Source organism: Balaenoptera physalus, assembly GCF_965194825.1.
Source record: "Balaenoptera physalus genome assembly, chromosome: 1".
In the NCBI taxonomy this organism is placed as follows: domain Eukaryota; kingdom Metazoa; phylum Chordata; class Mammalia; order Artiodactyla; family Balaenopteridae; genus Balaenoptera; species Balaenoptera physalus.
Window position 1 is genome coordinate 19,023,529 of NC_138882.1, and position 1,137,479 is coordinate 20,161,007.

The window sequence follows — 1,137,479 nt, forward strand, 5'->3', positions numbered from 1 at the left end:
AAACAAGACGAAAAGACAACCCTCAGAATGGGAGAAAACATTTGCAAATGAAGCAACTGACAAAGGATTAATCTCCAAAATATACAAGCAGCTCATGCAACTCAATATCAAAAAACCAAACAACCCAATCCAAAAATGGGCAGAAGATCTAAACAGACATTTCTCCAAAGAAAATATACAGATTGCCAAGAAACACATGAAAGGATGCACAACATCATTAATCATTAGAGAAATGCAAATCAAAACTACAATGAGCTATCACCTTACACTGGTCAGAATGGCCATCATCAAAAAACCTACAAACAATAAATGCTGGAGAGGGTGTGGAGAAAAGGGAACCCTCTTGCACTGTTGGTGGGAATGTAAATTGATACAGCCACTATGGAGAACAGCATGGAGGTTCCTTAAAAAACTAAAAATAGAGATGCCATATGACCCAGAAGTCCCACTACTGGGCATATACCCTGAGAAAACCATAATTCAAAAAGAGTCATGTACCACAATGTTCATTGCAGCTCTATTTACAACAGCCAGGACATGGAAGCAACCTAAGTGTCCATCAACAGATGAATGGATAAAGAAGATGTGGCACATATATACAATGGAATATTACTTAGCCATACAAAGAAATGAAATTGAGTTATTTGTAGTGAGGTGGATGGACCTAGAGACTGTCATACAGAGTGAAGTAAGTCAGAGAGAGAAAAACAAATACCGTATGCTAACACATATATATGGAATCTAAAAAAAAAAAAAGGTTCTGAAGAACCTAGGGGCAGGACAGGAATAACGACAGATGTAGAGAATGGACTTGAGGACACAGGGAGGGTGAAGGGTAAGCTGGGCCGAAGTGAGAGAGTGGCATAGACATATATACAGTACCAACTGTAAAATAGATAGCTAGTGGGAAGCAGCTGCATAGCACAGGGAGATCAGCTCGGTGCTTTGTGACCACCTAGAGGAGTGGGATAGGGAGGGTGGGAGGGAGACGCAGGAGGGAGGAGATATGGGGATATATGTATACATATAGCTAATTCACTTTGTTATACAGCAGAAACTAACACACCATTGTAAAACAATTATACTCTGATAAAGATGTTAAAAAAAAAATAAGCAGCAAAGGTAACTTTTGAGCTTATGAAATTTTTGTGTATCATGATTATGACGGCAAACACATATTTCTCAGAACTCATAGAGCTTTATACCACAAAGATTAATTTTTCTGTATGTAAATTTTTTTAAAAAAATCAACAAGGATGTTGTTGTGGGTACCCAAAATGGAATACAAACTTAACAAATGACAGTAAATCTTTCACAAACTAATAGCATAACTACACCAAAGCGGGTAGGGAAGAAAAAGAATTAACCTATATTACTTTGGAATAGAGTATTTTGGTCAGATATGGTAAGACTAAAGAATAAAAGAACTGTGCAAGTCTGTAGTTAGTAAATTTGCTTTTCTCAGGGGAATAAGTTAGCAGTTCTGTGTTTGTCCTAGGGTTGAACAAATAAAAAATATATTAGAAATAATGAGAGCCAAGTTTCCCACTGTCAGAGAAGAAAGTCACAAATAAGCCAAGGGGCAAGGTTAGAATGAACACCATGGCGTTGGATTGGAATGAAAGGTATCACTATCAGCTCATTTTTTTAAAAATATAAATACAAATAGAAACAGAGTAAACATAGATGTATGTGCATGCATGAGTTAGTATGTATGCATATACTTCTAATCTCTGTACACTGAGACTATCTAGAAGTAATGACAAGCTTGTAGCAATGAGCACACCTAGGAACCAGATCTTTGCTTTTAAAATATCATTCTCAAAAAAGGAACCAGGGGCCTTTGGAGAAGTGGTTTATTCTAGGGTTGGGCAGAGAAAATACAAATGAAACTTGGTGCCAGAAAGTAAGGAAATGGTCCCAGAGTATGGAAGCATGAACATAGAAGCCAACCTAAAAGAGCTCCAAATGGCCAAATCTGGACCAATTTTAGCATCAAAAATAACAACAGTATTAGATTTACTTCATAAAATATGATAAATAATACTCTGTCTATATTGATATGAGTAAATAATTGAATAAACAAATAAATGAAGAAGGGGCAGCTCTTCCTTACAGAAGAACTCCAATTAATAAACATAGAAAGAATGAAAATCAACATTAGATCCATTAACTGATGCTAAAATTTGTAGGTGAAAATTGGAAAAGAAGTTGGATATTTGCACTATCTCAAAGTATTTCTTCAAGGTATTTATTTATAAAGGAAAACATGGTGGCTTTACAATGGAGAAACCCATCCAATATCATATTAACCATGTAATCAAGGTTATCATCACCAATAATGAGGTTTATTTATTTCATATGCCCCTTGATATAGTGTACAGAAAAGGACACATCTCTTCTGTGGCATTCTGGTAAAAAATTCATAACCTCCATCTAATCATGAGAAAACGTTAGACAAATACAAATAGAAGAAAATTCTACAAAATTACTGAACATTACTCTTCAGAAGGGTCAAGGTTATGAAAATCACGAAAAGACTGAGGAACTGTCACACATTATGAGAAGAATAAAGAATACATGACAACTTGAATCCATGATGCAGGATTCCAGATTGACTTCTATAAAAACAAACCAACAAACACACAAAAAAGACATTAGTGGAAAAACTGGTGAAATCCTAAATAAAGTCTCTAGCTTACTTCACAGACTGTACCAATATTAATTTCTTAGGTTTGATAATTGTACTATGACTGTGCAAAATGTTAACTTTGGGGGAAGGTGGGTGAGAGGTATAAAAGAACTTACATTCTTGCAAATTTTTGGTGAGTCTAAAATTATTTCAAAGTAAAAACTTAAAAAAATAATTAAAAGAGAGGAATGGGAAATACATACCAGTCACTGGTCTATAGGAAGGATTGAATTCTGATGGGCGGGATTTTGAAGTCTTCCTGCTATGACAACAGAGATAGTCTCAGTTCACACTGCTTCTACTCTCTGAGAGGAACTTTCTTTTTTTTTTTTTTTAATTTTTATTGGAGTATATTGGAGTATAGTTTTTACTATAAATTTTTACAAATTTGTTGGAGTTTATTGGAGTACAGTTTTATTGGGTTAAAAAGTTGTGTTAGTTTCTGCTGTACAGCAAAGTGAATCAGTTATACATATACATATATCCACTCTTTCTAAATTCTTTTCCCATGGGAGGGATAAATTGGGAGATTGAGAGAGGAACTTTCTTGATCATCGTCCTTCCTTCATCTTCCCCAACATTGAACACTAATAAGTTCTTTTCTTGTTGATTGCAGATTTATTGAGGTATAATGGACAAATAAAATTGTAAGATATTTAAAGTGTACATCGTGGTGACCTGATAACACGTATACATTGTGAAAGGATTCTCCCCATTTAGTTAACACGTTCACCAACTCAATATTTATCTTTTGTGTGTGAGAGACAACATTTAAATTCTACTCTTTTAGCAAATTTCAATTACATTACAATACAGTGTTTATGAACTAGTCACCATGTTTTAGATTAGATCCTCAGAACTTATTCATTTTATAGCCTAAGGTTTGTATCCCTTTACCAACCTCTCCCTATTTCTTCCATCCCCCAGCCCCTGGCAACCTCCATTCTACTCTCTGTTTCTATGAGTTTGACTTTTTTTTTTTAGATTATACATATACCATGAAATACTTGTCTTTCTCTGTCTGACTTGTTTCACTTAGTGTAATGCCCTCAAAGTCCATCCAAGTTGTCACAAATGGCAGGATTTCCTTCTTTCTCATGGCTAAATAGTATTGCATTGCATACACATACCACATCTTCTTTATCCATTCATAATTGATGGACAATTATATTGTTTCCATATCTTGGTTACTATGAACAATGCTACAATGAACATTGGTGAGCAGATATCTCTTTGATATCTTGTTTTCATTTGGATATATACCCAGAAGTGGGATTGTTAGATCATAAGGTAGTTCTCAGTTTTTTTAAGGAAGCTCCATATTGTTCTCCATAGGAGCTGTACCAATTTATATTCCCACCAACAGCGACCAAGGGTTTCCTTTTCTCCACATCCTCACCAACACTAGTTATCTCTTAGCTTTTTGATAGTAGCCGTTCTAACAGATGTGAGATGATGTCGAGTACCTTGTCATGTATCTGTTGACCGTCCATAAGCCTTCAATGAAAAAATGTCTACTGAGGTCCTCCACCCATTTTTAATTGGATTGTTTGTGTTTTTTGCTACTGACTTGTATAAGCTCTTTATATGTTTTGGCTATTAACCCCTTATCAGATATGTGATTTACAAATATTTTCTCCCATTCAGTAGGTTGCCTTTTCATTTTGTTGGTGATTTCTTTTGCTGTGCAGAAACTTTTTAGTTTGATGTAGTCCCACTTGTTTATTTCTGCTTCTGTTACCTTTGCTTTTGGTGTCAAATCCAAAAAATAATCGCCAAGACCAATGTCAAGAGCTTACTTCTTACATTTTCTTCCAGGAGTTTTATGGTTTCGGGTCTTATATTTAAGTCTTTAATCCATTTTGAGTTAATTTTTGTGTATGATGTAAGGTAGTTGTTTGGTTTCATTCTTTTTTATGTGTCTGTCCAGTTTTCCCAACACCATCTGTTGAAGAGATTACCATTTCCTCGTTGTATATTCTTGGCTCCCTTATTATAAATTAATTGTTCATATATGTGTGGGTTTATTTCTGGACTCTATTCTTTTCCATTGATCTGTGTCCATTTTTAAAACTCTGGTAAATTCTTATTAGTCCATTATCCTTCAAAGCCACATCTAAAATAAGTGATGGGAACTATGTTCTCTTGGCAAAAGTACAACCTTTATGCCCTACTTCCTGCTGGTGCAGTTTTGATGTCCTGTAAATTGACTAAAGCTTAAACAGTCATTTCTTTGCCAATACAATTCCCTTAAAAAATTGATATTAGACTTTAGATAATTTTGCTTCCCGTTGTTTTCATGTGTTAGCAAACTACCTAAAATTCTTTTTTGGACATATTTCTAATTCCTGCTATATTTCACTATTTCCACTTGTGACACATGCCTATTGCTCACTTGAATGATAACTACTTTGAGGTCTTCTGAACCACAAGCCTGGTTGGAAAAGCTACTTCCTTGGTCTGTTCTTTGTCCATCCTCTGTCCCCTTAAATTTTTTTAAGGTTACATGTAATATTCTCTTCTATTTGAGGTATATAAAGAGTTAGCTTTTCCTAACAGGAGAGACTCCAAATTTCTAGGCACTGTCTATTTTCTTTCTTTTCTGTTTGCAAATTAGTCACTTATTTTCTGAGATTGTATCTTTTTTGAAACACCTTGTTAAAGCAGCAAAGAACTGGAAACATACCCAAAACTTCTGGCTTTTTCTTGCTTCTCTTTAACCTACGGGCTCAGTGAACAAAGGCCATAAACTTTATTATAAGAAAGAGCTTTACCAACTGTCTTGTCACAGCATTATAAAGGTCATAAGCTCTCTGGCGTGTCCAGGCCAACTGCTGCCTGACCACTAAGCCAATGTCATGTATATTGGTTTGGTTGGAAGAACCCCACTTTTAGTGCCAATTTCTGAATTAACTAAGATGTAGCTGGGCAACAATACAGTGTCTTAAAGATCAAAGAGGCTTAACAGCAGTGTCCTTTAAAGAATAAAGACTTCATTTCTCTCTCATATAACAGTCAAAGTCTGAGTTGTTCTCCTCCATCTTTCCATCTTGTTTCTCTACCATTCCTTAGTGCACTGTTCTTACCTACGTGATGGAAGTTGGGGAAAAAAGCATGGGAAGTGCATGTGCAATGTTATAAGGGTACAGCCTGGAAATGGCACGTGCCATTCTCACAATCCACTTGAGGCATTTAGCATGTGGCCACACCTTGGTGCAACAGGTGTTTGCAAATACAATTTTTTCGAAGGGTAGGCATTTGCCCAGCTACACTCTAATTCTGCGGAAGAAGTAGAGAATAGATATTGGTGGACACATTCTCCACCACGCTGTTCTCTGGGATTATCTATCTCTGCATTTTCTTAGTTTCTCTCTCATTTTCTACACTATTTCTTTAGGTTTTTTTGCTGACTTCTTCTGCTCCTTTGCTTAACCCCTAAATAATTGTTAGGGATAAGTGCTCCAGGGGCCAGACTTTGGATCTCTCTTCTTATCTTATTTCCTGATTATCTCACCCATGCTATGGTTTTTAGTAACAAAAAAGGATGCCAGTTCCTAAACTCCTTTCTCTAGGCTTGTCCCCTCCACTCCACTCAAAATGTGGATGATGGCTATCATGTAACCAACTACTTGAGATCTCAATTCAGCACCTCAAACTTATCATGAACAAAACTGAACTCTTCAGCTTACCCCGGCAAAATGACTTCTTCCATAGTATTTTGTTCATCCTGGCAAATGGTAGCAACATCCAGCCAGTTTCCCAAGCCAAAAACACTTAGGAGATATCATTGATGTATAAATCCTTCCCTCATTCCCCCATCCTATTTGTCAGCAAAGTCTTGTTGGCACTACCTTTAAAATGGATCCTGAACCTGTCTATGGTAGGCTGAATAAAGCCTCCCCAAAGATTTCCACATTCTAATCTCCAGAACCTGTGAATATTTTACACGGCATGGACAAGGAACCTTCCAGTTGTGATTAAGTTAAGGATCTTGAGATGGAGAGATTATCTGGTAGACCCAATGTAATCACAAGGGTCCTCAGAAGAGGGAGGCAGGAGGATCAGGGTTAGATCAGACAGAAGGTGACAGTGGAAGTAAAGAAAGAAAAGGCTATGTTAGACAAGCCAAGGTGTGAGGTCAGCCTCTAGACACTGGAATACGAAGGAAATGAATTCTCCCCTAGAGGGTCCAGGAGGAACACAGGCCTGCCGACACCTTGATTTTAGCCCAGGAAAACTGATTTCAGACTTCTCAGCTACAGAACTATAAGGTAATAAACTCATGATGTAGAAGCCATTAAAGTCATGGCAATTTTTTTCAGCAGCAGTAGGAAACTAATACACTAATTCGTGTTTCTCCGTTTCTATGGTTTCTACCATAATTGAAAGCACAGATTCTAAACCTGACTATCTGTATTTGAATTCCAGCTCTGTCACTTAACTGCTATGGCCAAGCCCCTCAAAATTCCTGGGCCTCAGTTATCTCACCTGTGAAATGGAATTGCGGTAGGGTTGTTATGAGGATTCTGTGAGTTGCTATAATTAAAATGCTTGGAACAGTGCTTGGCATATGGTAAACATTTTATAAGTGTTTCCTATTATTGCTTCTGTAGCCTAGCACCCGGATATTTATAACATGAACTACTTGAATATTCTTAGCTCGTCTCCCTGTAATCGTCTCTTGCCCCTGTAATCTCTTATTCACAGAGCAGTAAGATTGATATCTTTGCAACATAAAATCACATAATACCCCTGATTATCATCCTCCAAGGGTTTCCCATTGCAATTAAAATCAAATTCAAAGTTCTGACTATAGCCTGTGAGGCCTGATCTGATCTGGGCCACTCTCTCTGTTGTTCACTCCCTTTTACCACTCTGCCCTTCACTCTGTCCCTTAAACACGCCAAACCCATTTCTGCCTCAGCATCTCCAAGTGGGCTCTTCCTTTGCCCAGAATGTCATTTTCCCAGATCTTCGTGTGACTGTCTTGTTCTTGAAATTCAGTCAAGGTCTCCTTCTCAGAAAGGCTTTCCCTCATCACTCACACTAAAATAGCTACCTCTAACCAATGTTTACTTATTTATTTCATTTTTGCCCCTTGAAAGGAGCATACTGCCACATCCCCAGTGCTCAGAATGCTATCTGGCATACTGTAAGTACTCAATAAATATTTCTTAAATGAGTAAACTGTTGGCTGACATATGTGAAGGCTATTTTTGAGGTAGCATATTGGTGACTCCCACGTACATTATGAATTAGATTAGGATAGTTGTAAATCTTCCCTCTCAGCAGAAAGGTTCTGCCTAAAGAAAAAGTCATTTTTCCAGTGATGATTATGTCTCTTTTCTCACATTTAAAAAATTTTTTTCTTAACAAGTGCCTCTGAGGACATTTTCTACCAAATTACTGCAAAGGGGACCTTACATAACACTGTATGAGAGGTTGAACTATGTTTCACCTCTAAGTCCCATCCCTTTTAACTCTTAATTCAATTACGTTTTTATCTTGTTTTGGTGAAGAGTGAAAATCTGTGTGGTCTAAAGTATCTACTTGAGATGATACTTCCTAGCTGCACAGCACTTCAGAGACTGATTGTTGAAAGAACTTGGAACTTACCTCTCAGAAGATGCAAAGGGAGCTGAGATCCAATAGCAAAAGGAGGGTAGATCTTTCATGGTCTGTAGACTAGCTCCCTTGATGTCCTCACATAGTGTTGGCCCATGGAATGTGGCATTAGTTGGTACACCTCTGTACCCTGTTCTTGCATTTTTGTTTTTTCCCTCTTTCCTTCTCAGCCTGAGGCTCTGTGCAAATAGAAAGAGGACTTTTCTCAATCTCCATCTCTCTAAACTCTTTCCAGCACCATCCCTTAAAATTCAAGACACTTCATGAGCCTAAAGTGTATTTTCATATTGATGGGGCTTTCTGGGTGTTTCATTGTGGATCTTATTGGCTAATTTGGAGCTGGTAACCAATCTTTGGTCATTTTTAAGATGTAATAAATTGTGACATTGGGGTTTAGGGTTAATGGGAGAAAACAGACCCTTGGAGGATGATTCACTCTTTTTCTCCCTAAAGACAACAAAGTGTAATCCTAGGGTGGCCTCGTCCACATTGCAAGTGCATACCTGGCATTTCCACTGACAGCCAGAGAGTGCCTGCTATTACTCAGAAGAAAAGATGGTATATCTGATAATCTGAAAGCACAAAGACTCCAGTTACTTCACCTCTCTTGCCTGAGGGCCTGGAATTAATTGTGTTTCTTTATACCCCGTCTAATTTTATAAAATCATACTTTTCCATGGCAGTTTACTAATGTACCACCTTATCTAAGATAAGACTTTGCCAACAGTAATAACATTTAGAAAATTCTGTCAGACTTGCTGAGAATGGCTCCTGCCCCCCCCCACCAGCCCGTATACACACACACACACACACACACACCCCTACCCAGCTTGCTCAGACTTTAAAGCAGGTACACTCGATCTCTGAGGACACGAAGACATCAGAATGAATGATCTGGTACCTCAGAAGTTCAGAACAAAATCAAGAATAACTGGATCTATTCAGAGACCTCTGGGTATCTGCTTCAGTTTCTTTTCAAAAGGTAGATAGAGTAGAAAGAAATAATTCATCTGCTTTTCAGAAAAACATTTCCATGTATTTACATGATACAAATTTATTGTGTACTTACTGTGTAAAAAAACCACTATGTGGCTTACCTCCCCTCAAATATGACGGGATGGGAGAAAAGCAGGCAAGTAGCAAAATTTAGAATGAGCATGGAAATACCAAGCCTGAAGATTCTAAGTAGGAAAGTTGGTGTTTTGGTGTTTGGGAGATAGAAGGGAGGTGGGGCTTTTGATATTCATGTCAACTGTGTAGTCAGTTTTAGCAACTCCTACTCTATTCTAGGTTTTAAGTAAAGCAGGCTCAGGATACAAAATTCCTCTACATTCCATCACTGGAGTATGGCATAGACATGGAGACTCAGAGGAGGAGAATGGGGCAGAGGTAACCAAAATCAACTGTGCTTCCACTAGTCTATATTCTCTGGGCCATCAAGCAATACATCCCTGATCTTTAAGTATGATATGGTGTATGTGCGTGAGATGTGTGTGCACCATGAGCATGTATGCTTGTGTGAGTGTGGGGTGGAGTCCAAAGCAAAGCAAAATAGTGTATGTTTCCCTTTTGGCTCAGATTCCATTTGTAGATATAATTATTTGTTTAACATAGTCACACCATATTATGTTACATTCTATGATTTATTAGCAAAAGCATGCTCTTTCCCAAGCCATGATCATTTCTTGACATGTTTCATTCCTGGGAAATGACATAGACATTTGTTATATTCTCAGACAATAAAATATTGCCTTGCTCAAATACCTTCATGGGATATTAAACACAATGAATGCTGTTCCCTTTCCTGTGTTTATCATATCATATTAAAAGTGAAGACGTAGCCCTTATGTTTTCTTTCCTGATAGACAAGACATTGGAAAGAATGAGTTTAGTTTACCCTTCATCCAACTGGCTTTACTTAGCTATGTCCAAAGCCTCCAACAGTGCCGTTAGAATAGCATTTCAACCATCCAGCTTCTCAAAGGCTATTTTTAATGGACCTTTCTTTCAAATCATCATGAAGAATAAAATCCAAAACTTCTCCCGTAAACTTTCTCTTGGTCTCAACTCCAGATTCAGTGAGTTTCAGGCAGTGATGGAAATAGCAAAAACTGGGGAGGGATCCAATAGAAGGACTGAAGGATTAATCTCCTTAGAAACTGGTTGTGGACCAGCCTTAGAAATATGTTGTTAATATTTACCAGTCAACATACTGGATCATTCCATGTGCACATAAAGACCATATGAAACATACGGAAATATCAAAAAGTGTTATCTAATCTGAATGATTACCTATTCACAGAGTGGTATATGCATACAACTACACAGATACACACATTTGTTTTGGAAAGTTTTTCCTAATACTATTGACTTTCTGTGTAAAGCGAGCTCATCAGAGAGCACAATAAATTATCCTTTGAGTTTCATCATATGCATAGTATACTAAGTGGGATTTTTCAGGGCTACATGTAAGGTTAAGTTGAATCCCTAGTATGCCTAAGTTTTTCCAGTTCTCACTTATAGAATTAGTATTAAACTAAGGGGAGCGTTGCTAAACATCAAAATTTTTAGCTAAGGAAATTTGTGTACTTTTTAAAAAGTTACACATATAACTTTATATTATATATATATATAATATATACATATATATATTATTTTTCATATTTTTTTCCATTAAGGTTTGTCACAGGATATTGAATATATTCCCTGAGCTATACAGAAGGACCTTGTTGTTTATCCATCCTCTATGTAACAATTTGCATCTGCTAATCCCAAACTCCCAATCCATCCCTCCCCCAGCCTCCTTCCCCTTGGCATGACTGTGGAAATATAGCCTAAACAATCTAAAACAATCTCAAGCTTAAAGTCAAATGGTCCAGGTTCTACGCTTTTTTTGGTTACTACTTTGTTTGAACATAGACCAGTTATTATCTTCTCAACACTGATTTTCCAGTATTCACTGGAGAATAGATTTGCTCTAGCCGCTTTAAAATGTGGTAGGGAGAAGGAAATGAAGTTACGCAATCAGGGCAAGGTTTATGGGAAGATAACGAGTGCAGCTGCATAGGGCCCTGTTCTCAAAAGGGCCAAGCATCTGGTCTAATGCTTCCCTGTCCCTGACTTGAAATCCTTAATAATTTTATCTTTGAAGTTGTGCTTTGTAAGTGAAGTTGGATGGGAGAATGAAGCATGAGCAGAGCGGATACGCCAGGTGTCAGCACACGTATGTACAGACTTGGGTCCTCTGGTACAGTGAGTATGGGGCAAAAGCATCAATTGGGGCAGCAGCAGCCATGGCCATGGCGGAGGGAGAGAACAGGGGCTGTGCACAGTGGCAGCACCAAGACCAGAGGTGAGAGGTCAGCTAGCCCATTCATCCCCAGATCCCGTCTTAACAGCATCTGTACCAAAACTAATTCTCCAGTCTGAGCGCTAGAACAGGAAATACCTATGCTCAAGCAGTCAACTTTGTCAGCAAATTATTACAGAATAAGACTGTGCACACAGACATTGCAATAAACCATACTCAATTATTATTAAAATTCTTTAAAGGATTTAGAATCTCTGGTTTTGCAAACTTCTACAGCATTGCAAAGCAAATCTCCGCAGACTTAGATACAGGAATTAAAGATTGTTGCAGTCAACAAAAAAGAACATTATTCTCACATGAAGCTTCAGATAACTAGCCATTAACAAGGCAGACAATTTTAAAATCATTTTTCCTTTGTAATTGAATATATTATAATATAATGTATAAACAAACGTTCTGAATTGTATATAAATCTTGAAGCCACCTTTGGTTTTTTTTATATGACCTCTGCAAGTTACAGGAAATGTTAGAGAAAACAATAAAATGCCATTGTGTACATTTACATTGAAAATTAAATTCATACTTACATGATGTGTATAAAAAGTGAAATCTTTTCTAAAAAATTGTTCTATAAGAATCATCAGCTCTAGATGATTTATTCCAATGTTGTCAGTCTATAAAATACTATTAACAGCTCCGGTAACAGTTGCATCAACAGATAAATTCTTCTTAAAATTGAATATTCAAGAATTATTTGCAATCTTGCATCTGCCAAGAGAACTGACCCTGCTTTCAATTACATTGATTGAAAATAAAATTTCTAAAAGTATAAATTTCGATGACCTAATAAATTTGTAGAAGATTGAGTCAGAAAAACTTTATGATTAATCAAGATATCACATTAATAAAGTATTGTTATTTATTTAAAATTATGAAGCCAACATATTATCGCAATTTGTAAGTTTATGTTGTTACTCAGGCAACATTATTATCCCTATTATGTTTTACAAGTAACGGAATGTTTTTAAAGAAAAAACTTTTTACTTTAGTGCTTTTAATGACACTTTTTTCCTCCTTTTTTGAACAAGGAGCCCTGCATTTTCATTTTGCACTGGACCATGCAAATTATGTAGCCAGCCTTGGATATAATATAGTTCAGATTTTTGCCACAAATTTGCTGAGTCCTGTTTAACCAAAGTGGGGCTCATTTTTCTTTAAACATTTTAAGCATACTCATTATATGTTATTTATCCAACAAGTCGGCCTCCTGCATATTTGTTTCTTTGTGTGTTATATAAACTTTGATTAGTGTGTTCCTGTTTAGCCTGTGTATATCTCTGACAAGCCTATGCATCAGGGTTGAAATCTGCCCCTCCAGCGGGAATTTACATGTTTCTGTCAGACACCCCAGGATGCTGGTGGGCCATCATATTAATACCTTAGCTTGGGATTTCGCTGATCAGTCAAAACCCATATGATGGCGGATCTGTGTTAAACATTGTCAGGAAATTTGTTTTGCTACCCAGAACCCTAACAGAAAAAGACAAGTTTCTTTATCATTCCCTTTTCATGAGGATTTTTTTCCCAGTCCATATTTTCATAAGGGTGTGGCCTTTCAAACATCCTAATTGCCTCACCTCCCTCACCTCCCCCACCCTCCCCTGACCTTGCCCTGGATTCTCTTCCCACCTGATCTAAAACCAGCATTCAGGTGAAGAAGTGTTCAGCAAACCCAGTGATCCTTCACCTTCCGGTTTCAAACTTCCACTTAAAGTTAGTCCCTGGTAATCACAGCTACTCTGTGCATTGGAGATAATGTTGATGACATTTTCCATGCCTTTTACAAGTGTTTTGTAGAAGATCACCCTGTCTGACACAAGGCCAGAAAAGGAAGTTGGGTCTTTGCTTTCTATTATGTAATATGAAAGTGTTGAGTTAAATTAACACGAAATTACAGTTCACTCCTTCAATCTTCCCCTCAGTGTTTGTCGAACATTTACTGTGTGCTGGACACATGGTTCAAGCTGCTAAGGATATGGAGATGGATAAGACACAGCTCCTGCCCACAGAGGGTTCACAGGTGGGAAGATAGAGACAGAAACACTAAATAAACTGTGGCAATACCATCATAGGCTTATGCACAGGGTAGCATACAGTGTGGGTCAGTGAAGGCTTCCAGCAAGAATTGAATGGTAAGCCCAGTGTGGAAGGATGAGCAGAAGTGAACCTAGTGTTTGGGGACAGGGGGTTGGGGGAGGGGTACTGCTAGACTGGAGAATGTGACTCCTAAAGGGGGGATCATAGTGATGGCTGAAATAAAAATGCACAACCTGAGAGCTGTGAGTTTCGGTTTTATCTGGGGACTTACTGAGGACCGTAGCCCAGGAGACAGCCTTTCAGCTAGCTCAGAGAAACTGTTCCAAAGAGGTGGGAGGGAGGTCAGCATATGTGTGATTTTGAAAAAAACGTGCAATCAAGCACACATCTCGGTAGACAGTTGCTGCTAGTCATGAGAAACAGATATCTTAGTTAATGATTGTAGTGCTTTTCTAAGTATGGGAAGATGCAAGAAATTGGGTTCATAAAAATTTTCTCCTGAAAAACGATCTGAAGGCCTGTTCTGCCAGTTTTCCCAGAGCACAGAGTGTCTCATTCCTGATCTCAATCCTGAACTCCTTTCAGGGCAAGTTGAAGGTCAGGGACTGCAGTGGCTAATGACTCAACCCTTGTAGAGCCAGATGGCGAGCAACATTCTTCAGTTGGCAATCGCAAAAGGACAGAGGTGAAAAAACAATATGGTGGAAACAAGAGTTGACTGATCCAATGAAACAGCCTTGTTCTAATCAGTTTTTATAAAGGATACTTAATAGATCTATGAAAATAGGAACTATAATTGTCCATTCAGTTCTCCTGATTTAAATGCTTCTTAACATAACCTAAGGAGATTTATCTTAACTTAAGATTTTATTTCTTTAACTTTACTACTTTTTTGAAATTTATATAAACTAAAACTATACCCTGGAATAACATGAGCTTTTAACAGCTCAAGCATAAAAGTGTACAGCAAATTGCAAATCACTTGCAGATATAAGAACAATGTAGTTCTGGTGGAAATTAATCAAATCCCTTCTCTAGGGTATTAGTGAGCCCCTTAGCCAAGCTGTCAAGAGAAATATTTTCGCCCCATTTCCTGTTTCTGTTGTCTCCATACTGTCTCCAATCCAAATTGTATGTGGCTACAATTCTCATTGAATCAAGCTGGTCTGATTGCTTCCCTCATAGAGCACTCAGTCCTCAATTCTCTGCAACTGTTCCAGGTTTCCATCTTAAAATACAGGATTTTGGCTTCAACTGCCCTAAGATTTGCAACAGAACATTTACTGCTTTTGCAACTGTTACTCCTGTTCCTCATATTTTATTGCACAATCCCATACAACATGAAACCTGTAAGAAATGAGGTCCCTCTCAAACTCAAATGGATTCTGTCCTATGACTTTAAGTAGGAAACGCTCCTAGTATTCAGATGAGTTACTCTGTGACTTTAGGTGACTAGAAAACATTTTCTGAGCTGAGTACTCTCCCCCATTACTCAAATGTCCTTCCTTTAAATGTTTCCTTCCCCCATTATAGATGTTCCATTGGAGAAGGAATTGCTTATCCTTACTGCTGAATTGGCTTGAAATTCTACTGCTTAGCTCTTATTGGGTCACAAATTCACTTTGAAATGGTTAACCGTGGTATATATAAATGCGAAGCACTGTTATTATATGTAAATTACTACCTACTTTGTATAATTCTTTCTTTTCCCTCTTCAAAAAATACATACTTATATTAAAGTTCAATACACACAATTTTTTCTGCAGATTTCTGTGAATAGCTATATGATACTCAAGTTGTCAGGATTCATTTCAACCCAAATGAAATTTCATCAACTTTTCATTTGCTAACAATGTAAGTGCCAAATTACTTTGTGTTTAAAGATTACATGAACTAATGTGCTATAGAATGCGAAACTTTCCACTTTGAGGGTTTTTCTTAATGTCTTTAAAGGGCAGTGTTATGATGTTTGTAGCTTATTTTAAAATACTTCAGTATAGACATTATGATATTGTAAGTATGTCATTTAATTTAAGCTTCAGTTCTAAGGACAGTCACTTCCTTCGACTGAAAATCTGTACTCTGGAAAAACCAATTAGTATCATATCAGAAAGGCCACATGTGTCTATTAAAAGCACTTCTTTTATTCATATCTTGATCAGCCCCTGAGACTTTGTTAATTAACACAATACATATCAGATTCTTGGAGTCAGTATTTAGATTAATGAATGTTACAATTGGGTGCTTATTAGTGAAATTTCAATATATTTGAGATACATAGATTGGGTGAAATATTTTATTAAATTAAAGTTATTTAAGCTGTGTGCATTAGAAATTGGATAAAATATTTTAATTCACTTGCTCTCTGGTGAATCTAGCAAGCCGACAGGCATAGTGATAGAGATACATTTCTTTTAAATAGTTAAAATCATGACTCTATGATATAAAATGGACATGTATCAAAGATTTTATTTGACTCGTTAATTAGTGAGAAAATCAGAAAAGAAGTTGCAATTTGTTCAAAGGAAACCTCAAAGACCAGACAAATATGTAAGTCAATTGGTTATACTGAAGTACATTTTCTTTATGGGTACAAAACTGGCTTCTTCTACTCTAGAAAAGGTAAGTCAACTGAACCTGCACTAGAGAGAATGTATTTGCGTGTATATAGACAAGAATTATTTGTATTACTATTCACTTTTCTACAGGTTGACTTAGATCTACAGAATTGTAAAATAGATCAAAGACAATGAAAGGCAAAAAACCCCTTAGAATCAAATAACCAAAAAAGAGTATGCTCTAAACAACTTAGTTCTCTACTAAAACACCCAGTAATCTTTTGGACTCTCTAAAAGTCTTCCACAATTTTCCTTTCAATAGGCCTATCTCCAACCACTGGTTTACAAGGATTTCTGGTTGCTACAAAACACGTATCGGAAGGCTGCTTCCAAAATACTGTCTAGTTTGCCTTGAGCTAAACTTTCTTGCAAGACATTGGTCAGAGTAACTAAAAGAAGAGAGAACTTGACCACATTGAACTCACAGAACAGATTGTATTGTGCTTGCTTGCTCATAAAAGTTTGTTTTAAAATGTCTGTATCTGTGATGAAATTTGTCAGAAGCTTGCTTTCATTATAACCTTGTAGCAGGAATTTGGGGGGAAGAGTAGCCTTTATCAACCTCAAACATTTTGGGTTATTGCCTTCACCTACCAAAAACAACCCAAGAGTAGTACGTATCCAAATTAACTTAGGTAACTTCACAACAGGCAGAAATAGGTATCAGGGTTAGCCTTTTTTTTTTTTTTTTCCCTTTGAGAGAGGGTTACTAATTCTGCTTACCAAGACTCAGAATTATCCTCTGTAAAAGATTTGGACTGACCTATGATGGATTTTAGCATCGGTGAGGGCCCAATCTGGCTATTTACCCTTTGTTCCTAGTTGTAATGTGGCATGGACATGACCCGCTCAACTTAACGTAAGAGGAACCAGAAAACACAATTTTCATTCTTTATCCATTCACACCATACCTCCCACCTGCAGCCCCTCGTCTCAATATCCTTGTCCCAGCCTCCCTTTAGCCACTGTCCTGGGGAGGTGGCCGTGGGAAGAGTTGGAAGGCAGGTGTGGCCCCCTCAGGCTCTGTATCGCTGAGCCAATATTCTGTGCTCTTTTTCAGTAAGACTATATCACTGAACTATAAGATTCTTTGGCAGTAACTACATCAAAATGTAAACACACATGACTGTGAGTAAGCTATGTTTGGCTCCTCCAGCTTGGTTCCAGAAGAATTAGAATTTCCATACACCTCCAAATGAACTCTTTAAGGCGGGCCTCAGTGAGAAGGAGGTAAAACAAAGACTTACAACATATGGTTTATCTTTTCAGTAATTACATTTTCAAATGTAATCCTATACACTTTTTCCCCTTAAATAAAGTCTTGTTTAAAACCAAATGTTTCTCTGTTAACACAGAGTAGGCAAATGAGAGTCCACACGCGGATATTGAGATATTCAGTGGTTTCATGGTTTTGAAAAGTTTGAGTTAACATGCTGTACTTGTGGCCTCCTGCAGAATAAGGCTGTGCAAAGGGAAAAGCGGTTAAGCACTAGGCTTGTGTCTTCCACATGGACAAGCTTTTTCAGGCCACACTCAACTGCAGAATCAGCATTTTTTTTTTTTTTTCCAGGGAGGACAGAGCAAACATGCACTAGAATATTTCCCTCGTGTCTACATCAGAATGGCATATTTCTGAATTCCAAGTTGCAAGAAGGAAAACTACCTTCAGATTTTCCTCCTCAGTAAAGGTAGCTTCCACTGAGCTCCTTCTATCTCTAAGGTCACTCCAAAGGGAAAAACATGAATTTTTAGAGGCTTTAAGCCAGCTAATAGGACAAACCATACATATGAATGATCATATTCCAAACATGTTTTCTGCTATTCTGGTGACACTATGAAGTTACCACACCTTTCCTAATACCTAAGTTTTCTGTTCATCCATCAGGCAACATGTTACTTCTTCAGGGAAAAAAAAAAAAAAAAATCCTCTCCGCTAAATTAACTTTGTAAGAGCAATAGGGCAGGTGTCCTACAGTGAACCAGCGAGATGGGCTGCGGCAGGCTGAGCAGTAGAAAGGCAGATGACATTTACAAGTCAAGAGAATGTGGTGGGCACTGTGGTTTTGTTTTCTCAGTCTCCATTCAACCCTCTTTGTTCTGCAGAGGTTAGTGAACTGAAATCTACACTTTCCAGACTCCTTAGCAACGGAGGTTGGGGATAAAAATTAGGTTCTCTTGTATCTAAATACATTTAGATGCCTGCATTTGTCTGAGATTTAGAGATAAGTAAAGGAGGCTATTTTCGTGCCAATGTCCTGCTGGCAAACCAGGTCATAGAGATGTAACTCTTAAAAGGCCTTTTTGTTGGCATATGCAGGAGTCCAATGTTGGATATCAAGTCTCCTGGGTATCAAGAGGCAGTTATTGTGGCAGCAGAAGGGACCACAGTGGTGTAGCCGCAGCCAGCTTCCTGATGCCTTGGCCATAACCATGAATAGTCCTGTGCTGGGCCCTTGACCCCCAGTCCTTCAGTCCTTCCACTAATTTTAAATCGCTTTCTGTCTAAAATAGCCAGAGTGGTTTTGCTTCCTGTGCTCTGCTCTGACTAGTATGGAGAAGACCTGTGGTCATTAGGAAATGATCAACCACAGACAGTTAGGAGCTGGAGTCTCTATATTATAAGTTTTAGAATTAGAAGGGAGTTTACATAGCCTCCATCCAGTCCAACTCTCCTCATTTTCAAGGTGAGAAACTAAGACTTTAGAGAGGTTGTATGACGTGATTAAAAGATTTGGGGCAATGTAGTACAAAAGACAAAACAGAGGGCAGGAGTAAAGCATATCTGAGTTTGAATCCTAGAGCTGCCACCAATAAGCCATGGGACCTTAACTTCTCTGAGCCTCAGTTTCCTTGTCTGTAGAATGGGGGTAATCAGGAACATGGTGGGCACTCAATAACCTTAGATTCTTCCCCTTCTTTTGTTCCTTTATTGATTGTCATGTGATGTGGCAGTACCTGCTTAGAATACAGGTTTCCTCATCACTAGAAATACTAAGATGAAAAGCAAGCTCTAACAATGGTCTCATGTCCTAGTACACTTTTAGTCTGTGGACAAAGGCAGAGCAGTGAAAACAGGCAGAACAGGTAACAACACTGAGATGAGGAGAGCTACCCATCAGGAAGGAACGGTGGGAGATGAGGAAGAAAACAAGTTGGGATCTGGAAATGCTGTCTGTTGGAGTAAAAAAATAAAATAAAATAAACGAAATAAAGAGCTCTACTAGAAAAGGCCTGTGTTAGTCAACTCAGGCTGCCATGTCAAATACCACAGACTGAGTGGCTGAAACAACAGAAGTCTATGTTCTCATGGTTCTGGTGGCTGGAAGTCGCAGATCAAGGTGCCAGCCAATTTGGTTCCTGGTGAGAGTTCTCTTTCTGTCTTATAGGAAGGAATGGCCTTCTCGCTATTTCCTCGCAGGGCCTTTCTTTCGTGCATGTGCCTGCAGAGACAGAGACAGAGACAGAGAGCTCTGGTGTCTCATCTTCTTCTTATACGAACACCAGTTCTATTGGCTTAGGGTCCCCCCTTAGAACCTCAGTTAACTCAATTTCACAAAGTTCCTACCTCCAAATGAAGCCGCACTGGGGGCTGGGCCTTCAACACATGAATTTGAGGGACACAGTTCAGTCTGTAACAAGATCCAGGTGACCTGATAACAGAAACCAAAGCAGGTGATAATTCATGAGGGAGATGGCTGCTCGTGATCCGAACTGAGGAAACTGAGCTGGACCCAGCAGCTGGGGTTGGGGACTACGGCCTGCTATGCCATACTAGGGAATAGATCTGAATTCTCCAGGCAGGTAGTGAAGAGCAAACACACTTCCCAGAGTTAGAATAGTACAAAAGCAGAAAGCAAGTCAGACCAGATGTAAGCCTCCTTTTAAGTTCTATCCAATCATGCTAAGACAACAGGATCCACCAGTAAGCTCATACTGTACCTAACAGAGTCTTAGCAGCAACCTCTTTACCCGTTCGGTTCTAAAGATGGTACTTGGAGCTACTGAAGTGATAGCATAAGCTTTAGTCTCCTCTGGTTGTTTTGTGTTGACCTACACTCATAGATATGTAGCTCACATGGCCCTTAAACCACAGATCATATGGTTTGAGATTCTCATTCTATGCCCTGTGGAAGTCCCAGTGCATCTAGAGATTTTTGCAGATTCCCAGGGATATATGTTCACCTAGTCATCTCTTTTTCTAGGCATGTTTTGGAGCTTCCCTTTCATATAACATTGAAACAGATATAAACATTAAGTTTCTCCATTTCCACACAAACTTCCATGAGCATAAGTAGGCTCTACTGAAATTTGAGGGTCATAGCAAAGAGCTTAGGAGACAGTCACATTGCCTTCTGCCATCTCTTCAACTCGCCTTGCCCTCCTTCTCTGAGCCACTACACCCCACCTGTTATGTAGAATGGTTCAGCTCTCCTTAGCAACTTCTCCCAAACGTGTTATGTCCAAACCCACACACATGTTAACTTTGGATGCCAACACAAACATATCCAAGATAGATTAAGGAGTTTACTTAAAAACATAAAATCTAATAAAAAGTAAAACTGTAAAATAAACAAACCAACATTTATAAACAAAACAGGGTCAGACAGAGAAAGACAAATATCATGTGATATCGCTTACATGTGGAATTTAAAGAAATGGTACAAATGAACCTTTCTACAAAACAGAAGTTGAGTCACAGATTTAGAAAACAAACTTGTGGTTACCAGGGGGGAAAGGATGCAGGGGAGGGATAAATTGGGAGATTGGGATTGACATATACACACTACTATATATAGAATACATAATTAATAAGAACCTACTGAATAGCACAGGGAACTCAATTCAGTACTTTGTAATGACCTATATGGGAATAGAATCTTAAAAAAAAAGTGGATATATGGAGCATATAACTGACTCACTTTGCTGTACAGCAGAAACTAACCCGACATTGTAAATCAACTATACTCCAATAAATTTTTTTTTTTTTTAAAAAACAGGCTAGTTCTCTTAGGGAAAATGAAATACTTCTCAACCTGGGTTGGTTCAGCCTAATGGTGCAAAAAGAAGTGGAGGTGGAATTAATTCAACTATCTTAGCAATCAAGAGGAAAAGAAATCAATTATGCTAAATGAGAACCATTTTCATCAGTGCAGTAAAGTCGTCATTAAATAATGTCACTGAAAATAGCTCTGATGTGTTTCTCCTTCAACCTTTCCCTATCTCTTTTCTTTTTACTTATTCATTTATTCCACACATATTTCTTGTGCATCTACTGTGCATCACGGACTGTTTTAAACACTGTAGGTATAGCAGTGAGTAAAAGAGGGGCCCGGCCCTCATGGAGTAACATCTGGTAGAGGAGAGAGATAATAAGCATGAAACAAATGCATAAAATAAGGTCACATAATGGTCAGTACTAGAAAGAAAATAAAGCAGGGTAACAGAACAGAGAGTAACTGGGAGAAGTTGGGTCAAGTTGATAAGATAGACAGGGAAGGCTCTCCAAAGAAGACCTTATTGAACAATGACCTTCTTCGTTAGCAAGAAAAAGACATGGAGAAGAGAATTCCAAAGGTGGGAAGAGCAGAGGGTGTGAGGAACAGCAAAGAAGCCAGTGGAAGGTGAGGAGAAGGGAAGAAGGGAGGTGATGGTAGGTGACATCAGAGACAAGCGGGGCCCAGATCACCCACACTCTTGTGAGTCATGATAAGGAATGTGGATTTCATTACCATTAACACTATTATATTCCAACCATTTGTTAAATACTTTTTGACAGAACTAGAAGTAAGTAGACCTACTTCTTTCTTTTCTTTTTTTTTCTTAATTAGCTGGAATACAGAGCTTATAATGTATAACATTATAATTAAGTAGAAACTTAAAAATATTAAAAGCCTTAAAGCCCATACACACACTCACACACACATTGAAGGGGTTTAGCATCTGTCTCATGGGTTCCATCAGGAACCTGCCTTGCCCATTGTCATCTGCTCCTGCAAAAATCTACTAATATAAACAAGAAAATAAGTCCTTGCAATATTATATCCCTGGCTCCTAATTTCAGACCACAGATGAAGTTAAGCACTTCGAAGACTTTGAGTTTCTTCGTCATTTAAAATCAATAGAAGAACCATTCCAGATTTTTCTTTTTTGCTAGGTTCTTGGGATGGCTCTGAAGAGAGTACACATGATTTTTGGAAACTGTAATCCTTTCCAGCCCCTAGAGACGGGGAGGAAGAGTCAACTGGGTGCCAGAAAAGTGAGCTGAAACAAATTATGTAGTGGGCCTAATAGAAAACCCACCATGTGATGAAATATTCTCTCTCTCTTTTTTAATTTATGAAAAGTACTCCCTTGCATGTTCCACACCCATCTCACTTGGGACTTCCCAGTCAATTTAACTGCATCACTGAAGAATTAATTTTTTTCTCCAGAGCCAAGGCTATTAAGACAACAAGACAAAGATGAGCATCACTATTCCATTGGTTCAGATGGATTCCCCTTAAGGATTCCCTTCCTCCTTATCCCAATGTGATTCTAAATAATACCCATCCACCCCAATTTTGAAATACAGTTGATCTTATCCACTTACCTAGAAGTAGAGGTACGGAGCAATAGCTAAAGTGAAGCCACCAGCTCGCAGACGAAATCTTTTCAGGAACCTCCCCCAAGTTCTACTAAACAGAATAGTGTCTAATCCCACGGTCAGGATATGGTTTCAAGAAATGTGGGAAAACCAACCTACTGTGGGATCGTAGCCAAATGCCTTCCTCTCTCTGGATCTCGGTTTGTCCACATATAAGAGAATAATTAAATAAGAGGAGGAAAAAAGCAATACGAACTAAAATGCTCATTGAAACATGAAATATAAAGGTGAAAAATTAGAAACGATTTAACTTCCCAAATGCTAAAACCATAACAATAGTTTACAGGATTTCATTACTAATAAAAACAACTAGAATTTGTAGAGCATATGACTTTATACAACGTTTGCAAGTGCATTGCCTGATTTGTAAGAGGCCTAACAAAAAACAGAACAATTTATGATTTTATTTATTTCTATTTCACAGATGAGGAAACTAAGGCTCAAATAGGTTAAGTGATTTGTTTCAGGTTGCACAGGTAGTATGTGACAGAGCACGAACTCAAACCCAGCATGGAGCTTGGATCCAAGCAAGATTGGCTTTGAATATTAGCTCTGTCATCTTCTATCGCTATATCTTTTGAAGGTTGTTCATCAGTATAGGCCTCAGTTTTCTTATCAGCAAAACAGGGTTGTGGGTGTGTGATCAAACAGGAGAACATATGTATAATGCGGTGCCTAGCATGTCATTGTTATAATAAATCCTACTTCTCTTTCCCTTCTCTTTTAGTTGGTCATCCCATAGCCTTTCTACTAACTAACCCGGCTACCTCTACCATCACTGCACCTAGTTACCATGGAATTCTATTCTCCTTATCTGCCCAGTCTGGGGCAGTATATTTTCCAACAGGCCACCAACTTCATTAGTATCCCCTGGCCCAGAGCTACCCACACCCACCAGACAGAAAGAGAAAATGACCTTTCCCCTGGCATCAGTATCCACCACTCCTGTTCCTTCGGACTCTGACTTCTGGATTTCTGCTTGCCTCTTTAAATCTATGGCACTTGTCGGCTCCTTAGTTGAGTTCCCTAGTGTCAGAAAACAACGTGACAATCTTCATGTTTCTGCATGTTCAAGCTTTTTGAGTAATCTGGGTTAAAGGATGAGTGAATAGCAAACAAGGCTTGGAAGTTAAAGATAATACATTACTCAGGAGAGATTCACAGATTTATCTACCCTGGAGCTATTTGTTCACATTCCAAAGGGTTGTAACACCCTTGGGACCTTTCCCTTCTCTCCTCAGAGAAGATTTGTTTACATGAAAGAGCAAAAGTTTCTGTCCTTCTCTCAGGAGGGAATAAAGACACCTGTACAATTGCTCCTATATGAGCTCCAAGATTCATAATTTCAAGGTTCCTCTCCTGCACTCTAGTCACCCCTCCCCCTCCATACATGCATGTGATGACTGTCTTTATCGTATCACCCTGACGAGGAGATGGGGCATAAGTAAATAAATCAGTCCGCCTCTGATCCAGAAACCTTGTGTTTACTGTAAGGATAAAAATAAATAAAATATAAAATATTATCTCCTTGGCTTGATTTCTTATCCATAGAAGCCTGAAATATCTTACAGCCTCCTTCCTGCTTGGTTGAACCTGAGTCATTATCATTTACAGAGTCACCTCAAATGAATGCACAGGAAACATTCATTTGATTGTCAGTTCCAACGCTAATCAGGTAGAACTTAGTGGAAAGGAGAAATCTGCCTATCTTGAGCGCCAGATTTAAGACCCTACACTGAACCCTAAATGTCCTTTAGGGAGGATGGGGAAAATATAAGTCAGAGGAAATGAAAAGGTGAAAGAGACCCACTCAATTCACCAATTACTATAAATATAATATCACAAGATAGTACTTAACTATTTCAACTTAAGAATGCAAAATGATCTCTCAGGCCATCCGTTCCCAAGACAGACTTTAGATTTCTTTCTGGGGCCCTTCAGAGCAATCCTTGGCTGTCCTTTTGTATAAAGCCTAGAGGGATCCAGCTACCCAGCTCTGTTACTGCTCTCCCCATCCGAAGCACAGCCTGCTGCCCTGCTGGCATCTCTTTGCACTCCACCCTCTGGCCCCACCCCTTCCTGCTCTATCCAATCAGTTCAGCATTTGACAACAGTGAAAACGTAGAAAGCCTGGTTTCCCTTATCATCTCAAAGGTAGATTTAGTCCATGGCTTTGGACTAGTCATTCAACCATTCTGATCTCTTTTAAAACAAAAGTAGCTAGCATCGATTGTCAGCACACAGCCCTCCATGTTTCCACGGATAGCATTCAGTAAATGATAAAAACCCTCTGGAACTGTTAGTTTATCCAAAGCAGGCAAATTCCAACCTTGGAGAGGTTAATCCCTTCATAAAATAGCATAAAAATACTGCAACACTAACTTTCAGGAGGACGGAATCTGACTCTACGTAGATTGTTCTGTCCTAAACCTCAGCCCATGTCGTGAGCCAAAAAAGCCTTAATAATTAAATGCATTTGGATAATACAGTGGCAAAACCAACTTCCTGAAGGAGGGAAATTATATCTACCCCCGATGGCTTTCTTCTGTTTGCATGATGGCATGAAAACTACCATGCCAAAGTTATTTCATGAGGTAATTGACCAGTATGCCAATATATCAGTCTCACTATTTTTCATTTTCTGGGGAGCAGTAGAAAAGATCAGTGCCCTACCATTTTGAGACATTAACAGGACTGAAAATATCAATCAATCAGATTTACTGGAAGAGGCTTTTGGAAGATAAGGACAATCATTTCTGCCCATGACATTAAGCAGTTTCATTACAGTGAGAAAGGCTGATTGTTTCTATCTTATCTGATTCTGTCATAGTTGTAGAGTTGGCTTCTGCTAGGGGTCGGGTATCCTGGGAAATTGACCTCTTTGCTCTGGGACTGTTAAATCACAGAAGCCTGTGGGTCTCACCCAGCTCACTCTGAGGGAACATCAAGGCAGTTCTACTCTTTACTGGGTGAGAAATTATGTGAAAAGCTTACACCCAAATTAATAATGAGCATGGTCTCTGTAATGCGTACATCTACAGAATTCTACAGCCAGCTTCAGTGATTAGGCCAGATTTGATTTTAAATTAGACAGCACCAAGCTAATCTCATTTCCTTGTACCCATCTAAGAAGAGTGGGTTGTGTTTAAGCCCAGTCCAAGACCATTTTATCAGCTGTTTTATAAGCCTAGCATTCCCTTCCCACCCAGAATGGCCAGTTAATATACCAGGGCTAAATGTTTGGAGAATTACTCTACCATATGGAAGTAGCAAATGAAGAACATAAAAAGCAGAAAGATCTATGCCCTGGTGGATAGTGGTCTCAAATTCACTCATTATTCATAAGAAAGTAAGAAACCCAGGGAACAGGAGAAGGTCAGTGGAGTCCATGGAGGCCATTCCTTTCCAATATACTCTTTTTTCCTTGGGCAGCATCTAATTGCTTCTGTTCTGCTTACACTCGGGCCTGGAATTCTATTCCAAATATTTGCTATTTTCAGAAAGAAGAAAAAAAGTTCCTGGTGTCTGTTCTGTATATAAATTGCTGAGTTTCAAATACTATTCAAGTTGCTGGCAGACAAGGTCCTGAGCAGGAGTGGGTTTCAGGGCAGGCTTACGTTGTCTCCCAGGGGGTCCATTCCCTCTTGGAGAGAGAGAAAGAGCTACTTTTAACCCCAAAGTTTGTTTATCATTTTCCACTGGATAGAGGTATACTTCTGGAAAATGGCAAGGCATAGGGGGAAATCAAGTGGGATAGATATTCTTTTAAACGAAATCATGCTCCCTGGTTCTCAGGAAAATAGAAGAGTGAAAAATGCCTAGGCGCCACCTCCTTCCCAGTCATTAAAGCATCTCTTTTCTATTCTTTTTTTTTTCTTTTCTTTCCTTTTCTCCCTTCTTTTCTGTTGTTTTGTTTTTGTTTTTGTTTTTGTTTAATATCCAGAGCCCACCAGAATAAAGGTACCTATCTGAGAAGTCATTATTTTACTCTGGTCTTCTTTGTTCCAAGGAGATTTCCAGTGTCTTCAGAAGAGCTACTGGTCCTAGCTAGCATATTCTCTCAGAGGTATGGGAAGCTGCCCCAACTTTTTGGCAACAAAATCCTCAGTGCCCAGGAACAGACTAATCAACAGCTGCTAAAACTGGGGAAATGAGAAGAATAAAACTTTTGCTCACCCTCAAGTAACTTGTAGCCTTGCTAAGAAGATAATATCCATGCGTATCAAACAATTAATTAAAAATACATGACAAGATTCCATATATATGTGTTAGCATACGGTATTTGTTTTTCTCTTTCTGACTTACTTCACTCTGCATGACAGACTCTAGGTCCATCCACCTCACTATAAATAGCTCAATTTTGTTTCTTTTTATGGCTGAGTAATATTCCATTGTATATATGTGCCACATCTTCTTTATCCATTCATCTGTCGATGGACACTTAGGGGCAGGACAGGAATAAAGACGCAGATGTAGAGAATGGACTTGAGGACACGGGGAGGGGGAAGTGTAAGCTGGGACAAAGTGAGAGAGTGGCATGGACATATATACACTACCAAATGTAAAATAGATAGCTAGTGGGAAGCAGCCGCATAGCACAGGGAGATCAGCTCGGTGCTTCATGACCAACTAGGGGGTGGGATAGGAAGGGTGGGAGGGAGACACAAGAGGGAGGAGATATGGGGATATATGTATATGTATAGCTGATTCACTTTGTTATAAAGCAGAAGCTAACACATCATTGTAACGCAATTATACTCCAATAAAGATGTTAAAAAAAATACATGACAATATATTGAGAGTATGTGAAGAAACTCTGAATTCACTACATTAAGACCTAGTGCTGGGCCAGTCTAAGCCTAGGTTCTGAAGTTCTACAACCAGCAACTAGGAAATGTTATAGGGGCTCTTCCTTGCTACACTTAAGGATTTTCATAGCAATACGTTAGTCCTCAAAAGATGGGTAAGAGCCATACATTCTTTGTTTAATAAAATTCCTAATACTCTGGGGTTCATAATTTTCTTTGTCTAACTCCTAAGATTCCTTGGGGGCTTCATATCCTGGTATACACAAGGCAATTATATTATCAGACAAAACGATCTCTCCTTTTTTAAAATTTCAATCCAGCAAGTAATGAAGTGATGCATTTGGGCTGGAATTCTCTCATTCCTGGGACTGAACATTAATCATCCAATGAGCTGGTCTGTTCTTCCTCAAATCAAGGTTTGGTCCATCTAAAGCACTATTCTCACACATGAGAGCTGGACAAATTTGACCACCATGGGCTGCCTGCAAAACAGAATGTAGTTTTCAAAGAGTGCTATTCATGACCTCACAAATTCTATAGTATGTCTGCCTTGGGTTTATTAGTACAGTGAAATTTTGATGGATTTTAAAATATATATAAATAACTGTAGTAAAAAGTCTGTGTAGCTTTCACCCACACACGAACTGAAGAAACTCATAGGCACAAGTGCTATGAACACAAACACACCCAACTGGCTTTGTTTGGTGAAGTGATGATTTCACTCTTGGAAGCTCTGCTACTCTTGGATATGCTTTATTATTTTCTTTTAATATAAAAATTTTACATGCAAAAAGGTAGGGCAGAATGGCTTCTCATTGACTTATGTTTCTATAATTATGGGAAAAACAAAAAAGGGAAGCAGCTTAGGTTAGAAATAAAACATATAAACCTCAATGAAAGCAAAGTATGGAGACATGAATTTTCTAGTGAATTTTATCCCAATAACCTCGCACACAAATGCCAAGTATATTGTTGACCCCATGATGTCAGAGAGTCAAGATAGAAAAGAAAAAGCAAGACAGGTAAAAGAAACTTAAAAGTAACAAGAAGAAATAGGAAAATTTAGGAAGCTGAGATATAAGAAAGTTCTGCTGATATTGAGGAGTTAACAGTTTCCTAAATTCAGGCCACTATTACCCATGCCTTGGATCTGGGGAGAGGGATGAGTTGTATGAATTATCTGAACTACCAAGACCTTGTGGCTCATTCAGAAAAGAAAACAAACAAACAAACAAACACACAAAAAAGCTTGTTGTCTCTAACTTGTTAGCACTGGAAGAACCTTAGAGACTTCCTAGTTCAACCCTCACATTTTATAGATAAAGAAATACGACTCAGAAGAAAAGTGGTTTTCAAAGATCTCTCAGCTGATCAGTAGAAGAGGGGGCCTAAATTCCAGATCTATTCCCTAACCCATTTTTATTTCCACTAAAATTCTTTCTTGACTTTTGGTGAACACTTATAATCTCCCATCTTTTTGTGTACCCATCCCCTTCATCCTCCAATCTGCCACCCACTATCCACCCCCCTGCCTTCACACACACACACACATACACACACACACACACACACACTTGCACATCTGCTATATGCTTGTGAAATATGAGTTCTTCCTCAGTTAGGATGGGTTGGCAAGAATTAACACGGAATATATTTTGACAACCCAATGCTTGCAAACTGAATACAAATTCCTTGTAAATGACCGTATGGCACTCCCAGCTACTACATATGCCTGAATGTGACCTTTGGGAAACTCCTGATGGAATTCACCAGTTTTCTTCTCTCTTCTGTAGGGAAACAAGAAGCCCTGGGGCTGGAGGCACTTCCCAGTAGGTTCACGTGTTGAAGCAATCTTGCTGTTGTCTCAGTGACTAGGAAATAGCCATTTGTTTTGTGAAAATGTGGGGATTCAGTAGACTTCCTCCAAACCATGTAACAGATACCTAAACTCTTGGATTCCAACACTTCACCTACTAGGCACTGTTATGCCCCACCCATGTCCCTACCTCTGATCCCATCACCCTACACACACTCCACTCCTTGTTTCCACAGTAAGTGAGTGGGATTTTGCAGTAAGAGAGTGGGATTTTGCTTCAAGACAAATCCTACTCACTTACTGCAAAAGACCAAAGTGAAATGGTAAAAAATCCCTTTATTGTAGATTTTTTAAAAGGGGCTTACGTGATGCAGTGTGCGCATCTTCGTATGAACACTGTTGTCATTGGCAAGCCATCAGAGGAACTTGAGCTTTGAGATGTTTTCTTAGTGATGAGGATGCACTGGACAATTGAAACTGGATAGGTAGCATAGTGGGGGCCAGGTGGAATGGTGTCTATCCTTAGAATATTTCATAATAGAAGAGCAAAAAGCAAACCCAGGATTATAAAGTCATTCATGACTGCTTTATAGAAGGGGAAACTTCGGTTCGAGACAAAGAAGGACTTTCTAATGAAATCGATTATTATATGCTGTTATTTCAGTGGAGGTTGAATGACCATCTGTTCGGATATTCCTGGCAGGAATTCTTCTGAGAAATGATGAGCCAGAGACTCTGAATCTCTCCCTACTCTCCATACCTGTGACTATGGAAATCCTTCTGATGTTTGGTTGAGAACAGGACAACATTATATGGGTTTGGAAAGAACCAGACTAACTGATTGACATAGGAATTAAAAATGGACTCATTAACAGAATGTTCCAGCCAACTATGGAGTGATTCTATAGCTCACAGTGAACACTGCAGTTAATAAAACCTTCAGAGACCTTCTATAATGAGTAGACAAGAATATTTTATAAATATCACACCAGAAATGTATTTGACTTTTCTAGTACATGTGCATACTTCAAAAGCTTATTCCCTTAGGTCATACAAATAGCAACTTTTAACAAAAAATTGGGGAAACAATAGTCCTTACTTCATAGAGGCCATGAGGTTTAAATGAAGTAATGCGTAAAAACCACAGGACAGATCCCCTAGCAGAGTTAGTAAATAATAAATATTAAATATTAGCTGTTTATCTTATTTACACTCACATTTGATTTTCTCAATAAGCTGTTTCTTGGTCGATGGTGTTTACGTTGATAACACACACTAGGTCAGAAGTAGCCCAATCCCAGATTTCTGGAGTTGCACTATGTGGTCTTCATTGTACTGAGGAACCTTCATACTGGACACAGTATCATGTAGATATTGGATGCTTGGGTATGCGGCATGTTAGTATCAGTGTCTCTTGGTGTGACCCAGTGGGTATAAACTAAAACAGATTCTCAAAAGGCTCCATTTTTCTAAGAAAGTAAATAAAACCCCAGCAAGGTGGAATCAAAGGGACAAATAGAAAGAATTGGGTCAAGAGAGACTTCATACACAGATTTTCTTGTGTGACTAATTCAGTGGGTTAGTGTTGCCTTGCAACTTGTGGTGTTTTCCAGCTGGCTCAGAGGAGTAGAGAATTTAGGGCCAAACATTTGGTGAGTTTCCTAATGAAAGAAATTAAACAATAGCTGCTCTGGTTTTTTGTAAGCAAAGATGTGTTATAGTTGAACTCCAGAAAGAGAAACAGCTCTCACTCTATTCCATATTCATGGATCTATAGGGTCAGGCCAAGGTGAACACACCCAAGGTCCATGTGACTGCTCTTTCCCTTCCCTAGGCCAGAACAAAAGCAGCAACATACACTGAGAGGGACTCTTAAAAAGTGACCTCTGAAAAGCAAGCTATAGACACTTTTTACCCACAAAGCAAAGGTACAAATTGCCCAGAGGCAAATGGGTAAATGCCCAGCTAGCTCCCATCCAGAACACAAGACCAAAGAACTGGAAAGCTTACATACTTAGAGGACTCTGGAACCAACTCAGACTCATTGGATGATACCACCCAATTTAGGATCAACACCCTTAACTGACAATCTAGCAGAGTTCTCCATTCCAGGGACCAGCCTTGCAGTGACCGCCTGAGTTTCCTCAGCTAAAGTCTGCACAAAGAAAACTGAAAAGATGAGCTTCTATCTTTGCCTGTTCCTGGACATCAGTTCTTAGGAACTGTCTGGGACATCCAGTTGAGGTATTCTTAGACACAGAAGAGTTAAAATGGTCTTTGGCTATGTCCACTTCACAGGTCATGAATTCCACTTTACCCAGAAAGAAAAAAAAAAAAAAAAAAAAAACTGCCCACAACACACACTATGATTCTTCTTTCAGTGTAAATGATCCAAACTGAAAGCACAGAGAAGATGGCATTCTTTTAGTGGCATACCCTATGACTAGGATACTGACAGTTCCCTGGAGTCTTGACATTTTAATGTAATGATGAAATGGGGTGTGCAGTAAGCAGAGGTCTAAGATGGCCCCCCAAGTTTCCTGTCCCTCAGTATACATATTCAGTATACTATAATCCCTTTCCGTGAGTGTGGGCAGGACCTGTGAATAGGAAATGATAATCACTCCAATGATTAAATGACATTCGGTAAGATTCCATTGTAAGACTAGAGAGAGATTCTCCAGTTGGCTTTGAAGAAGTTCACTGCCTTGAACTAAGAAAGCCTTATGGCTAGGACCTGCAGGTGGCTTCTAGTTGCTGACAACCACCTTCAGCTGACAGCAAGCAAGAAAATGGGACCTGATTTCCTATATCCACAAGGAAAAGGATCTGCCAACAACATGAATGAGCTTGGAAAGGAACTCCAAGGTCCAAAGAGAACACAGCTCAGTTGACAGCTTGAATTCAGCCTTATGAGACCCTAAGCAGAGGACTCAGTTAAACCATATGTAGACTTCTGACCCAACTATGAGATAATAAACATATGTCATTTTAAGCTTCTCAGTTTGTGGCAATTTATTATACAGCAATGGAAAATGAATACATTGCCCCAGCTGAGTGGCCCTATGTCCTCATTTACCAACTGTGTGGCCTCGAGCAGGTTAAATAACTCTCTGAGCCTCCACTTTGTCATCTCCAAAATGTGAATTACAAACATATCGGCTCAATTGCTTGCATATGTTGGAAGAGAGAATGAAAGAGAGATATTATTTAGGAAAGATGTTATTTTGAAAATTGTAAAGCACTAATCAAATAGTTGGTAATATTCAGTGAAAATCTTTGAAGTCTGTGGAAATTCAAAGGTCGTTATGGGCTGAAGACAGGACTTTAAACTCTGGCTCCAGATTTTCAAACCAGGGTAGGATTATGAGAACCCCGGCTCCCATGACCTGTCTCCAAAGCAAATGCCAGAGGAGGCTTGGGTTCCTCCAGCAAAAGGTGTAAACATGGGGAAACTCCCTCTTTCATGGAAACTGGCAAAGCCTCACCCTGCAAATGATCTACTTATTCTTGACAATACACATTACTGTGTCAAGCGCCAGGTAGGCACTGTGGATAAAGAGGCAGACGAGACCCAGTGTCTCTGCTTAAGCCAGTTAAAGTGCTTAGGAAGACACAAATAAGAGATGAGCAAATAATAACGGCATGAAAATGTTATACTAGGTGGTAGGCAACCCATTGCGAAGGGGAGAGTATAGAAGATGAGCGCTCCCTCTTCACGGGGATGTGCAGGGAGGTGCTCCAGAGGAAAGCAGGCTTGAGTTGATTAGTAAAGGACAATTAAGGGTAATTAAATAGACGAGATGGGCAGGGGACTGAGGAAGAGGCATTTTAGGGGAAATGGTTGAATTAAAGACGTAAAGGTTCAAGGACATGACCCTTTGAAAGATAAGCGCCTTAGTGCCATCTGGCTTCATAAATGAGAACATGAAGATACATGACCAAATTAGACTTGAGAGTTGGGAAAAGACCATGAAGGATCTTGCACCCTTTGCTGAAGAGTCTCATATTCATTCTGAAGACGATAAGAAGTCCTTGATGACTTTTAAACAGACTGACCTTTTAAACTTGGACAGCAGTGTGGATAATGGATTTGAAAGAGGAAAGGCTCCCCTTTGAAGGTAATTTGAGTGTCCAGGTAAGAAAAGATCAAGATGTCAGTGCAGATGAAAAGAAGGATGAATTTAAGAGCCAACAAGAAAGGAGTACAAGCAGGACTCAGTTGGCCAGGGTGAGTCTAAGAGAAAAAGAGGTCATAGTTGAATCTGAGGTTTCTTTACCAGATGGGTAATTGAAAGATTCATGAGTACTCCAGCTCTCGGCCTTGTAGAAGGGAGAGAATTTAGGTAAGGACTTCAGGAGTGTCTCAAAGCTTGTCAGGAAGTAGGAGGAGAAATTATTAATACAGACAGCCACTTAATTTATGTCCTAGATCCACTGAGGCAAAACTTTACCAGAAATTTTTCCTCACCAAGAAGAGTGGTTAGGGCAATACAAGGCCTTTCTAGAACTAGAACAAGGCAGTGTTCTTATGTGTCCCGGATACCATGAATGGCTGGACACCTAGATATTCAGTAAGTTTATCATAGGTCAGTTTCTTGATGGGTGTGTCCTCACCTCGGTACAAGTTAACTGTAAGCATTTAGAAGGCAGAATCAGGAACTTGTTGACCGATTGGTTTATTGGCTTAGGAGTTTAAGGTAATCGTGGTTTAGCTCAACACATCTGCACTCTTTTGAAAGGAATTACAAAGTGTATCAGATAACAAAAGAAATTTTAGTCTCAAAAGTTACTCTTGCAGTAAAGGAGTAGGGAGGGCTCAGAAGGATTGTCAACATTGTTTTTAATTCAGTTTTCAGAACCACGTCATTCAAAATGATGTTTTCAATTATTCCTGCTTTTAAATTGAATTCTGCCTGAAAATAAATACCCTCTACCACTTTTAGTGCAAACACCCTGTAAAAAGCACTGAGAATGTGGAATCGATTTTTAGGTTGTGCGCGAGACCTTGTACTCGCCAAATCACACCACTCCTTTTAAAACATATCTCAAGTTGGTCATCTGCTGTGGAGCATTGTTTCATTACTATTGATCTTGCTCCAACACACCAGCAGTAACCCGAATCCACCTTTCTCAGTGTTCATTGTTGTGGTTTTTGTATTTATCTGTCTCATGCCTATTTTTGACTGAACATATTGACTCTCTCCTGTCTCATGGATTGGGCCCAACTTCATTTTTTACTAAGTGCCCCAAAAAACATGAGATGGTCCTGTCATCATGGCTAATTAACCAATCCTTGTTTATTATTATTCAAGCAATAAACAAACAGACTGAAAAACTGCATCCAGAAAGGAGATGTTTTTTATTATAACTTTCTTTACCTAACAAACACCTAGAAATTGATGATTCCCTTCTTTGTTTCCTCTCTTTTCCATTATAGTGGAAGGAGGGGACGAAGAGACAGAAATCTTCTTGGATTTGTAATAGAGGAGTTTGGGTTCCCACTGGAGGAGTTGGACTCAGCTTGCTGAGAGCCAGAGATAGGAAAAGGGCAGCCTGGGGTGGGGGTGGGGCTGGGCGTGCAATGGGAATGGGAGCTGGGAGGAAGGCCACCCATCAGTGGTTAAGCCCAAAGAATAAGGATGAATACAGGAGAATGAGCATCTAGGTTAGTACCTGGGAGGGTCAGACCCAAGATAGAGTCAGATTTGAGGAATGGGTTAACTGCAGTAAGAGTCACTACAATTAAAGAGAAGATCTATTTTGTAAATAAGTTCATTTGTTTTTTTTTTTTTTTAGATTCCTCATATAAATGATATCATATGATATTTGTCTTTCTGTCTGACTTACTTCACTTTGCATGGTAATCTCCAGGTGCATCCATGTTGCTGCAGAAGGCATTATTTCAGACTCAAAGACTTAGAGAATGAGCTTATGGTTACCAGTGAGGAAGAGTTGGCGGGGGAAGGGATAGATTGGGAGTTTGGGATTGATATGGACACACTGCTATACTTAAAATAGTTAACCAACAAGGACCTACTGTAGAGCACAGGGAATGCTGCTCAATATTCTGTAATAACCTAAATGGGAAAAGAATTTGAAAAAGAATAGATACATGTACATGTATAACTGAATCACTTTGCTGTACACCTGAAACTAACACAATATTGTTAATCAACTATACTCCAATATAAAATTTAAAATTTTTTAAAGAAAAAAACAAAAACAAACAAACAAAAAAAGAGAAGATATATTGCAACTCACCCTTTTACGTGGTTCCCAGATCATTTTGGCCAGTGGAGGCAAGTGGAGTTAACCCAGGGAACAACCCAAGGAACTCATCTCTACTCTGTGCAACTCCAGGAACTATGCAACCAAGAGTAACTTGATTTTATTTTCACATGGCGGGTGAGGAAACACAGACTGTGGTCTCCTACAGAAGCCTGTCTGTGACTTTTCTCACTTTTCAATAATCCCATTTTCATTCAGCTCAACACAAGCCAGCCAACAGGTGCTTGCTCCCCAAATCACTACCAGATTTTTATTTTCAATTTAAGATTCTACACTAGTTATTCCATTCCCTAATTCACCACCAAAGCTTTGGCTAGGAGATTTATTTATTCAGCAAATAGTTGAATGACTTTAGGGTTGGGGTGTGAAGGGCAGGGGTTAGAAAGAAGAATGCAATTAATTAACTGGTACTCCATCTTTAAGACACATGAATAGATTGACGGTTCCCTACCTGGACTTATTATAATTTATGATCGTTCATCCTCCCTCTTCCTGATACTCCCAAAACTTAAGAACTTGCCATATGTCTTGGTATATTTTCTAGGATTCAGTAATTTTTTTTTCAAATATTTCTTTTAGGGTGGTTTTCTTTTTTACAACTTTGGAAACTGAGAACAATGTGGCTTCAGATGGCTTGGGCTTTCCTCTGTGAAACTTTTCTCCAACGTTGTACAAGGGGAGGCCATGCTGGAAAGCTCAGCTTACATAACCTCATTTGACAAATATGATACATGCCAAAAACTTGACATTTCACAATACAAACTTTTTATGGAGCAGCTTTATGTTTCAAACACAATACAGCATTCAAAGAGCATGCGATCATCCAACCACCTCCCCAGGTCCCAAGGGTTCTGTTAAAAATATATGGGGGAAGAAACAAAGCGTCTCCACATCATGGCATCAAATCCTCTGCTCACCCTTTGATTCCTTCCTCTTCCCTCCTGTGTTCTCCTGGGTGGCAAGGTTAATGCCCTTGGAGATTCACTTCACCACCACTCCCAGGGGCTGGGAAAGCCCCTCCTTTGATGAGAGAAGGAGTGCCCTGAAAGAGGTCTCCAGAGCAGCCTGGTGTGACACAATGGTCATTATCTCAGAGGAGATAATTAATGAGAAAATGCTTGGTAAATCATAAAATCCTAAGTGCTAATGATTGTTTTATTATGGTTAGTTATTTATTTATTAGTATTGTTGCTACTAATGATGACTCACCAAGCTTCCTGCTTAGAGCTCCAGTTGAGGCTACAATGCCTCAGAAAAGTATGGCATGAAAAGCTACTGAGGAAAATGGGAGGAAAATGTAATCCATCCCTGCTCCAGTCTCCGGGAAGAGTTGTCATGTTTACAAGAGCCCACTGGGACCCTCGCCGACTCTAATTTTCCATTGCTGAAATGATTCTCCTTTATCAATGATAATAACACCCATGTATTCTTATTGTGGAAGACATTTGTGGTCGACGTTTGTCTCCAGTAATTCCACTGTGAAAAGATCATCTCTCCACACCTGAAAGGCTTAAAGACCTGACCACCTTCCCCCGCTCCCCCAATACTCATGGGCTTTTCTCAGACCCCTCCCGTAAAGTTTTCCAACTATCTCACAAATTAGGATCACCCAAAAAAAAAAAAAAAAAAAAACCAGAATATGATTCAAGCGAAAATCTTAGTAAGCAAACGTATTTGGCACTAAGAGATGTGGAAAGTTGAGTCTGAAGCCAGGAGGTGGTTACTTGACTCTGCCCATAATTCTACACAGACAGTTACATGCAGTGAACTTGGGGGGCTCAGATGAGTGTAGTGGGAAGAACTTTCGAATTTTTACTTTTGAGTATTTTTCAATAAGTAACTCCATTTGAGCTCCAGTGGAACAGCCTGCCAAGCTACTTTTTCAACCAGGACTTTAAAACGAAATAAATTTAAAAAAAAAATTTATACTGATCAAAGATAAAGTAAAATATTAGTCTGGAAGAAATACAATTTCAGGTTTGGAAGTTGGTTTTATGAGGGAGATAATTCTCCCCTATTTTTTCCAGGCCTATAAATGCAATTTTTATTTGATTTTTTCCCCCAGTCCTCAGGTTCCTACAAAGATTGAACATGGGGAAGATTATTTCATTTATTTTCCAGGGGGGTACTCGGCAATAACGTTCTGCAGACCCACCTACTGTTGTTTAGAAGCATAACTTGGAAACGTCCTGCTAGCTGCTGCTTGTCAGTGGATGTAATCTTCTACTTTTACAGTCTAATGAAGACCTAGCCCTTCTGTATCTGGGGACAATCTGTGAATTTGGTCAGTGTCTGCCATTGTGCCTTACGCTCATTATCAACAATTAACACAAAGAACAGATAAGATCTTGGCTGTTTCTTAAGCTCATTATCAACAATTAACACAAAGAACAGATAAGATCTTGGCTGTTTCAGCCTTAGGGAAAGACCAATTTTTTTTTTAATGCCAATTAGAATATAAAACTTGATACCAAACCACTCGTATTAACGTCACAAGCAGTTCTGAAATATGTCTAATAGAAACAATAACCCCGGTTTATGACATTCTGCTCAAATCTCTCTCCTTTGTGCTTCAGAGGGTCCCATAAGGTACTCTTCCAGAACAGGAAAAGAGAGGCCGCTGTAGTGTTCAGCTTCACCTGGGCACCCTCCTGCAGCATGAGAGCAAATTCAAGAGAATGTTTTGTTTTTAAATGTTGGGCCGCATTTTTTAATTCTACTTGGTAACAGCTTATTGCGTTCCATGGTAGATATGTATAATCATACAACTTAAATGATTTACTTTTTCACCAGAAGAATGTAAATGAGAAAAAAAATGGCACTGCTTATCAACCTCTAAAATTTTCAAGTATGGAAAATTAGAAAGAAGTAGGCAGAGAGAAAAGAGCTAATTTTTCTTAAATGAGATTGCCAGCCATGCTGAGACGCAAGCCAAATGCTACTCAGCCCGCAGGAGAGAAAGGTGTTTATCAATGCCCAGAATATTTCCAGAACATCTATCAAGAACTTGTGCCATTACAGGAAATACAAACCAAAAAGCCACCTTTTTCATTCAATCTTCTAATAACATATTTTTGAGGGAATCTCAGGACAACAGAGATTTAATAGGACAACATGGCAAATGTACAATACGGATTATTTCCAAGTAATGGTCTTGGTAATGCAGGTGGGTTTGATTTTTATTTAATGTAAGTGCTTTGTAATCAACCAGACCTAGGTTTGAGTTCAAGCTCTGAAACTAAATAGCCATGTGACTTTGGACAAGTCTCTGAGTGGGTTCCCTTATCTGTAAAAAGAGGATAATTATGGTATGTATCTTATCGTCTCATTGTTGAGATTAAATAATAGATATAAAGCAATCCAAGCAGTGTCTGGCACATAGTACACTCTCAATAAATGCTAGCTGTTGTTATTAGCAATGTTCCCAAACCTTTCTCCTGCTGTGTTCTGATTTTCTACAGCAACCATTCGTTCTAGCTGTCACTTAAAGGGAGCGATGTATGCATTTCTGAGAAATAGATCATGTCAGGAACAGACAAGCAAATTAAAAAAAACACTAATCAAAGATCAGAGAACCCAGTCATTTACATCAGAGACCAAGTTCCATTTTTCTGGAGACCTAAAGGGAGCTGGAGAAAGTCAAACAAAATGTTTTCATTTCTGGCCCCCTTTCATGTCTGTGAACAGATTCCAGTGATATGTTTCCCAATAGGGAAAGCAACTTAGTAAATTAGAGCATTGCAGAGAAAATTGCTAGAGATCTGCAACCTCTCTCCCCTTACCTACCACCACATAGACATAGCTAGGGAGTCTAAGCTGGCTGCTCATCTAACTACTAATTGTGGTAGCAATTAATATACATCTAACAATGATGGGTACGTAGTCAGCCTCTGTGTATGTTCTGCTTCCTTAGAAGAACCTTTCTAAGAACAGAGACAAGCTGAGTCTTTTTTGCTTGGTAGAGAAGCATGCTGCCAACAGATTTCGAGACCAATGCTTCCAGCTTAGAATGGTTAACCAAACTATCAAGGGAGGATTCCAGAAGGAATACCAGAAGCACATTCCAGGCGTGGGCTTTCGAGACAAACAGATCTGACTTTAAATCTTAACTCGTGCTTCCATGTGTGATCTTGGGCAAGTTAGTTAACTTATTCTACCTCGTTTCCCCATCTAAGTTGCCTATTCCTGCCGGTTTGCCTGAGACAGTCCTCGATGATTGTCCTTGGATGATTTAATAAAAGCTGCCCCAGCACCCCAAAAGGGCTCCTGTTTGAACAATAAATTCATAGCCACCTCATTCTTCCATAAAATTAAAATAATAGTCACCTCGCAGGCTGGCTGGGAAGGCTGGCCATAACGTATGTTCCTTGCTACCACAGTGCCTTGCATATAGAGATGTTCAGTATAAATTAGTTCCCTCTTTATCAATTTCCTTCAGATCCGCTCTATCCAATGCAGCAGCCATTAACCTCACAGGGCTACTCAGCACTTGAAATGTGGTGAGTTCAAGTTGAGATGTACTGTAAACGTAAAATTCACCAGATTTTGAAGATTTAGTACATTAAAAAAAGATAAAACATCTCATTCATAATTTTTATATTAATTACACGTCCAAATGTTATTATTTTAGATATATTAGGTTAAATCAAATAAATTATTAAAATTAATTATACCAGTTTCTTTTTACTATTTTAGCATGGCTACTAAAAAAAAAATGTAAAATGACATTTTATTATATTTCTATTGGGCAGCAATGCTACAGATGGTTCATTTATGCATGGACCTCATACACTTCATCCTACCTGTTGAATTCTTCCTTCGAAACTCAAGGTGAGAATCAAGTATGCGTTCATCATATTTATCAACATGTTCTTAAACTTACTCTGGGCTTTTGAAGGTAAAAGGGCAATAAACTAAGGGGCAAAATAAAATGGACTCTGGTCCTGCCTCACAGCAATGGTTTCTCCTCAGGGAGAGAAACATTGACCTTGAGTACATTAGGAGAGCTGAAGAACTGGGGCCAACTTTGGAAGATGTCAATGTTGGCAAGGAAACAGAAGCTTGGTTTGCCAGAAAAGATCTCGCAATCTCTCCCTGGGTCACGTTTGCTAATTCTTGCGAATGCTTATGAAACATCTCTGGTCTCAAATCCGAATAACATAAAAGAACTGGGGCCCATGAGCAGGCTATATAGGTGCTGCCTTGAAAAGAAGCATTCACACCATAAAAAATCACCAACTTTCAGCCCCCCAAAATCTTCTAAAAGCATTAAAACAGCCTCTAGTTTGATTCTTGTGAAAACCCCTGACATATGGGTGGAAGACTTGCAGAACAGCAAAGTGTAGACCAAATTCACTCCAAAACAATAATTTAATTCAGTCAGTGCCCACCCCACACTGATACAACTAGTTGAAGAACATCAGTGTCCAATTTTTAAAATCTTAACAAATTGGATTTTTTAAACATTTTAATCAAATAATCTACTTCACAAAACCTTTTCAGATATGCAATATTTTTAGAAATTATTTCGTCTGGAAGAATCTTATTGGCTGAAGTGGTTGCCCTGACATCTCATGTCAACTCTGTCATAGAGGTAAAAAGAAATGATTCAAACCGGTTTCCTAGCACAACCGAACAAGAACTGTCGTCAACATACTGAATTTTTCACATTTCAACCAGTTGCTTTAGCACTGTGCAGACGTAAACGTTGACGTCACTCCTCAGAGGAACACCATCTTTCCTGATGGCCCCATAGTTTGGAAAGAAGGTAATGGCAGACAGTATGAGAAGCATGTGTCGGATAGATCTAAAATTTAATGTGTTCCATGGGATGCTTTGTGTCTCAGTTCCACCAGCTCTCATCAGCTAACTCCCCCACCCACTCACCCCGCAGTCAAATAATTCCCCTCTCTTTGATAATGCACCAACACAGGGAGAGGCAAGGGTTTGGAACAATAGCATCTGAAGTGGAAGAAAACACAGTGGGCCTCTCACTTTCCCTCTCTAACCACAACAAGTGGAGGAGACTTTGGCCTGAAAAATCTATCTGCTACTAAATGGTACCCAGATGGAAATCACAGCTGCTCTCTGGTACCAGCTGTACCTGTGCCCATCCATCTTCAGAACATGCCTGCAGCTGAGCAGAGAGAAAAATTGGGTTGACAGAGCAGTTAAATAGCCTCTCTTTTCTTCTGCACACTTTTCCTTTTATCTTTCCCCCTTCAGTTTCAGAGTTTCTTGTTCTCACCTTCATGCTGTGGCAGTGCTGACAAAAGAAAACTGCAGCTCTGGAAAACCAGTGGTGAGTAATAGCCCCAGGCTTTGAATACCTAATGCCTATTGTATGCGTCTGTGGGAGGGAGGACCAGAGGGAGGGGAAGAATTTGGTCAAATTGCCCGGGTAGGAAGAGGACCTCGTGTCCGCGACCCCAGTGCATCCAGAGAGTATCTGACTTTTGATACCTGTCTTCTAATTAAATCCAAACATCTAGTATGCACAGCCCCTAGGAATGCATTGTTCAAACAGATTTGATTCCTGCCCAGAGCCTTTTCAAGCCACTGACCACTTTGAACCTAATTAGAAAAAGCAGAGGATACTGGAGACATTTAATAAAAGGAATCAGGTTGCTGCTTCATCTTCATGACCTGGGATTTATAAGGGAATTTCACTGGCTTTGTAGCAATGTAAAATAAATAGACATTAGATGATGACAGGGAAAACAAAATTGCTGCCAAAGCTAAAAAGAGCTTGGCAAAAGAAGAAAGAACTACTACATAGTCAGTCATTATTTACTGTACAAACCTTTTCATAAAGCACAGAAGAGAGATACATAGGAATAATGGGCCCTTGCTAAAAGATGAAAAGGGCTTTCTATATTATCCCCTTGATGGAGGCACTGACGTGTCCCAGTGGTTACACAATCTTATTGTTCTATTCAACCATTCAGAAAGCTCAGTGAACAGCCCTGCTCTGGAACTTTCAAAGGCTGAAATAAACACTCCACACGTTTCTAAGGAAAAGAAGAAAATGGTAATGGATGGAAATAACAAATTAATTTGTTAATCCTTGCAGACCGCCACGGTCCACTGCATAGGGTCTGACCCGTTAATTATTCTTTTGCCTGTAATGCTAAAATGTAAATAAGTGCCGTTAACTAATCTACCAGCTCTTGACCAAAAGATCCAACTGTTCATTATTTCATTTAAAAGAAGAAATGCTTTGCTGTTTGCTGATGGTGGTGTCTCTGAGATGTTGACAAAACAGTGTGACCTGAAAGAGCCATCTTAAAGAAGTGGTTTGATTCTATACATTCCCTCTCCCTGCCCCAGGAAACTGAAATCATGTGGCTTCTTTAACTAAAGTTGTGTCCACCCAATCCAACAATAGGGAATTATTTTTAAATGTTAATGAAAAAAATGGGTTTTTTTAAAAGACTGTAGCATTCTCATAGCTGTAAAGCATTATAACTATAAACTTGGTCTAGACTAGAACAAGAGATGCGCAATGGAAAGATCTGAAGAACCAAGGTACATTATTGATTAATTCGAATTAATAGTCTATTGTGCTGCTAGGTTGCATTTCAGTAGCTAATGTCATAGGTAGACTCATTTAGCCTTTCGTGTGTGTGTGTGTGTGTGTGTGTGTGTCTGTGTGTGGTAGGGAAGGAGACTGGTGGCCTGGAGTGGAAAGTGGGAACATGTGTTCCTACAGCATCTGAGAAACCTGGAGGAAGAAAGTGACAATGTATCCAGGGGAATGCACAACAAAGGAACAATTCTAACAAAGGAAACAACATTGACCCCATAAACGGTAATGATATATTTTATGGTACCCAAAGCAGAGCAAAACCCCGTTTAACTATGGTGATTGGAAAGTGGTTGATTCTAATTAATCCTACTATCTAGAGCAGTGGGGCCATGTAAAGACAACTAACTGAGTTCCCACCGTGACTCTATATAGTTAGGACCTCAGGGTCTTGGGCAAGACATCTGTCCTTCCTAAGCCACCACTTCCTCAACAGGAAAATTGGGAGACTAACACCTCCTGCCTTACAGTATTGTATTTTCAAAGAAAAATACCAAAATGATGGGAAGGTGTTCTGGAAGTTGTAAAGCCCTGTATGAAGATGGTGTTCAATTGATTACAATAAAGAAGTATCACGTATATAAGCAATAGATGAATGTTTCAAAGAACATGGAAAAAATACTCAACACTATAACAATCTTGAACACAATTTAATCTTTCTCTGAGGGTTTAGAAAGTATTTTAGGAAGCCGCAGTGTCTCTCTCTGCCATGAATAGGCATCAATTACAGAAAGAGCCAACTGAATTATATGGCAAAAATTAAAGTTCTGATGATTTCATGTATGTGGTTGTTTGAAATATCAATTATCAGTAGCTACTATATCCCATTATGTCTTTCAACGTCATCATATAAGTTGTATGAGATATTAATCATCCATTAAAAAGAATGATTTAGAACTATATCGTAGACTGCAAGAATTTTCATAAGATAGTACTGATTGAACAATATAAGAGGGGGATAAGGGGACATGAGATTGGGGAATAACCAGAGATGCTGTCAATTGGAGAAAGATGCCCCTTACTCAAGATGCTTTATTTCCATCTGTTGGGATATTCTTATAATATACTGCCATCTGCTAGAAAATCATTGTAATAAATGTAAAACTCTTCACTGTCTGCAATATGATTGGAACCCTATTAGCTGCTGTCCTCTTGTGCAGTGCACAACCCTCCCAACCATGAAGGGTGGACTTGAGATGTTTAGCTTTACCTTTTACACCTTCATTTGTGTTATTACATTTACTGCAAAATTTATGAACTACCATTTGCAACCTGAAAAACACCAAATAGGAAACATTAAAAAAATATATCGATAGGCCCCTAAAATAAATTTTAATGGCAATGATAAACCTAAACCCCTTAGAGCAGAGTTCTAAATGTCTGAATATAGACATTGGCTCAGAGGCTATGATTTCTAGCTTGGTTTTCCAACTATTTACTGTGTGCTTGGGCCCCAATCGATTAATGCTTTTGCTCCCTTCTTACATCATTTCTAAATTTTATAATGATAGTTTTATAAAAGTACTTAATATTTAGTGACAGATAAAATGACTAGCCTATAATCTTCAATTTATATATAATAAATCTACCAACTTATATGGAAGAACTTCATAAGTTTTCAGTTATAATATTCCAATTTTTTAACATATAAGCATCATTTCAAATTATAAATAGATTTTGAGGCTCTGATTCAGTCAAGATAACTTTCTGTTTTCCTGCTTGTGTTGTCCAGTGTCAGTTTCAATGTTTGAAACAAATATTAAAAGCATATTAGTATTGGAAACCATCCAGGTGTCCACGAAGAGGGGATTGGTTAAGTTAATTACATATGCTCATTTACTAGAATACTTAGAAAGCCATTAAAATGGTGAGGAAAATGTATATTATGTTTAAGAGAAAAAAATGAAGTTAAAAATATGTGCATAGTATTCTAAATAGAGATAGATGCTGATAAAAGAGGGATGGATAGATATTCATATGTATATTCATATATATAAACCTGGAATGACATACAGCACATTGTTGCAGTGGTGATTCACGTATGGTTGGAGCATGGGTAATTTTCATTTTCATATTTATACACTTCTATATTTGTTGGACTTTTTTATAATAATCACAAGATGTTTTTGTTGGGAATTTTGTTGGTTAAGTTGTGCTGGGAAAATGTCTGTCTCCTCCTATTTAAGAGGAAGGCGCTTTGGACAACCTGGAGGAATATTTAATATTTAACTTAGCAAACCAGTTAAGTCATTGGCAGAGTTTGTCTTGCCTTCAGTAAGCATCCAGGTTGACTTTTATATGTGTTTTCTATTAGTTTAGTTCTTTAATCATTTTCCTCAGGATAATACACAGGAAAGAAACTTGGGTCTTGGCCTGCTGGTTTCAGTGGATAGAAAGGACACAAAGGAAGTTGGTAAAGGAACAGCAAAGGGCATACTCATTCTCTTTAGATGGTGGCAGCCCAGCTTAAATATGGTTCTCTATGTTATCCCTTTATTTACACTGTATCTGTAGAGCCTAGCATGTTCCTGACTGCTTTCAATCATGGGAAATACAAAGATGAGAAAGATCCAATGCTGTCCTCCAGGAGCTTACAATTCATTCTGTGTCTACACAGTCCTGAAGCTTCCAAACACAGATTGACACAACCAAGACAATTAGCAGAAGACCAACAGTTTGCAGAATAAGCACTCACTGCACTAAAAACTATGACTACTTCTTTTCAAAGCATAATTCTACTTTATACAAGGAGACAGCCATTAAGACTAGTGAAAATAAGTCACCCGATTTACAGACATCAAAGTTGAAAATCTTCACAGGGCATTGGAAGGAAAGATCTTTATTCTCAATTTGAGAGTGAACATGAAATATGGTGTGTTCATGCGGGTGTCTCTCTGCAGAGCCGGCAGTAAGCAGGCGTACCCTTAGTGTCAGGGGAGAAGGCAAAATGGGAAACACAGTGAGGAGTAGAGACGGCTAATGGAGAGAGTTGTTTAACGGGTAAGCTATCATCTGCACACACGGAAGCCTTCATGTGGTCATGAACAAAGGGTAATTGCAGGATGCTTTATTAATTGAAAGTAACTGTTCTATTCTTGGTGAAACGGCTTAATGTCGAAAAACCAAACACATGATAAAAGGACATGCATAGTCAGCAGAGAAACCTCAGCTTTCAAAAATCTGCCAGGAAGAAGGAAGTTTAGAATGGATTTGTTCTCTGGCTCCTCACAACAGATAAACCACCAAGGGACTCCCAAGGATCTGAATAATGAGCCAGTCTCTCCCTCCCCCTTCCCCATCCCTCCCCAAGTCTCTCTCTTTGCCTCTCCCTAGCTCCTGCTCTTCTGGCTACTCATATGTGCATGGTGAGCAAGTACCCAATGAATTGCTATATTTTGGGCCCTCTTTCTCATGTGGCAACTAATACCTGAAAAAAAAAATGAATTCCATGCATCCCATCCCCAAGAACTAGGGGCTTACTATAAAACAAAATAAAAATTAGATTTCTGGTTTATGAGTCATTTTTCCCATTGTTAAATAAATGTGATTAGCATTCAACGATTGTGTCCATGAAGTGACTATGTGGGTATACTGCAGACTGGGTTTCTTACATGTTTTATTCCTAGGTTCAGCATCAGGTTCCTAATTTACACATTACACAATATGGCTGCGTTGGAGGGACCTAATTGGCTATAAAGACCAAAGCCTTTGTGAAAAAAATGTTAATTTGCTACTGGGCACTACTGTAAATTGGCTGTGCTGAAGTGTGCTCCAGTGGAGATACACTGCTTTGAACCTCCCAGAAATGAGCCCAAAGTATCCTTTCATGATGTAATAATTAGAACCACAAAAACATTATCTCACTAGGAGTATTTGTCTTTGAACAAAAACAGTGCCAGACTCAGGCAAAAGTCCCACATATACACAACACACCCTATGGGATCCAGCACCTCCAAGTTTTCTCTCTTCTCCTAGACACATATAATATGTGCCAGAATGTGAGTTTAAGTCAACGAGTTACCTTCTTAAGATACAATTTGTTGGTAAATGATGTCTAAATGTGTAAGAAAAGACTTCAATCACCCTTCCTCTTTATAAACATTCTAAGCACTAAGGAATGGCTTGGGGAAGTAGCACTGTTGAAAACCTACACCATGTTTTCCTCTCTTGAATGAATCAGTCCCCTTTGCAAAAAAGACAGAAGTGTCAGTCCAGAGGGAGGCAAAACTAAGCGTTCTGGAAATGAAGCCCTGTCAAGAAGTTCTTCTTGGTGTTGGAAAAACTTCAACCATATTACATGTCTTTTCAAAACAAGTTTTTGAGGGCTCTGGAAAATTCTTCCTGGGCCAAAATGCAGAACAACTGAAGGACATGATTTGGTGTCTACCATCCATTTGTCAGTCCAATGTTCATTCTGATATTTTAGTTTTAGAAATCTATAATCATATCACTGGACTTCCCCTGTGAGAGCCTTGGCTACAATGAGCAGGAAGGTAGATTTTCACTTCTTTATTCGATACTACTATTTTAGCTTTTTTCCATTTTCTTCCCATGGTTAAAAGAGAGGAAAATAAATCCTTTCAGGGGAGTTCTAGAACTGGCTTCATGGTTTACAAAGGATGAAAAGGACTTGTGAGAAGCACAAGGAAAGAGAAGACAGAGCCAGGGTAGAAGGTGGAATGGAATGGATAAATGTCACAAAACTGAGCACACTGGGGAAGTCCACAGCAGAGACCAGCCCAGGTAACATGGCACAGCTGAGCTGAATTTGCTCTCTGTGCATTTCATCATGGAGGCGCACACGACGGCTGCCATTTTTAATGCTGAAATGAAAGTGATTCTGAAAAGACTATTTCATAAACTACAAGAGCAAATGATCCCCTCCCCACTGTTTTTTTTTTTTTAACCATGAACGGCGTTCACTTTTTCTATTAAATAAATAAATTTAAAACACAAGAGAAAAGTTTCTCTAAGAATGCACAAATTCTGAATCCTCTGATGCTGGAAACAAGGTTGAACAACATGAAAAATCATTCCCACAGCTGTTTCTATACAGCAGCTATTAGGAAGGGAATCTCATGTGTCACTTAACCAGCTGTCATATTGAGGAAAAGTGAATGTACCGATTGATGTAATGCTCTTGGGAGGTGGGAAGAGTAGGGGTTTATTTGAGAAGAGAGGGAAGAAGGGTCAGGGAGCTATGGCTCTAACCTGTGAACAGTGGTTGAATTGTTTGGGATGTTGATTCAGGATCCTACAAAGGCCCCATTATCCCTATTCTCTAGGTGATTGTACACCTGACAAATGGTAATGGCAACATTAGCCGACCTGAGAGAGTTCTCTAGCCCTCTAATGTGTGCCAATATTAAGTCTGATAGCCTCTCTCTCTCTTTCTTTCTCTCTCTCTCTCTCTCCCCTATTTTGATAGCTGCCTGCTGTTTAAGCAAAGCGCTGGGTTTCCTGACAGCTGAGGCCCAGGTGGCCTCAGTATCAATCTAAACAAGTTGATGTGAAATTGATCTTCCAGGGTTGGGACTAGGGGAGCTGGTGTCAACAGAGCATTCCACCTTCAGTAAAGATAATTCTTTCATCATCAAGGGCGGGGGGAGTGAGGACTTAGGAGAGCTGACACAGGTGCCCCAGTTGCCCACTTGTATTTGCTTTTGAAACTCCAATTGTGATGACATCATCCTATCAAAGGGCTGTGTTTGTTGGTGTTTGTTTATGTGGGTTGTCAGTATATAACCATGCACAATTACAGCTGGGATCAACCCTGTATATTAAAAAGATGGAAAAATTGAACCACAAAAGAAACTCTTTGGGCAAAGAAATGTCGACGGAAGCAAACAAAGAAAATGCAACCTGGATGGAAATTTCCCTCGTTTTAGAAACAATCTGGACAGTGTGGGCAGACTAGTGGTTCAGAAAAATACATATAGTTGGCTCAATTATTCCACCAATAAAATCCAACCAATAGAATAAGTAATCCAGAAATAGTTTTCTATTTAGGTTTTCAAATCAATATGTGAATATTTTAGAAGTAGACTTATTTTAACCATGTTTGGCTTAGGATTGTCTTAGTTTTGGCACTTCATTCATCTTTGGGAGCAATAATGAATGTTCAAAACAGAAGTCAGAGTGACCTTTTTGTTTGTCTAAAACTGGCGTAGTCAATGGGGGAAAAAAAAACTTTGTAGAGAGAAAATGAGTTGTACTCACGAGTTTAGTTTGGTGGCATGAATGGGGCATTTCTTTCTTGAATATCACTGAGTTGGAACAGCTAGAAATGAGGCATGACCTCGAGCTGCAATGCAAGAATAGCTAATCCTTTATCTGTAGGGGTTGTCCTGAGATTAGGCTAGATCTTCAAATCACTATGAAAACTGATTGGAAAGTGAAAAATCAGATAAGCAACTGGTCCTTTCATTTCTGCAACACTAGAATAAGTTGATGTTGGAGAAACCCAGACTTTTCCACTTAAAGAACATTCTGAAAACTCAACATCAGCCTATAAAGATGAAAAAAAAAGTCTACACTTAAAAAACCAGCCGAATGAACCAAAGAGCATCTTCCAGTTTGGAAAATGTGAAATTAGAGTTAGCAAATGTGTAGATTTTGCAGAAGGGTTGGGTACTAGCGGTGAAAGATCTAAAGACACACATCGTCCTGGGCTTGCTCTATGACTTTATGTGACCTGAAGCTGAACATGCAAATTCTTTGAGCTATAACCTAATTTTACCTCTAAAATTCAATGGAAATAATAAAGAACACTACAAATGTGGTAAGGGTCTTGCTACGATGACTGGGGAAATTGATGGCTGAGCATGCTGAAGAATAAAATGGGAACACTATTTGAAACCTACACATTTAAAGAGGTGAAACAAACTACTATACTTCAGTTCCAACCTAACCCATGAAAGTTTCCAGAAATATTTCTTAGATCTTGGTGAGAAACTATTTCGGGTTAGGAGAACTAAAGTCACCTTGTTTCTTTATATCAGTCAATAGCACTTCATTGTCTACACACCAAGTTGCATGAGATTTTTCACCCTAACCTAGAGAGTACTAGAAGCCACAATATTTGGTGGAGCCACAAGCTAACTGAAAAACAAGATAGTTTTCATAATGCAGCTCTTCTATGCTGTAAGAGAGATGCAGGGCATGGCTTCTTAGCATTTTGCCTAATTTCATTGTCTTGTCTTAGTGGATAACACACCCACTAAGAAAGTTGTAAGAAGGCTTGTCAATATAGAAAAATTCATATAATAAATCAAGCTTGAAGCGCTATTTACAATAACCAAGATATGGAAGCAACTTAAGTGTCCATCAGCAGAGAAATGGATAAAGAATATATATATATATATACACATACCACTTCCATTGCATATATATATATATATATATATATATATATATATATATATATACGCAATGGAATATTACTCAACCATAAAAAGGAATGAAATAATGCCATTTGCAGCAACATGATAGATCTAGAGATTATCATACTAAGTGAAGTAAGTCAGAAAAAGAAAGACAAATACCATATGATATCACTTATTTGTGAAGTCTAAAAAAATGATACAAATGAAATTTTTTGTAAAACAGAAACAAACTCACAGATATAGAAAACAATCTTATGGTTACCAAAGCAGAAGGAGGGGGAGGGATAAATTAGGAGTTTGGGATTAATTATAAACTACTATATATAAAATAGATAAGCAACAAGTTTCTACCGTATAGCACAGGGAACTATATTCAATATTTTATAATAATCTATAATGGAAAAGAATCTGAAAAAGAACGTATGTATATGTGTATAACTGAATCACTTTGCTGTCCACCTGAAACTAACACAACTTTGTAAATCAACAATCAACAAAAGTTAAAATCAAGCTTGATGTAGCACTGAATATTTTTCTCTGATCACTGTTTTACAGAGGACTTGAACTAGAGCTATAAGTCTTCTGGATGAGTTCTGCTCAAAGGCACTTGCTCTTCATATGTACATAATAAAATGTATTAAAGTCCCTTTTTTGGACACCATAAAATTACAAAATATGCAATCTAAGTGAACATTTCAGATAACTTGTTTACCACTATATTCTAGAATCAAGTTCAGTTCTTGACCAGTAGTAAATGTTCAAAATAAATAATTCAAGCTTGTCTTTTTAACAGCATGAGTTGTTTTGAATCCTAACCATTCTTACTACATACACTTCAATCTTAAGGAACAGGACATTCTAAATGTAGTTCCATGTTTTGTCAACAAATGAAGTTTACATGGAAAACCTCCATTGTTTAATCATGCTATTGTGGTGATGCCTTTAGAGACTGTTGATGAGTGCAAGGCAATTTTCTCCTACACTGGATGGTCCATTCATAACATCCTTTCATAACATTGAGTTCATTAAGCCTACCTCCCTCAGGCCTGTCTTCACTCACCATCCATCTATTTCATAAATATTTATTGAGCATCTACCTTGTATTATACCGGTCCTAAAACTCTTAAAGACTATATTCCTATAGAAAAAAGTGCTTGCATTTTATGATAAAGATTTTCCATGCTGCTCAGAAACTCTTCTAACTTATGTATGATTTTATGTCTGTGTTCTAAATGACTGAGGTTTCTAGATTTCCAAATTCTAGGTTAGTGGGGCATTAATGGAGTTCATCTTCTTGCTTTATATTTTTCCTCCATGCTGACATGTTGCTCTCCATCATGCTCTATGTCTTTGCTTCTAATGACCCATAAGTCAGGAGGCTGCAAAAGTTTCCCTTCCTCTATAGTGGCTAACCCAGTGCTGATTCTGAAAGTATATCTGAAAAATATTTGGGGTTGGTGGAAAGTTATAACAGAGTAGTATTTGGTTTATTAAAAGCCTCAGGCCTCACATTCGTACGCAAAGAATACAAGCCTAGCTCTTTGCAAATTGCTCTGATTTCATTCTCACTGATGTGTTCTCAAATTCATTCTCAAATCAATGCCGTTTTTCTGTCACGCTTGCACCTAATTCATGCCATGCCCAGACAGGAGGTGCACGCAACAGTATGGCAGGGCCAGGCAAATTTGAAGCAGCCCATTGCCCATTAACTAGTTTTACAAACAACAATGAAACAGGAAATAACAAAGCATGATCCTTGAATTAGTACTTCAGCTAAAATACTCAAGAGTTTTTCCACAGTCTGTAAATTGCTCCAGCTGTGTTTTCATGGTTTATGAAATTGAGAGAGGCAAACTCTAGAGACAAATTAAAATCTTGGATCTGGTCGGAGATGATTTTATAATAAAGGTGCTCAGTTATATGGCGCAGTGTATAGATACACACAGAGCTATAAGCCAAGCTCTACTGAAAATACAAACAGTTTACTTTATGCGTTGTCCACCCAGAGGGATAAGGACTGACATACATCAAAACACAGATCAACCCAAAGGATAAGGTCTGTTTTATTGCTATGTTTTATCAGGAGAGAATGGGGGTATAATATTTTATTATGAAACAACTAATAGAAGGAACAGAAGAACACGTAGAGATGGTCTCACTTTGGAAGGAAATGAATAATGGATGAGGAGTGCCACCTTTTGGCTATTGGACATTTTGACAGTCTCTCTGTGGGGGAAAAAAAAATGATTTTTGGCTTAGTGAATATTGAGCTTTGCAATCTAATTCAGAAATATTTCTAAAAGTTCTTTTCCAGGTATCTCTGGGTCTCATCCTGCTTGGAATGAGCCTTTTCAGACTTCCTCATGTTCTGCCCATTCAGATACTGCCCAAGAGGTTGATGTTAGCTATTTATTGCTCCCTATTGCTTCCCAGAGTACCAAAGATGTAGCCAGAAAACCAAGAGAACGTTGAAAGGCAGGGTACATTTTTAAATTGCAATGCACTCCTGGCCGGGATGACACAGAACGAATGAATACAGAGTCTGATTGAGCTAACACAGTCCTTAGAGCCTAATAGCCCTGACCTTAATCCAAGCTGTGACATTTGGGAAGAGATTTATGGTACCTGGTTGGATAAGCATGGAGTCTTCCAGAGAAATAAATTAAGCATACACATAGCCCAAATACCATGCAGGTACTGATGCATGTCACAGACGCTCCCCACCTCAAGCAAATCTAAAAATAGCCCATTATTTGTGGCAATATGAAAAGATATTGGAGACTAAGGATTGACCAAGGTCATGGGTCACCAAGCTGTAGTGAGATGGAGAGTAAAACTGCTGGCTTCACGTTCTCTGGAGAGAATGAGAGCTTTGAAAGAGCACAGTGAATAAGAGTTCTTCCTCTCACTCCAAACAAGACAGAGCTCATGAAAAGAGCCAATATTGAAAAAGTCTTCCCTCCAGAAGAATTTCCTGGTAGCCCCAGAGATTTCCCCCACCCTTAATAGTTTCTTAAAAGGGAGCAACTGCATTTTGAGGTCCCATTGCCCAGGAGAGAACATAGGTGCACTCCATACAGTCAGAGCCCTGGTCTCTATCTCAGCAACAGCTAAGCATCTGCCCCGTGTCCTCAGGGGTTTACTAAGTCCCTTCTGTAGGTGCTCTATGCTTTGTCTCAATAGACTGCTTCAGGGAAAATATCACGAAAGACCCACTCCTGTATTCCTGTAGGTAAGCAGTCAGAAACAACCCATGAGAGAATCAAAGAAACAATCCAGACAAGATAGAAGTGAGTGCTGAGATGCTGAGGACAGGCTTGAAAGTAATAGGTTGGGAGGACCTAGTCTAGTGCTTGGTTCATATCTCACACTCAGAAAATGTTAATTCACTCCTTCTTTCCTTCCTTCCAGCCACTCTCTCCATTCCTTCCTCCTAGTCACAGGGACTTTTGACTCACCTTTATCTCTGGGGCTGGGCTACCACACACCAGTCTTACTTTGACAGACAGTTATTGAAGATCTTCTGAGAATTAGTATCCAGCAGCAGTGACTGGAGCTTTAACAGCAAAGTTCCCCAGAGGTCAGTCCTTCTTCTAATGATGCTGAGAGGTACATACCCACATTGTATCCACAGTAACAGGCAGAGCCCAGAAGCCTGAGTCACCCCCTGCCTGATCAATGACACAGCTACACAGCCGGGGGGAGGTGGGCATATGGACAGCTCCCCTTACTTTCATTCCACTGAGTTTTTACAATACGCTCTTTCTGACTGAGCCAATCCAAGCCTAACAAAAAAGGAAAGCATTTTACCAAGAACAGATCTAGATGATAAATTTCATTTTCTCACCATCATCAAAATGGCCTCCTTGCACCTCACATTTGCAGGCTCTGGACATGGCCCCTCTTGAACACTCAGTTTGTGGGATCTTAGTTCCCCAGCCAGGGATTGAACCCGGGCCCTTGGCAGTGAGAGCACGTAGTCCTAACCACTGGACCACCAGGGAATTCCCTATGGCCCCTCTTGAGCTGGTGAGGAGCTGGGTTCACAGTCAGAACCAGAACAACAAGCTGCCCAGAAGGCACAGTGCACCTGAAAATCCACTGAAGGAAATCCATTCATTTATTCCACAAATATTTGCTGAGTTCCTATTAAGGTTCCTATGAAACTATCATCTTAAATGTATTATCTCAATTAATCCCCCAAACAACCCAACATGATGGGAATTATTATTATCCCCACTTGACAGATAAGGAAGCTGAAACTCAAAGGTGAAATCAATATCTAAACCCAGATAAAAATGTCCTTAGCCTATCTGCAGAATGGAAAGAATGGATGGGCAGGGAAAAAATAAGGGAAAAGAAGATCTGAAAGGATAGGCAAGGTGGAGGTCTGAGAAGGGCCAACAGTGATGGGGGAAGCTGAAATAAATGCCTGGGCACAGCAGATACAAGTATTCTGGAAGAGTTGAAAATAACTAAAAATCCTCCAAAAGTTATTTTTAATAACTGTAAGAAAAGGTAGTGTATTGATAACTGAAAATATTTCTATTTATGATTTCTCATCTTTACTTTGTGCCTTGTGGTTTATGTGAAATATTTGCAACTTTTATCTTATTTGTTCCTCCCAACCAAATATGTAAGGTGGGCAAGAAAGACAGTACAGTCACCATTTGCAAGTGAACGAACCAAGGTTTAAAGCAGTGAAATCTCCTGACTAGGTTTACACAGTTCAAGAGTGCACGGTGTGAGGTCCACACTGGGTTTTTCATTTGAATTCCCGTATTTTTTTATTTTACAATGTTTACACACCCTGGAAAAGCCAAGCAAACTCAAAGCTGTCATCCTCAGGTGTAGTTAAAATAGATAGCTAAAGAGAGAATCAACCTGACCGAAGCCAATACTGTTACACCTTTTTTTTTTTTTTTCTCCCAGAGAAACAAAGTACTAAACGGTAGGAGATCAAAGGAGAACAGTTGAGTCACAGCCACATGCTGAGAAACCAAAGCCAAACACTTTTTTTTTTATATGGGACTTTGTTCAGCATCTAAAACATAACAAACTAATTATTAATTTTTATTCAATTTTATTTTTTCAATTGATGAATTTTGTTCCAGATGAAAATGTACATTGTAGCAAAAATGTGAAACACCATGTCATTGTCTTATTATTCTCTAAAAGAACAAATTTCACCTAGGGAGAGATTATAGACAAATTACTTCAAACACATTAGGTTAAAATTATATACAGGTATAGATTGCGGGTTGCCTTAGAGGCAACCTGCCCTCCCAGAAGACTAAGACCAGTCTCCAATTTTACACCCAAGAGACAGAAAAAAAAAAAAAAAACAGTTTCAGAATAAATTATTGATAAAATAAAAATTATTGGAGGAAAGTAACCAATAGCAAGCTTAAGAAATAAGATGCAGAATTATTAATTATTGCAGTCTTTGGAAAATAAGTGTGCTATTAAAGGGTACCTCAAAGCTAAAATATCAAGAGCAAAGGAAAAAAGGTGGTGGTAGGAAAAATGACCATTTATCTCATTTCTAAATTTAAAAGGCGTTTGGTATCAGGAGGTTAATAGAGCTGTCAGTGTAATCATTCTCAAAAAGCTGGCAAATTTCCAACTGGAACTGACATATTCTAGATATAATCATGGTTTTCTGGCTTCCTAACTAATTTGAACCTGGCTCTGTTTTTTTAAATAGCCTTCATTTTTTTTAGAACAGTTTTAGATTTTCAGAAAAATTGCAAAGACAGTACAGAAAGTTTCCATATACCCCACACCCAATTTCCCCTATTAGTAATGTCATACAAGAGCATGGTACATTTGCTGTAATTTGTGATCAATGTTAATACAGTGTTATTAACTAAGTCCATGGTTGATTCAGATTTCCTTAGTCTTCCCTAAAGTCTTTTTCTGTTCCAGGATCCCATCCAGGACACCACATTACATTTAGTTGTCATGTCTTCTAAGGCTCCTCTTGGCAGTGACAGTTTCTCTGACTTTCCTTATTTTTAAGGACCTTGATAGTTTTGAGGAGTACTGGTCAAGTATTTTGTAGAATGTCCCTCAATCAGGATTTGTCTGATGCTTCTCTCATGATTAGACTGGTATGAGTTTGGGGGAGGAAGACTAGAGAGATGAAGTGACATTTTCATCACATAGAAAAGGGCACACACTATCACGATGATTTATCACAGTTGACGTTGACCTTGAACACCAGGCTGAGGTAGTGTTTTTCGGGTTTTTGGTCAGGTTTTTCCACTGTATGCTTTTTTTTCTCTCTCTCTCTCCACACTGTCCTCTTGGGAAGGAAATCACTATGTGCAGCCCACAGTTAAGGAGAAGGGAACCACGTTCTCCCTCCTTGAAGGCAGAATATCTACATAAATTATTTGAAATTCTTCTGCAAGGATTTATCTTTTCTCTCTTATTTACCGAACCATTACTTATATCAATATGGACTCATGTATATTTATTTTATCCTTTGTGTTGTAATTCAATCCTACTGTATTTCTTTTGTTGCTCTAATTGCTCCAACTGGTTTTGGTGTCCCTTTGACACACCCCCATCAAGGTAGGGGTTTTTTGGTTTTTGGTTTGGTTGCTTTGTTGTTGTTGCTGCTGTTGCTGTTGTTTTTAGTACTGCCTTACTTTCTGGCACTACAAGATACTCCAGGCTCATCTTGTAAACAGTCGTCCCTTGGTATCTGTGGGATATTGGTCCAGGACCCACCGCCCAACTCCTTGGATCTCAAAATCCATGGATGTTCAAGTCCTTTATATAAAATGGTTAGTACAGTCAGCTCTCCACATGGGAGGGTTCTGCATCTGAGGATTCAACTAATTGCGAAGCTCCAGCTGATTGAATGTGCAGATGTCGATATGAAGGTCCAGCTGTAGAATCAGCCATTTCTCCAAAGAGCCCTGGCTCTTTTTTTTTTATTATCGGGATAATGTCCGAAAACAACTCTGAATGCTAGGTGTGCTCATTGCTACTGGGCTGACTTGGTGCTATTTTTAATGTCAGTTGAAGAATTTTTAAAATATGTATTGAACATTCACTGTCTGTTTGGAACTATATTGAACACCCAGCCATGATTAAGACACCCATGATTTTCCCTCATGAAGTTTACGTTTTGGTGGAGTTTAAGTGGAAAAAAAAAAAGAAAGGAAAAAATCCAATTGTTAGTTTATTAGAAGGTGATGAATACCCTTGAAGACAAAAACTCAAAAGTGGAGTAGGAGGTGGGAAGTTGCAATTTTAAGTAAGTGATCAGGGAAGGCCCCCCCCCCGAGGAAGGTAAGGGGATTGAAAGAGTTACACAGATTTTTGGAGTAGAAACATTCCAGGAGAGGCAAGAGCGAGTGCAAAGGCCCCAAGGCAAGAACATGCCTGGCATATGCATGGAACAGAAATGAGGCCAGAGAGAAAAGAGCAAAGCAATAAAAGATGAGCCTGGAAAGGGAATGGTGTGGTGCAGCAAGGGAGTAGGAAGGAGGTGCAAAGCATATAGAGCAAGTCAGCTATTGCGAAGGCTTTGGCTTTGCTCTAAGAAAAATGGGAAGGGGGGATGCTGGAGGGTTTAGATCATCTTGGCTAATTATAAATGGAAACTGCCATTCAAGATATATTTTTATTTTTTAACTTGTGCAAGGGCCATGAAAAGACATTAGGACTCCAAGCCAAACCAAAGAACGCAACCAAGAAGGGGTTCTACATTTTCCAACAGGGCAGTGATGGACAGTAGTGAATTCATCTTGAGAACTCTAGGGGTTTTTCTTTGTCCTGGTGTATTTCTGTGAGCTCCTGAAGGCAAGGTGGGGGGCCTCCCTGGTGGGGATTTCCTAGGTTCTATCTTCAAAGATCTGAGAAGGAGCAGGCATCCAAAACATTCCCCCATGCCCCTCCAGGATACTCAGGAAAGAGGTTTCATCATCAGCCTTATCATTAGAGTGTTTGGTAAACTGATCTAAAGATTAAGAGTGGGTTTTAGTGGGTAAGGGGGAAAATCCACTTGGGAATGCTAAGGAACTTCAGTGGGAGAGCACACAGGGGGTAGATACTGCCAGCCAGCTTTCAACATACCATATCTGTCTCAGATTTCTTATTTTCCCTTTCTCTCACCTTCTGCCTTCGTTCTTTTCTACTCCCCTTTGTAAGACCCCTCTTGTTCACATTAGGCATTTCTAGGGTTACCTAATCAACAATTAACGAGAGTTCAAAGAGTTTGGGGTCCTTGATCTATAGCAAAGCCTTCCATAATTCCTGCAACTAGAGTCAGTGGCTCCCTCCCCTTCATGCCCTTCCTTTCTCTCTGCCTTTCTTAGGATGCCCCTAGGAAGCACGGGATTGAAGCACTAACAGAAGAGAGGAGGTCAGACCCATTTCCACCCCTTACCAGCTGGTGACCTCGGTTAAGTTATTCAACCTCTCAGCCTCAAACTCCTCAAGCACTCAATTGGAAGAAGGGGGTGAATGGAAAATATCCATTTCAAAGGGTTACTGTGAGATTTAAATGAACTAAAGAATGTAAAGTGCCCAGAACACACATGGTAAGTACTACACTTTCGCTAAATTTGACTTGCCTTCCCCCTTCCCCTATTTTGCTATCATGTAAGGTCTGTGGATATAAAGACTGTCTTGTTCATTTCTGTTTCTCCCTCCATATCTAGCAGTGACTTGCACTAGTAGAGACTCAAAAGCTGTTAGCTAAATTAGTGGATTCATGAGGCTTATGGTATCACCTCATATATGTTTAAGGGAGAACAAACACTCACACACACTGGCTCACAGGAATCAGGGTGTACCTTAATGCACATGTTGTTGGCTTACTCTGAAGCTTTCCACAGCTCCACAAAGAGTGGGAGTTCGATAAATGTTGTTGACTGACTGATAGCTCAGATTCCATGAGAGATGGACCACTCAGGTCCAACAGTTACCACCTGTGAGTCCCAAAATGATTGCCTTACTTCCACACATGGGACTGCTAGGCAAAGCCAAATACTCAAGTTGCCGTTGTTGTCAAGGGCCTCTTCCACCTTGGTCTTGCTGACAATCAGAGGGAACAGCAACATGGAAAAAATTCACCCAGCCAAAGAGACAGGAGGGAGGTGTGTGAAGGGAGTTCATTTCGGCCAGTAGATCTCACGTTTTGTTGCCATTAGAATCCCCTGGAGGCTGTTTAAGCATCCTAATGCCCACGGTCACCACCATGACCAATTAAATCAGATCTCTTGGAGTGGGTCCAGGCCCCAGCATTTTAAAAAAAAAACCGTCGAGGTGATTCCTGAGAGAAGCCAAGTTTGAAAATGAGTGCTTCGGGCCATCAGGGTCCCCTGGAAAGGCAGACATTGGAAGAAGTCTTTGAGTGGCCTCATCAGCTCCAGGCCCCTGGAAGCTAGCCGAGTCCGTCAGCACCCGGCACCCCAAAGCTGACACTCATCTGTTGGCACAAAGCCCATATGTTTCTATGTTGCCTGGAGGGCAGAATTCTCCTGGGAGTGATTTGCTAAGAGGACCGATTTCACTCTGCGTAACCAAAAGGTTATAGACACATCAGCTGAGGCTCTTCTGTTTCAAGACAAAGGACTTTAGTAAGAATAGACTAGAATTTGTCTCTGCTCAATTTACAAGGACAAAAAGCAACTGTTGCACCACCAAGAATGTGAGCTTCCGATGCCAAAGATTTGGTAAAGGCTGGGTTTAATTGTTTCTAAGGAGAACAGGAAATATTTATTTAGGATTAGTGGCAGCTGCTCCAGTGGTACAGCTGGGGATAGTGGAAGATATAATTAAGGAAATTGCGTGAGGGAGGTCTGGAAAGCCACCAGAAGGCACAGGAGCCTTAGTAGAAGTTGTCTGCATTGACTTTTTGTGTGTGGGCATTGGCGTGTCAATAGGCACTTAGAAAAAGATAAATATGCAGTCTAATTAGCAGCTGACTTGAGGTTGCAGGATGAAGTACAGGTAGAATCCCATTATAGCCTTCACCACAGGTCCTCAAAATTGTTTTGTTGAGTGAAATTGTATGATAATGAGTACATGTTAGAAATCATCACTCATATCTCCCTGTATTTTCTTACCATGGTTCCTCACCTAGAATGCCCTTCTCATGGAGGTGCGTTTGGGAAAGGAGTGGCTGGGAAATTTACAATCACCAAAAATGTGCTAGAACTGTCAACAGTAAAAGAAGTAAGCTGTGTAAATAATGAGCAGAAGTTGTGGTTCTATTTGTTCTCTAGAAATGTAAATTTTTACTTGTTTCAGCGTGATAAAAAATAAAACACTATCATGAACAAAGGCTCCGTGCCCTTAAACCAATTGGTCAAGCCTTTAATTTCTTACTCTGTGGAAAGCACCAGATTCTTCTTTCAGGCCTGAGTGGCCAAAGCCCACTCACCCTGCCCACATCCCTGTGAAAGAAGAACTCTACCCCTTTATAGCCCCAGCCCCGTATTATTTGTATGTTACTTGCACATTTATTTCATTCTGTCTTGAATCTTACTGAGCTGTCTTGTTTACCTACCTCCCCAACGGGTTGTAAGTAATAAAAGAACAGAGAATTTATTTTATCCATCCTTTATGGGACTGTGTTCATGGTAGATAAAGACTGAATGTTTATGAATTTGAATTATGTCAACCCAGATTCTCTCCAGAGAAAAGAAGGTTGATCTGACTATAATTTTCCCTCCATCTCTACTCTTTCGACAATGCTAGAATCGGAATGGCTTTTAGAAAAAATTAGTTCCAATGTGCAGGTGCCCTTCTTTTCAAAAGATGTTGGGATTTTAAAGGACCCCAGAGAAAAATGGCCCTGTGCAGTTAAGTGGTTGGCCCCAGGATCCACAGAAGGTTGGGTCAGACCAGATCCACAACTGGAACTCAGACCCCGTGAGACTTCCAGCCTCTTCTAGATGTCCTTTACCCAGGCTACTGGGTTATATGATAGCCATCTGGAAACTTGTTTACTAGCGTTCTTTTGGTCAATAAATCTTTGTCAATTGAACTACAAAATTTCAGAAATAACTTATTCTCCATTCTAATTAAAATAGAATTTTCGGTGTCACCATCTACATTCTTCCTTAACTTCTCCGTTAATCATCTGTCATAAGCACTATCAAATGTCCTAGAGGCTCCATCCCTCCAATACAGCCATTAACCACAGGAAAGCACTCCAAATTTAAATTAATTGAAATTAACTAAAATTTAAAATCGCATTCCTTGGTTGCCAGAGCCACATTCAAATGCTCATTAGTCACATGCGGCTAGTGGCTACCCTATTGGACAGCACAGATACAGGGTATTTGCATCAAGGCAGAAAGTTGCTACTAGAGAAACTCCATCAGTGAAAGGAACCCTGCGATGGATAAAAGGAAAGATTCTCACAATGTGAACAAACACAGCCAAATCCATCCGCTTGAAGTCCAGATTCTCCTACCAGGTTTTCTTAAAATAGGCAACTGTGTGCAGAAGCTTATCAGAGAACTCCTATAAACTTAAATTTTAGATCCATAGCATATCTTATTCAATAAATACCCAAAATTCATCCCTTGAAGACTTTAAGAATTAACTAGCAAATGCTTGAAACTGTCCTTCATTCTAGAAAACCATTACTCCTTGTCATCACCAAACAGTCCCTCAGACCAAAAGAGCTACTTACTGAAACAACTGTCACAGTTTGTGGTCTCAGGAACCTCCCATTTCAAAGTCTCATGGCCAGGAAAAAGTTATTACTTGAAGTCAATATTTTTCAGTTTCTCCCATGAGCCAGGTATGTGCTGGGTGCTTTATTTTTTATTGCTTTTAATCCTCTCAATGACTCTTTGGGATAAGTATTCATATCCATATTTTATAGGCAAAGAGAATGAGCTCCAGAGGGATGAAATTACTTGCTCATTTTAGGGTTGACCAACATCCCAGCGTGCAAGGGAGTGATGGGTTTTCCAGGATATAGGACTTTCAGTGCTCAAATCAGGAAAGTCCTGGACAAACTGATGGTTGTTCCCCCATCAGGTCACAAAACTCATAATCTCAGAACAAAAATCAAACTGAAATCTTTCTAAATCCAGAATCCAAGTGTGAATACACCTAGAAAAAATCCACACATGCTCCTATAATAAAAATTTCCCTTTCTTATGTCCCTCATAATCTTGTCCTATTTTCTTCCTGTTTCTAGTTCTCATTGGGTTCAAAAGTGTTTCGAAAATTTAGAGTCCATGCGATCAGATTTTCTCTTTTTGTGCGTTCCCAGTTTTCTTCCTTCATAAATTAAGCTTTGTATTGATATCTCAGATATTAGAACAATCCCACAGGGTTTCAGGAGTTTGTTTACTGGCCTCCTCCAATATAATCTAACATGTCTGGTGCATTGCATTATAGGATTTGGGTTGTCCTTTAAAAGACACTGGTGAACACATCTGACAATTCGTTTTCCTCCCTGGTCTTTGCCTGCTCTGTATGCAGGAGAGGAAGAGAGAAATGAGGGACTACACCAGTGTTACTCAAAGTTTGACTATCAGCAGCATCTTCTGGCATCTGGTGTGAAAAGAAAATTTCTGAGTCCCATCCAGACCTAGAGAATCAGAATCTCCATGAATGCAGACCAGGGACCTGAGTTTTAAGAAGCCCTCTAAGACAGCTGTCTGCACATTAAAGTTTGAGATGCACCAGGCTACACTCAATCAGTACTTCTGAACATTAGACTCACATGGGGAGCTTTTAAAACTACTCATGCCCACACCACACCCACACCAATAAAATCAGACTTTCAGGGTTGGAAACCCAGAGATAAGCATCTTTTTAAAAAATTTCCCATATGATGGACAAATGGAAAAAAATATGACAATAGAAATTGATTTAAATAAAACCTACATCCACTTGCAGCAAATAAAATGATGTGTATATTTATTTTAATGGAAACAAATAGCTATTTTTAAATGAAAATACAGTTATAACAATGTCATCCATTTTGTGTATAAGCTGATAGGAAACTTTTGTGAAAGATATATACAAAATATCAATGGCGGTTTTCTTCGGTGGATAAAGTGATTTGTATCATATAGTTAAAAAAAAAAAACTTCCCAGATGATTGCAGCATGCAGCCCAGGTTGAGAATCTATAAACTAAGGGAGATGGAATCACAGTCTTTTGAGATTTTCAGAGTCATTTCCTGTGTCTGCAAAATAATGCAAAGATACTTGGAGTGATTCCTAACATATTTTGTAAATAGGTCATCTTTTGGAATGGTAATGAACAAGGAAAATAATAGCAAAATATCTTTTTTTAAAAATTTTGAGTGGAAAAGAAATGTCTCTTTCAGGAGCAGCTTGTGGTAAACGCCCAAACACAAATCGTATGTTCATAACAAGTTTCAATCCTTTCAACAAATGAATAAGCCAATACCGCCATAGGCAGGATTGTATTTTCTTCCTAAGGTCATCTCAGATGGCAAGGATAAGTTGGCAAAGAAAGGACTCGTAGATATCTGTTTTCTATTACTCTAATTATGGAAAGTGATGCGAGTCCATTTGCTGTTAACGTTTCTACAACTCTGTGATTTGTGGCCAAATATTGAAGTTTACTTGATGGTGTGGTGATTTTAAGCACAGCCAACATGATCATAGATAAAGGAAAAGTGCTGAAACGGGGCATTTTTGAAGCACTGGGAGCATGGCTCTCGTTTTTGGCAGCTGGAAGTGATGGTGTAACCTTCATAGCCCATGGTTGTGTTTATAAGCCCAACCAGTTTGACAGGATTTAACTGAATTAGTAACTGGTCAATTCATTCATCCCATATTTGCTTGAAGTTAATTTTGATGATAACAAATTTAGTCAAATCTGTTTGCCCAGTTGACCAGATTTTTAGTGGTTTTTCTTTTTTTCCCCACTTGAAGGATAATGTGTTTTTTGTATAACCTGAGGGATGATGTAAAAGTCACCAAAATTAAGTTCTGTCATTGAGGAGGCCTGTACTATGGTGACATTGCAGCTTTGTGATGGTCTTCAGATGAGAAATCCATACACATCTGGCAAACAACTGGAATGATGGCACTAGTTACCTCTTTAAAGAAGCAATGGGAACCATGCAAGCCCCAGGCTGCTTTAGCAAATGGTTCTTCTCGTCCTAAAACAAAAATGTAGTTGACCTTAATAGTGGGGGGACCCCAAAAAGGGAGTTAGTCTAACCATGAAAGCATGCTCAGTCTAGGTGCCCATGATCAGATCAAGTAGAGAAAAGCCATGAGAATTAAGCAATCATGCTCAAAGGAGATAGATAGAATATCCTGCTCTCTGGGTTTAAAGGCCATATGTATCAGAGCAGCCAGGGCAGTACCATATCCTGTGACTTAATACTTCATAAATAGGAAAAGAACTAATAAAAGTGGCCTGGAGATGCTCTAAAACATAGTGTTTCTTCTTTCCTTTCTTCTTGCCAAGAAAAGCTATCATATTTTAAAGTGGTATGTACTTACCCCTCTAGAGGACACCCTCTAACCAGTGTTTTCCCAAGCATAGGATTCATGCCCCTGCTGGAACATGAGAGACTTTTAGGGACACAGAATTTTAAAATATAAGCTCAGAATAAGCCCTGGGAAGGAGTACAGAGGCCCCCAGCTCACCTTCTTTTCTCACCCTCAATCTTATTCTGCTTTGCAAGGGTCCTCACGTGCATGTCTATGGACCCAACGAGCCACATCTCAACGCACTAAATACATCTTTCCTAACAACCCCTCTTGCTCACCTCTCACACCTAGGTGTATGTACATCAGCAGCACACCCCATCCTCAGGAGGACAAACATGGGGTAGCATCTGGTGGCGTTGGCTGTCTGGAGTGAGTAGTGACTGTCTGGAGGACTAGGGTCTAGGAGGACTTGTCCCTTTGACTCTGTGGACCACTTTTCCCACGGGTACAGCACAGTTGGAAGAGAACCAACACAGGCCTTCTAAAAGCATGATGCCCAGGGCAGGGGGCCAGTCACTTTCATCCAAGGGCACACTGTCCAGTCAACCTCCAGCAAGTGTTCTTCCAACTCTGGGTTCAAACACTTCAAAGGGCAGAGTGATCCTCACTTCATAAGGTGCTTCAATATTTAGTAAGGGTCACAAACTCAAAACAGCTGCAAGAGCCAGGAAGTAACATAAATGAGTGAAGGAGGCTGATGTAGGTCCAAAGAAAGTGGTGGAGAATGTGGTGAGCTGGAAAGCACGAGTCCTTTCCAAAGGAAACAGCCTCCAGCTGGGAGGCAGAGCAGGGGGCGTTTGGGCTCTGCTGCTGAATCGTTCAAATTTTCAAAAAAAAAAAAAAGCCAAAATCTAAAATCTTGGACCATTCCTTGATCCTTAAGTGTTGGCAACTAATTCCAATTTTGTTTGAAATACTCTGTGGGTACAGCAAGCCACATCTGCTAGCAGTTTTTAACTTATGGGCTACCAGTTTGCAACCTCAGAAATAAAAACCTTCTTCATTCGATTGTATTTAGATATGTTTCCTTGGGAATCCATGCACCTGAAGTAACCAAGAATCACTATCCCTCTTCCAACATGCCTTATTTTGAAGCTAAACCTCATTTCCCCCGAATATCTCCCTTTTTTAAAAAATTTATTTTATTGAAGTATAGTTGATTTACAATGTTGTGTTAATTTCTACTACACAGCAAAGTGATTCAGTTATACATATATATACATTCTTTTCCATTATGGCTTATCACAGGATATTGAATATAGTTCCCTGTGCTGTACAGTAGGATCTTGTTGTTTATCCATCCTATATATAACAGTTTGCATCTACCAATCCCAAACTCCCAGTCCATTCCTCTCCCACTGTTGGCAACCACAATTCTGTTCTCTATGTCTGTGAGTCTGTTTCTGTTTCGTAGATAAGTTCATTTGTGTCATATAATATGATATTTGTCTTTCTCTTTCTGACTTACTTCACTTAGTATGATCATCTCTAGATCCATCCATGTTGTTGCAAATGGCATTATTTCATTCTTTTTTATGGCTGAGTAATATTCCATTGTATATATGTACCACATCTTCCTTATCCATTCATCTGTCCATGGACATTTAGGTTGTTTCCATGTCTTGTCTATTGTAAATAGCACAACTAGCTCCCTTTTTCTGAGACTACTTAGCTGAAATATCAGCTGCAGCTTCTACAGCCTAGCTTCTGTGTCCCCCACTGTCACAGCCACCCCCCTCTGCAAGTCTCTCCTTCATCAGTTTTCATGGGCAGGTAACACCATGAGTGAAATACTTCAGCCATGATTGCCTGTCCTCGCTAGGAACTATTTTTCTTAGGTTTGCATGCCCGGCTTGGAGAAAGGAAATGATGACTCAATCACCAGGCTTCTTGTACAAAGAGGGTGATTTCAGTAAGTGGATGGAAGGCTGACGCTGCTAACAGCATTCTTGATTAGTCGGAGAGTAGAAAATGAGGTGTGTATTTGATGTACTGTCGGAGTAGCAGATGGAATGCGGCAACCACGACACGGTGGAGGTAGAACTTAATGGATCATCTTGACGTGCCTGGGACTGATTAGCCGTGGTACAGCTACGTTCAGCTTTTAATTGATTGATTTGAGTTTGTGGTCAGAAAATGACTGTCGGCTCCAGCTTATCTATAATTATCAGTAATCAGAACCAGACTTCTCTCTCCTTAATCGGCCAGGGCTCCTCCAGTGTGCTTGACTTTTCTACTTTTCAGACTTTCTGTAACCACTGCCTAACAGCTTTCACTGCCATAACATGATACCTAGTGACCATCAGAAAAAAGGCTCTGGGGGCACAAATAGAAAGGTAACAGGAATGCCGCTCATTCATTAGCTTAATAGTTTGACTCTTTTGAGTGGGAGACAGTTTCAGGTTAATAGGAGTTCTCTCAGTCACCATTTAGCTAGTCTGTTGTAAGCAAAACCAAATAAAGGATTAAAACAAGAATTCCTGTAACTCTGCCCAAAATCTCATTTTTAACCTAAAAATGATCTTGATGTTAATTAGAGACTGGAATTATTTCTAAGAGTCAGGGTGTCCTGGGTAAGGCATCACTCACTGTCCAACAGACCACCCAGATCAGAAACCGGGAAATACTTCTAGACCATTCTCCTCCTCACAGCCACCCACCGCCTGCCACATGCAGTCAACCATGAAGGAAGACTGAGTCCACCCTGCAAATCTGCATGGCCTTAGAACAAGTGTCTTGAGACACACAGACCTGGGTTCAAATTCTGATACCATCACTTATGAGTTGTGAGGCCCTGAGCAAGTTAAACAAGACATTGTATGTAGCACATGCAGCATGTGGCATGTATGTGCTTAATGAGTTATTTAAAATATTATTGTTGGAGAGGAGAGTGGCTAGTTACTGGGGAGGGACCTAGGTAGGACTTTTGGGGGGAGGGGGCTGGTAATATTCTGTTTCTTGATTCATCAAGCTATGTATTTATGATTAGTGTACTTTTATGTACAATAAAAGTGAACCCAATAAAAATACATTAAAATATTGAAAAAAATTTTTAAAAATAAAACATTACTGTTGACATATTATGTCTACCTCCCCACCAATGCAGCCTAGGTCTTAGACAAGGAATCTCATGCCTATATGAAAAAGGAGGAGGGGGAGGAGGTGGGAAGGAGAGGATGAAGGAGAAGAAGAAGAAAAGAAAGAGGAGGAGAGGGAGAGAGAGAGAGAAGCGGGTAAGAGAGGAGGGGACTGGATGGGGGTTGGGGCTGGGGAGATGGAGATGGTGGTGACGGCTCCCTTCATTGCCTCTGAAGTTGTGTGAATTCCCCTTGCTGCCACCCCAGGACCAGCCATCAAGAGGTAACATCTGTGTCAGTGGGGTCACCACTTCCTAAAGCTATAAGCATGCATCTACCTGCTAAGGTAGAGTGGCTAATCCACTGGGCTAAATTGTCTTTTACTTTTGATTTCTCATTGCTACATTTTGTTACTTCAGTCTCAAAGATGGAGTCTCTAACTCTTTCAAAATCCTCCCAAGATTTTGTGAGAAAACAGTTCCTTTGGCTTTTTTTTACTTAGAACCAGACTCGTCTATGACTCTAAGGAAAGGTCATTAACCCCGTTTTATTTTATTTTATTTTTTTTATTTTTTTTAACATCTTTATTGGAGTATAATTGCTTTACAATGTTGTGTTAGTTTCTGCTGTATAGCAAGTGAATCAGCTATACGTATACATATATCCCCCTATCCCCTCCCTCTTGCTTCTCCCTCCCACCCTCCCTATCCCACCTCTCTAGGTGGTCACAAAGCACCAAGCTGATCCCCCCATGCAATGCAGCTGCTTCCCACGAGCTATCTATTTTACATTTGGTAGTGTATATATGTCCATACCACTCTCTCACTTCGTCCCAGCTTACCCTTCCCCCTCCCCATGTCTCAAGTCCATTCTCTATGTCTGCGTCTTTATTCCTGTCCTGCCTCTATAACCCCATTTTAAAAATGAGAAAACTGAGCCTAAGAAAGGGTACAAAAAACTTGCTCTAAGCCACTAAGCAGAGCTAGGGTCCTATGACCCCAAAGGCCAGTTCACTTCACCAGATAAGATTATCTCTTCATCTCTTTCTTATGAATTCATTATTATAAATGCTGTTTTCTCTATGCATTGCCTTATTTCCTGAGAGTGGGGAAGAGTAAATGCTGGAAAGGTCTGAGGAAGGACTCTGGTCTTGATTCATTTGTCATTCTAATTTCATCAAGCAACAGGAAAAGTAGACTGATAGAAATGTTGACTGTATCACTGGTATTTACTATATGTTCCTTCCTTTAAGTAGCTCTGAGGTATTCAACATGCATAGAAGATATACCGGGGCCCAGGATGAAGGTAGGCAATGGAATTCCTGCTCCTTCCCTTCTATCACTCATTATCAAATTTTCCTTAATGGACCAGGCCCTGCTTTGGACCTAGAGATAGAACAATAAATAAAGCCAAGTTCTCACTCTCAAGCAGCTCATATTCTTGCATGAAAAGAGAGAAAATAAACAAATGAAGAAATAGATAAATAAATGTCAGGTGGCAATAAATACGATGAAAATAATAAAGCAGACTTGGGGAGGGTGCCATTTTATGTAGGGTGGTGGGGGAAGGGTTTGAAGAGGAGGTGACATTGAAGCAGAGATGGGAATGAAGTGGTAGATTTCAGGCAGAATAGATATAGCAGGTGCAAGAGCCCTGAGGTATAAATACAGCAGCCATGTGTGGAAAATGGCACTGTGTCCAGAGAGTGAGAGGGAGAGAGGTAGGCATGGAGATTGGGATGATTGGGAACAAGGCAAGTCGGGGGGGCACGGGTGGAGAGAGAGTGCAAATCATATAGGGCCTTACAGGCCATAGTAATTACTTTGGATTTTACTCTGAGGGATCTGTCAGGGAAGTTAGATTTAAGCAGAGAAATGACATGATCTTCCTTATATTTTTTTTAAGGCTCACTTTGGCCATGACACAAGGGCTAAGGTGAAAGTAACAGTTAGGGAGCTATTACAGTAGGTCAAACAAGAGACTATGGTGGATCAGACAGAGGTGATGGCGATGAAGATGTCAATGACTGGCTATTCTTCAAAGGCAGAGTCATTTAGCAGCTGGGCTACTTTAATTGAGACAATTAGCACCTACTGGCTTCAGTTCCCTCATCAGTAACATGAAGATAAAACACGACCAATCTCATGAAAGCACTGTGCAGATTAAATGAGATCATTTATAAGATGTGCTATGCCTGTGGCTGGTTTCCTTTGTTGTTTGGGGCAAAGTCTGCAACCTTTTGGAAAATCCCACTGCATATGTACTCAGTGTCCAAGATGTGAGATATAGAACCTTGGGTTCAGAGTAGCAAAAAACAATTTTGAATCTATAGCAAGATTATTTACACATGTCTATCTCAACCTTCCAATAAGAAAACAATGACTGTTATTAGTAAGTCTGTCAGCTTTTATGGTTCATCATAGGACCATGGCGCATAAAAAAATATAAAACAATAGGCTAAGGGAGGCAGAAGGGAATGGTGAGAGTCTTATTTGTAGAATAAAAACTGGAAATATTTGTGAAAATATCTTAATAGTGATTATATTTGGTCAGTGATATTGCAGAGCATTTTTAATTTCCTTTGTTCTTTTCTACCTTTTTCAAATCAATACAATTCAAAAGGTATGTGTAAGGGGATTTGCTCCTATATCTAATGAGCAAGAAGAATTAGAATCTCTGAGAGGAAAAGGGAGACAAGCAAAGAAAATGGTATGTTGAAATTATAAGGGAGGTAAAAAAATTGACATTATGAGGGCATCAACTATGCACAAAACACACCAAGTAGCCATCTAATTTATGCAAATTAATTTAATTATTGATGTCCTGCACTAATTATAGCAACAGACAGGATCCAAAATGACAGTATTTAAGAAAAGGATAAAATATAGCAGCAACATTCAAGTAAAGCTGTGCATCAGAGCAAGGGGTCTGGAGGAGCCAGGCCTGTGCTCCAGTTGTCCTCCCTTTGGAGGGCCATACCAGGGAGTGCTTCTTTCTTGATCAAGAACCACTGATGGATAAAGAAGATGTGGTGTACGTGTACAATGAAATATTACTCAGCCATAAAAAAGCTGAAATCTTGCCATTTGCAACATGGGTGGACCCTGAGGATATTATGCTAAGTGAAATAAAGCAGATGGAGAAAGAAAAATACCAAAAGATTTCACTCATATGTGAAATATATAAAAAAATAAACAAAGGATCAAACCAAACAGAACAAAAACAAACACACAGACACAAAGAACAGAGTAACAGAGGGTTTCTACAGGCATGTTTTCCGTTCATGAGATTTCTGTTTTGCTGAAGCCTTCCCTAAGCCGTGTGGCTGACAGGGTCTTGGTGCTCTGGCCTGGTGTCAGTCCTGAGCCTCTGATGTGAGAGAGCTGAGTTCAGGACATTGGACCACCAGAGACCTCCTGGCCTCACGTAATATCAATCAGTGAGAGCTCTCCCAGAGATCTCCATCTTAGTGCTAAGACACAGCTCCACTCAATGACCAGCAAGCTCCAGTGCTGGACACCCCCTGCCAAACAACTAGCAAGACAGGAACACAACCACACGCATTAGCAGAGAGGCTGCCTAAAATCATAATAAGTTCACAGAACTCCAAAATGCACCACAGGATGCAGCCCTGCCCACCAGAAAGACAAGATCCAGCCCCACCCCCCAGAACACAGGCACCAGTCCCCTCTACCAGGAAGCCTACACAACCCACTGAACAAACCTTAGCCACTGGGGGCAAACACCAAAAACAATGGGAACTATGAACCTGCAGCCTGCAAAAAAGGAGAGCACAACACAGTAAGTTAAACAAAATGAGAAGACAGATAAATATGAAGCAGATGAAGGAGAAAGGTAAAAACCCAGGAGACCAAACAAATGAAGAGGAAATAGGCATCTACCTGAAAAAGAATTCAGAGTAATGATAGTAAAGATGATCCAAACTCTTGGAAATAGAATGGAGAAAATACAAGAAATATTTAACAAGGACCTAGAAAAACTAAAGACCAAACAAACAATGATGAACAACAAAATAAATGAAACTAAATATTGTCTGGAAGGAATCAACAGCAGAATAACTGAGGCAGAAGAACAGATAAGTGACCTGGAAGATAAAGGACTGGAAAAAACCACCACAGAGCAGAGTACAGAAAAAAGAATGAAAAGAATTGAGGACAGGCTCAGAGACCTCTGGGACAACATTAAACATACCAACATTCGAATTATAGGGGAAGAAGAATGAAGAGACGAAGGGAAAAAGAAAGGGACTGAGAAAAATATTTGAAGAGATTATAGTTGAAAACTTCCCTAATATGGGAAAGGAAACAGTCAATCAAGTCCAGGAAGTGCAGAGAGTCCCATACAGGATAAATCCAAGGAGAAACATGCCAAGACATATATTAATTAAACTATCAAAAATTAAATACAAAGAAAAAATATTAAAAACAGCAAGGGAAAAGCAACAAATAACATACAAGGGAATCCCCATAAGGTTAACAGCTGATCTGTCAGCAGAAACGCTACAAAGCCAGAAGACAGTGGCAGGACATATTTAAAGTGATGAAAGGGAAAAACCTACAACCAAGATTACTCTACCCAGCAAGGATCTCATTCAGATTAAATGGAGAGATTGAAACATTTACAGACAAGCAAAACCTAAGAGAATTCAGCACGACCAAACCAGCTTTACAACAAATGCTTACAACAAATGCTAAAGGAACTTCTCTAGGCAGGAAACACAAGAGAAGGAAACGACCTAGAAAAACAAACACAAAACAATTAAGAAAATGGTAATAGGAACATACATATTGATAATTACCTTAAATGTAAATGGATTAAGTGCTCCAATCAAAACATATAGACCAGCTGAATGGATACAAAAACAAGACCCATGTATATGTTGTCTACAAGAGACACACTTCAGACCTAGGGACACATACAGAATGAAAGTGAGGGGATGGAAAAAGATATTCCATGCAAATGGAAAACAAAGAGAGCTGGAGTAACAATTCTCATATCAGATAAAACAGACTTTAAAATAAAGACTATTACAAGGGACAAAGAGGACACTACATAATGATCAAGAGATCAATCCAAGAAGAAGATATAACAATTGTAAATTGTTATAACATAGGAGCACCTCAATACATAAGGAAAATGCTAACAGCCATAAAAGGGGAAATCGACAGTAACACCATCATACTAGGGGACTTTAACACCCCACTTTCATCAATGGACAGATTATCCAAAATGAAAATAAATAAGGAAACACAAGCTTTAAATGACACATTAAACAAGATGGACTTAATTGATATTTATAGGACCTTCCATCCAAAAACAACAGAATACACTTTCTTCTCAAGTGCTCATGGAACATTCTCCAGGATAGATCATATCTTGGGTCACAAATCAAGCCTTGGTAAATTCAAGAAAATTGAAATCTTATCAAGTATCTTTTCTGACCACAACACTATGAGACTAGATATCAATTACAGGAAAACAACTCTAAAAAATACAAACACATGGAGGCTAAACAATACACTACTAAATAACGAAGAGATCACTGAAGAAATCAAAGAGGAAATCAAAAAATACCTAGAAACAAATGACAATGAGAACACGACAACCCAAAACTTATGGGATGCAGCAAAAGCAGTTCTAAGAAGGAAGTTTACAGCAATACAATCCTACCTCAAGAAACAAGAAACATCTCAAATAAACAACCTAACCTTACACCTAAGGCAATTATAGGAAGAAGAATTTTAAAAAACCCCAAAGTTAGCAGAAGGAAAGAAATCATAAAAATCACATCAGAAATAAATGAAAAAGAAAGGAAGGAAACAATAGCAAAGATTAATAAAACTAAAAGCTGGGTTTTTGAGAAGATAAACAAAATTGATAAACCTTTAGCCAGACTCATCAAGAAAAAAAGGGAGAAGACTTAAATCAATAGAATTAGAAATCAAAAAGGAAAAGTAACAACTGACACAGCAGAAATACAAAGGATCATGAGAGATTACTACAAGCAACTATATGCCAATAAAATGGACAACCTGGAAAAAATGGACTAATTCTAAGAAATGCACAACCTTCCAAGACTGAACCAGGAAGAAATAGAAAATATGAACAGACCAATCACAAGCACTGAGATTGAAACTGTGATTAAAAATCTTCCAACAAACAAAAGCCCAGGACCAGATGGCTTCTCAGGTGAATTCTATCAAACATTTAGAGAAAAACTAACACCTATCCTTCTCAAACTCTTCCAAAATATAGCAGAGGGAGGAACACTCCCAAACTCATTCTACGAGGCCACCATCACCCTGATACCAAAACCAGACAAAGATGTCACAAAGAAAGAAAACTACAGGCCAATATCACTGATGAAAATAGATGCAGAAATCCTCAACAAAATACGAGCAAACAGAATCCAACAGCACATGAAAAGGATCATACACCATGATCAAGTGGGATTTATCCCAGGAATGCAAGGATTCTTCAATATATGCAAATCAATCAATGTGATACACCATATTAACAAACTGAAAGATAAAAACCATATGATAATCTCAATAGATGCAGAAAAAGCTTTTGACAAAATTCAACACCCGTTTATGTTAAAAATTCTCCAGAAAGTAGGCACAGAGGGAACCTACCTCAACATAATAAAGGCCATATATGACAAACCCACAGCCAACATCGTTCTCAATGGTGAAAAACTGAAACCATTTCCTCTAAGGACAAGGACAGAGAAGAAAATCAGAGAAGAAAATGAAATAAATGGAATCCAAATCGGAAAAGAAGGAGTAAAGTTGTCACTGTTTGCAGATGACATGATACTATACACAGAGAATCCTAAAGATGCTACCAAAAGACTACTAGAGTTAATTAATGAATTTGGTAGAGTAGCAGGATGCAAAATTAATGCTTAGAAATCTCTTGCATTCCTATACACTAATGATGAAAAACCCGAAAGAGAAATTAAGGAAACACTCCCATTTACCACTGCAACAAAAAGAATAAAATACCTAGGAATAAACCTACCTAAGAAGACAAAAGACCTGTATGCAGAAAACTATAAGACACTCATGAAAGATATTAAAGAGGGTACAAATAGATGGAGAGATATACCATGTTCTTGGATTGGAAGAATCAACATTGTGAAAATGACTATACTACCCAAAGCAATCTACAGATTCAATGCAATCCCTATCAAGCTACCAACGGCATTTTTCACAGAACTAGAACAAAAAGTTCACAATTTGTATGGAAACACAAAAGATTCCAAATAGCCAAAGCAATCTTGAGAAAGAAAACAGAGCTGGAGGAATCAAGCTCCCTGATTTCAGACTATACTACAAAGCTACAGTAATCAAGACAGTATGGTACTGGCACAAAGACAGAAATATAGATCAATGGAACAGGATAGAAAGCCCAAAGATAAACCCACGCACATATGGTCACCTTATCTTTGATAAAGGAGGCAAGAATATACAATAGAGAAAAGACAGCCTCTTCAATAAGTGGTGCTGGAAAAACTGGACAGCTACATGTAAAAGAATGAAATTTGAACACTTCCTACCACCATACACAAAATTAAACTCAAAATGGATGAAAGACCTAAATGTAAGGCCAGACACTATAAAACTCTTAGAGGAAAACATAGGAAGAACACTCTGACATAAATCACAGCAAGATCCTTTTTGACCCACCTCCTAGAGAAATGGAAATAAACACAAAAATAAACAAATGGGACCTAATGAAACTTAAAAGCTCAGTAAAGGAAATAATAAACCATAAACCATAAACAAGACAAAAAGACAACCCTCAGAATGGGTGAAAACATTTGCAAACAAGGCAACTGACAAAGGATTAATCTCCAAAATATACAAGCAGCTCATGCAGCTCAATATCAAAAAAACAAACAACCCAATCCAAAAATGGGCAGAAGATCTAAACAGACATTTCTCCAAAGAAAATATGCAGATTGCCAACAAACACATTAAAGGATGCACAACATCACTAATCATTAGAGAAATGCAAATCAAAACTACAGTGAGGTATCACCTCACATGGTCAGAATGGCCATCATCAAAAAATCTACAAACAATAAATGCTGGAGAAGGTGTGGAGAAAAGGGAACCCTCTTGCACTTTTGGTGGGAATGTAAATTGATACAGCCACTATGGAGAACAGTATGGAGGTTCCTTAAAAAACTAAAAATAGAGATGCCATATGACCCAGAAGTCCCACTACTGGGCATATACCCTGAGAAAAGCATAATTCAAAATCATGTACCACAATGTTCATTGCAGCTCTATTTACAATAGTGAGGACATGGAAGCAACCTAAGTGTCCATCGACAGATGAATGGATAAAGAAGATGTGGCACATATATACAATGGAATATTACTCAGCCATAAAAGGAAACAAAATTGAGTTATTTGCAGTGAGGTGGATGGACCTAGATTCTGTCATACAGAGTGAAGTAAGTCAGAAAGAGAAAAACAAATACCATATGCTAACACATATATATGGAACCAAAAAAAAAAAAATGGTTCTGATGAACCTAGGGGCAGGACAGGAATAAAGACACAGATGCAGAGAACGGACTTGAGGACACGGGGAGGTAGAAGGGTAAGCTGGGTCAAAGTGAGAGAGTGGCATGGACATATGTACACTACCAAATGTAAAATAGATAGCTAGTGGGAAGCAGCCGCATAGCACAGGAAGATCAGCTCGGTGCTTTGTGACCACCTAGAGGGGTGGGATAGGGAGGGTGGGAGGGAGACACAAGAGGGAGGGGATATGGGGATATATGTATATGTATAACTGATTCACTTTGTTATACAGCAGAAACTAACACATCATTGTAAAGCAATTATACTCCAATAAAGATATTAAAAAAATTAGTTATGTAAATTGAACAAATGTTACATTAAAAATAAAGAGATAAATTGACAAAAACAAACAAAGAACAGAGTAGTGGTTACCATAGGGGAAGGGCTACGGGGTTGGGAGAAATAAGTAAAGAGCATCAACTATATGGTTACAGATGAAAACTAAATTTTTGGTGGCCAACAGAAGTAGATATATAATGTTGTACACATGAAACATATAATGTTATACACCAACATCACCTCAATAAAATTCTTAAATTTTTTTTAAAAAAGAACAACTAAAGGGGACTTACCTTGCCGCCCAGTGGTGATGACTTCACCTTCCAAGGCAGGCGGTGGAGGTTCTATCCCTGGTTGGGGAACTAAGATCCCACATACCTCGGGGCCAAAGAAAACAAAACATAAAACAGAAGCAATATTGTAACAAATTCAATAAAGATTTTAAAAAATGGTCCACATTAAAAAATCTTAAAAAACAACAACAACAACTAATGTGTGCATAGAACACCTCCGCAGCAGTGAGCCAATCATGAGCTCTCAGCCTGGACTTCATATACCCTGTTGGTCACTAAAGCATAGTCCTGCTCTGTAACCACCCCATTCACAGAGCCCTTGAGGTCTGACTGAGATCAGGTGCAAATCATCAATCTTACTGTTATCAATAAACAATGCTGACCAGCTGGTACATACCCCCCAGTAATTCCTCAGATCCACAGTGACAAAGCAGCACTTTTGATCTGTCCATGTCATGCCTTTGCTCCCAAGAGTCCCACTTTTTCCTCTTGAAGGTCACTGGGCCTTCTGCCCCCCATCTAGTGGATATGCCAGAAAACTTAGATCCTGCACATTCAAGGACGGATGAAGGAAATTGACCTGCCTTGTCCAGTTTCAGAGTAAAATATCTATAAAGTTAAGCATTGTCACTGCTTAAACAATCACTTCTTAGCATAAGTCTCACACTTTATTAGGCTTAGAGCCACCACCACTTTTCTGTGCCTTGCCAAATATCTCATTTAGTTATCTTATCTAGGTATGAGGAGACTGTGAGTTAGTCCAGAGAAGTTAACTATCCTGCCACACGAATAAGGAATATGATACTAGAAGGTTTAAATGACTTGCCTAATCCCTGATCCTTATGAAATCTAACTTATTAAAGCCTTTTCTCCTTCATGAACTTTCCATCTCTAGTCTAAATCAAATGCATGCATTTCATCAGACATCACAACCTATCTCTCTCTGATTTCAAGACAATGGCCAGGGCCCTGATTAGTTCATACAACACCTTTACATGAATCAGACAGAAAACACACCCCCTTCCTCTTCCTATTCCTCTGGGCAGATGCAACCCCATTCAGGCTAGATCTCAGCTTCCGTTCACCTGTGGACATGATGCCCTAGTGCTGGTACAGCCTGCACCACTGTATACAGAGTCCCTCCATAGGAATGGATAATTAAAATGGCTCCCAACACGAAGAAATTTCCACTTAAATATCTTGTCGACATTTTAAATTAGAGATGTTAAAAGTTGAGGGTATTATCCTCTTCATCAAACCCTTTTCCATTTTGTCTGTTCCTCTCAGTGGTATTCTCAGACCACCTCTGCTCTCAACTTTGGAATCAATATTTATTCTAGCCAGCTTGTCTTCTTCCTCATATCCAGGTCGACAGCAAATCTTTCCAATTCTCTTTTGAAAAATAAGTATATTCTTTCCCTCCAACTACAGCCCTCTGTTAGCCTGTGGATTTCATTCTTAGACTCCTGAAACAGATTCCCAGTCTGTTTTATATTTTAGCCTCTTACACATCCAGATCTTCCAACACAACAAGAATCATATTTCTTGGCCACCAAGTTTAATCATGTTAATCCCTTTCTCAGAACACTGCATCTGCTAAAAATAAAAAAATAAAAAATTCTCAGACTTTCATACTCTTTCCTAGTTTTAACCCCACAAAAATCCCCTTGGTCATATAGCACTGTTATAGGTTGGGTGGGCCGGCAGCGGACCTGATATAGAGGTTAGTGTGCAGTATACAGTGTTCCCTTGGGATCAACATCTGTGGAAGGGAATGGAGGGAAAAGCAGGATTGAGCAGAAGAAATACAGATTGTGATACAGACCTGACAGACTGGACAGCCTTAGCCAACCTCACAGGGAGCTCCAGAACCTGTCAGTTATCCCACCCAGGGCTAAAATGGGTGAGATTTTACACCCCTACTTCCATCAGTCATTGTTCGTGGGCCCCCCAAGGGAGGGGATGACCTTAGGTAAGGCAGCTCTCTGCAGCTGAGACAGTCCTTGAAGGGGCTGAGAACCACAGGCTGTCTGCTGAGGATAGTAACCAGAGACATGTCCCTCTCAGAAGGAGGTTTTGGGGTGCACATCTACATGTCCATCACAATCTATCCCTTGTGTCACTTGGATCCACTTCTTCAAATACATTCAGGGAACAGTTTTTCCATCGTTCTAAGCAAGCATCTCTTCCTGTGGAAAACTAAGATGAAAGTCATTGGGATGAACCACAGCCCCTGCTCCTGCACCTGGTCTTGGAGATGCAACTGATACTTATCATCTCTCTTCTCCATTATCCAGTCTAGAGTCTCCCCACCCCAGGTAGCATCTCAGCTGGTATTATGGCTTATCTGGTGGCATACACTAGATTCTCATCTCTGAGGGATCTGGGCCCCTGGTCACCATGCCCTTATCAGGCGAGGGGTGCTGCACTTGTCCATTCACCATCACAGTGGGGCAGGTACAGTAGACACCCAGGTGGAATCACTCGGATGTCACACTCTTCCTCTCTGCAGCTGAGCCTCCAGTGCTGATCAGAGCCAGTTACTCTGCCAAGATGGTGACTTCACTTGTTGCCTATGGTCCCTGAAAACAGGAAACCCAAAGTGTCCAGACAGGAGCCATAGAATATAGTGAAATGAGGTTCTTTGTCGTGCCCCTGGCAGAAGTGTCACCCTTGGGGGGAAAAGAACTTCTAACCCTCCAGAAATGTGGGGATGGAAAGCACAACTTGGCAGGATTTTCCTTCTTTACTGAAATACTAACTTTAGTGCACTGACTAACCATAGTTTGCTCTCTGTTGCAACCACAATGGATGTATTTTTGCCTTCTATTCATGATTTACTTACCTCTGGGTGCTTCTACGTGATGTTTCTCCATTATGGGCTACCCTTCTACATCCTCCAAACCATTAACGTTCTTCCTTTCCAAAGTAAAACTGGTTAAAATGGTATCAGGCTAGTAGTTCCTATTAGAGATGGCTGTCTTCAAAAAATTCCCTTTAAAACATCCATGCAGCAATAATAACAAATGAAAGCATACAACATTGAAACTCAGCATAGCAGCTGGCTATTTGTCATTATTCCTGGAGGACTTTTCACAATGACAGAGCAGATAACAGTGGTCTATTATTCCTACCTTATCAAAAGCAAAGACTTGTGATTTGAGTGGTGACCTTTTCAAAGAACATTGTAGAAAAGAAAATAGAACTACATTCTTTACATTTCTTAAATGATATTAAATGTGAGCCAATGCATGTGTCCTGGCAACACTTCTTATATCTGCTTTTCTCTTCTTAGTACTCAACTCCATTGCTTCTGGAATCTCTCATTGGCTGACTCTCAGCCCAAATTCTCCCTCTCCACTCTGTCCATTCAGCTTTTATTCTCAATCCTTTTCTTTTTCCTATATTGCATTATTGAGTAACTCCACTTAACCTCACTAGTTAATTCTTTTCTCTAGTCTTTCTGTCATTTCTTCCCCATCTCATTCTCTACACTTTTATTAGGCATCACAGAGCTATAGAAAATCACTTGGGAGACACAGACTGTCCTCAGAGAGTAGAGAAGGAAAAAGAATGGGGGAAATAGGGAAAACTATCTTGCAAGTAAAGAATCTTCTTTGAAAAACTGGATGTTTTGGAGAGGGAACAACACTGCCCTGCTAGCCAAGAGGCAAATAAGTAGGCATTCCAACTCTCTTTGAGTGCATGACCACATCTAGCTCAATATATGGAGTGAATACTCAACCAGAAAAACAAGCAGCTGCTTCCCTACTTAAGAGCCTTCTTTCGGGGGGGGGGGGTCCTCGAGTCACCTCCCTTAGCAGACCAGTACCATTCCATTCCATCCAGCCAGCCATCTATTCATGTCATTTAATCAGCAGTTATTTGTTGAGTATCTACTATGTGCCAGTTCAAAGAATGTTCCAAGATCATGGGAGGAATTAAAAACTGTTGTTTGGGACTTCAATTTAATAGAGAAACACAATGTAACAATGTTTTCGAAAACAAGAGAAACAAGGCCAAGTATCAGGACAATAAATGTAAATGTTTTCAGTTCCCCTATGAAACCTGAAGACTTTCAGATTCAACGAACAAGAATATCCAGAGCATCATGATATGTAGAAACAAAACACTAGAAACGATAAATGGTGGTAAATTCATACTGTAGAGTACTATAAAGTAATAACTGTGAATAAACTACAGCTATATTCAACAACATGGATACATTTCTCAAACAAAATATGGAGAAAAAAAAGCCAGAATTAAGATTCATACGGAGTGATTTCATTTCTCTAAATCTGGAAAAGAGGGACAACAGAATTACCGTGTTAGAAATGAGGATAGTGATTACTTTTGAGGAGGAGGGAGAGAGCAGTGTTTGGGAGGGGGCATTGGAAGATTTCTGAGTGCTGGGAATATGCTTTCTTGAGTACTGTTACATATCTGTGCTCACTTTGTGATAATTCACTGAATTGTATGTGTTTATATATTGTGGATATTTCTGATATACCTTAGAATTCAATAAAATATTAAGAAACAAAATTATCTCTGCGATACCTCATATTTTCACCCCCATCATAGTATTGGGGGGAAAAGATAAAATTAGAATGTTTGGGAACTAGACAAATTCTGAATAGAAGTAGTCAAATATTTCAGTATATTGAACCCCAGATTCAGCATGCAATAGACAACCTACCAGGGATCTGGTCATTTTCAATTGAGTATGAGGCATGGGTATTAATACCTCTCTTGACTACAAAAGACAGATGATTACGCAGGCTCAGTGACCCTATTTGGTAAGATGGTCAGGAAAGAATCTCAGCAAATTCTGCTGTTGTCTAGCAGTGGATAAAAAGTGTTTTGGTGGTATGATTTTCCTAGAGTTTTCAGTCAATTTTATTAAATTGATCAAAGTTGCCATTTTTGTTTGTTTCTTTCTTTCTTTTTAAAAATTTTGTGTCAAAGTTGCCTTTGACCAGACTTTGGAGGAATATAAATACTGACTCTTCAATATATTTGAAGGACTGAAACTCTACTCTGATGAATAGACCTTTAAAAAGGTATTCAGTGAACAAAAATCTATGTGAGTGAGCACAGATCCTAGAAATGTCTCCATCATCACCACTGACTTTATCCCATCCTTGGTACTGAATACAAGATCTTCTTGGAGTTCAGTAAATATTATACAATGCAAGATTTGTGGAGAGCTCGTTATAATTCCTTTTATGGTCTGACTCAGAGATATCAGATTTTAGCTGCAAGGAAAAAAAAAAATAGAAGAGAAAGAGAAGTTGAGTGTTTTTGAACCCTTTAAGAGTTACTGAGTAGACACATTAAGCAAATGTTTAAGGCTTTCTTATCCTGTTTTATTTATTCAATGAATACTTATTGAGTGCCTCCCTTGTGCCAGGCACTATTCTAAGAGCTAGGAACACAACAGCAACCAAAAGAGATAAAAATCCCAGATTTCATGGAGTTGATATTTTAATTAGGGGAGACATAATAAAAAATTAAAATAAACGTTATATGTGACAGGTAATGAATGATATGTAGAAAAATTAAAGCAGAGAATAAGGAATGGGGGGAGATTTCAATTTTAAATAGGATAATCACTGAGAAAGTGACATTTGAGAAAATACCTAAGGGAGTTGAGGGTGCATGCTTTAAAAAAAAAATCTGAAGGAAAATAAATCCAGGCAGACATAGTAGAAAATGGACAGGCACTGAATAGGGAATGCCCCTAGCTCATGTGAAAAACAGCATGGAGGTCAACATGGCTGGAGTGGAGTGAGTGATGGGGAAAGTATTAGAAGATAAAGTCAGAGAAATAGAAAGGGGTACCACCTATTGTGGGCCATTATAGGACTTGGGCTTTTACTCCTAGTGATGTGGGAAGCTCCCATTAGTTTTTGAGTGAAGGATAGCACACTCTGACTTATCTATTGAAAGGACTACCCTGGCTGGTATGTTGAGTACAGACTCAAGTTGGGTGATGACAGAAACAAGAAGACCATGTAGGAAGCTATGACACAAACAAGTGAAAGATGACGTGGCTTAGACTAGGTAATTTGCAGTGAAGATGATGAGAAGTGATCAGATTCTGGATATATGGAAGGTAGAGACAAACAGTATTTAATAGATTTTTATTTAGATAATTTGAACACATGATATGAGATTAAGAGAGGAATCAGAAATGGTTCCAAGATTTTTGGTCCAAGCATCTGCGAGGATGGAGTTGCCATTGACTGAGATATGAAAAACTGCAGAAAGAGCAGATTGGGAGGTAAGCACAGGAGTTCAGTTTTGGACACATTATGTCTGAGTTGCCTAGTGGACATCTAGGTAGGTAATTGAATAAGTTTTGAATTCAGAGCAAAAATTCTGAGCTGATCCTTTTAGCATGTATTGAATCCCATCATTTTTTCACTCTAAACCCTCCAATTACTTCCCAGATATAAACTTAGGGAACTGCCAGCATTGGGATGCTTTTTAAAGCCATGACAAAAGATGAGATCACCAAGGGAATAAGAGTACCTAAAAACAGAGATGAGGTTAAAGGATGGGGCCGTGGGTGACTCCAACATAATCTCTCACCATCCCTACCTACAGGAAACTGAAAATATCTCCAGAGAGAGAACCAGGCCATCTGGACTTCTAGGGCTCAAAATACTCTTGGAGATCTGAGGAAACCTGGGGGCCACCTTCAGGGTTCGTGTCCATGTTGCTGGTGTCCTGCAAGGCCATGGGAGTTGTCTACTGTCCTCTGTGGGGTTTGACAACTGGAGCAAAGCACAGAAAGCAGCTGTTAAATTAAGGGACATGATACTGAAGGGATAATCTAAAGATCCCAATCAAAGGGCATTATTGCTTCCTCCTAGAGAGCTAGAATTTTGCTTTGAAATTGGTATAAACTACAACTGGTTACAGAGATGTTGAACTAGGTGCTGCCCAGTGAAATGGAAATATAAGAATCTGTTTGACCATTGGATTCCTGCCCCATCTTCCTGAGAACATAAAGTGACAACTGTGACCGTTGGAAAAGGAAAGAAGCCAATAACTGAAATGAATCAGGTTATTGGGGACCTAAGACACGTAAACAAAACTTGCCTAAATGCAAAACATTTGCCTTGCCAATTTGGACATTTTTTTTCTGGGAATCACTCAAAGCAGCAACTCTCTAGAGCTAGTGTGCTATACTTCTTATTCCCGGACAAAGGTTGGGGTGGGGAAATAGAATCCACGTTTGTATGGAGCCTGAAGGTTATACTGTTTTGGGGGGGTGCTTTTTAAGAAAAATAATACAAAACTAGGTACAGGGTCTTGGAAGAGACCTATGCAAGTGAAGGCCTAAAGCTATAGTTTCATAAGTTTCACAGAAAGTCCACCTCTGACCCTGGAAGCAGATGATAGAAACCTTGGAAGCAGTAACTGATCACTTAATCCTCGGTGATCAAGTTCATAGAAAAGCCAAGAGACATTCAGAGTTAGCCAGGCACCGTGGGGAAAACACTCCCTGATGTCTGTTTCCCACTCAATGCCACTCAAATAAAGGGAAACATTTAAAGTCACGTAGATGAAAGGAGATACAGTAAATATCCTTGTTACTTGGGATTTTATAGAGTAGGATCATCCCAACAACCCTTAGCACATCCAGTAGTCTCAGCAATCTCGCTGCACTTCACTGATACCAGGGGCGCTGTGGTCTGAGCCAAAGGACCAGTGATGGCATCAGAAATGATGTCCCTGGCTTTTATCCTACACGTAGAGTTGTCCGATAAAAGGCGGCATGCCCGTTTAAATTTGAATTTCAAACAAACAATAAATAACTTTCTACCATAAGTATGTTCCAACACACTCATACCAGAAAAATACTTGTTTATCAGAAATTCTGATTAAACTGTGCATTTTGCATTTTTATTTGGTACATCTGGCAATGCTACCTACATTGACCTCTGCTTTGCGATATGTAACAAGATAGGAATTTAGAGAGCAAATCTAAGGAATGTGCTACAAATAGCGTATTGATAGATCACACCATTGCTCCAACACTGGTCCCACATTCATAGAATGTTCCACTGTGGTATCAGAATCTATAGGGAGAGAACAAAGGACTGTGCAGCATTTGTGCATATTTGATTAGCACAGAATGAATGACTAGTAAAAGCTATTCCTACGCAACTGATGGAAAGGATGAAAACACTGCTGTGTAATAGGCGGCATCATTGCAAACACAACATTCCACTGTGCCCCTGGTCTCCCAGAGGGATAAAACATTTTGTTGTTGTTGGAAGTGTGATAACAAGCCAAAATGCATAAAGCAGTGTAATTGTAAAAAGTAAAACTATACGCTCCTCTATAAACTATTTGTTCAACAAAGTAAAAGTCACTCATTTTCTCTTAAGATAGAAAATTAGAATTAAATATAAGACCTAAGTCTCAGCTCGTGGAGAGAATTACCAGTGCTATGTCCAGTACTATGTACGTTACAACTGTTTTAGTTAGATAATGTCTCTGAATAACTAATATTTTAGTACTTTATAGTTTTCAGATATCTATAGATAAGCATACATTCTCTTATTCCTTCCTTACAAAATCTAAAAGATAATATCTTACCATCACCCTCATTTAAAACCTATTTATTTATTTAACGGATATTTACTGGGTATTCATTATGTGCTTAGAATAGTGAACAAGACAAAGCCTATCGTGATGGAACTTACCTTCCAGTATGGAAAAAAATATATTTAAAAACTAATGAAGTTTCAGATGGCAATACTGCCATGAAGAAAATAAAACTGGGCAAGAGCGTAGAGAGAAATGAAGGCAGCTACCATTTAGATAAGGTGGTAAAAGCCTTTTTGAGATGGTAGCATTTGAGCCAGACATACAGCTTTTATAATAAGAAGATCCCAGGCATGTGGAAAAGGAGTAAGAACATCCCTTGAGGAAGAAATGAGTTTAACAAGTTTCTGGTACTGGATGAGTACAGTGGAGTTAGTAGGGGTGTGGAAGGAAAGGAGGGTCAGATGTGGTTGGGGAGGAAGTAGGCAGGGGCAAGCTCACATGGAGCCTTGAAGAGCATGGAGAAGTATAGGATCCCAGGGCAATGGGGAGGCACCGGAGGGTTTAGAGTAGGGAAGTGCTGTGATCCAATGCATACTTAAAGGATCAATCTGGCTAATATTGAAAGTAGAGCCCATAGAACTTGCTGCTAAATTTGAGGTAAGGAGTGAGGGAAGAATAAAGCACAATGGACAACCCTTCAGATTTTTACCTGGAAGGTTAGCTGTTAGTAAGTGAGATGGACACTGAGGTCCCTTAATATTAAAATACATTGCTATATTCACACTTTAACAGAGCCAAGATTTAAATTCAGATCTTTCCAGTGTTCCAATGTTTTTGGACTGATAAACATAAATCTACTAATTTATTTCCTTTCTTAAAAGTCCACCTTTTAAACTGTAAGCTCCTTTATAAATGACAGAGGGTTCTGGTAATATCTGCTATCTAGCCACAGCAGTCAAAAGCACATTGATGCTTTTTGATGGCGAGAACATTTGTAAGAAGTTATGACAAGTCTATCAGCCTCCACATTTGCCACCATCCCTGATTAATTCACCAATCTGATTCTTTCAGAAGACAATACATGCTTCCTATGTTGTTGGCTTTGGATTCTGCTATGGAAGTACTGATTTCATGTCAGAGACCAGCAAACTTCCCCTTCCTAAGAATGTATATGGGTGCAATTACAAACATATGTTCCTGGAGATAAAAACACATGCTAATTATTGTCCTACAGGCAAAGTTGTCTTGGTGGAATCAACAACAGCTTTTATTTATTTGAGAAAATCCAACAGAAGAATATCTCATCAACTATCTTACAACATTCTGTGTTTGATTACCATCTGAAATATACTGTATTCAACATTAGAGTCTTATAAGTTAAAAAAAAAAAACCCTACAGTTTCCATTATCAATGCAATTCTCAGTCAATCATCGCATGATATTGTTTTCCTTATAAATGATTAGGAGCCACACAGTTCCATATATTTTCCAATCATCCTTCTAGAGAATATTTAAACTCAACACATCAGAAGCCTCGATTAACCCAATGATTACTATTATATTATTCAACTGGTGCTCCAGTCTTGGGTTTTCAATACCTTCCTCAAATATTCAAAAGAAATTTTTCTTCACACTTCATGTAATCCTCTTATTCTGTATGTAATATTAAGACTCAAGGTCCTTCTTCAAGTTATCTTAAACTGATTTACCAAAAAAAAAAAAAAATCATTTGTTTCCAACTTGCCTCTTTCAGTGACAAAATATAATTCAAACTGTATCACTCTATCAATTTCAGTTTTTCTAAGTACCCTTCAGAGAACATTAAAAGGTATAGGGGTGACGAAGCTAGAAGGGGAAACACATTCACCTTGGCATTCATTCCTATGACATTCAACTATGCCTGGAGCATCTACTTCAATCTGAGGAATCTGGCATTCCTGACAAATAGGGGGAAATTTTTCTGAAGGGCTCATGCAAAGAGAGATCTTTCCACCCCAGATACTGATCAACATCAAACATCTTGGCTCAAATCTCTTTCTGATAAATACCAAGATCTTGCCATGTGATTAAGAAGCTTATTGATACAGTATTTTTTTAAAAATACCCACTGAGATATCCTAAGTGAAACTTTTTGGAGATATTGTTTATGGCACATGTGGCAAGAAAGTCATTTTCAACTTGTCAGGAAAGTTCATGTCAGGCAAGACATGAGCTAAAAGCCTCTTTATTCAATACCCCCCCATACACACACACGAGGGACAGACATAGAGAAAGGAAGAGGGGAGAGAAGGAGAGGGATGGGGAGAGAGGTTCCAAGTTACCTAGGGGTCTGTTGGGCAACATCAGGTCTTGTAACGTTCCTCTTTCTTATGATTTTATCCCCCCAAATGAGGGAAGAACAACTGAATTTTTTGCCCTACCTACTAAACCCACAGCCTCAGAAAAACATGTCTGATTTCAGGGAAGAGAGGTGACGATGGCGAGCAGAGTAGGAATGATGTTTGCAATCACATTATTCCAAGTGATTTGTGGATGTATTTGAGAAGAAATGGATTCAAGCTCCTCAAAACTACTAAGACAAGCTGAAGAAGGAAACATCAATTGTCTGAATAAATCTAAACATTTTTGGAGCAAATTTAGGGACTATCACTTCTGAATGTGATTGAATAACTGGGAACAAATTTGTCCCCTTGCTGTTAACAATAGGAAACTGGATAAAATATTTGAAACAGGTGTTTCAGACACTGAAAACAGAGCACAGGAATGTGCGTTCTGGAAACAGGGAAAGAAATGAGGTAAGTCCTATGATCAACATGGCTTTCAGGCTGGAGGCAGCCACTTCCTAGACTGCAGGAAAAGGAGGTTTGAACCCTAGCGGAGCATTGACTATAGGAAACAGAGATCAGAGTTCAAGGAAGCTGAGAGAGCTGAAATGTGAGGGGCAGAGAGAAAGAGCTCCAGAAATACATATAGAAGTTATCTTGAGTCCTTTGTTGAACATGGAGCCACACATGCCTAAGGTGTAACTCTAAGAGGCCACGCATAAAGCAACTACTGGGATCTGTGAACCAGGAGTTAAATTGTGACCAGCTAGAATGGGGAGACCTTGCTGAATACCCTGACTATTTATTAGAGCCTCTTGAAGGGGCATGCTTTAAGAGTATAATTAAATTACCCCTAAAGGAAAACATTCTCTAGACTCACCCTAAGAAAGCTTAAAAACAAGTCTCCCAAGGGTCATATTGAACTGCAAGTCACTTAACTCCCTGCCAAAACAAAATTCGGCTTTCTAAAGGAAGACTACTAAATACAGATTTTCAACAATATAGCATTTGCAATATCCAGCATCCCAATAAAAATTATTTAAAATACAAAGAAGCAGGGATCTATGACCCATAACCAAGAGAAAAGTCAGTCAGTACAAACAGATGCATAATGACAGAGATAATGGGATTAGAAGTCTAGGACTGTACAACAACTATGACAAATATTCACAATGACTTTTTTAAAATATGAACATAATGAGGGTATAAATGGAATACACACACATACACACACACACACTCAAATAAAAAAAACAGCTCATTGAGAAAAATCAATAAAATTGACAAAATTTTATCAAGACTGAAAAGAAAAAAAATAGACAAGGTATAAATTACCATAACAGGAAGGAAAGAAGAGGATATCACTGCAGACTGAAGACATCAAAAGGATAATAAGGGAATACTATGAAAAACTCTACACACATAAACTTGACAATTTAGATTAAATAGACCAATTCCTCAGAAAGCCCAAACTACTACAACTCATCCAATATGAAATAAATAATTTTAATAGTCACATAACTTTTCAGAAAATTAAATTTGTAATTTAAACCCCACCACCACCAACACCAAAAAAATCCCCAGGCTCAGCGGGTTTTGCTGAAGAATTCTACCAGATGCCTAAAGAAGAATTAACACCAACTTTCCACAATCACTTTCAGTAAAAAGAATAAAAGGAAATACTTTCTAATTCATTTTATGTAGTTAATATTATCCTGATATCAAACCAGGTAAAGACAGTACAAGAAAACTACAGAGTGATATTCCTCATAAATTCATGAAGATTAAATGCATAAATCCTTAACAAAATATTAGCAAAAGAATTCAGCAATATATACAAAGAATTCTACATGATGACCAAGTGGGGTTTATTCCAGGGATGTAATGTTGGTTCAATGTTACAAAATCTCTAACTGGAATCTACCATACCAACAGACTGAAAAAGAAAAATCACATGATCATATTGATCAATGGAATAAAAGCATTTGACAAAATTCAATACCCATTCATGATAAAAAAAAAAAAACTCAGAAAAAGAGAAATAGAGGAACTCTCTCAACTTGATTAAAAGCATCTATACAAATCCTACAGCTAACATAAAATGTCATAAATAGTTAATGATGAAAAACTAAATAATTTCCTTCTAAGATTTGGAATAAGGAAAGGATGTCCACTCTTATTCAACATAATGCTAGACATGTTAGCAAGTGCAATAAGGCAAGAAAAAAAAAAAGGCAGACAGATCAAAAAGGAAGAAATAAAACTAACCCTAGATGCAAATGACATGATTGTCTACATAGAAAATCCCAAGGTATCTACAAAAGCTTTTAGAATTAATAAAGAGTTCACCAAGGCTGCACAATACATAATAAATATATAAAATTAATTGTATTTCCATATACTAGCAATGAACATACAGACACCAAAATTAAAAGGACAGTACCATTTAGAATGTCAAAAAATAAATGTTTAAGTGTAAATCTAAAAAATATTATGTACAGGACTTATATACTAAAAACTACAAATATTGATGAAAGACTTCAAAGAAGATCTAAATAAATGGAATGACTTACCATCTTCATAGAAAATAATAATATAATAATAAAATAATAAAGATGTCAATTTTCCCCAAATTGATACACAAGTTTAATGCAGTTCCTATCAAAATCCCAGCAAGATTTGTTTTAGCTATAGATAAGACTATTCTAAAATTTATAGAAAGTGTACATATGTCCATGACACTCTCTCACTTTGTCCCAGCTTACCCTTCCCCCTCCCTATGTCTATTCTCTATGTCTGCATCTTTATTCCTGTCCTGCCCTTAGGTTCTCCAGAACCTCTCTTTTTTTTTTTTTTTTTTGACTTGCTTCACTCTGTATGACAGTCTCTAGGTCTATCCACCTCACTACAAATAACTCAGTTTCGTTTCTTTTTATGGCTAAGTAATATTCCATTGTATATATGTGCCACATCTTCTTTATCCACTCATCTGTCAATGGACACTTAGGTTGCTTCCATGTCCTGACTATTGTAAATAGAGCTGCAATGATCATTGTGGTACATGACTGTTTTTGAATTATGGTTTTCTCAGGGTATATGCCCAGTAGTGGGATTGCTGGGTCGTATGGTAGTTCTATTTTTAGTTTTTAAAGGAACCTCCATACTGTTCTCCATAGTGGCTGTGAGAGAGTGGCATGGACATATATACACTACTAAATGTAAAATAGATAGCTAGTGGGAAGCAGCCACATAGCACAGGAAGATCAGCTCGGTGCTTTGTGTCCACCTAGAGGGGTGGGATAAGGAGGGTGGGAGGGAGACACAAGAGGAAGGAGATATGGGGATATATGTATATGTAGAGCTGATTTACTCTGTTATACAGCAGAAACTAACACACCACTGTAAAGCAATTATACTCCAAAAAAGATATTTAAAAAATTTTTTAAAATAAAATTTATAGGAAAAGGAAAAGGAACTAGGATTGCTAAAAACAATTTTGAAAAAGAAGAATAAATTTGAAAGAATGAGTCTATCCAATTTCAAACTTACTATATAGCTACAGTAATCAAGACTGTGTGGTATGGGCAGAGGAACAGAGACATAAATCAATGGAATAGACTTGTGAACCCAGAAATTGACTCACACAAATATGCCCAACTGATTTTTACACTTGATCTTAGCCAAAAGGCTGAGAAGTGATGCCCAACTGTTTTTTGACTGAAGTGCAAAAACAATTCAGTGGAGGAATGACAGCCCCTTCAACAAACGGTGGCAGAGTAATTGGACATCCAGAAACAATAACCTTGACCTAAGTCTCATATCTTATACAAAAACTAGATCATGGACTTAAAAGTAAAACTATGAAACTTAAAAAAATAAAGTTGGAGAAAATCTTTAGGATCTAGGGCTAAACAAAGAGTTCTTATACTTAACACCAAAATCATGATCTATAAAAGAAAAATTGATAAATTTGACTTCATCAGAATTAAAAACCTTTGATCTGTGAAGGACCCCACTAAAATAATAAAAAGACAAGGTACACACTGAGAGGAAAATATTTGCAAACCATATATCCAACAGAGGAGTAGTATCTAGAATATATAAAGAACTCTCAAAACTCAGTAAAAAAACATTCTGTTAGAAAATGGCAAAAGACATGAAGACACATTTAACTAAAGAGAATATACAAATGGCAAATTCCACTCCTACTTATTTACTCAAGAGAAATGAAAACTATGCCCACACAAAGACTTGTACACAAATATCCATAGCAGCTCTAATCATAATAGCCTAACTGGCAGCAATCCAAATACCCGTAAACAGATGAATGAATAAATAAACTGTAGTGTAGCCAAACAATGGAACAATACTCAGCAATAGAAAGTAACAACACAACAACAACATATTATAAGACACAATCACGTGGGGGAATCTCAAAAACATTATGCTGAGTAAAAAAACCCTACACAAAAGAGTCCATACTGGATGATTCTATTGATAGAAAATTCTAGACTAGGCAAAATTAACCTATAGTGACAAGATGAAGATCATGGTGGTGTTGGTTACACAGAAGCATACCATTGTCAAAACTAATCCAACTGGAACACATTTTATATGCAAATTTTACCTCAAGAAGATTGATGAAAAATAAAATCCAAAGCATCCAAAAAATACATATACTACTAACATATTTTTGTCACAGGGCCAATGAAATTCAGTAATATTCATATATCAGAGCAGTTAAAGATTCATTTTAAGAGCATGATATAGCTGACTCTTCACGATGCCATCTGACTTTTTCTGTAGAAAACAAAACCATAAACTTTAAACCCTTGTTTAAAGTGACCTTGTTGTTTACAAAGCTCACATTGCAGGAAGGAAGGAGGGGTGCTCATAAACCAGAGGCTGGGGATTACCAGTTCTTTAATTCCTGAAAATTGCAGGTTTGCTTTCATTCAAGAGTTCAAATTAAGACCCTTCCAAGAATTTTTGTGAGTGTGGTCAGGAGGGGAAGAGGTTCTTCCCAAGTCAGGTATAGAAGGGAGATCTCATGATACTCAGCAGGGGTGGGGAGAGAGCAGACTTAGTAATCCCAAGAGAGGAAACTTCAGGAAGGCAAATGAACTGATGTACAAAACAGAAACAGACCCACAGACACAAAAAACAAACTTATGGTTACCAAAGGGGAAAGGGAGGGAGAGGGATAAATTAGAAGTTTGGGATTAACATATACACACTACTATATATAAAATAGAGGACCAACAAGGACCTACTGTGTAGCACAGGGAACTATATGCAATATTTTGTAATAACCTAGAAGGGAAAAGAATCTGAAAAAGAATATATATATATATATATATATATATATATATATATATATATATGAATCATTTTGCTGTATACCTGAAACTAACACAACACTGTAAATCAACTATACTTCAATAAAAATTTTGAAAATTAAAAAATAAATAAAAATAAAAGGGGGACAGATAACACACACTAGAGAGAGTTCAGAGTTTGTCCATGAAACACAAAGAATCTATAAAAGGTGCACACTGTTTGGCAAGTGAAGTAAGACATTAGGAACCTCTTTGTTGAGACTTTACCTTTCTTGGTAACTAAAGGCATGTAGCACTGTCTTATTATGCAGAGGTCAATTACCTCATTTCTTGGTGGGTCTGAGGCCATCAACCCACACAATTCTGGTCAAAAACATTTTCGGAAACCAAATTTTTTTTTTTTTAACAAAGAAAAGGCAAGAAAGAAATGTTACACAATGTTAAATCCAGTTGCCTTTAAATGCCAAAATTATGGATCTATTTCCACTAACTTTCTATATTTCCAAATATTGTTTTATAAGTATTACTTTTGCAACGGAAAAAAATAGTAAACATGTCATTATGGTCAGCATTTATTGGTAATGAAAAAAAAATTTCAGGAACAACAAATTGTTCTGTTGTAGTCTTCTAGCTTCTATAAATTTCTGTTACTTTTGCAAGAAAATTGCTGCATATTCTAGTCTTTTCTATTAATACACAAAGTATGCCTTCCTATACCACAAACAATTTTATCCCTCTTGGTTCCTTTTTCCACTGCATGTGTCCAATACGTCAGTGCCCCCTCCTACACACCACAAGCCACAGACCACGCACGGCCACCTGGGGAAAGCGGAAGAAGTCTCCTCTGATTTTGTCTACCTAGGGAAGGAATTCATACTACTTCATCCCAGGCGACTTTGGTCCTAAGATGCTCAGGGTGTTAGCACAGGACGTGTCTTCACTCAGGAGGAAATACCAAGTATCACAAATAAATTTAGAAAATACAAGTAAAGAATTGCATGCAATTAAAAGAAATACCTCCCCCTCCAAGATTAGGGTTACTTTTGCAACTGGTGACAATTTAAGATAGTGTTTGATTACACACCAAGGCTCTGAAGACTGAAAGCATAATTTGCAGCCCTTTGCTGGCAAGAAAGGTTTTTCCATGATCCCTTTACACCTTCGTAAAGATTAATGAGCTTAAATGAATGCCAGTACACTGCCATGCCAGAACTCAAACAGGTGTGTTCAGGAGTGGAAGTTAGGTTTGGGGTTTGAGAATATTTTTGTCCCTCCCTTCTCGATAGATTATAATGGAAAAATTACTGTCCAAACTATAGCTGGATTATGGCTTTAGGCCATCATGTGTGGTGGTCTTGAGCCATCTTCATGCTTGTTACAACCATCTCATTTCTTTAAAATAACTCTCAAGAAAACATCTTTTACACTTTTTTGGCAAGCCCTCTGCTTATTTCTTAGCTCAGTAAACATAAAGTAGTTGTTTGGGAACCTGGAATCAGACATGCCCTCTGATCTGGGTAATTTTTCTCACATTAGTGCTGCTGGTACTGTGTTACTGAGAGCCAGAATTCATTTACTAGTACATTCTGCCCTCAACTGCACTCAAAGAGGACCATAGGAGGGGTTTGCGTGTGGGTATCTTTCTAAAAGGCATTCCATGTTATCTCTGACTCTGTGCCAAATAACAAGGAAATTTATAATGGATCCTAAAATCAAATGGGTTATTCAGCAAGGAGAAGGAAACTGATACTTACTGAATACCTACTGTGTACCAAACACATGACGTGCATTAAACCCTTGCCACTCATGGTCGGCCTTCACCTGGGAGCTTATTGGAAATTCAGAATCTCGGACACCGTCCAGACTTGCATTGTAACAAGACCCTCAGCATTGCTTCATCAAAATTGTGGACATACATGATATTAACTTTATTTTATATTAGGAGATTAAGGATCAGAAAGGTTAAGAAATTTACATAAAAGTCACACCATAGTAATGCGTAAAGCTGGATTTGGGGCCCATTTTAAAACATCGTATTTCCACTCCACTGGGCCAAATCCTAAACCAGCCTGAAGCTGCAAGACTTGGGTTTCAATCCAGACTCCACTATTAACATCTTTCCAGGCTCATATACACCAGTTAACCTATCTGGGTGTGGGTGTCACTTTTTTTTGTTCTGCTTATTTCATGGAATTGCTACAAAACAAATGAAATTAATATATGTGAAAACACTTTGTAAAGTATTTAGTGCTGGCCAAAATTAACCTACTGATGGAATCTTCTATGTGACTCTTTCTCACTCGGTTTCTGCCAAGGCAGAAAAACCAAGAACAAAGCATTAGATGCCAAGAACTTCCACACCACACAGTGAGAGATCAGACTGCCTATGTTTTGAAACTGGACAGGTCAGCCTTTGTCCATCACCCACCTCAAGGGTATAAAAAGTTTGAAAGAGCTGAAGACTCTCAAAAGTGTTTTTATAGAGTAAGATGACTTGACCTGCATCTCAATCCTATAGAAAGGGGCCCTAAGGAGACCACACAGGGAGCTTGCTATTTGTTCCCTGAAAGAATATAACTTAATCTGGTAGGAGAAATCTACTTCCCTTCACCCTAAAGGCTTTCCAAACTAAAGCAATATTATATTTTGGTATTGCCATGCTGACTATAAAACCGGATGGTAAAGTTTAGTTGTGCGTCTTGGGGCTGAAAGTGACTAGTGGACTTTTTATTATTTAAAAGTGTCTGAAAAGTTTTCTGGAACCTGGTCAAGATTTCAACCGAAAAAATAAGGAAAAACTAATCCACAGATCTGGTTTAAATGGATAGTGAGAAAAAATAAGAATAATATAGTTTGCTGCTTGCATCCTCTGGAGAACTGCTTTTCCAACGCTCTAGCTCCTATTATTATTATTATTAAAAACCAGCATGAGGTTGATAGAAATTGGGTTTTCAAAGCAAAAATTTGGCTTTACAGATAAAGTCACAGGAAATAGATGGAGCAGGCAGGTAGTCTTTCCCCAGAATTACCTGTTCTTATCCTAAATCCAAAACCCTAAAGGACATCCTAGTCCAGACTCTTACAGCTGCTAATCATGCAGAGCTAAGTGAAGCTTCCCACCATGAAGGGAGCCTGCTTCCATTTTTCTGTAGGAAACCACAGAGGTTTAGAAAGATTCTACCCCCAGTCAAGTACCAGCCTAGCAGATGGGATAAGATGGGAAGAGAGCAACCAGCTCGCCCCTCACGGGCATGCCTATTGAGGATCAAGGTCCCAGCCAGACTAGTTAAGGTAGCGAAGCTGGGAGGAGAAGCTTAGGAAGACCCAGAATGTTGGGCAGGATCTGGGGACATGAATAGAGGAGCAGGGTCACATGTGGTTGGTTGGAGATAAAATCACACATGGATAACTGAGGAACTGAGAAATCAATTTATGTATTGGAAAAGAGAAATTGAAAATATCCAGTTGACCAGCTTGTTCAGTTACCACGTGTGTCAGGATGACTTCAAATTCATATCTCCCTCCCAAACCTTTATAGGAAGCTCAACACCCACGGACATCATCTTTGTCTATCTTCTGATTCCATCTTCCCCGATCCCCTCCCCTCTCCTGACCATCCAAACGTCAAAGAGTGGACTTGTAAAAATTGTCATACCATCACCCTCTAAAAAATCCTTCGCTGCCTTCCACAGCCTTTAAACAAAGACTAGTTTCCTTAGTTGCCATCCAAGGTCTCTCACGATCTGACTCCCACTTACTTTCAAACTCATTTCTCACCAATTCCCATCCCACACCCCACGCCCCACAATCCAGCCAGATGGAATTGCTCACTGTTTCCAAACACGCCCCACCTTAGAACCTTCGCGTTTCCCATGCTGCAGAGGTTTCCAAACTTGGTGATGATAAGAATTACCCGGAATGCTTGTTAAAATGCAAATTTCCAAGTCCTAGTACAGACCTACCAGTTCAGAATTTCCAGGGAAAGAGTATGGGAACGTGGGATTTTTATAAAGCTTCCAAGTGAAAATGGTCATCCAGCAACTCTAGTGTAAGCTCTACAAGGGCAAGGACTCTATCTGCCCTTTTCCTAGTGTTACATCCAGCATCCTGAGTAAATGCTCTTCCCTTTGTCTACAATGCTCGCCCTCTACCCCTCTTTTCACCTGGCTAAATCCTATTTTGTTCACACAATACAGGTACCATGGGATTAACCTAATATGCAGTTGATATACATTGAATGAACAGACAAATAAATAAGAAAACAAGTGAGTGAATCAAATGAATGGAGCAGGAAATTTGGGGGGTGGGGTAGGCTGAGAGTTTACAAGTGGCAGGCAACACATAGATGTCACCCACACTGCGGACAGCATCTTGGAGACCTGAGCATAGGTATCCGGGGTCAGAAGTCACACATCCAGGCCCTGGAGCATGAGCTGCCAGATAAGTATCTGGTCACTAAAAGGACTAAGGTCACAATGCAGAAATCTTGACATTTAAGAATAATGGAGATGAGCAGGGAAATTTGTTCACTAGAGAGTTGACTAGAAAATAGAGACTCAGCCATACTGGGACTTAGAAACAAGATAGAGACCCAATAACTGGAGAACTTATTGCTAAAATTTGAGTGGGACCAGCCACAAGACATTCTAATAATGAATTACTGAGGGGTCCTGAGAAGACAGGATGGGGCTGGTCTGGCACATAGTTGCATATACAGGAGCCTTACAACCCAGCTCTGAAGATTAGGAGGAGACACAGAGTCTAAGAGCCTGCAACTACGTCTATCTGCTACCCACCTCCCTTCCAAGTGCAAACAAGATCATTAAAGTTAATGAGTTCTTCCTGCCTCCTCAACTAAGAAAGTGCTTTCCTAGACTTATAAGTTATTCAAGGAAATAGCAGAGTTGATTTATTTATACTTGGGAGTATGTGAGGACATAGAGATTTTAAAAATGTCCAGGAAAATCTGAAAGCTGGACAAATAGAGAAAAAAGAAAGAAATCAAGAAAACCTCAGACTGTGCTCTTTTGACATCAGACCCACCTGGTGAAGCTGGGAATGTTTATTAGTTTTCCACAGCTACATTTATTTATGTCATAAAAATTCATCCATAAAGGCTTCAGTGGTGGCAAGAAGAAAGCCAGGTGTACTTGAGGTTTTGTGAGGCTCTCAAACTCTCCCTTGTCCTTCCCAGATGTAAGTGGAGAAGTTCGAAGACTCAGAAAGAGAGAAAACTATGAAACTCACAAGACGTAACCACTTTTCCATTCACGCTTAAACCATGTGTACTTGAGCAGAAATGTAACCCATGTGATCCTGATTCATTTACGCGATAATCATCAAAATATTGTTTTCCAGGAGCAATTTAGTATCCACAAAGATTTTTTTGAATCTTTTCAGAAACATTGTTAATCCATTTTCCTCATAAAAAAGGAACCTGCATTTACCAACTGTCAAGTGGCTCAATCATGAAGAAAATGTTCAGATTCCCTTCAAATTTTCAAGACCATGACTTTTAGTAGATTTTCATTATGTCAGACTAGGTTTTCTAGCCCCACAAAGAAAGGATAGTGCTTGCCCAGGCGGGTGGGTTGATTTTCTGCAGGTGTTACTGGAAGCTGATCTCAGCCAGCAGGTAGGGTTCCAGCCCATCATACACTGGCCCTGAGTTAATAATACAACAAGCTATAAAGAAAAATTAAAGTATTGTGCTTAGGTAAAAAAAATCCATATTTAGATGTATAAATGCATAGCAAAGTGTACCATTTTAAAGAAGTCACAGTTTAAAAGGGACCTCAGCAAACTAAAGTGGTTTCCAGTGGAGAAAAATCTAGATGGGAAAGAATTCAAATAGCTTGATAGTAGAGAAATTGGGACCATTTAGCCTGAGGATGAGAAAACTTTGAGGGGATAAGACCACTCTTCAAATAAAGTAGATGACAGATAAACAACCACAAATACATTTTATAGTCAGAATCATAGCAATGGACTAGCCGATCCCCCAAACCCTTCTAGATCTGAGATTCTGCATTTTTCCCCCACCAAGGCCTATCCAGCCCTTTTCCTTCAGAATACCTCAGCTGGTTTAGAAATTTATAAATACTAACAACTGGTTTGGAAAGCTCCAGTATAAAGTTTTCAACTTCAAAAATGGCACTGACTTTCACATCAACTTTTTGACATTTTTGTTTTCTCAGGCTCTTCTAAAAAGAGATGCCTGACCGTAGAGAAGTCACCTTCTCCAAGTTTAAAAGATGTAAGGAAATCTATGCCCGAACTTGACGTATCTCATCAATTTGTAATCAGCCACCTTTCATATACATTGGCACATTCCTCAAGTCATTTTTAAAAGATCTAAGAACCAATCCCTCCACTCTTTGGGGGATTTTTAATTATTGAACTGAGTAGCAAGAAATGGCAAATGTGTTCAGTGATGGAAGAAAATAACAGCCATGATTTCTTATGACATTTAAGAGAATGGGAAAATAAGATGAACTCTTTCTAGGTAACTATTCTAAAGGTTGAATATTTGGCCACTTTTTTATTTCCACACAATCATTAACCATTTTGACCCAAAGAGTTCCAGAGTACAAGGCTGAGCATTTGGATGACAAACTAAGAGAGTGCCTGGTGATGAGAATTTACTGTATGCTCCGTCCAAAGTATTTCATTTGGGAAAACTAAGACAAGAAAGTCAACTAACTTTACAAGAGAAAGAGAAAAAAAAAAAGTAAATTTTTTCTCTTCAGTTCACCACTGTGAATATTCAAAAGACTCCACTTCCAAGAAAACTATTAATTTTTACAGTGTCAGCATGTTTTTTTTGCAACTGTATTTTATGATACCATGCTCGGTGTTGGGAACATTTTATACCCAAGAGGAAAGTCTGAGCTTTTGCAAAGTGGAGGAATAGTATCATAGTTAAGCCATTTGATCGATTTTTTAAAAACACTGTAGTTAATCCCACAGAAGAGCATCTTTTAAAGTCTTTTAAACAGTCTTTGGTAAGACATCTCCTAAGTGTTGTATCCTGTTCTGTCTCTCCTTTGTCTTAGCTCCCACCATACTCTGCATGGTCCAAGAGCGTGTGTCATCTATGCAGTCAGATGGTTGTGTGTCACATGCACAGCCCACATATCAACAGAGAATCCTCCTGCCCGAGCATAAATTAATCTGTTGCCTCCCACATCCTGTCTGGGCAAGAGAAGAGCAGTCGGCATGATTAAAGGGATGAGACAGAGTTCCTTCAAGGAAAGGTTAAAGGAACCAGAGGTGTTTTACCTACAGAAGAGAGAGAATGATTTGAGCATATTCCTTCAGTCCATAGAGATTTCTTTTCTAAAAGCAATAAATGATTAAATAAATAAATAAATATTCTCCATGCCCACAGAGGACCAACAAAAGGAATATACTTAAGTTATAGCCAGAGGGTTTGCCATCGGACCAAAGAAGGTCTTTTCAAGGTTTGAGTGATAAAGAATTGAAATGACCTCCTCTGGGAGGTTATAGAGCCTGTCTTCCTGCAGAGCTTCCATAAGACAAGAGCTGTTCCTTTGTCTTGGATGGTTGAAACAAAGAACATCTGTGGCTAAAATGCAGAATTGGGGCCTCGTGGCCCCATAATGCCAGACAGAGATGAATTCATCCTGCTACAAAGGCCTGTGGGAAAGTATTCCCTGAACTTGCCTTGGTAATCCGTTCTAATACTTAGCAATCTTCCCTCTCAGGGAGTTCCTCTTTATAGACTTAAAGCCCATACATTAAGTTCAGGACTTTTTCCAGGCACGTGAAGACACACAACACACCCTTGAGTGGTTCTTGATTTCCTTGCTGATGGGGTGCCCACTTGTACCCTGGCATAGTGGTATTCGATCTAGTTTATTCTTTCATGTACCCGTCATGGGGTAAGCTCTTCAAAGAGCATATGCATGACTGTTCTGACAGTGGATAGAAGAGGCATGTGTGCTGTTGGGTGATCTCAAATGGTACCAACATCAAATTCAGCTAAACTCAATAAGGACATTTTCAGTGACTTTCCTTTGCCCAACTCTAAGCTAAATGTTGGGCAGGTACACAATAAAAGTATGTCTTTTTTTGCTTCAAGTCATAGATTTTTAGGTAAAAATGAGATATATTCATAGTAAAGAAATAGAGTGAATAAACCATAATGGAAAAGACTATTTTAAAAAAATAATGTGTATCTATGTATAACTGAATCACTTTGCTGTACAACAGAAATTAACACAACATTGTAAATCAACTATACTTCAAGAAAAAAATAAAAATTAAATAAAAAGTAGAGTAAGACAGCTTTTGTTAGACAACAATGTGACACAGTGAATAAGAAATCAGAGGTGGCAAGGACATCTGTGGACTAGGGTAGCTGGGGAAGTCTTCATGCAGCTGATGGGACAAAGTTTGGAAATCTCGATACATCTCGTAGCTAGTTTTCCATCTAAGTGACTTCCCAGATTGACCCATACTCTTGTCTCTGTTAAGCACACTGACCCATACTCACAGGCAGCAGATCACTTTTAGTTTGTAGGTGGCTTGTCTTGTTTTTAAATACGAAAATTTTATACCAGCTGAATTTGTTTTGACATCTTTTTTTAGTGTTTTCGTTTTAGTGTTTAGTTTTTTAGTGTCTAGTTTTAGTGTTTTTGCATAGCAATCCAACTGGAAATCTTGGCTAATCTAAAGAAGACAACATGAGCTCTAATCCCTGGACTCATACTCAGAAAAATAAATTATCCTTGGCCATGAATGCTTTTAAGTCATTCATTATGTGTTCACTTATACGTTTTCATGATAAAATAAAATGTCAATGTTAAAATATACATACCATCTCTTTTAATGATTCTCTGCTTTAAATGACTTAATTAACCTGTCAACTACTTACCCCCTAGCATTGCATAATAGGGCTTTGCTTGCCAAAAGTGACCTAAGAAACACTGGACCAGGGGAGCAAAGAAGTGGATTCTAGCTTTTACTCTCTATTGGAACTTGGTCAAGACCATTCCTTCTCTGGCCCCAGTTCTCAATTCCATAAAAAGAATTGGGGCACAGTAGGTCTCGCTATGGCTCCTTCCAGCCTTGGAATTTACAAATCAGTGATACCAGCTTTCATGAGCTCTCTGTGCACGGCAAGGCCATAATAAATACTTGTTAATCAACGATCGTTTGCACTTCTTACTGTCCCAACATAGCACATCTTTAAATATTCCAAGGCTGCAGCACCCCTGGAGCTGATCTTATTTCTCCATGTGACTGCTTTTCTCAGCAGGAAATGTGATATCTTCATTTTGATCTCCACTGGGTTTGAAACAGAATGGAGAGCAAGGTGTATGAAAAAAAATACACTTCCTACAAATGCAAAAAAAATATGAGAGTTATTAGAAGGCATTAATTTGGGCAAAAACAAATCCTTGATGATTTTGGCATGCGCCTTGAGAAGAGATATGATAATTACAGTAAATTCTTTTTATAGAGAAACAGAATGCATTTTTCCCAACCAAAAGCCACCCTGCAGCCCAGGGGAGGGAATGGTCAGTACTTTCTCCTACTGACAGGGACCAGAACCCTGAAACTAATGTTTTGCTGTCCTTTCACTGAAATGACTGCCTTCCAGGAGGTCTGGATTACTCTTAGGCCCAAAGGGCGTTCCTGTAACTCATCGGAGCCAATTTTGGGACACAAAATACTTGCCAAAAGCCTGTACAGTGGCATGGCTATCAGCCCGGGAAGCCGGTGACTGAGTAACTCACACATGGGCAAATTATAGGATAGATATTTTCCACTAAAGAGCAAAGAGATATTTACAGATGAAGTTTCTCTGGGTCTTTTGCAGACAGGAAGTGATGAACATTCATGGACTCTTCAGTTACCTTTTCCCTTTACATCTGAGTCTCTCCTTCCATCGAGGACTAGTAGAGCCAAAGTGGTGGGACTAAGAATGAAAGGAAAAGATTGCCTAAGAAAATGCAATACTAAGGGTTTCCAGGGGAAATATGGCTACCTTAGGAATTATGGTTCATCTTTGTGTCCCAGGATTTTCTACATAGTCACATCATATATTCTGCAATATTGGTTTAATTGAGTCAAATAGAATCAGATAAAAATAGCATTTTAGCGCTAGAGTTTATCACCTCATCTGATTGTTTCATGATCTGACCACTTTGCCATAAAAGTAAAATGAGAAGAATGAGTGTATCCTAGCCGGAGCTGTTAGCGGGGGCAGCATCTCTCATGGCTGTTATAATCCACAAAGGAATATTGACCGTGGACTGCGGAGCCTGGGAAAATGAGTCGGGGACTGGACAGATGCTGTATGGTGAGGGGTGACACGCAGACGTGTCAGTTCTTACCTGGGGTGAGGCAGCCATGGACAGGAAGGCTATACAGTACCATCCTCTTGGAAAACCTTGAGAGAGCCACAGCCAGCAATGCAGATTTGTATTCGAAAATACTGTTTAATGTTGCATCGATCCCAGAACATTCACTTCAAAGGAACTGAGAAAGCCCATGCAGTTCAAATTCCAAATTGAAATATTAATAAAGACTTTTACAACTCTTACGGCGGTGCCTGAGCTGCAAAACAAATGATCTGTTGCTGCTGCACTCTCTGTCTTTTTTTTTATATAATAGTTTCTTCATTGGAAATGAAAAAGTAGTTAATGGTGCAGAATGATCATATGTTATCAGGCCCCGGAGAGTCATGAGAGAAGATGTGGAATGAAAGAAAGAGAGAAAAAAGAGAAACCTCCCTCTTTCCAGGGCTTTCAAAACTGTTCCTCCCTAGGGAAAGCTGCCTCTGACTTTAAAAGAGACTTCTGTGGCAGCGGGCAGACCAAGGTAAGTACACCTGCTCAGGAAACTCACCAGGAGTGGCTTTATGAGTTCCTGATCTCCTAAAAGCATCTGGAGGCCCAGCTCCTTTGCAAAAGTTGAGGAGGGCAATAGGCAGGGTTAATCCCATCCCTTGGGGTAAAATAAAAATAAGAGGTGATCACTCAGCTACAGACAGGAAAGTACTCTATTGCTCGTGTGGGTGGAATCCAAGCATTATAGGCTGGAAACAGACATGGAAATACAATAGTCTATTCCTTTTTCTACTCCAAGACATTTGAAAAAAATATATTGTGTTCCTCGGGTTTTATCCCACTGAGGAAAAGAGCTCTCTACATTAGGAACAGTGTTGTTCAAAAAACACCCTTGAGATCCATGCCCCATAAGTAATGCCACCATATAATGAGGTTTTGTTGGCCCTTTAGATCCTAAGTCCTCTTGAATGGTGTCCAAGAACAGCCTGCCTCACATTGGATTCCATTCGACATGAAGACATTAGAGTGGGGTTTTGGCATTTGTTTAAAAGTCAAAGAAAAAAGCAGCCGGCCACTTCTAGTAACATTTTATAATTTCCATGATATATAATCAGAAAGCAACTTATTTTGACCACTTTATGATACGCAGTCACTAAAACCAATATATTCAACTAGAATAGCTGAAGTTATTATTCAAACTAGCTCAGAGTCTAGAGTAAAACAGTTGCTTCTCACATCAAATATTAGGCAGTCTTTAACTTAATTCAGGGATCATCAATCTATGACCCCTGGGTCCGGTCTACTGCTTATATTTATAAGTAAAATTTTATTGGAAAACAGGCATGCCCATTCACTGACTGCATTCACAATACAATGGCAAAATCAAGTAGTTTTGCTGACCCTCGGATAAGCCATAACTTGGTCTTCTAAACAAGATTACCTTGATTCTGGAACTGAGAAAGATATCCCTTAACAGACAAAACAATCTCTGAATGGTCATAGGTAAAATATATTTCCAGAGTTGCGTGCATTATTCTGCAAATAGAATCAATTCTCAGGTTATATACTTCCATCCTGGTAGAAGCCTGCCATTTCGCTGTACTGGAGCCAGGGCAGTCATGAAGACACTCAATCTTCACATATTGTAAATAAAATTTGGCTCTACAATGGCTTTTGGTTGAAGAATATTTAAAACACTGTGGCTTGCTTTCATGGGTGTGTGTTTTTCTTCAGAACTAAGTTTAAAAATCTCATTAAATGATTTTCATTTACTTAGAAGTCATCTGAAGATTGTGGAAAGGCCATAATGGTTTTCAATGTTTTTTTGTTTTTTTGTTTTTTTAATTTCGAGCAGCCCCTTTTCACTCCCCTTTTAACTTTCAAAAGGAAAAGTAAAAAGAATTATACTCTAGCCCTGTCAGCGTAATTCCCTGATGACTAGTTGACTCTCCTTTTCGACTCCAAAGCATTTTGCCTCTCTATACTATCTCTTCAGCTAAAAGAGACTGCTGAAAAACAAATAAAATGAATTCTGTTCCAGTTCACTAGTTTCTTTTCAGTTGTTTTTATTTTGCCTCACCAAGTCACTTGGCCTCAGTTACCCCAGTCATGGGAACTTTGTCCATACTGGATACCCTTCACTCTAATCCCCAAAGCCTCATATCCTGTTTTTCACTCTTTCTCTTGATTTTAGCAGATGTTGTCTATTAATGTGTCTGAGAACCTAGAATGCTTCAATTATTGACTGAAGAAACAGGTTATTTTCACTCTGTGTGTTTCCCCACAGTGACTGCCCATTTGTCACTTGCAAGAGTGTAACCATCAGGGTAAATAAATCACAAATTGAAATATGGGGAATGATCAGGCTATGAAGATTTGGATTCTGGGCATCAGAAAGCAGAAATGCTACCGTTGTCCCATTTTACTAATCACAACTTATAAACTCTCACTTGTCTAAATAAATCCAGGCAATGCTTCCTTGTTTTTAAAAATCTGCCATCCACCTGACCCTCCTTGTTTGAGTGTCAAAACATAGTGTAAATCAAGGGCTAAGCTCTGAATGTGTACTAAGTGTATGAAAAAAATGACAGTCTGGTTTGGTTGAATGTAAGTTCACCAGGGAAAATTGGTGTAAGCCGAATCTAGAAAAGGTAGGGTAAGTCTTGATCACCTTGGTAAGAAATTTTGTGCTTATTCTCAAGGCCACAGAGAGCCAGTGAAAATATTTAACTAGTCCGGACTACTGGGTTCTGGAAATCCATTCTTTCTCATTAGCTGATTGATTTTAGCCATTTGACTAGTTTGTCCTCAAGTTTTACTAGCAGTCAAAGTAAAACCTACTTTATATAACTCAAAATATGGTTCAGAGGAGCAAATGAGATACACTTGCAAAATGTGTATAATGATAAAGTTTTACAATTATCATCATATTCATCATAATGGCCCAAGTTATCCCAACAATTTCAGTTCATTGAAACCAGTTTAGTAGAGTATACTCAAAACACCTGAGCTTGGATCCCGGCTCCACCATGTACTATGTGGTGACTTGCCTTACTGAAGCTTCAACTTTGTCTTCCCAAACTACAGTGATAATAATAGTACCTACTTCACAAGCTACTAAACAATAAATAAGGTAACTCATAAAACACTTAAGACAAGGTTTGACAGATGGTAAGAGATAAGAGCTAGCTTTATCATAATCTTCATTCATAGCTCACAATGGGAATGTTAGTTGGGTTGAGGGACAGAGCAACAACTTTACCCCACATCACCAGGGTGTGTGTGCAGAGTCACACCAATGAAGGAATTTTACCAGTTGATAGATGACTTTCTTAGCTTGATGTACAGTGCACATAGTAGTGGCTCAACAAACATTAGTTCCTTCATTCAGTAAGCTTTCAACAAATGTGTGTTGAGGACCTAATTCATGCCACACAATCTGGAATATAACATTGAACAAGACAGTGTAGAGTTTGGATTTTACAAATCAAACAACAAACTGTGATAAGTGGAGGGTTCTGAAGGAATGCATTGCAGAGCCACCTAATCCAGTCCAGAAGGGTTAGAGAGGGCTTCCTAGAGGAAATAATGTCTAAGCCAAGACTTGAGGCAGGAAAAGGAACTGACCACCTAAAACAGTGTGGGGCAGGAAGGCTATTTCATGAGAGGCAGCAAGATGTGGAAGGTTTCAGAGATCAGAAAGATCATGGAAATCCATAGATTGAAAGAAAATTAATATGGCTGGAGAGCAGAATACGACGGGGAAATGTGATGGAGGTAAGAAAAAAAGCTCATGGCAGAGGGTATTGAATGTAGACTGACGCAGTCGGACATCATCCCAAAGCAACAGAAAACAAAGGGTTTCAATCAAGGAGTGTGATATGATCACCTTTACATTTGAAAAAATTATTAAAATAAATGAAATCACTCCTGCTAGAGAATGAAGTTGTCTACCTGAAAGATGATAAGATGATGATGATTTCTGTTTTGTTTTGTTTTGTTTGGCCAAGGGCATGTGAGATCTTAGTTCCCCAACCAGGGATCGAACCTATGTCCCCTGCATTGGGAGCTCGGAGTCTGAACTACTGGATTTCCAGGGAACTCCCATGATTCCTGTTTTTAAACCTTAATGTTCAGCCATTAAAGGCACTGGCAGAAGGGCAGTGGCAGATAAGTTTGAGATATCCAGGGAAATGGAGAATGGTGAGGGATTGAGAATTCAGCCGCAGATTTCTAGGAGTGGAGGGAGTCCTTGTTCTTATCTCTGAGTTTCAGTTGTGTCCAGTGATCAAGAGCCGTATTGTTCCAATTTATAACTACTATATATGACAGGGACTATATATATATATATATATATTATGTGCTTGTCATCTTTCCCACCTCCTCCACCCTCACCTGCCTTTCAAGAAAGATAGATACTTGCTTTTGTGTTCAGCTTTTATAACCTCCTTTGCTGCAAAGAATGCAGGGAAAAAAACTCAAGCAGAAAATTTAAAAGACATCTGAGAAACCAGGTTGATTTACCTAATAAGTAGTTGATCCAGAAAGAGGAAGAAAGAAGCAAGAAACATAATAAGATTAGTAAAAGTTTGGGAAAGCTTGACATGGTTGTGGAGATATATTTGGGGCTGCAGGATAGTGTAGGAGATATTCAGAATGAAAAAATGAGGAAAAACATTTTAACAAGTGTTCCTGTGTTATAAATGATGTAATCACATAAAAGTGCAGTAAGATTTAAACTGTTTTTCAATTATTTTAAACACAGAACAAGCATTTCTTATATTGCAACACCAAGCTGAAGTGGGGCTGCAAGACTTCTAAACTATGCAAAAGTTACCTGTATAATTAGGAGGCTTCTCCCAAGACATAGTGATCCATTTCCAGAAAAGTCTGTTTAAAATTCTTACCAAGGAGGAAAGGAAAAAGGGGGAAAATGGTCTTCCTTTTCACATCCAAATGTATAGGACATAAAGTAAGAATTTTGGCAGACACTGTTTTTTCCCTTCCAATTATGCTCACTTAATAGTACTTAATAGGAAAGGTCTTAGGAAAGATGAATGAAAAAGAAGCTCTAAAGAAAAAATGCAGAACTGGCATACCCTAAGCAGCTGCGTAAGAGAGGGAAGAGACACTGTGGTATAATCATTATTTGTTCAGAAAAGGGCAGAGTAGGGATTTGTGCTCTGTTGCTGCTTAAAATATTTCACATAAATGAATCAACCAAAGAGTGGAAGCTAAATCAAACAATTTAGCAGACTAGAGTAGGATATCTAAGACCACAGAAATGAGAGGAAAATACTGCTTAAATTGACAAAAATTTAAGCGTGATTTATAAGGAATCCAAATGTATTTTTACTTTTTATTATCAGATAGCAATGATTTCAAGGAAATGATTGCTCAACCTGTTTGAGAACAAGGAATTTTGGGAGCCTGAGACAGCAAGGAGCCCAAGAGGTACATGGCCAGGGCATTTGAGAGTGTGGGGCAAGAAGGGGACTTTTCTTTGCAAAATTACGTCTTTGAATCAAAAGTTTAAAGTTACTTTTTTTACATAGGAGGATTAGGGCTTGGGGTGATTTGCTATTTTCTTTCGAAAAACAATAATGAGCTTGTCTCTGAACAAGCATTCTATCTAGTCTATTGTACAGGCAATAGAAAATTGGGTGTAATTGAGAATGCTGCATATAGAATTCATGCAGCCAGCCAAATGGCTAAAAGCCTGTGTTTTCATTCTAGACCCAGAAAAAGGGGAATTTATGGGAAAGGGGAAATTGTATGTGGAAAAGAAATATATCTGGATACTGGATCTTTATTCAGTATTCACATTTATGGAAAAAACTGAGATATTCTATTTTTAAACCTCAAAGTTCAGCTGTAAAGGAAAATCAGTTTTGAATATGCATCATTGGAATATAGTTTCTTCAGTTTGTTCCATATGTTAAGCACCAATTACAGCTCTACCTTTAATTGGTAGCTGTTTGGCAGCGTCCATCAGAATGCCACAGCAAGACATTTACACTATGTTACAATTATCGAAACAATAGAGTGTGTGGTACTAACTACTTAATCAGCAGGGTATGACAATGCATGAACACACAAGGAACTCCTTTCTCCCCATAGTCCCCAAAGAAGGATGGAAAAAACAAGATCTAATCCCTGCATGATCGCAACCCTGGAGACCAAGTGAGCTGTCAGAAAGAAGAATGCTGGAACAATTACCAATTATTCAATCCAGCCATCACCAAAAGAAGAAGCAGATGATTATTAATCTGTATGTGCTAAAGATGAGCAATACATTCTCTCCAATACCCTACTGCCCCCAAGAGAGAATCAGAATCAACAACAGTGTCATATAGGGTTGTAATTTCATTCCACCTTTATTTCTAGATGATTATCTCAACTTCATAAGACAAAGGGGGCAAAAAAATTATTATTTTTATATATAAGTAAGCTGAATAAGGTAAGCTGCCCTTCCACAAATTTCCTGGGCTATTAAAGAACACCCAGATGCAGAAGTCCAAATTCCCAGTCCAATATTTATCCCATTAGACTACAGAGTTTCCTGTGGTCATGTCAAGGGCCAGAGCAGTTTCTCATTCTTGATATTATTGATACTTGGACAAGACAATTCTTTCTTGGGAAAGGGAAGCTGTCTTGTGCATTGTAGGATGTTTAGCAGAATCTTTGGCTTCTACCCACTAGATGCCAGTAGAACCTTTCCGTTGTGACAAACAAAAATGCTTCCAGACAGTGCCAAATGTCAAATATTCCCTGCAGCGCAGAATCACCCAGCTGAGAATCACTGGACTAGAACAATATTAACTTACCTTTTAAATTATTAACAAAGTATATAAGTTCATCTTATGAATTTAGCCATACTCTTTTAAGAAGATCATAAAATTTGTTATTAACACTATCATAAACCCCTATTATAAAAGTCTAATCTGTACTACAGTTTAGTGGTGAGTTAAATCATTTCTTAGCTACTCATTAAGCAATACAGAGGATCCTTCTCATACACACAGGCATTAATTTCAAGTTCAATAGCAACCAAACACTGATAGTCTACCTGTCTGTTAGAAGCTGTGAAAATATACATTATCTCATTATTAATCACTTGGCATTACATAGACATTCTCAAAACACTGATATCCAGCCTGTCATACCATGTTATATGTAGATGAAATGGGACTTGGGAACATTTTGAGAAAATATTAAATTCTGGGAACCTCTAGATAAATAAAGATATCAACCAGGAAAGTTGGATTGTTCTAAAGTCAACATACTTATAATTACCCACTAAAGCCAAATGTAAATTCCAAGTCAGTGAGCCTAAACATCTTCTATAGTTCATGAATCCTTTAGTAATTATCTTCCTGGACCCATCAAGTTCTTGGAAAGATATCATAGATAAATTATGGAGCATACAATTCTCCACTTAGAAAATTTTGTCTGAATTTGATAGTCTTTGCAAAATTGAGGCAGGCTTATTCATCAAAGATCACTGAAATGGAAAGATCACTGTTTGATCCATCACTTGGATCATAATTACGTGAAGATATTAGTTGAAGCCTACCATGGTGCTCACCTTTCATTTGGGTCTTTTTTTAAAGGACATCTTCCTTATGGACATAAGAATTTTAGAAATTGGGGCCAAGAATCTTCCAGGAATAACACTGCCACAGGACATCTAATGGAAAACCGTTATTGTTTCTTCAAGCAATATGGTTGTGTGAGGACTGGATGCATACAAATGAAATATTTTAAGAACTACTCAAAATCATGACACCTTGATTTCAAATGAAATCATTTATTTAGAACTTGAATTTCTGTTCTTCCTGGAACACTACTTCCAAAGAGAGACATTTTCTGGGGTTGAAAATCAGAGTAGATGAACACTTTTTGGAGGAGTGCCAGGTTGAGTTGTCTTTATTCATATAATGCTTTTAAATATAAGATCTTCCTCCGAGTGATCACTCTGTGTAAATTCATCTCCATTCTTAGAAAAAGAGTTACAGATGACAACACAGGATCATAGTGAAAAGAACTATCTCCCAGCAGACGTCGCCCTTGGTGATTATCAGCATGAAAGTTTTCAGCTATCTTTATGAAATATACCAGAGCTGTGACCACAGTAAACTGAAAAAATGGTCAGAAATGTATAAATAACATCACCATCCCTACCGCAACCTGCTAAGGATTGGAGTTAAACACTAGGATTAAACAATGTCCAATGATAATTCCCAAGAGCCTCTTCTGCTTGTGCACGGTAGAAATTACAATGGATGATTCCAAACCTAAAATAAACAACTGTTCCACTATTGGTGAACTTAGAAATTATTGGCTTATATAGAAGATTACAATTTAGGTCTATTAAAATGAAAAGCTTGAGCCTGAGGGAAAAGAAAGGATAAAATGTATTTGTAACATAGGAAATGTAGTGTTTCTGCGACATAGTAAAATAGTCGCAACTTATCCTCAAACAAATGTCACTTTACTAATAAACATGTTGCAACCAGGTTGGCAACGATAGCATGAGAAATCTTCTAATCTTGCCTGGTTTTGTATATTAAATGATTCTCCTTCATAGGGAAGAACAGTGGGTACAAAACCATGGGAATTTGGTTGGTGTTGGACATTTGCCCTAAGCACATTTTGCAAAGAAAAGCCATTTGTGTATGGAAAAACAATAATCTAGTCAAGAGCAAACTCCTATGTGTTTTGCAATCAAAGGGATAGTTGCAGAGTTCTAATTTGCTTGCCAATGTTACAAGGAGTCTTTAAAAATGTTAAAACAGATGATAAAGTCCACATGTTGGCTGACCTTTTCTTCCTTGCCCTTCTTATAAGAGCAATGGAAGTTAAAGGTAGGCAGGAGGGTGGGTTGCAGTAGGTGGGTCATGGGTATTGGACTTACATTTGGTTGTTTTTGTACTTCCATTAAATGAGAACTGATGGAATCCCTAGGATAATACTAGAAACATCTTTTTGGCACTTCAGAACAAGAGTCATTTGACCAAGAACTATCCCATGACACAAGCATGGAAATAATAAGATCCAGGCACATGAATGTGAAATATAGTAAGACCCTGAATATAAAGATGACTTAGAACTGGTTACAATGGAAATATGGACATTATCCTGAGAAATATTTTGGGACCCTACTTCTTCAGAGAAAAGAGGAGAAATCATTTGTCTTCACAGCAAAGGAATTGAAGGAATCATTTATTGGCTGATACAACATGAGATATCTGTTCTCCAAATATTGGCTTCATAAGGCATAGATTATCCGTGAAGAGATGCTGCACCAGTTATCTATTGCTGCATAACAAACTTCCCTGAAACTCAATGGATTACAAGAAATGTATTTCTCAGGATTCTGTGGGTCGATGGGGTTGAGGTGGACAGTTCCTTTCTACCTGGTATATCTAAGGTCACTCATGTGGCTTCATTCCTCTGAGCCATCAGCTGGGGCTGGAAAGTCCAGATGGCCTGTTGTGTTGCACAGTCTCTTTCCACGTGGTCTCTCATTCAGCAGTTTAGGCCAAGATTCATGACAGCATGATGATTAGCTGCCAAGAGGAAAACCTCCAAGATAAGAAACCCCACTGTGCAAGCCCTTTCCATGTCTATGATTGCATTAAGTTTACTAATATCCCATAGGACAAAGTGATTCACATGACTAAGCCCAGCTTCACTGTGAGAAGAGGTTACCAAAGGGCATAAATACTGGAGGCAAAGTTCACTGGGACCATATATATAACAGTCTATAAGAGACTCATAGGAAATTTACATCCTATTACATTGCATTGTATTTGTTTTATATTACATTAATATTACATTATATTTGTGGGATTAAATTGGCGGAGAAATTCAAAATCAAACCTCAACTGCATTAAGCAACAATAACTGTTTGAAAAAAATGCCTTCCAACTACTGGATAATTTGGTTTACAAAATACCAATTTAACTTCATTCCCCACCCCCCCAACCTCCACCCAATGTAATCTCCTCTTTTCACAATACTGAAAGACAAGATTCATCTTGAAGAAATGATACCAAACTAATGGTAGGAGTAAGACGGCTGCCATCAGATAACCAAATTATTTTGTGATGTTCTATTTTATTACTATGAAGTAATCATTAGGATAGAAATACTTGCTTCAATTTTCTAGCACATTTATAAAACCCAAACTCCTTTGAGCCCTCTTGGCTGCTTTACAGACCCCAGGCGATCCCCATCCTGAGCTGGGTCCCCACCTGAGACCATGCCAAATGCTGCTGCCTGGGATCCTTAGCCAATGTTGGAACCAAAATATTATATGCCAAAGTCAGACACTTAAGACCAGTCATTTCTAACTAGCCCCTCATTCCTTTGATCAATGAAAAACAATTTCCCTCCGGCTCATTCCTGTCCCTTATGTTCTCAATTTTCTCATTCCTTGGCCATTGCAGGCTTTCTCACTACTTGTTTTCCCACTACTGACTTATCACTGAGACCACCTTCAACTATCCTTCTAATACCTTCTTACTATTGAAAATAGCTTTGAAAAATCTCCTCATTTAATTCTACACCTACCTCTTTGATTCAGCTCCACTCTTTCCAATGGAATATATTATATGTCAAAAGGTTGAGATTTTTCCTGCTTTCTCATCTCTGCTTTGAAATAATTACCCTTCTACTCTCATGTAAAAGTTCACCTTTCTATAAGATTTGGACGATTTGCAAAACCACTCTCCAACCCTGCTGTGGCCATGACAACTTCAGTAATGCTGACTCCAAAGCTCATTTCTCAAGTCAAGTCCTCCCCTAGCCCAGGCCTTCAGACTTACAGCTACCAGTCTACAACTAGAAATTTTCACCTGTTTATACTGAAGGGGTCTTAACCTCAATGGATTGAAAACCAGATCCACTACTTCTCCCTTAAATTTTTGCTTACTTCATTATCAGCTATATTAGTATCACCCATAATCAGGTAAGTTAAAAAACTTGGAAGTCATCCTTAATGCTTTCTTCTTCCTCACTCCTCATATTCAGCACTCTTTGAGTCCTGTTGATTTTCCATTTGAAATATTGTTAGAATCCACCCCCCTCTTTCCATCCACTACAACCTATTTCAGTCCTCAGCATCTTTTACCCATACTACCGAAGCCATATCCCAACTAGTTTACCTGCTTCTAATCTTGTTATCCTTACATCCTTCCTCTGCACAGCTACCAGCATAAAGATCGACAAATCCAACACTGTCATTGTTAAGCTTAAGAAACATCAGTGGGTCCCTATTCATTTATTTTGCAGAGTGTTGAGCACTTCCTATACGCCAGGCATCACTCAAACGCTGAGGGTACAAGAGTGAACAAAACAGACCACATCTTAGTCTTCACAGAACTACATTCTGCTGAAGAAGACATGAGTAAAATAACTTTTCTAATAGGTATGTAAGATTATGTTAGAAAGTAATACATGCTCTGAAAAAAACAACCAACAAATAAACAAACAAAAAAGGTAAAGGAAGAGAAGTTGCCAAGAAGTACCATTGTATATAAGTCCTTCAGGGAAGGCCATTGAGGGAAAACAGAATGAGGGAGGGGAGCCAAGGGGACATTCAGGGGAAGCTAAACCCCTCAATTTCAGGATAAAGTCTAAGTTTGTAACGCCATAGACAAGACACTCTCTGCTGACCTCTGCATCCACTTCCCTCTACTTACTATCTCTCACTTTCCACCAACAACACAAAGCTGCCCTCAGTTCTCCACAGTCATTGTCCCACTTTTTACTTTTGCTCCTTTTCTTACACTGTTCTCTCTGTCTGAGATGTCCTCTCCATTTGTCCCTCCACCTCAAACTTCACCACCTCCAAGCAGTTTCCCCTGATGTTCTCATCTACATACACATACCCCAAACACCTTGAGCTTACCTCATATTTTTTAATATGGAAATAACATTGGATGGTAATTCAAAAGATGCAAATTTGAAATCTTGTAATATTAATAAAGTTTTACTTTATTTGAAATAATGCACCCAACTTGACATAATGCACAGCATCATTTTTTTTTTGATTCATTGAGTTGTTTAATTTCAAAGTTAACACTCTTTGTATTTCCACCATTAACAAATGGCAGTGCCATATTTGATTAGTAAATAGATAGAGCTGCCATCTTTTTGGTCAGTTTTATGGGACAAATTGTCTTGAATTCTTTTTGTTGTTTTGGGGATTCTCTTGGTGTCCCTATTAGATATTTACAGTGTAATTTTAGTTCCTCCCAGTCCAAATGCAATTTACCAATTAGGGTTCATTTTTGCCATGGCAATATTGACTAGAAACATAGGAAACATGCTTCTTTATGAGGTTTCTGGAGAAAGTGAGTTAGGAAGTTAACTAAAAGTTAACTGAAGGTCAAATACACATACATAATAGGAAAGGGTTTTGTTACTCTTTTTCTATAAGCAGCTTTTGAGGTATAATTGACATAAAACTAACTAAAGGTTTTTATAATATAAAATTTGGTAAGTTTTGACAAATGCATACATCTGTGAAACCATCACCACAATCAAGGCAATGAATATATGTATCACCCCCAAATATTTGCTTGTGCCCCTTTGTAATCTATCCCCTGACCCTTCCCCAACCAATGCCCCCATCTCCAGGAAACCACTCACCTGCTTTCTGTTAATATAGATTAGTTTGTGTTTTCTAAAATTTTACATAAATAAAATAATACAATATATACTTTTTGGAGGAGGAGGGAGGAAAGACTGGTTTATTTCACTGAGCATAATTATTTTAAGATTCCTACTTTTTTGTGTGTGAATCAATAGTTCATTTCTTTTTATTGCTGAATACCATTCCATTGTAAGTGTAAGGCTATACCACTATTTGTTGATCCATTCACCATTTGAGTTGTTTTCAATTTGGGGCTGTTAATTTTGTTGCTGTTATTTTTTGCTTTTATAGTATAGTCATTTGAAGCAAAATCCAAATAAGATCACTACATAATTCTATAATTCCTACTGCATTTTTTAGCTGGATTGCATCTATAAAGAGAAATTTCCCCTCGTCAGTATTTTGGTTACACGAAAATATACTTTGTACTGTAAGGAAAGCATTCATGCTTGATTGTTCATGAGCTTCAGAGTAGAATATCTTTGCTCCCACAGGAACAACTGGGTGATTTGGATTAGGGCTCTTTCCTGCCCAATAAAACTCTAGAGCTGAGCTTCCGTTCAGCTGAGCACCAGAGACAAGAGGAAAATGTTCCAGGACATCTCTGATTAGCTGTGTACTGTAGCTCCTTGAATTTTGAAGTTTTGAATTATGAAGGAAGACATCCCTCATAATTTAAGTTTATACATCTATTTCTCCCACTAGCCTGTGAGCTCTTTGAGAACAGAGATTAAGTCTTCCAGAGCTGGATGTCTACAGCATTTAGCATAGTGCCAGGTACATGGTAAGCTCCCAATAAGTGTTTCTTAAAAGAACAGAACAATTGAATTAAATTCTATTGCAAGACTGTAGGACCTGGTGCTAAAAGAGCTGAAGACCTGATTCTCAATAACACTTTAGCAACTGGGAGGAAGATACTGACCTCACCTGGAAAAGGAGAAAAGTTTTGTGTCCTTTCTGCTTCTGGCCCAATCTCTCATTTTACTCCTGAGTTCATTTATTGGTAGGTTATTGTTCTGTTTTTGAACTTATTGAGAAGTATTTAAAATCAACTACACTTTCAATTTAGTGATGAACTGTTGGGGATTAATTGCTATATTGCAATTTGATGGCAGACACATACATACATACATAGACAGATAGATAGACAGCTGTAACACATGTCCTCTTCATTCTTGTCTTCCTGACAACCATATAAGCACAGTGACTCATGGTTGATAGGGCCCCTCAAAGTGCAAGTTCATTTAATGCAGAAAATTCATTGTATCCAGAATAATTTGTTTTCTTCATTGTATTCAGAATAATTATTTAAAAAACAGAAAACAAAAGTCCACATGGACTTTGGAGGGAGACAAACTAGGATGAGACCAGGTTATCAGTTCCACCCACTATATGCCTTTGACTATAACTTAACCTGTCCATTTTTCAGTTTCTTAAAATAAGAATAATAAAATGTATGTTCATGATTTTTGTGAAGATGATAAATGACATATGCAAAATGCATAGTGTAGCACTCATTAAATGATAACAGATCTCATGACAAAGCATGACGAGCCTGATCCTATAGAGGACAGGATTTGGAAGGCCAAATCCTGTACTAGGGAAAACCTAGATTTTAGAGTCAGACTAACCGGGACTCAAATTTTAGTTTTTTTATTTCTTTATTCTGTCACCTTTAGTAACTTACTTAACCTCACTGAACATCAGGTTCTTCCTCTACAAGATAATAATAATAAGATAACACATAGGTTAGTTGAGAGGAACAAATAAAATAATGTTTGCACAATACTTGGCATATAGCAGGGATATCATAAATTTTAGTTCTCCTCTTTTGGCAATAATATTTATTATAATACTTTTCACCTATATCTATATACAAAGACAGCCTCCTAACTTTCTAAACATGTGTAATTGGTATTTTCTGGAAGTAAAACTTGAACAGTGACTTCAGTCAGAATTATCATCTGAAAAGCGAACCACAGCTACCCACATACTCAATTCTTAGATCTATCTAGGGAGCACAGCTCTTGTTCCTTGGGCCAAACCATACTTTCTTTAAGCAATGATCTCATTCAGAGCTTCCCTCTCACTTCTCTCCTACTCGCCTCCTACAGCGCCCATCTATTTCCATTATCCTGAATGTCTTGGCTAATACTCCATGGAGCCAGCCCTACCTCAGTCATCTTCAGATCTGGAATTTGTTCTTCCACAAAAATATTTATTTTGTTAAAGCAAACCAAAGGATTCTCAAGTTCACCCAAACAGCAGGTTTCTGTTTTTGCCAAAAATGCTCCTTTCATTTTAAGGACATTGTTTCAGGCACCAGAAATAGAAATGATGGAAAACCTGAGTGCAGGTCTGTGTGGTTCCACTAGGTTTAGGTTATCACCGGACACTGAGCAAAGAACAAGGAACTGGATAATTCATTAACCCTTCCCACTCTTATGGTAGCTGTGAAGAAGAGATCTTCTTCAGCTCAAGAAGACTGGAAGTTTAGAACTGTACTCCTTACTCTTTGACTGCTGTGTGACATTTGCACACAGAATTTAGAATTCAAACTGCAATCCCAAAATTGAAAAATCAAAAGGGGAAGTGGAGGAGAGATTTTTAAAATGGAACTTAAGTAATGAAAAACAGTTGGCTGCTTCTTCAAATATTAAAGCTCTGTGGAGAAACAGAACCAGAAACTCAAGAAGACATAGAATAAATCATGAACAGTGCCTGTAGGTGGCTTAGACTTCTGAGTTGAGATGCAAAATTAAGGTGATATTATTTTTTAAATGTACAGAGGGCTTGGAAATAAAGATGCTCTCTAGAATGCGGAGAAAAGGGAAACTTCATACACTGTTGGTGGGAATGTAAATTGGTGTAGCCACTAGAAGAGTTCTCACAAAATTAACAATAGAACTACCATATTATCCAGCTATTCCACATCTGTGTATTTATCTGAAAACTGCAAAAACACTAATTCAAAAAATATGTACACCCCTATGTTCATTGCAGCATTACTTACAATAGCCAAGATATGGAAGCAATCTAAGTGCCCACTGACAAATGAATGGGTAAAGAAAATGTGATATATATGTAAATATGTGTGTGTATGTGTGTATATATATATATATATATATATACACACAATGTATACATATACATATATGTGTAGATGTGTACATATATGTGAATATATGTATATGTGTGTGTGCATACACACACACATGCACACACACACACTGGAATACTATTCAGTCATGACAAAGGGTGAAATCTTGCCATTTGCAGAAACATGGATGGACCTGGAGGGTATGATGCTAAGTGAAATAAGCCAAATAGAGAAAGACAAATACCACATGATTTACTCATATGTGAATTATATAAAAATAAATAAATGAGTAAACCAAACCAAACAAAAGCAAACACATAGATATAGAGAACAGAGTAGTGGTTACCAGAAGGTGGAAGGGTGAAATGGGTAAAGGGGATCAACTGTATGGTGACGGATGGATACTAAACCTTTGGTGGTGAGCACACGGTAGTGTAGACAGACTTCGAAATATACTATTGTATATACAAAACTCATATAATGTTACAAGCCAATTTTTAAAAAAAGATGCTCTCTAATGTTCTTATTCTATAACCATGTCAATCAACAATCTTTTAATACTTGGTAAACATCTTTTGCTCCTAATTGATTCACATGTCCTGGCCTCCCAACTATCAAGCAGTAAGATCTGAAGAATATCACCTCATTTCTTCTGTATCCTCCACAACACCTACCATGATTCCAATAATTTATTGTGGAAAGGGGGAATAAATGAGTGAGTAATAGATAATGTAATGCATATTAATGTCCTAAAACACAATTGCGTTTGGGTTATCATAATGAAGATTGATAACTTCTACTGTTCAAGATGATATTTTGAAAGGTTGACAATAATTCTCCAATTAAAAAAAAAAAAAGAGCTGAGTTACCATTCAGGATGATATGAAAGTTATAAGAAAGCTATCAGAAAACTTTAGAATAAAACAACCAATTTTTATCTACAAAGAGGGTATAAGGTAGGCAAATTCTGTATTCTCAGTCTTATAAATTGATTGTCAGATAATATCACATTTCATTTGTAATAATTTCATAGTTTAGAAAGCACTTTTCTATCTTATCTCATTTAGGTATTTTTGCAACTCTATGAGGAAGGTATTTATTATTATGCTGATTTTACTAATGAAATTTAGATTCAGAGAAGCAAAGTGTCTTTCACAAACTCACAGAATGGGTAAGTTGTGATGCCAAGACACATCTGGTTTCCTCACCTCAGGTTCTGTGCTTTCCCAGCTCTCCAAAGTGGCTAATTACAGATTTTGGGAGGGGTTGAATAGACAGATAGGTATGGTCCAGACAGGGAGTGATGTCTCCTTTGTGACATATGACAAACAGTAGCCTGAGCTGGGAGTGACTAAGAAAATACAGTCAGAGCTTGAGAATCTAGACAAATACCCAAGATCTTCGAGAATCCCCAAACTTAAGAATAGCATATAATTTACCTCAGAAAAAAATCCCCAGGGCAATGAGCAAAGTACAGTTGAGTCCATTGAGAGGCTGATGCTGAGCAGTGAGCTGGGCCCCCCTCACTAGCTCTGTGGCTAACAGCAAAGAGACCAACATTCCTTTTTCACAAAACCCCATGCCACGGATCTCCTAGAGCTCATAATTTCAGACCATGAAGTCAAAATGACTGCCTGTTTCATGTACTAACTCTGAGGGAAATTTTTAGAAAGCACTGACAATTTTATGGATTTGCACCTATTTATACTTTTGGAAAACTTCAAACGAAAGTCAAGGTGAGATGCAGCAGAGACCATATTTGAGGGGATAATGGCTAAGAAATTGCCAGAGTTGATGAAAGCTACTGATCCGTAGATTCAAAAGTGCCAATGAATCCCAAAGAGGATAAATAGAAAGAAATCCACACCTGGACAGATTTAAACTGTGAAATTAAGAAACATTTGTGGTAAAACTCTAAAGAAAAAAAAAAAAGATTGCTATATATTTCAGGATAGTGGTCACAGAAAGACCACTTGGAAAAATATCTTGGGGATTTCTGGAGCTCTGACTATGTATCATTGCTTGATTTGAGTAATTGTTCTATGAGCATTTTTATCATAATAATTATACACCATGTTATTTTATGTGTGTTTTTTAGAATTTTTTAGAGCAGTTTTAGGTTCATAGCAAAACTGAAAAGAAAGTACAGACATTTCCCATATACTTCCTGCCCTCACACATGCATGGCCTCCCCCATCACCCATATCCCCCATAGAGTCATACATTTGTCACAACTGATAAACCTACATTGACTCATCATTAACACCAAAAGTCCATCGTTTACCTTAGGGCACACTAGTGGTGTTGTGCGTTCTATGGGTTAGGACCAATTTATAATGGCATGTATCCACCATTATAGTATCCTACAGAATATTTTCACTGCCTTAAAAATTCTCTCAACTCCACCAGTTTACTCCTCTATCTCCCCTAGTCCGTGGAAACCACAGATATTTTTACTTTCTCTACAGATTTGTCTTTTCCAGAATGTCATATAGTTGGAATCACAACATGCAGCCTTTTCAGATTGGCTTCTTTCACATAGTAATATACATTTACGTTTCTTCCATATCACTTCATGGCTTGATAGTTTTTTAGCCCTGAATAATATTCCATTGTCTGCATGTGCCAGTTTATTTACCCATTTACCTACTGAAGGGCACTTTGTTGCTTCCAAGTTTTGACAATTATGAATAAAGATGCTATGAACAAACAAAAAAGTCAAGGTGTATTTGCCAGAATGTATACGGTACTTTAGATGGTTACAAATTGTTGGATGGATACAAATTGTTGCTAAAAATTGTCCTTACAAGATACACCAGACCTCTCATCTGACAGGGCACAGAGGGATATGTTAGCCAGTACATGAAAGTTTCTTTTCACAGTATCATCTAGCACCAGCAATGATGCCCTGAAACTTACCAACTTCCCTCTATTTGAGCTGGAAGTTGTATCTCCAACCACATAGCTAAGTGAGGCAGCTACCAGAGCTGATACAGAAGTCACAGATCTGAAAATAAGGAAGGAAAAATGCTGGATGCTGGGATGATAGGAAAGGATGAAAAAAAATCTAGTTCCTGGAATTAGAACTCAGTAAGAAGGTGGGTGGGCCGGGGCTAGAGTCTGACATCAGGTCAGCAGAGAAGCCATGCTGAAATCTGACATTAGAGCAGAGAAGAGGGAGATAAGAGCAGACACTAGTACAAACATCAAGTCAGCCTGAAGCGATATCCATAGATGGGTAACCCACACCAATTTTAAAGGCTCTGTTCTCTGCAAGACATATTTGACACTAGAACTGACTTTTCATGAGGACAGGAACCAAAATTCTGTAAGTAACAGGGATCTACAAACATCAATTGTTCCTGAGGAACTGAAATAGATGAATAGACTCTATTGCCTAAAATGCTACAAATATGACAGAGAAACACTTTATTTCACAGAAAAAAATGATTTATTATTTAGACTCTCTCTGCTTTCTAAGGAGACTGCTCCTAACATGGGGCCTTCCTAATTGGAGATGATGTTTGAAGGTGAAGATAGGAGAAACTGTGAGAAGATTCAGTTGCTTTACATGGGGGAGGGTGGTGGAAGCTCTGCAAGGTAAGAAAAGGTGGATTCAGTGAGGCTGTAGAGGCTGTAACTTGGGGGCATCTAAGAGTGAAAAGAAGTAGACGATGATGCAGAGGCACTGGAGGGGCAAATTATTTGATTGAGATTTTTATTAATTTTTGCTGGATGGTGTTACCATCTCTTCTCTTGCCTGTGACATCTTCAGTAAAGTTAACGTTATTCTCTAATACTCCATAGAACTGGATTGACTTTTGGAGTTTTGACAAAGAGATAAGTCCTGCTCAAAAGGGAGAGAAAGGAGCAATGATATAAGTTAATCCTGGAGGCAGAATCGTATTTGAAATATACAGTAAAGCTCTTTTATTCTTTAGTCACAATAACAGGGGATGCTGATCACAGAGTTCTGAGCCATGGGTTGGCTCCTAAAGGAGGTTTATGGTCCCAGTGGTTGGTTTTTCTTTTAAGAATGTGAAATTCTTAATGTCTCTTTGTCCTCAGTTTTGAGCTCTATTTGAAGGCAGTAGAAAAAAGTCATCCAGTTACAAATGTTATTGCCTTTGACTTCTCATTTGGTGATCTGAACACGAAGCTGATGACTCAACAAGGCCATGCAACCACAAAGAACATACTCTGTAAGGTTGTAATCCAATGTGTATGTGTTTCCTTCCATGATAGCTCTCTTCAGTTCAATAGCTCTCACAGACTTGGGCAATTGTAACATCTCCAGTCTGGACTGTATATCCCACAATCATGTACTGAAATGCAAAGTTGAAGTTTTATGTTTAACACCTATTAACTGAAATACACAAAGCAAGAAAAATTTGATAATGACTGCATTGTAAATTCTGAGAAGTTCCCATGTATACAAGGGTTATTTGAGTGATAACCCCTTTCATCTGTTCAACTCAGTAACCTGGTCAAAACAAATGTTTTTCACAGTACTTTACAAGGAGGTGCTTGACTTTAAAATTCACTTTTATCAGAGACATGGAGCCAGTTGGTTCCCATGGTGCTTTGAGTTCTTGTGTTCCTTCTTATTTGCATTGCTTCTTTATGGTGTCAGAAAGGAACAGAGTGAGAGCCTGCAGTATATGCCCTGAGGAAAGGACATTTGCTAGAGTTCCTTGTGAGTGTTTTTCTTTAACTGAGGTTTCCTAGCACAAAACCATATAAAGTACAAATGCCAACTTATAAGAATTTCACCCACAAACTATATTTAAACACGGCATAGTTACCAAATAAAATAAGACTACAGAAACGGCTTTACTGCTTAGGAGAAAAAAAAGTATGCTTTCTGAAGTTAACCCACAATAGCACAGCTGACAACTTCAAATAACGGCCACAATCCTGTGAGCCTGTAACTCAATTTTACATAGGCTTGGTGTAGTGTTTCATGTCAGGGATAGAGTTTCTTTACTTCTTTTAATGGTGGACTTTAGAAGCCTTCTTCCTGCAATTAGTATAATGGAGGATATAAGAATGGAAATAGAAGACTTTTCCCCTGTTCACCCAGGCAATGAAAAAGTTTAAAATCATAAATAGTCCCAAGGTTAAACAGAGGTCACATAGATTATCTCCTTGACTCTATAATTGTGCTTGTGTTTGAGAGAATTTCCTGCTTAAAAATTATTCTGGTTAGATCACATCTTAAAAAGATAGACCCAGTCCATTGTCCACTGACGAATACATGGCCCTGGAGGAAATTCTCAGCTGTGCAGGAGTTACTGTACTTGCCATGGACTGTGTAACCTTCTCATCTCAGGCGGAGGCAGTGCACTTTCTGAAGACTTTGGCAGTCAATGCTGGCCCCTCCATAATTTTCCTTTTGGTCATGCCCACTTGGCTCCCAGGTTATCAGTGCATCTGTGATTCCTTGCTGTTCTATCTAACCCCGGACTATGAGTTCCCTCCACAGAGATGGTGCTGCAAGACTTCTTGACTCTCCAGCCAAAGGTTCTTGGCCTATAGCAATCTCTCACTTTAAAATATTGAACAAGTGGTGACAGTACATGTTTCTTCCCTTATCGACTTTCCAGATAAGTAACTAGTGTAACAAATTATTTAATCTTAAAGTTCTGAGGATTTCATAGATCATATGTTTCATGCATTAGCTACCACCAATGAATCTAATTTCAAGAAAACTGAAAAGATTCTAGTGCCCTGAAACTACACATTTCCACCTATTGGCCAAGGCTTGAAATTCCCATTCCACATTCTATTTCTTCATGGAGAGATTTATTATCTGTTAACAGTTAAATATTCTCAGGAAGATTGGCACGTTAAACTATTATTATTTATAAAAGTATAAGTAAGGACTCTTAAGGAAAGTAAGTAGAGTAGAAACATAATTTGGTCACTGGATTTCTGAGGAAAGTCATGCAATGAAAAGAGAGGAAGAGGTAAAGAATCAGAAGTTTGAGGGCACAAAGGAATTTCATCCTGTTTTTTTTTTTAATGAGTAGTATTTCTGTTCCAGTAATTCCAGAGAGCCTCAATCTTCATCTAAAACTAAGCACACTTTTTAACAGCTCTTTGGAAAAATACTTGGGAAGACAAGGGCTTTCTAAGGCATATATTAAAATACAAAAATAGCCTACTATCAAATACCTACCGTGTTCTAGGGAATCTACATGAATATATTCTCAATTCTCAAACAAGTCAAGAGCTCCCATTTTATAGATACAAAATCAAAGATTCAGAGACATTAAACAATAATTGGAAAAACAGAGATTCCAACCACATAATATACTGGACCACCTACTCCAATGCCACCAGCTTCACCACCGTCACCATAAAGCAAGTCTTCCCAAATGCGGCACTGTGCGTGTGATGGTAAATATGATCCTGTGTGGTTCTGATCCAACTAAGCACTTTGCCAATACTGTTGCTGGTCCTGACTCAGCAGTGCCACGAAACTATATGCTGCCCTACCCTAGCACAGAACTCGTGTTCAGAAGCGATCTGAATAGAAAGTGGCATTAATATTAATATAAATCAATATCTTTTGAAACTCAGAAAGCCAGACCTAAGGAGCAGGCAAAGGCTTGCACTAAATCTGACTTTTGGTGCTTTGCACGTTCATGCCTAACCATCTAAGCAATTCACAGTCTCTGCTCCCAGTTGGTGCAACCCATTCCCAGCAGCTTGGATCAAGTTGGTGGTGAGTATCCAGTCATCAGAGCTGGAAATGGACTCAGCGCCTCTTATGAGCCAAATTATGACTTCATGCAAGGACTTTTTTTTTTTTTTTTTTGGTTTGTTTTTTTCTGTAGCTGTAATGATGCATTAAAGAGGGAAAAATGAATGAGAATAGTCAGTTCAACAACTGTCTTTGAGCACCTCTTATTGCAAAAGCCCCACGCAAACTAGGCACTAAAGGGACAAAGAGATTTCAACATGTGCCCTCAAGAAACTTATCTAATTGTTGGCACAAATATTTAAGGGAAAATGGGCTGCACTAACCTTCCAGAACAAGACTATCGGGCATTCCACTTCCTGAGTGAAAGAACAGTATTATCCATATTGAAATAATGTCTTGGTCTTCTCCTGAACCATCAAACACTTTTTTTTTTTATTTGACAAAATTGACACCCATTGCACAGCAAGCTCCTACTAGAGCTGAGAGGTTTCCATCAGTCACCGACTGAGAGAATTACTGCTAAATCTCTCCTCAGATGCTGCCTCTAAACATCTTTGCTTGAACATAACATAAGTACATGTGTAATTCTAAGATTAATTTAATATCTACATTCCATATCTCTGCCTTATCAGCTCCCTCACCCCCCCCCCCCCCCGCTTGGCCACAACATCTGTCCACTTACTCCACTCAAAGTACAATCCTGCCCATCACTGAGGCCAATTAATGTGATATAGAGTGACGTTTTCCTTTTCCTCCTAGTGGGCAACCTGGTCCTCGTTAGGGCCAATTCAATTAGAACACCACCCCGAAAGTACATTTAAAGTTTGTTCTGACAACAAAAGAACAAATGCAATGTAATCTGTCAGTTTATAAGCAATATTTTTGTTAGGTTTGCTTAACAAAGAAATTGCTGTTAACTCATAAATAAGCCATTAGCAAAAAGATAACTACCAATTAAGACATAATCTCCTAATCTGCTCATCTCTGTTTTGACCACAGAGTAAAAAGGTCAATAAATCTGTTGGTTGATCCACCATAGAGATAGAAGGAAAGCACTCAGGACCTATAATCAGGTCATTCAGACTCCAGAAGAAAAAGAAAAAGTAACTTTTTTGTCTCAATTCCCTCAAAACTTTGCACTAAAAATCTTGCTTTGGGGTTGAACTTCTTTGGTTTGTTGCCTTACGTCTCACTTGTTTTATGAACAGACATAACCTTAGGGCTTAGAGGCCATTTAGCCCAATTCCCTCATTTTACAAATGAAGAACAGGAGTCCAAGGGAGGTTAAGGGAGGCCCCCAGGGGTAGAGCTGGGCTGAGAACTAGGTGTCCTGACTTCAGCTGCTCCCAAGATTTCAGCTCCGTCGGCTCACTTACTTCTGCAGGAGAGAGGAGCGATGCTTAAGTTAGCACTACCCAGGCCAGTCACAGAAGTGTTGTTCCTGCAGAGCGTGACGACGTCAGTGCGGGCTGGGGGTCTTCCTAAAGGAAACCTACGGTGCTGTCCAAGCTAATCAAATGGCAGAAGACCCAAACGAGGGCGGCATGGAGGAGGAAGGGGTGTGGCTGGAGAAGAGAAGGAGACCCTAGGCCAGGACAGCTGCAAAATGACTGACATCCAGAATGGGACCGTGTGACATCAAGCTTCCTCTCTTTGGAGTCCCCTGAAAAAAAAAAATGTTTTAAGTTCTTCAGCTGCATATATTTGGTTCTCCGGCGCCCTTTGTGTTCTGGATAATGATTCTTTTCTTTTTCCTTCCCTACGTTTAAAAAGGGAAGAGGAAGGGGGATGGAAGTCGGGTACTGTTCCGACAGCTTCGCACCGTGCAGCCAGCTTGACGCGCTGCAGCCTGTCTTAGAGCGCCCCCTGCCGTTCCTATCATGGCTCTTTGTCTTAACCCTTCTAGGTATTCCATCGCAACACCTGAAAGAGGTCACTGCTCTGTGTTAAGTTCTGCTAATAGCAGAATGTTACCGCAGTATCTGTGCAGACACCATGCTTCTGTATGCTCAGTGGGAAAAGCTTGGAAAGTAGCAAAATTAAGTTGATAAAAATTGTTTCCTGCAAGAGTACCTCCTAATTCAAGTGGAATGTCGCTCACCAGTGGGCTTAAATAAACCCTTAAACATCCACTTTATCATGAAAATGGCACTGTTTATTCCACTGGTAATATCTTGTGTCGAAATCTGAACAGTATTTCTTCTCTAATGGGAGTGAGACAGAAAGCCCTGCCAATCAAAGAGGAAAGAGTAGCCTGCATCAGACAGCAGGCCTCTGTTTTCAGGGATAAAACCCCATATTCATTCACACAGGACCACTGCAACTTTAGAAAACAATGTCACGAGGGAAAGAAGTTAGAGTTGCAAAAGAAAGTTCTCTGGGCGCTTTTTTTGTTTGTTTCATCTCTTTTCTCTCTCACTTTCTTCCCTTAAGGAAAAAAAAAAAAAAAGCAGGCATAATTTCTTGTTTGCTTAAAGGCTAATGTATATTTACAAAAGCATCCAAGCTATAGATTGCTTTGAATTTAGTAGATCTTAGATATACAATAGGGTTACTGTGTTTCAAAGGATTTGGCCACCCATCATGACCCACTATTCAGTCTGTCATCCATGAATCTAAACACAGGCTCTCTCAGATAGATCCAGATGCCCAAGAACCTTTTACATTTTTTGATACTACTTTCTGATTACTGTACCTAAGAGGGAAAATGTTGCTGAGAGACATTCCACAGTGTCTCCCAAAGGGTTTTTAAAAAGTTCCCATCCACTTGCCATACACAACCATACACACACACACACACACACACACACACAAAACCAGGCTGTCTTTTCCCTTGTCAAGTACCCATTTTTTTATCAGTAGATATAGATTAATGCTAGAAGCTGATGCAATAAAAATGGAGCAGCCCACAGTGGGGAAAGTCTTCTCACTGCAACCTGATGAGAAAGTCTTCTCATGCAATCTGATGAGGATTTGGTTTGACTATGTAACTCTTTTTTAGAGCAGCTTCTAATCAGCAGAAATAAAGTTTCTTCTAATACGGTAATAAATAAACGACATCTATAGAACTTTAGAAGCATGAGAATATTAAAAGGAAAGAAAGAAAAAGGAAAAATGACTCCTGAACTTCTATGCCAATTAGTCAGTCTCCAGCTACATTATTAGTTCCTTCCCCTTGCCTCACCAAAAGCTACATCACCAGTCAGGTTTCCCAAAGAATCCCCTTCCTTTCCCCCACCCCTGGATCAGGGGATTCATGGAATTCACCAGTTTCCATAAAATTTCCTTCTACCATAGAGCAGTGTAGAGCAACATTTCACGTGGAACCTTCTTGCTCCTCAATTTCACTCATGAAATCCTCTTGATCTAATACAATGCAAGAAGAAAATCACCTATTCTGCCTGAAATTCATTTATTTATCTGTAATATAGGGCCATTGCCTCCTCTACTATATTCATAATTGTACTGGGGCTGACCAAAAGGGAAAACAAGAGCATTTGTGTTCCCCATGATCCCTTATAATTTTATGGAATAGAAGGAGTTTTGTGGCACTACCTAATTATTCCTCAAATATCCAAATATCCAAATCTAAAACATCTAGAATATCCAAAACATCTAATAACCTCAAGTGGGTGAAAGCCTACCTTATTTGGAAAATATCCACGAGAGGAAGAGGGAGAGACCTCACATCCTTATTTTAACCTGTTGCTAAGTCTAAATATCCCCAACTACCAGAGTCTAAGCTGAATTCTTCCTAAGCATTCTTCTTAATCAGCTCAGCACTGGTTATTGGAACAGAATTTGACATCATGATTAACTAGCCCAGTGATGATTGTTTCTATTTATCACTACCAGGACTATTTGCAAAATTAAACTTCTAATCTATCACTCACTTTCATCCAAATGATATCAGAAAACATTCTGACCCACTTATTCACTGAAACTCTTTAATTATGGCCAGGTGTTCTCGAGAAATTACTCTTCTTTCTCTAACTTTATCACCCACAGCTTTCCTTCAACCACCCAACCTTTAACCACCTCCAGTGACATGGAAAAACTAATGCTCCAAACATATCACAATGATCCATAACTCTGTCTTTACACATGCTGTTGAACTCCTATGCATCCTTCAAAACCCAGAGTTCATATCATATGAAGTGATTGTGAAGCCTCTCCTGAGTCCACCCCTAAACAAAGGCTTATCCCATCTCCTCAATGTTGTTTCTGCATCCAATATGCAAGAGTTCCTCCATGAACATCCTGCATAAGAATTACCCAGAGTGCTTGTTAAAACTGCAGAATCCCAAGCTCCATCCAGTTCTGCTAAATCAGAAACTGAGGCAGAGACTCAGGAATCTGCATTTACTAAGCTTCCCACCCTCTCCCCAGTGATTCTGATACAGATACAGACATTTATTTTATTGCCCACATAATTCTGAATAGCACCTAATATTTATTAAGCGCCTAGGTTGTGCCAGCCAGTGGTCTAAGCACTTCATACGTGTATTAACTCTTTCATTATGACAATATCAACTCAATTAAATACCCCAATTATCTTTATAAGAAGAGAAATTTTTATCTCCATGTACATGTTGATTAACTTCTCTGAGATAAAGTGAAATTAGGAAACATTCCCAAGAGCACATAGCTAATAAATGGCAAAGAAAAGATTCAGAACCAAGCAGTCTTGACCCAAAGCCCATCACCAAATCATTGGGTTTTACCATCTTGAAAATATTTGTTTGTTTTCTGTCTCCTGTACTAGGCTGAGAATTCTTTCAGAGCAGGAATTACATCCTTTCATCTTGGTAACAGCAGCACTTATCATAGTGCCTGATAAAATCAATAAATATTTATTGAATTGCTTAAAGTGTAGAATAAACCAAGATACCATGTTTTTGCCTATGGATAATAATATCAGTGAGGTGAAAAAACCTTCATGAACCACAAAAAACAATAAATAAGTAAATGTGGCAGTGCTTTGGTGAAACACCAATGAGATTATGTCTGGTTTTCATTTAAAAACATAAGTAGTATAATAAATACAGTTAAATTAATTCATACCAGAAACAAAATCCTCCTCGGCGTCACCTTGTAAACTTTAATATTGTAGAAGGCAGAGCTGGGGACAATGAAATGGTCCCCAAGGAATTACTAGTGACTCCTCAAACCATATTTCCCATCCCTTGGTCTAAGTGTAATGTCAAACGATTAAAAAATACATAAGGTTATGCAGCTGCTTCATTTTGAGGAATGGTATATAATTGCACTCTTCCTTATCAAACACCTAGAACCTTCAGCCAAACAGCTTGAATAAGTAAATTTTCCCAAATCTTTGAAGAAAGATCCAGCTCTACAAGGGTGGTAACACCTTTCAAGTTAGGCTCCGTTCCCTCAAAGTGATATCCTATGCATTCATCCCTTTCCCCAACGTGGGGTATTGACAGGTAGACCCAAGTGCATCAGAAAAGCCACAGATGTTACCAACTACTTCCTCAGAAGAAGAAAAATAAAAAGTCTGGACTCTGAACTATTAAAAACTGGCATGTTTTTACATAAATGTTATCAGAACTTACATGCTGTGTCTACACTTAGCCTAAAAACCCAATGAAAACTGAAAAAATAAGAAACCATTCAGCCATATAGTTTGCATTATAGAGCATTATATACACAGATAACAAATGAAGTGGTTTTCCATTTTTTTATCTAATCTGTTGTGTAACCTCTCACACCTTCCAAGCTTTGGCTCTCAGCCAAGGTCACAGGTATCCAATACAGGTGCACATCCCCCCACACACACACAGAATGCTGATCCTGATGGGATTTTAGATTATTCTAAGTGGTTCTCCCACCTGAGCCAATCTGAAAACCCCGTCAAAAGAAATCTCTGGGCACCAGAATTAAACCCCCTTCTTGCTTCCAGACTTGCTGAGGAAACATTTTCCTCTTAAAAAAAAAAAAAAAATATATATATATATATATATATATATATATATATATATATATATATATATATACACAATACCCTACAAGAGTGTATGTCATCTAAACTGTTCAAGTGTAAAGGATAGTTTGCTGGTGGTGACTTCAAAGTTCAGAGCAAACACTCAGAACAACATTTAAGGACAAGTTGTTACCAGACACGTGTGTAACAGTGTGGTACACAGACCTGCTCCGTTACTGACAGCTTGCTTTATATGCTTACAACTCCGGGATGCTCCGGAATTTTGGTCTTTTTGGGCTAAGACCAAATTTCAGACAGGGTAAGAAGTGGTCCTGCGTGTGCAGAGAAGAAGAGTTGCCAGCCTTCCCATTACTTTTAGTGGTGGAACATTGATTTCCCTTTCATTTCAAGAGGAGTTATGAAAATGGTGATGAAAGATGCGGCCATTGTCAGCTCCTCCAGGACCAACAAGAAAAACTAGAGGTCTCACCACCAAAAGGAAGATTTTGCATGATTTCTGTTTCCTTTTGCGATTTGCCTACATATGCCCCTGCCAAGGAATGCAACACTTTACAAACAGTGACATGAGGACGTAGCTGGACTTTCCAGTGGAAGTCAAAAGTGGTTTGCTTTGGACTTGCTAAGGGGAAGCACTCTGTTCAGTCTCATCGGTTTGCTCAACCCTCCGTCAAAGGAAGCCTTATCCCCAACTTTCAGAACCGCAAAACATGAAACCGTTCATCTCTCGCTTTAGAACCTTGTCTGGGCCACTCAGCACCCCTAATGGAGGCATGCATCTCTCCATCCAGCGAAGCGTGTTTCTCCGAGCCAAGCACATTTCTATAAATGCTTCACGTGGGAAGGAGCAAAACCAGTAAGTCAGAGAGCTGACTCAGAAATGATTAGAAGTGTTTCTTTTCCTCCCCCAGTAGTGATTTGCCTGTGCGATCGCTACTCAAGGCTGGGCTGACTGTCAGTAAAGGACAAAATATCTGGCTACCAGTATCATGACTGCCCAGCAATGAGTCCTTATGGGCAAACTCCAGATGTTTGGGAACCTATGGCCAAGCCTCATTGAACTTTCTCAACAAGGGAAGCCAGCTGTGAGGGCCATCACTTTGGGAGCCTGGGATCCATCCCCCTAGCCCCGGCTCCACATTCTGGACAGCAGCCAATGGAACTCAGGACTTTGGACCCCTACATACTGTGCCAGTCAATCAGCAAAGACTGAGATCACTTATGCCTGGACCAAACAGCACCAAATTTTTCAAAGAGCCACCACTAAAAATAACCTTTGCATTTATAAGATAGTGCAGCCTACAAAACACTTTCCAATGCAGTGTGCTCTTTCAGTCCTGACAACAGTATTGTTAGGTCACCACTAGCCTTGTCCTCATGGACACATGAGAAAACTCTGCCCTAGAGGAGTTAAATGCTGTGCCCAAATCACAGATGTTAAGAGACACACTTAGGCCTGGTGTCTTTCCACTACCCCTCAACTATGAACATTAACTAGAAACCAGTTCCGGTGCCCTCCTTGGAAGAATCCCATGCCCCCAAGGGTGCTGCCAAGTTCCGTGGGAATCACACAGTGGGGCACGGGGGCGAGGGGGCGTGTTATAGGAGGGGAGGGAGACGCCCCTGTGGTTACCTGCTTATCCAGAGGCAGCCGGACCTCCTGGCTGCCGCTGCTTTAGCACCTGCCGTCAGGTAGATCATTCTTGGGCTTCCGTGTCTAGTCCTCCTTCTCAGGAGAATTGGAAGGTGAGAAAAGACTTGTGTTCGTGGCAGAGTGTTTAGTGCATTAGCTCTGGAAGCAAAGAGACCAGCTTGGAATGCTAGCTCTGCACTGTTTGCCGTATGACCTTGGGAAGTATGGTCTTCTTTGTTTTTTTCATTTTGTTTCTTTACCTTCGCTTCCATGTTCTCGCCTGTGACCCAGAAATAACTAAAGTGCCTACTTCAAAAGGTCATTTTAAGAATTAAATTATAGTGAAAGCAAAGCCACATATCGCCTGGCATATGTAAACACTCAATAATAACTACTAATATTGTTACTGTTTTAATTGTATATTTATAAAATACTTGGAGACTAATTTTGTTCCAAAACGTATATACTCATTTCCTATGTGAAGATGGCCTGATAAGCATTAGTGGAGCGCCCGGTACTGGACTAGGCCCCAGGGTCAGGAAGAGGCATTGGACACAGTCTCTTCAGTAGCGAAAGGAACTCCAATATAGCAGGCGCTTGATTTATAGGAAGAGGAAGTAGGCATTAATTACAACTGAGAAGGTTTTGTTTTTAATTGTTCAAAATCTGGAAAAGGAAGCTTCAAGCAGGCCCATGCATGCATGCATTACACACACTGAGTACCTCCAAGCCCTGACAGTTCTGGATCTGTCACCTTTTTCCCCAAAATAATGCCTTACTTCTGTCCCATCCTCTTGGGCTTTTGCTAAGTGACTAGCTATTTAGTTTGAAAAAAAATTCACACTGAAGTGTGAGTAATTTCAGTTTACTGCTCTTAGAAAATAAAGTTGAATTTGATTGGAATACCCAAATCTCTCCACTATAGGAGCTTCAGATAATACTGTTCCAAGGAGTGGATATCGGGTTGGGGAGATGGAAATTCATTCCTTCATTTATCCAGCCAGCAGACCAGCCAGCCAGGCATTTGTTCAACAAATGTGCCAGGTTATAGGTACTGAGCAGCACAAGCATAGCCCTGACTTCACTAGACTTACAATCTAGCAAGAGCCACAAACATTACTCAAGTGATGTAACAAAGAACTAGATACAAATAGTGGTAATGGTGAAAAAAATAGGTAAAATGTTAAAGGAGGGGGCAGAGAGCATTCATACATAGAGTGATGTCAGGAAAGCTCTCTCTTTATTTAAATGAAGTCTATGGATGAATTTTTTTTTAACTTCTTATTTTATATTGGTGTATAGTTGGTTAACAATGTTGTGTTAGTTTCAGGTGTACAGCAAAGTGATTCAGTTATACATATACATGTATCGATTCTTTTTCAAATTCTTTTCCCGTTTAGTTTGTTACATAATATTGAGCAGAGTTCCCTGTGCTATATAGGTCCTTGTTGGTTATGTGGATGAATATTTAAATTGAGGCTTAAAGAAGGAGCCAAGTCAATCATTTTGCAATGCAGACAAATATCAAATCATTATGCTGTACACCTGAAAATAATATAATGTTATATGTCAATTATACCTCAATTTTTAAAATTTTTTTAAAAAAGAAGGAACCAGCCCTACAAAGGAAAGGCTGGGAAGCAGGTGAAATGGCAGCAAAAAGCCCAAGGAAAAAGAAAATGGTTTGGATTCTAGGACTCAAAAGAGACTCACACTGTGAAAGCTTGGAATGGAGAGCCAGGGAGAGATCACACATCACCTTGTAGATCCTGGAAGGAGTTTGGATTTTCCTGAAAGACTTGACCAGGAAAGCTTTCCAGATCCCTTACATGTATTGGATGCTTTAATATATATTTTTATTTCAAGGAAATGTAAATTCATTTTTCACTTAGGACAAAATCTTAGTTCTCTTGCTTCTTAGCCAGCACCTTCTCACTCCTCTGTAATTTCAGACTCCCGCCCCTGCCCCGCACCCGGTTCTGGAAAGAGTACAGGGTGTCTTCGTTCTGGTGCTGGCACTGCAGGGCGCTGGCACTGCCGGTGGTGTGACCTTGACCAAGTCCCTGCCGTTGCGAGCCTTGACTCCATCAACAAAGGAGGAGGGGTCAGATGATCTCAAAGATCCTTTTGGCCCTAAATTAATTTGATCAAACCTGTGGAAAAAATGGTCTTACTCTGTCAGAGCTTAGTACTTACCCTTCCTGCTGTAGGCACAGTTTGGGATGTGGGTTAAGAGTCTGAACTGTGGTGTTAAAATCTAGATTCTAATCGTGACTCTGCCTGCTAACTTTTCAATCTTGAGCAGCCAGCTTTATCTCCCTAAATCTCCTTTTCTCTTTCCTCACCTGTAAAGCATGGATAACAGCCATGCCAGCTTCATAAAGCTCTTAGGAAGAACCAGGGGTATCGTTATCACTATGCCATCAATATGCACCGGGCTTCCCGTAACAGGATGGCAAGACTTGGGTTGGGGAAAAATAATGCATATGAGACTTCAGGCATAATCCCAAGCAGATCTTTGGAACCTGCTCTCATGAATCAGCATCTATTATGCCAAAATTAAGGGTGAACCAACATGAAGTCAGGCTGGATCTGTTTGGAGCCCAGAGGTAAAGTCTGGTCTGGAAACTTGAGGCCGTTGAAAGGTTTTTCAGCTGAAAAGGTATTTGCTCGCTTGATGTGAAACACATGGTCCATTGGGAACCTCAAAAAAACACCAGCCATCCACAGTTCCCATCTCATGTGTGTAAGGAATGAGAGCGGGTGCTTGGACAAAGCTTTATTCTATTAGATATAGTCACTGCCAGCAAAAAAATGGAGAAGAAAAAAACAATTAACTTCTAACATGAGCTAAATCAAATAAGCCCACCAACCTCTTAGTAAAATATACAGGCTTTAAGCCAGGCTGTCCTGACACGTGTTTAAAGACTACCCAACTTTCAGAGGAATTGAATAAATAGACTTCAAGTCATGCGCTCTTGGGAAATTTTCAAAAGAGTAAATGCTATTAGATGGCATAGCTTTCCTCCTCCTGTTCATAAAAAAATCACAGAATCACAGGGTTGGAAGAGAAATAAGAGGTCATCTCACCCCAGCCGGATTTCTAACACAGTTGTGTCAGAAGCAAAACGATTCTGGGCATAATGATCCTCAAGTTCAAATTCTGACTCAATCGCATAACCAGATGAGAAGAAATCTGAAGGCGAAATGGAGACAAGGGGGCAAAAGAAGAAGCCCAACTGGGACAACTTCTTATTGCAAGAACTTATTAGTCAGCTTCGCTGTGTGCAATTCTGAGAATATTCTGCCTTTGTAAGTGCTTCCTTGTCAAACACATCTTATGAAATCATCACATATGTTTCCTGAACTTGGCTCTGTCCAGGTATTAGCCATGTGGAAAGTTAAGAAGGAATGAGGTTGGGAGGGAGGGACATACGGCCAGAGGGTTTTCAAATCCAGCTCCATTCCTGACTCTGTGGCAAAGGAACAGAACGACAAACAGGTATTGACCAAAAAATTAGTGAATAGGGTATGGGGTATGGGGCTCTACTAAGTGAGGATTACTAGGTTTAAATCCTGTAGACAAAATATCTATGATAAGTTGGTTATCAATTTGTATGTAGTCTATGGTTTATATGTTGGAAAGAAGGAGGGGCAGAAGGAAGGAAGGGGTGGGAGGAGAAGAGGGACAGAGGGAAGGGGAGAAGCAGGGTGGAGGCAAACAGGTAAACATGCAGAAATACACTAAAATATGAATTAAACAGTACACGCCTTTATTGAAGGCGAGACCCTGCACTTTATGCTTTAAATATCTCATATTCATCCTCAGAAAAGTGTAAGCTATTTTTCCCATTTTACAAACCAAAACACTTCACAGTTTGGTGGTTTTTTTTTTTTATAAATTTATTTATTTATTTATTTTTGGCTGTGCTGGGTCTTCGTTTCTGTGTGAGGGCTTTCTCTAGTTGTGGCAAGCGGGGGCCACTCCTCATCGCGGTGCGCGGGCCTCTCACTATCGCGGCCTCTCTTGTTGCGGAGCACAGGCTCCAGACGCGCAAGCTCAGTAGTTGTGGCTCACGGGCCCAGTTGCTCCGTGGCATGTGGGATCTTCCCAGACCAGGGCTCGAACCCGTGTCCCCTGCGTCGGCAGGCAGATTCTCAACCACTGCGCCACCAGGGAAGCCCCACTTCACAGTTTTTTTTTAATTACTTCAGAAGTTTTGAATAACTTTTTTTCTCTTCTCTTTTTGGAATACGGAAAGATAGTTTTGAAAAGATAAAACAAATGTTTACTGCTTATGGTTGGTCTGTGGATGTAAATGCAATGAACGAGGCAGCTGACCACCCCAGAAGACAGAGGACTCAGAAGGAAGACACTAAGGAAAATGCAGAGCAGGACTTAGCCGCGATGGGTGCACACAAGAGACTTGGAGAATTCAGCAAAGGTTGCCAACCTGGCAGAAATCCCTGTCCTTACCCTACTCCCCTCTCTGCACACAGAAGTGCAGCTCTCACCTCTCTGAAAAGGGTAGTTAAAATTCACATGAAACCTCTCTCACTCAACCTACACCTAGATGGACTATTTCATCTAAGTCAGCTTGTCACTACCACTTACGGAGAGCCTTCTTTTGTAATATAAATAACATTTAAACATACATAGATTTCCGTTTTCAAAAAAAAAAATTGCGTTGTACTTTGGGATTACAGTGGTGGAAGTATTTACAAGAACAAGCTTGTAACAACAGAGAAGCAACAGAACAATCTTCTCTAACTGGGAGGGAAGTTCCTCATTTTTCCATAATGGCATCTACATTACATGTCCAGATGCATGGCCAGATTGCTAACTCTACACCCCAAAGCATCTGATTTTGGCAAGCTGAGATCAAGACACACAACTGAAGCCAAAACTGCGTAGGAGCCATGTGAATAAGGACCAAATCTCAATTAGCAGGTCAAGAAACAAACTAATCAATTAGCAGCCTGGCGTTCTCCAACTCACCAAATTAAGATGCCTTTAAAAGCAAAACTGATCTTTGTAAATCAACTTTCCCCTCTGGTCACTCCTCTGGGAGGTTAGATATTATAAGAAAATAATTGTATGAATCATCTATATTTCTGGAAAATACTGAGCACCTCCAGGTGTGACACAGATGGTGGAAAATAAAGGGGTAAAAGCAATTTTTCATGAATAAGGCACACACATCCATGCACTTGCATAAACAGCAAATCCTACTTACTTCCTGGCAAGACTTCCCACCTGTCCACCAAGGCCATCAGCAGTACCAATGTCCCCATGCCCCACACCCAGTAAAATTGTCTAAAGGGAGAGAGAAATCTAACAAATGCAAAAAACAAAGAAACAAAAAACGGTGCCCCAAAAGGGCTCTGGAGTCAGATTGCCTGGATTCAAATACATCCCATATGGGATGTATAATATTGGATAAGCAATTAAACGTCTCCAAGCCATAGCTTCTTCATCTATAAAATGGGCATAATATTAGTATTTCCCTCTAGGAATTGTGAAGATTGCATTAATGTCTGGAAAGTAACTAGTATGGTTTTATAATAACTATAATTGGAATATAACCTTTAAAACTTACGAATCAGCATATTGTACACCTGTGACTTATATAATATTTTCCATGAACTCTACTTCAATAAAAATACATAAATAATTTCCTTTAAAAGTAGCTAGTATGGTACCTGATGCCAAGCTTTGTAGTTTGAACATAATTGTTAACCTGCACTTTTCCTACAAGGAAGAAGGAGAAGGAAAAGAAGAAGAAGGGGGAAGGGGAGGAGGGGGAAGAAGAGGCAGGGAGGAGTGGGGGAGAAGGAGGAGGAGAGGAAGAGGAAAGAGAGAGGGAGAGAGGAAGAGAGAAATAGGGAGAAGGAGAAGAAGAGGAAGGAAAGGAGAAAGGGGAGAGGAGGTTGGGGGAGGGGAGTTTATCCCCTTCCTCCTTCCATGATGCTGGAGGAAAATTTAGCTGAAGATCTTTCAGAGTATGTCACAGCCAGGAAAAGTGAGATGCTCTTTAAAAGAGGGAAGCCAGGAAGAAAGCTAGGGAAGCTGCACTCCCTGAACATCGATGACGTACCAATGATTATACACACATCACGTCACTTTCTGAAGAAGTACGCACTCAGGAACCTCAGTGACCTGTCGCATGTCACGTTGTCAGTTGAGCAGCAGAATTGAAATTCAAACTCAGGTCTATATTTCTCTCAAAATCACTTTCTTCCCATGTCACTACCCTAAAACATTCACCCCCAGCCGAGGTAGCAAATTTGATCTGAAAAGTATTCACATGGTTTCTCTCGTTCTGAGTGTGCTATCCTGCCAGACAACGCTGGTAGAGAAATACTGAAGCTGCAAGATTATTTCCAATTAGTATTGCACAATCTCTACTTTCAACTCAAACTCCAATTGACTTACTAAGTAGTTGTAGATTTTGGTGGTGGTGGTGATGGTGGTTTTTTAATGTCAGACTCTGGTCTAAAGGAGGAATTCAGCTTCTTAGGAAACATTCTGAATAAAGGTTTAAGTTTAAAATAAGAGCTGTCTTTCCAGATAACTCAAACTCCACAGGTTTCAAATTAGTCTGGGTACCTGATGGCCTGCATGCCAAAGTGCGGAATAGCTGGAAGACCGATTTTTGTTGATCCAGTTAGGAAGGAGGTGAGCAAAACGGTGGAAGAGGCGCTTACTACACGCGAGGCCGTCGGTGGACTCCTTCCCCACCTCTCTTGCCCAGATTATTAAAAAGCCTCTGTGCTGACCTCCCAGCCTCTGCTCTTGCCCACTTCTCATCTGTCCCCCACATAGTGGTCAAAGCGCTATTAATATGCATCAAATCATGTCACACCCTTGCTCAAAATTCTTCCGTGTCTTCACACTGCCCTTAGAATAAAGCTCAAAATGCTTATGATGGGCTTCAAGACACTGTATGGTCGGCCCCAGCTTGGTCTTAGGTCACGCTGCTTATCCAGGTCTTCTAAACCAGGACCAAATTTGGTTTTCCTGACCAACTGTCACCAAATTCTTTCTGCCTCAGAACCTTTGATTACTGTGCTCTTTCTATCTAGAATGATCTTCATGATACCCTCCCACACTCCTACCCCACCAACACACACACCCATCCCCACACACACACAGCACTGTTCCCTCTTCCACCTCCTTCTCATAATTTAGGTCCTTGGAGAAGCTTTTCTAGACCCCCGTCTAAAGTGCTGCTGGGACCACACATGACTTCATCCAAGCTCCTGCTTCTTCTAAGTCTTAGCCTTTTGTTTTCTTTATAATACTCATCACAGGTACCGTCTCCATCAGATCCTCAGTGCCTGGCACAGTACCTGTCACATTCTGGGTCCCCAATAAAATTTTGTTGGGCAAATGAGCAAATAAACAAAGATATATGGGGCATGTTATTTTCATTTTGCCTTTCTTCAAATCTCTCATCACTCCCTAAAATTATATTATTGGTTTCTTTGCTTACTTTATTTTATTTTATTTTATTTTATTTTATTTTATTTTATTTTATTTTATTTTATTTTATTTTATTTATGACTGTGTTGGGTCTTTGTTTCTGTGCGAGGGCTTTCTCTAGTTGCGGCAAGCGGGGACCACTCTTCATCGCGGTGCGCGGGCCTCTCACTATCGCGGCCTCTCTTGTTGTGGAGCACAGGCTCCAGATGCGCAGGCTCAGTAATTGTGGCTCACGGGCCCAGTTGCTCTGCGGCATGTGGGATCTTCCCAGACCAGAGCTCGAACCCATGTCCCCTGCATTGGCAAGCAGATTCTCAACCATTGCGCCACCAGGGAAGCCCCTGCTTACTTTTTTATTGTCTGACTTCCCCACTAAAAAGTAAACTTTGTGAGAATAAATACTTTGCCGTTTTATCCGTGATGTCTAAAACCTGCCTGGTGCATGATGGGCTCACAGTATTTGCTGAATAAACGAATTAATAAATAAATGAATTCTTGAATCCCTAGTATCAAGTGCATGCCTAGATCAGGATAAATGCTTAATAAATGGCAACATACTCTGATTTCTTCTTATAATTTAATAACAATTCCATTTTGATCCACACAGTAGGTAAATTGATTTTTTGTATCGTCAAAAGCAATAACAGACTAAATTTTATAGATAGTTCACTTTCAAGAACAGGGAAGTATCTTTTGCATCACCAAGTCTTTACAGTGGTCCTCTGCTTCAGGTCCTGAATTGAAACATGTCCTCCTGGTATGAGGTTTTGGATCACGTTTGCCTTAAAGGTCCCCCAATAACTTCCCTCGAGGCCAATGATGATCAACCTTGGGAGATGTTCTTTTGAGAAATAAAAGTCATGTGTCCTTCAAACAGCTGTTTTCATGACCAAATCCCAGTTCAACTCTTTCAAGTATTGCCTATAACACTCACAAAAGAAAACAAATCTCTCTTGACACAATTTTGACAAAGTTCAATCAGATTATTCATGTTATTCCAACTTTTTTTTGGTAGAAAAGATAAACATGGTTTCTGAAAAAAAAAAAAAACACAATCACAAAAGCACTACCCAGGCCCTTCCAAGGCCCAGCCCTGGTTTCCAGATGCTCTCCTTTTTCAGCTTGGTTTAATTAAAGCTCCATATGTCAGCAACCCATCAGCCTCAGGTGTGATTCAGATTGCCCCAAAGCATCAGACAGCTTGCCAAACTACCCAAGCATGAGAGCACAGTTGAGAAATGTACTCCCTAGAACAAAGCCCATCATTACAAGGGAAAGGCTTGTTGGGAGGAGAAGGAAAGTGATTATCTCCATCCCTGCTTTGGATTTAGAAACATGACAAAGAGAACTTGGTTCAAATTCAGTCCGTGTCTTAGATCAGTGACAATGTTCTTGAGGGAAGCACAAGACTTCTGAAGTCTAACTCTGGACTTGGCTACCTCTCAAACTATGGTCATGGAATGCAAAAGAGGCTGAGAACTCTAGTGAGCCTGTACCCTCACACAGTAGAAAACTCACAGCATACTTGTTTATTCTTCTTCTTTTCCTCCTTGGTGTGTCAGATCTGAACTTTTTATAGTGCCTCTGGGTCTGTAGTTAGACAAAAAATGCAATTAGCTAATGGAGTTTGCTGGCTGCGGTAGCCAGAAATTGAAAGATAACTCCCAACATGACCCAGTCTTAGATGAAAGCCAAACTCCTGTGGGAGATGGGGAGGGAATTCTCTTTGAATAAACAGGGCCCTTGCTCAAGACTTGGAGCCCAGAGTGCACAAGCCCTCCAAAGACAGTGAGAAAGCATGGAAATGCTCCCCCAGTTCCACAGTATGGGATACTGGGTCCGCGGTTACATGAATGGAAAGCTTGGCTTAGCTCGAATTTTATTTCATGCAACTAAAACAGATGTAAAACAAAAGTGGTACCTACACAAAACCAATTCATTCATATATAATTCTGGAAATCGCTAAGTATCTTTCCTCCATCACATTTCCAAGAGCTGTAACCAGAAGTTTTAGGTATTGTGTGAAGGCAAGAGTAGCTCATTTACATTTATGTGATCTATGAGCTTTCAGAACAGTAGATTTGAGTGGCTCATGCTCTGGACTGAATGAATTGACTGGCTGTCTTCAGATCATGAAGAGAAAAGCTGAGCATCTGACAGCTCACAGTGATGCATGTGAGTCAAGAGGGATCTCCTGGAAGCAGTTTTTTTTTTCCTTTTAATTCTGATACCAGTTTATTCATGACACTTCGAGATTCAATTCTGAAATGATAAAGTCTGATATGCCAATTTGACATCAGAAGATAACATCTATTATTTTTTAAATGTTGTAATTTTTACTCAGTAAGTTTTCCAATGTATTTGAGTTGAACTTTATCATGATTTTTTTTATCTTTATTGGCGTTTAATTGCTTTACAATGTTTTGTTAGTATCTGCTGTACAACAAAGTGAATCAGCTATATGTACACATATATCCCCATATCCCCTCCCTCTTGAGCCTCCCCTCCCACGCTCCCTATTCCACCCCTGTAGGTCACCACAAAGCACTGAGCTGACCTCCCTGTGCTATGCAGCAGCTTTCCACTAGCCATCCATTTTACATTTGGTAGCGTATTTATGTCAATGTTACTCTCTCACTTTGTCCCAGCTTCCCCTTCCCCACCATGTCCTCAAGTCCGTTCTCTAGGACTGCGTCTTTATTCCTTCTCTGCCAGTGGATTCATCAGTACCATTTTTTAGATTCCATGTATGTGCGTTAGCATACAGTATTTGTTTTTCTCTTTCTGACTTACTTCACTCTGTATGACAGACTCTAGGTCCATCCTGGAAGCAGTTTTTATGGTATAAATTGCATCTTGAAGCATGCTGAGAAGCATGTAAAAAACAAACAAAAACTGAATCTCCTAGAGTGGCCTTGATGCACCGAATAAAGAGCAGTGTGCAACTAGATAGGATGGTTCATCACTGGGATGTGGGATGTGGTTCCTTAGAAAGTCCACCAAAGCTACCATGCTAATCAATACACTATAACATTTTCTTGATTCGACCTCATCAACAAATCAGTCTAATGGGATGGTAGCAAGATATAGTGGGAACTGTACTGGATGAATCAGGAGGCCTGAATTCTCCTCTTAATTCTATTCCAACTTGCTAGATGACCTTGGGCAAGTCACTTTATTTCTCTGTTTCAGTTTCCATATTTGAAAAATGAGAATAACAGCATCTGACCAGTCTACCCTAGAGAATTGAAAGAAGGTGATATATGCAAAAACGCTTTGGTCCTAGGTATATGCCCCAAAAAACTGAAAGTAGGAACTCAAACAGCATACCAATTTTTATACCAGTCTTCTTCACAAGAACCAAAAGGAAAAAACAACCCAAATGTTCATCAGTAGAAAACTGGATACACAAAATGAGGTATATGCATGTAGTGGAACATTAATCAGCCTTTAAAAGGAAGGAAATTCTGACATATACTATGATAAATGAAAACATTATGGTAAGTGAAATAAGCCAGACATAAAAGAACAAATATCGTATGATTCCATTTATATAATAGAATAGGCAAATTCATAGAGACAGAAAGTAGAATAGAGGTTACCAGGACTGGGGAGAGGGGGGAATGGGGAATTATTGTTTTTTGAGCCGAGTTTCTGGGATGATGACAAGTTCTGGAAATAGATAGTGGTGATGGTTGTACAACATTGTGAATGTACTTAATGCCACTGAATTGTATACTTGAAAATGATTAAAATGGTATATTTTATGTTGTGTACCACAATCAGTTTTTTAAATGCATTTGAAAACTAAAAGTTTGATACAAGTGCTAAGAATTAATTTTGAGAGTCCTAATGTTTCCTTGTATCAGTTCACCAGTGCCGCTTGTAAATGGAATCCCTTTAGGCATTATATGAAAAAAAAAATTTTTTTTAAGAGCTCTCAAGTTTTTATCACCTTGTTGAAGAAGCTTTTGATCACTAGGTATTACCTGTTGGAAGCACTGGGAAGACATATAACATAATAGCTAACTGGAAAATTTTCTTCACAACCTTTTAGCAAAACACTATTTTTCCTTAAATATCACTGTTCAATGACGTCTAAGAACTGCTATCAAGATAATTTAGAATCTGGGGCTTCCCTAGTGGCACAGTGGTTAAGAATCCGCCTGCCGGGCTTCCCTGGTGGCGCGGTGGTTGGGAGTCCGCCTGCCAATGCAGGGGACACGGGTTCGTGCCCCGGTCCGGGAAGATCCCACATGCCGCGCAGCGGCTAGGCCCGTGAGCCACAACTACTGAGCCTGCGCGTCTGGAGCCTGTGCTCCGCAACGGGAGAGGCCGCGACGGTGAGAGGTCCGCGCACCGCGATGAAGAGTGGCCCCCACTCGCCGCAACTGGAGGGAGCCCTCGCGCAGAAACGAAGACCCAACACAACCAAAAGTAAATAAATAAATAAATAAATTTATAAAAAAAAAAAAAAGAATCCGCCTGCCAATGCAGGGGACACGGGTTCGAGCCCTGGTCTGGGAAGATTCCACATGCCACAGAGCAGCTAAGCCCGTGCACCACAACTATTGAGCCTGCACTCTAGAGCCCGCGAGCCACAACTACTGAGCCCACGAGCCACAAATACTGAAGACCATGCACCTAGAGCCTGTGCTCCTCAACAAGAGAAGCCACTAATGAGAAGCCCGGGCACCGCAAGGAAGAGTAGTCCCTGCTCGCCGCAACTAGAGAAAGCCCACACACAGCAACGAAGACCCAACACAGCCAAAAATAAATAAATAAAATTTTTAAAAAAGAGAGAGAGAATTTAGAATCTGTTTCAACTAAAATCAACCAGCACAGAGAAATCAGGAGAAGACAGATCTCAAAGCTCCCACAGAGACACTTTTGTTCGTAGATGGATGCCAAATTGTTATTTTTAAGGGGGGAGATTTGAGCTGTCTTAGTTGGCCATCTTGCTGTGCATACTATTTTAGCCTGGACAATGATACCTTAAAGTTATATTAGAAAGTTTTGATTGTATCTGTTCTTGGGGGAAGGGTGAGGGAGATAAGGGTATGGGGCAAAGCTTTTTTTATCTCTCACATTTTCTTCTTTAGTCTAAGAACTCCAAGGACAAGGTCTTTTTCTTTTCTTTCCTATATACCTTTATCAGAGCTGTAGTGTTCCACCCATGATTGATGAGGGATAAATCAATACTGCAAATTACTGAAATACTATCCAAAAAATATGGAAAGCTTACAGAAGAATATTTCATGACATCTATTATATTTTGAAATTTATAATAGATCAATTCCCATGCCACCCCACACAGAAAACACAAAAGAGGATACACCAGCATCAAAAGGATCACTGTCTCTGAAAAGAAACCAAAAAGGTAATATTATATGAGGATAAGTTGGTCTAAATTATAACTTATGTTGTCTTTGAAACAAAGAAAATTTTAATATACTCCTCATTGTAAGGCTAAATAAACACTAGTTTAAAAGTAAAAGTATGGGGTCTTATTTCTAATTATGGGCCTTGCAGAGTTAAGAGAGAGAGAATATTTAGCCACAATACCATACCCTCAGGGGATTCCTACTTGATAATCCTAGGCAGTTGTGCAAAATGACACTATTTCTCTCTGGACACACTGGAGATGAGAAAAAGAGGTATTATGGTTACCAACGGGCAACTCTCTTAAGTTGTCAAGTTGTTATTAAAATAAGTTAAAAGACATTTATCTCAGTGCTTCCCACTAGCTATTTTACATTCGGTAGTGTATATATGTTGATGCTACTCCCACTTCTCCCCAACTTCCCCCTCCCACCCCGTGTCCTCAAGTCCATTCTCTATGTCTACATCTTTATTCCTGCCCTGCAACTAGGTTCATCAGTACCATTTTTTTTTTTTTTTAGATTCCATATATATGCGTTAGCATACGATATTTGTCTTTCTCTTCCTGACTTACTTCACTCTGTATGACAGACTCTAGGTCCATCTACCTCACTACAAATAACTCAATTTCATTTCTTTTTATGGCTGAGTAATATTCCATTGTATATATGTGCCACATCTTGTTTATCCATTCATCTGTCGATGGACATTTAGGTTGGCTCCATGTCCTGGCTATTGTAAATAGTGCTGCGATGAACATTGCAGTACATGTTTCTTTTTGAATTATGGTTTTCTCAGTGTATATGCCCAGTAGTGGGATTGCTGGGTCATATGGTAATTCTATTTTTAGTTTTTTAAGGAACCTCCGTACTGTTCTCCATAGTGGCTGTATCAATATACTTTCCCACCAACAGTGTAGGAGGGTTCCCTTTTCTCCACACCCTTTCCAGCATTTATTGTTTATGAGGTCTGTTCTTAACTGGACGTGCCAGAAGTGCCATAAATTTCATTTCCATACTCCAAAAATGAAGACTTCTAAAGCATGGTACCTGATAAGGCAATGGCCTCAGAATATAGCTGAGGATTGTTTAGAGACTATTGCCAGTTTCCTATTTCCTATGTTATAGGAAAGCAGTGGTTTGGGCATGAAGTCCTTTAAAGAGCTCTAATTTGTAATGTAGAGTTTTATCCCAAAGTTATTCATTTTATCTAATTTAATCATAATTTGGGCCTTCCCTCTTCCTTGGATAATTCTGAATATTTTGGGTTGCTTTGGTTTTATTGCCCAGACACTGAAAGTTAAGAAGGATAGACTTGGTCATTCTTATAGCAATGAAGGCAGATTGTCATCTTTCCTGATTACCACTCATTACCGACAAAAATCACTGAGATAATCTGTTGTACTGGTCCCAGCATATTGATGGTGATGGTCTCAGCTAGGAATGCTGGGGGCACTCGCCTGAGCTGTATTACTCTTAGCAAGTCTCATAGACGTTTCTTCCACCGGGGCCAATGTTGTGTCTGGGCTCGTCCTTGTGGTTCTTACGATTGCAGGATGCACTTCAGCAAAAACCATTAGGGAATTTTGAGGAACAAAATTTATTACTCACAGGTCCTGCACAGAGTATGCCCCAAAGCCTCACAGTGAGGTAGAGGACGAGAGACACTGTGGACCTGGGGTTCTACATTTATTAGAGTCTGAGGCATAGGTGTTTAGGGTTTTTCAGGGTCCTTCATTATTGACTAATTTGAAGTATCAGAGCGGGAATTAGAGCACAGAAGAGTGAAGGTCACTAGGTTGCCCAAGGTTTCATGAAAGAACTTCATGGGTGTGGGTGGCCTAGTTTCTTATCTGGTTGTTTTGCTAGTAGCCATATCATACAACTGGCAATATGTTCAAGACAGATGTCTTTTGAAAAGAATGCCTTGGCAGTCAAAAGCTTAATGTCAGGCACTTACACTACATAATTGGAAAGGAAAAATTAATTTTAAAACAAAATTTTCTAGGTTTTAAATCCATCCACATTTGTGCAAATCAGCAACTATAGCTATGCCTCTTTCATTTGCTAACACTTACTAGGTACCAGGAACTATATTATATTATATTACTCTTGCAGTGATGATGCAAGAGTAAATAGGACACACTGTTTTTGGTAGGAGAGTCCTGGAAGTAAAGGGGCAATCACAATACGATGTGAGAAGTACCATGATAAAAGTAAGAAAAGAGGGAAGGTAAGCCCAAAGTTTGAAGCTGGAAAAGAAGTAAACAACAGTCTTATAGGAGATGCTAAGTAGTTTTACATTCTTCTGATGGCAATAGAAACTCATGGCAAAGTTTAGGAAAACAAAGACATTCTATTATGACAGTTTTCAAACATACAGAATGGTTGAAAGAATTTTACAGTGAACACACATATGCTCTCCACTAAGATTCTAGGACTAATAATTTACTGTACTTTATCACATTTCTATTATCTAACCATCCCTCTGTCTATTCATCAAACCATTTTGTTCATGCATTTCAAAGTTAGTTGTAGATATCAGTACACTTCCTCCCAGACACTTCAGCAAGTATATCATTAGAGTTCAATATTTGTTTCCTTTGAGATAAGATTTACATATAGTCAAATCCCTTTCAAGATACAAGATATTACATTAAACCCAGAAAGATACTTCATCTCCCTTCCCAGTAAATCCCTGCCTCCACCCCCAGATGAAACAATTGTTGTTGTTTTTTCCACAACAGTTTGGTTTTGCCTATTCTATAACTTTCACTCAACTTAAAATTTTCCAGATTCATGCATGTTTCCATGTGTCAGGAGTTCATTCCCTTTTATTGCTGAATAGTATTACAGTGTATGGATATACTACAGCTTTTTTGTTCTCCTGTTAATGGATTCCTGGGCCATTTCTACTCTAGGCAATTATGAATAAAGTTCCTATGAACATTATTTTACAAGTCTTTTGTGGACATATGCTTCCATTTATCTTGGGCACTACACACCTAGTAGTGGGATTGCTGGGTGATAGGACAGGTGTATGTTTGGTTTTCTAAGAAACTTTCATAACTTTTTCAAAAGTGATTGTAGCATTTTACACCCCCCACCCAAAATGAATGAGACCTCCAATTGCTCTGCATCCTTGCTAACACTTGGTATTATCAGTCTTTTTAAATTTAGCCATTTGGGTCCATGTATAGCAGTAACTCGTTGTTTTAATTTGATTTCCCTGATGATTTAATAATGTTAAATGAGCTTTTTATGTATTTTGGATACCAGTCCTTTGTTAGATAGATGTCTTACAAATATTTTCTTCCAATGTGTACCGTGACTGGTTGTTTCCTTAATGATGTCTTTTGATGAGCAGCTTTTCATTTTTATGAAATCTAATTATTAATTTGTATATAGTTATTGCTTTCTGTGTCCTGTCTATGGAAGCTTTGCCTATTCTAAATTGTGCCTACCCCAGATTGCAAAGATATTCTCCTATGTTTCTTTCTAAAAGCTTTACAGTTTTAACTTTCACATTTAGGTCTAGGATGCATCTTGAATTAATTTTTGTATATGGTGTGAAGTAATTCAAGGTTCATTTTTTTCCACATGAATTTCCTGTGGTTTAAGAAACACTTGTTGAAAAGATATTTTTCCCCATTGAATTGCTCTGGTGCCTTTATTAAAAATCAAATGACCACATAAAATGGAATTATACCTGGCCTACATCTTGGTCTATTCTGTTCAATTAACAGATTTATTATCCTCATGCCAGTACCACAGTGTCAGCTAGAGTTGCTTTGTGTTTTATTTTAAAATTTAAAATTTTATACAGCCAGGCCATTCTATGTCCTTTAAATTTTTAGTGTCCTCTTATAGTCAAGCTTTATAAGAAGTTATCAGGACTTGGATACAAACTCTAGAAGACATCTTCCACAGGAATATTGGGCCCAAAGGCACTGTGTTTATTGGTTTCTTCAATAGACCCTTTTGAAAATATTTTTAAATTTTTTATTTAGATTAAGAACACTTAATATGAGATTTACCCTCTTAATAAAGTTATAAGTGTATAATAAATTATTGTTGATTATAGTTACAATGTCACACAGCTGATCTCTAGAGTTCATTCACCTGGCTTAAATGAAAGTTTATGCCTGTTGATTAGTAACTTCCTATTTCCCCCTTCCTCAGCCACAGCAACCATCAAACCACTCTTTCATTCTATGAATTTGAGTATTTTAAATGCCTCATATGTTAAGTAGAATCATGAAGTATTTTTCTTTCTGTGACTGGGTTACTTCAGTTAGCATAATGTCCTCAAGGTGCATCCATGTTGTCACATATTACAGATTTCCTTTTATTTTAAGGCTAAAGAGTGTATGTGTATACCACATTTTCTTTATTCATTCATCTGTCAGTAGACATTTAGATTTTTTAGATTGATTTCAGATCTTGGCAATTGTGAATAGTACTACAATGAAAACAAAAGCGCTAATATTTCTTCAAGATCCTAATTTAAATTCTTTTGGATAAATACCCAAAAGTTGGGACTGCTGGAACATATGATGGTTCTATTTTTAAATTTCTGAGGTATTACCATACTGTTTTCCATAGAGATTGCACCATTTTGCATTCCCAAAACATCTACTTAAGTTCTTTCCTTAGTACCATTCTTTCAAATAAAGTAACTTGGTACCACCCATAAAAGAATTATTTAAATGCAAATGAATTAAATGCTCCAGTCAAAAGACTTAGGGTGGCTAAATGGATAAAAAACAAGACCCAAATATATGCTGCCAACAACAGACTCACTTTAGATCTAAAGACACACATAGACTGAAAGTGAGTGGATGGAAAATGTATTCCATGCAAATGGGAAAAAAAAGGACAGCTGGGGTAGCAATACTTATATCAGACAAAATAGTCTTTATTTTTTCTTTTTTTAATATTTTAATTTTATTGGAATATAGTTGATTTACAATGTTGTGTTAGTTTCACATGTACAGCAAAGTGATTCAGTTACACATATACACACATTCATTCTTTTTTAGGTTCTTTTTTCATATAGGTTATCACAGAACATTGAGTACAGTTCCCTGTGCTATACAGTAGGTCCTTGTTGGTTATCTGTCTTATATATAGTAGTGTGTGTGTGTTCAACCCAATCTCCTGATTTATCCCTCCCCCACCCTATGTTTACCCTTTGGGAACCATAAGTTTGTTTTTGATATCTGTAGGCCTGCTTCTGTTCTGTAAATAAGTTCATTTGTACCTTTTTTTAGAATTAGATTCCACATAAGAGTGATATTATATGATATTTTGCCAGACAAATATCAGACAAAATAGACTTTAAGACAAAAACTGTCACAGAGACAAAGAAATACATTACATAATGATCAAGTGATCAATTCAAGAAGAAGATATAACTGTTGTAAATGTACATGGACACAACATAGGAGCAACTAAATACATAAAGCAAATATTAAAAGACATAAAGGGATATATTGACAGGAACACAATAATAATAAGGGACTTTAACACTTTTAAATATATCATGCCACTCCTTTCTGACTTGCAGAGTTTCTGCTGAAAAGTCACCTGATAGCCTATGGGAGTTCCCTTGCATATAACTTGTTGCTTTTCCCTTACTGTTTTTAATGTTCTCTCTTTATCTTTAATTTTTGCCATTTTAATTACAATATGTGTTGGTATGTTCCTCTTAGGGTTGAGCCTTTTGGGGACTCTCTGTGATTCCTGGACCTGGATATCTGTTTCCATTCCCAGGTTAGGGAAGTTTTCAGCTATTATGTCTTCCCCTTTCTCTCTCTTTTCTCCTTCTGAGACCACTATTATGTGAATGTTAGTACACCTGATGTTGCCCCAGAGGTCTCTTAAACTGTCCTCATTCCTTTCTATTCTTTTTTCTTTTTTATGTTCAGCTTCAGTGATTTTTACTACTCTTTCCTCCAGCTCACTAATCTGTTCCTCTGTATCATCTAATCTATTGTTGTTTCATTCTAGTGTATTTTACATTTTATTGTAGTTTTCTAATGTGTTTGGCTCTTCTTTATATTTTCTAACTCTGTTAAATATTTCTAACTTCTCACTCTGTTCATTCAGTCTTTTCCAGAGTTCTTTGAACATCTTTATGATCATTACCTTGAACACTTTATCAGGCAGATTGCTTATCTCCACTTCACTTAATTCTTCTTCTGGGGTTTTATCTTGTTCCTTCATTTGGAACATATTCCTCTCTCTCCTCATTTTGTCTAATTTGCCATTTTAATTTTTATGTACTTGGTATGTTGTTATGTAGGTCCTTGGAGAAGTGGTCTTTTGTAAGAGATATCCTATAACTCCCAGCAGCGCATTCCCCTCTGGTCACCAAGCTATATGCTCTAGGGGTGCCCCCTATGTATGCTGTGTGGGTCCTTCTGATTTTTGGGGCTGACTACTGTGGGCAGTCTCGTAGGAATGGCTGACACCCAGTCTGGTTTTTTGCCAGGCTTTGCCTTGTGCTAAGGTTGCTGGCCACTGGTGGGTGAGGCTGGGTCATGAGGTGGCTTGTTGCAGAGCCCAGAGCTGTCCGCAGGCTACAGCTGGCCCACTGATGGGCACGGTCAGATTCTAGGGTAGGTAGTGGTGGGACCGGGGGGTCCCAGAACTAGTGTTGGCCTGCTGGTGGGCAGAGCTGGTTCCTGACATGACTAGGTTCAGGGTCCAGGACGTCTCATAGATGCTCTTGGCACACTCGTGGGTGAGGCTGGTCCTGAGGCTAGTGCCAGCCCACTGGTGGGTGGAGTCACATTCCAGGGTCACTGGCTTGTTGGCATATAATTGTCAATAGTAATCTCTTATGTTCCTTTTTACTTCTGTGGCATCAGTTGTAATGTCTCTTTTATTTCTGATTTTATTTATTTGAATCTTCCTTCATTTTCCTTAACCTAGTTAAAGGTTTGTTAGCTTTATTTATCTTTTCAAAAATTCAGCTGTTAGTGTCTTTGATTTTTTGTTTTCTAGTTTCTACTTTCTTTATTACTACTCTAATCTCTTTTCATTTCCCTTCCTCTGCTAGATTTAGACTTAGGTTGTTCTTTTTACAACTCCTTGAGGTATAAATTTAAGTTGTTTGAGATCTTTTGTAATACAGGTATTAATTGCTAAGAACTTCCTCTTAGTACTGCTTTTGCAGCACCTCATAAATTTAAGTATGTTGTTTTCATTTTCATTTGTCTTAAGATATTTTCTAAACCCATTTTAATTTTTTTCTTTGAATGATTGTTTAAGAGTGTGTTGTCTAATTTTCACATATTTGTAAAATCTCCAGTTTTCCTACTGCTACTGATTTCTGGTTTTATTCCATTGGGGTCAAAAAAGATACTAGGTAGTAATTCAACCTTCTTAAATTTGCTAAGACTTGTTTTGTGACCTAACATGTGATCCATCCTGGAGAATGTTCCGTGAGCACTTGAGAAGAATGTGTATTCTGCTGCTGTTGGGTGGAATGCTCTGTATGTCTAAGCCCATTTTCTCTATAGTGTTGCTCAAGACATCTGTTTCATTATTGATTTTCTGTCTGAAGACCTATTATCAAAAGTTGGCTACTGAATTCTCCTACTCTTACTGTAATGGTGTTTATTTCTCCCTTCAGTTCTGTCAGTGTTTGCTTTACATATTTAAGTGCTCTGATGTTGGATGCATATATGTTTATAATTATTATATCTTCCAAGTGGATTAATCCTTTCATCATTATATAATGTCCACCCCTGCTCTCTTTTGGTTACCATTTTCATGAAACATCTTTTCATTTTTGGCCTATGTTTGTCCTTAAATCTAAAGTGAGTTTTTTGTAGGCAGCATATAGTTAGATCCCGTTTTTTAATTCATTCAGCCACTCTATGTCATTTGACTGGGGACTTTAATCCACTTACATTTAAACTAATAATTGATAAGTAAGGATTTAGTATTGCCATTATCTTAGCTCTTTTCTGTTGATCTTGTAGTTCTTTTGTCTGTCTTTTCCTCTCTTGCTTTCTTCCTTTGTCTTTGTTCGGTATTTTTGTATTGATATGCTTTGATCTCTCACTCTTTTTTGTCTGTGTGACTTCTATAAGTATCATTTTGTGTTGTTACCTTCGGGCTTACATGAAATGCCTTATAGGTATAATATTTTATTGTAAACTAATAGCACTTAAGTCCAATTGTATATAAAAACTCCATACTTTAACTCACTCTCCCCCCCTAGTTTATGTCATTGTTGTCACATTTTACTTCTATTTCTATTTTGTATCTTTCAGCATATTTTAGTTAGTTATTTTTAATACTTTTTTCTTCAATACTTTTAATTTTTATACTAAAATTAAAACTGATTTATTCACCACCTCTACAGTAGTATAGTATTCAGTGTTTCTCTATATATTTACCTTTACCAAAGCAATTCATACTTTCTTATGTTATCATGTTGCTGTTTAGTGTCCTTTTATTTCAACTTGAAGAACCCCCTTTAGCATTTCTTGTAAGGCAGTTCTAGTGATGATGATCTCAGCTTTTGTTTGTCTGGAAAAGTCTATTTTTCCCTCATTTTTGAAGAACAGTTTTGTCAAGTATAACATTCTTAGTTTGAAGGTTTTTTTCTTTTAGCACTTTAAATCAATCTTCTGGCCTGCAATATTTCTGCTAAAAAAAAAAATTCTACTCATAATCTTTTGGGAGTTTCCTTGTATGTGGAAATTGGCTTTTCTCTTGTTGTTTTCAAAATCTCTTTTACTTTGACAATTTGATTATAATGTCTCAGTGTGCATTTCTTTGGATTCATCTTATTGGATATACCTTAAGATTCTTAGATCTGGAAGTGCATTTCCTTCCCCAGATTTGGGAATTTTCAGCCATTATTTCTTTGAACAATATTTCTGATTCTTGTTTTTTTTTTTTTTTTATAAGGAGAGCACCCTGCCCCAGATGCTTTACGCACGCCATAGCTTGCAGTGCCAGGAACTCTGGGAAAGAGGTGTTTTGTTGTGTTTTTTATAAATTTATTTACTTTATTTATATTTATTTTTGGCTGCTTTGGGTCCCTGCCGTTGTGCGCGGGCTTCTCATTGCTGTGGCCTCTCCTGCCGCGGAGCACGGAGCTCTAGGCGTGCGGGCCTCAGTAGTCATGGCGTGCTGGCTCAGTAGTTGTGGTGCACGGGCTCAGCCGCTCCCCGGCACGTGGGATCCTCCCAGACCAGGGCTCGAACCCGCACCCCCTGCACTGGCAGGTGGACCCCCAACCACTGCACCACCAGGGAAGCCCTCTGATTCTTTCTTTCTCTCTTTTCTCCTTCTGAGGCCCCCATAATGCACTTATTGGTCCATTTGATGGTGTTCAACATGTTCCTTGAGCTTTCTTAACTCTTTTTCATTCATTTTTCTTTTACTCCTCTGACTGGATTATTTCCTGTGCTCTGTCTTGTGTTCATTGATCCTTTCTTCTGCTTGATCTAGTCAGTTATTGAGCCCCTCTAGTAAATTTTTCAGTTCAATTATTGCATTCTTTAGCTCCATGATATCTCTTTGGTAATTTTTCATAGTTTTTATCTTTTTGTTAAAATTCTCCATTTGTTCATGAATTTTTCTCTTTACCTTGGTGAGCACCTTTATGAGTTATTTTGAATTCTTTCTCAGGTAATTCATATAACTCCATTGCATTAGGGTTAGTTTCTGGAGGTTTATTTCTTTCTTTGGAACATTTTTGCTTGATTCTTTATTTTCCTTGACTCTCTATGTTGGTGTCTGCTCATGAGACAAAACAGACACCTTTGTGGTCTTCATGAACTGGCCTCATACAGAAGAAAACTTGACCAGTCAGTCCAGCCAGAGCGTCTGGAGACTTCTACCAACTCTCTCCCTCCCCAGAGAGAAGCAGGTAGCTGTGGTTTTTGTGTATTTGTACTGTGCTGAGCCAGTAGGTAAAGCTACAGCATCTACCAGTCCAAAATGTTGTCTTTATTCTCCGCTATGGGGCTAGACTGTGCTAGACTTATTTGCACTCCAATACTGACAAGCCATATGCCAGTTTGTTGGACAGTCCCAGAGAAGTTGGAGGTGCTAGTTACACAGCTCAACTCTTTTCATCTCCAAGAGGTAGCTGAGAGCTGATATTTTTTCATCCACTTACCCTGTACTGAGCAGGGGGAGGATCTATGGCATCTAACCAGCAAAAGCTGCCATCTCCATTCTCCCTCAGGTGGCTAAACTGCCAGACCCATTAGAGCTCCAAAACTGGCAAGACAGAAGCCAGTCCTCTGGGGATACCCCTCAGAAAATTTAGGACACTAGACACATAAACCAACACTTTCTCTCCCCTAGGAGAAGATAGAACCTTGGAGTTTTTCCTTCCAATCACATGGCACTGTGTCAGGGGCAGAGATTCTAGTGAGAAGGTGTCACAAATCTCCCTACTGGCTTAGATGAGTCTGGTTTTGTGTTTACCTGTGGTGCAATGCAGGAGCCTTTGATTAGTTTCTCACAAAGGAAATTTGTGAATTGTTACTGAATCAGTGTGTTTGTGAGGGGGTGGAGAATTCAGGGCTTCCCACTCTGCCATCTTGCTGACATCATCCTTCTGGTAGCCTTGCCTTCAAATTAAGTAAAGTATGCGAACTTCGTTCTTATTTTTCAAGATTTCTTTTGTTATTCTAAGTCCTTTGCATCTCCAAATAAATTTAGAATTGGATTGTCCATTTTTACCAAAAAAAAATATGGTGGGATTATTATTGGGGTTGCATTGAGTCTGTACATCAATTCTGGGGTGAAATAGTGGAAGAATTTTAAACAAGTGAGGCAACATCAATAGCTTTGTATTTTATTACTTACTCTAGTGTGGAAAATAAGTTGGAAGAAGAGGCAGGAAAATCATTGAGAGGCTGCTGCAACAATGCAAGTGAGAGATGATGACCTGAACTAAGGTAGTGATGATGTTGATAGAGAAGAGACAAAGTTGTAGAGATATGAAGAATGTCAAATAAAAGTTTCATTTTAAGAAAGTGTTTCATAACTTTAAAAAAATACTTCAAAAACAATAATTTGAGTATAATGTTCTTACTTCACAAAATAAGGAAATGTATACCCAGGGAGCAAAAGTAACTTTATCCATTGCCATTAAATATAAATTGATTGAAGTAGTTTTAGGTATAGAAAACAAGGATCACTGAGGAGCAGACATTTGAGTACAAAAGAGTAATAACTGCGATGACTGAAAATCTGGAAATCACTGCTATACAGCTGAGCTTCCCAGTGCTTTACTGGAACCCCACTAGAGCTCATTTTTCTTATCATCAGTTTACCAATGAGGAAACTGAGGTGACTTTTGTCATGGTTACTTTGTAGACTGTTTTCGTGAAGAAAAAATTGGACTTCTAACATCTGGTACTACACTATGCCACAACTTCAATTTTATTCTGGATAAAAACCAAAATTAGCTCATTGCAAAGAAATAGCCACACTCTGACTTTTTGTACAAATAAACACTACAGTTTGCCATTTAAAAAACCATTACACCAAGATCATTTTTCAGAGTTCATGCAAAAAAGGACCACTCTCTTAAGCAACACACGGTTGTGCCCCAAAAATGTCTAAAGGACACAATGGTCTCATGCTTTACGTAAAGTATTGCCACATGAATCACACCCTGTTGGCTAGGGGAGAACACTAAAGGATGAGGATCAGTTGAGTTGCAAGCTTCAGAAACCTCCTGTTCTTCTCTGTTGAAAGCAACAGAAATGGCAAATTTAACCTGATTTGAAAATGATTTGAATCCTCACTGATCTGGGGAATCTCATTAAGACAATATCCCCTAATATATGTAAACAGGTTTGTATAAATAAAAATAAAAGATCCCTATCATGAAAGTTTGGTGTCAGTTTCTTGACCATGGGGCTAAGTTTCAAATGACCCATCAATTGAGGAAGGAAAATACTTTGAAGTTGGTTGTTTTGCGTCATTTGGCCAGAACAACCAGTTGATTGTTAGATGTTTTTGCTTGTCCATTAGTCCTTTTGGTACTTGAAAATAATGAATCAATACAGACTCTGAGGGGCTTGGTGCATGTCATCACAGAAGAGATTGACAAAACTATATAAAATCCTGTGGAGCTATTCACAGGGCCATGTCAATTTGTTAAGGAAAAAAAAAGAAAAAAACGGAGTAGGAAGACTGTACAAGTTGAAATATGATATCCTTAGAGGGAGCTGTTAACTAAAATGAGATGTAATTATTACATTAAAGTATTACTTTATCCCTAAGAAATGGGACTACAGCTAACTTTTAATTTCTTCTTGTACTTTTCAGTATTTTCAAAGTGTCTGCAAATGTATGGCAAATTGCTTTTAAAATAAAATCTTTTATTTAAAGAAATAACCTTCAGATTTTATTTAAAGAAATGACTTTCAGATTTCAAATAAATAAATAAAAATCATCTATATAATTTAGAATACTGGGTGGAAAAACAAGAGTGAAATCTAACAAAGTCCTGTGTTATATTTCAGAAAAAAACATGGCAAAATAGATAAGCAAGGCCTAACTGAACAAGTCTGTATTAAAGGGGTCAGTAGAGAGGAGTTGGGAGGAGATAAAGAAGTAAGCAAAGGAGGACCTTCAAGATGGCAGAGGAGTAAGACGTGGAGATCACCTTCCTCCCCACAAATACATCAAAAATAATCTACATGTGGAACAACTCCTACAGAACACCTACTGAATGCTGGTAGAAGATCTCAGACTTCCCAAAAGGTAAGAAACTCCCCACCTACCTGGGCAGGACAAAAGTAAAAAAGAAAGAACAGAGACAAAAGAATAGGGGCAGGACCTGAACCTCTGGGAGGGAGCTGTGAAGGAGGAAAAGTTTCCACACACTAGGAAGACCCTTCGCTGGTGGAAACAGGGGGTCGGGAGGAGAAATCTTCAGAGCCATGGAGGAGGGCACAGCAACAGGGGTGCGGAGGGCAAAGCAGAGAGATTTCCACACAGAGGATCATTGCCAACCGTCACTCACCAGCCTGAGAGGGTTGTCTGCTCACCTGCTGGGGCAGGTGGGGGCTGGGAGCTGAGGGTCTGGTTTCGGAAGTCAGATCCCAGGGAGATGACTGGGGTTGGCTGCATGAACACAGCCTGAAGAGGGCTAGTGCACCACAGTTAACTGGGAGTGAGTCCAGGAAACAGTCTAGAACTGCCTAAGAGTAAAGAGACCATTGTTTCGGGGTGCATGAGAAGAGACGCTTCAGAACACCACCTAAACGAGCTTCAGAGACAGGCACAAGCCAAGGCTATCAGCACAGACACCAGTGACGGACATGAAATGCTAAGGCTGCTGCTGCAGCCACCAAGAAGCCTGTGTGCAAGCACAGGTCACTATCCACACCTCCCTTCTTGGGAGGCTGTGCAGCCCACCACTGCCAGGGTCCCATGATCCAGGGACAACTTCCCCAGGAGAACACATGGCACGCCTTAGGCTGTTGCAACGTCATGCTGGCCTCTGCCGCTGCAAGCTCACCAAGCATTCTGTACCCCTCCTTCCCCCAGCCTGAGTGAGCCAGAGCCCGCTAACCAGCCGCTCCTTTAAAACCCTTCTGTCTGGGTGAAGAACAGATGCCAGAGGGTGACCTACATGCAGAGGTGGGGTCAGATCAAAAGCTGAACCCCAGGAGCTATGGGAACAAACAAGAGAAAAGGAAATTTCTCCGTGCAGCCTCAGGAGCAGCAGATTAAATCTCCACAATCAACTTGATGTACCTTGCATCTGTGGAATACCTGAATAGACAATGAATCATCCAAAAACTGAGGCAGTGGAATTTGGGAGCAACTGTAGATATGGGGCTTGCTGTCTGCAACTGACTAGTTTCTGATTTTTATGTTTATCTTAGTACAGTTTTTAGTGCTTGTTATCATTGGTAGATTTGTTTATTGGTTTGGTTGCTCTCTTTTTTTTAATTACTTTTTTTTTTTAGTTTTTTTTTTTATGAAAATAATAGTACTTCATATTTATTTTTAATTTCTTATATTAAACCAGTTTGAATTCAGTGTAACAATATGAACATAAGCTTAGTAGGTGATTGAATTGTATTAATATTAAATCTTTTGATTTTATGAAAAGATCTGTGTAGACTTTTTTTTTTTTGGGAGAACTTGAGAGTAAGGTTAGCTTTATTTTTTTTTTTAATAGTAATCTTTTATTTATTTATTTATTTTTGGCTGTGTTGGGTCTTCGTTTCTGTGCGAGGGCTTTCTCTAGTTGTGGCAAGCAGGGGCCACTCTTCATTGTGGTACGCAGGCCTCTTCACTATCGTGGCCTCTCTTGTTGTGGAGCACAGGCTCCAGACGCGCAGGCTCAGTAGTTGTGGCTCACGGGCCTAGTTGCTCCATGGCATGTGGGATCTTCCCAGACCAGGGCTCGAACACGTCCCCTGCATTAGCAGGCAGATTCTCAACCACTGCACCACCAGGGAAGCCCTTATTTTTTATTTTAATAATATTTTTAAATTTTTTTATTTTAATAATTTTATAGTATTTTATTTTTTTATTTCTCCCTTGTATTCTGAGCCATGTGGCTGACAGGGTCCTGGTCCTCTGGCTGGGTGTCAGGCCTGAGCCTCTGAGGTGGGAGAGCCAAGTTCAGGACATTGCACCACCAGAGACCTCTTGGCCTCATGTAATATCAGTTGGTGAGAGCTCTCCCAAAGATCTCCATCTCAGTGCTAAGACACAGCTCCACTCAATGACCAGCAAGCTCCAGTGCTGGACACCCCCTGCCAAACAACTAGCAAAACAGTAACACAACCACACCGATTAGCAGAAAGGCTGCCTAAAATCATAATAAGTTCACAGACACCCAAATACACACCACTGGACACTGCCCTGCCCACCAGAAAGACAAGACCTAGCCTCATCCACCAGAACTCAGGCACCAGTCCCCTCCATCAGGAAGCCTACACAATTCACTGAACCAAACTTACCACTGGAGGCAGACACCGAAAACAACGGGAACTACAAACCTGCAGCCTGCAAAAAGGAGACACCAAACAAAGTAAGTGAAGCAAAATGAGAAACCAGAGAAATACACAGGAGGTGAAGGAGCAAAGTAAAAACCCACCAGACCCAAAAAATGAAGAAGAAATAGGCAGACTACCTGATAAAGAATTCAGAGTAATGATAGTAAAGATGATCCAAAATCTTGGAAATAGAATGGAGAAAATACAAAAAACGTTTAACAAGGACTTAGAAGAACTAAAGAGCAAACAAACAATGATGAACAACACAATAAATGAAATTAAAAATTCTCTAGCCTTCTAGAGAATCAAGAGCAGAATAACTGAGGCAGAAGAATGGACAAGTGACCTGGAAGATAAAATAGTGAAAATAACTACCACAGAGCAGAATAAAGGAAAAAGAATGCAAAAATTGAGGGCTGTCTCAGAGACCTCTGGGAAAACATTAAACGTACCAACATTCGAATAATAGGAGTCCCAGAGGAAGAAAAGAAAAAGAAAGGGACTGAGAAAATATTTGAAGAGATTAAAGTTGAAAAATTCCCTAATACGGGAAACGAAATAGTCAGTCAAGTCAAGGAAGCACAGAGAGTCACAAACAGGATAAATCCAAGGAAAAACACGCCAAGACACATATTTATCAAACTATCAAAAATTAAATACAAAGAAAAAATATTAAAAGCAGCAAGAAAAAAACAACAACTAACATACGAGGGAATCCCCATAAGGTTAACAGCTGATATTTCAGCAGAAACTCTGCAAGCCAGAAGGGAGTAGCAGGACATATTTAAAGTGATGAAAGGGAAAAACTTACAACAAAGATTACTCTACCCAGCAAGGATCTCATTCATATTCAACGGAGAAATTAAATGCTTTACAGACAAGCAAAAGCTAAGAGAATTCAGCACCACCAAACCAGCTTTAAAACAAATGCTACAGGAACTTCTCTAGGCAGGAAACACAAGAGAAGGAAAACACCTACAATAACAAAACCAGAACAATTAAGAAAATGGCAATAGGAACATACATATCGATAACTACCTTAAATGTAAATGGATTAAATGCTCCAAGCAAAAAACATAGACTGGCTGAATGGATACAAAAACAAGACCTGTATATATGCTGTCTACAAGCGACCCACTTTAGACCTAGGGACACATACAGACTGAAAGTGAGAGGATGGAAAAAGATATTCCATGCAAATGGAAATCAAAAGAAAGGTGGAGTAGCAATTCTCATATCAGACAAAATAGACTTTAAAATAGAGACTGTTACAAGAGGCAAAGAAGGACACTACATAATGATCAAGGGATCAATCCAAGAAGAAGATATAACAATTGTAAATATATATGCACCCAACATGGGAGCACCCCAATACTTAAGGCAAATGCTAACAGCCATAAAAGGGGAAATCAACAGTAACACAATCATACTAGGGGACTTTAACACCCCACTTTCACCAATGGACAGATCATCCACATTGAAAATAAATAAGGAAATACAAGCTTTAAATGATACATTAAACAAGATGGACTTAATTGATATTTATAGGACATTCCATCCAAAAACAACAGAATACACTTTTCTCTCAAGTGCTCATGGAACATTCTCCAGGATAGATCATATCTTGGGTCACAAATCAAGCCTTGGTAAATTTAAGAAAATTGAAATTGCATCAAGTATCTTTTCTGACCACAAGGCTATGAGACTTGATATCAATTACAGGAAATAATCTGCAAAAATACAAACACATGGAGGCTAAACAATACACTACTTAATAACCAAGAGATCACTGAAAAAATCAAAGAGGAAATCAAAAAATACCTAGAAACAAATGACAATGAAAACATGATGACCCCAAACTTATGGGATGCAGCAAAAGCAGTTCTAACAGGGAAGTTTAGAGAATACAATCTTACCTCAAGAAACAAGAAACATCTCAAATAAACAACCTAACCTTACACCTAAAGCAATTCGAGAAAGGAGAATTTAAAAAACCCAAAGTTAGCAGAAGGAAAGAAATCATAAAGATCAGATCAGAAATAAATGAAAAAGAAATGAAGGAAACTATAGCAAAGATCAATAAAACTAAAAGATGGTTCTTTGAGAAGATAAACAAAATTGATAAACCATTAGCCAGACTCATCAAGTAAAAAAGGGAGAAGACTCAAATCAATAGAATTAGAAATGAAAAAGGAGAAGTAACAACTGACACTGCAGAAATACAGAGGATCATGAGAGATTACTACAAGCAACTATATGCCAATATAATGGACAACCTGGAAGAACGGGAAAAATTCTTAGAAAAGCACAACCTTCTGAGACTGATCCAGAAAGAAATAGAAAATATAAACAGACCAATCACAAGCAATGAAATTGACACTGTGATTAAAAATCTTCCAACAAACAAAAGCCCAGGACCAAATGGATTCACAGGCGAATTCTATCAAACTTTTAGAGAAGAGCTAACACCTATCCTTCTCAAACTCTTCCAAAATATAGCAGAGGGAGGAACACTCTCAAACTCATTCTATGAGGCCACCATCACCCTGATGCCAAAACCAGACACAGATGTCAAAAAAAAAGAAAACTACAGACCAATATCACGATGAACATAGATGCAAAAATCGTCAACAAAATACTAGCAAACAGAATCCAACAGCACTTTAAAAGGATCATACACCATGATCAAGTGGGGTTTATCCCAGGAATGCAAGGATTCTTCAATATACACAAATCAATCAATGTGATAAACCATATTAACAAATTGAAGGAGAAAAACCATATGATCATCTCAATAGATGCAGAAAAAGCTTTCAACAAAATTCAACACCCATTTATGATAAAAACTCTCCAGAAAGTAGGCATACAGGGAACTTACCTCAACATAATAAAGGCCATATATGACAAAACCACAGCCAACATCATTCTCAATGGTGAAAAACTAAGATCAGGAGCAAGACAAGGTTGCCCACTCTCACCACTATTATTCAACATGGTTTTGGAAGTATTACCCACAGCAATCAGAGAAGAAAAAGATATAAAAGGAATCGAAATTGGAAAAGAAGAAGTAAAACTGTCACTGTTTGCAGATGACATGATACTATACATAGAGAATCCTAAAGATGCTACCAGAAAACTACTAGGGCTAATCAATGTATTTGGTAAAGTAGCAGGACACAAATTTAATGCACAGAAATCTCTTGCATTCCTATACACTAATGATGAAAAATCTGAAAGAGAAATTAAGGAAACACTCCCATTTACTCTTGCAACAAAACGAATAAAATACTTAGGAATAAACCTACCTAAGGAGACAAAAGACCTGTATGCAGAAAACTATAAGACACTGATGAAAGAAATTAAAGATGGTACAAACAGATGGAGAGATATACCATGTTCTTGGATTGGAAGAATCAACATTGTGAAAATGAGTCTACTACCCAAAGCAACCTACAGATTCAATGCAATCCCTATCAAACTACCAATGACATTTTTCACAGAACTAGAACATAAAATTTCACAGTTTGTATGGAAACACGAAAGACCCGGAATAGACAAATCAATCTTGAGAAAGAAAAACGGACCTGGAGGAATCAGGCTCCCTGATTTCAGACTATACTACAAAGCTTCAGTAATCAAGACAGTTTGGTACTGACACACAAAAAAAGAAATATAGATCAATGGAACAGGATAGAAAGCCCAGAGATAAACGCATGCACGTATGGTCACCTTATCTTTCATAAAGGAGGTAAGAATACACAGTGGAGAATAGACAGCCTCTTCAATAAGTGGTATTGGGAAAACTAGACAGCTACATGTAAAAAAAATGAATTTAGAACACTCCTTAACACCATACACAAAAATAAACTCAAAATGGATTAAAGACCTAAATGTAAGGCCAGACACTATAAAACTCTTAGAGGAAAACATAGACAGAACAATCTATGAAATAAATCACAGCAAGATCCTTTTTGACCCACCTCCTAGAGAAATGGAAATAAAAACAAAAATAAAGAAATGGGGGCTTCCCTGGTGGCGCAGTGGTTGAGAATCTGCCTGCCAATGCAGGGGACACAGGTTCGAGCCCTGGTCTGGGAAGATCCCACATGCCGCAGAGCAACTAGGCCCGTGAGCCACAATTACTGAGCCTGCGCATCTGGAGCCTGTGCTCCACAACAAGAGAGGCCGCGATAATGAGAGGCCTGCGCACCGCGATGAAGAGTGGTCCCCACTTGCCACAACTAGAGAAAGCCCTCGCACAGAAACGAAGACCCAACACAGCCATAAATAAATTAAATAAATAAAAAAAATAAATAAACAATTTAAAAAAAAAAAAAAAAAGAAATGGGACCTAGTGAAACTTAAAAGCTTTTGCACAGCAAAGGAAACCATAAACAAGACGAAAAGACAATCCTCAGAATGGGAGAAATTATTTTCAAATGAAACAACTGACAAAGGATTAATCTCCAAAATATACAAGCAGCTCATGCAGCTTAATATGAAAAAATCTAACAACCCAATCCAAAAATGGGCAGAAGACCTAAATAGATATTTCTCCAAAGAAGATACACAGATTGCCAACAGACACACGAAAGGATGCTCAACATCACTAATCATTAGAGAAATGCAAATCAAAACTACAACGAGGTATCACCTCACACCAGTCAGAATGGCCATCATCAAAAAATCTACAAACAATAAACGCTGGAGAGGTGTGGAGAAAAGGGGACCCTCTTGCACTGTTGGTGGGAATGTAAACTGATACAGGCGCTATGGAGAACAGTATGGAGGTTCCTTAAAAAACTAAAAATAGAACTACCATATGACCCAGCAATCCCAATACTGGGCATATACCCTGAGAAAACCATAATTCCAAAAGAAACATGTACCACAATGTACATGCAGCACTATTTACAATAGCCAGGACATGGAAGCAACCTAAGTGTCCATCAACAGATGAATGGATAAAGAAGATGTGGCACATATATACAATGGAATATTACTCAGCCATAAATAGAAATGAAATTGAGTTATTTGTATTGAAGTGGATGGACCTATAGTCGGTCATACAGAGTGAAGTCAGAAAAAGAAAAACAAAGACAGTATGCTAATACACATATATGGAACCAAAAAAAAAAAAAAAGGTTCTGAAGAACCTCGGGGCAGGACAGGAATAAAGACGCAGACATAGAGAATGGACTTGAGGACACGGGGAGGGGGGAAGGGTAAACTGGGATGAAGTGAGAGAGTGGCATTGACATATATACACTACCAAATGTAAAATAGATAGGTAATGGGAAGCAGCCACATAGCATAAGGAGATCAGCTTGGTGCTCTGTGACCACCTAGAGGGTTGGGATAGGGAGGGTGGGAGGGAGACACAAGAGGGAGGGGATATGGGGATATATGTATATGTATAGCTGATTCACTTTGTTACACAGCAGAAACTAACACAACATTGTAAGGCAATTATACTCAAAGATGTTAAAACAAAAACAAAGAAGTAAGCAAAAAAGAAACCTTTTAAAATTAGTTGACTGCTATTTCAAAATGAGCTTACCGGATTAACATGGTTGTTAAGGCAGTTAATGGAATATAAGATTCCATTAGCAGATCAAAGGAAGGAAGAATTCCCATATCCTCTGCACTGTTCAGCCACATCTGTAGCAGTACATTTTGAGAACACTGTCAAAATGGATTGTATTCAGAAGAAAGTAACCTGGATGATGAAAAAGTTCTGGAAAACATCTTTACAAAAGGATGGTTAAAGGAATTCAGCAAATGTAACCTGAAAATAGGAAATATGCAGTAGCTGTCAAATGTAGTCTACACAGACACACAAGGATCAGGCTAATTCTAGATTGATTTTTCCTTAGAAAATGAGTTTATCTCTCCTAGGACTATGAAAGGTAATACAGAGAAATATAGGCTCAATTCCTGGAACTCGGTGTTAAAAGCAGCTCTCCAAAAAGAATATTCACTCACCCTTCTGCTAAGGCCACTTGTGACTGAGTTGCTTTCCTTCCTGATTCTGGCTGTTCAATTTTCACCAGCTTCTTGAGATATATCATTACCCTTCTTACAAGTATCTCGTTTTGCTTAAACTATCCAGAGTCATTTTCTGTTGCTTCCAAAACCCTAAATAAAATATATCTATTTAGGACTTGCTCCTTAGGCTGTTCTCTTCTTTCTGTCTTTAATAGATAAGAAGTTTTAAGTGAGAAATTATCAACATATGTTAACAGAACCTAACTCCTTGGAGGTAGTATCCAGGATATTCATTATCATGTAATAATAAATGACAAATAATGAATAATAAATAACAACAGAATAACAACAGGAAACTGTTTATTTCTGTACACAGTCGCTTTCTCAAACTGCCACTGTGAAAATATGCAACAAAAATCTTTAAAAAAAAAAGCTTCTACTTGTGACCTTGAGTTCATATGCCAATTATACAACAACCTATAAGTCTTCATTTGCAGCAAGTGAGTCTGTCCTTCTAATTGCCTAATATACCCACTGATTGCTCCATTAAGGAAAGATTTCTAATTCCCTATATATGAGATTTATGTAGACAGTTTAGTGGATCTTGCTCATTGGCCTACCATCAAATAAAAGCTTATTGTTTAAAATAATTAAACATTTTTGACAAATTAAGAAGAGGGAGGAGATGAGAAGCTTTCTACTGGAAAGGTAGTCTATTGTATTCAGTGGGAATCTTTTATAAAGTAGCCCTATTGCGGAGTCCTGCTATATTTTAGAATCCTAATGAAGGCCCAATGATGCATTTCATTGTCCTATTAAGACAGAATGTTTGAAAGATATATTCAGAAAACACGTCTTGGAAAGTAAGCAAATAAATATTACATCAAAACCCTAAAGCCGTATGAAAAATAATATTTCACAGAAACAGTTGGACCACTCAGAATGGACTACAATGCAGCCAACTTAGGGGGAGGTTTTTATAGTGCTTGTATTTATGTTCAATGGCTACTTTTATCTAATGAATGGAAAACACCCAATAAAAATAACCCATTGAATCACAATGCACCAGATAAGCCATATGTCATACTCATTCTTGTCAAACTCCTTTCTCATTAGCTTCTTCCGTTGACTCTCACTCCTTGTCAAGCACTATTGGCTTGTTTTCTCCATTTTTTTAACTCCGCCTAATTCTAATGGCACACAATCTGAAGACACACTTGTCCTCCTCCACTTAAAACAGTACCAAAACTTGATAGTAAACAGTGTCAGAAAAAGGACTTTATTTTGGAAAATGTAATTAAAACTTAAGAATATAAGCTTATCAATTTAACCTATTTTAGGTTATAAGTTCACTTATATGCTATTACTTAAACCAAAGAACAAATCAACCACTGACTTTTGGAACATAAAATTTCCTTCCACAGGGCATGACAGCATGCTAGGACAATTTAGCTCTGCATTGGACTTTCACTACAGAATTATAATGAGGATTGTTGTTATAAAAATATTTGAGAGCTTCTTTAGGTCTCCTAAGGACAGCTCTTAATCCTTTGGTATTCAAACCATTTTCTTTAGAAGCATGTTGTCATTTGTCTCCTTCATTTGTTAATTGTTTTAACTCTATCAGATCCTCATTTGTCAATGGCTTTGCAGGTGATTCAAGCACCTGTTCAATATCATTTTCACTGACTTTAAGTCCTCCATCTTTTTCAAGATTTTACACTCACCTTTGCAGTTGATTTTCACTGTATAATAAGTAAGTTATAGTAAGCAAGAGACTAACTGACAAAGAAATTGGCTCTAAGGATCAGGCCTGATGCTGGTATTTAAGGGAGAGGTCAAATGGGGCTAATTTGATGTTCAGTGTACCAGTTAAAGTATTAATAAACTGCTGTAACAGAAAAAAAAATTCTGATATTTCATTGGTTTCCGAGGTTATCTTGGGCAATGCCACCAATCAGCAGATTAAAAAAGAAGAAGAGAATTGCACATGGACAGTTTTCATGAGCCACATCTGGAAATGGGTGCACAGCAGATCCACCCACTTTCTATTTGCCAGAATTCGGTCATCCTTAACTGCAAATCTCCCTGGAGAGAACTCCCTTGTCCATTGTTCTTGTTGCTCCTAGCTCTGATCTCAGAGACAGACTTTCCTAAATATTATCCTCCAAAGAATCACACAAAGTGGGAGAGGATGGTCTCTTTAGGAAAGCACACTTTTCACAGTTCACTTCCTGCCCATTCTTGCTGGTGATCCAAGAGTTCTAAGATTAGTCCAAACTCATGGTTTCTTTGGCAGGATAATTCCCTCAAAATTTGGTAGGTTCACATCTGTTTGCTTCCAGTCAACGTCATGTGCCAGCAAACACACTCAAATTTTTTTTGCTGGATATAATTCTCAAGCCTGTTTTATCTCTTTGATTTGTTGCCACCCTCCTTGTCCCCACTCTCCTATTTCTCTCTACTTAATGGCAGTTCTATTGAGGCCATCAGATCTGGGTGGAAATTCACCTTCACTAGACTTTTGCCACAGAACTGAGTTTTTAATAGGTCTTTCTCACTCCAGCTATTTCATTCTATGGTGGGCAGAGTCTAGAGACAATTGGTCTTTACAATGTTTGAAGGCTCCCCAGTTCTGTTCTGTATGCTTTTCCACTTCTGCTTGCAAACTAGCCGATTCTTGCTTAAACATGTCTCTTTCTCTGAAAAACCAACCAAGTGAAGCCAGTAATAATCAACATACTCTAGTAACATTCTATTTTCCATCCTAGAACGATACACTTTGTCTTCCCTTTGTCTGCTTTCCAAATTCTTGTAGGGTAATGGCTTTACCAAATGTTTTGCCACTGAATAGCATAGGTCTTTATCTTTCCAGATTTCAGTATCAATTTTCCCACTGCCTGTTGCCAGGAAACCAAATGCTAAGTCAGTGCCACACATTTTGATTTTGATAAGATCACACCACTTTTGATACCAACTTCTCTATTAAAGTCTCAGTAGCTTCTGTGACAGATAAACCTCCAAACCTCAGTGGCTTTACAGGTTTCTCTGGGTTTCAACAGCCAACTAGCCAATGATGGAGGAGAGAGAACATTCTCTGTGGAGGAAGGGTTTTATATGGACAAGACCTGATATGGTACACATCATTGCTACCCAGATTCTATTGGCCAAAACTCTATGTGGTGACTCCTAAATGCAAGGGATGCTGGGAAATGTAGTTCTAGCTGTTTATCTAGAAGGAATAAGAAGAAGTTGTGGTAAACATTTGTTACTGTTTGTTTATGAATATTTTTATGTTGTGGCAAATCCAGTTACAAGTAAAGCTGTAAACTTCTTTCTTTTTCATGTTGTCAGCAATTATTGAGTCCTTGTCTTGTTCCCCAAATGATGAGCCATCTACCACATCTGCCTTTGTCCTTAGGATAATCCAAGAACAGAGTCCTATGCATCCCACCTGCTTCCTTTCCCGTTCTCCCAGATATTATCATGCCTTTTCTATTCATCAAAGCTAGTTCCCAGGAAAAGATATTTAAGGTTTAAAAATTTATTCACATTGTAGTATAAATCACTGAAATGGCTTAACATGTAAATCATCTAACCAGAATTTACATTTCAGGCAGTACAGGAATGGTTTGTCTTTCCTTGGAATTTCAGGAGACCACAGTTTCACCGTCTGAGAGAGCTATTCTGATCCTGAAATACGTTGTAAGCTAATCCTTCCTCTTTCAATATGAATTACTTTTCAAGTTTTCAGAGGGTTACTGAACTCAGGTGGGGCTGCTCGTTGCTCAGGAATCCAACACTGAGAGACAAGTGTTGGATAAAAGAAAAGATAGCTTTATTGAGGAAGCTGGCACTCCTGGGGAGAAAGGGGACTCTTGCCCTCAAAGAACCAACTCCCAATCGCTGATCAGGGAGCAAGAGCTTTTAAAGGAGGGCTTCAGGGGCGCACAGGCGAGTGGGGCCACGTGAAGAACAGCGCAGTCAGCTCTGACAATCATCTTGAAATTGGTCATGCAGTGATCTGATCAGCGTCATCTTGATTGTTTTAAGTACAGTTAACCTTCAGTTCCAGGGTCAGTTTGTTCCCATTTCCTTGAAGCTAGTTCTTGTAATTGTGTAAGATGGAGCAGCTTATGTCAGACTACAGTCTGGTCATCATGCAGTTAACTTCTTCCACCTGGTGTGGGTTTCAGATTCTGCAAAACAGCTCAAAGGATATGGCTCAGAATATTATATATAGACCTTGAGGAGGAATTAAGGGTCTTTGACTTTGCTTAATGACCAAACCATTATTATTTTATCTTGTTTGACTATTTTCCTTTGCTTCTGCATTTTCTCATTTCTCTGATTAAATGTATTCTTTGACTAAGGTTTTTCTACAAACAAGAGGCAGGTGGAGGACATAGGGATTGGGGGGTTTGTCCTGGGAGTGCCCCATAGGGTCCTGCTCCATCACAAGAAGACAGAAGTAACCGTGATCTGATATCCCTGAAAGCCCTGCCCAGCAATCTAGCATATTAGAGTCCTACTCAGCTGTCATTATGTAACCAAGGCCAAGCTTGTACCACTCACCACACAACAAGCCAGTGAATCGAGAGACAAGGTGTTGGGGCAAGGAAAAGTGACAGCAAACCAAAAAGATGGCAGGCTAATGTCCTAAAGAACCATCTTGATTTGCTGTAGAATTCAAGCTTCTTTTAGGCTAGGGAAGGGGGAAGCAGGAGGGGGTTAAGTTCAGGAAGTGACTAACGACCACAGATATCTGGGTGCCAGCAAGGAGTGTTGTGAAAACTCTTTGTTCCTAGTCAGTTGACTTCAGTTGACATGAGTCTGGTCACGATGTTCCTACAGATCTCGTCAAGACAATCATTATTTTTGTTCATACTTCTTTATCTCCCCTTGGGAGGCAAGTTTCAGGTAAGGGGCTGTTAGCACAAATCTTAAGCTCTAAGCAAAATTCCTTTAGTGATTAACATGTCTACGTGCAGGGCTAAGCAGAGGCTATGACTCAGATGTTAAAGCAGCAGAAGAGATAGATAAAATATGGAGTCAGAGATGCTAAGCTTATTTGATTAAGTTTGCTCTTTGGAACTTGGGGAAAGCCCTGGAGGCTAACACTTTTCTACAAACAAGAGGCAGGGGACACAGGCGTCTGTCCTTGGGAAGGCCCCTCAGCATCCTGCCTGGTTTCAACGATGAAGTCAGAACCACTTAGGTAGGAAAAAAAATTAATATTTAAAAGCTCCATTCCTATGCTGTGTAGGAGTTTTCTATATCCTACTTATCTGACATGGCAACTCAACACTTTGGCACCACAAGGAAAAGACCTTGAGGAGGAATTAAGACCTGGTCAGCAACCAGGAGAGAAGGAAAAGAGACTTGTACATTACATGAAATAATGTTATTCCACTCAACAAAGGGTAACACACATAAATCCAGTCATGTACACTCCAGAAACCCTAAGTATTCTGTACACAGATGGCTCACAAACATTTGAGCCACAAACATGTTTGGCTCACAAACATTTTTGAACACTTATTATCTATCAGACTATATGTATATATATCAAACTATATGGTAATATATATGTTAACTCATTTCAATTTTTGCAATATACAATATCAGCCTAATTTTTTATAGATACAAACACTGAGAAGTTAAATGATTTCCTAAGGTCATAGCTAAGTAAGGGAAGTAAGAAAAGCACCATTTCAGTCCTGGCAGGTTTAACCCTAGAATTTGCTATTCTCTCTCTACCATGCCTTTCATTGTTCAACCTTCTAATATACTTGGTACTCTCATAAACCAGTACCTGATTTCCCCCACTGTTACCTATCCTCAGCATGTAACTTCTGGGGACATAAAAGTCAGAGGCAAGAGCTTTCCCAAAGGATCTTTTGCTTCTTGTCAAACTTAAGTTGAAAAGTCAGCATCTAATTTTCCCGTAATAACAAAAAAGACAAAGCAAAACCAATATGTGGTGAGAAAAGGCAGAAAGAGTGTGCTAAGAGATATCAAAATGATGCCTCTTTTGGTATCTTCTTTCTACATACTTTAATGAAGGAGAGGCTACCTAGATACTTTCAAGGATTGTCTCTTGAGGAGTGGGGGGGTAAAAGAGAAAAACAATGGTGAAGAACAACTCAACAGCTGATAGTGTATCTTGTGCCTTTCTATATGCAATCAAATTTGTTGTATAAGAAGAATCATCTACCTCTTTGTTGTAGAAGACACAATTAACCATGTGAGTTAAGGGTAATAATACTTTCTCTATTTTACTGTAAGCATTACAGCCAAGATATCCCAGATGAGTCCATCTCTTGCAGCCTACACCCAGTGAAATGTATATAAATAGGAGCTATTTACATCATCAGAAATGTATGTACCTTGTTATTTGAAAATCCAACATAAAGTTTCAGTCATGCAAAATGAATCAGTACTAGAGATCTGCTCTACATCATTGTGTCTATAGTTAACAATACTGCGTTGTACACTTAAAATTTTGTTGATCTCATGTTAAATGTTTAACAGCATTTTAAAAAATCTAACACTGGATGATATCAAGAAGGGATGTTGTCAAAAAGTGGCCGGGACATTCTTGCCTGGAAATTTGAGAGGTCTTAAAATTGCATTTTAGGAGACCAATAATGGCACCCTGCCTAACTGGAAATCTTCCTCTTCATGGAAGAGGAAGTTCCAGTTCATAGTTGGAACTAGTTCCAGTTCATACCTGGAAATAGATACTAAAAGAATCTTTTAACATCTTTTGTCAAAGCAGAAGAATTTCTAAGAGGTGAATGCCAATCAATTTTTTTTCATGTCTATAGAGATAAAACAAAGGGAGAAAGTTTAAATTACAGTTGGAAAGCTTTCATATCAACCTAGGAAAGGGCCTTCGTGAGAATGCTAACGCACTTGTTTAGAACAGTGAGCAATGTGGTAAAACCTCCATGTTTAGACATCTTCAAGAAGAGCAAATAGCTGCCCTAGACAAGCAACCCTTGCTAAAGTCAGGGGAAAACCAAAACGCTTTCCCGAGGTTCCACCCAGCTCTGACTCCATAAAATGAGTATCTCCCAAAGGTTCATGAAAGGAGATGCTTTTTTTTATTTTATCCATAAATTCAGGGCTGAAATATAAGCCTTAAAAAAAGTGATTCCAATGTCTATATTTTTTCTTTCTTTTTTTTTTTTTTACATCTTTATTGGATTATAATTGCTTTACAATGTTGTGTTAGTTTCTGCTGTACAACAAAGTGAATCAGCTATATGAATACATATATCCCCTCCCTCTTTAGCCTCCCTCTCACCCTCCCCATGCCACCCCTCTAGGTCAACATAAAGCACTGAGCTGACCTCCCTGTGCTATACAGCAGCTTCCCACTAGCTATCTATTTTACACATGGTAGTGTATATATATCAATGCTATTCTCTCAATTCATCCCAGCCTCCCCTTCCCCACCGTGTCCACAAATCCTCTACATCTGCGTCTCTATTTGATTATACTTGAAAATGACCAAATTGTCCTCCTCTGAAAGTCACTACTCTGAAAATAAAATTTAAAATATCAATATGTTCATCTTGTCACAGAAAGCAATGTTCATTCACGTTTCCCCTCAATGGTGTACTAGAGCAGGCTGATATAGGGTCCTAAAAGCCAGTCGTGCACATCTCTTCCTAACTCCACAGTCAGTGACTTCACAGTGGTTGTTTGAAATCAGCCATAGTGTAAATAGTTACACCATGGAAATTAGCAAACACCACAAATCAGGGATATTTGTTATATTGCTGCTGTTGTTTTCAGAAATCTAGTTTTTAAACCTTTACCAGTTCATCACTGTTTTCCATTGGGTTTATTTTTTTAATTAATTTTTATTGGAGTATAGTTGATTTACAATGTTATATTCGTTTCTGCTGTACAGCAAAGTGAATCAGTTATACATATACATTTATCTGTTCTTTTTTAGATTCTATTCTCATATAGGTCATTACAGAGTATTGAGTAGAGTTCCCTATGCTATACAGTAGGTCCTTGCTGAATATCTATTTCATATATAGTAGTGTGTATATATCAGTCCCAATCTCCCAATTTATCCCTCCCCCCCTTTCCCCTCTTGATAACCATAAGTTTGTTTTCTACATCTGTGCCTCTATTTCTGTTTTGTAAATAGGTTCATTTGTACCATTTTTCTTTAGATTCCACGTATAAACGATGTCATATTCCATTGGGTTTAGAAAGAGAACATCAACTTTCTGCCCAGCAGAAATTCTAGCTATGTGACATTTGACAAATTACTGACTCCCTCTAAGTCTCTCTGCTTCCTCATCTTTGAAATGAAAATGATCATTCTTGCTTCATAGGGTTGTTGCAAGCGTTCATTGGGATAACTCATGTGAAGTATCTAGCACAGTGCCTGCACATAGGAAGCACTTTGTTGTGGCGTTGTTGGCAATGGCACCCGGGGTGATGTGTTAGTAACAGGCATTGTTGTGTCAGCAGTATCCATCTTGACACAGTCTGGCTTTTTAAAAATTACTTTGGGAATTGAGTTTTTAAAACTGTTACTGTAAATTTGGGAACCAGTTCTACATAATAGGTAGCATAGAGTTGGAAAATACTCTTTGCTTTGCAAACTATTATCTGAAATTTCCATACTTTGTAAATAATTGTACCTATTTGGGTGGTTTAAGTGAGTATTTCCAAAATTACCAAATAATGAGTATTACCTGAAGAATTCCCAGGAGAGAGGTGTAAGAAATTTTTATTCTTATCCCACTCTTTTTAATCAACCTGAGTGGTTTTTAAACTTTCTTGAGCATCAAAATCATTTGGAGGGCTTGTTAAAAGGTAGATTGTTGGACCTTTACCTGTAGAGTTTCTGATTCAGTAAATCCACGGTGTGGCCCAAAAACTTGCATTTCAAACAAGTTCCTGGAGGATATTGATGCTGCTGGTTCTGCAATCACCCTTTGAGAATCATTCCTCAGTCTCATTCTCTACCATTATCCTTGAACAAAACTAGTGCATGTTCATGTCCCCCACTTTTAGAATATTTGGTTTCCCAGGAGACATCTTAGTCTCTGTATCAGTTATGTACTGTTGCATAACAAACCACCCCAAAATTTAGCACATTAAAAAATAAAAATTAATTATTCATGAGTCTATCATTTAGCTAGATGTTTCTGCCAATTTGGGCTGACTCAGTTGATCTCCAGCTGGGCTTAATCATGCAGCTGGGGTCAACTGGCTGGAGACTGGCTGGTCTAAGATTGTCTCACATGACTGGTGGTTGACTGACTGTCAGCTGTGGTGACAAGGACAACTGGGCCATGTGTTGCTCATCATCCAGTAGGTTAGCCTAGACTGGTTTGCAAGTGGTGACAAGTTGCTAAGAGAGAATACAGAAGCACTCACAACCTAGACTTAGAACCAACAGAATTTCATTTATCTACATTCGGCTGCCCAAAGCAAGTCATAAGGACAGCCCAGATTCCAGGGGCAGAGAACTAGATTCTACCCCTTGATAGAAGGAGCTACAGACTCACATTGCAAAGGGTGTGGCTGAAGGGAGGGGTAGAAAATAAGAGCCACTTTTGTGATCAATCTCTCACAATCCCTTCTGCAAAGAAAGCACTGAGTTAGCCCACTTGATATTCTGAGAAATGTCCAGATACATCTAAACACTAAGGTCAAAAAGCTTCGGTTCTCCAGCTGATATTCCTACTACATAGGTTACAGCTTGAGTATGCATTACCTCTTCCTAAATCTGAAGATGAGAAAAACACCCCCTACAATATAGATACCCATAACCACATATTAGAGACAAGCCTCTGCTTCCCAGGTGTAGCTGGATCCTGTCCACTCCCACATGTGCACATTAACCACTGCCAGTTGTCTGGTCTTGGAAGAAGGATGTTACATAATAGGTTTACCACACAATTAAGAAATATTTTTCTTGGACCCCTATATCTCCTCCACTTTGCCCTTAAATACATTTTATTTTTTGATAACATTTGCCCAAGACATTGCACTGAAAGGAATTGAGAGAAATGTTTTCAAAGAACACTTTGATCTAACTTTGCAGATGAAATCTTCCCCAATCCATTTAATTCTAATTTAGTAGTATTAAAATGCCATGTATTGTTTCCTTAATAGAAATAGTGCCAACTCTACCACGGGAAAAGGTCAAAGAGATGAGAAGACTCAGAGAGCTACGTCATATTTGTGTTACATGTGGATATTTTTTCTTCTTTATTCTTTCACTATTGACATTACCCTTTAAAAATGTTTGAAGGGATTTTAAATTATAGCTCTCTATTGGGATTTATTAGACTCTCTATGGAAGCCAGAACTCATTTCTAATGCTTGGTGCTCTTCTAGGAAAATCATACTTAAGTTTAGGCTGCAAATGTTAATATTGCAGAAAACTTCCATAAATAAATGAATTATGTATGTGGCAACCCAGGAAATTTGCTTATGAACATGTCTAGAATGTGTACACCTGAAATAAATAAAACTATAGGATCTCTTCTCTTTCTTCCTTCCACTTCTCCCTCTCTGTTTCTGTCTTTTCAGAAAAATAAATATCAAGGTTCATCTTTGGACGGGAAAAAAAAAAGAAGTCACAAGGAGCAGCATATCACCTAACACAGGAGTCTGTGTGAATGGGGTAGACCAGTCTCTCCAATTTTGCTTCGGTGACACTTGAAAGGTAATATATGCGCTCATTGTATATGTAGTTTCTTTGTTGCAACAACGTTACAAAAATAAAGCTCTATTTTCTATTGCTAATCTCAAATCTGGATCCTCCATTTCAGCTCAGCAAAAGAAAACCTAATCTAGACCAATATGATCTAACTCAAAACTCAATTTAAACTCAGTTGTTTCCTTAAAGGAGTTTTTCAATGGCTTCTGTACTCTCACTCACATCACCCTCTGCTGAAAGCATGTAAAATTTAGGCAGTTGGGTACTAGTAAGGGTCTGGTGGGAAAGACAGGTAGAGGGGTAGTGTGTTCCTATTCTTGGTATGGTTTAGTTCTCATCTTCTCTGATGTATGGACATTTGGCTCTATAAGAAGGGTAAGCATCTGACACAGGCTCAGCCTGGTAGCATTTTAGACGTCTATAGCCACCCTATTGGATTCCTGTGCAGATTCCTGGCCTGAATTATCCCTTAAAGGCAGCCCCCACCTCCAGTGAGAATTCTCCATAAACTTCATCCATCCAGTGTGCTCAATTTGCCAGGAAACTCCTTGGATCATGGTCACAGCTAGCATCCTTTCTTTATATTCTGGGTCCAAAGGAAACTCATGGATCTTTGCCAACCATGTGAGGACCTCAGGTTATCCATTGGCCCAATCTCTTATCAACTGATACCACCATTTTGGCAAGCTCCCCAACTTTATGGGGATCTATGTTCAGCCTCATTCCAACCCTCCATGAGACAACTGGTTTGTGTGTGAAGATGAGTTTAAGTTTTTAAATTTTAAATTAATTTTTGAAGCCACATTTATATATGTATACAGTCTAAAAGAAGTTAAATTCAGAGGGAAAATTATTGCTATAAGTATTGACCCAAGCACCAAAAAAACCAAAAAAACAAAAAAAACCAAATCTATTACTATATAGAGAAACCTTGAAAAATGAGAATTCACTTTACATATTAGCTATGAAAAATGGACCAAAATTTGACCAAACAAATGTTTATAACTGAACAGAATGTCCTAATTTTGCTTTAACAGATTCACATATCGTTATAACGCCAGAGAACTCCTTGTGTATTCAAATTTATTACAGTAGGCAAGTCAGTAATTGAGAGTTCAATAAAAAGATCATCTCACCAATAGGCTTGAAATACATGATTATTTTTGCTAAATAAACTTAGGGATTTTGTTTTGCTACGAATTCCAAACCCTGAGGTTTATAAGTTGATTTTTTACTCCAATTGTTTAGTGAGTATCCATGATTTCTCTGCAGCAAGACTATAAGCGCCAATAAGATGGTACAATGTCTCATCCTTCATATGCCCCGGCAACAAATATAAAACTGTGTTTTAAATGTATTAATAAATACTGATAATTGCTTGCTTGATTGAAAACCTCAAATTCAGAAAACTCCTAAAGAAAAAAAAAAAGAGATCTTTTGTCAAGATGGTCTTATAGCTGGGTCATATTCTCCTTTCTTGGTCAACACTTCATCTCTAAATTTATGAAAAAAATCTTTCCACACTTGTGGAATTGGATTAAGATAAGAGAAAATAGTTGATGAGCACAATATTTTTAAAGAAAACACAGTAATCATACAGATGTGGAAATCCCTATCCATGACCAGAGACTGATTAGACCATATCAATGAGCTATCTGGCAAGCAATAATAATAACAAACAATAATAATAATAAATAAAGGCTCTTTCAACAAAATAGAGAACTGCAAATATATAGCAATGCATAGTTTATTTCCATTCAGGTTCCAGAAGCTTATAAAATAAAATGGTATAATTCTTGTACATGGAGAAAGCTGCAAACTTAGGAAGCAAAACGCTTCACAGCAATCATTAAAATTTTTAGCATACGCTGGAATAGTATTTCCCAAGTTTCATTTGAAATAGTCATCATGTGTAAAAAAAGACTCCATGGCCAAATAAGTTGGGAAATACTGGATTAAATAAAAGTAAACAGACTTGTTAACTACGGAACTTTTCAAAGCTTTAAATATGCTAGTAAGAGTGATGAGCCTCAGAGAGGGTATCACATTGTGTTCATTTCCAAAATTTACTCAGCCTCAGAAAGAAAAGTCTGTATTTGTGAAGAGGAATCTAATTTGTGAAGCCTAGACATTAAAAATAGTGTACATGGTTCACTTGCACATCAAACAATTTGTTTTAATGCTTTTAGGTATTAAGCCCATCCAAATGGTTTGAATACGTCTGTCAAGTAGCTGGATATACACTATACTAAACATTTAACATTTCCAAATATCTGTATATCTTCTACTGTTTGAGTAAAAAAGCTTAGATGGTAAGCTGAATTTTTTACTTCAGTTGCATATATAACCTATATAATATGTGCCATTTAGAGAGAGAGAGAAAGAAAGAAAGAGAGAGAGAAAGAAGAAAGAAAGAAAGAAAGAAAGAAAGAAAGAAAGAAAGAAAGAAAGAAAGAAAGAAAGAAAGAAAGGAAGGAAGGAAGGAAGGAAGGAAGGAAGGAAGGAAGGAAGGAAGGGAAGAAAGAAAGAAAGAAAGAAAGAAAGAAAGAAAGAAAGAAAGAAAGAAAGAAAGAAAGAAAGAAAGAAAGAAAGAAAGAAAGAAAAAGAAAGAAAGAAAGAAGGAAAGAAAGAAAGAGGGGAGGGAGGAGAGAGAGAGGGAGGGTGGGAGAAAGGAAGGAAGGAAGGGTGGGTAGGTAGGGGATCTATTTAAGCCTTAGTTTTCTCATCTAAAATTTAGGATTATAATAGTTTCTACTACATAAGATTTATTCATTCACTCATTCATTCATTCATTCAACAAGTATTTACTAAGCACTTACAGTCCAGGCATTGTTCCAGGACTGAGGCTACAGAGGTGGTGGGGAGGGACCAGGGAAGAGACAGACGGTGAAGAAGGAAACAAGATAATTTCAGATAATAGAATGAAAACAATAAAACAGGTGTGCAGAGAGGGAGGAACCGGATGGATACTTTAGTTTGAATGATCAGGGAGGGCCTCACTGAGGAGGTTATAACTGACATGGAACCTGAATGACTCAAATGAGCCAACCAGCAAAGATATGGTAGATGAAATAGATGCCAAGGCCCTAAGAGAGTAACATGCTTGGACTTTTCCAAAGATCAAAGAACTTGGCCCGTGGGGCTGGAGCATAGTAGGCAGAGACAGATGGAAGTCCTAATTTAACAAGTTGTGTGTAGGAGACTTAGACTACCATATGACCCACGTAAGTGCTCAATATATGAAGGTTAGGGTGAGGATGATGATAATGGTGATGGCAATGTTGTTCTATGAATGAAAATAAAGTAGAATAAACTTCCAAATATCAGAGTCAAAAAGTATGTTCTTAGAGTAAACTTAGAGTTAAAATATATACCACTGGTTCTTGGCCAAGAACCAATGACATAGATGATATAAGTACTACTCAAGGTAGTAACCCTAGTGACAAACAATCTTGAATCTCAGGGGTTTGACAAAATAATGTTCATTTCTCACTCACATCACAATTTACTTTGAGTACTCAGCTGTCCCGCAGGTGGTACCTCAGAGATCCAGGCTTTTTCCATCATGCTTCTCTGCCATCTTGGAATCCTTCAATTCTTGTGCCAAGATAGGAAGAGGAAGAGAGAGAAAGGAAGGTACACTAGGCGCTTCTTCATCTCCCAGAAGTGATGCACATGACTTCGGCTTACATTTCATTGCCTGGATCAGCCACATGATCCTAACTAGATCCAAAGAGGCTGGGTCATATGGTCCCCTGTGTACCCAGGAGGGAAATGGAAGAGTTTGGTGAACACTGATGAGCACATTCTCATTGTCTCTGCACAGTATGCTTAATGTCATGAGCATAGCCAGAGCTTGAGAAAAACTCCCCCTCGAATTGGCAGAGAAGTAAAACAAACAGTGCAGCAAACTTTGAGAGATTCAAAACTCTCTCACTTCGGGCTGTGAAAATATTAGGCAGATACTGGACTATCCTACCATTTTCCCCCTCTTTCTCCCATTCAAGAAAGTTTATCTAATTGTCAGTGGTTGCCTTGTGTTACACTATAAGTGTTATTTTTTGAGTAAACCATTGAAAAACTTTGTTTTAACAACAAATTATTGACCAAGCCTCATGATTGCTACACAGTGTTGCATCTACACATCATGGTTAGGAACTGCTAAATGTACCATATCGTAGTATAATATACACAACAAACATAAAAGACTGGACTGATCATCGTTCAGTTCATCTGTCCATTGAGTCAGATTATTCACCTAGCACCCATTATGTGCCTTCAGCGGCCATATCAGGACCTTCATTCCTTGAGAATATTTCTATCATCCCCATTCTGAAGGTCCAGCTGGAGTCCTATCCCTTCCCTATAGCTTCCATGATGATGCTTTGGGGTGGGGAATAATGGGGGGAGTGGGCGATGAGCAGACAGAAGGCTCTCATAGACTTCCAGGTATGAGGTGATTGTGGAACTCCAAATGAAGAGATTAGGACACTTTTGTATGGGAAAGGAGGAAATAGTGGACACTGTTTAGGAGCACAAGTGTTTTTGAAGTAGTGGGGCATTACTCCAGTTAAGTTAATTCTCCCTCAGCCTATTTCCTTACCCATAAAACAGATGATGGGGTTATGGTAAGATTAAATGAGAAAACGCAGGCAAAACACTTAGCTAAGTATCTATTTTATAAGTGGTAAACGTCTGCACATAGTATGGTAAATGGAGGCTATATGTACGTATCCATGAAATGTAGTCTGTGGGATTAGCTGAGGTAACCTATGAACAGCATCCAAGAACAAACTAAGGGAAGGATGACTAACATGATGAAGTGAACAGATTGCATGAAACCACAGGGAGATAACATGGTGAATGTTTTGCCTGGGATGACGGCAGACAGGGAGGGTGGGGAGAAGCATCCGCAAGTCTGCCCTGCAGGAGAGCTCAGGGTGTGAGCTGGGAGTGCTGCATCCCCACCATGCTGTTAAAAGGAACCTTCTCTGAGCTCAGGCCACCCACTCCCTAACATGGTCCAGTCCTGCCAGGATTTCTGAAACAACACACCAGCTATACCACCCACATCTTGTGGTTAGAACACCCTTGAAAGAAGAGGAAGGGACAGACTTATCAAAGAAAGAAAGGAAGTCACAGAAGAAAATGGAGTGCAGGGAGAAACAGCATGTCCTGGTCTTAGCTCTATTGTTAGGTGCTCGTGCTTCGAAGGGATAGGAAGCCAAGTCTAGACAGTTTTCCATTAAACCAGATTTAATTAGTGTAATTAAATACAAATAAATGTAAAAGTATAATTGATGAATACTAAATCAATTACAGTACCATGCAAAGCCTATGGTTATTACCTGACCTAATGGGGTCATGATTAACAACTCAAGTGATCAACAAGAACAAAATTCTAACAAGTCAGACAGATTGTCCCTAAAAGTTAAGCAGGTATTAATCTAGTACTTGGAATCTCGAATCACCAAATGTATTTCAAAAGCCATTCACTAATTTTTGACACTCTGAATCTGAGAAAAGAAAATATATTAAAGTGTATTCATCATCCAGGAGACCTCGGCCACAAGGAAAAAGACTAGGATTATACCCGACAGTATCTCCCCAGATGTCCCAGGGAACGGTAACATATGAAAATATTCTCAGTTGTTTTTTTTTGTTGCTGTTCTTTGTTTTTTTTTAGGTCACACCACACGGGTTTCAGGGATCTTAGTTCCCTGACCAGGGATCGAACCTGTGCCCCCTGCAGTGGAAGTGCAGAGTTCTAACCACTGGACTGCCAGGGAATTCCCAAAACATTCTCTGCTGTTAAAAAGTAAATACAAGCTATTGTATGAAATAACTAGAAATCACCTTAGAAAACAGAGGATAGAGCCCTCAGCCAATGTGCAGGAAGAATGGCTACAGAGGAAGATCCTATTTAGCCCAGAATCAGGGGGTGGTGAGGGGATGACTAGCACCCAGGGAAGAGAGAGAGCATACAGGCAAGGAGAAAAAGGACCCAGAGGCACACTTCTCCTCCATAACTTTGCATGAGCCAAACCTGTACAAGATAGATGAACACACACAGCCTGTGAAAGCTGAGTTCAGATCCCATTGCAAGAGGGGGATTAGACAACACGGGAGATATATGGCCCCACACGTAGGTGTAAGAATGCTCTATTCCATTGGGAAGGTCAATATTTTTATTCAATTATATCAGAAAGCTTTGGGTCCTAGTTCATAAATATGTAGAATTCTCCCGAGTTTTTATAAAGCTCTGTTATATTTATCGGAATGTTTCCAGGCTGGTGAACATTTTGGTGAGTCCAGATCCTTCTAAAATCTTTCTGCAAGTCTGATTAAATCCATCTGGCTCTGATTAATTTACAATTAACCTGCCAAGTATTGTCTCGGAAGAACAGCAGAGTCCAAGCCCCTCTGAGCCATCATCTTGCTAAAACTAGATTTTAGAAGAGCGTGTGAAACCCAACAAAAGTTCAAAGGAGGGTGATATCACTGGGGGCTGGAGGCATCAAGAGGTTCCATGAAGGAAAGCAAATGTGGGCCAAACTGGAAGGAAGCAAGAATTTCTATTCTTCTGTAGCCACCCCTGGGTTTAACAATGTCTTACAAATCATAGATACGTAATAACTATGTGATGACTGAGGAGGCCAAAATAAGGACTAATATACTTCTCCATAAATCATCAACAGCAACATCTCTGAGATTTCAGTTAGTTAAAACATCGTCCCAAGGTTTCATGACCCCAGTGAGGAAACGTGCCTTCCTAAGCTTCTAGCAACCTGCTGGAATGCAAGTGGAAGCATCGATATTCCTAATCCCGACTGACTGAGACTTTTGCCGGAATTCAATTAGTCCACACATTGAGAGTCAAAAATCCTTTCTTTATAGGTGATGGGGCAGGGAGGAGAAGAGGTAAGAATTGGTTGTTTAATTAAATTCATTAGGATTACTGGTGGGTTCTTGTTTCTTTCTTTCTTCTGATTGCAGCCCAACCTATTTCTGGGGGGGTTTTTTTAGCCTCTGAATCCAATGCCTACAAGATTAGGGGGAAAGAAGGAAAGAGGGACAGTTTCTTGTTTGTCAGGGACAAATCTGAGTCTGGCTGGATGTCTGATATTGTTCAAACATCTACTTTTTCACTTTTGAACAAGTTATTTTGCTACTTCATAGATCCAGCCTTTGGTTGTGTAAAGAGAAAGAAGTGTTTTCTGAAGACCGGATGCTCAATGGTTCTCTCTTGTTTCTCCTGGAGGCTGAAAAATATGCTTCATTTAACGTCTTCAGGGGCTTTGCCTGAGGAGCATTCTCTTTCCCAGCCTCCCAGGATGGCTCCTCTTTCTTGGTCCTTCCCCTCTGCACCAGCATTGCCCAGGCTTCTGTCTTCAATCTTCTTCTTCTCTTACCCTACGTGATCTTCCTTGCTTCTCAGACACATTCCACCCTTGCATTTTGACCATTACTTAGAGGCTGATGACTTCCACATTATAGCTTCACCAAGATATACTCCTGAATTCTAAAACTGCTTACTGAACATATCCACCTAAATGTCCCACAGGCACGTGTCCATGTGAACCACTAATATTCCTCCCTTACTATTCCTTTCCCTATGTTTCCCGTTTCAGAAAATATGGAAGAATCATCTACCCTTCACCCAAACCAGAGACCTATGAGTATACCCTTTGTCTCACTCCCTGTTTCCAAGATATCACCAAGTCCTGTTGAGTCTAACAGGTAAATATCTCTCAGAGCCACCCACACCTGTCTTTTATGCCATCACCCTAATTCTAGCTACCTCTCAGCCTCACCCTGACTATCACAATAAGCTTGACTAGTCTCCCCATGCCTCCACTCTTGTTCCTCTCCAATCCATTCCCCCAATTGCAACCAATGTGATCTTTATAGATTTGATAAAATTCAAATGTGATCAGATCTCACACACACACACACACACACACACACCACTTCACTTAAAACTCTTCTCTTATTTCCACTTGCCCTGAGGATAAATACCAAAATCCTGGCACAACCTTCAAGGCCCTGACGAGCTTACTCCCATGTCCTCTTAAGTCTTATCTCACATTTCTCTCTACTTTTACTTTACATTCCAGTGACACTGGTCTTCCCTCAGCAGTATCTCCAACAGTCTTATGTTCCCCATGGCCACAGGATCTTTGTACATGCTGGCTCTGCCTATACCCTCTTCTCCACCACAACATCCCCCCAAGCATTTGGCTGATTTCTATTTACCCTTTAGATCCCTATTCCACCCACCCTTCCTCAGGGCATTGTTCCCTGAACTGTAGACTAGGTCAGGCTCTCTGTTATACATACATAATCTATACCATCCTGCTCCTGTGTTTCAGACCACTAATGATTTTATATTTGTGATGACCTGATCAATATGACCCCTACCAAAACATAATGTCCATGGTCAGGGACTGTATCTGTTTTACTCACCATTATTTCTCTAGAGCCAAGAAAAAGTAAGTAAGTACTTCTGTAAGTAGCCAATAAATGTGATGAATAAATGACTGCATGAATAAATGAACAAATTCTCTATTCTTCCTCCAAACAATAGGTAACCAATGGTTTTCAATTCTACCTCTTTGACATCCCTTATCTTTATCTCTGCCTCTCCATCCCCAATGCTATTTGTTCAGAACTTAATAATCTTTCATCTATTACAGAGGTCCCCTAAAGATCGTCATGCTTCCAGTCTTAGAGCATTCCAATCCAACCTACATACATTGAGAAGAGTGAAATTCCTAAGATACAGATCTAAGCATGACTCTCTCCTATTCAAAATCCTTTGGATGTTTCTAAAAAACTGTGCTGATTCCCACCTCTGTCTCTTTGCTTTTGCACCTCCCACTACCCTTCCCTCTTCCCACGTGTCAGCTTAGCAGTGATCTTCCACATTTTTCACACCATGGCACACATTTTAAAATGGCAACATTTACACAATATATTGGAGTCTATAGAGGAGGTTCCAAGAACCCAAAGACTAAGGAATTTAACAATTTAATACAATTATAATCCATGTGCCCTTTCACCCAGATTGGGAAGCTCTGATTTAGGAAATACCAGTTCAACATTCAAGTCTTGCTGAAGAGTGGTTTTGTCTATGAAATCTTTCTCTCACTTTTGTGACTCAACTACTGTCTAACAGACTTTTTAATAGTACTCTGAATACTTATTTTGTTTACATTCCTGCCTTTTTCTATGAAACTGAAAACCCATTTGAAATAGAGAATTTCCTACAATCATCACATACATATGTATAGATAGATAGATTTTTTTTCTTAAACAAAAGTTATTTCTTTCCCTTTCCCAAGCCTCTTTTCCTAGAGGTAAGTTTCCAAACTACAACTATGACTAAGCAAAGTGCTGGCATTTCAAATGATAAATATCCCAAAAAGCAAAATATGACTATCCTGTGAAATTGAGTCCCAAGTACCCAATAGGCTATGACGCTTTTTGCTGCCAGAACATTTTCTGTCAATTGATGTTTCCAAAATTAGATGTTTCTCATCCCTAAGAAGAGAGAGATTCCAGAAGGTGAAGATTTTATAAATGCATTGGAAAAGGTCAACATTTTCAGTTCAAGTTATGATTGAAATGAGTATAACCTCATACTTTAGAAGGCTAGGAATTCTCTTGAAGTGGTGAAAAAGCAAAGGGAGCACTGAGGTTGCCAGAAGAATTTTTTGATTTCTCAGATGGATTTGACAGCAGAATGAGCGTGGCCAGGAGTCCCCCTTCACCTCGAAAGCTCTCATGTGCTTACTAAAAAGCCAGTGACCATCATCAAGCTAATGGCCAGTTCCAAGGGCATCCCATCCAAGAAAATATGGTCTAAGCAACATGCCCAAAGTCAACAATTTCCTTCAGATTTCACTTGTGACAATTTATTGCTACTGACCTAAAAGCCAAGGAATTACTTCTTTATGGTAATAATGTCCTTGCTTCTTTCCCAACCTCAGATTCCCTGGTGAATAAATACCCCAGTGCCCTCAACTGTAAAATGTAGAAGATATAATGCCTATCTCTCAGGTTTGCTGGGAGGAATAAGTGAGAAAATAACTACAAAAGCTCACAGATCTACACATTTTAGTATTAAAGGCCAGCTGAATCAGAAGCCAATGTCACCCTGTCTTCTAGGACCACAGAAGAATTCTGAGGAATATGGGAGATCATGGCAGCTCTGAGGATTCCTTTGAATATGTAGGTGAAAGAAGGATCCCATGAAGATGTGGTTGGTGACTTTGTACTGTGTTCCCTGAGATAAGGTGGACTACATTTCTAAGAGTTTCCTTCCCTACGTGGTGCCAGGTTGTGATTGTCAAGGAGAAATTTCCCTAAGTTTTATAAGGCAGAAATGAAGCAGCAGCCTTTATACTGTGAAAGTCGGTAAATGTCGTGACATGCAGTGGCAGCTGGTGAATGTTGTCACTGATCTGCCAGCTCACCTGGATGACGTGGAGCTCTCCCAGCCAACAGCAACTACTGTTCCTGCCACAGAGCTTCCTTCCACTTCCTGAAGTCCAAGGTAGTTTGTCCTTGAGGAGTCTAGTTTAACCTCAGGTTGGTTTTTGCTCTCTCCCACTTCATGTACAGTTTTCCTTTCTTCCTGACAGTTAGTCCTCCAGACCCACAACAATTTTGGGCTCACATCAGGTACATGAGAGAAACAGTCTTCCACAGATTTCTTTGCCAGATCCTGCAATTGTGTAAAGTCTTAAACCTCCTATTTAATCTCACTCATTGTGGTTCTGCTTCTCAAATTAAACCTAACTGCTAGAATAGAATTCCTTAGCATCTTAGTTTTCCCTTTAACTTTCCTTAGGAGACAAAAAGAATCTTCCTAAAGAAATATACCATCCTCTAAAGAAGATGTGGTACATACATACAATGGAATACTACTCAGCCATAAAAAAGAATGAAATAATGCCATCTGCAGCAACATGGATGGACCTAGAGATTATCATACTAAGTGAAGTAAGTCAGACAGAGAAAGACAAATACCATACGATAACACTTATATGTGGAATCTAAAATACAACACAGATGAACGGATCTACAAAACAGAAAGAGACTCACAGACATAGAGAACAGACTTGTGGTTGCCAAAGGGGATGGGGGGTGGAGGAGGGAAGGATTGGGAATTTGAGATTAGCAGATGTAAACTATTATTTATAGAAAGGATAAACAACAAGATCTACTATATAGCACAGGGAATTATATTTGGAAAATAATATGAAAAAGAATATATATATATATGTGTGTGTGTATATATATATATATATATATATATATATATATATATATATGTATAACTGAGTCACCTTGCTGTACAGAAGAAATTAACACAACATTGTCAATCAACTATACATCAATAAAATTTTTTTTAAATGTAACATCCTATGCCACAGATGGAACAGGTTACCTTCCTAGTCATGTGACTCAAGAATACATAGCCACCAATGCCTTGTCCACCCTCATCCCCAATAGCTGGGGATCAGACCAACATCTGATCCTTGTAAAAAAAAAAAAGACAATTGTAAGAGAAATGGATGATCTTCAATCAGAGGCATCCAATGTACTCAGATTCAAAGGAAGCAATTCTCAATTCCTTTAACAACAGATGGGACCAGGGAAGAAGGATCCTAATGATTCTCCAAATTTCTAGAGTTCCTCTCCCTAAACTTGACATGACTAGAGTAAAAGGAGTTGTTCTGCTTTAAAATACTCAGCTTTGCATCTTGGTCCATTTCCTCAATGGCCCTTTCAGAAGCAGGAGAGAAAAGAGATACTCTTCACATACTGTGGAGTTGGTGCATTTGCTAGATTGCCCAGGCAACCAAATCCACTGACTCCAACACTTCTGTCAAAAAGTTTCCAGGGGTACTGGTCTATGGCAGCATGAAATACATGTTTAGCTGCAAAAGACAACTTCTATGGTTCAACCTTGCTTCAAAGCAACACAGCTTCAAACCTCATGAAAGTCTGGGTGTGTTGAGGAAACTGTGTAACAGAGCAGGACCCTATGGAGCCTTCTTGGAACAGACCCCCACCACCAACACCACCAACAACCATGTTCTCCGCCTGCCTCTTATCTGTAGAAAAACTTTAGCCTCCTGGGCCTTCTCAGAGTTCCAAAGAGTAAATCCAATCAGAGAAGTGAGAACTATAGAAAGAAAGGAAAACAGTCAAACAAGACAAAATAATAATAGTTTAGCCATTAAACAAAGTCAAGGACCTTTACTTCTTCTTCAAGAACATTTACTTCCTCTTCATGGGCTATAGGTAATATTCTGAGCCATATTCTTTGAGATGTTTTGTAGATACTGAAACCCCTACCAGGTGGAAGAAGTTAACTGTGTGCTGTTCACAAACACATAGAACCCAGACTGGTTGGACCAGAAGGTTGATGACGTTGACTCCTGATTACCTCACCACCAACCAATCAGAAGAATGTCCACAAACTGATCACACACCCCACAACCCCCCTCCTTCACCCTGTTTTTAAAGACCTTTCCCTGAAAACCTTCAGGGAGTTCAGGCCTTTTAAGAACGAGCTACCTAGCGCTTCCTGCGGGTTTAGCAGCCCTTCAGAGTTAGCAAGTGGATTATTTTTGTATTAACCATCTTACCCGGACTCTCTGACTTGACAAACTGAGAACAGGGAAGGCACAGTTAATTGGCCGGCCATGAAGAACTGAAGAGGGAGACCTACACCTCAAGTCTCTATGATGTCTTTTCAAGAAATTTAAGAAGCATCAGCTATTTTTCAAGCATTGGAGATACAGAGATGAGCAAGTGGTGGCCCTCAAGAAGAATATAATATCAGGAAAGTGCCGTGTGGCTGACAGAGCCTTGGTGCTCCAGCTGGGTGTCAGGCCTGAGTCTCTGAGATACAAGATCCAAGTTCAGGGTATTGGTCCACCAGAGACCTCCTAGTCCCACATAATATCAAACAGCAAAAGCTCTCTCAGAGAGCTCCATCTCAATGCTAAGACCCAGCTCCACTCAACGACCAGCAAGCTACAGTGCTGGACACCCTATGCCAAACAACTAGCAAGACAGGAACACAACCCCACCCATTAGCAGAGAGGATGCCTAAAATAATAATAAGTTCACACACACCCCAAAACACACCACTGGACGTGGTCCTGCCTACCAGAAATACAAGATCCAGCCACATCCACCAGAACACAGGCACCAGTCCCTCCACCAGGAAGCCTACACAACCCACTGAACTAATTTTACTCACTGGGGGCAGACACCAAAAACAATAGGAACTACAAACCTGCAGAATGCAGAAAGGAGACCCAAACACAGTAAGTTAAGCAAAATGAGAAGACAGAGAAATACAAAGCAAATGAAGGAGCAAGGTAAAAACCAACCAGACCAAACAAATGAAGAGGAAATAGGCAGCCTACCTGAAAAAGAATTCAGAATAATGATAGTAAAGATGATCCAAAATCGTGGAAATAGAATGGAGAAAATACAACAAACATTTCACAAGGACCTAGAAGAACTAGAGCAAACAAAGATAAACAACACAATAAATGAAATTAAAAATTCTCTAGAAGGAATCAAAAGCAGAATAACTGAGGCAGTAGAACGGATAAGTGACCTGGAAGATAAAATAGAGGAAATAACTACTGCAGAGCAGAATAAACAAAAAAAGAATGAAAAGAATTGAGGACAGTCTCAGAGACCTCTGGGACATTAAACGCACCAACATTTGAATTATAGGGGTCCCAGCAGAGGAAGAGAAAAAGAAAGGGACTGAGAAAATATTTGAAGACATTAGAGTTGAAAACTTCCCTAATATGGGAAAGGAAATAGTCAACCAAGTCCAGGAAGCACAGAGAGTCCCATACAAGATAAATCCAAGGAGAAACACACCCAGACACATATTAATCAAACTCTCAAAAATTAAATACAAAGAAAAAATATTAAAAGCAGCAAGGGAAAAACAACAAATAACATACAAGGGAATCTCCATAAGGTTAACAGCTGATCTTTCAGCAGAAACTCTGCAAGCCAGAAGGGAGTGGCAGGACATATTTAAAGTGATGAAAGGGAAAAACCTACAATCAAGATTCATCTACCCAGCAAGGATCTCATTCAGATTCAACGAAGAAATTAAAACCGTTACAGATAAGCAAAAGCTAAGAGAATTCAACACCACCAAACCAGCTTTACAACAAATGCTAAAGGATCTTCTCTAAGCAGGAAACACAAGAGAAGGAAAACACCTACAATAACAAACCCAAAACAATTAAGAAAATAGTAATAGGAGCACACATATCGATAACTACCTTAAATGTAAATAGATTAAATGCTCCAGCCAAAAGGCATAGACTGGCTGAATGGACACAAAAACAAGACACGTATACATGCTGTCTACAAGAGACCCACTTTAGACCTAGGGACACATACAGACTGAAAGTGAGGGGATGGAAAAAGATATTCCATGCAAATGGAAATCAAAAGAAAGGTGGAGTAGCATTTCTCATATCAGACAAAATAAGCTTTAAAATAAAGACTATTACAAGAGACAAAGAAGGACACTACATAATGATCAAGGGATCAATCCAAGAAGAAGATATAACAATTGTAAATATTTATGCACCCAATATGGGAGCACCTTAATACTTAAGGCAAATGCTAACAGCCATAAAAGGGGAAATCGACAGTAACACAATCGTAGTAGGGGACTTTAACAACCCACTTTCACCAATGAACAGATCATCCAACATGAAAATAAAAAAGGAAATACAAGCTTTAGATGATACATTAAACAAGATGGACTTAATTGATATTTATAGGACATTCCATCCAAAAACAACAGAATACACTTTCTTCTCAAGTGCTCATGGAACATTCTCCAGGATAGATCATATCTTGGGTCACAAATTAAGCCTTGGTAATTTTAAGAAAATTGAAATCATATCAAGTATCTTTTCTGACCACAACGCTATAAGTCTTGACATCAAATACAGGAAAAAATCTGTAAAAAATACAAACACATGGAGGCTAAACAGTACACTGCTAAATAACCAAGAGATCGCTGAAGAAATCAAAGAGGAAATCAAAAAATACCTAGAAAAAAATGATAATGAAAACACAACGACCCAAAACCTATGGGATGCAGCAAAAGTAGTTCTAAGAGGGAAGATTTAGCAATACAATCCTACCTCAAGAAACAAGAAACATCTCAAATAAACAACCTAACCTTATACCTAAAGCAATTGGAGAAAGAAGCACAAAAAAACCCCAAAGCAATCTGCAGATTGAATGCAATCCCCATCAAACTACCAATGGCATTTTTCACAGAACTAGACCAAAAAAGTTCACAATTTGCATGGAAACACAAAAGACTCCGAATAGACTAAGCAATCTTGAGAAAGAAAAACGGAGCTGGAGGAATCAGGCTCCCAGACTTCAGACTATACTACAGAGCTACAGTAATCAAGACAGTATGGTATGGCACAAAAACAGAAATATAGATCAATGGAACAGAATAGAAAGCCTAGAGATAAACCCACACACATATGGTCACCTTATCTTTGATAAAGGAGACAAGAATATACAATGCAGAAAAGACAGCCTATTCAATAAGTGGTGATGGGAAAACTGTACAGCTACATGTAAAAGAATGAAATTAGAACACTCCTTAACACCATACACAAAAATAAACTCAAAATGGATTAAAGACCTAATGTAAGGCCAGACACTATAAAACTCTTAGAGGAAAACATAGGCAGAACACAGTATGACATACATCACAGCAAGATCCTTTTTGACCCACCTCCTAGAGAAATGGAAATAAAAACAAAAATAAACAAATGGGACCTAGTGAAGCTTAAAAGCTTTTGCACAGCAAAGGAATCCATAAACAAGACAAAAAGACAATCCTCAGAATGGGAGAAAATATTTGCAAGCAAAACAACTGACAAAGGATTAATCTCCAAAATATACAGGCAGCTCATATAGCTCAATATGAAAAAAACAAACAACCCAATCCAAAAATTGGCAGAAGACCTAAATAGATATTTCTCCAAAGAAGATACACAGATTGCCAACAGACACATGAAAGAATGCTCAACATCACTAATCATTAGAGAAACGCAAATCAAAACTACAATGAGGTATGACCCCACACCGGTCAGAATGGCCATCATCAAAAAATCTACAAACAATAATTATTGGAGAGGGTGTGGAGAAAAGGGGACCCTCTTGCACTGTTAGTGGGAATGTGAACTGATACAGGCGCTATGGAGAACAGTATGGAGGTTCCGTAAAAAACTAAAAATAGAACTACCATATGACCCAGCAATCCCACTACTGGGCATATACCCTGAGAAAACCATAATTCAAAAAAGAGTCATGTACCCCAATGTTCAGTGCAGCTCTATTTACAATAGCCAGGACATGGAAGGAATGGATTAAGAAGATGTGGTACATATATACAATGGAATATTACTCAGTCATAAAAAGAAACAAAATTGAGTTATTTGTAGTCAGGTGGATGGACATAGAGATTGTCATACAGAGTGAAGTAAGTCAGAAAGCAAAAAACAAATACCGTATGCTAACACATATATATGGAATCTTAAAAAAAAAATTGTTCTGAAGAACCTAGGGGCAGGACAGGAATAAAGACACAGACGTAGAGAATGGACTTGAGGACATGGGGAGGGGAAGGGTAAGCTGGGACGAAGTGAGAGAGTGGCATGGACGTATATACACTACCAAATGTAAAACAGATAGCTAGTGGGAAGCAGCCGCATAGCACAGGGAGATCAGCTCAGTGCTTTGTGGCCACGTAGAGGGGTGGGATAGGGAGGGTGGGAGGGAGATGCAAGAGGGAGGAGACATGGGGATATATGTATATGTATAGCTGATTCACTTTGTTATACAGCAGAAACTAACACACCAGTGTGAACTAGCTACGTAGACTCCTTGCTTGACACCTGCAATTAACACTGCACTTTCCTTCACCACAACCCAGTGTCAGTAGGTTGGCTTTACTGCACGTGGACAAGCAGACCCAAGTTTGGTTCGGTAACAACTGGGGTGCCCTGTAAGCTTAAGCACCTTAATTACTGATAGTGCCTCACACGGACAGAGCACTTGCCAGTACTCAGTGGGGCTCCTTACACCTTATCGCCTCTGAACCTCACATCTTCTTGAACAGTCAGTGATTACAATACTGTAGAGGCCATTTTACAGATGAGAAAACTGGAGACTCAGTACTGACATGACTTTCCCTGGTCACATAGCCACTTAGTAGCAGAGTCTCAGCAAGGGCCCAGGTTCTCTGGGTCTTGGTCTGAGGGTTTCCACTATTTCACACTAACTTAAGTTGTTCTTGCACATAAAAAACATTTTACAAATAAACCAGGTGGTTTCTACCTTCTCCAGGTGAAGTTCACCACATCTGCCAAGCTGTTCTAGGCACCGGCAAACCATCAGATGAGGATGAGCATCTAGACCCAAAGAAGAAAAAGAGCAAAATAGATTCCACTAATTTGATATATCCGAAGTGTTCATTTTTAGTAGCAGCTCCTCTGTTTTCCAGCCTTCAAAAAATTTCAGGCTCTTATTCAAAACATTAACTAAATAGAACTCCTCCAGAGAAAGACGGTGTCTATAGGAGGCACAACATTTCCATCACCCACCCACACGCCCTGCAAGAGGACACATAGAGCCCTTTTTAATTGGCTTCCACTCCCAGCTTGTCTTGGGAAAATCACTTTAAGAAGCCTCAGCTCCCTCATCTGTAAAATAAAGCACTGGAATAGATACTCTTAAATGTCCCTTACAGATATTACATTTTATGTTTGGTGGACAATGCCTGAGGGAAACCGTGTGTCACGGGAGAACACTGGATAAAGAGTCAGAGGGTAGATTCAGAATAAGTTTGCCTCTGCTTCTTGCTACCTTCAGGCAACTCAGTTACCCTTTCAGAGTTGAAAATACCATCTCACAGATCTCTTGGGAAGAGCAGATGTACACACCACAACTCTAGGCTATGATTAATGATCACAGCAGAGCTTCCCTGCCAGCCCCAAAGGAGATTCAAGATCTGGTTGTGTCAGATGAACCTGTGAGCCATTGGAGCTCCAGGATCTATTGCCTAAGTTGATGTGAATGGAGGGGAAAAAAAAGCCCAAGAAAATGTCTTGGAGGAAGGCAGAAGAAAAGGCTACAGGAGAAGACAGCTCTGTGTGTGTGGATGTGTCCCCACCCAGGCCTAGGGACCTCAGTCTACATTTACCTTGAGGAAGCTGCAAGTAGAAGCCAAAGGCACCATTTCCCAGAGGAACTTATGTCTTGAGATCAATCAGGCTTATTCCAGGACCAAGAGACCAAATTCATCCAGGCGGAGAACGGGGACCCTTTTAGAGGGGAACACGGTGTCACTCTTAGCATGAGGGGGGACACATAAAGAGCAATATTTGGCAGCTGCGGGTTCCAACCAGGGTAGTAACAGGCCTGGGAGCAGCACTCCCCCAGAGCCTGTGCAACAGGGCTCACCCGTATTTTTCCCTTTAGCAGTCAGTGGGCGAGGGTACCAGCTGGGAGTAGAAGAAAAACTGCACGTGAACACATAGAAGACACTCCAGGGACTCCCAGAGTCTCTGCTTTTGAGGAGGAAATATCTTACCTTAATAGGACTCCATGGGTGCCCACAGCCTAGAAGATATTTGGGTTCTATTTCATAGATAGGGTGTTAGGGATGAGAAAAATACTTATCCCGAAAGTTCATCCAATGAATAAAAACTACAGAGTAAGAGTTTACTTGATATTTACATTTACCAAGTAATATTTTTAAAATAAATTCATTTAAAAATATTCTCCCCAAATAGTGTATTTCTTTAAATTTGACAATAAATTCACTCTCAATCCATTGTTCAGAGGATAGCGTCAATGGACAAAGAAGTTGACCCTGTTTTCCAAAGCAGAAGATGTAGTTTTGTTGATGTCCCCTGTTCAGTGTTTCTTACAAAAATAATGAATTTCACATCATTCTGTTGATAAGAGAGAAAACCACACAGGGAATACATTTTTGAATGCCATCTGTGCCATTAACAAGTCATATTATATCAGCATTTCACAGTGTGGGGCAGTGTCCCAGGGTACAACATTTGGCCTGTGTCACATAGAAATGCATGAAATTTTAAGCTTAATTATCCTTCACCTATACAACTGAGGGCACTGCCCAGATGTTCTTAAAGGGTTCATCCAGGTTCAACATTGCATCTCAGCATTTCTGGTATGATGTGAACTGTGAACTCCTTCCATGGGCATAATTTTCCCAAACTCTCTTAGAACTTTTGTTTCAACTGCTAAGTGGTATATGAAAAGAAATGATTTTTTAAATTGAAGGTTAGCTGATTTACAATGTTGTGCTAATTTCTGCTGTACAGCAAAGTGACTCAGTTATACACATATATATTCTTTTTTTATATATATTCTTTTCCATTACGGTTTATCCCAGGAGATTAGATGTAGTTCCCTGTGCTATACAGTAGGACCTGGTTGTTTACCCATTCTAAGTGTAACAGTTTTCATCTACTAACCCCAAACTCCCAGTCCATCCTTCTCCCTCCCCACCTCCCCACTGACAACCACAAGTCTGTTCTCTATGTCTGTGAGTCTGTTTCTGTTTTGTAGATATGTTCGTTTGTGTCACATTTTAGATTCCACATATAAGTGATATCATATGGTATTTGTTTTTCTCTTTCTGACTTACTTCACTTAGTATGATAATCTCTAGGTCCATCCATGTTTCTGCAAATGGCATTATTTTGTTCTTTTTAATGGCTGAGAATATTCCATTGTATATATGTACCACATCTTCTTTACTCATTCATCTGTCGACGGACATGTAGGTTGTTTCCATGTCTTGGCTATTGTGAATAGTGTTACTATGAACATAGGGGTGCATGTATTGAAAAGAAATTATTTTAAATAAAGACTTTTATTTTAGAGTGGAATAGTATTGATTGCATTATAAAAGTCCCACTAATATTATCATTAATAATAATCATGATGTATGAAGACTCATTTTGACTTAAGTTCCATTGAATTAATTTTGTGATATAAAACAATTTACCATAAAAAAAGTAAAACTGCCTATGTCATATTTGGTTTGGAGATCATAAACTATATATATTATATAATTATATACATGTAAATATACATGTAGATGTAAAATATATATGTATATATATTTAAATGTAGACTACAATTAACTAAATTTTGGCAACAAATTAGACTTTTCATACTTTTAATTTTAGTTCTAAAGTAATTCAGAAAGGTTTTATATTTTTACTTGTAAACCCTCTTCACATATAATATATTGCTGACATATAGTCTTTATTTCCAATAAATTGGATATAATCATTACTATAGTTTCTCTGTAAGTATTCGTTTTTTCAAAGTTCTGGAAACATCTCAATGTATTGTATAAATTTTTCCATCAGATAAATTAAACTTACAAATATAGGGAAGAGCACCTTGAGATTAATTTACAGGATTATATCCATGTTTCAGCATCAATATTCTTTATGATCCAGAATTTAACTAACAATCTATTGTAGGTACAAATTTTAAGATATATGAGTAAGAATAAAAGTCACTTTTAATTGTACCACCACCAGAGAAGGAAGTGTTCTGCTGAGAAATAAATTAGCTGAATGACCGAATCTTCAGCAGCCTCCATAAAGGGTCATGTGTTTGCTAGATTCTTACTTAGAGCCCTTCACACTGATTTGTTTTGAACAGGGGAAAAAAGGACTTATATTTATGAATTGAAAAACAGATGGCATTCCTGTCTTTATGTGATCCCACAAAATACTTTGCAAACCCCAAAATTGATAGACATGGGTTAGGAAATGTCATAATATTGAATCATTTTCTAAAAGGCTCTGCTGTAACTCAGTTCTGTTTGTCAAGATCACCAGAGCTTGGGGAGAGAGACATCCCTTCCCCACTGTAATTCTGGGACTGGCCACAGTGTAAGACACACGTAACATTGGAACATCTAAACACATGTGCCAGCAAGCAGGCTTTGTCTCCTATGGGAGAACATTTCTCACTAATAAATCCCCTCTGACTCTGCTTCTTGTGGATTGTGTTTCTTTGGCCTTTGCAAGTTTCTTCGTTAACTTCTTCATCCTTTCATGGTTCTGAATTAACTGTGCAACTTGACCTTGGACTTGATTCTCAAGCTTTCCCTTGACCTCGTTAGCTAACTTCCAGTTCAGAATCCTTTCTGAACCAGCTGCTGTCCCTGACTCAGCACTCTAAAAAAAGCAGTTATATGTTCCTTTTCCAGTACTACTTTTCATCTCTAGGAAGACAGCTCTGAAACCAGACCTCAGAGTTTCAGGAGAATGGTGTTAAGTTCTAAAACAACAAGACAATATCCATGGTAGACAGGCAAGAGAAAAGTCATCAAACTGCTTTTCTAGACACAGCTGACATCTTTCCTTTTGAATGAAAGAAAAAATAGAATTTATGGATTATCTTAATTAGGTCTGTTTTTTCCCCATTTCTAAGTTGTGTTCCTTTTTAAGATCAAAAAGAATCAAAGAAATCTCTTGAGGCTGTTTTCTTGTCATTGATGTGTTAAAAACAGTAAACCACCTTCACTGAATTACCATAACTTCAACACAGCATAAAGGAAAACATTTTATAGTGCTTGTTTTCTTTTTTTGTAAGAAAAAATGTTACAAGTCCTCTCCATATCACTCCTAATTGCTATTTTTTATGTCCCATACACTCTTGTTAACCTTCTTTGCCTATCATGGCAGGGTCAGACCAACAAATGTTGCTGTTGGAATGGAAATACCATATACATAAAAAGCAAACTTCAAATTGAATGCTACCATATCATTCACAGATGTCATCACTAGCAATAGGAGAAGAGGGTTGTCTTGTGTGAGAAGAAAAGCAAAATGGAAGTGTAGCCCTACGTGAGCTCTCTAAAATGGAGCCAGGAGACCACTGAGGAAGTGTGACTTATGCACATCTCGGCCCGGGTGGAATCTGACCTATTGACCACTTACTGTCCTAATGAAGGCATCCAAAACATCTGTAAGAAACTCAAGATATTTACTGGATTCTTACCCTAAAATAACTGTAACAGCCTGTCTACTTATCAAACCCCTCCCCTGAAACAACTCATGATTCCTTAAGGACAAATATTTCCTGACTTGCATCAGGGTCAATCACAATTCTCACTGGGCAACTTTAACAGTCGTGTGGCTTTTTGTCTTTATAAGCCTTTTGACTCTTTCACCTTAATCTGTGTCTCCTGAAATGCAGTTCTTAAGACCACAAATAAAGCCTTTGTTCTTTGCAGCCTTGCTGCTGATTATTGTTCAATGCCTGCAACTGTAAGGGTGGCTCCAGGGAGTCTACCCTTTTAAGAAGGCAGCGAGAGGCAAGGGCTGCTGATAGCAGATTGATCTCTTCCCCTTAGAAAGTGACCTCAAGCTATGATATGGCAGAAGAGAGTGGTCCAACTCAGGAGTTTGTACATACACTGACAAGCATCTTTGGTAGGAGAACCTCAGAAAACTCAATTAAAGGCCTCCCATGGAGTGGGTAGCCTCTGCCTTGGCATTGCAGGACGTCAGAAGGAACACCCCACTGCCTTAAGAAAACCAAAGAAACACATTATCCCCCTTCTGAGAGGTTAAAGTATGCAAGATCCAATAGGCCATTCTCACTGCAGTCAGGGATGCCAAGGATATGAAGGCTTTTGCTCACAGGGAAAGTTCTCTTCTCTAACACGACCGTCATCTTTTGCCACTGAAGTGGCCATTACAAAGCTCATTATTTCAGAAGAAAAAAATATTCACAGAGAATCAAACATGTACAGTGTAAGGGGTATAAAGGATAAGAAACTGCCTACACACAATGCAAACCTTTATTCATGAGGCTATAAGGGAAGGAAGAGTGATTAAACCCCAAAGTTAGAAAACCTAAAGTCTTTTTTATTCTTCAGGATTTGGCTTTAGAAAATCCCCTTATAAACCAGAATTACCCCCAATGAACTATAGAGAGGGAAAACTTTTCTTCTCTCCTCGTAGGTTCTATAACACATGCTTGAAAAGTAAACTGACAAAAGACAGATAATGAGGGAAAAGCCATACAAATTTTATTAATATTTTAAATTTTACTTGCATAGGGGCTTCAAAGGAAAGAAAAAAACAGAAAAACAAACAAACACACAAAAACAAAAAAACAAAGGAGCAGTTAGACCCAGAGGCTTATATACCATTTTAACAAAGGACTATAAATTGTGGATATGTAGCTAGACAAAAGAAAGGAGGTTTGGGTTTCTAAGGGCAATTACATGTGGGAAGGTGACTAGGAAATATATAGGGAAGCTCATGATAAGGATCATTTAGTAAGCTCTGTTTATGCAGACTCAAATCAGTGCCATTTCTGACTCCAATGATAAAGGCTGTTCTCCTCTTCCTGGTATGGGAGGGGAGAGACACATCACAAGATAAATTTACACCCTGCTGTTAGGCAGTGAGGGGAGAACAGAGAGCTCATCTTATATCTGCTTTTTCTCAGTTGCCTTCAACTCAAAATAATCTTTAAGCCAAAGTACCATAGTTTGGGGTGGCATATTCTGATCTGCTTCAACTCTTTCTCTGACAGTGGCATAAACATTGGGGTGATGCAGCTGGCTCATGCAGCCTCACAAAGGAGTGGCTTGTTAAAGTTTCACAGATTTTGTGAGCCAGTGTTAAACATAGCGATTATTAGAAATTCAAATTAAATGAATTATACTGAAAAAGAGAGGTAAAAAATACTCAAAATTCTCACTTCTTAATTACTTTATTGCATTTTACAAAAATTTGTACTCCTATATATACATCTATTACATTTTTATGTTGAAAGTACAGTTAGCCTTCCATATCTTCTAGTTCCACATCCATGAATTCAACCAAATATTCAAAAATAATTGGAAAATAATCCTAGAAATTTCCAAAAAACAAAACTTGAATTTGCCATGTGCTGGCAACCTTTTGCATAGCATTTACATTGTATTTACAACTATTTACATAGCATTTACATTGGATTAGGTATTATAAGTAATCTAGAGATGATTTAAAATATACAGGAGGATTTGCATAGGTTGTATGCAAATACTGTGTTATTTTATTTAAGGGACTTGAATATATATGGATATTGGTATCCATGGTGGACCTGGAACCAATCTCCTTGGATACAGAAAAGGACGACTCTACTATATATGGTGTGTTACTGATCATCTCTTCCCAGTTCCTCTTTCAGGAGCATCATGTCGGTAACTAGAAATCAGCCAAGGTGGGAGTGTTTGCACCATGGAAATCAGCAAAAGCTAAAAATCTGGGTTTGATTTATGGTTTTATTGATTGCCTGTGCTTAAGAAAGAGATGAAGAAAATGTTAACATTGCAGATGAAACTTTTTTTAAAAGTGTATCATATCTGTAGCCATATATTCTAAGGCACACAAGATAGGGAGGAAATACTCTTCCAGCATTTGAGAAGTATCTAATTCAGCAAAGAAGTCACTCATGTCATTGATAAGTGACTGAAGTTTTGACATACATAGTACTGAAGCTGAAAGAGATTTCTGTTTAATGAATGTGATTTGTACAAGAATGAGAAATAGTTTAATCATAGATCATATAACAGATGTGATGACAATAAATTTTACCGGGAAAAGGACAGATTAGAATGAAACTCCATTTTTCATGTCATGGTTGAATTGCACCCATAGGTTGTCTATAGACACAAGAATTCAGCAAAAGTCAACAAAACATTTATGATAAGGAATACTGTATATGCCATTATTACTTGTAAATTGTGTGCTACACATCTGTATACCAGTAACATTTATAACAAAGTATATATATGTATTTCTGTATCTAACACACGTGCACACACACACACACTCACATCTTTTTTTTTTGCCACTAGTTAAACGTTTACTAGCACATCATTAGACATTAGATGCAAGGATGGTTACGGACACCATGGGAGGTAACCCCCATTTATTATCTTTGAATGCTCCATACAGGCCCTGAACATCCCTGTGGTCTAATGAATAAATTCATTAGATGGATCTTTTGTCTATAAATTTAAATAAAACTTGTTTAAAACTGCTCATATACTTGACCTACATGGTCTCAGGGGATAATGAGTCCCATATCTCTTATTCATCATACATAAGATTTTAGGGAAAACATTTAGAAAAAATATCTAATCAAGCAGTTTTCAGGTTTCTTTTAACATTAATTGCCCAGCATACATAAGATACTCTTAATGGTTAGTCCTGGGAAGTGAGATTGAGGACTCAGGGAAGGTGAAAGGGGATTTTCATTTTCATTCTGTGTCAGTTTGAATTGGTTTCCTGAGAAGGAGGAAAGATCAGAAGAAGATAGGTAGAAAATAGAGGTCCAGAAATGTGCTGTGTGGTAGGGCAAGTAGATTTTTATTTGTTTATTTAGATCCCAGCATATTCAAGAATTATTTAAATAGCTTATAGAAATTCATATAATGCAATAGGATAAAAGTAATAAAAGTAAAACCAAGGTGAAGGGATAATCATGGCAGCATAGAAAGGGGAGCCAAAGATAAAAATGCACAACCTAAGGTCTTGCTTCACTACTATGGGTAAACAGAGAGTTCTCTTCTACACAAGAAAAATTTAAAGATCAAAATACAAAGAGATATATAAACCAGTTTTCTCAGACTTGTTCACAAAGACTTAAATACCTCTTGCTCACCATTGAACATCATCAGAGAAGAAGGGGAAGAGTTATTTACAGAATAACCTTAAGCATAAGAGCTCACAGAACTCTTGATGATTCAGCAAACAAATCCTTCACTCTGGTGATGCTTCTTGCTCTTATCAGCTGACCATATTAGGATTCCAATGCTTCAGGATTCCACATTGAAGTGGTCCTTATGGAAGCCAGAGAGCTAGATTACATGAGCCACTGTGATCTCTCTTGACCTTCTAACTAGTTCAATGAGTACTTCACAGGGCATTCCAGAATGTTCCCTTCACTCCAGACAGGACTGTCATCTAATACTCACTCAAATAGTCTCTTTACTTAAGCAATGTTCTAAAATCTAAAAATCCATCCTTTTCTTCCAGCCCTAATCAAATTTTACCAATTAGTCAAGGCCCAACTGAAGTCCCAGGGGCTACATTTTTTATCGTATATTAGTTGATTAATGATTTATCTACTTTCCATGAACAAATCTTAATATTTTCCTAGCCACTTCCCAACCAGAATTATTTGATATTGAAGGCCTGTTGGCAATAGGCTCTCCTGGTAAATGACTAATATGACATAACTCCCTGTACATATAGAAAGGAAGTCTGAAACCAAGGCAGAATGGGGAAAATTAATAAGGCAGCTTCTTAAATACTGATGAAGTATGTTGGATAAACATCACAGTCAAGGCACTGGAAAAATTACATGGAATACATTTTCATTCAGGTATATTTTCTTCAAAAAAAATACATTATAGCTGGAAAAAAAAGTACTTCATCACTTTGGGAAAAGAACTATATCAGGAAACACAGACTTTCATTTCCTGGAAGATGGAGGAGAGGTAATTATGAACAAATGAAAGAATAAAACCCTCAGCAAAGAAATAGAAAGTCTCAGAGAACAAAGCAAGCAGAGATATAAAAAACAACCAAATGGACATTTTAGAACTGAAAAATACAATAATCAAAATTAAAACTCAATAACAAAATAGAGGTGAGAGAGGAAAGAATCAGGGAACTAGAAGATAAAACAATAGAAATCCATTCTGAACAACAGAGAGAAAATCGGAGATTTGAAAAATGAACAGAGCCTTAGGAAACTGTCAGGGCAGTGCTGAAAAAATACTTGAAGAAATTAATGGCTGAAATCTTCCCCAATTTGTCAAGAGTTACAAATCTACAGTTTAATGAAGTCCAGTGAAGCCCAAACAGAATAAACCCAAAGAAAACCACAACAAGACACAGCATAATTAACTTCTGAACTAAAGAAAAACCTTGAGTGTAGCCAGAGAAAAACAGTACCTTACCAATAGGGGAAAAAGAGTTCTAATGATGAAAGATTTTTCATCAGAAACCATGGAGGCCAGAAGAAAGTGACACAATATTGTTTAAGTGTTGAAAGAAAAGAACTGTCAACCCAGAATTCTATACCCAGTGGAAACATCCTTCAGGAATGAAGAAATCATGACATTCTCAGTTGAAGGAAACTGTTGCCAGCAAACACATACAAAAAATGGCCAAAAGAAGTTCTCTAAACAGAAAACAAACAGTAAAAGAAAGAACCTTCAAAGAAAGAAAAAACAGGTAAGCAAAAAGATAAGTAAATCCAATAGGCTTTCCTTCTCCTCCTGACCTTTCTAAAGTATGTATGATAGTTGATACAAAAATTATAATACACATTGATGTAGTTTTAAGTGTGTGTAAGGGAAAGTTTTAATAAAATCGAAGTATAAAGAGGGGAGGAAATTGGGATATAAAGGGAGATAAGGTCTCTATACTTCACTTGAAAGAGTAAATTAACATGACTGTTAAATTCTGAAAAGTTATGTATAATATAATGTAATACCAAGAGCAACCACTAAAAAAGCTATACGAAGAGACAGTCTCAAAAATTCTATAGACAGATTAAAATGGAATTCTAAAAAAATGTTCAGGAAATCCACAGAAAGTCAGGAAAAGATAACAGAGAAACAAAAAGTAAAGTGAACAAAGAGAAAACCAAAAAAATGGCAGAATTTAGTCCTAATATACTTGACCCTTGAAAAACACAGGTTGAACTGAGCAAGTTCACTTACATGTGGATTATTTTCAATAAATAAGTACTACAGTACTACAATCCACAGTTGGTTGAATCTGTGGATGTGTAACTGGGGATACAGAGGGCTGACTATAAAGTTATACACAGATTTTCAATTGTGTAGAGGGTAAGTGTCCCAACCTCCACACTGTTCAAGAGTATATCAGTATTTTGTACTGTAGTTCAATAATTACATCAAATGTAAATTATCTAAAAATACCTATTAAAAGACAAAAATTGTCAGAGTAGATTAGAGAATTTGAACCAACTATATTCCATCTACAAGAAACTCACTTCAAATATACAATATAGGTAGGTTGAAAGTAAAAGGATGGAAAAAGATATATCATTCAAACATTAGTGATAACTGTCATTAATCAAAAGAAAGCAGGAGTGACTATATTATTATCATTTAAGGTTCAGAGCAAGAAAATTACCAGAGGCAGAGAGGGACCTTAAAAATTAAACAGACTAAGAAGGCATAGCAATCCTAAATGTGCCTACACCAAAAAACACAGCTACAAAATATGTGAGGTAAAAACTGATAGAACTAAAAGGAGAAATAGACAAATCAACAATTATAGTTGGATATGTCAGCACCCACCTCTCCACAATTGATAGAACAACTAGACAGAAAGTCAGCAAGACTATATAAGAATTCAACAGTACCATCTGTTATGGTCTGAATTGTGTTCCCCCAAAATTCATATGTTGAAGTCCCAACCCACAGTACTTTGGTTGTGGCTGTATTTGGAGATAGAGCCTTTAAATAAATAATTACATTAAAATGAGGCCATTAGGGTGGGCTCTAATCCAATCTGGTTATTATCCTTATAAAAAGAGGAAATTTGGACATACAGATAAAGAGATACCAGGGGTGTGTGCTCATATAGAAAAGACTCTTTGAGGACACAGTGAGAAACAGCCATCTGCAAGCCAAGGAGAGAGGTGTCAGGAGAAACCATACCTGCCAACACCTTAATCTTGGACTTCCAGGATCCAAAACTGAAAGAAAATAAATCTCTGTTGTTTAAACCACCTAGTCTGTAGTATTTTGTTGTGGCAGCCCTAGCAGACTAATATGCCATCAATCAACAGGGTCTGACATTAATAGAATACTCCATCCAACAACATCAAAATATACATTCTTTTTGAGTACACATGAAACCAAACTAGACCATATCCTGGGCCATAAAACATACTTCAACAAATTTAAAAGAATTGAAATCATACAATGTGTCCTCTGACCACAACAGAATCAACCTAGAAATCAATGACAAAAAGATAAGAAAATATCAAAACAATTAGAAACTAAACAACACACTTCCAAAAAATCTATGGATCAGAGAGGAAGTCTCAAAGCAAAATTTAAAATATGTACTATTATCCAAAAGAAAATGAAAATACAGCATATCAAAATGTGTGGGGCACAGCTAAAGCAGTGCTGCAGGAATTTATAGCACTAAATGCACATGCTTAAAAAGGTCTAAAATCAATAATGTTAGCTCCCATCTCAAGAAGCTAGAAAAAGAAGAGCAAAATCAGTCCAAAGCAAGCAAAAGGAAGGAAATAATAAAAACTGGAGCAGAAATCAATTAAGTTGAAAAGAGAAAAATATTGAAACAAAGAGCTGGTTCTTTGAAAAGATAAACAAAATTGACAAACTCCTAGCAAGACTGAAAAAGAAAGAGAAGACACAAATTACCAAATTCAGGAATGAAGCAGAGTATGTCACTATAAACCTTGCAAACAACTGAAGAATAATAGGAGAATACTATGAACAACTCTACACACATAAATTTGACAAAATTGACCAATTCCTTAAAAAACACTATCACAATCACCTCATATGATAGGTACTATGAAGAGCTCTCAAACTAATAAGAAATTGAATTTGTAACTTAAAATCTTCCAAAAATGAAATTTCCAGGCCCAGATGGTCTCACTGGAGAATTCCACCAAACATTTAAAGAAGAATTAACACTAATTTTATACAATCACTTCCAAAGTTTAAAAGAGAAGGGAACACCTCCCAAATTTTTTCATGAAGATAGTGTTATCCTAATACCAATACCAGACAAAGGAAAAGAAAGAGGGGGGTGGAGGGAGAGGGAGAGGGAGGAAAAAAGGAAGGAGGGAAGGGAGGGAGGGAGGAAGGAGGGCAGGGGAGGAAGACATTTACAGACCAACTAGTTCCTCACTAAGTAATTATTTGCTATGGAAGTAAGAACTCTTCCCTTTAGAGACTCAAGATGACATGATAATATCAAAGACCTTCCTCTTTACATTTAATCAGTATTAGAGAGACAAAATGGTAAAGCAGAAATAATATAGAATTTGGATTAAGAAGATGCAGTGAAAGTTCGTTCATTACAGCAGTGCTTCTCTAACTTTAGCATGCATCAAAATCACCTGGAACAATTATTAAAACAAAAATTTCCGGACCCCACCTGAAGAGTTTCTGATTCAGTACGTCTGAGGTGGAGCCTGAGAATTCACATTTCTAACAAGATCCCAGGTGAAACAGTTGCTGCTGGTCCAGGTACCACACTATGAGAATCATTGCTTTACTCTTCGTAGCTCTGCGACCATAAGTACATCACTTAACTCTCTAAGTTTTAGTGACCTCATTTGTAAAATTCAGATGGCAATAATATCTACCCAAGCTATCGAAAGGAGTACGTTATGAAAAATCAAAATAAGAAAATGTACGTGAAAACATTTTGCAAATTAGAAAGTACTATATAAATTCATTCCTTCACTCAAAATATACTTTTGATAACACATTATGTGCTGGTACTATGTTAGGAGCTGAGGCCAAATCAATTATTGGAGCCTATAATCTGATATGGAAGAAAAACATTAAATAATTATTTAACTATGAGTGTAAGTAAATGTCATGAACAAAAATATTTCAGCAAGTTTTTAAATTTTGAAATAGGAAGCAATATAGTAAAAGTACATGACTAAAAATAAATAAATAAATCAAATGAATGCCAAGTACTGAGGCCATAAAAAGGTTAGAGATAAAGCCATATCAATCCATTAGCTATACTTGAGATGACTGCATCCCTTCTATAGAAAATCAGTTAAGGAAAAAATCTCAAGCCCTCCTAAATTACTGTCAAACAAGTTGAGTAAGTTTTGTAGTATTTAGAGTGTGTCGGATATAGCAATCCGATACAGTCGAAAAGGGCAATTGAAGAGGGGAAATATAGTCAATGTTCCCTCCCAGCACCTGCAGGAAGCAGTCCTTACCATGCACTTGTAGCTTTCAACAACACTTTCTGCTTTGCAATCAGAGCCACAGCATATTGTCTTTTATTAAATTTGACTGGAAATAAACGATGCTTTTCTTAATCAAGCCCACACTGCAGTTTAAATCACTTTTAGGGCAAAATACATTCTCCCATGTGGGAGGCAAGCTCATCAGAACGGTCTCTAGGAGGGTTTTATCTTTGGGCAAGGATTTCAAAGTTTTCTCAAGCAGGCAGTGAATAGGTACTCTGTCCTCCAAGAATAACCAGCAGGGACTTCCCTGGTGGCACAGTGGTTAAGAATCCGCCTGCCAATTAAGGGGACACGGGTTCGAGCCCTAGTCCAGGAAGATCCCACATGCCGCAGAGCAACTAAGCCTGTGCGCCACAACTACTGAGCCTGCGCTCTAGAGCCCGCGAGCCACAGCTACTGAAGCCCGCGTGCCTAGAGCCCATGCTCTGAAACAAGAGAAGCCATGGCAATGAGGAGCCCGCGCACCGCAACGAAGAGTAGCCCCCACTCACTGCAACTAGAGAAAGCCCGCGCACAGCAATGAAAACCCAATACAGCCAAAAAATAAATTAAATTAATTAATTTAAAAAAAAAAAAGAAGAAGAACCAGCAGGCTGAAAGAGTCCCATGCTACCAACTGCTTTTGCTGACAAATTGGTGGTTTGCTCATAAACTCGAAAATCCAACTAAACCGATGTAGTTTTGGTTTGGAGACTTCTTTTTTGATCTGTTCTGGGTCCTTTCACAATTAAAATTTGTACTCTTTTTTTCTGCTTAATACTTTAAAAAGGCAAAATATATGATTTCCTCCAAGAGGTTTCCATAACCTATTTATGGAAGAAAGAATTTTGTTTTCTAGAATGCACTCTCCAGGAAGAGACCAAATTTTCAATTTGAAAATAAAATTTACCCTTGCTTCTCCTATGTTTCATTCACAGCCAAAGGCAGGTCTACAAATCTGGGTCAGACACCTTAGTAGGTGATGGGACAGCATGCAATCAACTGTATTTAGTTTAATATCTTGAATCCACCTTGAGATAGTCTATCCTTCAAAAATATCTCCACATGGCCCATTTAACCACCATCTCTTTCTATTTTCCTTTATCTCTGTCATCCCTATTCCCCTTTCTTCTCTCCACACCAATCATAGGAATAGAATTATGTCTCTTGACTTGAGAGATCCTAAGAGACTCACCTCACCCAGCCCTCCATATATTTCACACCTAGAATCACCACCATGAGTTATCACTCACACTCATATCACTCCTTCATTTGTGTTAGAACTGCTTTCAAAGTGAGGGCCCCCCAGGTCTGCTTGCATATGTAAGGAATGGGGAAAGATAGAGACATAACAAGAAGACAGTTGTGGGGGAAGGGAGGGCAGATAAAAGACTGTCACAGTCTGGTCTCCCTGGAAATCAGATTCTGACTCAGAGATTTGTGTGCAGGAAGCTAACCGGTCAGAATGCTCAGGATGAACACCTGTTGGGAAGAGAAGGAAGCAGATTGGGCAGAGGGAGAAGTCGGGCTGTGATACAGTTACAACAAAGGCCTCAGCCAATCTATAGAGAGCTCTGGAACTTGAATGGCCATAAAAAGACATTCCAAATTGGGATAAAATGGTCATGTCTTTTTACCCCACATTGTATCTGACTAATCACTGGATCCAGGCTGACCCCAGGAAGGGAGTATGATCTTGATGGAGGCAGCTCTATTCAGCAGAGGACAGTCACCAGAAGGGAACTCAGCCACCACCACTCCTGACAACTGGAGGAATGAGGATATAAGTCTTGAAAGAGGAGATCTGGGCAACACTCCTAGCATCTACTATAAAGACTAACTACCATCCTGCCATTTTCATAATTTTGCCTTGACCTACCAAGCTCTAAGGACATCAGTCTCATTGTTACTATGGGGAATCAGAGGATCAGTCAAGAACCTAACAGCAAACAGATGACACACTCAAGATAGGGCAGTGTAAAGAAAGCCTAATTACAATGGAGTTATTGGCAAAGATATAGGTCAGGTACAAGGGAAGAATGAGGTTGCCATGTAGCCATTACTACACTTGGACCAGAGGAAAGGAAAGAAGGAGAGAATACTGGAACCCAGAAGGCAAATACCATGTAAGGGAAGCCATTTTGAAAGGAGCATAGACCTTTGTTGAGGTCACAGTCAGTCAGCTCCAAGAACTCACAAAGACGAATCCAGGGGATTGAATACACCAAACTCACTCTCTTGTCAAGGTTCCCACTGGCCCAACCCGATCAAGCAAGGGATACTATTGCTGTAGTACACTGAGGTCAGCCTCCTGGGGCGGAGAACAAGGAAAGAAGGGTAGAGAACAAATATAAAGCCACAGGTAGAAACCATCTGACACAGATTTAAAGGGATATTTATTGCCCAAAGCATTCAGCTTTCATGCTTGCTCCCATTTTCAGCAATGAATACAAGGTAGTGAATGTCAGCCTGTCTCCACAGTTGAGACCACACCTTAGAGAACAAATTCATAATGCTAAGCACAGTAGCTGTGGGGAGTCAGTGTATGTTCAGAGATCAGGGAGGTTTCACCCTTTTAAAATTTTGTTAAGGCTTTGGAATATGCTGACAGTGAAAGTCAATTATTTAGTGTGTTTAAGGAGTTGGGGGGGATACGAAAGGGAAAGAAAAAGGATAGCAATGATGAGAAGCTTACACCCTGGGAATATACCAGTCAAATAAGAGCCTTAAAAGAAAATCTTTGAGCTCTACAGACACTGTTAGAATCAATGCAACACTGACATCTTTAAAATTCCACAGGTGATCCTGATGCACAATTTTAAGCCTTGGGCATGAAATAAATAAGTTACAAGGATGTAATGTACAGCATAGAGAATATAGTCAATATTTTATAATAATTTTGGAGTGTAACCTATAAAAATATTGAATGACCATGTTGTACGCCTGAAACTATTATAATATTGTAAATCAACTATACTTAAACTTTAAAAAAACATTGCCATAGTCCCTGCATGGATAGGCTCACGGTAGAAGTACTAGGGACTCCTTAAAAATATGGGGAAAAAAGAGAAAAAATTCCCAAGCCAAAGCAGAACATTTTGTCACTGTCCCTTAGCTTTTGACTGGTATAAAGACTATGAAGGCATAAAGTAGTTGGAGAATGTTTTCTAAAAGCTAATACCAAATAGTTTAGGCACAAAAACAAATAATTTGCTCTTTCTCATTTGATTACTATTCATTATTCCTATTAGGCTATTTACAGTTATATGCTCTTTGTAAATATCAACCAAAGCATATAGAAGAGTGGAGATTACTGAGAATTTTCTCAAAATGCAACCCTATTGTGTGGTAAAGTTAATTAAGCCCCTTATATGTCAAAACTGAGGGAAAATTTGTCATTATAAAAATTGGTGACATATAAGTACCGTTGGTGAGAGTGTGAACTGGTACAGCCATTATGCAGAACAGTATGGAGTTTCCTTAAAAAGCTAAAAATAACACACACACTACTATATATAAAATAGATAACTAATAAAGACCTACTCTATAGCACAGGGAACTTTCTCAATACTCTGTAATGACCTATATAGGAAAAGAATCTAAAAAAGAATGGATATATGTATATGTATAACTGATGCACTTTGCTGTACAGCAGAAACTACACAACATTTTAAATCAATTATACTCCAATAAAAATTAGAAAAAAAAACTAAACATAGAGTTCACATATGATCCTGCAATCCCACTCCTGGGCATATATCCAGAGAAAACCATAATTTGAAGAGATACATGCACCACAATGTTCATAGCAGCACTATTTACAATAGCCAACACATGGAAACAACCTAAGTGTCCATCTACAGATGACTGGATAAAGAAGACGTGGTATATATATATATACAATAGCATATTACTCAGCCATAACAAATAATGAAATAATGCCATTCGCAGCAACATAGATGGACCTAGAGATTATCATACTGAGTGAAGTAAGCCAGACAGAGAAAGACAAATATCATATGATATCGCTTATACGTGGAATCTAAAAAAATGATACAAATAAACTTATTTACAAAACAGAAATAGACTCACAGACATAGAAAACAAACTTACGGTTACCAAAGGGGAAGGGAGGAGGGATAAATTAAGAATTTCAGATTAAAATATATACATAAAATAAATAACCAACAAGGACCTACTGTATAGCACAGGAAACTATACTTAATATCTTGTAATAACCTATTATAGAAGAGAATGTAAAAAAAAGAATACATATATATATATATGAATCACTTTGTTGTACATCTGAAACTAACACAACATTGTAAATCAACTATATTTCAATAAAAAATTTTAAACATAAATTTTTTTTTAAATGGTGACAAAGTCTTGGAAAAGAAGTTAGAAAAATGGCAATCTCTCCACTCCCGACTCCAGTCTGTATATATCTCTTTAGCCAAACTACCGTGGGGTCCATGGTCACCTAGGTACAGGTGAGACCTTGAGCTCTGAATAAAATTAACCAGAGAGAACTGAGACCAGCATTTCTCTCCGAGAGTTGGCATAAAGAAAGCTAGGGGGATGCTAAGGGGATGGACTGAGTTTTCCTTTTCCCTGAAGCTGGAAGAATGCAAGGAGACCTGGGAGAAATGACACTTCAGCAGCTTCCAACCTACTGGCAGAACTGCAGCCATTTGTAGTTTAGTATGCCTACCCAGACCTGAGCCTCCATGAGCCGCAGAGTAGAATAACATCTAAGGGTGTTCAGCATCCAGGGGAGGGAAAATATATGAGGACAAAGCAGGTATATGTATCTACAATCAGCAGAAAAGGATTAAATTCTCCCATTTAAAAAAGAGAGACTGAAAGATTAAGATAAACACCAACAATAAAGCTATATTCCATTTACAAGAAACATACTTTTAAAAAGATAAAGAATGGTTGACAATAAAGCAAAGGGCAAGAAAATGCCAGGCAAATATCAAGGATATGATGAAACCAAATGAAGAACGTTATATGAATAAAAGGCACAACTTAGGAAGAAGATAAACTAGTGATAAACTTAAATGCATCACATAACATAGCAGTTAAATATAGAAAACACATCAAAATAAAAATACAGAAAAGAATTTGACTAAAATACAATTATAGGAAGAGATTTTAATATATTTCTCACAAAATTGAACCTATCTAGTAGTGAGGAAATAAATAAATAATTTAAGCAAATTAAGTAATACTAGGTTTAGGTACAGTAGAATCTTATATCCCTTGACTAGAGATTATATATTCATTCCATATATTCGTGGAACATTTGCTAAAGCAAGTTATGTATTTGACCACAAAAGAAAAGTTTAACAAATTGAATGTAACAGAAATTTTACAGGCCACATTTTCTGATAATAATATAACAAAATTACAAATAACAAAAAGTTGATGCCAAATATATTAATTACTTAGAAGTGTATTTACAAATATCTAGACAATCCTTAGATCAAAGGAGAAATCTAATTCACAAGCTATCTGAAGAGTAATGAAAAGAAGTACACTTCATATCAAATCCTATGAGACGTAAAAGCTAAATGCATAGCTTTAAATGCCTTCATAATTTAAAAACAGACTTAAAACGAAAAGAACTAAGTTCACATATTAAAAAATTAAAACTAGACCATTAAAGTCAATTAAAAACACATAAAAAAAGTGAGTTAATAAATCTAAAATATGCTATTAGTGAGGTAGAAAATAAAATTGGTAGATATGATAAATAACTTTAACAGTTTACTTTTGGAAAATAAGATAAAATAGGAAATACCATCATATATTTGATTACAGCACAAATAGAGATTAGGAATGAGAATAGGGAAAAAAATCAGGATATATATAGTACAGCACAGGGAATATAGATAATATTTTATAGTAACTTTAAATGGAGTACAGTCTATACAAATATTGAATCACTATGTTGTACACCTGAAACAAATGTAATATTGTAAATCAACTATACTTCCATTAAAAAGAAAAAAGAAAAAAAGAGAGAAAGAAAGAGGATAAAATCACAGCTTCAGGAAAGATCAAAAGAATTATAAGACAATATTTAATACAAGTCTGTGCCAATAAATGTTCAAACTCATAAGAAAGAAATGATCTGTTTGTAATATAAAAATACATTTTAAAAGCTGTGGAAAACTTGAATAGACTAATAACCTAGAAGGAAATGGTAAAGGTGATTTAAATCTACTATGGACAAGGGCAGAGGGTGGGTGAGTCAACAGCTAAGCTTTATCTGATCTTTAAAGAACAGGTAATTTTGATGTTATTTAAACTGCTCTGGTCATAGAAATTATGTTTCCCAATTCACTTTATGAAATCAGTATATCTCTAAGGCCAAAACATAACAAGCAAATAAATATAATCTCACTTCTAAACATAAAAGCAAAATATCTAGATAAAATAGAAATATAGCAATCATCAAATGAATAATACACTATGACTAATGAAGGCTTATTCCAGAAATGCAAGGATGGTTCAATATTAAAAATAACTATAACCCCTCCGTAAATTCCTTACCCTAATCCCCACTCTCTGACCACCACCTCTGATCTTTCTAGCTCATTCTCTTTGGTACTCACCTCCTACAATTATTCCCCTGAACAGGATCTCTAATCCGTTGGTCATACAATTTTTTTTCACTGGCCCTCACCATTCTCCCAGCTTTACTCCAAGATTAATCATTTTAATCATGTCATTGCATACACCTTCAACAATCTTGCCCTCTCTGATTTTGTACTTTCTTAGAATACTACAACCCTGGCTAAATCCAACACCTCAACTCTCATGTTCTCATCCAAGTATCTGAACATGACTAAGGAAAAACATAAAGCTACTCTGACTGGTCACTAGTATGTTCGTCACTGTAGCTCACTCAGATGGCCCCTTAATGCTGCTTGGTAGTCATATTAGATTTCCCTGGTGCTCTCACTTCCCCACATTTTATTTCCTCTCTCCTTTAGCCTCCAATACTTCTTCACACAGCCTCATGCTCAGCTGATGATCTTATTTCCCACTTCAATGAGAAAGTTGAACAATCAGAAGATAATTTCAACAGACTCACACTACCATATCTACCAATATCTGTGGACATCTGTACCCACACACTCTGCTTTCCTGCCTTTTTTTTTTTATAAACTTATTTATTTTATTTTATTTTTGGCTGCGTTGGGTCTTTGTTGCTGCGTGTGAGCTTTCTCTAGTTGCGACAAGCAGGGGCTACTCTTTGTTGCAGTGCATGGGCTTCTCATTGCAGTGGCTTCTCTTATGGCACAGCACAGGCTCTAGGCACACAAGCTTCAGTAGTTGTGGCACACGGGCTTCAATAGTTGTGGCATCCAGGCTCAGTAGTTGTGGCACATGGGCTTAGTTGCTCCGTGGCATGTGGGATCTTCCCAGACCAGGGATCGAACCCGTGTCCCCTGCATTGGCAGGCAGATTCTTAACCACTGCACCACCAAGGAAGTCTCTCCTGCCTTTTATTAATGATGTGTTCCCATCTAAAACCAATCGCTCTACTTGTGCACTAGATCCCCCCAAAATGTGTACCCTGTCTCTAATTCCTCTTCTATACTCAATGTTCCTCTTTCCAACATTTAGAAAAATGTCAAGCCTACCAAAAAATTACAAGAATAGTAGAATGAATATCCACATATACTCTAGAGAAGAACAATTCCAAAAAGCCATCAAATGTGTGAAAAGAGGTACAAACTCATTAGTAAGGACATGAAAATAGCACCTGAGATCTATCAGGCTGAAAAAAACTAAAATAACAATACCTATTACTGGTAAGGATGAGGAAAAAATGGGAAATGGTAGAAATGGGAAATCTTATAGCCTTAATCTATGCAGGGACAAGCTGGATACTGTAAAATATTTCTTTAGTAAAATTGTTGAATTAACATTTGAAAAGGCTACATCAAAACAGTAGCCCCAAATGGAAGAATATACCTTCCAAATAGGTTCATTTACTCAGAAACATACCTAAGATCCTGGGACAGGAGATAGAAGGAAGGGAGATGGAGAAAGAAAGAGAAAGGCTGACTGGCCAGAGGCCCTCTAACCCACCCTAACCCTAACCCTGAGGTTCCCTGCCAGACATATAGCCAGAGCACTAGAAATTTCCTAAAGGATTTGTTTAATCTCAACAGGAATAATGAGTATTGATTTCCAACACAATTAAAATCCTTTTACCCAACACTGAAAATCCCCAGCACACGAATAATTTGTATTCCAGTTGTCTATAGCCTGGAATTCATTTGCCCATAAAAACAGTATGATAAATCTCCTAAAGCAGCTCACCAAACTTAAATCACTCAAACTGACAATAGAAGAGAAAATGTAAAATCTTGTTGCTGAAGTACACTATTTCAACACATTCTGGGTTCACCTTGGAACCTAAACTCCACTTCTAACAGTGCTGCAATGGTCACGTGCAAGGTGGTTCCCCATGAGAGGAGAATACAAAGGCAACAAAAGCCCAGTTTTTTGGCCATCTCCTATTATACTATATGCCCATGTTCCTCCCCCTGATTCTCTCGTTGGAGAATAATGATAACAACAGCCACCACTTAACCCTGGTCAAGTTCAGTTCAGGATACTTTTCACAAGCTTGATTTAATTTAATCCCCACACAATGTTGTGATATAAATATTATTATCTCCGTCTTACTTAAATAAGGCAATAAGTTCCAAAATAGTCAAGCTGTCCTCTGTCATGTAAATAGTAGGCGACTGAGGGAGACTTATCTGATTCTAAAGTCATGTTCTTATCTGCTATGTTCCACCAAAGTCCTAGTCTCTGCCCCTAGAGCCCTGAGTCACCCGCTACTGATGCTGGATTCCTAGACCATGTGCCCAGCTCCAAATTCTATGCTTGTGTCCTGCACAGCCACCCACCCAGAAGAGAACATGTGGGCATTTGGATAACACATATCTGCTCCTAAGAGCATTACTTGGAGTAAATGGATCTGCCATTCAAATGTATGGAATAATTTTAGGCCCACCGGAGAGCTCCTGTCTAGTATTTGGTTACGTCTGTAGAGATAAGGATTACATTCCAAGCCCTGAAGAAATTTAACCAGGGTCCAACTGGCTATAGACACTCCACATGCAGGAACATTTTGACTCACGAATGTCCATGACCTTGTATGCTAGCCCCACATGAATCCAACACACGAGGTTCTTGTTTAATAGGTGACCTTCTCAAAATAGCTGCAGTTATTAGCTCTCCCTGCAAGGTCTCTGGGGAAGCAAAAGAGACAGATTTGCCTTTCAGCTTTCCAGATCCCTCGTTTGGGGTTTCAGAAAATAACCCACACAATCACAGCACTCTCTGTACCGATCATCACTTTACTTTTTAGAAAGCTGAATCACTTGGAGTTTTGTACTATATTCATTTTGCACTGATCTCATTTTTTCCCCTTCATTTTTTCCACTTAAGGGGCTATTTTCTCACATTTTTGCCTAAGGCTCTGTTCCATGAGAGGTGATAATAACTAAGTTAAGTGCTGAAAACTTCTGAGATGTTTCACGTGGATCATTTGGAGCTGTTGCATTTCTTCTTCCTCTTAACACTAAAGACAAAAGGGATGGTAGGAGAGGATATCGTTGAGATACTATAACAGGTAGACAGCTTAACCAAGATGAGCTCATTTCCTATTTTGGAAGAGATGGAATTTTTAAGAACTGAATTTCTCAAGTGATATCATCATCCTGTAAGGGAAAAAGTCTATAAGACAAAGGACTCCAAGGGAGCAGGATACTCTTCAAACAAAGAGCTCTATAAACAGAAGCAGACCAGCCCATATGAAAAGGCAAAGGAAGCCAGAGGTCAGGCTGGGCACATCTGAACTCTACAGGCTTCTAAAAGGAGGAATTGGGCTAAAGCATTGTCAGTGAAAACACCCACGTTTTATTCATTCTTTTATTCACACTAGCTATTGAACATCTATTAAGTTCCTAATACTTTACACTAGACACTAGGAGATAAAGATAACTAAGCCCCAGTTTTTAACCACCAAAGACTCCCTCGCACTCAAGCGCAGTGGCTTGTAACATTTTCTGTCATAGGGCTTCTTTTTTAATATCAAAACCTTTGATGAGACTAATTATAGGAAACCCACTCTTAAAATTCATTGGTTGAAAAAATACGTATGCATATTGACTTATAGATTCCTTACAGGAATTCTGGGTATTTCCGGGCTGCAGAGAAGCACAGCACTAGTGAGATGAACGATGAAAGCAACATGGTGAAAAGTGAGGCTTGCTCAGCCCTGCATGAGACAGGACTTGATTTTTGAATTAAAACTATTAACATCTAGGCCCACTGCATTCACACAAACAGCCCTTAATTCATTGCCTAATGTCCCCAAATTCCATATTAGTAAAAACACTCCTCTAGCTCTACAACATCACAAAGCTCTGTCAGAATCATCATCTCATGTTCTTGCTACAGCAGCCCTGTGAAATACGGGTTATTAACAGGGACTATGAAACAGACTGGTGAGGTGGCCTGCACAAGGTCACTGAGCTAGAACGGCAGAGCCAGAACTCCTCCACCTCAGCCACGTTGCTCCCAGCTCCAAACCCAATGTGCTTTTTACTATATCAAGCTGATCCTGCTAATAAAGGTCATGCATAATTCCCAAAATATATTGAGCATGTACTGTATTACAAATGGTAGGAAGGAAGGAGGGAGGAAGGAAGGAGGAAAGAGACAGGCATTTCATTAGCAAAGTGTTCTGTATAATTTTATCATCCTCCTCACCCACCTGGCTTATGAGGTTGTAATTATTTTACAAATGAGGAAACTAAAGTTCAGAGAGATTAAATCACTTGCGCAAGGTCAGATAGCCTTTAAGAAATGGAGCACAGCTAAATCTTAAGTCCACCTAACTCCAAAGCCCACACTCCTACTCCTTACCTCCCTGCCTAGTGTGGCAAGCGTGTGTGACTTTGAGGAACTCACATAACATCTCACAGGAGAATGTGAGGAACTCCTCACATGAGAAGTAACATTCTTCTCATCCTTCAAATGGGACCTTCATAGGAGCTACCATGTGTCGAGCATTCTTTACCTAGTTCTCTTTCAGCTCTCACAAAAATGCTGCAAGATATTTATGATTAGCCCCATTTTACTGAAAAAGAGATTGAATCTCAAAAGAGCAGATTGGACATAGAAAGCAAATTTATTTGGTAACCACCAAAGGGGAAAGGGGGTGGGGAAGGGATAAATTAGGAGTTAAGGATTAGCAGATACAAGCTACTATATATAAAATAGATAAACAGCAAGGTCCTACTGTGTAGCACAGGGAACTATATTCAATATCCTGTAATAAACCATAATGGAAAAGAACATGAAAAAATATATATATATATGCATATATATATATATAAACTGAATCACTTTGCTGTACACCAGAAACTAATACAACATTGTAAATCAACTATACCTCAATTTTTTAAAAAAGCAGGTTAAAGGCAGAGTCAGGATTTGAACCCAGGACTCTGTCACATCACAACTCAAGAATTTTCCACAATTTTGTACCATCTCCACAGCTACTGCACAGACATGTGGTGGGGAATAAATAAGATAATGACCATGAAAGCCCTTCATAAAGTATTTACTACTACACAAATGTAATGTATTATTATTATTGTTGTTGTTATTATTTTTCAGCTGAGATATTACACACAGAGGTTAGAGATTAAATAACTTGCCCAAGTTTACATTACAAAGAAATGAGAGTTAGATTTATATTCCAAGTTCTAAGTCCTGGTTCAGTGTTCTTTCCACTTGCTATGACTCAGTTAATTAATTTATTGTTTCCTTGAGAGCAATGGTTTCTAACTGGCAATTGTGAGGATGAAATGAGACCATATATGCACCTGTTTGGGACTCAGTGAAATGATTTCCTTCCCTTCTGCCCAGTGCTCTGATCACAGGGCTGTGCCCCTGGCTCCCATGTTTCAAATGATTTGCCACATTATTACAACCACAAAAATAAAGCAGCATGTTGAAAGTCATCTTCATTCTCAATGGCTAATTGTGGAAACACTGACAGCAGTAGGATCTGTAAAAAAAATCTTCTCTCTTGTGCAAGCCACTTGGAGGTAATGCTGTGATCTTGGTAGACTTGGGGGGAAATGATGTTTCTTTCATGTCATCATCGTTTCAACAAATGTCCCAACCTCTCCTTTCACAAGGAAGAACTCTAATGACCTAATGCACCGGAACTTTAGTGCTACTTACACCATCTTCATAATCAATTCATGCTGTCAAGATGCTTCCAGGAATTGTACAGTTCAGCAGTTGAGGTTTTAAAAGCAAATAAAAAGACCAAGTTCTCAAGGGTAGGATTTTCCCATGGGAGCGCATAATTCAGCGGATGTTTAGCTTAGAGCCAGATTTATCAGGATACTTCCAACTCTGCATCTGATAAGAAGTGTCTGGAGAGTGGAAGCCTTCTCTTTCTCCTCTTGGGCTCAACTAACCAAAACCTCACCACTCCCAGACACCACAGAATTAGCATGAGCCTCTGCTACTTGCAAGAAGGTCACCCAGATAAGCTTGTGCATGGTTTACAAATATATTTGAAAAATGAAACTTCTTCAGCAACTGTAGTTCACCATACTTTTTTTTTTTTCAGGCGATTCCTTCACAGGCATCTGTCTTTCTGTGACATGCTTATTTAGATTCTATAGTGACTACTGAGATAATGAAATCATTTGTACTCAGACTCTCTTTACACTGATGCATTCCATGCAGTTCACTCAGGTCAAGACCGCTCAACCAAGTAGGCAGGGCAAATTCTAATGATGCTCAAATTATAAGCAGTTTTCAGGAATGGCTCACATTTCTGTCCACCCTTTTGCCTGGAAAAGCCACACCACATACATTCTCATGCCATGTGAGATGAGTTGCTTTCTCCTCTGTGCTCCCACAGCACTTTGTTCCTGATTTGTATAAGATTGTGTTTTATCTGTTTACATGTCTGTCTCCCCCATACCCCTGTGAGTTTTCTCAAGACCAAACCAAGAGTTACAGTTAATTGATTTCTTATATTCCCGTTATCAATGCCAGGGATTCAAAGTGTCAAAAGAATAAACTGTTATTAAACTGATTAATTCATATGAGCTTGAGAATGCATCTTTTTGGTTTTCCATGGGTAGGACGAATGAAGTGAAAATCTGAAGATGGACTATATAGGTTAGGCCACAAGTTCATGTAATTTGTGTTCTGGTATCTCTCATGAAACAAGTGGCTGGATCCTGTGAGCAATGGACAGAACTGTGGTTCTGAAAGAAAAAACTCTCAACAATGCAAACCACTCCAACTGCTCTGGAGTCAATGATAAATTTCCCCAACCTCAGCTCTGAGATGTGCTCAGACAAAACCCATGGGACTCTGAAGAGAATGACATCCCCTGTGTTTCTCCTTTAGCTGAGTGTAGCACCCCTCTGTCAATGGCTCATCGCCTGTCTTTCTTTCCATCAAAATCCCAGAGAACATAGCTTCTCAGAAATGACACGTCCCTGTGCTTGACTAACTCTCCTCCTTCCAACAACTGATGTTGACTCATTCCCCACTAGTGTCACATGAAGATGATCAATGGTCACAGGCTCCCTGGAATAGGAAAAAACAACTTGGCATGGGGACAAACCCTGCTCTTCCAACCCCCAGTCACAAGCCTATTTGGCTGTCCATCTTCTCTTCTGCCTTTTATTGAGTCATCACCTCCTTCCCATTCTCTCTTCTCTGTGACCCTACACATAGGTCCAGAATCACAACCAAGGGAAATGAACAAAAGAGCATTTTATAATCACTCAAAAGCTGACAACGTTGGCCTCTAACCATGTTCCATAGTGAAATCTTGTCATCTGGAGAAGGACGACGATGAAGAAAAAGAATTTTTAAGTAAAATACAGATTAAGATGAAAAAACACAGCAATCATGATGGTAATAGGTCCATTTGGTATAAATGCACCAAAAATTTTTAGAGACACCAAATGAAAAAGATTCATCTTTATGGAGTGAAGACAAAGAAGAGTGCTCTCATTATAAAAACCAATTAAGGATGTCTCCACTGGTTCTGAAATATATGTGAATCCATATGAAAGAAACTTTTAGATCTAGGATAACAGAAACAAGATGCTACTGCATTGATATCATTTGCTATTACACAAACTGGAAGAACAGATTGCTGGGGATAGTAGAAGGACACAAAAGCAAAAACAAAAACAAAAACTATTTTCCATACCCAAGTTCAGAATCAGTTGAGAGGTACAAAAGAGCAGTAGATGGAGATAAAAAAAATCACCTTTACTTTTAATTAGTCTCGTATTGAAGAACATGGCTTACACGTGCAGCAAAAATAAACCTCATTATTACTGAATCCCAGAAGCCCACACGCATAAGGCTGAAAAAACACAGGTCTCCTCATTTAGGAGCTTATCCCTGTAAAACCTTCAGCATGAAAGAGCAGGTCAGAATGTGTTTATCAGCAGCCAAACCTCCTCTCTATCCCCCATCTCTCCCCACCATCCCACACACTCAAGGCAAAAAGAGGTTGACTTACTTCCTCATCCTCTTCCTCCTCCAAATTTCTTCACTTCCTCATCCCAAATTTACTCTCCAATGAGGCATTCCTTCCCACGGAAGATGTGAGACCAGGGTGTTCTGTTAATAGAAGTCCCTCAACACAGAAAGAAACATCAATACTGGAGAAGAGTAGTTCCTATCTATATGGGTGTTATGATCATTCATCCCACAAGAATCTGCTGAATGCTTAGTTGGCAACAAACTTTGTCTTGGACGTGAAGGAGAACAGAAAAGAAAGAGGAGGAAACAACATTTGCTGAACGCCTATAAATGCCGGGCACCATGCTGAGGGCTTTTGCATACATCATGCATCATTTCATTTCATCCACACAATTCTGAGAGATAAGTATTAGTATCCTCTTTTTTCTTTTTACAAATGAGGAAACAAAGGCTCAGAAAGGTTGTAGAGAAGACATAGAAGAGTTTATAGCCAGTGTACAATGCAAAATCAATGCAAATGGAATAATTACAAGGCCACAGGAGAACCTATTGTCCATACTGATTACAAAGTGAATGAAAAACCAACACTGTAATGTATAGAAGGAGAACATAATGTATGGATCAAGTACCTGCAAAGCCAGAGAACAGAGAATGATGAAATGGGATTACTACTGAAAGTAGGTACCCTGGGCTGGAGATGGGCGTGGGTAATGGAGAGCAGAGAGACGTTCCACAGATAAAGCAGGAAGTCAGAAATCCTTGAACAGGAGGTTGGATGATACAGCTTTGATCCACAGCAGGCATTCCGGCTAAAGTGCACGCCTGTATTTAGACCATTATCAGCACTTATACTCCAGAGAGTTTGAAGAAGGAAGCTCAGTCTGAGAAGGGGAGTGGGTGGAAAAAGAGGGAAATGAGTGTGGAAAAGCTTCCCTTCTTTGTTTCCACTGCCCTGTACACCACGTGCATTTATGTTTTATTATCCTCCATTGCACAGGGCAACAGTCAACAATGGGGTAAGCATACACTGTTGCCATGATTCCAATGTTAATGCTAAACAATCATTCATCTGAGACTTAAAAGACCTTCTCTGCAACCATCAGAAAGGGAAGGGGTTAGTCAACCAAATATTTGGCTATTGTTTGATACCATAATAGCTTTTTAAAAAAAAAGAAAGAAAGAAAGAGGGAGCACACTTTTTCATTCTAGGAAAAAATAAACTGCTCCTTAATACTTTTACCACATATATCTAATAAAAATACTACCACTTGCTAGAGGAGTTTGGGTAAGAATAGTAGATCCCAGTTTTAGAGTTCTACAGATTACAAAGCTGTCTCACATGTAAAATCAATTTTATTCTAATTTAGAGGTGAGGAAACTGAAGCTTGGAGAATGTAAGTAATTATCTGCTGTCACCCACCTGAAAGATAGTAAGTTAAGATTTGAGTCCAGGGCTTCCCTGGTGGCACAGTGGTTGAGAACCCACCTGCCAATGCGGGGGACATGTGTTTGAGCCCGGGTCCGGGAAGATCCCACATGCCGCGGAGCAACTAAGCCCATGCGCCACAACTACTGAACCTGCACTCTAGAGCCCACGAGCCACAACTACTGAAGCCCATACACCTAGAGCCCGTGCTCTGCAACAAGAGAAGCCACCGCAATAAGAAGCCTGCACATCGCAGCAGAGTAGCCCCCGCTCGCTGAAACTAGAGAAAGCCTGCACTCAGCAACAAAGACCCAATGCAACCAAAAATAAATAATTAATTAATTGATTTTTTTTTTTTTAAAGATTTGAGTCCAGAGTTCTCTGACTTCAAAAAATACTCCAAATATTTCATGATGCTATCCAAAGAAATATGACACAAAGGTACAAAGAAAATTCTGAAATGGCTCATAAGATCTTGGATCAAGTGCCTTTCTTGTTTTGTGAGTGAAATTGAGCCACCATGCAAATAACCAAAACTTTTGATAGCTTTTTATTTTGTCCCTCATGGAACCATAAGAGAAGTATTTTTTATTTTATTTTTTCCTTCTATTAAAAGTGAAAAAAACACTAAGACAGGTATTGTGCTGGTAAATGTAAAATGGTAAAGCCAGAACTGCCCACTTGAGATTTTTAGCTCGCAAAGGCAAATCTCCAGGATGACAAGAGAAGTCAATGAGCAGTAGCCTTGATTTGTGCCCTTGGCTTTGACTTTTCCCTTCAATTTCTCCAATTTTAATCCCCACTACTATCACTTTACAGGCCCTATGGTGAGTTGCTTCCCTTTCAACACAATTGGTTCCCCTTAGCATAGTTCAAACTTTCAAAAATCCTTTCATTTAACATGAAGAAAGTCCAGAGAAAACAAGAAACACAAGGTAGGTTCTGATTCTACCTTGATTTCCTGGATCCCAGGGCTCACAGATGCTGTCCCACCATCTGAGACAACTATACTCAAGTCCAAAAGGGATGGTACAACTAGGAAGCCCATTCCTGCTCCTCACTTCTAACTTCTGACTTCTTTCCACAAAGAAGCCACCATGTTAGGTCCTATCACCTGGTAGCACCCTTTGAAACATCTCAACATCTTCATCCATGCTTAAGACCAAGCACTAGATGAATAGAATTAATTCACACCTGACATCATTTCATGTTCTCCCTCCTTGTACAAATTTCTGACATGAACCATGACTCTTCCTCATGCCAGAAACATCCTCATCCCCTGTGAGGGTACAACCACACTTCCTTATAGATTCACCAAGTTTTTGTTAAAGTATACAATGGCCATAACATTCTAATAATGAGAAATGTACACAGGCAGCAACGGAGGTGTTGTTCCCTCCTTGCAGGTGACCCAAGGTCCAAGCCATCTGACCCCTTCTCCACCACCTCCACATTTTAGGAAGCCAGAGTGCTATAGGTATAATCCAAGTTTGGAGAAGAGAAGGTCCTCCCTCTAATGTTCAAAATTTTTCAAAAATTAAAAATAAACCAGCTCAGTTTTTTGAGGATCAAGTCTAGCTCCATAGCTTATTCACCCAAATCAGTATTCCCCTTAAAGTAGCCCCCTAGGCAAAGAAATTGAGACACAGATGTAGAGAACAAACATATGGACACCAAGGGGAGAAAATGGCAGGAGGTGGGGGTGGTGGTGTGATGAATTGGGAGATTGGGATTGACATGTATACACTGATGTGTATAAACTGGATAACTAATAAGAACCTGCTGTATTAAAAAAAAAAAAAAAGTAGCCCCCTAGGCAGCTACATACACACACTCTAAAAGTCCTACTCATGCTAAGACCACTTTTGGAACTTCGCTTTGAGAATTGCCTTCAGATGAAAGCTATGGCTCACCCAAGGTTGTCAATTTCATTATATTTTTTTCTATTCATCATATACATGCACTTGGATCTTGAAAAAAGGCCAAATGTTTTGCCATTATTGAATGTATCCTGAACAGCTGCCAGGCAACAATACCTCCTCCACACACATGCACCCCACACCACCCCATCTCACACAGCCCCAAAGACCCTTCTAAGGACACTCCAGCTTATTCTCACAACTGAAGCTTCTATCATTGTTCACTCTTACTCAATTGTTTTTTAATGAAATGGCTAGAGATTGGAGGGTAACATGTAGTATGACCAATGCACAGGCTGGTATCCTCTTATGAGGGGCTCAAAAGCTGTGACACTGGAAACTAAGAGGGGCCTAATAAAGACACCTAACCCAGCTTCCAGTTTCAAGCTGGGTTTCTTCCCACATTCAGGGCTATCAGAGACCAAGATAGACTGGACCAGGTCTCAATAACAGAGTGCTAGCCACTTTCTGTTCTTCAAACATGCCAAGCATGCTCTCACTTTACATTGTTCACACTGGCTGAGATGGCTCTTGTGCATAGCTAACTCACCTCCTTCAAGCTTCTGCTTAAATATCATTCTATATACTGTAATCCATATTTAAAATTGTAATCATTCTCTACTCCTCTTTGGATTCCTGCCAACACTACTCTGTTGCTTTTTTCCATATAAGTGTCATCTTCTAATATACTATATAATTTATTACATTTATATTTATTTTTCATCTTCCCTCTCCCTTATTAAATGATAAGCTACTAGAAGGCAGGAACTTTTGTCCCTTTTGTTGATTGAATTTCCAAAGTGCTTAGAATAAATGGTAACACCTAGTTGGCACTCAAAAACACTTGTTGAATAAATGAATGCTAGCAAAGATCTTCTCATCCTAAATTCTACCCACTCCTTAAATAATATGTTCAATGGACAGTCATGAGGTCTTTCCTTGGCCACTCAGTATTTTCTGTCGTGCTTCCATTGTCTGGAGATGGTGAGCACTAAAGCTAAGGTGTTGCCATGAATGTGTGTACATATAGGATTGTTCTAATCTTGCCTTTTCTTCCAGAACCACAAGCATGAGTAATACCTACTATCCACAGCATCATCAATAAGTACATTGAGAGGACTTCCCTGATGGTGCAGTGGTTAAGAATCTGCCTGCCAATGCAGGGGACATGGGTTCGATCCCTGGTCTGAGAAGATCCCACATGCCACGGAGCAACTAAGCCCATGCACCACAACTACTGAGCCTGCACTCTAGAGCCTGCAAGCCACAACTGCTGAGCCCATGTGCCGCAACTACTGAGCCCACGTGTCACAACTACTGAGTCCACATGCTGCAACTAATGAAGCCTGCAGGTCTAGAGCCCTATGCTCTGCAACAAGAGAAGCCACCACAATGAGAAGCCTGTGCACCGCAACGAAGACCCAACACAGCCAAAAAAAATTTTTGATTAAAAAAAAATTAAAAACAAGTACATTGAGGTGGGAAAGATGGGGTAGAGTGTAGAATGAGGAATGTGGATTACACATGCAGGTCAGGGAGATTCTACAGGTAACACAAGACAGTGCATATGTACAAGTGTGAGGGAATGAGGTTAGGGAGTGCATGTTTAATAGTCCTTGTGCCTACACCATCTGGGAGGCGAGCAATCCCACCTGTCAATCACCATGCCTCCCTGAGCCAGCAAATATAAACACATCAAAAGTTCAGTCTTTACATGAGTTTTCACCATGTGGTTTAGCTCCCTCTACAACCCTTCCCCCCAAAGGAAAAAGAAAAGCAAACTTTCATTTTTATTTTAAACCTTTAGGACTATAGAGAAAGAATAAAGATGAGAAAATACTACTGTTGAAGTTGTTGTTTTTTAAATTTTCTCTTCCCTTTTATAAAACAGACAGTTTAAAATGTTTAAAAGGTCATAACTCACTATCAATTAATTGAAAGCCATAATTTGAAATGTGTGCTAGCACCTAGCCATTCATATGGGGTTTTCCTGTGTGGTTTGTACAGTTATTCTAAGTGCACATGAAGTATGACTGTAAAATGAAATTTACAGTCCGGCAACAGACTGGGCTGGAGAAAGTAAGAGTGAGACCATCCACCGTTTGGCAAATTAAAGACATAGGGTCCATGTGTCTACCAAGGAAACGTCTGTTCCACTCATCACCTTCTGGTGCCCTTCAGAAACATAATCAGAAGTAAATTGTTAAAGTAATCACTTTTCTCCACGAGCAGTTTTAATTAAGCTCACATACGCATGTACCAAAAAAGCTGCTTTTAAAATTAATTAGTCTTTTAATCTTAAAAAGTTCCAACAGCATGACTGTCTATGTAGAAAATCCAATGGGATCTGCAAGAAAACTACTAGAGATAGTGATTTTATCAAGGTTGCGGATACAAGATCAATGTACAAAAATCGACCATATTTCTATATACTAGCAACAAATTATTGGAAATTGAAATTTTTAAATACTACTTACAATAGCAGCAAAAAATATGAAATACTAAAGAATAAATATCCCCAAATATGTGCAAGACCTGAAATTCTTCCCAGATTGATCTATAGACTCAATACAATTCCAATCAAAATCCCTGTAGGCTTTTTTTTTGTAGAGACTGACAGTTTGATTCTAAAATTTATCTGGAAATGAAAAGAACCTAAAAACCCAAAACAATTTTGAAAAAGAAGACCAAAGTTACAGAACTGACACCACAGATTTCAAGCCTTGTTATAAACCTACAGTAATCAATACAGTGTGATATTGTCATCAACAGAGACAAACAGTCAATGGAAAAAATACATGTTCCATATTTGTCTCACATATATGGACAAATGAATTTTTTTTTTAGTAATTGACATATAACATTATATTATTTTCAGGTGTACAACATAATATTTGATATTTGTATATATTACAAATTGTTCACCACAAAAAGTCTAGCTAACATTCATCACCTTACATAGTTACAAACTTTTTTTCTTGTGGTGAAAACTTACAAGATCTACTTTTTTGCAACTTTCAAATACACGATACCATATTATTAACTATAGTCACCATATTGTACTTTACGTCCCCATGACTTATTTTTTTATAGCTGAAAATTTGTACTTTTTAACCCCCTTCATCTATTTCACCCACCCACCCCCCACCCCTGCCTCTGGCAACCACCAATCTGTTCTTTGTATCCATGCATTCAGGGTGGGGTTTATTGGGGTTTTTTGTTTGTTTTCTGTTGTGTTGTTTTTTAGATTCCACATATAAATTAGATCATACGGTATTTGTCTTTCTCTGTCTGACTTATTTCACTTAGTATAATGCCCTCAATGTCTGTCCATGTTGTCACAAATGGCAAGATCTCCTTCTTTTTTATGGCTAAATAATATTCTATTTTATATATATATGTGTATATATATACACATATATATATTTCACATCTTCTTTATCAATTCATTCATAGATGGACCCTTAGGTTGCTTCCATACCTTGGTTATTGTAAATAATGTGGCAATGAACATAAGACTGCATATATCTTTTCAAGTTAGTGTTTCTGTTTTCTTTGGAAAAATACCCAGAAATGGAAATGCTGGACTGTATGGTAGTTCTATTTTTAATTTTGGGGGGGAAACTCTATATTGCTTTCCATAGTGGCTGCACCAATTTACATTCCTACCAACGGTGTACAGGTGTACCCTTTTCTCCACATCCTCACCAACACTTATTTCTTGTCTTTTTGATAATAGCCATTCTAACAGATGTAAGGTAATATCTCATTGTGGTTTTGAATTTGCATTTCCCTGATGATGAGTGATGTTGAGCACCTTTTCATGTACCTGTTGACCAACTGCATGTCTTCTTTGGAAAAAATGTCTATTCAGACCCTCTGCCCACTTTTTAATTGCATTGTTTGCTTTTTGCTATTGAGTTGTATGAGTTCTTTATATATTTTGGATATTAACACTTTATCAGATATATGACTTGCAAATATTTGGTAGGCTGCCTTTTCATTTTGTTGATGGTTTCCTTTGCTATGCAAAAGCTTTTTAGTTTGATGTAGTCTCATTTTTTTAATTTTTGTTTTTGTTGTATCTGCTTTTGGTGTCAAATCCAAAAAATCATCACCAAGACCGATGTCAAGAAGCTTACCTCGTATATTTTCTTATAGAAATTTTATGGTTTCAGATCCTATGTTCAAGTCCTTGATCCATTTTGAGTTAATTTTTGTGTGTGATATAAGTTTCAGTTTCATTCTTTTGCATGTGACTGTCCAGTTTTCCCAATACCATTTGTGGAAGAGACTGTCCTTTCCCTGTTGTATATTCTTGGCTCCTTTGTGGTAAATCAATTGACCATATATGTGTGGGTTTATTTCTGGGCTCCCTATTCTGTTCCATAGAACTATGTGTCTGTTTTTATGCCAATACCATACTGTTTTTATTACTACAAGTTTATAATATAGTTTGAAATCAGGGAGCTTGAGACAACTGATTTTTGACACAAGTACAAAAAATACAAAAAAGGATACGAGTTTCAACAAAAGGTGCTGGAACAACTGGATATTCCTATGCCACCTCAGCTCACTGAATTACAAAGAGGACAAGTGGACCCTAATGAAAGAGCTCTTGAGCTGAGGGAGGTCAGCTCCATGGTTCACGTCTAAAGGAGCAAGCACTACTGCTCAGAAATGAAAAGAAAGCTGAAGAGACTGGGGGAAACAGAAATGTGTAACGTCCTCATGGGTTCAAAATAGCATTCTGAAGATTCCCCATCCCACGCACTTACTTATATGATGCTCAGCACTGCATGGGTGCCCAACGAACTCAACTGGGAGCGTTCCGAAAGCAAAGCTGAGTGCGAGAAGGAAAGGACACGGAATCTCTCCGTGTGATTTTCATTAAAAAGGTGAGGGGTTTCTGGCAGAGTCGGACTTCTGGAGAGGAGTCATAAATCAGCCAGTGGAGAACATTTCAAACCCTGCTTCCTGTCAGATAGCATCCTAACACTTAACGAGAGTGAAGGCAAACTCTAATGCACGTAGAGTTGGCAACTTGGCAGGCCATTGGAGTGTGAGCCGCCCTCAGCAACTTTGACCTCCTCGCGCTGCAATGAGAGGAAACTGTGATCCAGAGCTTACATTTCCTCAGAGTATCGCCCAACTTTCCCAACATAGGGACCACAGCTCACCGATAATGGGGCTTTGAAGTATCTGGCCCAGGGCCAGGAAACACTGGAAGTGTCCTTTGGAGAATATCTGTTTTAGATTACTCCCAGTTTATAGGAAGCCACACATGCTAACTTTAGCATTTCTCCTGCCTTCAGAACATGGAGACTTCAGGCTGATTGATCTCAAGCCTGCTCTTTTGGCTCAGATCTAAATGGCAAGCCTACTGGGTCTGGGTGTTTTTGTTTGGATATTTTTCCCCTCTGTACTGCATTCCAACCCTACATGCATTTCTCTTCTTTAGGTCTTCACTCCGACTGTTTTGTTCATAATTCTCACATCAATGGGACCTTCTGTTTCTCCTCGTGGGACATTTATTCAAAAGGTGTTTCTACAATGGAAACCTAAATCTACCTGACGCTTAAATGCCATTCTGAAGTGCCTCATTATAATAGTATTTTGTTTGTATGAGGGCTCAAATGATGTGCCCCAAAATATGAAGCATCTCTCTCATTATAACTTAAATAGCCAAGCCCACTTTATCATGGGCTTCTACCACTCAGGTCAAAGCAATCAGAAAAATTGGTTCTGCTGAAATGCATGTTGTTATTTCCACTTACACATCCAACGTGAATTGGACTTGATTGCTTCTCTCTATAGCAACTGCTTGGTTGATAAATATAAATTACAATCTAAACCCTTACCACTCAATTGTGGCCTTTGGGCCAGCAGCCCATCACCTGGGAGCTTGTTAGAAACAAAGACTATCGGGCCCTCACTCCAGATCAACTGAAGCCAAAAGTGCACTTTAACAAGATCTTCAGTGTATATGTACATTCAAGTTTGAGAAACACTCCTTTAAATAAAATAGCCCCCAGTCCCTTGAAAGAAGTAGGAAAAAAATCAAGGAAGAAAGGCTTCAGCACTGCAGGTGGAAAGGGCCTCAAATTGCAGTGCTGCTCTGAGAAAGCCTTGGCCAGGCAGACGGGAGGCCCTGGAGGAAAGATGGCCCATTAGAGGGGTCCAGAGACGACCAGGCTTCGGCACCTCTACTCAGTCACGGTTTAGGATCAGCCTGGGGGAAGAGGTCAGAGTGTGAACATAGGAAGGAATTGGAAGGTGTGACAGGTGGAGGCCTTTGGCTACCTGTGTTCCTCATGCCTGGTTCTCTTAAGGAAAGATCAGATGTGGTATATATATATAATGGAATATTTTATATATATACACAATAGAATATTACTCAGACATTAAAAAGAATGAAATAATGCCATTTGCAGTAACATGTATGGACCTAGAAATTATCATACTAATCAAAGTAAGTCAGAAAGAGAAAGACAAATACCATATGATATCACTTATATGTGAAGTCTAAAATATGACACAAATGAACGTATTTATGAAACAGAAACAAACTCACAGACGTAGAGAACAGACTTGTGGTTGCCAAGTGGGAGGTGAGGGAAGGATTGGGAGTTTGGGATTAGCAGATGCAAACTATTATATATAGGATGGATAAACAACAAGGTCTAATCTATAGCACAGGGAACTATATTCAATACCCTGTGATAAACCATAATGGAAAAGAATATGAAAAAGAATATATACATATATATATGTATAACTGAAGCACTTTGCTGTACAGCAGAAGTTAACACAACATGGTAAATCAACTATACTTCAGTAAAATTAAAAATAAAAGCTGATACTTTCTAAAATGTAATAAAAGAGACAAAATTTTAGCAAAATGAGTCAAGAAAACAAAGAGAGCCATTTGCAGCAACATGGGTGGGCCTAGAGATTATCATACTAGGTGAAGCAAATCAGACAAAGAAAGACAAATATTATATGATATCACTTATATGTGGAATTTGAAAAATAGTTCAAATGAACTTATTTATGAAACAGACTCACGGACATAGAAAACAAATTTACGGTTACCAAAGGGAAAGTGGGGGGAGTGATAAGTTGGGAGTACGGGATTAACAGATGCACACTACCATATATAAAACAGATAAACAACAACATTTGCTGTATAGCACAGGGAACTATATTCAATAGCCTGTAATAAATTATAATGGAAAAGAATCAAGAAAAGAATAGAGATATATACATACATATGTATATGTATAACTGAATAGTTTTGCTGTACACCTGAAACTAACACAATATTGTAAATCAACTACACTCCAATCTTAAAAAAAGAAAACCAGGAGAAAAGATATATTTAAACAATACTAGGTGGAAAAAAGGACATATCTAGAGATATGGCAGAGCTTTCAAAATTAAAAGATTTATGAATATTTTTAAGCTAATACATTTTAACCTTTAGCTTAAGAAATAGAAAACCTGAATAAACCAAAAACTCATTAAACAAATTTAATTGGTCATCCAAAGTACTTCCCTTCAATGGAGACCAGGTCCAGAGAGTTTTAATAGGATAATGCTACTGAAACTACAAGGAAGGGAATGTTTAAAATGTTAGGTTTTATAAAATAAATGGAGATACAAAAGATCACCTTCAATTCACATGAAGCAGATTGGTGCCTCTGATCTGTATCTACAATAGTTTCATGAAGCTAAGGCCCCACATTTAATCTCACCCACTAATCATAGGCAGAGCTATACAGTTTCAGAGAGTTCAGAATGTATTCAGTAAGCAACAGGGAGCTGCTTGAGAGGTTTCAGCAGATAGGTGTCATGATGGATGAGAAGATTAAGTTGGCACAGATGTGCAGGACAGGTTGGAAGCAGTAAATACCAAGGACGGGGAAAACCCCTTAAGAAGAGAGAAGGGCAAGTGTTAGGTAAGACAATAAAAACACAAGGATGGATGCAAGAAACGTTGCACAGGCAGAAGTAATAGAATTTAGTAATTGATACAGTATTTAAACAAACCAAAATAAATAAGTAAATAAAGAGGATGGAGAGGAAAAAAGGAGATTCTGGAATTTCACTATAAGGCAATGATTCTCAATTGAGAGCCATTTTTTCCCCAGGGAACATTTTTCAGCATCTGAAAATATTTTTGATTGTCACAACTGGGATGGTGTGGGTGATACCGTTATGAAGGTTAATGCTCAACATCATGTAATGCACAGGAAAACCCCCTACAACTAAGAAGTATCCAGCCTCAAATGCCAGTACTGCCAAGGTTGAGAAACACCGCTTCAGGGTGATGCGAAGAAAAGTAGTACCTTTGACCAAATTAGGGAAATTAGGAGAAGGAGCAGTTTTTAAAAGACTATGGTAAACTCTGTTTTACACACATTGTGTTTCAGGTACTTGTAGTACATACAGTTTGGAATGTTCCTCAACCAGTAATGCAAACATCATGTAAACATAAGCTTATTAACTAGGTGGGTACAGTCTAAGACCTTGAATTTTGAAACCTCACAGGCACACAAAACTTCACTCAAAACTTGGCTTCTCCACGTACTTTAAAGATGTTTTCAGCAAAAGTTCTGATCCTTGGCTTCCTTAGTACATTAAAATTATTCGTATATAGTTATAGTGAGGAGTAAATTAAAAATATGTGAAGGCTTCAACACAATCTCTGGCACAAACGAGGTGCTCAATAAACATTATTCCCCCAATAAGAATTAAGTTAAATCGGGTCAGTATTTCACTGCATGGGCAGGGGAACAGGAGGAGTTGAGGATGCCCCTAAAGTATCTAACCTGGACCACTGGATACCGTGGATTAACCTAGGAAGCGTAAGAAGAGGAGAAGGCAAAAATAGGTGTGGTGGATGGGAGTAGAGAAGTGGAGGAGGAGACACAATTCCTTGAATTAAACATTTATAATGAAATCAACCACACATACAATATTCCCAAAATTCTCTTTCCCAGGAACTACAGTTCAGTTCAGTGCAAACTGAAGAAAAAAAAAAAATGAAAAGGTTTGCAGTAGGCATGTCATGGATACCACATAGTCTTTCTTTCCTCCATTTGAACATTGATCCTTTCTGTCTCTTCTCTAAATTTGGGGATATTTTTAATGTCCTGGTCTCACCAGAGTGAACATAGGCATACTGAAATATTCCTGAAGTTTTGTACCATCCCCAGAAATAATGTTTGCCTTACAAAATAGAGGCAGAGAGAGGCAGTTAAAAAAAGAAAAGAAAAGACAGAAATGTTTAATCCAAAGTCACAAGTTACTGGCATAGCAGATGCTATTAATGAAAGTCCCCAGTGGGTACACTGGGTGGAGGAGGGAGAGGAAGAGAAGTAGTCATGAGCTTCTTGGCCAGTCTCGAATCCCAAACAGCAGAGTGTGAGCTGCACTTTGAAGTAGGCCAGTCCAGTGGTCTGTCTTCAAATGTGTTACCCAACTGATCTGGTGGCTTTAGGGTTGCTAACAGCTAGAAGTTTCCAGTGCCTTTCAAGACCAGCCTTAAATCATGGACATGACTTAAGCATTGGGCTTTGTGTTATAGTTCTATATTGGTTGGTTGCTTTTAACTGTTTTTCTCTTTTGCATGTTTCTTTGTATGTGTCTTAGTTAAAAAATGCCTTTTGGTGCTTGTTCACACCTCTTAGGAAGGTTAGAGGTTAAGTCAGGTCAGTACTTCATTTCTTTGGGTCAAGTGGCCAACAAAACAAGACCAGAACAAGGCCTAGGAAGAAGGCAATCATCAGAAAAGTTCACAGCCTCAAGGCAGAACCATTTTTGTGCATGTATTTCTGAGCTCAAATTGAGCTCATCTTTATGTGGGTTTAACTTTGGGATTTAAAATCACTTGAACTGGACACGGTAAAAGAGAGAGGCTAGTAGTTGTGCCTCTGTCTCTCGGTCCAATCTTTTCTGGAATGGTTTCTTCAGTTAATTCCCAAGAACCTTCTGATGTGTTTTTATACGTGAAGAGCACCTATTCCAATGAAGATGAGCTTGATTACATCTGCTTCCCATCAATACAATGGGAAATGGGTGACCAGAGCTTTGTCGAAGATAGTGCTGGACTCTATTCAGCTGGGGGTCCAACAAATCTGGATAACAGTGACAGTCTGATCTGCCTATTTCTCCAGCCTCAGCTCACACAGCTTGCCCACACATCCTTTTTCTTCCAGCCACATGGCACAGCTTTCAGTTCCATCAATCTGCTGTTCTTTCATATCCTTGGACCACTGTACCTGCACCACTGTCCAAAATGCTTCTCTGCCTGGTTAAGTCCTATTTGTCTTCCATCTGGAATAATAAAGATAATATTAGCACATACTTCAGAGGGTTGTGAGATTAAAAGCGGTCATCCATGTTACATCCTCAGAACAGTATCTGGCCTGTTGTAAGCACTTGATACACTTTAGCTATGATCCTTACTCTTCTTTCTAGATTTAGTTCAATTATCATCACTTATAGGAAACTTTCCATGAATCCTTTTCTCACTATTAGGTGCCCATTTTGTATGCACTCATTGTCCCCGAAGTTGTCTCTATCACAATAATAACAATAATGAGAACCAGCATTTATTGACTGATCATACAGACACTGCCCTAAGTTCTTACAATATTTAATCCTCACAATAACGCTGTGTGGTAGTTCCACTATTATTCTCATTTTAGAAAAGAGCAAACAGACAGGTTAAGCTATTTTCCAAGGACTAACAGCTAGTAGATGGCTGAATCAAAACCCAGAGTTCTCTGGTTTAAGAGTCAATGTCCTTAGAGAACAGACTTGTAGTTGTCAAGGGGGAGGAGGGGGCAGGGGAGGGATGGATTGGGAGTATGGGATTAGCAGATGCAAACTATTATATATAGAATGAATAAAAAACAAGGTCCGGGGGCTTCCCTCGTGGCGCAGTGGTTGAGAGTCTGCCTGCCAATGCAGGGGACACGGGTTCGAGCCCTGGTCTGGGAGGATCCCACATGCCGCGGAGCAACTGGGCCCGTGAGCCACAGCTACTGAGCCTGCGCGTCTGGAGCCTATGCTCCGCAACAAAGAGAGGCCGCGATGGTGAGGGGCCCGCGCACCGCAATGAAGAGTGGCCCCCGCTCGCCGCAACTGGAGAAAGCCCTCGCACAGAAGCGAAGACCCGACACAGCCAAAAAATAAATAAATAAATGTAGTCATTAAAAAAAAAAAAAAACACATACTCGGACTTTTAAAAAAAAAAAAAAAAAAACAAGGTCCTACTGTATAGCACAGGGAACTATATTCAATATGCTATAATAAACCATTATGGAAAAGAATATGAAAAGGAATGTATGTATATGTAAAACTTTGCTGCATAGCAGAAATTAACACAACATTATAAATCAACTATACTTCAATTAAAAAGTAATTATAATAAAGAGTCTATGTCTTAAAGTTTATCACACCAAATTTTATTTGCTGCTTTTGTTGTGATATTATTTTTCCCCATTACATTGCAAGTTCTTCAAGGACAGAGATCTGTTTGTTGTTGCTGTTATTGCTTTTCCCAGACCCTGGCCCTGTGTCTGATACCAAGCACTTGCTCAATGAATTAATGAATATATAGCCAAATTCCCACCACGCAAAGTAGGGAAAGAAGACTAGAAAATTTTGTCAAAATAAGTTGATCTAGGAGGGCCAGACAGTTGTACTTCCCATTTCCTGCCTATATTTAAAGGCTAAGACCAGGCTCTGGACCCTGAGAGGTTCTGCCTGACTAAAACTCAGCTGCAAACACAACCTCGTAATCCCATAAACAACGTGGTGTGGTCTATTGCTGCACAAATCCATCAGAGGAAAGTAGCTGGACAGGACATGGCTCTTCCCTGTGAAAAATCTATTTAACAAGGAAGCCAACCAGAGACTGATTCATGCCTGGATTGCTTTGCCCCTCCTTCCTACCAATCGGTGTCCGTCACTTGCCTGAACTCCAAATGCCCCTCCACGGCGCCCCCTGACTCACCACACTTGCGTGAGAACACCACTCATAGTGTCTCCACACACCTGCAATGCCCAGGTGGATTGTTGAGACCACGTTAGCGTGTCCTTCCTCATAATCCCAATTTGTCCTCTGTGTGTCATGGTGGTAGCTTGTCTCCTGGATTTGAAAACCACAAAAGCTCATTTGCCCAGCCTGGCACATGGTAGACCCTCAATAAATACTAAATGAAAGGATGAGTGGGTGAGTGGGTGATTGGAGGAAGACAAAAAAGTAGAACCAATTCAATGAAACTCCCTCTTTTGGCTCCCAACCCACCCCTATATTGGCCCATCATCAGTGTTCTGACACATCCTGGGGCACCCAGCCCTCAGACCGTGTATCACTCGCCACTACAACTGCACAGTAGCTTATAACGGAAGTGTAGTTGTATCTCAGCCCTCTTTTTGTGTCGCTAGCTAACATAGAGCCTGGTACATAGCAGATACTGAGAAAAGGTTCAGTGAAATCACTCATTCATTCAACAAATATTTATTATTACAAGTTTTGTGCTACGTGAGTAACACGTGTGCTAAAATGTCAAGTGTCATCTTGGCATCCCTGAGGGTCACAGGCCTAGCCATGACTTTTCCTTCTTTTGTCAGACAGGCTCCCCCTCACCCGCCCAGCAGGAAAGGCTCTCCACCCTGCTCGGTCCCCTACCAGCCCACCCAGCTGCACCCCGCCCGATCCTCAACCTAATGGGTGTTACCAATCACATCCTCCCGTGGGAACCAAGGGTTACCTTGACCTCTTGTCACTACAAAGCCTGCCTCCCCTGCTGGTTCACTGTTCCTGAGTGCAACCCCTCATGGCCCTGCATGGCTTGCAGTGTCCTGCACCCCCAGAGTGTGAGTATCTATGACCAAGAAGCTTCCATCAATCTTATCTGTCCAGTGTCAGGTGTTGTATGTACGGCTAACTTGTCCTTTTTTATGGAGGGTGGTTACTCCTTTACTACAGGGGTAAATAGGATATGGTTAGAACAGTTAGATGCTGGGGATACAGCTGCGATCAAGATAAACTAGGCCCCTCTTCACTGAAAGCTGAGATTCGTATTCCAACCAGATGTCACATTTACTGGCTCCCTCTCCTGAGATGAAACCTGAATTCCTAAGGGGGTGGTATCAGTACAAGAGAAGAAGGTAAAGAAGCTTCTGGAGAAAGGGGGCTCTAGGGAGTGAGCAAGGTCTGCCCTGGGGTAGCGCTACCCAGGCAGCATTCTAGGCCCTGGGGATTAAGTTCCTGCTCTGAAGGTGACCATGTTTTAACAGGCTAAAACAAGCACAAAAACAAAGGAACAAATAAGATAACCGTCAGCTCTTTGAAGATAACACAGACATAGACAACAGACTTGTGGTTGCCAAGGGGGAGGAGGGGAGGGTGAGGGATGGACTGGGAAGTTGGGGTTAGTAGATGCAAACTATTACATTTAGAATGGATAAACAACAAGGTCCTATTGTATAGCACAGGGAACTATATCCAATCTCCTGGGATAAACCATAATGGAAAAGAATATTAAAAAAGAGTATATATATGTGTATAGCTGAGTCACTTTAATGTACAGCAGAAATTCACACAACATTGTAAATCAACTATACTTCAATTAAAAAAATAAAAATAAAAATGAAGGTAATATACTAGCACAGGTGTTAGCAAACTACAGCCTTGGGGCCAAATCCAACCCACTGCCTATTTCGGTACAGCCTGCAAACTAACATTTTTAATGATTGAAAAAAATCCGAAAAAGGTTACTATTTCATCACATGTAAAAATTGCACAAAATTCGAATTTGAGTGTCCATAAATAAAGTTTATGGGAACACAGCCACATGCATTCAGGTAGGAATTGTCCGTGGCCACTTTCAAGCTACAACGGCCAAGAGGTGTAGTTGTGACAGGGCCTGAGTGGGTTACCAAGCTGTAAACAGTTACTATCTGACACTACAGAAAGAGTTCACCTCCCTCTGTACCAGAGTCATGGGGAAGGGGATGGGGAGAAGGCTGGCAGGGACAGGCTTCTCTGAGGAAGCGACTTGAAATGAGAGCTGAAGGATGATAAAGAGACAGTCAGTGGAGGAAAAGCATCCCCAGCAGAAAAGACAGCGCACACAAAGCATGGGGGTTAGGCTGGTGAGCTCATTCATTCGACAAATCATTTTTGAGGACAAGTCTATGCCCAGCATTGTTCTAGTTGTGGTGGATAAAGCAGAGACTAGACAGAAGTTCCCTGCCCTGTGGAGCCTAAATTCTAGAGGAAGGGACACGCCATAAATAACTATATGATATAAAAATAAGTGTGAATTAATTTCAGATCATAATAAGTGGTCACTAGAAAAATAAATAGAAAACAGGTTAGAGAGTAAAAAGGAAAGGTGGTTTCTCCGTATCCGTTTATCAGCAAAGTCCTGTTAAAGAGGTGTCACTGGGGGCGGGGGGTGGGGGGGAACTTCCCTGGTGGTCCAGTGGTTAAGACTCCACACTCCCAATGCCAGGGGCTTGCGCTCGAGCCCTGATCAGGAAACTAGACCTCGCATGCCACAACTAAGAGCCCGCATGTGACAACTAAAAAGATCCCACATGCCACAAGGAATATCCCGCATGCCACAACTAAGACTCGGTGCAGCAAAATAAATAAATAAATAAATACTAAAAAAAAAAAAAAAGACGTGTCACTGGGGAAAGAGGGGCAGAGGGATAAATTAGGAGTATGGGATTAATAGATACACACTACTATATACAAAAATAAGCAATAAGAATTTACTGTATAACACAGGGAACTATGTTCAATATCTTGTAATAACCTATAATGGAAAATAATCTGAAAAATATATATATATATAATTGAATCACTTTACTGTACAACTAAAACTAACACAATATTGTCAGTCAACTATACTTCAATTTCAGAAATGAATAAAAAATAAAGAGGTGTCACTTGAGCCAAGACAGGGTGGAAGTGAGGGGGAGAGCCATGTAATGGTCCATCTGAGTATTCCAGGCAGCAGAAACCACAAAGTGCAAAGGTCCACAGGCGGGAATGGGTTTGGCATGTTTCAGGAACATTGAGATCAGTGGGACTCATGTGAAAACAGCAGTGAGTAAAGGGCACTATAAGTCAGAGAGAGGCAAAGGCCAGATCTTGGATAGTTTGTACATCATAGTCATGGAATTTGATTTACATGTTTAAAAAACAATTCTTGAAACTGGTGAATGAGATGTGGGAGGGCAAGAGTGGAGGTAGGGAGGTCAGAGAGAAGGCTGGTGGAATTGTGAAGAAATGACAACATGAACTAGAGTAGGACCACAGTGGTGGCGGGGATAGACTGTGGTTAGATTGCTGATAAGTTCTCAAGGTAGAATCAGCAGAACTTGCTGAGAGATTGTGTATTCATCTTTCATGACTGCATAACAAATTTGCACAAACCTAGGAGCTTAAAAGCAACATACGTTTGTATTATCTCATAGTTTCTGTGGGTCAGGAGTTCAAGCACAGCTTCCCTGGGTCCTGTGCTCAGGCTCTCACCTTTGCTCTATTCCATTGGCTAGAAGCAAGTTATACGTTCCTCCAGCACTCACAAAGAGGGAATTAAATAAGGGTGTGCTTCCCTGGGGTAATCTTAGAATTCTTTCTACCACAGATTGGTTGTGGGGTATAAGAGAAAGAGAGATCTGTAGGGTGGCTCCTAGGTCTCATGTGCTGGAGCATTTGGCTAGAAGGGGTTCACTTACTGATGTGGAACAGGCTTGAGTGTGGAGAAAAGTTTGGGTGGAATAAGGAAGGGCAGGGTAAATATGTAGTTCAGTTTGGACATATTAAGTTTGAAGTGCTCACTAGACACTCAATAAATATGTCAGCAAGGCTGTTGGATACATGAATCTGGAGCTCAGGGAAGAGACCCGGTCTGGATACTTAAATCTGAGGGTTATTAGCAAATGCAGATGGTATTCATGGCCATGTACATAAATTGGATCATCCTGGCAGTTGGGAATGGGGTGGGGGGGGGGATGGCAAGGGTAAATAGAGAAAAGAAGAGAGACAAGGAAGATTCCAGAGAGGCTCCCATATTTAAAGTTCAGAAAGAAGAAGAGTACTTAGAGGGTACCCAGGATTTATTTTAATCAACTATGGTAAGACATATAGACATGGAATAACTGTCATGAAGGAAGTAGTTTGTTATACTCACAGATCTCTAGAAACAGGAGGCATGGCATACCATGCAGGGCCACATGGGGAAGCACCAGAGTCAGTCAGGAGGCAGAGGAAGTGATGGGAAAAATGTGGGCAAGAGTTTTTACTGTGGGACTTCCCTGGTGGCACAGGAGTTAAGAATCCACCTGCCAATGCAGGGGACACGGGTTCGATCCCTGGTCTGGGAAGATCCCACATGCCACGGAGTAACTAAGCCCATGCACCACAACTACTGAGTCTGTGCTCTAGAGCCCGAGAGCCACAACTACTGAGCTCATGTGCCACAACTACTGAAGCCTCGTGCCTAAAGCCCATGCTCCACAACAAGAGAAGCCACCTCAATGAGAAGCCCATGCACCACAGCAAAGAGTAGCCCCCGTTTGCTGCAACTAGAGAAAGCTCACTTGCAACAACAAAGACCCAACGCAGCCAAAAATAAATAAATAAAATAAATTTATAAAACAAAAGAGTCTTTACTGTGGTTTCCATGGGAAAGAATGGGCAAGGGGTAACCAGGCTTAAGATTGGCTATTTTGAATAATTTCAGTAGGCGCTGGACTGTCCCCAGTTGTCTGGTACTTGGTCCTGGGTGATTAGGGCAGGGGAATATTGTCCTGGAGTGTAAGAGCCCTGTGAGAGCCCAGTAAAGGCGGCTGGGGCGGGGCATGGGGGGTGGTAAGGAATGGGAGGCGGGCTTTGGATTGGTTGGTTTGCATTTGAAAGGCACACTCAGAGATGAGTTGTTCATTATCTAACCCTGGGGGGGGCAGTCCCTCCAAGCTCCACAAGACTCTGGGTGCCAAAGCATCAGAATTTGAAAAGACGTGGTTAATACAGGGGGTCATCCAAGGAGACAGAGAAGTCATCAGTGATGTGGGGGGAAAACTGGAAGAGTGTGGTGCCCCAGAAGGCTAGGAAAAGAAGTGTTTTCAAGAGAAAGTAAACAACCACACCATGTGTTAATGATAAACAAAGTAAGGTACAAATGGATGATGAACTACTATATTTCTCCAGATGGAGTCACTTGTGACTTTGACAAGTTTCATGCATGGTGGTCAATAGAGCCTGTTTAGAATGGGTTGAGGGGAGAATAGGCAGATGGCAGGTCTAGACAACGAGTGAGAAAGGTGCAGACACCAAGTATGCATGATGATCTCAAGAGATGCCTTTAAGAGTACTTAGAAGAGGTGCCAGGAAATGGGGGGGGGCAAGATTTTAAAAGATGGATCTTATTAAGACTAGCTTATGTGCTGACTGGAATGATGCAGAAGAGAAGGACAACTGGTGGTGGAGACAAGGAAGGGGTGAATGAGGAGCCAAGTCCTTTCAAAGGCTGGAGGAATGGGATCCAGGAGTACATGGAAGGACTATTACCTGTAGTAAGAGACATAGTCTTACGTGACAATCTATACCACCATGTAGCTAAAGACGCAGGAACATGGGTAGAATTGGAGTAATTCTCATCTGGTTCCCTCTATATTCTCTGTGAAGTAGGAGATGAGCTAGCCAGGAGGATGAGAATGGAAAAGTGAACTTACTAGGGATGGTTGGTAGGATGATGAGGCAGAGAGGAGTATCTTTTTGAGATCTGTCATCATCACAGATATGTGATTATTTCCAATAACATTCAGGGGCTCAGATGCAGGGCAGTGCCATTAGATAGTCATGATTATCAGTTCTGGTTTCCATACCATGTGCATGAAATCCAAAAGAAGCAAAAAAGCTAGTCTCTATCTTCACAGAGCTTATGAACAGCTTGAGAAAGCAAAATTAACACAGCAACTAGAAGCAAACCCAGTGATGTATAAAATAGGCGGTATCATTCAAGTCTCTTTACTCATAATTGTCTTTATTACTCACCTAATATGGAATTAGTAGTGCAGACAATTAACAAGAGAACAGAATCAAAAAAAATTTTATATTTGACTTTGTGTTTTATACTTTTATTCTTTTCCAATAATTTTTGTTAATGAAATTAAGTTGGAATCCAATCGAAGATCAGTGAGGAGGCAGACCAGAAGTATGATGGGTAGAAAGTTAAAAGGAAGCTTTTGAAACTGTGCACCTCAGATTGGGACTTGAACCCATGGTCTTTTAATTGAGATCACACACCTTGTCTCAAGACTTCATGAAGCTCAGGTTCTAGATGTCTCATCACAGAAGGAATTCAGTGAGAGACAAAGTGATAGGTAAGAAGTGGATTCATTTAGAGAGAAACACACCCCACAGACAGAGTGTGGGCCATCTCAGAAGGTGAGAGGCCCCGGAATGTGGTGTGGATAGATTTTATGAGCTGGATAATTTCATAGGCTAATAAGTGGGAGGATTATTTCAATTATTTCAGGAAAGGGGTGGGGATTTCCAGGAATTGGGCCACCACCAATTTATGGCCTTTTATGGTTAGTCTCTGAAGAGTCATGGTGCCTGTGGGTGTGGCATTTAGCATGCTGATGTGTGACAATGGCATATAATGAGGCTCAAGGTCTATTGGAAGTCAAATCTTCCTCCATCCTGGGCCTAGTTGGTTCTAACCAGTTTTTGTCATGTCCTATAGCTATGCAATTCTTTTAAAGGGTTGTGCCCTGCCCCCTTCCCTCCTGTTTCACTTTGACTTTAAATTTCATAGCAGGTAATCTTAAAAATGAACAGACAACATGTATTTATCTTCTAGATTAGGGGTCCACAAACTTTTTCTATAAAGAGCCAGATAGTAAATATTTTAGGCTTTGCAGGTCATAGGGTCTCTGTTGCAACTACTCAACTCTGTCACTGTGATGTGAAAGCTCTCTTAGATAGTATGTAAATCAGTGGGCATGACTATGTTCTGATAAAACTTTATTGGTGAACACTGAAATTTCAATTTCATATAATTTTCACATGTCATAAAATGTTAGTCTTTTGATTTTTATTCAACAAATTAAATATGTGAAAACCATTCTCGGTCCACAGGCCATAAAAAAGCTGGCAGCCAGCTGGATTTGGTCTGTGGACCCTAATTTGCCTGTCCTTGAGCATAATTAGGTACTCAGAGCTGGAGGGAAATTTTGTAGCCAAATGAGAACAAGCATGTTCAATTCACATCATCCCAACAATTATTGAGCACCTGATATGTACACAGGGACTATGGCCAAGGATTCTAAGTTATTTGGAGATCATGTGAGTTTCCCAAGTAAAAATGGAAAAGACAACTCAGCTACATTCCCATGTGGCTTATAAAATGATCTCACATTTGCATCAGTTAAGTACACGCTATTAAACTCCCCCACCCATGAAAGTTATCAGCTTCACAATATAGAGCATGTTTTAAAGGCAAAGGAAAATAACCCACAGTGTCTGCTCAGTGCAGTATTTTTAAACATCCATAATTTTGTTATTTCAAAACCAAATTTCTTCCAACAAGGCAAAGCACACATTCCTTACTCAGGGTTATGTACCAGAAATGCCAAGTTTGATATTTCCAAACAAAGCTGCTTTTGAGTAATTCAAAGACAAAAAAGCATTTGAAAAATCTCTGAACTGCTGAAAAAATAACATTTTTTTCACCTTTAGGTAATTCTGAATTAGGTAAATGGACTTTCATTTACTTTCCAAAATAAATCCATTTAGGAATAAAACTGAGAAAGAGAAGCCAGAGAAATCGTCCATGGATTCCATTCATTGCTGTTGATGCCATGGGCTTTAGAGAAAAAAAGAATGGAGAATCAGAAGACTTGGGTTTCTAATTCTTAGCTGGCTGCAATTCCTTCTCATTATCACACATGCCTGTAAAAATGGGCCCCAAACAGATTCCTGGTAGGATATAGGAATAGGACCGTGCAAACGTCTTTGATGCAATGGTCCTGTTAACCTGCTTGAAGGTGAGGAAGGGAGATTGGAATGGAGTGTTGGCGGCCAAGCAGAGTGGGTAGGGCACCCACATGGGGGAGGGGGTGGGAGAGGTAGCAGGACAGAACTGATGAAATAAGTAAGCATATTAGGATATGAGAGCCAATTCTCTCAATGCAGGAGAAAGGATTTATAAATATGGAAAGAGAGAAAACCAGAATATACTCTGTGGTGTTGAACTGGAATTGGAGATATAAAGTAAACTCATGGTTTTCATTATACATAATAGATAGACAAAGATACAAGTATAGATGTAAATGTGTGTATGCGTGCGTGTGTGTGTGGCGGTGTATGTGTATATGAACATGTCAACATATATCCTGTAGCTCTGTCCACAGAGAGGGCCTGGGAGCAGCAACACCTTTAAAGCAAAGATAACTCCAAACACTCTGATCTTCTAAATACCATTCTCCACCAAAAACAATCAGAGCTCCTAGGAAAAGTGGCTGATTCCAAGGCTAGAGCTGGAACAAGGAAAGTATAAGATGAGCCTGGCTAGAGCCAGAGGCTAGGAAAGACTCAAAGAAGGCTGGAGACGTGACAAATGGACAAAGAAGCCAGATTGAAGGGGTTACCACTGGCCCAATCTAGGACAATTTGAGTGTCAAAATAAATAATGATAGCAACAAATGATAACCCATTGAATAAATGAGAAACCACGGGTCCATTCAGATATAAATACGTAAATGAATGAATAAATTTAAAGTTTAATGAAGAATGGGATGTTTACATAGTTTCAAAGTAACTCCCTATAATATATATATAAATTACAAGGGGAAAAAAGTTTATAGTGAAGGAGTCTGGCAGACACCACTTTAATCGAGTTATCAAAATGACTGTCATCGGTAAAAGACAAATTGATATTGTGCACCACCTGATAGGATGCAATAAATGGCCAAATAGTCTTCTTCCTTCCCAGCACACGGTATGATTGCACTTCCTCAGTTTCTTGAAGTTAAGTGAAACTCAGTGACTTGGCCAACAAAATGTGGGCAGCAGTGGCACAAATCATTTCCAGACAGGAGTTGTAAGAGGCAGCGTCACTATGCCTCTCTTCTTTTTTTTTTTACCGTGTCTTGGTGGGTAGAAGCATGTGTCAAGATGGGACTTATGTTGGCCTCAGTCTACTGACTACAATGAGAAGAGCTGCCCGCTTCCCCCACTCCACCACCACCCTGTCTGCTTTGGACATGTAGCTTGATAGAAAAATAAATCTTTGCTGTGTTAAACCACTATTCTGGTGGTGGTTTGTTAGTACCGCTTAATTTAGCTTATTGTGACTGGTACATTGGTTGATAAAGTGGTTTTATTTGCATGTTTGTCTCCTCATCAAAGTAGAAATTTCATCAAGGACAAGAATGATACAATTTAATTTTTCCACCAAAAAAATATGTTCTTTCTCTTGTCTTGCCCAAAAAAATAAATGACACGAAGATCCACCCAGTTCTTTTTTTATTGAAATATAGTTGATTTACAATATTGTGTTAGTTTCAGATGTACAGCAAAGTGAATCAGTTATATATATTTTTTTCTTTTTTTGATTCTTTTCCATTATAGGTTATTACAAGATACTGAATAAGTTCCCTGTGCTATACAGTAAATCCTTGTTGTTAATCTATTTTATATATAGTAGTGTGTATCTATTAATCCCATACTCCTAATTTATCCCTCCCCCTCTTCCCCTTTGGTAACCATAAGTTTGTTTTTTATATCTGTGTGTCTGTTTCTGTTTTATAAATAAGCTCATTTGTACTATTTTTTAGATTCCACATATTAGTGATACCGTATATTTGTCTTTCCCTGTCTGACTTTACTTAGTATGATAATCTCTAGGTCCCTCCATGTTGCTGCAAATGACATTATTTCATTCTTTTTAATGGCTGAGTAATATTCCATTATATATATATATATATATATATATATATAATCTTCTTTATCCATTCATCTGTAGTTGGACACTTAGGTTGCTTTCATGTCTTGACTATTGTGAATAGTGCTGCTGTGAACATTGGAGATCCACCCAATTCTTGAAGTCAGAAACCTGACCATACATATCTGTGTCCTTCTAGATCTTTCACTTGTCCATGACCTGATCATTGTACCTTCTTAATATCTCTGGAATCTCTCCATTTATTTCCAACCTACTGCACTATCTCAATTCAGAACAGCATCTTCTTTTCTGGCACCGATCTCTTTATAGTCTCCTTGTTTCTAGACTGCCCTTTCCCAACCCTTCTCCACACTGCTGTCAGTTGTGATTTCTAAAATGCTCAAATCCCCAGCTTTGAGCATGTCAAAGGCTCCCCATTGCTTTTAGACTAAAGTCTAAACCATTTATTATGACAAATAAGTCATATTATGACCTGGTTCACTCTAGAGTGTAAGCTCCCTGGTGGCAGAGTGTTTTGTCTATTTTGCTCACTGCTATATCCCTGGGGGCAGAGCACAGAGCCTGGTCCATTGAAGGCATTTGATGAATTGTAGTTAAGCAAACAGTCCTTGCTTACCTCCAGCCTTACTCATGCTATTCTCCCTCCCCCACCGCCTCCCTAAGCTCCTGTCACAAAGGCCTCTCTCAGGTTCTCTTCTGTTTCTTTCTGGCTGGAATGCACTTCCTCTGGTGGCATCCAGGGCTGGCTTATCTCATGTTTCAAGTCACAGCTCATCTGTACCATTTTTCTAGATTCTATTTGCAAAGCAGAAATAGAGACACAGATGTAGAGAGCAAACTTATGGATACCAAGGGGGGAAGTGGGGAGGGGGATGAATTGGGAGATTGCTATTGACATTTGTACACTACTATGTAAAAAACAGATAACTAATGAGAACCTACTGTATAGCACAGGGAACTCTACTCAATGCTCTGTGGTGACCTAAATGGAAAGGAAATCCAAAAAAGAGGGGATATATATATATATACATATAACTGATTCACTTTGCTGTACAGCAGAAACTAACACAACATTGTAAATCAACTATACTCCAATAAAAATTAATTTTAAAAAATGTCTCAGCTCAAATGTCACCTCCTTACAGAGGTGGATTTTCCTTACCCATCTTATCTAAAGTAGCCCCTACCCACCTAGTTGCTCACTTATCAAGTCTTCTTTTATATCCTTCTTAGCACATTTCACAATGCATTTTTATCTAATTATTTGTTTATTTTTATGTATTGTTTATCTTCCTCCTCTGGAAGGCAAGTTCCTCCAGGAGAATCTGTCTAGCTTTTGCATGACACATAAGAGGCACTCAGTAGCTAAATGAACGAATCCCTATTTGACCCACAAACCCTCTTCCTTCATATCTAAGATGGTCTGCCCTTTCTTTTCTACTAAGTGATCCATGTGCAACTTCAGATTTTAAGATCATTTTTTACTTTTCTCGTATTACTACCAATTACCAAGTGACATAGATGTAAATGAGATTTCATTATTAAATACCACGTTTAGTGACCTTAAATTTTTTTTACTAACACAGACTTTTCCTCTTTACTTTTGTGAGTACAAATAGCACATAGTTTAATGGAATTAAAATATCACCAACATGAAAAAGAAGCAATATTTTAATGAACCATGAAATTTTTCTGCCAAAATTTGGAACTAACTGAATAATTTTTGACAAATCCAAAAATCAGTTTCGAAGGGTGCTGGGAGGCACTCCCTGTCCACATCTACTGCTTGAGGCAGTCAGATGTCCCACCGTCCTTTTCCTCTGGGGTATCACCCCCTTCCTGTCATGTTTGCATTTGACTCTCTAAATCACCAGGAACAGAGATCCACTCTAGTTGCCTCAGGAAATGAAGGTTTATGGTCAGAATGTGCACAGTAATAAAGAAAAAGGGACTGTCAGCCAAGAAGCTAGGTTTCAGTACAATTCAGGAAAAGATGAACAACCAGGTCCTGTGGGAAAAACTGAAGTGGAGACAGAAAGGAAGGATTGTTCTAAGTCCAAAGCAATTCTAGGGATCTCAGCAAAATGATTTCTAGATTTGCATTCTAAGCCTCTGCCTTTGACCCCATTCAGCTACTCTGCTTTTTCTGCTTCTCTGTGTGTTCATCTACCTCTCCTCCCACTACAAGCGACTTATAAACTCTCTTCTCTCTCTTGGTCACTCTGCCTATTCATTGATTCAGCTTCCTCACAGCCTCACCTGGCTCTTGACATCGCAAGACTACAGCTCTGCACCAGAGCCCACTGTTTGCATTTTTTCATCTTCAGTTCCCTGCCATATCCAAGATGTGTCCTCCTTCCCAGTTACACGTTCCTAAGGATGACGTGATAACTGAGACCACTCTTTTGTAAGAGCATCTTAGTTACACAAGATGGAACAGCAGCCTTCAGGTCGGTGCTTGCCTATCTTTACTCCGCTGTGCCTGGGAGAATAAAGACACACAGATCCAAGCATGGCAGGCTAGGACCCCTCAGCAGCAGGAGATGAGATGGGGCCAGTGTCCCTGAGAAGGAGCTGTGAGCAGGCATGGACCACGATTATGAAACCGAGCAGGACCCTGTAGGGGCTCCTGGGCATGGGAAGCCTTTCTGTTCAGCCCTCATGACCTTCTCTGAGTTCCAAAGGGCAGGTTCAAACAGTTGCTAATCTGGGAAGGGAAGGTATGCAGAGTCAAGGGAGGAATAGCCAAGAAACAATAGTATAGCCTTGGGGCAGGGTCCTGGTTCCACCTCAAGGGACACACATAACAATGTCTTTAAACCCTTTTATAGAATCAAAACCCAAAAAATGGAAGATGTCAGCATTCTCCATACCAGAGAAGACTACCTGAGGCCAGACTAAAGGAACCAGAGAAACTCATCAAGAAGTTTTCCTGAGATGAGATTAAAGGAGTGTAAACCTTGCACACACCGTAACCTTGTCAGCAACCCTGCCCTTGAACTATTGCTGTAAAACTCTTCATCAAATCTTCCTGGCTTGGGACACATAGTTTTTGAAGGCAGGAGCCCACTATGTCCCCCTTTGCCTGGCAAAACAATAAAGCTATTCTTTTCTACTTCACCCAAAACTCTGTCTCAGAGATTCGATTCGGCACCGGTGTACAGAGAGGCTGAGCTTTCAGCTTTAGCTACATGTTCAATACTTAGCACTGGTATATTTATTTAATATTTTGACCACAGTATTGTTTTATAACTGGTTTCCTTTGTAATCTCATGTGCTTTATCTTATGCCTCTAAAATTGTTCCTCTGAAGTTTCCATAGGCTTCCCCAGACTGCCAAAGGAGTCCATGGCACAAAGTTTAAGACCCCTTGCCCTAAACCCAGATCATCTTGAGAACACAGATTGTGTCTCATTCTCTGTTGCACCCTTAGGGTCCAGTGCAATGCCTAGCATGGAAGAAGCATTAAAGCATTGTGGAAATACAGGGAACTATAATCAATATACTGTCATAAACCATAATGGAAAAGAATGTGAAAAAGTACATGTATAACTGAATCACTTTGCTGTACAACAGAAATAAATGCAACATTGCAAATCAAATATACTTCAATAAAATTTTAAGAAAACATTGTGGAAATAATGGGTACTTATAACCCCAGTATCAAAAACAGTGCCTGGCCCATGGAAGGCACAGCATGGAAGTTTTTAAATGAATAACTCAATCTCTGAAACCCCAACTTGCTGGCCTGTGGCCCCCTCCTCAAGTCTTATTCTGTTGATTCTGCATTCCAGCATACTGAAGCAAGGAATCATTTATTCAAGTAGACTGGTACACTATCAACAATCAATTTTTACAAAAATGCAAAATCCTCAGCCACTCATAAATTACTTCAAGATAAACACCAGGCCTTGAAGTGACGTGCTGCCAGATTAATGAACAGTTCCAGAATCTAATGAGAGGTTTCTAACGTCTGGAGGGCCTCCTCTAAGGGGAATTCTCCAGGACTGGAGATAGGCCTGTTATTTAGCTATCCTTGTTCCAGGCCCTGCACAACACATATTTTCAAAGCAGCTAGTGAGAGTCAGTGAGGCGATCTGAGGACTTGGACAGATTTCTTTATGTCCAGAGTTAATTGGCTCATATGGAGACTGAACCTATGACCTTGATTTCCTTAGCCCCATAGCTTAACCAGCTGAGCTAATCATCTTGACCACCTGAATGGATTCAGAGCCTCCCAGAGAAGAAGCATAGCACAGGAAGCCATGATGATACAGAATTAGGAAGAGAGAAAATTCTGGAATAACATCCTTGATACTTCGCTTCCTGCTCACAAAAATAGCTTCAGGCTTCAAAGTTACCACCTCCTTCCTTACTCTACCCAAGCCCTGACCCTTGAGTGTATGACAGCAAAAAGCAATAAAGGTCATGTCCCCAAGTGTCTTGAAAGATTGCTGGCACTGATACCGAGAAGAACTCATCCAGATTTTTTGCTACGATATATTTTGAGTTTTATTTAGCCAGCTTTAGATGAGCTTTGCTTTTGATCCACCCAGAAGAATACAGGAGGACCAGGGTTCACATCTTCCTCTCCCTCCTGAGGAAAGCCCTTCCTGATCGGATGCAGGGACTCTCCAGGGCTCTGATATGCTCCAAGAGATAGGGATTTACAGAGACCTTAGGATGCACCAGAAATAGTACTGGGTATTTTACATGTGTTATTTAATTTAATTCAGTGGGATGGACATTTAAAAACTATTTAAAAGACTTTCCTTCTTCAAACACCTACTTTCAAAATTAGCCCTTAAAATTTAAAGAATATGCAAATAGAATACAATCATAAGTGATGAGAATGAGTAAGTTAATAGAATAATATATTTGCTATGTAATTCTTACTAGGGATTGATTTATCAGGCTAGCCCATTGTCACTCCTGTCATACAGGAAAAATGGTCAATGGGATACTGAGATTTTAGGACTTTATTTATTGATATATTTGTGCCAGGAATGTACTTAATACTACTGGAAGCATAATACATTTTGAAGTTGACAGGAGTAGATGAGAGTTCTGGGAACCATGCCACCAGTGAGATGTCATCTTATGGGGTGATGAGAGGGCACGAGATAGGATGACCACACTTCCCAGGCTGCCCAGAACAGCCCTAGTTTATGCTGGCTGTCCCAGCATAATTATTCATTGTGTCCCAGTTTGCGTGATCATGGATCAGAAGACTCAATATTGTTAAGATGTCAATTCTCCTGAAAATAATCTATAGAATCAACAAAAATTTAATCAAAATCTCAGCAGGCTTTCTTGTAGAAACTGTCAGACTGACTCTTAAATGCATATAGCAGTGCAAAGGGCCTAGAAGAGCCAAAATGACTTCAAAAAAGAACAAAATGGGAGTACTAACACTACCTTAGTTCAAAATTTATTATAAACCTATAGAACAATGTGATATTGATGTAAATATAAACCAAAAAAATTGATGAAACGGACTAGAAAGTCCAGAAGCAGACCAATCTATACGTGGACAACTGATTTTTGACAAAAGTGCAAAAGCAATCTAGTGCAGAAAAAGTAGTCTTTTCAACAAATGGTGTTGGACCAGTTGACTATTTATATGCTACAGAATTGAACTTTGATCCACACTGACTCAAAATGGATCATACACTGGGTAAACCTAAAACTCTAGAACTTCTAGAAGAAAACATAGGAGAAAACCTGACTTTGGATTACACCTGAAAGAACAAATTGATAAATCAGATTTTATCAAAATTTTAAACTTTTTTCTGTGAAATACACTGACAAAGAATGAAAATATAAGCCACAGAAATGGAGAAAATATTTACTATCATATATCTAATAAGGAACGAATTATTTAGGACATAAAGAACTCTCATAAAGAACTCTCAAAAACAAATTTTTGTAATGAACAAAATATTTCAACAGACACTTTATCTAAGAAGATATATGATGGCAAATATGCACATTAAAAGATGCTCATCCTCATTAGTCATGAGCCAAAAAATTAATTATACTTATGGTTACCAGGAGGTAAGCAGGGAGAGGGATAAATTGGGAATTAGGATTGACATATACACACTGCTATATATAAAATAGATAACTAATAAGGACCTACTGTATAGCACAGGGAACTCTACTCAATACTCTGTAATGGCCTGTATGGGAAAAGAATCTAAAAAAGAGTGGATATATGTATATGTATAACTGATTCACTTTGCTGTATACTTGAAACTAACACAACATTGTAAATTAACTATACTCCAATAAAATTTTTTTTAAAAGACATGAACTATTGATACAACACAGAAAGAATCTCAAAAGAATTATGCAGAGTGAAAGAAGTCAAACCAAAAAGCATACCTACTGCAAAAGTTCATTTGTATAAATCTCTAGAAAATGCAAATTAATCTATAGTGGAAGAAACATCAGTGGTTGCTTGTGGAGTGGAGCAGAGGATAGGAGACAGGGAAGGGTGGTAAGGAGATTATTAGGAAGGGACATGCAGAAATTGGAAGGTGGGGGGTGTATAGGTACATTATCTTGATTGTGGTGATAGTTTCATGGTTTCATGGCTATATACACATATCAAAATGAACAATTACACACTACTGTATATAAAATATATAAACAACAAGGACCTACTGTATAGCACAGGGAAATATATTCAGTATCTTGTAATAACCTATAATGGAAAAGAACTTGAAAAATATATATATAATACATTTTAAAGATGAAACTATTAAACTTTAAAAATTAATTATTAAACCTTAAAAATTATACACATTAAATATGCACAGTTTATTGTATGACAGTTGTACTGTATGTACATTTTACTGTATGACAATTGTACTGTCATCAGGCTGTTAAGGAAATTTATGAGTGACTTATCCTACATCTCATGCTAGTAAGTGGTGGAGTTGGGATTTGAACCGAGGCTTCTGGCTCCAGAATCCATGTTCTTAACAGTCTTAAGCCACTTAACAGAGCCACTAAGTATACAGGAAATTGTGGCTGCTACTGTTATTGTTATTTTTATCTAGTCCTAAGCTTCTCCTTTATAGGTACTGATACTGGCACCACAGAAGCCAAAGGACTTGCCAAAATTCCCTGATGCATAAGCACCAAACCTGAGAGTGTTCCTGGATGCCCTGACTCTCATGCCAGAGCCCCAGCCCCTTCCCCTCTGCCATGAAGCTTCTTGCAGAGTCAATAAGAGACAGGAGTGGTACAGTAAGAAAGCACCACTTTAAATCCTGGCAACACCACCAGCTGAGTGACTTTGGTGTGCTTACGTGAATTCTTATTTTTCTCATTGGTATACAGGGGAGGTAATAAAAGAAATGCCCTGATTGGGATGATAAGTTATAAGATCATTTTAGCATTATTTGACCCTGGTGCATAGAAGATCACCAAAAAGGAGCAGAAGACGCTGAAAGGAGAGGTGAAGAACCATCAAAGCCCAGTGTTCCCACTTCAGGACTTGGTCCAGCCCGGACTCCGAGACCTGTGTTACAGCAATGAGGGGCCACGACTGCTTGTCAACCTGTCCAAATACACTTCTGGAATCCCACCAAGGTGCTTAGAAATGTGTCACCCCAACTTTTATGTTGACTGCGCAGTAGTTGACCCACCTTAGAAAGCCTTTGGGACTTCGGGGAGCCAGTACTTTCATAACAAGGTCCAGGCTTTATGTCTTTACCAACATGGTATAGGAGAAGGGCTTTCTGGCACCTCAAGGAGTCTCCTCTCGGCTCACTTGTGTTCTTTTCTCTTCCTTCATTCCCACTAAGGAAACAGTTCTACAAATGGAGACAGTAGAAGAGGTCTCTCTTATGCCCCCTCCCAAATCTGTATGATGTTCTCCCCTCCCCCACACACACATAGAATGAGAACTGTTTAGGTAACTTTCTATTTTAGTTTGGAGCTCCCCTTTTGAAGATCCTAAGATGCGAATTCAAGTGCAAACAGTTTCTTGGAAAGGGAATCCCAAGAAACACTGCCAACAGTGTAGGGAAGTAAAATGGGGAAAGGAAGAGAAGACAGCCATTAATAGGTTTGTTATCAAGCTAGTCACTACTGAGGACGAATGGAGCTTAATCCTGCTGGGGTCTCCGGGAGCCAGCATAGAAAATGCATCTCAGGGTTATGTCACCTGAGTAGTGAGGGATCCGAAGTATTTATACACCAACTCCCATCAGTCATTGGTTGAGCGGATACTGCCTTGGACAAGCTTAGTGTGGTAGAGGAGACAGAAATTTAAACAGTATAAACTCCTTGATGGCTGCTATATGTCTTATTCAACTTTGAAGCTCAGCCTGACATAACATAGTTTCCTGGCACTGAGAACCTTCTATGCTGGAGGCAAAGCAGGGTGCTAACACAAAGCTCTGGGGTCCCAAGATAGACTTCAGACCAAGAAATGCAGATGTTGGCATTTGGAAGTTGGCCTGCAGACACTGAAGTGGTAAGAGTGAGGGTGGGATGCCAACAGTTGCTTTTCCTGGGTATTACAGCATCATTTAGCAAGCCCTGACATGCCATCTCTAGTGTGGCATGCTCACCAAATACTCATGGGCTCAGCCATGGAACCAAAGACTGTGAACAGAGGTGACATGCACCATTTCCAGGCAAAATCAAGTCAATGTGCAGCCCTTCCACCCTCTCTTCCCCTACAACCGCAACCCAAGAGCAACATGCTCCACACCAGATAGCTACCGGATGCAGCCAGACGGGATCCTTGTGTTGCCACTGGGAAAGGAGCTGATCTGGAAAGCTTCAAGACCCACAGCCAACTTTGTGAAAAAGAGAAATAAACCTATATGTGTTCAGCCACTGAGATTTGCAGATTTGTCTGTTACTGCAGCGTAGCTTAATCTGTCTAATAGGTTAGGATTTTGGGCTCTGATTTCAATTTGATGCATTCATTGAACAAATAATTCAACATATAATTACTACATCCCAGACAATATTTTTGGTACTAGGGATACAGCAGTGAACAAAAGGACCAAAAAAATGCCTGCCTTTGTGGGTCATAATACATACTTTTGGGAAGTCACCATTGCCATGAAGGGGGAAAGTTTGTTTCTCGTCACAGGAGTTGTAAGAAGCCAATGGGAAAAAAGCACTCTGGTATTTGGAGAGGAAGAAGTCAGTCAGTTGGTATATGTGAGGTGAGAGAAAAGGAAAGGAAAATATCAAGGTAAACTTCTCTTGACACATCATTTCAACATGTGTTGAACACCCATTTTGGACCAGGCTCTACACTAGATGGCAGAGATCGGAAGGTAAATGAGAATTCTGCTGTGCTTCCCAGGCTGAGCCTATTGAGGGGAGAGAAATGTAAACCAAATATAAATTCCTTCATGGCTGGTCTGTGTCTTATCTAACTCTGAATCTCAGCCCAACACAGATGACCAGAAATGTTTATAGAATGTACTAATAATTGCATGTAATTGTTTCACTCCATCTGAAAAAAAAAGAAAACTACATTAAAAAGGAACAAATCAACCTGTCCCCCTACACATGCTCACCCTCACCAACTGGGCTTTTGCACATTTGTGCTGAAGGAGGAGACCAGGGCTACGACATCCTATATCACTCCCAGAGTGTATGGTGCAGGGCTCTGCAATCAGCAGTCAACTGAAAATCAAGCTCTGGGTATATGAGCATCAAAGACCTAACAGCTATTCAGAGCTCAGCTTGAACTTGAAAGCTGGATACCATAATCTGTAAAATGGAATGTTAGCCCTAGGGACTAAAATTCAGTCATCAACCTTCCACTTGAAGCATGTCCAGCCTACATAGATCACTGCAAATCCCTGCGGTCTATTTCAAGGACTTGTGAGCACTTCAAGAAACTCTAGCATTACCCTCCTTTTAAAGGGAAGTGAAGGCACTATGTACATCCAGAAAAGAAGTCAAACTGGTACATTTGTTACATCTTGGGGTCTCTTGTTAGCATACTTTTACCTCCAGTGCTGTTCTCAGCCATCCACATGCCTCTGTCCTGCTGGGACTCTCTTGGTTCCTGTAATAAGTAAGCAGATCCTAGGGAAAGTCCTTGGCAGATTCTGTTTGGAGGAAATGGACAAACTAAGACATCCTTCATGAATGACCACAGTCAAAATAAATCCAAGCTGTAAAAATGTATAAATATTTAGCAACACAACCTAGAGCAAGGTTGTTCTTCCCCTGAAAACAGGACACACTCAGCCTCTTCACTTTTCCAGGTAATATTAGAGGTTCAAGAAATCTCTGGTCTGGCAGTCACCCACCCAGGGGTCTTTGGAGAAGGTAGAGCACTAACTTTCCCAATGGGAGCCTGCCCCTTTGCTTAGTTGGTTGGCAGTATGTCCCCTTTGCCCATCCTTGCACTCACTGGCCCTGATTTCTTGATGACTCTTCCATTGCTGGTAGATTAGCACTAATTAAAATACAGAATTTCTGAAAGGACCACTACAAGGTACCAGCCCCTTTTATCCTGTGGTAAATTCCTCTTACTTAGCTCACAACTTTGTCTGGCCAGTAAAGAGTTCTGTGAAATCTAATCCAATGCACCATGAAGTTAGTCATCACTTTCTTTTAGATATATGGCCTACCCTGTATCTTATCCCAACAGTTGGAAATGATATTAACTGACCCTCTGATAAGCATAAGAAACCAGTTGCTTCTCACTACTAATCATCTATTTTGGGAACTATCTGCAAAGGCAGCATATGTTCAGTCATAGCTCTGACTCTTTCAAACAACGTCTGTTGATCTTTCGTCATCCCCCATCACTTGATTCGCTTTCTTGTCCATCCACTCTCACCCATCACTTTAGCCCTAAAGAAAAAAAAAAATGGGATTGTTTTTCTTTTCTCCATCCCCTCCTCACCCCAAATCTCACCCCTGTAGAACAGCAAACCACATCTTACCTGTGTGGAATGCAGAAGAAATGTTTTCCTTTTGACATTAAAAAGTCCTCCCACCAATTAAGTAAACATTGGCCGCACCGCAGAGCTGGTATGTTATTGCAGAGCGCCGGAGAGCACAAAGCCAGAGTTTTTTCAGAGTTGTGTCAAAAGGAACCTCAGGCTTTGGCCTCAACTCCAGGAAAGAGATGAAAACATCGTGCACGTGTCAGAATGCCAACTGCAACTGTATGCACAGATTGCTACGGTGTCAGAGGACTTGATGGAACAACAGGATCTTCTTTACAAATAGCTTGTGGGATTCCCTCTCCTTCTCCCAGGGAGGGTCCAGGCTGAGATCAAACACCGTGTTCTGGGAGGTTCCACTCCATCAACAACGGGCTGACTTTTGAAAGATGTTGTCAACAGGGCATCTTTGCAGTCCAGTGCTTCAGGAATTGCTGAACAAAAGGCAGAGGGCCAGACTATGCCTCAGGGATCAGCCAAGCTTGTATCTTTCCCAAATTCTTAGGGTTGTGACATTCTCAACCAGAATTATGAAACAGGAAGGTGGAACCAGGGAACATTGAAATGATTATTTTCAGTGCACCTGCGTTTCAATACGGACTATTTGTGATTATCTAAGATGAAGTTTCAACATTCAGAAATGCATCACTGAGCTAATGTGGTCCATTCCAAGGCTTCACAGAGGGAATGTGGCAGGCTGTTCCCATTCTGTGTTTGATTTGCCTAAGGGTAATAGGAGAGTCATTTCAACTCTCTTTCTCCATTTCCCTATCCCTTAAAGAAGAAACAACTTCAGTTCTTCAATAGAGCATCTAAGAGGACCAAGAAATAATAAGGTACCCATGTGGAAAGTCCCCCAGTGTATCCATAGGGAGTTAGCCAATTATTACTGAAAATGCCCCAACCAAGGTTTCCATCTTTCCCTTGGTTCTGAGTATGTGGTTACTTTTGTCCATGGCATCCAAGGGCAAGTTAATTTTATTAAGAACATTTTTAGAAAGCTAGAATGTCAGAAGTTGACACTACTCTCTTTCCAGTCCTCTATTCTTGGTAACATCATTAAATATCGGCTGGCCCCAAAAGTGAGTTGCACCTTTTTTCAATCTAACAGCCATTCTGTGGATAGCATTTGTTTTCCATTGCTGCCAAGGAGACAATATGGCTCTCATTTCCTTTGAAGAAGAGCCCGTTATGATGAGTCAGGTCTACAGTGGGAATAATTAGGTCAAATAAATGAGCCCTTCCAGCTGCCTGTGGCATCACTCAACACCCCCATGTTGCAGATAAAGGAGACAATGCCAGAGCAAAAGCAGAGTTTATCTGTTGTGAGTTACCCTTACCGCTAGCCCAAGGGATGTTATCAGAATGTATGCAAGGTAACTATGACTCCTCTCTTTGCATCTGGAGAAGTGAATACTGCTCCATAAGGTTGTGTGGTGGTCCCATTTCCTTTCTACCCTGCAATGGAAGGCTCCTGTCCCAGCTGGCAGGCTTAAGATAGCCTTCTGATTTCTGTCACATTTGCCCTCATGATCTCCTAGTCACCTTATCCTGGGCTGTCATGTCTACTGGCAAGAGAAAAAAGGGAATTCAATGAAGTGGGAGTCATATGCCAGTTCTTGTTATTATTCAACTCAAGCTGATATCTGCAGCTCATCATTCAAGCAAGACTCTTCGGTAGTTTGTCAACATCTCATACACACAGGAGGAGACTGGGGTCAAATTAGAAATGCCAACCTACTACCCAGATTACAGAGTTCCCCTCCCCTGCAGGAAGTGGAAGATGAGGAGAGAAACGAAGCCTTTCATCCAAGAGTCTCATTACTCAGAGGGAAAAAGAATCTTTTGTTTCTCTCTCATCTCTCTCTCTTTTTTTTTTTCAACTTTACTAAACCATTTGGAAATTACTATAACATAGGAGGTCTCAAAAGTTGCACCACCAACCTGGGATTTCGTTCCTAATGTTGACATGGGTCACAGACCTCATCCAAGAGCTAACAATGCATCTCACCCTACATCAGGCTGACCAAACCAGATGCCCTTCCCAAGCAATATGTTGTCTTAAAGATGCCACCACTTTTTAGATCTAAACCACCATCTGAGGCCTCTCATGCAAGTGGATTCTCTTGAGTTCTGGTTGCTTTGTTTGCCTCAAGGGGTTCCATTAGTTTGGGTTACTCCAGCAGCACAGGGCATAAGAAATCTCTTATCATTTTTTATGTTCAGTAAAAAGTTAATATCTTTATTTGGAAAAATCAAGTCACACATGAAATCTCCTATCTTTCAAAAATAAAAAATTAGAGGAATTTGGCTTACATTGAAGTAATAGGTAGGAACCAAAACACTACTCATCAATCCTTCCTTCCAAGTTGTCCACACGGATTGCTACATCTCACACCTACCAATGATAGGTATATGATGCCTGAGTAGAACCTCGGGAAGGAGGGAACAGCTGCAAACCTCAAAAATGAGCACATCTTCCACGGTTCTGGGGCAATAACCTGTCAAACAAAATTTATTGAAAAATATCCTCTAATAAATGGTGATGTTGAGCATCTTTTCATGTGCTTCTTGGCCATCTGTATGTCTTGCTTGGTGAAATGTTTATTTAGGTCTTCCACCCATTGTTTAATTGGATTGTTTGTTTTTTTGATATTGAGCTCCATGAGCTGTTTGTATATTTTGGAGATTAATCCTTTGTCCATAGTTTCATTTGCAAATATTTTCTCCCATTCTGAGGGTTGTCTTTTCATCTTGTTTATGGTTTCCTTTGCTGTGCAAAAGATTTTAAGTTTAATGAAGTTCCATTTGTTTATTTTTGTTTTTATTTCTCTTACTCTAGGAGGTGGGTCAAAAAAGATCTTGCTGTACTTTATGTCAAAGAGTGTTCTTCCTATGTTTTCCTCTAAGAGTTTTATAGTGTCTGGTCTTACTTAGGTCTTTAACCCATTTGGAGTTCATTTTTGTGTATGGTGTTAGGTAGAGAAATGCAAATCAAAACTACAATGAGGTATCACCTCACACTGGTCAGAATGGCCATTATCAAAAAATCTAGAAACAATAAATGCTGGAAAGGGTGTGGTGAAAAGGGAAAGTCCCTCCTGCACTGTTGGTAGGAATGTAAATTGATACAACCACTATGGAAAACAGAATGGAGATTCCTTAAAAAACTAAAAATAGAACTACCATATGACCCAGCAATCCCACTACTGGGCATATACCCTAAGAAAACCATAATTCAGAAAGAAATATGTACCACAATGTTCATTGCAGCACTATTTACAATAGCCAGGACATGGAAGCAACCTAAGTGTCCATCAACAGATGAATGGATAAAGAAGATGTGGCACATATATACAATGGAATATTACTCAGCCATATGTAGAAATGAAATTGAGTTATTTGTATTGAGGTGGATGGATCTAGAGTCTGTCATACAGAGTGAAGTAAGTCAGAAAGAGGAAAACAAATACAGTATGCTAACACATATATATGGAATCTAAAAAAAAAAAAAATGGTACTGATGAACCTAGTTGCAGGGCAGGAATAAAGATGTAGGCATAGAGAATGGACTTGAGGACACGGGGTGGGAGGGGGAAGCTGGGGCGAAGCAAGAGTAGCATCAACATATATACACTACCGAATGTAAAATAGCTAATGGGAAGCAGTAGCATAGCACAGGGAGATCAGTTCGGTGCTTTGCAACGACCTAGAGGGGTGGGATAGAGAGTCTGGGAAGGAGGTTCAAGAGGGAGTGGATATGGGGATATAGGTATGCATATGGCTGATTCACTTTGTTATACAACAGAAACTAACACAGTATTGTGAAGCAATTATACTCCAATAAAGATCTATTTTTTAAAAATCCTTCATTCAGTCACTCAATAATTAATTAGTGTATTTATTTATTATATATTTAATCTATTAATTATATTACTCGATTAATTATTGAGTGACTGCCAGGTACAAGGGGCTTTTCTGTCTCTGCTCTGCCCCCAGATGTGAACCCCAGCCCGCTGTCCCTCTGTTGTACAGGAGACCCTGAATCGAGGCAGCCTCTTCTCAGACGCCAGGATAATTCACAATTATGGGAGGTGAGGAAGGCTTGCCTTGGGAGACTCAATTTAAAGTGGCAACGCTGTCTCACAGTTCAGCTCCTACACAAATTCCCCCAATTCTAATTTCCTCTGACATGAATCTACCAAGTCTAGGCTGGAGCACTCTAACTTCTCGTTGCCTGTGGATTTACCCAGGAAAAGGGACATCATAACCCCAAACGAAGAGCAATTAATTTTTTAAATCTTTTTGCAGCCTTTAAACAATTTCACTCACTTGTCTTGCCCTAACCTAACTTCCTCTCCTGGGATGTGTCTGCAAGGCTCACTCCTAAGAAATGCTGGCAACATCCACGCCATCGACTTGTGACTCTAGCACCTCTGCTTCCATGAGCAAACCACAGCCTTCCCAAAGCGACACTGTATTTCACCTCCCCAAGAGGCTGTATCCAAGCATACTGCAAAATTGAGAAGGGTGGGCAGATGTGGGGAGGGAGGGAAGACCCCTTCACTGGGGCAGAGGAGCAACCTCAGGTCCCCTGCCACACGGCTAGATTTGTTCTGACACCCCAGGCTGGAGGTACGGCATGTTTCACACATGCACCAATTTCAGTACGTGTTTTGGGTCAAGGGCGGGAGTGGGTGTGCTCACACCTGCAGCCGCTGAAGCCCGGGGCTGTGCTCAGTAAGGCGAAGATGGGGAAGCTGAGGTCTAGCAGGACCCATTCATTCATATGAGCATTGTCCTAGCTGGCTGGCCTGGAAATGAATTCACAGCAGGGTGGTGGCCTCCTGGCCCCTGCTGTTATAATCAGGGCGGGGACCACAAAGAGTTTTAATTGCTAGTGATATAAATGGAACAAAATTGTTAAATACAGTTTCTTCCTCTTTTCCCCCCACCCTGCGTCTTTAATCTGTGATTGAAAGGATATGATGATCTTGGGTGTATTAACAGTACAGAAGAGAAGAAGGAAAATCCTGTGATGTGAAATATTCTTGAGTGAGAAAAGGCTGTTTCCCCCTCTTCTTCCTCTCTCTCACGCTCTCTCCTAGAATCCCCCCAGTACAAAGTAAAAGAGGTGATGGTTTTGGAGTGCATGTTTTTACTGGACTTGAAAGGAAATGGATGATGTCAAAAGAAGTCCAGAATGAATCCCCCTTTTCCCCTGAAGTAGGACAAGACCCGTGGCCGCAGCATCGCTCTCCCTGCAGCACCAGCTTGGGCTGGGTGTGGGTACTGCTGATAAGGTCTCAGTAATTCCCCTATTTGCAGGATCTGAAGCTCCTCTGCCTGACAACTGATGAATACGTTTTCTTTTGTGAGACAAGAATAGGTGACCTTTTCCCCGTGAATTCCCATCCTAGGGACCGGGAGAAAGAGCTCAGGATCCCTTCTCTTGGCCTTCACACCGTGGGAAAGATGACCCAGAGTTTAAAAGCCTGATAAATGCCCTGGAACAGCTTTGAAAATCACTCAGCATGAGCACTTGCCCCCCTGAACAAATGTCTAAGCTGTATCTCGACTGGAATGCCTCTCAGATCGTTGACCCAGTCCCAGACACAGAGCTGATTCTCTTTGTCGATAGATTCATGCCACTTGTCTCTTTTCTGAAAACAGTTTCTAAAGAATTATCTGGTGAAGTCAGTTTCCTAGGAGAATCCATCACATTTCCTCAGCAGATATTTCCACCCTTGCAACCCATTAGGTAAATTTAAAGAACAAATTAGTCCTCACTGTCGACCACTCCCACTCCCATCTCCAATTCACGCTTAAATCATGCAATTTTCTCAGTGGATTTGAAGCCAAGCTTTCAGATCAGAGTTCTCCAACCATGAGTATATAACTCATAAGAACAATCATTGAACAATTGCTTTTTCAGTTTCTCCCATCTGGTATCTGCTCCCTTGTGAATGGGGTGCCCACCACTAGGAAGGGTTCACGTTAAGGTAAGCTAAGTCTTGAAAAGAGAGAGGTGAGGGAAGAGCAGCAAAATCAGAACTGTCCCAGGAGGCAAATGTTGGTCAAGGGTTTGAAACCCTTCAAATAGCTATTTCTGCTCTGTCTTGATTTCGCCCACCTCTCCAGTTTTACATACATGCTATCCTAGAAACAATGCCCAACCACTCACCAATCAACAGCTGTGAACTTTAGAAAAGGGTCAGTTCCCCATCAGAATCAGAATAAAACCTATTTTGATTCAGTTGGCATCTGCTAAACTGAATTAGGAATCCTAACAGCACAGTATAGTGGAAAAAGCACAGACTTCAGAGGCAGGCAAGCCACAGTGCATATTTTGCCTCTACCACTTAGGTCAGTGTGATCAAGGCGGGTTCCTCTCTGAGCCTCTGTTGTCTCCTCTGTAAAACTGAAATGATTATAGTTACCTCATATGACTCAAGTAAGAATAAAATTTTTTAAGAAGAATGAAATGATGACAGGTGTTTAACACAGTTGGGACAGTATCACAGAAAATGGCATCTACCTCTCTCCATTCTTGTGGTAACTACAGCTATTGAGACCCTATCATTAACTGGTTCTGACATTTTGACAGGTCTTGGTTTCCTTATTTATAGCAATTGGCAAACAGTGTCAATAGCCTGTCCAGTTACTCATAGTAGTTGTAATATTTATGCACCAAACACCAAAACAATAATACATCAAATAATAAAAGCAAGTATTTTGCACAAAAGGGGAAAAGAAAAGGCTGGAAAGAGATGAGATGTAAATTCACAGCTTTAGCTGCACATTCTCTCAGAGAAAAGAGTTTTACTGTATCTTAATATGTCATTTTAACATCCAGTATAACATTACAGAAGCACATTTTATTGAATTATAGAACTTCAGGGTCATTAAGTCCGAATTCTTATCTGTTACCTGAATACCATTTAAAATGTCTTTTACTTTTAATTTACTTTTCAGTGCACTTTTTTGGAAAGGCTATTTGAGGATTCCCTGAGATATGCAAAATGGTCACAACCCAAGATTAAGAGGTTAGAAATGATAAAGGGAGGTTATCTTAAGAGAATCCTCTCAGTTCATATGTACTGAGCTGTAATAGGGTCTATGCCCTATAATAACTCTTCCAAAGAGATGGGTTAGAAGAAACTTACAAATCTAAATCTACTGGTCACTCCCTAGGAGGCCAAGGCAATTGGGAACAGATGATGTAATGAAAGGCGAAGTTCACTTGCTAGTTTCAGTATTTCTCAAAGTGTGGTGCACATCCCAAGGATATCTAAATCCTCAGGGAAAGGTGGGGTGATGGAAATGGGGCTCCATCCCAGAACTCCTGAAGAGAATCTTTGAAGATGGTTCTGAAATTAGCATTTTTCACAGAAAGTTGCATTTCTCATAAATTCTGGGTGTGAAACCATATTTGTAATATGTGAAAGAAAGCGAAAAGGCAAATCAGTTTAGTCATCATTGAAAAGAGGCAAAGTAGATTATATATTAACACAGAGAAAGAGGAAAAACAGAAAGCCAGGCATCTTCTTAATGTGCTCATGTGTAAGAATGTATCATTTAGAAAGCATCCATGAAACTCGTTCTCAACTCAACTGCATCTGGGATTATCTCACTAGAAACATTACCCAAGGCTTCTAAAATGATTCTCAAAGTTTAGTCACATTTAAAATAGAAGGATAGAAGCAGAGAACATTCATTTTCCTTAATGTATTACTCAAACACTCAATACTACATATTTCTTAAGACTTGAAACGTAAGTTCTTTACAGAAAGAAAACCCAGTGGGGAAAAAATACATTGTTTTGTTGGGTATGACCAACACAATTCTAGAAAACAGGTTAAGTTGCATTCAGCCACATGAGGATAAATTCTTCAGAAAGATTCTCAGGAGATAATAGTGGATAATTGTTTAACTTAAAATCATAAACAGAAAATTTTCTTAAATTTCCAGGGATAAGAACCTGAACCCTCTTCCAGTTCATTGAGAGACATGGAAAGTGTGACTAATATTTACCAAAGGCTGAGTTCCTCCTATTCATTCTATTCTAACTAAAGGTCCTGAGAATCTAACTTTAAAACTTTATCACAAGTTAAAATATTTTGAAATAAAAGGAGTAAAAACGTGATAGAGAAAAATTCAAACTCATACCATCCATGAAATAGAGTTTGTAATTTCACCTTGGTCATGAGACCCTGTAACCTTATACTTACCAGCATTCTCCTCTCACTTTCCTTATTCCTATATCTTTTTATTCCTCTATTTATATCTGGATAGATAATCACATGCCATTCACCTAAAACCATACTGAGGAGATTGCATAAAATAATGAGATAAAAGTTAAGATATACTAAGTATTACAGAATTCTTAGAAATTAAAGATAATATCTACCTGGGGTGATCAAGGAAGATTTCATGAAAATTTTAAACAGTCCTGATAAGAAGTGTGGAGTTCAACAAACAGGGATGACCAAGAAACGACATTACAAAAAGCAAGAATATGAGCAAAAACATGAAGGTCAAAAATGGAGGTTAGGGCTTCCCTGGTGGCGCAGTTGTTAAGAATCTGCCTGTCAATGCAGGAGACAGGGGTTCAAGCCCTGGTCCGGGAAGATCTCACATGCCGCGGAGCAACGAAGCCCGTGTGCCACAACTACTGAAGCCCGCGCGCCTAAAGCCCGTGCTCCGCAACAAGAGAAGCCACCGCAGTGAGAAGCCCGTGCACTGCAACAAAGAGTAGTCCCCGCTCTCAGCAACTAGAGGAGAACCCACGTGCAGCAGCGAAGACCCAATGCAGCCAAAAAGTAAATAAATGGATAAAATAAAATAAATTTTTAAAAAAAGGTTAAAATTAAAGAAGGGCATGACTCTCTTGCTACTTTTTCTCCACATATATTATCAGTCCCCATGTCTTGCCTATTAGACTCCTTCAATATAGCTTCCATTTTTGCTTTATATTAAATTCTCTTTATCATTTTTCTCATTTATACCTTCAGTGCTTCTCTCCACCTAGACTATAGTGACAATCTTCCACTCATTTTTCCTCTTTGGATGAATCCACGTACTGCTTGGTTAAACGTAGCTTACAAACATGATTGAGTCCCCAGTGCCTACTGAATGAAGTCCTAAGTCCCTACTCTAATATTTAATGTCCCAATCCATCATTCTAGTTTTTGGCTTCAAAATCTCCCTTAATGCAGATACACAGAGGTCAAGGAACAAGTGAAGAAGTCAAGTCACAAGAGGACCAACTGAAAAGCCATGCATGACCTTGGAGAGCCCAGTCTCAACAGAGTGGTGGGAGTGAACCACAACGGGTATGAAAAAACTGAGTCATAAAGGGGAGCTGAAGAGCTGAAAGTAGCTAGTGTACATAATCGGGGGGGCAAATTAGCCACGAAAGGTGATAGGATGGTATGGTAGGGGAGTTAGAAGTAAGAAGAAACAGCTTCTTGCTGGTGTTGGTAGTAGAAGATGGTGGTGGTTGTGTTACTGTTTTCGGTGGGCTGGATCGGGAGAGAGGAGAGATGGAGTCTCCGAGTCCCTTATCCAAAATCACAGCAAACAAAGAGAGGTCCTCACCCACAACCAGGGAAATATGAGGAACAAGTCAAAGGCCCTTACTAAGCCAACCATCTGCACAGAAATCTTGAAAACATTTATAAGAACCACAGCTTTGAGTAGAAAATTCATTTCAGCATATTTTTGGAAAGGAGGAGGCAATATTAATTAAATATAAACTTATTTGTGTATTTGTTTATTCCCCCAACTTGTTTCAGAAAGAATCTAAGGCAGCCACAAAGCGCTATGTGCTGGATAAAAGCCACCACATCCTGGATATGAGCTAAACTCCTTTGGCCACCAGTCCTATAAGACCCAAGCAAATAGATCATAAACAAAGAGCTCAAAGCACCAAGCTTTTAAACAGAAGGAAATAAAACTAGGAAGGGCCATGATGAGAAGGGGCAGTTCCCCCAGGTGTACCTGAGTGCTGAACTGGTTCCCACCACATCAAAAGCAATGGTACAGCCCCTAATTCCAATTGCTGAAACATTTTAACAGCTGGGAATTAAAATAAGCTGTCAGCCAGCTCAAAAAGATTTTTTTAATTCAAAATAAATCAGGCTAACAACCTGCAGATGTTTGGAAAGAAAATGTTTGGGTGACTCATTTTCAAAACCCAATTCCCTAACTTTGCCATTTCAGAGTTTCTGAATGGCTGCTACCTGCCCTTAGCTTCTAAGCAGGAGACAAACTGTTAATGCTTGCATTTTCAAACTTAACATTGGTCTCGCATGTTGACGAACATCATGGATTCCGTCTGGTCCGCTGGGAGTCAAGAGCAGAGAGTTGGTCAGATTACTGACTGTGTTATGGAGCCCCTGGTCCTCCAGGGATCCCTCAGTCTCTAATAGTAGATGGAGTTAATCAGTTCTGCCCAACAGTCTTTGCACTCAGGTCTGCATGAACTGTTTTACCACATTTCTTAGAATAAGTACAGATAATCCGTGTTATGGGTTGAACAACAGAATAGAAACAAGGTGAGAAAAAGGGGGAAGAAGAGACTGCGGAAAGAATAAATAATATCACAAGACTCAAGATAAATGGCCAAGGACAAGTCAGCAACTCAGCACCCACCCAAGGATGACCATGAGAAGTACATGCATCAGTGGCCATCAGTGGAGGAAGAGGGGTCCAGCTTCTCCACCTGAGAACCATTTAGGTCATTTACAGCTCAGCTTCTTTCAGCTGGGGAATATGAAACAGACCATAATAATACATGCAGTGCTAAATCTGGTTCTAAAATCTCGGGGGCTGTTGGACATCAAAGTGATGGAGTAGAGGTATCAGGTTGCTGCCAGTGGAATTTTCACCCATTCCTATCCAGCAGGTGATTTTGCCCCTCCTAGAAGTCCATCCCTTCCTCTTCACTTTCCCTGTCTTAGTTCAGGCTGCTATAACAAAGTACCGCAGACTAGGTGGCTTACAATCAACAGAAATGTATTTCTCATAGTTCTGGAGGCTGGGAAGTCCAAGATCAGGATGCCATGGGTCAGGTTCTGGTGAGATCCCTCTTCCAGGTTGTAGACTGCTGACTTCCCATTGTATTCTCACACGATGGAAAGGGTGAGGTTGCTCTCCGGGGTCTCTTTTATAAGGCACTAATCCCATAAGGCATCACCTAAGAAGGTCTCTACCTCCTCATATCATTACACTGGGAGTGAGGATTTTAATATATGAATTTGGAGGACACAAACATTCAGTCTATAGCGCTCTCCTAGCCTCAAGTTGCCAGTGCTGGGAAGCTGCCTGTGGCTTCTGTGTCTGCCTCTTTGGGGCATCCATATGCCTTAGCATGTTCCCTCACTGAGGGTCTCACACACAGCAAGTACAACAATGATCTGCCTACAAGCCCATCTCCACTTCTCATCCTTGAAAACAGGGTTGTGTCTTGTCATCTTTGTATCCCCAGCACCCATCATAGGACATGCAATCAGTAATTTGCTGAATTATTCAAGAAGTTCATTAAAGAGAAAATTATTCTTTGTAAAGAGGCTAAACTCAAAAACCTCAAAAAAAATTTTCTTTAGAGGTAAACTTTCTCCAAAAATTTTGATGACCTTTCCTCAGTCAAAATGACCTTTAAGACCAGAAGCTGAAACAATAATAGAATGCCTTTGACTAGAGGTTATTTGATCATACAAAGAGTGAGAAGAAAGATTTCTCAGAAATATAATACATTTATTTCTACCTTTGGAACCCGCTCATGTCTCAATGATATAGGAAAAATGAAAGAATCTCCCCAAATCCCTTTGAGCCTGATTCAAAACTAACAAAAGGTGAAAGCCCATCGATACTTGGCTATAAGAGAAGAAAAGGCAAGCAGGAATGAAGTGTTCCATTGGTCCTATTTGCTTTTCTTATCACATCCACCTGATTGGGAAAGGGGTAAAGAGTCCCTACTCTGCCATCCCACATACAGCTAAAGACTGGCTCACCAAAGAGGCAATATCCTTGATAAATGAAATCAATTGACTACCAAGGTTGTGTTCCTTTCTAGCAAGGCTCTGTAGCCAAAAGGACATATTCTGAGCTTGATTCTCTTCTACATCACAGAAAATAGACTTTCTCTAGCCATGATGATGTCAAATCTAAATTGTCAAAGTCAGCTACCTTTCAGTTTGACTCTACTCCTTCTTAGTTATGCCGCCCTGGACAAGTCATTTCATTTTGTCAGTCAGCAAATATCAGCAAAATGCCTACTATGTGCCAGGCCATACCAGATGCTGGAGACATAATAGAAGATGGATGGATAAACGTGGTCTCTGCTCTCACAGAGCTTAATCTGGTCCTCCCCACCTCAGCACCCCTTACTGGTAAACTTGGGCTCTTGACACAAAAGGTTCTAATTAGGAATAAATGAGATAACATATGTCAGATGTCAAACACAAAACATGATCAATAATAGGGGCTCATTAAATGGAAGAGACTTATTATGATTAACCAAATGAGACAGTGTCAACCTTTTATAAACTGCAAAGTAAATGCAATTGTTCCTGTTACCATTTCTATTATAGAAATTTTTAGAACAAATTGTTAAAATAAAGCCAGCATAGATTTCCATCAATTAAAAATGCAGAATTTTATGCACATCTAAAATTAAAATGTGCAACTCTGACAGCCTATGCCCACTGCAGATGCTAGAAAATGTTCTTAAGTAACTTCACCTGCCAGCGCTATGCACCATAAGTAGTCTATGCACCAGCTATACCAAATAGCTTGCAATTCCCTAATATAACAAGTTCATTCACCCTGTGTTCCAATGAGATCCCGTGCAGACTTGGATTCTGTGGCACCACTTTACAGTCTGTCTTCTGGACAGTCTGGAAGTCAGGGCTTTGAGGACAGGAGTCACGTTCTACCTTAGCTTTCTAAACCTAATGGCTTCTAGCTCGGTTCCTGGGAGGCAGGAAGGATTTGGTCCATAAATGTTCCCTAGTTTAAAAGTAATGAATGAGGCTTCCCTGGTGGTGCAGTGGTTAAGAATCCGCCTGCCAATGCAGGGGACATGGGTTCGAGCCCTGGTCCGGGAAGATCCCACATGCTGTGGAGCACCTAAGCCCGTGCACCACAACTACTGAGCCTGCGCTCTAGAGCCCTCGAGCCACAACTACTGAAGCCCACGTGCCACAACTACTGAAGCCCGCACACCCAGAGCCAGTGCTCCACAACAAGAGAAGCCACCCCAACGAGAAGCCCAAGCACCACAACCAAGAATAACCCCCGCTCGCTGCAACTAGAGAAAGCCCGTGTGCAGCAACGAAGACCCAACGCAGCCATAAATAAATAAATAAACAAATCTTTTTTTTTTTATTTAAAAAAAAAGAAGTAATGAATGAACAAGAGGAAAAAGAATGGAATATATTACTTATGCCCTAACCATCTTCTTATATGTAAAATAAATCAAGCTAGAAGCATAGGTCCTTATGTTTTCTATTCATCTGGAATTCAACATGCATCTAATAAACACAAGAGTAACTATGGTGTGCCCAGCCACGTACGAGACCCAATGAGTGATACAAAAAAACACTGTACACACAGCGCACACATTTTCAAGCTTTGGAGGCTACAAAAAACTGTGGACATCATATTATTCAAACCTATCATTTTATCAGTTATGAAACTGAAGTTCACAGAGTTTGATTTGTCCAAGATCGAAAAATGGCAGGTAACATATATTGTATACATACCGTGTGCCAAATACTTTATATGTATTATCTCCTTTAATGCTCAAAACCACACTTTGAAATAAGGACTATTATTACCCCCATTTCACAAATGGGCATACTTAGTATTAGGAAGATAGTGATTTGCCCAAGACAAAGCCAAATCTAAGAAGGAGGCCATGTTTCACACACACACACACACACACACACACAGTCCAATTCTTGCGCTCCTCACCACACCAACTAAACAACTGAAAGATCTGAAAACAATACATGAGCAGAATTCCAAGCAGGAACTCTGCCAACCCGCTACCTATCAACACAGCAGAGCCACACAGGCAACGACAGACCCCCGGCTTCTGCAGCTCACCAGGGGCCCACGACGAGGGTACACAACAGCTTGACGCTTCTCATCTCTCTTGTTTATTAAATTCAATTGCGGTCACTTTAATAAAAGAAAAAAAGAAGGTAATCTTACTCTTTCCCCTACCGGTCCCAGCCCCGTCTGTCTCTCTGTCTGCCTCCCTCTCTCTGTCTCTTGGGCACAAGGATAGAGGCAAAAAGAACATGTGTGAGGCCACAGGCCCAGAATCATAGACCCAAGCCACACATTCACTCACTTCAGCAGAGTAGGACATCCCAGGGTCCATCATAAATATCTGCCTTACCGCCCCCGATCCCCTGCCCCCCAGAAGCTATTAAAGTCCTGGGTTAGGGAATTAAACTCCTCTTTGAGGCACTCCTGCCACCTAGTGTGAAGAGATCTAGATGAAAAGATTTGGGTCGATAGAAGAAGAAACACAATACAACCTCCGAACTGCAAAACATGTTCGAATAAATATCATTTACTCTCCCCCGACTATTTTATCAGCTACAACTCAAATGAGCATTCGTAGGTCAAATATGGTAACCTGAGGCCATGATTACAAACCAGGTGAAGACTTTATGATGCTGGGTTGCAAAGAAGGTACCATGGGCACAAATTCCAAGGTCGGCCACACTTACTTTAAGATCAAAATCATGTGTATGAACTACAAGAAATTTCAAATCAGCAGGGACCAATCCAATGAGATTTTATTTATATCCACTATGAAATTGTTTTTCGTAAGAAACCACGGTTTGGGAGAAACACATTTTTCCTGATATTGAAACATGGGAGACTCTACTGACTTATTTTGTTGTTGTTGTTCTCCTGGTCGGAAGACACCGTATGACGTAGAATAATGTTTTCCAAAACTTCCTGACAATAAATATAGTACGTTTCACACAGTCGTCTCTACCTCATTTCTCAGTGTAGGTGAAATACATAGCATCATGATGAAATTCAGTGGAAACATTTATTCAAGAAGCCAAAACACATCCCAAGCACACAGCTTTCTGGCAGAGTGATTTTATCCAAAGGTAAAACGAGGTGTGGAAAGCCTGCTTCTACCTTTCAGAAAATCCTCAAAACTATATCTCACATCGGGCCATGGAAAAAGTTTGGAAAGAAGAGAGTTCAGGTTCGTAACTTCCGGGAAACCTTGGAATGCAGATATTCTATGATTCTGAGTTATAAAAATATTCATTTTGTTCACCAACCAGGTAAAGGGTAAAACTAATGTCCTCTAATGGGAACGAAAGAGTCAAACAAGCCCCGTTTCAGTGTGGATGGACCAAAAAACAATTGGGGTAAATAGAGTCACTCTTAATCAGAATCAAATTCAGAGAGTTGAAATTCACAGCACTTGCACCCAGCCAGCACCTGCTCCCTCCAATGAGCACATATACAAGCCGAATGTGCAGTCATCTTCAGCTCTCAAATTATCTAGGAAATACGGACCTTTGGGGAGAAATGCTGGAAACCAGAGTGCCAGTCAGATCGGGTTCCCAGGCTGGCAAACCACCACTGACTCGTGTGGGAGAACAGGAGTGAGTCTGGGAAATAGCCTCTTCAAGCCCAACACAGGGAGTCCAGTTACATCATCGGAGGTGAAACCACTTCAAAGCCTAGATATTGGCAGCCTGAATCCCACTAAGGATTCAAATGAAATACTACCTATTTCACTAGGTCTGGAGCTACAAATCAAACAACTTAAATTCCTCCACAGAGCCTTGGGTAATGATCAAGATGCCCGTGTCTCCCTGACCCACTCATCATACTGAGTACAGTTTGCCTTTATGTATGTGCTTCATTTTTTGGAAGGCTATACAAGAGGATGGAGAGGCATAAATTAAAGAGGTATTTGGAGGGGGGGAGGCATAATTTTTTTTCAGCCTTGCCACCTGTAAAGTTCTTCTAGAGCCACAACTGATAGAAGCTGAAATGCTAGAAGGGAAAGAGGCAAAAAGTGAGAGTCACACTATAAAAATAAGAAAGGGTCCAGCAATGTGGCTGTAAGCCCAGGATTCTAAACTGGATATCTTGAATAATAATTCTTTAAAAATATTCTCCAAGAACAGAGGCTCCCATCCCTAGATTTAGATGATACCAAGGAGCTCCTAAAGCCCAGAATGGCATCTTGCCTTAGAAGGGTCTAGAAATATCAAGGACAGATGAGTTTAAAAACATACAGAAGTCCCACTGCATCTCCACCAAACATTCCTTCTACTTTTTGTTCACTTTCCCTTCATGCTTTTTATCACCTCCTGGTCACTCCCATCTCCAACTTAGAATGTTTTTCTTCTTTTCTTACAACTGTTAAAATTTCACACCCAACACCTACAAGAAGACTTTTCTGCAAATCACATAGTTTTGTAAAGCTCTTTCCTAAAGCCCTACCATGACTATAACCCAACTGTAGTGTACCTTAATTTCCTAATTGCTCATATATTTGTTTGTTCTATTTCCAAGAAGACTATTCAGGGCTTCCCTGGTGGCGCAGTGGTTGAGAGTCTGCCTGCCAATGCAGGGGACACAGGCTCGAGCCCTGGTCTGGGAAGATCCCACATGCCACGGAGCAACTGGGCCCCTGAGCCACAACTACTGAGCCTGCGCATCTGGAGCCTGTGCTCCGCAACAAGAGAGGCCGCGACAGTGAGGCCCGCGCACCGCGATGAAGAGTGGCCCCCGCTTGCCGCAACTAGAGAAAGCCCTCGCACAGAAACGAAGACCCAACACAGCCATAAATAAATAATTAAAATAAATAAATAAATACATAAATAAATTTAAAAAAAAAAAAAAAGACGATTCATTCTTCAAAAGTATTATGCTTAATTATACTTCAGGATTCCCCCAGCACCTACTTAGCCAAACAACATAGTAGATAATCAGTAAACAGTTGATGATTGACTCTAAGTTCTAGATTAACGGTAGAATTTAACCTGAGTTGGGTCTCATACCTCTAAGGTCCTGGGATGGGATGTGACCAGGGAGGCAGGATAGTATGCACAGGAAAATGGTTGTTCCGTCTAAAGAAGGAGTTTACCATGGTTTTTATCAGTTCCCGTGGTCTAAGCTAGAGATTTTTCGTGTCTCATGCTCAAAGACTACAAATGACATCTTACATACTAAGAAAGAAAAGAACAGCTGCTTTAAGAAAGGACACAAGAAATTGCAATAAAAGACTTCCCACCCCATTGTCATCAAGTCCTAAAATATTTGGAGCCTTCAGCCAAGTTCAGTACAAACAGCATGTGCCTGAGAAGGCCTGGCCGACTTGGGGTGGTTTTCAGAAATCGGTGCCCAAGCAGAGAGAGAAGGCTTTTAAAGGCAAGGGCCTGTGTCCCAGAGAGCCTGGGAATCCAAGATGACACTGCCTCTTGCTCTGGGACAGAGAACTTTGCTGCAGAGAAAAATTAGCTCTGTACAAAAACCGATGTAGATGAGAAGCCAGATTCTGATTGAGTTAGAGCCAGCCTGAGGCACCATTTTCAAGCAGACCAAGTTGGCTCTGAGCTCCCTCACAGCTCCCTTTTCTGCACCTGTCTTTCTTCTTCCTATTTACCATCCTCCAAGTAGGCCCCTGTGCAAACTGCTAGATTCCAGGACTCAGCTCTGGAGTCCCACCTACGACGGCTTTTCTCAACGATCACTCACATTCTCTAACTTATTCCACATATGAAGCACCCAGTTTGGAAAGCCATCTGACAAACTCATACGACTACAAAATTTCTAAGCGAAAAAGTTACTTAGAGATGATTTCATCTGACCCCTTCCACCAAACGGAGGCCACAGAGTTGCGTGCTTTGCCCTAAGTCCCACAGCTAAGCAGTAGCAGACCTGGGACCACTCCAAGCCACCTGACTGACAGTCCTTTGCTTTTACTCCCACATCGTTCAGTTATTTATTCAACAGATATTCACTGAGCACCAACTACATTCCAAACCCTGTACTAAACTGCCAAATTGGGATCAACAAGATACTAGAGACTAAAGTTCGATATTCCTCTTTAAATCATTTATTCATTCAATAATAATTCATTGAAGATACACCATGGGGTAGTTTCTGCTTAAATGTTCATCTCAGGAATATCTGAAAATGAATCATTCTGAGGGCTTTGTACTCTGTCAACTTAGCTAGTCCAAAAGTAAGTTTCCCAGAATTCCATCCTCTGTATGGTGCAGGTTAGGGAACAGCCTTCCACAGACATCTCCACCGGCTTCCACAGTTCTGTGAGGTCAAATCCCTCCAAAAAACCCCTTATTCTGTATCTCTCATAATGGTTCTCCTTCCCTGACTGAACCCTGGTGTGGTAAAAACTCCCTTAAATCTCCTTTAATCCAGGACTGCTGAAACACGAATAATGTTTGAACTTAAAAAAATTTTGCAATTTCCTAGTGTTGACAAAAATTATTTTAACTGTGACCTAAACATGTACAAATGTTGATCAAATATGTATAACTATTGATACATAACTATAAAATAAGTTTAAATTTTAAATATGAAGAAAACTGAAAAACCACTGACAAGTCAGTTACATGAATTTAACATGCCTGACAATGTCATTTGGCTGAAATGAAATCATGAATGAACATTCAGGACAGGTTCCTTCGAGATCCCGAGACAGTACCACTGGGTACCATATGATGATTCAATACTTCTGGCCCTTTTCTATTTTCAAATAGTTACAAAGCCTTCTTTTATACAAATTTCTGGGATGTTATTTAGCCTTCACTTGGTGCAAACATATCATTATCATTCAGTTAAATTTAAACCTAAGACCCCCAAGTAAATCTGAAGAAGTTAACTTTGCCAGTGTTGGGGTCTCCCTCCTCAATCCCTCCCTCTTCCCCCCTCTTTCCGCCTGGGGACACCATCCCATCCAGGCTTAGTAAGATCAGGGATGCTGTAGGGCTTCTCAGAGGAGTGATACTTGGCATTGAAGAAAGAGTGGCATTGAGCGTAAAGAACCAGCTCCTAAGAAGGGCTGCAAGGAAACCGGGGCAGGTGCTTCCCCATGCTCTTTAGGTCCCAGCATAAGACGGGATGATGTGTAATACCAGCTCCTTTTTTCAGAGAAGAAAACTGAGACTCAGAGGGGTTGACAGACTTGCCAAAGATCACAGCTTGTAAATCTTGAGCCCAGAAGTCCTCTGCTTTGCTATGGATGGTCAAGCTAGCAAGTTGGCCACTAAATGCATAACACTTCGCTATTGTTATTTAAAGTTACCAGATTTTGCAGATCATTTGATGATTTGGCCTCTATATGTGAACAAAGAGGTGGTTTTCAGGGCCAGCCTTCTTTTCATTCTTTAGCCTCTCCTGCCCTCCTGTGGTTATACAGGGTTATAGCCACCTGGGCTTTCTTCCTACAGCGCAGGGAACACTGATCTAAGTGTTATCAAATTGTTTTTATATGCAAAGAGGTAGTGCCTGCATGTTTAGAAAGCCCAGCTCAAGAGGAATTGAATGCCAATGTATTGATAGATCATGGAAATTAAGGGACAGAGTGGTGGGAAAAGGATTCCCCTAGACAAAGCTATTTTAAGTTCTGGACCCCATTGGCTTGTCCACCTGGCTCCAGTTTTGCTGGGTAGGAACAATGCCTTCAGTCAGTTATGAAATACACAACTGCCTGTCGCTGGAGAGAGGATATCTGCATGAACCCTACAAGTATGTGAGAATGAGACCTCATCCTTGGTCTCAAACAAGTGTTTGAGAAATGACTGCAAACAGCAGTTAACTACTAGTTTTGCCCTTTATTCTTCATAATCCTTGCTAACTTCAGATGTGTTCAAGTGTGAAATGGACATCGCCCCATCCCAGAGGAAGAGACTATAACATACAGCTAACACAGCATTTCATTTTTCAAGACGAAAGACTTTTTATTGCCAGGAAAAATGGCCAACATTCACCGCTCTTAGTGGAGACGGTAGGAAACTGGGATTAAAGCACACAGTGAAGAATTTAAATTAGACGCAAGGAAGAAGTTTCCAAAGGGAGTGTGAATGATAACGTTATATGCTGCAAAAGAAAACTGAACTTAAAGTCTTGAGGGCTGGATTTTAGTTCCTGCTCTGCCAAAAACCAGCAGTGTGACCTCGGGAGGGTCGTGTCACAGTTCTTGGTCCCCTCATCTGCAAAGAGAGTGTCACACTAAACAATAACTGTCCATTCAACCCTAAATATTTATAAACCTAATATTCTATGATGCTTCCTTTGCAGGCTGTCAAAGAGAGAGGCAGGGAGTGGTGCAGATGGTGGGAGAGGAATATTTTTAACTGTTTCCATTGGTTTGGACACAGATGTACTTGCAACAAGGGGAATGACAAAAATGACCTTCCGGATGACCTTCTCTTCCAAATTCTGGGGAATTTAGGGATCCTTCTCAAAATAGCCTGTTTGCCTAATGAAGAAAATCCTAGCATCTCAAGATTTTAAACCTTAATGATCAGCTAACCCCCTCCCTTGACTGATGCTTGAATCCTACCACAAGCGTTCCTGCTCCTTCTTAAACATTTCCAATGCCACAGAACTGGTTCTTTTCAAGGCAGTTCGAGCAGTCCCTTAAAACCTGGTCATCTGAATACTTAGCTAAAATCTGCCTCGAAATAAGTAATAATCACTGGTCCTTGTTTTATCTTTGGAGTCAGAGAGAATGAATCTAATTCCTCTTCCTCTTAATAGTTATTCAAATATTTAAAGGTATTTATCTGTTTCTTGTGAGCCTTTTCTTCTAGCACCCACGGTCTTTTCAGCTCATCCCTGTCTAGCTTGGTTTTAAGTCCTTTTACCATCATGTGTGTTCTCTCCAGTCCAGATCTCTTTCAAGTGTCTGAATACAATAGTTAGAGAGGCAATGCAGCATGGGGGTCAAGAGCATAGGTTCTGAAGCCATACTCCTTGGGTTCGAAATCTAACTCTTCTAGTTAGAATTTGCATGACCCTGGACAAGTTACTATTTGTGTAACCTTGGACAGAAACTTATACTTTTCTGTGTCTTCTTTTTCTCATCATAAAATGTGGATTAGATAAGTTAGTATGTGTGAAGCACTTAAAATAGTGCGAAGCACAATGAAATTGCCCAACAAATTGTAGCTATCATTATTAATACCAAAATATGGCTTCACCAAATAGAGTAAGTCAATCACCTCCCTCATTCTAAACGTTATACCTTTATTAATGAAACCTTAAGGATTCATTAGCTTCTTTAGGGTCTGCTGGTACACTAAAGAAAGTACTATGAACTTCCTATCAATTAAATCAACAATCAAGTAAAACCTCTAAATCATTTTTTATATATTCTTCTTCTAAACTACACTTCTCCCATATTACACTTGATACGGCTAACCCAACCTTATATTCAAATGTTACATTTTATTCTCAGATACACCCTGCTTCAACTGCTCAAGATTACTTGGAATTTTCTTCTGTGACCCAATGCATTCAAATTGTCTCCCAGTTTCAAATTACCTAGAAATTCTACAGCTTCATTGTTGTTAAAAACCAAGACAAGCAAGCACAGAAGAATTTCAAGGAGATAGAAACTATGCAAGGAAGTAATAACTCCAAAAACAATGATTAATATTCTTGGCGAAATAAAAGATATTTCCTCCATGAAACAAAAACAGTGTTCTTTAAAAACAGAACCATCCGGGAAAAACTAGAAATAGCTCTAAGTTAAAAATATGATAACAGATATTATAAACTCAAAAAAAAAGTGTGAGAAAAGAAATTTGAGGAAATTTTCCAATAGAGCAAAAAGACAAAGCAGTGCAAAGGTGAAAAGAACACATAAGAAAACCTGAGATGCAACCCAAGGAGTTCAGTATCTAAACAGAGGAAAATTCAGAGAGAACACAGAGAATACATGGGTAGAAATCATCAACTGAATATTTCAGCAAAAAAAATAAAAGAATCCCAGAGCTGGCAGACCCGAATTTCAGTTTAAAAGTTCCCATTTGCATCAAAGGCCCACCACAGTAGATGAAAAGAGACCCAGACCAAGCACACTGCAAAATTTCAAAACACTAGAGGTAAAAAGGGAATCTTAAGGTTTTCAAAGAGGAAAAAAAAAAAAATGCACACGGAAAAACGGGAATTATATGGCTAAGACTTCACAACAGCAACACTGGAAGACAATGGAGCAATGCCTTTAAACTTCTAAGGGAAATAATTTTCAGTGCAGAATTCTCTACCCAGCTGAACTATCAATGAAGTGTCATGATAGGAATACCAGTTAGCTTTTGCCATAAAACAAGTCAGCCCAAAATATATTGGCTTAAATGAAACAAAACATGTATTATTTATCATAATTCTGTGGGTCAGCAGAGTGGTTCTTCTGCTGGTTTGGTGAATCTTTGCAGTCAGGTGTCAGTTCACCAGGGACTAGATAATCTAGGATGGCCTCATACACATGTTGCAGGCTGGTAGGTCTAGAACAGAAAGAAGAGGGGCCCTCAGTTGAAACAGATTGTCTCTGTTCCACACAATCTCTCATCTTCCAGCAGGCTAGCCCATCTTCTTCCCATAGTGGTTTCAGGGAAGCAAGAAAGGACACACCCAATGCACAAGCATTCCCATTTCTGCTCACTTCATGTTTGATGTTGTCCCATTGACCAAAGCCCAGACTCAGTATGGTCAGAGGCTACCCAATGGCACGAATTCAGGGTGGGGAATTATTGCAGCTATTTGGCAAACAAATTACCACAGATAGACTAAAAATATGCTTTATATGCAAGGTCCCCCAAATTGATGTCCCATGCAATATTTTTCAGTTGTTGGAGAAAGTACTCCACCAAAATAAAGAAGTAAGTTAAGAAAAAGAAGACCTGGAATCCAGAAAATGGGGGCTCTATCACAAAAGGAATTCCAAAAAAAAAATATTATTGGGAGGTCACATGATGACTAATCTGTGGCAGACCCAGAGAGCAATCAATCAGTTCAAATTGAAGTAGATCAGGAAAGACTCTAAAAACAACTTTTTCAACAAGGTGAATTCGATAGAATACCTTATGTATTTCAATATACCAAGAGGTTTTGACAATTGGGGGAAATGGTTGGGGTTGAATTTGGGATACGTAAATAGAAAACCAAATGTAATAAGCAAACCAAAAATAAAACAATTTTATTAGTTCTCGGAAAAAACAAAACATTGTGCAAGAAAGGAAAAACACTTGTATTTGCCACCGTTATAGGACAAGTCAACTCTGTTTTGCATTTATTTTGTAACCAGTGTATTGAGGGAATTAAAATTTCCAATCAGTGGGAAACAAACAACAAAAAAATTTTAATCACTGTTTTCATTCACACTCTGTCAGATCTTCCTTCCCTGCTCAATAGTAAATCCTTTAATACCTCAGGCAGGTCCCATAACTTTCTAGCTATTTTCAGCTGTTAAAACTCAGCCCCATCCTGTTAATAAGGCTGGGCTCATATCTGATTCAAAACTTTCCCTCTCTCTCCTTTCAAGTCTAGTTTGGCTTGAGAGACTTGGAGCAGGAAGGAAGACATTCTTTCATGGCTGCCCTTCCTCCATCCACAGATTCCAGATCCTTTGAGGATATCACAGGCGCCTCCTCACTCCATGGTTCACTGCTGCGGGACATCTTAACTCCATCTCTTCTATCCTCCCAACTCCTGTCACGAGTGGTCCATCCAACAGCCCTTTGAAAAGGGGCACCTTCATCCCGTGGGCAGCCCTCTTATATGGAATGTCAGCAAAAGGGCTCAAGGCCAGCCGCCTTCTGGAGGGTACATTCAATCCATTAGAGATTCCCGGCCCCTTCCCAGTTGGTACCTGTGCAGGTCGTGGCACCGTTGCTGCCCCTTTTCTGAACCCTGAGGTCTCCCTCCAGTTCTTTTCTCTGTCTCGGGTACTCAAGGGCAGATCAGCAAGTCTGATGCCTGGGGTATGAGATGTCAGTCTCCCCCTGCCTTGCAGCAGACACACCCAGGCTTTATAAATGATTGTCTGAGGGGGTCCCTACATTTGATGTTAAGGAAGGAAAAGAAACCCCTGTGCTCCCCATGGGAGGGTAACAATCCCCTCTTACCACGAGCACTGCACTCCCCACAAGGCTAGCAATTCTAAAAATTTAAGACTTCTTATGTAAACTGCCACCACCCCCCTCCTTACCCTTTCATCCTTGGTGCAGTGGCAGGTCATGACTGGAAGTTCTACTGCCTCCTAGGAAGCCCTGGAGGGAGCTGTCTGACTCCCCTCTGCCTCTTCTTAAGAAGTAGGGTTCTTTGAGCCTCTTACTTTCACATTGGGGTTTTAGTCACAATTCTGGGACAACATGCTATTACATCTGTTCCTATATCTGTTTTCCTGACTAAACTGTTAGCTCCTTAAAGACAGATGCCTTGTCTTATTCCTCAATGTATTGCAGCCCCTAGCATAGCACCAGCCATGTAATAGGACCTCAGTAAACATAGATTGAATGAAGTGGGAATGAAAGAATAATTAACAGATGGATAGATAGATAGATAGATAGGAAGAAAGATAGATAGATAGAACTTCTTTCCAGCTTCCACTGATATTAACAAAGAATAAACCACTGCTGGTCTTGTGTGTTCTTCTCAGCCTGAGACAGCCAAGGCACAGCAGTGAGACTTTCATTTTGGAGGCCCCTGGAATTGATGGTTTTAGGCTCTCTTTTCATCCTCTTTCACTCCTTTTCTTCCTCATTCTCTCAGGCTTTATTAACCTCAGAAACAATGGTATTTTTACTATGTTAAGAAGAAGGAAAACAAAATTACTCTCTTTTTTTCATCTAAAATAACTGGATGAGAAATTTTTTAAATATCCCTGGTATTTTTAAGAATCAAGCCTTTTTAAATTTTCCACCATTCTAGGATGATATAAAATAACCCTTAATAACTATCAGAATTCCACTTTGCAAATGCTTCCTAGAAGTCAGATCTGGAGAGAGGAAAAACAAAAAGCTTGGCTTGCCCATTGCTAGGACTTTTCATTTATTTCTTCCTAAAGATCCACCAACCCAGGAACATAATCCATCAGCATTTCTGAGTATCTGAGCCATGAAGAAGGACCAAAGATCAAGAATCATGGGCTGCACCCCTGACCCTTTCACCAACCTCCTGTAAGACTAAACAAGTAATTCCATTTCATTTCCTCATCTGAAAAATGAGGAAGTTGAAACTCATGAATCTTAAAATGTCATACCCCTCTTAAATTCTATAATTTTAAGGTTCATTCAGTAACTGTAAGAGCCATGAAAAATCTAACAATAAAAGCCAAAGATGCCCACACCCTAATCTCTGATCCTATGAATATGGTACATTACATGGCAAAAGAGAGTTTGCAGATATAATGAGGGTTACAGACCTTAAGATAGAGAGATTTTCCTGAATTATCTGGGTGGGCCCAATTTAATTGCATGAGCCCTTAAAAGCAGAGAAATTTCTTCTGCTAGGATAAGAGAGTTGTGGCAGAAAGGGAAGTCAGAGAGATTCATAAGGTGAGAGGGACTCAACCCCCTGTTGAGCCACATGGAAAGCTTGAGGAGGAAGGTAGGCAGCTTCTAGGAGCAAAGTCTGGCCCCCCACTGACAGCCAGCAAGGAAACATACCTCAGTCCTACAACCACAAGGAACTGAATTGGGCCAATAACCCGAAAGAGCTTGGAAGAGATCTAACCCCAAAGTCTCCAAAAAAGTAATGCAGCCCTGCCAACACATTAATTTCAGCCTTGTGATACTCAGAGCAGAGGAACCAACTGAGCCATGATGCACCCAGACTTCTGACCCACGGAAACTGTGAGATAATAAATTTGAGTTATTGTAAGCATCTACATTTGTGGCAATCTGCTATAGTAGCAACAGAAGACTAGTACACCAAGTATACTTATATCATCTTTTCCCTGAATTAATTTTCTCCTTGTTTCTGAAGGAGAAAAGAGAAGAGAAAATGATGTTCTACCGTCATCTATTGGATAGAAACTAATCAGGCCTCACCTTTTCTGCTTTTAGTTAAATGTGCTTTAACTACATATAAACAACATCCTTGCTGTTTTCCCCCTCTGAGTATTTATTTTTCAAAGTTGTCAATATTAACCATTCTGAAATCAATCTTTAGGCTAGGAAATTTTAATTAAATTATGTTAAGGGGAAAGGAATGATGTTTTGTTTAAAGTTTTTCCATTGTCTTTGTCTCTGGTCTTCAGTGTTGTGCCTTAATCAGAAAGAAGAGGAGGAGGAGAAAGTGCTTCTATCATATTGGCAAGCTTCATGCTACTCTCATTAAGAAACTTTTAGCGTTTTTATTACAACTTCCTCTGGCCAGAGGATTATGCCTCAATAAACCTATTACATGACATCATTCCCTCCCAAGTGCAATATTTACTCCTTACAGAGCAATGACTGTGTGCCAGTCACTGTGCTAAGTACTAGATCTGCGTTTCTCATGCTATGGGTCCCAACTCATTGATGGACTATAAAATTAATGTAATGGATCATGACCAGAATTCCTTAAAAATATGCAATAGAATAGAACAGAAAATATCAGAGTATATTACACATAGTAAGGGTAACTATTGCTTCATAAAATTTTTGTTAAAGTTATGTGTCTCTCTCTCTCTGTGTACATTTGGGTACACCATCTAATAATGCAAAAAATGTATTTCCTCCTGCAGATTATAGTTGAAAAAATTGAAAGTACTTTTGATCCATCATCTCATTTAATCCTTGCAACTATACTAAGGCTGAAAAAAGTTGGGCACCATGCTTAGGATCAAACAACTAATCAATAATAGATTTGGGATTCAAATCTAGATTTGTTGATTCAAGTCCACGCTCTAACCATAGGCTGTCTCTCTCTCACAGGATTAAGAAAAATACAAGAGGCCACATCCAAAGCTATGTTCACGCCTTTCAATAAGTAGCCTAATACAGAGGAAATATACATATTTTTCCCAGACTAAGCTCCTTCTTGCGTACATCAGCTCTGCTTTCCACCCTGTGGGAACCGTTTTACATGAATCATGTTTAGGATGAAGACTGGTTGGTGATATTTATGGAAATTGGCTGTGCCAGAATGACAGCAAAGCCAATAAAATTAGCGATATTTATTCAACGGGGCAATACTTGACCCCTTGTTGTGTTCAGCACTTGACACGGAGGTAAGGTCTGTGTCAAAGGTTATTTGGGATTCTCTATAGCTCTCAACTAATCTTTCCATTGACTCTCTCAAACTACACGGCACCCCCCCAAAACTCTCTCCTCCAACCCACCTGGGAAGGCAGCTCGGTAGCCGGGGTGGTGAGCTACACAGTCCTTCTAGCTGTCAACCACCCTGCCGTGTTGCAGCTGCGCTCTCCCAGTCTCCATCTAAACACATCCACACATACAGCAGTGGAAATGGAGATGCCACACTCTAAAAACCTTAACAGTATTTTTCGTAAATCTTGCGCCTCCTTAGAAATAGTGTGGAGTTCTCTGATACTCCTCTCTCTGTCCTGCACTTCCCTGTCTGTCTCCCCAGTCTGCCTCTGGCAACCTGACTTCATGAGGACATCAGAGAGCCCATCAAACACATAAATTTACATTTCTTCCTCATAATTTCTGTTACAGGCATTAGAAACACACGTAGAAAAAAATACTTTAAAGGAATGTGATTTATTTTTCCTGATATTATCTTATCTTTCTCACTTTTTTGTGGAGAGAACTGGAGAACATATTACAAAGAAACCTCTGAGAATCACTTGAAATTATCCATAGTCTCAACTGGCAAATGATAGGGTTTTCTATAGAAGTAAAACCAGTTCTTCTCCCTGCTCCATGTGGCAGGTTGAACGGCTTGCTGGCCTTTTGTATAGTTTTGCAGACCTGACCCAGCTAGATAAAAATGATTATAAGTATCTGATTCCCTTCACACTCCACGTGAATCCTGCCACTTTCCAAGGATTAAAGAAAAAGCTACAAACTTACTGTTGCAACCAGGGCTTGATCGCCCCTCCAATAACACCCTGTGAGAACCTACATGGGGATAAAACCAGACTACTCGAGGTACAGCATTTGGCACTCAAATTCTGTGCATCTGAAAGGGGTATTGTGTATTCCTTTAAATTATGTTACATTAAATAAGCCCCTGATTTCTCCAATCCTTCCTATGGAGGGTTGCGGGGTATGAGTGAGCCCCTTTTATGTAAACTGAGAAAGTCTTTATTTATAGCCAGAGACAAATGTAGCCCCACTGCAGATCCAAAGAGCCCAACTGACTACAGTGTTGCCAGCCTGGATGCCAGAATTCATGACCTCCCCTGTCCCTCCAGAGCCCTAGAACTGCAAAGAATAAACTCGCCATAAAAAATTCCTAAAATCATTAAAAATCCTCACGGCTTCTCCCTCGAGCAAAGTGAAGCCAGTCCTTGTGCAGAATGTCCCAACAATGCCAGGGGGAGAGGACAGGATTCTTTCTGGGTCTCAGAGCTTTCAATCACAATCCCCTGGGAATGATCCGGAGTTACCTTCAAGCAACCGGTTCAATCATTTTGACTGACACAAGCTAGATTATTTGGCCAAGGATAAATCAACTAAGTCCAACGTGCCAATTGATTGATGAGTTCAACCAGATCAACACAAGCCATCTGAGAGCAAAGATACCTTCTTGGTGGAATTCAGATGGATAATAAATGTCTCAGATACAGAAGAAAAACAATAGTTTCTGATACAAAACTTCCCATAACCACCAATCTCAAGAACAGCAATTGCTTCAATTATTGCTGCCAGGGGATTCCTTGGGTCATGCATTTTAGGGAGCTGCCACCCTTGAAGTACTGAGTGTACTCTGATCTCACCCTCGAGCTGCCTGGACCACTTCATTTTTGAAAAATACCCCAGGATTGTCCTAATTTCTGAAAAAGCAGTGCAGTTGTAGCCAATGTTGATGTTGCAGAAGAAGCCAGCAAATCAGGCAACACAGAATCTGGTCCAGCAATGCAACTAACCAGAAGAGGCTTCTGCCCCTGGAAAGCCTTTCTGAGCCTCTAGTCCTAAGGGACATGGGAATATGCCTAGGAGCCTTTGTGAGAACATCCAACCTCTTTGTAGCAGCATATCTCAAAAACCGAAAAACAAAAAATATACATATAAGGGTTCATCCCACTAATTCTCCACCTTCTTTTCTCTACCATCCTCATAACAGACACTTTCTTCAAGACAAAACTAAAGGTCCAGTCTTACCCATCACCTAACATCTTAACACTCCCTTACTCTTCCAGAAATAAAGCATGAGAATTGAATCTGCCGGCAGATAATTTTACCCTCCTCTGACCCTGGCAACGTTGAAAGAGCACTGCTTTCCCACTGATCTGATAGTCCCTATTTGAATAATTACTCTAGATAATCACTACAAATAAACCTTCTGTCCATAATAGTAGCTATTCCTTTTCTGGCTTTAATGTTATTCACTGTCTTCCAAATAAACATCATTTCCCAATGCCTGGAAAGTTCCCATCTTGTTCCAGATTTACATATTACTTTTCCATTATCTCAGGGCAGCAATAATAATAATAATAACAGTTATAACATCTTCTTTCTCCTAGAAGAATCCTGGCCACTTCTTGCACTTTTCTGGTTTGGAATTCTCCTGTGGGCTTATTTTGATTTCTTTCTCCTCCTCCTCCTTAGTGGAAAATGTTACTTCTAGCTGCTGGATTTAATTTAATTTAATTTAGTTATGGTATTTTCCACACATGCCCACAGGCTCTTGGTAATAGCTGCATTTCTAATAAATCTAATATATAATAATGACTTTGGTTTTAATTTTCCACTGAGAGTTGGATCCTGAGTTGAGTACAGAGCTCCAGACAGGGGCGTCTGGTTCACTCCTCGTGATCGGGTTTCAGGGAACCAAGGGGATCCTAATTGGAAGATGGTTGTGCCTTCAACCCTCCATCTGCACACACCTGTGTTCATGTCCTCAGCAAACATCCCATAGGCTGTAAAATGACAGGTTGTTCCAGTCAAAGTGATCAAACGGATTATGCGGGTATTCCTCAGGCAGGACTGCAAAAGGAAAATGAAGATGTGTGCCCGGTCCCTGGCCAAGACCATTCTACAAAGAGATTCTGTGGACAGCACTCTTTGGTGGTGGCCTTTGCCAGGTGACCTGCCACCTGTAGCCACAAGTCGCTGGGCCAATTCAGAGGTAAAATTAAAGGCAGTTCAACCAGAAGATAAATCCTATGAGCACTGATCTCTCCTTGACCACCATATAACCATTGTCAACGTTCACTGACTGACTGCTTTATGACTGTTTGCCCATGTTCAGTTAATTCAGCTCTATGGTAAATTAAGAAAGCTTGGGGTTTTTTCCCCTTGTCTTTCTCCCCTATCCCAGGAGCTCACTAGAAGACTCAGTACCACTGAATGTGCTCAACCATAACAAAGGCTACATTCATGGTGTGCTTACAATGCATCAGACACCACCAGGCATGCTGCCTGTGCTACTTCCCACAAGTTTCTCATGCTATTGTCCCGTCTATGGATGAAGAATGGAGAGCTACAGAGGTGAGAGAACTTGCTCAGATTCACCCTGCCAGTCAACGGCAGAACTATCCAAGGGCAGAGTCTAAGCCGTTAACCACTAGGCTGTGCTTACCACCTAAAACTCAGTGCAGCAAAATCTGCAGCAAAACACTCGGAAAGTGCTCCCCTTTCTTAAGAAAGTGGGCATCCTCTTGAGGTCAAGAGTAACAGACCTAAGCTCTCCTACCCAGTCCCTGAGATCTGCCCAGAGGAAACCTTCACAATGGATTCCAAGCAGCCATGAGAAAACTGGGCCAGCAGAACAAGCCAGAGCTTCAACATGCAGCACGGGCATCGCCGCTCCAGGCCGTCTCACTCAACCATCACGGGGGCGGCTGCTTCCAAAGGATGGCCAAGGGCAACAGCTCCGCCATGGCGGCCCGGCAACTTTCCATGTATCCACGTAGGCCACGCAGGAAAGGCTTGAAGCCCAGCTCCTCTGAGTCTTCAAAGAATATCTCATGATCCCTTCAGAACTCATAGCATGGGAGGCCTGAGAGGGGGCGGCCAAGAGGCCCCGCCCACTCACCTCCCTGTCTGCCCTGCAAGGCCGTCAGGAGACAGTTCTCATGGCCTCCCAGGCTCTGATGAGTTCTGAGACTTTTGGGCCTCACTCAAAGCAGAAATGCAGAGGATAAATCCACTCAGCTGCAGTTGATGATTGGCTCCTCGGCAGTGGCGACTCCCATAACCTGTGTCGCTGTGGTCCAGCCCCTTCTATTCGGGGTTGTGCTTTCTGGTGTGTGGAATAAGGACCACAGGCAGCTGGGTGCAGTCGGCTATTTTCCCCTTTGCTGGATATATAATTAATAAACGGTCTGAACCTAAAAGTGGCTCTTTCTATCTTTACCTAATCAGTCAGGCCTTGGCCTTACACTGGATCTTGTGTGTGTTTGACAGACTGTCCCATCGAGGCCATCACCTACTCAGACAATGTAAGAAAAATCAGTCAGAAAGATGTTTAAATAAGAGCTCTCTCATTTCAACTGACAATGTAAACTGATACTGCTCCCCCCCAAAAAAATTATTTATATATACATATACACACACACACGCTTCTGTTGAAAGCATCCCTGAGAAAAATAGAAAAGTCACTAACCAAGGAACATTTGCCTCTATCTGCTTTTGTTAAGCAAGCTGGTGGTTATTTGGGAAAATAAATGCAAATGCATTCAGTTTAACAAAATTAATATGTATTTTCTACAAACCAACTCAGCAGAATTCTCAGTGGGCACGTATTTCCACATCAGAATTTAAAATCAAATATTAATTCTGAATTTCAGGATCTGTGTGAATCCAAATGCTAAGACGTGTGTGAGGATGGGTCCCATTCACTCATCAAGCCTCATATGGGCCATAACAATAAAAAGAATGCAGGGAACTCCCTGTCACCTGGCAGGGCTTGAGAATGGACTGTTCTGGTTAATAAATACACAGATTGCCAATTTTCAAATAGCTATGTTCAAAGAGGATGTGGAAAAGGATTAACACTAAAAGTACCATGAACCTATTTTAAACTACTTTTAATGATTCAAGAGTCACTCACAAGACAGAGTAAATGAGTAATTATTGTGATCTAATTGTTGTAGAATACTTAAAATATATATATATATATATATATATATTTTTTTTTTTTTTAAGTAAAGGAGATAATCCTTAACCTAAAGACCCAGACTACCTGTTGGAAAGGTAAGATTTTCATTAATCACACTAGAAAACAAAGACGGGGCCTCAGGGGGCTCAGAATTACCTCTGGGAAAGCCAATTGTCATATATCAGACTGGCGGGGGCAATTAAAGATTATCTAACCAAAGAACGACAAACAACCACATTTTCACTTTATAATTGTTTCAAATGTCTTTCCACTTCACTAAATGGACCAGCCCTTATAAATCCAGGTACAATTAACTTCGTGGACATTACAGACAAAGGAAAGTTAAATTACTCCCTTCTGCAAAATATAAATGTGTCTGACATGCCCAATCTCACTGGTATACTCATACACAAAAAAAGTGACTACAAAGTCATCAACCTTTCCCGCTGGACTCCTTAACTCTGTTTTATTAAGAATGATGTCATGCACTACTCCTTAGTTTACTTTAAAAATTTTTTTTTTACATTTCTTTCCCCCTAGAAGCATCTAACCATAAAGATAGTCTACAGACTAGAGTCATTTGAAACTCATCCAGTAGGTTTCAAATACACGAGGGAGAAGGCCAGAGGGGTGGGGAGGGGCCCGTTGGCACAGATGATAATAACAATAGTTGTCATTTATAAAGCACTTCAATGTGAAGGCACTCTGGTAAACCCTTAACAAACACTAATTTAATTCTCACAACAAGCCCAAGGGCTAGATGTTATTATATCTATTTAGTGATTGGGAGGATGAGGCTTGACTAGTTCAGTAATTGACCCAAGATCAAAATGCTTCACACCTAGGTCTGTCTAAGTCCCTTGCCCTGGTCAAGCCACTGCAACTGGTACCCAGAACCCAGTGAGAAAGCTTCAGAATGCAGATGGAGCCCAGGATCTCCAGTCAGGAGGTCACCACCTTTGAGCTTGTAACTCTCCTGGCAGGACCAGGGGGCCCGAAGTGGGGAGCGACTAGTGTCACAGAGACCTGGAAGAGGCAGGCTGTTGCAATATACTAACCTGTTCTTTCTTCTCGCTAAACTGTTAACCCTTTAAGGACAGATAGTCTGTCTACTTAATTTCCATTCCCCCGGTTCTTAGGATGTTGTTCCGTGCAAAGGAGGCTTTAAATAAACCATCTCGAACTGGCCTTTATAATTCTTTCTGCTCATATAACAGGTTTGAATGGAAAACAACTGGCTGTAACCAAAATACAGTTTTATTCTTTCCCCATCTGCCTCTACAAACCCACCTGTTACCATGTTCTTTCTCTGCCCCCAGATGAAACCATGGGCAGATCCCAGAGCTTTCCCAAGCACACTTAAATAATGTAAAATGTAATAGAGTCTAATAACCTCCCAACACCAATCCAGACTGATATTACATCCAAACTCTGACACACTCAGAAACTTGTCCCCCTCGTCTCTGCCCCCCAGCCCAGACCCACTGAGGGGAGAGGGCAGGATGCTTTTACCCACAGACTCTCCCTCTTCCTCTTGACTGACCCTGGTGCTACCTCGTGTGCCCCAGGGCATGGTGTAGCATGCCTCTCCTCTTGGGAAACTATGAGAAACAAATTGTTTTTTCAATGATGAGTCTCCTGATTTGTTGGCCTTACTATAACTCACATTTTTTATTAATACACTGTATTTTAAAACAGGAAGGCATAAAGATAACTAGAGGGTTATTATTATAGTAAAGGACCCAGAAAATCACAGGCATACAGAGACCTTGAAGATATGTCACTGGCTTCATAGTTATGCATGGGACAGGACATACCTAGCAGATACATCATAAAAATGTACCCAACCCCTGATGATTGATAAAGCTGTCCTTAGTAGATAGTCTATGGTCACTTGATAACAGTTTTTGGTGGCCAGCCTCCAAGATGGCAACCAACAATACTTGCTTTCTAGTTCTCACACCCTTTCGTACTCTCCTTCCACAATGAATCAGGGATGGCCTGTGTGCTCACTCTGAGAAAGCTAGCCACCATGGCAAGAGGACACTCCAGTTGCCCTGTAGAAAGTTTCACATGGAGAGGAACAAGGCCTCCCACTAAGAGCCAGCATCAACTTGTCAGTCACATGAATGAGCCAAACTAGACCCAAATCCTACAGCCCCAGTCAAACCATCAGGTGAATGCAATCCTGGCTGACATCTGACTGCAACCTCATGAGATACCCAAGCCAGAACGGCACAGGCATGCTGTTCCAGAACACCTGACCCTCATATGCTGCAAGAGATAACACATTATTATTCTTGAAAAATACAGGAAGGCATCAAACACCAGACTCTATGTTTCCCAAGCTCTTGGAAACACTTACTCAACCTTCTGTGCCCCCAACACTTGGCTTAAGGTACAGGGTCTCACGCTCCACCCACTCCCACGAGGAGGAATAGGACATGCTACAACCCTCGCCAGAGGAATTCTTACCCTCCAATGTCTCTCTGAACAATCTTCAACGTCTTTTATAGCCTTGAGGTAAGTGACAAGAGAAAGGTAACAAAGTCATGTTCACAGCCCTTAGCATGTTCCACGTAGGTGGTCTGCCACCGACGATATAGTTAACAACTCTGGGCATCAGCCAAAATGTACACAGAGTCCCATTTTAATATCCTCTCACATAGGACTTCTGGTTCCATGGATCTCTACATTTTGTAGCCTTTGGAGAATCACAAGATTGTCAACATTATGTCTTGAAGGAGCTTCATTCATCAAGCACAAACTCACTCTCATTTTACAAATGAAGAGACAGGCCCAATAAGTGAAGCTTTTTGTCCCAAAGCCTCATAGAAAATTAAAGAGAAGAGGGACTTCCCTGGTGGCACAGTGGTGAAGAATCCGCCTGCCAATGCAGGGAACACGGGTTCAAGCCCTGGTCCAGGAAGATTCCACATGCCACAGAGCAACTAAGCCCGTGCGCCACAACTACTGAGTCCGTGAGCCACAACTACTGAAGCCTGCATGCCGAAAGCCCGTGCTCCACAACAAGAGAAGCCACCACAATGAGAAGGCCGCACACCACAAAGAAGAGTAGCCCCTGCTCGCCACAACTAGAGAAAGCCCGCACGCAGCAATGAAGACCCAATGCAGCCAAAAATAAATAAAAAATTAAATTAAGAAAAAAAAAAGTAAAGAGAAGAAAGCACAAAAAAGGAAAGAAATAAATCAGTATACCCCAAAAAGCCAAGTAAGCCAATGGCAGCAATAATAAAAATCACACCTAAAAGCAGGCTATATGTCAATGTATCCATGTAAATGTCAGTGCCAGTGAGTAGGCGGCCCAATCTCTGTGTTCAGACAGGCTCCTGTGCACACGTGACCCTGTGTTGTCACTGTTACCTTACTCCCGGTCTCCTCCCTAGACCCTGAGTCACCTGAGGACAAGATCTGACTTGACTTCAAAAATCCATCCAAAATTAGTAAGCACCTTCCGTATTTAAAACACTAGATTAAAAACATATATAAGGTGTGGTTCCTGCCCTCAAAGAGCTTACAATCTAATTTTATCAGGTGGAGAATGAGGGGAGTGAAAATAAATAGATACTTTTAATATGCCACAGTAAAAGTAATCATGGTAGTACCTCCAAGGTCATATGAGAGTAAAGAGGACGGCAATACAGGCGGGGGAAGTCTTCAGGCAGAAAGTGACAGTTTGTCTTGAAAGATGAATGGGAATTAACATGTAACAGGTGAAAAGGAAGGGGTGACAGAGGGATGCTTCAGGCAGGAGGCAGGACCTGAGTCTATTGTCATGTTCTATGTCCAGAACTACCAGTCATTTGATCTCCTGGAGAGTCAAGTTCAAGGCAAAGGCAACAGGCTAAAGAAGCAGTCTGGGTAGGAGGGAAAGTTTGGCCACATTAAAGAGCTTCAATTTACGTAAACAGCAGCTCATGGGGAGTCCGCAAAAGGCCAACGAGTGATACAGGGAGATTTGCATCTCCTCGGAGAGGAGGGGTGAAAATTGAGTAAGGGACTTCGAAGAGAGTGCAGATTGGTACATACATGTTTAAGTGTAAAGTGCTGGTGAGATAAGCTTTTCCAAACATATTAAGTCAAATTCCCATTTTTTTGTCCCAATTCATTTAGCTCTATGAGCGTTGGGGGTATAATGGTGAGCATAGCTGTATTCCATTTAGCTCTATAAATTCTAGAATCTGCAAAACAGATTGGTCAGAACTAAATTAAGACCATCTCTTAATTGGTTGCCCCAGCAATTTTGTGTATGTTGAGATTATTTCTACCAAGTGTTGTAGGTGAATTTCTGGAAGGCACCAATACATAACCAGGAAGGAGAATGCTTTACTAAGTATCAATCTTGGCAAATCGTTTCTTTGCTATTTTTAATGTGGTGAAAAAAAATTTTTTTAATTACTTGCTAACTATAGTCTCTCCCCCTTTAAAATATAATAAAGATTTAGTCTAGGAAGTTCACCCTGGCTTACATTTATTTCATCACCTTTCATAGGAATTGATTTAGGGAATAATTTTACTCAGTGGTGGAAATTTTTAAAAGTGTACAGGCCGGAAAATTCAAACCCCATCAGCCAACAGGCAATTGGTTTACAGTATGCAAATGTCTTAACCGGAATCTCCATGGAAATTATTTTCCCTTCTCCTCTTTGAATTAGCCCTTTGGAGCTTTCAAACTTAAAATCAGAAGTTCCCTTTTAACAAAGGTCAGCCCTGGAAAATTGGTCCCTACCCCCCAAAGCAAACTCCCTTTTGGGCTTCTCAAGCTGAAGCTGATTTCCTGAATTTACCAAATGCTTATTCTCGTTACTCTTTTCTGTCCTCTAATTGAGGAAATTCTCTCTTTCCAAAGGCGTAACTATTCCCAAGATCCCACTGCTTCTCTATGAGAAGGAGGCCAGGAAAATCACTGCTATACATTTCAATACTTTCCGATTTCTGCCAGCTGAAGGGAAGAACTTCACTAACATCAGCGCCTCCGTCGATCAAGATTTATTTATTTCCAAATGCATCACAGGCAGCAACAGAGAACAACCTGCTGATTGGGCTTGCAGGCCAAAGTTTTAAATTGCTGTCGTTTATTCCTACTTCACGTGTTATAAGACATCTCCACAATTATCCCTAGGTCCTCACCCACACAACTAAAAAAAAACATATTGACTTGGAGGGGAGGGGTGGGCAGTGGGGAGGTGGAGGGTAAGCCATGGTAGAAGACCCCCGAATAGCCAAAGCAGTGTATCTAAAAAGAGCAGAACACTTCTACTCTGGTGTCATAATTACAGCTCTTATTATCTCATTAGACCTGTGTAGAAAACACCATGCTTAGAAAATGAAAGAAAAGCTCAGAGAATTAAAAAGCCCTACCCACTGCCACATAACTAGACAAGAGCAAATTATGGGTGTGCAGTTTTACAGTCTTGAGGCTGCCTGACTCTACACCCCATGTTCTCCCCAATGTGTCTGCCATATTAGAGGAAGTGAACATCTCTCCTGCTGAGCTCTGATTGGAACCATGGTTGCATTACAAGATACGGTCCTTAATAGTGAGTGCTGTTAGATCACATAAACCCCAGATTTATAAAAACCATCTCAGCCATTATACCTTATGATATTACGTACTTTATTACTTCCTAAATAATTCCTTCCTAAACTAAAATTTAACCCTTTCATAGCACGATTTCCCTATTCAAATAATTTCACTGACATCCCATTATCAGATGACAAAGTTCAAATTCCTTGGTGGTTACCAAAGCCCTTCATTTTGAAACAGGGACTTTTGATACTGAACCCCTATGGGTTCCTCTGATTTACTAAGCTGGAGAAGATTGTGCTGAGCCAGAGGGCAGGTCTAAGCAATCTGCTTTATATGCTAAATGATAGATACCTTCTGTCTACTTTTGGTATATTTGAAATTCTACCATAATAAGAAGTATTTTTTAATTATACTCTAAGAGTAGAGTACTTCCCAAATTTCAGATTCCATGTACCACCTTCATAATTTGGGCCATTTCTTAGTGGTATTATTATATAACATCATATATAATATTCTTCTCTGTATTAACTTTAAACTGATCAACTGTTTTACCAAGACCTGAGCTAATACTAATATGAATGAAATCACAGGTTTCATGTGCTAGTGCTATCATTTTGTAATAAACATTAAAATCAACATATAACTATCAAAATAAAAATATCTCTACATGTGCCATCCACAACATCATTCATACCAACAAAGGTATACAGATCCTACTTCAGGAAACACCAAGAGGAGAAAAAATATTGAGGTTTGGCCTTATCAAGAACAACAAGTAGTTCAATTACACTGAAACAAAAGGAATATTGAAGAGAAAGTAAATACCACCTTTGTAAAGTTTGAATGAGGCCAAGCTGAGAAAGGCTCTGAATGCCAAGTTAAAGAGCTTGGGTCATTCCGCGGAAAAATTTCCGCTAAAGAAATGGAATTATCAGAGCTACACTTCAGGAAGGCTAATCAAGGCGCAATGTGTAATAATTAATTCCTGGTCTCCCCCAACCCCAGGCCTCTTCCTTTCCCAGTCTCCCCAGCTGGGTAAACGACACCACCCCCCCTCATTCTCCCAGTCACTCAGGCTTGGCTCGTTTTCTCTCTTGTCCACAACCCATCCATCAGCAAATCCTTTTGGTGCTACTTTCAAAATAAATGCAGTCATTTCTCACTATTTCCACAACCATCCCTCAATCAGAGCCTTGTTTGTCTCTTGCTGGGATTACTCAAATAGCCTTCAAATGGCTTCCTGCTTCCTTCTGATCCCCCCTACAGTCTATTCCCTACAAAGCAGCAAGAGGTATCTTTTTTTTAACTAAATTCTTCAGTGCGCATTTTGTAAGAACGTCATGGCCCTACGTAACTACAATGCAATTATCAAAATCAACACAATGAAATTGACACAATACTACTATCCAGTCCACAGTCTGTATTCACAGTGCATCGACTGCCCTGATAATGTCCTTTAATAGCTATTTGTTTCTTCCCAGTGCAGGATCCAATCTTTTATCCCATGTTGCATTTAGTGGTCATGCCTCTTTTGTCCTTTTAATCTAAAACAGTTCCTTAGGCTTTTTTATGTTTCATGACCATGCTATTTATGAAAAATATAAGCCAGTTCGTTTGGAGAAGGCCTTTTCATTAGGATTTGTCTGATATTTCTCCAAGACTTGATTGCACTTTGGTGGCAGGAAAACCACAGAAAGTGATGAGGTGTCCTCAGAGAATCAATTCCAGAAGCACATGATATTGGTTTGTCTAGTTTGGGTGATATTAACGTTGATCCTTTCTGGATGTCTGCCAGATTTATTTACCATAAAGGTACTGCTTTTCCCTTTGTACTTCCTTTTTAGGCAAATATTTTGAGACTAGGTAAACACACCGTTCCTCGTCAAACTTTCAATTGCTAGTGTAAGGATCCATTGCTGATTCTCTAACTTCATTATTGCTCCTATATTTATTAGTTGGCAATATAAGGTAAGGAAGAGCTTTGCCATCTCTCCAATTGATTTATTGACTCAGATGAGTACAAACTCATGAATCTTCATTGAATTTGTTGTTTACAATCAAATTTAGAGGCTCAAATTTGCCCAGACTTGGGTAGGGGGAGACTTTTCAAGTTATCTCCTGTGTTCTTTAAAAAAAAAAAAAAAAAAACTTCAAATTTTGGAACAATGTTATATGTACAGAAAAGTTGCAAAGATAGTCCAGAGAGCTCACATATATTCCTCAACCTATTTCCCCCCCATGGTGATCATTTTATATTACCTTGGTACATTTGTCAACACTAGGAAAACAATAGTTATCCACTAGTATTAACCGAACTCCAGACTTTATTAGGGTTTACCAGTTTTTCCACTAATGTCCTTTCTCTTTTCCAGGATCCGATTCAGGCTCCCAAATTGCATTTAGTTGTCCTGTCATCTGAGTCCATTCTACTCTCACAGTTTCTCAGTCTTTGCTTGTTTTTCGTGACCTCAACAGTTTTGAGGAGTACAGGTCAGATAATTTTTAGACTATACTTCAATATGGGATTACAGAAAGTTTTAATCATGATTAGACATGAGTTATGGAGTTTGGGGAAGAATAGCAGAGAGATGGAGACCCTTTGTCATCATGTCATCACAGGGGGCATATGACGGGAACATGATATCACCACAGGTGTTAACCTTGGTCATTTTAGTTAATGTAGTGATTGCCAGTTTTCTCCACTGTGAAGTACCACTCTTCCCTTTCTAGACTCTATTCATTGGAAATGAGTCACTAAGCCCATAGATGGTTGGGGGTTTGGAGGGGAGAGTACAGGAAGATTAAGCTCCATCTACTAGAGGGTGGAATATCTACATATGTTATTTGGAATTCTTCTGTAAGGAAGATCTGTCTCCTCTCCTCTGTTTATTTATTTTGTTATCTAATTATTTATTTACATCAGTATGAGCTTATGTATATTTGTTTTATACTTTAGGTTACAATTCAATATATAATGTATATTTTCTTAACTGTTCAAATTGTTCCAGCTTTAGCCATCTGGAGCTCTTTCAGGCTGGTGCCTGTGTCCCTTTGACATGCCTCCATGCTTTTCTCTTGGAGCACTTCCTTATTTCCTGCCACTACAAGACCCTCCCAGCTAATCCTTTATTTTCCCTGCTCTATACCTAGAATTAACCATTTCTCCAAGGAGCCTGATTCCTTTTACTGGAGAATCGTATTTAGAAAAACAGATCTGGGTGCCCGGTGTGCTCCTGCTTCTAGACCCAGAGGCTTCCTTTTAACACATAAATGAGAAAGATTGATGGTGGTAAGAGATGAGATTTGAGCAGTTGTCAGGTTTTTGTTGTACTGATCCCAGCCATGGGCAAAGCAGTGATTTACATTCTGGCTCCTCTTGGAAAACATAATAAATCCTACAGACCAGTTGGTTGGGAGAGAAAGTGAATGTAGACGAACCAGAGGATGCCAGAATTTGAAAGAAATAGAGGACAGAGCAGGGGGCTAGGCACTGAATGACCATATGGCCTGGTTTGCTGAGGATGGGCTAAGTATAAACCTGTTGCTCAAGTGTAATTATTAATAGCACCCCTTTCCCTCTCAAAAATGTCCCAATTTGGACAATAAATTATCTGATCACCTTAGAAACTGCCTTGAGATTAAGGTTTGTGGCCGATAAACCACTGATGAGAAATTTAGGGTGTTTCGCTATGTCGAATAACATAATCATCCCTCCGTACCTTTTATAGAAATTTTCATGAAGATTTAACCACTTTTCAGTATTCCTTGGATTTCAAACATGTCTCTGTTAATCTTTCTGACATCTGGCTGGCCTCCCTGGACTATGGCCTCCAAAGAGGTCAAGAGCGTCCATCTGAAAAGCCCATTTTTTTCCTAAGTCAATTAACTCCAGCAACTTTGCTAGGTTTATAATCTCCCAGCTCCTTCCACCTAAGGCCCTTTGGTCCCCTAAGAGCAGATACTGCAAATCGGAGGGAAAAATTTTACCTTCTAACAATTTTTTCTTGCTTGCCCAATTTTCTCTCAGCCTGCTTTACATCTTGGATTAATCTTCACCTTATAGCCATACTTTCCTCCACTGTGTCCTTGCCATCCTTCAAGCCTCCATCTTGAAGGTAGAGTAGAATGGGATGTAAATCTAACTCAGTCATCTGCAATTCAGATTCTGATATTTGGAACCGATATTTATACAGCAAAAAAAAAAATTTTTTCCTCTTACATAAAAAATGCAGAGAAAATCACACAATGTAATTTGAAAACTCCAATTGATCACCCAACAATTTAAAGTTCCAGTATTTCCTGTCAATGGCAGAATTCAAGGAAAATACATGTAGTGCTAAATTTTGCATCTAGAGTGAGCATTTACTTTTAAAAAGTTTTTATAAAGCAATACATGCTCCAGGAATTGTGGCCCTAGAAAATTGAATCAACTGCAAAAGAACCATTATAGTTTGTGCAAGTTTGATAATTAAATGGTTTGAAATAGTTGGACTAGAAGGGTCTCTGGGTTTCTTTCAAGCTAAGTTGCTCCAGCAAGGGTTACCTAAGTGCAAGCAAGCCCAGGTGACATTTTTATATTTCCAGGAAACTCTTGTGCCAAGATTCAGCCCATGGAGAATGATCAAATCTTCATTAAAACTCCCCAAAGTAGGAATTGATACCAGGAAATAAGATGTTCTCGTCCCACCAGTGTGTTTAGCACCAGAGCTCAAACTCCAAGAGCCGCTCAGGAAACACGTCTCAGTCCTGGCCAGGGGTTGTTATAAAAGCCACAGCTCCCTCAACGGCCCCCCATTTCCTGCAGTGAGGAGAGAGGGTGGGTCCCCAGGTCAGGAGGCAGGTGTGAAACAGCCTTGCTGGAGTGGCTCCCTGGTATCCTGAGGGGCCGAGAATGTGGGTCAGAGCCAATCCTGGGAACATCTGCGGAGTTTGCCTGAGGTTTGCAGTGGTCCCTCACCCCCCGCCCCGCTCCACCTCCTTCCTCCCCCTCAGGGTCAGGCCCCGCCCTGGATGGATCTTACTGGTGGTCTGTATCGGAGTCGTCCGAGAAGATTTTTCACGCTTCACACACCTGCTTTCACACTTCAGCGCAGTAATTCCAACGAGAGTTTCATCAGCTACCTGTTGTTCACTGATGTTGTCACTGCTGGGGTTTGAGCAAAGGGAAGAGGCAGCTGTGAGGTGAGTGCTGGATTGTAAGTCAGGAGAACAGACCTGGCCGAAGGCTCCTCCTACTCCCTTCCCACGCGTAGGACAGACATTGCTGAGCCTCACGGGGATTCAGTCTTCTCCTCAGCAGATGAGAGTTTGGAGAAGATGAGCATAATGTAAGGGAGAGTTCATGGGACTAGGAGTCACAAGTCCTGATTTTAAAACCTTAAGCACATAATTTAACCTCCCTGTGCCTCAATCTCGTTTCCTATAAAAGAGAGTTGGGGGCAGCGCAGTGGTTGAGGGTCTGCCTGCCGATGCAGGGGACACGGGTTCGAGCCCTGGTCTGGGAGGATCCCACATGCCGCGGAGCAACTGGGCCCGTGAGCCACAACTACTGAGCCTGCGCGACTAGAGCCTGTGCTCCGCAACAGGAGAGGCCAAGATAGTGAGAGGCCCGCGCACCGCGATGAAGAGTGGTCCCTGCTTGCCGCAACTAGAGAAAGCCCTCGCACAGAAACAAAGACCCAATACAGCCATAAATAAATAAATAAAAATTTAAAATCATGATTTCAGAGACTTTCAAAATGAAAAAATAATTACTATAGTTACTATTCATGATACTTCCATGACTCTTACACGGACTTTTACCTATTCTTCCCTGAAATGGGGTCTCGGAATAAATAAACCGAAAGCCAGCCCCGACAGGCACCTCTGCCATGATGAAAAAATGCCCATGTCTCATATGCTTGGGGTGCCGCGAAAACATGTAAGTCCCAAACTGTCCACCAGGGAGCAGGGTGTTTAAAAGCGATTTTTCTCACATTACACCTTATGAAAGGTAGAACGCACATAGAAAATACCTATGCACTCAACTCAGAGAGTGTTAGAAATAGGATTTGGATGTGGGCATATTCTGAATGTGTTGTCCTTAAAAGCACTGAAACATGTCAAATGTTTTTCATACTTGTAGAACTCAAGGTCCCAAGTCTGTGTCCCTGCTTTTAAACTTCAGGGGGTGATAGATAACGTTCTATGGTGTAGTGATGGTTTCACAGGTGTGGGATTTGTCAAAACCTATCAAATCGTGCGTTTTAAATATGTGCCATTGATTTTATGCCAATTAAATCTCTATAAAGGTGTTCTTGAAAGAGAATACATGGTGTTCAACATAGATAAAACATCTTAAAAGGATTCATTCTTACTGTTAACAGTAGCTGTGGGAATGGAAGATTTTGGTCCAGCATAAGGGAGGCAAAAAAGAAAGAATAATACACTTCTGTATTGGTTGATTCTTTTAGCATGATCATGTATTTCCAATTTTATAATTTAATAAATTTAATTGCAAACTTTAAAATGTACTTTTTAAAAATTTGCAGGGGCTTCCCTGGTGGCACAGTGGTTAAGAATCCGCCTGCCAATGCAGGGGACACGAGTTCAAGCCCTGGTCCGGGAAGATCCCACATGCCACGGAGCAACTCAGCCTGTGCGCCACAGCTACTGAGCCTGTGCTCTAGAGTCCGCAAGCCACAACTACTGAGCCCACGCGCCACAACTACTGAAGCCCACGCGCCTAGAGCCCGTGCTCTGCAACAAGAGAAGCCACCTCAGTGAGAAGCCTGCGCACCGCAAGGAAGAGTAGCCCCCGCTCACCACAACTAGAGAAAGCCTGCGCGCAGCAACGAAGACCCAATGCAGCCAAAAATAAAAAATAAATTTTAAAAAAATTTTGCATGCTTATTTTAACATATTACTTTCCAATTGTATAGATTTCTGAGAGGGAACGAGACATAGAGAAAAGCATTTTGCTAAACAGGAGGAAGAGAAGGGGGGAAAACTACCACAATGTACAACATGGGGAGGGGCAGGCCCAGGTGCGAGGCTCCAGATGGAGGCTTTGAACATCCAGGAACAGCCTGAAGAACTGCTCCAAAGCAGCTTTAGGAAGAACCCAAGACTGGAAATCAAGGGGCCTTGCTTTTTCATAGATTCTACCAGTAATCATTGATTTGGTTCCTAGGTGGGCCTGGGGTGGGGCTCAGGAATCTGCATTATAACTCTCGGTGTGATTCTGATCAATATCTGGGCTTGGGAACCACTGCCTTAGGAGGCTAGAATACTGATGCTCAGTTTTAGTTAGAATAAAAATTGTCCGGTAGATGGCGCTGAAACTAAACCGAGAAACCATCCAAAGTGTCTGCATCTTTCCTACAAAATGAAAGTTTGCAGGCTATGGTGGAAGCCCAGCTGTGGAGAGCCCTGACTGGTAATCAAAGAAGCTTGAGTTTATGTAACTTCATCAGTTGTGACAGATGTACCACTCTAGTGGGGAATGCTGATGGTGTGTGTATAGGGGGAAAGGACAGGCATATATGGAAACTCTCTGTACTTTCTGCTCAGTTTTGCTGTGAACCTGCACCTGCTCTGAAAAATAAAGTCTATTAAAATTGTTTTAAAAAAGAAGTTTGAGCTTATCATCTATTCAATGTGAGGTCAATCCGTGCTGTGAGCTGGAGAAAGAAATGATGAAAGGCATCTATTGGAAATTTTAATTTGATAGAAAACCAAAAAATGAGCTGTAGAAGACAGTGACTTGTTCAAGAGGCAAAATACAGAAGGACCTTGAGCTTCAAGAGTCTACAGACAAGAAATAAAATTACTACTTATAATTATTATTAATAATAATAGACTATAATAGATATTATAATTATTAACATAATTAATATATCATTAATGTATAATATTATTTATTAATTATTACTATTATTATAGAGCACCCACTCTGTGCCAGGTACTCTTTTAAGCACTTTACATAATGTTAACTATTTAGTCCTTCCAACAAGGATATGCTGTAGGAATTATTATTATCCCAGTTTTACATAGGAGTAAACTGAAGTTGAGTAACTTGCCCAGAATCACCCAGCTGGTGTAAGTGACGGAGCTGAGATAGAGTCAAACGTGAGTGGTCTGGCTCCAGAGTATGCTCTGATCACCTATACTGAATGCCTTTATGTTTTCCAACATTAGTGGTAAATAATAATCCCATGGCACAAAGAGGACAATCATGAGGGAGATGATTGGAAACAAGAATAAGGTCATGAGTCTGGTTTCACCCACACTGAATTCAAGGTAAGGACAGGGCTTATAGCATTGGTCCATCCTCACTCAACACAGGATTCCCTTTTACAACTTTCTGGATGGTTATAATATAATGGGAGGTAGAGTCACTTTCTCCAAAGATCCTATCTCTTCCTCATAAGCAAGTTCTTCCCTGATTGTCAGAATGGAAGACGAGGTAAGTTTCCCCACTGCTTCCTCCATGTACAAGAACAAAGTGTTGCCCCATCTCTGCTCTCCCACTCGCCTTATTTTAACAAGGTCACACCCTGACATCTCCCAGAAGCAAGGACAAGTTGGAGGTAGACGGAGAAAAGGTCCAGTGCACTGTGTTTACTCTTTATGTAAAAATACACTTTGTCAATTTGCATTTGCATTTGCATTTCATTGCAAAGTGTTCAAGTCACTTTTTCCTGAAAGACAGAATCTCTAGTTGACCATAAATTGGTAAAGTATGGAGTGAATTGAGGTGGAGTGAATTGCAGGAACCTGACAGTAAGCGAAAGGAGAGAGGACCCACTCATAAATTGAACTGCTCACTGAGCTGCCCAAATAACAAGATATAAGCTGGAGGCTTATGGACCTCAGTCCCAGCTCCCAAGAGCTGTTCCTTCAGCACCATCAAACTACGTGCAGATTCATGGAAATCTCCTAACTGAAGATCCTAGGGATCACTAGACTTCCCAATTTAACTTGAGATCTTTCTGTTGCAAAATAATAAATATATATACACAAGTCATCTTAGCTGTCATTTCATTCAAATCCTTGCTAGCTATATAAACTTGGCCAAGATACTGAAACATCTTTGCCTCAGTTTCCTTGTCAATGAAAGAGTATTGTCCCACCTTGTAGGAAAGTTGAAAAACATAAATGAATTAATGCACGCAAAGCAGTTAAAACCATGCCTGACACATACTAAGTACTCAGTAAATTTTAGCTTTTATGTTTATGTTACATATTATCTCATTTGAGTCACATAGCCACCATATGAGGTAAGATGGGTACACAGTAGTATTTTTATTTACAACTAAATTTCACAAAGGTTATGAGACTTTCTTGGAGTCAAACAGCTAGTAAGTCTGTGAAAGAACTAGAAAAAAATCACTTGACATATAGTAGTTGTTCAATCAGTTGTTTGCTGCTCCTGTCAATGTGATTTGACAATGCTGGGTTTCAATCACAGGTTTTCTTTTTTTTTTTTTTTAATTGAAGTATAGTTGCTGTACAATATTATATAAGTTACAGGTGTACAATACTGTGATTCACAATTTTTAAAGGTTATACTCCTTTTATAGTTATTGTAAAATATCGACTATATTCCCTGTGTTGTACAATACATCCTTGTAGCTTATTTTATACATAAGAATTTGTACCTCTTAATCCCCTTCCCCTATATTGCACCTCCCCCCTTCCCTTTCCCTACTGGTAATCACTAATTTGTTCTGTATATCAACCACAGATTTTCTGACTCCAGTCTCAAGTTGTTTTACTTTCTTTCCTTTGTTTTCTTCCTGCCCTCAAGTCTCTATGGTGAATAGGAATAGAGTTTAAAACTGAAGTCCTAACCAGATCTTATATGTGACACCATAATTTATAAAGCATTTCAAACGCCCAGGTTATCCCAAACTTAATAAAGCAAAGTAAACTTAATGCCTCAAATTAAAACCAAGGCTTAAAAATTTAGATCACGTAAAATTCATGCTCAGACCTTTGATCAACTTCAGTTTTTAATTTTTATTTAGAGGCAATGCGTATTTTTTCTCTATACTTTCAGAAACAGACTAATAAGTAAGGCATAGTTAATTTTTTTATTACATTCCTTTAGGATTTTGATGGAATTGGAAGAAATAATACTGAGTGGTGTGGAGAGTGTAGAAGAAAGAAATGATGAGAAGAAAGTTAAATATGTGTAAATTGAGTTTGAGACAAAAATCACACCCTTTAATAATTTTGAGATGACGCACCAATCACTGCATTACATTCCGCTCTCCTGGGACTCCAAGTGTTTGAAAGTTAGGTAGTTTGGATTTCTGTGAGAATCAAAGGCAAATACATATATACAAATCTTGGTTTTTAAATTCTGAATCATTAGAAATAAAAACCTTGCTAAAATAATAATGACAATAAACATAGAAATGGCTAGTAAATTTCTTAAAAAGAAGTGCAATACTAAAATAGAAAAAAATCACCTATATTAGGTTTTCCACATAACAAGGATAAAAAAAAATTATGATTTACTAGGTACTCAGGGAATACAATTTGACTCAGATCTTTGAGATCCTTTGTAAAGATATGTAATATAACTTTTTAATCAATGCAGAATTTAGTCCTTTAAACAAGTTGGATTTAGGACGAATCTTAAGCAGCATACATTTTTTCCTGTGTAGGCAATTTTGGTAGAAAAGCGAACCTACATTTTCTATTTTTTATCTATTTTTAAAAGCTAGAGATGAGTTTTAATCTATGCAAAACAGTCCAAAATGTAGGACAGGTGGGTGTTCTTTCTGTAAGTGCAGTAACAGACATCCCAAGATGGGTGGAAAGTGAGGACTGAGAGTGTGGAAGAGTCAGAAGATTCCATCTTCTTTCCAGGATGGTGAGGAAGGTGGAGGAAATCAAGATAAATAGCTCAAAGTATGTGATCTGGAGAAGGGGCCCAAAGCCACCTTTAATGTCACCAAACATAAGTGCTGTGCTCTCTGACATTTGGCTACAATTTCCCCCCATAAATCAACACTCATGTAAGTGTCTCTAAAAAGTAAAATACAAACCCATTTCTTTGAACTTATCTATGAAACAGACACAGACTCCCAGATACAGAGAACAGACTTGCGGTTGCCAAGGGGGAGGGATGGAGTGGGAGTTTGGGATTAGCAGGTGCAAACTATTATACATAGAATGGATAAGCAACAAGGTCCTACTGTATAGCACAGGGAACTAGATTCAATATCCTATAATAAACCATAAAGAAAAGAATATATATATGTATAACTCAATCACTTTTTTGTACACCAGAAACTAACACAACATTGTAAACCAACTATAGTTCAATAAAATAAAATTTGAAAATAGAGAAAAACAAATTTAACATTTCTTTCTCTTTTGTCAGAAAAAGAGAGATGTATTTGTTTGTTCATTTGTTTGGAATTTTCACAATTCAACCAAGAAATGAACCTGGACATGCTACTGTAGTTAAAGCTACCAAAGCAGCCCATATTTTTATCCTAGCATTCAGCAAAAATTAATCAGAATCTTCTTCCCCTTGTGTCCAAGCAACCTCGGAAGCCGCCCTCCATAAGCACAGGATGCCTTCTATCTTCCATCCTTTCTGCTGGTCCTGCATCCTATATCCATGCATTCCATTCTGCTGGTCCTGCATCCTATATCCATGCATTCCATTCTGCTGGTCCTGCATCCTATATCCATGCATTCCATTCTGCTGGTCCTGCATCCTATATCCATGCATTCCATTCTGCTGGTCCACGCAGGCCACAAGGAGGCATCCAGGCAATCACCGGTTCCCCTCCACTGACCGGGCCTCAAGGGATGAGCCACAGAAATGAGTGGTCTCAAGAACAAAGGCTGGGTTTACGGACTGCATTCCTCCAATTATCAACAAATCTGAGAGGAAGCTTGGGCACTGAAAATGACCCTCTTCAAATAGACTCAAGCTGTCGACACAGATTTTTTTAGGACACTGCATGTTTACAGATGGCTCTTTGAAAATATTTGAGAGTCATCAAACAAAATGAAAAACACTAGAATTATGTCTCATTTATCTGTCTCTTCTGTCTGAGTATCCCAGGCTTACTCCTCCTTCCCTGGAGAATCGCTTTCAGGGAACACCTTAAGCTGAGTGAACTGACTGCCAGACTCTGTCTCCTGGGTAATTCCAATTCAGCAGCTTTTTATGGGGCTGTTATCACGCTGGAATCTCATACCTAAGGTCACCGAGTCTGTCCGTTATTACCCCCAGTATTTGCTTTGGCAAACCTTGGTTGTCAGGTTCATTTTGTTACATATAATGAAACTGTAAGTTATTTATTTAATCAAGCAAAGCTGAATTCACTCTTCGCAGTTAAAGATCATAACTCCTGTCATATCCTAGGAGGCTGGACCTCGGGCTGGGATGTCTTTCTATTGCCCACATATCCCACCACCATCTCCAGGACGCAGCATAGCGTTTTCAGGTAGCAGGTACTCAATCACTATGCAATGAAAGATTGAATAAATGAGTCTCTGTTTATAAGTAAAATAAAGGACTCATTTTATATTTTCATCATATTTGTTTAATAAACAGGTAAAACTCCAGAGTAAATCTTGTTCTAGGGTGGGCTGATGCATATTATGCGTAACGCTGCCCTAAGAGTTTTTAAAATCTGTATCCGTGGTTGTAGACAGGGAGGTGTGGTTGAGTCATGGTAGCATCAGCAAGTCTGTGACTACGAGGAGGAAGCCTCAGAAACTACCGCTGAGTGAGGCGAATGGGGAGGAGCTCAGTGTAGACGGAGGGCAGATAGCGCATTGACTTTGCATCACACCAACCTAGGGTTCAATTCCAACTCCAGCTGTACCGGCAGGTGGTTTGGGGAGGTTAATCTTGCTGAGTCTCAGTTCCCACATTGTAAAATGGGGAGTAATAATGCCTAATTTACAGAGATGTTGTGGGATTAAATGAGCACATACCGGAAAGCATCTGACACATTGCCTGACTAGTGAGTCTTTGGAAAGATTAATGGTGGAAAGGTCGTGGGAGGGACATAGTGAGAGGGCAAAATATAAAGACATATTTGCTTTAAAAATGTGTTTAAGTTAAAAGGAATACATTTAATCTTGACCAAAAAATGTTAGTTTTTTACTATTCTCTGCAATCCAGCCTTGGAATTTGAAGACACCTCTCTAACCTCCAATATTGGTCATCTTGTAATATGCTCCTTTGCCTTCCTGCCAGCAGTACAGCCAGCACCTAGGAGACAAATCTTCTGAGACCACGACACATACATTTCTCCAAGCATTAAACTCAGTGTGTTCTTTGCATCTTGGCTTATCACTAAGTCAGCCTTCTAGAGTTCTCCATGTGCTGTGGCCATGCTTACTGTTCTGGGCACACCTGAAGCCCTGTAGACTTTGCCCTTCTGGAACCTTCCTCTACCTACTACTAGACCTGTTGCTTTCAACTACTCCCCTTCCCTTCATCCTATGGCATCCCTGGTTGTGTAACCAAGTTCTCCTCATACTTTTCTTTATTATCTCTTTATTCCCAGAGACTTGGTCTATTGCCTGTCTTGGGTTGAAGTGATCTCAGAATCACTAATGTAACACTTCTGGGTCTTCACCAGAGTCCATCAAAATGTTCTCTCAATTCAACATGCTTCAGGAAACAGAGATAAGTATGTCGCTTATCTTTCTGGCTAGCAGTCCCCCTATTTAAACTTAACAATCTAACCAGAGCTGCTTCTTTAGCAATTCTCAACACCATGGGATTCAAATCCAAGCCCACATGTCAATTAGACAAGTGCAATCTCTATTAATCTGATTTACCATAACATTTATTAACCCCCAAAATACTTATTATCATATATGAACTGGAATTGCAGAGTTATCTCATTCTCCAGTTTGAATGTGGAAAGGAAATATTTTTAAATACGTTCTGGTTTCAAACTTCCTAGTTCTGAATTCTGGTTCTACCAGAACTGTGTAACCTTAGGAAATTTTCTTAACTTCTCTGTGCCTTAATCTCCTAATAAGTAAAATAGGGACACCAAGAGTAACTACTTCCTAGGATTATTGTGATTATTAAATTTAGCACATGCCTCATGCATAGTAAGTGTTCAATAAATATTAGCATCTTTGTTATATCCGTATCAACATTGCTTTCCTTCTAAGTCCCCTTCCACTGGTTAATGGGAATAGTGGTTTAAAAGCATCTCCTTAAAGTAAATGCTGATCTCTCCAGGAAAAACTGACCAGACACTCAGATTTCTTAGTCTTCCACATCATTGCCACTTTTCTTCTCCAAGGCAGCCATGAAGGGGTGTGGCTCACAGAGCCTTGTGACCAAGGGGAAGGACTCTAAGGCATGGTGTCCTCTGGTCTCCAAAGAGACTTGTCTTCTGCCCGGGTACTGGAAGCCCTACTGGGCACAATGCTGAAGTTTGCAACTGATGAACTTATGGTCATTCTCTTGGTTTAGAAAGTCGAGCCTTGCTTCCAGGAAGCCAGGCCCACCAACCCTTCATGATTCTATCCCACCTCCATGATTATATCTCACCACCACGCTCTCTACCACTATAGACCCCATTGAGATCTAGCTGCTGACTTCCACTCAGCTCCAGCCTGGACCATCTGCCCTGTGGCTAACGCTACTGAGTCACCTTGCACAGGCTGCACCAACTCCCTCCAGCCAAGTCCCCAACATCTCTCAGCTCTGTTTGGGTCCTGTTCACGCCATATAGAAACCACGGGGACCTCGGGAAAGCCAAGACTGAGGATGCTCCTCTGCCCCTCTGTACGGTACTACTAAGCTGTGTGGTCCTTCAAAGTTGGATGCAGGAGCTGCCTATGAGATCTCTTCTTTCAGAGAGTGAGGAAAGAATCCTCAGGGTCACAAGTATTCTCTTCAACTTATCTAACACACCTCTCCTTTCCAGGGCAAAACCCAGAAAAGACAAATTAAAACCCACAGGTCTAACCACTCTCCTTTCCCTCTCCCCTTCCCTCTCTCCATAATCCCCAGACCTTTAATGTCCTCCAATTAGCATAAGCAAGACCAGTGACCAAGGGTGGATAGCGTCTCTTCTTCCTACTACACAGTAACTCTAGGAGCCTGGCCGTTAAGAAGTTAAAGAAGGATATGAAAAAATTAGAAATCTCATTATGATGTCAAAAGTTGAATATCCCTTCTCCCCCAGACAGAAAGAAACATCTGGCCGATCAGAGAGGTCAAGAATTTTGAACAGCAAAGGAGAAAAGTACATATATATATTCCAAGATACACTCCCATTTTGTGTAAAGATACAGTGTTAGAGGATGGGGTATATACAGAGACGAATAAGGGATGTTTCTTGATAAGATTCTGGTCACCAAGTGCAATGTGTGTTTGGGATGGGGTGGATGCAGGGTTTCCACCACCAACAAACAATTTTTCAACATTGCCTTGTTTCCTACAATTTAACTCAACTCTGACACTATGTACCTGAAGATCGCGTCAGGTCCCACAGGTTAAGGGTTCAATCCTACAAGACTGCCCCCGCATACCTCAGACTCCAGTTACAAGTCTAGGTTGTCACCTGTGCTTCTGACAGACAAACTACAGACTGGAGATTCCAACAACCCCCTCCTTGGGTTGGATCAATTTGCTAGAGTGACCCACAGAGCTCAGAGAAACGTTTTACTTCTTAGATTACCATTTACTATCAAAGGATATAATTCAGGAACAGCCAGAAGGAAGAGATGCACAGGGCAAGGTATGGGGAAACGTACAGAGCTTCCATGCCGTCTCGAAGTGTGTCACTCTCTAAGTATCTCCATGTGTTCACCAACCCATAAGCTCTCCAAAACTGGTCCTTTGGGGTTTTAAGGAGGCTTTATTACATTGGCATGATTGAATAAAACATTGCACATTGGTGATTGAACACAATCTCCAGTCCCTCCCTTCCCCTGGAGGTCAGGGAGGTGGGACTGCAAGTTCCAACCCTCTAATCACGTGGTTGGTTCCCCTGGCAACCAGTCTCCATCCTTAGTGAGGTCCAAAAGTCACCTCATTAACATAACAAAAAACACCTGTATTCCATCACTTAAGAAATTCCAAGGGTTTTAGGAGCTCTGTGCCAGAGATGGAGACAAAGATCAAGTATCTATCACTTATTATGATTCAGAATATCACACTTGCCCTCAAAACTCTTTCAAAATAGTAGAAGAGCTGAAAGATGCATAGCATAATACGAGGTAAACCACAGTGGATGGCAACAGAGTAGAATGGAAAGTCATGAATTATGTCATCACACTCGATGGGCTTCAAATTCCTGCATGGTTTTGAGTAAGTTAATTTATCTCCCTGGATCTGTTTCATCATCTGTAAAATAGAGAAATGATCATTACCTCATAAAATGATTTTGAATACTCAATTAGCAACCATCACAGTGATGGCACAGAGTACTCAGTCTACAAGTGGCAGTTGTTCCATTTTTGCTGTGATGGTGATAGTGGTGAGGAGGAGGAAGAGGAGAAAGATGGTGATGATGATGAGGGTGAGGGTGATGGATGATGAGGGTGACGAGGTGATGGATGATGTTACAGAGAAGCACAAATGAAGTGTCTCAGAGAGAGATTACTTCTAGCAGAGGAATTAGAGAAGTCTAAATCCAAGACAGGACAAATCCCTTAGTTTCTCTATGCATCTATTAAATGGATAGAAGAAAAAGCCCAATGCTTCTCCTCCACTCTATCCACCTTCCAGTGAGCTGATCCACATCACCACAGAAAACAGAGGATAGGGACCATCCCCTAAAGTGTGGTAATTTATTTAAAATCATTTAACATCCACTTCTGATTTTTTTAATTATTAATAAACTCAGAAAAAAAGAAAACTTTCTTGACAGGTTTTTTAAAAATCTACCTCAAACCAAAGGCTAGTTTTCAACACAATGTTGAAAAATTAGAGTCACTCCCATTAAAATCAGGAATGAGTAAAGAATGCCCATTGTCACAACTATCATTTAATAGTGTTCTTAAAGTGTTAGCAAATATGCTTAGATAAGTAACTATTTTAAAAGAGGAAGCAAAATTATCATTATTTACAGGAGCTATGTGTACTAGGTAGAATGCTTTCTTTAGAGGAAATAGCTAATATGGTTTAAGACATGAGGAATATTTACTAACTCATAAAAATTCCGAGGTAAGAAAGGTCCAGTGGTGCCACTGAGTACCGTCTTCTTTCCATCTGTCTGGTCTGTCTCCTTCAGTACACAAGTGTAGCCTTTTGAGCTATACGCAGCCCTTTGTGGTTGCAAATAGGCTGTGAAACTTTGATGACAACACCCACCAGTAGAAGAAAATATCTCCTCCGAGTCCCTATTTCCTAACAAAGAAAACATTTCCCAGAAGCCTTTAGCACAGCTTCTCTCAATCCTCCTTGGTCAGAATTGTATCAGATGCCCGTGATTCTAAGCCACCTGTCGGAAAGGCGAATAGGACCATCCTGACTTACTCTGACTCAGACCAATCATAACTGACCCTCCTGGTGATGTGGATGGGGTCTGCCTCCCCTGAAGCAGACGGAGTGTGGGGAATCCCTAAGGGAAAACTGGGATTCTATTAAAAAAATAATAAAGAAGATGCATGAATAGTTGTTTCATGTGTAATCCATGGTGTTTCCTGCAACATGATTGTCTCTCTAGAAAATCTAAAGATCAACTCAAAAACCAGGCATCTATTTGGTTACAAAACGACTATGCAAATGAGTGGAGACTTTGAGTGAATGATAAATTACTAACCACATGCATTAAATATGAGACAGTAAAGTATAGTGTTCAGGAGCAAGATGGCCTGGGTTTGAATCCTGGCACTGCCAGGCACGTGACTTTGTTGGACGCAATTTACACCCCCCTTGGATCTGCTCAGTCTCATCTCGGTTTGGGTCCCTCAGCTGTTCACTCATGATGAGTCCTGGCTGCTGCCCCCCCACATCCTCAGCCACCTCACTCCATTGGCTAAATTGGCCTCCCCAAACCTAAGTGCCAGACTCTGGCAGGATCTCCATTGCACCGGCCTCAGTAGAAGCCCCAGAACCCCTGGTAAAGCCCTCCAAAACTACAGAGGCTTGGGCTCCTCTCAGCACTTCTGGACTTACATGAAATGCCACATCACAGGACTTGGGATATGGCTTTCCCAGCAGTGGACCAAAGGGGCCAGATAATACGGCACAGGAATAAAAGGGGCCAGATGATACAGCACAGAATGAATGCACCATGAGTGGACTCTGACGAATGGGAAAGGAGACAGGGGAAAAACAGCATTAAATTGCTTTCCCTTTCTGCTTCTGGTGGGCTTTTCTAAAGCATCCATAAAGAGTTGGATGCTTTAGAAACAAAGAGTCATAAAGGGTAGGTCTATTCCCACATGTCTTATATCTCAGCTGGTCCTATGACTTACTTTACTCAATAGAATACAATGGGAGTGATGTGTGCCATTTACAAGGCTGTGTCTCAAAAAGCCTTAAGTATTTCTGTTCTCCCTCTTGCCCCTCTGCTTCAGCATGGGAACAAGCCCAGGCTGGCCTTCTGGAGAAACCATGTGGAGCATAGCCAAGTCAAGTAGTTGTCCCAGCTGAAGCCCCAGATGTATGAGAGGGCCCAGCCAAAATCAGCAAAGTCACCTGGCTGACTCAGAGTTGACCTTAGATGCATGAGCCCTGCTGAGCTCAGCTCTGAGCTACAGAACTAGCAGACCCACAGAGCTGGAAGCAAAAACAAATATTCACTGATGTATATCGCTGGGGTTTTATGGTTCTTCATGCAGCACTGTTGTGACAATAGATAAATGATTCAGAAATTGGTACCCGAAGTTCAGCGCTGCCATAACAAAAACCTAAAATATGTGACATTGGCTTTGGAGACTGGAGAACAGGAAGAAACTAGAAAAATCATCAAGGAAACTGCTATAACAGACTGGGAAAATGAAATCCATGTCGTGCAGTGGCAAAACAATTGGTAAAACTCTCACTCATGGCAATTTGGAAGTTTGGACAAACCTCTGGTCCTGAGCAAGATGATTTCCAGGGCAAAATGCTCAGTGTCAGCTGACTGCTTCTAGGTGCGTATGGTAAAGTATTGCAAGAAAGAGATGAGCTAAAGAAAAACTGATATGATTGCAAGTATAATTTAAAGGGAATATGAAGAGGCTAGAACTCGCTGAGTTGAAAAATAAAACAGCTTCTCATCTGTAGCCTCTCCAGGTGATAAAGATTCTCAAAGTAAAATAAGGCCTGAGAACAAAGATAAAATCAAGGATGTGGCTCTAAGACCTTTTGTTAAAACCACTGAAAGAATTAAGACAGTGCCTAGTAGACCCTCTCTTAAGAACCTTAAAGACATTGCCCCATAGATGCTTAATCCCTAAGAAGCAATAAATAAGTATTCAGGGGCACATCTCAAAAATAATCATGAATGGGGCTTTTATTTAATGAAGTGACCTTAAATCAAAATCATAAGAAGCCTACAATGTTTTCAAGGGAGTTGCATCGGATCAAGTGTCACTAACTTGAACTAAAAGTGAATGAGGTTCCTCAAAAAGAAAAAGATCTCGGGGCCCCAGTGTTCTTAAGGCAGGTTGAAAAAAATGCTTAAAGAGCATATTTTCCACTGCCCTCTTTAGAACTGACCAAAAATGATAGAAAAGGAAGTATGTCTCAGAGGACAAAGCCAAGGAACAGTGTTCCCTGGGGAGTAACTCCAAAGAGTAGAAGCAGAGCCTAATCAAGGAAGAATCCTCACTCCAATAGGATCTGTAAGCATTTCCCCAGGAGTATTTCAGAACTGTCATCAACCAGTGGCCTTCATGTGCCTCCCCTTTTTGAACAGGAGTATTTATTGTAATTATCCTGTCCCTCTTTTGCCACTGTATTTGAAGGGGGAGGGTGCAGGGTGATGGGAGTAGATAACGTGTCTTTTCATTCAAAGATCTTCAGAGCGAAAGGAGATGCATCTTAGAAACCACAAAATGGTTATAATGTAGACATTAAATGGCCCAAGTCTATCTCTGGGGGCAGTGGGACTATTGACTTTGCAACTGGCAGAACCTTCATACTGGTTCCCCCACCTATAGAGTAAGGGCTATTATGGTAGGAAGAACAAAGTGAAAGCCTCTGAAACTGAAAGATAATGCATCAGTAACAATATTGAATTGTACAGGGCATCAGAGTTTATCACTACCATCAAAAACCTGAAGATACAAGAACACTGAGCCTAATCCTATCATGATCCAATTCACCTGTCCGACCTCTATAAAAATGAGATGGATGGTGGCAGATAATGGTGGGCTACCATACACTTAACTAGAGAACATCCCAAATCACAGCTGCTATGATAATGTTGTATCTTTACAGGAACAATACAGCACATACTCTGTCACTTAGCATTACTAGCGCCTAGGAATTTGGTGAAAGCTTTCTTAACAACCATCATCTGTAGCAAGGGTCAAAAGACATTTACTGTTACACAGAAAGACCAACAGTACTGTCTAGCCTCAGGGCGAAGTTAATTCTACTCTTCCTCATAATGTGATCCCCAGGGATCCTGACCATGCTGATATTTCACAGAACTTCACCCTGCTCCAGCACATAAATAAAATTATGCTAATTGGATCTGGTTAGCAGGAAGCGGAAACTACACTGGGCGCTTTAGTACAGAGGTTCTTGAACTTTTTTTGAGCTCAGGGTCCTCTTTACATTCTTAAAAATGATTGAAGATGCCAAAGAGTTTATGTGGGTTATATCTTCCAATGGCTACCATATTAGGAATTAAAATTTAAGATATCTTTAAAACATTTATTAATTCCTTGACAGATAATAAAACCAATACATGATAACATAAAAGACGTATTTTTATTAACAACAACCGTATTTTCCAAACCAAAAATCAATTAGTGAAAAGAGTGGCATTGTTTTACAGTTTTGAGACTATCTGTCTTGAGAGAAAACAGCTGGATTCTCCTATCTGTCTCTACATTCAATATGTTGTTTTGGTTAAAGTCTAAAGTTTATGAAGAAAATTTGACCTCACACATATATGTAGTTGGAAAAGAGAGGGGTATTTTGATAGACTTTTCAAATAATTGTGGATATTCTTCTTTTATACTATACAAAAACACAGCAGATGGTAATTTCTTTAAAGTTAGTTGCAGTGCAAAATCTGAAACCATATCAATGAGATTTTTTTTACTCTGTGACATTAAAAATCTTGCACTTCAAATGAATCTTTCACTAGTGCATGAATTTGTAATATCATTGATCATTTGAAAAATATTGACTGAATTACGCAGATATTTTGAATATTGACACATTTCATTATACAATACCAAAAAACTAAAATTATTAATATCACTACCACTTTTACCGGAAAAATGTTGAATTCGGAGGCTTTCAAGATCAAGATGGGAGAAACAAGTTTTCCAAAGTTCTAATTTTTAACTGAAAGACTAAATTTTATCATTATCAACTAATACTGTCAGTTACTTTCCTTGAACTGACAGACTTATTTTTTTCATTTTCAAGAAAATGTCTGACAAATACCCAAGTCTGAGTAACTGAAGTTTGTCTGTTAATCATCCTTTCAAATACAAGTTGTTCTCTTCTTGAAAGTCAGTCAACTGGCTAACTAGTTAGATTACTACCTCACATCTTACATCTAAAAACAAAATGTTTAGTGTTATCCAGGATATAGGGAAATAAGAATTCTCATAAACTGCTGGGGAGAGAGTAAACTGTACAATTTCCACTGGAAAATTTGGCAATGTGTATCAAAGACATTTACATGAGAAACTGACTCCTAAGGATTTTTCCTAAGGAAATAAGCAAAGAGGGAATGTATTCATACAACAGTGTTTGCAGAGGCATTGTTCACAAAAGTGAAAACTTAGAAACAATCTAAATGGCCAACATCAGTAAACTGACTAAATAAATTATGCTGCCTTCATGCAAGAGTCATTAAATATGATGATATTAACATACTAGAACATACTGTTAAGTAAATACAGTTGGTTACAAAACAAAGTGGGTTGTTTTTCCTTGTGATTTCTTTTTTGATACATTAGTTGTTTAGAAATATGTTACTTAATTCCCAAATATATGGAGATTTTCAGATAACATTCTATCACTGATGTCTCATTTAATTTTATCGTGGTCAGAAAAATACTCTGTATGATATCAAACAACTTTTTAAAAAGACTTGGTCTCTTGCCCAGTGTATGACTTATCTTGATGAAATTTATGTGAGCTTGAAAATAATGCAAATTCTGCTTTTATGTGGAATGTTTTATAAATGTCAATTAGGTCAAGTTGGTTGACAGTGTCGTTCAGCTCTTCTGTAAACTTACTGATTTTCTGTCAACTTGTTCTATCGGTTACTGAGAGAGAATTGTTGAAGTCTCCAACTACAACTGTGGATTTGTTTTTTTCCCCTTTCAGTTCTGTCAGTTATTTCTTCATGTATTTTGAAGTTCTATTACTGGGTGCATACACATTCAGAATCATGATGTCTTCTTGATGAATTGCTCCTTTTATTATTATAAAATGTCTCCTTTTATTCCTGGTCATATTCTTTATTTTAAAGTCTGTCTGATACTAATATAGCCACTCTAGTTTTCTCATTAATGTTTACAGGGTATACTTCTTCCATCTTTTATTTTTACCCTATCCGTGTCTTTATATTTATAAATTTATTTATTTATTTATGGCTGCATTGGGTCTTCGTTGCTGCGTGTGGGCTTTCTCTAGTTGTAGCAAGCGGGGGTTACTCTTCATTGTGGTGTGAGGGCTTCTCATTGCAGTGGCTTCTCTTGTTGCAGAGCGTGGGTTCTAGGTGCGTGAGTTTCAGTAGTTGTGGTGTGCGGGCTTCAGTAGTTGTGGCTCGTGGGCTCTGGAGCACAGGCTTGATAGTTGTGGCGCATGGGCTTTGTTGCTCCACAGCATGTGGGATCTTCCCGGACCAGGGCTTGAACCTGCTTCCCCTGCATTGACAGGCGGATTCTTAACCACTGCGCCACAAGGGAAACCCTGTCTTTATATTTAAAGTCTATTTCTTATAGATAGCATATAATTGGGTCTTGCTCTCTTTTCTAGTCTGACAATCTCTAATTTTTGCCTTTTAATTGGAGTATTTAGACCATTTATACTTAATGGGGTTATCAATATGATTACCTTTAACTCTACTTTCTTGCTACTAGATATTTATTTGTCCCATATGTTGTTCTTCTTTTTCTCCCCTCTTATTCTGCCTTCTTTCAGATTAACTGATTTCTTTTCTTAAGAATTTCATTTTACCTCCATTATTGGCTTATAGTTGTACCTCTGTGTTATGTTGTTAGGAGTTGCTTTAGAGTTGTAATGTGCATTTTTAACTTTCCACAGTCTATAAATAATATTATACCACTGGGATCAAGTAGCAGACATAAAAATAACTTTATCTTTTATTTTTCATCTGTGTGTTCTTTTTTCTTACAATTATGAATGACTTGTTTAGCTAAATATGTAAAAATTTTAAAAAAAACAATTTCTAACCATTTGTTAAGTACCTGTTTTGATTCCATAACAAAAGATAGAAACATAGCAAGTTTCTGAATTCCCAGCTACACTGGTTGAGAACCAAAGTCAAAGCCAGGGCTTTTTACAGTCCAAGAAATTATCTTGAAGGAAATACTCCTGGAGGGTAGTAGTATTTGTGTTCCTTCAAGAAAATCCCAAACTATAGCCTCTCAATTTACTGCTTTCTATTACATGTATGTCACTGACACATCATGAAGACAAAACCAAATTATCTGTGTCATTAAAAAATAAAAATATGGTTTCTCTACTCTCATTTTTGGGTTTATGCTATAATTCATCATGACTCAAGTATATCAAATGCCCAATATATGTATGAGATAAGCAGCATTAATAATGGTTAATTAACATAGATATTCCTGGTTAACCTTTTCAATTACTTGAAACAAAATTAAGTATTTGCATTAAGTGTATGCAGAGACAGATAAATTATTTTGTTGAAGAACTCAAATGTTTCTCCAAGGCAAGAATTCTATATTATTTATTATCCTTCCAAAGTCATCCAATATCATTTTCTCGTTGATAAAACCAGATCAGAAATTTGTCATACACCAGGAGAGGAGGGGTGAGACTCCTATTGTTGCTTCTAATTACGCGTGAAGATAAGTGACTTTTATGAAACTAAACATATTCAAAACAAAGTTTCCTTTATGACCCACAAGTCCTCAGACCAACTTCATCCATTTGACATATTAAGTTAATACCTTAAGTGAGTCACTGTATTTTATAAATTAATTGGTCATCCAGCCTCATGTGATTAAAGTTAATCTTACTGGTAATGTTTCAAAATTCTGATTACTGCCCTACTCCTCCTTTTCTCAGAGCAATTTAAAGATTGTTTTCTGTATCAGTTGCTCTGCTCCATCTTGATAGTTAATAACACAGAATCTCAAACCATGTAATCTAAGTTCAGCCATGGGACCACCTCCTTTGTTAAATGGTCCTAAACTGAGCTCATTTTGATGCCTCAGTAAGAAAAGCTGGCTATGATGGGATCCATGATTCTCTATAACAAACAGGGGTATTCCCGAGTGCAAATACTATGTTCCAAAAGTTTGCTGCATTTTCCCATAGTAGTGGTATTTAAAACTGTGGCCAGTTTCCTAAGCTAGATCACAAGAATCTGCTTAACTGAACATAAACCAAAAATTTTTTACGGTATATATGCAATAAAAAGAATAAAACATTGTTATAATGATGCTAGCTCTTAAATATATTGAGGGAGACAAATTCAATTTGTAAATATTGTCTATTCATCTTAAGTGTAAGTGTTGAATAATGAAATTTCTTTTCTTTTAAATTACAAGCAACTTTTTAAAAATATTTAACATCAGTTTTAAGCTGAACACTGCTTTTTTGTTATCCACATAATCTTCATATGTACTGTGGATTCTGTGCCCTTATTTTTTCTACTTTTTATTTTATATTGGAGCATAGTTGATTTACAATGTTGTGTTAGTTTCAGGTGTACAGCAAAGTGATTAGTTATATATATATATATATATATATATATATATATATATATATATATATATATTCTTTTTCAGATTCTTTTCCCACCTAGGTTATTACAGAATATTGAGTAGAGTTCCATGTGCTATACAGTAGGTCCTTGTTGATTAGGTGTTGAAATTTCTAATTATAGAAAAATAAGGAGACAAATGGGGGCTCTTGTGAAAACACTTTTGTGACCTTTTGGACACATGCAAGAGATTCCAAAGTTCACGAAAAGTCTGTATTATGCATGTTAACCCTAGGAGTTTTGACTTTGCTTTTCTTAGAGGTGTTACCTATTAGAGAGGCTTAACTGATACAATTTAATGGTACACTGATCATGCAAGTTATTCTTATTTATGACATTGGTTGTATGGCAGCTAATATTCTTTAAACCAAAGTTTTCTCTTAATTTTGAAACACTAATTTAAAAGTCATGTTAAATTAAGGACAAGGATTTTTAGCTGAATTCATATCCAATTACAGTATATATAAATTATTCAAGCTCAGAAAGTCAAAATTAATGAAACCATATTTAAACCATGTGTATCAGAGGAAAACCCTTTAAAACATAGAAACAAAACTTCCCATGAAAAGGATATCAAAAAAAGCATCTATTGTATCTAGTATATAATTATGCTTTTTATAAAGATGACAGGAAGTTATTTCCTAATACACTGTTAATTTTTTTTCTCTGACTTCTGTGGAAATAGATAATAAGGAACATGGAAGGCTGCCGTCACTATTACTAATCAAGCATGTGTCAAATATGAAACTGGTTAAACTGGTTTATTACTTATAGCCAGATTTCTTCCACAGTGAGTTATAGGCAGTTCTTTAATGATTTTGCTAAACCCTGACCCTCGAGATTTTTTTTAATTGAACTATAATTGATTTACAATATTGTGTTAGTTTCAGATATACAGCAATGTAATTCAGTTATACATATATTTTTTCCAATTCTTTTCCATTATAGGTTATTACAAAATATTGAATACAGTTCCCTATGCTATACAGTAAATCCTTGTTGTTTGTCTATTTATATATAGTGGTATATATCTGTTAATCCCATACTCCTAATTTATCCCTCCCCACCCCCAGAGATTTTAATTCCTGATAAACACAGTGAAGAAGATGTCCCAGTCATACTAAAATGAAATAAAAATCCTAAATTAGGTGGAGACCTATTTTCATGAGTTAAAGCAAAGACTTAAGTGAATTTAAGTTCTTGGTTTTTATCAAGATCGTCCTCTCTCTAGCCCTATCTTCTTGCCCAGCTGAAGTTAAAAGCTTTCTGGGTTTCTGATTTTTGTTAAAACCAGGAAACTTTGATCATGGAAGAAAAGCAAAAGCCACCAAAACACATTACAGATTCAACTCAAAAAAGCACCGGTACGTATCTGAAGGGCTGCCGAACATGGAATTATTCTTCCCTGTCCTAAACCTCAAAAGGGTTCACGGTACCACATCTCAGAAGTCCCAGATGCTGATATCTGAAGGCTGAAATCTGGTCACATTCCAGGCATGGCAGTGCTGAGACCTCAGTGCCCACTGGAAACTTTAGTTTCTGCTCTCTAGGAAGTTAATATTAAACCCTATGCTCTTAGGAGAGGCATTCTCTAATCTGGTTACATCTATTTCATCCTACCAGAAAAAGGCAACGGTTTGAAATGTGAATAATGACTATTGAAAACACAGCCACACACAAAGTGAAAGATCATCCAAGCCCTTAAATAACTTTGCACTATGGCAGGTTCTTTATTTTTTTTTTTTATTAGAGTAGTGCCGATGTTATATAACTTTATTATTTTATGATCCTTTGAACCCAAAGACCTTGTCCTCCCTTGCTACATGAACCCATTAAACCATTCCAACATCACTGGATTGGTGGCAAGTTTTCTTTCAGTATTGTTCCCCTGTGTATTTCTGATAGACGAAGTGGAACTGCTTATTCGCTGGTGGTCATTGAGTTCATTGGCAAGGTGAGCTGGGTGGCAACTTAGTAGTGTAATATCTAGAGTTCTAGGAATGGCAGACATCAGAAAAAGCCACTCCCTATTGACCGGGTCAGGAATAGTGTGAGGAAAGAAAGGCACTCGTCTGGTATTGGGGGTGGGGGCAGGTGAGGTGCAGAATTTAAGGGGAATCAAAAAACATAGAAATTAGGATGAGTAAATTTTTTTTGGCTTCATTGGGTCTTAGTTGTGGCGGGTGGGATCTTTCGCTGCGGCACGCGGGCTTCTCTCTAGTTGTGGCGTACAGGCTCAGTAGTTGCCATGCGCAGGCTTACTTCCCCGCAGCATGTGGAATCTTAGTTCCCCGACCAGGGCTCGAACCCACATACCCTGCATTGGAAGGCGGATTGTTAACCACTGGACCACCAGGGAAGTCCTGATAAATAATATTTTGACACAATGTTTTAAAAACAAAATTTTTTGCTGGGATGGATTGGGAGTTTGGGATTAGTAAATGCAAACCATTCCATACAGAATGGATAAACAACAAGATCTGACTGTATAGCACAGGGAACTATATTCAGTATCCCATGATAAACCATAATGGAAAAGAATATGAAAAAGAGTAGATTTATGTATATGTATAACTGAATTACTTTGCTGTACAGTAAAAATTGCAAATTGCAAATCAACTGTACTTCAATAAAATAAATTTTAAAAATAAAAATAAAAACATTAGTGCAGAAAATCCAGGATGAGCAAACTGTCAAAAATGTAAATACAGAATTGCATCTTGCACTTGCATGGTTCAGCTTCACTCACCTCATCCTAATCCTGGCTTTTCTGTACTGACTCAGTGACCCCAGAAATTCCACACTTCAGGAGCCCCTCTTTTTAAAGCATTGTCTGCAATTAACATGCAGATCTCCCAGAGGGAGCAGCATATTAAATCCCAGCAAATATATCCTAATGTTCATTAGTCTACTGAATACCTCCCAAAAACCAGATTGTGAGGCTGGAAAGAAAACAAGAAATTACTGGTGCTGGGTCTTCAACAGACAGTAAATGGCGAGTTAAAGCCAGTTCTGTTGCTGATGGTCCAGGGCCAAAGCCAACAGTTTTGGTTTTTCACTTCAAGATTTAGACATCATTTGTTGTATATTCTAGATCCTGGACATAAGGAGGCGCTGCCAGGCCATAGATGAAGGCTCAGAGTTAATTTCTGCTTTTAACTTCCAAAACTCACTAGGATCTGCTATAGCCCTGAGGAGAAAAGGAAAGGATTTTTCTCAGCAGACACATTCGGCATTTATAGATTTTGAAGCTGCTGTGAATGTATCTAACTACAGAGGATTTGTAAAAAAAAACTCATCCAATCCAAGAGGACCTGTAGAAACTTTCTTTGGGCCACAAGGTAAGTAATATGCAAAGCTAAAATTAAAATATTTAATAATAACAATAATAATAAACCTATCAGTTTTCTCCATCATAGCCATCTTTTGCAATCAAGATAATTTTTAAGATTAGTTACCATATTTTATATAAATCTGAACGCCCTTAAAATTTTAAAGATACTTATCTTTAGTTACACATTCAGTATACTTTCTTAAGCAATGGTAGACAGTATCTTGGGCCACCGATGTCAAAAAACATGCAACAAATAAGAATTTAGTCAAAACAGCTTCAGTGGGATTCCCCCTCTACCTCTAGATATATATTCTCTCTCCTCCAAACAAAAGTGATATAGTTTATCTTATTTGTTTCTGACTAAATCCAGTAAAACAAGTTTATATGTTAAAATATCAGATAATCTCTTCATTGCATTTGTGGGGATTTTTCTTCTTTTCAAAGTGTCTACAGATGAAAGAACATGCTGTTCATTTCTCAAACTTTTCTGTTTTCATTTTTCCTGATCTTACAAAAATAATACAAATGTACAAAGAATATATAAAATATAAATATTCTAAAACTAAAGGTTAATTTTAAGCTTTGATGCTGAAATGGAAGGAAAAAAGCTATTTTCCTAGAAGAGATTAAAGTGGTTAAATCAACCCTGGAAAACTCATAGACTGTCCCCAAAGTAAGTGAAATGGATGAAATCAGGTCATCCCAATAGAAATGCAATCGGTGGCAGTAAATCAAGATAGTAGGGAACTTAGCCTGTAACTTACAATCTTACAAAACTAAACTTTTAGACACAGCAAAATTTTTGCAGGGCATAAGGCTTCATATTAGAAAGTTGCAGAATAATATAGAGCAAAATATGGGTACAAGTTCAGAGGGAAAAAGGAAGGAATGATCAGTTTCTTCTGTAGTGAGAGAAATTAACTTACACATCTATGCTTTATCTTTAGTTGGCTTAAAGAACTAGAGGCAAAATGTGTGCATAATATACAATTTTCTTGTGAAGTACATTGTGTGAAATGCAGAGGATATTTCAAGTTGATGAAAATGAAAATAAGGTATTTACGAAAATGTTATTAAATGTAATACACTAAGAGGTAAACTTTTAAAGTATAGGTGATCAAACCTCCAGAAAAATAATTTCTTAGAAAACAGTTAAATGGGGGCAGGAGAAACATCATTAAATTTAAAATTTGAGAAAGCCTTGGACAGTTTTTAATGTTGATTATTAAATCTCCTCTTCTGCTTTCTTATTGTAGAAACTTAGCTGGTTTCATATTGCTACCTACTAAACTTATCCATATCAAAAAATCACTAAACTAATTGCTCATCAGTTACTTATCAAAAGGTTTTTTTCTTTGCTTTTACACTATGTATTGATAAACATGAATGAATTTTTGGACAAATTCGAGCTCTATTTAGATGCATAAAACACAGCCTATTCCTTTGAGAGTCAACCTTGGAAATCTTGATTTTGCTTGGATAAATCCCTTAACAAACCTGTAAAATAGAAAGTTGGACCTCAGCTTACACAGGACTTAATTCCAGACTGAGTTTTAGATTTCTGCAGTCCCTATGTAGGGAATTTAATTAAAAAAAGAGTAGGCTCTCTGAAATTATCTTCTATATCAATCTTTGCCAGAAATTTTTCTCTACATCTTGAGAACATACAAGGTTCTAGTACCATTATAAAACAAACAAAAAATTCTATTTACTGAACGCTGGAGTTTGAAAAATTAGCATTAGTCTTCTTTTTTCTTTACAGTTTGAAAAATATTAACTCCTTGTGAGTGGGTAAATTTATACACTAATGTATCAGGTTACAAATATGTCCTCATAATTGTTACAAACAAAACTATAAGCATACCAGAAGATTATTTTATTTATTTATAAAATTATCAAGTAACTTTTCAGATTCTTTTTTCAAAGAAATCAAAGGGGAGAAATATTGAGGAAATATAAATGCGAATTGCACTATAACCATTGAGGTAAGCAGATGAGTTGCTCACAGTTTGAAATGTTGACCTGTTCAATCGTAATTAATTGTAAAATCATTTTCCTTCAACTAGGACATTTTCAAAACAAAACTGTTACTCAACTCAAAAACATTAAATGAGAAAATGCAGAATGTGCTCAAAATTTTTAAATAGCTCCATCAGCTTTGTAGAGTATATAAATAAAAATTAAATATAAATGTATTTCAGGAATAAGTAAAAGCTACATAGACAATTACACTGAAAAGGAAATGGAAAGATATTGATACCTTTATCTCACCAAGCCTATTATAACTGACCATTCCTGAATTAATGGAGAACTGATTTTATGGATTAAATATTTTTAGCTTTTAATATCATGCTAAACTATTCCAGATGACATCAGATTTCTAATAGGAAATACTAGATTCTTAAGAAAATAAGCAAGATATTTAGGAAGAAAATATAGAATTTCAGATTCTTTAATTTGTTTCTAATCCATTACATATATATGGGAAAAACTGTTGAACTCATAAATTTCATGTCCTCTTCATGCTGGTCTGATGTAAAGTTAACATGGTGCAGGATATAAAAATTGATATTAAGAAAATAAATACATGTGCACAAGTTATATGATATGATACTCTGTAACATTCTTATTACAACCAAGTGTGTTATTGATTCTACAAAAGAAAATTAAATCACTGAATAAGTACATTGAAAGTTTAGCAATTGAGTAAATGTTTCATTTTGAAAATATTTCAAATGTGAAACTTATGAGTGTCATATTTATAACTACATATTGAAAATTGCCTTCTTATAATACTTAACTTCCTGCCTACCTTGGATAAGCTACAGGTTTTAAGAAATATAATGAGATTATTGTCAGTGGGGAAATTCGGAAGTAACAAACTCACTTGCCTAATATAACACTCCTACAAGCCGTTAATAGTATCAATGATTAATTTTCCCTTAGCCACTGAATCAAAATGTTTGATTAATGGTTCACCTTGCAAATCAAAAGTAAATATCTAAATAGCATTACATTTATATCAGTTCTCTTATTTTGTAACCAATAACCGTATACTGTGAATTCATTTTCTCTAATATAATAAAATGCCTGTCTTATTTATAATATTTGTCATCTGGGGGTAATTTTTTTAATGACATCTGTATCTTTACCCTGTTAATTGAGTGAATTAAATTATGCAACACAAACAACATTAAATTTATCCAGGAACTAGTTAATGCTGAATGGAAATTGTCTATATTCTAAAGCATTAGGAGATCTTAGTACCCAGGATTTCAGTCTATCACTTGAAGACTTTCTGTAGTCTTTTTGGAATAAAAGTAATAAAATTATTCCCTCCGCATCTGAAAATTCTTTACAGCCACTGCTCTCGCTAATCTTTGACAGAATTTAAAAAATAAAAATAAAAAACCATTAATCAAAAAATGCAGCCTAATCAATAATGCAGCAAAAGTGAGTGCCTATGAAATTTGTGCCCTTTTATGTTTCTTGGGGAGGGAGGGGATTGGTTTTCTCTGTATCTAACACGGGTTTTTTATCTGACTTATTATATGCACCCTTGTGTGTGTATTTATAGTATATAAAACTGCTCACATGAATAGATAATAATTCTCTCTGCCTTTAAGTTGTAGAAAGCTGAAAGTATTTTACTCGCATTATCTCCTGAATCCTGTCTACCCCCTTGGGAATAAAGATGATAAAGAAGGCTCTTTCAGCAACGACAATAGTGTTCTTTTTTTTTTCGAAAGCATAACTTGTGAGAGCTGGGTCTTCACTTGATATTTGAAGATAAACAATAGTTGATTTATATTCGCTGCTGACTTTTGAGAGGGAACGTCAAGAGTAAGGGCTCTGGAGCCAGACTCCCTGGGTCTAGACCCTGGCTTTAGCACTTACTAGCTGGATGAATTTAGAGAAATCACTTCATTTTTCTATAGCTCAGTTGTCCTTATCTGAGGAATGAATAACAGGGGAATGGATGATAATAATTATATCTGCTTTGTTGATTCATTGAGGGAATAAATGAGTTTAAGCTGTGAACAGCTTAAGACAGGCAGTGACTCGCATTTTAAATGATTACATGCTTTCCGTGAATTTATGTTTATTCACATCAGAGTGGTAGTTTTATTTTCCCAATTTTGCAAAGACCGGCTATCAAGCTATACCTTTGTTATCGTTTATCTTTAATACCTTATCGTGGCCGACGACAGTAACTGGGAACTCCGACTTTTATTTCAGATCTTTTCTCTTTCCTTTGCAACGAATTCATCTATTTAATAAGTCTTACCGTGAAAAACATTGGTAAGTAGTAATTCACTTGTGCTTTTTTTTTTTTTTTTAACATCTTTATTGGACTATAATTCCTTTACAATGTTGGGTTAGTTTCTGCTGTATAACAAAGTGAATCAGCTATATGCATACGTAAATCCCCATATCCCCTCCTTCTTGCATCTCCCTCCCACCCTCCTTATCCCACCCCTGTAGGTGGTCGCAAAGCACGGAGCTGATCTCCCTGTGCCATGCAGCTGTTTCCCACTAGCTATCTACTTTACATTTGGTAGTGTATATATGTCCATGTTACTCTCACACTTCATCCCAGCTTACCCTTCCCCCTCCCTGTGTCCTCAAGTCCATTCTCTACATTTCTGTCTTTATTCCTTTCTGCCCCTAGTTTAATCAGAACCTTTTTTTTTTTTAGATTCCATATATATGTGTTAGCATACAGTATTTGTTTTTCTCTTTCTGACTTACTTCACTTTGTATGACAGACTCTAGGTCCATCCACCTCACTACAAATAACTCAATTTCATTTCTTTTTAAGGCTGAGTAATATTCCATCATATATATGTGCCACATCTTCTTTATCTGTTCATCTGTCGATGGACACTTATGTTGCTTCCATGCCCTGGCTATTGTAAATAGTGCTGCAATGAACATTGTGGTACATGACTCTTTTTGAATTATGGTTTTCTCAGGGTATATGCCCAGTAGTGGGATTGTTGGGTCATATGGTAGTTCTATTTTTAGTTTTTTAAGGAACCTCCATACTGTTCTCCATAGTGGCTGTATCAATTTACATTCCCACCACGAGAGCAAGAGGGTTCCCTTTTCTCCACACCCTCTCCAGCATTTGTTGTTTGTAGATTTTCTGGTGATGCACATTCTAACTGGTGTGAGGTGATACCTCATTGTAGATTTGATTTGCATTTCTCTAATGATTAGTGATGTTGAGCATTCTTTCATGTGTTTGTTGGCAATGTGTATATCTTCTCTGGAGAAATGTCTATTTAGGTCTTCTGCCCATTTTTGGATTGGGTTGTTTGTTTATTTGATATTGAGCTGCATGAGCTGCTTGAGGAGACAAAATACCTGTATGCAGAAAACTATAAGACACTGATGAAAGAAATTAAAGATGATACAAACAGATGGAGAGAGATATACCATGTCCTTGGATTGGAAGAATCAACATTGTGAAAATGACTATACTACCCAAAGCAATCTACAAATTCAGTGCAATCCTTATCAAACTACCAATGACATTTTTCACAGAACTAGAACAAAAAATTGTACAATTTGTTTGGAAACACAAAAGACCCTGAATAGCCAAAGCGATCTTGAGAAAGAAAAACGGAGTTGGAAGAATTAGGCTCCCGGACTTCAGACTATACTACAAATCTACAGTAATCAAGACAGTATGGTACTGGCACAAAAACAGAAATATAGATCAGTGGAACAGGATAGAGAGCCCAGAATAAACCCATGCACATATGGTCACCTTGCCTTTGATAAAGGAAGCAAGAGTGTACAATGGAGAAAAGACAGCCTCTTCAATAAGTGGTGCTGGGAAAACTGCACAGCGACATGTAAAAGAATGAAATTAGAACACTTCCTAACACCATACACAAAAATAAACTCAAAATGGATTAAAGACCTAAATGTAAGGCCAGACTCTATAAAACTCTTAGAAGAAAACATAGGCAGAACACTCTATGACATAAATCACAGCAAGATCCTTTTTGACCCACCTCCTAGAGAAATGGAAATAAAACAAAAATAAACAAATGGGACCTAATGAAACTTAAAAGCTTTTGCACAGCAAAGGAAACCATGAAAAAGACAAGCCTCAGAACGGGAGAAAACATTCACTTGTGTTTTTGCCTTTACATGTCTATCAGCTGGATTGGAGATAAGATGACTATCAATTTGTGATAAAAAATAAAGATGCCTGATCCTAACATCTCATTAACAAATGTGGTTATTGTTAAGGAATGTAAATTTTTATGTTACCTTATTCACATTTTATGAAAAATTCCAGTTTAGGATTAGGGTTTTTCAAGGCATGAGATATCTGCCAATAAATGGTCAAAATGGAAAAGTATAGTCCTTTGTCAAATAATATGCCAAAATAATATTTATTTGAAAAGTATCACATGGGAATAAAATGTTCATTCATTTATTCACTCAAGAAATATTATTGGTTATCTATTATTTGCTAGAATAAACTAGAATTCAAAGCAGTTTCTATAGGAGTGGTGAAAATTTATTATAGTATTTAGGAACAATTTCGTGAACCCAAATTAAACCTTTTCTTTCTCACCAAGGAGTCAATCTACAAGTCTATGAAAATAACATTCTATTTTTTTTCAACACTTATAAAGCTGTCACAGGCCTATAAAAACAGCTATGGCTCCCTGCACCAAAAAGTCAGTCTTGGACTTCCCTGGTGGTGCAGTGGTTAAGAATCATGCCTGCCAATACAGGGGACAGGGGTTCAAGCCCTGGTCCAGGAAGATCTCACATGCCGTGGAGCAACTAAGCCTGTGTGCCACAACTACTGAGCTTGCGCTCTAGAGCCCACGAGCCACAACTACTGAGCCTGCGTGTTGCAACTACTGAAGCCCGTGCACCTAAAGCCTGTGCTCCACAACAACGGAAGCCACCACAATGAGAAGCTTGTGCACAGCAACGAAGAGTAGCCCCGGCCAGCCGCAACTGGAGAAAGCCTGAGCACAGCAACAAAGACACAACGCAGCTAAAAAAAAAAGGCAGCCTTACAATCTTGCTAAGGAAGTCAAGAATAGGAATGGATACATAGGGTTCAGTAAGAGGTCCCTGGTCAACTTCACATAGTCTGAATCATCTAGCTGCTCATGTTGTCTTTTGTTTTGTTTTTGTTTTTTAACATCTTTATTGTAATATAATTGCTTTACAATGGTGTGTTAGTTTCTGCTTTATAACAAAGTGAATCAGCTATACATATACATATATCCCCATTTCTCCTCCCTCTTGCATCTCCCTCCCACCCTCCCTATCCCACCCCTCTAGGTGGTCACAAAGCACTGAGCTGATCTCCCTGTGCTATGCGGCTGCTTCCCACTAGCTATCTATTTTACAATTGGTAGTGTATATAAGTCCATGCCACTCTCTCACTTCGTCCCAGCTTACCCTTCCCCCTCCCCTTGTCCTCAAGTCCATTCTCTACGTCTGCATCTTTATTCCTGTCCTGCCCCTAGGTTCTTCATAACCATTTTTTTTTCAGATTCCATATATATGTGTTAGCATATGGTATTTGTTTTTCTCTTTCTAACTTATTTCACTCTGTATGACAGACTGTAGGTAATTGAAGTATAGTTGATTTATAACATTGTATTAATTTCAGGTGTACAGCATAATGATTCATTATTTTTATAAATTATACTCCACTTTAAGTTACCACAAAATAATGGCTATATTTCCCTGTGCTCTACAATATATCCTTGTCATTTATTTATTTTATACATAGTATTAATAGTTTATATCTCTTAATCCCATACCACTAATTTGCCCCTCCCCTCTTTTCTCTCCCCACTAGTAACCACTAGTTTGTTCTCTATAGCTGTGGTTCTGTTTCAGTTTCACTATGTATATTCATTTATGTTATTTTTTAGATTCCACATAACGTGATAACATAGAGTATTTGTTTTTCTCTGTCTGACTTATTTCACTAAGCATAATACCCTCTAGGTCCATCCATGTTGTTGCAAATGACAGAAATTATTCTTTTTTATGGCTGAGTAATAGCCCATTGTATATATTTACCATATAACTGTTCATGTTTTTAATGTCTTCTGCTATTTCAGTGAAACAGAATAGATCATTGCAGTCTACTCCTTCCCCCGCCCCCTAAGGAAATACACAGGGAAAAGGGATGTCTTACAAATCTGTAATTGCAATGCAAAATTCCACCAAGTTTCTTTAAGAATCACAGGGCATTCCCTGTCTTCCTGAACTAAATAAAGTCTGCCTTGGGAAGAAATTGAATACCAGGATTCTGCTTCTACATTGCTCGGTTACCCAGGCAACTGAAGCTTTTGCAGCCAAGTCTCTGAGGAGTCCCTCCAAAGCAGTCTTCTTAGCCAGTATGAGAACAGTTCTTTTGAGTCATACTATTAAATCCTCTATACAAGCAGAGGTCTGGTTAATGTTCTGGAGACTGAGAAGAGAAACAAAGACCCTCTTTATTCCAGAAAAAAAAGAGATTTAAAAAAACTTCACCAATATATTTTATACTTGAGTAATTGTCAAACCCTTGGGACAAAAAATTTTGAGGACTTCCATTGCTGGTTAAAATAATATTTATTACAGTATTATTTAAATAAGCATAAATACAAAATTAGATTATATATTTTAGCTTATCTACAGCTTTAGAAACAAACACATCTAAAATTTTAGTGCCAACAAAAAACCAAATCTCTGGCATTCATTTAATGTGATAAATCATGTTTTGCTAAAAATAAATCCACTGCCCACAACGTGAATATAGTTCTGATGTTATGGTGGAGAATATTTTTTAAGATCAGCATCCCCAAACTACAATGTGTTGTGTAATGAATCCACACGCCCATCTACCCTCTAGATAAACTGTTATCAAACCCTAGAGTTCTGAAGTCAGGCTCCCTAGGTTCAAATCCCAGGGCTGCCACTTCCTGAGTTCTGAATGTGGGACCACTGGCAAGTTGCTTAACATCTCGGTGTTTCAGTTTCATAGGGCTGTGGTGAGGCTTACTAGAGTTGATAAATGCAAAGTGCCTCGTGTATAGTAAGCACTCAATTAATATTATTATATCTTTCATTAACTCTAGCTCCACATAGTAAGCCTGCAAGAACTCAAGCCTCAGTCCAACAGACACACCAGACTATGAGGAACGGAATTTCTACTTCCTCAGGAAAACAGGAACTGAATTCAAACGAGGCTTTTTGCATAAAGTTGGGGCCAGCTTTGCACACAGAAAACTGAAGGCTACAGTTACCACTGGAAACAAGCTGCTCTCTTGGAAAACGGACAAAGACACACCTACCACCAGGTCCTGCTCATTGGCTCCTAGGACTGGGACTGTAATTTCCACAACATGCAAGCCCTGGAGAAAAACTGCTTCTCAGCTGAGGTCACCTGCATCATCGTTTTCTCCTTTCTACCAAATTACTACCATCCACATATAAGTATCACTTAATATTATATATATATGTTTTTCCATCTTTATTAAGATACAATTGACATGTAACATTGTGTAAGTTTAGGGTGTACAATGTTATGATTTGATCCACTTATATATTGCAAAATGATTAAAACCATAGCTAACACCTCCCACACATCACATAGCTATCATTGCTTTTTGTGGTGAGAAATTTAAGATCTACTCTCTTAGCAACTTTCAAGTATATAGTAGCTATAATTACCACATTGTAAAATAGATCACCAGAACTTGTATATCTTATAACTGGAAGTTTGTATCCTTTGACAAACATCTCCCCATTTCCCCTTGCCCCTTCCCTGCCCCCCACCCCCACCCCCACCTCAGGCAATCACCAATCTGTTCTGTTTCTTTGAGTTTGGTGTTTTTAGAGTCCACATACAAGTGCTATTATGCAGTGTTTGTCTTTCTCCATCTGACTTATTTCACTTAGCACAATGCCTTCAAGGTCCATCCATGTTGTCACAAATGGCAGAATTTCCTTCTTTTTATGGCTGAATAATATTTCATTGTATGTGTGTGTGATACCACATTTTCTTTATTTATTCCTGTATCAATGGACACTTAGGTCGTTTCTATGCCTTGGCTATTATAAATAATACTGCAATGAACATGGCTGTGCAGAAATCTCTTCGAGATAGTGGTTTTGTTTCCTTTGGACATATACCAAGAAGTGGAATTGCTGGATCATATGGTAGTTCTATTTTTAATCTTTTGAGGAACCTCCATACTTTTTTCCATAGTCGCTGCACCAATTTTACATTCACACCAACAGCGCACAAGAATTCCCTTTTCTCCACATCATCTCCAAGACTCCTCATCTCCTGTCATTTTGGTGACAACTACTTTAACAGGTGTGAGATGATATCTCATTGTGGTTTTGATTTTCGTTCTCTTGATGATTAGTGATGCTGAGCACTTTTTCACGTACCTGTTGGCCACTTGTACATCTTCTTTGGAAAAATATCTATTCAGATCCTCTGTCCATTTTTTTTTCATTGGATTGTTTAGGAGTTTTTGTTATCAAGTTGTATGAGTTCTTTATATATTTTGGATATCAACCCCTTATCAGATAGATGATTTGAAAATATTTTCTCTCATTTCATAAGTTATGATTTCATTTTGTTGATTGTTTCTTTTGCTGTGTGAAAGTTTTTTAGATTCATACATTCCCACCTATTTATTTTTGCTTTTGTTGCTTGTGTTTTGGGGATCATATCCAAAAAATCATTGCCAAGACCAACATCAAGGAACTTTTCCTTTACATTTTCTTCCAGGAGTTTTATGGTTTTGAAACTTATGTTTAAGTCTTTAATCCATTTCAAGTTAATCTTTATAAGTGGTGTAAGATAGGGGTCCAATTTCATTTTTCTGCATGTGATTATCCCGTTTTCCCAACACCATTTATTGAAGAGCCTATCATTTCTCTGTTGAATATTCTTAGCTCCCTTGTAAATATCAGTTAACCATATATGTGAGGCTTTGTTTCTGGACTCTTGATTCTGTTCCATTGGTTTAGGTGTCTATTTTTTTCCAGAACCAACTGTTTTGATTACTGTAGCTTAGTAGAATATTTTGAAATTAGGATTGTGCTGCCTCCAGTTTTGTTCTTCTTTCTCAGGATTGCTTTGGTTACCATGAGGCTTACATAAAACATCTTATGAATGTAACAGTCTATTTTATGGTGATAACCATTTAAATTTGATCAGTTACAAAAAATCTACCCTTTCACTCTCCCCACTTTTATGTTTTTAATGTCACCATTTATATCTTTTTATATTATGTATCCACTAACAAATTATTATAGCTATAGCTATTTTTCATACTTTTGTCCTTTAATCTTTATGCTAGAGTTAAGTAGTTAACACATCACCGTTTTACAGTATAAGGGTATTCTGAATCTGACATTATGCTGACCTTTACTAGTGTGTTGTACGTATATGTTTTCATGTTACTTTTAGTATCTTTTCATTTCAGCTTGAAGAATTTTCTTCCAGCATTTTTTGGTAAGGCAGGTTTAATGGTGAAGAATCCCCTCAGCTTTTGTTTATTAGGAAAGTCTTTATCTCACCTTCACTTTTAAAGGACAACTTTGCTGGGTAAAGTATTCTTGGTAGGCATTGTGTCTTTTTTTTTTTCAGTACTTTGAATTTATCATCCCATTCTCTCCTGGCTTGCAAGGTCTCTATTGAGAAATCCACTGATAACCTTAGGAGGATTCCTTTGTATGAGAAAAAAATTTTTTTCTCTTACTGCTTTCAAAATTCTCTCTGTTTTTCATTCGAGACAGTCTTATAACTATGTGTCTTGGAGAAAATGATTTTGGATTGAAATTTTGGAGTGACCTATTAGCTTCATGAATTTGGATGTCCAAATCTCTCCCCAGATTTAGGACATTCTCAGCCATTTTTTCTCTAAATAAGCTTTCTACCCCATTCTCCCTCTCTTCTCCTTCTAGGACACCAATGATGATTAACCAGAAGTAAATAGATTCTTACAGGATAGAAATTCAACTTCAAATCCTCTCAGTCCGTAAATTGGATTGAAATGATCCAGCATTGCTAGTGCCCCCTAGATGCTTAGAAGAGGCAAAATGATATCTTCTCTGTAGGAAGATAAGATTAGCCCAGCCTCAAATTATTTATACAAAGAATTTTGCTATGCAATATGCAGCACACAATCAAAAATAAGCAGACAAAAAAGAAGACAATATGACACAAACAAAAAACAGCAGGAAAAAAATCAGACAATATAAATAGATCAACAGGGACTCCAATTATTAGGTTTCCAGACACAGACTTTAAAATAAATATGCTAAAGACGTTTAAAGAAATCAAAGACATGAAAAATTCAGCAGAAAACTAAGAAAAATATGTATGCACATAAATTAAAAACTGTATATTCAAGAGCTAGAAAGTAAAATAATTGAAATGGATGGGTATAACAGCTGTTTAAATATATCTGAAAAAAAGAAGCAGTAGACTAGCACATAAGTCAGAAGAAAATATTCAGAATAAAGCACAGAAAGATAAAAAGATGGAAAATACATAATTGGATAAGAGGTATATTGGATGCAGTGAGAAAGTTTAACATATGATTACTCAGAGAAGAAAAGGAGAGGAAAAATGAACAGAAGCAATATTTGATGAGATAATGGCTGATGATAAACTGCAAATGAAATGAACTCCAAGCAGAAAAAAATAAAAAGAAAGCCACACTAAGTACATTATAATAAAGCTGATGAAAACCAAAGACAATGAGAATAGGTCACTGAGGAATTTTTGAGAATGACAGGAAAAGGAAGGGAAAGAAAACAAAGAAAAGATTGTCTTCAAAAAGGTTGGACAACCAGCTGATATTTCCATAAAAATAACAAAAGCCAGAAGACAAAAGGATACTATGTTTACCTTCTAAAAGAACATGACTGCTGACCAAGAATTTTACACCTGCTATAAAGACTTATTATGAGGCTATAGCAATTAAAACAGTGTGGTACCTATCCAAGGATACACAAATGACCAATGTAATAGAACAGAGTCATGAAACAGATCTATGTATATATGGACACTGGATTTGTGACAAAGGTGACACTGCAGAGCAGTAAATCATCTTTTCAATAGATGGTACAGGGTCAATTAATTAGGCATATAGAAAAAGATAAAACTTAGCCCCAGCCTCACACTCTATGTATATATAAATTCCAGGAGAACTGTATATCTAAATGTGAATTGTCAAACAAAGTTTTTTGAAAATACCATAGGAGAGTCTTTGTGCTCTTAAGGTAGAAAAGCTACTTGAACAGCACACAATAAACACCGACTGTGTAAAAGGGTAAAAACCTGATAAACTGAATGGCATTAAAATTAAGAATTCCTGTTTATCAAAGGACACAAACAATTGCGAGTGAAAAGGTAAGCACCAAGTGGGAAAAGATACTTTTAACACACACAATTAGAGTAACCATAGTTGTTGACTGTAAAATGGTCACATTTGTTACCCCCTCCTTGTGTCCCAGCCATTACATTTGCATTCTAGCCAGCCAGAAAGAAGGGGGACAAATTTGCACACACAACTTTTCCATACATTCCATTTTCCAAAACTTATCACAAGGCCACATTGATCTTCAAGGGACACTGGGAATGTAGTCTTTATTCTGAGTGTCTACGTGCCCAGCTAATATTCAGGGTTCTATTAATGAGGAGAAGAAGGAGAATGGATACTCTGCTATGTTCTTGATTAGAAAGATTCTTTCCAGTGAATTTAACAGTGATGAAGTCTGGGTAATTGACATGAATTTCCTAAGGCTCTGAAAAGTTTAAGTTCTTTCTTACATTCCCATTTTTCTCTATGTTCCTTTACCAGATGCAAGGGCATTATAAACAATCTTGGGAAAACATATTTTTCACAACTGATAATTTTATCATTGATGTAGATTATAAACCAGTTGTTGCAAACGTACTGAGTCTGACAGATACTGATTTCTAGTTTGGGACATGCTCTTAAAAGAAGAAAATTGATGCTTAGATTATAATCTGCTTCAGCAATCAGATTAGATTTCTTGAACTGGTGTGTTTCATCTTGGGTGTTTATCTCAAGAGCATGGAACTAGACCTGCATATTGGATGTCCTGAGAGCCTTCTGGTACTTTAATAAAACCAAATACATGAGAGATAATGTTAGGAGTTCTCAGGAATACTGTCTCTGGGTAGTCAAAGCAAAACCCTTAACCCCAAACATAAAATTCATGGAAATTTTTCTCAGAAACAAATACAAAGCTTCCTTTCATGAGATTATAAAACCAAAGTTCAAGACAAGTTCAAACATCTAACAAAATATATTTTAAAAACACATCATTTTGCTCACTTATGCCATGCTATATATCAACTTGCAATATTTAAAATGACAAGGAAGGAGAAATTAAGGCAATCTAAATACTTGGAAAGCAAATAGAAAATGCATCAATTTTAAGAATGACATCATTTTGATCTTTAAATATATATAATTTGTGAATATATGTTATGTAACAGTCAATCAGGTTGTATACTCATTGGTAGGCTAGGGTGTCTCAATGTCTGGGTTCGCTTCCTGGCTCTGCCACTTAACACTTGTTTGGGGCAAATTACTTACCTCCCTGGTTTTTAGTTTTCGCAACTAAAAGTAGGAAATAAAGGAATAGGTAACAAGAATATTAATTTCAAGTGATTATTTGGAGAATTCAATGACTCAGAACTAGTCTTATAAAGTGCTTGAAACAGTAATGATTAATGTTAGATATTATTATTACACAAATTCAAAGACTGATACCCAGGCCATATCTAAGGCCAATTAAATCAGAATCTTTAAGGGTGAGGCCCAGGCACAAAATCTCCCCAAGTAACTCCAATGTGTAGCCAAGGATTGTGGGGCTATGACCATGTATTATAATTTAAGCCTTCAGTTGGAAGGTTATATACTAATATGTTAGCGATCTTATTTCTAACTGCTAGAATTCCTAGGATTTTTATGTGTATGTATAGGGGGGTGACTTTCTGTGGTTTCAATTTTTTTGTATTACATATATTACCACTTTATTAAAAATATTATTTTTAAAATATACTTATATGTAATGTATAAGTACATGCACGCATATATCTGTATATAAGTATATATGTGTAATATACATGCACTTACATATCTGTATATAAGTATATATGTGTATAAACACACTTATAGTTTATGTGCTAGATACCAACACAACATCCTTCCTCTCAAGAATTGTGCAACATTGAAATCAGATACACAGAGAGAAAATTGTAAAATAAGGCCCATGTCATAAACGCCAGAAGTGGGATTCAGGTAAAGCACTACAGGAGTTCAGAGAGAAACAGCACTTCAAGCCAGGAGGAGTCAGTATCAGCTTTGTGCAGCTTCTGGGTGAGAGGAAACACAGTCATTCTAGTCACAGAGACAACGTGAGCAGATAAGTGCACAGAGGTAAGAAAGAGAAGTTGAGGATAAGGGAAAAGCAGATAATTCAGTTTGACTGACACAAGAGGTGAAAAAAGGGCTGTGATAAAAAAAAAAAAAAAAAAAAAGGTCTGGAAAGAAAAGATTAAGAGAGTTCACTTGAACTTTAAATTAGAAGTTGAGGCTTTTCCTGTAGGCGATGGGAACAACATTTTTCTTTTTTTAATTTTTATTTTATATTGGAGGATAGCTGATTTACAATGTTGTGTTGGTTTCAGGTATACAGCAAAATAATTCAGTTATACATATACATATATCCATTCTTTTCCAGATTCTTTTCAGGATAGGAACAGTTTGAAGGATTCTGAGGCCAGAAACGGCATGACCAACTCTGTTCTTTGTAAAGATAATTCTGGAAACTTTGTGCAGGATGAACAAAAAGAAGACATGAACATCTGCAAGAACAGAGGTATGACAGAGAGTGGAGTGTCCTCATGCCACCTTTTAATTGTCTCCTTGCCTATTGAATACCCAGCCCTTGGTCTCTCCCCTTGCCATTATTTTTTTTTAAATTTGACACCTGTTCACCATCTTCTAATCTTGCCATCATCCTAGCAAATTCCACCATGGAAGTGGATTACCCATCCTGTAGCCCATGCTCCAATTCCTTGATTCCAATAACCTTCACCTGCATTTTATAGTAGCCACTCACTCTTACAATCCACCCTTTTCACCAGGAACCATTCCACCTCTGCAATCTGAAACCTCAATTGCCCACTCTTAGATATTTATTTCTTGTTCCCTATTCACCCTGATCTTGCTTTTTAAGGTAAATTAAGCCATCCTTTCCGGTCCTCCCTAGCTCTTTACTTCAGAGCAGCTGTGCAAATTTTCACAACTCTCCTTCAGCCTCGCCTCAGGGCTATATTTTCTCAATAGAAGGACCCTGACTTCTGAATGAAATAGAGACCACCATAGAGGGAGCCCCTCAACTTACTGTCCCTCAGCTACCAATTCACCTGCCTTTTATCTTCTCCTCTTTCCTACCTCAAGATGTTTTTCCTCCTAAACAAATGGATACTCTTATTTTCATTTTACATTCTAGGAAAACTGAGCTGAAGTCACATGCTCAAGGTCACCACAACCAATCTGTTGAGAAGCTCTTATAGGGAGCTAGGTCTCTCTGGTACCAACCCTCAGCCAGGGGTATGGGAAACAAGGACCAATGAAATAAAGAACCTACTCTGCTGGTTCTGCTAAGATTATGGAAACAACATAAACACAGCACACAAGTTCTCATTACGTGATAGCTTGTATTATAGGAGTGCCTCGGTGGCTTGGAAGCTGGTGATGTTACTGACAAAGTTAAGGAGGTCAAGAAGAAGAGATGATTTGGCATATTGATAATGAAGTTTGTTTTTAACACGTTGAGTTTGAGGCTGATAAGACCTCTAGCTGGGAATGTTCAACAGACAATTAAGTACAGAGCCTCTAGTGCTTAGGAAAATAATGAAGTGTGGAGATAAGATTTGGAGCCATTCATGGGGTGGAAACCATGACACAATCAAGTGAAAACATGGACTAAAAGAAGGAAAGAAGGCAGAGGATAGGGAAGCGGTAGAAAAAGAGATGCCAGTGAAGGAGACAGAGGACAAGTCACCAGAAAGATTGGAGCAGCATCATGGAAGCCGAGGAAAGAGTTTAGCTCATCAGTAAACTGGAGGCAGCCCACTGAATTTCTCTGTAACTTTTTTCCCATACACAAAAGGTAAATAATAACTTCTGACACTGTAATGTAGATCATGCTTTGCCTTGTTGCACGCATGATACCATATGCCAATATTTTGTACTTTATCCAAGAGTACTTTGCAAACTATAAAGCTCTACTCAGATTTACTATTATCACTTATGGTAGTCCCACAAAGTTGTCTTAAGATAATTCTATGATGGTTCAGCCTCTTGCATGTATAATTCTCTAAATGGGACTAATTTATTATGCTAATGTCTTAAGAGGAAGGAAAAAACTGTCATTGATGAATCAATACCAATTTAAAATGTGTAATCATTTGACTTGAGCTGAGCTAATGGCCACATTTGCATTAGCATTGGAGGGTCCACTTGACACATAGTTTAAAAATAATAATAATAACCAACTTTAGAAAATGAAATTACCCTACTTACTGTAGTTTTGTGTCCCTGTTGCCCTATATTCAATTGGCTGAAGTCACTCCTCCACAAAGTTTTCATAGCCCCAAGCTATCCCCTCTGCCTCTAAAATAATAACATTTGTATCACGCGTTTGGCAAGACATCCCACTGTAGAACCTGCAGACTCAGTAGATTCAGATCATTTGCCAATTGGACAAGCCAAAGATGTGATAAAGTATTTTCAACAACTGAAGGAAGCAGGAAACCAAATCCGCATTGTGTTCATGGAAGATCTAAGGCTAAGCCACACACACACACACTGAACTAAAGCTCCATCAAAAGTTTCTTTTGCATCTCCTCTAATATTGGTGAGCACATATGGTAGCCATGTAAAACTCTTACTATTATGGAAAAACATAATAAAATCATGTTAGTATTTTGAATTGCTCCTTTTCTTCCTATAATTTTCAATCACTTTCCCCCAAGTTAATGAGATTTCATTTTGTGTTTACAAAAAAAAAAAAAAATCCAAACAAAAGTACAATTCTTCGGTAGTCACCAAGGCTTAAATTGGACAGCAGAATCTCACATTCTCCAACTCCTGAACCATTTTGGAGTTAAGCTTTAAGGAGGAGATAGGAAAGGCACTTGAAATTTGGAAGGGGAAAATGACCTGGTGTCTGAGTAGAAGACGTGGAAAATAATAAGAACTTGCATTTTATGGCACTTCACTGTTTTCAAAACACTTTCACATGTATTATCTTATGTGATAACCCCCGCCTTAAATCTAAAAGGCAGGCAGGGCAGGTATCATTACCCCTACTTTATTGATAAGGAACTCAGGTGCAGAGTGGTTTCATGAATTACTCAAGGTCATGCAGTCGTCTTAAATATAAATGCGGAGACCTGAATTAGAGCTTTGGACCCAAATTCTGCTTTTCCCTGCATTACAGAAGAAGTCAAGGAGAATGAAGTATTATTTTTTTTTAAAAAGGCACATACATTCATGAGGGGGGGTGGAGGGCTTATAAAAAGCCCTTTCAACCAAAATGCATGAAGTTTCATTTTCAGTTATGTATCCAGGGCATACGGCTGTTTTTCAAAATGCTTAGCAAATTGATCTTTTCCTTTAAAATGCAACTGCCCTTGTATTAGTCATAGAGGTTTAATCATTTGTGAAGAATAAAATGGCCCTATCTTTACCAAATGCCGTTGTAATCACTTGGGTAAATAGTCTGGAGCCATTTGTATTATTCCTTACAGGATAATGGGTTCAAAGTTGTAAAATCTGGAAATATTTTACCACAAGAATGCTGCTATAGGCATTCCGCATTTTGAACCTCAGCTGTCCCTGCCCACAGTTACATCTTGCAGGTCAAGAACTTCGTTTTATAATGATACATGTAGTGAACAAACCAATTCTGAAGCTACCCACACATGGCCTCATAGAGCTGGAATGGACCCCAGAGAGGTCACCTCCATCTCCCACTCCCTCCTCTTCTGATGGAGATACAATCCCTCTCCCATCAGCCCAGCTCCAATCAAGAATGTACTCTCTTCCTGGCTATGGTTACCCTACACTCTCTGCCCTTTCCAGTGGAGAGCTTGGCATCAGTAAAATTCACCAGGCTGACCCTGTGTTGGTTGCTGGTGGGGAGAAGGTAAGAGCGTCCCTTTTTTAAAGCACTTGGGGATCATAAATATCAAGGTGACCACTATGAGAGATCAACAAAGTGGAAGACATCAATGTGTCTTTACAAACACTTACCATGCATTGATAACTGCTACTTGATCTAATTCTCTCAATATTCACTGATCTTGGTGTCTTATGGATAAAAAAAATGAGATTCACAAGGAGGAAAGGGAATTAATATGTGTTAAAACTTATGACACAATGAGCCCCTTATATCTTCTCCAGCATTTTAATAGAGGTTAAGTGATGTGTCTAGAAACACACAATTGATCAATAACCAATCCACCATTTGAGGTATGGCCAACGCCAAAGCCCATGTGTTTTCCATTACGTGGAAGCTTTCCAAGCTTCAGTCATTCAAAACCACCTTCATGACTTTTGCTAAAATCTTATGCCATGTACTCTATTACTTACTTAGAGGCAGTATTGTTTAGTGGTTAGAACACAGTCCTGAAATCAACCTACCTAAGTTCCAATCCTGGTGTTGCCTCCTACTAGCTTTGTGACTTTGGGCAGCTGACTTGACTTACACATCTTTCCTCATGTTTAAAATGGGGGTGAATTCCTGGTATCTAGGAATAAAGAAAAAGTATTGAATAGTTGAATTTCCTTTTTCTAATTAAAATATATATTTAATCAATGTTTAATACAAAACTGGTGCATACATGTATCCTTATGTTGAGGAAAAAAAATTTTGTAGCTGTTAATTTAATGAAAAAATTCTCTTGTGAATCCTTGAAAAAACAATAAGCAATATCTTTTAAAATAGTGTAACCAAAACAAAACACAAATATCAAGTAAAAATTTCCCCTTATAAAAATAATAATAAATAAATAAATAAAATGGGGTTGAATAATAGCACCTACTTCACAGAATTGTTTTGAGGATTAAATGAATTAACATATGTTAAAACACTATACTAAGTGGTCAAAGTTAACTTGCATTATTTCAGAATTTTCTTTAAATCAGGCTTTTGCTAGTTAAGGAAATGTATTAAAAAGGAGAGCTTTTATAACACAGCGGTGAGCCTATAAGTTTTATGTGATAGTTATATTTCAACAAACATTCAAATCAATACACAATATTTTAAAAAAAAGTGTTTGTTCATGTATCACCTAAAATCATTTCCCATATCCTGCTTTGGGAATACAGTTCCACATCAGGCTGTCTGTTATCCATAAAGAGAATATAGGAAGTTGAGTTTTTAAAGCTTAAAGGTAATCTTAGAGAAAGTTTTAAGCTTCCTAGATATAGGGGAAATAAGATTAAAAAATAAAAAGATAGAAGTGGAATGTAACAGATCAGATGGCAAAACCCTCTAGCAAAGGAAAGAAAACACAATTTTTGCAAGACTTCTATTTCCATGGATCTAGCTGTCTCCTGTGGGGAGGACATCCTGAAAGAACACAAGTGGCCTTCAGAACAGACCTTAGGCCAATCTTCTGATGCTTGAGTTACAAAGAGGTCCTGTGTGAGGGAGCTACAAGGGGAACAGGAGCCCAGAAGAATTCATTGCAAGAACATAAGGGAAAAGGATGTAAGATAAAAAGCCTTTAGGCAAAGAAAACAGGGCGGAGCTGAAGGGAAATAAAGTTAGCCAAGAACAGAACTGAAACACTCGTCATGTGCCACAGATGTACAAGCAGAGGACACCAAAGCAAAGTAGCAAGAATTACTCAAGATGCTCAAGAATAAAACAAGAAACTCAAACATGAACCATGAGACCCTAGGATAGATGCACTGAAGGGACGCTGGAGATCATTCACCCAACGACCTCATGTCACAGAGGGAGAAAAGAAGGTCCAGGGGGAAAAGACTTATCCAAGATACTGAAGCACAGCCCAGTTCAAATCCAAGTTCATATCCAACATCCAAAATGCAACAGCAAAATAGAAACCCATTCTTTAATTAGAGGATAAAAGAGAATTCACTTAAGTGGGGAAAAAAAATATCAGACATGGCTCTTAAAGAGACAATCATTTAGTGTTCTTCATTTTAACTTTTTGAATCTCCAACATGAAATTTACAATAAGCCTTATTTACAATAAGCTCAATCTATAATTGAGCCTGTTCTCAATTGAGAACAGGCAATATAAAGGATAAAAGATAGAATTAAGGGAGCGGAGTCAAGATGGCAGTGTGGAAAGACACAGAGTTCGTGTCTCCCCACAACTAGGGTGCCTGCCGGACACTAGTGAGGGAACCTCGATGCCCAAGGAGACAGGAGGAACCCCCAAGTGAATCAGTAGGACTTGGGGGGACTGGGGGGGAGGAAAAGTGGAGGCCAGACAGGAACGGCACCCCTGAGGGGTGGCTGAGAAGGGGGAGGGGCTCTCACCCCTGGAGGGACCCACAAGGGTTCAGATCAGGGGGGAGAACACCCAGCATTTCCCCTGTCCAATTGGCCTGGGAAGTCTGCCCGGCTCTCTGGCCGGGTCCTATGCCCTCAGAGGCCCCCTCCAGGCCACGTTGGTCCTGGGGGCGTAGGAGGGAGGCCAGGGGGGAGAACAGGAGAGGCAGGTGGGAGGGGCCCTCCAGGACCTGGAGGAGAAGGAGAGGAGGGCATTTGCCCTGCCCACTTGAGCTCAGGAAGCCTGCTGAGCTCCCAGGTGGGATCCTCTGCCCTCTGAGACCAGAGACACAGGCACTCTTGGCCCCTTCTGTTCTGTTGAGCCTAAGCCCCACCTCCCACACCCCCAGGGCCTTTTCCAGCCCTGTGAGTCCTGAGCATAGGCGCCCCCCACCGCCCAAACCCCACCCCTGCTTAAGGCCCACCCTCCATAGCCAAGGCCTTTTCCACCTTTTTTTTTTTTTTTCTCCTCCTCTTTTTTACTACTGTTGTTCTGTTTTACCTTCCAGTTGTTGTTTCATCTGTATTTTTATTTTTATATTCTTTCTAACATACCTGTCAGTTTCCTAGTCTAATTTTATTTTATTTTTTATTTTTATTTTTTTTTAATTAGTAGACTTTTACTTTTTTTTTTTTAAGTATTTGTTTTTATTTATTTATTTATGGCTTTGTTGGGTCTTCGTTTCTGTGCGAGGGCTTTCTCTAGTTGTGGCAAGCGGGGGCCACTCTTCATCGCGGTGCATGGGCCTCTCACTGTCGTGGCCTCTCTTCTTGCGGAGCACAGGCTCCAGACGCGCAGGCTCAGTAATTGTGGCTCATGGGCCCAGCTGCTCCATGGCATGTGGGATCTTCCCAGACCAGGGCTCGAGCCCGTGTCCCCTGCATTGGCAGGCAGACTCTCAACCACTGCACCACCAAGGAAGCCCCTAATTTTATTTTTTACTTTGTTATTGTTCTCCTTTTTTCTTGTTTTTTTTTGCCACCCCACACAGCTTGCAGGATCTTGTTTCACGAGCTGGGGGTCTGGCTGAAGCTCCTGCAGTGGGAGCTCTGAGTCAGAACCACTGGACTAACAGAGACCCTGAGACCCCAGGGAATATTCATTGGAGTGAGGTCTCCCAGAGGTCTTCATCTCAGCACCAAGACCCAGCTCTACCCAATAGCCTACAGACTCCAGTGTGGGAAGCCTCAGGCCAAACAACCAGTAAGATAGGAACACAATGCCACTCATCAAAAAAATAATAATAATAATAATAATAAGATGGCAAAAAAATTTGTCACAGATGAAGGAGCAAGGTAAAAACCTACAAGACCAAATAAATGGAAGAGGAAATAGGTAAGCTACCTGAAAAAGAATTCAGAGTAATGATAGTATAGATGATCCAGATCTCGGAAATAGAATGGAAGCATGGATTGAGAAAAGACAAGAAATGTTTAACAAGGATCTAGAAGAATAAAGAACAAACAAACAGAAATAAACAACACAATAATTGAAATGAAAAATACAGTAGAAGGAATCAATAACAGAATAACTGAGGCAGAAGAACGAATAAGTGAGCTGGAAAACAAAATGGTGGAAATAACTGCCAAGGAGCAGAATAAAGAAGAAAGAATGAAAAGAATTGAACACATCTCAGAAACCTCTGGGACAACACTAAATGCACCAACATTCTACTTATAGGTGTCCCAGAAGAAGAATAGAAAAAGAAATGGTCTGAGAAAATATTTAAAGAGATTATAGTGGAAAACTCCCCTAACATGGGAAAGGAAATAGTCAATCAAGTCCAGGAAGCACAGAGAGTTCCATACAGGATAAATCCAAGGAGAAACACGCCAAGACACATATTAATCAAGCTATCAAAAATTAAATAAAAAGAAAAAATATTAAAAGTAGCAGGGAAAAACAAAAAATTGCACACAAAGAAATCCCCATAAGGTTATCAGCTGATTTTTCAGCAGAAACTCTGAAGGCCAGAAGGGAGTGGCAGGATATACTTAAAGTGATGAAACAGAAAAACTTGCAACCAAGATTACTCTACCCAGCAAGGATCTCATTCATATTCAACAGAGAAATTAAAACCTTTACAGACAACCAAAAGCTAAGAGAATTCAGCACCACCAAACTGGCTTTACAACAAATGCTAAAGAAATTTCTCTAGGTGGGAAACAGAAGAGAAGAAAAAGACCCACAAAAACGAACCCAAAACAACTAAGAAAATGGTAATGGGAACATACATATCGATAATAACCTTGAATGTAAATGGATTAAATGCCCCAACCAAAAGACACAGACTGAATGGATACAAAAAGAAGACCCATATATATGCTGTCTACAAGAGACCCACATCAGAGCTAGGGACACATACAGACTGAAAGTGAAGGGATGGAAAAAGATACTCCATGCAAATGGAAATCCAAAGAAAGCTGGAGTAGCAATACTCATATCAGATAAAATAGACTTTAAAATACAGACTGTTACAAGAGATAGGGAAGGGCACTACATAATGATCAAGGGCTCAATCCAAGAAAAAGATATAACAATTATAAATGTTTATGTACCCAACATAGGAGCACCTCAATACATAAGGCAAATGCTAACAACCATGAAAGGGGAAATCTACAGTAACACAATCATAGTAGGGGACTTTAACACCCCACTTACACCAATGGACAGATAATCCAAAATGAAAATAAATAAGGAAACACAAGCTTTAAATGACACAATAGACCAGATAGATTTAATTGATGTTTATAGAACATTCCACCCAAAAGTGGCAGAATACACTTTCTTCTCAAGTACACATGGAACGTTCTCCAGGATGGATCACATCTTGGGTCACAAATCAAGCCACGGAAAATTTAACAAAACTGAAATTATATCAAGCATCATTTCTGACCACAACGCTATGAGGTGGGAAATCAATTACAAGGGGAAAAAATACTGTAAAAAACACAAATACATGGAGGCTAAACAGTGTGCTACTAACTAACCAAGAAATCACTGAAGAAATCAAAGAGGAAAACAAAAAATACCTAGAAACAAATGAGAATGAAAACACGATGACCCAAAACCTATGGGATGTAGCAAAAGCAGTTCTAAGAGGGAAGTTTATAGCAATGCAATCTCACCTCAAGAAACAAGAAAAATCTCAAATAAACAATCTAACCCTACAACTAAAGCAGCTAGAGAAAGAAGAACAGAACAAAAAAAAACCCCAAAGTTAGCAGAAGGAAAGAAATCATAAAGATCATATCAGAAATAAATGAAATATAAATGAAGAAAACAAAAACAAAGATCAATAAAACTAAAAGCTGGTTCTTTGAAAAGATAAACAAAATTGATAAACCTTTAGCCAGACCCATCAAGAAAAAAAGGGAGAGGACGCAAATCAATAAAATTAGAAATGAAAAGGAGAAATAACAACTGACACTGCAGAAATACAAAGGATTATAAGAGACTACTACAAACAAGTATATGCCAATAAAATGGACAACCACAAAGAAATGGACAGATTCTTGGAAAGGTACAATTTTCCAAGACTGAACCAGGAAGAAGTAGAAAATATAAACAGACCTGTCACAAGTAATGAAATTGAAACTGTAATTTAAAATCTTCCAACAAACAAAAGTCCAGGACCAGATGGCTACACATGTGAATTCTATCAAACATTTAGAGAAGAGCTAACACCCATCCTTCTCAAACTCTTCCAAAAAATTGCAGAGGGAGGAACACTCCCAAATTCATTCTACAAAGCCACCATCACCCTGAGTACAACACCAGAAAAACATATCACAAAAAAAGAAAATTATACACCAATATCACTGATGAACATATATGCAAAAATCCTCAACAAAATACTAGCAAGCAGAATCCAACAGCATATTAAAAGGATCATACACCATGGTCAAGTGGGATTTATCCCAGGGATGGAAGGATTCTTCAATATATGCAAATCAATCAATGTGATACACCGTATTAACAAATTAAGGTATAAAAACCACATGATCATCTCAATAGAGGCAGAAAAAGCTTTTGACAAAATTCAACACCCATTTATGACAAAAACTCTCCAGAAAATGGGCATAGAGAGAACCTACCTCAACATAATAAAGGCCTTATACAACAAAACCACAGCAAACATCATTCTCAATGGTGAAAAACTGAAAGCATTACCTCTAAGATCAGGGACAAGACAAGGATGTCCACTCTCACCATCATAGTTTTGGAAGTCCTAGCCACGACAATCAGAGCAGAAAAAGAAATAAAAGGAATCCAAATCGGAAAAGAAGAAGTAAAACTGTCACTGTTTCAGATGACATGATACATGATACATGTGTGTGTGTATAACTGAATCAGTTTGCCATACACCTGAAACTAACACACTGTTGTAAATCAATATACTTCCGTTTTTTAATATGAATAAAAAGCAAGTTGAAGAAAAAAATATATAGTTGGAAATGGTTATTTTATTAAGCATGCTTTCCTCTGAGGTTTGGAATTATCTCAAACACTTTATACATGTCTGCACAATTTTGTTTTATGACAGTTTAGTAATTTAAAAAATAGTTCTAAGAAAGGCAAAAAGACATCAAGAACCCCCAAATAACATGGAAGCAACCTAAATGTCCATCAACAGAGGAAAGAATAAAGAAGATGTGGTACATATATACAATGGAATATTACTCAGCCGTAAAAAAGAATGAAATAATGCCATTTGCAGTAACATGGATGGACCTAGAAATTATCATACTGAGTGAAGGAAGTCACACAGAGAAAGACAAATATCATATGATATTGCTTATATGTGGAATCCAAAAAAATGGTACAAATGAACTTATTTACAAAACAGAAATAGAGTCACAGATGTGGAGAACAATCTTGTGGTTACCAGGGGGAAAGTGGGGGGGATAAATTGGGAGATTGGGATAGACATATACACACTACACTATATAAAATAGATAACTAATAAGGACCTGCTGTAGAGCACAGGGAACTCTACTCAATACTCTGTAATGGCCTATATGGAAAAAGAATCTAAAAAAGAGTGGATGTATGTATATGTATAACTGACTCACTTTGCTGTACTGCAGAAACTAACACAACATTGTAAATCAACTATACTCCAATAAAAATTTAAAAAAAAAGAACTCCCAAATAACAAAGGACACTATCTTAGCATAGAGCAATGGGGCTCAAAACATCTGTTTCAAATGTGATGGCCTGAAACATATGTGGGTGTGGAAGTCCAAGTCCAGGACAATGTAAGGAGGAGATAGGAGGCCAACATTGTTGGAAACCACAGATATCTCACCCAGGGCATTCTCTGCAGTGAAGTGATGAGCACTGAAGTGACTTATAAACTGTATATCAGAGGATCATTTGAATGTTGGTGTCAAAAGAGAAAGAAAATACCTACTTGACAGACTGTGGGGTGAGAGGTGAACCACACTTCACCATTTACCTCCCTTCATTCATTCATGTATTGATGTTTGACAGATAGTTACCTGAGTATTTGGGTAACAGTCTGGCCACTGACAAGCTGTGTGACATCCCGTGCTAGGACACACAAGTTAGCCAGACTCTCTCTAGCCCTGATTATTTGACACCATCTTATTGGTTACAGCAGTGGTTATTGGTTATTACAGTTACACAGTAGTGATGGCGGCAGTGACATGAAGAGTATTTCCTAGGAGTGACCACAAAAGAAGAAATCACCTTAGGCATCTAGCAAGTCTTCTAATCATGATATTTAAAGGATTTTGTTTTACATTAGGTCCTTGTTGGTTATCTATTTTAAATATAGCAGTGTGTACATGTCAATCCCAAACTCCCAATCTATCCCTCCCCGCCACCCTTCCCCCCTGGTAACCATAAATTCATTCTCTAACTCTGTGAGTCTGTTTCTGTTTTGTAGACAAGTTCATTTGTATCATTTTTTTAGATTCCTCATAGAAGCGATATCATGTGATATTTGTCTTTTTCTGGTTTACTTCACTTAGTATGACAATCTCTAGGTCCATCCGTGTTGCTGCAAATGGCATTATTTCATTCTTTTTAATGGCTAAGTAATATTCCATTGCATATATGCACCACATCTTCTTTATTCATTCATCTGTTGATGGACACTTAGGTGGCTTCCATGTCTTGGCTATTGTAAACAGCACTGCAATGAACATTGGGGTACATGTATCCTTTGAAATCCATGTTTTCCTCCAGATATATGCCCAGTAGTGGGATTGCTGGGTCATATGGTAGTTCTATTTTTAGTTTTTTAAGGAACCTCCATACTGTTCTCCATAGTGGCTGCACCAATTTACATTCCCACCACCAGTGTAGGAGGGTTCCCTTTTCTTAAAGGATTTTTTTAATAGTCCCATGATTCAAGGAAATAAAATGAGGCAAAAGGAGAAAGTGCATTTGACTCATGTCCTAAACACGAGACAGTCATGGAGGCAGATATATACGTAGAGGGGCTCAATAAAAACAGCTAACATTTTAAAGTCACTGAGTCTTTGCCAGGAATATGCACGATCTCATTTTATTTTCACAGCACTCCTGGGAGTAGGTATCATACCTCACGTCGGAAAGTTTGGAGGATACTGACACTCCAAGAGGTGAAGTAACTTGCCCAGGGTCACACAGCTTCTAAGTGATCTTCTAAACAGGATTTACATGCTCAGAGCCTGCTTCATTAAAATGCATCAACAAATATATTAAGTACTGAAAATATGCAAAAGAGCCAAGCAGGTCCCCTGACATCTGGAACTGACACAGCTCGGCCTTGGTGTTGCTAGGACTCGCCTGGCACTCACGGCTAAGTCAGAGTGTTCTGTTGAACACAATCTCTCAGGACATCAGCACCAGACAAGAAGCCACTCTGCCCTCTGATCTTAAGCTCAGATAAAACCAAGAGTACTCTGCCAGCCAGAGAAATACTGGACATCCCCCTATCCAGGATAATATGAATGACTGCCGTTTTTTACCAATTAAAACTGAAGCCTCGCTTCATTCCCCTCACCTTGTAGACAGAATTTATTAAGACACCCAGTCATAGAATTATCCCACTTGCCGGCAGCATCTAATCCAGGGCAAAGCCCCCCTTCCTTGAATCCTCCCTCAGATCAGCTAACACAGCCCGGAGGCTGTAACAAATCCTTGTGAACACACTCTTGCTAAGATACTTCATGGTTCCCCATGGTGGACAGTCCCCTCCCTGCATTGAGCATTAAAACCCATTTGTTTTATTATTTATCCACAGGTGTGTCCTGGTGGTCTGTGGCTGAAAGGCAGTGACAGCCGTGGAGCTGAAGCCCTCACTGCCTCTGACTGGAACCTGGACCCAGAAACCCTCCGTAAAGCTCTTGTTGGAGACACCAACTTGGTTGGGAGGTGAGGTCCTGCAGAACTGGGCCCTGGTAATCTACTGAAGCCCTTCAGCATTGGGTCAATTTCGCTTTCCTAGGAATAAGGTGCCTTGGGATTTTTCGGTCATGTGATCAAGTCTATATTGTTCTTTGGTGAAATAATGGAATATGGCCTCTGCCCTCAAGATGTTTAAAATCTCATTGGGTGCTGACACTCAAGGCTGGTCTATGCTATACATTTTGGCATTTCCACTGTGAGTAGTGAGTCAAAAACAAGACTAACTCTTGAAATCTTACTTATTAAAGTTGGTAGTTTAAAGAAGGCTTAGCATTCCTAAGAGCATTTATAGATCCGGGCTCTGTTCTGGGTACTCCACAGGGACCATCGCCTTTAATCCTCCCAAAAATCTCATGAGGCAGGAATTATGACTTTCTCCGCTTTTACAGATGGTAAAAATGAGGCTCAGGAAACTTTTTTTGTTCACAGATAGTGGACTTCCTGAGGTCAAGAGCTGGTGGAGATGGGACTTGACAGCAGGCAGACCCCAGAGCCAGAATGCTCAAACTCCAAGCTATATTTCATAGTATATGTTAATTCTTATAATAAAATCTCTCTGGAAACCCCTTTTCTCTTTTTTTAAATTAATTTTTATTGGAGTATAGTTGCTTTACAATGGTGTGTTAGTTTCTACTGCACAGCAAAATGAATCGGCTATCTATATATATATATGCCCTCTTTTTTAGATTTCCTTCCCATTTAGGTCACCACAGTGCATTAAGTAAAGTTCTCTGTGCTATACAGTATGTTCTCATTAGCTGTCTATTTTATACATAGTATCAATAGTGTATACGTGTCAATCCCAATCTCCCAATTCCTCTCACCCTCCTGGAAAGCCCTTTTCTATAACCTAGATTTGGTCAGGCCATGGGCCAGATCACGTCTCCCCACTTAGGAAGCCCTCTGCTGTGCAAGTTTTGACAACAGAAAGCAAAAGCTATAAAGCAAAGCTTCAGGCATCACTCCTTCTAAAAGTGCCATATTCGTTTTTTCTAAATACTTTTGAACACCAGATTAGAGCCACACACTCACAGCCCAGCACAGGTCCCAGGTTTCTGAGGCAGATAGAAGACCTGGTTATTATCATCACCACTGCAAGCCCATATCGACACCAGCCACTCGGAGAATTCATACCTCCTCCTTCCCCTCCCTCCCCTGAGAAAATGCAGGCAAAAAACCCACCCAGCCCTGTGGTTAAAAATTCCATGAAAATTACATTTGCATCTCCAAGCCTAAAAGAACCAGTGTGGGGGCTTCCCTGGTGGCGCAGTGGTTGAGAGTCTGCCTGCCAATGCAGGGGACACGGGTTCGAGTTCGAGCCCTGGTCCGGGAAGATCCCACATGCCGCGGAGCAACTGGGCCCGTGAGCCACAACTACTGAGCCTGCGCGTCTGGAGCCTGTGCTCCGCAACAAGAGAGGCCACGATAGTGAGAGGCCCGCGCACCGCGATGAAGAGTGGCCCCCGCTTGCCGCAACTAGAGAAAGCCCTCGCACAGAAACGAAGACCCAACACAGCCAAAAATAAATAAATTTAAAAGAGTTGCTATTACAAAAAACATTAAAAAAAAAAAAAAAAAGAACCAGTGTGATGTACCAAATATTGTGACTCTATATGGGAGCTTATTAGGATGGTACAGCCACCTCTGTGAACATACGGTTCAAGTATGAGACAAAGGAAAGTCCAGCATCCTTCTGCCTTACAAAAGATGAGCGAGATCGTGGCTCTGTTTCCCTGCGTGGAATATATTCATTTCAGAGTGTGCTCCTGAATCAGGACACTAGGGCTGGACGAGTGGCAGTTTGTCATCCACAGAAAGTCACCCTTTGGGGCAAAGTGACATGCTAACGTAGAAAAGGAAGGAATCAGAAAAAAAAAAAAAAACAGAGAGAGAAAGCAGAAAGGAAATCACTTGGCAAATCTCATTCAAAACTCAAAAAAGTGAAAATGTCTTTTTAGGATAAACAGGACAGGCTACTGTGTGATATTCACTCCCCAACTCATACAAAACTCCATTTACCAGTCCACAAGGAACCACCCTTACACCCTCTCACGTTCTAACCTCCTTAGGTTATCTTGGCGCTCTTCTTGTCTGCTGAAGAAGATAAAGCTTGCCGGGGCCCAGCAGGGCAAAGGGGGCTTCGGCGACAGGCTGAGGAGTTTGTCCTCTTCCTGGAGCAGAGGGAAACAAGAGGGTCGACAGGAAGTTCAAGGCGCCAGGAGGCTGGTCAGGAGCTTTCTGCACCAGCACAGGTGTGAGGTGTTAAAGCTGCGCCCAAGAAACGGGACAGGAATAGAAAAGGAGGGGCTGACGTGGAGAGTCCTTTGAAGGGAACGTTAATTGAGCGTAAAGATTAGTTAGACATGGGATGAGAGGGAAGGTGGTATTAAACATGGCAGCAAGGTTCCAGCTGGTTTGGGAAGAGGGGCATGGAGGAGGGATGGGTGGGCAGAATGCTCCCACTAAAACCAACAGAAGAGCATCACGGAACGCTGAGTTTAGAATTGGGATAAACTCATGGATAAAGAAGACGTGGTACATATATACAATGGATACCACTCAGCCATAAAAAAGCACGAAATAATGCCATTTGCAGCAACATGGATGCAACTAGAGATTATCATTCTAAGGGAAGTAAGTCAGAAAGAGAAAGACAAATCCCATATGATATCACTTATATGGTGGAATCTAAAATATGGCACAACTGAACCTATCTAGGAAACAGAAACAGACTCAAAGACATAGAGAACAGACTTGTGGTTGCCAAGAGGGAGGGGGTTGGGGGAGGGATGGAGTGGGAGGCTGGGATTAGCAGATGTAAGCGATTATATATACAATGCATAAACAACAAGGTCCTACTGTACAGCACAAGGAACTGCGTTCAGTATCTTATGATAAACCATAATGGAAAAGAATGTTTTAAAAAAGAATGTATATATACATGAATAACTGAATCACCTTGCTGTATAGCAGAAATTAACACAACATTGTAAATCAACCATACTTCATTAGAGAAAAAAAGAATTGGGATAAACTCCCAGTGAATGTGGAATGTCTGTAGACACCCGTAGGACATCCCCAGGGAGCCCTTAGCAACAGCTCCTGGGGCTCAAGATCCTGCGTCAGGCGGGAGACTAGACGGTAGGTCTGCTGAACACTGAACACAGAGCAGCATAGATCGTGGTGGGGAAGATGTCTGCATAAAATCGTTTCACCAAAAACTTTTGTTCCTGGTATTTCCCCAGTGTGCACCCTCCAACATCCCTCCTACAAAAGCTTAGCGCCTGCTGCCTGGGGAATGAAGTCTCAGCTCTCCAGACGGGTTGTCCCCTCCCTGTTTCTTCACCCACTGAACTATTCCAAGGCTACTTTCAAATGGAAATCTTCTGCACTCTCCCTGACTCTTCATTCACTCCTCTTCACTTTTACCCGTGTTGATGGTACCACCGTTCAGTGCCATTTAGCTTTAAGTGGTATTTAACTGACAAAATGGGATTACAGAGATGAGAGGAGGTGGGATAAGAGCAGGAAGGATGCGAGCGCCAGATTGAAAGCATAAGATAATAAAATCCATTGACATTTAACTCTGCTCTCACCTGTTTGATCTCCTAGGATTCCTACAATAACCCTGTAAGGAAGGTAACACAGACTTTCATCATTAACCTCATTCATAGATAAGAAAACTGAAGCACAGTGAAGTTCAATGATTTGTCCAAAGCCTCCAACCAGGAACACCAAGTGTTGAACCTATTCATTCATTCATGTGTTCATTCATTCATTCATTCATTCATGTGCCAGGTACTGCGGCACTGTTCCAAGCACTGGGATAGAGGCTGAAGAACACAGTGGTGGATTATACAAAGCCTTATTCTATTTGGAGAGACAGGAAATAAACAAATGCGTAATACAATGTTACCAAGCGACAGTGTTATGAAGAAACATTAAGGAAGGTAAGAGACACAGAGAGAGGCTGGGTTCTCTTTTAAACGGAGTAGTCAGAGATTCTGGAGCCTAAGCCCTAGAGTACTGAGTACTTTCACCCCTGCTCCATACTCCAGACTCTTACTGCTGAAGGAAGCTAATGGCCATGAAATATTATGTAACCCTCTCCTTTTGCAGATGTTGCCCAGGGCTTAGAATGTGCACATTTGAGCACCAGAACCCCTCCAGCACAAGATCCCCCCCACTCCCTGGCCATCCAGGCTACAGGTAGCTCTCTTTAAACTCCCACAAAGGTGGACTGCCTTTTTCACATATAGACTATAAACTCCTTAGAGGCAAGAAGCACTTGTACATGGTTTACAATAAGTATAAGCCGATTAATCAGTTGACTGATGGGTAGGATAAAAGCAATTGAAAGAAGTGGAAGACTGTTCCCCTTATTCAATAGTCATAAAGATGCCAGTCAATTCATTGGAGAGATTTTCAAATCTATAGGGTCTCTCCCAAAAAAAGCCTAACCTCTCACCATTCCCTAAATCCCAGGAGCTCCCCTCCTACACAAACGCATTGGGTAGCCAGGGCCAAACAGGCCCCACTAGAAAACCAGATCAGTCCAGGTTACAGTAAGTAAGGTAGCTGGGTCATTTGGTGACATTTCTGCCAAGAGTGGAGAGTGGCAGAGGGGTGTGAAATGGAGACAGAATTAGTCCCGAATTATTAAAATCAATCCACGGAGTTACTGAGTGGAAATTGACTAGAGTAAAAGTGACAAAGACAAAATGCGTTCAGCTAGTTTGCATTATCTGTTTAATTTTCACAAACATATCTCTCAGTCATGTGTTTATTTTTAAAACTTTTTATTGATAGCACCATTGAACATCTTCACTTTTAAAGGTACGCATCTGTGCATACATCACTGGGGGACTTCACATGCAATTAGCGATGAGTTATTGAAACCTTGTATCTTAGAGTTTTAGTAATTCCCCCAAATGTGACAATTATACTTTGGCAAAATCACCTGTGAGGACAGAAGGAAGACCTCGAGCAACAAAACTCCACAATACTGTAACATAATTTCAGACCTCCAGGAAGGGGTCATTCTCCCTTGAAAATCATCATCCTTTCCAGGTTATTCCCATCAGAATGCAGAGCAGGTTCAGTGTCTCTGGCCTGGCTTTGTACCAAGAGGAGACCATTGATCCGTCTAGCAATAAGCAAGAAAGTTCCACGTAAACAAAAAAAGTCCAGAATGAAACACCTGAAAAGTTCCGGAAAAAAATGCACATTTTCATTAGCTAAACTGCAAATTCATAAGAACATTGAGATTACAGTGAGGATTAGGGTCTGATGCAAATTCCATTTGAGCAGCTAGTTCCCCAATTCAAGGGCTTCATTCCTGTTTTATTCCTGTGGCTAATCACATGCAAATACACTCAGAAGCACAAATAGGTGACAATTTATCAAGTGAACAACAAGGGCTATACAATAGGCATGCTTACTAAGCCTAAATTAGAAACCCAAATTAGGTTGCATTTCCTCGTTTTTTTTAAACCAGTCTTTTCTGCGATCTTCAATTGCAAGAGTGTGAAGATACATCACACGCAGGATCATTTAAAAGCAGGAAATGTATTTTGTCCTCTTGGAAAAAAATGGATATGATTTGGCAAAGGATTAAGTGAGTCATGAACAATAAAAAAATGTTTTTAACATCCGAATTTGTCATTGCACTAAGATGCGCTGTTTGTCAGAAACCAGTAACAAAAAAATATCATCAAGTTTAAAACTGGTGGGAAATTAAACACCTTAACTCCAAGAATCAATTGTGCTGATGTAACCCCTTCTCATTTAGCAGTGAGTTCGTCAAACTGAGGATATTCATGAGTTGAAGAGATCATCACAGAACAGTGAGAGCATTTCATTCACTGTTATATTGACTGATCTGTATAGTCAGATTTATAAGGGCTTTATTTTCCAAATTACATTGTTCTATGTAAAGATGACTGTATTCTTATAAATAGTTTTATCTAGCCTTTAAAAATATTTTTTTTAAAGAGCAAATTCTGCAGAGTGATTAGATTAAAAGGATTACTGGGCCCTGGAAGGGCTTTCATCAACAATATCCCTCAAAGACCCTTAGGTTAAGTCAGTGGCTTAGAACTAGGGGCTATTCTGCTCCCCAGCGGACCTGTGACAATGTCTGGGGACATTGTTGGTTGTCACAACTTGGGGGTATGCTACTGGCATCTAGGGGGTAGAAGCCAAGAGATGCCGCTAAAAATCCTACAAGGCCAAGACAGCCCCGCACAACAAGGAGCTATCCAGTTCAAATGTCAAGGACAAGGAGATTGAAGAAGGATAGCAAAAGCTCTTACTACCTCAAAAGGCAGTTTATTATGATCCAAAATCTACCCCAGTGATTTCTTTGACATTCAAAGCACCCATTCCTACTGAACTTTGAAGTTCCTGATTTACCTCCACTAGAGTTTGGCCAGCTGGTGGCAAAAAAAAAAAAAAAAAAGGAAGAAGGAAAAAAACATAACTAAACATGGAGAGTATTCTAAATTCTTCCTCAATGTCTCCCTATTTTATTGATCAAAAACTTAAAGGGATAATATTTTTTTCTGTCAACAATGGAACCTGGTAGCCCCACGGGCATTCATAACAGACAAATATCATGAAAAGAAAAAGTAACCTCTATTTTCACAAACAGAGTTGAAAGTTGGAAAATAAAAGCAAACTTAGTTTTTCCTATAGCTGGTGCTGAAATAATGCTGAAAGGACTCTTTCCATAGAAATAGGAGGCTATCCCTCTTCCCCAGGTTAGAACACCTGATGGCTGGTCCTGATCTGACACACAGAGGATTCCCTAGACTCTTAAAAAATTATTTTCAGTTTCTAAAAAAAAAAAGAGAGAATTTTCTGGAACTAACCTAAGCACACAGGAATACGAAACTGAGTAGCAGTATTTTTCTAATCTCAGAAAAAAAAACAGTGTTGTTTAGGCACCACTGCCACTTTGCAGGGCTCATTCAAAGGAAAAAAGAAAATATTTTTGTTTCCTTGGGAGAATTAAAATGCAAGACAACTAAAGGGAGAGTAAAACCCAAGTAAAAACACCATACAGCAGGCATCACGGAGCCTGAGTGGCAAATGCAAGCACCTAACCTGACAGAAAAATATTGCACTTAATTAGCTTGTTTGGACATTATTAAACACACCGAGCCCAATTGTCTTCAAAAGGTACTATTTCACATTGACTGCATTCCATAATTTGGTATGTTCATAAATGTCCATCGAGATAATTTTCTGAGGTTAGATTTAATTATGTTGGAATTAAGAGCCTTTTCCTTTCCAGAAAAATACTTTAGAGATTAATTAAAGAACATTATTTGGATGTAAACTAATATGCATTCCTTTACCCAGCTGCAAAAAAAATTATAAAATTATAATTTTTCCCTTTTAATAAAAGCAGAATGATATGAAATCAAATTAGACCTTCAAATCTGGAAGTGAGAGACATTTCTTCTTTGGCTCTAATCAGTGCATCTCAACCAACATTTATACAAGAGAATTTGGTCCACATATTACTGTGGTGAGTTTCACAGAGAATCCTCTGTTTTGTGTGAGTACATGCCATGCTTTTAATATTAAAAGTAAAAATGTTGCCTTATATCTACCCCCATTGTAGCTATTAAGTATATATACACTATAGTACATACTATATAATACTATTAAGTATATATGCTTAATAAACTCCTAGGGATAAAAACATATTTAGGCATTTTTCTATTTACCTAATTCATGGCCAATTTAAACTCGGATAATAAATTTTCAAGGAATAAAAATTTTCCTATCTACTGATCACAGCTGCTTCTTTATTTCAGCCTTAGAATTTAAAACTAAGACAGTTTTTTAAATGGTGTTTGTGTTGAAAAATGTGGGTGCTTTTTCTGTTCCCAATCCAGCATTTCTGATGAGAACTGTGAAGATTCTAAACTGTGCAGACTCAATGCTTAGAGCCTGAGGGATGATCTTTTACAGTCAATTTTGCAACCCATCAAAAAGATTCTAGTTCTTTAGCGAGGCACCTCCTGTTTTCTTATACTTATTATGAGACTCTTCTGGTGAAAATATTGCTGCCTAAACAGTTTGTTAAATTCATGCCAGATGTTTCTCCAGTACATGGAACGAAAATCAGATTCTAATAGATGTATTTGAACTTGATAATATGGGTCAAGAGACATAAAAGAAAAATGTAAGCTCCTTGAAACACATTAAAGGCAGCAATTTAATTAATTCTCATCTCTCCCTTGGACATACACTTTTCCATCAAATTACCAGTTGGCAACTATAGTAAATACTTTAAAATATGTCTAATTAAAGGAAAGTCAATCTAGCTTATTTTTTGGGCAAGAATGCATACTCAATGCCATATATTTTCCTATCCCGAGAATACTCATTTTCTCCTGGTAAATGCTACATAGATCAATGTGATCATATAAAAGAAGACTGAAGGGAAATTTGGGCAAATTAGTAAATCATTAATAAGCAATAAGTGAAAACAGTCCTAACTAGACTGACTCTAAAAGACAGTATATAAGTACTGTGTCATACTTAAAGAAGTAGAAATATTCCCACACTTCCAAGTGAAAAAAAAAGCATCTTATGTATTTGAACATTTGAAACATCCTATAGCTGTAGTTCAGTTCACAGCAGAAAGTCTTTTTCTCTCTACCTCTCAAAATGAAGAAATCATCAAAATGCATTTTCTTCCTGCCTTTCCCCACCCCCAATAAACTTGACGTCCTCTAATGTTCTGAGAATATTTTCTACCTTACTAGGTATTTGTTTTACGTTTCTTCAAAAATTAGTCAAAGAAAAAAATTTCTGCAGTTATAGGACTACCTAACTTTCCTCTTTTATGATCTCCCAGTGGAATAGAAAAGAATATAGCTATTACGGTTCTTAAGTTTTTTTTGATGTGCTTGGCTATGAGCTCACCTGAGAGTCAGCTAGCAGTTCTAAGCAATTTCAAACAAAAACTACTTTGAATCCTGTGTCCACAATTATTGAGTCCCAGCCTTCAATGTCCCTGATACGTATACTAGTGCGTTTGCTTCGGAAAATAAATGTTCAAACAAAACTGTTGAAGAGCAGCATGAAACACCCAGGATAATGTAGAAGGGTTCTCGGCCACATAAAAATTAACAGACAAGTTCAACTAACATCCCAAACAGCCAACCCCCTATTGAACACAGAGTGTGTGCACACTGTGAGTGTGATCAGAGTCTATGACCCACAAATCTCTTCCCACAAGCCCAGCTAGTGGTTCCAAAGTGCCTCGCCTATGCAGCTTACTGATGTGGGCACCAAACTAAAAATGTGTGCTGTTGATATAACGTGAGTCCTCCTGAGATTTGCTAAGAGCTTGTCCGTGGTCACTCAGACAACCTTCCAAAGATACTTCAAGAGCCACTTCTGCTGTTTGTCGTCTACCAAGGCCATCACTCCGGGACAAGTCCAGTGGGGGACAGCCATTGTGCTCGGCACAGCCATTGATGTGGGCCAGAGGCAGCGCCCCGGGGGGACAGCACAGCTGCTTGCTGCAGCCCTTGGAGATGCAGGGTGAGCTACAGAGCAACTGCAAGTCCTTTTGCTCTAGGGGCCCCTTCAGGTCCACCTTCTCAAACTGGATGGTCACATTGTGGATTCCCGTGTTGTGGAAGATTTCTCGAATTTTTATACTGGCATCCCGATCTCCCCCGTCCTGCTGATACTTGATGTGCAGAGTGGCAATGATCTTCCCACTTATAAGTTCCCAGATGTGAACTTCATGGACACTGCTAATTCCGGGCACGGCAGAGAGCTTACTCACTAGAACAGGAAAGAGAAAACAATAACCAAGGTGAGGGCTCCATTTGAAACATGGAACCACCAGGGGAGGATAGGGTCCCCTTAAGCATTTGCACCAGAATGATGTAGTTACTAAGAATAACAGGAAGAAAAATAGCTGTACTGTATATGGGTACATCTTCCCATACATTTTCCCATAATCTTCTTCTTCCTCTCTGAATTCCTCTACCATACACTGTTAGCCCATAAAAGGCAATTCAAGAAAATAAGTTTCATAACAATCCCCTCCTGAAAATGCCCAGGGTGGTTGAGTTTACAAGGCATTCGGCACTCTGATGGACTGGCGTGGGAATATAAAGTATATAAAGTATAAAGTGGGAATATAAAGCCTTTTTTAAAGGGGATTTGGCAATGTGGATCAAAAACCTTTACCAGCAAGTCTAATACTAGGAATTTAACTGAAAGAAATAACCAAATATTTATATACAAGAATGGTTTGGGCAATGCTTTTTGTGTTAATGAAAAAAAATGGAAATCGTTAAATCAATTATGTGATAGAATATGATACAGCTGTGAAAAAGTAAGTTGCATATTTAAGGATATGAGAAAGGGTATCTAATGTATTTTTAAGTGAAAAGGCAAATAGCTAGAATGTATATGTGGTATGATATTTTTTCCTCTTTTTTTTTTAACATCTTTACCGGAGTATAATTGCTTTACAATGTTGTGTCAGTTTCTGCTGTATAACAAAGGGAATCAGCTATACATATATATATCTCCATATCCCCTCCCTCTTGAGCCTCCCTCCCACCCTCCCTATCCCACTCCTCTAGGTGGTCACAAAGCACAGAGCTGATCTCCCCGGGCTATGCGGCTGCTTCCCACTAGCTATCTATTTTACATTTGGTAGTGTATATATGTCCATGCCACTCTCTCACTTCGTCCCAGCTTACCTTCCCCCTCCCTGTGTCCTCAAGTCCATTCTCTACATCTACATCTTTATTCCTCTCCTGCCCCTAGGTTCTTGAGAACCTTTTTTTTTTAATTTCCATATGTATGTGTTAGCATACGGTATTTGTTTTATTCTTTCTGACTTACTTCACTCTGTATGACAGACTCTAGGTCCATCCACCTCACAACAAATAACTCAATTTTGTTTCTTTTTATGGCTGAGTAATATTCCATTGTACATATGTGCCACATCTTCTTTATCCATTCATCTGTCGATGGACACTTAGGTTGCTTCCATGTCCTGGCTATTGTAAATAGTGCTGCAATGAACATTGTGGTACATGACTCTTTTTGAATTATGGTTTTCTCAGTGTATATGCCCAGTAGTGGGATTGCTGGGTCATATGGTAGTTCTATTTTTAGTATTTTAAGGAACCTCCATACTGTTCTCCATAGGGGCTGTATCAATTTACATTCCCACCAACAGTGAAAGAGGGTTCCCTTTTCTCCACACCCTCTCCAGCATTTATTGTTTGTAGATTTTTTGATGATGGCTATTCTGACTGGTGTGAGGTGATACCTCATTGTAGTTTTGATTTGCATTTCTCTAATAATTAGTGATGTTGAGCATGCTTTCATGTGTTTGTTGGCAACGTGAATATCTTCTTTGGAGAAATGTCTATTTAGGTCTTTGGCCTATTGTTGGATTGGGTTGTTTGTTTTTTTGATATTGAGCTGCATGAGCTGCTTATATATTTTGGAGATTAATCTCCTTTGTCAGTTGCTCCGTTTGCAAATACTTTCTCTCATTCTGAGGGTTGTCTTTTCATCTTGTTTATGGCTTCCTTTGCTGTGCAAAAGCTTTTAAGTTTCATTAGGTCCCATTTGTTTATTTTTGTTTTTATTTCCCTTTCTCTAGGACGTGGGTCAAAAAGGATCTCACTGTGATTTATATCATAGACTGTTCTGCCTATGTTTTCCTCTAAGAGTTTTACAGTGTCTGATCTTACATTTAGGTCTTTAATCCATTTTGAATTTATTTTTGTGTATGGTGTTAGGGAGTGTTCTAATTTCATTCTTTTACATGTAGCTGTCCAGTTTTTCCAACACCACTTATTGAAGAGGCTATCTTCCTCTATTGAATATTCTTGCCTCCTTTACCAAAGATAAGGTGATTATATGTGTGTGGGTTTATCTCCGGGCTTTCTACCCCGTTCCATTGATCTATATTTCTGTTTTTGTGCCAGTACTATACTGTCTTGATTACTGTAGTTTTGTAGCATAGTCTGAAGTCAGGGAGCCTGATTCCTCCAGCTCTGTTTTTCTTTCTCAAGATCGCTTCGGCTATTCAGGGTCTTTTGTGTTTCCATACAAATTGCGCAATTTTTTGTTCTGGTTCTGTGAAAACTGCCGTTGGTAGTTTGATAGGAATTGCATTGAATCTGTAGATTGCTTTGGGTAGTAGAGCCGTTTTCACAAGGTTGATTTTTTCAATCCAAGAACATGGTATATCTCTCCATCTGTTTGTATCATCTTTAATTTCTTTCATCAGTGTCTTATAGTTTTCTGCATACAGGTCTTTTGTCTCCTTAGGTAGGTTTATTTCTAGATATTTTATTCTTTTTGTTGTAATGGTAAATGGGAGTGTTTCCTTAATTTCTCTTTCAGACTTTTCATCATTAGTGTATAGGAATGCTACAGATTTCTGTGCATTAATTTTGTATCCTGCTACTTTACCAAGTTCATTGATTAGCTCTAGTAGTTTTCTGGTAGCATCTTTAGGATTCTCTATGTATAGCATCATGTCACCTGCAAACAGTGACAGTTTTACTTCTTCTCTTCCGATTTGGATTCCTTTTATTTCTTTTGCTTCTCTGATTGCTGTGGTTAAAACTTCCAAAACTATGTTGAATAATAGTGGTGAGAGTGGGCAGCCTTATCTTGTTCCTGATCTTAGTGGAAATGGTTTCCTTTTTTTCACCATTGAAAACGATGTTGGCTTTGGGTTTGTCACATATGGCCTTTATTATGTTGAGGTAAGTTCCCTCTATGCCTACTTTCTGCAGGGTTTTTATCATAAATGGGTGTTGAATTTTGTCGAAAGCTTTTGCTGCACCTACTGAGATGATCATATGGTTTTTTTTCCTTCAATAAGTTAATATGGTGTATCACATTGATTGATTTGAGTATATTGAAGAATCCTTGCATTCCTGGGATAAACTCCACTTGGTCATGGTATATGATCCTTTTAATGTGCTGTTGGATTCTGTTTGCTAGTATTTCGTTGAGGATTTTTGCAACTATGTTCATCAGTGATATTGGCCTGTAGTTTTCTTTCTTTGTGACATCTTTGTCTGGTTTTGGTATTGGGGTGATGGTGGCCTCATAGAATGAGTTTGTGAGTGTTCCTCCCTCTGCTATACTTAGGAAGAGTTTGAGAAGGATAGGCATTAGCTCTTCTCTAAATGTTTGATAGAATTCCCCTGTGAAGCCATCTGGTCCTGGGCTTTTGTTTGTTGGAAGATTTTTAATCACAGTTTCAATTTCAGTGCTTGTGATTGGTCTGTTTATATTTTCTATTTCTTCCTGATTCAGTCTCAGAAGTTTGTGCTTTTCTAAGAATTTGTCCATTTCTTCCAGGTTGTCCATTCTATTGGCATAGAGTTGCTTGTAGTAATCTCTCATGATCCTTTGTATTTCTGCAGTGTCAGTTGTTACTTCTCCGTTTTCATTTCTAATTCTGTTGATTTGAGTCTTCTCCTCTTTTTTCTTGATGGGTCTCACTAATGGTTTATCAGTTTTGTTTATCTTTTCAAAGAACCAGAAAAAGGTTTTATTATTTAGTTTTTATTCAGTTTTATTGATCTTTGCTATTGTTTCCTTCATTTCTTTTTCATTTATTTCTGATCTGATCTTTATTATTTCTTTCCTTCTGCTAACTTTGGAGATTTTTGTTCTTCTTTCTCTAATTGCTTTAGGTGTAAGGTTAGGTTGTTTGAGATTTTTTCTTGTTTCTTGAGGTAGGATTGTATTGCTATACACTTCCCTCTTAGAACTGCTTTTGCTGCATCCCATAGGTTTTGGGTCATCGTGTTTTCATTCTCATTTGTTTCTAGGTATTTTTTGATTTACTCTTTGATTTCTTCAGTGATCTCTTGGTTATTTAGTAGTGTATTGTTTAGCCTCCATGTGTTTGTATTTTTTACAGTTTTTTTCCTGTTATTGATATCTAGTCTCATAGCATTGTGGTCAGAAAAGTTACTTGATACGATTTCAATTTTTTTAAGTTTACCAAGGCTTGATTTGTAACCCAAGATATGATCTATCCTGGAGAATGTTCCATGAGCACTTGAGAAGAAAGTGTATTCTGTTCTTTTTGGATGCAATGTCCTATAAATATCAATTAAGTCCATCGTGTTTAATGTGTCATTTAAAGCTTGTGTTCCCTTATTTATTTTCATTTGGAGGATCTGTCCATTGGTGAAAGTGGGGTGTCCCCTACTATGATTGTGTAACTGTCAATTTCCCCTTTTATGGCTCTTAGCATTTGCCGTATGTATTGAGGTGCTCGTATGTTGGGTGCATAAATATTTACAATTGTTATATCTTCTTGGATTGATCCCTTGATCATTATGTAGTGTCCTTCTTTGTCTCTTGTAATAGTCTTTATTTTAAAGTCTATTTTGTCTGATATGAGAACTGCTACTCCAGCTCTCTTTTGATTTCCATTTGCATGGAATATCTTTTTCCATCCCCACACTTTCAGTCTGTATGTGTCCCTTGGTCTGAAGTGGGTCTCTTGTAGACAGTATATATATGGGTCTTGTTTTTGTATCCATTCAGCTAGTCTATGTCTTTTGGTTTGGAACATTTAATCCATTTACATTTAAGGTAGTTATCGATATGTGTGTTCCTATTACCATTTTCTTAATTGTTTTGGGTTTGTTACTGTAGGTGTTTTCCTTCTCCTGTGTTTCCTGCCTAGAGAAGTTCCTTTAGCATTTGTTGTAAAGCTGGTTTGGTGGTGGTGAATTCTCTTAGCTTTTGCTTGACTGTAAAGCTTTTAACTTCTCTGTTGAATTTGAATGAGATCCTTGCTGGGTAGAGTAATCTTAGTTGTAGATTTTTCCCTTTCATCACTTTAAATATGTCCTGCACTCCCTTCTGGCTTGCAGAGTTTCTGCTGAAAAATCAGCTGTTAACCTTATGGGGATTCCCTTTTATGTTATTTGTTGCTTCTCCTTTGCTGCTCTTAATATTTTTTCTTTTTATTTAATTTATGATAGTTTGATTAATATGTGTCCTGGTGTGTTTCTCCTTGGATTTATCCTGTATGGAACTCTCTGTGCTTCCTGGACTTGATTAACTATTTCCTTTCCCATATTAGGGAATTTTTCAACTATAATCTCTTCAAATATTTTCTCAGTCCCTTTGTTTTTCTCTTCTTCTTCTGGGACCCCTATAATTCGAATGTTGGTGCATTTAATGTTGTCCCAGAGGTCTCTGAGACTGTCCTCAATTCTTTTCATTCTTTTTTCTTTATTCTGCTCTGTGGTAGTTATTTCCACTATTTTATCTTCCAGGTCACTTATCCGTTCTTCTGCCTCAGTTATTCTGCTATTGATTCCTTCTAGAGAAATTTTAATTTCATTAACTGTGTTGTTCATCATTGTTTATTTGCTCTTTAGTTCTTCTAGGTCCTTGTTAAATGTTTCTTGTATTTTCTCCATTCTATTTCCAAGATTTTGGATATCTTTCCTATCATTACTCTGAATTCTTTTTCAGGTAGACTGCCTATTTCCTCTTCATTTGTTTGGTCTGGTGGGTTTTTAGCTCCTTCATCTGCTGCGTATTTCTCTGTCTTCTTATTTTGCTTATCTTTCCTTTTTTTAAAAAATGAAACAACAGTGTATATATATATACACACAAAAATGATTTTTTTAGGTAGATTAAGTCTTGTTTTATTGAATGACTGACACAAAAATATTAAGAGTGGTAATTTCTGGGTCGTAGGATTATGAGAGATTTCTATTTTCTTATTTAGGCTCTTCTATATTTTCCATACTTTCTAAAATTAGTATGTATTTAGAAAGATGGTATTGAACAGTGATTATGAACAACCTGTAGCCATCTAGAGTTTGAATCCCAGTTAATCATTTACTACCTGCATGACCTTGTAAAATTTACTCAGTCCCTCTGTGCCTTGGTTTCCTTATGTGTAAATTAGGAATGATAATGACAGCACCTCATAAGTTTATTTTAAGGATTAAAATGAGTTAATATAAGTAAAGCACTTGGACAATATTACCTAGCATGTAATAAGTATCATAAAAGTGTTGCTATCATTATTACAATCTAATTTTTTTAATATCTGCTTTTCAATATATATATATTACTTTGTTAAAAGGCAATATAAGCCAATATATATCATAAATTGCTTTGTATATGCTTATTTTGTTTTTTCCATTGGCAAACAAGCCCCTGGAGGAAAATGATGCTGTATATCTGCTCCTTGGAGCCTCTTTTACCTCCGTCATCCTCTGCCTGCAGCACTGGGCAAAGAGTAGGCATTCAGGACAGTCACACTGTAAATCATGCCTGTAGGAGGAAAGGCTAGCCATGGCTGTTCAATATATTAAGGCCCATCAAATCTAATTTCAGCTATTTGTCATGAAATAAGGTCTTCCGACTTTCAGCTGCATAGTGGGCCTGGGCTATAGTTCATGTTTACTGGCTCACTGATGAAGTAATGATAGATAGAATAATAGCAAACATTCATGAAAAAAATTTTTTTCCTATAAAAACTTCATCTCCATTTAGAAACACTAGAACTAAAATTGCACATTCAGTTTCTCACCAACATCTGTAGAGTTCCCATTCAGACATTCTATAAAGTCTATAAAAATGTTATATCCTCAGATGCACATAAACTCAAGTGAGAGTTTGACCTTCTATTTGAGCAAAGCAAAGAAACAGATTCCACTACTGAATGAGTGAATTTAAATATGGTCCATTTTACTGTGTTATAGGACACACGGTGACTTGCGTGCCCACAAAAATCAGTTAACTAAAAAGTAGGATCTAGAATAGGAAGGAATGACTCATGTTTTCAGAATAGGGGAAATAAAAATCAAGTCCTGGGCAGAGTGGCCTTATCTGAGTTAGAATAAATCTCTGACATGAAGGTAAATAAATAGCCCAGGAATAGGTATTGCCCAAGCAACACATTCTTAAAAACTTGCAGTAGAGTCAGAGAATGATGGGCTAAAAGGGACTTTTGGTTCTCGGAGCTGCGAGTCATTTTAGTAGCAGCAGTCATCTACAAAACATGTGAGGATGTCTCTATTGCTTTGTGATTTAAAGTATTTCAGGATACATAAATCAAACACTGCTCTGGAATGATGCTGGCCCTTTGGCCTGAAGAACATTCACTGGGCAGTGGTTCGAGATAAGAATTGCATGACTTACTCAGCTCTTCCATGTTGACGCTTTTGGGGACCATCTGCAGCAGAATGGCAGCAGTCTCCTTGATGAGTGGGAAGGCAGATGACAAAATGATGATGACCATGATGACAGTCAGGCTGGGGTCAATGTAGCACTGCCAGTTACATGGGTCCTCATGTTTCAGGGGAAGCACATAGAATATGATGGCCGTAATCACCACAACCACCGACCCCAGGGCATCTCCCATCACATGTAAAAGTACCCCTGCGGGGAAGAAAGAAAGACCAATAAAGCCCACGTGACACTCACTGACTTGGCTTCCCAAGTCTATGAATACCTGTTGCTATTTGTTCTCTGTTCAGTTAGAACAGCAGGCTGGATTCGAAAGCAAAAAACAATGGCCACTGCTGCACAGAAAACAAAACCTCAGGTCAGCATCCCAGGACCCAGAGAACCTGGAACAGCCTAGGAAGATTCTGAGCTGCAGACACCTGTGGGAAGAGGGACTGTGCCAGTTCAAGGTGCCACATTGCTGCCACCTACCACCCATCAGAGGGCACCAAGCCGTAAACAGACACTATGCAAATGGTTTCTTTTTCTTTCAGACAGGTGGCTGTGATTTAAATTGTTTTAAACAATTTCTTTTTTTGGGGGGGGGGGTGCCATGCCACGTGGTTTGTGGGATCTTAGTTCCCCAACCAGGGATCGAACCCAGGCCCATGGCAGTAAAACCACAGAGTCTTATCCACTGGACCACCAGGGAATTCCCAAACTTTTTCTTCCTAATTGAAGTATAGTTGATTTACAACGTTGTGTTAGTTTCTGGTGTACAGCAAAGTGATTCAGGTACACATATTCTTTGCCATATTCTTTTCCATTATGGTTTGTTACAGGATAAATATAATATTTTTATTTATTTATTCTTTGTCTTCCCTCTACCTTGATCCATTTTCCCCTTCCCTAAATGCATTTACTTACTTCTCACTTAGCCTGTGGTCACTTAAACTGCCTTTGGTTTAAGAGGTCCTCCACAGTGTCCAGCAACATTCTCACTAAACAAAGGGCCCTTTGTAACAATAAAATAACATTTAAATTCTACAGATAATAACAAAAATTGTGGATGCCTTTACTTAAGGGAACCACTTCGAAAGTTTTCGGTTATGATACAGAAAGCGTGTAATTCTAAAGAAGATCTAAGTGTCCAATTGTTTGTTGGACATAGACTGAACTGGGATTTAGTGAATGGGGTGGAGATTTGTTAGGATTATAAAGTATAAACACAAAGTTTTTTTTTTTTACAGAAAGCAACATCAGAATCTTTCTTTCCAAAGTATGGTTTGCAGACCAGAAGCACCAACATCACCTAGAAGCTTCTGAGAAAGGCAGAATCTCAGGCCCCACCTCCAATCTATTGAATCGATTCTGCATTTTAATAAGATCCCCAGGTGACTGAAATGCACATAAAAGTTTTCAAAGCGCTGCTCTAGAAGAAAGTATATGGATTAAGAAAGATCTGCTTTGTCCCTCCATGTATCCCAGATTCACTCAGTGGAATTAATAATCATCTAAAATACTAACAACTCACTCATGGCTGCAACTGAACAGTTTCACTTAGAAGAGGCTACTTCCTCCTGGCAGCGCTTCTAAGATTCTGAGTAGCATCATAGGTTGAATGGCATTTTGTAAGCACACTAAATGTAGTTTGTGGCAACCTCCCCCCGCCACCAAAAAAATACAAGAATAAAAAGAATCCGCACATCTCCTTCTGGCTGAGTGTTTACTTATGGTAATAGGGTCCTGATTCAATAAATACATTAAGTAGTCCCATTTTTAAATTCTGTGCCCCCTTCTTCCCACCCCACCCCTACGGGAGCTTCTTACTCCCCAGTCCCTGTCCTCAGCCACAAAGAGAAACTCAAAATGTTCCCAAGAGTTGGTCTCTACGGCTTGTTTCTCCAGGAGGAACTGAAGATCAAAGCTTTAATCTTCTCCAGGACGGTACAAAATACTACCATAAAACTATGAAGACCAAATATTTCCTATATGCACTCGACATCATTTTCACTGCCTGAGACCATCTGTTATTCTCTTTTTCATAGATGTCAGCCTCGTTTCCTCCATTAGACTGTAAGTAACATGAAGGTGAGGGTCATACCCTGCATTTCCTTTGTTTGTGTTTTAGCACTGGAGGCATACAATCTAGGCACTCAATAAAAAACTATTTTCTGGTTCATCAGTCATAACTCCACGACATAGATTACCTTCTGCCTTTTACTTAATTATAATAACTGTAATGCTAGCTAACATATATGCACCAGACATTGTTGTAAGTATGTTGCATGTATTTACACATTAAGTCCTCTTAAGGACTCTCTAAAGTGGTTACTCTCTCCACTCTACAAATGAGGAAACTGAGGCACAGAGTAGCTTAGTAACTTATCCAAGAGCACACAGCTAGAAAGTGTTTGTGTGGGGATATAAATCTCCATAGTATGACTAGAGAACCGTTGTGCATCCTGCCCCATCTAAGTCCTAAATTCCAGTTTCAGGTTCTCCTTCTGAGAAATCTCACTACTGGCCCCTAAGAATTATATAAAAGAGTGTTCAGACTTATTTTTCACATAATCCACAGTAAGAATCTTATTTTGCATCCTAGCCCAGGCACAAACACACACTGAAACAAATGTTTCTTGAAAAAACAAAACCTATCCTTACACGGGATTTATTACTATTTCCTATTCTATTTCATTCAATTCTAGTTAGTTTTCAAAATGCTGATCATACTCTACTAAACTGATTTTACAACCCAAACTATCGTGACCTTCAATCTGAAAAACTGCTTACAGCTTCATTTCACTAAATTCCTGAGATATTGCTGTGTGTTTTCTGGCCTCCCGTGCAAAGATGGTCATTATCTTCTGGGGACCTCAGTCCACTGGCAGGATTCTGGATAAGTGCGTCAGTAACTTCCAGACGGAGGATTATTCCCTGTGATGAGAAATCTCAAGAAAGGCTTCTCGAGAGATGGGCAAGACTCTGAAGAGGAAACAGACTTCAAAAGGCAATAGTCCCAGGCAGAGAAACTCAGAGCAAAGGTGTTCCAAGCAGAGAACTCAAAGGAGGCTGCAGAAGAGGATGTGCTTGTCAGGCAACGTGGGAGACGGGTGCGCTACATTTAGAGTCACAGGCCTGACAGTCTCTGTGAGTCATGGATCTTGTGAAAGTCAACCTCTCTGAGAAGCAAGATTCTCACTGGTGAAATGGGAATAAGGATAACATCTGCCTCACTTCTCGAAGAGGCTAGTTCTGAAGAGGACGTGATACTAGAAAAAAATGTGTATAAAAATCTAACGAAAACATAGCCGGGGTTTGTGTGTATGTGTGTGTGTGTGTGTGTGTGTATGTGTGTGTGTGTGTGTGTGTGTGTGTGTGTGTGTGTGGCAGGATAAACTGTTGAAATACTGCAGTGATTTGCTTTTTGCTATTGACTCTCAGGATCATAGAATAACAGAGTCAGTAGAACGCTTGGAAATTGATGTGACCTAATCTGTAGCTCTGAAACTTGTTAGTGACTCAGCTATCTGAATACATTTGTGTTGCATGTTGCCATCTCAAAGACTTTCAGGGATAATGTCTTATTATCATGCTAGTCAAAAGATGTTTTATTTTGTTATTTCTATGTCTAGCTGAAATTTGAGTCACTTATTATGCATATATAATTCATAATAAAAATAAAATGTTGTAGAAATTAAAAAAAAAAAAGAGGACGTGAAACAACGTCTGAAAACCCTCTGAGAAGTAAGTGCACAGAACTGATGGGAAGGCGATTCATTAAGCAAATCCTCTGTGCTGTTCCCATCAGCCATGTATCTCTCACAACAGCACAGAGATGTCGGCACTGCTATTATCTCCCTCATGTAGATAAGGAAACTGAAGGTCAAAGAGGGAACGTTACTTGCCCAAGGTCACATAGCTAGAGGAAGGCAGAGACAGAACTCAAACCAGATCCGCCTGCCTAAGCCCTCCTCACCCCACTATTCGTGTGTCTTAAATGGTGGTGAGACAGGCTGGGACCTGGGACCTGGGACCCTTTGCTGCAGTGCTTGCACCTGGACAAACGTCTCCTTGAGCAACAAAATCAACAAGCTCACTTGTATGTGGCATCTTAAAAAAAAAAAAAAAAAAGCAAGCTCAGATACAGAGAACAGATTGGTGGTTGACAGAGGTGGCGGAGGGGTGGGCAAAATGGATGAATGGAGTCAAAAGGTACAAACTTCCAGTTATAAGATAAATAAGTCATGGAGATGCCACGTAAGTCAGGGTGACTATAATGATGAACCTAGTGGCAGGGCAGGAATAAAGACGCAGACGTAGAGAATGGACTTGAGGACACTGGGTGCAGAGGGGGAAGCTGGGACAAAGTGAGAGAGTGGCATGGACATATATACACTACCAAATGTAAAATAGATAGCTAGTGGGAAGCAGCCGCATAGCACAGGGAGATCAGCTCGGTGCTCTGTGACCACCTAGAGGGGTGGGATAGGGAGGGTGGGAGGGAGACGCAAGAGGGAAGAGATATGGGGATATATGTATATGTATAGCTGATTCACTTTGCTGTAAAGCAGAAACTAACACACCATTGTAAAGCAATTATACTCCAATAAATGTGTGTTAAAAAATAATAATAAATAAAATAAGGTAAAAATAATAATACTGTACCATATATTTGAAAGTTACCAAGAGAGTAGACCTTAAAAGTTCTCATTATGAGAAAAAAAAATTGTTACTGTGCATAATGATGGATGTTAACCAGACATTGTTATTCATGTATTTATATTTATACTGTGGTGATCATTTCACAATACATACAAAGATCGAATCATTATGTTGTACACCTGAAACTAGTGTTATATGCCAATAATATCTCAATTAAAGAAAGAATAAAAAACAATGCGCTTTGAAAAGGTAAAGTGCTATGATGGTGAACTCCATCTTAAAAACCCATTAAATATATATATATAGAATATATATGTTATTAATATATATTATATATGTAATACATAGTAATAATATATATATTCTATATATATATATTTATATTTAAACTGAACCTGAATAAAAGGATAAACTAAAGGATTATGAGTTTTCATCACAGATGCTCTTTCCAAAAAGATTCACCACCATGTTTTTTAGGAATTCCCCTGTTGCAGTTAAATTTTTTTAACTAATTCATTTAGAAATTTTTAGGAGCTCATGTGCTGCTGTTGTTCTTTTCTGATTTTCCCTCCAGATTCATTCTGGGCATCACTTTGTAAAACAGATGTGAGACTCTCAGCAATGAAGGCGTTTCCTGCATTATTTGTTTTTCTTTGTATTGTTTACCTCTAAGCCCCACTTCAGGCTTCCTCACACCATCTAAAGGTAAAGGGCTGCATAACTTCTGTTGAAATTCTCCATCAGATTGGGAATTGGGCTTTCTTGAATCACTCTGAAGCAAAATCTGTGCCCAAGAAGTTGGAAAGGGGAGATGTAGTGTACCATGTTGGTGTCTGGTGAGAAACCCACTTTTGAACTCCCAGGGCTAAACTTTGCCCTGGGTTTGTGACCTTGACTGCATGGTAGGAGGGATGCAAGTGATGTGCCTTCCTCTGTCTCCCCAGAACGCCCCTCTTTGGACCTTGAGGTGGAGACTCAACTGAACCAACAGACCATCTCAGGAGCAGTTTTCTGGCCAAAATAAGTGAGGCAATGCGGGTCAGTCAGCAAGGTCACTTGGGGCATAACCTTGGATAGATCCCACCTACGCTCTTCCAACCTTTATCAAAATGATATCCAATTCAAACAGGCTGCATTTTATGTTAGCAATATCCACGGGCGGGCAAAATCAAGCGGTAGCATGCCAGGGATCCGTGAGACTCTGGAGCAGGCAGCGTGAGCATGGGCCTAAGTGGAGCAAGGATAAATCATTAGCAACTCTGTCTCCCCCAGGATCGATGCTGTGATTGGGCAAGAGACCTAGGTAATAGTCTCTGCGTGTAACCAGCCTACTTTCTAACACACCTATGAAAAGGCAAACAGAAATGAAGAGTCCAGCCCAGTCCATATGTGTAACACTGAAAAGGATTTCAGCTTGACCCCAAGTCAATCCTACCTCTGATATTCAGGGCTTCGGACTTCTTCTTTTTCATAGTCTCTTCTGGTTCATTCTGCGTAGTCAGGGAATCACCTGCATTCAAAGAAGAAACCTTGTGTTGTGTATAAGTTCTACAAACAAAAAGAACCAATGGACTCAAAAAAGCGTTTTGTTATTTTCAAAGCCCACTACCTCATCAGCTCCCCCCACACCACCACCACCTCTCCAAACACACAGCAGAGTAGCACATTTTGGCCTTTAAATCAGCCTTGTGATTCACCTTTGGACTTCCTTCACACTTTCATTCAAGTTCAAACAAACAAACAAACAAAAAAAGAGGCAGTGGGAATCCACCCCCAACCCCAAACCCATAAGTCCCAGGGGGACGGAAGGATGGGCAAAGGGGGAGGGAGAAAAACAAAGTGCAGATAGTATCCAATGGAGGAGGGAGGGGTGGGGAGTGCTATCTGTTGCCCAATAATAATAACTTGTTTCCAAGAGGATCAATACTCCTATACAAAGAGAATAGGGGGAGGGGAAAAGAAGCAAAGAGGGCCCGAGGACCCAGGAGGAAAAAGAAAAGAAACGGGGGAATACGTTCAGTTAGCGGCACAGACTTAAAGCCGGCCGGCAGAGGAAATAGTTGTGGGTTTTTTTTGTTTTTTTGGTTTTTTTTTTCAAAGCAGACAGGTAAAAAGAGGGCGTGGGGCGAGGAGGAAGGGACCGGGTGCGCGGGGGAGGGAAGGGCAACGCGGTCCAGAAGATGCAACCGAAAGGCACCTGCTACGTTGGAGAACACGGTCGCCCCCTTCTCGTCCACCGAGGCCACCCGGAGGGTCACGGCCGAGTCGCGGCCGGGGGCTGGCAGGGCGGCGGCGTGCCAGCGGCCCTCGGCGCCTTGGGGACCCGGGAAGACGCCGCGAGGGCCGCCCCCGGCCGCCGGCTGCTGATGCCGCTGCTGTTGGCGGCGGCGGCGGCCGCAGCAGGCGAACCAGGCGGCGCAGTCCTGGAAGATGAGCAGCCCGACCACGTTGACGGCCAGCCCCAGGGCGCCCACGATGAGCACCAGCTCGGGGTCATCGATGCGCTCGGGCCGGGCCAGGCGCAGCACGGCCTCCACGAAGATGGTGAAGCAGAGCGCGGTAAGGAAGACGGCGTTGCTGAGCGCGCCCACCACCTCGGCGCGGGCGTAGCCGTAGGTGGCGCTCAGGCCCCCGCGGGGGCGCCGGGCGATGTAGCCGGCGCTCAGCCCCACGCACAGCGAGATCAGGTCCGACAGCATGTTGAAGGAGTCGGACAGCAGCGCGATGGAGTTGCCCAGGTAGCCCGACACCAGCTCGGCCACGAAGAAGGCGACGGTGAGCACGAGCATGAACAGCAGCCGGCACGTCTTGCCCGAGTAGCGGCCCATCCCCGCCCGGCCGATCGTCCCGCCGCCACAGGTGGGGCGCGGCGCCCTGGACTCTGCCGTGGCCTGGTCCCCGCCTCCCGGGCCGCCCTGCCCGCCGGCGCCCGGGCTTCTTATAAGGCGGAGGCGGAGGCCGAGCGGCCCCGGTCCCCGCACGTCCAGAGTCTAAAGGAAGGGCCGGGCGGCCGTATCTAAGGGACCTTTCGCCGCCTCCCCGACCCCTGCCCCTCCCTCGCGGCTCGGCCTCCCTTGGCACGTGGCCACGGGCCAGTGTCTGTCCTTCTAAGGACGGAAGTGGGCAGAGAGGGGAGCTGCCGAAAAGAGGGGGCGTGCCTGGATGGCCTTCGTCACAGACACCCCCTAAACACAAGCGGTGTTCACCCGACGACCCCTTTTCTCCAGTCCATCCGGGCCGTGACTGTTGGCTTTTAGTGATAAGGACCTTGACTGCTGCGGGGTGTGTTCGCAGTGGTGGACGTGAACACCTTCGCGTACGTGCCCAGACGCCCGATTCATTACAGATTCCCTAATAAGCTGGGAGCACCGACCCGTCCCACCCTGCCCTTCCGGGTGCTTCCTGCCTTGCATTTTGTGAAGTTTGAGCTGATTGCTCACTTGGCGCTCCCACTCCACCACCACACGTGGTATAGCTATTTTATCCTCTTTTCTTGCTCACAGCCTTCATAAAGGGCACACTCTCGCTTCTGTCACCCCCTCATGGCCCAGCATCATCCCTGGCCGCCTTTAGGAACTTGGCTCACAAGGTCGCCTTCCAGAGGTGAACTGCAGGCAGCCCTGGGGGAGAGCTCAGATCACACTTCCATGAGCCTGGCACCCCCTACCAGCTCTCAGAAATGCAGTTTCTCTGTCATAGGTGCAGGTCCCTTGGCCACCAAAGAGGACAAGGCTGGCCTCCTCTGTGTACTTGTCTCCGTTCTCCATTGGAGAGAATATTCTCCTCACCCCCATGGGTCCCTCCCAGCATGACCTGATAGAGTTCGGTGACTGACCTACGTGAAGGCTTATTCCAAATAGAGCCTTTCTGTTGACAACAGGCTGTGTTCCAAGTAAATGTTACCCAGAAAAGGACTGTCCCCAGGACTCGGGGAAAAACCAAGGATCCGGGTCCTTGAAGATGAGTGTTTGCTCTTGGTCAGTTCAGGGAGCGGGGTGGGGGAACCTTGCAGGTTTCTTTATTGGTTTGTTTTAGTTTTATACTCTTGTCTCATTCCAAAAAAGATCTGAGGGTGAAGTCTGATGATCTCTCTTCTCCCTCCCCCATCCCCAACCCCTGAACTTTAACCATTACTAAAAAAACACATCTGCTTTTGGCTTGGAGATGAATAAAAATATCTCACTCCAAAATAGACACAGAATCCATTCAGGGAACATTCTAATTCTAGTCCCATTCATTGCCATAGCCTTGTAAAGCATGATCTTGTCTTTTAATGGTCCCCGAGGGTCCTTAACAAGCATGCAAAAACTTCTTGGATCTGAGGGTTCCACCTTATACCAGATGATCCTCGAAATTCTGGGAACCTATGATGCATTCCCTTCCCACCTCCAGGAAAATATCCCTACAGTGAGAACTTGAGGAAATTGATCATTTAAAGTCTTCTCTAGGGACTTCCCTGGAGGTCCAGTGGTTAAGACTCTGTGCTACCAATGCAGGGGACACGGGTTCGAGCACTGGTCAGGGATCTAAGATCCCACATGCCCCACGGCACGGCCAAAAATAAAATTAAAAAAAAACACACACCACTGTTATTTCAAAAATAAATCAATAAATAAAGTCTTCTTCAAAAATTAGTATTAAAATGATCAAAAACTAAAAAGCAGTAAAGAGATATAGGCTGATGAAAGTTTTGAGGCTGAATGGTCTTGCACAAGTTCCTTAATTGTCTGGGCCTGTTTTCACTACTGTAAAATGAGGATCATAATAGTGCCCTCTCATAAGGTTGTGAGGATTGAAGGGGTTAATAGGTGTAAAGTGATTATAACAGTGCTATTGTAACAGATTATAATAGTAAGCACTCAATAAATGTTAACTGCTTATTTAAAAAAAAAAAAGCAGACAGGAAGAAAAAGAAGGTGTGGGATGAAGAAGAGAGTGTGCAAGAGAAGGGAAGAACGAAGTGGTCCAGAGGGCCACATGATTAGTATTAGTATTAATATTAGTAATACAGCATGTGTAACAAAATTGCTATTGAGCCACAGACGACACACTCTAATACAAGAAGAAGCTATGCCCCAGTACTGCAGACTACGAAACCCCTGAGACATGTAACCTATGACAGAAATCCAAGCAGTCAAAATAAGAGAGAAAGGCCTTTTGGAGATCACTTGACAGCGCTAACACAGTCCCCGCTGATTGCATTTCTCTGTCATTCACAACTGCAAGAAAAACCTGAGAGCAGCAGAAATATATCACTTGTGCCTGTTTCCCAGTCATTCTCCTAACCAAAGGCATATAAAAAGAATTATGTCATGGCCCCGGGAGGGCAGTCAGTGGAACTAGAAAGCCAGCGGCTGAGGAAGCGTAGTGCCCTGCCCAGGGCCTAGTTCCTGACTTCAAGAAAGTCTAAAGACTAGGGATGTCAACCAAAAGCACTTAAGGAAAATGTTCTGATATATATAGCTGTGTGTATATGTATATACATACATATCATTGGGTGTACATATATATATAGTTGTGTGTAAATATACATATAGTTTGTGTGTGTGTGTATGTATACATACACATCTATATGTATATAGGTTATAAATATATAATCTAAGTTAACTGCCAAAAATTTAGACTGCATCTTATAGTTACTGTGAATTATGAGGTTTCGGTAGCTTTTTTTTAAAATTTTTATTGGAGTATAGTTGATTTACAATGTTGTGTTAGTTTCAGGCGCATAGCAAGTGAATCAGTTATACATATACATATATCCACTCTTTTTTTTTTTAGATTCTTTTCCCATATAGGCCATTAAAGAGTATTAAGTAGAGTTCCCTGTGCTATACAGTAGGTCCTTATTAGTTATCTATTTTATATATAGTAGTGTGTATATGTCAATTCCAATCTCCCAGTTTATCCCTCCCCCCCAACCCCCTGATAACTATAAGTTTGTTTTCTACATCTGTAACTCTATTTCTGTTTTGTAAAGTTCATTTGTACCATATTTTTAAATTCCACATATAAGCAATATCATATGATATTTCTCTTTCTCTGTCTGACTTACTTCACTCAGTATGCCAATCTCTAGGTCCATCCATGTTGCTGCAAATGGCATTATTTCATTCTTCTTTATGGCTGAGTGATATTCCATTGTATATATGTACCGCATCTTCTTTATCCATTCCTCTGTTGATGGACATTTAGGTTGCTTCCATGTCTTGGCTATTGTAAATAGTGCTGCAATGAACATTGAGGTGCATGTATCTTTTTGAATTATGGTTTTCTCCAGATATCTGCCCAGGAGTGGGAGCTTTTGGTTATTGAGCTCTGACTCTCTGCCTAGCCCTTGTGCTGAGTACTTTATAGTCATTATCTCATTTCATCCTCACAACAGCCCCATAAAATAAGTACAGGAAGACTTCAGAGATATTGGGGGTTCGGTTCCAGACGACCCCAATGAAGCGAATATCACAATAAAGTGAGTCACACAGAATTTTTGGTTTCCCAGTGTATTTAAAAGCTATGTTTACACTATACTGTGGTCTATGTTCTCATCTATAATCTGGAGATAGAGACATCACTCTTTCACACAATGGTGATGGGAATCAAAAAGGATAGCATAGTGGAGGGCCCTGCATGGCACCTTGAGTAGATAATCAACAAATAGTGGCTCCTTTCCTTAACTTCTGGCCATCATCATTCCCAGACTTGTTGACTTCTAGTAAGTAACATTGTAGAATCCCCTTCACAGTTATTTCTATTACCCTAGGTTTTATAAGATCATCTATTCCCCCTTTGTTCAAATAATCTAATTAGCCTAGGACTAATTAACTATTGATTAATGTATTATGAATGTAAAATATTGATTAGTGAAATATTTTATGAATATTAAAATATTTAAAATAAAATATTTTATGAATATACAACTTCAAACTTCTCAGCTATCCTTGCTATCCTTCTTCGTCCATCACGACCTTATCTTCTGTTATTACATGGTAGAAGAATAGAGAGAATCGGAGTAACTGGACTGGGAGACATAACTTTATTACCATTGCAAAATGAGAGGTTGTGTCGAGTATTGAAATAAAGTCTAGAGGGAAACTAAGATTCTCGGCCTCCAACACTAAATTATTGTACAACTTAAACCAGTCACTAAATTTCTGAGCTTTAGTTTCCTAATCTGTAAGTGGAAATAAGAACTTCATACTACTTAATGCATATTTGATGTTCTAAACATCAAATAAGATAATGAAGGTACAAATACATAGACAAATAAAAGGCATTGTTATTGTAATTATGAAGCCGTGGATCCATAATCAACATGAGTTCTAGAAAGCAATGCTATATTTGTAACAACCAGCAATTGAAATAGGTCAGCTAAGGTTTTAGGTTGTCTGGAACTCCCTCCCTGCTTCCTTCTCATGAGATACCCTGTCCTCTTTGACACAGACATGGGCATGTAATGGAGGCTGAGCCAATCATAGTTCCTCATCCCTTAGTCACAGTGCTTGATTCAAGGGATGGGCACTTAATCCAAGATGGGTCAGAGTTCTTCTCTTGGAATTTTCAGAATGGATCTGGTAAAGAAAGGGTTTCCATTCCTTGTCTGGTTACTAAGCAGTGAGGGTGTGACTCAGAGCCCCTGGTAATTATGTTTCCCGCTGCTTCCTTTCCAATACCCTTCGATCTGCAGTAGGAAAGGAAACAGAAAGAAATGAATCACTAATGGAATTCAAGTCTCTGGTTCCAACTTGACTATGTGAACCAATACATTTTCCCTCTTTGCTCAAGCAAGTATAAGTTGGATTTTTGTCACTTGCAAGCAGATACTTCCGGTCAATAGTTGGCCAAGAACCCATGCCTATTATAAAGTGCTAGGAATGGTTTCTCCCCTTCTCCACATTCAAGACACATGAGAAATATAAATTTAAGCCTTAAAAAAATAAAATGACAAAATAAATATGACCTTTCCTCACTTCGATTCTTCCCCAGTGCTGGAAAAATTATTTCTGCTTCATTCTCGTCCCCCCTCCAGAGGAAAAACTTGAAAAATTGTGACAGTCTTTATTTCCTCAAATTCCATTCTCTCTGCCACTGACTCCAATCCCATCTCCATCTCCACCAAAGCCACTGGAAAGGCTTTGTCAAAGTTACTCATGGCCTCCTAATTCTTGAATCCATTGGTTTTCTATCCTCATCTTGCTGGAATTCTCAGCAACATTTGTTGCTAAAGACCTTGCTTTCCTTCTTGGACACTCTCCATTTGACCACTGAACAATGTACCCTCTTGGTTTCCCTTATATCTCGTTGATAGTTCCTCCATCTCTTCTCTAAATCTCTAAATAGTGCAGCATCCCAGCACTCAGTCCTAGGCTGCCCACTCCTCTGTGTCTATGCTGTGGTAATTGGGTGTTACTGTCCATGTGGGAGGTAGAGACCATGTCTGTCTCACTGGTTGCCATATCCCCAATGCACAGAGGTCTCCAGAAGGAGGGGGGAATGGCATGAGCCAAGGCCTGGAGAATGGACTTTGGGGTGGTAGAGTGGAAGGAGATGAGGCTTTGGGTGGCAAAGGACTGATTATTGAAAGTCTCCTAAGCCAGGTAAAGGATTTGGGACTCAATATTAGGGAAATAGGAAGCCACTGATCAATCAGGGGAGTGAGAGCCATTGGTCAGTCAACAGATGTTTAGTGAACATTTGCCATATTCTAGGCACTGGTCTAAGAAAGGATATAGCTGAGAATAAGAGACAAGGACCCTGCTCTTGTAGATCCTACATTCTAGAGGAGATAACAGGAAATTAAAAGAAAGAATGAACAAAAGAATAAAAGAAGGAGGGAGGGAGGGAGAGAGAGAAAAAAGGAAGGAAGAAGAGAAGGGAGGGCGGGAGGGAGGAAGGGAGTTGTCAGGTAGTGATAAAGGCTATTTTGAAAATAAATTGTCTACTCCAGTGGGCTTCAAACAGTTTTGTACTATGGAACGGCTGTGGAACTACTTTAGATGGGATGGTCATGGAAGCCCTCTCCAAAGAGATGAAAATTAAGCTGAAACCTAAGTGACAGCAGAAGCCAGCCCTGAGTAGAACTGGGAAGAGCATTCCAGGCAATGCCCACAAGTGTAAAATCCCTACAGCAGAGAAATGAGTGGGATGTTTCGTGGAGTAAAAGATGACTGGGATGGCTAGAACTTAGTAAGCAAGGGGAGAGGGGTAAGACCTGAAATCAGAGAGGCACGAGGAAAGTGAGATGTTTCTTGGAGCCATGTCTATCAAAAAGGGAAGCATGAAAGAAAAGAAAGCCATGCAGTACAAAAATGTTTCTTAAGGCTGACCTGCTTTTACTCTTTGTATTAGCTGCCTGATCTCTTGAGGAATTTGAGTATCCAATGCATGGCTAAACTTTTTTTTTTAAGTAGACTTTATTTTTTGAAACAGTTTTAGGTTCACAGCAAAACTGATCACAAAGTACAGTGCTTCCATATAACCTTCTCCCATACACATCCCCCATTATCAACATCCAGCACCAGCATTGTACACTAGTTGTAACTGATAAAACTACATTGACAGATCATTGTAACCCAGAGTCCATAATTTACATTGGGGTTCATTCTTGGTCTTGTACGTTCTATGGATTTGGACAAATGTACAATGACATGTATCCACCATTAAAGTATCACACAGACTAGTTTCACTGCCCTAACAATCCTCTGCACAACACCTATTCAGCCCTCCCTCCTCCCTAACCCCTGGTATCCAGTCATCTTTTTCCTGTCTCCATATATTTGCATTTTCCAGAATGTCATATAGATGGCAAAGATGGCTATACTTTTAAAAATGTGAGGTAAGCAAAGCACTCAGAACAAACTAAGTTCTTTTCTGCAGAGGAAATTATGTGAAACATTATGAACAAGTGTCTGCAGCTCATCCTGCCCTGTAGATGGTGCCTTCCATTTTCAGTGGAGACATATAACGAAATGGAGCTGGGACATCGGAGGCATGATGGCAGCTAGAACTTCACGGGTGCCCTTCAGACACGTTCCAATGTCTTTTCTCACATTATCTATCCTGAGAAAACTGAGGTTGGAAAAGTCAATAACTTATTCAAGTTTTTCCAGCTAGGAAGAGTTAAATGATATTATGAACTTCAGAAATGAGCAGACTTGACTTTAAATATTGACTCTGCCACCAAGTGTATCATGTGGACAATGGCAACAGTTTCATGAAAAAAATCTCAAATGCTGATCCTCTAGAGTTCATCACATAATTTTATTATATCATTATTCTGGAAAGTTCTCATATGATTACCTCATTCTTTCTACCTGCTTATGCTATTTCATAGTAGAGATGTACATAGTTTATTTAAGCAACCCTCATATCCACTGATGGATTTTAGTTTTCTTTTTTATCCACTTGTATTTCATCATCATTGTGGTCATTATTGTGATTGTTTATGTAAACACTCTATAGTAAAAATCCTTGTACATTTTTCATTGCTCATTTTTGGAGCATAAATTCCTAGAAATACTGAGTCAAAAAGTATGGGCATTTAAAACTGTTTATAGCCACCCAAAAATATTGTACAAATTTATATACTTCTGTCAAAAATTCATGAGATTGTTTTTGTTTTAATTTCTGATTGTTTGTTGCTAGTGTATAAAAATGTAATTGATTCTTTTATATTAACCTGCTATCCTCTGACCTTGCTAAATTCACTTATTAGATCTTATACTTGTTTCATAGATTTCCCAGTATTTTCTAGGTAGACAATCATACCATCTGCAAATAAAGACAATTTTATTTTTTCCTTTTATTAAAAAAAAAAAGGTATGAGAGTTCCATTTCCCTAGGCTTCTAACATTGCTAGCCCATAAGTTCTGTAAAATTTTGGGGGGGACAATTTCATTTTAATAATTTTTTCTGATGGTAGTCTCATTAGTATCTAAAGAATTTACATTCTATTCTGTACATAGAATTCTGAAAGTGATTTAGCTTTAGTTTTTTTTTTATTAGGTGATAAATTTTGGGTTTTTTTAAATTAAAACAATTTTCATAGAGCAGTCTTAGATTCACAAAAAAATTGAACAGAAGGTACAGAGATTTTCCACATATCACCAGCCCCAACCTATTATTGGAGATAATAGACTCTCCAATTATCAAAATCCTGTGCTGGAGTGGTACATTTGTTACAAGTAATGAATCTACATTGACACATCATAATTACCCGAAGTCCATATTTTACATTATGGTTCACCTTTAGTATTGAACATTCTATGGTTTTGGACAAATGTTTAATGACATTTATCCACCATTATATCAAACAGAGTATTTTCACTGCCCTAAAAATCCTCTGTGCTCTGCCTAATCATCACTCTCCCCCAATACCAACCCTTGGGAACCACTGATATTTTTATTATATCCACAGTTTTGCCTTTTCCAGAATGTTATATAATTGGAATCACAGTGTATGTTGCCTTTTCAGATTGACTTCTTTCACTTAGTTATATACATTTAAGGTTCTTCTATGTCTTTTCATGGCTTAATAGCTCATTTCTTTTCAGTACTGAATAATATTCCATTGTCTGGAGGTACAGTTCATGAATCCATTCATCTACTGAAGAACATCATAGTTGCTTTTAAGTATTGGTAACTATGAGTAAAGCTGCTATAAACATCCATGTATAGGTTTTTGTGTGGACATAAATTTTCAACTCCTTTGGGTAAATACTAAGGAGCATGATTGCTGGATCGTATGGTTAAGAGTAAGTTTAGTTTTGTTAAAAACTTCCAAACTGTTTCACACAGTGGCTGTAATCATTCTGCATTCCCATCAGCAATGTTTCACAGCTCATGTTACTCTACATCTTCAACAGCATTTGGTGTTGTCAGTGTTCCATAGTTTAGAGATTCTAATAGGTGTACATGTGAAGCATGCTTATTTGCCATGTGTTTATCTTCTTTGATGATGTGTGTTATGGTCTTTGGCTTATTTTTAATATGATTAGTTGTTTTCTTATTGTTGAGCTTTCAAAGTTCTTTGTGTATTTTATCTAACAGTCATTTATCAGCTGTGACTTCTGCAAATATTTTTTTCCAGCCTGTGACCTGTCTTCTCATTCTCTTGTCTTTTGCACAGCAGAGATTTTTATTTTAATGAAGTCTAGCTTATCAATTCTTTCATGGAATGTGTCTTCGGTGTTGTATCTAAAAAATCATCACCATACATCAGGTCATCTAGGTTTTCTCCTATGTTATCTTCTAGGAGTTTTATAGTTATGCAATTTACATTTAGGTCTCTGATGCACTTTGAGATTAATTTCAGTGAAGGGTATAAGGTCTGTGTCTAGATTTATTTATTTTTGCATGCGATGGTCCAGTTCTTCCAGCACCTTCTGTTAAAAAGATTATGTTTGCTCCATTGTATTAGCTTTAGTTTTATATTTCAATTGGCTTAATGCTTACTAAGAGTCTTTTCATACCATGGCTTTTGAATTTCTGAACTCATCTTCATTCGTATTTTGGTTGACCAGATCATTTAGTGTTTTTTTTCAAGTGTTCTTGGGATGGAGATATATATATATAGATATAGATATAGATATAGATATAGATATAGATATAGATATATAGATATATAGATATATAGATATAGATATATATATATCTATATATCTGTATATATATATGGTCTTTATGTTGCCTTTATAAATGAACAAAACTTAGATGGGTATACAATTCTTAGGTTCATGTTTTACTTTATCTCTCAGGACTATGTAGACATTGATTCACTGTATCCTGGCACTGCATGTTGTTGTAAAGAAATCTGAACCCAGCCTGACATTTGCTCCTTGTAGATGAGTCTGTTTTCTGCCTGGATGCCTATGGGACTCTTTCTTTTGCCTGATATTCAGAAACTTTCACAGAATGTATATATTGATTGCTCCATATCAATTTTCCATTTTGTTTTGCAGATTTTCTTATCTTCCTTTAGAATATTTCAGAATAAATTCTTCTATTATATCTTTGAATATTTTTTTCTGATACATCTGTCTGCTTTCTACCTCAGGAAACACTTAGTATGTACATGAAGTACCTCTATTGTTTGTTGTTTGTATCTATTATCTTCCTCCTAATTGCTTTAAATTCCTTGGTCAGTTTCTCAAGCTTGCCGTCCACATCATCTATTGCTTTCTATAGTGCTTATTCTACGTCTCACTGCTTCCAAAATGGTTTTTCATTCCTGTAATATTTTTTTATCTTCCATTTTTCCCCAAGTTCTGACAGTTCATATTCATTGTTTTAGCTGAAAACAACTTCTGTCACCTGGGTTATTATTCTTCCATGTATTTTTCATCTGCCTTTTTGCTGGTTCCTTTCTCACTTTTTCTCTGTAGTATATGTGTGTGTTCGCGCATTGGGTCTTTGCTATTTATTAAGCACCTTTGAGTGGGGCACTTAGCTCCAAGTCTGCTGATAGTGTGGGAATGGGTGGAGGAGGGATCAAGACATAGGTATCTGGTGACTTCAGGTTGGACATGTCTCAGAACTTCCTTACCAAATATGCTTCTTCCCATCAAGGTAAGTAGGTCACCGACAGATGGCCTACAGGTTGGATCCTTCCAGATGACAGTTTTTTGTTTGTTTTAAGGAGACCCTCTATTCCCAAGCTTCACATTCCCCACAAGGGCACCTCCCCAGAAGTAACATTCCTGCCCACTTCCTGTCACTTGCCCGCCTTTTCCCAGAGGCAGGATAACTGCCTGGGTTAGTAAGCATGGGAGAAAGAGTGGCGCATACCCAGATAACCTCTTCTGGCCTGTCTTTTTCAGATTTGCCTTCCCTCAGAGACCTGCAATCCTAGACATGAGAGAAACTAACCATCAGGATCTGTCCCGTGGAGGGAGGTCTGGAACTGGGCGGGTGAGTTTAATTCTGGGATGAACTATTAAAAAGCTCTTTGCTGCTACACATCTAAGCCATATCCTGTAATATGTCATATCTATAATAAAGTTGGTGTTATGTTCAACTATCATCTGTCTCTTACCTATCAATTGCTTCCAAACCTAGGAGAGTAAGAAAGGGGTATTCTTAATTAGTCCCTAAAACCCTGACATACTGGTGAGTTGGCAGGAACCTTGAGAAGGGTAAAGATGAGAATCTAGAGGCCAAACTAACACATGGAGATTGAGGCTTCTGGTGAGGCCAGAGCAGGCGCTGTTAAGTTTTAGGTCTCCAGCAAGTGTGAGCCAGGCAGGATTTTGACCTTGGCAAATCAAAGCAGCTTATTGCCTACAGAAGTATGGCTGTTGTTATAGATGTTTTAATAGACCTTTGAGAGCATGAGTTTTTAAGACTGTTTTTTTACTATGTGCTTCAGTCTTACTGTGCAAAGAAAGTGAGAGAGAGAGTAGTTTGCTCTCAAAAACAAGGACATTGCATGACAGGAAGAGAGCGTTTTCTTCAGGCTAGACAAATGTAGAAAAGAAAAGGAGATGCACGTCTATCTAAATATACTTAAAGAGGGGATTAGATTAGATCAGACTGGGAACTGGGAACCAAAGATATCTTTCAGAGACAGGAAGCAAGATTTCAGATGGCTGACTGGCATCTAGGAATGCACCTCACCACCCCCAGAGGGAACCAGATGCAGGGACCTATTAAAAAGTCATCCTCTTAGAACAGACATAGGGTTGCCAAGGGGTGGAGGGGAGGGATGGATTGGGAGTTGGGGATTAGCAGATGCAAACTATTATATATAGGATGGATAAACAAGGTCCCACTGTATAGCACAGGGAACTATATTCAATATCCTGTGATAAACCATAATGGAAAACAATATGAAAAAGAATGTAAATATATGTATAACTGAATCACTTTGCTGTACAGTAGCAATTAACACAATACTGTAAATCAACTATACTTCAATAAAATAAATTTTTAAAAAATTTGAAAAGAGAGTCAATAGTCTTAACGAAAAAGGCATCCTCTTAAAGCTATGATACCATCTGAAATAAAAGCAACTGGGGAATACAGCAATTGCCCCACATCTGCCCCATTGTCATATGCTGGGGATGCGGAACACAGGCCCTTTCTTTGTTTCTTTAGTTCACAGATCTTCAGGGTGGGGATGGAGGGGAGAAGACTTAAGGAGCTGTACCTGAGGAGCCTCATTTGCCCTGGCCCTGAGTAAGATGACAAGATCCTAAACGTGAAGCTGATGTCCCATGGGATGAGACTGTAGAGGTTTGGGGAACAGTGAATGATTTTGTATGTGGAAATGATGTGAACTATAGCCGGAGGGCAGACTGTGCAGATCGTTTGTTTCCAAAGATGCCCACAATCATATCTCCTATTCCACAGGGAGACCTTGATGCTTCTATCCAGAAGTGGGTCTGAGGGCTTGATTCTCCTTCCATCTTGTCACTTGCTTGTAACCCATACAATCTGAGGTTGGGCCAGAAAAGGCATTGAGGTGTCTACCTTGGTTGATGGAACACTCATGTTTGAAAGCTGACCCACCGTGGACGATGTCCTGAGGACACGCTGTGTGAGGAAACCAAGCCCCACAGCAAGGGCACGTGTAGGGGTCCAGTCAGCAGTCCTAGACGCTGAGACCTCCCAGCCCAGGAGCCAGACATATGATGATGCAGCCTCTCACCATCACCTCGCTACCCCCAGCCTTTGAATCTTCCCAGCCGAGGCCTCAGACGTCGTGGAGCAGACAAACTGTTCCCACTATGTGCTTTCCCATTTCTGGCCCGGAGAATTCTGGGTATCATCAGACGATTGTTGTTTTACTGTTTTACGCCACTATTTGTGGTGGTTTGTTACACAGTAACCGGAACAGGGAACCACCATGTAAAGACTGGCAGAGCTATACCAAAGCTTCTACACAATTCGGAGCTATTTGAGAGGAGAAGCCAGGAAGATTAGCATAGAATATTTAAGGTGTTATCAGATGTCCTTCAAAGCAAAACAGTTATCGTGGATGTGGCGGTTTGCCTGTGTCCTGTTGGACAGGTTGAGAACAGACAGAGCTAGGACACCAAGGTCAGGGGAAAGGAGGATGAGATGTACTGAAGGGGATCAGGCAAGAACATAATAGTGTGAGCCCAGGCCTGGCTTAGACTTTTGGTTTATTTGGAAAATGCTTTTCAAGTGAGATGATCCAACTCAGAGAGGTGAGAGTTGACGAGATCTGTTTGGACAACAGTTGCTTTTGGCAGATCCATAAACACTGAATTCATTTCCCTCACTGTGATAAGAAAAAAATCTATGTTGGAAAAATAAATGTCTGGCCCAGAAAACAAGGACCAAGTAAAAGGAAAAAAGTCCAACAAAAACACTAGCCTTATGTGGGGTAGAGAAGGAAAGAGAACAACTTTAAGAACTTATTAAGCCATGAAACCATGAACAACTCAACTGAGCCTTCCTGAGAGAAGAGCACAAGAGGCAGGAAGACACTAGAAGCCCCTCCTACACTTCAGAAGATTCAGCAGGATGATCCACTCCGCAAAGCCTGCAACAACCAAAGGCTGCGGGCAGACAATCTCTGGAGGGTCAGAAAGCAGGAGCAGGAACAACAGGATGAGCTTCTAATATTCCAAAACAGCTTCAGCTCAGAAATCCACGGAGACTGACCCTCAGGCTGAAACAAACATGGGAGTGAGGGAGAGGCTTCCTCAGGAGGCAGGAGTCACAGGCCTAAGCAGCTCTGCAGATGGAGACAGCAGCAGCAAATCCCTGAGGCACAGGATTAATAAGAGCCCACTCACAGGAGAGTGAGTGTAGACAGAGCAGAAATAGGCACTCAAGATGGAAATGGAATTCAGGAGTTTGCTTATTTGCACTCCTTCCTTCCTCCCTTCCTCCCTCCCTCCCTTCCCTTCCTCGCTCCGCCCCTCCCTCCCTCCTCCCTCCCTCCCCCACCTCCTCCCTCCCTCTCCCTCCTTCTCCCATCCCTCCCTCCCTCCCTCTTCCCTCCCTCCCTCCTTCCCTCCCTTCCTTCCTTCCTTCCTTCCTTCCTTCCTTCCTTCCTTCCTTCCTTCCTTCCTTCTGTCTCTCTCTCATACACACAAACACACACACACACACACACACACACTGATTAGGAAGGAAAAGTGCCACACATAAAATCTGGAACCTAGGATGTCATTGCTACAAATTTCTAAACTCTGCAAGTAGGCAGGGAATATTTTAAATGTCGCTCCCTGAAAAAGGATGCAATGGGTTTACCAGATACAAAAATCTTGGAATCATTATTAACCTCCTGTTGTGAGGTCTGTGCCAGCAGAGCCAAGTCTGCTGGCACATACCAACCCACATCTTAGAGAGGCAGAAACCAAGAAGACTCCGTCTGTCAGTCACCCTTTCCTCCGCCATCCTTGAGCCTCTGCTATGATCCTTGTAAGTAGTAATGAGGGCCTGGCTCATACTAAGTGCTGAGTTCTGGGAACATAAATTTACCTCTATTAAGTGCTCTAGCTCTGGGATAATATTATGTGGTTCTGTCAAACTTTTTGGACTCTTCAAAAAGTGTGGCAGGAAATTAAGAAAATACTTAGAGGCCAGAAATGAAGTGAAATCCCAAATCCAGAAAGGTGAGTTGAAGCCAGAATCCGACTTAAGGATATCTGTCCAATAAAGACAAAAGCTCTAGCCTTGGATTTTAATAGCCACGTGATCAGGTATGGCATAAGAGACAAAAGTTAGATCCATGCAAGATGAGATCAGAGCTTCCCCTCATAAAGCTAAATCTTTTGGTGAAAGTTTGAATCAAAACAAAACAAATGATAAAATAAACAAAAACTCACTACCTCAAAGGAGACAGCATGAAAACTTGCATGTTTCAGCCTTGGTTTTGGGTGGAGAGAAAAACTTCCCCTATGGGAAGTTGGAACGGTACTGTGGCCTTCATGTGGGAATGAAGTCTAAATTCTCACAATAATAATAATAATAATAATAATAATAGTCCTCAAGCAAAGAATTTTTAAAGTGCTCACAAGTTGGTAACGGCTTCAGGGACCCGATGAAAAGAAATGCAAATCTTCCGTGGAAAAATGTACTTACAATCTATTCCTCAGAGAATTCCCTCAAAGAAAGTTCCATTGATCATGAGTTCACAATAAAAAATTATGAAACACACAAAACATGAAGAAGGAAACCACTTTGAGAGAGGCAGGGAAAATAATAAACAGCAGAATCAGACATTCAAAAGTTGCAGATGTTGAGAATATCAGCTACAGAATATAAACTGAGTATATTCAATATACAGCAATAAAGGAAGGTAAAGAAAATATAAGTAAAGATCAAGGTACTATAAATGAAAAATATATTAGTTGAAATTGAAAACTCAATACAAGGCACCCCTACTCCTCCTAGCCAGGGTGTTATCAGTGAAGGCCTGGTGGGGAGCCTGAACTCCCAGTCCTGCCCAGCAGTGATGAAGTACCCCTCTTCCTCAGGGGGTCAACAGACTCCAAGTGGGAAACCTGTATTTCCACTCCCTTCTTACAATAACAAAGCAGCACCCCCCTCCTCCCACCAGCACCATGTCAGAGAAGGCCTGCTCAAACAGAAATTTTAAATAAGATCCACAGTCTCATAATACCCCAAATGTCCAAGAATCGTTTGAAAATATTTCATCATACCAAAAACCAGGGAAATCTCAACTTAAGTGAGAAAGGTCACCAGTGCTGAGATGACACAGATGTTAGAATTATCTGATGAGGACTTTAAAGTAGCCATTATAAAAATACTTCCACAAGCAATTGCAAACACAATTGAAAGAAATCAAAAAATAGAAAGTCTCAGCAAAGAAATAGAAGATATAAAGAAGAATCAAATGGAAATTTTAAGACTGAAAAATACAATAACCAAAATTTTAAAATTCAATGAGGAATTCCCTTGCAGTCCAGTGGTTAGGACTCCATGCTCTCACTGCCGAGGGCCTGGGTTCGATCCCTGGTCAGGAAGCTAAAATCCCACATGCTGCGCAACATGACCAAAAAAACCTCCATGAATAGGCTCAACGGCAGAGTGGAGAAGATAGAGAAAAAAATCAGTGAACTTGAAGATAGAATAACAGAAAGTTCCCTATCTGAGCAACAGAGAGAAAATAGGTGGGAAAATGAACAGGAGCTTCCAGGTCCTTGAACACATCAGGATGCTGGGATGGTGGTGCACTCAGAGAGGGCATGGGAGCTCCACACCCCTTAAATGTAAATGGTCTAAATATACCAATTAAAAGGCATAAGATTGGCAGAGAGACTAAAAAAATACACCCAACTACCTTCATACCGTGGAATAGTCACCAGTAAAAAGAAACCAACTACTGATACACAGAACAACTGGGATGGATCTTAAGGGCAATATACTGAAAGGAAAAAGCCAATTTCAAAGGTCACATATGTATGATTCCATTTATATAGCATTCCTGAAATTAGAAGATTATAAATATGGAAAGAGTGGTTTCGAGGGCATAGAGATGTGGAGTGAGGATATGGAATGATGGGTATGATTATGAAAGGGTAGCATGGGGGATAAATTTTTGGTGATGTAATCATTCTGCACCTTGATTTTGGTAGTGGTTACACAAATCTACACATGTGGTAAAATGCCATAGAACTATATACACACATTGCACCAATGTCAATTTCTGAATAAGTGCAGGTACATCTAAAGAACTACCTAGACTACCTAGAATGCAACACAGAACAACAAAAAGTAGAAAATATGAAAAACAGTTTACAAAACATGGAGGACAGAGTGAGAAGATCTAAAATTATCTAATTAGTGTTGCAGAAGGAGAAATGGGGCAGAGGCAAAACTAGAAAAGATCATATCTGAAAATCTTCCGGAATTTATAAAAGCTATAAATGCTTAGATTTGGGAAACGTGACAATTCTCAGGGGGGATAAATAAAAAGAAATTCACATGTGGAAATATTGTAGCAAAACTGAAGAACACCAAAGACAAAGAGAAGATCTTTAAAAGGCGGTGAACATATCCAACCTTGGATGTCCTGAAGGAATGACATCTATTCCAGTGGAAAACAATCCAGACTAAAACTACTGAAAAGATCATGACTCTACCAGGCCTGAGATTGAACTCAGACTGTGCCCAAACTGAGGAAGATTTGGTGTTTTGTGATTTTGTTTTGATTTATCTTTGATCTGGACTTTAAGTTAATAATCAGGGGCTTTGATTTATTCAGATAGAAAGTCATAAGGTCAAATATATTTAATTTTGAATTTTAATTTTTCCCTTATAATTTGATATTAACAGGGGATTCATGTTATTTAAATTTGGGGCATTTTTATGTTACTGACATTGAATTATTAGACTATCTTGATACTATCATTTCATGTCACTATGTAATCTCTAATGAGCAATAATGAACATTTTTGGGGACCTCAGAGTTCATTTAACTAATACACTTTCTGTTCTAATCCATTTTAGTCGTTGAGGGGATGGGTATCAAAATTGCTTAACAAACACTGGTCACAAGGAAAATACCCAAAGGAAACAGTGGTTATTGTAGGGGATGCAGGCCTTGTGAATACTGACAGCAATACTATCCTGATAACTGTCTATCTAGCTCTTCAGGGGGAGCCCCCAGTGAAGAACACATAAAGCTGGAGAGTATTGGGAGGAGATCATTCCTCTGGTCTTGTGTTTCCATGAGGGGACCACCACGTAGGCTCTTACTGACCCCTTCATTCCCTCTCCAACCTCCATGTGAGAAGTCACTCCTGGGGTGGGAAGGTCTTCTCTCATTGGTGGGCTTAGTAAAAGGAATAAGCTTGGCTCAGCCCCTCCCGTGCTTTACACTTTGAACTACCTGTCCTCGGAGTGTCCATTCTCTCTGCTCCTGGGTCCAACCCTGTGCCCCCCGTTGTTGAGCTTGGCCCCAAAGAAGATGGGTATGTTTACTGCTGAGATAAGTATAATATTAGGAAGCATTCTGGGACATCCAAGGTCTATCTTCCAATTCAGTTTTTTCAAAAACAGAGCTACAATTTTAATCACCATCTGACTATCTTTGATCCCTTAGTTCTCAGTTAGCTCTAGACTCATGAGTAGACATTACTTATTGGCCCCATAAAGTCCCAACAATGTCATCAATCAACTCTGGTCAGGAGCTATAGATCTGGTTACCGGCTCCCCTATTTTCTCTCCTGCAAAATCTCATGGTGGTTTCTTCAGGTTAAGAATTCGACAGAAAACAGGTGGTCTGTCCAGGCAGTTCCTCCTTCAACCTGACTTCCTCGTTGCTCTCCTATAAGGAGCCAACCTCTAGTTCTCACTGGCCTGAGTCAAGGATCATCTTTTTTTTTTCCAATGTCTATTGGGCTGATACATTTATAGTGTTGTCAAGGCAGATAAAGAACAAGACCACAGATATAGTTCATCGAAAATCACTTCCCTCAAAATTCTCTCAAGACACCTTCTCAGATGTAGACAATAAATAGCAGGACACAGATGTTGGAAGACATTCTTCTAGGAAAAAGGAGTCTCTAGATATCATTGCCTCTTATAAACAATGATGACAAAACTAGTCTATGTCATAATCATCAGAGGGAGTTATACACAATGTTTTATATAAATCTCAATGACTACTGTCTCCACAAAAGAGCAAGAAGGAGGCAAAAAATAACAGATATATTCTTTATATCTTGTAAGCATCTGACCAAAAGAAAAAAATAATAATAAGCTTACTTTTACCCCACTTTCTTGGAAAATTAAGCCTCTCAGTAAGGAAAATAGGAATATCTAACCAGGCAGAACTGCAGGAGAACGTTTAAAAGGCAAACCATCTTATGGCAGAAAAGAGGTGTGGAAATGCAAAGTCTTGGTTCTAACATCAATTTTGGGTTAACTATAAAACACTTCAGGGGCTTCCCTGGTGGCACAGTGGTTGAGAATCTGCCTGCTAGTGCAGGGGACACAGGTTGGAGCCCTGGTCTGGGAAGATCCCACATGCCGCGGAGCGGCTGGGCCCGTGAGCCACAACTACTGAGTCTGCGCGTCTGGAGCCTGTGCTCCGCAACAAAAGAGGCCACGATAGTGAGAGGCCCGTGCACCGCGATGAAGAGTGGCCCCCGCTCTCAGCAACTAGAGAAAGCCCTCGCACAGAAACGAAGACCCAACACAGCCAAAAATAAATAAAATTAATTAATTAATTTTAAAAAAATCTAAATGTTGAAAACATCAAGATTTGTCAAAATTATTTAAAAAAAAAACACTTCATGTCTTGGTTTCTTCATTCGTAACTGGTAAATATGTGACTTGGAAATACGAGCTACATTTGCATTATTTTAATGAGTGATATGTTGACATGTTAATACCATTACAACAGTTTAAAATACATAATCTTTAACAGTTGAAAAATATAAGTAATGCCCTTCTACAAAGTGCTATCTTGAGCACTGAAGATGAGGAATGCAACATTTACGAGAGCCCTTTGAAAAATAATGCATCGTGAAGGTATTATTATTTATCAAAAGAAAAGCATGGAGATTCCTTAAAATAGGTGTAATGATACCTGAGGTGAGGCTCATAATGATCAAGTGTCTTCTCCAGGGTCAGACCCAGGGAAAGAGGGAAGAAGCTCCAGAACCTGTATTTTCCTGTTACAGTTCCTGCTCCTGCTGGGTCACCCCACTAAAGATGCCACTAACCTGTCATCAGGAAGACATGTGCTTTGTGAGGTTTTCCAGGAATGGCGACGGGTCTGTATGGACCATACCTATGACCAACAGCAAACCGTTGTGTGTGTTGGCCCGGGATGAGGTCAGCTGCCGGTCCGTGGATGTGGAGTAGGCAAGGACCTGTCCACAGAGGGATCTTACTAACATTTCCTTTTTTCTTGTCCCTTCAGCCCTTGGATAATCACTACCAACCACCACCACCAAGTGCCATGTTGAGCAGTTTATACACGCTATATCCTTTCATCCTCACAACACCCTTAGGAGATAGATAATTCCCCGCTTTACAGATAAAGAAACTGAGGTTTAGTAAGTCGAAGTAACTTTCTGGAGGTCATTTAGCTACTAGAATTAGGATCAATTTGTGGTGTATTAATTTGCACTTTTTGACATGCAATTTTGTGATTATTTCCAAATAAGTTTTCACTGTCCATGATTTTTTTTTTCTTTCTTTGGTCAAGCAGAGTAGGTTTTATAATTAAACCTTCTAAGTCTTTGTCCTCTTCCATTAACTCGCTGCATGATTGTGGTCCTGACTCTGTTTCTGTTTTCTTATCTGAAAAAGTAGAAATAGCAAGTATTCTTTCTCGCTAATCATTTCACAAAACATATAATGCTCCAAACGTATGTGATATGCTGCTGTGATTATTCTCCCTAGACTTTCACAGCACCTGACAACTCACAGATGTCAAGAAAGACTTGGTTTTCATTAAGATTTAACTCAGGTGTCAGACAGAGTGGCCTCTGCATATTAGAAAAATATGGCTGAGAACAGGGAGCTGGTTTCTTTATCTTCCTTTTTTTTCTTCAGTTGAATTTATTTCACAAACATGAAACAGGGACTTCCCTGGTGGCGCACTGGTTAAGAATCCGCCTGCCAATGCAGGGGACACAGGTTCGATCCCTGGTCCAGGAAAATCCCACATGGCACGAAACAACTAAGCCCGTGCGCCACAACTACTGAGCCTGCGCTCTAGAGCCCGCGTGCCACAACTACTGAAGCCCGTGCGCCTAGAGCCCGTGCTCCGCAACAAGAGAAGCCACCACAGTGAGAAGCCCGCGCACCGCAACAAAGAGTAGCCCCCACTCACTGCAACTAGAGAAAGCCTGCACGCAGCAATGAAGACCCAAAGCAGCCAGAAAAAAATAATAATTTTTTTTTTTTTAAAAAACCATGGAACGGCACCTATTTTTCAGTCTTCCTTTAATCTTTCTTACTCGGTCCCTATAACTGACCCAGAACCCGGTCCCTGGGCAGCAAGAGAGGTAAGGGGGTACGCAAGCTGGCCTGAACGTACAGAAAGAGACATAAGAGCACCTGTTCTGGAATAGATGCTGTGATCTGTGGTGGGTGGGTGTATACTTACCACTGAGTGCTCCTGTGGAAGTGAACTGTTCAAAACGCTTGGAAAACAACAGTGAGTGTCAGATATGGACAAACGAGAAAGTAACAGCTTCTGGGAATTAAGCATCATGCTTCCTAAAACTGTTTAATAATTATTGCAAACACCCAATCATTCCAATCCTGCCTCTGAAGTAGAAAGAGTACTCAGGGAACCAATATCTAGAAAGCCTTCTTCCCCTTTCTGGTTTGAAAAGTCGCCTTCACTTGTGAAGTTTCTGAGCTCTGACTTACTCCGTGACTTGCTGCCGGGAGAGAGACAGACAGTTCCGCCCCCCCGCCCCACCCCCCAGCCCACCTTGCTCCTCCTAAACCCTCGGAGCCCTGCCTACTTTGCTTGTCTCTGGATAAAATTTGCTCTAAAAGGAAAGCGAGTTACTTTCAGTGTCTACAGGACTGTCCGTGTAAAATGTTCCCATTAGGCTATAGCACTGAGTCAATGAGAAGCTTGCGAGAGCAGCTAATGAGAAGCCTGTTAAAAGCCTCCCCGGCAACAAACTTTGCTGATTACTGGGCTGACACTGCCTCTAGCAGGTTGGCTGGGGAAATGTAATGCCAGAAAGGTGGTGAGAGAGAGAGAAAGACAAAGACAGGGAGAGAGAGGGAAAGAAAACAGTTTGGAAACCAAACAAAATTAACGTAAATAAATACACAGGAAAGGTATTTTGTTAAAAAAATTTTTTAAATACAAACAGATATTTTAGATCTAAATTGTTGTACATGGCAAGCCTATCCAGGACAGAGCTGCACGAAATTACCTTTGGTTTAAAATAAAAGCCAATGTACAGCACAGTATTTGTTCAAATGCAAGTCAAGGGCAAAGAGAATTCTGTCCATTAAATTTTAAAGAAAACTCAAGCCTGAAAAATAATCAAAAAGAAAATGCAAACATAAAAGATAATGTGAAAGTCAAGGTAAACCTAATAAAGTAAACAAGGAGTAGGAAAAATGCAAACAAAGCAAGTTTTGTCCCTGAATCTAGAGAAAGAAGGTAGTGGGTGCCCCGTATTTCCTAGGATCTGAATCAACATGTTGTTTTCACCCCTCTTCCTCTTCCCCAAACACATTTATAACGCTCTTCCCCCGAATACACTCACACATATAGCCATCCAAATTTTGGACTTTAAACCTATTTTGTTTGCTTTTTTCTTTCGTGCTTGCAATTTCTACTTTTTTCATTTTGCTTTTTACTTTAGCCAAATCTGCTCCACCATCGCCTTTTCCTGTCGGAGATGGACACCCACTGGCTAGCTACTGATCTAAGACTTCAAGACTCCCTGTCTCAACTAAATCTTCCAGACATTCTTTTCTCCCAGGTGATTTTTTAAATTTCTGCCCCCCTCTGTCTGATTCTCCAACTTATCTCACTCCATGAGTCCCAGAGAGGTTTAAAGTCTTTATAGTATATACAGTCTGTTTTGCTAATATTTAAAATAAATTAGTGGTCTTATTTCTTACTCTTCTGTGATCTCAGACATAAAATATAACTCGTATCAATTCCTACACCAGACAAAGCAAAACATGTAAAAGACCCACAGAACCGGGAGAGACTGAAGGCTTGTTAAGTAAAAAATTCTATTTGGCCACAGATCCCACCAAAAAAAGTGATGGATTATTTGATTCTGATCACTAAGTCAGGAGGTACCACAGTTCTTTAGTTTTTAGGTACTTCAAAATGCTTCGAGCTAAAATTTAGATATATAGAAAATCTTTATCCTAAATTTGGGTTGAATCTTTTGAAATCAAGAATCATTTTTTCTTCATATTTTACACCTCCCGGTTTAAAGCAACATGTATGGATTAATCACATTTTTTCTTACACTGGGAGATAACTGGGTTAATGTCAATAAATAAGATGTATCTAAGCCAAATATTTACTCCTTAAGCTTATTTAGGTGATGGGAAGGATATCAAAATGTGTATTTTAGTGAAAGCGATAAATACATAACTCGAGACATAAATGCTAAGAAGCTAAGCAGCTATCCTAAAATCACTTGGAAGGTTTAAATACTCTAAAATTTCTAATAGAAGAATTCAGCAATACCAAAAGCTGCCAAAATAATAATTTTAACATAAGAACATGGACCTTAAAGCATTAGCTATACGTGTGTATAGTACCTAAAATAATAATTTAAACATAGAACATAAATCTTAAAGCATTATCTATATGTGTATATAGTACCTATCATTTTAATTATTTAAAGTAGAATACTATACAGCATCAAACACTTCAGGAGAAGATAGATAATCTGGAATTAAGACAGTAGAAACCCATATGGTCAGGGTGAAATATTTGTCTTTAAGACTCTTGTTATCTGAGCATAGACATAAACATTGGAAAGCACTGCTTCCCAAACAAGGGCTGAACTAACATCCCTGATAATAATTCAATTTATAAAAAAAAGAACTATGGCTGTCTACCAATTTTTGCGTTGGTCAAAGAGTCAAACTCTTTGCCTAAATTGCTTTTGCTATACGCAGGTAAATATCATATGTCTAGAGTAAAGACAAAATTAGAACTAAAAACACAAGTTTAGTAATGGTGACACTACCATTGTCAATACTAACCATGGGTTTGATCAGCTTCCTTGCCTTAAACTTATACTTAGCAGTAAATATTTTTTTCCTGTATCGAATATGTTGAATTTTATGATCTGGAACCTCAAGGAGTAATATTTGCATGATGACTAATGTAAACAAGGCATAAAATCTCAAGTTAACTAATTATTGTCTTTTACAAAAGATGAGGTCCTAACTGATTCATTAAATCAAATAAAGATACAGACTCTAGTTTCTTGTCTGTTCCCTTTTATACTTAACACATACTGTAGGGATTCTCATAACATACATTCTACCAACAGGAGAACTTAGACCAAGATAGAATAAAGGACTGCTCCCAGCTGAGAAAGTTTACAATGGCAGGAAAGACAGGAGGAATACAATAAAAGATGCAAACTCTTACTCTGAGGTCCCTGGGCTGAGTTACATGATGCCCTGACTAGTGAGAGAAAACTTTTCAGCATCAAATAAGAAAAATCTTTAAATTTCTTAAAATCCAGATGAGCAATTAGAATTCAGTGATACTGGGTGATCACATAATTCAAAGGCTTGCATTGTGGCTTCTTTTAAAAACAGTAACTAGTCTATACCAAGTGCCTATTGAGTGCTAGACACTTAGATTCCCATTGAGTCCTTATTGACTCCACATTACAGTGGGTAAACAGCCAGGTGAAGTAATTTGACAGCTGCCCTGTAGGAGAACCATGATTTGGACCTGGTCTGTTCATGCTACACGACTCCTTAAAAAGCACTGGGAATTGCTCTTCTGCAAGAAGCTTTTAACATGTATTTTTAAAATTCCTTTTGTGGCACTGAAGAAACATGGTTCCATCTAATAATTTATCTTTTGGATTTGTTTTTTTTCGATTTATTGTTCTCTTCCAAGATATAACCCAGTCTTTTGACCGATGACCCAATGAGTTTTGTACCCACTCTTAAGTCCCTCCTAAAGATTCACATGTAAATAAGCTTTCCTTTTTCTCAAACAGGACAGATGTCTACAATAAATAAATACAAATATTTCCATTCAGAAAAAAGAGCTAAGTTTACTAGATCATCTGCTTTATTTTCTCTCTCCCTTTTACATCACATTCCTTGAATATATTCCTAAGAGTTGATCTGCCTAACCAATTGTTTGCTCCTTTGCTCCATGGGAGCTGGTTATGTACCCCAGTATTTTTTGAACATATTTTTAGGAGACATTAAAATATTATTTTTAAATTCAAACATAGTCGTGTCATGTCTGGGTAAACAAAAATGAGTCACTAACTAAAGCAGACTGCTTTCAATGGCACCTCCACTTTCAAAGTGCTCCCTCTATGGCCGCAGTTTAGTGCCTTTCCCCCTGTCTACCTGTCTGCATATTTTCTCATTCCCTGTGACTAAAAAAGACCCCCATGTGGCCAGCTGCCACCCAGCTCATAAGGAACTTTGGACTGAAAGCGACTCTTTGGAGAAAGACCTTTAGTAAAGTCCGGGGTACGAGAGGGAGATCAAATGAATGGGGCCTCTCTCCATAGCACCCCCAGGGGCCCCCTAAGATAGCACCTGCCAGGACTCGGACCAAACTACAACGTCTGCAGAGCCGTTTACCTGTTTCAGCGTCTCCCTGGGGCCCTGGGGCCGCGCAGTAACAGCAGTCCAAGAAGATGACATAGTTAAGAACATTGAAGAGCAGCCCTATGACTCCAGCGCTGAGAACCAGCAGTGGAGCCTCTGTCTTCTGGGGGTCAATATACCTTTTGACGGCTTCAACCAGGATGCTGAACATCAGGGCCACGGCGAAAATGGAGTTGCCAAATGCTCCCACGACATCTGCCCGAAGAAAGCCAAACGTGCTCTTCCGGTGCTGTTTTATGCTGCTGGCCCTTACGCCAAAAAGACCAATGATCATGGAGATTAAGTGGGAAAGGACGGCGAAAGCATCGGAGGCCAACGAGAGGGAGTTGCCTATGTGGGAGATCACCAGCTCCATCACGAAAAGGAGGACGCTCACAAGGCACATGAGGATTAAACGGAAGCTTCTCCCTGAGTATCGCCCCATGGCGCCCTGCTCTCCACTGCCCCTCTCCCTTTCCTGGGAAGGCTGAGCTCTTAGGGGAGCAGCTACAGATGTAGTGATTACAGTTCCTGGATAACTCTCCCCTTCAGCCTTTACAGCGCCTGTCATATTTGGAAATCACCTTTTACGGGCTGCTATAAAGCCATAAAACAGTTTAAAGGGCAATTAAGCAAGAGATGTCACGTGAGCGGGGACTTACGTAAATCGAAGACACTGACTTCCAGATATAACTTGAGGGCTTTCTTTTGTTTATTTGTTTTTGGTGTATCTTACAGAAGTTAAGACCCTCTGTGTCTGAATCACGCAGAGACTCACACGTAGCTGTGGCCTTCTCAGATTCCAAGCTCCATGTTTGCAATAACTGCTCCAGTATTTGACGTAAACAATCATATCTTGTTGACCTGCTGTGTAAATGGTTTTGAATTCTGTTTACTGCATGGAACAGGGAATATTCTAGGGTCACTAATCCAGACATTAGAGCTACAGTAAGTGAAAGACAAAGAAGAAGCTAGGGTGATTTTTTTTCTACTGCCTTGCCCACTGATCTGGAATGAACAAGCACCCTACTTCCAAACGTTCTCCATAAATAAGACAAGAAAAACATTCCTCATGTTCAGGAAAGATATAATACCTTTAAACTGGAGGACCTAAAGACATAACCCCAGTTAGTTTCAGGAAGAAGGCCAAATTCTAATTACTTGATTTAACTGATGCAAGGAAATTTTTTTGTTTTTAATCTTATCATCTGTCACTTATAACCCTTAAAGGTTTACCAGTTCCCGAACATCTAAAACAGTAGCAGCCTCTATTGTTTTGAGTAGACTGCCTACAGTCAATCCTTTAAATAAATATAGTGAAATTACTATACCCAATATTTTCTGAATTTGAAGTCTGACTATGATGGTTAATTTTTTTAAGGGTTTTTTTTTTAATTATGTGTAACACAGACAAAATTATTTAAGTCAATAAATTTTTAAGGAATTTCACATGTTCTGATTCTTTCCACTGCCAATCACCTTAGTTCCTCCAAACTCATAATCTTCAAGATAAAATAGCCCTTTCAAAAAGAAGTTATCATGTGAGTCAGCCCACAATTCTTTTAGTTAGGCTTCTTTGATCTCCAATGAAATATGGACACACTTCAAAATTCCCCACCTGTAATCTTTGGGATCCAATTTCCTCAAGCAATCTACTTTAGGACCATGTTTAGGGTCAGGAGATGGATCTGCCTGATTCTGAATTTGACACCCTCTAAAAATGTATTAGGTTCAAATCATATTCACTCCTAAGCCATCACACCCTAGAACAGTACAGATCATTGGGATATGCCAATACCTAAGATAAAAAGTTTGACTGTTAGGTTTTTCATAGTTTACTTGGCAGCTCTGTCTTGTAGTTCTTTCCCACAGACCTAACAGGTAGTTAGTTCTATGAGTAAAGGAAACCACACAGTTAATCTATGAGGCATTTCCAACGATGTAGGTTTACAGAAAAATCCCTGATGGTTAATTTTATATGTCAAATTCACTGAGCTTCCAGGTGCCCAGACATTTGGTCAAACATTATTGTGAGTGTGTCTGTGAGGGTGTTTTTGGATGAGATTAACATTTGAGTCAGTAGACTGAGTAAAACAGATTGTCATCCTTAATGTCGGTGGGCCTCGTCCAATCAGTTGAAGGCTTGAACAGAACAAACTGACTGATCCTCTTGCAAGTGAGGGAGGATTCCTCCTACTGACTGCCTTCAAGCTGGGACATTGGCTTCTTCTTACCTTCAGGCTCAAACCGAAAGATCAACTCTTCCTACGTCTCGAGCCTGTGGGCTAGAACTACACCATTGGTTCTCCTGAGTCTCCTGCTCACCACGTAGATCTTGGGACCTTCTCAGCCTTCATAATCATGTGAGCCAATTCCTTTGAATAAGTCTATATTTATAGACACATCCAATTGGTTCTATTTATCTGGAGAACTTAGACTAACGCACTGACTTTGACTAAAACCTGATACTTTAGATGCAGCCTTAATAATTTCCTTAGCATCTCATAAATAATCTCCAATTCAGCTGATATTCTAACAGTGAGACTTCTAATACAACCTGGTTGTAAAAATTATTGCACTAAGACTATCTCGTTTATCCATTCATGCAACAAATACTGAGTTCCTACATGTCAGACACAGTTCTAGTCTCTGGGGAGACAGCAGTGACCAAAACAGAGAAAAATCCCTGCCGTTATGAAGCTTACATTCTAATGGGGGAAGACACAGGTAATGAACAAAATAGATCATAAAACATATTGAATGTCAGCTGGTAATAAAAAATGATGGAGACAAATGAAGCACAGAAGAGGGATAGAGTGTTGGCAAAGGGGTGAGGTTGTAATTTTAAATAAAGTGGTCAGGGACGAATTTACTGAGATGTTCTTTGAGTAAAGGAGGTAAGAAACTGGGCCATGAAGACATCTGAAGAAGATCTTTCTAGGCAGAGGAAGCAATGGGCATAGGAAGTTCAAGGACCACCCAAAGAGTTCAGCATGGTTGAGGAGGAGTGACTGAGGGAGAGAAATAGAATATGAAGTCAGGGAGGTGATGGAGGAAGGGGGCAGATCATGTGGGGTCCTGAGACGGGAGATTATGGAGAAGAATGACAAGATCTAATTTATGTTTTAAAAGAATAATTGGATCCCATGTTGAGATTCCATGGGGCAGAGGTACCAGTTAGGGGGCTGTTGGCAATAATCTAAAGAAAGTATGGGCGACTTAGACCAGGTAGGAAGTGGGAATATCCAGGCAGAACCAGCTATATAACTCATGGTTCTAGTACAATGGCAGTGCAGGATCCTTTGTTCAAAAATTATTGAGTTTTTAAATGGTGCAGCCACTATGGAAAACAGTATGGCAGTTCCTCAAACAATTGAAAATAGAAGTGTCATATGATCCAGTAATCCCACTTCTGGGTATATATTCAAAAGAATTGAAAGCAGAGTCTCAAAGGGATATTTGTACACCTGTGTTCACAGCAGCACTATTCTCAATAGCCAAGAGATGGAAGAAACTCAAGTGTCCATTGACAGAAGAAAGGATAAACAAAATGTGATCTATACATACAACGGAATATTATTCCATCTTAAAAAGGAAGGAAACTTTGACACATGTTACAACATAGAAGAAACTTGAGGACATTATTATGCCCTGTGAAATAAGCCAGTCACAAAAAGACATGTTGTGTGATACCAATTATATGGGCTATCTAACATAGTCAAATTCATAGAAACAGAAAGTAGAATGATGGTAGCCAGGGGCTGAGTGGAGGAGGGCGTGAGGGAGTTGTTGCTTAAAGGGTTTTGAGTTTCAGTTTTACAAGATGGAAAAGATCTGGTGATTGGTTGCCCAACAGTGTAAACATATTCAACACTGAAGTGTACACTTAAAAATGATTAAGATGATAAACTTTATGTTATTTTATCACAATTAAATTTTTTTCCTTATTCAAAGTTTCAACACAGCAACAGCAGAGCATTAAAGCAATCCCAGGGCCCTGAATATATCCAGGATATATTTGAAGTTAGAGTCAACAGCATTGGCTGAGCAATTGGATGTGAGGTACGAGAGAAAGAGAACAGTCAAGGTGACACTAAGGGTTTTAGCCTAGAAGAATGCCATTGCAACTGAGATGAAGGTAAAACAAAGGTGACAGTTGTAGGAACAGAGTGGGAGCAAGAGGTGGAAATGATGTCTTTTGGTGTATCTATTAGACATCCAAGTTGAAGCGCTAAGTAGGGAGTTAAACAAGGGGGTCTGGAGTTCAGAAGAGATGGATAAGCTGGGAATACATGATCTTGAGAATTGACAATATACAGATTTAAAAGCCATAAGACTGCCTGAGATAACCAAGGAAATGAGAGAAAATAGAAAAAGAAGATACAAATAGATAAGAGGGAGGGACCAGAGGAATGAAAGGGAAAATTGGAGAGTAAAGTATTCTGAAGGCCAAGAAAGAATGTGCTTCAACGAGGAGGAGAAAGGATTAATCTCCAAAATTTACAAGCAGCTCATGCAGCTCAATATCAAAAAAGCAAACAACCCAATCCAAAAATGGGCAGAAGATCTAAATAGACATTTCTCCAAAGAAGATATACACACTGCCAACAAACACATGAAAGAATGCTCAACATCATTAATCATTAGAGAAATGCAAATCAAAACTACAATGAGATATCATCTCACACCGGTCAGAATGGCCATCCTCAAAAAATCTACAAACAATAAATGCTGGAGAGGGTGTGGAGAAAAGGGAACACTCTTGCACTGTTGGTGGGAATGTAAATTGATACAGCCACTATGGAGAACAGTATGGAGGTTCCTTAAAAAACTAAAAATAGAACTACCATACGACCCAGCAATCTACTACTGGGCATATACCCTGAGAAAACCATAATTCAAAAAGAGTCATGTACCACAATGTTCATTTTAGCTCTATTTGCAATAGCCAGGGCATGGAAGCAACCTAAGTGTCCATCAACAGATGAATGGATAAAGAAGATGTGGCACATATATACAATGGAATGTTACTCAGCCATAAAAAAAAACGAAATTGAGTTTTTTGTAGTGAGGTGGATGGACTCAGAGTCTGTCATAGAGAGTGAAGTAAGTCAGAAAGAGAAAAACAAATACAGTATGCTAACACATACATATGGAATCTAAGAAAAAAAATGGTCATGAAGAACCTAGGGGCAAGACGGGAATAAAGACACAGACCTACTAGAGAATGGACTTGAGGGTATGGGGAGGGGGAAGGGTAAGCTGTGACAAAGTGAGAGACTGGCATGGACATATATACACTACCAAACGTAAAATAGATACCTAGTGGGAAGCAGCCGCATAGCACAGGGAGATCAGCTCGGTGCTTTGTGACCACCTAGAGAGGTGGGATAGGGAGGGTGGGAGGGAGGGAGACGCAAGAGGGAAGAGATATGGGAACATATGAATATGTATAACTGATTCACTTTGTTATAAAGCAGAAACTAACACACCATTGTAAAGCAATTATACTCCAATAAAGATGTTAAAAAAAAAAAAGAGGAGAGAACCAGCTGAGTCAAATGTTGAGAGGGCAAGAAACATGAGGACTGGGAATGACGACTGGATTTAACCACATGGAGGCCATTGGCAACCTTAGCAAGAGGGCAAACATGAAGTGGGTTCAAGAGAACAGAGAGGAGAAATCAGAGATGGCAAGTACAGACAATTCTTTCAAGGAATTTTACGGTAAAGCAAAAGGAATATGGAGCCAAGAAAGGGTATTTTTAGGTTGGGGAAGATAGCAGCACATTTGTAAGCTGATGGAAAGATCCAGTAGTGAAAGAAGATGTGATGACACATGGGGAGGGTTGCTGAAGTGCCACCATTGAGAAGGCCAGAGGGGATGAGAGGACAAGTGCACAAGAGGAGGGTTTGCCCTTTGCTATGAGAAGTTCATCTGCCTAAATAGACATTTCTCCAAAGAAGACATACAGATGACCAGCAAGCACATGAAAAATGCTCTACATCGCTAATTATTAGAGAAATGCAAATCAAAACTACAATGTGATATCACCTCACACCGGTCAGAATGGCCATCATTAAAAAATCTACAAATAACGAATGCTCGAGTGGGTGTGGAGAAAAGGGAACCCTCCTACACTGTTGGAGGGAGTGTAAATTGGTGCGGCCCTGTGGAGAACAGTGTGGAGGGTCCTTAAAAAGCTAAAAATAGAACTACCATATGATCCAGCAATCTCACTCCTGGGCATACATAGGGACAAAAACATAATTCAAAAAGATTCATGTACCCCTATGTTCCTAGCAGCACTATTCACAATAGCCAAGACATGGAAACAACCTACATGTCCATCGACAGAAGAATGGATAAAGAAGATGTGGTACATATATACAATGGAATATCACTCAACCTTAAAAAAGAATGACATAATGCCATTTGCAGCAACATGGATGGACCTAGAGATTACCAAACTAAGTCAGAAAGAGAAAGATAAATACCATATGATATCACTTATATGTGGAATCTAAAATATGGCACAAATGAACATAGCTATGAAACTGACTCACAGACATAGAGAACAGACTTGTGGTTGCCAAGGGGGAGGGGGAAGGGAAGTATTGGGAGTTTGGGATTAGCAGATGCAAACTATTATCTATAGGATGGATAAACAACAAGGTCCTACTGTACAGCACAGGGAACTACATTCAATATCCTGGGATAAACCATTATGGAAAAGAATATGAAAAAGAGTATAACTGGGTCACTTTGCTGTACAGCAGAAATTAACACAACATTGTAAGTCATATACTATACTTCAATAAAATAGATTTAAAAAAAAGAAGACGGTTCGTCTGAAACAGCAGAGAAGGAGGATATACGGACATATGAGTGGGGTAGATGTGGTGGAGGGTTCTGCGGGTTCTGTTCATATTTTCTCTATCTTAGTGAAATAGAAATCAAGATGATCAACCAAAAGTCAGAAGGGTAAGTATGGAAAATCCCAGGAGAAAAAAGTTATGAGATAATTGTCCAGGAGAGTGGAGAAAATGAATGAATGAGGGAAATATAATCCGATTACCTATTTAGCACATATAAAGTAACCCCCATGCGAACACTGTCACCAGCCTGTTAAACCCCAAGCTCCTCACTCATTCGGCAGGTATTTCTCAATCACAAAATTTGGTTTTGGTGACATACTTAAAATATATTTGAAATACCCCTATTACGAGAGACTTATTTAATAGGATCTTTTTATATCATTTCAGTACTATTGATGTTCCAAGCTCTTAAATCTTCCAGTAAAGTTGAACAAAGCCACTGGTTTAACATCACCTACTGAGCCATAGAAATGTGTTTGTACTTGTCGTATTAAGCCTGATGGGTGTGGCAGAATAGGGTAGTTTAATTTTCCAGCTGTTAACATCTCAAGTGTAGGGTAGTTCTCACTGTGCTATTATTGGCAAGGATCATCTCATGACGTGTCAGTGTCACTGTCACTAGGCAATGGCCTCCTACCATTGCTCCATCTCCGTGTCCACTTGATTGCCTGATTTTCCACCTAAAATAGAACAACTTTGAGGAGATAAAGCCAAGAAAGGGAAAAAGCATGTTTGGTTTAACTCACTACTGTCTGCTCTGGCACTTTGTACGGAGCGAGCACTCAATTTATTAAAGAAATAAATGGCTAGCCTTTTCTAGACGTAGTAAAAATGACAAAGGGCCAAAGACATGTTTGAAAATAACAGGGTAGGGGTAAGCTGCCTCCCCAAACTTTTGATGCTCCTGACAGCCGCTGAACACCATAGTTATATGACAAATGACTAGTATCAATATTTATAACTAAAATCAAATATAAGTAGGGTGATATATCCACACTCTCTAGCCATAATGCCTTGTTTCTGCTGGTCTTACGGAGTGTTCCACTGCTGCTGATCTTAAGACTCGAAGCCTCTCCAGTAGCAGCCAAATGAGTTGCTGTTAATGTCCAATTCTCATAAGGGCTTCATGTGACTTACTGGCATAATTAGGAACTTTTTTTTTTTTTGGTCTGTGTTGGGTCTTCGTTGCTGTGCGTGGGCTTTCTGTAGTTGCGTCGAGCGGGGGCTACTCTTCGTTGCGGTGCATGGGCTTCTCATTGCGGTGGCTTCTCTTGTTGCGGAGCACAGGCTCTAGGCGCACGGGCTTCAGTAGTTGCAGTACGTGGGCTCAGTAGTTGTGGCTTGCAGGCTCAGTAGTTGCGGCACGTGGGCCCTAGAGCTAGAGGACTTCAGTAGTTGCGGCGTGTGGGCTCCGTAGCTCCGCAGCATGTGGAATCTTCCCGGAACAGGGATCAAACCCGTGTCCCCTGCATTGGTAGGCGGATTCTTAACCACTACACCACCAGGGCAGTCCAGGAACTATTTTAAACACACTGTCATGGATAAACTAGAGATTGCTAACATGTGATCTATACCGAAAATCCCAGTGAGCAGAGCCAGTAGTAAATACACCTTGACTTGTTTCTTTTTGCAAACCACGAACGCTAGGCACACAATTACTTTTGTGGCCGTCAGTCGGGTATCTAGTTAGTGGCTGTGGTCTGCAAGTAAAAAATGGTGATTATTTCTTAAAGGATATTGTTTGGAGTCAGGTTTATACACCCTCTTGAAAAACACCACCACGCTTAAGGTGTCTGAAGAGTTCTGATATTTTAGCTGAACTTCAATTTAAGAAAATAGACAATTTATCACATGTAGATTTGGGGTGCAGGATTCCTTCCTTAGCATAACTACTTACTGTAGAGTTCCTTTAAATAGTGGATTCCCTTAAAGGAGCAAAGGTCAAGCTTTTCTGTGATCAGCTCTACTTATCTGAAGCTTCAAAAAATAGCCTGGGGATTTATCTTTGCGTCAGAGATGGCCACCTCCAAAATGGCCAGGTGCTACAGAACAAAATGTGGTTATGAGTCTTTGATCTACTTTTCAGGCTTTTGTCAGGGACTGGCTAAAAAAACCCTTGTCCATTAAAGCATTTGTTAGTTTGCAGAAAAACAAAAACCAAATAAAAACCCCTAGGCACTAAGGTAATAACTGTTAACTAGAGCTGTATACAAGGAGCAACTTCCATGTGACCCTGCATCACTGCCATAACTAACATTAGCTATTATTATGTGCTAGGTATTGTTCTGAGTACTTTATAAGGTAGAATAACTATGAAATAGATATTAGACTGCGTCTCCATTTTACAACTGAAGGAATAGGGAGCTTACACAGCTACTAAGGGCAGAAAAACAAGATAAAGCATCCTGAACTGCCATAGATCAATAAGCAATACTGATTCTGAGTACAAAAGTGTGGCCCAGATATTTATCTCATTAAGCTAGGCATATGAATACACATGCTCAAAACATTGATCTTGAAAGCATGCTGTATTTAATCTTTCATTTGACAATTTCTCACCAACTTAAGGACAGTTTTGCTGTGTTCTCATACACAGCAGATACTTTGAAAGGCTTTGCATATGCTGTTCCTTCTGCCTGGAATGTTCTTCCTCTTCTATTTATTAAAATTCTACTCACCCTTCAAAACACAGCTCGAATTTCAAGTCCTCTTTTTGAAGCTTTGCCCTTTATTGGTATATTTACCACTACCAAGTGGGAAAGCATATTGGAGCAGGGCCCTGAAATAAGGATCTATACCAAGTAGACTAGAAATGAGGGATAAAAGGCATTTCAGGCAAAGGGCCAGAGGTGAGAAATAGCGTGTTTTTAGGAAACCCCAAATGGTTAGGTTGCAAAGGACTCTGCTGGATTGGTTGAAAAGGAGACTGGAGACAGGTAGGCTGAACCAGAATAGGCTAAAGGGTTTACATTTTATCCTGTTAGTGATTGATGGTGAGTCACGAAGGGATTTTAAGGGGAAGAAAAACATCTTAATAAACTGCACACTAGAAGAAAAAAAAAAAAGCCTGTGGAAATGTGGAATCTGGCCTGGAGATGAAACTGGAGGCCAGTATAGGAATCAGCATAAGAGGAAACAGGCAAGAAGGCAATCCAGATCTGTGACAGGGTGGACCCAAGAGACATCAGAGGTCGTAGCCGTATGTTTTACAGCCAACTGATAATAAGGGCTGCTGGGGTGCTGGAGGGGCTGACTGGGAGGACTCTTGGGGTTCTGGTTTAGGTTACTGGGTCCATTTTGGTAACACTGACCTTTCAGGCAGGAAGTACTGTAGGAGGAACAGGTCTGGGAGTCGAGAGTGAAATGAGGTTTCTGAGACAGGCAGCCCTGAAATGCTGAGGAACACTCAAGAAAATCCAGGATGCAGTTGGAATAGAGGTCTAGAGGTCAGACTGGGCGATAAAAATGTTGGAGTCATCATCCTATTAATGCAATTTGAAACCGTGGGGTGAGATGAGGCTGATCAGGGAGCCTAAGAAGAGGACCAAGTAGGGACACTGAGCACTGATGTCTAAGAAGCAGGCCAAGGGAGGGAAGCCAGTGGGAGACACGTGACAGAGAAAAAGAGGCAGAAAGGTAGCAGGGCAAGTCATGAGAGTAATTTTAGTGAACAGGAGAAACGCGTTACAGCAGCAGAACTGCAGCAGAGAGCTATGGTAAGACAAGGAACGAAGAAGTTAGCTCTGGGCAGGAGTGGCAGCGTGAGCTCTGTGAGAACAGTGGTGCGGTGGAGGCAGAAGCAGCGTGAGGGAGAACGCAAAATAGGAAGCAGAGAGGTGAGGAGGGCTGACCACTCTCTCAGAAAGCATGACTGGTTTTTTGAAGACCCCATAGTAACTACGAGACACAAGAGGGAGAGAGGAGCTCAGTAGAAATCTTTTTTGTTACATTCGTGGTTGTGTTTTGCTTTTTTTTTTTTTTTAATTAATTTATTTACTTATTTTTGGCTGTGTTGGGTCTTTGTTTCTGTGCGAGGGCTTTCTCTAGTTTTGGCAAGTGGGGGCCACTCTTCATCGCGGTGCGCGGGCCTCTCACTCTCGCGGCCTCTCTTGTTGCGGAGCACAGGCTCCAGATGCGCAGGCTCAGTAGTTGTGGCTCACGGGCCCAGTTGCTCCACGGCATGTGGGATCCTCCCAGACCAGGGCTCGAACCCGTGTCCTCCGCATTGGCAGGCAGACTCTCAACCGCTGCGCCACCAGGGAAGCCCGTGTTTTGCTTTTTAATCAGAAAGATTTAGGGCAATTTTAAATTCAGTAGGAGTTAACGGAAAAGAAGTACTCCAACAGAGAAGAAACAGGAAACTGGTGGTTCAAGGTCTGAAACATGAGGGATACTTAGATCAGAGCAGTTATCTTCACCTCTTCATAGGAATTTCTCTGTAGTATAGAATTCAGGTATTTTGGAAACAAATGAATACATGGAACAGTATTAGTTCATGATATTTATTACTGGGGTTGTTTACAGAAAAATCTCTTTTCCACTATTTAGGCATAAGAATAGGTATTTTTCTCATGTGACCTCCTTTTAGATCCTTTATTTAAAAAAAAAAAAATCATAAAACTGTCTATATCTGGGAAGATAATAGTATCAACTTCTTAAAAAGTGAGGAGGGTTGGAGACGGGGTTTTGTCTTATCCCTTAGTAACTACGACCAAACAAGGTGTAGAACTTGGCGGGGTTCTTGCCGCAGACGCACTGGGCTCCAGGCTGCAGCTCACAGAGTGGTCTGAAGGGGATGCAAAGGCTTTTAGCTCCCATCGACGGGGCACCAGGTTCAAGATCTTGATCCCTGAAATTAAAAACAAATAAGAATTCCATTCTTTTATGCCATACATTTCTATTCTTTTTCACTGCAATACCTCGTGGGTTTTATCTGTTACATGTAATTATCTTACCTGGCAGTGGTCTTTTTGATCCAATCTTCACAGTCCATTTCCCCACAGAATGGAATCTGAGCAATCTAACAAGGAAAAACGTTCAGTATTTACATTCTGTAAAAGGAACATTTGAGTTCTCTATTAAACCTATAAGCAAACAGGATAGGTCTCCCAGTCTTTTTCAGGCCATGGTATTTTTGCAAACCTGCTAGCAACTCTGCTCAGAGGTACTCGAGATAACAAAGAATGTCTTTCACTATCCCAAACCCACACATCATATAACATCCGGATGTAACAAAGAATCTTTGCAATACACTTAAATGTCCAAATAAACATAGTGCTGAAGAGAAGGAACAAAGGGTGAATTTCGAATCTTTTTCATTTCAAATTTGCACTGCTGCCTGCTCTACCTGGCCACGTGGTTACGAGGAGGATAGAGGGGAAAGAACAAATAGTAAACTGATTTTTAAGCTGTTGTTAAGATAACAATTAACAATCAAGCAAACCTCACTTTATACGTCCTTATAAAAAAAAAACCGTGCTGTTCTTAACATGTTATAGGTAAGTGAATCATTTTTCAAGTCCAAGGGTATTTTAAAAGTCAAAAAAAAAATCAAAAATCATTTTGTATCAAAAACAAAAACCTCTCAAATTTTCTTTCATAGACCATATAGAATAATAGGCAGTGGGACTTCCCTGGTGGTGCAGCAGTTAAGACTCTGCGCTCCCAATGCAGGGGGCCCAGCCGGGTTCGATCCCTGGTCAGGGAACTAGAGCCCACGTGCATGCCGCAACTAAGAGTTCACATGCCACAACTAAGGAGCCTGTGTGCCGTAAATGAGGCGTTGGAGAACTGCAACTAACAAGCCCAGCTGCCACAACGAAGACCCAGCACAACCAAATAAATTAATAAATGTTAAAAAAAAAAAAAAAAAAGAGTAATAGGCAGAATCAAGAGACCTGGGATTTTATCCTAATTTTGAAATTCACTGCCTATATGAAAATCTCTAGCCCTGAGTTTTCTTCTGTAAAATGTGGATACTGGACTAGACAAGAATTAAGATTTCTCACAGCTGTTAATCTTAAATTTTTCATCGCATGTCTACTTCAAAATGACGCTTCTCTGCAATAATAATTATGCATTAGTCCTATAAAAAATTCCTGTTAGTAGCAGAGAGATCAAAGACATGGATAATTCCCAAACATTAGAAATGCTAGTTTAAAAGCAACTAGAAGGTCATCCAGCTTCTTTGCCAACTTCCCATCAACTAGTCCCAGCCACACCTTCCATGCTCAAATCGAGTCCCTTCTGGAAACCCTTCCTTGCACTTGGGATTTGGTTAAACATTTTTCAAAAGGTTTCTCTAAGAAGTAAAGTAAAAGTAAATAGAGATGAGGACATTACAAAAAAACGAGTAATTCAACAGGAGAACGTTACTGCAGGGCAAGGAAGGGTTAGTTTTCTACGTCTCTTGTGTTGATTAAGCAAAATATGTTAGTCTAATTCCCACAGTTGATAAACTTATTTTCATGATGTGCATTAAGACAATAAAGAGGCGGTCAACTTCTAGGCATGGTGGGTGGGAAGAACGGGTGAAGGGAAGGTGGAAAGGAAGGTAATAACAAGTATTTTGAAAAATTTTAGTATAGGTTTTAAAATATATATTTAAATTATATATTAACAATTATATAGTTATTTTAAATATATAAATATTTTAATTAAATATACAAATAATATAAAATTAATAATTATTGGATATATAAATAATATAAAATTTAAATATAGAAATTGTTCAATGAAAACTGAAGCAAAAACAAACCTAGAGATATAAGAGCTGAAATAACACAAAAGTTACTCACCTGTATTGAAACTTGGTAAATCATTAGCATTTATACAAACAAAAAGCATGAAAAAACTGTACATTCATAAAAGAATTACAATTCATTCCAAAAGACAGAATAGGGGGAAAACTTTAATCAGTCTCTAATTATGTAATGATAAAAATATTAAGACAATTACAAAGAATGTTTTTGAATAATAAATTTGGTTTCTCAGAAATTTTACTTGTGTTAACTCATAACACTTAAAGCTATTTTTTAAATAACTTTCACAAAGTTTACAGTAAGTTGTCTTATTTTCTTTTCTCCAAGCAAAAAATAAAAATCACTAAGCCTTGAGAAAGTATTTCTAAAATAATAATTTTTAAAATTTAAAATGGTGCAGCATATGAACAAATTCAACGAAAGCTGTTATTAAATGTATTTGGACTCATAAATGATAATTTTATTTAAAAAAAACCGTGTTTTAATTCTTTCTAGCTTCAAAGTGAAGTTTAGATGATATGACCTGAAATTTCTTTTTACTACACACATAATTCATTAATATGAAAGGAGAACATGCATTTTTAGGCTATTTATTCAGCCACGGAAAGGTTTTTAACCTTTTTGTCTTTTATTATTTCTACATCTATGTTTTAAAAAGACACAATCTTTTACAATATATATCTTGAACTCTGCAGCAGAAAATGGTAATGACGAGAAATATTAATACTCAAAAATCATTGATCAACAGATTAATAATGAATGTCAACAGTAATAAGTATGTTACATATAAATGACATTTATTTTTCATTCAATTAAGATCATATCCCCTTGGAAAAATTTGCTAAAATCAAGTCCTATAAATCAGACATAAAAAAAATGGTTTTTTTTCATTTATACCAACAGGGAAGAGTAGAAAATCAAACTCTCACCTACATTCAAGTTCTGAAGATCCCTTCCTCCTTCTCCCCTCCCAGTAAATCCAACTTTATATACAACAGCCTCAAAGCTTGCTTGATGGTCAGTCAACATACCTAAGCTGACCAACGTGAGGTGAGATGAGGGATGAAACTGACTACTGAATACAGGAAACAAAATCTGCTTTGATCTCTACATGATCTTCAGACACACAACTAAAATACTATATTCTGGTTCAGGAGAGATGTTGAAATCTCTCCTGTATCTTATCTAATATTAGAATAAAACATATGATTCCATTAATATCTGCTGAGATTCATTTCTTTGACAGCAATGGATTAACTGATACTCTATGGATTTATTAACTCTTATGCAATGTCTTTAAGACTGTACTGCAAAAGTGACTACCATGTTTCTATAATACAGGACATTTTAAAAGTCAACAATTAATGGAACAAAAAATTATAAAAAATAAATTAGAGTGAAAGACAAAATATACACAGAATGAGATGGCTATCCATTCTCCAGGCAGAGGGCTAGAAGAAACAGAGATTATAAGTATATAGTTTGAAGTCACATGGCAAATTATGGACACCAGAAAGGTGGAAGATTACAAGGGCAATAAACCAAGAATAACAGGAGGCTAAATACTGAAGAGTTATGATCTGAAGGGGGTTTTGATACCATCTATTTTGTACTCATTTCACAGATTAGTAAACTGAGAGCCAGAGAGATTAACATTTTCTCAGCTCATGCAATAAGAGACATATTAGGAGGGAATGAACATAACCAAGCAAAATTTTGTCTTATACCCTCACCATGAATTAAAAAAAAAAAAAAAAAAAAAAAAGATACAGAAGAAAGTACATTAACACATTTTTGACCAGAGATGTATTATGGCCACAGGCATTAGTTTCTTCAAAAATCCCCCAGTCAATAATGTGTTAAGCTGAATCAGAAGAGAAATCTAAATTCTAATACCAGGTCTGCTTCTGTACGGCTTGGGGTAATTTATTTAGACTCTGGTCCATGGTTTTCTCATTTATAACCTGGGGACACAGGACTGGCTGTATAATCAAACATGTGCACCAAAATACTAAAGTTCATAAGTGATTCATTCCAGGAATTAATAACTTTGCAAATCAAGACCTCTTCTTTATGAAAATTAACTTTCGGCTGGCAACTTCTGCATACACACAACACATAAAGCTGAAAATCTTAAAGAGCCATTAGGGAAACCTGTGTAGTTTTAAGGAATCCAGAAGTACACACTCATTCTCAAAAACAGACTTAGAAATAAGTAATATGTTTCTTTTATTATTCAGAAAGTTCAGTCAATTAAGATCTGGGTAAGTATATATGCTCAGAGAATAGAAACGGGCCTTCCTTATTTTAGGATCTGTACATTTCTAAAACTAGAACAATGCTTAACTTTAGGAACTTACATCAAACTGAGAAAACAAAATTTTTCAATAATAAAAATATTAGGGGTCATACAGAATGAATTTTGTTCAGCCAGCAAAATGAGCATGGGAAAAAAACTGTTACATAATCAGTTTACAGTGTTATCCAAAAATGATATAATGTTGTAATGCTGCAGGAAAGACAGCGGAAAACAAGAGTATGTAATGCTGAGTAATATATAATCCTTTTGTGTGACAGGCTTTGAAAAAGGGATTAACATCATGCATAAATTCAGTGAGTCTTAAAATACCATTTATTGAAATATGTTTATATTCAAAACTTCACGGAAGTCTCTTACCTTCCCAGAATCAAGCTCCTTCTGAAAGTCCTCCATTGTATTAGCCACAACCATATGAGTCTTAAGGTCTTCAGAAGCCCTAACAAACAATTAGAAAAGAATACATATTTTTTCTTACTCATATGACAAAGTTTTTTTTTTAAATGGCATAATTTAATGAAAGAATAATAACCTGGAAGAGAGAAGAATTCAATATGAACCTCAACTCTGTCTTTAGCAGTGACATTCAGTAAATCTCAGTTAGCTCATCACTGCATAATCGTGAACACTAAATGAATGGAGAATTTGCCAAGCACATACAGGTAACAATTACTTCTGTAAGAGCCATTAAATCTCTACTGATCAACATGCTAATTCTTGACATTACCACTTATTACCTACAAGAGTGGGTTATTATTTAAACCTCTGGGGTCTTAGTTTTCCCTTCTACAAAATTGGAAAAATATTCAAATCTAACTACCATATCAAATTGTTAGAATCAAATACAAAGGCATGAAAATGTTTAAGAAAGGAAAAACACATAAATATACATTATTCGAGCTATTTTCACATACTATGTAAGTCTTTTGTAAGAACCTCAGGTTTCAGAAATGGGAATAAATATTCTCTTCCACACTCAAAGTCACACATTACATGAGGTGGTGACCAAGGAAGAGAAGGCGTATTTTTCTTTTCTGAACCTCAGGGCTAGACTGTGTGGACCCTGGAAGCAACTGCTAGCTATCCACCACATCTGTTTCCTTTTCTTCTAACTTTTTTGCAGTGAGGTGGGCCCAAGTGACTAAGTTATAGCCAATGAGATGCAGAGGAAGGAACTCGCCACTTCCCAGGCTGAAGCCTTAAGGAGGGAGAAAAATGCGCCTTTAAGCAACTTACATTAATAAATTTACTGAATAAAAATGTCAACAAATAACCCTGCTTTTTAGTCACTAAAGCAGTGGTTTTCCAACCAAGGGTGTACATGTGTATCACAGAGAGAGCATTTTAACATTACAGATAACCTGAAGGTATCTTTTTTTAAAAATAAATTTATTTATTTATTTTTGGCTGCATTGGGTCTTCGTTGTTGCGCGGGGGCTTTCCCTAGTTGCAGCGAGCAGGGGCTACTCTTCGTTGCAGTACACAAACTTCTCATTGCAGTGGCTTCTCTTGCTGCGGAGCACAGGCTCTAGGTGCGTGAGCTCAGTAGGTGTGGCTCGCGGGCTCTAGAGTGCAGGCTCAGTAGTTGTGGCGCATGGGCTTAGTTTCTCCACGGCATGTGGGATCTTCCTGGACCAGGGCTCGAACCCGTGTCCCCTGCATTGGCAGGTGGATTCTTAACCGCTGTGCCACCAGGGAAGCCCGACCTGAAGGTATCTTAAAACTAATGAATCAGAATCTCCAGGTACGAGGCTCAGGTAAGTTTCTGTTCCCAAAGCTCCCAGGTGATCCTGAGGAGAGTCTCTGGAAAAGCACGTCTGCACTGAGAGCACTATTCGAATGGTAGCAACAAGGACAGGCAGCTTTCTAATCTTTCGCCTCTGACAGTATCGCCTGTTCTGCGTTCATATGAACCTCACATGAATTATGAATTGGTAGGCCAAATAAATCCGTGAAGTAACCCTTCAAAAGATATATTATCATTCGCATTTTAGGGCAAGCAAGCCAAGAGAAGCAAAATCACTTGCCTAAAATCACATAAATAAGCACCAAAGCCAAAGTTAAAACTGGTTCACTCCTTAAATTGCAAGATTTATTGAACATGAATATGAATCAGGCATAAGGTATTAGAAGATAAATGAGTAAGATACAGGCACTACTCTCCCTTAGGAACTGAGCCTCTATCCCCAGTGGCCATGGGCCTTCCTCTCTGCTTCAGGTGGGTAGGAAAGAAAATAGGGTGCCACACATATGCCACCAATCTTCTAGTGACTCTGCCTTGAGATCTGTGATTCTAAAAGTCCCCTCTCCAGAAGTCAGGGCAGCCCCGAGGCCTCCTCTCACCTTTCACCCCCAATCCCAATCAGGAGGTTCTTAGCCTTCGTGACACATCATAATCACCTAGGGAGCATTTAATACTCTAGGTGCCAGGCCCATTCTAGACCAATTAAATTAACATCCCTTGGGGAGAGTCCCAGGCACAAGTAGTCTGAAAAGATTCCCAGGTGCTGCTAATGTGTATCCAACAGGTGAGACTCAATGCCTTTGTCCCTCAAATTTTATATACCATGAAAGCCTGGATCTAAAATTAACCCAAATTACTCCATGGGGCAGACAGTCCAGCACTGCAAACTTAGTAGGGAGCAGAAAGCATATAGAAAAACATTCATAATACAAGTTAAAAAATACAAAGAGAAAGGCCAATTAAGAACCATGAGAGTTCAGAGGGAAAGAGTACTTCCCACTGGGGCAATCAAGGATTCCTTGGTATATATCTCAAAGGCTGAGCACAATGTGAAGATGAGAGACACAAGCAACTCTAAGGAACTGACCGGGTAAAGAGGTTAACATGGATGTCTTCCAAAATAGCGTGAAGTTTCGTCTCAGCCTCATTTTCAGCAACTGTCAGCTTTTCTCCAGTGTCTCGTCTGACAGCAACAAACTGACAGCTCTTCATATCACGTGGCCCAACTTCAAGTCTAATCGGAACTCCCTAGGAAAAAGGCAGTTAAACATAATACATGCATGTCTCCAACTGAATATATAGACTTATTCCATGGCTTTATCTACTATAAATCATAAAAATCCAAAAAACAAAGACAGAAACAAACCACTTTAAAAAGTAGGTAATATTCCTGAGATATTACAGAAACCTCTTCCAATGAGAAGGCACAAACCTAAGGAAAGATGGTACTGCCCGGGTGGTTCTGAGCTAAGAGTTTAACGGGGAAACGTGAGGGTGGCTGCAGTTGTCTAGCTCAGTGTTCCTAACTTCTCTCCCGTAACAGCACACATAGAAAATTACGCTGTATGGCACATGGGGGTAAATACAGAAGGCTTCTTGAGGCTGAAGCCACCCAAGCCACCTGGGTACATCCTTGACTCATTCATGGCACGTGGTGTGCTTTGGTTGGGAAGCCCTAGCTCTGGCTGCTCTACCCTGAACATCAGAATCACTGAAGGGCTTGTCAAAGCACAGACTGCTGGGCTCCACCGCCCGAGTTTCTGATCATATACTATTACATTATTTTATTGTTTTCTTTATTCATGCAATGCATGCATGTGTAAGAAACAGTGTTAAGTGCAATGAGATTTAAAAGATGAATAAGAAAGAGATCCTGTCCTCAAGAAGCTTCATGTTTTACAGGGTAAATAAGGCACGCATACAAATAATAAAAATCAGTACAGAAAATCAAAAGTGAGAAACTATCCTCAGTTGGAAGAGAGAAGAAAAGTTACTGGAGAAGGCAAAAATTAATGAGTAAATTCATCAGAATTGACGAACATACTATAAAATAACTGACCTATATTTACAAAAATGTCAATGCCATGAATGACAAAGAAAGGCTGAGGAACTACTTCTGATTAAAGGAAACTAAAAAGACATGACAATAAAATGCAATAGAACTACATCCTGTACTGGAAAAGGGGAGGGCTGGGACAGCTCAGAGCAAGGTTTTGAAGCTGCAGCTGGGTGAAAAGGCATCTTCACAGGAGAAGAGCCTGGCACGGGGTGTCAGAGCCCATGAGGGATGAGGAGGGCACTCATGCAGGGGAGTGGGTGGCAACAGCAATGAGAGAGTGGATGAACACAGGGGGACCGATCAAATAAACATACTAAGGACAACTGGAGCTAGGTTTTTCACTGTCAGAGAAGAGAGTTAAAATACAGAATGGGAGGGCTTCCCTGGTGGCGCAGTGGTTGAGAGTCTGCCTGCTAATTCAGGGGACACGGGTTCGAGCCCTGGTCTGGGAAGATCCCACATGCCACAGAGCAACTAGGCCCGTGAGCCACAACTACTGAGCCTGCGCGTGTGGAGCCTGTGCTCCGCAACAAGAGAGGCCGCGACAGTGAGAGGCCCACGCACTGCGATGAAGAGTGGCCCCCGCTCGCCGCAACTAGAGAAAGCCCTCGCGCAGAAACGAAGACCCAACACAGCCAAAAATAAATCAAAAAAAAAAAAAAAAAAACTTTATAAAAAAAAAAATACAGAATGGGAGAAAACTAGATTGGGTCACGTGGGTTTTGACTGGAATTGAAGGTATCAGTGTGAACTCACGGTTATCAAATAACATAGATGGATACAGAAAAACAGATGTAAATACATGTGAGTATGTATGTACGTGTGTGTGTGTATGTACACACGCACACGCATTCCGTAGCCCCATCTACTGAGAAGGCTTGGAAGCAGTGAGAGCTCAAAAGTGATGGGCACACCCGCACTAAATACCATTCTTTCCTAAAAAGAACCAGGGCTTCTTAGAGATATGGCTAATTGCAGAGTTGAGGGAGAGAGAGAGAGAACAAGATAAACGCTACAAGATCTTCTGCCAAAAAGCAAGGACGTGCTAAAGAACACAAAAGTTAGCTTTAAGGGATCCTACTGGTCCCACAAAAGACAAATTTGAGCATCAAAATAAATAATAATAGTAACAGATTATAACCCACTGAATAATCTCAGAAACCATGGGTCCATAAAAAATTTTAATTAAGTAAAAAGCTAGTGAGGAATGTCAAGACCATGATAACTAAAGAAAAACTGAGGAACTATTCCAGACTAAAAGAGACTAAAGGGGCATGATAACTGTATGCAACACATAATTCTGAACTAGATCCTTCTGCTATGAAGGACACTAGTTGGACAACTCACAAAACCTGAACGGGTCCTAGGATTAGATGGCAATAAGTCTCAATGTTAACATCCTAATTTTATAGGCTTTATTGTGATTATACAGGAGAACATGTTCGTAGAGTGATGGGGCATCAAGGTAGCATCTTGTTTTCAAATGGTTCAGGCAGGGAAAAAAATTTTTGTACTGTACTTCCTTTATTGTAAATTTGTGTTTGTTTCATGATAAAAAATTTTATAACCCAAGTGGAAGAAACAGCACAAGCAAAGACACAGAGGTGGAAAAATAGACTGAGAAGAGAGAAAAGATCTATGAAAGGGGATAACGGAAAACAAAAGTGGAAAGATCATCTGAGGCCAAGTCATACAAGAGGCATGTATTTTGTTGGTAGTTTTTCTAAGTAACTAGTTACGAATTTACTTATAAGGGACTCCTGTTTTTTGTTTGGTTTTCAACAGCAACACAAAATTATCTTAATCATCCAATACAGTAAAAAAAAAAAAGTAGTTAATTCACTCATATTATTTTCCCCTATTTTCTAACGAAGAGTTATGGGAGTCAGTCGCTGGGTCCTAGTCTGGCAACCAAACCATACACCTCATTTATTAATCTGGGTGAGCCTCACAATACATACATCACACACACACACACACACACACACGTGCACACACTTTACAACGTGAATCACTATCAAATAAATATGCATCTAGATCTCCCAAACTGTTTTCTTTCCTCGGAAATTCCTGGCCTTAAATGCACTAGCAGTACTTTTCACTAGCTAACGAACTCTCTTTCTCATTGTTCTTTAATTTTCGGCCCCAAGTTTAGCACTTAGGAACTTTGTTTTCTTTCCTAACTACTGTAGACAAGGAAGCTGCAGCGGAGCCAAGCCATACTAAGATGCCTCCCCCACATAGTACAGGTTCACCAGGGTACTGCAAAGAAGAGGGACAGAGACAAAGTCAAGTCAGTCCGAGGAGGAGGAGTGAGATGAAAGAGAAAGGGAAAGAGGAGAGACACAGAAGTAAGTGTGGATGACTTTTGTTCTTCCCTTTCAATCCAGCTAGTAGCAAGGAACAGGTTTCTTTTTGGTACCTCAGGCAAGTACAAATGGGTTTAGCAAGGTATTACTGCAATCACACAACCACTATTTCAAAGTAAGTAAAAAAGACTGCAATTAAAGGGAAATTACAGAGAAAATATTCACCTTTAAAGTCTTCATTAAAGGTAAGAGAGTAATAAATTTTTTCCTTCGTTAAAGGAAAAGATATATTACAAAAAGGAAAGCAGTATCAATATAACTACTATTCTTCAGCACAGAGATTTATCTTAGGGGCCATTTAAAACAAATAAAGGGATAAAGATTAGCAACTTTGGGAACCTGACATGTACACTGAATAATCCCAATATTACTGAGCTTCCATATTTGAAAGACTGAAGCTGCAATGTCACTACACCTTCTCATCCACTGCCTGTAATATGAGTTTATAAATTCTTGACTCCTAATTGCTACTTCTAACAAGATCCCGTTTCATTGTAAGAAAAAAGTTAAATCCCAGAAGTTTGAAAAATGGAATAAAGAATACAGATCATCTATTAATGACAATGTGCAACAAATAAAAGTTACATCAAAAACATTAAACCAGAATTTAGACTAGCCTTGAATATAGAAAATAAAAATCAACAAACTGCTGTGAAACAATGTGGTGTGAAAAACCAAGTGTGAAATTAATCTCTGATTAGCTGTAACAATGACAGCTAGTTGATGCCCATGCACCACTATTCTGATAGTCTATTTAAACAACGTATTTATTTTATGAATTCTTGATATAAACATTTTAGTAACAACCATATGAGGTTTGTTAACCATAAACAAGGTCTTCACGATCACTTTAATTCTAACGTAACAAAAATCCAAATTGGGAGCATGGGAGTAAAATATGCAACTGAAGAATTTACCTTGAGCTCCCAGTGATTGAACTTCCAACCTGGTGAATAGTTATCTCGCAAATCAGCTCTAACGCGAATATTAACACTGAGTAACCGCCTTCGATAATCATTGCATTTTGCAATCAGAGCATCTCTGTCTTCTTCAGAAAGTGCATTTGTAATGCCACAAGGAATAACCACCACCTAGAATCCAGCACAGTATCACAAATTTATACAAAGGAGCAGTATATGGAAGTAATGAAGTCACATCACCACCTAGTATCCAGGAGTCAAAACCGCCTAGTGACTATAAACCTTCAAACAAATCAACTTGTATGGTTTCTAATCTACGCAGATTATCTAGCAACTATTTAATAGCTGCATATTGTTTGTCCATGCTAAATACATTTGTTTTTCATTTAACCTATTATAAATCATTATTCGAAAAATAATTTCTAAAACTTTTATAAAGTAGGTAAAAAAATTAAAAGAGTTAAAAAAAAGTAACACAAATAATATACATAGTTACACAATAGCAAGGTCTAGACTGTATTCTACGTTGTTTCTGTATCAGCGAAATCTACCTGAATGACACTAAGAAAAAAAAATCACACTTTAAAATTTTCTTCGCTAAGTATGGCTTGTATTTTATAAAAGAAATGATAAACAGAAATATTTTCCTTACCTGAACACAGGCTACACGGGGTGGTAATACTAAGCCCATGTTGTCCCCATGAACCATGGTCATAACACCAATAGTTCGAGTTGTCAGGCCCCAGGAGTTTTGATAGGCAAATTGCTTCTCTCCTGGTGTCTTTGGATCTTCAAAAATGATTTCAAACATTTTAGAAAAGTTCTGCCCTAAATGATGTGATGTTGCTCCCTAAAATAGAGAAACACATCTTTTAATTTTAATAACCTATTAATGCCTTTGAAAATAATTACTGTAAGATCACACACCTTAAAATGGCACTAGACCTGCTTTATCTTCCCTGATTTTTTATATTAAATAAGTTTTTAAAGCATAACTGATAAAACAAAGAGACGAAGATTAGTCAAAAAATATATAGTAGCATACAGCTATGAGCAGCCCCTCTTATAGGAGTTACTTTAATTACAAAGGTTTTTAAAAGATCCATGCTTTGGTAATTCAGGATATAAGCCTTGATTTAACTGACCCTGGAGATTTACAGGGAATGGGACAGATTAGCCTGAAATTATAATATGGCCTTAGAAAGCATGTGATATACTGATTTTTAAGAGTCTACTTCTCTGACAACAGAAGAAACTTGTCAGATCTGCCCACAGGCTATGCTTACAGTCACCTAGGAATCCTATGCAGCAGTTTGATACCTGGATAGCTCTTCCACTGGCAGATATAAATGCTTCTACTGTAGTTGTGTAGTCTCCTCCCGCAAATTTCTCCTTTTCAGTCTTTCTTCCCTTTACAACAGGAATTGCCAGGAGTTCTTCATATACCTGAGCATATAAGTCAAGTATCTGCAAAACCTGTAACAACGTTTTAAATGAAAAGTGTTCAAATTTATGGTATATTTATTGATGATAGATCTACAAAAACTGTACTATTTAAAACTAATTGCGGGGCTTCCCTGGTGGCGCAGTGGTTAAGAATCTGCCTGCCAGTGCAGGGGACACTGGTCCGAGCCCTGGTCCGGGAAGATCCCATGTGCCGCGGAGCAACTAAGCCCGAGTGCCACAACTACTGAACCTGCGCTCTAGAGCCTGCAAGCCACAACTACTGAGCCCACATGTCGCAACTACTGAAGCCCACACGCCTAGAGCCCGTGCTCTGCAACAAGAGAAGCCACTGCAATGAGAAGCCTGCGCACTGCAACGAAGAGTAGCCCCCGCTCGCCACAACTAGAGAAAGCCCGCGCAGCAACAACAAAGACCCAAAGCAGCCAAAAATAAAATAAATAAAATAAATAAATGTATTAAAAAAGAAAAGAAAAAAAAAACTAATTGTGGTGGGAAAAGCACTTCAAACAATAAAAATCTTTTTTTATGGAAAGGTCAAAGCAGCCAGTGTGAATTTATTAAAACATTCAACAAAGCAGTATGCAAAATAAGTGGAATAATTTTTTTAAATATAAATAACTTTAGAATATAAGAGAAAATAAATGCTTATGAAAGATACACAGTAACCAAGGTAAAAAATCTCCTGAAGAATAATTAATTTCACCCATGGGATTATAATTTCTTCTATACATTGAAGTCCAAAACTATTTTCATCTGAAAATTTAAAACGGCACATTTTCTAATAAAATTTCAGTGAGCAGTTTCTTAAGTCCACGTACATTTGAATTGACTTGTTTTTTCTTTTAACAGATACATAAACTTTAAGGAACAAAATAATTTATACCAGGAAATTATCTTTTAATGTCATTTTGAGATCAGACCAAGTTTCAACTTACAGTTATTTACTGAATGATTACTATGTAAATAGATAGCACTGCATTACTTACAGCTGGAGAGGGGGGGGAAAAAGCACAGCCTGGACAAAGAATTAGAACATAATTAATATGGAAGACAACTGTTATACCTCTTCTGCTGCCTCTTCAAATGTAGCAAATGCACTGTGCCCTTCCTGCCAAAGGAATTCACGAGTACGTAGGAAAGGCTGAGGATGCTTGAACTCCCAACGCTGGAAGAGGCAAGAACACAATTTAAACTTTAGAGAGAGCTTTTCAATTTTTGGTTAACAACTTTATATGGTAAGTAATAAGAAATCATAATTGTAATCCAAAATACTTCAAAAATGCTTCCATACTCCCAATCCTTTGAATATAAAAACAAGAAAAAAAAATGTGTGTGTGTGTTTTTAAATGAATAAGAAGAATAATGAAAGAATGTAAGAAGGGGTGTGCACCTACCACCACATTGCACCACTGATTGAGCCTGATGGGCAGGTCTCTGTGGGACTGCACCCATTTCGCGTATGCAGGATACATTACTGAAAAGACACGGGAAAATACAGGCAGAGTTAGTCACTAAAGGTTTTATTCCCCTTTGAAGGCTGCTTAGCGTTAAACAGGAAACATAATTAATAGGAATTAAAATGCTGTGCTTGTGCAGGTAAGTGAACGGTATTGTATTTCATCAAACGAATTAGTCAAGGGAATAAGTCCGCCTATAACTGACCGTATTTTATTTTCTTCACAATGAGATTTACATTTAATTTGATAGCTTTTCGGCTGTTTTACTTCTAAAAACACTAAGTGAAGATCTTATATGTGTTCTATGTTAAGTTATTTCCTTTCATTATCCTGTTCAATCCTCACATTCAACCCACGAAATAGATATCATAATCTCAATATTGACAACGTGGAAGCTGAGCTTAGAGAAGTTAAACCACTTGCTGAATCCAGAATTAGAAGCAGAATTTAGGTTAAATCCATCTGATGCATCTACCCAGGGTCTGAAACCTCTTGCCATTAACTGCTAATTTAAGTGAAGGTGCCTTTCTTATCATAGCCTATTCAGGATTATCTATGATTAGTAAAACAAAATATAACTTTGCCAATCTGGTATGTGAAAAAAAGCTGGTGTCATAATTTTAATAATACATCATTATACTATTATACAAGAGTATCGCTAAAAGTATCAAATAAAAAGCAAACAATCCTTAACTCTAAAGACAGATAATCCCTTTGGAGACAGTGACAAGCCCAAAGACTCAAAATTTCCAAGAGGTACTCCCATTTATTATGTGCAATTTTAGGAAAATCATTTAACCCTTCAGAGATTTTTTTTTTAACCTGCGAAATGGAAATAACAATAGCTGTCCCTACCTTCCTAACTACACTACTCTTAGAATAATACAAGGTGTAAATGTAATACAAGGTGTAAATGAAATCACTTAGTAACCTATAAAAACCCTATATAAATGTAAATGTAATATTAAAGTGACTAATTTGAAGAAAATAAGGCATTAAACATTAGTGTTTGCAATTTTATAATCAATTCCAAGAATAAAAACTATTCCAAGAATAAAACTTCTTGGAAAGCTCTGAAAAATTAGAGCATGAAATCAAAAATGATTTAAAAGTGCTTTAAAAAAATCTTTATCCTAATGATAAACAGCTCCACAATGAATACAGTACAGAGAATAAAATTCTACGCCACTTAAGTCTGCATTCATCTTCATCAACATTCACTAAACTTGGTATCATCAGTAAGGATTATAAATATCACAAAATAAAAGGTGAGACTCAACTCTAGAAGCTGTCTCTAATGTTCAATGAGCTTTTCTCCTGTGTTCCAAGGCCCATCCTCACCTGTTTCACTGGTAGGACGAACAGCAATTGGTTCTGCCAACTCTGTTTTGCCAGATCTTGTCACCCAAGCAACCTAGTAAGATGAAATCATTTTTCATACATTTTTTAAACAGCACTTCAGAGGAAGAGCAAAGATACAGTCAAATCTCTATTTCAAGTTTTGCTATATCAATTAAGGCAAGTTAAAATAACTGCTTCTGTTCACTGTGAGAAAAGGTAGATACTTACTGTCTTTATAATGTTTACTGAAAAGTAAAAGCCAGTTAATTAGTGAATGTAACAAAAAGAATCATGACTTGCCCTGATGAAAGAAATCTAATTTTTTTTTAATGGCTTTACATTTCTCTAAGTTGGCTGCAGTAACTTGCCTTTTAAATTACTATTCAAGTATGAACTGAAAATATACTTCTGAGTTCATGACAGAAAACTGCAAAAATAAATAAAGCAGGCTAACTTACCTCAGGGGCAAAGTCAGCAATATGAGTCTTCTCTTTCTCTAATGCACCTTGAGACACAAACATGGGGAAATAGCAGTTTCCAACACCAAGTTTCTTGATCTCAGCATCAAAAAAGTCCTTGATGGATTCCCAAATGGAATATGCCCAGGGACGAAGGATATAGCAGCCACTTATATCATAGTATTCAATCATTTCTGACTTTGTGATGACCTTTTTAAAAGAAAAATACAGTCTATGAAGCCTAAATTGAACCAAAATTATAGTATAAGTGCCAGGAGTATGACAGCCAAGCTTCAAGTCTGGAGGCCTCCCCTGTTGGCGCATCCTCTTAATGGGCGCGTAAAATGGATCATTCTAGACTGAGAAACACCAGGGCTCTAAATTCTTAAGATGACTTGAATTCTAACCTTGCTTCTGCTGTTTTACTATTTTGTGACTTAGGACTAATCCCTTTACCTCACCAAAAAAACAAAACAAAACAAAAAAATCAAATAATGACTATCTCATAGGGCTACTTCTCAATTCAATACTTTCTGTGACATTGCTTTGAAATCTGACATGTTACATGACTATGCTATGTATTATTAAAGGCATTATGCATTATTACTTTGTGTCTGGATTTAGAATCTAAATATAAAGTAGTCTTTGAGAAATTTAAAACGTAAAAATCAACTGAACCCATACTCACTTGAGAATACCAATCTGCAAGATTTTCTTCTTTTTTTGCCTCAAGACCCAACCTGCAGATATAAAAAATAAAATACAAATCTCTTCATCCAGCAATTGCTTTGTGGTTGAATGGAAATAAACCTCTAAACCTCAAAATAGCTTGGTTTTTCTTCAGTCTGAGTTATTTCTATATTTCTATCTCTTCTATATTCATTCCCATGATGTTCTTAACCTAGAAAACAGTTCAATCATCTCTTAAAAGATCGTGTGATGCTATCCACCAAAACCTAGGAAAGCTAATAAGCGTAACAAAAGCTATGATTTTAATGCAGACATTCCTTTTACAAAGTTCTTTATAAGGAAATGTATTTGTAGCAAAGACAGAGCCTATTCACATAGTGTTCTCACTAAAAAATAAAAAGAATCTTTTGCCAGTTTCAATCCAGATAAAAATATAGCTAGTTAGTAAGATCAGTGTCTCATTGAAAGTAATATGTAAAAAGTAGTAAAGACAATGGCTATATGTATACATGTGTCAATATATAAGTGTGTGTATATATATATATATATATATATATATATATATATCCTTACATGTAAGTTTTTTTTCTATAAGTTTTTCCTTTAACCACAGTAAATAAAAGTTGCAGAGACAGATGCTTCCAAAATAAATTAGATCTGCAATAAAAAACTATTCTAGAGATATGGGAACACATGTATATGTATAACTGATTCACTTTGTTATAAAGCAGAAACTAACACATCATTGTAAAGCAATTATACTCCAATAAAGATGTTAAAAAAAAAAATGTTTGAAGTCATTAATGATGGTGATTGTGCAATAAACTCTAAGAAATCAAAGAAAACTATTCTAGACAATAATCTTTTTATTGAAACGCCAACCATTATTCAGGAAATTGTGGTCTTATGATCCACATAGAAAAATCTACCCATTAGTTATGTTTTATAAAAGGTACATCTTTTTAGCGTTAACAAGCAAGGCTTTACTGGCTTAAAATCTTAATGTATTTATGTTTGAATTCTCCGTTGTTTCACTTTGATACATCTCAACAAAATGCCTACATGAAATCTGGCCCTTTCACAAGCAGTCAGAAGGTAAAAACTGAGAGGTTCTAGTCTCACTTCTACTATTCCATAATGCTGATCACCCAGTCAATGGGCAAGAAAACAACTGTTGTATTCTCTTGTTTGAGGAGACACTGTGTGTATACTGTGAGTGATGAGAGGCAGAATTTGAAATTCAGCTACACAAATCTAACACCAAAGTACCTCTAAACAGTAGTTGCTAACAACAGCCTAACTTAGGTTCAGCTTAGAGTGAACCTCACATAACGTTCACTCTAATTTTGGGATGTGGATAATGGGGGAATCATATTGTTCACATGGATCAGAAGATATTGAAACACCATCTGTTCCACAGTGCTGTCTTTAAACCAGCTTTGTTTTATATTTAACCAATTTAAAAACCTATTGAGAACAAAGTTCTCGTTTAGTCCCCACAAAAGATTTTCATTTGAAAAATCTGCTGAAGTGCAAAACAATGTGTACAGTTAGGCTAACAATTGTGTTACAAGGGAGGAAGAAGAGGGGGGAAAAAAAAAATATATATATATATACACACATATATATTTGTTTTTACTTGTGTAAGCAAATGAAAATCTCTCAGTGGATACGGAAGAAACCAGTAACAGTGGTTACCAATTCATTATGGTGGTAGGAGGAACTGGGAAGATGGGAAAGAAGCATAGGAGTGAGACTGCACTGAACTTTTTATATTCTAAGATTCTTGAACCAAGCAAACGAATGTGTTACCTATTTAAATAAATAAACAGAAAATGAACAAAAGCTATCTGCTGACATTATACCTTTAGCATTCTCCAATTTAATGTGATAGTCAAACTAACCAAAATTTGTTTTTTTAAAAAAATAATTAAAAGTTGACTTCATCAAAACTTTGCTTCACTTCAAATGAAGTTTCCACGTTTTATTACCTGGTCTGCTTCTTAGGCCCTTGTCCTTCCCCTGGTCCACTTGATGACAGCCCACTTCCTTGGTTTTTAGAAGAGTCTTTCTTTTGGCCATCGTTTTGTTTCTGAGTTTTATTCTGCTTTTCAGATTTATTTTCTTTTTCTTTCTTTTTCTTATCTTTTTCCTCAGCCCCATTGGCAGAGACAGGCTTATAATCTACTCCCGTCAGAGACTTGTACTGTGCCTTCAGCTGAAGGAGTTCTTGTACAGCTGTATCTACTTGATCCTTTAATAAAAGAGGAAAAAGAGAAGAGGGCATTTAATTCAAATCACTGTCTCAGCACCAATGTCCAACGCTTTATAAGCAGATTTGAAAACACAAAGGCAGAGGGTATGGGGTACGGGGTGGAGAATGTCAAATACACACTACTGAAAATGAATAAAAGAGCATGAGAAACAGAAACAGAACTGGAAAATACTGACTAAAAAACTGTACTATAACTGCACTGTTCAAAGAATAGCCACTGGCCACATGTGGCCGATTAAATTTAAATTAAAGTAAATAAAACTTAAAATTCAGTTCCTCAGTCACATTTCAAGGGCTCAACAGCCCTTGCGGCTAGTAACTACTGTACTGGACAGAACTGTTAGATAACATTTCCATCATCTCAGAAAGTTCTATTAGAAAGCACTAGGACATAATATGTATTCTACGGTAATTTGAGTCATTAAATTACGTAAGTTGAACATTTCACAGTTATAAAAAATGACAGTAATCAAGTTTCTATATTACTGGTTAAACTTCAAAACCTATAACGACTTATTGTTTTTCACTCATCTGAATCGGTACCAACAAATCCTCCTCCTATAAAGATAATACAACTAGCGCACACTATACTAGAGCTCAAGATAAAACTTGCCGTTTGAGATTGACAGCTTTAGGAGAATGAGTCAAACAAAGAGTACGCATCGAGGGCCTATAGTATGCCAGGCACTGATATGGTCTAGGTCCCTATTCTCAAGGATCTTACAGACAAGAGAGAAACAGACAACTTAACAATTAAACTAGCTGCTAAACGATTTAAGTGTTATGTCAGAGAAAGGCAGTGTCATACGAACGCTTCTCTAAAAGGCAAGATGAAAGAGTTGAGAACCGACATCATGAGTAGAAGTTAGCCAGATCTGATGGGACACAAAGGGTTCCAGGCAAAGAAAATGGCCTGTAGTGTAAGAAACAAAAACACACAAACATAATACCGCACTAACCTTAGAAGCTTTTTCAGCTTTAAGTTTTCGAACTACTTCTCCTTGAGTAGCTACTTTGTCAAAAAGTGATTTGGCTTCTGGTGTTTCTGGACCACGAGGCTCAGAGCTTCTGGATGGACTTGAATCTGAACTTTGTGATGATGGGGGCTGACCAGGAATGTACTCCTTCCCAGTTTTTTCTTTATACTGAGCTTTCAGGGACAGTAAGCATTCTACAGCTTCATTTACTTTAGCCTGAGATAAAAGAGGAAAAAAAGATAAGTATTTAACGCTTTCTGAAATTTCTGAAAATTTCAATCATTATTAAAAATCATTAACTACCACCAACATATCCCTGTAAATAATCATCATGGAGAAACCCAAGCACAAAAGAGCTAAATCATCAGCCTAAAATAGCAGATGAAAGCTAAAGAAAAGTTCAAAATATAAATATCATAAATCTATATACAAATCATAAAAGTAAACACAAATGCACATACACATATAATACTGTGACTTTACACTTTACATATGTAAACAGACAAATTATAGAACATCCCAGCAAACTGTCAGTTTCCAAGCCCTGGGACTGTAAACAGTGGAGCCAGAATTTACAAAATCAGAATTTGCCTGTATGAATCCTTATTTTCTTCAGCTTATTAAAAAGACACTAAATACAGCACTGGAAAAAAACCCCACAGTATGGACTCAACTAAAGAATAGCTACATCACTCTTAAAAATTTACAGTGAAATGAGAAGGTATGTTGAGGTTTTAATTAGACATTCACCTATATATATCAGCCTCTGATACTTCAACAGAATTATGATGAAAAAGAATGAAACAGCCCAACTGAGACACTTGTGACTTCAGCAGAGAAGGACAGGCAAAGGGCCCACGCTGGACACCTTACCTGAATGGTGATACCATCTAACCAAAAACTACACTATATACTATGTACTATACCACTGGAAAGTCAAGGCATCAATCAAAACAGAGAAAAAGTGCCTCCCAATTACCTTATCCAAGTTTTATGGCTATGTTCTAACAGTGCTCCAAATAGCTAAGAGGAACCCAACACAAGCAGGAAGAATACTAAAATGGGGGTCAAAGGAACACAGGAAGAACCGGTATACCTTCAAAGAATTTGCATGTACAAAATAGCAACTGACATTTCCTTGTCCGATACTTTATGATACAGTTTTGCTGCCTGTTAGAGTCTGCCACACTAGGCATCACAGAGGAAGTAAAGGTAAGAGGAGAAATTGCAAAGAGAAATGAGTAGGTTGTCTGATTTGTACTCCTGACCTGTCTCTTGTTTATATTCTGTCTTTAGAACTGAATGTTTCCACAACAAAATCCTAAGAAAAAGAACATAGCTAATCAGACACATAAGAATCAAGAAACTTCCATCAGCTAAAAGAAAGAAAATGGCATAAAATAGTTAAGGGACTTTCCTGTAACCATTTCTACAAAAAGAGGCCTATTTGAAAGAAGTTCCATTTTATACTATAAGCAGGTATTGACTAGAGTTTGAAGTCAGATGGCACACATTTCACAAAGGAAAAACCCTTGTGTGGCAAGATTACAATTTGAAATATTATAGAGGAGAAAATTAATATGGACAAACCACTTGATTACTGAATGAAATATACTAAAAGTGGGGTAAAATTATGTATGTCTATATCCTCTCCAACTAAATTATTATTAGTTAACTAAACTATTCAGGTTATTTTTCGAAACAGTGAAATCATACTACTTGCTATGCAGTCTTATCTGATGATTTAGAAGGTACCTAAAGATTTTTGAAAGAATTAGAATTATCAATATAAAACATAATTACTATCATTTTATGGCCTATTTACTCTGTGCCAGATCCTATGCTAAGTGCTTTACATGGACCATCTTATTTAATTCTCAAAACAACCCTTATCCATTTTATAGAAGAAAGCAGAAAAGCTTAGAAAGATTATACAGTAAGTGGTAGAGCGAGAATTTTAATCTACGGTTTATTCTAGAGTCTTTCATCTTGAACACAATAGTATGTATTCGCATTACAGAAGGTATGAGACAATGATCTAAATTTCAACGTTCATTTTAATCCTACTAACTAACATGCCATGAAGACTGCTTTTTCAAAAGAGGTCTTTGATTCTTACTTGAATACGTCTCATAGAATGAGAAAAAAATAATTTCTTTTAATATTCTAGTTTTCTGGATTAAAAGACATTTACAAAGAGAAATTGGATAGTACTACTCAGTAGTACAAGATTACACAACAGCAGAATGTTAAAAAGCACTTGTTAATAGATCTTAAGTCTTTAATGGACAAAGACTGTTTTAAACTTACCTAACATGTGCCAACACAGACAAGAAAAAAGTTTTCAATAAATAATTGTTGATGCGGATGAATGAGAATGGAAACAGCCTACAAAAAGACTTCAGTAAAGGTTTAAGATGGGAATTTGAGGACGTAAAAATGACACTGAAAGAATGATTTAAAACATGACTGAAAATGTAGAAAATGGACGAGAACACACCTGGGTGGAATGCATGAAAAGTACACAAACTGTTTTTGCAGCAGCCACTGGATGGAAACATTTCCTCATGGGGAAAGGAGGTAACTTTAATAAAAAGAAAAACCTAGAACTTAACCAATTCAAAATAGTAAGAACAGAACCTTTCAAAATGGCCTCAGCACCTCAACAATCAGTGAAAAAAGCTTTAAAAAATACTTTTTTCAAACTTTATTTTTTTCCAACTCTATTCACAGTCACCCACCTTTGCTCCTTACTAACACAGCTGAGGGAATTACACCTCCACACATTAATGACGACTCCCCAAAGTAAAGATTCTCACTTTGCTGGGGGGTCGGGGGCGGGGGTTAGTGGTGAATGGTAATCAGAAAAGGGAGTCTTTTAAATGAGGGAGGGGGAGTGCGAAGCTTGTATCATATTAAAAAGTCTGCTTGGAGATTTAGCAAACTTAAAGTTTGAAGGTTTTCAAAGAAAGGCATTTTTTCTCTAAGTCAATGGATTAGAAATCTATGTTTAGCTTAAGCCTGTAAGAAACAGCCCGTTTACTGAACCTGGATCCCAGGAACCAATACAGCATAGGAAAGGGCCCAGACTCCTCAGTCAACCTGGATTAGAACACCTGTTTTGCCGTTTCTCACCTGGTTCACTTACCTACATCACAACGTATCTGTTACTTTTCTGACACAAATAAATCAATACAAACTCCTCTGATTTTCCTAGAAGATTCTTCAGCTGAAGTAAGTCTTATGAAATGTCTTGTTTCACAAGATGGTTGGATTTATACTTGCTTAGAGCAAAAGTAACTTTGCATTAAGTACCACATACAAATATAGCAGAAACCCACTAACACAAATTCCAAACAAGAAGCTCAAAACCATCAAGGGAAAGACGGGTTTGTTTCTTCTCATTTTCTCCGCCTACGACATTTATTTTTTGGCCTGAGAATTCTTAAGGCTATTTGGGGTGGGTGTGAGGGGTAGTGGTTTTCTAGAACAGTCTGTTTAATGGACAAAGGGATATAACAATGTGTCTCCTTTCTTGATAAACTGTGATTTGGGTTTTAAAACCAAAAACATTGGTGTAAAATACAAAAGAGCAAAGGTTGGAGAAACATTTAAGATGAATTACTGGGGGCATGAAATGCAAGGTGCTGTGAATTAAAATGCTGCCAGCGCAGAAGTAAAAGGTGACCAGCACCCCCTCGACATAGACGAGGTTTGACAAGACCAAACAACTGTGGATTATTATTTTGATTCAACATAGTCATCATCTGATCTTACTGCCATTCATTACTTCAATTTTTAAAATCCTTAACTATAAAGGTTCTGAAAAGTCTTTCCTCTAAGGGAAAGACTTTTCAATAATAAAGGGCCCGGGCCAGACAGTAAATATATCAGGCTTTGCAAGTCTGTTGCAACTCCTCAGCTCTGGAATTACAGCGCTAAAACGGCCATGGACAATATGTAAACTAGTAAGTGTGGTCGTGTTCCAGGAACATTTCACTTACAGAACACAGGTGCAGGCCACAGTTTGCCAAGCCCTGTCCTGGAGTCTGAAGTGTCATAGTATTCCATAAAGCCTTTGACTTACCATTTTCTGACTCCCATTTCAAGAAATACTATAAATTCATGTTCAAAACACTTCACTCAAATTTCAAATCAGAAGAATCTGTTCAAAACCAAAACTTTATTTTTTGGGACTGCAACTTTAAAACTTTCAAATACTTAAAATCTGAAAGTGGCCTTAACTATTAAAGTAACTCAGCAGTAAGAGTTATTAAATATTTGGTGTGTTCTTGGATTTCCACCTCACACTCTGCTTGATCCAGCACTGTAACACAACCATCTACTGGGCAGGAGGAAAAGGAAAGGGGAGCAGAGGGTGAACTTGAAGGTTTTAATTCTTTGCCCACATTATGCTCATATTCTGCCTTCATGCTTAAAAGTTCGTGCATGGAATCACCGATCTGATCCTGAAAAAGAAAAGGGTGGGGGGGAACGAATAGAGGAAGAAAAGTCTCATTGAAACCTGTAACTATAAAACCTCAGCCAACCACTTTCCTTATTTTAGTGGTAGTAACATGACGTACGAAATGGAATGACAAAGTGGCTTAGACAAATTATTAATGTAAAACAAGCACAGACTTGCTTAATAAATAATAACAAACTAGTAAAACCATGACTCTCTGGTGCTTAGAACGTCTCTAACTGGAAATGACTTGGGAATGAGTCAAAATTGGAATCCACGCTTTGCAAACTTCAGGAAGTTACTTTTACATTCCTATTCACTTCAGAAAGTAGTTTCTCATTGGCTACTAAAACCAACAAATAAAAAAAGGAGTATTATTTGAATATTATTGTATGTGGTGTTGTGAGAATTAAATGCAAAAATAGCAATGTATAGTGAACAGTGCCAGATATAGTCTACATAACACTTCCATTCATAGTAACTGCACTGGTTCTCAGGAAAAAAGAGCAATTTACTACTGTTAGCATTTAGAGAAAAAAATATATATATATAAGTAATATTTTGAAACACAGATATGGTACATTGTAGGCTTTCAATAAATGTAGGTTAAACTACACTGAAGTCAGATTCATTTCAGTATCACATTTATCATTATCAAAAAGCACCTAGTGAAAGTACCTGCCCAATTTCCAAAGAAATTTAGAGTTTTTTACCCACAGGCTGACTTTCATAACTTCAACAGTGCTATTTTATGGATGTGATCCATTAACCCAGCAGGATGGGAAACTGAGTTGGCTGTTGCCGTGAGTATAATGGTTGCCGTTGTTACTGCCCCACACGTAAGCAGCTGACCAAGAATCAGCACAGAATATCACATACTCTACTCAGAATGAAGGAATGTAAAGAGCAAAGCCCTTCCCCTCAAATTACATCTAGAAAAGGGTCCATAGTGAGTGTATGACATATACAGAGAGTACAAATGCTCCTAACCTCACCACAGGATAGGAAACATCAAGGGTTTATATGCCCAACCCATACACCTACCAGCCTTCATTCCTTGAAGCAAAGCTGTTTTATAGCATCACAGCTATGCAGGACTTCAACAGGCTCGTTGAAGAGAAAGGAGAAAAGATTTCTCACACTTCACAATGAAGAGACAAAAATAATAACTCCTGGAGCAAAACCCAAGATCTCCCCAAAGCGTTTGCTCTCCTCAGCAGAGGTCAAATGTCCACGAATGAAAGTATCTTAGGGGACAGGGTTTCTAGTCGGATGCAGAAAAACTTGTTAATGAGGTGAGGAATTTACAACCTCAAGTTACTCAATCATTCTCCCACCAAAGCCCAGGATATTGACCAGACGACAGATCCCTGGGAACACTTTAGAACAGATCTCCTCCAGTCACGTAAGTCAAGCCCAGTGGTTCGTCACATCTCTCTGTGTTCATGCCACAGCCCAGATTCTACAGTTTTTGGTAGCTTACTTATCCAGTTACAGCACTACTAATTTGATCATGTTTTAGAACTATGCTACTATTTGAGTAGAACTACATGACGTGATTATTAAACTTGATTCTTCTCTATCCCAGATGCCATTCCTTTTGCCTCTTATTTACAGCAAGCAATCCTGTACCACACTCAGTGCTACCACCCACTTGGCTAAATGTTTTTCCTAAAGATATCATTAAAACGAGAATGAAATTTATACTTCAGTCAAAATGTGGTATCACCTGAGGGCTCCCCTACGAAAAGTCTGAAATAGTCACTGGTCAGAAACCTCTTGACAGCTCATTATTCCCTGAATATACCTCAAACTTTTGCTGGTGCATCTTCTACACCCAGTCCCAGGCCAGCGGCATCAGCACCGCCTGAACAACTTTTTACAAATGCATACTCTCTGCATGCTCTGGACTTACTGAAGCAGACACTCAAGAGGTAGGGCCCAGCAGTCTGTGTTTTAGCCGGCTCTCTGGTAATTCCGATGCACAATAAAGCTTGAGAACCACAGATCTACACTAAGAGTACCTCCTCTGAAAGTCATTCACCTTAAAGGGCTTCTTCTACTTCAGGACTACTTTAAATATCCTTTATAACTGTTTCCCCCTTGCCTGCCACTTGCAGACACAGACACTTCTTTTTTTTTTTTTTCCAAATCAGAATATTGATTTTATTTTCAAATGAAATATGCCCCTCCCCAAACCTTTTATTTCAAAGGTGTGTACGTTAAATCTTCTTGAAAATTTCTGCCCAGGAGCGTTCCCAGGATGGCATCATTGTGGCGAATGTCAGGATCTGGGATAAGAACTTGCATGCTCCCAGCATCTCTATTTCAGACACAGACACTTCTGAGAGCCATTTATACATATCATACAGGATTACAGTCTGTGCATGGCTCTTCCTCAGCCCCACGCCCCCACTAGATGGTAAGCTGTCTCACACTAATATTTCCAGAGCTTGGCAGATAGCACGTATCAATAAATGTTGACTGTTACGTCAAAATACTCAATCAGACAGTCTATAGACAACATGTCTCATAAGATGAGACTAGCCTAGGTCGTTTGACTTCATAAGCTTACTTACAATGTGTCTAAACTCGTTCCAGGATACTGACCTTAGGGGCTTTTTCAGCTTTCAGTTTACGAACCACCTCCCCTTGTGCAGCAACTTCATCATACAGAGATTTACTTTCCAGAATATCTGATGATGATTTAGAAGAAACATTCTGTATTATTGCAGCAGGAGGATTTCCAAGTTTATATTCCTGGCCAGTTTTCTCCTTATATTCAGCCTTCAAAGACAAAAGCTGTTTTACAGCTGCATCTATATCTTCCTTTGCTGCTTTCTTGGCTTTTAATTCACGAACCACATCCCCTTGAACAGCCACTCTGTTGTAAAGGACCAAGGAATCCTCAGACGTAGCGCAAGTATTATTCAAAGAAGGAGCTGACCTTGTCTTAAGAGGAGTAGCTGCCTACAGAGGCAGAAAACCAAAAGTAAAATTAATTCATGTTAAAAATCTCTCCACAAAATTATATCAAACTGTTTTCTAATGTTTTAAGTTAAAAACAAAATTTAAAAATTTTACTCCTTAAAAAGTTTAAATGAATAATCTCATTCCTAAAAATTTATCCTAATGAGAAATAACAGAAGTAAACAAAGGTAGAGGTACACAGATATTCACTGGAGCATTTTTATTACAGCAAAAAACTGAACCTAAATCATTACCATTAGAGGACTATTTAAAGAAATTATGACACACCCACCAGATCTGCTCTACCACACACTAGCTGTGCAACCTTGAATTAGTTACTTAAGCCAGTTCTGCTTTTTAACCATGAGAGGGATAATAATTGTATTGAACCCATCAGGTTGATGGGAAATAAAAGGTAATAAATCTACGTAAAGCTCTTAGTTACAAAGGCTGAGAAAAAGTAAATATCAATAAGTTAGGTATTATTACTAATTTTTTAAAAGATGAGATATATCTAGATTGTTGACAAGGCAAGAGCTCCATGAAATACTGTGAAACAATTTTATAGTAATGCTGTGAAACAATTCCATTTGTGTAAAATTATATATTTATAGGCATATGGTTGTATATAAGCATGTGCAACAAATCCAGAGATATGTTCCCTAAACTGATTTCTGGATAGTGAATAACTATACTGTATTTATTCTCAATGTCATGCTCTTCTTTCGCTTAGAATGTTTTCCTCCTACTGAAACCCTTCCAACTTTAAAACCCTGCTACACCATACCTTCCCTGTGACTTTTTTCTTTAATGGTCTTCTACTTAATTTCTCAGAATAATCTCATACATATTCATTGAGCCATATGTATTAAACTCCAAAATGTTTTGTCTCTACTCCAGAACTCTATCCTGATACCAGACCCAGTATTCTGAATGGTCTTCCAGACATCTTTACCTGGATAGCTAAGAGGCACCTCAAGCTGTATCAAAGTTGCATTTTACATGGAGATTAGGTTCTAAAATCACCATGTAAGTCAAAAACCACATACACTAAAAAATCAGTCCCCCAAAATTCCTTAAATCACTCATAATTTATAGTATATTTTTTGGTGAGGTATGTATATGTACAGTCATAAACATTAATATGCATATATAAGTGCATAATATTATATAATAAGGGAAGACTACAATAAAGGAAGCCATTGTATCAAAATTATATACAGTCTGTTCTGCTACACTTATTTTTGGTAAGATGAACTGACTCATTCATGGTTGGTAAACAGTGGAACAATATCTATATAATGCTGAAAAATCACATCACCTTGTACGTGATTTCTCCCAGTGTGTTTATGTTTTATGTCAAAGGAGCATAAAGGAAAAAGCTTACTCACAATTAAAGAGAAAGCTTTAGAAATACATGACAATCTTACAGAAGAATGAGAAAGTCTGTATAAGTGCATTCCTTTAGGGCAGGTGGTACTTTAAAAAAACTGTTTTCCATAACATTAAACCATCTAATGAAGGTGCAAGCACGGATGAAGAAGTTTCAAATATATTATATATCCTCTTCTGCTCAAAAAAAAAAAATGTTGAAGCAGGGTACTCCCTGGATCAGACTTTAATTTTTTAATTAATTAATTAATTAATTTATTTATTTATTTTTGGCTGTGTTGGGTCTTTGTTGCTGTGCGCGGGGTTTCTCTAGTTGCGGCAAGCGGGGGCTACTCTTCGTTGCGGTGTGCGGGCTTCTCACTGTCATGGCTTCCCTTGTTGCAGAGCATGGGCTCTAGGCACGCATGCTTCAGTAGTTGTGGCACGTGGGCTCAGTAGTTGTGGCTTGCAGGCTCTAGAGCTCAGGCTCAGTACTTGTGGTGCACAGGCTTAGTTGCTCCACGGCATGTGAGATCCAGGGTTCAAACCTGTGTCCCTTGCATTGGCAGGCGGATTGTTAACCACTGCGCCACCAGGGAAGTCCCCAGACTTTAATTTTGATAACACCGGTATCTACTGGAGGCAAATACCGTCAAAGATCTATATATCAAAAGAGAGAGCAGTACCCCTAAGGTTTAAGGCTGCAACAGTGGCTGACTGCAATGTTGGGTACAAATGCCCACCAACTGTATTTTAACTTCTATTAGAATCTGCGCAGGTTTCAAAGCTTTTCCAAAAACTTTTTGATACTCCTCCCACCAAGAAGCCTCTACATCCTCTCCCTTGAATCTGGGCAAGGTTATGACTGTTCAACCAATACAACATGGCAGAAGGGACTCTATGTGAGGTTTCCGAGGTTAAATCATAAACCATACAGCGATGCTTCGAACTTGTCTATTGGACGCTCACTTTTGGAGCCCTGATCTGTCATATACAAAGTCTCACTACCCTGAACATCCCCTGCTGAAGCTGTCTGTCAACACCTCCACTGAGCTCCTAGCCAACAGCCAGCATCAACTGCCACCCACATGGGTGAGCCATTTGGGATGTCCAGCCTCACTGAGCCTTCAATGACTGCTACCCAGCCACAATCTGAATGAAACCACAAAAGATGCAAGTTTTTAGTGGTTTGCCCCAATCCTACTTTTCCTGATTAGTATGTCATTTTGTAGAACATAAAGTTTTTCAAGAACACATACACTGGGGCTTCCCTGGTGGCGCACTGGTTAAGAATCCGCCTGCCAATGCAGGGGACACGGGTTCGAGCCCTGGTCCAGGAAGATCCCACATGTAGAGCAACTAAGCCCGTGGGCCACAACTACTGAGCCTGCGCTCTAGGGGCTGCGAGCCACAACTACTGAAGCTCGCATGCCTAGAGCCCATGCTCCACAACAAGAGAAGCCACCACAATGAGAAGCCCGTGTACCACAACGAAGAGTAGCCCCTGCTCGCCACAACTAGAGAAAGCCCGTGCTCAGCAATGAAGACCGAAAAAAAAGAACACATACATTAACTCATAGCATAATACTAATAACTTTACAGGAAATGTAAAAGATGAGAGGCACAGGTGTAAATTGGGACCAATGAGGGAACAGTAGCCAAATTTCCCATCTCGTGCTATTCTAGTATATATACTAGCGGTTCTCAAGGTGTGGCCTACAAACCCCAGAGGGTTTCTGAGACCTTTTCAAAGGAGGTCCGCAAGGTCACAGCTATTTCCATGATAATAATAAGATGTAATTTGTCCTTTTTGCTCTCACTCTCTCATGAGTACACAGTGCAGTTTTTTGGAGGCTAAGGCAAATTAAAAAGATTTGCAAAAATGCAAAACCATACCACTCTCCTAACTAAAAGTTTTCTTTTAGAAAACAGTTATATTTCATAAAAAAAAGTTATTTATATAAACATATGGTTGGGTTTATTATTGCTATTTTTTAAATGAATTAATAAATTCTTTTAAAACTTCTCAATTTTAATTTTTATGGCAAACACTGATAAATATAATCCACGTAAACGAAGGTCCTCAATCATTTCTAAGTGTGAAACCAAAAAGTTTGAGAACTGCTGGTATATAAATAGCACAAGGATTACTGCCCTACTTAAATTCTTACTTCTCTTCCTTTAATTTTCTTTTGGCTAAGACTACATAGCTTTTAGTTTGTGTAAATTAAAAGCTCAAGTCATGACATTCCGGCTCTTAACAGTTCCAAACTTGTATCTCCTAATAAACTGTGCTTCTGTCTTCCCTAGCTCAGGTCATTTACCACTCACTTACCTAGTCAACCAAAACAAAACTAGAAGTTACTGTCTTCCTATTCTACTTCCTGAATTCATGTCCTACTTTATTTCCTCCATGCCCTCATGCTCTGGCTTCCTGACCACTTATCACATCTTCTAATCCTACGTCCAATCCACCCTCCAAACTATCTTCTTCACTGCTACCAAATCTTCAATGACGACACAACTGCCAACACCTATGGACCCCAAACTATGCAGCAAGGTGTTCCAGGGAGCCACTGGAAATTCCTAGGGACACCACAGGATGTTTTAAATATCTAAGGTAAACAGTAACATATCCAACATCTGTCAAACACTGCATACTACAAGTTCAAGGTGGCTCGGTTTCAACATTAGAGTGTGCTATATTCCTTTCAATGATGCCATATCTTTGCAAAGCTGGATTTTTCACAGCTGTTGTGTTAAAAATCAAATACCACAGGAAAATCATTGTGGAAACAGAAAATAAGCATGGTAGTGTCCAATCTGAGTCCAAGGTTCAAGGAAAAAATAAAAGTATTATTTTTTTCTTTCAATTAATACGTCATTTTAAGAATGAAATAAAAATAAGAAATTTAAATATTTAACATTTAAGAACAAAATCTTTTATAAATGCAATTTAAGTTTCTTTTCCTTCAATTTATGTATATTATTTTTTTCAAATGGCTACTAAGTTACTGGGATATAAATATTTATCTAGTTGCTTGAACTTAACTACTTAATAAAGAGAACAGTTAGGAATTTCATTCAGCCTAGAGGTGTCATGAAAAAAATTACTGGGAAACTAAGGATGCTATGAAATGAGGAAATTTGAGGACCTCTGGCCTGCACAATAAACCCCCGAAATCTCTAGACATGTCACGGCCTCTCAAATCCACATCCTGTAAAATGAGGACAGAAGCTGTGTCTCTATCCAGAATGTCCTCCAGACCTGGACTGCCAGGAAGATTCCTAACTCATTCTTAAAGACAGAGATTAAGCATTACCCCCAAGATGAAAAAAAACCAGAAAGAGGCAAAGTTTCTTATCTGCCCTTTTTCTCTTTTCTGAACCTCAATGACTGTTGGGAGCTCCTCTCCAAGATGCACTGGAGTTTGATAAAGTACAGACAGGGGGCCAGAAAACCAGGTCACCGTCCTAACACTGTCGTAACGACTTGTCTTCTTGGACAAGGATCTACTGCAGCTCTATTAGAATTTAAAAAAGGCTTCTCTAAAAGATTCTTTTAATCTAGTCTTTCTTACTCTTTCACATAAAAAAAATTAACTTTTGAAAATCTTGTTTTGCAGGGTATTTTAAAATATTACAAGAAAGAACAACAACAACAAAAATCGCAAAAGTTAGAGTTATTGTCTTCTTAGATCTCAACAGTGAGGAAGACAATCTTTGTAAACAAACAGATTCTAAACCCTAGGACAGAAAGATCATTGATTAGAGACATATCCATAAAAGTCAATTATTTACCTCATTCTTTGTTGTTTCTACTTTGGTCTTTTCCTTTGACCCAGATGTTGGCATTTCCTTCGTATGCCCATCAGGAATGTATATCAGAATGCATGGAGCTTCTATGCAACTATATGGACTAAAAAGAAAATGAAGGGACAAAAAAGTTTGTTTGAACAAAATTATCTGAACAGCAATTAAAATTGAATTCCTAGATTAATTCAATGGCACTGTTAATACTTTTCAAGGTATAAGTATATAGTCCATTCTCTTATTCAAATCAGAGTCTCTTCAGAGTAGTTTAAAAACAATATATAAACATTGACAGTGCTAACCATAAACTTTCAATTTATGAACTTTCATGGATATGAAAATGCTAAGTCCAGGACAAAGTTACATCTACTCTGGCCACTAGAAATGGCATGAGTGGATGTTCATGGTCTCACTCTGGACTTAAAAGAAATTCATCTACATACCACACCTAATCTGCTTATGAGCAGAAGAATTTCTGTACAACATTTATTTTGTAGGAATTTCTCAATTCTAAAGGGTACAGTCATTAGCAAAATCCACTGCCCTTGAGACTACTCATAAGCAAAATATTGCTTTGAATTTTGTGGCAAAGGCCACACAGTAAAAGTAAGTGAGAGAATTTAGTGACAACAGAATCCTATACATCTCTTCAGTATTTCTGAATATGGCCATATTGAAATATAATTCACATACCAAAAACTCCACCCTTTGAAAGTACACTACCCCTGGTTACATAAAACTGTGCAACCATCACCACTATCTAATTTTAAACCATTCTCATCACCCTAAAAAGGCCCTTTGTACCCTACCTGCCAGCCTCCCATGCCTCTGGTCCCTAGCAACCACTAACCTTTGTTTGTATGAATTTGTCTATTCTGGACATTTCATATAAACGAAATCATACAATACGTGGTCTGTTGTGACTAGCTTACCTCACTTAGCATAACGCTTACAAGGTTCATGCGTGTTATAGCATGAATCAGCGCTTCACTTATTTTTATGGCTGAAAAATATTCCCTTGTATGGATACACCACATTTTGTTTATCCATTCATCAGCTGCTGGACATTTGGGTTGTTTGTACCTTTTGTCTATTACGAATGATGCTGCTATGAGCATTCATGTACAACTTTTTGTGTGAATATATGTTATTACTTTTCTTGGGTATATACATAAAAGTGGAAATGCTAGGTCAAATGATAACACTATATTTAACTTTCTGAGGAACTGCCACATTGTTTTCCAAAGTAACTACATCATTTTACAATCCTATTAGCAATGTATGAGGGTTCCAATTTCTCCACATCCTCAACACTTGTTACTGCCTGCCTTCTTGATTACAGCCATCCAAGGGGATACGGAATGATATCTCACTGTGGTCTTGATTTGCATTTCCCTAATAACTAATAATATTGAGCATCTATTCATGTGCTTATTGACCACTTGTATATCTGCTCTGGAGAATGTCTTTGTCCGTTTTTAACTGTCCTTTTATTATCAAGTTGTAAGGATTCTTTATTTATTCTGCATACAAGTCCTTTATCAGATACACGTGCAAATATTTTTCTCTCATTCTGTGGACTGTCTTTTCACTTTCCTGATGGTGTCCTCTGAAGCACAAAAATTTTTGGTACAGTCCAATTTATGTATATTTTCTTTGGTTGCTTATGCTTTAGGTGTTATATTTAAGAAAGCACTGCTAAGGTTACAAAGACTTAAACTTATGTTTTCCTTTAAGAGTTTTATAGTTTAGCTCTTACATTCAGGTCCCTGATCCATATTTGAGTTAATTTTTATACATGGTATGAGGTAGGGGTCCGCTCACTCTTGCACGTGGTTGCTGATACAGCACCATGTGTCGAAAAGTTCAACAATTCTTTCAGAATAAACTGAGAGCCTACTCTCTTCTGGGCATGACTCTAGTTGGGACCATCACCACCACCACCACCACCACCACCACCACCACCACCACCACTAAATATTTAACAAGGGCTTAATAAGTACTGGGCACTGTGCATGCCGTTTACACACATGGTCTTATTTGACTAACGGCAACATGATACTAAGATGAACATGAAAAAAGTATCTGCCCTTAATGAATTTCCAGTGGTGGAAACAAGATAGATAGACAGACAGACAGAAAGATAGATACAACAGCACGTGATAAATATTCTAAAGAGGAAAGTGCTAGCTGCAATGGGGACACATAGGTTGGGTGCCTATCCAGATGAGAGGAATACAAGAAAGCTCTGGAAGAAGTAACATTTGAAAGGTTACCCAGATGAAGAAAAAGAAGCATGGCCATTCCAGGAAAAAGCAAGAAGTTCAAAGGTAGTTGATGACTTTGGAAAGCCCCAAGCAGTCCAGTATCTTGAACAGAAGGGATCAGGAAGAGGTAAACTACAACACAGATGGCTCAGGTGGGTCGAGAGGCCATTACATGAAAAATCTTGCATGCCAAACTAAGAAGTTTAGATTTTCCTCTGAAGCTAACAAGAATTATTAAGCAGGGGGGGATAATGTGATAAAATTGTTACTCTGAAATTTTTAGACTGGGGGCCATATGAAAAGTGGATCAGAAAAGTGCAAAACTGGAAGGAAGAGACTACTTTAGAAACTGTTTTGGCAATCAAGGAAGAAATGCTAAGGGCCTGAAACAAAGGCAGAGCGGTAGATGCACAGAGATGAACTAGGCAAGCAGTACAAACAACAAGGTTTACTGATTAGAATGGGGGATGAAGGAGAAGAACTGAGGAGAGATGGTAACTAGGATCTTGAATTTTGAAGTTTGAGGTACTTGAAAGTTATCTATTCAGAGATGTCTAAAAGGCATTAATTAGATTCACAAGTCTGGAGCTCAGGAGTGAGGTCTGATCACAAAGTTAAAGAGATGCAATAAGAAATAGCAAAGACAAAAAAAAGAAACGCGAACAAAAATTCAGAAACTGAAAGTTCTCCTAGTAATTCTATTACTTCATGGTTTAAAAAAAACACAAACATTTGTTATAATCCTCTAACTGTACCTGTTGTACTATTTGTATTCTACAATATACCTAATTAAAATACACTATAAAGAAAAGCTGCCTGTGATAAACCATAATGGAAAAGAATATGGAAATGTATATATATATGTGCAACTGAGTCACTCTGCTGTACAGCAGTAATTAATACAACACTGTAAATCAACTATACTTCAATAAAAAATATATTTAGAAAAAAAGAAAAGGTAATAGTTATAATGTTTATCCAAAGATAACACTGAAATTTTTTTCTTTTTACTTGGACCATGTGAAGATGAATGGTTTAGTTCTAGAAATAAAATTTGTTAATATTATGCTGTTTCAAAGTTAAAATTTGTTACGATGATGTCGGAAACAGTAAACACAGAAGAACAAACGAAACCGAACAGAGAATTGTCAGGTACAGTATTTTAGTGGAAGTTCAATCTTTAAAATATTATTCACTATAAGAATTTTAAGCATTTTCATTTAGATGTTCAGTTACACTGATTTACCTAACAGGTTCATAAGGTTGATCACATATGAAGAAGCCTCGTCTCTGGAGTTGTATAATGTCTCCTTTTTTCAAATCCTTAAGGCAGGGATCCCCCAGCATTAATTCTTCATGCTGTAAAGATGGTACAAGACCAAAATACACTTTCTTGAACATCAGAGCACTAAAAACAACCTTAAGATGCAAGCAGCTTTTCCAGCAGCTGCAACAGGATATGTTAAAAACTTTACTACTTAAGCACATGCAGTAGAACAGTGAAATATTAAAATAAATAACATTTATTATATTTCTAAAAGTTAACATTTATATACTGATGGGCTTCATGAACCTTTTAACTAACTTGATTGGTGTCCCTGCAGATATAAAGAAATCTCCCACTATAAATACGAAGTACAATGCAAGAAGCACACACAGACCTAGCTGAAAGGCACGCTGGCACAGCACTAAAGCACAAGGGTTCTAGAGCCAGGAGGCCTGGGTTTGAACCCCAGCTCTACGCCTTATTGCCCGTCCTCAAGCAACTTACTGAACCTCACTGTGCCTCGGTTTCTAGAATTTGTAAAATGGGAACATTATTCTTTTATATCATTTTCAACAAAATTCTGGAAATCTTTTCCATTTTATCTGAGGAAACAAATACTTAAAACTAATGTTAAAAATTCTAAAGAACAGGTTATACTGATACAACAGAGGAAGATGAAACAGGGTTTCTTTCAGGAGGCTACCTTACTGTTCTTGTTGACATACTGCTTAAAGTCCTCGTCTTTTCCCAGTACGGGCTTTGTGATCAAGTGCTCGTAAGTGACACAGATTGCTGGGACAGGAAGAGCACGTTCGGTCTCGGCAAGCCATGTGATCTTAGTGGTTTTCTTATAGTCTTTGTTCTCCAAATTCAATTTTGCATCAAGAGATACAATTTTTCCTTCTGCATTTCTAAAAATAAGATAGGAAAGTGTTTTCAGAAAACAAACCTTAACTGCCACAAATGCATTATTTTGTTCTGTACCTGTGATAAATCGATAGGGAATTTTCTTCGGAAAAATTTCAAATAAAACATTTATTTGAGTTTCTAGTAGGTGCCAGACATTAACTGGTTAAGAGATGAATGAAGCAGAGTCCCTGCTATCAAGATACTAATATGTGGACAGATCCCCGATACATCTGATAAAGAACATGAACATGTTTATGAATTTTAAAGTCACCTGGAGTAAGCATTAAAAAACCTAAAATACTGTATTTCGAAACATTTATCAATTACTTGACATCATATGTAATGACAGGACAGTTGAGATTTCAGAGTTTACTAAATTAATCTTAGCATACTATGTCCCACTTGTGTAATCTTAAGAACAAACTGGTAAGTGTAGCACACTATAATAACTGGGAAGTTCATATTCACCACAGAACGATTAAACTTAAAGTAGATTTTAGTGGCCATCAACAGAGGAATGGATAAAAAAGATGTGGTACATATATACAATGGAATATTAGCCATAAAAAGGAACAAAAGTGGGTCATTTGTAGAGACGTGAAAGGACCTAGACTGTCATATAGAGTGAAGTCGGTCAGAAAGAGAAAAACAAATATCGTATATTAACCCATACATGTGGAATCTAGAAAATGGTATAGAGGACCATACTTGCAAAGCAGAAACAGAGACACAGACGTAGAGAACAAAAGTATGGATACCAAGGGGGAAAGGGGTGGGGTGGGAGGAATTGGGAGACTGGGACTGACACACATACACTACTGATAGTAGGTATAAAATAAACTACTGATGGGAACATACTGTAAAGCACAGAGAACTCTACTTAATGCCCTGTGGCGCCCTAAATGGGAGGGAAAGCCAAAAGGGAGGGGATATATGTATATGTACGGCTGATTCATTTTGCTGTGCAGTAGAAGCTAACACAACATTGTAAAGCAACTATACTCCAATAAAAAAAATTTTTAAATAAAAAATAAAGTAGACTTTAGGATAAAGAATGTTATACATACAAATTCTGTCCAAAGGATCTCTCCACCATGCAATCGCATTCTGAGAATTAGATAATAAAAGGGGGGGGCCTCAAGCATTAGAATTATTTTTTATATCTACATGTAGTCGTTTTCAACATCACAAGCAATATCCTAATACCCTATTAATGTAATGAAACATATATGGGAAAAAACCTTAATGTGTCCAGAATTTGCAGCGTCTATGCCTGGGTAGATGTACCAGCCAGCATCATGAATGGGTCTGAATTAGGTAATTTTTAATAAATGAATAAACATAAAAGACTTTCCTTCCATATCTATTTGAAAACAAACAAAAAGTTCTTACTTGTGTATTTTAGTAATGTTGATGTTGCCCCAATTTATAAATGTAACCGTCTCACCCTCTGACAACGTCTCTGCGTCAGCACCTTCAATGAAAACTTTAGGACTATACCACACGGGTTTCAAGCCAACATCAGGATTCTGATTGATAAAAAAAAAAAAAGAGAGAATGTTCGTTGAAACAACAACTATTGAACCCGGTATGAAATTTATACATTCATTCATTTTATTCCTTAACAAAAACAGAAGTCATCTGTATTAGTTTGATTCCCAGCTCTGTGACCCTGGGTCAGACACTTGACCAATAATGTACTGGAGTCAGATGAGGTGGTCTGCCCCTGAGATTACTTCCAGCCTAAAACAATCATTCTTTGTTTTTAGAGCTAAGACAGTATTTGTCCCACAGTGTCCCTCCAACCAGAATCTGCTTTGCTAGCCTCCAAAATCTCACTGCTTTTGCAGCAAAGGAGAAAATAAAGTCATTCCTCATCAGTGGCTGTGGAACAACACTATAGGAACAGACGTCATCTTAGCAGGAAATGGTAGATCTTTCACATTTTAGGAGACAAATTTTAAAGACAGTAGCAAACATGTATAGAAAGACGAATTTTCTGCCTTTTCAGTATGTATTATATGAAGAAGAAAAAGAGATCCGGAAAATAAAAAGAATGCTATATTTGTTAAATTTCAGATTTTTGTTTGACTGAAATCAAAAGAAAAAAAAGTGTAAGAAGATCCTTTGAATAAATGTTAAATAACACGCGTTCAATAATTGTTCATTGAATGCACCAATGGACTTGAAAAAAATCGGTATGTTGCAACAACTTATACTATGCTGGGCTCAGAACAGAATACTGACAGGCTAAATATAGAACACTCTGTGAGGGAAAGGAAAATGAAAATTCCACAGGGCAAACTGAGCAATCCAGTCATCATTTAAAGTGTTTCCTAATCAATTAGTTATTTAACTATTACTTATTCTTTATTATTACAAATAAGCACCCTTAAAAGTTCTATTCTCAACGTTCAAATTTTAAAACATTAAGCTTCACATTTAAGCTAACTGTAGTGGGCAGTATGATACTTCAGAAACCACCATTCACCTGGCTGAACCCATCAGATGCAAGATAAAGGCAACGGTAAAGCCAAATCAATCTCACACTCACACTCACACACACACACACACACACACACACTCTCTCTCTCCCCAGATCTTATTAGGGGTACCCTTAAAATAAGTCTTCCAAATTAAAAAGAAGCTAATGTCATACAGAGAAAGGCAATCATAGTCTACCACTTAGAACATTTATAGCTCTTCATGAAGCATATTATCTTACATGTGAGTTAGTCTATGAACATAACATAGTTATGAGTAAGGTTATGAATATATTAGTCTATTAGTATACGAGTGAGTTAGTCTATGGACGTAAGCTTCATTGGATAATAAAGATATTTACAGACAGCTCACAAAGCTGGAACAAAAGGATCTATTTTTGCTTCAAGACTATCAACCTAGCAGTTATAACCATGTGAGACAACAAACATGGCTTAACTAAGAGGAACTCCCTGCTACCTGTATTTAAGATTTATATTCTGAATTTAGATAGACAGATATCATTGTCACTTCACTGATATTTTCTAAAACACAGCCAATGGCAGCGTGATAGACTCTGGACTCAAGCTGTGATTCAATACTATTAGGTAAAATGTTTTGGCTTAAAGGCAATAGCGAATAACCCAGCTAACAGAGAATGCACCTCAGCTTTCACACAGAGATAAGAGCATGGATTATATAATACCTCCAGGAAGAAATAAATTCTTATTATACACTAATATGCTATCTCCACAAAATAAAAAATAGGCACCAACTGAGTGTAACAGTTCTGTGTGATGTGCTGTGGACAGTAATACCGCTAGAATAAATTTCTTCAGTAAGAAATCCACAAAAACATTTACTTCAATTAGTATCAAATTCTTAGACAGCTCATACAATTCAACATCAAAAAAACAAACAAGCCAATTTAAAAATGGACAGAAGAAGTGAATAGACGTTTTGCCAGAGGAAATGCAGATGGCCAACAGGCATATGAAAAGATGCTTAACATCGATAATCATCAGGGAAATGCAAACCAAAACCACAATGAGATATGTAACCTTGCACCTCAGAATGGCTATCATCAAAAAGAACACAAGTAACAAATGTTGGCGAGGATGTGGAGAGAAGAGAACCCTCCTACACTGTTGGTGGGAATGTAAATTGGTGCAGCCACTGTGGAAAACGGTATGGAGGTTTCTCCAAAAACAAAACATAAAACTACCATAAGACTCAGCAATTCCACTCCTGGGTATATATCCGAGAAAAACAAAAACACTAATTCGAAAAGATACATGCACCCCAATGTGCACAGCAGCATTGCTTACAATTGCCAAGATATGGAAGCAACCGAAGTGTCCATCAACAGATAAATGGACAAAGACGTGGTGTGTACACACACACACACACACACACACACACACACACACACACACAGGAATACTCAGCCATAAAAAAGAATGAGATTTTGCCATTTGCAGCAACATGGATGGACTTGGGAGGCATTATGCTAACTGAAATAAGTCAGACAGAGAAAGACAAATACTATATGATATGACTTACATGTGGAATCTAAAAAATACAACAAACTAGTGAATATAACAAAAAAGAAGCAGACTCACAGATATAGAGAACAAACTAGTGGTTACCAGTTGGGGAAGGGTGGGGAACAGGACAATATAGGGGTGAGGGGGTGGGAGGTACAACAAATGGGTGTAAGATAAGCTCAAGGATGTACAACACGGAGAATATAGCCAATATTTTGTAATAACTGTAAACAGAAAGTAACCTTTAAAAACTGTATAAAAAATTGAAAAAAAATTTTTTTTAAATTAGTATGAAATCCTGACAAATAATGCTGGATCAAAAATGATCCCCAATCACGCTATTGCCACCAAAGCACATTTTTCCCTTTGATTATCCTGCTCCTTTAACAGAGAGAACAACATTGGTGAAACTGGAGGGTGACCTTTGGGTGTTTGGCTACTTCTTTCATCTCCTCCTGGGCCTCGGGGATGTTCACCGGGATCACCTCTTTCTTCAGTAACGCGACGTATCGTGGAGCCACCGGGTCAATAACCTGCAACAAAGGCATCCTTGTGTTAAAACATTCAGATATTTTTTAGAACTTCATCAATAAAATAAGTAATAGCACAGGAATAACAACTGGCATTCTTTGTTACTGCATTTACTAATTTTTTGGTTTACCAGCTAACTCTTCTCTAACATTTAGCTGTCAAGTAGAAAAAAGAAAAACAATCATAAACAAAGACTGCATGAAGGATTTAGAGTTCCTTTCCAAGAATAACTACTGACAAGCGAAAAGAAACCAATAGTTAAAGCATAATATTAGAAATATTTTGAAAGTAATTTTTAACTCTGATATTAGAAAGAAAAATTATCCTGTGGGGTTATGTAACAATCCTACAGGTAAATGTGATACTCCATTTTGTACTGTTGGAGAAGACTGTTTTGAAAGAATATAGATATATGTGTTTTAGTATCATTTTCTATAAGCAGTGTTAGGCAACACACCACCATCAAAAGCAGAACAGCATTAGGTCACCATAATAAGGCAATTCTATAGATTAAAAGTAAACAAGTATTTCTACTGGTCTGCATGCTGTATATATACACACGTACATAGGGACCACTGTGTTCCCAAGGGCCTGGCACATGCAGGTAATCAACACATATTTACAGGTTAACTGAATGAATGGTAGTACTCATTACATTCTAACCTACTCTACCTCCAAAACAGAAGCAGCACCCCTTCTGGATCCGATGTATCTTTCTCATTTCACTATTCAATTTAAAATTACCCATGATGACCAATCACAACAGCAGTATTTAGATACTAAATAAAGCATTTGGAAGAAAAACGTAGATAGATGCAAGTGTGGAGTCCAATAGCTAAGTAAAGTAATAAAAGTCATTTTTTTCCCATTAGAAGGATGCAGGAGATAGTGGTATGGCTAATTAAACTTGGCTGTGTCTTTTGGTTTATAGTGGGTTTTTGTTGTTGCTATTGTTTGGCTGGTATTTTGTTGTTGTTGTTTGCTTTGAGAGTATTTTTCAGAAATTCTGAATGAACTTAGAGAAGGAACCATGCTCAGAGGGTCAGTAAGCAAAGTCTGAAAAGCCATCTAACTTCCCCTTGATTGCTACTCCCTACCTGCTTATATTTCATGCCAGTACTAAATCAGCACCAGCCTCCCTCTAAAGTTACTATTTCATTCTTTCCTTCCCTGAGGTTTAAAAGTCATTCTTGGGCTTCCCTGGTGGCGCAGTGGTTGAGAATCTGCCTGCCAATGCAGGGGACACGGGTTCGAGCCCTGGTCTGGGAAGATCCCACATGCCGCGGAGCAACTAGGCCCATGAGCCACAATTACTGAGCCTGCGCGTCTGGAGCCTGTGCTCCGCAACAAGAGAGGCCGCGACAGTGAGAGGCCCGCGCATCGCGATGAAGAGTGGCCCCCGCTTGCCACAACTGGAGAAAGCCCTCGCACAGAAATGAAGACCCAACACAGCCAAAAATAAATAAATAAATAAACCTAAAAGTTAAAAAAAAAAAAAAAGTCATTCTTACTGGTTAAGGGTTCCTTCTTTCAGCTTCTACTGGGTTAGAATGATCACAGGTTTAATTTGTGACTACTCAGTTTAGTATTTAAGCCAGTAAGATACAATTTCTTCCTTTAAAGAAGCCAAAACTAGACGATCCAACCTGAGAAACTGACTTCAGTTCACTGCAGCTCAGCTTCCTCAACTGACAGAGAGCAGAAGGCTGCTTCTCACACCTGACGGATTGCAATGACCCCTTAGGGCGCTGGCCTGCGCAGAGTCTCATGCCACTTAACCCTGACTGTGACTCTAATGTCTGAAGTTAAATCTGGAAATCCATTTTTTTTTTTAATAGATCTTGAAAGCAGTTTTTAAAATTTATTTATTTATTTATGGCTGTGTTGGGTCTTCGTTTCTGTGTGAGGGCTTTCTCCAGTTGCGGCAAGCGGGGGCCACTCTTTGTTGCGGTGCGCGGGCCTCTCGCTATCGCGGCCTCTCTTGTTGCGGTGCACAGGCTCCAGACGCGCAGGCTCAGTAGTTGTGGCACACGGGCCCAGTTGCTCCGTGGCATGTGGGATCTTCCCAGACCAGGGCTCGAACCCGTGTCCCCTGCATTGGCAGGCAGACTCTCAACCACTGCGCCACCAGGGAAGCCCTGGAAATCCATTTTTAAACAAGCATTCCACAGGATGGTCAGGAGCAGACAAGTTTTGGAAACCTTGGATTAAAAGATTTTAAAGTCTTTTTCAGTTCTAAAATTGTACAGTTCTCAAAATCTCTGGATCAGTGGTTTTAAATTACTCCAAAAGGTCCAGAGACTCTTCTTCTGAAGCTGAGGGTTCTGCACTGAGACAAGGGTATTAAGAAAATGTATGATATTAGAGGTCAAGTCCCCAGAGTTTTCCCCAGTCAGTTCCAAAGCCCTGGCAGTCAGGCCTTCACACTTCTGGCAACTTAATTGAAAGAAACTCCTCTGGAAAAACTGCCTAGTCCAAGAGATGAGATGTAAGGTTACTGACGTCGAGGCTTTTCAACTAACCGGCCCAGCCAGACCATCTTACAGTGAGGCACAGCTGACAAGCCCAATCTTTTTCTCAGGGCTTCCAATCCCTCTCTCAGTTCCCTGTGTTAAAGATGAGCAGATAACCAAGGCTCACCAGATGTCTAAGAAATGCCTTTGATATCAAAGAAAAAACAAAATAAACCTGGAGGAAAGACATAAGAAAAAATACCATTGATTATATTGTAACCATGAAACAGGAACAGGAAGTTATTCTGAAAATTCAAAGCACAAACGAGAAATCTTGGAAATACGACAGCATAAATGAAAAACTCAACAAAAGTTGAGAAGATAGGGCTGAGTACATCTACCAGAAAGTAGAGCCAAAAGATGAGATGGAAAATAAGAGAGAAAACAAAATTAGAGCAACAGTCCAGGAAAGCCAACATGTGCTCAAGAAACGTTCCACAGAGGAGAAAGACAACATAGTAGAGGAAAAAACAAAGAAACAGAAGGAACTCAGGAAAATTTCCCAGAACTGACGGAATGAGCTTCCAGTCTGGAAGCCACATATTCTTCCAATGGATATGAATGAAAACAGACCCACCCCAAGGCACATCATTGAGAAATTTCAAAGTGAAGAAGCTGTTCATATAAAAGTCTCAAAAATCTTCACCCCATGCTCCCCTTCTCAGGGAGCTACCAGAGGATATAGCACAGCAAAGCAAGAAGGCAATAAAAAGAGAAGGAAGATCCGAGAACCAGATGACCCATCGCAGAAGAAAAGCAAAGGGAATTCCCAGGATGACGAGGAAGAGTGACCTGGGCAGACAGCTGTGCTTCAGAAGTTACCAGGCCTCTCATCTAGATCAGATGTGAGCAGCACGAAGGCCCCGGCAGAGACGTCTCTAAGGTGAAACTGAAATACCTGAGGCATGAGAACATTTTGGCAGGAAATTTAGACAACCTGCGCAGAGTCTGAGATGGAATTAGAAAATTAAACAAATGAGGGAAACAAAACAAAACAGTTAGCCACAAGAAAGCCAACGAGTTATGAGAAAAAATAGGAGACCTAAATCCTCATCTTCCCTTGTGGAAAGTAAACGGATGATGCCTAAAACAAACAAACAAACAGAAAATCAAGAAGAAGCAACACACACATCTCATTTAGAGATACGGGCAATAAATACCAAAACAATTATCTAAAAGAGCTGAAAGTGATTTATCTAGGGAGAGAAAATGGAAGGAAAGAAGACAGGGGAATATGCTGTTCATTTAACAGACCCTATAGAATTATCGGCCTGTAGTGAAATGTATTTCTTATATTTGAACTAAATGTACATGGATTATTAATGAAAAGTATTCCAATGTTAACTCTGCCTATAAGTTTTGAATGTATTTATTAGTAACTGCAGCAACAGAGCGAACCAATTAATAATTCCATTATGTATCCAAAAACTGACTAAACACAAAAGACTAAATAAAATAAATTCAAGACACATGCAAGACAAGCAACTATTTTTTGAGGCAAGGCATCAGCACAATCAAGCAGCAATACAAAGAAAAAGAATTTACAGAACACAATCACAGAAACCACGGCACTTTAATGATTTGCCTTATTATAGTGTCTAAGCATCTGCTTCCAATTAACAATGTCAATATGCAGTATTCCTCATTTGACTTTTATTTAAGACACAACTTTTTTTTTTTTTAAGCTAGATTCAATAAGACACAGGGATCATAATTAACGAACCTTCAATACAATTCAATGAAATCTGTGACTTTAAAACTCTATGTCCTCTCAGTAAACAAGGGAACAGTAGAATGGAGTTAGCCAAATCTTCCCTTTGCCACTAAGAAAACTAGAGGACATGTTTTTTTAAACTAGGAATAATGCATTTCAGTGGGTCTGTATAAGCAAGTCTCATATAAATGTGATTGTGCTTCAAAGCTGTATAACATCTCAGGTTATAACATGTAATATGCTAAAAGCTATGTGCTAAGTAAGGCAAATAAAAGCATTAAGTAATACCTTCTTACAGAGAGCTCGCAGCTTGAAAGCAGAAAAATGAAATGCAAAGTGTTCAAAAAAGATTTAAGGAAAAAACTGTTACCATTCCCCATAACTCCAAGATTGTTTTAATCATTGCTCTTGTTTGGTATAGTTTATAGGCTTAATGCATTTTATATGTTTAAAAAAGTAAAACATTCCATTTTCCTGAAAAATCTGCAAAACTGTAATATTCTTCACAAAATTTTCTCTACCATGAGCACACTAAACAATTCTACATGTAATCTATTACTTAGGAGTTAGGCATGAAAAAAAGAGGACCAGGAGTCAAAACATGTACCTTTTTGTTAAATGCCCAAATTTTGTCCCATTCCATGTTCACAACTGAACGTGAAGAACCCTAGAAAAACAATAATAGAACAGTTTAAAGGGCAAGAAGTATTAACCAGAATATTTTCTTTAAGTTAAGCATGGTAGAAAATAAACCCAATCAATACTTACAAGTTTACTTCCACTGGAATATAAAACTTAGTATGTACACACTAATCTCGTTACCCTGAGCAGTTAGAGTCATAACTGTTAGAGTCACATGTTTCACTGGGTAAAAACACCACAGCTGCCTTTGTCCAACCCTAGCATAGTTTAGGACATTCTCAATTTTCCACTATTATAACAGTGTTTTTTTCAAAAACACTCTGCCCTTGCATTATAAGCAACAAGCAAAGAACAGAAAGAACAACAGGAATAATAAAGACTAAAAGGATATTATTAGATACTTAAAAATCCAAACAGAGAAGCTGGAAAAGAAACTATAACTCACCTGAGCAGCAATAAACTGTTTCAGTCCTTCAACTGTCATCCCTCTTCTCAGCACACCGCGAACCGTAGGAAATCGTGGGTCATCCCTGGGAAATACGGCAAGTTTTAAGAACCAAGGAGACTTTTTTAACGTGTAGGTGCAGAGAGTACAATATATCTTACTGCATAACATTATATTCCATTTGCTAAATATTTGGACTAAGAGCTGGTTATAATAATTAGGCAGATCATAATACCATTGAGCCCAAGTTCATGGAAGAAGAAAGCTGCTTACTAGTCAAAAATTACTCAGTAAAATAAATGCACTACTGGAAACAGTAAAAGTACATTTGAAAAAAGACACAAAGGTGACACCTTCAAATACAGAAAACATATGCATTACAACATTTTTATTTGCTTTTTATTTAACAAACATACAAGATCCCTATTCTACATATGACCATGAGACACAGATAAGAGATGGTTAGCCTCTCGTTCATGTACAAATACACTTTATAAAGCCTTTTGGGTTGTAAAAAATATACATGTTGGTTATTAATATTCTGCAGAGACCTGCAAACTTCAGTAAGTTTGCAATAACACCCTTTGTATGCGGCCCAAAGTAAACTTCCCCTTTATCAAATTCAGCTCCACAGTAAAACAGTCTAAAATTACACATTATTCAATATATACTTAATATGTGTGACTATTACACGATGCTAATAAAAACTAATACACACGTTCGTGTTAATTCAGGTAAAAAAAAACATTCTTAGGCTTATAAGTATGGTAACCCAACTGAACAGGTTTCATTTACATGGATACATGCCTCTAAGATGATTTTAGTTTTTATACTCATCGTTCTCATGGAAATCCCATATAGGTTATTAATGTGCTACAGAGATTTTCAAACTTTTTCTAGTCCCAAACATGGACTCCATCTTTGTGCCCAAACATGGGCACTCCATGTTTGCTGCATTAAAGCAAAAGAGAGCAGTACCTGAGAACCTGGATAAAATAAAGACAAGGAACAGAAACCCTATAGCCCTATCCATTTCAACCCCTCCCATTCATCCTCCCCAACCCTCAAAGCAGTTTAAAAATTAGTGATATACCATGTCCTGACTTCCTCTCAAAATTCTAGATAACAGCAAACATACCATCCATCTACTAGTCCTTCATTGACAAACCACGTGAGCTTTCTTTTGGATAGCACTGTGTTGTTGAGATTTAGCCGACTATATTCCCAAATGTATGGTTTTCTTATGCCTAAAGCTTCAATAATCCAGTAAAACTGTTCATCTCTGTCATGGTATTCTGTTGTTCTCAGGGCATGTGTAACACCTTCAATGCTGTCAACTATGGGGCAGGCAAAATCATATGTCGGATAAACACTAGGAAAAAAAGTGAATATGTAGAAAATCAATGAAGGATTTTACCCTTTTCACCTTAGATTAGGCATTATAAGCAGCAGTACTGATTTAAAACATAATTCTTTACAAGGTAAGAATTCCTTAAAAACCAACAGGTGTTATGACTCATAATACTCAAAGTACATCAAAACATTTTTTTTAATCAGACTTTGAGGACAATGAATCAATTACCCACTCAATACTCAAACAAAAAAGCAAATATGCAATTTAACAGACAATGGGATACTGGCGCAGTGAATTCTATAATCACATTTCTGTAATGGCCAATGTATATCATGGTAAGAAGCAACAATAATTTCAAGGGAATTTAGCTTTTCAATATCTTAAATAATCCCACACTCAAGTAAATCTCTAGGTTTAATACTTTCATAAGTAAATGCATTCAAGAATAGAATGTTTCCTTCTCTGACAAGTAAAAGAGAAGAAAATTATTAGGTTGATTAAAATTCCATTTAGGATGGAATAGTCTTAAAAACAATTTCTGTCTAAAATAATGTACACAACACATCCACAGTTTCCATTTGAATTTTTAAAAATATATTATTGCATTATGCCTTCTAATTTTTAAGATACAACTTCACGAAGATGCTACTGCACTATGCTTTGCAATTATTTGATACTGAAAATGTGTACCCAAATTCACTTTTCCAAATGTATTCAAAGTATCTGCTTAGTAAACAAGGAGCAATTGTCCTGTTAAAAATGAAGGACATATATATACACACACATGAAGTGTTTGTCCAGATACAGATACACATACCTGTACCCACAAGCTTAAAGAAAGTTACATTAGCTACTCAGGAAATCATTTACATTCACCAATCTCTTCAGAAGTTACAATTCAGCATTTGTATGTAGTAGGCTTCTTCAAAGTATAAGAAAATATATTCTACGGTTACTTTATAAATTAATGGCCAGGTGGGGGCGACTTAAAGAAAAAAAAATCTATTAACCTGAAAACCACACAGAAAACTAACCAAAATTAGAAAAAACATGATACTTTCTTTTTCATATTTCTTTAAATCTTCTATCATGTTTACGAATAAACTTATGTCTAGCAGAATCAAAGTTTATAATAGGAAAAGAAGTATCTTCATCTAAAGAAACACACCACAGTATACCTGATCAATACATAAAATGCAACTTTAGGCAGACTCAAGGACTTCTATAGATGGAAATGATCTTAGACATAACCTAGCATAACCTTAATTGATAGGTAAGTAACGAGAGGCTACATGCTTTACCGAAGGCCATGAATGAACAAAGATCCAGATCTCTTGACTATTCTGCAGCTACTCCCTACTCCATGTTTACAAAAGCATCAAAGCAAAAGCATAGTAAGCTACCGAGCATAATGAATGAAATACACCTACTTGTATTTATTTCCAGTTCTTGGGTGTGGTTGAATTTTGCAGCGATAAAGCGTTGGGTCCCTCATGCACCCATTGTTACTACTCATGTCAATTTTTGCTCGCAAACAGCAGGACTGACCAAACTGGCTTCCTTTTTTCATTTCTTCCCACATTTGTAGATTCTTCTCAACAGCTATAAAATGATAGTTATACTATAGTTTATCTAATGTATTACTAATCTGGTTGAATTCAAATTATTTTAACAGCCTTATAATTTGACACAAATTTTCACATTCTGATTTTATAAGCACACCCCACTAGTTTAAAAGTACCGTAATAGTTCCAATATCTGATACCAAGAGTAAATGCATTGTTTTTTTAATGAAGAAATTCCACAGAACACTTAGGAAACGTACTCTCTCTCTGTTTTAGAAGTCAATACATTCCACTGATGTAGCACTGATGAAGGGTAAGAGATGATGTCTAAGGCCTGAAGGCTTCTCTCTGCCAGTGTTTTCCATGTTCCCATCATGGCACAACTGGCCAGTCAGTCGCTCCCTCCAATTTAACACTGGGTGTTTGAAGCAGAAGCATTCTGTTCCTTTGCCACCTCACACCCAAGGGACAGACCGGTCTGACCCAGCCCGGGCATTGGTGCTGCAGCACATGCCCATCTAAAGAACATATCTCTGGCTGAGAGCCTGAGCCCCTTGGCTCCCCAAAAGCACCTTCAGTCATTCCAGCGGAAAGCAGGATACTCTTGGATCCCAAAAAATGAGAGATGATAGAAACAGTGATACAAGTTTATCCCAGGGAAAAAACTCTATATCCCCACTGACTACGGTCCTACTTATGTCAGGTAGGTACCTGCCCCATATGAATAAGAAAGAACTGTTAAACAATGATTCTCTGTGGAAACTACTGAATATACGATGGACACTTTACCTGTTCTCAAAGAATCAGGTTAGGTCTAAAAGTCCAGTTGTTAACTATCTCTGAAAATGTAGAGAAACATTTAAAAGGGGGTAAAAAAAAAAAAAAAAAAAAAGACAGACTTCCATAACATTTTGAATTTACTACACTTCCCAAATGTGACACTCAAGATTTAAGTATAGGGCTTCCCTGGTGGAGCACTGGTTAAGAATCCGCCTGCCAATGCAGGGGACACGGGTTCGAGCCCTGGTCCAGGAAGATGCCACATGCCGCGGAGCAACTCAGCCTGTGCGCCACAGCTACTGAGCCTGCGCTCTAGAGCCCATGAGCCACAACTACTGAGCCCGCGCGCCTAGAGTCTGTGCTCTGCAACAAGAGAAGCCACCTCAATGAGAAGCATGTGCACCACAATGAAGAGTAGCCCCCGCTCACCACAACTAGAGAAAGCCCGTGTGCAGCAACGAAGACCCAACACAGCCAAAAATAAATTAATTAATTTAAAATATATATATGTATATTAAAAAAAGGCTGGATAATAAGATTAAAAAAACTTAAAAAAAAAAAAAGATTTAAGAATAGTAGTGTGGAAGTTCTGGAACATAATCACAGAATAAAAATAGCCAGATTCAGAGCTCAGGAACAAGTAATAACAAAGATATGCTTTTTTGTTAAGTGATATTTCAGACATTGGGTAGCATCAAGCTTACATATTATATTCACATTTACTCACACGCTGACAGGAAGATTTGGGTATGGCTAACATTCTCATCAAATATTCTAATTAGAAAGGCTCAGTATTTAAATTGAGAGAACTACAAAAAGTTGAAGATGGAATCACATGGAGTGAATGCAATGCAAAAGACTACAGGTAACAAGTGAGGTGCTGAGGGCACACGCATGCTAACAAAGTAATAACAATGTAACGATGATAGAGAAAGAGAAAAGATTTCTAAGAGATGAACTAACATATGAAACATATTTCCAAATGTGTTTCAAACCAGCATCTTTCACAGAAATCATTTTCTACTGAAGCAGAATACAAGAAGAATATCGATTAAAATATAAAACACTAAGTGTGCCTTACAGTTTTTTCTGTGTTTGGATTCTATCCTCTGCTCACGTTCTGCTTTCATCTGCTCAGCAGGAGTATCATCCACATAAGCCTTCCCTTCCTGAATTAGCTTCTCTGCATATTTCATTATAGTTGCAAAATGATCCGAGGTGTAAGTGAATTGATCTGGTTTGATATGCAACATTGCAACATCTTCCAAGATAACCTGCAATAAGAACCCAAAATAACCATCCGTTGATCTTTTGCATTTTCTTGTGTATTTTCAATCCTTGACACTGCATTTGGGCAAATGTAATAATACACCATCAGTCTTACAGAGCCTGGAAATGGCTGTGGAAGTTGTATGATATTAGATCAGAAAAGAAAAAAAAAAAAAAAAAGAGAGAGATATTCATTATACTAGCCTCCAAATTTTCAGCTGAGAAAGCTGATCTCATGGTGCTTTCCATTTATTCTGGAAAAGCTGATTATTATTGGTCATGCTGACAATTATTTGCCCTCTCTTTGAATATATTACAGTGCTTCTGAACAGATGATATAAGAGGCTAGGAAACCTTCACATTTTCCAATACCTACTTAGTGTTCGTTTCATTCATAAAATTATATGACAAAAAGGAAACCTGCCTCTAGTGACCAATTCATTTAAGAAAGTGATACTTGTAGGAAAATGTAACACTTAAGTAAATTCTACAACAGCTGAGGAGGAAAAGAATAAATCGAAGTTTTTTGGCATGGGAGCTCAACAATTCTTGGCTTAGGTCTCAGGCAAAGAATATACAGATGAGCAAAAGAAGCAGCTATGAGAACAAACTTAATTTATTTTCATACCATGAAGGTACCAGGTCACCCTCTTAATTTTAATCAACTTTACTGACAAAGGGTCATCACTACACCTTTAATTACCTTCTCAAAATCTTCCTTTTCTTTTTCAGGATTTGTGTCATCAAATCTCATGATCAGTTTCCCTTTAAAGTTAACCTGGTAGTGCTGGTTCAGAAGAGCAGCTTTTGCATGCCCAATGTGTAAGTAACTACAACAAAAACATTTTACAAAGAAACTCATTAACATGTTTTAACTAAATACTTAAACTTAACCTTTTTGAGGAGATGAGAACTAAACAAAAATCCTTCTAGTTGGTATTCCAGTCTTATTTTATTTGCTAACAAGAAGTACTGTAATAGAAAATCTGCCCCTGAGGAAGGAAAAAAAGACTACAACATTTATGAAATAATCACAAGAAACAATTTCATATGTAAAATCTCACAAAGGAATAAGTTATTTACAAACATTACAACCTTAAGGCTAATCTCTATTTTCCTTTTTTTTTTTTTTTTTTTTACTGAGGAATGAAAGGTAATTTAGTTAGAGGAAAACTGCTTCCAAAACTGTTTGCAATGCTACACAACCGTGGATCTTTCGTAAGACCAGATGCTACTGAGAACTGGGAACCCGTCCATCGCAAACAAGACAGAAGCACCTCTGAGGATGCCACTGTGACTGTGATAATTAAGTAAAAGAGCACATGAGAATTAGAAAGCCACAAGAAAGCACTTTACTTCTCTGGGCTTTAGTTTTCTCAGAAGCCAAAATGAAAAGACTTTAACTGAATGATCCTGAAGGTCTCATCCAGTACCAATATTCCACAGATCACAACCTATGAAAACACTATTCTGTTCTATGGGCAGCTGACCATTACACAGAATAAAATAAATCAGAGGCACTGTTAATATTATTACATATCAACATCCTCCTCTATCAATGAAGTGGGTAAAAAGCAATATCCTAAACCACTATTGTTGAAAATACACTTTTCATCAATAACAGCAGCCACAGTTGCACTGCTCTACAGTCACCTAGTTTCATGCACACCTCTGATCTCAGTTGATATCAAGAGGGGAGGGAAAAGTACAATGATACGTCTTTATATCATTTCTAAAATCAGTCTATTTCTTTAGATATTCACACAGCATTCTAGGTCAATGATTCAATTTTAAAGCGTTTATATGCATAGGCTAATGCAGACAAGTACAATGCAATGCATTTAGGGTTATTCAAAACTTTCTGCATAAAATAAAGCACCATAAGTTGCATCCCAGATGAGATCCTGGAAGAGAAAAAGGACATTAGGGAAGAACTAATGAAATCCAAAAAAGTATGGAGTTTAGGTAATAACTATATATCAATATTGGTTCATTAATTGTGACAAAGGTACCATAGTAATGTAAGATGTTAACATTAGGGAAAACTGGGTACAGGTACAAGGGAACTTTTTGGTTTTTTTGGTTTTTTCCTGCAATATTCCTATAAATCTAAAACTACTCTAAAATTTAAAGTTTACTAAAAGTAAAACAAAGGACTGTGAGTTCTGAAAACAAAACAGAAATACTTTGTGCAGTTTTCACTGAAAGTGTTACATCCAATTAACATGTTAAGAAGAGAAAAAAGAAGACTAATAATCACTGACTACCTACTAATTGACAGTTAATGTGCTTTACATACAGGAATTACCCTTAAGAGGCGTGATGAAATCAAACTATTATACTTAAAGATACTATCTCTGAATCTAAAATAATGTGTGCAATTCTAACAATTCTAAACCTCAGAAAAGCTAACAGGACTATAAAATATTCCCAAGATAAGTAAAATAATTGGCTCAAGAGACAACTACATCAGGAGAGCTAAAGAAAAATATGTTCCATGCTGCATTAGTTAGTACTGATGCTATATTGGGCTTTTCCCACACAAAACAGACATAGGCATATAATTTTTAGTCATACAGATTCTAGAGCCAGACAGCGTAGGTTTGGATTTGGCAAGTTGCTAAAACGTTGTATGAATCAGTTTCTGAAACCATTTGGAAAACTGGAGATAACAGTGCCTTCTTCACAGGGCTGACGGGATTAAACAAGTTACTACATGTAAAGTGCTTGGTAAGTACCTGCACATAACAGGTGCTATCTATGTGTTAGCTATGAATACGAATAAAAGGCAAAATTCAAGCCTTCTGGCCTTCATGAAAGACACAGGAAAAAAAAATGATTTAAAAACTAATTAAAGAAGACTTGTTTTGCAGTATAAGGAGATATGATCAAAATTATGAATGTTTTTAAACCTGAACACTGACTTATATTCTAAATTCCAAAACTGTATTCAACTGCTGGACTGAAACTGACATAATTCACAACAAATAAACATATTTTATCCAGTAAATAATAAATACGAGGAGCTCACTATTCCAAGAAGCGATAGTGACAGAAAATATAAAAAGACTCCAAAGGGACAAATGTTCAAATGGCATAGCTATGAACAGCCATGGCTAAAAAACTAGCTTTTATCAAACCATTAAAGTCACTACCCAGCGGAACACCATGACCTCTCACACCAAGAACACAAGAGCAGAACACTGGGTGGCAGGGACCCAGGACACCTGAGGGGATTAAACTATGTAAAGTAAGTATTATTTATGACTGACTCCACTTAGTCAGCTATCAATCAGTCATTTAATGATTCAGTCTGTGTATTTCCCAGAACCATTATTTCCCTTTCATCTCCTTCTACCTGTCCTTTACTTCACCACCTAAATCGGCAAACTTAGAAAAGCAGAGAGAAAATGTGGAATTCTAAAACTGGTTTGCTGTTAATGGCACTTATAGTTTGTGAAGAACTACATTAAGAACAGCTAAAATAAAATTGTTTCCTTATCTGTCACTTCCTACTGTCTACATACTCCATTTATCACAGATGGGTAAGAATTTGGCTATAGAACACAAAATCTGAAATTAAACAAAATTTGGGGGAAAAAAACCATCTCATGTGTAAAATATGGCACAATACTTTCCCAATGGCTAAGTTCCTGAGGCTAACTGCTTTAACAAAAGGCATTTAATCATATTAGCATCACTGGAAGGGTTCTTTTACAAAGTTCGTCCAGCTTGAGTCACAGAGACTGACATGTGCAAAGGCAGAGACTGCCCTCAGCCTTGGGGAATGCTGGGCAAGGACCCAGGCAGACCCATGCCGGTGGCTCCAGCCAGAGCAGTCCTTTTCCCTAACACGCTAGTCATGTATTATTATTTTCTATGGCTGCCAAGAGTGAAAAGGGTTTTGAAACCTACTAATAGTGGAAACAAATGAATAGGAATGGGCTTTTCAGGACTCCACTTACTTTATTTGGGGAAAAAATAACTTAAAATACATCTACCATAACTTCTTCTGCTAACTGAAAGGACTGCTCAGGGTACAAATACAAACCCTTACTAAAAGACACCCCCAAAATCTCAAAATGTAAATAAAACTTAAGCCTTTCTATTAATGGATGTGTTTCTATTTACAATTAAAATTCTGCCTGGAATAAAATTAAAATGTTATTTTTCCTATTGCTTTAATAAGCGAAAACTACAAACTTTTTATAAATTAACTATTAAGATGTTTAGAATTTTAACTCCCACAATTAAAATCTTACTTATTTCCTTCTATATATTAACCTATTGATTTTTAAAGTATTTGATAACTGTCTTAAAGCTTTTCCACTAAATGTATCCAATTATAAGTTATATTTTCTTACCCACTAGCCTCTGGAGGAAATCTGACGGTAACCTTTCCCATCTCAGCACCTGGAAGCTCAACAAATTTCCCAACATCTTGCTTTTTCTCAGGTACCTGAAAAGCAGAAAAACAACAACAACAACAAAAATAGTTACATGGTTAAATGTTTAAGAAAAATTCATTCAACAAATACTTACTCAGTACCTACTATGCACCAAGCATGGTTATGAGAAAAAATTGGCTAGAATATTGTCCCTGCACTTGAAGATTCAAAATCAGTTGAAGTTAACCAACAGCATTTAGGGTCATCAGGAAAATGCTTAAAAGGAGGCAAGAACCAAGCTGCACCTTGAAAAATAAATGCAAATGTATCAGATGGAGAGTATACAAGGGCAGTCATTCTAAGAAAAGGACTAACAGCACAGGTAAGACTCAAAGTCAGGGAAGAGCAGTGCAATGTTAGGAATGAATGTTGAGTGGGTAGGCAAGACGCTGACAGTCGATTAAGTCCAAAACATGAAGGCCTTTATAAGGTTGACTTTTATGTTTCTGGCAATGGGGAATCCTCAGGGGTATGGAATTACTTATCTGTATTTTCTAAAACTATACCCAGTACAGTGCAAAGTCTCAACGAGAAGAAAGAAGAGACCAAAAAAAAAAAAAAAGGAAGTTCAGTGATGAGATTATGGTCTTAAAACAAGCTGGGGGTAATGAGGCCTCAATAAAAATCAACAGCAGTGGAGACAGAAAACAAATCTATAGATACAAGAAGTAATAATGGAACTTCTTGACCAGTTAGAGGTGGAAAGTGGTGAATACTTTCTCAGAACAACTGAGGTGACTGTGGTGTCTTTACCCAAGCAGACAACAGGTTTCAAATTGTACTGCATCGGAGTAAAATTTGTAATATGTAAATATGTAAACATATTCTCTGTAATATGTAAACAGATCAAAGTAGAGTGACTCTAGTTGGGGGAAAGGACCTTTTTCTACTGTATTCAATGTCACATCTTCCTACAGAATCAACAAAAAGGCACTACAGAACCCCAGGACTCAAAGGTCACAATGGTTCAAAAGCCAGAGAATAGAAAATCTGGGAGGAAGAAAAGATGGTATAGCTATAAAATAATGTAATTTTAGTTACTTGGACTTTGGATTTCCTAAGGGACACACACTGGATGATCATAATCATCTAGAAATATAATTATGAAGATTAAGGCTTAACGTAGGCAAGCAGTTAAAGGCAAGCCAAGACTCAACAATGACAAATTCTTCCAAGAAGATCCTTTTTAATTGATCGGGAAAAAAAAAAAAACAACCAAACTATGAACATAATTTTCTTTCCAGATCTAAGATCTCAGGCAGACAAGATGTGAGCATTAAAAAAAATTTTAAAGGCTTACCACTTTAGCTTTGGTTGTTGAAACATTCCACTTGGTACCTACTGACTGGAAGGCCTGCTGGGCTTCAAGAAAACCAAACCAGCGTTTTACATGAACTGGAGCTTTGCTCTGTTCCAGCTGTTCCTGCCATGCAGCATTTCCTATTAGCAAACATAATTTTAAAACCATTCAACATATCTGCAAATTCAAAAGCAAAGTTCCAGTCGTGGTTAATTTAAGTAAATGAGATGGCTTAAAGCTGTGCTTCTATAATGAAATTTTAAAAATCTGGGTACACATGGAAGTGATTTCTAATACTTCAACATATTTTAAGAATTCACAAAAATTAATTTAAAATATTTTTTCATTTCAGTTCACTGGAGTGAATCCTAAATCCTGCCCTCACCACTGCCACACACCCACTAGAAGGCCAATGCTACATTTCATAATTGAGGAAAAGCTTTAAGTGGATCAACTAGAGAACAAAATAAAAATCAAGATCAAGAAGTACCTCTTTTCTTCAGTTGTAATATCAAAAATGGTACTGAAGGAAAGTTTACGTAATTCTTTAGCATCACAAAGCTACCTCCATAAGATATTATCTTCCTTTTATGAACATTAACTCAAAAATCAAAAGACCAAAATGTCATAAACCTACAGATGAAAACTTCTAACTAGGAAAGTCCTTCATTTTACGTTGGTTATTATTATAACAATTTAATTTAATTTGGAGAAAAGGTTAAGCCACAAAAAAAAGTACAGAGAGGGAGTTCTCTGGTGGCTCAGTGGTTAGGACTCCATGTTTTCACGGCCGAGGGCACAGGTTCAGCATCCCTGGTCGGGGAACTAAGATCCTGCAAGCCGCGGGGCGTGGCCCAAAAAAAAGGTACAGAGTATATTAAAGAAATTTTAAAAACGCTCACCCAGATTTAAAGAATGATAAAACATTTTGGCATATTTGCTGCAGGTTTTTTTTGTTTTTTTAAATAAACTAACAGAATTCAAGCCCCCTTTGAATCTCTCATCAATCCCATATTCTGACTACTCACAGAAGATGGAAAAAGTGACCTCCCAGGGAAACAACTCCAGCTTACTCCGCCCCACACACACACACACACACACATACTGAGCAACCAGACACAACAGTAACTGGAGTTAAGTAATGGCTGAGACAGGAAAGGTGCGGACATAAATGGGATGAGGAACAAGGCCAGCTCCAAAGGCACGAGAGGAGCTGCAGTAGCAAGATGGGGCCAACCTCCAGGGACAGCAGAGGACGGGGAATTCCTGTAACCAGAGAGGAATAAAATAGCCAGGGAGGTCATTCCTTCGTGAGAAGGTCCTAAGTGACTGCCATTAGGTAGACAGATGCTCATATACGTAGAAATATATGTACCTCTTATCCAGCAAAATATTAAATAATTAAAATAGAAATTCTTCAAGAAGAATTACCGATACCTTTTAGGGTGGCCCAAACACATAAATCTGCTAAGCTCAAGGAGTTTCCAACTAAGTATGTTCTCAGAGACAGGCAATGATTGAGTTCGTTGATTGCAGAAGTAAACAAATCACATGAAGACAATTTTGTAGCACTAAACTCCAACCAGTGATCAATCTGTGAAAAGAAATGCATCCCAGGGTTTAGATTTAAACAAACAAGCAAACAAACAACCTCAGTCAGAACCATGCCTGTCTCATCTCCATTACAGAATTTACCATTACGTGGATTTAATTGTGATTGCCCGGGATCTAAACTGGCACTTAAACACATATGGTTATTTTTCTATGTTTTCTTTTTTTTTTTTTGCCGGGGTGTGAAGAGGCACTTCAGGGAAGAAAAAGGAAAATATGAGAGCTGGAAGCAGGAGGGAATAACGAGCCTGACCGAACGCAACAGACAGTACCCAGCCAAACGGATTCAGCCACTTGCGGAATTTAAAAGTAGATACTCGGAAACTATTCTTTGTATTCTGAATTTTGTAAGATTTAGGAAAGTTAGAGCTGAATACAAACAGGGAAAAGAAAGGCATCTAAAGTGCCGTACTGAAAGTTAATCTACTACTGCTATAGTTAATAAGGTATATACTTAAAAAGGAAAATGTGTGTGACCCGGGGCCCTTGTAACTTTTCAAGAACTGCTGCCTCATCTGCAAGGTAAGAAAGTTGCATAAGAGCATAAGATGACCTTCGCAGTCACATCCAGCTATGAAATTCTAGGAATCCAGGAAGAGGAATACAGCACTAAATGACCCAACAGGACAGCTGGTATGGGTTTGAAAGTGCAAACGTAGGAGCTAAGACTTATTTTCTGAAAATAAAAACAGATGAGAATTCCTTAACTTGGTCTCTGATTAACACTCTGTTAATATCCTTAAATAGAGTAATAGTCCATAAGCCAACAATAAAATGAAGTTCCCAAAAGAGCCAAAGCCTAAATCAAAACAAAATAAAACACACCCAAGGAAACGTTCATTCCTTACCTCAGTATGTTCCAACAGGTTAGAGCCATACAGCCCAGCTGCAGTTGCAATTCTAGCCAAGTAGCGAAGTATGGAATTTATGTCCGTGAATACCACATTTCTAGAATATAAGCATGATATAAAATATTACTGTGGCTCTAGCAAATCAGTAAGTCATGAGACTTATGCAAAATGTAAAAATAGAAATCTTATAATAAGATACAAATATATACCATGTATCTTCTAGTATAGTAAAAAAAAATAGATCTAATTTGTTCTTTACTCTATTCTATCAAATTCTAATTTGTTTTGAGATGTGCAGCTAAATCCAATAATTCACTTCAGAGTAGACTATATGATGTTTTATTTTTCTAACTATTAGTTTCTACATGTCTATTCAGTGGTGAAAATATGAAAATTGGGATATCGAGAATAAAGTGATTTAAAATAAATCGAGGCAATGAAGCCAAGGATATACCGTCATAAAGAAGCTGGTTTTATCAACTTCCAGGTAAACATGGTAGATCAAACCTCATCAAAACTGCTCCTACAAGGAAAAAGAGACTAAGGAGAAGAGACAATAGCAGTAAAATTTCAGAAGCTAGAAAGCAGATGGAGTTAATAGGCCTGAAAAAACTGAATCTTAACTGGACAGTGGACAAAGCTGAAAACCAACCCAATTTAAATTTCAGAATCCTCTAAAGACTTGCGAATCTATGAAACCAGGTATCCTTGGAAGTGAGAGTGAATTGGGACTAAAATAAGGAGGCTTGGTTGAAAGTCTACTGAAAAATCAGTCAGAAACACAGATACCTCCAAACCCTATTCTGCAGAGCTTGGCTACTCCTCTTACCCAGTCCTGGCAAAAACCGGAGCCTTATTCTCTAAAGACTAAAACCGAGGGTCTCTCAAATGGGGGAAATGTGGCACAGGTGCAAGCTGGGCTACAGAGGTAACAGAGAGAATAAAAGAACACGCGATACTGGATGCTGAGACCCTCAGCCTTCTTCCCACCCTCAGCTCCCAGAATATTCTGGCACCAGCTCTCCTTCACCTTCCAAACAGCAGACTGAAAGTCTTCTCTGGACAGATAATCTGATCCACCCAGGCAGAAAAGAACCAAGGATACTGACACCAGAAGTTCCTTCAAATGAGCAGCTCAGTCAGATCGCCCCAGAGTAAAGCTCAGAACTGACAGGTTCACCTTGGAGTTCAGAACTTGTAAATAGCTTTACTCTCGCAGTCAAAATCTAAGAAAACCGTAAGGGGTTACCAAATATCTGAAGAAAGCCTTTAACTTAAAAGGTGGCAACCAAAACAAACACACAGATGTAAACTGAACAAATCAAGGAATAGAAAACTTTAAAAGTAAGTGAATAAATTTCCTCTGAGCAATGAAAAAACACAGTGCAATCATGAAATAAGAACAGGATACTGTATCTAGATAATAAATAACAGAAAGCTCAGATACAAAAAATGTAACAGCAAACATGAAAACTCAATAGAAAAATGGGATAAAAAAGTTGAAGAACTCTCCAGAAAGTGAGGAAAAGTGAAAAATAAAAAGGAAAGTGAAGGTGACACTTTAAGAAAATAAGAGGACTAATCCCAGCATCCACATAAAGAACAGAAAATGGAAAGTTATCAGAGAAAAAATTTCTAATTCCCCAAAAGGGATTTCTAAGTTTCCACACTAAAGGGAGCGATCAAGCACCCAGAAGAACAGATTTGAAAAGTAGATCCAGACTAAAGCATATTATCGTGAAATTTCTAAATACTGAATCCTAAGGGAAGATGTCCACAAACTTCCTGAAGTCACACAGAAAAGATAGGATTCAGAAAGGCTTCAGAAGAGAACAAAGCAAACAACAATAATTCCACGGAAAAGTAAAAATTGTACATGAAAAGCAATCATAGTATGTGGCTCAGCAGTGAATACAACTTACAGGACCCTCCCAGTGTAAACACTAAATGGTGACCCAATCAAAATTCTGATGCAACTGCAATGGGAGGAAGGAGGACACGGGGAGTGGAGGGTGCGTTTGTGTGAGTGAGTGTTTTGCATACGTTGCCCTTCCCCAATACAAGTCTTTCTGTCAGTTTATTATAGACCATTTAAACCATTTTAGAATCTGCATCCTGCTTGAGAATACCCTTGAAACCCTCTTTCAATTTGGTCCAAATTCCACGATCTGGCAAAGTATTCTTAAAAGAATCTGAAACCAGGTTGTGTTTATTCCTTAGTTTCGTTAAACGAGAATGTTTCCCTTCCCAGTTCTTTTAAATTCTTTTCAGTGGGTTCCAAAAGAAAGAGATAAGTCCGAGTGCACGCAATCTTCCCTATATCCTGGGATGCAAATAACCCATCTTAATCAAGAACATACAGTATATGCTCATTACAGAAAATTTTGAAAACACAGAGAAGCAAAAAGAAAAAAACAACCCCACAATTCCAAAACTCAGAAAGAAATAATACTAAAAGTGCTGTATACTTCTCATTTTTTTCTTTGCAGATATGTAATTTTACATTTATGTCTTGCTTTTTCACTAACATTAGATTATGAACATATCCATCATTAAAAATTCTTCATAAGCCTTTTTTTCACAGATGCCTAATATTCTATGCTGTGGACTTCCAAATTTATTTCCTATTATTACTGATTTTAAAAACTTCCAATTTTCCACCAGAATACATTACAATAGAATTAAAAACCCATATATATAAATCTTTCTGTATATCTCTAGTTTCTTTCTGACAGATTAGATATGTGATCAGATAGTGTGCTGACAGATATGTCTCTGGATATAGTTCTTTTAGAATGAGGAAGAAAGTATATTTCTTTTTAGGGACCGTTTACCAGTTAGCAAGTAAAACAAGCATACACCATTTAATCCTAAATATTTTAAAAATGCTGTTCAGTACTGAAAACCAAGATATAAAAGCACTTACTCAGATACACGAAGAATATTCTCTTTCCCTTCTTCAACAGAAATGCTGACGTTGCCTTTCACATGTTCTACTGCCAACAAAGCTCCTAAAAATGAGATGAAAAGATTTCTCTTTGTAAACAGTGTGGTATTTAAAACCTGAATCATAAAGCAATGAGGATGAGTCAACAAACCAGTATTAAGACCTGCAAGGAGTAAACATTTTTCCCTAGAGTCTGTAGACGCAAAGTATGGCCTGCTGGTCTTGGAGAAGTAACAAACCAGAAACCATTCCCTGGCATAATCCAACTGCTTTTGAATATACTCAGTGTCCAGTTAGGGACACTGAAATTAATCTTTCCTTCTCTCAGGAGAATAGAAGAAATTAGAATAGTATCTTGTATAAAAGCTATTGTTGATAGTATTAGAGTGATTACTATGTGGTAGGGACTGTGCTAAATGCCTTACAATCATTATCATTTTTAATCTTTGTAGTAACCTTAAGAGGTAGGCACCTTTACCTCTGTTTTATAGAAGAGAAAACTGAGGATTGGAGGGGTTAAATAGCTAGCCCAAAGTCCTTGATTAATATGTGGCAGTCAGGATTTGAACGCAGGTCTACGGCAGTCCAGAACTCACATTCTAAAACAGTGATACGTGCCTCTCAACACATCATAAAGTTTACTAAATATTCATTAATCCTTTGTCCTTAATTTATCTAAGATGGACAACTAGTAACCAGATACTGGTTTCTAAATACCATGCTCCACTGGAGACAGGGCTGTGGTAGGGAAGGTACAAAATAAATCTGGAAAATTTCATTGTGCTAAAAAGCAAGAAGTACTCAAAGAATGATAAGAGATATGCCAAAAGGACACAGACGTCAGCTTGCAGGGGCTCCCACTAGCAAATAGGGCCAATTTAACCACTAAAGTAAATAATCTAAGTTTTAGAGTACTGACACCAAAGAATCCTATACAGCAAATTTTGAAACTGAATTCCTATTACAGGCAACAAGATAGATGAATCTCAAAGAACTATCCTATATACAAAAGAATAGTTTGATATGACTCAATGTATATGAAGTTCTAGGAAAAGCAAAACAATAGTGACAGAAAGCAGATCAGTGACTATCAAGGGCCAGAGATGGGGGAAAGGGATTGACTGCAAAGGGGCATGAGGGAACTTTCTTAAGTGAGGGAAATATTTTATTTCATTATTTTGGTGGTTACAAACTGTACATATCTGTCAATCAATTTACAACTTAAAATTGGTGAACTTTATTATATGCAAGTTACAACTCAATAAAACTAATTTTAAAAATAAAAATTTTTAACTTTAAAAACAGAAAATGAAAAATAATTCGGAGTATAACGTATTAAGTTTTGTTTTGCTATGAATTTTTTTAAACGAGAAAAAGATCTTCTCACAAAAAAATGCCAACTAATACATGTGGAAAGAATGGCAGAATGGAAGGTCACCATCCGGCATCATCTTAATCATAATCAAGTTGGGCAGGAAGCACCAACGGATGCTGAAACCAGTGGGTAAAGGTTTGATGGGGAGGGAAATGTTTACATGGTCCCAGAGCATCTCCCCACAAAATGCCCGTTAACTGCAAAACGGAAAACTCTGCAGTGGGGAAAGCTGTCAGACACCATCTTAAGTACTCAAGATTAGATCATCAGTAATGGGAGAAACTCAGGTACCAATTATTGTGCTGCAATGAAGAACAACGAATTGTTTCTATGCTATTTCTGCCAAAGATGTGTAGCCTGAATCTAGTCATGAGGGACCATGACACACCTGATCAGGGGACATTCTTTAAGTAAGTGGCCTGTAATATCCAGAGAGGTTAAACCTTTGAAAGACTAAAAAAAAACATCCCAGATTGAAAGAAACTGGGGAAACGTGATGAGTAGGTGCAAGGTATGATCCTAGATTTTGATCCTTGCACTACGGAGATGGATGAATTGTATCAATGTGTATTTCCTGATTTTAATGGTCCTGTGAGGTCATATAGAGTTTTCTTACTTAAGAGAGATGTATATTGGAGTATTCTGGGGTGTTGAAGCATCATTATCTGCAGTATGCTCTCCAAAGGCACTGGAGAAAAAATGTTCTTTGTTCTATTCTTATACCTTTTTAAGTGTGAATTTATTTTAACATTAAAAAAAATGGTGAATGCATATAAAATAAGGGAAATTCTCACAATGCAATCTGTTTTTCTGAATGTTTCATCTAATTATATTGATTATTTAAAAACAGAATGTATTTGAATTAAACAATTGGCAACAATTAAATCAAAAACAAAAAAAGGAGGGACAGAAGCAAATAGAAATATATATTCTATAATTGGTCTATAGTTCATAATGACAACAAATTTCTTTAAGATCCTCTTCCAGAATACTGGCAGATGTGATTCTCAGTATTATAATTCACTAAGAAAACAGATCTATCATATTCAGGGTGATTTTCTAAATTACATCAGTAAAAACTACAGCTATTTATTGAGTATCTACAGTGTGTCAGGAACTTGACCTGCAGTCTCATTTGACTCTGGCAAGCAACTGTATGTGGGAGATATTATTCCGTGTTTCTCAAACAAGGAAACAGTGGAAGATGCCAAACAAGGAACTTGCCAAGGTTCCACAACTAGTAAGTGGCAGTCAATATGGACCTGGTCTCCACGAACCAAGTGTCGTTGCCCTTAACCATGAGGTCACACTGTCTAGTGCTTTCCAACTGCAGAATCAAACCCAGTTCTTTCAGAGTTCATTGATTTGTGTGAGGTTAGCCCATAATTACTGGAACCAATATGCTAAAACATTATCATTTTTTAAAGTATTTTAAATGGCTATTAAATTGTGTTTTTTGTTCCAACAGGCTCAAAACACCCTGTAATGAGAATGTACTGAGTAATCATCAGCCCTATGTGGGCAACTGTATCTAAACGTCTAGGCCTCTCAAACATTAGAAAAGTACTTGCATGCATATGTTAAGAAATGCATTAACAAATAAGAGCTCAATAAACTGATTATTTTTTGTAATTTCTGAAAGCAATAGAAAAAAACAGCAGAAAGCCTAAGCTATCTATCCACAGTAACCTTGGCCACGTTGAAAATGCAATTCCAAATCGAATTTAAGATGTAGCAGGAAGATGACAAGTCCGACCTTTTCTCTGACGTTTACTACCTCCATCGGATGTGTAGTAAACCAACCCCATCAGTCCGCAGTGTACTTGGGTGTTCCAGCAATCACCCTTCCACCTTTAATTAATATAAATGCAACCTCGGTTAAAATTTTAAATGCTTCTACGACCATCTTCCTCGTTCCCTTTGAACCCAATGAAACGTAAAGAAAAGTTAAGTCAAGGGGATTGAAGATCTTTTCTGAGGACGAAGGAAGGGAGGTAAAGATAAGTGGATTTAGGGGAAAACGCTATAGGAGGGTGGGATTTCAAGTTTTAAAAATGTTATTTCTACGCCCGGTGCTCGGTCTCCAGGAGACATCATTTCTAAAAGGGAGAGAAGAGTAAGCTAGGAGTCATCCCTCTGGGAGAGAAGGTCCGAAGCTGAGCCTCGGGTAGCCCTGCCCCGACTCACACCGCGCCCACCTTCACGCCCCAGAAAAATGTCTTCAGGAGCAGATCCACCTGCCAGGGACAGAGGGCGACGGGCGCGGAGCCTACCCCGTGTACACTTCGGGGGTGAGAGGCAGGCCTAACCTCCCAGACCATGACCGTCACTGCGCCAAGCCTGGGCGCGGCGACTTTCCCCGCCCCGCACCCTCCCGGGCTGATGCAACCCACACAGGTTGGCGGCCCCGGGCCCTTACCCAGCGGAGGGTCTCCCGAATTCACAGTCAGACAGAGCGTCGCCATCTGCACTGCTCCGTCGGTCTACCTGTCAGTGCGCCTGCCCTGCCACCCGAAACACCCCCGACTCGCCCAAGGCGAGAAGGTGCAACGTGTGCGCACGCCTGACGCTGCGGAAGCCTTCGCCCCTCCCCCGCGCCGCAGCCAGCGTCTTGGCGCACAGCACAGTGCGTCATCACCGCCCGCCGCAGCCGTCTGGCGGCTGCTCTGGGGACCTTCGACCCTACTCCGGGCATCTAGGGTCACGAGGGCCAACGTGGCGTTTCCAGCCGCTGAAGGGGGAGAGACTCTGAAACGCACGACGTTTTTCGACAGTTCGTAAAGCGAGAAAAGTAAATGGTAAGACGGTTTCTGCAGTGTGATGGGCGTTCACCGGAAGCCCAAAACAAAACCCACAAACGGGTGGTATACTTGAGGCAGGAGGTAGATGGGCGCCCCGCCCCCAGGGTGAGCAATTGGAGTTCGTTCTCTGTGGACAGAAACACCGAAATACCAATAGCAGGGCAGTCAAGAGAGGAGGCTGGGCCCTGCGCAGGTAAAAGATAAGAGACCATCTATTGGGCTTCCCTGGTGGCGCAGTGGTTAAGAGTCTGCCTGCCAATGCAGGGGACACGGGTTCGAGCCCTGGTCTGGGAAGATCCCACATGCCGCGGAGCAGCTGAGCCCGTGAGCCACAATTACTGAGCCTGCGCGTCTGGAGCCTGTGCTCCGCAACAAGAGAGGCCGCGATGGTGAGGGGCCCGCGCACCACGATGAAGAGTGGCCCCCGCTTGCCACAACTAGAGAAAGCCCTCGCACAGAAACGAAGACTCAACACAGCCATAAATAAAAATTAAAAAAAAAAAAAAAAAAAAGAGACCATCTATTTCTCCTTCTCGAAGTCGAGGAGACCTTCCCGACTAGAAAGCTCCTTGGAGGTCAAAAGGGGAGTGATGGCTGAGAGATGCGTGTGCACATGGGAGGACTGTGAGATAAACCAAACATGGACTCAGAACCAGGAGAATCAAAATGATTGGCCAAAGGGAACCCAGAAGAAATGTCCCTTATTAGTGATTTAAACTACGTCAAGGGCACGACTCTCTCTCTCTCTCCCTCTCTCTCTCTCTTTGTCTCTCTCTCTCTCCCTCTCTCCCTCCCTCCCTCTTTCCCTCTCTCTCTCCCTCCCTCCCTCTCTCTCTCCCTCCCTCCCTCCTTCCCTCTCTCTCTCTCTCCCTCTCTCTCTCCCTCTCTCCCTCCCTCCTTCCCTCCCTCTCTCTCTCCCTCTCTCTCTCTCTCTCTCCCCCTCCCTCTCCCCCTCCCTCCCTCCCTCCCTCTCACACTCTCTCTCTCTCTCTCTCTCTCTCTCTCTCTCCTTCCCTCTCTCAGGGTCCTCCCATGTGTCCATCCACATGTCCTGTACTCTTTTCCTCCTAATAAACACTTTACTTGTTTCACTGCTTTCTGTCTTTGTGGGAATTCTTTTCTGCAAAGCCGAACGGCCAGGGTTTTGTCACTGACCACCGGTCTAATTGCTAGGATTTGGTGCTCTTTGACCCAACCTCAATCTCTGGCCGGAACCGAGACCCTGCTTCAAGCCACTGCAGGCCGAGGCCACCCGAGATCATACTGTTGGGGGGCACTGTATGTAAACACAAAAAAAGTCCTGGAAGCATGTAGACCAACAGCCATGGTTACACTGGGGATGGGGGAGGTTTTTCTCATGTTTTCTCAGTTCTTTCAAAAGAAGAATGTATTTTCAAAAGTGATTTTCATACTTGAATAATAAAGGGCGTATTTATAAAAAGCAATGCTAAAAGCCATTGCCCCAGTTTGTCTTGGCTCTGTTTGCCTGGGCTGTGCAAGGGTGCCTTTTAGAGGGTCGTCAGTCCTCCTCTTAAACCTGTGACGTGTGTGCTGGCGAGTGTTCTGCAAGCATACTCCAGGGGCTGGTATTAGAGCTTAAGGGACCAAGGACTGATTACAAAAATATCTCAATTTCCCAAAGACATCTCTATTATCACTAGGGAGTGAGTGTTGCTTAAATTAAATATGAGCCTTGAGTGCTTAATACAGCTATAGAGGCGTTATCCGTGCCTGTCCTAACCCACTATCAGAGATGGCTCCGTCTTATATATGGCCATCCTCCAGAGTAGGTAAGGTACCTGCGTCAGAACAGGACCAATCCCCTTACCCCTACCTTCCTATTAGAATCTGTAGGGCTGGGATCCATAATCTCATTTTATCAAGTCCCCCAGGTGATCCTACGTGTACCACACGGCGCCTTTCTACCTCTTTGTTGAAATTGATTTCCCTTCTGCACACTCTGCTAGCTCTCCACATTCTTGTCTGCTGAAACCTTATCTTAGACGTCCTTGGATTCCCCACAATGCCCGGCACATACTAGGGGTCCTTCCTACTCTATCATAATTGGTACAGGGAAAAGGACAGAAAGTCATTGATTGCTGGGGCAGTGGGGAGTGATACAGAATTGACTTTGAGGACTTCCCTAGTGGCACAGTGGTTAAGAATCCGCCTGCCAATGCAAGGGACACGGGTTAGAGCCCTGGCCCGGGAAGATCCCACGTGTCGCAGAGCAAATAAGTCTGTGCACCACAACTACTGAGCCTGAGCTCTAGAGCCCGCAAGCCACAACTACTCAGCCCACGTGCCACAACTACTGAAGCCTGCGTGCCTAGAGCCCATGCTCCACAACAAGAGAAGCCACAACAATGAGAAGCCCGCGCACTGCAACGAAGAGTAGCCCTCGCTCACTGCAACTAGAGAAAGCCTGTGTGCAGCAACAAAGACCCAACACAGCCAAAAATAAATTAATTAATAAATTAATTTTTAAAAATTGACTTTGAAAAATATAATTAAGAATTATGAAACAATGAAAATAAATTTGCGGGACTTCCCTGGTGGCGCAGTAGTTAAGAACCCGCCTGCTAATGCAGGGGACACGGGTTCAAGCCCTGGTCTGGGAAGATCCCACATGCCATGGAGCAACTAAGCCCATGCACCAAAACTGCTGAGCCTGCGCTTTAGAGCCTGTGAGCCACAACTGCTGAGCCCGTGTGCCACAACTACTGAAGCCTGCGTGCCTAGAGCTCGAGCTCTGTAACAAAACAAGCCACGACAATGAGAAGCCCGCGCACCACAACTAGAGAAAGCCCACGCACAGCAACGAAGACCCAACACAGCCAAAAATAATTAATTAATTAAAAAACAAAACAAAATTGACTTTGAAAAATATAATGAAGAATTATGAAACAATGAAAATAAATTTGCGGGACTTCCCTGGTGGCGCAGTAGTTAAGAACCCGCCTGACAATGCAGGGGACACAGGTTCAAGCCCTGGTCCGGGAGGATCCCACATACCACAGAGCAACTAAGCCTGTGCGCCACAGTACTGAGCCTGCGCTCTAGAGCCCACGAGCCACAACTACTGAAGCCCTTGCACCTAGAGCCCGAGCTCTGCAACGAGACAAGCAACCACAATGAGAAGCCCGTGCACCACAATGAAGAGTAGACCCTGCTTGCCGCAGCTAAAGAAAGCCCGCACGCAGCAATGAAGACCCAATGCAGCCAAAAATAAAAATAAATAAAAAATAAATAAATTTTTAAAAGTAAAATAAATTTGCATCTTTTATCTTACAAAATTTAGATATTCTTGCAACTATGTGTTAATTCTTATCTTAGAACAGAATAAATTAGATATTGAATGTTTCTTTTTATTGTTTGACTTTTGCTGAGCAAAGGGAATGAGGCAGGAGCTTTGGGCCAGGAGCCTAAGAGCTGTCCTTGTGGAAAGCACTGCCCACAAGTGCCTAGAAAGGGCTTAAGAACAAAATTTTACATTTTTGCCTATTAGTGACTCACTACCAAACTAGAATCGGTTTTATTCATCCCATTTTAGGGCAAATGCAGAAATGTGGGCCTGCTCTTTGACCAGCTGGTTTGAGGGATATCAGGAAAACAGGTCTATGAGAGACTTGCAAAATGGAAAACAGTCACCTGGGATCTTACCAAGTTTAAATCATACTTATTACATTGCCTTATCTTGTTCTGAGGAGTAAATCCTTCAATTCCTGACTTAGAAACGTGATAAAACAAATCATTTTAATTGTGGAAAGCAAACAATAAGAATGTAAAAGGAAGGTGACATCAAGAGAGAAGCTAGAACACTAAATAGATGGCATGAAACCCTATTCACCTTCTTGGGATGAGCTAAAAAATTGGAATCAAAGCCAAGAGGAAAAATATTTACTATATGTTGAGGAAAGCACAACTGTGCTAATACAGAGACCAGAATTAAATTAAATACAGAGACATTCTCAAGGTTTCTTATAGAGAGGGCACCATAAAAGGTTTCAACACATACTACAGTAATTTTGATACATTGTTCATTCAACAACATTTTTTAAGTTAACATTTTAACTATGTGCCAGGCAGTGTTCTTTGTGCTAGGAATATGTAGTGAACAAAAATAAGGTCTCTAAATTCGTAGAGCTTACATTATAGTGGGATGAGGCAAAAAATAAACCAGCTAATTTCATAAAATAGTAAGTTTTATAAAAACAACAAAAGGATATGATAGGATTAAAAGGGATGAAATCAGAGAAGGGGAACTTCAGATACAGTTGTCAAAGAAGACCTCTTTGAGAAGGCATGTACACTGAGCCCAGTCCAATGAGAAGGATCCAAGTATTCAAAGGTCTGATGTTTCATCACTGGAGGGAAAGTTGACTTACTTCTTAAAGAAAGATTTGTAGCTCCTGCTTTGGAAATCTTTCAGATGCAAATCTCTGATATAAACCAGCCCACTATTGTCACTGAACCTGAGCCCTCCAATGCTAAGAGCTATGCATTATTCATCTTTGGGCCTCCAACATTATTCACTGCGCTTGACTTATAGAAGGGTCTCAATAAATGTTGAGTTGAATGAATGAGTGGATAAATGCATGTAAAGCAATCTATAGTATACTATGCTTGCTCAATAACCCACCTAATAACACACGTGAAGACTTAAAAACTAAAGACATGAGTTAAATGTACAGTGCACATATGGATTTGTAAGAACTGGAGGAGGAATAATTTAGTTCCTTATCTAACAGGATTCTTGATGCTTTAATTATAAATTGGTTCCTTACAATTAAATTTATGTAACTATTATTGCTCCCCTTATTTTAATATGTGATTCATTTATTTTCAATAGAAAAACAGAAATTCAAAGTAAGTTTTTCTGTTTATCTCTTGCTCTTAACAAATCACCACAAAATTTAGTGGCTTAAAGCAACACCACCATTTTATTAGATCTCATATTTTTGTGGGTTAGGAATTCGGACAGTCCTTGGCTGAGTAACCAATAGAAGCCCCAAGTAACATCAAGTGGGGTCTTTTGGTGCTATTTAACTAGAGGTTAGGGTGGTTGAAATTGCAAAAACTTTACTCACCTGGTGCTTAGGATAGGAAGTCCGGAAGCTTAGGCTCAGCTGGACGCTGCTTACTCTCCACGTTTTCTCAGGTACTTCCCATGTGATACAACAAGCAGGGTAGTAAGACATTATAAGTTGTGGCTGGCTGCCCCAAGAGTGGAGGTTCCAAAAGACCAAGATGAAAACTGCAAGACTTCTCCTGATCTATCTTTGGGAGTCACACAGCATCACTTCTGTGGCACTAGATTGGTGACCAATGAGTCACAGGGCCCGCCTAGATACAAAAGAGAGGACTATGCAAAGGCATGAATACCAGGAGGTGTGTTTCATTGGGGACTGTAGTGGGCTGAATTGTGTCCCCTGGAAAAGATATGTCCAAGTCCTAGCCCCCAGTACCTCTAAATGTTAACTATTTGAAAATAGAGTCTTTGCATATGTAATAAAGTTAAGAATCTTGCGATGACCTCATCCTAGACAGGAGAAAGAGATTTGACACACAGGGGGGAAAGGAGATGTGAAGACAGAGGCGGGCATTGGAGTGATGGCAGCCACAAGCTAAGGGATGCCAAGGATTACCGCAAACTACCAGAAAGGAGGAGAGAGGTATAGAATGGTCTCCCTCAGAGCCTTCAAAGGAACCAACCCTGCCAACACCTTGATTTCTGACTTCTGACCTCCAGAACTGTGAGTGAATAAATTTCTGTTGCTTTAAGCCACCAAGTTTGTGGTCATTTGTGACAGCCACTCTGGGAAACTAATAGATGGGCAATCTTTTGAGACTGGCTACTACAAAGTTTAAAAATTCCTCAGCGTCTTACTGTATACAGTAAATCATGTTTATCATAGTGTCATTGATAACAGTTCTCTACTCTTGGCTGTGCCTCTTTCTTATAGAAGGTAGTGCAGAGAAAACTGTAATTATAAATGTCATGATATGTGCCATATTTAGCAGACACTAAAAAAGAAAATGGTGTTTGTGGATAACTTACTTTTCTTTATAACTGCTGAGGAAAGCACTATGAAAAAGTTCATGTGTACTGTGAAGACAGTGAATATTCACTTAGTGAATATGTACTGTTTTTAAGTTTAAAAGGTATATTTTATTTTAAAATATTTATAGGCAAAAATTCTGCAGTTCAGTAATTCGTGGAAAAGAGAAGCTTGAGGTGAAGAAAATATAGATCAGAAAATTAAAAGCATAATAGGTCTTTAGTTTGAAAATACTAGCACATGACTCAGTGAAGCAAACACCCAATTTGCATTTGATCTGTTTCATAAGTTCAAAAAGTCAAAAGAGGACAATATTTTCTTTTCCCGTCAGTATCTCATCAGCCTTAGGCCTGCTCTGTGTAGAAGCCTGAGAAAACACTGCATTCAAAATTAAGGTCCTTTACTTTAATGAACACAAAATTAAGAGCTACAATAGATCATGCTGAAAAGTCGGGAAATGTGCATCCCCAATTTTGAAAGCTTCTGAATTAAAGAAACCCACTGATACATATTGAACTGAACATCACCAACAGACTCTAAGGAGAAATGATGCATCAATTTCTTTAGGAGTACTTGAATAATGTTAAGAAATTTTACCTAGTCAGTGTGGAATATGCTGGTTTTGTAAATGCTGTAGAAGAAAGTAAAAAGATTAATTCCTGGGTGGAAAGCCAAACGAATGAAAAAAAATCAAGAATCCATTTCCCAAGGGCTCTCTCAGCAGCTCTGCCATCCTGGCTCTGGTGGACACAGTCTATTACAAAGGGCAGTGGGACCAGGACCTTGATAAAGAAAATAAGAAGGAGACTCTTGGCTGAACAAGGATGTGAGCAAATCCATGCAGATGATGAAACAAAGCAAGACCCTTCACTTCACCTTCCTGAAGGATGTGCAAGCCAAGATCCCGGAAATACCATAAAAAGCAAGCATGATTTTGCTGATCCAAGCATGACTTTGCTGCTGCCAAATGAAGTAAATGGTCTACAGGAGCTTGAGGATAAACTCACCACTGAGAAATTAAGAGCCTGGGCAAGCTCACAGAACGTGAACAAGAGTGATGTGGATTTGTACTTACCTCAGTTCAAAATGGAAGAGAGCTAGGACCTCAAGGCCATGCTGGGAGCCATGGAGACGGCGGACACCTTCAGTCAGTAGGACACTGACTTCTCAGGCATCATGGTGTCTAAAATCCTGCACAAGTTCTACATGGAGGTGACTGAGGAGAGCATGGAGGCTGCAGCTGCCACTGGTGTGGAAACTGTTCTAGCATCATTACCAATTTATGAACATTTCTGTTGTGATTACCCTTTCTCTTTATCAAGCACAGTAAAACCAACGGCATCATCTTCTTTGGCAGAGCTTCTTCCCCTTAGATGCTATTAGCCTGTCACTACTTTTGGGAAAAGATCACAGAGTTGTTCCAGTAAATTGATTGCTAGAAATAATAGGTTCTCTTTGATTCATTTTCCTTTCCAATATCATAGTCATCACTAAGAATTTAATAGTTGAAATAGAATGTCAGGCAATCTCTCTCCACACACAAGAGAAACCCTCTTTTTGTCCCATTAAAATTCCCTTTGGACAAAATGTTCAACTTTAAGATAAGGTAAGGGGATATTTCAATACTGTTATCTTCTAAATTTGAAATATTGTTCTGTCTGTGACCTGTTTTAAATGAACCAAACCAAATTACACCTGCTCTCCAAACTTGTTAACTTGGACACTTTTTTATTTTTGTACTGCAATACAAAGCAGAACATTCCAGGGGCCCAATGACTGGTTGAGTCCAGAGATGCTTTAAGAGTTCAGAAGAGAGTGGGACTGTTTACTGGTGAGATTAGTGCTAGGAAGTAATGATACATATTCCAGTTGTTTAGAGTTTTCCAGTTTTATTATTCTTCCCAGTCCCAGATTATTAACCATAGTCACCATGCTGAGCATTACATCCCCAGATCACTGATTTTGAGAAGCATGGAATCATCAAGGAAAGGGATGTCATCAATAAAAACAATAAAAAGAGTGTAGAGCTGTGGTACACAAAAAGAAACCTGCATTCAGGAAAGCGAGAAACAGCAGTAAGTGTCTTAGATCTTGATGTCACTATCTGTTAAATGCTTTTATTTGTTCCAAGAGTTTTTTTTTTAGTTATGCTGAGTTTTCTAGATAGATATTTTTTTCTTTCTATGCAACATTTGTATCTCTGAAGGCTTATCTCTTTCATTGTTTAGGACTTCCAGAATAACACTGAATAGGAGCAGTGATAATGTTGAACAAAAGCATATTTGTCTGGTTGCTGACTTTAGTGAGAATGTCACTATTTCACTATCAAGAACAGTGTTTGCTGCTGGTTTCTTATAGATACTCATTATCCAGTTAAGGAAAATTGCTTCTATTCTTAGGTTAACAGGATTTTGTTTTAAAAAGTCAAGAATAGGTATTTTCAGCATCTACTGAGATTCAGACAACATACTAACCCTTATTATTTTGTACATGAACAGGATATACGGAGATGAAAGACAAAGTCCCTGCCCTCAGGAGCCTAGTCTTATCGGTGAAAAAGACAGATCAATAAAAATTACTATACAGGGGGATACATGCAGCTATAGAAAAAAATATGTTAATTCTAAAAACATTTTGGAAATGAGAGTAAAAATAATAAATAAATGTTTGCACAAAGTACAAAGGTAGCTAAGAAGATGGAAAATGATTATCCATGGTGAATGGGGGAAGGAGGAGAGAATAGTAAAGGAAAGCTTCCAATAAGAGATAACCCATCTAGGGGATGGAAAAAAGAAGTCAAAGGACAACATGAGCTAAAACGTGGGTGTATTTGGAAGCTGCATATATTTGGAAGCTGTGTGTATTTGGAAAACTCTGACTAGTTCATTATGGCCAGAATGTAAAATACTTTGGCAATTCGAGATTAAGAGGCTGGAAGGTAGGCAGAGCCTAAATTATGCAGAGTTCTACATATCATGATGAGGAGCAAGATTTTATCCTACGACAGGAAGTCAGCAAAGAGTTTTAAGTAGCAATGAGAGATACGATGAGGATTGCATCTTATAAGGATGCCTTTGACAGTAGCAGAGCAGGCGGACTGGAGTGGGCACAACTGATGGCAGAAAGATCAGTTAAGGTGTTAAGTCCATATGAGAGAAGATGAAAAAGGCCCAAACGAAGGCACTGGAAATGAGAATTGAGAATAGAGAACAGGTTTCAGGCATATCTGGGAGGTAGAATTGATGGTAACCGATAAGATGCTGTGGGCGGGGTGGAGATAAGATGCTGGAAGCAGGTATGTCTAGTTTTACTGCTAGATTTCAGTTGGATGCCTGGGTGGATGGTTACATCATCTTAAGAAGGGAAGACAGGAGGGAAAACAGGTTTGGCAAAGTATTTGTTCCCAGACTGTTTTCTGAGATTTTTGTTAGATGCCTAGATGTCAATATCCTGTAGCAGTTGCATATTATAAATCTGGGGCTTAGTTGAGGTGTTCTTTAAAATGATACCAATACTGTATATATCACAAAATGATCACCACAATAAGTCTACTTAATATCTGCCACCATACATAATTACAAATATTTTTTCTTGTGATGAGAACTTTTAAAATCTACTCTCCTAGTGACTTTCAAATATGCAGTACAGTATTATTAACTATAGTCCCCATACTGTGCATTACATCCCCATGACTTATTCATTTTATAACTGGAACTTTGTACCTTTTGACCCCTTTTCATTTATTAGCTGAAATGTCTTGCTGGAGATGTGAGTGGTTGTTAAAATTGTTGATAAACCAGAAAGAGGATATAGGGAAGTGCTATACAGTATAGTAGACACTAGCCACGTGTGGCTATTTTTTTCTAACAGCTTCATTAAAATATAATTCACATACCATACAATTCACCCGTTTACAGAGTACAATTCAATGGCTTTTAGTATATTCAGAATCGTCCAATCCTTACCACAATCAATTTTAGAACATTTCATCACCCCCCAAAAAAGCTCTGTACCTTTCAATAGTCACTCTCATTTTCCCTCAACCCTTAAAATTTAAAAAAAAAAAAAATGGTTTTTTTTTTTTTTTTTTTTTTTTTTTTTTTTAAAGATTTTTATTTATTGACTGATTGCTACGTTGGGTCTTCGTTTCTGTGCGAGGGCCCTCTCCAGTTGCAGGGAGCGGGGGCCACTCCTCATCGCGGTGCGCGGGCCCCTCACCGTCGCGGCCCCTCTTGTTGCGGAGCACAGGCTCCAGACGCGCAGGCTCAGCAACTGTGGCTCACGGGCCCAGCCGCTCCGCGGCATGCGGGATCCTCCCAGACCAGGGCTCGAACCCGTGTCCCCTGCATTGGCAGGCAGATTCTCAACCACTGCGCCACCAGGGAAGCCCCAAAAAAATGGTTTTGATGATGTGGCACCTGCCTGCCTCCCCGACCTCACTTTATAACATTCCTTTCTTTGTTCACCTTACTTCCGCCTACTCTGGCTTCCTTCCTGTGTTTGTTTTTTTGCTTTCTCTTCTCAGAGACAATGTGCTTATTATTCCCACTAATAATCCCAGCTCTCGATATGGTTGACCTCTTTCCATCCAGTTTTCATCTCAGACATCACCTCTTCAGAGAAGACATCCCCACTCTATCTACCGGATATCTTCTTCCCCCCATCCCTCCCTGCCTCCGCTGCTTCCCAGCTCATCTTCCTGCTTGATTTCCTCTACAGCATTTTCCACAATCTAAAATAATTTCATTTACTTATTATCTGTATTGCTTCACAAGAACATGAGCTCAACAAAGGAACAGACTTATGTCCACTGTTGAATGTTCAGTACCTAGAGCCATGCCTAATATACAGCAGGTGCTCAAAAAATATTTGTTGAGTAAATGAATGATGGAATAAATGGAGGCCAAGGTGAGAGAAAACATGGTATTTTGGGGGAACTTTAAATGGTTGAGCATGGCTGGAGTACAGGTTAGTGAACAGAGGTGATCCTGGAGAAGGAAGAAGCTATAACATCAAGAGGTTCATATGTCATTGTAATGAACTTGCATTTTATCCTAAAGGCAATAGGAAGCCAAAAAAGATTTTTGAGGAAGGGAGTGGCATTACTAGATTTGGTTTTTTAAAAAACCTGGAGCCAATGAGAGATGGATTGGAGAGGAGTAACAGTGCAGGAAGGAAGATTTGACAGGAAGACACTGCAGTGATTCAAGGAAGAAATAAAGGGGTGTGAGTGTGTAAATTAATGTAGAAGAAATGGGAATGGAGAGAGAATGCAGACTTCCAAATATGTCACTTGGATAAAGTTTTTATATAAGAGCCTATAGAAAATACCTTCAAAGTTATTCTCACATTGTACTTAGATTGCTTAAAAAATTAGGTTTAGTCCACTGTTTGCATATAGATAGAGAACTCTTTTCTTAGAAGGAAGTACTTTCCAAACATGGCCAACTATCAGGATCACCTTGGGGATTTGTAAAATAATTTAAGGAGGGGTAGGCAAGAATGAAGAGTTTTTTAGACATAATTTAGAGATACTTGTGAGACATCAAAGTAGGCTTTTGGGTATAGAAATCTAGAGTTTGAGAGTTCTAAGCTAGATACAGATCTTGGAATTCTGGGTAAAAGGCCCTTAAGTGAAGCCGTATTTGTGGGTTAGATCATCTAGAGAGAACCTAGGACAGAATCATGGTGAACACTGACATTCAAGGAAAGGGAGACAAAGAGAAACCAAGAAAGAAGACTGAGTAGGAGTGGCTATTAGGGGGAAGAAGAAAAACAGGACAGTGAGAAGAGAGTTGCAAGAGGGAGAGGGGCCAATGGCGTCAAAGCCACAAAGACCTCTTCCTGCAGCTGCCTTGTGAAAACAGTACTCCAACACCGTCTCTAGTGAGTGTTACACTTAAATGACTACCGAATCCCTGGAGTAGCTGTCTTAAAGTACACAGAATTTTAAGACAAAACCGCTTGGCTGGAGCCTGTGAATTCATATTTTCTGAAAAGCTTCCCAGGTGATTCTGACATGCAGTGGGTTTGGGAATGATTAATTTAAACCACTTGCTTAATACAATGAGAGAAATTTATTTAAAAGCACAGGACAGAGACCTAAAAAATAAAAACCTAGGCAGAATGTCAGAATAATTTTGACAGCATACATTATAATCTTCCTTTGGAAGGAATAGGAGCAATTACCTAACTTTCCACAGTTAAACTGCATAGTGATGCCATAAGAATAAAGTAATGCCCACAGTAGAGAATACATAGTTTCCCACTACTTAAGAACAAAAAAAGCTGGTGAATAACAGAGAGAGCTAGAATTAAATAATTTATTATAAAGAAATGTTTCTCCAAAATCTGTGTCATCAACATATAGAATGATATTTTAATGTATTCAGAATGGGAGTAGGAAAACTCTTTACATTACTGTGAAAGACAAGAATGAGATTTAGGTAATAACTTGTAGTTCTGTGCCGTAAAGAAATCTGGTTTACAAAACAGGAATGCTGATTCAACAATACACCAGGATGGCCAGTTGGAACTAAGCTTTTCTTTCGTTGCTCCAAATAAAAGGAGGAAAAATGAAATGTGAAATATACTGACTTTACAAGTTTTCCAGATGTCAAAGTTGGTCTGGTTAATTCATTAATCAAGACGTTTAAAAATTCAATTTTCTACTCCTAAGTAACCAAATGTAAATCGCTGATCAGCAATGAATGAAGTAAAGGTAGAGCTCAAATTCCATCCAATTAGTTTTAAAGTGTATTATTTCGAGGAGCAAGTCCTTCTCCTGGCTGAGTTGACGAGATTTCCCTTCAAGGAACAAGTACATTTTTAACAGATTCGGGAACTCGACTTGCATAGTAGTCATAATTCCTCAGTGTGGCCAGGACGCCAGCTGAGTTCATGTGCTTCACCTCCTTGTTATACTGAAGGGCATTTCCATGGATATCGGTTAACTTGCCTATGGAAAAAACATCAATACAATGTCAATGGCCGATCAGATCATCATGTTTCTAGTTATTTCTAAGAGCTTCTTGCTTCCCTATATAATAATATCCATTGAATTCTGGATAAAATAAGGAAGATAATGTGTGACCACAAAGGTTAAGTATTAATTCACTTGCAATTTAAGACTACAGAGGAACTTGACTAGCTAAAGGCTAAATCATGATTTTTTCTCCCTGATTAAAATAATTTCACTTAGTATTTTCAATTTATACTTCTCAGTATCAACTAATTTCTCTTTTCCTGGAGTGATTACGTTTCCCATTGGTTATACTCCATCACCCACGATTCCCGGTTTCAAAAGTGTTTTCTTCATTCTACCATTTATTAGTAACACTTTATTTGGTAAGAGTTTAAGTGAAGTATGTTCATAAAACATAACTCTGTTATATTACAGTCTCACTTAACATTCTAATGAGAATGGATCGTGATGAATTTAACTTCCTTGTCATGTAATATGCTGAGATATCAACACAATAATGTACCAGGAGAAATGATAAAATAAAAATCAAGTGTTTAAGAGTAGATGTGATCTGACGTCTATTTGAATTAGAAAAATCATCTTGCTATGTATATATCTGTAGTATTTTTGCAGGCAGATTAAAAAAATTCCAACTCTATGATCTTTAAGCGCTAGCACTGAGACATTTACCAATACAATATTGGCTCAAAAGAAACTAATGATGATGATGATGAATATTTTACTTTTCAAGAAAAAAAACCCCTAAAAGCATTAAAGCCATAAGTTAATAAGGGTTTAATTAAATGAACTGTGTGCAGATCAAGGTCCAAAAGAGAAACTATAACTAAAGGAAAATGAATTCACTGAAAATCTACTTTCTCACCTATGAAATGCGAGGCTTAGATTGGATAACCTCTAACTTTCCTTCCATCTTTTATATCCTAAGAGTCTAGGTAAAGTAACATTACTGAAATATCATGTCCTAGCATAATACAAAAACTGTATAAGAACTGTAATTCCCCCAAATAAAATGGACTAACCTCCCACAGCATGTAAAATGACTTCTGGAGCACAGGTATCCCACTTCTTACATCCAGGACTTGCAAATACATAAGCAGAGGCTTTGCCTTCAATCAGCTGAATAATCTGTAAGGTCAAGAGAATAATTATCCCTCAACCATGAAATAACCGAGGTACAAATAAAGAGAAACTGCTTGTTTCTATCAGTGTATTTCAATTCCTCTGTCAGACTTGGGTTAAAGCCTTTAGCAGGTGTAAATGAGTATTACGAAGAAATATACAGAATACATGCATAATAATGTAGTCATCTGACAGGAAAAAAAGAAGTCAAATAAGCTACAAGGAGTATATCTGAATGGTCTCTATATTCTAAGTTAGTTAAAATAAGGTTTTCTTTTTTATGCTGTTTTTTTTTTTCTTACAGCAAAAGCAATATATATTTGTTGTAGAAAAAATAAAGCTTTTTCATCTTGTAAAAATTTGACCATCATTATATAAAGGATACAGAAATATCAACCAGCACAATAATGTATAGGTTATACTAAGTCCTAACAGATATGCTATGCTGACTAGTCTAACAAGCAGTTTCATAAGTCTTTGTTTCGGCATCGTATCTGTTGCTCTTTCTGCCACCAAAGTATGAATTTTAAAAGAGTCATCTTGGACTTCCCTGGCTGTCCAGTGGTTAAGACTCCGTGCTTCCACTATAGGGGGTGCGGGTTTGATCCCTGGTTGGGGAACCGAGATCCCGCAAGCTGCGTAGTGTGCCAAAAAATAAATAAATAAAAATCAAATCAAATCAAATCAAATCAAACAGTCATCTTACTAATGCCTGTAATATTCATACAAAACTGAGGTCACTGAGGGACTTCCCTGGTGGTCCAGTGGTTAAGACTCCATGCTTCTACCGCAGGGGACGCGGGTTTGATCACTGGTCAGGGAACTACGATCCCGCATGCCGCATGGTGTAGCCAAAAAAAAATATCTGAGGTCACCGATAGAAACCGCATGACTCTCAGCAGTAACTTGCTATCAGCCTTTCATTAGTTGCTTGACTTATTTTTTGGTTATACTGTAAAGTAATTAGTGCTGTAAAATTCAGACTTCAAATATCGAGATGAAGAGGCCAGCCTGGGAGAATGAGGAGAGCCTCAGTGAACACAAGGTAACCAGCTATTCTTTTTAGGATTCCTGTATTCAATGACACGTTCAAACCATTAACCCTTGCTGCAGACTTCTGAGTAAAAGCTTTCTCTTTCCTTTAAGAAATCTGTGTCAAGTCTTACTATGTGCCAAGAACTATGCCAGGTATATTTTTTGAGGGAAGAGGGACTGTGGCTTTCGTCAGATTCTCAAAGAGGTCCTTGATGCAGAAAAGTTAAGAACTGCCCAACAAGGTCTTTGCAAGGAGAAAAGGTGGGAGCTGTGTAGGGTGGGGACTTTGCTCCTACGGGGAATGGTACCTCCTTGGGAATAAAAGAGGTAACGGCATTTCGTAGTTACAAAAGTAGGAGCAAAGAGAAATCATATTTCAGTGACTATCAGGAATATATTTTTACTTTGAAAAGTTTTACATTTTTTTTCAAAATACTGCTATTTTTAAACTTCCATTTTTCATCCTCTTATAAGTAAATGCTTTTAGAGGGAGATCACTTTGGAAGCTGCTGTAAAGGCTGGTTGAGGGATGCTGACAGGTTTCCCCTAGGGCACTGGCGGTTGAGATGCATGAGACATTAGGGAAGAATTAAGAAGATCTATAGGTAGGATCAGATTGATAGGATGTGAGGCAGGAAGGAGGCTAGGATAGCTTTCAGATGTCTAGCTAGAACAGTTAGAAAAATGGCGGTGCCATTAAGCAGATAGGAAGTAGGGAGAGGAACACATCTGGGGGCAGGTAGAAAGAGGATGCGTTCCAACTGGGGATGCCAAATTTGAGATACCTGATGGATGTCATCATGACAACCAAGGGGCAATCAGATGAGAAGAGATCAGGGATGGAGATCAAATTGTGTTCCAATTCACAATGTTCTCAGGAGGATGGCAGCCTAGGTGAATGAATGGGGTAAGTATCCAGAAAGGGGCAGGCAGGCCCATCCTGGAGTCTGTAAAAGAAAGGTCTGGGAAGTAATCCAAGAGGGTTCTTGAGAAAATAAGGACTGGCAAGAGGGCCGGGGTCTTATCCAAATGGCTTATCACTGAATTCTCTTAGATAAAAAAGACTTGAACCACAACATTTAAAAAAATTCAGGGAATTCTCTGGTGGTCCAGTGGTTAGGACACTGTGCTTCCACTGCAGGGGGCACAGGTTTGATCCCTGGTTGGGGAACTAAGATCCCACATGCCACGTGGTACGGCCAAAAAAAAAAAAAAATTCAAATGTTGCTGAAATGTGTCTTTAATGGCAAATTACAATCTTTAATCTCTTCTCCCAAACTCTTATTTCACATTTTGTAACAGCTCAGTATTTCTTTTAATGATTCAGTTGCATTTCAGGGTAGACGATGGATGGATTTTGGTACCTTATTTCCTGCTCCTCCCACTCGCAGCACATCATCAGGGTTCATAGCAGCAACGCAGTCCGTAACCAACTGGCTGTTATGGGACCGGGTAGTTGTGATAATGTGTTTCCCGGCAGGCACTTCTTTCAGCTGAAACCCGAAGGCACCTAAACCTAAAACTCCCCAGATTGTTCTCCCCAACACAGCATCTGGTCCTGCCTATGTAAATGGGTGAAACAATGGCAAAGCTTGTCATCATTTGGAGAGAAAGGTTCGCCATAAATAGAACATTTAGTTACGTTAGCAACATGATTTTTTAAAAATAAAAACATGATAATGTTATAAAGTACAAAAGCAGTATCATCGACAAAGAAATTTTCCTGAGAACATCAACCGATTATTCTCATTGTTGTTTTGGTTAATAATTGGGTTTCAGGGAGTTCCCTGGTGGCTTAGTGGTTATGATTCTGGGCTTTCACTGCCGTGGCCTGGGTTCTATCCCTGGTCGTGGAACTGAGATCCCACAAGCCACACAGCACTGCCAAAAAAAATAATAATAATTGGGTTCCAAAGGTAAGGAAAGGAACTTCTGGTTATTCCCTGGAGTCTTCAGGAAAGGCAACATCACATACTGATTCCTGTTCCTTTCAGAATTATCCAACAATCTCATTATTGTATTTGAAAATAGCTGTTTGCAAAAGGTACGTAAGTCCCCAGGAAATGAAACACCATGTATTGATTACTTTTCATTGTCCAAGGAACAATAAGGATCACATTACTATGGGAATAGGTAATGGTGATAATATAATAATGCCGCTATAGAGACAAAGCGAGTAAATATGCCGATACTGAAGAGTGGCCATGTATGATGGGGTCAGGGTTAAAAGATTTTACTGACAATTGTGGTGGTAAAATGACAATGACAACGCAATCCCAGAATCTGTATTTTCCTTTGCAGCACTCAAAGAACTTTCAGCCACACTGTTATAACTATACACTTCATATAGAAAAACATAACTGGTATTTCATGGAAAGTAAACCTGATGCATAAAAGATTAACACAAAGTCATCAAAATACCACTATATCAATAGAGTAGACATACAGACATATATTTTTACTTAATACTAAACATGTACCATGCACCACACTAAGTGCTTTACATATATTATCTCATTTAATCCCCAGAACAATCCCATGAAATAGTATTATCATCCTTATTTTAAAGATGAGAAAAATGAGTTTTGGAATCATTCGGTAACCTGACCAAGGACTCTAGGAAGATCATAATCAAACTCAGGCTCATCTGTGTTCAAAGCCAGTATTTTTCGGGACCTCCCTGGTGGTCCAGTGGTTGAGACTCTGTACTTTTCCTGCAGGGGGCGTGGGTTCGATCCCTGGTCGGGGAACTGAGATCCCATATGCCACAGGACGTGGCCAAAAATAAATAAATAAAAATTTTTTAAAAAGCCAATGTTTGTCGTCACTAAACTAGTAGACTACCTCGGTTTACTTCTCAAAATGCTTTCACACACATCGTCTCATTTACCTACAGCAGTACTCTGGGTGCTGTCATAGTGAAATATGCTTGGGCTGCAGGGTTGGATTCCCTGGGAAGCAGCCTCTGAGATAGGTAGGGTGTTTATTAAGGACTGCCCTTGGGATCAACACCTGTGGAAGGGAGGGGAGTGGGCAGGGGGAGAAACCGAGCTGTGGTGCAGACACGACCACAGCTTCAGCCAACCCCACGGGGAGCTCTGGAGCCAGAATGGCTCTTCAGAGTTCTACCAAACTGGGGAGAACACATCCCAAACTGGGATGAGATGCCAGGCCTTTACACCCCTCCAATCATCAGTCACTAGAAATGGACTGCCTTGGGAAGGGGCGTGTTCTTCACAGGTGAGGCGATCCCCGAAGAGGCTGAGAGCTGAAGGCTTTGTGCGGACAGCACTCCCAGCAAATGGGGCAACACAGGAACCAAAAAACAAGCACTGGGGGCTCAGTGTATGTTCGAGTGCTTCCCCTCTTCCCTCTTGAGTTCACACTATAGGAGAGGCTGGAATCGGAAAAGTACAGAGAGGCTCTGTGTGCTCGTTATGCTTCAGCTCAATTGCTGAGACTAATTTCATGTGCTCAAGAAACCTATTTATTAATTCAGCTCTCCAGTTATTCTGAAAACGAAAGGAAAGCATACTAAATAGAGGACATGAGCATTCTGGTCCCTAAAAACTCAGATGACCTCTGTGAATGAATATGTCAGCAAAGAGGATGGGACCGTGGAATCTGGCGCCCGGATGAGGTAAATGCAATCCCCTGAGGCAGCCAGCTAGCCTTCCTCTGTGCTCCTGATCTCTCAGCCTCTCTTGCTGACTCCCTCCTTCAGAGTTCCCACACCAACTGTCTGGGGGGGGAAAAGGCTAACATTTTCACCTTACTGATGAGTTCCGTAAGATTCCTAATGGTTAAGGAGCTACCTCCGATATACAGACAGACTGGGTTTCCCTGCACTATTCCATGTTCTTTCCTTTGAGTGCTTCCCAGCTTCAGTATCTGTGAGAAGCAGTAATAAAGTCTGAATTGTAAAAACTCTTTTATCTGGCTCAAGAGAGCAATAGAGAGCAGTGGCTAAAAGCTTGGACTGCAGTGTAGATCCCAGATCTGCCATTGACCAACGAGGGCAGGTTACTTGTCTCAGCTTCCTCTTCTTTAAAACAAGGATAAAGGCTTCCTTAAAGGATTTTGGTGAGTATCAGAATGAGATAATGCATGTGAATCCCTCGAGTCTGTCAGTACACAGTAAGCTCTTGATAAATGTTAGCTATGATGATCATGACTTTAAATTGGACATGCAGCCTTGAAAACTACCAACAAAGCTAAGCAACTTTTCTCCTTGTTGCAACAAATTTTAAGGCATAAGCAAGAGAGAAGGAAGAGAGAAGAGAAAGAAAGTGTACAGAAGGGAATGTGGGGAAGGGACAGGTAGCAAAGGAGAGAAGCAGAGCAGGAGAAAATGAGCTGGTACCTGGGATGGGCAGTGACTCCTGGGGTACCACAGGTTGCCCACCTCTTTTCTACCCACTAGTGCAGCCAAAAGCCTAGCTATTTTCCTCACCTTTGCTTCATTCCTGGGTTCCCTTAACTTTTGATTTTCATTGTTCTGTGGAAAATGAATACAATTTTTCTGATCTTAGAAAGAAGTGATGGAAATTGTTAACAACTCCTAAGCGCTTAGATCTTTTTTTGATAAAAGGTGCCATGCACTGCAATATTATCTATGAATTAAATGCCCCTATTTCAAGTATCAGTTCTAGCTTGCTTTAAAGTTTACATGATGACTGCAAACTTGTGTCTGTGTATAATACTGTATAAACATTAGTCATATTAAAAGAATTAATGGACTCTTAAGCAGTTCAATATGAGACTTTCCCAGTAATGAATGCAAAAATATTTTTGCTGAATAATCATAAGATGCACATGATTATAAATAAAAAGTTAAAATCACATAAATGATATTAAAAAAAACAAATTTATCTTAGAAATAGAGATTAATCCTGCTCTTCACTCAAATTGGAAATTCAGAAGTAATAGTCCCCACTCTGGTTACTTTGTTTCTCCAAAGTTCTATCAAGGTCACACTAATGTAAATACCTTAAGTACCTTATTGCAACCATTTCCTTTAACATTTAACATGATCTAACAGTATATTCCTGATTTGGAATTACATTAGCCTCTTACTTCTAAGGAAGACAATTTCTTGGGAGTATAGTAGAAAGTCAAAGCAGATTAGAGAGACAAAATGAGAGAAAAGAGTACAAGAACATATTTAGTTAATGCTGACTATAATTTAGGCACTATGTAGTATTACCTGCAAAACAACATGGCTAGCCTCTTTTCTTGGTTGAAATGGTTCATTTCTTCAACGTGCTTCAAGCACCACCTGTAAATCAGGTGTCTCAATGACCAAGCTAACCAAGAGCCATATCAGTAATTCCCAAACTTTTGCTTATGATTTGAATCATAAGGCATACATAAAAAATCTGTGCAAATCATACAGTGTGTCTGTGTACAGTCACATACATACATACACATTCCTGGTATCAACACCCCCCAGAGGACCTGATTCAATACGTCTGGGGTATGACCTGGGAATCCTTACTTTGAAAAGCTCCCCCAGATGATTGCATGTGTGCAACCAAGCTAGAAATCATTGGATCAGATAACATTAAGAATCATATAAAACCATAATTATTTATCTAATAAAATATTTTGGTATCATTTATAGTAATACCTGGTAGTTGTAATATGGCTGGTTAATAACTCCTGCTATGGCTTTTCCTTCATAAGCAATTCCAATAAGAACTGTTACATTGTCAAGAAGACCTAAAAAGAAGAAATTCGGATCAATTACATAACTTTCTCAGGTTATGACTCATCATCAGCACATCAATGGCTCCAAGTTATTTTTGCAATAAAGGTAAGGAATTTGCAATGATTCATCCATGATTAAACCTACTTCTGGCAAAATACACAAATTATGAGAGTTGGCCAGGGACAGAAGTAGGGACTACGGCCACTTAATTGAATTGATACACATGGTCTCATTAGTAATAATCTGTAAACCAATCAAGTAAATCAGCCATAACTCCTCAGCCATCATCATTAGATTCCTCTGTGCCCCCCTCTACCACCATCTGACTCACCTCTGCCTGCTAGATCACTCTCGATTCCAGGATTACTCTCTAGATTTGCATTTCAAGCCTCTAAATTAAGATTTCTCACAGTGGGGCCGATGGACTAACAAGCAGCATTAGAATTAACTGGCTCAATTTTTTCAGTACAGATTCTCAAGGCTCCTTTGCAGAGCTAGTGAATCAAAACCTCTGGAGGTCAGAGATGAGAGCTGAACAAGCTGTTTAGGTGTTCTTACACTCACTAAAGCTGCCTAGAGCTCCCCTATTTCTCAGTGGATTACAGAGACGTTTTCACACGTACTACGGGGTTCACTCATCGTAGATATGTCTCATCCAAGGACAGAGAGAGTTTTTTCTAGGAATTACAAGACAGTTTTCTTTTTTCAGCTGAGAACCAATATAAGAAAACCTACGTTGATCTTCCTCTCAAAAATAAGAATCTAAGCTTATGCTACGCTTCTAAAACCTACCACTCTGGCTCTGAGCCTGGCACTTCTCACTTTAATGTTGCCAACTTTATTTTAATTTGCTGCTTTCTAATTTTGCTCATCTTAGATAATTTCAGGAAGGAGAAATATTGCACTGTGTTTCAAAACCCATCTTTAGAGGTGAGGCTGTGAAGTGAGACAGCAGTTCTCAGAGGAAGCGAGTGAGGGATGGGCATGGGATGGTGGCAGAGCAAGGAGATACAGTGACACTTTTCATCATTTTTCTACCCAGTAAAGCTGGGGGTTCAGTATAGTCCCTTTGGTTACATCGGTTTAATGTTAGTTATTTTCATCTAGGGGACATTACGATTGTGGGACTGGTGGAGTATGGGGGGGTTGGTATTTGAAGGAGATTAAATGTTTACAACTAAACATCATATATTAGTCCTACTGCTGTCAAATACAAATATAAAAGAGATACCAACCTTCAGTATATTCCTTGGTACCATCCAGAGGATCAACCCAGACCACAAGCTAAAAAAGAGGAAATGTCCAAATTGAGCATCTAAGATTTAAAAAATTGATTTAAATAGATAAACTAAAACTACCTTTTTTTTAATTTTTGAAACTATATTATGGGTGGCTTAAGCCAAGGTCATCAGTTTTGTAATAATTAAAAAATAATAGTAAAAAAATATTTTGTAATAAAATATTAACACAACATTGTAAATCAACTATACTTCAATAAAAAATTTTTTTAGTATAAAATGGTTAACTGGTAAAAGTTTATTGCTACCTGAACACTAAACATGTGGCCATGAACATCCTGGGCTCTAGATGGTGATATAAAGAAAACTTGAAAGTGGCACCAAAAATGTTTTGTGTGGATGCTACTCATTTTTATATATAAATGTTGATTTAAGATAAATGATGACAGTCTGATTATCGTAAGGACACACGTGTATACGGCCAAGAAAAATGAATGGTTTATAAAACTGGCAGTAGCATAAAAAAGAAATCCCCTCTTCTTAGGACTTTTAATATGATTCAGGATACGAAGCCATTAACCACTAGATGCTTGATGTAAATTTGTGAGGGCATATTTCTGACGGGAGACACCACATCTTTCTTTTCTATACTCCATATCACAGAACAAAGTGCCTTACTCATAGTAAGTGCTCAACGAATGAGTGTTAAATAAATTAAAACTCAAAAATTAAAGAAGTTTGATAGTTATCTGAAGTCATAGATTTAATTTAAGCAACTATAAAAAGCAAGGGGGGTAATTTTTATGGCCTTCCAAAAATATAAGGTAGCAATCCATTTCATCTCCTTCCAGCTCCAATTACCAATGAAATGTTTTACTACCAAATTTACTAAATAACAGATTTTCTCCCTAAAAGTATTTTGTTTTTTGGCCGTGCCACGCGGCTTGCGGGATCTTAGTTCCCCGACCAGGGACTGAACCTACGTCCCAGCAGTGAAAGCGCCAAGTCCTAACCACTGGACTGCCAGGGAATTCCCCCAAAAGTATTTTTAATAACAGTTTTAGAGTGAAGAGGAAATCAATAGGATGAAAAAATGAACTCGAAGTTAATAGGTCAGACATCCCATATGATTGCCAGGCACTTATATGTTGGCTCTGAAAGATTTCAAGTTCCTGGTTTCCCTTGTTTTATAACTACCAAGTTTTCATCATGATGGCAAATTTTATTTCCTTTACTACGACAAAAACTGAAGATAAATAGAGAGTTAAGTAATAACATGGATCATACGTCTTCCTCTTTGATAGCAGTGTACTGTGATGGGCATGGTTGCTTCAGTATCTCCTCCCACTGACCATCTTCAATCAGCTCTTGATCCACGTCTTCAGGAGGCAGATCCTAAGGCAGAGAACACTGATGATGACCGAAGCTGTTTCCTGTTTACAGAATGCCGTTTGTCTCAGCAACAAGAAGAAATGCAGTACCATAGTTTTCACTAGTCCCTCCTGTTTACCATTTCTATTTAGAGCTTTTAAAGCACACTGAATAAAATTGCGAAAACAACCACATATGGCTCATCAAGGTTGATTACAAAGGATCCCAACTTCGTTATCCTGAACAAGGATTAAAAAGAAAAGAATTTTTAAGTAGTATACACTTATTTACACAAGTGACTCTGCCATCAGCCATGTCGAACTCTCAAATACATGAGATGTCAATTCCTTCACCTTCACAGCGTTAGTCTTTGAATAAGTATGCAAATAAGCCTTAATTAAAAACAAAAAAAAAAAACCAGGAACAATAAAACCCGTTTTATTCCAAAGTTCTAGAACTCTACCCATCTTATGCTTTGTATGTGGAACGTCACAACAATAACCATATCATCTATGGTCAAGAACTGACACATCTGGCCTAGAAATAAACCAAAATATTAAAAGCAGGTATTTTCTGAAAGTCCAAGAACCATGATAGTTATTTTTGTGTTAAAACACAAAAATATAATGCTTGAAATCATAAAAGTGGTGTATAAATCACTAAAGGGGCAATTACAAATCCATACAGTAAACAGGGATTAAAAAAAATATACGATAGTCTTACCTCTTCCCCTATAATTGTTAGTTTGGGGAATTTCCGTGCCAAAGAAGAGCATATGCTCATTTGAACTAATCGGTCCGCCTTGGTCTGCAGGTCTGTTGCACAGGTCTGCAACAAAGAATGCACATTTTAGCAGAACTAAGTATGAAATAAGTTGTTCTTTGATGCCTCATGCGTGATTATCTATATCCATTTAAATTACACTGTCTGTTTTAAGACTGATCGAGCTTACCATCATATGAGTCAATTTCTTGGCTTGGTTTTTCTCATGGGATTTATAGTGGCTAAAGTTTGGAAAGGAGCTTTTAAATTACTTAGAACATTTTCTCCCCCAGTTCACAAATTCCTTTTATAAGATCTCTACATTAATCTTTTGCTTAAGCAGGTTGACAGACAGGAAATTCACAATTTTCAAGGCAGTTAATAATAATAAATAACTCTTTAGTTATTTAAAAGGTATTTCTTATATGGATCCTTCTATAAACTCCACTCATTAATCCTAATTTTAATAATTCAAGAGGTCCTCAGAATGATTTGTTATTTCTTATTTCAAAATTTTTATTTCTAAACTATTAAAAAAATAAAAGTGAATGGCAGTAATATTTACTACATAACTCACCTATGGCACTCAACTCAATCCATAACTCATATAGTCACACTTCTGAAAGACAGTGACCACTTCCTTGGTTAGCTTGCTTTCAGAGAATTAGGACATGTTGCAATTTATACATGCCTGTTTAGGTGGATTTACACATTATTTTATCTTAAATAGCAGATCTTTCACAATACTTCGTAAGGAGATAAGGAATGACTACGAAAATCAAAGTCTTTTCTGCCACAGTGAAGTCTGCTGGTTGTCTCGATGTAAAGATCAATTTTGCTAGAATGTAGTGCCACAAAGGCAGAGATCTTTGTTTTATTTTCTAAAGAACTGTGCCTGGCACACAGTAGGTGCTCTGTAAATATCTGTGGAATGAAACTACTTAAAAGAATTGTTGAAATTGAAGATTACTTACCTATCAATCAAGTTTAGAGACCACTGCTCCAGAGAAAAAAAGACACATTGATAGCCATTCAACTCTACGAGGAAAGCTCTCCCAACTCTTCTCTAGGATAATATATTTCCTGCTCTTTCTACCGACATAGTGCCAGATCTCACCATTCTAGATACTTTGTGTGACAAATCTGTTTTTGCCCTGTCTCTTTTAAAATGAGGTGTCAACAAGTGGATATAGAGTACTAGAAGTGTCTGACCAGTAGAGAGACAGTGAGGTTATTATCTTTCTTTCTAACTTGAACACTGTATTTCTATTAATCTTTAGCTATCAGGTACAAAGTGGTCCATCTAATATAATCACAAGAGAAAATCAATTTAAACAAAATAAATAATGCTAAGAGAAAAATATGCAAAGATATGATCCAAAATATTGGCGGTGGTGGCCTAATAGATGATTTTGTACTTTTTGCTATTTTTCTCCACTTCCTGTGTTCCATAACAGAGAAAACAATAAAAAAGAAAAGATAGTAAGATTAGTAGCCTTCTGAAAGTAGCTGTTTTACATTGTTGGCTTGTCATTGAGCATGTATGTGATCAACTAAAACCTCTTTTTCACACAAATTTGAATCAGACTCCCCCCTTATTACTTGAACATTAATATAGGACTTTATTCCTATTGTAATATCTTGTTGAATTTGGCGCACCTTTTTCAGAGTTTGCAACTATTTTGAATACTTATTCTGTAATCCAATACAACAACTAGCCCTTCCAGCTTCATTTTATTGACATATTTGATAAGTATCCTTTCTACATCCTCCTCTTCCACAACACTTTTGAAAAGATGCATTCAACAATTTTTTTAAACTATATTTAAGTTAATGGCTAAAGAGACGAAGACAGTCAGGAGCAGAGTCCTACGATCTGTCACCAATGACCCTTTTCCAGCTTGAAAGTGAATCATGAATAAAATTATGGGGTAACATTGTTCACCTAGTTATGAGTACACCTAACAGTGGCTCAGGTTGGGGGATGAGAAATATCATCTATATATTATAAATAGCTTGAATGCTTTTTGAAAATGGAAAATGAGGGACTATAACAAATTTTTTTTAAAGTTGATTCAAATCAATTTTGATTTCAAAATCAAGATACCCTATATCTATTTCCTATACTATTAAGCCCATAAATCTATCAAAAAAGGAAATGAGATTTATTTCACTAGTTCTTGTGATTTTTATTCTTAATTTTTAAAAGTAGTTATATTGAATATCCTATAATTAGTTCACAGAAACTTATTTCTAAGTTGTTTTTTACTTATATATAAGGTCCTTATTTTTTTATACAAATAGCCTTAAATAGATGCTTGACTAATCATAAAGGAGCGTCTTAACTACATCTCTATGTCAAATCATTAAAATGTTTATCATATCCTAAAATTTTCCCACTTGGGCAAAATTACAATACAATCTTCCTTAAAGATTATGACAAAAAGTCAATATGTGGAAACTTACACTTAAAATTTGTAATATGAAATAATCATCAAATCTTGTGGAAGAAATTATATTTTAAACTAGAACACATGCATGGTGGGACTTCTTTTAAGAATCAACTACCACTATAAACTATCTTTCTGTTAACTTACCTAAGTTTTTAATGACCATACTGGAAAGAAAACCTTTGCTTTAGGTTTCTTTTCCATGCAGAAAAAACATTTTAAAGCTTTGAATATAGGGGATACTTATTTAAATGCCAGATGTTACCAAACATGTCAAGTTCACCAAGGACTGCACGGCTCTGCAAGAAGTAGATTACTTCAGGATATGAAGCTTGGTTCCAGCGCTCTGGAGCTAGACAGCAGTTAGAAGGCCCAGTCATATAAATAAAGGTTTTGGAGGTAGGAAGTCTGGAGTCCTCTGCAGAGCAGAAATGGAGCCCATTTGAACTAAGGGTCTTGCAATCTCCATAAGGGAGCCATTAACTATTTATTTCAACTATTAAAGTCTGTCCAGATTATTATATCCTGTTAGCTAAACCTCAAGGGACAAAAACAGAGTTGGTATGAAATGAGACGAGACTTTCAGTACCTTCTCCACGATACCCAGGTCTCCTTCAGCAATAACATGCCTGACTATCGTTCCTGCCTTTTGAGCAATAGAATATGCTGAAGCCACCAACCGCATCAACACAGTGTGACTGGAAGCCATGATGTGCCCTAAAGGAAAATCGAGAGGAATGTTATGTTACTTTCAAAGCCAACTGCTGGTTTCATTTACTTGAATTCAATTCAACACATTGGTATTGAGTGTTTACTTGGGACTGCTTCAATTACCTGTGTAGATTCTCTGATAAACATTTACTAAGAGAGACTTGGAAAAAGACTCCATTTCAGCATTAGTTCTACCAATAAATTCTATAGTATTCTTTCTCTCTGCAGATGGGACATTTTGAGGCATGGGGGTAACTGGCCCAGGACTATGAACACGTGAAAAAGTTTTATGTATGACGAGTGTAATGTGCAAAGGCTGTGGACGGTGCTTCAGGGGCTAAAAAATAAGGTATAATAGCTGCCCTTAAGGAGCTAATATTTTGGTGGGCTGCGGGTAAAATACTGTAACCTAATGTCTATAACATAAAACTGGTAAGTGCTGACAGAGGTATGAAGAGCATAAGGGACGTGTGTGTATGCGGGAAGTAATTAAAAAGGGGAGGGACTGCATGTGATTCCATTTCCTTTCTGAAACTCAATGAATATTCCTTTAGAGATTAAATAAAATTTAGTCTGCTGGTTATTGACTACCATCCTCATCAGTAGCAAAATCAAGAGAAGCAGCATAACCCCTGGACTGAAGACCAAGCATTTGGAAAAGTAATGAGTGTCAAGCAGCCCCTGGCCCAATAAAAAATGTGAAAAAAACAGTCTTTAGGATCAAGTATTTTCCTTTTTGAAAATACAAATTCAAATCCTGCAATTTTATTGACTGCTTTGATGCTGGGATACATCACCCAGATTCCCTCTGGGGTTGAAGGACTTACTTCCCCAGCTGCTGAGAGGGCTGCCAACAGATGGTCTTTGGCTGCCACCTTTCTTTAGGAATTCATCTGCTGAGAACAGTCATTTCACCTGAAACTGGTCAACAGGGGGGTGTAAAGGCCATTCCTCACTCCAGCTGGGCTGCCACCCCAATTCTGATGGGCCTTCCTAGCTTCCAAATTCCCAGTGGGGTGGGCTGAGCCTTAGCTGGGACTGAATCATGGTCCAACTGCCTTCATGCCCCATCCTGAGCCACTGTTAGGTGTACTCATAACTAGGTGAACAATGTTACCCCATAATTTTATTCATGATTCACTTTCAACCTGGAAAAGGGTCATTGGTGACAGATTGCAGGACTCTGCTCCTGACTGTCTTCTTCTCTTTAGCCATTAATTTAAATACAGTTTAAAAAATTTGTTGAATGCATCTTTTCAAAAGTGTTGTGGAAGAGGAGGATGTAGAAAGGATACTTATCAAATATGTCAATAAAATGAAGCTGCAAGTCCTTAACTTCTTTATAGCAGTTCAGATTACATCCACTGTACTTCCTTCTCTACCAGTTTTACACCTTATGGGTTGTAAACCACTAACTTTTGTAAGCATGTCTCTCTGAAAGCTTATTCAAAAACAGGGGTTAAAGGCACAGGCACTGAAGCCTACTTCCTGTGTTCAATTCCTAGCTCTGGCACACATTAGTTGTGTGACCTTGGGAAAGCCACTTAAATCCTCTGTGCCTCGATTGGTAAAATGGAGCTAGCAATAGTATTATAACATAGAGTCATGGTAATTATTAAATCAGTCTCTGGCACAAGGTAAGCACTCAATAATGCTGGCTAACCATTATTACAATGATTATTCTCATTGCTGGCTATCCTGCAGGGACATTAGGGCAGCATTAAGGGCAAAAAAAATTCCTATAGCTTCTGCCACATTATTTTGACTCTGAGGATATAATATTACCAATATGACCCAGAATCACAGCACAGGTTCTTTTTCGTAACGTTCTGGGCTTGAGGCTTGGAGTATGAAAAAAGGTTGTACAACATTTAAGGCAATCAACCTAATATCCTATCATTTAAGGAATCTTTATAGCTGTCAACATGGCTAGTTCAGAAGGACAAAAACAATAGGAATCAAATGATCCATTTCTTCTCATAGCCTGGGAGAGGTATCTTGAATTCAATATAAAGGTGGTGAGCATATGAGGATTAGGTTCTTAAAATAAGTGATGAAATGGGAACCCAGGGGGAGTGCAGTAGTATCCGAGTTGAGGAGATAGAGCTGGGTGTCTGCGGAGGCCAAGATGATAGGAGTGTGCAGGGCAGAGTACCAGAGAGACCTCTGGAGATCTGCTAGTCAGTGCAGGCAGGTGAGGAAACTACCTGAAGCCGGGGCATGCACCTCCCGAAAGGAACAGTAGATGTGATCTTCAGAGCTCACACGGCTTGGGAGCTCATGTGCCCACTAGCCAGTGGGAGACCTCATCATTCACAGGACACTGGTTAGAGTAACACACATTGCAGGTGGGAATGTAAGAGGGTGCAATTACTTTGGGAAACAGTTTGGCTGACCCAGCATTCCACTCCTAGCTATTTGCCAAGAGAAAAAAAAGTGTAAGTCCTCACAAAGACTTCCTTATGAATTTTGTTTGTTTGTTTGTTTGGTTGTTTGTTTTTTTTTTTGGCCACACAGCACGGCACATGGGATCTTGGTTCCCCGGCCAGGGATAGAGCCCACGCCCTCTGCATTGGAGGTGCAGATTCTTGACCACTGGACCGCCAGGGAAGTCCCAAGACTTCTTCATGAATGTTTATAGCAGATTTATTTGTGACAGACAAAATCTGAAAACAACCCAAACGTCCCTCAACAGGTGAGTGGATAAACAAATTATATCAAATTATACACTTTAAATATTTACATTGATTTTATGATAATTATACCTCAATAAAGCTGCCAGAACCATAAAAAAAAAAAAGAAAGAAAAATAAATAAATAAATAAATGATGAGTTCCCAATCAAAATACTAAGATAATTTATCTTTTGGAACTTGACTATAACAGAGCAAATTCTGACAAAAAGAGTAATGAGCATATATCAAAATATGATATAAAACTATAGTAATTAAAAGTTTAGTCCTGGGCAGAATTTGAGAGACAAATCAATGCAATCAAATAAATTCCAGAGATAGAGCCAAATACACTAAAGGTGATAATTCAAATCATGGAGGAAAGTTAATTGTGCAAAAAATGGTGGGGACAATTGCTAATCTTTTAAAAAAGTGTTGGAATCTTTTTGCCTTCTTTATATCAATGTATATTCCAGATCAATGCATGATTTTAAAAGTAAAGAATGAAACTATAAAAGTATGGGGATAAAACATGAGTGAAATGTTTTATAAATTTGGAAAAGCACTTTTAAACATGACTAAAACCAAGAATCCATTATATACTGATAAATCTGAAGGCATAAAAATTAAAATGTCTATATAGCCAAAATACCATAAACAAAGCAAACAGATGAGTGACAAAATGATAACAAAAATTTGTATCACATACTAGACAAATGTGCTAATTTTTGTTACATAAGGGGCTTACATATATCAATATGTAAAAGATGAATGATCCAACAGAAAAATGTGCAAATGACGCCAATAGGCAATACTTAGAAAAATAAAAGCAAAGGCCAATAAATCGTGAAATGCTCAATTTCACTAACTATGAAAAAAATGCAATCTAAAACGATGAGAAATGATTGTTCATATATAAGACTGGCATAGATAAGAAAGTTTGCCCAGTGTTGGCTGGAGTGTGAGGGAAGATCCTCCTGAGCATTATTAGCGAGGATGTAAAGTGGTGAAACCACTTTTTTGAAAATCTTATTAACAGTAAAATGTACACATCTTTTAAACTAGCAATTACATTTTCAGGGAATCTAAATAAATAAAGCAAGTCTACAACCAGAAAAGGCAGTAGGAAGAATGTCTGCTATTTTAACGAAATTTAATTTTAGGCGTAAGACAGTCTCTGAATTTGGATGCACTAAAGAACCCACCGTCTAAGTCTGCCTTGTTATTTCAACGACATATAGCCATAAAAAGACCCCGGGGCACGAAAATAACAGTACAGGTAAACAATCAAAATGCTGACACTCAAGAATCTAGGTCCGAAATCGGAATATCTGGAGAAGTACTCTGATTCGCGTAATTTTTTTTTTTTTAACATAAATCCTTTGAATCTCTTCATATCTGTGCATAGGGGTGGAGTTAGGGGAACAATAAACAACTCAGATCTGCCTAAGGCCCTTGCGCTGCCCCGCAGGAGAGAAAATTACTTACAGTGACGAGACTGGCACCAAGTCAGACGAAAGAGACTTCAGGGGTAACCAAAACAGCGTGATCAAACAACAGGTCCCCAGCAGCGTCCAGTACAGCGCTTACCCTCCGGGGATAGGTCATCAGTGGATGCAGACTAAACCTACCTCAGCTACTGAGCATGCGGGAAGTTCGGCGCAGGCGCAGAACAGCTACTTTGCCACCGCCCGGTCTGACTCCAGACCTGCCGGAAAGCTCCGCTTGTCCGTGTTTTCTCCAAGCTTTCCAAGCTTTCCGTAGGCGCCAGTTCCCTGAAGTCAAACCGAAAGGTGTATTAAGTAATCATTCTGGTTTCAGGTGTCTTCCAATACACTTTGTGCGCACAGTTTACTCTTAAGATGTTTGTCGGGTTAGTGATACCGCCCCGTGGCGGCAGGCGGCTACTTAACCTCGAAACCCTACGAGTCCGGGGACTGGCTTCAGGTGGTCCACGACGCCCCTACCTCTGTTCCCCCTAAGAAAACTTTATGCAGAAGTGTTTTACTAGCGTTTATTTTTTTTTTAAAGCATTTATCAGATTCCTGAAAGGGTCTGTGACCCTTTCATTCGGCTACTGATTAGCCCTGGGAGATTTTCTCTCTTCCTCGTCGGATGTACCATATTAATTATTTTTGTTTGTTTTTTTGAAGCACAGAAAAAAAAAACCCCAACAACCTAATTACGACTTTTATTGCACTGCCAAAAGTAAAAACAAACAAGCAAAAACAAAAATTTCCTGTTTATTCATTTTGGCTTTCACCATATATTTAAGGAGCACACTTCTTGTGTCTACCTGTATTTTTGTGTGCATGTGGGAGCCGACCTGCGGTGAGAACAGCAGAGCGAAGAGGCAATGGTCTTTTTTTTCAGTATTGAAAAGCAGGGCACTGTGATTAAAATATAACAATATAAAATAAGATGACAGAGTTAATAGCAAACATATCAGTTATAACAACAAATGTAAATTGTTTAAACTCATCCATTTAAAGAGAAATTCTCTGATTAATTAGAAAGCCAAACCCACTGTTTCATCAGAGTAGAATTCAAGGTAAGAAAAATTATCAAAGGGAACAGGCTTTTTTTTGTTAAAGGTATCCTTTATATTAATAAAACTACTTTATTTTTAAACATTTTAAAATTAAATAACCCATCACTACATTCTCGTTGCTAAAAAACAATCGAAAAACCCCACAACAATCTGTCCAGGCCTTTTCTTTTTTCTTATTTTCCTAGTTTCATATGCTTTATTTTATTTTCACTTTAAAAAAAAATAAATTTATTTATTTGTATTTTTGGCTGCATTGGGTCTTCGTTGCTGTGCACGGGCTTTCTCTAGTTGCGGAGAGCGGGCTTCTCATTGTGGTGGCTTCTCTCGTTGCCGAGTATGGGCTCTAGGCATGTGGGCTTCAGTAGTGTGGCATGTGGGCTCAGAAGTTGTGGCACACGGGCTCAGTAGTTGTGGCACGCAGGCTCAGTAGTTGTGGTGCATGGGCTTAGTTGCTTTGCGGCATGTGGGATCTTCCCAGGCCAGGGCTCGAACCCATGTCCCCTGCATTGGCAGGCGGATTCTCAACCACTGCGCCACCAGGGAAGCCCCATTTTTTTTTATTGGGTAAAAGATTCATTAAGTTCTATAGTGCTTTACAATTATCAAAAATTTTGCACATGGTTTCGTATAATCCCGTAATAACCCTTTTTTCCCCTTCCTGTACTGCCCCTTCCCCTTCTGCTCTCTCTGCTGGTAAGCACTAGTTTGCTGTCTATATGTGTGTCTGCTTCTTTTCTGTTTTATTCACTAGTTCATTGTATATTTTAGATTCCACATATAAGTGATATCATAACAGTATTTGTCTTTCTCTCTCTGACTTATTTCACTTAGCATAATGGCCTCCAAGTCCATTCATGTTGCTGCAAACGCAAAATTTCATTCTTTTTTATGGCCGAGAAGTATTCCGTTGTATATAGACATAACACATCTTATCTATTCACCTGTTGATGGACAGTTACGTTGCTTACATACCTTGACAATTTTGTAAATAATGCAGCTATGAACATTGGGGTGCATGTATCTTTTCCAGTTAGTGTTTTTGTTTTTTTCGGATACATACCCAGCATTGTTGGATCATATGGTTGTTTTGTTTTTAATTTTTGAGAAACCTCCATATTGTTTTCCACAGTGGCTGCACCAATTTACATTCCCATCAACAGTGTAGGAGGGTGCAGACCTTTTCTTAGAACTTCTGTCCCCAGATTGGAATTTTGCTTTATCTTTCCTGATAATGCAGAGCCATACTGCACCATCTGGTTTTGTAGGTTAGACAATTAGGAAAACTCTAAGAGCAGAATACTTACAAATTCTTTACAATGTTTTCCCCAATACTTTACAATTGTTTTAGCTTCATCTAATTCAACAGCAGTTCTTGTTTTTTAGAGACATGCCTTTACTAGATTCTTAAGAACATCAGCTTAGTTTTCATTAAAAAAAAAAAAAATTGGTTTGGGAATTCCCTGGTGGCCCAGTGGTTAGGATTTTGTGCTTCCAATACAGGGGGCATGGGTTCAATCCCTGGTCAGGTAATTAAGATCCTGCATGTGGCAGGGCCCAAAATTTAAAAAAAAAAAATTGGTTTCAGGGAGAGGGTGGTTAGTGAACAATTTTCACTTGTGTGCTCTTCTGTAACTCCTAAAGTTTTGTAATTAGAAAGAAACAATAATTTCTATTAAAAAAAAGAAAACAACTCACCAGAGAGCGGTATCAACAAATGGCTGCCATTACATGGAGTTCTAGTTTGAGAAGACTTTTACTTACACAATCTCATTTGATTTTCATAATAACTGAGTTGTCAGACCATTTATTTTATTGTTACAAATAAGTATAACAAAATTTACCATCTTAACCATCCATTGGTTTTTATAATTAAATTGTATAATTACACAGCGAGTACAACTGGCATGAATAAGTTCAAGGATAAACACAACTGACTGTGAGCCCAACAGGTGGGAAGAGAAGTGTGCGGGTGTCCTAGAGAGTAGCCTTCTGCTCTGATAGCTCAGTGTACCCTCAGTGCAGGTTTTAGGAGTAAACAGAGAGCACTGTTGCATTCAACAACACGTTATGTGGAGGTAGGTTGTACTCGCTAAAGCGGTGCTTCCCAGTAAGGTAGCCATTAGCCCCATGTAGTTGTTGAGCTCTTGGCAAGCTGCTAGTCCAAATGGAGATGTGCTGTATGTGTAAAACACATAGCACATTTCGAAGACTTAGCATGAAGAGAAAGAATGTGAAATATCATACGTATAATTAGCATGAAGAGAAAGAATGTGAACTATCATACTTATAATTTTTGTTAATTACCTGTTGAAGTGATAATATCTGGGTTATACTGGATTAAAGAAAATATACTTTTTAAAAAGGCAGGCCGCTGTGATTGAAATATGAGCCGGTCGCTCCTATCCCATCTCCTCCGGCCCCTGGGAATCAGCCCCGATCCGGGGTGATTATCGCGGGGACGCGTACGTGACCCCGCCCCCTGCGCCTCCACGCCCCTTCCCCGCCCCTTCCCCGCCCCTTCCCCGCCCACTTCCTCGCCCCCTTCCCCGCCCCGCGCTTGCGCACTCCCGCAAGGCTCGCGCAGGTCCTCTGGCTTCCCTCTTCCCCAGAGACCGGCTGGAACCTAGGCTCCGGCGCCTGTCCGGAGCCTGGGGTTGGCTTGGCTCGCCATGCGTTGGGGGCTGCGCCCTAGCGGGCCGGGGGTAGCGGCCCTGGCCGTGGCCCGGAATTTGTGGGTGCCGCCCCACCTTCCTCGTCGGCCTGGCTGGCGAGGGGCGACGAGGAGGCTTTTGGTGCGGTCAGTCACCGGGGCCAGTAACCAGCTGCAGAATTCGAGTAATGGCAGCTATCGGGACACGGTGTTGCTGCCGCAGACCAGCTTCCCCATGAAGCTGCTGGGCCGCCAGCAGCCCGACACGGAGCTGGAGGTCCAGCAGGTACGGGCCGGCCTGTGCGCGGCGCGGGCCGGGAGGGGGGCCTCGGGAGGGGGGACACGGGCCCTTCCCGGAGCCACGCCTGGGCCACTCACACCCCGAGTGGGGCGGGACCCGGCCGCAGGCTCCAGGCCCTTTTGGGCCGGGGGTGTTGCGACCCGGTCAGTGGAAATCATGCGCTTCCCACAGGTTGTATTGGGTGAAAACAGAAGTGCAGAAACCTCTAGGCAAGTCCCTTAGACGTGGCTGGTTCCAGAGCGGAATGCTAAGGGGGAACCAGCGGTGCTCAGATAGCACGGATGGAATAGAAGTCCCAGTTTTAGCTTAGACAGAACCAGTCGAATTTGGACGCTTTTCCAGTGGCTTTTAAGAAGTGAATTAACATGTACACATATAAATAAAAATTCGATTATGAGAAGTTGAAGCTTACTTTTGTGGTATCAATAGGTCCCTGGTTGGAATTACGGCTTGTCTGAAGGGTCAGGTAGCTGTGGTTATTTCCTCAGAGTTCGCTTCCTAAACTGTGCCTCTGTCTCCTGTATTAGACTGAATTTTCTAAGGGCAGAGATTCACTTGTTAGTTTGTGTAATTTTAGAGTCTTTAAAATCCCTGATATTTTGGATATATTGTCTTAGTAAATACGCTTAGCTTAAATATTCTTATGACAGTTCTCAAGAGTTCTAGACTCACAAACCTGTTTTGGCCATCTAATTTTTTAAAGTGTTTTATCCAGTACCTTCTATATTTCTGGAACTGTGACAGTTGCAGATATTTTCTCATATAATCTTCACACCAGCTCGGTGAGTTGGATATTATTAACATTTTTTTCAAATGAGGGAATAGGCCTACAAAGGCAAAGTGACTTGGCCAAGGTCACACAGCAAGTGGGGGAAGGAGAGTGGGATTACAATCAGTGTTATTCCAAATTAAGAGAGTAGCGAGTGTTGAGGCCAAAGGATAGCAGGAATAAGATGTGAGTGCATGTGTCTGTGTGTGTGTGTCTGTGTGTGTGTGTGTGTGTGTGGGTGGGTGTGATGGGGGACCTACAGGTCCTTCAGCATGGAGTGGAGGGTGGGGAGTGCTGAGAGACTGCCCAAGAATTTAGTGGTACTAAACCTTTGTAGGGTCCTGTATACGTTTATAAAGCACTTAGACTTTAAACTGAAGTCTACGGAGAAGCTAGTCAAAAGTATTAAAAGATGAATATCAGATGTGCATTTTAGAAACCTCACCATTTGTGTTTTAGAGTTGAATACATTAGAATGGGATAGGAAATAAGCAGGTGTTGGTTGTAATTTATGGTAAGATTCAGGAGTATGTATTTACATGATGTTCAGACATTATTGTTCTTTTTAAACAGAAATGTGAATTTTTGGAACTTTATTCATGGCAAAGAGAAAGAAAAGTGAAGACAGAGTTTTGTCTTCACGATGGACCTCCTTATGCAAATGGTGACCCTCATGTTGGACATGCTTTAAATAAGGTAATTATAATTTAGGTTACAAGACTTGAGGGAACACCTTTATTTAAATACACTTTGCAAAAGAGTATATTCTAGTTTTATGACAGTTACGTAAATTTGCACTGGCATACTTAAACCAAAATGTCTTAATAGAAAGTAGCAATAAACAGTTTCAGTACTGTGTGAAAAATAACATCACTCGTATTTGCCTTGAGCTTATTTTACGTTAGTAAGTATCATTTTATTCAGTAAATCATTGGTGAGCGTCTATTATGTGCCAGGTATTGTCTAGACTCTGGGAATAGCAGTGAACAAAATAAGGATAAGTCCTGGCTTTATGGAGCTTGTGCTCTAAACAGGAAGGCATAATAAGATAAATAAGTAAAATATTTAATATGTTAGGTAGTTGCTATAGACTGAATATTTGTCTGTGTGTCGTCCTGGCTCCCACCCCCTGCAAATCACACGTTGAAACCTAATCCCTAATGTAGTATTTGGAAGTGGAGCCTTTGACAGGTGATAAGGTCATTCTTGGCTGCTATGTGAGCAATAGACTGTAGAGGTAGAGGGAGTTTGGAAATAGGGAGACTAAGAAGGGGACTACTGCATAATTCAGGAGAGAGATGATGGCCATTTTGACCAGGGTTGAAGCCATGAAAGTGGTGTGAGAAATAGTCAGATTCTGGGTACAGTTTGGAGGTAGAGCTGACAGGATTTGCTGATGGATTAGATGTGTGGGGTGAGAAAAAGAGAAGAGTCAAGGATGCCTCCAAGAAGCATCTTGAGCACTTAGGAAGTCAGAAGGGCTCTTACCTGAGATGGAGAAGACTGGGAAGATCAGTTTGGGGGAAGAAGTCAGTTCAGACTTGGGCATGTTTCCTTTGAGACAAGATTAGACATGCAGGTGGAGATACTAAATAGGCAGTTGGAGGTGAGAGGTCCATACTGGATATGTAGATTGATAGATCATCACCATATACAGTTCAGGGTTGCATTTTGTTTTGTTTTTGAGGGGTGGCTGCTAGGTGCATTTTAAGTAGTAAATGAATTGAGCGAGAAATTTAGATTCTCCTCTAAGAGAACTCACTTGACTTCCCTGAGTATCCTGTAGGCTTTCTCTGCTTTCTACCATGAAGAGTAAGAATGATTATAGTTTGCTTCATGGTTATGCTGAGGTAATAGTCTGCTTTCCAGGAAACAGTTGTTTTTATTACAGGCTATTTATCAGCTCACCTTTCTTTACTGATTCTTATTTCTCACCTACATGAGTTAAATCATTTTATATTAGTACTCTCCTTGAGTTTTTAAATTCATTTGGCATTCCCCCCACCCCCTACAGAACCCCAAGAGATTTTTTTGCCAAGTAGAGCAGTAATTACACATGCATGCCTTTTGCAAAGCAAAGATTTTGTTGCTTGACATCAGTGTTCCTTTTGAGTCTAGAAGAGTATCTAAATCTCAATTTCTAGCATCCAGTCAGAATTTTTTTTCCCTTTTATTCAACTTACTCAGTTACTTGCATGAGCCTTGTAAGACTCCTTGAAATGCCCCCATTTGTAGACAAAATGGCGTGTAATTTTTTCCTTCTGTTCTTGCGTTATGGGTATTATCCAATATTTACAATGGATATGTTTGAGCACTTTCATAAATTAAACCTTGTTTTTCTATTTAAAATAAGAGGCACGGGAATTCCCTGGTGGTCCAGTGGTTAGGACTCGGGGCTCTCACTGCCGGGGTCCTGAGTTCAGTCCCTGGTAGGGGATCTAAGATCCCGCAAGCCGCATCGCAAGGCCAGAAATAAATAAATAGAATAGAATAGAATAAAATAAAATAAATAAAATTTAAAAAGAAAATTTAAAAAATAAATAAATAAAATTAAAAAATAAAATAAGATAAAATAAAATAAAATAGGCAGGTACGTGATTGATCCATTTAAGGTGTTATGATACCCCAGTCTTGGGTGGTATTTTTAAAACGAGGGTAAGTGTGGTATATCTTACCATAATATCAATTTTATTTGTAGTTTGGGAGAAAAAAGATACTTAACCAGTCATTCAAAACCATTTTATGTTAAGAGACATATTAATCTGCTTGGGCTGCTATAACAAAATACCTTAGACTGAGTGGCCTAACAAACATACATTTACTTCTTACAGTTCTGGAGGCTGGGAAGTCCAAGATTAAGGTGCCAGCTGATCTTGGCTCTCTTCCTTGCTTACAGAAAGCTACCTTCTCACTGTGTCCTCACATGGGGGTAGGGGGTGGTGGAGGGAAGAGGGGGAGGGGGAAGAACGCTTTTCTTATAAGGGCACTGTTTCCATCATTAGAGCCCCACTCTCATGACATCATCTAACCCTAATTACCCCCAAAATTTCATTTCCCAATACATTGAGGGTTATGGCTCTAACATGAAAGGAGGGGTTTGGGGGACACACAGACATTCAGACCGTAACACATGATATGAAATGGAATACAAAATTCCTTTGAATTTGAAAGGAATGGAAGGTATTTTCAAGTTTAAGCTTGCTCTAAGCCCCATTTCTTCTTTCTTCCTTCTCCCTTCTCCCACAGGCTGCTAGCCTAGCTGAGTGGCTGTTGATATCAAATTGTATGTTACAGGCCTGCCTGTGTTGAAATAGAGAGCTTCAACCAGAATGTAAATCAACTTGGTTACTAAGCACACAGTTTAGTGACTATTTTTGTAGCAAGACTTTCTTGATGAAGGAAGCAGTGAGTTGACTTGCATTTTGATGTAAAGCTCTTTCTCTTGAAATAGACTGGCACCTTTGTATAGTACTGGACGAATGTATAATTTCGTTGTTCTCAAAAAGTTTTTTTCCAGAATAACCTGTGGTAACATGCACCAATCTTAAATTATTCAGTTTGATGAGTTATGACAGCTGTATACATCTGTTAACCTCCCAGTGCAAGATATAGAAGATATATATATATATGTGTGTGTGTGTGTGTGTGTGTGTATATATATATACACACATTTTTTGAAGTATAATTGATTTACAATATTAATTAGTTTCAGGTGTACAACATAGTGATTCAATATTTTTATACAGTACAAAATGATCACCATAGTAGGTCGGGTTACTATCATAATACAATTTATTACAATATTACTATATTCCCTATACTGTACATTACATCCCTGTGGCTTATTTATTTTATAAGTGTAAATTGGACTTCTTAATCCCTTTCACCTTTCCTTTCACCTTTTTCAACATCTCCCTACCCCCTTTCCCTCTGGCAACCACCAGTTTGTTCTCTGTATCTATGAGTCTGTTTTTCTTTTTTTATATTTGTTTTGTTTTATCTGATTCCACATATAAGTGAAATCATACGATATTTGTCTTTCTCTGTCTAACTTATTTCACTTATTTCTAGGTCCATTCATGTTGTCCCAAGTAGCAAGATTTTATTGTTTTTTTTATGGCTGAGTAATATTCCATTTTATATATACGCCACATACCCTTTTTCTATGCATCTATTGATAGACACTTAGTTTGCTTCCATATCTTAGGTTGCTATTGTAAATAATGCTGCTATGAACATGGAATTGTGTGTATCTTTTCAAATTAGTGTCTGTCTTCTTCAGATAAATACCCAGAAGTGGAATTGCTAAATAGTATGGTATTGATAGTTCTGATTTTAATTTTTGAGGAATTTTCATACTGTCTTCCATAATGGTTGTATCAATTTACATTCCTACCAACAGTGGACAAGGGTTCCCTTTTCTCTATGTCCTTGTTATTTGTTGTCTCTTTGGTAATAGGCATTCTTACAGGTGTGAGGTGATATCTCAGTGTGCTTTTGACTTGCATTTCCCTGATGATTAGTGATACTGAGTATCTTTTCATGTGCCTGTTGGCCATCTGTATATCTTCTTTGGAAAAACGTCTGTTCAGGTCCTCTGCCCATTTTTTAATTGAGTTTTCTGTGTGTGTGTGTGTGTGTGTGTGTGTGTGTGTGTGTTTTCTTTCTTTTTTTGCTGTTGAGTTGTATGAGTTCTTTATAGATTTTGGATATTAACTCCTTATCGGACATATCATTTGAAAATCTTCTCCCATTCCCTAGATTGCCTTTTAGTTTTCTAGATAGTTTCCTTCACTGTGCAAAAAGCTTTTTAGTTTGATGTAATCCCATTTATTTTTGCTTTTGTTGCCCTTGCCTGAGGAGACAGATCCAAAAAAATATTGCTAAGACCCATGTCAGAGAGTTTACTGCTTATGTTTTTGTCTAGGAGTTTTAAGGTTTCAGGTCTTAAATTCAAGTCTTTAATCCATTTTGAGTTTATCTCTGTATATGGTATATGAAAGTGGTCCAGTTTCATTCTTTTCCATGTAGCTATGCAGTTTTCCCAGCATCATTTATTGAAGAGAGTGTCTTTTTCCCATTGTACATTTTCGCCTCCTTTGTCATAGATTCATTGGCCATATAAATGTGGGGTTTATTTCTGGGCTGTCTATTCTGTTACATTGATCAATGTGTCTGTTTTTTGTTCCAGTATCATACTGTTTTGATGACTGTGGCTTTGTAGTGTAGTTTGAAGTCAGAGTGCATGATACCTCCAGCTTTGTTCTTCCTTATCAAGATTGTTTTGGCTGTTCAGGGTTTTTTGTGTTTCCATATAAATTGTAGAATTATTTGTTCTAGTTCTGTGAAAAATGTTGTTGGTATCTTGATAGGGATTGCGTTGAATCTGTAGATTGTCTTGGGTAGTATGGTCACTTTAACAATATTCTTCCAATCCATGAGCAGAATATATCTTTCCATTTGTTTGCATTTGTTTGTGTCATCTTCAGTTTCTTTCATCAGTGTCATAGCTTTTGGAGCACAGGCCTTTTACCTTAGATTTATTCCTAGGTATTTTATTCTTTTTAATGCAATTGTAGATGAGATTGTTTTCTTAATTTCTATTTCTGATAGTTTGTTGTTTGTGTAAAGAAATGCAAAAGATTTCTGTATATTATTTTTGTATTCTGCAACTTTACTGAACTTGTTGATAGTTCCAATAGTTTTTTGTGACATCTTTAGGATTTTCTATATGTAGTATTATGTCATCTGCAAACAGTGACAGTTTTACTTCTTCCTTTCTGATTTAGATTCCTTTTATTTCTTTTTCTTGTCTGATTGCTGTGGCTAGGACTTCTAATACTATGTTGAAATAAAAGTGGTAAGAGTGGACACCCTTGTCTTGTTCCTGATCTCAGAAGAAAAAAGCTTTTAGCTTTTCACCACTGAGTATGATGTTAGCTGTGGGTTTGTCAAATATGGTCTTTATTATTTCAGGTTATGTTCTCTCTATACTCAGTTTGTTGAGAGTTTTATCATAAATGGATTTTGGCAAACACTTCTTCTGCATCTTGTGAAATGATCATATGATTTTTATTCTTTGTTTTGTTAATGTGGTGTATCACATTGATTGATTTGCAGATATTGAATTATCCTTGCATCCTTGGAATAAATCCTACTTGATCATGGTGTATGATCCTTTTAATGAATTATTGAATTTACTTTGCTAACATTTTGTTGAGGATTTTTGCTTCTGTGTTCATTAGTAATATTGGCCTGTAATTTTCTTTTTTTAATAGTGTCCTTGTGTGGTTTTGGTATCAGGGTAATGCTGGCCTCATAGAATGAGGAGTTTCTGCCCTCATCACTGTTTTGGTTTCTATTGCTTTAATTTTTTTGCCCACTGTAAAATTTCAGGTAGGTTGAATCATAACATATATTCTTCTGTGTCTGGCTTCTTTAACTCATATAGTATTTTTTGATACTCCTACATGCTGTTATAGATGTCAATAATTGATTCCTTTTTAATTATCTTTAATTGGTTAGTAGCATTCCGTTCAGAGAATGTACCAAAATTTATTCACTATTTTTTTCAGTCCTTTATATTTATGTATACTTTAATGGAAAATTTGGAGAGGGCACGACCTTTGACATCTGTCTGTATTTTCAAAACCACATATCTGGTCACTAAACAAGTCAGTATTGCTATTAGAGCAGAATTGTAACATGTATTATACATTGTATTAGAACAGTTAATTGTATTGAAAACTTCTGAAACATTTGAGATGTGTTACACATATTGCACATTCCTCAGTATTAAGTTTGTTTGCTTCCGCAGAGGCCAAATTATGCTGCTTGATAGCTCATTTTCAAATTATTAGACATATTACATCAGATGGTAAAAAGGGCATTTATTTCTTTTCATGGACAAAACTGAAGTGCTTGCTTTTTTTTTGTTTTATTGTTTTTTAAGTACATGCTATTCAAAGACAATATCATTCAAATTTTGTCTTAATTAAAGTTTATATTTGAAGTAATTGTAGATTCAAGTGCATTTGTAAGAAAAAATAGAGAGGACTCCTTGTACATTTTACCCAGTTTCCCCCAATGGTAACATATTGCAAAACTGTAGTACCATATCACAACCACGATGTTGACATTGATACAATCAAGATACCAAACATTTCCATCAGGAATCCCTCATGATGCTCTTTTATAGCTATATTCATTTCCCTCTTTTCCCACCACTTCCTTTAGCTGTTCTAACTACTAATCTGTTCTCTACTTCTGTATTTTTGTCATTTCTAGAATGCTGTGTAAATTTAATCATACAGTTTTGGGGATTGACTTTTTTCACTCAGCATAATTTCCCTGAGACTCATCCAGGTTACTGAGCATATCAATAATAGTCTGTTTTATTGCTGAGTGGTATCCCTTGGTGTGATGTACCACAGGTTGTTTCACCATTCACCTGTTGACACCTGGCTTGTTGCCAGTTTTTTTATTATTAGGAATAAAGCTACTCTAAACATTCACATACAGGTTTTTGTCTGAATGTAAGTTTTCGTTTCTGTGGGATAAATGCCCAGGACTGCACTTGCTGGGTCATATGGTAGTTGCATGTTTAGTTTTTTAAGAAAATACCAAACTGGTTTCAGTGGTGGCTTTTAGCATTTTACATTCCTACCAGTAATGTACGAATGATCTTGTTTCTCTGCATGTCAGCAGCATTTGGTGGTGTCACTTTTTTATTCTAGCCATTCTGATAGCTGTGTATCCCATTGTGGTTTTAAATTTGCATTTCCTTAATGGCTAATGATATTAAACACTTTCATCTCTTTATGTGCCATCTGTTGACCCTCTTTGGTGAAATGTCTCTTTATGTCTTTTGGCCATTTTCTAATTAGATTGTTTAAATTTTTACTATTTTGAGAGTTTTTTATATATTCTAGGTACTAAATCTTTGCCAGGATACGCGGTTTGCAACTATTTCTCCCAGTCTGTAGCTTGTGTTTTCATCCTCTTAACAGAGTATGTTGCAAATTGAAAGTTTACATTTTTATGAAGTCTAATTTATCAGTTTTTCCTTTCATGAATCATGCCTTTAGTGTCATGTCTAGGAACTCTTTGTCTAACCTGAGGTCCTGAAGATTTTTTTTTTCTAAAAGTTTTACACTTTACATTTAAACCCCATGATCTGTCTTGAGTTTATATAAGGTGTGAGGCTTAGATTGAGGTTTATTTTTTCTCATATGGATGTTTACTTGCTCTAGCACCATTATTATCTTTTTCCTAATGAATTGCTTTTGTACCAATGTCAAAAATCAGTTGGGCAAACTTGTGTGGGCCTATTTCTGGATATTCTGTTTGGTTTTTTTGTTCTGTATGTCTCTTTTTCCACAAATACCACAGTTTTGATTACTATGGCTATAGAGTAAGTTTTGAAATTTGGTAGTCTGATTCTTCCCATTTTTTTTGTTTTTCAAAATTGCTTTAGCTATTTTGGCTTCTTTGCCTTTACATTAAAATTTAGAATAATTTTTTTGACTTTGAATTTTGGGAGTATTAGCAGGTACCAGGTCAGTTGTGTGGGTAGGTAGTAAACAGCAAGCAGTATGCAAATTTTTTGTGAGAACTAATTTAAAAAAATTACCCCCAGTTTTATTGAGATATAATTGACATGTAACATTGTATTAATTAAGGTATATGACATAATGATTTGAAATATATATATATAGTGAAATGATTACCACAGTAAGTTTAATTAATATCCATTGTGTCACATAGTTCCAAATTTTTATTTTCTTATGGTGAAAACTTTTAAGATCTACCCTCTTAGCAACTTTAAAATATATACTACATTGTTGTTACTATAGTCACCATGCTGTACCTTACATCCACAGAGCTGGTAAGTATTATAATTTGGAGTTTGTACCTTCTGACCATTGTCACCCATATCTCCAACCCCCCCAGCCCCCACCTATGGCAACCACCAATCTGTTCTCTGATTTTAAAAAAATCCATGATATATGAGGAAAAATGGATAAATTTGATTTCATCAAAGTTAGAATCTTTCTAGGAGTTTGATTTTTTTTTTATATTCCACATATAAGTTAGATGATAGGGTATCTGCCTTTCTCTGTCTGACTTACTTTATTTAGCATAACGCCCTCAAGTTCCATCTATGTTGTTGCAAATGGCAGGATTTTCTTCTTTTTTATGGCTAAATAATATTCCACTGTATATATAGACCACATTTTCCATATTCATTCATCCATTAGTGTACTTAGGTTGTTTCCCTGTCTTGGCTGTTGTAAATAATGGGGCAGTGAACATGGGGGTGCACATATATATCCAAGTGTTTTCATTTCCTTCAGATAAATACCCAGAAGTGGAATTGATGGATCATATGGTAGTTCTATTTTAATTTTTTGAGGAACCTCCATGCTGTTTTCCATAGTGGCTGCACCAAATTACATTCCCATCAGTAGTGCACAAGGATTCCCTTTTCTCCACATCCTTGTCAACACTTATTATCTCTTGTCTTTTGGAGGACAGCCATTCTGACAGTTGTGAGGTGATATCTCATTGTGGTTTTGATTTGTATTTCCCTGGTGATTGGTGATGTTGTGTACCTTTTCATGTACTTGTTGACCATTTTTATGTCTTCTTTGGGAAAATGTCTGCTCAGGTCTTTTGTCCATTTTTTTATTGGATTATTTGCTTTTTTTGCTGTTGAGTTTTACATATCCTTATATTGAGTATATATTCATACGGTAAGTATCTTAATGTTTTGGTTATTAACCCCTTATCAGAAAAATGGTTTGAAAATATTTTTTCCCATTCTGTAAGTTACCTTTTCATTTTGTTCATTGCTTCTTTTGCTGTGAAGAGGGTTTTTAGTTTGATATAGTCCCACTTTTTGGTTTCTGCTTTCATTACTTGTGCAACAAAAATCATTGTCAAGACCAAAGTCATGGGGTTTTTCCCCTATATTTTTCTTCTAGTAGCTTTGCAATTTCAGGTCTTAACTTTAAGTCCTTAATCCATTTCAGGTTAATTTTGGTAAGTGGTGTAAGATAGGGGGTCTACTTTCAAGTTTTTGCATGAAAATATATGGCTTTCCCATTACCATTTATTTATTTTTTTAAAAATTTATTTATTTATTTTATTTTTGGGTGTGTTGGGTCTTCATTGATGCACACAGGCTTTCTCTAGTTGCGGCAAGCGGGCTTCTCATTGTGGTGGCTTCTCTTGCTGTGGAGCACAGGCTCTAGGTGCACAGGCTTCAGTAGTTGCGGTGCGCGGGCTCAGTAGTTGTGGCACACGGGCTTAGTTGCTCCGCGGCATGTGGGATCTTCCCGGACCAGGGCTCGAACCCGTGTCCCCTGCATTGGCAGGCGGATTCTTAACCACTGCGCCACCAGGGAAGCCCCCCATTACCATTTATTGAAGAGACTATTCTTTCCCCATTGAGTGAGAATTCTTGGCTTTCTTGTCACATATTAGTTGACTTTATATACAAGGGTTATTTTTGGGCTCTTGATTCTTTTACATTGGTCTCTGTGTCTGTTGTTCTGCTAATACTATAGTGTTTTGATTACAGTAGCTTTGTAATATCAGGAAATGTGTTGTCTCCAGCTTTGTTTTCTCTAATTTGCATTGGCTATTTGGGCTCTTTTGTGGTTCATTATGAATTTCAGGATTTTTTTTTTTTCTGTTTCTGGGAAAAATGTCATTGGAATTTTGACATGGGTTGCACTGAATCTTTAATGGCTTTGGGTGTGTGGGCATTTTAACAGTACAGACATACCTTGGAAGATATTTCAGGTTCAGTTCCATTCCACTGCAATAAAGCAAATATTGGGTCGAGGCTAGTCTCATGAATGTTTTGGTTTTCCAGTGCATATAAAAGCTGTTTACACTACATTGTAGTCTATTAAGTGTGCAATAGTATTATCTGTCAAAAAATGCACATACCTTAATTTAAAAATACTTTATTGCTAAAGGAATGGTAACCAATATCTGACAAGGCAGGGTTGCCACAAACCTTCAATTTGTAAAAAATGCAATATCCCTGAGTTGCAGTAAGATGAAGCACGATAAAATGAGGTATGCCTGTATTAATTTTTCTGATCCATGAATGTGGGATATCTTTCCATTTATTTGTGTCATCTTCGATTTCTTTCATCCATGTCTTCATGGTTTTCTGTGTACAGATCTTTTAGCTCCTTGGTTAAATTTATTTCTAAATGTTTTGTTGTTTATGGTACTATTGTACATAGAGGGTTTTTAAATTTTCTTTTTCAGATAGTTTATTGTTAGCGTATAGGAGCATGTCTGATTTTTGTATGTTGATTTTGTATCCTGAAACTTTAATGAACTTGTTTATTCTAACAGTTTTTTTGTCAAGTCTAGGATTTTCTGTATATAACGTCACATCATCTGCAAACAAAGACAATTTACTGCTTACTTTTTGGTTGGGTATCTTTTTTTTTTTTTTTTCCTTTTCTATTTGTTCTGGCTAGGACCTCTAATACTATATTGAATAGGAATGGTGAGAGTGGGCACCCTTGTATTATTCCTGATCTTAGAGGAAAAGCTTTCAGCCTTTCACCATTCAGTATGATGTTAGCTGTGGCCTTGTCATATATGGCCTAATGTATTATCTTTGAGGTATGTTCCTTCTGTACCCACTATATTGAGAGTGTTTATAATTAAATTTTTATATGTTGAATTTTGTCAGATGCTTTTTCGGCTTCTGTTGAGATGAACATGTGATTTTTATCTTCTAATGTGGTGTGTCAACTTAATGATTTGTTTATGTGGAACCATCCTTGCATCCCAGGGATGAATCCCACTTTATCATGGTGTACGATCCTTTTAATATGCTGTTGAATTTGATTTGATAGTATTTTGTTAATAACTTTTACATCTATATTCATCAGGGATTTTGGCCAGTGGTTTTCTTGTAGTATCCTTGTTGGCTTTGGTATTAAGGTAGTGTTGGCCTTATAAAATGGGTTTGGGAGTATTCAGTTTTTCTGAAGAGTTAGAAAAAGATTGGCATTCATTCTTCTGTAAATATTTGGTAGAATTCATCTATGAAGTCCTGGGCTTTTCTTTTTTGGGAGATTTAAAATTACTCATTCAGTCTTTTTATTTGTTAGTGTTCTGTTCAGATTTTCTATTTTTTCATGTTTCAGTCTGGGTGAGTTTTACATGCCTGCAAATTTATCCATTTTTCCTAGGTTGTTCAATTTCTTGGCATATAATTGTTCACAGTAGTCTCTTAGATCCTTTCTTTGTATTTCTCCAGTGTCAGTTGTAATGTCTCCTGTTTCACTCATAATTTTATTTATTTCAGTTTTCTGTCTTTCTTGGTAAGTCTAGTTCAAGGTTTGTCAATTTTGTTTATATTTTCAAAAACCACCACTTAGTTTTATTGATCTTTTCTATTTGTTTTTCTATACTCTGTTTCATTTATTTCTGCTCCAATTTTTGTTATCTCTTTCCTTCTCCTAACTTTGAGCTTTGTTTGTTCCTTTCTAGTTCCTTGAAGTGTAAAGTTAGGTAGTTTGAGATCTGTCTTTTTGCTTAATGTAGGTGTTTATAACTGTCAACTTCCCTCTTTGACCTGCTTTTACTGCATCCCATAAGATATTTTTCTAACAGTTATTTAAGATGTTTATTCAAATTTCATCTTTTTGGTAATTAGAAATATTACCATTTGTCTTTTTACTTTTTTAAAATATCTTTTTAAATTAAATCAGGGAAATTTGCACACATTGAATATTACCTTTTGTTTATTCATTTATTCTTTCAATTTTTTAATATATTGTTTCGGTGAAAAAGTGAGAAAGAGTGTTAAACCATTGGTATATTAAATAAAAACAACTTTAATCCCCAATACCTTGTTCCTATATCAACTAAAGATTCTTTTTTTTTTTTTATAAATTTATTTATTATTTTTGGCTGTGTTGGGTCTTTGTTGCTGCGTGTGGGCTTTCTCTAGTTGTGACGAGCGGGGGCTACTCTTCGTGGCGGAGCACGGGCTTCTTGTTGCGGTGGCTTCTCTTGTTGCGGAGCATGGGCTCTAGGCATGCGGGCTTCAGTGGTTGTGGCACGCGGGCTCGGTAGCTGTGGCTCATGGGCTATAGAGCGCAGGCTCAGTAGTTGTGGCACATGGGCTTAGTTGCTCCGTGGCATGTGGGATCTTCCTGGACAAGGGCTCGAACCTGCGTCCCCTGCATTAGCAGGTGGATTCTTAACTAATGCACCACCAGGGAAGTCCTCAACTAAAGATTCTTAAGGTAACTTAAAGCATTCAGACATCCTTGGAAAGTAATATTATAATACACAGTAACATTTCTATATTACACTTTCATAGATATTGTTGACAGGAAAAATAAATCACATTTTTTCATTCAAAATATGGAAAACTGAAATAGTAAAACTAAATTGACAAAATTGTAATTTGTTTATGCTGGATTTTACCTAATTTTAATGAAAATAGTTATTATGTGTTACATACATTTGAAGGTATAAAAAATATATTTTTCTTCATTGCACAAAATTTTTTATTGCAAAATACTTAAGTAGAGACCTCTAAGAACATTTTCATAATGACCATTAAGTGTATAGAAAACATTTTTCAAATCTGAGTGTAAGTGGAGGGGAAAGCAGGGTGCAAGGTGACTAAAATCCAGAGTTTGGGTGACTTGGCAAGGTCATCCAATTAACAGGTTGAAGTTGTGGATGTGACCCAGGCAGGATTTTCTTGTTTAAAAATGCTGCAGATGAGTGTATTTAAAACAAAGGGGAGGAAAATCTAGTTATAGCCCACCCACATCATTTTATACCAGAAAAACAACTGTAGCAAGTAACTTTGAGTGTTTCAGAACTTAGTTAGGTGCATGGTCCGTTGGTATCCAGCTTTAATACCTGCCTGTGAGTGCCATGTTCCACCACAACCCCAGCTCCAGCACACTTGCTGTTAGCGGCTAATTCTTTTTCACATAGAGTCAGGAATCTGGACTAAAGTTCTAACCCTTCTTCTTTTCCAGAGTTAGAGTGGTACTGCATGTTTCCTCCTTTTACTTCCCCCACAGAGGTGGCTTCAGGGATGATGAGAATGTCACCAGGTAGATTCAGTATAGAGATGTGCTTTCCATTTTCTGTCTCAGTTACCTAATCTTACAAGCCAGCTCCCTTGAGAAAGCATGTGTAGATCACTAGTCCTCTCTGGTCCTCTCTAAACCTCCGTCCGCCCACTGGGCTGCAGTGGGGTGTACTTGCAGCTGGGTGTGTGGCTACTGCTGCAGGAGTACCTTGGCCTAAGGTGTCTGGCCGCTCTCAGCCATGGCTGGAGCCTGTACGACAATCCAATGAGTTCAGGCCAAGCACAATCTCTGCGCCCCTTAAGTGGTGGTATACTGTGTTTCTCTTTCATTTGTTTTCAAGATATTTTTGATTTCCTTTTTTATTTCTTCTTTGACCTATTGGTTTTTCAGAAATGTATTGTTTACTTTCCACATATTTGTGAGTTTTTCAGTTTTCTTCTTGTTGATGATTTTTAGTTTCATGCCATTGTGGTCAGAAAAGATTGTTGGTATGGTTTCACTCTTTCTACATTTGTTAACACTTGTTTTGTGGCCAAATATTATCTATTCTGGACATTAATCAGTGTGTGCTTGAGAAGAATGTGTATTCTGCTGCTTGTCAGTGGAATGTTCAGTATATGTCTGTTAAGTTCATATGGTCTGAAGTATAGTTTAAATCCATTGTTTCCTTATTGATTTTCTGTCTGGACCATCTATCCATTGTTCAAAATGGAGTATTGAAGTCCTATACTATTATTGTATTATTTTCTATTTCTCCACATCTGTTTGTAGTTACTTAATATATTTAGGTGCTCTGATGTAGGGTACATATATATTTACAACTAATAATTTTCTCTTGATGAATCGACCACTTTATCATTATGATGACATTGTTTGTCTCTTATTAGAATTTTTGACTTAAAGTCTATTTTGTCTGGTACAAGTATAGCTACCTCTTCTGAGTTTCCATTTGCGTGGAATATCTTCTTCTATCCCTTTACCTGATTTCCTAAGTGTGTCTTTAAAGCTGACATGATCTCTTGTAGGCATCATGCAGTCGAGTCTTGTTTTTTTCCATCCTTTCAGCCACTCTATACTTTTTGATTGGAAGATGTAATCCTTTTACATTTAAAATAATTATTGATAGGCAAGTACTTACTAATGCCAACTTATTGTTTCCTGTTTGTTTTGTAGTTCCTTTGTTCCTCTCTTTCTTTTTTCCTTCATGAATTGATGATTTTTCTTAAAGGCATGCTTTGATTTCCTTCTCTTTATCTTTTGTACCTTTACTATGGTTTTTTGTTTTGTGGTTACCATGAGGCTTACATAAAGCACCTTATAGCTGTAACAGTCTGTATGAACTAACAAATTATATTTGATTGCACACAAAAACTGCCCTTTTACTCCCAGTACACATTTATGTTTCTTATAATTTTGCTTTACATCTTTTTATATTGTATATTCATTAACACATTATTTTAATTAGAGTTACTTTAACACTTCTGTCATTTAACCTTTATACTAGAGTTATGTCATTAACATACCACCATATTACAGTATAGGAGTATTTTGAATTTGCCTATATACTTACCTTTACCATATTTTAAAATTGCATATGTTTTCTAGGCACTAATTATCATCCTTTCATTTCAGCTTGGAGAACTCCTTTTAGGATTTCTTGTAATGTAGGTCTAGTGGTGATGAACTCCTTCAGCTTTTGTTTGTCTGTAAAAGTAGTTATCTTTCTTTCATTTATGAAGAATAACTTTTCCAGTTAAGTATTATTGGTTGGCAGTTTTTTATTTGCAGCACTTTGAATATATCATCCCATTCTTTTTGGCCTGTAAGGTTTCTGCTGCGATATCTAGTTGTAGCTTTATGGAGGTTCCGTTGTAAGTGGTAAGTGACAAGCTTTTTTTCTGTTGCCGCTTTCAAGATGCTCACTTTGTCTTTGATTTTTGACTTTTTTATTATTATATGTCTTTGAGAAGATCTATTTGGGTTGAATTTGTTTGGGGATCTGTGAGCTTCATGAATTTGAATGCTCATATCTTTCCCCAGATTTGGGAAATTCTTAGCTATTCTTTCTTTAAATAAGCTTTCTGACTCTTTTTCCCTTTCTCCTCCTTCTGGGACTCTCATAAAGCATATATTGTTTCTTTCAGTTGTGTCACATAAGTACTACAGGCTTTCGTCATTCCTTTTTATTCTTTTTTCTTTTTGTACCTCTGACTGGTTAACTTGAAATGATCTATCTTTGATTTCACTGATTCTTTCTTCTGGTTGGCCATGTCTGCTGTTGAAGCTCCTGTTGAATTCTAAAGAATCCATTGTATTCTTTGGCTCCAAAATTTATTTTTGGTTGTTTTATATTTTTTATCTCCGTGTTGAGTGTCTCATTTTGTTCATGAGTTGCTTTCTGATTTTGTAAAATTGTTATCTGTAATTATGTTAAGCTGATGGTTTTCTTTGTTTTTGTTTGTTTTTGTAATTCTCAGAGCATCTTTAGAACAGTTATTTTGAATTGTTTGTTATAAAGTTTGTTGATCTCCATTTCTTTGGGTTCTTTTACTGGAAGTTTACTTATTTCCTTCGGTGGAGCTATGTTTCCTTGATCCTTTGTGATTCCTGTAGCCTTGCATAGATAACTGTACATTTGAAGGAGTTTTCACCTCTTCCAGACTTTATAGACTGATTTCAATAAGGAAAGACCTTCTCTGGTGTGTGGGAACATGTTGGAATGTGCTGTAACTGCTGGTGTACTGGTGCAGGATGCCAAGTGTGGGTGTGTGGCCGCTCTGGGTCAGAGTCGGATCTGGTGTGGTGTCTTGTCTGCACAGGCAGTTGGGATCTACAGCGTAACACCTGTATGATCTTTGGTGGGCTCTGCAGGTGGTCCTTCATGGCTGCACGGGCTGTTTGTGTTCAGTGATGTTTCCAGGTTCAGTGGCTGGGGACAAGGGCAAGCAGTGGTCATGGCTGGAACTGGTGATATGCACAGGCTTGGCTGCTGGGGCTGGCCACAGACACCTATATGGTGGCAGGGTGCAGCTGCAAGCTCACATGCAGTGGTCAGGGTCAGAGTCAGCAGTAGTGTCCGGGGCCACCTGTAAGCACATGGTCAGCTCCGGGGTCCCTGGCTGTCAGCATGTACTCCCATGAATACACTGGCTAGCCACAGGCACGATCATGGCAGTGGGTGTCAGTGATGGGAGTTGAGGCTGGTCCCGTGCAGGTGAGTGTTAGGAGTCAGGGCCAGATCCAGCCCCATTAGCAGCTGTGGGGGCCTTGGCTGTTGGTGTGCATGTGTGTGTCCCTAGGGGCTAACTGCAGGTGGCTGCAGTGGTGCAGGCCAGTGACGGAGTGAGGGCCAGGTCTTCTCCCCAAACAGTGTGCGCTTGTGCATCATGGCTGCCAGTGTGCGCTTGTGCATCTGCAGAGGCTAGCATTGTGCATGTGCGCAGCTGTGGCTGCTGGTGATTTGAGTTGGGGGCCTGCAGTGTGCGGGTGCGCAGCTGCTGGGGCTGAACGCAGGCACACACAGTGGTGTGGGTCAGTGACATGCGTCAGGGCCAGATCTTTGTCCTTAAGCAGTTGTGGGGCCTTGGCGGTCAGTGTGCCTCTGTGCATCTGCAGGGGCCTACGGTGGTGTCTTGCGTGTGTGCAGCCGCAGTGGTTGGCGCTGGTTGCTGGTGTGGCTCTTGGGCTCTAGCAGCAGAAGGTGGGGAGCTAGCAGGGAGAGCCTCAGACGGCTGGTACCTCCAGGCATGAAAACTTGGAAAAGCTCACTGGTGAAATCTGCAGGTTGTCGGCGGCATCTGTGTTGACTGTTGCTTTGCTCAGTGGTGAGAGCTGCTGCTGAGCAGTCTGTTGTCGTCTGTGATGAGGTCCTCAGTAACAAAAGCTGGGGAGGGCTGCAGCATCCACAGAGCTCCTGAGGTGCTCATTGATGTAGGCTGCTAGAGTCCTCCGTAGAGGAAGGAGGCCAGTGGGCACTGCGGTTCCCATGCTGCCTGGCTGATACTGGCCGCCCCTGCCCATCTTCCTTGATCTAGCTGCGTGTAGATGTCTCAGCTTTGCTGCGCTCTAAGGTGCAGTGAAACCAAAGTGCATGCTCCGCACGGGACCCTGGAAGGCTGGAGAAGCCGGTCATTCACTTTCTATCCCTTTCCTGGTGATGGGAACTCTCTCCAGCCAAGGAGTACCCAGTGTCTGCCTGGGTGATGAGATGATGCCGCCAGAGCAAACTGTTTTTCCCCCCTTTCTTGTGCATTTGTCTCAGGTTTTTTTGTCCCACTGTGTTGTGGAAGCTTCTCAAGTGGACTCCAGAGCCATTTTTGTTCATGGACGGCTGTCTAGTTGTGGTACCTTGTTGGGGGGTGGGTATGGGCTCTTCTACTCCACCATCTCTGTGACAGCCCTTACTTAAATTTCATTATTCCACTACATCCTTAATGTTGTTGTGGTTGCTCTAGTGCTTGTGTATATATCTTAACTTGTCAGAGTCAGCTTCAGAATTACACTAGCTTAATATTCGTGAGATGTAGAGATGTTACGCCTTTTTTCGCTTTACCCTTGGACAGTGCGGGGGTTAGGGCTGCCGATTCTATGCACAGGCGAAAGTCTGGGTATAACTTCACAGTCATCCTCCTCATCCTTGGTTCCACATCTGCAGATTCAGCCAGCCTCGGATTGTGTAGTACCTATTTAATGAACAAAAATCCCTGTGTAAGTGGGCCTGAGCAGTTCAAACCTGTGTTGTTCAGGGGTCAACTGTAGTTCTGGTCCTTTCTGTCTCTTCTTGTGGTCTTCTTGTTATGCACATTGCATCCATTAATGTTACAAACTCTGCAATACATTGTTATAAATTATTACTTTACCATCTGTAGTCATTTTCTTAGCCCAGTGCAGCCTTTCTCATATATACCTCCTTTGTGCTGTTATCTGCAAATATATTATATTTCTGTATGTTTTACACTGGACAACACATTACATACATAGTTTTTGAACATTTGCCTTTCACATCAGTTAGGAGAAGAGAGTATTCGGTTGGCCAAAAACATCTATCGGGGTTTTTCCGTAACATCTTATGGAACGTTTTTTCCTGTGGATTTGAATTCCCATCTGTGGGCACTTGCTTTTAGCCTGAAGAACTTCCTCTCATGTCCTTTCCTATGAGATGGGTCTGCTGGCAACAAATTCATTCCCTCTCTCTCTTTCTCTTTTTTTTTTTTTAAAAAAAATAAAAGAATGGCTTTATTTTGCTTGCATTTTTTCAGTTTAGCTCTGCTGGATGTAGGATTCTTGGTTGAGAATGTTTTCTTTGAGCACTTTCAGTATGTGATCCCACTGCTCTCTGCCCTACGTTGTTTCTGCTGACAACTCAGCTGCTAGTGTTACTGGGGTTCTCTTGTACATACTCTTTTTCTCTCTTTCTGCTTTCAAGGTTTTCTCCTTATTTCTCACTTCCAGCATTTTTACTGTAATGTATCTTTGTTTGGATCCGTCTGTGTTTATTCTTCTTGGAGTTCATTTGGCTTTCTGGTTGAGTAGGTTAGTGTTTTTCAGTAAATTTCAGAAATTGTCAAATTTTTTTTTGGCTATATTTAAAAAAAATTTTTTAACATCTTTATTGGAGTATAATTGCTTTACAATGGTGTGTTAGTTTCTGCTGTATAACAAAGTGAATCAGCTATACATATACATATATCCCCATATCTCCTCCCTCTTGTGTCTCCCTCCCACCCTTCCTATCCCAACCCTCTAGGTGGTCACAAAACACTGAGCTGATCTCCCTGTGCTATGCGGCTGCTTCCCACTAGCTATCTGTTTTACATTTGGTAGTGTATATATGTCCATGCCACTCTCTCACTTCATCCCAGCTTACCCTTCCCCCTCCCCATGTCCTCAAGTCCATTCTCTACGTCTGCGTCTTTATTCCTGTCCTGCCCCTACGTTCTTAGAACCATTTTTTTTTTTTTTAGATTCCATATTTATGTCTTAGCATACGGTATTTGTTTTTCTCTTTGTGACTTCACTCTGTATGACAAACTGTAGGTCCATCCACTTCAATACAGATAACTCAATTTCGTTTCTATTTATGGCAGAGTAATATTCCATTGTATATATGTGCCACATCTTCTTTAACCATTCATCTGTCGATGAACACTTAGGTTGCTTCCATGTCCTGGCTATTGTAAATAGAGTTGCAGTGAACATTGTGGTACATGACTCTTTTTGAACTATAGTTTTCTCAAGGTATATGCCCAGTAGTGGGATTGTTGGGTCATATGGTAATTCTATTTTTAGTTTTTTAAGGAACCTCCATGCTGTTCTCCATAGCGCCTGTATCAGTTTACATTCCCACCAACAGTGCAAGAGGGTTCCCTTTTCTCCACACCCTCTCCAGCATTTATTGTTTGTAGATTTTTTAATAGAAGTTGTATTTTATTTAATTAATTTATTTATTTTTAACCCCACGTTTGTTTTTATTTTAATTTATTTATTTTTGGCTGTGTTGGGTCTTTGTTTCTGTGCGAGGGCTTTCTCTAGTTGTGGCAAGTGGGGACCACTCTTCATTGTGGTGCGCGGGCCTCTCACTATCACGGCCTCTCTTGTTGAGGAGCGCAGGCTCCAGACGTGCAGGCTCAGTAGTTGTGGCTCATGGGCCCAGTTGCTCCGTGGCATGTGGGATCTTCCCAGACCAGGGCTCGAACCCGTGTCCCCTGCATTGGCAGGCAGATTCTCACCCACTGCGCCACCAGGGAAGCCCCCTGCTTGCATATTTTAGAGATTAATCCTTTGTCAGTTGCTTCATTTGCAAATATTTTCTCCCATTCTGAGCGTTGTCTTTTCGTCTTTCTTATGGTTTCTTTCGCTGTGCAAAAGCTTTTAAGTTTCATTAGGTCCCATTTGTCTATTTTTGTTTTTATTTCCATTTCTCTAGGAGGTGGGTCAAAAAGATCTTGCTGTGAGTTATGTCATAGAGTGTTCTGCCTATGTTCTCCTCTAAGAGTTTTATAGTGTCTGGCCTTACATTTAGGTCTCTAATCCATTTTGAGTTTATTTTGTGTATGGTGTTAGGGAGTGTTCTAATTTCATTCTTTTACTTGTAGCTGTCCACTTTTCCCAGCACCACTTATTGAAGAGGCTGTCTTTTCTCTATTGTATACTGTTGCCTCCTTTATCAAAGATAAGGTGACCATATGTGCATGGGTTTATCTCTGGGCTTTCTCTCCTGTTCCATTGATCTATATTTCTGTTTTTGTGCCAGTACCATACTGTCTTGATTACTGTAGCTTTGTAGTATAGTCTGAATTCAGGGAACCTGATTCCTCCAGCTCCGTTTTCCTTTCTCAAGATTGCTATGGCTGTTTGGGCTCTTTTGTGTTTCCATACAAATTGTGAAATTTTTTGTTCTAGTTCTGTGAAAAATGCCATTGGTAGTTTGATAGGGATTGCATTGAATGTGTAGATTGCTTTGGGTAGTATAGTGATTTTCACAATGTTCATTCTTCCAATTCAAGAACATGATATATCTCTCCATCTGTTTATATCATCTTTAATTTCTTTCATCAGTGTCTTATAGTTTTCTGCATACAGGTCTTTTGTTAGGTAGGTTTATTCCTAGGTATTTGATTCTTTTTGTTGCAGTGGTAAATGGGAGTGTTTCCTTAATTTCTCTTTCAGATTTTTCATCATTAGTGTATAGGAATGCAAGAGATTTCTGTGCATTAATTTTGTATCCTGCTACTTTACCAAATTCATTGATTAGCTCTAGTAGTTTTGTGTTACTGTCAATTTCCCATTTTATGGCTGTTAGCATTTGCCTTATGTACTGATGTCCTCCTATGTTAGGTGAATAAATATTTACAATTGTTATAAATTCTTCTTCTTGGATTGATCCCTTGATCATTATGTAGTGTCCTTCTTTGTCTCTTGTAATAGTCTTTATTTTAACGTTTGTTTTGTCTGATTTGAGAATTGCTACTCCAACTTTCTTTTGATTTCCGTTTGCCTCGAATATCTTTTTCTATCCCCTCACTTTCAGTGTCCCTAGGTTTGAAGTAGCTCTCTTGTAGACAGCATATATATAGGTCCTGTTTTTGTATCTATTCCGCCAGTGTATGTCTTTGGTTGGAGCATTTAATCCATTTACATTTAAGGTAGTTAACGTTATGTATGTTCATATTACCATTTTCTTAATTGTTTTGGGTTTGTTATTGTAGATCTTTTCCTTCTCTTGTGTTTCCTGCCTAGAGAAGTTCCTTTAGCATTTTTTGTAAAGCTAGGTGGTGCTGAATTCTCTTAGCTTTTGCTTGTCTGTAAAGCTTTTAATTTCTCCGTAGAATCTGAATGGGATCCTTGCTGGGTGGAGTAATCTTGCTTGTAGGTTTTTCCCTTTCATCACTTTAAATATCTCCTGCACTCCCTTCTGGCTTGTAGAGTTTCTGCTGAAAGATCAGCTGTTAACCTTAATGGGATTCCCTTGTATATTATTTGTTGCTTTTCCCTTGCTGCTTTTAATATTTTTTCTTTGTATTTAATTTTTGATAGTTTGATTAATATGTGTCCTGGCATGTTTCTCCTTGGATTTATCCTGTATGGGACTCTGGACTTCCTGGACTTGGTTGACTATTTCCTTTCCCATTTTAGGGAAGTTTTCAGCTATAATCTCTTCAAATATTTTCTCAGTTCCTTTTTTTTTCTCTTCTTCTTCTGGGACCCCTATAATTTGAATGTTGGTGCGTTTCATGTTGTCCCAGAGGTCTCTGAGACTGTCCTCAATTCTTTTCATTCTTTTTTCTTTATTCTCTTCTGTGGTCGTTATGTCCATTATTTTATCTTCCAGGTTACTTATCCTTTCTTCTGCCTGAGTTATTCTGCTATTGATTCCTTCTAGAGAATTTTTAATTTCATTTATTGTGTTTTTCATCATTGTCTGTTTGCTCTTCAGTTCGTCTACATCCTTGTTAAACGTTTCTTGTATTTTCTCCATTCAATTTCCAGGATTTTTGGTCATCTTTACTATCATTACTCTGAATTCTTTTTCAGGTAGGCTGCCTATTTCCTCTTCATTTGTTTGGTCTGGTGGGTTTTTACCTTGCTCCTTCATCTTCTGTGTATTTCTCTGTCTTCTCATTTTGCTTAACTTACTGTGTTTTGGGTCTCCTTTTTGCAGGCTGCAGGTTCATAATTCCCGTTATGTTTGGTGTCTGCCCCCAGTGGGTGAGGTTGGTTCAGTGGGTTGTGTAGGCTTCCTGGTGGAGGGGACTAGTGCCTGTGTTCTGGTGGACAAGGCTGGATCTTGTCTTTCTGGTTGGCAGGACCGCTTCCAGTGGTGTGTTTTTGGGTGTCTGTCACCTTATTATGATTTTAGACAGCCTCTCTGCTAATGAATGAGGTTGTGTTTTTTGTCTTGCTAGTTGCTTGGCATAGGGTGTCCAGCACTGTAGCTTGTTGGTCGTTGAGTGGAGCTGGGTCTTAGTGTTGAGATGGAGACCTCTGGGAGAGCTTTCGCTTTTTGATATTACGTTGGGCTGGGAGGTCTCTGGTGGACCAGTGTCCTGAACTCGGCTCTCCCACCTCAGAGGCACAGGCCTGACACCCGGCCAGAGCACCAAGACCTTGTCAGCCACACGGCTCAGAAGAAAAGGGCGAAAAAAAGAAATAAAGAGGGAGGGAGGCAGGGAGGGAGGGAGGAAATAAAATAAAGTTACTAAAATAAAAAGTAAAAAAAATCATTATTAAAAATAAAAAAATAGGAAAGTAGTAAAAAAAAAGAAAGTAAGAAAGAAGAGAGCAACCAAACCAAAAAACCAATCCATGAATGATAAGAAGTGCTAAAAACTGTACTAAGGAAAAAAACAAAAATGACGGACAGATAGAACCCTAGGACAGATGGTAAAAGCAGAGCTATACAGCAAAATGACACAAAGAAGCATACACATACACACTCAGAAAAAGAGAAAAGGGAAAAAGAAAAAATATATATATATTAAAAAAAAAAGGAAGAGAGTAAACAAATCTACCAATGTTTATAAGCTCTAAATACTAAACTGAGATAAACATAAAACCAGAAACAAATTAGATGCAGAAAGCAAACCCTAAGTCTACAGTTGCTCCCAAGGTCCACCTCCTCAATTTGGAATGATTCATTGTCTATTCAGCTATTCCACATATGCAGGGTACATCAAGTTGACTGTGGAGATTTAATCTGCTGCTCCTGAGGCTGCTGGGAGAGATTTCCCTTTCTCTTTGTTCGCACAGCTCCCGGGGTTCAGCTTTGGATTTGGCCCCATCTCTGCATGTAGGTCACCTGAGGGCATCTGTTCTTCACCCAGACAGGACGGGGTTAAAGGAGCAGCTGATTGGGGGGCTCTGGCTCACTGAGGCCAGGGGGAGGGAGGGGTACGGATGCGGAGCAAGCCTGCGGTGGCAGAGGCCATCATGACGTTGCACCAGCCTGAGGCGTGCTGTGGGTTCTCCCGGGGAAGTTGTCCCTGGATCACGGCCCCTGGCAGTGGCGGGCTGCACAGGCTCCCGGGGGGGGGGGAGGTGTGGAGAGTGACCTGTGCTTGCACACAGGCTTCTTGGTGGTTGCAGCAGCAGCCTTAGCGTCTCATGCCCATCTCTGGGGTCCGCGCTGATAGTCGCAGCTCGCGCCCTTCTCTGGAGCTCGTTTAGGCTGTGCTCTGAATCCCCTGTCCTCGCGCACCCCGAAACAATGGTCTCTTGCCTCAGGCAGGTCCAGAGTTTTTCCTGGGCTCCCTCCTGGCTAGCCGTGGTGCACTAGCCCCCTTCAGGCTGTGTTCACGCAGCCAACCCCAGTCCTCTCCCTGGGGTCTGACCTCCGAAGCCCGAGCCTCACCCTGGTGGGTGAGCAGACAAGCCTCTCGGGCTGTTGAGTGCTGGTCGGCACCGCTCCTCTGTGCGGGAATCTCTCCGCTTTGCCTTCTGCATCCCTGTGGCTGTGCTCTCCTCCGTGGCTCCGAAGCTTCCCCCTCCGCCACCCACGGTCTCCGCCCGCAAAGGGGCTTCCTAGTGTGTGGAATCTTTTCCTCCTTCACAGCTCCCTCCCCAAGGTGCAGGTCCTGTCCCTATTCTTTTGTCTCTGTTTTTTCTTTTTCCTTTTGCCCTACCCAGGTACATGGGGAGTTTCTTGCCTTTTGGGAAGTCTGAGGTCTTCTGCCAGCGTTCAGTAGGTGTTCTGTAGGGGTTGTTCCACATGTAGATGTATTTTTGATGTATTTGTGGAGAGGGAGGTGATCTCCACGTCTTACTCCTCTGCCATCTTGAAGGTCCCCTTTTTTTTGTATATTTTTAAGCTCCTTTCCTTTCCTCTGAAACTTCCATTCCTTCCATTATGTTGGTATACTGAATATGTATGTTCCACATTTCTGTGAGGTTCTGATCTTCTTTTTCTGTTCTTTTTTCTGTTTTTTCCTTGTTTTATATAATCTCTATTGCTCTATATTCACATCCACTAGTTATTTCTTCTGCCAGTTCATATATACTGTTGAGCCCCTCCAGGGAATTTTGTGTTTCAGCTATTATTTTCAACTCCTGAATTTCCCTTTTGGTCTTTTTAACAAAAATAACAATTTCTGCCTCTTTATTGGTATTTTCTATTGATACAACATTATTATTATCATTTCTCCCTGTCTCTTTAATCATGGTTTCCTTTAAGTTCATTACGCATTTTTTTTTTTTTTTTTTGGCCACGCCACGTGGCTTGTGGGATCTTAGTTCCCCAACCAGGGATCGAAGCCAGGCCCACAGCAGTGAAAGTGCCGAGTCCTAACCACTGAACTGCCAGGGAATTCCCCTTTACACATGTTTATAATGGCAGTCTTGAATTCTTTTTCTGTTAACCTGACATATGGTTGCTCTCATAGGTAGTTGATGTTGCCTGCTTATTTTTCAGTTTATGTGCCATGCATTTGTGTTTCTTTGTATGTCTTGTAATTTTTTTTGTTCTTGGAAATCAGGCATTTTAGTAATATATTGAAATAAGTCTGTATATTGGTCTTTCTGCCACCGCCTGCTTCCTGCCCTGGCTTTTCATTGTAATTTGCTTGTTTATATGTTTGGTGACTGGCAGGATTATTTTCATGAGGTCTGGTCCCACCCCGTCCCATTTTTCTCTAGTGTTAAGCCTGTGATGTTGCTTCCCGGGGAGGAGCAGCTTTGGGTATGCTCAGTCACCCTGAGAGGATAGTGGTTGTGGCAGGGCTCCCATCCTGTTTCTCTGCCAACACCCGTCTGTTTTGTTCTGAAATTTTCCAGCTCTTGGCTCTGTTGTTTTCAACAGTGCCCTTGGGCATAAACTGTTTTGTAGACTAATTCAGTCCAATTTGGGGTCCTTTGACGTATTGGTTCCTGAGGTCAGTCTTTGATTCTTGTTGTGATCCCAGGAGGACTCCTCCCAGCCCTCTTCTCTCCTGCAAATGAGCTGCCCTAGAGTTTAGCTCTGTCATCTTGAATCCGTGACACTTTTCCCGATTGCCTTTCATCACAGCCCCTACTCTTGTTCAGAGCCCTCTTAGGCCTGAACCTCTCCTTGCTCTGTTGCTGGGAGGAGAGTAAGAGCTATTTGTTTTACTGCCTGCTTCTCCTTCCCCCAGGCAGAACCTGCCAGGCAGGGCTCCGGAACTGGGAGTGGGGGAAACTACACTTCTGTGTGAGAGACACCCCGACTTTTGGAGCTGAGCACCCATGGGGAGGGTCAGTAGCCTGAGATCTTCTTGAACTGCCTCTCCTGGTTCCTGGTGTGGAACCACCATTTCATGAGCCCAGACAAGGGTGAGCAGAGCTCCAGCCTTCCCAGCAGACTCTCACACACGGTAAAGTTTCTGTTCCATGAGTGGGGTCTTAGAAGTAGAGAATCTCGACCTTGTAGCCTCAGCAACAGGTAGGTGGAACAGGAGCATGAATGCCGACCCCCTGCTCTCCCCAGGGAGCCCTGTCCCCTTGGCTGCATGGTCTGGAGTGGAGCCGGCCTCACAGAGCTGGCAGGCTGGAGGGAGGGAGTGGTCTTGGTTCTCATTTTTCTTGCCAAACTTTCATGGCATTTTTCTTGTTTAGATATTTCTTTGTTTGCTCTATGCCCTTAGGACCATTTCCAGGAGCTTTATTTATTTATTTTTAATCATACATTGATTGATTGATTGATTGATTGATGGCTGGGTTGGGTCTTGGTTGCAGCGAGCGGGGGCTGCTCTTCGTTAGGGTGCATGGGCTTCTCATTGCTGTGGCTTTTCTTGTTGCAGAGCACGGGCTGCAGATGCGTGGGCTTCAGTAGTTACGGTACGTGGGCTCAGTAGTTGTGGCTCACGGGCTGTAGAGCGCAGGCTCAGTAGTTGTGGCGCACAGGCTTAGTTGCTCCGTGGCATGTGGGATCTTCCCGGACCAGGGCTCGAACCTGTGTCCCCTGCATTGGCAGGCAGATTCTTAACCACTGCGCCACCAGGGAAGTCCCTACAGAAGCTTTAAATGATTAGGGTTTTAAATTATTTTCACCACTTTTCCTGGCAAGCCCATCCATGTAGTATTTTTACACTGTCATGCCTGAAGTCAAATTCTGTTGCATTGATTTTTCTTTTATTTTTCTGTTCTTAATTTCATCAATTTTTTTTTTAATTGTTTCCTTGCTTCTGCCTGCATTGGGCTCCTTTGTTTTTCTTTTTCTAGTTCTTGAGGCTTTTTCTAGACTTTATATTATTGATCAGACTTTTATTCTTTTCTAATGTATGTATTTTATTGCTGTAAATTTGTGTCATCACTCCTGTAGCTTGTGTCCCACAAATTTTGTCATGTTGAATTTCCATTTTTATTCATTTCATCGTATTTTTTAAATTTCCTTTGAGAGTTCTTTGATCCATGGATTATTTAGAAGCATGTTGTCCCTTTATATCTTTTTTCCTTCCCTTCCTTTTAGCTTGGTTTACATATTTCCTCTGCATGTATTTTGGTCCATATAAGACAGTGTTTGACAGTTATCTTTTCAACTGTGAAACATAATTTAGATGACTTGAGGAAATGGAAAGTTTATTATATTTACCCATATTTTTGTTTACCATACTTTTTCTTCCTTCTTGATGTTTCAGCGTCTCTGCTTTATTGTTTTTTTTTCTGTTTAGACAATTTTCTTTAGCCATTCCTTAGGGTAGGTCTGCTGGTCACATATCCTTTTAGTTTTCCTGCATCTGATAGTGTCTTGATTTCTTTCCATTCTTGAAGTATAGTTTCAGCGTATATAGCATTCTGGATTGACAGTTTTTTCTTAGCACTTGAAAAATATTGTTCCACTTCTTTCTGGCCTCCGTGTTTTTTAATGAAAACTTTGCTGTCTTTTAAATTATTTTCCCCTAATAAACAACATGTCATTTTTCTCCAACTGCTTTCAAGACATTTTTATTTTCAAAAGTTTAACGATTATGTATCTTGACATGGATTTCTTTGGATTTTTCCTCTGGATTTTGTTAAGCTTCTTGAATTTATAGGTTTATGTCTCATGGCAGTTTGGGGAGTTTTCAGCCATTATTTTTTTGTGTACTTTTTTCCGCTCTGAAAAAGTCTCCTTTCAGGGCAGCAGTGGCACCAAAGTTAGATCTTTTGTTATAGTCCCACAGCTCCGTGATATTTTTTTTCTGTCCTTTTTCTCTCTTCTTTTTAGATTGGGTCGTTTATTGTTCTGACTTCAAGGTTAGTGGTTCTTCCCTTTTTCCCCTCCATTCTGTAGTTGAGCCCATCTACAGAACTTTTTATTTCACTTATTGCACTTTTCTCTTTTAAAATTTGCATTTGATAGCTCAATAAAATTGAGATATCAAATATAAGAAAAAACATTTTCCATTTACTTTTTCTTGGATATCTACTGACTCTTTGCTGAGGCTTTCTCTTTTTTCATATTTTTCAAGTGTGTTCACAGTTGGTCATTTAAGCATTTTTATCACGGTTACTTTAAAGTCTTTTTCAGGTTATTCTAACATTTCTCTCGTCTCAGTCTTGGTTATCTAGTGACTGTCTTTTTTTATTCAGTTTCAGATCTTCCTGGTTTGGGGTATGAGTGAATTTTTGTTGAAACCTTGGCATTTTCTGTATTGTGAGATTTGGCATCTTATTTAAAACTTTCTGTTTTAGCTAGTTTTCACTGACACCTCTCTGGCAAAGGAAGGGCGTCACTTACAGAAAAAAATTTTAAATGTTCTTAGTGGCTAAAAAGTAAATCTGGAAAGTAAATGAGTTTGAATAGTCAAGAAAATTTAGAGGAAGACTGAGGACTGAATTGCTCTATCAGATAGGAGTATCCTGCAGTATTATCTGCTTGTGGTTCAGATCAATAGGACAAAACAGGTGTCTGGACTAGTCTTGTTTTTAGTCTAATATATTGTTATTTACCACACAGAAGCTTTAATAGGTATTATCTTTGCTTTAAAGTTGTTGCTTTTAAGTCATTTCTTCTATTTTAAATTATTTAAGGCTGACTTTTCCATTCTTCTTCTGGAACTTTCTGCTGCCTATGTTAAGTGAAGACACTTTAATTTGAGAAAGGTAGCCTAGTCTCTTGTTTTTAATACACTCAGTGAGACTGTATGTTATAATAAAAGTCCAAAACAAAACTCTACTGTTCCAGATTCTTTTGGTTCCTAGGAATAGAAAAGCCAACTCTATCTGGATTAAGCAAAACAGGGAATTTATTGACCGTTTTAACGGTAGTTTTAGCTCCTTGCATGGCTGCACCCAGGGACTCAGGTAATATTAGGGGTTGGTTTCTCTCTCTTTCACTCTTAGGCAGCCTTTCCCCCTTTTGATGTCTGTCCCCTCACCCTTACCCCCGCCCCTCATTTCCCAACACTTTCAGGCTTACATTCTTCCATCCTTTCTTTTCTAACAGTTCTTACACAAGTCCTGTAATTGAATCTGCTTGGCCTGTTTTGGGTCACAAGTCTATCCCCGAAGCAATCATTTTGGACTTGGGGACAAAATATGTTGATGGCTGCAGTGGATCATGTGTTCACCCTTAGAGCTGGAATGGAGGGCAGTAGGCCCCACGTGGCTCAAGGATTGAGGAGTAATTCTCCGAAAAACTGAGGCACCCCACAAAACTGTCTCTTCTGTGCCTAGTTGGAGGCTCTGTCCAAGACCATGGGCACTTTGGAACTAGAGGAGGAACAGTTCTTGTTCTTCCTCAGACGGTGCCGTGTATAGTTTTGCTTGTTTTTCTCTGCTTGGGATACATCCCGGATGTTCAGATGGCTCCCTTCCTCATTTCCTTCATATCTCTGTTCAGATGTCATCTCTTCAGGTTTACTGATGTCCCTGTAAAATGGTGCCACCACCACCACCCACATGCCTCTTTCAAACCCTTTACCGTGCTGTTAACTTCATAGTGAGCGAATATGTTTATCTTCTGTCTTCCTCCATCTGAAGAAGGACCTTGTTTCTCCTGTTTACTGCCATACTCTAGGTTCCTAGAATAGTGCTTGGCACATTGCAGGCATTCAAATATTTGTCTGTTAAACAAAGGAATACATGAGTATTGTGATAGGAAAATGAAAAACAAAAGGAGAAATAAGGGAAGAGAGGACTGTCGTGACCAAAAGAGACAAATGGCTCTTAAAGGTATGGAGGAACTTATTTGGAGAGGAGGGGGGTAATGTTTGATACTGAGCAATTAGGAAAATATTCCTGTTGCATCCCTGCTGTTTCTTTTACTAGAGGCTTCTAATAAAGGCTTCTGTCTTTCCTTATTAGGGACATTGTTAATTATTAGCTCATGATTTAAATTAAAATTGTAGTTAAATAATTAAAAGTAGCTTAAACGATGCCTCTCTGTTAACATGACGGATAGCAGCACTGTAGAGTAGAAATGTTGCAAGCTACAAATGTGAGCCACATAGGTAAGTTAAATTTTTTTAGTAGCCACATAAAAATATTTCAAAAGAAATAGATGAAATTAATCTTAATATTATGTTTAACTCAACATATCTGAGCCATCATTTTAACATATAGCCATTGTAAATTTTGTTAGAGCTATTTCACATTCTTTTTTGGGGTATTAAGTATTAGAAATCTGGTATATATTTTATATTTACAGTACCTCTCAATTTAGACTAGCCAATTTTGATGCTCATTAGCTGCTGGTGACTAGTGACTACTGTATAAGACATCACAGTCTAGAACATACATGCATGCATTCCTTTATTCAATAAGTACTTTAGAATAGTGCCAGATACCATTCTGAATGCTTAGTGTTTACGGATGAAGAAGACAGATGGGATCTCTGGTTTCAGAGAGTTTATATTTTCTCACGAAGGGACAGATAATTAAATAAATAAAATAACTTTGAATGGGGTAAGTGGGAAGGATGTTATTTATATTGATTGATTTAAGTAATATACATAACATAAAGTGTACAGATCTTAAATATATACCAGTAGATGAGTGTTTATGCAGTATGACTACCACCCAGATCACAAGGCCCGCCTGCCCTTTGGTAAGAAGTTTGAAAGACTTTTGCGTGGAAGAAGGGGTGGGAAGAATGTGTATTATCTTTTCTACTTTTGAGCGACATGGAAAGGAAGAAATATTTTTCTGGACTACTGCACTATTCAGTTTTGGGAAGAAGGAGTTAAGCTTGGAGCCAAATCTGTCCTTTGTCTTTGAGCCCCCATTTTTTATTTTTATTTTTTTAAGATTTTTCTTTTTGATGTGGACCAATTTTAAAGTCTTTATTGAATTTGTTACAATATTGCTTCTGTTTTATGTTTTGGTTTTTTGGCCACGAGGCATGTGGGATCTTAGCTCCCAGACCAGGGATCAAACTTGCATGCCCTACAATGGACGGTGAAGTCCTAACCACTGGACCATCAGGGAAGTCCCTGAGCCCCCATTTTTTAGTGGTAATATATATATATATTTTTAATTTTTTAAATTATTATTTACTTATTATTTTTATTTTTGGCTGTGTTGGGTCTTCGTTTTTGTGTGAGGGCTTTCTCCAGTTGCGGCGAGTGGGGGCCACTCTTCATCGCGGTGCGCGGGCCTCTCACTATCGCGGCCTCTCTTGTTGCGGAGCACAGGCTCCAGACGCTCAGGCTCAGTAGTTGTGGCTCGCGGGCCCAGTTGCTCCGCGGCATGTGGGATCTTCCCAGACCAGGGCTCGAACCCGTGTCCCCTGCATTGGCAGGCGGATTCTCAACTACTGCGCCACCAGGGAAGCCCAAGTAATATATTTTTTAAAAGACTCTGCTGCCCCCTACTATCTAAAATGAGCTGAGAAACAGTTATAGAACTATACTAAGTGAAGAGGTCTGTTTTATTTAGGGTTTTAGTAATAACAAAGTTAACCATGAACTTCCCTGGTGGTCCAGTGTTTAAGATGCCGTGCTTCCACTGCAGGGGGTGCAGGTTTGATCCCTGATCAGGGAAGTTCCACATGCTGTGTGAGGTGCGACCACAAAAAAAAAGTTAACCATGATATTTCATACTCTGAGTGCATTATAAATTCTGCATTGATTCTATAATATTTATGAACTAAATATACATAATATTGGATTATTCACATTAATAATTTTTTTCATAAGAGTAAGGCAAATTTGTAATTTGTACTCTGATATTTAGAAAGTTCAAATTATTTCTTTTTTAAAATTAATTTATTTATTAATTTATTTTTTTTGGCTACGTTGGGTCTTTGTTGCTGCGCGCGGGCTTTCTCTAGTTGTGGTGAGTGGGTGCTACTCTTCGTTGTGGTGCGCTGGTTTCTCATTGCGGTGGCTTCTCTTGCTGTGGAGCACGGGCTCTGGGGCACACGGGCTTCAGTAGTTGTGGCGCACAGGCTTAGCTGCTCCACGGCATGTGGGATCTTCCCAGGCCAGGACATGGCCCTGCATTGGCAGGCGGATTCTTAACTACTGCGCCTCCAGGGAAGCCCTCAAATTATTTCTTAAAAAGGTAGTATGGTTTGCATATTTGCATACTCCAACTTTACAAACAAATTAGTAAATGTGGATGTAATGTTTTTCACTTTAGAATCTTTTATAATTCAGTTTCCTTCTGGGGGAGTTAATGGCATTTTAAAAATCAGGTATTTGTTACTCTTGTGTTTATGTAGAACTTGAGGGAGTTGGTAGTTTTAATAGGTAATTCTATATAAATCTTATTAAAATCAGGTTTTCTTAGTGTTTTAAAATGATATTAAGAAGAGAATATAAATTGTAGGCCACATGCTTTATGTGTGAATGATGATTATCGTTTTATCTTTGCAGATTTTGAAAGATATAGCCAACCGATACCATATGATGAGAGGTTCCAAAATACATTTTGTGCCAGGCTGGGATTGTCATGGGTTACCCATTGAAATAAAAGTATTATCAGAACTTGGTGGAAAAGCTCAGAATCTTTCAGCTATGGAAATTAGAGAGAAAGGTAAATAATCTCTATTTCTGTTTTAAAATGGTATTTGTAAACACTGCTTCCTTGGAAAAGTCAGGGCTTTATCAAAGACACCTGTTGTTTTTTGGTTTTTGCTATTGTTTTTCGCTTATAATGAGATCTCTTGGAAACCACTGTGTGTCAAAGAAAATTAAGATTTTGTGTAATTGACTTTTATGAGAACTTATGTTCAGAAATGAAGGAAAGATTTGTGAACACATCCAAGTACATTTTTCAGTTCTTTAGTCTTCACATTTTGTTGAAATTATGATTTTGGTCAATGTTTTTATTTACTTTCTTGGCTAGGACTTGACCTATTTTAGGTGTTAAACCAAAAGTAATTATTAAATTAAAAATTTTTTTAAGAGATCTCTTTTTTTGATCCTTTCCTTCCATAGAATGTGTCAGGGAGGACTCTTCTATCCTTTTTCTTTTTTTTAAAGAATTAATTAATATTTTTAGCTGCGTTGGGTCTTCGTTGCTGCACACGGGCTTTCTCTAGTTGCAGCAAGCGGGGCCTTCTCTTCGTTGTGGTGCACTGGTTTCTCATTGCGGTGGCTTCTCTTGTTGTGGAGCACAGGCTCTAGGTGCACAGGCTTCAGTAGTTGTGACACAGGGCTCAGTAGTTGTGGCTCATGGGCTCTAGAGCGCAGGCTCATTGATTGTGGCACACAGGCTTAGTTGCTCTGCGGCATGTGGGGTCTTCCTGGACCAGGGATCGAACCCAGGTCCCCTGCATTGGCAGACGGATTCTTAACCACTACACCACCAGGGAAGTCCCCCTTCTGTTCTTATATATTAAACTGTTTTGTTTTTTTTTAAAGGGCTCCTCAGTGTTTATTTATTTATTTATTTTTGGCTGCTTTGGGTCTTTCTTGCTGTGTGCGGGCTTTCTCTAGTTGCGGTGCGCGGGGGCTACTCTTCGTTGTAGTGCATGGGCTTCTTATTGTGGCAGCTTCTCATGTTACAGGGCACGGGCTCTAGGCACACGGGCTTCAGTAGTTGTGGCTCTCGGGCTCAGTAGTTGTGTCTTGCGGGCTCTAGAGCGCAGGCTCAGTAGTTGTGGCTCACGGGCTTAGTTGCTCCACGGCATGTGGGATCTTCCTGGAACAGGGCTCAAACCCGTGTCCCCTGCATTGGCAGGTGGATTCTTAACCACTGTGCCACCAGGGAAGTCCCTAAACTATTTTATAATTGGATATGATTGTGAAGATTTCATACTTCCTTATGAAAGAGTATTATTGGTTATACTGATTACTTTTGTGTGTGTGTATATATAATGAAATAAGAATTATTCTCTGACCTTTTCTTAAACTAAGAAATATGAAGAATAACTTTTCCAGTTTATTTTTTCTAAAAGGTCATTTTATGATCTCTCAATAATCGAGGAGATGGTAACAAAATTTTAACTTTTGAAATTTTAGTGAATTTTAGAATTTGTTGTAGGTATCTTCTGAGCACTTTAACTTTCAGATAATTTTCCTATTAAAAATTTTTATAGTCTATGTTGTGTACAATACCTGCAGAGATACCTGCAATTTAGAGAGATACATGCTAAGCCATGTTTAAGAATTTGAATTAATTTGTTTTCAAAAGTTTTTTGTTTCTTTTATTGTTTTTAGCTAGATCATTCGCCAAAGCAGCAATTGAGAAACAGAAATCGGCATTTATTCGTTGGGGAATAATGGCAGATTGGAATAATTGCTACTATACATTTGATGGAAGATATGAAGCCAGACAGTTGAGAATTTTCTACGAAATGTATGATAAGGTAATAAAAGTTTTTTTTTTTCTTTGAGTATGTTAAAATATGTGTTACAGAATTCCAGCTTTCATTTTTCTTTGTCTTTTATAGGGCTTGATTTATCGATCTTATAAACCTGTGTTTTGGTCTCCCTCATCAAGGTATTTATGTCTTTCTGGTACTAAAGGGGAGAATTTTTTGAGGGTTCCAAATATTTATGTTTAATATTTTTAAACGTTAGGACTGCATTGGCTGAAGCAGAACTTGAATATAATCCAGAGCATGTCAGTTGCTCAGTATATGTAAAATTCCCTCTCTTGAAACCTTCTCCTAAGTTGGCATCTCTTATAGGTAAGATTTATCTGTTGCTTGAGATTATTAAAGTTATGGAATTATAACATTTGATTTGCTAGCATATTTGAAATTTTATTTTCACAGATGGTTCATCTCCTGTTAGTTTCTTAGTCTGGACCACCCAGCCTTGGACAATTCCAGCCAATCAGGCTGTTTGTTATATGCCAGAATCAAAGTAGGTATATTATTGCAATTTTTGTTTTATCCACAAATAGGATCAATTCCATTTTTAGCATTATTTTGATCTTATTTAATCCTTATTATCCTTTTAAAATTAGTGAATTATAACTTAGTTCATATAGATTTAGTTCATGTAGATTTTATTAAGCTTTAGCTCATATAGATTAAAGATTATAAGCTTTAGTTCATATAGATTTTATTAAGCTTTAGTTCATATAGATTTTATTAAGCTTTAGAGGATTCTACTTAAGACCTTATTTCTACCTTTTGGAAAAGAAAAGAGAAATGTAAGGAATGAAGTCCCTTGAAAATAGTACTTTTTTGATCTTAAAGTTAGTTTTTCTAAAATGATGTAAAACATTTAAAATGTTATCTGTGGTTTTTCTTTTTTCATTATTAGTAATTTGCTCCTAAAATTTTATTTTAGGTATGCTTTTGTGAAGTGTTCCAAATCTGGAGACTTCTACCTTTTAGCTGCAGATAAAGTAACATCTGTTGCTTCTACTTTGGAAACAACATTTGAGGTTATTTCAACATTTTCAGGTAAGGATTTACAGGTATTCTGACCATCAAAGTCATCAAAATATTGGGTTGATCTGAGTTCAGTACCTTGCTGAAGATTGCTCATTGTGAATCAAAACAGATATGGCCTCTACCTTTCTAGAATATATTTTACATTGATTAAACTGAAGGAGAATATGCATTAAACATGACAGGAGTATAGAAAACGTGAACATTGACAAAGGCACAATAGATCTAAAAAAATTTTTGGCAAATATCGAGGGGAAAATTAGACAGATGCCTTTTGTACAACATACAGTATACAAATTTCCATCTAAAATTTTATTCAAAATTAAATTACTGAAAATTATTTTTATCTGATTTGATCAAAGGAGCAAAGAAGGAAATAAATATATTTATTTTGGGGTATATGATTTTAATAGGGAAATTGAATAAATTCTGAAAGTTATTCCCAAGATAGCATTTCTATCAAAAGGATCCTTAGTAAGCTATAATTTGGGACTTCTGAAGTAGTAGCTGATTTTGAAATATAACTATGGATGAAAGAATGCTCAACATCATTAATCATTAGAGAAATGCAAATCAAAACTACAATGAGATATCACCTCACACCAGTCAGAATGGCCATCATCAAAAAATCTACAAACAGTAAATGTTGGAGAGGGTGTGGAGAAAAGGGAACCCTCTTGCACTGGTGGTGGGAATGTAAATTGATACAGCCACTATGGAGAACAGTATGGAGATTCCTTAAAAAACTAAAAATAGAACTACCATACGACCCAGCAATCCCACTACTGGGCATATACCCTGAGAAAACCATAATTCAAAAAGAGTCATGTACCAAAATGTTCATTGCAGCTCTATTTACAATAGCCAGGACATGGAAGCAACCTAAGTGTCCATCGACAGATGAATGGATAAAAAAGATGTGGCACATATATACAATGGAATATTACTCAGCCATAAAAAGAAACGAAATTGAGTTATTTGTATTGAGGTGGATGGACCTAGAGTGTGTCATACAGAGTGAAATAAGTCAGAAAGAGAAAAACAAATACCGTATGCTAACACATATGTATGGAATCTAAGAAAAAAAAAAAAAAGGTCATGAAGAACCTAGGGGCAAGACGGGAATAAAGACACAGACCTACTAGAGAATGGACTTGAGGATTTGGGGAGGGGGAAGGGTAAGCTGTGACTAAGTGAGAGAGTGACATGGACATATATACACTACCAAATGTAAAATAGATAGCTAGTGGGAAGCAGCCGCATAGCACAGGGAGAGCAGCTCGGTGCTTTGTGACCACCTAGAGGGGTGGGATAGGGAGGGTGGGAGGGAGGGAGACGCAAGAGTGAAGAGATATGGGAACAAATGTATATGTATAACTGATTCACTTTGTTATAAAGCAGAAACTAACACACCATTGTAAAGCAATTATATCCTAAAAAAGGTGTTAAAAAAAAAAGAAATATAACTATGGAAATCTAGGGAAGTTTAAAATTACCTTTGATCCTTAGGGATGATATATCTTTGAGTTTCTTACAAAAGAAAAAAAAAATCACAAGAATAGATACTCAAAAATGGAAAGATTGCCTAGCAAAGTAAGGAAGGCCTCAAAATGCACTGGTTTAGATATAAACCAGTTAGAGGTTTAAACAAACTTAACAAAAATCAAAAGGTTTTTAATGTCAAAGGTATGAAAGAAGCTCCAGAATGTTTAATATTTAATACCATTTGGACCTTGTTGGTGCATTAGGTAACTTAGAGTCTCCAGTATATTCTTTACTCCATACCCCTCTCTCACCTCTTTTTTTAAAAAATTGATATGTAATTGATATATAACATTATATTAGTTTCAGGCATTCAAAATAATGATTCAGTATTTGTATATATTGTGAAATGATCACCATAATAAGTCTAGTTAACATCCATCATCACACATAGTTGCAAATTTTTTTTCTTGTGATGAGAACTTTTAAGATCTAATCCCTTAGTAACTTTCAGATATACAGTGCAGTATTATTAACCACAGCCCACCTCTTTTTTAAGTGCAAGAGGTATTAATAGACTTCCTTGACATGTTAGATGTTGTTACGGAAGTTGAGTGGCATTCTCAAAAGGTTTTTGAAAGTATTAAGGTTAAATTTAAAGGTCATTTTTCTAGACTGCATAATTGTTTCAAATTATTACTTTGTGAAAAATTAATTGATTGCCGTTTTTAACCACCCTGTTTCAGAGGAGTATATATACTTCTCATTCCTGGCCTATATTTTCTTGTTTTCTGATCTGTAAATTGGGGATAATGTTAGTTGCTTTGTAGGATTATGAAGATGAGGTAAGAATTTATGTTGCGTCTAGTACATGTGGGTGCCCAGTAACTGTCGGGTGTTATTTATCATCTCTTACCTGTTTAGGGTAACATCCTGAAAAGCTACGAGTTCCCGCAGAGATAGTATTAGAACCTACTAGTCATTGACCTGTTGATCTAGAATTTTTTTGTCCTCTATTCTAAATGGTACATAACTGCACATAAATTAGAGAAGTTTTTTTGGATTTATTTTATTATGTATTTGTTATAATAATTGCTAATATTTTAAAGCATTTACAATGTGGCAAGTATTGTGCTAAGTACCCAAAATGCTTAACGTGCATTAACCTAGTTTATGTTCACAGCAGACCTCTGAGGTAGGAACCATAATTGTTCACATTTTATAGATTCCTGAAGGTCACAGAACAAGCAAAAGGGAAGGCCAGAATTTGAGCCCAGTCTTATCCCAGATTCTGCTCTTTTCACCTGATGTCTATTGCTATTCTTAAAGAGGTAGAAGAATTCCTATATAAAATAATTCTTAATTGTAGCTTTCTTTCCCCACAGGTGTTGACTTGGAAGATGGTACTTGTGCTCATCCTTTCATTTCTGAGAGGGTGTCTCCTCTTTTACCTGCCAGTCATGTGACCATGACAAAAGGAACAGGGTTGGTTCACACAGCCCCAGCTCATGGTATGGAAGATTACAGTGTAGCTTCTCAACACAACTTGCCCATGGTACTGCTCCTCTTTTTTCCTTTTAAATTATTCCTTTTGTAGAATTAAAGCAATAAACCCTAACTAACATCTTTACTTTTGATAATAAACAATAATTTTTGTCATCATAGTTAAGTTGTGAAATGCTTCTGTGCAGTAAGCCTCCAAAGCCTCATTAACTCATACTAATTGAGAACGATTTCCCAGAATTAGCACAAAGTTGTCACAGAGTTAGAATTGAAGAATACATAGTAAATGGGGGCATTTTTTTTTTCCAAGTATTAAGTCACATAGACAAATTACTTTCAATCCCTGAAAAATAGCAAGTGGGTTTTACTAAATAATTGAAAAGAGCTGTTTTTTCTTTTTTCAGACTAAACAGTCTTCTCTAAATTTATTTTACACACGTCAGTTACTTAGCAAGTTTTTCCATTTAGCTAAAGGCAAGTCTCAAAGTCGTCACAATGTATGTACACTGCCATAGATCTGTAAATTAATAGAGTTTTTTAGTATATTTTGTTACTTTTTGTAATTAAACTTTAGGTGTATATTTTAATAATACATTTTGCCTTTGGTGATTTAAATGTGTAAATTCACAAATTCTGATTGACTGAATAAGAAGTACCCAAATCTTCAATGTAGTGAAAGACTAGACTATAATGAGATGTTTTATATAGTATACTGCTTTGCTAGATATTGTCATAAGATGCAATGTCTTGATACTTTATTTTAATTGTTCAAAATGACTCTTTGTAGGATTGTTTAGTGAATGAAGATGGAGTTTTCACGGATGCTGCAGGTCCTGAACTTCAAAACAAAGCTGTTCTTGAAGAGGGAACAGATGCGGGTGAGTACTGCGTATGTTGGTATCATAAATACGTATTTTCTGAAAAGCAGTCAGCAGTAACCTTTGCTGGCAATTCTCTCATTTTGTACTTTCAACAGAAACAAAAAGCTAAAATTATGTTTTATTTATATTTTATTTTGCCACATGGTTTAAAATGGAGTTTGGCACTTTTTCATCTTTTGCTTTGAAGTTGCTCTACTTGTTTAAGCAGATCAAGGCAGTCAACAGAGAGTGGTGTTATTTTAGGACTATAGAGATAGTCATCAGCAGTGTTAGTTTTGTGGAAGGATGAAATCAACCTTGGGACTAGATGCTGACTGTGAATCAGACACTCTCACTCCGTTTGTAACCCTTATATCATTGATACATATAGGATGTGTGAACAATTTTAGGGGTCCTCCAGTCTTGAATTGTCTTTCTGCCTTTCTATAAATACGGATCCAAGGACCAGGTACCATGAAAACCTTTCTTTGCCCACACTAAGACTAAGGCTAATTAGATCTGGTATATTAATTTTCTAGGGCTTATGTCACAAATTACCATAAATTTGGTATCTTCAAACAACAGAAACTTATTCTCTCACAGTTCTGGAAGCAAGAAGTCTGAAATCAAGGTGTTGGCCAGGCTCTGCTCCCTCTGAAAGCTCTATGGAAAAATTCATGTTTGCCTCTTCCTAGCTTCTGGTGGCTCCTGGTAATCCTTGGCATTCTTTGGTTTATAGCTGTATCACTCCAGTCTACCTCTATTGTAACATGTCCTTCTTTGCTCTGTGGGTCTCTGTGTATCCTTTCTTCTTAGAAGGACACCAGGCATTGGAATTAGGGCCCACTCTAATCCAGTGTGACCTCATCTTAATTGCAGATTACATCTACAAAGACCCTATTTCCGAATAAGGTCACATTCACAAGTACTAGGATACTAAGGGCTAGGACTTGAACGTATCTTTTGGGGGGACAGAATTCAACTCAGTATACCTGGTTTCTTCTGGATTACCTGGAGACCATTTTAAGATTCACAGTATGAAAGATTGTGACTCTGAATTTGAGATGTAGAATTCTAGATGTATTCTGTCATCTTTGAAATGAAGAGCCATGGGAATGGCATAATTTGGAGTCTGATTAAGGTTTTACAGTTTCTGCTTTTTTTGCCCGGAGATTCCCGGATTATGTCTTTGCTACCTGGTAGATGGCTACTATTACCGTCACCTGTAGGCCCAGATTTAGTACTCCCTGGGAGTTTAGAGAGTTATTAGGATTTTCGTAGTGCTTTTTAATTGTGTCTAATGTAAATTGTTATTAATTGTTTTTTAAGTTATAAAGATGCTTCAGGCTGCCAAGAATTTGTTGAAAGAGGAAAAATTGGTACACAGCTATCCCTATGACTGGAGGACTAAGAAACCAGTAGTTATTCGTGCCAGCAAGCAGTGGTTTGTAAATATCACGGATATTAAGACTACAGCCAAGGTATAAAAGGCATCCTACTGTAAGGGCTGGGTTTATCATTGCCTCAGTATGGAAGGTTTACATGCGAGGTTGGGGTAGGGTTTTGGGAGTAGAAGGGATTAATGCTATTATTATTTGGTTTCATAAACTTGTAGAATTTTAGATCTGGAAGGACCTTGGGTTTCCATCCCTTCATTATACACATGTGGAAAATCATGCTTAGAGAGGTTAACTTGCTCTAATTTCTTGCCCTGTGTAGTGAAAATAGCACAGAATTAGGACTTGAGTTCAGCAAATTGTTGAACCTCTCAGAACCTCAGTTTCCACATCTATATAAAAGTGATAATAATGCCTACCTCACAAGATAAGTGAATAACAGTTCCCAGAACAGTGTCTGGCACATAATAGGCATTCAGCAAAACTCTTTTAAAACTCTTTGCTTCCTTAAAATTGAAATTGCAGTTCATTTGAAAAGCTATTTCTTTTGAGTTAACAAATACTTTATAACTGGCATTTTAAATATTAATATATATTTGAGCTCTTTCATTCAATACATGTATGTATCTGTGTGTGTGTATCTCATGAACAACTTGATTCTATTAAATGAAAGAGCTCAAATATATATTTGGTAACCAGGCTGAGTATACAGATATTTTGCTTTACAGCTTGCACGTAACATTGCAGTTATTAGTTGGTTCATTTGTTGACCTGGCGATTTGGGGTCCGTGCCAAAGCTATGCAAGCAATTTACACTTTCTGCATTCGTGTAGAGTGGACAGCTGTGCTGTGGACCGTTTCTTTGTTTTGTTCTGTTTTTTACATCTCTGTGAAGCCTGTTTTTCTCCTGTACATGTTATAATTTGTAACTTTCAGCTCTGCACGGATTTTTGTTGCAGAACATCTGAGTCTGATGCCGATGCAATACGCTGAAGCCAAATTTTTTTTTTAACTTCTTTATAGAAAATTTTCAGTTGTTCCTCGCAGAAATAGAGAGAATAATGTACTGCCATGTTTCCATCACCCAACTTCAACAATAATCACCTTTTTGCCAATTTTATTTTTATCTGCATCCCTACCCGTTATCTACACTTCCTACCCATTGGATTATTTTAAAGCAACTTTTAGGCATTATGTTTTCCATAAATATTTCATCATGTATATCTGACATTTAAAATTAAAACATAATTTTAATGCCATTTTTACCACCTTAAAAAAATAATAGTTATTCCTTAACAAAATCCAATATCAAGTCAGTATCACGTTTCAATTTTTAATCAAAATAAATTGCGAATGTTGCCATTCTACCAGTAGGTGGTGCTACAAAGGGCTTTGGGGGAGGGGATTTCTGGTGGTTCAGGTAAGCGAGGAAACTGTTTAAACATGCTCTAAAAATGTAAAAATGCTCTTATTGATGGGTAGAGAGACTTTCTTTGAGACTTTTTAAAATGAAGTTATATTTTCACTTACGGGTATTTTTAAACATTTTTGCTATATAATTCTTTTCTTGGTAATTAACAAATGAAAGCAAATGCTAGTAGTTTACAACTTTTTGTGGGGGGAGGTGGAGGGAAGGAGAGTTCTTGAGAGACAGCAAGTAAATAGGAAGTAACTTATTTTGAGAAAGTGTTTTCTATGTTGTAAACCATACTATGTAAAATTAGGTTATATTGCAGTTCTTGTTTGTCCACCTAAGATAGTAGCTTATTTCTTAAGCATTTAAAAAAGAATTATTGAAATCAAGTTTGAATTGATTTTAACTGTAGTTTAATAAAGTATAATACTTCTACTAAACCTGTTATTACCAGTTTTGATCTAGGGTGCTTGGAAATTAATATAAAATTTCTTGTCACATCCTCCAAAGGTGAAGTCTGCTCTGGATGTTATTTATTAGATCCTTTGTGGCCCTATTTTAACATTGTCTCATTTGCTCTGAAATCTATGGTTTTTTTAGATTAGTTTCTTTTTGGCAGGGGGAGGGGGCATGTAAATGACTATAAACCTCTAAAATAAAGAACTGTATTAGGATAAATAGTGGCAGTTCTAGAAAATTTGTTCTGCTTTCTCTCACTGGACTTGATTTGTGATTCAATTGCAGGAATTGTTAAAAAAAGTGAAGTTTATTCCTGCATCAGCACTGAATGCCATGGTTGAAATGATGGACAGGCGGCCATATTGGTGTATATCAAGGCAAAGAGTTTGGGGTGTTCCAATTCCTGTGTTTCATCATAAGACAAAAGATGAATTCTTGATCAACAGGTAGAACTCTTTCTAAAATTTTCAACATTTTAAAGTGAGTTGTATTTTCTTCAAAAATGGAAAAATAGTGGACTATTGAAAACTCTTGATATATGTTAAATATTCTAAAATAGCTATCTTTTTTGAGGGGAGTAAAATATAAATTTCAGAAAGATCCTTTCAGATGGATGACGTTTTAACAAACACTGGATTATTTTTTCAGTATTGATACGTAGAAGCAAAGACTGTGAATATTTTCCTGTGAGAATTCATTGTCCCTGACTGTGCCCTGTGCTGGGGTAAGGTGTCAGGAGCCCAGAGATAAGCAGTGTTGAGTGGTGGAGCCCAGTATGTGATTTCTCTTCAGGAATTAGTGTCAGTCTTTCACTCTGAGTGAAATGACTCATCTCAGTAGAAATGGCATTAGGTAATTGTATAGATAATTTAAAATTTAAGAAACTATAATATAGTTGAATGCACATAATTAACTCTAGTGATGATTACATTCCTAGTTATTTCTTCTTTTTTCCTTAATTTTTTTTTTTTAATTTGGAAAGATAACACATGAACCCAGTAAACAATTCAGAGTAGAAAAGCTTATACAGTAAAAAGAAGATTGTTTTCCCTAATCATATACTAGACCCTTTTTTGAGGCAGTAAACAAGACTGACATGGTCCCTGCTCTTGATGAGGTGATAATCTAGCTAGTTTATCTTCTAGTAAATTAAGGTGGCTCTCAGTATTGTTGCTATTATTAACAGATGTGGAAAGGGGAATATTAATCATTTCTTTTGCGAATACATCCTGGGTTTTCATTTTCTGAAGTAATTTTATTTTGGATGTTTTACTAAGTTATTCTAGAACATGAGCAAAGAGTTTGACTGCGTTTTGGTAAGTATTTTCACATTTCATCAGTTGAGGATTCAGTGAGGGTTTTGAGGGCATGGAGGCCAGCAAGTAATGGAGAGATGACAGAGTTGAATGTCCTACCTTGGGGTTCATCATCATTTTTGTAAAAAGGTTCTGCTTTTCATTTTCAGCATTATTAGTATTTCTTTAGGTGGTACTTTTGTGAATATATGTATTTTAGGGTTTTTTTAAATTGTTGACTACAGTGTTTTTTGTCTTTTGTTTTTTTAATTACCTTTAGCCAATATTAGGTAGTTCTTAGTATCCTTGGTGTGAAGGTTCCTTTTCACTTTGAAATATTCCTTGTTTCACTGCTTCATGGGTAATCTGACACCTTATGGCAATGTGGTTCAAAGGGAAGAACTAAAGGCTCTGCCTTGAACAAATATTGAACCCTAAAACAGCTCATTTGCTTCAGTTATAAAGGATATGGCATTTGAGTAGGGCCTGGAGGATTAGGTAGGAAGTGGGGGAAAGTAGTGGGATTAGGAGCTGAGGACCCAGAGTGGGGAAAATATAGCATGTATATAGGAACCATAATGGGGCTGCAGGTTGTGTGAGGGGATCAGAAAGATAAACACCTAAGAAAGATCGATTGGGGCAAATTGAAGTGAGTCTTGAATACCAGGCTAAGGAATTTAAACTTTTAAGTAGGCATGAAGAGTCACGGTATGTTTTAGGAAAAGAAACTAGAGGTTAGAGACCAGGAGGTGATTTTAAGGCTATTGCAATATTATTACAACTTGGAGCTAAGACTCTTTGGCCTAAATATTGTTGCATATGTTGTTCTTAAAATTTAGAGCTTGATCACATAAAAACTAATACCTTATTTCCCCTACTAAGAATTAAAGTTGAGATACGTTTACACAAGAATTGCTTAAAATTCCACACTGGAGAGTTTTCTTTTAAGGAAACCTCTATAAGACACTGCCATTGTTCCTCATTCTTTTCCATATTTAGAGAGCAAGATTTTTAGGGTGTTTCCTTGCAGTGATTCAAGTGGACCAATGTACGTATTAGTAAGTAGAGCAAGCTGGTTTATTTGACCATTATTTAATGACTACAATAAAATGGTACATAGATCGATTTGTCGGTGACCTGGGTGAGATAAATGTGAGCTTTGTCAGAAAAACACAAGCAGATTTTCTTTAGGTATCATTTATGTTTTATTTACAGTCAATACATTTACATGGTATGTAACAGATTCTTTTCTGTGCATCTGCCGTTGTGTTGCTTGCGTGGTATAGTTGATTTCTGATTCTGAAGTCGCAGAGGTATACAGAATATTGGCCTACAGAAATGACAGACAAACAACCATACTGTCTGTCAATTCATAGGTCATTTTCCTGTACACCATTTCTGAATAATGACTCTAATCCTCTTCCGTTTTTGGTCCTTTAAGGTGACATAACAGTTAATTTTTAAAAATGGATGTTAATTCTTAATTATTTGTCAATTTTTAAAGACTGCATGAAAGACTGTCTTTTTTTTCCTCCTTAATCAAATGAGAATCAAGTGACCATAATTTTTTTTGTCTTTCTTGAATACGCCTCTACATTGAAGTGAGTTGGTAGCCATCAAAAGTAACAGCATCTCCACTGGAAATTGCTGCACAGTCCACATGGAGTTGCTGTTACAGCTGATGACCCCATTAAGCGTTTCAGAAGGTTCCTTCCGCTTTTCTTGATGAAAGTCTATAAATTCTCTCTTAAGGATACTAGTTTCACAGAAGAAAATCTTGATTTATTCATGTTCTGAGTAAGCTGAGAGATTGGTAGATTTGAAACTCAGATGTTTAATTTTGATTTGAATTAATGTTCTCATTTGCATTTTATATTCATATTTGTATTTTCTCGAAATAATTCCATTTTTGACTTTAACATCATTGATCATTTTTCTTAATCTGTAATATAATGCCTTTATAATTTAGGTGGAAATCTATTACTAATTAATAAAGACAAAATACTTTTTAGCATAAAAAAGATAAAATGTAGGAACATTTGCTACCTAGGAAGGAAAAGAGGTTGTTAGTTAAATTTCTTTCATTTCAGACCATTTAATCATTTTAAGAGTATTAATGCAATAGTTAACATGCATTTAGGAAACTTAGCCCCCGATTTCTGGAAATTGTGAGAAATTCACTAGAAGCAGGCAAGGATTTCAAGTTTGGGTGTTAGCTTTAGCTACCTCAAATTTTTGCTCATGTTAATAATAATGACTTTTTGGTGAAAATGTTTGATAATGTTCATCAAATAAAAATTTCTCCAAAATTGTTTCCTGTCATCTTCAAAACGTAAATATAGAATTAAATTAAAAATAGAGCTCCCCCAAATTTCATTGTGTTCTAGAATTAAACTTAGTAAATAAATATGAAACATTTAGCCTCTTACCTCATTCTTACTCCAGTAACTTCCAGAAGAAAAGTATATTATAGTCCTTAATATTTTTGCTTTTATAAAGACAAAATACAGGAAAATGAAATGACAGCAACAGTTTGTTCATTACCTAGCAATCTTAATGCTGTTTAATTTCTGGTAACACGTTAAATAAGCTTCAGCCCAGTTGATAGCAAAGTTTAGAATGATTGGTTGGTGTTATAGTGGCTGGTACTACCTAGCGGATTTTCACGGATTGAAACCTAAGAAGGGACACATAATGCGTGTGTTTAGATAAGGCTGTTGGGTAAAGTACAAAGTTTTATGATGGATTTACTGCTTTATGAAATACAGCATTAAGATGGAAGCATAGAGATTATGTACTGATAAGTGGTTTCACCCACTTTTATCAACAGTAATTTATACGATCTTTAGGTTATAAGTTAACTGTGTGTTTGTGTTAAGTATAGGGTATTAGTAACAAAAGGGGGAATTCTTAGATTTCAAAAGACAAATTTTGACTACTTCTTGGGTTTTTTTTGGAAGAATATTTAATATCACTAGAAATGCCTATAAAATTGTCTTAAAACTTTTTAAAGCACCATCTCGGTTTTGTAATAAAAAATTACACTTCTAAGTATTTATCCGAAGGAAACAAAAAGGACTAATGTCTCTTGTACAAAGATATATATATATATATATACATATCTGTAAGGATGTCTAATACAGTTGTTTATAAAGAAACGTAATGATATGAAAAAGAAGAAGTAATTAAAGTCAATTCTGGAAGAATGAATAGGTAACCATTAAAAATGGTAGCTTAGCTCTTAATGGTTGCCTAGTTCCTTGTGTATGAAAATCAAATAAATGTAGCCCATCCTGACATTTGGCTGTTTCTAAGTTTTTGCTACAGTGCTATAATGAGTATCTTTTGAGCACTTGTGCAGCATTTACTTGTGTTTTTAATTGAAATTATCGTTTCAGATTTTGTTTGAATGTAAAATTTATCTTTATTTTGCAATCTACTATAGTTACCTCAAGTTTGGAGGTTATGTGTTTGTTTATTTTTATTGAAAATTTTGTTTTTATAACTCTGCCACAATATTTTTAGGATCATTCAGACCACCAGAGTACAAGTCAGAAGAAAGTTTTCACTTAGTGATACCAATTCCGTGCACTTAAATTTTGATTTGTTTGGATTGTGAGAATGCTTTTGTCTTTGAAATCTGCATTCTTATTTGTCATCAGTTTTATTCAGTTTTTATACTCTAACTCAGAGTTGTCTTTATTTTCCTCTTTTTAAAAACTTAAGTAATATAGTTGTCTAAGATCTCAAAATAGAATTAAGTTACAGAAGATAATGCCCATTAAAGTCCATTTAGTACGTCATATTTTTATATTTCACGATAAAAAGGAAGGAAGCAAGTCTTACTCTAAATATTAGTAGGAATTGGTCTGTTAATGAAGCCGAGCTTCTTCTCTCCCCTCTTTAAAATGTTTCATATTTCTGTTCGATAAACTGGAAAAAACATTTTTTGGGGGTCCAAATTCATCTGTATATGTCAGAAGGGACACAAAAATAATGAGTCATATTTTTAGTAGTATGTAGTTTTATTTATGACAGCCTTTTTGAAACTAGATTTTTAAAAGCTACTACAGGATTATTTTCATTGGTGTACATAACATTGTATGGTTATGCCATTTTTAGTAAGTATTATTAGGTAAACTAAAAGAAAAACAAAACCAAACTTTCCTCCTCACTGAAATAGGAGACCTTTATGAGTTAAAAAGTATATTTGCAAATAAGGTTTATATAATACAAGATTAAATGTCTTCTCATATTGAAATATTATATTGCTTATCTAAGTGAACTACCTATATCTTTATAAGAAAATGTAGCAATTAAAACTTCAACTTTAGTTAGACTAGAGCTGGTTGACTAAACTTGGTAGGATTTTATAGTTGCCTTAATAACATGCCAGCTGCAAAATTGGAATCTTTCTTTGCTGTTGGGTATTTTTAGTTACAGACTCTCTGAGATACTTGAATATAGTTAAGTAATACTTAAAATATAATTCTGAAACTTCATTGAATTTATCTGCTATTTAGCGATATGAAAAAGAACTTAGTTTCATTAGAGTTGAATCAGACGTTCTGAAACGGATATGTAAGTATCATCTACAGATGTTAAGGTTACTGACTACGGTGTTAGGACTTTTTTAAGAATAAAATTTTTCACATAGCCTTTCTTCTCCCAGCTTTTCCGAATGTTCATAGAAACTGAAGCTCAGAAAAAAAAACATGATGTATTCCTGTCAGTATCTAATAAGTCGCAGATAGCCTCTGGTCTTTGGACTTGGTGCCCGCTCTGTCAGCACACTAATCTCCTGGGACTCCCTGCTGCCCTGACTTGGTCTCTGGTTCACGCTTTCATTACACATGGGTAATAAGAGTCTTTTTGCCTTTGCTTAGCAAACCCCAGAGAAGGGGAGTGTGAGTTCACAGATACAGGGTTGTCTTCATAAATGAGTTAGAAAGGCTGAATGGAGAAGTAAAAGCAGAACCGAGCCATGATTTAGAAGAGACAGTTTCGAGGCCTGGGTTTTAATTGTTACTTGCTTATTAGGCTCATGATTTAAGGAACCCCAAGGCACAGAACAGTTTATCTGTCAGTTTAGCTATAAATATGTTTTTTTATGAATCCAATTAGAGAGTGCTTGTAAAGTCCTTTTAAAAGTATACACATAAATGTGTATATATAATTTGTGGTATACACATAAATGCTTTTATTTTGATTAATAATAATATTAATCCTAACATCTCTACCTTATTTTCTAAATTAATATGAAATTTGAATGATTTTCCTTTATGTTTGTATTTTTTTATCTGTTTATTTCCAACACATTTAAAGGTGCTTCACTGTTTTATTTTACTGTTTACCTAAAATTACAATCTAATGATAACATTGTAAAGATAGAAAGGCAGAATGAGGGGACTTCCCTGGCAGTCCAGTGGTTAAGACTCTGAGCTTCCAATGTAGGGGGCATGGGTTCAGTCCCTGGTCAGGGAACTAAGATCCCACATGCCGCATGAAGTGGCCAAAAAAAAAAAAAAGAAGGGCAAAATGAAAATGACACTCATATTTAGAATCTTTTTTTAATGAAAATTTCATAATTGGTATGATATATGTGTGTAAATGTACTTTGCTAGTATCTCTCTTTTTTTTAGTTCTAAGAGTAATAGCATTAGGTTTATTCAGATTTTCTATTACAGTATATGCATATTTTCTTAACTGATAAAATGTTCTGTGCAAACTATTAAAATAGTAATATGTAACTAAATATTGTCATATAACTAGGTTGTTATTGCACAGAGTTTTTATGGTCTCATGTCACAAAAGTTTATCTTTATTGTTAAAGTCCATCTGAAATGTGTGACTGTATTAGAAATATGGACTTGTGCCCATTTAAACATTCTTATTATTCATAATTTCTTCAGAATAGATGTGGTAGCATTATACTTTTTCATTGTCCTTCGTAGTATAATCAACTTAAGTATTTTGGATATCAATTTGTAGAGCATATTTAATTTATAATGCCCATTTGATTTTTGCTTCCCACAACAATTTTTCATAAACACTTCATTTTATCTGAATTATCAGACCCAGAGAGGTTCAGTGATTTGCCATACATAGTCATGATTAATAAGAAGCAGATCCAGATTAAGAACTTAGAACTTTTTCCTATCCACTCCTCCTTCCGTTTCCATCGACTCTCATAGACCTACATTTTTAGTTACTTGCATTAATGGAGTGTGGTAGAAAAGAGGATAATTGAAAAGTTGGCTTTACTTTAATCTCTAAATATTAATATGGATATGTGTTTTGGTAACTGGTTAACAAAATTAACTGTCTTAAGTTTCCTGACTTCAAAGAATCAGTTTATGGGACTTCCCTGGCAGTCCAGTGGTTAAGACTCTGTGCTCCCAATGCAGGGTACATGGGTTTGATCTCTGGTCGGGGAACTAAGATCCTACATGCTGCGTGGCAAGGCCAAAAAACCCCCAAAAGAATCAGTTTAAATAGTAGCTAATGCTTATATAATACCTATTAATATGTGCCAGGCACTGTTCTAGGCATTTTACATATAAGCTCAATTCATATCCATAATAGCTCTATTAATGATACTGTTATTATATGCATTTTTGCAAACCAAGGTACAGAAACGTTGAGTGCTTTGCCTAGGGTCGCATAGCTAGTAAGTTATAGAGCCAGGAATTAAATGAAAGCTGTCTGGCTCTGGGGTCCATGTTCTTTTTTTTTTTTTTTTAATTTATTTTATTGAAGTATAGTTGATTTACAATGTTGTGTTAATTTCTACTGAACAGCAGAGTGATTCAGTGTATCACACTGAATTCTTTTTCATATTCTTTTCCATTATCACAGGATATTGAATATAGTTCCCTGTGCTATACAGTAGGACCTTGTTGGTTATCCATTCTATATGTAATAGTTTGCATCTGCTAATCCCAAACTCCTAATCCATCCCCCCTCTCCCCTTTGGCAACCACAAGTCTGTTCTGTATGAGTGTGTTTCTGTTTCGTAGGTAAATTCATTTGTGTCATATTTTAGGTTCCACATATAAGTGGTATCATGTGGTATTTGCCTTTCTCTGTCTGACTTACTTCACTTAGTATGATAATCTCTAGGTCCATCCATGTTGCTGCAAATGGCATTATTTTGTTCTTTTTTATGGCTGAGTAATATTCCATTGTGTATGTGTACCATATCTTCTTTATCCATTCATCTGTCACTTTTCGAATTATAGTTTTCTCTGTATATATGCCCAGTAGTAGATTACAGGATCATATAGCAACTCTACTTTTAGTTTTTTGAGGAACCTCCAAACTGTTTTCCATAGTAGCTGCACCAATTTACATTCCCATCAACAATGTAGGAGGGTTCCCTTCTCTCCACACAGGGTCCATGTTCTTGACCAGTATATTCTGTGACTCAGTGGAAAGCAACTAGAGGAAGTTGTAATGTCAATAAAGCTGTGATAATAACTTAAAAGTATATTATTCCTGTGAGAAAACTTAGTATAAAATATTCCCTGAGTTTAATTTTCAGACAATTTATAACTGTGTATTTTATCTTCCCAAAGATAATGATCAATTTCAGTATTCATTTGATACGCATTTATTGGCTTTCTGTTGTGTGTTAGGCATGTGTTAAATTTTACTGGATCATCTCATTTAGTTTGCAGTCATTCTGACGAAAGTATCTAGGATCATTAAAAGGCAAGTTCCACTACAGTGGGAATCTCATCTGCCTTGTTAACTGTTGTATCTCCAGTGCCTAGAACAGCGTCCAAAACATTGGAGGTTCTCAAATATTTTTGAACAAAAATTGTACAATTCTTCTTAACAGAAGGGACAACCAAGACTTAGAGAAGTTTTAGTACTTGTGTGTGGTCATATATATAAAAAGTAGCAGAGTCAAGATATATAAGTCTGGGTATCTGTTATCAAATACCAAATATCAGATATCAAAATCTGTGCTCTGGTACAGCAATGCCTCTTATGCAGATGTATTTGGGCTCAGTCCTGTAAGCAGTGAGGGGGCACTGCAAGTCTTTGAGAGGGGATTGGTGTGATAAAAGCAGTTTTAGGAATGCAGCTCTCTCAGAGATGTGTCATATAAATTAAATCTCATGTGCCATGTAGAGGAATGAGCATAGGGGAGAAGTCAGACCATTGCATCAATCTAGTATTGACACAGTGAGGTTGGACTAATATTCTTTTATTTACTCAAAGAATAAATTTGAGTAATATTTCAAGGTAGAAACTGACAGAATATGTTGGCTTAATTTGAGCAGAAATTGGAGGAGGTAGATAATTAGCAGGTTTTGAATACAGGTACTTGGTTAGAAAATAGATTGATAGAAACAGGGAAATCAGTAACTGAAATAGGGATATCAGGAGAAGTCTTTTTTTTTTTTCTTTTAAGGGCTCCATATGATCAATTTTATTTTATTTTATTGAATTTAAGATGACAGCAGGAACTAAGTAAGCAAGTAACTGAAGATTAATACCACTAAATTTGGGGGAAAAGATAGGAAAAAATACCCTGCATATTGGGATAAATATCCTGCAGATAAGGAAAAAAATACTACTGTTTCTTAAATTTAAAATATTAGGTATTAATCACAATAATTAAGTGAACAATTTTTCTTTGTTCCCCCTAAAATAGCCAAACTATTGAGCATATTATTAAACTAGTGGAAGAACATGGCAGTGATATCTGGTGGACTCTTCCCCCGGAGCAACTTATTCCAAAAGAAGTCTTATCTCAGGTAAATTTCTATTCGTATTTAACAGCCTTTGTTATGTATTGCATGATTTAATGACAACACGGGATTCCCTGGGAGTTAAAAAGTAGTTATGTTACCATGTCAGGTTCATGAGTTTATTCGTCATAAATGAGGAGCCAGTGCAGTTTGAGAGCAGACATTTGTATTTAGCTAGAGAAGCTGGGTATATGGTGTAGCAGTAGAGTGTGAGGGATATTTGCTGTCTCACTGAGGGCCAAGATTGATTTTAACTGCTTTGTTGGCTGAGCAGAGAGAGGCACTTGTGACTGTGAGAGAACAGTGCCTAACATTGGTGTATCAGGACTTTGTGGGACATGAATTCGAGTTAACTGATGGCATCACGTATTGAAAAATCCAAATTGGAAGATCATTTCAAGAAATAAAAAGTTTATATTTCCATTAGTAAATGTGTAATTAAGTGGCCACAATCACTTTTACGTGCAAATGAAGCAGTTGTACCTAATTGCAAAATACTTAAAAATGTCTGAAATTTCATTTTAAAATGTGAATTTAATGGTTGTAAGTATTTCATTTTCTTAAGACCTTTTTGGGTATTAATTGTAAATGTTGTGATGGCTGTGTAATTAAAATGCTTTTACATTATCTTACTAGGTTGGTGGTCCTGATGCTTTGGAGTATGTGCCTGGTCAGGATATTTTGGACATCTGGTTTGACAGTGGAACTTCATGGTCTTATGTTCTTCCAGGTAATTTAAAAGAGTAGATTAAATACCAATCAGGCAGTTTTGAAAAATAAATGCTATCAGAAGAAATCTATAATCAAGAACTCTTTTTTTTTTATGCTTTATTTGGAAGTACATCTCCTGCTATAATAAAATTTTAGATCTGGAAGAGCTATTGGATCTTTTAATCATTTTTAAAAAATGATTAAAAATCATTTAATCCAATGCTTTCTAAACTTTTTTTTTTTGCCAATTGAAATTTTTATATAGAACCACAATACATAAGATTAATAAACATGGAATTTTCTTCCTCCTCTCAGCTCATTCTCCTTGACCCCAAGGCACTTAGTTCTGTAAAACAAAGTTTGGAAATCACTGAAATAGCCTGACCCAATCATTTTTCAGAAGAGGAGATGAGATTGGATTAGGGTCCAATTAGGTGATGGTTACATAGCTTAGTGTCAGACTAGAACTCGGGTACCCTGCTTTCCGGTTCTCATTCATCTGTACTCCGTTACCTTCTCACAGCTTTACCCCTCTCTATGCAGACAGCTGACTAATTTCTGCCTCCTCACAGTTAGGGTAAGCTTTTGACTCAGTGGATAAAGAGGGAGGCGAGATTGGGCAGGAATTAGAAGGGGGTAGTAGCAGGCACACAGAGGACGTGTTCAGATGTGAGAAGATACCTTCAAGGATACTAAGTGAGAAGCCTGAAGTGAAATGAAGTAGAGCTTGTCCCCACTGTGAGGTTAAAGACCGGGATGAGGTGGCAGGGAAGCAACGGTGCATCACTTAGTTCCTCACATCGCTGCTGAGTGCTGGCTTTTACCCATGAGATCCTGTTTGCTTTCTGGAGCAAAGGAATGTGGGAAAACAGCTTGCCTGTTCAGCTGACCATTGTTAAAGGGATGAAGAGGGATCGTGGTCAGGTTTTACCTGGGGTATGCTTCTGGTAGTAGGCCTCATTATTGAGAGGACAGCAATGTGATTCCTAGCAGGTAAATGCTAGGAATGCTCTAATTGGGCCTTTCTTTCTGTAGGAAATTTGAAAAGCAAAATACACAGAAATTCATGCTTACTCTGTATTATAGCTAAACTGTACATAAAAATTCATAATTTTCTAATATAAGTTAACATATTAATATAATTTTTATAATATTGTATGCAGTAATTTTCAGAATTATTATTTCATACATTTCTCCCACCATACTCAAGAGAAAATATTGCCAGTTTAGGTACTTCGTTTTCCTAAATTATATTGAAAATGTCGGCAGATAACACTACAGAAGGTAGGTAGGTAGGTTAAATAGTGTTATGTTATAAACAGGAAAAAGAGTTACCTCCTACCACATTTGGGGCAGCATCCTGAATTTCAAAATAGAATAAATATTCCATGTGTGAAATAGTGCTTATAAAGTATATTTCAAAGTTCATTAGCTGCTTCAGCCTTGGTGAGAATTGCTGCTACTGGCATTGTTGCTTTTTTAATTTCTAAAGTGGTTTTATGTTACCAAGTGCAGCAAGTGCAAATTATTAACTGGAGCCATTGACTGTTAAACTGCATGAAAATTGTCATTAAAACCTATCTGTGCTGCTGTCGGTGGTACAGATAGAGTTTAGTCGTACTATTTGAAGTTTGTTCTTAACTAAATATTTGACAGTGACAGAAATAGTTTATCAAATGAAATTAGTGGTAAAAATGCACCTAATCAGTAAATCATTTTTTCCTTCCATGTCACATATAGGGAATTAATTCAAAGAAAGAAAATCATTTTGCCATTTAAACATGTGTGTTGCGTGCATAGGAGGGTGCCAGAACATAAGTAAACTATCTTCACAGATAATACACAAACCCTATTTTATTTTATTTTATTTTATTTTGGCTGCGCTGTGTGGCTTGTGGGTTCTTAGTTCCCCGACCAGGGATTGAACCCGGGCCCCCGGCAGTGGAAGTGCTGAGTCCTAACCACTGGCCCACCAGGGAAGTCCCACAAACCCAATTTTAGACTGTAGTTTCTTCTTTTTCACTGAGATCTTATATTCCTCTTCCTCAAAAAAAAGTAAAGAATAAATAAAATAACAAAAATCTTACGAGATTGATCAGTAAGTTAGATTAATTGATTTATATTTCATCCTGTTTTCCTCCCTTTTCTTCTTTCGTGATAAAAAATTTCAAAAGGTAGGCAGAAAGAATGAGGTGGGAAGGAGTCCAGATACTAAGTGAATTTATAGTTCAAAAAACCATAATGCAAAGGTGATTTTCCTTTAAAAAACAAAACAAAACGAGCAGTCACCTACTTTCCTGGGAAGGCTTACTGTACTTTTCATTCTCAGATGGCTTGTATCAAATCTAATATGAAATGATTCAGTGTCTGCATGTTTCTTTGAGAGTGTATTATTGCAAAGTAAAATCAGCTTGATTTTGAGCTTAATTTTAGATACCAGTCTTCATCAGTATCTACTAATGTTTAACGAGTTGAATTTAGTGATTACATAGCATACATATCTAGTTTCACTTTTTGGTGACAGATTTTATGGCAGTGAAAGAGATTTGGCTTCTGTTTTCACACCAGGTCAAGTACCTGGTGAGTTCTTTGTGAGTTTCACTGTGAGTGAGTTCAAGGTCAATAAAACTTAAGAAATTGAAACTTGAACACTTTCTGAAAGGGAATGGCATTTAAATGAATTATATTATATATAAAGTAATAAGTCATATCCATATTTCTAAAACATTCCTTAAATGTTTACCAAAGACATTAATTATTGTACTGATTTAAAACTAATTAAAATTTAAACTTTTTAAAAAAACAGCTTTATTTTTTGGAAAAAATTTGTATAGACGATCTTATTTACAAAGCAGAAATAGAGACACAGACAACAAATTTATGGATACCAAAGGGGAAGGGGGGTGGTGGGATGAATTGGGAGATTGGGATTGACATATATACACTGTTGATACTATGTATAAAGTAGATAACTAATGAGAACCTACTGTATAGCACAGGGAACTCTACTCATTGCTCTGTGGTGACCTAAATGGGAAGGAAATCCAAAGAGGGGATATTTGTATATGTACGGCTGATTCACTTTGCTGTACAGTATAAACTAACACAATACTGTAAAGCAACTATACTCCAATAAAAATTTTTAAAAATAAAATAAAACTAATTAACGTTTAAAATTTTTTAAAAATAGAAAAGTAGAGAGAATCCATACCCCTTGTACCCCTTCCCCACAGCCTTCCCATTATCAGCATCCCACACCAGAGTGGTCTGTTTGTGACATTCGATGACCCCACGTTGACAAATCATTATCATCCAGGGTCCGTAGTTTACATTAGAGTTCACTCTTGGTGATGTACATTCTGTGGGTTTTGACAAATGTATAATGGCACGTATCACACAGAATAGCTTTATGGCCCCCCAAATCTTCTGCTCCACCTTTTCATCCCTCCTTCCGTACTAACCCCTGTCAGCCACTGATCTTTTTACTGTCTCCATAGTTTTGCCCTTTCCAGAATGTGGTATAGTTGGAGTCATACAGGATGTAGCCTTTTCACATTGGCTTTTTACTTAATAATATGTATTCAGGGTTCCTCCACGTCTTTTCATGGCTTGATAGCTCATTACTTTTTAGTGCTGAACAGTACTTCATTGTCTGGATGTACCACAGTTTATCCATTCACCTGGTGGAGTAATTAGTGTCTTAAAATATTTATTCTACATCATTTCTGATTCTTTTTAACAGAGAAATAAGTTGAAGTAGAGAAAAGAGATCATTTTTTGAAACAGAAACAGATTTACAAATAAGTTTTTTTTAAAGTTACCCTTTTAAGGACATATACAGTACTAATAGCTTAATTTCAAAAATTAATGATTATTTTTAGCAATTATTTTTTGTTTAAATTATTTTAAAATGTATGTACATTAAACAGTAGTTTTGCCAAATGTTTGTGCTGGTTCTACAGCCTGCCTTCTTAGTTCAGTATAATAATCTTGCTCAAAATTCATCAATTCAGAAAAATTATACAAATTTAGTAATGAAATTGTAGATTACTCAGTTTTTTGCTAATTCCTCTTTGATAGTAATTTTTTACTAGTTGGTTTATTCTTTAAATTTTTACCATACCTAAATCACAATCCTAGAGGTACTGAACAGTTGTTTCCTCTAAACATGAATCTTTACTTTTTTTTTTTTTGGCTGCACAGGCGACTTGTGGGATCTCAGTTTCCTGACTAGGGATTGAACCCGGGTCACAGGAGTGAAGGCCTAGAATCCTAACTACTAGGCCACCAGGGAATTCCTACAATTTTCATAAGAGCGAAAGTTATTGTAAAGAAATACTAACTTTTTACCACATGGTTAATCGCTACTTTTCTTGGAATATTAAGACACCAAACATACTATGCCTCCATAAGAAAGTTCTATATTTTTCTTCTACTTAAAGACCTATGCAGGGGCTTCCCTGGTGGTCCAGTGGTTAAGACTCCGCACTTCCAACGCAAGGGGCGCCGGTTTGATCCCTGGTTGGGGAACTAAGATCCACATGCTGCCAAGAAAATATTTTTAAAATAATGATAATAATAATAAAATTACAAAAAAATCTATTCAGGAAGGAAAAAGGATAAAAAATAGGCAGAAAAAAAACGGGCACCGTTTCTCCCTCTTGTACACTGCTGGTGGAAGTGTAAATTGGCACAGACCTACCAGAAGGGGTTTTCACATTATGCGTCAAAAGCTTTGAAGTAGTTTTCTGTCTTTTGACTGAGTGATTCCACTTACAGGAATCTATTCTGTAGAAGTAATCAGATCTGGATGAAAAATTATGTGTGAAGATATTCACTACAGTGTTATTTCAAATAGTAAATGACATTGACCAACAACCCAATGTCCATCTGTAGAAAAATGGCTAAAGTGATATGGCATACATTCATATGGTAGAATGATATGCCTCCATTAAGTCATGTTTTTGAACATTTTTTGAACATTAAATGGTCATGGGAAAGTATTATTTAAGGGCATGTTAAATTTTTAAAAGTGCGGAATACAAAGATGTAGGATATTTACTCATGTAAATATTGGTATGCATAGACAAAATAGTGGAAGGAAATATGCTGAAATAAAGTGATTATCTCTGGGCATCGGGAATATATGTGATTTTATTTTCTTGAACTTTACTGTTTTACAAGTTTCTTAAAGTGAGAATGTGCTTTTTGTTGTTAGAAAAAAATTAAGCATTACTAAAAATAAACTTACTAGAACAGAAAATAGTCCCAATAATTAATTATATGAGGTTGTTAAATGATTCTACAGTATACCAGCACTTGAGTTTGACTGTGGCTCGTATTACTTACCATCTAAGACTAAACTTCTCATCTTTATTTTGAAAGTTCCTGTAAACTTTATCTTTTCATTTCTTATTCAGTGCTTTGCTACTCCAAAACTTCCCCACCTCCATCTTTTTCTTCCGGTTTCATACACCATCTTGATAGGCTCTTGTTTGCAGAAATTTTCTAGGGTTACACTTCCTTTTCCAGAATGATATTTTGCTCCTTACCCAATTCCAATAATTCAGCATATATGAGAATGAGAAAGACACCAAGACGTTACCCTTAATGTGAATTAGTTGTTTTGTTGTGCTATTATTAATGGCCTGATTTTATTAGGTACAACATGTGTTTCTAGGACAGAATCAGAGACCATGTATTTTAAAAGTAATTTAGTATACCTAATCACATTTTTGCAAGTATTCCTTCATATAAAACTGTTTGAAAAAATATACCAGGAAGACTCCATCAGCAACTATCAAGTGCCCTTTATGATGTATCTTAATAATAATTAACATTTACTGAGTATTTACTATGTCCTAAGCGTGTTATATTACCTCTTTAATCTCTAGAACAACCTTATAAGGGAAGTAGATTTTGGTGTTATCCTCATTTCAGTGAGGAAGAAATGGAAGCATGGAAAGGTTATGCTAAGGCCCCATGGGTAGTAAGCGCCACAACCAGGATTTGGACCCAGGCAGTCTGAATCTAGCCACTGTGCAGTCTTCAAATTGCTTTTATTCTGCATAGTGTAAGTCCTTAGGCAACAACCAGCTTTCTTAAAACTAAAAATTTTAGAGCTGGCAGAGATTTTAGAGATTATTTAAACCCCTTGTTTTTTTAGGTGTGTTAATCAAGGCTTGGAAGCAATGATTTCTCCAAGATGACAGAACTTTAGTTTGATTTCATGATTATGGACTGTCATTTCATTAGGCCAGAAGTAGGTATTTTCTGAAGAAATGAAATACTTCCTGCTATTGCATTTTCCACTTATTTCAGAGAAGGATTTCCCCTAGTATTCTGTTATTAATCTTCTCATTAATTATTGCTACATCCAAAATGTGGTCTCCAGTAGGAAGTTAACATTTTGGGTGGGATGGGGTTTAAGTACTGGTATTGTAAAAGTTTAAATGGTTACAGATCAGTAGAGGAAGAAGGAAAGTAGGATATAGATGTAACATCCTAGAGGTTGAGGCTAAAATTTTTGTTCTCATTGCATAGGCATTTATCGTTTTATATTATCCTAGGCTTTCCTAACTGCATAGACTAGGCTAACCTGTGTTTTCACCCTGATAACAACATAGTTATTTCTTGTTTAACAGAAAATCTACCCTACTGGCTGTCATCTCCAAGAGGGCAGATACCACAGTACCTGCTAGGTGCTTGATAATGTTAGTCGAATTTAACTAATTTAATGTTTGATTACATTATTTCAGTTTTGTCTCCCACCTTCACCCAGATACTCTTTGTCACATAAGGATTACAACACTGAATCCTCAATGTTAGGACATAAGAGCAAATCACCATCATTTTACAAATAAAAAGGGATTGCTGGGGTTTCTTAGAGTTCTGAGTTTAGGTTTAAAATATGGAAGTAATCTTCCCCGAAGACCTCATGCTCCTTTTTTTTGAAAACCATTTTTACTCTGAAAAGTCACAGAATAGTATAAAGAAGTACATACCTTCACCTAGATTTTCCATAGTCAGCATTTTGCCACATTTGCTTTATATATGTTTTTTCTATATGGATATATAAACAAACTTTTTTCTGTACAATTTAAAGGTAAGTTGCAGACTTGATGCTCTTTTATCCCGAAATATTTCAGTGTGTATTTCCTAAAAACATGGACAGTCTCTTGTATAACCAATATAAACGTCAAAATCAGGAAATTAGCACAGGTGGTTTATTTTGTAGAAGATAGTATCTCAGTTTGGGTTTCTTTGATGTGTTCTCATGATTGGATTTAGATTGTGCATTTTTGGCAGGAATATCACAGAAGTGATACTGTGTCCTTTTCAGTGCGTCATGTCAGAAGTCACATGATGTCTTTTGCTGGAGATGTTTAACTTTGATCACTTGGTTAAGGTGGTGCCTGCCCATTTTCTCTTGCAGAGTTACTCCTCCCCCACCCCCATCTCCCCATCATAATTGTTATTATACGTACAGTTGACCCTTGAACAATGTTGGTAGGGGCACCAACCCTCCATGCAGTCCAAGTCTAACTTCATAGTTGGCCCTCCATATTCGTGGTTCCACATTCATGGATTCAGCCAACGGCAGATCATGTAGTACTATAGCACGTATTTAGTTAAAATATTCCGGGTATAAGTGGGCACTCACATTTCAAACCTGTGTTGTCCAAGGGTCAACTGTATCTTGTAGAGAGATACTTTAAGACTGTGGAAATATCCTGTTTTCTCACCAGATTTTCACCTAGTATTTAAGCGTCCTTGATGATTTTTGACTGAAATGATCATTACTTATGATGTTTGCCAAATGGTCCTGTATTTCGGATTTTTAACTCTTGAATTAACTGTTGTTATGTGTTGAATGCTAAAGTAGCTCTCAAGCTTGTGTACATATATGTCCTAACGAATTTGAGGCTCAGTTATTTGTATGGCATTTTTTTTTTCCTTTGCCATGTTTTTTCTTAAAGACAATTTTTTAAGAGCAGTTTCAGGTTCACAGCAAAATGAAGAGGAAGGTGCGGAGATCTCCCTGTACCCTCTGCCCTCACACAGGCAGTCTTCCCTGTTATCAAGGTCCCCCACCAGAGTGGTACATTTGTTACAATGGATGGACCTACCTTGACACATCATCATCATCCAAAGTAGATAGTCTACATTAGGGTTTACTCTTTGGACAAAGGTATAATGACATGTATCCATCATTATAGTATCATTCAGAGTATTTTCACTGCCCTAAACATCCTCCGCGCTCTGCCTGCTCATTCCTCCCCTGCCCTGCCACCAACCTCGTGCCTCAACCCCTGGCTCATAGGGCTTTTTTATGCTTTGCCCATCTTTTGACTGGGTCGTTGTCAAATTAGAAGTTAATAACTTGCCCTTTATAAGACATTTTTTTCCTAATTTGTTTAATATCTTGGTTAAGGGCATACGCTCCGTGGCCAGATGGTCTACATTTAGACTCCATGTCTACTGCTTACTGTCTGCATAACCTTGGGCAAGTTATAAAATCTCTCAGTGTCTCACTTTCCTCATCAGTAAAATGGGGATAATATTATCTACCTTCTAGAGTTACTATGAGAATTAAATGACTTAACATATAAAGTTATTGGATACTCAGCAAATAATTGTTGAATTAATAAAAATAGTTTATTTTCATAAAAGATTTAACTGGAAATATTGATATTGGTAGTTAATATGAATCAGTCCCTAATTTAGATAATATTTTAGTTATCTGTGGTTTGGGAGATCATACGCCAAGGTTTATTTTCTTTATCTTGATTAATAAATTGGCAGTGAGGGTAACAGCCCACGTGAATGCAACCTAGCCATTGGGTATAGCATGACACAAGAAATAAGTAACATGATTACTTTTAACATTTTAATAACTTGATAAATATTCATTTTCATTTTCCTATTTAATTAACTTAAATTTGTTTTTTCATATTTATTTTTGAGGTACTGACCAAAGAGCAGATTTGTACTTGGAAGGAAAAGACCAGCTTGGGGGTTGGTTTCAGTCTTCCTTATTAACAAGCGTGGCAGCAAGGAATAAATCACCTTTTAAGTAAGTATTACACCTGAGCTAAACAAGTCAGCACACGGTTGAGTATTTCTACTGAATACTCGCCAGTGTGTGAAGAAGCACTGTGCTGAATAATATATATATGATAAAACACTGCCCTTAATTAGCTTACAGTCTGCAGTCTCAGGAGAGAAATAGGTTTGAAGTAAAAAAAAAAAAAAAAAAAAAAAAGAGACAAAAACGGAGACAGCAATACAGAGAAGCCTTGTCACTCCGATACAGATCATAATTCCTAGAAGAGGTAAAACCGGCATTGACTGGAGTAGTGGAGAAACCCACACGGATGGATGTGGAGAAGGATATTCTAGCTTGACTGAAGACAGCCTCAGTCAGATGTCCTTACATTTGTAATTTCCACAAGTGGCTAATGGATGGAAATATTTCTTCAGTGAATTTTATTAAATTAGGGATTCTTATTTAGCTACAGAGAATAGCTTTTCCTTATTCAAATATGTGAATAGAGGTTCTAATCAGAAAGATTCTTAAATAGCTTAAGATTTTTGCTATCTTACAATGAAAACCCATCTGACAATTTGCATGTTTTATGTTTCTTGTATAACATGCTTTTAAAAGTCAATAGAACAGCAGATATATTTCTCTCAAATTGTCCTTTTGAAGATAATTTTGTGGTGATAATTTTTTTTTTAAGACATACTTTTTCCTGGTTAGTTTTAATGATCAAAATCAGTACATAATAGATGCTCAGGAGATAACTGTTTAGTGAATGTAAACATAAAAATTTGTTTGTGTATAAGTAGAGAGCTTACTATTTAACTATCAGGATAAATAAGTAGCTGAGAATCAGACTTTGAAGAAAAGTTTTCATACATAATTTGTCAAGAAAAATGATTTTTATGTCAAACTAAGTTACTCTTTTTAAGCTGTGAGTCATCTTCAAAAAGACCATCATCATTGTGTTCATTATTATAATAGCTAATTTGTCTTCTTAGGACAGTGGTTGTTCATGGATTTACCCTTGGAGAAAAGGGAGAAAAGATGTCCAAGTCTCTCGGGAATGTCATTGATCCTGATGTTGTCATCAATGGAGGACAAGTAGGTGGTTCCCTAAAAATTCATTTTATTTTTGTTTTAAGGCTAAGTTGGCAGCCAGAACCCTTAATATAGTTACTTTAATGTAAAAAAAAAAAAAAAAAAAAAAAACCTCACAAAACTATCTTTTATACTAATAGCAAATGCTTTACCATGTTTTAAATCTAGACTCTTAAATGATACGTGATTTTTTTTCTTTTTTGGAAAAGGGCAGGGTTGGGATTGTGGCCCTTTTGACTCATTTCAGGTCTGAATCTCCAGTTAGGTCCTGAGCCATGCTATCCCTCTTTTAATTGTCTGAACTTTAAAACTTTATAAACTGTAGTTTTACAGTTAAACAGAAACAGTATAGGAAAAAAATTAGATCGCATCTTCTAAATGCATGTTTCAGGGAATTCCCTGGAGGCCCCGTGGTTAGGACTTGACGCTTTCCCCATGGGGGCCCAGGTTCGATCCCTGGTCGGGGAACTGAGATCCCCCAAGCTGCGCAGCCATAAATAAATGAATGAATGAATGATTGAATGTTTTATTATTATATTCTTGGAAATGATACACTTTAAAGCAGGTCATTAATGAACATCAATCTGGGGTTGCTGATGCTTTGGTTTATTTTGGAGTTGCTTTCAGAAAAGAAATCCCTTCTCTGTTATTTTACTCCCTTGGCTTTTTACTGCCTTTCTAGTGTCCAGTAATCAATTCTCTTTGTCGGAGTAGCTTGGGAATATTGAGAGGGAAAAGCAATCCTTCCCCTCCCCCGGCCGGCTCCCCCATCACAGACGCATCCGGGGCAGTACTCTGTCCACCTGCTGTCGTGGCTGTTCACGGACATGACAGGAAGCCGCTGAACGAGACTGCAGGCCGAACTCTCCCTTCTTGCAGTTTTGTTGTTGTTTTAGATTCAGCCTGATCTCTGAGATCGTCAGCCCTTGTTTCATTACAGTACAGGTATATTTGTGCTTGCATTTTGCTCAAACGTTTCTGAATAGGAGTCTTACCTAAAGCCTCTGTTCACCAAATTGTAATCGAAAGCCATTTATATGTTTATATGTATTTTTCCCTCAATGAAAAGGATCAAAGCAAAGAGCCTCCCTATGGTGCTGATGTCCTTCGCTGGTGGGTCGCTGAGTCCAACGTCTTCACTGAAGTGATAATTAGTCCATCTGTACTGAATGCTGCCAGAGATGACATTAGCAAGGTCAGAGTCACTACTCTTTCTATTATGTACTATTCCCGAATGAAAAGTTCACTGAGTCGTTGTTAAAAAAAAAATGAGGCACATTTTTGTTGGCACTTCACAGCTGAGTGAAAATGAGTTCTCCACATGTTATGAGCTTTTAAAAATATCCTGTGCTAATTTATTTGTTTAAAAATATAAGTAGTAATGCTGATAATTTTATACACTGTCTTTTTATATTTTATTTTAATATAATATGAAATTATACTAATTTTGTATACTTTTTATGTGCTCAATGACTGTGCACATTTATTCCATTTATTTTTACCTACACAACATTCTTACTGACACAGATGAACAAACTTGGGCCACTGAAAGGTGATTTGCCCTTAGATTTTAAAGAAATATAATGAAAATTCAGTTTTTATGTATAAAGTACAGTGGTTGTTTCTGCAACTGAGCTTTTGAAATGAGAGTTTGTTTTCTGCATTTGTAGTCTTATTATAGGAATGATATAAAGTATCCCATTAAGAAAGTAACATGAGTTGGATAAAAATTATAGAGAAAGAAAATAATTTTTCAGTAATAATTGAAGGACTCATATATTTTTTGACTGTATATTTTTTTCCTCAATATTTATAGCTTAGGAATACACTCCGCTTTCTTCTGGGAAATGTGGCTGGTTTCAACCCAGAAACAGATTCTATCCCTGTTAACAATATGTATGTCATAGACCAGTATATGCTACACTTACTGCAGGATTTAGCAAACAAGGTAAGTGTGCATTAATAAGCTTTTGGAAATAGCACAGTTGTATGTTGAAATTTGGGTTGTACACGAGTGGAACAAACCTTGTTAGAAATAGTATCTAAAAGCACTAAAAAAAGTTATACTTGATAAATTCCACATGGTCCTAGGTTGATTAGGTATGAAGTCTTATGATTTCTCTCCTGGTCTCTCAAAAGACTAGAGGAGTACCTGGTGGCAGCAGTAGGCCCAGGCCTCCCCTCAGACCACATTTTTCTCTTGAAATCAGTTCCATGTATTTCTTTAATAGGAAGGAATAAAATAGAGTTGTACTTTATTTAACTGTAGAAGTATAGAAATATACATCTCAAAAGTATAGAAATAACTGAAATGATGATTCCTATGTCTTATAAGATATCCTCTCATATATAAACACAAATATTTTGTGTTTTCTCAAAAATTGGAATTGCTTCCACATACCCTTAAGAGTCGTACATGGAGATTTTTGCCCAGTTTTACTTTTCAGGCATAAATGAAGGAACATTGGTAACTTAAATTCTTTGCTGTTTTAAAATAGTGTGGCTTCATCATTTAAAACCTGATCTTTTCATTTGATGTGTGTTCTTTTGTAGTTTTCAGGGTAGACTACTCAGTGTTTTCTGAGGATAGTGACTTCCATATCCAGAAATTACATTTTAAAGATCCTTAAGTGCTCTTGAGTTTTGCCTGTTTTGTATTTGTCTGCCTTTGAAACATATTTTGAAAAGGAACATCCTGTCTCATGATGACTTGCATTTTTATTTGCTTATCCTAGCTTCCAAATTTATTTTGGCTTTGTTCCCTAGATTACCGATTCATATAAGCAATATGACTTTGGAAAAGTTGTTCGGCTATTACGAGCATTTTATACCAGAGAACTCTCCAACTTTTATTTCAGCATAATCAAAGATAGGTAGGTATGACTGAATATTGAAATACTCAACAAACACTGCTTGAACGTCTACTCTGCTTGGCAGATGTTGGAAAGCAGAGGCGAGCAAGAGGGGCTGCCCTGTACCATTATTAAGAAGTTGGGTTCTTGAGACAAGTCTGATTAGGAAGTTTCATCCTGTCACTTACTAGCTTTATGAGCTGAGGCAACTTATCCTATGATCTCAGTTTTTTAATCTGTAAAATGGTGATGATAATACCTGTCTCAGAATGTGGAAATGAAAAGATACAATATAAGTAACGTGCTGAATGCTGTGTTTGACAGAGTCAGTGCTCAGTAAGTACTAGCTGTGAATATGAGGTAATGAACACCGTGCTTGTCCTCAGGAGTTTGCTGATCTTGAGGGGGGTATTTCTCAGAAGTATTCAGGCAGTTATTAATATAACGACATTGTATAACATCAGCGATGCCCTTTTAGAGACAGGCTTGGTGCTGTCTTCATGTTTTGCTCCAGAATGCAGGCGACACGGCGTGACTTTTTTTTTTTTTTTGGGGGTGTGTTGGGTCTTCGTTTCTGTGCGAGGGCTTTCTCTAGTTGCAGTGAGCGGGGGCCACTCTTCATCGCGGTGTGCGGGCCTCTCACTATCGCGGCCTCTCATTGCGGAGCACAGGCTCCAGACGCGCAGGCTCAGTAGTTGTGGCTCACGGGCCTAGTTGCTCCGTGGCATGTGGGATCTTCCCAGACCAGGGCTCGAACCCGTGTCCCCTGCATTGGCAGGCGGATTCTCAACCACTGCGCCACCAGGGATGCCCTACGGTGTGACTCTTGTGACAGTAACTGAGCCAGTGTGAGGTGTCAGCCCCAATCTGTCAGCACCTCAGGGACCGTCCCCTGGGACTGTAACTCCCAGCCCTTCCCTTGACACACCGATAGGGTCACAGGCGTGGGGAGTCACATTTTAAATACCATCAACTCACTTATTAATTTTCCTTTAACACAGTTGTCTAGATTCTAGCTATTATCAATCAGAAAAACAGAACTGGACATAGCATAGGTATGAGAGTTTTTGAGGAGGTGGGCACACTTGGAAGGCATAGAAGATGTTATCAAAAAAGTTGTATGATGGAATATTTTATCCTTTAATTAGAAGACGTTGGAGCCATAGGCTTAGGCACTGTCAGAATGAACCCAGCCTGAGGCAGATCCCATCTTGGCAGTCATCGTGTACAAAGTGTTGCCAACCGCTCAATAAGTTTTTCTTGAACAGGCTTTATTGTGAAAATGCAGATGATCCCAAACGACGCTCTTGTCAGACTGCATTAGCCGAAATTTTGGATGTAATGGTTCGTTCTTTTGCTCCCATTCTTCCTCACTTGGCTGAAGAGGTATTCCAGTACATACCTTACCTCAAAGGTAAGAAATACTTGATTTGTTCTCTGAATGAGAAAGACCCTGGCTGAGGGTGCAGCTTCTCATTTTATCTACTTCACATAAGAGGCACTTATTCATCTACAGTGACTGTTTTGTGGCATGGTGCATCTCGATCATTTAGTAGTTTCTGCACCTGTGTGTGGAGAAGGATGAATTTCAGCGTGGTCTTCATGCCACCTTAAAATGCTTTCTGAAATGTATTAGCAGCTTGATTATACTGAGAAATCACTTTTCTTAAATACCTTTATAAATGTCAGAAATATATTTTAGGCTTTTACTAAAACAAAGTATAGTGCCTGTTAGTGAATATTTTTATAATAGTTTTTTCTGTCTGGTTGTATTAAGCTTACAGAAAATTAGAAACTGTAGAATTTTAGAAAGAGGACAAAAGTCACTCATGATCTTACTTATAACCCAGAGACAACTACTGTAATATTGGGATATTTCTTTCTATTTTACTTTCTTCTAGGCATCCTTTGAGATCTCACTGTATGTCTTTATCCTTTGTTTACATTTCCAAATGTTGATATAAATGTTTGGTAAGCATTTAGGATGGCTCCGTGCTGTCATAAATAACAATTCTTATTTTCCATACATAGTAAATAATGGTTTGAGCTTTATATACACTTTAAAATACATGTAAATTGGTTAACTTTTTTTTTTTTTTAAGAACCCAAGAGTGTTTTTCGTACTGGCTGGATTAGAACCAGTTCTGTCTGGAAGAAGCCGGGGCTGGAGGAAGCAGTGGAGAGCGCGTGTGCGATGAGAGACTCGTTTCTCGGAAGCATCCCTGGCAGAAATGCCGCTGAGTACGAGGTCATCATTGTGATCGAGCCGGGACTGCTTTTTGAGATAATAGAAGTAAGCAGCAATTTGTTCCTTTTGAAATGGTGTTCATATCATACAGCTTCATGTGAAATTTAGTTTTAAAAAATCTCAGTGTAAATAATATATTTTTAAAAATTTATAAATTAGGATTTCTGTCTTCTAATCCTAGTATTAATCACTGATTCTTTGTTTCCGACTTCTCTGTGCTTCCTTTTTCTTCTCTTATGAAACATGTACTGTTGCTACTTATTTTTTATAGGTTGGGATGGGAAGGTGTAATAAAGTTCTATTTGAAATGTAAGCCCTCAGGGCTAATTAGACAATATGGCAGTCGTATCAGAATACACAAAAATCGGGAGCTTTCAGAATTTTGTCCATCTGGACCAGATTCAGAACAAATCCAAAAAAATATTTTTTATCTTTTTCTCATGAGATCTGAAGAAAATTCATTTGCTCCAGCAAATTATCATGTGATCTCAAAGCATTCATCCTATTTTTTAATTTTCAAAAGGGCCATCAGAAGTTTCTTCTTGGGATTCTTAGGGGTTGATTGGGCAGACTGACTTACAGCTTAACATAGACTCAAGATTTTTCTCTAGCTTTAACGTTTGAGAAGAAAATTGGTAGTGAATATGTTTTTTAAAAAAGTTTTACTGGTATCATAATTTACTAAAAAATGACCATCTCATTTGGTTGGAACTTCAATTTAAATTTTTAATAATATAATTAAATTGATTGAGATTTGAGGCTTGAAATTGCTAGTAGGTATAAGATTGTTGATCAGATAACAGAATTTTGATAAGATGTTCACATTTTAAAATTTACAAGTTGGGAAGCTGATGACTCCATTTTATGAGCCAGGAAACTGAGCCCCATTGAAGCTGTGACCTGGCTGGGGCTACACAGCCTAGTACTGGGCTTTTCCCCTACATGTCCTGTTTCCTTTGACTTCATTAGTTCTGAGTAATAAGCTGAAAACAACACAGCTTGTTTGGATCATTTATATTGGAAAAAAAATACTTGGGGATTTTCAAAAACGTGAATGTATTTTCCTTAGGAATTACACTAACTAGCTGTCTAATGGAGTCCTGGATCTATCAATTACTAACTGTATGAATTTGTTAAAACCAAATTAATCTCTGAATCTCCTCTTTTCTCATGAGCTGATTTTTTTTTCCTTAAGGAATTTTGTATTACTTAGCTCACACACTCGTTTTGAAGATGGAAATTACAACAGAAAATGTAAGAGTGCTTATCAGATATCCAGATTGTGTGCTTCAGAAGAGCTCTGTGCATTATTCAGATTGCCACCATTGGTCTACACTGCTAAAAGCAGATTCTTGTTTAGATAGTATCTTAACCCCTCTCCTACTGTAGGAAGCATGATACAGGGAAGAAGTATGGGCTCTGAGGTGGATAGACCTGGGCTGGAACTGCAGCTGCATCATTTTACTGGTCGGGAACGCCTGGCAAGTTAACCTCTCTGAGCAAGCTTGCTCACTTGTAAAATGGGGATAAAAAACACTGTAGCTGTTTTGTGATCATTACAAATACTGCATGGACATTTAGCATCTAGCAAAGTGAAGTGCCTGGCTTACAGTGTATTCTCAGTCAATACTATTGATTAGAAGTTTTTAGTTATAACCTTTTATACTAGTAAGAATTGATTTAGTTAATAGTATTAGCTCAGGAGGTAATGGTCCCAAAGGGTTCCTCACCAAACACAAGAACTTGCAGCATCTCTTTTTATAACCTGTTTATGGTAACAGCTTAATTTAGATAGATAGTAACTTGCAAATGCTCGTGCCCAGATGCTACAGGCTGAGGAGACTTCCAGCACCTCTCAGCTGAATGAATTAATGATGGCGTCCCAGACAACTCTGCTCTCGCAGGAACCACGAGCAGTAGCTGCAGATGTAACTGAGCTTAAAGGGACATTTCTAATCAACCTAGAAGGTAAGAAGGAGGTGACAGTAACACTGCTGTCTGGGGAACTGAATGATAATTATAGGTCATCTTCAGCTTTGCACTGGACTGCTTGTATTCTAAAGGCACATATACACTTGGACTACGGTTTTCTATGGAAGCAGTGTCAACAGTGGCCAGGTTTCTAAACTAGCTCTCAAAGTGCCGCACCTGCCGATCTTGGGAACACGGGTAGGGGGAGGAGAGGGAATAAGTCACTGTCACTGCATGTGAAGTCAGTCTACCTTACTTCGGTTGGCTTTTGTGCCCCTGTCCTTTGATACTTAGTCCTGCCCAGCCCTGCTACCCTTCCCCACTGTTGAGTCTAAAATTTCTTACTATGCTCACCCCAAATTAAAGTATTATGTAGCCACTGTTAATGAAGAATCAAGGAAGAAGTTTTATTGAACTCATTCCCGCATTGATATCTCATAAGCATTTTGTAGTTATTTGCTTGATAGGGGATTTTGTCAACTTAATTCATTCTCGTTGATGGAAAGGAGGCCGAGTAATGTTAACAGAGAAAAACATGCAGATATTTTGGGAAAAGTGATGCTGTGTTTTTCATAATAGCTTTTAGGTGCCAGCAGCAGGTGGGAGGCATCAGCTGAAATCTGAGGCCTGGCAGCATTGACCATGTTGTAGATTCTCGCTTAATGTGCTTGTCAAAATGTTAATCTACATTCTCTATGCAATGACTAGAAAATAATTTACTTCCTTTACTGTACATTACCAGTCTGAGGTCTATTCATTGTGGAGAAGTTTTTGTTTCCTTTTGTCCAAACCAAGAAGTTTAATGTGGGGACACTGCCACTGTCAGTCAGTCTAATTTGGCTCTTTTTAAAATTCTTAATCCAGTATGTAGCTGGAGAGGCGGTGTAGTTTATCACAACTGTACCCAGATGAAGAGCTAGAAGGCCTGCTCTGCCTGAGTAGATGCAGAACTCAGTGACCTGTGGAAAAATCAGCCTCGCAGGGTCTCAGATTCCTCGTCTCTCCCCAGTCAGTCAGGTTGTATGCGTCCACGGTCTTGGCTGTTTATGTACAAATGTGCAAATGAGGCAGTATTTTCCAAGGCAGGAAGGAGGAAGCTTTGAAAAAGCACCTGCCAACCAATTAAAAAATAGAGAGTTGTACAAGTTCAGTGGCCTATCAGAAATACTCCTCACGTGTTTTTCTTTCATAGGTGGTGATATTCGTGAAGAGTCTTCATATAAAGTAATTGTCATGCCAACTACCAAGGACAAATGCCCTCGCTGTTGGAAGTACACTGCTGAATCATCAGACACACTCTGTCCGCGATGCGCAGAAGTTGTGAGAGGGAAGTAATACCTCACTGTGTGTTGAGGGCTTTCTGAGCAAGAACTTCCTGACGGGACTGCCTGGGGGTTTAGGTGGATTGTTCACAGCACTGGAAAGAAATCCAAGATTTAGGTAATGAGTGGAAGAGTAAATGGTAGAGGATGAAAGTCAGTTATACAAGTTTTTTCTGCAACTAAATAAAAAATAATGTGTATATATACACATGGAAAAATATACCTATGCAGATGGCTCCATAATGGACTTCCTCAGAACATAGACACTGAAAATGCTTGCCTACAAATGTGGCTCAGCCGAAAATGTTTTATATTTTATCAATCTTCTGGACTCAGTATTTAAGTTCTATAATGTCTAAAAATAAAGGCACTTGGGAAATTACTGACTGATGGTGGTGCAAAAGTTGTGAATATCCAGTAAAAACCTGTGGTTTTGAAGGGGAATGGCAGAGGGGTGTCTCGCTTAAGAGATGACAAGAGTAATTTCACTCCGCCTTAACAGCACGCACCGGCCTTTTCAGAACAGCTAGTTTCTGGGTTGCCTCAGAAGGGAAGACATCACCAAGTTTGTTATTCTCCTGTAAGAGTGGAAAGTATCTTAATACTTACATTTATAGATGTTAAGGAAACAACATGAAAGCTGAAAATTTATTTCACTAATACACATAAAAGTTCATTACAATGAACAGACACAGAAAATAGCAGTATATACAGAATTTGACTACTTACAATACATTACAGTAGATAATAGGGCATTTTATAAACAATTCAGTACTGGATTAAAATCTTTCCAAGGATGGTTAATTCTGTTTAGCAGAAATATAGCAAGTCCATTCCTGTCAGGGTGAGAGAGGGCCTGCACTGTTGCTATTGAGTACTTTAAAAATATTTGTCTCTTATAAGTGAAATGAACCACAGCAACTGCTAAGTGAACTTATTATTCCATGCATGCTTAGTGTTATTAAATCTGAGTTTTCTGTGATTTTAAATTGTAATCAATTTTTTTTTAAAGAAAGCAATTTAAATTGAACAGTGTTTACTTTGACCTTAGTTTAATTTTTATAACAAAGGTGAAACACTTTTCTCCATACCTCATTTTTCTTTTTGCAAAAGCATGAACCATTTAGAAGCCTGGTGTGCTATATTCCTCTTCATCTGCATTTATCCTGTCTCTTCTAGTTCTACATCTAAATACAACCTGTAATGTAGAATTTATGATTATTTGAACGCTTTTGTTTTCCTTTGCATTATACAACAGAATTTAACAAGGTACAAAATGCCTATTTAATGTTCACGAGGAAAGGTGTATTGGGGGGGTGGTGGAAGTAGATCTAAGAAAACACTACTCACTGGTTATCGGTTTCCCACCAATAACTGCAGTATGTGCAACATAACCTGTTTCAGAAACTGTCCATTCTGTATAGTTATTTGTGGCTCTTTGTGGTTACACAATGCATACACAGGTATTTATTTTCCTTTCCTCTGTCAGATTTATTTTAAAAGCCCTTAATGAAGTAGTAAAATATTTAACTGTTTTTAACCATACAACTGAGAATTCAATTTTTAAATTCTTTGAAAGGCAAAGTTTAGGATTACAAATCTAACTAGACTCAATGATTTGTTACGGTTCTCGGAGCCACATTTCAGCTGATTAATATGCTCAGCAATCCCCAAATTTGATTACATGTCCTACTAGAATAAGTTCAGCCAGTTTTATTATCTAAAATGCTTATTAGATACCCTCTCCCCCAAAAGTGATAATGGAATCAAAGTGACTGATGTAATCTTTAAAAATGCCTGTAATTCCAAGTTTCTTTGACCAGCCTCCAAGATTCATAACTACTTTCAGAGTATTTAGAAAAGTCACAGAAAGAACTAATCTTTCAGAATACACACAAGTGACTATATAAAGCTAGACACGTTTACGAGAAATCATATGAATGTGTCTGGATGGGGCAGCAGAGATCCCAGCGGAGGCTGAGAGGCTAGACCAGCCCGAGGTCGTTTTCAGTGTTTCTATCGCAGCGTGTGCCTCAATCAGACATACAAGGCCCTCACCCCACGTCCTCAAGACATCTGAAAAATTAATCTTTCTAGATTTTATCGACAAATGAAACAGTAATTATTAAGTAAGTTTTAGACAGTTCTTATTTGGATGTGATCTCTTAGTTAAAAAGAATTTACATTGGGATATCCTCAAACATCAGACTTTTCCTTTATGTTCCTGATACAACGCCTCACATCTGTACTATTGCGAGAGTTGGCTTCTTCCTAAGGAAGTGAAGAAACAAACTTCTGTCTCACAGCGAGTTGCTATGAATAACAGCTGTGACCCAGGACATGTCAGTACTCGTACTGTATGGCTACATTGCAGAGATGTACCATAATAAGTACTTGGTGTTACTGTACAGCTCAAAGCACTTCTTACAGAGTTTTGGTTAATTTGGTTTTAATCACCAAATGATTATTCAGCACTTGGACTGCTCTAGGCACTACAGGGTACAAAACTAGTTGTATTCATCCTCTCAAGGCAGGTGGGGGGGGGTAGGTTCGCTGTAGTATCATCACTAAGCATTTTCTGTATTGTTCCTAAGAACAGGTAATATTACCAAATCCCAGAAGCAGACATCGCAAAACACTTGCAGGAAAAATAAAGTTGGACCTTAGATCTTTAGCATCTTTGCCCCTTTTTTTTAAACGTAAGTTTTACAAGATAATACATTTTTACAATTACCTGATGTGGATACAGCTTTGAATCTTGGCAAAAAGCAAATCTTAACTTGCATTTTAATTAATTTTGCTGTGTTGCTTGCATCTTAGGTTCTGTTTTGGCAAGAACAGCAGGTTAAGGGTTCTGTTTAGTGTCCATTCTGATGAATATATGACCTTGAACCCATGACTCCTCCACAGGCAGGGTCATCGTCCTCTGATGGCAACAGCATAACCTCTGGGAAAGAAACCTGTCAGCACCCAGATCTCCAGGGGGCAGTGCCCAGTACGGGGCCAAGCGTGATAACAAAAGCATTTTCCCGACGTTTGTTAAAAGGAAGTGGTGTATTTCTCTCATTTAACTGATGGGGACTATACGTGAACACGTTTAAATTTAATTACAATAACGTTTTGAGTACGAAATATAGAATGTTATAATAAGAACATAATCTGTAAATTATAACCAATTTTAAATAGCAAAGTTTAACAATAAAGCTACTTAAGTGCTCGAATTAAAAATAAACAGTAAAACATCTGCAAGAGGAATTAATAGTATAATTGATACTTGTTCATATTTTATCATCAGTATTAACCAAAGGAGGGGAATTTAGCCAAGACCGCACTTTTTAAAAGTAATAATGTATTTTTATTTATTTTACAAAAGGAAAAAAACCATATTCCCTCCATAAAATTCCAGATCTTACTGTGTAAAATAACCATGCACTAATTCATATTATCATCACACAATTTTAGACTGTTTACAGTAGATAAGTGTCATAAAGGAGGAATAGCTATGGCTTCCACAGCTTCCGTGAGGTGTAAGGCTAAACTGTACTGCCCGTGGTTTTCTGGTAAAAGCTCAATTACTTTATTTACTAGCTTAGCTGTTGTTGCAATTGGCACTTCTGTGTTTTGAAGATCCTGGGGGTTCTGCAAATGGGACACAAAAATAACCCGTCAGTTACATACAACTGAATCATCTTACTTGAACTTAAGAGTTAGCCAGAGAGTAATTTCCCAGTAAAAATGCTTTTCTTCAGAACTAAGTAGATTAAACTTAAAGTTTTCCTCCATGAAAAATGCATATAAGAAAACACCCAGGGGCCTGCCGACTCCTCCCACTGCGGCACCTACCATGGCCTTCAGCCAGGTGCACAGCGTCGGGGGCAGCCTGGCGAGCAGCTCCAGCCCCTCTCTCGTCTGCGTGCGCAGCACCGCGTGCGCCAGCCGCTGCCCTATCAGCACCAGCAGCTGGGAGGCCAGGACCTCTTTGTCCTGAACCTGGAGGATGGCCTGTGGAGATGAACGTGAACAGATGCAAAAGCTAACAGCTGTACTTACTTTAGGAGAGGCACCACCCGTGCCTAGTTCGGTGCCTAGGAGAGGCTACTTCATTTTTGAGGTATGGCCATTTACACAACCAAAATGAAGCCCAATTCAAACAGCATTTAAAACCCAAAGTTCTGCTCGTCACCTGACTTTCCTTCTCTTATCTCCTAATTTTTCAGTTCAGCATGACTACAGGAGTCATTTTCAAGCTTTAGGCAAAAGAAGGGATTATATTAAATCATGTCGTGACTGCTTAAACCCTCTGATGGCTTCTGAATACACTTCAAATAACCACGGGCTATAAGACCTCCTGTGACCTGGTCCCTGACCTCAGCCTCGGCAGGCAAGCTCGTCCCCGCCTCAGGGCCTCTGTACTCCGTGTTCTTTCTGCCTCTAGCAATGTTCCCCCGGTTTTCTGAGAGGCTGGGCTGCTGCTTCTCCTTGGGGGCTCAGCTCTCATGTCACCTCTGACCACCCTGTTATACTTCTGTCTATTCACATGGTCTTGTGAATTTTCTTCACAGCATTTACCACGCAGTACAGAACTGAGCGTGCTTCTCTGCTCCTACAAGTAGACTGTGGATTCTGAGCAAGGCACCCTGTCTGTTTTGTTTATGGCTCGGTCCCTCTGCATAAAACAGGCCCGGCATACGGCAGGAGTTACACTAAACACCGACCAGAAACAGGAATCTGATTAGTTTTTTATTTTAATTCTGTTCAAGTTTTGTGCCTAGAAGTTCTAACAAAAGAAGGAAAAGCAAAAAGCTTTATTGGCGACTTTACTGATTCTTTACTCCAGCTATCAATTTTAAAACTTGAGCCCAAATGACATTCACCGGGTGATTATTACCTCTTCTCCTAAGTGGTCAGCTCCATAGCTGTAGAGTTCCCCCACATAATGCCTCCTAACAACATCTTCACTAACTTGAAGGTGATGGGCCAGATCCAGGGCCAGCACTGGCCAATCTTGGTCTTTCCCAAAAAGAGTGGTCAGTGCCTCTTCTGAGGAGTCTTTGTCCTTCGTGACTGCATGTCGGGCCTGGACAGCTGCACTGACGACTTTCAATAAGAACTTGAAGATGGGGAAAGAAGGATAGCAACATCTTGTTAGTATGTTTCATTTAAAAATATGCAAATCCAAGTAATCGTGGACTTTCCTGTCAATCACTGTGGCTTTTCCATTAAAATAGTTATCAAAAAAAGACACATAATTTAAAGGGAAATTAACTCTCAAGAATACCTTAGAGGCGGTCATCCCAATAACTGTATAATTACCTGCTGTCGTACAGAAATAAAATTTGCATCCATTTCCCCACTAGGTAATAACTGAATTGAAGTTAGGTCTTTGAAAAATGCGTTCTTCCCCTAAAGAGAAAGAAGAGACGGAGAAAACTGATGAGTATGAACTGTTACTAAGAAGTGAAAAAAAGATTTAAAAACGAAGTCATTTAATCAAAAATAACTCTTTGGTTACAATAACACTTATTAATTCTATTCATTTAATTTTTATAACTATTATCTAGCGTGCGGTAGGCAGCCTTTAGGGTGGGCCGCAGTGGTCCCCTCCTCCTGGTACCCGTGCCTGTGTAATCCCATTCCCCTGAGGGGGTGCTGGTGACTCACTGCTAGTGAACAGAATTAGGCGGAGATGAGGCACGTCACTTGCGAGATCAGGTAACAAAAGGGCTCTGCCCTCTGCCCTAGGAGCTCATAATCACTCTCACTTGCTTGGAGGGCTGCTGTGCCGTGCGCTGCCCTATGGAGTCACGCGTGTAGCAAGGAACTGAATCCCGCTGGTAGCCGTGTAAGCCTGGAAGTGGGTCCCCAATCCCCACCCTGGTGGAGCCCTGAGGTGAGACTGCAGCCCTGGCTGACACCCCAGCTGCAGACTCGCAAGAGACCTGGGGCCAGAGCTACCTAACGACTCAAAAACATGCTACTCATTTGCTGTTTTCAGCCACTAAGTTTGGGGATCATTTGTTGTGCAATAATCGATAACTAATACATAGTATATACTCTGCATCCTCTTAAAAACACTTGTTGAACTGTTTAAAAACATTTGTTTCAGAGAACAGATCTGTTTCCGAAGAGCCAAAAAGGAATATCAGAAAATAGGATTTCAGAAGTCCCCAGGAAGGAAATGTAATACAGAGCAAAGAGCTGGAAGACCCAGGCTCTAGTCCCAGGCCCAACCCTTCCAAACAGGTCACCTTGGACAAATGACCCCACCATCCTGGGCTGCTGTTTTTTCAGGTCATGCCAGATATCACCTAAGGTACTTTCTAGACCTAATCTATGACTGCAGGTCAGCTGGTGTGACCGCCAAGTAGGGGGAAGCCACTCATCCTTTAGTGGTGAGAGACACCAGACTTCCAAGGGCAACCCACCGCATTTGGACATGACCGTTTGAAAGTTTTCCCACACACTCACCCACAGTCTGTTACTCTACAGTTTCTACCTGGAGGTCTTACATATAAGGGTCTATTCTACACCAGAGCCTTTGGATTGGGAGTATGTGTGCACATTTATTATTTACTACGTTCCAGACACGAAGCACTTCATGCTGAGTATGTCATTTAACCCTCATGACAACCATGAGGCAGGCACTAGAATCATCAGTCTCAGGCTAGGAGAACTGAAGTAACTCTAGCCAGTAAACGGCAGAGGTGGGATTCCTCGGGCTCCATGTTTCCCCGTGGCAGGAAATATTAATAATATGCCAGGTCTCCTGCTCTCTCTCACTGCTGCCCAAATGGACGGTGCCCTTGGGAGAAGGAACTGAGCTCTCGGCAGCGCCCTGCTGCCCCTTCTTCCGGGACGCAGCCTCCCTGGGGGAGCGCCTGTCCTGTGCTCCCGGCGCCAGGAGCCCGATGGGAAGCCTGCAGGTGTCCGCGGGAGCCTTGGCTGCGCAAGAGCGGGACCATCGTTTACTGACACAGGCTGGGGTGGAGAAGCCAGCTGAGGCTGTGTTTTACGTACTGGCATGAAACTAATACAACTGAATCTGTGTTTTGGGAAGAAAGCTCTGGCAGCATGCGACTGGGTGGAGGGAAACTGGAGGCTGCTGTCCCGCCCTAGGGGAGACGATGAGGCCTGAGCTCAGGCTACAGTGATGGAGAGGGATGGACAGAAAGGATTTAAGGAAGAACGGATAAGAATGAACTTACAGTGACTGTGGGACTTGAAGAGGGGAACTGAGCTAGCTGTCTCCAAGGCTGCTAGTTTATGCCAGGGCACAGACAGTGACATCACTCATCAACTGACCAAGCCAGCGAACTCGGGGGGAACAGCAAGTGTAGGTAAGGGTAGAGAGAGATTTTAGGAAGGAGGTATCTGCAGTCCACAGCACATGCCAAGAGAGGCGTTCAGTAGAAATACATGCCCCAAACTCTGGGGACAGGCCAGGCCTGGAGACACACAAGAGGGAGAAAAGGAGTGTATCCAAGAAGAATGTGCAGAATGAGAAGGGCAGATGGCTGAGAGGGCAGAACTCTGGGACACCAATATTTAAGGTAAATCAGAACAGGAAGCCTGACAAGGAAGAGGGGACAGAGACCCCCCAGGATGAAGAATCCTATACAAGACACACACAAAGGGCTGAACGACTTCTCTTCGATCAGCCAGTCCTGCTAGACCCTCAGCTCCGAGAGGCTCTGAAGTTCTCCGAGGATTACCTTGCTGTCAAAGAGGGAGAGTGGCTTGACGGCCTTCAGGGAGAACCTCATGACGGCGTACAGGAGGGCACACAGGGCGGAGTGGTGCTCCACCAGCGGGTAGTGGATGTGCCTCTGCTCCAGCGCCAGCTCCACGATGGAGACTGGTCCTTCCACGGCCAGCCAGGCGTCCTCCGCGTCCACGGCGGGCACTTGCATCTCATCCCGGCTGACGTCTGCCTGGGAGTTTTGACAAGGGAGAAATAACAGTTTGCAAACATCTTAAGGAGCTTACTACCAGCAGCAAAGTGCAAACCCGTATTTCTCCCCACCCCTCAAGTTATAATAAAAAAAAAAAACCATAAAATCTAATTATAATAAGAAACATCACTATTTTTTAGGCTTAAGTCAAAACTTAGGAGTGAATCAATGAAAAATAATCTTTTTTATAGTTCTTAAGTCCAATGACTTTCAAAATATTTGACACTTTAGAGACAGTTCAGAATGAAAATACAGCTCTTTTACCTCCATTAAAGTCTGAAGAAGATCCCAGCAACAGCCAAGGAAAGATGTCATTGCTGTGTCGCTCATCCCCACATCCTGTTTTTAAGAAGGGACATAATTAGCTCCAGCAGCAAAACTGCTAGTTTTTAATCAGAAAAATAAACAGAACACAACGCACCTATTCGACTTTCTACACTGAATTCTTGTCTAGGTGAGAATTTAAAGTCAAGGCACTAGCACATTTTAATTCCTTTCTTTAGATTCAACTAATTTTAAAATTAGGCTTTAAAAAAGATGGTTCTACCCTCAACTTTTAAAAATGAGTGTCTTTCCGTATTGGAAAGACGCAGTGTCATCAGTTAACCACAGATTGCGGGGTGGCACTCCCGCTCACATCTGGCTCGCTGAGGCATTTGCCAGCCAAACCATCACGGTGTGCGGTAAGATTCCTCTCATGTGTGAATCTTAAAAGTTCCAAGAAAACAGCTTGGTCTGGTTCCAGAGCATCTTTTTTTTTTTTTTTAATTTACTTTTATTTTTGGCTGTGTTGGGTCTTTGTTTCTGTGCGAGGGCTTTCTCTAGGTGCAGCGAGCGGGGGGCCACTCTTCATCGCGGAGCGCAGGCCTTTCACTATCGCGGCCTCTCCCGTTGCGGAGCACAGGCTCCAGACGTGCAGGCTCAGTAGTTGTGGCTCATGGGCCTAGTTGCTCCGCGGCATGTGGGATCTTCCCAGACCAGGGCTCAAACCCGTGTCCCCTGCATTAGCAGGTGGATTCTCAACCACTGCGCCACCAGGGAAGCCCCCAGAGCATCTTTTAGGGACTGAACTGAACCCTCTGAACAAAACTAGGATCCCCAAGCCAGTGAACTAAACACCAGACTGATGCTGTGGGCAACGGATCCTTCCTGAAGGGGCCTGTTCAAGGGGCCGCTGTGCTCACATGCAGTCTTTTTTAAACCAAGAGCCAACAAATCCCTTCCATCCCTGAGTAAGTCATCCTTAAGGAATACGGCACGTGTGTGTGTGTGTGTACACATATATGAACGGTAGTCATACAGCCACTCTCAAGAGCATACACACGAATTCTTCAACAGTGGAGATTTTTCAGGACTAAGGGCCTGTAATGGCTGGATTCCTGTGTCCAAGTATTTATTAAGATATTTGTAATAAGAACATTTCAAAGTTTTGAGCAAACGCTAGCACTGTGAATCACTGACCTCAAATACAAGCCCCAGTATCCATGGACTGGAACATTATTTAAGACTATTTGTACAGCAGCTATTAGATGAAGGTAGATCAAACTCACTACTCGCATGAATCCACGTCCACTATAAACTTCTAATCTGAAGGACGGCAAACTCACTACTCGTATGAATCCACTTCCACTATAAACTTCTCATCTGAAGGACGGCAAACTCACTACTCGTATGAATCCACGTTCACTATAAACTTCTAATCTGAAGGACGGCAAACTCACTACTCGTATGAATCCACGTCCACTATAAACTTCTAATCTGAAGGACGGCAAACTCACTACTCGTATGAATCCACGTCCACTATAAACTTCTAATCTGAAGGACGGCAAACTCACTACTCGTATGAATCCACCTCCACTGTAAACTTCTCATCTGCAGGACGGCAAACTCACTACTCGTATGAATCCACCTCCACTGTAAACTTCTAATCTGAAGGACGGCAAACTCACTACTCGTATGAATCCACCTCCACTGTAAACTTCTCATCTGAAGGACGGCAAACTCACTACTCGTATGAATCCACCTCCACTATAAACTTCTCATCTGAAGGACGGCAAACTCACTACTCGTATGAATCCACGTCCACTATAAACTTCTAATCTGAAGGACGGCAAACTCACTACTCGTATGAATCCACGTCCACTATAAACTTCTCATCTGAAGGACGGCAAACTCACTACTCGTATGAATCCACGTCCACTATAAACTTCTCATCTGAAGGACGGCAAACTCACTACTCGTATGAATCCACGTCCACTATAAACTTCTCATCTGAAGGACGGCAAACTCACTACTCGTATGAATCCACGTCCACTATAAACTTCTCATCTGAAGGACGGCAAACTCACTACTCGTATGAATCCACGTCCACTATAAACTTCTAATCTGAAGGACGGCAAACTCACTACTCGTATGAATCCACGTCCACTATAAACTTCTCATCTGAAGGACGGCAAACTCACTACTCGTATGAATCCACGTCCACTATAAACTTCTCATCTGAAGGACGGCAAACTCACTACTCGTATGAATCCACGTCCACTGTAAACTTCTCATCTGAAGGACGGCAAACTCACTACTCGTATGAATCCACGTCCACTATAAACTTCTCATCTGAAGGACGGCAAACTCACTACTCGTATGAATCCACGTCCACTATAAACTTCTAATCTGAAGGACGGCAAACTCACTACTCGTATGAATCCACGTCCACTATAAACTTCTAATCTGAAGGACGGCAAACTCACTACTCGTATGAATCCACGTCCACTATAAACTTCTCATCTGAAAGACGGCAAAACCACGCAGCCGTGGCCGCATGTCAGCCTCCTGTCCACAGTCCAAAGTTGAAGACGTCTTGGCAAACTTAGCTTCAACATACTATCTGATAATCTGGAAAGGTAAATTATAATTGGCCATAGTTCATGACCAGTTTCCTTATTAATATACTATTCTCTTTCCATTTTTCTTATCTCCCGATACGTCATCAAAATGGTTAAAGGCAAAGTTCAACCCTACAGTTAATAAGGTACTATATAAAGTGCAAAATTAACAACTATACATCTAGTTAAGGGAGATTCACTTACCCTTCGGCATAACCTATCCTTTGGTGCTTTTCCAACCTGAGACAAGAGGACACAAGATGCTGTATTTAATTAATAATTTAAATCAAAAGGCATTACTATGGTACAGGAAGTAAAAAGTAACCAAATTTTTAAAATGTAAATGCAGCTATAAATAAAGGCAGTACTAATTTCATCAATTAAACATTTGTTCTACTCATTTATAACACAAAGCAACTAATTTTGTGGTGGAACTTAAAAATATATTACGAAAAATACACTGGGCTTACAAACAATCCTTTTCAAAAATACTTATTTTTGAACTATTAAATAAGAAAAACTCCAAAAATCTGGTTCCCACTTTGCAAAATCAAATTACTGTACTACCTTAAAACCTAGAACCAAACTCCAGGCTACGAATAAGGAGCAGCTAAGAATTCTGCTAGTTGATGAACATACACGATACAAAACTTTAAATGGTCAGAAAGAAGGAAAAACGATCTAAAGCAGACAGAAGTTATATTCCTGGCTCAGAAAATCAGCTGGTGTCCTTATTCAGTAAGTAATTAGTAAGATTCAACTGTATACTTTATACAGGGTAATAAGTGGGAGATAAAGGTTCTGCCCTTCAGGAACATTACTTGATAAGACAATTCACAGGAAACAGTGAAAATGAAAAGGACAAAAGACTCTTCGCCTCATTACCTCTCACTTCGATTACTGCAATGGCCTTCAACCCCAATTTCAACATACTTCACTCTGTTGCCAGAATCGTTCTTTAAAGATGCAAATCTGAACATATCATTCCTCTGCTTAAAAATGCCCCAATGTCTTCAAGACAAAATAACAGCTACCATTTACTGCGCCCTCACCAGAGGTGCCAGGCGCTATGCTAAGTAGTTTACACATGTTAGAAAACCCCAGATCCACAGCCCACACAGGAAGTTCTCCACGGTTGGCTTCCTGCTCCTTGCTATAGCCTGTACTTCAACCAATCACAGCTACTTGCAGCTCTCTGAATCCAACATGCTGTCTCCCATCTCCAGGACTTTTTGCTGGAAACATTTTCTCCTCACCCACTTTTTACTGATTCATATATACTCATCTTCCAAAATTCAGCCCAGGAGCCTTCCCTTGTCATTTACTTCCTCTTCTGAGTCCCAAGAGCACCCCGTTGTCTGTTTAGCATCTTTCTGATTGTGGGTTCTTTGAGGACAGGGGCTGTGACTTTTATCTCTGCAACCACAGAACCTAGCACAGTCCTTGGCACGTAAGAGATACTCGTAATAAATATTTGTTGAATGAATGATCCTAAACTCTCTGCTTCCTGGTTCAGGACTGCTTAAACCCCAACCCGAGTTTTGAGGGTCAGATGGGACAGTGGGTGTAGAATGTTGAACATCTGTACACGGTAACACAAACATAGAAAAGGCTTTGTATTATTAGTCTCTCAAGACGGTGGTCAGAGGTGAAATAGAACAATATCATAAAGGCCAGAAGGAGTGCGTTTCAAGAAAGCAGCAGGTAAGTGGGCAAGAAAGATGAGCGCACAGGAAAGAACTTAGATTTAACTACAAAAAAAGGTTACCAATGATGTCAAAGCACTTTCTAGAAGAGCCATGGCCTATAGGGGGTCTGAGCTGCAGTGCTGTTTTTGGTTTAGGAATGTCTGTCATTGTACATTTCAAAGAACATGTTGTCATTACAGTGGTAGTTCTGACATCCACTTAACTGCCACCAGAGTAACCTACATTCTCACCTGGCCTGTAAAGCACACTGACAAGGGCCCTGGCCACACTGCTTGAGGCCCAAAGGCTACCCTCCAGTACACCAGCAGCTTCTCCCACCGGTTGAGTTATAGGCTTACCTGTTAGGTTTGTTCGCAAATCTACTTATGCTGGTTGTACATACTGTAATTAAGTAACTGATGAAATATGAATGAGGAAAAAAGGGAGTTCTTTATGTGAATACCGTGTTGACACCTTTAAAAAGATTTATGGAGGCGAGTAGCTAACTCCTAGGTCTACTGGATTAGATACAGAGGAAACAGCTACAAAACTAGGGGATAAATTATAAAAATCTAAAGACTTTGCACTCAGATTGCATTATAGCTTTAAAGAAACAGGATCTAGAAATCACAGGCAATGCTTTATGGGTGAGGTTAATGTAGGAAAACCTAAGAAAAATTGCAATCGACCCTATTTAGAGAAAATATCTTGGCCCTACATCCAGAGATTGGCAAGGAATTGTGCATTTATATGTTTTAATTTAAAATAAAGTGCAAATCCTTGCTTGAATCGACCATGGGTCCTAATCACTTGGGTTAAGAGGCTTTTACAGGACATTACTCTCTTTCAAGGATTTGGGCTCTTCAAGTCACCATCATCAAAATGCCAGCACAGCTGAGCACAAATAAAATGTAATGTCAAATAAAAAACAGTCTAACAAGGCCTAATGTAAATAATCTTTCTTATATCAGTCAATTATTAAGGGAGCCAAATAAACAAGAAGTCAGTACAGGAAATTTACAATTACCTTACCTTATCCATCAAGTACGTAGCAGCAGAAAACCTTTTAACTAAAAATGTGTTCCACATCATCAGTGCGATGCCTGAACAACAAGTAAAGTAAAGCAGTGACCAGAATGCTTCTATATTTTCTCTTTCATCATATATAACAAATTGCTGTCTTCCTTAAGCTTATAAAACTATCTGGGCTATTTATTTAGGTATTATTTCTTATATCTTACATAATAAAATTAATAAAAACCTTTATCTTTAATAAAAATCAGAACTGGGCCGCGTGAGAGGATATCCAAATGGCCAGTAAGCGTAAGAAAAGACTATGTCATTAGTCATGAGAGAAATAGAGATTAAAACTACACAGAGATAGCGTTACACAACCAACAGAAAGGCTAAAATTTTTTTATATGACAACACCAAGTATTGACGAGGATGTTGAAACAATGAGAATGCTCATACACTGCTGGTGGGATAATAAATTGGTAAAACCACCTGGAAAACTACTTGGCAGTATCTACCTAAGCTAAGTATGTCTACCGTGTGACCCAGCAATTCCACTGCAGAAACAATCACAAAAATATGTAGGAGAGAGTCAAGGACAGCTTTATGCCTAACAGCCAAACACTGGAAACCCCAATGGAGTTTTCTAATATGTGACCACTAAATAAAGCAATATACAAAAAAAGTATTAAAAAGCAAAACAAAATACAACAAAACTCTTTTTAAAAAACCCAACCAAACAAAAAATCTGGGCTTTACATGTCCATATACAATAAACTGTGGCAGTGATATTAAACTTCTGTAACAGGTGACAGGCAGTGTAAACATGACATTTCACATGCTGTATTATTACCCACACAGCTGCTTCTGTATCTAGGAGTGAGGCCCTGCAGAGGAAGCCAGGAAGCTTACTCAATGCGCAAATTGGGTAAAGTTTTTTTTTTTTTTAATTGAAGTATAGTTGATTTACAATGTTGTGTTAGTTTCAGGTGTACAGCAGAGTGATTCAGACGTATATATTCCTTTTCAGATTCTTTTTCCTTATAGGTTGTTACAAAATATTGAGTATAGTTCCCTGTGCTATATAGTAGCTCCTTGTTGGTCATCTCTTTTATATGTAGTAGTGTGTATATGTTAATCCTGAACTCCTAATTTATCCCTCCCCTGACAAACTGGGTAAAGTTCTAACTTGAAGAAATACTAGCCTGAAGTCGGTAGGTAACTTAATTTTTTCAGTAAGGACAGAATATTCTAGAGACAATATTTTCCAAATGAGTCACTTTAAATCGTTTTTTTTCCCCTTTGGAAGAAAGTAAGAGCTAAGAGATGAATATATAAAATAAATTTTAAGTTCTTATCATGTAAAATGAGACATTTTAGAATTTCTGCAGTTTGACCTCATACCACCTGCAAGAAGGCGTTACAGGAGAGGAAATAAGCAGCTTCTCTAGAATGTATCACAGAGACATAAAGGTGATACCTCCCCTTACCTGGACCCAAACCTAGTCTCACCACTAAGTATTTTATTAACTGCCTATCTTAGTATCTGACTAGCCTAGTACTGAGCTCCTTATTAATTCTTATAGGGAAACTCATCTATCTATTAAATGGAACCAGCAATCTGGTGACAATTTTTCTACAATAATTTGTAACATTTTTTTCAAGGAGACATCAGCAGTCCCCGTGGTACAGCAGCCAATGGAGAAAACTCATGTTTATCAAAAGAAGCACAAGGTGGAAGGGATAAATTAGGAATTTGGGATTAGCAGATACAAACTATACTATATATAAAATAGATAAACAACACGGTCCTACTGTATAGCACAGGGAACTATATTCAATATCCTATAATAAACCATAAGGGAAAAAAATATGAAAAAGAACATATATGTGTATAACTGCATCACTCTGCTGTACACCAGAAACTAATACAACATTGTAAATCAACTATACTTCAATAAAAACATTTTTTTTAATTGATGCAGATACTGACACAGACGATTCATTTTGTAAACAAATGAAATAAACTTAGGTTACTGATAAATACAAAAAAATAAAAAAAAAGAAGAGGAAGAAGCAGCACGAAGTAGTTTGTAGGGTACAGTATTATTAGGCTTTGGCTATCTAACTTTTTCATCAGGAATTACAGTCCTGAGCAGCCCATTCTTCTTTCCTTATCTACCTGTGAACTACAGAGGGAATCAATAATTCATGCATAATATTCTCCTTACTTACACCCAGGAATAGTCATCAGTGTGGGAAACTGATTGGTGGGGAGAGAAGGTGATAATTAGTGCCAGCCCCCTCCCCCTTTGGGGACAGCATTTTTTCAAGCAGTTAAAACAGCCAGTACTTTGCATATAGTAATACACAGTAATGTGTTAGGTGGTAGGACTGTCAAAGAAAATTTTAACAGGATGTGAATTTAAGAGACTTGGCTCTTTGGAATGAAACAGTTACGTTTTTAACACCTGTTTACTTACCATTCTGAACATGTGCATTAAGAATGTGCTCCAAGTGTTCTATTGACCGAACGAAAAAAAGTGCTTCCTTACATAGAGGGAGCAAAAAAGAGAGAAAAAAGATATTATTTAATAGGTGTTTCAAATACAAACGGAGACTTCTTACATAAATTTCCACATAAAGTTATCCAAGAATGTTATACTAAGAACACAGAATTATTAGGGAAGAAGTAATTTTGCATAAGATAATGGTCGCTCTTAAATTTACATCATCTATATAATGATTGATTCCTAGGACATCTGGATTCAAAATTTACTGTGGTTTGTACATCATAGCAGTAGTCTCTCCAATAAATACTTGAATTTCACACAGATATGAAAACAATAGGTTTACTTTCTTTACAAATATCATTCATTCATTCATTCATTCTTCAACAAATGTTTATTGAGCTACTACTATGCACCCGTCTGCTGGAGGCACCAGAGATACCGTCATGAACAGAACAGACCCAAATCCTTGCCCTCCCTGAGGTTATGCTCTAGTGAGGGCGCTAGATAATAAATATGATAAGGAAATCACATAGGATGTTAGTAATAAGTGCCAAAGAGAAAACATTAAAGCAGTGAAGGGAAATAGGAAATAGCAGAGGGGATGTTGGAAATTCAACTATTTTTAATCAAGGTAGTTTACATATGAAAACGCAAATATGGTATGTAAAACTGATGAAATTATCTGAATGTCTGCTAAATAAATTTGTGGCCTGTACAATATTAAACACATCACCTTTGCTAATGTGTGTCAGAAGTTCCCCAAAAGTAATTTCGACTGTTTTGAGCCTAATAAAGCTGTGTGTGTAAAATGGTGGAATTGGGATAGGGGCTGTTGAATGGGACAAGGAGATAAATATTTAACAGGAAAAGAACAAGAAAAATGACCACTAAACAAACATTTTAAACTGACCACTTATTTTAAATGTAAACAATTATAATAATCGATAACGATATGCTAATCAAAACATCAGGCACTATGCGTGCATTTTCTTTGTAAGTTGCTACAACCCTTTGAGATACTACTGTTAGGGTCCTCATCTACTTAAGGAGAAAACTGAGAACAAAGGGCTCAGAAATGTTCCCAGAGGTCACACAGCCAGTAGTGATGGGGCTCAACTCTGCTCCATCTGGGTCTACTACGCAAACTGACTCTCGTTTAGAAATGAATGCTGTAAAACGGAGGTTTTTTTGTTAAATATCACTTTGTTAGACCTGAATCTGGAATTAATTCATTCAGATTTTAGAAATTACTATGTCTCTGTTCTGGTCCTAACGTTCTTTTCTCATGTGGGAAAAGTATCCTGTTTAGTAGGAGCCTAAATACGTTCACCATTCAGGCTGCAGGGCAGTCAACTGAAGACGGCGATGGGAGGCATATCAAGAGGCCCCTTACCCTAAAAATCATCTTTTGGTCAAGGCTTAATTGATCAAAGACGATTACTTTGTTTGAAGCACTTACTTTTAAAATGTCTTCCTTTAATATGAAAGTGATTACATGTTCAAGACAACATTTTTCTTAGAGGAAAGAAACCTATTGTTATCATTAATGTATTAGTGTGAATTAGTTCATCAATGAGATTTTTCTTCAAAAGTACAACCTGATATAAGGACAATAAAGGAAAGAATTTTGATTTGAGAAGGTTAATTTACCGGAGTACTGACTAAGGAAGCCTATGTGAACGACTGTACAGCAAAGAGAAATACATGTCATATGTTTTCACATCTTATTTTATCCTGGTGTCAACCCTGAAGGATTGGCACCATCATTAAAAAAGGGTGCGAGGAGAAAAACCAGCTTCAGAGATTCAGTGACTGGGCCAAACCCAGACACCTGTCTGGAGTCATCAAGTCCAGGCCTCCAGCCTCCAGGCCTCGGGCCTCTCCCCGCGCCGCTTCCAGACTGAGAATGCCTGGGAGCGAGGGCGGCTGCTGGAAGGGGCAGAGAGTGATGCCCCAGCAGAGAGTCAGGTTGGCATCAGAATCTTCACTCTGGCTTTTATCATGATGACTACAATACGAAGAACTGTCTATAGGTAGATGCTATCTCACACAGAAATTCCAAAGGAAATAAAAAAATAACACTCATCACAGTTTAACCAGGAGCAGGGCAAAACACACTGGCGTTAGAGAAACTTAGGCTTGAAACCTGGCCCGACTCAGGCAAGGAACCTGACTTCTCCGAGCCAGTGTTCTCTTCTCTAGAGTGGGGATAATGATGACACCCACACTTCACAGGTTTACGGTGAAGATTCTGAGAGAGAATGTACGAAAAAGGCCTGGCACAGCTCCTGGTGTGGAGACATTGCAAAGGGGAAAAAACCAGTGTGTATAAGTGACGGAAGGAAACAGTCCCCCGTACGTACAGCAGGAGCACAAAACAGAACCAACGCTGAAGCGGTGACGAGAGCCGTACCTCCGGGTCTTTATTCCACTGAACAACGTACTCCCAGCAGCAATGCGCGTGCAGCACGTCCAGCTCGAGGCTACAAGGAAACTGCTTGTAGGCCAAGTGCAGCAGGTCTGAAAGTCAGACGAGAGCGACGTATTACTGCTGCCTGGAGGAAAGCTCCGCCCTCCTTCTCTAGGCCAGATTTCATGTTTCCCCACGTTTACGTCTTACCTGGGATGGCTCCCAAGTCCTTCTCCACCTCTGACACCTCGGATGAACCTCTGTTAATACCTTCTTTGGGTTCATCTGAGTTTTCTGCATCTCTTTCTTTATTAGCCAGTTTTAATACTTCAGGGCTGACATCCTGTTTAAATATCCACTTGGCTACACTGTCTGCAATGCCACCTAAAGTTTGGAGACATGAAAGGAAATGAAAATTGGCAGCATTTGCCACAAGGAGCCCGTACAGCACAGGATCTGAATGTCTCCATGAAGATCTAAGTGCCACGTTGTTTTAAGCCTGAAAGTGACCCCAAAGCTATGAGATTTATAGGTGTCGCCACCTACCACTCACTGTATGAGGGCAAGTGGGATACTGGATCTCTAAGGGCATCTTTATACTCTTGTAAAAGATTAGCTAGATATTAATGCAGATGCATATATAAGTCTGTAAACCACAGAAGGTATAAACCACATACCTTCAACGTCCACAAATTCAAAATGCACTTTATCAGACATAGATGGAGACATGAATACATGTTTAAAATGCTTTCATTTAAATACAAGTGAAAACAGACTGATTAGCATGATACTTGTGTCTAGGTTTCTTAGGGCAAAGCACTACTGTTAATAGTCAACTAACTTGCCTATATGGAATATCTGGGGGCAAAATTTAGCCATAGTTAATTAACAACATGATGTGATACCATATTTCCGTCATCAATATAGTTCAGAAAGTTATCAATTATAAAAAACATTCAGGATGAATAGTCCCATTACCTAAAACAAATAGAATCTTCTGTAATAAACCAAAACTTTTTCTCAGTCTTTCTTCCTATTTTGATTCAAATATAAACCTTTTGACAAAAAGAATGTAAAATCATAATTATCCGTGGAAATATCAATAAATGAGAGCCGTATGCCAGGTGATCTGATTTCTTATGTTTGGCTTCTAAATCATTTGAAAATTCCCGTTCCAGGATCAAGGCCCTGATGCTATTGCTCGGGTTGATATTAAAATGGTGTTCCTGCATTTTCACCAGGTGGCAGCATGGAGTGTAGTGAGTTTACAATGAAAAATGTTCACAAGCCTTGTAAAGAATGAAAAAACGAGTTAACTAAGTAAAAACTATAAATACCAGTATTTCTAAACCCAGACATAGAGTCACTCCAGTATCAAATGCCTGACAGAGCGGCTGGTAAGGAGAGGGAGTACGCCACGATAAATTCAAAATTTAAGATGCTCATGATCCTGCAAGATACAAGCAAAGGAACCCAGTGACTCTGGGACAGTAGAGAGTGATGCGTCAGAAAAGCGGCATAAAGTTCTGTGGAAGTTACGAGGAAGAAGAGAGAATCCGCAGTTAGCGGATCATGAGAGGTTCCTTGGAGGGAGGCAGCATTCGAGGCGGGCCTTGGAAGGTGAGTAAGATTTAGGACCCATGAGCGGGGAGGAGCTCGGCCTCTCAGACCCAGAGATGGGGAATCACAGATGTTTCACTTGAATTAAAATCTAGCAACAAGCAAGCAAGAGGTGGAAATGAGCTGCATTCCAAGCTGAAGGTGCATGGGGAGCAGGCTTAAGAGTTTACACTTTGTCCAGCAACTTCTGAACTTCTCAGTCCCAATCTTTGTCCCTGAAACCAGTAAAAATTTTTGACAAGCCCGAAGAACCTTAGCTTACGGGTTATATCTATTGATAATTACGGTATCAGAAATTAAAACTGAGAAAATGTTTAAAAAATTTTATTAATTCATTTTAAAATAAAAATAATAAACCCCGTTACATGCTAGTATTTTATGAAAATAATTGTATTTGCCAAAGCAAAACAAGATATTTAGTGAGAAGAGTGGCACTACACTTTCGCAAATCTCTTTGACGTCTAGCTTGGATGTGGACTGCCCAATCAGCTTCGACATTCTATCCACTGTGATCTGATGTTTTGGCTGAAGTGTATGAGGAAGATCTGGCCTCACATAGATATAAAGTTGGAAAAAAAGAGGACCGTGACCACTCTTTGAGAACCGCGGCTTATGTTCTAAGGCGAGGGGAAGTAGCTGGTGGTTCCTGAGCAAGGAATTGACAGGATCAGACTTGGAGGAGATTAACTGAGAAGAAGTATGTGGTGGGTTATTTATTTTTAAAATCTGAGTGTAGTTCTCTTTCCTTATTCTTTCAGTCATTTCTATAAAAAGCAAACCCCAAAAAAGCCCATACCATAAAAAAAAATGTATATGGATGCAGATGCTCAAATAAGCTTCAGGTTACCTTTTCCTCCTTCTAACAGCTTTTTAACAGAAAGCTTCGGGAGCGGCTCAGCCTGCAGCGACGATGCTTTGGAGGCTGGGCCATTCACTTTGCTGTGAAGCAGAGTCTGAAGTAGGAGACAGTCCTCCAGCTGTTTCAGCAGAAGTTTCCAGTACTCAGTGTCAAGGGAAAGGGCCTCCCAGGAATCAGTGAGGGCCTCCGAATCAGTACCCGAAACTGTTTGGGAAAACTAACAGAAAATGCACAGGTGATACTCTGGCCAAGATTCTGGATCTACATGAACTTGAATGAGCTTTTAACTTGAAAGCTGATGCGTAGTCAGGACACATCACAAAGCAACACCCAGATGCTGTTCCACAAATATTACTGCTTGGCTGGATGGAACATGAGGGTCAGGAGTAGACTGGAGATTCGGGGGCAACGATGATGGAGCCGGGGCATTTATGAAGAGAACAGCAGTGAGGCCCCCGATTCAGCTAACATGCACTGCAAAGGTTTCAGGGCCATCCCTGCAAGAGCCACAGATTTTTCTGTCAGTACCAGGATACTGACAGTTCCCCAGAATGTACTCGCCAACCTAAAAAATGTGTCTTAAATTTCTCTCTCTCCATTATTATAAACATCTTAAGCCAGTCATATTAAATTTAGCCCCTAAACTACTGAGACTGACAATGTTGAGTGAACTTCTACAGACCTATTTAAAGTGTCTCATCTAATTTAATGCAACATCCCCCTAGAAAAAAATTATTTGATTTACCATGAGATATAAGGGATGTTAAGTCTTTTTCTTTTCTTAAATACATTTCAGTTTTCAAGAGATGGGGAAAAGCCACAAAGCAGAAGGTCAACAGGAAACTTCCATTTGAGTCATTCAACACTCTATGCCAAAACCACCTTTGTTTATAAAAGGGGGGTATAAATACAATTTAGGACTTCAGAGCCGAAAGAAATCTGAGACATGATGCCGTCTAACCCTGATCCTTTTGGATGAGAAAACTGAACCAGGACCTGCCTTTTAAAGGCACTCACCACTGATCACCAGCTGATGGCGGAGACCAGCTCCCTGCCCTCCGAATCCAGTGCTTTTCCCCTTACGCCATGTGGAGACTAAGTTCAAGTATGCGTGTCATCGGAATAGACAAATTAAGGACAGCACCCTTCACCCCCCAGAGAGACAGATAAGATCCTGCTGGACACACATTTCAAATCCTCGATGTTCCACAACACTGAAGACGATGGAGCCCAGAAGGGGAAAGCGGCCCGGGAGCCGGCTGGAGAGGTGCCCCCCACCTACAGAGCCGTCCTCTGCCCACTCACTTTCTTCTCGGTCAAGTTGTTGGACAGCTGGGCGGCGACAGCGTGCCCAACGTGCGCGGAAAGCAGAGCAGCCCCGTTGTTCTCAGACTGAATACAGGCCGTGCGCATCTGCTGCCACCAAGGGGACACTGACTGCGAATCCCAGGCCTCCTCGCCGGCCACTGCAGGCAAAAGGGGAGAGTTAAAGAGAAGAAACTCTTAGCTGGGAGATCTTTTTTTTATATTGGTCCAAACTTCGACATTAAACATAATGTTAAAACTAAATTCCCCACTGATGCATCTATACATTTCTCAATGAATTGGAAAATAAATCTACAATTTATTTTATTCAGAACACTTACAGTCCATTTATTTATGCTGTTAGGCATCCTGCTTCTGAATCAACTGTAAAGCTCCGTTTGGAATATTTTCGCCATTGCTGAAAACTACTCTTGAATGTTTAATATAACAGACTACTGTTCTCATCATGCCAAATAATAAGAGAAATATTACCTCCACAAAAGACCATTTGACTCACCTCACTGAGATGAGAAAACGCACTGTTCACATCATTTTTGATGAAGATGCAAAATATAATTTTCATAAAGCGCGCTTTGACTGCATTAAGAGCTTTCTATGACTACACAGAAGAGTCTCGCTAGTGAAACGTTTTGGACCCTCTGGTCTCCTTCTGTTAAGAGAAAGTATCCTCCCTCCCGTTTCCGTAGAATTCCAACACTGAACGTTGTCTCCGGGAGCGGGGCCCACGCGCCCGAAGAGCTGGACCTCGGCGTCCACGGCACTCACCTTTCATCTTGCTCAGGAGGTACAGCGTTGTATGGAGACAGCAGACAGACCGCGGGTTGTCCAAAATATCCTTTTCCTTAGCAAGCCAAACACTCAGGAGCAGAGACTGAAATCAGATTTTAAATCTTTCTCAGTCTAAGAAAATATTTACCATAAACAAAATCTTGTACTTTTCTAGAGAGCACACATGTACACAGATGAACGATCCAGCCTCTCTGGTTGAGAGGGAAGCGCTTGCTTGTTACATGATGTAGCGTGTGGGGTGGAACAGGCAGCTCGTCTAACTTAGAGATTATCATTTGTTGGGGATCTAAATCCCATTTCCACCACTTCTTTAGGCCTCCTGGGACAGAGGCCATACTGGTTTTATTTTTGCATTTCCCTAATGGCTAATGGTGTTGAACATCTTTCAGGTGATTGATTATTTGCCATTTGTATGTATATGTTTTGGTAATGTGTCTGTTCAAATCCTTTGCTCATTTTTAAACCGTACTGTTGCCTTATTACTGAGTTGTACAAATTCTTTGTACAACGTGGACACAATTCATTTATCAGATCTGTTTTGAAAAAGAGTCTTGCCATTTCAGTTTCTTAACAGTCTTTTAAAAAACAGAAGTTCTGAATTTTCATGAAGCACAGTTTATCAATATTTTTCTTTTACAGTTCATGCTTTTTGTACCCTAAGAAACCTTTGCCTAAACCAAGCTTTCTCTGGTGTTTTCTTCTATAAGCTTTGTTAGTTTTACCTCATATTTATGTTCCATTTTGACCTAAATTTTATATATGGCTTGAGGTAAAGGTGTGAGGTTTGTTTTTTCCAGGTGTTTCTCTAACCCCGATTTAATGTAGACAACAAATTTAAATGAAATTGATTAAACACAACGGAAAATAAGTAGTATTCTGTGTTCATCTATTTAAGCATCACAATTTTGAGTGATAGGTAATACTTGTCTCCTTTCTTTTTAACTTTTTATTTTGAAATAGTTATAGATTCACTGGTGGCACAAAGGAATGCACACGGAGGTCTAGGTAATACTTGTCTCCTTTCTTTTTAACTTTTTATTTTGAAATAGTTATAGATTCACTGGTGGCACAAAGGAATGCACACGGAGGTCCCGTGCGCCCTTCCCACAGTCTCCCCTAATGTTAACATCCTACACAAAGCCAAGAAACTGCCATTTGTAAAATCCATAAAGCTGATGCACGTTTCACCGGTAATACAGGCACTCGTTTTGCATCATGCAATTTTATCACGTGTAGCACTGCATACATAACCATCACCACGATCAAGACACTCGACTCCACCATCGGCACAAGACTCCCTCCTATTAACTCTTTATAGCCACACCTGTCTCCTCCCCTGCACTCATCCCTAACCCTTGGCAACCACTAAGCTGTCCTCTCTCTATACAACTGTGTTATTTTATAAAGGTTATGAAAATAAAATCATGTAGTATGTATCTCTTTAAGATTGGCTTTTTTCTATCTGCATATTTTCCTTGTTTATTCAAGCTATTGCTTGTAGCAAGAGTTTATTCCTTTTTGTTGCTGAGGAGCGTTCCATGGTAAGGATGTGCCCTGGTTTTTTGATCCATTCACCCACCGAAGGGCACTGAGTAGTTTTCAGTGTTTGGCTATGATGAATAAAGCAGCTTATGGACATCCATGTGCAACCATGTGTATCTTTAACTGCTTTCCTTCCTGACACATACACTGCAGAGTGAGGTAGAACAGAATCCATTTTTAAAGGACTTAACATGTTCAATTGAAACAATACGTTAACACAGTCAACAAGTTCAGAGGTGGAATGCCCAAATCCTGGCCAAAATTTAAGATGTGTGTGGGGCTGTGACAGAGTGTGTGTATGTGTACATGTGGGAGGTGGTAAAGGGCAGGATGGTGATGGTGGGGTAACTCCCTTGCCCTTTTCAGAAAGGGTGAAAATTTAGTGTTGTAGTTTTTCCATTGGAGGATTCTTTTATTTGCATTTGTTATAGCACAGAGATTAAATCCTAATATATAGTCAAAGTCTGGGAATGTCTGATAATTCTGTAATGCTTTAAGGGAACTTTCCTTTGTTCTCCAGATGAGATCTCTTTAGTTCCAATATGAACATTTTTACTGATGATCACAATCCACTGTAAATGCACGAATACATGACAGATTCTAAATTTATTCTAGGCCAGCCACGGAATATGCTGGTTATAATTCACAGAGAATGAGCAAAGTAAGGTAATATTATTCAATTAAATACGGTGATTATAAATTTCCTTGATCATTTTTAGAAAGTTTTCATGTATGTTCTATGATATGCTTTAGACAATGGTAAAAAAAAAAAAAAAAAAAAAAAAGAGAGACTGACACGTCTGGGGTGACAGTAGCAAGGAAGAAGAGCATCCAGAAACAAGAAACCTTACCAACAACAGCTGGGGGCTAAGTCCAGCTGACTCCAGAGTGTGACACATATCCTCCGTGGAGCTTTCTCCACATAAACACTTCCAAAAAAAGAAACTGCCTGGTAAAACAGAAACAAGACACGTCAGTCAATGACCACTTACCATCTGGACTCACAATCTTCCTGAATTGCAACCTAGATCCCCAGAGGAGCAAAACAACAGGAGAGGAGAGAAATCAGTGGTTTAACTGGCTTAAGTGATTAAAGCAGAAGGCAAATCATTACATGTCTGACACTGTCTCCTAAGCGTACTTACTAATTCAGTACAACTTTTACGACATAGTGCCTACCTGTCCAGAGGATCTTCTGTTGACTGTAAAACACACATTAAATTCTTTGGTTAATTAATTTCAAAACAAACTCAATCTTGGCGATGCTATAAGCTCCCCCCAGGCTTTCATCTAGAACAGGGAGGATTCAAAGAGCAATTTCTCCTTCTACCCACCTAAAGCCACACAGTCCTCTTCACTTATCTTCTTTATGCTGATCACATCTTTCTCATATTCTAAATATTCCAGAAATGTTTTGACAGGCAACACACCATCCTTATCATCAGAAAATCGGACAGCAGTCCTGCCGTTCTCTTGTTTATACTTCTCTAATAACGCCTGGAGCTTAAGGAGTTCTTTTTCATCAAGCCTTAGTAACACAGCCAAGTCCTTAAATATAGGGGGGAAAAAAAGGTTCTGAATAGACCATGTCTCTTTCTATGACTCTTCCGTAAGTGTCAACACTATCATCTGAAATGAAATGCAAGACTATAAGCACAAGATGATGACTTCTGAATTAGTGTGATAGCTATGATGTGCTCTGCTTAAAACTTTACTCTCAATTCATGAGTAGGCGTTTATTTAAATAAACTAATCTTGAAATACTACATATTACTGAAAGTACCACTTCTAGAAAGTTTCTTGAGATTATACTCTTCTAAAATGTCAAAATTTTAATAAACATGTATTACTGCTTAGTCAGAAAAAAAATTTAAGCTTTTCCCCCAAAACCATCGGGGAGTTCGGGGTTTTTGAGCATGAGCCACCTGTTCTCCTTGCTTGGCCCTGCAATGAACCTTTGATGAAAAAAAAATATTAAAAGGGTGTCAACAGCCAACTCTTGTGATTCCGAGGAAACTAAAGAACTATTTGAAATTTAATGCTTGTTTATTACGCAGCATAAACATTATAAAATAAAAGCAGTGGAAAACAGTCTTCACTGTATCTACATATAAATCCTCTATGTGGCTCTTGGGGCTGCAGAGATACAACCTGCCAGCCTTTCAAGCTTTTTACATACCTTATGTGCAGAAACATCTCCTGATCTACTATTCTTCTTCTAAATTAGGGACAAGTGCACACACACACACACACACACACACACACACACACACACACACGCTTAAAAGACCATAAATTCGCCAGAGCAAGCAAAACTTTCTTCCCCTCATGCTACATGATTAAAGCTGCATTCTTAAACAAGAGCAGTTTTGTTATTTATTTACTTATGGATGTTGTTTTAACAACAAGTAGTAAACTGCAAAATGCTAAGGAACACACACAAGTGGTTCAATGCTATACCAAACTTACATGAACTATGTCCTACAGACAGCACAAAAGAAGTTTAGATTTGAATTTTAGTTTTGTATGTACAAAATTAGCCATTCAGCCTAGAAGTTGACTGCATGTTTAAGGATCCAAATAAGTCTACAGCAAAATATGGTTTTCTTTAAAAGCATTTTAAAGATTAAAAAAATAATAAAAAAGAACAATCTGTCAACTGATTTTTAAAAGTTTATAATTCTTTTGCACACTATATTGGGGCTATCAAGTGGAAATGAATTCTACAAGGGATTATTAATGCCATATATTTAAGTTTCCTTTGCAGGGTTCAAGAGAGATAGTTTTGATTTTAGGAAAAAAAATTTAGGCACTGAAGAATCTATGAAATGTCCAGGCAATCCTATAGACATAACTTAATCAACTTGAACTTTTCTGTTGCTTGAAATGATTTTTCTCTATTGGTGAAGTAGATAGCAAAACAAAAGCTCCTGAAAAATGGCTTTGTCATTTATAATGGCACTCAAGAATATTATTGGGAAGAGATTGTTAAAATGCTTTATAAAATCCATCTAGAACCCCAAAGATAAAAAAAGATGTTAGGACTTGTAGGTTATTTCCAATACAAAGGGAAAACCGTCTCTCATTTTTCTGTTTAAAAATTTTTATTCATGTATGTGTATTTACAATAAAAGGCATCCACTTTAAAACTCAATTAGGGCTTCCCTGGTGGCGCAGTGGTTGAGAATCTGCCTGCCAATGCAGGGGACATGGGTTCGAGCCCTGGTCTGGGAAAATCCCACATGCCGCGGAGCGGCTGGGCCCGTGAGCCACAATTACTGAGCCTGCGCGTCTGGAGCCTGTGCTCCGCAACAAGAGAGGCCGCGACAGTGAGAGGCCCGCGCACCGCGATGAAGAGTGGCCCCCGCTCGCCGCAACTAGAGAAAGCCCTCGCACAGAAACGAAGACCCAACACAGCCATAAATAAATAAATAAATAAATAAACAAAAAAAACCCTCAATTAACTTTCAGATACACCAGACGAGTTTTTTAAAAGCATTACCAGTGACTTGAAAAATCACTAAAATCACCTTAATAATTTTCCTTTAGACAAATAAAAGACATGAGGCCCTGATGTCAGGCAACCTGCCCAAGGTCACATAGTAGTCGAGGGAAGACAGGACAATATTTCTCTCTATTCTCTATCAGGAGAAATTCGATTTCTCTAGATGGAAAGTAAGAAGTTTGTACACTCTCCTCAGAAATGAGCAACACTGCACTGTAATAAAGGTGTTATCAGATTTTTACGTTTCATAGAATAAAAATACAGAACATTTTCCACAATTACTTTAAACACTCTGATGTAAGATAAAATATTTTTAAAAATGTATTTCATTACATAGTAAACAACAGAGCAGTTTGAGCTTGTTAACAACAACACAGAAAAGCTGGTCTCTTCTGTTTGGCAGAATCTTTTTTTTTTCTTTAAAAGAAATTCAAGTTTTGCTACTTCAGTAAATTGCATATATTTTAATTGGTAAACCCTGTCCAGAAGAAGTTGTATTGTAAGAAGTAACCTTGAAAAATAAGGAAAACCAAATGCTTCTAGGTATTAAAAATGGATTAACAATAAGATCAATATTCTAGCCCAAATAATGTAAATTTAGCAGCAAGGCACGGAAAGCCAGAAGGTCTTGTAAAGAAAATACTTTTTTTTTTACACCTAAAAAAAAAAACTTAATATTCTACTCCTTTACTACCAATTAAAAAAATAAAAAATAATCAGAGATTATTTTGTATAATGAATAATGGGATTACTCACATTATCAGAGAATGGCGTGTCTGAATGAAAATCAATGGAATTTAATTTACTGACAGACTCATAAAGATGGAGTAATTTCAATTTACTGGCACAAAACTGTAGCAATCCTTCATCAACACACTCAAGCTCTATAAGGTAGAAGGAAAAAATAAAGAGATATGTGTAACAGACTGATAAAAAAGGCCTTTCATTAAATCTCTTAATATTACATAATTCCTTAATGTTCTACTTTATTAAATATTGGGATGCTTAAGCTAAAATGGATTAAGAAGGCAAAAATAATTTTCCCCGTCATGGCAAAATGTCTAAATTTTTAAATGAAATAAGGTGCTCTAATAGCAGGGGACGTTAAAAAAAAAAAAAGAAAGAAAGAAGAAATATTTTAGTCTAGTACTCAAATTTAAATAAATGATTTGGAAACAGGTTTGAAAATGTTCTCCCTCACCCCGTCAATCATATGTTGTCTATTATGCTCACACCCTGAGGAAAGACAAATAGAAAGTTGCTTGGCTCTTCTTATTATCATGGTCAAAGATATTATAATTCAACCAGAAAATGTGGATTGTGACAGATGTATCCTCAAGAAAGGCTGGCAAAAAGTAGAATTCCACTTAATATCCTCCATCAATCAGGTTTTTTTTCAAGGTTAGTGCTGGAAAAATACTCACTCTCTGTATAATACATATGATAATTTAAATATTTATTTCTCATACAAAGGAATACTTATTCTCTAAAAAGGCACACACTGAAAACTCCCAAGAAGTCTGATATGGGATATAGTAACATGGAAGACTGTCCAAGTTCTTACAGCCATAATAAAACTTAGCATACTAAATACTTGACATTTTTAGGAGTCTCATTTACGGGTAGAACTTGAAACTAGTGATGTTACAGAACTCTGACAATGGTGTCTGGTTTATTCCCAGCCTAGTGCAAGATAATTTTTAATTTAATAAATTTTGATATTGTTTAAGGCCTTAGGGGATAGGGGGACTTTATCAGTGCACTATACTTTTTGAAACAGGTATTTCTAACAAGCTGTATGCATTACAGGAGTTTACTATTTACCAAGAGTCAGCTTTACACATGTATTGGAAAAAAAAAATTCTCAAAATTAGGATGCTTAAAGTCCTGAAACAGCATATTATGACTTATCTATTAAGCTACTCTAAGTTGGCTTAAAGATAATTAAATACACAGCTGGTTTCATATTCACACAACAAGCAAAAAGTCATGACTAGATGTGGTCACTGCATCACACATTACATTTTTAAATGATGTTAGGAATTCAGAATAAATTAAATTTTTCTAGCTCTGCTGGACAGAATATGGAGTTACAAACCCACAGTTACAGATGTAATTCTTTTCCAGACAAATAAATTCTGAACAGTAAAAAACAACCAGAAAACTCAGAACTGGTCATGGACTCATAGTCTGTGATTTTGGAAGTCCTAGCTCCGTTCACGAGGGACATGGATGAAAAAATGTGGATTCCATACATTAACAAAACATACATCAAAGCCTAGAATTTTTTTTTTTAATCAGTATCATAGTCAAAACAACATTACTTAAAGTTAAGTAAGACATAATGGCCGCAAGAGATCCCGGCTGTCTCTTGCTCACCACCAGCCATCCCGTCCCCTCCTGCCAATGGCTTTCACAATGCTCTACAGCTATTACCACCATAATCACTTCCCATCGTTCTGCACTGACATCTTTCCTCCCAGTAGATGAAGTCAAATTAAAAATATTTACAGTAAGAAACAGAGGCAACATATTCAGAGAAAGCTCAGAGGAAGATCAACAGCGCACAGGGAATTAAAACAGCAACAGGGAATTAAAAAGTCCCCAATGCTAAAGGTATGAAATAAGTTTCCTTCTTTCTTATATATTATTTCCACATTAAAGTAACATGATGGGGAATTCCCTGGCAGTCCAGTAGTTAGGACTCTGCGTTTTCACTGCTGAGGGCTCAGGTTCGATCCCTGGTCAGGGAACTAAGATCCCACAAGCCGTTCGGCCTGGCCGAAAATAAAAAAATGAATGAATTAATTTAAAAATACAGTAACATGATGGCATCATAAGCAGTTAATACTTTCTATCGTCAGAGTTATACAATTTGAGATGAGACCATAACCTCCAGTCAGCACAAATCCTATTACCTTGATTTTTTAAAGTGTCCATTAAAGTCTGAGTGATGTTTCTAAGGCAGGAAAATGGTAAACGTATGCTTGCCAAAATGCTTTCCAATGCCTAGAAGAAAGATATGGAGCAATCTCATAATTAGAAGGCAATGATTTCGTTTTTTAAATTTTACATTTATGCCTATACTTTCACCACCCCAAGTTTCGAAGGGAAGCTCCATTTTTAAGATGTTTTATTATACTTACCTGAGAATTAAAGTTGCATCATAAGTACTATGTAATCAATTTCATGTCATGCCAAACATGGTACAATGACAGAAAGTCCAGACTGAGAATGAAACAACTTAGAAGGCAACTGATGTTCAACAGAATGGCCAAGACAAAACAGAAACAGAGATAAAGGTATTCACCAATAAGAGTCTGAATAAGTCTATACTCCACAGGTATAAATGAAAAGCAGACACTGTCATTGTCATGTCAATAATAAAAGCAGACAGTAACTTAATTACTGCCATATTACTGCACTTGAGCATGGCTGGCTGAATCCACAGGCCATGCTAGAGATATATATATATATATATATATATATACACACTCCCCACCTACCCGCTTCCTACCCACTAGTAGATATTTAACAGTGGTCATCATCAGTTCCAAAATCCCTCTTCATGCCTAAAGAAGCAACCATCAGAATCACAAATGGGTCAGACACAGCACCTGAAGTTCCTACTTATCTGTTCATATCAGCACATTAAATTGGATTTTGACTGATGAGATTCAAAAGTCTAAAAGGTAGGCTAAGAATGTGGCATGAGACAAATATCAGATTGTAACACAACAACTCTGTGTGTCTGTGACGCAGTTTCTGGGCGTAGAGGGCGGCTCAAGAGGTTGGTCCGGCCTATGATGAGGCAACTGGGTGGAGGATATAAAGAAAGTGACCAAAAGAGGCAAATACCCTGGAAAATGTAATTTGCCTCTGTTCTGTCTACTATTATACAAGCTAGCGGCTGGCTCACTGTCCTATTATTCAGTCTTCCAAAGTCGAAACTGGTTTCTTTTCTCCCTTAACTGTTGTAAAACAATACACAACTTTCTGTTGTGTATTGTTTTACAATACACAACTGTTAGGCTGTCTAGTATTTTTAATAAAATTCATAGCTTCATACAAAATTCAGTAGTAGAGTAAAACAAAAAAAGTCAAGAAGACAGTTTGCACCATGCTGAAGTCTCCCAGTTTTGTTGTTCCGCGATGTAAGATAAGAAAGATGGTATCGAAATGAGAACAACTGTGTGGGTCATGAGCCTCCTTTCCACGACCGATGCCCGAAACTGCCTCTCCACATGCCCACCTTCTCACAAGCTCCCTTTAATAACGGAGGCTGCCCTGAGGAAGATGAGAGCCCATGAGTACTGTCAGTGGAGTGGAAAACTCAGTTAAAAGTCAGAGACTTGCCTGTTCTACAATAAAACGATAAACAGCGTTTTAAAAAAAACGACTGCCAAAGTGAGAGAGTGGCATGGACATATATCCACTACCAGATGTAAAATAGATAGCTAGTGGGAAGCAGCCGCATGGCACAGGGAGATCAGCTCGGTGCTTTGTGACCACCTAGAGGGGTGGGATAGGGAGGGTGGGAGGGAGACGCAAGAGGGAGGGCATATGGGGATATATGTATATGTATAGCTGATTCACTTTGTTATAAAGCAGAAACTAACACACCATTGTAAAGCAATTATACTACAATAGAGATGTTAAAAAAAAAAAAGACTGCCACAGTAGAATAAGAGGGATAGAAACAAATCAGTATTCACTAACTCATCCCACTACTTTAGATGCTGTGCATTATGAAAATGACGTATTTGGTAAGGTCCCTGTTCGAAGGAGCTTAAAAGAGGTAAAGAGGATAAAGTTGGGGAGCTTGACTAATATACATGAAATAATTAGAAAACAAGTATAGTCGGCCCTCCTTATCCATGGGTTCCGCATCTGCAGATTCAACCAACCATGGATTGAAAACATTTGGAAAGAAAAAATTCCACGAAGTTCCAAAAAGCAAAACTTGAATTTGCCACACACTTGCAACTATTTACATTGCACTTACATTGTATTTACAACTGTTTACATAGCACTTACATTGTGTTAGGTATTACAAGTAATCTAGAGAGGATTTAAAGTATACAAGAGAATGTGCATAGGTTACATGCAAATATTACACCATTTTATATAAGGGACTTAAGCATCTTGAGATTTAGGTATCACAGGGGGTCCTGAAATCAATGCCCCTGAGGATACTGAGGGATGATTATAGTCATTAGCTCTCTGGTTCTGATCAAAAGTAGAGTTCAGAGGCATCCATGAGGATTGATGTGTCATGTAAGAATTTATAGTTAGAACCTGAGCAGCATTCTGAGGGACGTGGATAGGAGGAGTGGGAGTAATACAGTGAGTCACCATGTTATAACCAGGAGCCTGGAAAAGGTAACCAGTCTGACTGTATCACGAGAGGCTGTGGCTGTGGAGCAGCAAGGTCTCTTGCACAGTATAAAAGCGAATGTAAATTAGTATGAGTATTCTGAGAAGCAATTTATCATCAACTAGTACAGCCAAAGCTCATACCTAGCAAATTCCACTCTTAGGTATAAAGTCAAGAGAAACTCTTACACATGTGCACCAGGAAAAATGCACAAGGATAATCACACTATCATTGTTGTTAATAGCAAAAAACTAGAAACAAGCTAAATGTCCACTGACAGGAGAGTGAAAAAATCAATGGCAGTCACAGAGTGGAATTCATATAGCACAGTACATGAGTCAACTGCAGCCGCACGCAGCAATGTGGATGATTCCCAGAAACACAAATGGTGAAGGAATGAAGTAAGTCGCAGGAGAAGACAGCATGACTCCGTTCATATAAAGTTCCAAAAAAGCAGAAAATGCATCAATATGTTTTAAAGGAGCCATACAGAAATGCTGTATCCGTAAAGAAAAGCAAAAGAGAAAGGAACACAAAATTCTGAAGACTGGTTACCTCAGGGATGGGAGAAGGGGATGGGATGGAGGAGGGACGTGCAGGGCTCTTCAGAGTTCCTGGTAACATTCTGTTTCCTAAGGTGGGTGGTCATACACGTCTTTGTCTTATTATTATTTAATTTGAATATACGTTATGTATGGGTTTGTGTATGTGTATAAAACACATGTGCTTCCATGTATGGTAATATTACTTAATTAAAAAAAGAAGAAAGAAAAAAAGAAACAATAGAAGATTCCACATGGGAATATAAAAAAGGATGAATGTGAACGAAAACACAAAGGAAGATTTTAGCCTGTCATGTTTGGAAGGAAATAGGAAAAAAAAAAGATTTTGTTAAGAAGGATATGTACTAGCTACTCAGCAAGAAAGTTCATTTATTATATACACTTACTTGTTTTTTGGTTGCAGGGTACTTAATATCGAGAATTAATTCCTTTATTTCTGTTTCAATCAAATCTAGAAAGAAAATTAACCAAAGTAAAATTTTCACTTTTATGACAGTTAAACTTTATTCTGAAAGAAAAAAATCATGTATTTGCAATATCAGTCAGTCTAAAGGATTTCTGGGTTCTCTCGGAAATTATCGTTTTAGTGTTACACATTTTAATACTCCCTCGATGGCACATTTCATCCTCCAGAGTAATTCCAGTAAAAACTACACATGATTACTTGTACCTCACCTCATTCCAAAAAGGAGTTGAAATAGCTCATAAATGCACTGAAGTGTTTTGATTGTTCCATTTAGAATATTCTAATAATTTTAAAAAATGACATGACAGTTTGCTTCATTTTTGTTGAAGGACACCTACCAAGATTGGGAGATTTTGCTTTCAGTAAGGCTCCCAGTTTCTTCACTAAGTGCATATCCTTGGCTCGTTCACTCTTCTTATCACTAAAACAATAAATACAACAAATTCTTACAGAATGTGAAACTGTTTTCCTTCTAATTCTGACACACTCCAGATTTCTTTTTCCCTTCTATTCTTCCTATTTAACTTTAAAGGTATCAGTCTAATGAGAAAAGAGAACAAAATGATAGCTACGAAACAAAGAAACAAAGTAAAACAAATAGCAAATAAAGGACCAGGAAATGTTAGCAGAGGGACATAAGTAAGCTGGCACGTGATACAACTTACCTCAGTGCTAAGTGGAAAGGGACATTTACTGTTTTCACACTTCCAGACACTGGATCAACCAGACAGATCTGGTAAGTCTGCGGCTGCCAATTCTGACTGGTAACGTTATTTAAGCCCATTATTTTATAGCCAGGATACAGAAGCCTAAGGAAATCACATACCAATATGGTAAAAATCTTAGAGAAAGGAAAAATGTTAAAAGGTGCTATTATTACAGCTTGGGACCCCTACGTTATTATCAATTCAGAAGCATTAGTAAGGCAAATAAATAGATACCAAAAACATAAGTAAAGCAGAACCCAACTAGCAGGGTTCTTATACCTTGTTAAAATGTGCTAGAAAATTAAATGAACACAATCAGGCCTAAGTTGCAGTGGCAAACAAAGCATTCACCTCACTCAACATCATCACCAGGGGAACTGGAAAGAATCTTTCCCTTCGAGCCTCCACAGTGTAAGTAAGGGTTGGGGACAAATGGCAGCACCAAAGCTGACTTTAATTCAGTAGCATATCACGGCCTCTTCAATCAGATTCCTTTGTTATTAAATACTTAATCCTTAATTATATACCAGGCACTCGCAGGAAAAAAACATAATAAAGGACATTTCAATTCTCAAACAACTTGTAATCTAATAAGTAGCTTTAATAAAAGCTTTACTTTAACAAAAGCATTCCTTTCTGTAACCAGGAAAAGGCCGGCGTTTGCAGCTTACCTGCAGTGCTTTCCCACGTTGAAAGCACCGACTCTAGGGCCCTGCTGTGTGCTCCACACTTCTAAAATGCCCCTCCGCGGTGCATAGATCACAAGGAACTGAGCTACTCGACTTGGACCCTGAGGACTTCCAAAGGGGGAAAAGTCCACCTTTTCTGGCACTCTTTCGTGGAGGTCCTCTACAATTTGGATCCAACCAGTCTGTGCATCTCGATACCCTTGGAGACAGAGGAAAGGAAAGCTACTTAGTTATGTCATCTAGGTTTAGCAGTAGCCTCCTGAAGCACTCTGGGATGTTTCTGGCGGGGGTGGGGTGGGGGGGAGCCTTAAGAAAAAGCTGTAAAAGTACATTATCGGGTGGGTGGGAGGGAGACGCAAGAGGGAAGAGATATGGGGACATATGTATATGTATAACTGATTCACTTTGTTATAAAGCAGAAATTAACACACTATTGAAAGCAATTATACTCCAATAAAGATGTTAAAAAAAAGTACATTATCTTTTTATTATGAAATACATTAAACAGAAGAGAAGATAATAATTATGATAAACACTAAATCACCAAGTCTTATTAAAACTTCAGATTTTGCTATATTTGCTTCTGATCACTTTTTTTTCTTTATGAAAAAATCAGTTATCCTGGAGGCTTCGTGAGCACCCTTTCCTCATCTCATTCCCCTCCCTCCCTCTTTTTAAAAAATTCTGGGGAGGTTATCAGGTTCAGACTTAAAAATACAATTAAAATATAAGAAAAAGATCAAATTGGTTCCCTGCTACTCAAGTCCCTTGGTGATGTGCAGACAGAGGGAAAACATGGGCTGCAGAGTGATGGGAAACAGCTCCGGCTTGTGAGAAGAAAGATGTAGCTGACATGTCTTCCCCTTGAGGGTGGCCCCTCTCCTCCCAGTACAGGGAGGAAAATGACAGACCGCACCAGCTGCAGAAGGACGGGCAACAATGGCAGCGATAAGATCGCCATAGTGGATTTGGACCAGCCGGTATATATTCTGGAGAAGTCTTGCTGAGAACACACCCTTGATGTTGTTTCAGAAGACAAGCACCATTTCAGGGAGAAATGATGTATCTGCAGCATTAAAACCTATTTCTAAAGACACTTAAACATGTGGCAGGTAAACACTGCAGGAATTCTCTGGCAAGAAGGTTAACAGTGGCCTCAGTCTGGTCCACAGTAATTTAATGCCCTCAAATCCGTTATTCCTCACAATGCTAAAAACAGACCAGATTGCACCAAAACTGTGATTTCTAACCAGTAGTCTGTGCTGACATGTTGCTATTCCAGATAACTTCAAACAATGCATTCTTCCGTCCTCCTTGGTCAAGGAGATTTTATTTTACTCAGGTTGACAATGTGCCTAGATATTTTCAAGTCTCCCTTATAGTTAAGTTTGGCCATGTGACTAAGTCCTGGCTAATGTATTGTAGAAAAAGCTTGGCAAGACTTCAGAAAGTATCTTCAAAGTGGACTACATTGGCAGTCTTCCTTTCCCCTTCCTCCTTCCTGGGATGCAGATAAGAAGGCTAGAGCTTCAGCAGCCATTTGAACCATGAGATTACCTTGCATGGGGAAGCTACATGGAAGGAAACTGAGTTCCTGAAGACATCACAGTGACATCCTATCAACTCTGTACTTGGCTCTATTGTTTGCCGCTAAATGCAACTTCTAACTGACAAAGTTACTGAGACACTTAAGTGAACTGACCCAGCACGTAGATATGGAAGTCAAATTAGAAAAAAATGAATTTTGCTAGGTTTTGCCATCTTAAATCTGAAAGACTTGGCATTCGAGGGGGCAAGAAACTGAATTCAGGAATTGACAATGAGAGTGAGAATTGAAAAGAGGTATGTAAGGCAGAGATTAAAAGTGCCTATGAGGGGCTTCCCTGGTGGCGCGGTGGTTGAGAGTCCGCCTGCCAGTGCAGGGGACACGGGTTCGAGCCCTGGTCTGGGAGGATCCCACATGCCGCGGAGCAACTGGGCCCATGAGCCACAACTACTGAGCCTGCGCATCTGGAGCCTGTGCCCCGCAACAAGAGAGGCCACGACAGTGAGAGGCCCGCGCACCGCGATGAAGAGTGGCCCCCGCTTGCCGCAACTGGAGAAAGCCCTCGCACAGAGACGAAGACCCAACATAGTCAAATAAATAAATAAATAAATATTACATTAAAAAAAAAAAAAAAAAAAGTGCCTATGAGTTGGTCAAACTTAAAGGATATATCAGTTAGACTACTGGATCAAGTGTTGCTGATCTGAGTTTATGGTTTAAACAAACAAACAAACAAAAAGCATAAACGTAAAGAAATAAACACTGTTATCAACCAGAAGCTGAAGAAGGATAACACTGTCCAACTGCTGGGGTAGAAAGCAAATTAACTTTTTTTTCTGGATTTTTGTAAGAAAGTACCTTTCCACATGCGTATTGCAATCCCTCTAGCTACATCCAACAAAATAATTCTGCCAAAATCATCTGTTACTGCTGCCAGCGTGTTACATGGAGACAGACATATACTTTCACCATGGCGTCTAGAATCTGGAAGTCCAAATCTGATATTTGAAAGAAAACAGAAAGCTCAAATCAAATTGCAATCTAGAAATACACAAAAGAATAATGAAATGCATTAACAAAATAGGCTGAACCTGTTTTTATATAAAGAAATATGAACTTTCTATGGATTAATACCTAATCTATTAACTGATCACACCACATTTTGCAATACAAAATGCATAAGGAAATTTCTTCTATTACAAAATAAAAACACCTAGGTTTTATTTCAGAGATTTTCTATATAGATATCCACAACCTATTTTCAGAGAGTCTCAAGTACAACTAGCTTTCCTTGATTAAGTGATACATCACAGGAAACAATACCCTCACAACCAACTAAAGTTTAGAATACTCTGCTCCTACACAGGCATCTGTGCAGTTCTGATTTCTGATCTAGTCTCTTTTTTTTTCTAGATATCATATCTTGCTGATACCAGTGCAGGTACAAGAACTTTCCTTCTTCTAAATAGTTATCTGTAAACTGCTCTTGGTCTATTATCAGTCTTAATAGAACTGTGAGTAAAATAAAAGTAAAGAGGTACTGAGAAAGGACCAGAAGAGCTCATTTTGAAAAAAGTCCCTGAGACAAAGTACTCAAACTCTGTTACATCTATTTGGATGCATAAGGGCCATTTGGCTTATTCCTTGATTCTTGGGTGATCTTAGAAAATGTGATGTGTTATAACATACTTTAAGATGGAAAAAACCCTGGAAGATAATCTTTAATCAATTTTAATAACAGATAATTAGTTATATCTCTTTAAGAACATCTAAAAAAGGGGAGGAGGTTTCTCTTTCCCTTTCTTTTGGGTAATAAAAAATGATTTAAGAACAAAATCAGGCAAAAATCATGCTCACTCCCCACAAACCCTGACGAATCCACTAAATGTCCTACAGCACTGCTGAAGCAAGCAAGGAAGCACAAGTCAGCATGCTGAAGAGTGCATGGATGCATGGGACCCCCTATTTTTATTTTATTTTTTTTAAAGACGTCACTAAGTCCTTTTTGAGTTTCTATAGCTTAACGACAAACTAAACTTTTTACAGAAAGAAATCCAACAGCTATCAAAAAACCAATTTTCCTGCAACTTAAGCTAAGTGTACAGGTGCCTGCAGAAGAGCACACTCAACACATACATATTGAGCCCCCACTACATGACAGGGAGACAGCTGTGATAAAACAGGCAAGAATCGCTGTCCTCGTGGAGTTTACATTCTGGTGGAAAAATTAGTCCCACGTTGGGCTTCCCTGGTGGCACAGTGGTTAAGAATCCGCCCGCCGATGCAGGGGACACGGGTTCAAGCCCCGGGCCAGGAAGATCCCACATGCCGCGGAGCAACTAGGCCCGTGTGCCACAACTACTGAGCCTGTGCTCTAGAGCCCGCGAGCCACAATTACTGAGCCCAGGTGCCACAACTACTGAAGCCCGCGCACCCAGAGCCCATGCTCCGCAACAAGAGAAGCCACCGCAATGAGAAGCCCGTGTACCGGGACAAAGAGTAGCCCTGGCTCACTGCAACTAGAGAAAGCCCGCGCCCAGCAACAAAGACCCAATGCAGCCAAAAATGAGTAAATAAAATAAAATAATTTACATAAATAAAAAAAAAATTAGTCCCACATTAATGACTTTTAGAAGCTCCAAAGACTCAGGAAATCAACAAATCAGCTAAGCACACAGAAAGACCGTTAATTCAAGAGCGCATTCCTAAAAATACTAAAATGTGAGAAGAGCACGACAGACTTGCCTTACAGCTAATGGGGTAGCTGGTTCAACCTTGGGTTTTTGCTTCTGGACAGCTTCTTCTTCATGCTTGCTTTTCCAACCAAGCCAACCACTGAAAAGAAAGAAAATTCAGACTAAAACCAGGGCTTCCAGAGTTTTAAACTGCAGACTATCAAAATATAAGTTAAAACCCAGTGAGATGCAAATTAGATCATTTAAATTGTGACGTAATTACCTGGCAGCATTAAATAAAGCAGAAGTGAGTTTACTTGCCACTGCTAGTGCAACATGAGATAATAATGGTTGCGTGCTTCCCTGAAAAACAGAACATTTGAAAGAGAAAACAACAGCTGACAGATAAACAAAATATATTTTCTAAACGAGATGTACCTTAAAAAGGTAGAAGGTAGCAATATAATCAAAAGTTTTAACTCTACAGTTTAAAAGTAAGGGAATCCCCTGGCAGTCCAGTGGTTAGAACTCCGAGCTTCCACTGCAGGGGGCTCGGGGTTTGATCCCTGTTCGGGGAACTAAGATATCGCGAGTCATGTGGCATGGCCAATTAAAAAAAGAAAAAAAGAAGTAACATCACTAGTAGTTTAGTTATGTTTAGGATTTCCCTCTTTAAACTGTAATTAATTAAAAAATTTAAACTAGGACATTAAAATGGCATTTTTCTACCAGGGCTATTGATTTCTTATCCATATACAACTGGCCCTTTTCCCTCTTTTTTTTTTTTTTTTCCATTTTTTAAGCAGTTTTTATTTAGAAATGTTTCATATTATACAAAAAATTTTTTAAGTATAGTTGATTTACAATGTTGTGTTAGTTTCAGGTGTATAGCAAAGTGATTCAGCTATATATATATATTTTTTTTTTCGTTTGCAGATTATTTTCCATTATAGGTTATTACAAGATATTGAATATAGTTCCCCGTGCTATACAGTAGGACCTTGTTATTTATCTATTTTATATATAGGAGTGTGTATATATTTATCCCAAACTCCTAATTTATCCCTCCCCCTCTTTTTTTTTAAAATGTATTTTTATTAAAGCAAAAAGATGGTTTGAACCATTTTGAGAAGGGTGCTTTTTAAGCGAACAACAGGAGATACTAAATCTAACACCTAATTTTTCCCAATTTTAGGAAGCAATTTTCACCACTTTATCAACTATAGTTGGCGGCTTGTTGTCTTTACAATTCCTCATTTACTCAAATCCCTGGTGGGCTGACATCACTAACAACACTAAGCCTCTGATTACTGCACCAATATTTAAAGACAACTCAACTAAGAATTTGGGGCATCAGAAACAAAGAAGGCTGCTTGTTTTACACTGCCTTTAGTACCTTCTCAGTTAATCTAAAGAATTTAGAAGAAAGTGAGTTGAGACTAATTTTAGCTTACTTGGAAATGTGAACGGCTTAATCTTTCTAAGGCTATGTTACCATACCCAATTTGTAGATATGTTGAAAAATCAACATCAGTGATGAAACACTTACCTCTAAAGCATAGAAGAAGCCCGTAAATGGATTGGACCCTACAGTGATATACTGAGACATGGCGGGTGGGCTGTTTTTAATTGCTGCGTTATATCCACCTATATTGGAGGCAGTCTTCATTTGATCAAAAGGGGACAGAGTCATAATACCTAACGATAAAACAGCAATAACAACCCATGATTTTAATGAACTGAAATGACATTGTCATTTTAGGTTATTAGGTTTTTATTTCAACTCCATTCTAAGATGCTAACTGCTGAGTTTCATTTAACAGACAAAAGTCATTTTCAAAAGCTACAAGATCAATGTCATAAAACATTCATAAGATATTAAAGTTGCCACCTATAATTACTCTAAGCTATGAAATACTACAAAATTTAAATATTAATTTTTTAAACAGATACAAATTCAAATGCTACAAGAAATACAGAGTCCACCAATATCTCCAGGTATTAGTTCACTTCTTCGAGGTAACAACTGCAACAGTTTCTTATGCTGCTTTCCAGAAATGTTGTATGTACATAAATGACAGCACACCAAATAAACTGATGTGTGCCTTGTTTCTTTAATTTAATAAAATATCAAGGAGACATGCCTCATTCTTGGCAATCACTCAGAGTATTCCACTGTGTGGCCATGCCATAACCGATCTGACCCTCTGATGTACATTTATGTTGTTTCCCACCTTTTGCCACTACAAATAATGCTGCAACATATATCCTTGATAGATCTGTGCATATCTATATGTAAGTTCATTTGTATGGCGAATCCTCATAAACAGAAGTGCAGGCTCAAAGGGGATCTACATTTTTAAAAAAATTTTATTAAGTACTGTGACGTTGCATACTGTAGAGTGCTGCCGATTTTACACCCCGACCAAAAAGGTAGGAGAGCATCTGACCTAAACTTTCTGCATTCTCTGCTGTCTGCAGCAAAAGAGCTGATCATTGTCAGAGAAAAACAATACACCTGAGTTTTAGAGTAAGGACCACAAACAAATGGGCATACAACACCAGCCCAAAATCCTACTGTCTTTCTCTGCCCCTCTACCCTCCCATGCCCAAATCTCTTGAAATCTATTGATTGAAGAAACCAGGCTGTTGGACACTAATTTCCTACAGTCTAGATTTTGCTGACTGCATCCCTGTGGTATTATTTAACATTCTGTCCTGCTCTCTATATTGTGGCAAATTTGTGGGCTCTAGAGGACTGTTGTCTTTTGATTCACCAATTTTAGCACTATGTTTCATTGATTTAAGGTAAATGAAGACATAGCATATATACAGCCCCTCTTTTCCCCCCCATATTCTTCCAATATAACCATATCTCAATTTTTAAATTAAATTCACACTCTCTGTTCTCATTATAAAGAACTCACTGCTGAGACAAGCTGCCTACTGTAATTACACTGCCTCAGACGTGAATTTTTCTTTTCTGGATTTATTACTACCTTGTCATTTAGGGTTTTCCCTGAACAACTGAGGCCTTTCCGCACTTTGAAACACCTTACAGTTCTTCTTAACATAAATTTCCATAAAGTCAAACTCACTGGATAATTTTCTAGGTCTATTATACTGGGTAAAGAAGGCCTCTTTGACAAAATGATATTTGAACAGACACCTGAACGAAGTGAGGGAGAGAGCCATGTGAGTAGCTGGGTAAAACCTTCCAAGCAGAAAGGGCAACAGTTACAAAGACTCCGAAGTGGGAGGATGCTTGGTGTATCTGGGGATCAGTAAGGAGAGCAGCGTGGTGGAACAGGGCGGTGAGGAGGGGAGAGTTCTACAGGAGATGAAGTCAAAAGGTACCATAAACCAGACAATGTCAGGCCTTGGATGCCACCGTAAGGCCTTTGGGTTTTATCAGGAATAAGATGGGAAGCCACTATAAGGTTGTGAGCAGAGAAGGGACAAAACTATGACTTATATTTCAAAAGGATCACGTTAGCTGCTAATTGGTGAACAGATTTGAGAGATCAGAGAAAGGAAGCAGAAAGGCCAGTTAGGATTTTTTTCTCCTCAACAATTCAGGCAAGAGACAATGGTGGCATGGACCACCGTGCTGCCAACGACGGAGATGAGACTCGGTCAGAGTCAGGATTGACTGTGGGGGCAGGAGAGACGAAGGGGACTGGACGAGGAGTGTGAGAAAAGGAGAACCGCCAAGGACGACTCAAACGCTTCTGGTGTGGGCGAAAGCAGACGGAGACGAGAGAGAAGAACAAAGGAGGACCAAGTGTGAGGAGAGGAAATCAAGAACTCTGTTTGCGATCTGTTAAGTTTGGATACCCAGGGGGAAATGTTCAGTAGTTGGAAAATGAGTAAGAAGTTTAGTGCAGAGGTCAGGACTGGAGTCAAAATGGAGATGCTGTGAGTTGATTTCCTGTTCTTGTGTTTCTGAGTTTTGAAAGTAGGGGGTGGAAATATTTATTCTTAAATGTACCCCATCTGGCTTCATCCTCGCCATTCCACTTAAACTTCTCAGATCAGGGTCAATGAAGAGCTAGCTCTATGTTGTCAAATCCAACGGACCTCCTCCTTTCTGGAATTCTAGGACGCATTCCACAGTTAACCGTTCCCTCCCAAACTTACATGGATACTCCAGACCTCTCTCCTGACCTCATGACTCGTATATCCAACTGTCTACTTGGCATCGCCATTTCAATGTCTGATTGTGTCAGAAGTTAACCTGTAAAAAACACAACTCTCCACTTGTCCACTCAGACCTCTGCCTTCTATGCTCATTTCAGCCAAAGCCTGAGCATCCACTCAGCTGCTCAAACTTAAAAACTAAGAAGTCGTTGACTCTTTTCCTTCTCTCGTTTCTAATACCCATCCCTTAGCAAGTGTAAATACATCTCCAACCTGTCTACCTCTCTCTAGCACCACTGCTTCCTCCCTAGACAAAGTCCTCATTCTCTCTTATTGCAGCAAACTCCTTGCTGGTCTTCTCTTTATTCTGTAAGCCTCTCTCTAAAGAGCAGTCAGAGGGATATTTTTAAATATCCCCTACTTAGACTCCATCAATGACGTCCACTGCATTTAGAATAAAACCCAAACTCCTCACCCCTCTGTGATCTGACCCTAGTCTATATCTCCAGCCTTACCTGGTCCCATTCCCCCCTCACTGTACAATCAAGTCACATCAACCTCCCTTCTGTTTCTTTAAGCCTCCAGTCTTCCATCTCCCCCCACCCCGGGCCTCCATCTCGGCTTCTTCCCATCCTGCATGTCTCAGGAGAGGCCTTTGCTCACCAGTTTACCCAGAGTCCCCTCTTCCTTTACTTCTGTCATAACCCTCTGCTTATTTTCTTCATGATGCTTACTAACATTTCGTTATTACCCTATTCATTCATTTGGTTTAATTGTTTATTTTTTATCTCCCCATCACCAGAACGTAAGCTTCATCAGGGCAGGGGTACTGTCTGCCTTGTATTTCTAGCACCAATATTAGTGCCTGGGGATGTAACAGGTATTCATTCATTTCTTTGTTGAATGAATTAGTCAGACCTCTACATAAAGATGTACACAGAATAAAGCTCATGGCACCTTTTTTTTTTTTTTCATTTTGTAGGCTGGGAGATAAATGAATAGAATAATATTTTCTATCCAATCATTTCTCCTAGCCTGTCTCAATGTTCCAAAGTTTAATTAACAGAACAGGGAAGTCACCCTGAACTGAACTCAACACTTTGGAATTTCGCACATTTTTATGTTAGCAAAAAGTAAAGACAAAAACGAATGTCTACCAAAAAGGTGCTTATTACAGATTATAGGCAGACCTCGGAAATATTGCAGGTTCAATTCCAGACCACTGAAATAAAGGAGATATCACAACAAAGTGAGTCAATGAATATTCTGGTTTCCCAGTGCAAGTAAAAATTATGGTTACACTATATTGTAGTCTGTTAAGTGTGCAAGAGTATGATGTCTAAAAAAACAACGTACTTACCTTAATTTAAAAATACTTTATTGCTAAAAATTGCTAACCATCATCTGAGCCTTCAGCGACTCATGATCTTTTTGCTGGTAGAGGGGTTGAAATATTTCAAGAATTACCAAAATATGACATAGAGACACGAAGTGAGCAAATCCTTTTGGAAAAACGGCACCAACAGACCTGCTCAACACAGGGTTTGTAAAAAAGCAGTATCTGTGACACGCAATAAAGCAAAGCAAAATAAAACAAGGTCTACCTGTATTCTGTACCAGAAATGCAACAATGCACAAAGATAATCTGTGTGTCAGGTATCTTCTGTTCCCCCCATCTGGATTCACACTCCTTCCTTCTCTCCCTGCTGGCCCCGAGGAGCCAGTGTGTGCATGTTATTAGCCCAGACTTCAAGTTGGGTTCAGACAATGGGAAGTCCCACCAGGACATCAAAGACAGAAAGGAGAACGAAGACAGGATATCTATTTCCTTGTGACCACTGGCCAAAAGCCATCCTGCTCTTAAGGCGCTGATTCTACTCATTATCTCCAGTGAGCAGAATTTAGGCCTAGGAGTGGTTAACAGCTGCACTGCTAATCAGCCCGCAAGACGCTGTACTATCCTTTGTGGTTCTCCTATACCACATCTGTATAAGTAGTTTCTCTGCAAATAAAACCTCTTTCAATTATCCTATTTCAAGGATGCCATCTGTCTTCTACTAGGACTCTGAGAAAATGTATATTTAGCAAAACTGTTGTGAAAGCCTCTTTGTAATATGTTGATTAGAAAAGGGCTACAACGTAGCTGGCATGATAGAATCCTTTTATGAAGACATATCTCTGCATAACCATACACATATTACACTTGCACTTACACACGTCTGTAAGGATGTTTACCACAAAGCCAATGGTGAGTGCCTCTAGACGGTAGGATTTAGAGGGATATTTTTTTCCTTTTTTCTTTATATTTTTATGTATTATTTGAAAATTTTAACAAGCATATACTATATTATTAAACAGAAAATAATAGATATATATTTTAAAATAGCATTTCCTTCTTCTCCACACCCATTTCTACTCTTAATTTAGATGCCCATCACTTCTTACCGAGATTATTATAGCTTCCTTACTGCACCTAGTTTCTAGTCTTGACCCCTACATTGCAACCTCTAAACTTCCACCAGAGTGATTTTTCCAACAGGCTAAGTGATAATACCATTCTCTTGTTCAGAATTCTTCAATGACTCTCAACGTGGCGAGGAGAAAGATATAAGTTCCGCCGCATAGTGTACTAGGCCTTCAGAACCTGACTCCTAGTTACAGACTGGCCTCGCTTGGGCCAGTCTTCATTGTTTTTCCTGCACACAAGGCACTTCCACCCCAGGCCTAGTACCTGTTGGCTAGAGTGCCTCACCCATGCTTGTTCTCTTGGTCAAGTCCTACTCATTCTTTCCATCTCAGATTGAAGTCAACCTCCTGTTCCCTGATCCCCTTGGTGTTGGGGGCTTCTCCTCTGCTCCCACTACAGCCGGTCCACTTGTCTACTATGACAACCACCATGCTGTGGTGCCGTATTGTTTTCACATGTTTCTCCCAACTAGCCTCATGCTTCCTGACAGCAGAGACCCACGTCTTTCCACCTCTGCATTCCCGATACCTAAGACAGTATGCCTTCGAATACTGGCTACAAGAAAAAATCTGCTTTTCTCTATATTTTGCTGGTCTAAAAGTTACATTTGTCGAAGACTGATCTATCTGGTAATTATATGAATTAAACTCATCTGTATAAAAAAAAGTCAAATAGTGGGTGACTTAAAACTGTACAGTACTGCTGCTGAGGGCATAATTGCTAAAACTGCTACCATTTCTTAAAGACATTAACCTTTGATAATCTCTAAGTCTGAACTACCTTCCAAATGTCTCACTAAAGACAATGCATGCATATTCTTTTCACATGAGAATAAATCTACATTTCCAATAAATGAGACACTTCAATCAAAAAGTATAAGAAGTAAATTCCAAAAGCATTGGAACTAGTCATGCTTACCAATACTAGCATGATCAATAATTGTGTCAATATCTTGCAGACCCCATTTCTTATAAGCTAACGGTGGTGGCTGTATGTTCTCATTGCCTGATGCTGCAGCTGTCAAAGATAAAAATTAGACAATCCAAACTTAAATATAATGGAGAAAATGAAGCTTTATCAAAAAATCATCAAGAATAACCTGGTTTATTATTCTAAAATTTCAACTAAAAATAACGAGGCAAAGTAATGTAAACGACGCATACAGTGAGATTTATTCACACCAAGACAATGCACATAAAAAGCTGGCTGTCATAAGAGATTCTGGAACACTCAAGGAATTAGAGAAGACTATTAAAAATTCTAGACTACCACTAAAAATCAAGGTGAATTCAAACTGCAGTAGAAGCTAAGTACCGACCTTCTACCCCTTGAGTAAGACAGTGGATGAAATCCTGGGGACAGCAACCAGTGCCTCAGCGAGACCTGACGACATGCCCAGCAAAGGACACGTGACAGAAAGGTCTCCAATGCCAGTAACTGAGGCCAGGCTTGCCAGAAAGGTATGCTAACAGCGATAGCGCTGCCAGAAAAATGAATGCAATGCTGATCACTGACCTCAGCATTTCCACCTAGGGAGTGAATAATGCAAAGAAAAGCAACAGTTCCAGCTCTTGCCACAGGTTCATGCCCAAGGCCCCAGTCATCAGTACATTCTCATGCTACATATTAGAAAACGGCTTGATTCTGGTTGTTTATTCTGTGAGTAGAAGTACTCTGATAAAGGAAAAATGTAATCCTCTTAGCACTTCAGATTTGAGAGTAAGGCCAAGAAGAGAGTTTTCCTATATTGTGAAATAAAAGTCACAACAGTCTGCAGCTAAGTAATCAGAATTATTTTTAGAGCAACTTAAAATAAATAAGAGGGCACAAAGTGGCTTACTTACTTACTTCCTAGGAGATAAAATGGCTTTATGGACTCATACATAACAAAATAAACGGAAATTCAAAAATAGTAAAAATGAAACGGCTGACGATACCAATTAAAACACAATTGTCTCTTTCTAGTTTATTTTATGGACAGAATTTTTATCTACAGAAAATGGCCAGTCTCTTTGGGCACATACATTAATGGTGACTATTATGTCTCCAAGATAACAAAGATATTGAAACTTATGGTGGGCTAAATTTAAATAATTTAAAAGATTATGAAAACAGGTATAAAAATTCAAACAAATTTTGACTTTACAGAAAAGCATGTACTATTAAAGAGTCATATAACCAAGAATTTTACAATCTGCTAAAAAGACAGTGAAAATTTTTCTATTGCAATGTAAGATGCTGCATTCTTTCCTTAGAAGAAATTGTTTCTTTTGTGTCTTATAGTTTAGTTCTGGATTTACGAACAATCTTTATGAATTAGATAACACATCTTAATTAAACTCTTCTTTCAGGGAGCTGTCTAAATCATTTAAGAGTTAAACTTTGTTTGCTCTTTTTAGGACCATTAAGGCTCCTTTATCCAAACCCAGAAGAAAATGGGGAAAGTCAGCACCAACACTGGTATTTTCATTGATTTTAAGGCTTTTTGTTCCCATGATTTTAACATCTCTAAAACTGGAATCTTAAAATCGATGGTGTGACTCTCACAGGCAGCATTTTTACTTCTTAGTGAAACAGAAAATGATAGTGCACCTTATAATCAATGGCATCTTGAATTTGATGAAAACCAATATCCTCTTCTAAAGACATAATAGCATCAGAGTGTAAACTATGGGTAGTAAAGATTAAAAATTATTGATTATTTGTGCACTTTTCATGCCAAAGTCTGGAAATGATGTAGCTGCCTATATAGATTATATTTAGGTCTCTTTTCTCTGTTCAGAAGTGTTTCAAGTTAGTGAAAAGCAGCTTATGTTGACTCCCTATTGGGTCCTGCCTTCTGTGAGGGAAATGCCCCCTGCAAACTTTATGGTATCTTTACCCCCAGTGAGAATGGAAACAACGTAGAATCACAAGATTTTAGTATGCTGGCCCAAATAGCTGCCCATCTAGTGAGAAATCTGGTTTCTCTGCTAGATGCAACTAAATTCTCTACCCCAATGTTGAATCTCTCTCTTAACTGGCCAAGACATATTGCTGAATCAGTGCATAAAGCCTGCAGTTCAACTGGCAACATGTAAAGAGAGTTGATGTTCTAGTCCTCGCCTTTATCTTACTAAGCAATCTACCCAACAATGCACTCCCATTTCTACAGTGACCGTTTTTTTTTTTTTTCCCTTTAAATCTAGTTCAGAAGGCCTTTTTAATTTAGAAGACATATTTAATTCTCTAAGTAGATTAAGTTAAATAAGACAAACATCACCAGAGGTTAGCTATTTCTTGCCCAAAATTACCTTTTGCCACCTGATTTCGACAAGCACGAAGAGACTGAAAAAGGCTAAATCCATCAATAGTCACGATGGCAGCTGGATATAAGATACTCAACTCTTCATTCTATTAAAGGAATAAGAAAGAAGAAAATAATAAATTTTCATTATTGCCAAATAAGCATATCTATTTTTCTATTATAGCTGAATGTCATGATTAATGTAAAATAAAAAAATACTATAACTAAACAACTGTCAAACACCCAACACACAAAACAATATCAGGCAGAGGAATAGTAAAAATAGACAATTTCAGAATGCCTTTTGGCCAAGGACTTAACATTCTTCTCAACTGTGAGCCTTTGTACATGGTGAATAATGTTTTCAGGATCGATGGTGGGAGTAACCAAAAAAATGTACAAGTTTCATAAAAATGAAACATAGTCACTGTATGGATAAAAACAACACATAAAAGTAAAAAGAAGAGAAAAAGGAAACTCATCTGAAAAGAAGAGGAAAAGGAAACTCACCTGAAATGTATACATACTGATATACATATATCAGTACATAGTGTCACATATAATCTCACACTTTTGTATGCGACTATACCATGTAACATGTTTCTGGTATTCTAAAACTATTCTATAACACGTTTTTCATTACTCAATAATACGTCAATGATATTCTTCCATTTCAGTAAGTGAGCAAATCACTTTTTGTTGTGGAGATGCTGTATTTCATTGTATGAACCAAAATTCAGTTAACCAGTTCTTACTGATGGACATTTAGTTTGGCCTCCTGCTTCTGCCTCTGCTCTCCACCACCCATGCTCCACAGCCAGCGTGATCTTCCTGAGACTCAGCAGACTGAAGCACTCTCCTGATTAAAGCTCTCCAATGGCTCCCTTCTGCACTTAGAATAAACCTGAACTCTAACCATGCTACAAGATGCGGGCCCTGTCTCTAACCTCATCTCACCTCTCTCCCCGGCTCCTTGAACACGAAGGCCATTATCACCTCAGTACTTTCCGCGTGCCTGGACCTTCACCTCCCAGGTCTTTGCCTGCCTAATTCTTCTGACCGTTCAGGTCTCGGCTCAAATGCAGCTGCTCTGAGAGGCTAGTCCTGAGCCTCCGTCTCAAACATCATCTCCATTCCCTTGTCTCAGTACATTCTCATCAACATGATTACTTCCCTCACAGCACCTATCAGAGGCTGGAATCATCTTGGAATCCCTAGTTATTCATCGCTGGTTTCCCGCCACCATCCCCAAACTGCAGGCCCCACGAAAGCAGAAACTTTGCATGTCCGGTTCACCAATGGATTCTCAGTGGTTAGAACTGGGCTGGGCACATAATAGGCAGTAAATAAATATTTGTGAATGAATTAAATATTTTCATTATTATAAACACCACTGCAATAAACGTTCTTCTGTATATATCTTTTCACATCACTTTGGTGTAACTTCCTTCAAGGGGGTCTGTTGGGTCATAGGGTGTTCATGATTTTCATTTGTGTTATTGAACTGTCTCAAGAAAGTACCTATCAATTTTTACTTCTACCAACAATACATGACAGTGCCTGTTTTTCCATATTGTCACCAACTTTTGTTAATCTTCATCTTTGCCAATCTGAAAGGTGAAAAATTATCCAAATGTAGTTGCTTATAGTCCTTAGATTATTAATAAGGTTCAAAATTTTATCATATGCTTTAGACCAATTATATTTCTTCTTTTGAGAATTGCCTTGCCCCTTTTTCTACTGGACTGTTGGGGTGTTTCCATCTTTAAAAGACATTTGTGGGCCACAAAGGGTGGGAAGCAGGGAACGAGGGAGCTGGGGTGTGGGCTCACATAACAAGTTCACAGGGCTACGCTCACACAGTCCACTGAGCGTGGCAGCGCGGAGAGAGCCCCTGACTCGGAGGAACTAGTCACCAGCTCCTCAGTTATCTCCAAAACGAGACCGCCTTCCTGAAGAAGACACTCATACAAACACCAGTGGTCCAACAGCTGCAGAAAGTATGCTACATGACAGAGATCTTTAGGCAGACACCACAGAAGAAGTTCCTTTGACATTCCAGAAAAACATTTGGAATCTTCTCCTGCAATGATCAGCCATCACACCTACTACACTCACTGCCCCCAGAACTGAATTACAGGAAATCTGCTCCTGTGATCTTTAATAGATCTAGGAGTATACTGAAGCAGCAGCAAATAGATATTTTTGATATATAAACTGATGTTATCAGATCCACAGATGCTGTGTAGAATACAGGGTAATGACAAAGGCTTCTCTCTGCATGTTTAACAAGAGTTATTTTTCAACTAAAGGATTTTCTTGACTCACAAAAGCAAAGAGCAAACAAATATTTAAATGTGAGTTATATTTTCCCGCCAGCTCTAAAAAAAGATTATTATAGACATAACCAACTTTAAAGTGTTTAAAGAACCTTCATCTTCCAGAGAATTTGTAAAAAAAAAAAAAAAAGGAAATGGCTCTTGAGACATAGCCTCAATAAACAGGTTATCTTCTTGGATTTCCAACAGCTTCTTCCTTGTTTCCTTCAATAGTTCCATTTTCTCCAGTCTCCTTACGATGAACATGATAAGACTTAAGTCTTCAGGCTTCAGTTTTATTTTCGTATAACCTTTACGTGGAAGAATTCATTCATTGTCTATGACTTCAACCATCGTCTTCAATCTAGTCTTTGTGTCTATATGGTAGTTCCGTATCACTACAGGCATGATGGTATTCATGATGGTATTTTCATTTTATTTCCTACCATCACCTCAAACTCAACACGTCCAAAACCAAATTTAATAACCTTTGTTTACTGCCAAAGCAGTCCCCTCTTCCAACTTTGTCAATGGCACGCCTCAGGATGGAGATCTTGGAGGCAACTCATTTTTCTTTTTAAAATTCGACATCTCAATACGATAACCAGTCCTGTCAAATGTTCCTCCAAAATGATTTTTGTACTAGTCCTTTCTCTTCCCACAGCCATTGCAGTCCTGGCTCCCAGCACTGTACATCTATTACAGATAACTTAAAAAACCAGATAACTAGCCTCCCTGATTCCAGGCTCTCACAAGTCCAATTCATCCTGAAGAAAGAGTCCTTCAAGATCCCTCTGATTACATCACTTCCTTCTCGTAAATCTTTGGTAGCTTCTAAATCTCCTGAATCAATTCCGATTTTCACTTGGCTTCCAAATTTATGAAAAATTTGGCCACTCAGCCTATTCAACAATTTCTCATTAGTTTCTAACACAGGTTTCTTTGTTGTCTCATACATAGTCCTATGTTTGAATCTTCCTTCATTTTTCTCCTGACTACCTAAAATACTTTCCCTTCTTTTCTCACTAATTAAGTTCTATACCCATTTTCAAGGCTTAATTCAAACTTCACCCCCTCAGTGAAATGTTCCTTTCTTGTCCTAGTCCTAATTGAGCTCCCTCTTCTCTAAACGTGCACAGAAGTTATTCTGTTCATAAAAACTAGCAAATAATACGGTATTGTTTAATATTACTGACTAACTCATTCACAGGTGTTAATAGGCATCAGTCTAGCCTCTCTCACTAGTTACGTTTCTTCTACAGCTCCAGTCCATCTGTTGCACAATTTACGTCCACACGGGCAAATCTGAAGATTTGTTTACTTCAAATCTTCTGGAAGCAGGACAGCACAAAGAAAGAAGGCATATTATATAGTTTTGACAAGGTACCAAACAAGATGTGCTGAACAAGAGTGTATCAGTTTATGTGGCTCTACAATTACTTTTTGACTGTGAGACAATCAAAATCTCACACAGCACCAGGAAGAAGTGAAAACTGTGGAGAGCCTGAGACACTCAACAGCATTATTTTCTCTATCAAAATCTTCAATGAATATAAAATATTTTCCACAATAAATAAAAACTTAATAACCCCGTTTCTGAGGAATAGGTTAGTGCAATGTGGCAGCACTATTAATAATACAGCTAGAACTTTTTTCTTTGACTCTCTATATAATTTTGACACCTAAGTTCAAATAAAAAAGATATAAAGTTACATAATACCATTTTTTACCTTAAGTCACTATTAAATTCTAAAACTGAGAAAACTTTTTGTCTTCTGACTTAAGTGTCTTATTTCATTATAGAGCAAAGCATACAACATTTCTTTAAGTAAGTAAAAGCAAGACTGGTATTCTTTACTCAGCTATGAGTAGCTTACATTTCTATTTAGAATATGACAGCACAGCTAACTGTGCCACAAGAAGACACTTAAAGTTTCCACCCAATGAAAGAGGGAAGAAACGACTGCAAAGTAAAGCCACTATTGCTCTGGACACAATCTCTTATGCTACCTGCTCCGTCACGCCGGGATGTCGTGGGATTTCATACGTCCTGCACTTGAGCTGTAGCACTGGGTCCTCATTCAGGAGCTGTGAGAGCAAGAGCACGCCACTCTAGGAGGAAGCACAGAGATAAGCCCTGCTTGTTTTCTTACCAGTATACCGGAACAGGTACGGCCAGAGAGCATCATTCCCCCAACAGGCCTTCCACAGATGCCTGGTAGTCTGTTTGCAGAATATGGCTTCTCCTCTCTATAGCTCCTACCAGAACTTTCTACCACCACTGCTCCCCCTGTTCCAGCCTCCACCCCATAAAGTATCAAATACACAGTCCCAAGGGGCAGGTGGTCATGAGTCACAAGTGAGTGTGATGGGGATGGGTTACCAGGTGCTCCAGTCAGCTGGTATCCCTGAACCGCACAGCACTCAACTCACCTCTGTGTAGAAGCGTACGTAACCCGAAGTAAAGCCCACCACAATGCAGGTCCAGTCTGGACGTCCAGTGGAACTCCTGTTACAAACAAAGTGACGAACTTAAGCACTCAGAAATCAAAGCAAAGAAAACAAATGACTCATTCATCCTTACCTCTTCTGGCTGGCTAGTGGGATACACAGAGCGCTGGTTACGCATTCCCTAAAAACAAAAACAAAATCATATGCTTACCTAATGCATCGATCAATTACTTTGAAAGCTCTATAATGGGATGTTAAAGGGCAATAAGTGGAAGATGAGCTCTGTGGATCAGTTGTATCCAATGCCTACATAAAAAAACAGTAAAACTCCCCCCATAAGTAGGGTCATAAAATCCATTCACTTAAGAGGTAATGTCACATTCACTTGTAGTTAATAAACAACAGTGTTTTTCACTCTGTATTGTCATGAAAAGCACAAAAGTAAAGAAAGCACACCTTTACTGTACATGACTGATTATACACAAAACTGAGAAAACATCAAATGATCACCAAGCAGTCATTTCCTACTGTTCCCCTCTCCTCCGCATCAGCTAAGAACTTGGGCAGAGGGTGGGAGGAACTGGCAATCACATTACAGGCAAACTGCATTTCTGCTGAGTACGTTAATCTAGAGACTTACTGTATTTCAATTGGCTGGCTTCTTCTTTTAGATTTTGCAGAAATTGCTCCTGATAACCTCTACTCACCTGCTAGGCTGGATGGTCCCTAAAAGATTTTTTTTTCCTGACACATAGACTTGAAAAATTTGTCTCACACTCAGAGACAAGCCTCAAAATTAAAATAACTCCTACTGACTTGTATTTAACCTGTAAAACCTCAGGACCATCACCAGCTTATTCAACAAAATATAAACCCTCTTCCACATACATCAAACCAGATAATCACCAAACAAAATTAACCTTTTTGTTTGTTTGTTGTCTCTAAAGTAATTGAACCATTATGTTTGCTTTGCATTTCAGACAGAAATTAAATGTCTTCAAAATGCTTAGACTAAATGACTTAAGGAGAAATATTATTTATTTTGATAAAAATAGAAAACAATTCATTGAGTATCTACAGAGTGTCAGGCGTGTACTATGGATTTCTACTTGGTTGTCTTTATCTGAATTCAAAGTCTGAAGAATCTTATTCATTCCGACCAGGTAACTTTCAGTCATAAAAATTTAACTGAAAACAGGTTTTGGCTGCAGGTTCCAGGCTAGCAGCTCCATCATGGAACCACGCTAGAGATCTGGTTTTAAAACTCTTACGGGGACTTCCCTGGTGGCACAGTGGTTAAGAATCCGCCTGCCAATGCAGGGGACACAGGTTCGAGCCCTGGTCCAGGAAGATCCCACATAGTTGCCGCAGAGCAACTAAGCCCGTGTGCCACAACTAAACAGCCTACGTTCTAGAGCCCGCGAGCCACAACTACTGAGCCCATGTGCCACAACTACTGAAGCCCACACACCCAGAACCCATGCTCCACAACAAGAGAAGCCATCGCAATGAGTAGCCCCCGCTTACCGCAACTAGAGAAAGCCCACACGCATCAATAAAGACCCAATGCACCCAAAAATAAATAAATTAAAGTAAATAAATTAAAAAAAAAACAAAAACCTCTTACTGGATCAGTAGGAAACTTGAATTTATCAGCTTGCATTTCTGAAGTATTTATGAGCTTTAAGAATTAATGTAGCACTCTCCCCTTTAAGTACAAGCCCAATGCTGGCAAAGCAGAGAAGACAAGGGCTGCCCTTGACTTTTTAGCTGAATAAAATTAATGAAGAGTTGAGGAAAAGACAAAATGTAGACAGGATGTTATGGGATTCTCTCTGAATTCCCCTTTAAATTCTCTCCAAACAGGAGGTCTTTTTTTTTTTTTTTTTAAAGTAATCACATGGTTAATAAAATTAAAATTTACTGGCCAAATCATGCTCTACAACTTCTAAAGCTGCAAAGAATATACATTTACTAAACATTCCAAACAATGAAACTTCTTAATAGATTCACATACAAGTCAAACAATTTCACATATACATTTAACACACAGAGAGACAAAAAAAATTAACTGGTACCTACCCTTCTTCGACACTTAAAGAACCACTCCAACCAACAGCAAACTGCATTTCTTCCTTCCCTTTATCACTATGTTTCCATTTTGCTGAAAAAAATTAAGTTATCACACAAAATAACTTCTTTAACTACAGTATACTAAAACAGAGAATTTATAAATTTCACTCTTTCCCTTTAGAATGATGAGTACAGAATTTAATAGTTCTATATTAATTGATTTGGGTCTTTTTATAGGTAAATATAAGATAATGTTTAAAACTTTTTATAAGATTTTTATAAAACTCTCTCTTTAGTCTCTTTCCTCCAATTCAATCCATATAATAAAGTTATTAATTCTTATGTCCCACCCCACCTTCCTTATTTATAAAACTACTTTTTATCTTTAGTTGGCAGAGAAATTTTTTCTATTAGATTTATGCTACTGGAGGGCAAATCTGCTTTATAAGACCATTCCATATCCATTTAATATAAGATCTTATTTTGATCAGTGAGGTTTTCTACATTCTATATATACCCAAACTTTAAATTTAATCTTCAACAAAAATTATAAGATGAAAACTTATGCCCCAAACAGGAAACTACAGCACTGTGAGTTTTCAAATTAGAGTTGAAAGTCACTTGACTCACATTATTACTGAGAAGCAGTCAGTGCCCTTTTTAGCTCTGACTGCCCCTTGCAAGAATTGGGCAATGCCCAGTACTGCCTCTGAAATGCCATAGAGAGACAGCTACAGTATCTGCAGCCAAGAAAGAAAAAGAGAGGAAAGAAACAGAAAAGAAAGGAAAAAGAAAGGGGAAAAGAGAGAGAGAGAGAAATAAAGAGAATAAAAAGTGTTATATAACATATCAAACTATGGAATGCCACCATATAATGCATACGAGAGAAGTAAAACTTTTTCTTTCTACCTAATCCATTTTCTATTCTATGCATTAAAATAAATGAAAATAACAGAGTACTTACGCACTAGAAATACAGCTTTTTGCTCCCGAGCTATAACCATAAGATCATTGGTTGGAGATAAGGATAAAACACAATCTTGAAGCCAGGAAGTTTTTTGTGTTTTGCATGTATTTCCTTCTTCTTCCTGTGAATAAAACTACAATTACTTCCATGGAAAAATATCGAGAATAGTTCAACTCAGCATGTCCACCTTGAGAAGCAAGGGAGAGGAAAAAAGGAAAAAGAAACCTTCCCAATTCTTTTATAGTCTCAGTAATATTCCTTATCAAAACATGTCAAAGATGACCAATAAACAAAATATCCACTACAAGCAGATCTCAGTTTTGAATATTAATTGAACATTTTTAAAATGAAACAGATAGCAAGACATTAAAAGAACCTCCCACAGGGATTATTGTAGGAATAATTCGGTACTAGGAAATTTAGTAAATAACCCTATTCGAGACAGATAGCTAGGGTATCTGCAGCTAGACAGCAAAGAAAACATTATCTGACGATTATGACCTGTAAAGTATGATAATTTGGACACATCTTTTTATGTAACCTGAAAGGTGTTTTCTTTTTTTAATTGAAAATGTATTCACTATGTAGGTAAAGTCCCATGGTTAAAAATTCACAGATCTAAAAAGGTCTTCTTTGCAAAGTCTCTCTGATATTCCTGTATTCCGGCCCTCCCTTTGTTCACTCTGGAGACAGCAGTGTGACCGGTTCTCGTACATTATTTCCAGAGACACCACTCACACGGGCAAATACATTTAACTACCCCTTTTCCCCTTTTTCTGACACAAATGGCAGCATACTACATGCATACTTCTATATTTTACTTTCTTCTCTTAGCATATACCTCAGACTTCATTCTACATGAAGTTTCTTAATTTCTTAAACGGCTGCATAGCATTCCATTGTATAGACACGCCATAATTTAGCCAACCAGCGCCCTATTGATGGACATTTGTGTTGTTTACACTCTTTTGCTGCTACAGACTATGCTACAATGAATAACTTTATACATTCGTCAGTTTACGTGGGAGTGTGTCAGTAAGGTAAGTTTCTAGAAGTGAAACTGTTGGGTCAAAGGGAATGTGTATTAGTAAATTTGCTAGGTATCCCCAAAGCGTGCTCCACAGAAGTTGTGTGAATTTATAATCGGGCCCAGCAAGTTTTGAAAGTGCTTGCTTCCTCAGGGACTCTTCAAATGATGCTTCAACTCTGACTCATCTTCGTCCAACTAACAGGTAAAAAGTACTGTCTCAGTCTAGAGCGCTCCTCTTATGAGTGAGAACAGGAATTTTTTCATATGCTTAAGAGCCTTTTCTATGAACAGCGTGTTCTCTCCCTTGCAGATCTCCTGCTGGATTGCTGTTCTTGTTCTAGTTGATTTGTATATACTCTTTACATACAAGGAAAATTGGTCCTTTGAACGTAAGAGTTGTAAACAGTTTTTCCCAGTTCATGTCGTAGTTTATTTTTATTCAGGCAGAAGTTTTTTATGTAGCTAAATCATCAACCAACTTACTCTCTTACGGCTTCTAGGTTTTATGTCATGCGGACTCCTACCTCACGCAGCCCTACCCGATAGCTTCTGGATTGAATTAATCAAGATGGGGGAGGGGAAGAGGGGGGAAGAGATGCAGCCTGCTTTCATTAAAAAAAAAAAAAAAATACATATTTATGTTTTTTAAAGCTTTCAGTAAGCATGTATTAATAGCACATAATGAAATTTTAAAGATTTTAAAAACAGAAAATCATCCTAATCAGAAATATTACGGTAGTATTTCTAAGAAAGATAAATTATTTCTTGCTGTGATACTATCAAAGAAATGTTTAAAATATAAATAAAATATGGGTTATAGGACATCTTCAGGAAAATCTCCAAGTAGGTCTGAAGCCTCTGGGAGAGTCATGTGATTATTTTTCCTTCTCAATGGAACACTGAGGAATCGAACAGATTTGGAACTTCTTTCTTCTGCAAGGTATGCTAAAGAGGCTGCACCCACTCCCGAAAGAGTAATACTGGCAAAATCCCAGGTTTGTTTTAGTAAAGCTCCATTTTTTAGGAATTTTGCTATCCAGTTTGCTGTTTTGTTTTGATTTGTTTTTTCAGTTTGCTGTTTTGAATGTATGTTTTTCTACATATAAACTAGGGAGAAAATGATCCCCTAAAGATGAAAGTTATAAGGTAGAAGCGAGTTGTAATTCATTTCTCCCTGGACCCACAGTTTCTGTCAGAGCATACAGTCTCTGTTTAGCCAGCACTCACCCAGGACTCCTCACGGTGCCTCGGCTGTAAGCTGAGGCCATCACGACCCTATGGTTCCCTCCCCAGTAACTGAGACCCAATTATACCAACTCTGAGGTTCAGGATTTTTCAAATGATTGGAGTCTCCCCTTCAGCAAGGAGGCTAGAAGCAGGGCAAGTCATACAGGGATATAATTTAGGTATTGTGTTTGATAAGAAATTAGGAGCGTCTAAAACTCTTTGATTGGTCTCTTATCCTAAAATTTCCATCTCATTGCAATAAAAAAGAAATCCAAACAATGCTCCAGAAAAGGGATAATGCAGCTCTCATTTTGGCAAGTTCCACAAAAAATAACTTAAAAAAAATAACTGAACATCTATACAAATGGGTTCTTCCTTTTATCACACTTCCAAAATTATGTACAAACAGTAAACTCTAGAAAGTTTGTAAAAGTTACTTTTCAACAAAGAACACTGTTTCTATGTTTCTATCCTGTTTTCAAAATAATGCCACTAATAAGGATGAGATCTGTATTTTTATGTTTGCTCAAAAGACAAAGAGTTTAAGAAATTCAAAGATGGAAGGCATTTAAAGACTAACTGGCCCAAACCTCATTTCATAATAAAGATAGCAGAGTCTTAGGGCAGTTAAGAGACGTGCTCCGGGCCACACAATCAGTGTCAGAGCCCAAAGGAGGGCCCTGATCATCTTGGTGGGTACCTGTGACAGCTCTTTGAGAAGCCTGGCTCCCCTTGGGATCTGACTCTAGACTCAGTCAATGAAAAGTCTTTCTCAAAAAGAACTTCCCTATTACTTATCACTATATACCAGGCTAATCTTTCTGTGGTTCTGTGAACCGACTTAGCGCCATGAAGAACCATACTTGAACATGGGAGCCAGCATACTCTTGAGGCATTCCTTTAAGCATTCCTTTAGGAATACTCTTCCCTCTCTTTTCTGTCTGTCCATCTCAAGTTGCAGCTCCTATCACAATTCCATCCTCCTCTGACTTCTACCGTCTTTCGAACTTATTGCAATGAAAACTCTTACTATTCTCTGTTTATGCTGGGATTGCGTTTCTCCCATGCTAGACTAGAAGCCTTCTACGCTTTCTATGACTCAACTCCACATGCAGCACAGCCCTAATGGCAAAAATGAGCAAATAATAGCGTTCCAATTTCTCCTTACTTGTAGTCACAAAGATACTTGAATAACCTAATATCTATTCTTGCACATGAAACTGTACGACAATGAGCAATTGATTCAAAGTTAGTATCCTAAGTAACGTATCCTTAAGTAAGAGCATCTTTAGTTATGTTTTTCCTTAAGTAATATTACGATTTAACATTTCAAGATTCTGGCTGACATATCCATGGCAGGTACAAGTTATATATAAAAAGGGACAGAGTACTACTCCCTTAGTTGGGCCTAGAACTCAATGTCAAATTATGATCGTGCTCTGTCTGCCACCAACCCAGCAAATGGACTACAAGTGATCCCAGAGCAAACATGAATTTTGCCACGTAAGTACTAACCAAGATAAAAGCACAAGAAACCGGTATCACTTACATGGAAGCAAATTCAGAGACACTACCCCACGATGACTAGTTCCATCCCTAACCCTGCTGAGCCATCTCATAAATGTGCATATTTTTAGTAACACGAAACCAGAAGAAGCGTCTTCACACAGATCAGCGCTCTGGTTTCAGCTCTTGATGATGGGGGGGAAAGAGGGTGAAAACCAGTATCTTCTGTCATTCTTCACTGCATTTCCTTTTCTACGTCCCCTCTAACTCTCCATCTTTCCTTGTCACTGTGGGGCTAAAAGCAGACCCTCCTAGTCTGTCGTGGCAAAGCTGGACGCGTACAAGCAGGAGTTCCATACACCGAAAACAGGTTAGGAAACCCTCACGTGATTCTGTTATACAGGCACACCTCGGAGATATTGTGGGTTTGGCTCCAGACCTCCACAATAAAGCAAATATCACGACAAAGTGAGTCACATGGATTTTCTGATTTCCCAGCGCATATAAAATTTATGTTTACACTATCCTGTGGTCTATTAAGTGTGTAATAATAGTATTATGCCTTAAAAAATGTACATACTGTAATTTTAAAATACTTTATTGATAAAAAATGCCAACCATCATCTCAGCCTTCAGCAAGTCATAATCTTTTTGCTGGTGGAGGGTTTGAAATAGTTCAAGAATTGCCAAAATGTGACACAGAGACATGAAGCGGGCAAACGTTGTTGGAAAACGGCACCGATAATTTGTTTGAGGCAAGGTTACCACGAACCTTCAATTTGCAAAAAAAAAAAATGCTATATCTGCAAAGTGCAATGAAATGGGGCATGCTTGTAGTAGATTATGTTATGCTATATTATTATATCATATCATCATTAGGATTTGATGTGTCATAAAATTCTAGAGCTAAAGCTTTAGTCTTGCCGCTTGGGAATGATGCTAGCTTTTGTCACGAAATGCAAGGGTGCGTGCTCTGAATACGAGCTCGAGAGCTCTTGGGATCCACAGCCACAGTGGGGTGGGCGTGGGACGACCACCAGCTCCGGGTCACATGTCATTCCAAAGGCACAACATTCAGTGTATCAGGTTCAGTAAGATAAAAAGCCACTAACGACACAACTGAAAACAAGTGATATCCTTAAAATTATACACAGTGGTAGATTTTTGTTATTTCTCCATGGGTTTAGCTATTTTGCCCTAAGCAGTGTAAATGTCATCAGAAAAGCATAAAGCAAATTTAAAAATTGACAACAACTGGGAGTGGAGGTGGGAGAAGAAGTCTTACATAAATCAAATTTCTTTCAATAAGTCCTCAAAAAAGAAAAAAAAAAAATCCCTTGGTACATCTGGGTGATGTACATCAACAATCAACACGCTATATACAAAGGCAAACAAAGAATAAAAGGATGGGAAAGTACGTGTCCTAAATTGTTCTATAATGTCTGCTACGTTGTAACCAAGCAATTTGGTAGAAATCAGGCCACAGTCACTTGAAATCTCCTCTCATGATAAGGAAATCCTTTGGCATCATCCTAAGCAGAGGACAGTGGGCCCATCAAGAAGTGTTTGCCCCAGATGTGTGTTTGCGTTTGGCCACCTAGCTCAACAGGAATGAGACAGGAATGACGACAGTGATTTGGATGATGTACACAGCAACATCTGCCAAACACTTACTAAGTGCCAGACGCTGTGTTAAATGCTTTACACATAAGTCTTACTTAATTCTCACTGTCACTCTATAGAGAAGGTTCTATTCCTACCCTCATTTTGAGATGGAGAAAGAGAGACTGATCAAGGTAACTTCCCCACATCACACAGACGGAGCAGGGATTTGGACACAGGCATCTGGACACAGGCACTGGGGTTCAATTGCCTGGGCAACCTCTGTGCTGCTTCCACACTGCACTGCCCTGGGAAGCTGGGCCCTATAAGGAAAACTGCCACAGCACCTTTAACTCTGCTCTGCTGCTGTGCGTTCAGAATGAAGGGGGTGACGAGAAGCTCTACTCCGCTTCTAGACTAAAAGACGAGTGCCCCTCAATGATTAAAAAAGTAAACGGAGGAAAGAGGGCTGTAAAGGCCTAGGAAGAATGTGCCAGGAAGTCTCAGCACACATTCGTTGGCCAATAAGATGCAAGCTCATCACTGTTTTCTACCATAAGGGCATCTGCCTACCAATGAGATTTTTCTGAAAACCTCCCACACAATAATGGGGCCCACAGCCATGAACAATACTCCCCTGAAGATAATGATCCTAAAATAATGCCATCCTCTGACAAGGTAGTTAATTTCCGCAGCGAGGCATGATATTAACAAAAACAAAAACAGCATCACCAGGGACTACCATGGCTTTCCACAAAAGCCAGCACGTACCCAGTTACTAAAGGTAACATTAAACACATCCATTAGCCTTAAAACACAGCTCCTGTTTCGGGGTGGGAAGAGAGAATGTATAATTTTATTTTAGTGTGGCCTAAACTTCAAGGATTTTTCTTTGCCTTGAGACTAGCAACATTTTTTCTCAATCTGCACAAATACATATGTTCCCATATTTCTTCCCTCTTGCCTCTCCCTCCCCTGATTCACCTTGTTATATAGCAGAAATTAACGCACCATTGTAAAGCAATTATACTCCAATAAAGATGTTAAAAAAAAAAATCTGCACAAATAACGGAAGCCACTGATGTGGGTTATGAAAAGGAGTCTTTTCTAAACACTAGGGCTGTAACAAATATATATTTTAAAAATTTATTTCTTTTGATTTTAAGCCCACAAATTTGTCAAACGATTAGTCTTTCACAACGCAGCAGATGGTAAAACTTCAGTAATTTAATCAGTCTTTCAATTATAGCTGGCCACCATAGGGGCTGGTAAATTATCACTCTGTAAACATAGTGGCACATGTTCTCTGGTGTATCAGCTACTGTGACGACTAGAGAACCACTGAAGTAGCCCACAGTAATTTTTCAAAGCTTTCAATTTTAGTTAATAAGTCCGTCATTTGCAATTTTTACTGTCACTGTCATCGTGCTTTCACAGGCATGTACACGTAACAGTGGTGCCAGCAAAATCCAGTATAAATAAGGGTCTGTCAGCATATTCACTGTAATTCTCAGTAGTTTACCTACCTAAATCAAAGAAATAAACTAGTCAGCTACACTTTCTAAACAAAGAGACATAAGTGCTTCAGCAATTTTGAAACACAAAAAAGTAAATAACGCCATGTAAGTTTTCCTTTTTTCTAGTCTATTAGCATATATAATACCCAATGCTTCTCAAACATGTTTTTAGGTAGCAAGACTTTTTATTCCCGAACAAAATTTTATACAATATCTTAATATATGATACAGATAAAAGCAGAAACGAGGAAGCTATACCTAGCACCTTTGCAGAGCCCTAGAGCTTTCTCTAACATGGCATGAAAAGTACTGGTCCCGGCCATTTTCCAGATCGGGGACTAAAATTCTCAAATGAAAGATCTTAAGGTCTTGTCAAAATTAAAATGAGGCAAGGCAAGAGCTCTAAATCTGGTTACAAATTTGATTACAGATAACCCAAAGAAAAAAAAAATTACAAACACAATTAGTCACAAAAACCTCCGACTTCAATCTCAATTTTTAAAATTACTGTTCTTCTTAACCTTAGAGGAAGTTAATGATAATTCAGTAACTCTTACAGTTTTATTTCAACTGTCAATTCAAGTAGGATTAATTCTATTATTTATTTTTTAATTATATATATAGTGTGACCCCATTTTTAGAGAATTTTCTGTGTGGCCCATTCATCCAACCACTCAACCAAATATGCCTACATTTATAACCTCTTAAAGTTAATAATGATGATTATCCTTAGGTGTTAGAAAGTTGATTATCTTACTCTTTTTATTTTTCTATAATACCTGAATTTTCGGTAATAAACGTGTCATTTTTACAAAACAAATTCATTACTCACAAAAAAATTCACTTCACAAATAATTACAATAAAACACCAAAACTAAAAAGCATACTTCTTTATTTTTGAAACAACTGTTTAATATTAAATACTAAATCTATGTGCTTCCTAGGCACCATGGGATATAAGAAAGTACCAAACAATTCCTGCTCAAAAACTTTACTGTCTAGTTGGACAAATAAGACTAATAAACAAGAATCAATTAGCACCCAATATAAATCAAAATAGAGCTAATAGTTAAATTAAATGCTATGGACCTTAAATTGCTATTAGTGTCCACACACACACACACGATAACAGTACACATTCCTAAAAAATATCTGAGTGAAAAGCTTGAAAACATGACAAACCTCACTCATAAATTTAAAAGTACAAATTAAAACACTGAAATGGCATTTCACACCATTCTGATTTTGCAAAGATTAAAGTTTGATAATCTACTAGGGGCAAACAATTTCAAAAAGTACCGGAGAAAAGCAGGCCTCTGTAAGAAAACACATCCATCTCTCATAGTTTTGAGTTTCCCAATACTGATAAAAATATGGGTACAGAGAAATATTTCATTTTTTACAAAATAAATAGAGCACAATGGTAAAAAGCAATTACCTCGGAGATGTTTTCATTTCTGTGACACAGAGAGTAGAAGGAGGCACTCTCACATACTGTGTTTGGAATACACACTGGGGCAGGCTTTTGGAAGCACGCTTCAACAATTTTTATTAATATTTGAAATATGTAGACTTTTTAACCTTAGCAATTCCACTTTCAGTTATTTATTCTAAAGGAAAAATAAGAATGGCTAACATTTATTGAGCACATACTATGTGTGTTCCAGGTACTATTCTAAGCACGTCTCATTTCATCCTCTTAATAATCCTATGATTTTAATCCTGTAACTAATAATCCTATTAGTCCCACTTTAGGAATGACGTAACTGGACTGAGAGAAGTTAGGTAACTTGCCCAAGGTTTAACAGTCACTGAGTGGCAGAGTTAGGATAGAAATTCAGGCAGTCTGACTTTCATTCATGACACTACACACATGTGTAACCAAAGATGCATAGTAGATATAAAGATGATTACAGCATTGCCTGTGATAGAAAACAGAAAAGAAAAAGAACAAACAAAAACAAAACGTCCCTCAACAGGGGTGTGGCTAAATAAATCATAGTATATCTATACAATGAAACAGTTAGTATTCCTTTACAAGAACCAGATGATTTATATATGCAGACACAGAAAAACCTCCGTATTACATTAAATGGAAAAGGCAAGAGGTAGAACAATATGTAAAAATGAAGTCTACATGGACTTCCAGGTAAAGAGAGAATTAAACAGATCAATTTTACTCTCACTTTCCCCAGCACTCTCAACCCCACTAAAAACAACAGTAAAAGAGTTTGTTTCAAGTACAGACAAAAAGAAGGAGAGGAGAAAAGCCACTAAAATTTGAGGGCTAGAAAGCAGATGGACAGGTGGTAACTGATTTTACAGTCCCTGGAAAACTAACTCCCACTAAAGTGGTAGCGAGGAAAGCTGAGAAGCAACCCCAGCTGCACTGCAAGATTGCCAGTAGGCTTAGGAGTTGGTGCCAGCTCCCCCTGGGAGTGAGGGCAAAGATGCGGCTAAAGTCAGGAGGCTTGGTTGAAAGTAGGTCCCCAGATCCCTTCCCCCACCCCACACAGGCAGCCACTGTCCCTCCCTCGCTGGCAGAAGACCAGAGGCCCATCACCAAGCCAAAACCAACTCACAGAGCCACCCTGCAGGAATGCCTGAGGAGTCCAGACTTGAACTAAAATGAACAACTATCAACAAGAGCAAGGAAAAGAGGTGACTGACTACATAGTGAGACTAAAAATAGGTCACTCTTACATAGTTAGGCATAAACAGTGCCACCAAGGCTGAGCCCGGATACTGGCTGGTCTGTGGCCAAAGGCCGGGGAACAGCTTACACTCACCTTTGCTGGCTGGCAAACAATCCTTTAACTGCACTTTTCACACTAGCAAGTCACTCCACCGGTATCTACCAAACCCAAACTCATGGCCATAAAGATTTAGATCAAAGGGTTTTTTTCCCCCCTCTTCTATTTTTTTTCATTTATTAAATAACTTTATTTTTTTTTTAATTGAGGTAGAGCTGATTTACAAGATCAAAAGTTCTGAGGCCCCCAAAAGAGGCCAAGAAATTTTAGAGAACAAAAAGGGGTAAAGGCAGGAAGAAAAGCTGGGAGGGTTATACTGAAAGCCACGGGCGAGGCCAAGAGTTCTGAACTCCAGCACGACTAACATTTTGGGCGGACAATCCTTTGTTTGAAGGGTTGTCCTGTGCATTGTAAGACGCTTCACAGCATCCCTCCCTGGCCTCTACCCACTTAGATGTACCTTCCCCCACGTTGTGACAGACAAAAATGTCTCCAGACATTGCCAAATGCCCCCTAAGGGGCAAAATCACCCCCAGTTGAGAAGCACTAGGCTAAACCCAGCTTGTGTTAGTGTGGAGAGGAAAGTCACTGGCAAAATGAGTGTTTCTAACAGTCCAAGGTCCAAAGTCCTGATGAGAGCCCACCTGAGGAAAGAGGCCCTCTGCGGCCACCATCCCCTCACAGCAGGAGGGCCTCGGGCGTATCCTTGGCATAATGCAAGTGCTCTCCTTCTGCCTCTGGCCAATCCACTGCTTACGTCTCTTGCGCGGCAGACGGCACCACAGTCTAAGGACACTAAACTAAGGCAAAATACTTTCCAGCATTACCCCAGATTATTAGTGCTCTAAGAGTCTCTAATCAGGTCATGCTGTCTCCTATTTCTCAGCCTGTAAACAAACATTTCTCTGGGGCCTCTATCTGACCAGCATGCTTTTTTCATTCCCTGTTAATCTGCTAAATCATTAGTGCCTCCATAAACTGCATTATATCACCGTCTGTAAAACAGATGGAACACATTCCTAAGGTGTCTCTTAAGTGGAAAATTTCCATGCTGCCGACCTTAACGGAGGACCTTAACCCAGGACCTTCTGTGCTTCCTGTTCCAGAAACCGCCGTCAAGCAAATCCTTGATTCTATACTTCCAACCCTTTGGTCTTAATACACCAATGAAGGAAAGCTCATTAAATCTGCCTTGCCAGTTAAAATTAAATTAAACCCTATCAAGCTTCTTCCCAAGCCGCCTAGATTCCCATTACAGCATGAGGCTGAGCAAAATACCACTTCTTTCCCAAAGCAAAAAAATTATAACCCCAACTAAAAGCCCTTACAACACTGTAAAAACTACTATTTACTATTTGTTATAGGATCATTAACAGGTAGATGTTGTAGTGCAACAACCTTCTTTTCCCATTTCCCCCAGCCAGGTCCCATTTGTCATGATGTCAGCTTAAAATATAGTACAGAGGAAGATCTTTGTTTTGCCTTTTCTTCCGTCTTGAAAGCCTATTCTGTTTGCCTTTCAATCCTTTCGTGTATTTACTCACGGGCAAGGAGGAATTCCTTAACCTTATTCATTGCACTTGTACACATAAAAGTTACGCCTGACATGGATCCATTATTTTGGGCATTGTTATGGCCTGAATTGTATCCTGCCCCCAAAATTCACAGCTTGAAACCCTAACCCCCGCAATGTGACTGTATCTGAAGATGGGGCCTTTAAGGAGGTTAATTAGGGTGAAAAGAGGTCATAAGGGCACAGCCCTCTGATAGACTGGTATCCTTCTAAGAAGAGAAAGGGACACCAGAACCGGCTCTCTGTCTTCACGCACAGGGGAAAGGCCAGGTGAGGACACGGCAAGAATGCAGCCATCTGCAAGCCGGGAAGAGGAGTCTCACCAGAAACCAACCCTGATGGCACCTTGATCTTGGGCTTCCAGCTTCCAGGACGGTGAGAAAATAAATTTCTGTTGTTTGAGCCACCCAGTCTGTGGTATTCTGTTATGGCAGCCAAGCAGACTAACACAGGTATGAAATATCTATAGGAGAAGGACGTTTGTCCTTTTCTATAAGACAGGCCATCCTTAAAGTTCCAAAGCCTACCAGTGTCACAGACGCTTGCTTTCTTGGACGTGGCTGGCTACTGCTGATAACAGATACTAGAACATGCTTTCTTCCCTAAGCCCTCATTATAGGTGACACCCCAGAATCGAAATGAAAGACGCTTTCTCCTTCCTTAGAAAAGCCTTATCCAGACCCCTGGTACTAAATCTCTATGATTACAAAAGCCCTATACTCTCTTCTGCCATAAAAATAAGAAACTACTCTCAAAGAGCTGACAGACTTCTGGAGATAAAAAGCACCCTGAAGTTTTTACAGTTGTTCGCTGGACTCAGTAGCAGCGAGTTGGCCTTCAGGTCAGCATTCAGTGGCAGTGGCTACTGCACTTTCCTCTTAGGTACCCTTCTCTGTGGTTCACGGACACACCACTGCAGCCCGCCTAAACAGACCAGAACACAACATGTCTCTAATGCCAGACTAATGAAGAGTGAAAGCCTACTTTCTTCTGCTGGTCACAGTAACCACCACCCAGTGGCAATTGATGGAGAAGCCTATCATTGTTTTGACAGTTACAGCACCCTGACACAACCATAAACTGACTTTAAGACAGTCCACTTTTCCCAGTCCTGGTCTCTCTCGTCTTTAATGTGGACAGGGCCTGCCAGGTGGGCTCTGAGAGAAGGCAGGTTTTGAGTTTTCCTGTCTGTCCGTGACAAGAGAGAGTCGAAGTTCCCTCTCCATGCCGACTAGGTGGCTACACCAATTAACCTTGACTAGAGCATGTACTTCTGCGTTTCACACATCCGCCAAAAGTTAACTCTGATTCTTGCCATGCCTCTGGAGCTGGCTGTGCCTTTGGACTTGTTCATCACCATAGCCGGTAGTAGAAATAACAGAAATCTTTTGCCTCAGCTTAGTAAAATTTCTAATAGTCCTGGTATAAAACATGTTTCCCAGCAAAACTTCATAATGATCCTATACATGCAAAGTTCTGGATGATGCTGCAGTGTAAGGCAGAGGTCATATCCTTTTCCCTGGCCACAGTGCCATTTATGTTCTCACCCACCAAATAGGCTCCCTTGGCAAAGATGTTGTCTTGTTTTGAGGACAAGACCCAAATTCAAAGAAGCTCTCTTAAGCACTGCAGGATGACTTTAACATCTGAATAACTTCTTTACCTCAATGTCCTGGCCCACTTTTGTTGTCTGCCAAATACCCTCACCATGTACAAAAGACTGTGACAGGGTAAAGGGTTCAAACAGTTAGGAATGATTGCTACACCCAAAATTGTTGTCAACGAGGCCTAACAATACTGTTTCACTTGCTGCATTTGCCAAGTCCACAGCGTGAGCAAATCTATCAAGACAAACAGAACAACAAGCCTCCCTCATCCCTGAGGGCCACTTGTAAATATTCAAATTTTATCCGAATGAAAAAATATTCCACATGTAAGTAATTTCATGTGTTTTCAGAATGAGTAGAAGCATACTTCAGCTTTTAACTGAAACAGTTACGATATGTCATCCCAAGATTTAGGATCTCCTTGCCAATAAAGAGAAGACAACATACTTTACAGGTCAGATTTAAAGGAGGCCTGATAACACTTACACATTCTAACTAGGCTTTCATTGCCCACGTCACCCAGAATCAGCTGAAACAGTGGAACATCAAAATGAAATACTGTAAAATAAACCAACCCATGACCTTTATGAGTATGAGAGGCTACCTATTCCACAAAGCAGCCAAGGTGAGCTTTAAAAACCAGAAATCAGATAGTGCAGTGTCTGAGCACATGCAGACTAAACTTCAAATTCACAAAGCTCTACACCAGGCCTGCCTGCTTCTCCGACCCCAGCTTGCAGCAGCAATCATTTTCTCCTGTGTTGGGTTACACGCCATGAGGGACCGTGAGCTTAGGGAAGGCACACTGTTAGTTAAGCCAAAAAGCAGCTCTGTGACATGCTATCAGTAAACCCACCCCCTTAATATTTTCAGGGGAGATGTAGCAGATATTTGTAAGGAAAACTAGCCTCACACACAAATCCCCAACTGCATCATTCACAAGTAAAAATTCATTCCAGATAGAACCAACTATGCACCAATGGACTGTTTAAGATGAGGGCCTCTGGGCTTGTAAATAAGTACCATAACTCAGCACCAGCACTATTTTATGTATTTAATAACAACTGTCCCAGCGGAGGCTCCTCTGAGATGACGAAGGCATGTGTAACGTCTGTGAGGTTTATTCCAGAAAACCTCCAACTTACTTGGGAGTTCGTCCTATTACTCACAATAGTCACTTAGCTATATGAGTCCAGAAAACAAATACTAAAAGTAACTGCGAGGTTGCTGCCACTTACACTACCCATTTCTGAGAAATTCTCAAAGCACATGCCCTCCTGAGAGGTTTACTCACATGGAATCCCGCAGAGGCTCCAACCCTTTCAATACTTACCCCTCCCATCCAACACCCTCGGCACCTCCCCATTCCTGCCACAGCTCACACTGACTGCTGATGGACGCCTGACCAGAGGGCGGCACTACCAGGTTGGCCGATGTCCCGTGCGGTGACCTGGTATAAATCTAAGTCCCCTGCTCCCAAATATCCTACACTGGAAGGTGGTGAACAGATTCAGTAAAATCCTCACATGAGCTCTGAGGGTGACACAAAAACAAGAAAGAATCTAAGACAACCACAAACAAAAGACAGAAGTAGAAGCTGTGAAAGTCTACATCACGAGTAAGCAGAAGCCAGTCAGTCTTAGTGAAAGCAGACACAGAGTATAAGCGGGTCTCCATATTGACACGGGACTAGAGCAGAAAGAGACAAGGTGTTTGTTTGCTGAGGTGATGGGACAACCAAGGTCCCTGAGCTGCATTACACCCTATTCAATACATCCCAATCCTCCCTGAGGTCTTCTGAAATGGTCTCCTGTCCTTCATCTCCCCTTGGAGCTTTGTTGTAACTCTACAGGAACTTAGTACGCTCTGCCGCTCATGACATGACACTCTTTCATTTCTCCTCCAGATCTGTCTTCCCCAACTCAATAAACGACACACCGTCCATCCAGTAGCTCAAGCCAAGTATCTGGGAGGTGTGTTAAAAGACTTTTTATTATGGATATTTTCAAAGATTGACAAAAAGAATGGTACCTATTACTCAGCTTTAGGGAGTATCAACGTCTTATTGTTTAATCTACTCCACACCATACCCCAGATCAAAGAAGTCAGTTCTAGCTTCTTCTTTTCCCCCTCATCCCTCACAACCAGTTCATAGGAAAGTCTTAGCATTATCTCTCAAACTTATCCTGAATCTACCAATTGCTCATTTTCACTAATACCACCTTAATGCAAGCCACCATCATTTCTCAACTGAACTACTCTAACAGCCTCGTAATTGGTCTCCCCTGCTTCCACTTTTGCTCCCTGCTTCAATCTATTCCAAATAGCAGCCAAGATGAACTTTAACAATGAGAAATCAGATCGGTGTGGTTTCCTATTGCATTTAGAATAAACTCCAAATTTGCCAAGCCTTCCATCAGGCCTTCTTGCTTCTCTAACCCCATCTTGTAGCCATCTCCATCCTGCCAAGCCACACTGGCCTTCTCTGCATTCCTTCAAACTCCAAGCCCATCCTGCCATAGGGCGTTTCCATGAGCTGTTGCCCTGGCCTGAGATGCTCTTCACCAGACCTGCACCTCGTTGACTGCCTGTCATCTTTCTAACCTCAGCCTAAATGTCATATCCTCCAAAAAGCCTTCCCAGACCACTCAATCTACAGTAGTCACATGATCACTTGCTATCACATCACCATTTGAATTCTCTGTGTAACTATTACCACCATTTGATACTTTTTATCTATCTTAAAAAAAATTTTTGTTTTAAAATCTCTCCCCATTAGAGTGTAAGCTGCTGGGCACAGGGATGCTAAGACCCATCCAGTATATAGGTTCATTCTTCTTTCTTAATAAAAAACCCTGACTTTGTTCAGCTGTCAACTCCTCCCCTGTGCAGCCGCGGGCCTCAGGAGAAGCTGACCCTTTTATCCTCCAGCTCCAGGAAATGATGTGATTGACTGATGAAAATCTCATATATCTTGCTAGTGGCTAGTTCAGAAATGAGTTTTTGGCCCAATCTGAGCCAAGGAGATAAAAGGCAAGGAAAAGAGTCATGAAAAGGCCCGGCCTTTTTCTCCCTCTGGTCAGGAATAAAGACACATGTTGCCCCACCAAACCTGTGAGAGGAACAAGCTTTAGGATAAAGTCAACGTGGTATATGCAGAGTAGACAGAAGGAAAGAACCTGAGTCCTTGATGACATAGTTGAATTGCCTGATCAACCTAACGGGGAGTACATACTATCTCTGACTTCCTTTTATGCGAGCTAATTAATGTCCTTGTTATTTAAGCCGGTTTAGGTTAGACTTTCTATTACTTATACGTGAAAATACACTACCATATACAGGGACTTTGTCTCCCTTGCTCATTGCTATACTCCCAGCAACTAGAATATGGTGGGCACTTCACAAATCTATGTTGAATAAATAAGTGCAAGAGTCTAATAGAATAACTAATGAAGGGGAAAGAATCCTAAAACAACTATTCTCCATTTAGCCCACTTAGCTATAAAGTCATCAAATCCTTAAGAAGAGGCATCTACTTAAGTACTATTAAGTAAGCACAAAAATGTTCTTGACAAAGATTTTAAAATGTTAACCTAACACTGAAATATGTCACCATCATTACAAAAGGAAAATGCCACTATCAAAAAGCATGCACATGTTTACAAAGACTTACAGGTTCTTGGGGTTCTGTTTCTTCCCATGCTCCCCAACCATCATCTTCCCAGTTTGATTTACCTATTTTGAAAAAGATGAAAAGTGCTTACATGAAATATAGAGCTTAAAATATTTTAAAAACACTTCCTCTAAACATAATAGAATCAACCCCCGATATATAATAAATATTATATAAATATAATGTTCATATTAAGGAAGAAAACAATGGTAAACTATACTAGATCAGGATTTTGCTCTATGTAATAATAACCGGGAAGCATTTGACCTGAATTTCCAAATCTATGTAAAAGTGTGCAGGTTATTTGGACCTTAAGATACTGGACATCAAGTTTATTTACATTTAAATCAAACTGCAAACATGTCTTTAAAAGAATCTTAAAATGACAAATATTTGTTACTTAAGACATCAGACAAGTTAAATATGCACAGTGACCAAAAACACACCTAAAATTCCACACAGATATCTTTAAAAGTGTTTTAGTAAGACAAGGTATCAAAGATAAAGAAAACTGAATTTTGAAACCAGATAGGTCTACTATTCACCACCATTTCCTGATACTCTGTGATTTCTTATATGTGAGAACACCCTCTTGGAGTAAAATAAGATGTTCAACCAACATTGCAACAGGGAATTAAAAATCCCAAAATTGGTTTGGATAGTATGATCCCTTACAATGCTCGTGTTACTCATTTTTATATAATTATCTTTGAATTTATCTCACATCGTATCAGAAGAGAAGGAATGAAACTATAATTTTTAAAGGAACTACTCTGAAACAAACAGTATACTTTATATGTATCACCTCAAATTAAATTAAAAAAAAAAAAAGTTCCCCCAAAATGTGAAAAGAGCAGGCAGTTGCCTAATTATAAGTTTAGGCCCCAGAATCAAGATTACCTAGGTTCACAACCTGGATCCAGCACTTACCAGCTCTGTGACCTGGAGCAAGTTACCCTGTATCTATAAGTTTTAGTTCTCTTACCATAACATCATGGAAAACGACAGTACCTAGTGGGGTTGCTGCGAGCGTTTAAACCAGGCAGCACACTGAAGTCCTCAGCGCCTGACACGTGATAAGTTCTCAATGCTAGTCATCAGTATTTAGCTATCAAAATACTACAAAATATAAATAAAATACTGTATTTAAACCAATCAGCTTCAAAATTCTGGGGGAAGAATCAACTTAAAAGATGGGACTGAACCTGTTATCTAGGATGCTGACGGCAGGAAGGAAGCAAATAGAACGTCCACTAACCTACGAGGTTTCAAAAGTTGCTGAAGTCAATTACATATTAGATGATAAAAAATGTTACAGTCTGGTACTTGGAATCATTGCTCAATTAGCTTTGTGGTAATATTCCCATCTTTGGCACTTAAACACCAAATAACTACTTTCTAATGTGCCAAGCACACTGCTAGGCATGTATTAAGTCCTAAAATCGTACTAATCATTTGATTAACACTTTACAACTTACAGAAGATTTCCATATACACATCAATTAAACAATTTAACAAATGTTCTGTTAAATACCACATGCCAAACCCTGTAGGAGAAACACAGAGAAATACAAACATATGAACTCCTTTTCTTTAAAGAATGTGTGATCTAGTGTAGGAGAGAAATAAATATGTAACAGCCATGGTGAGTGCTGTTATCGACTACTATGGGAACTCAGATGAGGTGGTGAGAGAGATGAAAAAATACAGCGAGGAGTCATCTTCAAGTGAGTCTTTAAAAAGTGGCTAGGAACTTTTCAAAGGCAGAGGCAAAAAATGCCATTTTCAGATAGAGGTTATCACATAACAACTAACATTATTCAGCATTTCTATATGCTTAAATGCTTTATAGACACTAATTCACATAAGCATGACAAGGATCCTTTATCACCCCCTTTTTACAATGAGAAATACAGATTACCTCGTTTACTTAACTCTACCAAGATGACAGGGGATTAAGTGTCGGAATGGGGTTTGAACTCAGGTCTGCCTGAATTCCAAAGCCCATGCTAGCAAGTATTCTGCTATACTTACTCCTACGGCTTATGAAGGATGAGATTAGGAAATAGTGGGGCTTGCAAATAAGGTCAAAAGCAAGATATTTATTATTTTAAAAGGGAAGTATTCCCTTGATATTCAGACCTGTAAATTTTTTTTGTAACTTGGAAAGTTACAGTTTGCTCTTTGGCAATCTAATTCCGTTAGGCAATCTCTTTATTCTGCTAATTTTTCCACTGCACCAAAAACAACTGTCTTATTGTGGGCTGATGGCTACTAGGCCATCCCATTTATACAAGTCTAGAAAATGCTCTGTCTCTCGTAAGAGAAGCAAAGACCTAGTAAAGCTTATCACTCTAAGGTCCACAATTCAATGTTAAAATTGCTATTAAAATATTTATCAAATTACCACAAATCTTTGGGAGACCATGCAGAATTTATAGTACTTCATAAAGGTCAGCTACTCATTTATTTATTCATTCATTCATTCATTCAACACAGCACAGCATCTCTTCTGTGTTGGGCCCTGTGCTAATTAAGTGCTGGAGATACAAAAGCAAATAAGCCTTCAAAGAGCTTAGTTTATGCACATAACCTTGTTGAATGCTGTACAAAAGAAAACTATGAAAAATGTGTTATTTCTCTTCCATATTGGTATAAAAAGTACCTGACTCAATTCACAAATGACTCATAGGATCAAGAGAAGACAGCAGGAATTTGGATTTCCTGCCCCTGCAGAGACCCAGTTATCTCCTTACCGCGCAATTCAAAACAATCCAGGAAGAGAAAGACCTTGAGAAATACCTTCTTTTTACAAAATACTTGTGTTCATGACAGTTTACCCATTTCTCAATGCCTCTGACTGGGGAATTTCTATTAACAAGACAGAAAGAATATTTAATCAGGCATCTCCCGCTATCACAGGAATACATTTCCCAAAGAGGTCATAGTACAAACGGAGGTTAAAGGAAGGTGAAACAGAACTGACTCAGATAGGTTAAAGATGTTTCTGAAGGCTGGTCTAGAATTCTATTTATAATCCTGTAAGAAAATGCATTCCAAATTCTAGTCAACTTAAAAATGGGAAACATTAAAAAAAAACAAAAACGGAAATATCTGCAAATTTGGTACTACCCTTGTGGCTATTTCTACTCAGTGCCAGTGCTATAAATTTTGCAGCCTCCTGACTTATGCTGAAAATCATTGGATACTGTTTTGCAGGCTGCTATTTGACAGCTATTATTGTCGACTGTTAAAAAGTGTCAGAATCTCAGCACTTTACCAAGGTTATTTCTTATGCCCTCAAAATATGCAAGCAGGTCAAGCACATTCTTTTAAAAATAAAAGAAGTTTATACTGAAAAAATAGCTGCTGAATGTCTGATAAAGTTGCCGTTCATGTACAGAATTTTGTTCAGGCAGTCCTGAATTTTATTCAGTTCTATGAGGGATGGTATTCTTCAATCCACATCATCATCAGTGTATTTTAACTGATCATTGATCAAGGTTGTGGATGATCACAGCAATGTGTCTATCATTTGAGAACTCTGCACTGTTTAATGTCAATACGGAACACTTACTGTAAAACCTTAAGATCTATAAATTTCTATGTACTCAGGAAGAAATAAAACTAATTTACTTTTTGTTATCCAATTATGATTGTCACTTAGAATAAATAGATCAAAATCTCCTATCGGCCAAGGTAATTTGAAAGTGCCAAGCTCTGGTATGACTTAAGAGGTAAGTCAATTTAACAAAATGTACTATAGCGTATGGACACCAGGACATACAACTTCTTTAGGGTGGTCAGGGTCCAATGTAAACATTCCAAAGACCCCACGAATCACCAAATCACATAGGCATTGGCATTTACCCAGTTCACCTAATGAGCCAAGTGGCAATCACTTCAGTCAAAGGCTAGGCTATAAGTTATGGGGTAATTTTAAGCGTTTTTTTCCCCTCCATATATTAAATAAATAAGTAGCAACCATCCAACCTCCAGAAAGCAATTCTTTAAATGACACTGTCATCAACTGCCTGTATCCTTTATTTTGCTGAAGTCCAATTCAGCAACACTGATCAGAATATTAAGAAAATGGCATCCATGTTCATTGCCTTTGTAAAACCAGAGTTACAATCTCTTCTGCAGATTCCCCTCTCTAGGTAGCCTTAAAATCTCTGCAAGGAAGAGACTAAAATAATGAATTAGGGATGACTGAAGTTTCAGGGTTGACCCCATCCTGAAAACGTGAGGCAGATCGTCCACGGATCACGCTCTGAGGAACACTAGCTTCAAGGATAAATTTCAATGCCAATCTAATAATCTGATCGGAAATCTCCTTTTTTCCTTTGCCTGCCCTCACCCTTGTTTCTATTCTTTCACTTCAGTTAGACTCTTCACTCACTGGTGGGCAGTCTTTAGCAGCAGTCTCCAATAAAAATATAATGCAAGCCACACATGCCATTTTAAACTGACTAGTAGCCATAGTTTAAAAGTAGAAACAGGTAAAATTAATTTTAATAATACATTTTATCTAATATGATATAGCCAAAGTATTATTTCAATATGTAATCAATATTAAGTTAGTCATGAGATATTTTACATTGTTTTTTTTTGATCCTAAGACTTCAAGATCTGACACGTATTTTACACTTAGAGCACATCTCAATTTGGACCAGACGTGTTTCGAGTGCTCCACTGCACATGTGGCTCTTGGCTACAGTCTGAGACAGCACAAGTCTAGAACAACTATTAGGTCTCTGGTATCAGGTTGCCCGGTTTGATACCCAGCTTTACCCCTGAAGAGTCATATGTCCTTGGGCGATTTAATCTCTTCCCTCTCAGCTTCCTCTTTAGCAAAATGGAGTTAACAACTGTATCTACTGATACAGTTACAAGAACAGTGCTTGGCACATATACACCCTTAATGGCTGTTAAAATGATTACTCTCCAAATACAGCATCCCCATTCCTCATTCTTACTCTCTGCCTTTGCCTATCCCATATTTGTCAACTAAAATGCATTCCCATTTGTCTCCACCTCTCCAAAGCCAACTTCTCCTTCAGGACTCAGATGAATTCTTCATGACGTTTTCTCGAACCCACCAATGATCTTGTGAAACCATAGCATTTGATTATATTTTTCTTTCAGAACTTAATTATAAACTGCGTTGGGTCATTTATTGCATTGTTAACTTGTTTATCATAAATGTACATCTTGTCGATACAATTAACCATTAAGCCTTGGAGGACAGGGAATACGTATATTGTGTGTGCGTGCAAACTCTTACACACACACATGTATAAGTATCTTCAAGGGCACTATAAGTACGAAGTAAATATTTATATCCATTTAGAATATAAATAAAATGACCTTCTCACCCAAATGCTTCCCCATATATCCCTTTATAGGGATCAAAGCATCAAGATTTAAATTAATATATTTAAATACAGTAACCAAATCAAATGTTGATTCTAAACCTTTTACATTTCCAGAGAAATACAAAAACACTTTATGTTTTATAAATTGTATATACTCAGACTTTATATCCCAGATCAAAACCATCTTTCAAATAAGCTTTCTATATAAAATTATAAATATATATATTTTGATAATTCTCCATTCCATTCAATTTTAGATAGTAAGAAAAAAATTAAAAAACAATTCTTAGCTTTAGTTTTGATTAAGAATAGGAAAAATAGAGTATTTTTGTTTGAATTCAAGTCTAAGTGGCAGAATTTGACTATGTAAAAAAAGATCCTCTAGAAATACAGTTCAAAATAGTTGGCCTGATATGGATTAATGGATCTTTTTATTTTATAAACACACACACATATACAATGTATATTTCTACATTTCAAAACAACACTGTGTCATCACTTTAAAAAGATCCTGCATCAATAAAGGAAAACCAACACATTCATTCAATTAAGTATGACTTTCAACCTAATTTTTTGGTAGGCTAGAAAAAAATAATTACAAAGAACACTGAGTCCCCAGATAAATTACCATACCATTTTAAAGGCAAAAAAAAAAAAAGAGAGAGAAAAGAACACGCACGTCATTCTTGAATTCTGTCTGTATTCTATTATGCAAATATTCTTTTTGCCAATAGTGAATAAAACAGGTTATACTAAAAACAGCTAAAATAGCAAATATTGCCTATTGGAGACATCTAAAAATAGATCATGAGAATGCTTCCCTAGTCTTGTTACTTTAGTGCTATGACCATGTGCCAGATGCTTGCTCCTAAAGCAGTCATTTTACGACTACATTATATCAGGACAGCATCAGCTATAAGCAAAATATTTCAAAGGTTCATGTTTTAACTGGGCTTTCCCACCTCATTTCCTGTTCAACTTACTGAAAAAAAAGGCATTTCCAAGTCCAAGAGACAGTTCTGCTTAGTTTTGAATCTGTAACTTTTTTTGGGGGGAAGCGGGGAGCAAACCATTCTTGAGGGGTGAGTTTCCTTTAAACTCTATTCTTTTCACATTCTTAACCATTTTTCCTTAAAATTCACAGATAATCAAGGATTGCACTGAGGACTCAATTTAAGTCTTTCAAGAAGTTTGCCAGTTTAGATTATTTTGTTAGTCGACCTCATCTGCTGAAATTACCTTTCACTCTTATTTCATACCACACCTTGAATCATACTTGCTCTCTATATAAATAAAATTCCTAAGCTGATCTCCAACCAACTTACATGATATAGAGAGAAATAAAAACAAGCAAGATGAAGTTACAAGTAACAGTAACAAAAAGCAACTACCTCTTCATTGATTAGTAACTTGACTTTTCAATCCTTAACTTTTTTTTATACCTATCACTGAAGAGGACTATTTTGAACTGTCTAGAATAATTGGTAACATAAACATAAACTCTTGTTCTTACCTTATCAAGTTAAATGTTTTGCCTGAGTGAATAAAACCAATGACTTTAAAATATATTAGTAAAATGGAACTACAACTCCCTCTGGAGAGAATTTTTTCCCTGAGGAGAGTAGATTATACTAGTATTAAAAAACTGTTCAGTTTCTCACTTGACAAATTATAGTCATTGAAACCTTCAAACTATAGAGAAAACACTGTAATTCAATCATCAAAAAATTACAGATGTCTTTTTTAGGGACATTTCCAACGAATGAATTATTCTGCCAACAAAAGCTTAAATGAGAAATTCAACTTCTGCTTTCCATAGGTCTATTTAATTTAAAATATACATTATTCTGATTTGCTTCTGAACAGTCTGTCCTCATAAACTGAGTACTGGTTTTTCATTTAACAAGAACCTGAAGCTACAAAGGAAACTGAATTCTAGAAGTGGGCAATTAATTTGACAGTATTTACTTTTTCCAATATGAGTATGTCAAGATCAAAAAGTAAATGAGAAACTGAAATCCTTAAACGTTAGGAAAAGGAAAACTTAATCTCCATGGTCTAAGAAAAGATCTTATTAGCGCTGAAGCAAATTCACTTCCGTTCTTCTAAGACAAGAAAAAAACAGAGATAATGTACTTGTTTCTATAAAGAGCACGAACCTCTAGAACCTATGACTTGTAAATAATTCAAGGGGCGCAACAAATTTTAGTTGGTTCTTCTTGGCCAAGGCACAGAAAGCATCACATAGCAATACAAAGCCAAAAAAAAGACTAAAGAACAGAGAAGTTGCTTAATTTCCTATGCCTCAGAATTATTAATCTTTTTCTATTTCTACGGAAATGGAAATGGGAATATAAATTTCAAATGAGCATATTCCTTTCAGCACATAAAAATATGCAGCAATCTAAAATGACGAGGCCATCCCATTTTCAGTAAGTAGGAGTTTCTTTCAAAACACCATGATTAAATCGGACTAGGTCTATAAGGTCCCTTCCAGTTCTGGAATTCTAATGACTCCTGTTGTCAAATAAGTGGCCTCCTGTATCACAGAAGAAGAAGAATGTTCTGATAATCCATTCACAAAAGGACAGAACTGAAAATATTTTTAAGCAGAAATAGAGTGTATCCTCCTGCTCTAAAGTTTAAAAACTAAGCATGCTTCCTTTGCTCAAAAACCTAAGAAATCTTTTAGACCTATCTTGACAAAAGCAACAACAAAACAAAACAAAACAAATCTGTAGACTTGAAGAAATTTAATATGCCCTATTCTTATTTCTACTCATTTTATTTTTCAAAGGAAGTCACTAAGGGCAATAATATATTATGTATATTAGATAGAACTTATATAATTCTTTCCTACCACTTCATAATTATGTGTTATTGATTTATTATATCCAAAGCAGCATAAAATAATGTGAGAGAATGTAAATGAGGGTGAAGGTACATAAACACAGCTCACCAAAGCTAATTTCTGCATATTCTAAAACCAATTCAGTATCTTCCTTCCTTCCTTCCTTCCTCTATTAGAACAGTTTAATATTCAATTATTGTCCCTGTGAGAAAACTTGCCTTATATTTAAGCTAAACTCTTGCAATACAGGCTCAATTTTGCTATTACTTGCTGCTTTAAAAAAAAATACAGATAAAGTCTGATAATTATCTTAGTATCACACAAGAACCACATTTCATTTATCAGAAGAGCAAAAGTCAAAAAAACTGATAACACAGAGAGATGACAAGTAAGTGTGTAAATGGGCACTTCTGTTTACCATGGATAGGAATGAACCTGACCAATTTTGAGAGTAACTTGGCAACTATGATCAACAATTAAAATGTGAATTTCTATTATTCAGCAATTCCAATTTCAGAAATTTACATACAGAAATATTAGCATCATGGGTAAAAGCATATATAAGGATGCTTACTGGAGCATTTTCTTATAGCAAAAATATTGGAAATAATCTAAATGTTCATTGATAGGGGAATGGTTAACTAAAACCTGGTAGAGTCTTCATTGGAATACTGCACAGACATTAGGAAAAAATGCTATAGAGTTATATATACAGCTTGAAAAGATGTTGACATTAAATTAAGTAAACCAAAAAAGCTCCAGAATATACATTTTACAAGAATGAGTCCATGATATAAAATTTAAAATAGATAAATAAATACCCAAGCAGTATGTGTGTGTTATTGTCTCAGCGGAAAGTCTGGAAGATTCTCACTAAGGTAGCACTTTATAATAGAACCTCCTGTAATGATGGAGGTGTTCTTTATCTGTGCTGTCCAATTAGGTAGCCACTAGGTAGGTATATGTGGCCACTGAAATGTAACTAGTATGACTGAGGAACTGAATTTTTATTTAATTTCTATTAATTTACACTTAAATTTAAATAGCCACATATGGCTAGTGGCTACTATACTGGACAGCATAATACTAAAGTTTTAACATTTGGAAGGTGGGATGTGAGTAGCCAGGAGGTAGCTTATACGTCTGATTTTATATACTTAAAAAAAATAAAAAGAGGCAATGTGATCATGGGTAATTATCTCTCTCCTGACCTGAGATTCTCTCTTCTGAGGAATTTATATGTGAGGCTTATGCTCACATGATACAAAGAAAAGTGATCTGTGTTCAAGGGACTGTTTCTGGTCTTCTTTTCAAAGGAGGAATATGGCATGGCAGACACCGTAGAGTTTCAAGGATTCCCTCTCATGAGGAAAGTTCATTTAGGGTCTCAAAAGTCCCAAATGATATTAGCATAGTAGTCACTCAAAAATACTTGCTGTCTTATAGTTCCAGGATTGTCACTGTGTAGACCATTAAATAACATCAGAAGACTACCAAGCTAAGGAAAAGATTATCTCCCCTTTTGGGAGATACTGCAAAGGCCACCCAACTGGTCATTCCATTTCCACTTTCACCCACCATTCCCATTCATTCTCTTCTTTGCTGACAAAGGAAGGTGTTTAAAATATTAACCTGGTTATCCTGTTTCTCAGCTCAAATTCTTTGCATAGGTTGCCACTGCTATAGCTAGCAAGTTTCAAACTCCATCACCACTGCTAATGCCTTAGTCCTGTCTTTACTTCTGAAGGCCCTGATCTGGACTTGTATGAACATCTCCCAAATGGTCACCTACCTCTAGCTTTGAACTACCCAACCTTTTTCAGAGACCCCAAATCCATTTCTCTGCAACTCAAATCTTGAAATGTTATACTTTTGCTTAAAACCACCAATGGTTACCCTCTGCCTATAGCAGAGATTCCCAGTAAACTGCAAATGGGTTACAGGTGAGCCAAGATATTGATCCTCTCAGCTCTCAGGACAGCCAAGTAGGGCCTGGGACTACTGGAACCTCTAGCAGGTCACCTCCCACCATGAACAGCTTTGTTTTACATTTTATGACCCATTTCTTTACTACCATACTAATTTATATACTTTTATTATGTTAAAAACACATAACATAAAAATTATCATCGTAACCATTTTTAAGTGTACAGTTCAGTAATGTTAAGTATATTCACACTGTTATAAAACAGATCTCTAGAACTTTTCCATCTTGCAAATCTGAGACTGTAGAACCCATTAAACAAGACCCCTTTTCTCCCTCTCCCTAGTTCCTAGTAACCACCATTCTACTTCCTGTTTCCGTGAATTTAACTACTTTAGATAACTCATATAAATGGAACCATGCATTTATCTTTTTTGACTGGTGAATATTTCACATAGCATAACGTCCTCAAGGTCATTCGTGTTGCAGCACGTGATATGATTTCCTTCTTTTTAATGGCTGAATAATTTTCCGTTGTACGTATATACCCCATTCCATTCATCCATCGATGGGCATTTGGGCTGCTTCTACTCTTTGTCTTTTATGAATGTCCCTCTATGATCATGGGTGTGCAAATATCTCTTCTAGACACTATTTTCAATTCTTTTGGATATATACCCATAAATGGGATTGCTCATATAGTAATTCTATATTTTTATTTTTGGAGGAAACTCCATAATGTTTTCCATAGCAGTTGTACCATTTTACAATCCTACCAACAGTGTACAGAGTTCCAATTTCTCCATATCCTTGCCAACACTTGTTATTTTCTGTTGTTTTTGTGTGTTTTGTTTTGTTTTTGTTTAATAGTAGCCAAGCTGGTGATTCTCATGATTAGTGATATTGAGTATCTTTTCATATGCTTACTGGCCATTTCTATAACATCTTTGGAAAAATGTCTATTCCAGTCTTTTGCTTGGTTTTTACTTGAGTTATTTACTGTTGTTGGGCTGTAGGAGTTCTTTGTATTGATATATTGTGGATATTAATCCTTTATCAGATATATGATTTGCAAATATTTTCTCCCATTCTGTAGGCTGCCTTTTCACTTCATTGATTGCAGCCTTTGATTCACAAAAGTCTTAAAGTTTGATATAGTCCCATTTGTCTATTTTTGCTTTTGTTGCCTGTGCTTTTGGTGTTATATCCAAAAACTCACTGCCAAGTCCAATGTCATGAAGTTTTCCCCCTATGTTTTCTTCTAACAGTTTTATAATTTTAGGTCTTATATTTAGGTCTTTAATCCATTTTTTGTTAATTTTTGAATGTGGTATAAGATAATGGTCCAAATTCATTCTTTTGTATTTGGATATGCAGTTTTCCCAACACCATTTGTTGAAGAGACTGTCCTTTCCCCATTGAGTGGTCTTGACACCTTGTCAAAAATCATCTGATCATATACACAAGGGCTTATTTCTGAGCTCTCTATTCCATTATCCTATTTGTCTGTCTTTATGCCAGTACCATACATTTTTGATTACTGTAGCTTTGCAATATGTTTTGAAATTAGGAAGTAGAAGTACTCCAACTTTTTCCTCCTTCTTCAAAATTGTTTTCACTATTCAGGGCCTAGGTCTCATTTTTATGCATGCTATGATGAAAAAAAAAAAAAAAAGATTGGGAAGGACAGCCTTATAGAATGTCTTCAAACTTTTTGATTATACACACCCCAAAAGAGTTTTTCAGTAATATGTATCCCTTGCACAAAAAATGTAATTTCTGATATATTAAACATGGATGTTTCAATATAGATTTATATCATCCTTTTAAATTTATTCAGTAGATTCTAAATACTACTGAGAAATACTACCCACAAACACCCATTTAAAAAATATGATTATCTTCTCTAAGAGTAATTTTATAAGTCCTTTTTTCTCCTTGAATTCTTATTTCCATTCACTTCCTCCACAGAATGCTATTCTAATGTAATACAGATATGTATCATCAGTCCAAAACTTTCTCTGCAAAAACAGATAAGAACGAAGAAAAAGCAGTTTTCTTGGGATCAAAGGCTCTAAGTATTAAAAGTTTTCTTACTTGACTTATTGCAATTATTATTAGAAGCAGATAACTGAGAAAAACAACATACATTATCACAAATGTTGACAAATAATTACTAAACATAAATAGCAAAAATTATTTGGAAGTCTCTTGTTAAGATGGATGGGGGAGTTTACGGTGCCTTAAAGGGGAGGTTTTTCTTAAATGCCTTGGGAGCAACTTACTATAATAATATTTAAAATGTGTGAGAGGTGAGCCTTTGTTTAGTAAACAGGAGAAGGTAGGGTGGGAAAGTAGGCACTTATATAGGTGCATCTGGAAGCTGACCTGCTTAAAACTATCTGTTCCCAAGTAAACTTTAGCAAATTTCCCTGTAATCCCCAAGGTATTCTTACTTCCTTGCTATTGCATAAAATCTAAACTCCTCTGCCAATCTCTGCAGCTTTATCCCACCATATCCCACTCTTCCACCAGAATTTACTATCTGCATCTTTCTGAACCCCATGCTGTTTCACATCCCTTGCCTGACCATTTTCTCTCCACCTGATGAACCTCTATTAAACTATTAAGACATGGTGAAAATAACAGTTCCTCTTGAAGACTTTCCTGAGTCCCCTAAACAGCGTGAACTAACACTCCTTCATTCTCCAACTATCACGTGTCAAATTATAGCATAACACCTCTAACACTCATTTACTGGCTGAACACTCCTTTAGGAGAGGGACCTATTTTATTTACCTTTAAGACTACTTTGTACACAGTAGGTGCTCAATAAATATTAGCTGAATAAAGGAATTAGACTGTTCATGTGTCAGTTTTGTCACTGACAAAAATTTATCTCTAAGATCCTCTTCCAATTTTAAATAGCTAATGAAATCCAATACCTCTATAAATTTTCTGAAATTCCTATAAATATTCTACTTTCAGATTACTTTTCTCTCCCCACTATGGTCACAAACAAAAGAAAGCATTTTCACTCAGTATAAAAAAGTGGGTACTTTACACCATTTATAATATCCCAAAGTGATTCCATGATTTTAGGTTATCCTAAAAAGCATACTTTTCTCAGTGATTGGACAAAAACGTGACTTTAATTGATGACTCCAAGGTAATTCTCTGTATGCTTTATCTTCTTCTATCTTTCTGATAAAAGAGGCAAGAGGGAAAGCTGCTCTACCTCATTAGTATGGCAACAGAAAATTATTTTACTATTAGGTAAATTAATAGATCCACAATATTATGATACCTAAATTACCTCCAAATATTTTGATTCTCCCTCTCTGTACATGTCGTTCTTTCTTTCCTTCCTTCCTTCTCTCCTTTCTTTTGCCTAACTCAATTATAAATATCAGACGGCTCTGGTATAGAAATCCAGTCTCCCTGGAAATTATGTCACTGTAGGCCAGGTTGGGACCCATACTATTGCCCATCTCCAAAATTTCAAAGTATGAGACCAAATTTTATGTCTAAATAGACAGCACTAGATTGAGTAGAACCAATTATAAATATTTATCACTAATGTAAACACTGGGAAATAGTAGGGTTCAAGACCTCTTTTAAAGCAATAGAAGACAGTCTCATCTTACAATTGATGATACAAAGTAACGTAAAGTCATACTGTTATTCTCTGACAATTCAAATACAGAAGAGTAGTATTGAGATCTGGGTGCCCAGGTACTAGGTCTATGTCAATGGCAGCTATCCACATTAAAATTAAAAAATTATTAAACTAATAGATAAGTCTTCAAAATTATCAGTTGCCTAGGACAAATCATGACAAGTAATTGAGTTTTCTTTTCTTTTTTTTTTTTTGGTTTTACATACCCTCTAGAGATGAACGGGTATAAGAAATTAAAATTAAAGAAGAAGAAATTAAAGAAATTAAAACTATATAAGCTAAATAAAATGATCTCATGATTTCTACTTCCCAATAAAGTAATCATTTACAACACTAATAAAGTGAAGAAAAGCAAAGCCAAACACCACCATAACTTCATTTTTACTCTAAATTTTCACCCTCACAAAAGTTTAGGTTCAGGTTTTCTTAATGATGAGCTCTTTACAAAGCCTGATGTTTTGTAAAAGATGGCCTGGAGTGATTACTGAAATCTGTAGTCCTAGTCATTTCAAGAATTCCAAGTAAACCATCTACAATAGGACAAGCTATTTTTCTGATTTTCATTTCTGAATTAAAGCACCATTCTAACTGTAAAATACAGATTTGGCAAAGGGGCTCACCGGTTAAGAGGTTCTTTCTCCATTTTTTTTCTGCTTGAATTGCTGGTAGCCACAATAATACCAACATACATATGCTATGATTTTATTTAAAAGGGTAATAAATTAAATCATATTTGCAAACCCATAGGCATATTATGAATTAATCTAGATGTTTGGGGCATGACTATATTCCCAAATGCCTGGATCAAGTTCATAGCCTAAGGCTACCCTTCATTGTGTGACCTTGGACAAGTATTCAATCTGTTGGTGCCTAACTTTTAGCATTTATAAATGTGCCATACAATGTGGTAGCCACTAGCCATATCTGACTATTTAAATTTAAATTAATTAAAATTAACTAAAACTAAAAATTCAGTTCCTCAGTAGCGCTTGCCACATTTCAACAGCTAGTTCTGGCTAGAGACTCCCATACTGGACAGTATAGACTTGGTGATGAAAAATAAACAAGATGAAATGATTTCGAGTAACAAATGAGAACAAGGGAGTAGGGGTGACTGTTTTAGATTAGATGGTCAGAAAAGGCCTCCCTGAGATGTTGAGACTTGAACAAGATGCACCGAGCACGCAAGGATCTGCACAGAATATCCAACGCAGGGACAAGAGCAAGGGCAAAGGCCTCAGGCACGAATGGGCTTGACTGGTTTAACAACCAAAAAGTGTGTTTGAAGCGTAAGAAGTGAGGGGAGAAGAGTATGAGGTGCAAGAAGTGGCAGGAAGCAGGGCCTCAAGGGCCTTGTAAGCCATTTGAGAACTTCGGATTTTATATTAAGTGCAATTGAAAGACAAAGAGGGTTACAGAGAGAGGACTGTTATGATTAAATTATGTCTTTAAAAGTTCACTCTGACTGCTTTTGGTAACTAACTATAAGAAACCATTAAAATGTCTACAAATTACATGAAACCATTAAAAAGTCTACAAATAATAAATGCTGGAGAGGGTGTGGAGAAAAAGAAACCCTCCTACACTGTTGGTGGGAATGTAAATTGGGGCAGCCACTATGGAAAACAGTATGGAGGTTCCTCAAAAAACTAAACATAGAGTTGCCATATGATCCAGCAATCCCACTCCTGGGCATTTACCCAGACAAAACTATAATTTGAAAAGATACGTGCACCCCTATGTTCATAGCAGCACTACCTACAATAGCCAAGACATGGAAACAATCTAAATGTCCACTGACAGATGAATGGATAAAGAAGATGTGGTATATATTTATATATACAATGGAATATTACTCAGCCATTAAAAAGAATGAAATAATGCCATTTGCAGCAACATGGATGGGCCTAGAAATTATCATACTAAGTGAAGTAAGTCAGAAAGAGAAGGACAAATACCACATGACATCACTTATATGTGGAATCTAAAATATGACACAAATGAACATATCTACGAAACAGAAACAGACTTACAGATATAGAGAACAGACTTGTGGTTGCCATGGGGGGCAGTGGGGAAGGAAAGGACTGGGAGTTAGGAATTAGTAGATGCAAACTATTATATATAGAAAAGAAAGAAAGAAAAGAAACCAAGAGTAGAAGCAGGAAGATCTGTTAAAAGAAGACTAGTGCCATTGCCCAGGTGAGAGAAGATGGTGGCCTGGACCAGGCGAGTGGGAATGGGATAGAGAAAATGTGTCCATGCTCTACATCCCCTGTCTACAGTCCTGTGTTCACCATCCTTCACAACCTGGCTCCTTGAAATAGGCAACTTCACTTTTTAACTCCTCAGTATCTGGTAAATATGCTTTCTGCCCCCAACCCTTCCACTGAAGCTGTCCTAAGGTCCCAGTCACCTCCACCTTCCCAAAGCCAATGAGCCCTTTTCCATTCTAGCTGACCTCTGCTGCATTTGCAACTGCGGACCACTCTTCCCTTCATCAAATCCTCTCTCAGTTCTGGGGCATTACTCTCACCTGGGTTTCTTCTCTTTCTGTTACTCTTTCTCAGTCTTCTTCCCATTAATCTCTGTTTGGCTCTTAAACTTCAGTGCTCCTCTATGGTTACATCTTCAGTCCTGCATTCATTTCACTATATTCATAACGCTTGAGACTGACACGTTTTGCTGGTAACTCCCAAATTAATGCCTCTGGCCCAGGGATACTAAGTTTTACACCTGTTCTACTGGACTCACTGCATACATTTAAAACTGGACAAACTGCAAACATTTAAGATGAAAAAGGTCCAAAACCTGCTTCCTTCATTCCCCTTCATTAGAAACCTTTGCCCGAGCCAAAAGCCAAAGGCATCCTCAACTCCCTCTCTCTCACCAGCTACAACCCCTAGCACCAGATCTTCATTAGGTCCTGTAGATTCTACCTCCTTAATATCTTTCTAACCTACCTCCTGCTCTCAAATCCTGCTGAAGCTACTTTAGTTCAAGCTCGCATCACTTTTGCATGGATTATTGGAATAGCCTCCCAACCAATTTCCCTGCTGTCTATCTCTCCTCCACACTGCTGTCAAAGCACAAAACAGGTATTCAAAAACTTTGTTGATTACATTAAGTACAAATCTGACCACGTCATTCCTCTGCTTAATGTCTTTCAGATGCATCCCACTCCTTTCAGAAGGCTCGTGATCAAGCTCCTTATTACCTTTACAGCTCACCCCCCCCAACCCTTTCCCTCATATTCTCCTCTTCAGCCATTCAGCCTTTCTTAGCTCTCTAAATAATGCCATTTCAGGCCTCCCTTCCTCTGCATATGCTATTACCGCTCCCTTATTCATCTAACTACTACTTCAAAGGTAGGCCTAAGTACCTCCAATTCAAGGAAGTATCCCCTAGTGCCATATAAATAAATATATATATATATATATCTCAATCACGCTGTATTGAGATATATAGAAATTAACAAGGGGTTAATTTATTTGTCCCAGCAAATTATAAGCTCTTAGATGGCAGAGACCACCAATCTTATTTGATTTGCAGCACTATTGACTGGCACAGAGTAAATACTCATAAGTAGGTCTGATTTGATATCTTCTAAATTTTAAAAAAGGGGAGGAGCTTAGTGGGCCTTTCACCACCATTCCAGTATAGCACAAAGTAAAAGCACTATACTACAAAGCCAAATGTGCTTTGGACATATGGCTTTGTAGCAGAGTGGAAATATGAAGAAATCAAACACAAAAAAACACACCGTTTCCATAGGAGAAATGTAGGAAATTCTGAGGAACTATGCAGTAGCCAATAAACCAGACTTGGGATTTTATACTACGTGGGCAAGTCACACTGATGATAAAAACAGGCGGACGGTTTCTCATCTCAATAAAGCAAATTAACTTTTCATGGCCATGCTACTGTAACTTTAGTTCCTGGTGCGGATTCTCACTCCCTGACAGGTTATTTTCCTTAGTTGAGAGCCGTCTACTCGCCACCTTAGGAGTCCCTCACTTGTCAATCACTTATTCTCTAAATGTGAATGGGAGGAAAGGGGATGGAAGAAGGGAGAGTGTGGGCGATGATAAACTCTATCGGAAGGGGAGGCAGCAGAAGGCCACAGTCCCAGGCATACAGGAGCGTAGGGGTTGAGGCAAAACGAGGCTAGAGCGCTCACAGCTGGCAAGGAATGGGGAGGAGGATGCGACCGCGGGGCAGGCAGAGTGTAACAGGGGACCCCGGGCTGGAGGGAGGGGAGATGGAGGAGAGACAACTAGTTGGGGGTGGGGAAGTGGGATAGGCAGAGACCAGATGAAGCAAGACGCAGTGTTTGGCCAGAGGGCGGAGTGGCTTAGGCGAGAGGAAGACAGCAACGACGCAGCCAGGACGGGCGGAGGCGGCTTCAGGACGAGGAGGGCAAGGGATCCGCGTAGAGAGAAGAGAGGCGGCGCGGGGGCAACTAGGAGCCGCGGGGTAGAAGGGGCGGAGGGGGTGGGAGGCCCGACGCCGCCGAGCAGGTCCCGCGCGCGGAGGCGGGGAAGGGAGCGGCGAGGCGGGGGCACTTACTGGGATCCCTCCTCACGGTGCAGCTGGGGGTCTCCTCCCGCAGACGAGGGAAGAGGAAGTCCCGGGCGGCCTGGAGGTCCTGGAAGGTGCAGAACTGGACAATGGAGCAGGCCATGGCTCCGGGGAACCCTGTTCGGGCATTCACCTTACCTCACCACGCCCTGCCCCCCGCCACCCCGCCGCTGCTACAGCCGCCACCGCGGAGCCTGAAGGGCTTTAGCCACGCAGGGACGGGGAAACCAAACCGGAAGCTGTCAGCACCCTCGGGTCCGCCGCCCGGAGCACTGCGCATGCGCGGGACCGCCCAGGCGCCCAGGCTGCCGCGGCCCGGGTCACGTGACCAGCGGCGGCCAGCGGGGGGTCTAACGTCGAAGCGGAGGCTGGGAGCCGGCTTTAGTCACAGTTCTGCTCTTGCACCCGGGATTGATCCCTTTTATTCATTCTGGCTGTTAGCCAGAGATGATCTATTTGGACGTTGTCCGCGCCGGCCTTTGAGTCATTTAACCAAGCTTCTTGATGTCCTACTATTGGCATGATCTTGATATTTCCGAGAATAATCCCTGTTAAGCTACTGGCAGGCCAGTGGGGGACAGTATCATGCAAGTATCTGAATTTGAAAAGATAAATTTCCCTTCTGGAGATCAGCCCGCTCAAGCCTAGCTTTAAATGCTCCTCCTGTAAATCCTCTTGTCATCCTGTGCACGCCTAATATAGTACGTGTTATACTGTATTGTACTCATGTTTTCGACATGCATTTTTCCCTTTCATTCATTCGTTCACCCATCCATTCAACAAATACATTCCTCCTCTTTTCTATGTCAGTCACGCAAGGGCGTTGAGTATAAAGCAGAGAACAAAAGAGATGAAATACTTGTTCCATGGAGCTCAAAATTCTAGTGGCTGACACGGGTAGTAAGCAATTACTTACTCACCTATTTAACTCAAATTGTGATAATGCCAGGAACGAAAGAAGTAAGTTCAAAGTGCTGTGACAACATAACAGGGAACCTCACCTAGTTGTTTTTTGTTTGCTTTGTTTTGCTGGGGTGGAGGTGGAGGGTTGCCAAGATCAGGAACAGACTTCATTATAAGCTCCTGAAGGTTGGGATGTCATTTCATGCCCTTTATATCCTGTGTATAGCACAAGACGTGGCACATAGCTCAATAAATATTTGCTGGAGGAATAAATGGAATGTGTACATAAAGTAAATAGAACAACCCGCTTCTTTTACAAAGAACTATATATTTTTTAGAGTATTTTTCCACACATTGTCCAATTAGGTAGTCACAATGCCATCCTGAAAAAGTGTGTCTTATCTCATTTTTTTAACGAAGAAATTTATCTGTGTGTCTCTGAGAAGACTCTTTAAGTCCATTTAAATGATTTTTCTAAAAAGTAAAAACCAAAAAAGATAACATTCCTTCTTGATCTTGTAAGGGGTCACATGGCACTTAGATCTGGATTATGTAAACTGTCAATAATATGTCATTTGATGTACAGTCCTCTGTCTCAAAAAACACTTATATAACTGTGCCTGGACTTCTAACTGGCGGAACACTTCTCAGAGCTTTCTGAGTTGCTCTTCCCGGGTTATAATACTGAAATGTGGCTCAAATAAAATTTTCCATTTCTTTCTTAGATCAATGATTAATTTCTGTTGTGCAAAGGAATTATTTTAATGTTAGCATAAAGAAATGTAGACACTCACAAGCTTTCCAAAGGAAACCTAAAGTGGTCGTCTACTTTGTACAACAGAAAAATGGGATGGAAATAAATTGAAGGCAAATAGATGAAGTCCAGAGCATTCATTTCTGTCAGATCTGTGTGCCCACTCAGTCCTAATAATATAACAACTGTGATTTAGTGCCCAGATTCCTACTTCATTAATTCCTGTTTCTAAAGTAGAATGATTTTCACAAAATAAGATAATTTCTATGTTATCAGATGAACAGGGACCAGTTCTTTACTTCTAAAATATATGGTTGGTTTAGATGTGCTACAAAGTTCCTTCAGCATCAGAGAGCTATAATTCTAAAATCAAAGCCTGTAGAAAAGGCAAGCTTTCACTGCTTCCTTTTTCCATCTGAAAAAATGCAATGCTTCCTCAGATCATCCAGCCCTGATGATTAAACCGTAAAATATGGCATCAAGACCAAACTAGAATAAAATTTAGATTCTTAGTTTTACATGGTGACTAAAGAACACATGATATTTTTGGAAAGGACACAGTGTCATTCCTTGAAAACCCTTCAAGTTCCTATTCAGGTAAATGCATTTTGTGGAAGTAACTGCCTTTGGCTGATTCAGCTGGTCTTTGTTCTGCCCTGAGGCATTCATATCTCTTGTGTGGCGGACATTGAATTTCATTACTGCTCGGTTTCAATGGTGAAGTCCCTGACTTCCTTCCAAGTAGTATTGAAAAGACTCATTCATGAATGTTTTTAAGGGCTTTAAATACCCTTCACAGAAATTACCTCATATTCATGAACTGAACTCTTCCCCCCGGGGAAGTTCTAAAGCTGCAGCGGGATGCCTCTGGAGTTCTGCTGCCATGGTTTCTGTGGAGCGTGGGAGGATTGTGTTACACAGTGAATATCACTAACCACACAGCCATAAGGAAGCACATTGCAGAAAATGTGCAGGCTTTCCATATCCCAGCCTAGACAGTGTCTCTCTAAGGTGTGACTTCAGAAGCTAGGAAGAGACTGTGACCAAACAATCGCAAGAGGGGACTGATGTGAACTCTCTCCGATATCTGTTATTGTCACTTAGAGCATGGATAACTGTCTTTAAAAGAGAGATACTCACTGAGCATTAGAGGCTTGGCCTTGCCAGTCTTTAACAGCAGCCAGAGGCTGAAGGCTGAAGGAGAGACAGGGTGGGCAGCAAAGTGTGAAAAAAAGAGCAATGAACTTGGAGTCAAGAGACCCGATTCTGTCCCAGCTAGGCCTCCTAATAGGTCACATGAACTTGAGCAATTCATATCACCTTGCTGGGCCTTAGTCCCTTGAGCTATGAAATGAGAAGGATGGAGTCTGAAGTCCATCTCAGGGATGTGTAGGTTTTGGTAAGAAAATGGGAAGGAAAAGTTCTCGGCGTTGGAGTTGCTCAAAAGGACGGGTCTATGTAGACACCCTAGTAAGGGGCCTGGGTGGGCAGGAGTGAACAAGAGGGCACTGAGCATCTGTAAGTGAAATAAAGGAGAGCGGAAAAAGGGAATATCTGGAAGCACTGAAGCCTTATGTCATAGCTGTGCTGAGGGTCGTCCTTGAATTGAACTCTGAATTCTGTGAGCAGAAGCGAAGGCTGTACACAGCTCGTTTTTCTTCAGCAAACATCCACGGAGGATAACATCTATCTTACTACACTAAAGATACTGTTGTGAGCACAGTGAGGTGGTAAGAATGCGTCCTCCAGAGACTCACTACCTAACCAGGGAAACAGACAAGCACAAATAGCTCTAAAAAGCAGAGTGTGATGAGTACCATGGGTGACTTTTTTTTTTTTTCCCCATGGGTGACTTTCGGCGCTCATAAAGTGCTGTGGGAGAAATAAGGGGGAGATTCATTTTGATTCCTAGGCTTGTCCCGTGGAAAGGGAGTAGTGGGGAAAGAGGTATGAAAGGCGATAAACAGATTGGTTCCAGATTAGAGAGAACTTCAAAGTCCAAATACTAGAATCTGAACTTTATTCTCTGTGCAAGGTGTAGCCAATTGAAGATTTTTTTTAGAAGAGGTAGGACAGGATGGGTAGCGGTACGTGTCGTGACTGACAGCAGAGAGACACCTCAAGGTAACGTAACATTATTCTAAATGAAAACTAATGGCAATGAAAATGATTCTGGAGCCAGAATCAATGGATTTTTGGTATATGATTAGGTATGGATGGTGGGGAGGGAAGATGAGACTCAAGATGATATTCAAGTGTTCTGTCTAAAGAACTGGAGAGATGGCAGTGTCATGTCAGCAACCAAGAGGGAGAAGGCAAAAGGGGGAATGGATTTGGGTGCAGATAGGAATAGGCTGAATTCAGTATGGGAGTCATTGAATTCGAAGTGTCTATGGAAGATCTAGGTTAAAACAAACAAACAAACATGCTTTTTATAAACAGAAGTTAGAAACGTGGGATTAGAGAGGCCGATCCACAGGAGTTATATTGAAGGGTGGGGATGAAAGTGTCACTGAACTCTACATAGGGTAAGAGAAGGATTGGGTCCTGGAAACAAGATGGGAGGATTACTTTTTTAGGGGTGCATGGAGGAAGGAGCTCTAGAAAAGGAGATTGAAAAGAAGCAGTCAGAGAAATAAACCATACATAGTAGCACCATGTCACAGAGGCCAAGGGAAGGGAAAGAAAATTTCATGAACAGGTGAACCTACTGTGTTGAATTCAATAAAGAATTTAAGGGCAAGTGAAGGCTGAGAAGAGATGATTGCATTTAGTCAGGAGGAAGTCACAAGTGATTACCCAACTTACAGATCAGCCAAACTCTGTTTTCTTGGCAGAAAATGTGTAACCTCTCTTCAGTAGTAGATTCTTTTTCTAACAGCCACAGAGGCTAGCTATGGCAATCTTTGTCTTTAACTCTGGCTTAAGGAGAAACATTTTAGAAAGAAAAAGAAGGGTTTGTTTTGCTGGCATTTACCACTCATGAAAAAACTAACTTCACTTAACAAAAGCAACATTTATTGCTTTTTTGAATACAAGAAAATATATTTATATTTTCAATATTTTCCAATGTTTATAGTGGGCCAAAATGTACTTTATAATAGCATAAGAAAGGAAGATATTAACATACTCAGCTAAAAAATCTAAGTGCTATAGTGCTTTTAAGTCTCCATCTTCTTTTGTGTGTGTGTGCTATTGATTACTTTTTTTGAGACATAATTGACATATAACATTATATTAGTTTCCGGTGTACAACATAATGATTCAATATGTATATATTGTGAAATGATCATCTCAATAAGTCCAGTTAAACTCCACCACCATACATAGTTACATTTTTTTTCTTGTGATGAGAACTTTTAAGATCTACTCTCTTAGCAACTTACAAATATTAAGTTACAGTGTTACTACACTGTTATTAACTATAGTCACCATGATGTACATTACATCCCCTGTGATTTATTTATCTTACGCCTGGAAGTTTTACCCTTTGACTCCCTTCATCTTTTTTCCCCATACCCCCCACCCCTCCCTCTGGCAACCGCCACTATGCTGTCTAACAGCTCTTTTTTTTGTTTTTGTTTTTTAAAATTTCACATGTAGGTCTCCATCTTCTTGAACTTAATGCATTTAGGACTTCAGGTAAATAAGCCACCATATTTAAAACAATGAGACGACATGTGGAAGAGATTACTAGCTGCCCATTAGCCATGCCCCCTGCCTCGTTTTTTACAAGATAACCCCTATATTACTGGGGCAGCTATGTGCCCAGATTTAAAAGCAAACTACATTTCTCAACTGCTCTTTTTTCTTTTTTAGCTTTAATTGGCCGTTTTATATAAATATATATATATATTTTTAACATCTTTATTGGCGTATAATTGCTTTACAATGGTGTGTTAGTTTCTGCTTTATAACAAGGTGAATCAGCTATACGTATACATATATCCCCATATCCCCTCCCTCTTGCGTCTCCCTCCCACCCTCCCTATCACACCCGTCTAGGTGGTCACAAAGCACTGAGCCGATCTCCCTGTGCTATGCGGCTGCTTCCCACTAGCTATCTATTTTACATTTGGTAGTATATATAAGTCCATGCCACTCTCTCACTTCATCCCAGCTTACCCTTCCCCCACCCTGTGTCCCCAAGTCCATTCTCTATGTCTGCATCTTTATTCCTGTCCTGCCCCTAGGTTCTTCATAACCCTTTTTTTTTTTCTTAGATTCCATATATATGTGTTAGCATATGGTATTTGTTTTTCTGTTTCTGACTTACTTCACTCTGTATGACAGACTCTAGGTCCATCCAGTTCACTACAAATAACTCAATTTCATTTCATTTTATGGCTGAGTAATATTCCATTATATATATGTGCCACATCTTCTTTATCCATTCATTGGTTGATGGACACTTAGGTTGATTCCATGTTCTGGCTATTGTGAATAGAGCTGCAATGAACATTGTGGTACATGACTCTTTTTGAATTATGGTTTTCTCAGGGTATATGCCCAGTAGTGGGATTGCTGGGCCGTATGGTAGTTCTATTTTTAGTTTTTTAAAGAACCTCCATACTGTTCTCCATAGTGGCTGTATCAATTTACATTCCCACCAACAGTGCAAGAGGGTTGCCTTTTCTCCACACCCTCTCCAGCATTTATTGTTTGTAGATTTTTTGATGATGGCCATTCTGACCAGTGTGAGGTGATACCTCATGGTAGTTTTGATTTGCATTTCGCTAATCATTAGTGATGTTGAGCATTCTTTCATGTGTTTGTTGGCAATCTGTATATCTTCTTGGGAGAAATGGCTATTTAGATCTTCTGCCCAATTTTGGATTGGGTTGTTTGTTTTTTTGATATTGAGCTGCATGAGCTGCTTGTAAATTTTGGAGATTAATCCTTTGTCAGTTGCTTCATTTGCAAATATTTTCTCCCATTCTGGGGGTTGTCTTTTCATCTTGTTTATTGTTTCCTTTGCTGTGCAAAAGCTTTTAAGTTTCATTAGGTCCCATTTGTCTATTTTTGTTTTTATTTCTATTTCTCTAGGAGGTGGGTCAAAAAGGATCTTGCTGTGATTTATGTCATAGAGTGTTCTTCCTATGTTTTCCTCTAAGAGTTTTATAGTCTCTGGCTTTACATTTAGGTATTTAATCCATTTTGAATTTATTTTTGTGTATGGTGTTAAGGAGTGTTCTAATTTCATTCTTTTACATGTAGCTGTCCAGTTTTCCCAGCACCACTTATTGAAGAGGCTGTCTTTTCTCCATTGTATATTCTTGCTTCCTTTATCAAAGATAAGGTGACCATATGTGTGTGGGTTTATCTCTGGGTTTCTATCCTGTTCCATTGATCTATATTTCTGTTTTTGTGCCAGTACCATACTGTCTTGATTACTGTAGCTTTATAGTATATTCTGAAGTCAGGGAGCCTGATTCCTCCAGCTCTGTTTTTCTTTCTCAAGATTGCTTTGGCTATTCGGTGTCTTTTGTGTTTCCATACAAATTGTGAATTTTTTTGTTCTAGTTCTGTGAAAAATGCCATTGGTAGTTTGACAAGGATTGCATTGAATCTGTAGTTTGTTTTGGGTAGTATAGTCATTTTCACAATGTTGATTCTTCCAATCCAAGAACATGGTATATCTCTCCATCTCTTTGTATCATCTTTAATTTCTTTCATCAGTGTCTTATAGTTTTCTGCATACAGGGCTTTTGTCTCCTTAGTTATTTTATTTTTTTTGTTGCAACGGTAAATGGAGTGTTTCCTTAATTTCTCTTTCAGATTTTTCATCATTAGTGTATAGGAATGCAAGAGATTTCTGTGCATTAATTTTGTATCCTGCTACTTTACCAAATTCATTGATTAGCTCTAGTAGTTTTCTGGTAGCATCTTTAGGATTCTCTATGTACAGTATCATGTCATCTGCAAACAATGACAGCTTTACTTCTTCTTTTCCAGTTTGGATTCCTTTTATTTCTTTTGCTTCTCTGATTGCTGTGGCTAAGACTTCCAAAACTATGTTGAATAATAATGGTGAGAGTGGGCAACCTTGTCTTGTTCCTAATCTTAGTTGAAATGGTTTCACTTTTTCACCATTGAGAACGATGTTGGCTGTGGGTTTGTCATATATGGCCTTTATGATGTTGAGGTAAGTTCCCTTTATGCCTACTTTCTGGAAGGTTTTTATCATAAATGGGTGTTGAATTTTGTCGAAGCTTTTTCTGCATCTATTGAGATGATCATATGGTTTTTCTCCTTCAATTTGTTAATATGGTGTATCACATTGATTGATTTGCCTGTATTGAAGATTCCTTGCATTCCTGGGATAAACCTCACTTGATCATGGTGTATGATCCTTTTAATGTGCTGTTGGTTTCTGTTTGCTAGTATTTTGTTGTGGAGTTTTGCATCTATGTTCATCAGTGATGTTAGCCTGTAGTTTTCTTTCTTTGTGACATCTTTGTCTGGTTTTGGTATCAGGGTGATGGTGGCCTCATAGAATGAGTTTGGGAGTGTTCCTCCCTCTGCTATATTTTGGAAGAGTTTGAGAAGGATAGGTGTTAGCTCTTCTCTAAATGTTTGATAGAATTCGCGTGTGAAGCCATCTGGTCCTGGGGTTTTGTTTGTTGGAAGATTTTTAATCACAGTCTCAATTTCAGTGCTTGTGATTGGTGTATTTATATTTTCTATTTTTCCTGGTTCAGTCTTGGAAGGTTGTGCTTTTCTAAGAATTTGTCCATTTCTTTCAGGTTGTCCATTTTATTGGCATATAGTTGCTTGTAGTAATCTCTCATGATCCTTTGTATTTCTGCAGTGTCAGTTGTTACTTCTCCTTTTTCATTTCTAATTCTATCGATTTGAGTCTTCTCCCTTTTTTTCTTGATGAGTCTGGCTAATGGTTTATCAATTTTGTTTATCTTCTCAAAGAATCAGCTTTTAGTTTTATTGATCTTTGCTATTGTTTCCTTCATTTCTTTTTCATTTATTTCTGATCTGATCTTCATGATTTCTTTCCTTCTGCTAACTTTGGGGTTTTCTGTTCTTCTTTCTCTAATTGCTTTAGGTGTAAGGTTAGGTTGTTTATTTGAGATGTATCTTGAGGTAGGATTGTATTGCTATAAACTTCCCTCTTCAAACTGCTTTTGCTGCCTCCCATAGGTTTTGGGTCATCGTGTTTTCATTGTCATTTGTTTCTAGATATGTTTTGATTTCCTCTTTGATTTTTTCAGTGATCTCTTGGTTATTAAGTAGTGTACTGTTTAGCCTCCATGTGTTTGTATTTTTTACAGATTTTTTCCTGTAATTGATATGTAGTCTCAAAGCGTTGTTATCGGAAATGATATTTGATACGATTTCAATTTTCTTAAATTTACTGAGGCTTAATTTGTGACCCAAGATATGATCTATCCTGGAGAATGTTCCATGAGCACTTGACAAGAAAGTGTATTCTGTTGTTTTTGGATGCAATGTCCTATAAATGTCAATTAAGTCCATCTTGTTTAATGTATCATTTTAAGCTTGTGTTTCCGTATTTATTTTCGTTTTGGATGATCTGTCCATTGGTGAAAGTGGGGTGTTAAAGTCCCCTACTATGATTGTGTTACTGTCGATTTCCCCTTTTATGGCTGTTAGCATCTGCCTTATGTGTCGAGGTGCTCCTTTGTTGGGTGCATAAATATTTACAATTGTTATATCTTCTTCTTGGATTGATCCCTTGATCATTATGTAGTGTCCTTCTTTGTCTCTTGTAATAGTCTTTATTTTAAAGTCTATTTTGTCTGATAGGAGAATTGCTACTCCGTCTTTCTTTTGATTTCCATTTGCATGGAGAATCTTTTTCCATCCCCTCACTTTCAGTCTGTATGTGTCCCTAGGTCTGAAATGGGTCTCTTGTGGACAGCATATATATGTCTTGTTTTTGTATCCATTCAGCCAGTCTATGTCTTTTGGTTGGACCATTTAATCCATTTACTTTTAAGGTCATTATTCATATGTATGTTCCTATTACCATTTTCTTAATTGTTATGGGTTTGTTATTGTAGATCTTTTCCTTCTCTTGTGTTTCCTGCCTAGAGAAGTTCCTTTAGCATTTGTTGTAGAGCTGGTTTGGTGGTGCTGAATTCTCTTAGCTTTTGCTTGTCTGTAAAGGTTTTAATTTCTCTGTCGAATCTGAATGAGATCCTTGCTGGGTAGAGTAATTTTGGTTGTAGGTTCTTCCTTTTCATCACTTTAAATATGTCCTGCCACTCCCTTCTGGCTTTTAGAGTTTCTGCTGAAAGATCAGCTGTTAACCTTCTGGGGATTCCCTTGTATGTTAATTTTCTCTTGCTGCTTTTAATAGTTTTTCTTTGTATTTAATTTTTGATAGTTTGATTAATATGTGTCTTGGAGTGTTTCTCCTTGGATTTTTCCTGTATGGAACTCTCTGTGCTTCCTGGACTTGATTGACTATTTCCTTTCCCATATTAAGGAAGTTTCTCAACTTCTCTTGACTGTGTGGATCCAAACGATCATGTGCTGGCCATTGAGATGGAGCATAAATTGTTGGAATTATTGGGAGGGATTTCCAGAAAGTTTACTTAAAAGAGGAACAGACAGCTGAGGAAAACTGTTCTAATCTTTCCTTCCCCTTTTTTGTTTTTTTCATGGAATTTGATATTATGGCTGTAGCTCCCACAACCATTTTAGACCAGGAAGTGACTTGAAATATGGCAGAGCATGGAGATAGGAGCTCGGGTGTCCCTTGCTTCCTATAGCTGCCATCTAAGCTTGGACTACCACAACTGGACTTCTTTTATATAAGAAAATAAATCTTTACATGTTTTAGCTACTGTTACTTTAGGTTTTCTTTTATTGTAGCTAAACCTAATGCCGACACAAGAGGAACTTTTCGTGGAGGAAGCTTGGTCTGTTCCATATGTCTTGTTTAAATAAAAGCCTTTTTATTTTCCTGATTATTTTTCTCAGCCTAGCTCAGAAGAGACTAAACCAATTACCTGGATTTGTTTAATTGTTTAAATAATTTGGTTTCATTTGGACATAAAAATATGCTCCAAATGACCAAATATTTCTTGTTTTCCTATTTTTGGCACAACTGAAATAGCTCCTTAAAAAGTTCTATGAAATAAAGGAATATCCCCAAGGTTGTGTACTGGCTGAGTGATAAGTTTCAACCAACAATTTTCATAATGGAAAATCAAGGGCAGGTTAGGACGAGGGGAAACTGTTGGAAGGAGCTGTATTTAAACCTGGGACCCTCAATTCCAAAAGCCGTTGCCTTGGGATTTGTGAGCTAAGATAACTGAGGCTGACTTTTTTTTTTTTTTTTTTCTGCACCGCACAACTTGCAGCCTCTTAATTCTGAGACCAGGGATTGAACTCATGTCCCCTGAAGTGGAAGCATGGAGTCCTAACCACTAGACAGCCAGGGAATTCCCTGACATCTTTCTTGACTTCACTGCAGCTTTCTCACTCTAGACCACACTTTCCTTAAAGCTGTCCCAAACCTTAGCTTCAATGAATCTGCATCTTCCTGGCCCCTTTCTTCCCCTTTGATCACTTTATGTCTGGATATTTTATTAACTTCTTGCCATCTTTCTTCCCTTCTCCAGTCCTTTCTTCAAAGTCACTCTTATTCCAGACTCCTTTCTTTTCGTTAATGGTATTATTCTTCTGTTGATGGGTTACTGAATAACAGAAAAGACTAAAAATATTATTTGTCCCCCTTGTTCACCAACCAGCCACCAAGTTCCATTGATTTAACTTCCAAAATGTATCTCAGATTGATCCCTTCCTTCTGGTCCTCACTGCCGTCTCCTTAATACAGACCCTCATGGCCACTTGCCTGAACTCTTTTTATAGCCCCCAGTTCTTCTTGCTTCTGATTCTGATGTCTTCCCACTCTAATCACCCTGCACTTTGCTGCCAGATTTGTCTTCCTGAGGCATAGATCTAATCAAAGTACTTAGTAAATCTTCCAATAGCACTCAAATATATTCTTCAATTTGTTCATTCATTTAAGAACTATTTTCTGGGTGCGCGGTAGGTCCTAGGAATGGCTAGAGACCCTATGAACATAAATATAAATAAGACCCTGTACTGGCGGAATTGAGAGGTTACCAAGACACAAACAGGGAAAAGTATTAGAAGGGCACAGAGCAGCGGTGAATACCACAGTCTTGGTATTCAGAAAAGACTTTTTAGAGGTAATATCTGAGCTTTGTCTTGAAAGTAGAATAGATTTTAGCTGGTTAATGATGGTAGAAGTGAGATGGGAGAAAGTAACTCAGGCAAAGGAAATAACATTCTAAAAGGCTTTGGAGCAGCAATTTGTGTGTGCAGAGAAACACAAGGGGCTGTTTCTGGAATGTGAATTGTGACATCATGGTCAGGGGTGAGTCCAGAGAGGTAGCCGTAGTGATTTTAAACTTACTCAAATTTTATTTTATTTTTTAAAAAAATGTAAAATTAAAAATTTATTTATTTATTTGGCTGCATTGGGTCTTCATTGGTGCACGTGGGCTTTCTCTAGTTGTGGCGAGAGGGGGCTACTCTTCATTGCAGTGCGTGGGCTTCTCATTGTGGTGGCCTCTCTTGTTGCAGAGCATGGGCTCTAGGTGCCCTCGGGCTTCAGTAGTTGCAGCACGCGGGCTCAGTAGCACCAGGGCTCGAACCTGTGTCCCCTACATTGGCAGGCAGATTCTTAACCACTGCACCACCAGGGAAGTCCCAAAATTTTATTTTTTATTATTTTAACTTAAATTTTAATTCCTCCAGAAATTAAGGGCTAATCAATATTTCTTTGTTTGCTTAAAGGTGAGAAAAGTCACCTTTTGTTCATTTTCTTTATTTGTACCACTTTTCACATCTTGCTTGCAGTCTAAAGGGCTGTGGAGGGAAGGTTTTATAGGTGGGAGTCATACATGTTAGTTTGGCACAGCTCCACATGACATGCTTGACTATTTCCACTAGAGTCTAGATTTGTGTTGAATGTTGGCTTTCTGTTCCTCTTTGGTAAAATTTTCACAGACTAAAAGATTCCAGAGCTGTAGAACTTCCCTATGTGTTCAGTGAAGAATTCCCCTCTCTCAGGCCTTTTAATTTCTGCTCCTTACATTGACTGGCATAGGCAATCTACTGTTTCACTCTTCTTGATACAGTTTCCTTCCAGTAGATGTAGTCAGTGATAATAGTCTTCCCAGCAGCCACTGGTGTGATTTATATTTGACATTGTTGAACCTTTTTCCAAATACAATCTTCCCACTGTCCTGATTAGTTGCATCCTTCATTTATGGCCGTACTCTATTCTTTTCTTTCTTGCACTGAAAGTCACCTGGAAGGTTTGAACCATTTAAGACCATATAGACTTGTACAGATCTATGCTGGAACATTCAAAAGGAGTTAATCACGAGCATCTGCTATGTGCCTCTTCTCTACACAGTACAACTTTGAAAGGCTTCAAAACTCAGCTCAAATATCACCTCCTTGGTAAAGGACTTGTCTTCGCAGGCAAAATTAGTCACTTTGGACCCCCACGTATCTATTGTAAAATATAGCACCTTGTACTATGGTTATCTGTTTGCATTTCTGTCTCCCCCACTAGATGGTGATGTCCTCAAGGGCAGGGATTGTGACCTGTTTACCTTTGTGACATTTATTCATTCATTCATTACATTTTAAAAAATACCTGGTAGGTACCAAGAGCTAACCATGCACGTGACTCACGCAGTGCACACTAGAAACACATATCTGTACTAATAGATAATAGATTTCAATGACACACACAGATAAATAAACAGGCAATTATAACTCCATTTTGGAAGTGCAATGCCAAGAACGGTACAAGAGAGCACATAAAAAGGGCACCCCACTTTGGGGATAAGGGAAGGCTCCTGGAGAAAGTATCATCTAGGCTGAGACCAGAAGGATTGAGTAGGTGTTGGTCAGATATAAATTGGATGGAGGACAGAACAGGAGTAGGAAGGGCAAAGCATTCTTAGACACAGGAAACAGCTGAAAACACCAGAGGTGAGAGGAAGTAGTGTATTTAGAGAACTGAACATCTTTTAGTCTGTCTAGAGCTAAAAGAAAAGTGTTAAGGTGAGGCTGGAGAGGTAAGGAGGGGCAAAAGCTTCAAAGGACTCATGGTTTATTCAAATTTGTTTCTGACTCATAGACTCAGAGACAATGGTTTATTCAAATTTGTTTCTTTCTCCAGTGCCTAGGAAACAAGTACCTGACAAACAAGTAGCTTGCTAATAAATATTTGTGGAAGGGAGGAAAGAAGAAAAGAAGGAAGGGTCCAGTAGCCAGAGGGTGGAGATAAATGACATGAAATACAGATCCTGCCTGCCCGCAGGGCCATTGAACAGATAAGACATAGCTGTCAAAATAGGTAAATCAAAAGAGGTCCCACGTGATTATATACTGAAAGAGAGTGGTTCAGGCAAACATGGTTAGGTCTGGAGAGATTGCTGTGCCATGGGGTTGTCAGGGGACCTATATCAAGAAGATGGGACTTGACCTGCATCTGTAGGATGAGTATGGTTTAACTAGGAAGAAAGAAAAAAAGGAGGTTCTGAGTTTTACTGCATGGGGGTGAGGGCACGGAGGGACAAGGTGAAGGAGGAAGCAAAACGCTTCTAAACCCGTCTTTGTTCCTTTTCCTATCAATTTCTGTTTAATTAAGAGCTGTTTTCAGGGCACCAAGGTGTTTGTTGAAAGGCTCCAGAGCATGGGCCAGAAGACTCTGTCTAGGAAAGCCTATTCATAGGGTCAGAGCTCAGCAGACTCAAGTTGCTACAGTTGGCTTGAATTGAATATACTATTTATTATGGATATGTGTTCTAAAAAAAAAAAAAAAAAAAGACGCGCAGAGATGCAAAATGTGCTCAATGTTAATTATTCAGCTAAAATAAAAACGATTTTTTAAACAGGATCATTTTCTGCTTTACAAAAGCAACCAATACTCAACAAATTTCAAGCATTTTTTTGCTTGTGTTTTTTTTTTTTAAACATCTTTATTGGGATATAATTGCTTTACAAGGTTGTGTTAGTTTCTGCTGTATAACAAGGTGAATCAGCTATATGTATACATATATCTCCATATCCCCTGCCTCTTGCGTGTCCCTCCCACCCTCCCTATCCCATCCCTCTAGGTGGTCACAAACCACTGAGCTGATCTCCCTGTGCTATGCAGCTGCTTCCCACTAGCTATTTTACATTTGGTAGCATATATATGTCCATGCCACTCTCTCACCTCGTCCCAGCTTCCCCTTCCCCCTCCCCGTGTCCTCAAGTCCATTCTCAACGTCTGCGTCTTTATTTCTGTCCTGCCCCTAGGTTCATCAGAACCATTTTTTTTTCTTTAGATTCCATATATATGTGTTAGCATACAGTATTTGTTTTTCTCTTTCTGATTTACTTCACTCTGTATGACAGACTCTAGGTCCATCCACCTCACTACAGATAATTCAATTTCATTTCGTTTTATGGCTGAGTAATAATTCACTGTATATATGTGCCACATCTTCTTTATCCATTCATCTGTCAGTGGACACCTAGCTGCTTCCATGTCCTGGCTATTGTAAATAGTGCTGCAATGAACATTGTGGTACATGTCTCTTTTTGAATTATGGTTTTCTCAGGGTATATGCCCAGTAGTGGGATTGCTGGATCGTATGGTAGTTCTAGTTTTAGTTTTCTAAGGAACCTCCATACTGTTCTCCATAGTAGCTGTATCAATTTACATTCCCACCACCAGTGCAAGAGGGTTCCCTTTTCTCCACACCCTCTCTAGCATTTAATGTTTGTAGATTTTTTGATGATGGTCATTCTGACCTGTGTGTGGTGATACCTCATTGTGGCTTTGATTTGCATTTCTCTAATGATTAGTGATGTTGAGCATCCTTTCATGTGTTTGTTGTCGATCTGTATATCTTCTTTGGAGTAATGTCTATTTAGATCTTCTGCCCATTTTTGGATTGGGTTGTTGGTGTTTTTGATATTGAGCTGCATGAGCTGCTTGTATATTTTGGATTAATCCTTTGTCAGTTGCTTTGTTTGCAAATATTTATGCCCATTCTGGGGGTTGTCTTTTCACCTTGTTTATCGTTTCCTTTGCTGTGCAAAAACTTTTAAGTTTCATTAGGTCCCATTTGTTTATTTTTGTTTTTATTTCTATTTTTCTAGGAGGTGGGCCAAAAAGGATCTTGCTGCGATTTATGTCATAGAGTGTTCTTCCTATGTTTTCCTCTAAGAGTTTTATAGTGCCCGGTCTTACATTTAGGTCTCTAATCCATTTTGAGTTTATTTTTGTGTATGTTTTATTTATGAGTTTATTTTTGTGCCTGTGTTTTGGTGGGTGGGGCTGGATCTTGTCCTTCTGGTGGGCAGGGCCATGTCTGGTGGTGTGTTTTGGGGTGTCTGTGAACTTAACTTAGTATGACTTTAGGCAGCCTCTCTGCTAATAGTTGGGTTTGTGTTCCTGTCTTGCTAGTTGTTTGGCATGGGGGCGTCCAGCACTGGAGCTTGCTGGTCATTGGGTGGAGCTGGGTCTTAGTGTTGAGGTGGAGATCTCTGGGAGAGCTCTCATCAATTGATATTACATGACTCCGGGAGGTGTCTGGTCATCCAATGTCCTGGACTTGGCTCTCCCACCTCGGAGGCTCAGGCCTGACACCCGCCTGGAGCACCAAGACCCTGCCAGTCACACGGCTCAGAAGAAAAGGAACAAAAAGAAGGAAAAAAAAAACAAAAACAAACAAATAGAACCCAAATCAAATGGTAAAAGCAAAACTTTTGGGAAGTCTGAAGTCTTTTGCCAGCATTCAGTAGGTGTTCTGTAGGAGTTGTTCCACATGTAGATGTATTTTTTTTTTTAAATAAATTTATTTATTTATTTATTTATTTATTTTTTGGGTGTGTTGGGTCTTCGTTTCTGTGCGAGGGCTTTCTCTAGTTGCAGCGAGCGGGGACCACTCTTCATTGCGGTGCGCGGGCCTCTCACTATCGTGGCCTCTCTTGTTGCGGAACACAGGCTCCAGACGCGCAGGCTCAGTAGTTGTGGCTCACGGGCCTAGTTGCTCCGCGGCATGTGGGATCCTCCCAGACCAGGGCTCGAACCCGTGTCCCCTGCACCGGCAGGCAGACTCCCAACCACTGTGCCACCAGGGAAGCCCTGTAGATGTATTTTTGATGTATTTGTGGGGAGGAAGGTGATCTCCATGTCTTACTCCTCTGCCATCTTGAAGGTCTCCCTAAAATTCTTCGAGTCAGCCGAGCAGTGGCTACAGCAGCAGCACCTTCCCCACAGCAACCTCAAGCAATTTTTAACTAAGAGAATTCTAGAACATCAAAAGTCTATGAGTACTTCCTTACAGGCTGTGTAATGGAATTTGACTTCTACTAACCTGGCTAAGTCTTCTATTAGAGGCCTTGGCAGTTTTGCCCATCATCTTGTCAACACATTTTCCTGTTGCAGCTTGCATATCACAGTTGGGTATCTTTGAATTTTTATTTTTCCAATTTTAGTGTGTGAAACTATTTTCTCTAAATTTAATGGTTCACATTTTATGAAATTAAAATGTTTTTCTCCTCCTTTTTTTTTTGGTCTTAAACTTAAAAAATTTTTGGCTTTCTTTCACAGCCTTTGCTGTTGTTTGCAACACTCCCAAATTTAGAATAATCTCTAACTTTCCTTTTTGAGCATTTTTCCCCTCTTTCTCAGAAAATCCTTAAAGTTTGACCACCACATTTCACATTTGTTTATTTATAGACTATGACTTAAAACTGCTAGGTTCACTGTAGAATTTCATTATATACTTGAAAACAATATCCTGATTTATTATTACAGATTTAATATTCCCCCTATACATCCTTCTTTTAAACAGGCTAACCATACAGTTTTATTCGCTTTATGATAGTTTTATCAGTTTTTAACCTTCCTTTCCAAGTCAATTTGAATTAATATTGCAAATAAGATTTTGTAAGACAATCATGAGATACAATGATTTCTTATCATCAGTTAACATTTACTGGCAGTGGTCTGCTCAAGCTGTCTCCTACTAGTTTGCCAGATCTGCTTAACTTTTTAAGAAATTCATAAACCAGTTGCTTCCACTTTGGTATCTGGAAATCTGCCACAGTGAGAATATTTACAACATAGAAATCAGCAAACATTGCAAATTAGGATCTACCTTCCTACCCCTCCTCCAACCAGTTGTTAAATAGTTACCAGTACACCACTTACTGTGATCAAGGTAATTAAGACCAAAAAGATGTTTTTTGAATTTTATTTTATTTATTTTTTTTATACAGCAGGTTCTTATTAGTTATCCATTTTATACATATTAGTGTATACATGTCAATCCCAATCTCCCAATTCATTCCCCCCCCCCCCACCACTTTCCCCTCTTGGTGTCCACACGTTTGTTCTCTACATATGTGTCTCTATTTCTGCCCTGCAAACCGGTTCATCTGTACCATTTTTTCTAGATTCCACATATATGTGTTAATATATGATATTTGTTTTTCTCTTTCTGACTTACTTCACTCTGTATGACAGTCTCGAGATCCATCCATGTCTCTAAAAATGACCCAATTTCATTCCTTTCTATGGCTGAGTAATATTCCATTGTATATATGTGCCACATCTTCTTTATCCATTCATCTGTTGATGGGCATTTAGGTGGCTTCCATGACCTGGCTATTGTAAATAGTGCTGCAATGAACATTGGGGTGCATGTGTCCTTTTGAATTATGGTTTCCTCTGGATATATGCTCAGTAGTGGGATTGCTGTGTCACATGGTAGTTCTCTTTTTAGTTTTTTAAGGAACCTCCATACTGTTCTCCATAGTTGCTGTATTATTTTACATTCCTACCAACAGTGCAAGAGGGTTCCCATTTCTCCACACCCTCTACAGCATTTGTTGTTTGTGGATTTTCTGAAGATGCCCATTCTAACTGGTGTGAGGTGATACCTCATTGTAGTTTTGATTTGCATTTCTCTAATAATTAGTGATGTTGAGCAGCTTTTCATGTACTTCTTGGCCATCTGTATCTCTTCTTTGGAGAAATGTCTATTTAAGTCCTCTGCCCATTTTTTGATTGGATTGTTTGTTTTTTTAGTATTGAGCTGCATGAGCTGTTTATATATTTTGGAGATTAATCCTTTGTCCGTTGATTCATTTGCAAATATTTTCTCCCATTCTGAGGGTCGTCTTTTCGTCTTGTTTGTAGTTCTCTTTGCTTTGCAAAAGCTTTTAAGTTTCATTAGGTCTCATTTGTTTATTTTTATTTTTATATCCATTACTCTAGGAGGTGGATCAAAAAAGATCTTGCTGTGATTTATGTCAAAGAGTGTTCTGCCTATGTTTTCCTCTAAGAGTTTTATAGTGTCCAGTCTTACATTTAAGTCTCTAATCCATTTTGAGTTTATTTTTGTGTATGGTGTTAGGGAGTGTTCTAGTTTCATTCTTTTACATGTAGCTGTCCAGTTTTCCCAGCACCACTTATTGAAGAGACTGTCTTTTCTCCAGTGTATATCCTTGCCTTCTTTGTCATAGATTAGTTGACCATAAGTGCGTGGGTTTATCTCTGGGCTTTCTATCCTGTTCCACTTATCTATATTTCTGTTTTTATGCCAGTACCATATTGTCTAGATTACTGTAGCTTTGTAGTATAGTCTGAAGTCAGGGTGTCTGATTCCTCCAGCTCCGTTTTTTTCCCCTCAAGACTGCTTTGGTCATTCGGGGTCTTTTGTGTCTCCATACAAATTTTAAGATTTTTTGTTCTACTTCTGTAAAAAAATGCCATTGGTAATTTGATAGGAATTGCATTGAATCTGTAGATTGCTTTGGGTAGCATAGTCATTTTCACATTGCTGACTCTTCCAATCCAAGAACATGGTATATTTCTCCATCTGTTTGTATTGTCTTTAATTTCTTTCATCAGTGTCTTATAGTTTTCTGTTTACAGGTCTTGTGTCTCCCTAGATAGGTTAATTCCTAGATATTTGATTCTTTTTGTTGCAGTGGTAAATGGGAGTGTTTCCTTAATTTCTCTTTCAGATTTGTCATCATTAGTGTATAGGAATGCAAGAGATTTCTGTGCATTAATTTTGTATCCTGCAACTTTACCAGATTCATTGATTAGCTCTTGTAGTTTTCTGGTGGCATCTTTAGGATTCTCTATGTATAGTATCATGTCATCTGCAAACAGTGACAGTTTTACTTCTTCTTTCCCAATTTGGATTCCTTTTATTTCTTTTTCTTCTCTGATTGCTGTGGCTACGACTTCCAAGACTATGTTGAATAATAGTGGTGAGAGTGGACATCCTTGTCTTGCTCCTGATCTTAGAGGAAATGCTTTCAGTTTTTCACCGTTGAGAATGATGTTTGCTGTGGGTTTGTCGTATATGGCCTTTATTATGTTGAGGTAGGTTACTACTATGCCCACTTTCTGGAGAGTTTTTGTCATAAATCGGTGTTGAATTTTGTCAAAAGCTTTTTCTGCATCTATTGCGATGATCATATGGTTTTTATCCTTCAATTTGTTAATATGGTGTATCACAATGATTGATTTGCGTATATTGAAGAATCAAATCCTGCTAACCTTCAAAGTCTGATTCTCTAGGAATTCCTCCTTCCGTTGCCAGACCCCCAGGTTGGGAAGCCTGGCATGGGGCTCAGAACCTTCACTCCACTGGGTGGACTTCTGTGGTATAAGTGTTCTCCAGTTTGTGTCACCCACCCAGCAGTTATGGGATTGGATTTTATTGTAATTGCGCCCCTCCTACCATCTCATTAGCTTCTCCTTTGTCTTTGGATGTGGGTTATTTTTTTTGGTGAGTTCCAGTGTCTTCCTGTCAATGATTGTTCAGCAGTTAGCTGTGATTCCAGTGCTCTTGCAAGAGGGAATGAGCGCACGTCCTTCTACTCTGCCATCTTCTTTTCAATATAAAAAAATAGATTTTTAACTTACTGTGTTTTCTTAATACAGGAACTTTTAAAAAATGTCTCAAACAGGCTTTCATGATCACCTGACATTTATTTTTTATGTAAAACTGATCCTTTTCTGCACATTTCTTAATTCCTGTTCCTCTTGCCAAGCCTTATACAAATGTGTAAGATGGTGTAGTCTCGCTAGAGTGAGAGCTTGCTCTAAAGCTCGAGAATCATAAGGTTGAGTTCAAGTACTACTATTTTTAATGGTATAAGCAGCAGTCTAATCTCTTTAGACTCAATTTCATCACCTGTAACATGGGTACATTTACATTACCTAATTTGTGCAAACCATTTAGTGCACACTCTATCTGGCATCTACTATATTTCATTGAATCTAAGATGTCATTGCTTAAAATATGTATCTTTATTTAATATGCCACAGAGAAATAAGAAACATTGTCAGTTAAACTATAACAGCATTTTTTTTTTTGGTAAAATGTATCTCTATTTTTAGAGTTGTTAAAATGTGGGAAAAAATATTTTAGAATCAGTGATATATGACAGTGAATTCTCAGGTATTTTCTACAATTAGAACATTTGACAATGAGAAATTTTCTCAATAGACTCCATCTATTGTAGGAATAGCAGTCTGGGGGACTCTGGACTGACTTAAAAAAAGAGATCCTATTGGAATCATTTTATTACATTCCTACCTAAGTATTGCTATGATTTGGGTTTGTCTTTGTTTCTAAACTTTTGGAACAATGAACACATTTTCTGTTTTCAAAAAACACAGATAGCACGACACTTTTCTGTGACAATGTCAAAAGTATTTTAGATGATTTAGTTTATTGACGGTAGCTTTACTCTGACCTAGTAAAGCTAGTAAACCTAATGAGCAGTCAGTTTATAAAAAGTCACAAGTGGTGTTTATTACTAATGATTTATATCTTAATAGTCATGCTCTTCCTCTTCCACCAAGTCTTTTCTGAACTTAAAAGTTTAAGAAAAATAAAAAACATTTCAAGGTTTTCTGTGACAGCCCTGGTGAATTCTTTGTTCCTAACGGAAAAACAGTAGCACAGAACTAAATATTTGGTTGTCTTTCTTGTCAATTAGGTAATTTATGTCTTATTGGGAGAAGAGCCATTTTAGTGATATATCTACCTGCTATTTAAAGGGGGAAATTTAATTGTGATCCTTAAGGAGACCAACAGTCAAGGATTATATAAACTGCACACTCACTAAATTCAAAATACAAATGGTCAACAGATAATTTATGATGGCTAAAGCCTTAGTCAATACTAAAAAAATTCGAGCAATTGCATCATAATGTACATGGTAAAAAAGTGAGGAGGCAATAAACACTGCTTTTTAAAAGATCAAAAGTCAAAGCAAACTGAAGCATTGAATCGGTTTCAGAAACTATTCTGGATAAACGTTGAGTTTGAAAAGACAAAAGTTTGGAAAATCATTCGTAAGCAAGAAAGTAAAACATCGTTTACTGTTGCAGAATTCGAAAAATTAATGCTATGACTTTTTGATTGTCCAGTAATTTCCTTTGGAACTAGTAATTTTTAAAGTGTAGCTATAAAATAGTTTTGCTATTATCACCAAATGTTTAATGAATGATGATTTACATAGAGAGGGAGTAAAAATAAATACTTATTATTTAGTTTATGCTCTGTGTAACTCTAGGAGTCTCACACAAATGCCCTCTAACTGTTGAGATAAGAAAATGATTTGCCAGCCTCCATTTAATCAGAAAATAGACTCTGTGGTAAATATAATAATTGTCAGTTTTGAAAATTACTGTCATTAATGATGATACAAATCAATACATATTTTATGTGTGGAACCAAGCCACCTACATTTTACTTTTTTAAAATTAGTTCACAAAATGTAATCTCATCTTACATTTTATGAACTAATTTAGCCACATACTATTAATCTTTTGGCTTGGCATCCATTCCCATTCTATTTCCATTTGTCTATTCTGTTCCTCTTCTCCTCTTTCCCCATCATGATTTCATCTTCAGACACTAATTGTATACTCTCTGTGAGCACAACACTATACTATATGCAGCCTTTCTAGCTAAATCACATTCACTGAAAATCTTATCCTTCTGAGAACAATATTTTTTGTAAGCTATGATATTATGCTCTGTAAACGTGGCAAAATCCATTTTGAGATTTTTTTCCTAAAGAAATGAAATTTCAAAATCAAAAGGGCTGAGATGTTAAGCAATGAATAAAACAAGGGAATAAATAATTCACTAATGTATTAATAAATACTTCAGTGCTGAATGGAGTCCTGGTTAATGGACGTTAATATCTTGGTAAGTGAAATTCTTTGAATGTTTTATATGTTACAACTTAAACTATTTAACATTATTGACCATGCACGGATCTATAGATAAAATATTTAACAAAAGCCAGTAACGAATATGAAAAGAACACTTTGAGGATGTTTTAATAAATGAGCACATTAATAGTGTTTGATGTTCAAAGGCAAAGATATGTATTTATCACTCCCTAAACCTGATTTCATTGACTTATTAGAACTCTTCTCACTTAAAATAAATTGTCAAGGTGATTCTGAACACAAACATTAAGGGGATCATTGACATTTCATTAAACTTATAGTCTCTCTTTATGTTGCACCTATGTCCCTGAAATGTTGTCTTCAGATAGATTTTTTAAAGTCAAATATGATTTTTATTACTTCAACTTTTAGCAGTCTATTTTTCGAAGTTTGACTTTATCATGTAGGATGAAGAATTTTTAGCACTGTCAACTGCAAAACTGTCCCTTTGGTCACCGTACTGCACATCAGTGGTATTGTACAGATGCTCACATTCAACAAGTAAATCTAATAATTTCACTAACCTTTATGTGCACAGCAGAATATAATTTCAGAAAATGCTTTACAGCAGGGTGCTTTTGACATTTGGGGCCTGATCATTCTTTGCATAGAGGCTGTCCTATCCTGTACGTTGTAAGATGTTTAGCAGTATCCTGGCCTTTATACACTAGATGCCGGTAGCTGCCCTCACCCCACCCCCCAATTGTGACAGTGAGGTATATCTCCAAATATTGCCAAATATCCATTAGGGGACAAAATCAGCCTCTGTCAAGAACCACTAGTTTTACAGTAACATGTTTTCTAGAAGGAACTTAGGAGTCATAATATAAGAAAGTGTCAAAAATCTTTTATCTTAACAGAAAGTGGTTGGTAATCTAGGAAACCATTGTAGGTTTCTTGTTTTTGGTTTTGGGTTTTTTTTGGCCGCGTCGGACAGCATGCAGGGTCTTAGTTTCCTGACCAGGGATCGAATCCATGCCCTGTGCAGTGGAAACTCAGCGTCTTAACCACTGGATCACCAGAGAAGTCCCCATGGTTGGTTATCTATAGTGTCATTCTTGTAAAATCATTTGTCATTCTCGTAAAATCAACTTTATTGAAATACAACTTACATACACTAAATTGCATAGAGTTTAAGTGTACAGTTTGATGAGTTTTAACAAACATATACACCCACGTAGCCTTGACCCAAGTCAAGATGTAGAACATTTTCATCACCTTAGAAAGTTCCTTCCTGCTGCTTTGCTGTCAATCCTGACTACACTAACCCAACCCCTGCCCCAGAAATCACTGACATCTCTCATTATAGGGTAGTTTTGGCTGTTCTTATGAATTGAATAAAAAAGTATATACTCTTGTGTCTGACTTCTTTCACTCACCCGAATCTCTGAGATTTATCCATATTGTATGTATATCAGAAATTTGCTCATTTTCATTTTGCAGTAGTATCCATTTGTTTAATTATACAATTTGTTTATTCATTCACCTTGGATGGACTCTGGGTTGTTTCTAGTTTGGGGTTATTACAAAGAAAACTATTTTGAACTTTCATGCTCCAGCCTTTTTATAGATATATATTTTTATGTCTCTTAGGTAAATACCTAGACTGGAATTACTATATCATAAGATAACTGTTTTATCACCTCTATAGATAAATGATTGTACCATTTTACACTCTTACCAATACTGCATAAGAGTTTCAGTTGTTCCACATTCTCACCAACACCTGATATTGTGTTCTTTCAATTTTAGCTATTTTCATGGTTCTCTAGTGGTATCTCATTGTGATTTTAATTTGCTTTTTCCTGATAACTAATGATGTTGGGCATATTTTCATGTGCTGATTGGCTAGTCATGCATCTTCTTTTGTGAAGTGTCTGCTTAAGGCTTTTGCCCATTTTCCAATTGGGTTATTTTCTTGTTGAGTTGTAAGAGTTCTATAAAGTTGTAAGAGTTCTATATTCTGGATACAAGTCATTTGTCCTATGTGTGTGTATGTATGTATATATCTGTATCCACACACACAAACATATCTGTAGTGAATATTCCATCCTGGTCTTATAGATAGACTTTTAACGCCACTATAAATATTGCATTTAGAGGACCTCATTTTTTTGAAGTAAATCCTTATGAGGTTATTTTTGTAAAGCAACCACCTAACCACAAGTTTATCCTATTCTATTTTCATATAAATGGTTTGGCTATAGAAAGGTTGGATATCCTAAATTACAGTAGTTATATGTAAAAAGCACTCATTCCCCAATACAACTACTAACAAGTCTGTAATTGTAAATAATCAACAAAATTAAAAACAACATTTATTTTATCAAATGTTCTGAGATGTTTCTCCTGAAGAGGTGTGTATGTATATGGCTCAGTGTAAAGTAACTCAATAACTGATATTAAGGCAGTGGAGAGGAGTGATATTGATAAATTCAGTGTAATCCTTTATAACATTTCTCATGCAAAATATAGAATTTGAATATGAGTCCTTTTGCTAGAGAAAACACTTTTAACAAAAAGGAATTAAGTAATTATGTAGTGCATTAGAATCATAGAAATTTAGAGCTGGAAAGAAATCTAGAGACCATTTAGTCCAATGTTCTCCATTTACAGTTGAATAAATGGAGACAGAATAACGGGACCATTTTAGAATTAGGGCTAAAAGGAGGGATTGTTAAGCAAGGCATGCATAGCTAGTATATAATGCACATATATACACTATATGCTATACTATGTGCATATATAGATTATACTATATTTAATGTGATGATATAATGAAGATGATGATGGAGATTCTTACTATTCTTTAGTATCCCCTACCCCAGGGAAGTGTGTATTCTAAGATACCATACCCTTTGTCAAAGGAGGTGCTATAGTGTTTAATGGGTTGGGTTATCAGGTTATCAGGGTTGGGTTCCAGATTAGGCCACCTCCAATTAAAGTATTTCCTAATTAGTCTATATATTTTCAGGAACTTTTACTTCATCTATCCAAAGAAATAAGGGAGTAAATGGTAGCCAGCTTCCTTGGAGAGCCCTCAAAAAATGCGAAGTTTGGACTAAATTCAGACAGTCCTCAGCTTTGAGCATTTCTACCCTCACTGTTTCACATTTCAAACATTCAGTCAATTTTCCCCAGATATTACCACTTTGAGCATTGAAAGGAAGCATGAACATACAAATGAATTTATGTCATTTTTCTTCCTCATTTAATTATGTCACTGCCTTGTTTCTGATTGTCCCACAGTACTCACTGAGTGAAATTCAAACTCCTTAGATGAGAGAATATATGAAAAGCCCCGTGTGTGCCTGACACACAGTAGGGTACAAAAAATATCAGTTCCCAACTTTTGATGTTGGCATAAAGAGCCCTTCCAAACTCTCACTTACAGGACTCTCCCATCCTCCCTTCTCTTTCCCTACTTCTCACTGCTTCTCCAAAACACATCAATACTGGGGTTTTCTCTGTTCTGTGTACTATCAGACTGTTCTATCTTTGTCCATGTTGTTAACTTTAGTCTACAATTCACCCACACCCTCCCGTCAGCCTGCTGAATTCCCACTGCTCCTTTAGAGCCCAAATCAGTGTCAGCTCTGAAGCTTGCCCTGATTCTCTCTTCCTCCACCTCTGCTCTCATACAGAATGAATTGTCACCTAACTCTGGGTTTGCACATAGTTCTATTATAGTGCTGACCACATTATGGCAGTTATTTGTTTGTGTACTTGCTTCAACTGATAACTGGTGAGTTCTTGAAAGTAAAGACTGTGTCTTGCATAACCAGCTTATAGCTCAGGGTCTAAAACATGGTGTGGGTTTGGTATTGTTTGCTAGTTTGAACTATTGAATAAATTGAATTGATATGTGGGCCACATTTATTTAAGACCACAGCTCCAGGATAATTGGTCAGTTGTTTCAAGTAAGATAGCAAAGAGAGATGGTGTAAAGTGAACTGAGAAAAGCAGGAAAAAGTAGGAAAATGTTTTTAAAACGTTTTAAAAAAAGTTTTAAAAACTAAAAAATAAGGTAGCATACCCAAAGATAATTTTTCTATAGATTTTTAATTTCTTTGAAGGACATTTAAAAAGAGGAACTGTACAAACATACAGAGCAATACCTATACCTTGGAAAAAATGGATTGCCTCCAAGAGGTCTATTCTGAAGATAATGCTCATGTTTGTATAAAAGTTATTTTATTTTTCAGAAAAGTAATATTTCACAATATCATCCTCTTGAAATATTTTACTATCCTTAAAACCGGCTGACAGAAAAAGAACACATGATTCTGGTAATGGGTATAATTCACTATGAAAAGCAAAATATGGGACTTATGATTGAGGTGGAAAGACTTATGATTTTGTGAATTTAGGATTTAATTCATTATTTTAAAATTAAAAATATTGTTTAACATTTCAAACATACAAAACACGTTGAAAATAACATAACAGAAACTATTGTTTCTTGTATCTCCCTCCTTCTGAGTTCAATTTTCTGATAGTAATTTCATAATGGATGCAGGAATCATAATTCTCTCAGTGTTTGTTTGACAGTGTCTTAATTTCATCCTCCTCTTGAAGGATCTTTTATATTGTTACAGTCTTTTAGATTGATAGTTATTTTATCTTATTACTTAAGATATATTATATTGTCTTCAGGCTCCTATGATTGCTGTTGAGTAGTCTGTTGTAAACAATTTTTCTTCCTTTGAAGGGATTTTTACCTTTTCTCTGTGGTTACTTTTAGATTTCCCTTTGGTTTTTGGTGTTCTGAAAATATTTTCATAATGTTTCTATGTGTAGATTTATTTATATTATACAGTTCAGGATTCACTGGACTTCTTGAACCTAGGGATTCATGTCTTTTTTATAAATTAAAAAATTGCTAGCCATTAATTCTTTGTATATTGCTTTTCTAAATCACCTCTATCTCCTTTTGGAACTTTATTCTCTTTTTTTTCCCCCTCTTCTTTTAGCTTGAGCTGCATTTTCGGCAATTTTCTAAGACTTATTTTTCAGTTCACTAATGCTCTCTTTAACTGTACCTAACTTATTTAACCTATTTATTGTAATTTAAGGTTTTAAAAAAATCATAGCTTTTTAAAAAAGTGTGATGCTTTATTTATTCATTTATTTAGTATTTTGGCTGCACCATGTGGCATGTGGGATGGTTCCCCGACCAGGGATCAAACCTGGGACTCCACAGTGAAAGTGCTGAATCCTAACCACTAGGCTACCAGGGGAACTCCCTGTAATTTAAAAATACTATGTTTTTAAGTTTTAGAAATTCATTTTAGTTATTTTAGAAGTTTTCCTTTTTTTTTGAATAGTGTAATTAATTGCATTTTATTATGTTTTAATTTCTTATTTTACATATTTAATAAATTTAAACATACTTATTTTATGGTTTTTATTAAATTATCCTCATATCACATGTTTTGGGGGTCTGGTTCTGACTCTCATTTAGGGTGGATTGTTTCCTTGTGTGTTTTGTAATTTTGGACTGTTATCTCATCTTTAGCAGAGCCTTATGTGAGGGAATCCTGTGCCACCTGGGTTGAAGGCATGATCATCTGAAGCAGGTTTTGGTTTGCTCTGGTCAGATGTTGTGGGGAATCAGGAACTTGGAACCATTTTTTGTGTTAATTCTTTTGCTTGGGGTGGTGTTTAATTCTCAGGAAGAATTTTTCCCACAGAGAGCCAGGACTACTCAGACAAGCTCTCTTGATGGTGGTAGAAGGTAGAAGCTTTTCTAAATTACTGCTTTACTGAGGGGGCAGCTCTTTTAGAATCTTAGTTTTATGAAGGGCATTCTCATTTCCAAATCCTGTTTTGAACAAGCCCAAGGCATAATCATCATTTCCCAGATGTGCACGAAATCTCCCCTGGTTACCAAGGCTGATACTGTCCAGTGCTCCAGCATAGTCTGTGTGTTAGTTTGCAAGATTACTTCTCTGTTTTTCAGTTTGTTTGTTTTTTTTAATTTTAATTTCCAGGACCTGAATCTTTCCCTTTGTTTTTGTGCTCTCAGCTATGATTGAAAAGAGTATTTGTTATATTTTACCCAGCATTTTGGGGTGCTTATAGATGAAAGATTGTCAGATATTTTCAGTCCTCCTTATATCTAGAAACAGAACTCTCTCAAATTCTTTCTCTTTAAGAGCTTTAAATTTGGCTTTTACTCAAAACAAAGCTTTGAGGCATTTTTTTTCCATTGTGATGAAAAAATATAATGAAAGAGCAAAGCATGAAAACTGGAATGAAAATGCAACCAGTATATGTATTTAAAGGGCGTAGGATCTTTAGCCTGCTTTTTATATTAACGAGTTTGTTTACTAAGTGCTAAAGGAGGCATCATAATGCATTTGAAGAAAGTGGGTTTTTACCTTCTGGGTTTGAGCTTTTGCCCTTCCTCTTAATCTCTGTTTAACTCTGGATATATACCCTGAGAGCCTTGGTTTTCACATTTAAAATAGGAACAGTGATATTTGTTTAATTCTCTTATAGGATTATTTTGAGGTTCCAATGAAATAATGTATAGTAGGTGACAGCTTTCTGTAGACTTTACAATTAAAGCAATTACACTTCCTTTTCTCATCCAAGAGCAAGGCCTTCTATGATTTGGGTTGTGTGCCATAGTTATTATTTGTCTCTTCTTACTAAGTATTCTCACATTCTGGGCAAGATAATTGCCAAGGTAGTTGAGAATCTTGGCCACTGCTGTATCAGGAAAGTAGTAGTAGTATTTTTAAAAGATATTTAAGTTGTGATAAAATAGACACAAAATGTACCATTTTAACTATTTTAAAATGTACAGTTCAGTAGTGTTAATTAAGTACATTCACATTGTTGTGCAACCAATCTCCCCAGTGCTTCATCTTGTAAAACTTGAAACTCTATGCCCATTAAACACAAACTCCCCTTTCCCCCTACCCCCAGCCCCTGGCAACCACCATCTACTTTCTGTCCCTATGAAACTGACTAATAGGTACCTCACATAAGTGGAAGCATACAGTATTTGTCTTTTTGTGATTGATTTATTTCACTTAGCATAATGTCCTCAAGGTCCATCCATGTTGTAGCATGTCAGTGTTTCCCTCCTTTTGAAGGCTGAATACTATTTAATTGTATGTATATACCACATCATCATTAGGCATTCATCTGTCTGTGGACACTTGTGTTGTTTCCACCTTTTGGCTATTGTGAATAACGTCATGAACTTGGTTGTACAAATATCCCTTCAAGACGTTGCTTTCAATTCTTTTGGATATATATTCAGAAGTGGAATTGCTGGATCTTGTGGTAATTCTACTTTTAATTGGTAAGGAACCTCAAATACTGTTTTCGTTAGCAGCTGCATCATGTTACATTCCCACCAACAGTGCCTAGGCCTCCAATTTCTCTACATCCTCACCAACACCTGTAATTTTCTTTCTTCTTCTTCTTTTCTTTTAAATAGTATCCATTCTAATGGGTTTAAGTTTTGATTTCCATTTCTGTAATGATCAGCAGTGTTGAGTATCTTTTTTACGTGCTTGCTGGACATTTGTATATCTTTGGAAAGATGTCTTTTCATATCCTTTTCCCACTTGTAAATTGGATTTTTTGGTTTTCATTTGTTGAGTTGTAAGAGTTATTTATATATTCTGGATATTAACCCTTTATCAGACATATAATTTGCAAATATATTTTTTCCACTCTGTAGTTGCCTTTTCACTTGGTTGACTGTGTCATCTGATGCATAGATTTTTAAAAATTAATTAATTAATTTATTTATTTTTGGCTGTGTTGGGTCTTCGCTGCTGTGCGTGGGCTTTCTCTAGTTGCGGTGAACGGGGGCTACTCTTCATTGCGGTGCACGGGCTTCTCATTGTGGTGGCTTCTCTTGTTGTGGAGAACAGGCTCTAGGCGCATGGGGTTCAGTAGTTGTGGCACATGGGCTCAGTAGATGAAGCTCACGGGCCCTAGAGTGCAGGCTCAGTAGTTGTGGCGCACGAGCTTAGTTGCTCTGTGGCATGTGAGATCTTCCCACACCAGGGCTCGAACCCATGTCCCCTGCATTGGCAGGTGGATTCTTAACCACTGTGCCACCAGGGAAGTCCAACATAGATGTTTTTAATTTTGATGTAGTCTGGTTTTTCAATTTTTAAAATTTTGTTGCGTATACTTTTGGTATCATATCTAAGAAATCATTGCCAAAAGCAGTAGTATTTTTATGTAGCTTCACAGTGAGATTCTGGATGAGAAAGAGCAGAATCAGTATTGTCTACAATTATAATTGTTTAAGAACATATCTAGGATTCAAATCAACTTGGTGGTAAAAAGGAAGAGGAAACTGTTCATTCTTTTAGGTCGTTCAGCACGGCCACCCCCTTCCTTTGTTTGGGAATTGTCACACCTTATGAATATTGTGGAATGTGGAGTCTTTTCCTAACTCTAGAGGCTGATGAGTCCAGACATGCAATTTCCCAGCCTGCTTCTCACTGTGGGGTGTGGGCACACCATCTTGGACCTCCCCATCAGATACACCTGTTCCAGTGTTCCTTGCAGTGGCAATGGTTGCAGAAAACCTGAGGTCCTGGGAACTTAACAAACAGGGACAGTGGAGGAAATGATGGTGTTTCATGTTTAGTGCCTGCTATGTGTGGAGAAGGCTGCTAGTTTTCGATTCTTCCTTTCATCCTTAGTAACAAAACCTCTTATTTTAAAAAATTTATGCATATATATTTTTAAATTTTTTATTTTTATACAATTTTTAAAGGTTACTTTCCATTTACAGTTATTACAACATATTGGCTATATTCCCTGTGTTGTACAATACATCCTTGAGTCTATCTTACACCCAGTAGTTTGTACCTCCCCAAAACCTCTTATTTTTAAGTGGGCACATGCCACTCAGGATACAGACCATATTACCCAGTTCCCCTGAGGCCTGGTTTGGCTAGTTCTTGTAAGGGGAAGCTCTGCCTGGCCTCTTCCTGGATCCCTCCTTTTAAAGGACAGCTGGAACCTCCATACCGTTCTCCATAATGGTTATTTCCTTCTGATCTTTCGTTGTTAGTATATAGGAATGCAAGAGGTTTCAAATAAAAAATAAAGGACAGCTGGGACTTCATCCCTTCCCCCTTCCCGTTGGCTGGAATGGGGATCAGGATGGCTGAACTGGAGCAGCTATCAGAAATCATGAGGTAACCATGGTAGCGGAGACCCTGCATGGGGGAACATCAAAATAGAGGGGGCTCCAAGGAACAGAGTTTATCTGTCAGCCTTGAGCCTCCAGGCTTCAAAACAAGAAAGAGAGGTACATGTTTCTCTCATTTATGGTCTTGTAATTGGGAGTCTCTGTGACTTACTGATGAAGTTAATCCTCACCAACGTGCTCTCTCAGTAGTACAAGCTGCAACGTTGGGGGCAGCAGGCCGCAGGGACCAGTTCTGTAGTGTGATTGCAGGCTTCCTTCTGGATTCATTACCCTGAACTGGTTCTTCAACCTTATTTGTGATTCTGTGACGTACCTATCATTTTCATGAATTCCCATTTTCCTTAAAGCAGTTGGAGTTGTTTTGGACTGTTTGCAACAAAGAATCCTTACTGATATAGGGCGATGATTCTTAAAAGTTTTTTTTTACTTTCAGAAATTGAAGTTTGTTTTCCACCACAAATTTCCCTCTAAAAGGTCAACCACATTTTAAGAAAACCCAGTGCCAAAGTCCACACAGAGAAACCATTAGAAAACCTTAATTTTGAAAAAGGAATCATCTTCAGTCTTCCTTTAAATGATGAGACCTCTGGTGGGTTTAAAGTTATTTAATTCCCAACATATTTTCCTTGATAAATGTGCTGACTCTACTAAATAAAGTCTAAGTTGAGGAAAAGAGTGATTTTAATGCCCCTTCTATCTCGGCACCTAGCTAAGTGAACTTCGGACCAGCTATCACTGAGCTGGGGTTGGATTTTCTTCATCTTTAGAAAAATGGAAAAACACATTTATCAAAGGGTCTCAGTTGTTGGACACGAAGCCTGGGAAGCTGAGGAGTGAGGGTGGTCAACAAGAAGAATGGAGCTGATTGTGCCTGAATTTAAAGATCTCTTTTGAGTCTTAACATTTTTTTTTATTTGAGTCTAAAAATATTTTGAGTCTTAAAATACTGTCAGCATCTCAGTTCAGTTAAAATGCTGTCAGCGTCTCAGTTCTCTGATGGATGTGACACCCTTCTCCTCACCTAGCTGTTGGACACACCAACAGGCTGAGCTGTGTGTTCACACATCCGTTCAACCATGCCTTCGTTAAACACCCATTAAGAACCTACTTTGTGCAGGGTGTTGACTTGGTACTGACTTTCTCCCTGCCTCTTGTCTCCATAACCAAGTGTACTACCCATTCTGAACGAATTCAACAGATTAGGCTGAAGAGTCTGAGGGAAGCAGCTTGGTTCATTTGTTCATCATCTACCGAGTGCAGCGTGTGCTGTTCTGGGGATGCAGCACTTGGTAAGTAACGTACAGCCTAGGACACAGGCTGGCTCACTCTCTCAGCTGTTGCAGGAGGGTGTGCTATCAAAATGCATGTCTAGAAAGGTCCAAATCCCTAAAGTATGGTGGTTATTAACACAGACTTTGCCTTTCATATGCTCCACATTTCTTTTTAAAAAAATTTTATTGAAGTGTCGTTGATTTACAATGTTGTGTTAATTTCTGCTGTACAGCAAAGTGATTCAGTTATACATATATATATATATATATTTTTTCATATTCTTTTCCATTACGGTTTATCACAGGATACTGAATACAGTTCCCTGTGCTGTACAGTAGGACCTTGTTGTTTATCCCTCCTATATATACTAGTTTGCAGCTGCTAATCCCAAACTCCCACTGCATCCCTCCCCCACTTCCCCATCCTCCACATTTCTATTAACACCATCACTACTGTTGATTTGCAACCAGAGACCTCTGGGAATCCAATTCTTATTGGCCCCAAACCCTCTCCTCTGTCATCCATAGACTGATGTCTGTGAAGGCAAGGATACTGTATTTGATTCCTCTTTGTATCCTCAGAGCATAACACGTGGTAATCGTTTAAATGATGTTTAAATATTTTAAAGTTATTTCTCACAGAAAATTTGCATGCTGTTTGCTGTTTACTCCCTATCCCCCTACAACTGACCTGGTACCAGCTTGAAAAGGGAAAACCTCAGTTTTCCACCTCCTGTGAGGGAAAAACCCAGTTCTTTCTTCTTACCTCTTTGTTCCCTGTGAGTCCTTTTAGTCTTCACACAGCACACCTCACTTCTGCTCACCACGTGTGAGGAGCTTTTTCCCCATATCAAGCAATCCTGTGACACCAGCTGGGTGTCCTACAATTTAACTCAGTTCTGACACTATCTTCCCGGAGACACTGTCAGATCCCATGCGTTAAGGGCTCAGTCCCACATCACTGTCCCCCCTTCCCCTCATCTCCCCTGCACACACTTCAGTTGTCAGTCACAAGTCCAGGTTATCACCTGTGCTTCTGACCAACCGCCTATAAATCAGAGGTTCCAACGATCCCCTCCTTGGGTTCAATTTATGTGCTAGAGCATCTCATAAGAATCAGGGAAACACTTACTTCCGTTTACCAGTTTATTAAAAGATATGCTAAAGGAAACAGATGAACGGCCAGATGAAGAGATACACACGGCAAGGTCTGGAGGATCCATCGCTCGGGAGCTCCGACCCCACGGAGTTGGGGTGCAATTACCCTCCCGGTGTGGCTGTGTTTATCCACCTGGAGACTCTCCAAACCCCGTATTATTGGGATTCTATGGAGCTTCAACACACAGGCATGGTTGGTCATTAATTCCATTTTCAGCTCTTTTCCCTTCTCAAGAGAATGGGGGCAAGTAGGGCTAAAAATTCCAAGCTTCTAATCATGGCTTTGTATTTCTGGTGACAAGCCCTCATTCAGGAGCCCACCTAGAGTCATCTCATTAGGACAAAAGACTCCTATCACCCAGGAAATTACAAGGGTTTCAGGAACTCTGTGTCAGGAACTGGGGACAGAGACCTACTATATATATATATATATATATATATATATATATATGGCATATGTTTGAACAATATCACACTGCTAGCACTCTCAAAACTGAGTTTAAAGGTCACTTCCTCAGGGAGCCCTTCTCTGATACCAAAGTCAAGGGCTGGGCCACCTGTTATGAGCTCAGAGAACACCCTAGGTTTTCACGTTCTGGCACTTACTATCCTTATAGTTATGTATAGTTATAGTTATGTAATGTTTAGGTCCAATATTAGAATATAAACTCCAGAGAGCGCTGGAACTGTGAATTCCCTTATCCTCAGTGCGATAAATCACAATCAGTGCCTAGGACATAGTAGATGCTCAATAAACATTTTGGAATAAATGACTTTCGATCAACAGCATTTGTGAGACTAACCTCTCTCTCTCTCATCCTCTACTGTCTGCAGAGCTGTTTACACTCTTCTACAAGGTTTCTGACTCTACGGTCAGTTTCTAATTTTCACTACCTAGGTTAGACACATGGTGACTTGGTGAATCACGATGTCAAGGGTGGCTGCTGCATTTCTGTGCAGGAGCAAGGTCTCTCTTGGCACTTCTCCAGGGCTTCCATTGACAAAGCAATGGTGTCCTTCTGCCCCCAGAACTTTGCCTTTTAACTTTGTTCTGTGGGAATGCCCTTGTCAGGCTCTGTAGAGAAAGTTGTTCCTCTCTTCATTTCAAATTTGAAATACTCTTGCACGCTTTTCTTACTTTAAATTAACCACTAGAGGGGGCAGTGACACACACGCTCTGTTGCTGCACCTGCATTGCACCTGTAGGACATTAGGGCTAGATGGAGCTTAGTGATCTCATGGGCCAACTTCTCCCATTTCATAAACAAATGGAGAGATGAAAGGATTTGCCTAAGGTCACAGAGCTGGTTAGTGACAAACCCCACACCTCTTGCTTTCTCTCCTAGCACTCTTCATTGCTGTACACTCTCTCCTGCCCTCCAGTCCTTGGAGGATTCTTGCAGGGTCCACTGATATGGATCGATTTTGTCAAGGCTGTTTAACTTGCTAAGAAATCCTTGGACCACCAATGTCATCATCCAAGTTTATTGATCAATAGTCCATATCTATACGTGTGGGCTGGAGGGAGGAGTAGCATGAGGTAATGGCAGTTGTGCTGAATGCCAGCACTTATAGAAGACAAGATGCAGTGGAAGGAGCTGGTATAGCTATGGTTTTTCTGTTATACAAACAAGCTTTCCTATTATCCCTTATTCTTGTAAATATCCTCCCTCTCCCCTCCTCTATTCTCAGAGGTGTGGGCCAGTAGCACAGTTCTGGCTAATTATAACTTCCTGTTCCTCCCGACACAGTGATGGTTCAGGGGAAGATATGATATCCAGCTGGGCCTATCAAAGTCCTTCCCTGGGATTTCTGAGTTTGAAAGTGGAGGAACAACTGTCTTGTCTCAGGGGTTATGGTACCAAAAGGATATGAAGTTAGATGACTGTGGTCCTCTTTTGAACTAAATGGAGAAGACTTGCTACTGGAGGATATATGAGAGCTAATCACAGACCCAGAGATACAGCCAAATGGAGGATTGAATCCCAGTTCCTGTCCTCAGCCCTGGCTTCTCAGGTTCTTGTGTTCTTTGAGTTTCCCTAGTTATTATACTTAGCTATGTGAGCTAAGATCAATTCCTTTTTTGTTTTTTTTTTAATTAAAAAAATTTTTTTTAATATTTAAAATTTAATTTTTATTATTATTATTTTTTAAAATTTTATTTATTTATTTATTTATTTTTGGCTGTGTTGGGTCTTCGTTGCTGCGTGCGGGCTTTCTCTAGTTGCAGAGAGCGGGGGCTACTCTTTGCTGTGGTGCGCATGCTTCTCATTGTGGTGGCTTCTCTTGTTGCAGAGCACAGGCTCTAGGCAAGTGGGCTTCAGTAGTTGTGGCACGTGGGCTCAGTAGTTATGGCTCACAGGCTCTAGAGCACAGGCTCAGTAGTTGTGACGCACAGGCTTAGTTGCTTCGCGGCATGGGGGATCTTCCAGGATCAGGGATCAAACCCATGTCCCCTGCATTAGCAGGCTGATTCTTAACCACTGAGCCACTAGGGACGTCCTTGTTGTTTAAAGATAGTTTGAGTTAGATATTTTAAAAATTTATTTCTTTAATTTATTTATTTTTGGCTGCATTGGGTCTTTGTTGCTTCGTGTGGGCCTTCTCTAGTTGTGGTGAGCAGGGGCTGCTCTTCATTGCCGAGCGTGGGCTTCTCATTGCGGTGGCTTCTCTTGTTGCGGAGCATGGGCTCTAGGCGTGTGGGCTTCAGTAGTTGTAGCACGTGGGCTCAGTAGTTGTGGCTCGAGGGCTCTAGAACGCAGGCTTAGTAGTTGTGGCACATGCGCTTAGTTGCTCTGCTGTATGTGGGATCTTCCCGGACCAGGGCTCGAACCCATGTCCCCTGCATTGGCAGGTGGAATCTTAACCACTGAGCCACCAGGGAAGCCCTGACTTAGATTTTTGTCACAAAAAAGAATTTTGATGAGTACAGAGACAGTTCTACAGGGTGATATCACCTTTCTTCTCACCACAAACAAAGGGTCAAGCCAAGAGTCCATCTTTCAAATACCGGACTCATGGATGAGTAGTGATTACCTGTTGTTTTTGCTATTTTCTCACTGTTGTCTGTCCTGGTTAGCTCAACCAAGAAGAACATACTGCTAGTGAAGCCAAGAACACAGGTCATGTGTTTCAGTTACTTCTGCTCTATCTACAATACAGGCCTTACCCCTAAAAACAGCCAGCTGTTTTGCAACCCATGACCTTGACCATGTTGTATACCAGCATGGCTCAGTGCATGTCTACAATGACTCTGGAAGGAGCATGGCGTAATAGAAGGAGGATAAGATTGAGCCTTGAGTGGTCGCGTTCTAGTTCCAACTTCACCTTTCCCTTATTGGGAGACTCCAAGAGTCATTTAACTTCCTGGGGCCTCAGTTTGCCAGGTTACAAAAGATAGGACACTTGAGTGACATGATCCTAAGATATCATCGGACTCTAAAATGACATTATTCTCAAAGAACACCTGAAGCACATCCTTTGTGAATGGCAAGTCAGTCTAACTGTTCTTGTACCAAAAAGATAAACATTTAACTTAACTGTCTCTTCATCAGTCCTTAGGGCAAGCTAGATAAGGAATCATTAAGCATCTTTCAAACAGAACTCTCTGCTTCTGGCACCAAAGTACAGCCCTGCCCTCTTTAGCACATGATTTGCTACCTTAAGGCTGAGTCCTAAATATGTCAGGGAAAGCAAATCCCTTCTTCTGTAATATTAATGATTGTGAAGCAGCAATTCTTTACTTCAGAACCTGAGAGCAAAGAGCTTTCCTCGTGTTCTCATCTCTGCCACCCAGGCTCCCTTTGACACCTCTACTTCCCAAACTGTGAAGAGCTGAGTGTTGCTAGAGACTGGGGCTGAAGCAGCAGGCAGTGATCAAGGGGGTCTCAGCTCACTGGGAGAGCAAGGAGGGTGAACACAACTGTTGAGTAAGTGGGGAAGCAAATGCTTCCTGGACTCCAGATCTAGTTTTTAAAAAGAGAGTTAACTGAAAGGGAAGAGGTAAAACTGTCACTATTTGCAGTTGACATGATACTCTATATAGAGGATGCTAAAGTCTCCACACAAAAACTATTAGAAGTAATAAATGAATTCAACAAGGTAGCAGGGTACAAGATTTATATTCAGAAATCTGTTGCATTTCTTTACACTAATAATAAAATATCAGAAAGAGAAAGTAAAAAAAAAAATTCTGTTTAAAATCACGTCAAAAAATAAAATAAAATACCTAGGAATAAGTTTAGTCAGGGAGGTGAAAGACCTGTACACTGAAAACAATAAAATATTTATAAAGGAAATTGAAGATGATTCAAAGGAATGGGAAAATATCTCATGGTCTCAGATTGGAAGAGTTAATATTGTTAAAATGACCATACTATCCAAAGCAATCTACAGATTTAATGCAATCCCTATCAAAATATCAAAATATCCATGACATTTTTCACAGAACCAGAACGAATCATCTAAATATTTATATGGAACCACAAAAGGCTCAGAATTGCCAAAGCAATCCTGAGGAAAAAGAACAAAGCAGGAGACAAAGACTCCAGACTTCAGACTATACTACAAAGCTACAGTAATCAAAACAGCATGGTATTGGCACAAAAGCAGACATATAGTTCAGTGGAACAGAGTAGGGATCCCAGAAATAAACTCACACACTTACAGCCAATTATTCTATGACAAAGGAGGCAAGAATATACAATGGAGAAAAGACAGTTTCTTCAGCAAGTGGTGTTGGGAAAGCTGGACATGTAAGCAATGAAATTAGAACACTCCCTCAAACCATATACAAAAATAGGCTCAAGATGTTTTACAGACCTAAATATAAGACATAACACCATAAAACTCTTAGAACATAAGCAAAACAGTCTCTGACATAAATTATAGCAATATTTTCTTAGATCAGTCTCCCAAGGCAAAAGAAATGAAAGCAAAAATAAACAAATGTGACCTAATCAAACTTAAAAGCTTTTGCACAGCAAAGGAAACCAACAAAAAAGAAAGACAACCTACGGACTGGGAGAAAATATTTGCAAACTATGCAACCGACAAGGGCTTAATATTCAAAATATATGAACAACTCATACAGCTCAACATCAGACGAACAACCCAATAAAATAAAATGGGCAGAAGACCTAAATAGACATTGTTCCAAAAAAGACGTACAGATGACCAACACGCACATAAAAAGATGCTCAACATCATTAATTTTTAGAGAAATGCAAATCAAAACCATAATTAGGTACAACCTCACACCAGTCAGAATGACTATCATCAAAATATCTACGAATAATAAGCACTGGAGAGGGTGTGGAGAAAAGGGAACCTTCCTACACTGTTGGTGGGAATGTAAATTGGTGCAGCCACTATGGAAAACAGTATGGAGGTTCTTTAAAAAACAAAAAGTAGCTATCACATGATCCAGCAATCCCACTCCTGTGTCTATATCCAGAAAAAATGAAAACTCTAATTTGAAACGATACATGCACCCTAGTGTTCATATATCTATATACTACTCAACCAGAAAAAAGAATGAAATATTGTCATTTGTAGCAACATGGATGGACCTAGAGAATATTATACTTAGTGAAGTAAGTCAGACAGAGAAAGACAAATACTATATGGTGTCACTTATATGTGGAATCTAAAAAATAAGACAAATGAATCTATATACGAAACAGAAACAGACTCACAGACACAGAAAACAAATTTATGGTTACCTAAGGGGAGACGGAGGGAGGGAGGGACAAATTCGGAGTATGGGATTAACAGATACAAACTACTATACATAAAATAGATAAACAACAGGGATTCACTGTATAGCATAGCAAACTATACTCAATATCTTGTAATAACTTATAATGGAATATAATCAGAAAAAAATATTACTGAACCACTTTGCTGTACACCCGGAACTAACACAATATTGTAAATCAACTATACATCAATTTTTCAAAAAGCTGTCGAAATTCAAACAAACAAACGAAAAACAGAGTTATAGTACAAATGGGAGTAGGCTGGGAAGGGAAAGGAGGAAGTTTTGGGGAAGAGATTATAGATCAGAGACAGGGATCCAAGACAAGGCTCTACATGAAGTGGGTGTTACCTGAGGCTGTGTAGACGGCAAGGAAACCAAAGGCTTAGTGCTCAGAGGAGATAGAGATGAAGTCATTCTGATTGAAGCTCCTGATGAATTGGAGTGGGACTAATGGTTCCCCGCTCTCCTCAGGCCTGACAAGGTGGATGAATGCCTTCAGGACTGCTTAGACCCACGTGACTGAGGCCATCCTTCCTGGGCCTGAGCTTGTCTCTGGGAATCACTCAAGGTGATCCAAAAGCAGATGTGTCTGAATTGCTCCGGATGGCAAGAGGCTGAGGCACTGGAGCTCAGTGTCACTAGGTGGGAGCAATGGTCGATTGGACCATGATGGGAACCCCTTGGGACACAAGGTGAAGACTATATTCTAAGGCAAAGGGTGGCCTGCTTGTTATTGACCTGGGTTCTTGGACTCTTTCATCAATAGAAATTGATAACAGGCCAGAGGAGGAATTCAGGCAAGGCTTTACTGGGACCCGTGCCGCAGCCCAAGGGAGCGAGAACAAGAAACAGGTGCGTTTGCTCGCTCCCTGAAGTGGGTAGAGCTGGTGCCTTAAATGGAGTGAGGGTAGAGGCAGATCAGTGAGTCGGGCCAGAGGCGTGGCTTAGGTGGTCTGCCCACCCCCTTGGTGGTGCTGTGTGCAGGGATCATGTGCGGTCCCCTGCTTTTGCTCCTGGCATCTCAGAAGTGGCAGTTGGGTTTTGGCCTTTTTGTATCTTGTTGTTTATAATTTGCCCCAACTGCACATGCATGCAGTTATTTTTAGTCCCTTAGAGTTTCTCTCTTCTGTTGCTCCAGGAGATATTTTTCCAGGTGCAAGCACTGCAGCAAAGGATCCCAGGTCCCAGGCCCCAGCCTGTCTCCTACTTACCTGGTCATGCTGTTAACAAGGTCACGAGCTTGCTTGACACAGCGCCTGGCACGTGGTAAGAGCTCAATAAACAGTTGCTATTATTTCTAGTGCTTTATTTATTTATAACTATCCTAGAGACGGGTATTGACTATTCATCTTCTCCCTCCACCCCCAGGTTTTGCATCTGTAATTATTTTGAGGTGATTATGAATTACAAGTGTCTTTAAAGTATGCCTTGTCTTCTTTTAATGCCCCTCTAAAGGTTTCTTGTCTCGTTACTGTTCATATGTGAGTTTTATACTCAGTCTCTTTCTACCGAGGAACAGTGATGATTCACCCCAACATTTACCCACGTAACCCCAGCCTGACAGACCAAAACGCCTGACTTAGCAAAACATAAACCACATGCTACCACATGTTGGCAGGAAAAAACACCTTTCTTTCATTTCTGATCTGCGGTCGGAGAATGCTTTATGCGTGTTTAATGTGTTGCGTGGCCTGCCCCCAAAGTCCCTGCCTTTTGGTGGGGGCAATGTGACCTTCAGGTGAATCTCTTGTCTACTTAGCCTTGACTGCTGACCTGTGCAAAGCTGACTCTGCCTGAGGTTATGGCTTGCTGTTCCTAGCAGTGGCAGCAGCAACAGTAGCACAGTGACAGCAAGCTCTGCATTAGAAGGAATCACATCCCGGAATGATGTCACGCATCCCAACGTGTGGTGGTTGGGTCACGTGAGGTCTGACATCATCTGGAGGTGGGAGCTTCCGGGAATATGCTGCCACTGGCAACTTTGCCCAGCAGACACTGGATCTTAGCTCTTTCAGGAGACGGAAAATCAAACAGAGCAAAGCAAAAGTGTGTGCCAGCTTCAAAAATCTGAGTAGTCAGACCACAAGGGAAAATAAACAGTTGTGATACTTCCTCCAGAGACTCTAAACACTTACCCCTCAGCTGTCAGACACGTTTGTAATCCAAAGGACCTAGGGAGGCTTATCCGGTTCAACCATCTGCCTCTGAGGAAGATTACATCTAAAACTTCAAAGCATGTAAATCTCTCCAGGAGAATGATGGTACATAACCTGCTTTGGTGCGGCTCCAATGTCCCAACCCCTAGAGCGGTGGCTCTTAGTTGGACTAGCTAGATGTCTGGGAGGAGTGGGGAGAGGGGAGGGTTTGGGCATGTCCCAACAGCAGAGATTCTTAGGCGTTGTAAGCGTGTAGAAAGATAGAATCTTGGGGAGAGGAATGCAGGGGATTGTTAAATGAAGCTTCTACAAACTCCCTGGATGGACACATATAATATTTTAAAAATACAGAGCTTCACCTTTTTTAATCATGATGATATTTTTAATTGAAAAATCTCAAATATACAGAAAAATTACAGATTACTAAAAGAAATACCCATATATATCCTTCACTTAAATTTGCCAATTAACATTTTTCCATATCTGTTTTATTTTTCTCTCTTTTTCACACACACACACACACACACACACACACACACAACCCCTAAAGAGAAAAATAAAGCAATATCTCTATCGTCTGTCTATCTATCTATCTATCAACTATCGTATGCATCTAATATTTTGAACAATGGTGATAAATTGTTCAAAATTTTCAAACCAAATGTTTGGTACTGCTTCTTCCCCTTCTTGATCCTATGAGAATCTCCTCTTTAGAATCAAGAAGTTTGTTCTTGTGTTTTGTTCTCTCATACTTAAACTATATACTTTTACCCCCTCAGTATAAAAAGAAGATAGCCATCACTGCCATAAACACCCTATCTGCCTCTTGATTTTCACCAGAGAAGAAAGGGAAGTACTGAGTATGTAAAATGACTTCTCTGGTCCTGGCCAAATTAGACAATGACCAAGATTCAAATACTTTCAGTTTCTACCTTTTTGTTACCAACCAGGTGAACTGAGGTTCCTCTATATGTTTCTATTCTGGCAGAATCTTCTCTCCATTCCTAAGTTGGGAATCATTTTTCTAAAGCTGGTATTTGAAGACTCTGGGGAGCCTGTCAAAATAGAAATCCAAATTGCACTGAATTAATCCAGGGCAAAAACAACTTCTTTGACTCATGCCTTACTTTATAGTGAGAAATCAATCTTACCAGCAGTTATGCTGGTAAGTTTTTACGTATGTTACACACTCTCAGTTAAAACTCCCCACGTTTTCCTATACTGATCGCTAAATATAGGGGGTGACGGTGGGCAGAATCAGTAACACCATAAAAACTGTCCCTTTTAAAGTGTTGAGTTAAACTGTTGTATATGCACTGAAAATATAAAGTTAAAAGTAAAAAATTCAGGGAATTCCCTGACGGTTCAGTGGTTAACCCTGGTCGTGGGACTAAAATCCCACAAGCCGTGCAGTGTGGCCAATAAAATAAAATAATAAATTTTAATTAATTCAGTCAATCTGACTTTTAGTTCCAGCTTTAATGAAGTAGCTGGTATAGACTCACCCTCCTACAGCAAACAACTGTAAAACTGGGCAAAATATATGAAGCAACTTTTCCGTTATTAAACATTGAACACTGCAGGGCTAAGCTTCTTAAGAGAAGGGAAACACATAAAGTAGCCACCACATTCACCTTTGTTTTCTACCTGAAGGCCCTCTATAAAGGTGGCATATGGAAATGAAGCCAGAGCGGGGAGAAACAGAAATTGGGACTCACGGACAGCTGAAATTTGTGGGTCAGGTACTAGGGAGAAGGAAGGGGCACAGAGTAGAAGACTCAAATTATCAGCAAAGGAGTCCTCCTGAATCTTTGGCCAAACAAACACTAAGCTGCACACATGGATGGAGAGACTCCATGAAGCTGACTGAAGATTCTGGGGATTTCACAGTGCTGGGGAGACATCTGAATTCTAATTAGCCAGGGTGGAGAGATCTCACTACATATTCTGGTTATTTAGGTGAGATAATATAAGACTACCCCTTAGGGAAGTCCGAGAGTAAAGGCTGCTCTTCATCTTGTCTCATACAGAGTAAACCTAGGATTCAACAGGATTAAGCTGAACCACCAGTTAACTGTCTGCTGGAACAAAACTTAACACTCTTAGAAGACAGCAAAACCCATTGGACTATCTACAGTGTTCATCTTACAATAAAAAAAATTATTCCGATATGAAGAACAAGAAAACACGAATCATAACCAGAAGAAATAACATTTAATACAAACAAGCCCAGATATGGCACAGTTCTGGAATTAGCACCCAAAACTGTAAAATAACTATGATAATTATGTTTAAGTATCTAAAGGAAAATATCCAAAATCAATAATTAGATGGGAAATGTCACCAGAGAAATGAAACTATTTAAAAGAACTAAAAGAGGGGTGCCAAGAATACATGATGAGGAAAGGATACTCTCTCAACGAATCGTACTGGGAAAACTGGATAACCACATGTGAAAAGATGAGAGTAGACCCATATCTTACACTCTACACAAAAATCAACTCAAAATGGATTAAAAAATTAAATATAAGAGCTGAAACTGTTAAACTCCTAGAGAAAGCAGGGGAAACGCTTCATGACATTAATCTTGGTAGTAATTTCATGGATATGACACCAAAACACAGGCAACAAAAGCAAAAATAAACAAGTGGGGCTACATCAAACTAAAAAGCTTCTGCACAACAAAGGAATCAATCAGCAGAGTGAAAAGGCAACCCAGAGAACTGGAAAAAATATTTGCAAACCGTGTATCTGATAAGAGATTAATTTCCAAAATATATAAAGATCTCATACAGCTCAATGGCAAAAAATACAAATAACCAAATTTAAAATGGGCAAAGGACTTGAATATACATTCCTCCAAAGAAAACATACAAATGGCCAACAGGTATATGAAAAGGTGCTCATCATCACTAATCATCAGGGAAATGCAAATCAAAACCACAATGAGATATCACCTCACACCTGTTAGAATGGCTATTATCAAAAGGACAAGAAATAACAAACGTTGGCAAAGATGTAGAGAAAAGGGAATCCATATGCATGCTTGGTGGGACAGTAAAATGGTGCAACCACTATGGAAAACAGTATGGAGTTTCCTCAAAAAAATTAAAAATAGAACTACAATATGATCCAGCAATCCCACTCCTGGGTATATATCTGAAAGAACTGAAATCAGGATCTTGAAGCAATATCTACACTCTCATGTTCATTGCAGCATTGTTCACAGTAGCCAAGATATGGTAACAACCTAAATGTCCATTGATGGATGAATGGATAAAGAAGATGCAGTATACATGGACAATGGAATATTATTCAGCTTTAAGAAAGAAGGAAATATTACCATTTGTCACAACACGGTTGGACCTGGAAGACATTTTGCTATGTAAAATTAGTAAGTCACAGAAGGACAAATTCTACATAGCTCCATTTATATGAAGTATTTAAACGCTCAAACTTTTAGAAGCAGAAAGTGGAATAGTGGTTGCCAGTGGATGAGGGAGAGGGAATTGGGGAGTTGTTCAAAGGTATAAAGTTACAGTTATACAAGATGAATAGGTTCTAGCTATCTGCTGTACAACCAAGTGTCCACAGTTAACCATATGGCGTTGTGCACTTAAAAATTTGTTGAAAGAGTAGATCTCATGTTAACTGTTCTTACCACAAAAACAAAACAAAACAAACAAAATAAAATAAGCAGAAAACTAAAAGGAAACATTTGGAGGTAATGGATATGTTTATGTTATTGCCTTGATTGTGGTGATGGTGTCATGGGTATATGCACATGTCCAAACTTATCAAATTATATGCACTAAATATATGCAGTTTTTTTGGTATCTCAATCATACATCAATAAAGCTGGGAAAGAACATGTGCAACGTCAAAATAAATGAATACAAGAACCAAGTGGAAATTCTAGAACTGAAAAATAAAATATATGAAATGAAAAATTTACTGACTGAACTTCAGAGTAATTTGACCAATGGTGAAGGAAAAAAAAAACCAATAAGCTTTAAAACAAATCAATAGGAACTATCCAAACTGAATCACAGAGTGGAAAAATGATTGAGAAGAAGAAGGAACCCAACTCAGTGAGCTGTGGGGAAAATATCAAGTGGTGTAACATATATGTAATTGGAATCCTAGGCAGTGGAGAAAAAAATTGAAGACACATTGGCTAAAAAATATTCGAATTTGGTGGAAAATATTAACCTGGAGATCCATGAGTCTCAACTAAACTTCAGCAGTATAAACATGAAGAAAACCACACCTAGGCTCATCATAATAAAATTAATAAAATCAAAGATAATTGTGAAAGCAGCCAGAGGGGAAGAAAACATGTATTATATACAGGAGAACCATGATAAAAATGATTGTTGAACTTCTCATCAGAGCTAATGCAAGCCAGAGGACAGTTGAATGACATCGCTAAAATACTGAAAGAAAAAAATAAACTATCAGCCCAAAAATATGATTGTTAATCTAGGATTCTACTCAGTCAAGCTATCATTCAAGTGTGACACAAGATAAAACATATTTTCAGATATGTTAGGTCTCAAACATTTTCTTGTCCTTTTCAAAAAGCTACTGAAGGATGTGCACCACCAAAATAAGGGAATAAGCCAAGAACTAAGCATCCGAGAAACAGAGGATCTAACACAGGAGCAAGAGGAAGAAAATTTCCTAGGAAGATGAAAATTGAGGTGTCCTGGGTTTCTGGCTGAGTATCAAGATTAGAGCACACTGAGCTCAGATTGGAGGAGGGCAATAGGCACCAGGAAGATGTCTCTGGGGGTGAACTGGATCTGATAGAATATCTGATACATTTGCGGAGGAAAAATGTTTTGTGAGGATGACTTCTCAGGCTTTCTTTGCAGTTAGGAATGAATATGTAACATAATTCTGACCATTGATATGCAAGCTGCATTCTACTGGGTGGAAATTCTAGGAAAACTATTGTTTCCTGGTGAAAATCAAAGAGTAGCTGGCAGACTCACTCTGTTGTCCTTACCCCTTCCTCCTACCTGGAATGACAATGTAGTATCTAGAGGATGTAGAGGTGCAAGCTTGAGTCCCTGAGAACAAAAGCTCCACCATAAGAATTTTGTAGTGTAAGGATCAAGGATTCTGGAATGTGAAGGGTATGATAATGACAAAAGCAATATTTCCCAAAGGTGATGGTGAATGGAATCAGTTTAAGTGGAACTGTACGCAGCCTTAGATTAAATAACATTGAATCATGTACATCAAATCATTATTACTTCCCAGTTCTCTTCTCTGTTGAAATGACTAGTTTGCTTAATGCACAAATAGCACAAGCTAATTATTGCCACCACCTTCAAAGCAGGGGCAATGTAAAGGTTGAAGTGTATAGAAGTGTTTTGAATATTCTCTTGAAAGAATAATATCTTTCTCAGTAGATAACTAAGAAAAAAATATTTTGAAAATTACCACTTAACCAACTGGTCACAGCACAAGGAGAAATGGGATTGGGTGAAAAGGAAATTTTCACATGGCCCTATTATATTCACTGTAATGTTCCTGTATTGTAAGGGAAAAACACAAAAGAAATAGTAGCTGTTCCAGTTCCAAGGTAACTATTTCATCAAAGATAATTCTGCTTCCTATTATTAAATTATGAAAACGACTTCCTTTCGCCTCATTAAGCTGGTTATTCTTTCAAAGTTCCTCCCATCCACCTCTTCTCCTGCCTCAAAAAGGTTTTGAAAATAAATGACCTGAGACAAAGTATTCATCTCTCCTGATCTCTGTGTGACTTTTATGTTTAATGCTTAACCCCAGACCCTGGGGAAACTAGTGTCCCACCCCTCTCAGATTTGATGAAACAACAAAAGGTTCTCAGGAAAATACTGAAAAATTTAATTGCTGGCAGCAAGAACAAAGATTCAACCTCTAGTTTTCTAGATGTGGGTGGATTCTGTCCACACAAGTATCATTTAAAATGTAACGTTAAATCCTTTGAGTTCTTCAAAAGAAGATATTTAATGAACTGAGGATGCTGATGACAATTTTAATTATTCACAACATTTGTTTTCTTGGTGAAAAGATGCATGTTTCAAAAGGGGGAAAAGAAAATACCAACAAGTTACCAGGCACTGTACCTCCTTTAATTCTTATAACTACCTTTAGGAGTGGTATTATTATTGGTGATCAAGCTGGGGTTCACAGAAGCAGGTAACTGAGCCAAATTTACTTAGCTATTAAGTGATGAAGTTAGGGTTAGAACTCAGATATGCTTGACTCGAATTTTTTTGGTATTCCTCTACACTGGGAATTTTGGCATCTTCACAGCTGTAGAATTTTACATGGTTAGTGGCCATTCATTTCGTTGACAGATTGACCATGGAGCCTTTTTAGAAGTGATCATTGAACTGATCGCATTAGCTGTTTCTCCTTAGACTTATTGGTTGACTGCCTCCTTGTGCAAAAAACCCTGTACTATAAGGGAGAAAACAAAATAAATAGCAGACAGGGTCTTTACTCTCAAGGTACTCAAATCTAAATGGAGGAAAGAACTTATAAAAACTGGGGATATATGTATATGTATAGCTGATTCACTTTGTTATAAGGCAGAAACTAACACACCATTGTAAAGCAATTATACTCAAATAAAGATGTTAAAAAAAAACAACTATTGATTTGTCACCAGGTATTAATTAATACTCTGGAGACAGCCTGATTGCTTTCCTAATTTTTTTCTCATTCAAAAGATAACAGCTACACATTGTAGGGAAATCTCTAATGCCATCACTTAGTATATTTTCTTTAACTCTTGTTTTTCAACTGCACATATATATATATTTAGACATTTAAAATTGAACTATACTTGTACATATGTGTATGTTCTTTTTTAAATTCAATATTGTATCATGAGCATTTTACCATGACATTAGAATTATTTCAAAATATAATTTAATGGAGGTATAGTATTCATTGTACTATAATTTATTTATTACCCATCTATAACTAGACATTTATAGTCTTCAATATTTTTATTTTTTATAAATAATATTGCATTGAACACCCTAGACCACAAATCTTTACCCATGTCTCTACTTATTGATTTAGTATACATTCATTCGGGAAGAACTGAGAATAAATTTTTGGAAACTCTCGACACATGTTGGGAAGACTTTGCATCACTTCAGGCACACAGTTCTAGGGGCTAAAGTATCACATTATGTCTCCAATTCACACACTAATTTGGTTTACGTTAGTTGTTTCTTTGATTTCCCTGAATAGAGCTTTCTACCCATTTCTGGTAGTGCCGTTTTGCATTACCTTTTATTTATAAAGTTTTAGAGTTGACTTTTGTGCCTGGAGTGTGGTTTGATAGAATTGGAATTCTTTGCTGTCTCCATGTTTTCTTCTTAGGATATATCTATATAATCTCATTGCAACTGAGATAGCAGAGTACCTTGAGTTTAGAAAGTGTCCCTCAAGCTCTGATTGGCTGAGGTCTTGTATCTAGCATATGAGCACCTGCAAGAGGAAGAAACTAGCACTGGATGAGACTCTTGAGCACAAATGTCTCCAAACTGGGATGGAATGTCTATCATCAGACCTGATATTCTGATATAATAAAGTGTGAATTGTTGTCATGATGAAAGACAAATGGCTCTGGAGGGAATTATGGATGATGTAATTTGAAGATGGGTTCAGGACACTTAAACTTTTGTGAAAAATTATTCTGATAACTTGGTCTTAAGGCATCACCTTCTTTATACCTGGGTTGCTTGTAGGAGTGTCACTTGGCATCAAGAAGGCAGTATAGACTCCAAAGATTCTCCACGCCAGACTGGTCTCTGTCTCACTATGTTGTTTCAGGGACCCAAGAGTGTTCTGAAGGAGTGTTTTAATATTGTTAACAATACATATCATCAAATTGCTGTCCAGAAATGTATAAATTTATACTCCCATCATAAGAGCATGTGATAGTGGCTCTCACATTGTATCCTCACTAGCACTGAACATTATCTTAAAAACCTTTGCAGGGAATTCCCTGGTGGTCCAATGGTTAGGACTCGGTGCTTTTACTGCCAGGGCCCGTGTTCAATCCCTGGTCAGGGAACTAAGATCCTGCAAGCCGAGTGTCGCAGCCAAAAAATAAAAATAAAAAAAAAAATAAAAAACTTTGATATGTTATCAATTGTTTTCATGGAGTTCTGTGTCTCAGGCTGTTTGAGGTAGCCTAGGGTCGATGGAAACACGACCCTCGTTTAAGCTGACCAGCAAAGATGAGTAACGCTAGCAATGACTAGCCTTCGCTGAAGCTGGGCGAAAAAAGGTTTAACAATGGAAGAAAAAAGAATGAGTTCTGTTTAAGATAAAATAACTTTGGATTGCCTGTGGGGCATCCAAATGGTGACATCTAGCAGGCCACTGAGTATCCGTGTGCGGAGCTCAACAGAGAGGTGTGAGATGTAATTAGAACATCCAGAGCATTAATACATGGCGAGTGGGCAAAACCATAAAAAGAGGTGTGATTGTGTAGGAGTGTTCAGAATGGGAAAAGAGTTCAGTGTGGACTCTTGGGAAAGATCAACATTTAAGAAGTTGAAAAAGAAGAATAAATTAAAGGCATTTTTTAAAATGAAAAGTCAAACAGGTAGAAAGAAAACTCAGAGAATCCTGTCATTGAAACAAAAGAAGGAGACTTTCAGAAAGAAGGGAATGGGCAGCGTGTCCCCAAGAAAGAAAATGGACAAAGTGTTGATGATTGGGAGATAGGGTTTTAATGATAGTTAATGTTTAGCATCCCAGGGTCACATCCATCCTTCCCTGCCTGTTAGTCTCTTTCTCTCAGGTTCCATAAAGAACAGTATATACAGGAATATCAAATAAAAATCACATTGCAATTTTTATTAAGGACCAAGCCAATGGCAATAACTCTCAATGCAGCTCTGGTGGGGATACGATGGATCTCTGGCTTAGGCTTGAGGCATAAATGAGATTTCTGACCCTGAATTTCCTGGCCCTTCCCCACTCTGGGTCAAACCTATGTCTTAGGATCTTACCTACCTCTGGCTGGTTGCACACAGAAGGATGTTGAGGTGAGCAACTTGACGGGGCCTCCTGAGGGAAGGTCCTGAGTCCACTTGTCCATCAGGCCACCTGCAGTGGAAGAGAGAGCTCAGAGGAAGACTGTGTGCCTACTGGACCATAAAAGACCTCACCCTTTGGCCACTGAAGCAACTCTGCCTCCTAGGCAAGTGAGCGGGTTCTTTTTTTTTTTTTTTTTTTTTAAGATTTAATTTTATTTATTTTTGGCTGCGTTAGGTGTTCGTTACTGCACGCGGGCTTTCTCTAGTGGCGAGCAGGGGCTACTCTTCGTTGTGGTGCACGGACTTCTCATTGCAGTGGCTTCTCTTGTTGCGGAGCACGGGCTCTAGGCGCGTGGGCTTCAGTAGTTGTGTTTCGCGGGCTCAGTAGCTGTGACTCACAGGCTCTAGAGCACAGCCTCCGTAGTTGTGGCGCACAGGCTTAGTTGCTCCGTGGCATGTGGGATCTTCCCGGACCAGGGCTTGAACCCGTGTCCCCTGCATTGGCAGAAGGAGTCTTAACCACTGTGCCAGCAGGGAAGTCTCATGAGCGGATTCTTGAAAGACTGTCTGCTGCATCTTGTCCCTTCAGTGGGAGAAGGCAGATTCCTTCTGTTCTCTAGGAGCTCAATATAAGCACTGCTCAGACAATAGCATTTAAAAAACTATCATCTTCTAAGAATAGACCCCATCATTCATGAGGATACATTCTAGAGCTATGTTGTTTAATAGGCTTTTCTGTGATGATGGAAATGCTATATAAATCTGTGCTATCCAATAAGGTAGCCACTAGCCATGTGCGGCCATTAAACACTGAAATGTGCTTCATGTGACTGAGGAATTAATTAAAATTTAAATTTAAATAGCCACATGCGAGTCACAGTGATCAGATTAGACAGTGATATTCTAGGGATTTCAGGGAATTGTGAAATCTCCTGATACTCTCCCGACTCATGATAGACTTGTTTTCTCTTTTTAGTCTTTTGATTTTTATTTGATCTCTTATTCCCAGTTATTTTAGGTCTGACATTAAAGGGTTAGATTAATATTCAATGCAGACCTAATATAGCTCAAGGAGCCTCTGTTTCCTGATCTACAAAATGAGAGCACCAATAACCAGCGGTCTACTATTGTGGAGATTATATGACACAGTTGAACCATAAATTTCAAATATGCAAATAGCTTTCTTAGTTGATTTGCAACTTGTCAGTTTTAGACATTGATTTTTGTGATTCAGGGTTCAAGCTCTCTCAAGGCACCCATAAACAACTGTTCTCAAGTTAAAGCAAATCCCCACGAGTGGTGGGAATGTGCAGGTGGTGGTGGTGGTGAGGTCAACCGTGATCCTGTTGAAGTCCAGGGCAGGCCACCCCAAGATGTGCCTCCAAGGCATATCATTTTCAATTAAAGTTACTTAAAGGGGCTTCCCTGGTGGCACAGTGGTTAAGAATCCGCCTGCCAGTGCAGGGGACATGGATTCAAACCCTGGTCCGGGAGGAAACCACATGCCGCGGAGCAACTAAGCCATGCGCCACAACTACTGAACCTGTGCCCTAGAGCCCGCGAGCCACAACTACTGAGCTTGCATGCCACAACTACTGAAGCCCACGCACCACAACTACTGAAGGCCGTGTGCCTAGAGCCTGTGTCCACAGCAAGAGAAGCCGCTGCAATGAGAAGCCCACGCACCACAAGGAAGAGTAGCCCCCGCTCACCACAGCTAGAGAAAGCCGGTGCGCAGCAACAAAGACCCAAAGCGGCCATAAATAAATAAATAAATAAATAAATAAATAAATAAATAATAAGAAAGTTACTTAAGAAATGACCAGCGCAAGAGGGACACTCTGACCCTCCTCTCCGTCTCCCTGAAAACAGGAAATAAATCTCTCATGTGAAAGGTGAACTCCCTACATCTGGAGGTAGGACACCCTTACAGCCAGAGGTGGGGAATTGGGGCCAAGAAGCCTATATAGACAAGCCTTGTTACTTCTTTAATTTACTCCCCCAAGCCCAAACTCCATTTAGATTCTTCGCTAATTGAGCACCCAAAACCTAAGTTTCTTTGTCCTGTCGATTGTTCACAAATTTGTTGTTTCTTTATCTAAAAAGCATAAACACTGCCTGCTTTGGCCACTTCGGTGCCACTTCTATGAGACCTTTGTGCACACAAATTAAAATGTGTTTCCTTTTCTCCCGTCAATCTGTGCCATGTTGATTCTATTATTAGTTCAGCTGTAAGAACTCAAGAGGGGTAGAGGGGGAAATTTCTCCCTTCCCGACAATCCATAGACAGGGAGAGGTGGAGAGGGAACCTCGTTATTCTTCTCATGTGATAAAGGCCCCATAGAAACTCAGGTGAAATCTGATTTTGGTTCTACCAACAGGTCTCCAGTGTCTGGCTCTCTGATAAACAGGAAGACATTTTCTGTCAGTGGAGACCCCAAAATGTTATTTGTCTCTCAGAACATGGGGAAGTCCTCTAGTGTCTTGGAGCGGGGGATTGATGCCATTCACTCATTAGACCTCCCCCAAATATGAACAGGAGTAGAAGACTTTTTTGGGGGGGGCAGAACATGCATGAATTTTCAGAAATGGAGAAAGTATTAATCAATAATCATCTCACTCAAGGGGAACTGCTTGGTAACACTATCATCCTACTCGTTTCTAAAGCTGAAGTTAAAAGAAATGTATTTTGAGACTCTAATTTTGACAACATTTTAGCAAATCACTGATAAAAGAAATTCTTCCAGCTCAAGGAGTCCTCCAGTGTTTTACTTCGTGTGTGTGTGTGTGTGTGTCCACTGTCCCCATGGCAGGATTGCACTGAGGTCTAAGGGCTAAGTCCTTTTAGCATGGCTAACTGGTAGGTCAGTGGTTGAATCCGATAACGTTGCTCAAGGCTGGTTTCTTTGTTTTATTGCCTATGATGAAGTTACTGGAGAATGCCTTTTGTCCCTGAGGTTTGTTTTGCCTTAAAAAAAAATGAACTTATTCACATGTTCCATTAGCTGATAGCTGGAATAGAGTTTAGAAATGATTTAAAGCCTTCCCTCTCGTAGGGAGATGAAGGCTACAGAAATCATGAGTGAAAGGTCCAGGACCAGACCCCAGTGTACTCACCACTCCAGGCTCCCTTTCTTAGTGATTTGAGGATTGAGTTTCCTTTCAGTTCTTCTATTTTTCCCTGTTTATTAAAACAGGGTGCATTCATTATAGAAATATTGGAATGTAGAGAGAAGTGTTAAGAAGAAGAAAGAGTAGGAGGAAAAGAAGGAGGCGGAGGAGGAGTGGAGCTGGGGATGGTGGGGTGGACAGATGGAAGGTCCCTGACATTGCTTAGCGGACAGGTGCTAAGAGCAAATGTTTCCCATGTGAGCCTAGAAGAGGAGAAACTGATTTTGAGACAGGCTGGGACCTGGGACCCTTTGCTACAGCGCTTGCACCTGGATAAACCTCTCCTCCAGCAATAGAATACGAAGAAACTACAAGGGACTAAAAATAACTTCATGCATGGGCAGTTGGGGCAAATTATGAACAAAAAGATACAAAAAGACCAAAACCCAACCGCCACTTCTGAGGTGTCCAGAGCAAAAGCAGGGGACCGCACATGATCCCTGCACACAGCACCACCAAGGGGGCGGGCAGACCACCTAAGCCACGCCTCCGCCTGACCCATGGATCTGCCGCTACCCACACCCCATTTAAGGAACCAGCTCACCCTCCCTCAGGGAGCTGGCAAAGGCATTTTTTTTTTTTACTTGTTTTCGCTCCCTCATGCTGCAGCACAAGTCCCAGTAAAGCCTTGCCTGAATTTCTTGTCTGGCCTCTTATCAATTTCTGTTGATTAAAGAGTCCAAGGACCCAGGCTGGTAACAATTTCTCTTGCTTCTCTTTACTGGAATGAGACGATTTTCATTTGGCATGCTTGCTGGGATGTTGCATCTTGGAGGGACTGTTCATATGTCTATGTAGTGCTGGGGCAGAAAGTACCATCCCAGGGTGGATGGGTCACAGGCCCCAGGAGAGTCCGGCAGGAGGACACCACTCTGCTCTGGAGCCCTCATGTACAACCCACTGGTGCAAAGGGTGGATGCAGGCTGCCTGGCTACCTGTGGCAGGCTCTGAACACCTTTATGTTTTCATGCCTCCGAGGGGGCAGGACAAATAAGCAGGTCTTGAGAAGCAGATATGCTCACTCTAGAGAATCTCCATGTGGGAGCTCCTCCGGAAGCCGGGGAGGAACCCGAGGAGCAGGTTGGGTTCTGTGCTTAAGTGTGCTGATGCCCAGAACACTTATGATGCAGGTTTGGTTGGTGTCTAAACTCTACTGTGCTCTCTTTATGCATGACGATCATCAGCATCATCAACAGGGTCCACCCTGAGTCTGTTCCTATTAGTGGAAATGGAGTTGCACAAAACTGTCCACACTCTCAAAGAGCCTCTCTCTTGCCCACGTGTCTGCAAGCTGGCCATGACATAGAGGAAGATGAGCCAGCTCGGGCTGTTCAAAGTCCTTGACTTTGGGGCCAGTGGCACAGTGTTCTAGGTAACTGAATAAACCATCCGCACCCTTAATGAAAGTCTTCATATATTCTCCTTCTTCTGTCCCTCTCTCTTATCTATTATGGATGGTTATTCCCTTAGTTGTGAGAGGTATGGTTTATCTCCACCATTCACCAACGTAAAAAACCTGGAAGATTCATTCTTAGTTGCCCCCTTCATCCCAGGCTACCTTCTCCAGCTGTTTACTAGACTTGAGACATGCTGACCCTCTATTGGATCCTCAAACACCACACCCCTTTCTGCCTCAGTGCCTTTGCACGTGCTGTTCCCTCTTTCTGGTGGGATTGGGTGTGCTCTCTCTCTGCAAACTCTAATCAAGTGCTGCAGTTAAAGTATCAGTTCTTCGGAAAAGCCTTTGCCCAAACTCTCAGACCAGGTCAAGTCTCTACTTGAATACCTCTGTAGGTTTACTTTGTATCACTTGTTACAGAGAAGGAAATGAATGAATATTGTGTACTTTACTCGAAATGTTTTCCATAGTAACCACCTTTGCAGCAGAGACCTGCCTGTCTTCTTCACTCTATATGCCCAGTGCCAGCCCTGAATCCACCAAGTACTCATTGCCATGGGGAGGGAGGTACCTGTCACAGGAGGTGCAGGAGGTAAGCAAAGCCTCTGCTGCTCCTCCAGGGCTCAGCAGGCAGGTCCACTCGACCTGGGCATAAACCCTAGAACCACAGCACGTGCAATTTTAGTTACCCTGGAGAAACTAGGTGGAACTCCAGAGAGGATTTTTTAAAAATCTCTTAAAGCCTAGATAACATATCTGAAGAAAAGCGGTACTTGATATAAAAAGGAATATCCAGCCATATAGGTATTATTTTCTTCTGGTAATAATAATCCTAATACCTTAGTTTTGCATGACACACCTGAGTTTGTTTACAAAACTCTTTCATGTACATGAATTTATTTCAAATACATAAATATAGGTAATATAATATAAATAAATATAGGTAAATAATAGGTCTTTCACATTTGTCATCTCAATCACAGAAAGCAAATGTTGCCTTTCTGGATCAAAAATACATTAAGGGGAATTTATATATATATTTCTAAATAATTCCTAAAACATAGAAAACCAATTATTTGGTTTACTTTTATGATTTTTGCCCTTTGAACTGTTATATTTTTAAGAGTTTTAAGTGTCTTTTAATTTACCATTGAGTGGTGAAAAACTGAAACCATTTCCTCTAAAATCAGGAACAAGACAAGGATGCTTACTCTCACCACTATTATTTAACCTAGTTTTGGAAGTTTTAGCCACAGCAATCAGAGAAGAAAAGGAATAAAAGGAATCCAAATTGGAAAAGAAGAAGTAAAGCTGTCATTGTTTGCAGATGACATGATACTATACATAGAGAATCCTAAAGACGCTACCAGAAAACTACTAGAGCTAATCAATGAACTTGGTAAAGTAGAAGGATACAAAATTAATGCACAGAAATCTCTTGCATTCCTATACACTAATGATGAAAAATATAAAAGAGAAATAAAGGAAACACTCCCATTTACCACTGCAACAAAAAGAATCAAATATCTAGGAATAAACCTACCTAAGGAGATAAAAGACCTGTATGCAGAAAACTATAAGACACTGATGAAAGAAATTAAAGATGATACAAACAGGTGGAGAGATATACCATGTTCTTGGATTGGAAGAATCAACATTGTGAAAATGACTCTACTACCCAAGGCAATCTACAGATTCAATGCAATCCCTAACAAAAACCAATGGCATTTTTCACAGAACTAGAACAAAAAATTTCACAGTTTGTAGGGAAACACAAAAGACCCTGAATAGCAAAAGCAATCTTGAGAAAGAAAAACGGAGCCAGAGGAATCAGGCTCTTGGACTTCAGACTATACTACAAAGCTACAGTAATCAAGATAGTACGGTACTGGCACAAAAACAGAAATATAGATCAATGGAACAGGATAGAAAGCCCAGAGATAAACCCACACACATATGGTCACCTTATCTTTGATAAAGGAGGCAAGAATATATAATGGAGAAAAGAGAGCTTATTCAATAAGTGGTGCTGGGAAAACTGGGGAGCTACATGTAAAAGAATGAAATTAGAACACTCTCTAACACCATACACAAAAATAAACTCAAAATGGATTAAAGACCTAAATATAAGGCCAGACACTATAAAACTTTTAGAGGAAAACATAGGAAGAGCACTCTATGACATAAATCACAGCAGAATCCTTTTTGACCCTCATCCTGGAGAAATAGAAATAAAAACAAAAATAAACAAATGGGACCTAATGAAACTTAAAAGCTTTTACACAGCAAAGGAAACATAAACAAGATGAAAAGACAACCTTCAGAATGAGAGAAAATATTTACAAATGAAGCAACTGACAAAGGATTAATCTCCAAAATATACAAGCAGCTCACACAGCTCAATATCAAGAAAACAAACATCCCAATCCAAAAATGGGCAGAAGATCTAAATAAACACTTCTCCAAAGAAATACAGATTGCCAACAAACACATGAAAGGATGCTCAACATCACTAATCATTAGAGAAATGCAAATCAAAACTATGAGGTATCACCTCACACCAGTCAGAATGGCCATCATCAAAAAATCTACAAACAATAAATGCTAGAGAGGGTGTGGAGAAAAAGGAACCCTCTTGCACTGGTGGTGGGAATGTAGATTGATACAGCCACTATGGAGAACAGTATGGAGGTTCCTTAAAAAATTAAAAATAGAACTACCATATAACCCAGCAATCCCACTACTGGGCATGTACCCTGAGGAAACCATAATTCAAAAAGAGTCATGTACCACAATGTTCATTGCAGATCTATTTACAATAGCCAGGACATGGAAGCAACCTAGGTGTCCATTGACAGATGAATGGATAAAGAAGATATGGCACATATATACAATGGAATATTACTCAGTCATGAAAAGAAATGAAATTGAGTTATTTGTAGTGAGGTGGGTGGACCTAGAGTCTGTCATACAGAATGAAGTAATTCAGAAAGAGAAAAACAAATACTGTATGCTAACACATATACACGGAATCTAAAAAAGAAAAAAAAAAGATTCTGAAGAACCTAGAGGCAGGACAGGAATAAAGACACAGATGTAGATAATGGACCTGAGGACACGGGGAGGGGGAAGGGTAAGCTGGGACGACGTGAGAGAGTGGCATGGACATATATACACTACCAAATGTAAAATAGATAGCTAGTGGTAAGCAGCTGCATAGCACAGGGAGATCAGCTCGGTGCTTTGTGACCACCTAGAGGGATGGGATAGGGAGGGTGGGAGGGAGATGCAAGAGGGAGGGGATATGGGGATATACGTATACATATAGCTGATTCACCCTGTTATTAAGCAGAAACTAACACACCATTGTAAAGCAATTATACTCCAATAAAGATGTTAAAAAAATTAACCACTGAGAAATCTGAAAATGTTCTTTAGCATTCAACTATTCACATATGATTACTTTATGTTTTAATAAAATATAATTTTTATGTCAAAAAAATACATTAAGTGGTGAGCGTCAAGTGGTACCTGGGATTCAGCTGGGGCTTACACTGTGATAGCTGCTGGAACCCAGGGATGTTCCCTAACCTCTCTCAACAGTGTCCCATCTGACACCGGACTTTGGAGAGGTTGGGCCAGGAATGTGTCCACTCTTAGCTGAACAGGCAGGGCACATGCCTTTGCCAAGGGGCCCCCGTTGTGGAGACGAGACCATATATTCTCAGTGTTATTCACAATAGCAACAGTAGATACTGTGTACTAGGTGCTTCACAATCATTATCTCATTTCGTGCTCGCACTAGCTCTGAGAGGGAAGTATGATGATAGCAATTTTCCAGGAAACTGAACTAAATGAAGGCAAAGAACTGGCCCAAAGATCCAAGTTAGTAAGTGACAGGGGTAGGATTTGAACTTTGTTCTTTCCAGCCTTCAAGACCCTAAGTTTAGAACCTCCTTCCCTAGCCTCACATCATCTCATTGGATCCTATATTCTTTCCCTCTTTCCATCCCACTCCCCAGGGAATCCCTCCTGGACTATTTCCAGAAAATCCATATTCTTGTTTCTTTACTAAGGAAAGCCAACAAACCGAGCCATGAAGATGCCCAGAAGAACAAAATGATCCTGGTCTCTTAGAAAGCAATTGTGACATCTATAGTGAAGCTTTTCCCTTTCTTTATTATATATATATATATTATCTCAATATTCAAAACAAGTCTCTGAGATAGGTATTATGACTCCCTTTTCTGGGGGAGAAAGCTGTGTCCCAGGAAAATAATTTGTCTAAGACCACACAGTTTTTAAGCAGTGGAGATATAATTTTTAATCATTTCCATTTGACTCTCAAACTACTGTTCTCCCTTGCTATACTTATAATGTGCCAGAGATTCCAACATCTGTATTCCTAAACCGTGCTTCTCCCGACTGACTCATGTCCCTGGGAGCAGCACAAAAATCCTTTTTCAGACATGTCCTGAGTTTTGGTTCAGAAAACAAGGTCAAAGACAAGCAGCCTTGCAAAGAGGGACTGAGCAGATATTCCCTCTTGCCCTTCTTCACCAGTGAATTTTTCCAGTTGGGAGGGATGGCTGGCGGTCTGGAGTGGCCAAGGCCCGGTCCTCCCATGAGCCAGGCTTATTGCAGCCCTTTTTGAGTGATGAAAGCCACAGAGAACAAGCAGCTGCTACCTTTAATTTAATTTTTATTTTTTAGTCAACTGGAGGCTTTGCGGGGAGGGCAGGGCTCAGGAAGGAGCACGCATCACGTGGGCACTAATGGGACCACGTAGTTGCCTCCAGCCTCTGTGGTTTAACTTCTGCTGTCCAGCTCTCCCCACAGCCCAGAAGCAATGACTCAGCAGGATCGCTGTGAAGCACAGCCCTCTAACCCTCTTGCTGAAGGTGAGTTCAACCATAAGGAGATGCGTCTTACGCTTGTGACTCCTGTGAATCCTGCCTGACAGCCGTAAATCACCTTTTCCAACCGGCCAAGTAAAGGGGAGCTTGTGCTGAGAAATGGCTTCAACACATCAAATGTCAAGTTCAACCTCACAGAGCACACCGTCCCTTCCCTGGTCTCATCCTCTTGCCTTTCTACAGATCCAGTGGCGCTGATCCAGTGAGCCAAGGAGCTGGTCACCTCCTCTATGCAATTCCTCTATCTGGCAACTATAGACATGCTATTCCCAGGAAGGTTCCCAGAGACAACTGGCCATTTGCAAACAGCAGAAGATGCACTGGTAACCATAATTTTGTCATGTTTTCGGCTCCTACTTACTACCTAAGAATAGTTCACACAAGTCATTATCTGCCTGCTATCCTACAAAAATATAGGCAGCTTTAACACAGATCAAAAATTTAACTCAGGGTCCAGGTGCTCTGTTTACACCTGATTGCTTCCTTTTCTTTTTTTAAAAATTAATTAATTAATTTATTTTTTGGCTGCATTGGGTCTTCGGGCTTTCTCTAGCTGCAGCGAGCGGGGGCTACTCTTCATTGCAGTGTGTGGGCTTCTCATTGCGGTGGCTTCTCTTGTTGCGGAGCATGGGCTCTAGGTGCACGGGCTTCAGTAGTTGTGGCTCATGGGCTCTAGAGCGCAGACTCAGTAGTTGTGGTGCATGGGCTTAGTTGCTCCGCAGCATGTGGGATCTTCCCGGACCAGAGATTGAACCCGTGTCCCCCGCATTGGCAGGCAGATTCTTAACCACTGTGCCACCAGGGAAGTCTCCAGATTGCTTCCTTTATAGTGTTGGTGAAACAACTTTATAGTGGATGAAACAAATCATCCGTTTGAAAGTGAACTACTGGGAGGATAGAACCATCCATTGGGTCTGTCTTAGAGTTAAGGGCGTTAAGGAAAAAGACTCCCACTTAGACTGAAATCTGGAGCAGTAACTTCTCTCTCTCTCTCTTTTTTTTTTTTTTTTGGCCGCACAGCGTGGCTTGTGGGATCTTAGTTCCCCGGTCAGGGATTGAACCCAGGCCCTCATTAGCGAAAGCATGGAGTCCTAACCACTGGACCACGAGGGAAGTCCCCAGAGCAGTAAATTCTCAAAGGTGACATCTTGGAAAAGGTACTGCCAGTCTGGAAGGCAAGTGAAAGTTTCCCTCTGTTCCCATCTCTGCAGTCTGATCGCAGAGTGAAAGTTATCCATGGATGTTGGCTGGAGGGCCAATGTCCTGTGTCAGAGAAGATACTGGCATGGTGGCTCTCCATTCTGAATTCCTCAAGAGTCCCAACGTGGTCAATTGTGATTCCTTGCAGTAAAAGCTGTTCACAAAATATGGAAGGGAGGTTTAATTTGTCTTCATATGAACTTTCAAACTTCATAAGAAAAACACGTCAAAAGTATTTTTTTCTTAGACCACTTGGTTGCATTTTTAGTTGGGAAGACCCAAACGTGGCAAGTGAAGGAACAGCTGGTGACCGGGACCCAGGTGGAGAAGGGTCACTTGGACTGCCTGAAGCCGGCCCAGAGCGCTCTTTGAAGCAGGACCAAATAAGCAGGCGTAATCTCATTAGGATGACAATGTGACAAGCAGGACAGGAGGTGAGGCCCAGCATAGGGCAGGTGTGAACCACCCTGGAACAGCTTCGACATATAGCACTGTGGACTCTGGCATTTGTAGTCACCATTAAGAGCCAACGCTGCCCTATGTGACATGGTGAGTCATTCCTCACCCCCTTTAAAAACATACAGCTTTGCCATTTACTAAAATATCTGCGTGCAAGAAGAGACGAAGGAAAAGGAGGACAGCCAAGCTGCTCTCACATTGGCTTTAGGGTCAGTTTTACACCTGAGTACAGCTCAGTATCTTCTCGACCCTCTGGCCTTTCCAGGAATATACAAGGGAGGGAGCCTTGGATCACAGGTAAACAAACTTCAATAATAGTATTGAAGAGTACTTCGAGTATACATTTTGAAAAGAGGAGGAGGAATGGGAAGTCAAATAAACCTTTGAAAAGAGATTCAAATAAATATTTTGAAAACCACGGTGGTCTCCGTAAACAAAGTAAACTATGCATCTGAAAAGAGATTGAGAAGTAGATTTGAAAACCACAACACTTGTTTGTCACAATATTTGGTCTAAAGGGCAAAGGGGAGATGGCCTTGAGAGAGTAAAACATTGAGTGTTGATTAGTTCTGTTACTTGATTGCTGCGGGGGAGGAGGAGATGCTTTCTCTCACCATTCCACCACTTTGGTTTTTTGTTTTGTTTTGTTCATAAATTTATTTATTTATTTATTTTGGGCTGCATTGGGTCTTCGCAGGCTTTCTCTAGTTGTGGTGAGCGGGGGCTACTCTTCGTTACGGTGCACGGGCTTCTCATTGCGGTGGCTTCTCTTGTTGCAGGGCACGGGCTCTAGGTGCGTGGGCTTCAGTAGTTGTGGCACGTGGCTCAGTAGTTGTGGCTCACTGGTTTAGTTGCTCCACGGCATGTGGGATCTTCCTGGACCAGGGCTCAAACCCATATCCCTGCATTGGCAGGAGGATTCTTAACCACTGAGCCACCAGGGAAGTCTCCATTCCACCACTTTGAATATATAAATTCACACATTTATACCTGTTTATCTATTAAGTTATAGTTATATCTTTCCAAGGACTGTAAATGTAACCATCATGGTACGAAACCCTTGAAGATTGTGAGTGACAGGGAAAGAAGGTACCTGGGTAGGCAGCTGCAGAGTAGAACTATAAACAGGATAAACACATGATCCTAACTCTCATTTTTTTTAAATAGATTTCTATTTTTCAGAGCAGTTGTAGGTTCACAGCAAAATTGAGCAAAAGGTACCCAGAATTCCCACATACCCTCTGCTTCCCTCCACATACAGTAACCCCACCATCAACATCCCCCTTCAGAGCAGGGGAGGATTTGTTGCAATTGATGAACTGACACTGACACACCATTACCACCCAAAGTCCACAGTTGACATTAGAGTTCATTCTAAGCTCTTTATTTTTTGAGTGGGTCTGATGTGCAAGCTCAACCCCAGGATACACATCAGGTTGGTCCCCAGGTGAAGAAGCCTCCGGAGCATTTCCATCTGCTTCTGAGAAGCCCTGGGCTTGACCACAGTGCCTTCAGCACCCATGCCTGACGCTGCCTGAGATCCCCACTTCATGGCCAGAACTGCCAAGGCAGGTCCAAAGTCTGGGCTTTTCCCAGTTCTCTTCCCACATCAGAACTTTTAATTATATCTCATTTCCCTGCACAGAAATGCAGTGCTTTTCAAGGTCATATCTAGTTATTTATACACAAATGTGGGCTAAAGCGCTAATGAGTGATATTTGAGGCAGGAGAAAGCTCTAGGAGACAAGGCTTACTCAAAGGAAGACTGCTCAAATCCTGTGAATTTCAAGAATCAGGCTCTGGCAAGCCAAAGGAACAGATATTTCTGGGCTGGTAAGATTTGGTGTACTTCTCAAATCGTACCAGCTAGGAGCGCACCTGCTCTACCTGTGTAAGGAGAGAGCCCTGTGGGTTTTTTTTTTTTTTTTAATATTTATTGGAGTACAGTTGTTTTACAATGTTGTGTTAGTTTCTGCTGTACAGCAAAATGAATCAGCTATACATATATATATATCCCCTCTTTTTTGGATTGCCCTGTGTTTTTCATATCTAGAATTTTCTTCACTACTTTAAATTTGAAATGTGAGGGGTAGGATTGTCTAGAACCACCCCTCCCTCCTTGCTTCCCTCCCTCCCTCCTTCCCTTCCTTCCTTCCTTCCTTCCTTTTACAGGTGGGAAAATGAACAAATAACTTGCTACAGGTGTCCTAGGGTTACTGACCATGAACAGTGGTGTGCAGGTGATGTTTAACAACGGGCTGTCAAAAGAAGTGAGCTTATGAGTTTATTATGAATTTTACTGATATAAAAGGAGCGTGGGGTACAATTTACAAATAATAATAAAATATACAGCACACTTTAGCGTAAATTCCACATAGCCAATTGACCCTCACTAAAGGCTTTTGTTGATTTTGGCAGAATTCATATATCCATAGCCAACCTACGATTGCAATTCCACCATGACATGACAAATAAAGTTGTAGCCCAATCCACTAAATCTTTGCCCAATAAAGTTATTATCATATATCTGTTATGCAGTCTACTGCTGATTTACTGTTTATCCCCTTTATACAAATTATAACCAGTCAATTGACAGCTCTTGCAGCTCTAGTAACATTTGCAATATAATTTAAAAAAATAAAGGTTTCATTTAATAACTGGTTTGAAAAATTCTTGGAAGTTTAGCAGCTAACTCTTGTAAGCCAAGCCAGCTCCAGTGCACCTCTGCCTTAGGGGCTGGCAGCCACCTCGCTTTCTCTTCAAATCTTCTTCAAAGCAGGGCTAGGATGTAGGCGTCAATAATCAAAAACCAAATGGTGTTTGCTTTCTGTCCTGCTGGACCAGGGAGAGTTTGCTGACATCTTGCTAACTTTACATTCTGGAGATGCCTGGAAAACCATCTAACAGAACAGACTGGAGCCTGGGTTGAGGGTATGTACTTCTTTATGAAGTGACACCTAGGCCCTTCATCTCCCAGCTCAGGCAGAGATGCCAAACCCTCTCACTGAAGACAAAGCCCGGCTGAGGCAGGAAGGGAGGGCAGGAATTTAAAACAAGTGACTTTCAGTCCATTTTCTTCAAGCCTCATGTCTCTCTATCTACCTGCTTGGGACAAAGTCAGTGACAGGGACTTGGTGGCTCTTTAGGGATCAACGTGACAACCACAATCCAACCCCAGCTCATTTTCTGCCCTCTGGTCACTCTATCCTTCATTATCTAAGTCCGGTTTGTCACAGTTCTGGGAGGTAAGAAGACTTTTTTAAATGATCAAATCTATAGATGACACCAATATGCATTCGGGGGAGGTGAGTTGAAAAGATCCAGATACGTTTCTTTAGTCTTTGTTTATTAATCTCCCATCCAGGAATTTACAGTTCTGTGCCTGCTCCAAGTAGAAGCACGGTCTCCCCTGAGGCTTGACTAAAGATCATATGATTTCCCCTTTCAGATTTTCCATTGATTCAGCAGACAGTCAATTGCCCTAAGGCTGAGTTTTGTGTTTTTGCCAGTCTGGTTGCAGTGAGCTGCATTTAACTTCTACTGTTATTAATGCTATAGCTTTAGGAAGGATGAGTAAGAGACAGAACGAGAATATGTGGGGCAAGGAAGGCAACGGATAATATTAAGTTACCTTTGAAAATCAGAATAAATTGAGTGAAATTCACTTAACATCATTTTAACCATTTTAAAGTGTGCAATCCAGTGGCATTTCGTGCGTTCACAATGTTGTACAACCATCACCATAATCTAGTTCCAGAACTTTTTCATCATCCCAAAAGGCAACCCTGTATCCGTTAAGCAGCAGTCACCCCCGCCCCCTGCCAGCTCACCCCCAGCCCCTGGCAACCAACTAATCTACTTTCTGTCTCTATGGATTTGCCTATTCTGGATATTTCATATAAATGGAATTACCCAATATGTGGTCTCCTGTGTCTTGCTTCTTTCATGTACCTTAATGTTTTCAAGGTTTATCCATGTTGTAGCATGTATTTTAAGTTACTTTTGAATTAAAAAAAATTGAGAGGAAAGGTCACAGATCCACTTCGCCTGGCTGGATATCTCCTTTCACTCAGTTTTGCTTGTCGTCTAGGAGAGAAAGAACGGCCATTGCAAACCTCTGATTTGGTGCCTTATCCAGTCCCAAGGAAATGGGAAAAGGAAACGGAAAGAAACAAAGTCTATATATCCCAGGTGAATAGCTGTTCCTTCAGGGTACCCCATAAACTTATTTTTGGATGTTTTAGTCATATTTTGGTTTGTAGTTATATTTACTTAAAGAACATTGTGTTAGCAAAATTTTGGCTCAGGAAGAACTGACTTAATATGCTGTCTCTTTAATTTGTTTTCTTTTCCAATAGCCATGGGGAAGTAAAAGATAAAACCATGGCAATGCAGAAATAAAGGTTATAAACAAAAATCCGCGAGCTGCTCAGAGAGAAAAATGGGTAGGATCGCAATGACTTCACCACTTGTGAAACAAGCGCTCAACTCTTGGCAATTCTGTCAAAAGAACAATACTATAGAGTTGTTGCTTAAACATTTCCTCCTGGCTCTGTGCCTCATCACAAATGTCTACAATAGGAAAACGCAGTCATTTATTAGGTTCCTGTTTATCTTTCTATTGTCACTGTTTTCTTAGCTTCCTAGTGAATTGCAAGCTCTTTGGGAGAAAGACCTATGTCTGATTCCTGTTCCTGTAACCTGGACCTCTGATGGTTCAAAGGCCCTCAACTGTTTAAAAATAGGACTTCAGACATCTCTTTATGTTGTATTAGAGTAATTAATATTAGTTGCAGTAGCAAAACAACCTCAAAATCTCAATGGTTTCACACAATAAATATCTATCCTTTGCTCACATCACAACTCCCAAAGCAGGTTTGGCAACTCTCCTCCAAGAGATGACTCAGGAATTCAGGTTCCTCTATCTTTTGGGTTTGCTGCCCTCTGTGGCCTCTTGGAGGCCTCTGCATATCATCCGTATGAGCTGACCAGCGAGCAAGGAGAGATCAAGCAGAGGGTATCATGGAGGTTTTAGGCCTGAAGGTGGCCTATCTCACTCCAGTCCTGGGAGATGTAGTCTGTGTGTTCAGGAGGTGGCGATAGTATCAGTGAGCACCTAGCCAGTCTCAGACATAATTGTTCCTTCCCCTCTAGCATGCTCGGGAAGAGGCAGGTGGGAAGGTTGCCTCATGTTGGTTCCAGGTCAGTCATGTCACACCTACGCCTCTGCTCTGCGGGATTCCAGACTGGTGAGCTCCATTCTACCATGGACCACCGTTCACTTTCCTGCTGGCCACTTTCTGCAGTTCTAGAATCTTCTACATCCCTTCAATCAATGCTGCTGCTCTGATGAAGCTGAACTCAGGAGAAGGAGTCTATTGCCTCATCACCACTTCACACAGATCCTTCCCTTAGCTTATAGCGAAGCCAAGGCCAGACTGTAACAACACAACTTTACGGAGGGCTTTAAAATCACAGAAGGAAAATATAATACGGAGAAATGTGAAACTAGTATTAGATATGACTGTTCCCAGAGGCACTGGCTGAAGCCTACACAGTCTCTGGCCTGTCTCACCATGGTGGACGCCAGCTTTCTTCTTCCCACGTGGGAGGAAAGACCTCAAGCACATGCCCCTCTGCTGAACCACAGGCCTCTTTGTCCCTGTATCCCTCAAAGGTAAAAGATTCTCTGCCTTCTTAGTTTTATCTTTCTGGCCTTGGATCTTTCCATTCCTATATGACAGATTCTGGAAATTTCCAAGTGCCCAAGTTTATCATATTATTATATTATTTCAAATCAGTTTGCGTGATTCAACTCTGCACAGTGTCTAAGTTTCTATAATTTCAAGTCAAGTACCCATTTGCAATTTGCAAGTGTCTCTTAGCCCCAGTTCTAGTTTGGGAAAGAGACTGTTCCATCTTAGATGGCTAGCCTTGATCTTACTAACTATAGCCAGGGAGAAAGGATCCTGTGGTATGCACATCTCTGCCATTGTCTACCCTGTGGGTTGGAGTGGTGTGATATTGTGATTTATAATAAGAAATATATTTTTGGTCTTTGTCCACTGTTCCTGGCACAGAGCTCTGAAAACCCTTGGGATTTTCTGAGTGATGAAAATTGACAAAGGTGTCTTTACTTATGTTAATGAGATGACTTTTGGATTCACTTTAGGATGGGGGCTGGTTGCCAGGAGAACCAACCATGTGATTAAAAGGTTGGAACTTTCAGTCCCACCCCACTGAACTCTGGGGTGGGGAATGGGGCTGAGGGTTGAATCAATCACCAATGGCCAATGATTTGATCAATCCTGCCTATGTAATGAAGCCTCCATAAAACTCCAAAAGGACAGGGTTTGGAGAGTTTCCAAGTCAGTGAACATGTAGAGATTGGCGATAGTGATGCCCTTGGAGAGAGCATGGAAGCTCCACGCCCTTTTCCCATACCTTGCCTCATGCATCTCTTCTATTTGGCTGTTCCTGAGTTATATCCTTTTATAATAAACTAGTGATCTAGTAAGGAAAATGTTGCTCTGAGTTCTGTGAGCTGCTCTTGCAAATTAATCAAACCCAAGGAGAGGGCTGTAAAACCTCTCTGATCTATAACTGCTCAGTTAGAAATACAGGTGATAACATGGACTTGTGACTGGCATCTGAGGTGGGAGTGGGGACAGTCTTGCAGGACTGAGCCCTTAACCTGTGGGATCTGATGCTATCTCCATGTAGATAGTGTCAGAATTGAGTTGAATTGTAGAATACCTGGCTAGTGTCCAAGAATTGCTTGGTGGCGTGGGGGGAAAATCTCCACGTGGGAATTGGTATCAGAATCACAAGTGACCATTTCCATGCGAGTTGAGATTTCCAGAGTAAAGGAATCCTTCTCCAAGGTAACTTTATTTCCTACTGCCTATAACAGAAAATTGCTCAAAAGTTTGGTAAGAGATTTTTCTGGATTTGATCCTCTTCTTTAAGATGTCCAGGATCATGGGTTCAAGCTTGAATCAAAGCTTAAATTGCTTGACACCCACCCCTCTCCATCACAGGAATCCCTGTAGGAAGGAAACTTCGGCCAAGTACAGAGCCTGAGAGTGAGAGCTCAGTCCTGAAACCAGAGAAGGTCTATAATAATCCCCCTTCACATGTAACTCCAGGTGTCTTTGTCCTGTGTCTGTCATACTTGCATTTGCCATGGTCCCAGGGCAGTTCTTTGTATATAACAGTCCCTCAGCAAATAACTCTTTGAATGAATCATCAGTTCATTTGAATAGGGTCTTTTCCATTTGCTAGCTTCCAGAAGAACTGCCAGTTCCCTGATGATTTGTTCGATGTTTCAGATGTACCTCTTTTCCATATTGTGAATCCATAAACTTAAGTTGATATCCTTTGGTCCTCTAAATATCTTGACAGTCAGAATTCATTATCACCTCCTTTATACTCTATAGTAACTGGTTTCTGTTGTTAGTAAATCATTTGTCACATTGAATTCCAGTTATTCGCACCCAGGTGTGCCTATCCAACTAGAGTATGACTGCCTAAAGGTGGGGATTCTCTTTCTGTGTGCCTGGCACATGTTAAATGCTCAAAAGATGTTTCTTGAAAGTACAAACAATAAATGAGTTAGCTCTGCTTCCTGGGGGATACCAGCCTTAGGGAAAAAATTGAGCCACTGTAACAACCATCAAATAATTTTTCTATGGATGTGCCTTCTTACCATTACACACCCTTCAAATTCCAACCAGATATTTCTGCTGTTTTCCCAGGGTGAGTATTGCACATATTTTCTCATGCATTAGTTACCTCAAATGTATTTTTATGTGTCTGTTAGGGTCAAATAATATACAAGACCTGAGAATACAGTGATGAGGATGACAATGGTGATGATGGTGATGATGATGGTTCCTGTGAGTGTTTGAGAAGCTCAAAAAATAGCACCTTTTTTCCGGAGGTCTGAACCAATCCAGAAATAAGACAAAAGAGCCAGCATTTAGAGTCAAAGTTATAACATTTAAAAAAATTCCTCGGCTTCCCTGGTGGCACAGTGGTTAAGAATCTGCCTGCCAATGCAGGAGACACGGGTTCGAGCCCTGGTCCAGGAAGATCCCACCTGCCACGGAGCAACAAAGTCCATGCGCCACAACTACTGAGCCTGCGCTCTAGAGCTTACGAGCCACAACTACTGAAACCCGTGTGCAGCAACGAAGACCCAATGCAGCCAAAAATAAAAATAAATAAATAAATTAAAAAAAAATTCCTGCTTGAGTTTATATTGGAGAATGAGCCTTCTATCTGTGGACAAGTGGGCTTCTAAATACTAAACCTCAGAATTAAATAGACTTACCCCACCCAGTCACAGGGAGTGATTTCCCACGTGGTCCGTCACTATAAAATCAGCCATGGAGAAACAGAATGCGTGCTCTCTTAGGGAAGGCTGGCCCCCAGGGGAAAGGACAGGGAAGGATTAATTGATGGAATAGGACCCTCTTGGTTATCCCACGGCTACTGCAATTTTCCTGCCACTGATGATCTCTCTCATAACCGATGCTGAAAGTGACAGCTCGTCTGTCCATATGCCTGGAAGATGCGACCCCTGCTGGTGTTAGTCGAAGGCACTCCCAACGCTGCGATGGCCCAGCAACACCTGTGCCAAAGCTGCTGACGCCTGGTCCAGGCGATAATGTGTCAGCTGACTCCTGTGGTTGCCAAAGAAGCCAAAGTTGCTGAAGAAGTGTTGGCACCAGCAAATTTGCAAGCTCAGCGTCTCTCAGAGCTTACGGACAAGGAGCTCTTGTGGTTTCCACTTGCTCTTTTCCTGCAGCCCCCTAGGCCTAAGATTCAGGCTGGGTCAGTGCGGACGGAGCAGGAGGACACTCTGAGGGACAGATACAGCCACCCACAGGACAGTCATGGGGATGAATCCAGAGGTCATTCATCCCATCTCAGAGAGGTGCCACTGGAACTGAAGAAAGAGCATTCGCCATACAGCCTTTGTACGTCTGTCCTGCATCACCCCACCTGTACTGAACTGTGAATTACAAGTGCTTATAAATCCTCTCATTACTTTGTGAATAGCACAATTATTTGCAATGTGTTTTTATTTTGGTGTTAACATTAATAGGTTACGTGTAAATGTTAAACGCACATGTGTGAAACATGCCTGTTTTTATAACCTAGTATTGGTGTTTCTTAATGTTGTAATATTTCAGGAGTCTCAGACAGAAGGAGTTTGGGGCTCCTGCAGCCTCCCCGCCTCCCCCATCTCACCTGTTTTGTTCGTTTACCCCTCCCATTCTGAACCTCTGTCCTGTATCGAACTTGTTTGTCTTAAAAGTCTCTTCCCTGAAGAGGAGTTCTTTCCCAGAAGGTCCCTCCACCCCTCACGGAGGTAGATCCCTGTGGAACATGCCCCCACCCCCGCCAGGCCCTGTAACATGCCTTGACTTGCCTGAGTCCTGCAGTGAACCCAGCTTAGGCCGGTGCTGGGTTTCCTGCCTGAGCAACGGATGGATCTGGAGGAGCTTACCTGAATTAATCCAGGAGCTTAATTAAACTAATAAAAGCAACTTTCACAGGGTGGATATAAAGAGGACACTGTTTCTGGGATTTGTTTCCATTCTTTTTCCAGCTTTAGCTTCTATTCAATCTTTAGCCCCGATTAAATCAGTATATTTCAATCGTCACACCTAGAAATCTTGCAAGTATGATCATAATTTAAGGAATGTTTAGAACACTCTTTTGTTGAGGATTTGAATTAACGAAGCTTGTTTGGGAGTTCTAGATCTTACCGCATATTGTTTTTTTTTGGTTTTTTTTCACAGAGGCTCACTTCTGTTTATATTTAGGATCCAAATGTATTAATGATTTGTGTTTCTCTAAATTCCGTGGTAAAGGTGCTTATTGAAATGACTGAGACTCAATACTCTGTAATGGCCTATTTGGGAAAAGAACCTAAAAAAGCATGGATATATGTATAACTGATTCACTTTGCTGTACACCTGAAACTAATGCAACATTGTAAATATGCCAATAAAAGTTAAAAAAAAAAGAAAAAAGAAATGACTGAGAGGCTGGTGGCAGGAGGAGAAAGTAGATAAAACTTCCATACTTGACTTTAAAAAATGTAAATAATCACAATTTTGTTGTCACAGCTCAAGTAAGTGATGCTTTTTGCCTGCTCTCCTGCTGCTGACCAACTTTCCACACACGGCAACATCCCTCAACTTATTGCGCTGCTGATTCACTGGCTGTTTTAGCGGAAGCCACCTCCAGCGTATACCTGCCTCAGGCTCAGGCCGAAGGCTGGGAGGCCTGATGCTATCTTAGGTAACTGGAGCATTGCTTCTGGAAGTGAGAAGCTGCCTTAAGTTATTCAGTGAGCCTCTCTCCAGTTCACAGACCTTTCCCAAAAGTAGGGAAAGCAGGAGAAAGTGCCATGATGGTCTTGACACAGCAGGATTTAAGGGGACGTTAAAAAATAAGGAAGTAGGAGTCATCCATTGGAAGATGCCAAGCAGGGCCTGGAATGTTACAAAGCCCAAGACTGCTCACCTTTTTTCCAGGTGGGAATGTTGGAGGTGCTGAAGGAAGGGCGCACTGGCTCTCAATCAGGGTTCCTGGCACTCTTGGGGGCATTTGTTAATGTGTGTGTTAATGTGTATATTGTTCACAAGACCGTTTTTTTACTAGACTATTCACACCTTGAGGACAAGGATCTTACTTCTAGCATATCAATGTTATATACCCAGCTGGGCACTTAGCAGGCTCTTGATAAATACATGTTGAATGAAATGTGCTCTGTTTGAAATTCTCCTTTTAGCTCTATTCATATTCTCAAAAAAAAAAAAAAATCACAGAATAAGTCTATCTCTTTCACTTTACTACTTAGCTGATAGTTCTTCATATAATTTGTTGACTGGAAAAAAATGCACAACTTAAAAGTTGAGAATTATGTTTTGTTTGGCGGACAAAACCAAGGGCTTAAGCCTGGAAGACAGCCTCTCAGATAGCTCTGAGGGACTTCTCTGAAGAGGTAAGGGAGGAGCAGGATATATAGGAGTTTTGCAACAAAAACCAGCTAGTCGGAACATCAAAAGATTACTGTTAATTAAAGAAAACCAGACATCTCAAGTTAATGAATCTAGCATGCTTTTCTGGGTACGGGAAGAGGCAAGGGTCTGGGCTCATTGAAATCATTCCTTTGAAATGCACCTTAATTATCTTGGCCCAGTATCCTGCTTTCCTCCATCCTGAATCCCCTCAGGGTGCACAGTTGGGGGAGGCTGCAGTGGTTGAGGGCTTCTTGGCTGCAACATCCTGGGTTTACTGATATGGCAGGTGACATTTTTTATCCACAAATTGAATCAGTCTTTTTCTCACCAAGTTAAATGACCTCGTCAGGTGCCTAGTAGTTTCAAAAGGACTAATTATTTGGAGGATAAACCTTGAAATATTTTAAAGACAACAGAGATTAAAGCACTCCCAAGTGTTATTGGCCACCATGTTAAGTGCTTCTGGGCTCTACTCATCTCCTGCTGCAGATGTTTTATCATCATTCTTCCTACAGCAGGATAGATTTTAGAATTAGATGTGCTTGAGTTTACATGGTCAATATGCATTGGAAGCAACAATTCTCATTTCAGTAGGTCTGCAGCAATCTTGGTATTTCTGGGGTGTTTCATTGGACAGAGTCCAAAGGCCTCAATTATGTACCTAGAGTAAGTTTATTTACACTCTTTCATGGCAGGCAGGCAGTAGGTTCAACTCCATTCCACATAGCCCAGCACGTGGGATGGCACGAAGAGGAAAGATCATGGCAGGTTAAGGGTGTGGAGAGCTCAATATGGCGGGAGTATTGAGTAGAAATCGAACCTAGAAAGAGCTAATGCTCTAAGCTGGATGTAATGTACATTTGTTGTTTGCCTTCCTGGTACTCAATCCTTCTGTTGCTGTCAATAGTCCCTATTTTCACTTTGAGATCCACTCCTTCTCCCTTTCATTCCTGTGGCCTAGAGTAGGCTCTTGCTCTAGGGGTGGAAACTGGATTGAAGCCTGAGCCAATAGCTGTAACATATTTTCTTGGCACAAGACCTAGCCTAGTCTAGTCAATGTGAGTCTCTGGATTTTTCTTGAGAATTCTGAGTCAAAGACCCCCACTCTTTTCTACCAGATTTAGACCTTGAAGGAACTTGTTCCCAGAGCAGGTAGCAGCCATTTGGGGGTTATAGGGGGAGAGCCTTTCTGAGAATGGAATCAAAGCAGAGGAAGTTGAGTCATGGCACAGAGAAAAACATGGGTCCTGGAGATATCACTTGAGCCCCTGCACCGTGGTGTACCTGAACTTCTGAAATTTCTACATGCATGAGCCAATACATTTCTTTTTGGTTTAGGCCAATTTGGGTTGAATATTCTGTTACTTGCAAGTGCAAAAATCCCAATGTATACACTCAGTTAGCCAAATTCTTTTGTCAAGTCCAAAGTGTGAGCTCGGAGTGAAGACTGAGAAGAAAAAAACAAGCAGATTGTAAGAGGACACTGGAAGAGTCTATGACATATGACCATGAAGTAAGAGGATCTCCAATGATGGCCCTGAATGGGGATGTGCAAATGGTTGCGTTTGCCGTTAAAACCCTACTTCTCTTGCAATTCTTATTTTTAAGTTCAATTTTTAGATAAATCCCAAATATTCTATTGAAAACATAGCTTTGGAAATCTAAATATGGGATATAAAACTTCCCAAGGCCTACTGACCTTCTGAGAAATATTTGAACCATAAAATCCAAAATAAACTAAGTCCATTTTTTTAAAGTTTCAACTATCTGAAAATCAAAAAGGAGCATAGGCTCCTCCAATTCAATTTACTCCAGATTTTAGTTACCAAGAGCAACAGATAGTTATTTTGAACACAGCTCTCTGACATTGCTCTCTTTCTCTGTACTCTTCTTGGAAAATGGGTAGAAAATCTGCAACATCCCACAGTGAAAATATAAGATTATTTCAGATAGTCACAGAGACAAGATAAACTTCCCTTCAACCGCTCACCAATGCTCAGCATCTATGGCTTCTATTCCATTAATTTTTTCCATTCCTGCTGATCATGATTTCGGACATACAGCAGAGGACGGTAGCTTGCAGTGAACAACAGCTTGAAACGAGACTTTAGTTCTCTGACCAGGGATTGAACCCCGGTTGCAGCGGCGAAAGTGCCAAGTCCTAATGACTAGACCATGAAGGCCAGTGGCTAGAGTCTGGGCCCCAGTCCTTGTCTGCCTTGAAAAAAAAAGAATTCTGACAAGGAGTCGGAAGGTAGAGAGGAAAGTAAAGCGTTTATTAGAAAAGCGGAGTACGTGCGGACAGATGCGCGGGCGAGCTCAGAGAGCTTTGCGCCTTCGGGAAGTTTAAATCGTTTGTAAGGGGCTGGTCTTCCGGTTTGTGTTTTCCTCTGGCCATTCATCTTGCTTTGACCCCATGGCTGACTTGCCTCAGGGCCCTCTCTTATGTGCTCACGCATCCTTTAGCCAAGAAGGATTTCAAGGTAAGGGCCTTTGGCGGAGTCAGCGCAGCTTATTATGGTCTGGTATCCCCTCCCTTTTGACCCCCAAGGAGCCTTTCTGTGCATGTGCGGTTAAGGTCTCCCTGGCCCCAAGGGTGGGAAATATATAACCTCCTGATCTTTTACCCAAGCAGGGATTAGCTCCTCACTGCCCCTGCCATTGCTGTTATCTTAAAGTGTCCACAGGAGACAAAGTCCAGCTATTTACCCTGTTCTTGTTGTTATTTCTATCTTGAAGTATAAACAGGGGGCTGGCTGTAAATGTCTAACCTGGGGCCCATCTATCCCCTGCCTCAATCAAAACACAAGATTCAGTCATGGCTAGGGGTTCGGTTTAACCTACACAAAAAATATCATGCTGATGCTCAAGTGAATACTCCATGGGGGAAAATGAGTATACAATGGATTTCAAAAAATCATTGCTGGGAGGGAGATGATGATGTGGGGCTGATTGAGAAATTTCACCGTCACAGTCAAACTACTACAGAGTACTGACTTTCTCTTTCTCAAGAGTGGTGGTTTATTTTCACAAATCCTTTTCCTTCATTTCTAGGAAATAGGTTGGTACTATTTTCTAGCCAGAGAATGCATCTATGACCCATCTTCAATGCAGCTCTTTGCACCTAAGGCAAAGGTGAATTAATATGAATACTGTTGTGTGAAGGTAATTTTCATTTTTAACACACTGAAACTTTCTGTTTTCTGAACACATAGTCCAAGTAACTGAGCACTTAATTATCCCTATAAAGGTTTCATGTATGTTACTTTTGTTGACTAAAAAAAAAAAAACAACCTGCACAACCTAAATTTGCTAGCTATGTTTTATTCGGGGACCTTACTGAGGACTATAGCCCAGAAAGGCAGCCTCTCAGATAGCTCTGAGGAACTGTCTCAAAGAGGTAAGGGAGTTTTTGTTGAAACAAAACAAAACAAAACAAAATACCATGTAGTCAAACACCAAAAGATTACTGTTAATCACAAAAAACAGACATGGAAAGTTAATGATTTTTGTCCTTTTCTATATATGGGAAGATGCAAGAGTCTGGGCTAATCGAAATTATTCCTTTGATATGCACCTTAACTATCTAGGACCAATATCCTGTTTTTCTCCATCCTGACTTCCCCTCAGGATTCACTGTCAGGGGTCGCTGTGGTGGCCAATGGCTTGTTGATGGACAACATTCCTTGTTTACAGGAATGTCAGATAGCATTCTTTGTTGGTAAACAAGGGCAGGCAACAGTTTTTTGTCCACACTTGGTCTCTTCAACTGGGTCATAAGATAGAAAGGAAAGTCCCTCCTCTGGGATGGAGAATAGTTTTCCCCATGTCCCTAGCTCTGTTAATGTCCCAGGAGTGGATGGCTACCATGTATGAGGTCTCTGACTGCCTACCTGAAAGTGTGTACTCACACTTGCTGCATTGGGCTCCCTCCTCTCCCCTTCACTTTTTTTTTTTTTTTTAATTTAGTTATTTATTATTTTTTTTATTTTTGGCTGCGTTGGGTCTTCGTTTCTGTGCGAGGGCTTTCTCTAGTTGCAGCAAGCGGGGGCCACTCTTCATCGCGGTGCGCGGGCCTCTCACTATCGCGGCCCCTCTTGTTGCGGAGCACAGGCTCCAGACGCACAGGCTCAGTAGTTTGTGGCTCACGGGCCCAGTCGCTCTGCGGCATATGGGATCTTCCCAGACCAGGGCTCGAACCCGTGTCCCCTGCATTGGCAGGCAGACTCTCAACCACTGTGCCAGCAGGGAAGCCCCTCCCCTTCACTTTTAAACACTTTTAAAAGCCACTTTTCCCTGGCTTTTAAACATCATGTGTTGGACCCTTCAGCTGCCTCTGCAGCTGAAGTAGGTATCTCCAGCCTTCATCCCTCTTCATTCTTGTTTCTTGCTTTCAGTTGCTTCTTCCTCACTGATCCATGCTGCTGAGGCTTAAGCATACCTGCCAACCAGAACTCACTAAGTTATGACAGACCAGAATGAGAAGATGCAATGATCCTATCAGTTGTCTATTGTTACCTAACGAATCAGCCCCAAACTTAGTGGCTTAAAATAACATTTATTCTGCTTACAGACCTGCAGTTTCTGCAGAGAGTGGCAAGACCAGCTCGTCTCTGCTCCACACGGCACCAGCCTGCAGTGGCTCGAAGTCTGGGGGCTCAAATGTCTGCTAGTTGATGCTGACCAGACTCAAACAGCTGCGGCTCCTGGAGCATCTTGCTCTGTTTCCATGTGGCCTCTCCATGTGTTTTCTTCAGCATGGTGGCTTCCGGGTAGCCAGACTTCTCAAATGTCTGAGCTCAGAGCTCCCAGGGTGTGTGTCGCAAGAGAGAGAGCCCAATGGACGTTGTATTATTTTTTCTAACCTAGCTTCAGAAGTCATGCAGAGTCAGTTTCACGTCATCATATTCATTAATAGTGAGTCAGTAGAACCAACCCATTTTCAAGGGGGAAGGCAATGAAACTCCTCATGCTCGCATCAAAGAATTTCCAGATATGCTTTCAAACCACAAGGCTCATCTCTGCTCCACTCGGTGTGAGCATGCCTGAGACCATTCTCTCCACATGGCTTCTCACCTTCGAGGAGGCTTCCTTGGGCTTGTTCACATGGTATCCCGTTTTGGGAGGGGATGAGTAGAAGCTGTAAAGTCTCTGGAGGCCTTGGCTCAAACTGGCAGAATATCATTTCTGCCACTTTCTATAGGTCAAACTGGTCTCAAGGCCAATCCAGATTTAGGGAGTGGGAAAATATGCTACCTTTTGATGTGAGAATTTGAAAGCATTTGTGGCTACTTTGAATCTCCCGCATGTGGCCATCCAAACTTCTTTCCTTGAACACTAAGAGTTAAAGAACTAAGTCCTAAGATGCAAGAAGGGTTAGTTACCCTCCCTCATTCCTCCCTTATTTGTAGTAAAGTGAACAGGAAAAGAGTTTGTTGAAAAGAGTTTCTGGGAATGTTTCCTTTCTGTCTTGTGGGGAATGCTCCTTCCTTTCTTCCCTGGAGAAATGTTGCCCATGAACCTTGCCTGACCTTTAGGCAGAGAGGCTCACGAATCAACTAACTTTCCACCTGAGAGATGCTCAGGCAGGTAGGGGTATGCAGGCTTCAGGGGATACCAAGTAGAAGTCTTCAGTGCCATCCTTTTCATCCTCCCCAGACCAACCTCACACGCTGAATTGTGAATGAAATGTTGAACCAAATGTCTCAGAGCATTACAGAGTGTAGGATCTGGAGCTGTGAGTTTGCATAGATAACTGCCTCTCTTATATAATGTACGGGGCTGCATGAGGCAGCGTAAGCTGAGCCTCACTGAGTTAGTTACCTTTCATTTCCTCCCCAATCATCCACGTGTTCTTCCCACATGAGGAATATTCTCTTTAAGGCCCCTGTCTTCCTGTGGGCACGCTGTACCTCCCCACAGGTTCAGGGAGGCCCAGCCCCAATCCCTCTTGTGTCTTACACACTCAGCCCCCTCAGGCTTCAGTCTGAGTCAGTGGAATCTTCCCTGTGGGCTTCTGCTGGCTCTGAAGGGAGGGAGTGGCTGAACTCAGCCTTCATGTCCGCTGAACGTGGATGGGGGGTGGGGGGGCACCAGGCTGGCTCACTAGTGAATTGACACCACCCCAGTTTCTCTCCAGCAGAAATAACTATGGCTAATTCCTCTTAAATTACCCAAAAGCAGTTATACCCCACCATGGAGAGAACTAATTTTACTTTTTCATTGACCTTTTTAACATGATTTTGATCCTATTTCCTATGACATAGTAGCCCTGGCTGTATTGCAGTAGAGGTTCATATACCTCGTTTTCATTACAGAGACCCTCACATTCACTGCAAAGGCCTTTAGCTGGTCTCTCTGGGATGAGTGGCACAATGCTTGACTGGGTATCTTTTGGATTCTTGAATTTCTTCCCTTGAAATTGGGTTGCAGATGGAGTGGGGGGGTGAGGGAAGAAGCCAGGGAGGTTTCAGCTTATTCCTGTAAGAACATCTCTGAAAAGAGGAGATAGGCATGGAGGAATCAGGTTGGAATGTCCTTCCCTACTGAATATATTTTGATTGGATCCAAGAATCACAGCAGGGTAAAATGGCATAGGACAGGGGTCATAAGAAGTACATAAGCATAAAAAAATGATACGAATGAACTTATTTACAAAACAGAAACTCAGACATAGAAAACTTATGATTACCGAAGGGGAAGAGGGAGGGAGGGAGATTGTAAAATTCTAAAAAGAAAAACTACATAGGCATATTTTTCAAATATAGGAAAGTTTAGAACAGGCAGTGTGGGTGTGCAGCTAGCACTACACCCCTTGTTAGATATGCCATGGTGTAGGTATAATAGACGTTTTTCTCAAAACAATTTCCCCAGAACAAGGTTTTTACTTCAAAGTTATTTCTAATCATGAGAAAACATTTTAGACCAAATATCTTCCCAAGAGGTGCTGGAATCTTACTGTTGAATGTAAGCAAGTTTCTAACCTTCCTTCCTTCCCCTCCCTCCCTTCCTTCCTTCCTTCCTTCCTTCTGTCCTTCCTTCATTTCTTCTTCCATTTAATAACTTTTTTGGGGTATATTCTGTGTGCCTGATACTCCACTAGATGCTGGGGATGTTACAGTGAACTAGGAATAAAATCCCTGTCCTCAGGTGCCCACAATCTAAAAATCGTGGAGATTCTAATAGATCTTGACTGCGTATGTAAATTGCATAATGGAGCTACTGTGTAAACTGTATCTAATCAGTTACTATCCTGATAATCTGCCCCATGACTTTCCCAACCATATCCCAACACCCCAACTTTCGACCCCTGGATTTTGCTGCCTAATTTTCTCATTAGCCCCAAATTTGCCATTTCAAACTAGAGGCAGCACCCAGAAAAATCATAAAGCATCTTCCTACTTTCAGATCGAGGTTTGCTATGTTTTTAGCAGCAAAGTAAACATGGACCACTGATTGTTTTTGTAAATTGCCTTTCACTAGCTTTATGATTAATAAAAATATCTCCAAGATTTTTGCAATAGCAGAATTGTGAGTCCTAGTTTTATTTTTTATTAAGAATTTTTTTCTTCCAGTTTTATTGAGATATAATTGACAGCCAGCACTGTATAGGTTTAAGGTATACAGCATCATGATTTGATTTACATACATCATGAAGTGATTGTCACAATGTTTATCATCTCATATAGGTACAAAATGAAAGAATTAGAAAAAAACATTTTTCCCTTGTGATAACAACTCTCAAGATTTACTCTCTTAACTTTCGTATGTAACACACAGCAGGGTTAACTATGCTTGTCATGTTGTACATGACATCCCTAGTATTATTTACCTTATAACTGGAAGTTTGTACATTTTGACCACCTTCATCCAATTCTCCCTCTCCCTACCCCCAGCTTCTGGTACCCACAAATCTGATCTTTTTTTCTATGCATTTGTTTGTTTTGAAGTATAATTGACCTACAACACTATGTTAGTTCCTGTTGCACAACATAGTGATTCAATATTTCTGTACATTTCAAACTGATCACCACAAGGAGTTTAGTTACGATATGTCACCATACAAAGATATTGCGTAGTTATTGAGTAAGTACTAGTTTTAGGTGGTGATGTGAGATTTTCCCTTTTTTTTGTATTTATCAGGTATCTTAGAGGTATTTGAGAGAGAATGTGTTGGAGCTGTCATCTAGGTGCCATTTTAAACCAGGTTGATATATTTTATTTCTAGATATTTAACCTTTATTCTTTATTTGTAGTATTAGAACAAACTGAAATCAAGAACTGTTTCCAAATCGCACTTTAACCCCACCCCAGTTCAATGACTTTTTATGATAACTCTAAAGTAGCTTTTACATAATCAAAAAGGCCAAATTATATTCTGCAGACTTTTTGTACACAATTTATTCTATTCCAATCATTTGGAAATTGATAATCCCAATATAAAACAAATGACATCTTTCTGTTGACAGGTTACAACGCATTTACTGCATTTTATTTTAATAAAGGCCGCGGTAAGAAGAAGGGAAAATTTTATCTACCAATTTACTTCATAGTACATTAATTACAATTAACACTGAACTGAAGTGATACCTTGATAATTTCATGAAGAATTTCACATTTTGTTCAGGAAGGAAAGTGAGAAGCCTCAATTCTTCATGTTTGCAGGATTCACTAATTTATCCATGTTATAGTTAAGGGCACTAACAGTGCTTATTGCTGCAGTTCAAGACAGAGGCCAGGGATTTATGGCAGAAATCTTACCCAAGCACCACTTGATCTAATCTTACACGTTTTTCCCTGCCTTCTCTGACCAAAGTTTTGACCCCTGATGATTTAAAAGTGAAATGATCTTACTTTCTCCTTTTGGAGAGACCGAGGAGATCTAGGTTTAGCTCATTTGAGGCAATGTGTTCAAAGATACAAGTGGAGTCCCAGAAGCAATGGTCCAAATCCAAGAGGCTTTGGGTCAGAAGCTCTTCTATCTTCAATCTGCCTCGTAGGGTGAAATATAAATGGGAACCGAGACACACAGCACGACATTGCAAAACATGAGCTGAAACATGCCTCCCTGGGTCCTGCCACTCCTTAGATCACAGCAGTTAAGTCGGCCGTCAAACTTCTGTGGCAGCTCACACTTGTCTGGAGGTGCTTGTTCAACAAGCATTTCGTCTTGCCATCATTTACATCCGTGCAAAGCTGAAGAGCAGGTAAGGAAGGAGTGAGGTTGGCAGGGTTGGGGGATGGGAAGGAAATAAATAGCTTAGATGTTTTACGCCTCTGAGTTCACGGGTAGATGCTGATTGGAGCTGGGACACGACCACAATCTCCACATCAGTAAGTCAGACCTCTCTAAACGTGGGTTTAATCCAACATAGGGAGAAGCCGAATTATTTTGCTGTAAAAATAAGCCCTTAACAACACACAGTTTGCAATGACATTGACCCTTGAACAACTCGGAGTGGATGGGGGTTAGGGGCACTGACCCTCACACAGTCGAAATCCACGTTTAAGTTATAGGCGGCCCTCTGTCCCCTGGGTTCCTCCCTGTTCACGGTACCACACCTGAGGATTCAACAACTGCAGACCGTGTAGTATTGAAAAAAATCTGTGTATTAAGTGTTCCCAGACAGTTCAAACCCCGTGTTGTTCACGGGTCAACTGTATTTCCTATAAAAGACCAAAAGCAGGACTTCCCTGGTGGTCCAGTTAAGACTCCGTGCTCCCAATTCAGGGGGCCCTGGTTCCATCCCTGGTCAGGGAACTAGATCCCGCGTGCATGGCACAACTAAGAGCCCACATGCCGCAACTAAAAAATCCTGCATGCTGCAACTAAAAAAGATCCTGCATGCTGCAACTAAAAAAGATCCTGCATGTTGCAACTAAGACCGGGTACAGCCAAATAAATAAATAAATAAATAAATAAATAAATAAATAAATAAATAAATAAATATTTTAAAAAAAAACCCCAAAGCAAGCAGAAGAGTGTGCTTCCCTTGAGTAAAATAATCTTCTTAAGGATGCCGAGTGGCACCTGAGGCTTATGGGTGAGGAGGTAAAGCCTGTCAGCAGAGCTGCCTCCACAAGCGTGAAAGGGTTCCAGCCAGCTTGTTGTCAGAGGAGCAGAAGGGCCTCATCAACGGGGAGACTCACCCCTGAAACGGCTGGATATGTGCATCCATCGGCCATTCCTCTCTGCTGGCCCTCGGCTCTGCTCAGCTCTACTCCAGCCCAGAGTCTCAACCATTGTATGTCTTGTACCTTTCTTGCCTCTGACCATTGCTCTGAGCAGTTGAAGAGAGGACCTTTAACTGCTCTTTGTGTTGCTAACTTCACTACCTATGTCTTGCTCTGTATTCTCCAGCTCTTCTGCTACGGGGCAACCAGAGCCTTTCACATCCTTCCTGGTCTGGACGCCCCTGACCTCGGGACACCACTCAGATGCTCTCACCCATCACAGCCTTCTCAGCAGAGCTTCCGCGTTTGTCTTCGGCAAAAAGTTCAGCTTCTTTGAGGTTGAGTGAAGAGTCTCTCTAGCAGTGGTTCTTGTTCCGTTTCTGTTGACTCAACACTGCCTAGGGATGTGGGCAATCACATCAGTAATAGCGTGTCCCCAATCCAGGGACGCTCAGTAGGAGAGGATGGAGGAGAAGTTCGCACAAGCCTCCATGAGGGGGTACCAAATTCCCTGTGGTGGGAGAAAAGTCTTAAGGTAAAAAAAGTTCCCCTCCTTTGCCAGATGCTTCTGCTGTATCTCCAGGGCAGCAAGCCTTCTTTCCAGTACCCACATCTCCTTGAGGAATCATGGCTATATAAGGGCTAAAGGAAAGGCGTCTTTCAGCGGAGCGGGCCAGCATCTCACATTGCTCCAACAGGAGCCAGAAAGGAAAGAAACCAAGGGCTATAGTTCAGAGCTTATCTGGAGTCTCTTTCCCATCAGCACAGGACATTCAGAGTATGTGTGTCGTGGTCCTAGTTGTTTTTTCCCTCTGTCCACAATGAGTGAAAGCCATTGAGAGCAGGAGTGATCAATCACTCCTCACAATGCCACCTCAATTGTGATGAAAATGTATTTTCCCTGCGTTCTCTTGCTGTGAGGGAGACCTTTCTTCTTGCCACGCACACCGCTGAATTGTCATGGGCCTCGGGGCAATTATCTCATTATATCTCTCCTCTCTTCTCTAAGACGAAATTTGCATCGTGTGATCGACAGTGTAAGGAGATCCTTGGGTGGCGGTTGGTGGTACTGTTCTCTCCTTGGACATCCTCTTAGGCCTTCAGGTCCATACAGCATATTTCTGGCTGTAACTGACAGTTTATTAAGATTGTTATCAGCTCTAAGGGGCTAATGGAAAAATTATAATTCTGTATCCATAGTCCCACTTTTCAGAGAGAGAGAGTGGGTATCCCACAGCAGTGCCATTTTTCAGAGTCAAGATCAGTCATGTGATACAATATACCCTCCCAGACAATAGAGGGGAAAATGCTAAGGCCCTAATGCTCTTTGGATCAGAACATAAATCCAAACCCATGATGCTGCCTTTAACGTTTCATTTCAGCAAAGCACAGCTAATATTCAGTTTGGGAGTTTCTAAAGCCAGCATATAGTCATAGGTATTTGGAGAAAGCCATGAATAAATGGCAGGATAACTGCGGCGTATTAGACAAGAGAGCCTGGCTAAGGCAGCCTGCTGCTTATCTAAGGCACGTTACTTATCTTGTCTTTTATTCTAAAAACGAAAATATTGTCTGCAATCATCAGTAAAGTCTACTTACTATAGATATATGTTATCAATAGACGTATTGAAAGGGATTATTTAACTATAGACTTTATAAACACAGTAGACAGCATTAATTCATAACGACTAAATTTACATATGAATTAACTATATGTGGTTTGCCTTATCATAAACTCAATCAAGCATAATTACATAAAACTGTATACACTATCTATTTTGGCTCAAAGAGTTAAGCTCAAAATCCTCCATAGTAGAAATTATTGAAATCCTTGTCCAGCTGTGTCTAGGAGATTGGTTTCTGTTCTGACGTTGTTTGCTCGTTCTGGACCATGTTCCGCAGATGCCCTTGTTTGTGGCTCATACTGGTTTTATATCAAGGCCTTCATATTACTGACGGGGAACTTTCACTCTCTGTTAACTGCAGTCGTTCAAAGTTTAGATTTTCGGTCCTGAAAGTTGATCAATCACAGCTTAGAGAAGTTATTATCTTCCAATACTATTTGAAAAGTGCACGTTACTAGTCACATATTGTTCAAAAAATGCGTCGCTCTATATTTTTGTCATTTGCCAACTTTTTGTTTCTCTCGAAATGTTTTTTAACTGCTGCCTGCAAATTTTTTCCCACAGGCTGCCGAGCAGAAGGAGGAAAAGGCAGAGTGATGGGAGTTGGGGAGACAAGTTTTATAGCCTCTGGATTTTTGGTGGGAAGAAATGCATGTGGTTCCAATATGAACTGAAAAAGCCTCAGCTTTTGAGAAGGAGGCAGAGATGCCAGGAGCAGTATAATTAAAAAGAGCTCTGGCTGCAGATATCCTGGATTTTACTGTTTAACCATTTCACACCCCTTTTTGGGCAGGCTGCAGAAACGTCTTTCAAAACAAGCAGAAAGCAATCTGGAGTTCTGGCTCTTAAAAGAGCTAGCAAACAGAATTGGAAGAGTATGGTAAAAAGTTTAAAAGGATTGGAGTTTAAAGAAGAAAGTGTTATTCACTGTTGCCAAGTTTCAAGATGATTAACTTCCTTTATCTGCTCATTAATTTCCTGCAATGCAGCGCATGTATGTGACTCTTGGGTCAATCAGCCTGCTTTATACCCAATTCTCCTGGCAACTTTGTCTGCCTCCACCCCCCGCCTCCCTGCTTCTCCCCAAATTCTTAGCCAAAACCCTAAGTCAGATGCCTACCTAGTTCTTGCTTAAGATACATTTCCCAAATTAGGTTCTGCAGAACTGTGTTCCACAAGCTGTTAATAATCATGCTACACTGTAAACGTTATGGAAAATGCTGGATTAAGTAAAGAGAAACAGTTCATTGGCTTCAGGATCTTTAATATGCTCCTTCACATGGTAACCTGCAAAGAGGGACACGTTAACAGTGTTTCCCAAATTTGTGTGATCACGGGGCACTATTTTGTGATATGTTTGTGTTAACGTTAAGAGTTTTCAGTGCATCCAAAAGATGGTTTGAGAAACGCTGGCCCAAGAACATTCCCTCAACAGTATTCTCTAATATATCCTTACATGGTCCAACCCAAGTACTCTGAGGAATAAGTAAGGAATAGAAAACCAGTTCCTTTCTCTGCCTCTGTGTTGTAGTTAAGCGCCTGCATCCAGCCTGAGATCTCTGAGTCCTTTCTGGTTCCAGCTCTCCCATCTGCAGCTCCTCAGTCCAGCCTTCGAGGATCTGCAACCTTGTTTTTCAATTTTACCACCGGAGGTAAAGGTGAGGGGGAGGATATAAACAGACAAGGCATCTCAGACTGCATCTCTCAATGTCATCTCCCTATACACATTCAATATTCAGTCCTTGAACCTATTCCTAGAATCTCCCACCTCTGCCTTTTTCTCATCCCACCCCTTTTACCCTGAATGTCCCTTCTTCCCATGTCTTCTTCACTTGTCTAAATCCAGCTAGCCCTTTGAGGGCAATCTCAAGTGCTACCTCTTCCAGGCAGCCTTTCTCCATCACCTCTTTCCAGAATTAAAAGTTGTCCTTCTATGTGGTATATATATATATATACAATGGAATACTACTCAGCCATAAAAAAGAATGAAATTTTACCATTTGCACAACATGGATGGACTTGGAGGGCATTATGCTAAATGAAAGAAGTCAGGCAAAGACAGATACTGTACGCTATCACTTATATGTGGAATCTAAAAAATACAACGAACTAGTGAATATAACAAAAAAGAAGCAGACTCACAGGTACAGAGAACAAACTAGTGGTTACCAGTTGGGAGAGGGAAGGGGATAGGGGCAATATACGGATAGGGGAATAAGAGGTACAAACTATTAGGTATAAAATAAGCTACAAGGATATATTGTACAGCATGGGGAGTGTAGCCAATATTTTATAATAACTGTAAATGGAGTATAACCCTTAAAAATTGTGAATCACTATATGGTACACCTGTAACTTATATAATATTGTACATCAACTGTATTTCAGTTTTAAAACAAGTTGTCCTCTTTTCTTTGAACCATCACAGCCCCTTGATTGCTTTTCATAGTATTTAACATTCTGTCTTATGTGATAATTTGTGTGGTTTCTCTTTTTGTGTTCTTTAAAAATACTAACTTTTGAGCACCTACCACGTATCAGGTATTTTGTTAAGTGTTTTACATACCTCTTCTTTACTAACTCTGAAAAGTTAGTGTTATTATACCCTTTTTACAAACTGGGAAAAAGCTGAATGACTCGAGCATTCTGGTTGGTAAAAGTGGCAATTTAGGAAGGTCCTTAAACCTAAACCTGAGTCTACCTGCCTCCAAATCTCATAGGCTAAAAGAATGAGCTGTGGTTTGTATCTCATTAAGGAGAATTTTTTGTAAAGGTTTCTATCCACCCGACTGTATGATCCATTAGCACCAGAACCTTGATTATAATAGTGAAGTAGAATCTTAAAGGGGTTTTTAAACAAGGGACTTTAGAAAGACTTCAGCAGGATTATGGAGAATGACTAAACCATTCTCTGTAATAAAAATTATAACAAATAGTTATACAACAGATTCCAATTCCAGTCGCTAATTCCTCTCCAGCATCAATCAGTGAAACCTTAAGTCACTGTGGCCTTTAGCAAAACACTCAGTTTTGTCATGGACCCCCTTCCAGTGCCTATTTTATTCTTCTAATCTGATGCCATCTGCAGGGGAATAATAAGAGCAACTTCTGTACCAAAATCAAAATGACGATAATGATAAAAACTATTCAGGGCCCACCGTTGTGTTAGCTAGGTAATACATTAGTTGCTTTACATGTATTATCTTATTTGTCATAACTTTGATATATGTCCGTTAGCACCCTTTTACCCACAAGAAAACTGAGACTCAGGGAGACTAAACAACCTGCCTAAAGGTCACACAGGTAGTAACGTCAGAGCTGAGATTGGGATCAATATCTGACTTATTGCAAAACCAAATTCTTTTTTTCAGTGGTCTTCAGAATGGAGTATGTGCACCAGTGGGACGTGCAAAAAAATTTTTTTAAAGGTATACAATGCATAGTTTCAACGAAATCAGTTTCCAGATCTTCAACCCTCCTCATTGAGATATTCTTTCCTAGAGGACAGACCTGTGTTCACAATAGCTCTCTATATTCCTCACCCATTTTATTTTATTTTTTATTTTTATTTTTATTTTTTTAACATCTTTATTGGAGTATAATTGCTTTACAATGGTGTGTTAGTTCTGCTTTACAACAAAGTGAATCAGTTATACATATACATATGTTCCCATATCTCTTCCCTCTTGCATCTCCCTCCCTCCCGCCCTCCCTATCCCACACCTCTTGGCCTCACCCATTTTAAATCTTGCTATGGGCACATTGCCCTGGAATGTAAAAAACTTCCCAGTGCCAAGCCAAAGGAGGGCTTCCTTTGATGGGTAATGAAGGTGCCATGAACCTCTAAGATCCTGTCTTTCTTGGTTTTACTCTTGTTTCTGATAAAGGTGGAGGGTGGCCTTCCCCTGTGGGGAAGTTCAGATTCCGATATATGGTAGAGTGGAATGGGGGGGAGAAGTGACAATTTTGCTTAATAAATTTGCCTCTTTCATTTTTTGACTATTGAGAGAAAGTCTTGTAAAAGTAAAGTCTTGTAAAAGTAAAGCATTGATAAGAAATATTGAATACTTAAAATAGATTTCCTAAGGCATTTAAAGGTAAACGTTTTTCCAGCTATTTTCAAAGGAGTACTGCTTACTCCTTTATAGCTGGAAAGCAAGTCATCTCTCAACAACAATATAGGGGAGTGATATTAATCCCTGTAAATGTAACAGGAAGTTTTTTCAGGATACATTAACTAAACTGCATAGATAAAACTTTTACGTGATTTCGTTTTCAGAATTGGTCATTAAAACCTATATTATCAAATCATATTATTAAATATTTATTCCAGTTACAATCAATCCTTGTTTCATCTTATAAAATGTTTAAATTATTTTTAACTCATTAGCAAAATATAAAATTATGTCCTTGTGGTGATCACAATTCATCTGACTAAAAAGTTGTCATCTCAATATAATTTTATGTTTTATTGTAATCAATACTTATAAAAATATTTACTTTGTTTTCAACAATTGTGTTTTCATCAAGTGTGTTTAACAATTATAATGATAATGCAACTCCCCCTAAATCTTAAACATTTAACACGTTAGGTCATAGAAAATAAAACAAATGTTAAATTTTCAATTAATATACATATTTTAATTACAGGCATGATGAGGTGATCAAAGAGCTTTAATCACAAAAGACTTTTAATCATAAAATATATTAGGATAGATTTTTTTGTATATGTGTGGAGAAGCAGAACAGAAATATGCATTCAAATAGAACAAAGAAACGTTAAATTTCCAAATGTTAAAAAAATGACCTATCTCATATTTTTAAAGTGAATAATTGTGGATATCAAAGTATTATGATATTATATTTCATTGGATAGTGTAACAGGTTTTTCTTTAATTGAAATATAGTTGATTTACAATATTGTATCAGTTTCAGGTGTACAGCAAAGTGATTCAGTGTATATATATATATATATATATATATATATATATACATTTTTCAGATTATTTTCTATTAAGGTTATTATGAGATATTGAATATTGTTTCCTGTGTTATACAGGAAATCCTTGTTACTTATCTATTTTATGTATAGTAGCGTAATAGGGAAGAACAAATGTGACTCCATATTAGATCTGTTTCTTTTACTTTAACCTTTGTATTCTATTGCTTTTGCTTGGAGTTAAGAATGCTGCCTATGGCCTGAAATATACAGGATAGCCCACTCTCAAGGCTCTAACCTTGAAGGGTATAACACTTTTCCATTCATATAGAGATAAAAAGTTGCAGAGCAGAAAATAACATTTGTCTTGTTGGAGGTTTACAGGAACATCATGACCTGACATACAGGGACAGCTGCAAGAACAAAGGAGTCCTACCCCAAGAACAAAGGAGTCCTACCCCAAGAACATCATGACCTGACATACACGGACAGCTGCAAGAACAAAGGAGTCCTACCCCAAGAAATCTGCAACAACCAACCACGTCCCTCCCTCACCTTGCCTTTAAAAATGCTTTGCTGAAACCCTTTGGGGTTTTGGGGGCACAAGCCACCCATCTCCTTGCATGGCCCTGCAATAAACCTTCTTCTCCAAAATCTGACGTTTCGGTTTGTTTGGCCTCTCTGTGCATGGGGCACACAAACTTGCATTCGGTAACAGTAGTTTATATCTGTTAGTCCCAAACTCTTAATTTATCCCTTCCCCCTCCCTTTCCCCTTTGGTAACCATAAGTTTGTTTTCTGTGTTTGTGAGTCTGTTTCTGTTTTGTACATAGATTCATTTGTATTATTTTTTCGATCCCATACATAAGTGATATCATATAATATTTGTCTTTCTCTGTCTGACTTATTTCACTTAGCATAATGCCCTTAAATTCCATTCATGCTACCACAAGTGGCAAGATTTCATTCTTTGCTATGGCTGAATAATTTTCCATTGTATGTATATATCAAGTTTTCTTTATCCATTTATCTGTGGGTGGACACTTAGGTTGCTTCCATATCTTGGATATTGCAGATAACGCTGCAATGAACATGGGGGTGTCTATATCTTTTCGAGTTAGTGTTTTTGTTTTCTTCAGATAAATACCCAGAAGTGAAATTGCTGGGTCATATGATAGTTCTATCTTTAGTTTTTTGAGGCACCTCTGTACTCTTTTCTGTAGTGGCTGCACCAATTTACATTCCCACCAACAGTGCACGAGGGTTCCCTTTCCTCTACATCCTCCCAACACTTGTTACTTCTTGCCTTTATCATTGTGGGTTTTTTTTTTTTTTAATTTTTTAATTTATTATTTATTTATTATTTTTATTTTTGGCTGTGTTGAGTCTTCGTTTCTGTGTGAGGGCTTTCTCCAGTTGTGGCGAGTGGGGGCCACTCTTCATCGCGGTGCGCGGGCCTCTCACTGTCGCGGCCTCTCTTGTTGCGGAGCACAGGCTCCAGACGCTCAGGCTCAGTAGTTGTGGCTCACGGGCCCAGTTGCTCCACGGCATGTGGAATCTTCCCAGACCAGGGCTCAAACCCGTGTCCGCTGCATTGGCAGGCAGATTCTCAACCACTGCACCACCAGGGAAGCCCTATCATTGTGGTTTTGATTTGCGTTTCCCTGATGATTGGTGATGTCGAGCAAGAGCCACTTCATCTTAGAAACACATTGCAAATGCTTTTTCCTCAGGGAGGACCTTCCTGACCTCTCATCTAGGTCAGATACTTTGTTATATCTGCTCACAGAAGGATGATCTTTCCTCCAGAACACTTAGTAAGTTTTAAATTGCACATTCACTATTAACTAGTCTCTCCTCATGAGATTGAAAATTCCATGAGATCCAAGATCACAGTTTTTTTGTCTGTTTAATCCCTATTTTATTCCCAGAGTCTAGTACAGTGCCTGGTACATGCCAAATGCTCAATAAATACTTGTTGAATGAATGAGTGAATGAATGATTGAAAGAATAGTGAATCTGTCCTCTCTGGAGCAGTAGTTCTTAGCCTTGGCTGAACTGTGGCATCACTTGGGGAAGTTTTAAAAGGTACTGATGCATGGGTCTCACCCCAGAGCTATTTAACTTAATTGTTCTGGATTGTGGACTCAGCGTCAGGATTTTTAAAAGCTCCTTAAAGCTGGAGGATAGATGGAGGATTAGAAGAGTTGAAGTATGTGTGGATGTGGATGTGAAGTATGTGAGCACATGCGTATATGTGCATATTTACACATAGGCACAGTTACACCTTTCAGGAGGGTTTGGAATATGTTCAATGGGTCTGTTTCCCAGAATAGCACTTTGGGGAAAACATTTTTAAACAGAAAAGCACTTCAGCCTCTTTTACTCAAATTCAATTTCCTAGGTGGCGGTAGAAGTTGACCTCTTTATTGCTTAGACTAAAGCAATTCTGAGCTCCCTTTAGATCTTGAGAGCCTAACCTTAAAACATTTTTTTATGTTGCCGCCAAGTAATGACAGTCAGCGTATTAAGCTGCTTTTATTTTTTAGGTAGAAGAACTATTTTCAGCTCTGGAATCAAGGCTCTGATTTGCAGTTAACAAGCCTTGACATTCTACAATCCTTGTAGAAAATCTTCGTGTATTAAAATTCCAATCACATAGATTCCAGTGCTCTGTTTCCCCATCAAGATGCTACAGACCAGACTTCACAGCCAGTCCCCCTCCGACCACATTTCCTCAAACGTTTTCAGCTAGTGCATGGCCTGACATCAGTGATGACTCACTAAGCTTGTGGCAAATCTGCTATTTGCTCTGTAATCCTTTCAGGTGGAGATCAGACATCTGTGAGTGCAATAATTTTAATGAGGCAGTGGCAAAACTTTCCAGCACCCAGCTGGTTAATACAGGCAGATTTCCTGTGGACTTAACTGCTTGGAGGTCAGATTCTTTCCCCCAAACACTGAGGCTTCCGTGCTATTTGCTGACTGAGGGCGCTGAAGCACTGCCCATCTCTGATGCCCTTACCAAGGACAGACAGGGGCAAACACAAGCAATGGTTCTCAGTGATTTCTTTAAAGCCCAGTAGTTGCCTACAAAGCATTCTCACCCACTCTGCTGTCTGCTAATGCATACGATACGAAGATTTCTGTGGAGCTTTACTTCCTGTAATTTCTATTAGTAAATCAGAAGCACATTGAACTTGCTTTTTACAATCAGATACTGTCTCCCCTCTTGAGATTTTAATCCAAACTCCTTCCTTGAAAGAATCACTGGCTTGCTGCAGTGCGTGTGTGTGCGTGTGTGTGCACGTGTGTGTGTGTGCATGCATGTGTGTGTGCGTACAGGGTGAGAGGTGACACTAGCTCACTCTGGAATAGGCCCATTGACTTTGGGCCACCTTGGGGCAGATCAGAACCAAGTGACTGTGATGTGCCTCTAGGCCGAGCACACACACCTCAGGTGTGAATAGGACAGGACAGGCCTACACTTGACGCTGTCAGGTACCAAGGGACTCCCAGCTGTGACGGCAATGGGAAAGCTTGTGCAGTGCAGTTCTTTGTTCTGTGACATTTTGAATCTCTTCGATCTCTATTTTTAAATTCACTTGGAAACTCCCTTCTGTTGACCATCCTAGCTGCTTCATTACCCTTCCTTGAAGGGGTAGGGAGACGCAGTGTTTTTCTCAGAGTAATCCACCTACACGTACCCTCTTTAATGGAGTGTGGTTTTAAAGGGCGTCTCTTAAGAACAAGCCAACTTGTAGCAAATAGAAGGCTTTCCTGTTTCCTCTATCAATGGAAGGGTTGTAACTTACGGCCTTTGGAGTTCAGCTTCCTTACCTCTCCCTTTGATTCTCCAATATTCATTTGTAACCTGATAATTTCCCCATGATCGGCCTGCGCCAGTGTCACCACCTGCTTCTCAGCGATCCTTCCTCATTTTCCACAAAGAACACCGAGATGAGCGTTTGATTTGGTCCCTTGAAGTTGTATCTATCTGTCTTGTTTCCTAAAGGGGTGTGTACACTCCGTGGAGGCACATTTCCAGGTCCCATGAGTGGGGGACAAGAAATAACCCAGAAGAGTAACAGGAGCAGAGCTTGTCCAGGAAACAAGCGTGAGCTTTGTTGGAGGATAGAAATCAGAGCTTAGAGGCCAGTGGGGCAAGTTCAAGGTTACAGGTTGACAGCGAGTCCTGGTGGTCAGGATTAGAGGGAACAAATCCAAAAGAAGAGGGTTAAGGTCCTCCTGAGTAACCAGGGCACGTCTTCTAGTTTTGTAAATTTCAGAGGATTTGATTATCAGGGAGGAATCCTGGCTGAGGCCCTGGAGGCCATGCCCGAATGGACCCTTTCACCCCACAAGACTGGGCTCTCTGTTTAGGTAGAAGGGGATTGGTCACAGTTATAAGCTATTGTCACAAAGGTGGGGCATCCCGGGGGGAAAGACTGACTTGCAGTTCCTCCCTATTGATCTTATAATTTCTCCCTTCTCACTCTTAGAGGATCTCCTACTGCTCTTTTATTTAGCCATGAAAAAGCACTTACTGAATGGCTACTACATGAACTGTTTATGCACCGAGAACACAGGGGTGAACAGGAGAGAAGCTTCCATTCTGTGCACTTGGGACAGTGAATGGGAAAAACTCAGTCCAGCCTTCCCTCCTGTGTGTCTTCTTTATTCACCCAGAACACTTGACGTTTGACACTTCTGGTCACCGAATGTGTGGGGTTTCTTTTCCCCAACACCAAGAAATTCTCCACGATGCCAGCTGGGTGTCCTTAATTTAACTCACTTCTGTCACTGTCTTCCCAGAGACAGCGTCAGATCCCACACGCTACAGTCTCAGTCTCATGAGACTGCACCCTCCCCCTCCCTGACTACAGATCCAGTCACAAGTAGTAGGTCCCCACGTTACCCGCAACCTCTGTCCCACTTGGCTACAAACCATAGGTTCCCATGACCCCTTTGGATTTGATTAACTTGCTAGAGCAGCTCACAAAACTCAGGGAAACATTCACTTAAGTTTACCAGTTTATTAAAGGATGTGATAAGGGATACAGGTGAACAGCCAGATGAATGGATGCGTAGGGCGAGGTCAGAGAGGGTCCTGATCACGGGCGCTTCTGTGCCCATAGAACTGGGGTGCATCACACTCTCAATACATGCATCTGTTCACCGACCTGGCTACTCCCGGGGCTCAGGACTTCGGGGATCTTGATATGGAGGCTTCCTCTTGTAGGTATGGTCAGCTATTAACTCCATTTCCAGGCCCTCTCCTCTCTCTGGAGAAGCCCTCGGAGGCTGGGCTAAGAACTTCAAGTTTCTAATCATGGCTTGATCTTTCTGATGGCCAGCCCCCAGTCAGCCCACCCAAAGTCTCCTCTTTAGAACAAAATACGCTCCTCGTGTTCTTATCACTTAGGAAATTACAAGCGTTCTAGGGGCCTTGTGCTAGGAACTGGGGGAAGATTACATATATTTTATTATCTTACAGAAGGACTGATTAAAAATTTGCCATTAGCCACAGGCAAAGAATTGGGGTTTTCTCCTTCATGTGAGGGATGCAACCAGCCCCATGAAGACAGCTCTGCAGGCCTGGAGCTCGATGGACTCAAGCTTGGGGGAGCTGGTCCTGGGCTTTAGGCTCTGGGAGGCCCTCCAGCAGCTGGTGATTCTCAGCTGGTTGGACTGGAAAGTGCTGCCCGAGGGTCCGTTTGCCACTCTGGTGAGGGTTGTATACCCTCCGGGACCCCCCAGCTGTGCTGGAGGCTGTGACAGAGGCAGGTCTGTCCACCAGGAACGGGTGGCAGGGACGCCTCAGGAGAGCTCGCTGCAGGACTGAGCGGGTCTAAGTCCAGTGTCTCAGAGTCTGCTTCCCAGGCATATCGTCCCCGCAGCAGACCGAGGCTTTCCACCTGCCTGAAGTAAACGAGGCAACACACGGATGAACGATATAATGTCAGGTAGAAACCAATGCCACTGGAACATCCAGAAGGGTAAGGCAATCATGAGGGAAGGATTCGTGGCTATTTGGGGTAATCAGGGAAGAATTCCCTGAGGAGGTGACATTTAAGCAGAGGCCTGAAAGGACAGAGAGATGGAAGCAAGCGAAGGGCTGGGGAAGAGACTTCCAGGCAGAGGGAAAGGCAAACGCAAATACCCAGAGGCAGGAACTAGCTTGGCGGGAGGAAGACAGCCGGAAGTAGGGGGAGGTGAGAGGGTAGTGGGAGGAGGGGGGGCGTCAGGGAAGTTGAAGTCCCAGAGGTCGGGAGGGGCCAGATCACAAGAGGTCTCGAAGCCGCAGTAAGGAACTCTTGCTCCCTTCCTTAGCAGCTGAGCACGGGCAGGAGGGAGAGGGCCGCCAGAGCCACCTTTGCCTCTTGTCAGGGAGAGCTGAGGCCAAGGGTGTGTACGCAAAGACCAGCACATCCTTGGACAGGGAAAGCCGTGGGGTCACTCCTTGCTGGGCTTGGCGGTTGACCAGCCAGGCAGAGGATGAGGCTTGAGCTGCCCAGGATGTTTCTGAAAGTCTCTAGAACCTGACCTTGTATAACTAAGCCCCTGTCCTTTGCTTAAAAGGAAAAGGCCAGGCGTCTTTTTTTTTTCATTCAACCCAGGGATTCAGATTTTACACTGGGCCCACCTTTTTTTTTTTTCTTTAACCAGGTATGCCACTGTATATTATGGCTGTGGAAGACACACAGCTCTCAAGCTTATGTACTTAAAATTTATACCCCATCCTCTGTCTCTAAAAGGAATTAGATGATATGAAAGTTTGAGGAGTGGAATCATTTTTAAGGGAAGTCATGGGTATATCTTAGACAAAAGCAACTCTGTGAGACTTAAAGAACTAGAGGCAGAAAAATGCCCCCAGAGATCAACTAGAGTTGATCTGGAAGGTTCTAGGAGTTCAGTAAGGCATTTTGTGGGGCAGTACCAGCCTTATAAACCTGCAAGTACCAATAGCCCACTCTTGCTAGACCTACGTAATCCCAAGTTATCACTAGCTGAATGTTCTCACATGGCTACCTCTATATAGTTTTAGAGATCTGCTGAGATTGGAATTCATTCAGCTCTCCTTGAAAACACATGTTTGTGGGTCAAAGGTCATTCAAGCAGGCAACGGAATCATAGAACCTCAGACTCCAGAGTCATCTAATCCAAATGCCTCTATGAATTTATTTCCTCTACAATCCTTTTCCCAGATAGAATCTGAAGGCTATCTGCTTGAATACTGACAGGCTGCTAGCTTTCTTCACAAAGCAGCCCATTTTTTTGATGTTGGCTTTAGTCCAACTTTCCCAAGTGTGTTTTACAGACACAACTCCTTGCTTCAGGAGGTGTTAACAGATGAGTCATGAAAACTAAATTAATAAATAAAATAGAATTTGATTCTGTTGGGGTCAATTAAGTTTGGGAATGTTATTCTTGGAGAAATTTTAAGCATACTCACACATTAAAGGGTTTGAGGAATTCAGCCAGGAAGAAACCCATTTACTTTGTCTAATCCAGAGATTCCTAAATTTACCCCATGGTACATTCTAGTAACATCCAATGGGAGAGTAGTCTGTGGAGAAATAATCTGGGGGAAAGCTGTCTTCATGGTTAGAAATAACTTCATTTATTGAATAGAAATCAGCCTCCCTATAACTGTCACCTACTATTTTTAATTCTTCTCTCAGGAGTTACATGAATAAGTGGAAGCCTTCCTCCAAAGGTCAGCCCTTTGGCTACAAGAAACTTCCATGTTCCTCAAAGGTCCTCTCTTGACCAGAAAACAAAAACAATACAAAACAAACAAACAAAAGTGAATCCAGTTTTATTCATTTCAACTGTGCTTTCTAGAACCTCTCACCATCCTCTCTGGTTTGCCCCGGGCTCCTTGACATGGAGTGGCCAGACTTGGGCACACTTTTCCAGATATAGTTTTACAAATGTGAAAATACAGATTATTTCCCCCTTGATCTGGATGCCACACATCTAAAAACAGGGCTGGTGCGGATTGCATGAACTTTTAACGGAGGCCATGTCAGCTGTTGCTTCATTTTAATGTCGTGGTCAAGTCACAGCCTCCAGGCCTTTCCCCTTGACTGGTTGCCAAACCAGTTCTCCCCCATTCTCTCTTCACAGGACGGGTGTAAGGGCACACTGCTTTCTTGTCCTGTCCTCTCTCAAGCCTCACAAGCAACCAGGGCCACTTAATTCCCAGTTGCCGGCTCTGTGCCTCTTTGTATTCTAGAATAATTTCAGACCTTCAATGGAGAAGTAGCTACAGAGCCGAGATCCATCACTCTGCAGAGTGAGTTGCTCAGACACACTGCTGGCCTCACTCTGACTTGACCTCTAGGGACCAGGCCTCTGGCTCTTGCCTTCTCCTTTGAGACCACATACCAAGTCACTGTGTCACTGCCAGATTTCTTTCCGAGATCCTGTTCTTCTGGAAAAGCAATCCCACCTTGACACCCTTGGATACCTGGCTACTGAATCTGAAAATGAGCTGGGACCTCCAGCTACGTGCAGTCCCACCTGACGCCCCCCGCAGCCTCCTCCTGGGCAGGCGTGTTAGGTCATGGTTAGACCTCTTCCCATGCTGGCCACACTTCTATCTCAAGTTCTGCCTGCCTCCTTGAAGGAATCCTGCTCTCTCTCTGCCGTCTGTGGGCTTCCGTCACGAATGGCAAATATGCAGCGTACATGCTGCGCTCCCCAGCCCCTGCACGTGTGACAGGTACTGCTAATCAGTCTCAGCACTCTTTCCAGCACAGCCTGGAACTGTCTCAGGAACCTCTCTGACACTGGACTCCAGGTCACCTCGCCCAGTCAAATGGAATTGTCCTGCAGATGGAAACCTATTTGCCATCCTGGACTATGTCATTTGCCTCTTACTCTTACCTTATTAGTCCTGCTTTGACTGTAACTTGTTAAAAAGTTAGTATTTTCATAACCTCTAGCCTAATTTGGGCTTTATGGATTCTGATATTTTCTTTTCAGGTCTATGCCCCTCTTTTGTATAGGTGATGGTTAAGAGCACAGGCTCTGGAGTCAGACTGTTTAGATTCAAATCCAGATTTGGAAAACCTCCTGGTTGTTTGACTTTGGCCAGTTTACTTAACCATGTGAACCTTGGTTTTCTCATCTGTTAAATGGGCATAATAACAGTACCTAACAAATACTGTTGTCTCAGGATTGAATGAGGAAATGTTTGTAAAGAGTTTTGCATAGTTCCTGGCATACCTTAAGAATAAATGTCAACTATAGAGAACAGACTGGTGGTTGCCAAGGGGAAGGAGGGTTAGGGAGGGAAGGATTGGGAGTTTGGGATTAGCAGATGCAAACTAGTAGATAGAGGATGGATAAACGACAAGGTCCTACTGTATAGCACAGGGAACTAGATTCAATATCCTGTGATAAAGCATGATGGAAAAGAATATGAAAAAGAATACATACATATATGTGTAACTGAGTCACTGCTGTACCGCAGAAATTAACACAACATTATAAATCAACTATACTTCAATAAAATTTTTTAAAAATTTAAAAAAGAATAGGGCTTCCCTGGTGGCACAGTGGTTGAGAATCCACCTGCCAGTGCAGGGGACAGGGGTTCAATCCCTGGTCTGGGAAGATCCCACATGCCACGTAGCAACTAAGCCCGTGCACCACAACTACTGAGCCTGCGCTCTAGAGCCCACGAGCCACAACTACTGAGCCTGCGTGCCACAACTACTGAAGCCTGTGCACCTAGAGCCCATGCTCCACAAGAGAAGCCACCGCAATGAGAAGCCTGCTCACTGCAACGAAGAGTAGCCCCCGTTCGCCACAACTAGAGAAAGCCCTCGTGCAGCAACAAAGACTCAATGCAGCCAAAATTAAAATAAATAAATAAATTTAAAAAAAAAAGTAAATATCAACTAACAAAACCACACACAAATTACTTATACCAACCCAACTGAAATCATCAGTGGGATTGTTTGGAATTACATTATGAGAATTATATTTAAATTATTCTGGAAACTTTTACCTCCTATTAACCATGCTCCCCTTTAGAATTTCTGGTCATGGTATTTTACCTACTTTGTCTCTGAGGGTCTGACTTCTGCTTTCTGTGCCAACTATTCCCAGCTTTCTCTTTCTTGGTCCATGAACTCTGTCTGGTCACCAGGTCTTAAGGCATTATCTGCCATGTCAGCAAACAACTGGTGATGTTTGAGTCCAAATATCAATTTCTCTCTTAACTCCCTCTGCCTTCTCAGTGAGGCCACCCTAAAAGAGAGAGGAAACTTTCCTCAGGCAGATCTGTGCAATGTATGTGTAACACAAACCAAATGTTAGGACCAGGCCCAGCAACTCTGGAGCCGGAATATCAAATAGGAGCAAGACTTGAGGCACTTTCTCTAGAGCACAGGAGCCAAAACTTCCACATGGAGCTGGTTTAGACTGAGCTAATGGCAAGTGCTAGAAAACTGCATTATCCAAGGCTGGCTGCAACCATCTCTCCCTAAGTTGTTTTCAGAGGTCTTGGCACTTCCAATCAAGGGGTCAGATCTAGTGCACTCACCGAGGGCTCAGGAAAGAGATCACATTCTAAGATGAGGCTGGGAGAAAGCATTAGTCAGCAGTTGTGAAAGAGGTTAGCAGGCCCACAGAGCTGGGAGCAAACGTTACTAATGATTCATAATGCCACCTCCCTCTCGCACACACGCCCCACTGGGCTCCTGGCCTGCTTGCTCGCTCGCTTGCTTCTTTCCTTCGTTCCTTCTTTCCCTCCTTCCTTCCCTACCTCCCCCTCCTTCCCTCTCTCCTTCCTTCCTCCTTTTCTCCATCCCTCCCTCCCTTCCTTCTTTCCTTTCTCCCACTATCAACATCCCCGACCAGAGTGGTACATCTGTTACAACTGATGAACCACACTGACACATCGTAATCGCCCAGAGTCCATAGTTTACATTAGTGTTCACTTGGTATTGCACATTCCATGGGTTTGGACAAATTTATAATGACATGTATATACCATTATAGTATCATAGAGAGTAATTTCACTGCCTTAAGAATCCTCTGTGCCTTGCTTATTCATCCCTCCCTCCCCACTAACCCCCAGCAACCACTGATCTTTTTACTGTCTTTATAGTTTTGTCTTTTCCAGAATGTCATATGGTTGGAATCATTCACTATGTAGCCTTTTCAGATTGGCTTCTTTTACCTAAGAATATGCATTTAAGTCTCCTGCATGTCTCTTCATGGCTTGATAGCTCATTTCTTCTTAGTGCTGAATAATATTCCATTGTCTGGATGTTCCATTTTTTCTTTATTCATTTACCTACTGAAGGACATCTTGGTTACTTCTAAGTTTTGGCAGTTATGAATAAAGATGCTATAACTATCTGTGTTCAGGTTTCTGCATGGACATAAGTTTTCAGCTCCTTTGGGTAGATATCAAGGAGCATGATTGCTGGATCACATGGAGAGAGTACGTTTAGTGCTGTAAGCAACTGCTCAACTGACTTCCAAAGTGGCTGCACCATTTTGCATTCCCACCAGCAACAAATGAGAGTTCCTATTGCTCCATGTCCTTGTCAGCATTTGGGGTGATCAGTTTTCCAGATTTTAGCCATTCTACAGATATGTAGTAGTATCTCATTGTTGTTTCAATTTATATTTCCCCAATGACATGCAGTGTGGAGCAACTTTTCATATGTTTCCTTGCCATCTGCATATCTTCTTTGACAAGGTGTCTGTTAAGGTCTATGGCTCATTTTTAAAATCAAGGTTTTTTTTTCTTATCATTGAGTTTAAGAGCTCTTTGTATATTGTGGATAACAGTCCTTGATCAGATGCGTCTTTTGCAAATATTTTCTCCTAGTTTGTGGCTTGTCCTCTCTTTCTCTTGACATTGTCTTTTGCGGAGCAGAAATTTTTAATTTTAATGAATTCCAGCATATCAATTCTTTCTTCAGGCTATCTTTCCTGTCTCCAATTCTAAGACAAGGTCAAGATTAAGAGAACACAAGCTGATTTACTAAAATTCTGGTCACTCCAGGACCTGGGAGAGGGAGTGACAGGCATTTCCCAGACTAACATGACATGGGCTGAGATAAAGAGAAGATAGAATCCCAGGCATCATAAACTGGACCAAGAGTGGGCACTGGCTCTTGGCAATGCAGCAGAATTTTATGTCTCAAGGCTGAAGGATGGTGAGCGTGGGTGTGATTAATTCTGACTCTTGATTGGGCTGATGAGGTTTAAATACTTCCTACCCATGCCAAAATAGGGCTTCAGAGATGGAGAAAAGTCATGCCAGGTAGGAATCAAAGGTCTCTTGTTATGGAGGTAGGAGGGAAGCCTGAACTAGGAACCAGATTGGACCTACAACTATGGCCCTCTGACCCATACCAATTCATTCTGCTGTGTCCTGTTTGGCCTAACTGACTCTGGGAGGCCAAGGGACATTTCTCAATGTTAGCCAACAGACTTCCGTCACTCCATCCTCCTCCACTCTCCAGATTGCATGGCCATGATTAACAGGCAGTGAGGACAAATAGTCTGGGGACTCAGGTGTATGTGACAAATTCAGGCAGGTAGTTACCTGGCTGGTAATGGAGGTGATGGAGAAGGTATGCTGAAAACCTGGAACTTGAAAAGCTGAAAAGATAAGGCAGATGGGGTAGGTAGAATGTGGCAACTCTGAGCTGTGTCTCTAAGGTCACAGTGGCTCAAAGATTCAGCTTCCACTGAGGCAGTTGTCTGAGGAACAGGGACACAAACACCAGTCCTAAGCCTAGGGCAAGAATTAGGTGCTCTTCTTTCACCTTCCCTTCTGGCTATAGGTGGCCCTGGGTCCTTGGCTGAACAATTGCCAGAGGCCCATGGGTGCACCCTGCTTTTGCAAGAACAGGGATGGAGGTTCTTGCATAACTGGGAGGGTCTTATACAGTCAGTGTGACTATGGCTAGACTAGATTAGATGTTCCCTTGGCCATGGAGCATTTTGTTTGCCTAGAACTAATATGCAATAGTGGGTCAATTACCCAGATGCCCTGAGGCTCTGCTCATGTTTGTAAGAGGTTGGCAGAGAGGCCCAATGGTGGGAACACAGACTGGAGACTCTAGGAATTGGGGAATTTGACAAGGATGATCACAGAGTGTGGGGAGAACTAATGAGTGTCTATGAGAAGTTTTAAGCTCTCTCCTCTGTGTTAACACTGAGCATCGCTGTTATTAAGGTGCTCTGAGATCTTCACATAAAGGTCTCTGTCAAGTTAAAAGTTAGGGGAACAATAATAAACACTGCTTTTTGGAAAGGCCAAAGATAATGTAAAGGCATTGTTGACCAAGTGTTTGTCATGATTCCACACTCTGAGCTCTCTATATTAATGAAACTACTCCAGGGGAAATTTACAGCAAGTATTGAAGACAGGAGTCTGAACGTTGACTTCTACGACTTAAAAATTCCTAGAACTTTCTCTTCATGTACATTAGTGGTCTTAGCTACTGTTGTTGATTAGCTCCTGATACACATGTCCTGGAAATAATAGGTGTCCCCAAATTTCTACAGGGGATTATAAAGCAGGTCTGCTGTATCTCCTCTCTCTTTTAGGTTGAAAACCCGCTAAGAGTCCCCCCAGTTGAGTAATTAATTCCATTTTCAGTGCTTCTGAGCACTCCTGACACTTGCAGTCTCACTCTGCTCATCTGAGACTGAGATCGTCTTGCTCCTTCCCATTTGCCCTCTTACAGTTCTTGGGCAGAGCTCATTTTGGTAGCAAATCTCCAAGAAGAGTATAATAGATCAGGTGCTGGGTAACAAATCCCACTACTCTTCTATCCCTTGCCTCTGCTTTGAGAAAATCAAATTAAGCCAAGGCCTCTGCTTGACCAAGCCGCCCATCAGTGGCCACACATTCTCACCAATTTCCTTTTGTAACCCGTGGGTCTAGTGAGCATGGCGTTGTGCATGGGGCCACTCTTCCTACTTGTATCCAATTTAACAATCACTTAACCGTAATTCATCTCTGGGTTTTGAGAAATGACTAAAATGGAAAGTGTCCTCATGGAGCTCATGGCCTGACTGCAGTTTATACCATCTATGGCTCTGGTCAAAGGTACACTCATGCTGGTGCAACCTGTGGGCTGCTACTGAGACCTTTTTAGCCAGTACTCCTGGAATCAGAGGTCCTACTTCGGGAATTTTCTTTTGATGCTTCCTCACCAGTGAGGACACTAACACCACCTGACTGTGCAGTAAATTTGGTCTAGACTTTCTCCTTCTTCTTCTCCTCTCAATCTTCATCCCAGGACTTTGATTTTGAATGCCCCCTGTGGAAAGCTCCCTACTGTGTTAGCTGATGGTTCACCCTAATTTGGGGTGTGTTGGGAGAGGAAGGGTTTAGAAAGTAGGAAGACGCCTTCATATCCAGGGTCTGACTTGAAACATTAATCCGGTTTGTTGTGCAGAAGCTCTAGTCAACTCCTAATCATGCCTGAATGTGGGGGACCCCAATGATCCCATATAGATTCATGGCAAAAATCTCGGCTGGTAATCTCCTAATATCCAGCCACCCACCCATTGATCCTCATCATTTAATCTCTTTACTGCTCCTGGGTTTCAGGCAAATATTCCTGAAGACATCTCCATTTCTTCTTCCTCTGCTGAAGAGTCCTCATAAATCTCCTTAGCTGTTCTAGATTATAATGTATATTTTAAAATCATAGCATTGCTTATATTAACAAATAATTAGAAACACCTAAATGTCCATTATAGAAAAGTGGTTACATTTAAACAATCTATAAAATAAAATAAGGAGCCACTTAAAAGAATGAATTAGAACTATGGACACGGATATGGAATGATATCATTGTTACATTGTTAAAAGCAAACAGTGAGTTTCACAACAGTATTTTAGTATGATCTAATTTTGAGAAAGTTTTGGATAAATGTTCATCAGTCTGCATAATGCAGTGACTATTCTGTAAGGGAGGTGGGTTCCAAACAGACATGTGCATTCTGCTTGGTGTACTGCCCTATCGTTTGAATTTTATATCCATGTGTTAACTTTATGATTAAAAAACCCAATGCAACTAAAATTATACCAAAATATGGCAGGTGCTCATCTGAATAAGCTATGGTTCACTGAAAAGTAGGCATGTTGAGTTATTATGTCAGAGACTCTGGATGAAAGCAACAAAAACCCACCTTAAGTGAGAAACAGGGATTTATTGGAAGGAAACTAAAGGAAAGATTGAGCAACCTGGCCTCAAGAATAACCCGAACTAGGTCAGTTGCCAGGGTCTCATTATAGGAATGCATAGACCTCTCCTACGGTTCTATGGTTCCAGGATCCATAGGACACAACCACTGGATAACACAGCTATAACAGCCTTCAGGTCCCTGTGTCCCTAGTCAAGATTCAAATTCACAGGAAAGAGGGCCTGGTTGGCCAAGATTGGGTGTGTCTACCTGTGCAAACATGGTGGGTGCGGAGGAATGTGATGGGTACCCTTCTGGGATTTCATGCAACAGAAGGGGAATTCTTCTGAAGAAAGAGGGCTGCTGTTTCCAAAAGGTGAGATGGAATGTTGAGCAGATAAATATCAACAGATGTTCACTTTAGTGATTTTTCTTAACAGTGGCATGAACTTTTTCTAAATCAACCATGTTCTGTTGCCTACTGTGACCTCTAGCACATACTTCTGAGGAAAAAATAAATAGGGACTAGTAATGCTGCCTGTGAAAAAATAATACAACTGATGTTAATTAGCTCATGAGATTTAAACCCCTGACCCTGGCATCATTAATATTGTGTTGAACTGATCTAGTTAATCAGCCATGGATAACACACCCCACACACATGCTATCTGGGTGTCCCTGCTTCCCACATATCCAGCTGAGCAGGGCCATGCTCTAACACTCATGTCAGAGCTGGTGATGAGCTATATCCCAGAGCGCCCTACTGACTAATATCGGGCAGTGCTCATGACTGGTAATGAAATCAGGCAATTTTCACAGCTATAAAATAATGGGGTCAGACTACACAATCTACAAATTCTCATCAGGCTCTGACAATCATATACTTAATTTCTAAAAAGTTGTTAAGTTCATGATTCACAGTCATATTTAAAGTAAAATACCATTCAGCATCATCAACCTTGGGTTCCTTTTGGAGTTTAATGCAATGGCTTCTTGGGATTAAATGTCTGAGAACTCTGCACATTTTCTATTGTGACCCTTGGTTCAAAGATGTATTTAGTCAGGATTTTCCAGAGAAACAGAACCAATAGGAAATAGATAGATAGATAGATAAATTTAGCACCAGGAATTGGCTCATGTGATTCTGGACTCTGGCAAGTCCAAATCTGCAGTGTGGGTTGGTGCCTGGAGACTCAGGAGAGCTGATGGTGCAAATGAAGTGCAAAGGCAGTCTACTGAATTCCCTCTTGCTAGGGGAACAAGAGGGAATTCTTGTTCTACTCAGGTCTTCAACTATTTGGATGAGGCTTACCCACATTATGGAGGACAATCTGCTTTACCCAAAGTTTGCCAATTTAAATGTTAATCTCATCCAAAAAAACATTGATGTTGACATATAAAATTAGGCATCACAAAAGAATTAAGTAATTTTTTATTGTTTTCATCTTGATGAACTGATTTCACAAAGAGATTTTTAAAATTTTGTGTACAAGACTAGCCATGGGCTAATATATCCTAATTAAACTTAGAAGCTTTTTCACAACAAAGGAAACCATTGGCAAAATGAAAAGACACCCTACTGGATGGGAGAAAATATTTGCAAATGATATGACCAATAAGGGGTTAATATCCAAAATATATAAATAGCTCATACAACTCAATATCAAAAAACAAACCCAATCAAAAAATGGGCAGAAGATGTGAATAGACATCTTTCAAAAGAAGACATACAGATGGTTAACAGACACATGAAAAGATTCTCAACACCATTAATCATCAGAGAAATGAAAATCAAAACCATAATGAGATATTGCCTCACCCTATCAGAATGGCTATCACCAAAAAGACCACAAAACAAATGTTTTGTGGGAATGTAAATTGGTGAGAATGTAAATTGGTGCAACCACTATGGAAACCAGTTCGGAGATTCCTCAACGAACTGAAAATAGAACTACCATATGATCCAGCAATTCCACTGCTGGGTATATGTCTGAAGAAAACAAAAACACTAATTTGAAAAGATACATGCATCCCAATGTTTACAGCAGAATTATTTACAATAGCCAAGATATGAGAGCAACCTTAGTGTCCATCAATAGATGAATAGATAAAAAAGATGTGGTATATATATACAACGGAATGTTACACACCAATAAAAGAGAATGAAATTTTGCCATTGGCAACAACATGAATGGACCTAGAGGGTATTATGCTAAGTGAAATAAGTCAGACAGAGAGAGACAAATACTGTATGTTATCATTATATGTGGAGTCTAAAAAATGAAACAAACTAGTGAATGTAACAAAACAGAAATAAACTTACAGATATAGAGAATAAACTAGTGGTTATCAGTGGGGAGAGGGAATGGGGAAGGGACAAGATAGGGGTTGGTGATCGAGAGGTACAAACTTCTGTATATAAAATAAATAAGCTGCAAGGATATATTGTACAACACAGGAAATATAGCCAATATTTTATAATAACTTTAAATGCAGTATACTATACAAAAATATTGTCACTCTGTTGTACACCTGAAACTAATATAATAAATTTAAAAAAAAACTAGCCATGGGCTACCTCTTAAATATTTGCCAAGTGCATCCACCTTTTTATCTCTCTGCCTATATTACTCTAATCCTGCTGCTGACCTCTCTCCCTTGGGTAGCTGTGACAGTCTCCAGACTGACCTTCTTGATTCCAGGCTTGTGTCCTTTCAATTCCTTCTCTCACATTGCAGCAAGAATAACCCGTCTAAAACCAAAAATAGATGGTATCTATACCCTGATTTAAATCCCCCAATGGCTTCCCATCGTATTCAGAAAAAAGTACAATCTCTTTAAGGTGGCTTCCCTGGTCTACCCTTATACTTCATTTATAGGAGTTTCTTGAAACTGTGAAGGTCTCTCCCAACTTTCTATTCCTGGTGGCTGCAACTTCTCAGCTTTTCCTACGCCCTTTTCCTCTTTTAGGTCCTATATTAAATGTCACTTTGTGCTGCATAATTTTCAAGGTGCCCACTCCCGAGTTAGATTAGGTGCTCTTTATATTATATATAATTCACTCAAAAGATATCTATTGAGTCCTATTATATGCCAGACACTGACCTAGCTGCTGGGGATACCCCAGTGAAATAAAAAAGACGTAAATTCCTGTCATGCTATGTGCTCTTGCATTGCACTCTTCTAACTTTTCATAAATTATTGTTATGGCTTCTAATAATCTTGTCTCCTCGTGAGACAAGGATGACTTTTTCACACTTTTTTCACACTTGCACCTCCAACTACTACTCGTCACGATAGCTCTTTAATAAGTATTTGATGAATAAATATGTGAATGAGCAAAGTTGTATAGTATTTTCTTGCTGACTTGACCCCCTACCCTGGCTAACGTCCTGGTCCTGACTCTCCCTCCCTTTCTGCTCTTTTATAATTCAGCTATCTAGTTCTCTAGTGTTATCTTCTCTTCCTTGTTTCTCAAAGTACTACTCACTCAATACTTACTAATACTCTTTATTCACACTTGGGTTCTCGTGAAATAATAGAAAAAAATATATATAGGTCTCTCTGTGTCCTTGGTTCCTGGCACAGAGCTCCTAAAACCTTTGTAATTTCCTAAGTAATAAGAGCACAAGAGCATCTTTTCTTCTACTATATGGTCTTAGACCCTGGTTCCTGACACAGTACCAAAATCCCTTAGAATTTCCTGGGTGATAGGAATGTCTTTGTCCTAATGTGGCACAATATGTAAGCTCCTGAATGGGAACTGGTCACCAGAAAGATCAAGCCATGATTAGAAACTTGGAACTTTCAGCCCTACCTCCCATTCTATAGAGAAGGCGTGGAAATAGAGTTAATAATCAGTCATGCCTACTTGATGAAGCCTCCATAAAAATCCCAATGGTATGGGGTTTAAAGAGCTTCTGTGCTGGTGAATACATTCATGTACTGGGAGAGCGGTGCAACCCAACTCCACAGGGACAGAAGGTCCTGCACTTGGAACCCTTACAGACCTCACCCTACATACCTCTTCATCTGGTTGTTCATCTGTATCCTTTATCGTATCCTTTATTATACAATAAATTGATAAACATAAGTGTTTCCTGAGTTCTGTGAGCTATTCTAACAATGATTGAACCCAAGGAGAGGGTCGTGGGAACCTGTAACTTACAGCTGGTTAGTCAGAAGTGCAGGTGACAACCTGGAACTTGCAATTGGTGTCTTTGGGTGGGGTGCGGTCTTGTGGGACCGAATCCTTAATCTTTGGGGTATGTACTAACTCTGGTTAGTGTCAGAATTGAATTGAATTGTACAACACCCAGCTGGTGTCACAGAGAATTTGTTGACGTGGGGGAAAACCCAAACATCTGGTATCAGAAGTACTATGTGTGAGTAAAGGAGAAAAACACAGGAAGAGTGTGCTTTTCTAACTCAGGTTCTCAGTGGCAGAGGCCAATGCTCATTACTCTCTATATCTCCAGAGTTTTGCTCATTACATGGCATATAGCAGGTGCTCAATGAATATTGTCATGAATTGTGAGTCAGCAACTCCCAGGAAGAGCTTGAAGTCTTTGAATTTAGCTGATTGGGGAAGGATGTTACCAAATGTAGGCTACTCTCTACTCTACTTATGGGTAAGTTTGGTCCTGCTGGCTTTGTAAAGATCAGTCTGGATCACTTAGGAATTCTTGGGATTTCTGGGTCTCTGGTGGGATTTAATTATTTGCCACTTGAATAACAAAAATATTTCAGGTTGAAATCATATGAAATGAACAGTGGTTGTCAGTAAATGTGCCGTATTTATCAGCTCAAGAATAAAAACTTATGAGAATTAATTTCTTTAGAACAACACTGTCACCCAAAGCAGAGTAGTTGCTGCCTACAAATATTAAGTGTGTTTAGAGTTGATTTAGCCATTGTAATTTGATAAGGTTGGATTATTTTAGTGGATGAAAAACCACCCTTGATCTGAGGCCTCTATGTAGACGTATTGCTAAGTCTTATAATAATTTACTTGATTTCCGAGCTTTGTGTCACTACATTCTTTTTAGAATAGATGGTACCATCAAAGCAACTTTCTATATAGATTTTGCTTTTATTTTTATCAAAGATCTGCACCAAGCCAATCTCCTTGTTAATTTCCCTCTGATTTTGACTTGTGCCCACCTCATGATTCACACTGCATTTCTAGTAAGTGGTTTCTTTTCTTCACTTTATTCCTACACATGAATACTGCCCAAATTCCTCGTAACCTGTACAGTAACTTAGTTCCCCTGAGATAGGGCCCTTCCTTGCGTTTCACTTCCCATAGCCCATTTCTTCTAGGAACTGGGATCTTCCTGTTTTTCCTAGTTCCCATGACTGAGTCTTTATTACTTGTCACTAGACCTTTTGGCACTGACAACTCACCTACCTAGACATCTCCCTTTTAGGTAAAGCCTGACTTGCTGCTATCCTTGGGGTCTCTGGGATTTGGCATTCCCCTGCGTGGGTTATCTTACTGCCAACCTAACCCAGGTAGGAACATCACTTTCTGCTATTTAGTTCTTTGCTAGGTTTGTGGAGAGACTTAAAAAGAGAGAGAGAAAAGTGGGGGAGGGAGGAGGGTTGGAGAGAGAGAGAGAGAGGGAGAGAGGTTGGTTTGTAAATAGAATATTTTCCTCTCACTCTCATCAGGTGACTAATAGGAAATGAGGTGAGGAGAGGCAAGTCTGAAAACAGCTGTGGTATCATCATGAACGCAGAAACAGATCATCTCATCTAAAATTGGCCCACTTTTCTTGCAGAAATTCATGTGGATCAATACTCTGAGACAAGACGTATTTCCTGAGATTTGCAGTTCCAGGAAGTCTCTTATCATCTGTACAAGCAAAAGAGCTGTATCAGTTTACTAGGGCAACTGTCATGTTTAACATTATATCAAGGTGGAAACTGAAACACTATCCTCTGCAGAGCCGTGCATCAAATTTCTGCCATCTGAGGGTTCACTGATTTTCCAGGCCACCCATTCATGTGCAGGTAAGGCTTGTACTTGAGTTACTGTTCTCTTTTTAAAGGTCTGTGCTGACTAAACTACACACTCTCCTTCAATCTTCTTTGTGATCCCAGGAAATATTAGTGAGGCTACTACTCTGCCATCCCATTTGAAAATAATTGAATTCACTTAACACCTTTTTTTCTTTCTGTGTTCAGCTCTAACTGGGCGGGCTCAGAACTCTGGGCGTTTTTGAAATCCTACAGGCCACCACCATTATGTGATAAGTAGCTACAACTGATCATTTACTGTGGATAGGAACGGTGGTGTGCTAAAATAACTACTTCAGTGAAACTAAAAACAAAGCCCTGATTTGTAGTGCTGCCAGTTTCCAAGGTGTAAATACCCCTATCATGACCAGTTTCAAGCTACCAAAACTGAGAAGAGCTGAGAATGAGAGTTGGGAGGAGATATACAGACTAGGTTCTCACAAGCCAGTTTGTAGCACACTGTAGGCATTTTTACAAATGTCATCTCCCTTGTTACATCCTCATGAAGTAGGTACTATTATTATCTCCGTGCTATAAATTGGAAAACGGAGGCTTAGAGAGATTAAGCAACTTTCCTAAGGCCACACAATTACAAAGGGGAAAAGTAGAGATTTGTATCTCAGTCTGTGTACTCCAAAACCATGCCCATTGATGGAGATAAAATCTCCTTGTATCTATTCATTTCATTCTTTTATTTGGATGGAGACAAGAAGAGTCTTTCATCTATAACACCTAATTTCCTCAACTTCAGAATGTTCCCCAAAGAGGTTCTGCTTTCCTACAGTTAGATGTAAGTAACTTCTCTGTTTCTCAGAGAAATAAAGATGATGAGTATACTTTGTGAACCTTTTCCTCTGGAAAGACAGCAAAGATGATAAAGGAATTCTTAGTGAGCATCTCTTTTTGGCTTAGGCTGACATTTTGTGACCCAGTCTCTTCCCAAGGGTAGAAATATCTTCAAGTTCTTCATGTGGTCTATTGATTCAAATTTAAATTTGATGGTACCATAAATTCTGCAATCTGTGTTTCCACTTGCCGTAGAAAATTCTCTTCTCTGAATGAAGTTTGTGTTTCACCTTGTGCAGAAATACTTATTTGGGGGACACACACTTGGTGGTGGTGTTCACCAACAAGAAACATGTATACTGGTTGTTATATGCAGAAGAAAGGGCCTTATGAATCTCATTTAGGGACATACATACACTTTTACCCACTAGTTAGATCTTTGTAAAAAGTAGGTTAAAAATAAGTCAAACCATGGGTATAGAAAATGTCTCTGTCACAAGATCAAAGTTTACTATTTTTTCTCAGGGATGAGTGTGGAGAGGGAACTACGGTTTTGGATGATCTTAGATTTTTCTAAAAGTCAAATTTGTTGTGTATAAACAGCTTGAAACAGGATACATAAGTTTGGAAAATGAATTCACAGAAGGACAAAAAAAGACAAGTGGATTCACTCATGCTAATGCCTCCAGATGGTGCTGAGCACAGAGCACAGCCCTGACCTTGACATGTCTTGCATATGTATGTCTCACATTTCAGAGGGCAGCTGAACAAGCCTAGTGTGTTCTTGAAAACTTCACTGTCGCAGAGTAATTCTGAAGAAGTTTACACCAAAAAGGGAAGTTGGAACCACTTCCTCTCAGCTGGACCCCTGGCTCCTTATTTCACTGTGACTGTGACTTGTTGTTACTTTTTTAGCCCATGGTAAAGGGCTAAAAGTAAGTGCTGAAGGTCAGTGAGAGGTTGAGGGACTATCTCTGCATTCCCTGGAGATATACTGCATCTCGAACAGACTCCTCTGAGACCTCTTTCCCAGCTGCTCTTCTGGATTGGTAACCAGTGTTTGCAGGCACCACTGCTAATCCTCATCCATTTCTACCCTATTGGTCTGGTCTTCAGCACTAGCTTCTGATGAATAGTTTCCATAGCAACCAGAGTAACACCTCCAGCCTGCTACCTCCTAACTCCAGAGATGAAAAGAGTAAAGGAAACATAAGCTAAGAGCAATTAATCTTCAATATATGCATTTTAAAAGAATTGCAGTTTAATCCAGAGTAATGCTGACAAGGGCTGATGACGGCCACTGTATCACATGTAGGCCATCATGATAAAGAGAAGGATGGTGGTGGGCACTGTAAAGCAGGGAGATGTCAGATTACACCAGCAGCAATCCAAATGTGGGTATATTTATAAAGTGGTTGAATGCAAGGTTGCTGGGTAGCTAGCTATGCTCACTCATTAGCTAAGCAACTCACAGGTGGCACATGGACCACTGGGTGCCATATCAAGATCACAAATGTCTGTATCACTCTTCGGGACCACTAGAACAATTTAAATCTTGAATGTTACATCTGGAAATGCCAGGTTCTTTGGCATACTTAACTTATGTAAAATTAACCTTATGAAATAACTTGGAAAAACACCTAATAAACTAACTGCACATTAAAAGATGCAATAAGAGGTTGTCTTTTCACAAGGAGAAAAGTAAAAGAATTGTAGTTTAACTACCAATAATTACTTAATACAGAAATCCAAACTGAATGGTCATATTTTACCTTGCTTTGGATGATGTGTATTATTTTCTTTTTTGGCATCTCTCCTAGTTGATCTATTTCCTTCCTTTTGTTAAGTGATTCTAGGAAGTGACCTAAAATAATGTTTCTCAAGCTGGAGGTTAGGAGGACTCTTGAAGAGGTCAATAGTCCTGAAACAGTGAAAGAGCAGAGAATGGAAACCTTCAGGTTCTCAAACAAAAAGAACTAGCACTCTCCAGGGTTTTCTGCCTCCATTTTGCCAGCCTCCCAACCGACTTGCTTTTCTTTTTCTCCAAGAATCTAAGTGACATTAACTGATGATTGACAGGAGAAAGATGAGCAAGGTAACAGATAATGTGTAAGAAAGGATAATGGAGAGAAAGATGGTTTTAGACTACAATTTATTGCTGCCTCTCAAACTTTCCCTAATCACTGGAAGCTTGCGACTTATCTCTTTCAGAAACTCTGAACTGTGTACCACTATGACCTCTTTACTATCTGAGTTTTATTCATTCATTCAACCTATATTTATTCAAACTTGATGTGCCAGATACACAGAGAGGAACAGAACAGGCAAGTTATCATAGACAGTCTATGACTATCTTAGCTTTTCTTCTTCAACTCTTTGGTTTCTTAGGAATTAAAATACTCTCTGCCAAACCAAAATAAGGGCATCAAAGTGACCAGCCTGGCCAAGAATGACTAAGATTAGGAGTCTAGCTGCTGAGTAGGGTCAACAGGGTAAAGTCAGAAAGTATGTGGTGGAGACTGGAGAAGTCTGCTGGGGGAAGTGAAGCAGATATGTCTTATGGGGTCACAGAGGACACCACGGGTGGGCAGCAGTGTAGGTAAGCTCTAATCCTAGAGCAGAGGTTCTTTGCTTCTTGGCATTTTTACTCTTTGCTGCCTTTGGGTTGCCTTGACCTCACAGGCTTCAACTCCAGATCTACATCAGAGCTATGATCCTCACTGGGGATTAAAAAAGAGAAGTACTGGGATCATCTTTTTTCAGTTTTATATTTATTATTTCATGCAGTTGTCTGTTAAAACAGTTAAGGAAGAAGAGAATTAAAAATATATTTATACAATTTAAAATATATAAATATTAATTTTTAAATATATTTAGATTTTCTTACATAATTACTTCTGTTGGTGTTCTTAATATGTGTGGATTCAAGTTCCCATTTCTTTTCAGCTCAAAGGGCTTCTTTTAGTATTTCTCACAAGGCAAATCTACTATGAATGAGTTTTCTTAGTTTTTGCTTACCTGGGAATGTCTTTTTTTTTTTTTAAAACATCTTTACTGAGTAGCATTGCTTTACAATGGTGTGTTACTTTCTGCTGTATCACAAAGTGAATCAGCTATACATGTACTTATATCCCCATATCCCCTCTCTCTTGTGTCTCCCTCCCACCCTCCCTATCCCACCCCTCTATGTGGTCACAGCAGCTGATCTTTATTGGAGTACAATTGCTTTACATTGTTGTGTTAGTTTCTGCTGTATAACAAAGTGAATCAGCTATATGTATACCTATATCCCCATATCCCCTCCCTCTTGCATCTCCCTCCCACCCTCCCTATCCCACCCTTCTAGGTGGTCACAAAGCACTGAGCTGGTCTCTGTGTGCTATGCAATTGCTTCCCGTTAGCTATCTATTTTACATTTGGTAGTGTATATATGTCCATGCCATTCTGTCACTTTGTCCCAGCTTACCCTTCCCCCTCCCTATGTCCTCAAATCCACTCTCTACGTCTGCATCTTTATTCCTCTCTGCCCCTAGGTTCTTCAGAAGCTTTTCTTTTCTTTTTTTTAGATTCCATATATTTGTGTTAGCATACAGTATTTGTTTTTCTCTTTCTGACTTACTTCACTCTGTATGACAGACTCTAGGTCCATTCACCTCACTACAAATGACTCAATTTCATTTCTTTTTATGGCTGAGTAATATTCCATATATATGTGCCACATCTTCTTTATCCATTCATCTGTTGATGGACACTTAGGTTGCTTCCATGTCTTGGCTATTGTAAATAGTGCTACAATGAACATTGTGGTACATGACTGTTTTTGAATTATGGTTTTCTCAGGGTATATGCCCAGTAGTGGGATTGCTGGGTCATATGGTAGTTCTAATTTTAGCTTTTTAAGGAACCTCCATACTGTTCTCCATAGTGGCTGTATCAATCTGCATTCCCACCAACAGTGCAAGAGGGTTCCCTTTTCTCCACACCCACTCTAGTATTTTTTGTTTGTAGATTTTTTGATGATGGCCATTCTGACTGGTGTGAGGTGATACCTCATTTTAGTTTTGATTTGCATTTCTGTAATGATTAGTGATGTTGAGCATCCTTTCATGTGTTTGTTGGCAATCTGTATATCTTCTTTGGGGAAATGTCTATTGATGTCTTCTGCCCATTTTTGAATTGGGTTGTTTGTTTTTTTGATACTGAGCTGCACAAGCTGCTTGTATATTTTGGAGATTAATCCCTTGTCAGTTGCTTCATTTGCAAATATTTTCTCCCATTCTAAGGGTTGTCTTTTGGTCTTGTTTATGGTTTCCTTTGCTGTGCAAAAGCTTTTAAGATTCATTAGGTCCCTTTGGTTTATTTTTGTTTTTATTTCCATTTCTCTAGGAGGTGGGTCAAAAAGGATCTTGCTCTGATGCATGTCATAGAGTGCTCTTCCTATGTTTTCCTCTAAAAGTTTTATAGTGTCTGGCCTTACATTTAGGTCTTTAATCCATTTTGAGTTTAGTTTTGTGTATGGCGTTAAGGAGTGTTCTAATTGCATTCTTTTACATGTAGCTATCCAGTTTTCCCAGCACCACTTATTGAAGAGGCTGTCTTTTCTCCATTGTATACTCTTGCCTCGTTATCAAAGATAAGGTGACCATATGTGCATGGGTTTATCTCTGGGTTATCTACCCTGTTCCATCGACCTATATCTCTGTTTTTGTGCCAGTACTATACTGTCTTGATTACTGTAGCTTTGTAGTATAGTCTGAAGTCAGGAAGCCTGATTCTTCCAGCTCTGTTTTTCTTTCTCAATATTGCTTTGGCTATTCGGGGTCTTTTGTGTTTCCATACAAACTGTGAAATTTTTTGTTCTAGTTCTGTGAAAAATGCCATTGGCAGTTTGATAGGGATTGCATTGAATCTGTAGATTGCTTTGGGTAGTATAGTCATTTAAACAATGTTCATTCTTCCAATCCAAGAACATGGTATATCTCTCCAACTGTTTGTGTCATCTTTAATTTCTTCCATGAGTGTCTTATACTTTTCTGCATACAGGTCTTTTGTCTCCTTAGGGAGATTTATTCCTAGGTGTTTTATTCTTTTTGTTGCAATGGTAAATGGGAGTGTTTCCTTAATTTCTCTTTCAGATTTTTCATCATTAGTGTATAGAAATGCAAGAGATTTCTGTGCATTAACTTTGTATTCTGCTACTTTGCCAAATTCATTGATTAGCTCTAGTAGTTTTCTGGTAGCATCTTTAGGACTCTCTATGTATAGTATCATGTCATCTGCAAACAGTGACAGTTCTACTTCTTCTTTTCCAATTTAGATTCCTTTTATTTCTTTTTCTTCTCTGATTGCTGTGGCTAAAACTTCCAAAACTATGTTGAATACTAGTGGTGAGAGTGGGCAACCTTGTCTTGTTCCTGATCTTAGTGGAAATGGTTTCAGTTTTTCACCATTGAGAATAATGTTGGCTGTGGGTTTGTCATATATGGCCTTTATTATGTTGAGGTAAGTTCCCTCTATGCCTACTTTCTGGAGAGTTTTTATCATAAACGGTGATGAATTTTGTTGAAAGCTTTTTCTGCATCTATTGAGATCATCATATGGTTTTTATCCTTCAATTTGTTAATATGTTGTGTTACATTGATTTGCATATATTAAGAATCCTTGCATTCCTGAGATAAACCCCACTTGATCATAGTGTATGATCCCTTTAATGTGCTGTTGGATTCTGTTTGCTTGTATTTTGTTGAGGATTTTTGCATCTATGTTCATCAGTGATATTGGCCCGTAGTTTCTTTTTTTGTGACATCTTTGTCTGGTTTTGGTATCAGGGTGATGGTGGCCTTGTAGAATGAGTTTGGGAGTGTTCTTCCCTTTGCTATATTTTGGAAGAGTTTGAGAAGGATAGGTGTTAGCTCTTCTCTAAATGTTTGATAGAATTCGCCTGTGAAGCCATCTGGTCCATGGCTTTTGTTTGTTGGAAGATTTTTCATCACAGTTTCAATTTCAGCGCTTGTGATTGGTCTGTTTACATTTTCTATTTCTTCCTGGTTCAGTCTCGGAAGGTTGTGCTTTTCTAAGAATTTGTCCATTTCTTCCAGGTTGTCCATTTTATTGGCATATAGTTGCTTGTAGTAATCTCTCATGATCCTTTGTATTTCGGCAGTGTCAGTTGTTACTTCTCCTTTTTCATTTCTAATTCTGTTGATTTGAGTCTTCTCCCTTTTTTTCTTGATGAGTCTGGCTAATGGTTTATCAATTTTGTTTATCTTCTCAAAGAACCAGCTTTTAGTTTTATTCATCTTTGCTATCGTTTCCTTCTTTTCTTTTCCATTTCTTTCTGATCTGGTCTTTATGGTTTCTTTCCTTCTGCTAACTTTGGGGTTTTTTTTGTTCTTCTTTCTCTAATTGCTTTAGGTGTAAGGTTAGGTTGTTATTTGAGATGTTTCATGTTTCTTGTTTCTTGAGGTAGGATTGTATTGCTGTAAACTTCCCTCTTAGAACTGCTTTTGCTGCATCCCATAGGTTTTGGGTCATCGTGTTTTCATTGTTATTTGTCTCTAGGTATTTTTTGATTTCCTCTTTGATCTCTTGGTTATTTAGTAGTGTATTGTTTAGCCTCCATGTGTTTGTATTTTTTACAGATTTTTTCCTGTAACTGATATCTAGTCTCATAGCATTGTGGTCGGAAAAGCTTCTTGATACAATTTCAATTTTCTTAAATTTACCAAGGCTTGATTTGTGACCCAAGATATGATCTATCCTGGAGAATGTTCTATGAGCACTTGAGAAGAAAATGTATTCTGTTGTTTTGGATGGAATGTCCTATAAATATCAATTAAGTCCATGTTGTTTAATGTGTCATTTAAAGCTTGTGTTTCCTTATTTATTTTCATTTTGGTTGATCAGTCCATTGGTGAAAATAGGGTGTTAAAGTCCCCTGCTATGATTGTGTTACTGTCGATTTCCCCTTTTATGGCTGTTAGCATTTGCCTCATGTATCAAGGTGCTCCTTTGTTGCGTGCATAAATATTTACAATTGTTATATCTTCTTCTTGGATTGATCCCTTGATCATTATGTAGTGTCCTTCTTTGTCTCTTGTAATAGTCTTTATTTTAAAGTCCCTTTTGTGTGATATGAGAATTGCCACTCCAGCTTTCTTTTGATTTCCATTTGCATGGAGAATCTTTTTCCATCCCCTCACTTTCAGTCTGTATGTGTCCCTTGGTCTGAAGTGGGTCTCTTGTAGACAGCATATTTACGGGTCTTGTTTTTGTGTCCATTCAACCAGTCTATGTCTTTTGGTTGGAGCATTTAATCCATTTACATTTAAGGTAATTATTATTATTATTATTATTTATAAATTTATCTATTTTATTTATTTATTTTGGCTGTGTTGGGTCTTCATTGCTGTGCATGGGCTTTCTTTAGTTGCGGCAAGTGGGGGCTACTCTTTGTTGAGGTGCGAAGGCTTCTCATTGTGTTGGCTTCTTGTGTTGCGGAACATGGGATCTAGGCATGCGGGCTTCAGTAGTTGCAGCACGTGGGCTCAGTATTTGTGGCTCACGGGCTCTAGAGCGCAGGCTCAGTAGTTGTGGCACACAGGCTTAGTTGCTCCGCTGCATGTGGGGTCTTCCTGGACCAGGGCTCGACCCATGTCCCCTGCACTGGTAGGTGATTCTCAACCACTGAGCCACCAGGGAAGCCCTAAGGTAATTATTGATATGTATGTTCCTATTACCATTTTCTTAATTGTTTTGGGTTTGTTATTGTAGGTCTTTTCTTTCTCTTGTGTTTCCTGCCTAGGGAAGTTTTCAACTATAATCTCTTTAATGTTGTCCCAGATGTCTCTGAGACTGTCCTCAATTCTTTTCATTCTTTTTTCTTTATTCTGCTCTGTGGTAGTTATTTCCACTATTTTATCTTCCAGGTCACTTATCCGTTCTTCTGCCTCAGTTATTCTGCTATTGATTCCTTCTAGAGAATTTTTATTTTCATTTATTGCATTGTTCATCATTGTTTGCTCTTTAGTTCTTCTAAGTCCTTGTTAAATGTTTCTTGTATTTTCTCCATTCTATTTCCAAGATTTTGGATCATCTTTTCTATCATTATTCTGAATTCTTTTACACTGCCTATTTCCTCTTCATTTGTTTGGTCTGGTGGGTTTTTACCTTGCTCCTTCATATGCTGCATATTTGTCTGTCTTCTTTTGTTTAACTTACTCTGTTTGGGGGTCTCCTTTTCGCAGGCTGCAGGTTCGTAGTTTTGTAGTTCCCATTGTTTTTGGTGTCTTCCCCCAATGGGTGAGGTTGGTTCAGTGGGTTGTGTAGGCTTCCTGGTGGAGGGGACTGGTGCCTCTGTTCTGGCAGATGAGGCTGGATCTTGTCTTTCTGGTAGGCAGGACCACGTCTGGTGGTGTATTTTGGTGTGTCTGAGAATTTAGTATGACTTTAGGCAGCCTCTCTGCTAATGGGTGGGTTTGTGTTCCTGTCTTGCTAGTTGTTTGGTTTGGGGTTCCAGCACTGGAACTTGCTGGTCGTTAAGTGAAGGTGGGTCTTAACGTTGAGTCAGAGATCTCTGGGAGAGCTCTTGCTGATTGATATTATGTGGGGCTGGGAGGTCTCTGGTGGTCCAATGTCCTGAACTCGGCTCTCCCACCTCAGAGGCTCAGGCCTGACACCTGGCCGGAGCACCAAGACCCTGTCAGCCACATGGCTCAGAAGAAAAAGGAGAAGAAAAAGAAAGAAAGAAAAAATAAAATTAAATTAAAAAGTTATTAAAATAAAAAATATATATTATTAAAATAAATAAAGTAATTTAAAAAAAAGAGAGAAGAGAGCAACCAAACCAATAAACAAACCCACCAATGATAACAAGCACTAAAAACCAAACTAAGATTAACATAAAAATCAGAAACCAGTCAGTTGCATACAGCAAACCCCAAGTGTATAGTTGCACCCAAAGTCCACCACATCAGTTTTGGGATGATTCGTTGTCTATTTGGGTATTCCACAGATGTAGGGTACATCAAGGTGATTGTGTGGATTTAATCTGCTGCTTCTGAGGCTGCACTGAGAAATTTCCCTTTCTCTTCTTTGTTCGCATAGCTCCTGGGGTTCAGCTTTGGATTTGGCCCTGTCTCTGCATGTAGGTCATCCTCTGGCATCTGTTCTTCGCCCAGACAGGAGGGGGTTAAAGGAGCGGCTGATTAGGGGGCTCTGGCTCACTCAGGCAGGGCGGAGAGGGAGGGGTACAGAATGCAGGGCGAGCTTGCGGTGGCAGAGGCCAGCGTGATGTTGCAACAGCCTGGGGTGTGCTGTGTGTTCTCCTGGGGAAGTTGTCCCTGGATCACAGGACCCTGGCAGTGGTGGGGCTGCACAGGCTCCCGGGAGGGGCGGTGTGGATAGTGCTCTGCTTGCACACAGGATTCTTGGTGGCTGCAGCAGCAGCATTGGCATTTCATGCCCGTCTCTGGTGTCAGCACTGATAGCCATGGTTTGCGCTCCTCCCTGAAGCTCGCTTAGGCAGTGCTCTGAATCTCCTCTCCTCGTGCACCCCGAAACAATGGTTTCTTTCTTTTCAGGCAGTTTCAGACTTTTCCCCAGACTCCTCCCAGCTAGCTGTGATGCACTAGCCCCCTTCAGGCTGTGTTCACACAGCCAACCCCAGTCCTATCCCTGGGGTCTGACCTCTGAAGCCCGAGCCTCAGCTCCCAGCCCCTACCTGCCCCAGCAAGTGAGCAGACAAGCCTCTCAGGCTGGTGAGTGCTAGTCGACACCGATCCTCTGTGCGGGAATCTCTCCACTTTGCCCTCTCACCCCTGTTGCTGTGCTCTCCTCTGTGGCTCCAAAGCTTCCCACCCACACACCCACATCCCTGTCTCTGCCAGTGAAGGGGCTTCCTAGCATGTGGAAACTTGTCCTCCTTCACAGCTGCCTCCCAGAATTGCAGGTCCCATCCCTCTTCTTTTGTCTCTGTTTTTTCTTTTTTCTTTTGCCCTACCCAGGTACGTGGGGAGTTTCTTACCTTTTGGGACATCTGAGGTCTTCTGCCAGTGTTCAGTAGGTGTTCTATAAGAGTTGCTCCACATGTAGATGTATTTCTGATATATTTGTGGGGAGGAAGGTGATCTCCACGTCTTACTCTTCTGCCATCTTGAAGGTCCTCTGCCTTTATTTTTGAAGTATGGTTTTTCTGGTTATAGAATTCTGGGTGGGCAGTTCTTTGTTTTTGTAGAACTTTGAATATGCCATCCCACTAACTTCTGGCCTCTACTGTTTCTGATGAGAAGTCAGCTGTTAATCTTATTGAGGCTTCCTTGTGCAGTGAGTTATTTTTCTCTGGCTGCTTTCAACATTTTCTCTTTGTGTTTTGACAGTTTGACCATGATGTGTCTAGGTGTGAATCTATTGAGTTTATCCTACTCAGGATTACTGAGTTTTTTGACTCTGTAGATGAATGTTTTAAAAATCAAATTTGGGAAGTTTTCAGCTATTATTTCTTTGAGTATTTCTCTCTCTGTCTCTGTCTGTCTGTCTGTCTCTCTCCCTTCTGGGGCTCCTAGTACACGAATATTGGTTTAATTAATGGTATTTCACAGGTCTCTGATGCTCCATTTATTTTTCTTCATTCTTTTTCTTTCTGTTCTTCAAATTGGATAATCTCTTTTTATCAATCTTCAAGTTTACTGGTTCTTCCTTCTGCCAGTTCAGATTTGTTTTTGAGCCCATCTAGTGAATTTTTCACTTTGGTTATTGTACTTTTCAACTCCAGAATTTTCATTTGGCTTTAAAAAAAAATCTATTTCTTTAATGATGTTCTCTATTTGGTGAGATATTATTGTAATACTTTCATTTAATTACTAAACATGGCTTCTTTCTATTCTCTGAACATATTTATAATAGCAAGTTTGAAGTATCTGTCTACTAAGTCCAACATTTGGGCTCTCTTAGAGAGTTTTTATTGGCTGCTTGTTTTCCAATGTATAGACTACATTTTCCTGTTTCTTTGCATTTCTGGTAATAAAAAAATCTGAACATTTTAGATAATATATTGAAGCAAGTCTGGATTTTGATCCTCCCAAGGGGTTGTTGTTTTTGCTATTTTGTTTGTTTGTTTAGTGATTTGCCTGGACTAACACAGTCTGTTCAGTGTGTGGCCACTGAAGTCTCTGATCAGATTTTTAAAGTTTTTAAGCTAAAGCCAGGCTTCCTAGCAGTCACTTCTGGTTCAGCATAGCTGGGTGGTTATCCAATGCTTGTGAGTTTACCTTAAACATCTGAGCCAGCAAGACTTCCATCCATTACCAAGGGATCTGTATGGGTTAGTGCACACATTCAAAGTTCAGATGGTTCATAATTCTATCTTAGCTTTCACTTTCTGCTTGCACAGGTCCTCATGCTCATTTAGGGGCCCCTGGGACCCACTTTGGTCTTTCCTGAGTGTGCATACAGCCTTCTACATGCACACTATCTTCCAGATCCCCAGGAATATGTTGGATCTTTTCATAGCTCCCATGGTTATCTTGTTTCTCCAGATATCCCTTAAAAATTTTTGGCTAGTCTCTGCTTATCCCAACCAGTACTGTAGCCTTAGGCAAATGGAATATTGGCCTTCCCAATTGTTTGTCACTAATTGCTTTTGTTTTTGACAATATCCTAGGGTATGGGATTTTTCTGAGGAGCTTCATATATGATCAGCCCCCTCCATCACATTCAGGCTTCTGGTCTTCATGGTTACTGTTCCATGGACCTAAGGGTGGGGTGGTGTGGGAATAGCTCCAAATTAAAATGCTACAGACCCCACTGTTCTTACTGAAGTTCAGTTGTTTTTCCTGAATTTTTGATTTGTTGTATGCTTTTCAATTTGTTGTATGCCTTTGGTCAATTTCTAGAGTTCTGAAATTGTTGCTTTTGATAGTTTTGCCAGTTTCATCAGTGCTTTTTCAGGGCAGATTTGCCAAGGTTCTTACTCAACCATTCTGGAAGTGCCCAGCTCTCTCAGCACCTCTGTTTGACACTTGGAACTAACATTAATTATAAGAAAACTCCAGCCACAAAACTAAGTATGTTACTGGTTGAGATGATAGAAAAATAATTGCAAGCAAATAAAAGTCTATTCAGATAACTTAAAAACAAATTAATTTGATAAAACATAGGCAAGCAAGAAGTTTTATAGATTTGTCATTAGGAAGTGTTCAATGACTAGCATCCCTTTGGAACTCCCATACTATTCTTTGCATATCTCAATCAGTACAGTCACCAAATTGTTTCTCCACTAAGCTATGAGCTCCTCAAAATAAGGGATTATGTTTTAATACTCTAAGGGGTCTCTCAATGTGTGGTCAGAGCCTACAGTAAATACTCCATAAATTCTTGCTCAATATTGTTGAACGTTGCAGATATGTTTTTGAGATGTCCCAAGGCTGAGGGCAATGCTAATAGTGCCTAAATAGTGGAACAATCTGCATTTCATTTCCAAAAAATCAATATTTTGTGTATACATTTCAAAAATTAATTTGAGTTGTTCTTTTATACTCATTCTGCCATTAATTATCCTTAACCCAATTTGGTATTGACTTCTGAGACATCTTTCTTTCAAGTAACACATTCCCAAAAGAAAAGTGCTAAAACCAACTTGGCTAAATCTGTTATGTTTAACGGCCCCTCTGTGACATGTGTTAACTTCTGATGTGTGTTTGCAATAGCTTGAATAAATTATAGTTATCAACCATTTTGAGAACACCTGATATAAAAAGCTCAGAACACTTGTTAATTAGGAAGTGATTAATTGCAAAATATTTAATATCACATTCTTTTTAGTATCAAATTGTCAATGTGCTCTTTGTTACTTCCGATAGCTCCCAGGTCCTCTATGGGATCACTTCTATGCTGAGTTTCCACCATTGTGACAATCCCCCTGACTGTAGAAATACCATGGGTATTTCTTTCCCTCTGTTCTCTTCATCTCAAGGGTGAGACTGGCTTCCCCCCAATTTTACGTGGTAGAAGAGATTGCTACAGGTAATAAGAATTTATCAAAATTTGAGGATAATGGAAAGGAAATAACCACATTGCACAGGTCCAGAATGTCTGGGGAGTCCTGTCTCAGATAGGCTGTCTGCCTCACATACAGCTAACATCTATGTAGTCATGGGGGGCTCACCTCCCACCTCTGAAATTGCTATAGGCATTTCCATGTCTCCTAGTCCAAGCTCTACTCATTTCTGGCTCTAAAAAAGAAAGGAATGTTTTTCTCAGGCCAGACTAAACCTACCTTCTAATTCTTCATTCCCTGACCCAGAATTGCTCTCTTTTCCCAATAGTAAGCAATCCAGATATCTATCTCTGTTGAAGGATTCTTCAACTCCACCCACCAAGATGTGGTCTAACTAATCCTGTGATCCCCAACAGGACAATCACAAAGAAGTACAGCACCACTACTATTTTTCAAAGCCTGAATCAGTTGGTCTAAAAGAAAAGCAATTATTTTATACAAATTATTTTTTTGCCCCTTCTCATTAAATATTCATAAAATCTGGAGGTCTGGTCCTACCAACCACCAGTTTACCTCATAAATTTGCTAAGTATTCTAGGCAAGGTGACTTTCTAGGAACCATGATAATTATAGACATAGTCAAGTTAAAGTCCCTTAAAATGTATTTTTTGAATGAGAGAAATACTTTCTGGTAATTAACTGTTGATGACTGTTGGGCAAAATTTGATAATCCTGTATATTGATATGGACATGGGGGGAAAGAGAAATTCATTACAGTAGGGAAGAGTTGGGGGATGTAGATCAGGGAAGACTTTATGGATAAACTGGTATTTAAATTGGATTTTGAAGGATAGATTGGATTTCAACAGGTGGAATTTGAGAAGCTGGTATTCCTGACAGAGGGAGTAAACTGCATACACAAAGGCACGGTGATGAGCAAGAAGCCAGCAGGCTCAGGAAATGCAGAGCCACCCAGCTTAGCTGCACCTTTTGCCATTAGGGAGAGAGGTAGAAGGAAAAGCTGGAAATGTAAGAAGTGGACAGTTATGGTAGGCTTTGAATATCTGCTAGGGATTTTGGATAACTTTTCTACAAAGAGGAGCGAGGAGGAAGTGGTGAGTTAACCCAGTAGATTACCAAAAAGGTAACTGGGGATTCTGTAGCCCTGTGGGGTTTTTGTTTGTCTGTTATACTAATGTTTTCCATGTCAACAACAAGTTCTCTAATAAAATGTCATGTTGTTAAGGCCACAGCACCTGGGAGATGGATTCCTAGGGTGCGTGAACAGAAATATCTGCCAAGCTCCTAGAAAGTGTCATTTAATGAAGTGGCTAGTACTAAGTATTGAGTTTAAGGGAAGGGAATGGGGTGATGAGTTTAAGTAAGAATTTCCCCTGGATGTTTCCTTGAGTTGTGTTCAAATACAGGAAGTGTGGTAAGTGGCAGGAAGAAGGTCATTCTAGAATTTGCACATAATTTATTTTTTAATTGAATATGCCAATATAAGCAATGCTAATACTCTGAAGCTATCTTTTCTTGAGTTTCACATTTGCTTTTCTTTATCCCACCCTACCACTCCCATCAATGGCCCAGCATATTGCAATTACAGTGGTCTCTGCTCAGCAAGCTGATAAATTCCCATGATACCAAAGGAAAAGGAAGAGTTGCTAGGAGAGTGAACTCACTCGCATGCTTCCCTTGACTCTTTCCAAGCAGAGGTATGTGGTGCAAATACAGATAGTGGCTTATGATCCATTTCTAGTTTCAGGTAATAGTCTAAGAGATGTAGTCTGAGTGATAAAAGGTTAGAATTTCTAGAAATTTTGATTGATTATGGGGCCATGGGAAAGAGTGTTGGAAATGAGGACTGACCTAGAAAGTCTGAATGGTCCAAAGGATTGGAAATAGTGAACTGGGAAGAGAGGAGAGTGGAGAGCAATCCCAGCAGACACTAGTCAGGAATACCCAAATACCTGGAACTACTCATTCTCTAACTCCTCACAGCTCTCCCCTCTGCACTTCTTTGCCAAGTCAAAGCCCAGGATGGAAAGTCCAGCATAGGATGGAGCTCCAACCTCCAATAGTTGCCAGTCTTTTCAGGGAATAACAAGGCTCTCTCTGTCCTCAAGTGTTTGTCCTGGAAGGTTTCCTTCTCCTCTGTCCTCAAGTGTTTTCACACATATCAGCCCCTCCTGTTGACACTGGCACCAGCTTCTCCTCTCCCCTCCTGTCTCTGTGGCTTACATTTCCTTTTGAACATCCCTGTCACTCACTTCAACCCCCCTAGCAGAAAGCTTTTGTTTTTAGATGAGTCCTACCTTGAGGAAAGAGCAGGGTACCAGCTGTGAGAAACATTGGAGGCCATTCCTTGAGTCCTCTTTGAAACATGTTTCTGGGTTCATGCCAACTCCATTTTACAGGGATGGCAGGGCTGCAGATGGAACTCAGAAAGAAATGATTGCCCTGGGCCAACTCCACAGACAAATGATGAGCTAATTTCTCCTCAGTAAGAGTGTTGTGTATTTGCTGGTCAGAATCTGCCAAAAAGTTCAAGTTCATATGCTTAGAGCTGTATCTCTCCTTATGTCTATCTGGTTCCATTTAATGTTTAAATAGCCCATTGCATTGAGCCTTAGGCTGAACAGTGTGGAGTCATTTCTTCATAGCTGAGGTGGTAACCAAGCTAAAGAAGGAAAACAGAGAAAGGAAAGAGAGTCAGCTGAACTGAAGGGTAAAACATCATGTGGTGTGGTGTGTATGTGCATATGTGCGTTTAACTGTCCATTAGTCTCATATTGTTCTTCTTCTTTGTGGATTGTCTGAAGCACATTTCATCTCTAGTTTGACTTTCCATTTAGGAAATGTCTTGCCCATATTTCCCCTGTGTGTCTGTTTTTATGAACTCAAGGAAGGTGAATTTTTTAAATTGAAATATAGCTGATTTACAATGTGTTAATTTCTGCTATACAGCAAAGTGATTCAGTTATATACATATATGTATACATTTTTTTCCATTATGGTTTATCACAGGATATTGAATAGAGTTCCCTGTGCTATACTGCAGGACCTCGCTGTTTATCCATTCTATATGTAATATATGTAATAGTTTGCATCTGCTAATCCTAAACTCAATCCATCCCTCCCCCACCTCTCTCCCCCTTGGCAACCACAAGTCTGTTCTCTATGTCTGTGAGTCTGTTTCTGTTCTGTAGATAAGTTCATTTGTGTCATATTTTAGATTCCACATATAAGTGATATCATATGGTATTTGTCTTTCTCTTTCTGACTTACTGCACTTAGTATGATAATCTCTAGGTCCATCCATGTTGCTGCAAATGGTATTATTTCTTTTTTCTTTTTAATGGTTGAGTAATATTTCATTATATATATGTACCACATCTAAGGAAGGTAAATTTATATTGTCACCTAGTCAAAACACAATTAGAAAGGAGAATCAATTATTTCAAAATCACTGTAATGTTTTCTAGAACCGAATATGAGTATTTTTGCATTGTTGTCCAACATTTCAAAATGGTCTCTGTTTCTGTTCGTTTCCACACCAAAGATAACCAGGAATACACTTTAAAGCACAATCCAGTCTAATGTTAGTATAAAAGAGACCAAATTATATTTCTCAATTTGCATGCTGTTACAATTTCCCTTTAAAGACAGCTTCATTGAGATATAATTCACATACCACATAATTCACCAATTTACAGTCTATAATTCAATGGTTTTTAGTATATTCACAGATATGTGCAACCATAACCGCAGTCAATTTTGGAATATTTTCTTCATCTCAGCAGGAAACCTTGTACCTTTTAGCCATCACCTCCCTAGCTTCCTAGCGCCCCTGTCCCTAGCCTGAGGCAACCACTAATCTACTTTCTGTCTCTACAAATTTCCCTATTCTGGATATTTCATGTGAATAGAATCATATAATATCTAGTCTTTTGTGACTGGGTTCTTTCTACTGGTATGTTTTCAAGGTTCATTTATGGTGTAGCATGTATCAACACTTTATTCATTTTTCTGGCCAAATAATATTCCATTGTATAGCTATATTACATTTTGTCTATCCATTTGTCAGTTGATGGACATTTGGGTTGTTTCTACCTTTTGGCTATTATGAAAAATGCTGCTGTGAACATTCACGTACAGGTTCTCGTGTGGACATGTACTTGTTGTTACAATTTCTGTTGTCAATTGTAAAAAAGCCTTCATCCATCCAACAACTCATCCATCCATTTTCTGTGTCAGATGTAGCACAGTTTGTTGGTGCCCTGCCCAGTCCATATGGATATAATAAATAATTGAATAAATAAATAGGTGGGGGAGAATAAACAGATCAATGAAGAAGAATTCAAAATAATTTATGTAGATATTCCACCCTCAAGATACCCCACTCTCCAAGTGTGAGCTGCTCATATAGTGACTTCCTGCCAAAGAGGACAGTATGGAAAGGGGAATAAAAGGGTAACGTTACAGAGGAGAAATCTGATAAATACCACCTCACCTGGTGATCAAGGTTGACATCCGCAATGATAAATCATATTCATAATATGTACCCTTGATTTGAAGTGATGAAATGTCATGCCTTCTTCCTCTTAAAAACACAAAACTCCTGTCTAATTATGAGAAAAATGTCAGACAAATTCCAGTTGAAGGAAGTTCTACAAAATACCTGACCAGTATTCCTCAAAACTGTCAAGGCCGTCAAGAACAAGGATACTCTAAAAAAGGCTCACAGACAAGAGAAGTTTAAGGATCTATGATGACTAAATATACTGTGGTATCCTGGAAGGGATCCTGGAATAGGAAAAGGGTATTAGGAAAAAACTAAGGAAAACAATAAAATATGAACTCTAGTTAATAAAAACGCATCAAAATTTTCATTTATTAATTGTGACAAATCTATCATACTAATGTAAGATACTAATAACAGGGGAAACTAGGTATTTGGAACTCTGTATTTTTCTGTAAATCTAAAACTAGTTTTAAAAATTATTTTTAAAAAACAGATGAATACATCATTAAAAAAAACACAAATTTATTGATTTCACAATTCTTATTCTATTTTGCAGATATCCATTTCTCTTCAGCCAGAGCACTGGTGAGCACTGCCTGTGACAATGAAGAAATCATATCAATGACGCCAAAGAGGAAGGAGAAAGGGGCAGTGGACTGAAATTGAGGAATCCACACTCTGGACTCTAATTTCCTATGTGACCAGGGCAGATGCTCTGTGTCTCTGGGTCCTAGTTTTCTCCCAAAACTATGAATGAGAGGAGTGGAATGGGTGAATGAATGCTAAGGTCTCATTTAACCTAAACCTCTAGGCTCCCACTTGATCAAGGCTGAAAATCTTTGTTCCACCTTGATAGCTCTTTTTATTGTATATTCCACATCTGGCCCATCAGTGTATCCTGGGGTCCCTACCTGAATCTGATCAATTCTCACTTCTGGCACTGCTACTACCTTGGTCCAAGAAACCATCATCCCTCCTGGGATTATCATAACAGTCTCCACACTCTTTTCCTTGTTTTTCTTTTTGCATCCTCCCAATTCCCAATATAGGCACCAAAATGATTTTAAAACAAAAGTCAAATCAAGTCATTTCCCTGCACAAAACACTAATGACTTCCCATCTCACCCACTGGAAAAGCCAACCTCCTTTCATTGGCTTCTAAAGTCCTGCATGATCTGGATTTCCATTTCTCTCTGACCTCATCTCCTGCTCTCTCCCCTTCAGTCATTCCAACGCCACTGGCCTCCTTGGATGCATGAAGTACATTCCTGTCTCAGGGCCTTTGAATTGCTGTTCCGCCTGCATGAAATGCTCTTTCTTTGGAGAGCCATGTTTTGCTCCCTTACCTCCTTCAGTCACTGAGCTAGAGAGGCTGTTCTCTGATACCACAGCAACCTCCTCCCCACTCCACCTCCAGCCCAACCTCTCCCTCCTCTCTCTGCTTTATTTTTTTCTACAGCCCTTATCACCATCTGATGTCCCATATGTTTAATTGGTTATCTGCTGACTTTCTCTTGTGCACAAGAATATAAGCATCTTGAAGCACGGGGACTTTGTGATGTTCGCTACTGTGTCCCCAGTGTTTAAAACAATCCCTGGTCCATAGGATTTACTTAAGAAACATGAGTTGAACAAATGAATAAGTGAATGAAAGATGAGTGAATAAACAAACAAATGCTCTCTGGAACAGGAACCTGTCTCCAATGGCTTGGTACATTCCTTATCTCTCTCTCCTCCATCCTCAAATATTTGAGTTAAATCTCTCTTCCCTGAGGTTTTAGGCTTTTATACACTCAAGCTGGGAAGACTCCATTACGCCTGGGTCACATCCCTCTTTATGGCAGTAGGTGTGGGTTGGCCTTGTGCTTGAGTGGGGATAAGGCAAAGAGAGAATCTACAGTGCTTAAAAAAGAAATCAGTCAAAATTTCAGAAATGTTATACTGCTGCACCCTTCACACACTACTTTTAACTTCATTGGTTTCCAGGTATGTCTCCCTTAATAGACTATGAGCAACTTTCAGAAAAGTGTTTTATGTGTTATTCACCTCAATCATCTCAATTGATTGGATTCATCCCCAATCCCTAGCATGGTGCTCAGCACATAGCAGTTTTTCCAGTCAATATTCATAAGTCTAGTTGAATCAATAAAATAGAAGTACCAAGGACTTTTCTGGCAAAGTGCTGAAAGTTCCATTTTTCTTTGGTTTTAGGTAGAGAGGAAGGAAGTTTTTCTGTGAGGACATTCCAGCTGGATGGAAACACAACTGCAAAGACCAACCTAACACCAACAATCCCTTTATGGGACAGAAACATGAAGACAACTCCACTAGGGTTTAAGTCTCAGCTCTATTACTAGTGTGGCCCTTTGGACAATTTACTTAAGTTTCCTCATCTCCTAGTAATCCTATTCATCAATATTATATTATCCTCAAGTCATATGGTAAGAAGTAGTGGAGCTGAGATTCAAACCCAGGCAGGCAATGCAGGCTCCAGAGTCCACACTGTTAAAGATCATACTGAAAAATAAGTTCAAAAGGATTTGTCTTAATTTTTTAAATGAGGTATCATTTGAGTCTAAAATCATACATCCAGGGTAAGAAAATTCCAGAAGACATAAGAAATAGCAGAATATTATTTGGAAACTGCCATGGAGTTGTTATGAGAACTATATGGGCCATTACATGAAAGCATGTAGAACAGTGCAAACAGTAAGCGCTCCCCAAGCCTTGGCTATTATTGTTATTATTTAGCCTTCAGGTGCTACTTCTTCAGCCCTCAGTCTGTCTGACCAGCAGGGCTACCTGCAGGGACTTTCCACCAATTCTTAAAGACAGGGCCTATTTCCTCTGAAAATCAGCACTTCATAAATATACTAAGCTTGTGTTATGGGAAAAAGAAACTTTTATTTTATGGCACAGAGAGAAGTAAAGGTGTTGGCAAGAGAAAACCACGGAAGGTCAAGTTCCTGGAGCTAGAAGCTCACTCAGAGCAGGGCTACAAGTTCCAGTTTCCTACAGTTTGGCTCCATTGCCTGCAGGTCATTACATCATAGGACCTTGGAGTAGAATGAGCTATTGGAGATTTCTTGATGTTGCACGCTTGTTCCTCCTACTCTGAGAGCCTGTTAAATATTCCCAGTTCCCTCACTCTCCCCTTATATCATATGGCAGGAATCAGGGTCATGTAGTGAAAAGACGATGGGCCTTGGAATCAAAATGACTTAGGATTGAATTCCATTTCTGCCCCTCTGAACTCTGTGATAATTGGGCAAGTTGACTTTTTCTGTTTCTTTAGTAGGAAAGTAAGGATAGTAATAGCTACCTTTTTTTGGCTTTTGTCAAGAATAAATGACAAAAATGACTGTTTGCTTGTACAATGTTTTGGCACATAGGTGTTCAATAATAGTTATTGCTATCATTATTTTCTCTATTTAGGGTTGATTTTCCTTTGGACACTCTACTTCATCAATGCCCTTCTGAAAGTGAGGGGTGCCTTGAACAAAACATAATTCCTCTGATACTATCCCAGATCTGGAGAGATGATAGAGGTAGAGATAGAGATGAGAAAGAGAGAGAGAGAAAGAGAGGGAGAGATGGGGGCTTGTTATGCACCAAGCACTGTGCTAAATAGTGGGCATGCAATATCTCATCAGAGCATTACACGAGTCTTTGTGGTAACATAATGCACCATTTATAACGAAGACACTGAGGTTCAGAGAGGGTAAACAACTTGCTCAAGACCACACACTGTCAGGGTGTGGTCAGGTGGCTGGGGCTGAGAGTCACCTTCTATGGCTGGAAGCTAGGGTGAGGTTTTATCTGAAGCAGCACTGGTGAGGGTGGGAATGAGGAAGGGAGGTAGAAAGCCAGGAAGGCAAACCTGGTCAGAGTTTTTGAGAGAGAGTTGCATTTTAAACCGTGGTAGTTATGTGCAAAACTCAAGTCCAAGAGCCAAGCAGTACTGGTTTCTTTGGAACCCAAACAATAGCATTGTGGGGTTAGGTAGGATGGAGGTGTAGGAGGCAAGGTTAGGACAGGGTTTCCTGAGCTAATTTTGTGAATGTAAGTATGTGTTTGTATAGGCTGGTGGGTACCTGCGTGAGTCTGAATTAAATAGGCTGCATTGGGCTTCCCTGGTGGCGCAGTGGTTGAGAATCTGCCTGCCAATGCAGTGGACACGGGTTCGAGCCCTTGTCTGGGAAGATCCCACATGCCGTGGAGCAGCTAAGCCCGTGAGCCACAACTACTGAGCCTGCGCGCCTGGAGCCTGTGCTCCGCAACAAGAGAGGCCGCGATAGTGAGAGGCCCGCGCACCGCGATGAAGAGTGGCCCCCGCTCGCCGCAACTAGAGAAAGCCCACGCACAGAAACGAAGACCCAACACAGCCAAAAAATATATAAATAAATAAATTAATTAAAGAGGCTGCATCAAGGCAGACATGAAACAGGGCCTCCCACAAGCTAAATCTCTTTATTCATGCTGCACGTGCCGAGAGAAGTTAGATTGAGATTTGTCAAAGCCTGAAACAGGATTCCTCTGCCATGTCAAGGCAGAAAGTCAAGACTCCTTAGAGCTCTCCAAACTCTTTACACAGGTGACGAAGCTGTCACTGCTACAGTTGGAGATGGACCTGTGCTGACTTCTGCAGAAAGACTTCTCTGTTTCTTGGCTCCCTCTCCTCTGCATCTCAGAGGCAGATGACTCTTATAAAGTAGATCTGGTGATGCATTCTTGGGGAGACCCAGGTTCAGTTTCAGAGGATCTTTCTCTTTTCTCATCTCTTTTACTTTGTAGCTGTGTTGCAGCATCTTGGCATTTCCTCCCGCCAGTCGTGGGAGACATAAAAGCCAGGTCGAGGATACAGAACGAAGCCAAGCAGCTCAGTCCAACAACTTATGATTCTAATAGCAAATCCAGGCCTCTGGCCTCCAGTGGGGTGGTTATTTCACTACTCGACCTGTTTTTCTGGAAGAGCTCTAGGTTGATGGAAAGTGCTTTGGTCAGAGACATCTTTACAATTCATTTCTCACTTTTGTTTCCATGAAGATACAAATTACGTTTCTTTCTTAAATTATACTCAAAAAAATTTGCCATGACTTTAAACATTTGCTATCAGTAAGTATATATAGAGATAGATAGACATGTATGCATGTGTACACACACACACACACACACACACACAGGGGTATTCCACCTGAGTTTCATGTAAGAACTTAGACTTGCTTTCACATTGCTCAGAAATGCAGGCGTCAGGAAGAACCGCCCTGCCTTTCTTTACACAGATATAATTATAAGAACTACTGATGATTTGTAACCAAGAGAGAACTGACAGTAACAAGTCTAATTAGATGTTGAAGCAGAGTGATCCACATTTAGCTGACTCTGACTCTTCCTGACAAGACTCTTTCTGAACACAAACTATTCATATTTACTTAAGTATTGAGGCAAATTAAACTAGATAAAAGAAGCACGGGATCTGGTGTTCCCATGGTAGGAATTCATACGTGTATGTGTTTTAAATTTATATGTTTCATACATAGAGGTATATATTTTCCTATATTACTGCTTTTATTTCTGTCTTTTAAGATTAAAGAAAGAAATAGGAAAGATGGAGCAGATGTGCTTTTTGGTATTTCTCCCACTAAGTACAACGGAAGAGCCTGGACATTGTATATAACACAAACATAAGATGATTCTGAAAAGAAGAGAGAAGGCTGACTGACTAATGACTTTGGGAACAGAAGAGCAACTTAGTGGTGAGTTTCCTTTTTGTTTCATGTTTCTCAGACACAGGTCTCAAGAAGCTGGCATCCCCAAATATCAGTGGGCGCAGACAAAAAAGGCCCTACCAAAAGCCTGCTCTCTCAACCAGAGGGCCAGGAAAATGGCAGAAAACTATTAGACAATAATTGGTCTGCTCCTGCCAACAACACGGAAAACACCGTGGTCCCACCCCACCCCTGCCAGCAAAGGGTGGGGAGGCAATATTTCCATCTTCGTGAGGCTGTAATGAGGCACTCCAATTCCCCCCACTCCCTCCAACGTGGGTGGTGTCTCAGAGCTCCCAGAGGGACCAGAACTTCCACTCCTCCTTGGTGGACTGAGACATCCTTCCCCCTCCCCTGGGTTGGTATCAGAGGAGGCCTAGTGGAGTGGACTTTCCTCACAACCCACTAATAATGAGGTCCCGCACCCTCCATCAGAAGAGGCCACACGGGGAGCAGTAAGGGGGCAGCTCCAATGCCTCCCAGCCAGGGGGTATCAATGGAGCCTAGTACCTAGTATGGAGTGGGAACTCCCAGCCTTGCTCAGCAATAGCTAAGAACACCCAGAGGCCAGCGGGGTGGGGGGAGGGTGGGGAGGAGGGGGTGGGGTGGAGGGGACCCTGACTTCTACATTCACTGTTGGAGCAATGTTAGAGGAAGTCAGCTAAAACAGAAGGTTTAATTTAAGATCTATCTCTTATAATGCACGCAATATACAAAATGTCTAGTTTTCAATCAAAAATCACTTGTCACATCAAGAACTAAAAAGATCTCAAATGGATTGAAAAAAAGAAACTCAATGGATGCCAACAGCAGGCTGACAGAGATGTTAGAATTATCTGACAAAGATTTTAAAGCAGCCATTGTAAAAATGCTTCAGTGAGCAATTAGGAATACATTTCAAACCCCCTTCCCCCCAACCAAAAGTAGTCAGCCAAAAGACTCAAGAGAAAAACTTGATTTCATCAAACATTTTGAAAAATTGTTGTCAATTTCTGTAGCGATGAAAATAAACTCAAAGTTTTATTTTAACTGACTTGGAAATCTCATTGTCAGTAACGAACAATTTGAGAGTGAAGATGGGCGGTTGGCATCTGGTCTTGGATCCCGGGAGGCCAGAGTGGCCAGGAGGAAGGGAGACCAGGGTTTGGATCAGGCCCAGCATGTGTTCTGGGTGAGCACTTGACAGGTCAAGCAAGAGCAGTGAATGGTGTGTTAGTATCAAAGTCCAGAAGGCAAGCCAAGAACAGAGTCGAGGAGTTCTGTTTATCCAAGGGAGACTAGACTAGACATAACTTCCAATTAAGCAGGCTGGGGTTAGCGTTCAAGGTGGTCCACCCAACAGAAAGGAGTTCTAGACTGTAAGATGCTGGGAGTGTTTCCAAGCTCTAGCACAGAGGACCTGTTCTGTAGAAACAGCAAAGTGGTTTTATGACCATATATCTTAGCCCAGGTCAGACAGTACTTTAACAGGGAGGCAGGGAAAAGCAGAAGCTGGCTTGCCTGAGTTCTCCACGTTGTCAGGGCAGCTAACGTTAGCAAGCTGCTCTAACAGAGGCCTGGGCAGTATCCAGGAGGGTGGGGCAGATAGTCTAAGCTAAATCATAGAACTACGTAATTCTCATGTGATTAGGAGTCAGGGTAAGCCAGTTGTTTAAAATGTGAAAAGCCACTAACAATATACACAGAGCCATAGCTTTCACTCTGTCATCCAGAGACGGCACTGAGGAAAGTCTGATACCCTCCCTGGTGTCTCAACTATCCAACCCCAGGGCCCGCAAATCCTGGTCACTAGATTTCTCACTTGGGTTCATGCATTTCCTTATGCCTTAACTCCATCTCACCTTAATGAGTAGGCTTTTTTTTTTTTTCTTCCCAGGAGGTGGCAGCAGGGGTGGTAGGTGATGGCAGAGGAAAAGACAGAGGGCTAGAAATTGAATGTCAACAGTCAGCTCACCTCTTGCCATCCATAGCTCTTCCATTATTTCACTGCACATTATGGGACCCCCTTTTGACCTAGTTACTGTATGTGACCACTGGCGTTCATCGGTCTTTATTGCTGTTGATATAGTTCCTTGCTTTTCCCAGAACTGTTTGGCTTCCTCACAGTTTCCTCTATTCACTGTCCTACCCTTCTACAGAAAGAAAGCCAAATATCTATACTTTATAGAGAGAGATATACTGTACAGAAGGAAGAGAATTTGGAAAGATAACGAAGTTACAGCCTTACTTTATACCAAAATTACTCCCAATGAATGAAAAATTTACATGTTAATTAAAAGGAATAATGGGACTTAATTAAACTTAAAAGCTTTTGCACAGCAAAGGAAACCATAAACAAGACAACCTTCATAATGGGAGAAAACATTTGCAAATGAAACAACAGACAAAGGATTAATCTGCAAAATATACAAACAGCTCATGGAACTCAATATCAAAAAAACAAGCAATCCAATTTAAAAATGGGCAGAAGACTTAAATAGACATTTCACCAAGGAAGACATACAGATAGCCAAGAGGCACATGAAAAGCTGCTCAACATCACTAATTATTAGAGAAATGCAAATCAAAACTACAGTGAGGTATCACCTGCCAGTCAGAATGGCCATTATCAAAAAATCTAGAAACAATGAAGGCTGGAAAGGGTGTGGTGAAAAGGGATCCATCCTGCGCTGTTGGTGGGAATGTAAATTGATACAACCACTATGGAAAACAGTACGGAGGTTCCTTAAAAAACTAAAAATAGAACTACCATATGACCCAGCAATCCCATTACTGGGCATATACCCTGAGAAAACCATAATTCAAAAAGAGACATGTACCACAATGTTCATTGCAGCACTATCTGCAATAGCCAGGACATGGAACCAACCTAAATGTCCATCGACAGATGAATGGATGAAGAAGATGTGGCACATATATACAATGGAATATTACTCAGCCATAAAAAGAAACGAAATTGAGTTATTTGTAGTGAGGTGGATGGACCTAGAGTCTGTCATGTAGAGTGAAGTGAGTCAGAAAGAGAAAAGCAAATACTGTATGCTAATGCATATATATAGAATCTAAAAAAAAAAAAAAAAAATGGTACTGATGAACCTAGGAGCAGAACAGGAATAAAGACGTAGACATGGAGAATGGACTTGAGGACATGGAGTGGGAGGGGGAAGCTGGGGTGAAGTGAGAGTAGCATCGACATATATACACTACAGAATGTAAAATAGTTGGCTGGTGGGAAGCAGCAGCATAGCACAGGGAGATCAGCTTGGTGCTTTGCAATGATCTAGAGGGGTGGGATAGGGAGGGTGGGAGGGAGGCTCAAGAGGGAGGGGATATGGGGACATATGTATGCATCTGGCTGATTCACTTTGGTGTACAACAGAAACTAACACAGTATTGTGAAGCAATTATACTCCAATAAAGATCTATTTAAAAAAAGGGAATAGAAAAAGATGCGGGTGATTATAAAGTAAGGGAGATATTTCTAAGAATAACGTGAAAGATAGAAACCATAATAGAAAATATTTAAATGGTTTGAATTTTACTAAAAGTAAAAATTTCTTCATTGTCTTCGTTATCTCTGGGTAGTGATATTCAGGTATTTATATTTTATTTATCTTATTGCATCTCTATTTTTTAAAGTTCTTAGTAAACACATAAAAAGAAAATTATCTTACATGCCCCCTACAATAAATAATATTGAAAGTCAAACATCAAATTGAAGAAAAAAACTGCAACATATAGAATGCAATATATAAAGAGTTCTTACACATCAATATGAAAAATACTCAGTTCCCAATAGAAGACCATATAAAAGTTGTTGATAGTGTATCACAAAAGAAGCACTACAAATGAGCAGTAAATTTTTTAAATGTTTACTGTAATATCTATTGAAATATTGCAATATAAATGCAAAATGAAACAATAATAAGATACCTTTTGGTGGGTGCCTATCAAAATGCCCAAATATATTAAATTGGTATAATCTTGTAAATTAGTATAATCTTGGTATAGTCTTTTTGGAAAGCCATTCGGTGATGAGTCAAAAGACATCATTTTTTTTTACCCTTGGAATAGTAATTATACTGCTAGTAATTGATCTTTAGGAAAGGATCATAAGTATGTCCAAAGTGCAGATTTTATCCAAAGAATTTTTTCAATAGAACCAAATTCAAGGGCTTCCCTGGTTGCGCAGTGGTTAAGAATCCGCCCTCCAATGCAGGGGACACAGGTTCAAGCTCTGATCTGGGAAGATCCCACAAGCTGCAGAGCAACTAAGCCCGTGTGCCACAACTACTGAGCCCATTCACCACAGCTACTGAAGCCCGTAGAGCCCGTGCTCTGCAACAAGAGAAGCCACCGCAGTGAGAAGCCTGTGCACTGCAACGAAGAGTAGCCTCCGCTCACTGCAACTAGAGAAAAGCCCACGTGCAGCAACGAAGACCCAATGCAGCCAAAATAAAATAAATTAAATAAATTTTTAGAAAAAGCAAATTCAAATGTCTCCCCAAATAGTTTAGTTAAGTAAATTATGGTATACTATAAGGTAAAAAAATTTTTTTAATATATATATTCCCTTTATAAATGAATTTTTAGAACAATGTCTGATATGGAAAATATACAGTATATTTTGTTTGGTAAAAATGTGGTACATAAAACAGTATATATAGTCAATTTTCTTTTTTTGGTCAAAAGAAAATTCATGTATAGAAAAAAGACAAGCAAGAGATACACATCAAGTGTGTATAGTGGTTACCTTTAAGTAGTGGAATTATTTGGCTCGTCTATGTTATATACATTTTTTAAAATTAGCATACATTCTGTGGGAAAATATTTAAACTGTTTTTTACAAAGTTGGTGACCAGCATGAGTAGGTAAAGCAAGCCACACTCTTTGTATGGCCCGTCACTCCTCCACAAAGGGGTGATATTATTTTGCTGACAGCCTTGTAGACCACTCAATCTCATGTTGCAAATCTGGCCATGATGGGAACCAAACCCAGTTCAAGGAGAGAATTTCAAAACGTACTCAGGTGAACCGTTTCTTCTCTTCCAGGATCAGGAGGACAAGTGCAATGTTTTCTGTGCAAAAGGGAGAGAACAGTTCAGGTGCACAAATGCTACAGTAATATTTTTGTCCACAGATTCAGAGAGAAAAATCTGACCAAGGAAAGACACACCCTTGGTTTGCCCATTGTGAATTTCGTAGAGAAGTACAGGGAGGGGAGGGGTTGGGGGTTCCATGTGGTTGGTTTTCACTGAATAGCACTGAACCTCGAGAAAGCCCATAAATAATTGGCTCTGTTGGAGGGGGAAATTTTATCAAGACTTTTTTCTTCCTTTTTTTTTTTTTTTAAAGTACAGTAGGCACAGAGCCATGACACTGCATGTTGTGCAGTAGCATTGGTGTTCCAGCCGATTCTCTCCTGGACAGAGGAACAATGAGACTAGCAACTGAGATTAGCATCCAGTGACCAATGTCACATTTGCATCTGAAAGTACCCACCACAAACAACCGAGGCAGCACTTGTGCAGGAGGAGAAGGGACTTGAATAAATGTTCTCAGGCTGTGTGCCCTGTCCGAGGACCCTGAGTCAAGCCTCATATAGCTCTAGTCTCCAGGAGAGAGCCTTCTGTATTCATTATAAACATCTTATCTCAAAAGAAATATCCCCTATCTCAGGTTAAATAATCCATTTGGTGCCAGATTCCAAGAGTGACATTTTTAGTTCCTCAGCCTCTCTCTGTTCGCTTTGTCTTTTTCCCATCCTTCCTGCCGTGTATCACTCCACCTCATTCACCAGATGGAGGATGTGGTCTGATATTCCTTTGTTTCATCACTTGAAAATGTGTGGGGGAACAGTCCTTGAAGTTGGACAGATGAAATCTCTCTAGCCCTGGGAATCTGATTAATTTTTTCCCTCCCCAAGGATGTGAGTGCAGGACCTTACTTGGTCAATTGTTCTGGTACACAGCTCTGTCCTCTGGTGGGGGGGGAAGCAGTAGGGACAAAGGAATGGAATTCCACTTCCTCCTCAGGGAAAGAGAAAAACTTGACATTGTGAGTTTTCCCAGGCTTCTTCTGGGACGCCAAAGAAGACTGAATTGCATAATTTCACAAAAATGCAAGATGCAACCTACACCACATCCATAAGCTCTGATAATATAGAGTCAAGGGAATAGAGAAACCGAGAAACATATGCATGATTTCCTGACCTGATTTAAAGACCATGATTGCGAAACCTAAGTGCCTCCAGACCAAAGAACTACATACACAGGCAATGTAACTCACCATGGAGGGATCCTAATGCCACATGGAGTTTTTGCACAATAGCTACTGGGGAGAACCCGGAGACACACATGAGAGTCTTTTCCACTGCAGAGTAATTTCCAGGATTTCCATATTGGAAACCTTGCCCATTCCTCAGATAGAGATCAGTATTTGAAGACAAAGAGAGCTTTTAAGATATTGCTATTTATTTAATAGATTTCCTTCTCTGAGCTCTCAGGCTAATTTCTTGATATTCAGTTCTTTGCATTTGTTTGTGTTGATTATTTGCTGTTGAACATCAAGGCTGGGCTAAGAGCAAAGCTGCTGGGCTTGGGACCCTAGCCAACTGCTCAGAGTGCCTCAACAACTATTCCAGTGGTGGCCCTGCCCCGACAGACATGAAGGAGAGGGAGTGGGTTTCTATTCAATTAAACAGCTGTTTGTTAAGCACCTATTGTGCTATAACTGTGTTAGAGCCATATACTGAGAATGCAAAGATAAATATGACATAGCCTCTGCCCTTAAGAATGTCATAGTCTTTTTTTTTAATTTTTAAAAAATTAATTAATTAATTAATTAATTAGTTTGTTTGTGCCAGGTCTTAGTTGCGGCAGGTGGGCTCCTTAGTTGTGGAATGTGAACTCTTAGTTGTGGCATGTATGTGGGATCTAGTTCCCTGACCAGGGATTGAACCCAGACCCCCTGCATTGGGAGTGTGGAGTCTTAACCACTGTACCACCAGGAAAGTCCCAAGAATGTCATAGTCTGATGGTAAAATACTTATAAAAATGAATTAATGTAATATGATAACTGCTAAATTGGTACTGTGAATGAACACTATTTTTATATGCTGACCTTGGGGGTAGGGGAGGGCCTTAAAAAATCCTTCAGCAGCAAAAATCATGATCGGAAAGAATTTATCTAGACTTATTACAGGGATTCCTTTCTTTGACTTTCAATTCAGTGGTGTCCAAGGCAGGTGTGGGTACCCTAGGAGGTGCAGAAAATAATCATTCAGATGCAGAAATAAAATATTATAACATGTTTATGCTTGTTAATGTATTCTTTAAATTTTTATTTTTTGCATTTATTTTATAATATGACAGAATGGTTCAGTAGTAAATGTTTATCATTTATAAAAATAATGTACTGTATTGGGCAGTACACGCTCCAAAAATTTTGACATGAAAGTGTGAACAAAAGTTTGAAAACTATTGAGCTCATCTGCAAGGCCCTACATCGTCTTCCCTCAGGCCTTTGGACAGTTTGCCTGTGTCTCAGCAGCTCAAGCTCACCTGTCTTCCATCACCTCTGCTCGGCAAAGAGAGGACCCTCAAATTACCTTCCTCCTTTGAAGGCTGCCTGTAATTATATGATTCCCCCTACGCTTTATGTCATAAAGGGATGAGGAGGCAGACATCCAGATAGGTGAAATAACTTGTCCAACTAATACTACTAATGTGCTCTCTGGCAGAAATTAAGAAATAAAACAAAACAACCCTGAATTGGCTGAGGTGTTCTACTAATGAGAAACCGGCCAAAGTCTTAAGCAGAAAAGCAAAAATCACAAATCCTGTTGCTACAAGAACTATAAAAGCCATGAGATGAATGAGACAGGGCAAATGAATCAGCATAACTAATGGCTATTTGTGGAATTTTGTAGTCATACAAGTCTCAGTTAAAAGCCCAACTTTGCCACTAAGTATCTGTGAGATCTAAGCACTTACCAAACTCTTTTATCAGTTGCTGTTCTTGGGTTGCAAGGAATAGAAACTACTTCTGACTAACACAAGCATTCCCAAAAGGAATTTGTTGGAAGGAAACGAGGTCATTTCCAGAGTCAAAGGAAGAGCTGAAACCCAGCCTTTGCAAAGGAGAAGATCTAGGCAGTCCCAGAGATCCAGTTCCAGTGATGTTAAATCTCTTGTATCTTTAGGGTACTCAGCTCTGACAACTCCACTCTAACTGCTTTTGAATCCTGTATCTCCACTCAAAATTCAAATTCTTGGGATAGAGATTCTAATTGGCCTTCTTGGTCACTTGTCTATCTCTGTGGTTCTGTGATTGGACAGAGCTGGGATTTATATATGGAAAAAAATTCACCCCTCCACAAACCCTGAGAATTAGATGATCAGCACCTCCACAACAAAATACAAATAAGACACATTGAGATGGTAGAAGAGGCAGAGACAAGTCCTTGCCCAGGACCCCACCACAGGCATGGCAACTCACAATGAGGAGGGTCTCCCTAAAACAAGGAACTCTCCCTTGAGGAGTGAACAGATTGTGCCCCACATCAGAAACTCTGATCCTTGGGACCAACATGGAAACATAAGCCCCCAAAATGTTAGGTTTTGAAAACCAGCAGGGATTAGGGTCAGAAGAATGATAGAACTGTAGGGAATAGGAAATCAACACTAAAAGGGCTCATTTGCAGACACACTTGCCCTGAGATCCAGCCCAAAAGCAATAGTCTGAAAGTCACCTAGACTATAAGGGCTTAAAGTGGCTGTTGGAGAGGCAGGAACTTCCTGGGACTTTATCTGGGGATGATAGTGCTGATGGATGCCATTTTTGCAATCTCATCCTAATTCACCTGTGACAGAGCTGACGGGCACCATTTGTGGTGACTTCCCTCTATCCTGCTAGCACCGGAGGGCATGTTCCACCCAACTTTCCCCAGCAATCGGGCAGGATGGATGTCTTGGACTGGACAAGTACCCTAAGCTGCACCCTCCCCTTGCAGCAGCTGAGCTACAACTGAGCTAGTCAAACTCCCTGTGCTCTGCCCATCTTGCACCATAGCTGTGGCCATACTAAAGATGGTAGGCACATGCAGCCCACGTAAGGGATGTCCATATAGTGCCTTGCTCTGGTGACTAGGAGAGATTGTGTTTCTGGGTCACATGAAACATCTACACACGACCACTTCTTCAAGACTGGGGAGGGGGCTTCCCTGGTGGCACAGTGGTTAAGAATCTGCCTGCCAATGCAGGGGTCACGGGTTCGAGCCCTGGTCCAGGAAGATCCCACATGCTGCAGAGCAACTAAGCCCGTGCACCACAACTACTGAGCATGTGCCCTAGAGTTCACGAGCCACAACTACTGAGCCCGCGTGCTGCAACTACTGAGGCCCATGTGCCTAGAACCTGTGCTCTGCAACAAGAGAAGCCACCGCAATGAGAAGCCCGTGCACCACAACGAACAGCCAATGCAACCAAAAATAAATAAATTTAAAAAAAAAAAAGACTAGGGGAGGGAGCCATTTTTGTCTAATACATACAGACAAATACACAGAGATAGGCAAAATGAGGAGACAGAGGTATTTATTCCAAACCAGAGAACAAAGCAAATCCCCAGAAAAAGACCTTAATGAAATGGAGATAAGCGACTTACCTGATAAAGAGTTCAAAGTACTGGTCATACAGATGCTCACTGATCTCAGGAGAAGAATTGATGAACACAGTTAGAACTTCAAAAAGATAGAAAATATAAGAACGAAGTTATAACTGAACTAAAAATACATTAGAGGGAGTCAACAGGAGAATGGATGAAATAGAAGCATGAATCAGTGAACCTGAAGGCAAAGAAATGGAAAATAACCAGACAGAGCAGCAAAATGAAAAAAAGAAAAATTAAAAGAAGTGAGGATACCTTACGGGATCTCTGGGACAACATCGAACAGAATACCATTCACCTTACAGGGGTCCCAGAAAGAGAAGAGAGAGAGAAAAGGCCTGAAAAATTATTTGAAGAAATAATGGCTGAAAAATCCCCTAATCTGGGGAAGGAAACAGACACCCAGGTCCAGGAAGCCCAGAGAGTTCAAATAAGATGTACCCAAAGAGAAGCACACCAAGACACATTATCATTAAAATGGTAAAAGTTAAGCATAAAGAGAGAATCTTAAAAGCAGCAAGAGAAAAGCAATTTATTACATACAAGAGAAACCCCATAAGGCCATCAGTAGATTTTTTCAGCAGTAACTTTATGGGCCAGAAGGAAGTGGCATGACGTATTCAAAGTGCTGAAAGGAAAAAATTCCCAACCAAGAATTCTGTACCTGACAATGTTATCTTTCAGAATTGAAGGAGAGAATAAGAGTTTTCCAGATAAGCAAAAGCTAAAGGAGTTCATCACCACTAAACTGATCCTACAAGAGATGTTAAAGGGACTTCTTTAAGTCAAAAAGAAGAAATACTGATTCATCAATAATAAGAAAACACGTGAAAGCAAAAATCTCACTGGAAAGGTAAACAATAAAGGCAGTGGAGCAATCACTTATAAAGCAAGTATGAAGGTTAAAAGACAAAAGCAATAAAATTAACTAAAATTACAATCATTAGTTAAGGGATACTTAAAATTTTTTAAATGTGAAATGTGTCATCAAAAATTTAAAAATGTAGTGGGGAGGAGTAAAAATATTAAGCTTTGCACTGTATTCAAATTTAAGTTGCTATCAACTTAAAAGAGACGATTATATACATAGGATGGATGTTATATGTGAACCTCACAGTAACCACAAAGAAAAAGCTTATAGTATACACACAAAAGAAAAAGAGAAAGGAATCTAAACATAATACTAAAGAAAGCCATCAAGCCACAAGGGAAGAGAGAAGGAGAAGAAGAAAGGAACAGAGAAGAAATATAAAAGCAGAAAACAACTAGCAAAATGGCAATAAGTACATATCTGTCAAGTAATTACTTTAAATGTAAATGGACTGAATTCTCTGATCAAAAGACACAGGGTGGCTGAATGGATTAAAAAAACAAGACCCATATATATGCTGCCTACGAGAGACTCACTTCAGACTTAAAGACACACACAGACTGAAAGTGCAAGGATGGAAAAAGATATTACTTGAAATGGAAATAAAAAGAAAGCTGGGGTAACAATACTTATATCAGACAAAAATAGACTTTAAAATAAAGACTGTAACAAAAAACAAAGAAGGACATCACATAATAATTAAGGGGTCAATCCAACAAGAGGATATAATATTTGTAAATATTTAAGCATCCAACACAGGAGCACCTAAATATATAATATTTATATTATATATTTTATTAATATATATATTTTGTTAATAATATATAATTATTAACAGACATAAAGGGAGATATAGGCAGTAATACAATAATTTTACTATGACTTTAATACTTCATTTACATCAATGGATAGATCATACAGACAGAAAATCAGTGAGGAAACATTGGCCTTAAACAACACATTAAACCAGACAAACTTAATAGATATATACAGAACATTCTATACAAAAGCAGCAGCATACACGTTCTTTTCAAGTGCACATGGAACATCCTCCAGGATAGATTGCATGTTAGCCCACAAAACGAGACTCAATAAATATTAAAGATTGAAACCATGTCAAGCGTCTTTTCCAGCCACAATGGTATGAAAATAGAAATCAACAAAAAGAAGAAAAGTGGAAAAAATACAAACTTGTGGAAATTAAACAACATGGTACTAAAACCAATGGGTCAACGAAAGAATCAAAGGGGGAATAAAAATTACCCTGAGAAAAATGAAACTGGAAATATAACATTCCAAAATCTATGGGATGCAGCAAAGGCAGTTCAAAGATGGAAGTTCATAGCGATATGGGCCTACCACTAGAAATAAGAAAAATCTCAAATAAACAATCAAACTTTACATCTACAGGAACAAGAAAAAGAAAAACAAACAAAGCCCAAAGTTAGTAGATGGAAGGAAATAATGATTAATTGAACTAAGATAATGTTTGCAAAATCCCTAATACAATACCTGCACTTAGTAAGTGTTCAATTGCTATGAATTATATGAGAGACCATATGGAAATTATTAAAAGGTCAGGCTTCTTTTCTTATACAGTATTGGTAGAAGTGGCTTTCACCGAGGGATCTATTTGATTGAATGCCAATGATGGAATGAACATTGGAAGGGAATGTGATAACATAATTACTCCAGTGAGAAATTTCAGTTACTTTTATTCCTTCTTTGTGCATGGAGTCCCACTCCTCATTATATTTCATTATTCTTAAACTCTGTGATTCCAAGTGCAAATTTGCAAAAAAAAAAAAATCACCCTTTTAAGCCAACCCCCTCCCCATTTGCTCTTTCCATAAGTCTTGAGGGTCTTTACATGGTTTCCCTGAACTCTCCAAGGACATGTCGAGCTTGAGAAGGAGGGAAAAATTCCGCTTTTGAAAATAAGCTACTCACAGGAGGTATCAACATGAAACTAAACAGTCAATTTTGTAAAAAAGCAGTCAAACTCATAGACAGAGTTTTAGATAATTAATGGAATTTTCTAGTCATTGGGCTGAATTAAATGCATATTTAAACATCACATCAACATAACCTCAGATTTGGTATTAATTTGTTCCAGGGTTGATAAACAGGCTCCAGTTGCACAATTATTATCGGCTAAATGACCCATGTCCCCACATTTGGTCATGATTTGTGATGCATGATGAATATGCATGGAGAGGGAGGTGGTGTGGCCAAGTGGGGAGATTGTAAACAAGTAGAGTCAGGGCAGGTGGGATGTACCATGGCCCCACCTCTGCCCCGGCAGCATTTTTATCTCCCTGGCATTGTCCTAATCTCTGCCCCGGGACACATTTATCCCAGAACAGAAAGTCTTGTGAGAAAGAGCCTTGAGATGGGAGTAGTTAAAGGGTTGTTCAAGATCAAGATGACCAGAAAAATATGCAGAGAGTATTCAGAGGAGGTCCCAGCCAGCCTGTGCAAAAATAAACAGATGGCTCTTGCATGCAAATGTGAGCGCTGCTTATATGCACACGAGTAAAGGTTCCTGCTGACAAAGCAAAAGGGGAAACTGGAGCAATGAGCTGGGTAATTCAAGCAACAGGCTCGTTGTGTCTAGCTGAGCTGCGTGAGTCAGCAAGGTCTGGGAGCAGAGCCTCAGCAAACCAGTTCTTTGATGTGTGGAGTTCCTCTGAGCTGGATTTAGCAACCTTCTCCTCCCACCAGCAGGCCATTGCCTTGAACAGTCTCTCCCTCCCCTCCCCATTTCACCAGCTCACCGTGTCCTTCAAAACAGACAAACAATATTCCACAGAGACACTGGGGAGATTCCAGGCAGTTCTTTCCCTCCTCCTTCTTATACCCTTAAAAATAAAACACACTGTCACCAGACATTCTGACACTTCAGATAGCTTATTGTGTGCATGAAGTAAATGACAATGAACTGGTGTCTTCCTGTCTGAAAGTTAGGCAGATACCTAGGGCAATTGCTTTGTTCTGTTTTGTTTGTTTTGTTTTTTGTTTTTACTGTCTCAGGCCGTTAAATGCTTGAAAACTACAGAAAAGCAAGAGTTTTAAAAATGGTGAATTTAGTGGGTGAGTAAACCACAGTTTTATCCAATTTTTAAGCCAAGATGAATTTAGTATACATACACACACACACACACACACACACACACACACACATACATTCATATGCACATGTGTTCAGTAGACAAAATGCTCTTTAAATAGTAAGGCCCCTGAGTACATTTAAAATGTGATTTGATTTGCAACATGTAACTTAAATATAACCTTTGGGAAATGCATTCTTTGCATAACTTGTGGCAAATGTACAAAGACAATGTTTAAATGCTATCAAAATCTTTGGCTGAAGAGTAGTCAGCTACATATATCTTTGGTTTACAGAGGCTAAACATCCAGATAGCTTCCAAAATGTGTTTCTAAAAGAAAAAAACCAACGTTTCCCAAAACCTTCCCTTGGCCCATTATTCTGGTTCCCAGAATTTGGCCCAAACCTCAGCTTTGAAATTTTCTTTCTCGTTACTCTCCTACACAATTCTCCTATTTCTGTTTCTTACAAACTAAATAACTAAACATTTCAAAGTGCATAGGATATCTATGAAGACTATGGAATCAAGGACTGAAATTTAGGATTCTCTGTGGGTCTCGGGCTCAGGGGGTTGGAAGCGCTGCAGAAATTGGGGGGGGACGTGTGGTTCTCAGTGAGAGGTCATCTTTCCTTCACTCTCTGTCTCCGTCTCTCTCTCCCTCACACATGTTACCGAGTCCAAGCTTGTACTGCTCACTGCACGACAGGCCAATAAATCAAGAGACAAGTTTTGGGGCAAGGAATAGAAACTTTATTCAGAAAGGCAGCAGACCAAGAGGATGGTGGACAAGTGTCCCAAAGAACAATTTTGTCTGGGCTGGATGCTAGTTTCTTTTATTTATTTATTTTTTACTCATTTATTTTTGGCTGTGTTGGGTCTTTGTTGCGGTGCACAGGCTTCTCATTGCAGTGGCTTCTCTTGTTGCGGAGCACGGGCTCTAGGCGCGCGGGCTTCAGTAGTTGTGGCTTGAGGGCTCTCGAGCGCAGGCTCAGTAGTTGTGGCACACAGGTTTAGTCGCTCCATGGCATTTGAGATCTTCCTGGACCAGGGCTTGAACCCATGTCCCCTGCATTGGCAGGCGGATTCTTAACCACTGTGCCACCAGGCAAGCCCTGCTAGTTTATTTTATAGAACAAAGAGAAGGATGTAAGGAGGTAAAGTATAAAAGGCAATAAGTTGTTGCAAATATTTCCTGGTTCTGGCCAGACTCTGGAGGGTATGTGTTAACTTCTTCTTTCCTGCAGCCATTTATAGGTGGGCCAGGTCAGGATGTTTCCTGTGAGCTAAACAAAGGTATTTTAGCTTAAGCTCAGGCATGGGAGGCAGGGTTCTTGGAGGTGGGCCATTATGTATATTTTAAGCTATAGGCAACATGCCTTTAGTGATTAACTTGTAGCAAAACCAATAGAATACAAAGGTTAAAGAAATGGATCCAATATGGAGTCACATTTGTTTCTCCCTGTTACACAAATACACACACACACACACACAAAAACTTCTGTAGACATTAGTACCACCAGGTGCTAATAATAAGGGAAGACCCAACCTGATGCTGAGGAACCAGAATGAATGTTGTGCTCAGGTCCTACTTTAAGAAATATTTTGACCAAGTAGATCTCAGGGATCACTGACTTGAGTCCTGTGTTAGAATCAGAGCAACGTGGGTTCAGTCTTCCTCAGTGGCTAAAGCCTGCTTTGCTGTCCAGTTTTCATCTTAGGACCTGCGTGGTGCTTTCTACCTTTCAAGCTGTCTTGAGAATCAAAGCTTGAATTCTACCTTTGACCATGACACAAACTAACCCTATCTGTCCAACATGCACTTTTGCCCGTGTCTAAGGGCAAGGGGACCTCAGCTGAAATAAACTCTGACCTACTGCCCTGACCCCTGTGTCCTTGTGCAAAAGCCAAACACCCGTCCTTCTGTGCAAAGGACCACCTCTACTGTGCATCACAGCATTCAGTCAGTGTTCTACACAGAAGGGATCAGGGAATATTTGAGTATATAGAGGAGTTCAATAACTATCTGAGTGGAAAAACAAAACAGAAATGTAAAGAATCATTTGTATGATAAGCTGAATTTTTATGTTTTAATTCAAACGTGTTAAAACTACACAGGGAAGTTTATGTTCAGTGCTCCTTACTCCTAGAAGTATCTGTAGGCAATGAAGCAACTTTGGACCACTGCTGATCCCTCCCTGGCAGGGGGGCTCAGAATGACCCAGAGAACAGTATGAGACTAAGGTCAGGAGCCTTGGATGAGTCAAACATTCTATAGGAGCTCTGTGACCTGGGTCAAGTTAAATTTTGTGAACCCCAGTGTTTTCATTTGCTCATAACAGGTTTTGAGGATAAAATGTGATATCGATATGAACCTATTTTGGCCATTGTCACTTTTTATATGGCCTTTTTTTTTTTTTTCTGCTGGTAACATATAAGCACAAAGAGCTTAACCTAAAAGATGTGAGGGGTCAACTGGTGTAGCTTCTTATGTAAAAGCAACACTAAAATCTAAACTGTGCAAGATGATGGTCTACATATCATAAAGCTTTCCAGAAATGGAAAATTCACAAACACTCTTGGTAGGATGTTCAAAGATTTAATTACTTGGATCCTGGAAAGGCTTTATAACATAGTTTGTGCTGCCTTTAGGTCCCATGGTATCTATCAAAACAACTAGCAATTAACTCCTGATGTAAATAAACCTCTCCCTTTTCTGTTCACAATGGTGTGTCTCTAGCTATCCTTTCTGAAGGGTCAGGGCAGTCTGAGATGATAGGCTGTGAATGGTTACTTCTTGCTGCCCTGTGGTCCATAGTAGGGGTGTCACCCATGGAACAGTGACAGGAAATACAGTCCCTCCTGACTTTCCCTGAGGTAACCCTACACTGGACCTCAATAAAGTCATGAAACATTAAAAAAATTTTTTTTAATTGAAGTACAGTCGATTTACAATGTTTTGTTAATTTCTGCTGTACAGCAAAGTGATTCAGTTATACATATATATATACATTCTTTTTATATTCTTTTTTATATTTTATAGTATTTATTATTTCCATTATGGTTTATCACAGAATATTGAATATACTTCCCTGTGCCATACAATAGGACCTTGTTGTTTAACCATTCTGTATATAATAGTTTGCATCTGCTAATCCCAAACTCCCACTCCATCCCTCGACCACCTCCCCACCCTTAGCAACCACAAGTCTGTCCTCTATGTCTATGAGTCTGTTTCTGTTTCATAGACAAGTTTATTTGTGCCATATTTTAGATTCCACATGTAAGTGATATCATATGGTATGTGTCTTTCTCTTTCTGACTTATTTCACTTAGTATAATAATCTCTAGTTCTATCCATGTTGCTGTAAATGGCATTCTTTTTTATCACTGAATAGTATTCCATTTTATATATGTGTGTATGTATATATATTACCACATCTTCTTTATCCATTCATCTGTTGATGGACAATTAGGTTGTTTCCATGTCTTGGCTGTTGTGAATAGTGCTGCTATGAACATTTGGGTGCATGTATCTTTTTGAACTATAGTTTTGTCTGGATATATGCCTTAGGAGTGGGATTGCTGGATCATATGGCAACTCTATTTTTAGGTTTTTGAGGAACCTCCATACTGTTTTCCATAGTGGCTGCACCAACTTACATTCCCACCAACAGTGTAGGAGGGTTCCCTTTTCGGCATGAGACATTTTTAATGAAGGGCTTTAGTTGACCATTCTACAGTTCTGTAGAGTGCAGAAGAGAACTGTGGTATTGCGATTTATAATAAGAAACATATATGCGGTCTTCATCCTCATTTCTGATACAGAGCTCCTAAAACACTGGGAATTTCCTAAGTGGTGAGAGCCATAAAGATGTCTTATGCCTTTTGTTATGTTAACCAGGTGAGTTTTACACCGCACCTAAGGTTGGGGCCAGCTGCCAGGAAAATGAAGCATGTGATTAGAGAGTTGGAACTTTTAGTCCCAACCCCTGACCCTGGGGAGGAGAGAGAGACTGGAAGTTGAATCAATGCCAATAGCCAATGATTTAATCAGTCATGTCCATGTAATGAAGCCTCCATAAAAAAGCAAAAGGTTGGGATTTGGAGAGCTTCCGTGTTGGTGAATATGTGGAGGTTGGTGGAGAGTGTGAGCCTGGGGAGGGCATGGAAGCCCCGTGCCCTTTTCCCATACCTTGCCCTAGGCATCTCTTCCATAAGTAAAACGTTTCTCTGAGTTGAGCCACTCTAGCAAATTAATGGAACCCGAGGAGGAGGTTGTGGGAACCTCCATAGCCAGTCAGTCAGAAGTCCAGGTAACAACCTGGGTTTGCGAGTAGCATCTGAAAATGTGGGACTGAGCCCTTAACCTGTGGGATCTGACAGTGTTGGAATTGAGATGAATTGTAGGACACCCAACTGGTATCCCATAATTGTTTGGATATGTGGGTAATCCCCCAGCCCAACACACACACACATTGGAACCTTTAAGGATGGAAGAAGGATTGGCATTCTCCCCAGGTTATTTCCTTGGCCCCTCTGGATCACAAAAGGGTCAAGGTCTCACTGCCTAGGCCTGCTGGGAGAGGTTTCCCTTGATGTTTCCCAGGCAACTTGAGGGTGTCTTGCAGACTTCTCTTGGTCCTAAACTCTCTACTCACCTCCCTCTTCTAAGAGTCCTTTCTCTTTCACTCCTTTCCACTTCTAGTGCCGTCACAATTCCCTCCCAATGGAAATCATTAAGTTCCAAGCTCAGGTCTTGTAAATTCCACAGCCTTCGTCACTGAATGTCAATGATGAAGGGGCAGGGAACCACCCCTGTGTTTGCCTGTCCTTCATGATCTAGTCCCGTGTATGGGGAGGCAGAAGCTCTAGAGTTTCTTCTCCAGATGGTGGCTAGGTGCCCTGAATGTATTGTGGATTGACTTCCCTCTTTTTGGTCTGCAAGAGAAATTGTTATTCCTCCCACTGACATAACTTGGACTCTCTTTCTTGTGAAATATTTTCATCAGCTTTATTATGCAGAGGGAGAATTGATGGCTCCTTCTCTGCCCTGAGTTAATTCACAACCCATCTTATATGAACTTGATACTGAAGAGCAGCATTGTCTAATTACTTCTGCTTAAGGTCCTCAGAGGTGGTGGTGGTGGAGACAGTGGGCTGGAGGAATAATCTCAGTTGACACCATCATGGCCATCATCATGATGTATTGAGTATTGGCTATGTGTCAGATATAATAATAATAATAACAACAACAATAACAACAACAACTCTAATAGCTGACACTTTTGATTGCTTACTATGTGCCAGATCATGACATAGAGGTTTACCTGTATTACATGTCATTATAACTTCATGATAACCCTATATTGTAAGTACTATTGTTACCTCCATTGCATAGAGCAGGACACTGATGAACTGGTATGAAGCAATTATGCCCATGGTCATAGCCAGTAAGATGTAGACCTGTGTTCAAACCCATGTCTGATGAACTCCGGTGATTTATCCATTATACTCACCGTGGTTGGCATTTCCTAAGAATGGTTAATTGACTGATTTTCAAAAGAATATTTAGATCCTTGAAATTTAAATCACAAGGTGTAGTTATGTGCTGTTGCTCGGGTCTGAGCAATCACAGCTGTCTACAATAAAGAGAGTATGCGCATTCGCAGTTGAAATTTACCCCAACTGAAATGGTGTTTTTAAAAAGCCTCCCTTTCTGACTTGCTAAGTGAATTTAATGCTCCAAATGGTGCCAAATTGGCAGCCCATGGGATAAATTCCACTCTTTATGCAAGAAATAGACACAGTAGCCATGTGATTCAACCATAACCTTGAGGGACCTTCTCTGTAGAACATAAGGTTAATGCATCCTTCACATCTTATTCCATCTTGGCCCCCATGAGCCCTGCTGATGTGGGTGCTGGGCCAGTAGTTATAATTGTGCTAGAACCTTTAGAGCTGTAATTCCCCAAACCTGCCTGTATATCAAAATCACCTGGGGACTTAAAAAATATACAGATTCCTGGGCAATCTCCAAACTTTCTGAATTAGAACATGGCCAGGAATCTGTATGTGTTTTCTACATTCTGTTCCAGGTTTGGGAACCTTGGCACTGGGAGTTCTGTTCTCTGTGGACTACTGCCTGTTTTTCCTGTAGAGTCAGCAAGCAATCTGCTTGCTTATTTACCCTCTACCTTCACGAACATACTACGAAGCAAATGTCTTGCTAGTGTCAGAAAAACTGGAGAAAATGTCAGGCTTTGTCAACTGAAGTCAATATTTACTTGAGAAGCCTGTTGGCACATCTGTGTCACCAGCAAATGTCTTTCCAAACTGCTCAAAAAAAACTCAACCTTAATCAGCAGGCTATATTTAAACACAACCTCATCTTCTAAGTTGCATTCGCATTTTTGTTCACATGTTTTCCTCATTACTTCTCTCAGTGTATTCCATTGTTTGCTTATTTATTTCTCAAGAATTGTTTCCAGAGACTGAAAGGCAAACAAAATGAAGCATGGTTAGAAGTAGATTGAAAAAAAAAAAATCCCAGCCTCTTTGATAGAGACTAACATACTAAGCTTTTTGGCAGTTGTTTGAAAGATGTATTATTCCAGTACAGTAACCTTGTGGTGATTGCTTTAGAATTGGGAATGTTGAAGATCTATGAAGATTATAGGCAAGAAGGAAGATGTAAAATAAGACAAATTCTTTTGCAAGTGTTGGGGGAGAAGGAAAGGGAGGATGGATAGAGAAAAACGGCACATGATCCTGATTTTGGATGCTCTTAGTATTATCTGCTTCCTTTTTGCCTGATGTTTTTATTCATTATGTATAACCTATGTGTGGAAGAGTCCTCTAGTTATGTTAGGTAGGCTTTTGCACTAGCTAGAGTCAGAAATCTGGAAAAATACCCTCTACAGAATAATCACAAATAATCGTTTCTCCATAATAAAGACTCTTAACAATGTTAGAGAAAGAGATTTAATAAATAGAAAATTGCATCTATAGGCCTGAGTTCTACAATATGCCTCTGTGCTTCACACTCTATCAGAGAAGTCTTACCCTGACATCACTGATAGTTGGACTTCTCTTTTAAAGAAATGCAATTTTTTCCCATAAACAAATTTTATTCAGAACCTTTCTTAGCTTGGGCTGCTATAACAAAATACCATCAACAGTGTGGCTTAAAAAACAAACATTTATTTCTCACAGTTCTAGAGACTGGGAATTCCAAGATTAAGATGCCAACAGATTTGGTGTCTGGTGACAATCCAGTTGCTGGTTTGCAGATGGCTGCCTTCTTGCTGTATCCTCACATGGCACAGAAAGATCATTTCTCTCATGTCTCCTCTGTAAGGGCATTAATCCCATTCGAGAGGACTCCACACTTATGGTCCGATTATCTCCCGAAGTTCCCATCTCCAAATACCATTACATTGGGTGTTAGAGCTTCAACATATGGATTTGGTGGGGAGGTTGGGACACAAATATTTTGTCCATAGCAGAATCCCAATATATAGGACAGATAAAAAACTGTGCTTTGCAGATGGAAGTGGGGCAGGGGCAAAGCTCCTGCTATGCAGCTTCCCCTACCTTATGCACCTATTGGGAATTTGGGGGTCCTCTAAACATGATGACTCGGAGTCAAAGAATGAGTGCTTGTGAGGGCTTTTCTCCACTGGGCCCACAGGGCTCTCCATTGACTGCTATAGGCCCTGCTCCCTCTCCTGCTGTGTTTTTTTCTTTCTGTTGTTGTTGTTGTTTGTTTGTTTTTTGCCTCTGATCAGTTCAGGACTATCCTCCATGCAGGGCCTTAATAAGATGCTCTGTTATGAGGATGTCATCTGTTGTGGCCATAATCCGTATGGGAGACTGTCATTTCCTCAAGTGTCGTTTGCCCTCCCATACCAGGCTGCTGTTTTCCTAGGATAACACTCCCTATTCTACCTCCTACCTCATTCATCCAAGGCTCTGATTGCCCATGCTGAGTCCAGTTCTGATTATGCAGGGGAAGTATCTCCCTCCAGGGGGAATCTGTTCTTCTCTTTAGTGTACAATGCAACAGTCAAAGAATGGTTACAGACTTTGGGGGCTAAAGCTTATAACATTGGGGGGTGGGGTGGTTCCTTTTTAAGAAAAGTGATAGAAATGGACAAATACAAAATGCTAGGCTCTCTTCCAGAACCTTGGAAGCAGCCAATACAAATGAGGGGGTCCTGAAGTTCAAGTCTGAATAGCTTCGGAGTGAGCCCCCTTCCAAGAGTACATTTTTTTTTAAGAGTTTATTTATTTATTTATTTATTGCTGTGCTGGGTCTTCGTTGCTGCACGGGCTTTCTATAGTTGCGGCGGCTTCTGTTGTTGTGGAGCACAAGCTCTGGACGCGCGGACTTCAGTAGTTGTGGCGCACGGGCTGTAGAGCGCAGGCTCAGTAGTTCTGACGCACGGGCTTAGTTGCTCCGCAGCATGTGGGATCTTCCCGGACCAGGGCTCGAACCCATGTCCCCTGCATTGGCAGGCGGATTCTTAACTACTGTGCCGTCAGGGAAGTCCTCCTAGAGTACTTTTATATCTCCTTCCAGAACCCACATGCCCCTCTTTTGACAGCTATTCCAACCTTTGCCTCCTGGGATCATGAATGAGAGATTCATCTCATTCTCAAGAGACAACTCCTCTTCCTAGAAGAGCTTATGCATACACCTCATCTGCAGAAAAAGAAAAAAAGAAAGACTCAAAGTGTGACAAGAGTTAAATAAACTTAAATGTAATTGAATCAATCCCACTGAAAACAAATAAAAAAGTATTGATGGGGAGGAAACCACAAATGGAAAGATTCTATCCGCCCGTTGAAAACAAAGGGTTCTTGCTCTTCCAAGTTAAAGGGAAAGAGAAAAGCTTAGCTAAATCAAACCTATAAAGACCCAAGAGCTCCTTTAAGCTCTGGCCCCGTTAACCAAAAGCTATGGGATCCTTTCTAATGAATTACCACACAAAGAAAGTGAGCACTTGTGTGGAGGTGGGTTATTTCCAGAATAACAATGGCAATCAATAGTCTTGTAGGGAAGAGTCACCTATAAGAGTCAGAGGTCAGGAAGGTCATCTGTTTAGGATGGGATGACTTTGTTACCCAGGAAGTTGAAGTTGTCACAGGGTTTTAATTGACCCTGGATAGAGAGAAGATTATCAATTTAAGTCAGATTTTCCATATGTTAATGACTGTGCCTGGCAGATCCAGATCCAGACATATGTATCAACGTCTTTTTTCACATGATACAATTTCTTTTATTTTTAATATTAATGCTAAATAAAAGGAAATGCTTTGAAGATGCATTGTAAATACTATTTTTAGTAAATAAACCAAGAATGTTTTTAAAAGGAAGAAAGCAGTGTGAGGTTCAAAGTCTAAAATAAGATTTTGGAGGGAGGTTACAAAATAAAACAACAACTTCTCAAATGTTGGAGGACACCAAGAGGTACTAAGGATTGAAAATGAATAATTGCAATGAAAGAAGTCTGGGAAAAGATGTGTGTGTGTTGTGGAGGGAGGGAGAGAGGCTCATTTAGTGATCTGAAAAAGATAAGGAGCTCAGTACAGGGGATGCTGACTTCCTGTCTTCTTTTCCATCTCTACTGCAAAGAATACAAGGGGAAATGAATTTCAGCTAGAGCTAGAAGAATTTATGTTAGACAAAGGATTTCCTCACAATTGATGGCATGTTAATGTGGGTTCATCGGTGGGGTCCTAGGTACCTGAGGTGTGGTCCTGAGTGGTTATAGGGGAAAGGTAGAGGAGTGAACCAAAGGTAGAGGAGTGAAACAAAGGATAGGTTGAAGGTGGTTATTGGGAGGGCGTGGTCCCTGGGAAGATTTTGGATGGGTCAATAGGAGACAGGTTCTCTTCCTGGCTTGAGTAGGGTCTTCCTGTTTCATGTATTTTGGGCATTCCAATATGGGGTAGTAATGAACAGTGGTAGAGAATGGCTCCCAGAGAGACAGACAGCCAGGTTTGAACCGGCCTATCGTTTACTGGCTATGTGATCTTGGGCAAGTATCAGGTTCCTCAGCTGTAAAATAAGGTCAAGGATAGTAGCTACTTATTTGGATTATTATGAAGGGATTAATTTAGATAATATACATAAAGCATTCAGCCTAGTGATTAGAACTTAGTAAGTACTCAACTTTTATTATTTTAATATTATTTTTGGGTGAACAAGATAGATTCCCCTATTTATATCCTCTATTACTTAATAGATTTTTTTTTCCACATCTTTCTGCAGCTGCTCATATTTCCTCTACTCTGACACCTTCCATTCCCTCCCTGCCTACATCTGCCTAGGAATGCCCTTACCCCATGTTTCACATTAACCCGTTATAGTGGGTTGAATGGTGCCCATCAAAGATATGTCCACACCCAATTCCCCAGAACCTGTAATTGTTACCTTATTTGGGAAAAGGGTCTTTGCAGGTATAAATAAATTAAGGATCTGGAGATTAGGGGATCGTCCTGGATTATCTGGGTAGGCACTAAATCCAAGGACAATTGTTCTTATAAGAATGAGGCAGAGGACATATATTCGGAGAAAACTCTAATTCAAAAAGACACATGCACCCCAATGTTCATAGCAGCACTGTTTACAATAGCCAAGACATGGAAGCAACCTAAGTGTCCACTGACAGATGAATGGATAGATAAGGTCTGGCGCATATATATATATATATATATATATATATATATATATATATATATATATATATATATATATATATATATATATACAATGGAATATTATTCAGCCATAAAAAAGAACAACATAATGCCACTTGCAGCAACATGGATGGACCTAGAGATTATCATATTAAGTGAAGTAAGTCAGAAAGAGAAATACAAATATCATATGATATCACTTGTATGTGGAATCTAAAAAAATGATACAAATGAACTTATCTACAAAACAGAAATAGACTCAAAGACATAGGAAACAAACTTATAATTACCAAAGGGGATGGTGGGGGGAGGGGGAGAGATAAATTAGGAGTTTGGGATTAACATAAACACACTACTATATATAAAATAGGAAATGACAAAAACATACTGTATAGCACAGGGAACTATATTCAATATCTTGTAATAACCTAAAATGGAAAAGACTCTGAAAAAGAATATATATATATATATAACTTTTTATATATATATATTAACTTTTTATAACTGAATCACTTTGCTGTATACTTGAAACTAACACAACATTGTAAATTAACTATACTTCAATAAAAAAAAAAGAATGAGGCAGAGAAAGATTTGACAGAGGAGGAGAAAGCAATGTGACCATAGAGAGATTGGAATGATGCCACCATTAGCTGAGAAATGCTGACAGTCGCTAGAAGTTGGAAGAGGCAAAGAACAGATTCTCCCCTCCAGCCGTCAGAGAGAGTGTGTCCGTGCTGACACCTTGATTTCAGACTTCTGGCCTCCAGAACTGTAAGAGAACACATTTCTTTTGCTTTAAACCACCTTTTGCTTTAAACCAACTAGTTTGTAGTCATTTGTATGGCAGCCACAGGAAAGCAACTCACCCGTTTTAGGACAGAATGTTTGGTGGTGAGTCTGGTGTGGGAAGAGGAAAGTAGAAAGAAAATTTTCCCAAAGGCACTCCCCCTTTCTCCCTCCTGCTTTCCTCCTGCTTTAGCTTCTGCAAGTTCCTGGTCTCACCAGCATCTTCTTTCTACAGACAGCATTCTTTCTCCACTAAAGAGCTCCCACCAATCCTAACTCCTGTGATAAAACGTTCAGTCTCAGTCTAGTTTTTCTATGAACTGTAAATAAATCTCATTTCTGTCCTTTGTAAAACCAAAGAGACAGCATCTCAGTGAGGAAAATAGAAGATTGAATAAGGGAGACCAGCATAGAAGATGAGCTTTTATGACTGCTTTCTAAAGCTACTAGACATACAAGCCCCTGAAAAGGCTAATATGTGTGGCTTCACAGCCCAGAGATGGGAAAAGTTGTGAGTCTGATTTTTGTTCAAATTGGGAGAATGAAACATCAGACTGGAGGCTTCAGGTGATCAGAGTGGAGAAGAGGATATTAACCATGTGGTGCTGACACTACATGGCATTTTGGTGGCTGCATTTTCTCTGTGTCATTGAACTGTCTGCCCCAGTCCTAGCATTCTGAGCTTAGAGCCTCAAGTACTCTGCCTGGTGCCACCAGGACCCAACTTCTTGCTTTTCTTCATTGTCACCCGGTGCTCTCTTTCTCTCCCCATCGACTTCTTCCAGACTCTCTCCCTGATTAAACTTCCAGCCATCTCCCCAGGCTTCAGAGTAGCTCTTGTCTCTCTCCCTCTTGACTGGTAGGCTAGGGTTATCACCCAGGGAATATTTGTTGAGTTAACCAGCATCCCCAGTTTGACCCAGTTCCAAGATCCCTCTCTCTTGAGCACCATCATCAGAGGTGGTACCCAATCTGGCCTGTTGGAGGCTCATGGGCAAAACCAGGGTGGAACTAGATTATCACTGATCTCTCCCAGCTCTGAGCTTCTCATGTTCTGTTTTTCAATCAGTGGAAATAGTAAAAAGAAAATAAAGCAAGTGCCTGGGAATCAGCCTGGGCAAGGAAGCATTTCTATGGATTTCTGTTGGAAGAAGCCACAGACCCCATAACTCATAACACATAAAGTTCTGGCCCTAAATCTCCCCCACTGTCACAGCCAAGCATTTCAGGAACTGAGATCCTTTAGAATAGAAAGGGGAGGACATGTGTTCCTGGCATCCCAAGTTGGAACTTTTAGTGAGTTTTTTCCACAGATATAGTTATACATGGTGATTAGGGCCTAATAACAGTAACAACTTATATTTGTAGAATGTAAGAGTGTAAGTATTATCAACTCATTTTCATAAGAACCTTGTGAGGTAGATACTTGTGTCAGTCAAGGTTAAATCAGAGAGACAGAACTACTTGGAGCCACTTATAATAATATTACTGAGTCCAACCTCATACCGTTCACTGCACAACAGGCCAATAAATCAAGAGATGAGCTTTTGGGGCAAGGGATAGCGACTTTACTTGGAAAGACAGCAGACCAAGAAGATGCGGACTAGTGTTCCAAAGAACCACATTACGCAAGTTAGAAATCAGGGTTCTTTTATACTAAAAGGAGAGGGGGTGTGGTTAGCTGTTGCAAACTTCTTGGTGCAGGAATCCTTTGTTCTTACAGCTGTCTATGTAGATCTGGTCACGGTGGTCCTATAAAACTCCAACAGGACAATTGTTATTTTCTGTTCTGCAATTTTTATCTCTATATGAATGGGAAAATGTTATACCTTTAAAGGTCAGAGCCCTGAAAATAGGCTATCCTGTATATTTCAGGCTATAGGCAACATTCTTTTACAAAAGGTGCAGAGCCAGCATGACTAAGCACAGGCAACAGCACAAGGGTTAGAGCTAAAGGAATAGATCCAATATGGAATCAAGTTCTTCTCTGTTACAATAAGAGATTTATTATATGACGTGACCTCATTCAGTTGTAGGGGCTGGTTAAACAACTAATGTGTGACTGTTGTCTTTGTGTCTGGTGCTGACTTCAGCAACCCATAGGGAAATGTGGTAGCCCACCTCTAAGATGGCCCCAATGATTCCTGGCTCCTGGCATTCCCTCCTTTGTATAGTCCCCCCTTACGTTGTACAAGTAGTAGTCTGTATGACCAGTAAAATATAGCAGAAGCGATGTCAATTCTGAGGTTAGTTTATAAAAGAGATCTTGGCTTCTATTTTGATCACTCACTGTTTCTCTCTCTCTTGGATTGCTCATTCTGGGAGAAGCCACCAGCCTCATTGTAATAGCCCCATGGGAGGCCCACAAGGCAAAGAAATGGAACCTTTGGCCAACAGCCAGTGAGGAAGAGAGGTCAGCCAACAAACACATGGGTGGGCTTGCAACTGGATTCTTCAGGCCCAGGTGAGTCTGCAGCCCTGCCCAACAATCTGACTAATAACTCATGGGAGAACTTGAGCCAAAATCACCCAGGTAAGCTGCTCCTAGATCCATGACCCTCAGAAACTGCATGAGATGATCAATTCTGTTGTCTTAATATGCTGATTTGGGGTTATTTGTTACACAGCGATAGATAATTGATACAGCAATAAAAGTAGAGAAGACCAAAGGCAAACTGGAACTCCAAGGATCGACTTGGACCTGCCTTGGTCTTACATCCTTTCTAAGCCTTCATCTTTGGTGATGCAAATGACCTGCAGGGGAAGCTGGAACCTTTCAACACAAAGCTAGACCTGCACCTCACTCAGTAGTTGGAGAAGCTAAAGGAGGACTCAGGGCTGCAGCAGCCGCAGCCTGTCTGTGACTCTGGATCATCAGGTGAGCCATCCGATCGGCGACAAAGTACACGAGCGGCAGCGGCACCTGGTGTCTTGCCCCTAATTCTGAGCCTAAGAATATGGTGTCTGCTTCACTTCCACCTTCCAAATCATGTGTAGAATGTTTCTTGGGGCCCATGTCAATCCAAAACTGTGCAGCGAAGGCAATTTTGGGAAACACAGTTCCAGCTTAGCTAAGCTGGCACAATAGAAACCCACCATACCTTTATTCCATGTAGTAGGTGTAAACTTAGAATTTGAAGGTTGAGTGATTTTTCAAAATGCCACACAGCTGTCAGGCCAAACAGCTATAACTGAAAACCAGGACTGTAGACTCTCTACATTTATTAGAACTTCCTAAATTAACTCTGATGGCAAAATAGGCTTTTGTGAGTGAACCTAGGGAAACGAGACATTATTGATGACATTTTGGAAAAATGTATTCCAAATTATCACAGATGAATTTTGCGGGTCCCAGGCTCTTGGGATGCAGTGCAGTTGTGGGCCTGCCCTTCTCCCCTGCCCCACAGTCAACATCCAGGCAAACAGCAGGAACTCAAGACTCACACACTTGTAGACTGCCCTCTGCTCTAAGTGGTGATTGCTAGCTCAGAATTTCAGCCGTTTGTACCTTTTCTCTGGACATCTATACCCTTACTCTTGACCACAGTGAGGTCCATTTCCTGCTTTCCTGGTTCCTTTCACACAGTGACTTTCTGTGGGGTGTCTTCACCAGCATGACCCTCTTTATTGAAAGAGTTTAATGTCTGTTATCTGTGAATTCCCTAGAATAGCCTGATTTCTGAGGCAGGAATTCACCTTGGGTGGATTTTCTCTCATAATGGAGAGGTTGGCCAGTTGAGAGCTTAATCATTTCAAGTTAGCTAGAAACATCTCACAGAGAATGTTTAACTTTGGCCAACACCGAAAATATGCATAATAATAATAATGGGAAAAATAATATATGTTGATTATTTACTGTGAGTCTGATGCTGGACTGTTTTTTCCATGAATTATTTTATGTAATCCCACAACAATCTTATGAGGTAGATACTATTACTAACTCCATTTCACAGATAAGGTATGCAAAGACCGACCAGATATTAGTTATCAAATCACTTCTCTTTTCTCCCAGACTGTATATCCCAGGCACTCTTGCAGTCAGGTATAGCTAGGAGAATGTGGGCATAAGTGATATAAACCACTGACCCATTAAAATCTCTGACCTAATCCTCCAACCTGTCTCTCACCCCTTATCTGCTGAGTGGATGCAAAGGATCCTGCAGAGAACATCAAGGCACCAAGGAAACATTGGAACCAATAGATAAAAGGAGCGTGGGTTCCTGAATGAGTGTGTGGAGCAGAGCTTACCCTGGTGACATAAGCAAGAAATAAACATTTACTCTGGTTGTTTTGTTATATTAGACAGTATACATACTTATACTGGTGCCTTGAAGTGGGAGTTCTGCCCAAACACAACACCAAAATAGATGACATTGGCTTAGCAGTTGCATAATAGGTAGCAAGGAAGCTAACTGCAAAGGCTGGAAAGGTAGTGACCATGTTACGTGGTGATGAAATATTTGGCAAAACTGTCACCTCCTTTAATTTGGAAGGCAATTAACATGTGTACTTGAACTGTAGCTCCAGGAAAAATAGTTGGAAAATATCAAAGTGTTAGTGAAAGTGTGACTATTACTGGTTCTTTGACAAGGTATGACAAAACAAACAAATGAACAACAACAACACAAAACAACATAGGAATCAAATCAACTGGCCCATTTACAAGTTACAGTGGAAGAAGATAGAACGAGTCCAGGAATTTGGGGCATCGGATTTGGGAAAACTAACTGCTTCTAGATCCCCAAAGTTAAGATTCTTAAAAAGTTGTGAGTGACAAAGATCTAGTAACATTCCTCAACTGAACGAAGTGACTTAGGCTTTTGACCAAAATCAAGTTAGGTGTGAGTCCTTCCTTCATATCGTTTCAGATGACTTCAAGGTGGTCTCCATGAATGAGAGGGGCAGGGGAAGAATGGAGGCAAAGAAGGAAAGAAATAAATCAAGCTTGAGGATTACATCTGGGAAAGAACTTTGGGCAAGGCTACTGGCACATGGAACTGACTGGTGGGAAGTATTTTCCAAGTTGTAAAACAGCCACTGGGCTTCCAAACTTGCTTCAGTAGGAAGCGGACTCCTATAAAACCTCCAAGACATATACCCCAGTGCTCTCTTCAGACAGGGACAGAGAGATTATCAACTGGGAAGAAAACACCATAAAGGGCAGAGTCAGGGACCACAGAGAAGGAGGGACAAAGGAGTTCTTCCCAGAGAGCAAAACTAGGGTCTAATGAAAATACATCTCCAACGTCAAGGAAGGGAGCCTCTTACTGTCTGTCTAGCCATGGGCAAATTTTGCTGAGTGTCTCCCTTCTACTCCTTTGAAAATGGGATTTCCTATTGAGAATCCCCTTCCTTAACCCATCATTGTATATTGGGTGTGTATTGGGGAAAGGGACTATAAGTTGTCTTGTTTCATCTAAAAAAGATGTCTAGATTAGAAGGGGCTGCATCTGGAACTGATGGAGAGGACCATGCATCCCTTGCAGATCCTAGACTTAAGCTGGGCGCAGAGACTGGAGGGGTTTTAGGATTTGGGTTGTCTCCTGTGGATTGCCTATGTGAAGGAATAAGTGTCAAGAAATATTTGATGACCAGAATGGGGGTCTATGGCAGAGATTGAATAATTGTTCATTCAGTCACTCACTTTTCTCCTGGATGTACAATTATGTAATATTTCTATCCTCTTTTATGGTTAGGGGCAACCATGTCCTTGTGTTTTGTCCAGTAAATGCATACGTGGATGTCCTGTATGTAATTCCAGGCCTGGCCCTTAAAAACCTTCTGCACAATCCTCCATATCCTCTCTTTTCTCTCATTTGGCAGCTTGGCTTAGAGGATCCATCAGGGAACTCTGAGGGGACAGCGGAGCCTGATGGAAGGAGTCTGGACCTGACTATGTGTGTGAGGTGGAACCCCCTTCCAACCTGCGCTGGATCATGACACGAATGAGAAATAAACCTATGCTGTGTTAATCCACTGAGATTCTCAAGGTGCTTTTTATAGCACCCTCACAGATGAAATTAGATTTAGAGCAGTTACAGAATCTGCCCAAGGTCATGCAGCTACCAAGGGGTCGAGAGAAATACAATTGAAGAGAAAGCCTCAAACTTGGGTTTGTAGAAGAACATGATCAGAATCACTTGGGAACTTTCTCAAATTACAGATGCTTTATCTCTACTCTAAAATGCTGTTTCTGAAGTTTTCGGGTGCGGGGGGAGTAGAGGAGCTTTTAATCTATTTTTAATAAACTCCCTGAGTAACATTGTCTAACCAACATTGAGAAGCACCAAATGCTAACAGTTATTCTAAAACATATAAGTTGAATTCCTGTGGAGAGATGTCAACTGAGTAGGATGGCCATCTAATTTATTATGCAAACTGAGACACTGCTAGAGTGAAAGGGGGAGCTAATAATTACAGTGGGAAACCAGGCATAAAACCTGATTTTTACAGGGAAATTGGCATATAAGAGCCTTTACATATGAAAGCAAAAGATGAGACAGTTGTGCTCTCTGCTAATAAAAGTGCTATTTCCCACTAAGTGAATTTTCAATTTTTCTAGAGAGGGCTAACTGCTATCTGGGTAGGACAAAGGTGGACTTCAAACTTGGGGTAAAGCTGAATTCTGGAGGGAAGTCCTGAAGGGTAGCCCCAGATATTTAGAGGAAGAAAACTAAAGCGTCTTATGGAGTTGGAGAAATGAGGCCACAGTATCCACAACTGCTCACACAGACCCAAGAACCACCAAAGGCTTAAAGAGTGAATACAAGCGGTAGAAAATGGCAAGAACAATCGTGATTGAAACCTCTAGCTAAGAAACAGGCAAAGTGCAGAGCCAGGATTCAGACTGGGGTGGGAAAGGAGCAATCTTGGCTAATTTTCCAAGAAAGAATTTTGTGTTCTCCTTTTGAAGCCTCTAATACCTGGTAGCACTTACAATGCACACAAGTGTGAAAAGGAAGTACCAGAGCTTGACTCACATTCACTCTTGGGACCAAAAATAATTTTGGTGTTCTTAAAAATTTGTCATCTTTCAGCTACTTACTATCTGAGCGATCTGGTAGTACCTTAATCTCTTTAAATCTCAGTTTTTCATCAGTCTAATGGGGATAATTATACCTCTCTCAGCCTACTTTATAAAGGGTGATTGGGTGGATCAAACAACATAATATATAAATAGTAGTGCTTCATAAACAGTAAAGCTTACTGAAATTAAAGATAATATTAGCGTTAATAATGTTAACAAAAAAGTATAAAGTACAGAATAAGTAATAACAAGTTTCCCAGGATATATGAACATTTTCTTTGTGAATTAAGTTGATCCTTAAATGAAAGAATTAAGAGAACTTTCTCCTTTATATATGTCAGGTGCATGTGTGTGTGTGTGAGTGTCCCATATACCTCGTATATCAGTGTCTCCTGGGACTGCTTGGTAAAAAAGCAGATTCATCCTAGGTTTACTGAATTTCTGGTTGTAGGGCCCCAAGGTCTATGGTTTTAAAAGGCTTTCCAGACGATTTTTATGCACCATTTTTGAGATGAAATGCTTTAAACACTGGGACTCTAGGAATCAGCTTCTCTTTGTTTGGAGGATACTTGGTTATCAAATATTATTGAAATTTGACCCAGGAGAAGGAATTAGTTAACCTATCAACCTCTCAATACCTCTCTGAAGCTGAAAGAGTTCTCCAATAGGAGAACTAGGTCATTGCTGTGTGTGGTAATCACGTGATTAAGGATCTTCTCTGAATTACCAGTTGTGGATCATGGCACCTGACTGGTTGCTCACAAAGAAAAAGGAGGGTAGGAACGTTTCCTGCCTTCATTCTTCAAAGAGCAATCTGAAACTAACCAGTTGGACTTATCCGTCCATTTCTCCATGTCTCACTAGAGCTTATGGTGATGTGAGTAAATTTCAGGTCCAGAGGATGATTGTTCCTTAGGCAAGCTCTAATTAAAGGAGAGGAGAAGTATTAAAAATGTTTCCCACCTCTCTCTTTGTTGGATGTCAGGAAGCTTTCATTCATTTTGAATAAATATTTATTTCATTCGTTCAACTAATATTTATTCTCAGTTGTTATGTGCTGTGGACCCTACTAGCCAATGAGGAAGAATTAGTGAACAAGACAGACACAGCCCTTCAGGATAAGGCAGCTATGGGTCCCACTTGTCAGACTTGCTTTCTTATTCCAGCCTAAACTTGGATGTTCCTGTGATGGTTAATTTTATGTGTCAGTGTATCTGGGCTACGGGCTACTGAGATACTTGGTCAAACATTCTTTGGGGGGCTTCCCTGGTGGCACAGTGGTTAAGAATCTGCCGCCAATGCAGGGGACACGGGTTCGAGCCCTGGTCCGGGAAGATCCCACATGCCATGGGGCAACTCAGCCCATGTGCCACAACTGCTGAGCCTGCGCTCTAGAGCCCGTGAGCCACAACTACCAAAGCCTGTGCACCTAGAGCCCATGCTCTGCAACAAGAGAAGCCACCACAATGAGAAGCCCACGCACCACAATGAGGAGTAGCCCCTGCTCGCTGCAACTAGAGAAAGCCTGTGCAGCAATGAAGACCCAAGGCAGCCAAAAATAAATAAATAAAATAAATAAATTTATGTATTAAAAAAACATTCTTTGGGGTGTTTCTGTGATGGTGTTTTGGATGACGTTAACAGTTAAATCAGATTGACCTCCATAATGTTGGTGGGGCTCATCCAATCAGTTGAAGCCCTGAATAATACAAAGAAAAAAAAAAACCCTCCCCCAAGCAAGAAATAATTCTCCTGAAGACTGCCTTCAGACTTCAGCTGCAATATCAGTTCTTCCAGGTTCAAAAGCAGACTAGCTTCAGACTCCAACTAGAACATTGGCTCTCATGGGTCTCCAACCCGCCAGCAAACACTGCAGGTTTTTGTTTTGTTTTGTTTTGTTTTGTTTTGTTTTGTTTTTTAAAGTGGGTCATTTAATTCATTCATTCATTCATTCATTCATTCATTTATGGCTGTGTTGGGTCTTCGTTTCTGTGCGAGGGCTTTCTCTAGTTGCGGCAAGCGGGGGCCACTCTTCCTCGCAGTGCGCGAGCCTCTCACTATCGCGGCCTCTCTTGTTGCAGAGCACAGGCTCCAGACGCGCAGGCTCAGTAATTGTGGCTCACGGGCCCAGCTGCTGCACGGCATGTGGGATCTTCCCAGACCAGGGCTCGAACCCGTGTCCCCTGCATTGGCAGGCAGACTCTCAACCACTGCGCCACCAGGGAAGCCCCAACCCTGCAGGTTTTGTGCTCGCTAGCTTGCATAATCACATGAGCCAATTCCTTAAAATAAATAGATAGATAAATAAATATCTTGTGGGGTTTTTTTTTTTCCTGCAAACCCTGACTATTACAGTTTCCTAATCCAGTCACTGAATCCACTATGTATCCAGAGGTTTTCCTCTACATTCCCCATAGAAGTTACATGCTTAACTGGAAGGATAGATGCCCCCCTCCCAAAAAAGAGTTTCCATTTCCCCTTGGGAACCCTTAATATGAGCACACAGAGAACATCAAAGAGTTAAGCATAGGGAAGAAAGAGTGAGCTTGCTTCTGAAAGGTGAAGGGTGATAGCACCTTCCATTCAGGGTTGTTACAAGGATTCAGTGAGCATCTATGTCAAGCCCTTGGCACAGTGCTTACAGGGGCCAAACTACCTCTAATTGCTTGTCACATTGTTCTTCTGCGTGAACAATAAAATAATGGAAAGTTTCTGAGAGGAGGTGGAATCCCAGCTCTGCCTTTGATGTTTGTTGTCTTTAAAGATCTGACATGTGGTTTGATTTCTGTCTTCAAACAATTAGAGTTAGGGGAAAGGAATTCCATGTAGAAAGTAACAAGGGATGGATCTCTTTAGGCCTCTGGGAAGTGGGAGGATTTGGGTGGCAAGATTCGCTTGTGGTAGATATGAAATACAGATCTCTAAGCTGTGAGGTATTGTATAATTTATTGCTGATTTTAGCTCACAAAAATCATTGCCACTTCTTTTAACTCAAACCACTATTTGCCATAAGAGTTCGGCCTGTGGTTTTCAAACTTGAGTGCTTATCAGAATCACCTGGAGAGTGTTTTAAATAAAACACAGGCTGTTGGACTGTATTCCCAGAGCTTCTAACTCAGCAGTTCTGGGGAGGGACCAAAGCATTTGCATTTCTAACAAAAATTCTAACAAGGAGGTGCCTGATGCTGTTGGTCCAGGGACCACGTTTTGAGAACCACGGCAATGATTAAAGAAACAACAGTCAAGTGGGAGAATTGCTGGAGAGGAAAAGAAACGGTTCATTAGCACGCTCACATCGTGTCTCCTCTGAATTCCCATGGCAATTATCATCTGCACAATACATCTGGTAATTAATCATGTCTTGCATTTTGACAACTCTTTTCTTTGCTTGAATGCTATTTACATATTTCTGTTGATTTTATGCTTAAGAACCAGGCAGGAAGAGAGGCCAGCAATGGAACAACCAGTGGGAGAAAGAGGAGGGAAGCAGGAAAAGGATAATTAAAGAGAGAATCCGCCTGTAGGAAAGTGGAGTTAGAGCTGGACTCAGGCTACATCTTAAGATGCGGGAGGGATAAAGCGAAGAGAATGAGAATTCACATGGCATCCAGATGGTACAGTGTGGGAAAGGCAGGCACCAGAAAAGCTATAGGGTAGCCTCATAGATAAGTGACCCAGCTGCCAAGTAAGATAATGGGGAGAAGGGGTTCATGGAGGATATGATTACCCTAAAAAAGGAACTCACATATTATTGGGCATTTTCTTTTATCCTCTGCAGAAGTAAAGAAACTGTGGTATCAAGGAAGGTGCTGATATGCTGTTTGCTGAAGATGAAGAGGGTTGTTTACTACTAAGGAGGCCAAGGTCACAGACCCAAGCAATTTGGGTGGGCAAGTTCCAGGATCAAGGCCAAATGCTTGGGAAAATAATCATTTTTAAAAACACCAAACCAAGAGGAGTGGAGCTAGATAGAGCCTGAACGGAAAGAAGAACCAGGTTGTGGATTGGTTTGAAAGAAAAAGAATTGGGTTCTTGAGATTGGGTGGTCTGTGTTTTGTTTTGGATTGCTGTACCCCTCCCTTTTGTGGGCCATTTGCAAAGGGCAGCCTTTCTCAACTGCATCTGACAGGTGAATTCATTTGGAGTGCTAAAGGGCTCAAGGAATTCTTGGGTAGCACCAGCAGCCAGAGATGTCCTAGATGATGGGGGCAAGGCCCTCAGAGGAGCCATCACGTTTGGACCAGGACTACTCTTTTACATCTGCAAAACAACATGAAAGAGATTCTGGTGAAAAGCTATAGTTTCCTCCTCTACTGCTCTCCACCCACAATCCTACTTTCCAGAAGCAAACTCTTTTAATTGTTTCTGTTTTTGGTTCTTTGGATACATCCAAACATCTAAATAATGTGTTTATACTCCTTTTCTTGATTTATCTACATATTACATCTGTTGACTCCTCAGTATGAAAGTTGAATATTTAAGTTGATAACATTGGGACTTCCTGGTGGTCCAGTGGGTAGGACTTTGCACTCCCAATGCAGGCGGCCCAGGTTCGATCCCTGGTCAGGGAACTAGATCCTGCTTGCATGCTGCAACTAAGAGTCCGCATGCCGCAACTAAGAAAATAAAACGTTCTTAGCTTCATGGTTAAATGGTTATTCTTTTCTACATTGTATCAGTTGCTTAAAATCTCCTAGATGGTTTTGTTTGCTTAATATTTGATCTATGTCTTAATAGGAGAGCTTTCTGTTTTTCCTGGAGTTCCTAATTCTCTGTTCCCTTTTCTTGTAATTTATCATATCTTCAAGTTTTCCGGTCTTTAACTCATTTTATCTGCTCTATAGTATCTGTTTCCAGACACCTACCTCCTCCTGGAGTTTTTTGTCTAATTTAGGCTAACTCTCAGCTGGCATCTCAGAAGTCTCCAATCTGCCTTCCTGCGTTGAATCCTCTGGAGTCCACATCATGTCTTTCTTTGTTTACTTCCTATTTGCTGTGACTATCGTCAAGTAATTTCCTACGAAAGGCTGAAGTTTTGTATCTTCAAAAATACTTTACTCTGCCCTCACGCTTGCCTAATAATGTGACGTGTGTAGACTTCAGGTTAAAAAAACTATTTTAAAGGCACATATTTGAACATCCAATGTTGCTGGAGAAATTTGATGGCTGACTAATTCTCATTCTTTTCTAAGTGACTTGTTTTATTTTCTCTGAAAGCTTTAATATCTCTCTTTCGTCTTTGTTGTCCTGAAATTTCATATCAATGGGTTGAAGTATGAGTATTTTTATTGTTCCCATCAGCTGACCTGGTAGTCAGTGGGCCTTTTCCCTCTAAAATCCTCCTCTAAAAAACCCTTCTTTCTTCTAAAACCCTTTTCCCTCTAAAAAAAACCATTTTTCCTTTAACTTTAGAAAATTTAAATTTATTGCTTCTCTAAGGATTTCATTTTCTCTGTCCACTTTTTCCTAAGATTCATATTAGTCTGACATTGAATCAGATCTTTTAGACTGTCCTGCTATTTGTTCTGAGAGATTTTCTTGATCTTATTTGCAGTTCTTATATTGACAAATTTTCATATTCTTTCCTTTTTCATATCACTTTACTATTTTATAGATTTTGTATAATATCTTTCCAAATCTTTCTGAATATATTATATAGGTTGTTGCTGCTGTTATTGTTGTCGTTAGCACAGATAATTCATGGACAGGAAAGAACTATCTCCAGGGTCTGTTTTTATACGTGCTTATTTTGGCTAGCTGCATCCATGCTGCTTCTTCATAGTCTATAACCTGAGATAAAACTAGATAAAATCTCCATTGTTCCTTTCTATTTAAGAAAGAAAGGCCAGAGCCGATTAGTAGGTATATGGTTTCTAGGATATTGTGGGGATTCTGATTTGGAGCTCTGGGTAGAGTGGAGCAGGGTATAAATACTGGAAGGCTTTACTTTAGGATAAACAGGAAAAAATTTAGCTTTTAAGCCATAGACCCCACAGCTGTCCCAAATGCCAATTCCCACACCAGAACTTTCCTTTGTGGTGTGGTGTTTTGTCTAGTTATAAATATTTGCTGTCCATTCATTCCTCTGTATACAATTTTACTTCTCTCTCTCTGATTCTTACAGACAGGCTGGCCCTGTGTCCAGATGCTCCCCAGGGGTCTGTCTACCACCAAGACTGGCTCCCACCTCTCTGAAACCCTTACACATTATATTCTCAGTTCTGTTTTTCTCCTCCTTCACCTCTCTCATCTCTTTTCCATCTTCTAGAAACTAGTTGAATTTGTCATCTGTCCATCTTTTCACATCTTCCGTTTCCCTGTTATGAGTTTATTCCTTTCTGTACTTCCAGGATTTTATTTCAGTGAGTTCTTAGGAAATAAATATGTGTGCCTAGTCTGCCGTCATGAACTGGAAAGCAGAATGATGATTTCAAAGATTTAGGTTCCTCTTAATAGAGGAATTGTGTTTCTTGGTGGACAGACTATCCTGAGGAGTTCTTAGAGTTTTAATTAGCATTAATTTATTCAACAAACAATTATTGGGCATTTCCTATATGTTCGGCGTGGTGGTAAGCACTGAGTTCACAACAATGAATGAGATAGGCATGGCTCCTGACACTGAGGAGCTTATATTCTGATAAGGGAGACCGACACATTCACAACAATAACACAAGGTGACAAGTGCTATGACAAAATAGATACAGGTGCTAGGACAGCATCATAAGAGGAAAATGACTTTAGTTTTGACAGGAGCCACAAGAGGTTTTCAGAGAGTTATTCCTTTCCAGGGGGTCTGGCCTTCTAAGAATTGTGTACCCTTTAGTCCATAGGCCTCTCTGAGGAAAAGTTAGCCTCTCACCTGCCCTGCTCTGCCTTCCCCCATGAGCTGCCCTCACCCTGGGGCATAGAATCATGACTGCGCCTGAGCCCTTCTTCATGCTCAGGGACATAAAGCCTAGAAGCAAACAATTTCACTATTTTAATCAAAGTACACAGTGAAAAGTCCAGTATGTGTAAAATATTTAAAATGAGAAATCTTAGTCCCCTGCCCACCCTTCCTTGACCCCCTTCCCCCACCCAGAGGCTTTTGATTCTCTCACATGGTTCTTCTGATATTTACTTCCATATTTCTAAGTAATGGACTTTTATCACTATTTCTTGATTGGTCAGTGTTAGACATTATACATTAACTTCCTTTTATGGCAGATGAGGATACAGATCTATTGTCTGATTGTTTCAAACTTTCACCTTCCCCACTCCTTATCCTCTGAAGAAGGTGACATCACCATTTCTTATCAAATCAATTATATTTATGTTATTATGACCATGTAAGATTTTACCAATAGTCAAATTGTATACTATAATTATGTTTCTTTTCTTGCACAACCTTTTGGCTTCCTGATTTTAAATGTCTCTTCCTATTCATTTCCTTAGTTTTCCAGGTATCTGGCCTGATTTTTCCACCTGGTTCTTTAGAGGAAAGTATATGTTAGTGGTGAAGCGGACAGGTTCTGGAGTTAAATCTCTTAGATTGGTGGAGTTACTGTGAGAATTAAAGGAGGTGATATACCCAATTTGCTCAAAATGTCATCATGTTTTATTATTTCTTATTGGCCTATCAGTAATGCTTTACAAATTGTCAAGCATATTAGATAACCTATAAATGACATTTTTCCTGGAGACCTCTGTCCTGGAGCCCTCTACTTACCTGCTCCAATCTGCCTTATTTTCCAGTATTCTTCAGAGAATTTCCTTCAAATTCATCTTTGACTTCCCTCCTTCCACTTTTATATGTTGCAGTCTCATTCTATGGTTTCTAGTCTCTCTGTTCCTTAGAATACTCCCCTGTCTTTCTGGAGCACACTTTGCAGAAGTTTCACAAGACAGAATTCATGGGACATAAATTTTTTAAACCTTTGTCTGACTAAAATATGTCTTTATTCTACACTCATTCTTGAATGATAGAATACCATCTTGACAGCCATTTGCTTTCAGACATTTGAAGATGCTTTTCCATTTTCTTTCTTTTGTATTTTTTAAAATGTGGTAAAATATACAAAACATGAGATTTTACCACTTTATTCTCTCCCTGTGACTTCATTAGGTTTCTTTTCTCTGTTATTTTTCACCTTTTTCTCTTTTCTGATGACTTTATGGGAGATTTCTTTGATTTATATCATATAACCCTCCTATTGGATTAAAAAATTTTAGGTTAACCTTTTACTTTTCAAAAAACTTTGATAGGACTCAGGTCAAGATGGCAGAGTAAGAAGACACGGAACTCACCTCCCCCCATGAACACGTCAAAAATACACCTACATGTGGAACAATTCTCGGTGAAAACAAACTGGAGACTGGCAGAAAGACTCCTGTACAACCAAGGCTGTACGAAAGATCTACTCGGAATCAAGTAAGAAGGGAAGAGAAGTGATCAGGTTGGGACCTGTGTCCCTGGGAGGGGGATTATATAAGCAGAGATCTTCACTGGGGAGTGAGGTATTCAGCTACATATAGGTGCACAAGCCCTGGGGTCCAACAGATGAGCCCCCTTGAGTGGTTGGAAGGCCAGTGGGACTAACATGAGGGCTAAGAATCCTGGACTCTTCTCATAAGAAGCACACAAATGCTTGCTCCTGAAGCAGCACAGAGAATGTGGATTGAGAAAGCACAGGTGGCTCACTGGTTTCCTGAAGGTGCCCCAAGTGAAGGCTCCAGCCCTGCTTGCCTCATGTCACAGCTCCACACTGGAACAAGGGCTGCCACAAATGAAGAAAGAGCTTGGCCATGAGATGCTGAGGGGCCTCAAACCCAAAGCAGTGTCTGAACAAGGCAGGGGAAGCCATTGCTGACCTTTACACAGGCAGCACATTGGAGGCAGTTTGGATTTCTGATGGGGACCTGACCACCACAGCCCATGTCCCAGCCCTCACGGAATGCCCTCACCAGCCCCTCTTGCTCTAGTGCTGCTCCTTTCTGGGACAGGGGTGCCAGTGCTGGAAGAAGGGTGAGCTCACTTTTGAAGGGAACTGAGCAGGTTTGGACCTGACCCTCAGGGCTTCTGCTCCAGCAACTTGGGACCTGACCCCACTCCCAATAGGGCAGTGATGGCTAATGAGCATAGAAGAAGCTCCCTATCACAACTGACTCTGGCCCTAGCTCCTCCATTTCCAGCCCCACCTCCTACCAAGGTGATAGCTGCCAACATACCCCAAGGAAAAGCATGACTGGTGTTTTCATCAAAGCTGACTCTCCCACCAAAGCCACTGGGCACACACAGACTTTATAGGGACACACCCACATAAGGAACCCCTTCAAGACTGCAACAGGTAACTTTCACCTAATTTCAAGAGACAGAGAAAGTTAAGCAAAATGAGAAGATAGAGGAATTTGTCTCAATTGAAAGAGCAAGAGAAATTCCTTGGAAAAGCAACTAATGCAGCAGAAATAAACAATTTACCAGACAAAGGATTCGAAGCATTAATAACAAGACTCCTAACTGAACTAGGGAAAAGAATACAGGAAAACAGTGAGAATTTTAACAAGGAACTAGAAAATAGTTTTAGAAATCCAGTCAGTACTGAAGAATATAATAGCGGAAATGAAAAACACACTAGAAAGAATGAACAGCAGACTAGGTGATATAGAAGAATGCATAAGAGATATGGAAGATAGAATAATGGGAACCATCCAATCAGAATAGCAGAAATAAAAACAAATTATAAAAATGAGAATAGTTTAAGAGATCTCTGAAATAACATCAAGGGTAACAACATTCACATTATAGGGGTCCCAGAGAGAGAGAAGAGAGTCAAAAATGTATTTAATAAGATTGTGGCTGGAAACTTCCCAAACCTAAATAAGGAAACAGATATCCAGGTACAGGAAGCACAGAGGGTCCCAAACAAGATGAACCCAAAATAGATGTACACCAAGAAATATAATAATTAACATGGCAAAAGTTAAAGATAAAGAGAAAGGCAGCAAGAGAAAAACAAGGAGTCATGTACAAGGGAACCCCTGTAAAACTATTAGCTGATTTTTCTGCAGAAAGTTTGCAGGCCAGAAGGGAGAGACAAGATATATTCCAGGTGCTGAAAGGGAAAAACGTACAACCTAGGATGCTCTATCCAGCAAGATTATCATTTAGAATTTAAGGAGATATAAAGAACTCCCCAGACAAGGAAAAACTAAATAAAAGAGTTTATTAATACTAAACCTAGCCTAAAAGGGTTAAAGGGTCTTCTCTAAGTGGAAAAGAAAGGCTATATAAAGAAGTAAGAAACTGCAGGAAAGGAATAGCCCCACTAGTAAAGACTGAGGATCGACCACTTAAATAAGCTAGTATAAATATGGAAATGCAACAAATTATAAAAGCAACTATAACTATAATAAACATGAAGTCATACAATATGACATCAAAAACACAAAATGTCAGGGAGAGGAGTAGATCTTTTAGCATGCATTTGAACTTAAATGACTACAGTTTTAAACAAGTAGATATAGTTATAGGTCAACATATATGAACCCCACATATGGTAACCACAAATCAAAAACCAACAATAGATACACAAAAACTAGAGAGAAAGGAACACAAGCATACCACTAAAGAAAATAATCAAATCACAAGGGAAGAAAAAAAAGAAATGAATAGAGAAAAATTACAAAAACCATCAGAAAACAAGTAATAAAATGACAATAAACATATACGTCTCATTAGTTACATTAAACAGTAATGAACTAAATACTTTAAAAAAAAAGACATAGGGTGGCTGATTGGATAAAAAATCAAGACCCATCTATATGCTGCTTATAAGAAACTCACTTCAGAGCTAAAGATGCACAGATTGAAAGTGAGGAGATGGAAGAAGATATTTCATGCAAACGTAAGTGATAAGAAAGCAGGGTAGGGGACTTCCCTGGTGGTGCAGTGGTTAAGAATCCACCTGCCAATGCAGGGGACACGGGTTCAAGCCCTGGTCCAGGACCATCCCACATGCCGTGGAGCAACTAAGCCCGTGCACCACAACTACTGAGCCTGCACTCTAGAGCCCATGAGCCACAACTACTGAGCCTGCGTGCCACAACTACTGAAGCCCGCGTGCCTAGAGTCCATGCTCTGGAACAAGAGAAGCCACTGCAATGAGAAGCCCTCACACCGCAACGAAGAGTAACCCCCGCTCAGCCCCCCACTGGCCGCAACTAGGGAAAGCCCATGCAGCCAAAAATAAATGAATAAATAAATATATAAACAAACAAACAAACAAATAAATAAATTTTTAAAAATAGAAAGAAAGCAGGGTAGCAATATTCATATCAGACAAAATACACTTTAAAACAAAATCTATAACAAAATACAAACAGGGGCATTATAAAATGATAAAGGGATGAAGACGAGAAGAGTATATTACACTCATTAACATTTATGCACCCAATACAGGAGCACCTAAATATATAAAACAAATATTGAGGCATAAAAGGAGAAACTGATAATAATACAATAATAGTTGGGGACTCTAACACTCACACTTACATCAATGGACAGATCATCCAGACAGAAAATCAATAAGGAAACAGTGGTCTTAACTGACAGAATGGATCAGTTGGACTTAATAGATATCTAGAGGACATTCCACCCCAAAACAGCAGATTATACATTCAAGTGCACATCGAATGTTCTCCAGGATAGATCACATGCTAGACCATGAAATGAGTCTTAACAAATTTAAGACAATAGAAATTATATCAAGCATTTTTTTCTGACCACAATGGTGTGAAACTAGAAATCAATTACAGGAATAAAAATGGGAAAATAACAAACATGAGGACACTAAAAACATGTTACTAAAAAACCAGTGGGTCAATGACAAAATCAAAGAGGAAACCAGAAAATACCTCAAGACAAATGAAAATGAAAACACAACTTTCCAAAATCTCTAAGATGCAGCAAAAGCAGTTCTAAGAAGGAAGTTTATAGTGATACAGGCCTATCTCAAGAAACAAGAAAGATCTCAAACAACCTAAATTTCCATCTAAAGGAATTAGAAAAAGAAGAACAAACAAAATGCAAAGTCAGCAGAAGGAAGGAAATAATAAAGATCAGAGAGGAAAGAAAGAAAATAGGGACCAAAACAAAAGCAAAAAAAAGAAAATATCAGTGAAACCAAGAGCTGGTTTTCTGGAAAGATGAACAAAATTGATAAAACTTTAGCCAGGTTCATCAAGAAGAAAAGAGAGAGGATCCAAATAAACAAAATAGGAAATAAAAGAGGAGAAATAAGAAACGATACTACAGAGATACAATACATCATAAGAGAATACTATGAACAGTTATATGCTAACAAATAGGATAACCTAGAAGAAATGGACAAATTTCAAGAAACCTACAACATTCTAAAACTGAATCAGGAAGAAATAGACAATCTGAATAGACTGATCACTAGCAGTGAAATTGAATTTGTAATTAAAAAAAAAAATCCCAGCAAACAAAAGTCCAAAACTGGATGGCTTCACAGGTGAACCAAATATATAAAAAAGAGTTAATACCTATCCTTTTCAAACTACTCCAAAAAAATTCAAGAGGAAAAAACACTCCCAAATTCATTTCATGAGGCCACCATTACCCTGATACCAAAACTAGATAAAGACACTACAAAACAAAACAAAACAAAATTACAAGACAATATCGCTAATGAATATAGATACAAAAATCCTCAACAAAATATTAGAAAATCAAATTCAGCAGTATATAAAAAGGATCATACACCGTGATCAAGTGGAGTTTTTTCCAGGGATTCAAGGATGGTTCAATATTTGCAAATCAATCAATTTGATACACCACATTAACAAAAAAAAGGATAGAAATCACACAATCCTCTCAATAGATGCAGAAAAAGCATTTGACAAGATTCAATATCTATACATGATCAAAATTTTCATCAAAGTTGGTATACAGAGAACATATCACAATATAAAAAAGAAACCTTTATAACAAACCCACAGCTAACATAATACTCAAAATTGCTTTTCTATATACTAATGAACTATCAGAAGTAGAAATTAAGGAAACAATTCCATTTACAACTGCATCAAAAAGAATAAAATACCTAGGAATAAACTTAACCAAGGAGGTGAAAGAACTATACTCTGAAAAGTATAAAACACTGCTGAAGGAACCATGAAATGACACAAAGAAATGGAAAGATATCTTATGCTCTTGGACTGGAAGAATTAATTTTATTATAATGGCCATACTATGCAAAGAAATCTACAGATTTAATGTAATCCCTATCAAAGCACCCATGACATTTTTCACAGAATTAGAACAAATAATCCTAAAATTTATATGGAACCACAAAAGACCTCAAATTGCCAAAGCAATCTTGAGAAAAAAGAACAAAGCTAAAGTCATGTTTCCTGACTTCAGACTATACTACAGTAATCAAAACAGCATGGTACTGGCACAAAAATAGACACATAGATCAATGGAACAAAATAGAAAGCCCAGAAATAAACCCACACACATGGTCAGTTACAACATAGGACGCAAGAATATACAATGGAGAAAAGACAGTCTCTTCATTAAGTGGTTCTGGGAAAACTGGAGAGCTACATGTAAAAGAATGAGATTAGAACATTTCTTCACACCATATACAAAAATAAAATTAAAATGGATTAAAGACCTAAATGTAAGACCTGAAACCATAAAACTCCTGATAGAGAACATAAGCAGAATACTCTGACATAAATTGTAGCAATATTTTTTTGGATCTGTCTCACAGGCAAAAGAAATAAAAGCAAAAATAAACAAATAGGACCTAACTAAACCTAAAAGCTTTTGTGCAGCAAAGGAAACCATCAACAAAATGAAAAGACCTACTGAATGGGAGAAAATACTTGCAAATGATATGGCCAATAAGGGGTTAATATCTAAAATATATAAACAGCTCATACAACTCAATATCAAAAAAACAAACAACTCAATTGAAAAATGGGCAGAAAACCTGAATAAACATTTCTTCAAAGAAGATATACAGATGGCCAACAGGCACATGAAAAATGCTCAGCATCACTAATCATCAGAGAAATGCAAGTCAAAATCACAACAAGATATCATCTCACACCTGTCAAAATGGCTATCATCAAAAATCTATAAATAACAAATGTTGGTGAGGATGTGGAGAAAAGGGTACCCTTGTACACTGTTGTGGAAATGTAAATTGGTGAAGCCACTGTGGGAAACAGTATGGAGATTCCTCAAAAAGTAAGAATAGAACTACCATATGATCCAGCAATTCCATTCCTGAGTATATACTAAAAAAAAAAAAAACAAAAAAACATTAATTTGAAAAGATACATGCACCCCAATGTTCATAGCAGCATTATTTACAATAGCCAATATATGGAAGCAACATAAGTGTCATCAACAGATGAATGGATAAAGAATTAATATGTATATACAATGGAATATTAGCCATAAAAAATGAAATTATGCCATTTGCAACAACACGGATGGACCTAGAGGATATTATGCTTAGTGAAATAAATCAGAGAAAGACAAATACTCTGTTATGACTTGTATGTGGAATCTGAAAAATAAAACAAATGAATATGTATAGTAAAGCAGAAACAGACTCACAGATATAGAAAACAAACTAGTGGTTACCAGTGAGGAGAGGGAAGGTGGGGAGGGACAAGGCGGGGCAGGGAATTAAGAGACACAAGCTACTTTGTATAAAATAAATATGCAACAAGGATATATTGTACAGCACACGAAAATATAGCCATTGTTTTGTAATTAGTTTAAATGGAGTATAATATACAAAAATTTGAGTCACTATGTTGACTCTTGAAACTAATAGAATATTGTAAATCAATTATACTTCAGTAAAAAAGCCTTTGATAGTTTTCTGATTGTTTCTTTTCATAACATCATATCCTTGTTTAGGAAAGTAATATATTCGCTTACCTGTTAGTTTTTGACATTTTCTTCTATTCCACTCAGAGTTTCTGCATTCTTTTGATACAAAATACAGAGTTTCTTGTATCCTTTTGTTTATTTTGGGTTCTCTCTTTTATGCTGGAGATTTTCCTCAAGTGTTTGGTGATCCTTGCTGTTTACAAGTAGATTCTAAAATATTGATTGAAAGCTCAATTGTGGGAGCAGGAATTGTGTGTTGGTGGGCTTCATTATAGCATGGTCAAATGGAACTGGTCTCTTGATGGAACTCAAATTCACTATGAGATCCTTCCACTTTTTTCCCTCCTTATCTGGACCACAATATCCTGGAGACTAGACACTTTATTTTATAAATCTTTTTATTTCCTCCAATGACTATCACTATGTTCCAGTAAGTAATTAATGTTATTGATTTGATGATGCTGCAGTAAAAGAAAAAGAAGTGGAAATTTCAAACAAACCATTTTTTTAAATCAAAACAAGAAGTTTGACAGTCTTCACCTCCCGCCCACCTCCGAATTGAGTGGTCACTTTTTAGGTACAGACATGAGCTAAAAATGCATATTCGCATTACAGACCCATGTCTGTATTTCTGTGTTCTGCCTTAGGATGGTGGACAAGAGTGGACAGGAGCTTGGGAAGAGGGCCAACAGTCAGCAAGAAAATTTACACAGGGGCATGAACAAGTCATTCTTGGTCCAGGAAACTCTGAGAATTCAAAGGAGGTGGTGGAGGCGGGAGTGAGACAGGTGAAGAGGGCAAGAGTGAGTTGGGCAGAGAATGAAGTAGAGCTGCTGAGTGTATGAGGCAGGATAGCTTGGCATCATGAACACTGTTCTGAAAGTAAACATTGGAATAAGCAAAAAGAAGTCTTGGACTTCAGAAAATGAGAAGGCAGGAAACGGGACTCTGGTTAAATAATTAGGGTAGTGTCTATCCAACTATTGGGTTGGCCAAAAAGTTCGTTCGGTTTTAAGTAAAAATAAAAGTCATTTTTCTTTTTCACAAAGAACTTTACTGAACAACGTGTTCACTGACTGAACGAACTTTTTGGCCAACCCAATATATTCTGTGACACAGCGTTCTCATGAGATGGTCTTGAGCAAATTATAGACTGTATAAAAAATCATTCTAAGGTCAGATAGTATCCCTCTTGAAGATTTATAAAGTTCAATCGCACTTTAAGTTCTTAAGAAGGTGTGTGGTGAAACAAGCATTTATAGTTTGTAAATCTAACTTTTTCCCAAAGTTATTAACCTCTCTTTATTTCTGGTCCATGATACACACTTTAGGAAATGCTCAGCCCTAGATAGGGCAGAGCTCCTCTCTGTTCTGGCCTCTCTCCTCTCTCTCTAAAGTGCTTTTAGCTCTGGGTGGGAACAGAGCAATGTTAGATACAGGTGAGGGAAGAAGACATGCATGACAGAGAGAGGGAAATACAAGAGTGAAGATTCTTAGAAAGGCTTTCTAAGGATTAACTGCTTTCCATTAAGAGTTTCCTCCTCATCCATAGATGATGCTACACACATTAACTCATTGGAGTCTCACAACATCCTTATGAGCAATTTTGATAAGTTTATGACCCCAAAATTTTACATACCTCATGTAAAGGAGTCCCTGGGAAATGCTCCAGAACCTTGAAATTTCTCCAGGTTCTGCCTCCCAACCATGCTATTAAATAAGTCTGTCTGCCTGGGTAAGTACAGTTTTCATGTTTGGATCTGTCTCTCTGCCCAGCCTCATGGATGGACACGTTGATTGGATTAAGATTCTGGCTTTACTTCTGGTGCTGTCTTTGTCATTTCCTTGGTCCTTTGCTCTGTAGCTCTCAAATCAAACCCATCCCACCTGAAACCCAGAGCCCACTTCAGTTCTAAAATTCAGCTTCCTTCATCTCTGTAAGTGCTTTACTATAAGCAGATATTAAAGAGAAGTAGAAATGGATAAGATAGGCAGAGTCTGGATCTGTGTCCATGGCCTTCTATGACTTATTGCAGAGTTTGGGTTTTAGCTGACAGGCAATGAATAAACATTGTAAATCAAAGACGAAATTAAAAAATACTTAGAAACAAATGACAATGAAAACACAATGACCCAAAACCTATGGGATGCAAGAAAAGCAGTTTTAAGAGGGAAGTTTATAGCAATACAATCCTACCTTAAGAAACAAGAAACATCTCAAATAAACAACCTAACCTTACACCTAAAGCAAGTAGAGAAAGAAGAACAAAAAAACCCCAAATTTAGCAGAAGGAAAGAAATTATAAAGATCAGATCAGAAATAAATGAAAAAGAAATGAAGGAAACAATAGCAGAGATCAATATAACTAAAAGCTGGTTCTTTGAGAAGATAAACACAATTGATAAACCATTCACCAGATTCATCAAGAAAAAGAGGGAGAAGACTCAAATCAATAAAATTAGAAATGAAAAAGGAGAAGTTACAACTGACACTGCAGAAATACAAAGGATCATGAGAGATTACTACAAGCAACTATATGCCAATAAAATGGACAACCTGGAAGAAATGGACAAATTCTTAGAAAAGCACAACTTTCCGAGACTGAACCAGGAAGAAATAGAAAATATAAACAGACCAATCACAAGCACTGAAATTGAAACTGTGATTAAAAATCTTCCAACAAACAAAAGCCCAGGACCAGATGGCTTCACAGGCGAATACTATCAAACATTTAGAGAAGAGCTAACACCTATCATTCTCAAACTCTTCCAAAATATAGCAAGGGAGGAACACTCCCAAACTCGTTCTACGAGGCCACCATCACCCTGATACCAAAACCAGACAAAGATGTCACAAAGAAAGAAAACTACAGCCCAATATCATTGATGAACATAGATGCAAAAATCCTCAACAAAATACTAGCAAACAGAATCCAACCGCACATTAAAAGGATCATACACCATGATCAAGTGGGGTTTATCCCAGGAATGCAAGGTTTCTACAATATATGCAAACCAATCAATGTGATACACCATATAAACAAATTGAAGAATAAAAACCATATGATCATCTAAATAGATGCAGAAAATGTTTTCAATAAAATTCAACACCATTTATGACAAATACCCTTCAGAAAGTAGGCACAGAGGGAACTTATCTCAACATAATAAAGGCCATATATGACAAACCCACAGCAAACATCATTCTCAATGGTGAAAAACTGAAACCATTTCCACTAAGATGAGGAACAAGACAAGGTTGCCCACTCTTAACACTATTATTCAACATTGTTTTGGAAGTTTTAGCCACAGCAATCAGAGAAGAAAAAGAAATAAAAGGAATCCAAATTGGAAAAGAAGAAGTAAAGCTGTCACTGTTTGCAGATGATATGATACTATACACAGAGCATCCTAAAGATCCTACCAGAAAACTACTAGAGCTAATCAATGAATTTGGTAATGTAGCAGGATACAAAATTAATGCACAGAAATCTCTTGCATTCCTATACACTAATGATGAAAAATCTGAAAGAGAAATTAAGGAAACACTCCCATTTACCATTGCAACAAAAAGAATAAAATACCTAGGAATAAACCTACCTAAGGGGACAAAAGACCTGTATGCAGAAAACTATAAGACACTGATGAAAGAAATTAAAGATGATACAAAGAGATGGAGAGATATACCATGTTCTTGGATTGGAAGAATCAACATTGTGAAAATGACTCTACTACCCAAAGCAATCTACAGATTGAATGCAATCCCTATCAAACTACCACTGGCATTTTTCACAGAACTAGAACAAAAAATTTCACAATTTGTATGGAAACATAAAAGCCAAAGCAATCTTGAGAAAGAAAAATGGAGCTGTAGGAATCAGGCTCCTGGACTTCAGACTATACTACAAAGATACAGTAATCAAGACAGTCTGGTACTGGCACGAAAACAGAAATATAGATCAATGGAATGGGATAGAAAGCCCAGAGATAAACCCACGCACATATGGTCACCTTATTTTTGATAAAGGAGGCAAGAATATACAATGGAGAAAAGACAGCCTCTTCAATAAGTGGTGCTGGGAAAACAGGACAGCTACATGTAAAAGAATGAAATTAGAACACTCCCTAACACCATACACAAAAATAAATTCAAAATGGATTAAAGACCTAAATGTAAGGCCAGACACTATAAAACTCGTAGAGGAAAACATAGGCAGAAAACTCTATGACATAAATCATAGCAAGATCCTTTTTGACCCACCTCCTAGAGAAATGGAAATAAAAACAAATATAAACAAATGGGACCTAATGAAATTTAACAGCTTTTGCACAGCAAAGGAAACCATAAACAAGATGAAAAGACAACCCTCAGAATGGGAGAAAATATTTGCAAATGAAGCAACTGACAAAGGATTAATCTCCAAAATATACAAGCAGCTCATGCAGCTCAATATCAAAAAAACAAACAACCCAATCCAAAAATGGGCAGAAGCCCTAAATAGACATTTCTCCAAAGAAGATATACAGATTGCCAACAAACACATGAAAGGATGCTCAACATCATTAATCATTAGAGAAATACAAATCAAAACTACACTGAGGTATCACCTCACACCAGTCAGAATGGCCATCATCAAAAAATCTACAAAGAACAAATGCTGGGAGGGTGTGCAGAGAAGGGAACCCTCTTGCACTGTTGGTGGGAATGTAAATTGATACAGCCACTATGGAGAACAGTATGGAGCTTCCATATAAAACTAAAAATAGAACTACCATACGACCCAGCAATCCCACTACTGGGCATATACCCTGAGAAAACCATAATTCAAAAAGAGTCATGTACCACAATATTCATTGCAACACTATTTACAACAGCCAGGACATGGAAGCAACCTAAGTGTCCATTGACAGATGAATGGATAAAGAAGATATGGCACATATATACAATGGAATATTACTCAGCCATAAAAATAACGAAATTGAGTTATTTGTAGTGAGCTGGATGGACCTAGAGTCTGTCATACAGAGTGAAGTAAGTCAGAATGAGAAAAACAAATACCATATGCTAACACATATATATGGATTCTTAAAATAAAAATTGGTTCTGAAGAACCTAGGGGCAGGACGGGAATAAAGATGCAGACGTAGAGAATGGACTTGAGGATATGGGGAGGGGGAAGGGTAAGCTGGGACGAAGTGAGAGAGTTGCATGGACTTATATATACTACCAAATGTAAAATAGATAGCTAGTGGGAAGCAGCTGCATAGCACAGGGAGATCAGCTTGGTGCTTTGTGACCACCTAGAGGGGTGGGATAGGGAGGGTGGGAGAGAGGGAGACACAAGAGGGAAGAGATATGGGGATATATATGTATGTATAGCTGATTCACTTTGTTATAAAGCAGAAACTAACACACCATTGTAAAGCCATTTTACTCCAATAAAGATGTTTAAAAAGTAAATAAATAAACATTGTAAAAATGACATGGTAAGATTGTTCAGTGAGCATGTAGATAAAACCAACAGTTTTATGATCATGGGGGAGTGGTAGCTGGGGCTCTGCCCCACGGTAGAGGCACACATCTCAGGTCAACATATCCTTGCACTCGTGTGAAGAACCACTTTCCTCTGCTCAGTGCTTGGATGGGAGCTCATTTCTGACTCTAGGTTGCCAATCATCTTTCTCTTATCCCAATTTTTTGTGTGCATGGTATGAAGCAGTCAACTGATTTTATTTCTGTATTCCCTTCCTGAGATCACTTCAGTTGAGAGTCCTCTTCATAACCTGTTGATAGGTAATCTGCCACCTTAATTTGTCTTTCCTGCCATTTCTCTTACTGATTTCCAACACATATTCTGCCTTCCAACCGGACTGAACCATTAGCTATTCCTGTACACACCCAGGCTTCTCTCTTTTGCTTACACTTCCCTGCAGTCTGGAATGCCCTTCTTTCCATCTCTGCTCGTTGAAATCCTACCCATCCTTGGGGACTTAGTTCCAATGTCACTTCCTGCTTTAAGCCTTTTTAAAAGAGTCCCTGCAGTGGCTGTGATCTCTTTCTCCACTGTGCCTTTGACCTTTATCGTCCCCTGCCTGGCACGGTTGTTGCTGTTTGCCTGTCTGGGGATATGCCTCAAGCAAGGACAAGAAACTTCACCTTTGACCTCTCAAATAGTGCCTGGCTTTAGCAGGCCGTCTTCTGAAGGGATATATGAATCTATTTAAAATGGGACTGGGACTTCCCTGATGGTCCAGTGGTTAAGACTTTGCCTTCCAGTGCAGGGGCTGCGGGTTCAATCCCTGGTCGGGGAGCTAAGATCCCACATGGCTCGTGGCCAAAAAACCAAAACATAAAACAGAAGCATTATTGTAACAAATTCAATAAGGCTTTAAAAATTGTCCACATCAAAAAAAAATCTTTAAAAAAAAAAGATAAATAAAATTGGACTAACTGCTCTTGTCAGGCTGATGGGAAATTGTATCTGAAAAAAATAAAATAAAAAGACAATGATAGAAACAGTTAGCAATAGACAGTACTGGCAGTCAGTTGGAATAAAACATTCCCAAACTATATATATGTATGTATGAATGTATACATGTATGTCTATTTTTTTAATAAGAGAAATGTTCCTCAGTCAGGTGTAGCAGAGAATCTCTTTGATTTGGAAAAGGCAAGTAACAGCTTTTATTTTATGGAAAAAAAAAAAGAGAATTAAGTAGCAGTTGAACTAACTGCCTAATTCTTGCATGAGTCTTGAGCCAGTGCAAGAATTTGAAGCAGAGACAGAGTCAAAAATTTATGGAAAGTCTATCAAAAAGTAGAATTAAGTGAGTAAGATAAAAATTTAGTAGATTTACATCATTATTTCATAAATTTTCTCCACTTGGTAATTCTCAGTGAGTAACTTATATAGCAAATTTATGTTTAGTTTAACAAACAAATTCCGGTTTCTTTGGTTGTGCCTCTTAAATATCTGGTCCCCTTGTTAGCAAAACCTAAGCTCTGTAGTGAGAACACGTTAGCCGAATTTTACAGAACAGCCAGAATTCTCTCTAACCTTCAAAATATTATTTTTAAAATTTTTTATTGAAGTATAAATGATTTACAGTGTTGTGTTAGTTTCAGGTGTACAGCAAAGTGATTCATTTATATATATATAATGTTCTTTTTCAGATTCTTTTCCCTTATAGGTTATTACAAGATATTAAATATAGTTCCCTGTGCTATACACTAGGTCCTTGTTGTTTTATATATAGTAGTGTGTATCTGTTAATCCCAAACTCCTAATTTATCCCTCCCCTCCTTTCCCCTTTGGTAACCATAAGTTTGTTTTCTAGACTGTGAGTCCATTTCTGTTTTGTAAATAACTTCATTTGTATCATTTTTTTAGAGTCCACATATAAGGGCTATCATATGGTATTTGTCTTTCTCTGTCTGACTTACTTCACTCACTATGACAATCTCTAGGTCCATCCATGTTGCTGCAAATGGCATTATTTCATTCTTTTTTATGGCTGAGTAATATTCCATTGTATATATATGTACTACATCTTCATCCATTCATCTGTCGATGGACATTTATGTTGCTTCCACGTCTTGGCTATTGTAAATAATGCTGCTATGAACACTGGGGTGAATGTATCTTTTCAAATTGTCAAAATATTATGATATGATGGCAGAGGATTTCCAGTGTGACCCAGCTCCAACTCCCTCTTCTGCTTGCTCTCACCTCAACTTAGAATTCAAAAAAAGACACTTTTGACTTCTCAGACTCCAAACTTCTTGCCTTTCAGCACCACCTGATCTTGACCAAATGACATCCTTTCTTATAAAAACTAGTGTATTTACCTCTGAAAACTCTGCATTAATAATTCTAATCTTCTCTGCTGTGAAGACTCGTGATATCCCAGCATGGTGTGCCTATCATATTGAAAGCACTAAAGGAAGGCAAATTGCCTGATCATTCTCTTCCCTGGTCCAGGCAACAAGAAGCACCAAATGGTCTGAGAAACCAGAATCATTCCAGGTCAGAAGGTTGAAATTGTACTTGAGGGTCAGAATAGATTTTTGCTTTGGAAGCAGCAGAAGGAAAGAAGACTTAGAAGGGTCATTAGGATGACTCTTTGCAAAAGCAGGGGTCAGAGAAGCTAGTGTTTCAGTGAGCTGGGCTCTGCTGAGCGAGTGCAAGTCCTTGCTAGAGAATCAGGCTTAGTTTCTGCAGCCTGCAGTGCTGCCAGGGCTTCCTGTCAGGATCCTGGAATTTGAAACCAAGAAGTAAATTTTTCTAATATTTAGTTCCAGTGTTTGGACCCTTTTCTTTTGCCACAAAAGAAGGTACTATTTATTCTGCATTTTTCCATCTGTCTCCTTAAATGTGAGACTTGACCCATTGGACATAAACCCCAAAGACATCACCAACATCAAGAAAATCTTAGAGTAGTTGTAAATGTGTTGAATTTGATCATCATCTTGTGTTAACTAAAAGTGCAAGATTTATAAGGGAGTATTTCTCTGCTCTTACATACTTAACAAACCTATCATTGTTCCTTCTCCTCTGGGAACTGAGAAGAATGCCATAGAATGTTTCCTCCCTGAGGCACCAAAAGTCAGGTTACCATCCTTTCTCCTCCATTCCCCAGAAATAAGGTGCTCTAAGCATCTTTGGATACTTCAGAGAGATGTAAATGGAAAAACTCAGATCATCTTCTTTTCTGTTAAAATTCTTTAATTATTTTTTAAATTGTGGTAAAATACACATAACATAAAATTTACCATGCGAACAATTTTTAAGTGTACAGTTCAGTTTCACTGAGGAAATTCACATGGTTGTGCAAATATCACCACCATCCATCTCCAGAACTCTTTTCATCTTGCAAAACTGAAGCTCTGTGCCCATTAAACCATAACTTTCTATTCCTTTTACCCCAGCTCCTGGTAACCACTAATCTACTTTCTGTCTCTCTGAGTTTGTCCACTCTTAAGTACCTCAAATAAGTAGAATCATACAGTATTTGTTCTTTTGTGACTGGCTTATTTCACTGAGCATGATATCTTCAGGGTTCATGCATGCTGTAGCATGTGTCAGAATTTCCTTCTTTTTTAAGGCTTAATAGTATTCCGCTACATATACATACCACATTTCTGTTTATCCATTCATCCATTGATGGCCAGTTGGGTTGCTTCCATCTTTTGGTTGTTATGAACATAATTTTTGTTCCTCTTATTTTGAGAGGATGTAAAACAGAGTTGGGAGAATTGTTGGGAGGAAAAGTGCAAAGTAAAGTAGCTTTGTTCTTCTTGAATATATATCATAAAAATTCAAGCAATTCTGAAAAATGTCACTCTAAATCTACGACTAAGAAAAAATAATTGGTAACATATTCATTATCTTCTTTCTAGTTATCTCAGTATATGTCCATGCCAAATATATTTTATATAAATGGATTGTATCTTTAATATTGTTCAGTAGCCTGATTTATTTCAGCTTTATGATGTGAACCTCTTTCCATATTAATTAAATGTACTTTTATGCCATACTTTTCATGGCTGCACACTTTTATGGATGTACCATAATTTATTTATCTAATCTTCTATTGAGGAACCAATCCCCTTTAGGTTATTTCCTTTGTTTTGTAAATGTTATTTAACATAAAACAATAGGGTGACAAATATTATTGTACATTTATTCTTGTGGTCCTGTCTCATAAGGCCCTAAAATTGGATTTAAGTCAAAAGACTTAACCTGAATTTTATTTATTTATCAAGTACAATTTGTTTATGTGAAAACTTGGATGTCTTAGATCTCTTATTCTTATGCATTTATCTGTGACAGAAAACACATACTTCACATCCTAAATGACAGAGTGAGAACCTTCTAGATCTTTTTTGGGGGGAACACTCTATGGGAAGAGGGGTAGAGACATAGTGTTATATCAAAATATTATATTGTATGTGAATGTATGTTAATGCAATGCAGTAGAGAAAGTTGGATGTTACCATCTTTGTGGGCTCAGAAAAGGAATGGGTATGTGGTCATTGTGAAGGGGAAATGACTATAAATTCAGTTATAATTTGTGTTAATCCAGAATGCTAATCAAACCCTAACTGGTATACAACAGATCAAATTACAGTGTCCAAATGGCTTGTTTGGCCAGTTTTGTTACTAAATGGGGCTCAGTGGTGGAATTAATAGGCAAATGATATCTTCAAAACCTTACAGATGGTGGTCTTATATTTTCAGATGGTCTATTGGTCCATCTGCTAAAGGTATGGTGAGTAAGTATTTGTGGGAGGGGACAGATAAGGTCTTCACAAGAATTCTGATCATCAGCTGAGCTAGCTAAATTTTGAGGCAAGCTCTTGACACTGATGGGGTTCTGGAGTGTAGGTAGTGCTCTTTCATGGGACAACTTTTTAAGAAAACAAATGGAGATGGATATTTGCATGCAGGAAGTGTTTTGGGGAATGATCTTGGGAACAACACCTGTAAGGATGTGAGGGAAGCAGGATTCATCAGAAGGAGAAATGAAGTTGTAATACCATTGTAATAAAGGTCTCATCCAGTCTCACAGGGAGCTCTGAATCTTGAATGGCCATTCAAAGATGTCCCAAATGAGGCAAGGGGCTAAGTCTTTTGCTCCCACATTGATCAGCCCTTGGATGTGGACAGCCCCGAAGAAGGGTTGTAATATTGGGCAAGGCAGTTCCTTTTGGTTGAGGACAGTTCCTGAAGGGAGGGTGTGGATGGCATACCGTGGTATCTCCTATAGACTCTGAGCAGAGGTTCAGCTATATGAACCGGGCAGACGATATCTCGGTGGACAGATACCCTTAGTTCACCCCAGTCACATCCGATACAGCCAGACTAATTTCACATCTTCCCTTTATGCCCTCACCTCACTTCCATTTCATCCCACCTCAACACACAAACACACACTGATAAAAATGAGATGCCAGTATTAGCCAGCATTGAGTCAGTAACTAGGTAGGGTTAGACATTGAGGATGAAGCTCTTTCCTGTTTATATTTGAGCAGGAAAGACAAGACAGGCATGGGCTCCAGAGAGCATACCAGGAAAAAAATCACCTTTAAAAACCAGAGATTTAAAGATCTGATATGTAGAGGCCAGATAAATTCTTTGTATATTTCTATTTTTAACAAGAAAGTCCAGGGCTTCCATGGTGGTGCAGTGGTTGGGAGTCCGTCTGCCAATGCAGGGGACACGGGTTCGAGCCCTGGTCTGGGAAGATCCCACATGCCACGGAGCAACTGAGCCCGTGAGCCACAACTACTGAGCCTGCGCGTCTGGAGCCTGTGCTCCGCAACAAAGAGAGGCCGAGATAGTGAGAGGCCCGTGCACCGCGATGAAGAGTGGCCCCCACTCGCCGCAACTGGAGGAAGCCCTCGCACAGAAACGAACACCCAACACAGCCATAAATAAATAAATAAATAAATAAATAAATTAAAAAAAAAGTCCAACTCTTAAGCAACCCCTTCGCTTATATAACTCGTCACTATGAATATGAGTCCAGCACCATTACAGAACATTCATTTATTCATTCTTTAAATATTTTAAAATTGATTATTATATGCCAGCACTGAGCTAGATTCCAGTTCATCAAAAATAAATAAAACACAGTTCCTGCTTTCAAGGGTTTCACAGGTAGTGGGAGAGAAAGTTAAGACAGGACCATTGAATGAATGTTGGTTACTAGGCACACTGGGAACATGGGGGACACCTTATTATGGAGTAGAGGCCATGAAAATAGGCTTTCCATTCTGCATTTCTGTCAACATTGCATTTAACAAGAGTTGAAATGGGCCTTTTTCATGTTTGGAAGAGTGGTCTAGAATTTAAGCTTAAGATCTGGTTAAAGCTGTCTGGCTTTCATTTGAGCAGAAAAAAAATTGCATTATGGTATAAAAGACAGTAATTATAGTCAGTGATTAAGCAACGCCCTTCTAAGATTATCCAGGGGTAACTGTAGTCAGTGATTAAGCAATACACTTCTAAGATTGTCCAAGAGTTGGGTTGGGTGCACGGTTAAAATATTTTGGAACTCTAAGAATTGCTGAAATAGAACATGTTTTTCCAAGTTTCTACCTTTGTCTTCACTTGTTCTCTGTTATGTACTTCTGCCCTAAGTTTTAGGAATGAAGCACTTTTTTATGTAGCCAATTCTGTGGTTCTGGCTGAAAGATATGTTTCCTGGCTCTCCAGCATTCTGATCTCAGAATTTGCATTTGTTTGCATCTTATTTGGGAAGTACTTTATCAAGCTTTCCATAGCATGTATCACTTTCTATCATACTGTATAATTTACTTATTTATTTTATTATTTATTGTCTGTCTAACCCTGCTAGAGGGTAAATACCGCAAGAGCAAGGATCTTTGTTTTGTTCATTGTTGTAGCTCTACTGTTTAGAATAGTACCTGGCACACAGCATGTACTTCATAAATATTTATTGATGAATGAAATAAAACATAAAGGGAAAAGGTTTTGCACAGATCACTGACGATTATGTGCTACGAACTGAAGGGTATAAATAACTCAATCATCTGCATCCCCTAAATAAACTAAAATATAACATTAGGATGTTCACTATTTGTATGTCCACAGAAGGGCCCATCTATAGCTTTTGAACTTCAAGGTTATCCTATATAGTATGTCTTATTATGCTTCTAATCCAGATTTCCCTGGTCAGGCCCACTTTACCATCCATCACTTGGGCCCATTATGATATGGTTCACTTCACATGGATGTATTATAACTTCTTTGAGACTATCAGGCACATATATGGAAATACAAATCAAATCAAGGTGGAGGCAGAGAGCAGCTTGTTACATTTGCACATGCAATACCACAGAAAAATACCAAACCTCTTCTAAAGAATACACAATCAGTGAATGGAAATACTTCTGTTAATCCAAATACTTCTGTTAATCCAACTACAGTTTTAGCCACCCTACCTTAGAATTGGTTTAATTTATTCTGTCTCTAGTCAGAGTGTCAGTGGCAGGTTATTTTGCAAATACATCTCTGATAAGGACTACCTTGAAATTTTGACCTTCGAGATACAGTATTAATAAAATCTTCTTTTTCTTATGCAATGCAGCTGAATGAAGAGTAGAATGGTTTCCCTCTCTGTAGTTCAAGCAATATATGGCCATTGTACTAAAGAAAGGCACATGTGCAGAAATACAACCCACTTATGAATGGAATAATATTTTTGTGGTTAGCAAATGAGACTGTCTCAATGCAGAGAATTTGCTTCAGAGCTGAAAGCCCTCAGATGGAGCCAATCAAAACACACAACATCATGTGCCAGTAATGAACTGAAAAACCCTGAGAATAATTTTTTGAAGTTACAAGTACAAGCAAAGAGTGAGTTTGATTACTGACATTAATGAATTTGCCATCATAAAAGTGTGTTTTAATTTGATTTCAATGGCTTTCAAGCCTAGAGTCAAGCTATAAGCGCTAAAAGGCTACTACTTCCCAGGATGCTGTCATCTGAAAAGATGGACTGTTAATCAAAAAAGAGGGACAAAGAAAAAGAAGAAATTCTGAAAAAAAAAAAAAGAGGGACAAGTTGGGGGTCAGAAAACTGAGAGCCCAGTACATTGGAAACAATTTTGAGAGTCCACATCTAATCAGTGGGACGTATAGGCATGAGAAAGTGGCCGTCAATGCCACAGTATGTGTTACATTACGTGAGGGTCAGCCCGTCCAGTGACCCCAATTCATGCTGGGCAGAGGCCCTGAGAGTAAGGCAGCAATTGTTGGAAAGTTGCATGGTAAAAGGATGACCTTGGGCTTACTAACACAGGGAAGTTGCTTCTTGAGCTTATGTTTCCCTTTGCTTATATGATTATTGCTCTCCAAGCCTGAAGACCTGCAGAAAAAGCAATGAAATGTGAGTGATGGAGATGTGAAGCACAGATTTTAGAGCCAGATGACACCTGTGACACCCCTAGAGATGACATTCAACCTCTTTCACAATTAGAAGGAGGCAATCGAATGCACCTTTCACACAACACCAGACGGTTTCCCTTGCACCGTTGCCACCTCGTATTTCCACTTGTGAGATAACCCTCACCAACCGTTCTTCTCACCTTGTCATGGCCATTCTTCCATCTCACCCCCATACCCATCCCAGCCCCACTTTAGGTGTCCCATGTTGTTTTGTTGCCCTATGAGAATAAGTTCTCTTGTTTTGAGCTCAGGCCACTTAGGTCGACTCTCAGTCCTCTTGTTCCTGAGGACAGGAGTTTTCTCAGGCTGGTACCCGGTTCAAGCCTCAGAGTTGAAGCTCATTCATACAGATGACCCAGTAGGCCACCTACCAACATGTTTGGTGGACCAGAAAAAATGAGACAAAATATTTTTTAAAAATTTGGATAATTCCTATATTTTACAGAGTTTATGCGTTATTATTGCTTTTATTTGCAGTTACAAATGAGAAAGGTACTGGAGCACATTATCATCTTTTTCAGTGTGTAAGACCTGAGAAATCTTTGTCTCACTCTGACCCCTGAACCTTTTCTCTGGATCCCATGCCCAGATTTTCCTTAAACTAGTCTCTTTCCTTTGAGTAGGGGCAAATGACCCACCTTCTCTGGTGTTTTCCCAGATCCTGCTTTTCTTGAGTCACTCTATCTTTGCCTCATTTTTTAGTGTCAGCTCCACTGCCCTCTCTATAGAAGCTACAAACACACCTGTGGACAACATTTTGGGATGATTCTGTTGGTCCCATGTCCCATTTCCTTCTTGTGATAATCTACTACCTACCATCCACAAAAAAAGAAATGCATAAACATTTATCTGTCTAGTTCTTTTCTACAGCTGAAATGGGATAGCTATACTACTATAATACTGCACTCCCTATTCCAGTGTGTGAAGGCGTTTCCACCAAGCAATGCTCAGACACCAGCTGGTTGTCCTACAATTCAACTCAATTCTGGAGATAGTGTCAGATCCCACAGTTTAAGGGTTCAGTCCTACAAGACTTGCCCCCAACCCCCAGTTCAGACGCTAGTCGTAAGTCCTGGGTATCACCTGTGTTCAGATCCATGGGCTATAGATCGGAGGTTCTATGACTCCCCTCCTTGGGTTCCATTAATTTGCTACAGTGGCACAGAACTCAGAGAAACATTTACTGGATCACCAGTTTATTATAAAAGGATATAACTCAGGTACAGCTAGATGGAAGAGATGCATGGGGCAGGGCATGGGGAAAGGATGTGGAGTTTCCATGCCCTTCCCTTTGCCACTGTCCCCAAATTTCCACATGTTCACTAACCCAGAAGCTCTCCAAACCTGTCCTTTTGGGGTTTTTTGGAACCTTCATTACATAGGCATGATTGATTAAATCATTGGCAATTGGTGATTGATTTAACTTCCAGCCCCACCACCTCCCTGGAGGCTAGGGGGTGGTACTGAAAGTTCCAACCCTCTAATCATGTGGTTGGTTCTGCTGACAATCAGTTCCCATCCTTAGGTACAGTCCCAGAGTCACCTCATTAACATAATAAAAGACATCTTTGCACTCCCATCACTTAGCATATTCCAAGGGTTTTAGGAGCTCTGTGCCAAAACTGGGGACAAAGACCAAAGATACATTTCTTATTATAAATCACAATAGTACGACTACATGCACCTCTGAATAGATACCCCCTAACCTCTCCCTTGCCCTAACCCTGCTTCCTTCAGCTCCATCTAAGCAGTTGGAGCCTGAGGTGGCTGTGGGGTGGGGAATAACTGCTTGCCTGAAATTGCCTGAAGTCATCCATCTTTACCGACAGCAGCAGACAAATGCTGTCCTACAAGCTGGCATGGTGACCCAGAAAGTTTGAGAAAAATGCATATTTTTACCTGTACAGGGTGATGAGAAAGTGTCATCACACTTAAAACAGAATTAGAAGTAGGTCCGTACTCAACAAACACCTAGGGAATAAATTAATATGTGAATTTGCGTGTATATGTGTGTGAAAAAGAGACAGATAGAAAGGATTTAAATATTTGTTTCTTACTGAAGGATCTGTTCTGTACTACAAAGTATTTCACAGAAATGTGGAAGTGTCTCCTGACTGACTGAAAATGGGTCATAGGTAATTGTTCTTCATCACACCCACCCTCTATATTTGCCCCCTATATACAAATAGGCAGGTCCATACCACCTATTTTGAAAACAATATTTACTGCCTTTAAAAATGATACTACTAATATTTAAATACATTCTTATGGTAAATGATTCAAATAATATAAAATACAAAAAAATAAATGGATGGAAATGTGAATATCTTCATTCTTCCCAATCTGATTCATTTACCTAGAGGGGAAAATGTCAACATTTTGGTGAACATCCTTCTGGTCTTTTAAAAAACGCATATATATATATATACACACATACACACACACACACACACACACACACATATTACACACTACAGAAACATGGTCTTGCTTGTTGTTTGCTTTATACACATGTGATCATAATATATAGACAGGCCATTCTTCAACTTGCTTTTTCACCTAACAATAGGTCTTGTAGAGCTTTGTACTTCACTGCACGTAGTTCTCTCTACCTCCTTCTAATGACTGCTGGTATTTCATATTATGGATGCAATATATATTGTAACACAACATCCTTAACCAACAGTGAACATCTTTGTGAACATATCTAAGTATATTTTTAGGATGGGGAAATTGCTGAATCAAAGGGTATATGCATTTTTAAAAATTGTTCTTTCAGATTCACTCCACCCTATATTTTATATCATGCATCAGTTCCTGGTCAAACATTTGATACTTTCAATTATTTTACAATAATTTTTAACAATCTGATAGGCAAAAGTTGGCACACTATTATTTTAATTTGTATGTTTCAGATGACAGCAAACTTAAATATATTTTATTATTTGTAATTTCTCTTCTGTAAATTTTAAAAATATCTTTTGCCTCCTTTTAAATAGACTATTTGGCATTTCCTTATTAATTTGTAGGATTCAATATACACTAGATATTAATTATTAGTCCTTTAAACGTGTAGCAACATTTTCTCCCTGTCATGTAACAATTTTATATATGGTGTCTTTTGCTGTATTAAATTTTTTAATTGGACCAATCTACCACTGTTTTCCTTTATGGCTTCTCTGGCCTTGTGTAGAAATTATTTCCTCATCCCAAAGTTGGAGAAATATTCTACAATGTTTTCTTCTGACATACATTTTAAGAATAACTTTAAATTCATCTGGAGTTTATTCCAGTGCGTGGTGTTGGACATGAAGACTTTTTTCAAATATATCAATAGTTATTTTACCCAACATAATTTGACAAAATTTTCCCAGTGATTTAAATGTCACTTTTATTATAAACTAAATTGTTATTTATACCTGGCTTTGTACTTGGGCATTGGTTAAGAATTCCATGTTCCAAGAAAATTTAGCACATAACATTCAACATTGAAAAGTTAATTCTGCCCCCACCAAAAGAAAAACTTCTAAGGAACTTTTAAGAAACATGTGGAGATAACACAGATACACAAAATTTAAAATGATAAAGGAGAAATAACCACATTAAAAGAACCATTAAAGATGACTGAGATATATGCAAATGAATTTGGAAACCTAGATAAAAATGAATAACTTTCTAGAAATTTTCCAAATTTACCATAAATGATTCCAGAAGAGTTAGAAAATCTAAACAATCTGATTTTTGTAGAAGAAATGGAGAAAATTGTCAAAGAGCTACACCCTCACAAAAGCAACAGGACCAGATAGTGTTACAGGTGAATTTGATAAAACCATTAAAGAACAGATAATTCCAATGGCTTTTAACAGTTCTATAGCCTTGGAAAAAAATGAAACCTCCACATTCTCTCTACAAAACAAGTATAACTAAAGATAAATCTCATCTATAAATTTCAATGCAGTAATCTTAAATAAAATGTTTGAGAATAGAATCTGGAAGAATATTAAATTACTAATATCATGGCGAAGTAAGGTTTAGTTCAGGAAGGCAAGAATGGTTCAGGATTAGGAAATCTATTAATATAATTCATCAACTTAATAGTTGTTAGGAAGAGAAATTATTGATCCTCGCCATAGGTGCTAAAAAAAGCCTTTGACAAATTCAACAACCATTCTTGATTAAAAAAAAAAAACTCACTAGGACAAGACAGATACTTCCTTAAAATAATTTAAAAAGATATCTCAGTCCAAAAGCTGAGATTATTTCCATTAAAATCAGAAACAAGACAAGGATGTCCATTATCATTATTATTATTTAATACTGTACATAGGTACTGGCCAATTCAATTAGAAAAAGGGGGGAAAATCAGAAGTATGAAATTGGAAAGGAAGAGGTATAATTATTACCATTTCCAGATTATATGTAGACCTAGGAGAATCAACTGAAAAACTACAGCAAACAATGAGAGAATTCAGTAAGCTGGCAGGGTACAAAACTAACATAATGACCAACAACTTTCAGATACACCAGCAAAACCCTCTAGAAGCTATCATGGAAGAAAAACCCTTCCAATATTATAATAACAAAAATAATTAGTAATGAACTTAACAAGAAACAGTAATATTTATGTGAAGGAAAGCTTAGAACACTTAACTGGAGTCCCAAAGGAAGAGAGAGAGGATGGGAGAAAAAAAAAAAAAAAATCATTATTTGAAGAGACAGTGGCTGAGAATTTTGCAAAACTGATGGAAGACTTAATCCACAGATCTAAAAAGCCCTGCAAATCCAACGTAAGCTAAATGATTACACCTAAAATGCATGGTAAAATAACCAAAGTGAAATCTGAGTTTATTGGGGTTGGTGAGTCCTTATGTGATTTTGTGGCATTGGAAGAGGGGAAGCTGGCCTCTTTTGATTGTCTTTGTAACTCACCTCTCAGATTTCCCAAGTGAAGGGTTTCTGATTTGGTAAGGTCTATGGGTCTCTTTATACTAGTGTCTACTGAGCTGTGGCTGGCAAACTTCTGGTTTGCTCTCTTGGCTGGGTTAAGACCCAGTGGCTCTCAATTGCTGTCTCAGCCCACCTCAACTCTCACTGAGCCTGTACCTTCTGATTCTCCATAACATCACTCGCTAAGTCTATCCTGTGGCTTCTTTGATAGGGTTACCATCCTCTTGCTACAAATATCCCTTGGCAATTCCTCTAGCTCTCAGTTCAGTTGTTTTTAACCTAGTGGTTAAGGGCATAGACTTACAAAGTCTATGTAACTAGATTGTCTTTGTGTTCAAATCCTGGCCTCATTCCTTACAGATGTGGGTCCTTGGGCAAGCTAATGAACCTCTCTGTACCTCAGCTTTCATAACTGAAAAGTGTGAACAGGGCCTATGTCATTAGGCTGTTGAACAGATGCAATAAGACCATTTCTGCAAAGTGCTTAGAATTGTTCCTGGCACGTAGTTAGTATCTGGTAAAGGTTAATTATTATTATTTTTTGAGGTTTGAGGAGGGCCAATAAATAACACCTCATTTCCCCACCTGAGTCCTGAACGAATTAAGATATATACAAGGAGTAAAATAGATGGAGATCAAAATATCATCTTTTTACTGATAATGTATTATTGTAGAGCATGCTTTCTATCTCTGGGCAAGTGACTTCCTAATACAGAATCCCAGTAGAGGGGTTTACCCAGTCACAGGTGACAGTGAACTGGGGCAGGCCTGTCCCTATAAAATTTATAGAAAGGGAGCCAAACCAATGCTTCTGTGACCAGAGGATCTCTTTTTTCTCTGATCTATTACAGCAATCATTGCCCACACAATTAATTTGGTAATTAATCCCACGCAGCTCAGTGTTCCCATAGTAGAGGGGGTAAGATGCTGTCAGTGCTCCACTCATAGCCCATTAGCACACTTGGCTATTGCCAGGCGTACTCTTCACAGTGATGGCATACTGATATGCTTCCACTTCCAAAAGCCAACACCTGCTCTGTTGGAAGTCTGCTCCCAAGCAGCTATAACGTGCTTTGCCTACCAGAAAGATAGCAGGAAAGGACTGGGAACTTATAAGTCCCCTCTTCCTATCACCTCCCAGCAAGGGTGCCCCATAATCTAAGACTGATGGGTGGGAGGTATAAATACCCCAGCTCCCCTGCCCCTGACCTGTACACTCTCTTCAAAGCTCCCTATAAGACTGAGCCAAAGTTACCCTCTATGGGACTTCCCTTCAGGTCCTACCTCCCCACTCCCCAAATCACTTTCGCTTTCATACGTATCCTCATCTGCGAAGCCCAAACCAAGACAGATACGTATTCTATTATATGGTCTAGTGCCAGTTAGTATTTTTTGCTTGCTTGTTTGTTTCCAATTGTTTCCCTGTGTTCAGTGGTTGCAGTAAAGTGTTCCATGGGGATATGAACAGAACACCAACAGAGTGTAGTTTTACCACATCTTTATACGTCCCACGGTATAGTACTATGCACAGTAGGAACTAAACTTTTTTACTGATTTCTCAGTTGATTCTTAAAAACTGGTATCAGGTAGTCTTAGACTATATGAAAAAATAAGGTGCTTGGAAAATGTGCATAGTTATCAAGCAAAGGATGTTACTCACAGTTGTCAGAATTTTAACGTTATTTTCTGAATATAAAAATGTTAGACACATTGATAAGATCTCAGAGAAAATTTAGGTTGATATGGATATTGTATGAAATTATTATATGGGATTGAATAACTCAGTACATGCTCTTAGTGACATTTTAAAGTTGAAGTTGCTTTTAAGAAATTAACTAGTGAATAATTAAAATGTCAGAATGAATTCAAGGCCAATTAGTTTAGTTACAGAAAAAAGGTCCTAAGAAATACATGACTATCAACAAGGGCAATTAATACACTTTTATTTGTATGCCAAAAAAATAATATCAGTGTGGGTACCAAAATGTGCATTTTCTAGAATATAGTAATTTAGTCTTTCAAGCCCAAACTGGAAATGTGATACTAACGTAAATGAATCCAATAATGGAAGTACAGGAAAATTATGGCATAGTAATAATATCTGACATTTGTATATGCTTTATTGCTTTTCAAATAAATTTTACAGTTCTTTTATCGAGATTACTGGACTTAAAACCTGTTTATAACAGTTTATACAGACTACCATTTCTTTCACTTTGAATGGATTGATTTTTTTAAATTAATTAATTAATTATTTTAATGTCTTTATTGGAGTATAATTGCTTTACAGTGGTGTGTTATGAATGGATTGATTTATGAATTTCAAACAACAAATTTGACATTTTTATACCAAATTAACTGGTTATTTGGCCAAACAAACTGACTTGACCCATTGTCCTGGTGACAAGCAGATACATCTTTTTTTTTTTTTTAAGCATACTTTAAAATAATTTATTTAAAAGAATAAAAGTTTAAAAATAGAAACATGTAGTTATGCTTTTTAAACTCAATGCCAAAAATAACGACTAATGGATTTTTTTTAAATTATTTTTTTCTCGGTATCTTTTTTTTTAAACATCTTTATTGGAGTATAATTGGTTTACAATGGTGAGATCGTTTCTGCTTTACAACAAAGTTAATCAGCTTGAGATAGTGCTGATCAGCCTATGCCTTACTTCAGCCATGCTCAGACCCTGGGTCTTCAGAGTCAAGTTCAGAACATGTATCTATGCTGGTACATACCCCCAACTCTGCATTGTAGGAAGCACCTGGAGCAGGGGCAGACCTTGTATCAGGAGCTCTCCAACACCTGTCCTTTACTCCTACTCTTTGCGTCCTTTTGCTCCACGATCTGTTTTTATACTCCTGCTATCTTAGGTGGTTTTCCCAGCCCTAGTCTGCCATTCTTCTCCCAGTTCAATTTACTGCTGATAGCAATAAACTCCATTCATGTCTTACGATAGGGTCATACCACTCAAGACAATATGCAGTTGCTTTTTAGGGTGAAAATTTTAATCCTGGAAAACATGTTTGGCTGAAAAAAAGAAGCTTTTCCTACTAGCAGTATTAGTAATAGTAGTAAACATAGTAATTTTTATACCCAGGCTCCCATTATTTAAAAAAAAACACAAAACTATAGTCAAATAGTATCATCAGGAATGTAATAAAATCTGTAGATGTCTGTTGATTAAATGGATTCAAAGCCCACAAGGAATATTTAAATTTCTTTAGACTTCAAGTAAACTGTGAGTAAACATACAACAAAAAAAAAAAAGGGAAAAGAAAGAAATCTAGGAAGTTTTACACACATTTTAAAACTAGGCTTTCTCTTAGCAAATTAGAGATGCTAGCTGAGGATATCTTACAGACAATGCAAGCCCCAAAATATTTTGATTTGAAATATTCTGATGCATAAGAAAAGTATTTGTTTTGCTGAAATTAAGAGGTTAATTTAAAATTTTTTTAATTTACACAGTAGAAGGTACATAACCTTTTATTGTCTATTCCATTCTACCCCTGGACATTTAGCCCACTTCAGCAGTCTTCCAATAAGATACTGAGTAGCAAAACCTCTTGGAGGGACTCCTTCATTGGTGGTCTGAGGAGGGAAAATTTGCTTTCGTTCCCCCGTGGAGGCAGTGGGGCAGCTACATGTACATATTTTATTTTAAGGCTACGAGAAAACATCTTGGTCAACTAACTGCCCACATGGATTTCTAGCTGGAAAGAGCAGCTCTTTCTCAGAGCCAAGTCAAGATTTTGTTCAACAGCTAAATGCCCAGGGTGAAGGTGCTCAAGAGATTTTTTTTTTCCTCTTTGTGGCAGGGGAACATCAAGGTCAGTAATTGGAACCCAGACCACGACATGAAAGAAATAGATACTCCTTCAACAACAGCAATCAATTTCCTTCTTTACCCTGAAGTAAACCCACACTCTTGCCCAAGTACATGTAAGAAGCACCAGCCAGCCTCACAATTTGTAACTTTCCCTATTTTTAACAACCATGAAGTCTCACTGGATTCATCTTTTGGTTTGTGTTCCATTTTGACAAATCACTCAGAAGGCTGCCAGAGATAACCATCTCCCTTGAGGAATTAAATATTTTGTATCATTGCTTTCCTCCCAAACGGAAACTCTGGATCATTACAATCTGGTGTAATGTTCTTTCTTAACTCAAATTCTGACGTTAAGCTTAGCCGCACATATTAATAGAAAAGGGTTTTTTACCAGTTGTTTTCATGCTGGTATTGAGTTCCTCTCATTAATATTTAGTTCTTTTGCTCCATCTGAACCATCATCACTTGTGGGTCTGCACCATGATGGGATGTCAGCCACTCTTAGATCAAGTCTAGACAGGGCAACCAAACTGGCCAAGGTAAATTCAATATTCAATCATTTAAATGGATGACGGTGTGCTTGGCAGCCTGATGGACTGTGTGGTCGTTTGCTTCAGATTTTTTTGTTGAGACACCAAGAAGCTTTGTCAGCCATGTCATGATCTTTCACACATGGCAGCAAGTTGTTTCAACCCGGCTTTAACCATCGTTGAAGAAAAGAGATCTCAAATGCTGTTAAAGCAAATGGGCTGTTTCAGAATGGTAGGCCATCAGTCTATGTAGGCACACCATCCTAAATAATAATAACATGTCTCATGATGGAGTGCTGACTCGAGAGGCAGACATGAATCAACTCAATGCTTTTCATGTATTAACTCAGTCAACCCTGAAATGACCCTATGAAATAGGTACCATTGTTATTCCTAATTTACAGATGGGGAAGCTGAGACACACAGATATTAAGTCATTTATCCAAAATCACACAGCTGGTAAGTGGCAGAGTCAGGATTTGAATCTCTCTTGGTACCACTTGTCTATAAACACTCATTTCAACATCTCAAAGTAAAGTGATCATCAAAACATTCACCTAGGGCTTCCCTGGTGGCGCAGTGGTTGAGAATCTGCCTGCTAATGCAGGGGACACAGGTTCGAGCCCTGGTCCGGGGAGATCCCACATGCCGCGGAGCAACTAGGCCCGTGAGCCACAACTACTGAGCCTGCGTGTCTGGAGCCTGTGCTCCGCAACAAGAGAGGCCGCGACAGTGAGAGGCCCGTGCACCGCGATGAAGAGTGGCCCCCGCTTGCCACAACTAGAGAAAGCCCTTGCACAGAAACGAAGACCCAACACAGCCAAAAATAAATAAATAAATAAATAAATAAAAATTAAAAACAAAAAACAAAAAACATTCACCTAACACTTTTGGAACCCTGCTAAAGTAAAGCTACGTGGTCCAGGTAACGGGATCAGTTCTTCCTCTCACCCACATGTGTAGCCACAACTTCATAATCAGCGTGCTGAGTCATCTGTCTTTTCTATGCTGAGCAGTGGAGAAACACTAGGTGACCCATCTTCTAGGAATCCTATCATCAGAAGTGTCCCAAATAGAGTATAATCTATAAAAACATTGAATCACTATGCTGTACACCTGAAGTTAATATGATATTGTAAATCAACTGTACTTCAATTAAACAAAAGAAAGAAGTGTCCTTTCTACTGGGGAAGTCACAGCTTTCAGAGGGCAAGTCTGACTTTTATAGGATCTTCGCATAGACGCCACCGATGCTGATCTCTATTGCTTGAAGCATAGAAGGTTAAAAGTATGTCCTGCCCCATTTATTACATTTCTCACACTTTTCCTATTAAATCGGTTGTTTTATTTTCCACTCAGGACTGCATGTTGCCGTTATAGGAATTACCTTTGAATGGCTCTGAGCAATTCATCCCCTGGAGAGCTAGTTTCCTTATCTGTGAAATGGGTATAGAAATGTACAACTTTGAACGTTATTGCAAAAAAAAAAAAAAATCAACAGACACCTAATCCTTTTAATAAGTTTTTAGGGATGCACAGCATTCCAAAGCTGAGTGATATGAATTTCAACAAATGCCTTCAGAAATGAAAATTCATTACGTATACAGTTTCTTAACAGTACTGTTTCCTGGCTTTGATCATTGTAATCGATTCAGCTCCATTTAGGGATATTGCATTCTTCATGCAGCATTTTTCATAGTGTCTATTTGTGTTTTCTATAGCAATACCCATTTTGGAATTTCAGGCAAAAAGAACTATGAAATATTTTCTCTCTGTAGCCCCCTCACTGGAGTGTAAACTCTATGAGGCTCAGAAATTTTGTTTAATTTGCTCATTAATTTTTCACAAACATCTGACACATAGTAGGTGCTCAAGAATTACGTATTGAATAAATGAATCTACAAATGTACATACCCAGATTTTAGAGGGAATTAAACTACTTTAGCTATTAGCCTTTGAAGTCACAAGATTCTGGGTTAGAATTGCAGCTCAGTTTACCAGTTGAGGAAGCCAGAGCAAATTCTTAAGCTCTTTGAAATGCAGTTTCCTCATTTGAAAATTGGGGGTGATATCTAATTCACAAGGCAGGTGTGAGGATTAACGGGTCACGTAGGCAAAGTGCCTGGCCTGCGTCAAGTGCCAGCTGAAGCCCCAGCCCCTGGGAGGGCTCAGGAAGTGTTTGTTAGTACCCACCGATCTGTGATCTCAAAGCACTTCTAATTGATGTGTAATAGGCAAGTGAAGTTTATCTCATTTGTCTATGAGGGAGAAAGAGGCATGATTAGCTAACGGCTACTTAGCTACAGTTACAGCTTGCTTTCCTCACTCTCTGGGATGCCTAGGGATGACTTGGAATTTAGAATATACCTTGGGAGTTTGAGGGAGGTGGTTATGTAAAGACTGTAAAAGCTCCTTGTGTCTTTGGAGTAACGTTCAGCCGTGAAGAAGGAAACGTGGGTTATCAGCCCATGACTTGAGCTTCTACCCATCTGAGAGAGGGTAGGACCATTGGGGATTGCCAGACACGAGAGGAGAGTAGGTGACAACATGCTCAGTGTCTTTAAAATGTTACTTATAGCCCACTGCATCGATCTCCACAATTTCCATTGCAACTTTTCCTTTGGAATTCCTCGGGCTGGGAAGCAGCAGTTTCAAAGTCTCCTTTCGCAGAGAAAACTGAGCCTGACCTTTTGCTGACAGCGTGTTTGGTGGGTTAGTGTGGTGGCTGGGCGGCTGGCTCCGAGTAAACGTGTCCACCTCGTGGCCCGGCTTACGTTGCCTTCCTGCTCCTTGCTGTAGGGGATGATGGACACAGAGGAGGCTGGAGAGGGAGGATTTGCTCATATGTTTGCAAGATGGTCTTACAGGTTCCAGAGCAAAGTCCCATCCCCAGCCAAAGAGAAGCACCGATGTGCTGCATGTTAAACTCTTACCGGGATGGGGTAGCGCGGGGGAGAGGAATGCAGAGAGACAGAACAGGAAGCTTGGGAGTGACGTTTCCAAGGAAAGCTGGCTTTGGCCGTCACCAGCATCACCCTTGCACTGGTGGCACGACTGCAGAGAAAGAGCAAACTGAGGAGTCTTGGCAGAACACTTTCCATGACTCAGTTTTTGCAAAATATGGCTCTAGATGCGAGGGTTTGGCTCCACTGCTATATTAACCATACAGCCATGGGTTTAAGAGGCTCCTGTTTTTATTTGTGACACATGTCAAGCAAGAGGCTTTAAGAGCATGCAGAATAGAAATGTTCCCAATTATGACCAGGACAATGCGGGCGACTTGATTCTTCCATCCCATCATTCCTCAGGTGGAATTGACCAAAGCTGGCACCTCAAGAACAGCATGGGGAGCTGGTGGAGGAAGTCTAGACCAGACGGAACCCAGAGAGGAGACAGGTCAGACGGCCACGTGGAGATGGAGAGGCTGTGCAGAGGATCTAGAAGAGAGAAGGGCAGACAAGTATGAGATGTGGGCAGGTATTCATATCAGCAGAGGGCCAACTCACAGGTGAGGCGAGGTAGCCAGAGCCCAGGCCATCAGTTTCTAGACTTTCATGTCCTTCATTGTAGGACTCCGGCTGACAGCTGGGGGTCTGAGCAACAGGGAGTGACAGAGACTAAAATGGTATCAGGACCCCAGTGAGCATGACGGCTTTGGACAGGGCTCAAAGCCCAGGGCCAGGTAGAGCTGGACTGTGGGCTCTGGGAGGCTGGGTCTGTGTTTCTTTTGTTTTTCATCTGCATCCAGTTGCCCAGGACAGTGCCTGGTATGAACACATACCTAATAAATACTTGCTGAGTGAACAAATGGAAGAAAACAAAGCAAAAGCCAAGCCAAGACATCCAGACTGAGCTAATACTGGGCTGGGCAGGCAGGCCAGGATTAGGTAGGTATTCAGGTACTTAGGATAAACAATAGCCCATAGGTCCAAAGCAGCAGAACCAATTAAGTCCAAACCCCACTAGTGGGTGGGCTAAGGTTGCAAGACTATATCCTGTCCATGATGTGACTGACTCAGGAACCACCAGGGGCAAGGCATTTGGTTAGAGGGCTGACAGAGGTTGACGTCTACAGGTGAACCTTGGTGATCTTCCTGCAGCAGGTTTTATTCCCTTATATGACATCCTTTTGTGACTATGGCTCCATCATTGAGGACACAGGCACTCAGATTACACACTTACAGCAGGATAGATTTAGACAATTGGAAGGCTGGTAGGGGTTTTGAAGGCTGTTTAATCCAACCTCCTTATTATACAGACAAGGAAATTGGGACTAAAAGGAAATTAATGACTTGTTGAACAGAGTCCAAAGTATTTTCTCTTTTATTCTGTTTTTCATACTTATATGGTTTGTGTTTTGTTCTGTGCCCCTAATAGATTGTAAGCTCCCCAAGGAAGCTATTTTTATAATATCACCATCTCAAGTACACATGGTGTAAAAAATTATGGACAATTAGTCTCAAATACAGCTGTTGACTGACAGAATGAGTGAGGAAATTTTTTTTAAAATACATTTTTTAAAAGGTAAGTGAGTTGTTTGAAATTCTGATTCTCTGCATAATGAAAAATCTACTAAGAGCTCAATGTAGCTGCTTTTCCTCCCATACATGTGCAGTCTTCAGGATTTAGGAGGTAACACCACCTCTGCTCCAGGGTCTGGTAATAGAAACAGTGGAGATGGTCCTGGGGGTTTATTACCTCTCAAGACAGTAGATTAAACCCAGGCATAAAGGGCCTTTCTATCTGAATTTTCAGGAGCCATAAACCAGAAAAAGTCACAGCTAGTTATTTTTTTGTTGATGTAAAATTTTGTGATTTTAGTAATTCAACTTTGAAAATTACGTGTACAACTCAAAAAATTTGTGTGTGCCCTCAATATTCTTTTTAGCCATACATTCATTATGCATAAATAAAAATTGATATTTTGTAAATGACAACTTCATCCCTATCAAATTTTGTTATTTTATGATAACAAACTTATTTTATAAGTTAGCCTTTTACATTTCATTAATAGTACATTAAAATACATTAGGAATTATTAGGTCATTTGGAATCTAAAAAACAAAACAAAAACCAAGCTCATAGATGCAGAGAATAGATTGGCGGTTGCCACAGGGGAGGGGGCTTGGGGGTGGGTGAGAAGGGCAAAAGGGGACAAAAGCTACAAACTTCCATTTATAAAATAAATAAGTCACAGGGATATAATGTACAACATGGTGATTATAGTTAATAATACAGTATTATATTTGAAAGTTGTTGAGAGAATAAATAATAAAAGTCCTCATCACAAGAAAAAAAATATTTTTGTAACTATTTATGGTGATGGATGGTAACTAGACTTATTGTGGTGACCATTTCACAATGTGTACAAATATCAAATCATTCCGTTGTACACCAGAAACTAAAGCAATTTTATGTCAATTATACTTCAATTTAAAAGAGGGAGTCAATTCCAGTGTTGATGGGCGCCAAGAGAAACAAAAAACAAAAAAACCTCAAATTCTTCTTTAAAATTGTTAGTTCTTTCAAAGAGGAACCTCCGTGTTTGGGAAAGAAAGTCCAGAACAGCGGCCATACTGGCTAATGGTCTTTAGCACACTGGCTTGAAACAAGGAGTGCATATCCCGAGGAGTCCTTGAAAACACATATCCAGATCCAACTCTAAACATAATTCAAGGATGAGGCCTAAGCATCTTTATTTTGAAAAAGCTCCCCAGGGGATTTTGATGTATATTCTGATTAGCTAACTAACTACACTAGAAGAAAAAACTATATTATCAAGTTCTTCAGCAACAACCCCAGGGAAGGTGAAATTACCTCTGGACTTTCAATTTTGAATTCTCTCCACCCACTCTCACCACCCTCCGCCTCCACCGGCATGCAGATAGTTCAGCTTCCACCCACTCAAACTGCCGTCAAGGAGAATCTCTTAAAGTCGTTCACACTGCACTGTAGATACCTGAAAAGGCTTAGTACTTGCATCCGTTGACTGCAGCAGGACCTCTGGACCTCGGTACTGTTGACACACTGGGTTGGATAGCTCATAGCTGTAGGGTCTGGACCTCGGTACTGTTGACGCACTGGGCAGGATAGCTCAGAGCTGTAGGGACCATCCTGGATATTGTACGATGTTTAGTAGCATCTCTAGCATCATCTACCCACTAGATGTTATTATCACTCTCCTGGCTTATAACAATCAGAAATGTCTCCCGACATTGCCGAATATCCCCTGGAGGACAAACTTGCCCTGACTTAAGAATCACTGGACCAGGAAACAGCCCCAAATGGTATATCGGTAGGCACTAGGGTGCTTCGTGCACAAAGGTAGACCCTGTAGGAACTGAGAAGTGGGAAGACCATGAGGACTAAGGAATCTGGAGGACTTCATATAAAGAGGCAGAACCTACAGGACCTGGATTAAGACTAGAAGGGCATTCATGTCTTCACTCACCCATCTGTCCTCCATTTGTAGAGTGATTTGAATTTTAACTATGATCAAAGGACGAGAATGACTCTGATTATGAAATTTTAGGCCTGAGTTAATACATGGCCAAGGTGTTTGAAGAACTGGAGAGACTTTCCTGGTGCTTCCCAAATCCAGGCACTCACCTAGAAGTAAAAATGTCCCTGAGGAATACTACTCAGCCATAAAAAAGAATGAAATAATTCCATTTGCAGCAACATGGATGGACCTAGAGACTATCATATTAAGTGAAGTAAGTCAGACAGAGACAAATACCATATGATATCACTTATATGTGGAATCTGAAATATGACACAAATGAACTTATCTATGAAACAGACTCACAGACATAGAGAACAGACTTGTGGTTGCCAAGTGCGGGGAGGGTTGAATTGGGAGTTTGGGATTAGCAGATGCAAACTATTATATATAGAATGGATAAACAACAAGGTCCTACTGTATAGCACAGGGAACTATATTCAATATCCTGTGATAAACCATAATGGAAAGAATATGAAAAAGAATGTATACATATGTATAACTGAATCAATTTGCTGTACAGCAGAAATTAACACAACATTGTAAATCGATACTTCAATAAAATTTTTAAATAATGGCCCTGAGGAAGCAAACCCCAGTCAGAGAGGCTCTGGAAAGCTGGAGACAGCCCAGGCAAATTCCAGAAGTCAGGTCACTAAAGAGCTGCTTACTTCCCAGGGCGGTCATAACCCTGGTCACAGAGCCCTGTGACACTGGGCTAAAGAGAGCTCTGGTCCTCCTATGAGGCCTTTCTGCAGAAGCACTCACAGTTCAGAAATAGTGTTGCTATTTGCTGTGAAACAACAAAAAAGAATTACGTGAAGGGTGTGGTGCCAGCAGGCCAAAGAGGCCTCTGCAAGGAGACATTTCTGAAGTCTGAAGGTGTGCGTGGGAGCGGCGTAAATGTCACTGTTAATTTTTAACTTCCCCATGGATGAGTACTGAATCAGAGGACCGCGTTTCTGTAGTGTCAGGCAATATTCCTATTCAGGCCAGGTTGTCACCTGACAGGCACAAGGTGAGTAATGCCCTAGGGAGTGGCACCACTGTTCCCTCCGTCACGTCCCCACAGGGCCCAGTTTAAATTACACCGGGATCCAGTGTTTCACACTTGTCCTGGATAACATGTTCCTTCCAGCTACCTTTCTATTGTTCTACCTTCCTCTTAGTTTCAGAATTCAGGCGATTGTTTCGCATTATTAACTCATTGCCATGGTTTCCATTTGATGGGCGATGATGTCACAGCAGATGAGGAATAGAGCTCCCTTTCTCCTCTGATTACAGCCTGCTACAGTTCCCTTTTCACACTCCCTACAATACGGTTCATGCTCACAGCAATCAGTTCTCTTTTACATGGGTTCTGCCTTTCACGGGGACGTGTGATTTCCAGCTGATCGCAGGGCAGGGGCTGAGCAGAAATGAAAGCTGGGACAGGCAGGATGATCAATGGTTGGCACCCAGGGGCAGGCTCCGTGCATTATCACAGAGACAGCCTTGGGCACGGGCAGCGAGATGAACGGATGGAAGATGACAAATTCTACATCTTTTAAAAGTTTTGTCATGACATCAATAGCAAACTTTTAAAATCAAGGTGAATAAAAAGACATAAAAACCATCTATCATCCCACCACATAGAGCTAATCATTGTCAGCATTTTGACTCTCATCCTAGACTTTATTCCATACGTGTGGGTAGCAGGGATGGGAGTCCCTGAACGGAGGAGACTGGGGATGTGGATATCTCCTCACCTTAAACCTGACATACATGTGTGTGTTTTCTTGCCCATATGCATAGGGATCTTAGCATTCTGGATGAAGGAACAGGGAAGGGATTATACATGTCAATTAGGGGCAAGAGATGAGTTTCTCCTGGGTTCTAAAGAGTGGTTTTGAGCCACTGTGAAGAAAAAGGGTTAGATGTAATCAGATCCTGAAGGAGCTAATTCTCAGGAGAGCCTGGCAGTCAGAGCAAAAGCAGCCTTGCTCTGGTGGCCTAGCTGGCAAAGAAGGACACAGAATACAGCGGACACCCTTTCTCCCTGAGTCCACCACAGACCACTGTGAAGCTGAGGCAGCCCGAGGTGCAGGCTTTCTGTGGCACAGGAGGGAACTGCCTTTTGGACGTCTCCCCTGGGATGCCTCACACGTCCCTCACGCTCGGTAAGTCCCAAAGTGAACTCTTACCAAATCCATTCCTCTTGCTGTGTTCCCAGTCTGTGACTGTCACCACCATCACCCACCGGTTGTATAAGTCACACCCCTGGGAGTCATCTTAGCCTTTTCCCTCACCCTCGCCCTCCATATCCCATCAACCACCAAGGCCTACTGAATCTACACTCCAATTGTCTCTTGAGTCCATCCCCACTGCCGCTGTTCTGGTTGAGGATGACATCATCTGGTCACCTGTATGGTTCCATAGCTTCCTAGAAGGTATACAGGCTCTGGTCTCAACCCTGCCTCCTTCCTCCCCTGTGCTGTTGGAGTGAACCTTCTAACGCAAAGATGGAACCACGTCACTCTGCTGCCCCAGTGATGTCAGTGGTACCTCATCCTCTATGTAGCCTGGCATCCAAGGGTCTTCATAGTCAGACCTTATTGTCAGCCTTATAATTGTGCCTCAACCCACCTCTGCCTCCTCCTCACCCTTCATGCTTTTGTAATGTCAAACCATGCAAAGCTCCCCAAACATGTCATATTTTCTCTTTTTTCCCCTCTTTCTCTCTCATCTGCACTTTCCTCTGCTTATCTTCCTAAAAACTACTCTCTTTTCAATTTTCATTTCAAGGGTTTCTCAACTTTTAAATCATCTCTGGCTCCTCCAGGGAGATTTAAGTATCTCTTCTCCTATGTTCTTATTGTAGCTTGTTTGTGAATTCATTTTAGTTCCTTCACATTCTACTGTTACGGAGGGTTAGCAAGCCCATATCCCCACTAACTTGTAAGCCCCCTTGAGAAGAGGGACATGACTTTTGATCTTGAGGTCTTAGCATTTAGTACCGTGATTAGCACCCATGAGGTTCTCAGTAAATATTCAAGATATAGATGAGTCAATGGATGGATAAACAAATGACACATAGACCCCCAACCCTAAACCTAAACAAATAAAGCCAAACCTTTGTCCTGTCTTTAAACTGGCCTCTTGGTGTAGATATTGTACATCAGCATAAGGCAGATTCTGCCTGGGCCTGTTATCACAACAGGAGGATAAGACATGGAAATTGGAGGCACAGGCTTTGGAGTGAGACCACCTTGAGTTCAAATCTGGCTTCTCCCATTTATTAGCCATGTGACGGTCAAGCTACAGGAGCTTCTGTTTTCTACGAACTTAAGCACAGCATTATAACCTTACTCCTCTCCCATCCAACTGTGCAGTCCGACTCCTTATTCGTGTGATGCTCCCAAAACTTGCCAGGCTTTCTCTCTCCTTCTATTAAATGGAGATATTATGCCATCCTTCATAGGGTTGTTGTGAGGATGAAATGATATATTTTATGTAAAGAAGTTAGCATAATACCTAACAGATAGGAGTTGCTCAATAAGTGACAGTTGTTATTTCTATTATTTTTAGGTTTTATTTCCTCACTGTGGCATGCAACCACTGGAATTATTGTTCTTAACCTTTTTAGTGGCAAAGACCCTCTTAAGAGTCTTTGCACATGGACACAAATTTTACGTATACTTTCAAGAGTGTCAAGAAACTCCCCAAACAGTTTCATGGGATCTACATTGAGACTCCTTGCCCTAGAAGGTGGAAAAGTAAAAAAGATGTACCATTCTAACTGTATTTTGCTTTAAAAAATCTGAAACGTAGCTGTTTGCCAATGACTGGGTGAAAGACAGAGATACATCTGAATTTCTCAATACTCCGTCAAAATGCCATAGGACTAAGGTAATTATTTGAAGAAAAAGGTTGATAGTTTTTGAAAATTCAGCTCAGGGACTTCTAACTTTCTAGAGGACCCTATCGGCCCCTCAGGACACTGGCCAGTGGTTCTCCTAACAGTTTTCCAGATGGATAAATCAATGGGAATTCATTAGCCATAGAGTTACCTAAGTTGGCACTGTCAAATAATGCAGTATAGGAAAGTTTTTAAATTAATTAAAATTCAGAAACACTAGGCATTATTCCAGGTCTCCTCCTGTCAGCTGGAAGTCTTCCACTACCAGTGTCTGGAAATGACACAGACAACATGGCAATCAAAACTAATCAGTGCTTGTATTTCTAATAGAACTTATCAGGCACCAGTTTGTTTATGTCAACAGGGGAATACAGAGTTTTTCTTTTCAAATAAATTAATCTTTTACAATAAATGAAATGTACTAGGGGCCCTCTTGATCTAAAGGACTATGATGATGAAATGTATAAAAAAGTTAAGAATCCTTCTCTGTTAGTAATTGCACAATAATTTGAATATGTTATATGTTTGTATTTTAGCATTTAGATATTTTAATAACAAAATACAGCCTTAGAACATTGAGGTAATCTGTAATGCACTTAATTTTTCTTTCTACTTTGGGAAAACACCACATTTGAACTGACCCTCATTTGGACTGGAATTAGTATTTTAGTGAAACAGGAAATTGCTCATCTGGGCTTGGTAGCTATGCATGCCCACATACAGAATTTTCTAGGTAACCATCACAGCTTGAAAGAGAATGTCAGAGTTGGGACAAGTGAACATCTGGTGCATGACCTGAAAGTAACAAAATAAAGGTTCAGCTCTCTGTTCATTCTTGGCCACTTTGATGGAGACTGCTTATTCCTTCCCTCCTCTTTCTTTAACAAGAGCTTCCTTCTCCAGTTTTGACAGGCACATGGCTGACCAATGGAAAACTACATCTCTCAGCCTCCTCATAGCTATATATGACCGAGTACCCCAGTTCCCACCAATGAGATGTGAGTAGGAGTGATCTATGCAACTTCTCTGCTGCATCACATCCTTAAAATAAATTTGATTCAGTCCTTATCCCCTCTTTTTCATTCCCAGGAATTAGAATGAAGACGAAGTGTAACCCAGTTTTGACCGTTGGCCTATAACAGCATCCTGGGGGAGGGCTGAGCAACAGGATAAAAGGAACCTGGGTCCTTGGTCCCTGGAGAGGCACAGCCACCTCTCAACCTTGGACTGGTTGCTGACCTCTGGTCTTTTATGAGAAAGAAAGAGCTAAATTTCTATCCTTTAAGCCATTGTATATGAACCTCTTCATTATACGCAGCCTACCTTGTACCCTATTGAGCCACAATTCCCATTATGATAATACATGGCATGCTAGGTAGCTGCTAAGATGGTCCCCAATGATCCCTGCCTCCTGGTATGCACATGTTTGTGCAAGTCCCCTTCGCTGAATGTGGGCTTGCCCAGTGACTCTCTTCTAACCAATAGAATATGGCAAAGATGAAGGATGTCACTTCCATGATTAAGTTTCAAAAGATGGTAACTTCCCTAGCAGATTCTTTGCTGGTTATGATGACGCAAGCTGCCATGTTGAAGAGGCCCGTGTGGCATGGAACTGAAAGAACAGCCAGCAAGAAACTGAGACCCTCAGTCCAACAGCCCACAGTGGCCTTGATTCTGCCAACAACACTGGGAGCTGGAAAACAGATCCTTAACAGCCTAAGACAACTAGCTCCCAGATGACACCTTGATTATAGTCTGTGAAAGAGTCTGCAGTATCGGAATTAGGTGAGCCATGCCCACAAGGACTCTGAGATAGTGTGTATTAAGTTTTGTGTCAATTTGTTACGCAGTAATAGTAAACTAATGCCACACAGACATAATTTTACTTCTGCACAATACGTCACAGATATCATGTGTTGACATCAGAATATTAATTTTAAAATACCAGAGAAGGAGGTGAGCTAGACACTCACAGGGCATCAGCTCCTTGGTGTGGTCACTGAGTTCTCCGGTGTGACCCTCTGCTTTGGATGTCCATAGACTTGCTTTATTAGTTAAGTCCAGAGATGTTCAGGCTCAGGGGAGCTTAACTGGCTAAACAAACCCCCAAGAGAGTTCTATCTAAATCAGACTGCTAATTTGTTAATTTACCTTGGAGGAAGAAAACTGCCAAGTGGATCAGATAAATTGTATCATTATAAATTGGAGCTTCTCAAGGCTCAGTTTAACGCCTCCTTCTTTTCCCATTCTAGTCTCTCCCCAGAAAAATTGCAAACACACACATATATACATATATATGCATAGATAGCTAGATCGCTAGATAGATATAGAGAGCTAGATAGCTAGATAGCCAGATAGCTAGCTAGCTAGCTAGCTAGCTAGCTAGCTAGCTAGCTAGATAGATAGATAGATAGATAGATAGAATTAGATAGATAGACAATCTCACACATTTCTACCTTCAGAGCTGACTTCTGATACCAATCATGATACCACTGATTAGGTTACAGCTTTCTTTCACAATCAGCCATGCCTCGATTAGATTTCTAGACCTGGTTAAACCAGCTCGGTCCTAGTGTACATCTGGAAGCCCAGATGAGCGTAGATCCTCCCATCTGGGTCCCTTCCTCAGGGCTGAGTCTTGCTCAGGCAAAAGATGACTTTTCATTCACATTCCTCTGGCATCCAGGGCCAAAGCTACCAAACTACGGCCACTGATGCCATCCATCCGTGGCACCCCTGGTGCCTAGGCCTGCCCTGGCTTTCTACTTGTTCCCACCTACTGCTCACAGACAGTGCCTCTTCGACCCATTGTAATAGGCACCTCTGTGCTCCACCTCACATTCTCTCTGCCCACCTTTTACTCCAGCACAGCTGTGCCAATTGGCTTCAGGCAGGTGTAAACCTGTCTGCATATCGCCTCAGCTGCACTTAGTTATCTTTTGATTTCTACCTGGGGCTTCTCAGAGGCTTTAGCGTGTAGGACACCTGCAAAAACCTGCTTGACACTCACACTAGTGCCGCCTCACCGATGGGAAATTTAAGCCCCACATGGTAACCCCTGACAAAGGGGAGAAGACACAATGGATACATTCTGAGGTTCATTCTATACAGCTCCTCGGAAGCTTCTGAAGGCAGGATCGAGCCCCCTTCACCCACAGAGGTGCTCACGCAAAACCGTACCCTTGCGTTGGGTTCCCTTCCTCTCTTTTTCACCCTCCTCATTCTTCCACTCCTGTTTCCTAGGCTTGCTTCCAAAATCAACTAACTACCTGCAAGCTCAACTCAGGCTCTGCTTTCTGGGAAAACCCTGGCTAGGATTCACCCCAAGGCTCCTTCCATCTGGGCTCTTCCTCTCTGATGCCAGTCACTTACTGACTTCCCTGTCAGTGCTCCCATGACGTCTTTGGCCTCACGCTCTTCCCCTCCACTGTCACCACTGCCATTGTCCTTCACAACAAAGGGGACCCAACCACTGCCCAAGGGTTACATATTGCTTTGACCTTCTCTACGTAAATGCCCACCAGTCTACTTCAGCATCACCACTGGAAACTGACATTATCCTTCACAGCTCCATTTCCCACCTTTATACAATACATACATAGCCCCCTCTTCGTCCTGTTTCCTCACTTTAAACCCCATTCTCCAATCTTTAAACCTCATGTGGCTTCTGGTTCTTTGACCACTCTATCTTCATTCTCTTTGACCTTCATTCCTTCCCTATCCATTCTAGACTTTATGCTTCGTTGCTTCAACTACCCTCCAGGGGGGCCCTTTGCCTTTCTGCTCCAGTATATTTTGCCTTCTGGAACTTATTTTTTATCATCCAAATTATCCAATGATCCCATTCATAATCAAGCAACTGAGCACTGCTGCATAAACTCACACCATCAAGCAGAATGGTGCCACTCTAGATATGGTCTCCAAGCTCAGCTAGACATTCCTCACCCCCCAACCCTGTCTGATTATGTGTCCTGCTTCCATGCTATGCTGTGCATTTGACACATATACACATCATTGAACACATACTTATTATATGTCAGGTGTTGCACTAAGTATTAGGGATGGAATTCTGAATGACAAATATGGTCCCACCCTTTGTGAAGCTTATATTGTACTCAAATCATTGTACAGTACTTGCTGACTCTCTCATTAGGCTGACCTCATCTTATTTATATTTTGGTTCCAAAGTGTATGGCATGTAGTAGGAGTTCTATATATTTTTATTGTACAAGTGAACAAATGGATGAAAAAGATAACTACTGCAGATAACTAAGCCTACCTACAATATCCAAATTTTCCTATTCAATACTCAAAGGGTCATCTGTTCTCAGTGTGACTGCAAGATGCATGAGAAGAAAAAACGTATCATTTGATTTGACTTCACTACCCCAAATGTTTATTGTCATTCTCCATTTAGAAACTAAGTGTTAAAAAATCAGTAGAGAAATTTAGGACAAATTCTGTCCAAGACAGTACATTTACCCTCATATATTCATGTGGGCATCCTGTTCATGTCCGCTAAGTTTGTATCTTTTGGTCTCTACCTCCCTGTCTTTCTGATGGTCTTTTCTGGTTAGCTTCTCTTTGCCTGCTCTGGACATTAATTCCTGGGTTGGGGTGGGGAATGTTGGAGTATTTAGGAACCATCTAGGTTACCGTCTAGCTGCCTGTTCATTGGGGGAGATCTCCCAAATGGGCCAATAAGTGAGGGGGGAAGACGTGGTAATGAGAAGGGGCTTGAGACAGAGAAGACTATTGTGACCAAGAACAAGCTCCTTCAAAACTATGATTTGAAAAGATACATGCACCCCTGTGTTCACAGCAGCACTATTTCAATAGCTAAGACATGGGAGCAACCTACATGTCCATTGACTGATGAATGGATAAAGAAGATGTCTCATATATATATATATATATATATAAAGATATCACACACACACACACACACACACACACACACACACACACACACACACACACCCAATGGAATATTACTCAGCCATAAAAAAGGAATGAAATAATGCCATTTGCAGCAACATGGATGCAACTAGAGATTATCATACTAAGTGAGGTAAGTCAGAAAGAGAAAGACAAATACCATATGATATCACTTATATGTGCAATCTAAAATATGACACAAATGAACTTATCTACAAAACAGAAACAGACTTACAGACATAGAGAACAGACTTATGGTTGCCAAGGGGGAGGTGGGGGTGAGGAGGGATGACTTGGAGGTTTGGGATCAGCAGATGTAAACTATTATATACAGAATGGATAAACAACAAGGTCCTACTGTATAGCACAGGGAACTCTATTCAATATCCTGTGATAAACCATAATGGAAAAGAATATTAAAAAATATGTATATACATATATATAGAACTGAATCACTTTACTGTACCTCTGAAACTAATACAATGTTGTAAATCAACTAAATTTCAATAAAATAAATTTTTTAAAAACTTAAAAAAACAAAACGAACAAGCTCCTTTCCTTTGAACTTCAGGCTCTTATGTCCAGAATGCTTTTATTTCAGAGTCTTTTTACCTAATTACTACATTGGTGTGGTAATTGAGCACATGGTCCCAGACATCCTGGGCGAATGGTAATAATCAGGCAATAGGGGAAAAGGGAGCAAGGGCAAAGAGAAGCAACTCCCTGGTGTGAACTGTCACCTCCTCAGTGAGCCTTGCCCAGCTGCTTACCATTTAACCCGATGCCTCGGGTCTAGGTTATAATAATGCCTTTTACATCTTCCCTTATCACAGGAATCTATAGTGGTCTTTTTGTACATTTCCTAGATAGTGGGCACTCTGGAGAGAGATTTTCCTATGTAACCCAGGATATGGCTCTTACTGCTTATTCAACCAATTCTGTGTGTAATCATTTTCATCTCCAAAATGCATACTATTCAGATTAAGGAAAAGAACTTCAACCCCAATTTGTAATATACCAAAATTTTGCTATCATTTTGAAGGTTGGTCAAGACATTCTCAGAAAAAATTCTTAAAGTGAATTTAATTTCTTTCGTATCAAGAAAATACATGTATTTTGTTAAACTCTCCTTTTTTTTTCTGACAGGCAGGTCATTAAGGTGAGGAACATAAGGTTAAACCATAGCTTGATTGCATGACCTGGCTTTAGGGACTTGGTGTCAGATGTGAGGGGTGCCTTTAAGATGCATACCTCTGACTCCGAAACACTGGGTTCCTCCAGGGAGAAAGGGATGCAGTCAAAGTACAAGCATAGCTCACAGCTTAGGTTTCAGCTGAGCACAAGGAAAAGGAAGGAAATGGAATTCACTGCAGAGGGTTAGAAACCTGAGGATACAGGAGCCAAACAGGGAACTTTCATCTCCAGCCTCTTTTGGACTTGACCTATCCTGCCACATTCCTAGCCCATGTCACAGCCAAAATGAGGCCTTTCCTTGACACTCCTCAAGCTGCCCAAGCTTTCTCTACTTCCTCACCTCTGCACTTGCTGTTGCCTCCGCTCAACAGACATCCCCTAGCTCTGTCCCACTCCTTTCCTATTTGTCGTGGATAAATGGCTAGGGGATTTTGACATACTGTTCCATTTCATACTGTACTTTCCCTGCCACTTAGCACATTATATTCGAGTCGTTTGTTTAATTACTCATCTCTCTCACTAGACCACAGACTTCTCCAGGGCAGGGACCACGTCCACCTTGGTTCCTATGGTAGCCCCAGCTCCATATTTGACTCATGGTCAGCGCACACCTAATGCTTGGTGAATGAATGAACTTTCAGCCTCTCCCTCTACAGGTGACTTATCCTTTTGAACACACAACCTTACCCAGGTTTTGCTCAGACTCACCTGTCTAACTTGGATTTCAGGATGCCACTTCCCGCCGTACATCATACTGTAAAATTTCCGAAACCATTGAGACATCAAAACCTCTTTCAAATTAGAATGTATCGATAGGTCAAGAGATGTAATGGGGACTTGGTTTATATTCATATCATAAAAATGACTGTTAAAACGATTGTTATAATAAATGATTAAAATTTGATCAGTGTTTATTTTTTTAACTTTACGTGGCAATGAAAAACATCCTACATGGACTTCTAAGGAGGGTATTTTGTTTGCCATGTAGGGTATAGTTAGGCAGGTCTGGAAGAGCTAAAGAACTAAAGCGGTATATCAGCTGGGGATGGAGAAACAGAGACAAGAAGACAGTCTTAGGGAGAGATGTCCCAGGGGACAACTTGTAATGAAGTTATCCGTGATGGGAAGGAAACATCTCCTTGGTCTCCACCACGAAATCTTTGGTAAAGTCTACCTTGCACAGTAATGCGCAGTTGAGTGGATTTTCAATCATGGAAATTGGGAGAAGAACTGTCCATAATGGCACAGGACAAACACAGAGGATGCTGTGAAGACGGGCCACTTTCTGTGTGCCCACTGGAAGGCCACCGCAGCACAGTGACACAGCTGAAAGGAACACACACCTGGCTTCAAGAGTCTTAAAGACTAATAATGATTACTATTGCAGGTTTTCTTGAGGGGATAGCAAAAGAGGCCATTATACTGCAGCGCACAGAGAAAAACTAGAAAGTTTTTGCTCATCCTTTTCGATACAAAAGCTACATTATTTACAGATGCTGCCTCCGGCTCTCTTCCCTGTCTTTCGAAAGTTCTGATGACCTCTCTCTGTCTCTAAATTTCTGTGTCATACTTTTTTGGTGATCTTTCTCGATGAATTCATTGACCTTCTCATAGTTTCTCCCACCTTTTTATCCCATCAGTACAGCAAAGGTACAAGGAACTAAACATAAAACATAGAATACTCTTTAGAAGGTATGACAAGGGAGAGAACATTTAAGGTTTAAATATTTTTGTCACTTTCATAAAACTGTCGCAACAAAATTAGAAAAGTGGAATACGTTAAAAGGAAACATAAAATCTTATTTTACATGCCAATATAAAATGTGACATTAAAACTACAAACTTTTCCAATGAAAATAGTGTTTTTGCGTCTTTCATGTTTTTTTCCTAGATCGCCTTAATTGTAAGAATGATATTGTTGAATCAAAATCCAACTATGAAGTGCAGCATTACATCGATATCTTCCTTTTATTGCAAAAATTCCATATTGTTCACATGTGCTACAGAGAAAGAAAGAAATTGCATGTTTTACAAAATCTTGGTATTCTTGACTTAGATTATTCCAGAATAATTCATTGTTTTACTTTAGACAGCTTGCTTCCAGGTATTTTTTAGAAAGCAAAGGCGAAACCTTCATTTTGATGTGTTCTAACTTTTGATTATTTGTGGCACAGTTTAAGAATCTCAAGACTCTGCTTTTTGTTTGAAAGCATTCTTCCATTCAGCATGGATCTGTGGAGAATGAGTTTGTGTAATATAAATATTTAATATATAAGAAACATTAAATATTAATTAATGTTGACAGTGTAAAACAAGATACACAACATACAACAGCATGGAATAAATTACATGGATCAACCTGAAGTCAGTGGGGTTTCAGCTTTGCATCAACATAGAGGGCGAACAATTTACATTCTTACATCAAGTATTAATATTTCAAGGAAAGTCTTCTTGAGCATGGCAGATAATATGTGGGGTCATTATATAAAAGTCTATTTTGCATTTCTCTTCCTAAGAACATCTAGATGAAAAACAATCATTAGCATTGGTTCAATTTACTTTGTTTTCTAGAACATTAGTTAATGTCTTCAGACGCAATAATGTTTTGGGGAATTTAGTTTGGGGAATGCTTCCATGGCAGGTCAACTCTAAGAGAGACCTCAAGGACCCCTGCTTCCTGGTATTCATACTCTTGTGTAATCCCCTCCCCTTGAGTGTGGGTGAGACTTGTGACTTACTTTTAACCAGCAGAGAACAGCAAAGGTGAAAGGATATTACTTCTGTGACTAGGTTACCTATAACAATGACTTCTGTCTTTCCGGCAGAATCTCTCCCTTCTTGGCTTTAATGAAGAAAGCTGCCATATTAAAGAGACCCAAATAAGCAAGTTATGGGGAGAGTGGCCTTGGCCTGAGCTGACAAGGAACTGAATCCTATCAACAACCCCATGATCTTGGAAGCAGATCTTTTCCCAGTAGAGCCTTCAAAAAAGCTTCCACTCTGGCAGGCATCTCAATCAATCTCAGAGTGAGAGATTCAGAAGCAGAGGACCCAGGCAAGCTGTGCCTGAATTGACAGCCCATGAGAATTCAACCATGAGATAAAAGATGTGTGTTGTTTTAAGCCACTAGGGTTGTGATTACTTGTTATACAGTAATATATAACAAATACACTGCCCTGACCTGAGATCTAAGTTAGAATTTAAATATTAGGGCTGAGAATTTTTCACTTTTTATTAAGAATGTTTGTGAAGCCAGGGGCTTCCAAGTAAAATCTGAATTAACAGGGAAGCTACTTTCCTTTTTGCTTTTTCTCTTTGAGCAAATGCTGATGTTTTTGGATGACATAAACTGGTAAATTATGGATATTAAATGATCCTGCTTTAAGTTGACCCTTTTAAGTGAATTAATAAAATACTAATCCTCAAAGATTGACCATAGGAGAATATTCAGCTCTTCTCTGGACTTTTAAAGGGGCTGGAAGTTTTTTTTTTTGTACTTTCCCAAGCCCCTTTTCAGGCAGGTCCCATTCACACAGCCTTGCTGCATTCTCCAATTTCTAATTAGGCAGCTTCAAAGCCAAACAAAGGCAACACCAACTAATATTTATCAAGAATATACAGGTGCCAGGCACTGTATTATATGCGTTACCTTGATTTATTCATTTAATATTCATAGCCGCACCCTGAGACAGATACCATAACCATCTCCAGTCTACAGATACGAAGACTGGATATACGAAGTTAAGTAAATGCTAGTCTTCATTCCTGTCCTGGTTGGCTCTGTCCTGGGTCACTACTTACTCGAGACTGAAGATGCCTTCCTGGGTGATAGATGATATCTAACTTGGGGTGGAAATCACAGTCCCCTAGATTTTCAAAGTACCCTGAATCAGAAACTATGCAGTGAAAAAGGTATTGTGGAAAATCTCCCTAGTTAAATTGAATAATCATCCTTAGAGCTTGCTGTCCCATAGATGTGGGAAATAGACTAGGAGTTAGTAGTCTGAGTCTGTCTCCATGCCTGGCGACCACGACCATGTGGATTTCAACCAAACCATCAGCTGTAGTTCGTAGGAAGAAAAGTGAGGGTACCTCGCAGACTTCTCAAATAATGCTACTGCATAAAAAGAGCCTGCTGACCTGTTGAGTGGTCACAGTCATTTAAGCTACTTCCAACATAGACTAACTCCATCACAGGGAACTTCCACCCATTGGGGAGGAACAGTGCTTCTGGACAGGTGCACCCTGCTCCCTCCTTTCCCTTTACGTTCAACACAGTGGGGAGATGGTAGAGGCACATCCCTGGGGATTAGAGGAGGGGGACATTCACATTCTTTTCCTTCATCAACTCAGGCTCTGACACAGTCTAAATCCCACTCATTCATGCTGCCTTCAGGTAATGCTGGGCAAACTATTCATTTATCAGTGTTTCACTGTCATTCTTGGGAGCCCGTCTTGAAAATAGAGTCAATATTAAGAAATACAAGTCCACAATGTGTTCTGGACTCCTGTAAGTGTGTAGGGTTGGGGTGGAGGAAGGTTGAAAATAGGAAAGGAAAAGCTACTGACAGCTTTTCTTGGTTTGACCCCTGGCTGGTCATCCCACCTTCCTTAACTGTATCAGAAGATTCAGAATTACTGTCCAAAGTGGGAAGGCTGTCTTCATGAAAGCAAGGAGCAGAGTTTCTTTCAAAGCACAGGTACTCTTTACATACAGTGTACCTTTATCTCGCATGGCGTAACAGGAGCATACAGGACACATTTGCCCTACTGCTAATCCATTAAGGTAGAACATCACCTAGCATCACATACTCCGTGCCCACCTAGGCTATCACCAAGGCAACTGATGTATTTACAGTTGTGTTCTTGTTTGGTTACACCTGCAATAGGTTCTTCACTTTGAACTCTTTGCAGGACTATCTATAGTGTCATGACATACTAGGCTTCTCCCTAAAGATTTTTTTCCCTGTTTTTCCTAAGAAGCATAAAAACTCTCATAGTGAATGCCAAGAATGTAAATTAGAAATTTTTATTTTGAGAAAAAACTCTCTCTCTCTCTCTCTCCCTCTCTCTCTTTCTCTGTCAGTCTTGACTTGGAGTCTAGACATGAAGCAGAAAAGTGGGCTTCTTCTCCATCTGGTTTTTTCTCCCAAGCACCATCAACTGCATTAGAACACTTGGGTATGTACATAAAAACTCAGGTCATAATGATGATAAACGTAAGTAATGTGTAAAGAGAAGTTGCTAACAGACTTACCAATGATAAAATGATATCCCGTATTTCTACAGCTCACTTCCTCAATACTCTAGGGTGTCAATAAATGTTAGCAGATTTCCTCTACCTTCTAAGGGGATGAATAGCTAATTGGAAAAAACATTTGTGGTGGAGGCTAGATAAAGTCTCTGTCGAGTCACATAACTGCCTTTTAAGTGTGACATTTTGAACAACTTTCTCATGTTTATGATCTGGTTTCTAGTCCTCTTGATGGGAGAAGAGGAGATTGATGCCACAGGCTGGTGACACCATATTTGGGGGACACTTGGGGGTCTTTCGATGCCCTGAAAGTTAATCCTTCTCACAATACTGCCTCTGTTATCGGCTAATATCTGCAATATAGAGCACTTTTATCTTGCTGCACTATGATGTCAAATGTGGTTGTATAGGATCATAAAATTGGTTTAAATGCAATTATTTTAAGACTAGTTAATGGACCTTTATTATTTAACAGTGCCTTTAAGGTCACTTGCAGCCAGGAAGGAGAAACTACCTTCTCTAGCCTCTCTACTCCGCTAAGAAACATATGTTCATTGCTGAAAATACCCGCTAATGACTTGGGCTTATTTATTAATTTAGGAGGTTTATTTTTGATAAGACAGGGGTGCTGTTACTTGGCTACCTTAATGGGTAGCAAAGAGCCTTTTAAAGAGAAAGACTTCACTCTCATTGCAGCACTGTTTCTGAAAAGCTATAAGCTGCTATTTAGAGGTGCTCCCAGACTTTCTCCCCACATGAATTCATCTTTCAAGCCACCCTCCTCAAGGTTGTTATCCCGCTCGGGCAGAGACTGCTATTATAGAAAGCCAGAGAGCTTTCTCCTATTCACTGGCGACCTCTAAGACGTCTTCAGCAATTATCATTTCGATTCCAGTCTGTGGAAAGCCACTGCCGGTAAAATCTATAACAGTTGTTTCAGCATCTTCTGCCCTTCATCCCAGGTTAGCAGCTGGCCCTGTCTTTGACTCGACAGCAGTTCAGCCCTCCCAGCTGTTAGGAAGTCCCAGAGAGCGTTTATAACATCAACCTTCCAATGTCTACGCAGCTGAGGGCAGTACTGCGTTCTCCCATGTGGGTTGGGCTAGGAGCAAGGTCTTGGCGCAGGAGAGAGAAAGGAAGGTGGCATCAAATGACATTTTAGATTTTTGGAACTGGAAGGGCTATTGGAGTTTATTTAGGCTATCTTCCTCATTAGTCGTTATCTTAACATGGGAACATAACACGAAAATCTTCCTCCTGCCTGCAGCAGTGGAACAGGCAAACGTGGGCCTCACCAAAAGCACAGACCATTAGAACAAGGAGGAACCTCAAAGGATATTTACTCCCTCCATGCCCCATCCCAGGAAATAACAGGGAGAGAAGTGATGCAAGATCTGTTTGTGCTGCCCAGTGCTTCGCATCAGATATGAGACAGGGGTCTGACCTTTCACAGCTCCCAGCCTGGGAGAGGAAAACAGACCAGTCAATCAGTCCCTCTTCTGATCAGGGTAATAAGTGCTACTATAGAAGCCTGCACTTTGCACTGAGAGCGCAGAAGAGGGCATTTTAATGTGATTGTGTAGCAGGTCATCAGCTGCTTCTGCAGGAAGTAAAGCTGGAGCTCATTTTGAAGGATGTTAGAATCAGCTGGTGGGAAGAGGGCTGTCTGGGGGTAGGAAACCTGAGTTCTGCATCCAGTAATGTCCCTCCTATGACCTTTGACTAAAATCTCGTGATAGAAAATACAAGTGACTAGAAAACCTTATTATGTAAGAGCACAGAGAAAAGCAAGGCCAGGTTCCTTTCTTGAACCTTTCTGTCTTTGGACCTCTTAGGTAGGTGAGATGACTCAGAGTGGAAGTGTTCCTTATGGTGCTTGTCAACAGCAGTGGGCCCTGGGAATCTGGTGACATTTAGTGTGTGTGTTTGAAGTGACAAGTGAGAACAATTGCTCTCTGAGGTCTTCCACCTGGAAAACCATAAGGGTTTGTAAACTGGGGATTTCTCTGATTGCACTGGGCTCTTGCATGGGCCATTGCTGTTCACACTTTGGACACATGTGAGCTTGCTTCAGCCAGTACCTCTCTACAGTGAAATCAGGGTCACTTTCTCAGACTTCTGGGCTCTATCTTGTTCTGGCTTATTTATTAATTTATTATTCATATGCACTAAGTGTCTTTTTTGTGCCATGCCCTAGGCTAGAAACTTCTATACAAAGATGACGCAGTCACAACCCCTAAGACACATGCAGTTCAGAAGGAGAGACTAACAAGAAAATCCACAATTACAGGACAGTGTAATCAATCCTATGACAAAAGCATGCATCAAATGGACGTGGATGAGGGCCTGTTATATACATATATACTCACACACACACACACACACACACTGGAATATTACTCAGCTGTAAAAAAGAATAAAATAATGCCATTTGCAGCACCATGGATGGACCTAGAGATTATCATATTAAGTGAAGTAAGTCAGAGAAAGACAAATATCATATGATATCACTTATATGTGGAATCTAAAAAAATGAAATAAATGAACTTATTTACAAAACAGACAAAGACTCACAGACATAGAAAACAAAGTTATGGCTACCAAAAGGGATGCAATGGTGGGGGGAAGATAAATTAGAAGCTTGGGATTAACATATACACACCGCTATACATAAAATAGATAATCAACAAGATAATCAACAAGGACCTACTGTATAGCACAGGGAACTATATGCAATATCTTGTAATAACGTATAATGGAAAAAAGAATCTGAAAAAGAGTATATATACATTTATATGTATAACTGAATCACCTTGCTATACACCTAAAACTAGCACAACACTGTAAATTAACTATACTTCAGCTAAAAAATATGATTTTTAAAAAAATGTAGACCTCTAAATTGAGTTGCTGGGTCACACTGTTCCTGGCCAAAGGGGGCTAAAACATATATCCCAGAGTTTTGGATGTTGAGGGATTTGACATTGACAATAATGTTTGATCTCTTATGACCACAGTGAACGACTTTGACATGGGTTTGAAGCTAAGGAAATTAGGAGGTGAGCAGAAGTGTAAGAGCAGGGTCAGTGTGAAGAACACGCAGGAGAGCTACAGAATGATACTTGGTTGGTCTGAGTGCAATGTTTTCTTTTGGGAGGATGGTTGGTATTCACAAGTTGCTTTTAGAGGCTGGAGCCTCTTTAGGGTGGAGAGGAGGATGCATCTGGAGTTCTGCAGAGATCAGTCACCATCCTTTTCCCAGGCCTCATCCTGGGCTGTAGAAAGCAGGGGTGATACAGAGGAAGCTGTGGTGAACTTAATCCCGTTGAAGGGGAAGGGAGCATCTTGCAAGGTCTGTACCAGACAGAGATGATGAATAGTGATCAAGAGAAAAGGAAAGGTAAGACAGAGAGAAGGGCATGACAAAACAGGAATGGGAAGACGAAGAAAGGGCGTGAGGAAGAGAAGATGGGACAAGAGATGGGAGAGAAGAGGATGAGTGGCTTTTTTGTCTGCTGGCCTTTGTGGTTTCTGGGTAAATAGATTTAAAGGCTCAGGGCGGCAGAGGGTTGACAGGTGTGTTTGCTAAATGATTCCCTAATGTTTCTTTATATTTGGAATATTTTACTTAATAAAAAGATAATTCTGTAAAAATATTAGCACAAGAGAATAGTTCTGTGGGTGATTCAGATTCCTATATCTCTGCTAATAAAACTTAACAGATGTCAACATTTTCCAATATTCACTTCAGTTCTTTTTTCTTTTTAAAGAAACTATTCATTATACAGGGTGTCTCGATCTATACTCTGAGCTCCAGGTTCACCTGAAAATTGGCTGTCTACAACTGGATGTCCCATAACACCTCTGACTTATTGTGTTAACAACCAAACTTGTTACCTTCCCTCTACAATCTGCTTCTCTTCCTGTATATTCCCTTTATTAAAGAATGAGGCAATCATCAATTCGAGTGGTCCCTAAGCTTATTTCATATGCTTTACCTGCCCCACCATTCACATCATGGATGCGTAGGCTCGTGTCTCCTTGGTCCTCTTTGCCCTTGCAAGTGGGTCTTTGTAACAAATGATTTTGGTATCTAGCCTTTAGCATATAATGGGGTATCGCTGTAGGTATAAAAACTAGGCATGATTGCTCTCCAAAGTCTTGTTTGCCTCTAAACATATTTTGAAGTATATCCTACTCTTGTTTCAGTCAGCAGCTGCCTAGAGCAAGGATCTTGACTCTTTCCTGCTATATTTCGAGAAGATGTATTTCTGGAGAAAAAGATAGGGATACAAACCTTGTCAGTCTCCGTTATCTTCAAGTCCAAAAAGAAGACTTAAATCCAGGATTCTGTCATTTATCAAGGAGAAATGATTTGAAGATTGAGAGGGGCCTCTAATCTGTGTTTGTTTCCTGTGTGTATTGTGTGACATTATTTTCCACTTTATTGCATATGATTTCCTTCGCCTGGAATACTTTTCTTTCTTTAACTCTATTCTCCTATACCAGATGTTATTTTATTTAGATGTCTTCCCTGACTTTCTGCCCCTGCCCTTGGCCCATTAGAGTTGGGAGTCATTCTGTTTGTGCCCGTGGAGATTATTCCCCGCTTTTCCCATGAGAATCCCTACGATGCTGTACTGTGATTGCCTGCTTCTTGAATTTTTGCCTCCCTCAGTAAGAGGCAAAATCTGGGAGGGTAGGGCCAAGCGTGTCTTGTTTGCCGTTAATTTCTCAGGGCATAGCAGAAGCTCTTGCATTCAGCAGGCATTCAGTGGATACCTGTGGATTGAATTAAGTCTTTTCAACAACTCAGATTCCTTCCTTATTTTTTCCTCCACTCATCTGCTTCTGCTGTGGTCCAGCCTCTCACCATCTCACCTATAGATTATGGCAAATCTTCCAGCCCCTCACCATCCCATAATTCTCATCCTTCCCAATCATCATATGCACAATGACAGATACTTATGCCCATATTCTTCTGATCACTTCCTTGAAAAGAGTGTGTTCTCTATTGCCTATTTGATTAAGTTCAAAGTCCTTTCATCATTCCAAGACTTCAATATTCCAGGCTGACATAATATATACAAACTAGGGTACCTTCTGTTCCCAAATATAAACTCCTATCCTCAGACAGGCTGATTTTCTTATTCATCTTCCATACATGCTGAAATCAGGCTTAACTTGTTTACTCTTTGTGGTTTTCCGCAACTGTCCCCTCTTGTCTCCTTTCTATCTTTCTAAACCCTTTTCATTCTTCAAAGCTCAAGTCCAGGCCCACCTTCATGCAACCGTCTTTCAGCCATTGGTGTACATATTAATCTTACAAAGTTATAGCCAGTTATACAATATTAGTACCCTCTAATTTGTTTCTAATTTCATAGACAATTCTTTCAACTTGATCTTAAGATACTTGAAGTCAAGAATTATGCCTTGAAATAGTGTACTAGAACCGACCTAGCATGTGATTGATGGACATACTACTCTCCAGCCTGTTGACTGATTGATATACCAGAGAAGTAATCTCAGGTATTAAGACATCCAAAAACGTCATGCCAGAAAGATTTAAGGTACTTAAATTTAAGTGCTTTCAAATTGTGTTACCTTGTTACCCAATGACATAAGCAGAAGTCCTACATACCTCAACTCCATCCCAGGCAAATATTTCTTTTTGGTTTTTTTTGTCGTTCAGCCGATTCTTTTTTTTTTAATTGAAGTATAGTTAATCTATGACGTTGTCTAGTTTCAAGTGTACAGCAAAGTGATTCAGTTATACATATATATATATATATATATTCTTTTTCAGATTCTTTTCCAGTATAGGTTATCACAAGGTATTGAATATCGTTCCCCTGTGCTATACGGTAGGTCCTTATTGTTTATCTATTTTATGCATAGTAGTGTGTATATGTTAATCCCAAACTCCTAATTTATCCCCCCCAGGCCGATATTTCTAACATGAACAAAAGAATTGCAAATTGTGACATTTGAAATAAGTCTCACGTACTACGTAGCATTTAACATTGCAGTCACCAGGGAACTGGAGCTTTACCTGGCAACCCCGACAAGCAGCATGCACAAGGAGGTGGAAATGCTCAAGTGGAGTCGGGGTTTACTGCAAGTGCCCTCCACCCTCTATCTCTAAGGAAATGGAAGATGGACTTATTTTATGCTGATGGGGCATTTGTAAAAAAATGAATCACAGTTCCTGCCCTCTGAGCACTTGAATTCAGTAGGGGCAGTAGAGGCTCACGCGCATAATTATAATGATTATAATACAAACGGTGTGTATTATGTGTGACGTGTATGTAGAGATAAGCTACAGAGCAATCCGAGGTCTTGGTATGGGATACTGAAACAAAATGGAAAGTCAGAAGGAGAAGCCATTCTGAGGAACAAAGATGCAAAAGTTGGTTTTGAGCCCATTTGAAATTAAGACATTTAAGTAGAAATGTACTTAAATTTCCTTGGAGGTAGATCAGAAATGAGTGGCCTTGGTGGGAATGTCATTTGGGGAGTCGGGAGCATAGAGGTAATGACTGAAGCACGCATTGATAGATAAGTCACCCTGAGGTTGTGAGTGAGTTTTCCTACATGTTACTTTTTCATCTCTAAACTCGTGTTAACCATACTTGATTTCCACTTCATGTGAAGTTCTGAGGATTATTCTGAGATCTTGAAAGTGCTTTACTTAACTTGTACGGACTGATCAAGGGAGTGGGCTTTCATCTTGCTGCTGAGAAGTTCCTGGGAAGCTTTGATACCGGGGAGGAGGGAGGGGGTTGCTTTCCCCTTACACCCCCAGGTGCTGCAACAGAAAGGAGGTGGAGCCTTGTCTAACTGTGACCCCCGCTGGAGGGCACTGATGGAGGCGGACGTCTAGGACAGGCCTGAAATGATCCAGCGGTTCTATATGCAGAATGGTTCTTCTTTCAAACAGAAGAACAAAGCATCCTAATTAAGGAAGCATCCTACTTAAGGAAGTCCCAATCAACTCATATCAGCATTGTAATAGTTACCTTAAGCTCATAACCTACCTCCATCAAAGTCACCTGAGGTGCTTGCCCCTGTGACAGATTTTTAATAAGAAGGTTCTGTGTGGAAAACCCCTGGGAATATGCATTTTAATTCACTGCCCAGGTGATCCTTGTATGCACTCAAGTCTGAGAACTAAATCTCTACATCAGTGGCTTTCAACCCTTTTTGGCCCCAGCGTGTAAGAAATACATTTTACAGGACCCTGTACACGCACATGATAAAAGTGTCATGAAGTAGTACAGACCCGGACTATGTGTGAGGCTGGTGATGATTACTATTGGTGATTATTTCATTCTATTCTAATTCATTTTTTTAATGCCCGTAGTGATTCATGGTACAGATCACAGCTTGTAATTCGAAAAATACAGTGCCTAGATGAAGAAGAAATAGTACATAAGGCTTGAGTCTAATACTGTAGAAAACCATTTAGGATTGCTTAAGTTACAGGTTTTAACTTTTTAAATGCAACTCTTGAAAATCGGATTACCACGAAGACCCCATTTTACAGAAAAATTCACGTACACACTTTCTCATATCTTTTCAGGGAGTTTTTGGATCTCCCTCTTTCTCAGACTCCAGATAAACAATCCTTAATTTAATTGCAGCTCTCTCAGAAGCAAGAGTAAAGAGTGGGCAACCTCCCACCGTGATGTCATGGCAGGGAGGACTTGAAAGTCCAGGAATTTATTTCCTTTTTGTCTTACAGTCATAACGACTGATACCCATTGGCTGTTCTTCTTTCTTTTCTAGTTATCTGATATCACAGGAATGCAGTCATTAGAGAAAAATGTTGCCAAAGAATAAGGATAGCTGACTGGAAACATTTTTTTTTTTTCTGAGGAGGCAGAGGTTATTAACAAAGGTGGCAGAAGTCGCTAAAACAAAGGGTGGGAAGGAGGAGGACTTCTGTAGTGCCTGACTCACTTGGGCCCCACTGGCTCTGGGTCGGGAACCGGGATATGGAGGATGTAGTTCCGTCACAGCACGTCTCAGGAATCCCCGAGAGAGCTCAGGAGTGGTGTACAACTTTGGAGTTGTTTGGGCAAGCTTGGACTACTTCTCTTTCTTTCCAAGAAGGTGATGCCTTTTCCCAGTGGTTAAGAAACGACTCAGATGCATCTCTGGACTTGAAATGGAGAAAAAAGCTGAGAAGATGCTATACCTCCAGCACTAACTGCAAACTCCTCCATGCATAGTCATGCTTCAGTGTTAAGAAGTTTCTGGGAGGGCACAGGAAGGAGTGATGGAAAGAGAGTTTGGGGAGTGTCATCTGAAAAAAATGAACAGCCTAAAAGTTGAGAGTTATGTTTCATTTGGTAGACTCTCTGAGGACTTCAAGCCCAGGACACAGCATCTCAGATAACGCTGAGAAAACTGTTCTGAAGAGGCAAGGGGGGGATGCCAGGATATACAGAAGTTTTGGCAGCAAAAGACAGGTAGTCGGAGCATCAAAGGATTACTGTTAATAAAAGAAAATCAGATGTTTCAGACGAAGGAATTTAGTGCTTTTCAGTGCATTGGAAGATGCAAGAGTCTGGGCTCACTAAATTCATTCCTTTGATATGCACCTCAGCTATCTGGGGCCAGGATCCTGTGTTTTCTCATCCTGAGTTCCCTCAAGGCTCACTGTCTGGGCAGCTGTAATGTGATGGTTTGATGGCTGCAACATCCTTTGTTTACTGATATGGCAGGCAGTATTTTAGTTCTCAGATGGGTGCTTCAGAGCAATACTACTCAAAGCGGGGCTGTTCCCCACACCAATGCCACACCCGGAATTGTTCATCGACTCTCAGCAACAAGCTAAGTACATGTTGAGTGTGTCTAGAAACATACAGAATTTGACAGAGTAACTTTATGTCTGTGGAATCTAATAATAAATTTAAGCTTTTATTTTGTGTGTCTAATTTTAAAATTTTAGTATTTCTATGAATGAAATGCTGTATTTTTACAAAAGTGTCAGTTGGGGACAGATTTGAAATTGGGGATGGGGGGACCTGGCCCTTCAGCATAGTTAGTTTGATAAGCACTGTTCTAGAGCAATAGACACGTGTTCAGAAACCTAGGCGAGTGATGCAAAGACCAGAGCTATGAATGCCTCCCTCAGAACTGGGTCACATCTAAGTGAATATGATTTTCAGTGGCACTTTGGTCGCCATCTGAGAGGGCTGAGGTGGATAATCAGTGCTCTATTCTGGGAACATGACGTCATGGAGATTTTGTATTTTTACCATAAATAGGAGGGAGGGAGTACTTGCAAGCCTATGTTTATATATATATGTAATTATTTATATTTGTACCTCACTAGGGCTTTGAACATATTTTATAAGCATGTATTGTGAAGTGAAAATGGCTATCGCCATTTAATAGGTAGAGAAACTGAGGCCCAGAGAACAAACGTAAGTGAGGCATGCTGAAATCAGGAATCGGACCTGAAGTTCCAATCGTTCCATCCATCTGGTACAGCTTAACATCCAGACCCCATTTTCTCCCCAGAGGAGATTCTGGGGGGTCAGGATTGTGTTCGTGTATTGTTTATTGTTTAAAGCTCTTGCTATCGCAAAGAAATGGTCTATAAAAATAACAGGCAGCAGAGCAAAGCAAACATTTCTTCAGTAATGCATTAAAGCATCTTACCAAAATGAGTTTCCACATGTCGAACTGCAAAATATTCTTTTAGTACAAATAGTTGTGGTCTTATTTGGGGAAAGAATGTCAGAAAACCCACAACAATACATTTCAACTTTAAATGGAAATTGTATTCCACACTCAGGGAAAGAAAGAGTTTTGTGATTTTTCTTTTTTTGGGTCTAATAGACCCAAGGGAGTGAGTGCCGTTAGAATTCAGAGCAGCCCAAAGACAAGGAGAATTGAATGGTCCCACTGGGAGAAAACTGTTAAGGAATTAAAAAGAGCAAGTGACGTTTCCCAGCATTATTTTAAAGCCGTCTTGGTAGAAGCTCATGGTTCTATTCAGGGAAAGACCGACTTTCACATATAAACACCCAGAGTAGAGTCCTTAAATGTTTTTGCACATGAATGATTTTTCTGGACTGCTGAAAAGTCTGTGGCAGTCAAACAAATCTATATGTCATCTCCTGTCCACAGCGTGCTCATTCTTGCCTCCATGCTTTTGCCCATTACTTTCCCTTCAGAGAATGCCTGATTCACTCCTCTTCATTTATATTGGAACATTTTGTTCTTTAAACGCAGCTTAAAGCTCTGCTCCCCAGAAAGACTTTTCTAATTAACCCCATGTAACTCTGACCCACTTAGTTTTTTCCTCATGGTCTTAATAGATGTCATTTATATTATCTTTCTAGGCAGTTATTTTCCTTTATAGATGCTTTTGATTTTGTGGTGTGTGTGTGTGTGTGTGTGTGTGTGTGTGTGTGTTGTGTGTGTGTTTAGATCCTGGTGGCAGATCAGGGTGAGTGGAGATGTGGTGAGTAGGGGCCCTGGTCTAACTGACTCGACTGTGAGTTCCTTGAGAGCAGGGACAATTCCCCCTGGTGGCATCAGGATACAGTGGATCTGACATATTCCATAACTGTGTGTGCGACTCTGGGCAAGTCCCATAGGGTTGCTGTGGAGATTAAACAAAGTGATAAATGGAAACTGCAGGGTGCGCAGTAGGCTGTTAAATAATAGGAGCCATCTATTTTTCTGTGATTCTAGTACAAGGCACACTATGGGAATTCTCACTTCCCGGTGGCTGGATATTTCTGCAGCTGTTGCGGTTGCTTAATAGAAGTGGCCCACATTTACTCTCCTGAGCTAGATAGATGGTCATTCAGTCTGACACTGGCATTTAGGACACACCTAGTCTTTCACTAACTGCTTAGCCTCTTGGGCAGGTGGTTTTAAGTTTAGTGAAGCTTGCTGGACTGAGGTCATTGTCTCCTTTCCCAGTATTCCGGGACCATAGCTAATGATAGTAATAGTAATAATAATAATAATAACGTAAAGCACTGTAAAATTTAAAGAATCTTTCATTCAATTAAAAGAAGAAGAAGAAGAAGAAGAAACAGTAAATAACATTACTGAGAGGTAATTATGGTGTTTACTACTATTTTATGCACCTTATGTGCATTAATTCGCTTAATCCTCAGGACGACTTTGCAAGAAGGACTGGCTGCATAAATTGTGGCCCCAGGGCAGGTCCCCTCATTTAAAATTTATTCAGAATTTCAAGACAGTGGAAGCAAAGCATTAAATCAAGCCCAGGTCCTTATGAGTAGGGTCCCGTGTGATTGCACGGGTTGTATGCCCACAAAGCCAGCCCTGCCTGTAGGAAAGCTATTGTTATTGCCATTTCTGGCAGTTTATTTCTTTTTGTCCGATTGACAGATAGGACCGGATGGTTCCTAAATCTTCTGAGGGTTGGCTCACCCTGCCCACCCTTTCCTCAGGGCACCAGCTTCGGGCATTTTCTCAAACATCCACCCCCTTTAACTGCTGAGTGCATCTCGGTGGGATTTCACATCCAATACCTTTGCCATGTGGGAGCCTGTCTATTCTAAAGTGTGCACCGACTGAATACACTTAGAGTCATTTCTAGTATGATAGTTGCTTAAGCAATTTGACCTCCTCCCACTAAAAGTAAAGATCTCACAGACTTCAAAAACAAACTTATGGTTACCAAAGGGGAAAGGTGGGGGGAGGGATAAATTACAAGTTTGGGATTAACATCTACACACTACTGTGCATAAAATAGATAAATCAACAAGATAATCAACAAGGACCTACTGTATAGCACAGGGAACTCTACTTAATATCCTGTAATAACCTGTATGGGAAAAGAGTCTGAAAAAGAATGGATATATGTCTATGTATAACTGAGTCACTTCGCTGTACACCTGAAACTCATACAACCTTGTAAATCAACTATACTCCAATACAAAACACAAATTAAAAAAAACAGATCTGATACCCTTTAACAATATAATTCATCCACAAGCTCTCTCCCAGCCGCCACCCAGGCAACTCCTCTATTTCTACACATAGGTGTCCAATGCACATTTCCCGCCCCCTCACACACAAACACATACTTTCCAGGCTGTAAGTTACATCTTTTCATTATTTCGTTCCTAATTCTAGTTTGCTCTTGGTTTTAATTCTAATCTGGTTCCATCCATATAAGAACAAGCTACAAAGTACAGTTTGGCCTGGATCCCGCCTCTAGGGCTAGTCCTGATTTTTCTTTACATTTAAGGAGGTAAGTTCAGCTATTCATATATATTTCTGTCCCTAACACTCACCTCCAAGTCTCAGTTGCACTGATGTTCTCCTATTCAGAAAGCTGACAGTGGTTTTTAGGGTGAGTAGAATGGAAGAGAAATGAGGGAGATAGATGCGGAAGTCAGCAATCCTTAGATAGATGCTCAGGTGTACATGCAAGAGACCCAGAAATGAATGAAAGGGGGCCTGGGTTTGGGGCTGGAGGACCCACGTTTCCAGATCAGTTTGCTGTGAAATGTATGCTACTGGGCAGTCATTTCACCTTCGTAGACTCGGTTTCTTCTTTGGGGAATGTACTAAGAATTTTTGTCTGCTTCTCAGACTTTTAGTGTGGATTACAAGATATAATGCAAACAAATGAGTTTAGAAAATACACAAAAACATTGGCTTATTTTATTTTATTTTTATTGAGGTATAATTGACATATAATATTAGTTTCAGGTATATACCATAATGATATGATATTTGTATACATTGAGAAATGATCACCACAATAAATCTAGTTAACATCTGTCACCCTACAGAGTTACAAATTTTTTTTAAGATATACTCTTTCAGCAACTTTTAAATATATGATTATCATATTATTAATATAGTATTATTAACTAAAGTCACCATGCTGTACATTACTTCCCCATGACTTACTTGTTTTTTAACTGGAAGTTTGTAACTTTTGACCCCCTTTATCTACTTTGCCCTCTGTCACCTCCCACCTCTGGCAACAATTAATCTCTTCTCCATATCTATGAACACTTTTTTTTTTTAAGAGTCCACATATAAGTAAGATCATATGGTATTTGTCTTTCTCTGTCTGACTTATTTCACTTAGCATAATGCCCTCAAGGTCCATCCATGTTATTGCAAATGGCAAGTTTCCATTCTTTTTAATGGCTGAATAATATTCCATTTTATATATAAAGGTTGTTTTCATGTCTTGGCTATTGTAAATACCCCTGCAGTGAACATGGGAGTGCATGTATCTTTTTGAATTAGTGTTTTCATTTTCTTCTGATATATATCCAGAAGTGGAATTGTTGGATCGTGTGGTAGTTCTATTTTTAATTTTTGGGGGACTCTCCATGCTGTTCTCCATAGTGGCTATATGAATTTACATTCTCACCAACAGTGCACAAGGGTTTCCTTTTCTCCATATCCTTACCAACACTTGTTATTTCTTATCTTTTGATAATAGTCATCCTAACAGGTATGAGGTGATATCTCATTATGGTTTTGATTTGCAGTTCCTTGATGATTAGTGGTGTTGAGTACCTTTTCGTATACCTGTTGGCCATCTGTAAACATTGCCTCTTCTACCCTTTGGACACAGCAATTAACACTGTATTTTGTTATTTAACTTCTCACATCATTCTATCAAGATTTCATGTTCCTTAACTGCGTGAGCCATGTAACCACACGTAGAAGTGATTCTAAAACAATTATAAAACAGTGAGAACATCTTTAAAATAGTCACTTTTTAAGGTTCTATGCTTATTCCAAAGAGGCTGTCATCTTTCAATGTTTTAAATGCTTCTTTAAAACATGATTCAGCTTGAAGAATACAAGAAAATATTTTGCAACTACTACATTTCTAATGTTTGATCAAATGTGAGATTATCCAATTTAATCATCCATACTACGCAGCAGAGTTTGTTCTGAATGACTCTTCATTAAAATAAATCCTCAAAAGACAATGACTTACCACCACTGAGAATACACAATAGTCCATGTCACAGGCTCCAGAGGCAATTACAAAAGAGGAGTTCCTAAGGTGTGACATCACATCATTACATACTTCCTCAGAGTGACCATTTGGAAGGTTCAGCTCAACTTGTGCTATGTAAGTCTTGCTGTATTTATGTAAAAATTAATTGCAACATGTCAGCGTCAGACCTTGGGCATAGCTCTTCTTAACATACATAGCATAGCATAGCATACATATGCATATAGTGCACAGTAGGTGCTCAATAGTATGGAATTGACTTGTGGCTTAGTGGTAAGGTGGAATTAAGGTTCAATATGAGATAAGTAGGCAGCAAAAAGAATGGCTAAAAATATTACAAAGGAAATACATTTTTTTTCCACGTATAAGTAAATTTGGATTCTAGCCATGGTAGTCTTCTAAGATGCATACTCCATGATTCTAATGCTTTTAAAAAGAGGCATTTCTAACTTTAGGAACTTGGATACTTGTTTTAGAACTAGAAAAAGAAGATACTGGCAAATAGTAGAAAAGTTACTCTGGGAGCCTTGGCAATTAAGCTATTAAGCAATGGATGGCAAGGCCCCAAGGGGTGACTACGAAGAGACAGTTTGGAAAGATTAAAGGAGACCTAAACTGGGTCTTTCACTTACGGATGGCAGTATACTAAGATTGTCTGAAAGAAATCTAGGATCTGAAAACATATGCTCAAATTCAGAGAGATTATCAAACCTATGATTCGTTCCTTCGGTCAATGCTAATTGAGGAACCCCCGTATTCTAGGCACTGTTCTAGGCACTGGAGATAACAGTACTGGAAAGAACACTCACAAAGCCTCCCTACTTGTCATTATTGTAAGAGCTACATAGGAAAAATAGAGTACACCATTAAAGTGAGTAATGGGGGCTTAACTTTTATAGGACTGACAGGAACTTTCCAAAACTGTTTCTTTACCTGAAAAAAAAGTACTGCTAAAATGGTTATAAATGCAGATTCCTACTTATTATATGATTCTCGCTGAACTATTAAAATATTGACAGTTTATCTGGGACTAATAGAAATAAGAAAAAAACCATTAGTGATTAAAGATAAAGCAGCTCATAATGATGAAATGTGGTTTTAAGTATAATGGTGTCAAGGTAATAAAGCTTCGATAATATTACAAAATGTAGATCAAATACAAGCCACCTGGTCAGGAAGGCATCTTTATTATGATTTTAAAGTACCCAAGCTACTTGTGGAACCAGTTGAAGCCGTTTACACAAAAGCTTACTGGAGAAAGGCCAAAATATCAAGAGAGAAAGCAATTACCTTTGGATTGAAGAAAAGATCTAACCACTGCAATTCATTACTTAAAAAAATAAATTAGACCTGGGTGCTTATGTTTGTTAAAAGAGCAAAATAACCAATGCACAGTTTTATAAAATGTTATTTGTTTCATGGGAGCCTCTGCTTTTGAACTGTCTAGACACTGAAAGTGCCTATCTGAATGTTAACTTCATGTGGGTGGGGATTTTTGTCTATTTTATCTACTGCTCTTTCTGAAGCACTTAATATAGTGCTTAGCACTATATATTAGCATTATATTAGCATTAGCAGGGCTCGATATTTTTAAATGAATGAATGAAGGAAAAGCAAAGTAGCAAATGGTGTCCATATTTATGTAGGAAGGAAAGAAAATCATCAAAATGTAAGTAATGTAACATTGAACATAGCACAAACAATATGAACAGATTGAATAAATTAAGTTGAGCTTATGGAAAGAATCTACAAAACTGATATTTTTATACTAAGAAAATAAGCATAAGAATTTAAAGGAACCATTCATCCAGTATATTGTCCATGAAGTCAGATAATCAGATTACAAGGTTGTTTAAATGGATGTTGAATTACATTATGTTCAATTTGTTACTGCAAATGCCAAGTGAAAGATGACCAAACTCTTACTTTTGGATGGCTACCATAAGACTTTCAAAGGATTGTTTTGCTTCCTATGTGACATCACAAACCTACAGTTTGAAAGGTACAATAATGTGGGTGTACCCACACCTGTATGAGTCTATGCATAACCTATGTCCCTTTATTTGAATGTGGTGCTATTAGTGCTGATTTTCATCTGTATTTTTCGATGTTGCTAAAGACCAGTGCGTCACTCACCTCAAATAGTCATTTTGCTGTGTCTGTTCCTTCATTTTGCTGCTCCAGTTGGCACTGCCAAGAGATGCTGTGATGCTCAGTCTGCTGGTTTTGCTTAGGAAGAGCCACCTGGTTGCTGACTGACTCCTCCCTGGAGTTCACCTGCCCGCTTTATTGCTTTCAGCACTCCGTCATCACGTTATTCCACTTTTAATTTTTTCAGCCTACCTTTTAGTGCTTCCTCCTAAGAACTTACTGTCAGTACACCTTGGTTTATGCACATACTTATTTAAAAGACGGTTTTACTGAAATATCAGTGATCAGCAACTCCTCTGTATGGATAAAAACGAATGATGACAGTAAAATCACAAAATCGTAAAATTAGCAGCACTGTGTTAAGCTACTACCCTGTAGGAGACGGAACAGTCTCTGCTACGCAGTCAACAACATTGATTTAGGAAGATATTTTGTATACTGTGTGAACTCTTACCTACTCCTGTAGTTCCTGGTTGTAAACTTTAATGATTCTCCTACAACATCTTTTCAATTCCCATGTAATGCTTCTTAGAAATTCAAAAGAATGTGGAAGTGCAGGAAAATTTACAACATGGGACAAGTCAAGAAAAGTCATTTAGGAAATTGAGTATCTACTAATTGCTAGGCACTGCTGCTAGGCCTTGGGCAAAAAGAGTTAAATAGGACATATTCCCTCCCTTGACCCAGCTCACAGTTGGGTGGAGGACCAGCTATGTACATGGTTCAAAGGGAGCAAGAGGAGAAGACTGGGCAAGGTAGAGATAGGGCAGGGGTGGGGGGGGGTGGTGATTAATTAACTCTGTGGGTGTGGGAAGGAGTAGGGATGTCAGGGAAGCCTTCCAAGAGAAGGTTTTTAAAGATCAACTTGGAGTCCATCAGGCAGAAAAGAGGGGAGGACATTCCAGAAAGACAGAACAGATGACACAAAGGCTCAGAGGAGTAAAGCAATATGGTGCATGTGGGGAACTCCACACAGCGAGATATTGCTGAGCCGAGAGTCTTTATGGGGAACCAAAGGAGCTTAAATGTCACTTGGACATAGATTGTATTTGCAACGTGCAGGGTGGACTAACCTAAATAACGAGCCTTATACAGTTTTTAGGATAAAATATATCTTTTCTCTTGAGGCCCTTTTCCATTTTAGTGATTCACCATTTTAAGTGGTGATTGTTGACATGCAATAAAAATTTACCTTGTTACTGCTGGGAGAGCAATCAGGATCCAGTTTATTTTATGAAAAGAACTGATTGTTCCTTTCCTGATGGCCATTAACCATGTTTCTCTTTAGCTGGGACAACTCTTTGTTACCTTACAGAACTGCCCATCTTGTAGTTTTCTTGTGTGGGTTAAATGAGAGATTGGAGATAGCTTTGTATAGTACTGAAACAAAGTATGCCCTCAACAAACAGTTACTGACTGACTGGCCAAGTCTATCAGACATTGGATACATTTAAAGCACATGATAAGAAATGTACAGTTCTCTGAGTTTATTATGAATTCTGCTGAATCTGTCACATTTGATAAACTGTTTATAAATGACTGCTATCTCTTAACATTTGTATGAATTCACCATGTTTTTCATTTAGCTCTGTAAAAAGAATATTATAATGCTAACTGCTGGTTAACCATTAGGTGAAGAATGTTTTCTTTGAGCAGAGTGAGTGGAGTGGTACTTAATAAATGTTTGTTGAGTCAAAGAGCAAATTATTAATAGCTTTTAATCAAGGCCTTTGATTCTTTAGCAATTAAATCTCTTTATTCTCAATTTTTACTTTATGGAGAAGTGCTGTCCAATATGATTTAAGTCACATATGTAATTTTATGTTTTTCAGTATTCACATTTGAAAAAATAAAAAGAAACAGTTGAAATTAATTTTAGTAATATATTTTATGTAACTCATGTCAAAATATTAGCATTTCAAAATGTAATCAATATAAAATTTATTAAAGTGATACCTTACACCCTTTTTTTCTCTACTAAGTCGTTAAAAATCAGTGTGCATTTTATATTTACAGAACATCTCAATTCAGATGATAAATTTTCTAAACTTATCTAAATCTGTATTTAGATTTCAGCATATTTATAGTTGAAAAGATAGATTCATGTACCCAAGTTTTTCCCAACATAATTTAAAATTTTCCAATAACTGAATCAAATGTCAGTTTGAAAATTATTTAGAATGATATCAAATGAAAAATTCAGTTCCTCAGTCACACTGGAGAGCTGTCAAGAGCTCAGTGGCCACCTGTAGCTAATACCTACTATTTATGACAGTGTAGTTCTAGAGACTTCTGCTCCATAGAGCTGCTGGGAGGCATGCTCATGTAGCACATTTCAGTGTGGGTTTAGCACCTTGCAGATCTTTATTTTTCTTTTGTTTTTGCATTACTTCAATTTTTTTCTGAAACCTTTATCACCCTAACACCTTAGAGGTTAGAAACCTCTAAATTAAACATGACCCATTTAGTTAATAATCCTAAAAAACACTACTCAAAGACTTAAAATATTCCTTTTGTCATTTCTGCATGGTTGCTGGCACAAGAGGCTACATAATAATGACACAAAAATTTTTGCTTACGTGCATTCTCACTATTAAGGACTATGGCTAAACAGTTTTCATTCAATCACAGTACTGCCTCATGCCATTTTAAGGGGAGGAGAGCTCACACAGGGGTACGCACTCAATAATTCCTCTTAAAAGACACAATGACTCTTTACTAACCCAAGCAAAGTGAAATTTATATATCAAGCCTAAAACTGTGGGTATGAATAGGATTGTTTGAATGCCATTGTTTGGACAGAGTTGTTTCTAGTCTATTTCGTTAACCAAAATTATGGGTTTGAGTTACCCATCCAATAAAAACTCTCTTTGAATGTAGCTCCACTGTTATAAAACCATCTTTATGGGCTGATTTAAAAAATAAGTATCCCTCACTATTATTATGTAATATTCAATAAGTTTCAGTATGTGAGCACAGTGTAGCAAATATAGCTAAGGGATTTACCCAAGACTTTTAATGTATACTTCAAAATCTCAGAAGCCACTATGCCAGAATCCTGGGCTCTCCTTTGAGCTCTGTCTCTAACTAGCCATCCTATCTCTGAGGTATAATGACCTTACACGGTGGAGCGGGGGAGGGGGGCGGGAACCTGTTGATCTTGTGACCACTGCAAGATTGAACAGTACCATATATTCCAGTTATCTTTTATCTGTACACTATTAACCTGGTGCATCTGTGATCTTGAATAAGTCAGTTGAGTGGAATTTTGTAAAATGGGAAGAAATATGCTTGTCTGGGTCACCACAAGGATAAAGACATACGATAATATGTGAGTGGGCATTGAAAAGCAACATCCAAGCAACCAGTTGAAGGAATGATTCATATTCCAATGGGAGTGAACACCCTTTCACCGATGCTTGCTTCCTCTCATGTTAACAGGGGTAGTATTGTAACACAAGGTACTTCTGAGTGGCTGCACTGTTGATTGGCAACAACGGCTGTAGTTGATCAGAAAAGTACAAGCTTCTACCCTGGCAACTTCAGTACAGCTTGGTGATTCAGGATCTCTGCAGAGGGACTATAAAAGCTTGGCATCCTGGGTTGCACACCACATTTTAGTGTGCAGCCTTGCAGTTCCAAAGCCTGAATTCTGTTTGAGGAATGGTGATGAACACCTAAGGGATCTTGTGATATTTTTACTTGCTTTGTGAAATTGGTGTCTACAAATAAAATGCTAAAGAAATAAATACATAGGTGATGTTCTAGAAGTGAATATATATGCTGGGTGAGAATTTTTTCTGAGAATCTTTGTATCTGCTATTTTTAGGCCTTTTGGAACATGTTTTAAGGGTCAAGTGTTAAGTTTTCAGAGACAACCTTTACGAGTTAGGATTAAAAAAACCATCTGGTGCAGGGATTCCTCCTTCAAATGGATGAACTTCAGGAGAGAGGAGGAATTTCCTATCATCTTAAGATCCCCATTGGAGGCTTAAGGAAGTAGCTCAAAAATGGAATTTATCCCCCTGCTATCTATTACTCCTTTTATCGTCCTGACCAGTCATGAAAGAAAGTGAAAAAGACATATTGGAAAGACGAGGAATAGGGAGATGGTAAGGTTTTTGTTCTGGAGGCTGAGTGTGCAAAATGTAAGCTCTCAAATTAGATAGGAAGAAGCAGCAATGCTTTTTAGGGGGCCCCGCGTAACGCATTACAGAGGGATGTCTGCATGATGTAAGAAGTGGCAGGTGGGTGGAAGGGTGAGGAAGCCACCTGGAGGAGGTAGGCCAGGGCCAAAATCCGAGACAGCTCCCCTCCCTCCCTAAACAAGCTCGCCTAAGTGACACTTCCTTGCGTCCCAGGAAGTGACGACCAGCCAGGGTAGACGTCGTGACTCCCGGGGCGCAGCCACTCTGGGGGTGCTGCGGCGGGCGCCTGGCGACCTCTTCCGCCGACCCGGTTCCCAAGGAGGCCGCCCGGTGCCGGGCACCTAGGCGAGCCGCCTGGCCGGAGCGCCTCGCACAGCGTTCTGGAGCAGCGCCTCCGAGGCTGCTGGCGCTTTTAGGGGCTTTTGTGCCCTCTGCCCAACTATTCAGTGACCCTGAACCCAACGGCTCCCAGGAGAGGGCTCAGGGGAGCACAGAAATTGAGAAAGCTGGGAAACGTGGGAGGACGGGATGAATTTAAGAATGGGAAAAGTCCTGAGACAGGAGATAGGCGGTGTCGGATCCAGGGTAGGATCGTACCCATTCTTCCCGCATGAAAAGGACAAAAAGAGGACCACTCAATTGCATCAGCGCCCTGTCACCTCCCCCCGGCAAAACCCAAACATGAATCAAACTAAAAACCACCAGAAGCTCTGAGACGACCGTACTCCGCGGGTGGGGCGAGAAACAAAAATAAACACGGGGACAGGCGGGCGAGGGAGCGCGGGAGGAGGAGGAGGCGGCCCCGCATCCCTAATGAGGGAATGAATGGAGAGGCCCCCTCGGCTGGCGCCCGCCCACCCGGCGGCGGCCGCCAAGTGCCTCTGGGCGCAGCGTGCCGCGCCCGCCGCTCCTCGCGCAGCCGGCTCGGGCAGCTCCTCCCGGCTCAGGCGCGGCGGCTGTGGCGGCGGCGGGGACCGCGCGGACCGAGCCGGGACGGGGGCGCCGGAGGCGCGGGGCGCCGGGAGCGGGGGGCGCCGCCGCGCTGGGCCCCGGGCGCGTGGCTGCGGCTCGGCCGGGCGGCGCCGCTCACCTGAGGCGGGGCCCTGGGCGCGGCGCGGGCGGCGCTGTCAGGGCCGCAGCTCCCGGCTCCCGGTCGCGCTCGGCGGGCCGAACCAAGCAGTGATTTGCGGCGCCGCTTCACCTTCGGCCATGGCCGGGAGAGCCTAGCGGGGCCCGGACGCCGCCCCCCGGCTCCCGCCCCGCCTCCCAGCCTCGGCGCTGCATCCCGCCGGCCTCGCCGCCCGGCCCGCGCCGGGCAACCGCCCTAGCCCGCAGCCCTCCCTCGCCCCGGCTCGCGTCCCCCGGCGGCGCCGCCGCGGGAAGCGGCTCCCCCTCCCCTTCCGCAGCGTCCTCTCCCCCCGCTCCGCCGCCGGGGCCGCTTGTTGCACCGCCCGCGGCCTGTGGGAGCCGCTCGCCCCGGCCCGGCCCCGGCCTCGCGCCCGCGGCCGCAACCCCTGCCGCTCGCTCCCGGGGCCCGCAGCCCGGCCCGCGAGACCCCGGCCCGACCCCGCCGCCCGCACAAAATGTCGGCCCGGACGCCATTGCCGACGGTGAATGAGCGGGACACGGAGAACGTGAGTAGCCGGAGCCTCCCCGGGAGCGGCGGGGCCAGACGCTCCCCGGACCCCCGCTTCACCTTCCGCATGGGCCGCCCCGGGTCCCCAGAGCGGCCACCCGCCGCAGGGTGTCCACCTGGCGCCCGGCGTGACCCTCGTCCCGGGCTGAGCCCCCATCCTCCCTTCCAGCCCCATTTCACTGCTTTCCCCTGAAGGGTGAGGGTGGGGGCACCGTAAGTGGAGCCCTCCCCGCGGAGGTGGTCCTCCGGGAGAGGATGGGGTGATGGAGGGCGACAGGCACAAGGAGATGGCAGAGTGGGCATCCCGGATGGCTTTATTTCCACGCGCATTCCGTATCCCCACCCGAATGTTTGCTTTATGATCACAGACAAGTCATCCGACTGCCTCTTTTCCCTTGCTTTTCTGGCTCTTTCGGTCCTTTGCCCTCCCACCCGCCTGCATTGCCCCATGACTTTGCTTTTTGTAACACTGTGTCCACATTTGGGTCTTGGGCACCAAACGGGGAAGGTCGGGAATGGAAGGGACGAGAATGGGAGTAGAGATTGGATGTGTGTGTTGGTGTGTCCCGAGTTTCTACTGCTGTGTGATACTCTTCTATAGAGATGAGCAGAAGAATTTCACCATCAGCTTCTGTGGCCCCAGGGTTACAGCAAAATGTTTAAAAGCTGTATGAAGCCAACGGCTTTTGCTTCTCTTTCTCAAGTCGTTGGTAATAATTCAGGGCAGGTTTTACTTTAAATACCTCTCCTCCTCCTTGGAGTGTCACACGGTGCATTTCTTTGAAGGAAGGATTTTCTGTGTCTTTGATCAAATTGCCCTCAGGAGTTTTTATCTAGATGCAGATGTCCCTGGTGTTTAAACTCTTGAAAACCGAAAGAACCAGATCAGTTGTATTTCCACATTCTGAAAAGTGCAATTGTGTGTGTGCGCGCGAGTTCCTTTGTGGGAAAGCGTTTAAAAATAATTTTTTTTAAAGCCCTCATGACCTGTAAAGAGGGCCTTTGCTGATCTTTCTGACTGGGTTTGCGTACCCCTTAGAGGGGTGCTAAGTTTTGGTCGGCTGTCCAATTTCTGATTGTCTAGTTAACTCCTTGACTCTCCAGCTCTTGGTGTACCACTGCCTTCATAGGATTGGTAAAATAAAATAATGAAGGGTTTTGGCGTTCTTAAACAAAAGATATGAGACAGAAGACATACAAACTCACCCCTGAAGTGTTGGAGGGAGGTATAAACAGATTTTTAAATCTTGGAGAGTAGGGGAGCACAGAAACTTGATATACGAAGGGAGAAGAAATTTTGGTAAGGTACTATTGTAGAAGACCCAGGAAGAGATTTCAGAGTATGCTTTTGTCTTGTCTAGTGTCGTGCATTTCAAATGGTAAAGATACAGTGTAAGGCTGCTGTTACCGTAACTTATAACTTAGTTTACATCGTAACTGTTTTTAAAAGCCTCCTAATTGTTTTTAAAAATATAATTGATACATAATTTTGATTGAGAGATTGAAGAAGGTGACGGACAAAGGTACAAAATTGGGTTAAAGTTGATTTTAAAGCCAAGGTAGCACAGAATTTTTCTAACAGAAAATCTTTAAAAAGCCGTGTCATTCAGTATGAATGAAAAGTAAGACAGATGATGACCTTTGTTTTTATTAGCAAAACACTCTGTGTGTTTTTAACCTAGGAGAGGTGGAAAAATACATTGTTTTTATTTTCTTCTGGATTTTGAATAGTATAGCTCTTTCCACAGTTGTATGAATAAGGTGCTTTATACAGACATGAGATAGCATTATAGAAATCTGAATCAGGGAATAGTACAAAATGCAGCATCACTTGTAAGACCAAAAAAAAAAAGGGGGGGGGGTTCAGTTAAGCAATAACAGTGTGCTAAATTTTGCTGTACCTTCTGAAAATGATTATGCTAAGTAAACTGATTTGCTCTGTTTCTGAGCATGTTATTTCAAAGTCACTTTTATGATCTTGTCCCTTGTTGTTGGTTGCATTGTGCATAACTATAGCTCCGTTTAGCTTCCTTTACCCACATCCTGATTTTCTCCTAATTGCCATGCGAAGTACCTATTATACTGTGGCTGTTAATTTATCAATACGTATGCACTCAGTTTTGTTTTTTGAGCTGGAAGGGATAGAGAAGCAGTATTTAAGACAAGGCCTCTCCCCTCAAAGAACTTAAGAAGAAAGGTAAATATAGTCCCAAAGAAATAGTGTACATTAGAAAGCTGTGTGTAAATAGGGCTAAATTGGTTTATAGGTGCTATAGGTGTTTATCAAAGGGTCACCAGTGATGGCTATTAAATCACCATTTGTGTCTCTCTCTGTTCTCTGGTTGGTAGTAAATGTCATTACCCATTCTTGCTTACCTCTCATCAGTGAAATAAAGGAACATATCTGCTTGTTAGCTAATATATTAAGGCCAGTATGGTAATCAAAATGAACATTTGTTTGAAGTTGTTTTCAGTTAAATTGACACATTTTAAAAAATGGTTGTGAAAATCTACATTCGTGTGACTATTAAATGCTTGTAAGCCTTTTGGAATATTAAGGACATAACTAAAAACATTTTATTACTGCCAAAAATATTTTAATTTAAACAAATAAGGTAATTAAAGAATCTTTGAATTGTATTGTCATTTGCAGTTATTATAAGCATTTTAGTCATGTGAATGGATTTGGTATCCTTGGGAATATGTGATATCTACCCTTCCCCATGTCACTAATATATATTGAGGATATATAAGTAAATGTTAATATTATGTACATATTAAACAGTTCAGAAGAAGAATGTTGCAGCACTGTAACATTAGTAGTAAATATTCTGCTCTTTACTACTACTGTATCTAGTAGAGCGAGAAAGAATTGCTTTTCTCTGAGACCATTCTGTGTGTATTTTTTCAGGAGTATTTTCTTAGATGAAGGATTTGTGTGTGCATTATTAATAGGCCTCAAATGGCTAAATACAACAGAACAACTGATGATTAACTTTAAAGGCAATGAATACTTCGCAGTGAAGTAGAAAACATATGTTGTAGATCATAGAATTAATTTATGCAAAATGTGTTTGATTTTAGGTTGTAAAGTGTAAGTCCAGAAAGAGAATGGGTATTTGAAATATATATATATATATTTTTTGCTTCTGTTAGATTATACTTGGATAATTCCAACGTGGATAGAGAGAATATATTACCGTTACTCTTATGTACTTTTAAATGGAGCAAGAATTGTTTTCATGTTTTAGAAAAACTCTAATTTTGCTAATTTTTATGCATCCAAAGTGTCCCGACTAGCTTTCTGTGGTGAAATTTTGATCAGTATGAAGGAAATTGATTTGATTCCTTCTCGGGATGTTTTAAAATTGACTTTGGTTAAATTTATTTTGAAACTTTTAATAACAAAACTCTTGATGATGATTGTTTTCATAGATCTGAATTTCACTGTGATGGCTGGAACAACTACCAAGGTGGACATTAGTAGTTTGAAAAGGCAAGAGTGAAGCATGCTTTTGCCACTACTGCTGGGTTTTCTCAGTTCCCTGTGCATACCTCTCATGTCACAGGACCTATCACATTGCCTTCCAATTGCTGATTTACTTTGTCTCCTTTGTTCTGTATCGCCAGTGCCAGTACAATGACTAGTAGTAATATATAAGAGATCAGTCCTATAATATTCCCCTTTTGAATTTTTTCATTTGTCATCAAAATATATTAGTGACCCTGGGATCGGTAGATATTACATACTACAAAGCTTTCAGAGAGTGAAGTGACCTGCCCAAGGTCATAACGAATATCTGATGTCTTCCACTGTTGCTCTACTCACGTTATTGCTTCTTGAGGTTTTTGGTTTGTTTTGCTTTTGTCTTAGAGATTTCAAAAGAACATGTGCGATGATATGAGATACTTCATTGGTTGAAGAACAGGGTATGCCATGCTCATCTCATTCCTGAACCTTTGCTATTTTCTCTGTCTGGAGTGCCCTGTTCTTTTCCCCTTACCCCAGACTTACAAGTCCCTTATGGCATGGCTCATGTTTTTAAGAAGACCTCTGAAATGATTGCAGCCAGTGCTGCTGTCTGCTGTAGCTGAACATCTGTGTATGTATAGGCCATACCACTGGTCTCCAAAGTGGGTATGCAAGACGGTCTATTGTGAGAAAAAAATGTCTTTGCCTTCTATCATTTTCCTTCTGAACTCAATGCTATTACTAACTCTCCTTCTTCTCCTTCTCCTTCTTATCCTTTTAAAGCTCAGGTTGTTTAGAATCAGCCACATATTTTAAATTATTATTTTTTTTACCATTCCCTTTTCCATCTCAGACTTTCCTTTGGAGGTCATTTTCCCTTTTCCTGATAGCATCTTCAAAGTTCTTTTGGTAAAGGATTGTTAGTCATAAACTTTCTTTTTTAAATATGAAAATATTTTTTGTCCATTTTCTTGAAAGATAGCCTTGCTCAGTCTCCTATTCTAAGTTGATATTCCATTGTCTACTTATTTCCATTGTTTCTGTTCAGAAGTCATCTGCCAGTAGGTATACATGTCTTTTCTGTCTGTCTCTTTTTAAGATTCTTTTTCTTAGGTGTTATATTTTCTCTACAGTGTATTTAAGTATGGATTTCTTTTCTTCTTGTTTGCTTCTTATGTCTTTGAATTCATATTCTTTTTATTAGTTCTGGATACTTACCATATATTATCTTTTTGAACATTGCCTTGTTTCTGGTCTCTTTAGAATTTTATTTTGGTACTCTGATTAGATTATGTTGTACCTTAACTCTTCCATATGCCTTAACTTCTTTTCTTTTCTTTTTCTTTTTTTTACTTTTTTTGGGTTTATTTATTTTATTTATTTATTTATTTATGGCTGTGTTGGGTCTTCGTTTCTGTGCGAGGGCTTTCTCTAGTTGTGGCAAGTGGGGGCCACTCTTCATCGCGGTGCACGGGCCTCTCGTTATCGCGGCCTCTCTTGTTGCGGAGCACAGGCTCCAGATGCGCAGGCTCAGTAACTGTGGCTCACGGGCCTAGTTGCTCTGCGGCATGTGGGATCTTCCCAGACCAGGGCTCGAACCCATGTCCCCTGCATTGGCAGGCAGATTCTCAACCACTGCGCCACCAGGGGAGCCCCTCTTTTTCTTTTTTTAAATGAAGTATAGTTGATTTACAATGTTGTGTTAGTTTCAGGTGTACACCAAAGTGATTCAGTTATACAGATTCTTTTTTTCATTCTTTTTTCAGATTCTTTTACATTATAGGTTATTACAAGATATTGAATATAGTTCCCTGTGCTGTACAGTAGGTCCTTGTTGTTTGTCTATTTTATGTATAGTAGTATGTATCTGTCAATCCCAAATTCCCAATTTATCCTCCCTCCCCCTGCCCTTTTTCCCCTTTGATAACCGTAAGTTTGTTTTCTATTTCTGTGAATCTATTTCTGTTTTGTAAATAAGTTCACCTGTATCATTTTTTTTAGATTCCACATGTAAGTGATATCATATGATATTTGTTTTTCTCTTTCTGACTTACTTTACTTGGTATGGTAATCTCTGGGTCCATCCATGTTGCTGCAAATGGAATTATTTCATTCTTTTTTTAAGGCTGAGTAATATTCCATTGTGTATATATGCTGCATTTTCTTTATCTATTCATTTGTTGATGGACATTTAGGTTGCTTCCATGTCTTGGCTATTGTAAATAGTGCTGCTGTGAACATTGGGGTGCATGTATCTTCTCTGGATATATGCCCAGGAGTGGGATTGCTGGATCATATGGTAACTCTATTTTTAGTTTTTTAAGGCCCCTCCATACTGTTCTCCATAGTTATGCTTTAACTTCTTGATTCATTTTTTCTGTGAGTTATTGTGTCTTTGTACTACAAGCTGTATAATTTGTTTAGATCTAAACTCTGTGGATTATATCTTTCATAAATTTTGGAAATGGAGCAGCCATTATCTCTCTGAATATAGCCTTACTACTGTTCTCTCTAGTGTTTCTGGTCCTCTGATTAGATATGCTAAAATTCTCTTTCTATGCTACATATGTCTTAGACGCTCATCCATTTTTTCCCCCTATTTCATTGTTTCCCTGTACTGTAATCTATAGTACAATCTGCTGTACAATTTTTGCGTGTAACATGTTTAGGTCTATCTTTCAGTTAACTAAAACTCTTTAGCTGTATTTAAATCACTGTTAACCTTTTTGTTGAATTTATTTTTTATACTGGGAAAAAGCACATAACATGAGATCTGCCTTTTTAACAAATTTCTAAATGTACAATACAATATTGTTAACTGAGGCAGAACCTTTTCATCTTGCATGCCTGAAACTTTATGTTCATTGAACAGCTCCCATTTTTCTCTCTCTCTAGCCCCTGGCCACCACAATTCTACTTTCTGCTTCTGTAAGTTTGACTGCTTTAGATACCTCATTTAAGTGGACTCATGCAGTTTTTTTTTTTTTTGAAGTATAGTTGATGTACAATATCATGTAAGTTACAGGTGTACAGTGTACTGATTCACAATTTTTAAAGGTTATACTCCATTTATAGTTATTATAAAATATTGGTTATATTCCTTGTGTTTTACAATATATCTTGAAGCTTATTTTATATGTAATAGTTTGTATCTCTTAATCCCCTACTCTATATTGCTTCTCCCCTCTTCCCTTTCTCCACTGGTAACCCTAGTTTGTTCTCTGTATCTGTGAGTCTATTTCTTTTTTGCTGTATTCACTAGTTTGTTGTATATTTTAGATTCCATATATAAGTGATAGCATACAGTATTTGCCTTTCTCTGTCTGACTTATTTTACTTCGCATAATACCCTCCAAGTCCATCCATGCTGCTGCAAATGGCCAAATTTCATTCTTTTTTATGGCTAAGTAGTATTCCATTGCATACATATACACCACATTTTCTTTGTACATTCGTCTGTTGATGGACACTTAGATTGCTTCCATATCTTGGCAGTTATAAATAATGGTGCTATGAACATTGGCATGCATATATCTTTTCCAGTTAGTGTTTTTGGTTTTTTTTCGGGTATATACCCAGGAGCTGAATTGCTGGATCACATGGTAGTTGTATTTTTAGTTTTTTAAGAAACGTCCGTATTGTTTTCCACAATGGCTGAAACACTCTACCTTCCCACCAACAGTGTAGGAGGGTTCCCTTTTATCCACATCCTCACCAACATTTGTTATCTGTGTTCTTTTTGATGGTAGCCATCCCAAAAGCTGTGAGGTGATATCTCATTGTGGTTTTCATTTGCATTTCCCTGATGATTAGCAATGTTTAGCATCTTTTCATGTGCCTCTTGGCCATCTGCATGTCCTCTTTGGAGAAATGTCTATTCATTTCTTCTGCTCATTTTTAAATCGGATTTTTTTTTTGATATTGAGGTGTATGAGCTGTTTATCTTTTAATTTAATTTTTTATTTTACATTGGGAGTATGGCTGAGTTACAATATTGTGTTAGTTTCCGGTATATAACTAAGTGATTCAGTTATACATATATATATATATATATATATCTCCATTCTTTTTCAGATTCTTTTTCCATATAGGTTATTATAGAATATTGAGTAGCGTTCCCTCTGGTATACAGTAGGTCCTTGTTGATTATCTTTTATATATAGTAGTGTGTATATATTCATCCCAAACTCCTAATTTATCCCTCCCCCCCCACCCATGTTTCCCCTTTGGTAACCGTAAGTTTGTTTTTGAAGTCCGTGAGTCTGTTTGTGTTTCTGAAATAAGTTTACTTGTATCATTCTTTTTAGATTCCACATATAGGTGATAGCACATATTTGTCTTTCCCTGTCTGACTTACTTCACTTCGTATGATAATCTCTAGGTCCATCCATGTTGCTGCAAATGGCATTATTTCATTCTTTTTTTTATTGCTGAGTAATAGTCCATTGTATATATATGCCACATCTTCTGTATCTGTTCATCTGTTGATGGACATTTAGGTTACTTCCATGTCTTGGCTATTGTAAATAGTGCTGCAGTTAACATTGGGGTGCATGTATCTTTTCAAATTATGGTTTTCTCCAGGTAATATGCCCAGGAGTGGGATTTCTGGCTCGTATGGTAGTTCTATTTTTGCTTTTTTAAGGAACCACCATACTGTTCTCCACACTGGTTGTACCAACTTACATTCCCACCAACAGTATAGGACGTTTCCCTTTTCTCCACCCCCTCTCCAGCATTTATTGTTTGTAGACTTTTTGACGATGGCCATTCTGTCCAGTGTGAAGTGATACCTCATCGTAGTTTTGATCTGCATTTCTCTAATATTTAGCGATGTTGAGCATCTTTTCATGTGCGTTTTGGCCATCTGTATGTTTCCTTTGGAGAAATGTCTATTTAGATCTTCTGCACATTTTTTGACTGAGTTGTTTTTTTTTTTGATATAGAGCTGCATGAGCTGTTTGTATATTTTGGAGATTCATCACTTGTCGGTCGCTTCGTTTGCAAATATTTTCTCCCATTCTGTGGGCTATCTTTTCCTTGGCTGTGCAAAAGCTTTTCAGTTTAATTAGACTCTATTTATTTATTTTTGTTTTTATTTTCATTACTCTAGGAGATGGATCCACAAAGATATTGCTGTGGTTTATGTCAGAGCACCTAACAAAGACCTAGCCATACAGCATGTCCACTTGGTATTCTTTATCTGTCTTAAAAAGAGCAACACTAATTGTTTAAAACAAACATAAGGAAGTTAAGCCATTCTTGGACTTCTTGAACATGACTATATCTACTTCCCAACCTCACAGTTTGTGGGGCTATGTTTGCTTCTAAGCGTTTTATAGTATCCAGCATTACATTTAGGTCTTTAATCCATTTCGAGTTTATTTTTCTCTGTGGTGTTAGAGAATGTTCTAATTTCATTCTTTTACATGTAGCTGTCCAGTTTTCCCAGCACCACTTACTAAAGAGACTATCTTTTCTCCATTGTGTATTCTTGCCTCCTTTGCTAGTACTTTGTTGAGGATTTTTGCGTCTATGTTCATCAGTGATATTGGGCTGTAACATTTTTTGGGGGGGTGTATCTTTGTCTGGTTTTGGTATCAGGGTTATGATGGCCTCATAGAATGAGTTTGGGAGTGTTCCTTTCTCTGCAATTTTTGGAAAGAGTTTCAAAAGGATAGGCATTAATTCTTCTCTAAATGTTTGATAAAATTCACCTGTGAAGCCATCTGGTCCTGGACTTTTGTTTGTTGGAAATTTTTCATCACAGTTTCAATGTCAGTACTTGTGATTGGTCTGTTCACATCTATTTTTTCCTGGCTCAGTCTTGGAAGGTTGTACCTTTCCAAGAATTTGTCCATTTTTTCTAGGTTGTCCATTTTGTTGGCATATAGTTGCCTGTAGCAGTCTTTTATGATCCTTTGTATTTCTGTGGTGTCAGTTGTAACTACTTCTTCCTCATTTCTAATTTTATTGATTTGTGCCCTCTCCCTTTTTTTCTTGATGAGTCTGGCTAGCAGTTTATCAATTTTATCTTTTCAGAGAAGCGTCTTTTAGTTTCATTGATTTTTTCTATTGTTTTCTTTGTCTCTATTTCATTTATTCTGCTCTGATGTTTATGATTTCTTTCTTTCTACTAACTTTGGACCTTGTTTGTTCTTTCTCTAGTTGCTTTGGGTGTAAGGTTAGGTTGCTTGTTTGAGATTTTTATTGTTTCCCCAGATGCTTGGATCACTATTAACTTCGCCCTTAGAACTGCTTTTGCTGCATCTCATAGGATTTAGACCGTTGTGTTTTCATTTTCTTTTGTCTCTAGGTATTTTTTCATTTCCTCTTGATTTCTTCAGTGATCCATTGGTTGTTTAGTAGCATATTGTTTAGCTTCCACATGTTTGTGTTTTTTGCAGTTTTTTTCTCATAGTTGATTTCTAGTCTCATAGTGTCGTGGTTGGAAAAGACGCTAGATAGGATTTCAGTTTTCTTAAATTTACCAAGGCTTGTTTTGTAGCCTAGCATGTGATCTCTCCTGGACAGTGTTCCATGTGCACTTGGAAAGAACGTGTATTCTTTTTTTTAAAGAATATTAAAAATCTACATATAATTTATTCTTAAAGTATACTTTTGGTAAAAATAATCACAAATATTAAAAAAAGTTCTGCATTTTAGTTTTTGGGTAATAACGCAATTCTATTCATCATGGTGCTAAATTCATTTTTGTTTTTGTTTTCTAATTAAAATTTTTTTTTGTAGTTGATTTAAAATGTTGTGTTAGTTTCTTCTGTACAGCAAAGTGAATCAGTTTTGTACATGCATATATCCACTCTTTCTAGAATGTGTATTCTGATGCTTTTGATGGAATGCTTTCTATATATCAATTAAGTCCATCTGCTCTATTGTGTCACTTAAGGCCAGTGTTTCCTTATTGATTTTCTATCAGGATGATCTGTCCATTGATGTAAGTGGGGTTTTAAAGTCTCCTACTATTACTGTGTTACTGTCAATTCCTCCCTTTATGTCTGTTAATACTTGCTTTATGTATTTAGGATTTCCTATGTTGGATGTATATATATTTACAATTATTATATCTACCTCTTGGACTGATCCCTTAATCATTATGTAGTGTCCTTCTTTTTCTTTTGTAACAGTCTTTATTTTAAAGCCTATTTTGTCTGATATAACCGTTGCTACCCCGGCTTTCTTTAGATTTCCATTTGCATGCAATACCTTTTTCCATCCCCTCATTTTCAGTCTGTGTCTTTATATATGAGGTGAGTCTTTTGTAGACAGCATATATATGGGTCTTTTTGTTTGTTTCCATTCAGCCGGACTGTGTCTTTTGATTGGAACATTTAGTCCATTTAAATTTAAGGTAATTATTGCTGTGTATGTTCTTATTGCCCTTTTGTTACTTGTTTTGGGTTGTTTTTATAGGTCTTTTTTTTCCCTTCTTCTTTTGTTTTCTTCTCTTGTGATTTGATGACTATCTTTAGTTTTATGTTTGGTATCCTTTTTCTTTTTTTGTGTGTATATCTATTATAGATTTTTGGTTTATGGTTACCATGAGGTTTTTATTTAGCAACCTGTATATATGTGATTGTTTTAATTTGCTGGTCTCTTAATTTCAAATGGATTTTGAAAACCCTGCTTTGGTACTCTCCTCCCCTCACAACTACTGTTTTTGATATCATATTTTACATCTAATTGTTATGTGTATCCCTTAACTGCTTATTGTGGATATAGATGATCTTACTACTTTTGTCTTTTTAACTTCCTATTAGCTTTGTGCCTGGATGATTTCCTACCTTTTTGTTATATTTGCCTCTACTGATGAGCTTTTTCATTTTGTAATTTTCATGTTTCTAGTTGTGGCCTTTTCTTTTTTCACTTAGAGGAGTTCCTTTAATATTTGTTTAAAGGTGGTTTGATAGTGCTGAACTCTTTTAGGTTTTGCTTATCTGTAAAGCTTTTAATCTCTCCATCAAATCTGAACAAGAGCATTGCTGGATAGAGTATTTTTGGTTGTAGGTCTTTCCCATTCATTACTTTAAATATATCGTGCCACTCCTTTCTGGCCTGCAGGGTTTCTGCTGTAAAGTCAGCTGATAGCCTTATGGGAGTTCCCTTGTATATTGTTTATTGCTTTTCCCTTGTTGCTTTTAATGTTGTCTTAACTGTTTGCCATTTTAACTACAGTGTGTCTTTGTGTATTCCTCTTTAGGTTAATCCTGTATGGGACTTTCTGTGCCTACTGGACTTGGATATCTGTTTCTTTCCCAAGGTTAGAAAAGTTTTCAGCTATGATGTTTTCAAATATGTTCTCTTCCCCTTTCTCTCTCTCTTCTCCTTCTGGGATCCCTATAATGTGAATATTAGTGTGCTTGATGTTGTCCCAGAGGTCTCTTAAACTGTCCTCATTTTTTTTTCATTCTGTTTTTCTTCTTTTCTCTTCAGCATCAGTGATTTCCCCTACTTTGTCTTATGGTTTGCTGATCTGTTCCTATTTATCATTTAGTTTACTGTTGATTGTTTCTAATGTATTTTTGATTTCAGTTAGTGTAATCTTCATCTCTGTTTGGTTGTTCTTTATATTTTCCAACTCTTTGTTAAAAACTTCTAAGTTGTCACTCTGTGCATTCATTCTTCTTCTGAATTCTTTGATCATATTTATGATCACTACCCTGAACACCTTCTTGTGTAGATTGCTTCTCTCCAGTTCACTTAGTTCTTCTTCTGGGATTTTATCTTGTTTCTTTGTTTGAGGTTTTATCTTATTTCTCTATCACCACATTTTACCTAAGATACTGTTTTTATTTTTTTTCTATCTGGTAGGTTGATTATGTTTCCCAAGAATTCAGTTCCTCTCATCACCCAAGCGATATGCTCTAGGAGTTCCCCCTATGAGGGCTGCATGGGTCCTTCTGTTGCTGTGGGCTGTGTGGGCAGTCTGATAGGCTTGGTTGACTCCCAGTCTGCTAGTTTGCCAGGCCCTGCTTTGTGAAGAGGCTGCTGGCCGCTGGTTAGTGGTACTGGGTCATGAAGTGGCTGTTTACAGAACCCCTAGGCTCCCCGGAGCTTATGCTGGCTCACTGATGGGCAGAGTCAGGATCCCGAAGACTCTGGGGCTGTTGCCCACTCACTGGTGGTTGAAACCAGGTCCTGGGGTTAGTGCTGGACTGCTCGCAGACAGCACCAGGTCCTGGAGTTTGGTTGCCTAGGGATCCCAGAGCTGGTCACAGGTCATTGGTTGGTGGGGCTGGTTCCTGACAGAGTTGGATATGGGGTGTGGGGTGTCCTGAAGCTTGTGTTGGCCCCGATAATGGGCAGGGCAGGGGTCCTGCTGGTCTCAGGGCAGGGTCTGGCCTGCTGTGGGCAGGCTGGGCCTGCAGGCTGTTGGATTGTCATTTTCTTGCATCTAGTGCCTGCCCCCTGGTTGGTGAGGCTGCTCCAGAGGCTAGAGCAAGCTTTCTGGAAGGCAGCCGGTTGGGGCAGTAGATTCTGGAGCTGGTGCCTGTCCACTGGTGGTTGGATTTGAGTCCTGGGCCCTCTGGTGGGCAGGGCCATATTTGAGGCGTGTCTAGAGGTGCTGTGGGCTCAGGAGGTCTTTAGGCAGTCTGTTTGCTGATGAGTGAGACTGTGTCCCCACCCAGTTGCTTGGCCAGAGGCGTCCCACCACTGGTCCTACAGGCTGTTTTGGGGGACACAAGTCTCAGTGCTGATGAGTGGGTGGAATTCCTCAATGGCACCCACCAGCACAAGCATTCATGAGGTAGAAGGGGTCCGTGGTGTGAGCTGCAGCTGCCCCCCACCTCTCTGGGAGACTCTCCAAGATCAGCAGATAGGTCTGGTCCAGGCTTCTATCAAATTACTGCTTTTACCCTGGGTCCTAGAACATGTGAGATTTTGTGTGCGCCCTTTCATGGTGAAGTCTCTATTTCCCCCAGTCCTGTGGGGCTCCCGAAATTATGCCCCGCTGGCCTTCAAAGCCAAATCCTCTGGGGGCTTGTCTTCCTGGTATAAGACTCTGGGGCTGGGGAGCCTGACATGGGCACAGAGCTCTAACTCCTATGGGAGAACCTCTGGAATGTAATTATTCTCCAGTTTGTGGGTTACCCATCTGGGAGTATGGGACTTGACTATATTACAAGTCTGCGCCTCCTACCTGTCTTGCTGTGTTTCCTTCTTTATGTCTTTAGTTATAGAAGATCTCTTCTGGTGGGTTCTGGTCCTTCTCATTGATGGTTGTTCTGCAGATCATTGTGATCTTGATGTGTTCTTAAGAGGAGGTGAGCTCAGGGTCTTTCTACTCTGCCATCTTGGTCCTACTGGACTCATGCAGTATTAATCATTCCATGACTGGCTAATTTAATTTAGAATAGTATTCTCAAGTTCCATCCATGTTGTAGCATGTGACAGAATTTCCTTTCTTTTATGGTGGAAAAATAGTCAGTTGAATGTGTACCTTTATCTATTTAGCTATTGATGGACATTTGGATTGTTTTCATATCTTGGCTATTGTGAATAATGATGTAGTGAATGTGGGAGTGCAAATATCTCTTTGATATTTTGATATTTCTGATTCCAGTTCTTTTGAATAAATACCTAGAAGTGGGATTGCTGAGTCATAGGGTAGTTCTATTTTTAACTTTTTGAGGAACCTCTGTACCGTTTTCCATAGTGGCTGCACCATTTTACATTACCACTAACTGCTCAAGGGTTCTGATTTCTCCATATCCTCGTCAACATTTGTTATTTCCTGGTTTTGTGTTTTGATAATATAGTCTAACAGGTGTGAAGTGATCCCTCATTGTGGTTTGGATTTGCATTTCCCTGATGATTAGTGATGTTGAGCATCTTTTCATATCCCTGTTGGCCATTTATACATCTTTGGAGAAATATCTATTCAAATCCTTTGCCCATTTAAAAGAGTCTGATTGTTTTTTTGCTGTTGAATTGTAGGAGTTCCTTACATATTTTGGATGTTAACCCCTTTTCAGATACACGGTTTGCAAATCTTTCCTTTCATTCTATAGTTTGCTTTTTCACTCTGTTGATAGTTTCCTTTGCTGTGCAGAAGCTTTTTAGTTTGATGTAATCCCACCTACTTATTTTTGCCTGGTTGCTTGTGCTTTTGGTGTCATATCCATGAAATCATTGCCAAGACCAACATAGTGAACCTTTCCCTCTATGTTTTCTTTTAGGAGTTTTATAGTTTCAGGCCTTAAGCTTAAGTCTTTAATCCATTTTGAGTTGAATTTTGTGTATTATATAAGAGAAAGGTCCATTTTCTTTCTTTTACATCCGGATATCCAGTTTTCCCAGCACCATTTGTTGAAACAGACTGTGTTTTTCCCCTTGTGTATTCTTGGCACTCTTGTCAAAGATCGTTTGACCATATATAGATAGATTTATTTTTGGTCTGTAGATTTTGTTCCATTGGTTTATGTGTCTGTCTATATGCCAGTACCATACTGTTTTATTACTTGTAGCTTTGCAATATGTTTTGAAGTCAGAAAGTGTGAGACCTTCAGCTTTGTTCTTTCTCAAGCTTGTTTTGGCTATTTAGGATCCTTATGGTTCCCAGTGGATTTTAGGACTGTTTTTTCTGTTTCTGTAAAAAATGCCATTGGGGTTTTGATAGGGAGTGTGTTGAATCTGTAGTTTCTTTGCGTAGTATGGACATTTTATCAACATTAAATCTTACAATCTATGACATAGGAGATCCTTCCATTTATTTGTGTCTTTAATTTCTTGTAGCAATGTTTTGTAGTTTTCAATGTAAAAGTATTTTGCCTCCTTGGTTAAGTTTATTCCTGAGCATTTTATTGTTTTTGATGCTATTATAAATGGAATTGTTTTCTTTCTTAATTTTTTTTTGTGTCATTTGTTGGTACTGTATAGAAGCATATCTGATATTTGTTGATTTTGTACTGAAACTTTTATGAATTTGTTTATAGTTCAAACAGTTTGTGTGTGTGTGTGTAATTTGTAGGGTGTTCTACATATAAGATCGTTTCGTACGCAAACAGAGATACTTCTACTTTTTCCTTTCCAATTGGATGCCCTTTATTTTTCTTGCCTAATTGCTTTGGCCAGAACTTCCAGTACAGTTGGTCCTATATATCTGCAGGGTCAGCATCTGTGGGTCCAACCAATTGCAACTAAAAAAAAATTCGGAAAGTAAAATTACAGAAAGTTCCATAAAGCAAAAGTTGAATTTGTTGTGCACTAAGAACTATTTACATAGCTTTTATTCATATTATATTATTATATTACTTAATAGTAATCTAGAGATGATTTAAGTATGTGGGAGGATGTGTGTAGGTTATATACAAGTACTCTTTCATTTTATGTAAGGGACTTGAGCATCTGTAGATTTCGGTATCCATGGGGGTAGAGGGGCCTGGAACCTATCCCCTGAGGATACTGAGGGATGAGGGTACTGTGTTGAATATAAGAGGCAATAGTGAGTATACTTTCCTTATTCCTGATCTTAGAGGAAAGACTTTCAGTATGATGTTAGCTGTGGGCTTTTCATATGAAGCTTTTATTATGCTGAGGTAATTTTTCTATTCCTAGAGAGCTGAGAATTTTTTATCATGAAAGGGCATTGAATTTTGTCAAATGCCTTTTATGCATCAATAGAGATGATCATATGATTTTTATCCTTTGTTCTATTAGTGTGGTGTGTTACATTGGTTATCATATGTTGACCATCTTTGTATCTTTGCAATAAATTCAACTTGTATGATCCTTTAATATGTTTTAAATTTGGTTTGCTAATATGTTTAGGATTTTTGCATTTATATTCATCAGGGTTATTGGCCTTTAGTTTTCTTTTATTGTAGTGTCTTTTTCTGGCTTTGGTATTAGTGTAATGCTGGCCTCATATGATGAGTTAGGAAGTGTTCCCCTTTCTTCAATTTTTGGAAAAGTTTAAGAAGGACTGGTATTAATTCTTCTTTAAATGTTTGATGGAATTCACCAGTAAAGCCATCTGGTACTGGGTTTTTCTTTGTTGGAAGGTGTTCGATTACTAATTCTATCTCCTTACTAGTTATATATCTCCCCAGATTTTCTGTTTCTTTATGGTTCAGTCTCAATAGGTTGTGTTTGTAGGGATTTCTCCATTTCCTCTAGGTTATTCTGGGCATGTAATTAATTGTTCATAGCAGTCCCTTAGGGTCCTTTATATTTCTGTGGCATCAGTTGAATGGTCTCCTTTTCATTTATGATTTTATTTATTTGAGTCTTCTCTCTCTCTTTTTTAGTTAGCCTAGCTAAAAAAATGTCATTTGTTAATTTGCATAAAACCAACTCTTTGTTGACTTTTTCTATTGTTTTTCTATTCTCTATTTCATTTATTTCTGCTATACTTTTAATTGTAATATCTTTCCTTCTGCTAGTTTTAGGCTTAGGTTTTTCTTCTTTATCTAGTTCCTTGAGGTGTAGAGTTAGGTTATTTGAGAGAGATATATATATATACATATATAGATATAGATATAGATATAGATATGTATTTTTTTTTGATGTAGGCGTTTATTGGTCTAAATGCTCCTCAGTACTACTTTTGCTTCATCTCCATACATTTTTGTGTATTGTGTTTTCATTTGTTTCAAGATATGTTTTTAATTTCCTCTTTGATCCATTGGTTGTTCAAGAATGTGTTAATTTCCACATGCATGTGAATTTTCCATTTTTTCTTCCTGTTATTGATTTCAAATTTTATACCAGTTTGGATAAGATATTTGGTATGATTTTAGTATTCTTAAATTTGTTAAGACTTGTTTTGTCACCTGGAGACCGTTGTACGTGCTTTCTGCTGCTGTTGAGTGAAATGTTCTGTATATTTCTGTTAGGTTCATTTAGTCTGTAGTGTTGTTCAAGTCCTCTGTTTTCTCTTTGATCTTCTGTTGGGGCTCTAGCCGTTATTAACAGTGAGGTGGTAAAATCTGTTATTGTGTTGTTGTCTATTTCTCTCCTAATTTCAGTCAGTGTTTGCTTTGTGTATTTAAGTGCTTTGGTGTTGGGTCTAGAAATATTTATAATTGTTCTATCTTCCTGGTGAATTGACCATTTTGTCATTATATAATGTCCCTCTTTGTCTCTTGTGACATTTTTTGACTTAAAGTCTAATTTGTCTGATATAAATATGGCCACACCTGCTCTCTTTCGGTTACCACTTGCATGGATATCTTCTTCCATGCTTTCACTTTCAGCATATGTGTGTCCTTACATCTAAAGTGAGTCTCTTTTAAACAGCATCTAGTTGGGATTTTCTTTTTTTTTTTAAATCCTTTCAGTCATTGTGTCTTTTGGGCATGGAGTTTAAATTATTTATATCTAAAGTAGTTATTGATAGAGACGGATTTACTTTTGTTATTTTGTTAATTGTTTTCTGTCTTATAATTTTTTTTGTCTCAACATCTTTTGCTGTCTTTTTATGTGTTTTGATTTTTTTTTCGTAGTAACATGCTTTGATTTATTTCTCCTGTGTGTGTGTGTGTGTGTGTGTGTGTGTACGTGTGTGTATGTGTTTTCTGTAGGTATTTTCTTTGTGGTTACCATGGGGCTCATCTAAAATGTTTTATAGTTACAGCAATCTATTTTAAGCTGATAACAATTTAACTTCAATTTCATACAAAAATTTTGCACTTTTATTTTTCCCTCCTCAATACTTTATAGTATTGATTGCACAAATTACATCTTTTTATATTGTGTTCTTTAACATACATTTATAGTTATAATTTAAAAAATATTTTTGTTTTTTAACTAATGTACCAGAATTAAAATGATTTATGTACCATCATTACAGTATTATAGTATTTTGTATTTGTCTGTGTATTTCTTTTTACCAGCAGACTTTATATTTTCATATGCTTTCCTGTTGCTGTTTAGTGTCTTTTTGTTTCAATGTGAATGACTGCCTTTAGTATTTCTTGTAAGGGAGGTCTAGTGGTGATAAATTCCCTCAGCTTTTGTTTATCTTTGAAAATTTTTCTTTCCTTCATTTTGAAGGACAGTTTTCCTGGATACAGCATTCTTGGTTGGCAGGTTTTTTGTTTTTTGTTTTTTCTTTCACCAGTTTGAATGTATTAATTGCATTTTTTCCTGGTCTGCAAACTTTCTGCTGAGAAATCTGCTGCTAGGTTTGTGGGAGTTCCTTTGTATGTGACAAGTACTTTTTTTCTTGCTGCTTTCAAAATTCTCTGTCTTTGACTTTTGAGAATTTGATTATAATGTGTCTTGGTGTGGACATATTTGGGTTCATCCTGTTTGGGGTTCATCCTATTTAAACTCTCTTGGGTTTCTTAAATCTGGATATCCATTTCCTTCTCCATATTTGGGAATTTTTCAGCCATTTTTTTTTTTTAAATAAACTTTCTGTCCTTTCTCTCTGATCTTCTAAGACCCCAAAATGTGGATATTAGTCCCTATAAATACCATAGGTATCCCATAAGTACTTTAGGTTTTCTTCACTCTTTTTTCATTATTTTTTCTTTTTGTTTTTCTCACTAGATAATTACAAACAACCTGTCTTCAAGTTTGTTGATTCTTTATTCTGCTTCATCAAGAATTGGTTGAACCCCTTTAATGAATTTTTCAGTTTAGTTATTGCATTCTTCAGCTGCAAAATTTCTGTTTGGTTCTTTTATCTCTTTATTGATATTCTGATTTTGTTTATGCATCATTTTCAGAAGCTCATTGAGCATCTTTATGTCAGTTATTTTGAACTCCTTGTCAGGTAATACGTATAACTCTGGTTTCTTTAGGCTTGATTTCTGGAGACTTATTTTCTTTCCTTGAGTGGATCATGGTCATGTGTTTTTTTTGTTTTTTGTTTGTATGTTCCTTGTAGCTTTGTGTTGGTAACCACACCTGTAAAAAAAAATGGCTACCTCTCCTAATCTTTCTGTACTGGCTTCATACATAGAAAGATTTTCACTATTCAATTCAGCTGGGGATGCTCAGGGCTCTCAAACCTTTTCTGTAGTTGCGCCTTTTTCACTTGTCTGGGTAGATTCCTGATTAGAGGAATTTTAGGTTTCTTTTTTTCAGGGGGGCAGCTTGTAATCTCTTGCTCCCTCTGGTGTCTGTCTGCTGTACTGTGGTTGCTCTGAAGCAGCAGCACACTAAACAGCTCTTTTTGTTCTCAGCAGCCACTAGGCATCTAGCACATGCCAGTTCCCATCAGCACCCTGAGTAGAGCTGGGCAGAAACCAGTCCCTTGGGCAATTCCCTGAAAAGCCAGAGTGTGCAATGCATGCTCCATTCTTCTGTTTCCCCATCTGTTGAATTTTTAGTTTTGTTAATACTGTTTTTCATCTCTAAAAGTTCTAAGGTTTTATCTTAGACCAAACTGGCTTTTTTTATATTCTGTTGGTCTTTGTTTACTTTTGTGATTTGATCTTCATTTTTTAAAACATTTAATATGTAGTTATTTACATTCTATGCCTAGAAATTCCATTACCTGAAGTCCCTGGGGATTTAGCTCTTGTTTGTATCTACTTGTTCACTGTGACTTGTTTTTTTCCCTTTATTTGCTGATCTTTGCTGATGAACTCATATTTGCCTGATTTTATCTGTGTGAAACTTGGAAGACCAAATTGAGGATGATTTCCTGTATAGAGGGTTTGTGATTGCCCCTAATGGGAACCCCTACTGACCTGGGACACTTTTGTCTCCTCTACGGATCCTGGCTCAATGAGGATGTTGTAGATTCAGCTCTCCCACCTTGTAGTGGGTCCAAGGCTTAGTATTTGATCCTAGGGCAATGCTGGCTTTTGTGGTAGCTTTCAGCTGGAGTTTGTCTTTTATATTTGTTTATTTGTTTTGTTTTTTCTTTGGATGTTTCTCTTATGCCTTTCAAGCTCAGCAGTGCATTAAAAAAAGTGTGTTTTATCTTGGGGGACTCTTTATAATATCTTGCCTGCTATACTATAGAAAGGCTGGAGTAAGCTTTTTGAAAATGGGTGTTCAGAAATTTTCATACTTATATAGTTTTATTACCCTAAACTGTGTCATTTCTCATATCTGTATACTCTAAAATATGGACAGTTTTCAAACCTGTTTATAAATCTTGCAGATCAAAATCTTAGATTTTAGAAGCCATTTGTTACAATTATTAAAATAGATATTTTTCAAGAACAGCTAATTGTCATCAGGAAGCTGTCTCCTAACATTACTTTTATAAAAATTTTTCTCATAATTGGTGGATAGATGGAAATATGGACATCATAAATAAATAAATGTAACCAGAGATGCACTGCTTTTATTTGTATGAGGTACTTTTTTTTATCCATGACAGTCATTGAGATCAAGTACTGACATAAATTTAACTGGTAACCAGTCCTTCAAATCTCTGTATTACCAATTGTTAACCCAAGATTTAAAAAATCAAGAAACATATTTATATTGCATAATATTAGTAATGTTTTATTAATTACTATAAAGTTTGCTCTACTATAGATTTAGTATATGTCCAAGAACTTTCACCTTTTTTTATGTTATGTTTTTTAATGTACATAATCTGTTTGTAAAGTAATACATATATAATTCATAAATCAGTATTTCTAAAGTGGTCCATACTTAAAGGTTTTAAAGATTGGGCACTTGATCTAACGTTTGAAGACTGTTCTATATGATAGAGATAAACATTGTTCTAAAATTCCTCTGTGTGTAAATTTTATCTTCCTAACTCAATTGGAAGAACTCTGAGGTCAGCGATTACTTCCAAATTACTTGTGTATATCTTATGTTACCTACCATAGTATTTGGCACATTTTTTGACACTCAGCATTTTAATAAATCAAGGTTATTTTTTCTCAAATATAGTGAGTCTGCAGACCAGCTGGGGAGATCATTTCAAATTCACATTTCCTAACCCCTGCTCCCTCTCACTCCATGTAGTTACTCAGTTTCTCTAGGGTAGGGCCCAGGTAATTCTGATGCTGCTATCCATTTACTAGGCTGTGTAAAACACTGCTATGATGATGATGATGATTGCATTGTAATAGTCTCATCTTTTGATTAAAATGAAAAAAGAATTACGTTTGATGGTTATTAAAGAAAGTGGGATAGGAGAAATGATGAATCAGTCCTTTCCGTAGGTGATGACAGCAGTAGAAAATAATGGAATTGTCTTGCTTGGAGATAATGAGGTACGTGTGTGCCATTTGTGTGAGATGGAAGAAGGGGATAATGAGGAATTTCGTGTTCCTTCCTTCCACCTCCCAGCTTTATGTGGTGAACTCTATCTGAGGGGGAGGTGCCAACAAAATAAAGGGTGCCTTTGACTGTAGGCTGAATCTCTCTTCTGAGAAAGTATTATTTAATATTTTTTTGACCACTGTATCAGTTTAGTTCAAGTTATAAACAAGTCAGAAGCTGAGAAACAGTCCAAAGTCTTAATGAACTACCTACCTGTAAGGGATATAGTAACAGATTTACTTTGAATCTTTAAAGCATGACTACCTTTCCTTTGGGGATCAACAGTGCTGCTTTCACAATTTCAAAAGAGGGTTTGCTTTTATTTCCTTTTCTATTTGTTTCATCTCAACTGGAGAGGATAGGGATACAAAGACCAGTGAAACCTGTTCCCTGTTCTGGAGGGACTCAGAGCCTGCAGAGGGAGATAGACATAGAGACAAACAAGTGCAGTAGAAAGTTACAGCTCCTTGTCATCTGAGTGATCAGAACACAGAATAAAGAAGGAAGGGGGAAGCAGGAGCGAGTGCTCAAGCAAAGTTCACAGCCTTTGAACTAAGGCTTGAAGGATAAGTAGTCCTTTGCCAAGCGGCTCTGTGAAAAATTGAGTTGGTGGGAGGAAGAGGCTATCGGGCCTCTTCGGAAGAGCATTATGCAGAGGCCCTGTGTGTCATGCGGCGCAGAGGCAGACGGCAGCCTGGAGGGGCAGCGTTTCATGAGAGGACCAGGCAGGAGAGGAGGCAGGGCCCTGCATGCGTGCCTCAGCAAGAAGTGGCCCTGGGGGCAGTGGTGGCCCTTGGGTGATTTAGGCAAAGGGTCAGCATGATTAGATTGTGTTCTGGGTATGCTGGCATGTTTTAGAGACATTCCGGGTTTTGAATTCCATGGCCTGCTTTCTCATGGCCCATGAAAGAGCTTTTAATATGGTGCTTATAAAAACTTTATTTGGCATATTGGGAGAAGGGTTTGGTAAAGGGGAGATGCCAGTGCTGGGGACAGAGGCTCTCTCCTTGACCACACTTTACTCGGGCTACTCTGAGCCTTCTTTTCAACTAGGCTTTGACCTCGGCCTTCCAGTCTGTCCTGTCCTTGCAGCCTGCACAGTCCCATCTCAGCAAAGAATTCTATTTAGTGAGAATCCCGCACCCTTGCTATCTGACCACCCTGCATATCTAATCAAGTTCCTCAGCCCCTACCTTTGATGTGTAAGCTGTTGACCTGCTTCCAGCAAGAATCCTGTTTGGCCAGTTTAGCGAGAATCCCCCTACCTTGATGTTTCCTCAGTAATTTTCCTTCCACTGACGCCCTCCCTGTGCTCCTTGGCTGTAAATCCCCAGATGTCTTTGCTGTATTCAGAGTTGATCTCTCTCCCGTATTGTAATATCCCTGTGCAAGAATCTTGAATAAACTCTTTCTACTGTTTTAACAAGTATTAGAATAATTATTTCTTTGACACCAGTTAAGAAAAGATTCACATTTCATGATGAAATCCCGTACACATTTCACTGTGGTAGTACGTATTGAGAATAAGGTTAGAGAAGCCCATAGTAACCTTAAAAAAATTAGTAGGCCAGAAAGTAGAGCCTCTCCAGACTTAGGGCAGAAGAATAGGGTGATACATGGGGCTTAGGACAAGGATTTAGCAGATGCTGAGATTGGTATCTCATTATCCTTTCATTGCATCCTGTCTTTGTGAATTTTATCAGTGGTGAATACAGTTGACCTAAGGGGGAAGATTATTTAGCTGCTAACGAGTCACTAGCTAGTTATCTTGGGTGAGTCATTTACCTTTTCTTCTGGCACTTATTGGTACACCTCATTTTGGTACTTTCCTTTTCACTATAGAAATTATTTGTTGACTGAACGGCGCTACTAAATTATGCCACTGGTCCTTCTGGCCACTCTAGATTCTTTCTGCTTCCTGCTTAGATACTAAAAACTAGAGGGAAATAAATTCGGTATCAGTGGCCGCTTGTTTAAACCTGGGGATTGATTTTCTAGTAAGTTCTTAACTACTAGTGGCCAAAAAGCATGCTAAGGAGGAAAGCCTTGAATAGAAAAGGTTGGTACCAGCTTGGTTGAATATATATATATATACACTTCTACCAGGGGAGGGAAGAGTATGTCAAGTAGGAGACTCTGCTCTCTGTTCGGCCAGGATTGAGTATTTATCACGCAGTTGCTTCTACTCTGTGTGCCCTTTGCGACAGTCCTTTCACACTGTACTGTCATCTTTTTAAGCCTGTCTCACGTACGATGCTGCAAGCTCCTTGAGACTGAGAACCCTGTAACTGATTCCCATATCAGTCAAGCAGTGGTGCTGGTATAGTTGGCTTTCAGAATTGCTTGCTGTGTCCTATTAAACAGCAGGAATATGTCAGTAAAATACATCCCTCTCCAAAAGTCCTTTGGTACAGTCGTGTACACACAGTAGCTACTTGATGGGTGTTCAGTAAATATATACAATTGAGTCACTCATTCTCTGGAAAACGTTGAAGTACTTTTAAGAATCTGAGGTGGTGCTATGTAGATATGGTATTTGCCTTTTAAATTCTGGTCATTTTAAAAATAAACTTCTGAGGTGTTTTGCAGAGAGGTTTCCCCCTACCCCTCATATTCATGTTCATGAGTTAAAGTCATCAGTTAAAATTTTACTGTACTTTGAAAAATTTATTCAGGAAGTGTATTGACATTTAAGTTGATACGATTATTAGCTTATATTCAGGAATAATTACTGGATCTTGTTAGATTTACTAAATATATCTAAACTGGATGTAGTCTTTAGTCAAAGACTAAAGCTTTGGGACTTCCCTGGTGGCACAGTGGTTTAGAATCCGCCTGCCAATGCAGGGGACACGGGTTTAAGCCCTGGTCTGGGAAGATCCCACATGCTGCAGAGCAACTAAGCCCATGTGCCGCAACTACTGAGCCTGCGCTCTAGAGCCTGTGAGCCACAACTACTGAGCCCGCGTGCCACAACTACTGAAACCTGCGCACCTAGAGCCCGGGCTCTGAAATAAAAGAAGCCACCGCGATGGGAAGCCCGTGCACCACAACGAAGAGCAGCCCCCACTTGCCTCAACCAGAGAAAGCTCACACACAGCAACAAGGACCCAACGCAGCCAAAAAAAAATTAAAAAAAAAAGACTCAAGCTTTGACTACTAGAGTGTTAAGTTAAATCAGATTTAATGATTTAAAGAACAAACATCCATTGTAATTTCTGGCATGAGTTTGCTGTAAGGTTTTTGCACTTGTGGGAGTGAAAGAGCTAGGAAGTTTCTAAACAATATAATACCGTATTTTTAGATATAATTTAGGCAGATGTTTTCTTGTATCCCCTGGGGACTCAGTTGTGTTAGCCTGTAATGTCTTATGGCAAGCTATAGTGAAAGACCTCCCAGAGGAATGTTTTGGGGTAGAGGGGAGTATCTTAGGGAGGATTGTGTCTAGAAATAAAACACAGGCTCAACCTCTCCCTGTCCACCTCCTGAAGAGGGGTAATCGCCCTTTGTATACCCCAGTTCAGATATAGAAGCGACATTGCTTCTTGGTTAAGGGCACATGCTCTGAAGTCAGACTGTGTGAGTTCAAATCCAAGCTCTGCCATTTACTAGCTCTGTGACCTTGGGAAGCCACTTAATTTCTTTATGTTTCAGGTTCTTTATCTGTAAAATGGAATAACAATAGTGCCTATCTTATAGGGTTGTTGTGAGGTTTAAATGACTGAACACATATAATGCCCTTAGAGCAGTGCCTGGCACCTAGTAGAAGCTATGTAACTATTAGCTGCCATTATTATTATTATTACACTTAGATAAAGGAAGTGAATATGCCAGAGTTTTAAGTGCTTACCTTAGGGCTACTGGATTACACATGATTTTAATTGTTAAGAATTTCTGTATTTTAAGTCATGGATTTATTCCTTTTTATACCCAAAAATAATTGTGTTAAATTTTAATACAAAAGTTGTATTAAATTTACAGTGTGAAGTATAACTTTCTGGCATACTGAAATGCTTCTTTTAAGTGTAAGAAAGCCAAATGGAAATCCGAATTGTCTGCAGGTGGCTAGGTAAACAAGGAATCAGAGCAGGGCACAGAGGAGGATAGGTGTGTGGTGACATCAGTGTTCTTAATTGGCAGTGGACATACCTATGGTATGTGTAATGCTTAAGAGCATAAATTTTGTAGACACAACATCCCTGAGGTTGGTTTATTCCCAGTTTAGTCATTTATAAGGTGTATAATTCCTTATCTGTAAAATGAGTAAAATACATACCTGGTTGGATGGATTTTCAGATTTAAGTTATTAGATACACATTACATGCTTGGCAATAGTTAGTTGTTCAGTAATGGTACCAAAGAAACAAAACCAAGGCGAAAGGAAGATTCACAGTGGCTCATCAGGATGTATTTTTTCTTCTACTCCACAGTGTTGAAGATACACAACTAAACTCATGTTCCTTGGGCTTCCTTTTTTCCTATGCTTACCATTTTCTTCATGTCAATACACTCATTCTTCAGACTGAGTACAAATATACTTGCATTGATTACTGCTTTAAACATGCTAATGGAATCTCTCTCTTGAGACTGCATTGATTTTACTGAAACCAAATTTAAAGGCAGGTTTTAAGTCAGGCGTTTACAAGTTGAGGATAATTTTGATACTGCCATCACGTATGCTGGAATATAATGTTCTTCTCGTGTCTTTTTTGAATCATGAGGCTTATATTTTTGCCCCTTAGAAATTATAGATAATGGTTTGATGAGCAAGATTTTGGTGGAGTTCTGAAAATTTCTTCTAATTCTGTATTTGTCTTCCTTCTCTTTTAAGGAAATACATTTCTCTTCATCTTTCTAAAAATAATGCTTGATAGGTATTTTTCTCTTCAGAGGAATTAATTTCACCTTAGTGAAGTTTACGTAATAGTGACTTAAATTAGAAATACAGTTCCATGTTCAACTGCCTTTTGAAAGTAAGAACATTGCAATTTTACATATATTATTACATCTGAGTTCAGCCAGGGAAGCAGAATCCTATAAGCGATATAGATTAAGGCTTTTGCTATGGGATTAAAGTTACACAGTTGCGGGGACTGGTTAAGCATTCTCTATGTGGTTGCTGCTCTGGAGTCTGTTAAGAGGCTGAACTCTGCAGGGCCATCCAGTTAGGAAGGCAAGATGAATGTGAAGTGGGGGAGAGCAGGACACATTGGAATCTCTGAGGACAAACTGGAACTCACGTCTATCTCTCACTGCTTTCCAGCCTCTAAGGTGGGTGACGTGCAGGGTAAGCTGACGCCCTTCATCGTAGAGGTACACGGTCACGTGGACCAGGATTCAGAGCAGCTGAAGTAGGTGATCCCGTGGGAGCTGAAGGAGCTGTGAAAGCCTCCCTGCTGCTCCATGCCCACAAGACACGCCAACAGATCATCTGTGTCAGGCGTGAGCTGCAGCTGTGTCTGGCCCTGCCCTGCCCTTCAAAGCTAATAAATGTGCCAGTACTAACCCCAGGCCATAGAGGGAAGGGAATTCTGGGAAATATAGTCCCAGCTTAGCTAAGTTAACGTACCAGAAGCCGCCACAGCCTGTCCCATGTCGCCTTGGCCATCCCTTTTAAGTATGGGATGTGGCCAGCCTAATCTTAACCATACTTAACTTCCAATTAAAGATAACAGCAAATTATGCTTTTGCCTAATATGATGCAACTATCCTAGGTAGACCAAAAACATGCTAATCCTCTCCTTAAAAGAAGATAGATATGAAGTCCCTTTATCCCTCTTTGGGTGATGTTCACTTCTGAGTCACACTCTCCTTTTATACCCTGTAACTTCAGTATTAACATAAAAAACTAGCTAATGTTAACACTTTAATATTGGGAGATAGGGGAATGGGGAAGGGGAATAAAAAGGAAGAAATAATTGGTGGATACATATGCAAATATATTTATAGCAGTATAAGGAAGAAATATAAGTATTACAGTCCTTGTTTCTGCAACTAGTCGTGTGGTGATAGGCGGTATTTATAATTACCTTCTTCTACTACTCATTCCATATTCCCTTTGCCCTCAGTAAACACTTTAGTTGATTGTAATTCCTTGCATGGTGAGGTAGCTTTCATTCCTGAAGAGTCTGGGCCATCAGAAGTCTTGACTGTATTGGGTTATTGTAATTTTCCATTGACTTATCTCAGGACATGGGAGTAATAAGAAGTGCCCCAGAGGATCTTCTGCATTTAGATATACTCCTCTTTAAGCAGTTATGTAATAGCCACCCAGTTTCCCCTTGATAGTCAGGACCAGTCACCCTAGCTAGTATAATAACCCCCTTCTCCGCCTATTGATTCACTGCCATGAAGCAGTCTCAACTAGCAATTTAATGGATCATTGCTACGACATCTGGTGGAAGCATTCCTCCCTTAGGAGGACTTCCGTGGTAGCAGAACCTAGAGTTGCAGAGACTGGAAAGAAAAAAATTCACAGGTGGATCACTAAGGATAATAGTGAAAGGAGCTCCTCCCATTTCTATCTCTTGATTCCTGGACCTATGAATCCCGACTATGGAGGAAATAACACCATATATTAGTCACGGATTCAGAGTACATATTGCATCCTGGAAGATGCACTAGCTCTGCAAAGTGTTGTCACCCATCTGGCATCATAACAGAATCTTTAAAAAGGCTATTCCACTGGTTTATCAAGCCAGCTCCTTCAGGGTATTGGGGAACATAATAAGACCAGTGAATTTTTCAAGCATGAGCCCATTGCCATGCTTCATTTGCTATAAAATCAGTTCCTTGCTTGGAAGCAATGCTGTATGGAATACCATGACGGCGAAACATATATTCTGTAAGCCTACCCATGGAGGTTTTGGCAAAAGCATTATGGACAGGGAAGGCAAATTCCTGTCTACAGCAGATATTTATTCCAGTGAGAGCAAAGCACTGCCTCTTCTATGATGAAAGTAGTCTCATATAATCAACCTGCTACCGGGCTAACCTCACCCCCTCCTGGGAATTGCAGTGTCACTTTGGGACCTCAGTATTATTCTATTCAATAGGCAGATTAGCCTTGGTGAATGGTAGTCCCTGTTGCTAGGAAGATGGGTGGCTAGAGGAAGAGGCTGACTGATATCTACCGCATGAGTCATCCTTGGTGAGCTTTCACGTGGGACAACTCTCTCCACATGCTGTGCTCATTCAGGGAGATCTATTAGCATACTTCTTCCTTGTCATTAATTTTCAAATCATGTTCCTTCCAAGTCCTTGATCATTCAGCCAAGCCAGTAGCACAAGTCTGTGAATCTCTGTTGATCCATAATTCACACTCTCTCTTTCTAGGCAAAATAAACAGCCAGGTGCACTGCTTAATGTTCCACCCATGGGAAATTTTCTTTTTGCTATTCTTCCTTCAGTGCCACCGCAGAGTGGGGCTGTAGCGCTACAACTGTCCACTTATGGGTGGTACCAGCATATTGTGCAGAAACGAGTGTAAACTAGGTTTGAATTTTTTTCTTCCTCTAAGTGCCCCATGAGGCCAAAGGTGTGGGTTTAGAATAAATATATAGAATAAGCAGTGTACCTGGAGTATGGGCCAGGGGCACCTCAGTCACTTGGATGTGCAACTTGTGCCTTCAAGACCTGCTCAAGCCTTTTCTAATATACACCACTTCCATCTGGTAGTGGAATGTTGCTGTGCATGCCCAAATTTTTGGCTTGATGAGTCAGACAATACCCAGGTCATAATGGGAAGCTCATGTTGAATGATCAACTAACTGTTCAGTCTCTCCTGGGGCCCAATATCAAGCCAAAAGCCGTTTCCTCAAAAGAGAATAGTTATCTGCAGAGGGTGGCATAGTTTTGCTTCAAAATCTTGAAAGTCTGCACTGCGATTCACATATAGGGGCCTGTCAAAAGCTCAATACTTGATTTCTCTCTGCCACAGATGCTTCAAGCACCAGTGAGTCTTCTGAATTCCAGCGGCAGAGCAGCTTGATGACAGCCTTAGCTCTCTTGCAGAGTCCTGTTTTTCTGGTCCCAATACAAAACTGGCAAGCTTTTGGATTACCTGTAATGAAAATGAAGTATATATGTTGCCTTCAAATTCCGTATCCATGGTGTCCCTTTCTTAAACGTTGGGGGGACCAGATGCAGCAATTTGTTCTTTACCCACAAAGATACCTCAACACATCCCAGACCATTAAACTCTTAGAAGTTTCACTGAGGAGCCAGGCCCCTGGATTTTTGTGGGATTTATTTTCTCTGACACACATGTACCTTATCAAAGTATCAGAGTAGTTAATTCCTGCTTACCAGATCCAATCAGCATAATATCATCAATATAACAGACTAGTGACATGTCCTATGGAAAGAAAGATGATGAGGTCCCTGTGGAGTAGATCAGTCGTTCTCAATTGTGGGCAGTTGGCAGAGGACATTTGGCAATGTTTGGAGACATTTTTGATTATCACAGGTGTGTGTGGGGAGGTGCTATTGTCATCTAGTGAGTAGAGGCCCAGGGATGCTTTTAAACAGTCCCCTACAATAAAGAATGATCTGCTCCCAAACGTCTGTAGTGCCCAGATTGAGTAACTGTGGACTAGATTATGAGATAAGGCTGGAGGTTTGAAATATTCCCAAAGTAGCATAGTGAATGGAGCAGCAAATTGCTTCAGATGTTCTTTCTAAGAAGTATAGAGAAGAAAGCATTCACCAGCTGAGTAGCTGCACACCTGGTACCAGAGGGTTTGCTGATTTGATCCAGCATGGAAACCACATGTAGAATAGCAGTTGTAATTGGAAGTACCAACTGGTTAAGTTTTGATAACTTACTGTCATTTTTCAAGATTTATCTATTTTTTGCATGGACCAAATAATTGAGTTGAAATGGAGATGGAGTGGGAATGGATGTATGGGGGTGAATTACCATCCCTGTATCTCTGTGCTGTCATTAATCTCTGCAGTCCCTCCAGGAGGCAGTATTGCTTTTGGTTTACTATTTTGGTAAGACCACATAATTCTCATGGTTTCCTGCCCTTCCCCAGTCTAATGCCCTTATATTAATTCACAGGCCTGGGAGCCAGCGTGTAGGTTCTGGTAGGTGCTGAGTTTGTATATTCCAAGTGTATATCCCAGAACTGGGGAGGTAACCACAGGGCAGATTTGGGGACCCACTAGTTCCACTGTGAAATGAGCCCAGTTCTAAAGTTCATTGATCATCTGATTTCCTTAAGCTCCTGCTGTGACTGGTGGAACACAGTGGAGTTTTGGGTTTTGAGGAGTTATTGTTAGTTTGGAGACAGTTTGGATTTTTTTGCCCCACATCACCAGTGCATAGTCATCCTAGTAAATTAACACAGCTCCACTTGGGGGAAAGCTAGGAGGAAGATTTACAGTATATATTTTGGGGTAAGTAGTGTTGTTTTTCTTCTGGACGTATCCTTTCCTTCATTCAAGGGGCTCTGGGTCTTGAAAGTACTCAAGTCTGGGAATTGTTTGAAAGCTGTAAATATATTTTGATTCAGGTCACAGTGTGAGCTGCAAAAGCACCTGACCTAGACCCAGAACATAACATTTCTGCCTTCCAAATCTTGCACATGTTCCTTATGGCCAATAATAACTCAGAACTATAGAGTGAAGGGAATTTGGGGGAAACATGGCAGCTTAGTTAAATTGATGGTACAGTTGGTGGCACCATTATGTTGAGTACAGGGAAGTTGTTATTACTCGTATTGACCATGGGTAATTTAACTTTTCAGGCTGATCTGTGTTGCTTATATATAGTCATATCAGTTGCTGCCTCAGTTTAATTACCCATTTGGAACAGCTGAGATCAGGGCCACTGTGTGTGGCTGTGTGTAAGTCCAGGGGTACCTTTGAAATGGACTAGAATGTGAAAGTTGTGCCCTGGAGTTGTGCAACACAGCAGCCTGGCTGCTGTGTGACTCTGTGTGTGACCAACACACACATATAATAAGGATATTCCTGGCTTCTGATGGTTTGAGCTCTTTTTGATCAGAATGTTAGCTGGTGATGGCTTTTGATAGGTTGTGGCTTTTGATAACTACCTTTGCAAGGAAGTGAGAGTGTACAATTTGTTTAGCAGACACATAAGAGATGTTTTTCTCTATAAATTTTGGACAGTATTCAGAATGGTAGCTTTGGCAAATGAAATGCTTCTGAAAAAGTTTCCCCCCTCCTAAAATATGGCTGAAAATCTAGATTTTTTAGTACATGTATACTTAGAACAATTGGGTATATATATTCAGTATTCCACTTTGTGGTGTGTTTTAGCTCTCCTTAGTAAGTAAGCATCTAATGATCATGTGAAAATGAAGCATTTAAGTTACAGTTAAGTAAAAGGATGATGGTTAGTTGTTTAAATTAAGGTAACATTTACATATAGAGAAATGCACAGATTTTTTGGGTACAGTTTAGTGAGTTTTGATAAAAGTATATACCAACCCAATCAAGATAAAGAACATTTTCATTATCCCAGAAATTTCACTTCAGCCTTTTTCTAATGAGCACACTCCCCTCTTTATTTCTATTACTATAGATTAAGTTTGCCTGTTCCAGAACTTCATGTAAGTGGATCAAGCAGTGCATTTTCCTTATTTCTTTTCACTTGTCTGTGAGGTTCATCCATGTTGTGTATATATCAACAAGTAATTCATTTTTATTGCAGAATAGTATTCTTGTGTATTAACATTTCAAAATTTGTTCATCCATTCACCCGTTGATGAACATTTGGGTTGTTTCCAGTTTGGGGCTCTTAAGAACAAAGCTGTTACAATCATTCTTGTACACGTCTTTTTTTAACTTATATTTTTATTTCTTTTGGGGAGATACATAGGAGTGGAATTGCTGGGTTGTAGCAAAGGCATACTTTTAACTTATTAAGAAATTGACAAGATATTTTCCAAAGTGGTTGTACCATTTTACACTCCTACCAGCAATGTGTGAGAGTTCTCACTGTTTTTCACCAACATTTGGTGTTGTCAGTCTTTTTTATTTTAGGCATTCTGGTGGGTATTTAGTGGAATCTCCTTGTAATTTTCAATTTATATTGCATTACTGACTAATGATGATATGTGCTTTTTTAGTGTCCTTGTTGGCCATTTGTGTATATTCTTTTGTGATATGTATATACAAGTCTTTTGCCTATTTTAAAAATTGGGTCAGTTGTCTTTTTGTTCTTGATTTGTAGGAGTTTTTAAAAATACATTTTCTGGATAGAAGTTCTTTGTCAGAAAATATGTCTAAGATTCAAGGAAGGGTCACTGTTGGAGATAAAGGCTTCGGAGTCATGTGGTATAGCTAATATTGAAAGTCACGTGATAGTAAATTCACCTAGGGAAAATGTGTAGCTAGAAAATAGAGGGGAGTACCAATACCATGGTGGAAGGAATTGAGATGGTTCCTTCCTTCTTGCTACAAAAACATAGATTGGCTTAACTATAATTTTTAAGGTATATTTGCTACAGAACTGAGCTTTAAAGCAGGTAGGAATGAAGAGAAATCAAAGCCAGAAAGGTAGGCACATGCTGACAGCATGACAGTCCTCAGATCTTTTGGATACAGTGTAAGCATTGTGAAATGTGATTCCTGGGACTTCCCTGGTGATCCAGTGGTTAAGACTTCACTTTCCAATGCAGGGGGTGCAGGTTCGATCCCTGGTCGGGGAGCTAAGATCCACATGGCTCATGGCCAAAGAAACCAAAACAGAAAACAGAAGCAATATTGTAACAAATTCAATAAAGATGTTAAAAATTGTCCACATCAAAGAAATCTTTAAAAAAAAAAATGTGATTCCAGCACCCTCATATGGATAGGAGCAAGGAACAGAAGCATACTACTAAAGAAAATCATCAAACCACAAGGGAAGAAACAAAAATAATAAATGAATAGATAAAAGACTATAAAAACAACTGGAAAACAAGTTAAAAAGTTGCAGTAAGCACATACTTATTATTAATAACTTTAAATGTCATTGGACTAAGTGCTACAAACAAAAGACATAGGGTGGCTGATTAGATGAAAAAACAGTAACCTTCAGTATGCTGCCTACAAGAGAGCCACTTCAGGCCAAAGACACACACAGGCTGACAGTGAGGGGATGGAAAAAGTTACTTCATGCAAACAGAAATGACAAGAAAGCAGGGGTAGCAATGCTCATATCAGACAAAATAGACTTTAAAACAAAGACTATAACAAAAGACAAAGAAGGACATTATATAATGATAAAGGAATCAATACAGGAAGAGGCTATTACACCTACTAACATATATGCATCCAGTACAGAAGCACCTAAATATATAAAGCAAATACTAACAGACATAAAGGGAGAAACTGACAATAATACAATAATAGTGAGGGATTTTAACACTCCACTTACATCAAGGGACAGCTCATCCAGGCAGAAAATCAGTAAGGAAACAGTGATCTTAAATGACACAATGGGCCAGTTGGACTTAATAGATATCTACAGCATATAACATCCCAAAACAGCAGAATATAGATTCTTTTCAGGTGCACATGGATGTTCTCTGGCATAGATCACATGCTAGGCCACAAAACAAATCTCAATAAATGTAAGAGGATAGAAATTAGATCAGGCATTTTTTTCTGACTGCAGTGGTATGAAACCAGAAATCAGTTACAGAAAGAAAAATGGGAAAAGCACAAACACATGGAGACTGAACAACATGCTACTAAAAAATCAGTTGGTCAGTGAAGAAATCAAGGAGGAAATCAGAAAATACCTTGAGACAAATGAAAATGGCAACACAGTCCTCCAAAATCTGTGGAATGCAGCAAAAGCAGTTCTAAGAGGGAAGTTTATAGTGATACAGGTCTTCCCCCAAGAAACAAGAAAAAAACTCAAAGAACCTAACCTACTACCTAAAGGAATTAGAAAAAGAAGAATAAACAAAGCCCAAAGTCAGCAGAAGGGAGGCAATAATAAAGATCAGAGAGGAAATAAATAAGGTGGAAATCAAAAAACAATAGGAAAGATCAATGAAACTAAGAGTTGGTTTTTTGAAAAGATAAACAAAATTGATAAACCTTTAGCTAAGCTTATCAAGCATAAAAGAGAGAGGACCCAAGTAAACATAATAAGAAATGAAAGAGGAGAAATAGCAACTGATATCACAGAGATACAAAGAGAAAATACTATGAGCAGTTATATGCCAACAAATTGGACAACCTAGAAGAAATGGACACATTTCTAGGAACATACAGCCTGCCAAGACTGAATCAAGAAGAAACAGACAATTTGAAGAGACTGATCACTAGTAGTGAAATTGGATTTGTAATTTAAAAAATTCCCAGCACAGGGATTTCCGTGGTGGCGCAGTGGTTAAGAATTCACCTGTCAATGCAGGGGACATGGGTTTGATCCCTGGTCCGGGAAGATCCCACATGTCTCTGAGCAACAAGCCCCTGCCCCACAACTACTGAGCCTACGCTCTAGAGCCCACGAGCCACAACTACTGAGCCTGTGTGCCACAACTACTGAAACCCACACTCCTAGAGCCCGTGCTCCACAGCAAGAGAAGCCACCACAACGAGAAGCCCATGCACTGCAGCGAAGAGTAGCCCCCACTCGCTGCAACTAGGGAGAGCCTGCACACAGCAACAAAGACCCAATGCAGCCAAAAAAACCTGATAAAAAACAAAACAAACCCTCCCAGCACACACAAAAGTCCATGACTGGTTGGCTTCACTGGGGAATTCTGCCAAACATGTAAGGAAGAATTAATACCAATCCTTCTCAAACTATTCCCAAAAAATTGAAGAGGAGGGAACAGTACCAAATTCATTTTATGAGGCCACCATTACTTGACACCAAAACCAAAGACACTACAAAAAAAGAAAATAACAGGCCAATATCTTTGATGAATATGGATATAAAAATCCTCAACATAATATTAGTAAACCAAATTCAACAATATATTAAAAAGGATCATACACCGTGGTCAAGCTCGATTTATTCCAGGGTTGTAAGGATGGTTCAGCATTTGCAAATCATCAGTGTGATACACCATTAACAAAAGGAAAGATAGAAACCATGTGATCCTCTCAGTAGATGCAGAAAAAGCATTTGATAAAATTTAACATCCATTCATGATGAAAAACTCTCATCAAAGTGGGTCTAGAGGGGACTTCCCTGGCAGTCCAGTGGTTAAGACTCCGCCTTCCAATGCAGGGGGTGTGGGTTCGATCCCTGGTTAGGGAGCTAAGATCCCACATGCCTCACGGCCAAAAAACCAAAACATAAAACAGAAGCAATATTGTAACAAATTCAATAAAGGCTTTAAAAATGGTCCACATCAAAAAAACAAATAAAAATAAAAAAAAAAACAAAGTGGGTCTAGAGGGAACATATCTCAACATAATAGAAGCCATTTAGGACAAACCCACAGCCAACATCATACTGAACAGTGAAAAGCTGAAAGCCTTTCCTCTGAATTCAGGAACAAGACAAGGATGCTCACTCTTGCCATTCTATTTAAATAGTATTGGAAAGTCCTAGCTACAGCAGTCAGACAAGAAAAACAAATAAAAGCCATCCAAGTTGTAAGGGAAGAAGTAAAACTCAATATTTGCAGATGACATGATACTATATATAGAAAACCTTAAAGTATCCACCCCAAAACTATTAGAACTAATAAATGAATTCAGTAAAGTTGCAGGATAAAATAGCTGCTTTTCTATACACTAATAATGAACTATCAGAAAGAGAAAGTAAAAAACCTGTCTAAAATCACATCAAAAAGAATAAAATACCTGGGAATAAACTTAACCAAGGAGGTGAAAGACCTATACTCTGGAAAGTATAAAACATTAATGAAGGTAATAGAAGATGATACAAAGAAATGGAAAGATATCCCATTCGTTTGGTTTAGAAGAATTAATATTGTTAAAATGGCCATACTACCCAGAGCAGTCTACAGATTTAATGCAGTCCCTGTCAAAATAACTATGATATTTTTCACAGAACTAGAACAGATAATTCTAAATTTCATGTGGAACCACAGAAGACCTTGAATCGCTAAAGCAATCTGGAGAAAAAAGAACAGTTGGAGATACCACCCTCCTAGACTTCAAACTATACTATAAAGCTACAGTAATCAAAGCAGCATGGTACTTGCACAAAACCAGACACAGAGATCGATGGAACAGAATAGAGCCCCCAGAAATAAACCCACACATGTATGGGTTTATTAATTATGACAGTTAATCTGTGACAAAGGAGGCAAGAATATATAATGGAGAAAATGGAGTCTGTTCAGTACGTGGTGCTGGGAAAACCAGACAGCTACATGTGAAAGAATGAGATCAGAATGTTGCCTCCCACCCTGTATAAAAATAAACTCAAAATGGATTAAAGACCTAACTGTAAGACTGGAAACCATAAAACTCCTAGAAGAGAACATAGGCACAACACTCTTTGACATAAATTGTAGCAATATTTTTTTTGGATCTGTCTCCTAAGGCGAAAGAAGGAAACAAAAATAAATGGGGCCTAATTAAACTTAAAAGATTTTGCACAGCAAAGGAAACCATAGACAAAAAGGACATCCTATTGAATGGGAGAAAATATTTGCACTTGATATGACTGACAGGGGCTTAATATCCAAAATGTATAAACAGTTCATACAACTCAATAGCAAAAAAACAAACAATGCAATTAAAAAATGGGCAGAAGACCTGAATAGACATTTTTCCAAAGAAGAATACAGATGGCTAACAGGCACATGAAAAGATGCTCAACATTGCTAATTATTAGACAAACGCAAATAAAAACAATGAGTTATCACCTCACCTCACACCTGTCAGAGTGGCTATCATCAAAAAGCCAACAAATAATAAATGTTGGAGAGGATGTGGAGGAAAGGGAACACTTGTACACTGTTGGTAGGAATGTAAATTGGTGCAGCCACAATGGAGAACAGTATTTTAGTATGGAGAGCTACAATATGACCCAGTAATTCCACTCCTGTATATATATCTGGAAAAAATGAAAACACTAATTCAAAAACATTCATGCACCCCAGTGTTCATAGCAGCACGATTTACAATAGCCAAGATATGGAAGTAACCTGAGTGTCCATCAAGAGACAAATGGATAAAGAAAATGTGGCATATATAATAATGGAATATTAGTCTTAAAAAAAGGAAATTCTGCTATTTGCAGCAACATGGATGGACTAGAGAATATTATGGTTAGTGAAGTAAGTCAGACAGAGAAAGACAAATACTGTGTGGTGTCACATATATGAAATCTAAAAAATGATACAAACACACGTATATAGGAAAACAGAAACAGACTCACAGATAAAGAAAACAAACTAGTGGTTACTGGAGGGGAGAGGGAAGGAAGAAGGGGCCAATTAGGGGTATGGGATTATGAGACACAAGCTACCATGTATAAAATAGATAAGCAACAAGGATATATTGTATAGTGCAGGGATTTTATAGCTATTAGCTAGTAATAACTTTTAATGGAGTATAATCTGTAAAAATACTGAATCAGTGTGCTGTACACCTGAAACTATTAAAATACTGTAAATCAGCTGTACTTCAATTTAAAAAAGCAGCACATTATACCAATCTTAAGATAGACTTGATGGGCTAGAATATAGATCTGAGGAAGTGATTTAGAATGAATCATAAAGAAATAGACATTGAGAATATTAAAGAGTGATTAGGAAATATGGAGCATAGAATGAAAAAGTACACTGTACCTTTTGTAGACATTCCAGAAGGAGATAATAACAGAAATCTTTGAGAGGCTATATTTGAAAAGATGATGGTTGAGAGTTATCCAGAATTGAGGAGATACATGTCTTTAGATTGGTACACACTGAATACCTAGCAGAGTAAATAGAGAAATCCGTACCTAGTGGAATTCCTGAATACCTAGCAGAATAAATAGAGAAATCCGTACCTAGTGGAATTGCTAAGTCAAAATAGAAAATAAAATCTGAATAGCAGTCTAAGAGAAAACATTTCCCAGGTAGCAATAATTGGATGAACAGTAAAGGTCTCATTAGCGATAATTAATATATTAAAATTGGGATAATACTTTTATATAATGTGAGAGAGAATAACTATAAACCTCAAATTCTCTTCTTAATTAAACAATCCTTTAAGAGTAAGGACAAAATAAAGGTATCTTCAGACAAAGACTGAGATTTTTCTACCTACATATCCTGACTTCTTTTTTTTTTTTAAAGAGCTCCTGACTTATTTATTTATTTATTTATTTATTTATTTATTTATTTATTTATGGCTGTGTTGGGTCTTCGTTTCTACGCGAGGGCTCTCTCTAGTTTTGGCAAGTGGGGGCCACTCTTCATCACGGTGCGCGGGCCTCTCACTGTCGTGGCCTCTCCCATTGCGGGGCACAGGCTCCAGACGCGCAGGCTCAGCAGTTGTGGCTCACGGGCCCAGTCGCTCCGTGGCATGTGGGATCTTCCCAGACCAGGGCCCAAACCCGTGTCCCCTGCACTGGCAGGCAGATTCTCAACCACTGCGCCACCAGGGAAGCCCTATCCTGACTTCTTGAACTACCAAAAAATGTTGTTCAGGAAGAAGAAAATAGAATCTAGAAAAAAAGAATTGGATGCAAGAAATTATAATAAGCAAAGAGTTTCAGGTTGATAAATAAACATGGATTGTGACACTAACAAAAAGAGTAATTGCTTATTTTTAGGATGTTGGGAAAAAATGAACAAAAATGCTAGATAAGAATAACATGAACAATGCAGGGGAAAAATTGCAGTGAAAACTTCTGAGGCTTTGGTTTACTAGGGAGAGGATGTAAAATAGATTATTTGAGAGTTTAAGGCATATTGTACATTTTAAATTTTAACTAAAAGAAATAGAATGTATACCAGCTTGTAGTGGGAAGGAAAATTAAACTAAATCCAGTAGAAGGAAGAAAAGGAAAAAAAAAATTTTGGTATAATAATCACAGAATAAATATAAGGGGATTAAACTCCCCAGTTTAAAGAAAGGGTTTCTTAGCTTGTATAAAAACCTAACTCCAACAATTTAGAAGTGACTAAAGCTTAATGTGAATGAAATGTTGAAAAAGGTAATTAAAACCTGGTATATTAACATTAATATCAGATGAACAAGATAAAGGGCACTATTAGAGGTAAAGTAGATCTTTACCCTAAGTAATCAAAGGTGCTATACACACGGATATATTACTACATTACTCTAATACACCTTAATATTATATATATAAATATTATATTAATAATTATATCCTATAATTTTACCGTATTACTGAGTCTTAAGTATACACAACATAGCCCCCAAATACATAAAACAAAACATTTGTCATTTTAAAGAAATTGACAAAGTTTTTTGTTTTTAAATCTAAAGATGAAACAAACAAATAAAATTAGTAAGAATAAACAAAATTTGAACAAGCAAAATAAGTTTTATTCAGTGGATGTGTGTAGAATGTATACTCAGAACAGAATATACTCTTTTTGAACATATATAGAATAGTTCAGCTGAAGTATAATTAAGATGACAATTTGTTACCCTGAATACACATATTAGAAAACAAGGGACTAAGAATTAATTAGAAAAAAACAAAGTAAGTTCAGGTCAGTTTTGCAACTTAAACTTAGCAGGTTGAACATAAGGAAAGTAGAAGGAAGGAAATAATGAAAATTAGAGCAGACAGTAAGGAAATAGAAAAACAAAAACGAGAGACGTCAGTAACACCAAAAGCATCTTTGAAAAGATGAATAAAATATGTTTAGGATAGGGCTGTGGTTCGTGAGAAGAGGAGCAAAGGGCACTGAAGTAACTGATAGTAGGTTAGGCGGAAAATCTGGAGAGTGTTGTGTTGCGGAAGCCAAGGGAATAAAGAGTGGGCAACCATGTCAAATGTAGTTGGGTTTTTCGACATAGAGGTGACTGGTGACCTTGAGAAGACTAGTCTCAGTGGAATGGTGGAGACAAATCTGGTTGGAGTGTGTTGAAGCAAAGATGGAGAAGTGACAACAGTAATTTACAAACAACCACAAAAGTTTCTTTTGATACTTTTTAGGTGTAGGGGAGCAGAGTTGGAAGGGGAAATATGGTCACGGGACAATTTTCTCTTTTAAAATTAGATACAAGGGTATGTTTATATGGTATTGGATGAAGTCCATTTGAGAGGGAGTAATTGATGACTCAGGTGAGCAAGAGTAAGTACAGGAACAAAACCTTTGAAAAGGTGAGACTGAATGGGATCCATAGCATGGGAGGTGATTTGGGTTTTTGATAACAGCAAGGGCATTTCATAACAGTTGTTGATAGGCTGTAGTTTTGATGTGGGTAAAACATTTGAGTGGCTCTCTTAATTGTTTCCGTATTATTAATGAACTGTAAAGCAAAACATCATTTGGCAAGTGAGGATATAAGAGGAGGGAGGAGAAAGCATGAAATGGAAGTTTTAAAGGGTAAAGTGAGCGTTTGCAAAGTATAATATAAAGGATTGTCGGATGGTGTTGAGCCCTCATTTGGGATTTGTGGCCAAAAATGTAAGTGAATCAGGTAGCCCACTTGTAAATGTGTCTCTAACAATGTTGAGCTGATGCGGAGTTGAAGCACAATTGAGTTTCACAGTAATGAGGGTTTGCCAAGCAAATGTGAAAGAGGAGCTGGAAAGCAGAGGAGTTAAGGAATTTTGTAAAGGAGCAGTTATAGTAAAGGGTCATGGCATATCGCCTGGATAAGGAGATACATGAAGACCTGACAGGGATGAATGGTGGTGAATGGGGAAGGGTCAGTGGATTAGAGGTTTTGAGGTTGAAGAAAGCTTTGAATATTCCGGTGCAAGATTATTTGAATATTCTGGCGACAAGAGCTAATTACATCAAATCAATGCTTTAAGTGCTCTCAACATCTCTATGACAAGACTTACTTAGGATACATGAAAAGTAAAAAAGTTACAAAGTCAAGAGTAGAGTTTGATTATAGTGTTTATATCAGTGCATGATAAGATTTAAGCATTTTCTGGGAAGGTCCATACCATTCCATTCTCAAACACATACACGATGAGGAAAATTGTGTAAATATTGTCTGAGTTATTAATTTAGATCTGCTCAAATAGTATAGACAACGGTTAAAGAAAATTGGGCTTGGGTGAATGAAGAGACAGTGTGTTAATGAATAAAAGATCCAGTATTCTGCATTTGGAGTTTGGCCAGGCTGCTGTTGTGTTCTGTTTACTTCTAGATGTTCTAGATTTCAGAATTTCACTGATAAAATTTTTTTCAAACAAACAAACAAAAATAAGAACGTTTTTGTTTGTCAAGTAAGCGGGGGAAAAACTCACCATGAGTTATCAACATAATTACTGTAAAAAAAAGGATAGCTTAATATCAAATGAGTAGAAGGACATCGCCTCAGAATAAAGAATGGTCCTTTTAAGAGAGAGCATTTGGCAATCTTATACTAACAATGTATATACATTAATATACACACACCAATATATTGTCCTTAGTGTGCTGAGGACCTGTGTAAACGTCCATCTACCGGGGAATATTCCAGAAACACCTACCTTGCTCATTTGAGAACTGACCTAGGCAGTAACCTAGTTTGTCTCATTATTATTATCCAAAAAAACAGTAGCTAAGGTAGAATTTTAGCCATAATGAGTTAAGGAGTTTGAAGTTCCACATTGAACCTTGTGAGGATTTCCTTGAAATGGTCAGGACCTTTACAAACTCCCACCTCCCCCAAGCCAATTACATTCTGCACAGATCCTTATTCCTGCCAGAGCCAGGCACAAAACTAAGACACAAATGTCTTGGCTGACTGGGGCTGTCTTTCATTGCTGTATCTACAGAATGTGGATCATAGTATGTTGCTCAATAAATGTCTGCAATGAACCTCAGTGAAGTAGTCTATCCCAATGGCAGCTCCTAATAGTGGAAGGAAAAAAATCCTTTCAAGCCGTAAATTAATGTAATTCTTGATTTTGGTGAGTAGTAAATAAAACCTGTAAGGACAATGAGAAAAAATATTTAAAGATATAACACAAAAGCCTGAATTATTTACCTGAATTAATTACCTGGATAATAATGGCTAACATTTATTGAATGCTTACGAAGCACCTCTCCCTGTGTTGTGTATTCTTCATCCATTTACTCAACAAATATTTATCAAGTTCCTACTTGTGCGTAATGAGCACTGCTTCTAGGCACCAGGGATATAGAAGTAAATAAAGCAGACAAGATTTTTACTCTTACGAGGGAGGTCATATGAAAGCAAGTAACTTTTAAAGTAACAGTTTTAGTTACTTTAAAAGTTTACTTTAGTTTAGTAGTAAGTGATATGAAGATAATAAAGAAGAGTTAAAGAATGGAGAGAAACTGGCGAGGCTCTTAGACAAGGTGGTTAGAGAAGGCCCGCAGTGTAGGTGGGAGACAGTTGAACATAGCTCTTTGAAGTAGGTCCTTTTATCACCGTGTTTCCCAGGTTAGGTAACTTGCCCAAGGTCACACAGCTGTTAAGTCTCAGTGCCAGGATTCAAGTCAGGCAGCCCGACTCCAGCCCCATTTCTTTTAATCGCTGCGCTAGGGTCTGTGGAAATGAATAATCAAATCGTGTTTTTATTTGAACCCAGCCATTTTTTGCTTTAAAAACTGATAATCCTGTTTATCCAGACTGAATGTTCTCCTCCTTCATGTGCTGTTGTTTTCCTTTTGGTCATTTCACTCTTAATCAGCACTTCTATTTGAGGATAGCAGTAGAAAAGAGAAGGGTTGCCAAGTTAAAATGGATTACATGCTTATTCATTAAAAACATTAGTTTGTTGAGGGACAAAGTAGAAACTATTGCATTAAATGGCTTTTAAATAGCCTGTGGATTTAATTTCTCTCTGTTCTCTGTGATTTTCACTTAATACAAATACTTTGGAGTTTTTTGTTTTTATGATTTTTTGGTATGTAATTTCTTTTTGTGGCTTAGAGTTGAAACTATATTTAACTGAAGGCTGTGTATAACCTAATGAGGATTAGAGACTGCATCGAGGAAGTCCATCATTGTATGGGTCTTATATTTTTGGATGTTCGCTCATTCATTTCACACGAGAGCCTGTTGTAGGCCGGGTATCTTGTGCAGGGTGCTTTGCTCAGTGAGAGACAAACAAATCAGCACCTTTTCTGCCCTCTGGAGATGTACAGTTATTTAATTATAGTGATAATTGCTAGAAAGGTGAAAGACTAGATGTATATGCAAATTATTTCCTATATATATTACCCAAATAGGTTCCATGTGGTACAAGATGGGCAAAAGAAGATTTACTGAGTTACAACTCAGGTGGCCGGAAAATAACTATTTAATGTTGGAAAACAGCTCTAGCGGACAGAAAAATAACACTCTATGTATACCTATTAATAATTACCATATCATATCAAAACTGTATTAGTTTTTCCCACTAACTTTTAATATTTAAGGCCATTTCTTGTTATCATGTTCCTTCAGCGATTGTAGGTTCTCAATTAATGTTTGTTAAACTAAACAATGTGATGTTGAGGTGTACGGGTTTCATCTTATTCCTGAAGTAATTGAAGTAATACTATTTTTTCATCTTTAAGACAATTTATTCAAATACCAAAGGGGGAATCCTCCAAAATAATTTCCTCTTTATTCTCATTCTCTTTTTTACAAGATTACCTTTCCTCCTTTTTTCTCTTTCTGTTTTTTTTTTTTTTTTTTTTTTGAGGGAGGAACATTCTGCTTATATTATAGTTCAGGCCAGTACAAAGCTGCTACCTATTTTATGCAAAAGGATATAAAATTTCAAGTGTGGAACATTCTGCTTTTATATCTCAATAAGGCATTGTTTGCAACAGTTTTTGCATTAAGAATGGAATAGTAGATGTGAAAAATGACTAGATTTTAAGGGGGAAATTAAATTGCTATATTTTAATCACATTCATGAGATATTTTTCCATTCCTTTCTGAGCATTTAAGCTGTAAAATAGATGATTGGTTTTCTTAGCAGTGACCATCACTGAGAGCCTGTGATTAGCTAACAGCCAGTTTCAGATGGTGCCACAGTAGTGAGGTTGTTCTGATGGCAGTGTCGAGAGAGCACTGCTTTGACACGTGCTTTGGTAAACTGTCCCATGCTCTCAGTTTGTTGACATTGTCCTCAGGGTTTCAGAGGTATGGAAGGAAATGCTGAAAGATCAAAGTGTGCTTTTACTTGCATTATTCTGTGAGGGTTGGCTACTTGGTGAGCCCTTGGTCTTGAGTCTACTGCAGAGTGGGGCATTTGGAGCAACAAAGTTTACTGGGAGTGGGTGGAGGCAAAGACCTCCCCAGACCAAAAGCTCTGGCTGTGGACACTGCTGGAGGAAACCGCCCAAGTCACGGTGGCCAGTGAGCGATACGAATGGGATTTCTCCTTGTCCATGTCCTTAAGAACTCTCATCAGATCTTTGATCCCTTCCTCTCTCCATCTTGTTTTTTAGCTGTTGGCAAGTCTGGGCAACCATAGGCCTCTGCCAGCAGCTGAGCCTGCCCTGCAAATGAATGAGAGTTGATAAGGACGCATGTTCTCTGTTAAGTGCTCACCTCTGAAAAGGGTTCCAGAAGGACTGCTTTTGCTATCTTCAGACCCTGTTAATTTGGGGATAGGAGGAGGGTTTGGGGAGGTGAATTAGCATTCTAGTGAAGAGCATAGGCTTTAGAGTAAGCCAGCCCTGGCCTCGACTCCTAGAATTGCCATTTACTAGGTCTGTGGCCACCGGCAATTTGTTTTACTTGCCAAGTTTCTGGTTTCTCATCTATAAAGTGGGTAATGTTTTCAGCTTCTCAGGTATACCCTGAGGATTAAATAAAATCGTGTCTACATAAAGCAGTCACCACAGAGGACATTGTCGGTACGTATTGAATAAATGATGGCTGCTGTTATTGTTAGTCGACTGGTAGTAACATTATTCCGTTTTCAGGGATTACAAGTAGGTGCCCGTGCATTCTGGTCATAGTAGAGTTAGGGTAGAACGAGGGAGGAGCCGCCAGATGAGAGAACCACCGTTTAAGAGGTGAGTGTAAGCTGTTGATTCTTGATTGATCTGTTAGTGCATCATACTGAGCACACCATTTCACCATAGCTCTAATCACTAGGATTTTCTAGTTTGGATCTCCGTCTGTAGACCAAACTAGTCGCACTTGAAACTACTATTGGTCAGGCACATTGCTGAGAGCAAACCATTGCTAGGGATTTATTTTATTTTACTTTGAAACATAAGGTAATGTGAGTGGTGTAAATACACCGTGCTTGCCATGCTCAGTAAATGTGGCTTTTAGTTTGATGGAGACCCACTTGTTTATTCTTGCTTTTGTTGCCTTTGCTTTTGATGTCAGATCATAAAATTGAAGATAAAAAAATAAAAACATCAGCATGTAGGAGGTATGCAGTTAACATTTGGTGAATAAATTCAGGCAGACTTTACCTTGCTTGTCACTCATAGAAACTAACTACTCAATAGTCTTTTTACTTTATTTAAATGTTTTTGATGTCAGGTGATATATTCAAATAGGTGAAAATTTTTGAAGTTTGAAAGAGTATACCTTTTCCTAATCTAGTCTCTAGTTATCATAAGTTTTTTCCAGAGATATTTCATGCATTTATAAGCAAATATAGATCTCCTCCCACCAAGGTTTACACAAGTGGCAGCCCTGTGATACTCACTCTTTCCCTTGATTTTTTTTAAGAGTATATCTTGGAGATTATTCCATATCACTACATAAAGATCTTCCTTAAAAAAATTGCTTAGTACTCTACTATATGGATATATTTAACCAAGTTTCCCACTGATGGCTATTTAAGTTGTTTCTGACCTTTTGTTATTATAAATGTTATGTTGCAGCGAGTGCACCTGTCTTATAAATGTCACTTCTCATTTCTCACGTATGGGAGTTTATTTTGTAGGCTAAGTTCTTAGAGCAGAGTAGGGTTGCTGGCTCACAGAGTAAGTACTTAAGAAGCCTCTGACAGGGCATAATAAATATTTGTGTTTTACCTGAGAGGGAAGAAAGGATAGTTAGGATAAGCTCTGGTTGTATGCTGGGCCTTTTAACATTAACGGCTTCTTTATGCCTCTTCAGAAAACTGAATAGATATCTGAAAGCTAGAATTGCTACTCTGGTGTTTCCTCCTATTGTAAAACAACTCTTATAAGGACTATATTTTTGATATCAGAAATATTGAAAGATATTTGTTCCATTTTGGTATATGGCAAGGACAGTGATTACAGTATGTTCCACTATTGATTATATGCCAGACACTGTGTTAAATGCTTTTTGTTTCATGTAATTCTCATTAAAAACCCTTCGAGGTGTAGGTAATATCGCCATTTTATAGATGAGTAAACTGAGGCTCAGAGAAGCTTCCTAAATAAAAGTCACAGAGCTATAAAGTGGTGTAGACAGTTTGATCCTAGGTCTCTCTAGTTTCAAAGCTTATCTTCTTATATACCACATGACCCCTGCTTTCTATCCATCCTGGTGTTTTGGTACATTCTGTTACTTTTAACTTTTTTTTACTCCATTTGTTTTTATTTTTTTTTAACATCTTTATTGGAGTATAATTGCTTTATGATGGTGTGTTAGTTTCTGCTTTATAACAAAGTGAATCAGCTATAATGTATACATATATCCCCATATCTCCTCCCTCTTGCGTCTCCCTCCCATCCTCCCTATCCCACCCCTCTAGGTGATGACAAAGTACCGAGCTGATCTCCCTGTGCTATGCAGCTGCTTCCCACTAGCTATCTATTTTACGTTTGGTAGTGTATATATGTCCATGCCACTCTCTCACTTCGTCCCAGCTTACCCTTCCCCCTCCCTGTGTCCTCAAGTCCATTCTCTACATCTGTATCTTTATTCCTGTCCTGGCCCTAGGTTCTTCAGAACCTCTTTTTTTTTTTTTTTTAGATTCAATGTATATGTGTTAGCATATGGTATTTGTTTTTCTTCTTGACTTACTTCACTCTGTATGATGGACTCTAAGTCCATCCACCTCACTACAAATAACTCAATCTCGTTTTTTTTTATGGCTGACTAATATTCCATTGTATATATGTGCCACATCTTTATCCATTCATCTGTCATTGGACACTTAGGTTGCTTCCATGTCCTGGCTGTTGCAAATAGAGCTGCAGTGAACATTTTGGTACATGACTCTTTTTGAATTATGGTTTTCTCAAGGTAAGTGCCCAGTAGTGGGATTGCTGGGTCGTATGGTAGTTCTATGTTTAGTTTTTTAAGGAACCTCCATATTGTTCTCCATAATGGCTGTGTCAATTTACATTCCCACCACCAGTACAAGAGGGTTCCCTTTTCTCCACATCCTCTCCAGCATTTATTGTTTGCAGATTTTTTGATGATGGCCATTCTGACTGGTGTGAGGTGATACCTCATTATAGTTTTGATTTGCATTTCTCTAATGATTAGTGATGTTGAGCATCCTTTCATGTGTTTGTTGGCAATCTGTATATCTTCTTTGGGGAAATGTCTATTTATGTCTTCTGCCCATTTTTAGAATGAGTTATTTGTTTTTTTGATATTGAGCTGCATGAGCTGCTTGTATATTTTGGAGATTAATCCTTTGTCAGTTGATTCATTTGCAAATATTATTTCCCATTCTGAGGGTTGTCTTTTCGTCTTGTTTATGGTTTCCTTTGCTGTGCAAAACCTTTTAAGTTTCATTAGGTCCCATTTGTTTATTTTTGGTTTTATTTCCATTTCTCTAGGAGGTGGGTCAAAAAGGATCTTGCTGTGATTTATGTCATAGAGTGTTCTGTCTGTGTTTTCCTCTAGGAGTTTTATAGTGTCTGGCCTTACATTTAGGTCTTTAATCCATTTTGAGTTTATTTTTGTGTATGGTGTTAGGGAGTGTTCTAGTTTCATTCTTTTACATGTAGCTGTCCAGTTTTCCCAGCACCACTTACTGAAGAGGCTGTCTTTTCTCCACTGTATATTCTTGCCTCCTTTATCAAAAATAAGGAGACCATATGTGCATGGGTTTATCTCTGGGCTTTCTATCCTGTTCCATTGATCTGTATTTCTGTTTTTGTGCCAGTACCACACTGTCTTGATTACTGTAGCTTTGTAGTATAGTCTGAAGTGGGGGGGCCTGATCCCTCCAGCTCCGTTTTTCTTTCTCAAGATTGCTTTGGCTATTCGGGGTCTTTTGTGTTTCCATACAAATTGTGAAATTTTTTGTTCTGTTTCTGTGAAAAATGCTGTTGGTAGTTTGATAGGGATTGCATTGAATCTGTAGATTGCTTTGGGTAGTATAGTCATTTTCACAATGTTGATTCTTCCAATCCAAGGACATGGTATATCTCTTCACCTGTTTGTATCATCTTTGATTTCTTTCATGAGTGTCATAGCATACAGGTCTTTTGTCTCCTTAGGTAGGTTTATTCCTAGGTATTTTATTCTTTTTGTTGCAATGGTAAATGGGAGTGTTTCCTTAATTTCTCTTTCAGATTTCTCATCATTAGTGTATAGGAATGCAAGAGATTTCTGTGCATTAATTTTGTATCCTGCTACTTTACCAAATTCATTGATTAGCTCTAGTAGCTTTCTGGTAGCATCTTTAGGATTCTCTATGTATAATAACATGTCATCTGCAAACAGTGACGGTTTTATTTCTTCTTTTCTGATTTGGATTCTTTTATTTCTTTTTCTTCTCTGATTGCTGTGGCTAAAACTTCCAAAACTATGTTGAGTAATAGTGGTGAGAATGGACAACGTTGTCTTCTTCCTGATCTTAGAGGAAATGATTTCAGTTTTTTACCACTGAGAACGATGTTGGCTGTGGGTTTGTCATATATGGCCTTTATTATGTTGAGGTAAGTTCCCTCTATGCCTACTTTCTGGAGGGTTTTTTTCATAAATGGGTGTTGAATTTTGTCGAAAGCTTTTTCTGCATCTGTTGAGATGATCATATGGTTTTCCTCCTTCAATTTGTTAATATGGTTTATCACATTGATTGATTTGCATATATTGAAGAATCCTTGCATTCCTGGGATAAACCCCACTTGATCGTGGTGTATGATCCTTTTAATGTGCTGTTGGCTTCTGTTTGCTAGTATTTTGTTGAGGATTTTTGCATCTATGTTCATCAGTGATATTGGCCTGTAGTTTTCTTTCTTTGTGACATCTTTGTCTGGTTTGGGATCAGGGTGATGGTGGCCTTGTAGAATGAATTTGGGAGTGTTCCTCCCTCTGCTGTATTTTGGAAGAGTTTGAGAAGGATAGGTGTTAGCTCTTCTCTAAATGTTTGATAGAATTCGCCTGTGAAGCCATCTGGTCCTGGGCTTTTGTTTGTTGGAAGATTTTTAATCACAGTCTCAATTTCAGTGCTTGTGATTGGTCTGTTTATTTCTATTTCTTCCTGATTCAGTCTTGGAAGGTTGTACTTTTCTAAGAATTTGTCCATTACTTCCAGGTTGTCCGTTTTATTGGCATATAGTTGCTTGTAGTAATCTCTCAAGATCCTTTGTATTTCTGCAATGTCATTTGTTACTTCTCCTTTTTCTTTTCTAATTCTGTTGATTTGAGTCTTCTGCCTTTTTTTCTGTTGAGTCTGGCTAATGGTTTATCAATTTTGTTTATCTTCTCAAAGAACCAGCTTTTAGTTTTATTGATCTTTGCTATTGTTTTCTTCATTTCTTTTCCATTTATTTCTGATCTGATCCTTATGATTTCTTTCCTTCTGCTAACTTTGGGGGGTTTTTTTGTTCTTTTTTCTCTTATTGCTTTAGGTGTATGGTTAGGGTGTTTGAGATGTTTCTTGTTTCTTTTTTATTATTATTATTATTATTTTTAAATTTATTTATTTTTTATTTTTGGCTGCACTGGGTCTCTGTTGCTGCACCCGGGCTTTTCTCTAGTCGAGGTGAGTGGGTGCTACTCTTTGCTGTGGTGCACTGGCTTCTCATTGCTGTGGCCTCCCTTGTTGCGGAGCGCTGGCTCTAGAGCGCAGGCTCAGTAGTTGTGGCGCACGGACTTAGTTGTTCCGTGGCATGTGGGATCTTCCCGGACCAGGATTCGAACCCGTGTCCCCTGCATTGGCAGGCAGATTCTTAACCACTGTGCCACCAGGAAGCCTTGTTTCTTGTTTTTTGAGGTAGGATTGTATTGTTATAAACTTTCCTCTTAGAACTGCTTTTGCTGCATCCCATAGGTTTGGGTCGTCGTGTTTTCATTGTGATTTGTTTCTAGGTATTTCTTGATTTCCTCTTTGATTTCTTCAGTGATCTCTTGGTTATTTAGTAGTGTATTGTTTAGCCTCCATGTGTTTGTGTTTTTTACAGATTTTTTCCTGTAATTGATATCTAGTCTCATAGCGTTGTGGTCGGAAAAGATACTTGATACGATTTTAATTTTCTTAAATTTACCAAGGCTTGATTTGTGACCCAAGATATGATCTATCCTGGAGAATGTTCCATGAGCACTAGAGAAGAAAGTGTATTCTGTTGTTTTTGGATGGAATGTTCTATAAATATCAATTAAGCCCATCTTGTTTAATGTATCATTTAAAGCTTGTGTTTCCTTATTTATTTTCATTTTGGATGATCTTTCAATTGGTGAAAGTGGGGTGTTAAGGTCCCATACTATTATTGTGCTACTGTCTACTTCCCTGTTTATGGCTGTTAGCATTTGCCTTATGTATTGAGGTGCTCCTATGTTGCGTGCATAAATATTTACGATTGTTATATCTTATTGGATTGATTCCTTGATCATTATGTAGTGTCCTTCTTTGTCTCTTATAATAGTGTTTATTTTAAAGTTTATTTTGTCTGATATGAGAATTACTACTCCAGCTTTCTTTTGATTTCCATTTGCATGGAATATCTTTCCATCCCCCCACTTTCAGTCTGTATGTGTCCCTAGTTATGAAGTGGGTCTCTTGTAGATAGCATATATATGGGTCTTGTTTTTGTATCCATTCAGCTAGCCTGTGTCTTTTGGTTGGAGCATTTAATCCACTTACATTTAAGGTAGTTAAGATATGTATGTTCCTATTCCCATTGTCTTAATTGTTTTGGGTTTGTTATCTTAGGTCTTTTCCTTCTTTTGTGTTTCCTGCCTAGAGAAGTTCCTTTAGCATTTGTTGTAAAGGTGGTTTGTCGGTGCTGAATTCTCTTAGCTTTTGCTTGTCTCTAAAGGTTTTAATTTATCTGTCGAATCTGGATGAGATCCTTGCTGGGTGGAGTAATCTTGGTTGTAGGTTTTTCCCTTTCATCACTTTAAATATGTCCTGCCACTCCTTTCTGGTTTGCAAAGTTTCTGCTGAAAGATCAGCTGTTAACCTATGGGGATTCCCTTGTATGTCATTTGTTGTTTTACCTTTGCTGCTTTTAATATTTTTTCTTTGTATTTAATTTTTAATAGTTTGATTAATACGTGTCATGGCGTGTTTCTCATTGGATTTATCCTGTAAGTGACTCTTTGTGCTTCCCGGACTTGATTGACTATTTCATTTCCCATATTAGGGAAGTTTTCATCTATAACCTCTTCAAATATTTTCTCAGTCCATTTCTTTTTCTCTTCTTCAGGACCCCTATAATTCAAGTGTTGTTGCGTTTAATGTTGTCCCAGAGGTCTCTGAGACTCTCCTGAATTCTTTTCATTCTTTTTTCTTTATTCTGCTGTGCGATAGTTATTTCCACTATTTTATCTTCCAGGTCACTTAACCGTTCTTCTGCCTCAGTTATTCTGGTATTGATTCCTTCTAGAGAATTTTTAATTTCATTTATTGTGTTGTTCACCATTTTTTGCTTGCTCTTTAGTTCTTCTAGGTCCTTGTTAAACATTTCTTGTATTTTCTCCATTCTAGTGCCAAGATTTTGGATCATGTTTACTATCATTACTCTGAATTCTTTTTCAGGTAGACTGCCCATTTCCTCTTCATTTGTTTAGTCTGGTGGTTTTTTTTTTTTTTGCTGCTTAATCTGCTGTGTTTGTCTGTTTTCTCATTTTGCTTAATTTACTGTGTTTGGGGTTTTCTTTTCGCAGGCTGCAGGTTCGTAGTTCCCGTTGTTTTTGGTGTCTGCCCTCAGTGGCTAAGGTTGGTTCAGTGGGTTGTGTAGGCTTCCTGGTGGAGGGGACTGGTGCCTGTGTTCTTGTGGATGAGGCTGGGTCTTGTCTTTCTGGTGGGCAGGAACGCGTCCGGTGGTGTGTTTTGGGGTGTCTCTGACCTTATTATGATTTTAGGCAGCCTTTCTTCTATGAGTGAGGTTGTGTTCCTGTCTTGCTAGTTGTTAGGCATAGGGTGTCCAGCACTATAGCTTGCTGATTCTTGAGTGGAGCTGGGTCTTAGCATTGAGGTGGAGATCTCTGGGAGAGCTTTTGCCGTTTGATATTACGTGGAGCTGGGAGGTCTCTGGTGGACCAGTGCCCTGCACTTGGCTCTCCCACCTCAGAGGCACAGGCTTGACACCCAGCCAGAGCACCAACAGTCTGTCAGCCACACGGCTCAAAAGAAAAGGGAGAAAAAAAGAAAGAACGAAAGAAAAAAATAAAGTAAAATCAAGTTATTAAAATAAGAAGTTTAAAAATTTTTTTAAAAATAGAAAACATTAAAAGTAATTTAAAAAAAGAAAATGAAGAAAGAGGAAGGGAGCAACTAAACCAAAAAACAAATCCAGCAACGATAACAAGCGCTAAAAACTATACTAAAAAAAAAAAACAAAAAATGGGCAGACAGAACTCTAAAATAAATGGTAAAAGCAAAGCTGTACAGACAAAATCACACACAAAGAAGCATACACGTACACACTCACAAAAAGAGAAAAAGGAAAAAAATAGGTATATATTTATATATTAAAATAAAAAGAGAGCAACCAAATCAGTAAACAAATCTACCAGTGATAATAAACTCTAAATACTAAACTAAGATAAACATACAACCAGAAACAAATTAGATGCAGAAAGCAAACCCCAAGACCATAGTTGCTCCCAAAGTCCACTGCCTCAATTTTGGGGTGGTTCATTGTCTATTCAGGTATTCCAGAGATGCAGGGTACATCAAGTTGATTGTGTAGGTTTAATCTGTTGCTCCTGAGGCTGCACGGAGAAATTTCCTTTTCTCTTGTTTGTTCGCACAGCTCCTGGGGTTCAGCTTTTGATCTGACCCCACCTCTGCATGTAGGTCACCCTCTGGCATCTGTTCTTCACCCAGACAGAAGGGCTTTAAAGGAGCAGCTGATTAGGGGGTTCTGGCTCACTCAGGCTGGGCGGAAGGAGGGGTACAGAATGCTTGGCGAGCTTGCAGCGGCAGAGGCCAGCATAATGTTGCAACAGCCTGAGGCATGCCATGTGTTCTCCCGGGGAACCGGGGATCACGGGACCCTGGCAGTGGCGGGCTGCACAGCCTCCCAAGAAGGGAGGTGTGGATAGTGACCTGTGCTTGCACACAGGCTTCTTGGTGGCTGCAGTAGCAGCCTCAGCGTTTCATGCCCATCTCTGGTGTCCGTGCTGATAGCCGCGGCTTGCGCCCGTCTCTGTCTCTGGAGCTCGTTTAGGCGGTGCTCTGAGTCCCCTCTCCTCGCGCACCCCAAAACAATGGTCTCTTGCCTCTTAGTCAGGTCCACACTTTGTCCCAGAGTCCCTCCTGGTTAGCTGTGGCACACTAGCCCCCTTCAGGCTGTGTTCACGCAGCCAACCCCAGTCCTCTCCCTGAGATCTGACCTCCAAACGCAGAGCCTCAGCTCCCAGCCCCGCCCACCCCGGCGGGTGAGCACAGAAGCCTCTCAGTCTGGTGAGTGCTGGTTGGCACTGAACTTCTGTGTGGGAATCTCTCCGCTTTGCCCTCCGCACCCCTGTTGCTGCGCTCTCCTCCGTGGCTCTGAAGCTTCCCCCCTGCCACCCGCCGTCTCCAGTAGTGAAGGGGCTTCCTAGTGTGTGGAAACTTTTCCTCCTTCACAGCTCCCTCCCAGCGGTGCTAGTCCCGTCCCTACTCTTTTGTCTCTGTTTTTTCTTTTTTCTTTTGCCCTACCCAGGTACATGGGGAGTTTCTTGCCTTTTGGGAAGTCTGAGGTCTTCTGCCAGTGTTCAGTAGGTTTCTGTAGGAGTTGTTCCATATGTAGATGTATTTCTGATGTGTTTGTGGGAAGGCAGGTGATCTCCACATCTTACGCCTCTGCCATCTTGAAGGTCGCTCCCACTCCATTTGTTTTAGAAGTGTCTCTTATAGGCAGCATATAGGTGAATTTAGGTGTACTTCTCCCCCAGTGTAAAAGTCTTTCTTTCGAATAGTTACTTTTAAATAACGCACTTATGCTCCAATAATATGATACATTTATTTAGTTTTGTTAAATTATTTTATTTGAACCTTTTAGTGCTTCTTGATGTTTGCACGTTCTCAGGCATTTTAGGTACAACAGTAAACAGACAAATACCTCTGTTCTCATCAGAGTGGGGGAGAGAAGAGAAAGCTAATATATTAATAAATAAGTAGAGCAAGGGGGTAATGTGGTATCAAATAGGTCAGAGTAAACCTCACTAGGAGGGTGAAATTTGGGGAAAGATTTGGCTTGCTGAGGGAGTTGGCCAAACAGGTGTCTGAGAGAAGAATGTTCCAGGCAAAGGGGATAGCTAGACCAAAGGTCCTTTTGCACAAGTGTGCCAACCATGCTTGAAGAACAGCTATGAGCCCACATTGGCTGGAGCAAGGTGAGTGAAAAAGGGGAGTGGTAGCAAATGAAGTCAGAGAGGTAATAGGGGGTCAGAATTTGTTGGGCCATTATAAGGACTTGGATTTTTACCCTGAGTAGAATGGGGAAGGTTAGAAACAGAGTGACATGTTAGGAGACTCTTAGGAGGCTAATGCAATAATCCAGGTAGCTCAGACTTGAGTGGTAGCAATAGGGATGGTGAGAGTAGCTGGATTCTGGATATATTTTAAGGTAGAACCAGTAGGATTTCCTGGCAGATTGAATTTAGGATGAGAGAAAGAGAGGGAGGGAGGGAGGGAGGGTTGGAAGGGTCCGAGTTAAGGATGACCCTAGAGTTTTGGGTCTGAGCACCTGGAAGGATGGATTTGTCTGCAGTGAGACGGAGGGGGCTGTGTTGGGGCAGGTTTTGTAGGAATTGGGGATGGAGACCAATTTGGGACAAGCTGAGGTTGGGATATCAACAGACATCTAAATGGTCATGTCAAGGTGGCAGCCTGGAGTTTAGGAGAGTTGAATGGAGATAGAAATTTTGGAGTTGTCTGCACATACATGTTACTTAACGCTATGAGGCTGGGTGGAATCACTAAGGGAGTTAGTATAGTGTGGACAGAGAAGACAAAGAGTACCAAGGTCTGAATTCCTGGAGCCCTTCAGTATCAGGAAGTTGGGGAGAAGGAAAGGAAACAACAAGGTCTGAAAAGGTGCCCTCAGGCAGGAGGAATATGTGAAAGCCAAGTAAAGAAAGAATTTAAGGGAGGAAAGAAGGATCAACTCGTTTAAGAGGTGCTTGTGAGTCAAGTAAGATATTTTTCCTCTGTTCTGGTCTCTGGTTTTCATCTCTTTCCCCACCCCACCCCCCTTAATTTTTCTTGTTTGAGAGGTGGTCTAGAATAGTGGTTAAGAACATGACTCTTGAAGTCACACTCCCTGGGTTTCAATCCCAGCTCTGCTATTTAGTAGACAGCTGAGCGACGCTGGGAGCCCTATCAGGCTGGCTTTTGACACAACTTCATTAATAATTGCCAGCTTTCTTGCTTCTGGCACAAGATGTGTCCCAGGTTTATCTTGTAAATCTCCTGCCCCCCAGACCTGAATCAGCCATTTTTCTAATGAGAGTGCCATTGTAAATTGATTGTCTGTGTCTCTAGGCCTTTTTTGTGGCCAGAATCAGGAAGTAGGCATTTTGTTAAAGTAAAAAAAGCATGAGTTCATACTGATAGTAGTACTTTAAATTTAATACTACATGATTTTACTTTGATTTTATACTGAAGTTTTAAAATAACATGAATACATATTGTGATTATTTATTTGCTTTATCATATTATATGTATATATACATATATAAAATAGCATCTCCAAATAATATCACTATTAATCAGACTACTGAATGATATTTAACAGTTCTTTGTCTAAAAGCATTGTTCCTCTAAGGATATGCAGTCAAAACACAGTTCTAAAGTCACTTAAAGGAATTTTTTTCTTTTTGGTTGTTTTACCAATTTGACATATAGTTAAGTTCATTTGTTTCATTTTGTTTTAAATATTTCAAGATTACTTTTTACTTTTAGTTTTGATTTTGTTGGTTGAATATTTAAAACATTTACATGGTTTCTAAATTGAAGCTGTGTAACAAGGTATATTCAGTGAAGTCTTCGTCCCTCCCTGTCTCTCATTCTCGTTCCCTCCCTCCCCCATAGGTAACCATTTTCCTTAGTTTTCAGTTTATCCTAGTGTTCTTTTGCAAATACAAGCAATTGTGTGTCTATGTTGTAGAGAAGGTTTAGCTAAAGTGTTGGGGTTTTTTTTTTTTTTCTTTCCTGTTTCCTGGAGTAATTCTTCCTGATTTCTTCATAGTCCCCCCGCCTCCCCCGCCATCCAGTGTCTAAGCATAGGTACAGTGCGGGAATCTTTTACTATAGTTCATCCTTTGAATGGGGAATTTTATCTAGACTTGCTTTTTGCTCAAGAGTAATGTATGTGAATTCTCCTTGACTTGTTTCCCCATTTAGTGGAAATAGAACTTGAGCTGACAGCTTGGTTTAATTATATATGGGTTCATAGCTTCTTTTCAGTTCTTAGTAGCTTGAAGGAAGCGGTGAGTGGTAAGGGGATTGAGATTATGGTGGAGGTTGGCGCAGACGGGATCAGGTAACCTCATGTAAGGTGTATTTTCTTAGAATAGTTTCACTGAATTTTAAGGGTTTCAGAGTCACATCTAGCCCGTTGGGGAATACTCCTTTGATTTTGGTCTTTCTTTCCAGAATGAGAAGATTTACAATCCTTTTTACTAGTTAGGAAATTGAGTTGGAGAAAGTTAAGATGATCTCACCACATGGTTCTTTTCAGGTATCAACTATCCCATCTGCCATTTTTCCTGTGGTCTGCCTATACATCTGGTCATCAGCCCTCCTAGTTAGGGGTTATTAGTAAGGCCCCTCTGAAACTGTTCACTTAGCATTTTTTATTAATTTGAAGTTTGAGAAATGGGGTTGTGGCTATATTATTATTATTATTACTTGTTTCTTTCATACTTCATTAATTTTGGTTGGTTATAAAGAAGGAATTATACAAATATGCTGTCACCTACCATTTGCCCCCAAAAGTTCTACTTCAATTTTTAATTTTTAAAAACATGTCTCCAACTATATTTATAGTTTATTACACCTGAGTTTGAATCCCAATAATGCAACTTATTGGATTGAATTTGAGTAAGTTATTCAACCAGTTAACATATGGTACAGAGTGAACATTCAGTAAATGCTGGTTCCCTCTTCCCTTGCCCATTCTCTTAGATAAACTTGAAAAAATCATTTGTTTCATTATATTGAAGGGTTAATGTATGTGCATATAGAACAACATTCCAAATATTTTAAAAGGTACATTAGAAAAATAAAGTGTTCCCTCTATTCCTGATTCCCAATACCCTAATTCCTCTCCCAAATGAGAACTACTTACACTTATGTCTCTTGTGTAATCTCCTGGAGATATTCTCTTCTTGTCGAAGCATGGGGATGCTTGTACACGGGCACACACACACATACAAAGAGCATACCTACCATACATACATGATCAGTTCCCTATTGTTGAATATTGACGCTTATTTTATGTTTTGCTATTACAGAAAGTGCTGCAGCAGATTTCTTTGTATGAGTTCATTGTTTTGAATCATTTGTGATTATGTCTGTAGCATAAATTACTAGAAGTAATTCTAGTCTAATGATTGTAGGAATTTCTTTGATAGATATTGCCCAACTCCTTTATGTAGAACTTGTATTCGTTTTCACTCTGTGCTATTTGAGTGTGCATATTTCTACTATAGCTTTAGCAGCTAATGCTGTCAGACTCTAATCTGCTTATCTGATAAATGAAAAACAGTATTCCATTGTAGCTTAACAAATTTTATTTGACTTGTTATGATTGACTGTCATATGAAAAATACGTTAGAAAGTGATGTATTTGTCCTTTTCTGTGAACTATTTATACCTATCCTTTGCTTATTCTCATTTTCTCTTTGAGTGTTTATTTTTTTTAATGATTTGCCAAAGGTTTTAGTGTTAAAAAAATGAACGATTTGCTGGCCACATGTTACAAATATTTTTTTTCGGTTTATGATTTCTCTTTTAGTTTGATTTCAGGAGAGGGTTTTTTTAAAAATTTTAGGTTAATTTTTTATTGAGGTTTTATTAATTTTTTATTGAAGCTAGTTTTGGTTTATAACATTATATAAGTTTCATGTGTACAGTGTTAAATTTCTACTTCTGTATACTGTACATGTGCTCACCACCAAAAATTTAGTTTCCGTCTGTCACCATACAGTTGATCCCCTTTACCCATTTTGTCCCCCTCCTCCTCATACTTCCCTTCTGGTAACTGCTACTCTGTTCTCTGTGTCTATGTGTTTGTGTTTGTTTGGTTCTGTTTGTTCATTTATTTTATTTTTTATATTTCACATATGAGTGAGGTCATACTGTATTTGTCTTCCTCTCCGATTTATTTCACTTAGCATGATACTCTCAAGGTCCATCCATGTTGTCGCAAATGGCAAGATTTCATTCTTTTTTATCGCTGAATACTATCCCAGGGTATATATGTATACCACAGTTGCTTTATACATTCATCTACTGATGGACACTTAGGGTGTTTCCATGCCTTGGCTATTATAAATAATCCTGCTATAAACATGGGAGCGCAGATATCTTTTTGAGTTAATGTTTTTGTTTCCTTTGGATATATTCCCAGAAGTAGAATTGCTGGATCATATAGTAGTTCTGTTTTTAATTTTTTGAGGAACCTCCATATGTTTTCCATAGTGGCTGCACCAATTTACATTCCCACCAGCAGTGCACCAGGGTTCCCTTTCCTACACATCTTCACCAACACTTGTTATTTCTTGCCTTTTTGATAATAGCCATTCTAACAGGCATGAGGTGATAGCCCATTGTGTTGATTTGCATTTTCCTAATAATTAGTGATTTTGAACATCTTTGCAGGTGCTTGTTGGCAATCTGTATGTCTTCATTGGAAAATTGTTCAGCTCCTCTGCACATTTTTTAATTGGGTTGTTTTTTTTTGTTATTGTTGTTGAGTTATATGAGTTCTTTGTATAGTTTGGATATTAACCCCTTATCAGATATATTGTTTGCAAATTTCTTCTCCTATTGAATAGGTTGTCTTTTTGTTTTGTTGGTGGTTTCCTTTGCTGTGCAGAAGGTTTTACTTTGATGTAGTTCTTATTTATTTTTGCTTCTGTTTTTGTTGCCTGAGGAGACATATCTAGAAAGATATTGCTAAGACCAGTGTCAAAGAACATACTGCCTATGTTTTCTTCTAGGAGTATTATGGTTTCAGGTCTTACATTCAAGTCTTTAATCCATTTTGAGTTGATTTTTGTGTATGGTGTACAATAGGGGCCTAGTTTTGGGGTTTGTTTGGTTTTGGTTTTGGGGGGTTTTTTTGCACGTGGCTGTACGGTTTTCCCAGCACCATTTATTGAAGAGACTGTCCTTTACCTGTTATATGTTCTTTGCTCCTTTGTCATAAATTAATTATTCACATATGTGTGAGTTTATTTCTGGGCTTTCTTCTGTTACATTGATCTATGTATCTGTTTTTCAGCCAGTACCAAGCTGTTTTGATTACTATGGCTTTGTAATATGGTTTGAAATCAGAGCGTGTGATACCTCCAGCTTTGTTCTTTTTTCTTAGGTTTGCTTTGGGTACTTGGGGTCTTCTGTGGTTCCATATACATTTTAGAATATTTTGTACTAGTTCTGTGAAAAATGTTCTTGAGATTTTGATAGGGATTGCATTGAATCTGTAGATTGCTTTAGGTAGTGCAGGCATTTTAACAATGTTAATTTTCCCAATCCATGAGCACAGAATATCTTTTAATTTTAAAAGCTTTCTTGTGTTTTTAAAAGTTTTATGATGTCAAATTTAACAAATTTTTAACGGCTTCTATTGTGTGTCATAGTTAGGAAGGCATTTGCCATGCTGAGACTATAAAAACAGTTGCTAGCTTGTCATTTATTTTTTCTAGTGCTCGCTTTTACAGCTTCTTTGTCTTTTTGTTTGTTTTGTTTTGGGGTTTTTTTTTCCTTTTTTTACATTTATATCCTTAATCCATTGGGGATTTATTTTGGTGTAAGAAATAATTCATCACTCCTAGACTTCCAACTTATTTTTTTCCTGGTTGATACAGTACCATTTGTTGAATAGTCTATTATTTTCCCTCTGATATAAAATGCTAACATGGACATCTCACTGCTTCTCCTTTGTATTTGAATCTATTCCTTAGACAAACTTTTGTCAAAATATTTTCACTTTTATTTTGTCACTCATGGGTCACCATTTAATTGTAATGACTTTCTGGTTATCAGTAAGTCATGATTCTAAAAAATTCAACCTTCTGAATAAATACAGGAGTAAGTGGGAAAAAGTTTCTTTGTACCTTATTCTGTTTCCAATTGAATTATTGTTTATAGAAGTTAAAATAAAGAAAAATTAGCTGCAACGATTTAGAAAGTGTATCACCTACATACCTATCTGAAAAAAATTCACAAACTAGAAAAAGCGAACCTATGGAAAAGAAATGGAGGGATGTAAGAAACTACCATGAATAATGTAATCAGTGAAAATTATAGATAATTAAAAATAATTTCTAATAATATCGTTATGAAGTTTAATGCAATTCTTTAAAACATTTAAAAATAGAATAGGCACATGGTAAAAAAATCTGAAAAATATGCAGAATAATTCTTGGTGATTTTAACAAAATATTCTATACTAGTAGCATCTGGTAACTGTCCTTCCAGTTATCACCAGTCTAATCACCTGGATTTCTGACTACAGGTACTTGGCCATCTAGTGGCTTTCTTAGCTAGTCTTGCTGTAATTATTCTCTGATCTCACTGAGCCCTCCAGTATATTGGCCTCTACTCCCCATCCATCAATTTTTTGTGTGTTCTTTTCTTTCATTATCTAGCTTAGATTTACAACCCGTCATCTCAGTAACTTGCCAATAACCTAACTTATCTTGCCTTGCCGCTTTCTCTTTGGTGGTACTTATTTGACAAACTCCAGGCCAGGATGAACTCATTTATCTGCTCCCTCAGTAATCTGTGTGCATTTGAGTGTTGCTGAAAAAAAAATGACACAACTGGACAGATTAGAGCCATAATAAATTCATGGTCACTGATCTCAACTAGGCTGTCAGTACTGCTCAGCAGCCCTACCCAACAGCAGGTTTCTTTGGTTAACTTGTTGTTTCTTTTTCTAAAGAGATTATTTCAAGTCTTTTTTTAACTCTCTGCAAATCTCTGTGGCCTCTCTTCACTCTTTAACAGGTGACCTTACCTTCAACCACCCAGAGAAAGCAAGAGCCATCAGATCGGAACTCCCTCAGCTTCCTACCATCAAATGTATACACCTTTCTACATCTAGATCTAACTTCTCTTCCTTTCTACTTGTTACAGGAGACATCTTTCTTCCTGCATAAGGGCAGTCTCTCCATCTGTGTGCTCTGAATCTTTTCACTGTCCACCTTCCCAGGAACTTTACTCATCTTTTCCCTCTCTTGTCTCGTCAGCAGCTCCCTCTCCACAGGATCCTTCCCTTGGGATTTAAACATGCTCAGGTCTCCTCCATCTTAAAACAACATGCAAATGAACAGTAACCTTCTTCAATTCCACACCCCTCTTTCTTCCCCAGCTGTCATACTCCTGCCTCTAATTCACAGTGAGACTTCTCAGGGTCATAATCTGCCCTAGCAGCCTCCATTTCCTCACTTACCACTTTTCCCCGGCCCACTGCACCTTGACTTTTACCCCTAAATTTTAAAAAATAATCAACGGTAGAATAGACACAGGAGGTAGAGCTTCCAAATCACTGGAGAAGAAAAACAGCAACAAAGAAAATCCAATGAATATAGAGAAAAATAAAGACAAGACACTTAAAGTAAAAACAAAACAAAATACAGAAATAAATCCAAATATGTCAGTAATTGCAATGAACATAACAGGTTAAATTCTGCATAGTGTTATCTATGCAAGAGTATAGCATCAGAAAACAGATCAATGAGAGGAGGGCATTGACAGCAAAGGGGCACAGGGAAATTTTTGACATGATGAAATGTTTTACATATTAATCAATGTTCTGTTTCATGACTTTATATGTTTGTCACAGCTCATATACTTAAATTTGGTGAATTTCATTATGTGTTATTTACTCCACAAGGAAGCTGCCAAAAAAGAAAGTTTAATAGAAACATCATAATATACTACTTGGTTTCCAGTGAGTAAGTATTTACAAATCATCATCATGTAAACAATACTTTTTTAACTGAAAATTTAATCATATTACATTAGGAAGATGAGAGGCTAAAAGATCTTAATCCTAATTGACAGTAGTAGGAAATTGAGAGAATGTCTGATTGATGAACTAAGAATTAGCAATGAAAGCATTTTGTTTAGAAACATTTAAGTCAATTTTAGAAGAAAAAGCCAAAGAAAAAGGCACTGGGGAGCAGACTTGACGTCTTAAAGCCTGGTACAGGGGACTGATATTTTTTGTTAGTAACCTATTAGAGGTGACATTTTTTACTATGTGCATATATCATTTTAGTAAAAATTAATTTTAAAATTTGGGACAATACATTGCTAGAAATAACTATAAAAAGACCAAAAATGGGCATGGAACCCAGCTTAGTTGAGGGTGGAATAGAAGCTACACAACGCATGTCTTTTCCTGGGAGGTAATGTCTAAGCTGAATATGAAAGGATGAGTTAAGAGTTCACCAAATGATTCTTTCAGAATGTAATTGATTAAGGATATTTCCTCTCTTGTAGCTTTGTTGAGCTCAAGTAGTACTTCCAAAAGATATTTTATTAATTTACATGCATTTTCTAGGTTTATATTCAGGTCAGCAGTGGAAAGATGATACAAATAAATCTTTCCACTGCATTTTTCTTCTTAAAAAGCATTGCTGGTCTATCTACCACTACTATAATATTGAGTATTTCAAGGGATATTTTTGTTTGTGTTTATATGGCTTATCACTCACAGCTACTCTTATGTTTTTCAAATTGAAGTGATAAGTTGTAATATTTTTCTTGTATAGAGTTAACTTTGCCTTCTTAGGTCATATACCTAAATGACCGTAATGATAATTCTTTAATGTTACTGAGTGATAGTGGTGAAGATTTTCTTTAGGTTTCTTGGATCTCTATATAGTAGAGGCAGAGCTCAGAGGTGTTCGGTTCCAGACCACTGCAGTAAAATGAGCACATGAAGATTTTGGTTTCCCACTATATTATAAAGTTATGTTTACCCTACACTGTAGTCTATTAAGTGTGCAATGGCATTATGTCTTTAAAAAAAAACACCAACGAACATAGCTTATTTATTTTGCATTTTTTTTTCTTTTTTTTTTTTAACATCGTTGTTGGAGTATAATTGCTTTACAATGGGGTGTTAGTTTCTGCTGTATAACAAAGTGAATCAACTATACATATATATATATATCCCCATATCTCCTCCCTCTTGCGTCTCCCTCCCACCCTCCCTATCCCACCCCTCTAGTTGGACACAAAACACTGAGCTGATGGTCTGCGTTTCCTGGATTTGACTGACTATTTCCTTTCCCATATTAGGGAAGTTTTCAACTCTAATCTCTTCAAATATTTTCTCAGTCTCTTTCTTTTTCTCTTCTTCTTCTGGGACCCCTATAATTTGAATGTTTTTGTGTTTAATGTTGTCCCAGAGGTCTCTGAGACTGTCCACAATTCTTTTCATTCTTTATTCTGCTCTGCAGTAGTTATTTCCACTATCTTATCTTCCAGGTCACTTATCCATTCTTCTCCCTCAGGTATTCTGCTGTTGATTCCTTCAAGATAATTTTTAATTTCATTTATTGTGTTGTTCATCATCGTTTGTTTGCTCTTTAGTTCTTCTAAGTCCTTGTTAAATGTTTCTTGTATTTTTTCCATTCTATTTCCAAGATTTTGGATCATCTTTACTATCATTACCCTGAATTCTTTTTCAGGTAGAGTGCCTATTTGCTCTTCATTTGTTTGGTCTGGTGGGTTTATACCTTGCTGCTTCATCTGCTGTGTTTGTCTGTTTTCTCATTTTGCTTAATTTACTGTGTTTGGGGTTTTCTTTTCACAGGCTGCAGGTTTGTAGTTCCTGTTGTTTTTGGTGTCTGCCCTCAGTGGCTAAGGTTGGTTCAGTGGGTTGTGTAGGTTTCCTGGTGGAGGGAACTGATGCCTGTGTTCTGGTGGATGAGGCTGGGTCTTGTCTTTCTGGTGGGCAGGAACGCGTCCGGTGGTGTGTTTTGGGGTGTCTCTGACCTTATTATGATTTTAGGCAGCCTTTCTTCTATGGGTGGGGTTGTGTGCCTGTCTTGCTTGTTGTTTGGCATAGGGTGTCCGGCACTGTAGCTTGCTGCTGGTCGTTGAGTATAGCTGGGTCTTAGCTTTGAGTTGGAGGTCTCTGGGAGAGCTTTCACTGTTTGATATTACATGGGGCCGGGAGGTCTCCAGTGGACCAATGTCCTGAACTTGAGTCTCCCACCTCAGATGCTCAGGCCTGACACCTGGCTGGAGCACCAAGACCCTGTCAGCCACACGGTTGTGATTCTTTCATGTTCTCAACAGTAAAGTTCAGCCAGACTCGGAAACGTGGATTACAGGTATCTGACCTAATGAATAAATCATACTCAAACTCAGAGACCTAGTCCACTCGTCCAGGGTTTCCCCAGCAATAAGTATCTCCAGAGATTGGTTCAAGATGGCGGAGTAGAAGGACCTGCACTTACTCCCTCTTGCGAGAGCACCAGAATCACAACTAACTGCTGAACAATCATTGACAGGAAGACACTGGAACCCACTAAAAAAGATACTCCACATCCAAAGAAAGGAGAAGCTGCTAGTGCTCTAGGGCCTCCTGCAGAGGCGGGAGGGTGTCTTTGGCTCTCCACGGGGACAAGGACACTGGCAGCAGAAGTTCTGGGAAGTACTCCTTGGTGTGAGCCCTTCCAGAGTCTGCCGTTAGCCCCACCAAAGGGCCTGTAGGCTCCAGTGCTGGGTCGCCTCAGTCCAAACAACGCATAACTTATTTAAAAAAAAAAAATACATTATTGCTAAAACATGCTAACCCTTATCTGAGCCTTCGGTGAGTCGTAATTTTTTTGTGGTAGTAACATCAAAGATCGCTGTCACAGATTACTATAAGCAATATAATAATAATGAAAAAGTTTGAAATATTGCTAGAATTACCAAAGTGTGACATAGAGACACGGTATGAGCAAATACTGTTGGAAAAAATGGTGCTAGTAGACTTGCTTAATGCAAGGTTGCCACAAACCTTCAATTTTTAAAAATCACAGTATCTGCGAAGCACAATAAAGCGGAGCACAATAAAACAACGTGTGCCTATAAACTGTATTGACCACATTTCTTCATTAGTATCATACTTTTTAGGTATTAAAATCAAACCCATTTCTGGTTCTTAAAATCATCAGATCAAAAATCACTTATATTATGAAAGTTTGTAAAATTATGCAGTTACTCATTATGGACAGGCAGGGTCACCCCATGGCACAGCTTTGCCCCTTCGATTCATGCAGTGCATAGCTTGGTCGCTGTCAGAGGTTTTGGTAGTAATTTATTTTAATAACTTTTTTGTCTTCTTTGTTGGACTTCAATTTTTGTGGTTTATCTTTCTAGAAATTGATACATGACTGTCTTGCCAGATCTATTGGCATCTCATTGCAATAAGCTTTAATATATAAGATAATATTGATTTTTTAAATTTGTAATTTGGGTGGGATACTTATAATAAAAGATTACATATTTAGTGGGCATATTCATGCAACACCAACTATTTGAATGATAAAGAAATGTAAAAGATACAGTACTTGGTGACTTTGAAGCTCACAATTTAGTAGGAGATAGTTTCCAAAGAAAAGGCAATTGTATTTTAAAGTATTAATTGTTGTATAACAGAATGTACAGGCATGTCTGTCTTATTGCACTTTGCTTTATTGTGCTTCACAGGTAATGCGTTTTTTACAAATTGAAGGTTTGTGGCAACTCTGGCTCAAGCAAGGCTAATGGCGTCATTTTTCCAGCAGCATTTGCTCACGTCCTGTCTCTGTGTCACATTTTGATAATTCTTGAAATATTTCAAACCCTCCACCAGCAACAAGATTATGACTCGCTGAAGGCTCAGAGGACGCTGACTCACTTCATTGCAATATTTGCTTTATTGTACTTGGCTGGAACCGAACCCATTATATTTCTGAGGTATGCCCATCAAGTGCTGTAGGAGCACAAGGGAAGAGAATCCACAGGCCTTCTGTTTTCAGTAAGTATTCTTTTTCTGCTGTGTAAGTTTTTGACACTCATAAAACTACTGTTTTCACTGAAGTGCAACTCACCACTGCACTATTTAAAAAGAAATTTCACCTTGAACACTGAAATTGGGGAATGAAGGAGGCATTATCGTATGATAACGTAATAAAGGAAGCATACCATTTGAGAGAATTTTTCTGACAATTAAACTCATTTATTGCCTGGTTCCTTATGAAATAGGCATTAATCATTATTAATGATATTTTCTTTTCAGTCATGCGTTTGTACAACATGTAGATATTCTTTAAGTTGTTCTTTGACAAGCCAAAGTTGTCAATATCTGTGTGCAGTTTTCCGATAAGGTAATTAATTTGACATGTAGAGCTTTAAAGATCTGGAAAAGGGCTCTTGACATGGAGTCTATGAACTGTGTGCTTCAAGAAATCTGTAACCTACCTTAAATTAGTAGTGTGTTCAGATCTTCCTTACCCTTACTGTGTTTTGAGTGAAATTCTTTAAACTACTGAGAGTGTTGTTAAAACCTCCAATCGTAATTGTGGATTTGTGTATTTTTTCCCTTTTCTGTTTTTGTTTACTGAAGTGCGGTTATTAGGCACATACATATTTAGGATTGTTACAGCTTCCTAATGAATTGACCCTTGTATCGTTATGAAATGTGTGTCTTTATTTTGTTAGTACTCCTTGTATTGAAGTTTATTTTGTCTGATATTATTATAGCTTCTCTAGCTCTCTTTTGCTAACTGTTTGCATTAGTATGTCTTTTTCCATAGTTTTACTTTCAATCTATCTGTATATTCATACTTAAAGTATGTCTTTTAATTTAAAAATTCATTTAATCCTTTCTTTGAATTGAAATTTTTATTTACATTAAATATAATTTTTGATGTTTGATGTCTTTAATTTTGCTCTTTTGTTTTTTTTTTGTTACATCTGTTCTTGTTTTCGTTGGTGGTGTTCCTCTCTTTTTTTCTTTCTTGTCTACTTTTGAGTTAATCAGTTATTTTCTAGTATTCTATTTTAATTCCTCTGTTGACTTACCTATGCCTCTGTATCTTTTCCAGTGCATTTTCCCCCAGTGGTTGCTCTAGAGATTACAGAACGCACCCATATATTTTTGCAGTCTACATAGGGTAGTATTGTACCAGTTCAGATAAAATGTTAGAATCTTATAAGAATCTTTTAATTGCCCTGACCTTTGTGCTTTTGTTTTCACATATATTACATCTGCTTATGTTATAAAATTCACAGTATGGTGTTATACTTTTTTGCTTTAAATAGTCATATGTCTTTTAAAGATTAAGAGATGAAGAAATACATGCTGTTTTATATTTATCCACATATTTATCATTTCCAGAGCTCTTTTTTCCTTTCTGTAGATTCAGCTTACCATCTATGGTCACTTCCCTTTGGCTGGAAAAATTATCCTTAGCATTTTGTATAGCATATGTCTTCTGGCAGCAAATTCTTTCAGTTCTTGTTCATCTAAAAATGTCTTTATTTTGTCTTTATTTTATTACATTTTTTATTGAAGTATAGTTGATTTACAATAGTTTCCTTCTTTTTTTTAAAGAATATTTTCACTGGGTAAAGGATATGGAGTTGCATTTGTTTTTTCTGCAGCACATCTGAAAACTTCCATTGTCACCTGAGCACCAGTGTTTCTAATAAGAAGTGAACTATCATTTGTATTGTCATTCCTTTGTATGTATTGTGTTGTTTTTCCCTGACTCCTTTTAAGGATTTTTTTCCCCCCTCTATACATGGTTTTTAGCAGTCTGACTGTGATGTACCTACTTTTGGTTTTCTTTGAATTTATCTGGCTTGGAGTTCACAGTTTGGGTGAATTATATGACCATTATTACATCAAGTAAGTTTTTCTCCCTCATTTCCTTCATATTCTTTCTCTAGTACCCCATTTACAAATGTGTTAGTCTGTGTGATATTGACCCACAGATCATAGGGGCACTCGCTTCATTTTTGTTTAATCTTCTCAGTTCTTTAGATTGGCTAATTATTCTTCTCAGTTCTTCAGACTGGCTAATTTTTATTCATTTGTCTTCAAGTTCACTGACCCTTTCTCCTTGGCAGTCTACTGTAAGCCTTTCCAGTGAATTGTTCTTTTTAGGTATTGTACTTTCAGTTCTGGAATTTCTATTTGCTTCTTTACTATAGTTTCCATTTCTCTGCTGATATTTTCCATCTGTTTGATTTTTCCAATCATATTTTTCTTTACTTTTAGAAACGTATTTATCATAACTGCTTTAAAGTTCTTGCCTGTTGAGTCCAACTTCTAGAACATCTTGCTGTGTATTTCTATTGACTGCTGTTTCTCTTGACAGTCTCATTCTTCTGTTCCATCGCATATCTAGTAAGTTTTGGTTAGACACTGGACATTGTTGCTAATACTATACAGAGACTCCGGATTTAGTTATCTTCCTCTAAAAAGTGTTGATTTGGCAGGAAGTTAATTTGGCTTGACTCAGACTTCAAATTCAGCCTTCCCTTCCCTACAGTGGGCAACAGCCAAATCTTTGTTATTTCCTTAACTTTCTAGCTGTGTCCTTCTGACATGTTCCTTGGAGTTTCTCTTGCTCACATTTGGTTTAGGGCTCAATAAAGAACCTGTAGTTTATATAAAGATTTCAGAGTTTTATTCTTTGTGACTTTATTTTTGCCAGTTTCCTTTTTCACTCTCCAGTCAATTTTTTTTAGCCCCCAGCTCCATCCTCTGACTCCTTTAGCCAGTAAGACTGTTGCTTTGTGCTTAAATTTCAGTCACTAGGAATAGGTGGGCCAGAGTTTGCCCCCAGGTAGAAACTGTAAAACTAAAAATTTCACCCTATTTGGTTCCCTTTTTACAAAGATCAGTCTCCCTCCAGTTTTTGCCTGCTTTTTGTGGCTCTTCCAGGCCACGAAACAATTGTTTTTAATATTTTGTCTAGAGATTGTATTTTTATCTGCTGATAGGTTAGTCAGATACAAACTATTCATCCATTATTGGAAGCATAATTTCCCTACTTTTTAAAAAATGACTTTGAGAAATAGAAATTTGGTTATTGTTTCTAAATTGTCATGGCCTTTAATGGTGCTAATATCAGCTGACCAAAGAGTAGTTGTGGTGTGCAAAAACAGCATGTTCTAGAGTCCTGGGAAGTGAGCTATGGCATCCCTAACTTCAGGTCTAATACATGATATGACTTCTCAGGAACATTTGAATATTCGGTCACCCAGTAGATTCAGTGGCTGTTATAAAAGATCATGATTTACTTTGATATTAGAGTAAGCTTTAATAAATTGATATGGTTTATAAAAATAAAACCATGATGCTAACCATAGCTGAGAATAATGAACCATATTTATTCACTGTTCAATAATTTGGAGAGAGTTTGTTTTCTTTCTCTTTTTAGTATCCCCCTCAGTCAGTATCACCTTTTCAAGTGTGGCCAGAGGACATTCACAAAGGAGAAAATCTAAATCCATTTTGAAAATTAATAGGTTTTCTTATCCTCTGGTATGTGTTTACTCCTTCTTCATGGTTGGAAGACACGTATCCTTAACTTGAAAAAAATGTTCAAGGGATCAAGATCAGTAGATTTTGGGGGAGTGTGTTTGTGTGTACACATACACATGGGAAGAGACAACATATAAATGTAATTTTATTTTTCAACTTAGATGTTTCAAAGGGAAAGGTGAATGGGAAGTGCTTATTTTTGCAAGGAATTACTTGCAAATTAATATCTCCAGCCCAGACCTCTTTTGATTTCTAGACTCATTCATTTCATTCAGGCCTCTTCTCAAATGTCATCTCATCAGAGACCACCCATGACCACCCTTACTTTCCAGTTCCTTACCCTCCCTGGTTTCTCTTTTTATACCATGAACCACTGGTTGGCATTTTATGTCTTTATTGGTTTGCATACGTATTACCCTTCTCTCTTCCTTTTACCTCCCTCTGCTAAAATGTAAACTTTATGAGGACCGGGACTTTTTATATTTAGATTTCTCTGAATTCTCTGGCATGCAGGATAGTGTCTTGCATATAGTAGGTCAAAGTAAATTTTTGTTGATTGAATGAGTGAGTAAACAAATCACTGAGTAGTGAGATGGGAGATATAGTTCAAAACATAAGATGAAGTGAGAGGCTTTGGAGTTACTTTGATGACTTTCTGTTGACTCAGGATTCCCAAACTCCATTGTGAGTGCCGTGTGGGAGAGTGCTTCCTACTCACTTGTCGCTAATTCTGTGTCTGGGGAGAGGTAGTACTTGTCCTTTTTAATATCTGATTTGACAATCATTGATGGATAGTGAAAATAATAAAAAGAAATAAACCTTATCCAAGCAGGTGAGGCAACATGTGGAGAAACATCTTTCTTGCCTAGGAAAATACCTAAGTGTAATACATCCTTGTGGGAGGATCTGAGTTTAGCAATTAAAATCGAGACCTAATTTCAAGGTATATTTACCTATGGCATGAATACAATGAGCAAAATTGTGGAAGTTTAGATGCTGATTGATTTCTAAGGTGCCTGTTTTGCTTTGATTTTGTAAGCCACATTCAGTTGCTCTGAACTTTGTAGTCTGCAGGCTACTTTCCGGCTTTAACAACAAAGTCAGAAAAGTTTAGTCAATTAAAAAGCTGCACCCAAAATAAAAAGTTTTCCTTTTACTTGCACTTAGAGCATAAACCATCTCATTTTTCAAAAATAGGACAGCCATCTCTATTTCCTCAGAATTCCAGCTATTTGGCTAACTCTACTCACTATGTAGTTTAAATGAAATGAATGCCAGTTTTCTTTTTGATATGTTACCAGTGTGGTCAATATTATTCCTGGGAGTTGGTAACTTTCTAGATGACCATTACACTAGCAATGTTAGGAATAGCATAAAATATGTCTGGTAGTTTGCTTTTGCTTTTGAAATTTTTTATCCAGAGAAAACCACATGGAGGTAGAAGCTCCATAAGGATTACAACCCACCCCAACATACACATATATGCACTTTCATTGATATTTATGTAGAACCTGGCATTAACACTAGAAGGGTCAGGGTCTAATGGTACATAATCTCTCTGAGCCACTATTTTCCCTATCTCTAAAACAGGTCATCAGGGACTTCCCTGGTGGCACAGTGGTTAGGAATCCGCCTGCGAATACAGGGGACAAGGGTTCGATCCCTGGTCCAGGAAGATCACACATGCCACGGAGAAACTGAGCCCACGAGCCACAACTACTGAAGCCCGTGCGCCTAGGGCCCATGCTCCGCAACAAGAGAAGCCACCGCAATGAGAAGCCCGCGCACCACAACGAAGAGTAGCCCCCACTCGCCGCAACTAGAGAAAAGCCTGCGTGCAGCAACGAAGACCCCACGCAGCCAAAAATAAATAAATTAAATAAATAAATAAATAAATAAGTAAATAAAACAGGTCATCATGCTTCTTGACAGAGCTGTTGTGAAGATTAGAAGAGGTAATGCATGTAAAACATCTAATACAGCTCCTAGCACACAATAACCCTTCAGTAATTGACAGCTTTTTTTTTTACCATTTTCCCTCTGGATAACTAGGGTATTGCCATTCTCATTTAGCAAAAAATTATGAAAATGGAAATCCTAGTCCCAGCTAGATTTTCTTTTGATTTAAAAAGTTGTTTGATTCAGGCAAAAGAGAACTACCTAGAATGAAATTAGGTTGTGAGACAGAGATGTGGCTTATCTTTAATGGTTCCTTTCTTTATCATTTATTTGTTATTTGATTCATTCATACATTCACTTATTCATTCATTACCTATTAGTAAGCCAAGCTGCACCTTCTCTTGCCTTTTAAATCTGACTCTGTATGGTCAAATGTACAGGGCTTTATATCTGTAACTTAAACAGTTTGAATTCCAATAGTATTCAGTTGAACATCTGAATTTTCAAGATGTATCCCTTTGAAAAGATGTCGCATTTAATGTACCATTTTATTAGGTACGTTTCTTCTTTGAATTTACAAAGTATGATCTCATCTTGGGATTTTTCTGTTTATTCATTTCACTGTCTGGATTGCTCTTCCCCTGTTTATCTAGCTCCTTTTCATCTTTCAGGTCCAGCTCAAACATCATTTATTCCATGCACTCTATCTTAGGTATCACCCCAACTCCCTCCATAGTCATTCCTGTCACATCACCTCATTTTATTTCCCTTTTGCCCCCTATTACCAAGTATAGTTATTTCATTTTGGCTATTTGCATAGTCTTGTTTTCTTTCACTAGAATACAAGTTTCATGCTTCAGGATTTTTTCAGTCTACCAGTAGACTTCAAAAAATTTCTTTTCTATTTGACTTAGCCTGAGTTGGTTTCTGTTGCTTACAGACAAGAAACCTGACTGATATTCGTACCAGAAGTGGTTGCAGGCAACAAACACTCAGAGAAATAGCAGAAATTTGGGATTAGTGTTCTGGTCTAGGAAATGGGGTATTTTTGTTTATTTGTTTAGTGTAGTTTTAATTAACAAACACTTACATGGTTCTTATTACATACTATTACACCTTTACAGAAATTATTTTATCTAATCCTTAGAATGACTATGAGGTAAGCTTTATTATTAGCTCCCTTTTACAGATAAGGAAACAGGCACATAAAGGTTAAACAACTTGCCCAAGAATGCAGAGCTAGTGAGTAGCTATTTCATTTCAGTTGGTATTGAAGGCAGGGAAAATTCTAGTATGATTCAGGAATTGAAGTCTGGTAATCCATGGGATGCAGCTTTGAAGAACTAATGAAACCATTACCTATAATTACTTTGAATATGCTGTGTACTCAGGGCCAGCTTTAGGGTCATGTTGCCACTGCTGCAGAAGAATGAAGGAGTTCAGTGTCTACTGGATTGAGTGGACAACTTGAAGAAAGAAAATACAAGATCTGAATTTGTATTTTCAGCTAAAGATGCAGACTAAAACTTAAAGACATTATATAATTGAGCTCACATAATTTCTTATATCTATCAGCCTTAGGGCTGAGATCGTTCTTAACACTATAAATTCAGCCCATGAACATTAAACATTTAAAAATTAAACATTATTTCCAGGTTTCCTATTTGAGAGATAATCTATTGATCAGTTATCCCAAATTACCCTTCACGAAGTTTCTTCAAGGAAAGATTCTGCTCCTGAGTGGTGCTGTGGCAGTCCAAAGGAAAGATGAGGGTTTGAGGGGAGGAATATTTGTTTGGGTGGGTGTTTTATAATTAGAATTATATAATATAAAATATATGCTATATATTCTATTTTAATTTCTACTTTAAGACTCATATAAATGCATTCTGTGTAAGTTGATTGGCTCTTAAAATGGTCATGCTTAATGTTGAAAGTTAGGAAATCATATTTTTAAGAAGCATTTTGGAGAATATACTACCCTTTCCAATTCTGGGGGTGGGATAAGAAGGAATCGTATTTTTGTGAGAGCTCTCTGTCCCCTCCTCTGCTCTCCAAGTACAGACACAGCCATCCCCGTATTTTTCCTAGAGTTTCCTACTCTGTTGGTAGGATTAGCCAGAAACAATTTAGTCCCACATTCCAAAATATGATGTGTTACAGCAGGGGTCAGCCAACTGCATCCTATAGGCCAAATCCAGCCTTTTGGTGTGTTTTTATATGGCCCTGAGCGAAGAAAGATTCTTAAAAAATGAATATCCAACAGTATAGAGCCTGCAAAGCCTAAAATATTTACTCTCTAGCTTTTTTACAGAAAAGTTTGCTGACCTCTCTGTTTCACCATACTTGTGCGGCATACAGAACAGTCAAGGACGCTGCCCCTGTATAGGTTACCTGATCAAGAGTTTCTCCTTAGGGAACTGATTATATAGCCTTCTCTTTTGTTGTTTGTAGCTTAACTAGAATTTGAACATGTCTGGTAAGAATCTCCTAATTATTCATTGTTCCTTTTTGTTTACCTCTTAATTACAAAATAGCAATAGCTTTTATGTTTCAGCTGAAACTGCTGTGTAACAAATCATCCCCACACTCAGTGGCTTAAACTAACAAGCATATATTATTTCTCATGAGTCAGGGGGTCACCTGGGGGATTAGTTGATTTAATCTGACCTTAGCTGGGAGCGGCTCTGCTCTGTGTATTTCTCATCTTCCTTCTGGTATCAGCCTGGGCAAGTCCTTCTCATGGTGATGGCAGAAGTTTAAGAGAGTAAGTTGAAACACAGCAAGGCCTCTTGATGACTAGCATGGGATTGGCATATACTGTCACTCTGAACTCATTCTGTTGGCCAAAGCAAATCACATGACTGGATGCCCAAAGAGTGAGAACTGTACCCTATCCTCAGTGGGAGAATATTGGAAAGTTACCTGGCAAAGGTTGCGAAAATTTGGAGTTAGTAATTCAGTCTGTCATAGTTTGGTTTATTTCAGGATATACTCTGCAACCAGCATTGGGAGCTGGGTTACAACTCGGATATTTTAACTCATCCTGCTGTTATATGCATCAAAGATCTGGACAGCAAGGAATCATTCCTCAGAAGTCATTCTGAGTATAGGTGTCAGGAGCACAAGGACCCTAAATTTCTTCAACTTAGCTAGTATGTATTTAGTGTCTTTTTTGTGCCTAACACCATATTAACTTCTGGGGCTTAAGGAGCTTTAGGTCTAACAGTGAAAACAGACCATGGACAGGACTTAAAAGGTGTTGTGATAGTTCAGTAACAGAAGTTTTTACTAGATATAAAGATAGCAGCAGAAGAGAGGGGTAATCAACTCTGCTTTATGAAAAGGCATAGAAAGCTTTGTTGAGAAGGAGATTAAATTTTGAGTGTTAGACAAATCCACAGTCCTTACAGAACAAGTTCAGGTAGAAAAGTATTTTTTGTAGGAAATATTATAGCAATCTGTTAACTGTTAGAAATTAATTATAGTTAAAATCTCTTGTTTATGCTCGGATAATAGAAAAGTCTCTGAGAGCCAGTGAATAACTTTGTATTTACCACCTTCTTGCATTATTTACTGCAGTAGTTTTCAAACTTTGGCCTGCCTCAGAATCACCTGGAGGACTTGTTAAAACACTGATTACTGGATTCCACTCCCAGAGTTTCTTATTCAGTAGGTCTGGAATAGGGTCAGAGAATTTGCATTTCTAACATGTTCCCAGATGATGCTGGTGGGGCTGGTCCAGGGACAACACTTTGAGAACTATTGCTTTATTGAATCTTTCCTATGTATCCGGCACTCTGCAATGTGGTGAGTATGTAAAGGTACAAAGAAAACATCCCTGCCCGCAGATTGCTCGCGGTAGGGTGGCTGGGACAAAGAAGTGAATGTGTAATGACAGTGCAGTGGAATGGATGCTGAGAAGCGTGGAAGTACAGTTTGCTGTGGAAATACACCAGCGGGACACTAACGCAGACTGAGGCTGCAGGCTGCATGTGTGTGTAAAACACAAAAAATCCTTTCACCCTGAGCTGAGTTTTTAAAAAAATCAGAAAGTAATAACAGAGAAATGACCATGAGTCATGCTTTGCGTGAGGTTCGTAAATGGAGTCGTCTTCGAAGTTGCCTTCAAGAAATTTCTGATCAAAATTTTTTAGACAAGCTTTTGGTGGTGCAGGTGGGACAATGTATGTCTGAATTAGTTACCTTGCAAATAAAAATTATCCCCTTCTTTTGCTAATTTGTTCTACTCATCTTCGGCTATTGTTAAGATGCCAGTTAGATAAAGATGTTACATTCTATGTTTTCACGAAAAGAGCGAGAAATTTTATTTATGTCAGAATGCAGACAAAACTAGACAAGAGCAGGAACAATCAGAGCTGGGGAAACAGGGTTCCTTAGGCAGCTTTACCCGGGACTTGAGGTGCTGAGCCTGCAGCGGAACAGTCAAGCTACTCAGTGCGATTGTGGGCTAGCGTGAGACTAGGAGACAGAGTGACATCTCTGCCTTGAGAAGGGCACTGGGGAGGAATGCAGTGGATATTAGGTCATGGATTCAGGCGGGGCTATAGATAGCTCCTGCTTGGGCATTGTGAGGTGGGTGAGGGGACTGGGCAGGAATTGATTAGAGGTGTACCTACGGTGGGAAGCTGCTAGGTCAACTGGCTAAGTTATATGCCCAGCCAATGAAAGAGTGAACCTGACAGGTACTTGGGCTGGTTTAGAGAAACAGAGCTATACTCATGAGGTTGTTTGTCTTGGCATTGAAGACATTCTGCCATTTTAATGAAGCAGTCTTGGATTGTGTTGTCCTCTCAACCCACAGGGGTAACACCCTTTCAGGAGTAATGGTCTTTGGGGCTCCTGGCTATCTAACCACTTGTATTTGTTTTAAACCAAAAGCATATACCTAAAGCTATGCAGAACATTTCATTTTAAATGGTTGTATTCCCACTGGCCAAGGGAGCTGAAGTCAAGTAGAAATTATGAACAGAATGCTCAAAATGCTTTAAAATCGTGTAGTACAATCTATTTTCATTGGAGATGAATTACTGATGAAAATTGTTTGTAGTTTTTTAAACTATCCTTTTATAATGTACTTTAATTAACTGTGAAATCTTGTAACCTTTTTCTCAGCATACATCTGTGGATGGATATACTGAGCCCCATATCCAGCCGACCAAATCAAGTAGCAGACAGAACATCCCTCGGTGTAGAAACTCCATCACGTCAGCAACAGACGAACAGCCTCACATTGGAAATTACCGTTTACAAAAAACAATAGGGAAGGGAAATTTTGCCAAAGTGAAATTGGCAAGACATGTTCTAACTAGTAGAGAGGTAAGTTTTCATGATTCCTTTTAATATTTACTTAGACCTCTCCAGAGTCTAGTTACAAAAGCTTTCCTACAGCTGATTCTGGGAATAAGTAACAGTTGCAATATGGTAAACACTGGGATATGTGTGAATGGAATTTATGTAGATAGAGTTATCTATACATGGCACAGAAGGATTGTCCTTATGTATTAGCATCTCATAAATCAGATGTGCTACAGATGAGGTTTTCTCAGACTTCTGTCTTTCATTATATGGCTTCTGTAAAAATTTCTGATTTTTACCCGACCCCACGAACCGGGCTAGGATAACTTCTTATTAATTACTGCTTAAGCTGTAGTGAATACAGGAGCAGGAAATGAGGTTGTACATGTGAAACTTATATAGTGTTATAAATCACTGTTACCTCCATAAAAATTTTTTTAAATTACTGCTTGAGGTAAATTAGGTATAAATGTGTAGAAAGTCATCCACTAATTTTTATCTATTTAGAAACCACATTGAGCAAGGGTTATACAGATGTTTTTCTCAGATAATAAGAGAATCGGGTTTCTAAAATCCCATGTGTTTCAAATCAGATGTATTTATATAGCAAAATTTGTTTTTAAAATAATAATTAATATATTTAATAATTTATATAATAAAGACTAAAAATAGTTAAACATCTAACATTCTATATTATATAATGTTTACTGGATCCAGTTAGGACATTATGAAAAATCTGTCATAAAATGTTTTTGTTAAGTTTCCATTTTGTTCTATACATAACATTATTGTCACTTACGGTTAAATTTAGTCCTCTCTCTCCATTTTGACCCTAGGAGCTGTTGGGACACAAGATGTATTAGACAGAGACTTAAGAGGACATTTAAATCCGTTTTGTTAGTTTGCTGTATGGAAGTTTGGGTGTCCAATCTCTCTACCCACATAATACTTAACTTACTAAAAGTTTATAAGCCTCTCCCCTCTGATAATTGTAACTTATCAAGATCATGAGTAAAAGATGAAGATACAGATGATTTTTACTTTAAAAGGGGAAACCTGGAATAACTTTAACAAAGGTGTAATTTCATTGACTCAGAATCAAATAGGTTAAAGACTTGGGTCAATAGAATATATTCTAAGGCTGCCTAATTATCAAAACTTTACCATCCATTTATGTGAACACCAAATATAGCTAAATTATATCTAGTTAGGAATGAAACAAAAGAGGTTTTCCTTATAAATTTTATTCATTAAGATATGTATTCTCAAATATATTTTAATGTTCTCTTTTTTTAGGTTGCTGTGAAAATAATAGACAAAACTCAGCTAAATCCTACCAGTCTACAAAAGGTATTTAATTATTTTAATAGTAAGTAATTAGAATACGAGTTTATTAATTAATATATGATACTCTGTAAAGTCAGTTGTTCTCAGTTTCCTGTTAGGTACAATACTACATTTCATCAATATATGAAGAAAAGATTTGATATAAAACATAATATTTACATTTAATAATATTTTAAAAATGTTTATCAAGTGTTTGTTTGAAAAATATCTGCTACTCAAATGCATGTACCATATCAGAGGAACTTATGTCTTTTAATTCAGTAGAATAAAATTTTTCATATCAAATATTTTGAAGTAGTAAGGATTCTGCTTCGTTAAAAATCAACTCATGAGATACTGCTGTCCATAGGTGGGTTTCCTTTTATTGCTTCACTTGCTTTTCTTCCTTCTTCCACAAGAACTAGTCTTTCAGCTAACTTACAATAAAAGATACGACCATTTCTTCAAAGGGTGAAAATATAAAGCAGGAGAGGGACCAAAAAAAGCAGTTAGGATGGGAATTGACCTGGTAAGGCTGTTTCATGTTGCTTCATTAGTTATTTATGTGGGAAAATTTTCTCAGATACACATATTAGTACTTTAAAAACGAAGCAAATATTTTAACATGTATGTCATATATGTTTGTATATAGCTCACTATATAATATTTATAATGTATATATAAAGTACATTATGATTTTTATTAGAATATAATGGGATCGTGGTCACATATATAAGTGTGATGTAAATAACTTCGGATTTCTAAAACAGAATTTTACAAGAAAATTTTAGTATAGTATGTTTAACTACACCTGCTGTGATTCTACCATTAAATTAAAAATTTGGGTCCGTGATATCAAGACTTTCCACTTGTCTCAGTGCCAGATAACTCAGTTTATTTTATATATTTCTACTTAGAGATCTGTCTTTGTACTTACTGAGATTCCTTTTAAATTTGGCAACCAATATAATTTTTCGTAGCATTCGTATTTCTCATCTGTGAGAACATGAAAGGTTTGCTGGATTTTTTTTCTCTATGAGTGTGAGATAATATACTTTATTGAATGTTTTTTGGGAGAAACTTCCAGCACCCATCTTTCAGCTAATCATGATTTAGTGGTATGCATTATAAAAAGGCATCCTCCCTGGGCAGACGAGTTATCCAAAGATGCTGTGTTTTCCTGGACTAGAGCCACAGTGGGGCAAGTTTTTGCCTGCCCTTCTCTTGGAAACCCTTTTACAATGCACAGGCTGCATACCAGCCCAGTGGCCCTGTCCATGGCCCACCTAGCCTTGTTACTTTTCCTAGGTTAATCTGTGGGTTACTCTGGTAAATTAAGTGATTTTAAGTGACATTTAGAACTACTCCAGGCCTGTTGTGCTCGTTGGAGGCACAGTAATATGACCCCCGCTCTGTCTTTCCCAGGGGGGGACCAGAGAAGGTTGTAGAACCAAAGTCACACTTATTGAAACATGCGGACATGCAGACATGAAGGTGGACTGTTATTCAGATAAAAAATATACTTGTTGATGTAATTTCTATTATAAATTCTGCTAATCTTGCTGATAAATTGTTGCTTTTCCAAACAGGCATATAAAAAATGATGGCAATTTTGCTTTCTTTAATCTGTAAAAATAAAAGCAAAGGAAAGATTGAAATTTGCTAAATGTAGCCAGTACACTGTGTGTATTTTGTTGTTTTCAAAATAATTTTTATTTGTGTTCATAGATTCGCTTTTTGTTAAAAAGTTTGGAAAAAAACAGATCGAGGCTTGCTTAGTTTTCGTGCATTGTAGAACGTTCAACATTTGGCCTTACCCATTGAATGCTGGGAGCATCTCCCAGTCAGTCATATCTAAAAAATAAAAATGTAGAAAACAAAATGAAAAGTAATCATGTTTTTTTCCTTAGCATTGACAGTCAAGTCCTATAGGTAAAAAATAGCACAATGGCTCTCCATGTCTTAGGTGTGCTTGTTAAAAGGGAGATAATGGCAGCACATACATTTACAGTAAGGATTCATTTTAATCTCATCTCAGCCCAAAAGTGTTTGGTTAAAACTTGTTCTGGACTTGGTCTGAATTTAAGCTGGTTCCCCTCCTTTACTCTCTTTTGTGTATAACATATTTATAGGAAATATTACTTTCCTTTGTCAACATCAATGGTAGATAAAAGTAATCTAAATTTGATACCCCAACTGTTCCAAACTTCTAAAATATAAAGTTCTTAAAAACAGTTTGGTCTTTGGAATTGTTAAGCATCTTTGGCTTCAACATTGTTCACGTAATATGCTCATATTATTTGTATTACATATTTTAAATTAATGGAATCCAATTTAATAAGTTTTCATACTTTAAGAGCTATTTGACATACATGCTATATTTCCTTCTTCCTCTTTGGAGCATGACTCCCACCTCATACATTAGTGGTTTTTTAGACTAGAGTCTATGAACTATACTCGTGATTCTTGGGTATCTTTTAAGCAACCTGTTACTGTTGGAGGAAAAGCAGAATGATGAAGCAATTTTATTCCTAGTTCACATACTTGAAATGTAAGATTAGTTATCGTTTCCTCTGAAATTCCACCAAGTTTGAAACTTGGACACATTAGTTTATACACAGATGACAGAGTTTGTGTAGCTTGTCTCAGATCGCAGTCACCAGGGTGCAGTTTATCTGTCTTCTGTGTATTGCTTGTTAATTTGCATTTTCTATTGTTTTACTGTGTTGCATTGTATTTCAAATTCACAAAAATAGCGCGGTGGTTCAGAAGTGATTTGCTGAATAGTAAAACCTGTAATGAAAACAGAAACAAGACTACTACAACTCATTAAATAATAAAGAGGAGTTCTGCATCCCAGTTATAAAGAACGAAAATCCTTGTGACAGTGATTTTGCACAAGCAGGGCAAGTGTAAAAAAATTTCAATAACCGACATCTGGAAATTAGGCCTAAGTGAATGATCCATTTACTGCTAGTGTCTAGTGTGTTAACCTGTTGTGTAAAACGTTGTCAAATGGTGACCTAAGCCATTTATACTTTAGTGAGTTTTCAGATAAAGCCCAGAGACCTCTCTGGTAAGCTAGTTAAGTTTTCCAGAACATCTGCAAAATAATCTTTATCGTGTTGATGAATTTGGTCACTAAAGGTAGAGCAGAGGACAGAACCATGGAAGCAATTCAGAATTACATTTCTTTTAGCAAATTATCAAGAAACCAAGCTTGTAAAAGAAATCGTATAATTATTGGCAAATATTTTTGATCAAGGAGAAAGCAGAAGCTTCTTGGCAATATTCCTTAACAAATCTCTCTGTTGGACATAGGTTAAAATACCAGTTACTCTCACATATGTGTGCTTGATAGCATATTTCACTTTGTAGCTGCACAAAACCACTTACGTGCTGAGTACTTCTTCCATACAGTTCTTTTTATGTGTGTGGATCATTTGAAGGAAAAGTCTTGGCCAATTCTTTTGTGGATCAGTGAAAACCTAAGTGAAAAGAGAAGGGTTAGCATTTAGTGAGCTGGGTTGTAGACTGCAGAAGTTGTCTTTGAATCATTACTGAATTTTTTAATATATATACTGCAAGGAATGATACTGCTGTGTGAATAGATAAGTTCATACCTAATGCCCAGTCACTCATTGCTTCATTCTCCATGACATCTGCGGTCAGTAACATAACCTCTGATCTTGATTTGGTTTTAAAGGAATACTGAAAACAGGGACTATCATAAAATCTTGGCTATTGAAAGATGTCTCTTTAGCATACAGTGTGAAGAATTGGTGGGAAGTATATCTTTCACCCTGAAATACAATGGATTTGAGGGAGAAGTTGTTCAAGTTTCTTTTAAAAGGTGATATCAATAATGTTAATGTCTAGCTAAAATATCAACAGTTTAAATGTTAAAGATAAGATAACCAAATTTTCTGGAAAGACCAAACTGTATTTCAAGCAGTTCACTGACCAAAAATCTGACTTTTCTAAACCCTGTTTTAGCCCTCATTAGTTATTGGGCAAAGGGTTCAGTGACATATTGTTGGGCAAGTTTAACATACAAATGTTACATCCAAATATGAAGAATACCTTCCAACGCAAGCATATCCAAAGAGTATATTAAGAACCCATTGCTATTACCCCTCAAATTGCAACTTCCAGTCTTCTAACCTTTTAGTGTGATTAGATCAGCAGCCTAGAATTTGTCTGAGAGCTGTGCATAGTCTGCTTGGAGAAATGCTTTTGTAAGGTTGGATCCAGTAATTAATCTGAGTGCCTCTGACGCATCACCCAATGCTTTGTTCCTTCCCCCAATCAATGATTGTGACTTAGGATTTTTTAAATTTAATAGAAATAAAAAGTAAAAAAAAAGTAAAACTAGAAATGGAAACTGTCTTGTGGTTCAAGCTACACGTCATGGAGCCCAATACGTGTGTTCATTAATTAATTCTTAATCTAACAAGTATTTATTGAAAGAAGATTATATTTCTCCTTATGTTTTCCTCTGCATTTTTGGCTCCTCCTTTTCTGTTTCCTTTAAGTGGACTCATTGTCCTCTTTGTGGGCCACTCAGTGTTGGAGTTTCACAAGACACGGTCCTAGGACTTCTCTTTCTGTATTCTCTTCCTAGGCTGTCTCAAAGGTAACTCTGGTTTAAATTATCACTGGTAGGCAAACTCACAAATTTATATCTTCAACTCAGACCTCCCCTACGTTTGCTTGTAATCCCTCAAAGATAACCCAAACTTATTATGTCCAAAACTGAACTCACGATCTCCACCCCACCTGCTTGGTACATGCCCACCTAGTGCTCTTCCAGTGTCCTCTCTCAGTGAATGACACTGTCCCCAAGTTGTGCAAGTCAGAAACCTCAGAGTTATCCTTGACTCCTCCCTCTCCTTCCTTCTCACCATCTAATCTGACCTTGAGTTGTGCTGATTTTATTTCTTACATATCTTTTGAGAATGTTTGCTTTTGTCTTTTTCCGTCATGATCCTGTAGACAGCACTACTATTATCTCTCCCTTGGACTACCCCAGTAGCCTTCTAACCCGTCTTTCTGCACTTTGCATCCCTACACACACACACACACACACACACACGGATGCACACACACAGAGTTTAAAAAGTCATCAAGGATGCAAAATATGTCTGATTATGTCATCCTTCTATTTAAGCTTTTAGGTAGCTTTCCCTTTTTCTTGTAGTCTAGAAATCAAATTCATTAACATGGTGTACAGGCCCTACTTTCTTCTTCTACCCCATGGTCCACCAACTCTCCCCAGCTTCTCCCTGCTCTCCTCATCCCCTACTACTCCAACTTCACTGACTTTCTTTCATCTGCTCCTATTCCTACTCTTTATTCTAGCTACCAGGCCTTTGCAGTTTTTCACCCCACGCTATGCATAATCCTTTATCACTCCCTCTTCACGTAATTCTTACTCATTTCTCACATTTCAGCCTTAGAGTCATTTCTTCAGGGAAAGCTTCCTGTCTCAACAATAGTGTTAAATCCCCCTGCCCTTCTTAAAATTAAGCACTCATAACCAAGAATTATTTATAAACAATCTTCATAAACAATCACTTTAGTTTTTATTTGTTTTGGTTTGAGTAGTACTGTTTGGATTTTGCTTTTTTTTTTTTTTTTTTGACCACGTCACGTGGCATGCAGGATCTTAGTTCCCCTACCAGGGATCGAACCTGTGTCCCCTGAAGTGGAAACACGGATTCTTAACCTCGGATTGCCAGGGAAGTCCCTGCATTTTGCTTTTGATTCTTGTATTCTGGCTCTGACTCTGAAGACCTGTTTTAATTGCTTGGTCTTTTTTGGCTGTAAAGCATACATCTATTTCTGTATTCTCAAGAAAGTATATAATATTTTCTGAAATAGATATGGAAGAATTTTCTCTTGGAAATGGAGGAAGCTAGAAATCTTTAAATCACCTATAAATTTTAGACTAACTGTCTGGCTGTTTTAAAAATCAAATTCGCATTTAGTTATTTTGAGTCATACTCCTGTTTTTTCTAAGTTCAGTTTGTTGATACAGTACACTAGTCTATTTTTAATTTTTGGATGGAGACTTCAAAACATCTTTCCCATTTAAAAAAACTTGCTTTCTCATGATATTTATTTATTGGACTAAAAGTTTCATTTCTAATCATTTTTTTTTTACAAGATAAAATTCTACAGATGCAGTTGAAGTCCTGTGTGCCATTTCTTGGTTCTATTCCTATATTTTTCTACCTAGAAATAACTACTATTCTGAATTTGGTCTTATTCCCATTTATTTTTTTTAAAAAAATTTCACATGTGTATCTGTACATGAAATACTATGTATTATTTATTTTTAAACTTTCTATTCTTCTGCAACTTGCTTTTTTCATTTAGCATTGTCTTACAGTTTTATTCATGTTAGTCTATATAGTCTAGTTCATTTATTTTCACTGTTATTATATGCCATTGTACAAATAAGCCACAGTTTACCCATTTTCTTATTAATAGATATCTACTACAGTTAGTTCATTTCTGTTAGATTATATTTAGATTGTTCCTGTTGTTTTAGTGTTTCTTTTTTTTTTTCCAGTTAGCTTTTTGTTTTTGCTATTACAGACATTGCTGCAATGATTCTTATTATGTATATCTTTTCGTGAAGATGTATAGAAGACTATATCTCTCCAAGTAGAATAAGGTTGAAGGGCATGCATATCCTCAACTGCATTAAATAATGTCAAATTGCTCTTCAAAGTGGCTGCACCAATTTCTACTTCTGCTAACATTGTATGCGATTTACTTTTGCTTCACATTCTTGTCAGCACTTTATATTATCAGATTTCTTAACTTTTGCCAACCTTATAGAAGCAAAATGGTATCTTGTTTTAATTTCCATGATTTCTTTATAGTGAGATTGGACATCTTTTCAAATTTAATCTATTTTATGTTTAGTATCTTCTCTCTGAAATTATATGATTTGGTATCTCAAACAATTTTATTTACCTAGCACCAACTTGAGCCCAAAGTTGTACAAGGCCTTGGGAAAGACTCTAGTACTATAAACTTGGTACCAGTTCATAAGAAATAAGAATCTTATAATTCATGTATGAAGACAAATTTTGGCAAAGTGGCACAGCCTATTATTTTGCAATGAATAACTGACTATAAGTTGTCAAGTTTGGAAGTAACACTAAACAATCATTTTATTTTTTTAGTTAGAAATCATCAACATATACTAATTTAATTATGTTCAGATTTCTTTTTCTGAACTACTGTTTCATGGGAAGAACTTAAGAAATTAGCCTAAGTTGTTATACTGGTACTAGCAATAACTTTATAAAATATTTTGGTGTCCCAATACGATGTCTCAAGTAAAAGAGGAGTGAAATGGTGATCCTAGAAATTAAAAAGCTGCAAGTTTAATCTATAGGATTCTGTTAATAAAGCTCCATGACTGGCGTCTCCGAGACAAAGTCTAGACAAGGTCCTAACTATCTCTTGGAGCTGAACGTCACCTGCAGGGTACAGCACAGGACCCACACTCCACATTAATAGGCCAGTAAACTGCTGTCAGAGATATAGGTCGAATTTTTACAGAGTTTACGGTGAAGGCAGAGAAGACCTTCTGCCCCTCCTCAAACCCAAATCAGAGCAAAGTACTTGAAAGGCCAAAAAGGTTGTGTTAAAAGGCACAGACAGGGCTTCCCTGGTGGCGCCGTGGTTGAGAATCTGCCTGCCAATGCAGGGGACACGGATTCGAGCCCTGGTCTGGGAAAATCCCACATGCCGCGGAGCAACTAGGCCCGTGAGCCACAACTACTGAGCCTTCGCGTCTGGAGCCTGTGCTCCGCAACAAGAGAGGCCGCGATAGTGAGAGGCCCGTGCACCACGATGAAGAGTGGCCCCCGCTTGCCGCAACTAGAGAAAGCCCTCGCACAGAAACGAAGACCCAACACAGCCAAAAAATAAATAAATAAATAAAAATTAAAAAAAAGAAAAGCACAGACAAACGTCACCCTCCTTTTATGAGCTCAGTCTACTATGACTTTGATGACAGCCTGGAAGAGCTCTCCTGGGGGGAACAAGCTTGACCACAGCCTTTGTCAAGCTCCCCGTGGCCACAGAGTTGTTCCCCATCTGCCTCAAGATCAAGGAAGTAGTGAAGAAGTCCTGTGACACTGATGAGTCCAAGGGCAGCACGGTGAGCAGGGCTGGTAGAGAGAGGATGATAGGTTTTCGGCCCCTGGCTGTGCTGCTTTGAGAGTAAATAGAATGGGGATTGTCTAAGCCATGTCCACTTGACTACTTCTAAATAGAACAGATTTTTCTACCATCAAAAAAATGTAATAATAGGCAGAAGGAATGGAAGAGGTAGGAAGGAACAGAGTAGTTGAGAGAAGAAATAATTAAGGCAGATATATATTGATTAACACTAATGGAGTTTGCCTAATCCTGACCCTGAGCTCTAACCAGGAAGGACCGAACTGGAAAGTAAATACCTGTCCACAGAATTGAGGATTGTTCACTAACTTCAGTTACCTAGAACAAAGCCAAGAACCAAGGAGGAAACAATAGAGGCCGCTGAACAACTAGAACAGCTGTCACAAAGTCCAAACAGTGAAGTCCCTGCCATTTAGTCCTAGAAGACCCATCTCAAGGCTTCTCTCTGCACTTAACTTATGTAATTAAACACACAATCTTAACAAACTCTGGCCTTAATTTTCAGCTGACAGCAAAATTGAAACAGTAGTTTGAAAGGCATTAGTGAATTCAGAGCCCTCCTGCTAAATTTGGGTATGCTAGGAACATTATGATGTCACAGTTTAAAAATGAGAACGGAAAAATAGGACTAAAAATTAGAATCAGGAACTCAGATAGTAGTGTGGGCCTATTCAATATGTTCACAAACTTCTGTTTTCCTTACTTGTGCCTGGACATACGACACATACAATAATTGACTTTTTTTTTTTTTTTTTTACAACAACTCTCCATCTCAGGGTAAACTTCTTATCTTGGTCTAAATGTTCAGCTCTCCTTTCCCCCTCACCTCTTTGCCCCTCTCCTAAGGAAGAGCAAGTACGGATAAGGTTGCCATCCTTGCTGGTAAGGGTCTCTTCTGGGTGAAAAGACCAAATATGTATAAGGAGCTCACTGTCTCTCCCTCGTCTGCTCCCTTTGACTCAGTGGGCTGGTGCAGAAGACTTTGACATTAGTCCAGTCTCTTTCCTCTGTGCAACCAACTAGAATATTAGAGTTTAGGAAGAGGTTATGGGGAGTCATGAAGAGGAAGAAACATCATAGCCCTTTACTGAATCCACGTGCTAGTACTATTCAATTGGCCCCGATTTTCTAGATTTAGAATGTTAATGACAAACCTGGCTGACAGTTCAAGTGTTTCCATCGGAGTCAGGGTGAATGACGGGGCAGGATTCTGGCATTTCATTGTCCCGAGTCAATGTACCACTTAAAACCCCCTCACCACTTCTTCCATCGGCAGCCATTCTTCCTCTTTCCACAACTGCTTGTCACTTTTAGCCAGCACACACTCAGCTTATACACACATTCATGCCGTTGCTTGTTTTTATAGTTTTTTCTCACTCCTTGTCAAAATCTACTGAGGGATAAAATAGATAACCAACCAGGACCTACTGTATAGCACAGAGAACTATACTCAGTATCTTGTAATAACCTATAATGGAAAAGAATCTAAAAAAGAATATATCTGTATATATATGTATGTGTGTGTATAACTGAATCACTTTGCTGTACACCTGAAACTAATACAACATTGTAAATCAACTATATCTCAATACAAATTTTTTTTTAAAAGTGCTGAAGGAGAGGAAACTATGGATAGAACAATGTATTCAAGACATTGAGATGTAGGAACCCGATGACAGTATATTATTGTTTTAACTGGAATAAGAAATTCCTTTCTGATGAGAAAGGGATGGTATTTCTCTGGCTTCATCTCCAGGTGGAAGTGGAGTGGCCTTCTGTTCAGGTACTGTTTTTGTTAAGTGTCCCACTTTTCACAGGACGATTTTAACACTGTTCCCCAGCTCATCTCGGTTCTTCGTAGAACAGAAGAGCTACATTCTAGACTCCAGTCAAGGACTAAACTCATGAATTCAACACCACTCAATCAAGTAAACAAACAAAAGACAGTGTTTATAGGGGAATGCCTGAAGGATGTGTAGCTGTCCGTTCCTTTAGATTACTTATTCTCCAACATGGAGCTGCCAGTATGTTTTAATTAGTGAGCAGATGTGTCTCAACCAGTTTGCTTCTAAGAATAAACTACTGAACTGGCCGATAACGTCATAAAAATTAACAAGAATAAATTCAAGATTACCCATGTGACAATTTTGTTCTCACTCTGTTGCAATTTGATGTTCTTTCTTGAGACAGAAGAGAAAGAAGATAGAATGAAGGAGCCAGTGTGGCATACTAATGCTACAACTTAATGGGCCACACTTCCCGGAGGTACCTATGCCAGTTACAAAGTAAGGCAGAAGCCCTCTTCCATGGGGCAGTAAGGACTGGTAATCGAAAAAGTAGGTTAAAGTGAGGAATTATTAAAAATTACATAAGCGTTTAACTTTTAAATTGAACACATAAATATACATTCATCAACCAATCTTTTCATTTAGGGGCAAAGCTTTTTTTTTTTTTTTTCTATTTTAAGTTTGGGTCTACTGATTGGCTTTGTTTATCTTGTACAAGTCATACTCGTAAACCCATGTTTGCTGCTATTTCTAATTGGTTTCTTATTTTAATTAATGGAGAATTTAAAGACTCCCGGGAAGTGATCTGAGAGCAGAATCCTAGATTTTCTTTTAATCTTTTACAGTCTTCTTGCCCACACCTAACAGGACAGCAATTTCTTTAACAGCTCTTATCTAGTATTTAGAAAGTATTCAATTTGGTTTGTTTTGTTAAACAGCATACTTGTCCTTCATTGGTTTATGTAAATTTAATCTTGTTGGACAGACCTTAAGGCAACGCCAGTGATCCCTGCCTTCTTGTGTTCACACCTTTGTACAATCACTTCCCTTTGAGTGTGAGCAGGATCTGTGACTGGTTTCTAACCAGTAGAATTAGGAAAAGGTGATGAGAGTTCACTCTCACAATCACATTTTGTTATATAAGACTGTCCTGCTAGCCACCTTGCTCTAGAGATTATCCTTGCTGGCTTGATAAAGTAAACTGCTGGGTTGGAGAAGCTTACTTGGCAAGACCTGTGAGCAGTCTCTAAGAGGTCAGGGCAGCCTCCAGGAGAGCCAGCAAGAATCCAGGGCCCTCAGCCCTAGGGCTGTAAGGAAATGAATTCTGCCCACAGCCTGGGTTAGCTTGGAAGTAGATTCTTCCCCGGTCGAGCCTCTAGATGAGAGTGCAGCCTGGACAGCACCTTGATGGCAGCCTTGTGAGGCCCCCAGCAGAGGACCCAGTTAAGTCGTGACCATGATGCACAGTGAATACTGACACACAGAAACAGTGAGATAATAAATGTGTGTTGTTAGAAGTTGCTGGGGTGCGGTAATTTGTTACTTAGCAATAGAAAACTAATACATTAGTTGAATGATCTATTTGCAGTAACAACTGTAACTGACAGACATGTCTGAAATCTAAATAACCTTTGGTAAGCATGCTGCTTAACCGCGGAAGTGTAGGGGCGCAGGAAGCACCTCGAACAGTGAGCGTCGAGGGTGCACAAGTGTGCTCAGCAGGTTTTGCAGAGGCAATGCCGCGTGACAGTTGGTTTCATGGAGGCCAGTTACAAAGGCTTCTGTACTGTAGTGCTTGTGAGTTGTGACTGTGTAGTCACATCTAACAACTTAACAGATAAATAAAATTTTAATAAGAAAGCAACACTCAATGAAGAAAACAGAGGTAGTTCATTTACATGTGAGTATAGGAGAACAAGATTGTTATTGGGGACTTTTCTATTAGAAATACATACTACTACTACTCAGCCATAAAAAGGAATGAAATAACGCCATTTGCAGCAACATGGATGGACCTAGAGATTATCATACTTAAGTAAGTCAGAAAGAGAAAGACAAATGCCATATGATATCACCTATACCTGGAATCTAAAAATATGGCACAAAGGAACTTATCTACGAAACAGAAACCGACTCACAGACATAGAGAACAGAATGTGGATGCCAAGGGGGATGGCAGGTGGGGGAAGGGATGGAGTGGGAGTTTGGGATTAGCAGGTGCAAATTATTATTTATAGAATGGATAAACAACAAGGTCCTACTGTATAGCACAGGGAATTATATTCAACATCCTGTGATAAACCATAATGGAAAAGAATATGAAAAATAATGTGTGTATATGTATAACTGAATCACTTTGTTGTACAGCAGAAATTAACACAGCATTGTAAAGCAACTATACTTCAATAAATTTTTTAAAAAGAAATAGAGATAATACTAATGAATGCAAATGAAACTTACAATAATGCTACTCGTATTAATAATAGGTCCAAAAACTTTAAAATCTATATAGTACAGCAAAACCAAAATAGGGACTATCTGTATTTATTTTTTTAAAATACATTCCTGGGGTGCAGGGTGGAGATTCAGGAAAAAAAGTCAATATTTTTAAATAATAAAGTTTAACATTTAAAAAAATTACTTTAGTTACAAATAGGTATATTTCTTATAAAATGATATTTTAAATGTTTAAATAGACTGTTTTATTACTCAGTGCTTATAAAATGAGTTTATGAAAGCCATGGAAAAATAAGAGGCAGGCATAATATTTGACTTATTTTTCTGGAGAAAAAAATTCTGCTTATAGTAGAACCTAGGATCAGCAGATTTGTGAGTTATGATTTTATAGTTATATGTAAATTTTATGTGCTCATATTATGTGTGAATTTTACCTGCTAATGTGCCATAATAAGAAAAAAAAAGTTGAAACCAGAAGTACAGATCCTCTGAAAATCTAAACCACAGAGTCTACCTCTGCTGTCAGCCCAAGGAGTCCGTGGGCAGAGGTCACCTGATGAGGTGCCCCTTTACTTCCTCTTTGGTTTTCTCAGGGAAGTGAGGGCCTTATTTTTAGGGGGGACGTCAGGTAAGCAGAGTGAGGAGACCCAGGTGGTGTCAGAAACCAAGATAAAAACCCTGAGTGCATTCTGAGGGGACTACCCACCAGGAATACAGGAGACCCGACAGAGCTCTGCCCCTGCTGCCAATCGTGAGAAACGCCGGGTATGGGCGGCATCCCCTCTGTCTTGGTATAGGAGGTCCCCTCAATCCTCCCTCTGAATATTCACAGGAGTGAGATTCCACACTCCCCTCTGCTGAACTGAGGCCACCCAGCTCACACCAAGGCCCTTACCCCTCTGAGACCCCTGAGGAGGAAGTGAGGGTATGTGACTTCCGGCTCCCTCTGCCCAAGGCCTCCAGGGCTGCTCATGGGAAGGACATATTCTCTGACGTCGCTAGCTAGAATCTACATGGTATTTGATGAGTATTCCATGCTTACTGCTGTCCACTGGCATCTGGTATTGTTGAGGATTGGAAAGCATTTGGAAAACGGATAACTGATTTAGAAATGGTCAAATGATCTGAACAGAGGTCTCATCAGAGAAAGTATATAGATGGCAGATAAGCATATAAGAAGATGATCAACACCAATTATTAGGAGTTGCAAATTAAAACAACAGATACCACTACACACCTGTTAGAATGGTGAAAATCCAAAACACTGACAACACCAAGTGCTGACAAGGATGTGGAACAACAGGAACTCTCATTGCTGGTGGGAATGCAAAATGGTACAGCCACTTTGGAAGGTAGTTTGGTGGTTTCTTATAAAACGGAACATACTCTACTATACCATCCAGCAGTCATGCTCCTTGGTATTTACCCAAATGAATTGAAAACTTAGTCCACACAGAAACTTACACATGGTTTATACAGCTTTATTCATAATTGCTTATAGTCTGATCAACCAGTAGAGGTGATTAAAGAGTCAGGCCCCCCAAACCCCCAGGAAGGTTTTTATTGGATAAAAGTCATGTGGATGATCATTTAGTTTCATTCCCACAGTGTTTTTCTTTTATTCCTAGTAATGAGTATTCAAATAAATGTTAGTTTTACTGTATATGGTATATTCACATACACACACAAACACACACACACACAGAACCATTTGAGTTCATTAGTTAAAATTGTCCTGGGAACCAAGTCTCAGCAAAACTAGAGTTGGGACTGTGAAGTAAATCTCTTATTTGACCAGAATCCTGTAGTGTCTTATAAGCAGATAAATGTCTTCAAATAGATGTTTTGATTGGTTCTCTGCTTGAGTGTTCTCTTTTAACAAAATTGTTTGGTTGTTTTCTTTAACAGTTGTTTCGAGAAGTACGAATAATGAAGATATTGAATCACCCTAACATAGGTATGAAATTTATATATACAATTAACAATAAAGTATTTTCCTTAATTTGAGGCTATTTGAAAGGATACAATTTTAAGGATGTTTTATATAAAATGAGAAAAAGTGATAACCTCAGAAAGTGATACTTTGGGTAAAAATAGATTATAAAGAAGTTAACTGAAGGCTACAAATTGTAGTTTTCTACTACCTTGCTGTCTTCTGCTTGTCACTAAAATAATATATATGACTTGGAGTTAAAGCATATAAATGATTTTTGTATCTCCTTACTAAATCTCTCTAAATAGAGATTGCATGCCATTTAGGTATTTATAAAAAATAATTCCAGATATTTTGATAATAGGCACTTGGGCTTGATCATAGTTTATAAGCAAAATAACTAGTTTGAATTTTAAAGAAAATAGAGTTGATTTCAGTTTTAGTGAATTTACTTCCATAAGTTCTGTTTTTCCCCCATATTTACAAATAAGTTTATTGATTACATATATTATACAGTCATTGGATTGTAAGAAGTAAAAAGCAATTCTTCTTTTAATCTGTTTATTTTTGAATCATGTGTTTCTTGCACATTAAAAAATCTTATGTTTATTAGAGACACTCATGCAGTTACTTGTGGTGTATAATTTCAACTATTTGTCAATACATAAGTCTGATAATTTAGTATTTTTTAACCAGAAACTTTTAAAATATCACATAATTATAAAATTTTTTATTTCTGTACCAAAGATTATTTAACATTTTTTGATAGGCTCATTATAATAATAGTGTCTTTTTAAGCTTTAATTAAAATTTTATTATTTTGATTTTAAGATTTTCTTTTTTTATTACCTTATTCTAATTAGAAAAAGAATGATTTTTTTAATCCCAGAAATTTAACTCTCTTTTGACCCAGCAGTTGGTTCCAAATCACTTCACAGTAAATAGTTTTCTTCCATAGTCGTAATAACCCTTGAGAAAAATTTTAAACTTTAAATTGTAATTAATAATTTTTAGTAAATACTCAAATTTTCCTTTGGTTTAGTGTTACCTTAAATTTTCTTAAAGCATATCAAATATGTGCTCACAACCACAGAGTTATATCTCTAATTTCTTTTTTCAGTAAAATTGTTTGAAGTTATTGAAACAGAGAAGACCCTCTATTTAGTCATGGAATACGCGAGTGGAGGTAAGGATGAAGGGAATGAAAAGTTATCTTTTGATGAGACATATAGAATTATTAATACCAATCATTAACATTCATGTCTTTTTTGATGGTAATGAATCTGTAGTTTCATAAAATGCCTTTAAATAGTATCTTAAGGAAAATTCAGTGTTTAGTTTCAAGACCTATTGATCCTACATTTAAAAGTAGGATTTTGGCTTATTTAAAAATTACTTAGGGACATTTTTCAAAACTCTAAATTTGCATTGTTATCTATGAATGTTTCAATTCTTATCTAAATAATATAATATATAATAGCATTAGTAGTAGTAGAAGCTCTTGGCTATTAACAGGAAATCTCAAATTCAGAATGTATTTAATAAAGTTTATAGTAAAAGCATGTTCTAGGTCAGATGTTTATTTCACTGATTGTTCATATATGACAGATTCTCCATATACATACATTTTCAAGAAATCCATAAAATGTTTCAATTTAAACAAGTATTGATCTGTATATTTCATAAGTTAGGAGACTGAGTTGACGGGGAAATGTAAGATACATTTCTAGTAGAATATAATATTGGGCTGGCCAAAAAGTTCGTTCAGGTTCTGCCGTAAGATGTTATGAAAATCCCAAATGAACTTTTTGGCCAACCCAATATATATTCTGACTATATAGTGTCAAAAATAGGAATGATTTTTAAACACTGATATATAATAGAAAATCATTTTCATGTACTTTCCCTCAAATGAGAGCTACATTGGCTCAGATTCACTGTTCTTTTAGGCATAAGGCTTAACTTTCTCGGAAACAGGTTTAAAATTTATGGAGTTAAATCATTTAATAAGTAAAATGAGGATACTTGAAGGTTTTAAGGGCTCAGAGAATTTAAGCAATTGAAGAAGAGGGAGGGCAGCAGAAATTATTTAAACCACTTTGGCTAATTACCTTTTTTCACTAATCAATTGAAAAACTTAGTGTTGAATTTAGTTTTGAGTTCTTTTATCTAATAAAGCGTATAGATTTTTATGATGATTCAGATTTTGTGTAACTAGAATAAAGATGATTTATTTTAGTCTATAGCATCTAGGCTATGTATTTTTATACCCTCTCTTAGATTTCTAAAAAATTTTACTACAAATATTAAACGGATTTTAATTGCTTTTTCAGTTTTTTATGTAGATTGAAAGTTTTAAAAGATTTAGTTTTTTGCATAGCTTTTTTTCATCATAAAAATATTTCATTGTAGGTTTTTTACTTAACCTGGAAACCTACATCATTAATGTTTTTTATTATTATAGGATTTTAAGAAATATTAATACAGCCATGCAAATTTTCATAAAATGTTAATCTATAATAAAATTAATGAACCTACAAATACCACATAATGAACTTTCTCTACTTTTCTATCCTGTAGTTAGATCTGTGTATCAATTCATCATTGTTGAAACCCTGAGTGTTTATTCAGTTAGACTTTTTTTTTTTTTAGTGATCTAAAGTCTAGAGAGTGGGGCTAAACATGTTTTGATATGAGAAATTATAGACAGCTAAAGGTCTGTGGGCATTGTTCTATTTTTATGAAGGGCTGCCACAAGGCTGTGTTAATATTAACGTGCATACTGCTTTAACGATTAATGGTAAGTGCAGTCAACTCTTTATTGGTGCTGATGAAGGGGAGCAATGGCTGGAGTAATAGACAGCACGTAGGGTCCTCACTGCTCTCCTTCAGTAGCATTGGGAGGGGCAGAAGGGTGTAGTGTAGTGTAGAGAGGTGTGTACTGGAGCTCAGCCAGTGGCCCCTTATTCAGTTCTGATTCCTAGGGATAGGTGTTCTTTGAGACTTGCCAGTCAGTGATCCTGTAATAAACCATCATGGTTCTGTAGCAGTAAATCTAGAATCATCCTCTTGCCTTTTTAATCTATAAATGGCAAGGTGACTCTAGAGAATAAAACACTTAATATTTTTCCTCTGAAATTTCTAGATATTTTAGGATTGAATCTGACATGCACACGAGAATCCTAGCATGAACAAGGGTTGAGTCAGACAGCTGCCTCTTTGCCAGGAGTACATCTGTTGATTCTGGTTCACTAATGGGGCAAAAGATCTTCAGTGATTAGAAGCGCAGGGAACTCCTTTATGATTTTGAACCATGTTTCGTTCAAAGGAGCCTATTAAAAGGCGTCAGGGCTACTTTGGAATAGTGTGTTTATACCTTCTGTTGTTCATGCAGACATTATTTATTAAATGTTTACTGTGTACTAAGTGATATTCTAGGTGCTAGGAACACACGGGTGAGCAAAGGCAAGGTCCCTGCCCTCAAAAAGATGACAAAAGATTACGTTCTAGTTGGAGAAGCAAATCATAAACAAATAATATATAATCAGTAAAGGACTGAATCATGTAACCATCCGGGGGGTGTGAGCGTTCCAGGCAGAACTTAAGAGTAGTCCAAATTTTTGAACTCCTGCCAAATATCTTTCCCCACTTAAACTCACATATCTAGAATTAACTACTATGATGGGTCAACTAGAGCATCTATTCATTTCTCTGTTTTCATCATCCCATTTAATCATTTAAGTATGCTTGATATAATATGTTAACATTGTAGATTTATTAGTTTCATCTGACATACATCATTACATATTTGATTTTTAACATTTTACTTATGTCCTAGGATTGATATTGCATATATGTATATGTAATATATCTGTATACCTAGATACAAATATATAATTTATTGAGTGCTTACTATATGCCAGTCTCACTGTGCTAAGCACGTGCATTATTTCATTTAATCCTCACAACACCCATGTGAAATAGGTAATAGGGAGAAGCAGGGTCTAAACGAAGTTAAGAAATCTTCCTTATGTCTCCCAATAGCTACTTAGGGCTAAATAAGGATTCATACCAAAATTGGTCTGATTCTAAAACCTGAGTTTTTAACCACTTTGCTGTACTTTACAAGAACTCTTTAAGCCACTTTATGAGTTTTTAATATACATGTATATATGTGGTACAAATTATAAGGATATAAAAATTTTATCCCTTACACTGAGATATTTTATTTTTGATAATGTAACTAAACATTAGTTATTTTTTTATTATTATTGATTAGAGAAAAATGAAAAAAACTTACATGTAAAGTAAAGGATCTATTAGAAAATTTTTACAGTTTCTAGTATCTTTAAATTATTTCAACGAATATGTATTGTCTATCCACTTCGTGTTCTGTCATGGGGATGGGGATACAGGTAAAGTATGGGTATGATGACAGCATTCAAGGAGTTTGCAGCTCATCTGGGGTAATAGGAGATGCACACAAGGATGATTTCATTCTGTATAATAAGTAGTTAAATACCAATGCAGGTGAAATGAGTACTGTGAGAATGTGCATAATCAGTGTAGGAAGGAAAAGAAAGAAATCAGTGTGGATGGAGGTAGAGAGATGGAATTTGACCAAGACTCTATGACTAGTAGACTTTAAGAGAGTGAGCCAACATAATATGACTTCTGTTATTTTGTTTGAAATGTAGGCCCCAAATACAAAGCCAAATGTAATTTTTGATTGCCCATGCTGTGGTTTCCCTTTATTAGAATGGACAATAAAGAGTTGACTGTATTTTTACATAATAGTTGAAAGCAGAAAGTAAGTTTTCTTATGTTTTTTATGACTTTTTATTAAGAGTTTTGTTGAATCATAAGCCGCTACCCATATTCAATTTTACATGTATTTTTTTTCCTTTTTTTCTATTCATGTAACAGTTGTGATTTATATAGAACTATCAGAAAAGTGTGGGCCAAAAGCTTCTTTAAAAACAAGGCAAAAACTTGACATTGCATATATTGTTAACTGAAAAATCTATGTATATTTTACTGCCTGCTTTACCTTTCTGATTCAGGTGAAGTATTTGATTACTTAGTTGCCCATGGAAGAATGAAAGAAAAAGAGGCCCGTGCAAAATTTAGGCAGGTATGGAAAGTAGTTTTCAACTTTGTTTTGCTGATATTTTTAGTGATGTACAATGGACAGTATCACAAACTGGAATTCAGAGTACATGGTACTTTAAAAAGAAAAATTCCTGCTTTCTTATACTTTTTAAGAATGGAAAACTGAAAAAGAAATTTGTTCTTCCTGAATTTAAATTTAAAATAGTTGCCATTGGTTATTTCTAGTTCATCATAAATAGTAAAATGTTTATAGGTGAGATTCTTATTAATAACTCTTTGATAGTCTTGGAAATACAGACTAGAGTGAGATAGAAAGTAAATACTTAAACCTTTATCCAGTAATTATTATCAAGAATATTAGCTTTATGTGTACAGTATAAATGTGTACTGTTTAAAGAGGTTTTTGTATTTTTTAAATAATTAAAGATGTCAGTTTTGGAACTCATATTTTTGTAGATTTAAAGACTGTGATCAATTTTATTTAGTCAAGTAGGGAAGGAACCTTGCCATTGTGAAGAATATGGTAAGATATTGATATTTCCAGGTCAACTTGAATATGATTTGTTACAGAAATGATAAAATAAGAAAAAGCAATTTAAGTTCATCTAAGATTTTGTTTTTAATGTTTAAGAATGAAGTATTTAAAATTATCATACTTTATAAATTACTGTAAAAATGACAATTAATAAATTGTAAATTGTCCACAAAATTTACTGAAGTAAAGTTTCAACAGACAGCTTACTATATCCCAAATTTTACCTAAGTGAATTTAAAATATTCATTTAAAAATAGTTCAGTATCTCTTCTGTAAACATTATTCTACAGTTAAAGGGATCCTGTAATCAATAAGTTTGGGAAACAATGACTACTGATGTGAAATCTTCCTCTGTGAGATTTTATATATATGTTAACATACAAACAATTGGAGAAGTCCTGAAGAAGATGGGAGGAAAAAAACCTGTTCAACTTTTTTTTGTTTTTGACATAGCATTCTCCACATTGATCGTGGAGTGAGTTTATTTTGTGAAACCTCTATTATTAATATCTCACAGAATCATTACTTTTTGGAACAATATACATGAAATGCTTTCGACCAAAGATAAACATAGCCATTATATTTAGAATAGATTCCTAGGAGCATTTGACTTAAAATAGCTGAATCTAAAGACAGCTGGTAATGAGGAAGCAACATTGAGAAACTGAATGGTATTCAGCTACATATTGTTAAATTCTTTTCTACCGTGGAATGGAAGTCCAGGCTTACTTAAGTAAAGAGCTACAGTCATCACTTTAAATGTCATTGTTCTTTCCATCTCAGTCACACTAGTTTTAGTAGCCTATTAGGAAGAAAATTCCAATTGACATTAAGTATTTCCATTGGGATTTTAATTTATATTTTAAGGACTGTCACTACTCACTCTTATTCTTTTTAGTCAGTTGGTTTTGTTTATTTATTAAAAACATACTGTGGTCAGAAATTGTACTGGGTACTATATGGAATTAGAGAAGGTGCTATTTTAAAGAGCTTACTCATCTCTACTGAGGGGTGGGAGCAGGATAGCAGGCTGGGACACAGATATTTTCATAAAGATCCAAATAATTACTAATTGGCTCTTTTTAAAAATAAAGTCTGGATTACTTTGAAATCAAATCAGAGGTTGAGTGTCAAATGAATGCTATTTAAAATGTAAAACAATGGCAATTTAAAAAATAATTATCTATTTATTATAAATATTAAATGTATTACTATCTGTATGTGTTCCCCCCAAAATTAAATAGGTAACCAACTCACATTTTTAAAAACCAGGGACACACACACAATTTTATAGTTATTTGGCAAAAAGTTATATTTGTTTTTCAATTTATTTTTGCTAAGTTTATTTTTCTTTATAGGTGTAATTAAAACTCTAATAAATGTGTATTTACTTTTATTTCTATTTGCTCTGTATTTCATAAAATTACTTTAAAAACTTTAACAGTGAAAGGGAATGTACTGTATTAGTAAGGGTATGTCCTTGGCCCTACCATTAAATATAGCAGAGGCACTAGGACAGTTCAAGACCAATTAATTTAGCAGTCATTGCCCATACAATGCCTCTGCTTTCCTTAAGATTTGAGGGCCTGCAAGAAAAATCATAATATTGATTCAACCCTTCCAGTATCAAGGCTACTACTTAAAGCTTGGGAATTCCTGACCCACGTATAAATAATTGCAAATCATCCTCCCCCCACAATTGCACCTCATGGCAAAACATTGACATGTCTGGTCTTAGGGTCAGTGCAGGACTGATTGTCAATCATGTTTTCAAGATCCGTAACAAAAGGACTGTAGGGAAGTTTCTGCATCCTATTTGTGGAGGTACAGAATGTTTTGAGATGGGAGGGTCTGGCCATAGAATAATGCAGTAAAACTTGGGCTTGTGCATGGGGATTCTTGCAGTGAGCAAGTCAGAAGCCAGAGCTTCTTTTATGGCAGAAATTGTACCCTACTAGATAAGCGTGATGATATTATAAATTATCTTTCCCTTCTTAAGTCTTTAAGACTCAGGAGATTTTTATTCCAGAAGTGCCTATAGAACTGCTTTCACAGAAACTATCCTGTCTAATGTGAAATGCATGTTTGGTAACCAAATCATTGTCTGTAGCATGCCTTCTTCACGGTATCAAGAAAAGGGGACTTGAAAAAGATATTCTCATTATCAACAAAGTTCTGTCATCTATGATACAAAAATAGCCTTATAGTATGAACATCCTATAGCCTATATAGTATGTTCAGTAAGATGTATTAATATTTACATATAAATGTATGTCTCTCTTAATTACATGGTAAAAATTGGATATTAGAAGTTTGAAGCATATTGCTTAAGAAAACTAATACTACATGTATTCATTGTAGGATTCTGCTGTATTTGGAGGACTCACACCTCAAATTAATTATAAACATTCACAATTGTTTTGCTCAAACACAGTTCATGGTTCTGTAGTACCTGCTTAGTTTGGAATTCAGAGACTTTTACCAACTTGTCTATCAAGGTTTAACTCCCAGTATTACCATTTTCCTACCTACTTTTCAAATACATTGTGTTGCCTCAACATCAGTGCAGGGCTTCCCTGGTGGCGCAGTGGTTGAGAATCCACCTGCCAATGCAGGGGACACGGGTTCGAGCCCTGGTCCGGGAAGATCCCACATGCTGTGGAGCAATTAAGCCTGTGTGCCACAGCCCCTGAGCCCATGTGCCACAACTGCTGAAGCCTGCACACCTAGAGTCCGTGCTCCGCAACAAGAGAAGTCACCGCAATGAGAAGCCTGCGCACTGCAACGAAGAGTAGCCCCCGCTCGCCGCAACTAGAGAAAGCCCGCACGCAGCAATGAAGACCCAACGCAGCCAAAAATTTTTTAAAAATCAGTGCATTTTACCTCCTTACCCCCTACGTCCCCATCCCCAAACATCCACATTTTAAAATTTTACTATCCTTCATGGAGGGCTTAGATCAAATACCACCTAGTAACTGAGATTATTCTTTATCTTTTATGATTCCCTCACTTCTTTGTACCTCTGCTTCTATGATTCTACTTTGTAGTATGTATAGTTACTCATAAACATATTTTTTCCTCCTAATCAGACTGTAAGCTCCTTAAAGGCAGCGTGCATGTAGGGTGCATGAACACATTTTTGTATTCCCCTCGCAACCAGCACATTTTCTTGCACATAGCAGGTACTCAATAAACTGACTGTTGAATCAAAATGAATTTAATTGAATTACATCTTACTCACTGTGTGTTGATTTTGTTTTGAATTCATGTCTTCTCTGTCTTTGAACCATTTTAATATACATTAAAATAATTTTATAATACTGAAATACCAGTTTCACTTGTACTACTTCGAAGTTTTTTTTTTCTAACCAGTATCCTATTAGCATGGTCATACTTCACATCACCTTTAAACTTTCAAAAATCTCATTTCTGTCCCCATTTGTTAAATGCCTAACCAATATTCAACATTCAAACTGTGTTTACGTTTAACTGAATCCACAGAATTGAATGTTCTGCTGTGCATTAAAATGGCCCTCCTATACATCAGATATACTTATATGTACAAAGTAACTCCTAGTTGATTGCTATCAGATTGTTTCCTTTTCTGTATTTTATGTAATAAAGTGTATAACTATCATAGAATTGCTTATAACCTATTTCTCATTTGTATCTTTGGCCCTTAAACCATTGGGTTCTTTCCTGTTTAGCACTTATCCCCAAAGAGCCCTATGTAATGGTTAAAAATTAAGATGGTGTACAAAATCTAGTTACAAGGGTAGAATGCTTTGCCCAGCTGAATTAGTGGCAAGTTTAAGATTAAATTTCATTTTTACCTCTTTTCTTTTGATAATTAGGTTTCCTTTAAAGGCTCAAAATTTTTTCCTTTGCTTTATACTATATGAAGAGACAAAAGTAAGGTATTGCTAAATACCCTGTTGATAAATTCTTAGTCAGTTGACCTCCCTGAAGAAACATGCCTTGAACACATTTAGTATAATTCCTAAAATAGAGTTTTGCATTTTGAACTTGAGCCAGCTATCTTGGAATGCTGATTCATGTGTGCCAGAATTCTTATTTCAACAGTGGGATAAACCATTTGACCAAAACTACAAAGTGTATACGTTGGATCATGTAAATAGAGAAATATAACAACAACCCATAAAGAAATCTTCATGGACTCTGACAAATATTTTAGTGTATTTTAGCAAGAGAATACTACTTTTCCACATTGTCCACATTTAAAAGTGAAAATCTCATAACTTTAATGCGTATGGTTTTCTGAAATAAAGGAACAGTGAAATTGCTAAACATAACTTTAAAATCCAAGTTAGTAATTTCTCTAAATTGGAATGATAATTGGGGAAAAATTGAGATGTTTTTACCATAATAATTTTGAATCTTTTATCCAAATATTTATTTCAGATTGTATCTGCTGTACAGTATTGTCATCAAAAGTGCATTGTTCACCGTGATCTTAAGGTAAGTGATTGGTTTTTAACAAAAATTTCTTAATTGTTAACAGATATGTGATACTATTAGAGCTGTCTTTTTGATTGCCTAATTGTGCCAGGCACTGTACAAGGAAATTAGTTTTGTTTTTTTTTTAATAAATTTATTTATTTTATTTATTTACTTTTGGCTGCGTTGGGTCTTCGCTGCTGTGTGCGGGCTTTCTCTAGTTGCGGCGAGCAGGGGCTACTCTTCATTGCGGTGCGCGGGCTTCTCATTGCGGTGGCTACTCTTGCTGCCGAGAATGGGCTCTAGAGCGCAGGCTCAGCAGTTGTGGCACACGGGCTTAGCTGCTCCGCAGCATGTGAGATCTTCCAGGACCAGGGATCGAACCCATGTCCCCTGCATTGGCAGGCGGATTCCTAACCACTGCGCCACCAGGGAAGCCCAGGAAATTACTTTTTATTTAATTCTCACAGCAACTTTTTATAAAAGGTAGTATTTTCTTTCTTTTTTTTTAAATTGAAGTATAGTTGGTTTACAGTATTATATTAGTTTCAGGAATACAGTGAAGTGATTCAGTTATATATATATTTTTCAGATTATTTTCCATTATAGGTTATTACAACGTATTGAATATAGTTCCCTGTGCCATACAGTAAATCCTTATTGCTTATCTATTTTATGCAAAGTAGTGTGTATCTATTAATCCCATACTCCTAATTTATTCCTCCCCTGCTTCCTTACCCCTTTGGTAACCATAAGTTTGTTTTCTATATCTGTGAGTCTGTTTTTGTTTTGTATATAGATTCATTTGTATTATTTTTTAGATTCCATGTATAAATGATATTATATAATATTTGTCTTTTTCTTTCTGACTTCACTTAGTATGATATTCTCTAGTCTACCCATGTTGCTGTAAATGGCATTATTTCATTCTTTTTTATGGCTGAGTAATATTCCATTGTGTGTATATACGTACGTACACACACACACACACAAACACACACATACCACATCTTCTTAAGCCAGTCATCTGTTGATAGGCACATGGTTTGTTTCCATGTCTTGGCTATTGTAAATAGTGCTGTTATGAACATTGGGGTGCATGTATCTTTTTGAATTGAGTTTTTGTCTTTTCCAGATATATGCCCAGGAGTGGGATTGTTGGATCATATGGTAGCTCTATTTTTAGTTTTTTAAGGAATCTCCACATTCTTCTCCACAGTGGCTGCACCAACTTACATTCCCACCAACAGTGTGCAAGGGTTCCCTTTTCTCCACACCCTCTCCAGCATTTAATATTTGTAGACTTTTTGATGATAGCCATTCTGACCCATGTGAGGTGATACCTCATTGTGGTTTTGATTTGCATTTCTCTAATAATTAGTGATGTTGAGCATCTTTTCATGTGCCTGTTGGCCATCTGTATGTCTTCTTTGGAGAGATGACTATTTAGGTCTTCTGCGCATTTTTTGTTTCTTTGTTTTTGATATTGAGTTGTATGAGCTGTTTGTGTATTTTGAATGTTAACCTCTTGTTGGTCACATCATTTGCAAGTATTTTCTTCTATTCCTTCGGTTGTCTTTTCATTTTGTTGATGGTTTCCTTTGCTGCACAAAAACTTAATAAAGTTTGATTAGGTGCCATTTGTTTATTTTTGCTTTTATTTCTTTTGCCTTGAGGAATGAACTTAACCAAGGAGGTGAAAGACCTATACACTGAAAACTATAAAACATTGATAAAGGAAATTGAAGATGATTCAAAGAAATGGAAAGATATCCCATGCTCTTGGATTGGAAGAATTAATATTGTTAAAATGACCACACTACCCAAAGCAATCTACAAATTTCATGTAATCCCTATCGAAATACCCATGACATTTTTCACAGAACTAGAACAAATAATCCTAAAATTTATATGGAACCACAAAAGTCCTAGAATTGCCAAAGCAATCCTGAGGATAAAGAACAAAGCTGGAGGCATAACCCTCCCAGACTTCAGACAGTACTACAAAGCTACAGTAATCAAAACAATATTGGTGTAAAAACAGACGGATCAGTGGAACAGAATAGAGAGCCCAGGGAATTCCCTGGTGGTCCAGTGGTTAGGACTCGGCGCCTTCACTGCCGAGGGCCCGGGTTCGATTCCTGGCTGGGGAACTAAGATCCCACAAGCTGCGTGTGTGGCCAAAAAAAAAAAAAGAATAGAGAGCCCAGAAATAAACCCACATGTCTTCGATCAGTTAATCTATGACAAAGACAAACGAGGCAAGAATATACAGTGGAGAAAAGACAGTCTCTTTAGCAAGTGGTATTGGGAAAGCTTGACAGCTGCATGTAAATCAATGAAATTAGACCACTCCCTCACACCCTCACAAAAATAAACTCAAAATGGTTTAAAGACCTAAATATAAGGCATAAAACTAGAAGAGAACATAGGCAAAACATGCTCTGATATAAATCTCAGGAATGTCTTCTTTTTTTTTTTTTAATAAATTTACTTATTTATTTTTGGCTGCATTGGGTCTTCGTTGCTGCACGCGGGCTTTCTTTAGTTGTGTCGAGCGGGGCTACTCTTCGTTGTGATGCGTGGGCTTCTCATTGTGGTGGCTTCTCTTGTTGTGGAGCACAGGCTCTAGGCGCGTGGCCTTCAGTAATTGTGGCATGTGGGCTCAGTAGTTGTGGCACGCGGGCTATAGAGCGCAGTCTCAGAAGTTGTGGCACACGGGCTTAGTTGCTCCGCGGCATGTGGGATCATCCAAGACCAGGGCTTGAACCCATGTCCCGTGCATTGGCAAGTGGATTCTTAACCACTGTGCCGCCAGGGAAGCCCAGGAATGTTTTCTTAAAAGGCAATATTTTCACTGAGGAAATGAAGAAAATGTGGATGAGAAGTTATCTAGCATTAAAGACTAGAGGATTTGATTCCATTAATTAGCTTCTTTTAATAACATAAATGAGGAACTTTGTCCCTAATTAAAAATGCCTGAGGCCCCATTCCATCAGAAGCAGGGTCAGGGCACAAATCCAGATTTGTCTGATGTAAGAGCCAGTGCTCATCCTCACATTAAAGTTCAAAGAAATAAGGAAAGTTTTAAATGTTTTTATGAATATTGAATGCATATGATTAGTATAAACTAGCATACTTTGGAATAAGAAATGTGTGATAGTCAGGAAATGTTTGTGGCAGTGAACATGGGAGCCATGATTCATTTCATGGGGAAATGAAATCAGATGTCTATTTAGGTGTTTTGCCTATTTTTTAATCTGGTTGTTTGTTTTTTTGTTACTGATTTACATGAGTTCCTTACATATTTTGAGTATTAACCGCTTATCAGATATGTGGTTTGCAAATATTTTCTCCCATTCTATAGGTTGTCTTTTCATTTTGTTGATGGTTTCCTTTGCTGTACAGAAGCTTTTTAGTTTGATGTAGTCTTACTTGTTTAATTTTGCTTTGGTTGCCTGAGCTTTTGATGTCTAATCCAAAAAGTTACTAATACTGTATTGAATACTGGAAGTTTGCTAAGAGGGATTTCAGGTGTTCCCATCACACTTATCAAGAAAAAGGTAACTCTGAGGAAGTATGTAGCTTGACTTAAGTAATCATTTCACTGTTTGTATGTATATCATATTATCATGTGTTATACCTTAAATATACATAATTTTTATTTTAAAAAATAAAATAATTTAAAAAAAGAAAGAAATGGTTGGGGCCAAATGGATTTTTTTTTTTTGAATGAAGGTAGAAAATTCCTTGTCTAAGAAAGTTTTTTTTTTTTCCTTTTTCTCTATTTTTCCAAAGTTAACTTGCATATTCCATACCTAGGAGTTTGTTTTTTTTTTTTCCCAACTTCTTTTCCCATTGCCTCTGTCAGTTACTAGCACTAGTTTGTGTTATATTTGAATACATTGTCCTAAACAATTGTTGAAAGTCTCATCCTGTAATTTGGCTCCATTGTTCTGAGCTTACAGATTTTCTCCTGCTCCAAATATTTCTATTTCTGTTTCCTCCCTCAGCTATTTTAAGGGAAATCACTGCTTCAAAGAAAGAGAAAGAAGAGGGCTATTTATTTCCCTGCCTGTGTGTTTGACTCCTAGTTTGTCATCTCATTTCTTATATGGAAAATATCTGCAAAAAATCATGTTCATTACCCAGGAGTTTCCTGTATGCTCTTGGGAGGAAACCTCAAAACCCTCTCCAGCTCTCCTCTTCTGAGGCAGCCTTGGGTACTTTGCTATCCACCCAGACATCTTTAGAGAGACTGGGAATAGTCTAGCTTGCTCCAAGACAGCCTCAGAAATTTACAGTGACCAGGCCCTTACATCAGAACATCAAAGTAACCTGGTTTTATCGCACAGTCCGTAATGTTAAGATCTAATATAAATCTCCCAAATCTGTGTGCTGTCATAATATTTATGTAATAAGTGACACCACATTTTTTGCATAGTTTTGGGTGTTAGATGTGTTATTTTCTGAAACAAGATGAAAACAAATATCCCAAGGTAGTATTCCTTAAAAAAGGAAAAGAAGGAAAGTAGGCGAGGGAAGAGCTATATGATGGGCAAAGTGCCTGGGTCTGCTGAGTGTTGGACCCTCCAGTGGTACAAACTATAGAGAACTCTGATTTTCATTTTAGTCAAATTTTACTCCTTTTTGTAACCTGATGAAACACATCTACAAACTAAGCTATAACTTCATTAGTCTGTCAGTTGTAACAGAGTTTGAAACAAAACATGTGCAAAAACAAATCCTTTATTGAATTGCTTGCATTTATAAAAGGTACATTTAAATTTTTTCATTGAATGATTCTCATTTAGGAAGATTTTAGAAAATCGGCATTTTAAAACATGGGAGAAATCACTTCTTTCTACCATAATAAACCCCTAGAAGAGAATCTAGTTTTAGAAAAGCAAAAGGAGGCTTAAAACAGATAAGATCTAATGGAGGCTGTGTTGTGTTGTTTTCTTTTACTGAGAAAAGAACTTCGTTGAGGATGTGTTTTGCAAGAAAGGACAAGGAATGAATTCAGTAGTCATAGAACCCCTGACTGGCAGTTAGTTTGAATATATGCTTGAGGCTTGCATTAACCAGTGATACTCTATTAAAACAGCATATTTGGGTAAATTTGTTGGTTTAAGCCCAAGATGGATTAGTGTTATGTTGACTTACATTCTTTAGAATAGGTCATATTAAGGTGCAATTCCAGGATGTTTCTTACTATGAGGAAAAAAATTGGGTTTAAAATGACCTATGGAAGAAAATGGTTTTTAAATAACCTTTCTTAAACAGTTACATATATGCATATAAATGGAGCCTCGCTATATAGTGTTAAAATTCAGTCTTATATAAATGTAATTCTGAGAAGTTATACATTGAAGTACTCTACTGGGCTTCTCAATTTGATGTTACACTTAAAAATGAGAGACAAGAAATAGATATTTGAGATCTGAAACAATTACAATGAACGTTTTATTTTATGTAGGCTCTTTACATTGTCCTTTTTATTATTTTCCTCTTAGGCTGAAAACCTTCTCCTTGATGCTGATATGAATATTAAAATTGCTGACTTTGGTTTTAGTAATGAATTTACAGTCGGGAGCAAGTTGGACACATTTTGTGGAAGCCCACCTTACGCTGCTCCTGAGCTTTTCCAAGGGAAGAAGTACGACGGGCCCGAAGTGGACGTGTGGAGTCTCGGCGTCATTCTCTACACGTTAGTCAGTGGCTCCTTGCCTTTTGACGGCCAGAATTTAAAGGTATCAGCTAAATTTGATATTAATGTTCTATCCCCAAGCACAATGATTTCATAAGCCAGTGATACGTGCTTTCTTTTGCTTTGTAAGGAACTGCGGGAGCGAGTCTTACGAGGGAAGTACCGTATTCCCTTCTATATGTCCACCGACTGTGAAAACCTCCTGAAGAAATTATTAGTGCTGAATCCAATCAAGAGAGGTAGCTTGGAAGTAAGTAATTTTTTCTATTCCGTATTTAAAGTCTAACAATTAAAATATTCAAGGAACTACAGAGCATTATTTCAATAATTTTTCCCCACATATTTTTAGGAAAATTGCCAAATCATCTCATTTGCCTTTTATTTAGAGCTAGAGAAAGTCACATGATGCTTTCACTGCTCAAAGGTTGTGCAGTAGGTTTGGCTAAAGACTCTTATTTCTTCTTTGTCCTGCAGTGAAGTCTTAAATTAAAACAACATCAAAATAGGGATAAAATTGAGTTAGTTGAAGAAGAAGGAAAACCTAGTCTCTGTCAGAAATGCTTGGTCCAATATAGAAACCTTGTATTTAGTAAGTACAGATATTTCAAGGATAAAAGAAGATAGTGAAATTTGAATCCAGTGAATACTTCATGGCTGTATCTGATAGTAAAAAATTTAATAGAACCCTGTCAACATCAGTACAGAAAATTTGCAAATATTTAAGTAGAACATATTGGAAACAGGTATTTCATTTCTTACCACACTGTTGTGTTGCCTACATACATTCTGCATATGTGAGTTTATTTATAATAACAGACGCTGTTAAAAAAGTACTAAGTATGTTACAGCCAGTAACATCAGAGGTTCATATAACCAAAATGTCTAATCTTTTTTCCTTGTGACACTGCAGTCAGAACAACTTATTAAGCATTTTGCCCATCTGTTTTTAAGAATATTTTAGCCTGTACTAAGATAATTTCAGAGATTCAGCATGTATTGTTCACTAGTACTTTTTTGTCTTCATTTATTTGCCTTAATAGATAGGGTAGAAAATTCAGAGAATTAACCTCATTTAAACTGTACTTTTTTAGTGTAGCAATGGGGGCCTTCTGGCACGGACTCCATGCTGGTTAGGAGGCCGCCTTATAGTGAGCCATCCCTGTGTACAGAGCTCTCAGGTTAGTTTGGGCTTTGTAATTGTATTACCACAGTACTTTTCACTAAAAGATACAATATGATGTTTCGATGGAAGTTAAGGGATGGTGACTTCCATTGGGAAATTATTTTAAATGTTTTATATCAGTAAATCAGTTATCAGATTTTTTTACTGAATTGTTTGTTTAAATGTGATTAGTTACTTCCTATGATTTTTGTGGATTTTTTTCCTTTGGGGGTCAAAGGATATGTTGTAATGTTTTAAAAGAGACATCTGTGCAGTAAAAAAGCCCACTTTCGTATTACCGCTCTTCTAAACTTATTTTCAACCATTATAATGGAAAATTGTGTGAAATAGTTAAAATTGTTGACACTCATACAAGTTCTAAAGTTTTATAGGAACATAAGCCTCTCTTGATCCTGCTTTATGACCCATTTTAATCACTGGAGCCAAGTTTACTTGAATGTCACTTAACAAAATGTCCAGAGTTGAGGCATCAGCTCAGCTAATGAGAGGAACAAAAAGACCATAAAGAACAAAAATTATTTGGGGGGAGTAGATTTTACAGATCTCTATGGACGATTGATAAGATATACTTCGTGTCTTAACTATGATTAATTTACAGTGGCCAAATATTTAAGTCTTTCATCCTTAGCATTAAAATATGAAGGATTAAAGTATTAGAATTCTCTGACTTGAATGTAAAAGCAAGTTATTATTATGAAAACATTTGCTCATCAGAAGCTCAACTTGATGTATTTGAATATAGTCTGGAACTTCCTGTTCCACCTTGTCAAAATTAAGTTTTCCAGCCACAGAACCATGAGTCTACATTGGAAATATTATCATAATATTGCAGATATCACCATTCCCAGAAATGGTCTGCTTCACAATTCCCAGAAATGATTTTCCAGAGAAACCTGACACCATTGGAAAAAAAAAAAAAGATTTCTTTATACCAAATCTTAAGAAACTCCCCTTGAAATAACAATGATGTCGAAAATTATATTAGTCTTCACTTTTATTTTCATACCTACTTTATTATCAACTTTACAACCAAAAAATCCATAAAGTATAAAAAACAGCTATTTTCAAAACACCAGTCTTCAGTGTGTAAACATAAATTTTTATTCAGTAATAATGTTTTCATGTCACGTTGCATTCTTTTTTTTTAACTTAAACGTTTTTAGTATGTACTCTTTGCTTTATCATGAGAGTGACTGCTTTCCCTGTCAATAGCTATGTTGTTCTCCTTGGATTATGTATCAGAGTTTATTTAACTATTCTCTGCTTGTTCCACATGTGAGTTGTTCTCATTGTTTTTGCTAAAAATAATGTGATGTACTTTTTCCCTTTGGGATGTATGGTTAGATAAATTCTCCAGACAGTAATTACTCGGTCAAAGGGTATAAACAGTCCGCTAGGTCCTGTGTATCATTGCCAAAAGATTGTTTGTGACCTAAGGCATTTGAAGGTACATATTCTGCACAGCTTGTTTCAGTATTGGATAAAAATAATTTCTAGTATTTGGTGCCTTTATGGTAGTAATACAGTTTGTCATAATTGCTTTAATTTGTATTTCTTTCATTAGAGATAATGCTCAATATTTTTAATGAATAGGTTAAGTGTCCTTCTTCATATGTAAGCTCTCTGTGTCCCTAAACTGCTTGTCTAAAGGAGTCTGGTTAATCAGCTTTGTAGACTTGTATCAGCTTTGTACGTTTTGATATGAAATATTTCCCTGTTAATTCTCATATTTTAAGAAATGGAACTTGATGTATTTTTTCATTGTTAGTTGAGTATTATGAGTTATTGATGAAGCTCTAGTCTTCACTATGTAATTTGCTAATATTGAAGTTTGATTTAAAGAATCTTTATTTTAAATAATTTTACATTCTACTTGCTTGACCTATAGTTGCTTCTAGATCTAAACAGTTAATATAATGTTTTCAGGTACCTTTTCCTAATTGCACTCATAATGGGGGGGACAGTATCACACATGATTTTCAAAGGATTTGTGTTTTATGTTGTATGCTGGGTTTTTTCCTATTTATTTGAATATTGGTGTGTCTGGATTTTTTTTAGAAAGATACTGAAATTTTTTCCTGCTATCCCCTCTTTGTATATTCTTTCATTTTTCGAGTCCTTAAGTAAGATGGACTGTGTTACCTTTCAAAATAATAACAAAATTTGAGCCTGAAGCAAAGTTCCTCATTATTACCCATTCTCCCTCATCTTTGGTCCTCCTCAAAAAGTATTTATTTTTACTTGTAACACCTTTTTCAGCTGCTGCTAAGATAATCTTTAAAATCTTGCTTGTGTCTGCCCAGTTCAAGTGACAGTAAAGCAAAAAACAATTAATAATAATAATAACCATTTTTCTAATGAAAATTTCTAAGTACAAATTCAGAAGCATATGGAATACTTTACAAAGGTTGAAACCATTTAAGAAAAATTATTTTCATCTGGCCAGCCTAAAGTCCATAATTTTTTAGTGTGGACCTATGTGTAGGGTGTATATTTCCATTGGTAATTTGTTTAACTCTTTATAATTCATCTGAATCAATTATTTTGTTAGAACTTCTCAGCAAGTAGTCATTTCTGTTCAGTGACAGTGATGGCTAGGGTAAACTTTCTTCAAGTTTGGAATCTTGTTGGACCTCTTGTTTCTCATGTTGAGATATCTCAAATGAAATCTGAAATGGACTAGTTTGTTCAACTGGTCTAGTGCAGTGTGTTGGCCAATGGTTTACACTGTGCCTGAAACCACCGGGAATAGGGTTGCATGAACTCCGCGGTCACCAGCACCACCATATCCTGGGGACACTTACTTCTCCCTTGGCTTTGAGTGTTAACTCTGCGATTCCCATGGAGGAATTTTGTGTGGGCGTGAGGTTCACACACTGAAGACAGGTACTTCCACATGCTCTTCTCTTTCCTCTATCCCTGTTTTGTTGCTCTCTGTGCCTTACTCTAAAAGACCTTCAGATTTAGAACTAGTGGAGTTAATTCTGCTACTTGTTCCCTTAAGCAGATCTTCTTTCTTCCTACTGTTACCTCCCATTCCTTTTACTGAAGGAAATTTTTCCTCGGATTATTTTTATTTTGCTTTGAAACACAACTGTTTTTAAGGAGACAAACTTTGCTAAGTGGACTCGGCGACCCCCAGAGATCAGAACAGTTAAGACAGGAAAGCGAAACTGTGTTCTTTCTCTCATCACTGCCCAGCGGCCTTTTCTTTTCACTGTGATTTTCCACCTTCCCTGGATCAGCCCGGCCTCAAATCTGATTTTGTGTGAAGACTAGCAGGGTCAGTGCTCCTTCTGTGTTCCTCAGATTGTTCCTTCCCCAGTGCTGTTTCTAAAATGTTGCTTATCTTCCTCATTAATAAAATGTAGCATTTCTCCATTGCCTGTCAGATCAAGTTTACATTCATCATCTGAGGATACTCACTTGATCTCCTGTTCTTTCGTTGCATGTTACCTCTGTTCCAAGTCAAAGGAGAGGATGCCTCACTGTTCCCCCCTCACATCTGCCTTCACTTGTTCACCAGTCCAGATATTACCTGTATTTGGAGAGTGAGTTCACCTCCTAACTTCTTGGGATTCCTTCCCTGAAAACTCCAGCCCACACTGCAAGTTACTCTTTTTCGTCTTTATTAATACTCACTGCTAATAGCACAGTCCTGAACAGTTAATTCTATTGTGTATTCAAATATTTTCAGGTTTTATGAGTAAATCTTATTTCCCCAGATAAAAGACAAATTACCTCAGGGTTTAGTCCACATAGATATTTTTCCTTGATGTGGACAGATAATAATGGTTGTGAAATGAGCACCAAATACACACCATTTAATTGAAAAACATTGGATTAATTGAAAATTTGGATTATCTTAATTTTGCTTTTAATATTTTGTCTTCCACTATCAAATCTGTTATCGCTCTTGTATTTTTTACTTAGGGATACTCTATTCCTCCCGGCACCTGAGTTAAAATCCTCAGACCCCTCTTGGATTTCATCCTTTCCCTCATTCTCAAAACAAATTTTGTACATCAGGTGCTGTAGATTGTGCCTCTACAGGTTTTCTCTCTTCTGTTTGATCCTGTCCAGTTCAGTTATCTGTTCTGTGTCTCCTGGGCATTTTAGTGACTTCCTAAGCTGTCTTCTTGTTGTTAATCTCTTCTCTACATTTAATTTTACTTAAGGCTTCTGTCCAGGCTTATTTTAAAACACTGCCCTGTTCAAAAGCAACAAACAAGCATTTGTGCTGAGAAAGATAGTACGAGGCACAGTCTTTATCCTCAAGGACTTTAAATATAGTGAAGGAGTTGTGATAAAAGGTAGAATGTGGTAACAGTCACAATAGGAAATATACAGAGTTCCATGGGAACGCAGAGGAAGGAACGATGAGTAACACAGACAAGAGGTTTTATTCCTTCAGTCTACAAATATGCATTGAGCATTTAAGTGCTGGGTATGTTTTGGTGCTTGATATGCAATACTGAGCAAATCAGATGCAGGTCATTCTTTGTTTGGGTTTATGGTCTAATAGCGGATAACAGGTAAACACAATATTTACATAATGACAGGTTGCATAATTGTACACAAAGATCCGAGTACCATGAAAGACAGTGATAGAAGGAGCCCAGATTTTGTGTGGACATTGTAAGACAGATAAAAAGGAACTTAGGTGGCAAAAGTAGGGGGAAACATTCCAGGCAAAGATCCTTATCTTCTACTCCACTGAGAAAACGGAAACCAGTAGTCATGAGCTCTTCATTTCCTGCCACCATACTCTTAACGGTACTGTCTGAACCCCACCCACCTCCTAAGTTCCCTGTTGCAGTGGAGAGGTGTCTTCTCTTGTCCAAGACTTACCCATTCGTTCCTGTGCTGGATTTAGCACGTGTGATGTGCCTTCTCAGTACCTTGCTCCTTCAGTAAAGCTTTCTCTTCTGTCCCATCCTAACCTCCTCTGCTAACTCCTTTCCCTCAGCCTTTATCCATACCTAAAGAGCTTCTAGTTTTTTTAAAAAGGCATCCTGCAACCTCACAGTCCCCATCCAGTATTCTTTCTTGCTCCCCCCTTTCTGGCCAGACTTTTAAAAAAGTATCTCCACTGGCAGTCACCAATTTCTCATCTGTCCATTTGCCTCTGTGCGTTGCCTTCTGATTCCCATCTCCACCACTCGGTGAAGCCGCCCTCAGTAAAAACTCACCTGTGTTTGTCGTAAACACAGCAGATTGCGTTTTTAGTTATCACCTTATTTGACAGGACACAACTGCCTCCTCTTTGAAAAACTCTCGCCTTGCCTTGCATGTCACTCTGTGCAGATTTTTCCTCCCCCCATTTACTTTTGGGATTACTTTTCTTTCCAGCCCTTACATGCTGGTAATGCTGGCGTTCTTTAAGGCTCTAGTATTCATTCTCACTCAATTCGCTCTTCTGGAGAATCCCACCACTCTGTCATCATCTGTTGGCTGCTTTCTAAATCTCCATCCCTAGCCCATATTTCTCCTGGGCTTCAGAATAAAGTATCTAAGTGTTGACAGGACATGTCTGTTTGGATATGCCGAAGCACCTCACACTCAGTTTGTCTAAACCTGAGCTCCATCTTTCCCAGTCCATTCGACCTCTCTTCCCGAGTTTGGTGTCTCAGTAAATGGTATCAGCCTCTACTCAAGTTGTCTAAACCAGAAGCCTCATCATCGCCTTCATTCTCCCTGTGCTCTTTCATCTCTCCCCTCACTTCCAATCACAGAGTTTTGTTGATTTTTACCAGCCAAATACTGAAAATGTCTTTTTTCCCATTGCCACTGCCTGCCCTTAGAGCGGGCTGGTATCTTCCCCCTCCTAGATTCCAGCTAAAGCCTCTTAGTGGATTTCTGAGTCTCCAGTGTTGAATGACTCTCCACACACTGGCCGGAGAGACTTTGCAAAATCACACTCTTCAAAGATATCCTTTACCCAATTGAAAGGAACCTTCATGATTTGGTCCCTATTAATTTTCCACCCTGGTCTCGCTCCAGCACCCGCCTCGTGTAGTCATACTGACGTGCCGTCCCCCACGTGCCCTGCTCTTGTTTGCCTGAATCGCTCGCAGGCTTTTGCCTCTTCCAATTCCTCCTTGCAGGATAACCTCCTACCTACTCTTCCAGCATCTAACCTCCACTTACTTGGGATTCTACTATTTATAAATCTCATTCCATTGGTTATTATTTTCAAACTCTTAATATTGTGCTCTTACAGGGACATCAGTTGAGTGCTTTGTGACCACCTAGAGGGGTGGGATAAGGAGGGTGGGATGGAGGTGCAAGAGGGAGGGGATATGGGGATATTTGTGTACTATGTATAGCTGATTCACTTTGTTATACAGCAGAAACTAACACAACATTGTAAAGCAATTATACTCCAATAAAGATGTTAAAAAAAAATATTGTGCTCTTAAATTTGAGAACATCACTAAGGACTTAACTTCAGCTCATTTGAAAAACCAGAAGTATTTATGTCTAGCTTATGTTTGTTAGTTTTCTTGTTTGCCCATTCTCATTCATCGTAATAATAACAAACATTCAGAGAGCTGCCACGAAAATGTAATGTGTTGATAAAAGGACAGTTAGATCCCTTTGTTTGTACTGATGTGTGTGCGTGGAGAGGTGGGGTTTGTTATAGATTTGGTTTTTTTAATTTATTTTATTGAAGTATAGTTAATTTATAATGTGTTATGTTATAGATTTGTTTTAAACATTTTTCAAGACTTCCATTTTTAAGCACTATCTGAGCTACCACCTCCATGTATTTGTGCAGTCCAGCTGCAGAAGTGAGTAAAGTTGTCAAGGACTAGACGGGCTTAATTACAGGGATTGGTTCCAGGAACCTCCGTGGATGCTCAAGTCCCGTATATAAAATGGTGTGTAGTATTTGCATATAACCTGTGCACATTCTCCCATATACTTTAAATCATCTCTAGATTATTATAACACCTAGTACAGTGTAAATGCTATGTAAATTGTTGCTGGTATGTCACAAATTCAAGTTTTGCTTTTTGGGACTTCCTGGAATTTTTTTTTCTGAATAGTTTCTATCTATCGTTGGTTGAATCCAAGGTTGGTTGAATCTGAGGATGCTAAACCCACAGATACTGAGGGCTGACTGTACTGTGTAGCTGTCCTAAGTGGTTCATCATATTCTTTGAGGATTTTTATGTATTCACCATGCAACCTAGGAAATTCTGCCAACAACAAAATTTTCCTTCTGCAGATGCTGCTGCCTGATTATGGTCTAGGCTTCTGCCAGACATACTATTTGGGAGGAGGGACAGGAAGGACTTTGATATTTTGGAAAATCATGTGGCAGGAATTTACAGCTCTGCTTTGTAAATCTTTTTTTTATCCTGATGTGCACCCTCCCTGACACTTTCACTTTATTGATGAATGATCACTAAAGACTGGGTGACAGCATTGTTATTTTTTTAATTTGTAGTGAGTCTACTTTTATTTAAATTAGTTGGATAATGTACCTAAATTACCATTGCTCAAAGTGGTTATAAGAAGTAAGTATGTCTTGCATCATATTCCGTTGTGTATGTGTGTGTGTGTACCACATTTTCTTTATCCATTCATCTGCTAATGGACACTTAGCTTGTTTCCATGTTTTGGCTATTGTAAATAATGCTGCAGTGAGCATGGAGGTACAGGTTATCTCTTCAAGATAGTGATTTCATTTCCTTTGGCTTAATACCCAGAAGTGGAAACAAGAAGGAAATACTGCCATTTGCTACAACATGGATGGACCTTGAGGGCATTATGCCAAGTGAAATAAGCCATACAAAGACAAATACTATATGATCTCACTTATATGTGGAATCTAAAAAACAAACAAAAAAAAAACGAACTTACGGTAACAGAACAAATTGGTGATTGCCAGAGGCAGGGGATGGAAGAAATGAAGGAAGATGGCCAAAAAGTACAAACTTCCAGTTATAAGATAAATAAGTTCTGGGGATGTAATGTACAGCATGATGACTAGTTAACAATACTGTATCTTATATATTTGAAAATTGTTAAGAGAGTAGATTTTAAGTTCTAATCACTAGAAAAATCATTATAACTGTGTGAGGTGATGGATGTTATACTGTGGTGGTTATTTTGTAACATATACATATATCAAATCACGTTGTGCACCTTAAACTAAGACAAGTTATATGTCAGTTATATCTCAATATAATTAACCTGTCAAGTATATCTCAGTATAACAACTACGAAAAGAGAAAGTGGTAATCTTTTAAGTGTTATATGTCTACATATCATACTTTAAGCATATATGAACTATCTACAAAGTTTAATGAAAATATATCAGTATCATGTGACCATGACCCTTAGGAAAATCTTCCCACCTGGCAGAGCAGTATTCTTTTTTTTTTAAAGGAACTCCTTTATTTATTATTTATTTATTTATTTATTTATTTATTTATTTATTTATTTTTGGCTGTGTTGGGTCTTCATTTCTGTGCGAGGGCTTTCTCTAGTTGCGGCAAGCGGGGGCCACTCTTCATCGCGGTGCGCGGGCCTCTCACTGTCGCAGCCTCTCTTGTTGAGGAGCACAGGCTCCAGACGCTCAGGCTCAGTAGTTGTGGCTCACGGGCCTAGTTGCTCCGCGGCATGTGGGATCTTCCCAGACCAGGGCTCGAACCCGTGTCCCCTGCATTGGCAGGCAGATTCTCAACCACTGCGCCACCAGGGAAGCCCCAAGCAGTATTCTTATAGACCCCAGTTATCAGAGATCTGGTCTGGAGCACCTGTCTTTTGCTTAGTGACTTTGCGTAAATGTTATTAGTTGAAGGGAAGGTACCTGAGGAGTCAAGGTTAGCCTCAAAAATCTGTGTATGGGAAATTATTTTTCTAATTAGTTGAATATTGGCAAATAAAGTTTAGAGATAGAGAATATACTTTGCAGGTTCTAGAAAAAGAATATTAATGTATCAGCACCTAGAATGTTCTTGAATGAAAACCTAGAATCCTATAGTAATACAAAGTTGAAAATTTTTCTAAATTAATACAGAATTAATCCCCATTAGTTTGCCTTTGTTTGTGGGTGATAAAAAACACACGTAAATGTATCCTCCTTCCAGTTTGAAGTGTACATTACACACAGTCGTGTTTACTATGTGCACAGCATCACACAGCAGGTCTCCAGAACTTTCTCATCCCACAGGACTGGAACTCCGTACCATCGAACAACAGCTCCCTCTTGCCCCCTCCTCCTAGCCCCTGGCAAGCACCATTCTACGTCCTGTTGCTATGAGTTTGATTGTTTTAGATACTTTATATAAGTAGAGTCATGCAGCATTGGTCTTTTTGTGATTGGCTTATTTCCCTTAACAGTGTCCTCCAGTTTCATCATGTTATAGCATATGACAGAACTCCCTTCTTTTCTAAGGCTGAGTAATGTTCCACTGTATGTATTTACCACATTTTCTTTATCCGTCCATTCATCCATCAGACATTTAGATTGTTTCTCATCTTGGCTATTTTCAATGACACTGCAGTGAACATGGGTATGAAATATCTCCTCAGGATCCTGTTTCCCGTTCTTCTGGATAGGTACCCAGAAGTGGGGTTGCTGAATCATATAATAGTTCCATTTTTAGCTTATTGAGGAGCCTCCATACTGTTTACCACAGCAGCAATGCCATCTTACAGGAACATCAACAACGCACGAGGGTTCCAGTTTCTTCGCATTCTCACCAGCACTTGTTATTTTCGTTTTTTTCAACACTGGCCATCCTGACAGATACGAAGTGATATCTCATTGTGGTTTTGATTTTCCTGATGATTAGTGATGTTGAGCATCTTATATGCTTGTTGGCTATTTGTATATATTCTTTGGAGAAATATCTATTCAAGTTCTTTGCCCATTTTTTTAATTGGGCAGTTTTTTGTTGTTACTGAGTTGTAGGAGTTCTTTATATATTCTGGATATTAACCCCTTATCTGATATATGGTTTGCCAATAGTTTCCTCATTCCATAGGCTGCCCCCTCTGGGTTGCCTTTTAACAGCCCGGGATTGACTGTTGTTTCACAGTCTCAGCTTAAATTGGACTCTGGTAATGCACACCAACGTCTGTTTTCACCCTGATTCTTACTAATTCCTAATTCCAGGCTTAAATCTTGATCGTTCTCTCTTCCCATATTCTCTGAGCTATATTGTCATTACTAACTCTGATTTCCATTTCCCATGATCTCTTCTTTCCTAATGTTTTAGTAAGTGACGATTTTAAAATTACAGGTATATATTTGGTAGAAGACCAAGAAAAAAAAAATCTCTACATTAATCTTAAATGTAAAAATGAAGCAGAGGTTAAAATCAGTAGGTTTTTATGTTAAAATTTTCAAATGTGAAAATATTCCTTTCAGAGGAGCATAGACAGCAAGCAGTATATTTTGAATCAGTTCATTTGTTGAGTGTGTGGGATGATGGTTAGAGTTGTCATAAGATATATAAGTATGTCCCAAAATCTTACACCTCCTGTCAACCTGCTAATCAAGCTAGAAACAGTAACTTTAGTTTGAAAACATCACGATTCTTGTTGACTGAACCAATAAACTTCACATTTACTAAAAAAGAGCTAATATAAGTGGTTGAATGTTCTGATTGGCCAAACATAATGTAGAGTTTATTTCCTAGCAAATAATGAAAGATCGATGGATGAATGTTGGTCATGAAGAAGAAGAACTAAAGCCATATGCTGAGCCTGAACCAGATTTCAATGACATAAAAAGAATAGGTAAGTATTTAAGTATTGTGAGAGGGGTGGTCCCTAGGCTAAAAATGAGAGTCCTTTAGTCTACCAAAATCGTGTTTAAAATGTAAATGGGAAGCAATTTTTATTTGAAAAATACTTGCTTTATCATCTTTTCTTTCTCTGGATATACACTAAACATTGCAAAATTCAAGTTCCTTATTTTGTTCTCATATATTATAATCTAAACCAGTTGTTGGCAACAGTGATATAAAAATTAAGATAATGTAGATAAGCCTCATTTTTTTCTTTCAGCAATTCCTAACAGGAGGAATGACTGATTTAAGAATCAGCACTGATCAGACTGATAAATATCAGCAAAACATAGCATGTATTTTAACCAAAAATGTAGAGGCACTGAGTTAGAGGGAGGAACACTTTGGCTCCCCCTTTGTTTCCCACCATCTCAGCAGGGTCCATCCTCCCACACCCAGTCAGTGCTCTACTCCCAACCGGTTCCCTCTCTTCATTCCCGAAGCCGTCAACAACTCACAGTTGAGTCATCTCCTGTCTGGCTTGAAGGCAGAATGGCTGAGGAGGAGCATTGTAGGGTGTTAGGAATCTGATCAGAAGAACTGTGGGACTCAAGCCTTCCAAAGAATAAAGCAGAAATTGTTAAGAGATGAGAGAAACCACTCCATGAGTGGCTGAGGGTGTGTTGAGAGAGAGAGAAGGTGTTCTGTGTGTGTCACAGAGAGACAGATACTACGTCTAGCTGGATAAAGGAACTCAGCTCAAGGATGTGCTGGGCAATGAGAAATGGAGTAGCCTGTGAATATATTAACCCACAATGTAGATAATTTCTGCATGAAGAATTGGGGATGTACAGTATCTGTTACTACACAGTGTCTGTATATTAGTAATCCAGAAGTTTTATAATTAAAGTTACACTTTAAATTTTCAGAATTTAGTTTTCATATCTGATGTGGGCAAACTTGCCCATTTTTGTTGGTTTCTTTACTAAAATAAACCCATTTTCAGAAAATTTGCATTTTGTTGTTTTTTATTTCTAGACATCATGGTCACCATGGGTTTTGCACGAGATGAGATAAATGATGCCTTAATAAATCAGAAATATGATGAAGTCATGGCTACTTATATTCTTCTAGGTAGAAAACCACCTGAAGTAAGTTTATCACCTTTTCAGATTAATGTGAATTATTTCTTGAGCTAAGTCACAACTAAGTATAGATATAATGTTAGCAAATATACTTTAGGTTGTATCAAAAATAATACAAAGACCCTAACATTCTTATTTATCAGAATTCAAAATTCAAGTTGCTGAGTTGTGAACTAATCTTATTTCCGAATGCTGAGAGATTCTGTTTTGAAAGAGCAGGCATAGAGCCTTGCTTAGCTCTGAGAGGCCCTGTTCACAGTCACGTCTTTGAGAATGGCTCGGGCAGCCCAAGTGCAACGGCCCTGCCAGAGGTAACACGGTTATTTTGGGTGGGCAGAAAAGACAGCAACTGAAACAAAAGGAGGTGACAGCATTGAAAACAAAATGTATAGGTGGGAACCCAGGAAAAGGTTGTTTGGTGATATATTTTGCCTTGTAGAGTGTCAAGTGTTTTGATACGTTCAATTGGAAATTCTCAAGGCCAGTGGAGGTCTATAATAGGGAGAGAGAGTAAGGAAGTCACTCTCTGCCAATTGTGATGGAACCTTTGATGATCCTTTGGGACAGCAAATATAAAGGTATAAATCGAGAGTCAAGAACAGCCCAGAGCTTTGACAGTTGGTTGAAAATTAGACATCTGTGGGAGGCATTTTGTAGACTAGGATGAAATTATTTATAATTAGATAGTAACTATTAGTGAATTAGTACATTCAGCTGACATTTATTGAACCTACTCTGTACCAGAAACTATGCTAAGTACTGGAATAGAAAGATTAAAAGGTCTCTGCTCTCAAGGAGCCCTCAGTCTAGAGGGGAGAGAATCGGTCCACAGTGTGGTACAGTGTGGAACGTGCTCTGATTAGGGGGATGTACAGGATACTCAGGGACATAAGGGGACAGGCACCCACAACAGGCCAAGACATGTAAGAGGTTGAATTAACAGTATTTGATAACCTGTTGGAAATGAAGGATAAGAGACTCAGATTTCTAGCATAGGTGACTGGTTTTGTAAGATGTATTTGCCAAGATAGGAAAAGAGTGAACCTTAGGGGGAAGATGGGAGGTTTGTTCAGTTCCGGGTGGTTGAATTTGAGATTCCTGTTGGTTGGAGCTGTTCAGTAGACATTTGGATATAAAGATCTGGATCTGAAGGGAATGAGTTGAATAGCATTAATAAATTTGGGATTCATCATCAGAGGGCCACACAGTAATGTGCCAGAAACTGTTTTAAGGACTTTACATGTATTAATTCATCTAATCCTCTCAGTGACCCTACCAGGTAGGTACTACTATAGTGGAGGAGAGGGATCTTCAGTAGAGATGCTAATAGCTAGGAAAGTGGTGTCAAAGAAGCCAAGCCAAGAGAATTTTAAGAAGTGGGAAATAGTACAAATGATTATCTCTAAAGTCTTTGAACTGTTTCTACCTAGATTTCAGGTTTCACTCCTGAGATCTTTAATTTTCCTATTAATTTAAGTATAAAGGAAACACTAATTTTATAAGCATACAACCCAGCCCGTGCATGAATTAAAATGAAGTTTGAATTGCATTGAATATAAACGAACGAAGCTACTATAAGTAGTAAGAGCCTGAACTTTGGAGCCAGGGTCACTGGGTTTGAATTCCCACCCCTCCCCCACCCCAGCACAGCCACTAACTAACTGTGTGACTTAGGCAATTTACTTAATTTCTCTGTGCCTCAGTTTCCTGATCTACAAAATGAGGATGACAATAGTACCTATCTCTTAGGGTCACTGAGAGCGTTTAAAGGAATTAATACTTCTCAAGTCCTCAGAACAGCTCCTGGCACACTACTATGTGCTCTGTGTTAGCTGTTATCTATTAAAATTTTCATCATCAGTATTTCTCTGCTCTTTATCATTAGCAACTTCACATATGAATTTAGATTTCCCATAAGAATTGCCAGTGATTCAGTCAGAAGTTTGTTGGCAACAAAATACTTCTTTGTTACAGAGAGGGAAAGTGTATCAATCCCCAGTACACCATGCTTAGCTCTAAGTAGATGCAATTTCTTGATCAGAGCCAATAAACCAAATTTTGTTCTGTAAATGTGGTGGAGAAAGCAAAACAAAACAAAAAATGTGTGTGTGTTTGTGTGTGTGTATGAAGTTAAAATTTTAGATTTCATCCTAAGTTTGAATCTCAGCTATACCTGAATTCGAATCCCAAAGATGTCTCTTGAATCTCTTAACCTCAGTTTTTCCATCTAAAAAGTGCAGGTTAATAGATCATAGGTTTGTTGTAATGATTAAACAAAGTAACATATATAAAAAGTTCAGCATGGCGGCTAGTATATAATAACCATTCAATAATTGGTAGCTATTATTTGGACCCAGAAGGACCCAAAGCCATTTGTACAAGATAACAGAAGATGACATGTACTTGTGGAACGATGTTCTATCCAGTTCTCTCCCTTCCTGTTTGCCAACTTGCAGTTCTGTATCCAAACTTTTTAATTTTCTGAGTTCTGATTACTCCTTGTACGACTTGGAAGAAATTAGAAAAATCAAGCGTGCATATTGTTTCTATGAACTTTTTTTAATTTTAAAATGCTGGTGGTCTTTCTTCTTATAGTTTGAAGGTGGTGAATCATTATCCAGTGGAAACTTGTATCAGAGGTCACGGCCCAACAGTGACTTGAACAACAGCACTCTGCAGTCCCCTGCTCACCTGAAGGTCCAGCGGAGCATCTCAGCAAATCAGAAGCAACGACGCTTTAGTGATCATGGTGGGGGAAAGTCAAATACGTGGAAAGGCAGACTGAGTCTGCCCAAACTTGCATTTTTTGTTAAGCATTATACAGTTCACATGTTTATGTTCTTGTATCTTTCCCAGTTATCACAGGTTTATATTAATGAATGATAAATATAATCCTGTTTTCAGGGGCTGACCTAATTTTTGTGATCAAACAGTTTAATCTTCATTCAGAGTGTAAAGTATGCAAATAAAGATATTTTTAATACAGAGTTTTTGTTCGTTAGAAGAAAATATGTCAGTTGCTTTTCAGCTAATTATGCTTTTTAAAAAATTACAGCTGGTCCATCCATTCCTCCTGCCGTATCATATACCAAAAGGCCTCAGGCCAACAGCGTGGAAAGTGAACAGAAAGAGGAGTGGGACAAAGATGTGGCTCGTAAACTTGGCAGCACAACAGTTGGTTCAAAAAGTGAGATGACTACAAGCCCTCTTGTAGGGCCAGAAAGGAAGAAGTCTTCAACTATTCCAAGTGTGAGTGCATATTCTGGCGTATTGCAATATGCTGTAGTTATTTGTTGTCAGAATTTTTTTGTTTAAAGATTTTTTTAAATTTTATCTTTTCTTTTCAAGTTTAAAAATACTGAAGTGAATCATACATTTAAAGAACGTGCAAAGGGGGCCAAGCTTCTAATAAATGCAGTTTAAGAACAAAAAGTGTGAATTCTTAAAATAACATTTAACCTTACCATAAAACAGTACATTAAACTTTCCTGCCTTAGTTTTCATGTTTGTAATATTTACTTGATAGTATATTATATTGGTGCATTTAATTTTATGTTTACAAATAAACTGTTCAATGAAGGCAGACTACAATAATAATTACTTTATAGAGTTAGCTCCCATTATCCACTTAAAACGGCAAACTATAGAAATTATATAATGGGAGCTGGAAGATAGATTGAGATGTCCCCCTGTAAGACAGCAGCAAAGAATAAAGAGAAAATATAAAAGAAAACTAAGATATACAAAGGATAGAAGTAGAATTAGTGGCATTTAGGAAATAGGAGTATAGAAAGGAAAAGGGGCAAAATGAAAGGGAGGAAATATTTGAAGAAGAAATAATAATTTAAAAAGATGGAAAACTTCATACTAAAAGGTCTCAAAAAGGCAAACAGAAGCAAGGAGGAAAACCTACTCCTGGGCTCATTAAAGTGGGATATATGGATACCAAAAGCAAAGAGGAGAAACTTCAAAGGTCCCAGAATGAGACAGCAGGTGACCTTAAAAGGAACAAGATGCAGACTGACACCTGACTTCTCAACAGTAAGATGGATGCAGGAAGATAAATGGATAAAAAATAGATCTATTTTTAAAATATCAAAAGAAAAGCACATTGAACACAGAATTTTATACCCAACCAAACTGTCATTTAAACATAAAGGTACAATAAGCATATTCTTATGAATAAAGTACCTCAACTCTTGTGATACAGTGACCCATTTGAAAACACTGTACTGTTTGAGGAAGTACTCTCATAGTAAGAGAAAGGTATCTAGAGTTTTGCTGTAAAATATATGGGAATTGAAAGCAATCAACTAACTTATTAAAGTATGTATGTGGTAACATACACAAAAAAGAAAAAAAATAATGAAAATTCAGAACCAAAATTCTGGATAATATCCAGGAAGTGAGGATAGGGATAGAAATTAAAGGAAAAAGCATATTCCTTGGAAGGAAAGATAGGGGTAAGTGTAAGAAATCAGTACAGGTGGCCCTCACTGTCCATCCGTGTTTGGTTGAACCTGAAGACACGGGACCTGTGGATACAGAGGGCCAACTATACTCAGCCACTTTATATAAGGGACTTGAGCCTCCATAGATCTTGGAATCCGCAGGGGGTCCTGGAGCCAATCCCCAGCGGATACTGAGGGACGACTGTAGTGATAAGCAAAAATAAATTCAGGAACTTAAGGGCAAGAAATATAAGGACAAAAATAAAATGTATAACTTTTAAAACAACAGAAGAAAAGGAATTGAATTAGCTTATGGAAAGTAGGAAAGGAGAGAGAAAACATAAAAACACTTTAAATAGAAACATGAAATAAGGTACCAGAAAACCCAGCATAACCTTAATTGTAAATGGGTTAAACCCCCCAATACCCACATTGTCTTACACAGTTAATGGAAACCATATTTTTAAAAAAATATGTGATTTGATCATCACCTTCTGGTCTATGAAATAGATGTATATAACCACTTTAAGGATGAATGGATATAGCCACTTACATTCCAGCTGGTCTGTTTGGAAATGATTTAACTATAATAGATTTAATATATTTTTTATAAGTAGTTTTTTAGACAAGTCATCATTTCCTCTTATCTAAACATCAACTAGAGGACAGTTTCCAGAGTGTCATCACCCCATATAACAGAAAGAAAGAATTCCATCCCCTATTTCCTGCTACTCTGCTAGATTACCTGTCATTCAACTCAACTTGGTCTTATTTTCCCATGAATATTCTCAGCTGTTTTCACCCCTGTCTTTATGCAGTGCTCTTGCTTAAAGTTCCCCCTTCACATTATGAAAATCCCATTTCTATAGATCAAGTCCTGCCTCCTGGATGGAGCCTCCTAGGACTGAACACTGCAAAGTGATCTTGTTGGCCTTTCCGATTGCTGGACCACATTATTTACCTCACGATCTTGTTGGCCTTTCCGATTGCTGGACCACATTATTTACCTCGTGATCTTGTTGGCCTTTCCGATTGCTGGACCACGTTATTTAGCTCGTAGCTATGTGCTGCCTTGCATTGTTCACTGTTGTTTCCCCATATTTATGTTCTCCTGTCACATACTGACACACTAGCTTCCTCAGAATCATTAGTGATCATGCACATAGTGGGTATTCAAAGCATATTTATTAATTTAAAAAAGGCGTAAAAACTAAGGCATTGGTTTAAATTTAAACTAACTATGCCACACTTATCTTTCTTTTTAAAAAACATAAGCCAAAAGATTCTGGTAGAGAAATTCTTCTCTTAGCCACTTAGTATTAGTGTCACTGCCATCAAAGGGACAAGGCCAGGGAGGCAGCGTGTGAATATCACAAACCTGGAAGGCACAGTTTTGAAGGAGAAACGGTTCACCCATCACACTTTGAGAAGGAAAGTAGTGTTACTGAAGACAGCCAGAAACGTTTTAGAGGTCTCTAAAGGATGTATGGTAGCATGATCTGACAAGGAATTTGTTCAAAATTAGGTTACTCATGTGACAGTTCAGCCAAAACAGTGAAATTATCAAAAGTGAATATTCTTATATTGCTACATTTGGTGCCCATGGGATAATTTTACAGACTTCTAGTAATCTCTTGGCGGTTTTACACTTTTCCAGGATTTTTCCCTATTTTCTGTTATTTATTTCTAGGATTTTTCCTCTAAATTTTTTTTTTAATAAATTTATTCATTCATTCATTCATTTATTTTTGGCTGTGTTGGGTCTTCGTTGCTACACGTGGGCTTTCTCCAGTTGCGGCGAGCGAGGGCTACTCTTCGTTGTGGTGTGCGGGCTTCTCATTGCGGTGGCTTCTCTAGTTGTGGAGCACAGGCTATAGGCGTGTGGGCTTCAGTAGTTGTGGCACACAGGCTCAGTAGTTGCGGCTCACGGGCTCTAGAGTGCAGGCTCAGTAGTTGTGGTGCACGGGCTTAGTTGCTCCGCGGCATGTGGGATCTTCCCAGACCAGGGCTCGAACCTGTGTCCCCTGCATTAGCAGGTGGATTCTTAAACCACTGCACCACCAGGGAAGTCCTCTCCTCTAAATTTTTAATCTCCAGTTATCAATAATTTCCTCTAAATTTTAAATTTCCAGTTAAAGCTCCTCAGTAGTCTATAAGAGCAAAGTAGGAAATAATTAAATGTTCAAATATTAGGGATTTATTAGTTAAAAAAAACCACTCTATATCTGTGTAGCTGAAAAGAGGAAGTATTCCCAAGGTGGCACTGCACACAGTGTTGGTATCCTCAGCCGGACCTGCCTGTGACCCTGGAGCTTTGGTCTCTTAACATCACCAGTGGCTGTGGGGTTTTCCCAAGCAGGTGCAGAAGGTTCACCTACAGGCTTCCAGGTGGCCTTCCATCTTCAGGGCCCCAGGTTTCCTGTTTGTGATGGTAGTGTGGGTTGTCTCTCGTGCATAGTCCCCTCAAGCTGCCTGTGCCACTCCCCTGGCCTTCTCACTATCACCAGCTTACAAAGGCATGAATAAAACCCAGCTCTTTCCAAGCAACTGTTCACCACTGCTGTAGGACAGTAAGCTAAGAAAACTGTGCGATGCTTTGCCTTTTATTCCTACAAGGGAGAGGGGTGGGAGATAGAACTTGTTGATATAAGATTCTGATAAATTAAAATTCTACCACAGATTTTTTTCAGTTATTTGCAGCTTAAATTCACTTCTCTGATTTTCCACAAATACAGTTAGAATATTTTAATGTGTTTTTTTTCCTTCTTAAAGAACAATGTGTATCCTGGAGGCAGCATGGCAAGAAGGAATACATACGTCTGTGAAAGAACCACAGATCGATACACAGCATTGCAGAATGGAAAAGACAGCAGGTAACTGTCACAGTGACAGGCAGGGCTACCTTCGTCATTGCTTTGCATTAGTGCTCTGGGTAAAACTCCTGCAGCTGAATGGGTCAAGAGGAAAGGAAACACAAAACAGCTAGTTAGATTGCAACCAACCATTCTTACTAAGGCACCTCTTCATCTGTGCCAGAATGGAGCAGTGGAAAAATATTTAGGGAAAACAGGAGATAAATGTCTTAACCTGTGATTTTTCTGAATAAAATATGATAGTAAATAATTCCCTATAGCAAAACCTATCATAGCGTCCTAATCTGATCTTCATTATTTGAATCTTACTCTTTTCTACCCTTGCTGCTTCCTTCTTACCTTCTTCCTTCCCACCCACCCCCCCATCAAGTCATCGTTACATCCAAATAGTGAAGGCTTTGTTTGCCTTCCTCTAAAGAGATGTGGCCATCTCAACTGATCATTGAGAACCATACACTTCTCAAAGTGTTTTATTTTAAATAATGATAAATCATATTTTATTATTTAAAAAATCTCAGTTCTTTTCATCGTGAGTTAAGGACTGCTCATCCGTATATTACAAAAGGACAGGGGGAGTCTATTCTAATAAAATTCCATTTAGTTCCATCCCTCTTCATTTCAGCAGACTTGACAGACCATTCTTACACTTGTTTCCTCTCAGTTAATAGGCATGTAAAGTACATGTTATTATAAGGCATAGAAAGGTAAATGAATCTTCCTTGGACCTAAGATCCTTTAGGCTAGAAAGGTTGTTGGGAATTGATTTCTAACTTACTCTTTTTCCTGTACTAAATCCTAATCTGCAGCTCCTTTAGTCTATAACAGTTTAGCCTGTTGATTAAAGATATGAACTAAAAGTGTTTTGATGATGTTTCCAGAGACAAGATTTTTGCTACAATTATGAATTCTTATTGAATAGCAGACAGTGGACCACAGCAACACATCACACCCAACTGTGATTGCTGGAAAGTGAAAACTGTCTCTAATCATAATCATTTTATCCATAAAAATAATGTCATACTTTTCAGATTCACATATATAGAACAAGAGTGTGTGAGATCTTTTCCATGGAAGGTGGTGGTAAATTCACCCTGTACACTTTTGACAAGAATATTGTTGTTAGTCAGTAATAATAACACTAATGTTGATTTCTAAGTGTTTCAGTCATGAAAGGTATTAGTCAATTTAGACTTTTAAAAATCTAGTTCTTAAATTTTAGTAAACTGCAGTTTTTCTTCTTTTTTACATTCCACGGTCTTCTCAACTGTCTTATGTTGAAAGCCTCACGGAGATGTCCGCGAGCAGCATATCTTCTGCAGGCTCTGCCGTGGCTTCCGCTGTCCCCTCAGCACGACCCCGCCACCAGAAGTCCATGTCCGCTTCTGGTCATCCTATTAAAGTTACACTGCCGACCATTAAAGACAGCTCTGAAGCTTACAGACCCGGGTAACATGCTGGTTGCATCTCATTTTGTTTGTCGTTAAGAGTTTTAAAAAATGTCGCACCATACAAAAATACAAGATAGCCATCACATTACGAGCTTTTTGAAGATTCAGTGTTTGTGGCAGAGGTGAAGTTGAATTGTAACATAAACTTACTACATCCCCTAGCAGTTATCAGAAATGTTGCTTACAATTTAAGTCACTTTCTGGAGGAATTTTCTTCAAGGATTTTGTTTTAAATCCCTCCATAAAGTAGAGGGTTGTTGCCAAATTTATCATTCAGTTAAATTGAGTTTTTATGGTTTAAAAACAAACAAACAAAACCCCACGAGACTAGGGGTTGAGACCTGGTTAATCTTCTCGGCTCTGGCCAGTCACTTGTTCTTAAGAAGAACTTTTAGTTTTCCTGTCAGTGATGAAACAGATGATCATGAAGAGCCCTTTCAGTTATAAAGTTCAATGACTATTTTTCTGGTATTTCTGTATGTTGAGATTTCTCAAATTCAGGAAAATGTTTGATAGTTAGATTTGTTAATCACATTGGTGGTGTCCTGTAGCATTTGCTATCACTGAGGCCGAAATTATAAGTAGGAAATGAGCCTTCAATTCAAAGACTTTTTGATAAACAGTAAAATCTGTGTTCTACATTGCTGAATGGTTTAAGAGAATAGTTAAAAAAAAAAAAAATTGCATGCAGTGCCCCTTGTTTGGCATTCCTGATACCGAAGAGTGTTTATCTTTGTATCCCCGTTTCAGTAATTTCTTAATCGTTAGTAACTAAATTTTTATAAAAGGCATTTAGTTTGCATCTGAAATGTCATCCGTCTCCGGTGATAACAGTAATTACAGTCAACCCATGCATCACATCTGTAACGGGAAAGAATAGAATAGGGCCGAATAAAAGTGGCCATGGCAATTTTCTTCTGGTTTTTAGCATGAGTGAAACCTTTCTCTGTCATCATTCTGAGAGATACGTCTTAATGTGTCCCAGCAGTACGACCCAGCGGGTGCCTGCTGCTTCCCCATCTGCTCACAGTATCAGCACCACCACCCCTGACCGAACCCGCTTCCCCCGGGGCAGCTCCAGCCGCAGCACCTTCCATGGGGAGCAGCTCCGCGAGCGCCGCGGCGCTGCCTACAACGGGCCGCCCGCTTCCCCCTCGCATGAAACGGCATTTGCACACGCCAGGAGGGGCACGTCAACTGGTATAATAAGCAAAATAACGTCCAAATTCGTCCGCAGGTCAGTACCAACATCTTGTGGTGTTTTCTGTCCTCTAGGAATTAACAAAGAAGATTCGTTGTTTTCTTTAGTCTCTACAGTGATTTTCCAAAATGGTTTTATGACGTTTCATTAGACGTGCTCTTTTACAGAAGTTGGAAGAAAAAGATCAAGGAAGACATAAAGTCTGTTCCCTTAAGGAAAAGAAAGAAAAACAAAAGAACAAAATGAGAATTTAAGAATACTATAGAATAGAGCGGAAAGAGCAAAACTTGACATTGAAAATGTGTGTTCGAACAAAGAGTATCCCCTACTTAAAAACCTTGATTTAGAAAAAGGAATCAAATATGACTTTACCTTTATCCTTCAAATAGTATTTCTTAAGAATACTCTTCAATTGCTCACTAATAATATATATACATAATATATATATATATCATTTACCTTTTATTCTTCCTTATAAAAAGCTTACGTATTGGAATCACAGAGATTACTTATGTAATTTAACATCATAAAATCCTAACATCAGAACACAGTAGACACAAAATGAATGCAAGTGTAGTAACCTAATCCAGTAGAATAATGAAATTGTACCCTTTTCTGAAAATCAAGCATAAGTGGCAACACACATTGATTATACAAGTTGCTGAACACAGCTCAGGTTGACGTAAGTTTGGTGTGCTATCAGGTCCTACTAAAAGCCCATGAAAGTCCCGTATGTACCAAGCCCTGTGCCAGGTGCTGAGCAGGATTCAAAGACAAAGAGACAGCATCTGTGCCCGCAAGATTCGGACAGCCCCCGAAGGATCAGACTGGACACCACCAGCCACGATATGCAATGAACGTGAACAGGAAGGAAAGTGCAGGCAGGGCACTGTGTGGGTCCTGACTCGGGAGGGAAGCTCAGGCTCCATACCAGGCAGTTGTTTGCGGAAATAAGAAGTTATGGGTAAGAAAGTTTTATACTTGTGGAAAAAATAGTACTTCAGTACTTAATTTTCAATGTTTTTAGTGTTCCTAGGATTTCAGAGAGTGGGTGTGGAAAAGAGAAGCAGTGTCCTTAGCCTCTCACCTTTTCCGGGAGCTGTTCATAGACTCTGTTCATGGATCAGTTTGCCCAAGATCACACAGCTGAATTTATTACTTTAAATATACCCCCCATGCAACGTCGGTTTCTAACCGTATCAGTCTGAGATTTTGTACCGCTTGGGCAGTTACCATGACACATCGACAGAGAAAGACCTGAAAGCTCCCCCACAGAGTCAGCGTGGCAGTGGGACAGGAGTGCTGGCTGGCCGTCGGCAGGGTAGTAGTTAGGTTATCAGTAGTTGGAATTTGGCTGACAATTTAAATCCGTTTTTAAAACCCGGTACTTTCTCCTGGTTAAGCCACGATTAATTTTAAGGTGAAGAAAAACAGGTTTTGAGTTTAATGCTTGATTACTAACTGTACATTAAGCATTGTGCAAAATATTCCTCTTTGCAATAAAAATTTAGATTCTAGAGGGAATGTAGTAAGGAACACCAGACAAGAAGATTGCCATGTAGACATTCAACAAATGTGGAGACCTACTACGTGCCGGGCCCTCTACCGGCTGCTCTTGATACAGCCCCTCCATTCCTGCACGTCGCTGATGGTCTCACGACACTCCACAAAGGTGAAACCTTTTCCTTACTCGGCTTCCGCCCTCTCGGGCTCCCTATCCCTTTTCAGGCTCCTTTGCGGGTTCTTTCAGGTCTCTTTGCCCTTCCCCCTGACCTCTAAATGCCAGCCTACCCCAGGGCATGGTCTTTGGACACATTCTCTTCTCTGGTTATCCTCACTCTCTTGGTGATCTCATTCAGGCCCATAACATGAAACTCCATCCTGTGTTAACCATCCCAACTTAGATGCTTAGCCCAGGCCGCTCCTCTGAAGGACAGACTCCCGTATCCAGCACTCCACTCTGCCTCTCCACCTGGCTGTGTAATAGACTCGCAAACAGAACCTGTCCACAATTCAGCTCCCGCTTCTCCTCCTCACACTGTCCCCTCCCTCCCCCTTCATCATTTTAGGTAATGGCGACACCGTCCTTCTGGGTGCGCAGACCCTGAGCCTGGATTATCCTTCACTCCTCCTTTCTTCGTACCACACGTCAGTTCCACGAGTGGTTGTGTTGGCTCTGCCTTCACAGCAGTTCCAGGATTTAGCTGCTTCCAGCACTCCTTCCACTGCCTTCACAGTCTAAACCACTGTTGATCTTCCACCTCCTCGCAGGTCCCCTAGCTTCTGCCCTTGTCCTCCTGTTCTGTTCACAACAATGTAAGTCCTCGATTTAAAATCCTCAGCTTGCTTTTTATCTCGCTCAGAATACAGTTCAGAGCCTCCCAGTGGTCTCCATAGTCTGGCCACCCGTTCCTGCTCTGACATCATCTTCTCCCACTCTTTCCCTTGCTGGTTCCCCACCAGCCCCAGAGGGCATCTGTCTGTCCTTGGGCACACCAGGCACACTTGTTCAGGATTTCATACTCCGCTGATACCTGCGGGGCTGGCTTCTACACCTCCTTCAGGTCTTTGCGGGACTGTCACTTCCTCAGCGAGGCCTTCCTCAACCCCATGTTGAAAATCATCCCCTCTCCCTCCCAACACTCCCTTTTCCGGCTTTATTTTTCTCTATAGCACTTCATACGGCCTGAGGTAGTATGCTTGCCTTACGTAGTTGTTCATTGTCCATCCCTGGCGAGGAGATGTGCTCCGTGAGAACAGGGGTTTGCGGTTGGCTTGTTGGCTTGCTCTATTTTGTGCTGAATCTCCTGCTGATCTGGGTGCTGCCTCTGGCACGTACTCTGGCACTCGGTAAACATTCATCTAATGGGCGGACAAATAGTGTGGGAGACAGTTTAAAAAGTAAACAAATAAGCCTGTAATACATTCTGATAAGTGCTCTGAAGGGGGCAGGTCCTGAAAGAGAGAACAAGGCTGAGGGAATAGGAGTGTTCAGAGCCAGCCTGTGAGGGGAGCTAGCGTGGAAGTTTCTAAGGTTCCACCGTGCCCTTATTACACTTTGAACAGTGTCACCTAGTAGAGGGTTTTGGCGGGGGGCGGGGGGGGGGCGTGGTAGGGAAAGAAGGGAGGAAGGAGGTTGTTTGCCGTTCTTTGTCAGAAATCAGATAGGGTTTTTTAATGTCTTGATTTTTAACATATTTTAATTTATTCTGGATTTGGTGAGAGAAGAGAAAAAATGCTCAATTCTTCTCCGAGGCCACTTGTCACCCTGTGAACAGCTTTGGCTTTACAAGTATGTTTGCGTTCTCAGCAGTGCATAAGGGTAGCATTTTGTGGCTCAAGATGACGCCATCTAATACCCCCCTGACGACTTAACGCAGGAGGACAAGCAAGCATGGGTTTCCATCCCGGGGCTGAACCTGCTGAGCTCTTTAGCAGCTGGCAGACGGGACGGGCAGCTGATCTTTCTGCATTTGCGGCGTGTTGAGCTTTCGGGGGTTGGAGGCTTGGAGATAAGCTAGAGAACCTCTCAGTGCCGCCTTATTATTTATCATTCTCAACTCAACTGTCCTGTTATCGTCCTTCCCACTGGTCTCGTCTTCTTAATTCCATCCTGGGTTCAAGCCCGGCCTTTCTCTCTGTTCCCTTTGCCTTCCTCACTTCACTCTGCCTAAAGCCTGAAGAAATGGGGCCGCACGCTGTCGCCCCCGTGGGACCAGCACCGGCACCCGGGGTACTGGGGGGCAGGGCTGGCTCTGAGCACAATGTGGGGGCCAAGACGCTTCCAGACTCGGGGACCAGCTAAGTCCCCAACGTGCCCCTGAAGGCTTTAAAAGATGAAGAAAATAGGATTTTATAGGGAAAAAAAAGTAAAGGAATTTGGGTTATTAAGCTTTAAGAAAAGAAAGATAAAGAATAGTTCAGAGTTAATCGTTCATGTATTTGAAAACCATTATCACAAAGAAGAAACCAGCTAGTAGTTCGCCTTGGCCAGTAAGAAGCTGGACACCAGAATGGCCACATGAGAGAGTTGTTTTCTGGTTTTAAGAAAGAACTTTCTAATTAGGAAAGTGATTTACACTAGACTAATCTGTCAAGGGAGGATGTAGACGTACTATTTCCAAAGTCTTTTAAATAGCATTTAGAATGATCTGCTTTGGATCAGTGCTATATACCTACTGTACAAACAGGAGATTGGATCAAACCTTATGATTTTTTAACCATAGTTCTTACATAGGGAGTAACCTGATTCGTTGAACTGATTATATATAAGATATTTGGCTTTCCTTTAAGTTGTAGACATTGGAGAACCATGCTGCATTGCATATGCTGTTACAGCCAACGGCACGTTCTGTATCCCTAGATGCCTCCCACCACGGCTGCTTGGAGCTGACTTAACTGGACTATTTGAAACCATTGCCAAATAGCAGAAATTCTTCCAGTCAGTGTTCCTAGTGGCATCCAGGAAGGCAGGAACAGGGTATGGGAAACGATGTGACGAGTCAGTTGCTTTTTCCACAATTACAGCAAGGGAAGTAGGGTCTAAGGGGTGTTTCATTCCTGATGCTTACACTTGGGCAGCAGTCCGCTAGCAGTGATTCATAAGGCAAAGTATAAATAGGACAGAAAAGTCCAGTGAGACGTATGTCCCTTCCTGCTAAAGGAATTTTATCTTAGCAGCAGGAATCAACAGCATTATTATCTTTCTTGCCCAGCTGGTGGGCTGCCCTTCAGTATATATCAGTACATCTACATGTAACTCGAAATATACATTTCACTTTGAGCCTGCTCAAAAAATGTTTCATTTATTTCAGTGTGCTACAATAAAAATAGGTTTGTGTAGATGGCTTTGAACTTTTATTATACTTCCCAATGAAAATGCTAGTTATTAAAAATAGAAATTTAAGAAACCCCATTTGAATGTGAGAATACATCTTATTATCCTTTTTAATTCAGATAGGAAGATGGTTTTTACATAATATGTTTGTCAAGAAAGCCCTGTAGTTAAAGACCCTGAGAAGCATATAAGGCATTCATATTTTTAACCATGAGTTGAAGTTTTAGAGCTTATTGTACTGCTGGATTTTCTTAATTTGGGGAGTGAGGAAGGTGGCACTGATTTTATTCCTGTTGCATTTATTTTACGTAAATAATATAAATGTTTCTGGAATGGTTAAAACGTTAAGAAAATGTGGACTTAAGGGTTTAAGTTGGTGATTCTTCCAGCTATTTAATAGTATTTTGCTATCACCAGCCTTCTCTTAATATATTTAAACTGGTTTATAACTTGATACTCCTATGTTAGATACTTAATTACCTTTGAAAATGACAAATAGTTAAAATTTTGGCAGACTTAAAAAATACTGATTACATTCAACAAAAGAACAATTAGTGGAGTTTTCCTGGTTTTACTTCACAGGTGGATGTCCAGGTAAGATCAATGTTTCTGTTTAAGTTTGAATTCATGTCTTTAGACTCACCTGCTTGGATAGGCTGTTTGGTTTGCTGTAATATTTTATCATGTGCATGAATCATTAGCATAACTTCTGAAATAAGTTACTTGCATATTTAAAAACTAGTATTTATTTTTAGAAATACTTACGTGTTGAGCTTTATTTCTAACTACAAGATTAATTTATATTTTTCTAAATTGAGCGACTACTCAAATTATGTTTAATAACCATTATGAAGTTAAATCTTGCTGTCGATAATTATTAAATAGTTTTGACTTTAGATTGAACTAAGCTAAACCGAAAGGTAAATTATGACTTTAAAATCGTGGCTGGGAATTGGAAGACCATGTAAAAATCCTAAACCATCACCTAGCATCTCCTCTATGGCAATACCCAGTAGACGCTCAATAAATGGTAGTCAAGTGTGGTTATGATGAAAAACATAAGAAATGGTATTAGACTGACTAGTCATAGAAATCTGTCATGCTAGAAGTTTGCTCAACAAGTTTATTTTAAAATCATTTTAGATGTAGGTTTTCTTGGTATTTTTTTCACTTTTATCATTAAATCTCAACCTTCACTTTGTTTTGAGGGATCCAAGTGAAGGCGAAGCCAGTGGCAGAGCCGACACTTCAAGGTGAGGAGCCACTATTAATACTTCGCTGCTAGGTCCCTGTGTGTGAAGACGTACTTCTGAAATACTTACAGCACTTAATGAACATGAATAGAACTAATAACTAGATAGTATGTGTATTTAAAATTTTATATTGGTATGGGTTTTCCTAATGTTGCCTGGCATTTATTAAGTTTATTAACTTTAAGTTTGTGTTTTCTAAACATTATTTTGAACTGTATGCTTTATAGCCTTTCTGTCCTTTAAAAAACATGTCGTAGCAGAAGAATTAATCGATTAAAATGTACTGATCCTTTTCTCACTAAAATGACGTAAATAAAATCAGTCTTGGGACTTCCCTGGCAGTCCAGTGGTTAAGACTCTGCACTTCCACTGCAGGGGACACGGGTTCGATCCCTGGTCGGGGAGCTAAAACCCCGCACGCCTCGCGGCGCAGCAAAAAAAAAAAATTAGTCTCAGTCAAATAACGCAGAACATGGAGGTTACCAAATACATAGGAAGATGTGATATCCGTAATATATCTTAGGGGACTCTTCATTGGTGGACCACATTTCAAAACTCTCACCCTGCCGTACTTTATGGGTTACTTGACATTTAATACTGGCTGTGTATTCGTTCTGGCAGTGGGTCTCAAACTTGAGCACATTCAGAATCAGGCGGAGGGCTTGAGGAAGCAGGTGACTGAGCCCCAGCCCCAGGGTTTGTGATTGTCAGGGAGGGGCGCTGATGCCACTGGTCTGGGGACCACATTAGTGACATGTTAGTACTTGTGTTCATATTTATAAATGGGAAATTTAAGAAACGAAGGCATTCAATTATTTCGAGTGTACACCAGCATTAAGGGGTCCAGTATAAATCTCAGAACCTTAACAAGCAGTTCCTCAGTAGGACAGAGGCCCAGCTTCATTCAGGAATTATATTTGACCAGCTAAACACAAGCCTCAGTTTACTTTCTCCTTTTTAAAATTATGTGAAACATAAAACACAATGAGGTATGGAAAGACTTTAACGAGCATTCCTATGTAGTCTTTTTATTTTACAAACTGTGCTGTATATATGTTTAGTCATAGTAGTTGAAATATTTCTTTTTTGAGTTAGGTACCTGAATCACCATAGCAGGGAGCCAAAGAGAGGCAGGACAGATAATATTAATTTCCTTCTGCCTGTTGAATAAACATGCAGGACTCTTGTTTTCGGCTCCTCCCTCACTTAGTCACTTAGTCTTGAGCCCCCTTCTTGCATCTCATCCTGTCTTTCCACTCGATTTTCCTCTGAGACATTTAATCGTGTGTAGGGTCACAAGTCGCTGCTGATGTTGCAGTTAATCTGCATGCATTTATCTTTTTAATGTGACTACATGTCTCTTTTGTTTGGTCATTGTTGAATTTTGCTCTTTGGTTTTTTGTCTGTTCGTCTGTTTTGCTTTTGAGCGAACTTATTTAATACCTACTATCTATAAGGTACTGGCTGGTCATTTAATCCTCATAACAACCAAGTGAAAAGTATCCATTTTACAGAGGAAGAAGCAGGAAGGAGCATCGGTGGGACCAAACCAGTTACAGTGAGGTTCTGTGCTTTCAGAGGGATGGTTGGGCACGATGGTGAATAGCAGACGGCGTGGGCGTTGGCTGTGTTGAACCACTTACCTTGCTGTATACCTTCAAGAAAGTTGCTTTAACTCTTTGTGCCCATGCATCCTCATTCTGACTGCCTCCTAGGGTTGTTGTGAGGGGTCAATGGGTAAATAATACATGTTAGGCACTTAGAACAGTTCCTGGTACCTAGTAAAGTACTCAGTGAATGTTAGTTGTTACTATTGGTGTCAGTATTTCCAGGCACTTTCTACAGTTAACATTACCAGTGGCGATGCCTTTGAGATACAGGTAGAAAAATATCTTGTATGTGCCTGTTGTCTTAAGGTCACTAGGTTTCCTTGATGGAATGGAAGGAAAACTATACTTGGAATAAAACATCTGATTTCTAGTCTTCGCTTTCCAACTCATTAGCTCTATGACCTCAGGAAAGTAATTTACATTTCCTAGCCATCAGTTCTGTTTTTAAGATGAGTGTTCAATCAAGTGATGTCATGGGTGCCTCCCCACCCTAGCAGGCTGATGCCATGGCCTGCATTGTACATGTGGTCCCAGTGAATGATACTGGTCGGATCTGCACACCCAGAGGCCTGTGATGCCATGGCTTAGATTCAGTGAGCAAAAAAGAGAATGATAGAGAAGCCACTGAGATAAATACTCTCCATACTTTGGAAATTTATCTTCTGTACTTACTCCTTTCCTGCTTTTCTCAAGCTTGCATAGTTGGCAGAGCTTTGTCAGCCCAGATATCTAGGAATGAGAAGGAAAGCATACGTAAATGTATACATATAAATTGATACATATAAATGTATACGTGAATATACTTTATATGATAATAGTGATATAAAATCTATAAACAGATACAAAATATTTATATAGTAGAATATAAACTTTCAAAGTACATCATTTTTTTCTTTAAATCACATGTAAGTGAGATAGATTAACAAGTTAAAATTGTAACATCTGTGCTTGGATAATTGCTCCACAAATTTAATTACAGCATCTTCTGAATCAGAAGTAATCTATGAATTTTACCTTTCTTTGATTATTTGAAGTAGGTTTTCTGTTACTATATTATTTATGGGAGACCTACAATAAGGAAAATCTAACAAGGTTCATTCATTTAACAAATATGTGTTAATCATCTACTGTTTGCCTAGCACAGTTCTAAATGTCTGAGATGTATCAGCGAACAAAACAGACAAAACTCCTTACCCTCCTGGCCTTTGCAATCTAGCGGTGGAGACAGACAATAAATAATAAACATAATAAATCAATGAATTAAATACTATGTAAGAATATGATAAGTACTACAGAGGGAAAAATAGAGCAGGGTGAGGAGGTTGGCCATGCCAGTGTAGGAGCTGGGGGTGCAATAGGGTAGTTAGGGTAGACCGCATGGAGAAAGTGAGCAGAAACTTGAAAGAAGTAAGGGAGTTAGTCATGCAGCTATGTGAGGGAAAAGCATTCGTGGCAGAGGGAACAGCCTGTGTTAGAGCCATAAGGCAAGAGCATACCCCATATGTTCGGAGAATAGTATGGAGGCCAGTGGGTCTTGATGGGCATGAGCAAGGAGGAAAATGATAGATGAAGGGTTGGGGTTGGGAGTTGGAGTATAGGTCATGTGGAGCCTTGTAGACTATTTTAAGGATATCTTTAGCAAAACGTTGAAATCATTAGAACTGATGTCTACACTCCTGCGTGTGGTATGGCCTGACGTCTTTACCCCATTGCAGTACCACGTTCTTTCTCAACATCATCAGGTACAAGTAATCCCTCTGTAGCCATTACTGCTCTCCTTGTCCCCAGTCCTTCTCCTACCCAAAAAAGGTAAAAAAGAAAGGAAATTTTTCATTGTATTTCAAAAATGTGTATTTATAAGCAGCATGCTAGTGGTATCCATTCTGTATAAATGTACAGAAAATGGAGGGTCTGCATTTTCCAACTTAAACAGAGAAATGTGGAGGAAAAGTACTAAATTTTTTTACTTTTGGATGCAAACTTATTTCCCACAAACAAATATATTTAAGAAAATGTGCTATTTTAAATGGAAGATATTAATAAAAGTCAAAAGAGATGGCGTCCTGGAGTCTGGGTTTTGTAACAGCAAGATGATACTTGTATCTGCTTGAAGGTAGTCTGCAAACTGGGTAGTTTTATTAAGCACTGGATTATCTAAGCACTTAGATTTTATGTGTGTTTTGATTTCTTTGCTGAATGGAATTTTTGTTTTCATTTTTTTTCCTCTCTGTCCTCTTATTCCAGAAGTACAACAGGGGAACCAAAAGAAAGAGACAAGGAGGAGGGTAAAGATTCCAAGCCACGTTCTTTGCGGTTCACGTGGAGTATGAAGACCACTAGTTCAATGGACCCCAGTGACATGATGAGAGAAATCCGGAAAGTGTTAGATGCAAATAACTGTGATTATGAACAAAAAGAGAGGTTTTTGCTTTTCTGTGTCCATGGAGATGCCAGGCAGGATAGCCTCGTGCAGTGGGAGATGGAGGTCTGCAAGTTGCCACGGCTGTCCCTCAATGGGGTCCGCTTCAAGCGAATATCCGGGACTTCTATTGCCTTTAAGAACATTGCATCTAAAATAGCAAATGAGCTTAAGCTGTAAAGAAACTCAAATTTACAGGATCAGGGAAGATACATCCGTATATGAGGTACAGTTTTTGAATGTACTGGCAATGCTTAATGTGATTGGCCTGTGAATCTCCCCATGTAGATTTTGCCCTTACTGCAATAAGGTTATACATAGTTATGAACTGTAAAATTAAAGTCAGTATGAACTATAATAAATATCTGTAGCTAAAAAAGTAGGTTCACATGTACAGGTAAGTATATTGTGTATTTCTGTTCATTTTCTGTTTATAGAGTTGTATAATAAAACAGATGATTGCTTAAAAACCTGTATAGTTGTCTAGATTTCTGCACGTAAATGTACGTTTGATGCTTTGAGTTGAAAGTGTTCTTTCTGTTATTTACATTCTGGTGGGTTTTTTAAATTCTTACCTCCATCATGCAATTTTGAAAATTGAGAATTGTGTCCAGAATTAAAAGTGCACAGAAGTAGTCTTTACAATTGCAGCATGGACTTTTAAAAATTATTTTTAAATCATATTTAAATTTAAACCAGAAGCTGATAAATAGGTCAGCTTTATTATACACAGAATTACTCCTGCTTATCTTTGCTCTTATCCTTGTTATCAGACAAGGTTTAGTTGAGAAGATACAAAATGTTTACAGTGTTGGCACTTAGCGTTTTTAAAATAAAGTACGTGAAAATAATAATAGCTTTGCCTTGAGCTAACTAAGAAGTACTGGGGAAGAAGTTAAACCTACATCAAATTTTCTTTTGAACTTTAAAGTATTTTCTGCCCCACTGCTAATTGTAGCAGCAAAATTAGAAAGAATCAATACTTCATCTGGCTATTATAATGTAAAATGTCACTGAGGTTTGCTGCCTTCCAAATCCCACAACATTAATTGCGGAAGTACAATAATATTGGGACTGTTTCATAGCACAAACTCATCTTTACAGTGTTGATCAATGCATCAGTTAAGAAATAATGCCACCTCAGGAATTAACTGGCATTGGGAACTTTTGCCTCGTGCTCCTGCCAGCCTCTTCACCCACCCCCGACACAGTAGTATCTGTCATCACTTAAGAGACTTCCGAGCAAAACATGCTATTTATAACAGTATATTATTGATTTACGCTTATGTGGTTGTTCAGTTGGTTCCCATGTGACCTGTTTGTTTTTAATATTTTGCCAGATTTCTTGTATTTATTCCACATCATTGTGCCTATAATGTGCAGCTTTGTAATTGGCATTTGCCTACTTTTCTTTCACAATTAGTGATATATGCGATGTAAAACCACTAGTAAAGGTACATTTTAATACTTGTTATTTTCTACTGAATTAGCCTTGGAGGTTGACTGTGCAATGTTACTTAATGTTGTAATTACTGTAATATCAGCATATGGGCCCCATCTGCACACTCCTGAGAAATAGAAAGTGTATTCCAATTTTATCAGTTTAAAGGAAAATAAAGCTGTGATTAAATACTGTAATTCTAGCCTACATTAGAAAGCTCTAAGCGTAGGTGATGTGCCATTCCATGATGGCTTCCAGACTAGGGTGATCTGTACTGTACTGTGATGTAGCTTTCTTCTGTAAAGTTCTGTTCTAAAATGAAGTGTATTTTTGCCTTAGCAAAGGATGGTGTTTGGAAAAAACAACAACAACAACAACTGTGTAGCCCCTTTTTAACCTAGTGTTCATTCAAAACACTTGACGCAAATCTTTATTCACCTTCACTGGTGCACACTGAAATTTTACTTGAACAGTTCTCAAAATAAAGCACTTGTCTTTTGCTCTTTATCAGAATGTGAATTACCTGTTTTCTAGGGCAAAAGTATTCTGTATGGGGAGTTTATTTTGTGTGTGCTAAATTTAGTTGATGGGGGAAAGCTGTGTAGGTTTCCAAGATGTCATTATGACAAGAAAAATTTAATCTTTTTTATTGCAGTTCCTATCAATTAAAACACTTTTTAAAAAATAGACATGCCTTTTCCAAGGTAAAAAACTGATGTTCTTTCGCATTTTCTCACTCTGGTTAACTCTTCTGTGTCTGTGGCAAGGAATTTTACTTCAATATTTTTTATGAACTAAAAATGAAATCTTAATATTCACTTTAGATTTTCCCATTTTATATGGCAACATAACTTTTTTTTTGAAGATTTAGAGGAATTTTATAGTATGTTTGCATAAATAAATACCAGTTTATGTTCACTGGCTATGTGATATCAGGATTTCCTTCATTTCTGTTTAAGTATGATTTGCTATAACATCCCTAATATTAAATTATTTTGTAGAGACTTGGGCACAGTATTTAATTTGGTAAATAATAAGATGAAATACACTCTAGAATCTTGATCCAATAAGATAGGCCTTGATTTAAAACCCAAAAGACCTTATTGTGAAGTGATTTTCACCAATGGTACCATTTCACAATGTGGACAACAAAATGGCATGGGATGAGTGAGACATCCATTTACTATAAATAAGTGATGTACAGCATGTGTCAGTTAATCAAGATCTCTGCCTTCATTTTTAAAATACCTATTGAGGTACCTACTGTGCCTTAAGGTGTATAAAGGAATTGTAAAAGAGGGTTCCTACTTCTCCAAGATTTTGGTCCATTTGGGAAGACAAAATATAAACACGCACAAGGCAAAAAAAACACACACTGAAATAGGAGACAGTGAAAGTGCTCAATCACAAAGAATAGATGCTATAAGGATTCAGAGAGGGGCGAGTGCTGTATGAACATGAGAAAGGAAGGGATTTGAGGATGGATAAAATTCAAGGGGCAGAATGGAAGGAACATGGGAGAAAAGGCTTGAAGTTAATAATGGCTGTAAGACACATGCGAGAAATGAACCACTTGTTCTAGGGAGTTGACAGGGTTCACCGAAGTTGATGGATAGAAGATTATGTAAAGCTTTGATGGGCAGCCTCAGTTTGGACTTGACTTGTGGTTAGAGGGGAGTAATTAGGGCTTTTGAAGCCCAGGAAATACCTAATAAATTGGTTGTAAAAGAAGAGCAGTTCATTAATTCAGTAATTTTGTCAAGTACCAATATACATCAGATTGTAGGTTCTGGGAAAACAGCAGTAAAAAAAAAAAAAAAATCTGTATCTAATAGAAATTTGTGGGATGATTGAAGGCTACATAGAGCCAGGAAGATCTTTTCAGAGACTATTAGCAATAAAGCATGTATGAAATAGTCTAGATAGAGGTGGTTAACACAGGATCAAACGGAGGGTATATTTGAGAAACCTTTCAAAAGATGTATCAACAACGTAGCATGAGTAGGATATGGACTATAAAAGGGAGGCGTGGGTGGCACGAAGAGCTTCCTGGCATATGATTCAAGTTGGCAGCTTGCATATGAAGACTTCCACTTTCATCTAACATGGATAACAAGTACTAGAGTTATCCTTCCACCTAAAACAAGGAAAAAAAAAAAGAAAAATATATCAAACAACAGATTCATACGATGTTTTCATTTTGATGGAATGTTTTCAGGACATTGTGTATCAGTCAATGGAGGATGGTGATCCCTAAGAGGAAACACATGAACCCGGGGATTGACCCAGCTGTCTGCCTCAGGAGAATTTCTGGGCAGTGGCACATGGAGGGGAAATGCAGTGGAAGCTCCTCATTAAGGAGTCAGAGCTGAGAGATCAGGCAGACCAAGACAGCTAAAGTCTGGAGGGGAGAGAGCTGTACCAAAACCCCAGAGTTATGCAGAGATTGGTGCGTGCATGTGAGAAAACTACATGAAGCCAATGAAAGAACCACCTGAAAAATTGGAACAATCATCAAACCTCATACAGAAATAGTGTCTGCTCCAATCAGCCACAGTGAAAAACCTCATAATTCATGGGTCAGTGGGTACTCAGTTTTGCCTCAGTAGTTGGAACCAGTTAGCTTTAGATTAAATAATGCATTGGTCCTGCTTAACAAAGTTTAACAAGCAATATCCAGGAGAACTATTTCTAAGTAACTTATGTTCCAGAACAGACCTCAAGAATATTAATAGGAATACAAAGTGTGCATCACCTGACATGGTAATAATATTCACAAAGTCTAGCCTCCATTCAAAAGTTTTCCAGCATGCAAATATTACTATTCTAACTGAATTATTGTAAAAAATTAGATCATATATAGAAACTGGTCTACATAGCATTTTTAAAACAATTTTCTTAAAAGCCAGCATGGTTAAAAATTAAATATTTTTTTCATTCATCTCATTGGTCTGTAACATCATTGCATTTTCTCTGTATGTAACAGAACACTACACTTTCATGAGTATAAAGCAAGAGGTGTGGAAAGGAGAAGGGTATATGATAGGGAGGAATTATCTGAAAAGAAAATTGGTAATATTACAGCCAGTACATATTTCAACTTTTTTCAACACGCTTAGCACATACTGTATGTTATGGAAATAAGTCCCAAAAAACTGTTTGTTGATACAGAATATCATATGTAAAAGGCATCATCTTAAAAAAAAAAAACTTTAACCTAGATAACTAATGCTCAACTGTATTATTATTGCAAATAGACATGTTCTGTAAAATGTCCTAAATAATTGCTGCTCACTCAGCTTACACTCAGTGGTTTGAATGGTACATTTGATGGTACACTCACTAAAATTTCTGTTAAAAGAAATTTTAGTGATATTCACTTTCAATTGAAATATGAAGTTGAAAAAAGCTGAGGAAGACTAGTCTCAGATCATCTCTAGGTAAGTCATATTTTAACTTAGATGGTGCCATGGATATAATAAGGCAAGTAAAACAATAGAAAACCCCACCTGTTTATTGTGAGAAATCAAAATTTTTTAAACATATGTCCAAGTCATGTCTATTTATATATAAACAAAGCCAACTAAAGTTTACTATAGATTCTCAAAATGCTAATTTTATTAAAGTGGAACCTGAGTTATATTGGGTTGATTATTTTTCTTTATGCCATAAGTAGTTAATTTATTCTACATGAGGCATTCTGAAGTTTGATATCACCATAAACACTTTGGACAAATTTTTCAACCCTCATAGAAATTTGTATAGATTATTGTTATCCATGTCTAGATTAATTGATAATAAACTTAGTCCAAGAATCAAAATATCATGATTGAAAGGCTCTTATAATGCCGAATCTAAGCTATCCCCCAAAACTGGTCATGCTGATGCTGCTTCAGCAGAGACAAGGGTAGCCTGCCCTAAATATTTGCAGGTCCAGACACAAAGTAGAAGACCACATCCCAAAGCACACCCCTCTTCTTCCCCTTCCTTATCCCTCCCAGCTTCATCCTGCACTGGGAAGGGCTTGAAGCACAAGCACATGGAGAAATGAATCTGCATGTATTTCGTTTAACCAATTATGAGTAGTAAATCTATTATTCAGCCCACTCTTCCATGTTTTGATTTTGCAAAATGTTCAGCTTAAATCTAGATATACTTCCATGGTACACATTAATAATGATAGCAATAACAACAACAAAACAACAAAAGGAAGAAGGGAAAGTTTATCTGATAATAATGTTTCATTAGTGAACTCATGCTAATTGTTAATAATTATCTTTCATTTTCCTTCCCAAGTAGTTACTTCCTAAGTCGCTGAAAGATTTTTCCTGAGATCAATGTTTACCTGTTAGAGTAGTGTCTTAGTGCCTCAGTTTTTTCTTGGCTCAGTTTTGCAACGGACATTTATAGCAATCAGAAATTTCATCTGTTGAGATGTCCCTTGAATGTTACCTGTCTATCCAAGAGTCATAAAATAATTTATAATAGCAAAAAAAAACTTATACTCTATCCTGTTTAAAGAAATAATAAAGCCTTTTATTCCTTTTCATAAAAGTGACATATGTTCAAAATTTTTAGAAAATATTGATAAGCTGGTTCTTGTTCAAGATGGTGATGTGGGAGGATCCGGAACTCACCTATTTCCATGGATACACTGAATTTACAACTAAATATGGAACAGTATCCTTTGAAAGAAATCTGAAAACTAGTAGCTCATATACATTGGGCAAATGAGGAAAAAACCCACATCAAAATGGGTAAGAGAGGCTGAGACACAGTCCCACAATAAACCCCACACCATGGCTCAGCGACTCATAATCAAGAGGGAACTCAACTACCAGCTACTCCTGAGTAGCAAAGAGATTGAATCTCACATCTGGCACCCCAAATTTTAAGACCTGAAACCATAAAACTAGAAGAAGACATAGGTGGTAAGCTCCTTGACTTTTGTCTTGGCAATGATTTTTTTGTTTTGACAACAAAAGCAAACATAAACAAATGGGGTTTACTATATTAAACTAAAAAGCTTCTGCACAGCAAAGGAAACCATCACCAAAATGAAATGGCAACCTACAGAACTGGAGGAAATATTTACAAATCATATATCTGATAAGGGGCTAATATGCAAAATATATACAGAATTCATACTACTCAATAGCAAAAAATTAAAAATTAAAAAAAAATCCAATTAAAAAATCGGCAGAGGCTCTGAATAGACATTTTTTCCAAAGAAGACATACAAGTGGCCAAAAGGTATATGAAAAAGTGATCAACATGACTAAAAATCAGGGAAATGCAAATCCAAATCACAGATATCACCTAACGCCAATTAGAATGGCTATTTTCGAAAAGACAAGATAACGAATGTTGGTGAAAATGTGGAGAAAAGGGAGCATGTGCACTGTTGGTGGGAATGTAAATTGATGCAGCCACTATGGAAAACAGTATGGAAGTTCCTCAAAAAAATTAAAAATAGGGCTACCATATGATCCAGCAATTCCACTTTTGGGTATTTATCTAAAGGAGGGAATGGGAAAAGGTATTTCATGCAAATGGAAATGAAAAGAAAGCTGGGGTAGCAATACTTATATCAGACAAAATAGACTTTAAAACCTAGGATATAGGGACTTCTGTGGCAGTCCAGTGGTTAAGACTTTGCCTTCCAAAGCAGCGGGTGCAGGTTTGATCCCTGGTCAGGGAGCTAAGATCCCACATGCCTCATGGCCCAAAACATAAAACAGAAGTAATAGTGTAACAAATTCAATAAAGACTTAAAAAAAAAACAAACTAGGCTATAAAAGAAACAAAGAAGGACATTCCATAATGATAACAGAATCAATCCAACAAGTAGATAAAACAGTTGTAAATATATATGCACCCAACAAAGGAGCACCTAAGTATATAAAGGAAATATAAATAAACATAAAGGAAGAAATTGACAGTAGCACAATAATAATAGGGAACTTTAACAGCACACTTACATCAATGAACAAATTATTCAGACAGAAAATCAATAAAGAAACACTGGCCTTAAATGACACATTAGATCACATGGCCTTAATAGATACATAGAGAACATTCCATCCAAAAGCAGCAGAATATGCATTCTTTTCAGAACCCATGGAACATTCTCTAGGATAGATCACATGTTAGGCCACAAAACTAGTCTCAATAAATTTTTAAAAATTGAAATCATGTCAAGCATCTTTTCCAACCACAACACTATCAGACTAGAAATTAACTAAAAGAAAAAAACTGCAAAAAGACAAATATGTGGAAGCTAAACAATATGCTACTAAACAATCAATGGGTCACTGAAGAAATCAAAGAGGAAATTAAAAAATACCTGGAGACAAATAAAAATGGAAACACAACAACCCAAAATCTATGGGGCACAGGAAAAGTAGTTCTAAGTGGGAGGTTAATGGCAATACAAGCCTACCTCAGGGAACAAGAAAAATCTCAAATAACCTAAAATTACACTTAAAGGAAATAGAAAAAGATGAACAAAAGTATCCCAAAGATAGTAGAAGGAAAGAAATCATAAAGATCAGAACCAAAAATAAATAGAGACTAAATAAACAATAGAAAAGATCAATGAAACTAAGAGCTGGTTCTCTGAAAAGACAAACAAAAGTGATAAGCCTTTAGCCAGACTCATCAAGAAAAATAGTGAGGGCCCAAATAAAATCAGAAATGGAAAAGAAGTTACAACCAACACCACAGAAATACAAAAGATCTTAAGATTACTACAAACAATTAATACCAATAAAGTGGACAACCTAGAATAAATGGATAAATTCCTAGAAACATACCATCTCCCAAGACTGAATCAGGAAGAAGTAGAAAATAAGAACAGAACAATTACCAGTATTGAAATTGAATCAGTAATATTAAAAAATAAAAGAACTCCCAACAAAGAAAAGCCCAGAACCAGAGGGCTTCACAGGTGAATTCTACCAAATATTTCAAGAAGAGTTAACACCTATCCTTCTCAAACTATTCCAACATATCAAAGAAGAAGGAATGCTTTCAGAACTCATTATGAGACCAGCATCACCCTGATACCAAAAAAGGTATCAGACAAAGACACCACAGAAAAAGAAAATTACAGGCATATATTACTGATGAACATAGATGGAAAAATCCTCAACAAAATATTAGCAAACAGAATTCATGAATACATTAAAGGGATCATACACCATGGTCAAGTGAGTTGTGTCCCAAGGATGCAAGGATGGCTTGATATCCACAAATCAATCAATGTGATACACCATGTTAACAAATTGAAGAAAAAAAATCATATGATCATCTCAATAGATGTAGAAAGAGCTTTTGACAAAACTAAACATCCAGTTATGGTAAAAACTCTCAGAAAGTGTGCATAGAGGGAACCTACCTCAACACAATAAAGGCCATATATGATAAGCCCACAGTTAGCATCATATTCAACAGTGAAAACCTGAATTTTTTTCCTCTAAGATCAGGAACAAGAAAAGGAAGCCCCTTCTCACCACTTTTATTCAACATAGAAATGGAATTCCTAGCCACAGCAATCAGAAAAGAAAAATAAGAGGAATCCAAATTGGAAAGAAATAAGTAAAAGTATCACTGTTTGCTGATGGCATTATACTATATAGAGAATATCCTAAAGATGCCACCAAAAATACTATTGTTACTATTAAATGAATTCAAAAAAGTTGCAGGATACAAAATTAACATACAGAAATCTGTTGCATTTCTATACACTAACAACAAATTGTCAGAAAGAGGAATTAAGAAAACATTCTTATTCACAATAAAAGAATAAAATACCTAGGAATAAATCTAAGCAAGAAGGTAAAGCTCTGCACACCAAAAACTATAAGACCCTGTAGAAAGAAACTGAAGACAACACAAACAAATGGAAAACTGTACCATGCTTATGGATAGGAAGAATTAATGTTGCTAAAATGATCATACTCTCCAAGGCAATCTACAGATTCAGTGCAATCCTTATCAAAATACCAATGGCATCTTTCACAGAACTAGAAAAAATAATTCCAAAATCTTCATGGGAACACAAAAGACCCCAAATAGCCAAAACGATCTTGAGAAAGAACAAAACTGGCTGTATCAAACTATACACCCTGTTTAGTTTACATCCTCCCTGATTTCAAACTACAGTAATCAAATTACAAATCTACAGTAATCAAAACAGTAAGGTATTGGCACAAAAACAAACACATAGATCCATGGAACAGAATAAAAAGCCCAGAAATAAACCCACAGGTATATGGTCAATCTATGACTAAGGAGGCATAAAATGGGGAAAAGACAGCCTCTTCCATAAATGGTGTTGGGAGAACTGTACAGCTACATGCAAAATAATCAAACTGGATTACTTTTCTTACACCATATACAAAAATAAACTCAAAATTGATTAAAGACTTAAATGTAAGCCCTGAAACCATAAAACTCCCAGAAGAAAACATAAGCAGTATGCTCTAAAGTGAAATAAGCCAGTCACACAAAGACAAATATTGTATGATTCCACTTATGTGATGTAGCTCATAGTTAATTTCATAGGGACAGAAAGTAAAATTGTTATTTTCAGGGGCTGGGGGAAGAGGAAATGGAGAGTTGTTGTTTAATGGGTTTAGAGTTTCAGTTTTGTAAGATGGAAATAATTCTGGAGAATGGTTGCACAACAGTGTGAATGTACTCAACAACACTGAACTCTACACTTATAAATGATTAAGATGGTCAATTGTACATGCATATCTTACCACAATTAAAAAAAAGAACAGCAACAACAACAAAGGGCAGAAATAACCCTAGCTCATAAGAGTCATGCCCTCACTGTAGGTATACACATATTCTTAATTATTATTGTTTTCTAAAATCAGCTTGGCTTCATTTAGCAGGCCTCTTTCAATGTTTTCCTTTCAAGATAGGTGATTCCAAATGTGTATACTTTCAGGTAACTTTGTGTCTTAAAATTGCCTTTTGTCCTCCCTTTAGAGTGGACTGATTTGGGGGAAAGAATACCTGGAAAGTGCTAGAAAACATGATGCTGGAGATTCTTCCCCAGTGGCATTTCAATTTCACTAGCATCAAAATGGTCTCTGTTCTCTCTCTAAAGACAGTCCCCCTTTTCACTTTTCCTACAGCTTTTTTTCAGCTGTTCTCTCCAGCAAATGAAAAATGGATTCTTACTATCATTATTATTTGAAAATTAAATGACCTCCAAATAGATATACAACAGACATATTTTTTTTCTTAGCTCCTTGTGAAGGGGCTGGACAGGGTGAAATAATCCAAGCACTTTTGCTTCAGATGTCAAGTACAAAATGGGATCTAAAACTTGAGCTGTAAATTAATGCTTTCTTTAACCTGCTTCTTTTAAAAGTGTGATCCTGTTTGTTAAAGGGATTTTATTAACTATGGAAAGAAATGAACCCGTGAAATGAAACCATGTAGAGCTCTTAGAATATGCCTGGCTCTTTGTAAGACCCTAATAAATGTTAGACACAATAGAAGTTTGCTGTTATTATTTTTCTTATTTGTTGCCAGTATTTCTCAGCTTGTTGTTTGTCTTTTATTTCTCTTAATGCTGTCTTCCGAATTACTGGTCTTTCCTTTATAATTTCTTTCATCACTCTTAACCATAAGAAGTCTTCTCCAATCCAGACATTTAACAAATGTTTATTTTCTTACAGTTATAAAAAAAGAAATGAATCCAGACTGAGAAATTTGTTCAGATTTTTAAACTCTTGTGCATGTTGTATTCCCAGAATATCATGGACAGATGTGACCGGAGAAATCATTTCATTCACACCCTCATTTCTATGATGAGGAAACAGAATTCAAAGATGTCATAATGATTTGGTCCAAAGTCTGGCCCAGGAAGGTTTTACACTCTGGTCTCTGTGCTGCCGGTGCTTTCCAGCAACCTCGCCAACATCCCCTTTTATATTTCTCTTCGTGGAACCATCTTCAGAAAAGTTTGGTCTTTTGTGCTGCATTCGAGTAATAATGCATTTGTCAGTCAAAGATTTGGGTCAGGGTGAGATAACCCCTGCCACCATATTGAACGGATATAATCCCAGCCCAAAGCACAGAAATGCCATACCATTTCTTTTAAAATGTTTGACACGTTGAAATTGTTGTTAGTTCCAGTTATTACCAGAGGGAACCACTAGAGGTCAGAGAAAACCCCTGTCCGGGATGCAGTGCTTGTGTCCTACTACCCACAATGGTTGGAACACTACAGACCTGTCTATACAACAGACACCCCGTTGCCCTTGAAAAGTGCGTGGTCTTGTGGCCCACATTCTCTAGATTTAACTAAGAGAACGTTTATTTCTTCTGCCTACTCATGGATTTGAGGCTAACATTCTTTGCTGCTTCAGTTGAATTTTTCACGTTTTTGATTCACTCAGGTTGTTTAAAATGTCCTTCCATCTGTCTACAAAGGCACTCTCAACTTCATTCCATTGGGTCCCTCATATCAAAATGTAATGGTTTTATAAATTTTCTGGAACTTGATGGAATTCTGCATTCTTTTCATACTGTGGGACTCAGGGTCAAAAACCTAGAGATATTAAAATAACATCTAAAAAAAAACCCATAGTCTTTTATAACCACATTCTTTTCATACTGTACACATTTTTTCTCTTAGAATACTGTGATGAGCCAATGGCTTTTCATTGACTCAATTTGTGTCAATTACTCGTGGTCATTAGTTGTGTGTGTGTGTGTGTGTGTGTGTGTGTGACTAAAATGTTATGTTAGCTAAAGCAGTCCTTTAACTGGCCCAGGTAGCCTAAAATGCACAATATTTACTTGTCTTTGCTCTCTAGTAACAAGATATCACAAGCCCATCTTACACCTTCTGTATCCCAGACATGCAGTCGGCCAATTTTTCCTAAGCCGCATTTCCCGTCCATGGAAATTGATATTAGAAACCAAACTCTGAGCACTAGAGGTGCTTACCTGACTTTGTGCTACTAGAATGATGTGAGCTGTAGGCCACTTCAGTAGATGGAGATGGAAAAAAATACCTCTCTATCTATCTATCCATCTATCTATATTTACAAACTCGTATGTGATAAGTTCATAACCATTTTCAGTTTAGTCTTAACATTACTTCACAACTGTAATATTTAAATTCTTAATTTTATATCCAAACTATAATTATGCCTTCTTTTATCATAAATGATACATAGAATTGTCACTCTGAAGCTCTTGATTTATAACAAAGCAAACAGAATTGCTGATTTAGTTTACTTGCCAATAAAAGAAAAATGATCCAAAATAGTGATACCAGTATTAGCAGTAACTATTAAATTGCTAAATGAAATTCAAATTTGTCTTTGTACTTACTTTTGTCCTTAGAGTGCACCAAAGGATATAGAATAAAATTACTTTGGTATAGAGAACTCTGAAATAATCCCTCATTCTGTGGGTTAGTAAAGTTCTGTCCAAATGGTTCCATTCATTTTCAGTTGAAGGGGTCAACATTTGACAGTTCTGAGTTCCTAATATTTTAGTTTCTGCTTTTTACTTTGGGCTATATTCAGCCACTGGAAAAAGGGTAAGTCAGTTTTATTACTTCGCATCATGAAAATAAATAGAAATACCTCAACAGTTCAATCTTCTGAGTACTGAACAGGAATTTCATTTAGTCGCTGTCTGCCTCACTTACAATGACTCTGTGCAGAGCTATATGTGTGAGATTTATATATGTGTATTCTGGACAAACCCAGGCAAACCCATTCTGACAAACCCATCCTATTCAATTTGTCTTAATACATTTGGAATCTACAGTTTCATGTCTCCAGTTAAATTTTCGTTGTACTAAATTCTATCCTAATATCAGAACTTTTTAATGATCTTCTTCCCCCACCTCACCCTCTGCCAGCTTCAAGTTTTTCTTTTCTCTTTCATATGTGATAGCATTCCCTTCTAATCAATACATTATTTGTGCTAAGTATTGTTGTATCAAACTAAATATTTACTTGGTTTTACTATATATAAGCCAAGATGGTTTTCCATGTTACTGCTTTCTAAATACAGAACCAGTTATTAAAATATCTTAACCCACCTCCAGGAAATACATGATATTTTTATTATTTATTTTATTCGAATATATATAAATATATACATATATAATTGAGTGATGCACTGTTGGCAAAGGAGAATACATATCAAAGCAGGTTTTTCAGGTTTTGTCAGAAATGTTTGTTTTCTTTTAACTCATAAGGTCATAATTCTGACCTTTTTTCTCTACACATACATTTTTCTACTATCAATATTCAGCGCAAATAGCTCAGTGGTTTTCCAAAGCTTCAGTGGCTTTTGAATAAATCCAACCAAATAAGATACAATTCCATTATAGTGTTGAAGGATGATTTTGAATGTTATACGTTACACTTTAAAGCTTCATCCACAGAAGACTTCTGATTCTGCTTCTGATGCAGAATGATGCACCAGTGGGGGATGCAGGGACGCCTTGGTGAATGGAAGTCCAGAGAGGGACAAGCCTCTCACGGATGGGCAGCGGGCGTGCAGCCTTCACTCCCGGGCAAGTCGCTGAGCTGGGTGCGGCGACCCGAGGAGGGGACTTGCCTGGTACTGAGAGGTGACGCCTACAGGTGAGGGGGAAGAAGCCAAGCTTTTTGTTACATGTGGGCTGGCAAGCTAGACTGGAATCTGGACGAGCCCCAGATAAAAAGTAAACAAATCACTTGGCCACGCGATGGCCGTCTTTTCCCTGGAATTGTGCTGAGAAAGCCGCAGAGGGGCAGCTCTGGGAAGCACGCGGGCTTTCTCGAACTTTCCCACCGTGGTTGATGCCAGGGCCCTGCTGGAGTTGAAGCCAGGGTGAACAAATGCTGACACTATGCTCCAATCCCCTTCCAGCCCCAGTGCTGATAAGATCAACCGCTTTGGCCTCTTGACCGTGGTGGCCCAGAAGTTTGAGGCTTGGGTTTATCAGAGGTGAGCTGGGTCTAATGTGAGCTGTGGCCCAGCCCAGCCTGGGCTCAGATGACTCTGGATGAGCTCCAAATGGTCAGCCCCTCACAGTAATCACAAGACAGGAAAAAGCTTGCTCTCTCTGGGAAAGAGAAAACAAAATTTAAAAAAAATTCTTCAGATTTCAAAGAGAAGCAATTTATGGAAGACCCTAGTTTTTACAATTGTAGTAAATTTTAGTTGTAACATCCTTTAACTGCAGTCCCAGGCTTACATTGTATTTACCTCAAATCTCTGATCTTTATCTTTGGTGCAGAAATCCAACCCCTTATGTGAAATAAAAATGTGCTATGCCTGACATTCCCAACTTTGCATTCACTGGGATCTGCATGAATGGGATTACCACAGATCAACCACAGATATATTTTTTAAGAAAATACTGGATTTCCCTGGTGGCGCAGTGGTTAAGAATCCACCTGCCAATGCAGGGGACATGGGTTCGATCCCTGGTCCAGGAAGATCCCACATGCCATGGAGCAAGTAAGCCCGTGCGCCGCTACTACTGAGCCCATGCGCCACAACTACTGAAGCCCGCGTGCCTAGAGCCTGTGCTCCGCATCAAGAGAAGCCACCACAATGAGAAGCCTGCGCACCGCAACGAAGAGTAGCCCCCGCTCACCGCGACTAGAGAAAGCCCGCGCGCAGCAACGAAGACCCAACGCAGTCACAAAACAAAAAAAAAGAAAGAAAATACTTAAAAACTTAAATGCAAATGTTAAATTTCCTCTTCCTATTATGCCATCTGTTTTTACCACCTTTTGAACTAAATGATAGTTAATGTAGAAGGCTCCAAATTTAAAATAATCTTTAAAAAAATTTTTTTTAACATGAGAAAAGGCAGGAGTAGACCGCCCTCCCTTTTGGGGGCTGCCCCAAGACTGAGACTTAGCTAGGATTCAAAACTGCTCCCCCTCTCACTTTATGTTGCAGTCTTTGGAAAATTAAACCTGTTATATCTGTTGCATTGTTTATAACCAGCTCTTTTCAGCTCCAGAGATATGTTTCTTCTGGAGTCTAAGGCTACACAAATAAACTAATAGCTTTAAACAACTTTAATTCATAAAACTTCAGGTCCATAAAGATCCCTCCCTTTCCTTTTTTTTCTTTCTTTCCAAATGCACACATTTATTCCAAAACAGAAGATTAAAACATAAAACCTCTATATGTCTACAGATGGAAACTTTGTTTTCAATTAAATATCTGTAACTGTCTTATGCAAGTTATTCCAAATAAGCAATTATTTTTAAGACTCTGAGGTGTCTAAATATTTTTTTTTTTACTCACTAACTGATGATGTATTTTCATGAATCTTAGCCCTCCAATGTTTTTGCTCCTTTGAAGGTCAGGCTCCTAATTCTTACCAGGAAGGAAAGATTCCTATGGATTGGCACTCAGCCCTTTCCGTTCTCTTTCCTGTGAGCAGAGGCTAGGAGGTGAGCACGCCCCAGAGTCCTTTGGGTCCTGGAGGGAATTTAACAAGTCAGCTTATAATCAGGTGCGCTCCCTGCTTTGAAAAGCAGACTGGGCTGAAAGCCATGCTTCTGTTGTTTTTGCTTCTTCTGCTAGTAAGCCCAGCCCTGCAGGTGCTGGGTTTTTCTGAGGGAGGAGAGAGGATTAACTTAAAATCAAGTTCAAGTCTCTGAGTATTACATGGAATTGGACATTGTAAGATTTAAAATTATATAAACTGAGAGCATATTTGCAGCTTTGGGATTTTTGATTACCACAGTGAGGTCAGAAAAATTATAGGACTGCCTAAGTAGTCATGCAGACGCAAGGGAAGCACCCTTCACACTGAATAACTTCTAAAGAGACGATGGTGAGCAACGTAAAGGTGGGTTCTGATTACATCTCCTTGAGTCCTACTTGCTCACTGACTATAGAGACAATCTAGGGATCAGTTTTCAGTTGCTCTAGTGTTTTGCTATTTATCAGGCAAGCTAAATGTTGTTGTGATATTTGAAATGTATTTTGTACGGACAAAACACACTTTCCATCCCATGGACAATCCACCTATGTCTCCATTTATTATGTAGTCTGGGGGGTTCTCCGAAGTCAGTTTTGCACATAGAGAAAGGACGGTTAGGGTCTGTTTTTGTTTATAAGTTAATAGTTATTTTAGTAAAGTTACAAATCCACAGGTCAAGCTTCCCATAACCTTTTAAATTCAGTGTTGTTTTATTTCACTTACAAACCTAATAGAATTTAACAGTCACTGTAAGGGGTTTTATCATTCACTTAATTTAATTATCTTAAACATTTTAAGTGACTTTTATAAACTTAATACACGTGACTTTCTTTTCAAGTACTTCAACTATGTACAGGACTATGTAATTCTTATAAATACATTAAATTAACTTATTTTTGTATTCCTTTCAAGTTAAACTTATAAGTCTAAATAAACTACCTGATTTTACATTTTACGTTGAAATCACCAGTAATTTTTGATATTCTAATATGTTAAATTATGACTATTTTATGTACTTAGAGCAGTATAACCAAATCATTCTTAAACATATCACACATTTTAATAGTGTTAAAATATCAATGAAATAATAACACATTATTTTATACTTAACTCTAAATTTCCAAGAATTAAAAGATACTTACCCACATAAGAAAGTAAGCCATCCCAAACAGATTGAGATTCACAGTGACCTGAGAATGCATATCTACCAGAGTGATATTCTCTTTTTTTCCCCCAGAGTGATAGTCTTGAAAATCGTGATTTTAATGATTACTTCATATGATATCATATGCTTGCACCAGAATTTCACCTGCCCATCCCCGTTGGTTTCCTTCACCTTTTCCCTGAAGTCAGACTGTGATTAGCACCGTGGACACACTGCTCTGTGTTTCTGAATGTTTCCTTAACATAGGCACCTAGAAAGGTATGGCCGTTTTTCAGAACTCTTGATAAATATTTGCTGATTGCCTTTCCAAAAGCCTGTCTCCAGTTTGCGACCCATGAATATTGTATTATAACCATCCTCTCACCATACCCTCACCAGCATTGAGTATAATCTTTTTTTAAAAAATTAGTTTATTTATTTTTGGCTGCGTTGGGTCTTTGTTGCTGGGCGAGGGCTTTCTCTAGTTGCGAGGAGTCGGGGCTGCTCTTTCTTGCGGTGCGCTGGCTTCTCATTGCAGTGGCTTCTCTTGTGGAGCACGGGCTCTAGGCACGCGGGCTTTGTAGTTGTGGCTCCCGGGCTCAGTAGTTGTGGCTTGCGGGCTCTAGAGCACAGGCTCAGTAGTTGTGGCGCACGGGCTTAGTTGCTCCGCGGCATGTGGGATCTTCCTGGACCAGGGCTCGAACCCGTGTCCCCTGCACCGGCAGGCGGGTTCTTAACCACTGCGCCACCAGGGAAGTCTGAGTATAATCTTTGTTACTGTCATCTTTTTCACCACCATCATCATCATCTCTCATCATCTCTGCCAGCTTGCCCGTGTGCAAAGGAAGTCTCACTATTTGGGGTTCACTTATTTCGTTACAAGTGTGGTTGAACGTGCTTTGCGTGTTCATTGTGCATTGAGCTTTGGAGCAACCCTCACCCCTTTGGCCGGAGGATGGGATGCTGGCGGCTGGGCCCGACCACCGGAAAGCCAGGCCTGGGTGGAACCGCCGCCATCCCGGGCCCTAGAGCCAGGGGGCGCTGCGATCCCAAGTTTCCCATCCACCTACCCCCCCCCCCCCCCTCACCACCGCCCCCCGCCCCGTCCGGGCTGGGCCGGGCTGGGCCGGGCTGGGCCGGGCTGGGCAAGGGCGGGCGGCGGGGGTGGAGGCGCAGGCTGGGCGCAAAGGTTGGTGTCTTCGTGCACCGACCTCAGCCGGAGGGCCCGCGGCACCATGACGGTGGGAGCCAGGCTTCGAAGCAAGGCGGCGAGCAGTCTCCCGCGCTGCAGGCCCCTCGCCCGGGGGCGAGGGCGGGCGGAGGGGGACGAGGAGGCGGCTGCTATCCTGGAGCATCTGGAGAGCGGGGCCGAGGCGGCGGAGAGCGTGGCGAGCGCGCAGCGCCCGGGGAGCCGGGGCGCGCGGAGGGTGCACCTCGCGGTCCTCCCCGAGCGCTACGAGCCGCTGGAGGAGCCGGCGTCGTGCGAGAAGCCCAAGAAGAGGTACCGGCAGAAGCTGAAGAAGTACGGCAAGGTAGGCATCCCACCGCCCCCACTGTCCCTTGGAGGTCGGGGAGCGCGGGGCGCCCGCCCGAGAGCCGGAATCGGCTCCCCACAGTCTGACGGTCTCGGCCTCTCTGCGCTGCCCTGCACCCCCTCGGCCTCCCACGCGCACCCCCTTCCCGGCATTCACTCCTGGAGCCCCGAGACTGCTCACGCTGTCAACTGGGCAGTAAGGGGAAAGTGAGCTGCGGGGCGTGATAGAAATTAAATCAGAGGTTTCCCTGCGCACCGCTCCACGGCTATCCCGATGCTGGCGGGTGGGCAACTTTCCCGAGGGGTCGCTTACCCAGGTGGTTCTTGTCCTAGGTGTGTCTTCCCACTCCCTTTTGTAGTTGGTAGGACGGGAATCAGTGTCCCTATGTTACGAGTGGGAATACTGAGGGATTAGCGTGGTTAGGTGACTTGTAGAAGGTGACCCAGTTGGAAAGTAGGGAGGTACAGCCCAATTTGTCTGTCTTCCCGCAACGTCTTCTCGAGGATATCCTACTAGCTGAGACTTGTTTGGGTTATTTCTCCCAATATTCTCAAGGTGATTTCCAGGGCCTGGGAGCTCAACAATCCGTAAGTATTCACTTGTTGAATCTGCTTTTCTCCCAGACAGCTATCTGTGTACTCAGCAAACCTACGGTCATTTGCATGGGGGTGGGTGGGAGAGAGAGAGAGACAGAGGGAGAAAGAGAGAGAATATGAATGTGAGACAGAACGGCAGTTTCCTCCTCAGAGATCAAAGCCCCAAACCAGGTGCTTTGGCCTGGAAACACTTGAAGCTACTACTGCCTCTGGTCCCTGGGACTGGACAAGGCCGCCCAGAAGATAATCACAAAACTCATTCTATCCTGGCCAAAGGGCAGGGGCCCCATCTGATATATCATCCAGTCCTCTGGTGACCTCTTATCATACCTGAAACCGACGTCGCCACACCTAGAAACTTAGCTTTATCATCTTCTTTAAAGGTATGTCAGCAGCTTTGGGAACAGTAAACAAGCAGACAGTGGTATAGTATATTAATAAAAACTATAAAGTTGGGACTTTCAGGCTTAGAGTCATGCTAGGACGAATCATCCTTCTTCCTGGTCCCAGCTGATCACAAAAATAAAAAGCCATCATATGCCTCTCAGTTGGTGAACTGATAATGTGGAAATCTCAGCTCAGAGGCTGGCTGAGCTGAAGGTGCTTTGAGTGTTCTCACTATGTGCCAGGCGTTGTGCTGAGCACTAGAGACACAAAAATGGATAGGATGCAGTTCTGCCCTAGAGGAGGCCACAGCCTCCCAGGGAGACGCTGCCATATGGGGCACCACCACGGAGCTGCATGGGGAGAGCCTGGGCAGTTAATCTTCAGGGATGAGGTTGTAAAGTCAGGGAAGTTTTCAAATCAATGGTGACATGGAAACTGGGCACAGAAGGATGAGTCACGGTTTCACAGGTTAATGATGAGGTACTAGGTTCACACCCACTAACATAGCTCTTATTAGGGAAAAAGAAAACAGAAAGTAGCAAGTGTTGGTGAGGATGTGGAAAATCGGAATTCTTGTGCATTGCTGGTGGAAGTGTAAAATGGGGTAGCTGTCGTGGAAAACAATTTGGCAGTTCCTCAAAAAATTAAACACAGAACTGCCATATGATCCAGCAATTCCACTCCTAGGTACATACCCAAAAGAACTGAAAATAGATACTCAAACAAATATATATGTACATGTTCACAGCAGCATTATTCACAATAGCCAAAGAGTGGCAACAACCCAAATGTCCATCAATTGATAAATGGATAAACAACATGTGGTCCATACACACAATGGAATACTATTCAGCCGTAAAAAGGAAGGAAGTACACGGCAGACACACAAGGTCACATATCGTATGTATGATTCCATTTATATAAAATATCCAGAATAGGTAAATCCAGAGAGGCAGAAGGCAGATGGGTGGTTGCCAGGAAATGAAGGGAAGGAGAAATGCAGAGCGACTGCTTAATGCGTGTGGGTTTGCCTTTGGGGATGATGAAAATATTTTGGAAGTAGATAGAAGTGGTGCTTGCATAACACTGTGAATGTGCTCAATGCCATTGAGTTGTTCACTTGACAATGGTTAATTTTTACATTATGTGAATTTCACCTCACCTAAAAAAAAAAAGAATCTCACCAGATAAAGAAGGGGTGGCATCCAAGGCGGAGGGCAGAGTGTTAGCAGAGATGAGGCAGGTGAGAGCTCTGGAGTGAGCGTTACATGCTAGTTCAATAGACCAGGAGGCCAGGCGAGGACGCTGTCATGTTGGAGTTGGATGTGCCCTTTCTGCCCTTCAACTTCCACTTTCTTGATGGCGACCAAGAAGGTCGACATCTAAGCTCCAACATGGAGGAAGCAGATGGTCCACCCTTCTTTGTTGAAAATCCATGAGAATAGCCTAAGTCTCCGCTAGAAACGTGGGGAGGTGACTTTCCCCGCTTTGGTCACCAGGTGAAATTTTATTGCACTTGGGCCATTGGAATAAGGAATGACCTGCAAATAGCTCACCCTGGTTAAGGAATGGCTTTTCCTTCAAGGAAGGGTGAATAAAGTTCCTTTTTATCTGTTAACCGCTCAAATCCTTCACCCAAGTCCCTTCCTGCTTCTATTTAGAGAAAGGTGTTCGGCTTTTGTGAACTGTCCTAGGATAGGCTCCCCTTCCCCTGCTGCCCCTTGGCCCCAAGCAGGGTCGACCCAATGCTGTGCCGGGTCCAGTCTCTGGCGGGAACCTCTGGGCTCGAAAGGCTGGGTGCCTGGGACTCTTGGCGGTCAGTGGCCCCAGTTGATTTTTAAGTAACGACGCGAGCGTTCAGGTGGGCAGGAGCCGCTGGGGGAGCGCCGTTTGCTGGGTGCGGGCGAGGGGACAGGGCGTGGGCGTGCTGTGCTCTCGCAGGCTGCCGGATGCTGTGCTGCACACACGATGCACAGTAACCCTGAGTCTTCTCCACGACCTTAGAGAGCCATGGGCTCCCATTATGCGGTGAAGGCAACTGGAGTTTCAGGAAGTTAAGCTCTTTGTTGAAGGCCACGCAGCTAGAGCAGCAGAGCGGGGAGTCAGCGGTCTCCCCTGGCCCCTGCCTGTTCAAAAGCAGTTAGGGTGGAGGGAGGAGGGGGGCTGAGGGAACGAAACCCCAAACTTAGCTTCAGATAGGAGGTCGCCTTTCCCAGGCACCTCTGAGAGCCACAAGGAGAAGTGCAGATAAGGAAAGTTATTAAATTTTGTTACTCGGGCAGCTAGGAGGGGGCTGGAGAGGGGAAACACAGGGTGTGGAATAAACTTGAGCTCAAGAGGAAGAAAAATGTCCCACGTCTAAGTAGGGGGTTAGGACAGGGGCCCTGGAGCCAGACTGCCAGGCGCCAGCTGTGCTCAGCCTCCTACTGTGTGTGTGACCTTGAGCTCTGCCCTCCTCTCTGCCTCGGTTTCCTCATCTGTCACATAGGCTAATACTAGGGCTGTGGTAAGGAGTAAATGAGTTAGTCCATGTACAGGTCTTGGAACGCACCTCGCATATGGCGAGGGTCCTGTAATTGTTGTTGGCTGTTATCTAAGGGGATGGAGGAGAGGTCCCATATGACTGTTTCTTCTCTGATCAGTTTTTAATGAGCTCTAACTCAGAAAAATATCAGCCCACCTCAGCTTTGTGCCTGGGTCCTGACCAAATTTCACAAGGGAAGACTTGATTTTTATACTTGGGGGAAAGGGATCTTTGTTGAGAGCTGGTTCCCTTTTGGAAACTGGGGGCGGGGACAGGGAATCCCCGACATCTTTGAGGTTACCCGGGAACCCCCAGAAAAGCCTCACTCCCTGTATTACTTTGCCTGTAACAGATTACCACAAATATAGTGATTTAAGGCAACACAAATTTATTCTCCTACAGTTCTGGAGGCTAAAAGTCATCTTCCCTGAGCTACAGTCAACAGGCTGGTTCCTTCTGGAGGCTCCAGAGGAAAACCCTTTCTTTGCTCTTTTCAGCTTCCAGAGGTCCCCTCCTCCATCTTCAGGGCCAGTGGCACAGCATCTGCAAATCTCTTTGTCTCTGTCCCTCTGCTTCTGGAACTGCATTGCCTTCTCTCCGACTCCTCCTGCCTCCCTTTTGTAAGGGTGGTGGTCTTTATTTGGATCTTTATAAAGATATAAGAATCCTTATAATGATTGGGGCCCCCTGGATAATCCACGGTAGTCTCCCCAATTCAAGATCCTTCATTAAATCACATCCACAAAGTCGCTTTTGCCATATGAGGTAACATGTTCACAGATTCCGGGGATTAGGACATGGGCATCTTGAGGGGAGGGCATTATTCAACCTACCACACTGTCCCATGATCCCCCAGGCCCCTCCGCCCCTCTGAGAGATTATATGGGTTGAAACTCTACTCGGATCAAAAGATTTCAAAATCTGCTCCCTCCAATGACGCTGAAATGGTCGATGATATTTTACATTTCTTTGCATCACATTTCTCAAATCTGTGTTTTGACTGTGTTCTAGCTAATAAGCTATTTTAGTAACTTTTTTTTCTCATTTGCAAAGATGAAGTGACAAGCAGTTTTTTAAAATAGCAGGCTGAGGGAAATGGATGTACAAATACCCAAAATGTCAAGTTTAATGCAGGCCATCCATGATTCTAGGGGCTTGGCTTATAAAGGATGCTCTGAACTGTTAATACTCACTCCAGGAGGACAGTTTTTGTCGTTGTTGTTATTTCTAACAGGTACGTAAAATTCTCCCACGGAATCTTATTACACATTTATAGAGATGTTTCTCTCAGCGGCGTCACTGCCTCCCTCCCCCCAGCACACACCCTAATGTCCCATTGGGAAGTTGACGAGGCAGTGTCCTGGGAATCAGTGTCTAAAGAGGCCATCAGAGTTACCTTCCTCTCCCAGAACTCCTCCTTTGGCCTGAGAACAACCAAAGGAAACACCCGGGCCCTTTCTGGATGCTGGGTATACAGTACTGAGCACGGCCTCTTCTGTTATCCTGAGGTCTCTGAAAGCTGACGTAAGCCTGAAATCATAGGAAAGTGCGGTCTTAAGAAAGTTTCCTGAACAGATAACAAAATACTTAGATTTCAAAATTACCACCACACACGTAAATTACTGCAGAATAAAAAGAGGCAAAGGTTATTTTCCAATAAAGGTAGCTGACTTTTGGGAGCACTCCTGCTGCCTGCATTTGGTGCCAGGCACTGCTCTAAGGGCTTTCCGTGCGTAAACCTTTTTAAGCCTCTTCACCCTACGAGGTGGTTACTAAATATGCCCATTTTATAGGTGAGGAAACTGAGGCCAATGAAAATTAAATAAGCGATTGGGCTGGAATTTTAGCCCAGGCCGCAAGCAATCAACTGTAAGGTTATGTACTGCCTTCCTTAAAGAAGGGAAGTGTATGTGGGGAGTAAGGACACAGGCCCTAAAGTGAGATTTCTTTGGGATTGAACTTCAGCCCTGACTCTTACCAGCTGTATAATCATGGATAAATTTAACTCCTTGGTGCATCCTTCTTGTTGAAGCCTGATAGCCGAAAGCCTCTAGGAATGCACTAGTAGCCAGTCCAAGTTAGATCTGTTTGTTGCAGCAAAGAAGAGTGTATGCCAGAGGAATCATGAGGCCTCAAAAAGTAGAGCCCTCAAGTAGAGAACTGAATATTTGAGTCTGAGCCGAAGATATAAATATGGGATTTATCAGCATACAGGAAATACTTAGTCATTGGAAGTGGATGAGACCACCTGTGGAGAGATTATAGCCCAAAATATTTTTTTAAATAAAAAATAAAGAACAGGACTGAACAACTCCAACATTTTAAAGTTTGGTAGAAGGGAAAGAAAGCTGAGGAGGGCCATAAAAAAGAATGAAATAATGCCATTTGCAGCAACATGAATGGACCTAGAGATTATCATACTAAGTGAAGTAAGTCAGACAAAGACAAATATCACATAATGCCACTTAAATGTGGAATCTAAAAAAAGATACAAATGAACTTACTTACAAAACAGAAATAAACTCACAGGCATAGAAAACAAACTTACCAAAGGGTTTCCTTTGTTGGGGGCGGGGAGGGATAAATTAGGAATTTGGGATTAACAGATATACACCACTGTTTATAAAATAAACAACAAGGACCTACTGTATAGCACAGGGAACTATATTCAATATCTTGTAATAACCTATAATGGAAAAGAATCTGAAAAAGAATATATACATGTATGTATATATATGTATATGAATAACTGAATCGTTTTGCTGTACACCTGAACCATTGTAAATCAACTATATTTCAATTAAAAATTATTTTGAAAAAAAGAAAGCTGAGGAGGGGCTTCCTGTGAGGTAAGGGAAAAACCAAGAGAATATGGAGTCAAAGAGGCCAAATGAGTGTTTCATGAAGCTTGTCCAAAGCTGTTGAGAGTCAGGGGGAAGACAGAAAAATGCTCATTGGCTCAGGCAGCATGGCGGTGGCAGATGGCCATGACCAAGCAGTCCTGGATGGGTCAGGGTAGGGGAAGAGGGAATAAGAAGGGAGGAAGCGGAAGCTGTACGTGCAGATGGCACTTTCCACTGGTTTGCCGTGAAGGAGAGCAGAGACCCAGGCAGGACCTAGAGAAGGGTATGGAGTCAAGGGGACAGCTGAGCATATTTGTAAGCTGATAGGAATGATCCAATGGGGAGGAAGAGGATGGTGATATTGGAGAAGGGAAAGCTGAGGGCAAGGTGAGAGAGGGTACCAACAACAAGTGTCAAGGGAATGGCCTTGGGGGAAGAGGGCCATTTTCTCTACTGGGACACCGGCAAGGTGGGAGGAGAAGCTGGGGCAGGTGTAGACAGTGGTAGAGGATGAACGGGTTCCCTAATGACTTCTGAGTCAGTGAGAGATGAAGTGGGATCATCTAATGAGGGTATGGACACTGTGTGTGTTTCTCTGTGTGCACTGGGGGCAGAGAGGCTTGTGGAGAAAGGAAAAGGTAAGAAGTAATATCTGGGAGAGAGGGACAGTCAGCCTACTGGACTGACAGACTAGGCTGGCCAGGCAGTGTTGGAAGTCAAAGGCAGGTTTGTGATTGTGATCAGGGATTTTAAGTGGTTACTGGAGTTGGAAAAATCGAGGGTGTAGAGACAAGATGTGTGATGATGTCCAGGTCACCTACATGGATGTTGTGGTCATGGAGAAGGATGACAGAAGTTGGGGGTGGAGAGAGAAAGGGGGAGGGGCAAAAGCACAGTCAGTGTTAGTCGGTGGTGGTGGTCTTCATTTTTCCGTTGCGATTCCACTTGAATCCCTTGGATGCCCTCAGTCTAGCACCAGGCCTTGAAGAGGAGGAGGAGGAAGAGTGGATACCAAGAAAGAAAGGCCCAGTCCTTACCCTCAAGGAGTGTAGAATTGTATCGGGAACCCAAGACTTCCGCGGATGCAGCAAGGACAGAGCAGTAGGAGATTTTAAAGACACAAATGTGGGTCAGGAAGGGGTGTGCCCTGGAGGCAGAGGGAGGACTGCGTGGGCTTTCAGATCAGGTGAATGACGGAAAACTCTCGACCCAGCCTTCAGCAGATCCAGCAACTTAGCTGGAACAGAAGAGAATGGGCTTTGGTTTAAAAAATACAACAAAACTGGTTTGGTTTTAAAAGTAGCAGCTTCACTGCTGTTTCCAGGAAGATCTCTGAAGGATCTGGAAACACGCGGGGCTGGAAAGCCCTTATCAAGGTGCCGGTGTCTGTTCTGAGCCCCCCAGTGTTCGTATGATGGGGTTGGGCGTGGGACGCCAGAGAGCTGAGAAAAGGCTAGCTGGCTCCTTTGCCCTGGGAAGATGAGGCGAAATGATTCTTTATGTGTGGCACCATTGTGCATGGAAGATTACAAAATCGCCTCGCCTAACCCTTTGCTTTTCTCTTCTGTTCTTAAAAACAGAACGTTGGGAAGGTTATCACCAAAGGATGCCGCTACATCGTGGTCGGCCTGCAGGGATTCGCCGCTGCCTACTCCGCCCCGTTCGGTGTGGCCACCAGCGTGGTGTCGTTTGTCCGCTAGTTCGGGAGCCGCCTGGGCAGATGCCACGGGAGGGGCTGGAAGCCTCTGTTCCGGGAACAGCGCGCATCCAGGAGCATTTCAGACTTGAACTCACAAAATCCTCGGAAGAAAGAAGACGTCTTGGTTGAATTGGATGAGCGTTTCTCATGAGTCATCCCCACCCGTCTGCTGAGCTTTCCACGTGTCTGGGACACAGGTGGCCCTGGTGGACAATCCCGCAGAGAATTAGGCTGAGGTCAGGCTTGGGATTAGGATTAGTTCGCTAAAACCGGGGCTGCCCGTGAAGGGGGCGGGGGCTGGTGTGGAGACAAACACTTGACAGAAGTCCGCGCTCTGGGTGGGTGGCAGAGTGGTGATTGGGGACAGGGATGGGGGATTTGGATCTGGAGTGAGCTGAGTTGCTCGATTCTGGAAAGCTCACAGGCTGACAGGGCTCCCAGCCCTTAGCTGCTTCGGTTCTGAGCACACCCAAGGAGCTGTTTGTTCCTGAAGTCATCCCCCCATCTCCTTCCTGTACCCCTTGGCCACCAGGAGTTTTAATTACAGGCTTGAGAAGAAGGAAGGAAGAAAAACCTCTTTGAAGGCTACGATGCTTTGAAAGCTGTGTTGACGATGTGTCATGACTGTTTCAAGTAGATGAAGACTTGTCACTTTCACCTTCTCTGACATGAATGTGGAGGTGGTGATGAGGGTGGGAAGATCAGCAAGTTCAGGTGCAGGTTGTTTGAGGGAGAGAGCGCTCCCGAGGGCTGCCAGGCCCAGTCCAGCCCAGTCCAGCCCAGTCCAGCCCAGCCACATGGAGCTGGCCAGACTCCCCTGCAGGCAGATGGCTGGCTGAGGTCGTGGGCCTCCTGACTCAGCTGCCTGCGGTGCCATCAGCCCCCTCGTCCTCGACATCAAGCCGACGAAGCGTGCTGTCTCTGGGGAGAGAGGGAGGTACTATACCTGGAAATGAAAGTGTATGATTTAGAGAAGGAACCAGAAAGTAGGAGACAGGTACGAAGGAAGCAGAAGAAGGATGCTGGGCGAGAGAAGCGGAAGCACAGGTGCCAGGTCTGGGTTATCAGCGTTGGAAAATCTTAGGCTCTGGGCGGGGTCCAGGGGAGGCTGGGTGGCCAGAGACGCCGTGCTGGTGCTTCCAGACCCTCTGAGGCCTGTGAGCTCACACTGGCTGCCTTTCCTCTTCTGTGCTGCCCAGTTTGACGTCATCTCAGCTGGATTCAAAGTTAGGGCGGGCGAGGGTCCTGGGCCTGGAGGGTGACCCCTGAACTGCCACTGGACCATCGGACGGCGGGGGTGCCCGCTGCCAACCTCCACGATAGGCCCCTGTTCTGACCTGGTTTCCAGAATGTCCTGAAGTCCAAAATAGTTATTACGGACCAGTCTGCAGGATTGGAGGCAACACCTGCTTGTTGCCCCGTGAAGTTTCCCGGGGCAGGGAAATGAGGGCTCCGTGCTCATGCGTCACCCATCAAACCCAGCCGGGTGGCACCGGGAAGTGGAGAAGGTTGGAAGACAGACAGATGGACAGCAAGAGGAACGAGTGGAGGGGAGCGTTGTAGCCGTGAAGCTAGATTGTGCTTCACGTTCTGGAGGCTCATGTTGAAGATGAACTTGGACCCAATTCCTGCATCATTAATATCGGTGAGGAAAAGAGAAAACAAATGGTCTTGTTTTAGCTCAAATGATGAGAGTTGATGATGGCACATTTTCACACATGTATGATAACTATAGCTTGCCTGGCCACGCTGGGAGTCAGGGAAAAGAGGCGACATCCGTGGAAGAAAAAGCAAAGCATCGTCTGGTGAGAAAGAGAGTCAGGCCTGTGCGACCTGCTGGTCACAGGAAAGGCAGACAGGAGCAAGGAGCCTGTGTGGGTTTGGAGGACGCATTCCCGCTGGCCCAGAGCTGCTGGCCTGGCCCCAGAGAAGCCCGTTGAGTCTCCCAGGGGATGTAGAAGTGTGACCTGGGAGGGACGAGAGCGGCTGAAGCCTGTCCAAGGGAGAATCGCCCCCCCCACCCCCAAATTAGAGACATTATAAGACCAAGCACATTTGGCCCTCACGTTTTAGAATTCTGGTTAAGAATTAATCCAGAAGTTTCAAAAGTCAAAACCTCGCAGGGATGGTCCCGGGAGCCTGGTCCGTGTGCACAGAAGATGAACTGCTCTAAACTGTCACTCAGCTGAGTTGTCATTTCCCCCGAGACAAGGCGCCCATGCCGCAGATTACCTTTTTGCCTTTTCTTTCTCTTTAGTTTTTAAAAAAATATATCAGCATCCACACCCTACTAAAAAGTGAGTTAGAACTTTCCCTTGACACGATTGACCAAGAGGCTTCTTTTGTATGCTTTTCTTCCGTATTCTGTAAATAAAAGGCCCAATTTGTCTAATGTTTCTGTGCGTGAAGAGTTTTTCACCCCTTCATGCAGTGGGGGACACCTCCCTGGGGCCCCCAGCAGGAGCCCAATGCTGCTCCCCAAGACCAAGGGGAGGGACAGGGGCCCTGACTCACTGGGGACTCAGCTTGGGTGTTAAAGGGGGACTGTCTTCCAGAGAACGGGTGTCAGTGTGCAGGAGCCTCAGCTCATGCATTTGTTAACAACGAAGGTTTCCAGAACCTCTGATTTGGATCTAGAGAGTCTAGTGTGTGGCCAGGAAGCTGCATTTTCCACAAGCAGCCTAGAAGATTCTGAAGCAGCTGTTGCTCTGCCTGAGCAGGGGCTGCTGCAGGTTGCATTGGCCAGTGGGCTCCAAGGTGGGACCTCAGGTCAGCCAGGTGCCCCAGCCCCAGCTGGGCACGCATAGGATGCCCGCTCACTGAGCCTTACAGAAGCTTCTGGAATTGCTGTCAGATTATCCACCCAGGCAGGGTTGGGGCCACGTGTGTCAACCAAACTTTAGGCTTAGGACAAAGCAGAAGCTATGTCCCTGATGTTTTCAGCTGCCCTGGAATCACCCCTACTGTCCCCCTGCTCAGCACCTGTGGTTTGTCAGAGAAGCTCCAGCTGGTGTCCGTCACCAAGAAGTACCCCGAAGCAGAACTTGAACTCAGACCTCCCCCTCGCATCCACCAATAGTCCTCCTGGGCATGGCAGTGCCCTCAGCAGAAAGTGCTTGTGGGGCTGGGAAGCCATCAATGCAATTTTAGATTCAGACGTTTGCTGTGACAGGTTTTGCACCTGTGATGTCCCCCTGCCCCTCTGCAGGAGCAGAGAGGAACTGAATTTAACTTTGTGATGCCATCATCCCCAAAATGTTGTGAAAACTTTATAGATTTTCCTGTAAACTTATTTTATAATACAAACTATACCCAAAGTTAAAGAAAAACAAAAAACAAAACAAAACAAAACAAAAAAAGCGAATGCCCTCAGCATCCTTGTACAGGCTGCATTTGAGAAGTTCCGTGATTTTGCCAAATTCCCAGATGGTTCCTGAGTAAAAAAAAATCTCAAATTCCCTTGACCATTCATGGAGAAATGGGGAAAAATTAATAATACATGGGATCGTGGTTTTTTTAGAGGCAAAGTTGTTTTTGAGCCAAACCACTCTATCGTAGCCAAAGGGAAAGAAGGTCCCTTCAGGTTTTTTAGAAGGCTCACTGCTAGATCCCGGTAGGTACACAAACCACACAGGAGCGGAGGCAGAGAGGGGAGAGGAACGGAGGAGAAAAACAGAGGCTTGCTTGCCTGATGCCCCAGGGGTGCCTGGTGCCTTGCACCCTGCAGCTCCATCTAGAGACAGAAATTAGGATCAGAACTCAGCACCTTCAAGCACTGGCTTTGCTTTTTTTAAAGGTGTTTCTCAGGTGATTCCTCTTGCACGATCTGTTGACAAGGCTCTAAACAAATGTATCTGGTTCAAAGCAGACAAAAGAATCAAAGCAAAAGTAATGACAGACACAGAGCTGAGAGGTCACACTTCCCTTTGCTTGCCCTGTAATTCCAGAGTAAACCACTTCCACACAGACTAGCTTTCTTCACTGAAAATGAAGGGAGATTACTTGTTTTTGTTTTACTTCCTATGGAAGATGTTTATAATTGCTGCAGAAGTAGAAAGTGGTGATATAACCTTTCTTTTCCTTTTTTTTTTTTTTGCGGGGAGACTTACCCATTGGAAAAACCCTTTACTTGTTTATCTTCTTTAATCATTGAAAGAATCCTGAGTTAGGTATTATAATGCCTGCAGGCACGGAGCTAGGAAGCAGAGACACTTTATGTTGTAGACGATGATTCGTGTATTTGGAGATCTTTGGAGTTGAGGAGAAAATGGCATCTAAGTGATTTATGCACTTTTCTTCATCACCTCATTTTTCCGTACAAAATCAGACTTGAGTTTGTCTTTCAGTGTTTTCACTTCAATAAATCAGTGAGCCACTCCTGTGATCGGCCCCCATTCTACCTGCTCCCCCGGTCATGGCTCTGCTGCACGTAGGATCAGAGAGGGAAGCCAAGATGCAGCAAACATCTACTAGATTCAAGACTGTCAAGAAAAAAATGTTGCCTGTCGTTCCAGTTCTACAAGGATCAAGCCATCAGCCCCTGCAGTCACCCAACCACAGTGCCCCTGAGGGGAATTCAGGATGCAGAGAGACAAGGAGCATTCTGTGCGTTGGATATACTGGCCCTCGACTAGTTCAGATGCATACCTAAGGAAAAATTTCAGTGACCCAAGATTCTTGCATCTTCTCCGAGATAGAAAAACACTAAAATCATTAACTTGAGATGTCTATTCTTTGTGATCAGCAGTCATCCTTTTATGCTTGACTGCATGTTTTCCCCAGCCAAAAAAAAAAAGTGCATATATTTTTTGTTTGTTCTTTAACTTGGAATTTTAAGTATGTACATAAATAGCAACATGAGAATGAAGAGTTCTAAGGCTTATTCGTTATCTCTAGGTGAAAGAATTTCAGATGAGTCCACTTGTAGTAGTGATACTTGTAGCGTCACTCACGATAACAGAGGCCTAGCATAGCTTTTTCTGGCTCCTATCTTACCTCTTGTTCGGCTGCAGGCCGACAAGCCTTGTACTTGCCCAGCCTTGAGACCGAAGACCGAGCCTGAAGTCAGTGACAGAGACATCGGTGGTTTAATGGCTGGGGGAATGTCTGAAGCAAGGTCCTGGGGTGACACCCTACTGTGTGCAGCAGAGAGTGGTCAGGACAAGGCGGCAGCCTTCACTCCCGGGGGCAGGGGGAGTTTACCAGTTACAGGGGGAATTATGTCAGGTTGGCCCCGTGGTTACCAGGGAAACCAGCAGAGCGGCATGCCCTTTACTTCCCCTTTGATAAGCTGTTAGGAACAATCATTAGCTGGGACCTGGGGCAAGTATGTAGGAAGGTCAGTCCTGTGAGTAGGCTGTAGGTGGAGCAGGCACTGGGCCAGCGGGAGGTTGGGGGGATGTACAGAGAGCAAGAGAACAGCCATCTTGAGTGGCCTGACCATACACCTCTTCAGAGCAGTTCCTCAGAGCTAGCTGAGAAGCTGTTTCCCAGGCTATGGTCCTCAGTAAGATCCCCGAATAGATCATAACTCACAACTTTCGCTTTTTGTGTTTTTCTTTCAGTCAGTAAGGCATTGTGCTGGGTGGCTTGATGACATCAGTTTAATTCTCAATTTCATCTACTTCTCATTAACAAGGTCAACAAGATAGATATTATTATCTGGGTTTTATAGATGAGGAAACGGAAGCTGAGGGAAGGTAGGGAATTCCGCTCCAATGTGATGGCCAGGAGGCCTGAAACCAGGGCCCACAGCTTTACTTTTTCGGCCCGTTTCAGCTGCCTCTCATTCCCTTTCCTCTCAGGCTCCTGTTACCACCGGCGGCCATGAGGAAGAGCGACGCTTTAAATGGAATTACATCCAATGAGCGTTCCTGGTTCCAATATTATCATCCAAGTAGTTAGAAATCCTCCAAAAAAAGACTCGAGGTGCTTACCTGCCCATCATACTCTGGATTTTTGAGATGCTGAGATTGCTTAGCTGCTGCTTTGCCGTGGTCAAGGCGCCGAGCAAGGGGACGTGGGGCTGGGCTGGGGAAGGGATCTGTGACCCCAAGTCAGTTTGGTTGAATTTACTTTATTTTGCCAAACTTACTTAGCGTGACTTCTGCAGCCTCAGCTACTATTCCCATTGACTGGTAACTGTGCTTCCATGCAGCCGGCACTTTCTTGTTCATCCCAGGGTCCCGGGCCCATGTGCCAAAGCCCCAAGGCTAGCAGGAAGCCACCCTGCAGGATAGGAACAGCACTGGCACCCACAACCTGGCTTCAAATCCTCCAGCCCTGTGACCCCGGGCAAGGTCCCCGACTCCTTTGAATTTCAGGATTTGGTTTAGTTTCCTTTGAAAAGTAGAGTAAGTAGTATCTACTTCAGAGGCTTCTTTGGAAGATGACATATGGGGTGTATTCAGAACCGAGCGTGCAGGATATTAAATATTTGCCTTCTGCAGTGGCCCCAGCTCAGCTCTGCATGTGCCCTGACCTGTGGGAGGGAAGGAAAAGAAGGCCTGAGAGATGGGGGGAGAGTGCGAGGGAGGGAACCCGGCATAACTGAGGTTGGGGGCAGGGAGACAGCCTGCTGCCCCATCCACTCTTAGTGTTTTTCTCTCTTGCCCCTAAACATATCCTTTATCTGCTGTGAGTGGCTTCCAGGGTCCTCCTGATCACATAAGAGCCCCACCTTTCCCTTTGCTGGAAAACAAACCCAGTTGGCGCGGCAGGGGAGCTGGGCTGGGGAAGGACAGGATCGAGGGCTGCAGAGGACAGACGAGAGCAGGAAAGGGTTTGTTTATAGCTTCTAGTCTCTTCCAACCACTGGAAGGACTCTGAACTTTCACCCTGAACTTGGTCTAGTTTGCCAGTGGCCTTGTTTCCAGATACCCAGACTGGCCTCATCTGTAACATGGAGATGCAGAAGTCCTTTCAGTCCCCGGGGCACAGAGTGTTCAGAGGACAAACAGGCAGCCTGAGCGTCGGTGGGAAAGCACGCGAATGCTCAGGAGGGGTGGCGGGCAGGGGTCTCCGCCCCCCTCATCGTAAACATGCAGGGGACCTACTGGCTAGGTGTTATAAACAGTGAAGACCCGGAAGGCAAATACGCACTTTTGTTAAATCATCCAAGGAGTCTCTTCATTTATGTTCATTTATTTATTCAAAAAATATTTTTAATTGAAATATATTTGATATGTAACACTGTGTAAATTTATGGTGTACAACATGTTGATGTGTTACATTTATATATTGGACTATGATTGCCATTGTAGCCATGGTTACCATCTCTATCATGTCACGTAATTATGTGTGTGTGTGTGTGCACGCGTGTGGTGGGAGTACTTAAGGTCTAGTCTTTTAGCAAGTTTGATGACTACAGTACAATATTGTTGTCTATATTCACTAGACTGTGCGTTAGATCTCCAGGACTTATTTATCTACTAGTTGCAAGGCTGTGCCCTTAAACATCTCTCCCATTCTCTTGCCCACCAGCCCCTGGAAACCACCATTTTGCTCTCTGGTTTTACAAGGTTGGCTTTTTTCAGATTCCACATATAAGTGAAATCATACAGTATCTGTCTTTCTCTTTCTGACTTATTTCACTCAGCATAATGTCCTCCAGGTCCATCCGTGTTGTCACAAACGGCAGGATTTCCTCCTTTCTCAGGGCTGAATAATATTCCATTGTATGCGTATACCACATCTTCTTTATTACAAATACATTTCGAGCACTTTTGCTGTGTTCCGTGTCAACTGAAAAAAATGCACAACATGAGAGTTGTGAGTTAAGCTTTATTTGGGGCAAAATGAGAAATATAGCCTGGGAGACAGCCTCTTAGATAGCTCTGAGGAACTGCTCTGAAGAGGTAGGAGTGGGGGGATGTCAGCATATATGAGGTCTGGGGGAAGGAAGATACATGAAATCAAGCACACACTTTTGCAGAGGCTTGCTGCTAGTCTCCTGAAGTTTACCGCTAGTCACGAGGAGCAGATGTCTCCTAAAGCACTAATGATTTTAGTGCTTTTCTAGATATGAGAAGATGCAAGAATTCGGGCTCATAAAATCTTCTCCTGAAAATATCTAACTATCTGAAGGCCTATTCTGCCAGTATTTTCCAGAGCACAGGGAAAAACTCATCCCTGATCTCCGCCCTGAACTCCTTTCAGGGGGTGTCGAAGGCCAGCGGCTGCAGTGGCTAGTGGCTTCATCCTGGTAGAGGCAGATGGCAAGTGTCAGTTTCTAGTTGGCAGCCGGCACCACGCTGGGTGGTGGAGCTGCTTCACTGGAGGGCAACTGGATGCATGGTTACCACACTGTATCCTGGTGTCAAACAGACCATTGCAGGTTGGAGATTCACGTGCAGGGTGGTTATAGGGTTGCCTTGGGATCAACCCCCAAGGAGAAGGGGGCAGGACTCAGCAGAGGGAGAAGCTGAGTTGCATTGCAGGCCCAGTAAAGCCCTCTCCCACTCACGGGAGCTCTGATGCTAGAACGGGCCTTCAGGGTTGACCTGGCTTGTCCGGGGAAGGCCAGGCCTAATACCCCACACTGATCAGTCCATGGACATGGGCTGCCCTGGGAAGGCGCGTGACTTTAGTTGAGGCTGCTCTCAGGGACTGAGGCAGTCTTGAAAGGACTCTTCAAGAGCCTGGAAAGCTCTCTGCACACAACGATCCCAGCAGACAAATGTGGGTGGCACATTGCTGTGTCCCTGAAATCTGACTCCACGACTCACTGCCTCTGTGACCTTGGGCAAGAGGCTCAGCCTCTGAATCGCAATTTACCCACCTGACAAATGAGGGTAATAACTCTACCCATTTTGTAGAGTTATCAGGAGGAGAGAGTGAGTTAATTCTCACCGCAGTGAAACCCATAGAAAGAGTTCAAAATGTGTCATTGTGGTGTTGTTATTTCTAGAATAAACAAAGTAGGGTTTGGCCCTGAGGGAACTTGCAGTCGATCGTATGGCTTCAGACAACCCTGTGTGATGCGTGTGTGCGTGGGGGGACCCAGGGGCCCATAGGAGGGACCCCTCACCCCGTCTTGGGAAGGCTTCCCAAAAGGCAGGGGTGGCTTGAGTGGGACAGGGGGAGGGTGGGTAAAGTGCAGCGGCCCCAGCCTGAGTCACCGACCTTGACCTTGGCAAACAAAGGTCTCTGCTGAGGACATCCTTCTGCTGTGAGCGAGGCCCGTCCTGCTTTGCTCTCCTGATTGGTGGGGCTGGAACCAGAGCTGGCAGACCTCCCGGGCCTCAGAGCCAAGGAGGCTGGTGGGCAGGGAGGGGGTGGGCCACCCGGGACCCGTGTGAGGCTCTCCCTGTGACACGAGGTCTTCATGGGCACTTGGGCAGGCGTTGGCCTTCCTGGCTGGGAATTGGGAACCATCCTCTGCTAACACAGGAGGGAGGGAGAAGGGACCTCTGTCTTTCCTTCCACCTGCTCTCGGGCCCAGGAAGTAATCTGAGTGCTGTACAGAGTCAGGAAAGCAATCGGCTGTGTGGCCTTGTACCAGTCACTTCACCTCCTTGGACCTGGGCATCCTCTTCTGTAAAATAATGAGGCCGGAGTGGATGGCGCCCGAGTGCCTCTTTGCTCCGGCATTCTGAATCCGAGTAATTTTCTTGTAGCCTGCTTCTTACAAGATCACGGGTGCTGTCGTTTGATCCTTGCTTAGCTTTTATTTCTTCAAGGGGGCTCTTCCTATTCTGCCTTCCTCTTGAGAAGCTCTCAAGGCCACTGACAATCAGAGACCTGCTGCGTCCTCTCAAGCAGCCCCCCATGGAGGAAACAGAAACAATAGGAATCACTTCCCCAGCAGCCTTAGTCCCCTGCCAACGAGAGGTATCCAAGTTGTTTTTCTGGCACCACTGCTGTTTTCCCCAGCTCCACCACACCCTCTGCCCGGCTCTCCTTCCAGACCAAGGTTCCCCGTGGGGAGGGCTGCCAGGATTGGCCAGGAGAGGCCACCCCCTGGCCTTTGCCCCCTTCCATCAGCCACCTCCCAGCCCTGCACTGGGAGCTCTGCTTCTCTCTCAAGGCTCAGCACAAGGGCTCCTCCTCCATGCAGCCTTCCCTGAGCTCTGCGGCTGGAAAGAATCGGTTCTTCTGGACACAGCAGTGAGCCTTAGCCCCATTTTATTCTGCTCTCTGTTAGAATGAGTTGTTAACACATGTGATCTCCCTCCTACTGCCTCCAGCCTCGTGTTTGCATATAGTAGGTGCTGGGTAAGTGTTTGTGGCGGGGAAAGGAAGGGACAGAAACAGAACAAATCTCTATAGGAAGCTTGGTGGCGTAACTGGGGCAAAAATTGGTCCCTGTTTATTGTTTTATGGCCAACATAAAACACAAAACAAAAATCCGTGGAGAATGCGTGGGTTCCATGGGCACCTCCATTGGATAACCTGGCTTGGGAACAAGGAAGTAGGCTATCGTGAAGCTCTCCCTGTGTAATTGCTGACAACGCTAGAAAAGTTACTCAAAACGAACCCGCTGCTGCCCTCGGCTGCCCCTCACCCTGAGCGTATGGAGTGTGAATGGCGGGGAGGGTGAGACCCTGAGCTTCGGTTCGGGGGTCTGGTCTTGGGGCTGCCCTGGGTATGGTCTGGAAGGGAGTGGAGTTTGTCCCATGCGCTGCCTGGCCTGACTGAGAAGCAGCAGGATGCCCAGAGGGAGCTGGGGGTGCAGCAGGAGAGGATGAGTTCAGGGAGGTGACGGCTGGGGCGCGTGGAGCTAGTGGTGGGGACATCCTGCAGGGCTCTTAGTGTCAGGAGGCACTATGCTGGCTTTGAACAGGCGAGGGGGAGACTTGATTTACGGGCTACCGGTGCCCTATGAGGAGGGACTGTCATGAGCCCATTTCACGGATGAAGAGACTGAAGCAGAGGTCAGGAACTTGCCTGACCTTCCCCCTCCCCAGCCGCCATCCACGGGTGTCACTCTCCATCCCAGCGCCCTGCTCCCTGCCGTCCCACTCTGTATTCGCTTCTCTCTGAGTTGCTCACTCTTTGGGGGTCTACCTCCCCCCCTTGAATGCAAGCTCCATGACAGCAGGGGCTGTCTGCTTCCCTGCTGCATCCTCGGTGCCTTGAACGATGCCTGGCGCATAATAGGAGTTCAATGAGGCTTTGCTGATGGGAGGACAAGGACAGAGGACACGCCGACAGCCGGAGCTGGGGTGCTGGCACACCGGATGTTGAGTTTTCTCCAAGGCTCAGCACTCAAAGCTCGCATGGGAAGTCCTGGGGCTCCAAGCCAGCCTGAGGTCAGATGTGTGGGTGTCTGCCTGGGACCTCTCCCCACCCCGCCACGGCACTGCGTCTTGGAGGGTCAGACAAGGGCGTTGGCTGTCCGCTGTCATTCATTTATCAATTTCTTCCTTCTTCCACATATTCAGTCCCTCAGCTGTGCAACAAGCGTTACCTGAGCACCTCCCCTGTGCCCAGCACTGGGCTGGGACGGCACACAAGTAACCAAGGTTGCGTGCCTGCCCCTTGCATCCTTGGGGGGGACAGACCAAAGGGAAAGAAAGACAAATGAGCAAACAACTGCTATGGAGGAAGTAAGGGGCCTTGAGCCTCCAGTGGGTGAGCGGGGATGGCTGTTGGAGGAGAGGACAGCCGTGGGGCAGGGGTTCCTGGCAAGGAGAAAGCTTCACCCAGCTGTCAGAAGCAGGGCAGCCTGCAGGAGGGAAGGGGCTCAGCAGCGTCTGAGAAGCAGGAGCCAGTGTGGCGGGAGCACCTAGCAGGGGTCAGGGCCAGAGGGAGGGTCTGGGGAGAGGGGAGGGGCCGCAGCCGAGGAGCGCGGGGCCTCAGCGATGGAGGGAAGGGAAGGCGGTGGTCCTCAGTAGGGGTGGGGAGGAGGCAGTGGGATCCACTCCATGTTGTGTAAAGACCCCCCAGAGCGGCAGTGGGGACAGGCTGGGCCTGGGTGGACATTGTAGGGAGCTCTGAGGGGGCTGCTGGGTTATTCCGCAGAGCGAGCCCGGGGTCGGGGCCGCGGGGAGGGCGCTCCCCAGAGCCTGGTTTAGGAAACAGACGTGGCAGGACTTGCTGGGGTGGGTGCCGGGCTGAGGGAGAGAGAGAGGAATCAAAGAACTCTCTCGGCTTCTTGCCCTAGCGCCGGGGAGGCGCCAGCTAGGAGGAGAAACAGAAGAATGCCAAAAGGCTTTTGAGCTTAAGGCCCAAACTGCTGTTTATGTGTTGAATTTGTACAATGCCTCTTTGCTGGGCCGGAAATACACTATACAAGAAGAAGCCCTAGGGTTTTCTGCTGCAGCCACGGCATCTCCTGCGCTGGGTTTTACCTTGGAGCCCGGACAGTCACATGACTGGCCCAGTGCCTGACCCTGGCCTCCCCAGGAGAGGCGGGACCTGCTGCACACGCTCTGCCTGCTGGTCTGCCGGTCGCTGCTGGCACGGGGTCTGCCTAAAGGCACATTCCAGGCCCTGGGTGGGGGGCAGGGAGGGATGCCTTGTGCACATGTGGAGGAAAGGAACACTCAGGAGAGCCCAGGCCCTGCTGGGCGCTTAATAGCACATGTCACTTAATGACATAGATATCATTATCCCCATTATTTAAATAAGGAAACTGACCGAAAGGCCTCACGAGCGCGCAAAGCCCTGCAGGAGAAGGCTCATTTCCCATAAATCCAAACACTACCTTCTTGGTCACGCTTTCTGTCCAGGTGGAGACTGAACCACTCTTTCTGCCTTGGTCCCCTTTGTTCCCCACCCTCCCACATACCTTATGCTGGACATCCAAGTGGTCTTTACAGTAAACTGCTCTCTCACCCCCAGCGCCTGTCTTCCCATTGGAGGGTATGTGGGTCGCCATGCTGTTTTTCCCCAAGCTCAGGGCAGAAGCTACATTGCGTGGCTTCCAAAACAATTGGCTCTCACTGATAGGAGGCCCTGTGGACTCCCTGCTCCCTGGGGGACAGATGTGCACCGCTTTCTACCCGGCCCATTGCCCTTGTTGTGCAATTAAGGGATGATTCATCTGGTGTCCTCTCCGGAGGAGTAGGGAGGGGAGCGCCAGCTGTGGGAAGTAGGGTTGAGACGGATCATGATGGCAGGGCCTCAGGCATCTGAGGTGATCTCCCTGGGGGAGCCCGCCACGTGGACTTTGGTAGGACCAACTCCGGCAACTGCTGAACCTGGTATAACTCTGTGTACAGGACCCAGACATGCCTGTGTCTGAGTTCTTTTAAACCTTCAGGGATTTAAATTCTTGAAAGCGTTTTTGTTTTATTAACATTTATTGTTTGTCTTCCGAATATTTTAGTCGCAGAAGATTTGAATGGAAGAAAAGAGGAAAGTGAAAAACATTGGTAATTCCACCAGCCGAAGATACTACGGTGGGCATTTGCCAGATCATTCTAGGTCTTCCACAACATCATCTGAAGTGACTGTGTGGCATGAACCATGATCTTCTATTATCTATCATTTATTTAGGAGATTTCCAACTTTCTCTTTGAGATAAATCTTTGCAAGGTGCTTTCCAAATTGCATGACATCATGGTGTGCCAGGGAGCATGAGAAACCAGAGGGAAAATGGGACGCATTTACTTGGATCTACTGTTTATGTAATGAAAGAGGCATTTTCAATCCATGTAGAAAGGATGGATTGCTTGATAAATGATTCTGGGACAATTTGCTATTTATATATATATAAAAAAAAATCCCTATACCATGCCATAGGCTTATCCAAAATTTAGATAGAATTGTGACTTAAATATTTTTTAAAAGCCCTATATGTATGTATTATAAATTATAATATATACTAATTAATTTATAAAGAACTCTACAAAATTAATAAGACAAAAGGAAAACATTTCAATGGAAAGAAACCTCACAAATATACAAACGTCTCTCAGATAAAATGATTAGTAAACATATGAATCGTCCTCACTATAATAGAAGAAATGCAAATTAGCACAAAAAGATACCGTTTTAACCTATCAAATGGACTTTAAAAAATTTCCATCGCTTCCTTATAGAAACCCTGAGCTGGGGCCAAACTTTCTGAGGCGTCCTTCATATTTGCATCCTTTTTGCCTGGTCCATGACATGACGCGCCTGCAAGGCCACACACCTGGCTTCTCCCTACTTTCCTAGGAATGAATCTTCACCTTTCCAGGCTCAGCTGAAGTTCTAGCTTTTTCTAAAACAGTCTCTCCACCTGGGGGACTTCTCCTGCCTGACAATCCCATAGCTCTGAGAGTGTCACTCATTTTATACCAGTATATTGAACTGCAGTTTTATTTATTTTTGTATGAAAGGAATCTGCGTTCCCAACTAGAACATGAGCCCCGTTCCTAAGCTATTGCTGTATATAAAGTCAGTGTTTTTTCAAATCAGATTGATTATCATTCACATACCATACAGTTTATCCATTCAAAGTGCATAATTCAATCACTTTACTATGTTCCTAGGGTTGTGCAAAATCTCCAGAATCAAAGTTAGAACCTTTTTATCACCCTCAAAAGGAATCATGTGCCCGTGAGCGATCACTCCCCATTTCCTCCCAGCTCTAGACAAACACTAATCTACTTCATCTTTCTATGGATTTTCCTATTCTGGACGTTCTATATACATGAAGCCATAGAAGATGTGACCTTTTGTGACAGACTTCTTCCCCTTAACGATATGTTTTCAAGGTTCATCCACATTCCCACATGTGTCAGTACCCCATTCCTTTAAGTGGCTGAATAATATTCCATTGTATCAATACACCGCATTTTGTTCAGCCACTCACCTGTTGATAGGCATGTGGGTTGTTTCATTGTCACGAGTTTAGCTAAGCTACTCCACGGGATTGCTGCCTTGGCATCCATTTTGTTTGGCCAAGTGGCCTCCAGGGACCATAAACTGACACCCGCACCTCTCATATGCAAGCACATGCCCTGGATAGCAGCCCATTTCTGATGTGACTACCCAACAGCCTTTGTGACCAAAAGCCTCCACCGTCTCCCAGAGCCTGTATGCCTTACGTGCCCCTTAGAAAAGACCACTGTGGGATTTAACAAAACCCCGCTTCTTAAATTTGAATTAACCAATCTAACCTTAGCCTGGGAACACCAAAGCACTCTACCCTCAGACCCTAAGAGAGGCATGTGCCCTTGGTCTTGTCTCTCTCACTGTCTGTACCCTGACTTCACCTCCCCACGTGGACCCTTGGGGCATGGCATGTACTTCCTCTAGGACTGGTGTGTGATAATCTTCTCTATTTCCCTTTCTTTTGTGGTCTATTGTTGAACTGCAGCTCACCATCTAGCACTCTGTGCTCCCCTTAACACATGCTAATTTAACAAAGTCATAACATCTATGCTTTGGTTACAAATGATGCTGCTATGAATGTTCGTGTACGTGTTCTGTGTGGATATATGTTACGTGTTCTGTGTGGATATATGTTACGTGTTCTGTGTGGATATATGTTACGTGCTCTGTGTGGATATATGTTACATGTTCTGTGTGGATATATGCTTTCATTTTTCTTGGGTATATACCTGTGGGTGGAATTTCTGGGTCACATGGTAACTCCATGTATAACATTTTGAGGAGTTGCCAAACTGTACTGACTGTACCATTTTACATTCCCACCAAAAATGTATGAGTGTTTCAATTTCTCCACATTTTCAACAACACTTGTTATTATCTTTTTGGTTATAGCCACCTTGGTGGGTGTGACTTGATATCTCACTGTGGTTCTGATTTGCACTTCTGTAGTGACTAATGACATCTTCTCTTGTGCTTACTGGACATTTGTATATTTTCTTTGGTGTAATATCTATTCAAATCCTTTGCCTATTTTTAATTGAATTTTTGGTTTCATTGCTTTTCTTTATTTTTCCTATCCTCTATTTTATTTATTTCTGCTATAATAGTTATTATTCCCTTCTTTTTGCTAACTTTAGATTTACTTTTTCTTCTTTTTCCAAAGTCTTAAGGTAGAGGTTTAGATGATCAATTTGAGATCTTTCGTTTTTGAAAATATCGGCATTTACATGTATAAATTCCCTCTAAGTACTACTATAGTTTCATCCCATAAGTTTTGGTATGTTGTGATTTCATTTTCAATTATCTCAAGGTGTTTTCTAATTTCCCTTGCAATTTTTTCTTTGAACCATTTGTTACTTAGGGGCATTTTGTTTAGTTTAAACATATTCATGAATTTCCCAAATTTCTTTCTAGTATTGACTTTCCAATTTCACTGCACTGTGGTTGGAGAACATATTTTCCATTATTTCAATACTCACATTTTTTCAGGCTTGATTCTTTTATCATAAAATACCCCTCTTTATCACTAGTAACATATTTTTAAGTCTATATTGCCTGATTACTAATAGAGCTACACAAGCTATGCTAATACTAATTCTGGTTCTCTTCCTTTGTTCTTTAGGAGTAGAGTTACTATCAGCATTGTTCCCTTATTCCAATACACTTTTGTTCCCAACAAACTTCTTTGTGCTGTTATTGTGCTCTCATGGGTTGTTATTTGCAAGATATATTTTTCAGATTTATTTTAAAATGCTTTTTGGATCTTTGAATCTAAAGTGTTTGTTTCATTCTTTTGTATTACACGAATATTTTCCAGTGTAACATTTTAGTTCCTTTAAATATGTATATTTCTAGTTATTTTCTTAGTGTTTGCCCAAGGCTTACAATATGTATCTTAACTTATCAGAATCTATATCAGATTCATTCTAACTAAACTCCAGTGTGTTTAGAAATGCTAGTTCTATATACCTCTACTCTACCCTCCCCTATTTTGTGCTATTCTTCTTACTGTGCTTATGTCTACGTATGTTACAAACCCAACAATACATTGTTATAATTATTACTTTATATAATTTTATGCCTTTTTAAAAAGCTGAGAGAAGAAAGGAAAACAATATATATTCAGAGGATTTGTTACATTCAGCTTCTTAGTTAACATCTCTGGTTCTCTTCATATGTTCCTTTGGATTGGAGTTACCATCTGGTGTTATTTCCTTATTCCAAGGTGGTTTTGTTCCCACAAAACTTCTTTGTGCTGTTATTGTCAAACATATTATGTTTTATATGTTACAGTACCAGAAATACATTTATGTACATACTGTTTTATATAATTGCTTTTTAAATTAGTTAAGAGAAGAACAGAGAAAAAATATTCAATTATACTGTCGTTAATAATTACTTACATAATTACCTCTACCAGCACTCTTTGTTTTTCTGAGTGGATTTGAATTACTGTCTGGAGTCACTGCTTTCAGTCTGAACTTCTTTTAGCATTTATTTTAAGGTTAGTCTGCTAGCAATGAATATTCTGTTTTTAATTATCTTAGGATGTCTTCATTTCAGTTTTATTTTTGAAGGATAGTTTTGCTGGATATATAATTCTTGGTTGACAGGGTTATTTTTTTCATTCAGTACTTTGAATGTGTCATCCCATTGCCTTCTTGCCGTCATTGTTTTTGATGAGAAGTCAGAAGTTAATCATATTGTGGTTCCATTATATACGATGCATCATTTTCTCTTGGTTCTTTCAAGATTTTCTCTTTGTTTTGTCTTTCAACATTTTGAGTATAATTTGTTTGGCTGTGGATCTCTTTGTACTTATCATAATTGGAGTTTGTTGGGCTTTTATATTTGTATATTGATGTTTTGCATCAAATTTGCAGAGTTTTCAGCTATTATTTCCTCAAATATTTTTTTCTGCTCCTTTCTTTCCTCTCCCTCTGGTATTTCCATTACTTGTATGCTGATACACTTAATGGTATCTCACATTTCTCTGAGGGTCTGTTCATTTTTCTTCATTCATTTTTATTCTGTTTTTCAGACTGCATGATCTCTGTTGATCTGTTCTCAAACTTACTGATTCTTTCTTCAGCTCAAATCTACTGTTGAACTCTCTAGTAAATTTTTCATTTTTTGTTATTGTATTTTTCAACACTGGAGTTTCCATTTTTTTCCTTTTTAAAAAAATAATATCTATGATCCAGCAATTCCACTCCTGGGTATTTATCCAAAGAAAACAAAAACACTAACTAGAAAAGATATATGCATCCCTATGTTCATTGAAGCATTATTCACAATAGCCAAAATATTGAAGCAACCGAAGTGCCCAAAAGTAGATGAATTGATAAAGATGTGGTATACACATATATACACACACAAAAAAGAATATTACTCATCCATAAAAAAGAATGAAATCTTGCCATTTGTGACAACATGGATGGACCTAGAGATTATTGTGCTGAGATAAGTCAGACAGAGAATGACAAATACTGTATGATTTCACTTATATGTGGTATCTAACAAAACAAAACAAATAAACAAATATAAAAAAACAGAAACAGAGTTAAAGATACAGAGAACAAACAGATGGTTACCAGAGAAGAAGGGGAGAGGGAGGAGGAAAGAAATAGGTGAGGGAGATTAAGAGGTGTAAACTTCCAGTTATAAAATAAATGAGTTATGGGTATGACATGCACAGTGTGGGGAATATGGTCAATAACTATGTAATATCTATGTATGGTGACATATTGTAACTAGACTTATTGAAATATCAAATCACTATGTTGTGTAACAGGAATTAACATAGTGTTGTAGGTCAGTTATACTTAAAAAAAACAAAAAAATCTGTCTCATTATTGATACTTTACATTTAATTAGACAATGTCATCATATCTTTCCTTATTTGTTTAAGCATCTTTTCTTTTAGTTCTTTGAACACATTTATAATATCTGCTATGAAGTATTTTTCTGGTAAGTCTGACATCAGAAGGTAATCAAAGGTAATTTCTGTTGCCCACTTTTTTTCTTGTGTATAGGTCACACCTTCCCAGTTTTTGGCAAGTCTCATAATTTTTGTGTTGAAAACTAGACATTTAAAAATAATGTATTGGGGACTTCCCTGGTGGTGCAGTGGTTGAGAATCCACCTGCCAATGCAGGGGACATGGGTTCGATCCCTGGTCTGGAAAGATCCCACATGCCGCGGAGCAACTAAGCCCGTGCACCACAACTACTGAGCCTGCGCTCTAGAGCCCATGAGCCACAACTGAGCCTGTATGCCGCAACTACTGAGGCCTGTGCACCTAGAGCTCATGCTCCGCAACAAGAGAAGCCATGGTAGTGAGAAGCCCTTGCACCGCAACAAAGAGTAGCCCCCGATCACCGCAACTAGAGAAAGCCCGCACGCAGCAACAAAGACCCAACACAACCAAAATAAATAAATTAATAAAAAAATAATAATAAATAAATAAATAAATAAAAATAATGTATTGTAGCAACTCTGGATATTGATCCACATTCACGCAATTTATTTATCCATTCCACTGTTGATGGACATCTGGGTTGTTTTTGGCTATCGCCAATAATGTTGCCAAAAATATTCTTGTATGTGTCTGAGTTTTCTAGTCTATTATTACTATAAACCAAACCTCTGTTTTTATAATGACTGTTGTTATGACTGCCAGAGACTCTGAGTCATTGCTTTCTCAGATCTTCAAGATATTGCAAAAAAGGAAGCGATCAGTTTGGTCTAAATGAACTTGGGAAACATTATGGATCTCATCATGGCCACCTTGAAGGCAGGATTGTTTCTACCTGTTTATCATTAGATCCTTAGCACCTACCAGATATAACTGGTTCCATGAATAGATTATGGAAGTGGGTTCTGTACCATGTCAAGCCAAGATAAAGTAGTGAAACTCTCCTGAAGTTTTTTAAGATGAGGCCTATGTTTCTTTATTGCAGTATCTTCTCCTAATTAACCCACTCTGTCACCGTTACCCCACACACCACCCAACCAGGCTACGATAAGGAGAGCCAGCGTGGGGAGACTCTGATGCTTCTCTTCTGAGTCCTTGTGAGGTTTTGGAATTTTTTCCCCATTAATATCCTAGTAATTGGCTAGAAAAGTTCTAGGCTCTAGACTTGTGGGCTTCCTCTATGACCCTTGAAATCTATAAGGCCTTCCCCCAAAGAATATAAAAATCCTAAGGCACATACATCCTTATATATATGATTAGGGAAAGCTGGTCCTTTACTCATTGTTCTTAAGTGTTAAAACAAGTTGTAAAAACTTTGAACTGGAAGGAAATATCTAGAAGCAGTGTAATTAGATTAGGAAAAATGCAGGATATGAGAGCAAGCATTTGTCATCATGATGCTTTTAATTAGGGGAACTGATTGGACAAGAGATGGACTTTTAGGCCTTAAAAAAAGAACTACTCAAGCCGCAAAGGGAAGGAAATAAGCCCTAGATGTGACACATATAAATATTCCCTCTTCCTCTAACTGGGTATCTAGCAGCAATCACACCAAATCTGATTAATCTGATTGTGCATTTCCTTTTAAACTTCTCTTAATAGCTGTCCTGGTACTATGGTGAGCTCCCCATTCAAAATGGTACTTTTGGGGGGAATTCCCTGGTGGTCCAGTGGTTAGGACTCCGCACTTTCACTGCTGAGGGCCTGGGTTCAGTCCCTGGTCGGGGAACTAAGATCCCGCAAGTCACATGATGCGGCCAAAAAAACCCAAAACAAACAAAACACAAAAGGGTGATTTTTTTTTGGCTTTTTTCAACAACAAAGAAGGACTCTCTCTCTTGATTCCAGCCAGAAGTGATTTCTCCTTCCTTGGAATCACTAGATTCCAAACTCCCACATGACGTTTACGGCTTTCAGCTTGTATTATATTTATTTGTTTATTTATACATTTATTTTACACAATTGATTGTAAGTTTCTAGGGAGAAGAATGCCTCCAAGTTTGTTTTGTAACCCTATAGAATCTTGCATATAATAAATGCTCAGTCATAATTCATGTGTATCAATAGAACAGTTAATGGTGAACAAATAAAGAGTGAAAGAGATTTGTGCAGGGAAGACAGAGATGGGGTAGGGTGGGCGGGATGTTACTAAATCTACTGGTTCCCTATTTTTTTTTTTGTTAAAACATCTTTATTGAAGTATAATTGCTTTACAATGGTGTGTTAGTTTCTGCTTTATAACAAAGTGAATCAGTTATACATATACACATGTTCCCATATCTCTTCCCTCTTGCATCTCCCTCCCTCCCACCCTCCCTATCCCACCCCTCTAGGTGGTCACAAAGCACCGAGCTGATCTCCCTGTGCTATGCGGCTGCTTCCAGAGAGAGCAGCGGGGTGGTGAGGGGCTACACATTTTTCAGCTGTCAGAGGCTCTTGTCCAAAGCGAGAGAGTTTATCTGACTTTCTATTTATCACGAAAGACTCTTTCAATGGTAGCGATTGTGGACTTAGTTATAAAGCAGCATTCTCCGCCCAAGAACATTCACTCTCCAAAGCTTCTTTGTTAGAAGTTTTCATCTAAAATCAGCCAGGATTCCTTCTGTTAGTGTCAACGAGTGTTTTAGCACATCATTCAGGCGAATTTATTTCCTGTTGTGTTTTCCACATTTAGGATGGTGTCAGATTGACACCCCACCCGCAGCGTTCCTGCTCGGGCCTTGTACAGATTTCAGTTCTGTATTCCCATTCCACATCCATGAAGACATACAACTCTGGCTATTTCTCAATGGTTGAGCCATGCTGTATATGAGTTGTCTATTAAGTTGATGGAATTTCTATAGCAGGATGCATTGAGCCCATTTTAAAATGAATTAGTTGATGATATCAGTGTTAAGTTTCATTGTATACTTTGAGGGGAACATGAAAAGAGGACAGTTCTAGAGAAAGATTCCCTTCGCATTTCTTCATTCTCCCTTTGACCAAACTCTAGCCAGGCTCCTCTGACTTGGCTAGACCTCAACCTTGGCCTGTATAGACTGAAGCAAACACTAAAACATAGTTTCTAACAGCTCAGGGCTGAATACCTAGAATGATCCTGGCTCCCCATTCACGTGTCTGCCTGAGAAACTCAAGGCTGCTGGAAGAAAGAATTTACTGTTTGTTCCAGCCCACATCTAAAGATAGGGCCCCTGTCTCTCAGCCTCTGTGGGAAGATAAGCCTCAGTTAGCAATCCAGATGATTTTCACAAGACTAAGCCCCCTTCTCACTTTTTGTAGTTTTTCACTTCTCTGACTCTTCTGAGCCCCTGCTCACTTGCTTGCCTACTCTTTCATTCTCTCCTTAAATTGCCCAGTCTCCTCTGTACAGATCGAAGCTGGATTCAGTTCATGTTGGACTCTTTTCCTTATCGCAACAGCTATTACTGATTAAAATCTGTCCTTATGATTTTAACTAGCGTTCGACTCTGTTTAACCTCTTTTGTTTAACCTCTTTGACAATGTAAGTTCACCTAAGACCACCTAGACAATCCCTTAATTGCTTGGCTTAACAATGAAAGGGATATCGGATGATAAGAGGTAAGAATAAAAGGTGGTTAAAAAGTACAGACTTCCCTGGTGGTTCAGTGGTAAAGAATCCACCTTCCAATGCAGGGGATGCGGGTTTGATCCCTATTGGGGGAAGTAAGATCCCACATGTCGCAACTAAGCCCGCGTGCCAGAACTATTGTGCTATTGTGCTCGCGCGCCTCAACTAGAGAGAAAGAAAAAAAAGCCCGCCTGCCACGACTAGAGAGAAGCCCACACACAGCAACTAGGGAAAAACCAGAGCAGACTGCACACAGTAATGAAAAGATCCCGCATGCCTCAACAAAGATCCCCGTGTGCTGCAACTAAGACCCGACGCAGCCAAAAAAAATAAGGACAATAAATAAAATAAATAGATATTTTTAAAAAAGTACAGACTTCCAGAGTTACAAGATAAATAAATCCTGAGGATGTAATGCACTGCAAGGTGACTATAGTTAACAATGCTGTATTGTATTTTGAAAGCTGCTAAGAGAGTAGATCTTAAAAGTTCTCATCACAAGAAAGAAAAAAAAAATTGTAACTATGTGAGGTTATGGATTTTGACTAAACGTTTTGTAGGAATCATTTAACAATATACACAAATATCAAATCATTATGTTGTACACCTTAAACTAATAAAATGTTATAGTCAATTATCTCTCAAGAAAACTGGGAAAAAGTGGAAGGGAAATTCATATATTGTTGGTGGGAAATGTAAAATGGTACAACCACTGTGGAAAACGGTTTAGTAGTCCCTCAAAAAGTCAAACACAGAGTTACCATATGACCCGCCTAATTCCGTCCTAGCATATCCTCAAGTGAATTGAAAACAAACAGTCTCACAAAACTTGTACAGGAATATTCATAGCAGCGTTATGAATAATAGCTCAAAGTGGAAACTGATGCATGGATAAACAAAATGTGGTACATACATTTATACACGAAGGAATGAGGTGCTGACACAGGCTGTAACGTGGATGAACCCTGAGAACATTACACTAAGTGAGAGACACCAAACACAAAAAGCCACATGCTGTATGATTCCTATTACATAAAGTGTGCAGAATAGGCAAATCCATGAAGACAGGAAGCAGATTAGTGGTTCTCAGGGGATGCGAGGGAGGTGGAGGAGTTGGAACTGACTCCTGACAGGTATGGAGTTTCTGCGGTGATGGAAATGTTCTGGAATGAGATAGAGGTGATGATTGCACAATACAGTGAAGTTTCTAAAGCCTACTGAACTGTACACTTTAAAACAGTGAACTTCATGGTATGTGAATTGCATCTCAATTTCAAAACAGGACATGACAATGCTTGCTACTCAAGTGTTGTACTGTAAATCATACCTAAGCCGTTATTTTCCGGTCATACTAATGATGTTCAAGACTTTGGCAGGTTAAATAAATAAATGCATAAATACATAAGTACATACATACATACATAAAATGAAAGAGGACCTGGGAAATAGAGGTTATTTTGTGACTAATTGTGGGTGAGGAGACACCTTGCTTATTTTCTTCTTGGGGGAATAAGGGGAGAAATGGACATTGGAGAGACACGGCAACAGGTATTGACGACAGAGGGGCCGTGTTTTGGAAAGGACAGCCCCAATCAAGGAGATTCTCTTCCCTTCCCAGACAATGGTATCCTGCTACAGCCTCATTCTTCACTCCAAGAAGAACACGTGCCGCTCAGATGAAAAGCAAATCTCCCTGCAGCAGCCAAAGAAAACAAACACAGAGGAAAAGCGACCGAAAACTGGGAGAGGAAGCAGGATTCTGCATCCTGGCTGATAACATCCTCACAATCAAAGCTGCAAAGACGCGCAGCCACGGCCACTGGAAGAGGTTGGCCAGAGGAGAGAAGGTCCCTGTCCCTCAGGATCACTGGCCCAAGCCCTTACAGTTTTGCCTTTGACATCAATGGAATATTAGTGCCCTTCCCGTATAGGAAGAGGCCAAGTGAATTCCTTGGATCATCTATTTATTCATCAAATATAAACTGAGATTCTACTGTGCCCAAGGTTCACAGGTAGGGACACAATCCTAGTGCCGACGGAAGGCCACCTCACAATGAGGAAGTCGGCTGTGATGGACACATCTCAAATTTCTCTGGTCCGTCCATTCCTTGCTCCGTTCCTCCAGCCACATATTCTTGGTACCCTGGCTTTGTCCAGGGCCTTTGTCTCTCCACCAAAGGGAAAGTGTGAGGAAGCAACCGCAGTGGGGCACCTGCTGGCTGGGTGCTCTTAGGCGAGACAAGGGATTCTCTGTCTCACTGGCACAGAGATAGACACCGTATCCTATTTCCGACACAGGATTGCTGTGAGGACCAAATAACATTCTGTCTCTGACAGAACTGTATTGACTGCAAAGTATTATTCAAGTGTCAAGGGCAACATAAAGTGTGCTTTGTTTCTCCACCTTCTATTTCAAAATACTTGGCTTGCAAGTAGCTCTTGGTCCTGACTCTTCACTGAGTTGCCTCAAGGGAAGTTGTGCATTAAGACTTACTCTCCAGGAAGGAAAGGAGGGCTTCCTTTCGCTGCCTGGTAGAATCAGCTCCCAGCACTTCCTCCCTGTCCTTCACTCCGAAACGTTGATCACAGCGCTCTCTGGTGGAAATCAGGAGCAATTGCTCCATAGACCCAGGGCAAACCCAAAGGCTCAGTGGGAGTGAGTGGGGTTGAACTCAGGGAGGGCTGGAACTGGGGCCCTACACGGGGGGGTGATGCCTGCAGGCAACAGGCTCCAGTCACGTCCAGCTGACTATTGTCATGCAGAAAATAGACCATGCATTACCAGCTATTTTGATTTTTCAAGACAAGCTGGAAACTTCCTTATTGAAAAAATCCAAAACCAAAACCAATTGTATAAGCCAAAGAAAACAAGCCGTGGGCGAGAGTTTGGGCCTGCAAACCATCAGGAAGCCTTGATTTCCGTGGAAAAGATGAAAAGTATTTATATTAGTTAATCCCAACATATAAACAAAGAACGGTCTTGGTAATAGAAACATTTTATATAAAATATAAAAGTGGCAACTATGAACATATTTCACAAGGAGAAAAAAAAAGAACAAGCTAATTCACTTGCTTCTCAGGTTTCCCATTTATATTTGCTTGTCATACTGATTTTTTTTTAAACTTCTTATATTTACCCGCTGAAACTAGGAGATTTCAGTCAAAATTTTGGGAGGAAAAATGCAAAATAGAAAATTTTCTTTCCATTGTTTTTTTTTTTCGGCTATTTGAGAAAAAAATAAATTATCATAAAGGTACATATTCACCGGCTTCCAGAATACCAATGTCCATGAGGGTGTATTTGGGAAAGAAATCCATACTCCCCAGTACAACATGCAAAGCCTGCACAATCTGGCGTCATCCTGACTGATGGCCTCACCTCCTACTATTTCCCATGCTGCCCTGATCATCATACCAAACTATTTTCCTCCAAAAATATTTCAGGCCTTTTCAGAAAATTCTATTTCTCTTTGAGGTGCTCTTCCTCTCTTTTCTATTTTTTAAAGCTCCTAAGCATTCTTCAAAACCCAGTTTACATGTTACTTCCCACCCAAACCCCATTTACAGGATACCTCTCCAAGCCTTCAGGCATAGTATGTTGCCTACCCCCAAACCTGTGCTTTCAAAGTTCTAAGCCCATATCTCTAGGATAACAATCACTTCGCTTATGTTATCATTATTTGTTTATACATCTTGGACATTGGGAATCCACCTGTGGGCTGTGTCTCTGAGGGGATATAAAGTGTTGAAAACACCTCACAGGTTAGAAACTGATAGGGTAGGTTTTGCTCACCCAGGGCCTAATATACAGCTAGATTCGTTGTAAGTAGGATAATTTAAAAATATATTTTTAAATGCTTTTATTTTTGAATAGTTTGAATAAGTAATCATTTTCACTGTTCAAAATGCAAAAGGTATAAATTGTGTACAAGTGAAAAGTTTCCATCCCTCCAGGTTTCCAGCCACCAGTTTCTCTTTTATCAGTAAATGATGTTACTCATCGTCTATAAATCTGGATAAAGTCCACATTACTTTATACGCAGTGTAATTCTTTCCACTACCTGGGCTGGTTTATCTTCCCAGTCCTCTCCCTACACCCAGCCTTTGCCCCCTGTCTTCCAGCCTATGCTGAATTTAGCTCCTCAGAAGGCCCTGCTCTCTGTCACCCTCTTCCCTCACCCTCTCTTCATTTAGCAAAATGTTTCTGATCAGTTGGGCCTCAGTGCCTCTGTTAGCAGTGGGCGCCAGTGTCCAGTGGGTTCCAAGAACCCCCTCCCCTCCCCTCCTCTAATTCTTCTCCCCTTGTCACCTAATTGCCTGTTTACTCATGTGTATCCTCAGCAGGGTCCTGGCCCCTTGAGATCTGAGACTAGTCATTATTAAAGACTAAGGACCAACGTCTAGCACACAGCAGGGCTGGAGTGAAAGTCGCTCTCTCCCCCACTGGACTTCTGAGCCCTCAGCCTCTGGATGTTCTGGGATTCACGTTTGGCAGCTGAGGCATTACTTCCCGGGGTGTCCCAACCACAAACCTGCCTAACTCTAATGTAATCTGGATGGGTCTCCTCCTTGTAGCCTGAAGGGGAGGTGCCCGGCTAACACACAGCTAACCCTGTGAGCTGGCTGTTTTCCCTGTTCGGTCCCCATTGGGAGGAAGAGAGGGTATTCGCCACACTGATGCACAAGCTTGTGGGCCTGCAGAGCTATCTCTCAGTGCCAATGGATAAAAGAGCAGGACGTTTTCATCATCAGTCTCTTCCCTGAGTCCAGTCAACTGTTGGACACAGAAAAGTTAGACGTTCTGCTTTAAAGGGCTAAAAGGAAGATTCTGAGCCATGGTGAGTGTGCCTTGATCCCTCCACTCAGTGGGGACTTTATAGACGGACACACAGCTGTGTCGAGGTCATCTACCCACTCCTCCTGCCATCACGGTGCAACTTACAGCTTTCTCTCAAACTTCAACCCCTATCTCGAGGAATGTCAAATTACTCCGTAAATAAGTCCTGTAAAATGCAAGGTGTTATGATCATTACCATTATTATTATTTTAACTAGCATTTTATTTACTTAATTTTCAAATTCAGAAATCTCCTTAATTTTTATGCTCACTTTACATAGCTGCTTCTTCTTTTATTTTACTTTTTTTTTTTTTTCACAATCACTTTTTTTAAGGGGACCTTTGATTAAAGTTTGGCCTTACAGACTTTTGAATTGCATTCTTCAATGTATTGTTTTTCTTTTTAAGTACTTCTGTTGTTTGACTTACAAACAGACCTTCCCAAGTATTTCAATAGCTCTTGTAATCTAATAAATTAAACTTATAAACATGGAAATGCTTAGGTTCCCTTAAATTTCCTGATACTGTTTACAGTCCTAGGATATTTTTCAAGTTATGACATTTAGTCATTAAAAAAAATCTAAATCAAGTAAACAATTACATAATTTAAGTTGAAATCTCTAGTATTCCCAACTATTCTGTAATATATTAAGCTCTGTTAAGTACTACAAATACTTACAATACCGAATAGGCAAGGATCATTCCTGTATTTAACATTAATATAGTAACTTTTACTTCTATATTATCTCTGTAGTTAATTCTAAATCTTACTGTTATTTCATTGAGTAATTTTGGATTTTGGAGTTATTATCAAAGGTGGATGAGATTTTAAGCTGAATAAAGACTTTGGTGGGGGACTTCCCTGGTGGTCCAGTGGTTAAGGCTCTGTGCTCCCAATGCAGGGGCCCTGGGTTCAATCCCTGGTTGGGGAATTAGATCCCGCATGTAGGCCGCACTAAGAGTTCCCATGCCGCAACTAAAGATCCCGTGTGCTGCAACTAAGACCCAGTGCAGCCAAAAATAAATAAATATTTTTTAAAAAAAGACTCTGGTGGGATGGGGGTTCTGAAGCTACAGGTACCCCAAAAGATTTTTCTTATCCCTGGATACTACTCTTTTATCAGCTATTATGCCAAGCAGGAACTTCAAGTTCATGTCCTATTAATGGGGTGGCCTTTCCCCTATTCCACAGTGTTCTACTGATGAGTATGCAATCACAGCTAGGTTGATACAGCACTTACTGAGTTCAAACAATCAAGGTACTGCTTGATTCCATTTTGCATTCTTTTCAAATTCTTCGTCATTAGCTGGGCTACACATTCTGCAGATATTTAAATGCACCCCTCTTTATTTAATTTATGTATGTGGCTCACTCTGCGGTCACAGTTTTAACGTCATTCCAAGACCAGCAAGATCCAAACTCAGCACCAACACCCTGCTCCAAACTTAAAGAGAAGATGAAACTGGTCTCTGGGAGAGGGTGTTACCTGAGGTCTGGAAACTCACTTGAGATAAACATTAAAGCAGAGCCATTGGTGAGGGGGCAAACACACTTCTCTTCCCGCAATCAGTTGTCTAGAAAGGAACCATTATGAGCATCAGATAAATGAAATGTTATCAGAATTAAATGAAATAAATTCTATTAATATATTAATATATCTACGTTTGGATATACATTAAAAGAAGTTGCAATTCTCTTCTGCAACCGTGATAATAATGCTTTCTTATCCATTAAGATTGGAACCAACTATGACCCCATACATTGTATCCCTGGTTTAATTTTTCATCAGATTTTGGGTCCGAGGAGTAGTCAGTGCTCAGGTTATTGCTCCAGACGCTGGACTGGCTAGAATGGTGGTTAGTAATGCAGTACAGCACATGCTTCTCTAAAGAACTTCTAGGCTCAGCCTGGAAGGATTTATTCTATAGTCTCAGCTGAGGACGGGTAAGTGTGAAACAGAAAAATGGGAAAGGTCTCAACACTCAAAAAAAAGAAACAAACAAAAGATGTGGCGGTTGGGGATTGAAGCCTGACTGTATTACGATGGTGCGGTGCGATGGTGGCAGCGTGCAGCAAGAAGTTAAGTTGTAACAATGTCAACATCATACTATCATGCAGTGATGCCTAGAAGCTGGGTGGGGAAGAGCTTCCTAATGTTCCATCTCCCAAGGGAACAGCGTGGGCGAGGGGAGAGGTCAAAGTGCACGTGGAACAGGTCACCTGTTCTGCGGTGTAGGCCAAATATACCTGCAGCCTGTAATCCACCATTCATTTCTCAGTAGTAGTTAAGACTTGGAAACCAAGGGTTATATTTCTGCTATTATTGGATAAAATAAATAGAAATTAAACAATGACACTCAGAGAATGTTCAGCTTCTTGCTCTCCAGCATTAAACTCTAAGAGTGAGGGTTAATACAGGTTGGGTGGTCTGAGGACACAGGAAGTGGTCATCACTAGGTACCCAGCTCCAGCACTTGCTGGGGCCATTAATGGTCTTCTCAGGATCCCAGCACCGTCCCACCTGTGGGAACAGGGGAGCCAGAATATATCCCTACTAAGTATTTAGTGTTCTTGATCCTGAATGTGATTTAATTCAGATGACTGGAACAAACTGTGACTGTTTTCCTGAAGGGGAAAATCAGATTCATTAATTTCTGACCTCCAAAGTTTACTAGCTAACATATCTGGACCATTTGTTTAAAAGTTTTCAGATAAGCAAGGGGAAGAGTCTAGAATGATCTATAGGTAGTGGATTAGAGTTGGAGACATCAGTATGAACTCATGTTTAGCTTAATAAAGATACAGATAGCTATCTATAGAAATATTTGTAGATAGATATGTGCATACATGGGTTTAGTACACACACATGTATTTCCTTGTTCTGTCAGCTGGAAATCTTAAAATTCACTTAGTAGATTCATTGCTGGTAGTGGTATTGGATAACTGAAATCTACTTTGTGTGCCTTGTAGAATATAATGATGTTGTTGGGGACCAGGTTCTCATTGTGGAAGAAATGGGACAGAATATGGAGTGGAGAAAGACAAGAAATTACCCTGTGGTATAAAGTTTATAATTCCTATTTCTGCCCACTGAATGGGCCTAGAAGCAACCCAATAGCAATGAGAACACCGGTAGTCCAGATCTTGGTTTCTAAATACCATTCTCTCTAAAAGGAACCAGATCTCCTTGAAGAAAAGGTTAATTCAAGGTTAATCCGAATCCCTGATTCGGGATTACTTCAGCCTGATCTAGGGCATTAGCCCCTCATTTAACCACCTTTGGCATTATTCCTTCCCAGAGCAGCCAAAGTGACCTTCTAACACCCAAGTCTGATCACACCTCACTGCTGTTCTGAATCCTGAGGTGTCTCCACATTAAGATGAGACAGGTGCATCTGTGGTCTGGCCCCGCCCACCTGCCTTGCCTCAACTCCCCTTACCGCCTGCATACACAGGTACGTTCTAATAAAGCTGGATTGCTAGTGGCTGTCCAAACATGTCACATCCTCTTGTTCCTTCAGTCCACGTTGTGCGTGCACCTTTGGCCCAGGATCCCCTCCTCGGGCCCCTTCTCAAAGACTTTTTGTTCAAGTCTCAGCTCAAAAGCTCCTTCCTCTGAAGACACCACTGTCCTGAGATTTCCCTGCTTTTTCATCTCACTTGCATGGCACCTTGACCGTGCCTGCCCTCCAACATTATCCTGCCAGTCCGTCTTCCAGGGGCTCTGTAAGCTCCTGAACAACAGGGAAGCTCCTTCTAAACACTAAATCCCCAGGGTCAATCTAGGGGGAATGATCAATAAATGTGTGTGGAAAGGAACAGATACTTAATCAACAAGATGTTTCTCCTGTCTGTTCCTCCTTACTGCCCGTGACGAGGATGGGCTTCTAAGGACCTCGTGCTGATGGTAAACTCATGCGGTCTAGTGTCTGGAGAGGCGAAGGGG

The 1,137,479-nt window shown here is 39.2% G+C and overlaps 8 protein-coding genes, 5 long non-coding RNA genes and 1 pseudogene across 32 annotated transcripts; 8 read left to right on the forward strand and 6 right to left on the reverse strand.

Moving 5' to 3' along the window:
- Positions 1-981: 981 nt before the first annotated feature.
- On the reverse strand, positions 982-38,248 carry LOC309644402 (uncharacterized protein). Its single transcript, XM_082428102.1, has 5 exons — positions 23,902-38,248; positions 19,908-19,992; positions 8,309-8,496; positions 2,896-2,954; positions 982-2,621 (listed from the first exon to the last, which is right to left on the reverse strand). The coding sequence occupies exons 1-5, from the start codon at positions 23,913-23,915 to the stop codon at positions 2,530-2,532; spliced, it is 438 nt and encodes a 145-aa protein (XP_082284228.1). The 5' UTR covers positions 23,916-38,248; the 3' UTR covers positions 982-2,529.
- A 206,584-nt stretch (positions 38,249-244,832) lies between these two features.
- Positions 244,833-790,918, forward strand: LOC309644669. Its single transcript, XR_014254546.1, has 2 exons — positions 244,833-273,984; positions 787,336-790,918. It is a non-coding gene; the product is annotated as an uncharacterized lncRNA (long non-coding RNA).
- On the forward strand, positions 323,741-379,488 carry LOC309644580. 4 transcript variants are annotated; one of them, XR_014254504.1, is made up of 5 exons: positions 323,741-327,110; positions 331,343-331,405; positions 342,893-343,030; positions 356,011-356,141; positions 374,666-379,488. It is a non-coding gene; the product is annotated as an uncharacterized lncRNA (long non-coding RNA). The 4 variants fall into 4 exon arrangements; XR_014254505.1 differs by lacking the exon at positions 374,666-379,488 and adding an exon at positions 356,604-357,371; XR_014254506.1 differs by lacking the exon at positions 374,666-379,488 and adding an exon at positions 359,787-361,190 and having other exon boundaries at positions 323,805-327,110.
- SLC30A10 (solute carrier family 30 member 10) lies at positions 362,912-417,176 on the reverse strand. Of its 2 annotated transcripts, none has more exons than XM_082427185.1 (4): positions 406,326-417,176; positions 379,516-379,590; positions 373,389-373,628; positions 362,912-365,990 (listed from the first exon to the last, which is right to left on the reverse strand). In XM_082427185.1, exons 1-4 carry the CDS (start codon positions 406,900-406,902, stop codon positions 365,491-365,493), a joined length of 1,392 nt encoding a protein of 463 aa, XP_082283311.1. In that variant the 5' UTR covers positions 406,903-417,176; the 3' UTR covers positions 362,912-365,490. The 2 variants fall into 2 exon arrangements, with proteins under 2 accessions (XP_082283311.1, XP_082283310.1); XM_082427184.1 differs by lacking the exon at positions 406,326-417,176 and adding an exon at positions 380,278-380,985.
- On the reverse strand, positions 417,699-485,086 carry EPRS1 (glutamyl-prolyl-tRNA synthetase 1). Its single transcript, XM_082426133.1, has 32 exons — positions 484,900-485,086; positions 481,085-481,169; positions 478,156-478,255; positions 477,134-477,290; positions 475,697-475,836; positions 474,313-474,407; positions 470,652-470,778; positions 469,761-469,953; positions 467,765-467,936; positions 466,119-466,352; positions 464,981-465,065; positions 464,501-464,560; positions 459,558-459,668; positions 456,500-456,636; positions 454,902-455,109; positions 454,178-454,290; positions 450,653-450,770; positions 445,121-445,480; positions 438,028-438,261; positions 436,785-437,047; positions 434,792-434,843; positions 434,104-434,313; positions 433,646-433,718; positions 432,242-432,321; positions 431,911-432,012; positions 430,701-430,856; positions 430,033-430,230; positions 429,378-429,551; positions 425,120-425,280; positions 422,649-422,727; positions 418,166-418,230; positions 417,699-418,059 (listed from the first exon to the last, which is right to left on the reverse strand). Exons 1-32 carry the CDS (start codon positions 484,943-484,945, stop codon positions 417,909-417,911), a joined length of 4,539 nt encoding a protein of 1,512 aa, XP_082282259.1. The 5' UTR covers positions 484,946-485,086; the 3' UTR covers positions 417,699-417,908.
- On the forward strand, positions 485,149-495,414 carry LOC309644164 (serpin B4 pseudogene; annotated as a pseudogene). The gene is made up of 2 exons (XR_014268362.1): positions 485,149-485,278; positions 490,828-495,414. The product of XR_014268362.1 is annotated as a serpin B4 pseudogene (transcript).
- BPNT1 (3'(2'), 5'-bisphosphate nucleotidase 1) lies at positions 497,402-520,362 on the reverse strand. Of its 6 annotated transcripts, XM_082427643.1 has the most exons (11): positions 520,251-520,362; positions 516,986-517,170; positions 512,603-512,730; positions 509,525-509,629; positions 508,718-508,825; positions 507,428-507,476; positions 506,112-506,203; positions 504,936-504,980; positions 501,847-502,044; positions 499,348-499,453; positions 497,402-498,301 (listed from the first exon to the last, which is right to left on the reverse strand). In XM_082427643.1, exons 3-11 carry the CDS (start codon positions 512,720-512,722, stop codon positions 498,153-498,155), a joined length of 972 nt encoding a protein of 323 aa, XP_082283769.1. In that variant the 5' UTR covers positions 512,723-512,730; positions 516,986-517,170; positions 520,251-520,362; the 3' UTR covers positions 497,402-498,152. The 6 variants fall into 6 exon arrangements, with proteins under 6 accessions (XP_082283769.1, XP_082283768.1, XP_082283767.1 ...); XM_082427642.1 differs by lacking the exon at positions 520,251-520,362 and having other exon boundaries at positions 517,027-517,240; XM_082427641.1 differs by lacking the exon at positions 520,251-520,362 and having other exon boundaries at positions 516,884-517,020.
- Positions 520,533-594,795, forward strand: IARS2 (isoleucyl-tRNA synthetase 2, mitochondrial). Its single transcript, XM_082426311.1, has 23 exons — positions 520,533-520,882; positions 522,240-522,362; positions 555,019-555,178; positions 556,807-556,955; positions 557,040-557,089; positions 557,170-557,279; positions 557,367-557,457; positions 557,890-558,005; positions 560,861-561,030; positions 561,766-561,856; positions 563,168-563,319; positions 565,394-565,554; positions 575,069-575,171; positions 575,802-575,895; positions 584,844-584,952; positions 585,921-586,023; positions 587,090-587,215; positions 587,837-587,968; positions 588,787-588,893; positions 590,141-590,286; positions 590,975-591,165; positions 592,944-593,088; positions 594,284-594,795. The coding sequence occupies exons 1-23, from the start codon at positions 520,616-520,618 to the stop codon at positions 594,424-594,426; spliced, it is 3,039 nt and encodes a 1,012-aa protein (XP_082282437.1). The 5' UTR covers positions 520,533-520,615; the 3' UTR covers positions 594,427-594,795.
- RAB3GAP2 (RAB3 GTPase activating non-catalytic protein subunit 2) lies at positions 595,048-687,410 on the reverse strand. The gene is made up of 35 exons (XM_082426144.1): positions 687,128-687,410; positions 668,727-668,788; positions 652,236-652,359; positions 651,281-651,362; positions 649,332-649,379; positions 649,181-649,256; positions 648,758-648,859; positions 644,437-644,536; positions 642,062-642,160; positions 636,086-636,234; positions 634,820-634,899; positions 634,607-634,696; positions 632,720-632,859; positions 630,298-630,514; positions 629,585-629,728; positions 629,258-629,340; positions 628,840-628,904; positions 625,432-625,522; positions 623,270-623,397; positions 620,343-620,556; positions 619,860-619,957; positions 617,443-617,548; positions 616,657-616,817; positions 615,340-615,568; positions 613,083-613,256; positions 612,876-612,982; positions 610,433-610,499; positions 607,968-608,038; positions 605,452-605,487; positions 602,630-602,704; positions 602,126-602,344; positions 599,727-599,816; positions 599,302-599,523; positions 598,257-598,415; positions 595,048-598,052 (listed from the first exon to the last, which is right to left on the reverse strand). Exons 1-35 carry the CDS (start codon positions 687,240-687,242, stop codon positions 597,897-597,899), a joined length of 4,179 nt encoding a protein of 1,392 aa, XP_082282270.1. The 5' UTR covers positions 687,243-687,410; the 3' UTR covers positions 595,048-597,896.
- Positions 790,919-936,234: 145,316 nt separating the features above from the next.
- On the forward strand, positions 936,235-1,081,653 carry MARK1 (microtubule affinity regulating kinase 1). 10 transcript variants are annotated; one of them, XM_082426501.1, is made up of 19 exons: positions 936,237-937,006; positions 948,699-948,758; positions 1,014,829-1,015,032; positions 1,016,308-1,016,361; positions 1,030,695-1,030,743; positions 1,031,840-1,031,905; positions 1,035,783-1,035,849; positions 1,040,789-1,040,845; positions 1,046,400-1,046,577; positions 1,046,665-1,046,784; positions 1,058,379-1,058,478; positions 1,059,507-1,059,619; positions 1,062,209-1,062,362; positions 1,062,669-1,062,862; positions 1,066,837-1,066,937; positions 1,068,219-1,068,383; positions 1,069,371-1,069,622; positions 1,075,632-1,075,676; positions 1,079,531-1,081,653. In XM_082426501.1, the coding sequence occupies exons 1-19, from the start codon at positions 936,956-936,958 to the stop codon at positions 1,079,883-1,079,885; spliced, it is 2,385 nt and encodes a 794-aa protein (XP_082282627.1). In that variant the 5' UTR covers positions 936,237-936,955; the 3' UTR covers positions 1,079,886-1,081,653. The 10 variants fall into 10 exon arrangements, with proteins under 10 accessions (XP_082282630.1, XP_082282624.1, XP_082282627.1 ...); XM_082426495.1 differs by having other exon boundaries at positions 936,241-937,006; positions 1,035,783-1,035,853; positions 1,046,341-1,046,577; XM_082426497.1 differs by having other exon boundaries at positions 936,246-937,006; positions 1,035,783-1,035,853; positions 1,046,341-1,046,577; positions 1,069,374-1,069,622.
- On the forward strand, positions 980,030-982,857 carry LOC309644718. Its single transcript, XR_014254573.1, has 2 exons — positions 980,030-982,711; positions 982,743-982,857. It is a non-coding gene; the product is annotated as an uncharacterized lncRNA (long non-coding RNA).
- Positions 1,081,654-1,097,920: 16,267 nt separating the features above from the next.
- Positions 1,097,921-1,108,754, forward strand: LOC309646639 (required for drug-induced death protein 1). Its single transcript, XM_082433197.1, has 2 exons — positions 1,097,921-1,098,310; positions 1,106,244-1,108,754. Exons 1-2 carry the CDS (start codon positions 1,098,014-1,098,016, stop codon positions 1,106,361-1,106,363), a joined length of 417 nt encoding a protein of 138 aa, XP_082289323.1. The 5' UTR covers positions 1,097,921-1,098,013; the 3' UTR covers positions 1,106,364-1,108,754.
- A 1,679-nt stretch (positions 1,108,755-1,110,433) lies between these two features.
- On the reverse strand, positions 1,110,434-1,119,644 carry LOC309646644. Its single transcript, XR_014255490.1, has 2 exons — positions 1,119,096-1,119,644; positions 1,110,434-1,114,105 (listed from the first exon to the last, which is right to left on the reverse strand). It is a non-coding gene; the product is annotated as an uncharacterized lncRNA (long non-coding RNA).
- On the forward strand, positions 1,114,115-1,120,239 carry LOC309646649. The gene is made up of 2 exons (XR_014255495.1): positions 1,114,115-1,116,577; positions 1,119,636-1,120,239. It is a non-coding gene; the product is annotated as an uncharacterized lncRNA (long non-coding RNA).
- The last annotated feature ends 17,240 nt before the right edge of the window (positions 1,120,240-1,137,479 follow it).

Bases quoted from the DNA above. Each gene is read 5' to 3' on its own strand.
- IARS2 (XM_082426311.1), top strand. From the start codon at position 520,616: ATGCGTTGGGGGCTGCGCCCTAGCGGGCCGGGGGTAGCGGCCCTGGCC. The intron at 557,280-557,366 runs GTAAGATTTATC...TTATTTTCACAG, and splicing joins TAAGTTGGCATCTCTTATAG to ATGGTTCATCTCCTGTTAGT. The intron at 590,287-590,974 runs GTAAGAAATACT...TTTTTTTTTAAG, and splicing joins GTACATACCTTACCTCAAAG to AACCCAAGAGTGTTTTTCGT.
- SLC30A10 (XM_082427184.1), bottom strand. From the start codon at position 380,908: ATGGGCCGCTACTCGGGCAAGACGTGCCGGCTGCTGTTCATGCTCGTG. The intron at 379,591-380,277 runs GTGCCTTTCGGT...CTTTGAATGCAG, and splicing joins CGTGTTCTCCAACGTAGCAG to GTGATTCCCTGACTACGCAG. The intron at 373,629-379,515 runs GTAGGATTGACT...TCTTCCCCGCAG, and splicing joins CGAAGCCCTGAATATCAGAG to GGGTACTTTTACATGTGATG.
- RAB3GAP2 (XM_082426144.1), bottom strand. From the start codon at position 687,242: ATGGCCTGCTCCATTGTCCAGTTCTGCACCTTCCAGGACCTCCAGGCC. The intron at 636,235-642,061 runs GTAAGCATGACT...TTTTATCGTTAG, and splicing joins TATTGATCATGCTAGTATTG to GTATTATGACTCTGTCCCCT. The intron at 605,488-607,967 runs GTAAGGTAATTG...CTCTTGTCTCAG, and splicing joins CTACGTACTTGATGGATAAG to GTTGGAAAAGCACCAAAGGA.
- EPRS1 (XM_082426133.1), bottom strand. From the start codon at position 484,945: ATGGCGACGCTCTGTCTGACTGTGAATTCGGGAGACCCTCCGCTGG. The intron at 481,170-484,899 runs GTAAGGGCCCGG...TCTCATTTTTAG, and splicing joins TTCGGGAGACCCTCCGCTGG to GAGCTTTGTTGGCAGTAGAA. The intron at 464,561-464,980 runs GTGAGTTATAGT...TTGTTTTTCTAG, and splicing joins AACAGTTTATTGCTGCTCAG to GGTTCTTCACGTTCAGTTGT.
- LOC309646639 (XM_082433197.1), top strand. From the start codon at position 1,098,014: ATGACGGTGGGAGCCAGGCTTCGAAGCAAGGCGGCGAGCAGTCTCCCG. The intron at 1,098,311-1,106,243 runs GTAGGCATCCCA...TCTTAAAAACAG, and splicing joins AGCTGAAGAAGTACGGCAAG to AACGTTGGGAAGGTTATCAC.
- MARK1 (XM_082426495.1), top strand. From the start codon at position 936,956: ATGTCGGCCCGGACGCCATTGCCGACGGTGAATGAGCGGGACACGGAG. The intron at 1,035,854-1,040,788 runs GTATGGAAAGTA...TATTTATTTCAG, and splicing joins CCCGTGCAAAATTTAGGCAG to ATTGTATCTGCTGTACAGTA. The intron at 1,058,479-1,059,506 runs GTAAGTATTTAA...TTTTATTTCTAG, and splicing joins CAATGACATAAAAAGAATAG to ACATCATGGTCACCATGGGT.
- BPNT1 (XM_082427643.1), bottom strand. From the start codon at position 512,722: ATGGCTTCCAGTCACACTGTGTTGATGCGGTTGGTGGCTTCAGCATAT. The intron at 509,630-512,602 runs GTACTGAAAGTC...TCTTTGTTGCAG, and splicing joins ACCTGGGTATCGTGGAGAAG to ACCTGTGCAACAGACCTGCA. The intron at 498,302-499,347 runs GTTAGTCCATTT...TTTTTTCCATAG, and splicing joins CATTTTACATGCTGTGGGAG to GCAAGTTAACCGATATCCAT.
- LOC309644402 (XM_082428102.1), bottom strand. The intron at 2,955-8,308 runs GTAAGTTCCAAG...CTGTTGTCATAG, and splicing joins CCCTTTGCATCTTCTGAGAG to CAGGAAGACTTCAAAATCCC. The intron at 2,622-2,895 runs GTATGTATTTCC...TTGTTTTTATAG, and splicing joins TTCCTATAGACCAGTGACTG to AAGTCAATCTGGAATCCTGC.